General features: G+C 44.8%; 3 protein-coding genes and 1 non-coding gene across 10 annotated transcripts; 3 read left to right on the top strand and 1 right to left on the bottom strand.

Annotated features, from left to right (window-relative positions):
• Window positions 1-169546: 169546 nt before the first annotated feature.
• On the top strand, window positions 169547-169621 carry Trnal-caa (transfer RNA leucine (anticodon CAA)). The gene has a single exon. It is a non-coding gene; the product is annotated as a tRNA-Leu (tRNA).
• Window positions 169622-277168: 107547 nt separating this feature from the next.
• Window positions 277169-344677, top strand: LOC126215336 (myosin light chain 1). Of its 2 annotated transcripts, XR_007542123.1 has the most exons (7): window positions 277169-277298; window positions 308050-308077; window positions 322079-322219; window positions 329933-330100; window positions 332864-332950; window positions 337272-337358; window positions 344224-344677. XR_007542123.1 is itself a non-coding variant. In XM_049942018.1 (6 exons), the coding sequence occupies exons 1-6, from the start codon at window positions 277296-277298 to the stop codon at window positions 344280-344282; spliced, it is 486 nt and encodes a 161-aa protein (XP_049797975.1). In that variant the 5' UTR covers window positions 277169-277295; the 3' UTR covers window positions 344283-344677. The 2 variants fall into 2 exon arrangements, 1 of the variants encoding a protein (XP_049797975.1); XM_049942018.1 differs by lacking the exon at window positions 337272-337358.
• A 64966-nt stretch (window positions 344678-409643) lies between these two features.
• On the top strand, window positions 409644-470039 carry LOC126215124 (uncharacterized). 6 transcript variants are annotated; one of them, XM_049941784.1, is made up of 6 exons: window positions 409644-409663; window positions 433803-433867; window positions 447486-447635; window positions 450235-450354; window positions 461795-461953; window positions 469451-470039. In XM_049941784.1, the coding sequence occupies exons 3-6, from the start codon at window positions 447495-447497 to the stop codon at window positions 469601-469603; spliced, it is 573 nt and encodes a 190-aa protein (XP_049797741.1). In that variant the 5' UTR covers window positions 409644-409663; window positions 433803-433867; window positions 447486-447494; the 3' UTR covers window positions 469604-470039. The 6 variants fall into 6 exon arrangements, with proteins under 6 accessions (XP_049797741.1, XP_049797742.1, XP_049797739.1 ...); XM_049941782.1 differs by lacking the exon at window positions 409644-409663 and adding an exon at window positions 412134-412261; XM_049941781.1 differs by lacking the exon at window positions 409644-409663 and adding an exon at window positions 412141-412264.
• A 19706-nt stretch (window positions 470040-489745) lies between these two features.
• LOC126215300 (acetylcholine receptor subunit alpha-like) lies at window positions 489746-1076220 on the bottom strand. Its single transcript, XM_049941983.1, has 14 exons — window positions 1076141-1076220; window positions 1046376-1046446; window positions 942269-942408; window positions 712105-712149; window positions 647655-647764; window positions 631870-632050; window positions 604400-604515; window positions 603305-603473; window positions 595686-595822; window positions 586607-586753; window positions 581287-581472; window positions 532675-532984; window positions 523822-524023; window positions 489746-490008 (listed from the first exon to the last, which is right to left on the bottom strand). Exons 1-13 carry the CDS (start codon window positions 1076218-1076220, stop codon window positions 523826-523828), a joined length of 1890 nt encoding a protein of 629 aa, XP_049797940.1. The 3' UTR covers window positions 489746-490008; window positions 523822-523825.
• Between the last annotated feature and the right edge of the window lie 77213 nt (window positions 1076221-1153433).

Genomic DNA, 1153433 nt, shown 5'->3' with positions numbered 1-1153433 from the left:
ACGAGTACCATACCAGAATTTTGCCAAACGACCTTTCACAGAACTCAAGAAAACTCTGGTCATATGTGAAGGCATGACAGTTAGTGTCCGGTGCTTAGCAAAAGAGACAGGAACTGAAATTGAGGGTAGCAAAACTGAAATGCTTAACTCTATTTTCAAATATTCGTTTAAAAAGGAAAACCCAGGAAGAATTGAGTCAATTTAATACTCTTTTTTTTTGGTCATCAGTCTACTGACTGGTTTGATGCGGCCCGCCACGAATTCCTTTCCTGTGCTAACCTCTTCATCTCAGAGTAGCACTTTCAACCTGCTTCCTCAATTATTTGCTTGACGTATTCCAATCTCTGTCTTCCTCTACAGTTTTTGCCCTCTACAGCTCCCTCTAGTACCATGGAAGTCATTCCCTCGTGTCTTAGCAGATGTCCTATCATCCTGTCCCTTCTCCTTATTAGTGTTTTCCACATAGTCCTTTCCTCTCCGATTCTGTGTAGAACCTCCTCATTCCTTACCTTATCAGTCCACCTAATTTTCAACATTCGTCTATAGCACCACATCTCAAATGCTTCGATTCTCTTCTGTTCCGGTTTTCCCACAGTCCATGTTTCACTACCATACAATGCTGTACTCCAGACGTACATCCTCAGAAATTTCTTCCTCAAATTAAGGCCGGTATTTGATATCAGTAGACTTCTCTTGGCCAGAAATGCCTTTTTTGCCATAGCGAGTCTGCTTTTGATGTCCTCCTGGCTCCGTCCATCTTTGGTTATTTTACTGCCTAGGTAGCAGAATTCCTTAACTTCATTGACTTCGTGACCATCAATCCTGATGTTAAGTTTCTCGTTGTTCTCATTTCTACTACTTCTCATTACCTTCGTCTTTCTCCGATTTACTCTCAAACCATACTGTGTACTCATTAGACTGTTCATTCCGTTCAGCAGATCATTTAATTCTTCTTCACTTCCACTCAGGATAGCATCAGCGGATCATAACATTGATATCCTTTCACCTTGAATTTTAATTCCACTCCTGAACCTTTCTTTTATTTCCATCATTGCTTCCTCGATGTACAGATTGAAGAGTAGGGGCGAAAGGCTACAGCCTTGTCTTACACCCTTCTTAATACGAGCACTTCGTTCTTGATCGTCCACTCTTATTATTCCCTCTTGGTTGTTGTACATATTGTATATGACCCGTCTCTCCCTATAGCTTACCCCTACTTTTTTCAGAATCTCGAACAGCTTGCACCATTTTATATTGTCGAACGCTTTTTCCAGGTCGACAAATCCTATGAAAGTGTCTTGATTTTTCTTTAACCTAGCTTCCATTATTAGCCGTAACGTCAGAATTGCCTCTCTCGTCCCTTTACTTTTCCTAAAGCCAAACTGATCGTCACCTAGCGCATTCTCAATTTTCTTTTCCATTCTTCTGTATATTATTCTTGTAAGCAGCTTCGATGCATGAGCTGTTAAGCTGATTGTGCGATAATTCTGGCACTTGTCAGCTCTTGTCGTCTTCGGAATTGTGTGGATGATGCTTTTCCGAATGTCAGATGGTATATCGCCAGACTCATATATTCTACACACCAACGTGAATAGTAGTTTTGTTGCCACTTCCCCCAATGATTTTAGAAATTCTGATGGAATGTTATCTATCCCTTCTGCCTTATTTGACCGTAAGTCCTCCAAAGCTCTTTTAAATTCCGATTCTAATACTGGATCCCCTATCTCTTCTAAATCGACTCCTGTTTCTTCTTCTATCACATCAGACAAATCTTCACCCTCATAGAGGCTTTCAAAGTATTCTTTCCACCTATCTGCTCTCTCCTCTGCATTTAACATTGGAATTCCCGTTGCACTCTTAATGTTACCACCGTTGCTTTTAATGTCACCAAAGGTTGTTTTGACTTTCCTGTATGCTGAGTCTGTCCTTCCGACAATCATATCTTTTTCGATGTCTTCACATTTTTCCTGCAGCCATTTCGTCTTAGCTTCCCTGCACTTCCTATTTATTTCATTCCTCAGTGACTTGTATTTCTGTATTCCTGATTTTCCCGGAACATGTTTGTACTTCCTCCTTTCATCAATCAACTGAAGTATTTCTTCTGTTACCCATGGTTTCTTCGCAGCTACCTTCTTTGTACCTATGTTTTCCTTCCCAACTTCTGTGATGGTCCTTTTTAGAGATGTCCATTCCTCTTTCATTCCTCGTCCCAAGCCCATATTCTCCTGTAACCTTTTCTTCTACTCCTTCCCCTACAACTGCATTCCAGTCGCCCATGTCTATTAGATTTTCGTCCCCCTTTACATACTGCATTACCCTTTCAATAGCCTCATACACTTTCTCTATCTGTTCACCTTCAGCTTGCGACGTCGGCATGTATACCTGAACTATCGTTGTCGGTGTTGGTCTGCTGTCGATTCTGATTAGAACCCGGTCACTGAACTGTTCACAGTAACACACCCTCTGCCCTACCTTCCTATTCATAACGAATCCTACATCTGTTATACCATTTTCTGCTGCTGTTGATATTACCCGATACTCATCTGACCAGAAATCCTTGTCTTCCTTCCACTTCACTTCACTGACCCCTACTATATCTAGATTGAGCCTTTGCATTTCCCTTTTCAGATTTTCTAGTTTCCCTACCACGTTCAAGCTTCTGAGATTCCACGCCCCGACTCGTAGAACGTTATCCTTTCGTTGATTATTCAATCTTTTTCTCATGGTAACCTACCCCTTGGCAGTCCCCTCCCAGAGATCCGAATGGGGGACTATTCCGGAATCATCTTTTGCCAATGGAGAGATCATCATGACACTTCTTCAATTACAGGCCACATGTCCTGTGGATACACGTTACGTGTCTTTAATGCAGTGGTTTCCATTGCCTTCTGCATCCTCATGTCGTTGATCATTGCTGATTCTTCCGCCTTTAGGGGCAATTTCCCACCCCTATAACAAGAGAGTGCCCTGAACCTCTATCCGCTCCTCCGCCCTCTTTGACAAGGCCATTGGCAGAATGAGGCTGACTTCTTATGCTGGAAGTCTTCGGCCGCCAATGCTGATTATTTATTATTATCGGGGATCGAACCTGGGACCGAAGACGTTTTGATTATGAATCAAACACGCAACCCCTATACCACGGGTCCCCTATTCAATACCACTGAAAAGATGAATGAAATAAGTGTTAGTGAAATAGTTAAAATTGAACAAAGCTCCAGGGCCTGGTGGAATCCCTGTGAGGTTCTATATTAAATCTGCAGCTGAGATAGCACCTCTCCTAGCTATAATCTATCGTAAATCCATTGAACAAAAAACTGTGCACATTTCTTGGAAAAAAGCACAGGTCACACCTGTCTACAAGAATGGTAGTAGAAGTGATGCACAAAACTACCACCCAGTACCCTTGACGTCAATTTGTTGTAGAATATTAGAACATATTTGAGCTGAAACGTAATGAAGTATTTTGAACAGAATAATCTCCTCAGTGCCAACCAGCATGAATTCTGAGAACATGTATCATTTAAAAACTCGGCTTGTACTTTTCTCTCGTGACAAACTGAAAGCTTTGGATCAAGGTGATCGGCTTGGTGCAGTATTTCCTAATTTCCAAAAGGAATTTGATTCAATACAAGTAAGCTTATTGTGAAAAGTTCGATCATGTGGGGTATCAAGTGAAATTTGTGACTCTGTGGAGGATTTTTTTTTCTGGGCACACATGTTATCTTCGATGGGTACTCATCGTCAGAGGTAGAAATAACTTCAGGTGTACCCCTGGGAAGTGTCTTGGGACCATTGGTGTTCATGTTGTATATTCATGATCTTGCAGACGATATAATAGTAAAATCGGACTTTTTGCAGATGATTCTGTTATCTGTAATGAAGTAGTACCTGAAAGAAGCTGCATAAATTTTGAGTCAAATCTTGACAAGATAGCAAAATGGTGCAAAGATTGCAACTTGATTTAGATGTCCAGATATGTAAAATTGTGCACTTCACAAAATGAAGGAACATGGTATCGTATGACTATAATATTAATAACTCAATGTTGAAATCGGCCAACTCATACAAATACCTGGATATAAGACTGCATGGATATGAGTGGAATGATCACATAGCCTCAGTCGTTGATAAACCACTTTGCTGGATTGATAGAATACTGGGGAAGTGCATCAGTCTACAAAGGAGATTGCTTACAAATCGTACATGTGACCCATCCTAGAATATTGCTAAAGTGTGTGGGACGAACAACAAATAGGTCTGACAGGAGATATTGTCATAGATTTTTTTAATCCATGGTAGAGTGTCACAGACAGGCTGAAAAAACTCAACTGACAGGACAAAACAAAGTTACAACGATTTATTTCCAATACATCGAATAATCTGCTTTAAATTCATCCTTGGTAATGAAATGTTATGTCAAAGGAAAATACATAATATTTTACTTGTGGCAAATATTTGGACTGACCTCCAATTGTTTGGAAGTAGGAGAAAGGGCAGACTAATCCATAATCATTTCCAAGTAAATTTTTGAGAATTTGGTTTTACTCTAAATAAATGATACAATGCAGAAATCTAATGAATAATTTGCATGGGCTACTTTTCAGGAAGACATCTCATGCAGCATCATACACATCAATTCCAAGGCTATTAGACTGTCTCGTACTGAGGTATATTTGAACTATAAATTTCTTTTCGTGGTTGGAATACCAACAGACCATGCTACATAATACAAGTACTCCTCTGTCCTCTGTGCTAGCTGTATGCAGAGCACATGTGCAAATTTATAGCACTACACACACTTACTGATGAGGGAAGGTGGATACTTCATAAGTTAATTCCAATATCTCAGTCTGAAACGTTGTTGCTGGTGGTGGTGGTGTTGATGACAATGATGATTATCATCTGAGATGGAAAATTCCTTGACAGTTGTTTGACAGTAACACTTCATGCATAGATTTGTATGTGATTGAATTTAAATGTACTGTGGTGGCAAAAGAAGTGTTCCTTCGCTGGACAACACGAAATGAGTTGGTATATTGAAGAAAGCACTATTAGGCTCTGGTTCCTTTACAAAGGAAAACGCATGAGAATTGCCCCAATTTAATCCTTGTACCACTGGAAAGATTAATGAAGTAAGTATTAGTCCCATTGTTGTTGAGAAATAGCTGAAATCGTTAAAATTTAACCAAGTTGAATGGTCCAATGGAATCCCTGTCAGATTCTATACTGAATTTGTGGGTAAGTTAGCTCCTCTTCTAATTATAAGCCATAGTACATCCCTTTAACAAAAAACTTTGCCCAGTTCTTGGAAAGAAGCCCAAGTCAAACCTGTCTGCAAGAAGGGTAGTAGAAGTGAGCCACAAAACTACTGTCCAACATCCTTGACATCGATTTGTTGTAGCATAATGGAGAAATGTGTATGGGGTATCTTCAACACAATGACCTCAATTTCAACCAACATGGATTCGAAAAAATCAGTCAAGAAACCCATCTCGCATTTTAGGACACGACATACTGAAAGCTGTGAATCAAAGCAGTAAGGTAGGTGCAATATTACCAATAGTATGACCATATGGAGTATCAAGCAAAATTTGTGAGAATTTTTTGGCATAGAGGACACAAGATGTTATCTCGGATGGAGAGTCATCATCAGATGTAGAAGTAACTGGGTGTGCCCCAGGGAAGTGTGTTGGCATGCTTGCTATTCATGTTGTATATTAATGACCTTGGAGACAATATTAATAGTAACATCAGACTTTTTGCATACGATTCTATTATCTGTGATGAAGTACAGTTTGGAAGAAGCTATGTAAATACCCAGTCAGATCTTGACAAGATTGCAAAATGGTGCAAATATTGGCAATTTGATTTAAATGTGTAGGTATGTAAAATAGTGCACTTCACGAAACGAAGAAACTTAGCATCCTACGACTGTAATATCAATGAGTCACTGTTGGAATCAGCCTTCTCATACAAGTATCTGGGTGTATCACTTTGTAGGGATATGAAACCGAGTGATCACAGAGGCTCAGTCGTGAGTAAAGCAGGTAGTAGGCTTCAACTTACTGGTAGAATACTGGGGAAGTGCAATCAGTCGACAAAGGAGATTGATTACACATCATTCATGCAACTGGTTCTAGAATATTGCTCAAATAGGACTGACAGTGGACATTTAACGTATAAAGAGAAGGGCTGCTCAAATCGTCACAGGTTTGTTTGATCCGTGGGAATGTATCACAGAGATTCTGAAGGAACTCAGCTGGAAGAATCTTAAAGATAGATGTAATCTCTCCCAAGAAAGTCTATTTGCAAAGTTTCAAAACGAGCTTTAAATGGTGACTCAAGGAATATACCACAATACCCTAAGTATTGCTCACACAAGGATCATGAGAATAAGATTGGAATTATTACCGCTCATATGGAGGCAGTCAGACAGTCATTCTTCCCACACTCCATATGCGAATGGAATGGCAAGAAACCCTAATAACTAGTACACATTGACTTACCCTCTCCCATGCACCTCACAGTGGTTTGCAGTATGTAGCTGTAGATGTAGGTGCAAATCCTTTTTATGCATATATAAGGGCTATGCCCACTCAGCTATAGAACATAGATTCTTCATATATCACAACACTGCCAAACATGCTCCACATGACGCCAGCTAGTTTAGGTTATTGTGCGTAAATCATTACTACTTTATTGGCAATCGAAATTTGTTGTTGTTGCCCACTACCAGCGTGAGTTCCAACAGTGCCTATGGGCCTTGTAGAACTGTGGAATCAGGATCACACCACCATTTCTGGCACTTTGCGGACAAAACCAGCCCTTCAAATCAGTAGGCTAGCCAATAGGAGGTGTGAGAAAGATATTAGTGATCACTGGCCACAGTTTGGAGTGCAGAGCAGAGCCTGGTCGCGCTCTTGTGATCTGGTCGTCTAGCAGAGGAGTTGGCTTTATGATGCCTGCTTATGTCTCTATTGTGTGCCAGCCTTCGTACAGAGCAAATGGATGAGACCATCCGTCTCTGGTTCTGACCTTCTCGATCGGCCACCGTTTCATTTGCATGTGGTCCACCTAATCTCAATTCCTGTATCTGTACGCCCTATGTCACACTAGACTGGAGGGCATACTTCTGGTCTGGGCTGGAGGAGCCCTTGTGTATCCCATGTACCTAGTATATATTCGAAGTTTAGTTTATTTCAACAGCTCGTTCTGATCCCCATCTTTGTCCACCCTGCCGTGAGGCCCCATGCAAGACATCAGGATCTGGACTCAGCACAACTCTGATACATGTAGGTAAATCTTCATGCAATGTGATCAGTACTAACGACTATGTTACTAATGGAAGCTTTTGCACTTCTGTTGACTGTTCAACATCAATACCTGGAAAGAAAATTTAATGGTCACAAAATTCACCAGTCCTATAGTAAATTAATCAGCCTCCTATGAGAAATATGAAAGACAACATTCTCTTCATAAGGTCCACATTACAAACGCAAGATCATTGCCTACTGCTAGTAGCAGCAACTGAACTCCATATGTACCATCAATCACTGTATTCAACTGGATAGTCGCAGAGCCTTACCTACGATTCCATCAGATGCCAGTTGCAGAACTTGAATACACACTATTACAGTTTTAAGAAAAATAGTTTTGTCAGTTAATTCATACTTATATTGATCTTTATGGACCCACTTTGTTCAAATGTTTGCTAATAACTCTCAGTAACAAAACACTTCAAGGTTTTGGTCCCTGAAGCAGAAGTATTGCAAGCAATTAAATGGTTCTATTTATATTTTAGAAGTGATAGTGATATACCATATTTTGACCAATCTTGATTCCAGAGCTATTCATAACATCACATTCAATGACTTTATCGGCAAAACGAATTATGACAGTAAAGTGAACATACAAAGTCTGGAAGACTTATGAGAAACACTACAGCACAAAAGAAGAAGTGGAAGAATCTTTTTTCTGCAGACCCTACCTCATGTAGGTCTGCTTTCCAATGAAACTGTGTAGACCAATTACCCAGACAAAAAGATCTGCACCTGTAATGAACCTCATCCAACCACTCTTCGATTTCAAATTGCTGTTACGAAAACTGGTCAATGAGGAAGGGGGTGAGGATCGGCACATTTCAATCTGTTGTGAAGAGCAACAATATTATTTGATTCAACGCGTAGTTTGAAATTCTCCCTTGTTTCGAAAATTTCAGACTTGCAGGGAAGTGTTGCTTATAAGGATAAGAATTTATCTCAACTATGGTTTAACTCCTTCCCACTTACACTATATAGCGAGAAACGATAATCTTCTCTGTGACTATCAGAAGAAATAAGAGGCCTGAACAACTTATTATTTTCCTATAATATTTTCGAAGCATTGAAAAACAGTTGACTCCTTAAACATGTCAAACAGTAGATGCCCCGATATATAAATGGGCCGATTGTACTGCTTCATAAAGACATCCAAATATATAAAGCCCCTCTTGATCTTATATGAGACAGTAATGTGTACGTATAAAATTTAATTTATTACCAGAGTTTACCTTAACGCTTTAATCACCTGAACGGCCATTGCTGGTGCAATATTAAAAAAAATAGCTGTAGCTTATTTGTCCATAGGGATGAGCTTAAGTGAGCCAAAATGAATGCGCAAATTTCATCTCTTACGATATTTCAGTGTATATGTTTTGAAGCCATTTTAATAAAAAATGTATATGAAGATCTCTGGTTGACTAGACAAACAAAAAAGCAATACGTAATATACCGCGGAATTTAAAATCGGTTGAGAACATAATGGTAAAATGAAAGGTAAAGATTATTCATATTGTAACTTATTGTGCCCATTGATGAAAGTTACCGTAATAGATTCATAGCAAGAGCATTTGAAATAATTTACGTGGTAAGTAGTCGTCCCAACGTTTGGATAGTGAACTGACAAATACCGGTACCAACTCTTAAGAATCGTAGGATGAAATTTCCGGTCGCATTTCAGTTCATGAAAATGTTTACTGAAATTTGCACCTTGTTCCAGATGAAGTTCTTTCCGCAACTCTAGCGGGCACCTACAGTTTCCATTACGTTTCTTTCTCTTATACTCGTATTTAGATTTTTCTGGCTGTTCCGGAAGCATTTGATGCCTTTGTTTTCTCTGCGAAAAACTGTTTCAGGAATTCATCTTCTTTTTCCGCAGGCAGTGCCGCATGTAAACGTAGTGTATGCCTAATAATAAACCTTTGGTTTAGTTAAATAGCCAACACATTCCTCCAATGTTGCGAAATTGGAGCTTGAGATTGCTGCTTCGTCAGTATCCTTACTTTGCTCCAGAACATGGAATTGTGCTGTATTCTATTACATTTTATTACGCACTTCAATAAATTCTTTCTCTTTAAATTCCTTAAGGTCTTTTGTATCTATACTCAGTTCTCTAAATTGTACATTTACTTCATTCCTCACTATGTCAAACTGCTTGGTTATTTCAGAAAGCAATTCCCCTTTTAAATTAAATATGGGGACATTTCACGTGAAGTGGATAAGGCGTAACAGTATGAAGTATTTAGGAAAGATTCCACAATGTCTTGGATGGTTATGTACTAAGTTTCAGCATGCTGTCTTCTTTGGTTCCATTTCTATAGCCACTAATAGATATGGGGTCCAAATTTAGTACAAACTATAAGCATGCTGAAGTGTCAACTTTGTGTAATTTTTGTGAAAGGTACGCTTGTAACTTACAAACTCCTGTGTTTGTATATTTAAACAACTTTTTGTGCAGAATAGGAATATACTACTGATTGGATGTGTACTTCTAAAATGTCAGAAAATCCATGTTTACATATGGATGACTCCTCACAAAGTTTTCTGAAATTGATCCCTGAAGAAATTTTATGCAACATAATGTAAGATATTATTGCAAATTTTGTTATATTTCCAAAACAGTTTTACTCTGTTGTTGAAGGAATTTAGATTTTATTTAAATTTTCAATTCCTCTCTATGGTCGATCTTGTCACTAGCTCGCTTGCAGAATGCTGTTGGTTGACACGTGCTAATTCAGCTGCAGTTTGTGAACACGTCAACATTGTGAAATCAGTTTGATATTACATGTTTCTACCAGTATCTATTATGTGTATGTTACATATGTGTAAATTGACTGTTGCCTAACCAAGCATAGTTAATGCATGTATGTTATAAATCATTGCCCACAACTAATGAAATTTTAAGAACTTTATTTTAATGTTTTTTTGATTTTTATGATTTCATATAATTTATTGTATTGTAACTTTAACAGGCCTGGCATGTAAATGAACTTCGTAATTTGAAACTAGCCACCAGCAAAGTTAAACACAACTGTGATTAAATTACAATAAAGAATTTGTGTTGTCCAAGTTGTAGTCCTGTCTAGCCCTCATGTTGGCAAAATATGAGCTAATTTGCGTTTTGCTAATCAAGAAGTGCCTTTTATTTGATTTTTTTTAACAAACATAAAGTTAAGAAGGGTATACAGCCTACTGTCGACTGGTAAAGTTTTCGAGCCCCACCAGAGGCTTTGTCCCACATGTAGAGAAGAATTCTCTGTTAAACAACTACAGTCTCTGTGTGAGCAGGAACCAACGTCTACTGATTATATGGCTGCAGTTGACATGTCCTACACATTGAATACCTCATTGGCACTGCAAATGTTTGCTGTGTCTGCTGGTGAACTTACAGATGTGAAAGTATTAAATCTACAATGAACTGGCAATAGGGATTCAATGAGTTATGGAAGCAGAAAGTTAAGAAAGCATGAGGTTCCATCACTGAGGCTACAGCAACAGCAGCTGCTGCTGGTGTAAGCTCCACTGATGTTGTGCAAACAGAAATGATGATGCAATATGAGAAATATAAAGATATAGACATTTCAGTTAATTAACTACAAATTAAAGTACATTATTCAAATGAACCCAAAAAAGTTTAACTATTTATCCTTGGCAGTATCATCTGTAGCACACAACAAACAGCAAAAGAATTGGTGAAAGTGCATTTATGGTGTCAGAGACTATGCATGATGGGAAATGAACATGATGAATAGTGATTCACATGATTACACAAGATGGTGAAACCGATGATAAAACGGAGCTCGATGAATATTGTCGTGATGGCCAGTGTATGAAATAGTGTGGTAGCCTAGTGGACTATATTGTGCAGGATGTCATATAAAGCAGAATATTCTGTAAAACTGAAATTGTACTCTAAGGATCCTGTTTAAACAGTACTAAATAAATCACGAAATTCCGAAAATATCTCACAAATCTTTTATTTATTTATTATATTTTATTTATTCATCCAGTAAATATCTACAGACTGTTGGATGTCATTTGCAACACACACACACACACACACACACACACACACACACACACACACACACAGAGAGAGAGAGAGAGAGAGAGAGAGAGAGAGAGAGAGAGAGAGGTTACATATAACTTCAACATTTATTTTAATAGTACAATAAATTATCATGCATTAGCAGCAGTCGCAATTTTTGCATATTCTTGCTTCATGTCTGTTGTACTTCACATGGTTTAAGAATTCTACCACTGAATAGAAGCAGTGATCTAATAAGAATGCCCTTAGGGATTTGTGACACAGAGAAAATGAAGAAATAACTCTAATTTTATGTGGCCAACTATTGTATATTTGTATTGCACTATTTGTACTGGAGATTTTATAGGCTGTTGTCCATACTGACTGAACGTGGAGTTTGTCTTTTTGCCTGGTATTATGTTCATGTACATTACAGTTTTTATTTATCTCTTTGATGTTTTTTCTCACATATTTACAATTTTCTAGAATAAAAGGACAGGGAAGAGGGAGGAGGGAAGACTTTTGAAAGAGTGACCTACATGAGTCAGTCTGTTTTGCATGGTGCATTGCTCTTACAGCTCTTTTTTGGGTCAAGGAAGTTTCCGGGCTAGCAGCTGTGCTACCCCAGAATATAATTTCATACTGTAGAATACTGTGGAACTGGGCTAAATATGCAATTCTAACAGTTTGGAAGCTTGCTTTGTGTGCAAGTAAGTGTAGGCTGTAGCATACTTTTTTCAGTGTCGTTTTTGTTTTTTTTGTTATACGTATATATGAAGGTAGTATCTGTTCCCAAAAGAACAGATACCAGTGATGACTGTGCAGCTTCTCTAGAATGAAATGATAATTAAATTGATAGCCTAGCTGCAAAAAGGCATTGACATACATCATTGGGGACATGTTGAAAATGTGTGCCCTGACCGGGACTCGAACTCGGGATTTCTTCCTTACACGGCAGACGCTCCATCCATCTGTACAGAGGATAGTGTGCCTGCAGGGACTTATCCCTTGCACGCTACCCGCGAGACCCACATTCCTGACATATCCACACCACTACAGTAGTAGTGCACCTAATAGATATTTGCCCATCACACTCATTACTCGTGGGAGATGAATCTACCAAGTCCCGTACGAGTTGGGGCATAGCGTGTGCATTCACACAAGAAGGTCGACGACTGGGTAGCCATATTTTAACTATATATAGTGGTTGTAGATTTATTTTTCCGAAAACCGTGTTGGGAATCGCCGAGGATTTTGTTCTTATCCAGAAATTCCATTAATCTGTTATACTTGATTCTTTCATTGAGTTTGTCAAACATTAACAATAATGAGACTGGTCTATAGTTTTCAAGATTTGCCGTTGTCACCCTTTTTATGAATAGAGATCACTTTGGCAATTTTAAGACATTCCAGTAGAGAAAGACAAGTTGGTTACCTTGTGTTGCTATGTTTATAATACATTCCTTTAAGATGAAATCTGGAATACTGTCAATTCCTGAGGATGATTTTCTGAAGGTTTTTGCTGTGTGAATGATTTCACTTGGGGATGTGTCATAGAGACAGATTGAGTGGAGCCAAGAATTTACTTTATTCTTTTGGTTAATTGGGCAATTTTTCTTATTATTAATTATTAGGTTTTTTGTATTGTCTTCATAATACTGCATGAAGAGGTTTGCAATCTGCTGCGGGCCAGTAATTCCCTTGGTGTCACAGTTCAGTGTGATATTTTCCTTTTTACTATTTCCTCCCTGCTTTACTACTTTCCAGATTGCTTTGCTTTTATTTTCTGACTCTGATAAACTTATCATTAGCCATTATTTTTGCCTGACGTATGACTTTTCTATACACCTAAATATATTTTGTGATATAACTGTTGAGGAGAGGGGATATGTTGTGGTTTTTTCTGTAACTGAGCAATTTTCTTTTTGTGTAGCTTGAGACTTTTATGCCTCTTGTTATCCATGACTTTGCTTTTATATTTGTGTTCCTTACCACCCGTGTTTTGAGGGAATATACTGTTTCAAAATAATTGTTGAAGATGTCAGAAAACCTTTCAAACTTTTTGTTCGTGTCATGCAACCGAGAAACTTCTTCCCGCATTTCTCTTGATAACAAGTTATTGAATATTTCTATGCTTTGTGTTCTGAAACTTTTTCCAGTCACAATCCTTTTATGGTTTTGTTTGGGTAGTAAACAGTCTGAGTGGGTTACCACTTGAGCTTCATGATCACTATAATTTGTAATTACACATTTTGCATTATACGGTGTGTTAACAAATATTTGGTCCACAGTAGTGGCAGAAGTTTTTGTAATTCTTGTTGGGGCTGTAATTGTTTGTTTTAAATTGAAAGTATCTGTTAGGTTGAACAACAGTTCTTTTCTCCTGCTTGTTGCAAGAAAGTCAGTGTTGAAATCCCCACACAGTACTATTGATTTCCTACATGTATCTGTTATAACTTCAAGTTGAACAAATATATTTCAAGGACGACGCAATACATGAAAGTCACAGATCAAGTAAACAGAGTGAGACGTGTGTACACTTGAACAGTCAAATCATAACTGAGTCCAAGTCTAGTGGCCGCTGGCTGGCTGGCCACTTAGGTGGCACTGCTGCTGCATGTCTGGCAGACAGCACCGCATGTAGAGGACGTGGGTATCTGCACGGCGGCACTTTGAAAGATCCGCGAGTCACAACACTTTTCCCCCCTTTGAAGTTTTCGCACAGGTCTTGATGGAGGTGGCCTGTAGATTGCTAACGTCCGTAGGTGTTGTTTCACTGGCCGTAAAGTCTCGAGGAGGAGGCTACTCGTACGGATGGAAGTGTCCCCGATTGTAACGGGTCGAGATGACAGGAGATGTGGGGGTCGAATCTGCTGGGGCCCCGTGCACCAATATGCCCGTTGCGGCATGTCCGGTTGTTGTAACAGGAGACGTGGGCGATGTGTCTGCGTCCGTAGGAGATGGAGGCGAGTAGAGTTGCTCCGACAGATGATGGTCGTCTGGTTCCTGCATGGGCACATCTCCTGGTGGTGTCAGTTCTTGTGCTGGCACCGACATGATGGTGAGAGGACTGTGTTGTGAGTAATGAGAGATTCCAGGATCCCGAGTGTCAGGTAGAGCCGAAGGTGGTGTAGCGGCATCCGGAACAGGCGTTGCCGGCACACGAGGCCGAAGCTGGTCCGAATGATGCACTGCAACACCCGTGTCCGTCTGGATTTCATACAGGCGTCGGCCACGGTGTCGTAAGATGCGGCCAGGACTCCATTTTGGCCGCCTGCCATATCCCCGTACCTATACAAGGTCGCCGGTGGTGAACCGGTCAAGCGAAGGCACCCGCGGCCGTGAGGTGCAAGGCCGCAGAAGATGAAGTAGCGTGCGGGGCTGTCGGTCACGTAAGAGCTCAGCCAGGCTGTGGTCGCCCATGGGAGGGGGGGGGGGGGGGGGTGAATCAGTAAGCAGCCAGAAATTGGAGAAGCACATCATCAGCAGAAGAAGTCAGGAGTTTCCTCATCTGAGCCTTAAATGTGCGGACCAGTTGTTCAGCCTCAAAGGTCCCGCAAAGTCAGCATGAATGCGCTCTCAGGGTTTCTCAGGCGAAGGCCACGGTGACAAAGATGACTTCGGGGTGGCGGCCTGTGACGCACAAGGGCTGCAGGCAGCACCCATGTATGTGATTTCAGAGTCGATGCTGGGCCAGTACACATGACGGTACGCCAGAGATTTCGTGCGAGAGACACCCCAGTGCCCTTGGTGAAGGAGGCGCAAGACCGAAGCACGCAAAGACGAAGGTACCACAACACGTGGCAAAGCATTTTCAGTGGAAAGGAGGATAACACCATCCCTAGCCGTGAGGCGGTAACGCAAAGCGTAGTAGTTCTGCAATGGATCAGAAGTAGAGATCGGCAAACTCGTTCATCCTGGGGAATTAGTTCACTGCTGATCGTTCTTTTTTGGGAACCGTTCATTTTTACCCGTTCACCGTTCATTAGTGCTTGGTATATGATTCTTATGAAAAACTGAAAACTAGTAGTGTAGGTGACTGAAGGATGGAGGGCACCAAGAGGGGGACTTGCCTCCCCCTGGAGTATAGAGTTTTTATTCATTACAAAATTCTTACACACTTTTAGAAGTAATTTCTGTGATTATGCAGAACCTCTCATTTAGCCAACTGCAGCCTTGTGTGGTTGATCGCAAGGAAATAATATAGGGTGGCGCATCGAAAACCGGCCGCGAGTACAGACTGCTTGCCAATTACGGACAATGTGTTGTCCGTTACGAGCAGATACAACAAACAGACAAACATGTAATAATTAGGCAGTGAACAAAAAACAAGCTAATGCAAGTAACAATTGCGAAACAATCGATGACGACGTGTAGAGAGATGGAGAAGAGAACATGAAAATCTCACGCGATGCGCATGGGCTATAGCACATGTAGTCTTGTAAACCTGTTGGTGGCTGTTTCCCAACTTAATAGACCACAAGTGTCTTGTATGAAATTCTTCATTTCGACTTCCACTACATAACTATGCTAAGTTGTAAACAATAATCATTTACACCGTATATATACTTCACGTTGTCTCTGAGTTCGTAGGCGAAGTAGAGACTTTATGGAAGCATAAAATAAAATGTGGTTCTCTCATACTTGCATCACACGCTTAGTAAAAATTAGGTTATGTTGCATTATTGAAGTTAATGCAGCAATAATAATAATAATAATTAAGTTCGCATCAATAAAGTTTTTGGTTTGAAAGCTCCTTCTGAACAAATGTTTTTGAGATAATAAGTAAATACGATTTTATGGCAATCTATATCTTTTCAAATGGAGAGGCACGGCTTTTCCTACTGAGCCAGAATGACCCACAACCCACTTTTTTCCAAAGAAACCAAACTAGCAGGTAATGCAAATTGGAAACAACCAAACTTAAAAATAATTAGAGCCTTCCTAAATGTAATGTTTTGTATATGAAAGATACACGAAAATCGTTTTATATGAATTTTCTTACACTAAAAATTAAGCAAATTATTGAAAGTTAGCTGCTAAATCAAGTCGATGAAACCAAAAAATATATGAATTAAAAAAAAAAAAAAAAAAAAAAAAACTTTGCCTTGTTATAAGTATGTCTTCTGCTGTTGATTGATAGAATGAAGTGAGCTGATATGCCCTGTTGTTACCTGAAAAGACGTACCTATTACATACAACGTAATTTTCATGTAATTTACGTAACTATAAAATACTTTTTCATTACCAGTCATGGACGCTAAATAACCAGAACCAAGTGCAAGAACAGTTTGGAACACATGTAAAATAGGCGAGCGCAGTGAACAAAATGAACAACTGGACACTGAACTAATTAGGAGCAGTCGGCAGTGGAACTGAGACAGGTGGTCATGCGAAGAACGACGAGTGCGGCCGAAGGAGACCGAGAGTGAGACGAGCACGCGACCGAGGCTGGAACGAGAACTGCCGAAGTGACCGCCGCGACCGAAGTGAACTGGTGAACTATGAACCGATTGTTCCTCGTTCCCAGGAACTATAAGTAGACAGCCGCGACCGAAGTGAACTATGAACCGATTGTTCCTCGTTCCCGGGAACTAAAAGTAGACCACCGCGACCGAAGTGAACTATGAACCGATCGTTCCTTGGAATTCGTTCCTCGGTCCTTTCGTTCATCTTGGTGAACCATTCCTTTGCACCCGTTCGTTCGCGAACTACCCATCTTTAATCAGAAGTCTTAGCGGATGGATGATCTGGCCAACCCTTCTGAATACAGCGTAAAACCTGGGAGAGGGTAGGGTCAGAACTTGTAGCAGCCGCCAGCCGGTCCCCGATGATGGGGAACCCGTCCACAACCCCCTGCTCGGCAACATCCAGGTGGAAACACAAAAGTTCGTCCCTATCAACGCCAGATCAGGACCCATGGGAAGTGCATCAGCATTCGCATGTTGAGCCGTCGGGCGGAAATGAATCTCATAATTGAAACGCGACAAGTAAAGAGCCCAACGCTGGAGGTGGTGTGCAGCCTTGTCGGGAAGTGACGTTGATGGATGAAACAAGTGGTTTGTGATCCGTAACAAGATGAAATTTGGATCCATAGAGAAAAACACCAAACTTATGAAGAGCATAAATAATGGCCAAAGCTTCTTTTTCAATTTGAGAATACTTTTGTTGGGCATCCGTGAGCGTTTTGGAGGCATAAGCGATGGGTTGTTCAGAATCGTCAGAAAAAATGGTGCGCAAGGACTGCACCGACCCTGTATGGAGAGGCATCCGTGGCAAGAACAAGATGTTCGCCAGGTCGATAAGTAGCCAGGCACGGGGCCTGTTTCAGCATAGTCTTCAATTTCTGGAAAGCCGCATTGCATGACGCGGACCAGTGAAAAGACACGTTTTTATGCAACAGGCGATGCAACGGCTGAGCCACCCAAGCAGCAGACGATAAAAACTTGTTCTAGTATGCTATTTTCCCCAAAAAGGCCTGCAGTTCCTTAACAGATGTAGTGCAAGGAAGGGCATCGATCGCAGCGACAGTTTGCTGAAGCGGACGAATACCGTCCAGAGTGTTGAAACCCCAACTAAGTGATGGATGCCTGAAAAAATTTTGATTTCTGAAGATTACATTTAAGACTGGCAGTCTGTAAGACATGAAAAAGTGTACGGAGATTTTGAAGATGTTCGTCAGTGGTGGAGCCAGTGACAACAATGTCGACCTGGTACCCAGGGACAGTGAGCAATAATTGTTCCAAGAATCGCTGAAAGAGAGCAGGGGCGCTGGCAACCCCGAATGGCAATCATTTGTATTGATAGAGGCCAAAAGGTGTGTTAAGGACCAGAAACTGCCGGGAAGCAGTGTCGAGAGGAAGTTGATGAAAAGCTTCTGACAGGTCAAGTTTAGAAAAACACTGGCCTCCAGCAAGTCTAGTGAACAATTCTTCAGGTTGAGGCATAGGGTAAGTGTCGATAAGGCATTGAGCATTTGCAGTGGCTTTGAAATCGCCACAGAGATGAATATCACCATTTGGCTTAGCAATGACAACGACAGGAAAGGACCACTCACTGGAAGTGACAGGAAGCAAGACCCCTAAAGCAGTGAGACGATCCAGCTCCCGTTTGACCTGATCACGAAGGGCCACAGGATTGGGCTGAGCCCGAAAAAACTTACGCCGAGCAGTGGGTTCGAGCGTGATATGAGCTTCAAAGTCATTTGCGCAGCCTAACACAGGAGAAAAAAGGGATGAAAATGTCATCGACAAGGAATCCAATTGAGCAGAGACGATATTGACAGAATCCTCTATGGAGAACCCAAAAGCGCGAAAGGCATCGAAACCAAAAAGATTCTCTGCGTTACTATGGTCGACCACAAATCTGGAACAGTACGAATGAAAGATTTGTAAGATACCTCAGCATCAAATTGTCCCAAGAGAGAAATCTTCTGTTTATTGTAAGTCCGTAATTGCCTAGTGACAGGTGACAGGATTGGAGAACCAGACTGAAGATAGTCTGAGAATTGATGATAGTGGCAGCAGAGCCAGTATCCACCTGCATGCGAACATCTTGACCAAGTATTTGGACAGTGAGGAATAACTTCCCTGAAAGGGAAGAAGTACAATTGACAGACAACACAGAATCAGAATCAGCACCATGTTCATGAACATCATGTATGCGGTCGAATTTGCAAACGGATGATACATGACCCTTTTTTTTTGCATTTGTGACACACGGCCCAACGTTGTGGACAATCTTCTCGTGAATGTTTCGTAAAACACTGCGGGTATGAAGGAAGTTGCCGTGGGTTTTGCGGCAGTTTCTTAGAGGTTTGTTTACGGTTAGGCCGAGGCTACACTTGGGAGCGTACTGCGGCCACATTGGCCGGCAGGGACACGCCACACGCTTCGTCAACAGCGCATAGAGGGTGTATTTCCCCAGCGTCACCCCACGCCTCTGTTTGCGCTCCAGTGGCGTGAGAAATTTCAAAAGACTGAGCGATGGATAGGACTTCATCTAGAGTTGGATTTGCCAACTGAAGGGAACGTTGCCTAACTTCTTTGTCAGGCGTTGACCGGATAATAGCATCCCGTACCATGGAATCGGTGTAGGATACTTTGTGAACTTCAGTAACAAATTGACACTTTCGACTGAGGCCGTGAAGTTCAGCAGCCCAAGTGCGATAGGATTGATTCGGTTGTTTTTGACAACGATAAAAGGCAACACGAGAGGCTACCACATGCGTATGCTTTTGAAAATAGACGGACAGAAGTGAGCACATTTCAGCAAAGGACAAAGATGCAGGATCTTTCAAAGGAGCCAACTGCGACAACAACCGATACATTTGAGGTGAAATCCGTGAAAGGAACAGAGACTTACACGTTTGGTCATCTGCGACATGAAATGCTAAGAAGTGCCGTCGAAGATGTTTTTCATAATCAGACCAGTCTTCCACCGTCTCGTCGTAAGGAGGAAAAGGAGGTAGAGATGACGACAAGAGACGCCCCACATTTGATGCCGCGACGAAATCACGAATTGCATTTGTGAGAAGCATTTGCTGTTCTATGAGACCTTGCAATAGTTGCTCTAAAGTATCCACGGAAACGTGTGGGTCAACGATGAAAAAGAAAAAATCCCATCCTCGTCGTCAATTGTTATAACTTCAAGTTGAACAAATATATTTCAAGGATGATGCAACACATGAAAGTCACAAATCAAGTAAACAGAGTAAGACGTGTGTACACTTTAACAGTCAAATCATAACTGAGTCCAAGTCTAGCGGCCGCTGGGTGGCTGGCCGCTCAGGTGGCGCTGCTGCTGCACGGCTGGCAGACAGCGCCGCACGTAGAGGGCGCGCGTAACTGCGCGGCGGCACTTTGAAAGATCGGCGAGTCACAACAGTATCCTATTTAGTAATGTTTCAAGTTTATTGTTAAATGCCGCCAAGTTCCCATTTTGAGAGCAATAGATGCACACAACAACTGTCTTTGCACCACTGATTCCTACAACTGTTGCTTCAAAGTTTCTTTCTGTATTGAGGAACTGAAAACAGTTAATAGTTTTGAACTTCAACTCATTTTAATTAAAATAGCAGTAACTCCATTTTTGTATTTTCTTCTACAGAAGTAGCTTGCAAGTGTGTAGCCTTGTATTGTAAATGAAGCAATCTGATCTGCCTTTAACCAGTGTTCTGAGAAACACAGAACACTGACAAAATGCATTTTAGTGTTTAGCAAAATCTCAGTGTCTGAAACCTTGTTTGTGACTGACTGGACATTGTGGTGGTATGTCACTGCAATTTATTTGTCTACTGGATTTTAAATTAACATCCAACTTTCCAGAGGGCATTATTATTGCATTACTTATCTCAGTTTTGTTTGGAGAGATTCTGTCCAAAAAAAATCATTGGTGCAGGTGCTTGAAGTCTTCTTTTGTCTCCTTCACTTCCGAATGCTTTCTGCTCCTGGGATGTTCATCCATGTGGCTGCCTCTTTAGTGGTGCTGTTATCGGTTTCTTGCACCCCACCATTTCCGCAGATTTTCTCAGCTTTCTCGACCTCATTGGCTGCTTCCATTTGATGGTTTTCGGTCTCATGTGGCACAGAGATAAATGGTCCACTTTCAGCCTTGAGAGATGTCACTTCTGTTACCACACTCTTCTTATTTATAGAATTAGACACAACACATTTGTTGTCGAGAGGTATGGCTACTGAGATATCCTGCTTCAGATGTAGTTTTTGACCTACTATTTCTAAAATCTTGCAAATAATGAATTTATTTCCCACCCTGTCAAGATGGAGGCCATGATTTGTGTGGAATCTTCTTCTAAGTTCACTTATATCCACAAATGTTGCAGTTTTAAACTGTCTGCAGACAGTTTGAACATCTTTGTTTGCTTTTCGTACCTCTTTATTTACACAGGACCAGTTTGGTAGATCACGGTGATGTGCAACTGAAAAAATGATCACATTTGTGTTTCTGAGTAATTTTCACTTAAGAGAAATTGTGGGTTCCTTTGTTTTGTTCGTTGCTATGTCGTACGTTCCAGCGAGGAAAACAGAGAAGTCATTTGCGCTCAATTCCAATACTTTTTCATGGCTTACTGCAGTCACAGCTTTGAAATTGGTGCCCAGTTTCACAACAGCATTGATTTTGTAAGTACATCTATTACATATTTCGGTGGCTATTCCTCGTCCTTGACTCTCTGTAAACAAATCAATTTTAGCTGCGCTTGTTAAGGGAAGTTCACATGTTTCAAAAATACTATTGTGGACTGCTATGCTTTCTTTTGAACTAGTGCCCTCGATAATTTCTCCTGTGGGAGATGTCGATGTCCCAATTTGTTTGCTCGAGTCTGGCAGATTTTTACTGCTCACAGTCACTTTTGCTCATTTTCTTTCCACTGTGTAATACTTTGTTGTTTTAGGCCTATCTCTTTTGCACAGTCCCGTTTATCTCCACACGGTTCACTGTTAACTTCATCATTACAGTCCTCATCTGAAAGTACTTCGTATGAATTTTCGTGCACTAAGTTTAAACTGTTCACACGGCTTATCACTTTCTGAAAGCTGTTTTTCTTTGAAACTTTAGTACACTTATGCAAACAATTGTTGGGGTATGCTACAGATCAGTCCATGACCACAGCCAGTTTTCCTCCAGTCATATTTATTGGCTTCACCAACTCACAACCAAACTGTAACATTTTAAACTAACCTAAGCTTTGGGCTACACTTCAGATCAGTCCGTCACCACAACCAATTTTCTTCCCGTCACTTTTATTGGATCACCAACTCGTGACCAAACTAACATTTCAACCTAACACGAGCTTTGGGCTAAGCTGTAGATCAGTCCATCAGTACAGCCTAGGCTTTGGGCTACACAACAGATCAGTCTGCTGCTACACCCAGTGTTGTTTCAGGTACATTCATTGGCTTCACCAACTCACAATCAAACTAACATTTCAACCTGGCCCTGGCTTTGGGTTATGCTACAGACCATTCTGTGACCACAGCCAAACATTCATTGGCTTCCCCTACTCGCTACCAAACTTCAACCTTGGCTTTAGGCTATGCTACAGACTAATTCGTTACCACAACCAGTTCTTCTCCAGTCGGATTCATCTGCTTCACTAACTCACGAGCAAACTGTAACATTTCAGACTGACCTGAGTTTTGTGCTATGCTGCAGATCAGTCCGTTACCACCGACTTTGTGTTCATTGGTTTCGCTAAATCACAACCGAGCTAACATTTCAACTTAACCTAGGCTTTGGGATACACTTCAGGCCACTGCCATCACATTCATTGGCTTCCTTAATTCACAACAAAACTATCACATTTCACACTAACTTAGCTTATGGGATATGCTACAAATCAGTCCATTACCACAGTCACATTTGTTGGCTTAGCCAACTCACAACCAAAACTGTTACATTTCAACCTAACCCAGGCTTTGGGCCATGCAACAGATCAGTTTGTGAGCACGACCATCACATTCATTGGCTTCCCCAATTCATAACTAAACTATCACATTTCAAACTAACCTAGTCTATGGGATATGCTACAGATCAGTCCATTATCACAGCCAACTCACAAGAGTGTAACATTACGACCTACCCTAGGCTCTGGGCTACACTACAGATCAATCCGATACTGCAACCAGTTTTTCTCCAGTCACGTTCATTGGCTTCACCATCTCACAACCAAACTAACATTTCAACCTAAACCGAGCTTTGTGTTATGCTACAGATCGATCTGTGACTATAGCCATCACATTCGTCGGCTTCCCCAACCCACAACCAAACTGCAATATTTCAACCTAACCTAGGCTTTAGGCTATGCTACAGACGAATCCGTTACCACAGCCAGTTTTTGTACAGTCACACTTGTTGGCTTAGACAGCTCACAACTGAAACTGTAACATTTCCACTTAACTGAGCCTTTGGCCAGCCCTAGATCATTCCGGCATCACAGCAAGTTTCCCTCAGTCACATTTGTTGGCTTTACCAACTCTCAACCAAACTTTAACATTTCAACCTAACCTAGGATTTGGGCTACGCTACAGATCAGTTTGTGACCGTAGCCATCACATTCATTGGCTTCCTCTGTTCACAACCAAACTGTAACATTTCAGCCTAGCTTACGGTTTGGACTACACTGCAGATCAGTCCATCACCACAGCAAGTTTTCTTCGTGTCACATTCATTGAGTTCATCAACACTCAACCAAACTAACATTTCGACCTGACCCAGGCTTTGAGCTAAGCTACAGATCAACCCGTGACCACAGCCATCACATTCATTGGCATCCTCTGTTCACAACCATACTGTAAGCATTTCAGCCTAGCTTGTGTTTGGGCTACACTACAGATCACTCCACCACCACAGCCAGTTTTCCTCCAGTCACATTCATTGGCTTCACCAACTCAACCAAACTTGATCATTTCAACCTAACCTAGGGTTTGGACTATGCCACTGATCAGTCCTTTACCATAGCCCGTTTTCCTCCAGTCACACTAAAATAGGGTGCAGGTGGTGATCTCTCTCGTGATTTCTGATGCTCAGACCACAGAATTAGAACTTGTGACCTGCTTTCCCCACTCAGCCAGGGATGAGTCCTTATAGCCTGCAACACCGGCAGACCAGCCCTAAAGCTGACATCTGCAATATTCCACCATTCTGGGGGAGTCAGTGGAGTTGTTGTTGCCCATTTCAGTGGTAGACCCGCTACTGAGGAATCTCGCGCCCTCTCCACCGTCGCGATGGAGGCTGTGGCAGAAACCGGGGCATCTTCATCTACATCAGTACTCTGCAATTCACAGTTAAGTGCCCGAGGAGAGGGTTCGTCGAATCACCTTCTAGCTGTTTTTCTACCGTTCCACTATCAAATGGTGCACAGGGAAATGGGCATTTAAATCTTGTCTATACGAGCTCCGATTTCTCTTATTTTATCGTGACGATCATTTCTACCTACGTAGGTGGGTGCCGACATAATATTTTTGTACTTAGATGAGAAAGTTGGTGAATGAATTTTAAGAAGATCTTACCAGAATGAAAAATGCCTTTGCTTTAATGATTCTGACCCCAGTCCACATGTCATACCCGTGGCACCATCTCCCTTAGTTTGTGATAGTACAAAACGAGGAGGGATTTAGTATCCCCAGCAGCAGACATACATATGGACACAGATGAGATGGCACGGTTCACACAGCAGAGTGGTGCAGAAAGCTACCACAGATGCCGTGTGTAGAGTGTCGTTGACCTGAGTGATAACAGTGATAGAGCAGGCCAGTCAGTTCGTACACCGAGATGGAGTAATACGTACCTGGCTTTCACACCGTGCTGTGCTCGGGGACCCACATGCTACTCATTCGCACCAGTCGCATTTTGTGCTTTTCACAGTGTCCCGATTCTATTCTCTCCAGTAGATTGAAGCATGCATCAAGTTTGCTGGAGTAGTGATAATTGTGCCACCAGGACGGCTTTGCAGCAGTTTCGCACCTGTGCAGATACAAATGTTTGCGAAACTCATTTGTCGGTAAATAATTCGTAGGGATACACGTCATTCTTCCGGAGTGATACGTAACACCACAAGAGGGACTGCCCGTGCATGTCACGTCAGAAGGTGGCCCAGTTTTGAACCATTCTGCACGTCTACCCCTGGTAATTACCTACAGGCAAAGCGATTTAATCTTCCTCCAAACACCTTGTACAAGACAGTGCTGGACGAGAATAACTGCACTAATCCAAATTGTGGTGTGATGATACAACTTTATTGTATCTTTGTTTACCCCTGTTCTCACTATATGTGGGTCCCTCTCACCCTGTCGTCTGACCGATGTGCTCTTCCTTGTCAAACTTTCGCAACCCGTCCGTCTCTTCTCACTGAGGAGGTAACTACTAGTACCAAAAACCACGAAGTGTATTGCCTTTAGTGTTATACATGCCAACCAGCAGATCTACGTATTTCATCTCTTGGGGGTGAGTACGGGCCAGAAACTCGTCGGTTTTATCAAGTAAAGTTTTATTTTCTGACATGCATATGAAAATTCCATTTTTTACATATCGTATCAACTAAACAGCTGATAACCTGAGCAAGACTAGTTTACTGAAATTGTTGAAGTGATTGTATCAGACAGGTGAAACATACTTCTAACTTGTTTAGAGATACTGGTTTTTAAATGTACATATTGTGAAGTGACAGTGTTCTTTCTTTTACAGTGTGGCTGTTGACCCCTAATAGCCATTCTGGCTGGGAAGTGTGTAATGATTGCTTTGGTGCATTTTCTGTACACTGTCGGAGTAAATATAGCTACTTCTCAAAGCAGGTAAAGTGTATATTCCGAGATTTATATGTGTAGAAAATTTCTTCTGGTTTTTTAAAACTTTGGAAGAACAAGTGCTTACCATATTTTGAATTTTGTGTCTTGAAGTTAACTGTGCAGTGCTGCAAATTTTATTAGACGGAACAGCTTATAAATTATACCCTAATTGCACTATGAGTGAATCTTCATATCTTCATGTTATATTTATTTATTTAGTTTTGATCCTGTGACATCTCGTGACTTACCAAATGAAAGCGTTGGCAGATTGATACACACACAAACAAACACAAACATACACACAAAATTCAAGCTTTCGCAACCAACGGTGGCTTCTTCAGGAAAGAGGGAAGGAGAGGGAAAGATGAAAGGATGTGGGTTTTAAGGGAGAGGGTAAGGAGTCATTCCAATCCCGGGAGCAGAAAGACTTACCTTGGGGGAAAAAAGGACAGGTATACACTCGCGCACACACACACACATATCCATCCACACATATACAGACACAAGCAGACATATTTAAAGACAAAGAGTTTGGGCAGAGATGTCAGTCGAGGCAGAAGTGCAGAGGCAAAGATGTTGAATGACAGGTGAGGTATGAGTGGCGGCAACTTGAAATTAGCGGAGATTGAGGCCTGGTGGATAACGGGAAGAGAGGATATATTGAAGAGCAAGTTCCCATCTCCGGATTTCGGATAGGTTGGTGTTAGTGGGAAGTATCCAGATAACCCGGACGGCGTAACACTGTGCCAAGATGTGCTGGCCGTGCACCAAGGCATGTTTAGCCACAGGGTGATCCTCATTACCAACAAACACTGTCTGCCTGTGGCTGAGGAAGTGGCTCTGGTTATTTGCTTCTGTACCAGGTCGGGAGGGTAGTTGCGGGATGTGAAAGCTGTTGTCAGGTTGTTGGTGTAATGCTTCAGGGATTCCAGACTGGAGCAGATTCGTTTGCCACGAAGACCTAGGCTGTAGGGAAGGGACCCCACCTCCTCTTCCTCAAAATCACCCTCTCCAAACCTTCCAGGAATTTCTGACTTCCAGCCTTGCCTCTCAATCCTTCTTAAAAAACCTTAATCCTACTCCCAACATCACCACTGCTGAAGCCCAGGCTATCCGTGATCTGAAGGCTGACCGGTCCATCGTCATTCTTCCGGCGGACAAGGGTTCTACGACCGTGGTACTTGATCGTCGGGAGTATGTGGCTGAGGGACTGCGTCAGATTTCAGACAACACCACATACAAAGTTTGCCAAGGTAATCCCATTCCTGATGTCCAGGCGGAGCTTCAAGGAATCCTCAGAACCTTAGGCCCCCTACAAAACCTTTCACCTGACTCCATCAACCTCCTGAACCCACCGACACCCCGCACCCCTACCTTCTACCTCCTTCCTAAAATTCACAAACCCAATCATCCCGGCCGCCCCATTGTAGCTGGTTACCAAGCCCCCACAGAACGTATCTCTGCATACGTAGATCAACACCTTCAACCCATTACATGCAGTCTCCCATCCTTCATCAAAGACACCAACCACTTTCTCGAACGCCTGGAATCCTTACCCAATCCGTTACCCCCAGAAACCATCCTTGTAACCATTGATGCCACTTCCTTATACACAAATATCCCGCACGTCCAGGCCTCGCCGCGATGGAGCACTTCCTTTCACGCCGATCACCTGCCACCCTACCTAAAACCTCTTTCCTCATTACCTTAGCCAGCTTCATCCTGACCCACAACTTCTTCACTTTTGAAAACCAGACATACCAACAATTAAAGGGAACAGCCATGGGTACCAGGATGGCCCCTTCGTACGCCAACCTATTCATGGGTCGCTTAGAGGAAGCCTTCTTGGTTACCCAGGCCTGCCAACCCAAAGTTTGGTACAGATTTATTGATGACATCTTCATGATCTGGACTCACAGTGAAGAAGAACTCCAGAATTTCCTCTCCAACCTCAACTCCTTTGGTTCCATCAGATTCACCTGGTCCTACTCCAAATCCCATGCCACTTTCCTTGATGTTGACCTCCACCTGTCCAATGGCCAGCTTCACACGTCCGTCCACATCAAACCCACCAACAAGCAACAGTACCTCCATTACGACAGCTGCCACCCATTCCACATCAAACAGTCCCTTCCCTACAGCCTAGGTCTTCGTGGCAAACGAATCTGCTCCAGTCCGGAATCCCTGAAGCATTACACCAACAACCTGACAACAGCTTTCACATCCCGCAACTACCCTCCCGACCTGGTACAGAAGCAAATAACCAGAGCCACTTCCTCATCCTCTCAAACCCAGAACCTCCCACAGAAGAACCACAAAAGTGCCCCACTTGTGACAGGATACTTTCCGGGACTGGATCAGATTCTGAATGTGGCTCTCCAGCAGGGATACGACTTCCTCAAATCCTGCCCTGAAATGAGATCCATCCTTCACGAAATCCTCCCCACTCCACCAAGAGTGTCTTTCCGCCGTCCACCTAACCTTCGTAACCTCTTAGTTCATCCCTATGAAATCTCCAAACCACCTCCCCTACCCTCTGGCTCCTACCCTTGTAACCGCCCCCGGTGTAAAACCTGTCCCGTGCACCCTCCCACCACCACCTACTCCAGTCCTGTAACCCGGAAGGTGTACACGATCAAAGGCAGAGCCACGTGTGAAAGCACCCACGTGATCTACCAACTGGCCTGCCTACACTGTGACACATTCTATGTGGGAATGACCAGGAACAAACTGTCCATTCGCATGAATGGACACAGGCAGACAGTGTTTGTTGGTAATGAGGATCACCCTGTGGCTAAACATGCCTTGGTGCACGGCCAGCACATCTTGGCACAGTGTTACGCCGTCCGGGTTATCTGGATACTTCCCACTAACACCAACCTATCCGAAATCCGGAGATGGGAACTTGCTCTTCAATATATCCTCTCTTCCCGTTATCCACCAGGCCTCAATCTCCGCTAATTTCAAGTTGCCGCCACTCATACCTCACCTGTCATTCAACATCTTTGCCTCTGCACTTCTGCCTCGACTGACATCTCTGCCCAAACTCTTTGTCTTTAAATATGTCTGCTTGTGTCTGTATATGTGTGGATGGATATGTGTGTGTGTGTGCGCGAGTGTATACCTGTCCTTTTTTCCCCCTAAGGTAAGTCTTTCCGCTCCCGGGATTGGAATGACTCCTTACCCTCTCCCTTAAAACCCACATCCTTTCGTCTTTCCCTCTCCTTCCCTCTTTCCTGATGAGGGAACAGTTTGTTGCGAAAGCTTGAATTCTGTGTGTATGTTTGTGTTTGTTTGTGTGTCTGTCGACCTGCCAGCACTTTCATTTGGTAAGTCACATCATCTTTGTTTTTATACAATGTTGTGGAGTTCAAATATCTACGTTAATAATCACAGGTACATCTAGTTCACTTTAATAGTCTAATAATTGCCATAAATTGTTTATTAATTTAACTTTATAAAATTCTGTTTCATTCTGAGAGGTATTCATTTACAGAGTAGAAACTGTGGTCCATCTGAAATGACTTCAGCTTTTTTTTGAACAAGCTGTCTTGCTTTACCAACCTTATGTTGTTAGGAAGGTGGTTATACAATTGTGTGCCTCTATGAAGGACACTCTTCTGGTAGGCTGATGTTCTGGCATATGAGACACGAATGTTATTGCTATTTCTTGTTGTGTAATTGCGCACAGAGCTGTTCAGCTGATAGGCATTAGAGGTTCTTTAATATTCTCTTACAAAGACTATTTTTTCAAATATATATAGGCACGGAAAAAGAGACCGACATGAACCTTGCCTCTTTATGTTGGAGATGATTCTGATAGATTGTTTCTGGCTTTTGAAAACAGATTGACTACAGGGTGCATTCCCCCAAAATATTCCATGTCGGACAGCTGACTGGAAATGTGCACGATATGCCTGTATTACTATTTCTCTATTACAGCTTGTCCTTAGTATCCGTAGATTGATGATAGCTCGGTTGTAAGAGCTTTAATGTGTGTATTCCAATTGAGATCACTCTGCAGATATATTCCTGGGAACTTAACATCATCAACTAATTTTACAGTTTTGTTGTTTATTTTTAATGTGTGTTCATTTTGTTGTTTATAGTGGGATATATGAAAGGTCACGGCCACCGTAATCCCAGTGTTAATTATAAGTTTATTTTTTTCAAACCAGTGTGTTAGCTCCAGCAATGACACATCTGTAGTTAATTGAAGCTCTTTTTGGTCTGACCCTGTAATCAAAATACTGGTATCATCTGCAAATAAAGTTTTCTGTTTGGCATGAACAGTGTCATTCAGGTCATCAATATACAAATGAAAAAGGATAGAACCTAATGTTGATCCTTGTGACACACCATATTTGATGGTAGTTTTTCCTGATGTGTATGTTGTTCTTCTTGAAATGTTTTCAGTTATTGTGTCTCGTTTGAGAACAACTTTTTGTTGCCGGCTAGTAAGATACGATCTAATCCATTCATTTGGAATACCTCCAATTCTCTTTCTTTCCAACTTACGTAGTAGGATACCGTGATCTGAAATGTCAAATGCTTTTGATAGGTCCAAGATTATTCCAGTTGCCATTCCTTTTCATCTACAGCTTTTAGAATGGAGTGCAAATATTCATAGACTACTGTGGTTGTGGATCTAGATTGCCTGAAGCCATGCTGATGATTTGACAGCAATGAGTTTTTGTTAACAAATTCTGGCAACCTATTATAAAAGAGCTTCTCGAAGATCTTTGAACAGCCACTAAGCTGTGCCACAGGTCTGTAATTATTAATATTGTCTGTGGCTCCCTTTTTGTGCAAGGGGGTTACTTTTGCAATCTTTAGAAGATTTGGAAAGGTACCTGTGGAAAAGGAGTGATTAACAATATGCTTCAGAGGTTCTACAATATGATATCTTGTGTGGTTTATAATACAATCTGGAATCTCATCAAAACTACATGAAAGTTTCTTTAATGAGCTCATTGCTAGTATGAGCCCACTCTGTGTGACCTGCTTGAGGAACATAGACCCCATGGCAGGTTTACACTTCCAAATGTAGTGCATATTAGTATTCTGAAAGTTGCTTTGGGCAAGATCATTTGCAGATTTGCCAAAGTACTCATTGAAGATATTAGCTACAGAGGTAGCATCAGATACTTGTTTGTTTTCCAGCTTTAAGTTAATATTTTTTGCCACTGCTTTTGGGTGTGTTTCAGATCTGATGATGTTCCATGCGGCCCGTCTTTTGTTTTTTGATTTGCGGATATATCCAACATTTCCCCTTTTCTTTGGCTCTTTAATAACTTTGTGGTAGCTCTTACTGTATTCTTTGATATAATTTTGCATTTCTAATGATATATTATTTTGTTTTCTATACGAATGTAGAAATCTTTTCCTTGCACTGAGATTTTTATGCCCTCAGTAATCCAACTTTTGTTTCTGGTCGGTTTTAATTTGCGTTGCTTTAGTGGGAAGACTATGTCGAAATAGTACTTATGTGATCCGTGAAAGTTATCAAACATTCTATTTACATCTATTTTATTGAACATTTCATCCCGTGTTTCTCGGTTTAATATGTTGCAAAAGTTTGCTATATTGCCATCACTGAAATCTCTGCACTCAGTTATTTTAATGGGAGATATTTTCTCTGAACACAATTCCAGTGATAACAACACAGCCTCATGATCACTGTATCCCATCTTAACTGCTTCACTACTGTATGGAGAAAAGATTTCTTGAATAAAAATTTGGTCTGGTGCTGTTTTACCATGCCTAGTGATTCTTGTTGGTGTATGTACTGTGGGGGTTAAGTTTAAACTCTTTATCATATATAGTAATTCATCTCTGTAGTTTGAGGGTTTCAAAAAGTCTACGTTGAAGTCTCCACAGATGACTTTCTTTTTCTTTGGTTCTACAACATTTAACATCATTTCAAATTTACACAGGAATTCTTCTATGTCAGCATCAGGGGATCTGTATATAGTTATAATAACTAGGCTAGCTGAATGTCAGTAAGTTCAACAGTCGCCATTTCAAAGACTTCTTCTTTATTCAGTTCAGGATCTGTTTGGATTGCTCTATACCTTAAATTCTGCTTTGCAAAGATAGCTATCCCTCCATATTTATAATAAGACCTGGAAAATGAACTGACTAGGGAAAAACCAGGGATATTTAGTGTTTCTATTTGCGGTTTTTCTAGCCAATGTTCTGTTATGCAGATAACATCAACATTTAGGTTAGAACACAGTATTATTTCTAGTTCTTGCAATTTGTTAGTCAGAGACTGAACATTATGATACATTATATGAAATGGCAGAAGGTTGGATTTAATTTGCTTACTGCAGCTACTGTTTTTACTCATTTCTGATGAACCACTCACCTAAACTGAAGTCCTGACCCTGTTTGTCTTGTGTTCTTCTTCTTCGCTCTGTTTTCTACTAAAAAATCATTCAGGTGGGAAAGCGGTACTCTTTTCCTTCTGCCCTGCTCAATGGACACTGCTGGTGGTGGTGTTTCTTCTGTATTTATAGCAGAAGCTGGGACTTCTGCACCTGCATTCACGGTGCTAGCATAAATTTTTCTTGGGTATCTTCCTTGAGAGGTATCTGGTGTTGACACTGATTGTGTAGGCCTACTGTCAGTGTGGGAGCAATCTTCTGATGCTGTTCTGTGATTTGGGATGCTTCACTGCACTTTGATTGACTATGATTAGCATTCTGTGAAACTGTTAGTCCTGTCTGGGGTAGAGGAAAGGTTGTTGAATCAGGTGTGCAATGAGAACTTCTCAAAATTTCCACAGTTTTTTTACTGAGAAACGATTTTCCGCTCCTATTGAAGTGCATGCCACGTCTGGTAAAGAATTCACGCTCCATGTCCCCTGTAGGGAGAAATAATGCATTGTGAAAGGCTTGGCAGATTTTGTAATACAATCTGTTGGCTTTTTGGATCTCTTTGTTCACACAGGAGAAATCTGGAAGGTCACGCCTGTGTGGAATTCCACAACAATCATTGTTTGCTTGTCCAGTGATTTCTAGGGCTTCTTTGAGTTCATTTTTGTACACATTGTTAGCACCTGCTATTACTACCGTACTCCATTCTTTATTGGCGAAATTCTTAACAACTTCACACATAGGAGCTCCCGGTTTGATGACACTGGTGGCATTTACACTGTGATCATTTCGTAAAATGTTTGTGATTCCTCTGCCACGACTGTCAGAATATATACTGATTTCACGTTTATTCCTCGGCTCTTTACATAGGGTTGCCTTGTCATTCTTTCTGTTCTTTATAAGCTTTGAATTAGTTATACTAGGAGTCGAATTAAATGTGGAGATTTCACATGAAATGTCATAAATTTTGTTCAAACATAAATATGTATATTTCTGCAGTCAGTGTCAATTCCATTAAAATTCTTCTGCACCATTGTATAAAATGCTTGAAATACTAAAATAACTGACACCCTGCGGTGTGTTGCAGCAACCTTCTTTAAAGTATAGATAAATGTAAGTGGAGTGGTACTTCAATATATTGCATTTCTACTGACGTCTCTCATCACGTGACTGTTGTCGGCTGTCTCGCAAGTGATCACGTTTTGTGGAAGTTTTTAGGCTGCCGACAATTGAAACCGTGTCTAGCTGTTACTGATCTGTCATCCTGCCGGATGTCGTGTTCTAGTCTCCAGGGGCGAGCAGGTAACTCGTGTATTCTGTTTAGCCAGCACCGCACTCTCATCGTATATCGTATATGACTGTAGTGTCGAGAGCTGATGCTACATCCTCACTGCGCCCCACCGAGTTCCAAATACTGTGGCCACTCTTGCAAAATAATAAGATCTACAATTTCCGACAGTAAGTGAATCAGAGGAATGAAATAGATGACCAGCTCCCAGTGTCGCACTTATGTTACGTGGGGAAGGCATCGGCAAACACGTAGGGGAGGTGCTACACTGCGGAGGCGTCGTACGGAGGTTCCGGAGTTCCTGCAGCGTACGCAGCTGTTGTCTCCGTTACCCGACATCGTGTCAGCAACGATCGTATAAAATCTCTCGACACTGCACGCACTCACGAGATACGGCGTGAGTCGAGTGGTGCTAATGTGGGGGACCTGGAAGGCCTCTTAGTACGTGGATAGCAGAATGTGAGTACTTTCAGCTGGGGCAGCACAACAGATTAGAACTAGCAGAACACCACCACAATTGCAGGAAGCCTATAAGACTCCAAAACACTCGACTCGTGTGATAGTCGTAGACACACAGAGGCACAGACAAAATTAGAGAAAAACAACTGAAATCTTGAAGCAGCTTAGCAACAGAAGTGGCTCAGCAACATCGGCGAAGAGGACAGTTACGGGCTTCCGACGTCCCAGTCGCTAGCAGTCCCAAATGGCAGGTCAAATGTAATTATTGGACAGTAGTTACACTCAACATTTATGTGAACTGCTATCATTTTTTTCCACAGCTAAGAGCAGGAAAACACAGTACCTCCTCATTAGTCATTTTTGTACAAAGCGCTACCAACAACAGTAAACTGTAGAAGCTCTGGTTTATCCCTGACCACTGGTATTTTGAGGCCGATTAAAACTTAGAAAATTGAAGTCAATGGTCCTGCAAGAGCAATGTAAGCACAATACTTTTAATTACCCAGCCCTAGCTAAATCAGTCTTTGCCCTTAGGAAGGTTGCTGTGGCATAGCTAAAACACCAGTTATCATATATTAAGTATTATACACCTTGATGCAACAATACAACCAGATAGACATTTGTGAAATCTACTTGACCTGTTTTGAATTTGTTAAAGCAAATTTTGCATATGGAGTAAAGTTTTGCTGAGTGAAAGTTTTGCTTGGAAAAAGTCAGGTACACATTATTATGGCAGTTTAAACATCTTTTAATGAATGCTGCACCACATTTCAAAGTGACACGCCATGACTTTATTTTTCGAGTCCGTGTTTGTAAGCAAAGGTCAGCACGTTCTACCCACCATTCAGTTCCTCGACAATAGAAATCCACTCCTCGGTTACAGAGCTATTTGAGAACAGCTGTTTGAATGTCCTCATCACTGGAAAGTCTCTTTCCCACAGATGTTCTTCTGGCTTGCCTAAAATATGACAATTTAGTGTGCAATAACTTCCCATTTAGTGTCACCCACATCGATGTGGCTTCTGTCAAATTGTTGGCACCATTTCACTATAGCTGAACGTGCCATTGCATTTTGCTCTACATATTCAACGCACATTACACAAATATCACAACAAAACTAATTCAAGGAAGATGCGATTTCAACTCCAGAGTGCAACTACCGATGAATGATAAAACCGTGTTTCTATACCCTGTTACTGCATTAGAGGTACAAAATGCCTTAAATCAGTTAAAAAATAAAATGACATGTGGCTGTGACGGGATTCCAGACAAACTAATAAAGAACAGTGCAAGGTACATAGATTCCCCGCTTGCTGACACGATTAACATGTCATTTAGGACAGGAGTCTTCCCAGAAAAACTAAAGAAATCGACTGTCAAGTCTATTTACAAGAAGGGTGACAAGTCTGATGTTATCAATTACTAGCCTATATCATTGTTATCTGGATTTTCAAAAGTAATTGAAAGGCTAATGCATGAAAGACTGTCTCATTTTCTTAACAAAAATCAAATTGTAGTTCTAGGGCAAAACAGTTTTAGGAAAAATAGGTCAAGTGAAACAGCAATTTACAACTTTTTAAAACTGATCATAAATTCTGTAGACAAAAATGAATTAAACTGTGGCCTGTTTTTGGACCTGTCTAAGGCTTTTGATGTCACTGACCATAATTTACTGCTAAGGAAAGTATACTGCTACGGGGTTCGTGGAGTAGCACACGATTGGTTCAAATCCTATCTTTCTACTAGGTATTAGAAGGTAGAGATACAGCATGCGGGTAAAGTCTACTCGTCGGCATACCAAAGAGTAGGGGGATGGTGTGCCGCAAGGCTATGTACTGGGACCATTGCTGTTCTTAATATTATAAATGATTTGCCAAGCCATTTATCAGCAGCAGATGCAGTATTGTTTTCTGATGACACCAGTCTATTTGTCAAAGCTACGAATGAAACTGACTTACTGCAGAGAGTCACAGTAGCCACAGAAGAAGCAAACATGTTGTTTACAAACAACAAATTAATTGTTAATGACAAAAAAACAGTTTGGATGAACTTCAGACATATAAAAACAAGGTAAAATCTGACCTAACTGTAAAACTTGGGCAGTGTAAGATAGAGCAAACCCCCCACACTATGTTTTTAGGATTATGGCTAGATGAATATTTAATGTGGGAGAAGCACACAGAAATGTTAAACAAAAAATTAAGTCAGTATTGTTATGTTCATACTTTGCACTCATACACAGCACACTAAGATATGGTATCATATTTTGGGGGAATACCAGTTTGGCCAAGCACTCGTTTGTGCTTCAAAGGAGGGCAAATAAGGATAATCAGAGGTATGACACACACAGAATCATGTAAAAACGTTTTCAAGGAATTACAAATCAATACTCTACCATGTATCTATATTTATGAAAGTATCTGTTTTATGAAGGCACACCAGGAACATTCTTTGTTAAACAGTCAAGTTCATAACTACAAAATGAGAAATAGAGACAACTTTCATAGAGAAAGTCACACAAAAGCTCTGTATCACAAAAGTGTTCTTTATCAGCCACAAATCTTGTTTAGTGCACTACCAAATGAAATTAAAAGTATACCAAAATTCCAAATATTCAAAAAAGAACTTAAAAAAATGTTAATTGGCAAGAGTTTTTATAGTGTCAAGGAATACTTAAATCACCAGCATTCAATATACAGTAGCTTACTTCCTTCATCGTAATGACCCAAAATGCTCATTGAAAACTAAATTGTATTCATCTGTTATTCTAATTTAGCATATTATGAATGTTGTTATGCATATGGTTTCAAGTTAGATGTAATAGTATTTTATTTATGGACATATAATTAGAAATCTTTTCATGTCCTATTTTCTATGTAACACAATGTACCGTATGACAAATCCTATATCATTTTTATAATGATGAGATACAAGGATGCTAAGTAAATAAAAATAAATAATTACTGCAGCAATTTTACAGTGAATCTGTGTGCATTATATATGTTAGGCTCACAAGAATTGTACTGTCCTGCATACTTCAACTTTGAAGTAAGTTTGCAGTTGCCATGCCATTTCAGTGTTATGTGTACTGCAGCAGAGCTGACTCTGCAGAAAAGCCAGAATGCGCACACTCTTCTCTTTTATGCAATGGTCTTAGTAACATCCCACATAAGTGAGTAACAGGCCAGCAATGAAGATTTAGTGTTAACAATGACTACCAAGGTTGGGGTTGCAAACAAATTTCAGGGCTACACACTACATGTGGAAGGAATAGCTTCTTGTCAAAAAATTTACAATACACTGTATGTCTGCACATACATACGTACTCTGGAAGCCATCATACGGTGCACGGTAGAGGGTACACTCATAAGAATGAACCTGATGTAAACAAACACAAAATGTGGTGATGGGTCAGCAGCCGTAGCTCTTGTACACTGATGTTGTTCCGCTCTTGGAAGTAGGTCCACCTTATGTATTAGGTATCTTATTACTATGTCACTGTAAATGAAACTTGACATTCTGGTGTATCGACAGCCACCAATGTTTTTCTTAATCGTACTTTAGCTACGTAATTTTTATTCAAAAATCGTGCACAGTCACAGTCTCTGTAAATGCTACTTGTGTTCTGATTGTCTCACTGTTAATAGTACTATGAAAATGGATGACACTGCTTCCTGTTTTGTAATGAAACACACATGCAGAATACCATTAATGGCGAGAAACAAATTGCTCTCAATATTTTTCACAAGATTATGGAGAAAAATCAGCTTTGACATTTTTCGAGAAACGTTACGTAATAAATACGAGGATGTATTCCAATTACATGCGTAACATAATTGGTAGCATCAGAGAATGTTAATTGTGTATGCTGTGAGGTGGCGGTTCAAATTTTGTTGTGATCTATAATTTGTTTTGTTTGGTTTGCATACCTATATCATTTAAATATGAAATTCATCATACTTAATATTATTTTTAAAAAATGCACATCTTCTGGTTTCTAATTGCATATTGCAGGCATAATTCTGTTTTTCATTGCAAATATAAATTCTTAATTATTGATATTTTATAAAATATTGTATAAGTTAAGAAAATGTTGCTTACTTATACTGGCCACACAAACCACAGCTGGTCCGTGGCCTCACTTATTCCAGCCTTCCACAGCTTCCTGTCGGTTGTATCTTCATTTCCCAGATGCAGTATCTTCTCCCATGGTATTGTCTGTCCATCTCATTCTTGGCTGTCCTAGTGGTCTCACTCTATCAGCTTCTCCATCCATCCATCACTGCTTTATGTTTTTCTCAGTACTTTATTATTTTCAAAAGTGCAGAGATCCCTCCCCCCCCCCCCTCCCCCCCTATGAGAACAGTTCCCAGTTTCTCCAAGCCTTCTATTCTCTTTCCTATCACGCAATATCATTCCTGAAAGCCAGAACATTTATTTTTTTCCCCTATGGTGACTCCCGCAAATTCTTGTGTTACCCTCCTTAGTGTGTTGTTGAGTGCCAAATTTAACAGGGTTAGTTACAAATTTAATAGGGTTAGTTATATAATATCTCCTTGTTTCACTCCTGCTTTTACCTCAAATGCTTCTGAGAGCAAGCTTTATCAGCTTGGCCAATATCCCATACTCTGCCATTATCCTCCATGTCTCCTCTCTCACTATGCTGTCATTTGCTTTGTTGAAGTATATAAACATACAGAAGATATCCTGATTGTGTTCCCAGTTCTTATCTAGTATTTGTTTTAGTGTGAATATTTGGCCAGTTGTTGACTTACCCTTTCTGAACCCTGCTTATGCTGTGTCTAATACTTCAATATATGGGTTGAGCCTGTTCAGTATAATTCTTGATGTTGTTTTATAGCACATACGTAGTAGAGACATCACTCTGTAGTTCAGTGTCAACATTTTGACTCCCTTCTTGTATAGGGGGCGTACAGTAGCAGTTTTCCATGCCTCCAGTATTACTTGTTTCCTCCACACCTATTTTATCAATTCGACTAACCATTCATATATCTTGTCTCCATCTTCTTTGATGAGCTCTGCTGATGTCATGTCTATACCTGGGGCTTTCCCATTTTTCAGTCTTTTTATTGCCTCCTTCGCCTTTCTCAGAGTTGGTTCTTCGACTAACGGTTTTACATTCTGATTGTTTTCTGTCCTGTTTTTGTTGATGTAGGTGTCTACTGGGAGTTGTTCAGCAGTTCTTTGAAGTATCTTTGCCAGCTCTCTAGATTCCCTTCATTTGTTATGGTCAGTTTTCCATTCTCATCCTTCATTATCATAGGTTTAGCTTTGTACTTCTTTCAATAGCTTCTCATTGTTCTGTAAAACTGTTTACTATTGTTGTGGCTATAGTCCTCCTCTGCCTTCTCTTTCTGTTTATTTAAGAATGATCTTTTCTCTCACCCGATTGTTCTTTCCATTTCTATCATGGCTGTCACGGATGTTATTTGGTTTTCATATTTTGTTGCCTGTCGGTCAGTCTTCCTGGCCTGCACTACTTTTCTAAATGTTTCACTGACCGTGGTTTACACTTGATATTGCTATTATTGTTATCTTCTAATAGTTCCTGTGCTGTCTCCTTTATTACTGTTGTTATCTTGTTCCATTTTGTATTAATGTCTTCATCTTCTTTCCTATTGCTTTATTCTCTAGTTCTGTGGGTCTATTTATAAGCTTAATTTTAAACTATTTATTGACCACCTCTTCTTTTAGCCTACTCACATTTACTCTGTGGGTTCTTTTGCCACTGTTGCTCTTACTTGGTTGTGTTGGTAATGACTGTTTCATCTTTATTAGCACAAGAGAATGATCCGATCCTGTCTCAGCCCCCCCCCTCATCGTCCTAACATCTGTTACTGTCATTTTATGTTTCTTGTCTATCAACACGTGGTCTATTTGGTTCCTAGTTATCCCATCTGGTGAGGTCCCTGTTGCTTTATGTATGTCTCTGTGGGGAAATGATGTACTGACTATTTTCATGTTTCTAGCTGTGGTGTAGTTGATGAGCCTCATACTGTAATCATTTGATTCAGTGTGCAAGCTGAACATGCATATATATACGGTTGCCATTGGTCTTCTTGCCCTGTTTTGACATGTCTTCCAGCACAATTTGATGTCATATTGTGATAATCGGGAGCACATCTGGTCCAAGGTGTCATAGAATTCGTCTTTTATGTCTTCCTCCTTGTCCTCAATTGGGGCATGGACACTTGCTAATGAGATGTTTCTGTATTTACCTTTGATTCTGTTGTAGCATATCCTTTCACTGACATGTTCCAGTCTCATCACATTGACCAATATTTTATTGTTGTTGTTGTTGTTGTGGTCTTCAGTCCTGAGACTGGTTTGATGCAGCTCTCCATGCTACTCTATCCTGTGCAAGCTTCTTCATCTCCCAGTACCTACTGCAGCCTACATCCTTCTGAATCTGCTTAGTTTATTCATCTCTTGGTCTCCCTCTACGATTTTTACCCTCCACGCTGCCCTCCAATGCTAAATTTGTGATCCCTTGATGCCTCCAAACATGTCCTACCAACCGATCCCTTCTTCTAGTCAAGTTGTGCCACAAACTTCTCTTCTCCCCAATCCTATTCAATACCTCCTCATTAGTTACGTGATCTACCCATCTAATCTTCAGCATTCTTCTGTAGCACCACATTTCGAAAGCTTCTATTCTCTTCTTGTCCAAACTGGTTATCGTCCATGTTTCACTTCCATACATGGCTACACTCCATACAAATACTTTCAGAAACGACTTCTTGACACTTAAATCCATACTCGATGTTAACAAATTTCTCTTCTTCAGAAACGATTTCCTTGCCATTGCCAGTCTACATTTTATATCCTCTCTACTTCGACCATAATCAGTTATTTTACTCCCTAAATAGCAAAACTCCTTTACTACTTTAAGTGTCTCATTTCCTAATCTAATCCCCTCAGCATCACCCGATTTAATTTGACTACATTCCATTATCCTCGTTTTGCTTTTGTTGATGTTCATCTTATATCCTCCTTTCAAGACACTGTCCATTCCGTTCAACTGCTCTTCCAAGTCCTTGGCTGTCTCTGACAGAATTACAATGTCATCGGCGAACCTCAAAGTTTTTACTTCTTCTCCATGAATTTTAATACCTACTCCGAATTTTTCTTTTGTTTCCTTTACTGCTTGCTCAATATACAGATTGAATAACATCGGGGAGAGGCTACAACCCTGTCTCACTCCTTTCCCAACCACTGCTTCCCTTTCATGCCCCTCGACTCTTATAACTGCCATCTGGTTTCTGTACAAATTGTAAATAGCCTTTCACTCCCTGTATTTTACCCCTGCCACCTTCAGAATTTGAAAGAGAGTATTCCAGTTAACGTTGTCAAAAGCCTTCTCTAAGTCTACAAACGCTAGAAACGTAGGTTTGCCTTTTCTTAATCTTTCTTCTAAGATAAGTCGTAAGGTTAGTATTGCCTCACGTGTTCCAACATTTCTACGGAATCCAAACTTATCTTCCCCGAGGTCCACTTCTACCAGTTTTTCCATTCGTCTGTAAAGAATTCGCGTTAGTATTTTGCAGCTGTGACTTATTAAACTGACAGTTCGGTAATTTTCACATCTGTCAACACCTGCTTTCTTTGGGATTGGAATTATTATATTCTTCTTGAAGTCTGTGGGTATTTCGCCTGTCTCATACATCTTGCTCACCAGATGGTAGAGTTTTGTCATGACTGGCTCTCCCAAGGCCATCAGTAGTTCTAATGGAATGTTGTCTACTCCCGGGACCTTGTTTCGACTCAGGTCTTTCAGTGCTCTGTCAAACTCTTCACGCAGTATCTTATCTCCCATTTCATCTTCATCTACATCCTCTTCCATTTCCATAATATTGTCCTCAAGTACATCGCCCTTGTATAAACCCTCTATATACTCCTTCCACCTTTCTGCCTTCCCTTCTTTGCTTAGAACTGGGTTGCCATCTGAGCTCTTGATATTCATACAAGTGGTTCTCTTCTCTCCAAAGGCCTCTTTAATTTTCCTGTAGGCAGTATCTATCTTACCCCTAGTGAGACAAGCCTCTACATCCTTACATTTGTCCTCTAGTCATCGCTGCTTAGCCATTTTGCACTTCCTGTCGATCTCATTTTTGAGACGTTTGTATTCCTTTTTGCCTGCTTCATTTACTGCATTTTTATATTTTCTCCTTTCATCAATTAAATTCAGTATTTCTTCTGTTACCCAAGGATTTCTAATAGCCCTCGTCTTTTTACCTACTTGATCCTCTGCTGCCTTCACTACTTCATCCCTCAGAGCTACCCATTCTTCTTCTACTGTATTTCTTTCCCCTATTCCTGTCAATTGTTCCCTTATGCTCTTCCTGAAACTCTCTACGACCTCTGGTTTTTTCAGTTTATCCAGGTCCCATCTCATTAAATTCCCACCTTTTTGCAGTTTCTTCAGTTTCAATCTGCAGTTCATAACCAATAGATTGTGGTCAGAATCCACATCTGCCCCTGGAAATGTCTTACAATTTAAAACCTGGTTCCTAAATCTCTGTCTTACCATTATATAATCTATCTGATACCTTTTAGTATCTCCAGGATTCTTCCAGGTATACAACCTTCTTTTATGATTCTTGAACCAAGTGTTAGCTATGATTAAGTTATGCTCTGTGCAAAATTCTACAAGGCAGCTTCCTGTTTCATTTCTTCCCCCCAATCCATATTCACCTACTATGTTTCCTTCTCTCCCTTTTCCTACTGACGAATTCCAGTCACCCATGACTATTAAATTTTCGTCTCCCTTCACTACCTGAATGATTTCTTTTATCTCTTCATACATTTCATCAATTTCTTCATCATCTGCAGAGCTAGTTGGCATATAAACTTGTACTACTGTAATAGGCGTGGGCTTCGTGTCTATCTTGGCCACAATAATGCGTTAACTATGCTGTTTGTGGTAGCTAACCTGCACTCCTATTTTTTTATTCATTATTAAACCTACTCCTGCATTACCCCTATTTGATTTTGTATTTATAACCCTGTAATCACCTGACCAAAAGTCTTGTTCCTCCTGCCACCGAACTTCACTAATTCCCACTATATCTAACTTTAACCTATCCATTTCCCTTTTTAAATTTTCTAACCTACCTGCCCGATTAAGGGATCTGACATTCCACGCTCCGATCCGTAGAACGCCAGCTTTCTTTCTCCTGATAAGTTTTTATTACGTACAGCAAATCATGTCCCAAATATATGGCGACCATATTTTTCCTCTATGCATGATTTTATAGTTTTTCTCTCTGTGCATGCCTTGTCCAGGCCATCTTATCTCATGCAGGACTATGATATAGGAACCCTCCAGTTTTTTACTGTGTTGAATGTTAGTCCAATGATTAACCCTCCCACTTTATCTGGGTTTTGGTCCAGCTGGAAGGTTATCTTCTTCCCAGGCTTGGTTTAAGAAAACATTACACAATTAAATTTTTTGAAGAAAAATTAAAAGTCAAATACTCTTTACTTGAAAGTGCCCATTGTTTTATAGGACAGATTTCATGATACGTGTCATAGAAACATGGGTAACAATAATTTTCATTGTGTGAAGCACACTGTAAAAATGCTACATTTTTACAGTTGTCACTAGATTAGATTAATACTTGTTCCATAGATCACGAATACGACACTTCGTAATGATGTGGAACGTGTCGGTTAATAAAAGATGTCTGTACAAGATATTACATTACACAAAATATTGCATGACACTAATGTTTAAGTTTTTTTTTTTTTTTTTTTTTTTTTTTTTTTTTTTTTTTTTTTAAATTGATCTGGAGCCAAATCAAGGAATTCGTCATGAGAAACAAAACGACATTTAAACTGCCAAATGCACTATAACTAATGTGCAAAGCTTTGTGAGATGTCACTGTGGAACAGTGGGGAACTGCAGAACAGCCCATCATAAAAGAGGAGGAGGAAATGTGGATTTTTTGGTGGCTTAGGATTCTGTTGTCGATTGCCTCGTTATCAGTGTAGCAATACTATAATGTGCTCCTTGGAGTCCAGTATGGGATCGGAGATTTCCAGACGAGTGACAGTAATACCTTCAGTGACTTCAGTATTTAACTATATGTGAAATCAGCATCCACTTTTACGCCACACGTAGCTCGTGCAGGAAAAGCACCCTTGTTAAAGTCTGGAATTTTCATCACTCTTGTTTTTAATTACAGTACTGGGTTAGTTAAGACCGAGAGCATGTTACGTTTTCTATTCGGTCACCTAAGAACCGTATCTCCTGAGTTTTGCCGTATATTATTTCCTTCTGTCTAAAAACTAAATGACATTCAGTGCTATGTTGTTCTCTGCTCGTCTTTTTTTTATGCCTGTACTGCTACTGTTCACATCACTGCAGTGAAGTTGGATCACTTGCCCGGTCATTGGTGTCCAAGTTAAATGTGCCAGAAAAGCTGTTGTCCCGTATCATTGCCGAGTTGATGTATGCGGAATGCACACGATAAAACGTATCCTCGTTATCGTACTTGACTGTACTCGGGCCAGCTCCACGTGAAACGAAATCTGTTCGGGTTCCGGCAAATATGGAAGAATACGTAGGGTAATGTCTACATGAAGTTTAGGCTTATGATGAACAGAGTATAATCATTTCCCTGAGAGCAGTGGAATCTTTTGCTGTAAGCTGCAAATCTTGGTTCTCTAAGTTTTCTCAATACTGTTTTGTGATAAGAATATCGTCTTCTCTCCAGGGATTCCCATTTGACTCAGCAAAGCATCTCCATAATACTCACGTGTCGACCAATTGCTTCGATGTCTTCTTTTAATTCTATCTGGCGTCGAACCCAAATACTTGATGAGTACTTGTGAATGGATCGTACTAGTGTTCTATACCCAGTCTCCTTTGTAGACGAGCTACACTTCCCTAAAGGTCTCCCAAACTGAAGTCGACCATTTGCCTTCGTCATTAATGTCCTAATGTGCTTGTTCCCTTTTGTATCACTTTTCAATGTTACACCTAGATACACTCACCATTGTTTACTTCATCATGGTCTAAATCTCACCAAGCAAATATATATTTACCAAATTTTTGCCTTTATGTAATAACTTTTTCTATGGCAGAAAGAAATATATAATGCAGACACTGGAAAGAAACATTATAACTGTATGCATTATTTGGCATTGATTTTTTTCATTGTTGTACTAACTTATCTTTGTATTTCATATAACACAACTTCGTTATATGCTCTGTGCTTGTTGCGAGCTTCCTAATGAATTGGCAGCTGTCTTGTAGTGCTGGTATAAAAGAAACAGTGGACAATACCATTCATATACACTCCTGGAAATGGAAAAAAGAACACATTGACACCGGTGTGTCAGACCCACCATACTTGCTCCGGACACTGCGAGAGGGCTGTACAAGCAATGATCACACGCACGGCACAGCGGACACACCAGGAACCGCGGTGTTGGCCATCGAATGGCGCTAGCTGCGCAGCATTTGTGCACCGCCGCCGTCAGTGTCAGCCAGTTTGCCGTGGCATACGGAGCTCCATCGCAGTCTTTAACACTGGTAGCATGCCGCGACAGCGTGGACGTGAACCGTATGTGCAGTTGACGGACTTTGAGCGAGGGCGTATAGTGGGCATGCGGGAGGCCGGGTGGACGTACCGCCGAATTGCTCAACACGTGGGGCGTAAGGTCTCCACAGTACATCGATGTTGTCGCCAGTGGTCGGCGGAAGGTGCACGTGCCCGTCGACCTGGGACCGGACCGCAGCGACGCACAGATGCACGCCAAGACCGTAGGATCCTACGCAGTGCCGTAGGGGACCGCACCGCCACTTCCCAGCAAATTAGGGACACTGTTGCTCCTGGGGTATCGGCGAGGACCATTCGCAACTGTCTCCATGAAGCTGGGCTACGGTCCCGCACACCGTTAGGCCGTCTTCCGCTCACGCCCCAACATCGTGCAGCCCGCCTCCAGTGGTGTCGCGACAGGCGTGAATGGAGGGACGAATGGAGACGTGTTGTCTTCAGCGATGAGAGTCGCTTCTCCCTTGGTGCCAATGATGGTCGTATGCGTGTTTGGCGCCGTGCAGGTGAGCGCCACAATCAGGACTGCATACGACCGAGGCACACAGGGCCAACACCCGGCATCATGGTGTGGGGAGCGATCTCCTACACTGGCCGTACACCACTGGTGATCGTCGAGGGGACACTGAATAGTGCACGGTACATCCAAACCGTCATCGAACCCATCGTTCTACCATTCCTAGACCGGCAAGGGAACTTGCTGTTCCAACAGGACAATGCACGTCCGCATGTATCCCGTGCCACCCAACGTGCTCTAGAAGGTGTAAGTCAACTACCCTGGCCAGCAAGATCTCCGGATCTGTCCCCCATTGAGCATGTTTGGGACTGGATGAAGCGTCGTCTCACGCGGTCTGCACGTCCAGCACGAACGCTGGTCCAACTGAGGCGCCAGGTGGAAATGGCATGGCAAGCCGTTCCACAGGACTACATCCAGCATCTCTACGATCGTCTCCATGGGAGAATAGCAGCCTGCATTGCTGCAAAAGGTGGATATACACTGTACTAGTGCCGACATTGTGCATGCTCTGTTGCCTGTGTCTATGTGCCTGTGGTTCTGTCAGTGTGATCATGTGATGTATCTGACCCCAGGAATGTGTCAATAAAGTTTCCCCTTCCTGGGACAATGAATTCACGGTGTTCTTATTTCAATTTCCAGGAGTGTATGAGTACTCTAGATCTACTTGGCTGTGTCACTAAACTGCATTGAGAAATACAAAAGATTTTCATTTAAGGACAATACAGTCTTGTTTACTTAATTACAGGCAGGAAATGGATGCCAGGGCTAATTGCAGCTCAAAGAGACTAAAATGATGTAGAGCAGTCTTCAGTTATTTGAAAATAATCATTGTCACATTAATGAGTCTGTACTGTTTGTAAATGAGTATTTTTTAAACAGGGCTAAGAAACTGTGGAATAATGGGAGGAGTAAAGGTAGTCTGTCACCATATAACTGAAATGAAATGTTTAACAGTAAACAAGCACATAAACGAGATTGAAAAGTTACTGAACTCTGCAGTTCAGGGCCACTAGAAGTAAAAATAATTTCCTATTAAATGTGCACCCGTCGTCATAATTTAATGGTTCATTTTGATCCATTTTGTAGCTTAATGGTACAATGGGCATAGGACAATACAAACAGAGACAAAGAGAGAAAATACTAGCAGCACAAATGTCAGTTTAGAAATTGCAGTCATAATTTACTTATTATAATGATGTGTAGAAATTTTTGACAGTCTGAATTTCAGTTTACAAATGCTATCTTTTATAACTCAAAAATTATTTTACCAAGTAAAAGCAATATCTCATCAGAAATGATATTTGTTTCTTTATAAAGAATTTTTGTTTTGCTGCTATTTTAAATGCTAAGTTGGCCAGACAATGGTTTTAATTGTTATGTGTAAAACACTTTTCTAATATAACCAAGCAACCCCCTTGATTCTTTAAGGACACAAACTCCTGAGTATAAAACAGTTTCAAATATCTGATTACTTTACAAATGAGTTAATGTGTTAAATATTTGATATTAAGCATGTAAGAGAGGAAAAGGAAAAAATTGTAGAAAGGTTTGAAATTATGCTTAAAATTTGTCAGAAGTCACTAAGTTCTCTCATTATAAAATATTGGATGAGTACAGTCTGGGTAATTTGCACTCTGTTTTAAGTGAAAGCAAGTTTTTCACACATCTCAATGTTTAAATTGTCATATCTCGTGAACTAATGTGGCAATCAGTGATATAATTTTACTTTACAGGTGTATTCAGTGATATATGTAGACACTGTTAACAAAGTGTGTTGCGAACACAGTTAGTAGTAAAGAAGTAATAAATTAAAACGTCATATCTGATGCTGAAGTTTTACTGCACGAAGAGCAAAAATGAAGTACGCGATAAACATTTTTCCTTTCATCATTTTGTGGGATGTCAGTGAAAAAAGGTTTTGAAAGGTTTGAAATTACGTGTAAAGTTTGTCGGAAATTGCTGAGTGCTCTCGTCCTCAAATACTGGATGAGTCAAGTTTGGACATCTGTGTGCCACTCGCTACACTGCCTCGAGACTAGCACACAGTTTTTTATTGTTGTACAAGCCTTACTGAGTTAAACTTTTAACATAAGAATATATCTCTTGATGAGTAGATTGTGACAGTGTTCTAAATTTGTAAATTCAGTCAATAATTATGCAAAAGATTGAAAATAAAACTTTTGTTGTCTCTTTAAGATGTTAGGCAACCTGCAACTGGTACCAGGTTCCAGGTTCTGGATTACTTGCATAGTAATACAGATGCTGTTCTAGTTTGAGTTGTGCAGATATTTAATTTGCTTCTAATGCTGTGTCTATGAGCATGTGTGCCACAATAATGTATTTTGGCCATGACAATGCAGCTATAAATATGTGCATATGCGTGTGTCTTCATTACTTGGCTCTGATGAAAGACATTGTCCAAATTCATTAATTATTTACTTCACACACACACACACACACACACACGCACACACACACACACACACACACACACACACACACACACACACACACAATGTCCTATATTTCTTGCTATGGAAAAGAACATTAAGGGGTGGGAACAAGTCTAGTTACACGTTAACACCCAGGAGTAGCCACAGCAGGCTACTTCTGTAGAGTATACAGACAATAAATTATATTTGTTACAAGGACTGAAAGACACAGTGCAACAGCTATTTAGGCCCAACAGCATGCAGTGATTTAGCTGTAAAACCAATTGCCACTAGGTTATCTGACAATGATGGTAAAATGTGAACAATAAAATTTACTGACCAGACAGACAGATCATAGAAGGAAAGTATTGTATTGCAGAATCGTAAACAGTGACCCCATTACGGCGTTCAGAGAAAAATGACAGGAAGAATACTGTGGAGAAATTTGTATGGCATACAGTGTTGATAGAATATATAACTATTTCATAAATGTATTCATACAGTACTTTGAGTGTTATTTTCCCTGAAAACAAATGAGGGTAAAATTGAACAGAAATGAGGACAAGGGGTTGATAACTGCTGGGATGAAAGTATCTGATTCTAGGAAGAGAAAGTTCTGTATAATTTAGAGAAAGAGCTGAGATTTGAGTCTGTTGCCACCAGTACTGTCAAATCCTTGACTTTGTCATTAAAAAGCAAAACTTGTGTTCTGTACCCACAAACTCCAAGGACAAGCCAAAAACCATTTTGAATATTATTAAAAGAGAAACAAACAAAACTAGTGTTCCTAATGTAGTTTAAATCCCAGAAAATAGCTTTGGTGGGAATGGTTATACTTTCAAGCCATAAGCAACCAAATCAATGATTAATTCATCACAGTCGGTGCAAAGACTGAACTCAGTAATAAACAACTAAATACAGATGCATTAGGTTTACTTGTACGGACACTGTTTGCACCACCAACAGAAATTAGTTTAAAAAATACAGCATCTAAGGAGATTACAAACTTCATCAGGTCACTACAGAGTAGTAATTCTGCTTGCTATGATGGTGTTTCTTGCAGAATATTAATATCTTGTGCTGAATCTTTAGGATTACTCTTGAGCTATCTTTGTAACCAGTTAATGACTTGGGGCATATTTTCCAAGTTACTTAACTACGATGTACTAACACTCATATACATAACTGACTATAAGCAAACTTCATTTAGTTACAGACATATATAACTCCTTCTACTCTTTCCAAAAGTGTTTGGAAATTGGTTTATGATTGAACATTGACTCATTTAACTGAGCCAAACTAAGTAGCTCTCAACTTGGCTTCCATAAAGGATTCACCTAAGAGAAAACAATGCAGGATGTGACAAATGAAGTTCTAGTAAAGTTAAACCAGGAAGGGTATCCTGTTGGTATATTCTGTGACCTTGCCAAAGCCATACATTGTGTGAATCACAAAATTCTACTTACGAGACTATAGGGGTGTGGCATTAATGGAATTCCTCTTGCTCAGATGGAATCTTAACTCCGTTAATGGAAAGCAGAGTGTCTCATTAACAGTCCATCTCTTGGGCATGAAAATAGTCTCAGAATAGGGGATAACGGGTGAATTGAGACAAGGAGTGGTACTGGGACACTCTCATTTTTAATTTACATAAATGATCTTCCGCTGACTTTAAAGGGCACTCCAAAATGTATAATACTTGCCAACAACATGAGTGTATTAATTGAGAGTTCGAATTTGACCTTAACTCAGATTTTAGCAGGTCACACCTACGAGTAGTTCACAGTCTACAGTTTAAGTCTTAATATCACAAAGACTCATATTATGCAGTTTCAGACTAGCAGTAGTGACCTTTTAGCACCAGAAATAGGCATTAATGGTCACACACTGAATGAAGCACAATGTGTAAGGTTCCTTGGGGTCCATCTGGAATAACAAGTTACAATGCAGTCAACACACAGAGAGATTAATTGAGAAGCTCAGTTTGGTGTGTAATGCCCTTACAAGTGTCTCTCATTATGTGGGCCTAAAGGCAAGACTGTTGGCTTGTTTTATATATTTTCACTCCCTGCTGTTTTCTTTTAGGGCAGTACTTCTGAAGTAAATAAAATGTCTGTCAGCAGTAAGAATATGGCGTAAAGTCAGTAACTGTACATGTTAGGGATCCTGGAACTCCTACACTCACTTTCCAATAGATTGAATCCTTTTTTTATTTTTTAAAAAAAAAAAAAAACTGCACTCTGCCCGAACAGGCCACGAAGGCCCAATGGTACCAACCAGCTTCCGTGTTATCCTCAGCCCACAGGCATCACTGGATGTGGGTTTGGAGGGGCATGTGGTCAGCACACCAGTCTCCCGGCCATATGGCAGTTTTAGAGACCGAAGCCACTACGTCTCAATCGAGTAGCTCTTCAGTTTGCCTCACAAGGGCCGAGTGCACCCGTCTCGCCAACAGCACTTCGCAGACCGGTGGTCACCCATCCGAGTGCTAGCCCAGCCCGACAGCACTCGACTTCAGTGATCTGACGGGAGCCAGTGGTAACACTGTGGCAAGGCCGTTGGCACATTGAATCTGTATTGGTTCATTTTTGCTGATAATAAAAATCAGTTTTAACTAAACTGTGATTTGATACAATCAAAATGCAAGACACAAAAATAATTTTTGTGTAATCTCTGCCTCCTCATCTAGTGTTCAGAATGGAGTTATGTACTCTGGTGGTAAGATATTCGCTAAGCCCTCATCTAGCTTTCGTAAAAGGACAATTAAAAAATTGTCATTAATCACTCTTTCTGTGAATTATGTGAATATCTAGATATGGGGGTTGAAAAGTTCTGTTAGGTGCATGACAAATAGTAGCATTAGTTGAAGGCTGTGTAGCAAGTAATCATACACTACAAATAGGTCACAGTATTTATAGATGTACAAATATTGTCTTTTAAAAATGCCATTGTAATGGAGCAGGTGTTAAGCTATACAGTAAAAGTGACAAGGGAACAGCTTTCTTATTTTAAAAAAATTCAAATTTTGATGGCATATCATTAATGCATCTAGTTACAGTTCATTGTCAGTACAGAATACGGATTAAGTTTCTACAGTTTACTAATCTCGCATTAATATTTATCTCGACACGTTCCTCATCGCCCCATTGCCAAAGATTCTCCTCACGGACAGGATGTGTGGAACACGATGACTGAACGAATCGATCAATTATTAGTGTCGATATACTCACTCTAGTATTTATGGGAATTACTTCTAGATTGCTCGATGTATGCGAATTTGAAAAAAGTTAATGTTCCTTCTCCTGTGCAATATAGCTGCTGTTTTTGTCTACTACTTCAAAACAAAGCATTTATGCGACTTTACACATACCACTATCACCTGTCTGTGTACTGGGAAATTCAGAACCTGTTTGATGTAAAAATTAGAGTTATACAGGATTTTATTATGAAAAGATCTGTCACAGAGCTCAAAGAAATTCTGGCTGTAAGAAAAGGCTGTCTGTGACACCGAAGTTAGTGCCCAGACACTAATGGATAACACAGGAACTTATTTTGAGGGTAGAAAATCAAAAATAGAAATACTGAAGTCTATTATTGAATGTTCCTTCACTGAGGAAAACACAGAAGTACTACTCCAGTTTAATTTTTGAAATTAAGTGTATATATGCAACAGATTACAGTGAAACACAATGGAAAGTACAGGCTGGAATATCAGCAGTATTAATAATGTTAATTCTGTGTGGAGTGGCTGGAGATAGCAGTCATACGTGTGTGTGTGTGAGAGAGAGAGACTTTTTACAATTCACAACCAATTCCCTTATGCTTAAATTTACATACCGTTGTATAATTTATCAAAACTAAATTGCAGTTGCTTCTAATTTCTTTCTTTTGAGTGTGCATCATACTGTGATATTTACCTTCCAAAAGTCAGAAAATAAATTTGTGGACTAAAACGAATTTTTCTGCAATATTTCTTTGACTTAGAGCATTAATGTTATTGATATTGTTTGGAAGACAGTTGAATAGATACATCCCTGTGTACACATTTTTCATCACAATTTGTCCTATGTTGAATTATTCTTAGCTGCTGACAAGTTTCTTGGGGTCAACAGAAACATCCGATCTCACGCGTCGGCTTTGACCCGTGACGTAAGGGTGTTGTGGTGTGTGACGTCATTACGGCGCGGAGTTTGGTTTGTGAGTTTGGCGTGTTTGTAGATGTTGCCTCGTTGACGTTACCTTAGTAGGAGTTTTAGGGCCTGTAATATATAGTTTACCTTTTTACTGTACTTTTTGTTTTAACGTCGTCTATGAGGCTTTTATCAGTTTGCCATTAGATTGTTCAATCTTTATGGTCTATATGTTTTGTCGCTACTCGTTATGTCTAATGAATCAATATTGTTTTTTTTCTTTTTTTTATTTGTTTCTTTTTTTTATCTTTTGATTGACCTACACATTGATCTGTAGCGTAGCCCTGAATACGAGGTTAGGTTGGGAGTTTCTTTTTGGCGGGGGGGGGGGGGGGGGTCATGAGGGGGCGCAGCCCCCCCCCCCCCCCCTGCCTGGCCTTGAGTACCACTTGTTTATTATTATCTTTGTTTGCTATCAATGTTAGCAGATTGTTCTTGTGAAACCTTTGTGTGTGTTGTTTTTCTATGTGTTTTCGTCTTTGTGATACGTATGCAACGTTTCTATGTCCGCCATATTGGAATTGTCGTTTCCGCTATATTTGTGACGTCATGGGTCAAAGCCGACGGGTTAGATCGGACGCTTCCGTATTTCCGTTTCTTGTTTCATGCTGATGTGCCTCATCATTTTTCTTAAACTGGCTGATGTTTTATTGGCATGTATCACATATCTGTTGCTGTTAAAATATTTAGTCATTTGATTTCTGCTCTGTATGTCATTCAGCTTTTCTCAGTTGTTATTATACAGGTAGCCCTTTTCCACACAATAAGTATCTTCTTCGTGCTTATTGAGCTTTCCCTTAGTTCTGTCTCATATGACATAATGGATTCAAATATGCAAAGTAAAGCATTTTTTATTTCAGTACTAACAATTATGGCTAACTTTCGTAGTATGTAGTATACTGAATTTAATCTACTACTTATGCTGCCAACATGCCCACCTTAATTTATAATCAAAGGGAAACCTTGAAATTTTACACAGGCTACTTACTTGCATTTGTTCTCATTGATTTTTGGGTCAGTTGTTTTTAAAGCTAATGATGTGTATGCTTCTTTTTTTAAATTTACTGTCAGCTTATTATTTCCAAACCAGTTATCTAGCCTGAGTTCAACTCTTTCAGCTCCATGAGCAGCTTCATCCAAATCTGTCTTCTCAATTGAAGTATTGGTTTCACCAGCTAATAGAATGAATTTCTTTTGAATATCATCAGGAAGGTCATTAATGTATGCTAAGAAAAGCAGTGGCTCTAGAACACTTCCTTCAGGAACACAAGATCTACTCCATGTCTGAGTAACATTTATTACTCTCATAATGTTTCTACTTTTTGATATCTGTTCTTTAAGTATGATTTTATCAGATTGAAGGCACTGCCTTTCACCTTATAGAACATTAGCTTTTCTAGAAGAGTCTGATGAGGAACCAACTCGAAAGATTTTGACAAGAATTCTTAATTGTCAAGTGTTTGTACTACATAGTCAACAAATTCTTGTGTTGCTGAAGTAGCAGATTAGTTTTTTGAAATCCATGTTGAATTCTGGATAGGATATTGGCTGATTTCAAAAAATTTATTAACCTGTTATACAGAATATGTTCAGAGTTTTGTTTTGATCCGATTTGATTTTTAATGATCCCAGAAATCCTGTTGTATGTTGTTACTGATGGTTGTGGGACAAGTCACATTTACTGTTTGTATAAAAGTTATAATTAACACATAATAAGAAAAAATCAGTAAAACAATGGGGCAAGTCACAGTTATGATTTGTATAACTGATACAATAAACTCACACTAAGAAAAAACAACTGTTACATCTGTAGAATGAAACATATTGGTTAAAATCTTATGGTATTTAAGAAAACATTTAACTTGGTTATTTTAGGCTCATAATAAGAAAAAAACATCAGTAATGTCTGTAAAATGAATTAACCAGTTACAAACTTGTGGTACATAACAAAATATTTAACTCGCTTATAACAATATGAGCAGGTTTGTTTGCTACTCACAACATAGAGATTACTTCTACACAGGACGATGAAGAATATTCCCCCTGCTCATTATCCCACATGCTAGATTCAGAGAAGGAAAGAATTGCGCCTCTCAATAACTGAAACTGATTCAACCTGTAGAAGATGGCTTTGAAAGACAGGAAATCACAGGGACAGTATCAGACCTGTCAGCAACCTACAACTCCATTAACTGTCGTCTTCTGCTTAGAAAAAAATTAACAAAACACTATGTTTTCACCCAGACTACCAGGAAACTTTTCAAGAACTTAAGCTTCTTCATTGAGTTCCAAAGACAAAGAAGCAGGTGGTGAGATAGGGAAATGTGCTGCCCTTACCAGAATAAACTCACAGTTTCATTTATGCAGATGATCACGCTGTCACAGATCCGGGAGAAGACTTTGAAGCTTCTAGCAAAATCTGTCAAAAGCCTTAGTCTTACTGTCCACCTGCTACAAGACGAGCCAGCTGATGCAAAATCCTTCTGAGATACAGATGTGTGCACTCTACCTGAAGAATGAAGAGGCCACTAGAAGCCTACAGGCTACCTGGCAAGGAGCTCTGCTCAAAAACTGCACAGCCCTAAGTATTTCAGGGGTCTATTTTGACCGAGTGTAGATCTATAAGAAACTCTGCACAAATACCGAATAGAAAGCGGTTGCGAGGAACGGTGTGGTGCGGAAGATCGGAGGAACAGCTTGGGAGTTGCAGTCAGAGAGAGTAAAAACATCTGCATTAGCCTTGTTATACTCTGTTGTCAGAATATGCCCACCCTGTGTGCACAAAAACGTGCAGTAAGAATTATATGTGGTGTGAACTCAAGAACATCCTGCAGAGGCCTGTTTAGGGAACTAGGAATACTAACTACTGCTTCCCAATATATTTATTCCTTAATGAAATTTTTCATTAAAAATATATCACTTTTTCAAACCAACAGCTCAATTCATGGAATCAATACTAGGAACAAGAATAATCTTCACAAGGATTTAAAGTCGCTTAGTCTAGTACAAAAAGGTGTGCATTATTCAGGAACACACATTTTCAATAACTTGCCAGCAGCCATAAAAAGCTTAACAACCAATGAAGTTCAGTTTTAGAGAAGCCTAAAGGATTTATTGGTGACCAACTCCTTCTACTCCATTGATGAATTTCTTACTAAAACCAATTGATTTGTATATAAGTACAGCATAACTTCTGCACAATTTCAGTGCAGTAATGTGTTCATTGAAAATTTGTGTGTGTGTGTGTGTGTGTGTGTGTGTGTGTAATCTAACTTCTGCACCATTTCGGTGCAGTAATGTGTTCATTGTAAATAAGTATTACAGTAGTTGTATTACATGTTTATTACCTTATAAATAAATAAAAAACTTTTTTATTTTAAATTCAGTGCATTAGTATTTGTAAAATGACTCTTAGTGTTCATTAAAAAATGACGATCATTCCACTTGGGACCTGTGGAATGGTACATTAGCTTATTTGTTTTAGTTGTAAATATTTGTCATGTATTGTTGTTTTTCTGACATGTTCCACATCCTGGAGGACCTCCTCACTACGGATTAATTGGAATGAAAGTAAATCTAATCTAATCTATCAGTTTTGCCAATCTTGAACTGTGGATGTACCTCTTAAAGAAGCCTGCCAGATTGTCATAGGCTGTTTCCACCCCTCAGCTCTGAAGAAGCTGCACTACCTCACTGGAATGGCACTCACAGACACACGAAGGCTCTCAGAAGGCAGAAGAGAGAGAACCAAAGCTGCAACATCTGCAGCCCACCCCGTGTTCAGACACCAGCTGTCACAACCGAGACTTTAAGTCGAGAACAACTTAGGTGCTCACAGAACCACTCGAGTGAGTGAGACTTCAGGAGTTGCCCACCAGGAACTGGCACGACAGAGACTGCCCGGTGCCGGGCAAGAAAATGCAGAAGACTGGGACACTCTGAAGATACTCGACTGACTTCAAAGTAGTACCACGAGGTGCAGATCCGACCTTCGCAGACAGGGCTACACGGTGGAGTTGACACCGTGTGAGTGCACCGTCGAACAGGCGTTCGAGTGCAGTCTGTGCCCAGTTACGTGTACTGCCGAAGATCTCACTGAAGCTTCAGCAAATGCACTCTCTGTGGCCAAATATGGGTCTGGGAAAATTTAATGTCTATGTAGTAGCTACTTCTGTTTATTTATCATTACACATAACTTATTCAATATTCCTCTTTTAATTATTATGCAACATGTAACTGAGTGACTTTTCAGTTCTTTGATGAACAAATGCTTCTGACACAAGAAATAAATAAAACCACATAGAGGGGATGTTGAGTGATAGACAAGCACATTTAAAAAGGACTCCCGAATATTTTATGTGTTGGAATAAGTCTTTTGGCAGATGAAGACAAAAGAAAAGAAACACACATTCATACACGTATAACTCTCTCACACACACTGCGACATACGTGGCCGTATATGAGCTCGTAGTTCCTCGGTGGCAGCAATCGTGATGAAAAATTGGCTGTAAATATTAGCGTGTACAGCACTATCTACATCCGATAAAGTGGTCAATACGTACACATTTGGTTCCACAGGTTTTACTTCCATTAATGTCAGATTCCCCCCTCCGCTCTCCTCTGAAATAGATGTGGCCAGTCTGTGTCTTAATTGAGTAGTTGAGTCTCATTTAGCAGGTATGCACATACTGCGCCACCTATTTATATGACAAAAGATTCACTGTGCAGTATAACCTAATCAATTGACAAGCCACACTCAAAGGAATAATGTGTGTGGCACTTTAAAATAAAAGTTAATCGGCAATCATTGTTAACAGCCCTACTTCTCTGTCCACCTTCTTATTCATGTCAACACACCATTGCACCACGTCACTATTGCCGTGTTTACCGACACGGATTACACACTCGAAATCTCGGAACAGATTGATTTAATAAATGGCTTCAGGCCCAGTGCTTGTATAGTTTTTCGGAAATAGCTACTAAAGTTACACATTGTTAAATATGTAATTTTGGTAATTTACATTTGGAATTTGACACTTCAAATTAATTGAATAGAGCAGAAAAATTGGTTTCGTTCTGAACGTCAAGTTACAGTAAGGGTTTCGACTGAACTTCTTGACGACGAAACTGCAAATAAACAATACCGTACATAAAAGTGTTAGTTATCTGGAAACTGATTAAGTACTTATGTTCCTACCAGTTTTTGGAAATTGACTACATGAACACTTTAAAAATTTCTATTCGTTATCTTCCTGACTTTGTCGGTAACATAGTAATTACATCTGTTTACATGTCAACAATATGACTGGAATAGCAAATAAATACTGTTAGTTAATCAAAATGAGCTTTAGTAAAACTAGTTACGTAAAATAGTTCAAGGTAAGTAGGAAATTATTCTGACTTACGTAATTTAGCAAAGTCGGACGTGGTCTCATACTCGGAATACAGAATGACAGCCGTATCTTATGGCACATCCCTCGCAAACACTAAATATAATGAACAAAACAAAAAAGTCATTTACGAGGCAAATAACAAAACAAATTTCAACAATTGGAAATTCAGGATGGAAACTCTACTCGAGTAACTGGAACTTTTACGATTTATGCAAGCGAATTATCTCACAAAGGTGGAATTTGTGGAAGGAGTGGCAGATGCACAGTGTGTCACAATGGAAATACGGCTGGCTGAATTGGAAATATAAGTCTCATCTTATTCAACGCAGTCACTTGGAGTATGTGAAAGATAAGGTAACCTCTTTCAATTTGATAACGTAACCTCTTTCAATTTGTGGACACCTCTGTGCATACGTTTGAGAGAAAAGGAATTGATAGTCAACTTCTGTTGATAAAACAGTTCTTAACTATGAAATTTATTGCAACAAGTGATATGCTAGTTGATCACTTTCTGAAGTTTGGTAAATTGATTCAAGAATTACGTTCGACTGGAGCTAATGTTGAAGAAACCGGTATTATATGCTATCTACTTTTGATAATGCCTGCAGAATACAACGTAGTGGTCACTGAAATTGAAACACTCTCAGTGAAAGACTTGATGCTGAGCTTCATAAAAACAGGCTACTGGATGAAGAGTTGAAGCGGAAGGGAGTTGTCGGGAAAAACAAAAATGAAGATACACCGCCTCCTACAGCTTTTCAGACTCAACGGTATCAGACAAAAGATTCGTCAGACGCTAGTAAAACGAGAATTCGGCAAGGAACTTCAGAAAACTCATTCGTCTTTACTTGTCATTGTTGTGGAAAGCCTGGTACAAAAGGGCTAACTGCAGAGTTAAGTTACCTACTTGAACTCAGGAACCAGCAATCCAGTGGTCATATCTAATGTCAAAGAGGAAGATGGTTTTTGTTTTGCAGCATCAAGTGAAGATCAGTCAGTGAACAACATAAATAGGTTCTTGGGCTTTGGAGCAATGGGACATTTGATTAACAGTAAAACACGTCTCACTAAATTAAAGAAACTGGAACAACCAGTTAAAGTTGAAGCAGCTAAGTCAGGCATTTTTCTTGAGGCTAAAGTAAAAGGAGAAATTAAAGTCAGTAGTGTTGCAAAAGGAAAGGAAATTCAAATAACAATCAAAGATGTTTTATCAGAGTCTGATCTCAATTATAATTTTATGTCAGTTAGAAAATTGGATGAACGGTTTTAGTACCATATTTGTAAATGCTCAATGTTTAATTAAAAGGGCAAAAGAAATCATTGCCATTGCTGATAGGAATGAATCTCAGCTATATTTTAAATCTTTTGAACACAAAGCATTGTCAGCTGCTTAAACTGAAACTAATGTGAAACTGGCACTACACATTAGGCCATTTGAGTTATGATAGCATTAAACAGTTTCAGTCACAAGTTGATGGTATGGAACTGGACACTTCAGCAATCCCCACAGAACGACACTCAGACTGTCAAAAGAAAAGCAGTCACAGCTGCGATACAATCGTACTAGGAAACATTGCCACTAGGCCTCTCGAGTTGAGCCACAGTGACGAGTCATTCAACAGTAAGAAGTATGTGCTCACGTTTGTTGATAACTTTACAAGTTTCACAGTGACCTACGCATTGGAATCAAAGCCAAAGGTAGCTCGCTATCTGAAGATGTTTCACACTGCGGCTACAACTCATTTCAACTCGTAGATCAGCAGATTGTGCTATGACAATGGCCGCGAATACATATAGAATGAGCTGAAGCAATTTTTTGAAGAACAAGGAATAGAGTTTGAGTTTACAATCAGATATACTCCTGAACAAAATAGTATCTTGGTGCAAATGAACAGAACTCTTATTGAGAAAGCTTGCTGTTTGGTATTTCAGTGTAAGTTAAGTCTAACATTGTGTTCAGAAGCTGTTTGTACTGCTGTGTATCCACTGCACAGAAGTCCTTCTGTCACTTTGGAAGGAAAGATTCCTGCAGCTGAAAGGTTCCTGCAGCTGAAAGGTTCCTGCAGCTTTGTGGTTCAATGAGAAACCTAACTTGAGTAAGCTGAGAGTATCTGGATGTATTGCTTGTCTCCTGGAACCAAAGGAATTAAGAACTGGGAGGACTGACAGCAAATCTTTGAAGTGCTATGTCACTGGCTACTGTCCTAATGGGTACTGACTTTGGTGTCCAGAGAAAGGAAAAACAGTCACAGGAAGAACATTGTTTTCAACAAAGGAAGATTTGACATTGAATGCATCCCAACTGAGTACTGGACCGGAACCTGTACAGGAATCATCAAAGAAGGAATAATGGAGGTGAACTCACTGAAAACGATGTCAATTCAAATGACGGAGGTCATGAAAGAATTCCCATACCGGAACTGACCAGTGATGAAGAGGAAACTAAAAATGAAGCTGTTCAATTTTCTACCAGGAAGTGGAACCCTCCTAAATACCTAGATGACTATGCTGCTCTTGCACTGAATGCCGAATCGTTTGTCGATCATGTACTGAAAAGCTACAAGGAAACTCGTGAAGATAAGGAATACTGGTATAAAGCTATACTGCATGAAACTGACTCTATAAAGGCAAGCTAGAATTGGATCTTTGTTAAATTACCCCCTGGAAGGAAGGCCATTGGCAGTGAGTGGGTATTCAAGATGAAGGACAAGGATGGAAATATCATAAGACAAAAGGATGTACACAGATAAAAGGATTTGACTACGAGGAAACATATGTACCAGTGGCTCGACTTGCATCTGTTAGAATGATGCTTGTTACTGCAATCCAACAGGAACTGGTTCTGGAACAATTTTATGTTGTCAATGCTTTTCTTCACGGATTACGCAAGAAGAAAATATTCCTAAAGGACTGGCTATTCTTGTAGAACTGAAAGCCACAACTGCTTTGGTTTGCACATTACAGAAGTCTTTATAGAGCTTAAAGCAAGCACCACTAGCATGAAATCATTCTATTCATACGTTTCTTATCTCTATAAGATGCACTCAGTCAGAAGCAGATAAGTGTCTTTACTATATGATTTTAAAGGAAGTTGTCATTTACATTTTGCTCTATGTTGACGTTCTGTTGGCAGGAAATAATAGAGATGAAATGGACAGAATGAAATTTAATTTAAAGAAGAAGTTTAAAATAAAGAAACTAGGAGAGTCACAATCATACTTGGGAATCGAGATTTCAAGGAACAAAGAAGAAATATGCCTGAGCCAAACGTCATATTTGAAGAGTTTGCTACAGCGATTCAACAAGCAAGATTGTAATGCTGTCAAGACAGCTATGGAAGTTAAACTGGAAATCAAGGAAGGATAAAGGATTTATAAGCCATACAGAGAGATGATTGTATGCTTGATGTATGCAATGACAGCTACAAGACCTGATCTGTGTGCTGCCGACAACTTCTTAAGCAGATACCGAAACAATCTATCGAAAGAACTCTAGGGATGCTTGAAAAGAATTTTGAGATATGTCAAAGGAACCATCTATATGAAACTACATTATTGGAAAGGGAATCGAGAAGCTCTTCTGGCCTATGTTGATGCAAACTGGAGAAAAAGGCAGACGCAAGCTCTATCTCTGGTTATCTGCTACAGTTGTTTGGAAATACTGTCTGTTGGGCAATGAAGAGACAGACTAGTGTTGCTTTGTCTTCTACAGAGGCAGAATACGTAGCTCTGGCAACAGCTGCTACTCTGGTTGAAATACTTTCTGGACGCCTTCAAACTCCTCTCCGTGTGCCAGTTCGTGTTTTCGAGGATGATCAGCCCTGTATACGATTACTGAAGGAATGGGAACAGCATCTGTCGAGGCACGTCAACATTAAACATAACTAGTCCGCAGCTCGTGCTCTAGGGGGTAGCGTTGCTACCTCTGGATCACGATTCCTGGATTCGATTCCTGGCCAGGTTGGGGATTTTCTCTGCCTGGGGACTGGGTGTTTGTGTTGTCCTCGTCGTTTTCATCATTATCCTCAACATTTGTGACAGTGGCTATTATGGACTGTGAAAAAATTGGGACTTTGTATGGGCACTGATGACCGTGTAGTTGACTGTCCCACAAACCAAACATCATCATCATTAAATATAACTTTGTGTGTTATCTTCACCACTGCAAAGTAATCACTGCCTAATTTTTCTGTGTATAGCTATGTAGAAGACATTAAAAAAATCTCGTTCTCAGAAATGCTACTCATGTTATAGCCAGTCTACAGTTTATGTCCTCTCTACGTTCGTCGTCACCAGTTATTTTGTTGCATAAATAGCAAATCTCGTCTACTACTTTTATTGTCTCATTTTCCAATCTAAATCCGTTTTCTGTGCTTTACTTGAAAAATTGCAAAGTTTTATTCACAAATTGCGAATCTAAATTGACGTTAGCTGTACTATTTATCGGTGACACCTTGAAATTTGAGCCATACAGGGATCCGAACCCGGATTGCCGCTTATCGCGAACGATCGCCCTAGCCGTCTCGCCAATCCGTGCACGCCCCCCCCCCCCCCCCCTTTCCCCCGTAATGACTCGAACCTCCGTATGTCACATGTGTAGACATTTCCTATTGCTCGCACACACATACAGGGAGGTAAGTTTGTTCTGGTCATCATTTTAACCTGACGTGGCACTTAATACTTATTATTTTATTGTACAATCTGTGTATTTGCAATTCACAACATACATTGTTCATCCAGACACTGCTTAACGATTCGAAGCTGTTCTTTAAATATTAATTACAAAATTTTATTTCCAAATAGGAATCTAAATTGACTTCAGCTGGTCTACATATTGGTGACGATGCATCTATGGATCATTAAGCAATTTCTGTTCCTTCAGAAGCGCACGTATTTTTGAAGCACAAAAAAGTAAAAAGTATTACGTGCCTCAAAAACATATGACGATCACAACAGATGTCCCTCCCTGTTGAGGGAATCACATAATGTGAATGTGACGATTAGTAAATGTGTACACGTATGACACAGGTAGCCGAAGGGCTTAAGACGACTGCCCGTGATGAGAGGGGAATCTAGGTTACAGACGAGATCCGGCACACTTTTTTGTGTATCACCAATAAATAGTATAGCTGAAGTAGATTTAGATTTGCACTTTGTGAATAAAATTGCATAATATTTAATGAGCAGCTGTGGATCATCAAGAACAGACGTTGTACAATACAACGATAAGTGTTTTGCTTTTGTCGACGCTCATATTGTAACCTCTTTTCAAGGCGCTGCTTAGAACGATTATTTAGCTGTAATTGCGCAACGAAAAATTATGATTACACGTTTTTTAACGGGTTTATTCAATAAACATGACTTATGACACAGATACGTAACTTACACAAGAAATGCGTGTACACGATTTATAAACGTCACTACTTTGTACGAATCGACCATAATATTAGGTATAATAATCCTACTTGTATATGTTTGTTTGCTAATATTATCTTCTACAGCAAAATAAAAGGAAACTCACTTTATTCGTTCATTGTGTCGGAATCGAACAACGTTCAACTCAAACATAAACATTTTAACTAAGGACAGAAAACGAAGAGCACACATATTAGACAATTGCGGAGAAGAATTTGACGATGTCAGCAGTAGTGACAAGTAGCTTTTGCTAAGTGGTAAGTCCTCTATGCTATTCCAGTCCGGGCAGAGCCGATACTGCAGGAAGGTCTATTAGATCCCATCTCTGGAGAAGGACGGCCGAGTCACCAGAGACACAGCGGAAGCTCGTACGGGACGAGGATGGGGGGGGGGGGGGGGACGAAATTGGTCGTGTTCTCTTCAGGGGTGCCACCCCGTAGATAACGAAAAACCTAAATACGGATACCTTGTCGGCATATCTCTGAAGGTCAGTTCTGCTCCCAGTAGCACCAGGAAGATCGCGAGGTATGCAAGCAGTTTAATCTTCTGTGTGGCCACGAGAGAGTCCTTCCCAGAATTTGGCGCTAACCACGAGTGTAGTCCTGTTTGCTGTGGCGTCGCTGTGCCTGCTCTTGTCTTATGGAAATTAGACGGTATAACAGCTTGGAAACTCGTACACTCAAATCGTGAAATTCGCCCAAGTATGCAATTTCCCACGCTGGTACTAAAGCTCGCCAACATCGCGCTGGCTCGCAAGGAGAGGCCGGCAATTTTCCATCACAGCTTACCACGAAATTTCGCACACATGTTCGGCATTTAAAGAGTACTAAATACTTATTTCGGCTTTTACGTCGAAACTTGGGCGTCGTTAACCAAATGTACACGCAATTTTTCTGTCGCTTGCATATCAACGACTAGAATCAGTTGGCGAATCGCCCAGTAAGAATACAGTGAAGGCGTCGTAATTCAGACTCTGGTTCTAGCTAGCCGCACAATTTAAAGAAAACTTTTTTTTCACTAAGTGAGGAACACTTTCTCACTAAATAATCAGCATTTCGATATTATAAGTACAGCGTGTGTCACGTGCGACGCGTGTGCTGTATCCGCGTCGTGCGGAAGGGCAGGATTCGATCGCTGCATACTCTCCAGCACGTATCTCGGACTTTCGCAGGTGGCGCATCGACTTAGTCGAACTGGACGAGCTGGGAGTGGCCTTGGAAAGAAGTGCACCGTTTAGCAGTCCAGTAGCGCTGAACGACGTGCATTCTTGGTGATCAAATCGATCCTCCTTCATGCGGTGTGACGTTCTGCATTGTCCTGCACGGAGTAACCGTAGTTCATTTCGTTAGCTGTTAGTTCTCTGTTCACGTATCCGTCATAAGGTGTGCTTTGGAGGGAAATGATCAGTCCAGTAATTCGCTTAGCAGGAACTGCAGACCCTGATCTTTTGTTTTTACATCGTGCAGCGGGTCTCGATATAACTGGTGAGGATTTCCACCCAACTCCCACCTCGACTGTAATGCAAAGTCGCGTACTCCTAAAAAAGCAACCGTGCTCCATCAGAAAGGAACAGCATTTCGGGCTCAGCCTCTGCACCCTGCACAACGGCGATATCCAGTTGCAGTCCTGAGCTGGAGCAACAGTGCGTGAGTTCGACACTCGTTGCGAAACCGCTGTGAGGTTTATTTTGTGTTTGCGCTCAGCTGCTCGACTGCAGAACGGCGCAACGACTTTCTCGGAAATCTTTTCGAGGCCACTCCTAACTCGTCCAATTCAGCTAATATCAGTACGCCACCCGGCAAACTCCAATAAACGGGCCGGAGCGCATGCGCCGACCGCTGCCTGCCTTCCCACGCAACGCCAGACAGGGCTTTTCTTCTTTTAATTTCGACTCCATTATCTTCACCGATGCCCACCGAAAGTTGTAATAAAGAAGTTACACTCGGTTATAACGATATCCAGCAACGCGTAGGTGCGACGGAACAGTTTGCACAGTAACTAGTTACCGTTAAAGAAAAAAAAAAAAAAACAAATAACCGACAACTTTGAGATTTCAGAAGCCGACATTTGTGTAGAGCGCAAACTTTTTATTTTCCTCGGTGAAGAGCGTTTGCGAGGCTTGCTAGGCTGCGAGTCGCGCCAGAGGCCCAAACAGTTTCGCCCCCGCGGCTTGCCGTGACGCCAGAGTCGGCCGAGCCGCTGCTTCGCACCTTATTTCGGTCGGCGCGTGCGCATTCCGTGTTGGGGCGCGACATAAATACCGCCCGCCACGTTGCGCTATTCCGCCGACCTTCAACGTCATCGCGCCGAGATGAGGAGTCTACGATCCATCGGAACGTCGCCAAGCTTCGGCCACACCTCCCGACGCAACGTCCGAGACAGTAGCGACGCTTTCGTACGGTCCTCGGTAATTATCACGGCGTTAGTTTTCTATTGTACAACAGCGACAAATGGGGCGGGCGAAGGCACCGATTACACAAGCAAAACCTTTCAGAAAACGTGCGGCAACAGCCGAAGCCTTTGCTGTGGAATTCAGGGTGTATAAGCACCGGAAATTCGGTAAAAACCCGGGAATTTTTTACATTTACGGTGATTTTTCATTGTTTTAGTTTTCAGTTAAGTTCTTGTATTTTTGACTGGTAAGAATGGGTACCTGCTTTAGCCCGCTACTGCAGAATAATATTGCAGTAAACACCAAAATCAACTTTAGCTGCAAAGAAAATGCGCCATTTACAACAACAAAATACAGTACGCACACAAGCGTCTGCCGACAGAAAAATATGTCAATGACTTTAGGAGGAAGATTATGCAATGCTTCGTAACAACAAACTGTTTGTGTTGAGCGTGACGTCACTACTGTTTACATTTCTAACAGGGCGCGGGATAATATTGTGAGTGGTGGTTTCAGAAGCGTTACTTTTAAAGTAACTTTCTTTTTGCGCAAGATGTGTTATGTTACGTGTGAGAATGTGCGATGGATTTATCGAATAACGGAGCGTTTGAGTCTCATTCAAAAATTAACACTTTGAGAACTAGCAACTTGGAAAAATTTCGGATCCAGAACACCAGCCATTGTGCCATTATTTAAAATTTTGACCCCACATTTGTGTTTGATGTGTCTTAGAGGATTACACACGTCAAAAAAGACCAAGCTTCAAGGTTTGTTCTTCATATTTATTTTAACTCTTTCGTAGATTGCAAATTTTACAATAACGATGGAAAAAAGTATAATTATCCTTTACAAAAGTGCGAGGTGAGTTCTTGAGCAGTTTCACACGTAATTGGCTTTTCTGTGGAAAAGAAAGCCTTTACAATTCAAGGGACTGATAAGTTTTACACATCCGTGGGAAAGTATATTGTCACTTAACACGTAAAAAATGTACTGTCACGCGGGATATAGTGATTTTCATAGTGTGTTTTTAACCGGGAAAAATCTGGGAGTTTTTTTTTTTTTTTCTTGTCTGCCATATACCCTGTAATTGGCAACGTGCTGCCACAAGTGACCGGTGACTGCAGAATCAAACATTCCGTACTTGGTAACTTTCGAATCACTTCTCCATCCAGTTGGCATCAAATCTCACCCGTTACCTACCTCAACAAGAAATACGAACCACACTACGTGTCACAGTCTACTGAACACTCGCGGCTGTTAGAGGTGTCCTCGCATTTCGAGGCAGCACTGTAACCGTCTGTGCAGTCACTTACGAATTCTCCCAAGTCTTGACAACTCTGTGCAGTTCGATGGGCCAGTTCTTCAGCCGTGCACTTTTGAAACGTCCCCCGAAGACTGAGGTCATGCTCAGCCCATATCGGTGAGTCTCACACCAGCGGCATCACGCTTCCACAAGGAACGAAAGGGGAGCACTCCTGGAAGACCCGAAGGTACCGGCGCGTACCTCAAGTTTTGTTGGAAGACTGTGTGGTGAAACGATGCCATTACCTAACACCCCTAACTACACATTCACCGAGAAACGTTGCCGATGTGGCGACTCGTGATAACGTATATGTTTACGTCGAAGTTGTGCCATATTTCTCCATCTAGAAGAATATTTCATACCGAATTCAGTGACTGCTCGTAACAGCAGATTTGCAGTTTTCTCGCGAACGGCTCGCTTGCGAATCCATGTTTACTACTACGTTTTCTCTTTCAATATCGTATGACTACATCAGTGTGGCTTTAATTATGATTCATCTTGTGTACTACGACTGAAAACACGTAAGCGGAAAATTTTATTAATTGGAGAGATTTCATGTGGACCATGCTACACTTTTAGTAACTTGGAACATGACGGAATTAAAGATGAAGGTCAACAATGGTTCATTTAACGGGTAGAAACTACAGGGTTTCTCAGAAGAAAGTTTATATTTGAAGAGCTCTTTGCGCACGTGCAACAGAGTAGGCCTTTAGGAATTCAGACGACATGGTGCGCTTGTCGGGAGAGGACTGTATGTTCTGCGCGCGAGAAACAAAATCCGTCATTCGGCGACCGTAGCACAGAGGAAATTTCGCAGTGATCGTGGACTGCGCAGAGTAAACGATACTCCAAGTGTTCCCTCTATCCGGAAATGGCTACACCGAAATCCGGTCGACCGAGCTTATCAAGAACGGGCGAATCCGTGTAAATCAGTCTCTTCTCGATTATCCTAACCTCTCCATTCGTAAGCGTGCAAATTCCTTAAATGTGCGTAGATCATCATTGCACCGAATTTTGCAAAAATACCTTAAACTGCACCCTTATATAATCCAATTTGTGCAACAATTATTGCCTCAGGATACCAGATGTAGGCTGCAGTTCGTTAATGATGTGACTGAGTGCTCCCCATTTAAGAACGGCTTCTTTTCTGATGAGGCTTATCTGCTCCTGAACAGTCACAGCAATAAGCAAAACTGCCGTACTGGAGTGCAACGAATGCTAAACAGAAGCATGAAAACTCCTCAGCTCGCCAAAAGTTACTGTATGGGCTGCGATATCCTCTCGAGGAACAATTGGCCCGTACTTTTTCGAGGACGTGAGCCATCGTGCAGTTATAGTGAATTTGGAACGTTATGTGACGATGTTAAACGACTTTTTGTTCCCTATATTACAAAACTTTCCGCTTTCCTCTTCATAACTACAGAAAGTGGCTTCAGCAAGACGAAGCACAGAACATATGTCCAATGAATCTATACTCGTACAGCGAGTTCGTGAAATTTTTCCTGGCGGATTGATCTCCAGGAAGGGTGACATAAACTGGCCCCCTCGCAGCTCAGATCAGTTTTTCGTATGTGGATATGTCAAATTTAAAGTGTATGTCAATAATCCGACTTCTCTGGAGCACTGACAGAAAATATCCGTAATAAAAATTTTGTTTATTGTTTAAATCAGTACCGTAGACGTGCTGGATTGCATTTAAATGACATTATTTTAATAGGTAAATTCCTAAACTGTATAATTCAATAATAAATAAAGATTTTGTCGATAGAATTCAACCTCAAAATAAGACACATCAAACACAAATTTCCTTTTGCGACACTCTGTATGAAACAGAGGAGTCATCCGACAGCGCAGAGGGTTGTTTCCGACTGTGGTGTAGAGAAGGGGACAGGGGTGAGCGCCAAAGGCTCTCGTTGTAGGTAAGCAACTTAAAAAAAAAAAAGTCGCATATTTCTACAGCCCCCCCCCCCCCCCCCCCCCATTAACCCGGGACCGAGCCGTCGGTGGGGAGGCTTGCGTGCCTCAGCGATACAGATGGCCGTACCGTAGGTGCAACCACAACGGAGGGGTATCTGTTGAGAGGCCAGACAAACGTGTGGTTCCTGAAGAGGGGCAGCAGCCTTTTCAGTAGTTGCAGGGGCAACAGTCTGGATGATTGACTGATCTGGCCTTGTAACACTAACCAAAACGGCTTTGCTGTGCTGGTACTGCAAACGGCTGAAAGCAAGGGGAACCTACAATCGTAATTTTTCAGGAGGGCATGCAGCTTTACTGTGTGGTTAAATGATGATGGCGTCCTCTTGGGTAAAATATTCCGGAAGTAAAATTGTCCCCCATTAGGATCACCGGGCGGGGACTACTCAAGAGGACGTCGTTATCAGGACAGAAAACTAGCGTTCTACGGATCGGAGCGTGGAATGTCAGATCCCTTAATAGGGCAGGTAGGTTAGAGAATTTAAAAAGGGAAATGAATAGGTTAGAGATAGTGGGAAATAGGGGAAATGCAGGAGTAGCTTTAATAATGAATAGGGAAATTGGAGTGCAGGTAAGCTACTACAAACAGCATAGTGAACGCATTATTGTGGCCAAGATGGACACGAAGCCCACGCCTACTACAGTAGTACAAGTTTATATGCCAACTAGCTCTGCAGATGATGAAATTTATGATGAGATAAAAGAAATTATTCAGGTAGTCAAGGGAAACGAAAATTTAATAATCATGGGTGACTGGAATTCGACAGTAGGAAAAGGAAGAGAAGGAAGCGTAGTAGGTGAATATGGATTGGGGCTAAGAAATGAAAAAGGAAGCCGCCTTGTAGAATTTTGCACAGAGCGTAACTTAATCATAGCTAACACTTGGTTCAAGAATCATAAAAGAAGGTTGTATACATGGAAGAAGCCTGGAGATACTGACTGGTTTCAGATAGATTATATAATAGTAAGACACAGATTTAGGAACCAGGTTTTAAATTTTAAGACATTTCCAGGGGCAGATGTGGACTCTGACCACAATCAAAAATGGTTCAAATGGCTCTGAGCACTATGGGACTTAACATCTGAGGTCATCAGTCCCCTAGAACTTAGAACTACTTAAACCTAACTAACCTAAGGACATCACATACACCCATGCCCGAGTCAGGATTCGAACCTGCGACAGTAGCGGTCGTGCGGTTCCAGACTGAAGGGCCTAGAACCGCTCGGCCACATCGGCCGGCTGACCACAATCTATTGGTTATGAACTGTAGATTAAAACTGAAGAAGCTGCAAAAACGTGGGAATTTAATGAGATGGGACCTGGATAAACTGTCTAAACCAGAGGTTGTACAGAGTTTCAGGGAGAGCATAAGGGAAAAATTGACAGGAATGGGGGAAAAAATACAGTAGAAGAAGAATGGGTAGCTTTGAGGGATGAAATAGTGAAGGCAGCAGAGGATCAAGTAGGTAAAAAGACGAGGGCTAGTAGAAATCCCTGGGTAACAGAAGAAATATTGACTTTAATTGCTGCAAGGAGAAAATATAAAAATGCAGTAAATGAAGCAGGCAAAAAGGAATACAAACGTCTCAAAAATGAGATCGACAGGAAGCGCAAAATGGCTAAGCAGGGATGGCTAGAGGACAAATGCAAGGATGTAGAGGCTTATCTCACTAGGGGTAAGATAGATACTGCCTACAGAAAAATTAAAGAGACCTTTGGAGAAAAGAGAACCACTTGCATGAATATCAAGAGCTCAGATGGAAACCCAGTTCTAAGCAAAGAAGGGAAAGCAGAAAGATGGAAGGAGAATATAGAGGGTCTATACAGGGGCGATGTTCTTGAGGACAATATTATGGAAATGGAAGAATATGTAGATGAAGATGAAATGGGAGATATGATACTGCGTGAAGAGTTTGACAGAGCACTGAGAGACCTATGTCGAAAGAAGGCCCTGGGAGTAGACAACATTCAATTAGAATTACTGACGGCCTTGGGAGAACCAGTCCTGACGAAACTCTATCATTTGGTGAGCAAGACGTATGAGACAGGCGAAATTCCCTCAGACTTCAAGAAGAATACAATAATTCCAATCCCAAAGAAAGCAGGTGTTGACAGATGTGAAAATTACCGAACTATCAGTTTAATAAGTCACATCTGCAAAATACTAACACGAATTCTTTACAGACGAGTGGAGAAACTAGTAGAAGCCGACCTCGGGGAAGATCAGTTTGGATTCCATAGAAATGTTGGAACACGTGAGGCAAAACTGACCCTACGACTTATCTTAGAAGAAAGATTAAGGAAAGGCAAACCTATGTTTCTAACATTTGTAGACTTAGAGAAAGCTTTTGACAATGGTGATTGGAATACTCTCTTTCAAATTCTGAAGGTGGCAGGGTTAAAATACAGGGAGCGAAAGGCTATTTACAATTTGTACAGAAACCAGATGGCAGTTATAAGAGTCGAGGGACATGAAACGGAAGCAGTGGTTGGGAAGGGAGTGAGACAGGGTTGTAGCCTCTCCCCGATGCTATTCAATCTGTATATTGAGCAAGCAGGGAAGGAAACAAAAGAAAAGTTCGGAGTAGGTATTAAAATCCATGGAGAAGAAATAAAAGCTTTGAGGTTCGCCGATGACATTGTAATTCTGTCAGAGACAGCAAAGGACTTGGAAGAGCAGTTGAACGGAATGGGCAGTGTCTCGAAAGGAGGGTATAAGATGAACATCAACAAAAGCAAAACGAGGATAATGGAATGTAGTCGAATTAAGTTGGGTGATGCTGAGGGAATTAGATTAGGAAATGAGACACGTAAAGTAGTAAAGGAGTTATGCTATTTGGGAGCAAAATAACTGAAGATGCTCGAAGTAGGGAGGATATAAAATGTAGACTGGCAATGGCAAGGAAAGCGTTTCTGAAGAAGAGAAATTTGTTAACATCGAGTATTGATGTAAGTGTCAGAAAGTCGTTTCTGAAAGTATTTGTATGGAGTGTAGCCGTGTATGGAAGTGAAACATGGACAATAAATAGTTTAGACAAGAAGAGAATAGAAACTTTCGAAATGTGGTGCTACAGAAGAATGCTGAAGATTATATGGGTAGATCACGTAACTAATGAGGAGGTATTGAATAGGATTGGGGAGAAGAGGAGTTTGTGGCACAACTTGACTAGAAGAAGGGATCGGTTGGTAGGACATGTTCTGAGGCATCAAGGGATCACCGATTTAGTACTGGAGGGCAGCGTGGAGGGTAAAAATCGTAGAGGGAGACCAAGAGACGAATACTCTAAGCAGATTCAGAAGGATGTATGCTGCAGTAGGTACTGGGGGATGAAGAAGCTTGCACTGGATAGAGTAGCTGCATCAAACCAGTCTCAGCACTGAAGTCCACAACAACAACAACATCATTTCTACAGGAGCTAGTGCTGGCTAAAAATTCTCTAAACATATGTGCGGAAATAAATACTGGTTGAGAGTTGGGTTAGTCTATCCTCGGCGTGTCGAGGCTATGCGGGGTGCTGGACGTGGCTGCCACACATTCTGAAACAGCCTTCAGCCTACCTTCTCAAAAAGACACACCGACTGCCCTCACAACAAAATTACGCGCATGCCTGGAAGACACGCTCCTGTCACGTGTGTGATTTGTCGATGGGTGACGAAGACACCAATGAACTTTAAATCTCCTCATAGGGAATTTTCTAAAGTGTGCTAATGGACTTCCTTGGCCAGTCCTTCGCTTTCTAAACGTCCGAGTTGGGTTCTGCCTTAAGAAGTGTAGAAAACGGCATGGATGCCCCGCCATACACAAACCAGATGCACTGTTTTTCTTCAGATGTAACTAGTTTCAAGTGCAAGAATTTCTCGGGCAGAAACTAGTGATCTGTTACTTTGTCTGGAGAAGGGTTCGGCGATGTGCCTCTGTCACGCATCACCCACAATTCCTTCCTGCACATGTTTATTGCTAGAACACTACCCCAGAACAAGTTGCAGTGTACGGACAAAAAAATTTGATTTCTAGTATTCCACAGATCTGTTGATCGATATTAAAAAAAATGAAAATGCTGGCACACTATACTCATTAAGAGATACAGTCTTTTATGGTTCCTTTGAAAGGGCACGGCCGATTTCCTTCCCAATCCTTCCCTAACCCGAGCTTGCGCTCCGTCTCTAATGACCTCGTTGTCGACGGGACGTTAAACACTAACCACCACCACCAGATACAATCTTTTGTTAAAAGTTTGTCGTGATAAGAAAACCAGTGCGGTCAGACAGTGTGTGCGTGTCTCGCGGCAGCACAAGTACCTGCTGCACCTCGTCCATACCGTAGCACCTGGCGATTACCGACCAGCTTTTGTTACCAAACTTTTTGTCGCAAAGTTCAGGAGATACGAAGTCGTAAACCATTGAGAAGCGTAAAAACTAGCTTTTGCTCAAAACGGGGCGCAGATTACCCAGTTTATACTCATATTCATCCAGTGCTTCATAACGAGCACGTTTAGTGACTTCCAACAAACTTTAAACAAAATTTCAAACTTTTTCTCGCTTACACACTTAAAGGCAAATATTCACGTCTTTAACTCGTTTGTAAAGTAATCAGACTTTTGAAGCTGTTTCGGATATGGGAGTTCGAGTCTTGAAAGAACCGTAGGTTTACTGGTCGATATTAGAACGAACCTGCGTGATCGCTCGAGGATTTGCACCTGCCCGCAGGTGATTATTATGGCAATGTATTGTCCCACTCTGTGTGAACGCCGCCTCATCCGCAAATACAGTGCAAGCTGTGAAAAGCAGATCTTTGGTGTTCCGGCTTACAATCCTTGACGTAACTGTTTTCCGGCGTGGTGGTTTTGTGGGCTGAGAGCTTTGCGCAGGCTGCAAGTGACACTGGTAAAGCAACTGGTGGTGGAGAATGGACCACGCAAGAGCGTAGCCGGTGCCCTCAGCACTCGCTGGGTCACCTGTGTGGCGATCTCCACCTTCCGTCGGCCGCAGCGCTCGCTCTCCGTATCCGGCGTAGAAATATCTGGAGTGAGAATTGCATTCTGCGCATTTTGTGACATTAAACTGCAAGTGACACGTGATCTCGGGACGGTGCTCACCTATCGGCACATCCGCCCGAAGGGTCGCAATTACTGGACGCTTTGTTTGGGGCATTAGCACGACTTTCGGTCTGCGAGCAGTACAAGCTGGCCCTGTGTATGGTGCTCTTTCTGAACAGGTGAGGCGGCCTGCACGACTGCCCGGCACTTGGTGTGAAGGAGTGATCGGAAGACTTGTTTCCCCTGATGTGGGTTGTGGTCGTCGAGGAGGGTGCTTGTGTAAGCAGGTGTCACTGCATACCAGACCTTGGATACATGCTGAGTGCTTTTCCTGTAAATTCCAATATTCCACACAGTCAACCAATTTGATAACATACTTTCCATAAAATATGCAATCAATCAATCAGAAGTTGTTCAATATTTCTGGGGAACTGATGGACTGAAGGATTGATGCACTAAGCATTTTGACCTGCTGCACCGGTATTCACCAGTAGGTGTGATCTGATGAGGGTGCAGACACCACAACTGAGTTATTTTCCACCAGGGAGGAGCCTCGTCTCCCGCAAATGGATTAAATAAAGGACGTGCAGCAATATATGTTATTGACATTGGTTTCAATTTCTTGGGAGATTCTTGCTCTCCGTCAGATTGCGTCTTTCTCCTGCCAATTTCCAGGCGGTGGTGTGGAAGGGGGAAGTGGAGAAGGGGAGGGCTGGGGAATTTCCCAGGAGGGGAAAAAGTGGTTCAGTGGGGTGTGGGAGGTGGAGCTGGTGAGGTGGGGGAGGAGGAGGGGGAGGGGTGGGTGAGGAGAAGGTGGAGAGGTGGGGGCTTCCCAGAAGGACAGATTATCTCCAGGGGGTCATAAATAACTCTTCAGGCGGTCAAAAACACTTAGCAGATCAATAGGTTAAGGTCATAAATCAATCAATTTAATTAATTTGCATATCAATTTGATATCAAAATTGCCCCAGAACCCCCTTTATCCTACTACTACTGTCTGTGTGCTCGACACACAGGACCTACACCTGGAGCTATTACGGTCTGAGGCGCAATTTCGTATAACAGCAGGAGCACTTTTGGGGTTATCTCACGCACCCTGACTGTAAATCTGTATGTCTGGTGATTTGATGTGTTGTGCTGCCATTCGTAAATGGCATTGAAGGGGTGTTTTTCAACAGGATAACGCGCGCCCACATGTTGCTGTGGCAGCCCAACATGTTCTACAGAGTGTTGACATGTTGCCTCGGTCTGCTCGATCACCAGCTCTGTGTACAGTCGACTGAATATGGGTCACCACTGGACGACAACCCTAGTGTCATCCACAAATAGCATTACCTGCCCTTGTACTGCCCGCCAAGTGCAACAGGCATGGAACTGCATCCCATAAACTGGCACACTGTATCGCGTTTGCATGCTCGCATTCAACGTTCTTGCGGTTACAAAGGTTATTAATGTACCAGCATTTCACTTTTGCAATGGCTTATATCAGGCTTACATTAATATGTGATCTTGCAATGTTAATCATTTAAATGTGTTACCTATACACATGTATTCCCGAAATTTGATTACTCTATGTTCATTATTTTTTGCTGTTGAGATTTTTTTTTTCGTCAGAGCTCTGAGCAGCGTGGTCATCAGCGCCCCTACAAGTTCCAGTCTTCCCATTTCCAGTTTCGCTACTACGCGAATGATGATGAGGAAAGCACACACACCCAGTCCCTGGGTGGAGACAATCCCCGACCTGGCCGGGAATCGAATCCGGGACTCTGTGATCCAGCGGCTGCAATGCTAGCCTAGACCACGAGCTGTGGACTTTTCCGTCAGTGTATTTCGTCTGAAATCGCACACGATCGTACTTGTCGTAGTACCAGCTACACTACTTATTAAATAGTTTTTATTTCATTAATCTCTCAGAACGACCCCATTTCTGCGTATTGCCAATATCAGGTGCTTTGTAAATACGTAAGTAAGCGATGGTCTTAATAAAATAGTCTGTAACTATAATCAGAAAAGTTATAATACATTCGTTTGGTGTTTTTACCTTACATGTAACATCGTTGCTGCCTTGCCCCCCCCCCCCTCTTTTCTTTTTTTAGAATTATTAGCATCTCCTTCGATGTGCGTTGGAGTATACCGTTGAATGACTGTGGATCAGCGATATTACATGTTTACATAGTTACCATTATAAGTATGTGATGTGTGGCAATTCGGATATTTTGTTATTTTTATAGATTTCATTGTAAGTATGTTTTCGCCTGAGATTACGTTTTAGTTTTAATTGAGATTTTTATGTTATATTGTTTTAAAGAATTTTGTTATTGTCTATGCTTTGTGTTGTTTTCTTGGTTATGTCTTTGTTGTATACTCTTCATGTTGTTATCGCTGCTACTATGGACATGTACTATTTAGTGTCTTCGATTTAAACCTCTACCAGTTTTACTGCATTACAATGTGATAGAAGTTTTCTACGTACTTTTTGCGCTTCAGGTCGGTTTGTTCATTCACTGAATGTGTGAGGCTGCTGTACGCATGTGAATGCACATGTTTTCTCAAGTGATGTTCACGAGTACTCCCTTTTCCGTTACATGGAGGATTTCGATTACTCCGTTTATGGGTTTTACGTCGTGTCTTGATGTTTGTTGAAGTTGGAAAAATGTGGATGGGTTGTTTTCTCTATCTCTGGTGTGTTCTTTATAGCAAACGTTGAAGTTTCTACCGGTTTGTCCTATGCAGAATTTGTGGCATGAAAATTTGGTAAACGGTGGGGTGATTGTGCATGGGAGTTTTCGAGCTGCCTTTGTGGATTTTGTGTTTGAGATTGTGTGTGTATTCATATGCAAAGGCGATGTCGGTTTTGTTGAAAAATTTGTTAATTTTATTTAAGATGTTTCCAAGATAAGTTGTGGTTATGTACGTTATTTTCTTCTTTTTCGTTGTGTGTCGTTGTTGGTTGTGTTTTACTGTAGTATAATTCTTTTATAATTTTGGGGTCATAATCTTTCTGCTGGGCTATGTATTCTAAGATTTTTATTTCCTTCTGAAATGCTTTGTCCTCTACTGACAAATTAATTCATTAGTTTGTTAAGCATTGTTTGGAGGAGCGCGAGTTTAGGGGCTTTGGCATGACATGAGTGTGCACTGATAATATAGTCTGTTGTTGTAGGCTTTCTGTAGATTTAGAAGCAATGCTTGTTGTTAGTATTCTTAAAAGCTAAGCCGAGAAAGTCATTGTTTTGTTAGTTTCATGTTCTACGGTAAATTTCATTTTGGGGTGCAACTGTTTCCATGCTTGATGTCTTTCGTCTATGTCAGTAAGGTTATCTACTGTAAGCGTTGAAGTGTCGTCTACGTGTCTGCAGTAGTACAGGCCTGTGATCCTTTGACCAGCAGCGTTTTCTGTTTTGAAGCATTTTTCTTCCAAGCTGTTGATAAATATGTCATCTACGGTTCCAAGCAATGCTATATTCCATAGCGAGTCCATCTTTTTGTGTATATATTTTATTATGAAACTCAAAGTAATTTTAGTGTAAGACAAGATTTATTAGTTGTGAAATTTCTGTAGTGCCCTGTTTTGAGATTTTTCTGTACTTGAGTAGGTTTTGTGCTACGACATTTATTGTTTCCTGGATTGGAATGTTCTACAAATTTGTGTGTAGGGTTTCTGTTGGATTGTGTGACACCATTACTACCAAAGAAATCGTTTTTCTTTGTGATAACTAGACTGCTGCCTTTATCTGATCTAGAAGCTAGTGCCTTACTATTCGTTAACATTCCATTAATTTGGCATAGGTATTGTAGGTTTTACTGATTTTGAGCTCTCTTTCTGTCGTGTTTGCTATTTTGATAGTAATTTCATTCTGTTATTTTATGGGTAAGTTTGCTATGTGTAGTGGTACTTTTGCAGATGGTATTAGTTCTTTTTGTTCAGTATTGTGGAATATAGGTTCGGTAGTATACTTTAATCCTTTATCCAATAATTTTTGCTCCTGACCATTGAAAGTAATTTCAGTCAAGTTGATGGTTTTTTCTGTGAAAACTGCATTTACCTGACTGCCTCAGTCCACGGTTTTCAAGATGTCGTGTGAAATAACTGGGAGATAAATATCACACGATCTGTGTTTTCTAAATTTTCATGCTGGTTGGCGTGGAGGAGGTCGTTCTGTTCGAGATACTTTGTACTCGCAGCTCACACCACTGGATCACTGAGAGTCGGCTGTTTTTACGTCTATTTCATCATCATTAGTGTCTCTCGATAATTTAGTAATGCTTGAAACGGAAAAAATGTAATAGCTGTTTCGTTAATTAACTAGAAAAATAATTAAAAACGAGGTTTAATGTTACGGTTGGCTTTGTCGCCGGTAAGGGCGCTAGTATGGTTCTAACAGTGAGACGGTAACAACTTTCAGAGCAGTGAGTGCGCCGACTGCACGGTGGGCGTTAGACCGTAAGCTCGCTCGGACGCCGGAACACGGACTGGCTGGTCAAGGAGGCAGCGCAGTCCGTGGGCAGGCAGCCGCGCCTGTGTGCAACCTAAAATGAAAGACTGCCAGACTTTGGCTCAGTACCTGTTTGTTCCCTTAAATTCGTGACGCGCAACCGACTCAGAACTGACGTGATCGATAGATAATTGAAAATTGAGCACTTTACATCACCATATATGGGGTCCACAATCTATTGGTTATGAACTGTAGATTGAAACTGAAGAAACTACAAAAAGGTGGGAATTTAAGGAGATGGGACCTGGATAAACTGAAAGAACCAGAGGTTGTAGAGAGTTTCAGGGAGAGCATAAGGGAACAATTGACACGAATGGGGGAAAGAAATATAGTAGAAGAAGAATGGGTAGCTCTGAGGGATGAAGTAGTGAAGGCAGCAGACGATCAAGTAGGGCTAATAGAAATTCTTGGGTAACAGAAGAAATATTGAATTTAATTGATGAAAGGAGAAAATATAAAAATGCAGTAAATGAAGCAGGCAAATAGAAATACAAACGTCTCAAAAATGAGATCGACAGGAAGTGCAAAATGGCTTAGCAGGGATGGCTAGAGGACAAATGTAAGGATGTAGAGGCTTGTCTCACTAGGGGTAAGATAGATACTGCCTACAGGAAAATTAAGGAGACCTTTGGAGATAAGAGAACCACTTGTACGAATATCAAGAGCTCAGGTGGCAACCCAGTTCTAAGCAAAGAAGGGAAGGCAGAAAGGTGGAAGGAGTATATAGAGGGTTTATACAAGGGCGATGTACTTGAGGACAATATTATGGAAATGGAAGAGGATGCAGAAGAAGATAAAATGGGAGATAAGATACTCCGTGAAGAGTTTGACAGAGCACTGAAAGACCTGAGTCGAAACAAGGCCCCGGAAGTAGACAACATTCCATTAGAACTACTGATGGCCTTGGGAGAGCCAGTCATGACAAAACTCTACCATCTGGTGAGCAAGATGTATGAGACAGGCGAAATACCCACAGACTTCAAGAAGAATATAATAATTCCAATACCAAAGAAAGCAGGTGTTGACAGATGTGAAAATTACCGAACAATCAGTTTCATAAGCCACAGCTGCAAAATACTAACACAAATTGTTTACAGATGAATGGAAAAACTAGTAGAAGCCGACCTCGGGGAAGATCAGTTTGGATTCCGTAGAAATGTTGGAACACGTGAGGCAATACTAACCTTACGACGTATCTTAGAAGAAAGATTAAGAAAAGGCAAACCTACATTTCTAGCATTTGTAGACTTAGAGAAAGCTTTTGACAATGTTAAATGGAATACTCTCTTTCAAATTCTGAAGGTGGCAGAGGTAAAATACAGGGAGCGAAAGGCTATTTACAATTTGTACAGCAACCAGATGGCAGTTATAAGAGTCGAGGGGCATGAAAGGGAAGAAGTGGTTGGGAAAGGAGTGAGACAGGGTTGTAGCCTCTCCCCGTCGTTATTCAATCTGTATATTGAGCAAGGAGTAAAGGAAACAAAAGAAAAATTCGGAGTAGGTATTAAAATTCATGGAGAAGAAGTAAAAACTTTGAGGTTCGCCGATGACATTGTAATTCTGTCAGAGACAGCAAAGGACTTGGAAGAGCAGTTGAACGGAATGGACAGTGTCTTGAAAGGAGGATATAAGATGAACATCAACAAAAGCAAAATGAGGATAATGGAATGTAGTCGAATTAAGTCGGGTGATACTGTGGGAATTAGATTAATAAATGAGACACTTAAAGTAGTAAAGGAGTTTTGCTATTTGGGAGCAAAATAACTGATGATGGTCCAAGTAGAGAGGATATAAAATGTAGACTGGCAATGGCAAGGAAAGCGTTTCTGAAGAAGAGAAATTTGTTAACATCGAGTATAGATTTAAGTGTCAGGAAGTCGTTTCTGAAAGTATTTGTATGGAGTGTAGCCATGTATGGAAGTGAAACATGGACGATAACTAGTTTGGAGAAGAAGAGAATAGAAGCTTTCGAAATGTGGTGCTACAGAAGAATGCTGAAGATAAGGTGGGTAGATCACGTAACTAATGAGGAGGTATTGAATAGGATTGGGGAGAAGAGAAGTTTGTGGCACAACTTGACTAGAAGAAGGGATCGGTTGGGAGGACATGTTTTGAGGCATCAAGGGATCACAAATTTAGCATTGGAGGGCAGCGTGGAGGGTAAAAATCGTAGAGGGAGACCAAGAGATGAATACACTAAGCAGATTCAGAAGTATGTAGGTTGCAGTATGTACTGGGAGATGAATAGGCTTGCACAGGATAGAGTAGCGTGGAGAGCTGCATCAAACCAGTCTCAGGACTGAAGACCACAACAACAACATATAGGGTCCAAAAACGCTCATTTTGCTAGAAATCGAGGAGAGAGACTCTTGTGGCTACCGCTTAAATATGTCAGCGAAGCACCACTGGCGTAACAGCGAACCGTCTGCCTGCGGACAAGATAACGTCTGTGCCGTTCCCACATACGTCCTACAGTTAGTTTTTTCATTTGTGTTTCTTTCCACATCGAAACTGGTAGGAATAGGAGGGTTAATAACGCAGTCAATAAGGAATGATAACGAAGTAGGCAAATAAATTTCTCAAACGAATCGTATTAGTAAAGAATTAATATTTTAATCCTGATCACTGTAAAATGCTTCTTTAACTCTACTACGTGTACTCACTTGCCTTCAAATAACCGGGTAGGGATGGGAAATAGTGATCGCTTGCCGGTAATTTAGTTCCGAATAACTGGTATTTTTCGGTCATAAGGACGTTTTTTGTTTTCTTTTTGTAATAATCGAGTAAAAAAGCGAAATATCAACTAGCCATAACAACAGTGCTAAATTTTTCTAAAAGAGCAGTTACTTTTGTTCGTGAAACTTGCGTTATTTTAAAGTATTGTTTTATTACAGAAAATGGGAAAAGCAATCACTGGTATTTCAATAACAATGCCGACAGAGACGAGCAACAGACAGACGGAATGAAACCCGGTGCAGCGTTGCTGAGACACAAATGTCCCGGTTGTGCCGTGTGCCGTGTAGGTAGGGAGTGCGAGACTTGGTCCCCCACCCGGCCTGTGCGGTAGCTTCCCCCTGCCGTCGCCGGACGCTGGTTGTACTGCAGAATAGAGATGGGCAAACTGAAACACGTAGCTGTTTCGAAACAAATGAAACAGTACAATGTAATGTTTCGATACACTGTTTCGAAACAGTGAAACAGTTTGTGTTTTGTAATCTAATATCCCTACACATTTTATCATCTTGAATGTCTACTGTATAAGTATGTCCATATAAACACAAATGAGGTGCGAGAGCGCTAATCATATCGCAGAAAGTATGAATCTATCACTTGGGAGTCTTGGCAGTTTCGTATTTCCTGCAGCAAATGCGCTGCTTTCGTGTCGTGTGACTTTCATACTTTTCAATTGGTTGAGGACAGCCATAGCTGAAGACAGAAGAACCACCACGAACGGAACTGGAGGTGGGAGCAAGCTGCAGAAACAACGGATATGCTACTGGGATTCCCACATTCCGTTAATGTGGGTAATACACCCATCCTGCTAATTTCCATGCACACAAAGGGAATCATTGTGGATAATAGGCACAGTGACTATAGACTCACAAATAACGCCAAATAATTCGAATAAATAACAAAATATAACAGAAAAAATTTTTGTCTTTCAAGGCGTTTCGAACCGTTACTATAAATTCATCATGCTTCCCAGCCCTTCCCGTTCACCATTACACTATCAGTGATACGTCAAACAGATTGCTTGCAATTATACCTACATCAACTTTATGTATATGTCTAATAACTGTCACTCTACGCCTTTTTTTATTCCAAATGTTATAGGCTTACTTGCGTTTCTTAATATGATTACTGCACATGAACAGAGAAGCGTATGTTATTAAAAAAGTTTAATTTAACTAAATGATTTTCACATATTTATTATTTAGAATGTGAATAGTATGCGTTGTTTTATTGTTTGGTTAGTGTTTACTAAGCAGATGTTATGCCATTTCGGAATAGGACAGTCAGCTAGAAACGAAGCTTTATTTTCGGATATCTTAAGCTTCACGCTATTGCTTGTCAAAAGATTTCGACACTTGAAAGTGTTTCATGAAGTGGTATGTTGTGTTTCAGTACCTGTGCCGAGCCCGAATCTCGTCCGACACAGAGCGGAATGAAACATCGCTGTTTCGATACAATTAGTCCGTTCCAAGCACAGGTGGACTGAAACAGCTTTATTTTGAAACAACGATACAGTTTCTGTGTCTGGCTCGAGATCGAATCTGGTCCGGTTATCCGAGACAGGGGCGGAATGAAACACCACTGTTTCGAAACAGTGAACCACAGCCGTTCCGAAACACTGAAACAGTTCTACGTATCGATACACTGTATCGAAACATAGAAACAGTGGGCAAGTCTACTGCAGAACGACACCGACCCCAGTCTGGAAATGACGTATCAATGAAGTACAATGCTTCATTTCCTTTAAAATATTAAAGATTTTCTGCCATGTCTATCAAATAATAAAAGTGGGAGGACATTATAGTAACAGTAATAAATCAAAAACTTAATTACAGTTAATTCTTAGTATACAAAAAAAAAACAAAAAGTAACTTTCTGCTGCCTGTGTCTACAAAGTATGCCTTCATCTGCTTGTAGCCCTTGAAAACGGTCAAATTAACACGAAAAACAGACGCATTCACCCTCAGTTTTCACCATTTAGCAATGGCTATTTGTAATGCCCAAATATTATATGATCGCTGATTACAACACGATTTTCGAGTAAAGTTTCAAAAAATTGCAAGCAATGCGTGAATGCTGATGAATTTTTTCTAGTATTCAACCACCTAACACTTTTCTTTGTTCGATTTTTACGTTTGTAACAGGAAATAGTAGGAACAAAGAAACAAAAATCGATTATTTCACAAACTGGTTTTGTGAGCGATGTTAACAATCACATTAAACTGAGGCGGAAAAAGCGGATAAAATCGAAACCTGGTTGTTTCGGCGATATCCCGCAATCTCTCTAACTCGGTCGATGGTACTTATCATATTATTTTTGACTTACTTACTTTCATAACCCTCCTGTTTACTCCAGTTTCATTACGGAAAAAATACAAATGGAAAAAAAAATGCGGAATGCAATTGGGAACGGAACATATCTGGGCGTGACGGTACAAAGCGATATGAGATGGAACGAGCATTTGAGGATTATAGTAGGAAAGGCGAATGGTTGACTTCGGTTTATTGGGAGAATGCTGGGAAAGTGTGGTTCATCTGTAAAGGAGACAGTGCGAGCTATATTTGAGCGCTGGTCGAGTGTTTGGGATCCGTACTAGGTCAGAGGCGGGCTGGTAGATTTGTTACGGGTAGGTTGGAACAAGACGCATGTGTTGCGGAGATGGGAATCCCTCCCTAGACCTGGGGCGGGCAAACGTGGCACGCGGCTCGTGAGCGCACAGCGCTGCACGTGTGCTGCTCGCGTGCAGCCGTCGTGGCAGTGCGGTACCAGGCTAAGCTGCGGACGTTGAAGCCAAGGGACCGCTACGTAGCGAACGTTGTGTTCCAAGAACCGGAAAATGCAGAGTGAATCAAGGAAACGCACAAGTGGAGATTTGCTATCTTTTAAAAAGGAATGCGAGAATCATTTTATTCTTTGTGAAAAAACGTGAAAATTCGAAATGTTTAAAATGTGACAGTATTCTCGCTGGTCAGCGGAAGTTTAGTATTGAACGCCATTATAATAAATTTCAGTATGTTCCCGTACTTAGTGCAATAAAAGACGAATTTCTCAAGTGATTTGGGGATATATCATAGTTATCCCAAGGTTTTGAATAGTTCTCGAGACAATTTGCTGTTTCAGTAGATGATATTCATCCCAGTTTGTTAATGGAATTAATAGATCTACACTGTAGATTCTACAGCGTAATTCTCGTATGAGACACAAGTTCCTTTTGCAAGACGTGTAATAGATTTTTATCACGACTTTCCACAGCAAGAGTTTCCTCATCTCCATCGTGAAGCCGCAAAGATAATATGTTAGGCTCGACGTACGTTTGCGAGAGATTTTTTTCTGTTATGAAAGTCTCGGTTAAGAGCAAACATCAGTAATGAAAATTTACGTAACTGTTTGCGTTTTTCTGTATGTAGAAATTTTGTTCCAGACATTAAACGTATTGTAAACTCCACCTGTGATAATTAAATACAACGTATCGTAGGTAATAGGTACTCTTTCAAACCATGATTTCTTTCAAGCACTCGTAGTAACCTTATTCCTTCATTCAATAAAGCAGGCCAGGAAACAAAACTTACTACAGAGGAAGAAGCGGAGAGACGTTATGGTGGGGAGGGGAGAGAAGCGGGTGGCCAGCTTGCCCCTGTGTGCACGCAGAATACCTGTTTACTGCACACGTCCAAGTGCACCGCACACGTGCAGGATTTCTGCCCGCCCCTGCCCTAGACGGAAGGCGACGTTCTTTTCGAGGAACACAACTGAGAAAATTTAGAGAACCTACATTTGAAGCTGACTACAGAACGATTCTGTTGCTTCCAACATATATATCGCACAAGGAGCACGAATAGAAGATAGAAGAAACCAGGGTTCATACGAAGGTATACAGGTATACGGTTTTCAGTGTCTGAGGCAGTGGAGATTACTGCTGTAGTATAAACAGCGATATTTAATTCCGGAACGAAATCCTTTAATCTATATTTAATCAATTTTTTCTCTCGTTCTATTTGCGACTGGGAAAGGAAATGACCAGTAGAGGTACGAGGTATCCTCCGCCAGGCGCCGTAAGGTGGATTGCGAAGTAAGTTCTCTGCTCCCCAGCTAGTTTCTTGGCGCTTCTATGAACGGCCTTATGGATTATTTAACCAGCAATATAAAAGTTTCTTTCCCCGATTTCTAGGAAAATGTGCGTTGTGGGTCACATATGTTACGATGATGAAAAATCCCCGATTTTCAACTATCTACCGATATCGACGATTTTGAGTCAGCTGTCCGTCATGAACATGAGGAGCGTTTTTCTGAAAAACAGAGGGTCGTTGAGCAAAAATACCTTGGTCAGTGGTGTGGCACTTTAAACACATCAGGTAATTAACAAAAATTCAATTTGTTGAAGACACAAGTGTTATTGGTTCAAATGGCTCTGAGCACTATGGGACTCAACTGCTGTGGTTATCAGTCCCCTAGAACTTAGAACTACTTAAACCTAACTAACCTAAGGACATCACACACATCCATGCCCGAGGCAGGATTCGAACCTGCGACCGTAGCAGTCGCACGGTTCCGGACTGCGCGCCTAGAACCGCGAGACCACCGCGGCCGGCACAAGTGTTATTGTGAAAGATATAGAATGTAATGTAAATAGCGCACTCGATGATTTTAGCGATTGCCTTACAAAGAGCTGAAAGACGCTTAACTGCAATAAAACACAACGCGCATGCAGTCTGTGACACAGAATGCTTTTTTAGTGATGTGGTGAACAGATAATCAGCGAAATCGAGATTTAAAATTCGTAGGACTGAATATAGATTAAAGGGTTTCGTGCAGAAATTAAATATCGCTATTTATACTACAGCAGTAACCTCCACTGCCTCAGACACTGAAAACCGTATATTTTCGGGCAGTTATTTGCGTTCACAAATAATATTCTCAGCGCATAAAAGGGAATTCAGGAAGATATTCGGTCTGAGTTCGCGGCTTTGGTGCAAGTCTCTGGAATGCAGGTAGCTCTGCTATCCTTGTACGTGGCATTTATGGTTAATAACGGGCATCGCTCAAAAGGACATTACAGCGTAACTAAAAAACAACGATCTTCACTTGTTTAAGCATATTGTACAGAAAACTGTACACTATTATGCAGGTTTCATTTCTAACAGACTTCCGCAAGGACTGAAAAATTTGAGTGATAAATCCCAAATTTCCAATTTTAATAGTTGATAGGCTTCCTTGCGGTTCGCTCCTTTTATTCTGTATAGTTCTTCCTCACAATACTTTAGAGCGCCGTCTGTCCATATTTTACGGGTTTCTCTACATCCCCCCTGCACATTGCTGCAGTCCATAGCTTCCTCGACATATGCCACATATCTTGTAGGCTGTCAAACTCGTCTCCTTGTTTCCTCTCGGATTTATCCCTGGTCATCTGTTATCGTCCATTCGCTCTAAATGGGCGTTTTGTAGTAGTTTCTGCGTTCCCATTAGTTTCCACGATATTCCATTACACTTCCATAATTTTTGAGTTTCCTTCGTCTCTAATGTGGCCTTATCTCCAGTAAGTCCATTTCCTAGGATAGCAGCTGATCTCTTCCTCTCTACCTTCCTAACCGAGGCTTCTGTTTCCTACACAATCTTTTTATTTATTTGTGAGTCTTATTACTCCAAAGGATTGGGTATAATTGTGGAATGACAATTTTCCCTTCTTCAATCTTATTTTTGATATCTTCTACATTCTTTCCATTCGCAGGTAAAATGACACGTAGATATTTAAAAGAAGAACAACATTTCTTACGGAAATCCCCATCATGTAAATCACGCTGCTATTCACTACCCATTTTCATAGGCTCTGTTTTAAGTTTATGTTAATTGTCACGTTCTTCAGGCAGCTTCCAGAGCCGCTAGTTTCAGCAATTATCACCTGGCTACCTGTGAAGAGGGCAGACTTATCATCTGCCCCTGACGTTCCCATACGGTTTCATTTACTTCGCCATACACGCCATGCACGAATGCAATATATTCTGATAGACTGCGCCTACTCATACGTTTACTAACAGAAGTCTCGTCGAGCTGCTGCCGCTGATTTCTCAGCCTCTCGTGTTCTACGCAGCCTTGTTCAATACTACGCAGTCTATTCGAAATAAAAACGTCGACGCCCACACGGTATTCTGTATAGTCCTGGGGTTCTATTTTATATTTCACAGGCCTCACTACTCGTCGAAATTTTGCTGGTGGCCTTAAGACTGAGTTGATTTTATGCTCCTCTCGTAGACGGCTATATTTACCTGTTATTGGCCACAGAACGGCAAAAACACAAACTAATTCGTGTCTTGCTCGAGGGCCTTCTGCTTACGAGTCTTCGGTGAAGTGAGTTGCGAAACTTGTCGCTTGTTGTGGCCGTTTCTTTTGAACAGTTTACGCAAATGGCAGGATTCTTTCGACAGGTTTTCAGCGTCTGAAACGGTTTTCCGCCCGATGCAGCTAATCCTCAGATCAGAACGTTTCTGTGCTTGGCTGCTACACGCTATTTTAAGTCTTATAGTCGTTTTCACTTTTCCAGTTTTCCTTACCAGCAGTCTGCGTGTAGCGCCTCGTAACAGCTTCACCTCACAATGTTGGACGGGAGTCGACGGATTATAACTAAACAGAGTGCTACTGTTGTGACAGTTGAAGAAATAGGCGTAGTCTAATAATGAGGAGCGATGAAACATTTTTATCAAATAATGAGGCGAATGAAACTGATAACGACTATACATCAACATTCAGTATCGCTTACAACTGACTTTTTTTTTTTAAAAAAAAAAAGAAAGAAAAAAGGAATTCAGCGCGGTCCAACGCCCTACTGAGATTCCGATTTAGAATAAGTGAATCACACAACTAATCGTACCGTGGGAGGACTGCCGCATTAACGTCAGTGAATCTGTTGAGATTTTCTGTTACTTATTTAGTGATTTTAGGTTGTTTATTATTTAACCTGCGAACGTACGCGTTCCAGTGAAATTATTATCATCATTGTTATTATTTCGTGTGAACATTTAAAGAGTACGTAGAACCTCCAGTGAGCATTAGTCTTCTTATCGTCGCAGAACTTGGTTATCCTGTCACTGTCGGCATAGTGAGGACGCGATTTTTAGTTGTGAGCTTTGTGAGTGTCGGTTCTGGACTGGCGCGTGGCGCGGGGACCGAGCGAGGTGGCGCAGTGGTTAGCACACTGGACTCGCATTCGGGAGGACGACGGTTCAATCCCGTCTCCAGCCATCCTGATTTAGGTTTTCCGTGATTTCCCTAAATCGCTTCAGGCAAATGCCGGGATGGTTCCTTTGAAAGGGCACGGCCGCTTTCCTTCCCCATCCTTCCCTCACCCGAGCTTGCGCTCCGTCTCTAATGACCTCGTTGTCGACGGGACGTTAAACACTAATCTCCTCCTCCTCCCTCCTGGCGCGTGCGCCGCGGCCTCCGGCTAGACGCCACCCGGGCCTGCCCACCACGCCGACCTGAGACGCCGCCTCTCGTCCCTCCCTCCCTCCCTGGGAACCCAGCACAGACCTCCCTCCGTCCGCCTGCTATCCACTGGACACGCTGCGTGAGCCGGACAATTCTGTAACAGTCGCCATTACACCTGGTGCTGTAAACACCCGTACACCCCCGTCTATGCCCTGATCCGTTCATCTGTTCCCGGTGACTCCTGACAGGCCTGTATTGCTCGTCCCCTATCTTCTCGCTCGAAAGTGGCTGATAGACACGCACCCGCCACATGTAAAGTGACAGAGGACACGAGGCAAGACGACACCCTAAAAGGAAAATGTTGGCTAGTATCCAATCGGACGAAATTGACACGAATGCTCGACTTCGATGCATCTTAACGGCAGGTACTGGGGGCGCGGGTCGTGTCCACGGGAGACCGGAGGACCGGCGTAGGACTCCGGTAGCCAAAACACGAGTAAGCAACCGAGAAATTAACTACGTGACAGTGGAAGAAGATAGAACCGAAATCCGGAATCTACGGCACGGAAAACCGTATAATTGACAATTATTTTGAAATGCCTTGGCACACTTACAGCATCATATACTATTGTGTTCAAGTGCCAACTAGTACACCACAAAGTGCAAGGAAGTAAAAAGTGAAATACGAGAGCGAACTGATTACAAAATATCTGTGAAAATCTACCGCTTCAAAAAGGCGCTTACTTGTGCGAGATAGAACCGCGTCTTAAAAACCGACAAGGAGTTTATAAAATATAGACTGAAAGACGCCGATTTAAAAAAAAAAAACAGTTAGTAGTACATAAATCCTGTCAGTTTCTGGCAGTTGTTGCGGTTTTATTAGTTGGAATGGATTACTTCAAATGTGGTTGCCCTAGATACCGAGCGATGTGTAACTTCCTGCCTAGCACGGCTAAAGGGGCTTCCTACCGAGTGATGCGTAATCTTTTTTTATTTATTTCGTGCTCCATCCAGTAGTTGTCTTCTACTATCCTAGATTAAAAAAATGCTCGTCAGCCAGTCGTATATCGATCTTTAACTTGTGCCCAGTATTCTCTCTGGCCCTGACAGTGTGCACTGTCTGAGTGGATTGCTACCGTCTGTGGATCTAGCTCCCCTTTCTGTGCACTCTCCCGAAGCGCCCTAACTCGTTAAAGCGCATTTCGAGCTCGTCGCACCGACGCACGTGGACGCAGAATTTGTAGGGCAGTCCCTCCCTGTAAGTCTCGCTCTCGCCTCAGAATACCCGCGTCTGCAGCCTTGCAGGTTCCGACACACTCGAGTCGCCATCGATACCGGTTCTCCTACAAACGTGGGTCCGGAACGCCAGCTGTGCCCTGCGGTCGCAGGACTCCGCCGCCGTCGGCCAGCATGGCCGTAGCCCGTGGGCTGTGGTGGTCGAATTAGCAGTTCACACGGCGGCGCACAGTCGGAGAAAAAGATCGAATAACCGACGGAGCCGAGCCGTGGAGTGACGTAGGGAAATGCTAGGGCCGGTATTACACTGTCATATTGCTGATCAAATATTCGTCATATTGATCTTTGACGTGGCGCTTCAAAAGGGTATTACACTGTCGTCATATTTTTCGTCAAATTTAAAGATGGCGGACAACCTGTTATTACGCGCTGTAGTTGATAGTACCACAATTGCATTGTGTGTGTATTTGGAAGAAAAGCGGCTTCTCAGATGGAGCTACATGGTTTTCATGGCCTACGATCGCTGAGAATCGCACAATGGATTTTTATCCAGACCTTCGTGGCCAAACGGAAAGTGCAAGAAGAACAAGAAATGACACATCACACTGACCAGCGTAAGGTATACTTTTGCAGAAAAAGGTTTAATTACTTAAAAGTAATCAGGGTAATAAAGAAAACTTAATTAGTAGTTTGACTGAGAAGTTTTGTCCGAATATTCATAGCCAAATGAAGAGTGGGAAATGAACAAATGGGGTGCTATCAAATTGATCACCGTGAAGTCTTCTTTTGCCAAAACAGTTTAATTACACGGAAGTAATTGGGGAAATAAAAAATTTAATTAGTGATTTGGGGGAAAACTGAAATATTTCACGAAAAGCTCCTTTCTCGACAAAACTTGAAAATAAAAAATTTTGAAAAAGAAAAACGGTCAAATATTGTATGAAATGATTTATCTAAAAGTAAGGAATAAAATAGGTTATTATTATTACGTAGTATTCTGCCTAGTGGCAGGTCCATGTCTTCGTACGGAGAATTTCTGATTCCACTGTTGCCTGTCTTCAGCTTCTTCCTTCAGTCTGTTGTATCTCCTTCCATCTTTCATGTCGTCCAGATGTTGAATTCTTCTTCTTCCTCGTCATGCGTTTTCCCCGAGTTTCCCTTCGATGACATCATGTATCAGTTCCTCGTGTCTATGTCCAATCCAGTTGTCCTTTCTCTGAAGAATTGTACGCAGAATACTTCTCTTCTCTCCTACTCTTCGCAGTACATAGTCATTTTTTATGCGAGCTGTCCACTTCATGTTTTCCATTCTCCTCCAGCACCACATTTCAAAGCTCTCTAAGTATTTTTCCACCTTCTTTCTCATGGTCCATGTCCCTGCTCCATACAGTGCAATGCTCCAAATGTAGCACTTTATCAATTTTTCCCTCAATGCCAACCTCAACTTGCTGGTCAGCAGAGTCCTCTTCTTGTTGAAAGCAGCTTTGGCCATGGCGATTCTTGCTCGGATTTCGTCGGGGCAGTGGGCATCCTCTGTGATAAAACTTTCCACGTACTTGAACTGATTCACATTTTCCAGTTCCCGATTGTCAACAGTTATTTTCAAGTGTTTCTCACGTTTTTTTTATGCTCATCACTTTTGATTTTTCAATTTTGATTTCCATGCCGTATTTTCTTCCAGTTTCCACCAAATTTTTCATCATGTGTTGCAGCTGTCTCTGATTTTTGGCGAGCACTACCAGGTCGTCTGCATACTTGATGGTGTCGATGAGACGTTCTCCTACTTTGAAGTTTCCGCATCCTTACAGCGCTTCTCTCGCCAGCATTTCTCCAGACAGGTTGAAGAGACTTGGCGACAGACAACATCCTTGTCTCACTCCCCTTCCTATTTCCACACTGTTCATTTCTCCATAGTTCAGTCGTTAGAGAAACTTTTGAGCATCTTCTAATGATGCTCGAAATCATGCACAATAAATGAGGTCCGACTGAGAATTTACAGTTCGGAGTTTAACTTAGAATCTTGGAATTTAAAGGCTGCTAGAGGATATTTGTCTGCTAGAATTTCACTCAGTTGTCCCCTGACGTCACTACCACAGACCATCTCAGATGCTATGGTTAACGATTTGCAGAGCAGTACATCTACATGGATACTCTGCACATCACATTTAAGTGTCTGGCAGAGGGTTCATCGAACCACCTTCACAATTCTCTTTTATTCCAATCTCGTATAACGCGCGGAAAGAACGAATACCTATATCTTTCCGTACGAGCTGTGATTTCCCTTATTTTACCATGGTGATCGTTTCACCCTATGTAGGTCGGCGTCAACAAAATTGGAGGAGAAAGTTGGTGACAGGAATTTTGTGAGAAGATTGCGCTCCGCAACTAAAAACGCCTTTGTTTCAGTGATGTCCAGCCCAAATCCTGTATCATTTCCGTGACCCTCTCTCCCCTATTTCGCGATAATACAAAACTGGCTGCCCTTCTTTTACCTTTTTCGTTGTACTCCGTCAATCCTATCTGGTAAAGATCCCACACCACGCAGCAGTATTGTAAAACAGGACGGACAAGCGTAATGTAGGCAGTCTCCTTAGTAGGTCTGTTACATTTTCTGAGTGTCCTACCAATGAAACGCACTCTCTGGTTAGCCTTCCCCACAACATTTTCTGTGTGTTCCTTCCAGTTTAAGTTGTTTGTTATTGTAATTCTAGGTATTTAGTTGAATTTAGACTTGACTGATTTATCGTGTAACCGACGTTTAACAGATTCCTTTTAGTACTTATGTGGATGACCTCACCCTTTTCGTTATTTAAGGTCAATTGCCAATTTTTGCATCGTACAGGCACCTTTTCTAATAGTAGAATCTTTTCTACTAGTAATTCTATTGGTGAGATCTCAACCACTGTGCTTTATTTAGCGAGTAAAACACTTTGCCGCTTGATTTCAGTAGTGGAGCAATGACAGTGTCACAGCACGTCTCATACATTCGGGGCCAAAAATTACTTTCAGGGGCAAACTTGATTGTTTGTTGACCTTAACCTGTTGTTCGACTAAGTGGTTTATGACCCCATGAGGGTTGATTTATGACCACCTGGGGACTGTGTGTAATCTTTCCTTCTGAGAAATCCCTCCCCCTCCACCTCCCCCACTCCTCTGAGAAACTCCCTCAGCGATGCAAGCACACTTTTGATATCAAATTAATTGAATAATTAATTAAATCGATAAATTAACTACCCCCTCCCCCTCCTTGGAAATCCTCCCAGACCTCCCATCCCGACCCCCTCCCATTCCCCCTCCCCTCCCCCATCTGGAAATTGGCGGGAAAAGGACCCAGTATGCGCTGGTCATGACAGGAAGTTCAACTACACAGCAAAGGATGTACTGTTTGTTTATAAATTTCAATTTTCAAGGGTTGGCTCTCTTTATGCGGTGGGAAAAGTTCACATCCAGAAACTGCATGTCCTAATTATGTAATTACACTGCTGTACATTGGAGGTGTTGTCTTGTCTTGATGGGAAATTTTCGTGTGTGTGCTCAGTGCCATCACCAGAAGACTTCCCACTCCCCCCCCCCCCCCCATGCCTCCCCCCTCTCCCAAAAATGCTGGCAGGAAAAAGACTGACTCTGCGCTGGAGAGGAAGGATACCACGACACTCCCCCACTTGGGTAGAGCTCATGTCTGCACCCCCACCCCCGATTCCCGTGATGAAATAACTGCATGTGCAGAGGAATGGAATGAAGTGCATTACAGCAGCCACCGTTTGGGGTCTCTCGCATGTGTGTCTATCGTCTGTGCGCCACCACGAAGTTTTAAAACTGCCCTACATCCTAATTACAGGTCACAATACTAAATGTCTCCAACCACGGACTGGACATCGGCCTCCTCCTATCTCACAACTCCCAAACGAACAAAGGACCAAGTGGCGACATTTTATTGAAAGGGAAATTCCAGGCTTCTTTCCTGCTTGTGTCTCTCTCAAGAGGCCACTTCCTGTTTGTCTGTGTGAACCAACATTTCCAAACACACGGACATAGGTTTTCATCTTTCCTCAGAATACTGTGTCACCATTGGCTAATACTGGGGGCAAAGGAAGAGCTGACGCATTTTCGATATCAAAAACAGAGGGAAAGAGTCTGCTTGCACTACCCTATCAAATTAATTGTTTAACAATTTACAGGGGTAAAACAGATCGCTTAAAGTACTCACCACTACCTTAAGATGATCCTTCTTCGTAATAAAAAACATTTTGAACATTTGAGTATCATATGCAAACGTTGTGCAAATCGAATAATTAAATTTCCGCCAAAAATAGATCGTAGTGCTAAATATATCTGAGGTCTTGCACTACCCTATCAAATTAACTGTTTAACAATTTACAGGGGTCAAACAGATCGCTTAAAATACTCACCACCACCTTAAGATGATCCTTCTTCGTAATAAAAACATTTTGAACATTTGAATATCATATGCAAACGATGTGCAAATCGAATAATTAAATTTCCGCCAAAATAGATCGTAGTGCTAAATATATCTGAGGTCTTATATGCGTCAAAGTTTTAGAACACAAGTACCCTCCTCCACCGCAGCGTTTCTACTAAGCAAATGAGGTGAAGAATTCCAACTCATCGCACACACGATTGGAAAAACTGCACCGTCCACCAACTGCCGGAAGCCACGGTCGTGCAGGACATCGCACCACATCGTGGGTGCCTACTACGAGAGACCCACACGCAGTTATGCTGGCAGCTGCACGCCCGCTGTACCGAATGCTCTGACGTCAGAGAGACTGTCACCGAGCAGTCAACCGATCAATTCACATGAGTGGAATAATCATTCAGTGCAAACACCCAGCATCTTGAATCTCCGCGTGCAACACACACATCCACCTCTGTCGGCGCTCACCTGGTACTCTGTTCACTTCGCCAGCCCCCGCTACTGCAGACGAGAACAGACAGGTCTCTTCGTTCTTTGTGCCTAACCGTCTGTCGGGGAATGAAGACTCCTACGCCATCTGTTGATGTTCTGTTAAGTCTGTACATTGTGCTGCCCTCTGCAGCGGATATATTTCAACTGTAACTGTAAAATGGACGTGTGAGAATAAAGGTGTGTGTGAGCAGAAGTTTACTGTGTCCTTGATTTCACAAGTGTGTAGCAACACCGTCCATCACAGCCGAGTTAATCCGCGACTTCCGGCTACTGACTTCTCGTGCCAGCCGCAGCACACTGTGAGTCAAACAGCAGCGGCTTCGATGTTTACTGTAGTTCTAAACAATTCTACCCCAGCACAAACCCGCCATACTGATGGAAGTCGAAGAAATGAATTAAAATTTGTGCACAGCTGGGATTTGAAACCAGGTGTCCTTCAGGAATGCTAGCTATTACGCCACGACAGCACTATGACTCACATTGCTGCACGATCTACCCAAGTCCAAAGCCCTCCCCCAACACAAACTTCAATTCATATCTTCAGCTTATTTTCCCCTTCTTAAATCGTCAGTGTTGCTGAAGCTCCCCGGCATTGGAATAGCACCCCAGCATTGGACGTAACGGGAAAATCCTGTACCTCAGGTGTCGGTAATCTATAGATCTTATAATTCAATTTCCATTGAGGAGAAGTAAATTATAAGATTTATAGCCCGCGGCCCTCCCCCAATTTTAAAAATCCACTTTACTCAATCTGAGACAGCGATGTTCTAGACCATACACCTAGAATTTCTCAGGCAAAATATAGATTTCCCCCTTTTATACCAGTTATTTTCGAAGACATGAAATCGGAGCATACACGCATTTTCACATCGCTTAATTATCGTTTCTTGTTGTGAAAAAACTGTAACAGTAAGACATAGACCATATTTCCACTCTCGTCAGGTAAAAACACATGTTCTGATAAGCTTAATATCTGTTATGTCCTACATCACAGGACTAAAATATTAAACTCATATTTGGCTCATGACACAGCGCTGAGATCTACCTCTGCCACAGGACGCCTCCTCACTTTCGAACTCCTTTGTTGTTGTTGTTGTGGTCTTCAGTCCTGAGACTGGTTTGATGAAGCTCTCCACGCTAATCTATCCTGTGCAAGCTTCTTCATCTCCCAGTACCTACTGCAACCTACATACTTCTGAATCTGCTTAGTGTATTCATCTCTTGGTCTCCCTCTACGATTTTTACCCTCCACGCTGCCCTCCAATGCTAAATTTGTGATCCCTTGATGCCTCAGGACATGTCCTACCAACCGATCCCTTCTTCTAGTCAAGTTGTGCCACAAACTTCTCTTCTCCCCAATCCTATTCAATACCTCCTCATTAGTTACGTGATCTACCCACCTAATCTTCAACATTCTGCTGTAGCACCACATTTCGAAAGCTTCTATTCTCTTCTTGTCCAAACTATTTATCGTCCATGTTTCACTTCCATACACGGCTACACTCCATACAAATACTTTCAGAAACGACTTCCTGACACTTACATCAATACTCGATGTTAACAAATTTCTCTTCTTCAGAAACGATTTCCTTGCCATTGCCAGTCTACATTTTATATCCTCTCTACTTCGACCATCATCAGTTATTTTGCTCCCTAAATAGCAAAACTCCTTTATTACTTTAAGTGTATCATTTCCTAATCTCATTCCCTCAGCATCACCCGACTTAATTTGACTACATTCCATTATCCTCGTTTTGCTTTTGTTGATGTTCATCTTATATCCTCCTTTCAAAACACTGTCCGTTCCGTTCCACTGCTCTTCCAAGTCCTTTGCTGTCTGACAAAATCACAATGTCATCGGCGAACCTCAAAGTTTTTATTTCTTCTACGTGGATTTTAATACCTACTCCGAATTTTTCTTTTGTTTCCTTCACTGCTTGCTCAATATACAGATTGAATAACATCGGGGAGAGGCTACAACCCTGTCTCACTCCCTTCCCAACCACTGCTTCCCTTTCATGTCCCTCGACTCTCATAACTGCCATCTGGTTTCTGTTCAAATTGTAAATAGCCTTTCGCTCTCTGTATTTTACCCCTGCCACCTTTAGAATTTGAAAGATAGTATTCCAGTCAACATTGTCAAAAGCTTTCTCCAAGTCTACAAATGCTAGAAACGTAGGTTTGCCTTTCCTTAATCTTTCTTCTAAGATAAGTCGTAAGATCAGTATTGCCTCACGTGTTCCAACATTTCTACGGAATCCAAACTGATCTTCCCCGAGGTCGGCTTCTACCAGTTTTTCCATTCGTCTGTAAAAAATTCGCGTTAATATTTTGCAGATGTGACTTATTAAACTGATAGTTCGGTAATTTTCGCATCTGTCAACACCTGCTTTCTTTGGGATTGGAATTAATATATTCTTCTTGAAGTCTGAGGGAATTTCGCCTGTCTCGTACATCTTGCTCACCAGATGGTAGAGTTTTGTCATGACTGGCTCTCCCAAGGCCGTCAGTAGTTCTAATGGAATGTTGTCTACCCCCGGGGCCTTGTTTCGTCTCAGGTCTTTTAGTGCTCTGTCAAACTCTTCACGCAGTATCGTATCTCCCATTTCATCTTCATCTACATCCTCTTTCATTTTCATAATATTGTCCCCAAGTACATCGCCCTTGTATAGACCCTCTATATACTCCTTCCACCTTTCTGCTTTCCCCTCTTTCCTTAGAACTGGGTTTCCATCTGAGCTCTTGATATTCATACAAGTGGCTCTCTTTTCTCCAAAGGTCTCTTTAATTTTCCTGTAGGCTGTATCTATCTTACCCCTTGTGAGATAAGCCTCTACATCCTTACATTTGTCCTCTAGCCATCCCTGCTTAGCCATTTTGCACTTCCTGTCGATATCACTTTTGAGACGTTTGTATTCCTTTTCGCCTGCTTCATTTACTGCAGTTTTATATTTTCTCCTTTCATCAATTAAATTCAATATTTCTTCTGTTACCCAAGGATTTCTACTAGCCCTCGTCTTTTTACCTACTTGATCCTGTGCTGCCTTCACTACTTCATCCCTCAGACCTACCCATTCGTCTTCTACTGTATTTCTTTCCCCCATTCCTGTCAATTGTTCTCTTATGCTGTCCCTGAAACTCTGTAGAACCTCTGGTTTAGTCAGTTTATCCAGGTCCCATCTACTTAAATTCCCACCTTTTTGCAATTTCTTCAGTTTTAATCTACGGTTCATAGCCAATAGATTGTGGTCAGAGTAAACATCTGCCCCTGGAAATGTCATACAATTTAAAACCTGGTTCCTAAATCTCTGTCTTACCATTATATAATCTATCTGATACCTTTTAGTATCTCCAGGATTCTTCCAGGTATACAACCTTCTTTTATGATTCTTGAACCAAGTGTTAGCTATGATTAAGTTATGCTCAGTGCAAAATTATACCAGACGGCTTCCTCTTTCATTTCTTAGCCCCAATTCATATTCGCCTACTATGTTTCCTTCTCTCCCTTTTCCTACTGTCGAATTCCAGTCACCCATGACTATTAAATTTTCGTCTCCCTTCACTACCTGAATAATTTCTTTTATCCCATCATACATTTCATCATCTGCAGAGCTAGTTGGCATATAAACTTGTACTACTGTAATAGGCGTGGGCTTTGTGTCTATCTTGGCCACAATAATGCGTTCACTATGCTGTTTGTAGTAGCTTACCCGCACTCCGATTTTTTATTCGTTATTAAACCTACTTCTGCATTACCCCTATTTGATTTTGTATTTATAACCATCTATTCAACTGACCAGAAGTTTTGTTCCTCCTGCCACCGAACTTCACTAATTCCCACTATATCTAACTTTAACCTGTCCATTTCCCTTTTTAAATTTTCTAACCTACCTGCCCGATTAAGGGATCTGACATTCCACGCTCCGATCCGTAGAATGCCAGTTTTCTTTCTCCTGATAACGACGTCCTCTTGAGTAGTCCCCGCCCGGAGATCCTAATGGGGGACTATTTTACATCCGGAATATTTTACCCAAGAGGACGCCATCATCATTTAACCACACAGTAAAGCTGCATGCCCTCCTGAAAAATTACGATTGTAGGTTCCCCTTGCTTTCAGCCGTTCGCAGTACCAGCACAGCAAAGCCGTTTTGGTTAGTGTTACAAGGCCAGATCAGTCAATCATCCAGACTGTTGCCCCTGCAACTACTGAAAAGGCTGCTGCCCCTCTTCAGGAACCACACGTTTGTCTGACCTCTCAACAGATACCCCTCCGTTGTGGTTGCACCTACGGTACGGCCATCTGTATCGCTGAGGCACACAAGCCTCCCCACCAACGGCAAGGTCCATGGTTCATGGGGGGAGGTCGAACTCCTTTAAAGTAACCAAATGCTTCGGCACATACGAAGTCCCTTAAGGTAACAGCGCGGAGAAGTTCTGAATATCAGATTTATTCTATGTATCACTTTATACATTCAGTAATACATCTGATTTGATTACGATGATCATATCTTCGTGTGTATATGGGAGACTGAAATTTCCATAAAAAGATCTCGCTGCAACAAAAAAACTGCCTTGGTTACCGCTCCAACCCAAGAATCATATCCGTCGTATCGTAGCCATCGATTCCACCCACCAGCTGGCACATCATTAACATCAAATTGGTAAGCTAAGAATATAAACTGATCATGAGAGTTACTTTCTAAGGCGAGTAATTTTTTTTCAGCTGTCGGATTACACTCTCCAGGGAGCTCAACTGGGATCATTGGAGGGAAGACGAGTTTCTGTTTGAGGAACACTATTGAGAACCGACATTTGAAGCTGTCTGCATAAAGATTCTACACCAGAAACATACATTTTGCGCAAGGACCACGCTATTACAAACACAATCACAACGACTATGTTACTTTCAGGCTGCATAAAAAGCCGTCTTGACTGTGTAAGCACACACAATACTCGCTGACGACATGGATCTTAAAAACTATACGTGCTTTTTAAATCAAGATATGGTATTGCTTTAGAATGAAGAAGTCTTCCACACGAATAGTGCGACATTGATATAGACAGTGATAACTGGGGTATTTACAGACCGAAAGTGCAGGCGCATGTCACCACCTGTTTAAGCTCGTAATAAAATCACCCTTATTACTGAATTTAGGAAGTGATTCGGCTAAGGAACGTGGTATTAAGCCGATATTTGCAACTCCCTCATTCTGCTGCTAGATATTTTTCATGCTAAAAAACTATATTTATAGTGCATTCTCTCCTGATGCCACGTAGACAGTGTAACAGAGGTACTGAAATACATCCACAGGGTTGTAGGCGAGGGAGAAGGTGGTTGATTGGGAATGGTCACATGAAGTAGATGGAGTACTATGCGAGGAATCGCTTAAAAATGCAATGCTGGATTGAAGTTGTAAGAAATGTACAAAATCCTAAATTCTGGCTCTTCAGATCTATAGTGTTCTGCTCTCTGGTAGAAATTCAGTCAGCGATTTGTAATAAAGTCTCTCTATTCAAGCACACGCTTGTTTGGATCCTATGGAGATGTCTTTTAATGATTACAGCCACTAGTGAATTATATTCGTTGCACGCTCACATCTCGAAACGAGTCACCTTTATCGATTCTATCTGCTAAGGAACCCATACACCATAACTCCAGCACCGTTTTAGACAGTCTCTCTGCATCTTATAACAGTTCCTCAGTCTCTGCCCCACCCTCCCTGCAGCTTTCTCCATGTGATCGTTCCAGTTAGGTCGGAACTGAGCGGAAGTCAGAGAGTGCTGTATCTATCACCGTCTGCGTCCTGCAGAGAAACAGGCTGAGCTGAGTTGATGCGACAGGACCGTCTTTCGACAACCCAGTGGAAAAGGGAATACGTTGTTGTAGCTCCACCAACCATGTGCAGTGTGTGAGGCCAGCGTCAAGCAAAGCTCTCCCCTACAACATGAGGTAGCAGAAAAGACAGTATGAGCAGCTATGGCGGTGTTTCTTATCGAGAAAATTAGGAATACTTCACATCATATGGGAACTGGAAGATGGCACAGGATTTTGCTACTGCATTGCTGTGCGTTTCCCAACTATGTACAGGTACTGCACTCCAAAGGAGATTTATGTCTCTCAGTGAGCATTCATGTTTGTCACCCAATTATTCCCTCCCTCCTTGTTATTCTGTACCATCCAACACAGAAGAACTACGAATTATAGAAACTTTGCTAATGGCACCCAGTAGAGAACTCGATAAGGTATTATGCACCCCTCTCTTCTGATGTATCGAAGACGAATACTGCCTGCATGCCGATGTCGAGCATATGTGGCGACCCTACTGGAGCAGGTGGCCAGCCATGGACGCCACCTGTACTGGAGGAGAACCACATCCCACAGACCACCGATCGCAACAGAGGTTTCCTGTCTTGTTCTTTCATAAACAGTTTGATACATTGTTTTTTCTGCTGTAACACACCCAAGCAGTGTATGACTAAAACTCTGTACGCTGCCATCCATTTTGTTTTTCCACTAGGACTTCGTCGTCTGTGACAGGTGCCGAACCGAAATTAACACATTTCTCACACAAAGCTGGGCATTGCATGATTTTAACTACGGACATCGCACAGTGTAAACTATGCTGCTCTCACAACACACAGAATGGCTGAAATAAAAGATAGAGGCGGTGTTTCTTATTGAAAAAATGTGAAGGACAGTATGACAACGGAAACTGGAAGAGTTTGTGGCACTGTGGAGCATTTCAAAACAGTTATCCGAAGGTGCTTGATGAAACTCATGTTCCACATTGATCTGATAGCAGGTGCCTCAGTGTTTCGTTTTTGAAGTGACCTTGAGAATTAATTCTTCATGTTGCGGCCATATATGCAATCACATGTATGCTGGCCATCCCTGGAAGGTGTTGCTCCCTCCAAGACTCTCTCCATCTCAAACAACTGGTGTTGGTCAATCATGATGTGGTAATCAGCAGTGCACCTGTGGATGAACGACACCTTCATTATGGTACCATCTGCTGTAATATGCACCACAATTTTAGCAATTTTACCAGTTTTTCCATAATTTCAACGCCAACCAGTGACACAGCAGCACGCTTCCCAATTTCTCTTTCTTCGTTAAACCATATACTAGATTGCAAATGTTGATAGATGACTATGCGGTATGTCAATTCATGGTTAATTCTTGGACATGTACACCGTAGTATACCAGACAGCGTCCTGTACTGATGGAGTTACGTTACCTACCTATCTCTAACGCTTCGATCATGGTTGGCTATCTGTCGCTATGTGGATGGGAGTCACAGAGCATTCTCACATTCTTAGCTTAAAGTTGGAGATTGAAAGTTCAGCGAGTCTTTTTGACCACCCCTCCTTGCGACAGTGTAGCCGATATAATTTGGAACTGACCCTATGTATGAGGGTGCTATACCTGCTACATTCCACATCTCGTGAACGAACAGAGCGAGTTGAGTCTGAAACTGCTGTTCAGCTAGCACTGCTCTGCACCAGACTTATTCACAGCGGCCATCTAACTGCGCGAGATCTCTCCAGATGCAGCAAACCTTATCAGTGTATAGTAGGTATGAGAATGTTATTATGTAGCAGATGGTTAAAAAGAAAGGTGAGATTTACGCATGATGAAACTCCAGATGGACAGAATTTGAAGCTAATAATTCTGAACTGTTGTACCAGTGTCTTGTGTCCATATCAGGAAGGTATCAAAAAGAAAGAAATCATTGTAGAATATAAACATATTCCAAGGTCTACATGGTTCTGCACTTAAACATGCTATAATGATAGAGCTGTGAGATTTCTAACCTATTAGTCGTGTGGAATCCAATGCTGTTAATATTCCAACAAAGGAATATATTTCCAGCGCATGTCATGATTTTCCCTGCAAGTTTCTCTCCAATAAACTATGGTGACAAACTGTAAGGTGATAAACACCCACCTTGCACACCACAGAAGTACTAGATAGGTTTCTGGAGGTGTGTGGCGCCTGCTGTTTACGAAGTTCAAGCCCAATTATGGTTCAGAAATTCTGATATGTTCACGACAGTCCTGTAAAAGGATCGTCGGCACCAGAAAACGGATACAAAGAAACAGCAACATCTTACAAGGAAATAAACACCACAACCAGTAGCCAGAGCAGATGTAACAGTCTTATTGCAGTTTACCACAGCCTCTGGTCATCTTCCTCTTACACACAGAGGTCATGGTCTGATGTTCGGTTGTATTGCTCATGTGCGGGATAATGTGGCCATTTTGCCTTGACACAACCTCTCTAGAATGCCTTCTATTTTCACTATTAAGATGTGTACATGTTGCATCAGTCCAGAACACACAATTTTATTGATTTTGGTCAGTATTCATTTCATGGTATTTTGTCTCTAATTTTATGTATTCTCAGTCAACTTCAGTAATTTTGCTAGGTTTTCGCGATTTTATATATTTCATCCTATTTCCCTGAATTTTGTGTACTTCACATAAATTTTTAGTGATTATAGCAGGTTTTCCTAGAATTTTACCTATTTGATGCCGTTTTTCATTTCATTCGATAGTTTTCAATATGTACAGTATATGGTCATATTGTTGACATACCCATGTGTTGTTTGATGATTGTGACACTACATTCTGAGGAAAGATGAAAACCTCTGTTTCTGTGTTTGGAGACGTTGGTTCACAAAGACGAACAGGAAGCGGCCTCTTGAGGGAGACAGAAAGTCTGGAACTTTCCTGGCAGATTAAAACTGTGTGCCCGACCGAGACTCGAACTCGGAACCTTTGCCTTTCGCGGGCAAGTGCTCTACCAACTGAGCTACCGAAGCACGACTCACGCCCGGTACTCACAGCTTTACTTCTGTCAGTACCTCGTCTCCTACCTTCCAAACTTTACAGAAGCTCTCCTGCGAAACTTGCAGAACTAGCACTCCTGAAAGAAAGGATATTGCGGAGCCATGGCTTAGCCACAGCCTGGGGGATGTTTCCAGAATGAGATTTTCACTCTGCAGCGGAGTGTGCGCTGATATGAATCTTTCCTGGCAGATTAAAACTGTGTGCCCGACCGAGACTCGAACTCGGGACCTTTGCCTTTCGCGGGCAAGTGCTCTACCAACTGAGCTACCGAAGCACGACTCACGCCCGGTACTCACAGCTTTACTTCTGCCAGTACCTCGTCTCCTACCTTCCAAACTTTACAGAAGCTCTCCTGCGAAACTTGCAGAACTAGCACTCCTGAAACAAAGGATATTGCGGAGACATGGCTTAGCCACAGCCTGGGGAATGTTTCCAGAATGAGATTTTCACTCTGCAGCGGAGTGTGCGCTGATATGAAACTTTCCTGGCAGATTAAAACTGTGTGCCCGACCGAGACTCGAACTCGGGACCTTTGCCTTTCGCGGGGAAGAGCCTCGGTCCGGCACACAGTTTTAATCTGCCAGGAAAGTTTCATATCAGCGCACACTCCGCTGCAGAGTGATAATCTCATTCAGAAAGTCTGGAGTTTCCCAATTAACATAATGGCGCCACTTGATGCTCTGCTTAGGGGCCGTGAGATCGAAGGAGGGTGATATCAGCTCCATGATCGGTTGTATTCAGTGTCGTTGTCTGTAATTAGGGAATTGGCAGTTTTTGTTGTTTGTGGCAGCGCCAGGACGATACACACACATGCAGGAGACCCCCAATGGTGGCTACTACACCGCACTTCACTTAATTCGCAGTGCTTACTGTGTCATGGGAAGTGGGGATGGGGCTGCGGATGTGAGCTTTACCCCACTTGGAGAGCACTATCTTCCACAGACTTATTAAGGGAAAGAATATGCATAAATGCGCTACTGACATTAACATGAATTTCGTGGCATTAGATCCTCCCTCTCCAGCACAGAGTGAGTCTTTTTCCAGACAAATTATCTGGGAGGTGCAGTGAGGGGGCGATGGGTGGGGGGAGAGATGTCCTCTGATGGTGGCACTGTGAACTAGCTCAGTCAATCCCTTCATTTCAAGGTGACAGCACACATAAAATTTCCCAACCTCCAGTCTACAGCAGTGTAAGGATGTAACTGGGACATGTAGTTGCTGTACGTGAGCTTTTACCACCAAATAAAGAGATTCAAATCTTGAAAACTTAGCTGTATAAATATATGCTGTGTAATTCAATTTCTCTTGTGAGATCGTACGTTTCCAGCACAGAGTGGGTCTTTTCCCCAGCAATTACCATATGGGGATGGGGCAGCGGGATAGGTGGGCTGGGGGGATTTCTCAGGAGAGTGAGGGGGTAATTAATTGATCGATTTCATTAATTACTCAAGTAATTTGATATCAAAAGTGCTTGTATTGGGAGGGTAGTTCTGAGAGGGTTGGGGGAGGTGGAGGGGCGGGGTGTTTCTCGGAAGGGGGGATTATTCCTAGAGGGTCATAAATCAATCTTCAGGGGGTCATAAACCTCTTAGCTGAACAATAGGTGAAGGTCACAAATTAGTCAAGTTTAACCCTGTTTGTATGCAACCTGTAATGTGGCGTGACACTGCCATTGCCCCGCTACTGACCTCACATGGTGTTAGTATCTCACGGGCAGACAGCACTGTCTACATAATCCATCATACAAGTATCCTCTAGCACTCTTTGAGATGACAAGTTAAATATCCAACTTTATATTCTCAGTTGGCACCTTATTTGTCGTGCACGATTTCGCTAATCTATTTTATTTCTTACTTTTGGACTTATCATTTCACAATACGGTTGGACGTTTTTCAGGTTTTTTTCCGTCGAGTAATTGGTTCTTCAATATGCTGTGTAACAACTGCTAATGTTACTACGAAGAATAATGCTACGTTTCAGGTTTTTGTTCCCCTGATAACAACAAATGACTTGGCAAACGGATTGTTGTATACCATTCAGAGTTAACCGTTCATCGCTCCTCTAAAGCAATGGTCGTGTCATGTCCCGCATAGCCAGAGAAACAAGTGATTCATTTTTGTCGGTTTTGGTTCATCTATGACAACCCAACCATTTGTGATGCCCCAGTTTTTTCTCGATGTGATTGGTTAATGGTGTGCCTTCAGGTGTTGAGCTGAGCTGTTGTTTCCACTTTTGTGCACGGTGTTTCTGCAGCTGACCGAGTCATCCTCAGGTTGTGCGAGCTGCCTGGACTCCGGCCAGACTGTTCACGGGTTGCCTCCACTCTGGGCTTTTGATACTCATTTGTTTTCCAGAGCCCGCAGTGTGACTGTGATGGATGAGGCAGTCTGCGACATCTTGATAGGCCTCACTTTAATTGGAGCCTTAGTCCTCGTTTGTTAGGTTTTTGCGCCATCCTTCCTTCGATAGACTTCTTAACACGCTGTCCCACACACAAACGTTTCACTCTTTTTGACATTATAATGAGGGTTTAATGCATCCTATTTAAATTAACGGCTGTTTAAAGGTACTTTCCCCCACACAAAGTGCACCAGTGTCACACGAGGGCTACAAAGAAATTGTTAACAACGTATGTGCCACTTTAAACACACATCCACGCACACAGGTGCCACATGTAACACTACCACACCCAAGTGTAACACTCTCGCAGCAGGCAGAGGAATGAATGTTCAAAACATCGTCTGTCACATTATGTACGTGGGGAGACTACGTGTGATTTACATATGAATGTCCAGTACGTCCGCCTCCAGTTCTAGGTTTTGATTTGTAGACAACTTGCTTACCTCGCATCTCATAGACGTCGCTGCAACTGGTTCCTTCTTCTGCATCGGTCGCCAGCTCTAACGTTTCTGCAGTAAAAAGTGCATAATAATGCGGCAAGAACGTAGGTTCAAATGCTGAGCACAATGAGAATCGTAAGATGTCAGGTTGTCAAATAATTTAGTTTTATTTTTCAATTGCAAAATCAGGTAAAAGGCGATTTCCAGGGCCATTCTAGTAGTAGTGAGATGGCGCTGTCCTTGCAATTTTGATATCAAATTGATATGCAACTTAATTAAATTGATCAATTAATCACCCCTGCCCCAGCCCCACTCCCAGATGACGTCACGTGCTCTTATCAGCCTGCATGTGGGATCCAGCCCACTCCTCCACCTTCCTCCTCCCCCAACTTACTCTATTGGTGAACATTTCGAATTTTGGCGGGGATTTCCAATTTTCGTTGGAATTTCTTTGTCCCAGGGCTGTGCTGACGTCCCACCCCACTCAAGAATTGGCGGGAAATTAAAATTGGCGGTTTCCTTTCTGGGACTCGAACCATGGTCCTCCAGGACTAAATGCCCAAATGCACCGCCCCCCCCCGCCCTCCCCCCAACACAATTATACCACCAGAGACGCTTGGAACTGACGGAAAATTAAAAATGGAGGTGCCCTTTCCGGGACTCGAACCCAGATTCTACTGGATGGAAAGCCCCCCAACACATGGAAACTGCCCAGATGCAGATGCAGGAGAGGAAGGTTAGGTTAGTGTACTTTATTTATTTTGGTCGGGAAACTGACGCAAAGATAGATCCTAATTACGTAATTAATCAAAAATATCGGGCCTAATTACACAACTATATGCATAGAACTACACGAGGACCGCCTAAAATCGCAATACATCTCAAAAATTGACGATGCCATACAAGTGGTATTATCCTCCTGGGAAAAAATTTCGCAATACCACTCGAAACTAGCGACAGACACACTCAAACTCTGCCCTGCACCTACAAGTTGGTGGGAAAAGGCAGGGTTATAAGGTGCTAAGATGCCGGTGTTGGACAGAGAGGAGTTTAAAAAGTGTATTACCTGAAAGCTTACAGTATCTATCGCTGTTTGACGTGAGACGCCTGCTCCAAAACCATCCTGCAGCCCAGGTAATCCAAGCCAGTACATGCTGTAACAACTGATGGAGAAAAATGCGTAGCAGTTCTAATTTCACTTCGAAATTGTCGTGAAAAAATCAGTGCTCGTAATGAACGGCTCATAATGCAGCACATGTATTGGGGAAAATCGTCCTCCTAAAAGTGGGCTGTAATTGAACTGTGTTCTCCTTGACAGGCCCTCTTCCTCCCTCCCTCCCTCACCCCTCTCTCCCTCCATCCACCTACAGGGGGCGCAGGCATTTTCAAATGGCCAGCTACTCCACCTCGTGGCACACTGTCCACTTTGAGGTGATGGTCCTTCGCTGGTACAAAAACCGGTATAGTGAACTAAGCAATAGGATATAAAAGGATGGCTGTCCCGAGTGCAACCTGTTCGTCTGTGGTTAGGGGGAGGGGACGCACCTGCGGCGGCTACCTGACAGACGAGGCAGGTCCCCCCCAACGCCTCCAGTAGGCCTCTCGTTTCGCGATGGAAAATACTTTTATTTAAGGTCAACAACTCTTTCCTGCAATCAGTTAAAAGTATTTCTCTAATTCCGGAGAACAGTCCAGTTGGTCCGAAGCACTCGGCTTGCCACCATCTGGACGCCACCTTAAGGCGATGCTCCTACGCCAACACAGTAGCGCGTATAGTCAACTAAACAATAGGAGATAAAAGCACGCTCACCTCAAGCGCAACTTGTTCGACACAGCCCCCACGCACCGCCCCCTAGGCAGAGAGCGGCTGTGTCCGGCGACCACCCGCAGCAGACACGCCCCCGCTGCCACCTGCTTTGTGGCCGCTGGCCGCACTCGGCCGTACACGGTATGCCTTGGGGCATGCCTAGACAACACAAAAGGGAAATTTAGTACCGTAACCCAGCCCATCCGGAGAACGCTCCAGATGGCTGTTTCAAAAGTCGACTGCACGCGAAACAGAAAGCCCCTTCTGCCTAAAGCGAGCGTAGCCTCACACCGCATCCCTCAGAACCGTGATGAATGACTGCAATCCTGACCGAGGGACAGCCTCAGTTGTTAGGGAACTCGCCCTCTGCCTTGTGCTGGACTATTTATCATCAACTCGACTCCTATAATAAAGCAACTACACTGCTGGCCACCGTAAATGCAACACCAAGAAAGACAAGAGGTAGCACAACAAAATTTATTTTGTAGATAACATGTTGACCAAGTATCAAACGATTACGTTTACAGACGTCTGTGACATGTGGTTCCTGCCAGAATCAGTAGCCAGAGTAGCCGCCATTGTTGGAGATCACCGCTGCCACACGTCTCGGCATTGAGTCAGAGAGACGTTGGATGTGTTCCTGGGGTACAGCAGCCCAAGCAGCTTCCACACGTTGCCAAAGATCATCTGGTGTGGCAGCTGGGGATGTAATCTGGGTCACTCGTTGAGCAACCGTGGACCACATGTTTTCTATCGGCGAAAGATCCGGAGAGCGAGCCGGCCAGGGAAGCAATTCAATCTGGTTATTGACGAAGAACCTTTGGACAATGCGTGCCACGTGTGGTCGCGCATTGTCCTGTTGAAATATGGCTGTGGCCGAGCCCTGAAGCTAAGGAAGGACAACTGGCTCCAGCACCTCGGATATGTAGCGCCGGCTATTTAAAGTACTGGCAATGCGTACTAGAGGCGTGCGAGAGTAATATCCAATACCGCCCCATACCATAATACCCGGTGCAAGACCAGTGTGGCGGTGCATAATGCAGCTGTCCAGCATCCTCTCTCCACAGTGTCTCCACACTCGAATCCGACCATCGTGGTGCTGCAGACAGAAGCGTGCCTCGTCAATAAAGACAACGTCATTCCATTCTGCCGTCCACATCCGTCTGTCATCACACCATTGGCGACGGAGACGTCTGTGGTTCTGCGTCAATGGTAGACGAAGCAATGGACGTCTTGCGGACAGACCACTCTGCTGTAAACGGCGTCGAATGGTACGCGCAGACACTGGATGATGCGTTACAGACGCAATGTGCTGTGCTATGGTTCGGGATGTCACTGAGCGATCCGTCACTGCCATGCGCACAATTTGCCTATCAGCACGTGCAGTGGTGCACCGAGGTGAATGCGATCGACCACGTCGGTCCGTCGCACCCTCCTGCATCCAACGGTCACATATCCGCATTACAGTTGTTTGGTTTCGTCCAACACGACTAGCGATTTCTCTGTATGATAATCCACAATCTCGGTAAGCCACTATCCTTCCTCTGTCGAACTCGGATACTTGATCAAAATATGTTCGCTGTTGTCTACGAGGCATAACTGATCGTCTTGTGACACAACCACAAGGTAAACACACGTGCCGAACGTACACTCGTCGAAATCGCCAAGCCTTAAATGGCGCTATGAGGTGGCGCCACAGGCGCGCGTGGTGTGCGTCTGCGCTGAAATTCTAATAAGTTGCATATCTCATCGCTGCAAACTCATGGTGTAAATTTCACTTGATTCGGATGCTTCCTTCAGGGTGTTGCATTTACGGTGGCCAGCAGTGTATTAAAAAAAAAAACACAAAACCCCGCCAATAATAAATTAGGAAAAAAAAGCTTCGACTATTTTGCAGCGAAAATTACCGATCACCGCAGTATGCCCTCGTTAGCTCGAACACTCACCACGGCAAAGAAAAGCGAGAATTTAAACTGCAAAGAAGAAAAGTTCTACACACATCAAAAAAAGTTTTGCGTCATCTCGGTTCCGAGAATTTCGGAACCTGTACAGAAAATTGGAATAGAGATCAACATAGACGTCATTTCCGCTCTCTTAATTGCTCATGAAAACCACACATTGCAAGTTGTACCACCATACAACGAGACCTTCAGAGGTGGTGGTCCAGACTGCTGTACACACCGGCATCTCTAATACCCAGCAGCACATCCTGATGCATTGATGCATGCCTGTATTCGTCATCGCATACTGTCCACAAGTTCATCAAGGCACTGTTGGTCCAGATTGTCCCACTCCTCAACGGTGATTCGGCATAGATCCGCCAGAGCGCTTGCTGGGTCGCATTGTCCACAAGCAGTCCTTTTCAATCGATCTCAGGCATGTTCGACAGGGCTCATGTTTGGAGAACATGTCGGCCACACTAGTCGAGCCATGTAGTTATCCCGAAGGAAGTCATTCACAAGATGTGCACGATGGAAGCGCGAACTGTCGTCCATGAAGACGAAGACTTCGCCAATGTGCTGCCGATATGGTTGCACTATCGGTCGGAGGACGGCATTCACATATTGTACAGCCGTTATGGCGCCTTCCGTGATCACCAGCGGCGTATGTCGGCCTCACATTAATGCCACCCCAAAACATCAGGGAACCTCCATCTTTCTGCAGTCGCTAGACAGTGTGTTTAATGCGTTCAGCCTGACGGGTTGCCTCCAAACACGTCTCCGACGATTGATTGATTGAAGGGATAAGCGACACTCTTCAGTGAAGAGAACGTGATGTCTATCCTGAGCGGTCCATTTGGCATGTTGTTGGGCCCATCTGTACCGCGCTGCATGGTGTCGAAGTTGCAAAGGTGGACCTCGCCGTGGACGGCGGGAGTGAAGCTGCGCAATGATGCGACAACATGCGTCCCAATTTCTGTATCATCGTTAAACAGCCCCTCACTAATTTGCGAATACCATCACGAATGTAAGTAGAAGACTGCGCAGTTAATTGATTCATTGTTAATTCTCGAACATATATACCAATGTATACCAGACAGCGACCTACATATCTCTAGTACTACAATCACAATGCGTAATTTACGACCTGTCTCTATGTGGATGGAAGTCACGGGGCATCCTAGCATTCTTAGGATAAAGTTACAGACCGAAAGATCTCCTCGCATTGTCTCTGACCGACGCTCCCTGCAGCACTGCACCGATTTAACCTGCAGCTGACCATAAGTGGACCGCTACATTCCACGTTTCGTGTAGTAACAGTGTGAACAGACTGTAACTGCTGTCCCACACCCACACAAGAGGACAAGATTACTCCAGACGCGGGAATGTCGAGGAGATTAGCACCCGTTATAGTGTATAGTAGGTATGAACCTGTTGTGACGATGTAACAGACGGTTAAGAACAAGAAACGGGTGGTATTCATCCACGGTGGAGCTCCAGATGGATGGAGTTTGCTGCATTTTACGTAATCAACTGCGCTATCAATTCTAAAGTATTGTTCTAGTGTCTGGACTCATTACCAAGAAGGTATTGGTAAGAGAGAACATAAATACATGCAGTCCTTAGGTTACAAGGTTCTGCGCTTAAAACACACTATAATGTTAGATCGTTGCGGTTTCCGACCTATTAGTCGTATGGAATACAACGCTGTTACTATCCCAACGTAAGAAATATATTTTCACTGCATGACATACATTTTCTTTGCAAGTTTCTCTACGATAAACTATGGTCATAAACTAAAATGAAAAACTACTTCCTTAAAACATCGATTCTTTGTTATACATATACAATATAGCTTTCCAAGAGGTGTATAGCCCCAACTATTCACATCCGACCACGGTTCAGAAATTATACAATGCTTGCATCAGTCCTATATAAAATGATCTTTAGTAACGGAGAATGCCTCTTACAAAGAAAGAGACAAATGCATAGCAGCGGTGTTTGACATGTCAAATTACAAGTCATACCGTCACTAAGTCCGTAAGGACATCTGTCAAGCAGATGTATACACAGGGATTATAGTACCTCACAAACACCTGTCGCTAACTTAGATTCACCGCAGTTATGAAACTGAAGACTCGATTTTATACCCAAGATGCTTCAGGGAGATGGAGTGCGTCGCATCAACTTTCGTTCGTCTAGAGGAATGTGTCGAAACAGGAGGGACGTCCTCTGATGGCCGAGAGGTTTGCTGTTAACGATCGCAAGTAGACAGTGGTCTAGGCCACACACAGAACACTCAGCTGTCGAGTCGAACGCAGGTTAGGTCACACAACTGATGCATCCTGACAGAACAACGGAAGAAATGGTCAGGTGACCTACAGCGACATGTCTCTCTTTCTCTCTCTCTAAAATGCATCATCAGTCCACTATTAAATCCTATCTCGTTACAACTCCATCTCAGCTGATCACTCCATCCACTCTCGGTCATCCTTTAACACATATGGCCGGCCGGTATGGCCGAGCGGTTCTAGGCGCTTCAGTCTGGAACCGCGCGACCGCTACGGTCGCAGGTTCGAATCCTGCCTCGGGCATAGATGTGTGTGATGTCCTTAGATTAGTTAGGTTTGAGTAGTTCTAAGTTCTAGGGGACTGATGACCTCAGATGTTAAGTCCCATAGTGCTCAGAGCCATTTGAACCATTTTTTAACACATATGCAAGTAAGTTTAGGGGCAGACTGTTCTCTTTTTTGCAGGAAAGCATCAAAGAAAGCAGTCAACTCGCGCATGTCACTATTACGTCAATAGACATACGGTAGAATGTTGTCTCCCAGGTTCACGGTGCTTCCATCTCGCCATTTTCCCGTATTCCTCTTGGTGTCGAATACTCATTCCCATGTACAACAACTGTTCTGCACCAATCAGAAGACATCTACATCTATATCTACGCGATTACTCTGATATTCACAATAAAGTGCCTGGCAGAAGGTTCAGTGAACCACCTTCAAGCTGTCTCTCTACCGGTCCACTCTCGAATGGCGCGCGGGAAGAACGAGCACTTACATTTTTCTGTGCGAGCCCTGATTTCTCTTACTTTATCGTGATGATCATTTCAGAATAGGGCGGACAAGTGTGGTGTAAACAGTCTCTTTAGTAGATCTGTTCTGCCAATGAATCGCAATCTTTGATTTGCTCTACCCACAACATTGTCTATGTGATCTTTCCAAATTAGGTTATTTGTAATTGTAATCCCTAATCATACAATGAAGGCTTTCACGACCGGATGTTTCATTTGCTGAGAATTCTTCCAGGTTGTATGACCGTGGTCCATTCAACTCTTCTATCCCTGAAATTTCGTCCAAGGCTACGTTGGACATATTCGGAGGTGCTCCTGGTTGCGCTGAGTTTTGCCGACTGACGAGTTGGTCGTCGAAGAACGGCCTAAATACTGTGGAAAGTGGGCGTGGTCTGGATTTCACGTGATAGCAGCGATAAACCTTGTCAAAGATTAAATATCACTATCGATCACAGTACGTCAAAGATAAAAACTTCTCATCGATTCTGTAGCGCCACTGTCCATGTATCGCTGAGTTTCATGGCTTCTGCTTTTGTGTTAAAATTATCACCATGTTTATATATTTGGATGGCTTCTCTATATAGCCGTGGATAAGTATTTTGTCATAGTACATAAAACTTCAGTTTCCGAAAATTTCACTACGTGATCACCTGACTGGAGAGCGTGTTTCGCCACGTCTGACTTGTCTGTTTTCGCTAGTCGGCAAAGACTTTTATGTTCCTTCAACCGTGTATTCACGCTTCTCTTTCTAGTTCCAATGTAGACCTTACCTCACGTACACGGAATTTTGTATACACCACTTGCAGACTGAGGGGGACGTTTATCCTTAACGGAACGAAGTGCATGGCCTACTTTCTTAGTTGGTCTGAAAATCGGTCGAACGTTATGTTTCCTTAAAATCTTGCCGATTTCATCCGTTACTTTTTTGATGAAGGGTAGAGAAACCGTGTTTTTACATCGCTGTGTCCTAACGTTGTCCTTAGGCCTCCTGTTATTCGGTCGCAAAACTCTATTTATTTCCTTACTAGAGTACCCATTCTTCTCAAAAGCCTGCTTTAGATGTTTTAGCTTGGCGTCGAGGTATTTCGGCGTACAAATCCGTTTAGCTCTGTCCACTAGACTTTTGGCTCTGGCTCTGAGCACTATGGGACTCAACTGCTGAGGTCATTAGTCCCCTAGAACTTAGAACTAGTTAAACCTAACTAACCTAAGGACATCACAAACATCCATGCCCGAGGCAGGATTCGAACCTGCGACCGTAGCGGTCTTGCGGTTCCAGACTGCTGCGCCTTTAACCGCGCGGCCACTTCGGCCGGCTCACTAGACCTTTAATTACACCTCTTTTCTGTTGTGGATGATGACTGGAACCCTTATCGATATGTGTAATCTTCCGAAAGACTTTATGTTTCAAGCTGCCATCAGTCTGTCTAATAAGGAAGACGTCCAAGAAGGATATTGCATTGTCTTTCTCCATTTCCATGATGAACTGGATTTTAGGATTTATACTATTTAAATAACAAAAGAATTCCTTTAAAGCTTTCTTTGCCATGTGACCAAACCACAAATGTATCATCCACGTATCGATACCATCGACATGGTTTCTTATTCGCTTTTTCCAGAGCTAATTGTTCGAATTTTGCCATGTAAAAATTAGCGATCGTAGGAATGAATGGGTTACCCACGGCCACACCATCGGCCTGTTCATAAAACTCATCTTCCCACTGGAACTGACAGTGTCTGAAAAGAACAGTCAGGGATAGAAGAGTTCCATGGACCACGGCCATACAACCTGGAAAAATTCTCAGCAGCTGTAATCCTTAAGTTTTTAGTGAATTTACAGCATTCAGATTTGTGTGACTTATCGCGTAATCGAAATTTAGCTGATTTCTTTTAGTACTCATGTGAATAACTTCACACTTTTCTTTATTCAGGGTCAATTCCCACCTTTTGCACCACACAGATATCTTATCTAAATCATTTTGCAATTCGTTTTGGTCATCTGATGACATAACAAGACGGTAAATGACAGCATCATGTGCAAATAATCTAAGAGGGCTACTCAGATTGTCTCCTATGTCGCTAATATAGATCAGGAACAATAGAGGGCCTATAACACTTCCTTGGGGAACGCCTGATATTACTTCTGTTTTACCCGATGACTTTCCGTCTATTACTACGAACTGTGACCTTTCTGATCGGAAATCACGAATCCAGTCGCACAACTGAGGCGATATTCCATAGGCACGCAGTTTGGTTAGAAGACGCTTGTGAGGAATGGTGTCGAAAGCCTTCTGGAAATCTAAAAATATGGAATGAATTTGACATCCCCTGTCGATAACACTCATTACTTCATGAGTACAAAGAGTTAGCTGTGTTTAACAAGAAAGATGTTTCCTGAAGCCGTGCTGACTATGTGTCAATAAATTGTTTTCTTCGAGGTAATTCATAATGTTCGAACACAGTAGACGTTCGAAAACCCTACTGCAATTCGACGTTAGTGATATAGGCCTGTAATTCAGCGGATTGCTCCTATTTCCCTTTTTGGCGTGACTTGAGCAATTTTCCAGTCTTCAGGTGCGGAACTTTCTGTGAGCGAGCGGTTGTATATTCCAACGCGCTGCACTTCTTCTACTGGTTATTGATGGCGGAGATTTGCCACGAGTACGTACAAGTGATAATTTGCGCAATGGATATTTTAACGCTACTGAAGTCGCTGTGACGCTTATACGTCCCCCAGTAGGAGTACGTTATTCTCATTAATTATGTAAATTGTCATGTGATAACCTACCCGTTTCCTAATCTTATCCTGTGCATACGATAGAATGTCAGATAAGCCGACAAAATCCAGTCCCGCTTTTAGTGAATAAGTTATAAAATGTACACAAGAGACAAGATTAAGTGGTACGGGAAAATACTACTAAAGGATAAATGCCGTGATTTTAATACATTTATTCATCATAAAAACAATTTAAAGAAACCAAGTAAGGACTACAAATCTCAGGCTCCCCCTGTATTAATACTGGCCCTTAAACTGTCTGGCTGTGCCCTCTGATGTACTCGCGATCTGTGATTAGGCGCGGAGTAAAGGACATCCGCCGTGTACTGAGTAGCAGGAAGGAACCACTGTCTCAACGAGCAGTGTGAAACCTCAGTGCAGAACACGTGATTCACCAATGTAAATTCACTTTCCCACACGCCGGTGGATAAGCAACATCACCGTAAAGATCAGAGGCTATAACCGTAGGGTTTCTCGCTTCAGCGAGATAATACCAGAATTGTACTTCACCAAAATTACAGCCGAAGACGTCCGTCGACTGCCGTGGACCTCCAAGGTGACTCTTCTGCTCCACAACCCGGCAACGACTCCGCTTGTTTTTCCTCTCCTCTTTTCCCGCTCAAAATCTTTTCTCCACCTTAAATTTGGGTGGCGAATCATCTTTTCGGAAGGCGCTCGTTTCTGAAGGCCGACCAATCGCAGTTTAGAATCAAAACCGAAGTTTCTGGAAGTTCTTTCTACGTCCGTAGGAAAGTACGCGTATACCCGCTGCCGCGTGTTCTTGGCCGACCACGTCGCCTTCTCACGCTGGCCCGCCGGACACGCGTCCCCGTTTTGCAGGTGGCCTAGCTCACAGGCCGGTCCCAGGACTAGCGACGGAAGAGGCTGTGCCGTCCTGTTGTCCGAAGGAATGTGTCAGCTTCCTGTGTCCTTCCGTTTCACAGCGCCGCTTATTCCCCAGTTACCCAGCATGCAGACATTATACAAGAAATTACGTGTATCACACGATGTCAGTCACATACATGTTTTTATGAACGAGCACAAACCTGTCTTTTCTACACTCCTGGAAATTGAAATAAGAACACCGTGAATTCATTGTCCCAGGAAGGGGAAACTTTATTGACACATTCCTGGGGTCAGATACATCACATGATCACACTGACAGAACCACAGGCACATAGACACAGGCAACAGAGCATGCACAATGTCGGCACTAGTACAGTGTAGATCCACCTTTCGCAGCAATGCAGGCTGCTATTCTCCCATGGAGACGATCGTAGAGATGCTGGATGTAGTCCTGTGGAACGGCTTGCCATGCCATTTCCACCTGGCGCCTCAGTTGGACCAGCGTTCGTGCTGGACGTGCAGACCGCGTGAGACGACGCTTCATCCAGTCCCAAACATGCTCAATGGGGGACAGATCCGGAGATCTTGCTGGCCAGGGTAGTTGACTTACACCGTCTAGAGCACGTTGGGTGGCACGGGATACATGCGGACGTGCATTGTCCTGTTGGAACAGCAAGTTCCCTTGCCGGTCTAGGAATGGTAGAACGATGGGTTCGATGACGGTTTGGATGTACCGTGCACTATTCAGTGTCCCCTCGACGATCACCAGTGGTGTACGGCCAGTGTAGGAGATCGCTCCCCACACCATGATGCCGGGTGTCGGCCCTGTGTGCCTCGGTCGTATGCAGTCCTGATTGTGGCGCTCACCTGCACGGCGCCAAACACGCATACGACCATCATTGGCACCAAGGCAGAAGCGACTCTCATCGCTGAAGACGACACGTCTCCATTCGTCCCTCCATTCACGCCTGTCGCGACACCACTGGAGGCGGGCTGCACGATGTTGGGGCGTGAGCGGAAGACGGCCTAACGGTGTGCGGGACCGTAGCCCAGCTTCATGGAGACGGTTGCGAATGGTCCTCGCCGATACCCCAGGAGCAACAGTGTCCCTAATTTGCTGGGAAGTGGCGGTGCGGTCCCCTACGGCACTGCGTAGGATCCTACGGTCTTGGCGTGCATCCGTGCGTCGCTGCGGTCCGGTCCCAGGTCGACGGGCACGTGCACCTTCCGCCGACCACTGGCGACAACATCGATGTACTGTGGAGACCTCACGCCCCACGTGTTGAGCAATTCGGCGGTACGTCCACCCGGCCTCCCGCATGCCCACTATACGCCCTCGCTCAAAGTCCGTCAACTGCACATACGGTTCACGTCCACGCTGTCGCGGCATGCTTCCAGTGTTAAAGACTGCGATGGAGCTCCGTATGCCACGGCAAACTGGCTGACACTGACGGCGGCGGTGCACAAATGCTGCGCAGCTAGCGCCATTCGACGGCCAACACCGCGGTTCCTGGTGTGTCCGCTGTACCGTGCGTGTGATCATTGCTTGTACAGCCCTCTCGCAGTGTCCGGAGCAAGTATGGTGGGTCTGACACACCGGTGTCAATGTGTTCTTTTTTCCATTTCCAGGAGTGTATCAATGAAGGGGCTTACTTATGTCGTATTGGATGTAGACGCGGTTTGTAAGTTGTAAAATAACGCCACCTTGCAGCATACTCTGAAAGGAACCTGACTGGTATACGATCTGAACCGGAGGCCTTGCCTTTATTAAGTGATTTAAGCTGCTTTACTACACCGAGGATATCTACTTCTTTCAATTTCCCCGTATTTCAGCGTATTTAGTCTCAATTTATATATTTCCCTCAATTTATTTATTTTCCGTCGTTTTATCGATTTTATGTCACTTCTATCCCTGTGATCACGACATCACGTATCGTTCCGTGTTCCAAAATTGCTTGTAAATGTAGTACAGCAAATGCACTATTTATCTGGTCGGGCGGCAGAGTATAGCAGTGTACTCGAATGCAACCAGTCGACTCCAACCGCATATTCTACAGTTGCAGCACGTTTGCTCTGTTTCATGTATGTCTGTGTCTGTGCATGTGTCGCAGAAGTCTCCCATGACGTGCTCTTCCCGCTGGTGGATCCTGCTTCGAACACAGAACACATCTCCGTATGTGACGCGTCATTGGTCCACCTGTGTGACGTGTTGTGGATCCTCATCCCGACATCGCTTCGGATACAACTCGCGGCGGATTCACCTTCAAATCCTATTCCAGATGTGGTATATTGTGGATCCGGATCCAAATATCGCTCCCGATATAACGCGCGGAGGACCCGTCTTCAAATCATATTCCAGACGTGGTAATTGTGGATCCGCTATGCATTTGTCTCTTTCTTTGTAAGAAGCATTCTCCGTTACTAAAGATCATTTTATATAGGACTGATGCAAGCATTGTATAATTTCTGAACCGTGGTCGGATGTGAATAGTTGGGGCTATACACCTCTTGGAAAGCTATATTGTATATGTATAACAAAGAATCGATGTTTTAAGGAAGTAGTTTTTCATTTTAGTTTATGACCATAGTTTATCGTAGAGAAACTTGCAAAGAAAATGTATGTCATGCACTGAAAATATATTTCTTACGTTGGGATAGTAACAGCGTTGTATTCCATACGACTAATAGGTCGGAAACCGCAACGATCTAACATTATAGTGTGTTTTAAGCGCAGAACCTTGTAACCTAAGGACTGCAAGTATTTATGTTCTCTCTTACCAATACCTTCTTGGTAATGAGTCCAGACACTAGAACAATACTTTAGAATTGATAGCGCAGTTGATTTACGTAAAATGCAGCAAACTCCATCCATCTGGAGCTCCACCATGGATGAAAACCACCCGTTTCTTGTTCTTAACCGTCTGTTACATCGTCACAACAGGTTCATACCTACTATACACTATAACGGGTGCTAATCTCCTCGACATTCCCGCGTCTGGAGTAATCTTGTCCTCTTGTGTGGGTGTGGGACAGCAGTTACAGTCTGTTCACACTGTTACTACACGAAACGTGGAATGTAGCGGTCCACTTATGGTCAGCTGCAGGTTAAATCGGTGCAGTGCTGCAGGGAGCGTCGGTCAGAGACAATGCGAGGAGATCTTTCGGTCTGTAACTTTATCCTAAGAATGCTAGGATGCCCCGTGACTTCCATCCACATAGAGACAGATCGTAAATTACGCATTGTGATTGTAGTACTAGAGATATGTAGGTCGCTGTCTGGTATACATTGGTATATATGTTCGAGAATTAACAATGAATCAATTAACTGCGCAGTCATCTATTTGCATTCGCGATAGTACTCACAAGGTAGTGGAGGCGCTGTTTAGCGATGCTACAGAAATTGGTACACATGCTGCCGCGTCACTGGTCGGTGTTGAAATTACGATAAAATTGCTCAAACTGATCGCACTATCAACTACGAGTCTTATTATTACAGTACATCGATGGTGAGTTTTCTCCCAACAGTCCACTGGTACGCTGTTGATTGCCACATAATGACTGACTGACATCGTTTGTTTGAGATGGGGAAAGAGTGTTGGTGCAGGAGGCCACACCTTCTCTGGATGGTTAACACCGAAACAGTGATTGCAAGCATGGCTGCAATGTGAGGAATCAATCAAACGGAACACAACGGCATCAGATATCCCCCCCCCCCCCCCAACTGTGAATGATGAGTTCAAATGTACAGGTCGTCAGTCACCTTTGAACAGCAGTTTGGAAGCGCTCTGCAATACCGCAAACTCTTCCAGTTTCCATATGTTGCGCTGTCTCCCACATCTTTGTCTGTGTGAAACACCGCCTCTGTGTTTTGTTGCTACCAGCCTGTGTTGTGGTAGCTGCAAGGTTTGTGCCAAGCGATGTTTAGCTTTCTGTGAGAGCCAGAGGATCGAAATGTGTTAATGTCGGTTTAGCAGCAGCTGACATTAATCTCTAAGTCACGGTAGAAAAACAAAGTGTATGGTGGTGTTCACCGAAAAAGTAATGTATTAAACTGCTTATGGAGGAACAATGCAGGAAACCTCTCGTGTGATTGATAGTCTGTTAGATATGGTCAGGTGATGAAACTTTACACCGGTCTGCGGAAGCGACTGCGATCACGACCTAGATGCGGAGGGACTGTCTAAAAAATAGCACTCGACTTTTTGCTGTATAGGATCTTTAGCAGAGGTTCAAAAAAAGGTGACTCGTTTCGAGATATGAGAGCGGCACGAATATGATTCACCAGTGGCTGTAATCATTAAAAGACGTCTCTAGAGGATCCAACCCAAGTACGTGGTAGAATGGATAGACTTGATTTCAAATCGCAGACAGCGTTTCTACCCAAAAGCGCAACACTATCAGCTACTCGTGTGTGTGCCTGGTAGACTCAAGACCGCTTTTTTATGCAGAGTGACGGTAACATAGTCGCTACAACTGTGTTTTTAATAGTGCAGTTCTTACGCGAAATGTACCGTGTGGGCTGTAGAATCCCTCTGCAGTCAGCTTCGAGTGTCGGTTCTCAATAGTGTTCTTCGAAAAGAACATTGTCTTCCCTCCATAGATTCCCATTTGACCTACGTGGTTAGTGTAATCCGACTAGTGGAAAAAAATTACTCGCCTTGCAAACTGACTCTCATGATCAATTTAATTACTTATCCTATGAAATTGATATCAGTGACATGCCATCTGCTGGGTGGAGGAGATGATTAGCGCACCAGAGAATGATTCTTGACAGGCGTTTCTTTTCTTTTAGTTGTGGCGATATCTTTTAACGAAATTTCAATCTCCCACCCTTACAGGACAAGACAGGCTCTCACGATTTTTTTTTGTAAACGCTAGTATGATATAGCATCCCATTGGTAAAACAGGGCCTGCCACAGTGTACAAAACAGCTATGTTCTCTTGAACAATAGCTTATTGTTGTCAAACGTAAATTGAATGTGTTTTGTGTGACATGTGAGCCAATGGTACGGAAGATTGAAATGTGTGTAATACACACATGGATGATGGTTTATTTACAGACACTGAATGCGAGAGACGCTCTCAGGTCGTGTAGTTTGTTCAACATGCTGAAAGAATTTGAATAATATAGAAGTTTTTTTTCTTTGGAGTTTAAATTATGGCTGTTTCGAGATAAAGAGGGCATTCTGCTGTGATCGGTAATTTTCGCTGCAAAATAGTCGAAGTCTTTTTCCTAATTTATTATCGGTGCGATTGTGTGTTTTTTTCAATAGTTGCTTTATTATAGGAGTCGAGTTGATGTTAAATAGTGCAGCACAGAACGGCGGGCGAGTTCCCTAACAGACTGAGACTCTCGCTCGGTCGGGATGGCGGCGTGTCGCGCTAGGGACTCTGTTTCCCATGCGGCCAACTTTTGAAACAGCCATCTGGAGCGTTCTTCGAATGGGCTGGGTTACGGAACTAAATTTCCCTTTTGTGTTTCCTTGGACCATCGCCTCCAGGCATGCCGCGTGGGGGCGGCAGCGGGGGCGTGTCTGCTGTGGGCGGGCGCCGGACACAGCCGCTCTCTGCCTAGGGGGCGGTGCGTGGGGGCTGTGTCGCTGTATTTTAGTTGCGCTTGAGGTGAGCGTGCTTTGATTTCCTATTGTTTAGTTGACAATACGCGCTATTGTGTTGGCGTAGGAGCATCGCCTTAAGGTGGCGTCCAGATGGTGGCAAGCCGAGTGCTTCGGGCCAATTGGGCTGTTCTCTGGAATTAGAGAAATACTTTTAACAGATTGCAGGAAAGAGTTGTTGACATTAAATAAACATATTTTCCATCGCGAAACGAGAGGCCTAGTCTGTATCAGGTTGCCTCCGCAGGTGCGTCCATAGCTCTGTCACTATAGACGAACAAGTTGCACTCGGGACAGCCATCCTTTTATATCCTATTGCTTAGTTAACTACACCTGCTTTTCTATCGGCGAAGGACCATCACCTCAAGGTGAACAGTGGGCAGCACGTGCCACGAGGTGGAGTAGCTGGCCATTTGAAGATGCCTGGCCCACCCTGTAGGTGGATGGAGGGAGGGAGGGGAGAGGGAGGGAGGGAGGGAGGCAGGGCCTCGATTTTCGGCAGTTTGTGGACAACTTTGAAGCAGAATGCACGTTCAACTACCTCCCCCTTTGCAGTCTTTTAGGAGGACGATTTTCCCCAATACATGTGCTGCATTGTGACCTATTCATTACGAGTGCTGGCTTTTTCATGACAATTTCGAAGTGTAACTAGAACTGCCACGCATTTTTCTCCATCAGTTGTTATAGCATGTACTGGCTTCGATTACCTGGGCTGCAGGATGGTCTCTGATGTCAAACAGCAATAGATACTGTATGACGTTGCACAAATATGCTTTCCGAAGCAACTTTAATAATTAATTTCGTCTTAAGCCGGAGGTACGCTTCACAGAGCAGTTTGCGTGTTGCGGCCGCGAAAACCGATCACTGACTGCCTTGCGTTAACACTACATCGCACAAGTACGTCATTCGAAGCAATTGTTTCAATAAACTGTTCCTTCTTTACATGAGATCTGATTTTGTACGCAGATGCGTGCATTACTTCTTCGGAAATCGATCGTAGACTAGCAGTGAGCCGTGTAACCAGTTTGGCCCTTTCCTCTCAGGGCATACTTGTGGTTGGTCCATCAAAAAGCACTTAAATGCATAATTAGCACTTCCTGGTGAATTGAGTCATTTTGAAATTATTATTAATAAGTTCTGAGTGCAAGTAACGTTGGGGCAGTGTTGGAGCTATACATTAATATTGAAACAGTAAATATAAGTAATGAAATATTTGCTTGTTGGCACCCAGTGTGGTAGGTGACTCCCCGATACGATTTGGTTCTTACTCGCCGAGCCGTTCTCCGTGCCATGTGACCATTCGACGCGCCGTTCGATGACTTTGCCTTGTGATACTACCTGCTCGCTAGTCTCCCATACCGAAATCTTCCTGCACTGCGCGTTACAACATAGCGACAAAAAAACGTAATAAACGTTCGCGGGGATGTGGCATTAAGGTCACATTTTTACCTTCGAGTTTAATGAGTCGCGTTTGGGGTTTGCAGATGGCGTGAACTGCGGGACTCGTGCTGCGCTGTAGCAGCGTTCTTCGTTCTCGTTAGGACTCGGTACGACGTGTGGCACCACGAGTCCGTATTACTTAAGTCGCTGACACGGGGTACGGTCGCAGTTCCGAGTCGCTTATCCGACAGCGTCCAGGGGGCACCGACAATTCATTTTCAGTATTTGACACAGCAATTGACCGAATACAAAAATGTGAAATGCTGTCGTAATTTGCTCACGAAGAGTGAGGATCTTTTGTTAAAGGTTTAACACGATAACTCATCCATTACAGTTACAATGTCACGTACGTGGCTCCTGGAACGGCCTGCGTCACTCTACATAGTGTGCAGTATTTGGGAGTGAGGACGACTTTCCGCCAAGTTTACACATAATTTCAAACTTTTTCTCGCCTACAACTTCCCAGAAAGAGAGCAAAGGAAAGAAGTTTACCGCTTACAATATTTTGGCTGTTTGTGCCGTGTAAAACTGTAGTTTCAGGCACGACGTTTTGATACGTTATTTCCTTACTGCTAACTGTGTACGCAACAAATTTTGCGGACAGTGTCCACATATACCACCGAATGGACCTACAAAATTGTGTGATCGTACGACACATAGTTTTATACGTGCGAGTCACACGCTTTAAAGAATCAGGGCTGGGATGTTTACAATTTGCTGCACAAAAGCGAGTTCAGGGTTTAACGTCCCGTCGACGACTAGGTCGTTAGAGACTCGGCAAGACCAGATTAGGAAGCGACGGGGGAGGCATCTCCGTGCCCTTTGAAAGCAATCGTCCCACCAGTCAGCTTAAGAAGTGTAATGAAATAATGGAAAAGTGAAGCCTCGATGGCCGGACCGAGATTCGGACTGGCTTCCTGCAGAATACGATGTCCCCTCAGTCGGTAAAGTTGCTGTCGGACTTGTCCCAGTATCCAGCTCGCGTGGAAGTGCCGCGACTTTTGTACAGTGGGTGAGGTGTCTGTTGCGAGGTAGGAGCGAGGGCGCCGGCTGCCAGCACGTGGTCGCGCTTCTAGCAGCGGAGGCTGACGGCCGGTGTGTGCCAGACACGGACTAGGCCGGCCGTGCCGGCGCAGCGCAGCGCGGGAGCCCAGGCTGGCGGCGGGGGCACGCGCTACACCCACCGGCACCGGCTACTCCGCACCAGCATCCACGTGTGCGTAAACGCCCCGCAGGCCGCTGTAGACTGCTCGCGCTCTGACTGGGAGCCCTGCTGATATCGTGTCGGACCGCCTTCTGCCCGGCACAGGGCGGCGACTCTACGAGTCGCTGGAAGTCCGCTGCACGAATACTCAGCCGTACTGCGAAGTGTTGCCAGTGCAGAATCTTGTGCACGAACTGGATGGGTTTCGTGTCGGACGATGTGGGTGGCAAAAACATTAGCTAGGATTTTCTAGAAAGCTGTTCAAATCAATCGTGAACAACTGTGTGACACTGTCACCCATAAAAATGCAGTCCACGAATAGCTGCAAAGAGTCTCCAAGAAGCCGAACGTAACCATTTGCAGCCAGTGATAGGTTCATCTGGACCAGAGGACGCTGCCCACTCCGTGTGAACGCAGCCATTACCACGACAGGGCCACCGCCAGCTCGCAAACAAATGCCACCATCAGCTCTTACCGATAGAAATCGAGATCCCTTCGAGCAGGCCACAGTCTTGCAGTAGTCTAGGGTCCGAGCGGTACCGCCACGAGACCAGAGACGCTGCGGGCGGTGTCGCGGTGTCAGCAGGGGCGCTCGCGCCGCTCATCTCCTGCCATCACGCATTAACGGCAAATTTCGCCGCACGGTCCTAACGGATACGCACCTCCAAAGTCCTACATTGATTTCTGCGCGCACTTGACGCAGTGTCGCTTCTCTGTTAGCAGTGACACCTCTACACAAGTGCAGCTGCTCTCGGTGGCTACGTCCAGGCCTTCGGCCACTGCGTTCTCTCAGGCGAGACGTAATGCCTGAAATTTGATGTTCTCGGCACAATCTTGACACTGGAAACGTGGCAATATTGTATTTCCCTAACGATTTCCAGTGCCTCTAGCTCCAACTTCAATTCCGCGTTCGAAGTCTGTCGACTCCCGCCGTCTGGCCACAACGACGTCTGAAACTTTTACACGTGAATCTCTCAGGTACAAATGACAACTGCGCCAATCCACTTCCGTTTTGTACGCGATACTACCGCCGGTGTTGGAACGAGGGGGTTATCAGCACACTCTCCATTGTTGCCAGACGTATCCGAGATGGCGGCATGTAGACTTGGCAACAGCGCATGACGTCATCCGAGATGGCAGCCACGGTGTCATTCGAGATGGCGTATTTTGGCGGGAAGTTTGAATTTCGGTGGGTAAGTGCCACGCCCCCTTCCCCCAGAAAAGGTGGGAAGTTCAAATTCCAACAGGATAATACACCACACCACATTTATGTATACTAACCTAAGAAAATCGCGGGGAGATAGGACAATTGGGCTACCTGCACTAACCCAAGTCAGCCGAACGCCACCTCTTCCTAGGAACTGTCGCCAAGTTTCAATTTTGGCAGTACGAGTAAATAAAGGTCACTTGTGGTTTCGCTTCCGACCTAAGAAAATTGCTGGAAAGAAAGGACACTTGGACTAACCTCACCCACCCGACCGCCACCTCTTCCTAGGGATTCGTCGGAATTGGAATCAGCCTGCACTGGGCTGCTGGAGAGAGGAATGAGTGTACTTTATTTATTTAGGAACAATTTATTTAGGGATGGAGTATATTCATCTCAGTGATACAGAACACACGCTCTGACATGCCACACAGCATACAGACTGGAAACTACTCCTAAATAACTGTTCTATAATGCTCTACACACATGCCTGCTAATTGTAAAAGTGTCAAAATAACGCATTGCACAGCCTACAGACATATAAACCACTCGTAAATAATGCAATACATTTACATCCACAGAGCCAAACAACTCCTACATTGTCAAAACAATAATCCATCTTAAAGACTCGGCAAACATGGTTGCTAATCGTCAACTACCCAAATCGTGCACCCATCTTTATTCAAACAGAGACAGCACCACCATCCAATGTGTTCGCCAGGAGCACTGGACTCCAAATGACTTATTGCACATTACCACCAGCAAAGGGCGCTGTCCTCCGTGACATCATATGATGACGCGACTACCGTTATTCAAGATGGCGGCATACATTGTGTTCACCACGAGGCCTAGTACATATTGACACCACCAGAGACCGCTACTGAGGGCTTGGAATGAATTTTCGCGAATGCCACACCCACCTGGACTTGGAAGCAAATAGTTAAAGTCTCCACCACATCCCCTTACCAGCCCATGTTGTGGGGCTAAGGTACACTAATGTGTACTAACGTGCACTAAGATGTACTTACATGTACTAATGTACACAGCACATGACGTCATTCAAGAGGGTGCAGGGAAATGGTGGGAAAACGGCTGTGCCTATGATGGACATAAGCTTTTATTTTGCAAGCAACGTCTCCACCACATAACTGCAACCAGAGGGCGCTGTCATCCCTCCTAATCCCCCCCAGTCACGAGTCGGCGACATCCCATTCATACTTGACACCAGAGAAATTCCTATCCAAACACGTGTTCACTGAGGCGCCGATGCTGGCGCGACAGTCCAGGGACGCGTGCTCTGTCACAGTCTCGAGCCACCGCCGGGCACATGTGAAAGTTGCATCACCTATTTTCAGGTATACAGCCACTGTTATACTGACATCACTCAACTCCGAGGCGCAGCCCCCATATGCGATACACCTCCAGACAGTACTTGTGTTTACCATAGATGACAGAGTAGCTACAAACCTTCACAAACGCATCTAACAATGTTCTCAATCTTATACTCGTGTCACACGACTATGTAAAAACCAAGAACTGAGTCGACCTCGCGGAAAGTGTTTACTGTCCCAGAAATAGTTAACGCTCACTTTCTTGACGTCTCATCTTGTATGCACGAAAATTCCTCCCCTAACAGAACCCGCTTACCAAAATAGCGCAGAATAACGTCGAATGCAGTCTTCCCTGCTCTCAACATACGCAAATGTTCTCACCGCTATGTACAGGCTCCTATGTCCCAGCGCAAAGGATGTGAATGAAACGAGCATTACGATTGGCTCTTATCGAATTCTCCCGCCGAATTACTGTTGTCGTCGGTATCGAAGCACCATTCATCTTTTCTGTCTGAGTACGAGACTCACAATGATATTGGAAGCCAGGAACATATTTACCAGTGTAACTACAATTAAATATTACGATTGCTGTTACAGTCTGACACCAATCGATGTACAGGTAACGTCTTCTCTTGACGGCTGTGCTTGTGGAACGAATCTCAGCACCTATAGCGCACATACTTTCCACATAAAAATTCTCTCGCTGTTGTCAACGTGCTGAATCTATACGCACCTCAGGTTAGGACACACGGTCATCCTCTCTACTCATGCCACAGCATAAGCCACAGTAACTTTACAATTCAATATGTACACATTTTACACAAACAGTGCAATTACCTTTTATACCTGTAAACCACCCAAAAAAATTATGGTATACCTACACTCACACCGGCTATAGGTCACGATGCTCCTCAGGCCTAGGGAAGCACCATCTGCCTTTTCTTTCTTTCTACAGACGAGACTTTCAACGCCAATAAACTATATTACACTGACCACCATACTGCAGCGACAGCTAAACCTCTCCAAGGTGCTATACATATCGTCAAATACACTGGTCTCCCAGGGATGACAGGAGCTTGAATACAAGAACACAAGTATTTTTGCATGGTTTACCATAATATTATATCATTTTCGCGGTACTTCTCGATATCAAGCACACAATAGTAGCTCACGCAACATAATTCCGAATATATAACATGGAAATTATTTCTCTACAAACCCGAAACATTAGCTGGGCGGACCGTGCTCTAGACCACTGAGTAAATAGAAATAAACAGATGAAAAATGATATTCTCATCCTCGAATACCGACCTCGCTCATATAACAGATTCCAAATCATCCCTATAATTTACAACTAACGTCTTTCTCGTGTCTAGAGAACCAGGATACGTCTCTTTCACCTGCTAGATGCACACCCCACAATCGATCTTCTCTCAACTAAATAAATGCGCGAAATCTGCAGAAGCGGTCAACCGAACAATTTACATGGGAGTGAATAACAGTCCAGTGCAGATGCACCTCCATATTCTTTCTCAAATTTCCACTTGATCACGAAAGCTATCCAACACATACTAAGTATTAGTCCGCTATTCGGTCGTCTAGAGGATGGCAAAGTTAACTCGGATACATTCCTACACTCCAACAGGCCTCTGCATTCAGACGGATGTTACCGTTAATGGCAAACGTGAATTGTGGTGTCACCGCCAGACACCACACTTGCTAGATGGTAGCTTTAAATCGGCCGCGGTCCATTAGTACATGTCGGACCCGCGTGTCGCCACTGTCAGTGATCGCAGACCGAGCGCCACCACACGGCAGGTCTCGAGAGACTTACTAGCACTCGCCCCAGTTGTACGGACGACGTAGCTAGCGATGCACACTGTCGAAGCCTCGCTCATTTGCAGAGCAGATAGTTAGAATAGCCTTCAGCTAAGTCAATGGCTACGACCTAGCAAGGCGCCATTAGCATTACATAGCTTGTATCTAAAGAGTCTCACTTGTATCGTCAAGAGCGATGTACCACAAGGATGGATTAAAGTTAAGTATTCCAGGAGCTACGTACTTTTCTTTATAGCATTCATTACGTATCCTGTTTCAGACCTATCTACTAGACTGCATGAGTTAACGCGTGCCTTTCGGCTACTTCCTAGTGGCGTGGCTGTCTTGCTACGCCACAACATGAATCATTCCCATCAGAGGCCATGCATACACGGAATCATTCTAGAAAACCCGTTACATATATGTTTTGTCACTATACTTACAAAAAAATGTTACAATCGCGGTCTCAATTGAATGTCATTCGACAATGAGCGAAGTATTGGAAATACACCCTTCTGAAGGCTGTGGCTCTGGAAATGGAAATATATGTACCTTCCTTACAACTGGAGATAGTCATTTCCTTTACACAAACACATGCTTTATACACCTGATGCTCAAATGCGAACATATCACACATCTCCTACTCCTAAGTATAATACTTCAATAGCTGATTGCCTACAATACGAAATAATACTGACTGAAAATCAACGATGCGTGTAAATGTCTCTTAGATTTCTTCCTGCAAGTGCTACTACTGTCTTAGAAAGAGAGACATAATCGGCCAGATGTTAAAAAACCCGATGGCAACAACTACTACATGTTACTGTCACAAGCGTTCTTGGCTCTACAAGTATCAATGTTAAAAGCTATCCCCGCTTTACAAATCGAGGTATGACATTACCTCTGAATGATGTGGTTTTTTTTTTCTGGGGAAATACCGTGATGGTGATTGTAGGAATGTGTTATATCAGTCCACAATGCAACCTCGTGACTAAATTACCGCATTTTGAAATTGATTCTGCTAAGGAACTTGATATGTAAGTGGTATTTGCGACTCCCTCATACCATCCAAGCTAGATAATTGTACAGTATTTGTAGCGCATTCGGCCTCGAGACCATATCAGAGGTTCTGCGATATATCCACTGAGATATTGGCGATGACTGATTGAGAAGGAACACAAACGTTAGTAGTGGATGATGTGGTGCCGGTTGAGGTCGTAAGGAACTGCACTCCAGCTTCCCAGATCTCTAGTGTTACGCTACCCGCTAGAAATGATGTCCATGGTTTGGAATCGGGTCTTTCCATTCAAGCACATACCTGCGTTGGATCCTATTGACAATTCCTTTAATGATAACAACCACTACTCAGTCACATTTCTGGCACTATCATATCTCGAAACGACTCACCTTTCCTGAACCTAGCTGCTACAGTAAAATTCCAACATGATTTTGGTCATACCCCTACGCATATTGCAACTGCTCCCAGTTCTACAGCTTTTCGCATGTGATCGTTTTAAGTCGGAACTGAGCTTAAGTCCGAGAAAGACATATCCACCACCTTCTACAACCAATGTAAAAACAGAACGACCTGAGTTACTGCAGCAGGACCGTGTTTTGACCATTCGGTGCAAATTCGCGCAATGTGGTATGTCTCCAAAGTAGATACAGATACTACAGCCCAAAGCAGATCCGCGTCCATTCAAATCAGCCCAACATGCTATCATCGTTATTCTCTACCCCCCAACAGAGAAAAATTACGAACTATAAAGGCGCAACCAACTTCATCACCTACACTCTAGGCAAATGATCGCATCCCACAAACTATACTAAGTCGCAAAAGACGCTGCCTCTGGTCCTGTTTAGTTGTTAGAAACACTGTTTTCTAACACGCTTTTGTACAATGCCAAACACTCAGTTTTTCTGCCACGACTTCAAGGCCTGTGCCAGGTTCTAAACTGTCATTAAGAAGTTCTGATACATGGCATTTCGCAGGAAACTAGACGTTGCACAGTGTAAATCGTGTTCTTACAGCGGGTACCATCATACGCAACACATCGACGGATTTTAATTAAACGACACTTACAACATAAGGAAACCGGAAGAGTTTGCTCGTGTTGTGTAGAGTCTCCAAACTACAGTCAGAATGTGATTCACGAGCTCTACATTTAGACTCGTCTCCCACATTGAGGGAACAGCTGATAACTCTACGTTCCGTTTCGACTGATTCCTCATATTGCAGCCATGTACGCGATCACTGTTCTGGTGGAATCCACCCCAGAAGGTATAAGCCTAGCCACCACAACTCTCTGTCCAACTCAAACAAGCAATGTCAGTCAATCCGTAGTGTGCCAGTGCACGGATGGGATGGTAAGACATCAATGTAGTCGCATAATAAGCATACCAGTTGATAGTGCTAACAATTTTAGCAATTTTACAGTAACTTCAACACCTGCCAATGATGTGACAGCATGTTTCCCCCAAGTTCACTATCACAGCTAAACCACCCCCTGTCCACTTTGCGAGTATCATTGCGAACATGAATAGATGACTGTGCAGTACGTCCATTCAGTGTTAATTCTCGAACACATAAATGATCAAAGTATACCACACAGCGCTCCACATATTTCTGTCACATCGAGCACGTTTTTTATTTTACGATCTGTCTCTCTGTGTATTGGAGTCACAGAGTATTCTCGCTGTCTTAGGGTTTAATTAGAGAGTGAAAGAGCCTCCCCACGCTGCCATTGACCAACCCGCCCTGCAGCACCGTTAGCGAATTAATCTGCAGCTGGTCAGAAGTATACCGCTACACTCCATGTCTCGTGAATGGATAGAGCTTTCCGAGCCCTCACCCAACCAAGTGCACGAGATTTCTCGAGATGCGCCCATGTCTAGGAGCTTAGCACTCCTTATCGATGTATAGTAACAGATTTCAAAGTGTCGTCATGTAATAGCATACTGTTAACAAGAACAAGAAACGAATGAGTTTTACACGCGATCGATCTCCAGACGGATGGAATGCGACGCATTTTTCCTAAATCAACCGAGCTATCAACTCTGAAATATTGTGCTAGAGTTTAGGATCGGTACCTGGAAGGTATTGGTAAGAGAGAACATAAACACACACACACTCCTACGGCTACAACGTTGTGCACTTAAAACGTGCTATAATGTTAGATCGCATGCGTTTCCAACCTATCACCCGTATGGAATATAGCTTTGTTAATATTCCGATGTAAGAAATATATTTCAAGCGCAGGACAAACATCCATCTTCCCCATTTCTCTACGATAAACTATCTTATCGAACCGTAAAACGAAAAACAAAAAACTGCTTCCTTCAAACATTGACTCTGTGTGACACGAGTACAACACAGCTTTCCGGAGGTGTGTGGCGCCCACCGTTCGCACCCGATCACCGTTCGGAAATTATACTCTACGTGGTTCAGCCGTATATAAAACGATCGTTAATAATGGCGAATACCTCTTACAAGGAAACAGTCGTCTTCTGATACATGTCCCCTACATTTAGCCAGCAGAGTTTCGCGAGAACTATGTCGTCTTCCCATTGTACCCCGAGCATGTCCGTCCCCCTCCCATATGCGCCACACTGAGCTGTTAGGGTCCCAGCAGCGCGTCTATGAATTCGTTCCGTGCCTACCTGGCGACTGCTCCAACTGCCCCTACTGCCGTCTTGTACGCCACTCCCTTTACAGGTCCAGCCCATTTCCCCAGGACCCTCCCAAAACTTGTAACCAAAGATTCCCCTTTCGTAACACATATTTGACAAGATCGTCCCGTTTGCCATAGCTTCTTAGTATTACCCCTAACTACCTACACGATGTGACGAGCTCAGTGTGGCGCCACAAATCTTGGGGTCAGATACTGTACGGATTGTCCTTTTGCTGTAGCCTTTATCTTTCATTTATCCGCATTTAAAGATATTTCCAGTCATTACCGCAAATGAAAATCTTGTCCGAGTCTTTGTGCAAAGGTTACGGAGGCTTTACTCCTTTAACAAAGCAACTGCTACAAACATCTTCATGTAAACCTGTATCTATTATTCCGTAAACTACGTAGCTGTGTCTCACTGAAGCTACTTTGTGTTCCACCGTCAGCTCCCCCATTGGTCGGTCCAGCCGAAAATCGTTGACTGGAAGAACGAGAGCCGGTAAGCCTTCGTGTGGACTGGAATCTCTCTAACTTTATATTTACGGCCTTTTCGCGAGATATACGTAGGCTACTCAGCTCGGCCGTGTGCCCTGAGCTAGTTGGCCGCAGAGAGCGCCGGACGGTGGCCCTGGCCGGCACGTTCACCAGACGCCAGACGCCAGACGCCCTCGTCCCCTGGAAACCGTGTGTCTCGGCTTACACGCCACTGCCACTGGCGAACTCTGGCTCTGAGCTGAAGCAGCGTGCAGCGACCGACGTGGCCGTGTCTGTCAGCGCAGCTATCCAGCCAGAGCTGGCTGCTTCTTTTCACTACACCGTTTATACGCCCCCCCCCCCCCTCCTCCGCTCACCCAAATCACGCACTAATTCTGTTCTTCCTACTGTACTGTACATACCCGTTTCGTAACATTCTGTTATTCGCTATCCTAGCTGGTGGTGACTTGGAGGGTGTAGCGTACGTGGGGTGCTTTAGTACTGATGTGCCAGGATTAATGGGTAGAGAAAAAGATTGGGTTGTCTGAGCAGCATTTTTGTAACATATAGGACGTACGGAGATCTTCAGTGTTGAAGAAGGTGGAGGTCTGTTGAAAACGTTGGGCAGGGGAAGCTAAGAGGCTTCAGTGAGGAAGGCGGACTGCACGGCGCTCAAGGATTTGTTGCTGATACGCAGGAGAGAGAGTGGAGCAGGTGCGGTCGAGAGGCACGGCTAGTTTTGTGCTGCTGAGGGGCGAGGGGCGAGGGGCGCCGGACCGGAGAGGCCGCGGCTGTCGCCGTGAAAGGCGGCTCGCACACTACCGGGACTACTTTATTTGACCCCAGAAATCGCAATAAGTAGCGTAACAATGACACGGAGACAGCTCAGAGGTGGCACTAGGGTCTTCACACTCGTCGGTTCGCAGCGCCGCCCTCGCGACACAGAGGACAGCCTCGAGCGGCGGGAATGGCCGCCTGGCGAAGGGCATGGAGCACACGCCCTGACACAGTCGCTCCGGTAGTCACAGTTGGTTTCAATACAGTACCCATTGTATTAATCGTTCTAATAGCTAAGATGATTAAATATATCATCCTGTTTAATAACATGTTGTATTCCACCCAAAAAGATTCATTCCGTTGTAGCTTAAAGATCCATATAGTATATGTAACTTTGTTCCCAATGTTCTCGTTCCGGGATGCATCACAGGGGTGACGTTACGAATAACTTACTGCGAGTATTTGACACGTCGCAGCAGCGCTTGCCGCAATTACACAGCGCAAGGTCGATTTCCTAGCGAGAGAATGGGGGAAATCGAGGACGCTGGAGGCTGCAACACGCATCCTGCTGGACGGAGTAAGAGCGCGTGGGACCTCAGACCAGCCGTGCCATTCGACTGGCGACTTTCAACCAAACTCGACACTCCGTACAACTGTCACCGGAGAGAAGTAACATTAACATTGGCGTACCAGAAGGGAGTCTTACAGGACCATTACCTCAAAAAAAAAAAATGGCTCTGAGCACTATGGGACTTAACATCTATGGTCAGCAGTCCCCTAGAACTTACAACTACTTAAACCTAACTAACCTAAGGACATCACACAACACCCAGTCATCACGAGGCAGAGAGCGGCGCGTTTTGCTACGGATTCATTTAGGAAGCACGAAACTGACGGCCAGTCAACTCCACGTTACTCTTTACTGTTAAAGTCCGCACAAATTTCTCCAACACGGAGCCGTTTTTCGTACACCCGATTCGCTGAGGTCATGCTGTGCCCCAAAAACTAAATTCGTCGAGACGTACACGTAACGTATTGCACCACTTTTTTGAGTTAATTATCGGAAATCCTATCGTTTGATTAAATCCATCACATACGAAAAGTTACTAAACAAAGCTTGACAATATTCACAAAGATCTTATTATTAATTCGCTAATAACTTGCAACACAGGCGCCCTCCAGGGTTCGGTTTAGACCCCATACGCATTTCATACGCATTCTCTGCCTCGTGATGACTGGGTGTTGTGTGATGTCCTTAGGTTAGTTAGCTTTAAGTAGTTGTAAGTTCTAGGGCACTGCTGACCATAGATGTTAAGTCCCATAGTGCTCAGAGCCATTTTTTTTTGAGGTAATGGTCCTGTAAGACTCCCAATAATGTGTCAACAGTTTTGCGCTACTGTGCTGATCACCTCCAGTTGTACCTGAGTGCAAAACCAATAAACTTGAGGAACGCTATCGAAAAACCTCAATACCAACCTGTCTACACTATCAAAATCGGCACAGAAAGGGGGGGTTAAAGCTCAACCCGTACCAAACCCAAGCAGTACTGGTTGATTGTTCTAGGCTGATTACGCCGAAATATTGGAAACCTCTACTATCTTTAATCCTAAATGGGAAAAATATCAACCTCTCTCTTCAACGAAGAGTCTAGGACTAATATTAGATGAAAATCTGAATTGGACTCAGCACGTAACTGCAATGTGCGAGAAAGCGTCGTGATCTCACGAAGGCCTACAAAAATATAAAATGCTCTTCCATCTTTACCCGTAAAAGATGCTTGTACAAACGCTTATAGTTCCAGTGATTGATAACAGCGGTTTTACCCTCCAAGGCCTTTGCCAGGAAAGCTGACGGCGATTCGAACTGTTTATCGTTGCCTGTGTTGTATCTGTGACGCTCGACTCTTTGATCATGTTTCATCATCATTTGCACAACTATCCAGGCTGCGTGCAGAGATTTCCATGTCCTCTGTGTTCTCTACTTCTTATTAAAGTGCACTGTCCCCCGTCTCTCTCCTCGACCTTAACGCTCTTCTCTGAATAACTACTGACTGTTTTAACTCCAAGTTTGACGTAGGATAACAAATGACGGAACAAATACGTTTTCGTGTGATGTAATTACAGATTAACAATTTTCGAATTTTTCTTTGCATGTGCTGTGAAACCTCGCTTTATGCCAAATTTCATGATCCTACGTGAAGGGAAAGTACACTATGGGTTTGGACGAGTAAGTTTGCGAGCATCAAAATATGTGACACAAATGGCCTTATCTTTCGATAGTGTTAACTTGGAAGCTTTTATTTATTACGCCACCAAGGGACTGTAAATCGTAGTATGTGATATAAATTTCAACTCGATACGTCCACCCGTTCCTAAGAAAAAGATTTCTTGTCAGGTGGACGAAGAGACATCAGATAAGAAGGGACAAAAAATTCTTTTTTCGTGTGATACAACTACAAATTTACATTTTTCAGATTTTTCAAGTCGGTTTGACGAATGTCACACGGTTCTAGTCCAATCGGAAGTACCCTACAGGTTTCGAGGAGTGAGTTTGCGAGTGTCTAAATATGTGACGTAAGTGGCCGTATCTTTTGACTGCATTGAGTTAGAAGCTTTCAGTTTGTACACCACCGAGGGAGCGTAGCTCTCAGTATGTGACATAAATTTCGACTCGATACGTCTAAACCGGTCTTGAGGAAAAGGCTTTCTAACAGTGGGACGGACAACAAAACGACCGTGTGGGGGTTGCGCGCCGGCCGAAGTGGCCGTGCGGTTAAAGGCGCTGCAGTCTGGAACCGCAAGACCGCTACGGTCGCAGGTTCGAATCCTGCCTCGGGCATGGATGTTTGTGATGTCCTTAGGTTAGTTAGGTTTAACTAGTTCTAAGTTCTAGGGGACTAATGACCTCAGCAGTTGAGTCCCATAGTGCTCAGAGCCATTTGAACCAATTTGGGGGTTGCGCGGTGCGCCATGTGGGTCAGCGGCGGCGCGCCGCCTGCCAGGCCTTGAACCGGCGCAGCCCGGGCCGGCCTGGCGCTATTCTCGTCGCCACACTCACACTCAGCCGCACCTCCCCCCCTCCCCCTCCCCCAGCCGGCCCCGCGAGCCTGCCCAACTTGGGCTGGCGCGTCCGGGTCGCCGTCCAAGTCGCCAAACCGCGACTCGCCCTCACACCGTCCCTGCCACCACCTCCCCCACATTACGGACAAAGTTCTAAATCCGTGGAATCAGCTCTACGGCACAATTCCTTTGTACAGTGTTATTCAAACTGATAACCGGAACTATCCAGAAAGAGCTGAAAATGCTTAGCCGTGTCGTCAAACTCTTTGTGTCTCACTTCCTTTACCTGTATTCCTCTGTATCGGTCGTCTTCGAGATTTGGCAAATTAGTACTTTACAGACGTGCACCCTGTCATCTGTTAACCTCAGGAAGGGCGCCACCGATTTCCGAATCGTGTAAACTTTTTCCCTGTCTGTAATTGTATTTTGCCCTTTTGTGTGCCACATTTTCTGTGGCGGAGATTAGGAATTGGCCCAGTATTTGCGAATAAGGGCGTAAAAACCGTGTAAAAACCGGAGTTAGATTAACCAGTGCTCCAGACTGACAGTTGTCACTCAGCTGTGTGGACCGAGTTCAGATCTGGCTAACATCACTGCCTCGCAATGCAGTGAGCTCCGCGTTAAGCTGTGCGAGCGGAGCTCCGTGCGAAACTCGACCTCGTGTGACGTGCTCGAAGTGCCCCGCATCAGCGTCGGCACCTGCGTCGACCCACTGTAGCACTGACGTATTGCGTACAGCTCCACAACCTGTGACAATACGGGTAGTGGGGCAGAGAGGACACGAGGTCAATTTGTTAGTGTGGGTTGCCTGCATCAGGGGCTAGTGTGCACTGAGAGGCAAATCTATTGTTCTCTTTTGATTGACAAGCTGTCGACCCCTGGGGATAATCCTTCCTTTTGATTGACGGGTCCTTCACCTAAAGTTCTCCCATCCCTCCCACTCCTCCACCCAACCCCTCAGCAAACCTCCAATCCTTCCTTCTCCCTGACACTGATACAGGTACATTTTCAGACCTGAGTTATTCGAATAGCCCCCTATCACTCTATCATTTTGATTGACTACTTAATTAAATTGATCATTTAATTAACTCCTCCCCTCTCCCCTATCCTGTAATTGGCAGCTCTGTGGTGGAGAGGAAATTCAGTTACAAAGCAGAGGGGCCTACACCCACAAAACAGCTTGCATCTTGTACGAGGATTCGATCATGAGAGCTTGCAGTTCGCCCCACAAGTGGAGGTACTGTGGGTTTCTGCCAGGCACAAAGAGAGGGACACGGGCCACTGGCGAAATCGCACGCGATTGGTACATCGGCCGTGACGCCATATTTTTACACAGGTCTTTCTCGATTCGTATGTTCCCAGTGATGAAATGAAATGATCGTACGCCATTTATTTATTGGCCGGGAGGTCTCCTTCGGGGTTCGGCCACCGTATTGCTCTCTGGAGTTGGATTATTGTTTTGAAGACTATTGGAGAAATGTTTCAGTCTATAGCATATCAAATCTACAGATATATTATTATGCGAAGAAAAAATCCGACTTGGAAAATTTCTGGGTACTGACATCTTCAAAATATTTAGCCTGTCTCTCGAAATGTCGCGCGCAGCTCAGTAACTAGCATTCAACATGTTGGATCATACTGTCAGCAGTTCGATTCTCGCTGTCACCATTTTTTTGCTTTATTTAAATTGCGTTTGTTGAATTGAAATGTCAGTTAAACTGTGGCTCATAATCTTCTTATGTTTAATTAGTAATCGCATGAAAATGCGAGTCTCTGTAATAACGGAAGTTTCGTTTTAGAAAACCTGCTACCGATACTGTAAAACTGCCTTACCATGCTTTCATTGTTTAGCGGTTCTATTATAACAAAAGTATGTCTTCTGGATATTTCCAGTATAAGACATAATTTCTAGATCCGCAATGCTCTCATCTTAAATATGTTACTTGGGAAGGGAAAAAAAAACTATATCAAGCTTAGAGACTACTAACTTCAACAATGAATATTCAAGCAGGAAACATTAAAATCGTTTCAGAGGGACTAAAATACTCTGTTGGTGCATAAGTTCGTAGCGTTTTTGCTTCGGATTTTCGTATTCCGATTTATGCGCTTACACTTTTTATTTGTAGTTCACTGTTGTTATTTCAGTTTATATATTGTCATTTGGAGATAGTGAGTGGAACTATGCCAAGTGGAGAAATCAGAAAATGTCCGACATATTCTTCTGTCGAGTTCGGTAGAGGGATGGTCGCAGCGGAGGCAGCCAGACACGGGGTGAGGCTTTGGAAGCAAAACGGCCAGAAGATTGTCTTCTCGTGTTAAGGAGGATCGTTTTAGTGACTCTCCACGTACAGGAAGACAGGTTTGACGAAGATTCCAGAATGAGATTTTCACTCTGCAGCGGAGTGTGCGCTGATATGAAACTTCCTGGCAGATTAAAACTGTGTGCCCGACCGAGACTCGAACTCGGGACCTTTGCCTTTCGCGGGCAAGTGCTCTACCATCTGAGCTACCGAAGCACGACTCACGCCCGGTACTCACAGAGTGAAAATCTCATTCTGGAAACATCCCCCAGGCTGTGGCTAAGCCATGTCTCCGCAGTATCCTTTCTTTCAGGAGTGCTAGTTCTGCAAGGTTCGCAGGAGAGCTTCTGTAAAGTTTGGAAGGTAGGAGACGAGATACTGGCAGAAGTAAAGCTGCCTCCGCTGCGACCATCCCTCTACCGAACTCGACAGAAGAATATGTCGGACATTTTCTGATTTCTCCACTTGGCATAGTTCCACTCACTACCTCCAAATGACAATATATAAACTCAAATAACAACAGTGAACTAGAAATAAAAAGTGTAAACGTCGTTGTACTCGAGAATTGGCAAATGTGATGAACTGTGATCATTCCACCACCTTGCAACATCTGCATGCAATGGGGAAGGTTCTAAATCAAAACCACAAAAATCAGCGGGTGGCCGTATGTGCATCTCTGCTTGTTCGTCATCAACTGGTTCGTGAACACACCGAGCACTCCCCCAGTATCCTAACTGCTGACGAGAAATTGTGTCTTTACGATAACATAAGGAACAGTAACGCCCCGCGCATCCACTGAAGCTAACGTTGTGCCTCTGGTGGAACAGCAACAGTCTCGTTTTCTACGAATTGCTGCCGAGGCGTAGCCATCACTGGTCACATTTACCGTCAACGACTGAGAAGTCTTGCAGACGTAGTCCGAGAACAGTGACCAGGAAAACTGCGTGAAGTGGTGCTACTCCACGATAGCTCCCGCCCGCTTTCTGCTAGGCTGACAAAAAATTCTATACCGGAGTTGCGCTGGGAAATCATTCCACTCCCACCTTATTCACCTCATCTCGCGCCCTCAGATTTTCACCTTTTCCGTTCTCTATCGAAGCACCTTCAGAGAACTTTGTTTTTGAATGAAAATCCGCTCCGAAGAGGGCTCGGCGAGTTCTTTGCCTCGAAACCACGTGATTTATATAGTCGCGGAGTCGGGAGTTAACCCAGCGTTGGCAGACTGTTGTAGATAGTGAAGAATAATTATTTTTTAGTAAACTCTCTGTTACGTGTATCTGTTGTGTTTATTAAACATATGGAAATAGTTACGAACTTAAGCACAAACCCAATAATACAAATGAAGCTTTTTTTCCTCGGCTGATTAACATTTTTTCTGGAAAGTTATAATAAATGGCTAATACGCTGCATCACGCCTCACTTCAATTTCCTGCAAATGAAATGTATATTAGTCACACACTAAACAAGAAGCTAGAATTTCTGCCATAATGTGAGCGTCAGATTGACGTCATTCTCTCTGTGTGTGGAGCCTCGGAAGCCGACTAAGCTTAGGGCTGCTGGCTCCTGCGTCTGCCGCCACTTCCATCGTCTAGGTGTGAGATGCAGGTCCTCAAAGTCACACCTTTCGGTTGCAACCCGCAGCCTAGCGTGTGGCAAAGTGTCCTCTTCTGCCCGTGGGTACTCCACTGGCTGTCCACAGACCTTCCCTGATCCTTCGCGTCACGACACGTCGCGAAATGCTTGGGGGAGGCGACGAATAGTATGCAGCTCGACTCTTCTCGGAACACAGGTTACGATGAGCATACTAAGAGGATCTGCCAAGGGCGGAGGGAAGAAGGGAGTGAGGGGTGGAGAGGGGGCGAGAAGGGAAGAACGGAAGGAGGAGATATAAAAAAATCACACCCAGCGACAGTATGATTACTGTTCGCAACACTTCGAAAAAGACGCACAACACTTAACACTCACTTAAAACACTGCACTAAAAAGTCAGCACGAAGATGACACACCACAGCCAAGGGCAGATAGGGGGGACCTAGGCAGATGAGAGGAAAAAAGGGAGGGGGGAAGGAGTGGAAAAACGAAAAGGGGGGAAACCGATAGAGGAAGAGGATTTATAAGAGGAGCAGGGCAGATGCGAGAGGGAGTGGGGAAAGGCAGAGGAGGGGAATGCAGAAGTACTTGGGGGAGAGAAGGGAGGCAGAGAGAGGGTAGACAGGGAAAAAAACAGGATGGAAGGGGGGAGAGGGAGCCCAGGAAGGGAGGGGGAGGTGACGATCAGAGTTGATAGGAGGGATAAATGGAGGGAGAGAGGGCATCATCTGTGAGGGGGAGTTGACGGAAGCCACCTAGGGAAAGGAGATGAAGGGTTTAGAGGTGGAGGGTAGGGGGGACACGATGGTGAAGGTGTAGCACGTGGCGGGGGTTGGAGAGGAGAGGAGCAATCAGGGGATGAGAGGGATCAAGGCAGTGGGAGGTGTAGAGGACACGGATATGTTTGAGGAAAAGGAGCCGATGGGGCAAAGGAATCAGGTCATAGAGGATCTGCATGGGGGATGGGAGACGTAAACAGAAGGCAAGGTGGAGTGTATGGTGCTCAGGATCTGGAGGGACTGATATAATTTGGGGGGTGGGGGGGGGTGCGAATATCCAGGCGGGTCTGGCATAGCAGAGGATGGGATGGATTAAGGATTTGTAGGTGTGGAGGAGTCAGAGGCGTTTGTGGGCTTTGTATTGGATAGAGCGGAGATGAGGGATCCGGGTGAGGTGACGGTCAATGGTGAGGCCAAGGTAGGTGAGAGTGGGGGAAAGGCAGACAAGACGGGTGCCCATGGTAAGGGAGAAATCAAGGACCTGGAACGAGCGAGTGGTATGACCTATGATGATTGCCTGGGTCTTGGAAGGATTGATTTTCAGGAGCCACTGGTTACACCATGTGGCAAAAAGGCGTTGGGACCGTTGAAGGGTGGGAGCGAGGGCAAGGAAGGTGGTGTCATCGGCATACTGCAAGAGGTGTACTGGAAGGGGGGGGGGGCATATCTGCTGTGTACAGGAGATAGAGGAGAGGGGAGACGACAGAGCCCTGGGGTACACTTGCAGAGGGGTAGAAGGTGCCGGAATCGGCATTATGGATGGTAACATAGGAGGAGTGGCGGGAGAGGAAGGAGGCAATCAAGCAGATGTAGTTGACAGGAAGGGCGTAGGTCTGGAGTTTAAACAGGAGACTGGGGTGCCAGAGACGGTTGTAGGCCTTCTCGAGTTCGAGGGAAACAAAAATGGAGGAGCGACGGGAGTTAAGTGGAGAGAGAGAAGATTAGGGTGTAGGAGTTGGTCATCGGCAGAGAAGGAAGGTCGAAAGCCACATTGGGTGTTGGGGAGGAGGTGGTGTCGGTGGATGCGCCGGGTAACGACGGATTCCAAGAGCTTGCTGAACACCGAGGTGAGACTTATAGGGCGATAGGAAGAGGAGTCAGTTGGGTTTGGAGAACATCAGGATACGGGAGGCTTTCCACAGGTCAGGGTAGGAGCCGGTGGCTAGGATTACGTTGTAGAGGGTGGCAAGCACTGCAAGGAAGGAGGGAGGGCAGTGTTTGAGGTGGCGGTAGGTAACGCGGTCGTGGCCGGGAGAAGTGTCGCGTTTAGTGCAGAGAGTGAGGCTGATGTCCTCTGTAGTGATGGAAGTGTCAAGTTGAGATGGTGGTGTGTGGTCCCAGTACTGGGAGCTAGGAGCAAGGGGAGGAGCAGACGATGACGCCAGCGTAGAGGGAATAATCAAATGGGGGATCATCTGGGATGGGCGGCAAAGTGGTTGGCCTTACTGAGGTTGTCAGAAAAGGAATGGTCATCGAGGAGGAGAGGGTACTGTGAGGTACGGCGGTTCCCAGTAAGGCGGTGGAAAGCAGACCAATACTTGGAAGAGCTTATTGGGTGGGAGTGCGGTGTTGAGCTGTGTACATGTCTGCCGCCAAGCACGGCGTTTCTTCGCAGTAAGCATGTTGGGGACGTGTCGTGGTATTTGCCGGTGGCGGGTAAGTGCGTCCCGCTCACGAGTGCGGAAAAAAGCGCGGTAGAGGCGTCGGAATTCACGAGGGAAGGGTGGATATAAATCCCTGCTCCTATACACAGGACTCGTGTAGCAACATCATTTAGGAATGAAACACACTTATACCCGTTTACAAGTCGCAAGTAACCAACAGAAAGACGAGAAATATATCGTACGATATTTTTTACGAATGTAGTGCTCGTTATCTTACTTGAACATGGCGTCGCAAGACGAAAACAAAACGTGACCAGTGAGCTCCAGTCGAGTCCAGCAGCATGTAGCGGGTGTACGGTGTGGGGAGCTGCCGCTCACGACGCACCTGCGGTCGGCCGAGCCCCTCGCGACCACTCCTGCTGGTGGCCGAGGCACAGTGCGGCGCCACTTGCACTAGCTGCAGTTCCACCCCTGAGTTTAAAAAAATCTACTTTACCGAATCCAAAATGTGGATGTTGTTGTGGCAATACGTCTCGAATTTCCCGCGTGAAATGCAGGTTCATCCCATTCGTACAGTTATTTTCGAAGACAGAAGAAATCGGACCATACAGGCGTTTTCACATCGCTAAAGTATCGTTACTTGTTGTGTAAATCCTGGCGTAGGCTACGCGCTCTCTCATCAGGTACAGAAATATGTTCTTATCGCCTTACTATCTGCCACGTCGTGTGTCACAGAACTGGAATATTAAAGTCATTTATGGCCCATGCCGGAGTGCTAAGAACATGCTCTACCTCTGTCACAGGATGCTCCTCACTTTCGATCTCTCTTAAAGTAACCAAATGCCTCGTCACCTACGACGTCGCTAAAGGTATCACCACAGAGGACTTGTATATATCAGGTTTATACTATGTATCATTTTATAAAGTCTGTACTGTAGCTTATTTTATTACGATGATGATTTCTACCTGTGTAGGCGGGAGACTTAAATTCCGTTACCAAATCACGTCGCAACGAAAAAAAAGTCTGATTACCGCTCCAACTCTCGAATCGTATCGGTGATATTGTCACCCTCGCTCCCACCCTCCCGGCGGCATTATCATTGGTATCAATTTTATTGACTAATTACACTCATGTTCAGAAAAAAACAGAACACACTGACTCACTAGAGATACGATGCTCATATTTACAGGATGTGTACATTAGTACGTTCTGCAGAAATTATTAGTATTTGAACCGTGTCGGCCTGAGGGTTCGAGGTCAACAGCGATATCGCGGTGCAACACCAAGTACCGGTAAAGTGTGCCTGCGGCTCTCGTAGTCGCTATAAACTGAAGATAATAGATCAGTGTGACTTGGGAAGACGTGCAGGGTGTGTCGCCATCAAATCTGTGAGTTTGAAAGGGGGCTTATTGGGATTTGAGAAAGTGATGCATCCATCTGGGAAAATGTGCGATGAAGTGTTTCAGCAGTGCAATGGGTGTGTGTAGAATGGTTCATGGAAGGCCGTAGTAGATGACGACATGGGTCAGGTTGCACCACCCAGACCAACCCCAGAGGAGATCGACACCTCATGTGAATGACATTGGAGGATTGTCTTCTCGGCTCCACCGCAACAGTGGAACAGTGTAACACATCGTCGGTGTCAATATGCAAACGATATTTGTTTCCGACATCTCGGAAGAGAGACACCCTGTATAATCTTATTGAGTTCTGCGCCAGGTGACGTTAGCGAAGTTTTTATAGTTCGTAGATTTACTCCGTTGGATGTTAGAAAAATAACGAAGAGAGAGAGAGAGAGAGAGAGAGAGAGAGAGAGAGAGAGAAGAGACAGTGTGGTCAACGAAGACTCGTAGACAATAAATAACACTGACGTATTTCTAGCGTGGTAATCTTAGGAATATCATAAAGGAGATAAGGTTATGAACAGGAAGATATTTTTAGACATTCATTTGATATCGGTGAATTGTAGGTGTTATTCTTCTGAATTTCTTTGTGTAGTCCATGTCTACTCTGCATAGTTGTGAATTTCCACCTGTGTGTTAGTGTGCTATTTTTCTCCTTGTGATAGCTGTCTACCTTGTCAGTGGTGGGTGGAGGACTAGGCTAATGGAACAGTGCTGTCGTAACGTGATGGGATTTCGAGATAATTAGGGGAGGGACATATCTTACTTTCCGAAATCAGGTGGGTTCAGATGCTATACATAGAAGACTGCAGAATTAGTCAAAATATGGCAGGTAAGCGATTCTCTGATGAAAGGGACTTTAGAAGAGAGCTCTATAGTATTTCTGCTAAGTTTTATCGGCAAACATATTAAAATCTCTCACAAACGTCTCGTAAAAAGACTGCAATGAGAAAAATAGGGGTTAATACAAACGTTTCTACAGCAGAAGATGATACCTGGCGAGCCATCGTACGGTGGGTGGTGGAGAGTAGCCAGTACCACCACCAGTGACTTCCAGTCGTAAGCAGAAGAAGAGCGGCTATCTGCCTCCCTATGAGCGCTAGTTTCTATCTTCGTGGTCCGTAGCGAAATATATGTTGGTGGGTCGGTTCTCAATAGTCTTCCTTGAAAAGAACATCGCATTCCCTCCAGGTATACCAATGTGAGTCCTCAGAGCATCCGCCCAGTAATTTGGTGGTGGCCACTAGCAACGCTTCTACGGGAGTACATTCTGAGGGAAACCTAGGTCTGCAGACTCGTACACATTTTGAATGTGTCAGTCAGCCTTACCGGGATATTTTGAAAGCACATCTCAGAACGTTTTGAGTTGCAGGATGTATGAGGGGAAGCATACCGTTCAACATTCTGGTATTTACCCTAGCGACATTTGAGCACCCCGTCCTTCTGCGAAGCATAGGACAACTTTTCGAATATGGAATCATTAATAGGTGTGTGACAAGGCGAGCAGTGGGTTGTCGGCCAGGAGCGGTAGCGGAGGAGTTCTGCGAGCCAGTGGAGGTGGCGGCAGCTGTTCACATGTGACCTGGTGGCGGGGGTGGCCGTGGAAGTAGAGGCATCGTGCGGGTGGAGAGGAGAGTGAAACGTCCTACTGTCCCCGTAGACGACAGATCTCAGCACGATTCGTCCGGGAGCAATTTACCAGAATTCTGAGTGACTTACTTCCACCACCATGACAAGACAACCGAGAGACAGGATTAAATTAGCGTTGGTTGTCTTCGCCTATTTGACGACGGTTACCACCCATTTTGGTATCGGAGGAAGTGATTACCTAGCCGGGGGGGGGGGGGGGCTCCAGAGGCGCCATGGAAGCGTCTCTAATGGTTATCTCACGTGTGTAATCCAACTGCAGCAAAAAATTATTTCACCGTGCAAAGTGTTCCTAGGATCGAATTACACTCTTGCCCCAGGAAAAACAGAACATGTTGAACGAGTAGAGATATGATGTCCATATTCACGGGGCAGTTACAATACTATGTTCTGCAGCAATGATTAGCATTTTAGTCACCTCTGTTCAGCATGTGTCCTGATGCCTAGTAGGCACAGGGTCTGATATGGGCCCTGGTAACTCGTCCCTGCATGGTGGCATCGGCGCGAATAAGGTGCAAATGGCGACCTGTGGTACAGCCGCCCGTGCCGCATCTGCCTGGTTCCAAAGTTCACCTGTGACAGTTTGCACTGGGTCGCAGTGCGGCACCTGTTGTTTCGCCATATCCACACGTTTTCCATTGGAGACAAATCTGGTGATCTGGAGGGCCAGGTCAAAAGGCTGACATGCTGTGACACCAAGAAGGCATGTGTTCATGTTTCAACATGCGGTTGTGCATTGTCTTGTTGAAAAATGGCTTCGGGGGGTCGCGCGGAAAGATAGCTCCGGGTAGGTGACGCTGGTCACGCACCAGCTGTGACTTGTGGCTGTACCCAGCAGCACACCACACCATAAACACTTGTGCTGAATGTCTGTGATGACGCTCCTCATCTGCAGCGAACCGAGATGCGGCCATCATTTTCAGACAAACAGAACCTATGTTCGTCCAAAAAGACTATGTGGTGGCATTCCTGTCCACACTCGTTCCATACACCACTGCCATCTAGCATGTTTATGCACATTCCTGAAAGCTAGAAGGAGAATTGGACGACGCACACATGACCTGTGCCATCACAAAAGGCGAGATGGCGTTTAAACGAATCTCGGCCGCTTCCTTTATAACGGAGTCCCAATATGTAGACGCATGAGCCAACACTTTTGTATTTTCCAACTGTATTTTATGTCCGTTTTCTAGGCAATGCTCCCCTATGGCCGACTTGTCAAGCTCCCTTTGTTTTCTATGGCGCTCGTGCTCAGTACAACGCCCTGCAACCGTGCGAATTGTTTGTCCTATATACACGCTGCCACATTCACAGGGTACATCGTACACACCGGACACTCGAAGAGCAATGTCGACTTTAACAGGGCGCGACATATCTCGTGTCTTGGGGGCGGGCCGGAACACTGGTCTTAGCCCATGTTTCTGCAACAGACGTCCTAACTTACTGCTGGTTGCTCCACAGTATGGCAGGAATACAGCCTGTTTGGCCTCTTCTACTGATTCAACAGGTGTCTTTCGTCGGCGGCCCTTCAAAGCGTTTGCGATGTCTCTTTTGCTGTATCCATTTTCCCCGAAAACACGTTTTAAGTTCTGCAATTCAGACTGTAGGTGGTCGTCGTCACAGATAACCTTGGCTCTATGAACCAACGTGTTCAGGACAGCTTTCCTGTGTACAGGGTTGTGGAAACTATTGGCGTTCAAGTACCGAAAAGTGTGTGTTGGTTTCCGGTACACTGAATGACCAAGCTGGCGTCCTGCCTTCCGCTCAACCAAAACACCCAAGAATGGTAGCTTGCCGTGCTTCTCCATCTCGACAGTTTATTCGAATTGACGCGGCTGGAAAACCGAGAACGTTTTGTTCAGGGCTTAAAACAATTTGGCAGTCTTCCACAGGGACAAACAAGCGATTCATTCAATAGTTGTATATTGCAGCCCCAAACCTGGTAATACAACACTCTTTACCTAACAAGGATGTATAAGTTTCTCGTAGTCACTTCTCCAGACACTTTATAAGAAACTGTAAGGTGAGCGGTTACAGATAACTTTGTGGTCCCACTTGGTTTTATAATCTGTAGCCCCCTCCCCCCCCCCCCCATGAACCATGGACCTTGCCGTTGGTGGGGAGGCTTGCGTGCCTCAGCGATACAGATAGCCGTACCGTAGGTGCAACCACAACGGAGCGGTATCTGTTGAGAGGCCAGACAAACATGTGGTTCCTGAAGAGCGGCAGCAGCCTTTTCAGTAGTTGCAGGGGCAACAGTCTGGATGATTGACTGATTTGGCATTGTAACACTAACCAAAACGGCCTTGCTGTACTGGTACTGCGAACGGCTGAAAGCAAGGGGAAACTACAGCCGTAATTTTTCCCGAGGGCATGCAGCTTTACTGTATGGTTAAATGATGATGGCGTCCTCTTGGGTAAAATATTCCGGAGGTAATATAGTCCCCCATTCGGATCTTCGGGCGGGGACTAATCAGGAGGACGTCGTTATCAGGAGAAAGAAAACTGGCGTTCTACGGATAGGAGCGTGGAATGTCAGATCACTTAATCGGGCAGGTAGGTTAGAAAATTTAAAAAGAGAAATGGATAGGTTAAAGTTAGATATAGTGGGAATTAGTGAAGTTCGGTGGCAGGAGGAACAAGACTTTTGGTCAGGTGATTACAGGGTTATAAATACAAAATAAAATAGGGGTAATGCAGGAGTAGGTTTAATAATGAATAAAAAAATAGGAGTTCGGGTTAGCTACTACAAACAGCATAGTGAACGCATTACTGTGGCCAAGATAGACACGAAGCCCATGCCTACTACAGTAGTACAAGTTTATATGCCAACTAGCTCTGCAGATGATGAAGAAATTGATGAAATGTATGACGAGATAAAAGAAATTATTCAGGTAGTGAAGGGAGACGAAAATTTAATAGTCATGGGCGACTGGAATTCGTCAGTAGGAAAAGGGAGAGAAGGAAACATAGTAGGTGAATATGGATTGGGGGGAAGAAATGAAAGAGGAAGCCGCCTTGTAGAATTTTGCACAGAGCATAACTTAATCATAGCTAACACTTGGTTCAAGAATCATAAAAGAAGGTTGTATACCTGGAAGAATCCTGGAGATACTAAAAGGTATCAGATAGATTATATAATGGTAAGACAGAGATTTAGGAACCAGGTTTTAAATTGTAAGACATTTCCAGGGGCAGATGTGGATTCTGACCACAATCTATTGGTTATGATCTGCAGATTGAAACTGAAGAAACTACAAAAAGACGGGAATTTAAGGATATAGGACCTGGATAAACTGAAAGAACCAGAGGTTGTAGAGAGTTTCAGGGACAGCATAAGGGAACAATTGACAGGAATGGGGAAAAGAAATACAGTAGAAGAAGAATGGGTAGCTCTGAGGGATGAAGTAGTGACGGCAGCAGACGATCAAGTAGGTAAAAAGACGAGGGCTAATAGAAATCCTTGGGTAACAGAAGAAATATTGAATTTAATTGATGAAAGGAGAAAATATAAAAATGCAGTAAATGAAGCAGGCAAAAAGGAATAGAAACGTCTCAAAAATGAAATCGACAGGAAGTGCAAAATGGCTAAGCAGGGATGGCTAGAGGACAAATGTAAGGATGTAGAGGCTTGTCTCACTAGGGGTAAGATAGATACTGCCTACATAAAAATTAAAGAGACCTTTGGAGAAAAGAGAACCACTTGCATGAATATCAAGAGCTCAGATGGAAACTCAGTTCTAAGCGAAGAAGGGAAACCGGGAAGGTGGAAGGAGTAATAGAGGTTCTACACAAGGGCGAGGTACTTGAGGGCAATATTATGGAAATGGAAGAGGATGTAGATGAAGATGAAATGGGAGATATGACACTGCTTGAAGAGTTTGACAGAGCACTGAGAGACCTAAGTCGAAACGAGGCCCTGGGAGTAGACAACATTCTATTAGAACTACTGATAGCCTTGGGAGAGCCAGCCCTGACAAAACTCTACCATCTGGTGAGCAAGATGTATGAGACAGGCGAAATACCCTCAGACTTCAAGAAGAATATAATAATTCCAATCCCAAAGAAAGCAGGTGTTGACAGATGTGAAAATTACCGAACTATCAGTTTAATAAGTCACGGCTGCAAAATACTAACACGAATTCTTTACAGACGAATGGAAAAACTGGTAGAAGCGGACCTCGGGGAAGATCAGTTTGGATTCCGTAGAAATGTTGGAGCACGTGAGGCAATACTGACCCTACGAATTATCTTAGAAGAAAGATTAAGGAAAGGCAAACCTACGTTTCAAGCATTTGTAGACTTAGAGAAAGATTTTGACAATGTTGAATGGAATGCTCTCTTTCAAATTCTGAAGGTGGTAGGGGTAAAATATTGGAAGCGAAAGGCTATTTACAATTTGTACAGTAACCAGATGGCAGTTACATGAGTCGAGGGACAGGAAAGGGAAGCAGTGGTTGGGAAGGGAGTGAGACAGGGTTGTAGCCTCTCCCCGATGCTATTCAATCTGTTTATTGAGCAAACAGTAAAGGAAACAAAAGAAAAATTCAGAGAAGGTATTAAAATACATGGAGAAGAAATAAAAAATTTAAGGTTCGCCGATGACATTTTAATTCTGTCAGAGACAGCAAAGGACCTGGAAGAGCAGCTGAACGGAATGGACAATGTCTTGAAAGGAGGACATAAAATGAACATCAACAAAAGCAAAACGAGGAAAATGGAATGTAGTCGAATTAAATCTGGCGATACTGAGGGAATTAGATTAGGAAACGAGGCGCTTAAAGGAGTAAATGAGTTTTGCTATTTGGGGAGCAAAATAACTGATGATAGTCGAAGTAGAGAGGATATAAAATGTAGACTGGCAATGGCAAGGAAAGCGTTTCTGAAAAAGAGAAATTTGTTAACATCTAGTATAGATTTAAGTGTAGGAAGTCGGAAGTATTTGTATGGAGTGTAGCCATGTATGGAAGTGAAACGTGGACGATAAATAGTTTAGTCAAGAAGAGAATAGATGCTTTCGAAATGTGGTGCTACAGAAGCACGCTTAAGATTAGATGGGTAGGTCACATAACTAATGAGGAGGTACTGAATAAAATTAGGGAGAAGAGAAATCTGTGGTACAACTTGACTAGAAGAAGGGATCTCTTGGTAAGACATATTCTGAGGCATCAAGGGATCACCAATTTAGTATTGGCGGGCAGCGTGGAGGGTAAAAATCGTAGAAGGAGACCAAGAGATGAATACAATAAACATATTCAGAAGGATGTAGGTTACAGTAAGTACTTGGAGATGAAGAAGCTTGCACACGATAGAGTAGCATGGAGAGCTGCATCAAACCAATCTTCGGACTGAAGACCACAACAACAACATCTGTTGGACATGCACGTTAAACAGTCTATCGTCTTATCATTACCCATGATCACTTTACAGTTTCGTTGGGTCTCCGTGCTTCCATTTCGATTTTTCTCTATCGTGTAATTTTCCCGCATTCTGTTGTATCTCTCCGCAATTTATATGTATTTTCCGTCAATTTTCGTAATTCTTTTTACAGACTTTTAGGTCATTTTTTCATATTTTTCCGATATGCATAAGCTGTTAATGCTAACATAACAAGTTTTGGTTTGATTTTGCGTGTATTAGCCATCAATCTACTAAAAAATTCCTTCAAATTTGTCTCTTTCCAATGATCTACATGCATGCATTTCAGATTGGATGAGAATGAAAGTAGTCGAACTAGATAGTTGAAAGTATAGTAACACTCGCTTCGTAGCTGTATGAGACTCCGAGTGCAGCATGCGAGGGAAACTCAAAGTTTAGAAACAATTCAATGTCTCACACCGATGTATGAGACAGTGTGTCTGCAAAGTCGTGTAGTGGTGCAATTGATGGAAACACAAAGCCAGGAAACAGTTCTGCATGTTGACTTGATTCCCACCCCAAGTTATAGGGAACTTCGACAGGGAAATGAGCTATGTACGAGGCTGATTTCTCCTGCTGCTGTCTCCATTTTCCATAAGTATGTGCTCCTATTACCTATCATCTGTGGTCTGCTACTTCTGCTTATACCATCCACCTGTGATATGAGGGTCATTCAATAATTAAAGAGGCGAATTGTTCTGGGAAAAAAAACTTAGTGGTGTAAGTTTGGTACTTTTATGGCTTTAAGTTGGCATCACTGAGATGAGCCTTGATCAGCTGATGTATCAACATTGTTTTCTTTATAACCTCAAAAATACATTTCAAGATGGTGAGCCCGCTTGAAGTGTCCACATTAGCTGAACAACGTTCTATTGTTCCTTTTATTTGCTGATCGTGAGAAACCAGTGAATATATACTGTAGAATGTATAAAGTTATGGTGAAGGTTGTATGAATCGTGCAAGTTTTTGCATGTGGGTAGAGCAGTTCAAAACTGGTCGCGACTCAGTGACTGACGAACACCGTTCAGGCCGACCAGTTGCAGTTTCAACTCCCTTACTTGAAAGTCGAATTGATGACATTATTCGTGCCGACCGCCAGGTGACAGTGAAAATGATAGCTGATAAGGTTCAAGTTAGCACTGGTTCAGTTCATAACATTATATGTGACAAGCTGAAGTACCGCAAAACATGTGCGCGATGGGTCCCAAAGGAGTTGACGCGGCTACACCAGGAAACAAGTTCGAGAGTGTGCACATACCTGAAGGAACGTTATGAAAGAGAAGGTGAGCACAACCTCAACAAAATATCAACTTGTGGTGAAACTTGGTTTCACTATTATGGGCCAGAATCAAAAAGACAAAGCATGGAGTCGAAGCACACCAACTCACCTATCAAGAAAAAATTCAAAACCCAAGCATCAGCGGGAAAAGTCATGTTGATGGTGTTTTGGGACGGTGAAGGTCAATTTTTTGTTATTATCTCGAAGAGCAGCGTACAATGAACAGCCAACACTTCTCGTATTTGCTTTTAAACAAGGTGAAGCCAGCCATGAGAAGCGTGATTCTCCAACAATACAACGCACGTCCTCATATTGCTCAACTAGCCCAAGAAACCATCGACAAAAATGGGCTGGGAAGTACTGCCTAATCCCCCTTACAGTCCTGATTCAGCACCTAGTGATTTCCAGTTGTTTGGTGCACTGGAGAAGGAATTACGCCGGAAGAGGTTCCACGACAACGAGGGCGTGAAAAAGTTTGTGCGAAATTGGTTCAAACATCAACGTAAAGACTTCTTCGCTGCCGGAATAAAAAGCTTATAGCCCGTTGGAACAAGAACATAACTGTTCAAGGGGATTATGTTGAAAAGTGGAAAAAGTATTGTTTTGTAAAAATAAACGCTTTTTTCTCCAAACCAATTTGTCTCTTTAATTACTGAATGACCGTGGTACATGCCCCATAACCTAGCCAAGGTATCTACAATGTGTCAATAAAAAACACCTAGATGTATCGATGTTTGGAGTTAAAAATACCGACGTTATTCTGTTGCAAACACTCAGAACGTAATTAAGTTGTTTCTTGTACAGGATTCCCAGGCTGGAAATCTACGCTCTGTCCACTCCAGTCCGTCGACACCGAATCCGCTGTGGCGGTAGCGCTGAACCTAAAGTAGGAGGATCTAACTTACACACTATATAGTGGGTTGGATCCATACTAAACATTATCTGGGAATCATTATGCAGACGGAGCCATCCCATCCGATACCTGGCCATTTACGTTAGTGGAACTGTCACAAATAATATTAATTATTGTTGGACCCAGTGCAAACAGGATTCCCAGGAGGTACAACATGCTGGATTCATACCGAAAAATATCCTCCACCTTTTGGACGTTGCCTAGGGTCATATGTGGGGTAGATCCGTTCTGAACATTATCTGGGCCTTATTAGATTGGTAGATCCACCCCTTCCACGTCTCTCTGCGATCCATTGAATTGTTTCCAGACTTCGAGTTTCCATTATATCCCTCACATGCTGCACTCATATACGAAACGATGACTACTAAGCTTTCGATCTAGTTCGATTACTTTCATGCTCATCCCATCTGAAATGGATGCTTATAGATCATCGGAAAGAGGGAAATTTGCAGGAATTTTATAGTAGGTTGATAGATATTACATGTATAAAACCAAACCACACGTGGTTATATTAGCAGCATATACATATACGTATCAAAAAATATGGAAAATATGGCCTAAAAATCGGTAAAAATTTTTGAAAATTGACAGAAAATACATTTAAGTTGAGGGGAGATACAACAAAACGCGAGAAAATTGAGGGAGAATGAGAGAGTACATATATCGCTGCCTAGCGCAGGAAAATTTTTGTACGTGGCAACGAGTGTGGGACAGCAAGAGAAATACAGAAAAAAATCTAAATGGAAGCACTGAGACTCAGGGAAACAGTAATGTGATCATTGGCAACAGTAAGTCAGCTGCCTGATACGTCGTAGTTCGCTACACAGCCACACTGGCTTGTTCAGTAGTCCCCTGTTCGACATTGGAAGGAACACAACGTCGCGAATGAGTATTCCAGTTAAAAGTTATCAAATACTGGTCTCTCCTACCCTCGCAGCAAGGACGTGCCATTGGATATTCGAGGGCCATTGATTAGCTTGTCGTAGATTACGATTGTGTAGCCACTTCTTTTCCTCCGATTACAGCACTATCTGAGGCGAAACGAAGAAAATGCTTCAGACAAAAGCATGTACATTTAACCACAGAATCGCTGTCTGTAATTAAGAAAACGGTCTTACCACTAAAGAATTCGAAGTTGGCCCCGCCAACCACGCGCGGGGTTGTGTGGGTGGGGGGGGGGGGTCGAGTGTGATATCACTGGATATCCCACTTCGAGAAAAAAAATTGTAATCATAGCTTTTTTTGATCCGATGTGTAGTTTTCAAGATATTTGAATGTCTTCAGTTAGTATGAACACCCTGTATGTCATGGATTAGCTTATTAAGAGTGTTGCATCCCACATTACTAATATCTCGGAAACCACATGGCTTCAACATTATATCGTGTTTAAGTGCAGAGGAGTGCATGTTGTCTCTTGCAAATACCTCCTTGGTACCGACTCCAGGCACTAGAACAATACTCGAGTATTGATTGCGCAGTTGATTTACGTAAACCCCTCATCTGTCTGGAGTCCATTATGCATAAATAACACATTTCTTCTTAACCATCTGTTACATCATCACAACAGTCGTACACCTACTATACACCAGTAAGGGGTGCTAAATTCCTCGAGATGTGATCATCTGCAGTCTGACTGCTATTATCTACACGTATTTCCATTTGAACCACCACAGGGCTTTGCCCATCTGACTTCTAGCATGGCTAGTGAGTGTATGAAGATAGCTTTCATTTGTTCATCTAAATGATTGTCTGCATGCATGACTGTATGTTTGTATCTGTTATTTCCTTAATAGTCTGGTTATTATGGAAGTGGCCACGAAAAGCCTTAACAATTTTGTATTATGGATATTGTTCTATTATTTGAAGCGTTGGGGTATTGTGTGCCTAGCTGATGAATTAGTTTGTGGGGCGAATTTGAAGTCTTTTCGTATAAAGTTACCGACTTTCTTTTAATGTATGAGACTATGGATGGTTCGGCTAATAATTCTTTGATATGTGTGTTGGGCGTATATCCGTCGGCATCTGCCATGGTACGGAGGATACGGTATTGCAGTTAATGCAGATGGGTGTCTGCTGCCTTTGACCAAAGTTCTGATCCATGTATGCACTTGGATGTGTGTCGTGAGTAAGACTGGAGTGGAACAGCCTTCGGTGAACAGCAGTCACGAAGACGTCTCACTATATTCCTTCATGAGACGTGGAATGTTGCGGGGGCGGTACCCCCCTACTTCTGGTCAGTTTCAAATTACATCGGAGACAATGTTAAAGGAAGGGTTGGTCAAAGGCAATTCAGGGAGATCTCTCAGTCGCCAACTTTATCCTACAAATGCGATAATACTTTGCGACTTCCGTGCACATGGGGGGAGATGGCAAATCGTAATAAAATATTACCGAATTTACGAACTCTATCGGCTAAGGAAGGCAGTTTTTGTACCTCCTCTCTGCTGATGGCTATTTCCTACACTAATGAACAGTATTTGTCTAATGTGATATAGGCAGTGTAAAAGGGTTCGCAATATGTACACCTGTACATTACCCTCGCAAAGTAATGCAGAGGGTGGTTTGGCAGTGATACAGAAATTGAGAAACATGCTGCGAATTCATTGGCTGACAGCAGCACGAGATCGGTGCTATGAGATGTTTTGTTGACGTGACAACCCCTCGAGAGTGATGGTTTGGACCTTGAGTAATTGGATACATGCGACGAAATTACAGAAAACCTGGTAAAATTGCGAAATTGGCGGAGAATATGTAAAATTGACAAAATGTAGAGGGAACAGGGGACTTACGTGGTTGCTTGGATGTATGAAAGTAGTTCCATTCCTCCCACGGTGGAATTGACAAATGATGGTGTATATTATCTGTCCTCTGTGGGTTTAACTTCTGCAGAATACCCCCTAGTTCCACATGTCGTTATGCGTTGTTAAGTCATAAAAATGAAAGACGCAGTGTCCAAAGATTTGGAGGTCAGGATGACTACCACCTAGGACAGCAAAACACCGGTCATCTACCACGGTACAATATTTATTTATTTGTTTATTTACACATCAAGTTCTGTAGGACCAAACTGAGGCGCAAATCTCCAAGCTCATGGAACGTGTCAGTACATGAAATTACAAAATAAAAGTAGTAGCAGTTAAAAATAAAATGTTTATGAACCCAAAAAGTCAAGCCATAAGCTTAAGTACACGCAATCAACAATATAAAAAAAGAATCAGCTTAATTTTTCAAGGAACTCCTCAACAGAATAGAAGGAGTGGCCCATGAGGAATCTCTGCAGTTTCGATTTGTAAAAACGTGGATTACTACTAAGATTTTTTTAATTCTTGTAGTAGTTAATTGAAAATGTATGCAGTAGTATACTGCACAAGAGCTAAGGAAGTCCGATCCAAATTCAGGCTGGATTTCTGCCGAATATTAACTGAGTGAAAGCTGCTTATTCTTGCGAATAAGCTGATATTGTTAACAAAAAACGACAGTAAAGAATATATATATATATAGAGGCCAATGTCAAAATACCGAGGCTTGTGAACAGGGGTCGATAAGAGGTTCGCGAACTTACACCACTTATTGCCCGAACCGCCCATTTTTGAGCCAAAAATATTCTTTTAGAATGGGAAGAGTTACCCCAAAATATAATGCCATACGACATAAGCGAATGAAAATAAGCGGACTAATTTTCGTGTCGAACAATTACTTACTTCAGACATTTTTCGAATAGTAAAAATGTCAGTATTAAGTCTTTGAACAAGATCCTTAACGTGGGCGTTCCACGACAGTTTTCTATCTATCTGAACACCTAGAAATTCGAAATGCTTAATATCACCGATCATATGCCCATTCTCTGAAATTAAAACGGCGGGTTTTCTTCAATTCTGTGTTAGAAGCTGTAAAAACTGAGTCTTACTATGATTTAGCGTTCGTTTATTTTCTACAATCCAAGCACTTAGGTCATGGACTGCACTATTTGAAACCGAGCCACTGTTACAAACAACATCCTTTACTTCCCAGCTAGTGCAATATGCACCACCAATATGAGGAATCAAAGCTCTGGGTCTCTTCGAAAACAAGACATCTGCTACCCTATCTTTGTGGAAGAAGAGATTAAATGTCGAGGTAACCACCTTCGGACAGCCGTTTGGAAACGATCCACAATGCCGCAAACTCTTCGTTTCCATATGTTGCGATGTCAATAAGGAATAGTGCCTCTGTCTTTTTTATTTCAACCATCGTGTGTGTTATAGGAGCTGTATAGTTTATGTGGTGTCACCGCCAGACACCACACTTGCTAGGTGGTAGCCTTTAAATCGGCCGCGGTCCTTTAGTATACGTCGGACCCGTGTGTCGCCACTGTCAGTGATTGCATACCGAGCGCCGCCACACGGCAGGTCTAGAGAGACTTCCTGGCAATCGCCCCAGTTGTACAGCCGACTTTGCTAGCAATGGTTCACTGACAAATTACGCTCTCATTTGCCGAGACGATAGTTAGCATAGCCTTCAGCTACGTCATTTGCTACGACCTAGCAAGGCGCCATTATCATTTGTTATGTATCTTGGGATGCATGTACAGTCAGACCGATGTTGACCAATTATGGATTAAAGTTAAGTATTTCACCATCTGCGTCCGTTTTTCTAATTTCCTTGTCAATTTCCAGACCTCGCGCCAGCCTGCGTGAGCTTAAACGCGTGCCTTTCGGCTTCCTCCAAACCCCGTGAATTGGCTCCTGCCAATTCACAACAGTTTACACTATGTTATTTCCAACATTCCGTGAGAACCAGTGGATCAAAAGGTGTTAATTTTCGTTTAGGACCTGACACACGCCTGGAAGTCATGGCAGGAAAACAAAATGTATGGCTGTTTACACAACTGTGGTCACAGGTGTGTTACAGCAAAAAACCAATTATCAAACTGCCTATGAAACAACAACACAAGAACCCCCTCTTTATGACTGACAGTCTGTGAGATATGGTCTTCCTCCAGAACAGGGGACAAAACTGTACTCACGTCCTCGAAAGCGACTTCGATCATTGGCTACGTGCTCCAGTGGCCCGTGGCCCATACATGTATATTTAATGGGATCACTACATATGGTCGATGTCAATACGCAAACGGTATTTGTTTCCGACATATCGGAAGAGAGCCACACTGTAATTTTTTTTTTTTTTTTTTTTTTTTTTTTTTTTTGAGACGGAGCCCCTCCACGCCGTTGTGATGGCCAACTCAAAAGGTCTACTGTCATCTGTGCATAAGGGTTAGTGTTCACTAAATTGAGGTGTCGCAGGATGTGGGTACTGCGATGTTTGCGTACGTCTGGTTGAGGTTAACCATTTATAGGCTGGAGATAGATTGGGTCGAAAGTCGAACGAAGGGTAGCGATTTGGAGGGCAGAGGGGGAAAAAAGTGCCAAGGCAAGCACCAAGGGAAGAAACCTCTGCGGTACTTAGGTCGGGTAGTAAGAGCAGTAGCGCATGTCTTGCTGACTGCGATAGGTCGTGCAAGGATTGGTTAAGTTAGAAGCGGGTATCGTGCAATCGGATACCATGTCACGCCAAGTGTTGGTGACGGTGCTGTAGCACGGTGTGCTGCAGTTTGGGAGCCCCTGCCGCGCTGTCAGTGGTGACCTGATCGTCCACGAGTGTCTGGTGGGCGGGCGTCGAAGCCAGGCGCTCGGAGATGCGCGGTCGCGTAGCGCCACCATTGCTCGCTCGTTGTCTGCGCTGACAGGCTCAGCGAGGGCCGCGGCTGAGTCTTCCCCGTGTAGCGGACGGCGTGGCCCGAGCCCTCGAGAGTCCTGGTAGACCACTCGTCGGAGCAGAGCTGCTCGGAGCCGGCGGATTTCGGCGTCGTTGCGGCACATTCCGTCTTCCTCTTCGGCGTGTCCGCCGAGGTGTATCCTTCCGCCGGCTACTCCGTCAGGCTAGCGGCGGCTGGCGTCCTCTCTTCGCTTGCGGCGTCCGCACAGATGTCGTGCGCCATCTGCGAGCGCGATTGCCGCAGCTGGTGGCGTGCCGCCTCCGCCTGTGCAGTGAGGCTGCTCTGTCGGCGTCCGTGGCGGCTCTGAAGGCCGCGACCGCCTCCTCCGCCGCGGCCGCCACGCGCCACTCTCACCGGTGCGATGTTCCGGCCGCTCGTGGGCAGTGGGAGCAGGCTTCTCTCCTTCCGGTTTCGTCTTCGTTCGGCGTCGCCTCTCGGTTTGCGCCTCGCCTCCGGCGCAGCAGCCGTCACTGGCGAAAGCCAGGCAGCCACGCCAGTTTGCCACGAGCACAAGTCGGCGCCTCTTCTCTTCTTCTGTCACAGGCGCGAGTGTGCACACTTTACGCACCGCGGCGAGTTGCGGCAGTATTTAGCCACATGCACTTCTGCTCGACACCTGAAGCACTGTGGCTTAGTGTCCACGCCTAGTTTCGGCAGTCACAGGAAAGCCTAAAAGCTTCCTTAACCCGAAGATGTCGCTGCCATCCTCCGCAGTTTGCACTACGACGACGTTCAGCGGCGGCCTCCTCTTATTCGCCCGGCACGTGACAGCCCTCCTCGGACCGTCTTCTCGTCACGTATCCAAAGCAGTCCCCAGATGGGGCCCTCGGACTGCCTGTCGCGCTGTTTCGGCGCGGTCGTCTCGTCCACAGTGGGTGGGCGGCCACAGCGCGTCGGTCGGCCACACTCGCTGCCTGCAGTTGGACGACGGCGCCTGAGTCGAGGGACTCTACGCCTACATCTTCCCTGCACCAGCTGGCTGTGATATCACACACCCCTGCCCACTGAATGTACAGAGGGGGGACAGGTACACGATGCTCTTCGCGCTTCCGATCCGCATTCCTGCTGGGTTGCGCTTGCGGTGTCGAAGGCTTCTTCTCTAGGTCTGTCTTCTTCGTTTCTGCCCATCCTGTGACGCGAGGACACGACAATTTTGCTGTGTCGTAAAAACGACGCACTACAATTTGCGTCAGCGTCACGCCCAGTCACAGCACACCTTCACAGCTCTTCTTCTGGCCAAGCACAGGCAGCGCGCTTCACCAGCGATACGCGCGCCTCCGCTGCTCAGGCGCAACTACCCTCTACCAGGTAACGATAGCGAGGTTTTTATAGTTCGTAGTTTCACTTCGTTGCATGTTACAAAAATAATGAGGAAAGGGAGGGAGAGAAAGAGAAACTGTGGTCAATCGAGACTCGGACACCATAACATCGACGTGTTTCTAGCGTGGTAACCTTAGGAATATCATAAAGGAGATTAGGTCATGAACAGAGGGATATTTTTAGACAGTCTGATCTCGATGAATTGCAGGTGTTATTCTTCTGACCTGGCCTTCTGAAGAAGAGAAATTTGTTAACATCGAGTATAGATTTAAATGTCAGGAAGTCGTTTCTTAAAGTATTTGTATGGAGTGTAGCCAAAACGGCCTTGCTGTGCTGGTACTGCGAACGGTTGAAAGCAAGGGGAAACTACAGCCGTAATTTTTCCCGAGGACACGCAGCTTTACTGTGTGGTTAAATGATGATGGCGTCCTCTTGGGTAAAATATTCCGGAGGTAAAATAGTCCCCCATTCGGATCTCCGGGCGGGGACTACTCAGGAGGACGTCGTTATCAGAAAACTGGCGTTCTACGGATCGAAGCGTGGAATGTCAGATCCCTTAATCGGGCAGGTAGGTTAGAAAATTTAAAAAGAGAAATGGATAGGTTAAAGTTAGATATAGTGGGAATTAGTGAAGTTCGGTGGCAGGAGGAACAAGACTTTTGGTCAGGTGATTACAGGGTTATAAATACAAAATAAAATAGGGGTAATGCAGGAGTAGGTTTAATAATGAATAAAAAAATAGGTGTTCGGGTTAGCTACTACAAACAGCATAGTGAACGCATTATTGTGGCCAAGATAGACACAAAGCCCATGCCTACTACAGTAGTACAAGTTTATATGCCAACTAGCTCTGCAGATGATGAAGAAATTGATGAAATGTATGACGAGATAAAAGAAATTATTCAGGTAGTGAAGGGAGACGAAAATTTAATAGTCATGGGCGACTGGAATTCGTCAGTAGGAAAAGGGAGAGAAGGAAACATAGTAGGTGAATATGGATTGGGGGGAAGGAATGAAAGAGGAAGCCGCCTTGTAGAATTTTGCACAGAGCATAACTTAATCATAGCTAACACTTGGTTCAATAATCATAAAAGAAGGTTGTATACCTGGAAGAATCCTGGAGATACTAAAAGGTATCAGATAGATTATATAATGGTAAGACAGAGATTTAGGAACCAGGTTTTAAATTGTAAGACATTTCCAGGGGCAGATGTGGATTCTGACCACAATCTATTGGTTATGATCTGCAGATTGAAACTGAAGAAACTACAAAAAGGTGGCAATTTAAGGATATAGGACCTGGATAAACTGAAAGAACCAGAGGTTGTAGAGAGTTTCAGGGACAGCATAAGGGAACAATTGACAGGAATGGGGAAAAGAAATACAGTAGAAGAAGAATGGGTAGCTCTGAGGGATGAAGTAGTGACGGCAGCAGAGGATCAAGTAGGTAAAAAGACGAGGGCTAATAGAAATCCTTGGGTAACAGAAGAAATATTGAATTTAATTGATGAAAGGAGAAAATATAAAAATGCAGTAAATGAAGCAGGCAAAAAGGAATAGAAACGTCTCAAAAATGAAATCGACAGGAAGTGCAAAATGGCTAAGCAGGGATGGCTAGAGGACAAATGTAAGGATGTAGAGGCTTGTGTCACTAGGGGTAAGATAGATACTGCCTACAGGAAAATTAAGGAGACCTTTGGAGATAAGAGAACCACTTGTATGAATATCAAGAGCTCAGATGGCAACCCAGGTCTGGGCAAAGAGGGGAAGGCAGAAGGGTGGAAGGAGTATATAGAGGGTTTATACAAGGGCGAGGTACTTGAGGACAATATTATGGAAATGGAAGAGGATGTAGATGAAGACGAAATGGGAGATAAGGTACTGCGTGAAGAGTCTGACAGAGCACTGAAAGAACTGAGTCGAAACAAGGCCCCAGGGGTAGACAACATTCCATTAGAACTACTGATGGCCTTGGGAGAGCCAGTCATGACAAAACTCTACCATCTGGTGAGCAAGATGTATGAGACAGGCGAAATACCCACAGACTTCAAGAAGAATATAATAATTCCAATCCCAAAGAAAGCAGGTGTTGACAGATGTGAAAATTACCGAACTATCAGTTTAATAAGTCACAGCTGCAAAATACTAACGCGAATTCTTTACAGACGAATGGAAAAACTGGTAGAAGCGGACCTCGGGGAAGATCAGTTTGGATTCCGTAGAAATGTTGGAACACGTGAGGCAATACTAACCTTACGACTTATCTTAGAAGAAAGATTAAGAAAAGGCAAACCTACGTTTCTAGCATTTTTAGACTTAGAGAAAGCTTTTGACAATGTTAACTGGAATACTCTCTTTCAAATTCTGAAGGTGGCAGGGGTAAAATACAGGGAGCGAAAGGCTATTTACAATTTGTACAGATACCAGATGGCAGTTTTAAGAGTCGAGAGGCATGAAAGGGAAGCAGTGGTTGGGAAAGGAGTGAGACAGGGTTGTAGCATCTCCCCGATGTTATTCAATCTGTATATTGAGCAAGCAGTAAAGGAAACAAAAGAAAAATTGGGAGTAGGCATTAAAATTCATGGAGAAGAAGTAAAAACTTTGAGGTTCGCCGATGACATTGTAATTCTGTCAGAGACAGCAAAAGACTTGGAAGAGCAGTTGAACGGAATGGACAGTGTCTTGAAAGGAGGATATAAGATGAACATCAAAAAAAGCAAAACGAGGATAATGGAATGTAGTCAAATTAAATCGGGTGATGCTGAGGGGATTAGATTAGGAAATGAGACACTTAAAGTAGTAAAGGAGCTTTGCTATTTAGGGAGTAAAATAACTGATGATGGTCGAAGTAGAGAGGATATAAAATGTAGACTGGCAATGGCAAGGAAATCGTTTCTGAAGAAGAGAAATTTGTTAACATCGAGTATAGATTTAAATGTCGGGAAGTCGTTTCTTAAAGTATTTGTATGGAGTGTAGCCATGTATGGAAGTGAAACATGGACGATAACTAGTGTGGACAAGAAGAGAATAGAAGCTTTCGAAATGTGGTGCTACAGAAGAATGCTGAAGATAAGGTGGGTAGATCACGTAACTAATGAGGAGGTATTGAATAGGATTGGGGAGAAGAGAAGTTTGTGGCACAACTTGACTAGAAGAAGGGATCGGTTGGTAGGACATGTTTTGAGGCATCAAGGGATCACAAATTTAGCATTGGAGGGCAGCGTGGAGGGTAAAAATCGTAGAGGGAGACCAAGAGATAAATACACTAAGCAGATTCAGAAGGATGTAGGTTGCAGTAGGTACTGGGAGATGAAGAAGCTTGCACAGGATAGAGTAGCATGGAGAGCTGCATCAAACCAGTCTCAGGACTGAAGACCACAACAACAACAACATTCTTCTGAATTTCTTTGTGCAGTCCATGTATATTTTGCATAGTCGTGAATTTCCTCCTGTGTGTTAGTGTGCTATTTTTCTCGTTGTGATAGCTGTCTACCTTGTCAGTGGTGGGTGGAGGACTAGACTAATGGAACAGTGCTGTCGGAACGTGATGGGATTTCGAGATAGTTAGCACGGGTCAGTAACTACGCGGGGACACGTCTTACTCGTCGAAATCAGGTGGCTCCAAATGCCATATATCTAAGACTGGAGCATCCGTGAGAATACGGCAGGTAAGCGACACTAACGAAAGGGCAGTTGAGAGGTGAGCTCTATTCCGTTCCTTCTGAGTATTGTGGGAAAACAATTACACTCTCTTATATACATCTCGTGAAGTGACAGTAATAAGAAAATAAGGGGCTAATACGAAGGTTTCTACTGTTCGACAATCAGCAGCAGAAGTTCCGTCTCTTTTTTCTCGATACATAAGATTTTTGTGTGGCTATAAATGAATGAACTAACATCTTAATAGGTGGACTAAATTTGTATCTACAGGTATATGAATACCTCGCTAGCCGTCCTACGGTGCGAGGCGAAGGGTACCTTTACTGTTCCACCAGAAAATGGAACGAGGGAGAAAAGGAGTGCCTATATGTCTCCGTATGAGCGTTAATTTCTCGTATGTTATCTTCGTGGTCCATACGCGAAATGTATGTTGGTGGCATTAGAATCCTTCCGCAGTGAAATGTCAGTTCTCAATAGTGTTACTTGAAATGGATATCGTATTCCCTCCACGGATTTCCATTTGAGTTGTCGAAGCATCCGCCTAATTTAGTGGAATCAATAGCAACGCTCCTATAGGGGTGCATCCTGAGGCAAATGTAGGTCTGATAACTCGTACATATTTGGGATGTGGCGGTCAGTAGACTGTTATTTTCCTATTGCTCACTGGGTCAGCCTCTCCGGGATATTTTGAAAACATATCTCAGAACGTTTTGGGTTGCAGGAGGAATGAGGATTGTTCAACATGCTGGTCTTTATCCCAGCGACAGTTAAACACCCAACCCTTCTGAAAAGCTGTCTGACACGACGAGCGGGTTTGATTGGGTTTCCGCGATAGAACGCTCAACTGCCCGAGGCTGCTGACGCAGAGTCGCAGCCCTTGTAATATCTTCGGGTGACGAACTGGTACGCCGTGCTTTCGTAGCCACTTGCCGTTGACAGTCAGAAAAGGAGCCGTGCTGTATCTTCTAAAATGTTTCATTCTAAGTAACTCAGTATTACAGCAAGGGAGGCGATCCAGTAAGTCTGTATTCTCTCGCTCAAGTTCTTCTGTTTCTTCTGGTATATTTCTGACTGTTGACACAAACACAGTTGTATGTGTCCGTAGCTAATGTTCACTCCATTTGGTGTTTATTCGTTAGCTGGTAATACATTTAGCAGTAAACTCTTTCGCTTCTTTGTGGTAACTCGGTTTTTGTCTCGCTTAGCCTCATTACTTTCCAGCAAATCAGCTCTGCTGCAGAGTTGGAACAGTATCAGGCCTTTGGGGGGAAGAATCATCTGTTCACTTTTCAAATCCCTCTCATAATCCGAATCAGCAAAACGAGTCGAACACACGCGTTAGCAGCTGAAAACGAATCGTCACGAAAGGCTTTTTTTCCGTCGCATTGTTCTTTAGAAATGTGTGAAAAGTACTTCCCGTTTTTTTCAGTTGTCTGCAGCGGTGAGGAAAAACTCGCAGTCGCACACCAGGCTATGATTTTTCGATGAAAAGTATTCGAAACTGCTACAGGGACGTCCCAGTACACTGGGAACTGTGGCTCAACTCGGCGCTCGACCGCCGGTAACCGGCGAAAAGTCACACTCAGGCAAAGAACCTGCTGTTCACCGAGATACGTTACGAGGACGCTACCTGCCGTGGGCACACACAACGCTGCCCGCTGTCTACACTGCTGGCAGCCAAAACTGCAAACGAAGAATATCTGCGACGAATGAAGCGAACGTGGCGGCTGCAGTCGGTGTCCAGTGGTTCAAATGGCTCTGGTCACTATGCGACTTAAATTCTGGGGTCATGTCCCCTAGAACTTAGAACTAGTTAAACCTAACTAACCTAAGGACATCACACACATCCGTGCCCGAGGCAGGATTCGACCCTGCGACCGGTTCCAGACTGTAGCGCCTAGCACCGCTCGGCCACCCCGGCCGACGTGTGCAGTGGAATATGCGCTCCGTCCCTCCTCTGCAGATGACACGTAGTTGTCCTCGTTTGTACTGGAAGCGCAGGACACGGGAGCGGCCTGTTTGCACTCTGCCGCCGTACTGAGGTGTTCTGTAAACGTGCAGCCACTCTGGCCAGAAGCAGCACGTGGCTGGTGAATCCGTTGCTCTCAAGGTGAGTACGCTAAAGCTCTGAAAGAGACGAAATAATCAGTGGGATGCCAGAAACCTTACTGATTACCACACGAATTACGCAACAGACAAAAAAATACTTCACAAACGTACGCGTACAAAGTGAGACGTACCACGCTGCGTATACACACTCGGCACGACCGACGTCGTGCGTTCTCCGGTCTGACGTGGCCCGCGCTGTACGCCTCGGCCGCAGACACCGCGCCTGTCTCGGTGCATCGAGTCATTTCTCCTCTCAGTAGCGTCATTCTAACGTTACACAAACTTTGCTAACTGAAGAAAACTTCACAAACCGACGTAAAAAGGCATTTTCCTGGATGACCCGTTTCCACAGAGCTATGCTATCATCGGATCTCGTAGTTTAAAAGAATTTATGGGGACACAGTTGCGAAGGAACGTCCATAAGGAATCGATGTTAAAATGAGCGTATTTCAGGTACACTTCATGAGGAAATCGGTAGAGACAGAGACTCCAAACTTTCACAGAATACCGATGAAACAATATTCTCACATCACATAAAAACTGGTTTCTGTATTTTGTATATGTCATCAGGAACGCCTTTTTCGTTCTAAAAGAAAAAAATTTGATTTTTTAAACGCCTTGAACCTTGTAAATTTGTCCACGGTGTCGTTACGTGTCCCATATTTTTATGTGATTGATCATCGTTTTGTTAATAAGAGATACTGAAAGCCTGCTGTCTTCGTCAGCGTTATTTTTTGAGAAAAGCGTATCAGAATATCGATAGATGTAGTTTTGAGGAAACTGTATTAAAATTTACATACAAGAAAATAATGTACATTACTACACGCACACACACACACACTTTTTAATATTCCAGGACTATTCTGTGACTCAGTTTCAACCTCTTTATCTTCTCCTTTCCTTTGGTGTACTGTCTATCCTGGCTCCTCTGTAGGATTACCTGCAGAAATTTCGCCACAGCAGATACGATCCAGTCCCCTTTCAGTACTGACATCACCCTTTGTTTTTTGACACAGCAACACTAAAGCACATCACTACCTTTTAAACAGCTCTTCTTGGCTACGATCTCTGAAAACTGGTTTGGCAGCAAGTAAAATAGTCTCCGGAACTGAATGTTTCTGCTGTAGCTGAGTTGCACCACCTGTCGGGTCCCTGTCACAAAGATGATGCTGAAACAATATAGCCCAGTTCTCCATTTTTACAGTTATCCCTAATTGCCGTACCATAATAATTTTGCATCCTGTCAATGTCAACCTTTCTCACGTCATGTTTTCCACCTAACTTTCTTTCCTTACATATCTTCACAGTTCGTCATCCCTTTCTTTTCTTTACATGCTCTATACATTCCAGTTTATTGATTTCGACTATAGTCCCTTATTTTTTCTGTTCTACCACTTTCTGATAAGCCTTACTGTTCTCATTCCCAAGATAGTGTGTACACAGGACACCTCTCGACTCCTTAGACCTCCTGAAAATGTTGACAACACCAGCCAGTCCCATGGCTCTACTAGAATCATTATAGTCCTTTCTGCGCACATTTTGCTTAGTGCGATTTTTGCCACAGATGTCACAGAACTTACTATTTCGGTATCCAGAACCTTCCCAGTATCAAAAGAATTGGCTCACACGCCACCATTTGGGGGTTTTCGTCCACGTTTCTGTCAGCTGCCATAAAAACCTCGACTTAGATTTTGGATCATTCAACTGCACTTCTTCTTTTGCTAAGCCGGAATACAAATAATTACTGTATGTAGTCAATCCTCAGAAAGATAGAGAAAAAGTCGGCGTGGCACTTAGTTGTCACGCACGAGGAAATAATTAACTACTCCCGACCTAATCATCAAATTTCAATCAAACAGATGGTATTTTGTAACCAAATGATTGGAGCATTATACGAAATTAAAATGAATTTTTGGAATCTTTTTAAGTCTGTTCGTGACTGTGCCCTCTTAAAGCGTAAGATCTGATGATGACAGCATAGCTCTGTCGAAACCGGTCATCCAGTAAAATGACAGTTTTGCGACCACGGTTCGTGAATTTTTCGTCACTTACCGTACGTTGCAGATCGTCCGCGTACAGACAGTGTCAGGAATACTTTACAGAAAGTCGAAACTCGCTGGCAGATTAGAACTGTGTGTCGGACCGAGAATCTAACTCGGGACCTTCGCCTTTCTCGCGGGAAAGTGCTCTGCGGACGAGGGGACGGGTGGTGAGTCGCGGTCGGGTAGCTCAGTCGGTAGAGCACTTGCCCGCAAAAGGCAGAGGTCCCGAGTTCGAGTCTCGGTCCGGCACACAGTTCTAACCTACCAGGAAGATTCCTATGGGCGCAGAGTGCAAATTTCATTTTGCATATACCAGAAAGTTCTTATAGAAGTGACATCTGAAGTAAACGGGTGATGCCTTAGTACTGACAGGGTAGTTAGCACGGTAGATGGTTTAATTCGAATTATACTTTTACCCAGTTTCTCACTGTGCTCGCGTCACTCCACTTCCGACGTTCAGTCTCACACAATCCACGAAGAGACGCTGGAGGCAGTGATGGGATGGCGAGGCGCGGCGACTCGAGCCTCTAGTTCTCAAGAAATTCTCGAGAAGCTCACGAGAAACGGCTCGGCTGCGTGTGCCGCTGCGCGCCAGTTGGCTGCGACAACACACGCTGCGCCGCTGTTGTTTTATGAATTGAATGCCGCCGCTAGACAAACACGCTCGCTGCTCGCTGTGCTCGTAACTAGTATGTCCCGGGTTTCATTCGAGTAAAGTTGTTATTCAAATCAATATGGACACTCGAAAACGAACGTCACGGTGCTGGCAATGCTTTACGGACGGTGGAGATAACGTTACTTGCAACATTTGTCGTAAAAATTTCCGTAATACATCAAAAAATACAACGGGCACGATTAGACATCTTAAACTGCACAATTTGTAGAGCAATAGAACAGCGACGTCCGTGGATGCAGAGGCTCATTCTTCCAATAGTGCGAGGCAGACGAAATATACAGGTACATATGGTACAAAAGGTGAATTCCGTGCAAAAGTTCGGGTAGTGTCCGAAGCGGTCCGCCACGCTTAAAAACCATTGATTTTTTAATCGTACTCCGATATCATACAACATACCCCAAAATCAAACCTATAATATCCTAGCTTTTGTACTTTTTTTTTTTTTTTTTTTTTTTTTTTTTTTGTCATCAGTCTACTGACTGGTTTGATGCGGCCCGCCACGAATTCCTTTCCTGTGCTAACCTCTTCATCTCAGAGTAGCACTTGCAACCTACGTCCTCAATTATTTGCTTGACGTATTCCAATCTCTGTCTTCCTCTACAGTTTTTGCCCTCTGCAGCTCCCTCTAGTACCATGGAAGTCATTCCCTCATGTCTTAGCAGATGTCCTATCGCCCTGTCCCTTCTCCTTATCAGTGTTTTCCACATATTCCTTTACTCTCCGATTCTGCGTAGGACCTCCTCATTCCTTACCTTATCAGTCCACCTAATTTTCAACATTCGTCTATAGCACCACATCTCAAATTCTTCGATTCTCTTCTCTTCCGGTTTTCCCACAGTCCATGTTTCACTACCATACAATGCTGTACTCCAGACGTACATCCTCAGAAATTTCTTCCTCAAATTAAGGCCGGTATTTGATATTAGTAGACTTCTCTTGGTCAGAAATGCCTTTTTTGCCATACCGAGTCTGCTTTTGATGTCCTCCTTGCTCCGTCCGTCATTGGTTATTTTACTGCCTAGGTAGCAGAATTCCTTAACTTCATTGACTTCATGACCATCAATCCTGATGCTACGTTTCTCGCTGTTCTCATTTCTACTACTTCTCATTACCTTCGTCTTTCTTCGATTTACTCTCAAACCACACTGTGTACCCATTAGACTGTTCATTCCGTTCAGCAGATCATTTAATTCTTCTTCACTTTCACTCAGGATAGCAATGTCATCAGCGAATCGTATCATTGATATCCTTTCACCTTGTATTTTAATTCCACTCCTGAACCTTTCTTTTATTTCCATCATTGCTTCCTCGATGTACAGATTGAAGAGTAGGGGCGAAAGGCTACAGCCTTGTCTTACTCCCTTCTTAATACGAGCACTTCGTTCCTGATCGTCCACTCTTATTATTCCCTCTTGGTTGTTGTACATATTGTATATGACCCGTCTCTCGCTATAGCTTACCCCTACTTTTTTCAGAATCTCGAACAGCTTGCACCATTTTATATTGTCGAACGCTTTTTCGAGATCGACAAATCCTATGAAAGTGTCTTGATTTTTCTTTAGCCTTGCTTACATTATTAGCCGTAACGTCAGAATTGCCTCTCTCGTCCCTTTACTTTTCCTAAAGCCAAACTGATCGTCACCTAGCGCATTCTCAATTTTCTTTTCCATTCTTCTATATATTATTCTTGTAAGCAGCTTCGATGCATGAGCTGTTAAGCTGATTGTGCGATAATTCTCGCACTTGTCATCTCTTGCCGTCTTCGGAATTGTGTGGATGATGCTTTTCCGAAACCAGATGGTATGTCGCCAGACTCATATATTCTACACACCAACGTGAATAGTCGTTTTGTTGCCACTTCCCCCCAATGATTTTAGAAATTCTGATGGAATGTTATCTATTCCTTCTGCCTTATTTGACCGTAAGTCCTCCAAAGCTCTTTTAAATTCCGATTCTAATACTGGATCTATCTCTTCTAAATCGACTCCTATTTCTTCTTCTATCACATCAGACAAATCTTCACCCTCATAGAGGCTTTCAATGTATTCTTTCCACCTATCTGCTCTCTCCTCTGCCTTTAACAGTGGAATTCCCGTTGCACTCTTAATGTTACCACCGTTGCTTTTAATGTCACCAAAGGTTGTTTTGACTTTCCTGTATGCTGAGTCTGTCCTTCCGACAATCATATCTTTTTCGATGTCTTCATATTTTTCCTGCAGCCATTTCGTCTTAGCTTCCCTGCACTTCGTATTTATTTCATTCCTCAGCGACTTGTACTTCTGTATTCCTGATTTTCCCGGAACATGTTTGTACTTCCTCCTTTCATCAATCAACTGAAGTATTTCTTCTGTTACCCATGGTTTCTTCGCAGCTACCTTCTTTGTACCTATGTTTTCCTTCCCAACTTCTGTGATGGCCCCATTTTAGAGATGTCCATTCCTCTTCAACTGTACTGCCTACTGCGCTATTCCTTGTTGCTGTATCTATAGCGTTAGAGAACTTCAAACGTATCTCGTCATTCCTTAGTGCTTCCGTATCCCACTTCTTTGCGTATTGAATCTTCCTGACTAATGTATTGAACTTCAGCCTACTATATTGTGATCTGAGTCTATATCTGCTCCTGGGTACGCCTTACAATCCAGTATCTGATTTCGGAATCTCTGTCTGATCATGATGTAATCTAATTGAAATCTTCCCGTATTTCCCGGCCTTTTCCAAGTATACCTCCTCCTCTTGTTATTCTTGAACAGGGTATTCGCTATTACTAGCTGAAACTTGTTACAGAACTCAATTAGTCTTTCTCCTCTTTCATTCCTCGTCCCAAGCCCATATTCTCCCGTAACCTTTTCTTCTACTCCTTCCCCTACAACTGCATTCCAGTCGCCCATGACTATTAGATTTTCGTCCCCCTGTACATACTGCATTACCCTTTCAATAGCCTCATACACTTTCTCTATCTGTTCATCTTCAGCTTGCGACGTCGTCATGTATACCTGAACTATCGTTGCCGGTGTTGGTCTGCTGTCGATTCTGATTAGAACCCGGTCACTGAACTGTTCACAGTAACACACCCTCTGCCCTACCTTCCTATTCATAACGAATCCTACATCTGTTATACCATTTTCTGCTGCTGTTGATATTACCCGATACTCATCTGACCAGAAATCCTTGTCTTCCTTCCACTTCACTTCACTGACCCCTACTATATCTAGATTGAGCCTTTGCATTTCCCTTTACAGATTTTCTAGTTTCCCTACCACGTTCAAGCTTCTGAGATTCCACGCCCCGACTCGTAGAACGTTATCCTTTCGTTGATTATTCAATCTTTTTCTCATGGTAACCTCCCTCTTGGCAGTCCCCTCCCGGAGATCCGAATGGGGGACTATTCCGGAATCTTTTGCCAATGGAGAGATCATCATGACACTTCTTCAATCACAGGCCACATGTCCTGTGGATACACGTTACGTGTCTTTAATGCAGTGGTTTCCATTGCCTTCTGCATCCTCATGTCGTTGATCATTGGTGATTCTTCCGCCTTTAGGGGCAATTTCCCACCCCTAGGACAAGAGAGTGCCCTGAACCTCTATCCGCTCCTCCGCCCTCTTTGACAAGGCCGTTGGCAGAATGAGGCTGACTTCTTATGCCGGAAGTCTTCGGCCGCCAATGCTGATTATTTATCAAAATTTAGGCAGTGGCGGGGATTTTTTTTTAAGTGTGTGTCGCTACTCTCCTTACGCTTCATCATCCAGGTACGTCTTCACGTATATCATGTTATTCCACCGAGAATCGAACTTAGTCTTGTCAGCTCACTCAATGGGTGTCTTCTGCTACCTGTTGATGATCCAGCTGCGTGGAGGGTCGCGTAGGGCACTCCCTAAGTAATTAGAAAAATACTGTCTGTATTTTGGGTTCCGTACGATCTTGCAATGACGTTCTTGTAGGTAGTTCCAAAAGTCGAATACATCTTTAGGTCCTTCGTGAAATAAGTAGTGTACCGCATGCGCACGGATCCACGTGACAGCGTTGGTCTTGGCGCGCGGGAAATACTGTTGATCCGGAAATAGTAGAAACCGAGGTGTAATGTGTTCCGGAGTCACTCGTAGAAAATACGACAAAATTTGTCGCACCAAGCGCCATACGTCTTCCGCCGCTCCACATGTGAGACGGTGTTCGTCCGTGTCTGGTATCCCGCAGTCAACGCAGACAGGCGATCCCGCCATGTTTATCTTGTGGAGGCGTGATCGGGTGATCTGTTTCCCGTTGACTGTGATGTACCATGTGGATCGGACGGCTGTGTCCAGTGTAACCGCGTGAATCGTCTTCCACACCACCTTCCAATTAACCTGAGGGCTTTTGGTCTCCACAATGTTTGGTGGGCGCCTCTGCTGTAGGACGTGATATATATCCCGCGCCGACGCCTGTTTCGTCGGTGGTACTGCGATACGGACATAGCTGTGTTCAATGTAAAAGTTCCCGAAGTAGTAGAGGGGTGGGGGTATGTCTTGCGTCGTCAGTGGGGGCATAAGGGAGGGTGGAGCTAAGGACTCCAACAGCAAACCTGTCAAACTGTCCGGGTGGTGGCGCCACAGCTTGATGTGTGAGCTGACAGCTCTGTCGAGGACATGGACTAGACCAAGACCTCCCATTTCTGGGGGAAGGGTCAGTGACTCATAACTGACTTTGAAGAGCATGCCTGTACTGACGTAGGCTCCGAATGCCGCTAATAGACGTCGAGCCATCAGTAACGGTATTGGAAGAACACGTGCTATGTGTGGAAGGCGCGATGCGAGGTAAACATTGACGAAGTGTGTTCTTTGAAGAATGTCGAGGGTCCGCAGACGAAGGTTGAAGATCTGGACCCGAATTTGTTGTAAAAAGCGGCGGTAGTTAAGAGCCGCGGTGCGCCGTATGTCGTCGTGAAACTCTATTCCGAGACATTTGATAGTGCCACGAAGCTGTAGGGGTTCGACACACGCTGGGGTCAACCCGTCTCCTATGGCCATGGCGACCGATTTGGCGACGTTGAGACAGCTGCCGGAAGCCACGCCGTACGTGGTAATCCATTCTAGTGCTCTGTTGAAATCGTCGCGATTGCCGAACACGAGAACCAGGTCGTCTGCATATGCTGTACAGCGAAATGTGACGTCACGTAGGGTAAGACCGGTGAGGCGTTGACGGAGGCCACAGAGGAGCGGTTCCAGTGCCAGAGCATATAGTAACGTCGACAAGGGGCAGCCTTGACGCACGGAGCGGAAGATCGGGAGGGACTGCGAGAGACGCCTCGGAGGAGGCGCATCACGACGTCTGTGAGTTGCTGTGGGTACTGCATGTGCTGGAGAACGGACGTCAGGTACGCGTGATCCACTCGATCAAAAGCTTGGCTAAAATCTAGTGATGCCAGCGTTCGCGGGATGCGGCGTGCCCTGGCTAGGGCTATTAAGTCACGGTATCGACACAGTGCTGTGTGGATGTTATTGATACCCCCTAGGGAAGTCTGATCTGGCGAGATGACGTAAGGTAGGGTCGGTCGTAGACGGTTTGCTAATAGTCTGGTGAATATCTTCATGTCGCAGTTGACGAGTGTTAGCGGGCGGTAATCTTGTATTCGAGCCCCACCTTTAGGCTTGTGAATCGGTCTAATTATTCCTTCTACGAAGGTCGCAGGGAGCGGCACCGCGGGGGACATAAGCTCCCGACAGATGTCTGTTAACTTGGGAGCCAGTAAATACTCGAAAGTTCTATAAAACTCCACAGGGAGCCCGTCGGGGCCAGGAGACTTATTCGCCGCTTCTTTACCGATGGCGTCGATAACTTCGTCTTCCGTAATGTCGTTCAATAATTCAGTCTGTAAATCCTGTGGGACAATGCCGTAAACCAGTTGTGAGACTGCTGTCACCGTCGTCGGGTCGGAACATTGAGCAGAATAAAGTCGTGCGTAATGGTCGAAGAAGGCTGCAGCAATATCGCGTTGTGTGGTGTGATGACGGCCGTCCTCAGTGGTGACGGCATGTATCAGCGCCCGTCTTCGCAGTGTACGTTCTCGGATGACGTGGTACATGGTGGGTCGTTCCGTTGCGAGTCTGTGTTCGCGCTCGGACGATCGTCCCTTCGAGGTGTCGGCGCATATGGGCTACGATCTGTGCTTTCGCACGCTGAACTGTCAACTGTCGTTCCGGTGTGGGTGGCAAGGAGGCGCATTCGCGAAGGACGGTGAAATAAAAATCAAGCGTCTGCCGCCTCCAAGCAGCAGTCTCACGACCATACGTAATAAAGGTTCGCCGTAGGGCCGGCTTGGCGCAGGTTAACCACCAACTAATCGACGTAGGATACGTTGGGAGGCGGCGGACGCACAAACTCCACGTGTCTTCGATGGCGCGTCGACAATCCGGAGAAGCGAGATGAGCAAGGTTTAATTTCCAGGGATGTCGGCTGCGCCACACCCGTTGGCGACGAAGGGTGACGGCACATATAGAGGCCTCGTGATCAGAAAAGGCTACTGGCCACACCTCCGCATCACTCACCGTTGCCGCGAGAGAACGGCAGACGTAAATCCTATCGATGCGACTAGACTCGTGAAATGGGTGTATCCCGATCTATTTCCTCGGACATGTTCCCATGTATCTTCCAGCTCGAGATCGCCGACGAGTGTCCCAAGTTCTGGGCACGGTGAATGGCGTGGCAGCTGATCTTTAGGTGCCTGGGTGCAATTGAAATCGCCCCCTAATATCAAGTCATCGTGCCTGCCCTGAAAAAGCGGTGCTATTCCTTCTGCGAAGAAGAGCGATCGGTCACGACGGCGATTCGTTCCGGAAGGGGCGTACACATTGATAAACCGGACGCCTTGCACCGTTACGGCCATTCCTCTAGCGTCGGGGAGATAACGGACCTCGTCCGCCTCGAGGCCCCCTCTGAGGAGAATTGCGACTCCACTGTTAGTTGGCGAGGCGTGGGACACATGAGCCGTATAACCATACATACCCGGGAAATCGGCGACGAAGACTTCTTGGAGAAAGACAATGTCAACGTCTGCTGCATTGAGCATGTCTTGGAGCAGCGACAACTTCGTACGTGTCCGAATGGTGTTAATATTGATAAGCGATAGGTCTGTAAATCATCTCCTGCGGTGGGGGCCGCCGTCAGTGTCGCCGTAAAAGGTGGGGCCCGTGACCTGCCGGCCGCGTCCGCGCCGGCATCTGTTGCTACTCGGGAGGGGCCGAGGTGTGGGAGGAGAGACCCCTCTCCTCATCCACCACAGCGGCAGTAGAATCGTCTTCAATGTCATCCGCCCAAGGTCCGTAAGTTAACGGTGGCTGCGGTAGAACACTTGTGGGCTGAGTGACTGAGGGTGAATCCGCAGTTGTTTCCGGTTGTGTACCAACGGCGGGCGCTGTGCTGGTCATCCGTTTGTCCGAGAGAGCGGAATCGGGTTTGTCAAAATCAGACAAAGTGACAGGTGAGGGCGATCTCGTGTCATGCATTTTCCTCGTCGTTTCGTCCGCCGTCCGGTCGTCAACTGGAGAAGACGTCCGCTGGAGGCAATCGTCTGAGGGTGTGCGACGTCGCTTTTTATGTTTTCTTGGTGACCTTTGTTCGCGGACGTGGGTTTCTGTGTCCGAAAGAGTTTGTGGTTCCCGTATAGCATCCCCCTCAGGTAGAAAGGCAGAGGTCGGTACAACCCTAGCGTCGAGTTCCATTCTCTCGTCCGAATCTTCATGTGGAGTCGGTGGGCGGCGGTCTTCAACCTCTGCAGACACCGTAATGGCGTTGGTCAATCCAGGACCGGCGACAGGTGCGCATTCTAACGCTTCCTGTCTTCCGGGGGGGGGGGGGGGGTTGTCGTCTGTCATGACGGTCGATCGTGTCACCTCTGCGTAATTGAGGGGGAGGGTCGTGAGCCTAGGAGGCGGTGTCGTGTCATGCAATGGAAATTGTGTAACACGACGCTGAATACACGTCGAGCGCACATGACCCTCCTGGCCGCAACCAGAACAAGTACGAGGTTGTCCGTCGTACATTACTATTGCTCGACAGCCACCTATGACTAAGTAGATGGTTCAATGGCTCTGAGCACTATGGGACTTAACATCGATGGTCATCAGTCCCCTAGAACTTAGAACTACTTAAACCTAACTAACCTAAGGACATCACACAACACCCAGCCATCACGAGGCAGAGAAAATCCCTGACCCCGCCGGGAATCGAACCCGGGAACCCGGGCGTGGGAAGCGAGAACGCTACCGCACGACCACGAGATGCGGGCTGACTAAGTAGAACGGTACATGTTTCTTTAACTCAATTTTCACTTGTCGGACGCCGTTGAGGACCTGGTACGTCTCGAAGGTGTTCCATTTTTCGGCCACGTGGCTAGTTACCGTCCCATAAGGGCGGAAAGCTGAGGTAACGACGTCCGGTGGTACTTCGAAAGGGAGTTCGAAGACTTAGTGTGCGTAATCCTAGTCCAGCATGGTCAACAGTAACCTCTCCGATGTGACCATCGGAGCGTTTGAACTTGAGAGTGTTCGCGCATCTGTTCACAACTGCGTGACATAACTCGTCATCGACCATCTTGACGTAAACGACGCAACTTGTGATGAATAGGTGCGTACCGATGATGTGCTGTGTTGGTATTTGAACTTCGTCACGGATGAATCGTTCGACTTCAAAGGCTCGTGGTCGTGCGTAGTCGGGCTGTAAGCTGATCTTGATGGTAGATTTTCTGTACGAATGAGCCATGGCGACTCAGTGTTAACGGACGCGAGTACTAGCTGCGGCGAGGAAGTAAACAAACTACGCGCGCTCGCGACTCTGCGGACGGGACGTAAACAAGACGTCCTCGCCGCTCACCGGCCGAAAGCAGACTGCCTGGGATCGAACCCGGGACCGAAGACGTTTTGATTATGAATCAAAGACGCTACTCCTAGACCACGGGTACCTCCCTGGTAGCTGTACGATACGATATGTAATTTTATTGGACTAGTTTCGAGCATAACGTATCCCCTCGCATGAGCACTGATCTAAATCTTACGTTTCTATTCGTAGATGGAAGTAATCGGCAACAACAGCTAGATGAAGCACTAGTGGCCATGATAACAGACGATTTTCGACCGCTTTCAATCGTCGAGGACACTGGTTTTCGACGTTTTGTTTCACTCGATACCAAATCGAAAAAAGTTGCGGCTCATGATAGAGGACGATTACCATAAACAGAAAGAGGTTACAAACTTGGCTGTGGAACACTCTACTTGTGTTTCTTTAACGAACGATATTTGGACCTCACTCAATAGTGAGGCATATATTGCTGTAACTGGTCATTTCATTAACACTAATTGATGCCTGAAAGCTTCGTACAGCTTATTCACAGCGGCAACATAGATATGCAGCATGTGCCTTGTTCAGCACACACCATCAATTTAGTTGTGAAAAGTTCTTTGAACAGCAACAGCGAGCTCTGCATAATGCGGGAAAAGGCCAGAAAAATTGTTAGCTATTTTAAAATAAGTTGCAATGCCTGTGAAAAACTCCATGAGATCCAGGATCTGATGAAAAAACCTGTTCATAAATTGATTCAGGAAACCGAAACCCGATGGAACAGTACGTTTTATATGCTACAACGTCTAGTGGAACAATAGGAATGCATTGCAGCCTGTTTATCAACTTTGTATTCAGGTGTAGAGAACCTCACAGCTGATGAGTGGCGAATTTTGAGCGAATGTTCGTGTGTACTGGAGCCATTTGAAGTGGTAACAAGTGAAATCTCAACTGAAAACTATACCTCTCTTTCGAAAGCTGTTCCAATAATCAGACAGCTAATCATAACCGTATGCAATGGGAAGTGGGCTACCACGACAGCGCAAGAGCTACAGCAACATCTGCACAACTCACTAATAGCCCGGCTAGGCTTAATAGAAACAAACGAAGTACATGCCGTTGGCACAGTTGTCGACCCGAGATCCAAAACGTTACCATTTACGAATCCGTTTCATTCAAAAGCTGCCGTTGCAAGCCTAATTGCAGAGTGCACAAACGTGGTAGAGACCGTACGATCTACTCATTCGGCTGGTAACGACACCAGCCAAGAGTACCATTTCGTACAAAATGCCAGTAGTTCCTCATGGGCTTCTTTCGATGAAGAGGTTTCCAACAAAAATCTAATGAAAAGCGGTTGCGATAGCATAGACCTGGAGGTACAACGATATTTGGAAGAACCGTACCTACAACGCACGGATGATCCTTTACACTACTGGAAAAAAATGAAAACAGTTACCCAGGTCTAGCTGTCGTGGCAAAAAAAATCTTGCAATACATGCAACTTCTGTTCCCAGTGAAAGAATATTTTCGAAAACAGGACTACTTATAAACAAACAGAGAAGCAGACTAAAAGGCCAATTCGTTAATAAAATCATATTTCTAAACAAAAATCGACGGCAGTGTAGCAATGGTATGTAAAGATGTCTTCTGCTGAACAACTTTTGTTTCCTTTCTTTCTTCAGTAAGTAAACGCATGTACGCAGTTTCTGTATATAAAAGCTATAGCACTTCTCTTTTACGTTGAAGCATACATGCATACATGCAGAATGTACAAGGTAATTTATTTTGTACGAATAAAGCTTCTGTTTTATGCGAATTCTGTGCTTTGTTTTAAACAACAATTCTATGATTTTTGTCTTATGAGACATATACTAATACTTCAGTAGACATTAATTACGGTAGTACAGTTGATATCAATCATAGAATTTCAAAGTTTTCCGAGCACGTACGTACGACGCGTACGACCGCTGCGGGTCAGTGCTTCGTGTACTGAAGGTTTGCGCAATTTCTCAGAGAGCGCAGCACTGTCAACTTCTCGAGCGTACCCGAGAAAGTCTCGAGAAATTGCCTTCGTGTCGCGCGTTTCTCGAGCGCGATCATAGCCCACCCCTAGCTGGGGTAGTATATTACGGCTGCAAAAGCGAGAAATGTTACGAAGGTGCACAGTATTAGCTCAGATAGCGTGAATACGCTGACATACTTGCAAAAGAGCCGCATCGAATAAGGAAACAAAGGGTGCATTGATAGAGAAAGCAAGGCATATGGTACAGGGCGGAAACAGGTAGGAGAACTTATCAGCTCCTTGCTGACGTGAATGAAAGATGGCGAGTGTCATAGTCCCTTCCGACCGTGGCAGCTGTACACGGCCCGTGTCACAGCTACTTACTGAAACACGACGACACACCACAGCAGTGTGATGGATCGGCACACCGGACCACATCGTCTGGGTGTGTGTCATTAGACGAAATGTGACACACCAGGGCAGGGACGTATTTGGGCCGGCCGCTGTGGCCGAGCGGTTCTAGGCGCTTCAGTCTGGAACCGCGTGACCGCTACGGTCGCATGTTCGAATCCTGCCTCGGGCATGGATGTGTGTGATGTCCTTAGGTTAGTTATGTTTGAGTAGTTCTAAGTCTTAGGGGACTGATGACCTCAGATGTTAAGTCCCATAGTGCTCAGAGCCATCTGAACCATTTTTGAACGTATTTGGAAATGGAACAGACTATAATATAAGGGACTGTGGCGCAAACTGACAGCCCACACGGCTGAGAGACAACAGAGGAGAGGCCATACATAGACGTGCCACGGCAGAGTATCCAGCTGCGCAACTTTGCCGGAAGCAGTGAGGAGGCGAGCCTCGTGGAGGCAGTCTCTCCATCTCCACACCACGGCTGAGGCAGGGTCCTCAGCGCCTCAATGCGTGACTATCCGGACAAATGAGAAATCTAGCTCGGCTGTGTTACCAATTACGGTGGTGCAGTGCGCTGTCTAGAGTAATGTTGTGTAGTAGTGTAGTGCAGGATTAAAAATTACAAAACCTGTAACCGGGGGATGCAGCATAGCATAGCAGAGCGGTAGCATTTTTCTTCTGGACACCGAATGAACATGTGCCAGATGGCCAAAGAATAGTATGTAGAACATCTTTTTCTCTCTTTAAAAATTATCACGTTTTTCCTAATGTAGATATTGTATATAGATTCCTTGTCCCCTTCCCCAGCCCTTTAACACCATGATGCTTTGTTATTTTATGTATTCTCCCGTCAATAATAGTGCACAGTTATGACTATAGTACTTTTGTCCAGATCATGGCGGCTTCTGTTCCTCGATAAAGTTCATCTTGTGACCGAGATGCTGGACACAGTCGCCATGTGACAAACAGTCTGGTCTTCTCCACAGTCGCACTGTGTATCGTCTCTATCATTGTAGACCCGTCTCGACAAATCGACCTTTGCCAACTCCAGATTTCTTCCTAGTCGTCCATTGCTCTTCATAGCTAGGAGGTAAAGTTTCAGAAACGCTTTTTCAGGTTGGGGGAAGGCACGCCGTAGTCCCCCATAATTGCACCCTAACTTTTTCAGCTGTGTTTTCTAAAGTAGTGGTCGCCAATACTAACATCGCGGGGCGTTCAAATGGCTCTGAGCACTATGGGACTTAGCATCTGAGGTCATCCGTCCCGTAGAACTTACAACTACTTAAACCTAACTAAGGACATCCCACACATCCATGCCCGAGGCAGGATTCGAACCTGCGACCGTAGCGGTCGCGCCGTTCCAGACTGAAGCGCCTAGAACAGCTCGGCCACAGCGGCCGGCCATCGCGGGGTGGCACCTCGGCCCGCATACGACGGACCTCGTTATCAAATGTTAATCTACATGAAGCAATATGTTAGGAGCCCCAATAGGCTAGCTATAGTGAGGGTGCGGTAAGTCGGTCGCCAGCTCCCAAATACTGATCGTGAAAAGTCGACACCAGTCAGAAAACTTCGTGTGGACTGCTCTGCGTTTCAGATCGCTGTTACCCTCGACGAGCTCGTAGTTGTGATACCGTGATTACGTGACGAAGTGTTGTCGTGTCGTGGGCGCGAAAGGACGATTAATCGATTAATGACGGTAATTGCACCTATATCTAAATGAACTGTGCAATGCGAGGCACGATCATAAAGGTTTACTAGCTTTTTCGAATCTCATTTTTCGTAGGTACTGCGTTGTACTACAACAGCGCTAATTTACTTTCATGTTTCTAGCCGCAAATGTGTACCGCATTTGAAGATGAGCGCATCTATAATACGGATTCACGAATTCTTGTTACTTCCCTTCGGAGTTTATGCCGTAGCAGCCGATCGGTAGGGGTCAGACAGACGATACAACAGCGCCGCCTCCGACATCCAGTAGCCCGGCAGTGACCGCTCTACTTACCCTCCTGCCCCTGAGGTAAGCGACCAACTTTACTTACATCGCAGCCGACGTCAATTAAAATGAAGCACGTCTTAAAAAGTTATTTTGTCCGTAAGGATTTTTGTTCGTCAGTGAGCAGGAGAAATGCATTCTTAAGGAGCTCTCGACGTTTATTGAGATTTTTGTGTTCTGCCGTCAGCCTCTAGATGCCTACCGTTACAAGACGCGGCTGAGAACCGACTGGGGCCGCGAGCCGCAGTTTGACTGCCTCTGTCGACACTGAGGGAACTCCTCCGTGACGCCTGCAGAAGACGCTCACACTGACAGATTCGAAGTTACGTTAAAATGTTATGCGCTATTATTGTGTCAATTCACGTGCAAAATTTGGCCTGTTCTGGTATCTAGGTAACACCAAAACAAAATACCGAGTAAGTAAGTAAAAAAGAATAAGCAAACAGGGTGTACGTGGATACTCGTCTCCGTGCAAAGACATCTCTGTCCGCGCGGCCGCCCAAGCGACGCCGTGGCGGTGCCGGCGGGCGCGGCGCGACGGGAAGGTCCGGGGAGGCGCGCGACGACCAGCCGACGTGCCGGCCAGCCACCACGTCTGCTTATAAGCGGCGGTCAGAAAGTTCCCGCCTGACGGCGTTCCTGCAGCGTATATGCGACGCAGCGCGACTCCGATGCGGGTAGAAAAGTATTTAAACCGACAAACTCTGGGGGGTTGTAGGGGACATTAAAACAAATATTTTTCCCTAATGTCATTTTTTCCTAGGAGAGGTATTTAAACCGGTAGAGGAAGATTTCTCTGGCGACAAATTAATTAAACCAACAAAAATATCTCGGGATCGAGCAGGCCACGGTACAGGACCACCTCTGCCAATCCACGTTTCTGGGAACCGTCGGTCCAGGAATCGACGCACACGGCGACTGAAATGTGCCGGCGCCCCGTCATGTTGGAACCACATGCGTTGTCTTGTAGGGAGCGGGACGTTTCCCAGGAATTCTGGCAATGCTCTGGCGAAAAAATTGTAATAGTGCCTTCCATTTAATGGCCTAGGTAGCAGATACGGCCCAGTTAAACATTCCCCAACAACACCGACCCACACATTAACGAAGAACCGCACTCGAGGAGCGGTAGTAACTGTGCCATGTGGGTTATCCTCGCTCATAACATGCGAATTGTGCATGTTGAAGACTCCATCACGCCCGAACGTTGCTTCGTCGGTAAACAACACAAAGGATGTAAATGTAGGATGCATTTCACACTGTTCCAGGTACTGTGCTCTGGGTGGATAATCAACTGGTTCCAGATTGTGGCACGAGTGCTGATTCGAGGATCCCGCTCCACATGCTGAAAGACAGCTTCCTCAAGTTGCGCCGCTCTTACCGTGCGACGTTGTCCCTGCCCATGTAATCTGCTAAACGAGCCGGCCTCACGCAGACGTCGGTACACAGCAGCAAAGGTCTTATGAAGCGGGATACGGCGATTAGGATATTGTAGTTGATAAATCGGCTGTGCAGCTCGTCCGTTGTGGTGGGCTACGTTGTACGCACCAACCATATCAGTGTACTCACTCCAGGTGTATCGCTCCGTTAGTAAACAGAGACAATGCACTGCTACACTGGTGGACAGCAGTTGCCTACAACTGAAAGAGCGTAACACGCCCTCTAACAACTGAAGAGCGTAATACGGCTTCCGCCGGTTTAAATAATCCTCGTAGTATTTCCCATTGGGGAAAAGTATTTGTTTTGATGTCCCCTACAACCTCCCAGAGTTTGTCGGTTTAAATACTTTTCACCCTGTATAAGCACCGACACGGAGGCAGTGGATTAGTTTGGCATTCGTGTGTTTCTGACGTGCGTGCGGTGAACGCCGAAACGCGAACCACGGCCACGTAATTACCAAATGCGCCCGAGCAGGACCGACGTGCTGTTATTGGCTCAGGGCAAACACCGACAGACCGCTGCTCGCCCTATCCGTCAGACCGTTTACGTATATACAGAGTAACAGCGGTCCTGTCGCGTTTCCTCGGGGCGCTGCTGACGGCGCCCTCGTCTCTGACGATAACTCGCCGTCCAGGACGACGCGCCGGCTTCTGTTACTTAAAAATTGCCCTACGTACTCACGTATCGGGAAACGGGGCCCGTACGCCCGTACCTTCGTTAGCAGTCTGGAGTGGCGCACCGAGTCGAACGCTTTCCATAAGTCTAGGAATACGGACTCTGCCCCTCCCACCTGCTCCGCAGGGCACCGTGTGAGAAAAGGACAAGTTGACCGCGGCGCGGGCGATGCTTCCGAAATTGGTACTGACTGATCTGTGGACCGCCTCAGTCAGAGGACTCTGAGTCGTGACACGGTCTCACGCGGCGTCACGCTGGACGCAGGCGCAGGCGGCACGCGACGTCTGGACCCACGAGGACCGACCAGTGGCGCTGTCTCGGCCGAACCCGGGATAGCGGGAGGCGGCTCACAAAGTGTCCGCGCCGTTTGTTTACAGTGACAGTTTAAGGAAGAAGGGCACAAAGGACACGTTCCTACAGCTTCCATCAACTCTGGCCAATCAGAAGAGACTGTCCGCAACTGGTGTACAAAATCCATTCCCAATTAATACCGTCCAGTTTGAGAAAAGCTCAAAAACAGCATTGTTCGAATGTTTAGAGAAAAATCCAAAAAGAAATACGAAAAAAGTAGACCGAGGAAATAAGAACCTGACCTGCAATCGACTGTTCGGATTTTCAAAGATGAACCGAGAGTACGAAAAAAATCACTCTGTCCTTTACGAACACTGGCCACGTTGCAAGCACTGTTATAGAAGACCGAAGAAGTGTCAATGCTGAATGGTACACAACAATCTGTTTGTCGCAAGTTACCGATCAAATCAGGAAAACAGCCTGAAATGTTCAAAATGGTTCAAATGGCTCTGGGCACTATCCGACTTAACTTCTGAGCTCACCAGTCGCCTAGAACCCAGAACTAATCAAACCCAACTAACCTAAGGACATCACACACATCCATGCCCGAGGCAGGACTCGAACCTGCGACCGGAGCGGTCGCTCGGCTCCAGGCTGTAGCGCCTAGAACCGCACGGCCACTCCGGCCGGCAGCCCGAAATGCCGCATCGTTTTCTGTCGTGACGGTGCCGGTTGTCACACGGCCCGGCGCACAGTTCAGTGCCTGCATTCACTCGATTTATTGCCTTACGATTTCTTTTTGTTGCCTTTCGTCACACAAAAGTAGGCTGGACAGCGGTTTTCAAGTCCGTAAGTTGTCGAGTCCTTTGAGAAACGTGTTTTCGAGATACGAATATCGCAGCGGACTTTTTCTTTGTTGCTTAAACTGCTTCGAAAGCATACATAACTACATAGGCTACATAAATTTTAAAGCCGAATCTTTTGAGAAGCAGTGAAACTACACTGGTGTTCAAAATTGTAGCAGTAAAGGACCATTTCCCCGTCGTGCGTCTAGTTGACGATATAATCGGACAAACTGTCGACAGATGTCCGTACGATCGTGTTCTGCAAGGAAAATGGCGTTCTGGTCTGCGGACAACCGTGCCGACGATGACGCCAGGGCACCTATCAAACGGGACAGTGTTTGCCGGGTAGTCCCGTATGGCTGTGTACACAGCCACAGGCGGTGCAGTGCGGCTCAGAGAAGACGCCTACCAGCCTCTCGCTGGTGGAGGGCTGTGGGGAGAACGGAAGCAGGGCAGTCGCTAACTGATACGGCCCGCTGGCCTAATGTGGATCGTTCTGTTGCAATTCATAGAGAGTGAGAGTATACCGAAGACCAGGGCGGAGCCGACGACTTGTAACATCAGCAAGGGAGGAGCGCTATTTGGCTGAAAGGGCACGACGCTGCCGCCTCAGTGCTGCACGGCAACTGGCGCCTGACCTCGCAGCATCCAGTCGACGCGTTGTAGCGAGGCAGACGGTGTACAGAAGGCTTCGGCAGAGAGGCCTTCAGTGTCGGAGAGCTGCTGTATATCTGCGACAGAAGGGAACGTCTAACGTCTAGAGTGGACGGTCCAAGAGTGGGCCAATGCTGTTTTCACAGATGAGTCCCGATTTAGTCTGGAGAGTGATACTCGATGGATTCGCATCTGGAGGGAACGTGAAACACGATTTCGGCACCCAAACATTGTGGAAACAGACCGGTATGGAGGAGGATAATGTGTACCAAATCTGCATGGGGCTGTGCGGTTGGAGCGGCGAGGTTTGACTGCGGTCAACTATCGTGAGCTCGTGTGTGGCTGTTGCGAGGCGCTGTGGGCCCAGACTTCATACTGCTCGAGGGTAATGGTCGACCCCATAGAGCACGGGTGGTCGGCGTTTTCCTGGAAATGGAAGATTTTGCGCGCATGGCGTCGCCTGTTCGCTCTCCCGATTCGAATGCCGTAGAGCACGCCTGGGATGCACTACGCACACTGGTGGCATCAAGTCAGCATCCACCAAACATTCTCGAGCGCCGCAGGAACATTAGATTTGTGACATCATTCACAGCACGCCCCATCGATTGTCAGGCCTTTATTACTGCCACACGCGGTCGCGCCCCTTACTGAGCGCGTTAACCAGATGTCTCAGTGTGTGTGTAAATCCATTAAGTTGGAAAAATCGAGGGACGTTACGGATGTTGCATTTGTTATGTTCTGTTTTCTTTACATTGTTTCTACTTTACTATAGTTCAATTCTTTTATCTTGGCGGCTCGCGCATGCCCGCCTAGACGCGGGAGATTGCTGCGTTGCCAGTTGCACACGACGCACGCGCCAAGAGAAGCAGCGCCATAATATAGCATAGTTCGTAAGCTTACGTTTAGGGGGGAGCGCGCAGTTCATGAAGTAAAGCCACCACGGCCGCATTAACCCTTTCGCTGCTACAAAGACGTGCTCCCTGCATTCCGCGCTGTGGGCGATTTTGTCACTGCACTGCTCGCCTGTGCAGACACATTGTGTTCCGACTGCTTTGACACTCTTTTATCATTCGATTCCACAAAAACTATTTGGCTCAAAAATTAGATTTTTACCTATCTTCTTGACTGATACCTTCCCCCCATAAATGACTTAATTTTGTTTCGATGTTCAACGCAGTTATTATGCAGCATTAAATATAGTAAACCATTGCACGAAATTTTGAAGAGTTTGCAGAGGTAAAGTCCATACTTTCCGGATGGTCCATTTTAGTTCCCACAATGTTGAGAATGAAATGTGGACAAGATACCTATATATTTCATTTAATTTAAGTACCACATAAGTGTCGTATGTAATATTGAGAAATATTCCACCTTTCGCGACTGTACAGAAGTTTTACTTACACTGGGCACGTTTGGCTTTATTTCAAAGCACTTCAATCAATCAAAAAGAAGTAGACAAAATACATTAAACAAAACTGTGGACTTACAGAAACATTAGGACTTGAATATACCGTCCGTCAGTGAAGTGCTCAGAGATATGTCAAATATAATTTTGTGTGTGGCACACACAAACAGCATTTATTTGCTAAAACACTGATGAGCCAACACAAACGTTGAATATTGTGGTACCGCAGCACAAAACTACGAAAGGTGACTTGGCAATGGAGGACACAAAATACAGTCCTCTTATGATGCTTCAAAAGAGAGAAACGCGTCTGGTGTAAATAAGTCGCTTATTACAGTTGCAGAAGAGGGATATATTTCAATACCATTGGTAAAACTGCGACTGTGGAACAAAAACAAGAAATAGAACATGAATACCATTGTGTATGTGCCATACCTTTCATCGATGGAAGTGCTTTAAAATAAAGCCAAACGCACCCTGTGTAAATAAAACTTTTGTTACAGTCGCGAAAGACGGAATATTTCTCAATATTACATACGACACCTATGTGGTACTTAAATTAAATGAGATATTGTTATACAGTAAATATTATATGAAATTTAGGTATCTTGTCCACATTTCATTCTCAACATTGTGGCAACTAAAATCGACCATACGGAAAGTATACGCTATGGACTTTTTTACCTCTGCAAACTCTTCAAAATTTCGTCCAATGGTTTACTACATTTAATGCTGCACATCAAAACAAAATTAAGTCATTTATGGGGGGAAGGTATCAGTCAAGAAGACGTGTAAAAATCACATTTTTTGGCCAACAGTTTTTGTGAAATCGAATGATAAGTGTGTCAAAGCAGTGGGAACACCATGTGTCTGCACAGGCGAGAAGTGCAGTGATGACAAAATCGCGCACAGCGCGGAATGCGGGGAGGACGTGTCTGCAGCAGCGAAAAAGTTAATGAAGAGGCAAAGCACTAGAAATTTCATTCAAACGAATAAAATTCGTGAAGTAAGGCATTCCAATATTGTTTTTAAATAAAGAAAATATTAAGCACCACACAAAGTTTGAACTCATAACCTTTCACCTGGCAGCCCAACACCTTAACCATTCCGCTACCTCAGCTCATCGAACAGTGTAACTCCATAAGGACTCTAACACCTCACGCAACTACTTATAAACACTGTTGGTACGACTATGAATTACTTACGTTTCGTCGAAGTACAATAGGAAATAAACAATTACCGCTGTTCTTTATTGCGAGAAAGCAGTTCGTGAGATTGAAACAAACACCTTTCCTTGCTATCGCCTAAATTAGGAGTCTTATTGCTCGTTTGGTTTAATTAATTAATAGAATATGAAGCAATTGGTATAAAGAAAGCTTTTTCCAAACTTTCTATAAAAGAAAGTCTGCTATCAAGACATTGCTTTTGTTCTATTACTTTAGTTATGACTGAACGTTTCTAAAACTGAAGACACTCGTCCCTGCTCTGCTCTGCAGACGAGATCTGGCAACGTCGTTCTCTGTTCATTGGCTAACTGTGTTTTGTGGCGTCAGATGCGCAGAACGAACCTAAACTCGGCCGCCAAGATATATGACGCGCACTTTAACATCAGATTATAATATTTTGAGGCAAAATCAACGCAACATTGCAAAATTTCGGTTTGTTGCCTTAATTTTGCACAACAGTGTATTCGTATCGCGGGAATTTACTTTTCATTGCTTTTGTAAAACGGCCCCGGCACGCTGTGAGCGAGTCGTGAAGGCGCCCCAGCCGGTGTCGGCGCAACGCGTGTGCTTTCGATGGCTGTCAGGGGGTGACGCGGAAAGCGAGCAGCGCCCTCTTCCCGGAGGAACGCCGCAGCTGCCGCACGGGCACCCCGGAAAGTCTCTTTCCCGAGTAGCGACGTAGTGCAACGTACGACGTGCCCGTGTGCGTCTTCGCGCTAGTGATAGTAGCTGCTAATTTCTGTACTCCAGACAGAGGAAAGGCATTCCCCACCGCCTGTGAGCACACCATTGCTACTAGTTTCTCGTCGTGACGTATGTGTGTAGAGAGAGCGGCCACTGTTCTGGCGACCGTGCGCACGCGTGCGCTATTTTTAGATCGCCGACGTTGGCAGCGGCGGGACACAAAACACGCTCCGCCCCGAGTCGACTTTTGCGACCACAATTGCGGAATCCTCGCTCGCGAATGATTCCTCCGCAGCAGAACCCTCGACGTTGTAGGTACGGGACACGGGCCGTGCGCGCGCCCACACGTCCCTGCCTGCCTGACTGCGTGCCTTCCAGTCACATCGGTAACACCACCGACACACGTACACTCGAAAATTTTCGTGGTTTTTACTTCGCCGCTCGCTTTCTTCACCGATGCACGATTAGTAATTGTGGTGTCAGAAAATCCCGATTATTGCCTCAGGTATCGAGTCGGATATTGCGTACTGGACGTACGGTGATTCGACACACTAACAGTGACATACTAAGAGCTGCACACTTGTATGTTTATATTTTGGTACACCAGATTTCTCTCGGTGTACTCAGAATTATACCGTGAGGTACAGTTCAACGCTTTTCACAGGTGGCTGTGTCTTGCACATACAGTGAGACGGCGAAAGTCGTGGAGCACCTCCTGATATCGTGTCGGGCCTTGTTCTCCAGCAGCTCGACAAGTCGTCGGAAGTCCCCCGCAGAAATACTGAGCCGCGCTGCCTCTATAGGCGTCCACAACTGCGAAAGTGTTGCCGATGCAGGATTTTGTGCACGCATTGACCTCTCCCTTATACCCCATAAATGTTCCATTGAATTCGTGTCGGGCGATCTGGGTGCTCAAATCACTGTGCAGAATGCTCTTCAGACCAATTGCGAACAACTGTGGCCTGCTGGCACGGCTTCTTGTCACCCACAAAATTTGCATCGTTGTTTGCGAACATCAAGTCCACGAATGTCTGCAAATGGTATTCAGATAGGCAGACATAACCGTTTGGAGTGAGATGAACTAGAGGAAGCAGCCGCCGACACCAGCTCGCACAGTGCGTTGTTGGCAACTCTGGTCCACGGTTTCGTGTGGTGTGCGCCACTCTCGAACCTTACCCTCAGCTATCACCGACTGAAATCGGGACTCGTGTGATCACGCCACGGGTTCCCAGTCGTCTGGGGACCAACCGATACGTTCACGAACTCAGGAACCGTGCCGCAGGCGACGCCGTGCACTCGCCTCGGCCGCCTGCTGCCACAACCCATCGACGCCAAGTTTCGCCGCTCTCTCCTCACGGATACGTTAGTTGTACGTCCCACACTGATTTCTGCGGTTATTTCGTGCAGTGTTTCTCGTCTGTTAGCACTGACAACTCTACGCAAACGCTGCTGTCCTAGCTCGTTAGGTGGAAGCCATCGGCCACTCTGTTGTCCATAATGACTGAAATGTGACATTCTCGGTGCACTGTTGACGTTGTGGATCTGGTAATGTTGAGTTCGCTTATGATTTCAAAATGCAATGTCCCTCGGGTCTAGCTCCAACTGCCCTTCTGCACTCTGAGTTCGTTTTCGTCGTGCAGCCACACCAATCACCTGAGTACAGGCGACATCTCCGCCGATGCGCAGCTCCTTTACCCCTCGTGCGTGTGACACCGCCTCCGTCTGCACGTGTCGGACATCGCTATCCCACGAATTGCGTCTCGTCAGGCGTGATGGCCATTCCCAGTGTTGCCTCCTATCGACGTTCGTCACATAGTGCTGTCGTATCCAGGCGTAAGCGGAAACAACGGCCCAGCGGTAAACGATATACCATCAGAAATACAGCCAGCCGTGACAAAACTATTACATCTGATGTAAAACATGTTAATAGCACAAGCGAAATATCCCCAGACTTCGAGAAGAATGTGATAATTCCACTTCCAAAGAAAGCAGGTGCTGAAGGTGTGAAAATTACCCAACTATCAGTATAATTAGCCATTGTTGCAAGATATTAACACGAATTCTTTACAGAGGAATGGGAAAAGTGGTAGAAGTCGATCTCGGGGAGGATCAGTTTCCATTCCGGAGAAATGTAGGAACACGCAAGGCAATATTGACTTTACCACTTTTCCTATAAGACATGTTAAGGAAAGGCAACCTACGTTTGCAGAATTTGTAGACTTAGAGAAAATCTCCGACATTGTTGACTGGAATACTCTCTTTGAAATTCTGAAGTTAGAAAGACTAAAACACAGGCATCGACAGGCTATTTACAACTTGTACAGAAACCAGAGAGCATTTATATGAGGCGAGGCGTACGAAAGGGAAGCAGTGGTTGAGAAGGGAATGAGACAGGTTTGTAGACTACTCCCCATGTTGTTTAATCTGTATATTGAGCAATCAGTAAAGGAAACTAAAGAAAAAATTGGCGTAGGGATTTAAGTCCAGGGACAAGAAATAAAAATTTTGAGGTTTGTCGATGACATTGAAATTTTGACAGCACCAGCAAAGGACTTGGAAGAGCGATTGAACGAAATGGACAGTATCTTGAAAGCAGGACATAAGATGAACATCAACAAAAGCAAAACGAGGACAATGGAATGTCGAATTAAATCAGATTAGGAAATGAGACACTCAAAGTAGTAGATGAGTTTTGCTATTTCGGAAGCGAAATAACTGATGATGCTTGAAGTAGGGAGGATATGAAATTGGAATGGCAAGAAAAGCGTTTCTGGGAAGAGAAATTTTTAAATATGGAATATAGATGTAAGTTGTAGAAAGTCTTTCGTGGACATTTATGGAGGTGAACATGTACGATAAACAAAGAAGAAAATAGAATATTTTGAAATATGGTGCTACACAAGAATGTTGAGGGCTAGATGGGTAGATCGCGTAACTAATGAGGAGGTACTGAACAGAATAGGCGAGAAAAGAAATTTGTGACACAGCCTGGCTGGAAGAGGGGACAGATTGACAGTACACATTCTGAGACATCAAGGGGTCACCAGTTTAGTACTGGCGAGAAGTGCGCGTGTTTGTGTGTGTGTGGAGGGGGGGGGGGGGATAAAAATCGTAGAGGGAGGCCAGTAAATGAATACAGTAAGCAGATTCAGAAGAATGTGGATTGCAGCAGTTATTCGAAGACGAAGACAGTAGCACAAGATAAGGAGGCATGGACAGCAGCATGGAACCAGTCTTTGGACTGAAGGCCACCACAACACAGCTCAATGATATCATATAGTTCGGTTTAAACTTGCGAATGATGACTACGTTTTTGCGTATATCATTTCATGGCACTTCTCTTTCGCTATAGAATGACGCTTTGTTTTTTGTAACCACACGCATCTTTCAAAACTAACGTTGTTTTTTATGGCATAGGTTAATTAACATACATTCACAAAACTTGGATCCTTGAATCAAAATAACCTTGTCAAGAATATTTAGAAAGTGGCGCCCTTCGTTACTTTGTAACGGTAGTGGTTAAAGTTACTCCACCGTTCAACCGTGTGGTCACCGGCTTCGGGACGTCATATCTGTCCAGCAGCCATCACCACTCACACGTCACACGGTGCCTCCCTTTGCCCAACTTCTTCCACGTGCTTGCACGAATTACTCATTAATACAGGGGGCAACTGGAACAAAAACCTCACAAAATCCAAAGGAAATCTAGTTCTGACACAATCACGAAAAAGTTTCCAGCGATCCAAGAAAATATTTGCTTTACTGTAATTCGAGTCCCGGCTCACAATGTTCATTTCCAGTCATTGGTAAACTTGGTTTCATTCTATGCTGGGCGCCCGGGACACCAACCGGTTATGAATTTCTCGAAATAGGACAGTCTCGGTCGCAAATTGTTTTATCTGTTTATCGGCAATGACGCGTTCCGTCCTTGTGCGGCATCTTCAGATTAACCTAGGGCTGTAAAATAACATTGTGAGGTGTAGGTACATTAAAAACAGGGGGCTGGGGGTAGTGTGACGCACAGTTCCAGGCAGTATAGCCGACTCTGCAACTAACAATAACTGTGAACTTACGTAAGATGTAATGTGGTGAGCCAACATCCGTCCTTTAATGCCAGCATGTGAGATTAACATAAATTGACATCTGGCATAAGAAATAGATAACACAATTTTCTGTCTTATTTCAAGATACTGGCAAACTTGGTGCCAAGTCAGGGAGACGACAAAGTTAAAATACTTTGCAAACGGAAACAGAAAATTAGCACAGACGTCTGAAGATGGTCATTATCGACCGAAATTAATAATCGGATCAGAAATAAAAATCGTGATCCACGACTGGAATTACAATAAGCGAAACGAAATCATTTTATGGTAGTGAGTTCTGGAATTTATTTACAGTCAACTGCGATGGCACAAGGAACCTACGATTCTTTTCACTCGTACGTCGAGTTAGTAAAAGTGTCGCGACAGTGGTGAGCAGGTCGCAGACTACTGGCCAAACTCCGAATTTGAGTCTGTTAGTATTGGAATATAGTTTCCTTCCAAATTCACCCAGCGAGGTGGGTTGGACACAAAATGAGAACGTGAGTGATAAAAAAAGTCCTACAAAGACAGAAGGGACGCAGCAGATATAGACGGGCTCTAAAAGTATCCCACTGCTAGTATTTACATTGTGTACGATGTTGTCCAGTATTCTAGAACTGTGAGGAAAGTGTGGCAACAGAAAGGGCGTGCGACAAATCCAGTAATTAAGACGGCGACCCCGTGAAGGCCGGGAGAGTGCGCCTCAGGTCATGTAGGAATGGAACAGAACAGCGCCCCAAGGGAAACCGTGGCTGTCCCTGCTGCTTACGAAATGAATTGAATGCACTGAAGTCAAGTGAAATGAAACGGGTGAATCACATGGGGATGAAATCACTGGAGATGAAAATATGCTGTGAAATACCAGCGCGGTTGCACGCAAAGCGCTTGTGGCAAGAGTGGCAGTGGCAGTGGCAAGTGGCAGGCGTGCTGGGGCTCCTGCTGCTGGCGGGATGGACGCGGCGCTTCATTCGACGTGACGTGATGAGAGAGCCAGGACCACACGTACAGTACCTTCTATTACATCGTAGTTACCTAAGAAACAACGGTAGTAACACGACAAATAGTATTAGAATGATTCAAGTGTCTATATTGACAATGTGAATAAGTAATACCGTCTACTAACTAATGAAGTTAATACTGACAGTACATCTACTACTGCTGCTGCCAGTAATGATGATGATGGTGATGAAAATAGTAATAATAATAACAACAGTAATGATAATGTCAGAAATAAAAATAACTTATACGCGTACAAAATAGATATTTTCTGATATAGCGACTTCTGCGGAAAGGAAATTTAAATATTTTTTTAATTTGTGGTAAATTCCTATGGGACCAAACTGCTGAGGTCACCGGTCCCTAGGTTTACATACTACTTAATCTAACTTAAACTAACGCAAAGGACAGCACACACACCCGTGCGCGATGGAGGACTCGAACCTCCCACACGGGGAGCCGCGCGAACTGTGGCAAGGCGCCCTAGACTGCTCGGCTACCCCGCGCGCAAAGGCAATTTAAGGAGACTGCATCAGCTAAGAATACTGGGAAATGAGAAAGATCTGGTTGCAGAGAAGTGTGTACAGGGGTAACGTGTGGGTACAGCGACAATGGTAATTATTAGTATTGTTTAGTAGAAAAGACATTAACTCCCTTCTGAAACTGGACATGTTATTCAGTTCTCGAATACAGTGCGGGAGTTTATTCCAGAGTCGCGTTCCAGCTACTCAGGGCGACTTCGAGAAAGTGGCTGAACGATGGAGTGGAACAGACAGGATTTTGTTCTCATGGGAACTTCTGCTGTTTATCAGACAAGAGCGTTAAGGTCGAGAAGTGATATGGGGAAGAGTGTACTTTAATAAGACAGCAGAGAAGGCAGAGGACATGGAAATCTCTGCGCTTGTCTGCACGCAGCTAGGATAGTTGTGCAAATAATGGTGAAATATGATCAAAGAGTCGAACATCTGAGATGTAACGAACGCAGGTATTCATAACCAGTTCCAGGCGCCGTGGGCTTTCCCGAGAACGGTCCTGCAGGATAACATCGCTCTTAGCAATAATTGGAAGAAGTGTTGTACAAGCTTCTTTTTCGTGTCAATATGGAAGAGTTTATTATTTTTTTAGGGCATAGAGAGCTGCTGAGCCTTCTTGCACATTGCAGTTACGTGCTGAGTCCAATTTTGATTTTTATCTAATATTAGTCCTACACTTTTGCCGAGGCAGAGAAGTTGATATTTGCCCCATTTAGGGTTAAAGATGTCAGGAGATAAAGAATCTAGCTAGAATGACCAACCAGTTCCGCTACTGTTATGGTTGGGCTGCGCTTTAGCGCTACGTCCTGCGCCCATTTCGACAGGGCACACACGTCGGCACTGAGATTCTCGATAGCTGTCTTCAGGTTCATTGGTTTTGCACTTAGATACAAGTAGAAGTCATCAGAGTACATGTAGTACCTGCAATAGGAAAAAACTGGTAATACCTCACCGATATACAAAGCCGTGAGATAACCCTGACGCTGCCTGTCAACATTGTGACTTCATGGCGCCGGTCAGACATCAAGTGTGAACAAATTCACTGCTACTGCACTTTGCTAAGTTTCGCAAATAAAATGTCCAAGTCGAGGGTGTCAGAGGTTTTACTGAAGTGTATGAAATTCGTGTCTCATTTATTCGTGACAAGCTTCAGGTGATCTCTTACGGATGTTGTCCTGCGATGTTAACAGAAACCTGATTGGTATTCGCCTAATCCAGCTGTCACGGGATTCTAGTCGACCGTAGCTGATTTCAAACGGATCGTCCGTGAGTTAGGGAGAGCGCTCTAAAACTCTGCGTGTCCGGACAGCAAGCGCCAGCTTAAACTATGGCGGATGGAAACCGGCCAAGATGAATGCGGGTCAAGCGATGACGGACGGAGAGCCCACACATTTTTTCCACACACATCGGAACGGTTAAGAATGAAACACGCTGATCCTGCCCACGATACTGAACATTTCTCGATAGGATGCCGACGTAATCGCACGTCCTTACACCCCAAGAGTCAAAGTCAGACGGCACTTTACTCGTGCAGGGAGATGGGATCTCCCGGACGCATTATCCTACGAGGTGCATTCAAGTTCTAAGGCCTCCGATTTTTTTTCTCCGGACTGGAAAGAGATAGAAACATGCGCATTGTTTTAAAATGAGGCAGCGTTCATTTTCAATACGTCCCAGAGATGGCAGCACCGTACGGCAGATGGAATTTTACCGCCAGCGGCGAGAATGAGAACTGTTTTAAATACTTAAAATGGCGACGTTTTCCTTACTTGAACAGCGTGCAATCATACGTTTTCTGAAACCAATTGAAATTCATCGACAGTTGAAGGAGACATGTGGTGATGGAGTTATGGATGTGTAGAAAGTGTGTTCGTGGGTGCGACAGTTTAATGAAGGCAGAACATTGTGTGACAACAAACCGAAACAACCTCGGGCTCGCACAAGCCGGTCTGACGACATGATCGAGAAAGTGGAGAGAATTGTTTTGGGGGATCGCCGAATGACTGTTGAACAGATCGCCTTCAGAGTTGGCATTTCTGTGGGTTCTGTGCACACAATCCTGCATGACGACCTGAAAATGCGAAAAGTGTCATCCAGGTGGGTGCCACGAATGCTGACGGACGACCACACGGCTGCCCGTGTGGCATGTTGCCAAGCAATGTTGACGCGCAATGACAGCACAAATGGGACTTTCTTTTCGTCGGTTGTAACAATGGATGAGACGTGGATGCCATTTTTCAATCCAGAAACAAAGCGCCAGTCAGCTCAATGGAAGCACACAGATTCACTGCCACCAAAAAAATTTCGGGTAACCGCCAGTGCTGAAAAAATGACGGTGTCCATGTTCTGGGACAGCGAGGGCGTAATCTTTACCCATTGCGTTCCAAAGGGCACTACGGTAACAGGTGCATCCTACGAAAATGTTTTGAAGAACAAATTCCTTCCTGCACTGCAACAAAAACGTCCGGGAAGGACTGCGCCTGTGCTGTTTCACCGAGACAACGCACCCGCACATCGAGCTAACGTTACGCAACAGTTTCTTCGTGATAACAACTTTGAAGTGATTCCTCATGCTCCCTACTCACCTGACCTGGCTCCTAGTAACTTTTGGCTTTTTCCAACAATGAAAGACACTCTCCGTGGCCGCACATTCACCAGCCGTGCTGCTATTGCCTCAGCGATTTTCCAGTGGTCAAAACAGACTCCTAAAGAAGCCTTCGCCGCTGCCATGGAATCGTGGCGTCAGCGTTGTGAAAAATGTGTACGTCTGCAGGGCGATTACGTCGAGAAGTAACGCCAGTTTCATCGATTTCGGGTGAGTAGTTAATTAGAAAAAAAGTCGGAGAGCTTAGAACTTGAATGCACCTCGTACTATGCGGTAACTGCAGACACATCATAGATGCGCGACACTCACACGCACGCAGAACGAACAACAAATATGCGATGCCATCAGAAATGAGGAACATTAGACACACCAGAGTAGGGTGGAAGACGATCGACAAGACGTCTACATGATACTGCGCGGAGGCCACATCTGGTATCGCAAGCTGATCCCTCCAACCCTGTTCCACTCGCGTACGGCGCGTGGGAAGAGTGACTGTCGGTAAGCCTCTGTGTCAGTCATAATACATCCAGTTTTGTCGTTCTGGTTTTTTCGCGAGATGTAGTTGGGAGGAAATAGTATCCTGACCGATTCTTCCTCGCAACTGCTCTCGAGATTTGAGTAATAACCCTCTCCGTGGAAGTACAGCGCCTGTCTTGTGACCACCGCCAACTGTAGTTTGTTGAGCATCTCTCTGTAACGCTCTTCATTGCTTCCCCTTTATCTCTTTTATCGATCCTACCTGGTAATGGTTCCACACTGATCAACAGTTCTCCCGAATCTGCCCAACAACTTCTTTCGTGGGTGAGTTACGTTCTCTTAAGATTCTTCCTCCATTTCTTACTATTTGCATTATGTCGTCATTCCATTAAAGGTCGCTCTCGATAGTTATTCCTAGATATTTTACGGTCGATAGTTTCCAGCAATTTGTCATCGATAGTGTAGTTGTGCAGTACAGCATTTCTTTTCTCATGCACGAGCAATACGTTATATTCATTTACGTTTAGGGTCAGCTGCCAGAGATTGCAGCATTCGTCAATCCTCTACAGGTCATTCTGCAAAATGATACTGTCTTCTGGAGTTGCTAATTTCTTATAGACTACTGTATGTCATCTGCGAACAGTCTTCGAATTTACTAGAGCTTTTATACACATTGTAAGCAGTACCGGTCCTATCACACTTCCCTCGGGCATTCCGGAAATTACCTTCACTTCTGTCGATTTTAATCCGCTACGAGCGACGTGTTCAGTTCTATCTATAACGAGGTCTTGATTCCAGTCGCAAATCTGGTCCGATACTCGGTGAGCTCGAATTTTTTCTCCACTAAACGACAGGGTAAATGCGTTCCCGAAGTCGAGGAAGCCGGCATCAACGTGAGCGCCCTTGTCTACGGCGCTGTGGGTCTCACGGAGGAACAGAGAGAGCTGGTTTTCGCAGGATCTCTGTTTGCCCAATCCATGTTGATTTTTACAGACGACGTTTTCGTTCTCCAAACACGTCATAATTCTTGAGCGTGAAAGATCTTCCATAATTCTACAGCAGATTGACATCAATTATATAGACCTATAATTATGTGCTTCTGTGTTACAGACTTACTTCAAAACGGGAACGACATGCGCTTTTTTCCAGTCGCTAGGTATCTTTTGTTACTCCAGCGATCTACGATAAACTGCTGCAAGAAGGCGTGCAAGACAGTTCGTAAATAGTCAATTGTTCGCAACCTGAGACATAGTTAGTCCAAGTGCCGGCGTATTGTCGCAAACTGCCAAGGCAACGGGCACAATAAACCTGTATATAATTAATTAGGTATAATATTTAAATGAACCATGGACCTTGCCGATGGTAGGGAGACTTGCGTGCCTCAGCGATACAGATAGCCGTACCGTAGGTGCAACCACAACGGAGGGGTATCTGTTGAGAGGCCAGACAAACGTGTGGTTCCTGAAGAGGTGCAGCAGCCTTTTCAATACTTACAGCCGCAACAGTGTGGATAATTAACTGATCTGGCCTTGTAAATCAAAACGGCCTCTTGTGCTGGTACTACGAACGGCTGAAAGCAAAGGGAAACTACAGCCTTAATTTTTCCCGAGGTCATGTAGCTGTACTGTATGGTTAAATGATGATGGCATCCTCTCGGGTAAAATATTCCGGAGGTAAAATAGTCAACCACTCGGATCTCCGGGCGTCCACTACTCAGGAGCACGTAATCAGGAAAAAAGAACTGGCATTCTATGGACTAGAGCGTGGAATGTCAGATCCCTTAGTCGAGGAAATGGATAGGTCAATGTCAGATATAGGTTGGTGGCAGGAGGCATAGGACTTCTGGTCAGGTGAATACAGGGTTATAAATAGAAAATAAGATAGGGGTAATGCAGGAGTAGGTTTAATAATGAGTGAAAAAATTAATGGGAAAGCGAATAAGCTACTAAGAACAGGATAGTGAACGTATTATTGTAGCCAAGATTGACACGAAGACCCTCACCCTCCCCCCACAGTAGTACAAGTTTAAACGCCAATTAGCTCCGCACATGAGGAGGAGATTGAGGAAATGTGTGATGAGATAAAAGAAATTATTCAGATTGTCAAGGGAGCCGAAAGTTTAATAGTCATTGGAGACTGGAATTCGATAGTAGGAAAAATAAGACAAGGAAAAGTAGTAGGTGAATATGACCTTGGGGAAAGGAATGAAAGAGAATATGCCTGGTAGAATTTTGCACAGAGCATAATTTAATCATAGCTAAAATTGGTTTAAGAATTATGAGAAAAGGTTGTATACGTGAAAGAGACGTGGGGACACCGGAAGGGTTCTGGTTGGTTATACGAGTATAATGGGTAGACAGAGATTTGGGAACCAGATTTCAAATTGTAAGACATATCCAGGGGCAGATGTGGCCTCTGATCACAATTTATTGGTTATGAACTGCAAATTAAAACTGAAGAAACTGCAAAAACGCAGGAATTTAAGCAGATGGGAGTAAAAAGACGAGGGCTAGTAGAAATCCTTGTATTTAATCGATGAAAGGATAAAATATAAAAATGCAATAAATGAAGCAGTTGAAAGGGAATACCAACTTCTAAAATCTGATACTGACAGGAAGTGCAAAATTGCTAAGCAGGAATGGCTACAGGATGTAGAAGCATGTATCAGTAGCGGTAAGATAGAAACTGTCTAAAAGAAAATTAAAGCTACCTTTGGAGGAAAGAGAACCACGGCTATGTATAACAAGAGCTCAGATAGAAAACCAGTCCTAATAAAAGAAGGGAAAGCAGAAAGGTGGAGGGAGTATAAAGAGGGTCTATACAAGAGCGATGTACTTGAGGTAATATTATGGAAATGGAAGATGACGTAGAAGAATTCTGCGTGCAGAATTTGACAAAGCACTAAAAGACCTAAGTCGAAAAAAGGCACCGGGAGTAGGCAATATTCAGTTAGAGCTACTGATAGCTTTGGGAGAGCCAACCATGACAAAACTCTTCCGTCTGGAGAGCAAGACGTACGAGACAGCTCCAAAGAAAGGAGGTCCTGACAGGTGTGAAAATTACCGAACTATCAGTTTATTAAGTCCCGGCTGCAAAATACCAACACGAACCATTTACAGAAGAATGGAAAAACTCGAAGAAGCCGACCTCGGAGAAGGTCGCTTTGGATTCCAGAGAAATGTCGTAACACGCGAGGCAACTCTGAGCCTACGTTTTCTCGGAGACGATAGGTTAAGGAAAGGCAAACCTCCATTTATAGCATTTGTAGACTAAGAGAAAGCTTTTGACAATGTTGACTGGAATACTCTCTTTCCAATTCTAAAGGTGGCAGGGGTAAAATATAGGGAGCGTAAGGCTATTTACAATTTGTACAGAAACCAGAGCGCAGTTATATGAGGCGAGGGGCACGAAAGGGAAGAAGTGGTTGACAAGGGATTGAGACAGGGTTGTAGCCTACCCCCTGTGTTATTCAGTCTGTATATTGAGCAATCAGTAAAGGAAACTAAAGAAAAACTTGGAATAGGAATTGAAGTCCAGGGAGAAGAAATAAAAACTTTGAGGTTCACCGCTGACATTGCAATTTTGGCAGCAACAGCAAAGGACTTGGAAGAGCAGTTGAACGGAATGGACAGTGTCTTGAAAGGAGGATATAAGATGAACATCAACAAAAGCAAAACGAGGACAATGGAATGTAGTCGAATTAAAACAGGTGATGCTGTGGGGATTAGATTAGGAAATGAGACACTCTAAGCTGTAGATGAGTTTTGCTATTTGGGAAGCAAAATGATTGATGATGGTTGAAGTAGGGAGGACATAAAATGCAGACTGGCAATGGGAAGAAAAGTGTTTCTGAAGAAGAGAAATTTGTTAACATCGAGTAGAGATTTAAGTTATAGGAAGTCGTTCCTGAAAGTATTTGTATGGAGTGTAGCCATGTATGGAAGTGAAACACGGACGATAAGCAGTTTAGATAAGAAGAGAATAAAAGCTTTTGAAAACTGGTGCTACAGAAGAATGCTGAAGATTAGATGGGTGGATCATGTAAATAAAGAGGAGTTATTTAATAGAATTGGGGAGAAGTGAAATTTGTTGTACAACCTCATCGAAAGAAGGGATCGTTTGGTAGGAGACATCCTGATACATCTAGAGATCACCAATTTAGTACTGGAGGGAAGCGAGTGGGGTAAAAATCGTAGAGGGAGACCAAGAGATGAGAACAGTAAGCAGATTCAGAGGCATGTAAGTTGCAGTAGTTATTCGGAGGTGAGGAGGCTTGCGGAGAGAAGATTGGCATGGAGGGAGCTGCATCAAACCAGTCTTCGGACTGAATACCATGACAACAACACTATGTAAATTACGATATTGGTGGCGTAATTAATTAAACATAAGAGCAATAAGTCGAGAGCGATGTGTGAAGATCAACAGTTCGACGAAACTGCGGAGGTATTCACCTTTAGACATCTTGGTGGTCGTACTAACATCTCTATTTCTTTTCTATCTTCCTTTTCGTTTTTTCTGAAAGTTTTTGCGATATTTTATACACTCCTGGAAATTGAAATAAGAACACCGTGAATTCATTGTCCCAGGAAGGGGAAACTTTATTGACACATTCCTGGGGTCAGATACATCACATGGTCACACTGACAGAACCACAGGCACATAGACACAGGCAACAGAGCATGCACAATGTCGGCACTAGTACAGTGTATATCCACCTTTCGCAGCAATGCAGGCTGCTATTCTCCCATGGAGACGATCGTAGAGATGCTGGATGTAGTCCTGTGGAACGGCTTGCCATGCCATTTCCACCTGGCGCCTCAGTTGAACCAGCGTTCGTGCTGGACGTGCAGACCGCGTGAGACGACGCTTCATCCAGTCCCAAACATGCTCAATGGGGGACAGATCCGGAGATGTTGCTGGCCGGGGTAGTTGACTTACACCTTCTAGAGCACGTTGGGTGGCACGGGATACATGCGGACGTGCATTGTCCTGTTGGAACAGCAAGTTCCCTTGCCGGTCTAGGAATGGTAGAACGATGGGTTCGATGACGGTTTGGATGTACCGTGCACTATTCAGTGTCCCCTCGACGATCACCAGTGGTGTACGGCCAGTGTAGGAGATCGCTCCCCACACCATGATGCCGGGTGTTGGCCCTGTGTGCCTCGGTCGTATGCAGTCCTGATTGTGGCGCTCACCTGCACGGCGCCAAACACGCATACGACCATCATTGGCACCAAGGCAGAAGCGACTCTCATCGCTGAAGACGACACGTGTCCATTCGTCCCTCCATTCACGCCTGTCGCGACACCACTGGAGGCGGGCTGCACGATGTTGGGGCGTGAGCGGAAGACGGCCTAACGGTGTGCGGGACCGTAGCCCAGCTTCATGGAGACGGTTGCGAATGGTCCTCGCCGATACCCCAGGAGCAACAGTGTCCCTAATTTGCTGGGAAGTGGCGGTGCGGTCCCCTACGGCACTGCGTAGGATCCTACGGTCTTGGCGCGCATCCGTGCGTCGCTGCGGTCCGGTCCCAGGTCGACGGGCACGTGCACCTTCCGCCGACCACTGGCGACAACATCGATGTACTGTGGAGACCTCACGCCCCACGTGTTGAGCAATTCGGCGGTACGTCCACCCGGCCTCCCGCATGCCCACTATACGCCCTCGCTCAAAGTGCGTCAACTGCACATACGGTTCACGTCCACGTTGTCGCGGCATGCTACCAGTGTTAAAGACTGCGATGGAGCTCCGTATGCCACGGCAAACCGGCTGACACTGACGGCGGCGGTGCACAAATGCTGCGCAGCTAGCGCCATTCGACGGCCAACACCGCGGTTCCTGGTGTGTCCGCTGTGCCGTGCGTGTGATCATTGCTTGTACAGCCCTCTCGCAGTGTCCGGAGCAAGTATGGTGGGTCTGACACACCGGTGTCAATGTGTTCTTTTTTCCATTTCCATGAGTGTATTTACATTTCATACAACTGTTATAGAATTTGGAAGATTAAAAAACTACCAAATAAGAAAATAATGGCAAAAACAGCCAAGAAACCCCGCCTGCACGTGGCCACTCTCAGGCTGTGGCCCGTCAGAGACCCAGCGCGCGAAATCAGCTGGAGCGGCGAGCGGGGCAAAAGGAAAGTTTGCGGACGACGGTGTGCACACGCTCCGCTGCCAACCCGCCCGTTAGCTGGCCAGGCTGCTCTGCTCCCGTCCGAGCCGAGCAGGCTATAACAGGCTTGCTCGCCTGCCCACCTTCCCGCTATATCCTGCACGCGTTCACTATAGAATTATGAATAAGGTTCTTAACTTTATAAAAAGGTCATTTTTCACTCGAGTTTCACAACACGGGACTCAATGGAGGCCAGTAAATGATGGATTTGTTCGTGACTGTTCTCCTTTTCGGTGTATTTCGGGCTTACTTATTTATTTCGATATGAACGATTTTCTCTGCAACTTCACCCTCTTTCGACAAGTACTGGTTATTCTCAAGTCGAACCATCATCAGGTCGTCTCTAACACATGTTGCCTGTAGTAACCCGAAAGTGTAGATTCCTGAAGATGCCTGTTATACTGCAGCGCAAATTTAGTAAGGTTTTGGAAGTCTATTTTCTGTAACCTTAGTGTGTTTCAGCCAAGTATGACCCCAGTTATATCAATTTTAATTAACGTTTCCAGGATGTGTATTCTGGGTTTGCTGAATTCCTTCTACGACGTCAAATAGTTGATTCTAAATTCCCCATATGATTTTACCTAATACGAACTTAACTTTTCGTACTATGTTATTCTAAAAAGTAAACGTATAAAGACGAAGTTTTCTTTCTTACTAAGCGTTCTCACGTTACGTTGCATACTACCAGAATATAGTTTATAATGTCCACTGAGCCATATTTTTTCCTATTTCAACAAATGTTTTCCCTAAATTTAGGCTTCTACGGTGCTGAAGTGCCTCAAGTCCTTCGCACACATTTCCACACATTTGGGAGCCACTAGAAAGGAGAGGTTCGCAGTGGTGGGCCCGCCTTTTTGAAACCATCTGCATGGTGTGTAGGTTAAGACCCCAGGTAGTCATTCACTCTGGTGACGCCTCGTCTGCAAGTAACCAACGGAAAAAAATCAGAGTTTTATGTCACGCTCAATACCGTGAAGCCAGAAGAGTTAGATAACTGTTGCCTAGTGTAATGGCTAGGGTAAAACCTTCACATGCGCAAGTTCAGCGAATCACGTCATGTGCTTCAATTTTTTTCACATTTCGATCATCGTACGAATCAATTTTTAAAATTTTTAATCTTTATCAAAATGAGTTTGATCATTATTGTTAACAATTAACTGTTCCTAATGTAATTTTTTATTTCTACTCCTTTGTCTCATTTTAATCAACATATGAATTTTTAATTTGTTCTCATTTTTTCTTTATGTCATTCTTCTTCCACTTGGAATTCTTTTCAATGTGAACTTCATTATATTTATATACTATAATATTTAAATATTTGAAAATGCCGATCTGTCAGTTAAAAAACAGAAAAAGAAATAATCTATTTGTATTGACTGTGCAATAGCGTCAAAAATGTATTTTTCGTTCCAAGACGTACTTCTTTTTGGATGGTAATCGTCATACAAACATTGAAAACACAGCCTAAATTCCTATTGCACTGTGAACAAAATGACGGAGATGAAGACTGAAACGAAAGAAGGGAATATAAGTAAAACGAAAGTCAAGAAAAATGAGGGACAGGAATAATGACTGCAGTAACATGGATGAAAAAATAGGAAGATAAAACGAAAGAAATTAAATAGAAATTAATACATAAAATTAATTGAAGTCACGTGAACGAACATTTCAAGTCGAAAAAGAATGGCAGAAAGAAGCGAGAGAAAATTCAGAAATTCAAGTGATGATTAAAATGATGTGACAAAGGATTAAAATAAAAAATTACATTTAAACCAATTAATTGAATGAAAATGATGATCAAAGTGATTTCGATAAAAATTAAAAAACGTAAGTACGTGAAAAGATTCCAGCCCACAAGCTTCTTATGTGTAGGCCTTATCCTATCCTTTACACCACGGAACCAGTCAGTATGATGCTACTATTTTAATACTATTGAGCGTCACGCAAAATTCCGAATTTTTTTCATCAGTAACTCGCACGAATGGTTGTTTAGTAATGTTTTACACAATTTGCATTGCGGGACACCTGCTGGTTTATTTGAAGCTGTCTCATGAACGCTGGGAATCTTTTCCCCTTCTGGATTTGGATTCTGGTATATATTCCCCGATTGCTGATTTCTCCTCAATCACCTTTAAGTTTGATTTGTTCATTTCGTTGCTCGCACAGTTATGCCGAATGAACTGTAGCGAAGCTACCTAGGCAAACGCATACCTGACCATTCCGCAGCCACGTTTAGAGAGGGGTGGGCCGTGCGTGGCTCGTGTTCCGGCCGTCACGTGTCTTACACCCTGTTTCTAACGTACTTCCACCTCACTACGTTAACTTAAATTACTACTATCACTGAGCTGCGGCGTTAGCAGCGCGTATCGATATATCCCCTTTCGCAGTATCTTTGCTCGACTGCTATTACTTCCCGGTCGTTGTCTGTCGTAAGCGAGTTCGGGCTGCCAGTCAGTCCGGACCTGCCAGTCGGGGAGTTGCAATGCGACACTGGTGCAGTCGGGTCGGAGCAGTGAGGTCTGCGTCGACATGGCTCCCCCTACCATTGCCGCCACGCATCACTTGAGCCTGGCCACGGACTTGGTGGATCATCGGTCGGTCGTGTGTGTGTGTGTGTGTGTGTGTGTGTGTGTGTGTGTGTGTGTGTGCGTGCGTGCGTGCATCGACTCCCGATTTGCCTTCGTGCGTGCTTAGTTACTGTTGCGTATCGTTCAAGTCTTCGTGCACGTGTTTGTCAGGTTGTGTGTGTAGTTGGCGTTATTTCCACTGACCACTATTTTAGACGTTGTCGGCATTCTGCGGCTAGTCGGTCGGTTGCTGCGGACCAGGGAATTTATCTCCGCGCGGTGCAGTCGGCTGGGTTCGCTGGCGGTGCCTGCACAGTGTCGGACGTCAAAGCTGAGTAGTGGTTTCGAGTACCCAAGCCACGACCATTCATGTTGTGTGGTTCGTTTTGGTGGTTTGCTGTTGGGGAGGTTTTCCTGTGAGCACAATTCAAGTGCACCAGCGGAATTTTCTGCCTCGTGGCCGTTAGTGTTCCGATTACCTGCCCTGGCCACTAACGTAATTTCAGGCAGCGTCCTTTCCTCACCTGTTGTGGCTGTCCAGCACGGTGTGTAGTTTTGACAGCTTAATACATATACATATTTGATTGCGCATAATCACGCCCGTAACATTTTGTGTTTGAATTCTCATGTACCGATTGTTGGCAAGCAAGTAGTTTGTCGGTCGGTCTGTGGCTGTCCCTTGGTTAGGTTCCGACGGATCGAGTGTAGTTCGGCTCACCACCTGTCTCACCTAAGTGAACAAGGGGCGGACCGACCCCCTGGAGGCTTTACGAGGTGCCGGGGCTAGCAGTGTATTTAACACTAAATTCTTCTAGAATCTACATATGTAAATGATGCTCTAAGTCCCCCCTATTCTAACTCCGACTTTTGCTGCTGCACATGGATTAAAAAGATACGCGAACTGACTGTAATCGACCCTGCAAGTGGAGTAGAAAAGAGTTTGGCACCTCCAACAATTTAATTTGATAAATAAGTTAAAAAAAGAAAGGTTTCATTAACGTAGTGAGAAATGATAGGGTTGCTCTACCGATTAACAGAATGAAAGTTCTGTCCAAAATAACAATATGATTTATTAAGACTAAACACAAAATAATAAACAAAAACACATGAAACATTTACAATACATCAAATTGGCTCAAATTGGATACTCAAACAAACGCTGTGAAGGTGAAGTTGTCCCTAAACTAGATTGTGACTTTTATGACGAAGTGGTATGTGAGCCAATTCCTTGCCACTCAAATCCTAAGAGAGACACACCGCTAACCCAACATTAATTGCTGCTACATTAGTGAGAACTCAGACAATGAACACCCAAGATAGAACAAAGAAAAGACGAACAGGCGCGCTCTGTTGAGCTCTGATTATCTCCTAGCAAAAATACCTGCTTTGCCGGTGCTGCGGACGTACATTACCAAGCTGTCTTCTTAGCTGCAAGGACACGATCTGGCGTACTGGAAGCGATGGCTGGTTGCTTCGACGTCCCGTCGTGGTGGTGATAATGTCGCGAGTATAGCCCGAAACAAATTATCCTGGCCTGGTTGTTCCAGACTAAAGACTTCCTAGCAATACAAATGCGCCTCTGAGGGAGACGAAGAAGGCTCGCCACACAATCACTGACGGTACAGTGATTGATTTTAACAAGCGAAGTCACCCCAGTAACTCCGATACAGTCAACATTAGCCAAAACTGTTCAAGACAGACAACATAGGCCTCTTGTACACAGAACGCTCAATTGCCAACTGTACTCGGAAAGTTACGTTGAAGTCGAAACTTCAGCAACTTCGTCAAACAGTTACAATTAAATATAAGTATATTAGACAGCCAACGGAAGGCAGGCTGACCCGCGCAGCGAGAGCTCAGTCTTGTAACCTACTTCGACCGAAAGGCGAGAGCCGACTGCCCTAGAGCACCCGTACAGGCCGAACAGAACATTCCCGCCCCTACGACAGTGGCCGTGGTTAAACGTTCCAATCAGCAACTCGAAAACCGGCGGAAAATTCCACTCTATTGCCGGAGCACTACCATTCCACCAATGGAGATTCTTGGCGCCAATTTCTGCGCCGATTTTTTCTACGTCACGGAGCTATGCCCTGAGCAAGCCAATCACAGTTAGTATACGGCAGAAAACGCGGGAATTTGCGCGCCAAGGCTGCTTGGGAACACAAGTCATTCCCACGCCTCGCTGGTAGTCCGCCAGAAAGTGTTTTCGCTAAGTTTCTTCGAAGTAACGGAACCTCTAGCCCAGCCGCTACTTCAGGCCCCTTCGAGCGTGTCTTTTGACAATGTCGGCGTCTGGAAAGCATTCACTCGACCCTCACACCCGTCGGCTTACCCTTTCAAGATCGGCAGAGCCCGCCTGTCACCGGACCACCTGGGTGACGAGAGACGCTGCGTGGGAAGTCCGCGTGTGAAGGAACAGCAACTTTTCACCGCGTGCAATTAGAGACGAAAATCGTAAGATAGAAATATGAGAGGGGGCTCATGCCACCTCTCAGCTTCTGAGTGCTTTTGCCTTTACTTTCTCACAGGTGTTTAATTGTCTTTTTATAAGCTATCATAGCCAATGATTAAAAAAAATTCTTGGTTTTACTGTGTTTTCTGTAAGTAAGTTTGAATTCAGGCAAGTGGATATTTGCTGAAAGATTATTGCTGTTGTGTTGTCTTCTCTTTTAGTCCGGTTTCAGCTACTTAAAACTTGAGGCTTATGGTTATATTTTTTTTAAAACTGGAAAATTAATTTTGGGCCTTCAGCCTTGGAACCTTACTCTTAATGTTACCTTTCAAGCTTAAATATTGCTGCTTGGGACCTTATTCTTAAAATTACCCTTCAAGCTTAAATATTGCGGCCTTCTGCCTTTGAAAGGTTATGGTAATTTATTTTAAAATCTTGAAAATTTTACTGTGGGCCTTCGGGCGTTTGTATTGCATCTTATGTTTGTCTATTCACCCTTGTCTTGAGGCTTTCAGCCTAGCTGTGTTATATATATATTTTAATTATTTTATTTGTAATTGTAACTTGAAATTTATCTTGTTAATTTTTAAGATATCTTGTTTGGAGGCCTTCAGCCGTGAAAGGTTTGGAGTTTTAAACTCGTAAAAGTTCGGGTATCTGCCGCTTTCGTTGTAAATTACAATAAATTGCAATTTTAAGGTGAAACTGACCCCAACCTTATTTGGTCCTATCCACAGTCCTAATCACCTGTTCTGCCCAGTGGGTGTAGCGGGCGTATCAATGGGCAAACTGGTTCATCCTTGGGAACCAGTTCACTGATTAACGGTTCCCAAAAACGAGCGATCATTTTTACTCGTTCACAGTTCATTTGTGCTTAGTGTATGGTTCTTATGAAAAATTGAAAATTAGTAGCGTAGGTGGCTGAAGAGTCGCTCCTTCCGTTCATTTTGGTGAACTGTTCCCTTGGACCTGTTAGTTCGCGAACGACCCATCTCTAGTCACGTTGAATGGTGCAGCAGGCTGAACGAGTCTTTATGCTCCAAATGTTCTCAACTGCGGAGCGATCCGGCGGCCATGCTGGCGAAGGTAGTCTTTGGCAATCACAAGGACAAACAGTAGAGACTCTCGCAGTGTGTGTGTGTGTGTGTGTGTGTGTGTGTGTGTGTGGGCATTATTTTGCTGAAATGTAAGTCCAGGAGGGCTTGCCACGAATAGAAACAAAACAGGGCGTAGAATACCGTCAAGTACCGCTAAGCTGCAAAGAATGTCAACCAAAAGGGTCCTGCTGTGCCAAGAATGCTGAGATTCTACTGTCTCTCCCAGTAATTCCTCACACGCATCTCTCCATTGCTCAATGGGTCATGGAGAGAGAAGCGTACGGTTACGAGTGCCTCGGCAAATGTGCTGTTCTCTGTACACACAGATCATCTGGCGAGCACTGTGCGGCTGTTTTTTTATTTATTATTATTATTATTATTATTATTATTAAGCTGTAGTGTGCGGGGGCTGCACGACGACTTGGACACAATTTCTATTTCGTGTAATGATTGGCGGCTTGCCCAAAATGTAGCAATGCAAAATGTAGTTAATGCAGACAAAAAGGAAAAATCCTGTCATCCTGTTACGTTCGAATTCAGTACTAGTGGCGCGCTGCTTTAGACAGTCACGTCGATTAAATACCTGAGCGTAACGTTTCAGACTGATATGAAGGATGGTAGTAGGGAAGGCGAATGGCCGACTTCGGTTTATCGGGAGAATTTTAGGAATGTGTAGCTGATCTATAAAGGAGACGTGTGTACAACACTAGTGTCACCCATTCTTCACTTCTCCTCGAATGTTTGGGGGTCCCCACTAGGTCAGGTTAAAGGAAGACACCGAAGCAATCCAGAGGCGCGCTGCTAGATTTGTTACCAGCAGGTTGGGAGTATCACGGACATGCTTCGTGAATTAAATGGGAATCCCTGGAGGGAAGACGGCCGCTGTTTTAGCGAAACAGGAAGGAGAAAATTTAGGGACGCAGCATCTGCGACTGACTGCAGAATGATTCTACAGTCGGCAATGTACATTTCGAGTAAGGACCGCGAGGGCAAGCTAAGAGTAGTAGCCGCGTTACTTTTTTTTTTTTTGCTCTATTTATGTTTTATATTGGTCGCTCTTCGATGTTTCTTGTACAGTAATTCTGAAGATGAAACCTTGACCCTTCGAAACGCACCAGTTGTAATTTTTTTTACACTGTAAATAAGTGGTCGAGCCGATATTTTGACATTGATTTTCTACAGCCACGACCACATATCCATTACGGATAAGATAAAATTGTGATAATAAAATTTACGGCTAGTACGGAGGCATATAGATAGTCGTTTTTTCCTCGCTTTATCTGCGAGTGGAACCGGAAAGGGAATGGCTAGTAGTGGTACAGGGTACCCTCCGGCATGAACCGTGTGGTCGCTTGCGAAGTACGTAAGTGCAGAATGGTTTCCACATTTAAAGTCCGTGTCGTACCACCGCAGGTCCGGCGACGGTGCACAGTGGTAGAACAGAGACGTCCGAACCCAACCCGCCTTGCCAACGGTAATGCTAATCTTGCGTCATTCTCTGCCCTGAATACAAAGACATGCGTTCTGGTTTTTTAGACTTCATCGGTAATTTGCGGTACTTTTTCTGTTTTGTATTTTTTACAAATTTGTAGCCTTATTATGACATTTTGACGCTTACTTCCAAACTCTTGTAAGGCCTTTCGTTTATTGGAGGGTAACTCAGGTATTTACCACTGATAACATTTCCTCTAGGAAAACTAGGAATGGCTCCACTGTGATGAGGTGTAGTGGAAGCTGCACCAATGCAACGTGTATGCTTAAGTGCTGCCTTGCGGGATTAGCCGAGCGCTCTAAGGTCCTTAGGATTATCCTTAGGATAATTTGGTTAAGCAGTGTGTAAGCTTAGGGACTGATGACCTTAGCAGTTAAGTCCCATAAGATTTCACACACATTTGAACATTTTTTTGCTCAAGTGTTAATAGTGCAGACTCAGTTGGTGCCCAAGTTCTCAAGACCTGTTAGCATATATTACACGTAGAAAGAGAAATACCGACGTCAGCCGCACGAGGGCATTGAAATGATGGCAACAAGTGAAGATTTGTGCCAGACCGGGAGTGGAACGCGGACTTCCCGCTTCACGCGAGCCGCCGCCAGCTCGCTACATGTACCTCCGCAGCGGCCCTGTCCCTGTCCACATCGCTGTCGCTCGCAGCATCTCGCGTGAGGTCCGACCTAGCGCGCATCCACTTTGAAGATACCGTCAGCTGCCATCGAGGCTTAGATATTGTTACGATGTGTGTGGTGTCCGAAAGAAGATGTCACACATATAACTGAGGCGACAAAACTCACGGAACAGCGGTATGCACACGCGCAGACGGCGGCAGTATGGCGTACACGAGGTAGGAAAGAGCAGTGCAGTGGCGGAGCTGTCGTACGTACTCCGGTGAGGTGCCGACGTGATTGTGCTGCACGACGGGAACAGACAAAGGATGCACAATGGTAGTTGCAGACAGACACGAGGGACATTCCATTTTGGAAATTATTGGCGAATTCAACATTTCCAGATCCACAATATCGAGAGTGTACCGAGAATATCAAATTTCAGTCATTACCTCTCGCCGTGCACAACACGGTGCCAACGGACAAGCAACACTGCGAGAAATAACCGCAGAAATCAATGTGGGACGAACCACGAACGTATCCGTTACACGTCACTAGCTGTGTGAGGCTGTTTTTAGGACGAAGAGCACAGGCCAAAGCTCGCTGTAAACACTCGCGGATGACTCTCGGCGTAAGAAACTAATGATGTGCCCGAAGTCTCCATTTTTACTACATCATTGCGTGGCAATGACTGGAATCAGTCCCAAACGCCAAACACATCAATGTACGAGTACAAAATAAATGCCCAGTCGTTGGAAGCGGTAACATCTGTCGAGTATCTGGGAGTGACTATTTGAAATGATCTCAAGCGGAACGATCAGATTACACAAGTAAAGGGTAAGCCGAACTGTAGATTTTGGTTTATTGGTAGAATCCTGAAGCGATGCAGTCCTTCAACAAAGGAAATTGCTTACAACACTTTAGTTCGTCCAGTCTTATTGTTCGTCTGTATGGGACCCTCATCAGTTGGGTCTGATTCAAGAGATTGAGAAGGTCCAAAGAAGAGCGGCAAGATTCGTGACTGGTACATTTAGCTATTGCGAGAGCGTTACAAATCTCATGGAAAGTTTGAATTTGGACACACTTGCAGATGGACGACGCGCTAAACGGAGGGGGCTGCTCACTAAATTCCAATAGCCGATCTTCACCGAGGATGTAGAGCATATATTATTACCTCCAACTTTCAAATCGCACAATCATCACCATTCAATGATAAGGGAAATCACAGCTCGTACTGAGGCTTTCAGACAGTCATTTTTCCCTCGCGCGATCCGCGAGTCGAACAGGGGATGGCGGCATATGACTTTGGCGCGAATAGTGCCGTCCGCCACACATCGCTTGGTGGCTAGCGGAGTATATATATATATATATATATATATATATATATATATATATATATATATATATGCAGATGTAGATACATCGTACAGGAGTTTCAGTAATCGAATAACTCTGTAACTCTGCGGAAAGCAGGTGGCGGCTCGAGCCTCGCTGGAGTAACGCGTGTGTGGCATATTTTGGCGTATGCAGCCGATCGCTCGCAGAGGTCTAGTGCGGCCGACTCTTCAGCTCTGTCGATGTGGAAGGGAACGCTTTGTAAAACGTCGCTCATCGTGTGAAAGCGGACACCTAAAATTCTGAGGGCGTTGTTTGCACGCTGCAGGCGGCAGTTGTGCATTCGTGAAGCAGGACAAAGCCAGCAGTGTCCATTTCGGGGGCACGCAGGTTCCACGCTCCCTGCTGGCGTTATGTGCCTCGTGCGATCAGCGAGAGCTATATTTTAAGATTTTACGAAACAATGAAACAAAGACTTCTTTTGCACGAATCATTTAATTGTTGCTCAAAAGATTCTCCTTTAACGTTTACGTATTTAGGCATGTGTTCAGACAAATTCTGAATCTTTTTCTTTCACTTTGATGTTTGCCCGCCACATATTCGGCTGTTTGACGCGCGCTGAGACAGCTTTCATCGTCAGCATGAAGAATGGCGCGACGTTTTCGCTCGTTCTTCCTCATTACGTCCGTGACTAGCGGAACCTGCGTAAGCAAAGAAACGAGCGATGATTTTCTCGGCGCGGCTTCGCGGACGAACCTGTTTTGTTCTTTTCGGTTCATCTCGGAACACTCACACAGCTGATTGCTGCTTATTTTTCAGCTTGTGTGAATATGTCACAATTTCATCTCCTGTTATGGTGTTGTATGCGGGTGTTACATTTTCCCGGTCGAATTTTTTGAGCATCTCCTTACCCCAGCTGAAACGAGTCTGTTTTTGAACTTCGGGTAAAAATCTGTGGAATCAGCCGGGAGGAGATACGTGTTCTTGGCAGCTTAGCGTTCGTTAAGATATCCCGTGTACCGCAGTCCTCCATGACACCTGTGTGACTCTCGGTAAGGCCACAGGGCGACCCTCTTTGGCCACGCTGCGCACAGCGTCCAAGTTTTTTGGAACAAGAGCCGGTTTTGATTAACGTCGCTGCAACCCATCGCTGACCAAAGCAAGAGGGCGACGAAATTCTTCAAAAAATTGGTAAGCAGACCTTTCGGAAGGTGATTTACTACCAGAAGTCGATCGAAGTGATTTATGTCATTCTTGTCGACGTAAGTCTTAACGAAAATCGTAGAAAGTCATCCGAGGAATATCTTTACTTCCCTTTTTCTCTCAACATTTATGTTTTAAACGCTCGTTTTAAATAAACTCCTGGGTCAGTTTATGATGTGCCATTGTTCTGTCAGCACAAAGTGACGAATTTAAAATCAATAGTAATGCCAACAGCGCAGTCCGTTTATTTTATTATTTACTGTAATTTACCAGCTGCCTTGTGATCATGACAGCCAAAGCTACGTGGCCATGCAACGAATCAGAACCTACTTTACGGAATCCTGATTAGAAGATTTATAAACTAAGAGTTAAATAATTAATAAACAACGAAAAAACACTATACGAATAAATAACGCATTACAGAAAAAGTTATCAACTGCGGTGAGGAAATCACGTATGGAGTAGAGGGTATCTGTTAGAAGGAGAACTATCAACTTGGATTCGAATACTTGAGGTTTATCACTCAGTATTTTCAATTCTGCTGGAAGGCTTATGAAAATGAAACCTGCTGAGTTGTACACACATTTTTCCACAAGGCGTAAGCAACCGTTAACTGAGTGTGTAACGCTTTTGCGCCTACTGTTCACCGAAGCAGTGTTGCTCTTTCTTCTGAATGACTCAGTAGTGTCAACAAAAGAATCCCACGGCGCAATATACACGGCAACTTAAAAAGTTCTTTACAACTTTGGAATGATATAGAAATTTATTGAGATAACGTATAGAATCGGCAGATGTGTCATTTTGTATCAAACAACCTCAAGTTTCACATAAAAGTATCAAGCACCATTTTGGTTCATGTAAATGCCATTTGTGATGCGGCAAACATTCCACCTGTAATCAATTTCTTCTCACACTCGTTGCAGCAAATCTGGCGTAACAAGTGCAATGCCAACATAGATTAAATTTTTCAGATCGGCTAAATTGTTTGGTAGCGGGTAACATACACACAGTCTTTAATGAAAATCCCGTGGTGTCACGCCTGGGGAGCGAGGTGGCCATGCGATTGGCCGTTCACAGCCAACCACCGGACTGGAAAGCGGTTATCGAGGAGACCTCGAACTTCTGTGAGGAAATGAGGTGGTGCACCGTCTTGCTGGTAGTAAACCATCCCATGTCGGTCATCTTCATCTATCTGTGGAGTTAATAAGACTTGAAGCATATCTAGATACACAATACCAGTGACAGTTTTCTCCACGAAGAAGAAAGCGGTCTACAATTTAAACACATAAACTTTGGAGCTGTCGCAAACGTGGTTCAAATGGCTCTGAGCACTATGGGACTTAACATCGATGGTCATCAGTCCCCTAGAACTTAGAACTACTTAAATCTAACTAACCTAAGGACATCACACAACACCCAGTCATCACGAGGCAGAGAAAATTCCTGACCTCGCAAACGTGTGCGGGAGTTGCATGTGGATTTTCGCTGCCCCATATTCTGCAGCTGCGAGTGTTCATCGTGCCACTAGACGTTAACTCATCGCTGAAAATTATTGTGTTCAGGAACGTCTCGTGGTCCTCTGTCCGATACAACATTTCCACCAGAATACCCCACGGGCAACCTCATCTGCACCACTAATGTGCCGTGCCATCGTGAAGCAGTACTCGCCAAACAGTCTTTTGTGGAATGCCAGTCTCGCGAGACGCACGTCGCGTTGATTTTTGTGGACTGCGGACAAAGCTCTCCTTGACCTGTTCGACATAATCGTCAACACGCGGATGACCTGTCGATTTATCAAGTCGTAGTTAACAACCTGTCTCAACAAAGTTCTCGAGCCTAGAGTAAATTGTACGGCTGCTTAGAAATTGTGTGGCGTATTCGGCGCCAAATGTATTCCCAATCGTCGTTACAGAGTTCGTTTCGTGCAGCACAACAGGCAGCGAGCACGCTGCGCACCAGTGAAAGCAGGCGCTCCTGGTGGCGGAATGGGGTACTGATGCACGACGTGACACAAGCTCGAGCCCGAGTGCGACAAAATGACACATCTACCGACTCTGTAAGCTATCTCAATACATTTCTATATCACTCCAAAGCTGTAACGTCCTATTTACAGGGACGGCAGCGTTAGAATTGTGGGGCAGCTGAACAGCGACCTAGACCAAGTTGGCGAACTGGCACCGCGCCCTATAGCTCCCTGTCCGGTCGTTTCTGGGCTTTAGGATATTACTGCTGACTGCACGGGGCTCCCCAGAATATAACGCCGTACGAGACGATAGGGTGATAGTAGGCGCCCGCGTTTCAGTGTCGGACACGCTGCACGCCACTCTCGTAGTGAAGACGGCGGCGCTCAGTCCTCGTGCTGGATGTTAAACGTGGCACTCCCAAGATAGCATTCCGTGTACTCTCAGTACTAAGAATTTTTTGATCAACGTCACTGTTTTCCCACTTTGGCACGATAAAAAACCGTTTTTAAAAGAGTTCAGCGCCAGTTGTTGCAGTTAAGAATGAGTCTGGAAGCCGCGAGCTGACGTTACTGTTACTGTGTACCCTATTAGCCACATCATTTATACTACATTCCACACATTAATACTCGTCTCAGAGAAAACAAGTTTTGTGACACCTGTCATGTTTATTGGCAGATAATTTATACAAGGTGAAGAAAAATTTGCGCACTCGGACTTAGCAACACGAGTCTTCGTATACTAGCAATACAAAAATGTCTCTCACAAAATTTCGTTCTGTGCACATTTCGGGCATGAAATGGGCGTTAAACGTTGGCAATCTGACAACACTGAAGTAACGTGCACAGTAACTACCCCTGTCATAAGATGGCAGTAGTGCTGTGCTGTCGGTATAGAGGCTAGCGATTTAGCACTATCCCGCGAAAGGCAAAGGTCCCGAGCTCTAGTCTCCGTCCGGCACACCGTTTTATTCCGCCAGGAAGTTTCACATCAGTGGGTCTTCTACAAAATATTTGCAGTTACGTACTGCGAACACAGAAATTCAAGTACAATCGTTTTCATTGCTCAGCTCTTAAAGAACCCTTTTGCACGCCATGGACGCGAATTGTTTCACAGCACTAGGTCTACTAGATTCTACCCTGCCTCAGCTGTCACATCGATTAATACCAACTACTACTGTTGCCACGTTCAGGTCCATTACATTTCGCTAGGCTAGCAAGGGGTTGTGCAGGTGATTTACATTGGACCACTGGAAGAGGATGCACAGACAACCGGTTTGGAATCTAGTAGACACAGTGACGCGGTGCAATTCGCGTCCACGACGTGCAAAAGGCTTCAGCAAGTCGACCTCGACCCAGAATCGAACTCCCGACCTCCTGACTGCTAACTTAAAACGCTATCCACTGCACCGACAGCACAGCACGGATAGTATTTTCTGACAGACGTAGTTATCGTACACGTGATTACACTGTAGCCAGATTGCCAGCCTTTAACGTCCATTTAATGCCAGAGATATATGCAGGACGAAATTTTGTGAGACATTTTTGTATTGCTAGTATGTGAGGAATCTGCGAAGTCCGAGTGCGCGAACTTTTCTTCACCCGGTATATCAACGGAAGCAACGGACCCACAACAGAACGCCGTGTCACGCCCACTTTACATGACGGCAGTGACATTCAAAATTGTTCCCTGTATGTTGACACTGGAAGTGAACCTTCCGCTTCCTACTGTGCGCATATGAACCATTGTTGAGCTTTTCCCCTACACCCATAATGTTCCAACTTACATAAAAGCGTTGTGCGATCCACAGAATCAAATGCTCTCGTTAAATCGAGAAAATACCTACCGTTGTCAGCCTATTGCTGAGGCCTGCTGGTGCCTCACACAGAAAAGAGTGGACAGCATTTCCTCTGGACACTCCTTTCCCGGAGCCAAACAGAGAGCGCGAGTGGCGCCACTGCTCTGCTGTATTTTTGGAAACTGTGTGCGCGTTATCCACGTGGCCGGTCGTACACGAGTGAGGCAGAGGCCCGCTGCCAGAGCCGAGCTGTTTGCTTTCGCCGGCCTCTGCGTCACCGTGGCGATATTTCTCGCTGCCCGCCCTCTGCCAGGAAGGCCCCCCGCCAGCGCTCGACGCCGCCCTCGCTGCCGCAGCCACACTGGTGTAGTCCTCCCACAGTTTCGTCTGCGTTTGCTCGCGGATTTCAAATATCCCCCAATGCACGTACGCGAGTACGCACAGGCTGTAACGAACAGTACCGCCAACCGCGAGGACAAATTGTGCCGCGACCGTCTGTGCTGAGCACGCTGTCGTGTCCTGGCGCAGGTTGGAGGAAGCGTGTGACAATTAGAGGGCAGTTCGGGTCAGTCTGCAGTTTGCGAGTGGAAGTGCAGAAAGACATACTTGCAGTGACCGCAGGCGACTGCTCCTGTCGTCACCGACCACTACCACTGTCATAGTGCTCCTACAACAGGTGAGGATTTCGGGATTCGAAAAGTATACTTGTAGGAGACCACAATGACTGACAACGCTTGTTTAGTGCTTTCAGACTAACTACTACACTGCAGGTCATTTCTAAGCATTCGCACAACAAAAACCAGTGTCTCAGTCCGTGGGGCTAACAGCACCGTAAAGAACAAACAGTGAGAGATTCGAATCGGAGCTTATTCGAGGCTGGCGGGAAGCTACGTCCAAACGTTGTGAGAGGGAACTCACCTGGCCAGGAAGTCCGGCGTTGGCGGCAACAGCCTTCGGGTGAAAGCCAAACGTGCCTGCCCTTCCTAGTACGGCGTGACTTTGCCCCGCGTTAAGAGTGGACACCTCTTCTGGCGAGGGCAGACTGCTCGCTGCCTCTGCTAAGACGTGCACGTCTCCGACCACCGTCCACTACGGCACCTCACGAGAGCGTCTACGAAGTTAGCAGTTAACCTCTGAACTGAAACTCGTACCCTGGAGGAGCTGTCCCGCCTGTTTGCAGTTCACGTCCGTCTTTCGTGACTACACTATAGCTGCATAGGCTTCCGCGGACACAGTCAGTTGACATAAGAGTTTCATGAGTATCGTAGAGCAAATTTAACGAAACTCGCGTACTGGCTCAGCAGCCAGCTTTGACGAAATGCGAGGTCAGAGAAGCCGCAGAAACAACAACACACCCCAACGACACGAACAGAGAACGTGGATGCAGACTTGCCCACGGCCCTCGGAGTCCAACGGGCCGCACAGGCAACACGTGAAGCGAGTAACGGCCTGCCTCCAGCAGGAGGCGTACTGGAGCCTAAATCTCGTTCGCCGACGAGCACCAATCGTAACAAACAATGCGAGAAGCAATAGACAACGGCAGATACTCTCTCTCTCTCTCTCCACAGTAGCAACCTATTATAATAAAGTTCCCTCTCCTTCCTCCGCAAGTGACCAACCAGAAGTACGACCTTTTTAAAATTTGTAATATCATTTCAGTGAGAGGCAATAACAAAATAGAGGGTGGGGCAAATAAAAATGGCCCAGAGAACAGAGATCCAGGGTACAAAGAAACACAGCAGAGGAAAGCAAATACAGTACTAACGTGACTGTAGCAGATGTTGAAAGTGATGACCATTCATCTCTTGGCACTTTTGGGACCTCGATAGCAAGTTGCTGAAGATGGATCGAAGCTGGACTGCTGTAAATGCTGCAGTCTCATCGGAAATGTCCTGTCGCATTTCTTGAAGACTACGAGCGTTAATGCGATACACCTTAAACTTAACGCTCGCCACACAAAGTAATTGAACACTGACAGACCAGATAGGGACGCGGCCTGACCGACCTCCGCTAAAGTTTGTGTGAGTGTGCTCCAAGATTCGGCCGGCTAGACGGGCACTCGCTCCATCCTGTTCGAAGTAACTGCAGGTCTTTTCCTCCTCCAGGCCACTTTTATTTGCCCAGCCTATATGAACTACTCTCCACAGCTGAAGCACATCAGTAGACGCACAAGGGGGCCGCTGTAACCGCGGCCGAAACGTTGGTTTCTTCAGTATAGCTTCTTCCTAGATTATGTCTACTTTCGCTACTGTTTACCTCGCATAACCTAAGTGCCACCGTCTACAGCGGCCAATTGCATTTTTCTTGCAGTTTCCCTTTTCGGAATGCTCTAGATGGCTTACAACTGCCTCAGCTTAACAACGGGTAACTCAATAAGTCGACAATACATGACAGCACCAACGAATGGAATTTTTAGAATGAGATTTTCACTCTGCAGCGGAGTGTGCGCTGATATGAAACTTCCTGGCAGATTAAAACTGTGTGCCCGACCGAGACTCGAACTCGGGACCTTTGCCTTTCGCGGGCAAGTGCTCTACCAACTGAGCTACCGAAGCACGACTCACGCCCGGTCCTCACAGCTTTACTTCTGCCAGTATCTCGTCTCCTACCTTCCAAACTTTACAGAAGCTCTCCTGCGAACCTTGCAGAACTAGCACTCCTGAAAGAAAGGATATTGCGGAGACATGGCTTAGCCACAGCCTGGGGGATGTTTCCAGAATGAGATTTTCACTCTGCAGCGGAGTGTGCGCTGATATGAAACTTCCTGGCAGATTAAAACTGTGTGCCCGACCGAGACTCGAACTCGGGACCTTTGCCTTTCGCGGGCAAGTGCTCTACCAACTGAGCTACCGAAGCACGACTCACGCCCGGTCCTCACAGCTTTACTTCTGCCAGTATCTCGTCTCCTACCTTCCAAACTTTACAGAAGCTCTCCTGCGAACCTTGCAGAACTAGCACTCCTGAAAGAAAGGATATTGCGGAGACATGGCTTAGCCACAGCCTGGGGGATGTTTCCAGAATGAGATTTTCACTCTGCAGCGGAGTGTGCGCTGATATGAAACTTCCTGGCAGATTAAAACTGTGTGCCCGACCGAGACTCGAACTCGGGACCTTTGCCTTTCGCGGGCAAGTTTCATATCAGCGCACACTCCGCTGCAGAGTGAAAATCTCATTCTGGAAACATCCCCCAGGCTGTGGCTAAGCCATGTCTCCGCAATATCCTTTCTTTCAGGAGTGCTAGTTCTGCAAGGTTCGCAGGAGAGCTTCTGTAAAGTTTGGAAGGTAGGAGACGAGATACTGGCAGAAGTAAAGCTGTGAGGACCGGGCGTGAGTCGTGCTTCGGTAGCTCAGTTGGTAGAGCACTTGCCCGCGAAAGGCAAAGGTCCCGAGTTCGAGTCTCGGTCGGGCACACAGTTTTAATCTGCCAGGAAGTTTCATATCAGCGCACACTCCGCTGCAGAGTGAAAATCTCATTCTGGAAACATCCCCCAGGCTGTGGCTAAGCCATGTCTCCGCAATATCCTTTCTTTCAGGAGTGCTAGTTCTGCAAGGTTCGCAGGAGAGCTTCTGTAAAGTTTGGAAGGTAGGAGACGAGATACTGGCAGAAGTAAAGCTGTGAGGACCGGGCGTGAGTCGTGCTTCGGTAGCTCAGTTGGTAGAGCACTTGCCCGCGAAAGGCAAAGGTCCCGAGTTCGAGTCTCGGTCGGGCACACAGTTTTAATCTGCCAGGAAGTTTCATATCAGCGCACACTCCGCTGCAGAGTGAAAATCTCATTCTGGAAACATCCCCCAGGCTGTGGCTAAGCCATGTCTCCGCAATATCCTTTCTTTCAGGAGTGCTAGTTCTGCAAGGTTCGCAGGAGAGCTTCTGTAAAGTTTGGAAGGTAGGAGACGAGATACTGGCAGAAGTAAAGCTGTGAGGACCGGGCGTGAGTCGTGCTTCGGTAGCTCAGTTGGTAGAGCACTTGCCCGCGAAAGGCAAAGGTCCCGAGTTCGAGTCTCGGTCGGGCACACAGTTTTAATCTGCCAGGAAGTTTCATATCAGCGCACACTCCGCTGCAGAGTGAAAATCTCATTCTGGAAACATCCCCCAGGCTGTGGCTAAGCCATGTCTCCGCAATATCCTTTCTTTCAGGAGTGCTAGTTCTGCAAGGTTCGCAGGAGAGCTTCTGTAAAGTTTGGAAGGTAGGAGACGAGATACTGGCAGAAGTAAAGCTGTGAGGACCGGGCGTGAGTCGTGCTTCGGTAGCTCAGTTGGTAGAGCACTTGCCCGCGAAAGGCAAAGGTCCCGAGTTCGAGTCTCGGTCGGGCACACAGTTTTAATCTGCCAGGAAGTTTCATATCAGCGCACACTCCGCTGCAGAGTGAAAATCTCATTCTGGAAACATCCCCCAGGCTGTGGCTAAGCCATGTCTCCGCAATATCCTTTCTTTCAGGAGTGCTAGTTCTGCAAGGTTCGCAGGAGAGCTTCTGTAAAGTTTGGAAGGTAGGAGACGAGATACTGGCAGAAGTAAAGCTGTGAGGACCGGGCGTGAGTCGTGCTTCGGTAGCTCAGTTGGTAGAGCACTTGCCCGCGAAAGGCAAAGGTCCCGAGTTCGAGTCTCGGTCGGGCACACAGTTTTAATCTGCCAGGAAGTTTCATATCAGCGCACACTCCGCTGCAGAGTGAAAATCTCATTCTGGAAACATCCCCCAGGCTGTGGCTAAGCCATGTCTCCGCAATATCCTTTCTTTCAGGAGTGCTAGTTCTGCAAGGTTCGCAGGAGAGCTTCTGTAAAGTTTGGAAGGTAGGAGACGAGATACTGGCAGAAGTAAAGCTGTGAGGACCGGGCGTGAGTCGTGCTTCGGTAGTTCAGTTGGTAGAGCACTTGCCCGCGAAAGGCAAAGGTCCCGAGTTCGAGTCTCGGTCGGGCACACAGTTTTAATCTGCCAGGAAGTTTCATATCAGCGCACACTCCGCTGCAGAGTGAAAATCTCATTCTGGAAACATCCCCCAGGCTGTGGCTAAGCCATGTCTCCGCAATATCCTTTCTTTCAGGAGTGCTAGTTCTGCAAGGTTCGCAGGAGAGCTTCTGTAAAGTTTGGAAGGTAGGAGACGAGATACTGGCAGAAGTAAAGCTGTGAGGACCGGGCGTGAGTCGTGCTTCGGTAGCTCAGTGGTAGAGCACTTGCCCGCGAAAGGCAAAGGTCCCGAGTTCGAGTCTCGGTCGGGCACACAGTTTTAATCTGCCAGGAAGTTTCAATGGAATTTTTGTTAATTCTCTTAACGGGATACAGCACCGGGCAGATTGATCTGGCGTCAGGAGAAGCAGCTATATGGAGCATTCCCAGACATCCGTGGTCGGGAACGATTGCCAGCTGAGGATTTTAAGGCGAAAGGCGCACCTGTCACAGCGGCGGAGCCAGACCTCAGAGTGGCTACAAAACGCGCCAGATATGCTCTAACAACGTCTGTTAGTGACTTGAAATGTAAACAGCTTTGTTACTCCTAAAAACTTGTCGTAGTATTAATCATTTACCTTAATGTACCAGTATACGTTTATAGAAGTAATTGAACAAAACGGAAGTCTGAGTAGAATCATTACTAGCGGTTACGAAGAAACGCGAACCAGCTCGGTTTGTGAGACTGTGAGAGACGGCAAATCCTTTCGTTTTGTCCTCTGTAATTTATTTTTTGGCGGCGAGCCTATGAGTTGGAGTAGTGTCTTTCGCGGTGTTTTTGGAGGGGTCGTGTGCCGCTATTCGTACACCTGTGATTAGCGCTAGCACCCGCGACCGACCACTGCTGGCAGCCCCGCGTCTCGGCGGGGTCGGTGCATTCTAACTTTTTCGGGCTTTGTGTAGAGAACTGACCACCCGTAGACTCTGTGCCGGACCGCCGGAGAGAGAAGACGTGGAGCAGCTACCGGAGATCTGTAGGCCGGTAGGCTCATGGGGACCGCCGGCCAGCACGGCTAAGGTTCGACATCGCGTCTTATCGGAACGTCGCCCTCGACAGTTCCAGTTGCATCGTGCACTGCAACCCGTCGCTGCACACGGGTCGAGCGCCGCGTTTGGTCAACTGTTTGGCAGCTCCGGCAAACTAGGTACACTGTCACTCAATCTGACGCCCCCACAGTGACCACGGCGGATCTAATTTGCATCTTCGACTTCATAGTTGAGTCGTGTTACTCGATCACTGTAGCACAAGTTAGCGAATTAGCAAATGTGGCTGGATAACCATTCCTCTCACAGTAGAGGACAGGCAACTACACGAGTGTGACAGGCGACCGCTTCAATTTTTCTAATTATTTATGGAAACTTGTTTTCAGAATGAAATTTCACTCTGCAGCGCAGTGCGCGCTGATACGAAACTTCCAAGCGAGTGCTCCATCGAAAGATGTACCCGAGGACGACTCGCGACCCGTCCTTCCACGAGTGATAGCCTCGCAAGGTTCGCAGGAGAGCGTCTGTGGAGTTTGGGAGGTAGGAGACGAGGTAGTGGCGGAAGTGAAGCTGAGAGAGCGGGTCGTGGGTCGTGCTCGGGTAGCTCAGTCGGCGGTGCACTTGCCCGCGAAACGCAAAAGTCCCGAATTCGACTCTCCGTCCGGCACACAGTTTTAATCTGCCAGGAAGTTTCGAAACTTGTTTTACGTGCCATGTATTGCGTTAGTATTGCATCGTCATAATATCTGAAATTTGGATTCATTCATGCCTCAAATCAATAAATCTCATTGTCGTACTAAATCTCGCTATCATTTCTGTAATTTATAGAACCACTTTAAAATATCCCGTACTTAACCTAATTTTTGGGAGAGATTATTGAATGTAATTATGTACGGGGGGGGGGGGGGGGTCACCCATGAATCGTCATCAAGAGTGAGATACCGGTTTCAGTAAAATCAGGGGACTAGTTTCACCCCACCGCCAGGCAACCTTTCAACTGCTTGCGCAATACTAACGTAAGGTCGGCTCCGACTGGCCATCGGAGGATTTGTTCGTATCCCTGCGTACGTAATATAATACACGTAATCGGAATGCTCCATTATTCAGGTAGAGCGCTCCGATTATATTTACAACTAGGCAAAGTCCATCTGATTGTCATTGTTACAGCATATTGTGAAGATTTGTCGGTTTTTGGTTCTTCTTGGCCAAAGAGATACCCCGCATCCCAAAGAATCAAAATTTGTTGGCGGTAGTGCTGAATCACCGCCACGTGCCGGTATTCATTTCACGCGGCCTTCCAGGATACAGCGGCAAGCGCTTTCTGCGCTTAGCGGCCAGCCGTGACGTGTGGTTGGCCGCCCGTACCTAGCTTATTCAACAGACACGAGAAATTTCGTTTTCACTTTTGTAGCAACGAACACGTACGTCGTTTCTTCAGTTTCCTGAGGGCGCAGCACAACAATACACTTCAGAGTTGAACGTCGCACTCGGACAGGTTTGCGCGCCATTGCGATGACGACAGACTCCTTGCGCTACGACTCACCGTGCTTTTGTTCACTGTCACGTCTCCGCAAAAGTTCTGCAAGCGCCTGAGAATATCTGTGCTGCTCCTGTTTTCCGTAATAAGAAAGTGAGAGACGCACCTCCGTTACAGACGCCATTTTGAAGGCTGCCTATCGAAACTTGATGAATATTCTATGATGTCTCACAACAAATTCCGGCTTTTTTAAAACCGAAACTGGCCGAGAAAAAAAAAGTTCTGCATTACTTACTGAATGCATCTGCATACATACGCCGCAACCCACCGTACGGTGTACGGAGAAAGGGTATCTTATACCACTACTAGTGATTCCCTTTCCTATTCCACTAGTAGACGGAGCGACGGAAAAACGTCTGCCTCTGCAGGACTTAAAATTTCTTTCGTCTTGTCTTCGCCGTTCATTACCCGAAATGTGCGTTGGTGACAGCACAGTTTTTCTGCAGTTAGCCTCAGATACCGGTTCTCTAAACTTTCTCAGCAGTGTTTCGCGAAAAGAACGCCACCTTCCCTCCACGTATTCTCATTTGAGTCTACGAAACACTTCGTATTACTTGGGTACTGACTGGTGATAGGACGTACCGGTTACGCATCTAGCAGCCCGCCTCTCAATTTCTCCGGTAGCTTTCTTTTATCCGACCTGGTGGGGATTCCAAACAATCGGACAGTACTCAAGAATGGGTCGCACTAGTATTGTGCGCGCAGTCTGCTTTGTAGATGACCTGTACTTTCCAAAAATTCTCCCCATATACCGAAGTCGACCATTCTTTTTTAGTGATAGCGAAATTACATGTTCGTACGGTTCATATCGCTTTGCAACGTCACGGCTAGATATTTGATCCACGTGCCTGTGTCACATTGCGCACCACCAGTACTGTACTGGAGCATCACATGATCGTTTTCCCTACTCATCTGCATTAACTTACATTTTTTTTACGTTTAGACTAATCTGCCATTGATCACATCAAATAGGAATTCCGTCTAAATAAGTCCTGGATCCTCCTACGGTCACTCAAAGACGACACCTTCCCGTATAGAACAGCATCATCAGCAGATTGCTGGTCACGCTGTCCGTCAGATGATTTATGTGTACAGAAGCAGAACAAGAATGGTCCTATCACACTTTTCCTGGGCGCTAAAGACCACCTCTTGTCTCCGATAAGAACATTCGCCGCCGAGGGCAACGTACTGGTCTCTATTGCTTCGGAAGTTTCCGAGCCACTCAATAATCTGGGAATCTCATACGTACGCTCGAATCTTCGTTAAGAGCCTGCAATGGGCACAGTGTGAAACACATTGCAGATATCTTGTGATATGGTATCTGCCTGTTGCCTTTCATCCACGGTTCGCAGGATATCATGCGACAGAAAGGGCAAAGCGATTTTCTCAGGAGCGAAGCTTTGTAAATCCGTGCTCATTTGTAAATGAAAACTTTTCTGTCTCGAGCAATGTTATATTCAAATTTATAGAGCATGTTCACGAATGCTGCCGCAAGCGACTGTTGAAACATTCGAGACGGCGCCCGAGGCTCGAAAGGGTTAACATTATGACGAAACGAATCACTGACAAAAGCGGAATCATCTTCACCGTTATTGTGGGATTCACTTGGAAGCACAAGCACCTCACGCTTCTCTACACGTCTAATGACGTCCTCAGAACCATAAAAACAATCATTCCCTCACTCATACGGATGTTCATTCTCACTAGGAACATATGAAAATCATTGTCAAAAATCCCCGAAAGTATTTTAGATTCGTTCATTTCTTTCTGTTTTCCGAATAGGGCTTTGTCTTAACGCAGGAGAAACTTCAAGACGAAAACAGGAACTATGTGAACTATGAAAATCAAATCAAAATGTCAAGTACACAGTGAGTACGTGAAAGCAACCAAGTTCGACACATTGACTACCGGTGTAAACTCCTGAGCCGACCGCGGTGGTCTAGCGGTTCAGGCGCTCAGTCCGGAACCGCGAGACTGCTACGGTCGCAGGTTCGAATCCTGCCTCGGGCATGGATGTGTGTGATGTCCTTAGGTTAGTTAGGTTTAAGTAGTTCTAAGTTCTAGGGGACTGATGACCACAGATGTTAAGTCCCATAGTGCTCAGAGCCATTTGAACCATTTTTGAAACTCCTGAGCAGACGAAGTAGTTACAATCAGTGGCGGATACATATCCCTTGCGGGGCCAACCGCATTGCAACCAGCAACCAGCAACCAGCGCGTCAGCCCGCACGCTATTTGTTCGCTTCTTTCGTCAGTCGACTCGACTCGTCGAGTTATCGACTAGTTGTACTTACCTACGTAGCACGCGCGTCCGCGTCCGCGTCATCGTATTTCATACGTTTCTGTCTGGTACATTTATAGCTAACACATACCTACGAGAAAAGTTGCGGCCATTCTGGTGATCTCGATACGTTATTCTGTCTGGCATTTGTTCGAGGAAAGATTTGTAATTAGAAAAGAGACTAATGGGAGAGGTTCTTCAATACAAGCAAACGAGCATAAACGCCCTTAATGATCGTATTCTGTTATGCAAGCGTTGTCTGTTTGTCCTACTGTAGATCTGACTATCCTACTTTGCACACGCTGTACAAAATATTTGCTTGTCTACCTGCATCTGTCGATACATTAGAAATAAGTTTTTCAACATTGCAGCGTTACAAACACATGGCTGAGGTCGAACACGCACCCCTTCATTGATTGTCCTATTGACGATGTAATTAACCAATTTGCCAGGACGAATAGGCACATAAAATTCATCATTTAAGGAAGAGAACCACAACTGCAACTTTTTTATATCAAGATCGCACTGTCTTGTATATGTGTATAAAAAACTTTCTTGAACTTTGCATGTGACTTGATTATTTTTTATTACGGTACAAGTAAAGATAGCTCAAGATATCTTTAGCGCCCCCTCCTTGAGGTTATTCTATGTCCGCCACTGGTTACAATAAATCACAGCAGGTGGCATCTACAGACGGCGTGTAGAAAACACGAGTTATCTCGAGATCCATACGCAATTTGTGAGGTATTTCGGTCTGCAATCTCTGATGTGTTTCGTATGGTTTCGCAACTTTCCACAGTGCGGGCTCAAAGACTCTCTGCCTCTTGTAAAAAATGAAATGATCGTCTGACATTGGTGGCCGGAAGGCCCCAGCCGCCGGGTGCGAATCTTTTTTCAGGTGATGCTACGTTGGGTGACTTGCGCGTCGCTGATGATGAGGACAATACAACACCCAATCCACGAGCTAGAAAATCTCCAACCCGACCGGGAACCGAACCTGGATCCACTTCTTGGGAGACAAACACGTTACCACTTCAGCTAAGCAGGCGGACTCTACGTCTTGTACCGGAGACCTTCCAAATGCCTCCACAACTAAAACCCCAGAGAACGTGGACGCCATGGAATTGGTCCGCCTGTAGTTCTGTCTACCCGCCATGGAACCACTCTGGTGATGAAGCTCAGGACTATACCTTTACTAGGTTTTACTGAGAAGGCATTTCGGACATTTCATGTAAGAAAGCATTTCATGTGGTTTGGTGGTACGGTCCATTCTTTTGTTGTGTGTGTGTTTCATACGAATAATATACTGTGAAGAACTGTACAGCATCAATTGTAATATGTAAAAGAAGCATTTCCAGAGTCCATGTGTAAACAGCATAGCTTCTGCTCCTTTAAATGAAGATTCTCCTGAAGGTTCAGCGAAACCTTCTCTTGCGTCCTGTGAACAGAGTGCCTCTCGACGACACTGAATAACATTGTCTAGAAACGAAATAAAAAATGTGCCAAGCAAATGTTTTTTAGCTACGGGATTGGGCGGGGGGCCTTAAGCAGCACGATAGCTTTTCTCTTGTAACATTGAGCTTTGTGAGGATATGAACAGCACTACGCCTGTTTGCACCCTACTCTTTTATTCCGTAATCCACTTTTTCTGCTCAAGACCTATCCGTGGAAATAGAAAAAAATTATAAGTGAAACGAGTTGTATGCAATATTGTAATTATTAAAGTAATGTATACGTCGGTGGAAGGTAAGAAGTGAAAGTGTTGTGAAAGTGAACACGTTAATTAAATGAGAGTGAAAAGTGATGTAAATGAGCTATGACTGAAATGCGTTGGATGATTTTCTTACGTATTTATTCTTCACGATTAAAGCCTATTGTCTAAGACGCTGGAATAAGTCGTAGAATTCACGTTTTCGTGGAAAATAATAAATATACATTTTACTTATTTATTCCTGGTAGTTAATACAAAAAAGGTAATACTACAAAAATAGTAATACTGGAAGTAATTCTACCACAACAAACTACAAAATACTCGTAACCAATTAGGCAACTACTAATAGTGCCGTTAGTACGACAGAATCTTCTGTTTTCGTTCATCTATTTTGATGCGTTGAAACTGTTTCCCACTACCCCGGTCAGCAGCCCCGGTCCGCTGGAGTCCTTGGGCGCAGGGCAGCACGTCAGCAGATGTTCGTTGTTACGTTTCGGAGTGTACGCCTCTCTGCTCACTCGCAGCGACCAGTTGAGTGAGCGGCGTGCTGGCGTGTGGCCGCCTCGGTCGCTCGCCCTCCTGGCTGCTCTGGAACCCAGCAGCGTCCCGCGCTGCCGCAGCCGCGGCTGTCGTTCGATTCTTTAGAGAACCGTACTGCGAGGGCAACATATCACTCCACTCGACAGGTTAAGGAACCACTTTTCTAGTTTCTCCCTCATTTTAGAGAGAAATTCGTACATTCTCCCGCCTGTATCTGAAACATCCTGTTCGTTTTGCCACAGTTGTAATATGCGATCTTCTTGTTAACTTTGCTAGAATTACGAGGGGCTCTTAATCTTAGCAGCACTCCTATTGAATTCTTCCCCCTAATGAGGTTGAATTCTCGTGGCTCCAGGCACACACACACACACACACACACACACACACACACACCGTATCCTACTGCTGATGCTGATACAGATTGGTGATACAGTCTGATTGTTTTCGAAGGAAGCCTAAATTGCCTGTCTGCAATAGTTATAATATTGTTCATCACCTTTGTACCTTTCCTGCCTGCCTCATCTGTACGATGAACAGCTTAATATATGTCGTCACTGCGCTTCTTCCAATCGTGACATCAATTAGTTTCGTTTTAGGGTTTCCTTTTAGGTTCTGATTCAGCAGCAGGTAGGTACTTTTGTGACGAGCTAGTGTCAGTTTGACACTTAGAGACCATTCTTCAATTTCATGCAGCCGCACCCGTGGTGCTAGTGGGAAACCTTACTCCCACAGTATTTTTATGTCAATAAGAATGTGGTTGGAATTGCTGCACGCCTTCCTGAGTTGGGCTTCTTTGTCCCCACCGCCACGGGATGTGAGTTCTCAGCTGCAGACTGCACCTTTGCAGACAGTAAGCAAACGGTAGACCCAGACTTCTTCAAGAATCCAACTCTCCTCTCTAAAACAGTTTCAGAGTTCTAATTACTTTACAGATGGGTTATTGAGTTAAATATTTGACGTTAAGCATGTAAGCGGAAAACAGTTTAGGAATTGATTAAATTGTGTCTGACGTTCGCCGCAAGTAGTTAGTGTTCTTATGAGCACAGTCTGGGTAGTTAGCGCTCCTAGTTCTTCACTCATCTCTGTGTCAGTCACGTCTTACCTCCTCAACTGTGCGTCTTACAACTGTACACCACATCTAGTGGTTCATGTGGATACTCTCTGCAACGTGTGTTGCGGACGGAGTTAGTAGTAAGGAAGTAACAAATTAAAATGTCATACCTGATATCGAAGCTTGACTGCACGAACTGCGAAAATGCAGTAAGCGATAAACTTTTTTTTCTTTCATCATTCGTTGGAGGTTTCAGCGAAAAAAAAGTTTCGTGAAAGTTTGAAATTATGCGCAAAGTTTGTTGTAAGTGACCGGGTGCTCTCACTCTCAGATACAGCCACGGCGGCAGCCTTTTCACCCTTTCACCACCCTCACCCCTCTGATAGGTGGATGACTCTCAGTACAGGAGTGCCTCTTCACAGGCAGGAAGCGACGTGTGTAACAAGTCTGGTTGAAATAGATCCAGTAGTTAAGGAGCAGACGTCGAACGTAGATGCATACATTTTTATAAGAAATATATTCGTCTAACCTCCACACCAGGGTAACCTATGGTCGCTTCTTCTTGTAGATGGAGCTGGAAGCCCCTGCACAGTGGACACGAAATGCCCCTGCTCGAGACGGTGAACATCGACAGCGACAGCGACCGCGAGGTCCGTCAAGTGCGCCACCGAGCCGGTGCTGCCAGACCTCAACGATCACTATAAACTGGATTACCAGTATAGCCCACTCAATGAAGAAAAATTAGTGAAAAGGAGAGCATTTAAAGGCCACTTTAATTTTGGTTTTGTCAAATAACTCGGAAACGTATCCTGATACAAAATTAAACCACATTATATTTCCTACCAAAAAAGGGCCGTGTCTATTTTAGGGGATGGAAATATTACAGATTACTTGTTTGGCCGGTGTAAAATCGGTATAAGTTAATGTTTATCCTTAAACAAAGTATGTCACGCTGTGTCCAGCTTTGTACACGACGGTAAGGAGAGGAGGACTACAGAATGGTGAGGTGGACAGGAGCAGCAGTGATTAGCGAACGAGTCAACGCGACATTTACTAGCTCGTATTTCTGTGAGCATACAGAGACTTGTTACAAATGAGCAGCTAGCAAGAGAGTGCAGCTATGACAGCAGTGTGGACGAGGGCGAGGCTACGGGGTTCCGAGCAGCCGCCGCCGCCAGGGACAGGGGGAGGGGGGCGCGCACCCCCCCGCGTCTCACCGAGCGTTGCCGGCATCGCGACACCTCTGCGCTTCAAAACGGGTGTACCGCGTCTAAGTGCAGCAGAGCCGCGTTAAGCAATAAATTGTAACGGGGTGGAGGGGGGGAGGGGGGAGGAGGAGGACGTGCGGGGAGAGGTGGGTCACCAGACCGTGTTCGCAAACTTCCCTTCTCCGAGCAGGTGATTCCCCAGTCTGTCTGCCCCTACGTCGCAAGAGGGTGTTTCACCGAGTTGTATCCACCCCCTCTAGCACGCGTTACGAAGAACTTTCGAAGCAGTGTGCAGACGTGCGCGCGAGTATTTATCTCCCACTGTATGCGACTGACAAATCCCGGCACACTGTTCTATTCTGCTAGAGGCGAAAGTGATTGTTAGTCTTCCCGAATGGCAGTTGTAGCATTCTTCTGGGAAAGGCACCCTCCTCCACCCCGAGCGCTGCTCGCTTTACAGTTTACAGATAGACTCTACGCCACCCAGCATTCTTCCTGTCCAGTATTGTCAGATGAGAAGACAAAATAAGTTCACAGTTCCTTAAGTGAGTACTTATTTGCTGTTTTTTAGCGAACTATTCTTTAAAATACGTTCCTGTTAGTTTAATTTGTGTTTTTTGCCAATGACCTTTGTAGATATGGTGAGATAGCGGTTCGATTGGTAAAAGTCGCACCTTTCTGGTATCAGTCATTGCATATTGTAAAGCTGTGTAACTGTGCAGTAGACACTTGGTGGTGAATTAATGATGAAAGGTACTGCACTTCTTTTACCATTAATTGTGTAACTGGTGGACTGCTTCAATCCCTTCCACTGGGGAAGTGGAGAGGGATAAACTATGCGGAGGCACTTACCACACGTGCGCAGTATACTGGTATCATCCGAGATGGGATGGGACTGCAGTAAGCAGCATCATGACAGATAAAAGAGATTAGTGATTTCAAGCTTGTTGCAGGTAGACTAAATACAGTAAAATTAAAACCCACCAAAAACAAACGCAAAATACATCTATTTAAAAAAAGCTGATAAAAATTCGGTTGAAGCTTTCCTATGAGTCAGTCTCGACTCCTTCCAACCTGACTATATAAGCGTATGGGGTTTGAATTCAGAGAAATAGTAGTGGCGGCAGTTGAGAGATGTATACCAAACAAACTAACAAACTAAACACACATGGTACACAAAACAGTTCAGAACATTGTTGCAGAAACAACGAAGGAAGCATAAAAAATTTCAAAGAACGCAAAAGCCCCAAGATTGGCAATGATTTACCAAAGCTCGAAACTTAGCGCGAACTCCAGTGCACGATGCTTTTAATACCTAGTTTCCACAACGAAACGCTGTCTCGAAATATGGCACAAAATCCAAAGATTTTCTGGTCGTATGTAAAGTACACCAGCGGAAAGACACAGCCAATATCTTCACTGCGCAATAACAATGGTGATGTCACAGTTAACAGTGCCACAAAAGCGGAGTTACTGAATACTGTTTCCCGAAATTCCTTCACCGAAGAAGACGAAGTAAATATCCCAGAATTCGAATCTAGAAAAACTGCCAACACGAGTATCTTAAAAGTAGGTATCGTCGGTGTAGGGAAGCAGCTTAAATCACTTGACAACGGTAAGGCCTCCAGTCCATATTGAATACCACTCAAGATCCTTTCAGAAGATGCTGATACAATAGCTCCATACTTAGTAATCGTATACAATCGCTCGTAGAAAGATCACTACCTACAGACTGGAAAGCTGCACATGTCACACCAATACCCAAGAACGGAAATAGGAGTAATCAGCTGAATTACAGACCCATATCGCTAACGTCGATTGGTAGAAGGATCTTGGAAAATAAACTCTGTTCGAACATTATGAGTTACCTCGAAGGCAAACAGAGATTCAGAAAATGTCAATCTTGTGAAACACAACCAGCTCTTCATTCTCACGAAGTAATGAGTGCTATCAGAAGGGATGTCAACGTGATGCACATTTTTAGATTTCCGAAAGGCTTTTGACACCGTTTTCACGAGCGACATCTTATCAAATGGCGTGCATGTGGAGTATCGTCTCAGTTGTGTGACTGGATTAGTCATTTCCTGTCAGAAACGTCACAATACGTAGTAATCGACGGAAAATCATCGAGTAAAACAGAAGTGATATGCAGCGGTTGCCAAGGAAGTGTTGTAGGTCCTCTGCTCTTCCTGATCTACATAAACGATTTAAGAGACGAGCTGAGTAGCCGCCTTAGATTGTTTACAGATGACGCTGTCATTTATCGTCTTGTAAAGTCATCATGATCAAAAAATTGCAAAACGATGTAGGTAAGATGTTTGTTGCGAGAAGTGTCAATTGACTCTAAATAATGAAAAGTGTGAAGTCTTCTACATAATTACTAAAAGAAATCCGCTAAATTTCGGTTACATCGTAAAACACACAAATCTAAAGGCTGTAAATTCAACTAATTAGACAATGTTGTCGGGACAGCAAACCAAAGACTGCGATTTATTGGTAAGCACTTAGAAAATGCAACAGGTGTGCTAAAGAGTGTGCTTACACAACGCTTGACCGTCCTCTTCTAGAGTAGTGCCGTGCGGTGTGGGAGCCACGGAGGACATCGGAAAGGTTCAAAGAAGGGCAGCTCGTTTTGTATTACAGCGAAACAGAGGAGGGAGTGCCACGGATTTAATACGCGAAATGGGGTGGCTGTCAACAAAACAAATGCGTTTTTCGTTGCGGTAGGATCTTCTCGTGAAATTTCAATCACCAATATTTCGTTGGCGCCCATCTACATAGGACGATTGATTATAGCAATAAAATAAGAGAAATGAGAGCTCACACGGAAAGACTGAAGTGTTCGTTTATCCCGCGCGCTGTTCGAGAGTGGAACGGTAAAGAAATAGCTCGGTGGTTCTACGAGCCGTCTGCAGGCACTCGTGTGTGAATTTCAGAGTAATCATGTAGAGGAACATGTAGATGCTCAAGTCTAGGGCAGTAACCTGCTGTAATGCATTGCTGGACTTGTGTTCAAATATCTGAAGTTTCTATAACGCCTAGGTGACCTATTCCCGTTGCGCAGGGAGACAATTTAACCCTCTGGGTCTGTTCAGCATTTGGGCTGATTGATGCATTGGATAACCCCCACGCTATGAAAAGTATTCCTGTCAGTGATACAGGAAACAATGAAATGGACGTTGTCGAATACATATTGACAGCACTTTAGACTTGGCACGGCCTCTCCAGTGTGGTTGACAGCTGACAGCTCGAGCTGCAGAGCTATTTTACACTGAAATTCACTGCAAATAAGCAGTCGGTAATCTGAAAATAATTCCAGTATGTAAACACGAGATCGGTGAACTTATTTTGTATTCTGGCATAAGAAAACAGGACAGGAAAAGCAGGGGAGATACGGTTTGTCTGTAAACTGAAAAGCGAGCAGCTGTCGTGGCGGGGGAAGGCGCCTTTCCCGCCAGAGCACGGCGGCCGCTACACGGGCTGACGGACAATCGGTTTGCCCTCTAGCAGTGCAGAACAGTGCCGAGAGCTTCACGTAGATTCTCTCCGTGCGCGTTTCTTGCGTTGATGTTACTGTTGAGTCGTACCTGCATTCCACGTAGTGCCTATGCACTCCGACCCCACAGTGGCCGATACAGCGCGGTGTGGAGGGGGCCTGTGCGACAGCCAGTAGTCGGGAGTGGGCCGGCCGCCCTTCAGTCTGCAGAGCACGACCGCAGTCCGGCCACACGCCCCCGCCCCTCCGCTCTGCCAAGACCCCGGAACACGGTTCCGCTGCCCTGTGGTGCACACATTTGTTTTTAACGCAGTTTATTTCAAGATAAATACAGTTATAACAATACTTTTAGTAATCCGCGTTTTTTCCATCCCCTGCAAAACGGAAAAAATAATCCCAGAAAAAAATAAGAGCTTTTTTTTTAGGAAATTTAATGTGGTTCAATTTTGTACTGGGAAACATTTTCACTAGAAGTCGCGGTTATCAATTTATTCGAGGAAAACATAAAAAATTTACCTTTAAAGCCCCGGCCCCCCCTCTCCAAGCACAACGTTCGAACAAATCGGTTAGGATTTTTACTATTTTGTTAACGGCATTCCTTCCTAGTACTGTGCAAAAACCTGCGACTACACGAATCCCCTCCCCCCCCCCCCTTGCGACAAATAATCCTGGAATCCTGGACAAATGTGGAGTATCGTGACGAATACAGATTAGCGACCACAAGGCAGTTGCTGCTAGGCTGAATACCGTCAACACCCACAACCGAGAAAAGATGTGGAATAATTTCAAAGAGACAGTATCGACTGAAATTGAGAGATGTATACCACATAAATTAATAACTGATGGTACTGATCCCCCATGGTACAAAAAACGGGTCAGATCGCTGTTGCAGAAGCAACGATACAAGCATGCCAAATTTAAAAGAACGCAAAATCCCGAAGATTGGCACAGTTTTGCAGAAGTTCGAAACAAAGCGCGTGCTTCAATGCGAGATGCTTTTAGTAATTTCCACAACGAAACTCTGTCTCGGAATCTGGCACAAAACCCAAAAGAGATTCCGGTCATATATAAAGCACACCGGTAGCAAGACGCAATCAAAACCTACACTCCGCGATAACAACGGTGAAGTCACTGATGACAGTGCCACCAAAGCAGAGTTATTAAACACAGTTTTCCGAAACTCCTTGACCAAAGAAGACGAAGTAAATATTCCCGAATTCCATTCAACAACAAAATGTTCAAATGTGTGTGAAATCTTACGGGACATAACTGCTAAGGTCATCAGTCCCTAAGCTTACACACTACTTAACCTAAATTATCCTAAGGACAAACACACACACCCATGACCGAGGGAGGACTCGAACCTCCGCCGGGACCAGCCGCACAGTCCATGACTGCAGCGCCTTAGGCCGCTTGGCTAATCCCGCGCGTCATTCAAGAACAACTGCGACGATGAGAAACATAGAAGACTATATCCTCGGTGTATCAAAGCAGCTTCAATCACTTAATAAAGTCGCGCGGGATTAGCCGAGCGGTCTTAGGCGCTGCAGTCATGGACTGTGCGGCTGGTCCCGGCGGAAGTTCGAGTCCTCCCTCGGGCATGGGTGTGTGTGTTTGTCCTTAGGATAATTTAGGTTAAATAGTGTGTAAGCTTAGGGACTTAACTGCTAAGTCCCATAAGATTTCACACACATTTTTGAACTTAATAAAGGCAAGGCTTCCGGTCCAGATTGTATACCAGTCAGGTTCCTCTCAGAGTATGCAGATGCAGTAGCTGTCGCTGACAGAAAGGTCCATATGTAAAGACTGGAAAACTGCTCAAGTCACACCAATACCCAAAAAGGGAAATAGGAGTAATCCGCTGAATTACAGGCCCATATCCCTAACGTCGATTTGCAGTAGGGTTTTGGAACATATACTGTATTCCATCATTATGAAGTACCTCGAAAAAAAAATGATTTACTGACACATAGTCAGCACGGATTCAGAAAATATCATTCTTGTGGAACACAACTAGCTCTTTATACTCATCAAGTGATGAGTGCTATCGTCAGGGTATGTCAAATTGACTCCATATTTTTAGATTTTCAGAAGGCTTTCGACACCGTTTCTCACAAGCGTCTTCTAACCAAACTGTGTGCCTATGGAATATCGCCTCAGTTATGCGACTGGATTCGTCATTTCCTGTCAGAAAGGTCACAGTTCGTAGTAATAGACGGACAGTAATCGAGTACAACAGAAGTAATAATCGGCGTTCCTCAGGGAAGTGTTATAGGCCATCTATTGTCCCTGATCTATATTAACGACATAGGAGACAATCTGAGTAGCCCTCTTACATTGTTTGAAGATGGTGCTGTCATTTACCGTCGTGTAAAGTCATCAGATCAACGAAACGAATTGCAAAATGAGTTAGATAAGATGTCTCTGTGGTGCGAAAAGTGGCAACTGACCCTGAATAAAGAAAAATGTGAAGTTATTCACATGAGTACAAAAAGAAATCCGCTAAATTTCGATTACGCGATAAGTCACACAAATTTGAAGGTTATAAATTCAACTACATGCTTAGGGATTATAATCAGAAATACCCTAAATTGGAACGATCACATAGATAATGTTGTGGGTAGAGCCAACTAAAGACTGCTATTCATTGGCAGAACACTTAGAAGGCGAAATAAGTGTACTAAAGAGACTGCTTATACCACGCTTGTCCGCCCTATTCTGCTGTGCGTTGTGGGATCCACATCAGGTGGGTCTGACGGATGACATCGAAAAAGTTCAAAGAAGGGTGGCTCGTTTTGATTATCGCGAAACAGGTGAGGTAGTGCCACAAATATGATACGTAAATTGGGGTGGCAATCGTTAATACAAGGGCGTTTTTCGTTCCGACGGGATCTTCTCATGGAGAAATGATCATCACGATAAAATAAGAGAAATCAGAGCTCGCACAGAAAAATTTAAGTCTCGTTTTTCCCGCGCGCCGTTCGAGAGTGGAACGGTATAGAGACACAGAGCTTGAAGGTGGTACATTGAATCCTCTACCTGGCACTTAATTGTGAATAGCAGAGTAATCACGTAGATGTAGATGAGATGTTTTTTGGTCTTTGTTGACTGGGCTAGTAATTGATTTTGTTCTGCTGTGATTATCAATGTATTACTTCGCATATATCGTATTAGCAGGTAATTTCTACGATGGCTGCAATCTCTTTATTAGTCATGCAGAATTACATCTTTGCCATTACTGTTAAACGAGGACATAACAGCTCGCAAGCCAGGTAGCAAATGCAAACGAGTGTCAAAACAGTGTGAGTTTTCCCCGGAATCACGTTTAGCCGGGTGCGAGCAGGAATTGTCAATTTTAACTTTTATATTTTTCCCTGTCCGTTTTAGTTTGAGATGGTGACAGTGTACGGTGGTGACCGAGCTGGGGCCACCGCTCGGGCCGTGACGAGGCAGAGCAGCTGAGGCGGTGGCGCTGGAGGCCGAGGGAACGGCGCCGTCCCGTCTCCGGCACGCCGATTCACACACTCACTCGGCGACAGCGACGTCACGCAGGTAGTGGCTCACCAGCAGCACAGGAGCCCGGGAACCAAATCGGCGAAACTGCTTACAGCCGTGGAAGTGCGGCCGGCAGCCAGAGGGCAGCACTCGGGAGAGTCCCAGCGCGACAGGTTGCAGGAGCGCGGTCGAGCCGGCCCGGGCCCGCGCTCGGAGGAGAGCAGGCGGCTGGCTGCGGGCCACCACATTGCGAGTTGTCCCGCCAGCAGCGAGGCCTGTCACGGCGTCGGTTTCAGAGATGCAGATGGGACGAGCAGACGATATGACTGAGGCTTCCGAAACGGTGCCTGTTACCCGAAGGAGTCGGCAGACTTGTCAGCAACCCTCCCCGCCTTCGTACCGTCTTCGGCGCCGGGGCGCTGTGGAGAGGCCGAGTCCGGACGGCACACGTCACGGTTCCGCATCGCGCGCTGCAGTCCCAGATTTCGGCGCGGCGCGGCGCGGCTCGGCTCGGTGTGGAAATGTAATAGAAGCGGCGCCCCGCCTTATCTGCCCCATTCACCGACTGCGACTAACGGGACGAGCCAGATCCGTTCCTCTCCCGTCTGCAGCTAGCGATCATTTTAAAAATTTGCACACGCACCCGGCAACTGGATCTGCAGTGCAACAATTCGCTGCCCACTGATCTGCAAATGACCGTTTGGGACGATTGAAACCGGTGATGTCAAAAAGTAAAAGCGAGTACGTCGGGAAATAAAACTTATTTTTACAAATGTGGCAGGCCTGATTAACTCCCTACGATAATAATGTCGCACTTCGTATTACTTTCTGTTACTTCTTTAGGAAAGACCAAAAGTGCGGCTTTTTAAAATATTTGTATTAAGCGCCATTAATTCAAACAAAATTGTTGAATATCTTCGAAAACAGTCGCTGTATTTCAATAAAATTTTACAGCACGTGGCTCGGGAGTGTCCTCTGCTCGGTGCTGGTTAGTTTTTCCGAAATTCAATTAACTGGAAAGCTGGCAGCACTGCCTGTCTCGGGGACAGGCCTACAGGAAGCGCAGGACGGCAGACACCGCCAGCAGTGGGACACAGCAGCAGCAGCAGGCCGCGTCCACACCGGCAGCGAAGTGACCGTGCGGTGCTAGGCGCTGCAGTCCGGAACCGCGAGACCGCTACGGTCGCAGGTTCGAATCCTGCCTCGGGCCTGGATGTGTGTAATGTCCTTAGGTTAGTTAGGTTTAAGTAGTTCAAAGTTCTAGGGGACTGATGACCTCAGAAGTTAAGTCCCATAGTGCTCAGAGCCATTTGAACCATTTGAACACCGGCAGCAAGCACGATGTGGGCAGTGTCAGGCGACGGGCGAGGCGTGCCACCCACTTTCTGTGCGGACCAACGTAGTCCAATACGCCTTCAAGTCAGTTACTAAAGCACGACCAACACTGTACAAGTGAGACAATATGTTTCATATTTTCACCGAGAATCTCGGAAAAGTTTTTCACCCATTTTTACACAATAGTCTAATAAACGTTCAGAGCGACATTGCCTACAATCTCTGAATACATCGAGTGGAAACGTTCTGAGCTAAAATCTTGAAACGTTCTTGACGCATTTACTTCAAACTTTTTGCATGCTAATCTGATGGACATTTGGACGTACGTAAGCTATATATCCTTAAATAGAAATAATATACAGGGATTCAAAAAAAGTGTTGAATACTTTGAAAGGTGGTAGTACTCGTCGTAACTAGAAAAATAAGTCCATTAAACGTGGATCCGAAAACGCATACCTTCCGAGATAAACACGTGTTTATAGGAAAGGCTGCGCGACGCACGGTTGCGGATATTAGCACAGTCGTTGCGTTGGAGTTCAGTCAAGTGAGTCAGCAGGGTATTAACATATCTTACTAACATGAGTCTACGTTGTCTGCAGTCAGTTGCGCGGTACTAGTCGCGTTGTAGTCTACGTTAGTTTTTGTCGCGTTTGTGTGTCGTATTTTACAGTACTGTCAACCCTGGGTACGTATCAGGGTGTTTTACCTTCCTCCAATTACGGATTCACATGCGTGTTTGCTCTGTTTGTACTTACAGATGGTGTAGTACATTTACATTTTCTCTCTTCCAGGACTTTCTTAGCAATGGAAACCCACTGCTCGACAAGTGGCGCCGGTTCTGTCCCTAGCTCTAACAGAAGTATGGCACAAATCCACAGTTCATATTCAAGATTTTATTTACCGATGACGCAGGGTTCACGAGAGATAGTGTTGTGAACTTCGACAACCAGCTTGTATGGGCAGATGTAAATTCCCAAGCAATTCAGGGAGGAAGACATGGACAACGATTCTCAATCAACCTGTGGACAGGCGTACTTGGTGATAGATTGACAGGGCTACATGTGCTACCACAAAGGTTGACTGGGGAGCATTTTGTGGACTTCCTCATTAAGGTATTGCCTACTGTGCTGGAGGCTGTGCCATTGCACCGACGAATATAAATGTGGTTCACGCATGATGGCGCACCAGCACACTTTCGTCATAGTGTGTGCGAAAATCTGACGTAGGCATTTCAGGACCGCCGGATTAGTCGGGGGCACATCTTGGGCTGTTCGTTTTACAGACCTAAATCCCACAGAATTTTCGTTATTGGGGCACTTGAAGGGATTGGTCTGTACCACGCGGATCAACGATGTACGGACACTACACGGTCGCGTCTTCAAATGCGTGCCACCAGGTTCAAATGGATCTGAGCACTATAGGACTTAACATCTGAGGTCATCAGTTCCCTAGACTTAGAACAACTTAAACCTAACTAACCTAAGGACAGTACAGACATCCATGCCTGAGGCAGGATTCGAACCTACGACCGTAACAGCAGTGCGGTTTCGGACTGAAGCGCCTAGAACCGCTCGGCCACAACGGCCGGCTATCAGCAGGTATACAACAACAACAACTGGCTATTCTTCAAAGCGTGCGTCATTCCTTACGCCGGATGGTAGAGGGGTGCATTGTCATGAATGGACGCCACGTTAAACACCTTCTGTAAACACGTGTTTATTGCAGAAAGTATGCATTTTCGGATCCAGGTTTATTGGACTTATCTCAGAAAGTATTCATTTCCGGACACATGTTTACTGCCGGCCGGTGTGGCCGTGCGGTTCTAGGCGTGTCAGTCTCGCACCGCGCGACTGCTACGGTCGCAGGTTCGAATCCTGCCTCGGGCATGGATGTGTGTGATGTCCTTAGGTTAGTTAGGTTTAAGTAGTTCTGAGTTCTAGGGGAGTGATGACCACAGATGTTGAGTCCCATAGTGCTCAGAGCCATTTGAACACATGTTTACTCGACCTATTTTTCTTGTTTCGATTAATACTACCACCCCCAAAGTATTCGACACTTTTTTTGAACACACTGAATAAATAAATATACAAGGTGTCCCAACAAAACACCGACAAAGTCTAGTATGTTGTTCGGGAAGGGACGCTGATCGACTTTCAAGAAGGAACTCATAACCAGGAACGCACGGCTTGTCCGCTGGAGAGCGTCGACGTCTGAGGTGTGCGTGTGTTCCACATTACTTCAATAAACCCAACATGAGTAGCACATCGCGCTGTCTACATTACAAACGGGCTTCGAACTGTGTACCTCCTACGTCAGGGCAGAGCCTAGATGGGCGGTACTGAGACTCACGTACAAATGATCCAATACGGCAGTTGTGTTTGAAGTATTTCAAACGCTCCGTGGACCCGGGCAATAAGGTCTCCACTGAGAGTTGCGGGTGTTCCATTCACAAAACTCTCCATTCCGTCCCACAGAAAACACGTCATGCTGGCCACGGAACTGGTCTACCTGTACCTGTCCGTCGATTGGGATTTGTGACGTCGAGGTGATTCCGCACATCGACATCAGAGTGTACTGGAGCTCTGTCGTGTTGCAGCTACGTGCCCTTCCGAACACTTAGTGGAGGCAAATCCAATAGGGTAGGCAAAAAACATCTCCAATAAATGTGAGGTAGATCGTTCCTGTTAGTCTGTTTGACAGCAGATATGGCCCAATGGTACGGTCACCAATTATCCCGGACAGATGCTAATAGCGATCCTGTGCTGGTGATTCTGAATCACCTACGCTCGCAGATTTTCGTCCGCTCTAACGTGTAAGCTTAACATGCCGTCTGTAGTAAAAAAGTGCATTCATCCGTGAATAGCATCAAGCTCGGGAATTGTAGGTGGAGTGTGCATTGTTGTAAATGCCACCGTGCAAACTGTACCCGCAATGGCCGGACTTTCTGCAGATGTTCCTCGACAACACGCCACACGACACCTTTACCCGCGTGCACCGCCTGTGCCACATACCGGGTGCTGGTTGCTGTGTCCTCCAGCGGTAGCGTGGACGGCCCGCATCGCGTTTCCGCACCTACCAGAGGACAAACACCAGACTGGGGACAGTATTCGCAAGTACCGAGCACAATGCGCTACTACTTTACTGTGCAATGGACGCGTCTCAGGCAGAGAATACGCACGTGTAGCTTTCCAGCTTCTCTGAGGCGTCCCTCGATGGCCGCAAACGCGATGTGTCCGTGTGGAAAACGTCCCGCATGCAGTTTTGCGCAACCGTTTCTTCTCAGATTCTGACGCTCTCCAGCGCCCGAGCCGTGCGTCTCCGGATATGAGTTCCTACTTGAAAACCGAGCAGTTTGCCTTCCCGCACAACATACAAATCTTTGTCTTTTTCTCTTCTTGTTTTTAACTTTCTGTATAATACGCTATATATCTTTTTAACCAACGATGAAAAAATTTCCTGTTAAAGCGGACTGCGAGAAAGAAAAATATTGTACTGTAATGTGAAAATGAACGGTTTCATTTTCTTTCTCACACTCAGTTTTAACTAAGATAGCAGGGCATTTAAACAATTGGACGAATTGTTCCTCCCTTATATACTGTTTCCCTTTATGTATAATTTTAAACAAAAATTGCATACACAACAATGTGCTGTTTTGTTTTCTTCCTGTCAATTTACACAAAATAGGAAAGTTGTATTTATGGGTTTCAATTAGAACACTGCTACGGAAACTGAATCAACTGAAACTGTGTAATCCTACCCGTTCGCAGATTAAAACCGTGCGAAATACTGTCAGTGAAGCCACCATCCTCGCAGATGGAGAGGCTTCTCTCATACTCCGTGTACCAAAGAGCCTAAGCGATTTACCCATCCGCTTTAAGCGACTTCAGTTCCCAGTCAAGGTTTCGTTCGCGAATGGGGAAGGACGAGATGCACCGAGAGGGAGGGAAGGAGTTTAGGACATGTACCCAACTGCAAAGCTTTGCCGGGTTCGCTAGTTAACAACGAAGCCGTGAAAAGTTATGTATCTTTAGATAGTCAAGGTCGCAAAAATTGTTGATTGTCGTGCTAAATGGTTTCACCTAAAACAGCTAGATATGTACATTTACAGGAAGGTTGGTCTATGACTGCTATTAAGCACAGGAATGTAAGTTATTGATGACAGTGTGTCTCCTGCCAGCCTGGTGATTAGACAGAGCAAAGTTTATCATGTTTGATCTGAAGATGGCTAGCTGTGTTAGCGGAAACTGTTTGTCACGATTATACACGGTTCAGCAACATTAATGTGATCACCGGTTACGTTCAACGTCAACGTGCAATTTAAAAAGAAATTCTTTATTTACAACTTTACAATAATTATACAATCTCAACCCACTTCCTTAAGTGATTAGTGGGTCTTAATTTTATACCACATTAATTGCAGCTGATTACAAATTTAATGAGTGAGCTACAGCCATAACTAGATTAACAGTGGGCAACTATATTATTATTATTATTATTAATATTTACTTTATAAGACCTAAGCATAACTAATCTCTACTGCCTGCAGCGTCATAGGTGTGTCAGTAGTTTATAAACCTTCTTGTAGAGCTTTGCTCATCGAGCTAATCCCGATCAGAATGCCCATGACACTGGGCAGGCCAAGGTTCCTAACTAATTTCCTAAGTCCTACTAGCTACTTCTAATCTAAGTCATATCCGGTGCTTGTCCTACATCGGTGGTGTTGTAGTCCTCTACACGGCGGATTGCAGACTGTGAGGAAAGTCGGCCTGTCCACGCACAGGCGGTAAGGGAATAGCGCACTGGATTCAGCTGGTATTAGGTATGTCTCAGGTTGTTAGTTAATCAATGTCCCTCAGGTATTCCTTTAACACTTTTCGTGATAACTCGTTAGCCAATTTGTTAAGAGTTTGAAAAGCGTCTTCTCGTCTGAGTAAGTGGTAGGTGTCATGGTCGGGTAACTGGTCACGTAATGTGGATGCTACATAATTGAAAAGGGGGCACTCGTAGACCACATGATCGGAAGTACCCTCTGATACCCCACATTCACACGCGGGCGAGGCCCTCTTCTCAAACCGACATAAATATGGCCAGTGAGAAAATGGATGTGTCCTCGGGTAGGTTCGAAGTATTTCATGCCCAGTCGTTCCCTGACATTACATCTTCATCTACATCGACATGGATACTCTGCAAATCACATTTAAGTGCCCGGCAGAGGGTTCATCGAACCACCTTCACAATTCTCTATTATTTCAATCTTGCATAGCGCGCGGAAAGAATGAACACCTATATCTTTCCCTTCGAGCTCTGATTTCCCTTATTTCATCGTGGTGATCGTTCCTTCCTACGTAGGTCGATGTCGACAACATATTTTCGCATTCAGAGGAGAAAGCTGGTGATTGGAATTTTGTGAGAAGATTCCGTGGCAAAGAAAAACGCCTTTATTTTAATGATGTCCATCCCAAATCCTGTATCATTTCTGTGGCACTCTCCCCCATATTTCGCGATAATACAAAACGTGCTGCCTTTCTCTGAACTTTTTCGACGTAGTCAGTCCTGTCTGGTAAGGATCCCACACTGCACAACAGTATTCTAAAAGAGGACGGACAAGCGTAGTGTAGGCAGTCTCCTTAGTAGATCTGTTACATTTTCTAAGTGTCCTGCCAATAAAACGCAGCCTTTGGTTAGCCTTCCCCAAACATTTTCTGTGTGTTCTTTCCAATGTAAGTTGTTCGTAACTATAACAACTAGGCATTTAGTTGTAACGGCTTTTAGATTAGACTGATTTATCGTCTAACCGAAGTTTAACGACATCCTTTTAGCACTCATGTGGATGACCTCACAGTTTTCGATATTTAGGGTCAACTGCCACTTTTCGCACTATTCAGATATTTTTTCTAAATCGTTTTTCAGTTTGTTTTGATCTTCTGATGACTTTATTAGTCGATAAACGACAGCGGCATCTGCAAACAAACGAAGACGGCTGCTCAGATTGTCTCCCAAATCTTTTATATACATAAGGAACAGCAAAGGGCCTATAACACTACCTTGGGGAACGCCTGAAATCACTTCTGTTTTACTCGATGACTTTCCGTCAATTACTACGAACTGTGACCTCTCTGACACGAAATCGCAAATCCAGTCACACAACTCAGACGATATTCCATAAGCACGCAATTTCAATACGAGCCGCTTGTGAGGTACAGTGTCAAAAGCCTTCCGGAAGTCCAGGAATACGGAATCGATCTTAAATCACTTGTCAATAGCACTCACCACCTCATGTGAATAAAGAGCTAGTTGTGTTTCACATGAACGATGTTTTCTAAACCCATTTTGACTGTGTGTTAATAGACCGTTTCCTTCTAGGTAATTCATAATGTTCGAACAGAATTTATGTTCTGAAATCCTGCTGCATATCGACGTTAACGGTATGGGCCTGTAATTTAGTGGATTACTCCTACTACCTTTCATGAATATTGGTGTGACCTGTGTAACTTTTCAGTCTTTGGGTACGGATCTTTCGTCGAGCGAACGGTTGTATATGATTCTTAAGTATGGAGCTAATGCATCAGCATACACGGAAAGGAACCTAATTGGTATACAGTCTGGACCAGAAGACTTGCTTTTATTGATTTGAGTCGCTTCACTACTCCGAGGATATTTACTTCTACGTTACTCACGTTGGCACCTGTTCTTGATTTGAATTCTGGAATATTTACTTCGTCTTCTTTTGTGAAGGCATTTCGGAAGGCTGTGTTTAGTAACTCTGCTTTGGCAAGCACTGTCTTCGATAGTATCTCCATTGTTATCGCGCAGAGAAGGCACTGATTGTTTCGTGCCGCTAACATACTTCATATACGACCAGAATCTCTTTGGATTTTCTGCCAGGTTTCGAGACAAAGTTTCGTTGTGGAAACTGTTCTAGGCGTTTCGCATTGAACTCCGCGCTGAATTTCGAGCTTCTGTAAAAGATCGCCAATCTTGGGGATTTTGCGTCTGTTTAAATTTGGCATGTTTGTTTCGTTGTTTCTGCAACAGTGTTCTAACCCGTTTTGTGTTCCAAGGAGGATCAGCTCCGTCGTTTGTTAGTTTATTTGGCATAAATCTCTCAATTGCTGCCGATACTATTTTGTAAGATGGCAAGAACTATGCCCCTTACAAATGCATCTTATAGAGGGACATATTGGAATAATTAATGTCGGGTGATGGTTTTAAAGTAATTCACACGACATGAAAAACTTTGTGAAAACGCGTCGATTTACTGGAGGCTAGTTTATCCCAGGGAAGCATACAGAGTTGACCGTGGCCGGCCGGGGAGTGGCGAAGGGAAGCGACAATAGGCAGCTTAGGGCGGCTCGAGCTCTGAGAAAGCGGTAACGGGGCGCGGCCTCCGGCTGCCTTAAGATGAGTGACGGTGAATGGGTGGTTGACCCCATGCTGGTGTACCGGGAAGCAGATGGAGAACTTGTACGCCTGTCTTCAGTGAAACATGCGAGTAAGCCGCGCAAAGCTACGGTGGAGTGGTCAACAGAGGACAAAATATGCGTGTTCGTGGCTATAGCAACTTCACGCTGAATTCACGGCCCGCGGAGTCTGAAGTAAATCAGGTGAAGAGCGACAGAATGAAATACGCCGGCCTCCGATGGGAACGTAGCACCGAGGAATTTGACGTACTCTCCTGGGAGTCAGAATTCCGGAAAAATTGGTGTTTTGTGCAGACGCTAACCTTGATGGGTGGCCTGGGAGGAGCTAAATAGCAGAAGTTGAGAGGAAGGGAAATTTTGTTGGAATTTGTTCGCTTCCCAGAGCAGGCATTGGTCGGCGCTGGGAAGCGACGCATAATTAACGCGACTTGCGCTGCAATTGGCGTAAGTGATTTTGCTGGAGGGGAAACCGAGGCGAAGAGCGGACTGGCAGAAGTCTCCGTAGAAGTCTTCCGTTCCCTGCTTGCCTAGAGTGCGGACGTGGCATTCTTTTCTCAGCTTGCCTGAGAGAGAGTGAGCATCTCTGCAGTTTAGGACTTAGCAAACGGAACGATTGAGCTTGGAGATAGAAAGTTTTCGTTCAGCTATGTACTGAGCAAGATAGCTAGAAGTTAATAGACGAGCGCAGCCTTGCAGCACCACGAGGTCGGCCGACGTCCGCATAACGAGGTCGCCCCGACACGCTGAATTCGGTGATATTGCGCCCGCTCCGGCCACTGATTAATTTGTTGGATCACGTCGGCAAAGTTTCCACGAGGGTTTCATGGGCCGTGTATTGTAGAATTATTTTCGCACTTCGCATTACGGCTGGGTCAGTCGATAGGAATTACTTTTGATTTATCGCGCTTTGCTCCACACAAACGCAATTTATTATCACTGCCTGTTAGGAGAGTCATGTAATGTGATGATTGAAGGCCGTGAGTTAAAATAAATCTGTGCTAATCGACTGCATCTGTTTTCAATCAAGTAGTTGAAGCCGGCCGCGGTGGTCTCGCGGTTCTAGCCGCGCAGTCCGGAACCGTGCGACTGCTACGGTCGCAGGTTCGAATCCTGCCTCGGGCATGGGTGTGTGTGATGTCCTTAGGTTAGTTAGGTTTAAGTAGTTCTAAGTTCTAGGGGACTGATGACCACAGCAGTTGAGTCCCATAGTGCTCAGAGCCATTTGAACCATTTTGAAGTAGTTGAAATCCCAAGTCACTTTCTTAATTAATTTTATGTTCAACATTTGCATCTGGTGTTCAATAGCTGAATATAACATCAATGTGCACCCCTTTTTAATTAAAAGTGATCAATTCTGAATCAATTAATGTCAACACTGCCACCGCAGTTCAATCAGGAGTCACAGGGCCTTATTACTTTCTTTGCGTTATCCGACATTGCGGCAGTTTTGCACTCTCTGTTGATCTGTTAGTCAATTACCTGGGCTGAACACACACCAAAACCAGATAAGTGACGGGTGGAGTATTACAATTTCTTACAATTTAAACCACATCTGGTCTACACCTATATGATTAATTAGGACGAAGTTCGTATGTTCTGCGACCTGTTTCTTCCGCTCACCACAATTCCTGCCATAACTGCTCACCTTTTCGCCTTATCTCACCCTTATCCTCGACACCAATGCCTAATATGAGTTCTATCTTCGCGGTATTCCCTTTTTTTGGCCCAGAACCATGCAGCCTGTTCTCGAATTTTGATGTCCAGGGGGCAGAGCCCCATTATGACTGATAGGACTCCCCCTGGGATGTCCTGTAGGCCCCCACAGATCTCAATATCACGTTTCTCTGAACTCTTTTGTCATGGCGGGCACTACCCTCGTGAGCCTGTTGCCCGGACTCCTGAGCTGTAACCCACTATTGATGTTAGGATGCCGTTGTGATATAGTTTTATGAGGTGAGTGGGAAGATGAAATCTTTTATGTCCAATGGAGATGAGATTGTTTAGTGCTTGGAGGGCTTTCTGGGTTACGGTGTCAATGTGTTTCCCGAAGTTCTACCTTTCATCAGTGATGAATCCTAGGTTTGGTGTCTCACGTCGCCGAAGAACCGGTGAGCCTTCGATTCTCACAGTTGCATTTCTGATCAGCTGTCCTTTTAGTAGAAGGTATGTTGATTTACTTTGCGATATTTTCATAATTGTGTTTTGGCACCACAGTTGCAATTTATCATGGATAAATTTTGTATTTTGGGCTCTATGTCCTCGCGACTACGGCCGCCAACCGACAGGAGGAGGTCATCCGCTTAGGCTAACACTTCTTCAGTTTGTTGCAAGGTGTCCAGTAGCGGCTCCTCGTGGATGTCCCAGAACAGGGGACCTAAGACGGAACCCTGGGGGCATCCCTTTGTTATCGATTTTCCCACTCTCCCGCTAGGGGACGATAGCCAGACCTTCCGATCCTCGCAGCAGCTCCTCAGACAACCATACAGCGCCCGTGGACGCTCTTTCTCCCGCAAGCAGGAGAAGAGCGTAGGCCATCACAGGTTGTCAAAGGCACCACTGATATCTACCATGATACCAACAACGTACTTGTGCGGGGTAGAGCCACAGACCTCAGCCGATCGCCCAGGCCTGAAGCCGAAGTACATGCGGCTCATCCCACACAGCACTCGGTGTGCAGCGAGTAGTTTCTTCCCAAGTAGGTCCAACAAACATACGGGTCGATATGATTTTGTTTCTCTCTGGTCTTTATCAAGTCTTTTTTGATAATCACAACATTTGCAATCTTCCAGATCTTCGGGTACATCCTTCGCCTAAGGCACTCGTTATATAGCTGAGTGAATGGTGCAGTTAGCTGGGGGGCTAAGAATTGCACCACCTCCGCCACAACGCCGTCTTGCTCGGGAACTTTACCTCTCTTTAGTGGTCTTATGTGGGCAGCCACCTCCTCTTCAGAGAAGGGGTAGACTGCCATTTTTATAATCACCAAGGTCATCATATCATAGCTGCCGCTGTCCCTCAGTTTTCCCATCCGCGCCATCATCAGGCAACAGGGACTGGAGGAGGACCTCTGCAGTCTCCTGCCAGGATTCCGTCATCCCGTCCCCATGCCTGACTGTTGACAACTCCATAGGAAAGCGGATCTTTTCACTAACTAATTTATAAGGTGTGCCCCATGGGTCTAAGGCTAATTGGACATAGCTCTCCCAGGTTCGTGCTCTTACGGCTCTTAGTCCCTTTTGGAACCTTAGCTTGGCCTCCAGATGCTGCAGCAGCCATCTTTGCCCTTCCAGTGCCTCCTCAGCCTTCTGATAGACCGGCGCATGTCCTCGAGTTCGGCCGGCCATGGTGACGGGGAGGCAGCCGTGGCCTTCCTCCTAGTTGGTACGGCTGCTTTCACCGCTCTAGTTATTGCATTCACCAGTTCCTCAGCTCTCTCGTTCACGTCTATGTCCTGGTATATGTCACCCTCTGGCAAAGCAGTAATGTCGCACTCCCTCGCTAGGTGTTCCCAGTCAGCTCCCACACCATGGCCCAGTGGCACTCTCTATCACCTAGGGTGACAGTTATGAGATTATGGTCGCTAGTGGTGGCATTCCACTGTCGGATGATACTGACTGCGTTTGGTGTTACTAAGGTCGCATCAATATTTGTGCCTAGTCCTCCTCCCGCAGCGCAGGTAGGAGGGTTGCCGGGCTTGTTGGCCATGATGAATTCTTCTACCTTTTCTCCGTTTGCGTCCCTTGTACCGCTGTACCACAGGGGGGATTTTCCATTGATGTCAGCAGTTATTATCATTTTCCGTCCCTGCAACGCCGTGGTTACTGTAGTCAGGTGGTCAAGATGTCTCTCGATGTTGTCGCCGTATTGGAAGTACATGTCAACTAGTGTGATTACTCCCGTGGGAGATTGCAACTCCACGATATTGCAGTGACTAGTTGTGTACTGTGAGAGTATAGTAGTCCCCAGGACTTTGTTATTATTATCGCCGCTTTCGGGTCTTCCCCTCTGCTGACAACCTGCCAGCTCGCGGCTGCAAATGCTGTTTTCCAGCTTAGTAGTACGGCTCCTGCAGGCAGAGCACATCCAGTCTTTTCTCCTCTTCCTCCTTACGCAGCTCCTGCATCACTAATCTGCTGTTGTGAGTATTAAGTTGGCCAATGGTAATTTTGGTCATTATGGAAAGTACGTATGAATGTGATTGTTAGGCCAAGTCTTACTCCAGTCGAACGTAATTCGTCCATTTGCCAAAATGGGTTGTTCGTAAATGTCACTGAGGTCGAATTTCTCGCCTCGTCTTTCAAAGACTTTCTTTAGTAAGTCGCACAGGGCTCCGAAGTCGGTGGGGAGATTCACTGACTTTAGCTGTATTCTGTCTACAGCCTCCATTGCCGAGAAGGTGACCTTTCTGCCGTTCTCGTGTCCCACACGAACAACACGTCGTAAGGTCAGGGTAGCCGGCTGCTCCAACCTCGCCAATAGCATGGTATACCCTATGTTGGGATATACTCTGATCGGGTCGACAGGCTGTAGCCTTACTACAGGGGTGTCTTGTGTGGTTACATTTGCACTTGAGCTGGTTACTGTGCTTTCTTGGATTGGTCTCTCTTCTTTGCTGATCTCTTTTTTAATGGTTTCATCTTTAGGGATTGCCACTACCACAGGATGCCCTTGCCGCTGCTCTTTGATCGGCCTCGTTCCCCGGCTGTGAGAGGAGGGAGCTCAGTTTGAATGCCTTTGTCCGTCGTTGGGAGCTCTGTTCGAACACCTTTGTCGACTGACTCAGTTTTAGTGACGCTCGAAAGCGACCTCAAGAATTCTTCAAATTTATTTGCCCTTAATGGCATTCCTCCTCCTTTTGCTCGGGGATTTCCGCTTTGGCATCCTGTTCCTTTTAACATACTCAACCATAATCAGTCCTAGAAATCAGGCTTTGTTCTAACATCCGATAAGTAGTGCAGTTCCGTCCTGTGGCTCCACGTCTCTTGCACGGGATACACACTCCCGCCGCTCTGCAATCTTTTCGGCTGTGACCGTCTTCACTACACTTGGAGCACGCCGATCCCCTGGTGCAGTGCCTCAGAATGTGGTCCAAGTCTCCGCAGTTGTGGCAACGAGGTACCACGAGATAATCCCTAGCGTTGACCGCACGAAAACCTACGTATAATCTGCCCATTGTCATCACTTTTCTCCACATGGGTGTAGTAATCTCAGCAACATGATGTACAACATCACGATCCCGAGGCCCCGTTTTGAACTTCAACTTAAAGAGTTTTTAAACTCCTCATCATTCATATGTTCAAAGTTATGTTCCTTACTTATTTCGTTAAGTTCCTCAATCGTCATTTTCGTGGGAGCATCATATAGTATGATTTGGGGGTTTCTTTTTCTCGGTGGTTCACACTTGACCACCGAATTCAGCTTAGGATTGTTTAAGAGTTTTTCCTTATCCTCCTCGGTGGCAACTTCTACTACCACCGAGTTCCTACTTGGTTTAACCATGTTTATTTTAATCTTGTCTTTTACAGGATCAGTGGTGGTTGTCAGTAATTCTTGTATATTTTTCACGCTTGTGTCTCGGCCAGGCAGGGCCCTAAGAAAGATCGCCGTGTCTGGCCGTTTAGTAACCTTTGCGATTGTGTCTTTTGTGGTTTGCGGTTTGAGTGGCGCTTGCGCAAACACTCCCGCCCAGGTCTTAGTCGGTTGCCTCCTCAGTCTGTCATTCTCCTTTTCTAATTCCTCTACGCGGCCTTCCAGTTTGGCACTGGCAATAGCCCATACAGCCGACTCATTTTTAATGATAGACAGTGCCGCTTGACTTATTTTTCCGTTTTTAATGTTTTGCTCCAAGAGCATCGTAATTCGCGCATGCCGCTGTGTAACAGTTTCGTCATCTGCCTGTCCCAGCTCGTCCTGTGGAGAGGGATCAGGCATCGTGGATGCCCGCGTAGACGCACTCCTATCACTCGTGTCTCAGTTCCAGCCATCTTGAAATTACCAGTGATGAAAACGTGGGATGGGAGCGCTCCCACCTCTAGCCCCGGACCGGCCGGCTCCTCTGGAGACACAAAGAAGTCAGCTCGCCCACCGACCTCGCCCCAAGGCAAAGGGCATTCTCGAGCTGCTGGGTTCAACGCGCCGTCGCCAGCGCACTGATCCCCCTCCGTGGCCCCGTCGTCGACGATTTCACGCGACGCTCCTCGGCAAGTGCATCCCGCACTCCGGAGAGGCGGATGCACCTCTCTCCCTCCGCCGCTTACTAGCCCGAGCTTTCACCTCTCGGCCGAGGACCAACTCCTACTCAGGTGGTGGGCCGGCCACCCAGTCGGTCGGCGGTCTGGGCCCACCAAACCTGGCCCAGGCGATGTCGCCACCTCCTGGGTTTGGCCACGGGCGCGGCGAAGCGCCCTTGCCGACTCGCGCCGCGATCCCACGCCTAAGAACGAGGTCGCCGGCCTGCAGAGCACCTGCTGGTCTGTGCCCTGCGAAAAGAGGGAGGGACAGATCTTCGGTCCCTCAGACAAAGCTCCCCCTGTGCCACACATCGTTCGCTTTCGCATCGGGTAGGGTCGCAGCTCTCCCTTTTGACGCAAGGCAACGTTCGGGCGGGCCCGAGCAATGCCGAGCTTGAGGTCTGGCACCACGGGAAGGCGGAAAGAGCCACTTGGGAAGGAGATGCTATGTGAGGCGCATCACTTACCCTCGACTGCATGACTTCCTCCCTGACATAAGGGAGCGGTTGAGAATGAGACATACCGATCGCAGCCGCGGTGTGATACATTTCTTAACCGGGCACGGACTTTATCCCACGCACTTAAACCGCGTGAGTATGAGGCAGACACCTACATGCACATGCGGGGAAGAAGGTTCCCCAGAACACACTGTCTTTTTCTGCGGGCAATACGCGAACAATAGACATACACTACACTTAGATTACACAGATACAGACATAGATATATACATAGCAATAAGAGACGAAGAACAATGGGCACAATTAAACGCACTGAAAAACAGTATTTCAAAAACAACACATGAAGAGTATATGCGGACACGACATCACAGACATGCCTATGTGCAGCGTAACAGAAATCTCCAGTGGATGGACAGCGGTACCCACAGCGACAGCGAAAATAGTGACAATGAGGAGGAACAGGAGGAGGAAGCTGAGATGTGACAGTAAATAAGCAAATTGCTGGCAATATAGGCAAGAAAACACCAAGTGCTGTACATGGATGCGCACCTAATGTAGTTAATACATAGGATTAGTAACAAATAGGATAAGAAACATTATTTCTCTACTAATGACAATTTGTGTGTGTGTGTGTGACTGGCGGTCAACGGCTCGATGAAACCATTCCGAGGTATTCACCGTCAGTCGCACTCGGTGATGGTACTAACAAATCTCTCATCTATCCTATCTTCTTTTTATATTCTTCTTAAAAACAACAAAATTTTATTTATATTTCAACCTCAAATTATTGTTATTTTGAATCATTCTTTGTAAATGTTGTAGATAAAACAAAACGAAAGAAAACTGTAAAAAGATGAAAAACGAAAATTGTAAGATGTACGACCTGTTTTAAACATCAGATAACAGGTCTATAATTTGGAAATAAATAAATAAATAAATAAATAAAATCACTTACCCTTGTGAGGCCTGTCACGACACGCCCGACTAGAAGCTATACGTCCTAGTGCGAGCCTACGTGCCTTACGGCGCACGGGCAACGAGGAAGGCCGCGCCAAGCCCACCGTCAAGCAACCGACCTCACGCCAGAGGTGGAACAGTTTCCGAAAAGCTACTACAAACAGCATAGTGAACGCATTATTGTGGCCAAGACAGACACGAAGCCCCCGCCTACTACAGTTGTACAAGTTTATATGCCAACTAGCTCTGCAGATGACGAAGAAATTCACGAAATGTATGATGAGATAAAAGAAATTATTCAGATAGTGAAGGGAGTCGAAAATTTAATAGTCATGGGTGACTGGAATTCGTCAGTAGGAAAAGGGAGAGAAGGAAACATAGTAGGGGAATATGGATTGGGGGGAAGAAATGAAAGAGGAAGCCGCCTTGTAGAATTTTGCACAGAGCATAACCTACTCATAGCTAACACTTGGTTCAAGAATCATAAAAGAAGGTTGTATACCTGGAAGAATCCTGGAGATACTAAAAGGTATCAGATAGATTATATAATAGTAAGACAGAGATTTAGGAACCAGGTTTTAAATTGTAAGACATTTCCAGGGGCAGATGTGGATTCTGACAACAATCTATTGGTTATGAACTGCAGATTGAAACTGAAGAAACTGCAAAAAGGTGGAATTTAAGGAGATGGGACCTGGATACACTGAAAGAACCAGAGGTTGTACATAGTTGCAGAGAGAGCATAAGGGAACAATTGACAGGAATGGGGGAAAGAAATACAGTAGAAGAAGAATGGGTAGCTCTGAGGGATGAAGTAGTGAAGGCAGCAGAGGATCAAGTAGGTAAAAAGACGAGGGCTAGTAGAAATCCTTGGGTAACAGAAGAAATATTGAATTTAATTGATGAAAGGAGAAAATATAAAAAAGCAGTAAATGAAGCAGGCCAAAGGGAATACAAACGTCTCAAAAATGAGATCGACAGAAAGTGCAAAATGGCTAAGCAGGGATGGCTAGAGGACAAATGTAAGGATGTAGAGGCTTGTCTCACTAGGGGTAAGATAGATACTGCCTACAGGAAAATTAAAGACACCTTTGGAGAGAAGAGAACCACTTGTATGAATATCAAGAGCTCAGATGGCAACCCAGTTCTAAGCAAAGAAGGGAAGGCAGAAGGGTGGAAGGAGTATATAGAGGGTTTATACAAGGGCGATGTTCTTGAGGGCAATATTATGGAAATGGAAGAGGATGTAGATGAAGATGAAATGGGAGATAAGATACTGCGTGAAGAGTTTGACAGAGCACTGAACTGAGTCGAAACAAGGCCCCGGGAGTAGACAACATTCCATTAGAACTACTGACAGGCTTGGGAGAGCCAGTCATGACAAAACTCTACCATCTGGTGAGCAAGATGTATGAGACAGGCGAAATACCCTCGGAGTTCAAGAAGAATATAATAATTCAGATTCCAAAGAAAGCAGGTGTTGACAGATGTGAAAATTATCGAACTATCAGTTTAATAAGTCACAGCTGCAAAATACTAACACGAATTATTTACAGATGAATGGAAAAACTAGTAGAAGCCGACCTCGGGGAAAATCAGTTTGGATTCCGTAGAAATATTGGAACAGGCGAGGCAATACTGACCCTACGACTTATCTTAGAAAATAAATTAAGGGAAGGGAAACCTACGTTTCTAGCATTTGTAGACTTAGAGAAAGCTTTTGACAATGTTGACTGGAATACTCTCTTTCAAATTATGAAGCTAACAGGGGTAAAATACAGAGAGCGAAAGACTATTTACAATTTGAACAGAAACCAGATGGCAGTTATGGGAGTCGAGGGACATGAAAGGCAAGCAGTGGTTGGGAAGGGAGTGAGACAGGGTTGTAGCCGCTCCCCGATGTTATTCAATCTGTATATTGAGCAAGCAGTGAAGGAAACAAAAGAAAAATTAGGAGTAGGTATTAAAATCCACGTAGAAGAAATAAAAACTTAGAGGTTCGCCGATGACATTGTGATTTTGTCAGACAGCAAAGGACTTGGAAGAGCAGTGGAACGGAATGGACAGTGTTTTGAAAGGTGGATATAAGATGAACATCAACAAAAGCAAAACGAGGATAATGGAATGTAGTCAAATTAAGTCCGCTGATGCTAAGGGAATTAGATCAGGAAATGAGATAGTTAAAGTAGTAAAGGAGTTTTGCTATTTGGGCAGAAAAATAACTGATGATGGCCGAAGCAGAGAGGATATAAAATGTAGATTGGCAATGGCAAGGAAAGCGTTTGTGAAGAAGATTTAAGTGTCAGGAAGTCGATTCTGAAAGTATTTGTATGGAGTGTAGCCATGTTTGGAAGTGAAACATGGACGATAAATACACTCCTGGAAATTGAAATAAGAACACCTTGAATTCGTTGTCCCAGGAAGGGGAAACTTTATTGACACATTCCTGGGGTCAGATACATCACATGATCACACTGACAGAACCACAGGCACATAGACACAGGCAACAGAGCATGCACAATGTCGGCACTAGTACAGTGTATATCCACCTTTCGCAGCAATGCAGGCTGCTATTCTCCCATGGAGACGATCGTAGAGATGCTGGATGTAGTCCTGTGGAACGGCTTGCCATGCCATTTCCACCTGGCGCCTCAGTTGAACCAGCGTTCGTGCTGGACGTGCAGACCGCGTGAGACGACGCTTCATCCAGTCCCAAACATGCTCAATGGGGGACAGATCCGGAGATCTTGCTGGCCAGGGTAGTTGACTTACACCTTCTAGAGCACGTTGGGTGGCACGGGATACATGCGGACGTGCATTGTTCTGTTGGAACAGCAAGTTCCCTTGCCGGTCTAGGAATGGTAGAACGATGGGTTCGATGACGGTTTGGATGTACCGTGCACTATTCAGTGTCCCCTCGACGATCACCAGTGGTGTACGGCCAGTGTAGGAGATCGCTCCCCACACCATGATGCTGGGTGTTGGCACTGTGTGCCTCGGTCGTATGCAGTCCTGATTGTGGCGCTCACCTGCACGGCGCCAAACACGCATACGACCATCATTGGCACCAAGGCAGAAGCGACTCTCATCGCTTAAGACGACACGTCTCCATTCGTCCCTCCATTCACGCCTGTCGCGACACCACTGGAGGAGGGCTGCACGATGTTGGGGCGTGAGCGGAAGACGGCCTAACGGTGTGCGGGACCGTAGCCCAGCTTCATGGAGACGGTTGCGAATGGTCCTCGCCGATACCCCAGGAGCAACAGTGTCCCTAATTTGCTGGGAAGTGGCGGTGCGGTCCCCTACGGCACTGCGTAGGATCCTACGGTCTTGGCGTGCATCCGTGCGTCGCTGCGGTCCGGTCCCAGGTCGACGGGCACGTGCACCTTCCGCCGACCACTGGCGACAACATCGATGTACTGTGGAGACCTCACGCCCCACGTGTTGAGCAATTCGGCGGTACGTCCACCCGGCCTCCCGCATGCCCACTATACGCCCTCGCTCAAAGTCCGTCAACTGCACATACGGTTCACGTCCACGCTGTCGCGGCATGCTACCGGTGTTAAAGACTGCGATGGAGCTCCGTATGCCACGGCAAACTGGCTGACACTGACGGCGGCGGTGCACAAATGCTGCGCAGCTAGCGCCATTCGACGGCCAACACCGCGGTTCCTGGTGTGTCCGCTGTGCCGTGCGTGTGCTCATTGCTTGTACAGCCCTCTCGCAGTGTCCGGAGCAAGTATGGTGGGTCTGACACACCGGTGTCAATGTGTTCTTTTTTCCATTTCCAGGAGTGTAGTTTGGACAAGAAGAGAATAGAAGCTTTCGAAATGTGTTACAGAAGAATGTTGAATATTAGATGGGTAGATCACATAACTATTGAGGAGGTATTGAATAGAATTGGGGAGAAGAGAAGTTGGTGGCACAACTTGGTTAAAAGAAGAGATCGGTTTTTAGGATATGTTTTGAGGCATGAAGGGATCACCAATTTAGTATTGGAGGGCAGCGTGGAGGGTAAAAATCGTAGAGGGAGACCAAGAGATGAATACTCTAAACAGATTCAGAAGGATGTAGGTTGCAGTAGGTACTGGGAGATGAAGAAGCTTGCACAGGATAGAGTAGCATCAAAGTAGTCTCAGGACTGAAGACCACAACAACAACAATCACGAGCAATAAATGACAGACATGGTGGACGACGGCTGCGGAGACGTGCGCGCGCGAATGGGCGTGCAACCGACCACCCAGATGAACCGAGGCAGCGGGAGCCTGGTTCGTGCAGCCGTGCCGACTGCTGTTCTTCGGCGACGAAGGCTGGACGTCCACGGGCACCCAGACCTCCAGACGTCAGCGACTCAGATCGGTACCAAACGGTGTATGTAGATAGAGTACAAACCAAAACTGCGATGTAGTTGGTGCTATGTGCTGTCATGCAGTAGAACATACGTAAACGGTAATTAAAAGTAATGCCAGAACTACGGAGCGCAGGAAAGGTGTAACTGAGAGTGACAGGTTTTTTAGCTCTCGTGTGGTGAGTTGGTAGAGCGTGAGATCATCGTGCCAAAGATCCCGCCTCCAAAGCCCACTGATGACAATTAGTTTTAACCGTTTACGCGTGTAACTATTATATGGGGAGAACATTTTTCCTGACGTGTACAAGGACTATTCCGAGTTTGTAGTAATGTTATTTCGGCAGTCTGCTTTCGCTTAGTTAGTTGAAAGCAGCAAACCGATAGAGTACATGTGCGACAGAAAAGACACCGCTCATGCTGAAGCAGCTAGTGCATTTGTAGTTTCACAGAACAAACAGTCCGCCTTCTTAGCTGAGTGGTAACGTGTGTCCTGTTACCGTGCAGCGCGCCCGGGTCTCGTTCCCGGCCGGGTTGGACATTTTCTCCGCTCGTGGACTAGGTGTTATGTTGTCTTCATCATCCTCTCATCATCACCCACGCGCAAGTCGCCCAAGGTGGCGTCGCCTGAAAAAAGACTTGCAACTCGGCGGCTGAACTTCCCCGAATGGAGCCTCCCGGACCCAGATCAAACATAAGCAATCGGAAAAAAACAGTTGCATCACACGTGCGAAAGTATTAATAGTCCTATATAAGGCATTCGCGCGTAATACAGTAAAAAAATTGTCACAGTTGGGGTACGATCCCAGGACGATGTAACGCTCAACCAACTTACTCGAGGAAGCTATACATGTTATGTACAGTTGCGCTTTTCCTGTGTTCCATAGTTCTGGTCTTACTTTTAATTAACGTTTACGCCCGTTCTGCTGGACGGCAGCACGTAGTACGAACTAAATCGGAATTTCGGTTGATACTCTGTCGACATACAACGTTTGGTACCGATGTTGAGTGTCTGATGGATGTGAGCGGCGACAGGTAGCCTTTCAAGATGAACCACGTTCCATGCTGCATCGGCCCTGCGACAATTGTCGGAGGAGGGGGAGTTACGGTCTGGGCAAGGTTTTCGTGTCTGTCCCTGAGTGATCTGAAAGGCACAACGAATCAACGCAAGTGTGCCTGAATCCTCGGGGTCCATTCCACCCCTACCATCGCAGTATGTTTCCTCGGCACGATGGCATCTACTAGCGGGAAAATCCGACGTGTCACACAGGTCGCAGTGCTCGTGCGTGATTCGAAGAGCACCGGGCCGGGTTTACCGTGCTCCTCTGGCCATCGGTCTGAGATCGTGAATCTGTCAGACCATCTCGACGGAAGAGACCTCGCGCAGCCGGCCACGGTGTGGCTCCACATCGCTGTCTCCACCTTCCAGAACCTCAGTGACTCTCGCCCTGCACGTCTCACTGGCCTGCGCTGCAAAATGTGGCTATTCAGGCCCGTAAAATGTGGTGACAGTAAAATGACTTAAAATGTGGTGACATTAAAATGACTGGACGGTGTAAATAATTTTTGTGATCTCGAATAATAAACGAATGTTTGTAAGGATAAATGAGTTTTAAAAGTTGTAGGTCGCTTATGTCCAACTTGAATGTAAGGAAACAACACAAATACTCACCATATGGTGTGTGTAAAATTGAAGGGTCTTCGTTAGTAGCAGTGAAGTTGCACTTGAAATTGCCCTGATTAAAGGTGCACCCTATACAAGTGAAGAAAGTTCAAAGGAAATTATGTTATTAAGCGATCTGACTATTCTCAATAACAATTCATCACTGAATAATCTACTGTAGATTCGGTAACCTAGTAACGTAACATAATAACGATTTGAGGAAACAGATGTCGTCCTTAATCTTTCGAGGCAAACTTACCTTCCGCGATCTGAAAATAATTGCCTGATGCTAAGAAATGCACGATATTCGAATAAACTGCTCGGAGCAGAAGTCATTCCAATTCAACTGTCATAGAAGTAAAAATGGCTCTGAGCACTATGGGACTCAACATGTTAGGTCATCAGTCCCCTAGAACTTGGAACTACTTAAACCTAACTAACCTAAGGACATCACACGCACCCATGCCCGAGGCAGGATTCGAACCCGCGACCGTAGCAGTCCCGCGGTTCCGGACTGCAGCGCCAGAGCCGCACGGCCACCGCGGCCGGCGTCACAGGAGTAAGACACGTGTTGACACGGTTCTGTCGCTGCCTCTGCATAAAGCACCAGTGCAAGCCTCGCGACTGCTCACTGCTGCCGTCTTGCCGAAGTAAACCAATAATTTTTAGTTAAATTGACGAAAGGACCGAAATAGCAGTTAAGATACGAAATTTTCTTTTTAACTTCAGGGTTATTATTTGATCCCAAAAAGCAGAAGCATTCCACACAGAACAATCAGATCAGGTTTCACGATTTACGTTGTGCTCTCAGCACAAAGACCTGCTCCGTGAAGTGGGATTAGATTAGATTAGATTAGATTAATACTAGTTCCATGGATCATGAATACGATATTTCGTAATGATGTGGAACGAGTCGAATTTTCCAATACATGACATAATTAGGTTAATTTAACAACATACTTAAGTTAATATAACAACTTTATTTTTTGTGTTTTTTGTTTTTCTTTATTTTTTATTTTTATTTTTTTAATATTTTTTTGTTTTTTTTCTTAATTTATATCTAAAAATTCCTCTATGGAGTAGAAGGAGTTGTCATTCAGAAATTCTTTTAATTTCTTCTTAAATACTTGTTGGTTATCTGTCACACTTTTGATACTATTTGGTAAGTGACCAAAGACTTTAGTGCCAGTATAATTCACCCCTTTCTGTGCCAAAGTTAGATTTAATCTTGAATAGTGAAGATCATCCTTTCTCCTAGTATTGTAGTTATGCACACTGCTATTACTTTTGAATTGGGTTTGGTTGTTAATAACAAATTTCATAAGAGAGTATATATACTGAGAAGCTACTGTGAATATCCCTAGATCCTTAAATAAATGTCTGCAGGATGATCTTGGGTGGACTCCAGCTATTATTCTGATTACACGCTTTTGTGCAATAAATACTTTATTCCTCAGTGATGAATTACCCCAAAATATGATGCCATATGAAAGCAATGAGTGAAAATAGGCGTAGTAAGCTAATTTACTAAGATGTTTATCACCAAAATTTGCAATGACCCTTATTGCATAAGTAGCTGAACTCAAACGTTTCAGCAGATCATCAATGTGTTTCTTCCAATTTAATCTCTCATCAATGGACACACCTAAAAATTTGGAATATTCTACCTTAGCTATATGCTTCTGATTAAGGTCTATATTTATTAATGGCGTCATACCATTCACTGTACGGAACTGTATGTACTGTGTCTTATCAAAATTCAGTGAGAGTCCGTTTACAAGGAACCACTTAGTAATTTTCTGAAAGACAGTATTGACAATTTCATCAGTTAATTCTTGTTTGTCAGGTGTGATTACTATACTTGTATCATCAGCAAAGAGAACTAACTTTGCCTCTTCATGAATATAGAATGGCAAGTCATTAATATATAATAAGAACAACAAAGGACCCAAGACTGACCCTTGTGGAACCCCATTCTTGATAGTTCCCCAGTTTGAGGAATGTGCTGATCTTTGCATGTTACGAGAACTACTTATTTCAACTTTCTGCACTCTTCCAGTTAGGTACGAATTAAACCATTTGTGCACTGTCCCACTCATGCCACAATACTTGAGCTTGTCTAGCAGAATTTCATGATTTACACAATCAAAAGCCTTTGAGAGATCACAAAAAATCCCAATAGGTGGTGTTCGGTTATTCAGATCATTCAAAATTTTACTGGTGAAAGCATATATGGCATTTTCTGTTGAAAAACCTTTCTGAAAACCAAACTGACATTTTGTTAGTACTTCATTTTTACAGATATGTGAAGCTACTCTTGAATACATTACTTTCTCAAAAATTTTGGATAAAGCTGTTAGAAGGGAGATTGGACAGTAATTGTTGACATCAGATCTATCCCCCTTTTTATGCAAAGGTATAACAATAGCATATTTCAGTCTATCAGGGAAAATGCCCTGTTCCAGAGAGCTATTACACAGGTGGCTGAGAATCTTACTTATCTGTTGAGAACAAGCTATTAGTATTTTGCTGGAAATGCCATCAATTCCATGTGAGTTTTTGCTTTTAAGCAAGTTTATTATTTTCCTAATTTCAAAGGGAGAAGTGGGTGAGATTTCAATTGTATCAAATTGCATAGGTATGGCCTCTTCCATTAACAACCTAGCATCTTCTAATGAACACCTGGATCCTACTATATCCACAACATTTAGAAAATGATTATTAAAAATATTTTCAACTTCTGACTTTTTGTTCATAAAGTTTTCATTCAATTTGATGGTAATACTGTCTTCCTCTGCTCTTGGTTGACCTGTTTCTCTTTTAATAATATTCCAAATTGTTTTAATTTTATTATCAGAGTTGCTGATTTCAGACATGATACACATACTCCTGGATTTTTTAATAACTTTTCTTAATATAACACAGTAGTTTTTATAATTTTTGATAGTTTCTGGGTCACTACTCTTTCTTGCTGTCAGATACATTTCCCTTTTGCGGTTACAAAATATTTTTATACCCTTAGTAAGCCATGGTTTCTTACAAGGTTTCTTACGAGTATATTTAACTATTTTCTTGGGGAAGCAGTTTTCAAATGCATTTACAAAAATGTCATGAAATAAATTATATTTTAAATTGGCATCAGGTTCACGGTACACCTCATCCCAGTCTAACTGCTGTAGGCTTTCCCTGAAATTTGCAATTGTTAAATCGTTGACTGAACGTACCACTTTGGAGGACTGTTTAGTATTGCTGAATGGAGCTATGTCATATATTGTAACTAGCTGTGCACCATGATCAGAAAGACCATTCTCAACAGGCTGAGCATTTATCTGGTTAAACTTATCTTGGTCTATAAAGAAGTTATCTATCAGTGAGCTGCTATCCTTTACCACCCGAGTAGGAAAATCAATAACGGGTGTCAAATTGAAAGAACCGAGTAATACTTCAAGGTCATTTTTCCTATTACCCTCTTTCAGAGAATCTACATTGAAGTCCCCACAAATAATAATTTGCTTCCCCCTGTCTGACAGATAGCACAACAAGGAGTCCAAATTTTTCAGAAATAGATGAAAATTTCCTGATGGGGACCTATATACAGTTACAATTATAAATGTGCCTTTATTTAATTTAAGCTCACAGGCACATGCTTCTATATGTTTCTCTACACAAAACTTTTTTGTTTCTATACTTTTTGCACAATGATAACTTTTGACATATATGGCAACTCCTCCTTTCTCCATATTTTCTCTCATTACGTGTGCAGAGAGCTTATATCCACTTACATTTACCTTATCCATATCAGTAACAATGTGATGCTCAGACAGGCATAGTATATCTATTTCATTCTCAGCTTCTAAATCTTCTAAACAAACCAGAAGCTCATCTACTTTATTCTTTAAACTCCCAATATTTTGATGAAATATACTTACATTATTTTTAATTATACCTTTATGAGAACCTTTCCTTATTCTAACATTTGCAGTACTCTCCTGTCTGAGTTTCTCATTGTGCTTAGGCCTAGTTCCTATACCAGTGGTCACACGGTGTTCAGAGAGGCAGATTATGTCAACTGGGTTGGGTGACTTTAATTCATCAATGCAATTACCTAGGACTGAGCTACAACTTGGTGGAAATAAAATTTCTGGTGATTGGTGAAAATTTATAATTGATAGCTGTGATTGGTGATCCAATGTGCTAGAATTGTGCTGTTTAATTTCTTTCCTAAACTGAAGATTTGTTTCAATCCTGACCTCTCGTAGAACTTGACATCTTTCTGTCTTACCTATCCTAAAAAAGGTGCTGCTCCAACACCTGTAACCACTGGTATTTTACCATTCATGGCAGTGCCTGCCCCCCTTAAATTTCCTGCTATTACCCCAGCCAGTTTCCCCTTCCCTTTCCTGTTGAGATGTAGGCCGTGCCTGGTATAGTCCCACCTACTGAGATAATCAACAGGAACCACACCAATATGAGCCCCCGCACCCGACCCAAGCAGCTGTTCCAACTCCAAATTAACTCTCCCAACAGAAGAGTCCAAATGAGGCCGGTCATGACGTCTCAGGACAGATACAAATTCAACATTGGTGTGTCTCGATGCCGACGCAATCTTTACCAGGTCACACTCTATACTGTACCCAGGATCTCTGTCAAAGCTGTTCCCTGGCCCTCCCACAATAACCACGGTGTCTTCCCTGGTAAATCCTTTACAGAGTGAACCTAAATCCTCTGTCACCTGATCCAGACTAGCACTTGGTTTGAAAAAATTTGTGACCTGGTATTCTGGTCCTAATTCCTCCTGCAGAAGTTGGCCTACACCTCTGGCATGAGAACTGCCTAACAACAAAACTTTCTTCCTTTTCGATAACTTTCCTACATTCTTTTTCAATTTCCTATTGAAAGTTTGTTGTGTCCTGTCTACACCTACCTCTGCTTGAGGCTCATCAGTTTCTAACTGAAGCAACAGGTCAAACTTATTTTTGACATTCACCACAAAACTGTCAGACTTAGTTCTAGGCCGCTGTTGCCACTTCCCACCTCTCTTTGCCCTTCTCCCTCCTTAACCTGTCCAGATCTTCCCTAGCCTGATCTAGCTCAGCCTGAAGGGCAGCAATTTTCCCCTCCTGTTCCACTATCTTCCTATCTCTGCTGCAAATCCTACATAACCACTGATGAGCCTGATCCACTTTCCCAACACCCACGCCACTGCAGTCCCCCCAGTGAAAAAAACTACTACATCCATCACACCAAACCCCGGAACTAACAATTCTACGGCAAGTCAGGCACTTCTCACTCATGGCAAAAATAATACTTTAGCTAGAATAAATCAATTAAATTACCGAAAATCAAAAAAGACGTTACAAGAATTAAGCCTATTCACAAATGTATATAAGCAAGTTTCTGATTTAAAATTCCGCTGTTTTTCTGAGATCTGTATTAAAACAATGAAGGTATACGCTATTTATTATATATTTCACTCGATGGAATGAAAAAAAGGACAATTAAACGAGATACTTTAACTTTGATTCTCCAAAAACGTTACGAGAATTAGGCCTATAAACAAATGTATATAGGCAAGTTTCTGATATAAAGTTACGCTGTTTTTCTGAAATCTGTATTAAAACAATGAAGTTATACGCTATTTGCGGTAGTTTACTTATTTGTTACCGAGAAACTAGTTAAATTACCGTGAAACAAGAAACAAACACGTTTACAAAATTTAAGCCTAAGCGCGACTTCGCGAAGTTACGATCTTTTTGTGTTTTCTGAAAAAATACGCAAAGAAAAGTGAAACCTTTAATGGCAAGACTAAACGATACACTAATGCACGTATTTAATTTGTTGTCGGCGTTAAACTAAATTATATTACTGTCTAAATCACTTATCTTTCTGGAAATGGTTTCTGGCGTCACTTACACGGCGGCCATCTTGGAACCACTTGAAAAAGAACATACAAAGTGCAAAACATCTTTGTAAATGAGGTATGGCCTCGCTAGACCCAGAAACAACACGCAATCTGTCCCACATCGATCCTGACGGCGAATGCCTCTCTCTCTCTGTCTTTCTCTCACTTATTCGGTAACACTGCCGTAGCGGCACTGTTCCGGTGCAACTCGTCAGACAGCCGAATGTGGAGAATATTAGTTCTGTTGCAGAACAGACAGTTGGATCTGCTCGTTACCATCACTTCCCCACGCCCGGGTTCGATTCCCGGCGGGGTCAGGGATTTTCTCTGCCTCGTGATGGCTGGGTGTTGTGTGCTGTCCTTAGGTTAGTTAGGTTTAAGTAGTTATAAGTTCTAGGGGACTGATGACCATAGATGTTAAGTCCCATAGTGCTCAGAGCCATTTGAACCATCACTTCCTCAATACAAGCCCACTGCTGCTCTCATGCCTGATGCTCAGTGTATGTTAATGCAGCCACGTCCGTTATCTCACCATATCACACACGAGCAGAACACACCTTCACTCCAGAGCACCACAAAGGTGATGCAGAAAGCTCTGTTATCCTTCCAGGGCGCAAGCGGCGTGCGGCGACCGCGCCTTCCCAAGACATCCGCCGAAGGCACTCTCTCCTCAGAGACCACAGGCGTGTAGCCAGCGTAGCCGTGAACGTGCGGAAGTCGATCAGATATAACAGCAAAGAACACGCGGAAGATGGCCGACCGTAACGGACGCCTTTCATCAGATAATCGGTTTCTGAGTATCTCTCTTATTTTGAGCACCTGAGGACAGCGAAGACAAGACTTAAAATGCCCTGCCAAGCACGCGGCAAACTAAACAGGTATTCAAAACTAACTTTCCGATGATTCTGATAAGGAAGATTTGCAATTAGTTTTTGACTTCCGAAAGTAAGAAGTGGACTTCCGATGCGACAAATGTACAACGAGCAGTGGAGACAGGCCTTTTGGCAGTGTCTGGGAGAGAGGGCAACAAACGGACCAGGGAGCAGCGTGTGTGCAGCACCGGACGTAATACGATGAAGGTTGGCGGTCAATATAGCCTGTCCACTGGATGACAGCTGGATCGGTGAAGTTCTATGCTGTGTTTCCAGAGATGAGGAAACCCTGAGACGACGATGTAACAGAAGTTGGGATGAGACGACATTAGAAAACTGCAATGCTTGGAAAAGTCTTGAAGGAATATATCGAGCGGTCGATGTCGAGTAGCAGCTGCTGCCACTTGCCCCCTCCTCTACCCGTTCCTAAGCCACGTCAATCCCCCTCCCCTGTCCTAAGCCGTGACAATTTCTTGGAAACAGCCCAGTCAGTTGTGTTACACATATTTTGCTATCCGAGTAACACTCAATAGTCTACTGCCATAAAAATGCAACAGGCAGTCACACTGACCAACTTCCCTCTCCCCCATCCGTAAGTCACACCTCTCCCCCTCCCCTCCTCTTCCCAAGTCACACGACTTTCTTAGGAAAAGGCGTATTGTCGTCTCCGGCGCTAGTCGTGTCGATTTGGTACAAAGAGTACGTCACTCTCCTATTGTAAAGACAATTTTCTGATCCCTTCAAATTTTCATATTAGCTGTACGTTATGTTCTTAAGTCTGGTAAAAATTGTGCGGAATCCATTGGGAACATATCCTGGTCACAGATAAATGTTCATGCAAAATAGAATATAGTGGTTGATCTTCACGAAATTCATACTATAGCTACTACTCTTTTCCACTGTTAACGTTCTCTCAAAGTGTTGCATTCCAAATGCAGTGTAAGACCTCATACAAAATGTGTCTCGTTACGAACATAATGTAAACTGTGTGGGACGTCTTGTTGGATGTAAGAGAGAGCCTGATCACGAGGCCCTAACCTTGCCATGATAAGTAAGTAAATGTACATATTTCGTTTCCTTATTGTTCGACTCAGAAACAAGAGAGGGGGAAACGCTGATCAAGAGGTAACAGGCAGTCTTCACGCTTCAAACCATGCTGCCATTTACGTACCGTAGTGCCACGCGGTCTAAGGCGTCTTGCACGGTCCGGTCCCCCTGTCGGAGTTTCGAGTCCTTACCCGAGCATGTGTGTAAAGATGACCTCAGCAGTTTGGTCCCATAAGAGCTTACCATAAATTTCCAAATGCTTACCGTAGTTTGAGGAAACGTTGTTGTTGTTGTTGTTGTTGTTGTTGTTGTTGTTGTTGTTGTGGGGTCCTAAGACTGGACTGATGCAGCTCTCCATGCTAGTCTGCCCTGTGCAATTAAAAGGTTTTTTTTGTAATGACATCAGCCGCATTTGGTCATCTACATGATTCGACAGTAACAGGTGCAAGTTTGTGCCGGACCAGTACTCGAACTCGGATCTCCCGCTCGACGCGAGCAGCTGCCTTAACCGCCCCGGCCACGCGAGCACCCCCCCCCCCCCCCCACACACACACGTTAACGCCGTGCCGTCAGTCACGAACCCATTTCCGCAACAGGTCGGGCTCGGCGTGCAACGGCACTGAAAGAGTGGACCTTTGGTCGTCGCACCTTATTGATATACACTCCTGGAAATTGAAATAAGAACACCTTGAATTCGTTGTCCCAGGAAGGGGAAACTTTATTGACACATTCCTGGGGTCAGATACATCACATGATCACACTGACAGAACCACAGGCACATAGACACAGGCAACAGAGCATGCACAATGTCGGCACTAGTACAGTGTATATCCACCTTTCGCAGCAATGCAGGCTGCTATTCTCCCATGGAGACGATCGTAGAGATGCTGGATGTAGTCCTGTGGAACGGCTTGCCATGCCATTTCCACCTGGCGCCTCAGTTGGACCAGCGTTCGTGCTGGACGTGCAGACCGCGTGAGACGACGCTTCATCCAGTCCCAAACATGCTCAACGGGGGACAGATCCGGAGATCTTGCTGGCCAGGGTAGTTGACTTACACCTTCTAGAGCACGTTGGGTGGCACGGGATACATGCGGACGTGCATTGTCCTGTTGGAACAGCAAGTTCCCTTGCCGGTCTAGGAATGGTAGAACGATGGGTTCGATGACGGTTTGGATGTACCGTGCACTATTCAGTGTCCCCTCGACGATCACCAGTGGTGTACGGCCAGTGTAGGAGATCGCTCCCCACACCATGATGCTGGGTGTTGGCCCTATGTGCCTCGGTCGTATGCAGTCCTGATTGTGGCGCTCACCTGCACGGCGCCAAACACGCATACGACCATCATTGGCACCAAGGCAGAAGCGACTCTTATCGCTGAAGACGACACGTCTCCATTCGTCCCTCCATTCACGCCTGTCGGGACACCACTGGCGGCGGGCTGCACGATGTTGGGGCGTGAGCGGAAGACGGCCTAACGGTGTGCGGGACCGTAGCCCAGCTTCATGGAGACGGTTGCGAATGGTCCTCGCCGATACCCCAGGAGCAACAGTGTCCCTAATTTGCTGGGAAGTGGCGGTGCGGTCCCCTACGGCACTGTGTAGGATCCTACAGTCTTGGCGTGCATCCGTGCGTCGCTGCGGTCCGGTCCCAGGTCGACGGGCACGTGCACCTTCCGCCGACCACTGGCGACAACATCGATGTACTGTGGAGACCTCACGCCCCACGTGTTGAGCAATTCGGCGGTACGTCCACCCGGCCTCCCGCATGCCCACTATACGCCCTCGCGCAAAGTCCGTCAACTGCACATACGGTTCACGTCCACGCTGTCGCGGCATGCTACCAGTGTTAAAGACTGCGATGGAGCTCTGTACGCCACGGCAAACTGGCTGACACTGACGGCGGCGGTGCACAAATGCTGCGCAGCTAGCGCCATTCGACGGCCAACACCGTGGTTCCTGGTGTGTCCGCTGTGCTGTGCGTGTGATCATTGCTTGTACAGCCCTCTCGCAGTGTACGGAGCAAGTATGGTGGGTCTGACACACCGGTGTCAATGTGTTCTTTTTTCCATTTCCAGGAGTGTATATATACAGGATGAGTCACCTAAAACTTGCACCGCAAATGTTGCGGAAATGAAAAGTACTATTGTTGTTCGGTTTTCACAGATTGCATTGGTAGTCAGGGTCTCGTATTGTTAGCCAATAAACAGATTGTAATAATACTTAGAAAGTGTGTTTTTTGCACAAATGTAGACTTTTTAAATGGAACAATGCCTATTGACATTAACAAATTAAAAGTAGGGTAAATTAGAATGTCACTGGTGTTTACTGCAGGATTCTATTGCGAATCGTTTACGAGATATCGTATTTTGAAAAGTTTCCACACCGACACTTGTTTGTGACGTTCAACCTTCGTAGTTGCTACATACGATGTGGTTATGTTTGCTTACAGTGTGCCTGTCTGCTCCTTGGGACAAAGCCGATATGCTCATTGTGTATGGAGAGAGTAGGAAGAATGCAGTTCGGGGCCCGCAGCTCGTGGTCGTGCTGTAGCGTTCTCGCTTCCCGCGCCCGGGTTCCCGGGTTCGATTCCCGGCGGGGTCAGGGATTTTCTCTGCCTCGTGATGACTGGGTGCTGTATGATGTCCTTAGGTTAGTTAGGTTTAAGTAGTTCTAAGTTCTAAGGGACTGATGACCATAGCTGTTAAGTCCCATAGTGCTCAGAGCCAAGAATGCAGTTCGTTCTCGTACTGTGTACGTGGGAAGATATACCAATAAACGTCAAACTTTTCGGTAATTATTTATCAAACTCTTCAACCAGTTAAGTGAAAGTGGTAATGTAACACCTAGACAACGTAACAGAAGGAAACGAGTGACGACAGAAGAGGGAGAAATCAATGTTCTTAGTGCTACTGAAGTTGATTCGCACGTTAGCTCCCGCGTAGTCACATTTGGAAGTGGCAAGTATCCTACGCATTCTCCATCGATATACGTTCCATCGCTGTCGCATCTCTCTCCATCAACAGCTGCATAGAAGCGATTATTAGGATCGTGCTAATTTCTGTACATGTGCACTAAGGCAGGGTACTCCTTAGGTATCTATTTTGTTTAGTGATGAAGCCAATTTTACAGCCGAAACACGCACTATAGGTCTGTTGACTATCCCCGTTGGCTTCATCTCGTGGAACGTCAGCGTCCCGAGTATATAAACGTGTGGTGTGGGATAGTGAACCATCAGTTCATTGGCCCTCTTTCCATAGAGGAAACACTGAACGCGCACCAGTATCGCAGCCCCCTAACAGGCCATCTTCCACGGATGCTAGAAGACGTTCCTCTGCAGACTAAGAGGAGCCTGTGGTATTAACATGATGGCTATCCAGCGAATAGTGCACGTCTTCACGGATTGTCTCCAAATTGTTGGATTGGACGCAGAGGACCCGCTCCACTGATATGACGCCTGTAGACTTTTTTCAGTGGGGAAAGCTGAAAAACGCTATCTCTAAGGACACATCAACTACACCCGATGATATGGAACGGGGTATTACTGCAGCCTACTGGGACAGTACGTGTGCAGCCGTCGTTCCATACTAAACTGGAGGCGAGTGTTGCCACTGCCGGTGATCATTCTGAACACAGCCTGTGATGATCAGTAGTCTCGTCACTGATCACTATCCACGTAACTAGTGAATGCACTTGTTTTCTTCCTTAGTGCTTATAGGGCACTTTTCACTCCATAGAAAAGTATAGCCCAGACAAATTACCTTCAGAAAAGGCTTTCTCACACTTAAACTGATGTCAGATGTTAATAAATTCCTCTTTTTCACAAACGATATTCTTCCTATTGCCAATCTGCATTTTATATGTTCTCTATTTTGACCATCATCAGTTCTTTTACACTCAAATAGTAAAACTCATCTACTCTTTTAATGACTCACTTCCTAATCTAATTCCCTCGCCGTTGCTTTCTTTAATTCGACTGCATTCCATTACCCTCGGTTTAGTTTTCTTGATGCTCACATCACAGCTTGTGTTCAAGACCCTACCCATTCTGCTCGAATCGCTCTTCCGAGTCTTTTTGCCGCGACATCTCTCACAGAATTACAATGTCACCGCAAACCTTACAGTTATTATTTCCTCTCCTCGAACTATGTCCTTTCGAAATTCCTCCTTGACAACGTTCAGGTCGAATGATACTGGAAATAGCCAACAAACCTGTCTCACTCCCTTCTCATCTATGGCTTCCGTTTCGTGTCCTTCGGAAAACTTAAATCGGGAGACCTGGCTGGAAAGCGAAGTCCCCCCCTCCCAAAACGTGCCCAGTTTCCAAACCACCGCACCAGCTGACTGGGCGGCTGATAATGGCGGCGGTGATGTGGTTTTAGGGCTCTAAACTGCGCCCGTCAGTGCGCATCTGGTGAGACAAATTTGTTAGCATTTACAGTGATGTTACAGACTTTCAGAGACGATGCAGAAGGGTAAAGAGACGCTGGTCCGGAAACGACCGAGTCGAAAGTTATAGGCGAAAATCGTTCTCCGACAGTGATACCGGCACTGTTGTTGCTAGCATTGTAGGGCAGACAACTTTCAGAGGTGGTAGTACGGATCTCAACGAGAAAAAAGAGGTCCAGTTAACACGGGCTCTAAACCGCATGCATGAAGAGCTGTGAGCACCTGTTCATCTTCGATACTGTGAAACACGTCACTTCCTCTGAACAAGTACGAATTCGGAGGTCGTGTTCACTCGACTTGTTTTTGTTGTTTTGGTCCGCACTACTGCCTCTGAATGTTGCCTACCCTACAATTTAGCATCAACAGTAACGCTACATATATTCAGAGGTATAGAAGGAATTTTCGCTTATAACTTTCGACTAAGGCGATTCCGGACAAGCCTCTCTCACATCAAACTGATACTTTAGGCTTTTCCATCGTCACTATAAGTTTGTAGCATCGTCGCCAAATCACACAATAGATGTGTTACGGCACTCGTGTGAATACGTTTGTTTGGTTCGCCAGATAGCAGTAGACCGGCAAAGATCCAATGGTGATTCGGTGATGAATGACAGAACAGTTTGACGTTTCACTACAAGTGGATCTGGGCACACTTGGGTGTAGTCAATGTCCACCACACGGTCTGGCGTTTTCCTGAGTGACAACCGTGATTGTCCTGCGGAGCGGGACGCGGGATCCCTTCGCAAAGGATTTCTTCGTCCGCCTCGACAGCTGTGAGGTGAGCGCGGCGGATTACTAACCGAAGGGGTCCGGATTAGATACCCGACCGCTTCGGAGATTTTCTACGCTCGGGGGTTGGTTGTCGTGTTGTCTTTACGTTGTTATCGTCATAATTGACACTCCGCTATTGAGATCGCTATATGGGTAAGTACCGAAACCCAATAATTTAAGAAAAGAAAGCATTTCTTCCTAGGGGGCGGGAAGCCGTCGGCATGCCGTCATCGGAGATGCCCATACGTGGGGAGTTGCCAGACACTTAAGAAGATTGCTCTTACCTGCTGAAATTTTTACGTACGTTCAAAAATTTTGTTCAAATCGCTGCCACCTGAGTCACGAAGATGAAACAGAGCAAATGACACGCTGCAGAATTTTTCTGGAGAGGTAGCTGGTGTGAACGGGAAGAATTACTGTCGCTGCGCGCGTCCACTAGCGCGCAAGTTGCGGTGATTAGATCAGGGGGACGTCTAATTCGGTTGCAAAACCGGCGGCGGCTTATCGCCGCCACGCCGATACGTCCGCCACTCGGCCTGGAATACGGGGCTGCGGCCGCCTTCCGTCGCCACGGCTGCCAGAGGCGCGCTCGTTATAACTCGGACACCTGAAACCCGGCCGCGACTCGCGCGCCATCTGCGAGCGCGCCGATAAAAACTGCCGGCGGGCCCGCGCGCCACCGCACTTCTAGTCCGGACCCGAGGCTTCCCGCAGTGCAGTCCGATCCAAACTTCTCTTCTCGCTGACAACATGGTGAGTACAAGTACAGTACATCTGCGTCGACAATCGGCTAATTGCGCACTGCTGCCACTACCACCGCCGAGACTGTTTTGTACGAGTCTTTTTCAAACGGGGTTGCTACCGTGTGTGACGGAGGGTCTAGGTTCGAACCCGACGCGGCTAAGTTTATTTTATTTATTTACTTTTTTTTATTTTTTTTTTTTTTTGAGGGGGGAGGGGCATCAGGTTAACAGAGGAATTACTTGGAAGAGAATTTTGCGGCTCCGCTTTCGTAAGGCACTAACGGTGGGGATAGGAGTTTGCTGGACGCGTGTGTTGCAGTGTGATAGAGCAGTGAATGGAAAGAGTTACGTAGTCGCGTGCCCACAGTGCTGGCGATAGATTTTTTAGTTTTTTTAATATAATGAAACAAATGCAGTTGTTTTAACTAGACACAGTCTTGGGAAGAGGTGCGCAATTCAGTTTGCGACATTTGCTCTCTGGCTCAGTGGGTGACTGGCTGACTATAAACTGGAAGGTTGGCAGTTCAGTCCCAGACCTGTGTTCTTGTTCTTGCACCAAACATCGGAGTTTAGGTTCGTTTGCTGTTTGAAGTCAGGATTTATTGGATCCATCAATTCGGTTTGCCAACATTTCTGCTCGTCCTAGGTAGTATTGGACTATTCATTTTGGTATTCTTTCGTTGGACACCCACAGTAGGTGGTTTCACAATTCATCTCTGTAGCCTACGCTCTTTTAAAAGATGTTTATTGCGCGACTTTTAAAATGCCAGTTTCTTCTGAGATTTTCCTTCAGCGCCCTGCTGCGCAGACATACGCTTTGTACAGCTCCTGGCAGAGTTCCAGCACACTTTTTTAATCTCCGACAGCTTCCCTCGCCTGCACTAATCTCATTCTAAACGCTTCCCTTGCTCCCCCACCTTCATTTATCTTGCTCTGTAGGTGGGAGGTAACGCCCACTTCTTCCGCTGTTCCAGCCTCAGTTCATTTATTGCAAATCATTATACTCCTTTAAAATGTTCATACTCACTTTCTCATCTTTATGTTCTTCATCACTAATCGATATTCTCCCTTATATTGCTGTGTTTCTTTTTCGCTTTTAGTCCCACACTGAAACGTTTTCTCGCTTTCCTTCTTAATTCTTGAATGCGGAAGTTAAAAATAGTGTTGCCACTAAGCGACATGTTGCCTTAGACACCCCTTAGTATTTGATTTTATATTCCACTCATTGCACTCATCCTGTTTTTTCTTTACAGGTGTTGTATATTAGTCTGCATTCTCTCTATTTTGTTTGCAGTCTTCTCGGAACGTTCAACATATTACTCGACTTGATAAACTGTTCTTTTTTTTCCCTCGGTATCCACGATTGAAATATTTCTTTCATTCTTTCTCACTTCACTATGTTTGCGTTAATTAGCATATTTGGGAAAATTACAATCACAGTCAGGAGCTGTCGTGCAGCACGTGTAACGGATGTCCACTATGTACAGTACGGAGCAAATTAAAAAAAAAATACCTTACCGTCTATTTTAATGGGGACTGAAATATGAATTTTGTTCATTAAGTGCGAAACTTGGAGTTAAGGGAACAGTAACGAACGAGGACAGCGAAAGGTGATGAAATAAATACCATACCAAATAATGTACGGTAATATGAAGGTATACTTTAATAAAGAGAACAATATATAGCGAAGGATGCACTGCGACTGTAAACCTATGAAACCAAATTCCGTGCTTACTCGAGAAGACATTATAGCTATACCACCAACGTCGGAGACAGGTTTCTTTTAAAAAATCTATGACTGTAAAACAAAAAATGGGGCGACAATGACGCCATTGCTCTGAAATATTCTGCAGACGCAAAAATTCTTCTACATTTAGTTTTTGACTTGCAGCCATTAGTTACTACTTGAATCGACGGGACTAGATACGGCCCGAGGCTCGTGTCGGCAGCAAGTGGCAGACTACAAACCCCAGAGTATGGGGTTCGATCGTTACGATATTTTCAGTCACAGCCGCTTCTTCTACCTCTGGCAGTGCCGTCTGCCGAGCTGCACCGTGGTACGGAGTCGACCCCGAGCAAACAACTCTTACAAAAATTCACGGTGCTGTATATGAGGGTCACGTATCTAAAAGAACCGTAACACTGAGTGAATTGAGAGCTTCGGCATTGTCGAAATAGGATAGTATCTGGCTCGGCTGGTACGAATTGTACACGAATGGTTCCAAACTGTACGTCTCTGCGGGAACCGCAGTTTTTGACGGTCAAACAGGGCGTGGATAATCTTTCCTAGTGTCGATGCTATCCGCATAGCTTTACACCATTCGTCGAGCAACGGTTCGCATAGTCGACTGAGGAAGTCGACAAGGTCTTGGTGCGCACTGTCTCGAGGACTACCCTACAAGTGTGTTACGAGAGCAGCCAGAGGAGAAAATGTTGATCCCTGGGCACGCGATGTACTGCCAAGTCTCTGTCGTGCAAAAGGCCGGCCTCAACGGATGCATCTTTTATGAATATCGAGACGTGGTGGAACTGGTACAATATATTAAAAGTTTGGGAATGTTTACATTTTAGCCGGCCGGGGTGGCCGAGCGGTGCTAGGCGCTACAGTCTAGAACCGCGCGACCGCTACGGTCGCAGGTTCGAATCCTGCCTCGGGCATGGATGTGTGTGATGTCCTTAGGTTAGTTAGGTTCAAAATGGCTCTGAGCACTGTGGGACTCAAGTGCTGTGGTCAACAGTCCCCTACAACTTAGAACTACTTAAACCTAACTAACCTAAGGACATCACACACACCCATGCCCGAGGCAGGATTCGAACCTGCGACCGTAGCAGCAGCGCGGCTCCGGACTGGAGCGCCTAGAACCGCACGGCCACCGCGGCCGGCGTTAGTTAGGTTTCAGTAGTTCTAAGTTCAGGGAACTGATGACCGCATTTAAGTCCCATAGTGCTCTAAGCCATTTGAACCATTTTGTAATGAAATCAGACCAATGTCCAGTTTGTATCATTATGTGCAATAATTGCATCTGGTGAAATGATCTCTCCTGAAACCCAATAAAATAATTTAAAAAAACTGTACGTACGTCTCTCTTTAACTGACTGGCTAAGGCTGCAAAGCGAGGGCGCGCCGTCGGTCCCGCATCCAGCTGCAGGAGAGCGGCCCACTGCGCTGTTGCTGGGCTGCCGTGCTCGGATCCTGCGTGTAGCACGCGGTACTCTGCCGCTCTACTAGGGACGTGGGCTCAAAGTCAGCCAGCTCGTACCTTTTTACTATTTATGGAGTGTAAATAAGTTATACACAACTGCAACCAGTCACTTTTTGAATAATAATGCTTTATTCCATAAACCGGTTTTCAAACCTTTTCAGGTTCATCTTCAGATGGTTTCGGGAGTGTTTGTCGTCAGCTAAGCGGGAACGGGCCTAGTATTATGAAAAGACAACCTGAAACAGCTTTCGTGCGCGCTGAACTCCCCGGGGCCGATTACGCGACCAGTGGCGAGCTACTTCACTAACTATCTCGAAATCGTGACCGCCGTCAAGCGTAGAGAGGCGGCGTACGTTTGGCGCCAGTCGTCGGGGGAAGCGAGCGCCCGGTCGCAGGAGATTTTCGCTGTCCACAGCCCGGATATTGGAAAGAACACACAGAAAATGTTGTGGGGAAGGCTAGCCAAAGGCTGCGTTTTATTGGCAGGACACTTAGAAAATGTAACAGACCTACTAAGGAGATTGCCTACACCACGCTTGTCCGCCCTCTTTTAGAATACTGCTGCGCGGTGTGGGATCCTTACCAGGTAGGACTGACGGAGTACATCGAAAAAGTTCAAAGAAAGGCAGCACGTTTTGCATTATCGCGAAATATGGGAGAGATTGTCACAGAAATGATACACGATTTGGGCTGGAAATCATTAAAAGAAAGGCGTTTTTCGTTGCCACGGAATGTTCTCACGAAATTCCAATCACCAACTTTCTCCTCCGAATGCGAAAATATTTTGTCGACACCGACCTACATAGGGAGGAACGATCACCACGATAAAATAAGGGAAATCAGAGCTCGTACGGAAAGATATAGGTGTTCATTCTTTCCGCGCGCTATACGAGATTGGAATAATAGAGAATTGTGAAGGTGGTTCGATGAACCCTCTGCCAGGTACTTAAATGTGATTTGCAGAGTATCCATGTCGATGTAGATGTTGGTCGCAATGCGCGTTCAACAGTTCCACAGTAGGTGGCGGCGAGTAGCAGTCGATCAGTTGACTGTGCGAAGTGTCGTAACTGCGGGAACGATGCAGGGCGTGCTGTGCTGGCAGTCCCTGCTCGCTGGGGTGTGGACCACAGGCGCCAGCTAGCGCTACGCTGCGACCGTGGCGGAGGGTGCTCCGCGCAAGTCTCTGCCCTACTGAGCCGAGTCGTGCAGCGGTGAGCGTCAAATCGGCCTTAGCAGTCACCGCCTCTCGCCTCGGTGGTGGCCGCGAGTTTCTTCTCTTATCCTGTACGGAAGAGATCGAGACACTCTTTCGCGATTAGATCCCACACAGCCGGCGAACTGCGGGGATCTTAATTTCTACCTTCCTCCCCTTGTCCGAAATAGTCCCACACATTTGTTAAGGGGTTTGGATCGACTAATGTGGCGGGCCAGTCGATGTGCCGTAGACTGGTTAGTGTTTTTCTTCAACGCAATTTGTTAATAATAACTTTACCACTTAAATTGCATAGTGAATTGCGACAAAAAGTAATACTCAGATGTATAACACAAATTTTGCCTGTATCTATGGTTTCTTCCTTTATGAGAGTGAACTGTGCACAGTCTGCAACACTCCAGTCTTAATCTGCCATTGTTGCAGCCTGCTTTTTAAAGTTCCGTATATTAATTCCGTGCCTCAGTCGGTAAAAATGGAACCCTTATGACATCCTTTGTTGTCCGTCTGTCTGTCTGTTCACTCTTACGAACCCTTTTTCTCAGGAATGGCCAAATTGAAATTTATGTCACATACTTGGATTCATAGTCCCTTAGCGGTGCAGTAAATGCAAGCTTCTAAATTAATGCAGTCAAAAGATACGGTCATTTGCTTCACATAGTTCCATAGTCACAAAGTCACACATTAGGGTGCTTTCTCATTCACGATACGTATGTCAGAGGTGGTGTATTTGCTGAGCTGTCGCTGAACTTTGACAACAATCTACAAGCAGCACAGCGACTTCTCTGTCGAGAGTTTCTGTGGCTCACTTCGATTCACTAAACGCGCCACAAAACCGCACAGATCTCTCTTCATTCAGCTCTATAGATTTGGTTAGTCAAACTTAGAAAATAAGTAATTCACGAACTTGCCGGACGGTACTTCTGTAGGAGATAGATCACGCTTTCTTACGATCTTTGCAACGAATGTCAATCTGGCGCATGACAGCTGTGTTTATTCCGTTATTCTATCCAAGATCGTTGGCGTCTGCAGAACTTTTTTCAAGAGGGGGCAAGGTTCTAAAATTGCGAGTTTTTGTATAATTGATTCGTCGAGTTTGAGAAATTAACTAAATTTAATAACAATTCCACAAAACTTACTTTATGTGAGATGATTTACACTTTTCCGCTTAGTGTTTTTATGGTAGACTGATACCTAGACAGTAGGCGAATATCGTTGGTATATGCAAAGTAAATCTCATGATATTAATATGAAGTTAGATGCCGCATTACCGGCCGGGGTGGCCGAGCGGTTCTAGGCGCTACAGTCTGGAACCGCGCGACCACTACGGTCGCAGGTTCGAATCCTGCCTCGGGCATGGATGTGTGTGATGTCCTTAGGTTAGTTAGGTTTAAGTAGTTCTAAGTTATAGGGGACTGATGACTTCAGAAGTTAAGTCCCATAGTGCTCAGAGCCATTTGAACCATTTTTGATGCCGCATTTTTTATTCGACAGTCTGAAATTACTTCCTCGTATGATTAAATCCAGGGTGTCTAGCAAATTACGGAAACCACGTTCGAAAATCTTGACAAAAAATAATTAATATTCCGATAATGTTAGGTTAAAATTGAAAACTGCGTATCTAGAAAAGAAAAGAAAAATCAGAACGATTGAGAAAATCCTGTTGTATATTAAGAAAAATGATCAAGGAATATCGCCGCCACTTTAATACCCCTCGACGTGGAGGAACGAGGATAAATCGACAACACTTTGTTGGCTTAAACTCTAAACAGATTTCTTTTATTTCTTTAGTAATTTCTATTTTCTAATATTGACTGCGAAATCTAAAGTTGTAGAAAATGTGTTTCGAGATCTACTTTTTTGGGGCTGGTTAAGTCAAGTGTAGGCCAGGGCCAGACGAGCGTGGGGAATCTATCGAAAGCACAAAGCACCTTCGGGCTGTCTGTCAGATGCGACTTGTGACGTCCTAGGACCGAGACGAGGGGCAGGCGTCCGCCATGCTCTGCAGCCGTGACGGCACGAGCTGCCGCGCTGGGCCTCACCGCTCCATTCCTGCGGAGGACGTCTTTTCGACCTCGAAGGCTGACGCTTTTCCCCCACTCTTCTAGCGCAGAAATTGGCATTTTCCTTTTTCATCTGGTGTGTTTGGAACCACGAATTAAGTAAAGAAGTACCCAGCTGCAGTGCAGCGTGGCCGTGTTGTTCAAAGGCTACTGCGGTTGTCTTGCCGCGTAATGTGGAAGTATAATCAGCAGTCCGCGAGGAGTCTCGATCCACAGCAAAGGATGTAACCGTACAGCATCGCTGGATTAGCTGTGAATCGTAGCTGTCAAAACCACAACAAAAACGCTACCGGCGATAAAAGTCCTAGCTTACATCTGCGAACAACAGCAATTGGTAGAGATTGAGATACACATTTAAAAACTTGGCTGCAATTGAAAATGACCTATGCAACAGTAAGATTACAAGACAGCGACAGTAAGTACTGGAAAACAGTAAAACAAAATCGTTATTAGTTATAATGTTACAACTTTTAACGAAACGTATTTGTTTGCAGATAGCCTGAAGAAGGCGATAATGCCGGAATAGGCCTGCTGCTAAACGTGTAGCAATCAACAGTTATAACAGCACTCTGGCGCATTACCGTCTTTTATTTTATTTATTTTTATTTGTCAACTGGCGTGTGCAGCGTGGTCAAAAACAGTATGGAAAGCTTGTAAGGGTGCTGCAGGGTAGGCTGTGCCGAGAAATAATTATCGACAAAAAAATTCGATACGTTGCACCGTTTCCGACGTAATTAGCATTGACGTGAGCCAATCAGGTCATTACCAGCGCAAATTCAAGCATGTGCATGCGGTAATGTACAGACAGCTGTAGGTCATTACCAATTCAAATGTGCATTTTCCGGAAGTGATAGATTTAAACTAGGTGAGCAACCTAGGAAACCGGCACGCTGCTTGAATTTGCGAGCACAGCTACCTGATTGGGTAAGGTCAGTGCTAATTAAATCGGAAACGACGCGACGTATCGATTTTTTTCCTTGACAATTCTTTCTCAGCACAACCCGCCCTGCAACGCGCTTACAAACTTCTCACACTCTTTCTGACCACCCTCTGCACATTTTCTGATGTACGAGATTAGTTGTCCATTCAACGATGTTTCGGAATTTTCACGCTTTCATTACTTGGCATTAGATAATACCTTTAGTGTATTCGATACGGTACGTTTTGTATTGGGCCCTGTAAGTTTTTGTGACTTAAAATGGCAAACCCACCACAACAGGCAGAATGAAGGTACTACGGCACTATTTACGATTCAAAACGCTTAGTAAACATTACGGGAGACACTGTTGGTACATTGTGGACACTGTGCTTTCCTGCTAAAACAAAACGTTCTAGAAAGTAGATTGTAAAAATTTTGCGGTACCATGTATACGTTATACTCGGTCCCGTTAGGCACTAGAGGTAACATGTTGATGTTGAGATTCTGTAGGAGGATACTAAGATAAAAATTCTGATTGGTGTGATTAATGGCAGCTAGCTCTAAACGTATAAAAATGTAAGTTAATGTGTGCGAGTAGAAAAAACAAACCCGTAATGTCCTGTTACAGCATGAATAGTAGTGACTACTTGACACAGGCACGTCGCTTAAATATATAGGCGTAACGTTGCAAAGCGATGTGGAATGGAACGAGAATGTGAGTATTGTGGCAGGAAAGGCGAATGGTCGACTTCGGTTTATTCGGAGAATTGTAGGTAAGTGTGTCTCATCTGTAAAGGAGGCCGCATATAGGACGCTAGTGCGAGCTATCCTTGAGTAATAATCGAGGGCTTGGGATCCGTACCAGGTCGGATCGAAGGTAGACACGGCAGTAATTCAGAGGCGGGCTGCTAGATTTGTTACTGGTAGGCTCCAACAATACGCAAGTGTTACGGAGATCGCGAACTCAAACGGGAATCCCTGGAGGGATGGCGGCGTTCTTTTCGGGGAACTCTATAGATTAAGTTTAGAGAAGCGGCAGAACGATTCGCGTATGGATAACGAAGACGAGATACGAGAAATTAGGGCTCATAAGGAGGCATACAGACGGTCGTTTTTGCCTCGATGTATTTGCGAGTGGAAGAGGAAAGGAAATGACAAGTACTACCCTCCGCTACTCGCCATAAGATCGATTGCGGAGTATCGATGTAGATGTAGAATCGACGGCTGTCTGTGGCTCCAGGCCTTTCCTCGGCAGCAGACGAGTGCGGGGCGGTCGCTGCAGGTCCGGGGTGCGGCTCCAGTCCCTCCCCTGGCCCCCGGTGCCGGTCTCCGTCAGCTGCAGACGCCGGCCGCCGGCCGCCGGCTGAGGGAAGCGAGGCAGGGAAGGCACGCCGCGCTCCTCACAGGATCGTGGGCGGGCGGCTGCTGCGGCGTTACTGTTTTGTCCGCTCTGGCGGAACAACTCCGCAGGACTGTATACGACCGTGGTGATGTGGATAACCTTGCAACCAGTCTCAACCGCGTGCAGAGAACGAGTTATTCGACTGTAAGCAGGACATCTGCCGACGGCGGCACTCGTTTCACCTGTAAACTGTAGTCCTGTTTATAAGTTAGCCGGCACCAGACAGCCAGCGGCAGCTACAGTACCGAGGCCACTGCCGTTTGCGCCCCGCCGGCCGGAGTGGCCGAGCGGTTAAAGGCGCTACAGTCTGGAACCGCACGACCACTACGGTCGCAGGTTCGAATCCTGCCTCGGGCATGGATGTGTGTGATGTCCTTAGGTTAGTTAGGTTTAAGTAGTTCTAAGTTCTAGCGGACTTATGACCACAGCAGTTGAGTCCCATAGTGCTCAGAGCCATTTGAACCATTTTTTTTTTGTTTGCGCCCCCACTGCGTGTAGTTTTAAACCAGGAGACTTTGACAGACGCGAAAAGAAAAAGCTGACCGACAGAATACAAACCCCTATTCCGAGACGAATGTATTACGATAACTACACGAATCATGTCTGGTTGCTGTTTTCTGTCACCAAAACAAGGGAAAGTCTCATATACACTGAATTAGTTCATATCGGTATCACTTCTGCAATATCGTCGTAACGCTTCACATCTGGTTGCAGTTCCGAATAAGATTCTAATGAAAATGTCATGACCCGCAGACACGCACAGTAAATGTTTAAAACATGCTCTTCCTGCTTCTTTTCGAAGACAGAATTTCAGATGCCACATACTGTGTCGACAGCTTTCGCAGGCGGAACGGCAACAAAGACATACCGCAGCTCGTGGTCGTGCGGTAGCGTTCTCGCTTCCCACGCCCGGGTTCCCGGGTTCGATTCCCGGCGGGGTCAGGGATTTTCTCTGCCTCGTGATGACTGGGTGTTGTGTGCTGTCCTTAGGTTAGTTAGGTTTAAGTAGTTCTAAGTTCTAGGGGACTGATAACCATAGATGTTAAGTCCCATAGTGCTCAGATCGATTTGAACCATTTTTGAACAAAGACATACCGGATCAGGCGAATCGCCCACTCCTTGAAGGAAGAAGAAGAAGAACTCGTAAGCTGCGATTGAAACTGTGGGCACCTCGTCGGATCGCCACATAACGTAGCTGCCGCTGTGTGTATAAAGATGGATCAGTTTTAGCTGCCGTTTTGTTGACTTCATAAGAAAAATACTCCACGAAGGGCACTGAAAAGCTCGTTGCAAAGGACTTGTGGCACCTCCTTTCTACTCGAGAAATAACGTGGCCGCATCGCTAAAAGCAGGAGACAACGAACACTGGCCTCACAACAGCGAGCTGGCCAAGGTGAAGGTTCACCGAACAAGGCCGGAAATTATTTCGTCTGCGGTAAAAGTTGTAGCGCCTATTTTCTTGTTACTCACGCGTTAACAACACGATTTCTTTCCTGAAGGAATTATGGAGGTCGAAATGTACTGTATCCACTGGAGATTATTTACAATCGTGAAGATATATTTTCCAAATAAAACTTGCTTACTGCATTTATTTACCAAAGTTACGAATTCTACGATTCACAAATCAATAAAGCGTTGACTCCTCGGCAAGTCCCGAGAGGACTTACGGCGTTCTTCCACATTATTCTGTCGTTTTACATTTTTTATCACATTCCGTTAGTCACAGTCCATAGATCGCACTGATAAAGCCGTATGACCACAAAAGAAACTACAAACGTGCATTTTATTGAAACTTTGTGAATCCGTAAATATGGGAATGAAAACTGAGCGATGAACAGTAGAGAGGAAGGGAACAGAAGAAAAAAGGCAGTCTGACAACATAGAGGTACTGCATCTAACAGCGGACGAAATAGCTTTGTAGCATAACTTGAGCACGACTCATCCTGAGGCGTGGATGAATAATTAGTTTGGTAGTAAAAGGCAATGTGAATGTGTGTTGCTGGGGTAAACGTTGCAGGGGGGGGGGGGGGGTGGGGGGGGGCCGAGGCTGGAACACAGTACTAAGAGGATGTGAAGAGGCGCGGAGACCACGACAGGACAACAAATCGGAATGAGCTAAATTTGTGGAATATTATAATATTATATTATTGGTAAGAAAGGCACTAAGCTAACAATAAATACTGTGGTGCGACAGTGTGATTAATTTTACATTCGTCGTTGAGAATCCCTCTGATAATACGCTCGACTGGAGTAGGAGGAGGTGGCCAGTAGAAGGATATGTAATATCAGCCTAAACAACTTGTTTCTCACCAAACATGTAATAAGCCTAGGTAAGTTTCTCGAAACACGTGCACCCGGATTTGATTCTATTACACATTAATGTTAAAGATTTTCAGTCACTGAATAAACTAACTTCAGGCATGTTGTTGCACTTTTTGAGAAACTGGAAAGCACATTAATGAGGATATGCACTGTGATTTTTCTAAATATCGAGATCTTTAAAGATATGTGTTGAGAACATTCTAGATTTAACACCAGAAACGACTGTTTTAAGATGTTTCTGCACTGTGCAGATGTTAGCTCTTTAAGTCGATTTTCACCAACAGTGAGTCCTTAACTCACTGTTGAAAAGAGTTTTATATGCAGCATAAAGTATATTCTTCACGTCGATTTGTGCGTTGTTCTCGTCGGAGAAGAGTTAAAATTTCGGTACCTTTGCGTAAAGCTTATCTAACTCGTCGCTAGTGATGCCTTGTTAAGACGCACGTAACTGGTATCTGCTAAACTTGCTACAACCCTCTGAGTAGGCTAATGAGTTACTCGTTGCCTTCCTTGGGAAATTATTTGTGTCGGTTACTCACAGCTGAAACCAAACATACACTCCTGGAAATGGAAAAAAGAACACATTGACACCGGTGTGTCAGACCCACCATACTTGCTCCGGACACTGCGAGAGGGCTGTACAAGCAATGATCACACGCACGGCACAGCGGACACACCAGGAACCGCGGTGTTGGCCGTCGAATGGCGCTAGCTGCGCAGCATTTGTGCACCGCCGCCGTCAGTGTCAGCCAGTTTGCCGTGGCATACGGAGCTCCATCGCAGTCTTTAACACTGGTAGCATGCCGCGACAGCGTGGACGTGAACCGTATGTGCAGTTGACGGACTTTGAGCGAGGGCGTATAGTGGGCATGCGGGAGGCCGGGTGGACGTACCGCCGAATTGCTCAACACGTGGGGCGTGAGGTCTCCACAGTACATCGATGTTGTCGCCAGTGGTCGGCGGAAGGTGCACGTGCCCGTCGACCTGGGACCGGACCGCAGCGACGCACGGATGCACGCCAAGACCGTAGGATCCTACGCAGTGCCGTAGGGGACCGCACCGCCACTTCCCAGCAAATTAGGGACACTGTTGCTCCTGGGGTATCGGCGAGGACCATTCGCAACCGTCTCCATGAAGCTGGGCTACGGTCCCGCACACCGTTAGGCCGTCTTCCGCTCACGCCCCAACATCGTGCAGCCCTCCTCCAGTGGTGTCGCGACAGGCGTGAATGGAGGGACGAATGGAGACGTGTCGTCTTAAGCGATGAGAGTCGCTTCTGCCTTGGTGCCAATGATGGTCGTATGCGTGTTTGGCGCCGTGCAGGTGAGCGCCACAATCAGGACTGCATACGACCGAGGCACACAGGGCCAACACCCGGCATCATGGTGTGGGGAGCGATCTCCTACACTGGCCGTACACCACTGGTGATCGTCGAGGGGACACTGAATAGTGCACGGTACATCCAAACCGTCATCGAACCCATCGTTCTACCATTCCTAGACCGGCAAGGGAACTTGCTGTTCCAACAGGACAATGCACGTCCGCATGTATCCCGTGCCACCCAACGTGCTCTAGAAGGTGTAAGCCAGCAAGATCTCCGGATCTGTCCCCCATTGTGCATGTTTGGGACTGGATGAAGCGTCGTCTCACGCGGTCTGCACGTCCAGCACGAACGCTGGTCCAACTGAGGCGCCAGGTGGAAATGGCATGGCAAGCGGTTCCACAGGACTACATCCAGCATCTCTACGATCGTCTCCATGGGAGAATAGCAGCCTGCATTGCTGCGAAAGGTGGATATACACTGTACTAGTTCCGACATTGTGCATGATCTGTTGCCAGTGTCTATGTGCCTGTGGTTCTGTCAGTGTGATCATGTGATGTATCTGACCCCAGGAATGTGTCAATAAAGTTTCCCCTTCCTGGGACAATGAATTCACGGTGTTCTTATTTCAATTTCCAGGAGTGTATACAGCCTAACTTGAAGCCTTTCGCTCGGCAGTTCTCACGTAGCGCACTATCCCGGAGGCGGAATTTCGCCTTCTTCAAAAAAATGGTTCAAATGGCTCTGAGCACTATGGGACTCAACTGCTGAGGTCATTAGTCCCCTAGAACTTAGAACTAGTTAAACCTAACTAACCTAAGGACATCACAAACATCCATGCCCGAGGCAGGATTCGAACCTGCGACCGTAGCGGTCTTGCGGTTCCAGACTGCAGCGCCTTCTTCGAGAGAAGAAAATATGACATTCGGTCTAATTAAGCTCGAGGACATATTTTTGTCATGCTTAGATACATTATAGAGATCTACCCCATTTGTGAATACCAGAATTTTTTTAATTTTTGTGCGAGATAGTGACTTTAAAATTGATAGTTGTTATCAGTTGAAGTCCGTTTCCGAAGCTAATACGTTTCAAACACTATGCGACAACGGAAAAAAAGCACGCTGCCTTTCCAGTGAGCTCACTATACTTTTCGTGATGTGACGCGAACGGTTTGAAATCGTTTCTCTGGTGGGAAAAAATCATCCGTTTTAATTACAATTTTTGCGAGTTGCTTGGCGACACTGTGGGAGAGAGAGCCACATAGAGATGAGCGCTACTGACAGTTGACTGCTTGGCGGAACGTTGGACCTTAAACGTCAGGCTGTAGACGTCCTCTGTCTTCTACAAGCAACACATTTCCATTATGTCTTTCTTAATGCTAGGATTGTTTCGTGCCTTATGTTTCTCAGATATGCGTTAACAAACAGCATTCTTACTAGTCACAATTCTGTTACTTACCGTTCATTCTTGTGGCACTGAGGATACCTAACGCAAGTCGCAACACATTTCGTATCTACAAGGAATGCTGTTTAGCTGCAAGTAATTTCTTAAGGGGAGAAGCATACACTAGGTGGTCGAGAAGCGTACAGAGGAACTTTGAGGAGAGGTCGATTACATCTACACACAGCTACAAAACGCCGGCCGAACACTCGCTCGCAGCCCAGCCGTCTCCCAGCTGCAGGGTCAGCCTCTGAGCCCCCTTCTGCCCTCCAGTGACGTGTCTGTCGTCGTCGTCGTCCTCCTCCTCGTGTCATGACCAGAGATCAGCCCACGAGACACCAGCACGGAATTTATTCTCAGGGTTGAAGCGATCTGTAAGTCGTTATCGTGGAATGGTAGAATGTCTGAGTCGAAACTGACAACTCTCTCTGCGATCTGTCGTGACCATGGCTGTCATCATTTTGAGCAGCTCTTTCGAATACACATTTACTGAACAGCGCTGTAACAAAACAGCGTACGTATTTTCCTTCAGCGTTGCTCGGCAGTTTTATTCTATGAGTTTTTCAACATCAGTCGCTCTGTGTTGTGTGTGTGTGTGTGTGTGTGTGTGTGTGAGTGAGTGTGTGTGTGTGTGTGTGAGAGAGAGAGAGAGAGAGAGAGAGAGAGAGAGAGAGAGAGAGGGGGGGGGAGGGAGAGAGAGAGAGAGATTCGGGGTCTCACATTCCTGAGACATTACATGTCCAAAACATTAACAGCAATGGGACACTCGACACCATCATCATCATTATTCTGCACAGTGGCTCCCGTTGTCGTTTCTGCTTGCTCCTGTTAGCATGCCCGTGTGGATTCTGGAAAGGCGGCTCTAGCTGCTGGATTCCCTCTTCCGCAGTCGATAATTTGCCACCAGGTAACCGCCCAATAGTTTCCGATGCGTACTTGGGTTGTCAGATAGCTACTTGTTCGTTGGAAAGTCGGTTAGTAAGGCCGGAGTGAGCTTCTGTGAAGGAGGAGAAGTAGTAGTATTGGGCTAGCCAGAATGTTACGCATGTACTTGGATGGAAACAGTTACAGTGTTGACCAGATCAAAAGCAGGAACAGAAGAATCAGGAGATGAATCGTGTACAACAACCGACGGGCGGAAAACCGGCTAGTAAGACGCATTCATAAATTAAGCGGTAAACACTACGGGCGAAGTACAGTTTCCGAGATTAGGTTTTCGTCTTCCAAAAGCTGTGCAACAAATAAACGTAGCACACGAAGCCTTTCGACGACACTGCAACGTCGATCTCGGGAAGTTTATAAATAGGCTTTTCACTCACTTGATCAGTAACGTTAATACACTCAAATATTAAGAGGATACAACTGTGTCCGCATAACATTTAAATCTGTTTGATGCAACTAGGTATGTTAAGAAAGATGGAATCTAGTTAATCGTACGCCATTCCAGTCTGGGCTACTGCGAATGTAACATTGAGAAATGTGGATTGTTATGTGACGTAAAAAATTACGAGTGTTGGTGAAAGTAAACAAAAAAAAATGAAACAAAGTGCAATGGAGGTCGTGACCAAACGAATGTCGCAAGAAACCATATGGGCAGATTTTCCGTCTGGTCGCTTAACAGCGGCTGAAAAAAATAGTACGAGAAAGCTGTGGTACGTGGCTAGCATTCTAAGTTGTCTTCATTGTCCTCTTTTATTCGAACATTTCTGAAAGTGTTTTCAGTGGTCTATATGTACGTGTCGTAACGTCACAACTTAGAGGGTAATTTGTGGCGGCCGTTTAGTGGTATAACAACCGTAACAGAAGTCACAGATCTGCTGGTGGTCGTGTCTAGTTCCCTGACAGGTACGGATAGCAACGGGTGTAGAGTTTATGGCGAACAGAGCAGTGGGAGGGGACGACAACTGGACTCTGTTCAAAAATGGTTCAAATGGCTCTGAGCACTATGGGACTTAACATCTGAGGTCATCAGTCCCCTGGACTTAGAACTACTTAAACCTAACTAACCTAACGACATCACCCACATCCGTGCCCGAGGCAAGATTCGAACTTGCGACCGTAGCAGCAGCGCGGTTCCGGCCTGAAGCGCCTAGAACCGATCGGCCACAACGGCCGGCCTGGACTCTGTACTCGATACAGTATGTCGTTAAAGACCGCTGCCACGAGTGAGACTGTTGAGCCGTGTAACACAGCCAGTGAAAATAGTTCCACGCCAATTGTATAACAGAGTACATCCGTGAATGCCTGTTCCTATTGTATAAACAGGAAAAGAGAAAGAATACGAGAGTGACAACGAAGCCGTTAGAGACGGAGCTGGGTAACAAATCGAGTGTGTCATTGTGAAAAGAACCACTCCGGCATTCGCGTCGAGCGATTCGAGAGAAACCTGTTCCGGGCGCGGATTCGAGCCGCCGTCCTCAGGAATACCACCTCAGCCCAGCCCAGTGTCTCACATCGCCGGGCGTGAAGTACGTAAACTGAGGGGTTGGGTTCTTTGGGGAAGGAGACCAGACAGCGAGGTCATCGGTCTCATCGGATTAGGGAAGGACGGCGAAGGAAGTCGGCCGTGCCCTTTCAAAGGAACCATCCCGGCATTTGCCTGCAGTGATTTAGGGAAATCACGGAAAACCTAAATCAGGATGGCCGGACGCGGGATTGAGCCGTCGTCCTCCCGAATGCGAGTCCAGTGTCTAACCACTGCGCCACCTCGCTCGGTCTACGTAAACTGAATACGCTGGATGGAAACGAGAGGACAGGTGCGGCGAGACGACTGAAGACGCCCAGGCATAGCTGCGGTGTCAGTGCGAGCTCTTTAAGAAAGCTGAGTCTGCAATTTAGAGAAGACGCCGCGTTCAGAGGCCACAGCTGCGGACGAGGGCACGTCGGCGAGGGGGAGCGAGGGCCGGGGGCTCTGCCAGTCAGCGAGCTAAACACGGCGCCACGCGGCTGTAGCACGCGCGTGTTTCTTAATCAAAACACAGCTTTTGTGTCAATTGTTGAAATATGCTGCATAATTACTATAATTTACGCTTAAAACTAATTCAAATAATACGACAAGCTACCACAGAGAAAATGCTGTGGAACAAGGAATCGAAATAAAAACTATGCTACATAAAATAAGTTTATTTTCTTTGTGGATATAAAATGAATGCTGGCATTGTCCGTTTTTACATTATTTACTTCTGAAAATATTTGACTCGTTACAATAACGAGGCTTATTACCGAAAGTACGAAGCTGCTGAGCATCAAAAATTTGTGACTCGTTTGAAGATTTCTCGCCAGGCAGGACGCAGCTTGCCACCGACACGCGCAGGACCGACTTCCGGCGCACCGCAGGGAAGCGCGCCGCTACCCGTCTTATTCGTGCTGTACGAAATACTGGCCTCAGATTTTTAGCGTCTAGAGTGAAATATTTCCTGAAGAAATGTGCGGAAACATCTGCTCAAATCTTACTGAGACCTCAAAGTGGTCAACAAATTAGTAACTTCGGAAATGTAAACTCGCACACGTCACAAACTGCAGAAATGTACTCGTAGTATCCTGTGACTGCACTATCGACGAGTCACAAATGCAGTCGGTCAACTCGGGAGCAAAAATTTGTAAGGATACGAAATGGAAAGATCACACGGTCTCAGTCGTAGGTTAGGAAGCCGACAGAACGCTGTTCATTCGCACGATACTGGAAAAATACAACTACTCTAGAAACAAGACTGCTTTCAAAACACTTATGCAACCCATCTCAGAATACTGCTGAAGTGTGCGGGACCCATACTTTCAGGCGACTGTTCGCGATAATTAGGAAACACCGAGTTCGAGTCCAGGTTTGGCACAAATTTCCATCACTCGTCACGTTCTCGTTCGTAGTGGAGCTGTTACTGCTAAACCTCTTGCCAAAGCGTAGTGACGCACGGAGCACAAAACGTGGACTAACCGGCCGACGGAAGCCTGTAATCCAGCTACTGTTAGTTCTATCCTCATGCGTACACGAGCCCAAAAACGCTTCATTCCACACTGATTCTTCACACTACGAAACGTGGCAGCACACCACAGGAAACGTGTAAGATGTTAAAAATGCTGATACTTGGGCCAAACCGCGATCGCACTGGATCCCGGATGCGCTGACCGTCCACAGACAGTACACGGTGCGGGTGCCAAGACGCTGTGCGTGTCGTACGGGAGTCTGCAAACGCCCCCACAACCACAAGTCTGGCATGTTTAGCTGTGCAGGACACTTTGCGTCCACATGTTACGAGATCACGCTGGTGGCGAATGTAGGAGTTACTAGTTAACAGATGTAAACACGAGGGCATTTTCTGCACGTCTTGAAATAAACACTTTCGTGTGACGTAGTGGTACGGTCTGTTGATGTGTTTCCTGTGAGTAATGTACGCTGAAGAACTGTACGAAGTGAATTCTATAAGACATAGTGACACAGCCTTTCCGGACCAATGTCCCCAGTGAGTTAGTAGCTGTACAGTCTGTGGAGCATAACAACTGAGACCTCTCGACACGATACGGAGTGAGTTACTTCTGCAAATACACAGTAGTACATCACATCAGCGGAAAATATGCCGATACAATTCTTCCCAGTCCGTGGCGTGCCTGGCACAGCAACCATAGATAATATTTCGAAAGAAAAACAGTCTCGGTTGTAGGGGAAACAATATTTTCATTGACGTGTTTCGCTCTTCTGGGGCATCAGAAAATTTTAATATATTTCAAAATCTGCATTCGTCACGTCTGTGCAAACCGTTGTGTGTACCTTAAACACACCGGAGTCAGTTGAAAAACCAGTCCTGCCGTAGGACCACACTTACAGCTTTCGAGAACACGTGGTATAATCTGTACACTAAGCAATAGCTCGTTCCAAACAGACGTTACGGGAGCACACGCAAAAAAATGGTTCAAATGGCTCTGAGCACTATGGGACTCAACTGCTGAGGTCATTAGTCCCCTAGAACTTAGAACTAGTTAAACCTAACTAACCTAAGGACATCACACACATCCATGCCCGAGGCAGGATTCGAACCTGCGACCGTAGCGGTCTCGCGGTTCCAGACCGCAGCGCCAGAACCGCGCGGCCACTTCGGCCGGCGGAGCACACGCAGAGACACCAATCTGTAAAGTAGGAGGAGTTGTCGAGCATATCAAATTTCAGTTTGGGTTTGAAGTTAATCTTATATTTAAATTGTTTGTATAACTTTTTCTTGTTCTACATATGACGAATGTATCGTTAAGCCGCCCGCGGTGGCCGAGCGGTTCAAGGTGCTTCAGTCCGGAACCGCGTGACTGCTACGGTCACAGGTTCGAATCCTGCCTCGGGCATGGATGTGTGTGATATCCTTAGGTTAGTTAGGTTTAAGTAGTTCTAAGTTGTAGGGGACTGATGACCTCAGATGTTAAGGTCCCATAGTGCTCAGAGCCGTTTGAACCATTTGTATCGTTAAAATGTGATCGGTCTTTCTGTGTCGCCCCGTGTGGAGTGACAAGATTCAGGCGGCCTCCGTGCCGAATATGTATACACTCGAAATCGGGATCGTGCGTGTCATTTTACCGCGGCCTGCCCGATGTACGTACGCGTCTAAACTGGGGAGTGGTGCTGTTGTCAGCGGTGGCGGTGGTGATTACGATGAGGCAGCAGACGTAACTTTAGCAGCCAGAGCGGTCAGCAGGTAGGGGCTACAACAGCCGCCCGCCGCCTATTATAGCAGAGGAGAGCCTACACTGTGCAAGCCGCGGCGCCAGGAATAGCGGAGCCGGCTCACGCGCTGCGCCGCCCGCCGCCCGCCGCCCGCCGCCCACCGCCCCCGTTCCCGAGGTGAGGAGGTTGCCACACGTGACGCTCCTCCTCCAAATGCCAGGCCCATTCCTCCGCTGCACGACTGTCCGCAGGAGCTCCCGAGAAAGGGGAGTGGCCCACGTGGAACACGGCCCACCTGGTCGCGGAGTTTCGATGGCAGTCCTCGGCAAAAAAGGCGACTTAGATCTCGCGACAGTCTCTTGGGTATAGTCACACATCCTGCACATACACATCTACATACATACATACATACTACGAAAATCCCCGTACGGTGCGTGGTGGAGGTCATCCTGTACCAGTACTAGTCGTTTCCTTTCCAGTTGCATTCGCAGGCAGAGCGAGAGAGAAAAACGGCTGTCTGTATGCCTCCGTAGGAGCGTTAACTTATCGTACCTTATATTCGCGGTCCTTGCGCGCAGTGTATGTTGGACGTAACACAATCGTTCTGCAGTCAGCTTCAAATGCCAGGTTTCTAAACTTTCTCAATAGTGTTCCTCGAAAAGAACGTCGTCTGCCTTCCAGTGATTCCCATTTGAGTTCCCAAAGCATTTCCGTGACACTTGCGCGTTGTTCGAACCTACCGCTAACCGATCTTGCAGCCCGCCTCTGAACTGCTTCGATGTCTTCTTTAATCTGACCTGTTGCGGATCTCAAACGTTCGAGAACAGATCGCACAAGCGTCCTATATGCGGTCTCTTTTACAGATGAACCACACCTCCCTAAAGTTCACCCAGTAAATCGTCTTCCCTACTACAATCCTGAGGTTCGTTCCATTTCGTATCGCTTAGTAGCGTTACGCCCAGATATTTAAACGATGTGACTGTGTCAAGCAGGACACCACTAATACTGTACTCGAACGTTACAGGTTTGTTTTTTCTACTCACTTGCATTAACTTACATTTTTCTACGTTTAGAGCTAGCTACCATTTTGTCTAAATCATCTTGTGTCATCTTACAGTCACCTTACCGCGAACCGTAACGTTTTCAGCAAATAACCGCACACTGCTCCACACCCTGTCCGCCGGACACCTTCGTCTCTGATGAACGCTCGCCGTCGAACAACATACACAGTACTGTTACCAAAGAAATCTTCGAGTCACTCATGTGTCTGGGGACCTATTTCGTATGCTCGTACCTTCGTTAACAATCTGGAATTTTCGGAAATCTATAAATATGGAATCTGTACTCCAACAAAACTGGGCGGCCGTTCTACGTACACCTTCACGTACTTCGCACAAGGATTGTAACAATAAGACGAGAGAGATTAGAGATCCACGCAGAGTAGAGTGGCTCCCTCCCTCATCAGAATGCGAATGCCAGGCCAGTGTACAGACAATCGTCCGCCGCCCACTGTACGGTGAGAGACGCGCCTCTCTCGAGCTCACATCTCAGTGAGGACCTTTCAGCAGTCACCTGCACTCCTAAAAATGAAGGCGTGTTTCCAGACGTACATTGGCTTATGAAATAAGCTATTGTCAAGGTAGTAGGCGAATTTTTGTTTGATTTCCTGTATTGTCTAATATTGCTTCCAACGAACTACATTCTCATAGAACAGCACAATGAACTTGATAAATTCGCGGCGCGGGTTTAGCCGAGCGGTCTGGGGCGCTGCAGTCATTGACTGTGCGGCTGGTCCCGGCGGAGGTTCCAGTCCTCCCTGGGGCATGGGTGTGTCTGTGTTTGTCCTTAGGATAATTTAGGTTAAGTAGTGTGTAAGCTTAGGGACTGACGACCTTAGCAGTTGGGTCCAATAAGATTTCACACACACACACAACTTGATAAATTCCTTCACCGAAATGAAAAACAGCCACCAAACGTTGTCCGACGGAGGGTACTTGTGTTACAACAAACTGATCCAGCCCTTCATTGGCAACCTCGCGAGTGGCGTGTGGGAAGAGTGTCAGTAAGCCTCTGAATCAGCTCTAATTTCTCGAATTTTCTGCACCTGGTCATTTCGCGAGACGTGTATGAGAGGAAGTAAAAGCTATGCAACTCTCCCCGAAAGCACTCACTCGAAATTTCTATAGCAAATTTCTCCGTGATGCACAACGCCTCTCTTGCAGCGTCTGCCCCTGGAGTTCGTGGAGTATCTCTGCAACGCTCTCGCGCCGGCTAAACGATCCCGCGCCGTAACGCGCCGCTATTCGTTGGATCGTCTCTATCTCTTCTATCAGTCCTATCTGCAGAGGGTCGCAGAACAATACTCAAGAATCGGTCGAACAAGTACATTGTAAGCCACTTCCTTCGTGGATGACTTACACTTCCTTCAGATTATTGCTCTTAACCTCAGTCTGCCATCTGATTTTCCTACTGTTTGTTTTATGTGGTCATTTCTCTTAAGGTCGCTTTTGGTATAGTTACTCGTAGATATTTTACGATGAGATTTCCAGCAATTTGTTATCAATAGTGTAGTCGTGCAGTAGTGGATTTCTTTTCCTATGTAAGAGCAATATATCACAATCCTCTGCAAGGTCATTCTGCAAATCCTTCGTATCTCCTGGCGTTCTTATTTTCTTGTTAACAACTGCATCGCCTGCAAACAGTCTTAAAAAGCTTCCGACTCTTTCTACTAGATCATTTTACATACACTGTAAACAGTAAGGACCCTCGCACACTTCCTTGAGGTACTCCCGAGGATACCTTTACATCTGTCGATTTTCATCCGTTAAAAGTGACGTGTTGAGTTCTGTCTGCAAGGAAGTCTTGGATCCAGTCGCAAATCTGCTCCGATACTCGATAAGAACGTATTTTCTCGCTAAACGGCAGTGCGGGACAGTGTCAGATGCCTTCTTAAACGGCGTCAGCCTGAGCGCCGTTCTCTACGGCGCTGTGGATCTCATGGACGAACATCTCTGTTTGCGGAATCCATGTTGATTTTTATATAACAGATTTTCGTTTTCCAAATACCTGATAACAAATGAGCACAAAACATATTCCATAATTCTACACCAGACTGAAAGATATAGGCCTATAATCATCTGTCCTACAATCCTTCTTGAAAACGGGAATGCCGTGCGCTTTTTTCCAGTTGCTAGGTACCTTTCGTTGCTCCAGCGATCTAAGATTAACTGCTGCTAAAAGGGGAAAAAGTACTTTCGCATAATCTTGTAGAATCTTATGCGTCAATCATTCTGGTCCGGATGCCTTTCCACTACCGTGTTACGATCTTCCGCGGCGAAACTATTGCGGATACCGAATTCAGCACTGTGGCCTTTTCTCTGTTATATCTCGTTTCGGTGACAGTATGGTCACTGAGAATAGATTATTTCGAACAGAACCGGAGGAAGTGGCTTACAAGGCGCTTGTTCGACCCATTCTTAAGTATTGCTCGTCTGTCTGGGATCCTTAGTAGTTAGGACTGATAGAAAAGGTAAAGAAGATCCAACGAAGAGCGGCGCGTTTCGTCGCGGGGTTGTTTATTCGCGTGAGAACGTTACACAGATACTCAACAAACTCCAGTGGCACGCGGTACGATAGAGTCGTCGTGCATCATGGAGAGGTTTAGTACGGAAATTTCGAGAAAACACTTACCGGGAAGAGTCGGACAACATATTAGTTGCTCCGAAATACAGCTCACGAAATGACCACGATGGCAAGATTCGAGAAATTATAGGTAATACAGAGGGTTACCGACAATCATTCTTCCCACGTGTCATTCGCGAATGGAACAGGAATCAGTCAGTGGTTACAGAAATACCCTCCGCCACACACTGTTAGCTGGTTGCGGAATATGACGTAAACGTAGAATTGAGAGAAAATCGTCCAGCGCCTGTAGATATGCCTCTCTTTCGAGCTCACATCTCAATGAGGGCCTTTTAATAACCAACTGCAGTCCTAACAATGAAGGTGCTTTTCCAGGCGTACATTGGCTTGCGAGATAAGCTCGTGTCAGATAAATCTTGAAAGCCATTCCGTGCCAGCTCCTCGCCCACTGGCCACAGACCCGCAATTTGCGGGAATCGCGTGGCCTTTGTGTAGACGTCGTCTGGTGGTGGCACGGGCCTCGGAAAGCTACCGAGGACCTGTCGCGTCCACGCCACGCACACTCGCTGCTGTACCGCGTTCCAGACGTGGACCAGGACGCCGTTACGCAGCTGTGCTCGTCGTGTCCTGCCTTATCAGTGTACAGGGCGTCCCAGGAGCCGTTACTCGGAGCAAAAATTGTTTATTGAGCGTGGGCTCTAAAGGCCGAACCGTAAGAGCTATGAGCAGTTCTTCATCTTTAGAAGTGTGAAACAGATCTCTTCTGCTGTAACGTCTTTGGTTTCCATATTTTGGGAACAGATAGTACGGACCAAAACAAGGAAAAAAAAGTGTAGTAAACGTGGGCACTACAACTCATAGCTTAAGAGCTACAGCCGCTGTATCACAGGGTCCCAGTTTCGATTCCCGGCGGGACGGGGATTTTATCTGCCCGGGGACTGGGTGGCTAGACTGGACCATGTATAAAATTGGAGAATGAAAAAAAAATTGGGACTTCGTACGGGCGCTGATGACCGCGCAGATGAGCGCCCCACGAACCAAACATAATCGAGAACTACGAACACCTATTCGGTAGAAGAGATTTGTTTTACAGTATCGGTGATGAAGAAGTGCTCACAGTACTTACGGTATGCGCTTTAGAGCCCACGTTTATTGGAATTTTTGCTCCGAACGTTCGTTGCTGTCGTATCGCTGAATTCCGCTCACTCCTCCTCGGATACGCCGTACACGTCGCAGACTGCTGTGCGCTCTTTTCGACGGTTCTCAACGATATCCTATCGAACTAAAAGCCAACGACCTCTCGCCTCTCGATTGAATTAGGCCAGAAACGTAGCAAGGGACGGGTTTTTTAGGCACGAAAAAACGAGTACCTCAACTTGACAAACTGGCGTAGAAATGCACATTTCGAACGGAAAAATCAAAAAACTGTCCCCTCCCTTTCATTAGATTTTCATACTGACACATAAAGAACATTTGTTACGGATCGCTGGATGAACATCTGCCGATATGTCTTATATTTCATTAACTGTTCACATTATCGAAACACCCGTTGTAAAGGAGGAAAGTAATTTAAGAGTAATTTAAACCGTTATATCTCGAAAAGTACAAGATGTACTAAAATAAGTTTTACGTCTATCTGGAGACGATGAATTATATTTCAATCGTGGCGAAGAAGATGTGCTTAGTTGACAGAGTTGGCGTAAAACGACCTCCAGATCTGACTAGTTTTTTCCGACGCACTTCGAGAAGCGACCGATCTTGTCGCCTAACAATTTATTTCTGAGCGTAGATTATACTGGCTAAGGTAACGCACGATGCCTCAGTTTGGGCTGTCGGTATCGGAGCGACCCTTCTGGCGCCTGAGTTCCTGCCAGAGCATTCGGGCTCGTGTGGTGAGGTGAGGTGAGGTGAGGTGCGTGGTGGGCGCATTCTGCCGCACGCGGGACGGGAATAGCGCGGCCAGACGCAGCCGCCAGCCGCTGCCTGCTTTTGGCCGGCCAGCTCATTGACGGCTGTGCCTGCCACCCCGTGCCAGCGGCTGCTCGCCAAAGCTCGGCCGGCCTCGTCGTAACGACCTCTCCGTTTCACTCGGCACCGACGTCTCCCAAGGACGGCCTTTTAACTCTTTCTTACAAGCTGTCAGTATACCACGCAACTGGGATGGCACACTGCCGTCGCTTTAAATTTTGTCATCTCTAGCATTCTGTACCTCAGACAGTAAAAAAGGAGCCCATATAGGATCACTTCCTTGTCTGTCTGACGTCTGTCCGACTATTGAGATCTATTTTTGTCAGGAACGACTAGAGGTGTCGAACTGAAATTTATGTCACGTACTAAAGTCTACAGCTCCTCGGCAGCGTAAAAATTTAAGCCTCTGAGCCAATACAATCGAAAGATATCGAAATTTCTTGGTGCTCGCAAACTCATTCGTTGAAACTTGATAGGCTGCTTCCTACTGACCTATAATCGCGAAATTTGGCAAGAAGCGAGGTTGCACAATACAAGTAAAGGAAAACGCCAAAACTGTTAATTTGTAATTATATCGCATAATTCATTTGTCATATTTCTTCGCCATTACGAAGCTACATTACATTCGTAAGGTGTGAAAAGTCTCGGCAACTAATCTGTGGTTTCTGATCTGGTTGACAGTAATAGGTGGAGTGATCCGTAAGAGAGGCCTGCATACGTAATTTACATATATTTCGTGCTAACTGGCTGAGATACTTTGAAACGTCTGCCGCTGTGGAAATGGTGCTCCTGACACCTAGCGGTGATAAGCGAAAGGCAGGCCGCCACACTGCCGCGCTGACGATCTGTGCCTACGACTCACACGGCATCTGTAATGTTTCAGAGCAAAGTAGTATCGGTAACTCGAGCAAGACCCATTGTTCGGGATGAGATCCGATGTCCCGTAAAACATCTGCTGGAGCATTCCACAGAACAATTCGACATTTGCGCAACAACAGCTTAATCGCCGGCTGTGCCGTTTTCTTCTCTGGAGACTTCCGTCAAATCTTACGAGAAATAATAGCAGAAATGAGAGCAGATGAAGTCAACATATGTAACTGCCAGTTAGCATACCGTGTTAATAAAACTCTAAAATTAATAAAATAAACGAAAGCTCCAACAGCAAATCCCATATTACACAATAAATTTAGACTTAAAACATTTTCGGAATTCTTGGAAATTTCGGGACCGATATCTTCGCGGTATCGATATCGAATACAGGCAAAAATCGTCTAATTCTCGATTCCTAGGATGGATGAACTACAAGGGCAGTTCAATAAGTAATGCAACACATTTTTTTTCTCGGCCAATTTTGGTTGAAAAAACCGGAAATTTCTTGTGGAATATTTTCAAACATTCCCACTTCGTCTCGTATAGTTTCATTGACTTCCGACAGGTGGCAGCGCTGTACGGAGCTGTTAAAATGGCGTCTGTAACGGATGTGCGTTGCAAACAACGGGCAGTGATCGAGTTTCTTTTGGCGGAAAACCAGGGCATCTCAGATATTCATAGGCGCTTGCAGAATGTCTACGGTGATCTGGCAGTGGACAAAAGCACGGTGAGTCGTTGGGCAAAGCGTGTGTCATCATCGCCGCAAGGTCAAGCAAGACTGTCTGATCTCCCGCGTGCGGGCCGGCCGTGCACAGCTGTGACTCCTGCAATGGCGGAGCGTGCGAACACACTCGTTCGAGATGATCGACGGATCACCATCAAACAACTCAGTGCTCAACTTGACATCTCTGTTGGTAGTGCTATCACAATTGTTCACCAGTTGGGATATTCAAAGGTTTGTTCCCGCTGGGTCCCTCGTTGTCTAACCAAACACCATAAAGAGCAAAGGAGAACCATCTGTGCGGAATTGCTTGCTCGTCATGTAGCTGAGGGTGACAATTTCTTGTCAAAGATTGTTACAGGCGATGAAACATGGGTTCATCACTTCGAACCTGAAACAAAACGGCAATCAATGGAGTGGCGCCACACCCACTCCCCTACCAAGAAAAAGTTTAAAGCCATACCCTCAGCCGGTAAAGTCATGGTTACAGTCTTCTGAGACGCTGAAGGGGTTATTCTGTTCGATGTCCTTCCCCATGGTCAAACGATCAACTCTGAAGTGTATTGTGCTACTCTTCAGAAATTGAAGAAACGACTTCAGCGTGTTCGTAGGCACAAAAATCTGAACGAACTTCTCCTTCTTCATGACAACGCAAGACCTCACACAAGTCTTCGCACCCGAGAGGAGCTCACAAAACTTCAGTGGACTGTTCTTCCTCATGCACCCTACAGCCCCGATCTCGCACTGTCGGATTTTCATATGTTTGGCCCAATGAAGGACGCAATCCGTGGGAGGCACTACGCGGATGATGAAGAAGTTATTGATGCAGTACGACGTTGGCTCCGACATCGACCAGTAGAATGGTACCGTGCAGGCATACAGGCCCTCATTTCAAGGTGGCGTAAGGCCGTAGCATTGAATGAAGATTACGTTGAAAAATAGTGTTGTGTAGCTAAAAGATTGGAGAATAACCTGGTGTATTTCAATGCTGAATAAAACAACCCCTGTTTCAGAAAAAAAATGTGTTGCATTACTTATTGAACTGCCCTCGTATAATAAGTTAAATTTTACGGAACCCCAGGCACGTGAATCTTACGGGCACTTAATCCGAAATTTTTATGCTCGAAGTTACTGCAGTTCAGGAACTGGCGTGGAATTTTGTCTAGTGAGGGTTGAAAGATGCTGTGATGTGAAGAAAGGGAATTCATATCAGTGTTTTAGTTGATTGATTTTTTTACTATTTTTGTTAAGGCCTAAATGAAAGGCAATACCTAGAATCGAGTCGTTTAATTTACTGTTAGCCGAGCTGTCTAAGGTGCTGCAGTCATGGACTGTGCAGCTGATCCCGGCGGAGGTTCGAGTCCTCCCTCGGCTATGGGTGGGTGTGTTTGTCCTTAGGATAATTTAGGTTAAATAGTGTGTAAGCTTAGGGACTGATGAGCTTAGCAGTTAAGTCCCATAAGATTTCACAAACATTTAAAATTTACTGTTAATCCAACTTATTCGCAAAAGACTCCACATCGCTTGCAGAATTTCTTCGTGCGCGACCGGCAAACTGCATGAAGTTCGACCACAGTCAGCTGTTGTGTCCGCAAGACACGGAGGCCGTTCCGGACATGGTCGAAGACGGGGGCGCGGCACGTCTTTCGGCGGGGGCTGCAGCCGAGCAGACGCCAAAACTGTGCACGGCAGGCGAAACTAGGGTTTATTCGTGCGGGTCGAACCTTCATGGCATTCAGCTGTTTTGGTGTTCCGAGTTGATCCGAAAGCCACAAAAGTGCCTCGCTAATCAAGTATTTCGAAGGAAATGGTGACTCGTCTGTTTGGTTGCGCTGAACATCTCACGGCCGTTGCTTTAGAGGCTCGAAGAACTGTTAACTCTGAATAGTAAACAACAATCCGTTTGTGACAAATCGTCGATGAATCCAGAAGAAAACAGCCCAAAATATCGCATCGTTCTTCACCGTGCCAATGACACCTTTCGCATAGCACGTGGAAACATCGATTATTTGACGAAGAAGAAACGGAATGAATGTCTTATTGCCGGAACTCACATTATTTATCACCTAGAGAGTATTTTTATCGTCTTATGTCGAGCAACAGTTTCACGGACAGCGATGTTACTCAAATCAGGAAACTCTCGAATATATCCGAAACAATACTTTTTGAGCGTCCTATGTCAGACTGGAAAAAAATGTTTCCACAATTGGATCAAACACACGTGCAGAAAGTGTTTCAAATTTTAAAGCCGAGTATTTTGAGAAACAGTGAAATGAAATGACCGTGTGGCACTATATTCTGCGGCAGGCGACACCTCAGGATGCTGGGCCGCCCGATGCAACTCTTTCTTTCTGCTTGAAGCCATTTCGTCGACCTGGGCGTCTTTAGGATGAAGACGAGACAATTAAGGCAACACAAGCAGCCAGTACTCGAGCCAAGAAAATCCCCGACCCGTCCGTTATCGAGCCCAGGAACCCGCATTGTAGAGGCAGCGACGCGAGCCACCAGCCCGCGGGCTGCGGACCGCGAAGCAGGGAAACGATTTGAAGCAACAGAAAGGCATTTCGTACGACAGTTTGCCAGCAGTTTGTGCCTGCCTGCGTCCTCGCAGAGCTGCGGCCGCTATACCGGGCCGTGGCAACAACCGACCGGTTAAAACCGATACCGGTATTTTAGTTCTGAATAGCCTGTATTTCTCGGTATTTGTTTGGTCTCGGTTGTAACAGGTGTTTTTCTTTTTTACCACTACCCGGGTAAATAACCGAAGTATCCATTAGCCATAGCAACAGTGCTAAAATTGTTCGTTTCTTAGTAATCCCTTATTTAAAGAAAGAGTAGTTCTTATTCGTAAAATTTGCATTGCTTTAAAACATTGTATTATCATAGAAAATGAGAAAAGGTATCAGTGCTATATTTCAAACACATAACATAAGAGTTAGTAGAGCATTGCTGAGACAATAATGAGACAATAATGTACCTGCTACCATGTGGCGTGGCCTCTTACATGCTGTGTGTGTACGTGCAGTTTGCAGGACTTGCTCCATATGGTTTACGAGGTAGTTTCTCACTGTCGCCGTCGGACATCATTCGTATTACAGAATGGTACTATCACTAGTCTGGAAGTATTTCACGAAATGTGATATCAGTGAAGTACATCTGCTTTAAAAGATTAAAAACGAGAGGAGCCACTACAAACTTGTTTCATAATACAGGAAAAAAAAAGAGTTCCTTCATAGTTTACAATAAAAATAGAAAGCAACGGACCTGCTGCCTCTGGCTTTATAACATGCCTTTACCTCCTTGTAGCCTTTGAAAACGGACAAATTAACACGAAAAATAGAGTTCTTCAGTCTCAGTTTTCACTCTTCAGCACTGACTATTGGTAACGCCTAAATAGTGGTATGATCCCCCATTACAACATGATTTTTGAGCAGAGTTTCAAAAAATTACAATCAGCAGAAGAGTACCGGTGATTTTTTGTAGCAGTAATCCACTTACCACTAGACGGACTAAGTTTTCTTTTATTTGCCTGTTTAATTAAATATCTCGATTCTGTGTAACTTGAAACTGAGGGAATCAAAATTTTTCGATCTTTGTTCGATTTCTCCGTTTACTGCAGAAAATAAGAGGAATAAGAAACTGAAAATCGGTAATTTCAGAAAACGGTTGTTTTCGGCAGTTTTAACAGTTCGGTTAAACCGTCGTTGTAAAAAAAACCGGAGACACACACACACACACCGAGAACTGAGTTTCGTCTCACAGACAGTAGACGCCGACATTCCAACCGGTCTCACTAGGTCCAGGGACGGGCTCGAGTGGCTGGTTTTCGTTGCACACGTTGTCCAGCTAGATTCTACCGCACCCGCTACTACAGTATACCTCGCCGACCACGAAACCTATCAACTGCCCTGCTCTTTACCAATGCACTGTGCAGATCCTCAGCAAGTACGATTGTGTGTTTGGGTGCTAGAGTACACGCGCGACCGGCCGAAACTTCGTTACTGGTTACTAACTGTAATTTCTCTTTTTCTGTTCACAGACGGACCTGAGCGCCAGGGATATTGAACGTAAGTACCGCACGGTGTCCATCAGGGCAGGAGCAGCATTCGCAGCACGCGCCTTCCAGCTGTCCAGAGCTTTTGCAGTAGACCACGAAACAACAAAGCGCCGACAGTCGAGGAGGCGATGCGAGGCTCCGGCGGCAGCAGCAGCTGGCAGCTGTGCCGAGTGCGCCCCCACCTCCCCCGTCAACGTGCACAACTGAGTTCGCTTTCCAGGATCGTAGCTGTCGTATTACTTCCCTAACAAGTTTCACAGTTAGCCTCGCACACTCCGTAAAACAAACATACCTTACTGAGGAACAAAGCATACAACAGCACGTCTCAACAGCCGGCTAACCTGTGCCACCGTCCACCCTCCATCTCCATCTCGACTGGCAGGGGCAACAAAAATTCCATTACCAGTGTTTGGGATAATTATTGACCGAAATTTGAAAATTAAAATGCTCTCCTAACCTACCCATTAAGAGGTATATCCTTATAGTAAATAAACAAACGCCGTCTGGATGACTTCTTTTCACAAACTGCACTTTGCGGCCCCAGACCTGAAGGTGATGTGCCGCGCAGACTGAAACCGGTAGTCAGTAATAAAAGAAGTGATCCGAACGATGCTTGTTTATTTATTATACCAAAAGAAATCACGGTTTCCTACGACACGGCGTTAAGGGTGTCCGTTTCAAAGAGTTGCTGCAGCGTATACGTAAAGTAGCGCGATTCCTGTGCGGGTATGTGAGCAGCACCGACGTGTAACCGACGAATCAGTGTGGCATTCGTGTCTCTCCGACGTTCGTTCCGTAAATGCAGAAACGTGAACTACGGCGACGCTATTACCAAGTTACTCAGAAGTTACTCCAGCTCGAGCAGCCGCCTTATAGTGCTGAACTCTCCCAGTGCGATAATCACGCCTTCGGTCCCTTAAAAATGCCTCGAAGGGTCGACGATTCGTGTCGGACGAGGCTGTGCAGCAGGCAGTTGCGAACCTCTTCACGCAGCAGGACTCGGTTTTCTACCAAACGGGGATTTTCAACCTGGTGCATCGGTGCGATGGTTGGCTCAATAATAACGTCAGTTTCCCCTGGTCGGCACACCGATTCTCATTATGCGGCGTTCCAACGGAAACTTTTTTTATCGCAACTTACACATTCGGTGAAAGTTCAGCATCAGGCACGATTTTTAATTTCTTACTACTAACTCACAACTTTGAAGACCATATCCGCATATACAGCTGCAGGTACTACCAAGATTATATCGTTCTAAACACGTGGCTCACGAGATATCATATCGTCATAAACATTTAGATGCGTGGAAAGTTTTTTGCTTAAAATGAAGCGGAAATTTCTCAGATTACAGTCTTCGAGAGATTGATAATGAGAACACTCTGCAACTTCCAACAAAGGTTAAACCAAATTTCGAAACTTTTCTAAACTTTTTCTCATTTATATCCTTAGTGATCAGTCTTTTGAAGCTGTTTTATAAGTGGGAGTTGAATTCTTTGAAGAGTCAGGGGTGCCGGGTTTACTGGCTGTGTCGGCAGCTGACTGATAACAGAGAGCCGAGGTAACAGACCGATGCACACGACACAAGGCGTCATCAAACTCGAGCCCTTCAGCTGTGCCAGCTCTCCCGTAAACAACTAGTGGTCTTTTGAGAAGCGTCAGAGTTCACCACGAAGAGCGCAGAACAAACGTCTATTACGAGCAGTTACAGACACTCGTCAGGTATCAAGAGAGAATACATGAACTGCATTTCACATTTCATGAATTATCAAAAAGTTCAAATAGCTCTAAGCACTACGGGACTTAACATCTAAGGTCATCAGTCCCCTAAACTTAGAACTACTTAAACCTAACTAACCTAAGGACATCACCACACATCCGAGACAGGATTGGAACCTGCGTAGCAGCCGCGTAGTTCCTAACTGAAGCGCCTAGAACAGCTCGGACACCGCGGCCAGCCATGAATTATCATCAGGTATCCTATATACCAAAGAAGATAATACATGAAATGCATTTGATATTTCATGTTCATCTCCCTCGATATACAGGATACCTGATGATAGTCTGAAGACCGAAACTGCTCGTAACAGAGAAGTATTTATCATCAGCTCTTGACGGTGAACTACATATTTTAAAAACATTTACGAGCTGTGGTGCATCACCTTGAGAAACCCAGCTGCCACTCACTTTGCTACTCAGATCCAGGTGTAGAGCAACGCTGTGACTCGCAGTGCCCGCGCCACGCCGCACCCAAACGCTGTCCCCCCACCGCTTACTGGCGCACCTGCCAACCCGCCTGTGCTCTCCGCACCGTGTTTGCGAAAATAGTCATTGAAATGACGTTATAGTCGCCATAAGGTGACGAGTAGTATCGCAAATTTCTCTTTATCCAAATTATGCAACCAGAAAGCATTGTATTCCGTTTCCAGGAAGCGAGCGAAATACTCGTTGACCATCAGCCCAAATAAAAAATTGCAGTAGTTGTTGTTAAAACTCGTTCTATGATATAAAGAATTTTCCTGACACAAGGACCGCATAAGGGAATCGGTGTTTAGTTAAGACCCATAGGAAGACGTTTTTGATTCGTGCGAAGAATTCTTTGAAGTGTTAAACATTTCTCGTTCGACTCTTGAGCATTAGTCCTACGGTGACGATTCGTGTTCAACAGGCGGGCCGACTGGAAAGGAGAGTCTTTCGCTTCTCACAGGTTTGTTTCGTTCAAAGATTTGTTTCGTTAGCGTAGGAGCACCGTGGAAACTCTCAGCGAGTTGTTGTTACAGACGTCAAACAAGGACTCTGCGTCCTATGGCATGGGCTACTCCTAAACGGTAACCCTCAGACCGAGAGGCGTAGGGTAGCGAAGTACCGCCTGCATCGGCGCCCCGAGTTAAAGCGCGGGGCAGTGGGTGCTTCTTGCCATAACCTGTATTAAACTGTTCCACGCAAAGACGATGTTTGCGAAGAATAGGTGTTTCTAAGAACATGCACCGGCTGCTATTATTCACTTTCCCTATGAAAGAAATACACTGAGGCAGAATTGATGAAAAAAAATACAGCTCTGATTTTTTCTTTTAAGTTGACTTTTCCGAACTACACAAATATTACATTTAAAACCCCTGCCAATAATGGAAGTATATATCTACAACTATATTCCACAAGCTGTGATACGGTCTGTGGTGGAGGATATTATAATTTTCCTCCTTTTGCTCCCGCCATCGTCATTTCGTCAGACGGATTTGGGAAGGAAGTAACATGTTGGTTGACTCATGCTGAAACACAAGTTCCGCCCTAAAATGTCAACGCACTACAAAGGGAAACATTGTCACAATGCTGTCAAAAGAACAATTTCCTATTTGCGAAACTGTTCTAGGCTGTAAGCCCACCTCTGCGTGGCAGCAAACGCTTATGTGCGATGTTCTGCTAAGCTTTTCTCGCAACTGAACTTGCTCCAGATGGAGGTTTATGTTAGAAATTGGCTGATTCTGCACGCATCGGTGATAAATCTTTTTGACATTGTCGACTTGAACGCGCTGTTTGGAATTCTCAGAATAGCAGGATAAAGTACAGGGAGCGGAAGGGTGCTTACAACTTGCACAGGAGTCAGGCCGAGTCCAAGGGCATGAGCGGGACCCAGCAGTTGACCAGCGGGTGCGATGTGGTTAAATAATATCCCTTATGTTATTCAGTCTGTACAGTAAACAAAACGAGCAGGAAACTAAAAATGTGACTGAAGGTCACGGAGAAGAAATGAAAACTTGCCGAAGACATCGTAATTCGGTTAGAGGTGGCAAAGGAGTCGGAAGATCAGTTCAGTACAATGGATAGTGTCTCGAAATAAAGTTATAAGATGAACACAAAAGTAACTGAAGATGGCCGAAGTAGAGGGTATGTAAAATGCACACTGGCAAAAGCGAGAAAAATCACTTCTGAGAAAGAGAAATTTATTGACATGGAGTAAAAATTTAGGTGTTAGGGTGTCTTTTCTGAAGTGATATGAAGGAAAAAGCTATCTCGGTTGCCGTGTTAAATTTTTTTATTGCCTCCCAATAGTCTTTCCTTAAGGTATTTGTCTGGTGTGTCGCCACTTATGGAAGCGAGACACTGACGACAGGCAGTTCAGAGAAGAAAAAAAAAATATAAGCTTTCGGATTGTGATGATTTTGTTGACAACTGAAAGCAAGGGGAAACTACAGCCGCAATTTTTCCTGAGGACATGCAGCTTTACCGTATGGTTAAATGATGATGGCGTCCTCTTGGGTAAAATATTCCGGAGGTAAAACAGGTCCCATTGAACTCCGGGCGGGAACTACTCAGGGGGACGTCGTTATCAGGAGAAAGAAAACGGGCGTTTTACGAATCGGAGCGTGGAATGTCAGATCCCTTAATCGGGCAGGTAGGTTACAAAATTTAAAAAGGGAAATGGATAGGTTTAAGTTGGATATAGTGGGAATTAGTGAAGTTCGGTGGCAGGAGGAACAAGACTTCTGGTCAGGTGAATACACGGTTATAAATACAAAATCAAATATGGGTAATACAGGAGCAGTTTTAATAATGAATAAAAAAATGGAAGTGCGGGTATGTTACTACAAACAGCATAGTGAACGCATTATTGTGGCCAAGACAGACACGAAGCCCATGCCTACCATAGTAGTATCAGTTTATATACCAATTAGCTCCGCAGATAACGAAGAGATTGATTAAATGTATGATGAGATAAAAGAAATTATTCAGATAATGAATGGAGACGGAAATTTAATAGTCATGGGAGACTGGAATTCGATAGTAGGAAAAGGAAGAGACGGAAACGCAGTGGCTGAATATGGAATGGGGTTAAGAAATGAAAGAGGAAGCCGCCTGGTAGAATTTTGCACAGAGCATAACTTAATCATAGCTAACACTTGGTTCAAGAATCATGAAAGAAGGTTGTATACATGGAAGAGGCCTGGAGATACTGGACGGTTTCAGATAGATTATATAATGGTAAGACAGAGTTTTAGGAACCAGGTTTTAAATTTTAAGGCATTTCCAGGCGCATATGTGGACTCTGGCCACAATCTATTGGTTACCAACTATGGACTAAAACCGAAGAAATTGCAAAAAGGTGGGAATTTAAGGAGATGGGACTTGGATAAACTCACTAAACCAGAAATTGTTCATAGTTTCAGGTAGAGCATAAGGGAACAATTGACAGGAATGGCGGAAAGAAATACAGCAGAACAAGAATGGGTAGCTTTGAGAGATGAAATAGTGAAGAGGATCAAGTAGGTAAACGGACGAGGGCTAGTAGAAATCCTTGTGTAACGGACGATATATTGAATTTAATTGATGAAAGGAGAAAATATAAAAAAGCAGTAAATGAAGCAGGCAAAAAGGAATACAAACGTCTCAAAAATGAGATCGACAGAAAGTGCAAAATGGCTAAGCAGGGATGGCTAGAGGACAAATGTAAGGATGTAGAGGCTTACCTCACTAGGGGTAAGATAGATACTGCCTACAGGAAAATTAAAGAGACCTTTGGAGAGAAGAGAACCACTTGTATGAATATCTAGAGCTCAGATGGAAACCCAGTTCTAAGCAAAAAAGGGAAAACAGAAAGGTACAAGGAGTATACAGAGGGTCTATACAAGGGCGAGGTACTTGGGGGCAATATTATGGAAGTGGAAGAGGATGTAGATGAAGATGAAATGGGAGATATGATACTGCGTGAAGAGTTTGACAGAGCACTGAAAGACCTAAGTCGAAACAAGGCCCCGGGAGTAGACAACATTCCATTAGAACTACTGACAGCCTTGGGAGAGTCAGCCCTGACAAAATTCTACCATCTGGTGAGCAAGATGTATGAGACAGGCGAAATACCTTCAGATTTCAAGAAGTTATATAATAATTCCAATCCCAAAGAAAGCAGGTTTTGACAGATGTGAAAATTACAGAATTATCAGTTTTTTAAGTCACAGCTACAAAATACTAACGCGAATTCTTTACAGACGGATGGAAAAACTGGTAGACATCGACCTCGGGGAAGATCAGTTTGGATTCCGTAGAAATATTGGAACACGTGAGGCAATACTGACCCTACGACTTATCTTAGAAGAAAGATTAAGAAAAGGCATTTGTAGACTTAGAGAAAGCTTTTGACAATGTTGACTGGAATACTCTCCTTCAAATTCTGAAGGTGGCAGGGGTCAAATACAGGGAGCAAAAGGCTATTTACAATTTGTACAGAAACCAGACGGTAGTTATGAGAGTCGAGGGGCATGAAAGGAAACCAGTGGTTTGGAAGGGAGTGAGACAGGGTTGTAGCCTCTCCCCGATGTTACTCAATCTGTATATTGAGTAAGCAGTGAAGGAAACAAAAGAAAAATTCGGATTGGGAATTAAAATCCATGGAGAAGAAATAAAAACTTCGAGTTTCGCCAATGACATTGTAATTTTGTCAGCGACAGCAAAGGACCTGGAAGAGCAGTTGAACGGAATGGACAGTGTCTTGAAGGGAGGATATAAGATGAACATCAACAAAAGCAAAACGAGGATAATGGAATGTCGTCGAATTAAGTCGGGTGATGCTGAGGTAATCAGATTAGGAAATGAGACACTTAAAGTAGTAGATGAGTTTTGCTATTTGGGGAGCAAAATAACTGATGATGGTCAAAGTAGAGAGGATATAAAATGTAGACTGGCTATGGCAAGGAAAGCGTTTCTGAAGAACAGAAATTTGTTTACATCGAGTATAGTAGATGTGTCAGGAAGTCGTTCCTGAAAGTATTTGTGTTGGGTGTAGCCATGTACGGAAGTGAATGGCTGGCTCTGAGCACTATGGGACTCAACTGCTGTGGTCATAAGTCCCCTAGAACTCAGAACTACTTAAACCTAACTAACCTAAGGACAGCACACAACACCCAGCCATCACGAGGCAGAGAAAATCCCTGACCCCGCCGGGAATCGAACCCGGGAACCCGGGCGTGGGAAGCGAGAACGCTACCGCACGACCACGAGATGTGGGCACGGAAGTGAAACATGGACGATAAATAGTTTGCACAAGAAGAGAATAGAAGCTTTCGAAATGTGGTGCTACAGAAGAATGCTGAAGATTAGATGGGTAGATCACATAATTAATGAGGAGGTATCGAATAGGATTGGGGAGAAGAGGAGTTTGTGGCACAACTTGACTAGAAGAAGGGATCGGTTGGTAGGACATGTTCTGAGGCATCAAGGGATCACCAATTTAGTGCTAGAGGGCAGCGTGGAGGGTAAAAATCGTAGAGGGAGACCAAGAGATAAATACACTAAGCAGATTCAGAAGGATGTAGGATGCAGTAGGTACTGGGAGATGAAGCAGCTTGCACAGGATAGAGTAGCATGGAGAGCTGCATCAAACTAGTCTTCGGACTGAATACCACAACAACAACAACGGTTGACAACTGAAGATTAGATAGATGGATCGGACAATCGGCAACACTTACCGTCTTGTATCCGTTACTAGAAAAGACACTTGTGACACAACTTGTCTAAAAGAAGTTATCGGTTGATAGGGACAAATCCTACGACAACGAGGAATTGTTAATGGAAAGAAGCGTGGGAAATGGAAATTGGATGACGGGGCCGAGGAAGCAGGTCGAGATGGATGCAGGCTGCATTAGCTGTGCACAGGCGGTGAGACTCGCACAGTGCTGCGTCGTACGGCCAATCTGCGGACTGAACACCGCCACACCAACAACACTAAAAGCCATCTCACGTTCTGTTTGACCGTATCAGCGCTTTGTAAGTCGTTGTAGATACGGACTGGTACCTCTGCGAAGTTTGCTCGTGCAGGTGGAGCACTGCGTCCTTTACTCGAAAACACACTGAAATACCGCGCGAGTCCTAGTAGTTTGAGTGTGAGGCCCACTGCAGGGGTGACGCAAGCCCAAGAAGCCCAAGATTCCTCGAGCGATGAGTTGGAAACGGGATGTTCAATAGTGCGGAGAATTATCCTGTTCCCGCACGGAGAACTCATTGTCTGTCCACAGCTGCAGCGTTACACAGTTTTCCAGCTTCTCGTGTTACTGTATGTTCTGCCAAGTGCATAAAGGGGCCGATAAGTGTAACAGAGAGATCGTAAAGGTATCGATAAGTGTAACAGAGAGACGCCACGAAACGCACCAACTTTCAATGAGTAAAGGAAGGGCTGTGCGATAAAGCAGAGACTGTCGGCGTCTCGATATCGATCTTAAGCGAGGCTGCACTCAGATTGGAGAGAATACGGTTCGAATCCCATCCAGGTACACATATTTAGATTTTCCATTATCTTGACAAATCGTTTAAGTCCTACGTCGTACAAATGTCGATATCATTCTTATAACACGCTTCGTATTATAAAAATGCTATCCCTGCTGTTTCAGTTCCCCAAGAAACTGACTCCGTAACGCGTTACCGATTGGAAATGTGCAAAGCAGTTCGTTGCTTTTTAAATCACCTACAGCAGTAATCTCGCGTAATGCAAACGTAGCTGAACCGAGCCACTTCATTAATTTTTGGCAGTAGGTTTTCCAGTTGAGGTTGTCACTTTCCACTTGTCTTTCATAGTTGAAGAAACTTATTTTTATAGCTTGTGGTATTCCGTGAGAAACGTGCAGATGATTCACAGCGAGTCTCGTTTCTCGCGGAAGAGAGTGTGGGAGGTGACGACCCGTGCCTAAGGATCGCGTCGAGTGGGTGGGGCGGCGGAATTCCGCGCGGCCTCGCGGCACCCCGCCGCGCCGCAGAGCAGAGCAGCTCTCGCGGCCAGGAATAGCGGCCGCCTTATAAGCCTCGCCGCTATTCCCGGCGCGACGCCGTGACGCAGGCGGCGCTGCCGACACCGACGTCGACGCGCCACGGCCAGGCCCGTCCCGGCGCGCCGCTTCTACTGTTACAGCAGCGCCGGCGCCAGCGAGGCCGCCTCGCCTCGCCCCCAATTTCAGCACGCGCTTTCCTTAAGCGGAGGCAGCTGACGTTGACGATAGTGATGGAAAAAACCGACCGGTTAAAATCGCCGCCGCTATTTTAGTTCCGAATAACCGGCATTTTTCGGTATTTTTTGGTCTCGGTTATAACAAGTGTGTTTTTTTTTTTATCTTTCCTTGATAACCGGGTAAAACACCGAAATACCAATTAGGCATAGCAAGAGCGCTAAAATTTTTCGTTTTTTTCATTTTTTAAAAAGGGTAATTTTTATTCGTAAAACACATTTGTTTGAAAAATTGCGGTATTATAGTAAATGCGAAAAGCGACCAGTGCTATTTTAATAACAATTCCGACAGAAACGAGGGACAGACACATGGTATCACTGGTAAGCCATTACTGAGACAGAATTGTCCCTGTTGCTGTGTCCTGACTTAAGGTACGCGTGGACGTCCAGTGTGCGAGACTTGTCCCCACCGGGTCTGTACTGCAGTTTCTCGTTGTCGTCGCCGGACACGTTGTATTGCAGAATGACAGCGACTCTAAACTGGAAACACTTTTACGAAGTGACGTTGCGATGAAAGATTTGTCTGCCATTTCTATCGAGTAATAAAAGAGCAAGTAAATTATAGCGAGAGCAATAAATTGAAAACCTAGCAATTCATTAACTGATGTGCTGCCTGTGTCTACATAATGTGCATCTATCTTTTTGTAGTCCTCGAAAACGGGCAAGTTAACACGAAAAACAGTTCTTCGATCTTAGTTTTCACCCTTTATCACTGACTATTCGTAATGTCCAAATAGACGTATTATCCCCGATTACAACATGATTTTTGAGCAAAAGTTCACACATTAGAATCGGTAGTATTCAACCACTTACCACTTTTAGAGAAAAGCAGCGAAACTTGAACGGACTACGTTTCATTAGCTTATGTAATTTAATATTTAGTTTCTTTATATCTTGAAACTAAAATTTGTCAATCATTTTTCAAATTTCTACGTGTATTACATGAACTAACAGGAATAAAAACCCGAAAATCGGTTATTTCAAAAACCGGTTGTTTCGAGCTGTTAAATTCGGCTAAACTGGCGTTGAAAAAGACCGGTATAGCGGGAAACCGGTTGTTTCAGCGATAACCGCCATTCCTAGTTGACGTGGACGAGGAATCCAGCCACATGAGGCACCGCCCGCGTCACACGGAACGTGCTGGTTAACGTGATTTGCGACTGAGCGCTTTGCAGCGGCACGCGAACCACACAGGTTGTTTATGAAAATGGACGCGCATAAAGTCCTACGTTAGCTCCTTTAAAACGCAATTTCCTCCCTTCTCCAATTACAAGGGGCGCTCGATAAACAATGCAACAATTCTTTCTGAAGGCAGGTTCCAGTACACCACATTATTCCCCACTCTTTTGGCTAAAAAGCCCTATTTTGCAACATCACTTAATGCGACAACCATACGCCACCCTAATGGGAGGATCCGTGTGCTCTCTACTGCTCGAGTCGGAGCCAACGTCTTGGTGCTTCCCATCATCCACGTACTCCTTCCGGCAGGGCGCATCCTTCATTGGGTCAAATAGATGGAAGTCGGAAGATGCGAGATCCGGGATGTAGCGTGAACGAGGAAGAACAATCCAATGATATTCTGTAAGCTCCTCTCGGATGCGCAGACTTGTATGAGGCCTTAGGTTGTCATGGAAGAGGAGAAGTTGAGCAGTGAGGTATTTGTAATCCGTGGATCACCTCGAATGAGAATGTCCGCACGTTCCAACATTGTATGTGCGGCCGGCTGGTACGCGGGCGATCGGAGAGGTTTGCAGGACCTTGTTGCGATGACGACAGATACCTCGCTCAACGACTCATCGTGCTGTTGTCCACCACCAGGTCTCCGTAGACATTCTGCAAGCGTCTATGAATATCTGCGACGCTATGATTTTCCGCCAAAATAAAATCAAGAACACACCTCCGTTACAGATGCCATTTTGAAGGCTATTTATAGCGCTGCCACACATCGGAGCTTTATGAAACTATAGGGCTTGAAGCGGGAATATTCCACGATGTCGCACAACAAATTCCGCATTTTTTCAACGAGAATTGGGCGAGAACAAAGAAGTGTTGCATTACTTACTTAACACCTCTCCTAGTAGTCATGTTTTTCTGTCTGTAGTATACATAAACAAAATCGAGTGAGGTGGCGCAGTGGTTAGCACACTGGAATCGCATTCGGGAGGATGACGGTTCAAACCCGGCTATCCAGACTTAGGTTTTCCGTGATTTCCCTAAGTCGCTCTAGACAAATTCCGGGATGGTCCCTTTGAAAGGGCACGGCCGATTTCCTTCCCCATCCTTGACATCATCCGAGCTTGTGCTAATGACCGCGATATGGACGGGACGTTAAACCCAATCTTCCTTCCTTTATAAATAAAAAAAAATTTGGTACCCATGAGCATATCATAAGGCAAAAATGTTCCATTTACAGCCAGTAAAGACATCAGTTTATAAAAGTGCACAAAACCGAACAAATTCTCTCCTGAGAAAGGATGTACTTATATTTACACAACATCGAATATTAAAGAAAGTATTTATATTAAGTTAATAAGGAAGTCCTACAATCTTTTAGAAAACACGAAGGTGACTAAAAACTTTTTGGATACAGCAAAACATGAATCACCGTGGTAGCTTGTCAGCTCTACCCACTACGCTATACGGAACTTGTTTTGTATGGCCCCTCTATTTATATTACGAACTCGTGCAGACTTTAGTCGCCAGTATCTTATTAACTGACATTTAATTATGAAACAAATCCTACTTTGAACAACGCGTTTTTTTTATGAATCTTCAGTGCACTGTTGCTTCAAAATGACACACTTCTGTAACACGCAATTTATAGTAGGAAAATTCTTTAACTACCAATACGACATTTCCCGTGATTTCATTACAGCAAATCGTAGCCATAACGACGCATTTTCGGGTGATCCTCAATGTGCTCGTACTTTGGAATGGCATAGGCCTATATTCATAAGTAGGGGCTTCAAATTGAAAAGACTGAATCCACTATGGCGTCTCCCAAGTTCTGCCTATGAGGCAGAGAGCATTCTTTGATCTAACGTTCCCAAAATACAGCAGGATTGCACGTGTGGCAATGGCTGCTCAATGCGAAATATCAGGAAGTAACGTCACGAAAATATTACAGCTTGACGTCAACGTCAGCCAACTCGTCCTGCGTGAAGAAGGCCTACCGGTAAGGCAGCTGTGACAGTGGGTTCCACCAGCTACCGACATCGACCGAAGACGACCGATCTTTTCAAATCAATGCGCCAGTACGCACGCATTCTCAGTGCACCATATCTTCTCATCCCCAACACACAGACTTCAGGCCGTGGTTGACGGAATTTTAGTCTGTTTTCTTTAGTCGAATCGTGCCACGTTCCCACGCGCAAAACTTGGATTGTGAGGAATTTTTAAGTTTAGTACACGAAAGGAGAAGTTTGTGACATCCTGAGGATGAGAAGTACAGTAAGTGGAATATGACTCGGAATCTGTGGTCTGAAATCTCTACTTTATTGGGAACCAGAAGTTTCGAACAACTTAAAAATTTAATAATAATCAATTGTACGTTGTCTTACATTACCTTAGGTATGTTCTAATGGTGTCTAGACGTTTCAGCTTCATGTCTGCACTTACGGCATCATGTTATCTGCAATACAGGTAAAATCTGTATCGGAAATTTTAGACCTAGATTATAAGCTCAAAAAATTGTGTGTTCGAATCAGTTTTGATGCTTAAGTCTTCAGAGTATTTTATTCTTAGATTTATGTTTGTCTTTCACACGTATGCTGAATGACAGTCTTAGATTTATGTTTGTCTTTCACACGTATGCTGAATGACAGTCATTGAAGGTTAATTGACATATTCTGTTTTGCTGAATTTATTTGAAGCTGTCCAGAATGCAGTCACTCTTTTCAACGCCACCAAGAATCGTCTCGAACATGTAACAGAACGTTTCTCTCTTCATCTCATATAAGCGTAACGCTTCTCTGGTCATTCCAGTAACTGAGGAAAGAGTGTACGGTACACGGCAGTTCTTTTCGAGGCGGAAGTAGCCCATTTCCATTCATTCGGCGTTGTTTTAATAGCAAAAGCCACAATACAGCACTCGTCTCCGAGCACAGAGGTGTCGTGGTATCCACTCCGCCCAAGGAAGTTAGAACAGATTCTAACCTCCTTGACAGAGTAGACTGACGAACAAGATGGGAAGCACTGTGACCTATCGGCCGACGCGTCTGGCGACCATTGTCAGTGCTGGAGTGACATCCTTTGTACCAATTAGAAAACAATGGTCGTCCAACTCTCGCTTTTCTTAAATGACATGCTGAAAGTCGCGTATCTCGACGCAGTATCTGTTTTTTTTTTTTTTTTTTTTCGAAAAGTATTTTACACGGTACCACACCAATTACCGAAACTACTGTCGTATTGGGTATTAAATTTCTTTCCATTAGAATTCGCAACATCAGAAATAGCCTTTGTGCGTTTAGTATCTGCCTGTATCACTATTATTATTATTATTATTATTATTATTATTATAGGGGTAGCAGTAGAAGTACTAGTACTGCTAGTATTAACTGTATTAGTTCTTAGGCAGTGCTATTTATTCACATTCTTTCCACATACGCTAAAATATTTTAATTATATTAGCGCTATTTTATTACTATCTACTGTATTAAAGTTATCTTATTTCTTAGGTAACTACGATCTAAAAGAGGATAGTATGTGTGAAACCATGTTCCAGTGTAAGAGATGGACTGAACACCCTAATCTGATAAGCTTAAATGAATAAATAAGTAAATATTTTCCTATCTTCTTAATAAATAAATTGTTAATTTTAAGTTTTTCAGTTCCCTAATTAATTTTAAGGTTACAAGTATTTAAAGTTGCAAGTTAAACAAGAAGCAGCCAAATACGCTTCATTATCTACATATGGACAAAATTGTGAAAATACGACCTGTCTTAATAGCTAGGTTGCAGGTTATTTGTAATAAGGCCAGGCGCGACATTCGGGGTAGTGAGCGCGCATCGCGCTGTTCCGTGTTGCAGGGGCGAACTTCGCCTTCTCCGTCTACGACTTCGACGGAAGCGGCACCATCGACGCCATCTACCTGGGCGACCTCCTGCGCGCCCTCAACCTCAACCCCACCCTGGCCATCGTCGAGAAGATGGGCGGCACCAAGAAGAAGAGTAAGTAACCAAAAGTCTTCAAACTAAAGCACATCTCAAACGCCTGTCATCGCGGGCGCTGATGACCTCGCCACTAATTATCAAGATCACCACCACCACCTATTTTGCTGATTGGCCTGGCTGTGGGCGTGACAGAAACGGTAAGGCAGTGCAGATGTATGAGGGGCAGTCGCGAGCAGATTCAGGTTGCGCTGCACTGCCGTGACGAATCGTCCCATTAAACCTTCCATTTCCTGGTATAGAGACACTTATTTCTTGTTTTTCACTCCTACAAAAAGTGTTCGAGAATTTACAATGGTGCAAGATGTTCGAAATTCTTAGGAAAATAGCCATAAGCTATGACCGGGTGATTATAATTGAAGTGCATATACTCACGTAACTCCAGTGTGGGCTGTAATTATCGTAGATGTGCAGATGCATTAATGTGAAACTGATTTACACTAGAGAAAATTCAGTACCAGGTGCACATCTGGCGCCGTGCGGTATCTCGTCCACATCTCCGGTGCTCACATTGAACAAATTGTGTATGCAGTGGTTAAGAATACAATCAACATTATGCTTTTTTCACTTGTTTGACCTTTTCTACCCACGCCCCGATCCTAATCCATTACATAAGGAAACATTTCTTTTTTGCACACTCAGCGCCAGATTTCTACATGGTGGTCAAAACTGGAAGTAATTTTTTTCCAGCGTAAATCGGTTCCGCATTAATGCATTAGAATATCTACTAAGTTTCGCTGCCATACGATAATTACCCCCCCACACTGGAGCTCTGTGAGTAGTTGCGCTTTAATTATAAACACCGGTACAATGTATACAAGAACCAAGAGAGAAGAATAAGAATGGAGGGCCAAGAAATAAGTACTCTGGTTAGAAATGGTACAGGTCAGGGACGCAGTCTTTCACTCCAACTGTTCAAAGCATACATTATAACAATAGCTCCGCTAACAGTTAATTAGTTCAAAATTATCACGTCGCGCACTCACAGTATATCTCGTATTTGTAATCCAACGACGATCTCGCTCTGGCTTTGGCTCGTAATTAAAAATGTTTTCTAGGTGACATGTCTGTCGCTGTTGGTGCGAAAGGCACTCGGATGTTAATGACGCCGACTTGAAGAACTTACGAAGACAATCTTTCAGGATTAATTTAATGATTTATGTTTTTCACTGCAATGTGCTTCATACTTTTTTAAACAATGGCCACTTGAAAATAATTCTTGACACTCACTTTTCACAAAAATTCACATTTATTAAACTTTTTATACTTTCGCAAGTTCAAAACATTACTTCATCATACAATTTCGCAGCCGTTACTGCTCTTAATAAAACTCACAATTTTTATTGCCCACAACTCAGACTCATCTGTTCATTTCCAACACAAAGTCAAGACTTCATATTCAACAGAAAAACTTGACTACCCTGTACGCTTCCGCGCCAAAAAAGTCCCAAACCAGCATCAAAGCTAACATTAAGTACAAAGATATTCACACTAGATATTATATCGATTTCAATATCTCAAAATATCGACGTACACACATATAAAAATGAAACCAAATTTGAATAGAGTAAAAAATATGAGACATTACGCGCAGAAAAATATTCATTAATCTACGGTATCGAAAAATAGGGTTAGCGGGTGGTAATGGTTACGCAAATAAAGAACTAATTACAACATCGAAGAAACAATTATGGAAATAAAAGAAAGACTGAGAAGTGGTATTAAAATTCGAGGTGCAAGGATACCAATGGTACGATTCGACTATGTCATTGCTATCCTCAGTGAAAGTGAAGAAGAATGGCAGGATCTGTTAAGTGGAATGAAGTCTAACGACCAGACACTTGATTTAGAGCAAACCAAACAGAGGCGAAAGTAATGAGGAATAGCATAAAATGAGATAACCGATAAACACAAACAACTTGGGGATCGCGAACTAGATGAATTCAAAAAATTATGCTACGTTGGAAGCAAAAAAAGACGTGACGGAAGAAGCAAGGAGGGTATAAGAAGCAGGGTATAACAGGCAAAGACACCGTTTCTTGCCAAATAAAGTTTCATTGTAGCCTATCGAACATTCGAGGAACGAATTTCTGAGAATGTACGTTTAGATCACATAGTTGTATGAAAGTGAGTCTTGGACTCTGGGAAACACGAAAAAAGACGAGTCGAAGCGTTTGAGATTTGGTTGACAATGTGGGCTGATACGATAAGAAGTGAGGAGCTCGTCCGCAGAATCGGCGAAGAAATGCGTATGTGGACAACATAGACAAGGAGAAGAGGTCAGAATGAAGGAAAGGTGTTATACCATAACGGAATAAGTTCCACGTAACTAGAGGGAGCTGTGGGGGGTGAAAACAGCGGCTGGAAATGAACCTGCTAGTCTGAGATGGGATGAGATTCTTGGCATAGGAGGGGAAGCTGTGGCGGGCTGCATCAGACCAGTCAGAGACGCCGTCCTTAGGAGCATCTCTCGTTATGCCAAGTCAGCCAATACAGAGAAACTGTGACGAGTGGTTTGGTACGGCTTTGCGCTGGTCGGCAATGGAAAGCTAATCGCGATGTTGTTGGAAGCCATGAGATTTTAAGGTGTGTGTTGTTCTGTGCTGTGGGCTAAGAAGGAACTGAAAACTCGAAATGGAAAAATACTGAAAGTTCCAAAAATGGATGTTTTAGTTTTTTCCCCTGTAGAACGACACACCTTTCACTGATCTATAAATTGAGTTTTAGGAAAGAAAGAGACCTACTGGCCATGCCTGATTTTCTTGAAGCGAAATACAGGGATTTTTATTTCTCATTGTGTCATTATTCAGTACTGCATTCTGTGTTACTGTTCAAAAATAAGCGAGGTGATGCTGTAACCTCGCTTGGAAATGAAGCATGGCACGTACATCTTTACCTAAATTTTCATTTATATACTTTCGTTATTATAAACTGTTCGCCTACATAGATGAGTGGTCAGCAGGCGAGAGGCCCGGATTGCGGAAGAATACCAGGCGAGAGGCCCGGATTCGTCTCCTGGCCGGGTCGGAGTTCTTCTCCGCTCGAGGACAGGGTGTTGTGTTGTCATGATCGTTTCATCCTCATCGACACCCAAGTCAGCGAGGACTTGCACCAGGTGACCGTTCTACCTAACGGGAGGTCCTTGCCCCCCCCCCCCCCCCCCCCACACACACACATTTCAATCCTGAACTTGTTAAACTTTTACAGCACTTGTTCTGTCAGACGTTACAAATGATAGTTTCATATCATAATTTGCGTTCCTTCGAATAAATTGGTTTGTAATGTGACTCTATAACGGCTCTTCCCTGTTTTCTTACATTTTGACATTTCGCACATTCAAAGTTTTCCAACTCCGGTCTAGTTACTGAAATGCCTAGCTTCTGCCTCAGCATAAAGTCGCGATCCCAATATACGAGTAAACGGGCTAAGCGTCGAGACGGATTGTAAAATAAGTGTCAAAGTGTGAAGAACTAAGTTTCTCCTTCGAATGCGAAAATATTTTGTCGAAACCGACGTACGCAGGGGAGAAACGGTCGTCACCATCATCATAAAATAAGGGAAAATCAGAATTCGCACGGAAAGATATAGGTGTTCGTTTCTTCTGCGCGCTGTTCGAGATGGAATAATAGAGAATTATTGTGAAGGTGGTTCGATGAACCCTCTGCCAGGCACTGAAGGTGATTTGCAGAGTATCCGTGTAGGTGTAGATGTTTTCCCTGGGTGTCAGTTACCCCTAGTTAGGTCATTGCATCGAGACTCGAGCATTAGCACGTGATGCAAAGCAGTGGGAGTCATACACACTCTGTGAGACGAATTGATGTACAAAGCCGGAGGCTTCCAGCAACGGCAATCCCAGCTCTAGCGTCTCTCGTATCGTTCATTGTTTCGCTAGTTAGTTATTCATTCGCCAGTCGAGCTGGAACATAATCGGGGCTTGCAAGGACACTTTAACAGATGTTGCAAATTTACCGACGCTTAACTGAAGCAAAGAACAAGAGCTAACAATCATGCTCGAAGCAAGAAAAAAAAAATTCCTCGTTCACATATTATAATCAAGTTTATAATTATTTTCCTGATATGGATTTTTGGGAGAGATTGATGGGAAGATCCCACTATTGTCTTTAGAAGTCTCCAGATAAGTGATTCCATTCGCGACAATTTATAGGTATGAAAGTGAAGAAAGTGTGTTAGAAGTAATCAGTAACGGCCGTCTCATTGGCTCAATATTTCTCGACTTAATGAAATAGAAAGGGAGAGGTGTGAGTTTATTTGTTTTAATACTGACTAAATAGAATGTGCGTCTGAAAAGTTTGGTTACTGGCCTCAGATACAGGAAACAAGGGTTACAAACAAAATACCTTTACTGGCTTTCTGCGTCATCACCCTTTAGCTACATCACACTTCTGACATCGGTTATATAGCTGATAGAATTTGTCAGCAAACGCTTCTTGTGGAATCGCTCGAAGCACCGTGTTGTTGGATATGCGCGTCGTTACAGCAACAGATCTCGTGCTACCAGTACGATCTGGAGGAAAAGGGACATTCGGTGTCGTGGTGTCCGCCGTCTCTCTCGAGTGGTAATTCGTGATGGCTCGAGCCCTTGCTGTCAAAAAGACGCCCGTCATCGACTTATTCTTGGGTTTTGTCAGCCGGCAGACGACGAACACCGCTGTGGCAAGGTCTCCGGATCGTATCGGTAGCGCCAGCTTTCGTCTCCCGTAATTATCCGAGCTTGCAATGACGTGGGGCCGAGGTGCATCGGGCGATGCCACAAAGGAGCGTTCGCTGACAGTTCAGATTCCAGCAACTTTACAGACGATGTCTTAAGTGTTTTGTAGCAACACTCATCACTTTGAACACCAGTACAGGTACTTTCTTTGTAACTTCTGAGACCATTCCGCACACTTTTCAGACACATCTTGTATTACTTATCTTCTTGTAATTTTAAAAACATGAGTGTCAATTTTTTCCACTCTAAAGTGTAGCTATGTGTTGAACTTCGTTAGGCGTTTCTCGTTCTGGGGTACTGGTTATCAGAAAGGTTGGGAACCACTGCACCGCTATCTCCATAACCATAAACTGAAACCATTCTTTTTTTCTGAACACTCCTCCGGAAGAGTGTAAGGAGCATAACGTGTTTGGCCTACAAAGTACCCAGTACATAAATGTCGAAACAGAAGCACAACGTGCTTGTCATGCTCTCTGTGCGGTGATCGGCAAGCTCTATTGGAAGTTGATTCCGATCCTGGGAACAGATATTCGACTATCTGAAGGAGTTCTTGAGGTCAACTGACAGCGCACTTGGTCTTCCCAGTGCACGAAATCAGAATAAAAACACTCGCCGCGTCAAACAAGAATAAGAATTCTACGACATAGGTTGTCTTGGTCACGAAGGTGGACGCACAGCTTGAGGCGGACTCGCAGCTTGTTGGCACTTCTCACATCAACATATCATTCCTAGAGGTGAAACAGGAATTAAATGGTAAAAACGCCAGCATCGACTAACATTAGTCACTTTCTCGCCAAACTACACTGTTTAGTATTCTGCACTTACAGAAACCTATAGAAACTCTATTCTGTGTGGCCATTGATAATGTTGTAATAATCGAGTGTTTCCTTCACGAAGTAGTCTCTTACTCTGTGCATCATGCAACACAGAAGTCTCGCTCTCTCATACGTTTATCACTCAAGTGGATATCGCTTTCAGCTTTTATAGGCGCTACCTAGAAAGCGCAAACGGGATGTCCTACTGCTCTCTATAGAAACAATGTGTGAATAATAATTATGCTTACTCCATCTATGCACCAATAGTGCTTTCTTGTAAAGTGTTTAAATATTATGTTACAGTACATAACATAGCTTCATACAGTATCGCAAAACAGTCCTTCAAAGTAGTGTGTTCAGTTAACGATTTAACAATTGTAAATTGTAAAGGACGAGGTGTACAGGGAACCTGATCCTAATTTAAAATTTAACCTATTTTATGATACTTTTGTGAGTATATTTGGAAACAGTTTCCCTAAGAAAACAGTTAAACGTAATTGTAAGAAACTGTAGTTTACTAAAGGGATAGTTCAATCTTGGGTCCCCTATTCTTCTTAATACATATTAATGACTTGCCACTCCATATTCATGAAGATGCAATGCTAATTCTTTTTGCTGATGATACAAGTATAGTAATCATACCCAACAAATAAGAATTAGCTGAGGAAATTGTAAATAATTCTCTACAAATGGAGTCTCACAAAATTTTGAGAAGACACAGTATATACAGTTCTATACAGTAAATGGTATAACACCATTGATAACTACATACTTTGAACAGAAATCTGTTGCTAAGACAGAGTATTCAAAATTTCTGGGTGTGTGCATTGATGAGAAATTGAAGTGTAAGAAACTCATTGATATTCTGCTGAAACATTTCAGTTCAGTTACTTATGCTGTTACAGTTATTGCAAATTTTGGTAATAAACATGTCAGTAAATTAGCCTACTATACCTATTTTCATTCACTGCTTTCATATGGCATCATATTTAGGGTTAATTCATTTGCAAAAGCGCGAAATCAGAATAATAGCTGGAGCCCACCAAAGATTACCTTACAGACATTTATTTAAGCAATTAGGGATATTCACAATACCTTCACAATACATATATTCATGTATGAAATTTGTTGTTAATAGCCCATCCCAGTTCAAAAATAATAGCAAAGTGCATAGCTGCAACACTAGAAGAAAGGATGATCTTTACTATTCTGGGCTAAATTTGACTTTGGCACAGAAAGCGGTGAATTATGCTACCACAAAACTCTTTGATCAATTACCAAATAGCATTAAAAGTCTGACAGATAGCCAATCAGCATTTAAGAACAAATTAAAAGGGTTTCTGGATGACAACACCTTCTACTGAAAGATGAATTTTGAGATATAAAGTATTTCTTTCTAGAAAAATTAATAAGAATGTGTATAGAAACCTAATGGTAAATTGACACGTTCCACATCATTACGAAACGTCTTATTCATGATCTATGGAACAAGTATTATTATACAGGGTGTACATCAAGTCCGGGAACACTTTCAATTATTTATTGCACAAGAACCAAACATTGTACAGATATCATACATATGTCATTTTGAGGAGAAACCCTCAAACTTTTTTTTCCATGTATACCGCCACTGCCTAGTTTGGTAATTTGTCGTTAGCCTGCGCTAGACGTAAACGTGGCGTGCGGCAGAAGGGAAAGGCTGTTTCATGAAATGGCGTCCCCGATCACTAGATCTCACTGTGTGTGACTTTTTTCTGTGGGGACACATTAAAGATCAGAGCTCCGGGAGAGAATACGGGAAGCGACTGCCACAGTCGACGATGCCACGCTGGGACGGGTATGGCAAGAATTCGATTACCGTATTGACGTCTGCTGGGTCACTCATGGTTCGCATATCGTATGTTTGGAAAAAAAAAACTTTCAGAGTTTCTCCTCAAAATGCAATGTGTATGACATCTGTACAATATTTAGTTCTTATGCAATAAGTGTTCACTGACTTAATGTACACACTGTATAATGTAATGAAGTATTACATGTAACCATGTTTGTTCGCCACTGTTATTACGTTATTGGTGACAACTTCGATTCCTTGCAAATTCTTAAAGATGTGTGAATAAGTTAGTGCAACAAACAGCGGTGAGAGAAAGTTGTTTTCGTTGTGTTGTGCAGACGAGAAGAAGCTGAAGATCGAAGACTTCTTGCCCATCTACTCGCAGGTGAAGAAGGAGAAGGAGGTGGGATCGTACGAGGACTTCCTGGAGTGTCTCAAGCTGTATGACAAGGCGGAGGACGGCAAGATGCTGTCGGCCGAGCTGTCCCACACACTGCTGTCGCTCGGTAAGCTTGCCACGGCTGAACCGTGTGTTAGTGACGGGAGGTCATAATGGCGGGACAGCTGACTTGTACAGCCAAGGATCTAAGGCTTTTTCGTTTCAGTCACAGAAGAACTACTGAGTATTCAGCACAACACCTATCTTAACGTAATAGGTTCTAGCGTTCGATCAAACTCAATTTTCGAAGAAAATCACCTCGTTTGCTGGAACCAACACACACACACACACACACACACACACACACACACGCGCGCGCGCGCGCGCGCGCGCGCGCGCGTGCGTGTGTTTATTAGTGTATCGTGTAAAAATTTGAAGTAAATCTGTCAAAGTATTTGAGAACTTTGATTACAATGTTAAACTTCATGCGTGTGTGTTTTAGGCCTCCAGCAAAAGAAGTGATTTTCTCCGAAAATTCAGTTTGATCCCAACCTAGAACTTACTATGGTAAGATTGTTGTGGTTGGTTGTTTTGAGGAAGGAGACCAGACAGCGAGGTCATCCTTCTCATCGGATTAGGGAAGGACGGGGAAGGAAGTCGGCCGTGCCCTTTGAAAGGAAACATCCCGGCAAGATTGTTGTGTTGAATACAAAGTATTTCTCCAGGGACTGAAACGAAAAATAGCTAGCTATAATGGGCGAAAGCTTTAATTGTGAGAGTCTTTTTGTTGTGCCTAACTGCGACTCTACATCTCCGCTATATGGTGACTGGTGAGTAGTAACTTTCCTTTTCATAATATTGTTACATTCCATCCTGGTTTTTCCATTGTTTGATTATATCGTAACAACCGATCACCACAACGTAAATTCGACCTTTAGAAAAACTTACTAATAATATTTCAACACAAATAATGCAACAATGCTTTATATGCCAATAAAAGAAACAGCTGTGAGCGATAAAAGCAGCAATTTAAGAAAAGCCGGCCACACAAGCTCGAGTAATTCGTAACTAGACACGACATCCAAGAATAGAATTTAAGACCATGTCTTTAATAACATTTCTACTTAAAAGATGTGCCAATATGCAACAAAAGCAGAATGTGAAGGAAAGACTGTGCACGTACAACGATTTATTCGTACGACAGCGGTATAAAAACTTATATAGTTAACAAGTTTCAAATGGTTCAAATGGCTCTGAGCACTATGGGACGCAACTGCTGTGGTCATAAGTCCCCTAGAACTTAGAACTACTTAAACCTAACTAACCTAAGGACAGCACACAACACCCAGCCATCACGAGGCAGAGAAAATCCCTGACCCCGCCGGGAATCGAACCCGGGAACCCGGGCGTGAACAAGTTTCAGTATGTCCATCTTTTCAGAGATTACAGGACTGGGCTGATCGGTACAGGATGTCAAATCAAACACATTTCAGCCGTCTAATTTCCAAATTGTTATTTTATTTTCTTGCGATAACAGTTTAGAAATAGACGGCTGAAAGGTGTTCGATTTAACATCCTGTCTAGTTTACAGTCATCATTAGCTGTTATAAATATAATGGCTGCAACCAGCTTGACACGGAGACACGTTGACAACATCTGATGTATAGCGTAAAAGCTCCTACCCCAGAAATACCTACCGACATTATTCGATAATACATGCACGTAGAAGTTCTTACAAGCTACTTTAACCTATAATACTGCAGCAAAAAGTCAATGGTAATAACGTTAATGGAGTTACTTTGGTGTTTCTTGAGGATTGTTGGAAGTGCACGCTCTGAGATGTGACGGGAAGTTATTGTATAAATGGGGCTCTCAGCAGTAATCAACAAAGCTACAGCAAGCAGGTGGCGCATTTTGTTGAGATGAACTAAAGCTAAAATTTAATATCATGATTTATTTAGAACCTTTCGGTGTCCATGACAATGGATATAACTGCAGTTAGGGACGTGCTGCAACTATCGCAGAACTGTGCAGCTCGTGAATTCCACGATGCCACTGAAGTTCTAACCACACCTTTGCGATGTGAAAATTATTCAAGAATACGGTAGTGAACAACTTGTGACAAGTAATCCATACTTGATAAATTGTACAGCAATGACGGATCACTATAGTGACTATCCGTAAGATATACAGGCTACGATCAACACTTTTTTGAATCAGTAATGGAATGCTCGCTAACTGCCCCCCAAGTGTCTTCTGATTTATTCGTTGGCTTCACCGACTCGAAACCAAACTATCACTTCGAGTGAAAGACAGGCTGCAGCTTACTGTAGAAGTTACACCGAACAAAATTCCCAACGAGGCAGGTTTCAATTTCACTGACCATCCAATGAGCCCGTTGGTCCAGACGACATTTCTCACACTCGGAAAGTTCTGCCCAGTACTACCATGTATATGGTTAAAGTAAAACGACTTTTTTGCACATATGTACGTGGATAATATAGGTAGTAGATTTATCTTGTAGTTGAAATGAGTACCTGTAACAATCCAAACTTAATATATAAAAAAAAAATCAGTAAAATTTCAAGTTTACTTTTCACTAACACACACACCTCAATGAAAAGTAAACTTGAAATTTTTTCTTATTGCTCATCCACTGCAACAGAAATTTAAATCAGATGCCTTTGTGTAGTAAATTAAACTACTGTTAAAATTTTCATTTTGCCCATGTTTTCATTAATTAGTTAACATGTATGTAAAAGTCCACTGCAAAATAATAATATAAGTGCTCAAATTATAATTAAACCTGTAGTTGCTGTTGTAAATGTATACTGACATAATCAGTGTTGCCCTAAACAATGATCAAATAGTAGATAAATAAATGTTACAGGTGAGAGACTGACAGATGACGAGTGTGAGTCCATCCTGAAGGAGTGCCTGGACCCTGAGGATGAGGACGGTTTTGTTCCCTATGCTCGTATGTATACATCTCAAAGTTATTTGTGTAAAGCAGTCTTCATTCCAGTTTTTCATTTTTTTTAAGTTTTTAGAGAGCATAGTTTTAGCTATTCTGTGGATACATAACTGGGCACATATATGAACCAATTTCTCCTAGCTTCATGCAGATTCCTAACTCCATATAGTCCTGAAAATTTGTGCTTGTGAATTTTTAATAGCTGTGAAAATACTTGTAGAATTTAAAACTAAAAATGTGGGGCACATGCAGTTGGTAATAGGAGGGAGTTGAGCTATTCATGCATCTGTTACATACTGCATGCTCCCCACATTTTCGTTTAAAATTCTACAAGTAGGCCTATTTTCATATGTATGAAAAATTCACAAGCACATATTTTCAAGATCGTCGGTATAGGGTCAGGAGAAATTATGTTGCACTGACTAATCAATTGCAAAATTTGAACCAAGCATAGATGGTAAAGTGACTTAATAAATAATAGTTTAACATACTGAATTGAGAGACACACTCCATTACATGAAAAGTTCAGATCTATGCTCTTTCTTACCCTCTATAAATTTTACTGTGGGTATTTTTTGGTTCCTCATAGGACTTGTGGATACCATAAATACTCTTAGTGCTTTTTTATTCTTTGAACCATTTTTCTTCATTAATAACATGAATGCGAAGTTTTCTCCTTATTCTTTTCTTAGTAAGTAAGCAAGCTGAGATGATTATGAATGCATTTAATTTTGCATTTAATTTTTCCCCTAGTTTCTAAATGTGTGTGGTTTTTTTGTTATGAAGTAAGAGACAGAAAAATGGAAATCATAGACTTTCAGAAAAGAACAGCAGCCAATAATAAATAAGCTATATTGTGTGTTTCATAATTGAATCAGACTTTTGAAGTAAGTAATTAGACCACTTACTTTTGTTTGTAATAATTTGATCTCAAAATGTTAGTTGCACAACAGACTTGCTCAAGGCCAGAGTCAGGTACATTAAACAAGGCTTAAGATTGTCACGAATCTCATAAAAATTTTGTTTGCTGACACAAAAGGGAATTGTTTCGAGTAGAGTAATGAAAGGTCATGAAATATTAGCTATAAATGATAGAGCTGAACTCTCTAGAATAAAATAAATTATTGTGATACAATTTAAACATATTTCATGATAATGGCATCGGTTCAGAGTTTACTCGTGCATTTTGCACTCTACACAATTATACCCAAATATTGATATAGAAATATCTTTAAGATCGTTTTGACTGACAGGATACACTTCCATATTAAAAAATTAATGCTGTTGTAACATTTTGTTTACACTAGGTGGCTGTTTTTATTTTCAGTACCGACACAAGCAACCTGTTCAAACAGCACGCAAATTTTGGCACTGATGGCACAGTAGTAGGCAGGAAAATATAATGCATTACTTAGATAGAAAACAGCATGTAACCTAACATTAGCTCCGCTCATGTGAAATACACAATACCTTACAAATTTTGATATCAGTTGAACAGGAATCCCCCCCCCCCTCCCGCCCCCGGAGGCATTCGACACCATCACACTATTTACTAACGCCACTGACACAATGATTGTCATATACTCTAGGGATAATTACTGATGGGTAGAACCACGTCAACTGTCCTGCAAGATGACATCTTTCTTGTTAGAGTCATTTCAAGTAACAGATGGTATATAAGGCTGGTGTAACAAATGACATATTGTCTGAATTGGTGATAAATGCAAGACGAGTAGAAAAGATTTGAGCACAGTGCTCATGATCTGCCATTGGGTCAGTTTCGATTGGATATATAAAACCAACCATATGTGGGGAATTTGGGAAGGGTTAGCACATCTGCAAAGGGGGTGGAGTAGTATAAAACTTGTGGGAATTGTTCGTGGGTAACATTCACCTATTGATGAGACTGGAGGGGGAGATGGTGGTAGGAATTCAGATATTTGCTTGTAACTAGCAAATTTCATGTGGGGAAAAACAGGATGAAAGGGATTAAAATACACATGGGACAGTATAGAAATGATTTATACAGTAACCCATTTGAATAGAACTGGGGCAGGGGGAAGACAGATGTATGAGGCGTGTTCCATCACGCTTAATACAATAGCTTGTTGAGTATCATTATTTATGTGCAGATGAAATACTGACTTTCATAATGTACATAATCAGTAAAACACACATGAGCGTGCGTGCTCGCAAGCCCCCCCCCCCACCTCCCCACCCCCACCCCCTCCCACACACATACATTCACAGAGAAAGAGAAGGGTGGATGTTTTGTAGTATACATTTGTGTGTGAGATTTTGAATTTAGACTACCATTGCAGGAAACTTATCACATTTATGCTGTGTAAGATTCTGCGAAGAAAGTACTCTGACTATCAACAGAATTATTTTTGATCACTACGACAGATTTTTCTTATGTTTAAAAAGCGATGTAGTTCCATATTAGATATGCAAATCTAGCAAAATTGATATAGTTCCACAATTAATATGCAAACAAACGTGTGTCCCTCTAAGGCTTTTAGCACAGAGCTGTGGTAAATTCTGGTGTAATTCAGGTAGTGAACTTAATTCATTCAGAAAAGCACAAAATTTCAAAAAAAGAAGAAGAAAATTTTGGCACTTTGAGAGTGACAACATACTCTGTTGGTTGCTGTTCATTTCTGCCCTTTTCCAACACTTGTGCTCACCTTTACAGAACAGGTGATGCTGCTAATGTATTTCTTGCATGCAAATAATTATAATGTTACATCTGCTCACTGGAGAGCAAGCTGCTTTGTGTCCAGAATCTCATACTGCAACCAAATATTGTCAGACTCCCATGACACTTTGATATGCACATTTCTTTTTGACAGAAATATCTACCATAGTTCAAGGAGGTGGTGGAAGTGAATGATATGACAAGTAAATGGGGCAAAATTTTGGGAATATACTTGCTGCACATGAAAGAAGAAAATGTGGTTGTGCCAGTATGTTTCTGGAATGGTCCAGGAATTAATTACTAAATAGAACATCCTCGCCAACACCACTATTCTCATTTATGGTCAGAATAAGCATTCAGCTCACTCAGCTCCTAAAAAAGGAGAACTAATTTTTTTACTGTATTAAAATCATAAACAGTTAATTATTTTACGGTGTAAAGTCACATGTGCACTGAACAGTGTGGCACTGATAAAGTATCGTCGATCATTGGAGTGAGACGTATGTACTTGTAGGCATAAGGGGGAGGGTACAGATTTATGATACATCGTTATTTGTACCTCCAGGGTTTTAGAAGGCGACTGCATGAAAACTATGAGATGTAAAGAAAATTGACGTGTCAGTGGATAGAGCATTATAAGTGCTCGATATTGGCGTGTGTGTGTGTGTGTGTGTGTGTGTGTGTGTGTGTGTGTGTGTGTGTGTGTGTGTGTGTGTGTGTGTGTGGTTTTTTTTAAGATGTACTCTGTCCACTGATACATGTCTGCTTTCTGTGTGCCTTGTAGTTTCTTTACAGTTGTCTTGTGATACCTCAGATGTGGGTCTACTGATGACTGAACCTGTATTTCAAAAATATTTAGTAATTGAAAGTGTTTAGTGTAGGTATGTTATTTATTCTGCATTAGGGATATGCTGCGGTGTCCTCCATTTAACATTTGAGAAATGGAAAATTTTGAAAATGTGTCAAGCTCAATCTCTAGGTCAGTGATGCATCATTGGCTGCATTGGTGGCCGTATTGTCGGCACTCTTTATTCCAGGCTGTAATCTCAGCTTCAGCTGCTACATCTCCTCTTGAGTACGTACCTCATATTAAACTTCATGTTGTAGGGCACCAATAGTTTTGTTTGACATTTCGTGATTGAACTGTGTGAGGTTGACAGAAAATGTGCAATGGGCTAGGAATTTGGGAACAAGTTCTAGTCTTAGTGAGCCAACAAGCCCTGTCCTGTGAATGAGGTCAATGTGGATGCTTTGACAATCCACGTAAGGGTGAGGATGCAGAACGTAAAGCAGCGTATCAGGTTTACAAGCTATAATATACACCCCCCTTGTAGACCTGTAAAACAATGTGTGTCTCATGTTGATGTAACATTTTATCTCCTCTGCATTTGAGGAACTTATCCCTGAGATTTTTGCCCCCTTTTGTCTATGCAACTCACACATTATACCCTGTAGTGTATACCTGCTGCTGGATGGTGTGGGCTTCCACACACATGTACAATGCATCGTAACCTGTGCAGTGTGACAAGTCTGGACACAAATGTCAGCAGGGCACCTAAAGTTTCCGAAAGCCCCAGTTGTGGTGTTTTGTTTAATAACGTTTGTGTGATTGTCCCCTATTTTCAGCATTCATCAAACGGCTGATGTCATAGATGGTCACCTTAGAAGTCCAAAGACTCATTGCATTAAGTGTAACAAAATTTAATGTCCATCGTAAGTACTGTGCTCGTATGTGATTATTATGTTTCAGTTTTACTGTCTTTCATGTTTCTGTGTTGGCTGTGTTATGTGGAGCCTAAGTGTGTTTTTATTTTTTTTTTATCTCTTGCTGTCATACTGCTTTAAGATTTTTTCAGTGTGCCGGAGAAATGGGATAACACATCTTGCATGCATTATTTTTTTACATAATTTTCTCACAACTTCCTTGACATTAAAAAATTATCTGCTCTTCCTTTTTTTTTTTTTTTAAAAAAAAAAGATTGTATGTTGAACTGACAATGCCACAACTTGTCTATAGTTAACAACATTTCACAAAATTTTTTGAGATTTAATTGTTGTTTTTATGAGTGTATATGTCATAAATAAGGAACTAAAACTATCTGAAATTTGATTGTCAAAAAATTTCTATAAATGTTTTCCTTTTTAAGAAATAGCACATTACAAATTAACATACAAGACACAGACATGTATAGCGAAGTGTACACAGATACGAACTAATGCAGTCTAAAGATAGTGCTTTCTATATGTCAGCTTATGATCTTTAATGCTAGCAAGCTTGTGTCAAATAATATATTTTATTTATATCTACCTAAATATCTGTAAATATTAAAGTCAATAGAGATCTCAAAACACTAAGTTTACTCATCTAAATCTTAAATGGCATACACAGTAAAATGAATGGAACACTCTCTGATTTATAAGATAAATTATTGTTAAATGTGCAGGAGAATTCTTTTGGGGAAGGTCTCAACCAATTGTAAAACCCGTGTTTGGAAATGGAGATATCAGAACAGAATACAGTCTCTTTGTAGACCATGTTGAAAGTGTTTATTTGTCTCCACTAGACACAATGAATGTGACAACTCATACTGCAGAAAGTGCAAGACAACATTTGATTGGGTATTGTAGTAATTTACTGTATTACAGAGAAAAGTGGCTATTGAAAACTAGGTCTGTACGGATATTAATTTCCACCTCTGTATTCTGCGAAAGCCATTTGACTGTGGAGTCTTCGAGCAATATGCCCATCCTTTGAGCACAGCCCACAGGCAGACATCTTGCAGGAACATATTTTGGAAGAGAAGTGTTCATAATCCAACAGAAGTGACCTCACTTCACTTCCAAAACCAATTAGACATTGTACCCATCTTCAGATAGTGGAATGTTATTTAATGTATCTTATTGTTATCAAATGTTATCTTAAAATAAGAAAAAGTTGAAGTTGTTTGTGATGTGCATAAATATATCTATTTATCAAGCTATCATGCTACTCATTTGTAGAGAAATCAGAGTTTATTTAAAGTAATATCAGGCTCAATGGTCTACCATTAAAATGTACACATGGAAACTGAGAAGGTATGAGATCAAATCTAAGCAAGACCATGAAAATTCTGACTGACTTCACCTCTCAATGATGTGAGGAGTCACCAGAAATGACATGTGGTCTGGATTCCATATTAAACTGAGGTCCCCTTATCCCAGTCAAATAACTGGGGAGAAGATTAGGGACATACGTCACCAAAGTGCCATCCAATTGAATGACTTCACCTGATGACTGATTATTATCTTTAAAATAACTATGTATGGGAGCAGCATCTAAAATCATTGTCAGTCTCTGTTATTCTAAATAAAATAGCCCCATACACAATTAATGCTTCAAATTTTTTTCTAATGATTTGAAATATTAACTGAATCATTTTTGCAAGATATGCAATGGATATAAAAAAGTAAATTGACACTGAAAGTTAATGTATTTTAAAATAAAAATACACTGAAATGTATACTAGGTGTCTGCTGCTGGTTAGCCTTTCAGTAGATTATAAAATGTTTAATTTCATTCTGATATCTCCATTCTCATTCCTCGTGTTCTTGGAAGTTTGGAATATCCCAAAATAGAAATTGAACGGAACACAAGATATTAAATAAGACAACAAATAAAACTTAAGTTTATTGTACACTACAGCACAGTACTCCATATGCAAAGAGCCCAAGTCGGTGAATAAAAACTGACGAATGAAAGGCAGCTGAAGGCATGTCACAGTTTTATGCATGTTAAGTTATCAGTGTATTCCTTCATGGTAATAGTGGAGACATATCAGTTCCTATGCCAAATGAATCATAAATCTTGTCACACTCAGCACACTTGAGGTAAATATGAACACATCGCAAGTGTATTATATTTTTAGTTGTGAACTGAAGTGTGATCACAGTATTGGCTGTGTCATGTGGTACATAACAGAATTACAGCCAGACAATTCATACACTAAAAGTTTAAATTAAAATGTTGAAAATAAAAACCCATTATCATGTCCTTCATACAATTAACTGTGATTTATAGGATCTGACACCAGTACATTTTCAAGAGGCAGCAATGTTTCTTATATGAGCTTTTCAGTGTTTAGCTGTAAACGATAAACAGTTGAGATCCCGATACTTAACTGTCCAGTCATTAATAAAACTGCAGCTTACAAGCACCGCAGCATTTCATTTCAGTGCCAGTTACATGTGTTAAGCTGGGCTCTGGAGAGTCCATTCTCAACCAGACTTAAACCTTTGTTTTCCTTTCTCCCGTACTTGTGCCATCACAGAAGCTGATGTGTCAGCAGGGACACTGTCCTGGGGCAAAAACACTTTTTTTTTTCTTTTCTAATCATGATCACTTCTGCTGTGGTGCTATTAAATTATGTAGTAAGAGCCAGTCACTATCCTGCAGTTTTAAAAATAATAAAACACCACAGAAGGAAGTGAACGGCCTTACACATTGCAATGTAACACACCCCAAATTTGAGTCGCATTCTCGATTGAGGCGATGTGTATTAATACTGTGAGATTGAATGTAGGACTGTTGAAGTAATATATGTAGACAAATTGAAGTGGGAAGTTGGCCAGAATGCGCATAAAACATTTATCTTGTTGTTTCTATATAAGCTTAATCGCATAAAATCAGTCACTTGACATCTCAAAGCTAAGTCATTTCACACAGTTATCTACAAAACAGAAAGAGGTAGATCATATGCCAACTGCACTTAAAGTGTGTGACAGAGGAACTACAGAGTAGGGACTGTCACGTACACTGCACGTAACGTGGGGACGGGGCCAGTGAGGACGGCAAAACCAGCTGATCAGTTTTGGCCTAGAAGGAATACACAGAATGAAGTAGGTGGTGTGATTGGCAGATTTTTGACTGTGCTGTTTGTTTCAGTAGTTGAAACTGTCACATTATTCTACAGATGACTGAAAGATTGGGCTGTCCTGAGTATATCACAACTTGAGGTAGAAAATGCTATGCTGCAGCAACACTAGTCTCTTATTGGTTTGTTTTGGAATGAATATTCAAAAGGAAGTGTCTCATACAGATATCTATAACAGCATTAAGTTTATGAGATGTTTACTCACACAGATTTGTAAGTTACAGTGAAGTAACGGGAAGCCTGTGCCAAGTGGGCAGACATAACAGTGCTGTGCCACAAGGTGGTCACTGTACATGCCGGGCAGTAGGACTTTGCAAAAAGTAGTGTCACTGAGCAGACTGCCTTGTTCAACTGATGTTTTAAATTAGATAGAAATGGCTCATCAGTTGACTTGATGCACACTGGGAATAGAGATATTGAGCAACTTATCTCTCTTGTTTATCATCGTACTGAAAATGTATTCTATGAGACCAGTTTTTGCAGCTATTTGACTATAGTTAAATGCTTGATATGTAAAATGTTAAAGAGTAATTAAGCTTAGCTGACTTACAAAATCCATGAATTTGAATCATATTCAGAATGTGTGTAATTACCTGCAAATGTGTTCCAAATATGAGAGAAGAAATCTGACAGACCTACAAGAATGGTGAAGTGTCTATATCTCCTACATCACTTGTGCCGATGGTATCACAGTAATTTGGGCCTGCTGGAGGTGACTGATTTTATGTCCACTGAGACACTATCTCTCCAAATACAATTAGAATTCCAGCCAAGTAATGAAGCAAGGTGTTATTGACTTTCAGTCAGTTATTTGAACAACACACTAGGCATACCTTTACTCACATACAGAGTTACAGTGGAACTGTAGTTCAAAGTGGGATAAGAACCACCGTACACCTAGTATTTTACACACACACACACACACACACACACACACAATTTTAATCATTAAATTGATACTCCAATAAACCCACCAGTACATCTGACAGTAATAACATTCTTTAGATGATAAGAGAAAATCAGTGGAAATTGAACAGTGACATGAGTAAAGGCAACCACTCACCATGCTTAGGTATTGGACTGTAGATAGTCACATAAAGAAGATAAAGGACACTGTAGGTCACCTGTCGAATCTACAGTCTTCCTCGTAACAGAGCTACAGTCTCTCAGTTGTGTGGCCCAACTGAGGTCATTGACTACCTCAGTTGTAATGGGCAGAACTTGAGTGATGCCTGTGGCTTCTCCAAGACTCCTGCCATCTTTATCCAGCCACCAGCCACTTAGAACTGTGCGGATGGGTATCATCCTCTATCATATCCTTGCCCTTTGTCTATGCCTACGCTTAATCCCATTCCGTTTCTAGTCCTCACCCTTACTTCCCCTCCTAGTCACATTTCTGTCTGACCTCGTTTCTAGGCCTGTGTATCCCTCTCCACACTACCCTCTTTATTCTCACACCTGTGCACAAGCAGTTACCCCGGCAGGCAACTGCACACACTGTATTTACTTTCCTTATCAACATTTACCCTTCCACACTACTGAAGATGACTCGCTTTATTCGTACCGCCGCACTAAGCGACGTATCTCCTGTACACTTTCGTTATGTGTATGTATTTGGAGGGGGAATTATGACAGTGCAGGAGTTGGAGACCCACTGAAAAGCTGAGCTACGATTTTTAGGCTTTCGTTTACATGTGAGCCACTACTTGACACCTCTTCTGAATGGTTGTCTACTCATCCCACTGTTAACACTCGTACGATACAGTGGTGTACTGTAAATTTATTTGTCTTGAACACAACATAAAAAGTAACTGGTTTCACTTGTCAAACTACCATTCTCAAGTCCACAAAAGTATAAGGAAATGGCTAAAGGTCAGGATTGGTGAAAGCGTGATACATAAAAAATGATAATTAAATTAATAAATCTATTTAAACATTAAGACAGGATAGATATCTCCTGACGCAGCTGATGTCAAAAAGTGCATTGTTAGGAGTAACAAATAATGATTGTCGGAGGTACTGAAAATGTGCCCAATGCACTAATATGGTGATAGCACAATGGTTAGTCTCAGGGTGGCTGTGTTATTATGCCGCTAGTGCAAATGGACAAATTGCTGTTTGCAGTGTACCCTTATTCACAAAAATCTACTTTATGACACCAGTTGAATCAGGAGCTATACTGTATCACTGTGACTTAGTTTTTAAATGGAATTTTTAAATCTGTTTTGTTATGGATTGATCGTTCACTAGTATGATTTCCCTAACTGATAACCTTTTCCCTTTACTTTTTGTAGATCTGAAGATCGTTGTCCAGGAACTGGAACTGTCTAACTGCTTCTTTATATTGTGCTGGAGATGAGTAAATTTATAGTGGGCTATTATTGACTGCATATCTCCATAACTGGCAGTGCCCAGTCTTGCAAAGAGAGCGTATTTTGTGTCGCTGTGTTTATACAGGGCTATTATGAATGATTGAAGCGATTTCATAAATTCACTGAAGCTCCATTCATTAACATATGGTCACGACACACTACAGATACGTAGAAAAACTCAAAGTTTTGTTCGGCTGAAGCCGCACTTCAGGTTTCTGCCGCCAGAGCGCTCGAGAGCGCAGTGAGACAAAATGGCGACAGGAGCCAAGAAAGCGTATGTTGTGCTTGAAATGCACTCACATCGGTCAGTCATAACAGTGCAACGACACTTCAGTACGAAGTTCAACAAAGATCCACCAACTGCCTACTCCATTCGGCGATGGTATGCACAGTTTAAAGCTTCTGGATGCCTCTGTAAAGGGAAATCAACGGATTGCAACAGCTCATGGAAGAGGATGCGTTCAGTGTGAAATTTGTTTTCAGTGATGAAGCAACATTTTTTCTTAATGGTGAAGTGAACAGACACAATGTGCGAAACTGGGCGGTAGAGAATCCTCACGCATTCGTGCAGCAAATTCGCAATTCACCAAAAGTTAACATGTTTCGTGCAATCTCACAGTTTAAAGCTTACGGCCCCTTTTTCTTCTGCGAAAAAAACGTTACAGGACACGTGTATCTGGACATGCTGGAAAATTGGCTCATGCCACAACTGGAGACCGACAACGCCGACTTCATCTTTCAACAGGATGGTGCTCCACCGCACTTCCATCATGATGTTCGGAATTTCTTAAACAGGAGATTGGAAAACCGATGGATCGGTCGTGGTGGAGATCATGATCAGCAATTCATGTCATGGCCTCCACGCTCTCCCGACTTAACCCCATGTGATTTCTTTCTGTGGGTTATGTGAAAGATTCAGTGTTTAAACCTCCTCTACCAAGAAACGCGACAGAACTGCGAGTTCGCATCAACGATGCTTTCGAACTCATTGATGGGGACATGGTGCGCCGAGTGTGGGAGGAACTTGATTATCGGCTTGATGTCTGCCGAATCACTAAAGGGGCACATATCGAACATTTGTGAATGCCTAAAAAAACTTTTTGAGTTTCTGTATGTGTGTGCAAAGCATTGTGAAAATATCTCAAATAATAAAGTTATTGTAGAGCTGTGAAATCGCTTCAATCATTTGTAATAACCCTGTATGGTGTAACTGAGGCACTGACCTGATTCAGACAAGTGTCCAGATGGTTTTCACTAGCAGACTCTAATATCTCTCCCCAATGTGTGCTCCTGCAGCTTTCCTGAAGCGCCTCATCGCAGGACCACCAGAGGAGAAGCCGGCCGAGGCCAAGTAGATCGCAGGCGGCGCACACGTAGCGGGCCCGGCGAGCTCCACGCGACACCCTCCAGCACCCACTGCACCAGCGATGGCTACAGAAACGGCGGTGCTCGCCCGACTCGGCCGGGTGTCCTCTGCGCCGGGAGTGCCGACCGGCCCGGGCGGAGGCGACGGGACAGCAAATCCGGAGGAAACTGCCAAAGAAGTGTGGACTAGAAGTCGACAAAAGTGACCGTCGTACAACAGAAAAACTGTCGAGTCAAATAAACTGGTGTGGTCCTGCTCTTTTTTTTTTTTTTTGTACATCACTGCCTTCAAAATTATTGCTCTTTTGCCGGAAAACAAACTGTAATCTGGAACACAGGATAAGGAAAATTGCAATAAAGTATGAAATAACAGCTGTCTCTTGTATGTGCATGTGTTTGTCTTTCTGTGTATTTTTTCTGTATCGAAACGTACAAATTCCCGTAAATTTAAATTTCTAAAAGACATTAAAGAATAAAAATCTTATGGAAGCATTTTGACTGGACATTTTTAAACACCTAAATGTAAACAGAAATAAGCAATCAGACACTGGGATTCTACCATCATAATGGCATGTCCCAAATGTAAAATTGCAAAGTGGGAGATTCTGATTGATTTGTAGATAATTCGTGCACCACTTTTATCTTTCTGTGGTGTGTTGTCAATGGAGATTGTGATTGAGCAATTGCCTTCTCTTAGATTACCATTTCACTGTGCAGTAAGTGGTTTTGTCTAGCCTGTGGCACTGTCAAATGCTTTCTTGATTGTGATGTAAGACAATAAAAGAAGTCAATCATTTTCTTTTACCTGACAGAAATATTATCTCAGAGCAAAAAACAAGTGCCATCTTCACAGTGTAGAAATGTGTTTGTTATATCTGCATGACAACTTCAAATTTAGCGATACACGACAAGTGTTTGCAGTTGTGAATATAAACAACCATCAGCTGTATAAGATAATGACAACGAAAATGTGTGCCAGACTGGGACTTGAACCCAGATTTCCCACTTCGCACAAGTGGTCACCTTAACTGCTTTGGCTATCTGTGCACGATTCACAGCCAGATCCCAACTTCCATATGTCATCATTCCTGCATCCCAACCTGTACTCATACACACATCGCGTGATTCCTGTACAGGGAGGACATTTAAATTGAAAGTTGCTGTCTAGTACTGGCAGATAAATACGATATTGCAGCGCCCGTGTTGTTAAGGACAATTCAATGTTCCTTTGGAGATGCACACATGTCCAAAAGAACATTGGATCGTCCTTAACACAGGCACTGCAATATCGTATCAAATTTAGCTTGTCAATACATTTATTCATTATTTGAAGATAAGTGTTCTGCATTAATATTAGTACCAGTACTCTGAATACGATGCATCATAAATGTTTTTTGTTGTAACACAAGAGCATTCCCACAGTCATCATTTCTAACCTAATAATGCCCTGGTGTATTATATTTTTCAAATCTGTTTTCTCACAGACTCCTTACTGTAATAACTTTTTGTGCTCTTATGTACAGTTCTGTATTTTTAATCCTCAAAAATGTTGTGTGTTCTGTAAGTGACAGTAGGCTGTAGACGCTATCAAAAAATTAACTAGAAGAATAATTTTTATTATACTGATTGTAATGTATTTCACATTTATAGCATCAACATGCAAAACAAACATTTTTTTTAATTACCAGTTTTTGCTGGGAAGTGTAGCAATCAGTTTGAAAGTTATGGCAAATAGGTGATTTAATCAATACAGGGGAAAGCCATAAATACTTGATTTTACACCAAACATCATGTGGTGTAAAAACAAACTGAGGAAAAGTTACGGAAGTTGCAAACGAACATATTTCATATTACAGTGGAAAACACCTAACTTACTTTACTAAAGTATACAGTTTCTGTAACTTACAATATAAAGTCTACAATATTTTTATCTTAAAGTGCAAGATTACGTTGATTTTTCTCACCAAACATGTGGTCCCTAATGGCTGTGAGATGTTGACTTTTAATGTAAAAAAATCAAGAAATGAGAGCTGCACGGTGAGGAAATGTGGGGAGTTACTGATAACGACAGGAAAACAAAGAAACAGATCAGGTAAGAGACTGACAATGACAATTATGTGCAGTTGGAGGGATGTGCAGGAAGGAGAACGGTTGGGAGATGGCCTGAGGAAGTTCTTTGCTGAATTCAACAGATACTGTGACTGTGCCGGCAATTTAACAAAACTGGGTAGAGGACGCTGCAGTATTGTGTAGACACGTTAATGTAGCAATTTTAGGTCGGAGATGTTTTGAACTACAGTCATGTAAGAAACCACTAGAGGTCAGGCTCAAACTACCACTTTACAAAATTGCCAGAGAAAGCTATTGTTCAGCAGCCATTACCGAATGCTCTGTTTCGTCCGCTTTGCTTTCGGTGGTGGTGCAATGCTTGTTGTTTTCTTATTTTGAAGTGAGTGATGAGTGTTCATGTGATCAGAGTACGACTCTCACAACATCAGAAGGGGCCAGTGATCCTTATGACAATGCTTTTACTGACGTACTAAACGTGAGCGTAGGCGAGGGGGAGGCGTGGCTCATTCCTCCACACCACTGCTCTCCCAGGCACTCCGAGTTCTCATCTGGTTACACTCACGACCAACTGACACATTAGTGTCCACACTATAAGTACAGCTGCAACACTGTGTCTAGAGCAGGTCTGTTCAAGCAATGAATTATGATTGGTACATATCTTGCATTGACCCATGATAGCACTTCTCATTTTATTATGTACAGCATGCAGTTAGGACAGCATGTCTGTCAGATCAACCCCATCCACAGAGTTATTGCAACTGAGGTAACAGCTGGTGTTTGAACATGGACAGATTCCTTTTTTTATTTTTGCCATAACTGCACTGTTTTTACACTAAAATCATTTGAGTACAACAATTTGATGGTATATCACAAACTACCAGTTTCTGTCTTCAACTGACTGTTTTATCGCAGCATTATAACATGTTAAACATTTATTTGTTTGTTTACATATTTATTCACACTTTGATTGCTGTTCAGAAAGACACCAGATATGTCAGCATATTTTTTACAGCTACAAAGTAATTTACAATTTGATCACTCTTAATATTTATAAGATTCTGCAATCTTAAACACAATGCACAATAACTTTACATGTAATATACAACTTTTAATCAATAATAAGTAATAGAATTGGATGTGAAATCAAAATTAAGTAATTAGTCAAATTGTAGAAACACGTATAAAAATAAACAATACATGGAACATACACAAACAGTACTTTATTATTAATTTAAACTTTGGAGGCACTCGATTTCACTTTCTGCTGAAATGCTTAAGCACTGATCAAATAAGAAAATGATGTATGCAGTGCTCATTGACACAGTACAAAGCGCATTTTTCAGGATCTTGCTATTTTCAAGTTTCTTTGGACTAGCCTCAAAATGTTCCTGTACACTACAAACATACTGTGTGCAAGTACCCTCTTAATTTTGTTTTGAAAGATTGTTAGTGCTTTTACATTTTTAAACTGTGTATTAGGCTGTTCAACAACAAGCACACAGCTGTAGGGTGATCTTTATCAGCCAATTTAAGTCAGGAACTGTTTATGTGGTAACTATCTTTGACTCTGTGCTGTAACTGTACAGTTCTTTGCATAGCATCCGGGCACTGTTTGCTTTGAGATACGCAATTTATTCATATACATAAAAGAGCAGATTCTCCAAATTTTGAATTATTTGAATTTAATTTTACAGGACTGCGTTGGTGATAACCTTCCATTTCTGCAGCCTGCTTGTATGCACATTTGCCGTCCTACTGCGCATTATTGTACAGAACAGTAATTGTGGATGAATTAGTCAGTAATACGTCTTTAATACTGTGTCTACATCAACTGTGGTGGACATTTTCTTTGTTAAAAATACATTATTTCTTATTTTTGAACAGATCTTTTCTACATGATTTCCCAACCCATGAATCTGTTTATTGCCAATCCAAGGAACAATTACTCTCAGCTTCTGTTGTCAATGTGTCCCTAAGTCTTACATTTACTTTCCCCTCATGTGTTGTTCTCATTGTAAGTATCCGTATGTAGGCTATTTTCTTTTCTTAATAAATAGTTTGTTTTCACTTAAATATTCTTTTGCCTTTTCTACTCTATTGCTGTATCATCTGCATATATGATTAAGTTTTGTTTTACTCTGTGGGATGTCTTCTGCATACATGATTACATTTACTGATGTTGCCACACCATTCGCATACAGCACAAGCCGTAAATGGACCGAGTATTGAATCTTGTACTACTGCATAGTTGAAAATCAGAAAATCAGAGTAAAAATTTTACACCATATCATTTATCTTGTGTCTTAATCTACTCTTTGTTCCCTGTTTTCTATACACAGTTTTATTAGTCTGGCTGCATTCCCCTGATACCATATGTACACAGTTTATCTAAGAGTGCAGTGTGTCATACACAAACACTTTTGAGAGAGATAGGAATACACTGCAGGTTTTCTCCTATTCTTCTAATGCTCTGGATGTGTGTGTCAAAGATTTCTACTGTTATTTTTCTAGATTTTCCTTTTCTAAATGCATGCTGTGATTAAACCTGGATGTTTTTCTATAAATTTTATGAAAAAGTCATTTACAACAACTTCTACAATTTTTTTATAGTGTGTATGTATGTGTGGGGTGGGGGGGGGGGGGGGGAGGTGTAATCATTAGTGGTCCATAGTTCCCAGGATCCCCAATCACCTTTATAAGCGGGTACCACTTAATCCTTTTCAGACATTTGGGAACAGACCCTTCTCCATTTACGAGGAATGTCAGGGGCTTTTCTAGATACTGTAGGCAGTGTTTCATTTCTCTACCAGAGATGCCATTTGTGCCTCTGCATGTTTGTTTTTCCAGTGATATGTTACATTTGTAACTTCTGGTGAAGTTTTACTTTTTTTAGCCAGTGATTCATTGTATTTCATTAGTTTCTTAACTTCGTTTGTATAACAGTGATTAAAAGTGAAAAATACTACACATGGCTCAGGTCTCTTCCTTGTGCACTAAGTACTACATTCCGACTTCCTTATTCTTATTTGCATTTGTGTGTGACCAAAGTGTCCTAGAAATATTTGAGGAGGATGCAAATTGATGTTGATAATATCTGAATTCTGCTTCCCTTTTTATATGACTATTATTTCTTGTAGTGTCTGTACAGCCCATAACCTGCTTGCCTTGTACACTTCTGCAAACTTTTATGGAAATCTTTAAAATCTTCTCTAACATTTATGATCTCCATTTTTTGCTATGTGTGATGTTTATGCTCCTGCACACATCTGAACAAGCTACATTTGTACGGTGATCTAAGATTGAAATGAAATTTTTCCTCCTTTCTTCCACATCATTGTTACATACAGCCTTCCAGTCTTCTGATCTAAGTAACATTTCCAGTATGTTGGTATTTCCAGCATTGTCAGCCTTCACTGTACAACTACATTTTAAATTTCTTGTTGTGTAGCTCAATTAAGTGGCTATATTGATATGAAATGACTGTGTTAATTATGCATATTTTCAGTTTATTTAAAAACATGTTTGTAAAAACATGACCTACAATTGTGTATTATGATACAGTACTCTATTGTACTATTTACATGCAGCTTCATGTAAGAATTTACAACACCACGAAAATATTGTGTACAACTGCTCTCTTTGAGTGTATTTATATTTAGGCCATCAGCTACTATTAAGTACAAGGATTCTTTAATAATTTGTCAAGTAATGCGATAAGTTCTTGCTATCTGGGGAGGGCGATTCCATCAGTCTGCTGATTTTATTATCTGACTATCATTCCTTTGACAGATGTTTTATTTATATTCGATTGAGAATGTTGGGTTGTCCACTTAACCCCGATCTGGATTTTGCATGAACTGATTTTGTATACCTGAGGATGCAACTATAAGCTGTGAAACAGGCCATTTCAATAAAGGATCATTTAACAGCTGTTGTGGTTCCTCATTTATCAACAGTAAGTTCCATTTGGAAATCTTTAACCCTAGAGCTCACAAAGCAATATATCCCTAACACAACACAAAATTTGTTGGGATAGCTGCTGGTTGAAAACACATTTCTCTACAGTTTGCAATTGTCCTGTTATCCACATATAATGCTTTCCCACCACTTACGTTCAGTTCTACAAAAATATGACACTGTAAACTGTGCATTTCATACGCAGTTAGTCATTATGAAAATATTTGTTACCCCAGCAGCAAATACAACTTCTGTCTTCTATGCCATTTGTGAAGCACACTGAACATTTTGATAAAATATTCAAATTTAGTTTCATTTTTCTTTCTTTGCTGTTTGACGTAAACATTCCTGGTCTTTCAGCTGTGCCATTTTCCTGTTCCTCAGAATCCTTCCATCTACCATTCTCACTGCTACAGCTTATTGTGGTGGCTTATGTTTCTTCTTACCTGCAGTTAATATGTCCTTCAGATGCGGAGAATGCAGCTGTCTGTTGCTGACACTGTGGGTCTGCCGCTAGGGCTTCCACATCTGTCTGTAATGCCAAGGTGGTGGAAGTGGACATACTGCTGCTAGTGAAGCCAGTGTTTTTGTTGCTGTTACTGTCACTGACCAAGTTGTTATTTTTGTTACTGGTAGTGCTAGAGTTTCTGCTGCTGCTACTCCCACAAATTGAATCACAGTGTTTTGTTTCTCTGTACTTACAGTCATTTTCTCTATCTTTTGGCATATAAAATTTGTCATCATAATTCAGGTGCATTACCTGTGGGGTGTGTGGGTTTCTACTCTGTCTTTGAAAAATCTTTCCAAGCATTTTTCCTTGACTATCTGTTAAAAACAGAATATTGTATTCATTTATTTTTGTTGTGTGGTTTTGTTAGCATAATTTTTCACATTTGATCCATTATAACATGTACCAATTGGTTTGCATTAGTTTTTACTAATTTTTTTTGTATCTCTTTCCGTTACACACCTTGTTTCATTTTTGTATCGATATGATCAGTTTAAAGATTTGTTTTATCTCTGAACCATTAGCTTCACTCATGTAAGAAACCTGAAAGTTTTTGGTCACAAATTGACTGTTATTCACATACTATGACACTCTTCGTATGTTGAATCTACACTCCTGGAAATGGAAAAAAGAACACATTGACACCGGTGTGTCAGACCCACCATACTTGCTCCGGACACTGCGAGAGGGCTGTACAAGCAATGATCACACGCACGGCACAGCGGACACACCAGGAACCGCGGTGTTGGCCATCGAATGGCGCTAGCTGCGCAGCATTTGTGCACCGCCGCCGTCAGTGTCAGCCAGTTTGCCGTGGCATACGGAGCTCCATCGCAGTCTTTAACACTGGTAGCATGCCGCGACAGCGTGGACGTGAACCGTATGTGCAGTTGACGGACTTTGAGGGAGGGCGTATAGTGGACATGCGGGAGGCCGGGTGGACGTACCGCCGAAGTGCTCAACACGTGGGGCGTGAGGTCTCCACAGTACATCGATGTTGTCGCCAGTGGTCGGCGGAAGGTGCACGTGCCCGTCGACCTGGGACCGGACCGCAGCGACTCACGGATGCACGCCAAGACCGTAGGATCCTACGCAGTGCCGTAGGGGACCGCACCGCCACTTCCCAGCAAATTAGGGACACTGTTGCTCCTGGGGTATCGGCGAGGACCATTCGCAACCGTCTCCATGAAGCTGGGCTACGGTCCCGCACACCGTTAGGCCGTCTTCCGCTCACGCCCCAACATCGTGCAGCCCGCCTCCAGTGGTGTCGCGACAGGCGTGAATGGAGGGACGAATGGAGACGTGTCGTCTTCAGCGATGAGGGTCGCTTCTGCCTTGGTGCCAATGATGGTCGTATGCGTGTTTGGTGCCGTGCAGGTGAGCGCCACAATCAGGACTGCATACGACCGAGGCACACAGGGCCAACACCCGGCATCACGGTGTGGGGAGCGATCTCCTACACTGGCCGTACACCACTGGTGATCGTCGAGGGGAGACTGAATAGTGCACGGTACATCCAAACCGTCATCGTTCTACCATTCCTAGACCGGCAAGGGAACTTGCTGTTCCAACAGGACAATGCACGTCCGCATGTATCCCGTGCCACCCAACGTGCTCTAGAACGTGTAAGTCAACTACCCCGGCCAGCAACATCTCCGGATCTGTCCCCCATTGAGCAAGTTTGGGACTGGATGAAGCGTCGTCTCACGCGGTCTGCACGTCCAGCACGAACGCTGGTCCAACTGAGGCGCCAGGTGGAAATGGCATGGCAAGCCGTTCCACAGGACTACATCCAGCATCTCTACGATCGTCTCCATGGGAGAATAGCAGCCTGCATTGCTGCGAAAGGTGGATATACACTGTACTAGTGCCGACATTGTGCATGCTCTGTTGCCTGTGTCTATGTGCCTGTGGTTCTGTCAGTGTGACCATGTGATGTATCTGACCCCAGGAATGTGTCAATAAAGTTTCCCCTTCCTGGGACAATGAATTCACGGTGTTCTTATTTCAATTTCCAGGAGTGTATTTTTATGTTATTTTATATATTGTGCCCATTATTCATGGGAAATGGTTTATTTTACAAATAATTAGACTCTTGTTTGCCCGTTTCTTTTCTAAGTTCTGCCATATTACTAGACAGGTTTTTAATCGTGACGAGACAGGTCTATTCTGGAAAAAAATGCCAAAACGTATTTTTATAAGAGCAGAGGAGAATGGAATGCCCAGTCACAAACCAATGAAAGACTCTGCTATTTTGCACCAATGCAAGCAGTGATTTAAAATTCAAACCAATGCTTGTTTACCATTCAGGAACTCCACGAGGCTTCAAGAACTGTAAAATCCAGAAGAGCAGGTTAAATGAGATGTGGAGGTCTAACAACAAGGCTTTGGTGACATGAGATTTTTTTTTTAATGATTGGATTAATGAAGTGTTTGGTGAAAAAATATTTGCTTGAGATGAATCTGCCATTCCATGTCTTGATTGTTACGGGCAATGATCCTGCCCAGTCTCCACACCCACAAGACCACCTCCTTGAAGAATTGCAATTCATCAAGATCCAATTTCTGCCACACCTTTACTCCAGCATATGGACCAGCTGATCATTTCTAACTTTAAGAAGCTCTACACTAAAGCACTTTGCGAGAATTGCTTTGAGTTGACTGAAGAAGCTACCAATATCACTCTCAGAGAGGTTTGAAAATGTCACTTCATCAATGTTGCCTCGTCAAGATGATCAAAAGGGCAAAGGAAGGGGTTACCAAGAGAACTCTCACTTCTACTTTCAAGAAGTTTTGGCCGGAGTGCGTTACTGAATGTGAGGCATTTGAGTCAGTACCTCTGGAGCCTGTAGTCAACGAGATTGTGCCTTTGGCCAAGAGTGTGGGACTGGAAGTGGATAACAATGATATCAATGAGCTTGTAGAAAACAACAGTCAAGAAATAACAACCAAAGAACTCATGAAGTTGCAGTATGTTTCACAGTGGGAAGTTGTGGAGAAGAGTTTTGCAGAGGAGTAGGAGGAGGAGGAGGAGGAGGCGGTAACAGCAAAGCAGCAATCTTCTTCTGCAATAAGAGAAATGCTGAAAGCATGGGAATGTTGCATCATACATTGAAAATCATCACCAGTAAAACAGTGGCTACACACGCTACAAATTTATTTGACGATAGTGCTGTGTCATATTTTCACAAAGTACTGACGCGTTGGTAGAAACAAGTGACTGCAGATAGCTTCCTAGTAAAAGAGAATTAGATATATAGTGACTAATAAAGTACGTGAAACTGTATGTATAATTTTCTTTGAATAAATGGTGTGAATAAAATAAAACTCCCAGTACTTTTTCTGCAGGGAACGCATTATCATATTTTACATTGATTTATATGGGATAAACTGTAGAAACAATACGACTCGGGAATCATTGATTAGCATAGAATACTTCCAAACCAAGCTTCAAACCTTCCTGAACCAAATGGTGAGTGTGGTACCCCACTGTAATTAGAGGTCAGTTACTTATTTCCCATTTTTTGTAAATGTATGTCAAGACTGTGTACTTTCACTAACTGCATCTTGACTCATCAAGTTGTTTACAAAGGTAAACAAATGAGGCCACTACAAAGTTACTGCAAGAGGTTTAGTACTTTGGTTGAAATACTATCACAATGAGATTAGTTACTACTTTTTAGTGACTTCTGATTTAGTGATCTGTCCAACAGATGATTTGAACAAACCGATATCTGATGAAATAATATGCAATACCTGTGTAAGCAAATCTTACAGATCTGCTTTTGAATGATATATCATATTTTGTCACTGTGTCTTCTCCTAGGAAGAATTCACTGAATTTCACAACCAATTATTTGCATTTAATATCATCTATCTTGCTACTACTGTCATCAAGGAGTTAAATATTGTATACATATCATCTACATCCACACTTTAAAAACTACAGTGGTAGAAGGTGTAAGTATTATTCATTACACCACACTATAAGATTTCTTTCCATTTCATTACCATACAGTGTTGACTGCTTAAATACCTCACAGTTCTTAAGGGTTCATTAGATATGGGGATGTAGTATGTTCTTAGATTCCTCACTGGATGCTTGCTCCTGATATTTTGTAAGCAGCCTTTTGGAGGATAGTAGACATCTATCTTAGCGTCTGCCAGCTCAGATTTTTCACAAACTTATGGCAGTTCATGCTGCCCTTCTTTGTACACATTCAGTATCACCTGCTAATCATATTTAGTATAGATTCCCAATGTTGAAATTTCCACATATAAGCACATTCTGATTATTTCTATTGTCTTATTAGGACAAAATTTAAAACATTTCCTGTTGGGTGTCTATAGACTGTCACAGACTGTTATCTTGTACATTTGGAAGTCTGTTACTGAAGTACAGCACTCAAATAGCTGTTCAGTGTAGTATTTACTCAGGTCTATAGCCTGGAACTACAATTCACTTTTTGTGTACATAGCCACTCCCCTTTTCCCCACAGTATGCCTGTGTTAATGTGATAAGTTGTATCCACGTAAGTGCATGTGTTCAATTTCTGACTTCCAAATTATGTTCTTTCACACATAACTCATCTGTAAAAGTATATTCAGAATTATCACGTTTATGTACTGCTGTGAGCAGCTCATCTTTCTCATTTAATGAGCTTCTTATGTTTTGATGGAAAAACCCAAATGTATTGTGATTGTTACCTTCTGCACAGGCCGAGGTGCAGCTTTCTCTTTCTCCATTTATTGTTGCAACTGTACATGCAGTTACACAGCAACTCCATCTTTTAGATTTACCATTAAGACGACCCAGTGAAAATATTGGAAATCACAGGGATCAGACAGGCAGTGCTCTTGTTATACCTAACACTCCTTAAAATTAGTTGTGGGCATAATCTCTTACTGGAAACATTCTGACGTAGGCAGTGTCATGTGTAGTGCAAGGGAGAACATGTCACTCACACCTCTATGTGGTTGTCCCATTCTGTTGAGAACTACTGGAGCTCTATGCTTAGACATTTGACAGGAGCCCATTATATCACTCATGGGGGAATAAGGAGGGTGCTGCGACAGGGAGAGATACCAGGGTAGGGGTGGGGGTGGGGGTGGGGGCAGTACAGTACTGCCTGTGGAGGCATACAGGGATGAGGTGGAGAGAGGGTGGGGCAGGTAGGTGCATTTGGGAGGTTAGATGGAGGGCAAAGGGGGAGGGGGGATTAGAGGAAAAAAAGAGAAGCAAAAAGACTGTGGGTGCGTTGGTGAAATAGAGGGCTATATACTTCTGGGATCAGAATCGGGAAAGGGGCTAGATGTGTAAGAACAATGACTAACGAAGTCGGAGGCCAGGAAGGCTACGGCAAAGCAGAATATATTGCAGGTAGATTTCCCACCTGCACAGTTCAGAAATGCTGGTGTTGGTGGGAAGGATCCAGTGGCACAGGTTGTGCAGTCATTAAAATGAGGAATGTTGTGTTGGGTGGTGTGCTCGGCAATGGGGTGATCCAGCTGTTTCTTGGTTACAGTTTGTCAGTGGCCATTCATGCAGACAGTCAGTTTGTTGGTTGCCACATCCATGCAGAATGTGGCACAGAGGTTGCAGTTTAGCTTGTAGATCACATGACTTGTTTCACGGGTAGCCCTGCCTTTGATGGGATAGGTGATCCTTGTGACTGGACTGGAGTAGTTGGTAGTGGAAGAATGTATTAGACAGTTCCTCTTGTCACCAACTACTCCTATCTGGTCACAAGCATCATCTATCCCATCAAAGGGAGAGCTACCTGTGAAGCCACTCAACTGATCAAAAAGCTAAGCTGCACCCACCGTGCTGCATTCTATGTGGGTATGACAACCAACAAGCTGTCTGTCCACTTGAAGGGCCACTGACAAACTGTTGCCAAGAAACAACTGGAGCACACCATTGCTGAGCACACCACCCAATACAATGTTCTTCATTTCAATGACTGCTTCACAGCCTGTGTGCCATCTGGATCCTTCCCACTGACACCAGCTCTTCTGAACTGTGTAGGTGGGAACTTTCCCTGCAATATAGCCTACATTCTGTAATCCTACTAGCCTCAACCTTTGTTAGTCATTGCCCTTACCCATCTAGCACCTTCCCAGTTCCAATTACAGGAGTAAATACCAGTCTATTCCACCAACGCATCCACAGTCTTTTTACTTCTCTCCTTTTCCACTACTATCCCACCCTCCATACAACCTCACAACTGCACCTAGCTGCTCTACCCTCTCTCCACCTTGTCCCTGTATGCCCCCACAAGCAACACTTTACTGCCTCCCCCCCACTACTACCCTGTTATAACTCCCCCTCACTCCCTCCCCTTACCCCCACCACCCAGTTGCTTCTCCCATGATGTGCTGCTGCTCACAGTCTAGCCTCAGCAGCCAGAGACTGTGATCATGTGTGTGCGAGTTGTGTATGCAAGTGTTTATGAAGATATGTTGCCTATTTTTGATGGAAGCCTTGTTGGACGAAAGCTCACTTTCTGACAGTCTTTGCATTGTGCCTATCTGCAATTCAGCATCTCCACTATATTGTGAGTAGCAATTATCCTCTTCATAATATTGTAGAATAAAATCAGACTTTTTGAATGGGCCTTGTTTAAAGATGGTAGTGGCAGAATGATAACCTTTTGTGAAGAACAGATTAAAACATTAGTACACCTTGAAAAACCATTAGACAAAATTATTTAGATTGATGCAGTTGAAAGGTAATTACCACTCAAAGTTCAATAGGAACTGGTCTATGAACCAGAAGATTCAATAAAACATTTTTTAAGATGTGTAGATAAATTGGATATAGCTAGGGAGAAAAATTACAGATACAAGGAGAGAAAGAGGGAAAACAAATTTCATAGGTTGCCGTGGTCGATCTGTAAAACTTCTTCTCCCTAACGTTTCGTTCTCAACTACGGAGAACATCTTCGGAGGTGAGTCAACGACTGGCTGCTGGGAGCAGGGGCCGCCGCTTATATGGATATCGTAGAGGGCGCCACCGCACGTCACGTGGCGTCGATGTGCAGCTATCTCTGGCTATCGTCTGTTCTCTCGATTGCAAGCAATCGATTGTCACGTGATTGATGCAACGTCGACCGCCATATCTTATCCAATTTTAATCCTCCTTCTTTACGATTAAAATTGTATTGATGTTTGTGGATTTCAATTGCCTCTCTATACATACGTGTATAATAATGCGACGTCCTCGCTAGCACGCTGGTTTCACCAAATTTTATTTCGTGATCTCCATCCTTAAAAACATGTTCCGCTACTGCCGATTTGTCGATATGTCCCAAGCGACAGTTTCTTTTGTGCTCCGTCAACCGTGTATTGATGCTTCTTTTTGTAGTTCCTATGTAAACCCTGCCACAACTGCACGGAATTTTATATACCCCTGGGGTGGCTAGGGGGTGACGAGCATCTTTTGTTGATCTTAGGCATTCACTAATTTTCTTAGTAGGTCTGAAAATGGTCTCTACGTGAAACTTGGCTAGTACTTTCCCAATGCGATCCGTGATATTATGGATGAACGGAAGAAATACTTTTCCAGCTGATGGTTGTTGCTCTCTCCTATTTTTAGGCATTTTTCTATTTGGGTGAAGTGCTCGGTTAATCTCGTTTTTCGTATAACCATTTTTTGCAAAGGCTATTCGTAAATGATTTAGTTCTTCTTGTAAGTAGCCTGGTTCACAAATATTATTGGCCCTATCCACTAATGTTTTTATGACCCACCTCTTTTGCCTAGGGTGGTGGTTTGAGTTCTTATGGAGGTAGCGATCAGTATGTGTACCTTTCCTGTAGACCTTATGGCCTAAGGTCCCATCCGCCCGTTTGATAACTGATACATCCAAGAAGTTAAGTTGTCCGTTCTTCTCCTTCTCCATAGTAAATTTAATCTTTGGGTTGATGCTATTTAAGTGTACCAGGAAATCATTCAAGTCTTCTTCCTCATGATTCCATATTACAAAGGTATCATCCACATACCGATACCACTTCGAGGGGCGTTTTTTGGCCGACTGCAGTGCTTGATGTTCAAAATATTCCATGAATAAATTCGCAATTGCGGGACTTAGGGGGCTTCCCATGGCTACCCCATCGATCTGTTCATAAAATTCGCCATTGTACTGAAAATAGGTCGAGGATAGACAGTGTTGGAACAAGGCTACTACATCAGTAGGGAACATATCGGCTATATGGGAGAGAGCTTCATCAACTGGAACCATCGTGAACAAAGACACTATATCAAAACTGACAAGGATGTCATTAGGACCGACAGTCATTTCCCTCAATTTCTCAATGAAATGTAGAGAGTTTTTAATATGACTTTCAGTTTTGCCTATGTAAGGTTGTAACAAAGAGGCAAGGTGTCTGGCTAGTTCTTGGGTAGGAGCTCCAATTGCGCTGACTATTGGTCTCAAAGGAACATCAGGCTTATGTATCTTTGGTAATCCATATAATCTCGGAGGATAAGCCTCCGTTTTACAAAGATACTTTTTAACTTCTGTAGGAATGGAAGACTGTTTTATCAGACGATTGGTGGCATTCAGCACATTCGTTGTTGGGTCCTTTTTCAACTTCTTGTATGTGCTGGGTTCCAGGAGATCACTGGTCTTCTTGTGATAATCCTCAGTATTCATTAAAACAGTAACATTTCCCTTGTCAGCGGCAACTATAATAACATTCTTGTCTGCATTGATCTCTCGCAATGCCTTCCTTTCCCCTTGAGACAGATTGCTACTGGGTGGCTTAGCTTTGCGTAATATCCTGGAGGTTTCCATTCTAATTTAGTCAGCAGAATATGATGTGGTGTTGTTGTGGTCTTCAGTCCTGAGACTGGTTTGATGCAGCTCTCCATGCTACTCTATCCTGTGCAAGCTTCTTCATCTCCCAGTACCTACTGCAACATACATCCTTCTGAATCTGCTTAGTGTATTGATCTCTTGGTCTCCCTCTACGATTTTTACCCTCCACGCTGCCCTCCAATGCTAAATTTGTAATCCCTTGATCCCTCAAAACATGTCCTACCAACCGATCCCTTCTTCTAGTCAAGTTATGCCACAAACTTCTCTTCTCCCCAATCCTATTCAATACCTCCTCATTAGTTACGTGATCTACCCACCTTATCTTGAGCATTCTTCTGTAACACCACATTTCGAAAGCTTCTATTCTCTTCTTGTCCAAACTGGTTATCGTCCATGTTTCACTTCCATACATGGCTACACTCCATACAAATACTTTCAGAAACGACTTCCTGACACTTAAATCTATACTCGATGTTAACAAATTTCTCTTCTTCAGAAACGATTTCCTTGCCATTGCCAGTCTACATTTTATATCCTCTCTACTTCGACCATCATCAGTTATTTTACTCCCCAAATAGCAAAACTCCTTTACTACTTTAAGCGTCTCATTTCCTAATCTAATTCCCTCAGCATGACCCGACTTAATTTGACTACATTCCATTATCCTCGTTTTGCTTTTGTTGATGTTCATCTTATATCCTCCTTTCAAGACACTGTCCATTCCGTTCAACTGCTCTTCCAAGTCCTTTGCTGTCTCTGACAGAATTACAATGTCATTGGCGAACCTCAAAGTTTTTACTTCTTCTCCATGAATTTTAATACCTACTCCGAATTTTTCTTTTGTTTCCTTTACTGCTTGCTCAATATACAGATTGAATAACATCGGGGAGAGGCTACAACCCTGTCTCACTCCTTTCCCAACCACTGCTTCCCTTTCATGACCCTCGACTCTTATAACTGCCATCTGGTTTCTGTACAAATTGTAAATAGCCTTTTGCTCCCTGTATTTTACCCCTGCTACCTTCAGAATTTGAAAGAGAGTATTCCAGTTAACGTTGTCAAAAGCTTTCTCTAAGTCTACAAACGCTAGAAACGTAGGTTTGCCTTTTCTTAATCTTTCTTCTAAGATAAGTCGTAAGGTTAGTATTGCCTCACGTGTTCCAACATTTCTACGGAATCCAAACTGATCTTCCCCCAGGTCCGCTTCTACCAGTTTTTCCGTTCGTCTCTAAAGAATTCGCATTAGTATTTTGCAGCTGTGACTTATTAAACTGATAGTTCGGTAATTTTCACATCTGTCAACACCTGCTTTCTTTGGGATTGGAATTATTATATTCTTCTTGAAGTCTGAGGGTATTTCACCAGTCTCATACATCTTGCTCACCAGATGGTAGAGTTTTGTCATGACTGGCTCTCCCAAGGCCATCAGTAGTTCTAATGGAATGTTGTCTACTCCTGGGGCCTTGTTTCGACTCAGGTCTTTCAGTGCTCTGTCAAACTCTTCACGCAGTATCTTATCTCCCATTTCATCTTCATCTACATCCTCTTCCACTTCCATAATACTGTCCTCAAGTACATCGCCCTTGTATAAACCCTCTATATACTCCTTCCACCTTTCTGCCTTCCCTTCTTTGCTTACAACTGGGTTGCCATCTGAGCTCTTGATATTCATACAAGTGGTTCTCTTCTCTCCAAAGGTGTCTTTAATTTTCCTGTAGGCAGTATCTATCTTACCCCTAGTGAGACAAGCCTCTACATCCTTACATTTGTCCTCTAGCCATCCCTGCTTAGCCATTTTGCACTTTCTGTCGATCTCATTTTTGAGACGTTTGTATTCCCTTTGGCCTGCTTCATTTACTGCATTTTTATATTTTCTCCTTTCATCAATTAAATTCAATATTTCTTCTGTTACCCAAGGATTTCTATTAGCCCTCGTCTTTTTACCTACTTGATCCTCTGCAGCCTTCACTACTTCATCCCTCAGAGCTACCCATTCTTCTTCTACTGTATTTCTTTCCCCCATTCCTGTCAATTGTTCCCTTATGCTCTCCCTGAAACTCTCTACAACCTCTGGTTCTTTCAGTTTATCCAGGTCCCATCTCCTTAAATTCCCAACTTTTTGCAGTTTCTTCAGTTTCAATCTGCAGTTCATAACCAAGAGATTGTGGTCAGAATCCACATCTGCCCCTGGAAATGTCTTACAATTTAAAACCTGGTTCCTAAATCTCTGTCTTACCATTATATAATCTATCTGATACCTACACTCCTGGAAATGGAAAAAAGAACACATTGACACCGGTGTGTCAGACCCACCATACTTGCTCCGGACACTGCGAGAGGGCTGTACAAGCAATGATCACACGCACGGCACAGCGGACACACCAGGAACCGCGGTGTTGGCCGTCGAATGGCGCTAGCTGCGCAGCATTTGTGCACCGCCGCCGTCAGTGTCAGCCAGTTTGCCGTGGCATACGGAGTTCCATCGCAGTCTTTAACACTGGTAGCATGCCGCGACAGCGTGGACGTGAACCGTATGTGCAGTTGACGGACTTTGAGCGAGGGCGTATAGTGGGCATGCGGGAGGCCGGGTGGACGTACCGCCGAATTGCTCAACACGTGGGGCGTGAGGTCTCCACAGTACATCGATGTTGTCGCCAGTGGTCGGCGGAAGGTGCACGTGCCCGTCGACCTGGGACCGGACCGCAGCGACGCACGGATGCACGCCAAGACCGTAGGATCCTACGCAGTGCCGTAGGGGACCGCACCGCCACTTCCCAGCAAATTAGGGACACTGTTGCTCCTGGGGTATCGGCGAGGACCATTCGCAACCGTCTCCATGAAGCTGGGCTACGGTCCCGCACACCGTTAGGCCGTCTTCCGCTCACGCCCCAACATCGTGCAGCCCTCCTCCAGTGGTGTCGCGACAGGCGTGAATGGAGGGACGAATGGAGACGTGCCGTCTTAAGCGATGAGAGTCGCTTCTGCCTTGGTGCCAATGATGGTCGTATGCGTGTTTGGCGCCGTGCAGGTGAGCGCCACAATCAGGACTGCATACGACCGAGGCACACAGGGCCAACACCCGGCATCATGGTGTGGGGAGCGATCTCCTACACTGGCCGTACACCACTGGTGATCGTCGAGGGGACACTGAATAGTGCACGGTACATCCAAACCGTCATCGAACCCATCGTTCTACCATTCCTAGACCGGCAAGGGAACTTGCTGTTCCAACAGGACAATGCCCGTCCGCATGTATCCCGTGCCACCCAACGTGCTCTAGAAGGTGTAAGTCAACTACCCTGGCCAGCAAGATCTCCGGATCTGTCCCCCATTGAGCATGTTTGGGACTGGATGAAGCGTCGTCTCACGCGGTCTGCACGTCCAGCACGAACGCTGGTCCAACTGAGGCGCCAGGTGGAAATGGCATGGCAAGCCGTTCCACAGGACTACATCCAGCATCTCTACGATCGTCTCCATGGGAGAATAGCAGCCTGCATTGCTGCGAAAGGTGGATATACACTGTACTAGTGCCGACATTGTGCATGCTCTGTTGCCTGTGTCTATGTGCCTGTGGTTCTGTCAGTGTGATCATGTGATGTATCTGACCCCAGGAATGTGTCAATAAAGTTTCCCCTTCCTGGGACAATGAATTCACGGTGTTCTTATTTCAATTTCCAGGAGTGTATTAGTATCTCCAGGATTCTTCCAGGTATACAACCTTCTTTTATGATTCTTGAACCAAGTGTTAGCTATGATTAAGTTATGCTCTGTGCAAAATTCTACAAGGCGGCTTCCTCTTTTATTTCTTCCCCCCAATCCATATTCCCCTACTATGTTTCCTTCTCTCCCTTTTCCTACTGACGAATTCCAGTCACCCATGACTATTAAATTTTCGTCTCCCTTCACTACCTGAATAATTTCTTTTATCTCGTCATACATTTCATCAATTTCTTCATCATCTGCAGAGCTAGTTGGCATATAAACTTGTACTACTGTAGTAGGCATGGGCTTTGTGTCTATCTTGGCCACAATAATGCGTTCACTATGCTGTTTGTAGTAGCTAACCCGCACTCCTATTTTTTTATTCATTATTAAACCTACTCCTGCATTACCCCTATTTGATTTTGTATTTATAACCCTGTAATCACCTGACCAAAAGTCTTGTTCCTTCTGCCACCGAACTTCACTAATTCCCACTATATCTAACTTTAACCTCTCCATTTCCCTTTTTAAATTTTCTAACCTACCTGCCCGATTAAGGGATCTGACATTCCACGCTCCGATCCGTAGAATGCCAGTTTTCTTTCTCCTGATAACGACGTCCTCTTGAGTAGTCCCCGCCCGGAGATCCGAATGGGGGACTATTTTACCTCCGGAATATTTTACCCAAGAGGAAGCCATCATCATTTAATCATACAGTAAAGCTGCATGTCCTCGGGAAAAATTACGGCTGTAGTTTCCCTTTGCTTTCAGCCGTTCGCAGTACCAGCACAGCAAGGCCGTTTTGGTTAATGTTACAAGGCCAGATCAGTCAATCATCCAGACTGTTGCCCTTGCAACTACTGAAAAGGCTGCTGCCCCTCTTCAGGAACCACACGTTTGTCTGGCCTCTCAACAGATACCCCTCCGTTGTGGTTCCACCTGCGGTACGGCCATCTGTATCGCTGAGGCACGCAAGCCTCCCCACCAACGGCAAGGTCCATGGTTCATGGGGGAAGCAGAATATGATGGTAACTGACGAATTCCTGCCTCTATATTAGCAATAATGTCCTCCATAGGAATCTTGGATGGAGTTATTGCAAAATTCCCTCCTTTAGACAGAACAGAAAGTTCTTCCTTAGACAACTCTTTTTCTAATAAATTAATAACCGTTTGGGAATTGTTTGGAATCGGTGTTTCCTGTCGACCCTCTTGTAGACGATCAAACTTCTTCTTCTGCCTATTGGAATCTGTCTCAAGGGGAAAGGAAGGCATTGCGAGAGATCAATGCAGACAAGAATGTTATTATAGTTGCCACTGACAAGGGAAATGTTAATGTTTTAATGAATACTGAGGATTATCACAAGAAGATCAGTGATCTCCTGGAACCCAGCACATACAAGAAGTTGAAAAAGGACCCCACAACGAATGTGCTGAATGCCACCAATCGTCTGATAAAACAGTCTTCCATTCCTACAGAAGTTAAAAAGTATCTTTGTAAAACGGAGGCTTATCCTCCGAGATTATATGGATTACCAAAGATACATAAGCCTGATGTTCCTTTGAGACCAATAGTCAGCGCAATTGGAGCTCCTACCCAAGAACTAGCCAGACACCTTGCCTCTTTGTTACAACCTTACATAGGCAAAACTGAAAGTCATATTAAAAACTCTCTACATTTCATTGAGAAATTGAGGGAAATGACTGTCGGTCCTAATGACATCCTTGTCAGTTTTGATATAGTGTCTTTGTTCACGATGGTTCCAGTTGATGAAGCTCTCTCCCATATAGCCGATATGTTCCCTACTGATGTAGTAGCCTTGTTCCAACACTGTCTATCCTCGACCTATTTTCAGTACAATGGCGAATTTTATGAACAGATCGATGGGGTAGCCATGGGAAGCCCCCTAAGTCCCGCAATTGCGAATTTATTCATGGAATATTTTGAACATCAAGCACTGCAGTCGGCCAAAAAACGCCCCTCGAAGTGGTATCGGTATGTGGATGATACCTTTGTAATATGGAATCATGAGGAAGAAGACTTGAATGATTTCCTGGTACACTTAAATAGCATCAACCCAAAGATTAAATTTACTATGGAGAAGGAGAAGAACGGACAACTTAACTTCTTGGATGTATCAGTTATCAAACGGGCGGATGGGACCTTAGGCCATAAGGTCTACAGGAAAGGTACACATACTGATCGCTACCTCCATAAGAACTCAAACCACCACCCTAGGCAAAAGAGGTGGGTCATAAAAACATTAGTGGATAGGGTCAATAATATTTGTGAACCAGGCTACTTACAAGAAGAACTAAATCATTTACGAATAGCCTTTGCAAAAAATGGTTATACGAAAAACGAGATTAACCGAGCACTTCACCCAAATAGAAAAATGCCTAAAAATAGGAGAGAGCAACAACCATCAGCTGGAAAAGTATTTCTTCCGTTCATCCATAATATCACGGATCGCATTGGGAAAGTACTAGCCAAGTTTCACGTAGAGACCATTTTCAGACCTACTAAGAAAATTAGTGAATGCCTAAGATCAACAAAAGATGCTCGTCACCCCCTAGCCACCCCAGGGGTATATAAAATTCCGTGCAGTTGTGGCAGGGTTTACATAGGAACTACAAAAAGAAGCATCAATACACGGTTGATGGAGCACAAAAGAAACTGTCGCTTGGGACATATCGACAAATCGGCAGTAGCGGAACATGTTTTTAAGGATGGAGATCATGAAATAAAATTTGGTGAAACCAGCGTGCTAGTGAGGACGTCGCATTATTATACACGTATGTGTAGAGAGGCAATTGAAATCCACAAACATCAATACAATTTTAATCGTAAAGAAGAAGGATTAAAATTGGATAAGATATGGCGGTCGACGTTGCATCAATCACGTGACAATCGATTGCTTGCAATCGAGAGAACAGATGATAGCCAGAGAGAGCTGCACATCAACGCCACATGACGTGCGGTGGCGCCCTCTACGATATCCATATAAGCGGCGGCCCCTGCTCCCAGCAGCCAGTCGTTGACTCACCTCCGAAGATGTTCTCCGTAGTTGAGAATGAAACGTTAGGGAGAAGAAGTTTTACAGATCGACCACGGCAACTTAGCCCGGAAGTGTTTATTGATGAAGATGCCGGCCGTGAAAGCCTAGATGGAATGAAAATTTCATAGGAATGGAGGTCCTTACAATGATCATCATGGAGATAGAGATAAGAGGAGAAACAACAGAAACAATTATCAGAATAACAGTAATAGTATCAAGAGGGATAGTCACTGGAAGGATAGGTATAGGGATGAAGAGAGAGGTCATAAGCAAAGAAATAGATATTTAGGAAATGATTATAGAAACCATGGTAATAGGAACTTTCAAACTGGAAAGCTCAGGAAAACAGACTTGCCTCATGGGTGGCCTATTAGTTTGAGGAAATGAGTGACAGATACAAAAACAGGTAACAGTAATTTCAGGAGAAGGAGAGGTAATTATAACGGAACATGTCAAGGTGGTGATACCAGTAGACCACTTGCAATGAATACAATAGAATAGAATTTAGCAGAGAAATTTGGGAGGATATTCCAGCTAGATGAGATGAGAGAAGAATAAAACATCAAGAAAAATTTTGAATTAGATTTTAGCAGTAATATTTTGACAAGTTTGTTTAATGATCAAGCAACAGTAATGAAGGTGTGCTTACTGTTGTTGATAATGTGAATTATGGTGAATATGGTATTGTGAGATTAATGAAGAAGTCTGATGCAGAGGTGTTCAGTAAACCTGTTGGTACTAAGGCTGAATGTGTAGAGGCAAAGAGCCATGTACTTGGGAGAAAAGAAGAGAATGTAGGGAGATGCTTAAATGATGATGCTATGAATAATGATTTAGGAACTGACGATAATGACGCTATTAATGATGATTCTGTTAGGATTACTGAAGTTGCCAACGATGATCAGAATTTGACTGATGACGTTCATGTAGAGAATAGTGATGTATTTGCCAATTATTTTTGTGATGGAGTTGATTATGATTTTTCTGATGGTAATGATGGTGCTTTGCTATGTGAAGAGTTAGATGGAATGATTTATGTGGAGATTAAAGATGATAGTTCAGTGCAGAATGAAGTTAGTGATTTTATTAAAGGTTTAGATGACGATTCTGTATTAGATAGGAAAGTACATGATAATTTTCGAGTCTTGGTCCAGCACACAGTTTTAATCTGCCAGGAAGTTTCTTATGATAATGTTTGCAATGGTAGTAAAATACACTGAAATTTTAAAGGAAATTTGTCAAAATATGCATTCAGAAAATGAAATAAAATTTAATTCTAATGAGAAGCTCTCCAATTATAACATACTTTTGGAAAGTCTGCAGTCCACAGAGAGTAATGAAGTTTCAGAGGAAGTGAAATTAATGAATTTTATAGAAACTGAGGAAGATTTACTATATGAAAATGATGAGAAATATGATGAACTGAATAGCCATTATATTTCTGTTCAAATTGATAATTGGAGAGGTAACTGTCTTCTGGACACTGATAGTTCCATTACTGGAATGTTGAAAAGTTAAGAGATAGGATAAAGAATAGTGAAAAGTTTACCAAATCTCCTGCAACAGATGTTATAATCAAAGGAACCACTGGAAAGAGTAGCAAGTTAATCACTAAGGAAGTTTTGGTAGAATTAAAAATCAATTATGTCAGTGTTACTCAAGGATGTTTGGTAACTGAGGAATTAAATGAAAGTCTGGGACTCACTATAAATTGGACAGTTAAAGCAAATAACTGTTTGCAACATATATCTCCCTCGAGATGGTGCAGTATCCCTGAATGTATTAACTGCACTGATTGATCAACTCCCTAAACCTTTCCTACTTCTGGGAAATGTTAATGCCCATAACCCCATATCCTTGCCACATTATACAAGTGGGGTCTCAGAGGCCCGCTCCTGATTTTTATCCAAAATTTCCTGTTGCTTCGTACTTTCCGTGTCCAAGTTGGTGCCTCCCGTAGTTCCCCCATATCTAGGAGAATGGGGTCATCTGCACACAGAGAAGGTGAGACCGACGGCCCTACAGCTGCTGATAGACCATTAATGCCACTAAAAAACCGCCGCAATTCCACTGGAGGATGACATCATCTTGAAACTGGGAAGGCATGGAACATTCAATGAGGCAGTTTATGCCTCAGGGTCATCTGCTGCCACCGACTTTATATACATTGTCTCTGAGGGTCTGGCGAGATCTAGGTCCTCAGTGGACGCCAGAATCTCCGCCTCATCCTCATACGCAGAGCTTGTAGGTAGTGGTGGTGTGGATGCCACTGCAATTCCCTTGGTCTTGGGGGACTTTTTGGATTTCTCTCGCTGCTTCTTGGGTTTCTCTGGCTGGGAGAACTTCACTGATTCAGTCTCCAGAACTGAAGAAGAGCGTGAAGTCCTATGACCAGCTGCTTTTGGGCTCTTCAGCCACTGGCAGGTGTCATCTTTCCCACTAGCAGAAACTTGGGAAGGGAGTGACCCAGGACACCCCTTCCTAGCGAGAGGAGCTGAAGAAGACTTACACTTCTCCAGCTCAGAGGTGGGGACTGATATTCTCAATGGTTGGCGGGGGGGGGGGGGGATGTTGCCCCCCCACCCACCATCAAGTGGCCAGGTGTAGTCTTCTGGTTCTGAGAGGCGAAAGGAATGCAAGGAACTGATGGGGCGACAACTGCTCTCATAGCGGTGGCAGAAGAGCAGATTGTAGCCACAGGATGAATGCGCTCAAATTTCCTCATAGCCTCAATGTAGGTCCATCGGTCCAGGGTCTTATATTCCATGATTTTCCTCTCTTTCTGCAAAATCCTGCAGTCTGGCGAGTAAGGTGAATGATGCTCTCCACAGTTGACACATATGGGAGGCGGCACACATGGAGTATCGGGATGTGATGGACGTCCACAATCTCGACATGTGACATGTGAACCGCATTGGGGGAGAGATATATAGCTCAACGTCACAGTGGTAAGCCATCACCTTGACCTTCTCAGGCAATGTCTCACTCTCTAAGGTCAAGATGAAGGCACTGGTGGCAACCTGATTATCCCTCGGACCCCGATGGAAGTGCCAGGTGAAATGAACATCTCGCTGCTCTAAGTTGGCATGCAGCTCATCGTCAGACTGCAAAAGGAGGTCCTGTGGAATATGATACCATGGACCGTATTTAAGCTCTTACAGAGCATGATGGTAACAGAAACATCCCCCAACTTGTCACAAGCGAGTGATGCCCGGGACTGGGCAGAGGATGCTGTTTTTATCAAGACTGACCCAGAGTGCATTTTGGACAAGCCCTCAACCTCCCCAAACTTGTCCTCCAAATGTTCCACAAAACATTGAGGCTTCATGGACACGAAAGATTCCCCATAAACTCTCGTACATACGAGGTACTATGGCGAATAAGCTTCACTGCCATCCTTAGCCTGGCATTCCTCCCATGGTGTGGCCAAGGAGGGGAACAATTTAGGGTCATATTTGTTAGCATTGAAGTTAGACTTTGCCCACTTAGAGACTGCTGGCAGCAGATCACCAGCAAGAGATGACATCTACATCTACATCTACATCTATACTCCGCGAGCCACCTTACGGTGTGTGGCGGAGGGTACTTATTGTACCACTATCTGATCCCCCCTTCCCTGTTCCATTCACGAATTGTGCGTGGGAAGAACGACTGCTTGTAAGTCTCCGTATTTGCTCTAATTTCTCGGATCTTTTCGTTGTGATCATTACGCGAGATATATGTGGGCGGTAGTAATATGTTGCCCATCTCTTCCCGGAATGTGCTCTCTCGTAATTTCGATAATAAACCTCTCCGTATTGCGTAACGCCTTTCTTGAAGTGTCCGCCACTGGAGCTTGTTCAGCATCTCCGTAACGCTCTCGCGCTGACTAAATGTCCCCATGACGAATCGCGCTGCTTTTCGCTGGATCATGTCTATCTCTTCTATTAATCCAACCTGGTAAGGGTCCCATACTGATGAGCAATACTCAAGAATCGGACGAACAAGCGTTTTGTAAGCTACTTCTTTCGTCGATGAGTCACATTTTCTTAGAATTCTTCCTATGAATCTCAACCTGGCGCCTGCTTTTCCCACTATTTGTTTTATGTGATCATTCCACTTCAGATCGCTCCGGATAGTAACTCCTAAGTATTTTACGGTCGTTACCGCTTCCAATGATTTACCACCTATGGCATAATCGTACTGGAATGGATTTCTGCCCCTATGTATGCGCATTATATTACATTTATCTACGTTTAGGGAAAGCTGCCAGCTGTCGCACCATGCATTAATCCTCTGCAGGTCCTCCTGGAGTACGTATGAGTCTTCTGATGTTGCTACTTTCTTGTAGACAACCGTGTCATCTGCAAATAGCCTCACGGAGCTACCGATGTTGTCAACTAAGTCATTTATGTAAATTGTAAACAATAAAGGTCCTATCACGCTTCCCTGCGGTACTCCCGAAATTACCTCTACATCTGCAGATTTTGAACCGTTAAGAATGACATGTTGTGTTCTTTCTTCTAGGAAATCCTGAATCCAATCACAAACCTGGTCCGATATTCCGTAAGCTCGTATTTTTTTCACTAAACGTAAGTGCGGAACCATATCAAATGCCTTCCTGAAGTCCAGGAATACGGCATCAATCTGCTCGCCAGTGTCTACGGCACTGTGAATTTCTTGGGCAAATAGGGCGAGCTGAGTTTCACATGATCTCTGTTTGCGGAAACCATGTTGGTTATGATGAAGGAGATTTGTATTATCTAAGAACGTCATAATACGAGAACACAAAACATGTTCCATTATTCTACAACAGATTGACGTAAGCGAAATAGGCCTATAATTATTCGCATCTGATTTATGACCCTTCTTGAAAATGGGAACGACCTGCGCTTTCTTCCAGTCGCTAGGTACTTTACGTTCTTCCAGAGATCTACGATAAATTGCTGATAGAAAGGGGGCAAGTTCTTTAGCATAATCACTGTAGAATCTTAAGGGTATCTCGTCTGGTCCGGATGCTTTTCCGCTACTAAGTGATAGCAGTTGTTTTTCAATTCCGATATCGTTTATTTCAATATTTTCCATTTTGGCGTCCGTGCGACGGCTGAAGTCAGGGACCGTGTTACGATTTTCCGCAGTGAAACAGTTTCGGAACACTGAATTCAGTATTTCTGCCTTTCTTCGGTCGTCCTCTGTTTCGGTGCCATCGTGGTCAACGAGTGACTGAATAGGGGATTTAGATCCGCTTACCGATTTTACATATGACCAAAACTTTTTAGGGTTCTTGTTTAGATTGTTTGCCAATGTTTTATGTTCGAATTCGTTGAATGCTTCTCTCATTGCTCTCTTTACGCTCTTTTTCGCTTCGTTCAGCTTTTCCTTATCAGCTATGATTCGACTACTCTTAAACCTATGATGAAGCTTTCTTTGTTTCCGTAGTACCTTTCGTACATGATTGTTATACCACGGTGGATCTTTCCCCTCGCTTTGGACCTTAGTCGGTACGAACTTATCTAAGGCGTACTGGACGATGTTTCTGAATTTTTTCCATTTTTGTTCCACATCCTCTTCCTCAGAAATGAACGTTTGATGGTGGTCACTCAGATATTCTGCGATTTGTGCCCTATCACTCTTGTTAAGCAAATATATTTTCCTTCCTTTCTTGGCATTTCTTATTACACTTGTAGTCATTGATGCAACCACTGACTTATGATCACTGATACCCTCTTCTACATTCACGGAGTCGAAAAGTTCCGGTCTATTTGTTGCTATGAGGTCTAAAACGTTAGCTTCACGAGTTGGTTCTCTAACTATCTGCTCGAAGTAATTCTCGGACAAAGCAGTCAGGATAATGTCACAAGAGTCTCTGTCCCTGGCTCCAGTTCTGATTGTGTGACTATACCATTCTATACCTGGTAGATTGAAGTCTCCCCCTATTACAATAGTATGATCACGAAACTTCTTCACGACGTTCTGCAGGTTCTCTCTGAGGCGCTCAACTACTACGGTTGCGCATACTGCGCTTCATGGTGTATCATCCGCCCTGATGCCACCCACTCCGACGAGGGGCCCCTCCCCATTGGGCACCACCCAGCCTCAGCAAGGGTCACCTGGTAGGATGGCCATTGTTGGGAGTCTCGATGCCCCAGGGTGATGGGCATCTACTTCTTGGCATACATGGGGACGTAACTGCGCAGGCATCAACAGAGCAGTCCCTGTGCGGTCAGAGGGCTCAACCAACAGGGTACATGGTGGCTCCACCACAATAGACTGGCTATCGTGCTGGATATGAGGTGCTAAGAAATCCACAGTCATCGTCAGTGCAGAAAGCGACACTGCATAGTGCATGATGGAAAAACACCTAGGAAGGTGTCCTCGCCCAAGAGGTAGAGAATGAGTGGGACTGCAATGCCACGATGAGAAAGTGGGCTAAGGATCTCAATGCATGATGGACACAATGCACCATGTAAGGTGCCCTTCCCCAGTTGCCTTGTTCTTTGAAAAACTTTAGAAAGATGGAGGTCAAACCCGACAGGGGACCATCACATAAAAGTCGAAACGTGTGTCGCCTCTTACGACAGGCAGGAGTACCCCGGGCCTATTCTAACCCCTGGACCCACAGAGGGATCAGGAGGTTGAAGAGTTTGGAGATTAAGAACTTCATAATGATGGGAAAAAAGTAACTTCTATAATGAATTAGTAGCTAAAAAATTACCTGAAGCAGAAGCTTTAGTACAGAAAACAAAACTAGAATATTTTCTATGGGAATAAAATGATATTTTTATGTTAAGCCAAGAAGATTAAAAGGTTAGCAAGTGTAGACATAAATTAAAAGCTCATGATCTATTTTTTTTGTTAAGGCGTAGGCCATACTAACTGTCAGAAAGGTTTTGCATAATTACATTTGCGCGTGTTTGCAGTTCTTGTTCTGTTTATGCTCACAGTCTGACCACTAGTGCTTAGAGTTCTTTGTATTGTTTTCGTAAGCCGGTTATTTTCATACACAGCTTTATTAATATCTTTTCCAAAAAAAAAAAAAAAAAGGAGAGAGAGAGAGAGAGAGAGAGAGAGAGAGAGAGAGAGAGAGAGAGAGAGAAGAAGAAGAAGAAGAAGAAGAAGAAGGAAGTAGAAAGAGACTTGCAAAAAAAAACTGGAAAAATGGAGAATACAAGAGAGAAGTAGCAGTCAGTAGAACAATGCTTGAGTGGTGGTATCTAAATGTGATTGAGGAATATGACTTGTATTAGGCTCCAGACGCTTAAATAAGTACCTTGTAAGAGAAACAGACCATCCAGAAAATATTGATGAATTGCTAAATTAATTTGAAAATGTAAAGTTTATTACTATTCTTGACCTGACTTCCAGCTTGATCAAATTGAACTACATAATGATTCCAGAAAATATACAGAATTTTTATATAATGGAAAAAGCTTTCAATATTGTGTTGTACCATTATGTTTAAACATTTCAGAAGCAGAGTTTATCAGCGGGTTAGATTTTGTTTTGTTCTCAAGCAGAACTTATGAAGTACAATGAGAGAAACTGGGAACAGATCAGGGGGAATGAAATGTAGATTTGCTGTGAGATGAAGTTTCTTGGCTATAGCATCACTGAAGAGGGAATTTTGCACGATCAAGGAAGAATTGAAATCATGGCAAAATTTCCAAAACCTGGAATAATAATGAACTCAATTTGATTTTTGGATCAGTAGGATTCTATAAAAAGCATATTAGAACACAGGCATTTAAATGCAGCTTGCTTGAATAATCTTTTAAAAAAAAGTGCAATGCGAGTGTAGAACAAAAAATGTCAGTTAGCTTTTGATGAAATTAAGGAACTTACGTGACATTAAGATTCTACATAGCCCAGATTTATCTTTAGCTTTTTATTTAACAACAGACAGTGATACAGATAGAGAGGCTCTGAATGAAACACGTCTGGCTGTCAAGAGAGCAATGACTACCATAGCAGGAAATTGTATAATGATCTTTCACAAAATCCACAGAACTTCTGGTCATATTTGTTGTAGAATCTTAGAACATATTCTGAACTCCAACATAATGAAGTGTCTCCAACAGAATGACCTCCTCCATGTCAACCAACATGGACATTGGAAACATCAATCAAGTGGAACCCAACTTGTTCTTTCCTCATATGACATACTGAAAACTTTGGATCAAGGCAGTCAGGTAGATGCAGTATTTATTGATTTCTGAAAAGCATTTGACTCAGTACCACACCTATGCTTTTTGTCAAAAGTTTGAACATATGGGGTAACAAGTAAAATTTGTTATTGGACTGAGGAGACAGCTTGTTATCTTGGGTGGAGAGTCATTGTCAGCTGTAGAAGTAACTTCAGGTGTGCACTAGAGAAGTGTATCATGACCTTTTCTGTCATGCTGTATATTAACGACCTTGTAGGCAATATTAATAGTAACCTCAGACTTTTTGCAGATGATGCAGTTATCTACAGTGAAGTAATTTGAAACAAGCTGCATAAATATTCAGTCAGATCTTGATAAGATTTCAGAGTGCTGCAAAGACTGGCGCCTTGCTTTAAATGTTCAAAAATCTAAAATTGTGCACTTCACAAAACGAGAAAACATAGTGTCCTATGACTATAATATGAATGGCTGAATGGGTCACTATTGTGATCAACCAACTCATACAAATATCTCGGTTTAACACTCTGTAGGAATATGAAAAGGAATCATCACATAGGTTCACCTGCTAGACTTCACTTTATTGGGAGAATAGTGGTGAAATGCAGTCTACAAAGGAGATTGCTTACCAATCACTCATGTGACCAGTTCTTGAATATTGTTTAAGTAAATGTGTGCGACCCATACCAAATAGGACTAACAGAGGACATTGAGCATATACTGAGAAAGGCAGCATGAATAGTCACAGGTTTGTTTGATCCATGGGAGAGTGTCACACAGATGCTGAAGAAACTGAACTGGCAGACTCTTGAAGATAAACCTAAACTGTCCTGAGGAAGTCTATTGAAGTTTCAAGAACCAGCTTTAAATGGTGGCTCTAGGGATACACTACAACCCCTCCCCCCATGTATTGCTCACATAGGGATCATGAGGACAAGATTAGAAAAATTACTGCTTGCTCAGAGGTATTCACTGCAAACATTCATTCTTGCTGCACTCCATGTGTGAGTGAAAAAGGAAAAAACCCTAATAATTGGTTCAATAGGATGTACCCTCTGCCATGCACTTCATGGTGGTTTGCAGGGTATAGATGTAGATGTAGACAGTAGTGATATAGGATTAGGTGTGCATCTACTTGAAGAAAAAGAGGTTAATGAAGTAACAGAACATCATTCTATTGCATTCGCTAGTAGAACTTACAAAAGCACGAAAAGGATTATATGATCACAGGGAAAGGACATTTAGTAACAGTTAAGAGATTTAGGAAATTTAGAAATTATCTGCTTGGTCACAAAATTAAAGTTTACTCAGTTCACATAGCCCTATCATATATTCAAGAGTGTAAGCTGTGTCATTGGAGAATTACCAAGTGGGTAGTTTACTTACAACAGTCTGACTATACAGTTCAGTATATTAAAAGAAAATGTAATGGCAGATGAATTATCTAGGTTACCAACAGAGGGTGAAGAGATGGATACGAGAATGAAAGTCTACGGTAAAATTTCAGAATTTTGTCCCTAAAAGGAGTTAAGGATGAAATGGAAATTAGGAAAATTTGCAGTTCAGAAGGAATAAAAACCACAATGATCATTGAAAACATGTAAAAAGCTATTTGGGAAAGTTCATCTTTACTGTCAGATTTATAAAGGTATTCCGTTTTACAGACATGATCCTGACTGTGACACATGGAAAGTTTGTTGGACAGACCAATATACTGACACACTTTTAAGATATAATCATGGAAGTTTTGGACATTGTGGTTCATTGAATTGTATTCAGAAAACTGAGAAAAACATATTTTCACAAAATTGTCAGAGGAGACAAAAAATTTCTTGCTAGTTGTGATAGATGTCAAAGGGTGAAGTTAGCAACAAAACAGGTAGAGGGTATTGGCAAAGGGTTATGCCCAATGAACAAAGGATTTAGTAGGCACTGGCGTGCTTGGCAAATTGCCATGAGCTAAAGGTGGTTTTCAATACACTGGGTGATTTTTCCCATCGTACACAAACTTTAGGGACTGATCAATGAGAGGATACGGAACAAAAAAGGTCTAATGAACTTATGTCTGGAAATGCGTGGTTTACATGTTACAGACCATTTATTCAATCGTACATTGTTACAGTGACTGTGGTCTAACATGCCCTGCACCAGGCAGCCACAGTTACAGTATGTGTTGGAAACTCTTTCCATGTTCCTCAACACATAGGTGTTCTGTCTCACATATTCACATCATCCAGGCTGCATCTGAACAGTGTCAGAGGCACCATGAATACACTGCTCTAGTGTCTCCACATCTGGAATGGACACTGCCTACATAATGCTTTTGAGATGTCCCCGTAACCAGAAACCGCAAAGGTTGGGGTCCCCGGTGAGTGGGCAGACAACTGGACCCCCTTGCCCGATCCATCGACCAGAGAACACGTGACTGAGACACGTCTGGACATTAATGGAGAAGTGGCTGGGCCACTATCATGCAGCAATCCCATAACCCTTCAAATCATCAATGGCACTTCTTCCAGCTGGGGAGACAGTCACCCACAAGAAATGTTGATAGTTCTGGACTACTAGGCAACGTGGAAGGAAGACTGGTCCCAAAATACGGTCGCATATTATCCCAACCACATATTCTGGCCACACCGATGCTGATGATTCGTTGCCACCATATTGCATACTATCCACAGATGACTTATGAAAGCTGGACATACCACTCTGCGTAAAGATGGGTTCATCTGTGGATAGGATGGATGACACTAATTCCAGAACTCTCATTGCCTAGTGAAGAAACCAGTGACAAAATTGCTTCCGATGTGGAAAGCCCGTCACTAGTAAACCCTACACATGCTGTAAGTGATTAGGGTAGTAACAATTGTCTTAGAGAATGTTCCACAAGGTCGTCTGACTTACCCTGAACTGGTAGGCCAACTGCCTGGTACTGACGCAGCGGTTGCCTGTCACAGTGTTAATAATATTTTCCTCCAAATCTAGTGTCTGAACATTTCGGGTATGTCCATCATTTCCTGCCTCCTAAAATGACCCTCTCTCAAGCAAATGCTGAAACACTGTTGCAAACATTGCTGTGGTTGTTGTTGGCAGGGATAGGTCTCCTTATACAACCTTGCTGCTCACTGCTCATTGCCATTTGCCTTTCTGTACGTGAACACCATTTCAGCAAGCTCTCAATTCGAATGTGGAACCATAGTGTACAATTCTGTAACACATTCGCTATGAAATGAGTCAGCAAGAGAAGTAAATCGGACACAACATTACCAATTACTATGGCAGGAGAAGGTGCTTGGGCATGACGTATGAGGAATAGTCTATCCTCTAGAGGGGGAAAACATGCATACTGTAACTGTGATTACATGCTACAGAATGTTCTAGACCACAGTCCCGCAACAAAGTATGACTAAATAAATGGTCTCTAGCATGGAAATGATGCATATTTGGACGTAAGTTCATTAAACCTTTTTCGTTCTGTATTCTCACATAGTCAATTCCTAGAGTTTGCACAAGGTGGAAAAAAACCCTGTGCATTTGTCATGATGGATTTCTTCTCAAAATATGTAAACTCTACCCTTTAAAGAAAGCAACCAGCAAGAAAATCATTACCACACACATCAAAAAAAGTTTCGCATCACCCCGGTTCCGAGAATTCTGAAACTTGTATGGAAAATTGGAATAGAGATCAACAAAAAAAATCACTCCCACCATTTTTATTGCACATGAAAACCACACATTGTATCTTGTACCACCATAGAGCGAGACCTTCAGATGTGGTGGTCCAGATTGCTCTACACACTGGTACCTCTAATACCCAGCAGCACATCCTGTTGCATTGATGCACGTGTGTATTCATCATGGCATACTATCCACAAGTTCATGAAGGTCCAGATTGTCCCACTTCTCAATGGCGATTCAGCGTAGATACCTCAGAGTGGTTGGTGGGTCATGTCCATAAACAGCCCTTTTCAATCTATCCCAGGCATGTTCAATAGGGCTCATGTCTGAAGAACATGCTGGCCACTCTAGACAAGCGATGTCGTTATCCCGAAGGAAGTCGTTCACAAGATGTGCACGACGAGGACACAAATTGTCGACAATGAAGACGAATGCCTCATCAATATGCTGCCGATATGGTTGCACCATCGGTCAGAGGATGGCATTCACGTGTTGTACAGCCATTATAGTGCTTTCCATGACCACCAGCAGCGTACGTGGCCCCAAATAATGCCACCCCAAAACAGCAGGGAACCTCCATATTGCTGCACACTCTGGACAGTGTGTCTAAGGCGTTCAGCCTGACCGGGTTACCTCCAAACAATTCTCCGACGATTGTCTGATTGACAGCATATGTGAGACTCATCGGTGAAGAGAACATGATGCCAATCCTGAGTGGTCTATTCAGCATGTTGTTGGTCCCATCTGTGCCAAGCCGCATGGCACCACGGTTGCAAAGATGGACCTCACCATGGCCGTGGAAGTGAAGTTGCGCATCATGCAGCCTATTGCGCACAGTTTGGGTCGTGATCTGTAGGTAGTGGTCACCCACTGCAGTAGTATCCCTTGGGCAGCCTGAGTGAGGCATGTCAGGACAGTTACTGTCTTTCTGTATCTCCTCCATGTCCAAACAACATAGCTTTCATTCACTCCGAGATGCCTGGTCACTTCCCTTGTTGAGAGCCATTCCTGGCACAAAGTAACAATGCAGATGTGATCAAACTACAGTAGGCATGGTTGAACTACAGACAACATGAGCCATGTACCTCCTTCCTGATGGAATGACTGGAACTAATCAGCTGTCGGACCCCCTCCGTCTAATAGGCGCTGCTCGTGCACGGTTGTTGAGATCTTTTGGCGGGTTTAGTGACATCACTGAACAGTCAAAGGGACTGCGTCTGTGATACAATATCCACAGTCAAAGTCTATCTTCAGGAGTCCTGGGAATTGTGGCGATGCAAAACTTTTTTTGATGCATGTAAAATGACAAAGGACTATTTTCACACAGCAGGCATGCCAAAAGGAATTTTAACTGATAATGAAAGTCATTTCACATCAAAAGTATGGAAAAAATTTATGGAAGACAACAACATAAAACATATATGAATCTGCATCTATACTCTGCAAACCACTGTGAGGTGCATGGCAGAGGGTACATCCCACTGTACCAGTTATTAGGGTTTTTTCCAGTTCCATGTATGTATGGAGTGCGGGAAACATGATTGTTTGAATTCCTCTGTGTGTGTGCAAAAATTATTATAATCTTATCCTCACTATCACTATGTGAGTGGAATGTAGTTGGTTGTAGTACATTCTCAGAGCAATCATTTAAAGCCAGTTCTTGAAATTTTATCAACAGACTTTCTCGGGATAGTTTATGTCTCTCATCAAGTCTTCAAAAGTTCAGTTTCTTCAGTATTTCTTTGACAATCTCCCAGGAGTTAAAAAAAACCTGTGCTCATTCATGCTGCCCTTCTCTGTATACATTCAATATCCCCTGTTAGTCCTATCTGGTACAGGTCACACGAGTGATTTGTAAGCAACCTCCTTTGTAGATTGATTGCTCTTCGCCAGTATTCTACCAATAAATCAAAGTCTACCACCTGCTCTACCCATGACTGAACCTATGTGATCATTCCATTCCATATCCCTACAAAGTGTTATACCCTTGTATTTGTGGCTGATTCCAACAGTGACACATTGATATTATAGTCATAGGATACTATGTTTTTTTGCTTTGTTTTGTGAAGTGCACAATTTTACATTTCTAAACACATAAAGGAAGTTGCCTATCTTTGCATCACTTTGAAATCTTATCAAGATCTGACCTTATATTTATGCAACAACGAAAATAATCAATTTTTCACAATATAATGTAATTGAAGAGCTAAAAAATTTACTCAACAGGCAGTGGCAGAACACACACTCATAAAAAAATGTTTTACTTATGCAAGCTTTTTGAGCCAGTGGCTCCTTCTTCTGGCAGAAGAGCTGAAGTGGAATGAAGAAGGGTGAAGGGAAAGGAACTGGAGAGGTTCAGGAAAAGGGGTAGAGATTGGGAAAGTCACCCGGAACCCCAGGTCAGATGCTTGCTGGACGGGATGAGAAGGAAAGACTGATTGTTGGGGACTGCACTAGAGATGGGGGATCCGCTCTTGAACTAATTCATAGAGTTCAATCTTTCAAAGGAGTGAACAATCGGTGATTCAGAAAAAAAGAACGGTAGCTCCAAACGTTTCCCAGGCAGAGAGAGAGAGAGAGAGACGGAGCATATCAGCAGCGCCTCTGCTGGTCAGAGCACAGTGCACGCCACACAACACAGCCAGCGCCGGCCTCTGCCCTGCTTCTACCTTGGCTGCCTGCATTGTGCAGTGCCCCATTGGATTTTGTGTTTCACATATGCCGGGCCGTCTCTGTGCGTCGTCTGCCGTGTGCACTGTGCAGTGTCTGGCGCAGCTTAACTTCGCATCGCACTCTGTCGGCGATCGTTTCAGTCGCACGTCCTGCCCTCTGGGCAGTTGATGCCAGCAACAGGACAGAGAGCCACCTAGCGGATAACATAGGAACTACTTGCAAAAACCTGCTCGCAAGGGAGCGGACGATTTGTCTCGGAGCGGGTGAGCTCCCCCCACCCTCGGAACTCGCCCGCTCAACGCTCACCCCACCGTCTCGACTCTAGCCAGAGCGTCGAGCAAAGCGACTCTGGTGTCACTCTGGTCTCTGCGGTCTCAGCTCACGCAGTAATACAGCTCGCGGCTCGACCTGCTCGACTCAGCGCCTCTGCATCGGAGTTTGTCCCCACTGGATATTGTTCTTCGTAGTAATACCGCTATGTATATTACATTATTATGTTATGTATACATCAATTGTTTTTATTTTATTTTTATTTGTTTAAACTGATTAGATTAGGTTCCTGATGACTACTCTTACTATAGGATTTTTATTATGGACACTCGAATTTACGCTTTAATTACGAGCGAACCGATAAACGTATCGCAAAATGTGATACACCAATATTTTCCTTGTTTTATTCTGCGTAAGGCTATATGCAGCACTTTCGTTTTACAGTCAAATTTATATTTTTTTTTCTTATTCTGGTACGGATTTTGCGATTTTAGGCGTCTTCGAAAGGAAAAATATATGGCTTGCGATGTATTTGTATGAGGTTAATGAAATTTTAATACATTATAGCCAAATATATTGTTAATGTAAATCTCAAGCTACAACATTTTCCGATCACCCAAAAAACCACGCTAGTGCAAAATAAATCAATAATCAAAAACTTTGTCATATCGTGGAAATTTCAATAAACAATACAAAATTCTTACTCATTATCTATGTTACTTCAAAATAGGATCAAATAAGATCAAAATACAGGTATAGTACTGGAATAAACCAAGTTTAAAGGGCAATGTGCCTTTCATTTATTTTCTTTTGTAAATGAGTGGTGAGTCATGAAAAACAGCTAATTCATTTCAGGGAGTGAACAGTTCTGATCCAATCTCTGAAAAGAACAGTTTTGCCCATCTCTAGACTGCACTGGACGAGACTTGAAAACCTGAGAGATTAAAGGTGGAAAACAGGATAACACGCAAGACAGATATTACTGCTAAAACATCGTGCACGAGTTAATAAGAGTAAACAGCTAAGTGCCATGTATGTAACGGAGGTGAGAGGGGGACAGCAAAAAATAGACAGGACAAAAAAAATGAAAGACAAAGAAAACTATAAGGGAGCGAAGAAAGGAGGAGTTATTGTGAAGAAAGAAGAAATGCTGGAATGGAAGAAATTAACATAAATTAAGGCCAGGTGGGTGATGAGAACTGAGGATACATTGTAGCACTACCTCCCACCTACGGAGTTCTGAGAAACTGGTGTCTGGGGGCAGAATCCAGATGACACATGTGGCGATTTTTATTGAGATAAACGAATGCTGCAGTGTTGTTTTTCAGCATGCCAGTGTAGAAGTGTACACAGAATTGGCTAAGTGAAAACTCTGTGCAAAATGCAAGTTTATTCATTCATTCATTCATTCATTCATTACGGCCAACTTAAGAATTTCCCTTGTGTGAGACCATATGTACAACATCATGTGACAATCTGAAGTCCCAGATTCACCTATTTTACTGTTTGTAACTCTTTTGCATAATCTTTCATTGACTGTATCTATACCCATTTGTACTGTGATATAATGTGAAATTTCGAACACTCACGAGTGTTGTGATAAACTAGTACTGTTATTGTCAATTGTAGGCCAAAACTAAACTGTGCTCTATTAAAAAAATTCAGAACAGTAGACCTATTGTCATTCAAAACAATCTTTCTCTTATTTCATTGTACAATTCCATGAGAAATGTGGTAGCTCGAGAATTTTCAGACGCTTAAAAAGCTATATTTTTGTAAGGTATTGATACGAGTGTTTTGGATACGTAATTTATTCCATAGTGAATCAGAATACATCACCTCCAAATTTCATTATATATCAACGCAAATAAATGTGCATTTTTGAGAGTTTTTGGAAGCTACCATTGCATAACCTACTAGCAATTTGTAGCAAATCAGCATCTGTGATGTTACTATAGCACATTTTCTAACTAACATATTGTGTTACATCTAATTTCCCTGTGATGAGGAGTAGCTCTATACATTATCTGCATTTATCGTAAATTAACTGTTTTCAAATTTGCTAAGAACTATAAATAACATCAAAACATTTTAGGAAACTAATAGTTTTTACCACAGGTTTTTGTGTTGCCTTAATATAAATCTTGTTTTTGTGTATCTGCTTCAATCCTTATAGCAAATTAGCAACATTTTAGCTCAACTGGTTAAAGGACTTATTCACTGCCTTGAAATATATTACACCAGCCAAAATGAAGCCCCACTTTGAAAGCTGTTCTCAAACACAGGATGAATTGGTTGACGTTCGTAAGCAGCTGGAAATCGGCCTGACTACTGTTAAATGGTTATCAGCTGCTGCTAACCAGTGTGTTGGAAGAGCTCTTGAAGCTTGTGTAGCTGTGATACCTAAACTAGAGGTACCTCAAGTACTATCCTCTCTTGTAGATCCTTTCTCCTCTGCAAAAAGTATAGGATATGTCATTACCTGTACACCTCACTGCGAGTGACATGTCAATAGTAGACCTAGGAGTCCTGCACAGGGTGGACTGGGATCAGAGAGGACCCAGGGTGTTATACCAATCCCCCCCCCCCATCCAACAAGTTCAAGGTGCTGTCTTTCACTGAAACTGAAACTGAGCCAGCAGCACTCACCTCACCTGTTTTGAGGAAACCTGTTTTCTCCGGTGTCAGGAGGAGGCAAACACAAAAGAGTAGGAGTCTATTAATCTTCAGCAGTTCAAATGTACAGTGAATGACGGTACACCTTAGGAAAATGGCAGCAAGGGACAGGAAAGGTCATCTCAAGTGCACTCAGTATGTATGCCTGCAGGCCTCATTCGACATGTTTAAGACGCTTTTCAGGTATCCATCAATGGAACAGATTACAACCAACTGCAGATTGTGGCACACATTGGAATGAATTATACCTGTCGTGTCATTCCAGCGACTGGTAGAGAAGGTTGAGAAGACCAGCCTTGTGCATGGAGTTTCTACGAAGCTCACAGTTTGTAGCATTGCCCCCAGAACTGATCACAGCCCTTTGGTTCTGTGTTGAGTGGAAGGACTGAATCAGAGACATTGAAGGTTCTCTAAAAAGCTAGGCTGTGACTTCCTGGACTTGTGCCATAGTGTTGGGAACTGTAGGGTTTCCCTGAGTAGGTTAGGTGTGCACTACACATCGGAGGTTGCTACTCAGGTAGGTGACTGTATCTGGAGTGCAGACAATGGTGTATTAGATCAGGCAACTCTCCATCGAATCCAGATTATGATAGCTGTAGGAAACCCAGAAGTATCAGTGTAAGATCAAACAAAATGCCTCCCACAGGTGAGAATACCAAAATCTTTACTGTAAACTGTGGATGCACTAGCAAAAAAATGCCATAGTTTGTAGCACTCATGAAAAGCAGTGTAACTCACATGATACTAGAAAGATGGTTGAAACCTGAAATGGAGAGCAGTGAGATTTTTGGGGAATATTTAAATGTATATCGAAAGGATAGGCAAATTGGAAATGGAGGCAACGTATTTGTTGCAGTAGACAAGAAACTCAAATCCACAAAGGTAGACATTGAAGCGGCACGTGAGATTGGGCAAGGCAAAGTATCAGAGGTGTGCATAAAATGATTATTGGCTCCTTCTATCACCCACCAGACTCATCTCCTGATGTAACAGAAAACTTCAGAGAAAACCTCAGTTCACTTGTACATAAGTTCCCCAATCATACTGTAACCATCAGTGGAGACTTTAATCATCCAACAATTAATTGGGAAATTTACAGTTTTGTTAGTGGTGGGTGTGATAAGACATACTGTGAAACAGTATTAAATGCCTTCTCTGAAAACTACCAAGAACAGATAATTAGGAACCCCACTCATGATGGAAATATATTGAATCTAATGGCGATAAATAGATCTGATCTCTTTGAGGATGTCCACATCGAAACTGGTACCAGTTATCATGATGTGGTTGTGGCAACAATGATTACCAAACTACAAAGGACAACTAAAACAAGCAGAAAGAAACATATGTTCAGCAAACTTGATAAAAATCAGTAGAGTCATATCTCAAAGAGGAACTTGTAACTTTCAGTGCCGGGCAGGAGCAATTAGAGGAACTCTGGCTTAAGTTTAAAAGACTAGTTGACCAAGCACTGCATAGATATATATGCAGTAGTACAGTTCATAATGGTAGGGAACCTCCATGATATATAGTCACTGTAATGAGATTTTTAAAGAAACAGACATTACTGCATAATAGGTGTGAAACAAAGCATAGGGCTATAGATAGAGAGAAATGCATTTGTCTGTCAAGAGAGCGATGCGTGATGCCTTCAATGACTACTGTAGCAAAATATTGTCACGTGACCTTTCACACAACAAAAGAAATTCCGGTTGTATGTAAAGGCTGTTAGTGGTACCAAAGCCATTGTCCGGTTCATACTAATTGAGGGTAGCTAAGCAAAAGCTGACATACTTAACTTCATTTTCAAGTATTCCTTTACAATGGAAAACTCAGGATAATTAACCTCAATTTAATCCTCGTGCCACTGAAAAGATGAATGAAATAAGTAGTAATGTCAGTAGTGTTGAGAAACAGCTCAAATTATTAAAATTGAACAAAGCTCCAGGCCCTGATGGAATCTATCAGATTCTATACTGAATTTGCAGTTGAGTCAGCCCCTCTAACTATGGTCTATCATAGATCCGTGAAACAAAAAACTGTGCCCAGTTTTTAGAATAAGGCACAGGTCACACTAGTGTACAAGAATGGTATTAGAAATGATCTACGAGATTACCATCCGATATCCTTGACATCAATTTGTTGTAGAATCTTAGAACATATTCTGAGCTCAAACACAGTGAGGCATCTTGAACAGAATGACCTTCTCAATGCCAATCAACACGGATTTCGAAAACATCGGTCATGTGATACCCAACTCGCACTTTTCCCACATGACACACTGGAAACTTTGGATCAAGGCAACCAGGTAGATGAAGTATTTCTTCATTTTCAAAAAGCATTTGACTCAGTACTGCACTTACGCTTATTATTGAAAGTACTATCATGTGGGGTATCAAGTGAAATTTACAACTGGATTGAGGACTTTTTGAGAGGGAAGACACAACATGTTATCTAGGGTGGAGAATCATCATCAAATGTAGAAGTAACTTCCAGTTTACCCCAGGGAAGTGTGTTGGGACACTTGCTGTTCATGCTGGGTATTAATTACCTTGCAGACAATGTTAATAGTAAAATCAGGATTTTTGTAGATGATGAAGTACTATCTGAAATAAGCTGCAAGAATATTCAGTTATATCTTGATAAGATTTTAACACTATGCAGAGATTGGCAACTTACTCTAAATGTTCAGAAATGTAAAATTTTGTACTTCACAGAACAAAAAAATGTAGTATCCTATGACTGTAATGTCAAAGTGTCACAGTTGGAATAGCCAACTCGTACAAATACCTGGGTAGAGATATAGAATGATCACATAGGCTCAGTTGTGGGTAAAGCAGGTGGTAGACTTTGGTTTATTGGGAGGCCACTGGGCAAGTGCAATCAGTTTAGAAAGGATATCGCATACAAATCACTTGTGCAACTGGTTCTAGAACATTGCTCAAGTATGTGGTACCCATACCAAATGGGACTAATAGGGAATATTAAACGTATAAAGAGAAGGGCAGCATGAATGGTCACAGGTTTCTATAATTTGCGGGAGAGTGTCAGAGATTCTGGAGGAACTGAACTGGAAGACTCTTTAAGATAGTTTCAAGACTATCACAAGAAAGGCTATTAAAAAGAACCAGCTTTAAATGATTTCTCTTGGTAGATACTACAACCTCATATATGTCACTCACATAGGGGTCATGAGGATAAGATTTAAAAAATTACTGCAAGCACAGAGGCATTCAAACAATCATTCTTCCCACACTCAGTACATGAATGAAATAGGAAGAAATCCTAATAACTGATACATTGCCACGCACCTCACAGTGGTTTACAGAGTACAGATGTAGATGTAGATGCAGATGGTGAAACAGGCACTTAGGTCACAGCTGTCATGTTGTAAGGCTTCCTCCGCTACAGGATTTTGTGTGTTGCCTGTATACATTCTCTGCCTATGATCATTCACCCTAATTGAGAACTTGGTGGTAGTCACGCTGATGTAAAAGGCCAAACAGTGTTTACATAACAGCTGGTATATGACATGTTGTTTCTGCTCTCCCTTCGTTAGTATGTGTTTTGCCAATTACAGGGCTGGTGTAGGTGGTGATAGAAGGGGGCATATGGCAAGTCTTGCAGTGAGTATGGTCACAGGGGTGGGAGCCATAGGGTAGGCAGATGAGTGCCCAAGGAGCATAGGGTCTGACAAGAATATTGCTGTGATTGAGAGGGCGATAAAAAACTATTATAGATGTGGTGGGTAAAATCTCAGACAGAATGGACCTCATTTCAGGACACGATTTTTGGAAGTTTTTTTTTTTTTTTTTTTTTTTTTTTTTTTTGTGGGGTTTAAGGGCGCTTAACTACTGAGGTCATTAGCGCCCAGTCACAATTGTTAGAGCACATAGAATCTAGTAAAACTCAAGGGGAGGGGGGGGACACCAGAAAGTCCTTACAAAGATGCAGATAAAATAAGTAAAAGAGTTAGATGTCTTTGGACAAGCCAGTCAAAGTTATAAAATGAAGAATACGAGCAGCTGCTCGAGCGTCATCAGCTAAAATATCCGGTGAAGTAGGTGGCAGGGACAGGACAACACGAGATTGACTAAAGCGGGGACACGACAATAAAACATGGCGCACTGTTAATGCTTGACCACAAGGGCACTGCGGGGCTGGGTCACCGGAGAGCAGGTAGCGGTGGCTAAACCGGCAATGCCCAATCCGCAACCTGGTCAGAAGGACCTCTTCTCGCCGAGATGGGCGGGAGGAGGTTGTCCAAGCAGTTGGGAACGGTTTTACTGCCCGGAGCTTGTTTCCTTGAAGGGATGACCAAGTATCCCACCACAACGACACAAGCCTCTTACAAACAACCCCACTAATGTCAGATGACGGGACACAATGGGAGGCTGGCCGAGGCAGGAGGACTGCAGCCTTGGCTGCAGCATCAGCAGCCTCATTCCCAGGCACTCCTACATGTCCGGGAACCCACAGAAAGCTGACAGGAGAGCCATCATCAGCGAAAGAATGGAGGGACTGCTGGATCCGTTGCACCAAGGGATGGACAGGATAGGGAGCTCCAAGGCTCTGAAGAGCACTGAGTGAATCAGAGCAGAGTACATACGATGAATGGCGGTGGTGGCGGGCATACTGAACGGCCTGATGGAGAGCAAAAAGCTCGGCCGTAAAGCTGGAACATTGGTTGAGGAGCCGGTATTTAAAGGTGACGGCCCCGACGACAAAGGCACAGCCGATACCATCGTCAGTTTTGGAGCCATCGGTGTAAAGAAAGGTGTGACTGGCAAGTCGCGCACGAAGTTCGACAAACCGTGAGCAATACACTGCAGCCGGAGTACCCTCCTTCGGGAGTGAGCTGAGGTCGAGATAAATATGAACCGGAGCCTGGAGCCAAGGTGGTGTCGGGCTCTCACCCTCTCTGAAGGTGGTAGGGAGGGCAAAATCCAATTGTCGAAGCAGGCGATGGAAGCGGACTCCAGGGGGCAGCAGGGCAGACACATACAACCCGTACTGACGGTTGAGAGAATCGGCGAAGAAGGACTGATAAGAGGGGTGGTGCATTGACAACAGCCGGCAGGCATACCGACACAGCAGTACGTCGCACCGGTAGGTCAATGGTAATTCGGCAGCTTCAGCATAAAGACTCTCGACGGGACTAGTGTAGAAGGCTCCGGTCGCAAGACGTAACCCCCGATGGGGGATGGAGTTAAGACAGTGTAAGAGGGATGGACGAGCAGACGAGTAGACAAAGCTCCCATAATCCAGCTTCGATCGGACTATGGACCGATACAAGCGAAGCAGGACAGTGCGATCCGCTCCCCAAGATGAACCACTAAGAACTCTGAGGACATTAAGGGAACGTGTACAACGGGCCGCCAAATACGAGACGTGCAGAGACCAACAAAGTTTCCTGTCCAACGTGAGCCCTAGAAACTTAGTTGTTTCCACGAATGGGAGAACAACGGGACTGAGATGTAAGGATGGCGGAAGGAACGCTTTATATCGCCAAAAGTTGATACAAACCGTCTTCTCTTCAGAGAACCGGAAGCCATTTGCCACGCTCCACGAGTATAGGCTGTCTAGACAACGCTGAAGGCAGCGCTCCAGGAGGCATGTTCTCTGGGCACTGCAGTAGATCGCGAAGTCATCGACAAAGAGAGAGCCTGAGACATTAGGGGGAATGCAATCCATAATTGTATTGATCGCGATGGCAAAAAGGGCTACGCTCAAGACGGAGCCCTGAGGCACTCCGTTCTCCTGGAGGAAGACGTCGGACGATACGGAACCCACACGTACCCTAAACTTTCGATCTGTTAAAAAGGAATCAATAAAAAGGGGCAGGCGACCGCGTAGACCCCACCTGTGCATAGTGTGGAGGATACCTCCTCTCCAACAGGTATCATAAGCCTTCTCCAAATCGAAGAACACGGCTACCGTTTGGCGCTTCCGCAAAAAGTTGTTCATGATGAATGTCGACAAGGTCACAAGGTGGTCAACAGCGGAGCGGCGGCGACAAAAGCCGCATTGAACATTGGTAAGTAGCCGTCGAGATTCAAGAATCCAGGCTAAGCGAGCGTTAACCATGCGCTCCATCACCTTACAGACACAGCTTGTAAGAGAAATGGGGCGGTAACTAGAAGGAAGGTGTCTATCCTTCCCAGGTTTGGGTATAGGAACAACGACGGCGTCACGCCAACGCATGGGGACCTGACCTTCGGTCCAGACGCCATTGTAGGTACGAAGAAGAAAGTTTTTGCCCGCTGGAGAAAGGTGTGCCAGCATCTGAACGTGAATGGCATCTGGCCCCGGAGCAGAGGACCGGGACAGTGCAAGCGCACGTTCGAGTTCCCGCATAGTAAAGGGGGCATTATAAGTTTCCAGATTCAGCGAGTGGAAGGAAGGTCGCCGAGCCTCTTCTGCCTCTTTCCTGGGAAGGAAGGCAGGGTGGTAATGGGCGGAGCTTGAAACCTCCGCGAGAAAGCGGCCGAAGGCGTTTGAGACAGCCACAGGATCAACAAGGACCTCATTACCTGAGGTCAGGCCAGGTACCGAGGAGTGGGCCTTAATGCCCGACAGCCGGTGCAGGCCACCCCAAATGGCAGAAGAGGGAGTAAAACTGTTAAAGGAGCTGGTGAAAGAGGCCCAACAAGCTTTTTTGCTGTCTTTGATGACTCTACGGCATTGCGCTCGGAGTCGTTTGTATCCAATACAATTCGCCAACGTAGGATGGCGGCGAAAGATGCGTAAGGCACGTTGTCGAGCACGGATAGCGTCTCTACAAGCCTCATTCCACCAGGGGACAGAAACGCGACGTGAAGAAGAGGTAGTATGAGGAATGGAACGTTCGGCAGCATTGATGATAACAGCCGTGAGGTTTTCGACCTGACTGTCACAACTGAGAAAATCGTGGTCCGGAAAGGTCGCCAGGGAGGAGTAAAGTCCGCAGTCAGCTTTCGGTATGTTCCAGCTCGAAGGACGTGTGGATGGAGTGTGGTGCAGGAGACGAACGACACAGGGGAAGTGGTCGCTCGAATAGGTGTCAGAAAGGACATACCACTCGAACTGACGGGCAAGAGTGGTAGAACAGATCGAAAGGTCCAAATGGGAGTAGGTATGAGTAGAGTCCGAGAGGAAAGTCAGGGTGCCAGTATTGAGGCAGACAAGATTGAGATGGTTGAAGACATCCGCCAAGAGGGAGCCTCTTTGACAGGATGCAGGAGAGCCCCAAAGGGGATGATGGGCATTGAAGTCGCCAAACAATAAAAATGGCGGAGGAAGCTGAACAATCAGGTGCATCATGTCAGCCCGACTAACTGCGGATGACGATGGAGTGTAGACGGTACAAACGGAAAAAGTAAAGGCAGAAAGAGTAATATGGACAGCTATTGCTTGGAGTGGGTTGGTCAATGGGATGGGATGGTAATAGACATCGTCCCGAACGAGCAACATCACCCCACCATGAGCTGGAATACCGTCCACAGAGGTGAGGTCATACCGCTCCGAGGTATAGTGGGTAAAGGCAATACGGTCAGTTGGGTGCAACTTGGTTTCCTGGAGACCAAGGACGAGCGGACAGTGCAGGCAGAGGAGCAGTTGTAATTCCTCCCGATTAGATCGAATACCTCTTATGTTCCAATGTAACAAGGCCATCGCTAGTCACAAAAAAGGGGGGAACGAGACGGGGGGAAGAGCTGGTCACCTCGACGGCCGCGGAGGGCCAGGTTTTGAGGGAACAACACTACAACCAGCGGGAGGTGGATCCTGTTCCATCGAGTCGTCGCCAGCTGTGGCCACTGTCCCGGGTTGCGTAGGAGGGGCAGCATCATTTGCTGACGAGAGGCCAGCTGAGCGCCTGGCAGCAGAGCGTCCCGGCGAAACTGAGGACGGCCGGGAGCAGCGACTCACGGATGGAGCGTCAGACGAAACGCGCCGGGGTGGAGAGGGGGATAGAGACTTCTTCTTGGAGGCCTTCTTGGAAGTCCGAGGAGGCACAGGGATGGTGGGCTGGACCCGAAGCAGGTCCTCGCGTGCGGGGTCAGTTTTGGAACGCCGGACCTCAGAAACTGGGGTCTGGAACGTTTCCCCGATGGACGCCTGAGAAGAGGATCGTTTCTCAGGCGGTGGGGGGGAGGGGAGGGGAGGGGGCGGAGGAGGAGGAAGGGTGGCCCCTGGGGCAGAGGGGGCGGGGGCCGTGGGGGAGGAGGATTTGGAAGGGAGGGATTTGGGAGGCAGAGGCATAGACCCCGGATGGGGGGAGGAGGTGGAGAGGGGACAGGATAGGGGTGAGGATACTGTGGAAGGAGTGGACACGACTGAGGCAAACGAAGTTATCAACGTCACGGGATGGAGACGGTCATACTTCTTACTGGCCTCAGAATAAGAGAGACGATCAAAAGTTTTGAGTTCTTGAATCTTCTTCTCCTTCTGATACGCAGGGCAGTCTAAAGATCTAGGCGAGTGGATGCCAGGACAATTAATGCACCGAGGTGGTGGGGTGCATGTATGTTCGTCATGAAGAGGACGTCCACAATCGCCACAAAGGGGCTCAGCCTCACACCGTGACGACATGTGCCCAAAGCGCAAACACCGAAAGCAGCACATAGGAGGCGGGACGTAAGGTCGCACGTCGCACCGGTAGCACATCACCTTTACCTTCTCTGGGAGAACGTCCCCCTCGAAGGCGAGGATGAAGGCCCCCATGTCGATGCAATGGTCTTTGGGGCCGCACTGGACTCGCCGGACGAAATGCACGCCTCAGTGCTCCAGGTTGGCCCTGAGCTCCTCATCAGATTGCAGCAGGAGGTCCCGATGAAAAATAACCTCCTGCGTCCTATTCAGTGCCAGATGCGGGACAATGGACACTGGGATGTGCCCTAGTCGGTCGCACGCCTGGAGCGCCGCCGAATGTGTGGCGGAGGTGGTCTTTATAAGAACGGACCCCGAACGCATTTTACTGAGAGCCTCGATTTCCCCGAAGATGTCCTCGATGTGCTGAACAAAGAACATGGGCTTGGAGGTGGCGAACGTCCCCCCATCGGTCCGAGAACAGACCAAATAGTGGGGGAAGTGCTTCGCCCCAAGCCTGCGGGCCTGTCCTTCCTCCCAGGGAGTGGCCAAGGGGGAAAGGTCAGGAGAACCAGAACCAGAGACAGTACCTTTCTTTTTAAAAGACTCTGCCGCAGAGTGACCTGATACATGTTGACGTTTCATCTGCGAAACGTCCGCCCCGATACCACCCACTCCGACCAGGGGCTCTCCCCACGGGCGCCACCCAGCCTCAGCAAGGGCCACCTGGCAGGATGACAGTTGCCGGGAGTCCTGATGCCCCAAGGTGGCGGGCATCTACTCCTTGGCCGATGTCGGGAGGGTGCAGCTCAGGTATCGGCAGTACGATCCCTGTGTTGTCAGGGGGCAACAACCTAGAGGGTACATGATGACCCCACCACAACGGGCTGGCTACCGTGCTGGATTTCGGGTGCCATGGAAAGTCCATCATGATCGTAGGTGCAGATGGGGACGCACTATGGGCGTAACTTGTACAACCCATCAGGCGTTTAGGCCCAATTTGAGGAATAGTGGGTATGGTTACAACGCCGTTACAATGCTGAGTGCCAAGGTCTTAGGGCACGGAGGACCAGTGATACACCACGTAAGGCGTCCTTCCCCAAAAGGCTCGTACTTCTGTAGAATTTTGAAAAATGGAGGTCAAACCCCAAGGGGGACCATCACATGGAAGGCCGAAACGGTTGAAACTCCTTTTAGTCACCTCTTACGATAGGCAGGAATACCTCGGGCCTATTCTTACCCCGGACCCGCAGGGGGGGGGGGGGGGGGGGGGGGGAGTTTTGGAAGTCATGGCTTTGTCAAATTAGCTGATTAATACATTGAAGACCAGGATAATACTGAGTGACAAGTGGTGTGCCCCGATGCCCCAAACTTGTTTTTTTGCGGGGCAGGGGATCAACAATACCAGGATTAGATCTGCTGTCCTAGGAAATCTGCTTTTGAACTAGGCTGGTGTGATAATAATAACAACCAGTGAAGGCTGAGGTGAGAATAGTGGTGTATTGCTGTAAAGAGACTGCATCTGAACAAGTATGTTTGACTCGAATGTCAAGGCTGTATGGGAGGGTATGTTTGACATGTATAGGATGGCAACCATCAAAATGTAAGTACTGTTATTTGTTAGTAGGTTTAATGTGACAAAAGAGTTCGGCTGGCCTTTGGTGTGGATGAGATCAACATCAAGGAAAGTGGCTTGGGATTGAGCATACGACAATGTGAAATTTAATTTGGAAAAGGTATAGATATTCCATAAATTTTGTCTAGTCAGCCTCAAAATGAGTCCACATGGCAAAGATGATGCCATCAATATACACTATGTGATCAAAAGTATCTGGACACCTGGCTGAAAATGACTTAAGTTTGCGATGTCCTCCATTGGTAATGCTGGAATTCAATATGGTGTTGGCCCAGCTTCAGCTTTGATGACAGCTTCCACTCTTGCAGGCATACATTCAATCAGGTGCTGAAAGATTTCTTGGGAAATGGCATCCCATTCTTCACAGAGTGTTGCACTGAGAAGGGGTATTGATGTTGGCAAGAAGTCAGCGTTCCAAAACATCCCAAAAGTTTTCTTTACGGTTCAGGTCAGGACTCTGTGCAGGCCAGTCCATTACAGGGATGTTATTGTCATGTAACCACTCCACCACAGGCCATGCACTATGAACAGGTGCTCAATCGTGTTGAAAGATGCAATCACCATCCCCAAATTGCTCTTCAACAGTGGGAAGCAAGGTGCTTCAGCCATCAATGTAGGCCTGTGCTGTGATAGTGCCATGCAAAACAGCAAGGAGTGCACACCCCCTCCATGAAACATGACCACACCATAACACCACTGCCTCTGAATTTTGCTATTGGCACAACACACGCTGGCAGATGACGTTCACCAGGCATTTGCCATACCCATACCCTGCCATCTGATCACCATATTGTGTACCGAGATTCGTCACTCCACACAACGTTTTTCCACTGTTCAATCATCCAATGTTTACGCTCCTTACACCGAGTAAGGTGTCTTTCGGCATTTACCGGCGTGGTGTGTGACTTATGAGCAGCTGCTCAACCATGAAATCCAAGTTTTCTCACCTCCTGCGTAACTGTCGTAGTACTTGTAGTGGGTCCTGATGCAGTTTGGAATTCCTGTGTGACGGTCTGGGTAGAGGTCTGCCTATTACATATTACGACCCCCTTCAACTGTCTGCAGTCCCTGTCAGGCAACATACGAGGTCAGCCTGTACACTTTTATGCTGTATGTGTCCCTTCACATTTCCACTTCACTATCACAGCGGGAACAGTGGATGTAGGGATGTTTAGGAGTGTGGAAATCTCGCATACAGACATACAACACGAGTGACACCCGATCACCTGACCATATTTGAGGCCTGCAAGTTCCGCAGAGCATCTCATTCTGCTTTCTCACGATGTCTAATGACTACTGAGGTCGCTGATGTGGAGTACCTGGCAGTAGGTGGCAGCACAATGCACCTAATATGAGAAACGTATGTTTTGGGGGTGTCCGGGTACTTTCGATCACATAGTGCATCTAAACAAAACCTGAGTCTGAAGGCTTATGGATTCCAGGAAAGCCCTCTCCAAGTGACCTATGAAAAGGTTGGTGTAGGAAGGAGCCATCCTTTTTCCCATGGCCATATCCCTGATCTGTTTGTCTGTCTGCCCCTGAAAGGTAAGTACGAAGTTAAGGTGAGCAGGAAGGATGTCGTAGGTTTGGAATCAGGTGGGTGCTGACTGAGGAAATGTCCGACAGCAGCAGACCACGTATGTGAGGGATGATGGTATAGAGGGGGGTGGCGTCAATGGTGACAAGCAAGGTGTGTGGTGGGAGTGGGACAGGATTTCAGATGATCTAGGAAATGGTTGGTGTCTTTAATATAGGAGAGATATCTTTGTACTATGGGTTGCAGGTGCTGATCAACTAAGGCAGCGTCTACAGGACGGCCAAGATGATTGGGTTTATGGATCCTACGAAGAAGATAAAATGTGGGGGTGTGTGGTTTGGGTGCAGTAAGAAGTTCTATGGACTGAGTTGTTAGTCCTTGTGAGGGTCTGAAGTTTTAAGGAGGGACTGCAGGCCAGTTTGAATCACAAGGATGGGATCTTGATGGCAGATGCTGTATGTAGGAGTGTGAGACAGCTGGCATAGACCTTCGCTAACATATTCCTGTCAATCAAGTCCCACTATGGTAGATTCTTTGTCTGTTGGGATGATAATGATGGAATCATTAGCTTTTAGGGAATGCAGAGCCCGGATTTTGCAGAAGACAGGTTAGGGGTTTGTTATACGGTCCTGAGGAAGGGTGGTGAAGCAGTGTAGATGTGAGGAATTCTTGGAAGACTTGTAAGGGATGATTTTGAGATAGAGGTGGTGAATCAAGTTGGGATTGTGGTCAGAACTGTTCAAGGCAGGCTTCAGTGTCACATGTGCTGTTGGTAGGTTTTGGGACTGGGCTGCAAACTGATATTTCCAGTTGACATTACGTGTCAATGAAAATAGGTCCTCCACCAAAGCAGCATGAATTACGTAATTTAGGTTTAGGGTTGAAAGTGATACCCTTGTCAAAGTTTCCGTCAATCAAAATTTTTCGCAAACGTGTTCAGTGCTTGAGAAACATGCGAAACAGCACCGTACAAGATCAAACATTTGTCAAGTATAGTTAAGCTTGACAGAACGTTTGGTTGTTTACGAGGGCCTTTACATCAGGAATATTCCCTTGTGAGAAAATACCTGAGCTGGTTTCAGATTACATTTTTCAGCCTAGCTTTACCATAGGAAGGGTTGTGCCAGAGACAGTCACAAGTCAGATTCCAAGCAATTTTTGTCGGTGGTTATGTTTTCAACCAACAGATGCCTATCTACATATCTTCTGGGGACATCTGGTGGCTGAATAAGTAATTATAAGTCAGTATTATTGTCTGCCATATCATAATTCACAAAAAATCTAGAGAGATAATTACAAGCCACAGTAAAATGGCTGGAGATAAGGAGCTTTTGTTTGCATCCAAAGAAAATGAGGATTTAAGCATTACTTACGCTTCCACTAAGAGTGATACTGGTTTTTATGGAATCATGAAACCACTGGATCAGATTCAGAATGTGAACAGGTACAGTATATTTTACTTACTTATTTGAACATAACCTTAAGTGGCTTATAACATTGTCTTCAAAAATTTATTTAACCTATATTCAGAGGCAGTAAAATAATACTGAACAGAAGTGACACACTTAAATTGCAAAGGGTACATCCAATTGTACCAGTTATTTTGTTTTTTCCCTGTTTCATTCATACGTGGAGAGTGGGAAGAATGATTGTTTGAATGCCTCTGTGCATGCAGTAACACTAATCTCATCCTCATGATCCCTGTGTGAGTGATATGGAGGGGGTTGTAGTATATCCCTAGAGTAATAATTTAAAGCCTAATCTTGAAACGTGGTTAATAGACTTTTTCAAGGTACTTTCCATCTCAAGAGTCTGCCAGCTCAATTCCCTCAGTATATTTGTGACAATATCTTATAAATTAAACAAACCTGTGACCATTCCTGCTGCCCTTCTCTGTATACATTCAATATGCCCTGTTGGTCCTATCTGGTACAGGTCACATGAGTGATTTGTAAGCTACGTACTTTGTAGATTGATAACACTTCACCAGTATTCTACCAATAAATTGAAGTCTGCAACCTGCTCTACCCATGACTTAACCTATGTGATCATTCCATTTTATATCCCTACAAAGTGTTACACCCTGGTATTTCTATGAGTTGGCCAATTCCAACAGTGACTCATTCATATTATAGTCATAACATTTTTTTTTTTTTTTCTATTTTATGAAATGCAAAATTTTATATTTCTGAACATTTAGAGCAAGTTGACAATCTCTGTAGCATGTATAAACCTTGTCAAGATCTGACTGAATATTTATGCAGTTTATCTCAGATAGTACTTCATTACATATAATTGCATCATCTGAAAAAAGGCCTGATTTTACTGTTAATATTGCCTGCAAGGTCATTAATACATAACGTGAACATCAAGGGTTTCCCTGAGGGGCACCCGAAGTTACTTCTACATCCAACGATGACTCTCCATCCAAGGTGAGTTGCTGCCTCCTCCCTAGCAAGAAGTCCTCAGTTAAATCACAAATTTCACTTGATACACAAAATGATACTTTTCACAATTAGCGTAGGTGCGGTACCAAGTAAAACGGTTCTCGGAAATCAAGACAGTATGTTTCTGCAGATTCTTTATTTTAAAGTGTCTTGTGATTATCTCTCTGTTAAATGTGCCAATGTTAATTTTCTTCTGCAGGTTACTCCAAAAACCACAAAATGAAGTGACTCCATTTAAATGTCCGAAAAGCAGGAGAAGAAATGGAAAAGCCAAACCTGGGTCTCTGACCAAATTCAAAAAACATCAACAACATATCCATGGAAAAATCATCCTCTTGTTTAAAGAAACGCTTAAAAAAACTGGAGATAAGACTCCATTTTTAATGCCTTTCGGGATTTGGATTATAATGGTCAAATGAAAATGACGGAAGTAAAGAGAAGGTAAGAAAGCTGAACTCAGAGTATTTTAATATCTCTGATCATAATGGTATGCTTTAAACAAACAAGTTTTCATGTGAATAATTAATGCTTTTAATTTATTTCAGGTACCCAAAAAAGAAAAAGCATGAAGTTTATAGCAGGAGAGTTGCATTCCAGTACTGAATTCATAGCAGATGCTTACTAATAGATGTTTGCTAACAGGCATTTTTAAACATTCATGGTGTACAGAGCCATATAGGAAGAATTTGGAATCCACAGAAACAACTCAAAAGTAGCTGTTCTACTCCAAAACTAGATCAGAGATGTGATGTAAATATTTATAACACTACATACCCTGAATAACATTTTGTGTCATTAGTTACTATCCCATAAATATTGTTCATTTAGAAAGTATTACTTTATATTTTGTTACAGGTAATCACGCATACCTCCTCAGGCATATAAAGAAGACAACAAAAAAGGCGTTCGAGGTTTTATGAACAATATTCCATAATATTTCACCCATTATAGTAGGTCAGAAAATCCTGGTAAGTGGTATTTTGACTGTGACAAGAATGTTTCTGTTCTGTATAATTCTACCTTGATTATAGCAAGCAGCAAGACGCCAGTGTTGTTTCAGAAGGGAAGTTCAGAAAGATGTGTAATACTTATGAATGTTTTCTTTTCCTCATTAGTAATAAGAAATTTGTACATTGCCGCAGAAGACAGCAAAGATAGGCTTTTAAAATTATCTTTGTAACAAAGGAGCAATGACAGGAGAATATTCAATTTTTTTAACAGCTTTTGTTTCACTCTCACTTGAGAGTACTTACGTTTTGGACCCCACACTAGGATGTGTAATTTTTACTCGTGTGTCAACAATGTAGTAGTAAATTATGTGTGATTAAAAAATGCAAGAAAATACATATATTAAGAGTTATCATAGACACATAAATATTTTCATTTATTATGCCAATGTTCAATCATAAGCATGACTCACCTGACATCATAAGAGAAGGCAGTAATTTCTTCCATCCTGTGAGACATCTAAAATATAGATTTTCTAATCATCAAGATTTAGTGGATTGACTGATCGCTGTTTGTTAAGTACCAAGTTTGCTGCAAAAATACTGTGTGTGACTTCACTGTTGGTATGTTGCATTGTATTTTTCTCATGCTGTGACGAAGACTATTCATAGCACCAATTTAGTTACAACAAGAACTAGTGCTTCAATTCCAGTACTGCAAGTAGTAATCATTTCTCATTACATAACCTACCAATTGGTGACCAATTTTGCAGGACAAAAATCATAACTAAACATCAACAGATTTTTCTAGCGAATGTTAAATGAACATAGAAAAAATTTTGTAGTCCGCAGCTCATGGTTGAGTGGCTAGTGTTGCTGCCTCTGGATCGCGGGGTCCCGGGTTCGATTCCCGACCAGGTTAGCGATCGTCTCTGCCTGGGGACTGGATGTTTGTCTTATCCATCATCATCATCATCATCATCATCATCATCATCATCATCATTCGTGACAGTGTCTAAATTGGACAGAGTCAAGAAATTGGACTGCGTGAAGAACTGGGGTTTTGTATAGGCGGTGATGACCGCGCATTTGAGCGCCCAACAAAACCCACCACCACCACCACCACCACCACCACCACCACCACCACCACCACCCTTTTTGTAGTTAGCTTTCTTTCCTTTTCCCGAACTGTTTCTCTAGTAGAAAATTTATTAATCAAAAGGACTCAAAAATCATACCAAACTTTGATTCAACAGTGTTCTACCATGAACAATGCTGATTCAGAGTCTTCTTGTAACACAACATACGCATTATTGTCCTTTCCTTAGTAATCTGATGAGTCTGTAATCAAATAGATTCCTTCCTTCATTCCTAGAGGCAGTGCTAAGCATAGTAAGACAAGCAGTGCATAGTGTAGTTCATCTACATTTATACTCCGCAAGCCACCAAATGGTGTGTGGCGGAGGGCACTTTACGTGCCTCTGTCATTACCTCCCTTTCCTGTTCCAGTCGCATATGGTTCATGGGAAAACGACTACCGGAAAGCCTCCGTGCGCACTCGAATATCTCTTATTTTACATTCGTGATCTCTTCGGGATGTATAAGTAGGGGGAAGCAATATATTCAATACCTCATCCAGAAACGCACCCTCTCGAAACCTGGCGAGCAAGCTACACCGCGATGCAGAGCGCCTCTCTTGCAGATTCTGCCACTTGAGATTGCTAAACATCTCCGTAACGCTATCACACTTAGGTCAAACGAGTGTTTTGTAAGCCACCTCCTTTGTTGATGGACTGCATTTTCTAAGGGCTCTCCCAATGAATCTCAACCTGACACCCACCTTACCAACAATTAATTTTATATGATCATTCCACTTCAAATCGTTCCGCACGCATACTCCCAGATTTTTACAGAAGTAACTGCTACCAGTGTTTGTTCCGCTACCATATAATCATACAATAAAGGATCCTTCTTTCTATGTATTTGCAATACATTACATTTGTCTATGTTAAGGGTCAGTTGCCACTCCCTGCACCAAGTGCCTATCCACTGCAGATCTTCCTGCATTTTGCTGCAATTTTCTAATGCTGCAAATTCTCTGTATACTACAGCATCATCCGCAAAAAGCCACACGGAACTTCCGATACTATCTACTAGGTCATGTATGTATATTGTGAAAAGCAATGGTTCCATGACACTCCCCTGTGGCACGCCAGAGGTTAATTTAACGTCTGTAGATGTCTCTCCATTGAGAACAACATGCTGTGTTCTGTTTGCTGAAATCTCTTCAATCCAGCAACACAGCTGGTCTGATATTCCGTAGGCTCTTACTTTATCAGGCGACAGTGCATAACTGTATCCAATGCTTTCCAGAAGTCAAGGAATATGGCATCTACCTGGGAGCCTGTATCTAATATTTTCTGGGTCTCATGAACAAATAAAGCAAGCTGGGTCTCACACGATCGCTGTTTCCGGAATCCATGTTGATACCTACAGAGTAGATTCCAGAAATGACATGATATGTGAGCAAAAATCATGTTCTAAAATTCTACAACAGATCGATGTCAGAGATATAGGCCTATAGTCTAGCGCATCTGCTCGACGACCCTTCTTGAAAACTGGAACTACCTGTGCTCTTTTCCAATCATTTGGAACCTTCCGTTCCTCTAGAGACTTGTGGTACACGGCTATTAGAAGGGGGGACTAGTTATTTCGCGTACTCTGTGTAGAATCGAATTGGTATCCCATCAGGTCCAGAGGACTTTCCTCTGTTGAGTGATTTCAGTTGCTTTTCTATTCCCTGGACACTTATTTTGATGTCAGCCATTTTTTCGTTTGTGCGAGGATTTAGAGAAGGAACTGCAGTGCGGTCTTCCTCTGTGAAACAGCTTTGGAAAAAGGTGTTCAGTATTTCAGCTTTACGTGTGTCATCCTCTGTTTCAATGCCATTTTCATCCCAGAGTATCTGGATATGCTGTTTCGATCCACTTACTGATTTAAAGTAAGACCAGAACTTCCTAGGATTTTCTGTCAAGTCGGTACAATTCACTGAACACTTCACGCATAGCCCCCCCCCCCCCCCCCCGCCCCCCCTTACGCTAACTTTGACATCATTTAGCATCTGTTTGTGTGAGAGGTTTTGGCTGCGTTTAAACTTGCAGTGAAGCTCTCTTTGCTTTCGCAGTAGTTTCCTAACTTTGTTGTTGAACGACGGTGCGTTTTTCCAGTCCCTCACAGTTTTACTCGGCACGTAACTTTCTAAAACGCATTTTACGATTGCCTCGAACTTTTTGCATAAACACTCAACATTGTCAGTGTCGGAACAGAAATTTTCGTTTTGATCTGTTAGGTAGACTGAAATCTGCCTCCTATTACTCTTGCTAAACAGATAAACCTTTCTCCCTTTTTTTATATTCATATTTAGTTCCATAATCAGGGATGCTGCAATAGCCTTATGATCACAGGGATGTTCTGCGCTTACGAAGTCGAAAAGTTTGGGTCTGTTTGTTATCAGTAAGTCCAAGATGTTATCTCCACGAGTCGCTTCTCTGCTTAATTGCTCGAGGTAATTTTTGGATAGTGCACTCAGTATAATGTCACTCGATGCTCTGTCCCTACCACCCGTCCTAAACATCTGAGTGTCCCAGTCTAGATCTGGTAAATTGAAATCTCCACCTAAGACTCTAACATGCTGAGGAAACTTATGTGAAATGTATTCCAGATTTTCTCTCAGTTGTTCTGCCACTAATGCTGCTGAGTCTGAAGGTCGGTAAAAGGAGCCAATTATTAACCTAGCTTGGTTGTTGAGTATAACCTCCATCCATAATAATTCACAGGAACCATCCACTTCTATTTCACTACAGGATAAACTACTACTAACAGCGACAAACACGCCACCACCGGTTGAGTGCAATCTATCCTTTCTAAACACCATCTGTACCTTTGTACAAAATTTTGGCAGAATTTATTTCTGGCTTCAGCCAGCTTTCTGTACCTATAACGATTTCAGCTTAGGTGCTTTCTATCAGTGCTTGAAGTTCCAGTACTTTACCAACGCAGCTTTGACAGTTTAAAATTAAAATACCAATTGCTGCTTGGTCCCCGCATGTGCAGATGCTGATGCTTTCCCATCTGCTCCATAAATAAATAACAAGCTCCCATGACTAATGTGAAAGGAAGTATGTGAGGGTCTAAAATAGTCTGAACATATTTTGCACCTCCACAAAAAACTCAGCTCAACAACATTCGCTGTTCGTATTATTTCCACTGTATGTGACCGAGACACCACAAAAACTGCTTATTTTAGTTATTTCCATGCATTATTGCTGTATGGCATAGTTTTCTGGGGTAATCAGCCACTATCCAAAAAAATATTCATTGCCAAAAAGACACTTATTAGAATAATGAGCGGAGTCCAGCCTAGACATTCTTGTAGGAACCTTTTCAGAAAATTAGGGATACTGACAACTGCATGCCAATATATCTACTCCCTGTTATGTTTCATTGGTAAAAATGGACAATCATACAAAACCAATGATTCATACCATACCCACAATACCAGGAGGAAGATGGACCTCCATTATGAATCAAAAAACCTTACTATTATACAAAAAGGAGTCCATAACATGAGCTGCAAGGTGTTCAATGCTCTCCCACCATCACTGAAATTACTTATCCACGAGCTTCCCAAATTTAAACAACAGCTCAAACAGTATTTATTAGATAATTCCTTCTATTCGGTAGAAGAATATTTCAGTAGAGTTAACTGTAATTGATTTTTTCATTTACTAATTTGATGTGCTATTGTGCATTATGATACTCACAATCACTGTTAACATTACTTTGTCTTTCATTTAGCTATTAAGATCTACCATATTTTTTAATGTAATTTTTTCTATACCTATTAATGTGTATGTTGTCTTATACCAGATATCCTCTTGCAAGAGGTACTTTTATGTATTCCTTTTGTATTATTTGTAATAATTCTGACACGTCCTACATCCATGCGAATGCCTCACAATATTGGATTTATGGGATATAAATGAATAAATAAATAAATAAATATATATAAGAATGATCGATGTAACTGAGGTTATACATGTTTATTCTATGATACGAAGTAAGTGTGAGTGGAATGTCAGCAATAATATGTAATACATGGTGATTCAAGGAGATATGCAAATATTAAAATATTTTATTCTACAAGCAAAGAAAAAAGTTCATATCAATATAGGCCCACAAATGTTTAATCACGGAGTCGCATCTAATAAAAGACTTTGCCTGAAATTTAGCAACTTCGCTAATATGAAGTCATCACAAAACTGCATGAGGTCAAAGTAAAGCCCGATTTCCATTTATTTTGTTGTTATTGATCTGGTGAATATAATAATACATGCCCCAGATGTGTTCTGCAGTATTTTCCAGAACATCCAGAGAAGACAAGATTATTATACAAGTGAATTTGATTACTTTCCATTAAGAATGTAGAAGCATTTATATCATTGTTGGCAACTGTTAGTGAGTTGTTTCAGCCATTTTCTGACTTTGAAATGAGTTAGTTTTCTGCATTGTTCAGTGGAAGAACATAGCAGTGTATTTAAGTGAAACCACATAGTAACTGTTGTAGATTATTTATGAAATAGGGATGCCTTTCAAATTTCTGACAGGAATATGCCAATATGCTGTTTATTTATGGCAAATGTGATGATAATGCTACAGCTGCAGTTAATGAATGTCGCTTACATTATCTATCTCTGAGGATTCTGAATGCACGAACCATTAGTGGAGTATTTCAAATGTTATTGAAGACAGGTTCTATACCTAGCATTCATAATCAGTGCAAACACTCGATACATCAAGATGATGATGATATTATGAATGCTGTTCAACATAGCCTGGGTACCAGTACAGGATGCATCTCTCAACCGTTAGCCATTTCACAATCTAAGGTATGGCATACACTGAAGTAGAATAATATGTATCATTACCATAAACAAAAAGTGCGTCATTTACATCCAGGAGATCCTGCCCTCCACTTGGAGTTGTGCAACTGGTTAAATACTAATCAGCACTTACACAAATAAATTTTATTTACTGATAAGGCACAGTTTATTCAAGATGGTATAAACAATTTACATAACAAGCACATACAGTCTGAAGCAAACCCACATGCAACAGTGCAACACAAATTCCAGCAGCAGTTTAGCATAAATGTGTGGTGTGGTATAATCAACAAACACTTTATTGAACCATTCATTTACCCAGGACGTCTAACTGGCGAGACGTACTTCCAATTCCTTCAAGAAGAAGGAATGCCGCACTTGCTCGAAGATGTTCCCCTTGCTATGCGATTGAAAATGTATTTTCAACATGATGGCGCACCTTCACATTTCTGTAACTATACATTTAAATGAACATTTACCCCAGAACAGGATTGGCTGCGGTGCTACACGTCTGTGGCCACCCAGATCGCCCTATTTAACACCAATGGATTTTTGTGTATGGGGACGGATGAAACACATAGTTTGTGAAGACAAAGCCAATAAACATGAGGCATTACTTGCTCGCGCTATGAATAGAATGGACGTAATTAAGAACAATTCTGTGAAACTGAAATGAGCAACAAAGTCCATCCATACACTTGCAGCTAAATGAATTGAACTCTGGAGACATATTTGAACATTTAGTATGAAATTTTACATACACTGTACAACTTCCTTAACACTGAGCTTCCATGTGGTATGGTGTTAATAGAAGCAGATTATCTGACACATTCATACGGTTTCAGTTAACATTATTACCATCATTTTTCCAAAGTTAAATTCTCTACAACTTCTGCAATTGGCTTGAATTAAAAAAAATAATAATAATAATTGGGCCAAGTAATTAATAAACTAAAAAATTTACGAAATTGCTTCTTTGCTTCTCTGGATGTTCTGGGAAACTACTGCAGATACACGTCTGGGACATGTTTTATTAGATTCGCCAGACCAATAACAACAAAATACGTGGAAATCTTGCTTTACTTAAACCTCATACAGTTCTGTAGTGGCTTCATATTAGCGAAGTTGCTAAATTTCAGGCAAAAACTTTATTATCTGTAACACTGTAACTAAACATTTGCGGTCCTATGTTTATATGAACTATTTTCTTTAGTTTTACCTGTAGAATAACATATTTAGGTCTAAATATTTGAATATCTTGGTGAATCACTCTGTATATGAACGTATTAAAACTGTAACTATGTGCATAACAGTTTGTTTAAAAAGTAACAGTATATGAAAGCAGACACTTTATGCAAATAAGTGATTGATAGAGTCTGACAGTATAAGCTGATTTTTTTTTTATTATTTATTTTTATTATACGTCTATTATCTCAATTGGTTTCAGGTTAAGCACCAAGTTTGCACCAAAATATGGTTGGAACTTTCTCTTACGCTGTGACGAAGACTGTTCATGGCACCAATTTAGTTACAACAAAAACTCATGCTTTAATTCCAGTACAGCAAGTATCAGTTATCTCTCATTTCGTAAATTTCATGCCGATTCATACTCGGTGTTAGCTGTTAGGCTGCTCACAGCACAGATATTCCAAAAATTGACCAACAGACCCAACACAAAGTTGGACACTGAATTCAATATTGGCTTTAAATTACCAAGGTCAGAGACATGTGATAAGTGTGATTTCTTTGCAAAACAGTTACATGATGTAAAATCCATGTTTTATTCTGAAGAAGAAATCAAGGAAATTAAGGTAAATAGAGATGCCTACCACAAAAAAGCAGAATTGAGGCAACAAAACATAAAAGAACTCCGTGAACTGGCAAAGAAAGACAGACGTTCATATTATTGTCACCAACCTGTAGCAGACTTACCTACACCTAAACTACCGATAGAAGCCACTTTCTACTGTAGGAAGATCCGGGTCTACATCTTCGGGATCCATGACTGCTGTACTGCCGTTGGTTATATGTTTCTTTGGAGTAAAAATCAAGCCATGCAAGGGACTGATGAGGATGAAATCTCCTTTTGAAATGAAACTTCCTGGCAGATGATATGTTTGGAAGTTGGTAATCCACCATCTCGGAATCACACATCATTAGTGACAACTGCACAATCTGATTAATAAGAAATGGACTGTAGTGGCATTTGAGAGATCCCTCGTAGAATGTGAAAGTTTCAAAACCATTACACATTGGTTTCCCAAGTAGGACACACAAGGCTATCATGTGACAGATTTTGGTAGGAATATTTATGATCCTGATAACTAGGCTAATTTTATTGCCGAATCATCAACCAAACTGCCATTTGTGGTAATAAACACGAAGGAGGAGGACTTCAAGGATGTGGAATGCCAGAAGTGCAGTATTGTAAGGAATTCTGGTGTCTCTGTTTCACAAACAGTCAGTTTCAAATTCAAGGACCAGAATCCATTCTTAATAAAAGTCACCTGCAATTATGATGACACTGACAAAAAGAAGTGTCTATGAGGTGCAAGGTTGAAAGGTTGCTTTAAGTCTATTGAGTCTTCCATGAGAGCACAGTACGAAATTTAAGATCAAGAAAAATAAACTGAAAGATATAAAATCACTTTTCAACTACACCCCAACATTGTTTCTAGTCCCTTGATGCAACCAACATCATTGGTCAAGTGTTGAAGACTTGGAATGAAAAAGTGATTTAGGAATATGTAAAATTCCTGTTAGAAGTGCAATACAATATAAATTTGAATTTTCCAAATGCATTTACTATTTAACCCACACATTATGACCATAATATAAAATAATGTATCAAAATAGTTACATGTCATTAAATATATTTATTAGATAACAACGCAAGGCATACTTGGCATAAATATTTAAGATTAAATGCTCATGTCTTGATATACGGATTTCATCAAACATTGGAAAAGGTCTCCTGAAAAAACATAATTTTGAGGATTGTGACAATTTCTGGAAGAACCATTCAAATCTGTCAAATATTTCTCAACATACTCTTGCACAAAAATTATAATCACACGAGTAGTTACACAGTCACTATGCGCGAGGTGGAATGAACAATTAATTTAACTGAGAACCTCCGCAAAAATATTCCAGCTTGCTTGGCCACACAAGACGGTTAAAGGCCTTGCTTTCACATATTTAATATATCTGTAAGTCGTTGGTGTGGATTCTAATGAAAAATACCGTGAAAGTTTATTACGCACCACAAGTCATCACTTACAAATGCACGCGTGAAAACACGTGCGCATGCACTTACCTTTTATACATATCACTTTCGATACTTTTGTTACTTTTACTTTCCAAGAATTCCGTTAAACTCTTCTACGCGTTATTTGTATTATATTTTCGTTCTCTTCATGGATAAATTTCCTTTTTCTCGATACATTTCATAGATTCCATGCAAGAGAAAATGCGTCATAATTAGTACGTGTAATACATACATAAGTACAAATTACTATTTATGTAATATGTATTTTCCCTGTATTATTGGGGGACAGTTATAGTGTCCCTCTTCTGTTACATAGTTATCTCTTTCCACTTTTTAAAATAAATATTTGTATGTGACATATATGCACACACGTAGAGAGTAACGTATAAGTTACTGTTAAAAGGGTAGAAATTAATTATGCCTTCTGTTACTTAAGATCATAATCTCTGAATTTAATTTTTTTTTTGCAATCTTATTTTTATTGCTTTAGAATCTCAAGTAAGGTAAATAACTAAAATTATTAATTAAAATATTTTTAACGTTACGGAGGCACAGACCACAGCCTATTGCTAAAATATTAAGACACTGAATACTGACTTTAAATTATGTTACTCTCATTCATTAATGTGCTGAAACTCATAATATATAATGTACTTAACGTGGAACTCACTATTTACACAAATTTGAATCTGCCGCGTAATGTCGAGATATTGTTGCACCTCAGCGATGATATTTCTCGAAGTTGCAAACTTAAGTAAAAATGCTTAAATATTTAACATGGACGGTGTCATTATTACATTAATAACAACAAAAGTAATGTTTAATACATATATTATTCCTATTTCTCACAGCACAGACCTGTATACAACAGCTTAATTAGCGAGCTCCTACTTTCAACTACACCCAGAGTCGAAGTACCTTAATGTTCGATCTTATTCAAATTAAAGGAAGAAGACCTCAGAGTTTATTACTCAATGTACTATTCACAGACATTACGACACACTGATTATTCTTTGCATTGATAACTAAAATTCTTTCACAATTATTCTCACATAAACAGCGTTTATCAAACTTTTATTGTAACGTGTATTAAAAATGATAATGAGAAGACAGACGAAATGTTCATCACTGTGATGTATTTAATATTTTACATTATTATTATGTCCATCCATATGGGCGCGTTGTAAAATTCCCCATTAAAATATACATCTGTTTCCGAAACCAACAGCTCAAGTCATGGAATCAGTATTAGAAATAAAGATTTAAGGTCACTTACTTTGGTCCAAAAAGGTGTCCCTTATTCAGGACCACATATTTTGAGTAACTTGCCAGTAGCCGTATAATGCGTAACTACAAATACAGTTCATTTTAAGAGGAGCCTTGACATTTCATTGGTGGCCAACTCTTTCTAGTCTAGTGTCGAACTTCTTAGTATAATAAACTGATGTGTATGAACTAGTAATAATATTAAATAACGTGAGTTTTGGTACAATCTGACTTGTGCACAAATTCAATGCAGTAACGTGAACTTTGTAAACAAGTGTTGTAAAATGATCTTAGCATTTATCACCTTTTGAATGAAAATACGTTAGAAATTTTTCGACTCCTTCCATATCCATGACGATAATTTCTCTAAAGCCCGGTCCACACGCAACGATCTGTCTGCACAGACATTGGCGCAGATGTCTGTACATACAAAAGATCGCTGCAAATGTGGTGTGTTCACACGACACAAACCCCAATCTACTACTCGCCCGCCACCTGTCGGTGTAGAAAAGAAATATCCGTGGCAAGCGACTACGCTCCCCGTAAACGTCAAAAATTTAATTCAGTTATTTTGAAATATAGAAATGGAGGAAGTTCTGTTGTGGTCTGTGTTCGCTACTTGTGTTGCAAAAAACATTCAGACCAACCGCAGGAAACAGAGAAGGCGGTCAAAATGGTGTAGAGAGTGGTTGCTAAGGCGAAAGCAGTTTTCTCACGTACATTTACTGCGAGAGTTGCAGGGCGAACCTGTTTTGTTTTACATTACCTCGTGTTCCATTTCCTGGCACATTGACACTCCAATTTCATCTTCAGTTGTACTCCTGCTTCGTCTTGGCGTTTCTTGATCACTAAGAAATCCAAGCAGATCAAAATACCATAATGTTGGCTGGTATACTTGATCTACTCTTACCCCAGATCTTCTAGATTTCTGAACTTTGGGTAACTCTTTTCGGTAAACAGTTCGCTGACAGACTTAATTTACTTGACTTGCCTTCATGAACTCATCCTTCAGGACAGCGTAAGTAGCTTCACATGTGTTGGGTATTATTTTACTCAACGCTTGTTTCGATATTGCAATTGAAAATTCCAAATCCTTGTAGCTCCTTCCTGTTGCTAGGAATCTTAATGTTACCGCCAGCCGTTCATGAGGAGAAATTGCCCTTCTCATACGAGTATTTTTTTCTCGTAATACGAAGGGTTACAAGCTTTTAGAGATAATTATAAGTTTCGACATCCATCCGCAAATAATTTCGCCAGTTTGCAACGAATTTGTTTTTTTATTACTGTTTCTCTGTTTGCCGAGGCGTCAACTGCCCGCAATTTTTCAATTAGAGCTTTGTATGCTGCTGTCTTTTTGTCTCGGTCACTATATTCTTTACTTTTAATCTTCCACAAACATGGGTGGTTTCTATATATTTCAATGAATTCACTTACAAACTCTCGAGAACACTGACGAGTATCAGCCATTTTAATGCCCTATGCACACAAATACAAACACTAGACTGAGCAAACAGCTGTTTCGCGCCAGATTTGCGGCAATCTCCTGTCCACACGCTCCAACTTGTCTGCGCAGATGTGGTTTGAACCCACAGATTTGAGAGGTTTCGCTCAAACCTCCAACTCCAACTTCCAGGTTTGCACACACCTCAGGTTGGTGCAAATCTTCTGTCCACACGCAACGATCTGTCTGCGCAGATGTGATGTGCGCAGACATTTGCGCAGACAGATCGTTGCGTGTGGACGGGCCTTAACGTTGTAGGCGCGGAACATTAGCATATTTGTTTTTCATTCTAAATGTTTATTGTGTATTCTTGTTTGTCTTAAATTTTCTACATTCTGGAGGATCTCCTCACCATGCGCCGGTTGAAGCGAAAAGTACATTTAACCTATTCTTGTCAAATCTTAACGCGAATGGTGATGGGATAATGCATGTGGAAATAATTGGCGCGTATGGAAACCAGGCCGTACAGACGTGTAGATTAATTCTTACAAATAAGAAAACAGCAACCAGCCACTATCAATATTGCTATTTATTTAAGTCAATAGGGCCGTTACCGGTTTCGAACTGGTAAGTTGATCATCAGACGGCTGTTCACACGATTTTCAAGATACACTTTACATTATCGTCCGTTTTCGATTTTTATTATTCCACTGTGGCGAAGTATTTTTGGTATGTTGTTGCCCTACGGTAGAAAAACAGTGTTAGAAGTGCCCTGTGTGAAAATAACTAACCTCCAAACGATGAAATACAGCGTAAATAAATATTAAAATATGTGAAGTTTAGTGGTTATGGTACTTACATCTTACTTACTTAACCTCACATATTTATTCACGCTGTATTTCATCGTTTGGAGGTTAGTTATTTTCACACAGGGCGCTTCTAACACTGTTTTTCTACCGTAGGGCAACAACACACCACAGTGGAATAATAAAAATCGAAAACGGACGATAATGTAAAGTGTATCTTGAAAATATTGTGAACAGCCGTCTGTTGATGAACTTGCCTGTTCGAAAACGGTAACGGCGCTATTTATCTAAATAAATCGCAGTATTAATAGTGGCTGGTTGCTGTTTTCTTCTTTGTAAGAATTAACCTACATCAATTGTACACAGCCACGGTCTCACCATGTCAGTTTTAGACAAAATAACATCTCTTTGTGGTTCACTTCAAGATCTTTGACTAGATTACACGTCCGCGGGAAGTGTAAGTTGTACCGTTTATTAGATGAGAAATTGGTTGTCTAATAGAAGATAAACAGGCGAAGGAGATGGAAAGCCTCGAGGATGATGATAAACAATTGAACAAAGGTGGTTAGTGTAGGCATATGTGGACGTATCTGGTTCTAAATGCGTGATTAGAAACACACATTGTCAGTTTTGCGTTAACTTTGGCGTCTGTTGATATTTGTGTGGATGGGTGCTACCTAGGTTAATGCTGTTCGTTATGATACTTTTCATTTATTTATTTTATTCATCCAAGGATCATCCTAAAATGATTTAGGATTTCAGAAAGTAACACAATGATAATCATTAAGCCTAACAGATATGCGGTATACAAACTTGCTTTAAGGGGATAGGTAGTTGTATGTTCCATGAATTATTTTGCACGATCAGGCGTAAAGATGTGGAACGAGTCATTTTACCTTCACATTCTGAACATGTGTAAGCGTGGTCTTTTTCTTTACAAAAAGATACATAGATGTTGAGTTAGTAATTCCTACCCACCATCTTTTACACAATACAGTGATAGAAATTCTTCTGGGAAAATATCTCAGTTTGCCTAAAATTTACACTTTGCTGCCTGTCAGACATTTTATATCACTGGTAAGTGATCAAAAATTTATATTGCAGTATTGTGGCAGCCCTTTTTGTGCCAAAGACAACAAACATGTGGAGTAATGAGTGTCATTTTTTCTAATGGTATAGTGATTATGTACATCATTGTTCCTTTTGAGCTGTAGGGGATTATTTATAACAAACTTCGTGATGTAATAAATATACCGTAAAGCAGTAGTCAGAATGCCCAATTCCTTAAATGGGAGTCTAAAAGATGATCATGGGTAAGATAACGTACTATTCTTGTAGCATGTTTTTGCACAATAAAGACTTTCTTCGTTAAAGATTAGTTAGTTCAGAATATTATTCCATATGACATTATTGAATGAAAGTATGCAAAATATGTCATCTTACTGATTTGTCTCCCTCTAATATTTGCAATCTTTCTAAGTGCAAATGTGGCTGACCTAAGTTGTTTTTTGAGTTCCAAAATGTGCTCTTTCCAATTCAAATTCTAATCAGTGCATGTGGACACCTATGAATATGGAGGTTTCTACCCAATTTATTATTTCCTCACCACGTGTTACACTAATTTTACTTGTAGTAACCCTAGATTTACAGAACTGACAGGAGTTGGGCCATATCTTAGATTATTGAAGTATCCTGAAATTTGCCTTAATGATCCAGGAGAACTGCTGAAGACTCCTGGACTGCTTCTGATCACTTGAAATAGAAAACAGTTCCACTAAGACACCAACTGATGACTTTTGGACTGAGAAAATTCTGCTGTGCTCCTTGAATCAGTTCCAGACTCTGCACTCAGCTGTCCACCTGAAAAAACAGCAAATCGATATTACTGCATTATATTTTGACGTATGAACCTTGGGAAAGCGAAATCATATCCGTGTATTGAAATGTGACAAGATACTTTAGTACCCCATTTCATTACCATCCACTAAGTAACCTTTAATTGTGTAATATGCATTGCTTGTGATGAAAGTTTTAGCTGTCTTTTTTAAACAAATGTAGTTTAGTAATCTTTCTCACTTCCTTTGGCAGTCTATTGTACAATTTTATCTGCTGATACAAAATAGTGTTTTGAGTTTTTATTTGTATTTCCCGGATCTACATCTTTATAGATACTCCACAAGCCACCATACAGTGCTTGCAGAAGGTACCCTGTACTAGTCATTACTAGTCATTTTATTTCCCGTTCCACTCACAAACAAGGCGACAGAAAAATGATTGTCCACATGTCTCGATACGAATCCCAATTTATCGTATCTTATCTTTGTGGTCCTTACACGCAGTGTATGTTGGCAGCAGTAGAATCATTTGGTAGCCAGTTTCAAATGCCGGTTCTCTAAATTTTCTCAGTAGTGTTTCTCGAAAAGAATGTCACTTTCCCTCCAGGGATTCCCATTTTGAGTTCCCAAATCATCTCTGTAAGTGTCGTTTGAACCTACCAGTAACAAATGTAGCAGCCCGCTCTGAACTGCTTTGACGTCTTCTTTCGTTCCGACCTGGTGCGGATCCCAAACACTTGAACATTAACCAAGAATAGGACTCACCAGTGTCCTATATATGGTCTTCTTTACAGCTGAACAACTTTTTTCCTAAAATTCTCCCAATAAACCGAAGTCAAACATTCGTCTTCCCTACCACATTCTCATTCCACCTCATATTGCTTTGCAGCATTATGCCCGGATATTTAAACGATTTGACTGTGTCGAGCAGGACACTAGCAATACTGTATCTGAATATTACATGTTTGATCTTCTTACTCAACCGCATTAACTTACAGTCTCCCACATTTTGGGCCAGCTGCTTCTCATCACACCACCTGGAAATGTTGTCTAACTTTTCTCGTATCTTCCTATAGTCACTCAACTGAGACACCTTACCGTACACCGCATCGTCACCAGCAAAAAAACTTCAGATTGCTGCCCCTCCTGTCAGTTAAATCCTTGCTGTATATAGAGAACAACAGTGGCCCTACCTCACCTCCCTGAGGCATTTCCTGACGATATCCGTGTCACTGATAACACTTGCCACCGAGGACAACATACTGGGATCTATTATTTGAGAAGTCTGTGAGCCACTCACATATTTGTGAATTAATTCCGTGTTCTCGTGCCTTTGTTAAAAGCCTGCAATGGGGCACCGTGTCAAATGTTTTTTTTGGAAATCTAGAAATATGGAATCTGCCTATTGCCTTTTATCCTTAGTTCTCAAGGATTCGGCAGCAAACAAGTTAGAGATATTGGTCTGTAATTTTTCAGGTCTGTTCTTTTATCTTTGTTATATACTACTCACCTGTGCTTTTTTCCAGTTGCTTGGGACTTCTGTGCTGGGCGCGAGATTCACGATAAATGCCAGCTAGGCGAGGGGCCGATGCCGTAGAGTACTCTTTGTAAAATTGAACTGGGATTCCGTCAGGACCTGGTGACTTATTTGCTTTCAAATCTTTCAGTTGCTTCTCTACACTAGGTTGCAGACTGCTTTGCCATTTCTGCCTGATGATCTGTGTTTACCCACTGACTGAACTCAATTTCATAAGCAGCACCTTTGTAAGCTAATTCTGATAGTTTGTCATCAGTGGGACAATTATCACAGTGATTAACCATGTACTTGTAGTATTCAGTGTCACATACAAGAAATTTTATAAGTTCTTTGTATGTTTCTTCAGTGTGTGTTGCATTCAAAAGCAGTTTTATATGTTAATGTTTGGACTCTCCCATTTAAAATAAGAGTACAGTTCTCTTAAGTTGCAAAGGATGTCTTTTTTGCATATACACATCATTCTGAGTGCTAACTTTGTATTTTGCTCCTGGTAACATTCGAGTATATTCCTCATTTAGATAGAAATCAGTGACAATCTTTACCAATTCGTCAACAATAACTTCCCCCTTTTTGGTTTAGGAATTGATGAAATACATATTTCTGTTTTCAGTTTCCAAGCCTGTGAAACCGCATAATCACAAACACTGAATTCTGACATAATGTTTTCTTTTGTCCAAGAGGGTGGAGCCAAAGTTAAAATTTGAATTTTTTCAGGTATTCTTACACTAGCCACTTTTCTTTCATTAACAATATCATGTCATCAAAATCTTTCACTTTCTTGACAATTTCATCAGCAAATTTTTCTTCTCTACAGTCAGGATCTTCAATACTGCAACCTAATGCCCAGCACACTTTTCTTTCCAAAACTTGCTTCACATTCTCTAGCTGCTTTTCGCCATATGAAACCTTGCTTTGATTTGGAATGGAGTGAAGTTTTAAGGGAGAGCACCCCAAATCATGTAGTTCTATTTGCAGCCTCAATACTTTGACTTTTTAGTACTGATTTGTGAAATGTCACCTCTGGGTCAGCAGCACCACTTTCATTTCTATCATTGATGTCAGTTTTCTGTTCACAAACCTTATGACACATTGTGTACAGTTTTTGGCCTGGTTTTACATAGATTCTATAAGCACTTAATTTTTTTAGTCAGAGACATATTGACTTCAAAGATTTTTTTAACTGTTTGTGTTTTTTGGAAGGATCACAAGAAGTTCTTTGACGACGAAAACTTTTAAGTAATAGTATCTGTGATGTCCACTTACAATAGGACTTTCTTGATCTTGTGGGAAGTTTATATTGAATCGCAGAAATACCAAATCTCATTGGTCTTCACTCGGCTCTTGTATTTTTGTAGAGTTTTTATACTAAGGTACAGGTTGTAAAATGACATGATGTTTTTAGTAATTTTTCCAACATTACACGAATCACATTTTCCATTGAAATTAACTGAGCACTAATTCACTTAAAACATAATTTATACAGGCACCACGACAAACAGATATGACCCGTCTCGGAGAAAGACAGAGTAACTGAGGCCAAATAGTCTTAAGTGTTGCATGCCACTTATTTTCAACAATGAATTTCAGCAATTATTTCATTGTTTTCATGTTGGCTGAACACATAAATCATATATATTATAATCTTTAAAAAATTACTTAATTAGTCAAATGAAAGGAAATAAATTTTCACACTTAAAGTTAACTTGCTTCTCCAGATTGAGTTATACTTAAATAGGCTACTTTGATACTGTTGCATCTGAGGCAGTGAATGGCTGAACTTACTTAAAATGATCCTTTTCCGTCACAGCAAAAAGTATTTTGATTTCAGGCGTGTGTCAATTAGCAGAAGACATGCTAAAATTTTTTATTTTATTTGAAAGCTTACAATCTGAGGGATTATTTAAGACCAAAATCAGGTTGTCAGCGGGTTGGAGAAATAAGATATAAGCATTTTTCCATGTCCTTGCACTTTTTCTGAAATCAAAAAGTGACAGACATAAATATTTTTAAAAAATTTTCTTTGTAACTTTACTGCTTCAATAACTGGATATTTGTTAACTATATGCCTTACTTAGCTTCTGAAAAAAAAAATTAAAATTTTGTACTGAAATTCTTGCAGAGCCCAGTTATCAGAATCACTACCTTTAAAATTTGATATAAAATAAATTTATAGTCTGAGACCAAAAATATTTTGCAGAAGTTTCTATGTTGTAAGTACAAACAAATGTGCAAAGTTTTGTGAAAATTTGAGATAGAGGGTTACAGATCCTTGAATTATTGCATGTTTTGATGTGCAATGACCCTAATATTTTCCCTGATGTGCACCACAGATTGTTATATGTACTCACGGGGTGCAGTAAGGATGCCCAATTTTTTAAATCACTCTTTACAATGAACTCGACTACTGCAGCCACTTCTTATTCTTATGGACTTTTCTGCTATTTAAAAACTGTGTCCGTGTTTTGTGCCTTCAGTCTTCCGAAGAAAATCCCATAGCTAAGAACTGAGTGTGTGTAGGCATAGTATGTCACTACAAGACATTAGCTGTGACAAACTGATGCTAACACCGTAAGAACGTAGCATACTGATGAGTCTTTTTGCCACCGTCTTATTAGCTGACAATTTATTTTCATTCCTGTGCTATACAATCTATGGATTTATCACTTATGCTTAAAATGACAGAGTTGCTTCCTCTATTTATTCTGAAATGTGTACTGTTAGTTTTTTTTATTTCAACATTAATTTGTCATGTACTACTCTGTTCTAAATATCCTCGAGTGTGTCATATGTTTTCTCTAATTGGAGTTCGGATGTTTAATCGGTGATTATAATGTTGCTGTCATCGACAAAGAGAACTTTTTCTCCATTTCTTACACTGTCTGGAAAGTAATTGATTTATATTAAAAACAGAATTTTACCGAATACTCTACCCTGAGGGACACTGATGTTTATATATTTTGTGTCTGACAATTGCTTTACTAAAAATTTATCAGCAGCCGTGTGAAAAATTTTCACCTTTTGCTCCCTTTTTTCCGAGTAAGGCTGAAACCACCCGTATTCATTGCCTCTAATACCTTGTGCTTTTAGCTTGTCCGTAGTAGTTAATAGTCAAAAGCCTTGGACAAGTCTAAGAAAATGCCTGTAACACAGTCATCCCCGTAAAGAACTTAAATTACCACTTTCGTGAACTCCACAATGGCTTTTTGCACTTCTGAATCCAGACTGTGCTTCATTAAAGATGTTGTATTTACTCATGTAACTTAGCCTCTCTTTCATGATTTTCAGTTATTTTTGAGAATGAAGGCAGCAGTGAAACTGGTCTGTAGTTTTCATTGTTTGCAGCATTACTGTTCTCTTTGTACATATTTAGATATTCTGGAAAAACACCTGAACTGAAAGATTCATTCATGATGACGGTTGTTAATGTGGCTTGCATGCTATCTGTGCACACCTTCAGAACAGAGACAGTAACTTCATCTATGCCTGAAAACTTCTCGTTTACTTGTCGTACAGTCTTGCAAACTTAAAGCTCTCTTTTGCAGATCGTCATCGTCGTTCTTGCTTTGTAAGTTATTGTGGGTGCTACACGTATTTACAAAATTTGATAATTCCCAAGAACTTTCCATTGTTCTACCCCCATCTTTTACTTGTATGTTGTTATGCCTGCGTCTGCCTTTTCGAGTCTCTTATTTTATAACCTCCTACATCACTTTGCTTTTGTTTTCTGCGGTATATATTGTCACCTAGAAGAAGATGTAATTAGATGAATGACGAACACTAACTTCACTTAACGAAGGTTTGTTCAGTACTTGCACGTAAAAGAGCGCAGAGCGAACTGCCTCCAGCCAGAATACATACAGTATATACACATTAAAACTGTGTGCCGGACGGAGACTCGAACTCGGGACCTTTGCCTCTAGCAGGCAAGTGCTCTGCCATATGAACTACACAAGCACGACTCACGCCTTGTCCTCACAGCTTTACTTCTGCCAGTACCTCGTCTCCTACCTTCCAAACTTTACAGAAGCTCTCCTGCGCAGGAGATCCTGGAGTGGAGCGAGACAGTCACTATCACCATCAAAGTCTTGATGGTCTTGCACAGGGTTTCTTGAGAGACAGTTGGCATCTTTGTGTTTTCTTCCACATTTGTACACCATGGTAATGTCATACTCTTGAAGACGTAGTGCCTACCTGGCTAATCGTCCTATTGGATCCTTAAGACCTGTCAGCCAACAAAGTGAGTGATGGATGGTCTGTAACAACTGTGCATGGCCTTCCATAGGGATACTGTCGAAATTTGCACATGACCCAAATCACAGCAAGACATTATCTTTCAGTAGTTGAGTAGTTTCTCTTGATATTTGTAGGTGTCCTAAAAGCATAGGCTGTAACCTTCTCTTCTCCGTCCGAAATTTGCACCAGAACAGCGCCGATCCCATACCCACTGGCGTCTGTGTGTAGCTCTGTAGGTGCTCTCTCATCATACAGTCATCAGAGCTTTTCGCAGCACATCGAAGGAGTGTTGTTGAGCACCACCTCATATAAATTTAGCATTGGCATTTAATAACCCTTGGAGTGGCCTGGTTTTGATACAAAAGTCTTTGATAAAACGACAGTAATGAGAATATAATTCGAGGAAGCTTCTCACATCTGTAATACTTTTAGGAATAGGAAATACCGTTATAGATCTGACTTTCCTGGGTCAGGCCGCACACCTTTGTTTGACACAAGGTGTTCAAGTTTTTGATTTCTTTTGCTCCATTGAGAGACTTTCTTGGATTAAGTTTCAGTCCGCCTTGTTGGAGACACTTAAGAACGGCCCTCAGTCTTTTTATATGTTCATCAGATGTCTCTGAGAACACTATAATGTCATCTAAGTAATAAAGACACATCGCCCACTTCGGGTGACGTAGAAGATTATCCATCATCTGTTCAAAAGTTGCTGGTGCATTACACAAACTAAACAGCATTACCGTAAACTGATACAGGCCCTCAGGGGTGGTGAATGCAGTTTTCTCACGATCAGCCGATTTGCCAGTATCCCAAGTACATGTCCATGGTTGAGAAAAACTTAGCCCCCTTCAGACAATCTACTGTATTGTGAATTCGTGGAAAAGGGTAGATGTCCTTTTTAGTTATCTTATTAAGCTTCCTGTAATCAGCACAAAAGTGCCAACTACCACCCTTCTTCCTGACGAGGACCACTGGTGACGACCGTGGGCTCTGCAAAAGCTGAATGATGTAATTTTTGATCATTTTCTCTACCTCGTCGCGAATTCCCCCCAGGGGGCTCACATTCTGCCGCGAGTACGTGCGTGGCGAGAACGGGGCCCCGAGCTATTGCAGCCTTCCTTCTTTCCAGGGCTGCATTTCCTTGCACTTTCCCTCCTTTCCTCTCCTTCCCCTTCGCCCTCTCCTCTCCCTCTCTTGGTGTCCTTGCTTATGTTGGCCCCACTATCCTCCTGGTTATGTTGGTTTTGCAATTTAGTTTTGTTGCATAATCACCTCATCCTTTTGGCATTCTCTGATTCCCCTCTGGGGTTTGACCTCCATTACTAAATTTCTATTCCATAGTGTGAGCCATTTGGGGAAGAGCACCTTACCTAGTGTCTCTGACGTGTCCCTCCTCGTTCATTCCATCTTTTCTTTCACGTCGTCGTTTGATGATAGGGAGCATAGCCAGCACGGTAACCGGCCCGTGTGGTGGGGTCGCTATGTACCCTTTTGGTCGAGGCCCCTGAACACACAGGGATCACACTTCTAATACCTGAGCTATGACCACCTCGTGTAAGCCTAGGAGTGGTTGCTCGTCATCCTGGAACATCGGAACTCCCGGCAATGGCCGCCGTGCCAGACGGCCCTTGCTGTGGCTGGGTGGCGCCCGTGAGGAGAGCCCCTTATCGGAGTGGGTGGTGTCAGGGCGGACGCTATTCAAATGAAATGCATACGGGTCCAGAATTCTGGCCGTTCTTCTGCGGCCGTCTCTCTGCGTGGAGCTGATTCTTCTAGTGCTGCTTCTCCTGCCCCTTCGGCCTTCCCTTCCGTGGCTACCCCCTGGGAGGAGGGTCAGGCCCGTAGGCTAGGGGTGAAACCTTTCCCCCACTATCTGGTTTGCACCAGGACTGATGGGGATACTTTCACCGATACCAAACCTTTATTGTTTGTGGAAAACATTGAAGACAAGTTTGGCGAAGTGGACTCCCTGGGCAAGATACGGTCGGGTTTGTAGTTGATCAAAACTGCTTCAGCTACCCAGTCTGCGGCCCTTCGTGCCTATACCCATCTTGCACAATTCCTGTGTCCATTATCCCCCCCCCCCCCACACACACACAAGTCTCTGAATATGGTTCAATGTGTGATTTTTCTCAGGGACCTCATCCTTCAAACTGATGAGGAACTTTGGGACAATCTCGGGCGGTGGGGTGTTCACTTTGTTCGGCATGTTTAGAAGGGTCCGAAGGACAACCGCAATGATACTGGTGCCTTTATCCTGGCCTTTGAAGGGAATACCCTCCCTGAGAAAGTAAAGATTATGGTTTATCGATGTGACGTGAATCCGTACATAACGCCTCCTATGAGATGTTTTAAGTGTTTGCATTTTGGACACGTCTTCCCACTGTTCCCAGGCCCCTTTCTGTGGTGACTGTGGATGTCCACTCCATAAGGGGAGTTCCTGTGTTCCCCCTCCTCTGTGTGTTAATTGTCATGACAATTATTCTCCACGTTCACTAGATTGCCCAGTATATAAAAAGTAAAAGAAGATACAGGAGTATAAGTCCCTTGATCGTTTAACCTACACCGAGGTTCGTAAGAAGTATGCATGTCTTCACCCTGTGCCCATGACATCTAGTTATGCTTTGGTTGCATCTTCACCCCTTCCTCCCCCTTTCTTACCCCAGTCCCTGACCCCTCTCCTCCCCCCCTCCCCTGCGACTCCCACACCTTCTCCTCTGGGCGCTGCTCCCCCTCCCCAGCCGGAGAAGTATCCCACTTCTTCGGCGTCTGCCGGTCAAGGGCGTCCCTCCCTGGATACCCCTTTCCGGCACCTTGCAGGCCAAAGATCTGCTGCCACACGACGACTGCGAGAACCGCGGTCTGTCGGCCCCCAGGTCGCTCGATCTGTTTCTGTTCCCGATCTTGCTGCAGCTGGCTCCTTTTTGCAGCTCAGCCCTCCTTGATCTCAAACAGAGAAGAAGAAGAAACATAAGTCCTGGGACAAGGAGCCTCTGGTGTCGCCAGAGGTCCCACCCCCACCTTTGCAACCAGACTCTGACCTGCTGTTCGTGGATGTCACCCACTCCTTGTCAGCGACAGATGGTGACACGGCTTTAGCCTGTTCTCCTCCCCCCCCCCCTCCTCCAACTGAATCATTGTTCTGTGGTTATCCAATGGAATTGTACTGTCACCTTCCAGAGTTGAAATCCCTTATTTCGTTTTACTCTGCAGCTACTGTGGTTCTACAGCAATCTCATTTTACTGATGATCATTCACCAACCCTCCGTGGGTTCCGTGCTTTCTGTCGAAATCGGGTCGGCCCCCTGCAGATCTCTGGTGGCGTTTGTACATTGGTCCGTACAGAGTTGCTAGCACTGGATTCCTCTTCAAACTACTTTGGAAGTAGTTGCTGTTGGGGTCCACCTGGACTCTGGGGTCACAATTTGCAATCTTTATCTCCCTCCTGACAGGACTCTTACACCTGCTGCCTTAACTGCCCTTCTTCAGCAACTTCCTCCTCCCTTCCTCCTTCTCGGGGATTTTAATGCTCATCATCCCTTGTGGGGCAGTACCTTTCCATCTAGACGAGGTCTTCTTATAGACCAGTTTATTGCAGACCGTGACTTGTGCCTTCTTAATGATGGCCCCCCTACTCGTTTCAGTGCCGGTCATGGTACCTTTTCTTACATTGATCTTTCTCTTTCTTCTCCCTCTTTCCTCCCTTCATTACACTGGTCGCCACATGACGACCTTTGTGATAGTGACAATTTCCCGTCGATTCTCTCGCTCCCTTCCCGCTCCCTGACGGACGGGTTACCTCGTCGGTCTTTCCGACGCGCTGTTTGGCCTCTATACACTGCACAGGTCATGTTTTCTCCCTCTTTGTCAGGTTGTATTGATGACGTCCTACGTGACGTGTCTGACTCGATTGTTCGCGCTGCTAGCCTTGCTGTACCGCACTCATCTGGACCATTTCACCGCCGGCAGGTCCCGTGGTGGAGTACGGCCATTGCCATTGCCATCTGTGGTCGCCGTCCTGTCCTTAAGCCTGGTAAGAACCCCCTATTTGTTCAAAGCTATCAGCCAATTAGTCTGACAAATGTTGTTTGCAAGTTCCTCGAACGGACGTTAGCCTGTCGGCTCGATTGGGTCCTCGAATCTCGGGATCTATTCTCCCCTTACCAGTGTGGGTTCCGTGAGGGACGGTCTCCTATCACTCATTTACTTCACTTGGAATCCGCAGCGCGGCAGGCTTTCTCCCAGCGCCGCCATTTGGTTGCAGTATTTTTCGACCTTTGCAAGGCCTATGACACGGCTTGGCGCCATCACATCTTTCTGACATTTCATCACTGGGGTCTTCGGGGCCCACTCCCGATTTTTATCTGCCAGTTTCTGTTCCATCGGTCATTCAGGTTTCGGGTTGGTACTGTTTTTAGTTTTCCATTGACCCAGGAGACTGGCATCCCACAGGGTTCTGTATTGAGTGTACTTCTTTTCCTCATTGCTATCGATGGACTTGTGGCCTCTGTCGGTCCTTTGGTCGCCCCTGCTCTGTATGTTAAATGATTTCTGCATTTGGGTTAGTTCCTCTTCGATAGCCTCTGCAGAGCGGCAGCTCCAGGGAGTTATACGACGTGCCTCTGCATGGACTACTAGCCCTGTTGATAGTCTCCTGGTTGAAGCTGGTATTCCCCCCCCCCCCCCCCTCCCTTTCTGTTCGGTGGTCCCAGCTTCTTGTGTCTTATGCAATCGCTATCCGTTCCTCTCACACTCATCCTTCCTATTCTATCCTGTTCCCAGACCGTGGACGTCGCCCACCCGATTCCCGCCCTCGGGCGGGTTTACCGGTTGGGCTCTGCCTTGCATCTCTTTGCCGTGATTTTCAGCTTCCTTCTTTGTCCTGTCTTCCGCGCTCCCTCCCCACCACCCCCCTTGGTTAGTTCCTCGGCCCCGAATTCGGATGGCTCTCCGCCGAGGTCCGAAAGATTCCATGCCCCCAATGGTGTTCCGTTACTTTTTCCGCTGACTTTTATGGGAGTTTCGGGATGCTGTTGTTTTTTACACCGATGGCTCTAAATCAGGTGATTGTGTGGGATATGCCTTTACGTCCTCTGTTGGCACGGAAAATGATCTGCTGCCACCTACATGTGGGGTGTTTACTGCGGAATTGATGGCAATTTCCCAGGCCCTTACCTTTATTAACCAGTCCCAACACAACCGCGTTTTGTTATGTATGGACTCAATGAGTGGCTTTCTGTCTATTGACTGGTGTTTTTCGCGCCATCCCTTGGTCTCGGCCATCCCTGGCAATCTCGCTGATCTTCACCGTGCTGCTTTTTCCGTCGACTTCCTTTGGGTCCCTGGACACGTGTGTCCCCCCTGCAAGTCCGGGCTAAGAATAGGCCCGAGGTATTCCTGCCTGTCGTAAGAGGCGACTAAAAGGAGTTTCAACCATTTCGGCCTTCAATGTGATGGTCCCCATTGGGGTTTGACCTCCATTTTTCAAAATACTACAGAAGTATGAGCCTTTTGGGGAAGGACACCTTACGTGGTGTATCACCGGTCCTCAGTGCACTAAGACCTCGGCACTCGTCATCGTAACGGCTTCATAACTGCAGCCACTGTTCATCAATTTGGGCCTAAACACGTGATGGGTTGCACAAGTTACACCCATAGTGCGTCCCCATCTGCACTTACGATCGTGGCACCCGAAATCCAGCACGGTAGCCAGCCCGCTGTGGTGGGGTCGTCATGTACCCTCTAGGTTGTAGCCCCTGACAACACAGGGATCGTACTGCCGATACCTGAGCTGCACCCTCCCCACGTCAGCCACATTACATTAATTGTGGTCAGATTTTCTCAAGCTTTAAAGCTAATATAGATACATGATCCCCACCCTTTAAGGCAGACCTACATTAGCAACTTGCACAGTCATAGTACCATGTGCTGCAGTTCATAATCCTTACACCAGTACTCTGTGATGCACTGATGATTAGGTATAACAGAAATTTAAAGCTCTGTGTTCTTGTTACATCACAATCGCAAGGTGTGAAATGTAAGCTATTGGATAACACTGAGAAGTGTAAGATAACTGAATTGCTACATAATAATTTGTGCAGTTTTGCTTTTCTCTGTGTACTCCAATATCAAAGGCTAATATTTTTAATCTCCTTTCGCCTGGTGGTTTTGTACAGCACAAACATTCTTCACTCTTTGAGAAATGGTTATAAAGCTGCAGGAAAGTAAAAGGACAGTGAAGAGGACCATACCACTGGATGTTCATCCTACAAATATTTTTCAACAGCACCAGAAAAGTGTGTGCTGGAATTGGAATAGTGCTGTTCCTCATTGCCATTAGATAACAGTGCACGTGTTGTCTGCCAATTTTGTTAACTTCGTGTCTCGGAGAGAAGACAGTTCGAATCCCATCCGGTATTAGCTATTCCGTGGTTTTCCTGTGTCAATAAAAAGAGCTAGATTATTTCTTTAATAAGGATTCAATTTTTTACCTTATCTGCCCCCAAATGAAATGTAATGCATCTCATCACATTTAACGATTTTTCCTGTGTGGAAATATATACTTGCCAACAACAGAGTGAAATGTCCAAATTTCCTGTCAATTTTTCTTATACTTTGTCATTTGTTGTATGTAACCCATCCAGGGATCTTATCTTGTCCTAGGCATTCTGTTTGTAGTATGCTCTCAATTTGCTGAAAAACTTTTTTTGTTAGAAGTTTTAGCTGTTGGTGGTACGTTAAGCATCTAGTGAAAGCACCACATTTTAAAAGAAAAATTTCTGTTCCCACCCTATTATGCACTTTTTCAATGCATAAAACTTAACATTTTAGGTTAAGTCTGAAGTTTTATTTAACTCCTTTCCACAACTGGGTGTTGAGAACAAAATGGGTGTGAATGTAGTTACATAGATGTTCCTTGTTTACATTCCATATAGTGCAGCTAAAGGGAGGTTTATCGTTATATGACTTGTCTCACAAAATCATTCATATACACGAAACTGCATGCATTCCTTCACTGATAAGTCACTTCACCTCATTTAAATATCTCATTATCACCATTTGGAGTTAAAGAAATTGAATGTCTTGTAAATCTCTTAATCATAAAGGCCAATGGTAGATTATGGTTTATTTTGATTATTATCCTCTATAAAATCCCTGCTATAATTATTATTCTCCTAGCAGTATTTCCATAATAAAGTCCAATCATTCCAAATTAATGAACTGTAACTGCTTCACGTAAAATACTGTAATAACTTCAAGTTGAACAGATATATTTCAAGGAAGACGCAATACATGAAAGTCACAGATCAAGTAAACAGAGTAAGATGTGTGTACACTTTAACAGTCAAATCATAACTGAGTCCAAGTCTAGTGGCCGCTGGCTGGCTGGCCACTTAGGTGGCACTGCTGCTGCATGTCTGGCAGACAGCACCGCATGTAGAGGACGTGGGTATCTGCACGGCGGCACTTTGAAAGATCCGCGAGTCACAACACTTTTCCCCCCTTTGAATTTTTTGTACAGGTCTCGATGGAGGTGGCCTGTAGATTACTAACGTCCATAGGTGTTGTTTGACTGGCCACAAAGTCTCGAGGAGGAAGCTTCCCGTACGGACGAAAGTGTCCCCGATGATAACGGGTCGAGATGACATGAGACGTGGGGGTCGAATCTGCTGGGACCCTGTGCACCAATCTGCCCATTGTGGCAAGTCCGGTTGTTATAACAGGAGACATGGGCGATGTGTCCGCGTCAGTAGGAGTAGGAGGCGAGTAGAGTTGCTTCGACAGATGATGGTCATCTGGTTCCTGCATGGGCACGTCTCCTGGTGGCGTCAGTTCTTGTGCTGGCACCGACATGATGGTGAGAGGACTGTGTTGTGAGTAATGAGAGATTCCGAGCGTCAGGTAAAGCCGAAGGTGGTGTAGCGGCATCCGGAACAGGCGTTGCCAGTACACGAGGCCGAAGCTGATCCGAATGACGCACTGCAACACCCGTGTCCGTCTGGATTTCATACAGGCGTCGGCCACGGTGTCGTAAGATGCGGCCAGGACTCCATTTTGGCCGCCTGCCATATTCCCGTACCCATACAAGGTTGTCGGCGGTGAACCGGCCGAGCGAAGGCACCCGCGGCCGTGAGGTGGAAGGCCGCAGAAGACGAAGTAGCGTGCGGGGCTGTCGGCCATGTAAGAGCTCAGCCGGGCTGTGGTCGCCCATAGGGGTGAAACGGTAAGAAGCCAGAAATTGGAGAAGCGCATCATCAGCAGCAGAAGAAGTCAGGAGTTTCCTCATCTGAGCCTTAAATGTGCAGACCAGTCGTTCAGCCTCACCGTTTGACTGTGGATGGAACGGAGGGGCCGTGACATGCACAAAAATCCACAAAATCGGAAGAGGCAAATTGCAGACCATTATCAGTAACAAGAGTAGAGGGAAGGCCTTCCAAAGAGAAAATGTGAGCTAGAGCATTGGTGGTTGCCGCGGTGGTAGGCGACGTGCAACAGACAATGAAAGGAAAGTTAGAGTAGGTGTCAATAACGAGAAACCAATAAGTACCTAAAAAAGGTCCCGCGAAGTCAGCACGAATACGCTCCCAGGGCTTCTCAGGCGAAGGCCACGCTGACAAAGATGACTTGGGGGCGGCGGCCTGTGATGCACAAGGACCGCAGGCAGCGACCGTGTGTGTGATTTCAGAGTCGATGCTGGCCAGTACACATGACGGCGCGCCAGAGATTTAGTGCGAGACACACCCCAGTGCCCTTGGTGAAGGAGGCGAAGATCGAAGCACGCAAAGACGCAGTTACCACAACACGTGGCGAAGCATTTTCGGTGGAAAGAAGGATAACACCATTCCTAGCCGTGAGGCGGTAACGCAAAGCGTAGTAGTTCCGCAACGGATCAGAAGTCTTAGCGGACAGACGATCTGGCCAACCCTTCTGAATACAGCGTCGTAAAACCTGGGAGAGGGTAGGGTCAGAACTTGTAGCAGGCGCCAGCCGGTCCCCGGATGGGGAACCCGTCCACAAACCGCTGCTCGGCAACATCCAGGCGGAAACACAAAAGTTCGTCCCTATCGAATGCCAGATCAGGACCCATGGGAAGGCGAGACAGTGCATCAGCATTTGCATGTTGAGCCGTTGGCCGGAAATGAATCTGATAATTGAAACGAGACAAGTAAAGAGCCTAACGCTGGAGGCTCTGTGCAGCCTTGTCGGGAAGTGACGTTGATGGATGAAACGAGGAAACAAGTGGTTTGTGATCTGTAACAAGATGAAATTTGGCTCCATAGAGAAAAACACCAAACTTATGAAGAGCAAGCATAAATAATGGCCAAAGCTTCTTTTTCAATTTGAGAATACTTTTGTTGGTCATCCGTGAGCGTTTTGAAGGCATAAGCAATGGGTTGTTCAGAACCGTCAGAAAAACGGTGCGTAGGGACTGCACCGACCCTGTATTGAGAGGCGTCCGTGGCAAGAACAAGATGTTGGCCAGGTCGATAAGTAGCCAAGCACTGGGCCTGTTTCAGCATAGTCTTCAGTTTCTGGAAAGCCGCATCGCATAACGCGGACCAGTGAAAAGGCACGTTTTTATGCAACAGGCGATGCAACGGCTGAGCCACCGAAGCAGCAGACGGTAAAACTTGTGATAGTATGCTATTTTCCCCAAGAAGGCCTGCAGTTCCTTAACAGATGTAGGGCGAGGAAGGGCATCGATTGCAGCAACAGGTTGCTGAAGTGGACGAATACCGTCCCGAGAGAGTTCAAACCCCAAGTACGTGATAGATGCCTGAAAAAATTTTGCTTTCTGAAGATTACACTTTAGACCGGCAGTCTGTAAGACATAAAAAGTGTGCGGAGATTTTGAAGATGTTCGTCAATGGTGGAGCCAATGACAACAATGTCGTCCTGTAATTTATACACCCAGGGACAGTGAGCAATAATTGTTCCAAGATTCGCTGAAAGAGAGCAGGGGCGCTGGCAACCCCGAATGGCAATCGATGGTATTGATAGAGGCCGAAAGGCGTGCTAAGGACAAGAAACTGCCGGGAAGCAGTGTCGAGAGGAAGTTGATGAAAAGCTTCTGACAGGTCAAGTTTAGAAAAACACTGGCCTCCAGCAAGTCTAGTGAACAATTCTTCAGGTCGAGGCATAGGGTAAGTGTCAATAAGGCATTGAGCATTTGCAGTGGCTTTGAAATCGCCACAGAGATGAATGTCATCATTTGACTTGGCAACGACAACAACAGGAGAGGACCACTCGCTGGAAGTGACAGGAAGCAAGACCATTTGACCTGATCACGAAGGGCCACAGGAATGGGCCGAGCCCGAAAAAACTTAGGCCGAGCTGTGGGTTTGAGCGTGATATGAGCTTCAAAGTCGTTTGCACGGCCTAACCCAGGAGAAAAAAAGGGACGAAAATGTCGTCGACGGTATTGACAGAGTCATCTATGGAGAACCCAAAAGCATGAAAGGCATCGAAACCAAAAAGATTCTCCACGTTACTATGGTTGACCACAAATATGGGAACGGTGCGAACGACAGATTTGTAAGATACCTCAGCATCAAATTGTCCCAAGAGAGAAATCTTCTGTTTATTGTAAGTCCGTAATTGCCTAGTGACAGGTGACAGGATTGGAGAACCAAACTGAAGATACGTCTGAGAATTGATGATAGTGGCAGCAGAGCCAGTATCCACCTGCATGCGAACATCTTGACCAAGTATTTGGACAGTGAGGAATAACATCCCTGAAAGGGAAGAAGTACAATTGACAGACAACACAGAATCAGAATCAGCGTCATGTTCAGGAACATCATGTATGCGGTCGGATTTGCAAACGGATGACACATGACCCCCTTTTTTTTGCATTTGTGACACACGGCCCAACGTTGTGGACAATCTTCTCGTGAATGTTTCGTAAAACACCGCGGGTATGAAGGAAGTTGCCGTGGGTTTTGCGGCAGTTTCTTAGAGGTTTGTTTACGGTTAGGCCGAGGCTGCGCTTGGGAGCGTACTGAGGCCATGTCGGCCAGCGGGGACACGCCACACGCTTCGTCAACATCGCACAGAGGTTGTATTTCCCCGACGTCACCCCATGCCTCCATTTGCCCCCCAGCGGTGTGAGAAATTTCAAAAGACTGAGCGATGGACAGGACTTCATCTACAGTCGGATTTGCCAACTGAAGGGCACGTTGTCTAACTTCTTTGTCGGGCGCTGACCGGATAATAGCATCCCGTACTATGGAATCAGCGTAGGATACTTTGTGAACTTCAGTAACAAATTGAGACTATTTACTGAGGCCGTGAAGTTCAGCGGCCCAAGCGCGATAGGATTTATTCGGTTGTTTTTGACAACGATAAGAGGCAACACGAGAGGCTACCACATGCGTTTGATTTGAAAATAGACGGACAGAAGTGAGCACATTTCAGGAAAGGACAAAGACGCAGGATCTTTCAAAGGAGCCAATTGTGACAACAACCGATACATTTGAGGTGAAATCCGTGAAAGGAACAGAGGCTTACACGTTTGTTCGTCCGCGACATGAAATGCCAAGAAGTGCTGTCGAAGACGTTTTTTGTAATCAGACCAGTCTTCTGCCGTCTCGTCGTAAGGAGGAAAAGTAGGTAGAGACGACGACGAGAGACGCCCCGCATTTGATGCCGCGACGAAATCACGAATCGCATTTGTGAGAAGCGTTTGCTGTTCTATGAGACCTTGCAATAGTTGTTCTAAAGTAGCCATGGAAACATGTGGGTCAACGATGGAAAAGAAAAATCACTACCTCGTCGCCAATTGTAATAACTTCAAGTTGAACAAATATATTTCAAGAAAGCCGCAGTACATGAAAGTCACAGATGAAGTAAACTTTGACAGTCAAATTCTAACTGAGTCCAAGTCTAGCGGCCACTGGCTGGCCGGCCACTTAGGTGGCGCTGCTGCTGCACGGCTGGCAGACAGCGCCGCATGTAGAGGACGCGCATAACTGCGCGGCGGCACTTTGAAAGATCGGCAAGTCATAACAGATACAGAGCTTACTTGCAATTTTTTTAAGAGCAAGAGATTTCATTTCATAAGCAAACATATTTAATTTTGTATGTTTTGTAATGGAGTAATACAGATTATCTGCTCATTACTAAAAAGGAAAGGCCCAAGTTTTTTGTATTTTGAATATGACAGCACTCAATTTAATTTACATAAATGGAAAATTGTTAAATAAAAGTTGGACAGCACCTTAAATTTCACTTTCACAAACTTTTACATTGAATTGTCTGGTACTGAACTGAACTGATTTGGCAGGCACAGCTGCCGAAATGTGAATATGTTCTTAACAGTGTAAACAAGTATGTGCATTATTGATGGTATTTTAGTTTAGTTACCATTGAAAATCATCTAAACATTCTTACAGTTTCTGCAGTGACCGTAATCATTGTACGGGTCCAGTTTTCCGGCTATTGTTGATGAGCTTCTTCCACATCCTGTCTGCATGTAGCCTGTCAGGGGGAACATCATCTATTGTCCACCCTCTGGCAGTGAGGGCATCCTTGATTATGTCCATATGAAAGATTGTGTGTCTTCTTATAGGCTACGTTCTTACACCCCTTTTTCCGAATTTATTTGGGCTTTTGTTGTTCGCTCCAGCCTCATTGCAAGAGTGTATCACCATAGTCTGGATGTGCTGTTTTAGTCCGGAAGGGATGTCCCGAGTCGTGCCTGCTGTCTCACCTCCTCATTCCTTAACTTCTTCTGGATGTTGGACGAAGAAGTGTAATTTCTGATGCCTGCAGTCTCTGGGACACTCTTTGTGAGCACGCTTTAGTACCCTAGATCAATATTGGTATGAAATAGGTGTTTAACACAATTAATGTCACTTTTTCAGGAATCTGGATCCTGTGAAAGGGTTTTCACTTATGTGCAGAATTCAGCAACTACACAGTGTCGGTAATCTACTGAGATGAGATGCAGAAAACTGTACGTACACTCTCACTGGTGATACAGATTCACACTCGCCAGATGTCCACGTCTGTCGACTGCCATCATCACCGTCTCGGTCTCGTCGGTGTGGAAGCTGTATTCCTGGAACTGGGATTTCCTTATTTTGAGCCCGGTCTGAACTTTCTCATCTGTTTCACCCCCAGATCGTATCAGCAAAGGGAACTCCATTAAATTCACAAAAACTTTTCTCGATGTTCCGTATTGTGTCATCCAGAACAGTGCTGAACAGTTGCAGGGACAATGTACGGCCTTGTCGAGCTCCACCCTTCGTCTGAAATTGTGAAGACCGCCCCTCGGCAACTCGTACACAGCTAACACAGTCTCGCACGACGTCACCAGTCTGTGAAGTACATCTCTTTTTTTCCTTAGGCACTTCCAGATCTGTTCCCTTGTAGCACTACGATGTGCCTCCTTTACATCTAGGAACACTGTTAACAGGTTCTCGCCTTTCTCCTGGTATGTTTCCATCAGCATGCAGATACTAAAAATTAGATCCACTATTGATCTGTTATTTCTGAAGGCATATTGTCAGTCTTGCAGCTGCAATTCTATGGTTGTTCTCTATCTTTCCTCTGTGATTTTTTTCCATAGTTTACACCTTGTGTGACAGCTGGAGTACTCCCCTATTAGTGAGTTTCAGTAGTGAAGGTGAAAAAATTTGCATTATTTTAAATTGAAATTCATACTGTAATAATTGTTTTAACAATAAATTTTACACGATGTTAAATTCATTCATAGTTAAGTTATAACTTCCACTTCCCTCCAGTTCTAATGGTTTCTTATGACAATTCATGTTTTATGTAAATTACTTCTGTTTCAGTTTATACTGAAGATATGACTGTGAAATTTTCTTACATTACAAACAATAATTGTACAATTTATGACCAATTAAAATAATTTTTGTATATGACTAAATATAATTAAGAATAATTATGCATGTTGAAATGTAAACATATAAACCTTAAACATGAATGTGTGTAGTGAAACTGACTGGATGGGGTGATACGCTTTGGAGTACTGCTCATCGGATTGTCATCAGGCTGCATCTATTTTAAAATGCAGCTGTGTCATTCACAATGGCAACATCTGGTCTGACAGTAGTAGATATGCATATTAAATTTAGACATATTGTAGCTTGCAGTGCAAGCTGTTACCTTTGATTGGAGACTACATAAAAAAGTATGGCGAAGTGATGTCTTATAATCACTCGCTTTTATTAATGTGTTGGAACCAAGAGGGAATATGGGGATTTTACGCAATTGTGCTTGATATTGACGCCTTCAAACAAATTAATAGCATAAACGTAGTAGAATATGTGGCACATGGATTTCTCTTAATTTTTTTTAGATTCTTGCTTCCTGTATATCACACATAGATCGTAATGGTAAAAGAAACTGATGCATGTAAACAAACATTGTGGGCAGGTGTTTGGTGATGACATTAATAAACAGAGTGGAGCAAGCAACATATTTTCTTCCCTTTTTGTAGTTATTTTATAAATATTTTAAATTTCAGGTGTTGCGGAGTTGGCTCTTGCACACGGGTTTTTTGGACCAGCTGCAGGAGGTGTGCAAACTGAGGTAAGGCTTTTGGAAGCTCTGTTTGTATCTCGATGCAATATTCTGCTCATATGTGGTACAAAAACCCGAAGGAGCTCTAGTAGCACATAGTCACTGTGTTGAACAAAATCATCCAGCTAATTTCTCTCTGATGACTGGCACTGGAAAAGATTACAATGTGAAGTTCATAATATTGAGTTGCCTGCTTGGAATGTATCACTTACAAAGTTCGTACCGTAAGTTTGCAGTTGTGTGTCTAACTGATGTAACTGGAAAGTACAAAACCTGGAGTAACTCATTAGAAGAAAATCTGTCATGTGTTTAAAGTACTTGTTAGGTTTTACAGTTCTGTACAGTTGTGAAAAATAGCCTCTCATTTTTTGTTATAGTGGATGTGTCACAACCGTCAATTTAGGGAATCGAAGAACAGTTAATGCAGAATGGTATACTATACGACACACTATTTGTCCATACTTGCTGACAAAATTGGGAGAATTTTGTGTTAGGCAGTGAACGGAGACATATTTTCTGTGCTAAGTGCCCCCCCACACCACCCCACCCACCCCACCTCCCTCCCCCAGGGTTCTCAAGATTCTTTTCTGAGTTTGTGTGTGGCGCACACGGGGCCCCGAGCTCATGCAGCCCATTATTTGTACCTGGTGTAATGATACTCGAATTACGCATTACGGCAGCTCACCTGAACCTCTCAATACCAGCAATATTCTACTGTGTTTAAAGTAGTTAACATATTTCTGAGACAACATTCAGATTTGATTTCATTAATGCAGAGGTACTTTGATACATCGATATGTGTGTATTGCAATGATATTAGTCTTATGTGTATTCTTACTTTTGTCACTATGATCTTTGACGTATTTGTAACTCTTAATTTTGGGCCCGTAAGCAGTTGGTCAGAGAGTCTGACCTTGAGAAAGTAAAGTCTTGGACGTCATGTTGGAAAGACGTATATTGTAGTCAGCTTATAAAATGAGAAATTTAACAGTGAGGAAGATGTTTTCAAGTATGTTTTGTATTGTGAAGTGATGTTTTGTGTGTTACGTGATATTGCAATAAAAAGGAAGTGTAACTTAAATTTGGAGTGCTGATTATTTTTTTACATCAACATTGTGCTAACTTTGAAAGGTTTAATCTTTAAGAATGGTTTGTGAAGTGCATCTACAAAACTTTTGAATATAGCAGAATAAAACTTCTTTGCATCCAAGCTCGGAATCATCACCACCTAGATTTTCAACAATTGAGCCACGATTTTACGACGAGACCAGTGTGAGAAACACGAAAAGATGAGTGCCTAATTTATTCATTATTACATGAAATGACTTTATTAACTGTGCTCTAATGACACCTGCCACATAATAACTGTGTTGTTGCCCGAAAATGCAGTATTTAGCAGTGTGAGCAACACCACAATCATTATTAAATTTTGACCATTGTTGTGGTAGGGTTGTTAGACCGGGCTGCATTTCCTTCATCCTGGCCCTCCCCCACTATCCTCAGTCCTTCCCCACTGCCCCCTCCTTCCCCTCTTTCGGTGTTCTAATTTATGTAGACATTGTTATCCACCTGGTTCTCTGTATTGCTTATTCCTCCTGCCTGTTCTGTCCCGAGTTCGAGTCTCGGTCGGCGCACACAGTTTTAATCTGCCAGGAAGTTTCATATCTTTTCTGGTGTTTAGGTCCCCACTCGATGTTTCACCTCCACATCTAAATTCCCGTTTTCAGTGTGAGCCATCTGCGGTGTGGATTGCTTTCCCCTTTCCTTCCCCATCGTAGCCCCTCTCCACTGCGCTAGGTCACCGGCACGTGTAGACAGTCCTGTTGTGGGCGTGTTACGTACCCGTCTAGCCGAGCCCCCTGACGACACGGGGATCGCGCTACCGATACGCGAGCTGTCCCCTCCGCACGTTTGCTCGTCTTCCCGGAGTGTCAGTACTGCTGGCAACAGTTGCCTCTGCCAGGTAGCCCTGGCTGTGGTCGGGTGGTGCCCACGGGGAGACCCCGATCGGAGTGGGCGCTACCGGGGCAGATACTTGCTGCAGGAAGCGTATCCGGCTGTAAAAATCTGGCCGTTCTCAGCCGTCTGTTCGAATGGTGAAGGATCACTGAATGTCGCTTTGTGTGACCCGGCAGCCTTTCCTTCCCTGGCTACATTGTGGGAAGAGGGCCGTGCTCACCGTCTCGGGACGAAACACTTTCCCCGCTACCTCATTTGTACTACTACGGATGGGGTCATATTCGCCACCACAAAGAGAACATTGAGGACAAGTTTGGTGAAGTGGAATCTCTCGGCAAGATGCAGTCGGGCTTCCTGTTGACGAAAGCTTCGTCTGCCACCCAATCTGCAGCTCTTCACGATTGTGATCATTTTGGCAATGTCCTAATGTCAGTTTCCGCTCACCAATCTGAATGCGGTCCACGGAGTCATTTTTCGTAGGGATCTCACCCTGCAACCTGATGACGAACTCTGGCGAATCTGGAGTGATGCGGCATTCATTTTGTTCGACGTGTGAAGAAATTGTGGCTTTACAGGGTAATACCTCCCAGAGAAGGTAAAGGTTACGTGCTACAGGTGTGATGTGAAGCCGTACGTCCCACCACCCCCGAGGTGCTTTCGGTGCTCGATTTTTTGGCATACGTTTTCCCACCGTACGGTGGACCCTCGGGGTGGTGACTGTGGACACTCAGTCTGCGAGGGAAGCCCCCGTATTCTGCCACCCGTGTACGTTAATTGTCACGACCGCCACTACCCTCGCTCACTAGATTGCCCAGCTTACAGGAGAGAAATGATGATCTAGGAGTGAAAGTCGCCGGATTGCCCGTCTTATACTGAGGCTCGCTAAAAGTACGAGAGACCCCGTCCGGTGTCACTTTCTTCACCTTTTTCCTCTGTTAACACCCTTCCCCGCTCCTGCCTCTTCCGTATCCCGGCCCCGTCCCGTTCCCCTCTCCCTCCCTCGCCGTTCCCGTGACTCCCCTCCGGGAGCCGCTCTCCCTCCCCGGCCGGAGTGCCCTCCTTTGGCACCTGCCGGTGGTGGGGCTCCCCCATCTCTCAGACTGGGAGCCTTCTATCACAACTCGGCCACGAGACACCCCACCTGTGCGCCCCCGAGTCGCCTGCTCTCTCTTATTTCTGGATATTGCAGAAGCCTGTGCTCCCTCTGTGCCCTGCTCTCCTCCACCTCTGAAAGAGAAGAAGAAACATAAGCCCCAGGACAAGACTCCCCCACCCCCTCCATTGCCCCCAGAGTAGAGGTCTGCGCGGATAAGAAAAGTGCAATCCGCACCACATCCGCAAGGTCCCAATCCGCATCCGCAGCAATTAATCCGCATCCGCAAGTTCCTTATCCGCATCCACATATATTTAAGATTTGAATGAGTAATTAATAGTAATAGACAGTAGTACTTAGAATTATGGTATGTAATGACATAGTTATTGTTAGGGTCCCATTTCTGCGACAACTTAACTACTTTTGACTCGTTAAATCACAGGAAATACTCTATACCTACTCTGAAGCAGACCATTCCAAACAGGAAAGCATTGGCTCTCCAGAGCACACACATTAGCAGCTCGGATCTCGTGAGATCGGAAACGCTATTTAAAAAAATAAAATTCAATGTAATAGTATTAAATGATGAGAATACGTGTATAGAAACAATTATATTTTACTGCTCTTGTGCCAAGGCAGCTGAAAATGACGATGGTTTTAAACTGTTACTAGCACATTGCATCATTTACCGACAGTTTTTTTGTACTCACTGATTGGACGTGTCAAATTTTGAAGCCATTCATGTCAGCTGATGATTATATTATAGCTTACGCGTTCAGTCCTCGTCATTTCCAGGTGAAAATATTTACAGTACTAGGCCTACACTGCAAAATGCTGGCGCACCTGTGAAAAAGTTAAACTGCCAGCAATAATTGACGTTGTCTGGAAAAAATAACTCGTCTTCCGAAGAGTGACAACAAAATCAGTGGTTATAGAAATTAGGAGTGGTTGGATGAGGTAGCAGTTCCTTAGCACTCACTGCACCGTACTTGGCCCCCACATCAATAAGAAACTGTGCCGTCTCGAGAAACCCAGATCCACACGCAACTTCGAATGGTAAAATGTCTTTGCTGACAAGATTGATAAGTTTTTCTGTCACGGCTGTCTTCAAATTTGGCGGAACTTCAGGAACTTTCACGTCTCTCTCGGTATTTAAATAAGTAATCGTGCTACTTTGTCGAGCCTCACACGAATGTTTTAGCAAATTTGAAGTTCCACTTTCGTGTCCAGTATGGGAATATACTTTTCTACATGCAAAACAAGCCACTATATCTTTTATCTTTTCCTTGCCATCAAATAAGTATCCGAATTTTTTCCAAATTGGTGATTTCAATTTGCTTTCCTTCACTAATGTAAAATCACCTTTTTTCACCTTACACAAAATTGTATCCATCGATACGGTGTTCATTTGAAGAAAGCACTCTCACTGATATTTGCTACGATGCACGTTGTCACTCGGTCACTACAAAGCGCTAACTGAAGGCAGTGGAAAATTGCAACGGGCCGTAGACAGTGGGCAGGTTTGCCACTCAGAGAGCACTTCACAGGCCACACAAAAGACACAGTCGCGGAAACGGATTAGGTGCAGGTCTCTCGGGTACAGCTGCGCCGGTCGTAGCCAGGGGCTGAGGACAACGGGCATCCGCTCTACCCGGGCCCTGCAAGATTCTAAGAATGTCAACAGACCTGAAGTTTTGAACTAACATTGCAAAATACGTACTGGGCAGATGCCTTGCTCATTATCCGCAGATGACCTGCGGATATCCGCGCCGGTCGCGATTTTATCCGCCAAGTAACAAATACTGCGGATATCCGCATCCGCGCAGACCTCTACCCCAGAGATACCGTCTCGCCTCGCAACCAGAGCCTACGGATGTCATCCGATCCTTGTCGGTGTAGCGGTCGCACGGTTCCAGACTGAAGCGCCTAGAACCCCCCCAGCCGTGTCTCATCTCGATGATGGTTCCCCTACCCATGATCTGCAGACGATCAAGTAGGTAAAAAGACGAGGGCTAATAGAAATTCTTGGGTAACAGAAGAAATATTGAATTTAATTGATGAAAGGAGAAAATATAAAAATGCAGTAAATGAAGCAGGCAAAAAGGAATACAAACGTCTCAAAAATGAGATCGACAGGAAGTGCAAAATGGCTAAGCAGGGATGGCTAGAGGACAAATGTAAGGATGTAGAGGCTTGTCTCACTAGGGGTAAGATAGATACTGCCTACAGGAAAATTAAAGAGACCTTTGGAGAGAAGAGAACCACTTGTATGAATATCAAGAGATCAGATGGCAACCCAGTTCTAAGCAAAGAAGGGAAGGCAGAAAGGTGGAAGGAGTATATAGAGGGTTTATACAAGGGCGATGTACTTGAGACCAATATTATGGAAATGGAAGAGGATGTAGAAGAAGACGAAATGGGAGATAAGATACTGCGTGAAGAGTTTGACAGAGCACTGAAAGACCTGAGTCGAAACAAGACCCCGGGAGTAGACAACATTCCATTAGAACTACTGATGGCCTTGGGAGAGCCAGTCATGACAAAACTCTACCATCTGGTGAGCAAGATGTATGAGACAGGCGAAATTCCCTCAGACTTCAAGAAGAATATAATAATTCCAATCCCAAAGAAAGCAGGTGTTGACAGATGTGAAAATTACCGAACTATCGGTTTAATAAGTCACAGCTGCAAAATACTAAAGCGAATTCTTTACAGACGAATGGAAAAACTGGTAGAAGCGGACTTCGGGGAAGATCAGTTTGGATTCCGTAGAAATGTTGGAACACGTGAGGCAATACTAACGTTACGACGTATCTTAGAAGAAAGATTAAGAAAAGGCAAACCTACGTTTCTAGCATTTGCAGACTTAGAGAAAGCTTTTGACAATGTTAACTGGAATACTCTCTTTCAAATTCTGAAGGTGGCAGAGGTAAAATACAGGGAGCGAAAGGCTATTTACAATTTGTACAGCAACCAGATGGCAGTTATAAGAGTCAAGGGGCATGAAAGGGAAGCAGTGGTTGGGATGGGAGTGAGACAGGGTTGTAGACTATTCCCGATGTTGTTCAATGTGTATATTGAGCAAGCAGTAAAGGAAACAAAAGAAAAGTTCGGAGTAGGTATTAAAATCCATGGAGAAGAAATAATTACTTTGAGGTTCACTGATGACATTGTAATTCTGTCAGAGACAACAAAGGACTTGGAAGAGCAGTTGAACAGTATGGACAGTGTCTTGAAAGGAGGGTGTAAGATGAACATCAACAAAAGCAAAACGAGGATAATGGAATGTAGTCGGGTGATGCTGAGGGAATTAGATTAGGAAATGAGACACTTAAAGTAGTAAATGAGTTTTGCTATGTGGAGAGCAAAATAACTGATGATGGTCGAAGTAGAGACGATATAAAATGTAGACTGGCAATGGCAAGGAAAACGTTTCTGAAGAAGAGAAATTTGTTAACATCGAGTGTAGATTTAAGTGTCAGGAAGTCGTTTCTGAAAGTATTTGTATGGAGTGTAGCCATGTATGGCAGTGAAATGTGGACGATAACTAGTTAGGACAAGAAGAGAATAGAAGCTTTTGAAATGTGGTGCTACAGAAGAATGTTGAAGATTAGATGGGTAGAGCACATAACTAATGAGGAGGTATTGAATAGGATTGGGGAGAAGAGGAGTTTGTGGCACAACTTGAGTAGAAGAAGGGTTCGGTTGGTAGGACATGTTCTGAGGCATCAAGGGATCACCAATGTAGTATTGGAGGGCAGCGTGGAAGGTAAAAATCGTAGAGGGAGACCAAGAGATGAATACACTAAGCAGATTCAGAAGGATGTAGGCTGCAGCAGGTACTGGGAGATGAAGAAGCTTGCACAGGATAGAGTAGCATGAAGAGCTGCATCAAACCAGTCTCAGGACTGAAGACCACAACAACAACAACAACAACAAGGCTCGTTACCTTATTAAGCAGAGTAAAATTAATGCTGGGAGTGCTATGTTTTCTCCTTGGGGACTTATGCCTCATCCTCGTACGTCTGGTCCACGTTCAGTAGCTTTCTGGGCTACCAGCGACAGTCAGCTGTCCAGGGTCTTACTGTCCAAGGTGCTCTGCGCATTGATCCATTGGTCCTTGCGGAATACATTGTGACACACTTTGCAACGGCATCAGCATCCTCTTCCAATCCTGGTACCCTTCTCCAGCAGAAACGCAGAGTTGAACAGACCCCACCCTCCCCCCTCTGTTTTAACCCCCACCTTCACTCAGTAAGAATTCTTGCAGGCTGTTACCTCTTCACATGATGTGTCCTGCCACCTGGATTCCGTCCAAAACTACACGATCCGACACTCGGAGTTTACCGAGGGGGCAACATCTACTCACAAGGGAACCTCCCCATCGCACCCCCCTCAGATTTAGTTATAAGTTGACACAGGGATAGGCCTTGAAAAACTGAACACAGATCAATCGAGAAAACAGGAAGAAGTTGTGTGGAACCATGGAAAAAAATAAGCAAAATATACAAACTGAGTAGTCCGTGCGCAAGGTAGGCAACATCAAGGACAGTATCAGCTTACAAGCGCCCCGTGGTCCCGTGGTTAGCGTGAGCAGCTGCGGAACGAGAGGTCCTTGGTTCAAATCTTCTCTCGAGTGAAAAGTTTAATTTTTTGTTTTCAGATAATTATCAAAGTTCAGTCACTCACACATAATCAACTTCGCTCTCCAAAATTCCAGGACATGTTCAGATTTGCTTGGACATATACAGGATTTGACGGTCTACGCACGGAAACATTTGAAAACGTAAAAAACATTTGTTTTGACAGAGCACAGAGAAAACTGTGCGACTGTGAAACTGTTGCATTCATTTGTTGCGGTTTATGTGACAAACTCTTATGTTTTCAACACTTTTTTGGGAGTGATTATCACATCCACAAGAAAACCTAAATCGGGCAAGGTAGAAGAATCTTTTTACCCATTCGCCAAGTGTGCAAGTTAGTTGGGTCGACAACATATTCCTGTCATGTGACGCACATGCCGTCACCAGTGTCGTAAAGAATATATCAGACGTGTTTTCCTGTGGAGGAATCGGTTGATCTATGACCTTGCGATCAAATGTTTTCGGTTCCTATTGGAGAGGCACGTCCTTTCGCCTACTAATTGCACGGTTTTGCGGTGCGGTCGCAAAACACAGACACTAAACTTATTACAGTGAATAGAGACGTCAATGAATGAACGGACAGATCGTAACTTTGCGAAAGTAAAGAAAGTAAAATTTTCACTCGAGGGAGTGGTTCATTCTTCTACTCTTGTTACTGCTGGGGTTTATTTATTAATTCGTTTCAGACCAATTTTGGATACTTAAAATTGTGGTTCCGCAGGTGCTCACCCTAACCACGGGACCACGGCACTCATCAGCTCAAATTGTCCTTGATGTTGTGTATCTTGCACATGGACTACTCAGTTTGTATAATTTGCTTATTTTTTCGTAGTTCCACACAACTTCTTCCTGTTTTCTCGATTGATCTGTGTTCAGTTTTTCAAGGCCTATCCATTGTGTCAATTTATAACTAAATTTGAGGGGGGTGCGATGGGGAGGTTTCCTTGTCAGTCTTCGACTGCATTTGGCTCGTAGGTGTTTTCCTGTCGCAATGGCGAGAGAGTGTAGTTATCCCCATTCTTAAGCGCAGGAAGAAACTGACATCTCTTGACAGCTACCGCCCGATTAGATTGACGAACGTACTTTGTAGACTGCTCGAGAGAATGGTTAGCTTCACTTCGTGTCGGGTACTTGAATCTCGGGGCCTCGAGTCCCCGTATCGGTGTGGTTTCCAGGGAGTATAATCTCCAACTGACCATTTACTCAGATTTTAAACAGCAATCTGACAGGGTTTTACTAACTGCCGGTACCTTCTCACCGACTTCTTTGACCTACATAAGGCATACGACACGACTTGGCACTGTCACATTTTAGTTACCCTTCGTGACTGGGGCTTTGATGACCAGCTTCAGGTTTTTATGCGCGAGTTTTTATCCCACCGCCCTTTCTAGCTTCGAGTTGACACTTCACTTAGCACCCTTCGGATTCAGGAGAATAGTATCCCAAAGGGTTCTGTGTCGAGTCATTTTCTCCCTAGACGGGCTTTTAACCTCCGTCGGGACTGTCACTAGCCTGGAGTTTTTTGTCGACGACCAAGTGAGGTGGAACAGTGGTTAACACACAGGACTCACATTCGGCAGGACGACGGTCCGAACCCACGTCCAGCCGTCTTGATTTAGATTTACTGTTATTTCTCTAGATCGCTTCAGGCAAATGCCAGGACGGTTCCTTTAAAAGGGCACGCCCGACTTCCTTCCCCATCCTTCCCTAATCTGATACGACCTATGTCGGCAATTTTTGCATCTGGTGCAGTTCCTACTTCGCTATCCGACGGGTCTCTGCGTGGGCCGTCTCCCGTGGCTTCCCATTTTCTCCCTCCAAAATGCAGGTTACACATTCTGGTCGTTGGCCGACAGTACGCCCCGATCCAGAACTTCATGTAGGTGACCAGCTCCTCAGTGTCGTAGCACAGTCCTGTTTCTCGGGTCTTATTCCCGATAAGAATCTCACACGGCTGCACATATTCGCCACCTGAAGACGACATGTGTGCAGAAGCTTAATGCTCTCTGCTTCGTGGCCCGCATTTATGGAGGTGCAAACAGAGCTACTCTTCTCCATCTTGTGGTCTGCATCTGGCTGTTGGTGCCTTTCGCACTGGTTCTCTTGGCAGTCTCCTGACAGAAGTGGAGATTACCCCTGTACAAATATGATGGCGCCAACTCCTGGTTCTTAGGCATTTGCCATTCGTATATTCCCTGACCGTCCCTTGTACCCTGTCTTCTTTGCAAACGGGGGATGTCTCACTCCCGATAACCACCCACGGGTGGGACTGATTATTGGAATGTATCTCACTTCCCCCCGTCGGGATCTCCGTCTCCACTCGCCGGAATGCACTCCGCGGATTTCCTCCCACACTTTCCCTCGGATGGTGCCTAGGCAACAGATTAGGACCGACCTATTCCAGGGTCCTAATGTCTCTTTCGCCGCTATCGTTTTCCGGTGTCTTGTACGTTCTATCCTTGCAGGTGGGATACACTTTTATGTCTCCTAGCTTAGAGCACCATTTTTATTGCTGGAATCGTGTAGTGTGTTCACGGCAGAGCTAGTAGTCATCAACAGGGCCCTCAGCTTTGTTTCTCAGGCCTCATTCCACAGTGTTTTAATATGTACCAAATCAATGAGCTGCTGCAGGTTATCGACCGATGCTACTCTCTTCGTCATTCGGTCTCTCCATCCGTGACCACCTCTCCGCCCTTGAGTGTGCCACCTATTCAGTTGTCTTTCTACGGGTCCCGAGTCGTGGGGGCATCCCAGGGAATGAACTGGCTGACCATTTCGCTAGGGAAGCAGATACTTAGCTCTCTCCTGCACAAAAGTTGAATGACGTTTAACACGCTACTGCTCTCAGTAATAAACTCCGCACAATCGAGGAGTCTACTGCAATTTCACATGCTCCTTTCTGCTCCTCTCGGAAGGAGTCCATTGTCCTGTGTCGTCTACACATTGGTCATACCAAGCTCGCTCATTGTTTCCTCTTGCGTAACAAACCACGCCCACAGTGTGATTGTGGAGCCCGACTAACAGTATTACATATATTGGTGGAATGTCCCCTTTTTTTGACCCTTCGTACTAAGTAGAGTCTTGCAGATTCCTTAAATTTAATATTAACAGACGATTCATGGTCGGTTGAACTTACCCCCAGTTTCTTCGCTGAAAGTGGTTTTTATTTTTAGATTTAAAGTTATGCTTTACTCCTGGAGTAGGGGCAGGGCGGTTGTGGTTGGGGCCTCTCTTCCTGTTTTCTTGGTCTGGGACCCATGACTCCCCCTTCGAAAGACTGCTTCTTTAGCCCTCTGTTTTCCCAGTTTTAGCTTTGGGCTACCCTTTTTAACCTTTTACTGTGTGTGTTTTAGCTTCCTCATTCTATAGTTTGATTCCTCTGACTGGATCCATCCACTCTGAGCAGACTCTATCTCTTTTGTGTGTAACTTTGGAATTGCGGGACTGATGTCCTCACCGTTTGGTCCCGTACCCCACGGAAAATGGAAGTCAGACGGTGCTAAATCTGGACTGTATGGAGAATGCCGTACAGTGGTGAGATTCAGTCTCTGAAATTCTGTTGTGGTTGCACATGAAGTGTGTGGTTTGGCATTGTCATGCTGCAGGAAAACAGAACTTCCAATAGCCAAGCAAAGCAATAAATTGACCCACACGTTCTTGTGAAATGACGATTGTGCTCGCAATTTCTCTCGGAGTGATACGATGATCGTCCTGTACGAATCTGTCGACATTTTGCTTGTGAAATTCGGTGGTTGCTGTCACGGGACGTCCAACTCTGCCGTGCAGGTCAGATGGTCCCACCTCGACATCTTTAAACTTACTCACCCAGTGATTCACAGTACTAATGTCAACACAGTCACCATAAACTGCTTTCATTTTCTGATGAATCTCCTTTGGGGTGACATCTTCTGTTGTCAAGAATTGAATGACTGCACGTTGCTTTAATTGCATTGACCGACCGTCTGTGCAGGGATGTAACAACACAACCTTCAATGCTAAGGCTTCCCACCGAGTGGAACCGTAGAGAAGAGGCTGTGGAACGAGCCGGTACCTGCCGCATACCGATGCTACCGACTGTCGAAGAGTTACGAAAGTGGAGGCATTACTTTTCAGTCGACCCTAGTGCATACTAAGAAATGCAGAAAATACATAACAAGCACCTATTTAAAGAGACATGTCCTTAGACAGTATCGTCAAGTTACTAGAGTATGTTACAGACTAAGATTAAGATTGTAAAATTCGTACACAGTTGTCTGTGTACTCTCACGTGACTTACACGAATGCCTCTAATTGTCTGCTTATGACAGATCAGGTTCTAAGTTTCCCTGTTAACTGTAAAACAATGAATTATTATATTTATTAAAACATCCTGTAGTTCTGTGACATTCTTTAATGGTGTGTGATTCCCAGCTAGAGATGGCACCGAGTAAGTTTGCCAAAATATTGCACCATTTGGACGGCACCGTACGGCTGATTGAGAACATTTCAAAATTCCCTCAGTGGCTTTTATACCCTTATATTTGACATTGACATGTGCTGTGCTGTACTGTACTGTACTGTTTTGTTGTGTGGGCAACCGACCTCTCCCAGTTTTTTTAATCTTTTCATGGTCTTAGTTCTTGTCTAATTTACTGTAAAACATGATAGGTAGTGCATGCCGGCATACAAGGGGTTTCTTAAACAGTAATTTACACATTTTTTCTGTCTCCTTCAACAGTATTGCTCTGTTTGCTCACCTTTTAACGGTTAAGAAACTTCACCAGCTGAACTTTGCCCCCCCCCCCCCCTCACAAAAAAAGGTCCCATAATTGAGTATTGAATGAGAACAAGCATAGCACATAGATATGCACTAATTTCTTATTGAACAAATTGTAGAACATACTTTACTCATGTGGTTATATCAGTGTGAGATTTCCACGAGTGTAGGTGATGAAAATCCCTTGGAATTTGGTTTTGTTGAAAAACTCCGCATGGTTATAGCTTAATAATGCAGTGGGAACCAGTGGAGTTTTTAGTATTGCAAAACGTTAGATCAACTATATACTTTACATTAAGGAGTAGTCTGTTTAAGCCACCATTGGGTTGTGCTTCTATTCAACACAGTCTAGCCAGGTTCTTTTGTCAGATATGGGATTTGTGATGCCTTCGGCAAAGAGAAATGTTCTTTTAGTAAGTAAGCTTAACGGAAGGTCACGTATGTCAAGTGCGAACAATAATGGGTCGAGGACTGAGCTTTGTCTCATTGTGTTGTTTAGTGGACCATAAAATTTGCTACATGACTGCTGCCAGCAGCTTTTCTTCTTTGTTAGGGCCAGCAGCACTATGTATGTTAGATAATGATTTAGGTATTAGAAAGATGCACCAGAATGGCCACTTGTAATAATTAATCTTTATTAATGACAGTCTGTTTTGGCATTTATTGCCATTGTTAAGTACATCTAAAATGATGTAGTGTCAAACTACTGTGAAACCATAATTAACGTATTATTTTCAATACATTTGCGTTATTCACCATCCAATCAGAGCGTTGACAGCTATAAGGCAGTTCACTGATGATGTAAGATGAACATCACATCATTCTAGAGTACTTGACAAAGCAGCTATTCTGGTTCAGCTTTCTAATGAGCTTCCAGCAGTATTGGGCAACTTTTATTGTAGATTGTGTTGCTAGTCATTTCTCTGACTATATTGTAGTTATGTGGTAATCAAAATCATCATGGTGAGGCAAAGGAATAGAGGGGAATTTGTGTGTATAGTGGGGGGGGGGGGGGGGGGGTATACTGAGATAATAGTTAAATAAGCTGCATGAACATTTTATTTGATGCCTGTCTTTCAGAATTTGTTTTGGAATTTGACATTTGACAAGTACAGTGGTGATGGTGGCTGTGTTGTTGATTTGCAGTGTGGTTGTAAGGCATGTAAATTGTTTCAGGCAGAAAAGATGGAGAAAACAGAGTATTGGATGGCAGTAGATTCTTATCTCAACTCTGTGAAATCCCACAGAAATGAACCAGTCGACATTGGAGACGAGTCAATTTTGCGGAGACTTCGTAAAACTGCCATCTACATAAAGGAATACAAGGTGACATTGCTGACAACTGCCATCACATATGGAATTTGAAGATGAGAGTATCTTGCTACCGTACAGCACACAGTTGAAAACACAGTGGCCTGTGTGTGTAAAAAAAAAAAAAAAAAAAAAAAAAAAAAAAAAAAAAAAAAAAAAACCTTAATTTTTATATATATGTTTAATACACAGTCCAGTCACATTGATGTGACCACCTGTCAAAAGCCCAAATAACCACCTTTGTTAAAGTGACGTGTCGCGCAGGGTATTAGGACCGACAAACGACGTTCGTCACGTACAGAAGAACCTCACACTTGACAAGCGTGTTCCATTCTTTGAGCGATATTAAATATGTGTGCTTCAGTAGTTGACGATTGTCGTTTGACACTCCTAAATACCCTGTGCGACACATCAGTTTAACAAATTGGTACGTTACACCATAAGCTTTCTGCTCTTAACTGCTGATTATTATTATTATTATTATTTTTATTTTCTTTCCTGTTTCACACGTTATGTCTGGTTAAAAATGGAAAGTGACGCAGACGTTGATCAAGCGTGACTTCCTTTTAACTGTACGGTATATGTTACATTGCATTTAGGAACTTTCGAATAATTGAACATGTATCATTAATTACAGATTTCTGTAGTTGTATATATATGTTTGGATGTAGCTGTATTGCGTTGATGTACTAGTGGATATTGTGTGGTATGACTCCTGTAGTTGATAGTATAATTGGTACGATGTCAACTTTATTGTGATGCCACATGTCCTTGACTTCCTCAGCCAGTTGGATGTATTTTTCACTTTTTTCTCCTGTTTTCTTCCGTATATTTGTTGTATTGGGTATGGATATTTCGATTAGTTGTGTTAATTTCTTCTTTTTATTAGTGAGTATGATGTCAGGTTTGTTATGTGGCGTTGTTTTATCTGTTATAATGGTTCTGTTCCAGTGTAATTTGTATTCATCATTCTCCAGTACATTTTGTGGTGCATACTTGTATGTGGGAACATCTTGTTTTATTAGTTTATGTTGTATGGCAAGTTGTTGCTGTATTATTTTTGCTACATTGTCATGTCTTCTGGGGTATTCTGTATTTGCTAGTATTGTACATCCGCTTGTGATGTGATCTGCTGTTTCTATTTGTTGTTTGCAAAGTCTGGATTTATCTGTTGTGGTATTGGGATCTTTAATACTATGCTTGCTGTAATATCTGGTGTTTATTGTTTGATCCTGTATTGGAATCATGAATCCTTCCGTCTTATTAATAATAATAATAATAATAATAATAATAAGTTTTCCCCCTCCAGTAATCTCTGTTTTGCATATCACTTTACGTTCAGTTTGTAAGCTCTCTGGTTTTCAAATCTCATCTGATACAGTCATCAATAATCGTCACATTTGGTAAGTCTCCCGACCTGTGTCCTCGGCAATTTTTCTGTAACTCTACCCGTTTTGTAAACCTCCCCAGATCTTTTCCTTCATTACTTTTCCTCTCCCTTCAACCTGTCTTCCAGGAGAAGGAGCCACTGGCGCAAAAGCTTGCACATTTCCACAACTTTTATATGTGTATCCAATTATATTAATATGTACTTTGTATCAAAAGAAAATTTACTTGAGAAAATTGTAAAATTAAGAGACAGATTTGCCAGTCAGTACTTAGCTTTACGAGGTAATTTTTAGTATAGTGAATAGATGTACGTAAAAAGGACGTGACACGCTTCCTAGATTTGGGAACTTACAGTTTCTTTTTCAGAGAGGAGATAGGGTCGGGCGGAGTAAGGTTAAAAAGGAGCGGCAGCTAACTCGGACCCTCACCCTCTTTATAGCTGGTGTCTAAGTGAGCTACTCTTCCTTATTAATCTGGCTCAGCATGTCACTTTCTCCTCTTCGAGGAAGAAACTTGTTAGTTCCAAAACCTAGGAGTAATGTCTTCACTTTCACATTTTTTTATTGCTTGTACCTGTGCGTTGCAGATGACTTTGTGGTATTAGCAAATGATTTTGAAGAACAACAGACTTCGGTTATAGATCTCGACCGAGAATGCCGGGCAGCAGAAATGAATGGAACTGTTGACAAAATTTGTCCATTAAACGAAGATCTGTAGGAAAAGTACAGCTCAAAAAGAAACAGTCGGACACTGTCAGAGAATACGTCCATCTCGGCTAGCACGTGAATGCGACTTGAGACCTAAGATCTTAAATCTTTAGACATATTGAGCTAGGCGGGCAATCATTTGGAAGACATTCAACAAAATTCAGATCAAATATGGCAATAAAACTGGGAAAAAAGTTTTCCGATCAGTGTGCCCTCCCAGTTTTGACTGGAGGCTGTGGGATCTGTGCACTTCACAAATAGACGAGGCAGAAGCCTAGATTTGTGGAAGATGAAGTTGCAGACATACCTGAATTTGGTACTCGGAGAGGCCACATCATTTAACGATAGAAATGGCAGTGGTGGTGGTGGCTGCTGCTGCTGCTGCTGCTGCTGCTGCTGATTGGCAATAAGACCTGTAATTCGTTTGTAGCTTTTTAATATAAGCTTTTATTGTACATCCTTTGCAAAGCTTCTTACGGAACACGGCAAACAATCAGACGGAATTTATTTTTATGCAGGAGACTATAGCTGACGCCACTAACAGTGCCGAAGGAGACGTGGACGAAATAGAAGAGGAGGAGGAGCTGATGCTGGGAGAGATCGGCGGTGCTGTGGCTGCACTACCCGTGCCGACTGTGGTGAGCTCAGTGTGTGCGCTGAACTGCAGCTGTTGGCTGTGTGTGGCTCTGTGAGGGCTTGTGGGCTAGCCTTTACTGCTTCTTTTCAGAACAAAACTTTTTAAATTTGTACCGCTCTACAGTTCTGCAAGAAATACAAAAATTCATTCCAAACGATGTCCCGATGTTTCTTTCTTGCCGTGACTTAGGTAAATTATGACTGCATAAAATGTTATACAACAGATTGACCAGTTAGAATAGTAAAGTATTATTGTGTGAACTATAGGCAGAGAATGTTGTAACATTCTGTAAAAATATCATCCGAAAACAATTGCGAGCTGTCCGAGACATTCGGACCGTAACACTGATATGTTAACTAAAGCGAATTTTTGTAGTTCTTCCAAACATTTAATGAAACATCCCTAAATGGAGCACCGATGGCTGACCACCGAGTCTCTACACGACCGTCAACTGTTAATAATGATCGTTCCGAATAGTATCTGATGGGACAGTCTAGAATAAATTGAACTGTAATTGTTTACTTTGTTAGCTACATCCCAATTTTTATGTGTAGTATTCTGAAATAACGGTATTCAGAGGAAAGTGTCTGGAACGACCTAAACTTGTCAGAAATAATCTAGTTGACGATCTCTCTTGAGAATTTTTTTCGATGTGATATAAAATCCAAAAGTGAGTTCAGTTCACATGTTTGATGTTATGTGGGGTGTGGGGGAGGGCGGGTTAGGACATTGTGCATGTGTATCCAGACAGACATCGAAATGGCAAAACTACCTACGAGTACATTATAAGATTCTATAAGACTGTCAAACTATTATCCCTTTAATCCCACTGAGAGATGGTTTCCCATTACGTTTACAATGAGAAAGTTTGTAAGGGAGTGCAATTTGTGAAGATTATGGTCAGAGTGGAGAATGTTGGTGCACTTTACCAGAGATGATTATTTAAAGCACACTGTAAAGCATTAAAATGGTAGAAACCTTCATTACAGTTCATCGAGCAGACAAAAATATTCTCAGCAAAGTCTTCGAAACTACTCTACCGATTTTCTGAAATCCCTTCCTTTGTGATGTAGCGACTGTCGGCCATCTTTAGACTGACACCTGTCTAATTATTATAGCCCTCAGTGTGAAGAGCTGAAAAATTTGTAGACGATGGCTCCGAAAAGACGGTCCGGCGAGTCGGCGACTGCAACGGCAGACGCGCGTGGTGTCCCTCGGCCTCTGTGGCAGTTCGGCGGGCCCGCTGTCGCCTGCTGCAGCCGTGTGACGCTTGCACCCTCGCCGGTCACCTTTAGCCTCCTGGAGACAGACCCACTGTAGTGGCCTTTCCACCCCTCGCACCCCTGACCAAGAGTGTTCTGTTCTGTCAGTACCGAAACTTTGTGTCGGTCATATTATTACCAAAATTTGTAGGTAATCGCTCGACTTAAAAATCGTTACAAATTTATTAGTTTATTATTATAAATATTTTAAATGCTTAACGTAATATAAAAAGGCTTCCCAGTTTCAATCTGCCTCTCGGCAATACTACCAGACAGATTTCTTGTCAAACTTTTGCCCTCCTATCTGTTCGTGTACTGCATAAAGGATCACGAGTGTCGACAGTATTGTGCAACGTTTAGCAATTACTGCCTCTCAAAAAATATGTGCAGGAACATTCTCTGCCTCCAAAGATGAGGGGAAAGTAGTATCGGGTGGCAGGAACAAAATGCCCCACTCGGTGAGCAGCAGCAGGTACTTGGCTCCCCCTACAGCTGCCGATCGCTAGCCGTCCGCGAGGCGAACGACTCTGTGTCCATTTAGAGCTGGTGGTTCTCGTTCTTGTGTAAAAGACGACACAGTGCATTACACACACATTAGACAGTAAGCAACATCCTCGTTTCACGTGTTGCTTTATTTTTGATATTTTAGGGTTTAGCACCGCTGGGTTCGAGTAGGTGGTGGTAGCTTTTGAATTTTTTGGGAGTAGGAGCTGTATTAGCAAAATAGTGAACTGAGACACAGTTTTAGCTAAACTATTTTGCACAACCAAAACCTTTGATATGGCAGTCGGTGCTCTAGAATACACGAGTTAGTAAAGAAATTAAAAAGTACTGTCAGAATATTTACTTGCAATAACTGTAATGTCGTGTGGGGTTAGAGTGGCTGGACTTCACACCCTGTCGAGTGGTCAACTTCCAAATGTATATTGTCGATAAACGTGTAAAAGTGCAAAAAAATGGCAGGAAGCGCGTGCGAGTCACACGAAGCAGAATAGCCGGCCACTACGGTCGAGTCGGCGTAAATCGATCCCCGACAGTCGCCGGTTGTCGCGAGCCTATCTCGACCGATAAAGTAATGCAATTTTGTAAACGTCTCTTCGGTGACACCTCCGTGTCGTCACAGCTCGTAGCCGACTACTGTTTTTGCCGGCAACCGTCAGCATTTCGGAGTCGAAAGTCGGGAACGGCACTGCGAACTGTCGGGGTTCTCAGTATGCCGTCTCCACTCTAGCTACTGTCTGCAGGTGAAATATTCTGTATCGCTAACACGCACAAATTTTTTCCTCGTGAAGGAGGGTCAGCTGAATCGATCACTGGGGTGAGAGGGACTCGCCTACGGTGAGGACTACGGGAGGTGAAGTCGAATTGGGGACGGGGGCACGTCGGAGAGAGTAGGTCAAAAATATGGCGTTGTTTTTTGTGTAGGAGCAGCCATCTCAAAACTATCTGACAACGCGGTTGGACGCATAAGATCTGCCTGCTTGTGGACAACCAGTAGCTGGTACTCTACAGGGAGCAGAGAGCCTGCTGCTGCTGCGAGACATTTGCACCCTCGTACCCTCGTACCTGGTACTTCTTTACCTGAACTCCCTGGCTCTCCATCCCATCCCGGCATTCTATTGGACCTAAACTGTGTTAAGAATCCCTCCTGTTCTGATCAGTGTAACTAAATGGCCTATCCACTTCACGTTTCATAATCCTAGTTGCAGGTTGTTATTGTAGTGGCTTCCGGGAGCAATAATAATTTGATTTTCAATATTTCGTACAATTATTGACCAAATTTAAAGCACCGACACAGTCCACTCGCCGCTAAGTGTGATACGTTGAAGGTTTAACGTAATAAAGCAAATATTAAGATTATAAACTGCGTTTTATGTCTGAACCACAGTAAAGTGGGAATCTGGGACTGATTCTGTTCACTCTAGCACGGGGAATGAAAGAGTTGCCAAAAAAATGGAGATTTATTCTCCTCCTCGTATTCTACAGTGGACATTCGGTCTGTCACCTGCTGTGACCGTGGACGGAGCCGCGCATAATGGTGGAGAGCCTTGTGCCCTCGGCTGGTGGAGCAGGCGCAGGGTAGCAGGGTCTGTGGACGAGAGAGCGATTCGCTGCTGTGGCCACTCACGTGACCGACCTCTGCCGTCCCATTTGTTGACTGAACCTTCTGAAAGCATTACTTGCTCAGTGTGCGTAGCTCAGCAGAGCTGAGAGTGGGATCCATTTCCACTGCTGCTGAGCTTCTTATGTAACCGTCGTCCCACCGAAGCGCAGTGGTAGTCACAAAAAAAACATTGAAAAAGAAAATAATGCTCCTTTTTACCCTTAACACCATTTTGGGCTGCAAAATCCAATATTGGATGATGAAAGCACTGTGTAACTTCCAACAAGCTTTATACATAATTTCAAACCTCTTTTTAGCTTTTTCTCACTTAAATATTTGATGTCAAATGTTTAACACATTAATTCGTTTTTTGCCAGGGAGTAACTGTTGAAATCATAACCAAATTCCTTCTAACAAATGGGAATTTTATTCACTTTAATAGTGCCTAAAAGCATTTTTTAAAAGAAATAGATTTAGAATTATAATCAGAAGGCACCCTCTAAATATCAAAGTTTCAATTTATTCAGAGGCAGAAAGAAACAAGTTTTGACTGTACGAGCTTTCGGGCAGAGAACCTTGCCGCTCCCTTTTGACACGGCCGTAGTTATGACCACTCGCGACAGCCTCTGATAGACTACACTGGTGCAAATCTGCGACACACCAGATAACTTTAAACTAAGAGTTTTAACAATTTACACAAGCACACAAACTATGCAACCCCCGTAGGAGGGATGGAAATGGTACAAAACACTAACAATTAAAATATTAACCTTGCACTGAAGGTGCAACTTGATTTTAACTTCTAAGAAAGGTCTTACAGTGAAAGGGTGGCGACTTTATATACTAAAATGATCATTTAAATAAAAGCCCATGAAATGCAATCTTATGTAAAATTCTACAAGGTTGGCCAAACAATAGTTAAGATGCTCTACAGTACACAGATACCACCTCTCAAGATCATAGGCAATAATATCAAAGTTTCCAAAGACCAAAACATGTTTCAGGTATTAGCCCATTACACTCCAAACAATAAATTCGTTAACACACCAAATCCGACAAACGTGACAGAGGCAGCAACTGACGCACGGTAGATCGATAGGGAGATTACCGAACAACCCGAACCGCAGGTTGCTGTAACCCTCCCCTACTCCAAAACGGAAAAACGGACCACCCAATTTATAAACAACCACCTTCCCGCGGTTGGGCAAACGGAGAAGAATTAGTGGGACGACTCCAAACCAAAACGGCTGGTGACCTCACCAAGAAAACAAGTAGAATTTAACAAGAGTAAATCAGACAACATATCACCAATCACTTAACTTCTAATAAATTGCGATTTCTCGAGAAGACCTGGCGCAGCACCCCCAAATCGCTCTCCCGAACCGTCCGCTGCCGCCCGCTTCTACGGACACGGGAAGGCACGCCGATCTCCCGTCTCGCGGCGTCGCAGCTCGCACCGGCCAGACCGATGTCGCGGGTCGACTCCCGTCGCTCTCGTGTCGACCGCGAAGTCACTACCCCGCGCTGTACGCCGCGGCCCACCGGACTCGCGTGGCGACCTCACGTGCACCGACGCTCGAGACGGACGAGTCGTCTCGTGTCTCGGTGTACGACCGACCGACCGATCGATCCGACCGCCGGTGAGCACTGCCCGAGCAAACTCGAGCAGACTGGTGGCCTAACGCGCAGACTCGGATGCGGGAACTGAGCCCCGACCGGGCGACCACTTCGAGTTCTCTTACTGGCGGAGTGGAAAGACTCTCATTTTGCCGCCTTTAAAGGTCGATCCGAATGACACTAACTGCCTAACAAATGCGGACAGGAGAGAGACTAGCGAGCCGGGGACGAGAGACTGACCCAGACTGGCCGACTGGCGAGGTCGTAGCGCCCCTCAAATGCACGTGAACAGGAAACCTTTCCCCTTTCCCACCGGAGGGAGACACCGAAGCTGCGATTGCCACGGCGGCGCCACCGCCAGAAACGGAGGGCGACTGCTTCACACTACGCACTGCGGCGCGCTCTTCCAAACAGCAATTTTTACCACGGCTCAGCCAGCTCACTCGTCACTGTACTGGCTCTGACTTCCTCCTGTCTGTCAACTGCCTCTCTCCCTGGCCCCACCCGTCTTGTCGACGAGCGATCCTTCCTCCCTCCCTCCCTCCCTGAGGAAGGTATTAAGTTTTGAAAGCTTTTTCACTTTAATGTATGCGTATTGGCTGTACTAGAAATTGCACGTCGTCGGCGGCCGACTAGTCTGTCGCTTAGTAACTCTACGGAGTACTGTCGGACACGGCGGGCACGTACAGTTCGTGTTCACTTCCACACTGTAGTGGGTAATAAGGGAAAAAACTAAACACTCCGTGTGAGCCGAGTACTGCAACTGCCAGTTTTTCGACTCCCGTGCTCTGCCCGAAACTAATCTCGAGGAGACTGTAGACTTAGGCCGGATTCTTCTAATGCTTATAGCTCACTTTCCTATGCTTCACTGCAGTAGGTTTATAAAACTTTGTTGGTGTACCTATCTGTATTTCTGCTTCCTTACTATTTTCATATTTGACTGAAACTTTCCATTTCACACTTAACCTGCACAAAAAACCTCAAAACACACCATACTGTATTTATATTAGTTGTAAAGAAATAGCTTAAAAAGTAAAGCTGTCGTCAGTCCGAAGATCGGTTTGGACATCGGAGCACTTTACTGAGCACTGTCCTGTCGTTTGAGGTATGCAGTCACCCTCCTCGGAACTTTGAAATGGCTTACCCGGACATTTATAGGGGGTCCTACAGTTTGAACTGTGGTGCGACTCGGCAGCTGTTGCCGGGGTTGAAAAACGAGAAATGTGACAGGTATAAACACTAGAGTAACGAGACCTCTGGACCTGTAATCTGGCACTTCACCACTGAGCCAATGAGCTGCACAAGAAGTGTCTGTTTTGCAAATGAGAAAACTTTGAAAGTCATCGCTTTTTCTCGTACAGAAGTTTTCGCACTGTTCCCGATTGTGACGAGTTCTTTCATCTGCGAAGGTGAAAATTAATGTACGTGTATCGTATGCAACTGTCCAAACTTGCAGGTATTTGTCAAAATATTTAAACCAATTTTTCTATATTAGAAATAACTAGCTTTAGTTCATAGTTATATTAGAGTGTTTGAGATATAAATAGAAGACAGTAGTTGTTAAAGTAAATCTTTGTTGTAACCTGGTGTTCATTTTTTGTACTGCTACAATATTTTGTACCTTCTGATTCCCTCACCATTTCCTTCAATAATTCAATCCAGTAAAAAATAAATGCAGCTTGCACATTAGGGAGTAGGTTGTATGAAGTATCAGAAATTTTGTGTTCAGATTGTGTGTTGTTGCTTAGTAAATCATTAAGGTAATTTAAAAGAAAAAAATTCTGTCTACTAATCTGACTGAAAATGATAAGAAGTTTCGGCCTTACATTAAATCGGCCAATGGATCAACTAGAGACAGGCATAGAAATGACTGCTGACAGAGATAAGAGCAAAATATTAAATTTCTCTTTCTAGAACAATTTCACTGAGGTTCCTTGTTTAAATTGTCACACAAATGTCAAAATCATAGAGACGTTGCAATACTAGAAACTAGTAGCAAAATGCAGGAAGATCTGCAAACAGTGTTTATTACGGGGATTGGCAGTTGACCCTCAACGTAAACATATGTAACACATTATACATAAATAAACAGAAAGATCCATTATTTTAAGATTACACAATCACAGAACAATCTGTGGAAGTGGTTGTATCCATTAGGTACCTGGAAGTATGCATACATTCCAATTTAAAGTTGAATGACTACATAAAAGTAGTGCCAGGCAAGGCAGATGGCAGAGTGAGGTTCTGTGGAAAAATCCTCAGTAAGTGTAGTCCGCCCACAAAGGAAATAGTGTACAGAACTCTCATTCGAACAATACTTGTACACTGGTCATCAGTTTGGAACCAGTACGAGATACAGTTGACAGAGGAAATAGAGTAGACCCAAATGAGAGAAGTGCATTTCATTTCAGCTTCATTGTGTGTGTGTGTGTGTGTGTGTGTGAGAGAGAGAGAGAGAGAGAGAGAGCTGCATCTTAATTGGTTTACTGTTAAAAATGTGAGTGTGTGTATTTCAGCAATGTTCAAACAATATACCTCGACAAAAGTCGTGGCGTACCTCTTAATATCATGTTGGACTTCCTTTTGCCCAGTGTAGTGCAGTTACTTGACACGGCATGAACCCAACTCGTGGAAGTTCCCTGCAGAAATACTGAGCAATGTTGTCTGTCATCCACAATTGCAAAAGTGTTGCCGGTACAGAATTTGTGCACGAACTGACCTCTCAGACGTCCCACAAGTGTTCGACGGAATTAGTGTTTGGCGATCTGGTGGTCAAATCGTTTGCTCGAAACGTACAGAATACTCTGTTTTGATCGCGAACAATTGTGGCCCGGTGACAGGTCGTTTTGTCATCCTTAAAATTTCTATTGTTGTTTGGGAATGCGAAGTCCACAAATGGCTGCATACCGTCTCAAAGTAGCCGAACATAAAGTGTTTTCCAGTGAACGATCATTTCAAATAAAATAGAGGACCCAGTCCCCTCGGTGTAAACACTGCCCGCAGCATTACGGAACCGTCGCCAGCTCGCACGGTGCCTCGTTTACGACGTGGGTCCTCGGCTTCGTGGGGTCCGTGTCGGACTCGAACCCTACCGTCAGCTCTTACCGACTGAAATAGGGACTCGTTTGACCGGGCCACAGTTTTCCGACCGTCTAGGGCTCGACCGATACGGTCGAGAGTCCGGGAGAGGTGCCGCAGGCGACGCCGTGCCGTCAGCGGAGGCACTCCGTCGGTCGTCTGCTGCCACGACCCGTTAGTGCCAAATTTTGCCACACTGTGCTAGCAGATAGTTCGTCGTACGTCCCGTGCCGATTTCTGCAGTTATTTTGTGCAGTGCCGCTCGTGTCTTAACACTGACGACTCTGCAGACCGCTGCTCTGTCGTTAAGTGAATTGTGTGTGGAGAGAGGTAATGCCTGAAATTTGGTATTCTTGGCACGGTCTTGACACGGTGCACCTCAGAATTTTGGATTTCAGTTTCCAGAATGTAGTTTCCCATGCATCTGGCTCCAATTACCATTCGACAATGTACGAAAAGATAGATTGCTACTAACCGTAAAGAAGACACCGTAAAGAAGTTGTGAGCAGGCGTAATTAAAAGACAGTTACGTAAAGTTTTCAGCCACAGCCTTCATCAGCAAAAGGACACACCATTCGTACACACAAGCGAGCACACATCATTCACACGTGCCCACCAACTCCAGCATATTGGGCCAGACTATAATTATTAAGTGCGATGCAAGCAGCAATGTAGATGGGTCAGGAAGGGGAAGGAATGGTAGTGTACGGGTGGGGGGGGGGGGGGGGGAGACTAATGTTCTCCGGTGTCGTGTGCAGGGTCTAGAATGCCGACAAGTGCAGCGTCAGGAGGTTGTGGGGGAGGCAGGTAGGGAAAACAGGAGCGAAAAGGGAGAGGAGCGGGCAAAGCTGGGTGGAAGCGTTAGCAGGGAGAGGACAAATAAACGGTGTTGGAGACGGGGATAGGGAGGAGACGGTAGGACAGAGGGGGTGGAGTGTGTGGGGAGAGTACGTTACCGTAGGTTGAGGCCGGGAGAATTATTGGAGCAGAGAAAAAAATTTGTCGGAAGGATAACTCGTATCTGCACGTTTCAGAAAAGCTGGTGGTGCAGGGGAGGATCCAGATAGGTCGGGTAGTAAAGCAGCCAAAGAAATAAAGTATTTTATGTTCAGCTGCAGGATGTGCTACAGGGTAACCCGTTTTGCTCTCGGCCACAGTTGGGCGGTGGCCATTTATCCTGGTGGACTGCCGGTGTTGTGCTGGTGCTGTGCAGTGTTTGCCACTGAGCTGGTAGATGACGTGGCTGCTTTCGCAGGTGGCGTGCCCCCTGGTGGGGGAGAATAAACCTGTGACAGGAGTGTAGTAGGAAGTGCCGAGTGGGTGGATTGGGCTGCTCTTGCACCTGGGTCTTCCACAGGGACACGGTTCCTGTGGAAAGGGTTTGGGCTCGGGAGTGGCACGGGGACGGACTAGGATGTCGTGAAGGTTGGGTGGGCGTCGAAAAATCGCTTTAGCGGGAATGGGAAGTATCTCGGGTAGGATGTCCTTTATTTTACGGCACGGTGATAGATAATCGGAGCCCTTGTGAAAGGTGTGGTTCAGTTGTTCCAGTCCGGGGTGGTATTGGGTGACGAAGGGAACACTCTGTTGTGGCTGGTTGCTGGAGCTGGTGGGAGGATTGGGGATGTGAGGGGAAATGGCACGGGAGATCTGTTTGTGGACTAGATCTGGGGACTAGTGCCTTTCCGTGAAGGCCCGGACGAGACCCTTAGCGTACTGAGCGACGGAGTTCGTCATTGCAGATATGTCGTCCCAGGTAGCCGGGCTATGTGGAAGGCATTTTTTTGGTGTGAAAGAGATGCCGACTGTCGAAGTGCAGATACTCGTGGTACTTTGCGAGTTTAATGTGGACAGAGGTGTGGGTGGAACCGTCGGAGAGTAATAGTTCAACATATAGGAAAGTGGCACACTTGGTTGAGGAGGACCACACGAAGTGGTTGGGAAAGGTGTCGATGTTGTGAAGGAACAAAGATAGGGTGTCCAGATCGTTTACAAATAAATTTGCAGCACAACCGTGGCCACTCATATACGGCACCCTCCTATGTCGACCCAAAACGCCGAACCTCTAGTCTGGTTCAGGTCGATAGATAATATCTTCACGATCTGTAGTCTGGGCCGAGACTTGCTGTCTTCATTCCTTCACGACCTCAACACCTTCCCTCCCATCTACTTCAAGTGGTCCTCCTCAACCCAGCGTGCCACATTTCTAGATGTTGACCTCGCCCTGTCGGATGGCTCCATCTGCTCCTCTGTCCACATTACTCACTAACCGACAACAGTATCTGCATTTCGACAGCTGTCATACCTTTTACACCAAAAAATGGCTTCTATAGAGCCCGGTCACCCAGGGACAGCATTTCTGCAGGGAGAAGAACTCCCTTGCTCAATACGCTGAGGGTCTCACCGAGGCCTTCGCAGGTGGGCACTGACCCCCAGACCTAATCCGCAAACAGATCTCCTGTGCCAGTTCTCCCCACACCCCCAGTCCTCCCACCACCCCCAAGAGCCGGCCACAAAGTAGTGTTCCCTTCATCACCCAGTACCACCTCGGACTGGAAAAACTGAAACGCATACTTCACCGGGTCTTCGACGACCTGTCACCGTGCCCTGAAGTACGCACATCCTACGGGAGACGCTTCCTACCCCTCCTAAAGTGGTGTCGCGTCACCTACCCGACCTCCACAGCATCCCAGTCTATCCCTGTGCGACTCCCAATCCTAACCTCTCGACACGAGGATCGTATCCTTGTGAGAGATCCGGGTGCAAATCCTGCCCTATCCGTCTACCCGGCACTTCCTATTCCGGCCCTGTCGCAGGCTTATCCTATCCCGTCTAGGGATAGACCCCCAGTGAAAGCAGCCGTCTCATTTAACAGCTCTGCTGCAATCGTTGCACAGCTTTTTATGTTGCTATGACTGCCAACCAGCTGTCCACCAGGATGAACGGCCACCACCAAATTGGCCGAGAGCAAAGCAGATCACCCTGTGCCACATCGTGCAGCCGAACATAACGTGCGTGATTTCAAATGCCTGCTTCACTACCCGAACCGCGTGGTTCCCTCACTCCGTCACCAGCTTTTCTGAACTGTGCAGTTGGGACATATCCTTACAACACATTCTGGCCCCGAGGTATGAGAACATACTGTCCCCACACCCTCCGGCCAGCAGTTTTCACCTCCTCTGTTCTATCGTCTCCTCCTCATTCTCGTTTCCCACCCTGTTTGTTTGCCCTCCTTCTACCAGTGCACCTGCCCGTTTTTCCCCCGCTCCTCTTTTTTCGCTCCTTTTCCCCCCCTCTCTTTTCACCACAACCTCCTGACACTGTGCTTGTTGGACCCTTTACGTCGAGATGCACCGACTGACGAGGTGAATTCTCTGCAGGATGGCGAAACTGAGGAACTACTGCGGAGCTCGAGAGCCTTGCACCGACACGTGGCGGGGCTGCGGTCCTTCCTGGAAAGCGTCCTGTCCGACGAGGCGGGAGCAGGACGTGTGGATCTGCCCGACTGTCCCGAAATGGAGGAGCCTTCGGTTAGGCAGGTGAGTATAAGATGAATAAATTTTGGTGGCAATAAGTCGGTAGGGAGAGGTGGGGGGGGGGGGGATATTGCGGGTAAGTGTGACACTTTGGCAGTTGGCAGGTTTAGACCCTAGTTTACTTGGTTGTATTATGAGCTTCTTTATTTGTGAGACTGGTTCAAAATATGAGATAATGAGTCCTTTGTCAGAAAAGGTTTATTTGAGTAATTGAGAAGTTGCACACGGCTAATGAGACACAGTTAAGCCTTAGGTTTCCACAATTGTTGAAGCATTTGTTCCCTCAGTGAACCGATCTGCCGTAACTGGCACGAAGGAAAGTGGTATCCGGGTCTGGGAGCCACCTGACGACAGCTTCACGAGTGTCGGCATCCGTCCCAGAGTGGTGAGCCAGTAGATGCTTCTCTTAACAGTCGGAGATGGAAATTGCTAGGATGGAGGTCTGGGATGGACAGTGTGTGTTCCAATGCAAATTGTCAGAAGTGCCGAACCGAATCACCCGTATCGGAGGTCGTACGCAGTTAAGTATTGTTACGGGACCACGTGACACCGGTAAAAGTAATCTCGGTCATTCCTTTAGTAGCTTACTGCAGCTTTTTCAGTGTCTGTAGCATTTGTGGATTCTACACGCGTGAGCAAATCTACCAGTAGTATGATCCAGATGTTACAATATCTTGCCATTTTGAGCATCTTACGGAGGAAGGTGGAGAGTCTCTGTAACACTGATATTTTCTCTGTCTCACGTGTCATGCACCTCAGTTTTCTTCCCTGTGATAATGTGCTGTAGGAACAGAACTCCCTCCACTTGGAACCGCATTTCTCTTCAGAGAGTTACTGTAGTACCCAGTCGGGACACATCTACTGTAGTCCAGTGTGTTGTGTGTAAATCCCACTACACAGCCAGTGGAGACATGAGGTTTTGTGTGAACTGCCTGCCACAAATGCTACAGTACACTCAGATTGACTCCTCAACATCGCACACGATATTGCCTGAGATGAAACATCTCACCCACCCTGACCTTTGCTCTTCTTACATATTTGTTCTTTATTAAAATCCTGGCCCACATCCATTTTTATGACATTTCACTCACACTGTAAACTTCAATTAGTTTTCAAGGAATTGCAGTCTCTCGTATCTGTACTTAAGTGCACTGGTAAAGCTACCTCTTTGGTGTTCAAAAACTTTGGTCATCTGTTCTATCTAGCCTGGAAATTAATTTGTTGGAGCTTTCATTACTTTACTTATTGAACCACCTTGTATTTGTTTATCCCTGAGAAATCATAAACATTACATTAATTGTTACTGGCTATTTAACGGAAACTTAAGAAGTTGATAAATGGAAGTGCTTTAACCCGAAACGGAGTAGTAGTTTGCTAATGTTTTTATATACACAGGCACAGCTAGTCTAACAGACATTTGAGATTTAATTATGACGACAGGTATTCGGTCTGACGTGAGGTACTGGAATACGAGGGCACTGATGTAAATGTGGCACGTGACAGTAATGTAACTCGTCTGGCTGCATCCGTCTTAGCTGATCCCAGTTCAGTCAAATAGTGGGATATCGGAGATGTAACAAACGCGAGCATTCGGTCAGTTCTAACCGTTTGCAGATCTGTGCTCGTGCCGTGTCAGACATCGCAACAGTAGAGGTATGAATAATTGCACAAGTCTAAATATCAAATGCTGTGGAATGGTGTTTCAAAGCCTCTGGAGGGCATAAAGGCAAGTGGACGTCTTTGTGCGTGTGGTGACAGTATTTTCTGCCCAGTTGAGAAGCCGTCCAAAACTACACTAGTTGGTGACGATTTTCTGATACGGTATTGGAATATGTTTGAGAAGAATAAGGGGTAATTTTTTTTATGGAATTTAGGGCTTGATGTCATTTACCACCAGTGATTCATCACAAATGATATTTATACGACAGCTAAGTTTTTATGGTAGATTAAGGAAGTGACATGCCAGGATAACCTTTGAGGGCACAGCCTGTTGTGTATGTAAACAAATCATAGTCTGAGAGAGTGATGATGGGATACGTTGCTGCATTCACTCTTTACAACAGTCCTTGTAATTATTCTCGTTTACTTACCTGTATTAAGTAACTAAGATGTTCGGAATCAGATCTTAGAATAAGATTTAAAGAAATTGATGGAAGTCAGTTAATGTACTAGGATGAGTTATTGTTCTTACTATCTCAGATACTATCATTGTTGGAGAGCTGCAAATACTTGGCACAACGAATGAAGATTTCTGCTGGCAGTTGCATTTCTATCTCTAGGTCACAATATTTTCTAGCGTGAAGTATGTAGTTGAAATGTGTTTCTAGATTCGAGCGACCTTTGTAACTTATCCGATGGGAACATTTTAATAAGTGAAGTGCAGAGATAATCCTTAGAATGTGCTTTTTTAATGACTGATTTTATTTTTAGTCATAATTATCATAGAATTGGATACAGTTCTGCCAATAATGGAAGTTTCTTGAAACCGTCGCAGAAGTCTGTGCTGTTCTGGCAACTGGCCTCGCACTGTTCTCGGGACCTCACTAGCTGCGAAGTTTTGCCCCGCAGGTCGTCTTCCCTTACCGGCATAACACGGAAGTCGGGTGCCACCGAGTGAGAACTGTGCAAAGGAACAGTGCTCGGTGATGACCTTCGGTCTCTGAAGTTATGCTGTGGTGCCATTTGAAGTGCACGGTCTGTCATTGATGTGCTGCCAAAAAATATTTCCCTTTCCCTTTCGCACTCTGGTCAGTTGTCACACTGTAGTTCACAGCTTTGTGACGTGCCTCTCCACGGTCGAGGAAATTGGCAGGGGTAAGACCGTTCGTGTCCTGAGACACTGATACCCAGACTTTCCCAGCCGGATATTACCTAGAGTTTCTTTTCGTGGCACGAGCCTACGTCTCGACATTCCACGGACTGACGTTTTATCTTCAGTTTGTATAGGTGTACTAGTGTTCCGTCTCTAGTCGTAACTGAAGGCAGAAAGGCATCACCTCCATTCGTTTTATGTGAGAAGACATCCCACTAACTTCAGAGAGTGTGCACTTTTATTTCGGGTATCATTCGCAGATCTTCTTAAGATAGAGCAAAGCGGCAGTGTGACCTCCGTATCGTTGTGAAATGCCAGTTGTACTCACAGTTTTTCACAGGGAGCTACGAATGTAGTTCCAAATGGGTCTGTTGACATTTTGCTCGCACAATTCAGTGGTTGCACCATCGAACGTCAAACTCCCGTCCGTCACACGAGACGGAACATTCCTACCTAGCCGTATTCGAACTTACTGCACGGACGACAGTGTCTTCACGTCGATGCAGTTTCCACAGACGGCCTCAAACAAATTTTGTCGGGCTCAACACTTACGCTGTCGAGAATTTGGTGACAGCACGCCACTCGAATCGCACCGACTGACCGACCGTCCGTGTAGGGTTCGATTCTTTACTCTGTAAAGACAGCAACTGCTCATTGCTGTGGCTTCCTGACAACTGCTACTGTGAAGGAGTTCTAGTGAAGAGCCTCTCCTGTTCCTGCTGTCATCCGCTGAAGACTCGCCTCCCATTTTTCTGCAGTTATTGTGATTACGAAATAGCACCTTTCCAGAACCACTGCCTATACAACTGAAAACTGTTAAGAGATTCGGCAGTGACTCTACAGACCGATGAAAACCTAGTGAAAAACTAGAAAAATAATGTCCTTGTGAGCAGAGCTTTAACGGATTTACTTCTACATCTACACGACCACTTACGTTGTCGGTGGAGCATTCGTCGCACCACTTTGACTCCTCCTCCAACTTTCTGCTCCTGAACAGCTACACGGGAAAAATGGACAGTTGAATCTACCTGTGGTAGCTCTGATCTCTCACATTTTATTAAAGTGATAATTTCTCCCCGTGCAGGTGGAAGACGACAAAATAATTTTGCACCTAGAGGAGAAAGTTTGTGATTGAAGTTTTGTGAAAAGATCTCGTCGCAACAGAAAAGCCTACATTTTAATGACTGCCCTGCCAACTAACGTATCATATCCGTGACACTCTCTCTCTCCTATTATGCGAAAATACAAAATGAGGTACCCTTCTGTGAACTTTCTCGCGAGTCCTATTTTGTAAAGATCCCACACTGCACAAGAAAGAATCCTGTAGAGGACACATTTGTAATGTAGGCAGTATTATAGAAATGTTCTAAGTGTTTTATCAGCAAAACAGTTTTCAGTTTGCCTTCTCCACAATATCTTCTATGCGAAGGGTGCAATTTGTGTTTACAGTAATTGTAATCCCTAAGTATTTAATAGAATCAGCAACTTTTAATTTTGTATTATTTATTGTGTAACCGAAATTTAAGATTCTTTTTAGTACAATTTCGGGTGATGTCTTATACTTACCACCGACTTTAAACGTGTATTTTGTCCAACATATCGAGGGTAGATTGACATCGTCACCGACTGTAGCCGTACGAGTCGTCTACTCGTTCTAAATGACTCAAATTTTCCTCGAACCTGTTGACGACATTGTTATCTGAATCGGGGTTCATTAAAGGAATCAATTATTAATTTATTGTGGTTTGTCAAGTACTAACTCTCACCAACTACTACTTCAAATTCACTGAAAGAGAAAACTACCTGCAGTGACAAATGTGCCACCACTGACAAAATTTAATCTATCCGTTCTGAACACTATTAGCTCCTTGTTAAAATCTTCAGCTGAACTTATCTCCAGCTGTTGGCAGCTATTTCAGCTCCAGTGTTTTCTATTATCACATGTAGCTCTGGTTCTTTCCCGAGACAGCTACAACAATACAAGTATAATCCTGTTGTTTCCTAGACCTACCGTCATCCTGTGTTTGACTTACACCCTTTGAGACTGAAGCCACATTTGTTCTTTGCCGAGACCCCTACGTAAAAAATGACCAGTCGACACCGCACATCCGCCACTACCCGGGTAGCTGCCTCCCGTGTATAAAGGACGCACAGTCTGTTAAGCAGATCCCGACACCTCTTCACTCTGTGCTGCATTTAGAGGAATTTGCAGCGTCGGTACTTGCAGCACTGTCTACCCCTCGACTCGGCTCCGTACGTGGTCTGCAGTCAGCCCTGTCAACAGTGCTACAGATGGCAAGCTTCACCTTCATCCTGCAAGCAATACTACTTGTGTATATCACAGAAGTACAATATTTTTGTTAACATTGATGGGACTGTTTGCTTCCTTACTTCACGATACCTAAACTGTTGCATAACATTGTACAAAAATTGTCATACAGTGATTTTTTCATTCCTGTTCCTGATGAAGTTGACATACTTCTGGGAGTGTTTAGTCTTATTGGCCCTATGTTCTTACAATTGCATTAATCCAACACAGGGTGTATCTACTCCGGGAAAAACCCGGGAATTTTTTTATCCCAGAGAAGACGTGGAAAAGCTTGGGAATTTTGTAGAATTCCGGGAATTTTTCATTGTTTTAGTTTTTAGTTACTTTTTGTCATTTTTACTGGTAAGAACTGATAAACAGCAAAATATGAAAAACTTTAGGACAAAGACTATGAAATACTTCATAACAGGAAATTGCTTCACACTAGCACGATGTCACAATTGTTTACATTAAGTTTGTTTTGAGCAGTTGCCAGCAGGCTCGTGCGCATGCACAGTTGAGTTGCATACGAGCATTACCTTCTCCCACTTACGGCTACTCGAAGTGGGGCTGCAGCAGTAGCAAGAAGCAGTCACGCTACACAGAAAAATTTTTCTGGCGCACCCGAGCTGCCAGTTTCGTGCGTGCACAGAGCAGTCTGGATTTAGTGGGGAGGGGGATAGTTATCCGTGTTTATATTTAGTGATTTTGCTGTTTCCTGATGTCCTATTTCCTCTTCGTTTACAGTTCACATGTCAAGTGAAAACAAAATGGATTTCTGTAGCCTGGAGCTATCAAGTGGGTTAAAATACATACACATAATAATTGAAAGCTAAAATATGTTATTAGTTTGTTTTCTGATTTTCTTTTATTTCCACATTTTTGGCAGTCGAGCATTAATCACCTTGTACAACAATGAAGTTACTTGTCGGTTTGCTAAATAAATGTGGCATTTATTAATCTTTTCCACAGGTGCAGTTAATTTATGAGAAACAAAGTATTTCATTCCACACTGTTGGCCAGTTTCAACTGTTCACTGAATTAAAAGTGCACATTTTCATCTTCTGGCACGTATGGCATTATGCCATAATTAAGAATCGAATGTGAGGCAATACAGTACTGGTACTCAAAGAAAATTTGCATTCCGAAAAGTGCACTGAAAAGCTTAATATCAGGTTGGGGCCTACTTCATTGTGAATCTGGATATATGAATGTATCCTTTAAGCCAAATTATGCATTTTAGTATGGTTTATCAAATTCCTATGCTCTTTTTTTTATGTCATGTAAGATCTCTTAATGCTCAATGTGTACAAACATATGGGCTTTCTAAGTCATCGTAGCTACCTACGCGCAGTAATGCCTGTTCTCTGGCAGTCCCTGGCAGCTGCTGAAACGAACCCATGTCTAGGAGGTCGTGGGAAAATATTGTGAATGGTTCTTCGAAAAGCATTATTTTCAAAGAAATTTTCTTTTACGCGAGATGAACTATGTTATATGTAAGAATGTGCAATGGATTTCTTAAATCTCAGAGTATTTGACTCTCATTTAAAACTTAAAACATTCAGGACCAGCTACTCAGAATAATTTTGAGCCCAGAAGACCAGACATTAATGTCTTGTTTAAAATTTTACTGGCACATTTTTGTGATGTATCTTAAAGTGTAAGACACACAAAAAAGACCAATATAATATGTGAAAGTTTAGCTTTTCTTGTAGCTACACTAAGTACATTAATTTAAACCATTAACTTTTCCTATTTGTGCGTCCACACTACATAAGTGATGTTGCTATTGGCTGACTACATCACATGTGCTGTACTCTATCTGCTGTGATTGGCTTAAAATAGCTCGTGGCAATTCTGTTTCAGTGCTTCGGAAACAAACTTGCTGTGTTTGGTGGAATCCGAATTTATACTTTCGTGATGGGAAAATATGCAGCGTACATGTTGCTGCACATCAAAGATCTTTCCAAAACACACATTCCTCCTCCCCCCCCCCCCCTCCCCTTGTTTTCTAAAGTGCCGGGAAGTTCTCGCTGGTGTATAAAACCTTTACTAGTCAAAGGATTGATGTTTTTACACCTCCGAGGGAAAGTACACTGTTTCTTATCATGGAAAAAGTGTATTTTTGCCTTGGAAGAAGTGTATTTTCATGTGGGGGCTGGAGTGCTTTTTTATCCAGGAAAAATCCGGGGATTTATTTATTTTTTGTCAGAGAGTATACACCCTGTAACATTTCGCGATAACTATAGTATTTGTGCCATTGTCAACGTATGTCTAGTGTTTTACCACATTGCTGAAAGTTGTTTTGTTTGATATTTTATTTTCTGTATTTACAATTATAATGTAGTGTGATATGTGATAAGTCATTTAATGCTTTCAGATGTTGGCTCCAAGCAGACATATTGCAGAGAAAAGAGAAGAACTGAAAGTTCATGAGGAATACCCCGATGCCTTCTTACCAGATCACATCCTGGCATCACTGGATAAGTGTGTGCGAATGCTGTCCAATAAGACAAATGATCAGCAATGCTAGATCTTTTGTAGAGCTGCGTAGATCTTTTGTAACGTGAGTGGGTAGATATGTGTGTGTGCTACATATGGAAAGTTGTTACACGAGATAGATATCGTGCAGTGAAAGATCTATGCAGATCGACAAAACATTCGTCTTGCATTTCTCCACGTATTTTAAAATAAGAGCAAAAAACCTCCATTATGGTTATTTTATCATGTGTATATTGCTTTATGATCTTCAAAGAGAATGTTAGCTTTTAAAAGTGAATTTATGGAGTTTCTCTATTGCTGCCAGTTAACAGCATAAAATCTAAACAAAAAAAAAGCCTTATCCAAGAAACGGAGATAAAACGTGGCAGTGCTCTGTTTTTTGTTTAGCCATATGTTTTGTGGGTGTGCGCGTGTGGGCGTGTGTGCGTGTGTGCGGGTGCGGGTGTGGGTGTGCGTGTGTGGGTGTGCGTGTGCGTGCGCATCTCTTTGCTACTTTATTGATTTGGTGTTTATTGATTAGTAAAGATGATTTTTGCATAAGGAGGTTTGCTTTGTCTTTCCTTTTTGTCTGGCATGTCTCCCTCCTCCTGAAAACAAAGCCCTGACCTTCCACATAAGTTGACAGAACATCACAAAAAAAGTTATTGTGGCCTTCACGCAAACTAAAAAGGTGTGTAAATATGGAGGATCATTTTCAAAGCAGGTTTGTAGTGTAGCAAAGTATGTCTTTCCTTAATATTTTTAACAATGGAGGAAATTACGAAGAGGGTTTTGTCTCATTGAGAACTGTGATAGGTTCTTCTTTTAAGGGGACACAGTTGCGAGGGAACTCCCATAAGGAATCAATGCTAAACCGAGCAAATGTCAGGTACACTTTCTGAAGTAACTAATGGAGATAAAGACCTGATACTTTTACAGTGTACAGCTGAAACATCATTCTCAAATCACATAAAAAATGGTTAATGTATTTTATATATTTCATGAGTAATCATTTTTTGTTCTATAAGACAAAAAATTAAAACTTTTCTAAACACCTTGGAGCTTGTAAATCTGTTCTTTTTATCACTACTGGTCTATTTTTTTATCTAATTAATCATCGTTGTATTAACAAGAGATACTGCAAGTCTGATGTCTGTAGCAGTCATAGTTTTTGAGAAAAGTGTACCAAAAGGTCAAAAAATGTAGTTTTGAGAAAAGTGGTATTAAAGTTTTACATGCAAGAAAGTAATGTACAATGTCATACAGACACACTTTTAAAACATTCCAGGGCTATACTGTGGCTCAGCTTCTTGATCTTTATCTTCTTTTCTTTGATCTTCTGGCTATCCTGGCCTCCTTGGTTGCATTTCCTGCAGAAATATCAGCATAACGGATACGGTCCATGTCAATCTTTTTCAGTCCCCTTTCAGTATTGATACCATCCTTTGTTCCCAAGAGTCTTAATACATCAGTCTTCTTTGACACACCAGCATTGAAGCACATCACTGCATCATGAACACCAAATTTTAGTGTTTCTTTTCTAACGAAAACAGTTTTTGGTAGCCTTGTCCAAATGACAGAATTCAAACTTTCATTTGGGTTTTGAGTTTTTCCATGGAAACACTTTTTCAAGAGCTCTTGTTGGCTAAGGTCTCTGAAAATGGGTTTCACAGCTAGCAGGATGTTTTCTGGAATTGAATGTTCGTGCTTGTAGCTGGAAGATGTAGCTGGGTTGTTGAATTTGCACCAGCTGTCAGGTCCCCGTGGGCAAAGGTTATGTTGTGGTTCCTCATCTGTTGAAATTTTATGAAAGACTATAGCCCAGATGGCTCTCCTCATTGCCTCTACATTGTTGCAGTTATTTCTAATGACCATACCATAATAAGTCTGGATCCGGTCTATTTCAGCCTTTGTCAGGCCCCCTTTACCACCTAACTTTTTTCCTTACATATCTTTAGAAGTCGTGATCCTATTCTTTTCTGTACATGTCCTATACATTCCAGTTTATTAATTTTGACTCTAGGCCCATAAGGTTTATCTTCTACCACTTTCTGATAAGCCTTACTGTCCCCGTCCCCAAGATAGTCTGTATAGAGGATACCTCTTGACTGCACAGACCTTTTGAAAATGTTAGCAACACCAGCCACTTCCATGCCTCCACTAGAACCATCATAGTCTTTTTTGCACACATGTTGTATAGTGGGAATTTTGCTACAGATGTCACAGAACTTAGTAATAATTATAGTAATAATTTCAGTATCCAGAACCTTCCCAGTATCAAAAGAAGTTGCTGACACAATGCCATTTAGGGATGTATGCCCACGTTTCTGCCAACTGCCATCAAAACCAGCAGAAATTTGTCTCGGGTCAGATTTCGTATCATTCAACTGAACTGCTTCTTTGGCTGCTTTCAACATTGTAGATTCACTTACCTCAGCTACAACTGCACCAATAGTCTTGTTGTAAACATCAAACTTTCTTGGAGGTGGAGGAATGTTCATCAATGCACAAAGAACAGCACCTGCACTTCGCCCTTTTCCAATAGATCTAAGTGCCTACACTAATCTTATATTGTTTTCATACAATCTGCTTCTTGTTATGTGGTATGACATTGTACTGGCAGTACAGCTACATTCCAAACATGTCAAAACTAAATTACAAACAATTCCCTTGGCTTTCACCACATCTTCTTGCAAAGTAACGTTTCCACCACAGTTTTTACAATTTGCGTGTTTTTCGATAAGTTCACGTAATAACCTCATGGAGATCAGAATGTTTGTGTCAGTAACAACAGAAACACTGTTCCCACCACATATTGCATTGCCACGCATTTGAGAGGCACTTGAAAAACCGGCAGCACCTAGAAGCTTCTTGCTTGAAGCACTGACACTCGCACTGACTTCACTTCCAATATTATTTTCTGCCCTCTGTTCAAAACTAGCAGTTTCGCGGTTTATTTTTACACATTTATTTCCACGAAACTTAGGCTTATATCCAAACTTCCCTATTCTACCCATTGTGTTATAACGTTTCACAAAATCATTACATTTGTATCACCAAAACGTAAACAACTAGGATGAAGAAACTGACAAACGATAGTCGACAATGCAGACAGGCTGGCAAACATCAGAATAACAATTCTGTCTTGCAACCCAAATAAAGAGTATTTATATCCAACGAACATAAATGATTGTTGTACTGTAGTCAATGCTGACTACTGTGCAAGACAGCAAAAATGGACGTGGCGCTAGTTACCATGCTTCACGAACAAATTAATAACTCCGGATCTAATGATCAGATTTGTATGAACCAAACGGCATTTTGTAGCCAAATAATTGGAGCATAGATTAAAACTAAAAAAAAAAATAGATTTTTTTGAGCCTGTTCGCGACTGTGTCCCCTTAATACAAGAGTAAATGGATACATGAGTGACAGAGGGATTTGAGTATGTTACAGACTGTCACAACTGTTTAAGAAATAATAGTGACTGTCATTTTGAAAGTGAACTCTGATATGGGAAATGGAGAAGCGTAGTCAGATATTAAAGAGCTCTGAGGAGGGTTCCACCAGAAGTTACTCAACAGGTTTGGAGGCCGACCTGGTAACCGTCACGAAATTGAGTGTGTACCAGGTTTGAACCCTTGACAAGCGGCCAGTGTAACAGTGTTAAATGCACAGCCACAGAGTTAAGTGCTCGAGGAAGGTACTTTGCCTGTAGACTCGAAGAAACACATCTCAAACGCTTGCGAAGAATGTTAGTCTGAGCATGCTGCAGGTGAGAAGAATTGTAAATGATAAATGGGACATTCTGAACTGAAACAAAAATTAGTTACACTAGTATTTTGAGGACTGCTCAATGCATCTAATTTCCAGTAACCACAATGAGTATCTTTTGTAAAAAGTTCTTATTAGCAGGAGAACCAGATTAAATAGCTGTTAAACAAATATGAGATTGTGTACATCTGTAAAGTTGTGGTTTCTTAAATGTATGTTGATTGAGTGTGGTGCAGCATGTTAGGATCTTTATTAGTAAATGCAGTGCCGATGTGAAGTGTCATTGTGAGGTGGGTGGATTATCTGCATTCTAAGACATGGTGAGCCATTTATTAAAGATTAAATTAGCTTCTTGCTGATGTAGTCACTAGCACAGGGCTTAACAACTGGCCAGTTTTGAGCGCGAGTACTCGCAACTGCTCAGGCACGTGCTCACGAGCAGGTGCAAGGTCGGGGAGTAGGGAGGGAGGGGAAATGCGCGCGCACGTTTGAATAGGGCCGCAGCTTGCCTATTGAAATTGCGATGACTGTGTAATGTTTAAAGTATTACGATCAGCTCTAACAGTCACTTTGCTGGTTAAGAATCGTGTCAAGTCGCCGTTGTGTAACCCCAACCATGCCTCCGCAGTTGGGAGGAATTGTATCTGTTTACAGAAAAAGATGGTGTTGCAAAATGTTTAGTATGTCACAAAACGCTGAATTCCTTTCGGAAATTTAATTTGCAGCGACATTATATGTCGTACCACGCGAAAGACTACGGAAGTGGAAAATGTGATGGACCAGATCGTGCACAGGAAGTTATTAAACTTAAAAGAAAGCTATCCGAAGAAGATCTGGACGAAGAAAAATAAACTGAGGCAGCTCTCAGACTGAGTTACAAAATTGCTTACAAAATCCCTGCGCCCCTTCACTGATGGCGATTTAATAAAAGAATGTTTGGTAGTTGCAGCGGAACATTTGTGTCCATCTCAAGTTGAACAGTTTCGGATTTGCCATTATCTAACATGACTATTATGCGTCGCATACAGGACATGGCAGGCGACGTCCACAGCCAGCTTGCAAATATCTGTAAAGATTTTATGGCTTATTCAATAGCTCTGGACGAAAGTGTTGATATCACTGGAACAGCGCAACTTGCCATATTTATTAGAGGTGTTAAAAGAGATCTTCAGGTGAGGGAGGAGCTCCTCGATGTAGTAGCCATGAAGAAAACTACAACCGGAGATGATATTTTAAGTAGTATTGAAGAAAGTGTTGAAAATATAGGATTGTCGTGGAATTCTTTAGTTTCAGTGTCTACAGACGGTGCACCAGCGATGACAGGGAAAAAATCACGTTTCGTTGCGCTGTTGAAGCAGAAAATGCAAAAACTGACCATGCCGAATGAAATATGGGGCGTTTACTGTGTGATCCACCGGGAAAACTTATGTGCAAAGAGTATCACTCTAAAAAATGTAACGAGTGTTGTTGTTCGTACAACCAATTATATAAGGAAGCATGGGCTACAACACAGGCAATTTAAAAGCTTTCTTGAGGATGTAGAAAGCCAGTGTGGCAGCCTGCCTTATTACAGCGAGGTCCGCTGGCTTAGTCGTGGCGAATTATTAAATCGATTTTTTTGCCTATTAGATGAGATAAATATGTTCATGGAAATAAATAACGTGTGTTCCTGAATTGAAAGAGCCTTCATGGAAATGTGATCTCGCATTCTTAGCAGATTTAACTAGCCATCTGAATGCTTTGAACATTTCACTACAAGGTAAAGATCTGCTAATTACTCATTTCATAGATCGAATACGAGCTTTTAAAATGAAATTGACACATTTGGGTGAGTCAGCTCGAAACTGGAAATCTAGCTCATTTTCCTTAATTATCATCTATGCAAAATGTTCACAAAGACTGTGAACATTATTCCCATAGTTTAGTTGCCCTTAAGGAAGAATTTGATCAACGCTTTCAAGATCTGACAGCACTAGACAGTGATTTTGATCTGTTCTCCTCTCCATATTCAGCGAATATTGAAGAGATTCGTCCTGAGCTGCAACTAGAAATTATTGACCTGCAGTGTGACAGGGAATGGTTCAAATGGCTCTGAGCACTATGGGACTTAACATCTTAGGTCATCAGTCCCCTAGAACTTAGAACTACTTAAACCTAACTAACCTAAGGACAGCACACACGTCCATGCCCGAGGCAGGATTCGAACCTGCGACCGTAGCAGTCGCGCGGTTCCGGACTGAGCGCCTAGAACCGCGAGACCACCGCGGCCGGCAGTGACAGAGAATACAGAGACAAATGTCAGAACAAGAAAACAATTTTGGAATTCTACAGACACTTTCCTCAGGATAGATTTCCTCGTTTGCACAAACTGGCGGCTACAATAATATCAATGTTCGGTTCCACGTATGTTTGTGAACAACTGTTCTCTGCAATGAAATGTAACAAGACGCGCCTGAGAAATGCATTGTCTGATCAAAATTTAAACTGCACGCTGCGCCTACGATGCACAAGAACAATTACTCCGAACATAGACGCAATTGTAAAGGGCAAAAAGTACAAGATAACCGAGAATCTCACACTTCAGTGACACCTTTTATTGCGTAATAGTTCACAAATTAATACGAATGTAGAGGCATACACTAAGCTAATAAAATTATGTGGCACGTGTACATTCTCCTATATTTGTTTCAATTGTCGCAGTAACAATTCGTGAGTGATATCCCTGCAGGTGGCCGCGGATTTACATCGACTGGCGGGCAGCTGTTGTGTGCCCCACGTGACTCCCCCCACTCTCCGCTCTGGTCCGGTAGTGGGGGTAGCGTGCTCGCGCTGCTCCGTGCTCGCACCTTGCTGCTCACAGCTTGCTCCGCGAGCAAGTATGTTGTGAAGCCCTGCACTAGCAGTTAGTTTAGCGTTTGTCTTTACAGAGAAATGGAGTTGGTTTCAACATTTTCAAAATATTTAAAAGATTTATACTTTCACTACTGCCGGTGAATACGCGATCCGAGACAGTTCTGTCATAACTAATCCTGTGAGCCACTTGAGTGTTGGAGGTTAATTCTGTGCTACCAACTCCCATAGAGTTCTGAATACTGAGATGATCCTCTCCCCTTCCCTGCCTCCCTCCACTTAATCTCAGTTAAGTTGAGGATTTTGTGCCTCTTATTTCTCCTTTCATGGTTGATGGGTCACACACTATACCAACAGATATCAGGAAGGTACTCTCATTTTTCTTTATATGTCCTTCCCTTACTGATTAAAGCATCATATCAAATTGTTTCTCTGGTACGTTCATCTTTCCTGGAATGAAACTTACCTTTATTCAGCATCTCTTCCATTTCTCTGTGTGTTATGTTATTCTAGTTAGCAATTTATAAATTTGACATGTCAGAGTGATCATTCAGTGCTGTTGTGTAAATACATTTGCGTGACCTTTGGTAGTGTAATGATACTGTTTTAATGGAAATGTATGATTTTCATCTTATCTTATAGCATGCGTGATGAAATGGGAATACAAATACATAATTGTATTATGAATTTTTTGACCCACCACATTTGAAAAAGAAACAAAATGTGTTGGGGTGAAATATAGAGTACAGTCAAGAAAGAGTAATTAAACTTTTAAGACTATTCACAGGTTAGTGCCCAACTGTGATAAGTCCAGCTCAGAGATGACAGTGGTTATTCCAGCCCCCTCGATACACTCCACCACAATAGGATTGACAGTTTGCTGGTACATGCTACAGTAATGTGAAGGTGCCTAAATAGTCTCATTTATGACGAGAATCCTCAAAGCTTCTGTGACACTTTGACTGATTGGAGTCTGCTCAGTCCTCACACAGTAGTTTAGACGCTGGTGGGTATATTTCTCCTCATATGACGTTCTGCAAACATATTCAACTAGATGCACTATTGCTATAATGAGTTGCAGTTGTTCTGGCAGTGTGTTTCTGCTTCCCGATAGATGTTCGCCTAGAAGTGGTAATTAGGTTTCAAATCGAAGTGTGCGACATGAAGTAGCTTGGGTGTTTTGGGAATTATATTGTATTGACTGATTTTTGAAGGACATCTGGTGTTGGATTGCTGATCTGTTATGAACGTGGAAACGGGAGACTTCAGATTTGATGGCACTAAGCAATAAATGCCATTCTTATTTGAAGCTGCAAAATCATTGGTTAAAGGTGTGATAATGTTTGATAACATATTTATCTGACATGCCTATATCAGCAGCATAGCAATTTTTTATTTATGTTCATATATATAATCATTGTTGGCATAACAGATCCATGTATAATCCAATTTTAGTTTACATAGTATTTTTGGCCTTATAGTTGCTATAGTCATGTTACTCATTCCAACAGATTTAAGCTCAATAAAATCTCAGTGCTCTATCAGAATCTGCCTTTATCCTTTGATCACTTTTTTTCTACATTGTCATCATTTCTATTGTATTGCAAGTCAGGAGGGCTCACTTTCATTATACAGTCATTCAGTACACTCCTGCAAATTCTACAGTTAACAGTGTTTCTTTACCTGCACACCATACATTAACACATTTAGTATCCTCAGTTATGTCCTATCCCTTGTTTGCACTTTACTATAACCATTTGTTATAAATATCCTTGTATCTCTCTTTAAAACATTCTGAAGTTATTTGGTAACTGAAAATTCCAAACAAGCTTTACCTCTGACTTCCCAAGTCATTCTTTGTACACTTGCACCTTTTTCTTTCATCAGCTTGCTGGAATATTTCATGAATTATTCATGAAATTTCACCTCTACCTTTATGATAGTGTTTCAGTGCTCGCACGCATAGCCTCCACTATCTTCTCGTCAATTATATTCTGCTGCTACTTCATCCATAAAATAGATACCATACATCCTCTCATTTTTTCTTAAATTTTCAGCACGTAACCTTTATGTGCCCTTTCTTTTATCCTTTTAATTGTTACTTACATCTATGTAAAATGAAATATCAGTAACAGACATGTGCTTACCTCAAATGTCGAAATGCTAACGACACACCTATATTTCGATCAACAGTGCTTGGTTTCAAAAAAGTATGATCAGCTTCATTTTAGAAATCATTAGTTATGGGTGGATGTTTACAAAACACAGAATGTTTAAATAAAAATAGTATATATAATTTATTAAACATTTTATTTACAAAACATTGTTTAACCAGTTTCCTTAGTTACAGGATAGATGAGTATAAAGTCTTTTTTTAGTTTTTAAACTCTGGTAATGTCATAATCAAACATAAAAATATATATATTTTATCCATGGTTCTTACACATTGTCTTTTTTAAAGGAAGCTGACTGAATGGGACAATTTAGTTTGTATGAAAGGATGTTGTTCCCTAACAGATATAAGTTTCTTCCAACTGTATTTCTGCCACAAAGGTTTCCAGCTGCCCTGAGCTGAAACACTAACTAGAGTAACCTGAGCAGATACACAATATTTACATGTACCATACATAATATTAACTATAACTACACACACACACACACACACACACACACACACACACACACAATTCTAATCTCTGACCCTGAAGATGTCAAAACATTGAAGTCAGAAACATTTGTGCCAGTTGCATACCAGTTCCAAGGGGTACCACTGAATGTTTCAACACAACCTACAAATGGATGCATAATTCATAGAAAATATTATTGACTAAGAGATTCATTTACTCACTTCAGCTGTACAGAAGGGGAGTACCAGTCCATTCAGGAATGTCTACAATCAAAATAACGATAATAATAGTGTGTGCAGAGAGAATCCATTTCACAAGACCCATACAGTAATGTAGTTAGTAAGTCACATACTATCTGCTTTTCGTAGATTTTTGGTAATTAACATCTTCTGTCTTTGTCATCAGTGCCAGAAATAGTGCTACACAACTGCTGAGTCCAGCATATACCAATTGCTTCATTTCTGGTGCTGTCCATAAATGGGAAAAAGATGGTCTGAAATGATGTAATAAATTCAAACAACATTTTAGAAATCCAGATGGTGCAAGTTAACAACCAGAAAGACTGCTAGCCCCTAAAACGTACTGCCATAGAGATTGTAACATACAAGTAATTGCATTGGAATAGTTGTGAAATCAGCTTTGTGTACCATTTTTTCAGTCTGCTTTCATTGTAGTAGAAACAAGTCCAACCAGTCTGGGAAAGGATATTGCATCGTTTTCATTTTTTGTAGACATTTGCAAAAAGAAAAAACTATTGATTTAAATTTTTGAAAAAGTCATTACTTTTAAGGTACAGCCATTATTCTATTGTGATACTTCACTTTGTCTTTCTATAACAGCATGCATAGTTGACATTTCAAACATCCTGCTGCATGTTTATTATGTTTTAAAGACGTGTCTGTTGATGACTATTGGGATGATAGTTTTGGCACATTAGGTCATTCCACAGTTGCTGATTTGTGTGCAAATGTTCAGATTTCAAAGCGGCAAAGCTTGAAAGTTTATTTATCTGGCATAATTTTATTTTCCTGTTTTAAGATAATTTTAAAGAATCCATGGTTTTGTCACACACAACTTAACTAAACTGAAGAAAATCTTTAAAGTTAGTAATACAGAAAGTGCACAAGGAAGAAAGTTTGTAAAATACAAGTAAATAAAAAATTAATACTGTCAGACCATTGTATTGTGTATTTAAACCATCCAGACAGTGCCAACATTTTAATTTACTTGCTAAGATATTACAAGACTACCTGCACCATAACTCTCATATTGATAGGAGTTGAAACTGCAAAAACTACACCCTGGAATTTCTATTTGCTGAAAAACATTGATTTCTACTCACATGTCATGTACAAGCAGTAATTCTGCAGTTACAAGCGACATTATTTAGATGGTTATAAATTACCACAGATTTTTGTAGTAACAAAAAAGTAGTGGCTTTCTTTGTTAAGAGACATTGCAGAGTCGAGTTGTTATCATCTTAACAGAGTGACCACGAAGACTTTGAAAATGTTCCAGATTAATTTATATTGGCTACTGTGAAATGGAATTTCAAGCAAAAATTGCACTTTACTAACACATGTTCTCTCATTAAGTTTCTTTCTGCATTGTTTTTATAGTGGCGGAGGGGGCCGAACTTTTTGTACATATTACACCAAACAAATTGCAGACTGACAGTTTGGAGTTGAAACAGAATTTATTATGGCTTTACATGGGATGGGTGAGGAAATGTCCACTGAATCATAAACTTCCCGTTTAATTCTTTGATGAAATATTTTTTAGTTTCTGGTAGTGTGAGTAACATTTGGTGTGCATTGTTGTGATTCAGAGTCTGCCAGTTCTCTGTAGTGCAAAGATTTTATAGATGGTGCAGTTTGCCAAGTTTATAAACAGTGCTACAAATAACCATATAGATCAGGCGATCACGGATAAAAAAGCTTGTACGTAGTGTGAAGGACAGTCAAACAATTTAAAATCAGAGATGGTGAAATAGTATATTTTGAACTGAGTGAAAATCCTAATCCACAGCAGCTGTTTATTGTGTTTTCACTGTATGACAGCCAGTTTTATATCCTGGAGGTATGTCTTCAGGTCTTATAAAACTAATACTTTGTGTGTCAGGAGTTCTAAGGTGCAAGTGTGGATAAAAATGTGTCACACCCCAGTAAAACCTCAGATGAAATAGCAGATGGGCATCCAAACCACGCATGATCAGTAAGACATCCCCAAAACACTGTCAAAAGAAGAGCGTGAACAGCACATGACAGTCCATGTATACTAGAACGACATCATCGTCAAAATCTGCGAGAGACACAGAATTAAGACACACAATCCTTGGGAGTCGTCAACATACTGTAATATATTGACAAGCATCAAATAGAACTACATGTTACAGCACTAGCCACACATTGGCTACTGCTGTAACATGTAGTTTGGTTTGACACCTGCCAATACATTTTAGTATGTTGACGACTTTTGGAGATGCCTTACTGATCACGCATGGTTTGGATCGGATGACCATCTGCTGTTTCATCCAAGGTTTTACCAAGGAGTTACATGTTTTTATGTGCACATGCATCTTGTGATTGGTGGAACATGACATACTCGTTTTATATGACCTGAAGATATAACAGGGTATGAAACTGGTTGTCATGCAGTGAAAACACAATAAACAGGTATTGTGGCTTTGGACTTTCACTCAGTTTAATATAGACTTTTTTACCATCTCTGATTTTAAATTGTTTGATTGTCCTTCACATTAACAGTTGTCTCATAATGTTACACTGTCAAAAAATGCACAGAGTATCAGAAATTGTAAATTTTGCTTGGATATCAATCCCATGAAAGTTACGAGCGACACAGTTCACAGAGCTTGTATTTGGTAAGCAACTAGTTTATTTTATGGCCTTCAGACAATAAAAATTTTTTATTACTCCCCCCCCCCCCCCCCCCATAATGGCTTCACGTTACGTAAGTAAAAGATAAACAGAGTGAAAAGTGTTAAATTCTGAGTACCCAACAATGTGGGCTGTTCTCACACAAAGTGAAATTTTTGTGATCTGCAGTGCCATTTCTATAAGCATCGAGGAGCTGAGCTATTGACATGGCAATTTTGGAAACAACTTCATTAAATACAGACTGTCTTTACAAGTTTTTATGTGACTGCAAGAATGAAAATTAAGCAGTGGAACCATTCACTCTGAAGTTTAGTAATGGTATGGGAAGAACGAGAAAACAGAGTGGAAAAACCACAAATTTTGAAGAGGAAATTAAATACTGAAAACAGAATGAAAATTGTCCAGAAATTCCTAAGGCAAAAATGATAGTTCAAAATATGTACAAGCCAAAACTAACGTTAAGATTTGATGACTGACATAGCCATTTTTCGTGGGACAGAATAAGATAAATTAGGGTTTGATGTAACATTGACAATGTCATTAGAGATGGCTTGTTCATGTGATAGTCAGAGGCCAGTCAGTAAGAACACAGATATGACGAAAGCCCACACCACCCGATGAACACAGCTACATTTGCCAACAAAATGTTGTGCAAAGAATCTGAATGACCAAACCTCATGGACACCCCAAAAATGATAGCAGAAAGGATCCAATAAATTAAACCACAAACAGAATTTCACAACTACTACAGTATTACAGCCATATTAAAAGAATGAAAGTTGAGAGCAGGAAATGCATTGTAGGAATAAAAAAATTATTGAAATTTGGCAGGGTAATACAAACAATGTACTCTGACAACATTTTCCAGTATAAGGGATTCATGAGTAAGTTGTTCTGCCTTAGTGCACAGTAGTACAACCAGTGCAACCATTAGGCTATTAATAAGGGAGAGAGAGAGTGAAAAATTGATGAGGGTTTGGAAAGACAGAATAAAGTGTATTTCAAAACCAAAGAAAAATGGGGACTGGGATTAGTGCTGCGCAGACAAATAGGTGGAGAAGCTGTGTGACCAGCACATAGGCCTGCTCTATGTGACATCCTCTGTCTGTAGCGGAAGTTGATTGATGGCCACAGATGCTGTATGATTTGTTTTTTCTTAGTAAAAAATGGGTAGGGATATTGTAATTAGATGATGGTACTTTGGTGATAAGTTACATTAGTGCAGTGTTCTTAAGGTTGATAGTGTAATGCATCAAAGCAAGCACAGGTAAGTGTTCAATATCTACAAAATTTTACACATCTAAATAACACATGTAAAAGTCATATGTAGTGAGAATAATGTTGCTTCAGTACACAGCATTTTACTAAAAATGATAACTAAAATTTCCTATTGTGGAGGCCAAAAAAGATGTTTTAATGTTTGTGCAAAGTTACAAAGCTAATATATTAAACTTTTTTTGTTTTTTGTTTTTTTGTTTTGTGTTTAATAATAATAATAATAATGAGATTTCCTGCTGCACTTGACATGAAAGACTGTTTCTTCTTTTCAACATAATGCATTTTCTCAAGAAATAATTATAACAACAAAAATAGACATTTCTGTGATGGTATTAGGATTCTCACAATTTGACAGTTTTTCTGTCACAAACAATATTTTGGCTCGCTGATAATGTACAAAAGTATGTCATTTTCAGAAGAATGGATTTGCATACAAAAAGTAGATGATGAAGTTTTAGGATCATTTTGATCAGTTTTCAAAACTGCACAGCAAATGCTAAAACATCGTATTAAAATACAGCACCTGAACTTGACTAACGACTGACTATGTTGGTCTGTCATTTGCTGTAATGTGATAATTTTCATTTTGTGTAACTAGTCAAATAATAAAACTGCAGTGCATGTAATGAAAGTGAATCAGGGTGATATGTTTGGTTGTAGATCCCAGCACAAAGAAAAACTCACGATTTGCTTTATACTGTACAGACTTTGTTAAAGGAGAAATTTTTTTTCTCTCCTGTCGACTGGTAGACAGCGTGATGCTGACCAGCATCCAAATGATGTTTGATGCCTGTCATCTTCAGGTAAACAAAACAAAAATTGCACAATTTCAGATACATGAAGAAACTGACTGGAAAAGCCACTGTTAATAATTTATAGATCTATATAGTTTTAGAGCAGTAATCTAGTACCAAAAATTATCAGATAATGAACAAAACTTTTACGCTTGAAGCATTTGTGTAATGTTTCACTCAGTTGGTGGAAGTCGTGTAAATGAGAAGGTCATTTGTTTGCTTCGACAGTGTACAATGGAAAAATTTCTAAGTAATATACAATGCCCCCAAAAAAAATCATCACTGTCGAACTCGTCAGTTGCAGTTTGTCGCATTTTATAACACAATTATTTGTGGTGTGTGGAATTATGGCATTAATTGTAACCTGTGATTGTAATCTCAAATCAAGCTTTCTGCTGTCAAAATAGCTTCACAGGTGATACCAGAATTCAACATTCTGAACATATTTAGCAGTAGCAAAATGGAAGAATCGTACTGAATGCTAGATAATTGAAGTGCCGGTATCAAAGTGAATAGGAGGAAAATTTGTTGTTTTCGAGTGGACAAAATCACTTAGTGGTTCTACTTAGAGGATCGATAACAGACCGATAGTGATGATGGAAGCAGGAAACGAGAACTCAGTCCGTGAAGTTACATCCTCTCTGTGTTCCTTCTTTAATCTCGAGACTCAAAGTTAACTGTGGACGTATTCATATAAGATCTTATGTAACGTGAAATTATGCCAGTCTTTGTACCCGAGCTATAATAATGAAGCCTGATCATCCATTGCTGATCTCCTTAGTAACGCAAGGTGTGTCTTCGTTAGAACGTTGCTGAAGAGCTGATGCCTGATACTGACACTGTGCAGCTCACCTATGAAAAAGAACTGTAACTGTAATGATTTGTAAGTAATTAAATGCTTACATTAACTATGGAGATGAGTGTAAGACATAAGGTGAGGGACAGTTGAAGATGAATATGGTGGTAGGTTTCCACTGGTTCAAAACTTGAACATTCAGATAGTGTTGATAGTACCTAACTTAAAAAGATTGACCTGACACAAGAAATTGAGTGTAGACAATCCCCCCCCTAATTTTCATCCCCCAAAAACTTAGTAGTGAGCAATTATAGTCCACTTGGGAGGAGACAGTTAACTAGGATAACTATCATTTATAGTGTCTCATAGCAAAGTTCCCATGCTTCAAATTCTGTGGGAAGACATCCATAAGACTTTAGAGTAAGAAGGCCACATATGAGTACTGTAACACTGATGTTTTGTAAAATTACTAGGGAGCATGCATGAATACTTTCTGGATATAATCAGTATTGTGCCAGCACCTGAGAACATTTTCATGTAACTACAATATAGTCTCTTATTTTATATCACACACTGAACGTCTTAAATATTTGAGTGTTAATGGCCGAGCCATGCCAGCCCAAAATTTTTGATGACAGAAATACATCTAAACAAAGTTACATTATGATAAACTTGTACTATCCAAAACTGATATTGTTAAAATGGCTGTGAAAGTTCAATTTTATTGAAGTGATAATGTCACGTCACACTTTCAAACACTGCTTGACCTGTTTATACTTGTAATGACATGTAAACATGCCAGCCTAGTCAACACAAACATTGGTCAGCCTTCCGTGGACTCTGTATCAGTAACATAATACACTCGTGAGTCAGTTGCGTATTAAAATTTACTTCAGTGACTAACAACAGTTGTAATTTGTTATTCTCTGGCATATAGTTTCACAGAAATGAATACGTTTTTGGTGAACCTCTTAAGTACAAAATGTAAGTGCTGCTCCTTTAGGGCATTTGGTGAGAAGGTAGGGCAGGAGGGAAATATATGTGTGACGTGCTACTATAATAATTATTGCAAAGTACTTGGCATAAATTAGGCATTAAATTTGCTATATTTGCAAATTTTTCTGCTTCTCAACTGATTACTCTAAAGAAAAATGTAACTCATCAAAATTCTAGAGAGTGAATCAAATACTAGTTGCCTGACTTGAAAGTGACTATTTACAACAGGTGTCCAGAAAATAAATTCAGATTAATATTATAATAAAGCAGGTAAATTGTTAGGAAACAGTGTCTGAAGTAGCTCAAATTGAAACTGAGAAACTTTTAGGTACTGTAAAGGGAACCTAGGAGAACAAACTGAAGGTGGAAAGTCATGCCTGGAAACATTGTTCAACAATGTTACAGAGCACTGATAAAAATGAGAATGAACTTCCTGGCAGATTAAAACTGTGTGCCAGACCGAGACTCGAAGTCGGGACCTTCGCCTTTCGCAGGCAACTTCTCTACCATCTGAGCTACCCGAGCACGACTCACGCCCCGTCCTCACAGCTTTACTTCTGCCAGTACCTCGTCTCCTACTTTCCACACTTAACAAAAGCTGTCCTGCGAACCTTGCAGAGTGAAAATCACATTTGGGATAGATCACATTGGTTATCGGATTACCAACCTAACACCAATCTATCAATTTTTAGTTAATGGATTGTTTTTATTCACTGACTCTTCAATCTGGCAATTGGGAATGGGAGTATGGAGACTCAGAGCTACCGATGATAAAAGCTGTGTGTATTGTGGTATCCACAATAAGAAGAATACAAGACTTTTCAGACAACTATACAAAAGACTAACAAGTGTAAGTACATTATTACTATTGTGTAAGAAAATGGAAACTCCCATTAAGGAAGACAAAATACAGCCAGAAAACAGGCTAAATGATGAATTACATAAGGACTGTCAGTACTTATTGAAGACAGGTGCTGTTTCAGATGCAAGTTGGTGCTGTTAGATGACCCTGAAACAAAAATGTTACCAAATTGTAGGGTAGTACGGATGTAGCAGTTGTGCTTTGCAGTTCCTGCCAATACAGAAAAGTGCAATATTGTTTAGTGATTTACCTCCTCATTTCATTTTGGTTGTGAAAACATGGTGAGAGAAAACTGAAGTTGGATGCTCTCAATGGTGATCCTTCACCAACAATGACACGTTAGATTTTTAGTACACCAAATTTAAAGGAGGTCATCCACTTTTGATGAAGGTTCCGCAGAACACTGAGCAGATGTTGCTACAGAAGAAACCACTGACAGAGACAACACGATTCTCATTGACACTGTAATGAAAGAGCAAAAAGTTAGTGTGTTAACATGATAGGCAGTTAATATTATGTATAATAACAGGGGACAAAAGATGTGTCGGTCCAACAGACGTCACGATTGTAGGCCGTAGACGACAGGTGGGTACGACTTTCAGCTCGAAGCTGTTCGGAACAATTTAAGTGAGATCTGAAAGACTTTATGCAGCTTCTTGCCACAACAATACCTTATGCCTTCTAGTCAATCTGCTCCAGACATCGACAATGCTACACTGAGGTACTGAAACACCTCAACCAGAAATTTAAGGAAATTTGGTGAAGAACAAAGTGCTGTTTCACTGTGACAATGCGCCAGCTCAGCACATTTATCCAGAGCTGTCACAGTGTAACTTCATGATGCTCTATTTCATTTCATTTCTCAATGTGAAGAAATGGCTTGCAGATAAAAAGTTCTACTGAAATGAAGAGACCTGTGTTGAGATGGAAGTGTATTTTAGAGATCTTGGTGGTCCTTCCCTTTTCTGTGGATTAAAAAAGGAGGAGAAGCAGAGACCCCCTATGAGGACTGCGCTGAGAATAAAGAAGTTGTTAATTGACAGTCAAGTAATACAACCACAGGTTAAACACAATTTGCTTTTCGTAGTCAGATTGGAGTGTAGTAACTTATACTCTTTATATTGGTGACAAGAAGTTAGTTTTGTCCAGTTCATCAGCAGTCACCAGCTATTTTTAATGCCTAACGTATTGCCACCAGGGCAAATTACTACACTCTGAGCTGATTAACTATATCTGATGATGTTCTGCAATACTGTAAATTTTCACCTAATTTGTCACACTCACTGCTTCCAAGTGAAACCACTTATAATGTCAAATTGTATGTGATCTGTGGCTGTTTTACCTGAAGTTTGGTTACAGTGGTCACTGCATTCCTGGCAGGCCGTGCCTTCCTTTTAAAAAAATGATGTGCCATCTCCATCCTAAACATGGGTACTTAGTGAAGTTCCTTTCCATAGAGACAGGCTACATTAAATGAAGAAATGTTACATCAATTAAAAATAATGATAGACATTTTGCTTGTATTTGCACTGATGACTTCAGACACGAATCACGCTGTTCAAAGCCAGTGTGAGGGTTTTGAAACCTGGGCACTCTCCTCTTACATTCCCAACCACAGGTAGGCCTGTTGCCCAGCTTCTCCACGTAATATAAACAGGAGGAAATGGGAAACAGCAAGCACAACAGTCGCTGACAAAACAATGGGACTAATCAGAGTACGTGGCATGTGTTTGCTATTACAGTAATTCTCTTTTATGGGTGAACACTGGAACATAAGTACATTAAAAATGCTATATAAAAATAATACAATTTCCTTTCATTATTTAAAGTAAACAGCTTCCTGCTGACACCCAATCTGTGAAGAACCGACAACTGTTTACAGAAACAAATTATGACAAGTGTCTTATATATATATAAAGACATGTATACATACATACATACGTTTATATTTGTGCCCTAAGCTCATTTATCTTACACGTAAATATATTCAGAGACAGAAAAGAATATTGCAACACGATCAATATTTTCCTACCACTAGCAAAGGCGTCGCGTGTCTATAAAAAACCCATCTTAAATTATTTCTATATTACGATGTACTCTAGGCCTGAAGTGGAGGGGTTTTATCCTTGCAGTTAAGGAGGAAACTGTTGTCCTTACTTTAAGGAAGAAAGGTAACCTCGGTGTGAGCAATGCAGAGATGAGTCTGTGCAACAGAGCACAGGCTCATTTGTAATGGTGATACTTCATTTGTAAAACATAACTTTCAATTCCAAATTATAGTTATGGACCTTCTCTGGAGTTACATTTGCAATACAAACTATAGCACAAGGGAGATCACACAGCTCTTTATACTCTGGAGGCAGTGAGGAGCTACTTCTTTAATCTGTCGTCTACATGATAATACGAAACTTCACCAGTTACTTTTGAAGTGTTCCCCGTTCTTTTACGATAGCTCATACGGTGCCTACATATGTAAAACACACAACTCGTTAACCTGTACTTACAGAAATATGGCAGCAGTTTTCTTCTTGTTTTATGCCAAGAAAATGACTCTCTCATTTTGTTACGAGATTTGCAACTAATCTGAAGAATCATTACCAGTGGCAGTGATGAGAAATAATTATGCAAAGGGTGGTAATTATAGTGTGTATAAACTGCAGTATGGCATAGCAGAATTTACCTAAAGGATTACTGTCCTCCAAAGAATTTAACATTCTGCACAGTAACCGATAAGAAGAGTTATTTGTGGCCAACATGTAACTAAGACCATTGTTGTTAGTGCCTTGAAAGAATATATGATATGTCCACTGATATTCCAGACAGTGTCAACGTCCGAAATGAACTGAACGTAGGTGCGTACCTGGCTCATACTGTACCTAACTGAAGGAACTTCAGCTCACCAACTGCTCAGTGGTAAAGACTCGCCATACGTAATGTACAGAAAAAACAGTCTTTGACATTTGTTTCGAACAGCTGCTTTGCCACAACATTAACTATTACTGTTTTTTTCCCATTTAACAAGTTCCGTAATAAGTATTGATAATGTTTTACATGCCGAAAATACATTGCAAACAACAAAAACTGCCCTAAACAATTTGTACTAGATTAATCTGAATATTTTATTGTATAACAAGCCATCTGCAAAAAATTGCTTTCAAATTTTCTGGCAAATGTTAATGGAAATTTATCCTCCATGCTGATAACTCTCCTATTGACCATTAGCTCCCATTACTTTATATAAGAAGTGAACTGATAACGAAATATAGTTGTAAACTGTACAAAGAATAATCAGTTCTGTAACAAAAGCCAGAAATGCACAGTGAGTTTACAGAATTGTTTTTAATGAAGAATTTTTTGGTGCAGGATCACGGTGTACTTAGTATAGGTAAATTTTGTGTGCAGGATCAACTAATTATGCACGTGAGCTCGGTCAGGTGGTAAGTCACAAGTCTGCAACCCCGACTGCGTGCCCGCCTGCTCGGTCCCCGGAGAACACGCCCCGCATGTCCCACTCTCTGCCGGTGCCCACTGCCTTGCTGGCACCGAATTGTCTGAGCTGGCTGCCACGTTTCCTCCAGCGGTCCTGCAAGACAGGACAGGATCACATTAAGAAATACAACTTGACAGAGATTGCAGGTTTCATTAGGTCTCTAAAGAGTAGTAATTCTGTTATGACGGTGCTGAAACTTGTGCTGACTAGATAGGATTACCTTCGAGCTATCTTCGTAATCGGTCAATGGCTCAGGGCACATTTTGTGACAGTCTTAGATATGCTATAGTAACACCCATCAACAAAACTGGAGATATGCAAACTACCCCTAATTACAGAGCTATGTCACTCATCACTGTCTTTTTCAAAAGTGTGTGAAAAAGTGTCTTTTAATGGAATACTAACTCACTTAACTTGGCAGGATTTAGTAACCACCTCTCAGTTTGTCTTTTGCAAAGGGTTCTCCACACGGAAAGCAATAAAATATCTCATAAATAAAGTGCTAGCAGAGATAAACAAGAAAAAATATTCTGGGACTTCAGAATAGCTTTTGCTTCCATGTACCACAAAATTGTACTCGCCAAACTGAAGTGTTATGTTGTTAATGGCATCACTCTTGCACGGATGGAATCTGGCTTTCCAAACAGGGAGCAGAAAGTCTCATTAACGGATTGTATCCATCTGATATATCAATTCAATTGGGGTACTCCCAGGTGAACAGCTAAGTTGTCGATCCCAGGGATGGAAACCACAACTCCTCTGTACCTGCAGTACTCGGGAAAACAGCCTCAGAAGCGAGTGAACATCACTAAGATTGGTAGTGGGTTCCCTCCTGTTTCTAACCTACATAAATGATCTTACAGTAGAAGGTAGTTCAGAAAACAGGCATACTTTTGTAATTTTCAAGTGTGCAATGTACATTGAGATGAGGATGAAGATAGTTTTTACCTGTTGTTATCATTGTGATGTTGTCAGCATACAGCACATTCTCACATGGTATGTGACTTGATAAATTATTTATATACACAAGGAAGGGAAAGGGTCCATAAAAATAAAATGTGGAATACCACAGGGGTCAGTTCTTGGACCCTTCCTCTTGATGGTGTATGTAAATAATTTCTCACTACACATACCATGTGAAAATGTGCTTATGGCGATATCAAGCTGATGAGAACAGGTGAAAACTTACAAGGTGTCCAAAATTACCATAGAGAAATAATCGAGTTGACTTGGTGTCTGACCAACCAGCTGTCTATTAACAAAACAAAAACAGGAGGACTTTTTTCCCTGTCTCAGACCACTGAAATGTGAAATTATTTGGACTTGTGAGTGATAAGACTTTCATTGGATGGACACACACATTATTTAAGCAGCAAACTAGGAAGAGTATTATTTTTGTTACATAAATTATGACAAATTGTCAGTAAGAATCTCCTACTTTACTCTTATTATCTGTTCTTCCACTTACACCTGCAATATGGAATACTGCTGTGGTTAATTGCACCAGTCAGCTTACATCTTTTACTGGCAGAAGAAAGCCGTTAGATGTAGTCTAGGTCTGGCTCCAATGAGGACTTGCAGAATTGTACTCGTCAAACATATGCTAACGAATACTTATAGGAACTTGGACTAAGAAAGAATGTTCATTAAATGAATTCTCAATTGCAAATAAGGGGAACCATTAGCTGTAGAATGGGCTAATGACAATGAAAATTTGTGCCGGAGTGGGACTCGAACCCGGATTTCCAGCATATCGCAAGCGGTCACCTTAACGTTTGGCTATCCGTGCGTGACTCACGGCCAGACCCAAACCTTCACATGCCGTCAATCGTGCAGTTGCAGTCTGTACTCCTACATCGATCGTGTATATTCCTGTACAGGTCAGACGTTGTACTTGGAAGTTACTTGCCCGGTATTGGCACATAAATATGATGTTGCTGTGCCTATATTTTTCTGATTACGATGCCAAGTTAATTCGGACATGCAGGCTCTACGTCGATTACAGCTGGTATGAAATACATTCAATGAATTCGAAATTGCGAATAAGAACAATGATCGGCTGTGCAGTGGAATGAAGACAATGATAAGTGGGAAATCCAGGTCCGGCACAAATTTTGATTGTTACTAGTCCATTCTACAGCTATTGGTTGTCCTTATTCACAACTGCAAAGTCATTTAATGTATTTGACACCGGCTGTAGTCGCCGCAGTGAACGTTCCTTTGGACACAGGCACTGCAATATCGTATAATGTTCACCTCTAGGGGAGAGTAGGGTCAGACGGGATAGTTAATATATTTGGGGCCATAAAATCAACAATCATGGTCAGAAGATTTTGAAAAAATTATGGTGTAATTGTACATTATTATAGCTGAGAATGAAGTACAAACAAATTTGTTTTGACTTTTCAATTACAATATAAAACTGTCTTTGTAATACAATGACAAGTTTCCATCTTGCCCCATCTACTGGGGCAAGATGGGGTTACTAGTGGGGCATGATGGGGTCAGTCTTTCCACAGTGCACAAAACATGAACTGCTTCATCTTCTTCTCCTGCACAGGAACAATGAGCCCATCTTCTGCATATAAAACACTGAATCCACACTTCAGTAGACTGTGAGTACAAGTATCCACAGTAAAGACACTCAGAGTCAGAAGATTCTGATGAAGAGGAACTTATCTGCTTACATTTTAAGTTGGTTTTGTTAATTTCTTTGCCTTTCTTTTGTATTTTCTTCTTATTACTCGACTTCTTTAGCAATACTTGGTTAGTGATGGTTGTATTTTTCTTAGTTTGAGGAAATCTCTTTGTTAAGTTTTTCCTAGTTTGTCCCATTTGCTTCATTTCTTTTTCTCTTTTTAAATTTATTTCTGCTTGTAAATCATTTTTGTAGGGTGATTCAGTCAAAACTGCTGGTTTACCATGCTTTCGGCTCTTCTTTTTTGAATTGAGGCCACTGCAAGAGGGAACCAGTGTTGGACATTTTGGAATCGTTACAGCCTTTCCAGCAGTTGTAGTAACATTAATTTGACTTTAAACAGGCTGAATATTTTCAATTGGAGCAGCAACTTCATGTATTTCATATGCAGCATCAGCCTGGAGAATGTCGGAGGGAACAGCTGGAGTTGACATACCCGTTTTAGCAGCAGACTGATGTGGGCTGGAGACACCAGAAGGTTGAGGTAGACCTAAATAGGCGGAAGCAGCAGGCTGAGGTGAGTTGAAAGCAGCAGAAAGCTGGTTGGTGTTTGTAGCCCCGTGGGTTGAGAGTTCATTATCTGTGACATCTGACCTAGGCCTATCTGTAGTCTCAGATGGGGCATAATCATGACCACTAAAAAACCCCTGGTTGGAAGGCCAAATTCCAGTTTTTTGAAATCCATTAATTCCTGTGGACGTAGTTGCTGCCTTTACAAAAGCCCTTCCATATAGTTTAGATATTTGGAACAAAGAGACAACACATCCTGGATTTGACCTGAGCCAGCACGAAACTTCCTGGTCATAAAAAACACTCAAAGGCTTCACGAAGCTTACATCGGGAGGCTGTAAGCGATGAGCACAATGTGGTGGGAAGCACGACAACGCTACGCCATTTTCCCTTGCAAAGTCAATAACAGCCATGTTTTTGGTGTGAGTAAAATGTCCATCGAGAATCAGGAGAACTGGCCTCTCCTTAGTAGCTCGGCTCCAGTCAAGAAATTTCTTAAACCATTGAAAAAAAATATCGGATTGCATCCAACCACTTGGGTGATATGCTGCCCAGGCTCCAGGAGGGCAGTCTTCATTAACTGATCGTTAGCTCGAACCCTTGAAAAAATAAAGAAGCATATATGAACCAGCTGCATTGCAACATACTTCTATTGTTACAGTGTTGCCTCTTTCAGCAGAAGATAACACACCAACTTAGTTTCTAGCTTTTAGAGACAGAATTTTTGACCTATGCATTGGTACTACAGTTACTCCAGTCTCATCACAATTATAGATTCTGTCAGGGGTAAATTGATGTGTATCAATAAATCGAATTAACAAACCAAAAAATTTAGTTACATTCGGTTTGTTGGATACTGCAGCTCGTGCTGCACTTGTGTGCTCTGGTTTTCTGAGGATTATCTGAGGATGCCTGCGTTTGAGACCAATGAACCAATCTTTGCCCCTGAATAGGTCACGCAGGAAGCGGCTACAAGGGTAGCGGAGTACGTGTGGAGTGCACATGTGGGTTTTTTAGGTTAAAGAATTCCCTCCCTAGGCCCGACGAGACGCCTCCCGAGACGCGGCAAGGTAGGAGTAGGCAAAATGCAACAGGGAATAACAGTATTAATGTGCTAATAGTAAACTGCAGGAGCGTCTATAGAAAGGTCCCAGAACTGCTCTCATTAATAAACGGTCACAATGCCCATATAGTACTAGGGACAGAAAGTTGGCTGAAACCAGACGTAAACAGAAATGAAATCCTAAACTCAGATTGGAATGTATACTGCAGAGACAGGCTGGACAGTGAAGGGGGAGGCGTGTTTATAGCAATAAGAAGTGCAATAGTATCGAAGAAAATTGACGGAGATCCTAAATGTGAAATAATTTGGGTGAAGGTCACGGTTAAAGCAGGCTCAGACATGGTAATTGGATGTCTCTATAGTCCCCCTGGCTCAGCAGCTGTTGTGGCTGAGCACCTGAAGGATAATTTGGAAAATATTTCGAGTAGATTTCCCCACCATGTGGGTGGAGATTTTAATTTGCCGTATATAGACTGGGAGACTCAAACGTTCATAACGGGTGGCAGGGACAAAGAATCCAGTGAAAATTTTTTAAGTGCTTTATCTGAAAACTACCTTGAGCAGTTAAACATAGAACCGACTCGTGGCGATAACATATTAGACCTTCTGGTGACAAACAGACCTGAACTATTTGAAACAGTTAACGCAGAACAGGGAATCAGCGATCGTAAAGCGGTTACTGCATCGATGATTTCAGGAGTAAATAGAAATATTAAAAAAGGTAGGAAGATTTTTCCGTTTAGCAAAAGTGACAAAAAGCAAATTACAGAGTACCTGACGGCTCAACACAAAATTTTGTCTCAAGTACAGATAGTGTCGAGAATCAGTGGACAAAGTTCAAAACCATCGTACAATACGCGTTAGATGAGTATGTGCCAAGCAAGATCGTAAGAGATGGAAAAGAGCCACCGTGGTACAACAACCGAGTTAGAAAACTGCTGCGGAAGCAAAGGGAACTTCACAGCAAACACAAACATAGCCAAAGCCTTGCAGACAAACAAAAATTACGCGAAGCGAAATGTAGTGTGAGGAGGGCTATGCGAGAGGCGTTCAATGAATTCGAAAGTAAAGTTCTATGTACTGACTTGGCAGAAAATCCTAAGAAATTTTTGTCTTATGTCAAAGCGATAGGTGGATCAAATCAAAATGTCCAGACACTCTGTGACCAAAATGGTACTGAAACAGAGTATGACAGACTAAAGGCCGAAACACTAAATGTGTTTTTCCAAAGCTGTTTCACAGAGGAAGACTGCACTGTAGTTCCTTCTCTAGATTGTCGCACAGATGACAAAATGGTAGATATAGAAATAGACGACAGAGGGATAGAGAAACAATTAAAATCGCGCAAAAGAGGAAAGGCCGCTGGACCTGATGGGATACCAGTTCGATTTTACACAGAGTACGCGAAGGAACTTGCCCCTCTTCTTGCAGCGGTGTACCGTAGGTCTCTAGAAGAGCGTAGCGTTCCAAAGAATTGGAGAAGGGCACAGGTCATCCCCGCTTTCAAGAAGGGACGTCGAACAGATGTGCAGAACTATAGACCTATATCTGTAACGTCGATCAGTTGTAGAATTTTGAAACACGTATTATGTTATCGAGTATAATGACTTTTCTGGAGACTAGAAATCTACTCTGTAGGAATCAGCATGGGTTTCGAAAAAGACGGTCGTGTGAAACCCAGCTCGCGCTATTCGTCCACGAGACTCAGAGCCGTAGACACGGGTTCACAGGTAGATGCCGTGTTTCTTGACTTCCGCAAGGTGTTCGATACAGTTCCCCACAGTCGTTTAATGAGCAAAGTAAGAGCATATGGACTATCAGACCAATTGCGTGATTGGATTGAAGAGTTCCTAGATAACAGAACGCAGCATGTCATTGTCAATGGAGAGAAGTCTTCCGAAGTAAGAGTGATTTCGAGTGTGCCGCAGGGGAGTGTCGTAGGACCGTTGCTATTCACAATTTACATAAATGATCTTGTGGGTGACATCGAAAGTTCACTGAGGCTTTTTGCAGACGATGCTGTGGTGTATCGAGAGGTTGTAACAATGGAAAATTGTACTGAAATGCAGGAGGATCTGCAGTGAATAGACGCATGGTGCAGGGAATGGCAATTGAATCTCAATGTAGACAAGTGTAATGTGCTGCGAATACATAGAAAGATAGTTCCCTTATCATTTAGCTTCAAAATAGGTCAGCAACTGGAAGCAGTTAATTCCATAAATTATCTGGGAGTACGCATTAGGAGTGATTTAAAATGGAATGATCATATAAAGTTGATCGTCGGTAAAGCAGATGCCAGACTGAGATTCATTGGAAGAATCCTAAGGAAATGCAATCCGAAAACAAAGGAAGTAGGTTACATTACGCTTGTTCGCCCACTGCTTGAATACTGCTCGGCAGTGTGGGATCTGTACCAGATGGGGTTGATAGAGGAGACAGAGAAGATCCAACGGAGAGCAGCGCGCTTCGTTACAGGATCATTTAGTAATCGCGAAAGCGTTACGGAGATGATAGATAAACTCCAGTGGAAGACTCTGCGGGAGAGACGCTCAGTAGCTCGGTACGGGCTTTTGTTGAAGTTTCGAGAACATACCTTCACCGAAGAGTCAAGCAGTATATTGCTCCCTCCTACGTATATCTCGCGAAGAGACCGTGAGGATAAAATCAGAGACATTAGAGCCCACACAGAAGCATACCGACAATCCTTCTTTTCACGAACAATACGAGACTGGAATAGAAGGGAGAACCGATAGAGGTACTCAAGTTACACTCCGCCACACACCGTCAGGCGGCTTGCGGAGTGTGGATGTAGATGTAGATGTACTTGTTTTTCTTGAGAAAATGTGTGCTTTTCACACAACTCCTCTGCCCATTGAAAGGCAAGTTTTCTGAGGTCGTATGCTGTCAGACCAATTAACCTTTCCTCCATTTTTAGTACGTATTCCATCCACCATGAATGCGGAATGGTAGTTGGAGCAAGACGCGTGTGACATTCCATTTCGGATATCATTACGGAATTCAGAATAACAAAATGGTTCAAATGGCTCGGAGCACTATGGGACTCAACTGCTGTGGTCATCAGTCCCCTAGAACTTAGAACTACTTAAACCTAACTAACATCCATGCCCGAGGCAGGATTCGAACCTGCGACCGTAGCAGTCGCACGGTTCCGGACTGCGCGCCTAGAACCGAAATTCAATATAACGAAATACACAGCGTCAAGAGTGTGTCGAGAATATCAAATTTCAGGAACTACTTCTCAACACAGTGACCAACCGAGAGCAGCAGTATTTGTGTAGAATTTTCAGTGCTAACACACAAGCAAAAATGTGTGGAATAACCACAGAAACCGACACGGGACTGTACGACGAACGTATGCGTTAGGACATGCTGGCAAACTTTGCCGTTACGGGATACGGCAGCAGACAACCGACGCGACTGCCTTTGGTAACAGCACGGCATGGCCTGCAGTGCTCTCCTGGGCTCAGTCGGACCCTAGGCGAGTGGAAAACCGTTGTCTGGCCTGATGACTTAAAGTTGGCGGCAGGGTTCAAGTGACACATAGACCCCCGCGGAAACGCCACTGTCGTGGCGTGGGCTGCATTTGCATCAAATGCACTGCGTACTCTGGTCCAACTGCTTATGTTTGGCTACTCGGAGACCATTTTCAGACGTTCACAAACAACGATGTGTCAGCCATCCACAATTGGTTTGAAGATCATTCTGGGTAATTCGAGCAAATGATTTGGCCAGCGAGATCACCCGACACGAATCATATCGAACATTTTTCGGATGTAATCGAGAGCTCAGTTTACCGAGCGAGGTGGCGCGCAGTGGTTAGCGGTCAGCACACTGGACTCGCAGTCGGGAGGACGACGGTTCAATCCCGTCTCCAGCCATCCGTGATTTCCCTAAATCGCTTCAGGCAAATGCCGGGATGGTTCCTTTGAAAGGGCACGGCCGATTTCCTTCCCAATCCTTCCCTAACCCGAGCATGAGCTCCGTCTCTAATGACCTCGTTGTCGACGGGACGTTAAACACTAACGACCACCACCACCGAGAGGTCAGTTTGTGCAACAAAATCCTACAGCAGCAACACTTGGATGGCTATAGAGGTAATGTGGCTCTCAGTATTTGTGCAGTGTCCACGGCACGTCAAGTTGATGCACTAGCGAGCTCCGACACGATGTCCGAGTCAGCGTATGTTCGCGTGCCAACTTTTTTGGTTAGGAAGGGGAAATGAGGATGGGGGCAGCTAATTCCTTACTTTTGTGTCAGAGTCTTAGGAACAGATTTGCCTGTTTTGCGCTCCGACAGGGGCATTGTTGCACTGGTCCCCCTCTGTTGCCTGATACTTCCAAGTGTGCAGCTCGTATAAAACGAATTTTATAGATCAGAAAAGTTTTGAAAGTTTATTTATATACTTCGGAATATTTTTATAGTTTGACAAATATAAATAATGAATAAGTATGCATACTATACGGTTAACACAACCATTTTTGTTTTACACTTTTTGTGGATGCTTTAGTCGTGGACTGCAATTCAGCGAAAACGCGTAGCTTATGATTTGTATCTTAAAACTGAAAAAGTGTTATTAGAAATGTTTTCTGAATTTTTTTCCAGTGTCACATAATTTTGGCACTAATTCTAACTTCATTTCAGACGTGTTCAGACACTTTGCAGCCGATTTTTTGTGACTGCAGTACCTCTTTGGGCGTATCTGCGCAGCTGTGCCACTCATACAGAGACAGCGCCTCATATTTATTGGTGAAAAAATGCAGTCTAAAATCTTACTTTGGTGGCATCAGAAGGCTTGCGACGATCTAGAATGCTTGCCGTGTGTTTAGTGCGCGAGTTCAGACTACATTTACGCCTTAGACCGGACATTACGTGCGTAAGTATGGTCAGGGCCAGATCTTTGGAGTGGGAGGGTGTGGAGAGATATTGAGGAGGGAGGGCAAACCGGGGTATCTGCCCCGAGCTTCAATTTCAGGCGGCGCCACATTAGTATTCTTGAAGAAAAAAACCTTGTTTCACAAAGCGCCTAGCATCCAGCGCACGTTGGTCTATCGATTATTCACATGATTCTGGAACTCATCCCTGTTGGGTTTTGAACATTTGCGAACACATTATAAACTGACTTCTGAACGAATCGTAAGTCGATTTTTGAATGCGTGCATAGTGTACGTGATATTTCTGCGAGGCCAGTCCCCGTCCTGTCTAGAAACGTGGTTGATTGGGTGTGCGAATGATCAGCGTTGCTGTAGCTACTAGCGAAATCCATAGATTCAGATTACCAGAGTGGAAATAAAGGACTAGCAGGAATAACAGGTAAAAGAGATTACATACAACGTTGTCGGTGTATCCAAGAAAATGAAATTTTGACAGAAAACTTTTGCTAGATCGCTACACTAGTAAGGGCCAGTAGTACAGTCCCCGATTAGCAGCCGCTTAAGTTCTGTTCCCGGCATAGCGCAGAAGACGCGTTCGTTGTACGACCACGTAATAACGGCTAACCGGAGGATAAACGCGGGTAGCCAAACCAGTGATTCTGACAGGGTCAGCGAAGTTAACTGGAGAAGAAGTTTCGTCAATGGCAGGAATAGTTTCAGAATTAGTGATAACAAGATTGTTTGTCAGAACAAGGAAGGAGAAGAAATGGGGACATCACAGAAACTATATGGAAGAATATGACGATTCAGAATTTATGTAAAAATTTCTTACTACTTTCGATCTCATGCTTCAGAAACTGCGGCGTAGCAATGAAATGTGAAACTATTAACTAACATAAAATTTTTTGCTTTTAGTAGATCTAATAGGCATTTAGTATTGGTACCTGGAGAATTCTATTCTGTCACGTTGTTTGTGCCAAAACAGTCTCGTTTATTTGGCGTGTGTTACAACTGCTGCAATATTACAAAGGCCTATTTCATTTTATCTAGCTAATAGTGGCAAAATAAACGTAATCAAATCAAGAAACCACACCAGTCTTGGGTACTACTCCTATTAACAGGTTTTTCAGTATTAGGCGACGACATTTAGATTTTTTTATGTTCCAAAACGTTTGACGAATTTTGATGAGCTAATAGATTCTTTCGCAGAAAGGAAGGCACGTCATGTAAAGCTGTAGCAAGAGTAGAGAGAAGATAGTGCTGGGACCTACAGATTGAAGAAATGTGTACTGTCCTGATTGTCCCTTGTCTTTACTGGTCTTATGTTTCCTATATTTAACTTTATGTCACACAAAAGAGAAAGTTATTAACTAATAGGCAATAAAGGGTGCAAATTTTCTGCTAAAGACTTCTTATTCTCTCGGTCACAAATAATCCCACTGTGAGGCTTTTTTTTTTGTTTTGTTTCTTTAAAAAAAGGGGTGTGGGATGTCAAAACCGGCCGACTGGGGACAGCAGCAGCACCATACAACATTTTAATTTCCACTGTCCAAAATATAGGTTTGATGGGTTCCATTGCAAAATATACAAGTTTGAATTCCACAGAGCGAAATACAGTGATGCGCGAAAGAGGAATGCTGTGTGAAGAGGCGTGGCATTACAATTTGGCACCCTTAAGACCAAATAACATGTCTTACATTTCCTCGAACGTATGTGTTTTATATATGAAACTCTTCAGAAAGATGTTCGCTACAAAATAAACATGTTTCTGAAAAATTGTTCTTTTTTTAAATATATTTTTGACGTCCTGTCTCAAACGCTCTGGCAGGTTGGAGCGCGGGGGGGGGGGGGGGGGGGGGGCGCCACTATTAAGTTTTTTGCTCATGTTCGGAAATATCGTAGATCCGGGTAACGGACAATGATACGAAAAAAGGTTTCGAATTTCTGCGAGAATATTAGCCTAGGAACGTACGGTAAAAATTTTGACGACGTCACACGAACAGAAATCATAGAAGTGGCCTTCCACACAATTGGTACTTTTGGTACCCATGCGCACAATTGGTACTTTTGGTACCCAAAATCATGTTTTTTTTTTTTTTTTTGGGGGGGGGGGGGTTCTCGGGAATTGGCAGTGCAGGACGAGTGCTTTTATAAGCCACGTAAGGTCCACTCTGGACCACGTCTAATGCAAAGAGCCGACCTATTTTCTCAGTTCGCTTCGCCTATGATCGACAGAACCCGAGATATGACCGCCTGAAGAGGCGCAGTTCCGAGGTAGCTCGCTCCCCGGCTGTGGCGGCGGAGAGGCGCGGAGGGGCCACACCTGCGGGCTGCGGGCGGCTGCCCATCGCCTCGCCTCGTTTATCGGCCGCGGCGCAATCAGCACTGAATATGGACGCGGGGGGCCATTTGTACGTGAGAGCTCTGCCTGTGGCTGTTGCCCCGGCCCTGTTGCCACTGCCTTGTGGGGCCGAGACGTTACACATTTTCTGTCAATTTCTGTGTCTCGCCAAAAGTGGACATTTCTTACAAGCATGTCTCTCCACCTGTACTCGTCCTAACTTTCCTGCAGATCAACTGTCACACCCACTGCATCAGGCTCCCGTATCAAAAACCCGACAACTGCTGACCTTCCCTTCCCCCTCTCTCTGTCTTCCTATTACCACAGAGTGAAGAAGCCTGCTACTGTATATGCGAAATTCTTCCCATACTCTACTGCTATGCAGCTGCAATCGACGGCATCCTTTCTGAGTAACCATCCTTCCTAGTAATCAATGAACGACATCTACTGCCACATTTTCCACCCCACTACAGGAATGCACCTGGAATCCATCCATCACCTCTTCTCGATACCCTGTGCAGAGCTGACATTCCCCGTCCAGTATAGCGCCTGCAATACACAGGCGCCGCTGCTTTCGAGTCGGTCCTCAATAATCCCACCTCCTACTGTAGCTGTCGCTAAGCCAGACTTTCCATTTCCGGGACCTCTACCTTACAATCCACAGTCACCCAATTCATTTTACTGAAACGTAAACACCCACACACGATCGACAGCTAAATTTCAATCTCCACCTAACAATCCAAAAGAAAGCCTACAACAGATTAAAACTACTAATTGGCCGAGCGTGCGAATAAATACACAGCTCCATGCAAATGATGTATAGATCTCTGACCACCTCAAATGTTACGACTCCTCCCAAATCCTCAACATCGCTAATACCACCTCACTTTTCGTGTCTCTGTACCCTTTACATCCCAAATCACGTACCTGCCCCTGAGGCTGTATCCCCGATGCTCTAGAACATTCACCTACTGAAGATCATCCTCCATTGGCCACCGTACGGTGCGTACCACTACTAGTGTTCCACGCGCAAACAGAGTGAGGGACAAAGGGCTGTTTATATCCCTTCGTATAAACCCTAAGCTCTCGTATCGTATCTTTATGGTCCTTGCGTGAAATTTACGTTGGCGGCAGTAGAATCGTTCCGCAGTCAGCTTCAAATACCGGTTCTCTAAATTTTCTCAATAGTGTTCCGCGAAAAGAACGTCGTCTTCCCTCCAGGATTACCGTATCGCTTCCTGAAGCACCTGTGTGTCGTTCAAAGAGACTTTGGGCTTGCAGCCCGTCGTAGTGAACTTCACTGCACGATATTTGGGCTGGACAACTGCCAGCTATCTTCAAGTGAGCCGAACGAGGACTGACGAAGACTTTTTTTTTTTTTCCTTTATTGTCATTTCATGCCTCAGCTGAGGCGGGCCGGCACCGGCCTACATACGCTACTCTTCGGCCAAAAGGCACAACATAATTACACGGAAGGCACAGAAACATAAAAAACATGGTAAACACAAGATGAACACTACACCAGAAATCAGAAGTCGTTCGACGCAAGACACTGTAATGAAAGGTGGCACCATTTGAAAACAGATAAAGACGTCCAGGTGGAGACACGAACGTAGTAGAAAACACTGAAGAAGACACTGTACACAAATTGAGAGACACTGACGCACGGAAAACACCGGCGACGATCATCGGCAAAGCACTCACACTGGCGAAGGAGGGGGGGGGGCTGCCTACAGGACAAAGGGAGAGGTAGGAGGGCGGGAAGGGGGAGGGTGGAGCCAGTGGGAGAAAGAAGGGAGAGTGGGGGGGAGGTCAGAGACAGGGGGTGGGTTGGAAGCCCGGGGAGAGGGGTGGAAGTGGGAGATGTGGGAGAGAGGAGGGGGGAAAAGGAAGGTGAGAAGGCAGAGGTGGAGCCCTGGTGGGAGAATGGAGGGGAGGGGAGAGTCAGTGCTGGTAGGAGGGGTAGACGGACAGGACAAGGACATCATCAGGGAGGGGGAGACGGTAGAAGCCACCTTGGGTTAGAGTATGGAGGGTGTGAAGATGGAGAGCAGGTGGGATGCACGAATACAGACGAATTAGTGGGCGGGGATGAGAAAAGGGGGGAGTGTCAGTGCTGGAAGGAGGGGTAGATGGAAAGGACAAGGACATCATCAGGGAGGGGGAGTTGGTTGAAGCCACCTCGGGTTAGGGTATGGAGGGTGTGAAGATGGAGAGAAGGTGGGATGCACAAATATAGGCGCAGTAGTGGGCGGGAATGAGAAAAGAGGGGAGGGGAGAGTCAGTGCAGGTAGGAGGGGTCGATGGACAGGACAAGGACATCATCAAGGAGGGGGAGTCGGTGGAATCCACCTTGGGTTAGGGTATGGAGGGTGTGAAGATGGAGAGAAGGTGGGACGCACGAATACAGGCGCAGTAGTGGGTGGGGATGAGAAAAGGGGGGAGGGGAGAGTCAGTGCTGGTAGAAGGGGTAGATGGACGGGACATGGACATCATAAGGGAGGGGGAGATGGTGGAAGCCGCCTTGGGTTAGGGTATGGAGGGTGTGAAGATGGACAGCAGGTGGGATTTACGAATACAGGCGCAGAAGTGGGCGGGGATGAGAAAAGGGTGGAGGGGATGTCAGTGCTGGAAGGAGGGGTAGATGGACGGGACAAGGACATCATGAGGGAGGGAACGTTGGTTGAAGCCACCTTGGAGTAGGGTATGGAGGGTGTGGAGAGCAGGTGGGATGCATGAATACAGGCGCAGTAGTGGGCGGGGATGAGAAAAGGGGGGAGGGGAGAGTCAGTGCTGGTAGGAGTGATAGATGAACAGGACAAAGACATCATCAAAGTGGGGGAGTCGGAGGAAGCCACCTTAGGTTAGGGTATGGAGGGTGTGAAGATGGAGAGCAGGTGGGACGCACGAATACAGCCGCAGTAGTGGGTGGGGATGAGAAAAGGGGGGAGGGGACTGTCAGTGCTGGTAGGAGGGGTAGATGGACAGGACAAGGACATCATCAGGGAGGGGGAGTCGGTGGAAGCCACCTTGTGTTAGGGTATGGAGGGTATGAAGATGGAGAGCAGGTGGGATGCACGAATATAGGCACCTTAGTAGGTGGGGATAAGAAAAGGGGGGAGGGGAGAGTCAGTGCTGGTAGGAGGGGTAGATGGACGGGACAAGGACATCATCAGGGAGGGGGAGTTGGTTGAAGCCACCTCGGGTTAGGGTATGGAGGGTGTGAAGATGGAGAGAAGGTGGGACGCACGAATACAGGCGTAGTAGTGGGTGGGGATGAGAAAAGGGGGGAGGGGAGAGTCAGTGCTGGTAGAAGGGGTAGATGGACGGGACATGGACATCATCAGGGAGGGGGAGATGGTGGAAGCCGCCTTGGGTTAGGGTATGGAGGGTGTGAAGATGGACAGCAGGTGGGATTTACGAATACAGGCGCAGAAGTGGGCGGGGATGAGAAAAGGGGGGAGGGGATGTCAGTGCTGGAAGGAGGGGTAGATGGACGGGACAAGGATATCATGAGGGAGGGGGAGCTGGTTGAAGCCACCTTGGAGTAGGGTATGGAGGGTGTGAAGATGGAGAGCAGGTGGGATGCATGAATACAGGCGCAGTAGTGGGCGGGGATGAGAAAAGGGGGGAGGGGAGAGTCAGTGCTGGTAGGAGTGATAGATGAACAGGACAAGGACATCATCAAAGTGGGGGAGTCGGTGGAAGCCACCTTGGGTTAGGGTATGGAGGGTGTGAAGATGGAGAGCAGGTAGGACGAACGAATACAGGCGCATTAGTGGTTGGGGATGAGAAAAGGGGGCAGAGTCAGTGCTGGTAGGAGGGGTAGATGGACGGGACAAGGACATCATCAGGGAGGGGGAGTCGGTGGAAGCCACCTTGTGTTAGGGTATGGAGTGTGTGAAGATGGAGAGCAGGTGGGATACGTGAATACAGGCGCAGTAGTGGGCGTGGATGAGAAAAGGGGGAGAGAAGAGTCAGTGCTGGTTGGAGGGTAGTTGGACGGGATATGATAAGGGAGGGGGAGAGGGTGGAAGATACCTTGGGTTAGGGTATGGAGGGTGTGAAGATGGACAGCAGGTGGGATGCACAAGAACATGCGCAGTAGTGGGCAGGGATGAGAGAAGGGGTATGGGGAGAGTCAGTGCTGGTAGGAGGGGTATATGGACCGGACATCATAAGGGAGGGGGTGATGGTGGAAGCCACCTTGAGTTAGGGTATGGAGGGTGTGAAGGTAGAGAGCAGGTGGGATGCACGAATACAGGTGCAGTAGTGGGCGGGGGTGAGAAAAGTGGGAAGGGAGAGTCAGTGCTGGTGGGAGGGGTAGATGGACGGGATAAGGATATCATCAGGGAAGAGGGAGTTGGTGGAAGCCACCTTCGGTTAGGGTACGGAGGGTGTGAAGATGGAGAGCAGGTGGGATGCACGAATACAGGTGCAGTAGTGGGCGGGGTGAGAAAAGGGGGAGGGGAGAGGCAGTGCTGGTAGGTGTGGTCGAAGGACGTGACAGTGACATCATTAGGGCGAGGGAGTTGGTGGATACCCCCTTGGGTTAGGGTATGGAGAGTGTGAAGTTGGAGAGCAGGTGAGATGCACGAATACAGCCGCAGTAGTGGGTGGTGAAGAGAAAAGGGGGGAGGGGAGAGTCAGTGCTGGTAGAAGGGGCTGATGTACGGGACATGGACATCATCAGGGAGGGGGAGTTGGTGGAAGCCGCCTTGGGTTAGGGTATGGAGGGTGTGAAGATGGACAGCAGGTAGGATTTACGAATACAGGCGCAGTAGTGGGTGGGGATGAGAAAAGCGGTGAGAGGAGAGTCAGTGCTGGTAGGAGGGGTAGATGGACCGGACAAGGACATCATGAGGGAGGTGAAGTCGGTGGAAACCAACTTGGGTTAGGGTATGGAGGGTGTGAAAATGGAGAGCAGGTGGGACGCACGAATACAGAAGCATTAGTAGGCAGGGATGAGAAAAGGGGGGAGGGGACTGTCAATGCTGGTAGGAGGGGTAGATGGACAGATCAAAGACATCATCAGGGAGGGGGAGTCGGTGGAGCCACCTTGGGTTAGTGTATGGAGGGTGTGAAGATGGAGAGCAGGTGCGACGCACGAATACAGGCGCAGTAGTGGGTGGGGATGAGAAAAGGGGGGAGGGGAGAGTCAGTGCTAGTAGGAGTGGTAGATGGACTGGACATCATAAGGGAGGGGGAGATGGTGGAAGCCACGTTGGGTTAGGATATGGAGGGTGTGAAGATGGAGAGCATGTGGGATGCACGAATACAGGTGCAGATGTGGGTGGGGATGAGAAAAGGGGGGAGGGGAAAGTCAGTGCTGGTAAGAGGGGTAGATGGACGGGAAAAGGACATCATCAGGGAGGGGGAGTTGGCGGAAGCCACCTTGGGTTAGGGTATGGTGGGTGTGAAGATGGAGAGCAGGTGGGATGCACGAATACAGGGGCAGTAGTGGGTGGGGATGCGAAAAGTGGGGAGGGGAGAGTCAGTGCTGGGAGGAGGGGTAGATGGACGGGACGAGTACATCATCAGGGAGGGGGAGTTGGTGGAAATCAACTTGGGTTAGGGTATGGAGGATGTGAAGATGGAGAGCAGGTGGGAAGCACGAATACAGGCGCAGCAGTGGGCGACGATGAGAAAAGGGGGGAGCGGAGAGTCAGTGCTGGTAGGAGGGGTAGATGGACGAGACAAGGACATCATCAGGGAGGGAGATTTGGTGGAAGCCACGTTGGGTTAGGGTATGGAGGGTGTGAAGTTGTAGAGCAGGTGTGATGCACGAATGCAAGTGCAGTAATTCGTAGGGATGAGAGAAGGGGGGAGGGGAAAGTCAGTGCTGGTAGAAGGGGTAGATGGACGGGACAAGAACATCATCAGGGAGGGGGAGTCGGTGTAAGCCACCTTGGATAATGGTATGGAGGGTGTGAAGATGGAGAGCAGGTGGGATGCACGAATACAGGCGCAGTTGTGGGCGGGGTGAGAAAAGGGGGAGGGGAGAGGCAGTGCTGGTAGGAGTGGTCGAAGGACGGGACAGTGACATCATCATCATCAGGATCTTTAATTGGAGATGACCAAATTTATAATGTCATTATTACAGCTCACGCATTTGTAATAATTTTTTTTTTAGGGCGGGGTAGTTGGTGGATGCCTTCTTGGGTTGGGGTATGGAGAGTGTGAAGTTGGAGAGCAGGTGAGATGCACGAATACAGGCGCAGTAGTGGGTGGGGATGAGAAAAGGGGGGAGGGGAGAGTCAGTGCTAGTAGAAGGGGTAGATGGACGGGACATGGACATCATCAGGGAGGGGGAGTTGGTGGAAGCCGCCTTGAGTTAGGGTATGGAGGGTGTGAAATGGACAGCAGGTGGGATTTACGAATACAGGCGCAGAAGTGGGCGGGGATGAGAAAAGGGGGGAGGGGATGTCAGTGCTGGAAGGAGGGGTAGATGGACGGGACAAGGACATCATGAGGGAGGGGGAGTTGGTTGAAGCCACCTTGGGGTAGGGTATGGAGGGTGTGAAGGTAGAGAGCAGGTGGGATGCATGAATACAGGTGCAGTACTGGGTGGGGAATAGAAAAGGGGGGAGGGGAGAGTCAGTGCTGGTAGGAGGGGTAGATGGACAGGACAAGGACATAATCAAAGTGGGGGAGTCGGTGGTAGCCACCTTAGGTTAGGGTATGGAGGGAGTGAAGATGGAGAGCAGGTGGGACGCACGAATACAGGCACAGTAGTGGGTGGGGATGAGAAAAGGGGGGAGTGGTGAGTCAGTGCTGGTAGGAGGGGTAGATGGACGGGACATCATCAGGGAGGGGGAGTCGGTGGAAGCCATCTTGGGTTAGGGTATGGAGGGTGTGAAGATGGAGAGCAGGTGGGATGCACAAATACAGGAGCAATAGTAGGCAGGGATGAGAAAAGGGGCGAGGGGACTGTCTGTGCTGGTAGGAGGGGTAGATGGACAGGACAAGGACATCATCATGGAGGGGGAGTCGGTGGAGCCACCTTGGGTTAGGGTATGGAGGGTGTGAAGATGGAGAGCAGGTAGGACACACGAATACAGGCGCATTTGTGGGTGGGGATGAGAAAAGGGGCGAGGGGACTGTCAGTGCTGGTAGGAGGGGTAGATGGACAGGACAAGGACATCATCATGGAGGGGGAGTCGGTGGAAGCCACCTTGGGTTAGGGTATGGAGGGAGTGAAGATGGAGAGCAGGTGGGATGCACGAATACAGGAACAGTAGTGAACAGGGATGAGAAAAGGGGGGATGGGAGAGTCAGTGCTGGTAGGTGGGGTAGATGAACGGGACAATGACATCATCAGGGAGGGGGAGTTGGTTGAAGCCACCTCGGGTTAGGGTGTGGAGGGTGTGAAGATGGAGAGCAGGTAGGACACACGAATACAGACGCATTAGTGGGCGGGGATGAGAAAAGGGGGGAGGAGAGAGTCAGTGGTGGTAGGAGGGGTAGATGGAGAGGACAAGGACATCGTCAGGGAGGGGGAGTCGTTGGAAGCCACTTTGTATTAGGGTATGGAGGGTGTGAAGATGGAGAGCAGTAGGGATGCACGAATACAGGCGCAGTAGTGCGTGTGGATGAGAAAAGGGGGAGGGGAGAGTCAGTGCTGGTTGGAGGGTAGTTGGACGGGATATTATAAGGGAGGGGGAGATGGTGGAAGTCACCTTGGGTTAGGATATGGAGGGTGTGAAGATGGAGAGCAGGTGGGATGCACGAATACAGGCGCAGTTGTGGGTGGGGTTGAGAAAATGTGGGAGGGGAAAGTCAGTGCTGGTAAGAGGGGTAGATGCACCAGACAAGGACATCATCAGGTAGGGGGAGTTGGCAGAAGCCACCTTGGGTTAGGGTATGGAGGGTGTGAAGATGGAGAGCAGGTGGGATGCACGAATACAGGCGCAGTAGTGGGTGGGGATGCGAAAAGTGGGGAGGGGAGAGTCAGTGCTGGTAGGAGGGGTAGATGGACGGGACGAGTACATCATCAGGTAGGGGGAGTTGGCAGAAGCCACCTTGGGTTAGGGTATGGAGGTTGTGAAGATGGAGAGCAGGTGGGAGGCACGAATACAGGCGCAGTAGTGGGCGGCGATGAGAAAATGTGGGAGCGGAGAGTCAGTGCTGGTTGGAGGGAAAGATGGACCGGATATCATAAGGGGGGAGATGGTGGGAGCCACCTTGAGTTAGGGTATGGAGGGTGTGAAGGTAGAGAGCAGGTGGGATGCACGAATACAGGCGCAGTAGTGTGCGGAGGTGAGAAAAGTGGAAAGGGTGAGGCAGTGCTGGTAGGAGCGGTATATGGATGGGACGAGTACATCATCAGGGAGGGTAGTTGGTGGAAGTCACCTTGGGTTAGGGTATGGAGGGTGTGAAGATGGAGAGTAGATGGGATGCATGAATACAGGCGCAGTCGTGGGCAGAGTTGAGGAAAGGGGGGAGGGGAGAGGCAGTACTGGTAGGAGTGGGCGATGGACGGGAAAAGGACATCATCAGGGAGGGGTAGTTGGTGGAAGCCACCTTCGGTTAGGGTATGGAAGGTGTGGAGAAGGAGAGCAGGTGGGATGCACTAATACAGCCACAGTAGTGGATGTGGATGAGAAAAGGTGGGAGAGTCAGTGCTGGTAGGAGGGGTAGATGGACGGAACAAGGACATCATCAGGAAGGGGAAGTCGGTGGAAGTCACCTTCGGTTGGGGTATGGAGTGTGTGAACATAGAGAGCAGGTGGGATGCACGAATACAGGTACAGTATTGGCTGGGATGAGAAGAGAGTGGAGGGGAGAGTCAGTGCTGGTAGGAGGGGTAGATGGACGAGACAAGGACATCATCAGGGAGGGAGATTTGGTGGAAGCCACGTTGGGTTAGGGTATGGAGGGTGTGAAGATGGAGAGCGTGTGGGATGCATGAATACAGGCACAGTAGTGGGCGGGGATGAGAAAAGAGGGGTGGGGAGTGTCAGTACTGGTATGAGGGGTAGATGGGCGGGACAAGGACATCATCAGGGAGGGGAAGTTGGTGGAAGAAACCTTGGGTTAGGGTATGGTGGGTCTGACGATGGAGAGCAGGTGGGATGCACGAATACACACGCAGTAGTGGGCGGGGATGAGAAAAGGGGGAAGAGGGGAGTCAGCGCTGGAAGAAGGTGTAGATGGACGGGAAAAGGACATCATCAGGGAGGGGGAGTTGGTGGAAGCCACCTTGGGTTAGGGTATGGTGGGAGTGAAGATGGAGAGCTGGGGGGATGCACGATTGCAGGCACAATAGTTGGGAGGGGAGAGTCATGCTGGTAGGAGGGGTAGATGGACTGGACGAGGACATAATCAGTGAGGGGGAATTTGTGAAAGTCACGTTGGTTTAGGGTATGCAGGGTGTGAAGATGGAGTGGAGGTGGGATGCATGAATACAGGCGCAGTAGTGGGTGGGGTTGAGAAAAGTGGGAAGGGGAGAGTCAGTGCTGGTAGGAGGCGTAGATGGACGGGACAAGTACATCATCAGGGAGTGGGAGTTGGTGCAAGCCACCTTGGGTTAGGGTATGCAGGGTGTGAAGATGTAGAGCAGGTGGGATGCACGAATACAGGCGCAGTAGTGGGCAGGGATGAGAAAAGGGGGGAGGGGAGAGTCAGTGCTGGTAGGAGGGGTAGATGGAGGGGACAAGGACATCATCAGGGAGGGGATGGTGGAAGAAACCTTGGGTTAGGGTATGTGGGTCTGAAGATGGGGAGCAGGTGGGATGCACAAATACACACGCAGTAGTGGGCGGGGATGAGAAAAGGGGGAAGAGGGGAGTCAGTGCTGGAAGAAGGTGTAGTTGGACGGGAAAAGGACATCATCAGGGAGGGGGATTTGGTGGAAGCCACCTTGGGTTAGGGTATGGAGTGAGTGAAGATGGAGAGCAGGTGGGATGCACGAATGCAGGTGCAGTAGTGGGTAGTGTTGGGAAAAGTGGGGAGGGGAGAGTCAGTGCTGGTAGGAGGGGTAGATGGACTGGACGAGGACATAAACAGTGAGGGGGAATTGGTGGGAGCCACGTTGGGTTAGGTATGGATGGTGTGAGGATGGAGTGGAGGTGGGATGCATGTATACAGGCGCAGTAGTGGGTGGTGTTGAGAAAAGTGGGGAGGGGTGAGTCAGTGCTGGTAGGAGAGGTAGATGGAAGAGACAAGGGCATCATCAGGGAGGTGGAGGCGGTGGAAGCCACCTTGGGTTAGGGTATGGAGGGTGTGAAGATGGAGAGCAGGTGGGATACATGAATACGTTTGCAGTATTGGGGGGATGAGAAAAGGGGGGAGGGGACAGTCAGTGTGGTATGAGGGGTAGATGGACGGGACAAGGACATCATCAGGGAGGGGGAGTCGGTGGAAGCCACCTTGGGTTAGGGTATGGAGGGTGTGAAAATGGAGAGCAGGTTAGATGCACGAATACAGGGACAGTAGTGGGCAGGGATGAGAAAAGGGGGGATGGGAGAGTCAGTGCTGGTAGGTGGGGTAGATGGACGGGACAAGGACATCATCAGGGAGGGGGAGTTGGTGGAAGCCACCTTGGGTTAGGGTATGGAGGGTGTGAAGATGGAGAGCAGGTGGGATGCACGAATACAGGGCGCGGTAGTGGGCGGGGATGTGTGAGGAAGTGAGAGGCAATCGGGTGAGGGGGGATCGAGCTTGCGGGAAGTGTAAAGGATCCGTATCCGTTCGAGGAAGAGGAGAAGGTGCGGGAAGGGAATCTAGTCGTACAGGATCCGCGTGGGTGATGGGAGACGGATGCGATAGGCGAGGCGGAGCGCGTGTCCATCAAGGATTTGGGGGGACTTGTAGTAGGTGTGAGGGGCGGAGCTCCAGGAGGGATGGGCACAGCAGAGGATGGGGCGGATGAGCGATGACGACGAAGACGTTTTCCGATCCAGCGTATATAGTGCGGCGATGCTACTGCCGCGCATGCGCTGCAGTCGCGGAGACAGAAAGGCCACACCGCCCAGCGCCAGCACCCTCGCTGGTGGAGCTGCAGTACTCAGCTGCTGTCGGTTTTGTCGCTGGCCGCAGCTATCCAAGTCTGGCGTCTTCGTCTCGAGCAAATTTCGGAGATGACGGGATTCCTCGCGTTATTCAACTGGTAACCGCCGTCACGGTTCATTAGATTTTCCACGGTGCGTATTTCAACGGATTCTTTGATAATGGAGCCTCCAAAAGTTGTTGCTGTGGCCAAATTCGAAGTTTTGTCGTACTCCATTGAATGTCCGTTGGAAATACAATGTTCCGCAACTGCAGACTAACTGGGTTGCAGTAGGGGAGTGCAACGCTGATGTTCCGTACAACGTTCTTCCACTGTACGCGTCGTCTGTCCTATACAGGCCGTACCACATTGGCACGGTGTTTTGTAAATTCCCGCCTTCCGCAGTAACAAATCATCCTCCACCGATCCCAGCAAATCCGAAATCTTAGAAGGTGTACGAAAAACCACTTTCACATGACAATTATTAAGAATCCTCGTTATTTTGAAGGAGATATTTTCAACGAAGGGAAGAAAAGCTAGGGACTTGGCTGGCGCGCTCTCCACTTCCTGGTTCCTGGCTCTAGTTGAGAAGGCTCTGTTAATTTGCTGGGTCGAGTATCCATTGTCTCTGAACACCGTCCTTATATGTGCAAGTTCCTTAGGAAAATTCTCTGCATCCGACACCGTATGTGCCCTGTGCACAAGGGTTTTAAGGACACTCATGGTTTGGGATGGGTGATGGCAAGAACGCAAGTACAAATCAGTGTGAGTGGGCTTACGATAAAGAGAATGTTCCACCGAGCCGTCACTCTTCCGGTTAACAAAAACATCCAGGAATGGAAGGCAACCATCTTTCTGTTGTTCCGTAGTTAATCCGGATATCCTCGTGCATGGAGTTAAGATGAAAAAACTCCATTAACTTTTCGTCTCCGTGGGGCCACACTATGAAGGTATCATCGACGTATATAAAAAAAATTGTTGGTTTACAAACCACTGATACGAGCACTCTCTCCTAAAAATCCTCCATAGAAGATTAGCCACCAGAGCAGATAGAGGGCTCCCCATGGCGACACCGTCAGACTGTTCAAAATATCCCTGGTTGATCATAAAATAAGTTGAGGAAAGAGCGTGTCGAAACAAAGCTGTGATGTCCGATTCAAACTGTTGACCAATTAGCGTCAAGGAATCCGCAAGAGGTACTTTTGTGAAAAGGGAAACTACATCAAAACTCGCTAGAAGATCCGAACTACTTAAGTGGTAACACATCTAGCAGCTGCGCTCTCAATTGCTTCGATGTCTTCCTTTAATCTGACATGGTGCGAATCCCAAATACTCGAATAGAATACGTCCTATGTGCAATCTCCTTCACGGATGAGCTGTACTTTCTTAAAATTCTCCCAGTAAACCGAAGCTGCAGATTCCATTTTCTATCAATTTGCAACGTTACACTCAGCTATTTAACCAACGTGACTGTGCCAAGCAACGCACTGTGAATGCTCTGCTCGAACATTACGGATTTGTTTTTCCTACTCACCTACGTTAACTTACATTTTTCCACAGTTGCAGCTAGTTGCCATACCTCACACAAACTACTTATTGTGTCCAAACCATCTTGTATCCACCTATAGTCACTCAACGACGACACCACAGCGTCATCAGATTGCTGCTAGTCCTGTTCACGACACCAGTTACGTGCTCCTGCGGTCCTGTCACACGTCCCTGAGGCACTCCCGACATGTGTCTCTGTTCTTAGACCTGCACACCCTGTGCCCTTTCCGCCAGTCATTTCTCCTTCCTTTCCCTCCATACTATGAAATCCTTCCCGAGACTTACCAGTCATATAAACCGTAATCTATTGTACCTCTTTTATTCCAAATAAATGCTACAACTCACTCTTTTTCCTGAGTAAGTGCAAGTCCCCGCTCCTCCTTCCACCAACATCCAGTCTTGCTATCCTTCACAATACTCACCTCACGTACTTTTTTCATTTGATTTTCTCTCTAATTCCGTCGACATCCAAACCCCTTACCCACAGCATCTGCAGTCTGCATAGTGGTTCGGACTGTCGTAGTACAGTTTTCATTTATTTTGTTGCTTGCGGTGGAAGCAAGGCTAGCTGTGCAGATAAAAAAAAAAAAAAGAAACCAATCAGTGGCGCAAGCAGTAAGGATAGGATCGCTCTGTCTCTTCCGAGATGACCCCCACTCGCGTACCCCTGTCATGTCCAAAAGTCGGAATGATGAGCACGAAGATGAAACAACCCGTCTTTCAGCTGCTCCAGTACAACCGAGGCAGAATATCTGTACTGGCAGAAAACATACGAGAGGTCTTAAGGGCAACCACACTGGCTTTGTTTGGTATTTTCAAAGTTATGCACAGTTAGACATAGTCTACTACCTCCATGCGGCATGTTGGATAGCTACTACTGTGGTCTGCTGGAGACACGCCTTTTAGTGTGAACTGTCGTAACTATGACTACACTGGTCCGTGTTGTGACGTTACGCATCACTCCGTAAAAGTAATATCTGACCATACGTGTGCTGCACCCACGAACGAAAAAAATTGATAAAATACATTAGTATACAGGGTGTTACAAAAAGCTAAGGCCAAACTTTCAGGAAACATTCCTCACACACAAAGAAAGAAAATATGTTATGTGGACATCTGTCCGGAAACGCTTACTTTCCATGTTAGAGCTCTTCAAATCACATTAATCATGGAATGGAAACACACAGCAACAGAACGTACCAGCGTGACTTCAAACTGTTACAGGAAATGTTCAAAATGTCCTCCGTTAGCGAGGATACGTGCATCCACCCTCCGTCGCACGGAATCCCTGATGCGCTGATGCAGCCCTGGAGAATGGCGTATTGTATCACAGCCGTCCACAATACGAGCACGAAGAGTCTCTACATTTGGTACCGGGGTTGCGTAGACAAGAGCTTTCAAATGCCCCCATAAATGAAAGTCAAGAGGGTTGAGGTCAGGAGAGCGTGGAGGCCACGGAATTGGTCCGCCTCTACCAATCCATCGCTCACCGAATCTGTTGTTGAGAAACATACGAACACTTCCACTGAAATGTGCAGGAGCTCCACCGTGCACGAACCACATGTTGTGTCGTACTTGTAAAGGCACATGTTCTAGCAGCACAGGTAGAGTATCCCGTACGAAATCGTGATAACGTGATCCATTGAGCGTAGGTGGAAGAACATGGGCCCCAATCGAGACAACCTCAACAATGCCTGCCCAAACGTTCACAGAAAATGTGTGTTGATGACGTGATTGCACAATTGCGTGCGGATTCTCGTCAGCCCACACATGTCGATTGTGAAAATTTACAATTTGATCACGTCGGAATGAAGCCTCATCCGTAAAGAGAACATTTGCACTGAAATGAGGATTGACACATTGTCGGACGAACTATTCGCAGAAGTGTACCCGTGGAGGCCAATCAGCTGCTGATAGTGCCTGCACACGCTGTACACGGTACGGAAACAACTGGTTCTCCCGTAGCACTCTCCATACAGTGACGTGGTCAACGTTACCTTGTACAGCAGCAACTTCTCTGACGCTGACATTAGGGTTATCGTCAACCGCACGAAGAATTGCCTCGTCCATTGCAAATGTCCTCGTCGTTCTAGGTCTTCCCCAGTCGCGAGTCATAGGCTGGAATGTTCCGTGCTCCCTAAGACACCGATCAATTGCTTCGAACGTCTTCCTGTCGGGACACCTTCATTCTAGAAATCTGTCTCGATACAAACGTACCGCGCCACGGCTATTGCCCCGTGCTAATCCGTACATCAAATGGGCTTCTGCCAACTCCGCATTTCTAAATATTGCACTGACTGCAAAACCACGTTCGTGATGAACACTAACCTGTTGATGCTACGTACTGATGTGCTCGATGCTAGTACTGTAGAGCAATGAGTCGCATGTCAACACAAGCACCGAAGTCAACATTACCTTCCTTCAATTGGGCCAACTGGCGGTGAATCGAGGAAGCACAGTACATACTGAAGAAACTAAAATGAGCCGTAACATGGAAAGAAAGCGTTTCCGGACGCATGTCCACATAACATCTTTTCTTTATTTGTGTGTGAGGAATGTTTCCTGAAAGTTTGGCAGTACCTTTTTGTAAGACCCTGTATAGGAGAGCGCAACTACTGCCTAGCTTTGCTGTTTATTCTCGTTTGCGCAGGCAGGACGAGCCGCGCGGTTAAGGCGCCATGTCACGCATTGCGAGGCCCTTCCCGTCGGAGGTTCGAGTGTATTGCTCTTAGCGTAAGTTAGTTGAAGTAGTGTGTAAGTCTAGGGACCGATGACCTCAGCAGTTTGGTCCCTTAGTAATTCTCACAGATTCGAACATCTGAGGCAGGCTGACGAACGACGCGTCTGCTCCAGATGGGACGGCGACCGGAGGAACTGGCGACAGGAACGGCCTGTCATGTGGCGGCCGCTCCGCGAACCGCTGGAGGGAGCGCAACGTCCCGGGAGGAACCGAGGCCGACGTAACGGTGAACGTTCTCTCTGTAAGACCAACGAGCTCACCTGTAGTCCCGCTCTGTCTTTCGAAACTGTCAACTCTCGTTCGGATTTCGGGTCTTGTTAGTAGTGTTCTCGACCATCGTGTGGAGGATGAAGTCTTTGTTATATGAACATTCCTTTATTGGTTCTGAAGAATTATGACACATATTTACGACAAGTGTCGGTATATTTACGCAACAAAAGTAGAGTTAGATCTATGTCATTGTCGTCCATTACAAACCGCACAATCGAATCAACAAGCTGTATGCACGGTCTACTAAGCAACTGATGACTCGCACAATAAAATTTGATATTCTCTTCTTAAGGTAAATATCGTATTTCAAATACAGCAGAACATTAGGAAGACTGCAGTGTGCGTGTGATTGCTGAGTTCTTCGACTCTCACCCAACTGTGACAGTTACTTCTGGGTTGTACTTGTTGGTCCGTGCACGGTGCCGATAGTAGCTCAGATGCTCCCGACGAGATCCCGAAAAACAATGACTTTTAGGTGCCAAAAGTACCAGCTGCGGGAATGGCCACCTCTACAATTTACATTCATGGCAAATCGTCGAAATTTTTAGCATATGTGCTTGAGATGTTGTTCTGCGTGAACCTCGAACCGAGATCCAAGAACTGAAAGTTACCTTACGTGTGCACACAGTATTCGGTCTGAGGGATAATTATAGTTTTGAAACTTCCTGGCAGATTAAAACTGTGCGGCGGAGCGAAACTCGAACTCGGGACCTTTGCCTTTCGCTGGCAAGTGCTCTACCATCTGAGCTACCCAAGCACGACTCACGCCCCGTCCTCACAGCTTTACTTCCGCTCTACACAGTACCCCGTCTCCTACTTTCCAAACTTCACAGAAGCTCTCCTGGAAACCTCCCCCAGGCTGAGGCTAAGCCATGTCTCCGCATTATCCTTTCTTCCAGGAGTGCTAGTTCTGCAAGGTTCGCAGGAGAGCTTCTGTCAAGTATGGAAGGTAGGAGACGGGGTACTGGCGGAAGTAAAGCTGTGAGGACGGGGCGTGAGTCGCGCTTTGGTAGCTCAGTTGATAGAGCAGTTGCTCGCGAAAGGCAAAGGTCCCGAGTTCGAGTCTCGGTCCGGCACACAGTTTTAATCTGCCAGAATGTTTCATATCAGCGCACACTCCTCTGCAGAGAGAAAATCTTATTCTGGAAGTATAGTTTTAACCGACATAGTGAACACATGGCAAGGATTCTACGGTCATCACGATTCCGCAGTCATCGAACTATGTTTTTAATCATACTAATAAAAGTTTACAGTATGCTGTCACTGTATAATGGACAGTCCACGCCTGTACAGCTATGCTCACAGTGACACTGCAGTGATAAAAATGGGCTAAAAGGGTCTCTATATGCCTGAAAAAAACTTAAAATGACTGCCAAAAATTACGTAAAACTGCGAAGACTTTAAATTCAGGACAACATTTCCAATAACATTTTCAAAGTTACAGATCGTAAGCCGCGCGTTTTCGATTAACTGCGAACGACGAGCGAAGCATGCAGAAAAACGCAAAGAAAACGATTTTCTATTAACCTTATACCATGCGTACTTGCTTGTTGCTTATATGTGTCGAAGTACATAAGCGTTTCGAAGCCTATAAATAAAATGTCAAAACTTCCCTGACGTATAGAATTCGTTTTGTATAAGCAGCACATCCTGCAATAGCAGGGAAAAGAAGGAAACCACCGGAGAAATGCGCCTGTCAGGACACAAAAAAGGCGAACACGTTCCTCTTTAAAAGACTCTGATAGTAAAGAGGCAACAAGGTGCCTCATTCTGCTTTCCTCACCACATGCATTTTTGAGCTGTAAGAGTGGAAGACAGAGGAGAGGGTGGGCGGAGAGAGAAAGCGGCAGTGAAAGAGAAGGAGAGATGGATGAAAATAGCAGTGCGAGCCCAAGAGAGAGGGGATATTGATGGTCAGTGAGAGACAGTGGCAGTAAAAGAGAAAGGGAGATGAAGACAGGTAGAAGCAGTGGGAGCAAAAGAGAGTGACAGAGGAAACGAAAAGTGTAGATGAATGAAGACACCATAAGAAGCTTGGGAGGGGGGGGGGGGGGTTCTGCAGCCTCCCAGCCCGACGAACTCTCACTTGTAGGTTTGGGTAGGGGCGCATTTCTGACCGAAATTTTAAACACTTTGGTACAGGGCAAAAGTAAGTTGCATCCCCCAGAAGTCTTGGGCATGGTGGAGACAGTGGGGGATAAAAGGCAGGCGCTTGGTGTGAACGGGGAACTACAAATAGGGACTCGGTGAAAGTACATTAGAATGTTCTGTGTTAAAACAGCCAGAATATATTTTTTATCAGATAACTTGTAACTAAAACAGCCCGAATATATTTTTTATCAAATAACTTGTAACAGGTTACAAGTTATCTGATAAAAAATATATTCGGGCTGTTTTAACACAGAACATTCGAGAATTTCAGTAGTACTGCATACGCAACAATCAGTTTTCGGTGTAGTAAACACATTTTGTGCATAACAATCAGCAACAGTATTTAACATCTTCGCATGCAGATATAAAGTAAGAAGAAAACGCCTCAATTACAGTTACTTGACAGCTGCATAATTATACAGCATCTTGAGCTTACTCGACACACTAATCAAAATACCAGCGTGACACATCTTTTGCAAAGTTAGCAATCCTGCTAGCGGTGCACCCATCACGTCATGTACATTACTTACTTTCTGGAGAAAGGACGTGAATGCGAGGTTTTACTTACACCTATTGACTTCAAAGGGTTTTCGTCGTGCAGCAGTGCCTGTAAAGACTTTTTGTAAAATCTGCTGTACTTCAGCACTGTGAAGAAACCGAAGGCTATGGTATTTCCTCCTCTGTCTCGCCTAAAGCGTGAGCCAGTAATTTGTTTTTCTTTGCCAGCGCACTGTTTTCTATTGCTAAACACTTAATTTTCTCTCAGTAATTTAAGTTCTTCCTCGAGTGTTTCAATTTCATCCTCGATGCGGCATGTTTGCGTCTTCCAGCGCAGGTAGTGTATGAGTTTCCTTGTATCGTTTCCTTACACCTATTGTCTACAGGATGGAATAACGGCAGAAGCGGTTTTGATAAGGTGTAATGTAGGCACAGTAATCTACCTTCAAATCTTCATTTGTCGAAATTTCAACAGCTCGGCCCGAAGATGTTTAAAATTTTGCCTCTGAAAGTAGGATTTTTTAATGTTAGAGCCATCAGCTCTTCCTGAGAACCTACAGATGACGTATCTCTGTATGTTTGGGAAAATGACTATACTTTTCACGTAAATTGACAGCCTAGTTCGGCACTATTAATCTCAAACAACGAAAAACTCGGTACAACAGAAAAACAAAGAGCAACAACACAAAACTTACTCGGTTCAGTACGTAAAAAAAGGGGGCCTTCACACGCTTATTTGCGATAGTATTATGTCAATATATGGTGCGAAAGTGCGGGGCCAAGAACGGCGCAATGTTTACGTCCGGGACCGGCCGCCTTTACAACTACGGCGTCGTGTGTCAGCGGCTGAGTCGCTCGCTTTGCAAAAGCAGAAGGGTCGGAATAAATCTGATGAGCTTCGAGTGATCATTTCAGTGGACCAGGGACCCATAAACCAGAGTAACAACTAATTACAAATTAAACAACTGAACTGCGTGATTTGTCGTCTACGTGTCCTGTTTTCTATGTAACCCTCTACTGGAACAACTGTTCTAAACGAAATAAAACAATTGTTTACCAATTACTGATTGACAACTGTTTGCGGCGTGGCAACTGTTAGGAATCACGCATGTGCTCACCGACAGCTGACCTGATACTATCTGCCATTTGGCCCGCATCTCGTGGTCGTGCGGTAGCGTTCTCGCTTCCCACGCCCGGGTTCCCGGGTTCGATTCCAGGCGGGGTCAGGGATTTTCTCTGCCTCGTGATGGCTGGGTGTTGTGTGCTGTCCTTAGGTTAGTTAGGTTTAAGTAGTTCTAAGTTCTAGGGGACTTATGACCACAGCAGTTGAGTCCCATAGTGCTCAGAGCCATTTGAACTATCTGCCATTTCCGAAAACTGTTACAGCTAAAATGAACGTTTCTGTTTACTGTCGAGAAAGGTGGTGTGCTATTACGGGCAACGAGTGATACGGTGTTTCCTGAGCAGCCAAGAATTTCATTTGTCCAAGTACCGCACGGTTGTTCAGTATAAAATTAGGTAACAAAATGCAACGGGACGGCGATATCCGCACACACAGAAGGCGGTAGTGTCGCGTACACGTGGTGTAAAAGGGCAGTCCATCGGTGGGGCTGTTGTTTGTATTCAGGTGGTTCACGTTGAAAGGGTACAGTACCGCCCGACATTGAAAATAGGTACAACACACTTCATTATTTTTGTCAGAACAACACATTTTTTTCTAATAATAACTCAATTTCAATTAATACAGTGAAGCCGGATACCAGTGTGGGAAAGAATGACAATTTATTTATTTAATTGATCACATGTGCACTCCCACAAAATAAATCCCTACATCCAGTTTGGTGAGATCTGTGAGATGAATGAATGTACGGTCGTCTGCTAACCGCAGATAGTGAATGTGAATATATGATCATCTTTGAGACGATCCTTTGGTGGAACCAAAGAGATGAAACTTACCGGAGCTTTGAGCGCCTGAAATGTGGCTGACCAATACGGTAGCACGGTCTTCCCCCACCTCGACAGAGGTGCGAGATGACCTGAAGAACGGCCATGTTTCAGCACTCTGCCGCTGGATCTTGTGCTGTTAAGACCTGTCTTAGTTGTGCTCCGTAAAGACAAAAGAGTGGAGACATGGTATGCATGTGGAATATTTAAGAGTAGTTTGAAATAATAATTTCTCTATTTCAGGAACTTTTGTGGGAAGAATTAAATGTCAGGCAGGTAATATTAATGGGATCGTAGTAATCTTCGGAAGTGACCAACGGTCACAATGAAACCACGTGTAGCAATAAGATGAAATACTTCCGTATGCTTAAGTTAAGCTGAATTACTAGCGTGTGTACTATACGTTGAAATATTTAAGAAATGACGTGTGCAGGACTTGAAATTAGAGACGAGTACTTCCACGTGGTGAGTACTGTGTGAGTCTCTATCTGTGTATGAGACAAAGGATAAAGAGAAGTACTCGTCCATGGTATCAGTTGAGGAGTCGTGTGTGTAATGAATATGTTGTTAATATTACTTTGCGAGATATGTTTCCGTGTGACGCTTGATTCAAACTATAATACTCTGAGAGAGAAACAAGGTGACTCAGCCGTCTATCCAGCAGCGCGACTAGGCTTGCGTTGCACAGGAAGACGTGCAAATATCTCCAGAGTTCATAGTAGGAAAGTAGAATTACAAAGTGGGGCAGTGTCGTGTGAAACTGGGATAAATACTAATTGAAGTGGGAAAGCTGAAAGTGATAGTGTTGTGACTATTCCGTGTGTTGTATTTCACATTGTAGTGTGGTGTATGTCATGTAATTTAAGTATGTGTGGTTTGCATGGGAGAGTAGCAAGGTAGTTTCAGAGGTAGTGGGTTATGCGTGTTCCTTTTGTACTGCTCGGTCTGGAGGAAAGTTTCGTGATGATGATTGTGAGAGTCGAAGTGTGAGAAATAATAGAAGATCCACCATCCTATCCAGAAAGTGCACTGTAGCGTTAAATAATTACGAGACCATAAGATAGAGACTCACCAATGTAAAGCCATGCCCACTGGGCGGAATTTCTCATGTGTTATTGTTGTAGGTTATAGAATTTGTGTGTTTAGGTTATAGAATTTATCGGAATAAATAAGATAGTGAAAAGAAAAAGATTGGTGGCCTTTTCCATCGAATTGTATGTTGTCACGATATCCAGAATTTATAATGTGTGCGCCACTCATATTCAGTGCGATGGCCACGTGTTGATAGAAGCCGTTAAATAAAAAAGAAAGAAAATGTGGTATTGCCAGTGCGTAGTGAACAGTCAGAGTTCTGTAAATTACTGACGGTCAGATGTGCTTTTCCGTTGCGTATTATTCATACAGGAGGATAATTTGTAACTTAATTGTGAGTACGAGAGTTCATGTAACTCGATAAATAAGAATGAATCCACTCGCTTGGCAGACCACTCATCTTGCAGGCCTGACTGCTTGATGCCACAGTACGAGCAAGGCATGTGGGTGCCTCTCAACGTGATTGTGGCTCGAATTAACTGTTTACTAGCGGAGAACAGTGCCCTGAGAACGAGAAACAAATTACTAGCTCATGCTTTACGCGAGGCAGAGGAAGCAATGGCGTAGCCTTCGGGAATTAACAGACTTGGAACGAGGAATAGAACTCGGTGCTAGACGCACGGGACGTTCCCTTTCGGAAATCGTCAGCGAATTCAGTATTGAGGATACGAGATGTCAGGCATTCCCTCACACCACCGACAGCGCAGTCGCCGACGGCATTCACTGAACCACCGAGAGCAGCGGCGCTTGCGTAGTGTTTTCAGAGCTAAGAGGCAGGCGGCACTGCCCGAAGTAGCCGCAGAAATCACAGGGGCGCGTACGGTGAACACATCCGTCACGGCAGAGCACCCAAATTTGGCGTTAGTCGGCGGCTGTAGCGCCGCTCCTGGGCTCCTGACCAGACGACTGCAAAGCTGAGGCGCGCCCCGACACCAGCTGGTGAGAGCTGGTACCGCGCGACTGCTACGGTCGCAGGTTCGAATCCTGCCTCGGGCATGGATGTGTGTGCTGTCCTTAGGTTAGTTAGGTTTAAGTAGTTCTAAGTTCTAGGGGACTGATGACCACAGCAGTTGGGCCACCACCCACAGGCATACGACGACTCCGGGTGGCCGAGTAGTGACGTCAGGAAGTGTGTGGCGACACGGGGCAGAGCAGAGGGCCCCACTCACCGGGCTAGAGCGCGCTGGCGACGTGCGGCTTGGCGGTGGTGGTGGCGATCTCGGAGAGGCGCACGTCGATGGGCACGCGGTCGTCGTAGAGCGTGGGCGCCTGCAGGATGATCCCCGCCGTGCCCACCAGCACGGCCAGCGTGAAGATCCACAGGAAGAGCCGGTCCAGCACCATCGCCACGTACTTCCAGTCCTCCTTCACCTGCGGCAAGCGCCAGCCGCGTCAGCCTGGAACAGCTCCTGCGTTTACACACACGAGTAGAGGCGCCCTGCGTGAACGCACGTACCGCTCGAATCACACGCACGCGCGTGTCGACGCGTGGCGTGCCTCTGCCGCTGCCCCTCCGCACTCGCAGTACACCGAGGTCGGACTCGACGAGCGTCTGCGCCACTAGCGAGTGTAGCAAATAAATTCTGCACGGCAGGAACACCTTTTTGAAATTAACCCCGCCGCTAAGTGGGCTTCTAATTCGATACGAGTGTCTCACTCAACTGATTATCTTCAAATTCGACTGTAAGTTAGTTACGTGTTCCGTAGATCGTTTCGACGATTCTTTTATCGAAATGGTATGGAACGAGTCAGTTTACAGCATATGTATGCATTATTAGTGTTAACATTGAAGAATACACTATTATTTTATTGCTACTCGTGCAACTACACTTAAAAAGGTTTTTTTTTCTGGCTACCAGTTTTTAAGTAGCATTTCGTCAATGAAATAGAACGAATTGTCCAAAATGATTTTAAATTATTTTTAAAAGTTGCTTCGCTACCTGTTAGACATTTTATGTTACAAGGCCAACGACTGAAAGTTTTCATTGCTGCATATTGAACTCCTCTCTGAACCACTGATAGCTTTAACAGTGCGTAATAAAGGTCATTTTCCCTCTACTATTGTATGCACACCACTGTTCTTTTCAACTTGTGAAGGATTACTTATGAGTAATTTCACTAGCGGAAACATCCACTGTGACTGCGCTTTTTTTTTAAAAAATCTCAGATTGTTCGTTTTCGTTCGTTGTATCTGCTCGAGGCGTCGTCATCGATCTGTTGACTCAGTTTCTTTATTACAGTGGGCAGCTAAGCCGCTGACCGAACGCGCTGAGTTACCGTGCCGGCTATCACTTAAGATGCCTAGCTCCTTCGAGAGGCGCCTACGTCACGTCGCTGGGCGAACACATTTTATTCTCACTGCTCGCTTTTGAGCAGTCAACACTTTCTTTCCAAGTGAGGAGTTACCCCATAAAATTATCCGTACAACATTACTGAGGGGAAACACGCAAAATATGTCAGGAGCTTGCCACGTTTGTGCGAAGAGCGAAAGTGTTTCAACTTAACTGTTCGAGATGCTCTGTAATATGCTTCTTGCAGTTCAAGTCTTCATCAGTATGTAGAAATTCTGACCGACTGCTGCTCACGTGCTACATCAGTTGTTGATATGACTGTCAGTGCGGATATTGTTCCACTGTACACAACCTAGATAAACATCAAACCACCGAACGCTATGACACGACGCTAAATGGCAACGCAGTCATGTAATACAATACGTTTGTGCGAGGCCACCTCGAATATAAATACGAGTATATTGTGCGAAGCTCTTGAAAACAGTGTGTGCTGCAAAAAATGTCAAGGAAACGTTTCTTTGAAGTACGAGTTCAAATGTTTCTAAGCGCTATGGGACTTAACACCTGAGGGCATCAGTCCCCAAACTACGAGTAGAATTCCATGTTGGCCTGGCTGCCCAGTTTAATTTAACATGCAGTGTTTGTAAGTACAGCTGTAAGTTTCCAAGTTCTGTTTCAGTAACTGTAAATAACTGATACAAGAAAACTGAACTTTATAGTGTAAATATTAGGTTGGTTTATGGATTGCGAGCAATTGGTAAGGGCAAAGCAGCTGGTGATACGCTATGTGGTGTTCTAAATCTTCCAAGTGTGCCCTCAGAGTTTGATGCTTAAACTATGTACTAGGATGAACAGCTGAAGATGTAGCACAGAAGTCAAAGCAGGTAGCTGTGGAAGAACCAGTCAAAGAAAATGATGGCAGTCAGGGCCTCGCAGTAGCTTTTGATGGCACGTGGCAGACAAGGGGTCACACGTCCAACAGTGCTGTTGTAGCACCAACTAGTGTTGACGCTGGCAAGCTTATTGATGCTGCAATAATGTCTGAATACTGTAGATGCATAGACAGGCTGAAAAATGAACATTGTCACGACTGCGTTGCTAATGGAGGTTGCTCGGGTGAAAAAAAAAGTTTCATCGCTCTTCAGAGTGGTATCGTGTTCTCTGTGCCAAGTATCTGGGAGATGGAGACTCTAAAGCGTTCACAGAAGTTTTGGAAAGCAAACCATAAGGCGACAGTGTAAATATAAGCAAATTTGAATGTATAGGATATGCGCAGAAGAGAATGGGTGCCAGGCTGAGAACGTTAAAATGAGTTATGAAAGGGAAAAAAACTGTTGTTGTTGTTGTTGTTGTGGTCTTCAGTCCTGAGACTGGTTTGATGCAGCTCTCCATGCTACTCTATCCTGTGCAAGCTTCTTCATCTCCCAGTACCTACTGCAACCTACATCCTTCTGAATCTGCTTAGTGTATTCATCTCTTGGTCTCCCTCTACGATTTTTACCCTCCACGCTGCCCTCCAATGCTAAATTTGTGATCCCTTGATGCCTCAAAACATGTCCTACCAACCGATCCCTTCTTCTAGTCAGGTTGTGCCACAAACTTCTCTTCTCCCCAATCCTATTCAATACCTCCTCATTAGTTACATGATCTACCCACCTTATCTTCAGCATTCTTCTGTAGCACCACATTTCGAAAGCTTCTATTCTCTTCTTGTCCAAACTACTTATCGTCCATGTTTCACTTCCATACATGGCTACACTCCATACAAATACTTTCAGAAACGACTTCCTGACACTTAAATCTATACTTGATGTTAACAAATTTCTCTTCTTCAGAAACGATTTCCTTGCCATTGCCAGTCTACATTTTATATCCTCTCTACTTCGACCATCATCAGTTATTTTACTCCCTAAATAGCAAAACTCCTTTACTACTTTAAGTGTCTCATTTCCTAATCTAATCCCCTCAGCATCACCCGATTTAATTTGACTACATTCCATTATCCTCGTTTTGCTTTTGTTGATGTTCATCTTATATCCTCCTTTCAAGACACTGTCCATTCCGTTCAACTGCTCTTCCAAGTCCTTTGCTGTCTCTGACAGAATTACAATGTCATCGGCGAACCTCAAAGTTTTTACTTCTTCTCCACGAATTTTAATACCTACTCCGAATTTTTCTTTTGTTTCCTTTACTGCTTGCTCAATATACAGATTGAATAACATCGGGGAGAGGCTACAACCCTGTCTCACTCCTTTCCCAACCACTGCTTCCCTTTCATGCCCCTCGACTCTTATAACTGCCATCTGGTTTCTGTACAAATTGTAAATAGCCTTTCGCTCCCTGTATTTTACCCCTGCCACCTTCAGAATTTGAAAGAGAGTATTCCAGTTAACGTTGTCAAAAGCTTTCTCTAAGTCTACAAATGCTAGAAACGTAGGTTTGCCTTTTCTTAATCTTTCTTCTAAGATAAGTCGTAAGGTTAGTATTGCCTCACGTGTTCCAACATTTCTACGGAATCCAAACTGATCTTCCCCGAGGTCCGCTTCTACCAGTTTTTCCATTCGTCTGTAAAGAATTCGCGTTAGTATTTTGCAGCTGTGACTTATTAAACTGATAGTTCGGTAATTTTCACATCTGTCAACACCTGCTTTCTTTGGTATTGGAATTATTATATTATTCTTGAAGTCTGTGGGTATTTCGCCTGTCTCATACATCTTGCTCACCAGATGGTAGAGTTTTGTCATGACTGGCTCTCCCGAGGCCATCAGTAGTTCTAATGGAATGTTGTCTACTCCCGGGGCCTTGTTTCGACTCAGGTCTTTCAGTGCTCTGTCAAACTCTTCACGCAGTATCTTATCTCCCATTTCATCTTCATCTACATCCCCTTCCATTTCCATAATACTGTCCTCAAGTACATCGCCCTTGTATAAACCCTCTATATACTCCTTCCATCTTTCTGCCTTCCCTTCTTTGCTTAGAACTGGGTTGCCATCTGAGCTCTTGATATTCATACAAGTGCCCGCATCTCGTGGTCGTGCGGTAGCGTTCTCACTTCCCACGCCCGGGTTCCCGGGTTCGATTCCCGGCGGGGTCAGGGATTTTCTCTGCCTCGTGATGGCTGGGTGTTGTGTGCTGTCCTTAGGTTAGTTAGGTTTAAGTAGTTCTAAGTTCTAGGGGACTTATGACCACAGCAGTTGAGTCCCATAGTGCTCAGAGCCATTTGAACCATTTTTATTCATACAAGTGGTTCTCTTCTCTCCAAAGGTCTCTTTAATTTTCCTGTAGGCAGTATCTATCTTACCCCTAGTAAGAAAAGCCTCTACATACTTACATTTGTCCTCTAGCCATCCCTGCTTAGCCATTTTGCACTTCCTGTCGATCTCATTTTTGAGACGTTTGTATTCCCTTTTGCCTGCTTCATTTATTGCATTTTTATATTTTCTCCTTTCATCAATTAAATTCAATATTTCTTCTGTTACCCAAGGATTTCTATTAGCCCTCGTCTTTTTACCTACTTGATCCTCTGCTGCCTTCACTACTTCATCCCTCAGAGCTACCCATTCTTCTTCTACTGTATTTCTTTCCCCCATTCCTGTCAATTGTTCCCTTATGCTCTCCCTGAAACTCTCTACAACCTCTGGTTCTTTCAGTTTATCCAGGTCCCATCTCCTTAAATTCCCACCTTTTTGCAGTTTCTTCAGTTTGAATCTGCAGTTCATAACCAATAGATTGTGGTCAGAATCCACATCTGCCCCTGGAAATGTCTTACAATTTAAAACCTGGTTCCTAAATCTCTGTCTTACCATTATATAATCTATCTGATACCTACTAGTATCTCCAGGATTCTTCCAGGTATACAACCTTCTTTTATTATTCTTGAACCAAGTGTTAGCTATGATTAAGTTATGCTCTGTGCAAAATTCTACAAGGCGGCTTCCTCTTTCATTTCTTCCCCCCAATCCATATTCACCTACTATGTTTCCTTCTCTCCCTTTTCCTACTGACGAATTCCAGTCACCCATGACTATTAAATTTTCGTCTCCCTTCACTACCTGAATAATTTCTTTTATCTCGTCATACATTTCATCAATTTCTTCATCATCTGCAGAGCTAGTTGGCATATAAACTTGTACTACTGTAGTAGGCATGGGCTTTGTGTCTATCTTGGCCACAATAATGCGTTCACTATGCTGTTTGTAGTAGCTAACCCGCACTCCTATTTTTTTATTCATTATTAAACCTACTCCTGCATTACCCCTATTTGATTTTGTATTTATAACCCTGTATTCACCTGACCAAAAGTCTTGTTCCTCCTGCCACCGAACTTCACTAATTCCCACTATATCTAACTTTAACCTATGATGATGGAAAACCTTACATGGCAAAGGAAGATTGACTGATTCCATAATAGACCACATTCAGAATTGCTATGGACTTGCAATCAGGCGAAATACAGACAATCTTGAAGAAATGAGGAAAGCTATATGGGCTTTGTATTTCCACACCGCATCCACAGATGAGCATCCAGAACATGGTTTGTGCCCCAAAGGTGAAAAGAGCTGCTGTAAATACAATAGGGGACTAACAACTGGAGAGAAATACACTCACCACCACAGTCTGCCATTAGCCATCATGGAAGAAATAAAGCCCATTTTCAGAGCTCTGGCTGACAGAAGTCTTCTGACGAAATATCTTCATGGGAAAACGCAGAGCCCCAACGAGTGCTTGAATAGTGTAATATGGCATCGTCTCCCGAAAACAGTGTTTGTCGGAATTATATTCTACACTTTGCTGTGTATAATGCTGTAGCAACCTTCAGTCTTGGGAATACAACTAAATGCCAGGTCCTTCAAACACTGGGTTTGCATGTTGGTTCCCGTACAGTACGTGCTATGTTGACTTTAGATCAGCACAGACTAAGGCATGCTGACAATATAAACAAGACATTAGTGAAAAAAGCAAGACGAGTGCAGAGGAGTGCCAAAAGAAGACTTGAAGATGATTATGAAGACTGTGAAGGGGGTATTAACTATGGATCATGAATGTTTTAATCTTCTTTCTCAGTTTCCCGTAAGTTTGCTTTTACTTCTTCTAGGATCATTATCTCAGGTACTGCTGAACCTAAAAGTCTGAAATTTTTATGAATCACTCACACGGGTTTCTTTTACACACTAAAACAACGATTTTTAATTACTTGATTTACAAAAGACGTAGGGGTGATAATATAGTAAAAAGTGATGGAACAAACTTACTTAAAAATAAATGTAAAATATCTCTGTAAGAAAATACTTTGACAATAAACTGTTGTTTCAGTATTGTTGTAAGATATCAATGCACATACAGTAAAAACTTTATCTGTCTCCAGTAGTTTGTGAGAAAATGTTCCCTGTAGTAGGCATTGCGGGGATAGGCGATTCCGTATCCCCTTAAGAGGCTTAAAGAGGCCTCATTCAGTTCGTGGGCTGTTCCTCGGAAAACCACAGAAAAACTGTTTTCTTTTTTTACTGTAATTTTCGCTGTCATCAGGTGACCAAAACCCAGCCGAAGATTTCCAGACGGCTACGCACAGCTAATGGTTGTAATTTTTACGATATTACCAGAGGGATCCCCATCTCGAACAACCTTCAAAATTTTCTTCGTATCGTTATCCGTTTCCGAGGTGCAGAGATTCAAAGTTACTACCCTATTCTACACATAAAATTCGGTAATAGACGAAATCTAAATAATAAATAACCTCAGAAAATTGCTCAAATTTTAGCGGTGTTTTCCCTAGGTATGTATGTAGAAGAGCCATCTCCCCATCTCCCTGTTTTCAAAAATATTTATCCGTTACTGAGAGGCACGCGAAAAACTTGTTTTTTGGGTACCAAAACACAGCCGCAGATTCCGAGACGGTTACGTACAGAAAATAACTATATTTCTTATGATGTATTGCTAAAATGCCGATTTCGAAGAACCCTGAAAATTTGCTTCATAACTTTATCAATTTTGGATATACAGCGATTCAAATTTGCCTTACGTGTACACGTAAAAAACGCGCGTAAAACCCGGTTCGAGGCGAAAACGTAGTTTATAACGTGATTTAACACGGAGAAATATGTCGTAAAGTGTGTCCGTTATCATCTGGGAACCTGAAGTTGTAGTATTCAAGTATTTGTCCTGAGAGAAAAGACAGTAGCAGTAGTAGCAAAGAGACGGTAATGTAATAAATACTGGAAGGTATCAGACAGCTGTGGTGTAGAAAGAGCGAAGGAGAGAATGACGGTGTGAGAGAAAGAGAGGGGCGTAGTGGCAGTGGGACGCAGTTGGCAATAACAGAAGGGTGAAGGAGAGAGTGGCAGTGGCAGAGGAATGAAGAGAATGAGAAAGTGGGTGTGGGTGAGAGCCAGTCATAATGAGAGACAGCGACGAAGAGGAAGAGACAGATAGTGGTAGTGAGAAGAGACAGCAGCAGTAGGGAGGAAGGAATGAGAGAACAGCAGTAAGGGAGAGCGAGAGGGAGAGAGGAGATTGCAGTAGGAGAACAGAGCGAAGGGAGTTGGGACAGTGACAGAGAGACACACAGAGATAACGACAATGAGGGAGTGAGAGAGAAAGGGCAACTGGGAGTGGTTGGCTAGTGGTGTGAGTGAGTTTCAGTTGGGGGGCTTTGGGGAGTTTGGGATGTTACACGTTAAAAAGAACGCGAATATGTTCGCCTGCCCAAATTTTTGGCAAGTGCCGAGAAAGGCAGAATGAGGCAGCTGGCACCCCACAGAGTCTTTCAAACAAAGAGGAACACATTCGCATTTTTTGTGCTCCGGTAGGAAAATTTTTCAATTGGTTAAATATTCCTTTACTTGTACGAACTGGTTTCTGAGCCTTTTTCAGGCTGTTCCTCGGACAAGGCACGCAGGAGTTTACAGATTCGTGCTTTCAGCACTACGAGCTCTGAGTTGTCTCACGCAGCAGTCCGTGGAAGTACAGTACAATAAGGGACGTGGCGCCACGTCGCTTTCAAAGGCATGATAAATGTCCCAAAACATTAGCAGACGGTTGCTTGTCGTTCTTAATTTCTGTCGTGTGAGCGTGAGAGTTCTTTTACGTAGAAAAGGTTAAAGTCCTTTCGTGAATAGCTAGGAGCCAGAAAGGTATTTTCATAACTTTTTCTTGTCGTAAGTACATATTTGATCTAGTAATGCGACTGGATTTCGCTCCGTTATCGTAACATTCTTTTCGCTATACGAAAACGCTGCTTTCGTAATCCAGTATTTCCTTTAATACGAACTGAGGAAACTGATGTCCGGTGTGTACACTCTTCCCGAAAATGCGGAGAACATATTGTGCTATGTTCTGTGGGCACCCAATTATTCTTCGTTACAGCGTTCAATCGGAGAGATTTTCGAGTCGGTCGATACGAAATCTAAAGTAAAATACAGCAAAAGTGAACAGCGCAGTCCAATCGGATATAAAAGAAAATATCGATCGAACGATTCCAGTTGCGAATGAAAAATGGTTGCCCCGCAGTTTAGACAGAATGATCCCGTAAAATGACGCAAGCCGGCATTTTTTTATCGAAACGCTCTCGCCAGACGCTAATGTCGGGGACAGGCGAGACGGCTGACGTCGGCTTCGGCTCGGTGTCGTGGCGACGGCTCCCCTGCCTGTATCCGCTCGCAGCTTCCGACTTCATTGCCTGTCGGCCACAGTATTTCGCTAGTAGTCTAGCCTAGACTGGTGCGGGCCGCTCACCCTGGTGGAGTCCTCCTCGCGCTTGGTGTGGTCGGCGATGAAGCGCACCCCGTCGATGGCCTTGTGCAGCTCGGGGCAGCGGTGCCAGTGCAGGGAGGCGGGCCGCGCCGCCCCCGGGAAGCCGTTGCTGGCGCTGCCGCCGCCCCCGCCGCCCCCGGCGCACCCGTCCGCGCTGGGGGTGGCCGGCTCGTCGGCGCCGTCCCCCGCAGCCGCCCCCGGCGCCGCCTCTTCCGCCAGCAGCGTGGGCGGCGGCGGCGGCACTCCGCCCCCGGGCCCGTGGATCCGGCACGAGCCCCCCAGGTCGCTGTCCCTGCGAAGAGAAGACCGACGCCGCGGTGGGCGGGACGGACGGACGGAGGCAACTGTGCAGACGGTTGCGAGACAGGTTTGCAGCCGACTCCCACGTCGCTCTCGGCGATCACAAAGGAGACCGAAGGAATTGAAGTTCGAGTATAAAAATGTAAGACTTAAAGGTTGCTGATAACGTTATAATTTTGCCACAGACAGCAAAGGACTTTCAAGAGCGGCTGAACAGAATGGGTAATAGGCGAAAGAGAGGTTAGGAGGTGGACAAGAAAAGTAAAACAAAGGTGTAGGTGACGCTGACCGAATTAGGTTACGGAGTGCGTCCAAAAAGTAGTTACGAGGGTCTCACTATTTGGGCGGCGAAACAACTGATTGTGGGTATAGTACGCAGGGTATAGACGAAGAGTGGCAGCAATGAGGAAAGCGTTTCTGAAAAGACAAGTTCGTAGACAATGAATACAAATCGAAGCATTAAAAAGTCTTTACTTAAGGTACGCATTTGTTCGGGGTGCAGGCTCGTACTCCAGTGAAACGTGAACAATAAGCTTCCGAAAGGTGACGCTAATTAGATGGACAGATCGAAAAATTAATGAACAGGTACTCAATCGAATTTTGGGAAAGAGAAGTTTATGGAACAACTTGAGGAGAAGAAGTGTAGTTTGGGAGGAGGTGGCAAAGAATTGTCAGTCTGGTACTGCAGTGAGGCGTGTGGGGAAGAGGAGCGATATTGTAGAGGGAGACACAGCCAACACAATCAAATGGGGGGAGTGGTCTGCACCAGTGTGGTGAGCTGCATAGAAGCAGTCTTGGGGCTGGCTGCGAAAACCGCACCGTAATCGTCCCTCTTGAAAAACCGACATGCGTTCTCTTCGCCTCTGGTGGTCGAAGCTGATCAGTTCCTTGACGATTCTGTAAGTGGTCACAACCGGAGCGGAATAATTAGTGTACTGAGGATTAATGACGGTCGATCGGGCTCTGAAATTAGCGAGGAACACTGATTTGAATTATGCGCAACGGAAGGGCTCCTCTCGAACGAATCTGGCTACAGACGAGGTGGGTTAGATTATCTGAACATAAGACAATGTTACAGCTATATTCTCGCCTTTCAAAACCTGTTGCATTAGTCTTTTCACGAGGAGCGGCTGTCTGAAGGAGAAGAGGAGGAGAGGAGCTAAGCTGACCTAGACTTAATCTTGAAAAACGGATCAGAATTTGTTATTGGGCATAACAACCTGCTTCGTACGACCTAGATAACACTGAACACGTAATAAGATTATAGTTCCTCAAAGACAATAATTACTGGAGGGGAAACTAATTCCAAAGGTGAAAGCAGCTTATGAATCTTACGAGAAGGTATAGAGGCGTGGTGGTTAGGTACACGGGAAACCGGAAGATATTTGAGCCGTGTATCGACTCGTGCTACACCTCGTGTTTAGATTGCATTGGTTTTCCTTTTCTTCCCCTGACATGTTTGTTGGATACGTTGTCTGTCATTAAGTGGCTGCTCGGTTGCCTTTTCCATCTGCTATGGATATCTGCGTTTTGCTTCCGGGAAACTGCCATGGAGGAAGTGAGACGTTTGACCGGTTGTAACCTCGGGTGGTGGCCCGGAAGTAGGGGCGTTGAGAGCAGAGAGTGTGGTGGACACGGGAGGGCAGTGTGGCTCTCCAGCGCGAAGCAGGCGTGGTCGGCTGTACCGAGTCGCCACGTGATGTACGTCGGCTGTGTGTAACGAGCGGGTCGAGTTGACGGAAGAGCTCCCCGCGTGTCGGTTGTATACAGAATCGCCCCACGAGTAGTTGCTGTTCATTTCGCCTCGGTGGGACGTTAACAAGCTTCTTTAAATCCTCCGTTTCAACACTGGAGTTTAAAAGGAGACACCTAACACGAAGGAGCGGTTACTACCTGTCAACGTTGCAGAGGAGATGTGAACTCCGGTGACAGAGCGTGTTGTCGCGTGACCGTGGCCTGTTGGGTACGCTGGCGACGCGTGCGCGGTCGGATGTGTGGATCCTTGCCATCGGAGGTCGTGTACTGCCTGTTTAAGTATAATTGCAAGTTAAGTTCGTGGAAGGTTTAATCATTAAGTAATAATTTTGTGTAACCAGCGTCTCTTCTGCCTTGTGGCCTCCGGCGACCGGGTTTCCTGTCCCTGGCACCGGTGTAATTGAAGACAATGATCTTTCCTCCTCCTCTCGTTACTGTCCGATGGGAGGTGTTGTTTTGGCAGTTTAATTGTTTCGCTATTCTGTCGTGGGTTATGAGTAAACTCGTGCTTCTTGTTGGTTGATCCTGTGGTCGCTCATTCAAGACTGTGTGGTGTAATGTTTCCCTGCACGAGGTTAGCTCTAATTCTGCCGGCAAGTTGAGCCATCTTATAACAAGTTTTCGCTGGCTAAAAGTCGGTGCAGTGACCAGCCTGAGAGTGGCAATTGTGTTTACGGGCGTATTTAAATTGGTCAGTGTTCTGCCTAGACTGACCATCCCTGAGTGGGTGATTTGTGGCCGCCTTACACGGGTCCGTCATATCTGTTGGACACTTTTGTTTAAAATTCTTTTAAATTCCCCCAAGTTTATAAATTGCATTTATTGCCATTAATCGTGTGTTCGCTGAGACCTGTTTAATTTTTTTAATGCCGGTGTTGGTAGCTTCAATACCTCACCATACTTTATTAACAAAGTTCTGTATTTACTTTAGTAGCCTGTTTACTAATGTTCTTTAAATTTTTTAAAATTGTTGTATTGCTATAAATTACTTTGATTGGCGTTAGCGGCGTGTTTAAAAGGCTGTTTATTGCCGTACTGCTACTTTCTGTAAGATACGAATAAAACATTTGTGAAAATCTCAACTCGACCGTAAACTACTAGAAACTTGGCCACGTTTCCCAACTTGTGGTGTGGCTTGTAGTAACCGTAACCACTGTTTGTGTCAATATTCTTGTATTGATATTCTACCCGATTTATACACGACTCAAAACAGGCACTACTCGGCCGGATTGAGGAGTCCACCAGTTCCGAAACACGAATTACACTCTCGTATTCCACAAGCGCAATCGCGTAACAGTGACATCTGAAGTCGACTAATTGCCGAGGGTAATGGACTCAGATGGGAAACTGCACACTGATTACTGTGTTCCACATGTGGTTCACAAGAACGAATCAAAGATTACTCGAAGACATGAAGCCGATCGAGATGTAACTTCTGATACCGGGTGGCCGAGAAAACACAGCACTTAATTAGTCAAATGAGAGACCACTCGTAAATGCACGTGGCGACATCAGTTGGGAACAATGCGAAGTGCTTTTCCACGTGCTTCTCTCGTAAAATAACTAAGTCGATTAACCGAGATGGAATAACACTTCCGAACATTCTAGAAATTGAAAGCAATGAAATCCTGCTACTTGAACAACACTTGACTGTGATAAAAGAAGTACAACATGTTAATTGATTCAGGACCACGATCGCCGGTGGAGGTCTCAGGCGCCGGAGGGCTCCGATTCGTCGACGAAAGCTACCAGTGTCACGAAGTAGGAAAGAACTAACATAATCGATATTACAGCAGAAGTCGACATTAACTAAACGGAAACCGGAGACGAGGGAACGAGGCAGGTGGTCGATACGCGAAGTAAATACCCACTCGTACTCTGCGTATTCCCTTCACGAGGCATAAAGACATAGGAAACATCATGTGTGCTATTTACATACGAATATTTATTAATACGAATCGGCCAGTGATGAAAGTCGGCGTCTACAGCAGTGTTTGGATAGCAAGACGGCCTGAGAGCCAGGCGACTTCCGCTTCTTGTGCGACTGACCTCCGCGGCTGAGCGGAAGCGACGGGTCTTCACCCCGGTACCAGGCGCGCCGTTCACAGTTTGGCGGGTGACACGGTCGTGCCGCGAAACACGCCGAAGCTACCCTCTGACCTCTCAGTTTCGACCGCGTGTCTGCCTAATGGACAAGAGAATCGGACTATAATTTCGAATTTGGTGAAAACCAAACGGGCTTTAATCTTGGGAGTTAACGAAAGTGGTAAAATCATAAATGAATGAAACAAATGAACGGTCGCCAGCCCTATTATGCACATTAATTTGGAAATATATATTTGAGAATATGTCATGTTAGTTATTGAAGTTACTTTTGTTGGATTTCCCTTTGAATAGCAAACAGGATACAAACTGTCACAGTGCACTCTGTACTGTGTGTAGCAGCAGTTACCAACAACACACACAACACTAAATTATGGGGAGCAAACCTGCACCGAGCTCATACTAATGACGGCCACAGTCGTTAGCATTACTTAATCAAATACGGAAATGCCACTGCATTAAGTGCAGAACTAAATTTGGGCATGAGCGGCTTCTATCTTGACTGACATAAAAAAAACACAAATAAAGATGAATAACGCCATAAATAAACAGTTTAAGCTCCTCTCTAAATAGCAGTTTTCCTTAGTAACAGTAATAGGTGGAGAATATGATGGGGACCCATAAATTAGTATAGTTTCACTAGTCAAATCTTTGATTATTACTAGAGTAAAGAGTAACTGTAAAAGCTTATCATTCACTTAAATTACTTTGCAAGACAATAAAATACAACACTGGGCTCCATTAACTTAAAAAAGGGAATCTTTCACGATGGGTACCAAAAATACACCTTCTTTAAAATTGTGCATAATTTTTCTTCTAACAATACTACCGTAAATCTCTTCATTAAAGATTTATATGTACTGTAAGTAGGCTGTTCCTGTTTTCTTATTGGTAACGCCACGTAGCGCTCTGTATGAAAATCACTGGCTGTGCTGTGTGCAGTCTGTGGCTAGGTTGGCATTGTTGTAATACTCGCCATTGTAGTGTTGGGCAGCTGGATGTTAACAGCGCGTAGCGTTGCGCAGTTGGAGGTGAGCCGCCAGCAGTGGTGGATGTGGGGAGAGAAATGGCGGAGTTTTGAAATTTGTAAGACTGGATGTCATGAACTGCTATATATATTATGACTATTAAGGTAAATACATTGTTTGTTCTCTATCAAAATCTTTCATTTGCTAACTATGCCTATTAGTAGCTAGTGCCTTCCGTAGTTTGAATCTTTTATTTAGGTGGCAGTAGTGGCGCTCGCTGTATTGCAGTAGTTCGAGTAACCAAGATATTTGTGAGGTAAGCGATTTGTGAAACGTATAGGTTAATGTTAGTCAGGGCCATTTTTTTGTAGGGATTTTTGAAAGTCAGATTGCGTTGCGCTAAAAATATTGTGTGTCAGTTTAAGCACTGTCTTGTATAATTTTTCTAAGGGGACGTTTCATATGTCGACCCTTAGCTGAGGATACCTCACTGGAATCTTCTGATTTTTTCTTGTAGTTTGTGTAATTAGTGTAGATTTTGTTTATTGCTAGCGCGTAATTGTAGAGAGAATCTCCTTTGTAGTTGTAGTCTTTAATTGTTGTACATTAAAACAGGTGTGGCACGCATGTAAATTTGCATCAAGTATTTCGCAGCTGCGCTTGCAATTAACTAGATATTATTTTCAGTGCTATGTTAATGTGTTTTCTTATTTTACTCTTCCAATTGTGTTTTTCTGTGTTATTGTGACAATAACGGCGTGTGAAAAACGTAATACTAGGCTCCAAAGTAAACTGATAAATGACAGTGAAGACGAAAGCAGTGTGTTAGCGCCACCGAGTAATGAATTAACTAATGTTCAAAGTATTAATTTGGTAATTGTGCATAGGGAAATGAAACGGGCGGCAAATAATGGTGTAGACAGTGAAACAATTAGTGAACAGGGAAGCATTATCGATCGATCGGTCAGCAACAGTTCGCCTCAGGAATCCGAAATGACAGGACACAATCTTGCAAATACTCTAGATTCAGGTTTTGGGTCCTAACCGTTTTCTCAAATAAGTCGAGAATCATTTTCCGCTTGTCAAAATGTGGATGTTGCCGGTGCAACTTCACTGCCGAAAAGCACTGAGGAACATGTTTCAGACACCAGTGCATTGTTATTACAGTTAATGCAACAGATGGGACAATGGCTATAAAAGTTAGACACAACGCTTGAACAATGGGACAAAATCTTCAAAAGTTAGACACAATGGAACAAAATCTTCAAAAGTTAGACACAATGGAACAAAATCTTCAAAAGTTAGACACAATGGAACAAAATCAGAGACAAACACAGCAACAGTTAGGCACAATGGAACAAAATCAGAGACAAACACAGCAAAAGCTTCAAAAGTTAGACACCACACTTGAACAAACACGTGAAGATTTAACTACTAAGTTACATAACATTGAATCGAAGTGTCAAAAAGCCTGTAATGACGTAAAAACACAGATTTGTGAGCATTTTCAACCTATTTTTTCGCGGCATGAAAATGCATTACAGAATCACGAAGCAGCCATAAAAGAACTGCAAACTATTGTTCATCAGAATCATGAGACCCTGCAAGTTAAAATTGACTCAGTTGCATCTACCGATTCGGTTACGCAACTTGCAAAAACTCAGGAAAACTTAAAGGACACAGTAGATACTCTGAAAATTGGTTCAGAAAGACACATGGAGGAAATTAGTTCATTATCAGAGAAAGTAGTTGAACTTTCGGATCAGCTAAATAATTTATCTACGAAGGTAGATGACAATCTGAATGACGCAAAACCGGTAGTCTTTAATGACACAGAAGAGTGCGAACAAATTAGGAAACTGAAACAAAATTTGAATCAACACCAAAGAGAAATCCGGGAAGTACAAGATCAGCTGACACAGGTAATACAAGAATTACGTATTTCAGAGGACACTCGCGCTCCAATACGAGAAGAGGGACATAGAAATACGGAACAGCCACAAAATAATAACACAGGGCACTTCGGAAATTATGAAAGAAATTGGCAAGGTAAACCGAATTTTGAGATGGAAACGCCGAAACGACGTAACAATGACCGACATGCGACTCGCCGAAATGATGATTTTGACTATAAGCTGTTCATTACTACACGTAAATTCAAAACATTTAAGAATTCTGGCAACGACATTCATCCACAAGCATGGCTCCACCAATTCTCTCATTGTTTTCCTCCCAACTGGTCATTAGAACACAGATTAGAATTTATGTGTGGCTACTTAGAGAATGAACCAGCTGTAAGAATGCGATCGGTCATTCACGATTGTCACAGTGAAGGACGACTCTTACAAGAATTAGAAATTGACACTGACAATTGCGGAACGCGAAAACAGGAACACAACAATTACAGGTCACATCCGTCGCAATTCCGCGATGAAAGAAATAATAACTGGACACGACAAGGCTATTCTCACAACACAAATCGTGACCAAAACAGACACCACCCGTATGACAACCGTTGGCAGAGTAGTAATAATTACAGGGAAAGATCACCTCTCCACGGTAATGACTATCGCAGAGACAATCAGAGGAACAGACAATATGGGAACCAAAATAAATATTATCAGGGGAGACAGAATAACTTTAGACGCAACGGTCCAGCGCGCAGTTACGATTCAGGGAGAAATTCTCCACCACGTGACCGACAAGAAAGAAACTATGGAATCTACCAACATGACGACAGACGATATGATCGTAACGACAGACCTGAATTTCATCAGAACTGGCGGGATTCAAACAGAGCAGGGCCCTCTCGACAAGGTGAATTTGTAGAAGTTAGGTCTCCAAATCCCAATAACGACGCGCGCCAAAAAAGAGACAATAGGCAATGACTCACACCGCAGGCAGCCACAAAAAGTAGGTATGAAACTGCCGATGCAGCTGCCGTAGCTAGTAATTACGTAAAAATGGAAGACATTAGGGACATCTTACTCCAGGAACACGACGTAAAACATAACAACATTGCATATCCTGTGATTCACATTACAGTAAATGACGTAAAATTTACTGCAGTACTTGACTCTGGCAGTCCCATTTCAGTAATTAGTGAAACAGCCTTTAGCAAATGCAACAAATCGAACGATTGCCCCACACTTCCGTTACATAAGATTAAATTACAAGGTGCAATCGTTGGAAAAAGTGTAGATGTACGCCAACAAACCAACTTAGAATTCTTTTGTCAAAGCCACAGCTTCTCTATGAACTTTCTCATTGTTCCATTATTGTCGACGGAAATTATATTGGGAGTAGACTTTTTGAATGAATACAAAGCAATCTTAAACTTTCACGATGCTGAAATAAGTTTAGAGAAAGAAGGTAAGTCAATAGCTTTGAAATTTGAAGATTGGCTCTCAAACCATGACGAGGAAATTAATCGGCTTTACCTTCTGTTAGACAACAGTTCGGAATTTTCTACGGAACTAGACACTAACAATCACTCTGCAAGTACTGACAGGGATGATATCGACGGCATATTTGAAACTAATGAGTTAATTCAGAATAAAATTCAAACAATTGAGAATTGAGATTTTAGAAGCGCGTTCCACAGTTTTTACTCACAAAACAGGAACAATCAAGGGATTTCAATACCAATTTCGTGTTCGTGAGCATACTAAATTTTGTGTTAGACCATACATAATTCCAGCACATTATAGGGACCGTGTTAGAACAGAAATACAATCTCTGCTTGACGAGGGCATTATTGAGCCTGCAGTAAGCTCATACAACAACCCATTACATGTTGTTGAGAAGAAAAATGGATCGATCAGGCTTGTCTTAGATTTGAGACAAATCAATACTATCATTATTCCTGAAACAGACAGGCCGCAAACGTTGGAAGAACTTCTTCAAAATTTTAATGGTGTAAAAGTGTTGTCTTCCATTGATCTCAGATCCAGCTTTTATCAGATCCAACTTCATCCAGAATGTAGAAAATACACAGCTATCCTTTGTTTCGCCGTTTGTTATCAGTTTCAGAAACTTCCTTTTGGTTTGAACATTTCTTCGGCAGCATTCATTTGCGGGCTAAATTCCATATTACCTGAGTTCTTAAAACGTCACATCACCTTATATGTGGACGATATTCTGATAGCAGAAGCCTCATGGGAACAACACAATCGCATCCTCAAGAGCGTGTTACATATTTTTGCAGAATCTGGAATTACAGTTTTTAACAAATATGTATTGGCCAGTGCCCAAAACAATTTGTAAAAATTTTTGAGGGGGGGCATGGGGGCTATGTAAGTAGGCTGTTTCTGTTTTCTTATTGGTAACGCCACGTAGCGCTCTGTATGAAAATCACTGGCTGTGCTGTGTGCAGTCTGTGGCTAGGTTGGCATTGTTGTAATACTCGCCATTGTAGTGTTGGGCAGCTGGATGTTAACAGCGCGTAGCGTTGCACAGTTGGAGGTGAGCCGCCAGCAGTGGTGGATGTGGGGAGAGAAATGGCGGAGTTTTGAAATTTGTAAGACTGGATGTCATGAACTGCTATATATATTATGACTATTAAGGTAAATACATTGTTTGTTCTTTATCAAAATCTTTCATTTGCTAACTATTCCTATTAGTAGCTAGTGCCTTCCATAGTTTGAATCTTTTATTTAGGTGGCAGTAGTGGCGCTCGCTGTATTGCAGTAGTTCGAGTAACCAAGATATTTGTGAGGTAAGCGATTTGTGAAACGTATAGGTTAATGTTAGTCAGGGCCATTTTTTTGTAGGGATTTTTGAAAGTCAGATTGCGTTGCGCTAAAAATATTGTGTGTCAGTTTAAGCGCTGTCTTGTATAATTTTTCTAAGGGGACGTTTCATAGTACTTGAACTCTAATTACTTCTGAAGCAGGTATTCTTTGCAATAATATCTACATAATGTTGCACTGTAAACCTACAAAACTTTATTTTATAATAAACTAAGGATACTTTACCAAAAGCCTATCCAAGTTCACTTTCCTATTAATTGATCTTTGAATTTTTGTACTTCAACTTCCTACCTTACGAATTTCATTTGGAGTAATTCATTAACAAAGCATAAATATCACTGTTACTTAAACTTTCACTACTCCTTTTAGTTTAGCCAAAAAATCACTTTTAAAGACACGAATGCAAGAATTGTTCATTTAAATCAGGATACTCGGTTTTAGTAGCCCTTAGGTGAGGACCCTGCGTAGGTTCGTGATCGGGATTGAAAATGTGCTTCCGGACACGAATTTATTTTTTATGTGATTATTATTGAAACAACACACAGATTAACTGGTCCGTGCCAACACATATTACGTAACTGAACGTATGGAGTTTGTGAAGCAGTGGCGAAGATTGGTGGCAGGCGAAATGGCGACTAACTTTACTCACCGCTCTCGATGTGCGAATGCTCCGTAGAGTCTCTTCTTGGCGTCGGATTTTCAACATATTACAGCCATTCCACTATTCCGTGAATACCAAATAACAGCCAGATCGACATCCGAGCCAAATCCCTTCTAATGCAGCTTCCAATTGCCTCTCTTAGCACCACCGAGGTGTACTTGCATGCCGTTGACAAATGGTTCAAATGTCTCTGAACACTATGGGACTTAACATCTGAGGTCATCAGTCCCCTAGAACTTAGGACTACTTAAACCTAACCTAACCTAAGGACATCACACACATCCATGCCCGAGGCAGGATTCGAATGTGCGAGCGTAGTGGTGGCGCGGTTCCAGACTGTAGCGCCTAGAACCGCTCGGCCACATCACCGGCTGCCGTTGACAGTTCGACCGCCAAAGCCACTTTCGTTGCAGAGGGACTTCCCTACAGAGTTTTCATGTTACAAATACAAGTGCCCTAGGCATGGAACAGCTTTTAACGAACATATATTTTTATAAACATATTCATATTATAATAATTTAAAATTTGAACATATTCTTTTGCTTTTTCCATATATACGTCCCGAAACTCTAATTTTCTTGCCATACATCGAGGAGTTTAAACAACACAGAATACACACTTCATAAATTGCAGATACATAGTTACATGAAATAAACCTACTCCTAATCGATAAAGTGTTACAGGCGGTCTCCGCCATTTCGTTCCTGGAGGCTACCAGATTGTAGGCGGGGTTCTGTGCTCTCCTAAGGCTTCCACTGTCGCCGTTAACGTTTGAAATCCCGAGTGCCCGTCTTCCCCGCAGCTCCAGCTCCAGGGCTCCTCGGTGTGCCGCAGTCGCCCACAGGGACTCCGGGTCAGTGTCACCCGTTCCACTGTCGATGGTTTTATGCGTGCAGCCATTTGAAACTCTCCTCATTCGCCATATCATATGTCAACAGAGATGTACGAGTGTTTTAGATGGCCTCGTAACGTCCCCACCAGATGGCTATCTCCGTCTCCTTGCCTACTTTCCTCTTTTAGTAATCTGGAGACTGATTCCGAATAGATTTAGGATGATACAGATTATGAAGGTTGCAATCTAAAATGTTTAATATCTAATTTTATCTCGAAATTTTGTAGTAACTAGTGAACCTGGCAATGCTTTCCAGTAGCCAAATATGTGTGGGAATTGGATATATGGCCTAATCCCCCTTGTTCCCGCCCCCCCTGCCCTCCCAGATCTCTGAGAGTAGCAGCATCGACGACAGCATTTCCCATAGTTCTAATCCGCCAACGAGTAGGATTACAAAGTCTACGACCATTTAGATCATAGGCCGATAATCTATAAAAACAGCTTTCCTGATTTCTGTTAAAACCGAGTAAGAGGAAGATAACAAAACAGCACACTGTTCTCTATACAATTTTGTTTACGATTATGTACCAGGAGACAAAATATATATGGCATAAATAATTTGTCTAATGGTTGAAATGCCCTGCTATCGCAGTTAACACTGGCTGCGAGAAAGGAAACGGAACGGCACATTTTCACAACAGAGCAGTTTCTTTCTTGCAGTCGGTGCGTCTAAATGTTTACTAGAGAATCGTGTAAAAATTTTAAGTGAATTGATCAAGAACTTTCCGAGATTTTTGGAAACAACGTTAAACAACGACACAGTGGCACAGATAATGCGTAGTCGGTTAATCGTGTGCCGTTGTTGTGCAGATTTGAATTAAGTGTCTGCGCAGAGAGAGTGGCAGCTCACGAGAAACAGCTACCCGAAACTAGCGACGTCCCTGACAGCAATGTAAACATCAGAAGTGAACAGGCTGGAAACGTAAATGTGCGGAGCTTAGAATTCGAAATATGAACTCTGACTGTTGTGAGCGAGTCGAAGGAACAGGAGGAAGATAGGCATCACATTTTCAAAATTATGCAGAAAACAGATGGAAAAGGTACCGTTGAGACAGAATGGAGAGCAAAATGCATTCCTACCTGAAAATGCAATTAATGAAAGTAGCAAACAACAGGGTGGCGCACGAAATGTGTTAACAATTGTTTCGCCCGCATCTCGTGGTCGTGCGGTAGCGTTCTCGCTTCCCACGCCCGGGTTCCCGGGTTCGATTCCCGGCGGGGTCAGGGATTTTCTCTGCCTCGTGATGGCTGAGTGTTGTGTGCTGTCCTTAGGTTAGTTAGGTTTAAGTAGTTCTAAGTTCTAGGGGACTCATGACCAAAGATGTTAAGTCCCATAGTGCTCAGAGCCATTTGAACCATTTGAACAATTGTTTCTTGCACAATTTACGACGCACATTAGATATCCTGCTGGGATCTCTACAGCAGTACCAGCAGAGCTTCGAAAAACAAATGAGTTACCAAATGACGTGTAATTCACGATACTGCCACTAGGAGACTAGTAAGCAGCAATGGCTGACAATAGAAGACTGACGACACAGCAACGATCGGCAATTGTGTTACTTTTTCATGAAACCAAAAGCCTTGTTGTGACTCAGAGGCATTTTCGACAACAGTTTAACACACGATGGGTCCCTTGCAAGAAGACCATCCACATGTTGTACGATAAATTTGTACAGGAAGGAACAGTATTGAAAGCGAAGCGACCTCGGCCTAAGCCTGTTTGTTCGCCAGAGAATACTGCAGCGGTACGAGTTTCTGTACAGAGAAGTCCCGGGAAATCGTGTAGAAAGGCAGCAGTGCAACTGGGAATATCCAGACGCTCCTTTCAACGCATTCTTAAAAGTGACCTCCATATGTACCCGTACAAGATGACCTGTGCACAGAAGCTCACTGAAGAACACAAGCAGCAGAGACTACTGTTTGCTCAGTGGGTGGAGGATAGGAAAAAACTCTCAACAACGTTTGGTTTTCAGACGAGGCTCATTTTCATTTAGACGGTGTGGTTAACAAAGAAAATGTACGGTTTTGGGCCACTGAAAACCCACAAGTGCTTCATGAACAACAACATTATGCTCCGAGGATTACAGCGTGGGCAGCAATTTCCAGTCACGGACATATTGGACCCTTTTTCTTTGAAGAAACTGTGAACAGCGAGCGTTATTTGAGCATGCTTCGCAATAGCTTCATTCCACAGCTCCTTGCTACTGCCTTGCCCTTCAACAAGCAGTGGTTCATGCAAGATGGAGCGAGGCCACATACTGCATACACTGTGTTGGAGTTTTTACACGAGCATTTCGACATGTGGGTAATTTCAGTCAGGTTTCCAGGTCGCTTCAATGACGGACAAAATTGGCCCCCAAATAGTCCAGACCTCAATCCATGTGAATTTTTTCTTTGGGGTACCTAAAGGAAAAAAATTTTCCCGAAACGTCCACGTGATTTAATGGAGCTCAGAAGACTTATTCTTCAAGCTTGCAATGAAACTACGGAAGACATGTGCCGTAGGGTAATCACTAACTTTAGTGTTCGTTTGAAGGCAGTTAGGAAACGAAATGGTGGACATATTGAGCATGTGCTGAGTTAGAACAAATCTCCATGGACGGCTCTTCATTGTAGTATATGTTCCTTTCAGATTGTATTGACAATAAAGTTTAAATTCAAAAATAAAATGGTAACACATTTCGTGCGCCACCCTGTAGTTCCCACCCATGACGAAACTGGCGTTCACTAGACCGAGGCAATAACACCGTCAGAGCCGGCCGGAGTGGCCGTGCGGTTCTAGGCGGTTCAGTCTGGAGCCGAGCGACCGCTACGGTCGCAGGTTCGAATCCTGCCTCGGGCATTAATGTGTGTGATGTCCTTAGGTTAGTTAGGTTTAAGCAGTTCTAAGTTCTAGGCGACTGATGACCTCAGAAGTCGCATAGTGCTCAGAGCCATTTGAACCAGCCAACACTGTCAGTAACTGACACAAACAAATTATTAAGCCAACACACACAAACCAATTGCAGAGATAATAGTTCAGTAGCAATTGCCATTGCTGATAATTTGTTTGAACATACTGATTATCTCATAGAGCCATCATCTGTTGTGAAGTGTCGGAATTGTAACTCGAATTGCCCCTCTACTTGCAGCTCAGATCCCGGGTGTGCCCAGTGAGACGCTGCAGCACGAGTCCCCGCACATCGGCTGCAGCCATCAGATGATCCGCCGCCCCCCCTATCGGATGATCCGGCACGCCTGTCACGGCCGCGCCTGCTGACGGCGCCAGAAACAATGCGGCCGCCACATTGTGGCCCGAGACAATGGCGGCGCGCAGCGCCACCGCGCGGCGGCGGCGGGTAATTTTCCAGCTCATAACGCGGGGAAGCCCCGGGCGGTGCGGGCGCGCTTTGTCACGGCGACGCCAGCGCCGCGGGCGGTAAACACCGGAGGCGAGGCGAGGCGAGGCGAGGCGACGGCTCCCTCACAATTAGCGGCGTGTCGCGGCGCGCCGGCAGCATGGTAAATGCAGCAGACACCTGCTGGCAGGGGAGGGCGGGGGTACGAACCCTGGCCACCGAGAGACGCGGTTCCTCGCGAGGCGGTCCACATCTGTAGTACAGAAAGCTCGTGTGTGCGTGTGTGTGTGTGTTTCGTGCATTCAGGGCGACCAAGGGTAGGCTTATTAGCGCCCTGCCTAAAATACACTCCTGGAAATTGAAATAAGAACACCGTGAATTCATTGTCCCAGGAAGGGGAAACTTTATTGACACATTCCTGGGGTCAGATACATCACATGATCACACTGACAGAACCACAGGCACATAGGCACAGGCAACAGAGCATGCACAATGTCGGCACTAGTACAGTGTATATCCACCTTTCGCAGCAATGCAGGCTGCTATTCTCCCATGGAGACGATCGTAGAGATGCTGGATGTAGTCCTGTGGAACGGCTTGCCATGCCATTTCCACCTGGCGCCTCAGTTGGACCAGCGTTCGTGCTGGACGTGCAGACCGCGTGAGACGACGCTTCATCCAGTCCCAAACATGCTCAATGGGGGACAGATCCGGAGATCTTGCTGGCCAGGGTAGTTGACTTACACCTTCTAGAGCACGTTGGGTGGCACGGGATACATGCGGACGTGCATTGTCCTGTTGGAACAGCAAGTTCCCTTGCCGGTCTAGGAATGGTAGAACGATGGGTTCGATGACGGTTTGGATGTACCGTGCACTATTCAGTGTCCCCTCGACGATCACCAGTGGTGTACGGCCAGTGTAGGAGATCGCTCCCCACACCATGATGCCGGGTGTTGGCCCTGTGTGCCTCGGTCGTATGCAGTCCTGATTGTGGCGCTCACCTGCACGGCGCCAAACACGCATACGACCATCATTGGCACCAAGGCAGAAGCGACTCTCATCGCTGAAGACGACACGTCTCCATTCGTCCCTCCATTCACGCCTGTCGCGACACCACTGGAGGCGGGCTGCACGATGTTGGGGCGTGAGCGGAAGACGGCCTAACGGTGTGCGGGACCGTAGCCCAGCTTCATGGAGACGGTTGCGAATGGTCCTCGCCGATACCCCAGGAGCAACAGTGTCCCTAATTTGCTGGGAAGTGGCGGTGCGGTCCCCTACGGCACTGCGTAGGATCCTACGGTCTTGGCGTGCATCCGTGCGTCGCTGCGGTCCGGTCCCAGGTCGACGGGCACGTGCACCTTCCGCCGACCACTGGCGACAACATCGATGTACTGTGGAGACCTCACGCCCCGCGTGTTGAGCAATTCGGCGGTACGTCCACCCGGCCTCCCGCATGCCCACTATACGCCCTCGCTCAAAGTCCGTCAACTGCACATACGGTTCACGTCCACGTTGTCGCGGCATGCTACCAGTGTTAAAGACTGCGATGGAGCTCCGTATGCCACGGCAAACTGGCTGACACTGACGGCGGCGGTGCACAAATGCTGCGCAGCTAGCGCCATTCGACGGCCAACACCGCGGTTCCTGGTGTGTCCGCTGTGCCGTGCGTGTGATCATTGCTTGTACAGCCCTCTCGCAGTGTCCGGAGCAAGTATGGTGGGTCTGACACACCGGTGTCAATGTGTTCTTTTTTCCATTTCCAGGAGTGTATTACGAGACAGTTGTGGTTGAAGCTGCTCACACTAAAATCTTCGAAATATGATTTCGCTTAATACACCACCTCATCCATTCTCACTCACATTCGCAAAATCTTTTGTACCCAATCGTGTATTAGGTAAAATTTGCAACTTAGTCGCTGATCAAATGTACTATTCAAACCGTACGTGAACTATAGCATTAAGTTACAAAAATGTCAAGTGTGGCTGGATGATCGCTTATAAAATATCTGAACGAGGCAGCCAGACTGATGCCACAAAATCTTGAGTCTTACCACACTTGTCGCGCTGTCTGCCAAGACAGGCGACATGCCGGCAGATGTGGCCGAGCGGTTCTAGGCGCTTCAGTCTGGAATCGCGCGACCGCTACGGTCGCAGTTTCGAATCCTGCCTTGGGCATGGATGTGTGTTATGTCCTTAGGTTAGTTAGGTTTAAGTAGTTCTAAGTTCTAGGGGACTGTTGACCTCAGCTGTTAAGTCCCATAGTGCTCAGGGCCATTTGAACTTTTTTTTTTTTTTTTTTTTTTTTCAGGCGACATATCAGCTGGTAACTTAGGCCCTGCTTCCCTGCTTGACAATAATGTTGATCATCTACAGGCTGGAAAAAATACGATCCGACGGTGTCAGAGGACAGTAGGGGAGGGGAAATGGAACGAAATCTACCAATGACTACAAAATCACCATTAAAAGGACACCTAATCAGCAGTGATATCCTTGAATCCATGACCTCCACGAAATAATTTTTGCGGGTGACAATCGTTTCGAACGTTCGCTACTCGATTCGCTGACGATGTCAGCTTTGCAGCAGTATCGGGAGGTGGGGAGTGTGTCTGTTGGGGGGAGGGGGTAGATGGAGGAGCCACACATTTCCTGTAAACATGTGAATTGAGGAAAAAAACAGAGTTCTGTTTTTTTAACGATTCTTTCAGTGATCTGCCGTACTTATTAAAGTCCATTCATTGCCTCTCCATATATGCAAAAATTTGAAAAAGTTTCCATAGCACACATTATTTTAGCCAATTAATTCCATTACAGTACTTACAGCATAGTTCACTGAAAATTGGCTTTTAACGTAACCAGTCATGGATAGGAATTGAAGCCTTTCATAAGTTCTACTGTTCAGCAGAAACCATTTCCTTAGTCTGATTTAATCAATTCCTGCGCTCTTCAGCATCATGGGTATCAGAAATGAAATGAAATGTCGTGTGGCTAGGGCCTCCCGGCGGGTAGACCGTTCGCCTGGTGCAGGTCTTTCGATTTGACGCCACTTCGGCGACTTGCGCGTCGATGGGGATGAAATGATGACGATTAGGACAACACAACACCCAGTCCCTGAGCGGAGAAAATCTCCGACTCAGCCGGGAATCGAACCCGGGCCCTTAGGATTGACAGTCCGTCGCGCTGACCACTCAGCTACCGGGGGCGGCCACGGGTATCAGAAGGAACAAGTATAATCACTTCCCAACTTGGAGGTAATCACCCCGTAAAAGCTAAAACTAAATTTTCTGAGGGCTAAAAAACCAAAAGGGTTTGATTGTCTTTCTGTGACGAAACTAATTTTTTTTAAAAGATCACTATCGTTACAATTTTGAGTGATTCTAATATTGGTTATGTAAGTGATCAGTCACTAACACCGCTGGTCCACTCACCACACACACACTGTGTGCTTTCTACTATACATCTACACTGAAGCATCGAAGGAACTGTATAGGCATCCGTATTCAAACACAGAGATGTGTAAACAGGCAGAATACGGCTCTCCAGTCGGCAACACCTATATAAGACAGGCGTCTGGCGCAGTTGTCAGGTGGATGCGGCAGGTTATCAAGATTTAAATAACGTGGTGTTACAGTCGGCGCACGAGCGATAGGATATAGCACCTCCGAGGCAGCGAAGAAATGAGGATTTTCCCGTACGACGATTTCTCTGACATCGCTGTGGCCGGAAAAAGATCCTGCAAGAACGGGACGAACGACGAATGAAGAGAATCGCTAAACGTGACAGAACTGCAAGCCTTCCGCAGATTTCAATGCTGGGCCATCAACAAGCGTCAGCGTGCGATCCGTTCAACAAAACATAATCGATATGGGCTTTCGGAGCTGAAGGCCCACTCGTGTACCCTCGATGACTGCACGACACAAAGCTTTACGCCTCGCCTGGGCCTCGTCTAACACTGACATGGGACTGTTGACTGGAAATACGTATGTTGCGTGGTCGGACGAGTATCGTTTCAAATTGCATCGTTTGGATAGAAGTGTACAGTTATGAAGAGAACCACATGAATCAGTGGACCCTACATGTGAGCAGGGGACCGTTCGAGGTGATGAAGGCTCTGTAATTGCGTGGGGTGTGTGCAGTTGGAGTGGATCTGAAGTTGGCACAATGCATCACACTCCTTTTATCTCTGTCATACATGAACCAATTAAAAAATGATCACGGAATCATATCTTCTCGAATAAGAAATTATATTCGAGGATAAATTTATTACACAAAGATCAAGAGTGACATCACATATAAAGAGAAATAAACATTAATTCAGCTGAAACACCTATTTAATCAAGTTAAGTACGTACTGATATATGGCTGACCATGATGGTAAGTCGGTGTAATAATTTACCATAGCTCCTACTTTAAATGAGGATGCCGTGATCTGATAGAATCAACGAGGACGATTTGATAAATCCGTTTAAACAACAAGAAAAAAATTTTTATCCGTACACAACTCAACTTCCTTATGAACATAGTCACCTTTGAGGGATATACATTTAGTCCAGCGACCCTTATACTTTCTCACCCTATCGGAAAAATAGATTCTGTCAAACGCTGCAAAATACTCGTTGACTGCAACATTAACTTCCTCATTTGATGAAAATTTTTTCGCAGAAAGTCAAAGTTAGATGGTAGGGAAGAGGATAAAGTCAGCTGGTTCTAAGTCTGGTGTGCCGAGCCGATGAGGAACCGGTTGAAGGCCCAAGTCACGCACTTTGGCCGTTCTTATCGCTGATGTGTGGGATCGTGCGTTATCCTGGTAGAAGAGAACTTTTTTTGCATGCCAGCCTCGGTCTCTCTTCAGCCAACGCGAGCTTCAAACGATCCAGCAATCAAACGTAATGGGGTCCAATTACGGTTTTCCCTTTCTGCAAGTAATCTGTGTGGACTGTTCTCGCGGAATCCCAAAAAACAGTGGCCATCACCTCACCAACTGACGCAATGGGCTCTGCCTTCTTTGGTGCGCTCTCACCAGCCCTTGTCCACTATTTTCACTGCTGTTTTGACTCTGATGTGTACTCGGTGGATCCAGGTTTCATCAACAGTCACAAATCGGGGCAAAAAGTCAACGGGTTGCGATTGAACATCGCCAAACATTGAGTCGAAATGTTGTGCGCTATCGGTCGATGGCGAACAAGCGCTGCAGCCACGACACACACACACACAGCTTCTTCACAACCAGTTCTTCATGGAGCATATTATGCACTCAACCAGTTGAGATGCTTACAGTCTCAACAATCTCACGAACTTTTATTCGGCGGTCTTGCGTTACCGTATCCTGGACGGTTTCCTATTTGTTTACCTCAAGTGGACGGCCGGAGAGCGTCTCGTTTTCGGTCCTTGTCCGATCACTTTTAAATTCATTAACCCAAAAGCAAATTGTCTTCGATAATGGTGTCAAGTCTGTGCGAAATTCATCAGATTCTGTTTTGATTTGTGCAGCACTCCAACCCTTCAAATGCAAATATTAAATAACTGTGCGAGGCTCGGTTTTCTCCATTTCCAATTGCGGTCTACACATTCACCAATTCAGACGGTTGTCGACAATGGACTGTATACTGTACATTGTTGAAATCCTTTATACGATCCTCGGAACAATCGAGCCTACCAACTGTGAAGGCACAACAAAAATGTTTCATTCTTTCGCGGAAATTTACCTGACTTACGAAACAACCCCGGTACTCCGGGTGACAGAGCTGCAAGGCAGCACCGAACAGCGACTGCTGCTGTTTGGAAGACAACGAGCATTCGTTCTGGCGGAGCTGCAGAATGTGTGTGTCTGCAGCGCGCCAACACGCCAACACGGCCTCAGTGTCCCCCTCTCGCCCGAACATACGAGCTCACTCGCCTCGCGTCCAAAGCCTCAAATCCGTTTATCACTTATCATTTCGAAAACTCTCCACACGGATACTTTCGAGAAGCTAAAACTGCCGATCGAAATGCGGCAGCGCTTCTTTACACCAATCGTGAATTCTAGTCTCTCAGTAGAGACAAGACGGACGAATTCGTGTCGTCCAATTCTGGTGCTTTCTTCGACAGAGAATAGGCTACCTCCGGTACTTTTCTGACGTCTTCGTCGGATTCCCAATCGACACACTGTTTTTCTTCCAGAGTGGGAAACGACCTGCCGTGGGTAGGTTCTTATGTGACGTCTCAAAAAGAAGCTACGGTGCGTCGGGCGTCCTGCCATTTCGGCCATCCAGGTGAAACATTTTCACGATCCTGACAGATAAGGACCTCACAGAAAGGTCCACGGAAAAACACTGGGCGGATACCCGCAGAATCTGAAGAATGCGCTCTCCGTGACACGGGTCACTTTTCAGGGCGCCGCTCCGCCGCAAGCCTCTGCGACAGAGCACTGTGACCCTCTGGAGGGGGGAGGTTCATTCTAGCTCACATACACGTAGTCACGCTATCCAAACCAAAACGTGGAAAGGAAATGTGGCGTTCAAGATTTAAAGATGCGAAATTATATTTTTGACTGAGGTAGCACTGAAAATAAAAACAAGGAACTGACTGGATTTGGATCACGATTTATGATTTGTGCTGCCTGTGGACAAACCAAATTTAAAAAAGGTTGTGAGGCATAAGCACTGTCAATTGTTTCATCGAGCCATTAGTTCGTGACTCAATGAAAGACCTACAGAAACTGTATATCATTTACTTGACGAAAGAAATTTTCGACTTTTTCTGCATCGGGGATCGAAATAACTCAGTGGCGACAGATCGAAATTTGTGCCGCACTAGGATTCGAACCCCAGTTTCCCGCTTTACGCGTGCGGTCACCTGAAGCGTTCCGGATATTTGGGCAGGTCTCCTGTGGGAGCCAACTGGCAGCCTCCAGATGCCGCGCACTGCCGACAGCTCTGCCCGGTCCAGCGTGAGGTCGGACAGTGCTGTGCACCTGCACTGAAACATCGATCACATGCATATTCCGTAGATACGGTGCTCACGATACGTTTACAATAAGTTTCATCTGTTGGACGCTAAAGGCGGCGATGATGGGAAAGCAGCAGAGGGACAGAGCAGCTGACATCTGACTGCACGGTGGGGAACGGCTGGCCCAAGTGCACGCACTTCCACCCACTGTCTGCCATTTCGTGGCTTCATCTCCACAACGGAGAAAGTTATGTGGGAAAATGGACGACTGCCGCGCAGCCTCTTTCTCAAGTATAGAGCTGTGTTTCCGCATTCTGTCTGAGAACGCGCGACAGCCCCAGATCACTCCACGCTAGTAACTTGTGATACCACCCCCCACCCACGAGGAACAGAATCCACGAGTTTCTTCAGCTGCAGCCACACCTTACTGATCAGACCCCGTAGCACTGCCACACTCCTGCGATGTCGGTTGCTACGTTTCACCTGCTGTTCTAGGCAGTTTCTGTGTGGTTAAGGTCGCGTGGTTTGACGAGATGGTCTAGGTACGACAACGCGCTCGAGGGTTCTCGACGATGGGAGTACCGACATCATTCTCAATGGCTGTAGCCGCGAAAAATTGCATCACCCTCTGATTACCGACTTAGAATATATAGCCCACAATCAGCTAACGAACTACAAACAACTTATTAGACAAATAAGATTCAGGTTTCTGTAAACATCGCAGCACAACTTATGCCTAAATAAAGCTAGCGGATGACTGGAAGCTTGCACGGATGCACGACTACCGTGTGCTTGGACATCTGTTACTCGCTGTGCCCAGCAGCCCAGATTGCTCGCCAGTTGGTGACAGCTGACGCCTCGCCAGCAGTGCCCCGCGACCGGCAGGCAGTATCGGGCGTCCCTCAGCTCTTTCCACTGTACGTATGTGATGTGTGGTGAGTTCTGTCCTAGTGCAAGTACCACATGTACGCCGTCGACCCTCAGTCGTATCTAAGTGCAAAAACAATAAACTTGAAGGAAGCTACCGAGAATCTCAGTGCCAATTCTTGTCCAGTACCGAAACGGACACAGGGTTAAAGCTGAAACCGAGTGGTACTGGTTGGTCATTGTAGGCCCACTAGCCCGAAATATCGGGAATCGCTACCATCTTTATCACTAAATGGAACAAATATCTTCTCTCCTACAAGAAGGAGTCTAGGAGTAATGATAGATGAGAATCTAAATTGGACTCATCACGTAACTGCAATGTGCAACAAGGCACCATCATCTCTCCGCGCTCTAAAAAAATATAAAAAAGCTCTTCCATCTTGACCTGAAAAAGAAATTTGTAGAAACACTTATACTCCCAGTCACCGATACCCTGCAAGGCCTTCCTCAGGAAAGCTCACGTCGCCTGGAACTCGTCACGAATGCCTGTGTTCCTTATATCTGAGATGTTCGATTCTTTGACCGGTTATATTTCACCGTGTACAACTATCCTGGGTGTCTGCAGACGAGCACAGAAATTCCCATATCCTACTGTCCCTCATCTCTCTCTCTCCTGGATCTGAATGCTCTCGTCTGAACAACATGGCAAACACATCAGTTCCCATCAGAGCAATACCCATCGTTCCGCCACTTTCTCAGTCCTCCTCAGCAGTAGAAACCTTCCTCACTGTATTAGAGAAACAAATGACACTTTCAGCTTCAGAAGACAGTTAATAAAGTATCGACTAAAGCAAGAATAAGGATTGCCATTGTTTCTGCACGCACTCGATACCCTTGTCCATCCTTCTTTTCCCAGTATTCTTACGTGATGCAATTCCTTTCCCGAGAATTCACCGTATCACAAAACCTACACCCATAAATTCTTTCTATATATGAAAGTATCATTATTGTTATTATTGTTACTATTGTCACTGTTATTATTATTATTATTATTAATAACAGTATTAGTGGCAGCAGTACATGTATTAACTTTATTAGTTCGTAGTCTTTTTTATTTAGTCAGATTGCCACTTCAGACACGCAAATCATTCCAGTATTATTTGTCACGTTAAAATTGTTTATTAGGGAACCATGATGTACAAAAGGTACTATATGTGTGAAACCCTGGTCTGGTGTAAGATAGGACCTGATGCCGCAAATCGCATCAGGTAAATAAATAAATAATTATGGAGATAAGAAACAAATCACAACACATTGGTCACAGACGCTACTGAAACGAACAGTGTGATTCGTGTTGGTGGTAACATTCTCGAGTCCTGCTCTCACTCTGGGGCGCTTGCCGAGCAGAATTAACAGGAGAACAGCATATTCTTAGATCTGTCTGTTAACCGTGATAGTGTCATAGAGAAGGCAGGCGCACGCCACTGGCGGAAACTATGCGAGATGCTGAAAGTTGCTTCTCATAATGTCAGCTCTCACAACTATCTCTTCTTCTGCATAATCTGAATCACAAACATATTGAAGGGTATCTTATGATGGAGCCATTTAAAAAAAAAAACTACCGTAGGATGTCAAATTCTGTAACGCAAATGACCTTTTTCGCACCATATGCATTACATTACTGGCCAGTTTCGGCCCGTGATCTTCAAATTTATTTGTGTCGGTGATGTGTGTGGCACAGTTAAAACTTGTTCAGTGCTACACACGCACACACACACACACACACACACACACACACACACACATACACACACGCACGCACGCACGCACGCACAATAAGCCTACTTTTAACAACCAGCCTTCTGGAGCCTGTGCATACGTCCCATTTTGCTTCCTCATACGTGAGGAACCAAAGCTGCTTTCTGGTGGTCATTCTCGTGCAAAACGCTACTAAAGTATGCTCAGATCGGTGCTAGCCGTTTAGCAGGTTGGCGCAATATTTGCCTGGAGTATTTTCGGGCAGGTTCGAATCCTGCCTCGGGCATGGGTGTGAGTGATGTCCTTAGGTTAGTTAGGTTTAAGTAGTTCTAAGTTCTAGGGGACTTATGACCTAAGATGTTGAGTCCCATAGTGCTCAGAGCCATTATTTTCGGGCCTATGTTTGTGTTCAAACTTACCGTCCGTTGTTCTGCGAGGTGGTCAGTTTTCAATGCACGCGGTACAGGATCGGGTTTTCATTAATCCATTCCAACAGTAGCCATGTTGAATACATCATGCTGTCGTTTATGTAAGTAATTCCAGGATTTTCTAGTATCTACAGAATTCTCTTGGTCCAGTTACTCCTAATGTATTGGCCTTATATGCCACGTCGAGCACATATGGACATGTTGAATTATTTTCCGCATCCGCGATTATAACTCGATTTGTAATAATTCTAAATTGAACGAAGATTGCTATGATTTATTTAAATTCCCGCGTTACTGACGAATCCGTGTTTGAAAAATACGACTGTTTACGTGTTTTGGAGATACAGTCAGAGAGTTTACGTGTCAAGAAGAGTCAAAGAACATATCGCATCCTTCCACATAGAGGGCGATTCCTTGATGAAGTTACAAATTATCAGGAATGGTGGAGAACGGTGAAAGTGTGTGGATCTGAAGTAAGGGAACCCTGTCCGTTGAGAGCGTCGCAAGATGTAAACGGAGATCATTCTGACACCTGTGGCAGTGAACCTCTTCTAATGCAGGCTCTTTGCTTACCACTACGGACCAAAACAAGAAAGAATTCTCCAGTAAACCTGATCTCTAAATTGGGTACCTTAGGAGCTGTAAGAATTTGTTCATCTTTGCTATTGTGGAGCACAACTCTTCTACTTAACAATAGCTCATAGCTCTAAAGCTGCGAATTTTAAAGATCATTTAGCAATTTCTTCTTGTTTTGGTGCGCATTATGTCCTTCAAAAATACGGTAAGCTCGCAGTAGAAGGCGTCCACCGTCAGAGGTACGAGAACGATATTCGCTTACATCTTCCGACTCGGTGGTTTCTGGACCAGGGACCGTTGCTCCGAATTGATACATTTGTCCTGCTCCGTCATCCTTGGAACTTTGTAACATCGTCGAGAAATCACTCGCAGTACCTGTCGAGACAGCCATGACTGGACAATCGGGGAAATTCCCGATGGCAGTTGTTTTCTCTGTACTAGGTTTGCTAACGGAATAGTAGTGCCAGCTAAGCACGAGGTTAGTTTTGCATCGCTGCAGCAGCAAGTCAGGCCTCTGCCGCGGGCAGTCAGAGAAAACGTACGTCGTGCTCGAAACGCATTCACATCAGTCTGCTGTAGCGGTGCAACGACACCTCAGAACCAAGTTCACAGAAGATCCACCAACTGGCAGCTCTATTTGGCGACGGTATGCGCCGATTGGTTTTGGGATGCCTCTGCTGGCAGAGAGTGAAGAGACGGATGACCGCGTGCTGGTGTGTTTCGCACGTAGACCACAGAAGTCGACGAACAGAGCGAGCGTAGAGCTAAGCGTGCCAGAATAGACCGTTCGGAAGATCTGAAGCTGACACCTTACCGGTTGCAGTTCTTGCAAGCCCCGACTCCCGATGACAAAGTCAGACGCTTTGAATATTCGGCAAAGTTGCAACAGCTTACAGAAGAGGATGGGTCTCGTGAGAACCTTGTCTTCAGTGGCGAAACAACATTTTTTTTTTTTTTTGTGAAGGACACAGTGTGCGAATCTGGGGGTCAGAGAAACCTCAAAACGTCGAGATTCGTGGAAAGTGGAAGTGTTCTGTGCAGTCTCACGGTTTGAACTTTACGGTCCATTTTACTTCTACGAAAGGACTCTCACAGGTCGTGCGTATCTGGACGTGTTAGAAATTGACCCGTGCTGCAAATGGAGACCGACAGTGTAATCTTCCTTCGGGATGCCCCAGCTCACTCCCATCACGATGTTCGTGAATTCTTAAACGGGAACTTGAGAAACCGGTGGATCGATCGCGGTGGAGTCGATTATCAGCAGTTCGTGTCACGGTGCCCGACCTAACCCCGTGCGACATTTTTGTGTAGGTTGACGTGAAAGATTCAGTGTTTTCGCGTCCTCTACCGACAAACCTACCAGAACTGCGAGGTTGCATCGACAGCGCTTTAAAACAGCCTGATAGGGATACGCTGTGCTGAAAGTGGGAAGAACCTGATTATCGACTTGATATCTGAGAATCAGTGAGGGGGGCGTCTCTTATGTCAAAAAAATATTTTTAGGCTTTTCACAAAGCTCCATGACACTACAACAAATAATGTAGCTGCAGCAATTCTGGAAAACCGCCGCAGTTATTTCTAATAACCTCGTACTGTGGACCGCACACGAGGCGTAGCACCCCGCCGCCGGACTCTTACTGCCTGGTAAGATATTCAGCAGGCGAGTGGCGGCCCGCTGTGTCGGCCTGTCGGTGGCAGCAGGCTGCGAGGGAGCTGGAGCTGCGGCAGGTGAGCAACGCTGGAGCGCTGGAGCGCCGGAGCGCTGGAGCGCCGGAGCGCCGGAGCACCGGAGCACTTGTCCAGATGAGGGCCAGGGCGCGCCGCCTTTGTGGCGCTCGCGGCGCCGACTCCATTTCTTTTGTGGCCGCTCCGGGCCCCGGGCTCATTAATATTACACTGCAGGGCGGCAGGTCCGAGCGGTCCGCGCATCTCCTCACCGGAAAGTCCGCCCAGGTGCTCCCTACGTGGCCTGCTCTGCCGCACAAAGGGTTCGCTAGTGTGCCTCGCAACGTGTCGTGGCTCTGTAGCAGCAATTTAAACTCAGCCAGTGGCTTTACAAACAGAGAGTGTAGCTCGGGGGTTCGCTACACACAATATCGGAGATCCATCTCGAAGCCGTAACAGATATGAGCGCCCCATTTGTCACTATTTGCTCCGCAAATTCGTCCAATTTCCTTACAGTGGGCATAGGATATCATTAGTACTCGTAAAGTAATGAGAAAACACCCTAATCTAGCAAAGAGATTCCCTTCCGTGATATGAGGTTAAGTTTGCCTGCTTGTCAGCGCATAAAGCAATGACTCAGATCGTCCTAACATTTTCCCGACACACAGCTTCTCACCTCCGGCAATGAACTGCTGACGCGGAAGATCGCTGCGATGGAGCGCGGTTTGGGGACCGCTGCTGGTCAGCTACCTCAATACAGGCGTCATAGGACAGATGCACGTAATAAGCCCAAATCGTTTACGTCAATATCCTGCAAAATTATGGAACACGTTTTGTTCCATAATTATGCTTATTATGACGTATTTCGAGAACAAATATCAAAACAGATTCGGAAACAGGGAGCTTCTGAAACTCAGCTCGCAACATTTGAATGCATTTACTACCAAATATCGTCAGGCGACTGAAGATGACAGATAAGAAACCCAGGACGATACTGGCACTCGCTCCCCATCGTGCGGAGAGTTCGACAATAAAATTCGCCAAGAGTGCTTTACTTAAACGTGCAAAACATAGTAAGAACAGATCTATCCACGACACAGGACAAATCACAATATTATAGCGGAAGAAGAATCAGTACGACGGGGTTTGCCCTCCTCTGAAGCAAAAGGTAATCAATCGACTGTGCGGCCGCGGCGCTGGCTGCCTGAACTCGCCAAACTCCAGAAACACTTAGCAACACTCCCACCGTGACTGAATCTGCTCATTTGTACGGTACAGGGAAATGACTCTGCAACCACAACACTAGCTGGCTCAAGCACTCACATTCCTTGTACGTTTTTCATGTCACATTCTGGTGGTTTAAGCGTGATGTTAAAGTTGCTCATTTTGTCTGCAGAGGAGCACATTCTGATTATAGATGCAGCTCACTGGAGGCATTACATTCGTGCAGTTCACGGAGCATAGAACCCATGTGGCTTACATTCAAACAAACAGTATTGGTGGGAGTTGGGAGATTTATCGATGTACGTCCGAGGTCTCCTCCCAAACCCCTGGATCAATTTCAACCAAATTTGGCACAGAAACGTCACGCCTCACAAGAATGAGCTCCAGTAAGAATAGAGATACGGGCGAAAACGTAGACGCTGGCGTGCAGGCTGTCCTGTACTACAGGAATACTGCGCGAGGGCAGTATCGTCCGGCGTAATGAACCGGCTTTGCAGCGTAGCAAACATTCAGGGGCAGCGAGCGATTTCCTGGGCCACAGCATGTAGCCTGCCTGCACGACAGACTTGTTGTGTAGTAGTATCGACATTGCAGAGGCTACATGTGCTGATGAGCATGAGACGGATCAGAGGAGGGGAGGAGGAACTTGGCATAGAGGTGGGAGCCTGGGAGCTGCATGAGGCAGATGGAACTTGTACAGGGGTAATGGGTAGGTGGGAGGGAAAGATGGAAAGAGAGGGAGAAGGAAGATATGGCCAGAGAGAGGCGGGGTGGAGAAGATGAAACGACAGATAGAGGAGGGAGAGCGGGAGAAGAGGATGCAGTGAGTGTACGTGTCGAATGCACATGTGTGGGAAAAAGCTGGTACATTAATGGAAGAGCACTGTTGACTGACGTTCAAAACTGAGCACAGACTTCTGTGTGACGTGCTTTTAATAGTTTCCACAACGAAACTCTGTCTCAAAATCTGGCAGAAAATCCAAAGGGATTGGTCGTATGCAAATTACACCAGTAGCAAGACACAATCAGTACCTCCACTGAACAATACCAACGGAAATGTTAGCGATGACAGCCGTGTTACTAAAGTCTTCCGGGTTTCCTTCGTCAGAGGAGAGGAGTAACTTAGAAGCAGATGTCCTCTGTGTAATGAAGCTGCTTAAATTACTTAATAAGGTCAAGTCTGCTGGTCCAGATTGTATACCAATAACGTTCCTTTCAGAGTATGCAGATACAATAGGTCCACAGTTAGGAATCACATACAACCGTTCCCTCGATAAAACATCCGTTCGAGTCTGCGCAAGTCACACCAATACTTAAGAAAGGAAACAGGAGTACTCCGTTAAATTATAGAGCCTTATCATTGAGGTCGAGCCGTAGTACCATTCTGAAACACACACTACGTTTGAATATTATGAGGTAACTCGAAGAAAACGGTCTATTAACATACAACCAGTACTGATTCAGAAAATATTCTTCGTGTGAAACACAACTGCCGCTTTATTCACACGAAGTAGCGAGTGATATCGACAGGGAATGTTAATTTGATTCCGTATTTCTTGGCTTGCGAAACACCGTTTCTCTCAAGAGACTTCAAAACAAATTGCATGCCTATGGAGTATCGTCTCAGTTGTGTGATTGGATTCGCGGTTTCCTGTCAGGAAGGACACAGTTCGTAACAATCGAAGATAAGCCATCACAGAAATAATACATGGCGCTGCCGAAGGAAGTGTTATAGGCTTCTGCTGTTCTCAATCTATATAAACAACTTAGAACACAATCTACCCGCTACTCTTGGATTCTTTGCAGATGATGCTATCATTTAGCGTCTAGTAAAATCATCAGAGGATTTAGACAGGATATCTGTATGGTGCAAAAAGTGACAATTCACTCTACATAATGAAAAATGTAAGGTCACCTCACGAATACCAAAAGGAATCCGTAAAATGTCAGTTGTACGATAAAGCACACCAATCTAATGGCTGTCAATTCAACTACATACAGTGCCTAGAAATAATGGTTACGAATAACTTAACCGGAACGACCGCACAGATAACGTTGTGAGTAGGCAACCGAAAGACAGCGATTTATTGTCAGAAGACTTAGGAAACGCAACAGGTGTGCCTACACTACGCTTGCCCCGTCCTCTGCTGGAGTATCGGCGTACAGTAAGGAATCCTCAGCACACAGGATTGACAGAGAACAACAAACAAGCCCGAAGGAGGGCGGGTGGTCCTGTATTATCACGAAGTAAGAGAGAGAGTGTCACAGATACGAGGAGCGGCTTGGGATGGCAATTATTAATTTTTCGTTGCGGTGAGATCTTTACACCTAATTTCAATCACTAACTATCTGCTCTGGATGCGAAAACAGTTTATTGTCGCCAGTCTAAATAGGAAGAAATCAAATCGGAGCCCGTACGGAACGATTTATGTGCTCCTTTTTCACACTGTTTGAGAGTGGAACGCTAGAGAAACAGTCTGAAGGTGGTTGATGAACCTCCCTTTGAGGCATCCAAGTAGCGACGTAGGTGTAACATGTTTCCCGTGTGATGCGGGTGCTACAAACAGCACACCTTTTGGGGCACCTGACAACAAGTGTTTCTCGCACAGCATTCTGTCGTGTGGGCTGGAGCACCTGCTTGCCACACTCGCACTCTGGACGCCTCGGCCCACCGCTATTCCCCGTCTAAACTCGCATCAGTATTGCCAAGGTTCTCCAGTACTGGAGTAGCACCTTAACAATGGCCGACACGGGGTTAATCCTGGCCGTCAGGTGTAGGTGATATGTAACTGATGTTTCTGAGAGATATCGAGTCTCACCTTCATCTACGATAATGATGTAGGCTGAAGCAATAAATTAAAATTTATACCAGTGCTGGTATTCTAACCCAGATTCGTGCTCACTAGGCCAATGCGCAAGCTGTCGATTCAGCCTACATCATTATCGTAGATAAAGGTGAGACCCAATGTCTCAAGAATCTCAGTTATATGCGATTAATACTCTGTCAGTGTGATACACTTATACACTGCCAAGTCACATTGATGTGACCATCAGTCAAAAGCCTGCGGACTTGGAGCAAGAGAGAGACACCGAGGTTTTGGAAGTACCGACAGGGATGCAGAACCGTACCGTCAACTGCGCCAGGTTTCTCGGTTGAGTATCTGTGGCGTGAACAGCCTGACTGAGGTCGTGTCACAGATTAAAATCCGGGCAGTTCGGTGGCCACAGGAGTACGCTAAGCTCTGCGATCCGCCGACGTACACTGGCAGGCTGTGTGACGCACTGCACTGTCTGCTGGTGGATGCCACGGTGCTGTAGCCTGCACTCTTCCAGCGATTGTTGCGGGGTGTTCGGTTGCAGACATTTCGCACCGATTGATTCATCTGAGAAGGCTACCTCTCCCCAGTCAGTGGACGTCGGGTTGCGTTACTGACACGCAAATTCCGGCCCTCGCCACCGACGAACGGCAGCCAGAACGGGTGCTCGAACCAGAAGCCCGCCTCGGACGTTCTTACGCAGCGACGCGACTTTCGCCGAACGGTCATCGAGGCGACACGTCTGTTGAGCCGGACACATTTCTGCAGCCGCCGTTCACTGCTGTCGCCTGAGGCCCGCGATCCACCACAGTTGTCTGGCTGCCATTCTGCCACGCACGATATACTTTAACCACAGCGGCGCGGGAACAGTCTACAAATGTAGCCGTTTCGGAAAGGCTGCCACACGTGGCCCAAAAGCCAACGATCGTGTCGCTTCGGACGTCACATAAATGGCTCCGTTTGTGCAATACGGCACTGCTTTTAGCATCCCTCGGACACACTTTACATGCCCTCCACTGCTAGTGCTGCCACCTGCGGTCAGTGAGCTGTTGCTGCACTTTGACGTCCGAGCTAGCTGGTGGTCACGTTAATGTGATTGGACCGCGTATTTACTGCTCCAGTAGGTGTGTAACGTGCCGAGAAATACTTATCCGGGACATTTGCACCTCTGGAGCGCTGGTGCGAGCTACTGGTGGATTCGGCCCAGCAGAGCGGCCGCTGAGGAAGAGGGCGCGGTGTTCCCCGTCGTCCACAGCGGCCGCTGCGTGCGATCGGCGCTAATCGAAGAACACGCTGCGAGCCGCGCCTCAACTCTGTGAGCGGCGTTTTAACCTGCCGCTACGCGTACCGTAATTAATTTACGTCAGCGTCTGCCGGCCCGGCGCCACTGTTTGCGAATGACGCAGCCTCAGACTCTGTGCGGACAGCTCTGTGGCAGGCTTCCCACACACACAGCGCGCAGACTACGGGGCTGTGGCTCTGTGTCCGGCACCTACTGGGCTCACATACCGTGCCAGTGCTAACGAAACAAGGTCAAAAGTTCTCCGTCACATATCACAACTACGGATTTGTGGTTAAAATCGGGAATTAGTTTTCAATACTCTATCATACCCCTGCTGTGATAATAAAATAAGTATAAACACGTAGAGACTAAGTCCGTCTCTTGTGTATTTGCCTGCTGGTTCGCCTAGGTCGGCCGTTGTGGCCGACCGGTTCTAGGCGCTTCAGTCCGGAACCGCGCTGCTGCTACGGCCGCAGGTTCGAATCTTGCCTCGGGCACGGATGTGTGTGATGTCATTTAGATTTAAGTCTAGGGGACTGATGACCTCAGATGTTAAGTCCCATAATGCTCAGAGCCATTTGAACCATTTGGTTCCCATAGAGGGACGCTGATGAGCATCCATAACAATACTGATGTGCCTTTACTTGAGACGGTTCCACTCCAATAGGCGTCATTCCTTCTGCTGTCTGTGTAGCAATCAGTTGGCATTAAAGTATAGTACACTGTGTTTGTATACATACCACATTACCGCCTAATGGCACGGAAGCACGAGATTGGAATTGAAAAAGTGCTGTAACAGTAGCTATGCATCAGCAAGGCTGTTCTAGTAAGACAATAGCAACACAAGTTGGCATAGCTCACTCTGCAGTGTGTATACATTGCAGCGGTTTGAGCAAAGTGGCGCCACCGCGAGAGTTTTACAGGGAAGGTTAGTGCATAGGGGTACAGAGTAGACGTACAGGACTCACAGTGCACCCGAAATTCGAGAGGAAGTAAATAGTAAGTGAGCAGCTCCAGTTTCCGTCTCAACGCTTATGATGTATCGTGCAATACGAGAGGTAGCAGTGTGATTTGACGTGACAGAGAGAGAGACAAACATATTCTTTATTACTCTGTGGCGGTTAGTGCTCAGATAATGTTCGACATTTCTGAAGAACTGAAAGCAAATCTGATTGCCATGCAACAGAGCCCAGACGAATATTTGTCCGCAACTTTGATTAACACTTCCAGCTTCAGTACAGCGTCTGCAGCAGCTGGAGGAGATCGCTACAACAACGGAAGCGTGCACCCGCCGTGTATCAAAGCAACGGCGTAGGTATGCAACACAACACAGCACATGCATAAAGACAAACACAAGGCGCTGCGGGAAACATATAGAGAGAGACACTCACTCAGAGACTGTATACGGCGTCTCCGTGAAGGAGGTTTCGAGGGGGCGCGACGGCCAAAAAGCCGTCACTACGAACATAAATTACGGTGAAACGAGCCCAATAGACACAGCAACAAAAAACTGCAGCGTGCAGCAATGCTCCGAGGTGTTATTCACGGTCTAATCTGAGCTTGAAGTATTTCGAATCCATCGTCGAATGTTCGTTCGACAACTTAGTGGAGAACGTACGAAGACTGAGCGTGTGACACCAACGATGAAGCATGGTGGAGGTTTCTCAGGTCATAAAGTCGGTGATCTAGTGAGAATGAACAGTAAACTTCCATCGCAGAAGAGACTTATTGCTCTCGGGTTTGTTCTGCAGCAGGACAATGACCCAAAACATGCTTCTAAATTTAACATGTACAGAGGGTATGTTAGTACGAAAGATAAATATGGGGAACCTAAGAATATGGTGTGGCAAATTTGTCACCTAACTTAAATCTCATTGAACTCTTATGGGATGAACTTGACGGAAGCCAGAAAACTAAAGCCATCTAAATCTTCAAGACGTATGGAATTATTTACAGACGTGTTGGACAGCAATGTCTGCAAAAACACAACAAAGCCTCATCTTCAGAATGCCAAGAGTTTGTGCAGCTGTCCTGAAGACACTAAAATTTAAATCACATACCATTGTACTTAACGATAGTTAGAGAAAATATTTATTTTGTTGTTCTATTTAGCTTGTACGATGTGTTTGTCCATTGAAATAAAGTATGTGGCTTTTTTCTTAAGTGATAGAAAACTTTTCACTGGTAGTATATATAGAAGATAAAGAAACTTGATATTAGGAAAGAGGAATTGCATTAAGATGAGAAGCGCAACGCGATATAGCGAAAATAATTTGAGAGAGCAAAAGACCTGTGTCAAACAGGGGGCGCACCTGGAGTAGACATTTCCCCAGAATTATTGCTATAACAGAAATAATCGCGGAAAAACTATTTCCGCTGATTAAGCGAGATAAATGATAGTCGAATACGCTGACAGTTCGAGAAGAATGTAATAACGTCAACAGCAAAGAAAGGAGCCGTCGGGAAGTGGGAATATCATGGGGTCATACGTTTACTTGGAAACTAGCTCCGTGTTGGGTATAGTGGGATCCTTAATTGATATGCCAGTTGGGGGCAGAATCGCAATGTCAGGCAAATCGCACCCAAGTAAGTTTATACTCAATCTACACACGGTATGTAACACAATCCTATAACGGTCCTACCTGGAGAAGCTAGCCTCTCATATAATTTCTTCATTAAATTAACTGATCAAAGTTCCCCTCCAAAAGTGGTGATGGAAAAGGATTCTGGTGAGTGTTTATCTCTTACACAGCGTTCTAAAAATTTACAATTACGTTCATTTTCTTTAAAGGAAAACAAAATTGATCAAGAATTTGCACAAGGAACAATCGTGTACGTTAAATAAACCGAACATGTAAGTAGTCCTCACATGAGAGAAGCGTTAGCAAGAACCTAGTACAAACAACGCTACAAAGAGTCCAGTGTGCTTCTCAACTGTGAGAAGGGGGAGCAAAGAGGACAGGTGAAATGTGTAATATCGATAAACAAGTGGGTGATCGGATGCAGTAACGAGGACTTGGCGAGAAAACTGCCCCAGCCACTGAAGAAGCCGGGAGTGTCCGCTGCTCCGGCTTCTGAGACCCGGCCGGACTGTGTCGTGCCAAAGCTGTCGCCAGTTGTCAGAATTAAAATATCACCTCCAGAGTTCACAGGCTAAGTACTGACGATATGCCGTGCTCGCATCGACCTTCTCTTCATAATTATGCTGTACAGATGGAGGTGATATTTTAACTACTGCAGGATGTGATTTTTAGCTTCTGATGAAGGTATATTTAGATATATCGAAACTGGTCAAGGATATCAATAAATCTTTATCCTGCAACTGTTTGGTTGTTATCATTTACCGTGAAGATTTTCAACAGTTGCTGCTTTAGCCACGTTTAAAATTTTGAATGCAAAATGCCCAAGATTGTCTCCCTGTTACAGAAGCTCGAAATTCAGCGCGGATGCTTATAATGGTTTTCACAACGAAACTTTATCTCGAAACCTGACAGAAAATGCAAAGAGATTCTGGTCGTATGCGAAGTATGTTAGCGGCAAAACACAATCAATACCTTCTCTGCGCGATATCGATGGAAATACTATCGAAGACAGGCTTCCAAATTAGAGCTACTAAACACAGTCTTCCGAAATTCCTCCACCAAGGAAATGTTCCAGAATTCTAATCAAGAATAGCTGCCAACATGAGTAACTTACAAGTAAATATCCTCGGAGTAGTGAAGCAATTTAAATCACTCAATAAAAGCATATCTTCCGGTCCAGACTGTATACCAATTACGTTGCTTTCAGACTATGATGATGTAATGGCCCCATGCTTAACAATCATATACAATCGCTCGCTCGACGAAAGATCCGTAACCAAAGACTGGAAAGCTGCAAAGGTCATACCAATATTCAAGAAAGGCAATAGGAGTAATCCACTAAATCGCAGGCCCACATCATTAACGCCGATATGCAGCAGGATCTTAGAACGTTATGAATTAGCTGTAAGAGAACAGACAAGACGGATCTAGAAAACATCGACTGGCTCTTTACTCACACGAAGTGTTGGATGCTACCGACAAGTGATTTCAAACTGATCTCGTATTTCTAGATTTCCTAAACGCTTTTGACACCGTACCTCAAAATCGGCTTGTAATCAAATTGCGTGCTTATGGAATATCGTCTTAGTTATGCGACTGGAGTTTGGTAGTTGACGCTAACTAATGAAATGTGTGAGATCATCCACACGAGTCCCAAAAGTGATCCGTTTAACTTCAGTTACACGATTAAGAAATCAAATCTAAAGTCCGTAAAATCAATTGAGTGCCTAGGAATTACGGTTATGAGGAACTTAAACTGGAAAGAACACATAGAAAATGTTGTGCGGAAGGCGAACCAAAACTGCGATTTATTAGCAGAACACGTAGAAGATGCAACATACTTGCTAAAGAGACTGGCTTCACTACTCTTGTCCGTCCTGGGACAAGTATTGCTGGGCGGTGTGGGATCCTTACCAGGTAGGATTGACAGAGGACATCGAGAAAGTTGAAAGAAGAGCAGCACGTTTTGTTTTATCTGGAAGTAGGGGAGGGAGTGTCACGGACATGATACAGGATTGAGGGTGGACATGATTAAAACAAAGCCGTTTCTCGCTGCGGCGGCATCTTCTCGCGAAATTTCAATCAGCAATTTTCTCCTCCGAATGGGAAACTTTTTTGTTGACGCCAGCCTACAGAGGGGAAACGATCATCATAAAATAAGGGAAATCGGAGCTCACACGGAAAGATAAAGGTATTCGCTTTTTCCGCTCGCTGTTAAGAGATTGGAATAATGGAGAATTACTGTGAAGGCGGCTCGATGAACCGTCTGCCAGGAAGGTAAGTGTGACTTGTACAGTATTCATGTAGGTGTAGGTGTAGGTGTAGGTGTAGGTCGGGTGCTTTCGTAAAACCCCTGCCTCAGCAACAGTGGTGGCGGGAGGTATGAGGGGAAACTTGGAGGATATTTCACACAAATTTCCAGATGAAGTTACATTTTTAGATGGAAATTTCAAGTTACCAGCTGTAGATTGAGATACTCGAGTCATCAGACCGGGTAATAGGGACAGAGAATCATGTCAAATTGCTCTAAGTGCCTTATACGAGAATTACGTTGAGTAGTTAGAGAGGCGGCACGTGAAGGTAACATCTTAACTCCGCTGGTGAGTAACAGACCCCCACTTTTCCACTCAGCATAGAACAGTGATCGTAACTCCATTATAGCATCACTGAATACTTTGGTTGTAAACAAGAAAACAAAGAAGTGTTCGTATATCTTCCCGTTTAGCGAGAGCGACTAGAAACAGTAAACCAATTTCAGACAACCTGACAGGTTAACATGAAAATTTCATCTCCAGCACTGACAATGTTGAGCATCAATGGACGACGTTCGGGAGCACTGTACGACATGTTTTAGTCAGGTATGTGTCGCAAAAAGTCGTGAGGGACGGAAAAGACGCGCCGTGGTTCGACAGCCGAGTTACCAGAGAGCTGCACTGCCAAAGACTCACAGGCAAACAAAAACTAGCCGAAGCCACGATTAGCGGAAGAGGGCCCAAGCTCGAAGCGTTCGACGTATTCGAAAATAAAATTCTGTCTACCGACTTGACAAAAAATCTTAAGAAGTTTCGGTCTCTCGTTAAATCAATAAATGTATCTAACCCATTATTCCCTACATTCTGTGATGACAGTGGCTTTGAAACAGAGGATGACTCAGAAAAGGCTGAATTACTAGACACTTTTTTCAAAACGGTTTCGCAGAGGAAGATCGCAGTGTAGTTCCTCCTTTAAATCGCCGCACAAGCGACGATAAGTTACCGAGAGATAGCAGCTGAAATCGCTTGACAGAGGAAAGGCTAATATACCCGATCTATTCGATTCTACACGGAGTACGGGAGAGAAGTGTACTGGAGGTCTGTAGAAGAGCGAAGCGTTCCTAATGATTGGAAAAATGCGCAGGTCATTTCCGTTTTGACGGAGGGTCGCCGAACAGATGCACAAAACTATGGGCCTTTATATCTGACGTCATCCCTGAGCAACACCAGTTAATAGTTATTTATTGGCGGGTTTTGGAGGCTCCGCATGATGTCATTAAGAAACGTGTCACCTAGGCGTCTGTCCCGACCACAGGAGGTGTCCGGGTTCCCAGGGCGCCGCAGCTGTCGCGATCTGCCACGCCCCTAGGTCTGGCAAGTCCCTAGCATTCAGCTGCCCGGACGTAGACATAACGGTGTTGCTCTAGCATCGAGAGAAAATTCGGTGCTCCTCCGTCCGAATCACGTGATCCAACCGACTGCCTCTTGCTCGCCACCGTGTTTAGCCGTGATGGTGCAGCCCCTCTCCGTCGATCTGCTGTCGGCGACTTCTCTGACGTACGAACGGCTCGACGACTGAATGGAACACGGCAGCTGACACCGACCTCATCCACGTTAGGGTGCGTTTGGCGAGCCAATAACGAGTAATTTCTGTGGGGCTCCCCTGTATTCGCGTAAAGAAACCGCATTTCACGTCAGTCGCCGCGGCAGTGGCTCGGAATCCTGGTCTCCGTGCAGTGTTTTTCAGAAAACTGGAGTCGGTGGAGAATACTGGGCACTTGTGGTGATGCAGCCCGGTCGCTCGCTGTCCAGAGGATGTGGGGGAAGGCGTCTCCGCCCGCTACAGACGGGCACGTTCTGGCGCGCGTTCACTGGAGTCCAGTTGCACTCGTGTTATCCGTTATTTGCGGAGTTTGCTACGCGACTTGTGTTGCCTGATTAATTATATTGTTCCGCGGGTCTCGGACTTGTTTACTCTGTATATGCAGATTCCCAAGCAGTCGTCCACGCAGGTGAGGTACATTCCACAGTACTCGCGGGACATTCGTCATTAAACTGAGCTTCTAGATAGCTTTGTGTTTCATTTTTGAGCTCGTTGTCCCGGTGCAGTTTCTCACGTAAAATTAAGAGATTTTATGTTCATTTAGCTAGAAAGTTATGTTCGGTACGTGTCGAGATTTTCAGTAAATAAATGACTTATAAAATGCAGACTTGATTTGAATCTCAAAACCAAACTACTGTCCTACAATTGATCGTGATTAGGCGACCATCTGAATACAAATGTAACACCTGTATTCCTAATACGTTCGCCTCACTGTGACGGCATTTAATTAAGAAGCAGGTGCCATTTATTTTGTTTAAATGGTAAACGTAAGAGTGATTTGATCTGAGATTACGACATTATTTACGAGTATTGTCCTGCTGAGGTCGCTTAGGCCTGCTACCGGCTGATTAAGAGAGCAGAAAGTAGAGACAGGCAGCACGAGTTCTGTCGATGTCGATTCAGATCGCAGGAACAAAATGGTTATCATTGGCATATTTTATGCTCACATATTATAACCGAGAATCCCCTTTGTAGCAATCAACAAGGTTGCCGAAAACGACGTTCGTGCGAAACCCGCTCGCTCTGTTTGTCCACACTGCAGACACAGGCGCCTAGGTAGGGGCTGTGCGCCTTGACTTCTGAAATGCTTTCGGTTCAGTTCCGCACTGTCGACCCCCCGCCACCCTAAAGAACAAAATACGAGTGTGCGGAATGCCAGATCAACTATGTGAGTGGATTGAAAAGTTCCGAGCAAACACGTCTTCGATAATTGTGAGAAATCTTCAGACGTACAAGTAATTTCAGACGTGACCTAGGGCAGTAATACAACACAATTTTTTTCACTGTATATATGAATCATGTTTAACGTTGCCAGTTGTGCACGTAATTCGTTAATGTTTAAGGTTTCATATTTTTACTGTATAAAGGGCGATCACAAAATTTCCGCCCGAAGCCTGTACAGTTCAGAACTGGTACACCAACCAGACAAGATAGCCGTCTGGTAAAACACCGTGAAGAAGTCCGCAGATGCCCGCTGCTTATCCATCTTCTCTTTTCCCTTCCTATGTCCATCTCCTCCTCCAACTTTCTCTGTATTCCCTCATCCTGCCCCTCTATTTATCCCTCCTTGTGTCTCAACTTTCCCCCAGATGTGTCCATCCACAAATGTAGCCCCTGAACAACAGGCTGATATTACTACTGCAACATGTCTGTCATGCAGGGCAGTCTACATGTCTGGGCTTAAAAATCATGTTTTGCATCAAACATGTTGGCTGCCCATCAAGTCAAGTCAAAAATTCAACACAAATGTCGAGCAGGACAGCCTACACATCAAATGCTGGAGAACTGATTCTTTCGTTTTGTCTAAGGTGCCCTGCAAAGCAGGTTCATAAGACAGCCTGATACTACTCCCATACAACAAACATGTCATGCAGGACAGTCTATACATGAGGAAGAAAGAAAAATTACATATTGCCCTATCTCCTTTGCTGCTGGACTAAGGACGTTGTACATCAAACAGTGCTCATAATCGTGATGTTAATTGTTTGTATGGAGAATTTGGTTGAAAGCAATCGAGGGGTTTGGATAGAAATCCTGGACAAACAATATGACACTATTGCTGAATAATCACTGGAAGCAGTCACATCCATTAAATATCTAGGAGTACGTACACAGAGTGATCTGAAGTGGAATGATAACATAAAGTCACTAGTGGCAGAGGCAGACGCCAAACTGAGGTTCATTGGTAAAATCCTCAAGAAATGTAATCTATAAACAAAGGAAGTAGCTTGCAAAACCCTTATTCGGCCAATACTTGAATATTGTTCATCAGTATGGGATCCATAGCAGACACGACTGATAGAGAAGGTACAGAAGATCGAAAGAAGAGCAGCACTTTTCTTTACAATTTCATTTAATAAGCACAAAAAACACCACAAAGATACTTAGCCAACTACAGTAGCAGGTGCTGCAAGCAAGGCATTGTGCATCATGGTGTGGTTTACTGTTAAAATTTCGGGAGTGCACATTCCTAGAAGAGTCAACCAAAATATTGCTTCCTCCTATGAATATCTTGCCAAAAGATTGTGAAGACATTCGAGACCAAGCAGAGGCTTACCAGCAATTGTTCTCCCTCTAACCCATATTTGACTGGAGGGGGGAGTGACACTGGTACAAAAGGTACCCTCCGTGACACACTATAAGGTGGCTTGTGGAATATACATGTTTGTGTTTTTCACAATGCTTCCTATGAAGACTGTGCATCACCAAGAATCGAACCTGGGTCCCTTCAGCTGGTATTCAACCACGCTGAGCCCACATTTGCCAATTCCGACAATTTCCTGTTAAAGGTAATAATTGTGATTTCCAAACAAAAGCTGCACCATGAAGTTCACTCAGGAGGAGCAGGCAAGGCAGTGAGTAGTAAGGATTTGACTGACCTATGTGAGCACGTCTCTACGAATGTTTATGAGATGACGAGCCCAACAGAGGCATCAGACCAAGATTGGGTATTGGGGAACGAGAGCGGGAGGGAATGCACTCACTTGGCGTTAGCCTGATGTTGGCTGCCCGAGGGTATATTGGAGGGTGTGGTGAGAGGTTTTAATGCCACAGAGGGTACACAGGACGAAACAAGAGGCTGGGAGTTCTGCCTGGAGTGGCAGAAAGTAGAGAGATGCCATCTGCGTAGCTCTGAAAGTAACCCATAATTGGTTTACAGGTGACAGAATGGAACTCTTTTTGGTAAATGACTGGAGACTCTGTACTTTCTATTAATGCGACTAATTTCCACAAGAATGTATGAAGTGTGATACTGAGACTTGGCAAAGTTTCAGCAACTACTTTAGTTAAAGTGAGGAAATGCTTGGGACTACTGTTACAGTGTAACTTGGATTTAAATTTAATAAAAGAGCTTCACTACAAATTTATATTGATATATCCCTATTTGTACCTACTATTCCTTTCCTTGAAGTGTTTTCAGGTATTTTGTGTTGTCACTGTTTTCCAGTGTGCTGTATTGTATTTGTGTGGGAGATGTAAGTGAACAGAAGTGTTGTTAATTTAATTGTATTTATTGCTGTGCATTTGCTGGCGTTGGTATCAATATAGTTCACCGATCATTTGAATCGGTGCTGGGTCTTTCGGAAATGAGCAGTCAAAAGGGCCTTACATGTTACAATGAATTAATCTTTTCTCACAGGATCAGCATTTTATAGTGAGAACGATGGCCCTAATTATTTGCAGTCATCAGTGTTTGGAGGATGAGTATTAAAGGCAGCCAAAAGCAAGCAGTTAATTTTATTTAGGTTGGAAAACAACAGGTGTTCCATTACATTCGGTGGCCCTAACAAAGGATCAGAATCATAGGGAAATCGAAGAGAGGAAATTAATTAAATAGCCGTGTGGGTACACTTTGGATTGAATGAACGGAGGAAAGAAGAAGAAATAGTGAGAAGGAAAAGTTCAGGAAAGAATTAAGCTGTCAGAAATTAATGCAGACAAAAACGGAACAAATAAAATTGTTGGCACAGATGGGTGTGGACACGAAAGAGAGGGAAAAGAGTGAGGAATGGGGTTGGAAAGACAGGAAACAGAGGGTGGAAAGGAAAAGGACAGAGAGAGAGAGGGAGAAACGGAAGATAAAGAGAATGAATCTAACAGATCACAGAAGCAGACTGTCAGAGAAAGACAGTGAAGATGGCTAAGAAAGAATGCAAGAATAACGAACAGGAGGAAGAAAGACAGATATGGCAATCAAATCAAAGTAGGTCCAGAAGCATGCAAGAAAAAACTGAGACAACAACTATGACAAGAAGTAGGAGAGAGGAGGTGAATTAAAGAGACTGAGAGGAGAACTGGGGAAGGACATCCATAAAATGTGGACTAAAGTAGTGGAATATGATAAACGTAGGGAACTACGAAGTACATAAAACTGAAAAAATAAGTCACGTCTGGAAGCTGAAAATACAATGGTTGTGTGTTGAGGCATGGTTAGTAGGCTAAACAACAACGAAAGTTTTTCATGGAAAAGACTACTGCAGCCAGTCAAATTGCTGCAGTAATGTCAGATGCTGTACGAGATGGGGGAATGCTAGACAGAGAAATAACACGCTCCGCTGTAACAAGACTGACAGTAGAAGCTAAACGAAGGCCATCTGCCAGAGTTAAGAAAAAAATTAATTTAAGAAATAATTCGAGGAGCAATTCCAGTCACAGTCCAAATAGCTACTCTGTAGGTGAAACATGCTTATTTGCAAATGCTACAATTCCTGTCTGAGGATGCAAATGCGGTTTTTTCTGCAAATGGTCGAGAGAGGTCGCTGCTTGGATGAAGCACAGGAGGAAAATGATTTTGTTTTCACCATGAGAGATTGCAGGGCACTCTGACTTCTGATTCGGTGTTGTGCCTCGTAATGTTCTTACGGAATATGATCTTTATTGCAATTCGACTTCATACATCCCGATGAAGTGGTGGGCAGTAGTTAATACTCCTGCTTACATGCTCTAGGGAAGGAATAACGACAAGCTTGACCTGCATTCAAAGGAATAGGGTGCCGATTTAAACGACTGCAGTAAAAGCACGGCGACGGTGGGCCGAGGGAAGCGCGTTTTTACTGCGGAACCTGGGTGCAAACATTTCCGGACGGCCGAGTTCCGCGATCTCATTGCGCAGACACGTTCGTTGGCGCCAGTCGGTAGGCAGCCGCGGCCAGGCAGACTGAGTCGCCGCTGCAATGGCCAGCGCATTGTAGACCGGCAATAAAGCAGAGGATGGGCCCAGCAGGAAGCCGACGGGACAACTGTGTGCATTCTGCGAATTTCCGTGGGACAGGTCACTGGCGCCCAGGCGTCCACACTCTGTAACGAGTCTACGGTCGTTCTTTGGAAACTTCGAAATGGACGCCACAGAGGAGACAACAAGCTTTTTATGGTGTGGTTCCATCCTGGTCATGTTGTTAGCAAAAGACACGGCGTAAACGCGTGGGAAAGGGGCCGCGAAGCTGAGTCTTCTTTTCTTTTCTCCAAATTAACTTTAAAGTCTCTGACTGTCAAATCGGTGTATGCAGAACAAGGGGCACTCTCCGAGCTTCGAATGCTGCGCTCCAACTCGTGATTGGCTTGTGCTAAAGTGGGGGAAGTCTAAGATGTAAATGGGCTTTTGGTACCGAGCTAAGGAGGAAAGCGGACAGAGAGAGATCACTCTCGTACAGACGCTTCGCTAGTGAAGAACGACAGGTCTTTATCTAAACGGTGAGACTCGTGTCCTTTGTTAGTGTCTCACTAAGAGCCCGGGCCAGTCCCCTTCTGGGCCATCAGAGGTCCTGCTTCCTGCATTACCCACACAGCGAGTGATACGTGAGTGTTCTTATTTGTCTCGAGTCGGCCGCCTAAACATTTGACATATTCCGTCGCTCACGGAGTCAAACTGGTTTGGCAGACCAGCCAACGGGTCCACCGGGGTAGGGCTCACAGGGCTCATAGGGAAGTACCCGCGTTCCGAATTACCCAAACGCGAGACCGCATACTTGCATTTTTCGGGCGCGCGCCATTAGTGACAGACTGACTTCAGTCGCCGAACGCATCGTGGTGTGACGCCCCGACCAGCAGGAGGGTAAATAATTCGCTGCTACAGCGTTGGGCTCCAATATATGTTTCTCAGCACCCTGTTCTTTCGAACCATATTTTTCTTTTATTGGAATGGTAGAGTACAGATGTTTGTGGGGTAGCTGTTGTGCCGTACCCCACATTCGCGTGTATGAAGTCAGATAGAGCGATTAGTGTTCTGGTTAGTGTCATGTGTCGATCCATAGTTGATAACTTTGTCCACCGTAGACCCCATGTTAGTGAAAGCTTTTGTCAAATTAAGATGTTTGTGTGACGTTTCTTTAGTCATTTTTTGTCTTGTTATGTTAAGATTGAATAAATCTATTGTCATGTATATCACAACTTCTCCTGTTTCTGAGTTACATTACCGTGCCATTTTTATTAAAGTCTAGATTCTAAAGGAGAGTAGCAAGCTTGCAACCACACTGCAAAAATTTTCCATCCAGCCCCAGGTATTGGCATTTACAGTAAAAGATCATTGGAAGGGGCTTTCTCTTTCCTTGAGAATACAGACACATTGAAGAGGCAGGCAGCTGAAAAAAAAAAGGGCGGAAAAGTCAGAAATGGAAAGTGGTCGCCTAATATGAGAGCTAGCTGCATGGAAAGAAAAGAAGGAAGCCAAGATGAGAAAGATAAGGATCAAATTTAAGAAATCGGCTGGGAAAATACGTGTGTACGTTTCCCGAAAATAACATTTGTCTTCACGCCTTATGGCTTGAGAATGGCTGAGGAGATGCCAATAGAGTGAGTGAAGGATATAGCAGGGCCACAGTGGTATAATCCAGGAATCAAGATTAAAGTAGCTGGGGAAAAAATCGAATACCTTATGGCTTGGGATTCAGAAGTGTCTGTGATCTTGGCGAAATGGCCAAATAAAGGCGGGGAAAGGAAAGGGTAGATGTGTTCCGTGTTCCCATAAACCATATTGTTAATGCTTTGACAGCGAAGGTCACTGGACAAGTGTTTTGTCAAGCAGAAGTGGGAGGAGTAAAGTGGGATATGGAGTTTCTGGTTATAGACGCTTTACCTTCCCCAGTTATTTTAGGCACTGACTGGTTGATCAATGCGACAGTGGGCCTTGTCTTCAGGAGAGATGGGTTAAATTTGAAACATAAAGAAGTTCAGTTTTTAGAACTGAAGCAGAAGGTAGTGAAGCTGTTCCACTGGACAGTCTAGAAGTTACGTACAACCATTTTGCACAGTAAAAAAAGGAATATCATGGACAATTAGCTAGAAGAAGTTTTCTGATTAGCATTGGTCCATAGAAAGCTACTCTTGTACCGCCTAGGAAGGTTAAGGAGTGCCACTTACAAAAAAGAATGACAAAATCCAAAATCTGGTATAGTGCAAAGAAGCAGCTAGCAAGGTTACTAAACAGATGGAAGTCTGGGATGTCATAGAAAATAACAGTGGGCCCTATTTGAATCGACGAGTCATAGAAGAGAAAGGGAATGGTGAGATGCGAACATTCCTAGATGCTAGGACACTGAACAGGTATCTATGCACAGAGCACAAGGGACTTGCCACAAGATATGACGGAAACACTACAGAAGTTGAATGGAGCCAAGTTCTGCTCTTCAGTGTGATTAAGCTTAGGTTACTGGCAAGTTAGTCTAAACAAGGAATCAAGATTCCAAACAGTCTACTTTCGAAGGAAGAACCTATTAAATTACTGTCCTCTCGTTTGGACTTAATTTATCTACTGATTTATGTACTGGGTGAACTAAGAAAATCTGTATGTTATTATGCAGACGATATCCTAGTCGCAGCAGCCGTGTGAATGTGCCTGCTAGTGTTCGTCCTCAACCCGAGTCATTGACAAATTCACCCCTTCCTAGGAACTGAAATCAACTCTAGAGTTTTCTATTAATTTCAACTGGAAATTCATAAACGTGTTGGATTTCATCGATCTGGATCCAACTGGGCAGCTGAAGAAGAACTGAATATGGCCATTATGAGATAACTGGAAATCTGTGTTTGAGGGTACAAAGGCTGGACTGATGCACCAACTTCTTCTGTATCACTTAGATTTCTATGCGCCCGTTTGTTTAGGCTACCTGTAAATTGCAGCCTAGAGAGTTAATGAGATCGGCTTTCATGCTGTAGGACTTGAGTGTACCGCCCTGGTTAGGAAACATGGTCGACTGTGCTCTGTCATATCTACCATCGGCTGCCGATGAAAAATTAGCTATGTGCAAATGAGATGATAGGAGAATCTGGATTGCTCTTTTGACCAAATCATCACTACAGCAGCGAATTAAGGGAAACTGTTTTGCTTATCTGAGGAGCGGGATCACAAGTAGAGAATGTTTCGAGAGAAACTTATATAACGAATTGTTGTGGATAACATCACTGAGAGTACCCAGGTCCCACCCAAGTGACAGCGAATGGAAGGGATGCCTGCCTACGCTAGTGTGGAGAACACTTCAGAAATATGGCCATTTCGCTGCTAGAAAAATCGCTAAAATTTTATCCAAACTAGCATATGTAAATGACGCATGTTGAAAATTCTAGTGGGATGTGAAGTTCGCCTGGGAACAAAAGCAACTAACCTAAAGGAATGGGCGAGGGAGAAATGAAAAGTATTTCCACAAAGGAAGTGTTTCAGTTGGTGTGCGTGTGGAACTAAAGGGGCCTCTCCCATGGGGGAAAGGCAGGATAAGTAATTTCCGTAATAGCACACTTCTTCTTGAAATTGGTTTAACTGCACCTCTTGCACTGTGCCACAATTAGCGCAGTCACTAACTGTGTGACAGAAAAATACCGTCAGAAAGTGAGGCGAGTGCAGGCGGTGTTTCCTGATAACCGTCCCAATTCGTAAGCCGAGTGAGGAAGAAAAGAAACCGTTGTACTCAGTCCTCAAAATATCGTCATTAGTGTTATTTTAGGCTGAAGTTGTAGAAGATGTTGGGCCAACAATATCAAACAGCTTCTTCACATTTCTTTTTCCTTTTCTTTCGCTCTTAATATTTCCAGTACTCTTTTTTTCTTTAAGAAATCAGTCCCTACAATTTTACGTCTCATAGTTGCTGTTTTCTCTCTTAAGTTGTTTTTGAAAGAAAAATAGGTAATGGTGTTTTTTGAGTGGGACCACTGCTCTTTCGATACTGCCCTTCTTGGTCTCAATTTGAGGCAGTGACTGAATTGTGCGAATAACTACAATAGATTTACTGCTTTTTAAACTTTTATTTTAATAAAGGCTCAGTTGGTGTTCGGTCTAAGGATTCGTCAGTTTTAGCTCTTTAGTCGGCATCGTCAGATACGGTGTCACTCAGTTGGTCAGCAGACTTCGCTAGAGGTTCCACAGTCGCACACTATCGGCATTCTGCATTACTGTCATGGCGTGAAAGCACTGTTAAGGGAACATTACATAAAATTAACTGAGATCTGCGGCAGAAAATTAATTCAGAAAACTGAAAAAAAAAAAACACAATGGTTTAAGTTCGAATTCTTTGATACAAACGACAGAAAAACATATTTGAATTTGTGATCTTTAAATAAAGTTGAGTAGATGACTGATGGCAATATGGCTTCAACGTGTGATGTGGTACGTGTCTTTGAAACATCACATTAAACACAGTCAGCAGTGTTGCCACCCTGTACAGTCTGAGCTGCCTGTGTACTCTTTCGCTGTCTTACACTATGAGCAGAAGAAGGAAGAGACGTTAGACAATATCTCAGACTTCTTTCAACTGCGAAGAAATAAATGGCGTTTGGTGAGGACACGGGAACGACGAACACATACTGCGAAGGACTGTTGCGGAGAAAGTCGCCAGGTGTTTGGCAGGAGGCTGCGGCGGCCTACCTGGAGGTGAACTCGTGGTCGAGCAGCCTGGGGAAGAAGTCGTGCGGCGAGGGCTCCGCCACCAGCTCCGACGAGGCCGACGAGTCGGCGGCGGCGGCGGCGGCCGACAGCAGCGACGAGTCGCGCAGCTCCAGGCCGTTGCACGTGCGCACCATGACGCGGTGCGCCGACGTCGCCAGCCCGAAGCTGCGGGCAGCAGTTGGGGGCCGGGTGTGTAATTAAGCACTGCCGTCAACTGGGCAGCCGCGTGGGAGCGGAGGTCTGATGGGGGCAGGTGGGTCTGGGGTCTGGTAAATGAGTGTGGGTGTGGTAGGGTGCATTCGACCCAGCTGTCAAATGGGGCAAGTGAATGGAGGAGCCACGTTACTCCTGTCTGTCAAATGGGGCAGGATGCGAAAATTGAAACAAATAAAAACTCTAGTTAGGAAATGTCAGATCGTAGGATGGCTACAGTATTGTTTGGCTCATTAATTGCTACTCATAGTACCGGTCAACTTGACTGTATCGTGTTTCAGGCCACACTTACACCTCTGTTGTCCGTGAGATGTCATGTTGTGTCAGGCTAATTGGGCAAACAAAATAATGCGTTTTTCACGTCATGTAAAATATTTGTTTTTATACTGGAGGCTGCTTTAAGAGGTATGTACTTAAATGAAAGCCACTAAATACTTATTTACTCGTGCAACAGTGATGTCAAAAAAGAAATGAATGAATTTTACAGCTTAATGAAAAGTGAGGAATTTCAATACTTTTCCAATTTTCTGATAAGTATGACTGTGTATATTGAGAAACACCTGTAAAATTCAAGTACTAGTCACTATTCTGGTAATAAGTTACGTTTGAAGTGACGCTCTCACTACGCCACCATTTAAGTAATTTCTGTATGTCGATTAAAAAATATAAGACTTAGCCCAGATTTGTACGTATAGGGCTCTGATCCACGTGTAAAGCATAATTATGAGACTGTGAACATTACCATCGTATTTTCTTGTATGTAAATGGTAAACAAAAGACCAGAAGTCTAAAAGGTATAAATGATACTAATATTACAAGAAATAAATATTGAATATTAACGTTAATTTCCGCTTCATCTGGTGTTCTAGTCGAGGTATCAGCGAGCGAGATTTTCAAGTTTACTGAGTAAACTACAGGGGATTTTAACGGCCAGGAAAAGGATCCAGAGATTCCATTGCAGCGCCAGACAGTGTGAGGCAAATTATTTCAACTTTATTCACCAAGCTCAGAGCTCAGCCACAGGAGGCAACGAATCAAAATAATCACTTTCGTTTTAAGGAGTTCTACTACTGGTTGAACAGTAAGACAGGCCCTCTGTAGTTGGCAAATTACAGACCAGTTGACGTATCATATGCTGCACAAACTAGTCTCCAAGCCTTCGGAAAATTGGTCACTTCAGGTATTGGGAAAGACGCTTTGTCCTCCACACTACCCAAGGCAACAATATATATCAGTATTTTTAGACAAACTTGACAGAATTGAAGATAGTCTTCTTTTTCCACTTGGTTATCAAAGTAAAACTTCACATATTGAGAATCTGGTGTAAGAGAAGCATTTAGTACTTCGTTGGATTTTATACGCCATAGTGGAGGTTCATTTTTAGAATTCTATGTCAAATTCGTAATTCATACGTTCAAGAGTCCACTGTTATCAGTTTTTGACCAAATATTCATATTTCGCTTGAATTTTGTGTGTCATACTGGATCTCATACAGATTTTTATCCATACTGACCGAAGTTTTGGATTTTGTCAACGTTTTCGGAATTTTGATCCACTGTGCGGCAGCCAAATGGAGAAGAGTAGTTAAAAAGTGGGGCAGCCGTCGCAACGTTCCACACACCTCGTGTCATTCATAACAAGCTCGTTGTGGACCTTAGCATTATGCAACGCTCCCAGACACTTGTTGGCACATTATCTGGAGGCATCTGCTTCGAGTTTTTGACCAGTTGGTTTCAAGTTTCGCCATTATTCCCCTTATTCCCCCCCCCCCCCCCCCTCCGCAACTGCTTCTCGTGTCTGCTACGAGCAATGGAGCATAGTTACTTTGCGCAGGCAGCCACCTGCGTTGGTGGGTCGGTAGGTCTGCTGTCGACTGTAGGACCGGAACCTACACCACGCGCGGGTACGTCGCTGTGCTGAGCATTCTGCTGCGTTTGACATGCAACTTCACGTGGGACAGGCGCTGTCAGCTGCAGCTGTCTGGGTACGTTTAACCTGTTGGATCTTACAGTCCTGTGAGTAACCTTGTGATTAGGCTGCTTCACAAAGGTGTAAAATTTTTTTTGGCCCCCACGTCGTGATTACAGCTTAGTAGCATTTAATTGAGTCTGCGGAAATGTCTGCGACGCATTCGGAGATCGGAGGCTCCCGTCATCGGCTTGCCAGTGTTCACTTCAGAAAGACGACAGAAACAAGTACAGAAGCTCTCATGATATGAAATATGCCAGACGAAAGGCTCGATATTTCTTTAGACTTTCCCACTTCTGTCCCTTTTGCCTGCCACATCTCAACATTACTGAATATTTTCTAACAAACTGCGTTGATGTGTGATGTAGGTATTCGGTTGCAAGATATTTTTACACTCTCAATGTTGTTTCGTCTCAGTCCTTCACTCATTCACCTCATTGGTTTTGGTTCGTACTTTGATGTCGAGTTCTTTTGCGTCAGGATAGTTACCACTGAACACCTGGCCACCCCCTATGGGAAATAGACGGTCCTTACATTCACAGTGCTTCTGATATGCGTACCGAGCTTGCTCGAAATCAGTCGAGTGGTTTAGGGAAATGGAAATGATCGTACGGCATGATTGGCCAGCAGCATCCATCTCGTTTTTTGTGTTTCGTGCCGTGTTTTTTAAGCAAAACTTAGCTAGTTGCTACCTCTATTGGGGCGGAAATTTTAATGTCCAGCTGTGTATAAGGGGCAGTCAAATGAAAACGGGACAGGCGACAAGTAAGTAAAGTGATTAGGCTATTATTTCAAAAGTAATCGCCGTGACTGTCAATTCGTTTACCCCAGTGTGAGACAAGACGGTTTAAGACTTCGTCGAGAAATTTCTGCAGTCGCTTACCGAACAACGATTATACCGAGGCGTGCAGCTCTTCATCCAAAGCAAATCGGCGGCTAGGAATCTCTTGTTTCAGGCCTCCAAAAACACGGAGACCACTCGGGCGGAGTCGGGACTGTGTGGAGGATGCGTGAAGGCTTACCAGGAGAACTTCAGCAGCGTAGTCCAAACACCCTCGGAAACATGTGGGGCCCGCGTGAGTCCACAGGCAACCGCAAACATTTTGTCTCGCAGTGGGAGAGATATATTAACAGTTAGGGCGGTTGCTTTTGAAATAATAATCTTGTTACTTTTACTTTCTTTCCCGTCAGTCCCGTTTCCAAACGACACATGTACAAACTCTGACTGAGCGGCACAGTTTCATGCAGATTCACTGGAGGGCGCGGTCAGTAGCAGTGTGGTGTGGTGAGGTGAGGTGAGGTGAGGTGAGGTGAGGTGAGGTGAGGTGCAGAGTGGTGAGGTGAGGTGAGGTGAGGTGCAGTGAGGTGAGGTGAGGTACGGTGAGGTGGGGTGAGGTGAGGTGAGGTGCAGTGAGGTGCAGTGAGGTGAGGTGAGGTGGGGTGAGGTGAGGTACGGTGAGGTGAGGTGAGGTGAGGTGGGGTGAGGTGAGGTGAGGTGAGGTGAGGTGCAGTGAGGTGAGGTGAGGTACAGTGAGCTGAGGTGAGGTGCAGTGAGCTGAGGTGAGGTAAGGTGAGGTGGGGTGAGGTGAGGTGAGGTGCAGTGAGGTGAGGTGAGGTGGGGTGAGGTGGGGTGGGGTGAGGTGGGGTGTGTGGTCAGGTGAGGATGGGTGTAGTGAGGTGAGGTGTGAGGTGAGGTGAGATGAGGTGCAGTGAGGTGAGGTGAGGTATGGTGAGGTGGGGTGAGGTGAGGTGAGGTACAGTGAGGTGAGGTGTGGTGCAGTGAGTGGTGGGGTGGGGTGAGGTGAGGTGCAGTGAGGTGAGGTGAGGTGAGGTGCAGTGAGGTGAGGTGAGGTATGGTGAGGTGGGGTGAGGTGAGGTGGGGTGAGGTGAGGTGGGGTGAGGTGAGGTGGGGTGAGGTGAGGTGAGGTGCAGTGAGGTGAGGTGAGGTGAGGTGAGGTGAGGTGCAGTGAGGTGAGGTGAGGTGGGGTGAGGTGAGGTACGGTGAGGTGAGGTGAGGTGGGGTGAGGTGAGGTGAGGTGAGGTGAGGTGAGGTGCAGTGAGGTGAGGTGAGGTACGGTGAGCTGAGGTGAGGTGCAGTGAGCTGAGGTGAGGTAAGGTGAGGTGGGGTGAGGTGAGGTGAGGTGCAGTGAGGTGAGGTGAGGTGGGGTGAGGTGGGGTGGGGTGAGGTGGGGTGTGTGGTCAGGTGAGGATGGGTGTAGTGAGGTGAGGTGTGAGGTGAGATGAGGTGCAGTGAGGTGAGGTGAGGTATGGTGAGGTGGGGTGAGGTGAGGTGAGGTACAGTGAGGTGAGGTGTGGTGCAGTGAGTGGTGGGGTGAGGTGAGGTGAGGTGCAGTGAGGTGAGGTGAGGTGAGGTGCAGTGAGGTGAGGTGAGGTATGGTGAGGTGGGGTGAGGTGAGGTGGGGTGAGGTGAGGTGGGGTGAGGTGGGGTGAGGTGAGGTGAGGTGCAGTGAGGTGAGGTGAGGTGAGGTGAGGTGAGGTGAGGTGCAGTGAGGTGAGGTGAGGTGCAGTGAGGTGAGGTGAGGTGAGGTGGGGTGAGGTGAGGTGGGTTGAGGTGAGGTGAGGTGCAGTGAGCTGAGGTGAGGTAAGGTGAGGTGGGGTGAGGTGAGGTGAGGTGCAGTGAGGTGAGGTGAGGTGGGGTGAGGTGGGGTGAGGTGGGGTGGGGTGAGGTGGGGTGTGTGGTCAGGTGAGGATGGGTGTAGTGAGGTGAGGTGTGAGGTGAGGTGAGATGAGGTGCAGTGAGGTGAGGTGAGGTATGGTGAGGTGGGGTGAGGTGAGGTGAGGTACAGTGAGGTGAGGTGTGGTGCAGTGAGTGGTGGGGTGAGGTGAGGTGAGGTGCAGTGAGGTGAGGTGAGGTGAGGTGCAGTGAGGTGAGGTGAGGTATGGTGAGGTGGGGTGAGGTGAGGTGGGGTGAGGTGAGGTGGGGTGAGGTGAGGTGAGGTGCAGTGAGGTGAGGTGAGGTGAGGTGAGGTGAGGTGAGGTGCAGTGAGGTGAGGTGAGGTGCAGTGAGGTGAGGTGAGGTGAGGTGAGGTGGGGTGAGGTGAGGTGGGGTGAGGTGAGGTGAGGTGTCAGGTGAGGTGAGGTGAGGTGAGACCCCCACCTGCGCTTGTCGATCTGGTACTGCGGCCGGCGCATGACGAGCAGCCGCGGCAGGATGTGGATGAAGACGCGCCGCACCCACGGCGCCATGACGTGCGTCTGCGGCGACCGGAAGTGCACGTTCAGCACCACCACCGTCACGCAGATGCTGCGGGCACCACAGGTCAGGGGTCAGGCCGGGGCGGCGTTAAGAGGTGAGGCAGCAGGCAGAGCAGGGATAAAGGTGTACAGGCTGTATCACGGGAAAGGAGTAAGGAGTGGGTGCAAATGTAACAAAGATCAAAGTGTGAAGCTTACGTTGGAAGGAAACACCTCGCAGCAACTAGTAATATATTTTTGATACTTAGAAAGATGAGTAACAGAAAACACAAGTTCTGTGCAGGAACAAAGTAGGATATTTATGGGTGGGGGAAATTTATAGAAAGTGAAAGGTTCGTTCGCAGCAAAAAGATTCGTGATAAAACTAAGAAACTGATTTGCTAACACATGTAAATGCACAAAACGGAAGAATCTATAAAATTTCAACTATTTTCCAGCAGCGCCACGATCCCAGAGATTAGTAGCACCTGGGATGTGAATACCGACCGCCTCAAGCTGACGCTTCAGTCGTTCCACGTCTGGCGAATGGAAAACTAAATGTTTTCTAAATGCAGTACAGAGCGAGTGGTGTCAGAACTGAAACAGAAAGCATCCTCTGCTGCAACAGCGGTCGCAGTTTCAACGTACGTAATGAATGAGATAAATTTTATTAACCATTTTGTCTGCAACGTACATACATCAAAAAGAGTTTTGCATCACCCCGGTTCCCAGAGCTGCTGAAGATGGACGTTGACTGTGGATATTGTATCACAGACAGTCCCTTTGACTGTTCAGAGATGTCACTATACGCGCCCAAAGATACAAACAACCGTGCATGAGCAGCGCCCATTAGACGGAGGGGGTCCGGCAGCCGATCAGCTTCAGTCGTTCCCCCAGGAAGGAGGTACACGGCTCGTGTTGTCTGTAGTTCAGCCACGCCTAGACGGTCAATACCGCGGCTCGATCGCGCCCGCATTGTTACTTTGAGCCAGGAAGGGCTCTCAACAAGGGAAGCGCCGAGGCGTCTCGGAGTGAACCAAAGCGATGTTGTTTGCACATGGAGGAGATACAGAGAGACAGGAACTGTCGATGACATGCCTCGCTCGGGCCGTCCAAGGACTACTCCTGCAGTAGGTGACCGCTACCTACGGGTTATGGCTCGAAGGAATCCCGACAGCAACGCCACCGTGTTGAGAAATGCTTTTTGTGCAGCCACAGGACGTCGTGTTACGACTCAAACCGTGCGCCACAGGCTGCACGATGCGCAGCGCCACTCCCGACGTCCACGGCGAGGTCCATCTTTGCAACCACGGGCATTATGTGGGGCCGACGTACGCCGCCGGTAGTCGCGGAAGGAGCCGTGACGGCTGCACGATACGTGAATGCCATCCTCCGACCGATAGTGAAACAATTTTTTTTGTCATTAGTCTTCTGACTGGTTTGATGCGGCCCACCACGAATTCCTCTCCTGTGCTAAACTCTTCATCTAAGAGTAGCACTTGCAACCGACGTCCTCAATTATCTTCTGGATGTATTCCAATCTCTGTCTTCCTCAAGTACCGTGGAAGTGATTCCCTGATGCCTTAACAGATGTCCCATCATCCTGTCCTCCCCCCTCCCCCCTCTTATCAGCGTTTTACACATATTCCTTTCCTCTCTGGTTTTATTTATTTTTATTTATTTATTTATTGTTCCGTGGGACCAAATTAGGGAGAAGTCTCCATGGTCATGGAACAAGTCAATACATGAAATTATAACACGATATTAGAAACAGATAAAATGAAATATAAATAACATATTCTGGTGACAAGTAAGTTTAAATAAAGAAAATCAACAATGTAACACTGGAATTTGCATAATTTTTTAGATGTTCCAGGAGCTCCTCGACAGAATAGAAGGAGTGAGCCATGAGGAAACTCTTCAGTTTAGACTTAAAAGAGTTTGGGCTACTGCTAAGATTTTTGAGTTCTTGTGGTAGCTTATTGAAAATGGATGCAGCAGAATACTGCACTCCTTTCTGCACAAGAGTCAAGGAAGTGCATTCCACATGCAGATTGGATTTCTGCCTAGTATTAACTGAGTGAAAGCTGCTAACTCTTGGGAATAGGCTAATATTGCTAACAACAAACGACATTAAAGAAAATATATACTGTGAGGGCAAAGTCAGAATTCCCAGACTATTGAATAGGGGTCGATAAGACGTTCTCGAACATACACCACATATAGCTGGAACAGCCCGTTTTTGAGCCAAAAATACCCTTTTTGAATCAGAAGAATTACCCCAAAAAATAATACCATACGACATAAGCGTATCAAAATATGCGAAGTACACTACTTTTCGTGTTGAAGTGTCACTTATTTCAGATACTGTTCTAATCGTAAATAAAGCAGCATATAGTTTCCGAACAAGATCCTGGACATGGGCTTTCCACAACAGCTTACTATCTATCCGAATGCCATCTGCGCAGAACCTCCTCATTCCTTACCTTATAAGTCCATCTAATTCTCAACAATCGTCTGTAGCACCACATCTCAAATGCTTCGATTCTCTTCTGTTCCGGTCTTCCCACAGTCCATGTATCACTACCATACGTACATTCACACAAATTTCTTCCTCAAATTCGATATTTGATATTAGTAGATTTCTCTTGAAATGGAAAAACTGGTAGAAGCCGACCTCGGGGAAGATCAGTTTGGGTTCCGTAGAAATATTGAAACACGTGGGGCAATACTGACCCTACGACTTATCTTAGAAGAAAGATTAAGGAAAGGCAAACCTACGTTTCTAGCATTTGTAGACTTAGAGAAAGCTTTTGACAATGTTGACTGGAATATTCTCTTTAAAATTCGGAAGGTGGCAGGAGTAAAATACAGGGAGCGAAAGGCTATTTACAATTTGTACAGAAACCGGATGGCAGTTATAAGAGTCGACGGGGCATGAAACGGAAGCAGTGGTTGGGAAGGGAGTGAGACAGGGTTGTAGCCTATCCCCGATGCTATTCAATCTGTATATTGAGCAAGCAGTGAAGGAAACAAACGAAAAATTCGGAGTAGCTATTAAAATCCATGGAGGAGAAGTAAAAACTTTGAGGTTCGCCGATGACATTGTAATTCTGTCAGAGACAGCAAAGGACTTAGAAGAGCAGTTGAACGGAATGGACAGTGTCTTGAAAGGAGGATATAAGATTAACATCAACAAAAGCAAAACGAGGATAATGGAATGTAGTCAAATTAAATCGGGTGATGCTGAGGGAATTACATTAGGAAATGAGACACTTAAAGTAGTAAAGGAGTTTTGCTATTTAGGGAGTAAAATAACTGATGATGGTCGAAGTAGAGAGGATATAAAATGTAGACTGGCAATGGGAAGGAAATCGTTTCTGAAGAAGAGAAATTTGTTAACATCGAGTATAGATTTAAATGTCAGGAAGTCGTTTCTGAAAGTATTTGTATGGAGTGTAGCCATGTATGGAAGTGAAACATGGACGATAACTAGTTTGGACAAGAAGAGAATAGAAGCTTTCGAAATGTGGTGCTACAGAAGAATGCTGAAGATTAGATGGGTAGAGCACATAACTAATGAGGAGGTATTGAATAGGATTGGGGAGAAGAGAAGTTTGTGGCACAACTTGACCAGAAGAAGGGACCGGCTGGTAGGACATGTTCTGAGGCATCAAGGGATCACCAATTTAGTATTGGAGGGCAGCGTGGAGGGTAAAAATCGTAAAGGGAGACCAAGAGATGAATACACTAAGCAGATTCAGAAGGATGTAGGTTGCAGTAGGTACTGGGAGATTCCCTCTTGGCTGTTGCACATATTGTATATGACCCGTCTCTCCCTATAGCTTACCCCTACTTTTTTCAGAATTTCGAACATCTTGCACCATTTTACATTGTCGAACGCTTTTTCCAGGTCGGCAAATCCTATGAACGTGTCTTGATTTTTCTTTAGTCTTGCTTCCATTATTAACCGCAACGTCAGAATTGCCTCTCCCGTGCCTTTACCTTTCCTAAAAACAAACTAATCGTTTTCTAGCGCATCCTCAGTTTTCTTTTCCATTCTTCTGTATATTATTCTTGTAAGCAGCTTCGATGCATGAGCTGTTAAGCTGATTGAGCGATAAATCTCGCACTTGTCAGCTCTTGCCGTCTTCGGAATTGTGTGGATGCTGCTTTTCCGAAAGTCAGATGGTATGTCGCCAGACTCAGATATTCTACACACCGGCGTGAATAGTCGTTTTGTTGCTACTTCCTCCAATCATTTCTTCTTCTATCACATAAGACAAATCTTCCCTTCATACAAGTTTTCAATGTATTCTTTCCACCTATCCGCTCTCTCCTATGCATTTAACAGTGGAATTCCCGTTGCACTCTTAATGCTATCACCCTTGCTTTTAATGTCACTGAAGGCTGTTTTGACATTCCTGTATGCTGAGCCTATCCTTCCGACAATCATTTCTTTTTCGATGTCTTCACATTCTTCCTGCAGCCATTTCGTCTTAGCTTCCCTGCACTTCCTATTTATTTCATTCCTCAGCGACTTATATTTTTGTATTCCTGAGTTTCCCTGGACATTTTTGTAGTTCCTTCTATCACCGATCAATTGAAGTATTTCTTGTGTTCCTGATGGTTTCTTCAAAGTTACGTTTTCCATCCCAACTTCTGTGATGGCTCTTGTTATAGATGTCCATTCCTCTTCAACTGTACTGCCTACTGAGCTATTCCTTATTGCTGTATCTATTGCCTTAGAGAACTTCGACTGTATATCGTCATTCCTTAGTACTTCCGTATCCTACTTCTTTGCATATTGATTCTTCCTGACTAATGTCTGAAACTTGAGCCTACTCTTCATCACTACTATATTGTGATCTGAGTCTATATCTGCTCCTGGGCACGCCTTTCGATCCGGATTTCGGAATCTATGCTTGACCATGGCGTAATCTAACTGAGATCTTCCCATATCACCCGGCCTTTACCAAGTATAGCTCCTCCTCTTGTGATTCTTCGCTATTACTAGCTGAAACTCGTTACAGAACTCAATTAGTCTTTCTCCTGTCTCATTCCTTGTCCCAAGTCCATATTCTCCTGTAACGTTTTCTTCTACTCCTTCCCCTACAACTGCATTCCGGTCCCCCACGCCTATGGTAGCCCTGGACAAGGCCGCAGGTACGGAGACAGAGCTCTCGTGAGGTTGTAATTAATTGTAGTTGAACACTTTTAACTAATTAAATACGTTCTTTAGTGTACTCTTAAAGCTCACCGTTAAAAGTTTTTCTTTTATTTGCGTGGTGTTCCAGTAAACGCGAAAAGTTCGTTTGTTTACTTACTGCTGCTTAGGCCTAATTTTTCGAGTGTGTATATTTAGCGTTATACCGCAATTGTAAGTGCATTTGCTATAGTTTAACTGATTAAACACGTTCATTAGGGTGCTTTTCAAACTCACCATTAAAGGTTTTCTTTTATTTGCGTATTGTACCAGTAATTGCGAAAAGTCTGTTTTGTTTACCTTTCGCGGCTTTGGGTTTCTTTCCGAGTGTGAATACTTAGCGTTATATAGCACTCTTAAGAGCATTTGCTACAGATTAACTGATTAAATATGTTCATTAGTGTGCTCGTCAAGCTTTCCATTAAAGGTTTTTCTCTTATTTACGTATTCTTCCAGTAATCGCAAAAAGTTCGTTTTGGTTACATTCGGCTGTTTAGGCCTAATTTTTGAACGTGCATATTTAGCGTTATACCACAAATTTAAGTGCATTTGCTAATATTTTACTTACATATTAGTTTCCAAAAAGATATTTAGTGTCCTTTTACACCTGTATTTAATATATTATCGTTATCACTTAGTAAATCTCTTAACTAATTTCCAAACTACCATGCATACTAAGTGTGTGAGCTGCAGAGGAAAGTTAGTTCAGGGGTTTTGTGCAGCTGTTGTGACAGATGGTTTCATTGGGGAAATTGTAGCGGCGTTGGAATTGTGGAAGCAAACGAGACTCTTCCATTATTTTGCAGGGTTTGGTCATGAGATAGGATTATAACTGAACAGGAGGAGAAAATTAGAGCCCTTCAAGCTGATTTGGAGAGAGCGAGGGAGGAACTGAAGAGGTTCAGGGAAGAGAAGGGTAAACAGCGGTGGGAAGTGGTAGCTGGGATCAGGGGCCACAGGAAGAGAACAGTGTCTGACAGTTTCCCGATTGGCACAACCAATAGGAGGAGGCTCCAGTAGAAAGAAGTAGATGCAGTTAAGATGCAACAGTATCTCACTAGGAAACCAACTGTTTAAAAAAAGTAGAAAGTAAGAGGAAAGTAGTGTTGCGAGGTAGTAGCCATGGAAGAGGCGTGGGCCAGATTTTGCTGGAAAACTTAGGTGACAGGTACCAGGTCACAAACTATTTCAAGCCAAGTGCATGTCTTAGCCAGGTGGTAGAGGATATAGGTTCCTTGTGCAAGGGTTTCTCAAAGCAGGATCGTGTGATGATAGTGGGTGGAGTGGGAAACAGTACTGACAGGGTTCAGGGCTACAGTATGGAGTGTGACCTGGTGAAAATAGCCTCTGCAGCCTCACAGGCAGACAAACTTGGGCGTAACGAGAGCCATGCATGAAACGTTTAACGGTTTCCAAAGGAAAATTGTGCCTACCGATCTGACAGAACAGCAAACGGAGCCATCTCTGCAGACACCCAGTGATCCTAACAGCATTGAAGTGATGCTGACAGAGAAGGCCTACATAATGAATAAGTTGGCGCGAAATTGTTTCGCTCAGGAAACAACTGTGGTTCCGCGTTTCAGTGGTCGCGCGGATGTCAAAACAACAGACAGCGAAATTACCGTCTGTCGGATAGAAAATAAACTGAATTCGCTCAGTACAACAGAAACAATGTGTTATAGGTCGCAGATGGACGATGGGTTATAACTGACTGGAAGAATTCACATGTCTTTCCCGGTTTCAAGAACAAAACTATAGGCTGAGACGTCTGATGTCGGTCTGTTGTAGAATTTGCGAATGTGTTTTAGGCTCCCTATGCGACCTAATCTCCGCTGTAGGAACCAAACGCGGATTCAGAAAATAAACGGCCGTGGCGAACCCAGTTCGCTCTGCTCGTCCACGAGACCAGAAAGCAGCCAGGTGGTGTCGTCTTCCCGACTTACGGAAGGCGATCCAAATACGGGCCCGTGGAACGTCACACTAGCTTTCTCACTGGATTGGAGAGCTCTTTGCGTGTCGTCCTTAAATTAATTTCGGGGGCACTTTGAGCGACTGTTACAGGACCATTACTGTTTACAACATACCACCTACCGGGGAACGTCGGAAGTTCCTTCACATTTTTCGCAGCTGATACTGTTGGATAAGAGAAAATACTCCGTGCTCGAAGTGGCAATCGAACCTCAACAAAAACAGGTATAACACATTGCTAACAAATAGGAGGGAAGAGCCACTAGTGTTTGACTGCTGGACGCAGGCAGATGCGCTAAGTATCTGGAAGTGTATGTACGGATCGATTTAATGGAGAACGACCACCTGAAAGTAGTCGCAGGTAAGGCAGATGCCAGTCTGAGATACTCTGGCAGAATCCTGAGGAAATGCAGGTAGTTTACAAAATCCTCGTTCGACGGGTACTGTAATACTGGTTGTCGGTCTGCGACCGACATCAGAAAGGACAGATAGAAGAAACAGGTAAGATTCCAAGAGGAGATGCGCGTTTCGTTACAAGTTCATTCGGTGAAAGCGAAAACGTCGTGAAGATGGTGACGCTACTCGAATGGCAGACGCCGCGAGAGAAGCGTTGTGCATCTCGGGTGAGTTTAGTGACAAAACCGCGGAACTGTGCGTGCTTAGGAGCACACACATCTACATCTACGTGGATACTCTGCAAACAACATTTAAGTGCCTGACAGAGGGTACATCGAACCACCTTCAGAATTCTGTTTTATTCCAATCTCGTATAGCGCGCGGAAAAAACGAACACCTATATCTTTCCGTACGAGTCAACCAATACATTGCTTCCTCGTACTCATATCTCGCATAAAGACTGTATATGTGAAACTGAAGATGTTCGTGCTCTCACGCATAATGTTTTTACGGCTACAAAATATCGTTCTGCCAGGTGTAGGTCTCTTCATTTGTACCCAACGTTGGTTTCGATTAATTGATTTCGTGATTTTCTTATTTGGAACTTTGTTATATCATTGTAGATTCCTTTTTGTAGCAAAGACAACTTCGTGTGTCCGCGAACGCGTATGTGTGAGTGTCCGTCTGTGTGTGTGTGTGTGTGTGTGTGTCGAGCGCAATCAGATTTTTTTATTTTTTAATCACGAAATAAATTTATGAATTATTTCACTTTTACTTATGTACATCCGAACACACTGTTTGCATACAAAAATTAAGTTGTGATCAGTTATTTTAAAAGATTTATTTTTGTAAGCATAGTGTGTAAAATCCGTGGGTTGTAGAATAATCTGTGACGGTTGCTCTACCTATGGCGGCGACTTGTGCTGAGTTTGACTGTCAGTTCCGCTGAAACGTTACTACCTCGAATTTGCCTAAGTAAGTGTTACGTTTTGTACTGTGGTCTAAAGGAAATCTGCTGAAAACATAGAAATTATTGTTTTTGATGGAACAAGAAAAACTTAATTCATAAAATAATCAGAACAATCATTTTCACTTACAATAAGGCCTATACAAAAACAAGAATTTATGAGAGGACGATAATGGAATGCCTACAACAAACTTTCTTGGAGATCAAAAATACATAGTATAAGTTAAAAAACGTTGTGCTTCAATTGTTATCAAATATCTCTTACACATTGCAGGATACCGTTATTTTGGTGTAAGATTTAATCAGATTTGATCACGGAATGTATCCAGTAGCTGAAAGCAATAGAAAAAGGATCAGACACGGAAACCCAGTGGGCGACAGTAACAAGAAAAGGGGGCGAGTGGCGACAGAGGTAGGTGTTTCAGCCTGGGGCGCACACAGAGACGTAGAGGAGGGGAGTCCCACCTGAAGGTATCCAGGATCATGGTGAAGAGCACGAACTTGCCCAGCAGCGGCACCACCAGCGACGTGGGCGGGATGATCTCGGCCAGCAGCAGGAAGAAGACGGTCAGCGACAGCAGGATCGAGATGGACAGCGACACCTGCGGCAGGCACAGGCAGCGTCACCAGCCAGCCACCACATTCAGACTGTTGTTGCCCTTAACCGCTACAGGCGAACGCTGGGCCAGTTGCCACTGTACGGCCGGTGGACTGCCTGATCTGCAGGTATGTGAGTGAATGCGTGTACACAAGTTTTGTGTTTTGGTGCTTGGGCCCACGGTGCCTGGTGGCTCGCAACAGATTAATAATGTAATTGTCAGTTATTCAATTTATTACCGCGTTTACCTTTGTTTCTCTGAGTGTGAAACTGTGCAAAACGTTCTAGTAATAAAGTGGGAGACATACGTCCTACGCTGTGACTGCCGCTGCCGCTGCTGTGGGACAGCTGGACGCAGCTCCTCCGTGCTGCTCCTCTGCGGCACTCAGTGAACACGTGTCGTCAATAGTCGTGTCTGTCCTGCTGAGGATTCACGGCGTGCCTGTAACAACGTCTCGGAAAAAAAACGCGAGCAGCGGTGAATGCGAGCTCGGGGGCGAAGAGTCGCTGCAAAACAAGTACTGTGACCGAGTGGACTCGGTTTGTTTCCGTACACGACACACGACGCACACCGTCGACTTTTGCGCTGTTGTCGGTACGATCCAGACGCTGTGATGAATGGGGCTAAGGGATCAAAACGAAGTACAACTAGTCCGTTGTGAGTCAGTGGTGTCCACGTGTGTGTCATACGAAAATACACAGGAAAAAATCTCTGGAGAGAGTCTGGTATTTTGTCGGCGTAGTTTAGGTACAGCTTGTTTATGATTTCCGTTAATTGTTCTTCAGCTTTAATAGCAGAACGTGTCGGCTACCAGTGGGTGCCACCACCGCTAGCACCGCCGTCATGGCAGTGACACAGCCCCCCCCCCCGCCCCATGTCTCGCTGTCAGCTGGCACGGTAGCTCAGCGTGTTCGGTCAGAAGGTTAGCTGCCCTCTGTAATAATAAAAAAAAAAAAAACTCAGCTAACCGATCAACGACAAACTTGAACGGATGACTTACGACGTCCGCCCCGAGCAGATGCAACGAACGAAAACGAGCAAAATGAGATTAATAAAAAAAAATTAAAAAAGGGGGAGCGCAACACGACTCACAGCAAGGACGCATCTATACAGGCCTTTCACTCCCGGCAAGTTGTAGCACAGAGGCGTGCACACAGTTCTGTGGCGCGCCGAGCCCTATAAACTGCTCTACGAACTCAAGACGTGTAGCACGCATGTCTTTTTATACAACTGAATACTTGTTTACCCGCACTCGAAAGCTCTAACAGAGACGAGTACGGTGACGTAACCCTCGTTCGAGATCGACAGCGGAAAGTTTCGCAGAGGTATCCGATAAATTATTAGTTTCTCCTTTCTCGGACGACGGAGATTCCACGACTCTCGTTCAATTAATGAAAAGCCACTCCAGTTGCCTAATTGCAACTTTATCGAGTACACAGGACCGGTTTCGGCCTCCTATACACGGTCCAGTCGTACTAATAACCACACGTAGACTGCACGTGGCACCAGTGGCAGTGATGGGTATATAAAGCGTTTCTGGGGGACGCGGGAAGCAGTGCAGTCGTCGTAATGCGGAAACGGAGCGACTTTACCTGACGTCCAAAAGGGGAGGATCATTGGCTTTCGGGCCGAGGGTGGAAGCATTTCCGAAAAGGCGAAGTCTGTAAACTGTTCGCGTGCCGCCATAATAAAAGTATACTGTGCGTTGCGAAATGGTCCTAGCCGAGACCGGCTCCGACGCATCTGTGGTGCACCGCAGGGGTGGACGGACGGCTGCCTAAACGTGTGCGGGCCAGCAGACGGAGCGAGGGGCCAGCGGCAGCGTCTCCTCGACGCAGCAGGCGCCTGGGTCGCGCCGCGCACCCGTGCTCACGGCTCCAGCTGGCACGCCACTTTTATGCTCCATCGAACAGACGGTCGTTGGCGTGAACAGCACGAAACGTCTCAAAGCAAAGACCGTCCACGTCTTACGGTCTTACGGTCGCAGGTTCGAATCCTGCCTCGGGCACGGATGTGTGTGATGTCCTTAGGTTAGTTAGGTTTAAGTAGTTCTAAGTTCTAGGGGACTGATGACCACAGCTGTCAAGTCCCATAGTGCTCACAAGGAAACCTCCCCATCGCACCCCCCTCAGATTTAGTTATAAGTTGGCACAGGGACATGCCTTGAAAAACTGAACACAGATCAATCGAGAAAACAGGAAGAAGTTGTGTGGAACTATGAAAAAAATAAGCAAAATATACACAAGGTAGGCAACATCAAGGAAAGTGTGAGCTTGCGAGCGCCGTGGTCCCGTGGTTAGCGTGAGAAGCTGCGGAACGAGAGGTCCTCGGTTCAAGTCTTCTCTCGAGTGAAAAGCTTAATTTTTTATTTTCAGACAATTATCAAAGTTCAGGCACTCACACATAATCAACTTCGCTCTCCAAAATTCCGGGCCATGTTCAGATTTGCTTGGACATATGCAGGATTTGACGGTCTACACACGGAAACATTTGAAAACGTAAAAAACATATGTTTTGATAGCGCACAGGGAAAACTGTGCGACTGTGAAACTGTAGCATTCATTTGTTGCAGTTTATCTGACAAACTCTTATGTTTTCATCACTTTTTTGGGAGTGATTATCACATCCACAAGAAAACCTAAATCGGGCAAGGTAGAAGAATCTTTTTACCCATTCGCCAAGTGTGCAAGTTAGGTGGGTCGACAACATATTCCTGACATGTGACGCACATGCCGTCACCAGTGTCGTATAGAATATATCAGACGCGTTTTCCTGTGGAGGAATCGGTTGACCTATGACCTTGCTATCAAATGTTTTCGGTTCCTATTGGAGAGGCACGTCCTTTCGTCTACTAATCGCACGGTTTTGCGGTGCGGTCGCAAAACACAGAAACTAAACTTATTACAGTGAACAGAGACGTCAATGAACGAACGGAGCCGGCCGCGGTGGTCTCGCGGTTCTAGGCGCGCAGTCCGGAACCGTGGGACTGCTACGGTCGCAGGTTCGAATCCTGCCTCGGGCATGGATGTGTGTGATGTCCTTAGGTTAGTTAGGTTTAAGTAGTTCTAAGTTCTAGGGGACTGATAACCACAGCAGTTGAGTCCCATAGTGCTCAGAGCCATTTGAACCATTTTTGAACGAACGGACAGATCGTAAGTTTGCGAAAATAAAGAAAGTAAAATTTTCACTCGAGTGAAGACTCGAATCAAGGACCTCTCGTACTGCAGCTGCTCACTCTAACCACGGGACCACGGCGCTCCTCAGCTCACATTGTCCTTGATGTTGCCTATCTTGAGCATGGACTACTCAGTTTGTATATTTTGCTTATTTTTTTCATAGTTCCACACAACTTCTTCCTGTTTTCTCGATTGATCTGTGTTCAGTTTTTCAAGGCGTATCCACTGTGTCAATTTATAACTAAATCTGAGGGGGGTGCGATGGGGAGGTTCCCTTGTCAGAACCATTCTTACGGTTTGGGAAATGTTTTCGTGGCATTCCCTGGACCATCTCGTCATTCTGGAAGGCACATTGGACCAATAAAAGTATGCATCTATCGTTTCAGGCCGCATTTACCGCACGCTGGCATCTACCAGCACGACAATGCAACGTGCCACACAGCTCGCAGTGGTCCGAAGAGCACCGGGACGAGTTTAGCGCACTCCCCTGGCCACCGCGCCAGCCGGATTTAGGCCCGATGCAGGACCTGTAACACCACCTCCATCCAACTGTTCGCGCATTGGATGCTCAAACCGGAAACATAGCGGCTGGCAGCAGCACTGCATTCCGCGCGTGTCCGGACCTCCACAACCTCTCTGGCTGCCTTCCTGCGCGTCTCGCAGCGGTCCGCGTTGTGGAAGGCTCCTGTCAGGTCGTCACACTGATGTCTGAAAGTCATACTGTGGAGAAGCAACGCCAAATGATGAAAAAAAAAAAAAAACTTTGCTCTCGACGGCATAACTTTCAGACACAGTTACTAACTACCTACTGTAGAGGCCGAAACCTGTCGTGTGGACTTAATAACGTTCCAAGTAAGCAACTGCAGCGGCTTTTCATTAATTATCCGAAAAATGTTCCAAAAGTGAAAGGAGGGGCGGCGGGAATAGTCTGCTGGCTCCGTCTCTACCGGTAGCAGCGAAGCAGACCTACGGCACTAAAATGACGAGCGTCTTCTCTCGGCGCTACTCGGTGCGACACAGATAAAGGGTCAGCCACGATTGCGGTAAACGGAACTGTGTGCGAACCTGTAGCGCACCGCTAGGGAGCCAGGAGAAGCGTTTTAAACGCGGCTGCGCCCGGCTGTTGCGGAAACGCAGCCAGCTGCCGGGGTGGCTGGGGTCTGCACCGCCTCGTGTCTCTGTTTGAGCTGCTCTTCGGGTACTTCTGCGAACCGTTCCGTTGCCAATATTAACGAGCGATATATCGACGTGCCCGTCTCGTCTAGAGTTTTGCAATGCTATTAAAAGCAGTACACCGTTCCACAAAAAAGAATCGCCCGTACTTGCACAGCTCGCTTTAGGACAGGAATTAGGATGACACAGCAGTGAACTCCGGCTCCCACTTCTGATTATCTGAGTAACTGAACTACCGTCTACACAAGAGCTTCAGACGTCTCATTACTTTACAAAAGCGTTAATGTCTCGAATATTTTAGGTTAAGAATGTAAGCGAGAGTTTTGGAAAGGATACGAATTACGTCGAAAGTGCTTTCGTTATGACATGCGGTTATCACTGTGGGTGTCTGCGGACCCCCGAGTTACGCTGGACCGACACCCGTGCAGGCAGTTTCCACCTCTAGGACTTGTCTTCCTCTTTTAAACGTTTAACTTAAGATTACACCTCACAGTGAGTACATTGTGACATCGTTTCAGATTCTTAAATTCGGTCAATAACTGTATCAAATAGTGAGAATGAAATCTTTTTTGCTCCCCGATAGGGGTTGGGTAAACAACGTACGACTGAACCTTTCAGTTGTGTACTAAGCGACAGTCAACTGAAAACGAGACACTCGGAGTATTTGTTATACCACAAATACTCGCCGCACACATTCAGCGGACTGCAGTCCCTGTTGTAGGCAGGTGTGCGCCTCTCCGTCCGAAGAGTCTCTCTTCAGAGATCCAAACACATGGAAACCGCGTGGGGAGAGACCGGGAATACTGCAGGACGTGGGCGAACCCACAGGCCGCCAGCGCTGGGCCGTCCTTACACATCATCCACACAGTTTCGACGCGATTTCCATGTTTCTGGAGGTGCGTACCTGCGTGCAATCTTGGCCCCGTAGGAAACCGCAGATATTTTTCAAAAAAAAAAAAAAATTGTTCAAATGGCTCTGAGCACTATGGGACTCAACTGCTGTGGTCATCAGTCCCCTAGAACTTAGAACTACTTAAACCTAACTAACCTAAGGACATCACACACATCCATGCCCGAGGCAGGATTCGAACATGCAGATATTTTTCCACGACAGGATTGTCCGTCTTGTCTCACACTAGCATCACAGTTTCAACAGTTGTGGCGATTGATTTTGAAATAATGAACGCTTTATTTAAGTTTTAGAGTTCCGTAACTGAATCGCTAAGAACGGAACCGTTGCAGGATCGCTCTGTTGTCCGTCTCTCTCTGTCTGTTAAGAAGCCTTCTGCTCAGGAACGGCTTCCCGTATCAAGTTGAATTTTATGTCACGTACTGAGGTGTACGGTCCCTTAACTGTGAAGTAAATATAAGCTAAGACGATGCAGTCAAATTTATGTCACGTATTTTCATACTCGCAAACTCACTCATCACCTAGAATCATGAAATTTGGCAAGCAGCAAAGTTTCACAAGACAACTAAAGGAAGAAATTAGAAAATTATTCATTTCTAATTATATAACGCGACAATTTTTTTAATCGTGTTGTCCGACTGTCTGTCTGTTCGTCCATCTGTTAATACTTTTTTTGTTTTCAGGAAGAGGTAAATGTAACAAATCGAAATTTAAGTCTCACATTAAACTCTATAGTCCGCTGCCGGTGTAAAAAAATGTAGCTTCTGGTAAACCTTCGGGATGTAAGGTCGTGGTCCATGAAACTCTTCAGCTCCTAACGTTTCGTCCAGAGCTGCGCTGGACATCTTCAGAGGGGTGTTTCTCCTCCGGTGAGTCTTGCCGTCTGAAGATGTCCAGCGCAGCTCTGAACGAAACGTTAGGAGCTGAAGAGTTTCATGGACCACGACCTTACATCCCGGAAGGTTTACCAGAAGATATGTCATCCGGTCGTGAAAGCCTTCATACTATAAAAAATGTAGGCTTGTCACACATTTTGATACACGATTGCCAATATTGACAATTGTAAGAGGAAAAAATCATCCAAATTCTCGATTCTCGGGATGGATGAATTTATCTTCTGAACATACACTACTGGCCATTACAATTGTTTCACCACGAAGATGACGTGCTACAGACGCGAAAGTTAACCGACAGGAAGACGATACTGTGATATGCAAATGGTTAAGTTTTCAGAGCATTCACACAAGGTTGGCGCCGGTGGCGACACCTACAACGTGCTGACATGAGGAAAGTTTCCAACCGATTTCTCATACACAAACAGCAGTTGACCGGCGTTTACAGCAGCACGATGGTCGCATCCCTGTTTGGCGACATCGCGGTGAACGCACATTGGAAGCGTGTATTCGTCATCGCCATACTGGCGTATCACCCGGCGTGATGGTATGGGGTGCCATTGGTTACACTTCTCGGTCACCTCTTGTTCGCATTGACGGCACTTTGAACAGTGGACGTTACGTTTCACATGTGTTACGGCCCGTGGCTCTACCCTTTCTGGATACAGAAAATGTTCGACTGCTGCCCTGGCGAGCACATTCTCCGGATCTCTCACCAATTGAAAACGCCTGGTGAGTGGTGGCCGAACAACTGGCTCATCACAATACGCAAGTCACTACTCTCGATGAACTGTGGTGTCGTGTTGAAGCTGCATGGGCAGCTGTACCTGTTCGTGACATTCGAGCTCTTTTTGACTCCATGCCCAGGCGTATCAAGGCTGTTGCTACGGCCAGAGGTGGTTGTTCTGGATACTGATTGCTCAGGATCTATGCACCCAAACTGCGTGAAAATGTAATCACGTGTCAGTTGTAGTATAATATATTTGTCCAATGAATACCCATTTGTCATCTGCATTTCTTCTCGGTGTAGCAATTTTAATGGCCAGTAGTGTAACTAAGTTTGTAGGGAACCTTGGACGCACCGGTGGTACTCGCATTTTTATTGCATCATAGTTTGAGGTAAGATTTGTGGAAGCAGCGATGTGACGACGCCCGGAACAGCCGTGCTCACCCGGCCGCGGGGCGTCACTTCCAAATGTCACCACGGTCAGCGGGACGGCCTACGACTAGACGCCGGAACCGATCTTATGTTTAACAAATGACCGTGCGATCCAGACTGCTTTCTTCTCTCGTCTCCACGTGACTGCCGTGTCGCGGCCAGGGCGCTGCCCACCTTCTCTCCGCTGTCGGAGGGCAGGTAGAAGACGAGCACGGTGAGGAAGGAGATGCCCATGCACGGGATGATCAGGTTGACCGTGTAGAACAGCGTCTTGCGGCGCATCGTGATGTTGAACGTGATGTCCAGGTAGGGCTCGTCGCAGCACGTGTAGTACTTCTCGTTCCTGAAACACACACACACACACACACGTACTGCCGACCAGCCAAACGGGACTCTGCGCTCCCTACAACGAGAGTGGCTTTTCTTAAAGCAAGTACACTCGACTCTATGTGCGTCGAACCTCGAGAAATCCGATTTCTCCATAAATCTAACGAGTTCGACGTGCCTTTGAGAGGGAAAAAGACCTCCCATAATTCGAACAAATCGTGCACGCTTCCGTGCACTCGATAACTGGAAACTACACTGCAGTTGCAGCGATCCGCCACAAGCGAGCGATTTCGACACGCACCACGAGCCGAGTAGCTTTGCTACAAAAAATGATCTGCTACGGTTAGCTGCAGTTGCACCTGATCTGCGTATCCCTGTCGAATAATTGCAAAAAGCGAATTTGTAAAAAAAAACTGGGGCTGAAATTTATTAAACTTGTTTTGAAATACATTTCTTGACAACTGTCGGTTACTTCACAGAAAACACTACATTTTTCACAGACCCCAGGTGCCTCGTGTAAATTTTTCCAGTGGGCTAATACAAAGCGTTTTACATTTTATTAGTCCACAATTTCTTTTTCATGTAGTAGCCATCAGGGCAATGGTGAATGTCTCAAGAAGGTCTCTTCTGTGGTGTGACTTGTACAGAAGTGAAGTGAAATGAGTACATCAAATTAATCACACATAAGGTAAATAACGATCCGAGACACTCGTGTATTATTAGGAGAACCCTAGGGACGTGTAGTCAACCTGTGAAGCGTGTAACACTAGTTCGACCGATTCTTTAACGCTGTTGGCCAGTGTGGGATCCGTACCAGATAGTACTGATACAGGGTTACTACGGTGATACTGGCCAGCATCGCAGTATCATCCACTGTCCAAGTTCCGAGAGTGCGCGCATCTAGAAGAACGACAAACATTTTGCAGGGGTGCGCACACCCACCTGACGGCTGGCACCTCGAGGATGTCCCACTCGACGGACGTGTAGAACTCCGACAGGTCCACCCCCAGCTCCACCACGTTCGAGTCCTTCACTTCGTCGATGTGCCTCAGGTCGACCTGCGAAAAATCAAAAAATGCCAGCAGGTGAACTCTTGTGCACGTATATTTGATTCCATTATAAATAACGTCGCAGATGCTCGATAGACTTTATAGGTCATATTAACAGAATCTCCGGCGGTTCTTGGTAGAACAACATTATAATAATAAATGAAAAGCACCAGTCTGCTTTTGTTCTACAATATTGTAGAACAAAAGCAAACTGGGACTTAATAGGTTTTGAAGCACGTCACGGAAGATGCATTATCTCACACAACAGTCTCATATTTAAACCTCGCAGGTGCTGCAGGAATTATATTTGAGGCTTTAGACTTTAATAAATTTAAAACGGTACTCTACAGTAACAACTGGTTTTCGACGTCTGACTATGTAATCCAATTTTCGTTTTCCTTTTATTTTCAAGGGGATGAGAGAAAGAAACTTGAGTATCCAGTCTCAGTTGCTACGTTGTTCTACCTCCCAAGATTTTCTAAATTTGTTCCTAAAGTGTAGTAGTAAAAATATGGTAGTGTAGCTAGTAATCAGTGAGTGTTAGTAATTTCGGATTCGTTTACAAGCTTTTTCCCAGTGAATTCTAGTGCTCATTACATATTACTTGCTAATATAGCTGCAATTATCTAATATGTTAATTACGAAATATTGTTAATTATAAAGGTTCATATAGTGCGACCTAACACATTTAGTGACGGGTAGGAAACATATTTCAGCATATTAACGACTATCATTTGAAAGTGCATGTCTCCAACTTTTCGGTAAGGTATCTAAAACTGTCTGAAACTAATTATCTCCCAAATTAATTAACATTCAAGCTTTAGACTGTTGCTAACTTCAGTTATAAATTATGTCAAAATTACTGTTATATTCTGAATTTTGGCATTATCATTTTGTTGATATATTTTTTGTTCCATTTGACGTGAAGCATTTTTAAATTAACTCACTGATTATAAAGTTCAATATTTTTAGGTTGATGAATTATTTTATTTAAGATGGCTGCCGTCAATAACGTGTGTTCAGAGGCAAAGCTATATAGAAAGTTGACAGGCGGTCTGCGGCTGAGAACAGAGGCGGCCGTGTTCCGGTAACTAACATTTCGAAATATTCGCACACATTGTCTATAGTCTGTTTTTATTACCCATGAGCTCAAATAATGACTTCTGTAACAGTAATTACTAATTAATTCTGAGGGAGAGCTTATTACATTAGTGAGTCCTATGAACAATAACTGCTTCGCAGGACACTGTTGACGGCCTTCATTTTTTTATGTCGTCAGTCTACTGACTGGTTTGATGCGGCCCGCCACGACTTTCTCTCCTGTGCCAACCTCTTCACCTCAAGTAGCACTTGCGACCTACGTCCCCAATTACGTGCTGTATGTGTCCCAGTCTCTGTCTTCCTCAACAGTTTTTGCCTCTACAGCTCCCTCTAGTACCGTGGAAGTCATTCCCTCATGTCTTAACAGCTGTCCTATCAGCCTGTCCCTTGACTTCCCCATATTCCTTTCCTCTCCAATTCTGCGCAGAACCTCCTCATTCTTTACAGCATCAGTCCACCTAATTTTCAACATTCGTCTGTAGCACCACATCTCAAATGCTTCGATTCTCTTCTGTTTCGGTTTTCCCAGAGTCCACGTTTCACAACCATACAATGCTGTGCTCCAAGCGTACATCTCAGAAATTTGCCCTTGAAATTAAGGCCCGTGTTTGATACTAGTAGACCACTTTTCGCCAGGAATGCCCTTTTTGCCAGTGCTAGTCTGATTTTGATGTCCTTCTTGCCCCGGCCTTGTGCCTTGATCTTGCACCAGTCTTCCTTCCATTATTAAGCGCAACGTCAGAATTGTCTCCCCGGTACCCTTACCTCTCCTAAGGCGAAACTGATCTTCATCTAACAGACCCTCAATTTTCTTTTCGGTTCTTCTGTATATCATTCTTATCAGCAACTTGGATGCATGAGATGTTAAGCTGACTGTGCGGTAATTCTCGCACTCGTCAGCTCTTGCTGTCTTCGGAATTGTGTATATTGCCAGACTTATTTATATATTATACACATTAACGTGTATAGTCGTTTTGTTGCCACTTCCCCTAATAGAAATTCTGATGGAATGTTATCGATGACTTCTGGCTTATTTGATCTTAAGTCCTCCATAGATTACTTTTGTACACGATCTTGATTGTTTCGAGTTCTTTAAATGTATATGAGAACAGTTATATGGTAAAGTGATACGTTAAATTTTTGCGACATGTGAATCGTTTGAAGCACGGACTGTGTTGTACTTAACAATCTATGAACTAGTGTAACAGGTAAAATCTGCTGTAATGCCACCCACAACAACAACAACAACAGACTGAGTGGCAGCCGCCAAGCCCTTACGTTGCTCTCGCGGGCACTACCGCACTTTCGCGCGCCGCGTCGCGTGCCCCCTAGCAGCTCGCGCTGTATCCGTGCGCAGCGGCAGTATGTGTCGGCGCACAACCGCGGAAAGGCAGTAAAATGTAACACCTACAGCCGTCTTTATGATGTTCTTTATTTTATGGCTACCAGCTTCGGCGGTTCAGTGCATCACGTTGAGGCCTTAGCCGACGCTAATGGGGTTAACACCACCCGTGTACACGATCCATCAGTGGCCAACATCTGTAACGGGTTTTCGCAGACTATCTTTAACAGCGACATTGTCTCCCCAACCGACTGAGGTGATAGTTGATGTTTGGTGCCTTTAAAGATACTCCGCGAAAACCGGTTATAGATGTTGGCTACTGATGCACGGTGTGTATACGGATGGTGCTAACCTTATTAGCGTCAGCTAAGGCCTGAAGGTGGTGCATCGAAGCGGTGAAACTGGTAGCCATAAAACAAATGACATCATAAGGACGGCTGTAGGTGTTATAGTTTATTACGTAAGTGAACGGGAGAAGTTCCTGAGACCTCCAGTCACGAGCACGCACGTACAAAAACGACAGCAGTGGTCCACCGACGCTCGCTAAGGAACCGTCGTGACGGTCCCGTGCTGTGTTTTGAGTCCTAGTCCCTACAGAGCCGCCGGCCGGAGTGGCCGAGCGGTTCTAGGCGCTACAGTCTGGAACCGCACGTCCGCTACGGTCGCAGGTTCGAATCCTGCCTCGGGCATGGATGTGTGTGTGATGTCCTTAGGTTAGTTAGGTTTAAGTAGTTCTAAGTTCTAGGGGACTGATGACTTTAGAAGTTTAGTCGCATAGTACTCAGAGCCATTCGAAACATTTGAACCTACCGAGCCTAGGGCAGTGGGTTTACTTCTTCAGACTTCATGGCAACTAGGTGCAAGTGGTCTGCCTTTGCCAAGACCACGACTACGTGTGTTCTTGACTCTAGAACATTGCCGGTGATCTGGAGTTAAAGCTTTTCCTTGCTCACTTTGGCCTTCTGCCCCTTTCTCTGTACTTTTACTTCCTTCTACGACTCAAGTAGCCAGCCGAACGTCCATTTGTATGTAACTCAAAACTCCACGAAGGATACTATATTTAATAAATTCGCTCTACATAGTTTACCTGGGCGGTGTTCTCACTGCACCAGTGACTTATTGACAATCACGCAACTGCCCCGTACTTTTTCAGCGACCCTGCCGTCAACAGCGATGTTTAGCTGAGGGGGCTACAAGAGTTCGCTACCGCACAACTGGAACACCTGCTGACCATGTCATATTCCAGCAGAATGGGCCACCACCTCGTCTCTACCCCTCAGATTATGGATGAAAAGTTTCCAGACAGGAGCAAAGGACGAGATTGTCCGATACGGTAGCCGCCACCGTCACCTGACGTCACATAATCACACACACACTACCCTCTGCGGGTTCGAAAAGAAAAAAAAGTCCACAGGACTTCAGAACGCGCGTCAGCAATGCAGCTACACTGTCGCTGTGCGGTCCCTCGGACGAACACAGCCAGAAACCAAATACAGACTGTACGGCGTACGTGAATTTTGTGATTCCCACATGGACGTGTACAAATGAGGAAAAAAATCATTCTGAATTATCTGTCACATGTTGAAAACCAGTTTTTATTTATCGCTAATTTGATTTTTACTACTCATTATTTTTCGTTTTTCTGTGCACTCATCAGTCTCTTCAGTTCAAAAGTTACTGTAGTAATTCACTTCCATCAGTCTAGTCACTGGAGTCCTTTCATCCAGAATTTTAATCTCGCTCTTGAACCTTTCTTTTAATACCGTCATTCCCTCTTGAACAGAAGGGGCGAAAGGCTGCAACGCTGTCTTATACCCTTTCTAATCCAATAACTTCGTTCTTGGTCTTCCATTCTTATTGCTTTCTCTTGGTTCTTTTACATACTGTATATTAGACGTCTTCCCTTACAGAACTTATACCTGTTTCTGAGAATTTTGATGAACCATTTTACATTGTCGAGCACTTTTTCTAGTTCGACTAATCCTATGAACGTGTCACTATTTTAAGAATTCTCGGTTCAGTTATAAACCACAATGTTCGAACTGTCTCTCTGGTGCCTTTACGTTTCCTAAAGCCAAAGTGATCAACATTTAACATATTCACTATTTTTTTCTGTTCTTGTATATATTTATCTTGTCAGCAACATGGATGCATGAGCTTTGAAGATCATTCTTCAACGCTTCTTGCACCTATCTGTCTTTGATATCTTCGGGATTGTGTGGATGACATTCTTCCAAAAGTCTAACTGTACGCATCCAGTCTCACAGATTCTACAAAAGTAACAGGAATACTCGTCTAGGCGTCATTTGGGCGATGATTTTAGACATTCCTAAGAAATGTTAGCTATGCCTTCCACTTTCTTTGATCACAAATCTTCGAAAGCTCTGTTAAACTCTGATTTTCATACCGGGTCCGCCATTTCTTCCAAATCGACTTCTACTTGTTCTTCTGTCACATCATCAGACAATTCCTACCTCTGCTAGAGGCGTTCAGCGAACTCTTTGTGTCCATCCGCTTTCTCCTCCTGTCATAGTATCTCCTTTTCCGTGGTATATTCTTTCCGAAATAGCTCAAATTAGCGTAATTCCTTTTGTAGGGAAATGGTTCCACAGCGCCTGAATTAGGCGAAGGTGATCTTCGAGAAGCCCATTCACATTTTGATTGAGACGCTCCTGCTCATGCGGAAGATGCAGATGTGGTACCTCTCTGGTCTGATACACCACCTCCACCGCCTCTCTGTTCTGATTCACCACCTCCACCACCTCTCTGGGCTGCTTCACCACCTTCTCTGCCTCTCTGGTCTGATTCCCAACCGCCACTGCCTCTCTGGTCGTATTCACCACGTCCACCGCCTCTCTGTTCTGATTCACCACGTCCACTGACTCTCTGGTCGGCTTCATCACCTTCTCTGCCTCTCCGGTCTGATTCCCAACCACCACCGCCTCTCGGGTCTGCTTCACCACCTCCACCGCCTTTCTGATCTGCTTCACCATCTTCTCTGCCTCTCTGGTCTGATTCACCACCTCCAGCCCTTCCTGATCTGATTCACCACCTCCACCTCTCTGTTGTGATTCACCACCTCCACCACCTCTCTGATCTGTGTCACCATCTTCTGTGCCTCTCTGTTCTGATTCACCACCTCCACCGCCTCCCTGGTCTGATTCACCACCTCCAGCACCTCTTTGGTCTGATCCACCACCTCACCCGCCTCTCTTTTCTGCTTCACTACGTTGCCTGTCGCTCTGGGCTGCTTCACCACCTCCACCGCCTCTCTGATCTGATTCGGCACATCCTCTCCGTGGTAGCAACCCTGCCCAGTTGTTGGCCTTCAGCGTCGCCGGTGATGTGTGTGAAGAGTCTGCGGTTGAAAACAGGCTTTCGTGTTCTTTGCCTAGCCGTGCTTCTCTGTGAGGAGGGTACCGGGCGCCTGACGACACAGCAGCAACACAGGGCCACAATAAATGTGCAGGACGAGCGATGTAATTAGGTAAGTGTACTTCAGATGTATTGTGAGCCATATGTTACAGAAATTTTTTTTTCTAGGTATTCCGTTCGTTACTCTTAATAATAGAAATTTTTAAACCTATGTAGACGAGTATTTCTGCATTTCTGCAGTTACACACAGCAAGACACCTGTGTGTGGCGGAGGGTACTTTTGGTACCGCTATCTGATGTCCCCTACCCCATCATTTTCTGGAATTTCGCGTGCGATGAGTTGTCGGTGAAGTTGTGAATGGCAAGTAATTTCCCGAATTTTCTCGCTGTGGTTATTTTGTGAGACATGTGTAGGAGGAAGTAATACGTTAGCCGACTATTTTTGGAATATGTTCTCTACGAATTTGAAAACTAAGCCTGTCTGGGCGTGTCCGTGGGAAACAGCGCCTCCTTGCAGCGTCGAGCGTCTCCTTAACGGTCTAAACGAGCTCGTGACGTAACGCACAACTCTCGGCTCGATCTTCCCTACCTCTTCTCGTGGTCCTATCTGGTGACGCTTCCAGTGTAATAAGCGACGCTCAAGGACCAGTCGAATGAGCGTTTCGTAGGCCACATTTTTCGTGGGTGACGTACTGTACATCTCCCTAACACTCTTGCAGTGGATCTCACCGAGGCCTCCGCTTTTCCTTCTATCTGCTTTGTGCTGTTATTCCACTTTAGGTGTGTCTGCGTGGTTACTCCTAGGCGTTTTACGGCAGTTACTGTTACTGTTCCTGTTTCCAGCGACTCTTCGCTTATAGTGTAATAGAACACAAGTGGACCTCTTCCTATACATACATAACAGTATCGTCTGTGGTAACCTTCAATCAGCGCCGTAAGTTATACACTGATCTCATAATGTGCTCATGGCACTGCCTCGGTTTACTCCCGGAAACAGTGTTCAGCACGACACGTCGAGTTCTGTCTGCTAGCAGGTCCTGAATCCAGTAGTCGATCAGCTTTTGTTAGACGTGTCTGACGGCTGTAATGGAGGAGCTGACCACAGAACAGTCAGCTGAAGTACGTTTCTTTAAATGATTCGTGGTTTATTACTTTGCGGAACAGAAAAGAATTCTTAAAAATTCCACTTAATGGTAAAGATATTTTCCTGTTTCTACCATAACTGTAGCCTATTTGTGGTCTGCTTTAGATAATGAAAAATTATCCTGCCCCAGGAACGATATCCCCAACGTGCCCTTTGAGAAGCCCCTTTTTTTACCACTATATTACATGGAGCTGGTACAGAGGACGGCCACACCTGGCGACTAATCGGAGTGGAAGTGATCGGCCACCTGCTGTAGTTGAGGCGCCCCCCTCTCACACACACACACACAGTACAGCTGGAGAGCTCTCAGTAAACGCGGTCTACCGCTGCGGGGCTTCGCGACAGCCCAAACGACCGCCGCGGCTTCTGCACGCGCACGACTTGAGTCCCTGCAGTGATTTCTTTCACTCAACCAGTCGCTGTGCTAGCACGTCTAATGAAAATATTCTTATCGTCTTTACAAATATTTGAGCTTTTGTTATATCTTTAGGTACAATAAACGCTTAGAGCAATTAAGTCACTAATATCGCTCTAGCACAATATACAATAAGCGGTTCACCTCGGGTATTTCCTGACCCGTTAAAGTATCGTAATTCGGTTTTTACGCAAGTAAATAGTGACAACGCCCTCAGTAAATCAAGTGTATTCTACGATATTGGAGTGCGTGTGTTGTTAAGAAGAACGATGCGATGTTCTTTCGCACTCGCATGTATGCATGCGCTATATCGTTCTTCTTAACAACACACACACACACACACACGCACTCCAGTACCGTATTTATACGCCGATACCAGGCAGTGACAACAATTGAAATGTCTTGCCCTGTACAGGAATCACGTGATGTGGGTACAAGTTGTGATGCGAGAACGACGACTTGTGAAAGTTTGGGTCCTGCCGTGACTCGTGTGACCGCCCGCGTGAAACAGCAGCTCCGAGTTCGAATCGCGCTTCCGGCACAAATTTTCACTGTCGTCAAATAGTTCAAATGGCTCTGAGCACTATGGGACTTAACATCTGAAGTCATCAGTCCCGCAGAACTCAGAACTAATTAAACCTAACTAACCTAAGGACATCACACACATCCATGCCCGAGGCAGGATTCGAACCTGCGACCGTAACGGTCGCGCGGTTCCAGACCACTGTCGTGAAACCATTATAGAGCTGATGACTCTTCGTATTCGCAACTGCGAATACATTTCAAGCATACTACCTTTCTAATCGTATTCACTTTCTCAAACAGAACTATAGTAAATTTCTGCTGCTACTACCGCAGTTCCAAACTCCACCCTTCAAAATCTAATTAGTAGTTCCGGAGAACTAATAATCTTTAGCACTTACGATTTATCTGTTTTGGATATGAAACCGACTGCTTTGTAATTCGGAAGTTCGTGTTGTTCTACGGAACTGTGTCGTAAAGCTGGTGGGTAGTTCCTGCTTGACGCATGCGCATTTGCAGACATCTGGTTGGACCGACATACGAATTGCGAGGCAAAGGATGATTCGTCAGTTAACAACGGTAATACATTTACTCTTGTTTTTGCAAGAGCCTAGAAAGAAAGGTGTTAATCAAGAGTTTCGAGTTATGGGTGAAATGTGTCAGTATCCGAATTAGGTTTCCAGGTGCGTTTCTTAGGTGACAGAAGCCAGTACGGAGTCCTCGACGGCGAGTGTAGCCAGGCAAGTGTGGCAAGCCGCTCTTCTCTCTGTAAGTAGACAATGTGACGGACAGGCTGAGCGGCAATCTGCGACCCTTTAGCCGGTGATGCTGTCGTGTTCGAGAAGGTGTTGTCGTTTAGTCACTGTGGGTGCATAGAGGGTGACGTGCACAGAATTTCAAGTTGGTGTGATGAATGGCAGCTTGTTTTAAGTAGAAAACAAACCCCTTAATGTTGCAATACAGCATTTGTAGCGTAACGACGCACAGCAGTATGAAGTGAAACGAGCATGTAAGCACGATACTTTGGAAGGTGAATGATCGTGTTCCGTTTATTCGATGAATTTTACGAAAGTGTAGCTCATCCTTAAAGAAGATCGCTTGTGGAACACTAGTGCGAGTCATTCGGAAGTACCAGAAAGCTTAGCATCCGCACCAAGTCGTATTAAAGGCGGGCACAGAACCAGTTCTGCTGTGGGCTGCCTGATTTGTTACCGAGAGGTTCGAGCAACCTGCAAGTGTTACGGGATGACTGGGTGGGGGACGGCGTCCTTCTCGCGAAACGCGGACATTTGAAGCTGACTGCAGAGCGATTCTACTGCAGCCAACGTAAATTCGCGTAAGGACGGAGAAGATAAGAGAAATTAGGGGTGATATGAGGCATACAGACAATCGTTTTTCCCTCGCTCCGTCTCCGAGTGCAACAGACGTAGAAATGTCAAGATGCTAAATTATACGAGCAGCAGCAATAGAAAGAAAATCAACAACGAATGTTGGTCGTAAAGTCTTCCATGAAATTGCATTTATCTCACCAAGTATTGGAAATGCCCACTGCCTATTGCAATACAAGTTTGCAGTCGGTGGTGCAAGGACGTCTGGACAGACTGAAGACATTCCTTCGATATCATCGAACATGCTGCGACAACACGACCTTTTAAGCTCTGCTGGGTCGCCAGAACATGTCTGCAGACTTAATCTTCGAGTTTGGTCCGGAGAAAAAATGTGTAGTGGCGTTTGCACTTTCCAGTCCAGCGACCAGGAAATACGTAGCTGTGTGAGCGCTTAGGTAGCCACGAGCGGCAGCCATACACGTCAGGACAGACATTAGCACTGTGTTAAGAAACTGTGCGTGCCTTTTACTTGTCAAGTTTTCTTCAATGAAGTAAAGACGAGCGGCGCAGTCTTCAGAAAAATCTAGCACCACACGTTCACACTCTCACCGACTCTTAAGTTCAATCTGCCTCAGACAGGTCGTATTATTAGCGGCCTTTCTTTATACATCGAAGGCCGTGTCTCGACTGTCTCGACTGTCTCGACTGTCTCGACTGACTGACGCATTCACTGACTCATCGTCCGCCAGCCCAAACCACGAAGCTTAGAAACTTGAAATTTGCAGTTACCTTACACTGTAGGCGGTCGTTTAAGAACGAATTTTTCGATATTCCACCCCTAAAGCTATGAAATAGCGGATAGAGGGCAATTTTAAAATACGTCGCTATTAACGCAATTTTGAAGGTAGGCCTAAGTGAATTGGTATTTATTTTCTTGGTCAGAAATAAAGAATACGTGTTTGAGCATTTTTGGAAAATAAGCCCCTAAGGAAGTGAAATAATGGGTGAAATTTGTTTTTGAAAATAAATCATTATTAAAGAAGTAATAAAATATTTTTAAAGCTACATTTTCGAAAATTGTTATTTGACTTCTCGGTTCCAAATAAAAAAAGAAAGGTAGTTCAGTGTTTTTGGAAATTCAGCCCCTAAGTGTATGAAATAGGGGATGAAAATTTCTAAGAAAAGGATGGTTGGTTGACTGATTTGGGAGAGGGGACGAAACAGCGATATCATCATGATATAAGATGGCAGAAATCAAGGCAGGAACAACATAAACGGCACAGTCCAGTGCAAACAAAGAGGAAAAAGGCAGCAGGAAGACGAAAGAACAAAAGGGGGTGGGCAGAGCAGGGGTGCCGCAGAAACGCTACACGCACCACAAGTAGAGGGGGGAAACAGAGCAGACACAATGTGGGGACAAGGTTGGGAGAACTTGGCTGACGTGGAGATACGGTGAAGGCCTCCACAACCAACGCCTACGCTAGATGAGGACTCAAATTCCAGAGGAAAATTCAAGGACCTACACCTGCAGCACAAAGCACTTTCGTGAAGATAAATGAGGACAGACGTACCTGTGCGAGGGTTGTCCACCAACATCCGAGACGAGGAAGTTGAGAGGGCATATTTATTGCAAAGGGCCAAAAGGAGGGAGCAGTCCAGCAGAACACTGTAATGTTGATGCATTAATTTGTTCTGAAAGCGGTGCTGATATTCAAGACAATAAAAGCGGGTTAAAAGCCGTGAGCTACCTGGGGAACTTAACCTTGCATTACTGAGCAACTGTTTCACCAGGTATCCAGTCTAGCTTACCAAATTTCCAATCAGACTAACATTAACTATAATCTTTTAGTAGTCATCTTACGGTAACCGGTGATATATATATATATATATATATGTATATATATATATATATATATATATAAAGACAATTTAAATAAAAAGAAATAAATCAGTTTATATTTGGACATTTATTTTAACATTGATCATTGCTCCGTTAAAATTTCAGCATATTAAACTTGATTGATAACTAAACTGGTGCCTTATTTAGGATTGTGAACATGTGAGTTTGTAATCTTATGGAACACATCAAATATGGAGCCAAGATTGAGAAACTGCATACAACACTGCAGAACGTTGAAACACATGCAAGAGGACATTAACCACAACCAACCGATTCAATTTTCACCCAAACAAGTTACGTTCGTAGCGCAATCCTGTCCATCATGAAATTACCACACACTGTTGTACTACGTTCATACTAACTCTCTGTGAAATCTTCCCGAAAAGAATAGCTGAGGGCTACTTTGATGATTACACTACATGCTTCACGTGGTCAACTTGGTTTACACAAAGAGTGTAACTCCACAATAATTTTGATAATTAAAATAAATTACATCGAAACACAAATTACAAAAGAAAAAGCTCGAACTGGTTATTATCGTCGTACTATTAACCTGATGGGTCAACCAATTGTATAAGCACGTGGCACTGGTCTCACAAAGTACACCCCACGTGGGTTGAACATAAATAAAAGTTGCTATATTGAAAAATATTGTCAAGACGAGACGTTATAATCTCACGCACATTCGCATTTAAGATTGATGATCTTAGAGTTACTGACCAACACGTGGTTCCACTTTACTCACAAAGTAGTGACAAAGCAACTACTGGAAGATATTCTGAACTTCACACTCGAATTACACTGCGTTGCAATTTAAGATAACATTAGATATTTTAGATCTAAACCTGAAATAAAGGTGATTAAATTTTCAGTTAGGCTGAAATTAAGAAATCCATTGTCCTACGGACTTAGCAGAGACGCGCTTAGCCGGAGATCTTACTACTTCAGACGCTCGCCGCGGGCAGATTGGCCTGGGCCCCTACCGAGGGTGCTTAACAGATACAAAACGGAAGTGACCAGAGAGGCAGCTTCCGATACCAACATGAGAAGGGACGGACAGGACCATACTAAGAATAGAAACCTCTTTGCTTTTAGAAAGCGTAGCTACCTGTTCCGTCGTTGGTCCTACTGTTCTCTAGCAGGCAGGCTTGTCTGCTACCATCAAGCATGCAACTAGAAATACATTTGCTCATTCATCCTTTGACATAGAAGGGAAGGGGGATGACAGTATTTTATCATCTACGGTATATAAAAGAAAGAGGATGTAGGTTCCGTATGAGACTGTGCGACATGAATTACATATAAATTGTGTTTTAAAGTGTAGTAGTGTGACAGATCGTTCTTGATTATGTGTAAAAGTAACACGTTCCACTGCTCAGTCTCCTCCCAGATAGTCAGAAACACCACAGTAAAATTAGAAGTGGAATGTATGCAGTAAATGACAACAGATTTAAGAAATTAACATGAAAGGAATCCAACAGAGACCTTTCAACATTGATCACCATGAGAGGAGCCCTCCAACTAGAAAAGGGGGAGGGGGCTCATTGCGGAGTGAAACCCCGTGGGTCGATCTAGTACGGCCCATACGAAGACGACAGAGGATGATAGATTCCCGCCAGGAGAGGCAGAGGGAAGAACGCCACGTGGTGTGAGTCTCCTTGATTGTGCCACGTTTACTACACAGTGGGACAGCCTCCAAAGTCTCAACCCACTATTGAACAACAAGGGATTTGATGTAAAGCCGCAGATCTGCTCCCAGAGGGGTCACAGAAAAAGGGGGGGGGGGTAGTAGGTGGCCAACCCCCCCCCCCCCAGCCAGATGAGCCAGTTCTTGTGATCTGTGATACCTATATGGCCAGGAAGCCAAAAGAAGTCAACCAGACAAGCAGTATCGCTAAGATCAGCGACAAGGTTACAGATGGCAAAGATCATGGAGTGGCAGGAAAACACCGAGAGATAGCCTGAAGGCACTCATTGAGTCTGTACACAACAAAATTCGGGGAGGAGGGGGGGGGGCGAGGGTGGAGAACCGTTTTATAAAACAGATGGCCATCACTTCTGCAGTAAACACCCCACATGTAGCATGGTGTTCCATGCCAACAGAAGATGTAAATGCATATGTCACATGATTAGCAGATTTAGTGCCATTGGCGTAAAAAATAATAGCGTCCTCAACCTCCCATAAGAGGATTCAGAGAAAACAATGAAATGTCACTGGAGCAGACTCCAGAAGAGATCCATCCGAATCAGTGGCCAAGGAACTAATGAAGGGGGCAGTGTTGAGGAGAGAACATGGGGAAGAGGACAAGGAGGGAAGACGGAAGTCACGATGGAGAGAAGCGAGGCAGAGCCCAAACAGTACAAGAATGGAACAGGGGGGCTGAGCAGGGGAACGGTGGGTAGTGACGGCATAAGAAACGAGGAGCTGGGATCCCAGCATCGACCAGAAGGCTGTCGACAGGACTGGTGTGAAAGGTACTGCTGGCTAAACATATACCACAATGGTGAACCGGGTCCAAGAGGGGAGTGTGGAAGGGGTAGTTGGTCCACAAACTTGACAACTGAGATAGAACTAATGTATGGTAGAGGTTGAGAAGGGTCGAATGGTCTGTGCTGAAAAAGCTGTGGACAAAGAAGCAAAAAACACTGAGTTTACACAAACAGTCAACCTTTCAATGATGAATACGTGGCAACCAAGTAATACCGATGTCAAAAAGAAGACCCAAGAAACGGAACAGGTGTCGGGCATCGAGGTAGAGCTCCAGTTCAGGATGGACGATGGTATGAACCACCCTGGACTGAAGGGGAGAGCGTGTCCACGTGGAAGTGCGCCAGATGCCAGCTGGAACTGTCGTTCCACAGAGTCCACGGAGTGGGCGCTAGCCCAAGTACAGAACCATTCAGGTACAGAGCGGGAGTGGCCAACAATCTGGCAGAGGCCACAGATCCATTAATAGCGATTAGAAATAGAGGACACTTGCTACGGAGCCCTGTGGAATGCGATTGTCACGAGCCTGTGGGGAGCTGATAACAGTGGCAGTCTAGACTCTGAACGACAAGTGGGACAGGAACTGGCGAATAAAACTTGGCAGGGTGCGGCAAAGACCCCATTTGTGGAGCGTAAGGAGGATGTGATGGCGCCGAGCTGTGTCGTAGGCCTTACGAAGATCGAAGAGAACTGTGACAAGCTGGCGGCAGTGAGAGAAGCCCTGCAGAAGCAGGCGATCGATCGGAGACTGTCCCTCCCGAAAGCGGCACTGTTAAGAAGATAAAGGTCCCGAGGTTCGAGGACCCAACTGAGCCGAGGAACCACCGCCTGTGTTAGTAACTTGCAGGGGACGCTGGTCAGGCTGATGGGCCGGTAACCGTCACGGAACGACGGCTCCTTGCCAGACTTAAGGACAGTAACCTTAATATTGTCCCTCGATTGACAGGAGAAAATGCCTTGGAGCCAAGTACTGTAAAATACCTGGAGGAGGTAGTGGCGTTGTGGAGTGCTGAAGCAATTTGTTAATGGATGGAATCAGGGTCAGGAGCTGCATCGTGGGAAGAAGAGAGGGCCAGAAGCAGTTCCTACTCAGTAAAAGGTTCGCTGTAGAATTCCGCCTGAAAAGGGGAAGGTTCAGCTCACTGTTTTTGGAGGAGGAAGCTTGTTAGGAGGCTGTCGCGAAACGAGTCGCGAGGTGTTCCGTGAGAATTGCCGCGTGGAAGGGCAAGGCCCGCAACGGGAGAGTGCCGCCGACAACCTCGGTGGTTGCGGAGTGTTGCCCACAGCCGCGACGGAGGGGCAGAAGAACCCAACACAGCCGTCCGCTCCGTCTGGTGAAGTAACGGGCTCTGGCGAGAAGAGGTGTGGAGGCAGTGGGAGCGACGGTGGAGGTGCAAGGGGCGGCGGCGGCGGCGGCGGCGGCGGCGGCGGCGGCGGCGGCGGTTGGCGAGAGGGAAACTGCCGCGCCCCGCCGCGGAACTCGCCGACGGCTGACAGCCTATCTTACCTGACAGATCACAAACAAGGTGGGAACACGACCTATTTTTAAGAATATATTTCACTGTATTAAAATCGAGCTAAATCTATGAAGACTGTTATCTCAGTTCTCGGTTGGATGAAAAGAAATAATACGTATTAGGGGATGAGAGTTTCTATGGCAACATCACCACATAAACGAAAAAGTCACGATTAACAGAAACTTTGAACTCCAGCTATCACAATCGCTTTACGGTTACAAGTACATTCGGAAAAGACTATGCTTGTACGGCCTTACTTAGCGTGAAAAGTTTAGAATGTGTTCCAATTTGTGGACATAAAAATTCGATTAAAGAAAAATAAAAAATATCTGTGCAGCCCGTACAGTCTGCGTGAGCGAAGCAGCGCGCGCTCCGCTAGTGGCGTACGCTGCTTACGCTCAGATAGCCGTGATTTTCACAGGTTGCATGATCGGTAAAGATGTAAGGAGGAACCTACAGTGCTGAAGTTATATCAAAACCGAAAGACGGAATTTCACGGATCTTGTGCGGCTGCTCCGGTCTACCTGTTGCTGAAGCGACACTCGAGACGGATGGAAGCTGTCTGCGGGCACAAAGTGTACGCCGGCGGCCACCCGCGGCTGACGCGTGGATTACGGGCAGCAGCTGGCGAAACGTCCGTTCAGGCCGCTTCTCTCGTAGCGCACCCGCGTGGCTCTCCACTACACTTCCAGTAACAAGTTTTGGTACATTCGCTGACTCGTCATCCTTGTTGTACATCGTCGAACGGGATACCTCGTACTGCGGGTTGCATTTGCAGTCTCCGTAAAGAAATAGCTCATATACTTTCCATAGCTAACACTTGGTTCAAGAATAATGAAAGAAGGTTGTATACATGGAAGAACCCTAGAGATACTAAAAGGTATCAGATAGATTATATAATGGTAAGACAGAGATTTAGGAACCAGGTTTTGAATTGTAAGACATTTCCAGGGGCAGATGTGGACTCTGAACACAATCTATTGTTTATGAACTGTAGATTAGAACTGAAGAAACTGCAAAAAGGTGGGAATTTAATGAGATGGGACCTGGATAAACTGAAAAAACCAGAGGTCGTAGAGAGTTTCAGGGAGAGCATAGGCGAACAATAGGAATGGGGGAAAGAAATACAGTAGAAGAAGAATGGGTAGCTTTGAGGGATGAAGTAGTGAAGGCAGCAGAGGATCAAGTAGGTAAAAAGACGAGGGCTAGTAGAAATCCTTGGGTAACAGAATAGATACTAAATTTAATTGATGAAAGGAGAAAATACAAAAAGGCAGTAAGTGAAGCAGGCAAAAAGGAATACAAACGTCTCAAAAATGAGATCGACAGGAAGTGCAAAATGGCTAAGCAGGGATGGCTAGAGGACAAATGTAAGGATGTAGACGCTTATCTCACGAGGGGTAAGATAGATATTGCCTACAGGAGAATTAAAGAGACCTATGGAGAAAAGAGAACCACTTGCATGAATATCAACAGCTCAAATGGAAACCCAGTTCTAAGCAAAGAAGGGAAAGCAGAAAGGTGGAAGGAGTATATAGAAGGCCTATACAAGGGCGATGTACTTGAGGACAATATTATGGAAATGGAAGCGGATGTAGATGAAGATGAAATGGGAGATATGATACTGCGTGAAGAGTTTGACAGAGCACTGAAAGACTTGAGTCGAAACAAGGCCCCGGGAGTAGACAACATTCCATTAGAACTACTGACAGCCTCGGGAGAGCCAGTCCTGACAAAACTCTACCATCTGGTGAGCAAGATGTATGAGACAGGCGAAATACCCTCAGACTTCAAGAAGAATATAATAATTCCAATCCCAAAGAAAGCAGGTGTTGACAGATGTGAAAATTACCGAACTATCGGTTTAATAAGTCACAGCTGCAAAATACTAACGCGAATTCTTTACAGACAAATGGAAAAACTGGTAGAAGCGGACCTCGGGGAAGATCAGTTTTGATTCCTTAATAATATTGGAACACGTGAGGCAATACTAACCCTACGACTTATCTTAGAAGCTAGACTAAGGAAAGGCAAACCTACGTTTCTAGCATTTGTAGACTTAGAGAAAGCTTTTGATAAGGTTGTCTGGAATACTCTCTTTCAAATTCTGAAGGTGGCATGGGTAAAATACAGGGAGCGAAAGGCTATTTACAATTTGTACAGAAACCAAATGGCAGTTATAAGAGTCGAGGGGCATGAAAGGGAAGGGAGTGAGACAGGGTTGTAGCCTATTCCCGATGTTGTTCAATCTGTATATTGAGCAAGCAGTGAAGGAAACAAAAGAAAAATTTGGTGTAGGTATTAAAATCCATGGAGAAGAAATAAAAACTTTGAGGTTCGGCGATGACATTGTAATTCTGTCAGAGACAGCAAAGGACTTGGTAGAGCAGTTGAACGGAATGAATAGTGTCTTGAAAGGAGGATATAAGATTAACATCAACAAAAGCAAAACGAGGATAATGGAATGTAATCGAATTAAGTCGGGTGATGCTGAGGGAATTAGATTAGGAAATGAGACACTTAAAGTAGTAAAGGAGTTTTGCTATTTGGGGAGCAAAATAACTGACGATAGACGAAGTAGAGAGGATATAAAATGTAGACTGGCAATGGCAAGGAAAGCGTTTCTGAAGAAGAGAGTATAGATTTAAGTGTCAGGAAGTCGTTTTTGAAAGTATTTGTATGGAGTGTAGCCATGTATGGCAGTCAAATGTGGACGATAACTAGTTTGGACAAGAAGAGAATAGAAGCTTTCGAAATGTGGTGCTACAGAAGAATGCTGAAGATTAGATGGGTAGATCACATAACTAATGAGGAGGTATTGAATAGGATTGGGGAGAAGAGGAGTTTGTGGCACAACTTGAGTAGAAGAAGGGTTCGGTTGGTAGGACATGTCCTGAGGCATCAAGGGATCACCAATTTAGTATTGGAGTGCAGCGTGGATGGTAAGAATCGTAGAGGGAGACCAAGAGATGAATACACCAAGCAAGTTCAGAAGGATGTAGGTTGCAGTAGTTACTGGGAGATGAAGAAGCTTTCACAGGATAGAGTAGCATGGAGAGCTGCATCAAACCAGTCTCAGGACTGAAGACCACAACAACAACAACAACTTTCCCTCGGTTTGTGAAAGACATTTACTTTTTCTTTAAGTATTGTAATAACTCCAAAACTATTAACTGGTTTTTGAAGACTGAAACGACGTTGAATTCGTATCTTTTAGAAGTAAGATACTAATAGCATATATTATAGTGTTACGTTTGTAAAATAAAGAAAACAAGTAGATACGGATAGCTCTGTAATAAATATAGCTAAGAAACGAGAGTATACGTCGCTTTGTGAAGACTATCTCACAGTTCACATGGCTGAATACTACACGAGGATAGCTTACACGGTTGCGATACTGTCTGAGGTAGAAGTTTATCTGAAGCACCCTGTGTGCCAACGCGGTGTTCACAAGTACGTGACCCGCTGAGCACTGAGCAGGCCCTGTAGCACTCAGGATTTGGCAGCACAAGTAGCAGACCAAAAGAGCCTCATATGCAGCGTTGCCTTGCCTTGCCTCGCCTCGCCTCGCCTTGCCTTGTCTTTATTGATTTCGAAAAAGCATTCGATTCGATCAGTCACGCAGCTGTGTTTCATGTAAGAGAACAAGAAAGAGTAGCACATACAGAAGAATCTCCACAGCGTTCGTTAACGTTACCGAAGAAATAAATAATTTCAAATTGAAAATTGTATAAAACAAGGTGACTCTATATCTAGAAAATTGTTTTCAGCAGGCGTAGAAAAAGTAGTATGAAACTTAAAATGGAAAACTAAGGGAATGCAACTTCTTAGAAAGAGATTAAATTACTTGAGGCTTGCTGATCAATTTGTTCAGTTTGTAATAGTATACAATTAAAACTGGTTAAGGAATTTGGATTAGTCTGGTCTGAAGTTGGTCTAAAATATAGCACGATAAAACCAAGATCATAGTGCGTGAATGGACAATGGAGAGAAATGTATCTGTTGGAAATACGCAGCTGCAAAGCGTCACAGAGTGCGTCTATCTGAGTCAAAGGAGATCAGAAATATTTCGATATATAAATTGGGCTGGAAGCTTATGGAAGATACTCTTCTGTTTCGAAGTGTAAAACGTCGGCTGACCTGAAGAAAGTGGTTTTCGACCAATGTACACTGCCAGTGATAACTTACAGCTGTGAGACACGGGCATTAAATTTCACTGTTAGAAAACCAATGTTGAATGTTCAGCTACGGCAAGACAGTGAAAGATACGAGACACACAACAAAGGTCACTGACGTAAAGGAAAGAATGAACGCCTCGAAATGGCTGTGGCCTGGTCACGTCGACATCAGCTGATCAAAGCAAATACTAGACTGGAGCCCAATGAACCAAAAAAGACCGAGGGCGAGATCACCAGACAGGTGAGACAGAGAATTAAGTAAGACAGCAGGAACGAACTGCCAATGGGATGCTCAATATCGGCAGAAACCTGCTGGGATCCTATGTTGCAACGCCCACTCAAAGAGACCACGTCAGCTAGTGGTCCACCTGGCTAATGACGACGACGACAAGCACAGTCGACGATCGACACAGTCTGAACGCTGGCCACGGTGGGGCAGGTGGCGCTGCAGGCACGTAAGGGAAGTACAGAGGCGAACGGGGGGAATCCAGCGGCGACGGGAATTCCGCTCACGTTATCGACCGTGACAAACGGCAGACTGGGAGTCAGCATCTCTGAAATGACGAAGCTGATGGGCTACTGGCCGTGAGCATACGTGGGAAGTAGTTGTAAGCAGTGCAAAAACGAAAAGGCGACGAGGTGTAAACACAGAAAGTGGAGGTGGAGGGCTTGCCCACGACAGGTGGGCCAGGGCTTCCAGCGGAGCTGGAGGGCACTGCGGCAGACCACCCGCCACCCTCCGCGTCGGATGTCTTCTCGGACACTGCGACGGCACGTTCCTGTGGGGTAGCCCTGTGTGTCTCCAGGTCAGAATCGAGCTACAATGGTTTGAGGAGCACGTGTTCATTTCTCGGCGACATCACTCGCCTAATCTGAAGCTGTCAGAACGCACCTGGGACACCATTAGGCACGAGCTCTTCACTCACAAAACGCTGGCCCGCGATTTCCGCAAATTTCGTGATCCGTGCGTAGACCCGCCGAGCCACACCTGCGCCCTCCCTCTGCCACCCGCGCTCCGATGTCGTCATTGTTGTTGTTGTATCAGCTGGACTCTGTTTCTTGCAGCGTTATTTGTATGTTTCGAGAAATACGAGTTAAGTGAATATCCTGTTTACTGTGTTAACTCGCTCATTATCTATGCTCCTGCCAGCTTTCCTTCGACGACAGTTGCCACGACACTCTCTAGCACACCTCTCCTTACTGTTGTGTACAAAGTCGTACACAATAGACCAACATGTTGTTTCCTGAGTACATCGGTACAAGGAGCCCAGGGTCATCACAGAATAACTGCGTGTCCTTTCATTACCCCCCGTTTATGCTTGCAGATGTTTTGTACTTAAAATATCCTCATAACAGTGCAAATGTCAACAGTATGCTCGTTTCGACAGAATCGTGTTCCATTCACCGACGATGACGCCCACTTCACTCTACACCCTCTTGCTCGCACTGAGTACTGCTCGGTCCCGTATCTGGCGGCTTTAACAGTGGTACACAGCGGTACAGACAGGTTCGTTAGTGAAAACCTGGTGTGTGTGTTCACTGGATGCAGTGGGAAGGGGCACGGAAAAACTACACTCGGCCTCAGTTAGCACACTCGGCTCGCATTCGGGAGAACAGTGGTTCGAGCCCATATCCGGCCACGCCGATTTAGGTTTTCTTCGGCAAAAGCCGGCACTGTTCCCTCAAAAGGGTCCGATGACTTCGCTGTTTGGTCCTCTCCCCCAAGTCGACTGACTAATCGGCCTCAGCTCTTCCCACAGCGACGACCGTCAATGCTTCCATAACGAGCTACCCAACACCACACGTCCCTTGTATCACAATGGAAAATATGTACAGTATATGAACAAACTGGAAATAACAGTGGAGCAACGAGGATACGGGACGCAGAACCTATGAGCTGCTACCGGACGTAGAGGAACGGATAAAACTTACATTTTTCACGCCTACGAGAGGAATGCTGCACCTTCTTACTGGACACGGACCATACCCAACATATCTATGTCGGTTTGGGAAGCAGGCTACACCAGCGTGTGACTGGTACCCCAGAACATGTGGTGTATGAGTGCCACCTCTTCGATGATGTAGCCCATGACCTAAGACAACAGCTTTCAATGACACGTACCACTTACTAAGGCACAACACTTTTAACACCTTAAATAAACTCACTGACGAAATATCGAAAAAAGTCCTTAAGAACTTTTTAAGGGACAATCATTAAAGGCAAAAACTTTTCACCGACTTAGACTTCGTGCACCCTTCCTGTACCGCCAGGTACGGACTTGGCCAGCCGCTTCACGGCTGGAATCCGCCTTGCCCTGGACTAGGAGGGAGGGGGGTACAAAAACACCGGACTGGAACACGCACCAATTATGACGTACGTAATTTAGATTAGATGTAGAAGATAGGATAACACCTTAGAATAGACTGCAGCGATACTAAGTTGAGGGACAGCCCAGTGCCAGGGGCACATCCACTGGGATTAGCTCAGGGGCCCGGCCAACACCCAGCAGGTTTATAGTAGTGTTATATCCTAGCCAGTAATGCCAACCGAGCCCGCTGCCAAAAGGTTGGCAGCATCAAAGTCCGGACGCCGTCCGCATAAGCAGCGCCAGCGATACAGGAAATCGCCGCAAGTCTGCGAGCGCCACCGCTGGCTTCTGGCTTCTTAAGCGCTGGAGTCGCGAGCGCTAGGACAGTTCTGGATTCGCCGCTCAGTTGTAGACTCGCCACCGAATTGTGTACCTGCTAGTCAGTTCTGTGTTCATCGCAGCAGAGTTGTTGTTTGTCGTCAGCCGACGCTGACCAAGCCGCTCCGACTCGAACTAGACAGATTTCTGTAGACCATGTTCACCACTGTGTTCTGTATCGTCGTTAATAAAGATAAGTACCGACTTTCATTTAATCCGAGTGTTTGGGTTTTCATCTTTCTGTTCACTGTTCCAGCGGACCGGTCGGCCCGCTATTAAAAGTGTGGCGGTGACTTCGTAGGCCGTTTCTACAGCGAAGTGTTGTCGCTACGAACGCCGCCACAAAAAGTAGCACTGGCACACCTGTAACGCTGCAGGTAGCATGTAGTTTCCTTGTAGATTAAGTAGCTTAGAACCACATAGCGGTAAGATTACAGTAATAATAACAATAAAATCACCTGTAGTGAGAATAGAAAGCCGCATTTCTTTATATCATCATTAGGACCCACTAATGTAGTTAGGTAGTGGGTTAATATGTATAATGCAATGAATTGAATAAAGATATTTTATTTTTTTAAATCAATTAAAAACATACCGGAAAAAACAAAACTGAAGAAAAGGCATGTTTGGAAGCAAGTACTGGAGCCCTGCAAATGCGTGGCCTATCCCCGTGGCCTGCACGTGCCTGTGGTGCGCGAGTGAGATCGCTAGGTTGGCGGAAGTTGCCGAAGATTACCGCTGCTAGCGAAAGCCGCGTGAGCGCATCTGACAGCCGCGTGGGCCACGCGGATTTCACGCGCCTCAACTCACTCGCACACAGGCTGCGAATTTACAGTACGCACATGCGCGATGTGCTTCACTTAGCACCGGACTTGGGCACACATATATTTCGAAACATTATTCACTTACATGAATAAAAACACTTATTCGTCACCTCTGAATAAAAAATATGAAGGATAATAGTTACATCTGAAATACAATTGCATTTATAGCTCAAATTGTTTGTCATTTATTAAACGAATGTACTTTTCGTTTCTTTTAAATTACTTTTCATAATTTTTTTTCTTGAAACGTCTCATCACAAACTTTATTTATTTCACAGAGGTTTACCATTGTGGTACTGTTGTTGTTGTTGTTGTTATCGTCTTTAGTCCTGAGACTGGTTTGATGCAGCTCTCCATGCTACTCTATCCTATGCAAGCTTCTTCATCTCCCAGTACCTACTGCAACCTACATCCTTCTGAATCTGCTTGGTGTATTCATCTCTTGGTCTCCCTCTACGATTGTTACCCTCCACACTGCTCTCCAATACTGAATTGGTGATCCCTTGATGCCTCAAAACATGTCCTAGCAACCGATCCCTTCTTCTACTCAAGTTGTGCCACAAACTCCTCTTCTCCCCAATCCTATTCAATACCTCCTCATTAGTTATGTCCTCTACCCATCTAATCTTCAGCATTCTTCTGTGGCACCACATTTCAAAAGCTTCTATTCTCTTCTTGTCCAAACTATTTATCGTCCATGTTTCACTTCCATACATGGCTACACTCCATACAAATACTTTCAGAAACGACTTCCTAACACTTAAATCAATACTCGATGTTAACAAATTTCTCTTCTTCAGAAACGCTTTCCTTCCCATTGCCAGTCTACATTTTATATCCTCTCTACTTCGTCTATCGTCAGTTATTTTGCTCCCCAAATAGCAAAACTCCTTTACTACTTTAAGTGTCTCATTTCCTAATTTAATACCCTCAACATCACCCGACTTAATTCGACTACATTCCATTATCCTCATTTTGCTTTTGTTGATGTTCACCTTATATCCTCCCTTCAAGACACCATCCATTCCGTTCAACTGCTCTTCCAAGTCCTTTGCTGTCTCTGACAGAATTATAATGTCATCGGCGAACCTCAAAGTTTTTATTTCTTCTCAATGGATTTTAATACCTACTCCGAATTTTTTTTGTTTCCTTCACTGCTTGCTCAATATACAGATTGAATAACATCGGGGAGAGGCTACAACCCTGTCTCACTCCCTTCCCAACCACTGCTTCCCTTTCATGTCCCTCGACTCTTATAACTGCCATTTGGTTTCTGTACAAATTGTAAATAGCCTTTCGCTCCCTGTATTTTACCCCAGCCACCTTCAGAATTTGGAAGAGAGTATTCCAGTCAACATTGTCAAAAGCTACAAATGCTAGAAACGTAGGTTTGCCTTTCCTTAGTCTAGCTTCTAAGATAAGTCGTAGGGTCAGTATTGCCTCACGTGTTCCAATATTTCTACGGAATCCAACCTGATCTTCCCCAACGTCGGCTTCTACTAGTTTTTCCATTCATCTGTAAAGAATTCGCGATATTATTTTGCAGCCGTGACTTATTAAACTGATAGTTCGGTGATTTCCACATCTGTCAACACCTGCTTTCTTTGGGATTGGAATTATTATATTCTTCTTGAAGTCTGAGGGTATTTCGCCTGTCTCATACATCTTGCTCATCAGATGGTAGAGTTTTGTCAGGACTGGCTCTCCCGAGGCTGTCAGTAGTTCTAATGGAATGTTGTCTACTCCCGGGGCCTTGTTTCGACTCAGGTCTTTCAGTGCTCTGTCGAACTCTTCACGCAGTATCATATCTCCCATTTCATCTTCATCTACATCCTCTTCATTTCCACCTTTCTGCTTTCCCCTCTTTGCTTAGAACTGGGTTTCCATCCTTTTCTCGAAAGGTCTCTTTAATTCTCCTGTAGGCAGTATCTATCTTACCCCTCGTGAGATAAGCCTCTACATCCTTACATTTATCCTCTAGCCATCCGTGCTTAGCCATTTTGCACTTCCTGTCGATCTCATTTTTGAGACGTTTGTATTCCTTTTTGCCTGCTTCATTTACTGCCTTTTTGTATTTTGTCCTTTCATCAATTAAATTCAATATTTCTTCTGTTACCCAAGGATTTCTACTAGCCCTCGTCTTTTTACCTACTTGATCCTCTGCTGTCTTCACTACTTCATCCCTCAAAGCTACCCATTGTTCTTCTACTGTATTTCTTTCCCCAATTCCTGCCATTTGTTCCATTACGCTCTCCCTGAAACTCTGTACAACCTCTGGTTTAGTCAGTTTATCCAGGTCCCATCTCCTTAAATTCCCACCTTTTTTCAGTTTCTTCAGTTTTAATCTACAGTTCATAACCAATAGATTGTGTTCAGAGTCCACATCTGCCCCTGGAAATGTCTTACAATTTAAAACATGGTTCCTAAATCTCTGTCTTACCATTATATAATCTATCTGATACCTTTTAGTATCTCCAGGGTTCTTCCATGTATACAGCCTTCTTTTATGATTCTTGAACCAAGTGTTAGCTATGATTAAGTTATGCTCTGCACAGAATTCTACCAGGCGGCTTCCTCTTTCATTTCACACCCCCAATCCATATTCAGTTGCTACGTTTCCTTCTCTCCCTTTTCCTACTACCGAATTCCAGTCACCCATGACTATTAAATTTTCGTCTCGATTCGCTATCTGAATAATTTCTTCATCATCTGCAGAGCTAGTTGGCATATAAACTTGTACTACTGTAGTAGGCGTGGGCTTCGTGTCTATGTTGGCCACAATAATGCGTTCACTATGCTGTTTGTAGTAGCTTACCCGCATTCCTATTTTTTTTTTCATTATTAAACCTACTCCTGCATTACCCCTATTTGACTTTGTATTTATAACCCTGTATTCGCCTGACCAAAGTCTTGTTCCTCCTGCCACCAAACTTCACTAATTCCCACTATATGTAACTTTAACCTATCCATTTCCCTTTTTAAATTTTCTAACCTACCTGCCCGATTAAGGGATCTGACATTCCACGCTCCGATCCGTAGAACGCCAGTTTTCTTTCTCCTGATAACGACGTTCTCCTGAGTAGTCCCCGCCCGGAGATCCGAATGGACTATTTTACCTCCGGAATATTTTACCCAAGAGGACGCCATCATCGTTAACCACAGAGTAAAGCTTCTGATACTAAAGAAAGTAAATTTTACACATGCAATGTACTCCTTAACTCGTCTTAAATCATTTCTTCGATGTATGACTTCCAACTCATAATCTTATTAAAAAAAAACTGAGAAATCATGTTGCTCTGTAGTTTGTGGCAAATAATTTACTTCTCATACCAGATTCCTAATAAAATCATCCTTTTAGGTCAGAACGTCATTCGGAACTCGTGACCCGATTTCTTTGACATTTCTTTGGCTATTATATCTCTGAAGTTTGTTCAAATCGTACCTCGGTTATGGACAGCAATAGAGGTGAACTGCTTGTTTTTAAGACTTTGTAGCAACAACTGAATTTCTTTGTAGTAACTCTCGAAGCTCTACGGATGTCGGATCGAAAAACTTTTCCATATTCTAACGGCAAGCTGACCCTGAGTTAATCCTAAAAACTTACATGTCCGAAAGAACAGACACCATTGATGACCTGCAGCAGTCTAGAACGAAATTAGAATTAATTTAATACCTTCAGCTGCTGACGGGCGTTCGTAAATATCAACGTGTGCCCCGACCGTGACTCGAAACCGGGATCTCCTGTTTACATGGCAAGCGCTCTAGCCATCTTCTTCTTTTTTTTTACTTTTTTCTTTTTGCAGATGTCGCGCTCTTACTTTTCCTCACAACCCTCTTTAATGATCGTACGTGACGATCGCTCGGCACACACTTTCGTCCGAGTTGAGCCTTTGTGGATGACATTTTTCCACTTTCCCCACATGCGATATGAATGAACGGTACGGTGCAGGCACTTCGGCTGCCTCGGTTAGGGAGCATCCATTACACACGCAGCAGCCATTTCCCCACGGTAGAATTAACTGAGCTCCGTCTTAGTGCATTCACTACTACACAGAAAGCAGTTCGGACGACGACTGTCACGCAGAACACAGGCCAAATACAACAGCGCGGCCTGCGGGCTCGGCTGGCGTTTCGGCTTACGTTCCTCACGGTCTTTCCATACTTTTACCCATCCGCTGCACGTGTTACATAGCATAGCCGACAATCGAGGTGCTGCACGCGTGACGATACCACTGGACCTAGGCCTACGTACAGTCGTTTGTACTTCCCTTCTCGTCTTCTGTCCCACCCTGCATGCTGATCTACCCCGAGCGTGCCTCTTCATCTCTACACCCCACACGCACATCCTCCACTGAGCGCTCCACCTGCCTGCACCATTTTTAGCCCACAATCACACTTCCCTCTGTTACCCCACTGACTGATCCTCCGTGCCTCAGGATGTCTCCTGTCACCCGTACAGCATCGTACTTTAGTTAGTAGGCGACCGCGTCGTGCTGAGTGAAATGCTGTTTGGAACTGGAGAAGTACTGCATGCGCACTGACCTGGAAGCCGTCGTAGGTCCAGGAGCCGAACTTCATGACGCAGGTCTGCTCGTCGAACGGGAAGTACTCGACGTCGATCTCGCAGGACGACTTGTAGATGGCGGGCGGCTTCCACTCGACGCGGCCCGTGTAGTTGAGCGTCGCCTTCGTCGCCAGCGTCACCTCGAAGTTGCCGTCGGCGCTGCGGGCACGCGGGCAGCCGTCACACACAACACACCAAATCCCGTGAGGTCCGAGGCAAAACACCAGCTTTCCTAGACTATCACCGCGTTCTTCATCAGCGAGTGACGGTGTGCTGGAAGGGAAGTCTGACTTCCTTTACAGCGGCGTTCGAGTTCGGCATTGGTAGGGAGACGTCACTTGGAATTCTATAATCGCGGTGTGACGTTACCTGCAGGGTGGGATTCACAGATGCAAATGGAGGAAACAGGCAATGTAGAGGTGTCGTGTCAACCCCCCCCCCCCCTCCCTCCCATTCCCCCACCGGCCAACGACTGAGCGTCGAAAGAGGAAAGGACGCCTCCACCAGCATCGTCTGTCCCCTCGTGAGTTACGTCACAAGGGATCACCTGCAGGCGCTACACACATTACAAACTCAGTCTCTGTTAAAAGTGTTGTTGCAAATGCAAATTCCTGCGGCTTCTTCTATTACGGAATCGCAGTAGGTCGTATTGTGGGAGAGGATCTTCGTTTTCTCTCCTTCCGTAAGGTCGTGTTCCGCAATCGCCTATTTCCGTACTTTGGGTGACTGCTACGGTGGGGATTTTCTACCCTACGTAATTCTCACCACAGTTGTGCTCCAGGTCTCTCCGCAGGAATCCCGCGGCTTTCCTTCTTCTTCCGTGCGCTCGGTGGGTTCGCGCCTACGTTTACCAGCGAATGCAGAAGTAATACGATGTGTTCTGTTTTTTTTTTTTTTGTCGAACAAATTTTTAAGAAGTTTCAATGCAGATGCCAGGTGATAATCGCCTGAAATTGTCTGCACTCTGTTTATTAAAGAATTGATGACAGAATGGTGTTCAGCTGAATGCTGGAAACTGTGCTCACTTAAATAAAAACCTCTGTCGGTTCTCGTTTCTGTACAAAGAATTAAATAATCCTCCACCAAAATTTCGTCCGACCGACATGTCCAAAAATGGGAACTTGCCCTTCATTTTCAATTCCGTACTAAACCACATGTTCTGTTGCACGGAAGTCAAAGTGATTGAGAACAGACGCAGTCGAACGTGAAGAAGTGCTGAAAACGTTTGGAAGCACCAGGTGGAAAATGACCAGCTCCGAGTTCCAACGCATGTGCTGTCAGTACTTGTGCACATAAAGAAACCACACCTGGGCTCACCGTAGTGTTACTAACAACTAAGTGTATGCCTTTAATAACGTCAACCGAAGATTCAGAGTTCCGAATGCGATCGCTGCAGCTGTCGACTGTACGGGCCAGCAGCTTCCTCAGATGTTTCACCGGAGCTGAGGACTGGTCTAGGTGGGGTGGATGGTCTGGCGGCGCCGGCACAGGCGCGGTTGCCGCCATCCAGCTCCACGGCATTCTCTCCATTAGGGGGCCCGCACAGTTCCAGACCACGACCACCTGCCGTCCGAAGTGAAATACGTCAGCAGTCTCTGACGGCCTCGCTGCCGATGGCATGTTAAACTGTAATCTTCTTTCGACTTTGAAACAGCTTAAGAACGTGTTCAGGTAAAACGGATTCAAACTGCGTCAGATTAGAGCCGTATTCGCTGGTAAACGTAGGCGCAGACCCAACGTAAGAAGAAAACCCCACGGCATTCCTTCCATTGTGCAGATCGATCTCAATAAAAAATTTGTCCCGTATTACATAAATGTGGTATTAGGCCGGCATTCCGACCTGCACGGAAAATTAAGGGGTACTGCGTCCAGGGAAGGTGAGTGTGGTGGGAACTGCGCAGGCCCGACAGTCAGCGGACGGCAGATCTTCAGAAATGAGCGGCAGCGGAAGGGCACGAGGTCGACGATCGCCTACCGGGATTCAATAACAACAGAAGCCGTAGAAATTCGGATGTGGAGTAAAAGCTTTAACAGAGACGGAGGTGCCTTTAGAGAGGAGCATTTGGGACGGGGCATCTTCCCACCAGAAGCGGTGTCTCTGAGCCGAACAGGGGACGCTCTCCTGCCCCTTTCCGCCACTCAGTCGAGACCCGCTGGGTGGAAGGGAGCGTGCTGCGTCTTTGCCCATTTCCTGCACATGCGCGTATCAACCCTAACCTTCAGGAGACGTCGCCGCGCCATAAAGGTTAGAATTACGAGCGACGTCATCCGATCAGTGACACGGTTGGTCGCCGCTACGTAGCAGCCGAGCTACCTCGCTCGCCGCTGTCAGTCATCTCCTGACGAAGAAAACAGTGTTAATCTTCGAAAGCTCGAGTTGTAACTCCTATTTATCGCGGTCTAAATACTGAGAAGATTTTATACGAGGATGCCGTCTTGAGAAACTACAGGCTATAGCGATGGATTGTGCCGCTACAACACATTATGAAAATCGAAATGAATGCGAGCAGCTAGCAATAGCTGACACTTACAAATAATGATTTTAGAATATGGAGTCATGTCCCTTCCCTCACTCCTTCAGGTCTACATATTTGTAAGTGACTATAAAGGTCACTGTTTCCATTTAAATATTGTTTAATACGTGGTGGCAGACATATTTTAAGTTGCAGTACGCTAGTGGATGCGCACTGTGTAGTACGCGGATGTGACGTCACGCAACGAGTGAGGGAATGCCTGACCAATGGAACGACAGCTGTCCGGTTTCTAGAGGCCACGAAGAAGGGCAGGACAGCATGTCTACACAGTGTGGTGTGGGGCGTTTCAATAAACGCGTTCAGTGCCTAAAGAACTTTGCTGATCCTACGAAGATAAACATTCAACAGTTTAAAAAGATTCTGTGTCGTCGTTCACGCACAATATTTTAGCAACGTGAGTCGCCACCTACGTCAGGTACTACCCATTTCACTCGATGAGGAGTCTCGAGTAGCATCTGATGAAAGTAATGAGTCACGCTGGCGAGATACTGTGCACGAGTAACGACGCAGTTACCCGACAAATCACACGTCCCCTCAGCAAATCGGCAGATCGCCGGGAAAGACTGAAGAATTACAATTGAAAAGCATTTACCTTATTTCTAAAGTATGGTAGATTACAAGTACAACTCATATTTGACGGCTCATAACACGTCTTTCCCGGCCGCACGTACACTATGTCATCAAATGTATCCGGACACCTGGCTGAAAATGACTTACAAGTTCGTGGCGCCCTCCATCGGTAATGCTGGCATTCAATATGGTGTTACTCCACCCTTTAGCCTTGATGACAGCAGGCATACGTTCAGTCAGGTCCTGGAGGGTTCTTTGGGGAATGGCAGCCCATTCTTCACGGAGAGCTGCACTGAGGAGAGGTATCCTTGTCGGTCGGTGAGACCTGGCACGGCGTTCCAAAACAAGCCAAAGATGTTCTACAGGATTCAGGTCAGGACTCTGTGCAGGCCAGTCCATTACAGGGATGTTATTGCCGTGTAACCACTCCGCCACAGGCCGTGCATTATGAACCGGTGCTCGATCGTGTTGAAAGAGGCATTCGGCATCCCCGAATTCCTCTTCAACTGTGGGAAGCAAGACGGTGCTTCAAACATCAATGTAGGCCTGTCCTGTGATAGTGTCACGCAAAACAACAAGGGGTGCGAGCCTCCTCCATGAGAAACACGACCACCACCTCCGAATTTTGGCACTACACACGCTGCCGGATGACGTTCACCGGGCATTCGCCATACGCACACCCTGCCATCGTATCGTCACATTATGTACCGTGATTCTTCACTCCACACAACGTTTTTCCACTGTTCAGTCGTCCAATGTTTACGCTCCTTACACCAAGCGAGGCGTCGTTTGGCCGCTCGACCACGAAATCCGAGTTTTCTCACCTCCCATCTAACTGCCATAGTACATGCAGTTTGGAACTCCTGTGGGATGGTCTGGATAGATGTCTGCGTATTACACATTACGACCCTCTTCAACTGTCGGCGGTCTCTTTCAGTCAACAGACGAGGTCGACCTGTACGCTTTTGTACTGTACGTATCCATTCACGTTTCCACTTCACTATCACATCGGAAATAATGGACCTAGGGACGTTTAGGAGTGTGGAAATCTCACGTACAGCCGTATGATAACCTAACCACGTTCGAAGTCCGTGAGTTATGCCCAGTGCCCCATTCTGCTCTTTCACGATGTCTGATGACTACTGAGGTCGCTGATATTGAGTACCTGCCAGTACGTGGCAGCACAATGCACTTAATATGAAAAACGTATGTTTTTGGGGGGTGTCCGGATACTTCTGATCACACAGTGTATGTGCTGCTCCTGTAGTTACTGTGCACACACGGACTGGCTTCCTCGGGAGGTAGCCTCTTCCAGCTTGGGGGTCAGAGGCCCGTCTTCCCCTAAACCTCCTAAATCGGTTGTGGAAGAGCTCAGAGAGGCCAGCTCAGCAGCGAGTGATTTCTCTCCCCAGGATGGCAGCAGGGAGGATTTTTCCCAGAACCTGCTGTTAGTAAACACACTTCTGGAAACCGTGACAGGGACCAGCATTCTGTAGTGGGGTGTCATTAGGGCGACTGGGAAATGGCCAGTGGAACTATGTGCGTGTGGATGCTGATTCTGACTCGTGGGAACGTCTGAAAATTCGACAAGTTCGTGGAAATTGGAGCTCGTGAAATGGGAATCAGCTGGCAGCCAACGGGGGGTTGAGAAGGCAACTCGCGGGCGCTCTAGACTGGAGTTTGTGTTTCTACATCTACATCTACATCTATACTCCGCGAGCCACCTTACGGTGTGTGGCGGAGGGTACTTATTGTACCACTATCTGATCCCCCCTTCCCTGTTCCATTCACGAATTGTGCGTGGGAAGAACGACTGCTTGTAAGTCTCCGTATTTGCTCTAATTTCTCGGATCTTTTCGTTGTGATCATTACGCGAGATATATGTGGGCGGTAGTAATATGTTGCCCATCTCTTCCCGGAATGTGCTCTCTCGTAATTTCGATAATAAACCTCTCCGTATTGCGTAACGCCTTTCTTGAAGTGTCCGCCACTGGAGCTTGTTCAGCATCTCCGTAACGCTCTCGCGCTGACTAAATGTCCCCATGACGAATCGCGCTGCTTTTCGCTGGATCATGTCTCAAAGTGGTCATCGGATGGGAAGTCTAGAATTGCTGACGCCGCGCAATCAACGACCTGACTTTTCCAGTACAAATCGTTCGAAGCATTATGCAGTTCATTCGTGTTTGCCTGGAACTTTCTGTAGACATTCTGCTGCTTTCCCAGGTGAGGGTTGCGGATTAGCGAGCGCGTGCTTGGTACGTACAAGGAGTGTGTCAAATGAAAAGGAGACACGCGGTGAAAAGTTGCCCAAGTGCGAGCATGACTCGCGTACTCAGCGTTCCGTACAAACTTAATTATGTATGAATATATAGTTCGTCCGTGCTAGGACTCGAGATTCTGGACCATTATTACCTGTTATCGATATCGATACTGGCAAGATATTTGTCCGCGGAATTCTAGCACCATATCAAAATCTCCACAGCAGTTCCTCGGACTAGCGCGATCATACGAAAACAAGCGAGCAAGGGACTTTAGTTTAAGCATGTAGAGAGAGATGATTTTTTAAAAAAATTATTTAGTTAATAAAACATGACTACAACTTACATTTTAAGTCTGCGTGTACTAATGTTCGTCTGTCTTGCATCTGACAGCTCACGAATCCAATATATGTTCCGATGGGAAAAGATATTATCTGATATAATTTAACACGTTTCATATTTTTTGCTTTACTTGTTCTGGCATTTACTGGCAGACCTCGCTCCTTGCCGAATTTCATCATTCGAGGTTAAGGGGGAGTACTCTATCTTGATGAATGAGTCTGCGAGTATCAAAATATGTAACATAAACGACGAAATCTTTTGTACCGCATCGACTTAGAGGCTGAAATGTTTTACACCGCCAAGGGACGATAGACTTAAGTACGTGACACGAATTTGAATCTGACACGCCAAACCGTTCCACAGACAGAGAGAGGCAGACAGACGGACAGGTGGCAGCAAACTGATTCTACAAGGGTCATGTTTTTACAGACTGAGGCACGGAACCTTAAAAAGTAAATAAGCTGATTATTATTTGGAAAGTAGTCACCAGAACTATTAATACGTTTGTCCCACTGTGGGACAAGACAGTCAGTGCCTCCACGGAAAAGTGACTGCGGCTGCCTACGAAGCCACGACTGTACCTAGACTCGCTGCTCTTCGCCCGACGCACATCGACGGCCACGAATTTCTTACCTTAGGACTCCAAAAATATGGAAATCGCGTGGTGATAGAACGGAACTGTGTGGAAAATGTGTAAGAGCTTTCCAGCGAAAGTTCTGTAGCGTTTTCCAAACGACCTCGGCTACATGTGGGCCCTCTCACACATCCTCCGTATAGCCTCGATCTCTGCCATATTTTTGGAGCCCCGAAGAAAGATCTTCTCCGCCGTCCATTTGGTTCGGACGGAGAGGTACAGGACTGGGAACAGTCGCAGCCACACGAAAGCACTGACCACCGTGCTGCACAGAGAGGTAAACGCATCAATAACCGAGCCAACTACTTTGAAATAATAAAGGGTAGATAGAGAGCTAAAGGGACTTTTATTATTGCTTTTGTTGTGAGAGTTTTAATCCCGTCTCTTGGATCACAGCGAGACTGGCGACCCTTACTTATTCAGACATATTGTGTGCTGGTGTTATTGTCTGGGTTAGCCAAGGAAAGCCTTGGACTAAATCTGCACTTCGACTTGCAGTCGGTCTCGCGCACCGCGCGTCGCCACTGGTGCTGCCCGACACACCGCTACGGACAGACGGAGGGGAGGTTCCTGAGGACAAGAGCAGCGTAAGTGAGCGACACAACAGCGCATCGAGATGAGCGACGAACGAGGAATTATTCGACATTACTGTGGAGAGTTGCTTTAAACTTTTAATGTTCGTGCATGCAGCATTTGCACAAAGTTGTGGTACATTCCCCCCTCACTCACCACAGAGGTTGAAATGTCAAGTGTGAGGCCAACGCTCTTCAGACGGATGTGTCAGTGCAGTGAGGCGACATTCCCCATCGCTTCCTCTCCGTACGCGCTGGAGCGGCCGTATCGGCGATTGCTTCAACCGGAATTCTGCCACAAGCTGTACCATTCTGTTGTATCACTGACAATCCTCTTCTGAACTTCGGTGACGAATGAGGCAGTATTTTACGAAAACACAGCGAATTCTGTCTGGTTGCAGCTACGGCGTTATTTGCTTAGTCAGCACTCAGTTCCGGCCGGGCCAAGTGGAGCGCATTCCACCTCAGTGGCGGCCGCGCTTCGCTGTCTTCCACAGCTTCGTTCTCCTTTCAGTACGAGAAGTTTTTCAGCAAGCAGATGTCAACATTTGGTCACTTCCAGTGTTCTGCAGTGGCCACATACATTGAACGACTGGAAGTATGTGGAGACTCCTGCGTAATTGGGTACTGAGTGGTAGGAGTTACGAGAGGCGCACGAGGCAGTACGAAAGGAGGTGCGGAGTGTCGTGATGTCGGCCTGGACAGCTCAGTCACTTCCAACGCGGATTCCTCACTGGATGTCACTCGAGTATCAAATACAAAAGGGTCACTAAAACGCTCGTTAGTCTGCCCGATTCGATTATCGGTGTCACGATCGGAAACTGAAAACGCGAAGAACAAAACCGACTAAATCGAGACGAGGCAAACCTCATGCCGGACTGACGGGGGACCGTCGAACATTGTGAAGGGTGGCTACGAAAAAAATCGGTACAAGGAATCACTCGTGAGTTCCAAAGTGCTGGCAGCAGCCCAGCTAACACAGTGACTCTGCGTAGCCAGCTAAACAGTGGGGTGCAACAAATGAGCAGCCACACGTTTCTGTAGGGAGTGCTGTACGACGCTACACGACAGCGGATGACTGGAAGGCAATGATTTGAAGTGACGAATCACGCCGTATCCCGTGGCCATCTGACGGAAGGGTTTGGGTCCGGCGAACGGCTGAAGAACGCTGACTGCCATTACCTGTAGTACCACCACTGACGTGCAGGGTGTGATCCCCAGGAAAATGCTAAATGCGGAAGGAACGTGTACCACGTGCAGTACAGCAACAGAGTGGTCATTTGTCAGGACGTGACGGCAAGACAACATCTGTGAGGCAACGGTTGAAATGGTCTGGCATGCCCCGAGTCGCAACCTCGACCCAATGGAACGAATCAGAACGTCGATTTTGCTCCACATCCTGGAGCCCAACATCACTATATTCTCTGGTTTCAGTTCACGAGGAGGAACGGACTACGATTCCTCCACAGACGTTCACACAGGTCACTGAAGTTGCTGCCAGCGTAGTTCGAGGCGTCATGAAGCCTAAGGGTGGCCACACACACAGCCGGTGTCAGTGCCCACTGAAACGTGTCCAGATACTGGTGGTGTACGCGTTGCCGCGGTCCCCAGGAGGTTCAGCGCAGCTTCCGCGGCGGTCTGCCCCGTGCCAGCCTGCCCGGCTACTGCAGTCCGAGCCGCTGCTGACTGGAGCGAATCGCTGACAGCCGAGCGCTCCACTCCGTGGGAGTCCGCCAGCTCCGGCCGGGCCGACGCTGGTCGCTGGCACCTAACGCTGTACTGGACAAAGCTGGGGAAGCTCCACTGCTCGTAAACCAGTTAGCCGCAGCCTCTGATCGGCTCTATGTGGATGTACGGAACGCAGACTGTCGTCACCCTCCATCCCTCCAGCACCGGAGGACGGCCGACTGCGCCAGCAGATTCCTGCGACGCGCTGCAGAGGTCGCGAAACACGCGGGACAAACGCCGCGGACGTTAGTATCGCTGTGCAGCAGACATAAACAGCGCTCTGTGGCTTTACTGGCTGCGACAGTTCCAGCGAAAGGCAGGACCAGTTCCAGTTGCAGTCGTCGCTACAGCTGCTGTCACCACAGTTCGTCTCGAGACAAGTCCGTGGGGGACGTCTCATCGTGTTTTACTGGAATTAGTTGACATTTGATCTCTCGTGTCATGCCCCCCCCCCCTCTAGGTGAGCTGCGGCCAGCGGTTTGTCTCTCCGGTCGCCACCTCCAGCGAGCCGACGTCAGGGAGAGCGACGGCAGAGGGCCGGTGCTCTCGCCGCTGACCGGGCCTTCCATCCTCCAGACCGCCGCTGCAGCGGCTTCTGTGTTGCCCCACTGCTCCTACAGTCTGCACACACACAAACTAATTTATTGGTTTTTCATTTAACCACAATACAGCCGCCGGCCGAAGTGGCCGTGCGGTTAAAGGCGCTGCAGTCTGGAACCGCAAGACCGCTACGGTCGCAGGTTCGAATCCTGCCTCGGGCATGGATGTTTGTGATGTCCTTAGGTTAGTTAGGTTTAACTAGTTCTAAGTTCTAGGGGACTAATGACCTCAGCAGTTGAGTCCCATACTGCTCAGAGCCATTTGAACTACAATACAGCCAACTTTGTGGTTGCTTACACCTGAAACACGACGAGTTTATGATTTACGTTTGTTTGCCCAGTATCCGATAGCCAATTTTTTTAACCTGCAGCATCGGTAACTTCCTCGAGAGTGTCTGTGGTTACGGAGAGGGTCTTACAAGTTGTGGAAGTATTCTAATCGAAGCAGACTAATGAATGTGTTCGTAAAATGATTGAAGTGAATAAATCTCTCACATTAAATGATTATTAATTCTGCTTAATCTTTGAAGAATATGTTATGAGAATCCACGACTGGTTATTTAGCAATAAAGTTGTGGTTAGACAACTGGAACCACGGTCTTATTAAGTCTATTGAAGTGATGACAATACAGCAGTTACTGCAGTTTGTGCAAGAGTCCATCACATGCCGATTGCGTTAGCCACAGTGTGCATTCGGGAGGACGCCTGTTCAATCCCGTATCAAAATCGCTTCAGGCAAATGCCGGTATGGTTCCTTTGAAAGGGCACTGCCGATTTCCTGGCCCACCCTTTCCTCATCCGATGATCTCGCTGTTTGGTTCCGTCCCCCAAATTAAGCAACCGACCAAGCCCCTAGACATTAGAACACGTCTGAAGAGAACGACCTGCTCCCAGGCAGCGCCCGCGCTGCAGAGGGGACTCGGCTGTCCACTAGCTGCCGCCCTGAGGCGCCTAAGGCACCATCAGACGCTAGGGATACTGTACAGTGGTCTCTCCGAGCTGAATATTCGTGTGTTGTCGAATAGGCGTCTGATTTGGAAACACAACTGTAGTCGTTTGTAGGTAAGCGGCGCCTGACGTTTGGCCGCCACTGTCTACACTCGCGTCAGCGGAGCCTCGTCGTTTCTCTCGGCGTCACACGATGGCGAAGAAGAGCACCTGCGGCACAAACAAGGTGAATGTTTTGTTAAAAAGGCGCCCACCGGACGTATCGTACGCGTCGCGGGAAATCGATTCCACCCACACGTTCGTGTCACTACCTCTCGTGGCGGTGACGCAGATCTGTTTACGCCACTGCGCTAAGAAAAGAAGTGGGGAGAGGATGAACTGACACGGCGACTGCCGCCGCCTCATAAAGTCTCCGCGGCGGCAGCCACCCCCAGCCCCACAGCCACCCCCAACCCTTCCTCTCCACCCCCAACCCCACAGCCACCCCCCGCCCCCAGCGACTGCACGCAGGACTCACCAGCTTTCCTGCTCGGTTCACTGCCGCGTGAACTGCTACCAAATAATTCACGTGTTTGTCCCGCGTCCCCGTTCCGCACCGGCTAACAGCGACCAGAGAGAAAACTCTGCTACTGCGAGGATCGAAGTCTGCCGAGCTCTCCCGAATCTCTGTCGGGTGGACGGAAGCTGAGTGTCTGTAGAGGCACACGTCGATTCTGCTTAACCGGACGGTCACGGGCGGCCTTAGAAATAAAAGCCTGAGGTCCAGGGGATCGCGAGGTGTCGGCCGGTCGCAGTGTCTTCCTGCACCGTATGACGCCGTTGCGGTGCGGAAGCCTAGAGGAGGGGGGGGGGGGGGGGACGGGGTGTGGCACACCGCTCTCCACGCCGTCGCCAGCCTTCCAGACACTGGAGTCGCCGCTCCACAGCTGTGCAGCCCACCCCAGTCCTCCTACCGGGAACCGAACCCCCGTCCTCTGCGAAGGAAGCCCCTCTGTGGTTACTCGCCTTCGCGAAAAAATATTGAATCGAGCCACTCAAAGCTGTGGACCTCTCAGCCTTTTCTTCAAAGTTTTGAGAATATTCACTGGAACTGTCATCAGTGTCATAGAAAACAGAGAGTTTTATCGGGTAAAGCGATATGTTGACATTCGGAATGGATATAGCGCAATAAAAACAGGTCCTAAATGGTGATGTAACACGGGTAATGCGCCCATTTCAATGTGGCGTAGGATTCGAGGATTGTTCGAGAAAGTTTTGTCCCTAGTCTGAAGACAGTCTGTACTGAAGCCTTTGACAAACAATGCACTGCCTCAACATGTGTTAGTGTGCCAAGGAATATACACACCTGTGCCGCATTTCATTTAATTTCTTGCATGATGTGTTGTCCGATATTTTAAAAACATGACGTGCATTTTAAAAAAAATTCCGTGTGATAACGTAAGTTGTTCCCTATTCCAAGCAAATATTGTTTTAAATAACATAAATTCGAGGTAACAATAATGAGTAACAAAGGGAAATTAAATTAAAGAAAATGGGGGACATTAAATCAGAGTGTTGGCAATTTTTTGAAACTGAAGGGAGTTTAAAGATGGTAGGAAAGACTGGAGGTGTAGATTGCCACCACCGAGGTCCAGCGGGGGAGGGTCGTAATGATACCTCGAAAAGACATCGAGCCCTGCTGCCACGACGGGTTCTCGTTGTCAGTACGCTGTGTGCCAGGTTTTACCGACTGTAGCTGCAGCAACCTGTCCCAGCTCATGTACTCGCTGATTCGCTGAGGAAATTTATCGTCACCGACCGTATTGCTGCTTGGGTCAGTTTCGCCTGCTCCTCTGGGCCTTTCAGAATGCTGTTCTGCTTACTGAATTTCGACCCAGCACTGTACCTTGAGTCCCTCACTCTCGCTACAGGCTTTCGATGAGCTTGGCTACGTTTACCGATTACAGGTCCACATCTGGAGCACACAGAAAAACGAATGGTCGCGGAGCACTCAGCTGAAAACTCGTGGACGTGCAAGCACTGGACGTGGCTGGGAAGGTGTTACTCACTCGCAGTAGCCGAGGCCACGCGTTCACACATTTCACTGCCCGTCCCTCCTCCTCCTCCACACAGCAGCTGTCAGTCAGTGGTCCAGGACACACTCTCACCATCTCCGTTGTCATCATCATCTCCCCGTCATCGTGAGAATGGCCGCCATGTGCATCATGACTGCCGCTACCGACGTGCGTCCCCGTCTCTCATCCACCTGCCTGCTGTTAGCTCCCCGTCAGCCTCACAGAGTTCCCGCGCGTCGCACACACCTCCACGCCCTCTCGGCCACTGCCGCAATGAAACTTTCCTCGCCAGGTTGTTTCCTGGCCCGTTTCTTTCTATTTGTGTATCACAGAAATTCCCAGTACGTCTCACCATTAGTCATCAATCGAGCCTCTGTTTGTACATGACTTCGTCAATTAATAAATCTGTGCTTCGGTTTTATATGTCAAAACTGGCAACACACACTGAACAAACTTACCTTTCCTTGTCCGTAAAACACCATTTAGTTTCTCATCTCTTTTGGTGCCAATTTAGACCTGTCGTCAACTGAACTACACATAAAAATTAATTCCCAGACCTCACTTTAATTTCTGCCTTTTTCCTTCGCATTCATTCATTGTAGATTACTTTAGACTTACATTAATCGATTTTACACACCCGCTTTCAGGCTTGCTCATTGCTCTAACAGCATTCGGTATTCACCTGCACTCGAGGGGAACGGTGCAGTGCTACCAGTGAGGCGTCGATGTCTCGCTGACTCACACGTCCCCCTAACTGTCAGCCACTCTCCTTCCCAGATCTGAAGATTTCCTTCGCTGTTACAGAGAGTAGCTGTATTGACCTGGAAGGTCTACGTCTGAAGCAACAGCATCGGCTGTGTGGCACTCTACCCGGTAGGCTAATCCGTCAGGTGTGAGGCCGCAGCGTATTGCCTGACAAGGTAACTAAGAAAATGGGGAATAAAAGAGACAGGTAGCTGGAAACGGGAATGAGATAGCAAAGAGAAGAGACGGAGAATTTATACCGTATTTCCAGACATTAGGGAAGGACGGGTTAGGAGTGGGGCATATCGACGTGGCCCTCGGCCTACATTTGCACCGCACGCGTCTCTGTTAAAGCGAAGGGTGTCGTGGTGGCGAAGGGAGCGCAAAGGGCGAAGCGCCGCGGGAAGAAGCAGGCGGTGCGCCAGAGCCGACCCCACAGGCCGTGCACCTCCACTACGTACAGAGACAGAGCTGGCGTAGGCCCGGGACGCGGCAGCAGCTCCGGCAGCTGACTGCGCCGGACCCAGGTGCCCTCGCCACGGCTTCCTTTCTCTTTGCTGCGCGCGAGGAAACGGCTGGCGGCAGCCTCGGTGCCGGTCTTCGCCCGGATACCACTACTATAAAGACCGTGTTCTTCTTACAGCTAAAACATTGTAGTAATGATTTGTGGTTGCGGCGATGATACAACCGGCGGCGAGTCACTCCCAGAACTTTGGGTGGCAGGAGAAGAAGGCTGGAGGGGTCGAGGGAAAACACAGATAAACAGGTCATTACTACTGGCAGTCCGGTTGGGGGGGGGGGGGTGGATGACGGTGGGCCTTCTGAACGGAGGTGACAGCCGGAAGCAACGCCCTGGGCTGGCGTCACGAAGGGGGCGCCCGCCTGCTGAAGCCGCCTCACGATGGGATGCGGAGGGAGGGAGGGAGGGAGGGAGGCGCTGTGGCAGTCCAACATGCTGAACCATTACTGTTACCACACTCCAGTTTTGCTGTAGACGTACAGGATTTGTCAAGACATGCGAGGAATTTAAGGAGTGCGGGGAGTTTTCTCAAGTTTGAGAGGATATGCGTAGGAGGGACAGGCGCGATACAGAAGGCGAGGCGGAAGCACACAGTTGTGGGAGTGAGTAAGGACTCTTTGGCTTCTAGGGTTTCACACATCCCAGCAACGCCGGCAGAGGTGACGCACCTCTAGAGCAGGTTTTCCCAAACTGTCTTCCGCGGGACACTGGTATCGGACAGGAAGTAAGTAAGTGCGACACGCGAAGAACTGTTAATAACGCGGCGATTTTCAGACATTTTGACGATACTAATTATTTTTTAATGTAATTACGATTTCTATGTAATTAGTTGAAGTAATCGCTGAATAAAACAAGTCGTTCCCACTTTTTAAAATTTTATTAACCTCCAAAATCAGGGACGTAATCCATCAGACTACCAGGATTCTGAAACTTTTTCGTCTGGGAAACTGTTTGGGAATCGGTGGTGTAGAGGATTGTGGAAGCCTGGAATCCACAGGAATGATCAGTTAATAGTTTTACTCATCTTAGTCTATTGTCGGATGGTCCAGGGTGCGGGGGGGGGGGGGGGTTGGGCGAAGGGGAAGGCAGTTGCCGGCCTCTCCCCGCAGTACCAGCTGTGACGTCACCAGAGGTCAGAGGTCAGTCCACCGCACAGGGCAACGCTGCCGGCCGATCAGCAGACGAGGATCACATCGGCAGGTTGTGGCGATGTAGCTGCCAGAGTCTGCCTCAGTGTGTAGAGAGGTATATTTCTGCTCGTTCACGTCAGGTACGTAATTTGAGGGGGCCGTGTTCTGCGTTTACTGAGATTTTGCGTCTGGTTGTTGTGTTCAGTTTAGTGGTTTCATTTAAGTAGGTTGTGCGGGCGCGGAACTGTATCCGATCAGTTCATTCCGGTTTGCAATGGCAGCTTCCGCAAATACAGCCTATCAATTAAGTGTGAGGCCGTACTAATTTTGAAAGCCCTTCTTTTTGCTACGGGTCAAGTTCGCCAATATTCCACTGTCTAAGCTCTCACCATGTGCATGCTCTTCAAAACCTCTATCGAATAATTTCTTTATTTAAGCGGTGAACATTACAAGCAATTCTTCCAAACGCGGGATTTCGTCACAGTCCTACGCGAATGTGGGCACATTCAGGGGATGCTATGGTATCTGAGTTCATCAGTACCACATTTGTAATCAAATTCAGAGAATAAACGTGTTAAGTGCTAGTTTGACACACGTCTTCGTGCAGCATTATCAGTCTGCAGTCACGTGAAGCAGTATTAAAGCACATTCAGTTGCCGTACAGTAACATTAATGAGTGCTAAGCAAAACAGCACTGCTTCAGTAGTCGTGCCACCCCAGAAGATTGCATGTAGTTATGCTCTCATACCATACAGGTGATCGTGTAGTTATATTTCAATTAGTACTTAATATGTGTTCACAAATATACAGATCGTGGAGTAAATTTGGACCTCTGTAGCCAGAGAGCATTATCTTCTGTGTTTTGTTCGAATATGTATTCGCATTTACTACACAACATTGTTTATGAGGAACAAATTTATTGTACTGTAGGTTCAGTTACCTCCTAGATTATTTATTTGTAGTGAACACTGAGCTTCGGTATTATATTCGAAGTGTGACTCACGCGGGCACAATTGTGGAACCAACAAACGTACAGTTAAGTTTCACCGTGCTCTGCCATCGCAAGGTTCACAGCATACAGTATATTTGCAGGCTCTACTAGTGAGCTCGCTTGTTGGCGGTGTACTCACTTGTTGTAGAGGACGATGTCCGGCCGCCAGATGTGGTCGGAAGGCACGTGCAGCATCTCGACGCCGCCGTACTCGCGCGGGTCCCACTGCAGCTTGTAGTCGTACCAGGACTGCCAACATAACGGAGCGTCAGCTGCGAGGCACCACACAACAAGGCAGGGCGGGCAAGGCGCAAGGCGAGGCGAATGGCGCGCTGAGGACCCAGCCTCGTGTCAGAACCCCCCCAACCCCCCACCCCTGTAGGGCTAGGGGGTCGACAGGGGGTCGACAAAGTCGAGATGAACAAATTGATACGGGGCACTTGCGGTCCATCTGAAAGGGTACAGTACCGCCCGACATTGAAAATAGGTACAACATACTTCATTATTTTTGTCAGAACAACACATTTTTTTTGTAAAATAACTCAATTTCAATTAATACAGCGAAGCCAGATACCGTGTGGGAAAGAATGACAATTTATTTATTTAATTGATCACACGTGCACTCCCACAAAATACGAGGGCGGTTCAGAAAGTAACCTCCGATTGGTCACAGTGGGGGGAGTAGCGACGCCATCTGTGCGTTCACGCACTCAACAGGTCAGTCGGCATCAAGCCGTGGTCGAGTGAACGTCGTACCTGCGCTAGTTTAGTTTTTGTGGCAGTTTGAAATGTGTGCTGCAATAGAAAACCGCGCCAAATGTGAAGTGCGTGCTGTCATAAGGTTTTTTACAGCCATTCTGCAGCAGCTATTCATCGTGAGCTTTGTGCCGTGTACGGACCGAGAGTTATGAGTGAAGGAGTTGTCCGTGAATGGGTACGTTTATTTAAAAGTGGACGAGAAAACGTTCGTGATGAAGAGAGGAGTGGTAGACCATCATTGGTGACTGACGAACTCGTTCAGACAGTTGATGCAAAAGTTCGTGAAAATCGACGTTTCTCAATGTCGGAGTTGTCTACTGGTTTTCCACAGATTTCTAAGACTCTCTTGTACGTGATAGTGACAGCAAGATTGGGTTACCGTAAGTTCTGTGCACGATGGGTGCCCAAAATTCTTACCGACCACCACAAAACTCAAAGAATGGCCTCTGCATTAGACTTTCTGTCACGTTATGAGAACGAAGGAGAACCATTGTTAAACAGAATCGTGACCGGTGACGAAACCTGGATTAAGTACGTGAACCCTGAGACAAAAGAACAATCAAAGATGTGGGCACATTCAAATTCGCCTACCAAACCAAGAAAAGCCTCGCAAGATTTTTCTGCCAGAAAACTGATGGCAACGGTGTTTTGGGATGCCAAAGGGGTGTTGTTGGTTGAATTCATGGAACGTGGTACGACCATTAATCGTGTACTGTGAAACAATAAAAAAGTTACGACGGGCTATACAGAACAAACGCCGTGGTATGCTGACTTCCGGTATCGTTTTTTTGCACGATAACGCCCGTCCTCATTCTGCTCGCAGAACAACGGCCCTTCTTGAGTCCTTCAAGTGGGACGTTATCAACCATCCACCTTACAGCCCAGACCTGGCGCCAAGTGATTATCACCTCTTCATGCATTTGAAGAAATGGCTCGGGTCACAGCGGTTTGATGACGACGAAGAGCTCAAAGATGCGGTCACAGGCTGGCTCCAGGCACAAGCGGGTGATTTTTATGCAGAAGGAATTTCAAAGCTTGTGAAGAGATACGATAAGTGCCTCAATCGCCATGGAGACTATGTAGAAAAATAGTGCAAAGATGTAGTTGTAAGATGTATATATTAAAATATTTTTATTTAACTTGGTGTATTTTTTTAAATCAACCGGAGGTTACTTTCTGAACGGCCCTCGTAAATCCCTACATCCAGTTTGGTGAGATCTGTGAAATGAATGTATGGTCGTCTGCTAACCGCAGATAGTGAATGTGGATATATGATTATCTTTGAGTCGATCCTTTGGCCACCTTTGGTGGGTCCAAAGAGATGAAATTTACCTGAGCTTTGAGCGCCTGAAGTGTGGCTGACCAATAAGATAGCAAGGTGCTTCTCCCACTTCGACAGAGGTGCGAGAGAACCTGAATACGGCCATGTTTCAGCACTCTGCCGCTGGATCTTGTGCTGTTAAGACCTGTTTTAGTTGTGCTCCGTAATGACGAAAGAGTGGAGACATGGTATGCATGTGGAATATTTAAGAGTAGTTTGAAATAATAATTTCTCTATCTCAGGAACTTTTGTGGGGAGAATTAAATGTCAGGCAGGTAATATTAAGGGGATTGTAGTAATCTTCGGAAGTGACCAACGGTCATAATGAAACCACGTGTAGCTATAAGTTGAAATACTTCCGTGTGCTTAAGTTAAGCTGAATTACTAGCGTGTGTACAATAAGTTGAAATATTTAAGAAATGGCGTGTTGAAATATTTAAGAAATGGTGTGTGCAGGACTTGAAATTAGAGACGAGTACTTCCACGTGGTGAGTACTGTGTGAGTCTCAATCTGTGTATGAGACAAAGGATAGAGAGAAGTACTCGTCCATGGTATCAGTTGAGGACTCGCGTGTGTGATGAATACATTCTTAATATTACCTTGCGTGATATAATTCCGTCTGACGCTAGATTTAAACTCTGAGAGAGAATCAAGGTGAGTCGGCCGTCTATCCAGCAACGCCACTTGGCTTGCATTGCACAGGAAGACGTGCATATATCTCCAGAGTTCATAGTAGGAAAGTAGAATTACAAAGTGGGGCAGTGTCGTGTGAAACTGGGATAAATATTAATTGAAGTGGGAAAGCTGAAAGTGATAATGTTGTAACCATTCTCTGTGTAGTATTTCATATTGTTGTGTGGTGTATGTCATGTAATTTGGGTATGTGCGGTTTGCATGGGAGAGTAGCAAGGTAGTTTCAAAAGATTAGTGGGTTATGCTTGTTCCTTCGGTACCGCTCGGTCTGGAGGAAAGTTTCGTGATGATGATTGTGAGAGTCGAAGTGTGAGGTATAATAAAAGATCCACCATCCTATCCAGAAAGTGCACTGTAGCGTTAAATAATTACGAGACCATAATATAGAGATTCACCAATGTAAAGCCATGCCCACTGGGCGGAATTTCTCATGTGATATTGTTGTAGGTTATAGAATTTGCGTGTTTAGGTTAGAGAATTTATCGGAATAAATAAGATAGTGAAAATAAAAGATTGGTGGTCTTTTCCATTGAATTGTATGTTGTCATGATGTCCCGAATTTATAATGTGTGCGCCATTCATATTCAGTGCGGTGGGCACGTGTTGACAAAAGCCGTTAAATAAAAGACAAAAAGAAAATGTGGTACTGTTCAGTGCGTAGTGTACAGTCAGATTTCTGTTAATTACTGATAGTCAGATGCGTGTTTCCGTTGCGTATTATTCACACAGGAGGATAATTTGTAACTAAATAGTAAGGTACGAGAGTTCATGTTACTCGATAAATTAAGAATGAATCCACTCGCTTGGCAGACCACTCGTCTTGCAGGCCTGACTGCTTGATGCCACAGTATGAGCAAGGCATGTTGGTGCCTCTCACATCAAAATGGGAAACAGCTACAAACTGACCTGAAAAAGCCACCTGAACTGCAGCTCACGTGCACCGCGGAAGATTTTGGCCAAGTCGTCAGGGAACAGCCCTCTGTTCTAGCACTTACAAAATATGAAATAACGTTTGAGTAAATTGCACCTCAAGAAACTGTGGATTTTAGCAGCGTATTGTGCCGATGGCATCGTCGCCGGTGAATGCCGCGCGCAGCCCAACCTTGCAGCGGCACTCGGGTGTGGCCCTGTGCCAGCTACGTGAGCACGGTCGCCAGACTGCGTCGCCTGCTGCTACACGACGTGCTCCGGGCAGAAGACGCCTTTGGTCGGTGTCGGCGACACCGAGGATGGTACCGAGCACTTTCAGTGAGCTGTGGTGAAGGGAACGGTCGTCGCCCAGCGGTGTGAATACCCGCTCAGAGAACTCAGCGGCAGGTGGAGTCCGGAAACCTGTCGTGCTATTCATATGTACCGTATTTAGACGGTCATTTTCGTGTCCCGTCCTCAGACAAATGAGCAAGGATAGACGAATGAGGAACTGCAGTAATTTTGACAGGATGAAGGTTGTAAAGTTTTTCTTGGTCAAGATTAGGCATTAAAGTTTCATTGTAAAGTTTTGTTTGACATATTGTTTCAAATCAATTATTTTGTGTTCTTTTCAAAAGTTTGGATGGTCATTACAGAAAAATTATGCTTAGAAGTGGTGTATTACGCCTACCTCCTCACCCCCGGTCCTCGCACTTAACGCTCTGTAACAATACACTCCTGGAAATTGAAATACGAACACCGTGAATTCATTGTCCCAGGAAGGGGAAACTTTATTGACACATTCCTGGGGTCAGATACATCACATGATCACACTGACAGAACCACAGGCACATAGACACAGGCAACGGAGCATGCACAATGTCGGCACTAGTACAGTGTATATCCACCTTTCGCAGCAATGCAGGCTGCTATTCTCCCATGGAGACGATCGTAGAGATGCTGGATGTAGTCCTGTGGAACGGCTTGCCATGCCATTTCCACCTGGCGCCTCAGCTGGACCAGCGTTCGTGCTGGACGTGTAGACCGCGTGAGACGACGCTTCATCCAGTCCCAAACATGCTCAATGGGGGACAGATCGGAGATCTTGCTGGCCAGGGTAGTTGACTTGCACCTTCTAGAGCACGTTGGGTGGCACGGGATACATGCGGACGTGCATTGTCCTGTTGGAACAGCAAGTTCCCTTGCCGGTCTAGGAATGGTAGAACGATGGGTTCGATGACGGTTTGGATGTACCGTGCACTATTCAGTGTCCCCTCGACGATCACCAGTGGTGTACGGCCAGTGTAGGAGATCGCTCCCCACACCATGATGCCGGGTGTTGGCCCTGTGTGCCTCGGTCGTATGCAGTCCTGATTGTGGCGCTCACCTGCACGGCGCCAAACACGCATACGACCATCATTGGCACCAAGGCAGAAGCGACTCTCATCGCTGAAGACGACACGTCTCCATTCGTCCCTCCATTCACGCCTGTCGCGACACCACTGGAGGCGGGCTGCACGATGTTGGGGCGTGAGCGGAAGACGGCCTAACGGTGTGCGGGACCGTAGCCCAGCTTCATGGAGACGGTTGCGAATGGTCCTCGCCGATACCCCAGGAGCAACAGTGTCCCTAATTTGCTGGGAAGTGGCGGTGCGGTCCCCTACGGCACTGCGTAGGATCCTACGGTCTTGGCGTGCATCCGTGCGTCGCTGCGGTCCGGTCCCAGGTCGACGGGCACGTGCACCTTCCGCCGACCACTGGCGACAACATCGATGTACTGTGGAGACCTCACGCCCCACGTGTTTAGCAATTCGGCGGTACGTCCACCCGGCCTCCCGCATGCCCACTATACGCCCTCGCTCAAAGTCCGTCAACTGCACATACGGTTCACGTCCACGCTGTCGCGGCATGCTACCAGTGTTAAAGACTGCGATGGAGCTCCGTATGCCACGGCAAACTGGCTGACACTGACGGCGGCGGTGCACAAATGCTGCGCAGCTAGCGCCATTCGACGGCCAACACCGCGGTTCCTGGTGTGTCCGCTGTGCCGTGCGTGTGATCATTGCTTGTACAGCCCTCTCGCAGTGTCCGGAGCAAGTATGGTGGGTCTGACACACCGGTGTCAATGTGTTCTTTTTTCCATTTCCAGGAGTGTATAATTAACAATTAAATCGTTTTATTGGTCCGACCTTTTTTCTACGAAACTACTGAGCTCATAAGGGTTAAGTTTATGTCGAATTTCCGGCCGCGGTGCCCGAGCGGTTCTAGACGCTGAGTCAGGAGCCGCGCGACTGCTGCGGTCGCAGGTTCGAATCCTGCCTCGGGCATGGCTGTGTGTGATGTTCTTAGGTTAGTTAGGTTTAAGTAGTTCTAAGTTCTAGGGGACTGATGACCTCAGTCCCACAGTGCTCAAGCCATTTGAACCATTTTAGGTCGAATTGTAAACGTAATAATTTACTGCATAACGTTTGCGAAATCCTATTGTTTTTCGTTAGCCGAGCGGGAAAGTTGAAAGTAATCATGTTTACGAAATAGCCGACAAAGCCAGAATGAGAGGATATTGCAAGATCTCGCGCGGCCGGCTCACATGCGCGGCAGATTAGGCGGCTTTTTCTGTGGTCCGAGCTGATGCTGTTCCGCGGGTCAGCAGGTCGCGTGTGTCCTGCAGCACGACTTCCCCTACACCACTGTGGTCCGTTTGGAATAGTGGTCGTTTACACGCTGTATACGCGACATTGTGTTTCCTTGCTAACGAGATTCTATGCTGACACATTTTATTGAATTTTTACGAAATACTGTCACGAAATATCGGCATATTTATTATTTTTCCCATATAAAAATGTTATAAATCTTAAGTCGGCATTTTATCTGTATTGATAACCGATAGTTATTCAATACTGAAATTGCATTTGACTCATTTTTTTCTCAATACTGTGTGCAGTCTTAAAATCAAAGTTCATTTCCTGAGCGATGGACTATGATATAACGTCAAAAATAACACCGAAATTGGCAAAAAAACAATTTGACAAAAAGAATACAAAAATTGGAGAAAGACACCAAAATTGGAGAAAAACACCAAAGTTGGCGAAATAACCACCCAAACTTGGAAAAAAACCAAAATTGTCGAAAAACGTACACTGAATCTGGCTGAAAGCAACGCCGAATACGAAAAAGAAGTAACGTCGAATGCGGAAAAAAAGTACCGCCGAATACGAAGACGAAGTAATGCCGAAACTGACAAAAAAAGTGACATCGAAAGTGGCAAAAATGTGACACCGAAACTGGGAAAAAAATGACACCGAAATTTTCAAAAATAATACAGAAATTGGCACCGAATTTGACCATGAAATAAAACGATTTTTTTCCAGTCCCTAGCTACGACTATTTAATGCATCGCAATCCAATGATAAGAATTCAGTGACTGTAAAATAACACTTAAAATACTTGTAACGATTTTTATAGGATTTCTATACGACTCTCCTCGATCACAGGGGCAACATTATAAGTGTTAACATATTTCGTACCACACATGCGGCCCACACACAGGGTCTTTCATGTAGAAGCAATCTGTGTGCGTCGCGTCCGGGGATGGTCAAGAGCAGGAAGCAGCGCGGTCTGGAACACGGATCTTCCTGGAAGGCTACAAATCTGGGCTCGAACCAGGGGCCTTCCTCTTGCCCAGGCAGCTGCTCCACCGACTGAGCTGGCCAAGTACGACGCAGCACCCGTCCTCGTAGCTCTGCTTCTGCCAGTACCCCGTCTCCTACCTTCTCCTACGAAACCTGGAAGAACGGATACTGCCTGGAGGCGGCTCATCCAGAGCCCCGGGGCGTTCCCACAACCAACTTTGGCTCCCTCTCGTTGGGAGACGTAATGCGTGTCACGGCGGCGGCGTCAGCCATTGCTCGAGCATATCTCTTCAAGCCACTAGCTCAATGAGGAAAAAAAGCGACTGTACAATGTTTGCACTTCCGACTCACTGCACTGACGCAACGATCAAGTTTTTTTTTTTCTATACAATATTTATCGTTGTACCGCTATGCAATTGAAGGTCACAGCCGTTTGTATCCACGATATTGGCTTTTAACCGCCTTGTACACTGGGAAAGGAGTATTTCTAAAGTTATTTTGAAGTTATATCTCAAGTGCATAGGTATTCACATTCTCTGCAAGCTGATCTTTCCCTGAGAGAAGCGTACCATTTTTTTCTTTATGCGATGCTCTGCCACGAGACGGGAAAGGGCTAAAACCTGAATATGGAGGCATTCAGACCATAGTTACATGTTCCATACAGCACTGACAATTCTTTCGTCGACAAGATGTGGAGCGAGTCAGTCTACAAGATAAGTATACACATGATCTGTGTTAACATTAATGAACATGTTTTTTAGTCTTAACTCACGCAACTGCAACAAGTTTGTTTTACAGGCTACGAGTTTTTAAGTAGATATTCGTCCTTGGAATAGAAAGAATTGTCTGGGAGAAATGACTGTAATTTAGATTTAAAATTTCCTTTGCTACGTACCAGACATTTTATGTCATTGGGTGAAGGATGAAATTGAACTCCTTCCTGAGCCACTGACGGCTACCCCTTACGTCGGACCAGGCTTTCGCACATACCTCACACTGATGGGAAATGAAGGTGGTTTTTTTCCTGTGGTGCTACACATACGTACATCACTGTTCTTCTCAAATTATGATGGATTATTACGACGCATTTCACTACAGGAAATATATGTATTGTGACGGTCCAGTTGAAAAGCCTAAGTCCTGGAAGAGCTAACTTCATGACTCCTACCGCTCGCTTTTGAGGAATCAGTTATTTCTTTGTACATGGTGAGTTGCACCAGAAAATTATTCCACAAGACATAACTGCCGATAAGAACACGTCAAGTGGCATAATCGACTTTCGCAAGAACATCGCTCAGTGGAAGAGCGACCAAAAGAAGCGGACACGTGTCTCGGCTTGTCCGTTGATACTCGACTTTCCTGAGAGAAAGTCGGTCGAAGTTTTCAGCGAGTTCACAGCGCCGTGTTCCACATCCAGTTACTGTTCTTAGTTTTATTCTTTTTCTCCTTGATCTACTCATGTCCGCGGAAGGTAAAAACACGAATGTTTTCCATTTAATGTTAAAATAATTTTGTCCTTATTCGTCTATTACTGTGTGTCTGGTGGATGAATTAAAAAAAAGGACAATAAAGGAATGAGAAACTCATATGAAATTGTTTTCCGTGAAATTGCTGTAGTGTATCTTGATCCATAATCAATTACAAGCGCCAATTTTCGGAAAAGTGGTCGGTAATGCGTGGTTTGCCGCGAAATTATTGCCAACCCACAATATCTTCGGCAATGTTGACGTAGTTTCTTTTCCGCGTGAGTTTCATACGGAGAAAAGTCACTGAGGTAAAACTGCCTTTGCGCGATGCTCGTAGTGTTCGGAATTTCTATGTTCCTGTGCCTCTAATGTCTCTAGGATCGCTATTGCGCGAGGGAATGTACCAAAGCTTCCTGAAGAACATACGTAAGAATAAAATATAGGAATTAAGAACTGATATAAAAATGCCGAAAGGCATCCGTCAGTTGAAAATGAACTTTGACAGCCGTCTTCTCAGTATATCTGGATGAGGCGAGACATGTGTTCCCTCATTTTGGCTCGTCTTCCAATGAGCGAAGTTTCTGGGAAATCAGGTTATGGCGCTGGCCGTGTTGTCCTCGTGAATGGAAATATGCCGAATATATCAGCAGTTTGGCTCGTCTGTTCGATCTCAGTCCACGAGAGGGCAGAGCTGACACGGCCGGCTGACTGCAGTATTTCAAGCGTAATTAAGGCAAAATGGCACCTTGCACCTTTCAGTTCTGCAACGGGAGGACAGCGTTATTTTTCTTGTCATTTGCGGAAAATAATTATACGTATCTATGCTCATCTACATCCAGACACTGTAATCCACTGTGAAGTGCATAGCCAGGGGTGTTTTCCACTGTACTAGTAATCAGTGTTTATGCCCTTTCCACTCCCGTACGGAAGGCGGGAAGGAGGGCTCTCGGCTTGGTGGTCTCTGTGTGAGACGAACGCAGGGGGTCGCAGCACATTCCTGGACTCCTCAATAAATGCCGGTTCTTGCAATTGTGCACGTTGGCTTCTGCGGGATGGTTTCAGTCTGTCTCCAAGGATCTGCCAGGTCAGTTTCTTCAGCAGCTCCGTGAGGTTCTCCCACTGCTCAAACAAACCTGTGCTGCCCTTCTCTGCCTGTTTGTCCTATCTGCAACGAGTCCCACACACCCGAGCAGTATTGTAGAGTGGGTCGCACGACTGTTTCGTAACCAGTCTCGTTTGTAGATACATTGCCTTATACCAATAACTTGTCAGCCGACTCAAATGCCTACAAATAGTTGTATGAGTTGAGCAGTTCCAATTTCTACCCTTTGATATTATAGTAAGAGCATATTCCGTTCTTTCATTTTCTGAAGAATGGAATTTTACATTTCTCAACATTTAATGCTAGCTGACAATCTCTGCACCACTCTGAAATCTTATGAAGATTCGACTCAATATTTGTGCAGATTTTTTTCACACAGTACTTCGCTATAGATAGATCTCTGTTAAGTTGCTGTTATTGTTGTCTGCGAGGTCATTAATATATAAAAGAACAGCGAGGATCCAAGCTCTACTGGTCCAAACCTAAACTCACTGCTACGTCTGTCGATCACTCTCCGTCCAAGGTAAGATTTTCTTTCCTCCTTACCAATAAATGCTCAGTCCAATCACAAATTTAGCTTGATACGTCATACGATTCTACTTTCGATATTGTACTTGCTCGACTATTTGTAATTATTTATATCTTAACTGCCTACATAATCATTCCCTTTCTTGTGTTGTGACACGGTATCGTATTTAGCTGAAAATTTATTTGTGAGATGCAACTGCAAAATCTTCGCCACTGTATTCATGTCATTGTCTTGCTTTAGATCACGCAGTTTTTATGTGGCAGCTTAAAAGAAAGTTTCCTCTCATCGTTCGAGTATAGTTAGCATTAAAGTACGGAGCCACAGAAGTGTCTTCTTGAATGCTTTAGTAAAAGAAATGTTTCTGTCTGTTGCTGCTGCTCAAACAATGAAACTCTTTTAATACACAGAAGTTTAACTAAGTCTCCTAATGGGAAAGATAACCAACTGCATCAAGCAGTAAATAAAATGAAACTGGCGATCGATTTTAAATGTATGTGTTTATGTGTGTGCGTGTGTGTGCGTATGCGCACATGCGCGTGTTTTTCCATTTTGGGACATCAGGCCCGCCACGAATTCCTCTCCTGTGCCAACCTCTTCATTTCAGAGTAGCACTTGCAACTAACGTCCTCAATTATTTGCTGGATGTATTCCAATCTCTGTCTTCCTCTATAGTTTTTGCCCCCTACAGATCCCTCTAGTACCGTGGAAGCCATTCCCTGATGCCTAAACAGACATCCTATCATCCTGTTCCTTCTCCTTGTCAGTGTTTTCCACATATTCCTTTCCTCTCCGATTCTGCGCAGAACCTCCTCATTCCTTACCTTCTGAGTTCACCAAATTTTCAACATTCGTCAGTAGTAGCACACCTCGAATGCTTTAGATTTTCTTCTGTTACGGTTTTCCCACAGTCCATGTTTCACAATTATACAATGCCGTGTTCCCAACGTACAGTGTCAGAAATTTCTTCCTCAAATTGAGGCCTTTGTTTGATGCTAGTAGACTTCTCATGGCCAGGAATGTCCTTTTTGCCAGTGCTAATCTGCTTTCGATGTCCCACGTGTTCCGTCCGCCATTGGTTATTTTGCTGCCTAGGAAGCAGAATTTCTTAACTTCGTCTACTTCGTGACCATCAATCCTGATGTTAAGTTTCTCGCTGTTCTCATTTCTGCCACTTCTCACTACTTTCGTCTTTCTTCGATTTCCTCTCAATCCATTTTCCGTACTCATTAGACTGTCCATTCCATTCAGCAGATTACGTAATTGTTCTTAACTTTCGCCCAGGGTAGCAATCAGTGAATCGTATCATTGATATCCTTTCACCCTGAATTTTAAACCCACTCCTGAACCTTTCTTTCATTTCCATCATTGCTTGTTCGATGAACAGATTGAACAGTAGGGGCGAAACAATACATCCCTGTCATACATCCTTTTTGATTCGAGCACTTCGTTCTTGATCGTCCACTCTTATTATTCCCCCTTGGTTCTTGTATATATTGTATAGTATCAATCTCTCTCTGTAGCATACCCCTATTTTTCTCAGAATTGGGAACATCTTGCACCATATTACATTGTCGACCCCTGTTTCCAGGTCTACAAATGCTATGAACGTGTCTTGATTTTTCATCAGTCTTGCCTCCATTATCAATCACAACGACACAGTTGTCTCTGGTGCCTTTACCTTTCCTAAAGCCAAACCATCGTCATCTAATACCTCCTCAATTTTCTTTTCCATTCTTCTGTATATTATTCTTGTAAGCAGCTTCGATGCATGAGCTGTTAAGCTGATTGTGCGTTAATTATCGCACTTGTCAACTCTGTTAGCCTTCGAAATTGTGTGGATGATATTTTTCCGAAGGTCAGCTGGTATGTCGCCAGACTCATTCATTCTACACACCAACCCGAATAGTAATTGTGTTGCCATTTACCCCAGTGAGTTTAGGCATTCTGATGGAATGTTATCCATCCCTTCTGCCTTACTTGATCTCAAGTCCTTCAAAGCTCTTTTAAATTCTGATTCTAAGACTGGATCCTCTATCTTTTCTAAATCGATTCCTGTTTCTTCTTCCATCACATCAGACAAATCTTCCCCTTCATAGAGCCCTTCACTGTACTCTTTCCACCTATCCGCTCTCTCCTCTGCATTTAACAGTGGAATTCCAGTTGCCCTCTTAATATTACCACCCTTGCTTTTAACTTCACCGAACGTTGTTTTCACTTTCCTATATGCTGAGTCAGTCCTTCCGACAACCATTTCTTTTTCGATTTCTTCACATTTTTTATGCGGCCATTTCGTCTTAGATTCCCTGCACTTCCTATTTATTTCATTCCTCTGTGGCTTGTATTTCTGTATTCCTGAATTTCCCTGAACATTTTTGTACTTTCTCCTTTCATCGATCAAATGAAGTATTTTTTGTGTTAGCCATAGTTTCTTCGCAGTTATCTTCTTCGTACCTATGTTTTTCTTTCCAACTTCTGTGATTGCTCTTTTTAGAGATGTCCAGTCCTCTTCAACTGTACTGCCTACTGCGCTATTCCTTACTGCTGTATCTACAGCCTTAGAGAACTTCAAGCGTATCTCGTCATTCCTTAATATTTCCATATCCCACTTCTTTGCGTATTTGTTCTTCCTGGCTAATCTCTTAAACTTCAGCCTTCTCTTCACCACTTCTGCATTGTGATCTGAGTCTATATCTGCTCCAGGGTATGGCTTACAATCCAGTATCTGATTTCGGAATCTCTGTCTGACCATGACGTAATCTAACTGAAATCTTCCCGTATCACCCGGTCTTTTACAAGTATACCTCCTCCTCTTGTGATTCTTGAATAGAGTACTCACTATTACTAGTTAAACTTATAACAGGACTCTATTAGTCTTCCTCCTCTCTTATTCCTTGTCCCAAGCCCACATTCTTCTCTAAGTTTTGACGGTGTTCCGGTAACGCATTTTCACTAGCATCGACGCGTCGTTTTTGCGAGTGCCGGTACGTAGATCGGTGTAACGAGGTAACGGGACGCCCCACTCTGAGGGCGCCCCTCGCTACGTTGGACGCCAGCTCGCGACTGCCGTGGACCACATGAATACTCGGCAAATCACATCTAAGTGCCTGGCAGAGAGTTCATCTGACCACCTTCACAATTCTCTATTATTCCTGCCTCGTATAGCGCGCGGAAAGAACGAACACCTATATCTTTCCGTACGAGCTCTGATTTCCCTTATTTTATCGTGCTGATAGTTTCTCCCTATGAAGGTCGGCGTCAAAAAACTATTTCCACATTCGGAGGAGAAACTTGGTGATTGGAATTCCGTGAGAAGATTCCGCCGCAACGAAAAAGCCTCTCTTTTAACCCTGTGTCATTTCAGTGACACTCTCTGCCCCATTTCGCGATAGTACAAAACGTGCTGTCCTTCTTTGAACTGTTTCGATCTACTCCGCCAATCCTATCTCGTAAGAATCCCACACTGCGCAGCTGAATTCTAAAAGACGACGGACAAGCGTAGTGTAGGCAGTCTTCTTAGTAGATCTGTTACATTTTCTAAGTATCCTGCCAATAAAATGCAGTCTTTGGTTAGCATTCCCCACAACATTTCTCATGTGTTCCTTCCAATTTAAGTAATTCGTAATTCCAATTCCTAGGTATTTAGTTGAGTTTACGGCCTTTAGATTTCACTGATTTATCGTCTAATCGAAGTTTAACGGATTCCATTTAGCAGTCATGTGGATGACCTCACACATTTCGTTATTTTGGGCCAACTGCCAATTTTCGCACCACACATATATCTTTTCCAAATCGTTTTGTAATTTGTTTTGATCTTCTGATGACTTCACCAGTCGATAAACGACAGCGTCATCCACAAACAACCTGAGACTTCTGTTTCATTGGATGACTTTCAGTCAGTTACTATGAACTGTGACCTCTCTGACAGGAAATCACGAATGCAGTCACATAACTGAGACGATATTCCATAAGCACGCAGTTTCACTACGAGCCGCTTGTGTGGCACAGTGTCAAAACCCTCCGGAAATCCAGAAACAAGCAATCCGTTTGAAATCCCTCGTCAGTAGCATTCAACACTTCGTGCAACTAAAGAGCTAGTTGCGTTTCACAAGAACGATGTTTTCTAAATCCTTGTCGGCTGTGTTTCAATGGACCGTTTTCTTCGAGATAATTCATAATGTTGGAACACAATATATGTTAAGAAATCCTGCTGCATGTCGACGTTAATAACATGGGCTTGTCATTTAGTGGATTACTCCTACTACCTTTTTGAATACTGTTGTGCCCTGTGCAACTTTCCAGTCTTTGGGTACGGATCTTTCGACGATCGAACGGTTCTATATGACTATTAAGTATGGAGCTATTGCATCAGCATACTCTGAACGGTTCAAATGGTTCAAATGGCTCTGAGCACTATGGGACAACTTCTGAGAACTTAGAACTACTTAAACCTAACTAACATAAGGACATCACACACATCCATGCCCGAGCCAGGATTCGAACTTGCGACCGTAGCGGTCGCACGGTTCCAGACTGTAGCGCCTAGAACCGCTCGGCCACTCAGGCCGACTACCCTGAAAGGAACGTAATTGGTATACACTCTGTAACGGAAGACTTGCGTCTTCTTCTTTTGTGAAGGCATTTCGGAAGGCTGTGTTTAGTAACTCTGCTTTGGGAGCTCTGTCTTCGATAGTATCTTCTTTGCTATCGCGGAGAGAAGGCATTGATTGTGTCTTGCCACTAGCACACTTATCGTAGGAGTAGAATTTCTTTGCATTTGATGGCAAGTTTCGAGACAAAGTTTCGTTGTGGAAACTATTATTAGCATCTCGTATCGAAGTCCGAACTAAATTTCGAGCTTCTGTAAGAGATTGTCAATCTTGGAGATTTTACGTCGGTTTAAATTTGCCATTTTTTCCGTTGTTTCTGCAACAGTGTACTTACCGTTTTTTGTACCACGGGGGATCAGCTCCGTCTTTTGTTAATTTATTTGGTATAAATCTCTCAATTGCTGCCGATACTTTTTGAATTGAAGCCACATATAGTCAGCACTTATATTGTTAATTTGGAAGGATGGTGTCCAATGAACTTTTATCTGCTTTTCTGAATAGGTATATTTTTCGTTTATTTTTGGAGGATTTGGGAGTTGCGGCATTCAGTCTCGCTACGACAACCCTGTGTTCACTAATCCCTGTGTCCGTTTTGATGCTCCGGGCTTATTTGTTGCTAAGAGGTCAAGTGTGTTTTCACAACCATTTACTATTCGCGTGGGCTCGAAATTATTTCAGAGAATGTATTTATCACGATTTCGGATGATGTTTTATGCGTACCTCTGGAATTCAACATCGAGGATACATTAAAGTCACCAGCAACTATAACTGTGTGAGTCGGGTAAGTGTTTGAAATGAAACTCAAGTTTTCTTTGAACCTTTGAGCAATTGTATCATCTGAATTGGGAGGTCGGTAAAAGAATCGAATAATTATTTTATTCCGCTTGCCCACACTAACTCACAGGAACCATCTACTTCAATTTCGTAACAAGATAAACTACTTGTAACAGCAACGAAGACGCCACCGCCAACTGTGTACATAGCCTATTCTTTCGGAACTCCGTTAGCTTCTTCGCAAAAATGTCGGCTGAACTTCCCTCCGGCTTTAGCCAGCTTTCAGTACGTGTATCAGCGCTTGCTCTGGCAGAAGTGGGCTGTGAGGTTTCGCGGCTGGGCTGAAGACGCGGCCAGGCCAGCTGGCAGGCTGGGTCGGCCGCTGTCGCCCCGGATGCCGGCCGTGTCTGGCCTGCTGGACAGCGGCGCGCTCGCACGACGACCCCGTGTCATTCATTCCCTCCAGCACTGCTGCTAGTCCAGACCAGCAACTGTCCGTGACCGAATTTTCCTCACGTATTTATTTATATATATTTTCTTTCTTTGTCTTTATTAAAAACACTGAAGCGCCAAAGAAACTGGTATAGCTATGCGTATTCGGAGGCAGAGATATGTAAACAGGCAGAATACGCGCTGCGGTCGGCGACGCCTAGCGCAGTTGTTAGATCGGTTACTGTTGTTGCAATGGCGGGTTATCAAGATTTAAGTGACTTTGGACGTGGTGTTACAGTCGGCGCACGAGCGATGTCACACAGCATCTCCGAGGTAGCCGTGAAGTAGGGACTTTCCCGTACGACCACTTCACCAGTGTGCCGTGAATATCAGGAATCCGGTAAAACATCAAATCTTCGGCATCGCTGCGGCCGGAAGAGCGTCCTGCAAGAACGGGACCGACGACGACTGGTGAGAAACGCTCAACGTGGCCGACGTGCAACGCCTGCACGAACTGTTGCAGATTTCAATGCTGGGCCATCAGTAAGTGTCAGCGTGAGAACCATTCGGCGAAACATCATCGATGCGGGCTTTCGGAGCCGGAGGACCACTCTTGTACCCTCGATGACTGTACAGCACAAAGCTTTACGCCTCACCTGGGTCCGTCACCACCGACATTGGTCTGTTAATCAGTGGAAACACGTTGCCCGCTCGGACGAGTCTCGTTTCAAATTGCATCGAGCGGATGGACGCGTACGGGTATTGAGACAACCTCATCAATCCGTGGACTGTTCATGCTGGTGGAGGCTCTGTAAGGGTGTGGGGCGTGTGCAGTTGGAGTGGTATGGGAACCCTGATAGGTCTCGATTCGACTGGTCACACGTACACAAGCATCCTGTTTGTCACCTGTGTCCATTCTGTATTCCCACGGGCTTGGACAATTCCGGCAGGACAATGTGACACCTCACAGGTCTGGAATTTGTGCAGAGTGGCTTCAGGAACGCTCTTCTGAGTTTGAACACTTTCCCTGTCTACCAGACTCCCCAGACACGAACATTATCGAGCATGTCTGTGATGGCTTGCAACGTGCTGTTCAGAAGAGATCTCCAGCCCCTGGTACGGTGTCAGTTCCCTCCAGCACTGCTCCAGACATTAGTCGAGTCCGTGCCACGTCGTGCTGCGGCACTTTTGCGTGCTCGCTGGGCCCCTACACGATATTAGGCAAGTGTATGTTTCCTAAAATAGGTGTGTATGCAACTGTCGTACATCGGTATTACCTGTTGGTCACCCAGACAAATGAATACACAGGGACGGACAGCTGAGGGACATTGAGCGTAGGCAGAGTAGTGGCTTGAGACTGTCTGTACATCGAGTGCGTGAAGCTGTGGATCTGAACTGCTCATCTTCTGCGTGCGATTTATGAACATAGAGAAGCTCCGTTAACGATGGGAACAATGGGCCTTTGTATCGAACTACAGTGAGAGCTGATGGATCGGATTACAAACTTTTGTTTTTTCTGTGCAATAAAGGATCGTCGCGATCGAATACGACAAAATATTAGTTCAACCTTGACGTTCCTTCATATAGTACTCCGAGTGTATAGGTACTCTTCCATTGGAGCCAATTGGTAGGAAAGTTTCTCCGACAGGAGGACTCGGAGTGTAGAGCAGAGCATCAGGTGCCGCAGTCCACCCTCCTCAGCAACCCAATGCGCGACCCAAGCCGCAGCCGGCTCTCAGCCAGCAGTGCGTCGCCGTGGGTCACTCGGGCGCGCCCACCCTCAGTCGACTCACCGTCGTTGTCTCCTCGTGCCTCCCCGACTGCCACTGTCTCACAGCCTCCTTCGTCCTGTCCCACTACGACAGTCTCCTCTCTCTCTCACTCTCTTACTGCTGCTACCTTATTCATTCCTCCACACTGCTGCTGTCCCTTCTGTCACTACCTCTCTCGCCCTCGTTGACACTGTCGCTGTCTCCCCTTTCCTTATCCCTGTCCCACCGCCACTGTCTCCTCCTGTCTCATCTCATCACGAATATAATGAGGCAGCTGGTACCGTAATTTTCATTCAGAGTCTTTTATTAAACAAGACCACATCCACCATTTTAGTGCTCCGAAAGGAGCACTTTTACCCTGGTTTTCTTATTTTCCCTGCCACAGGGCGTTCCACTCGGATGAAAAGAACTTGGCTCAGTAACGTTTTCATAGTTTACTTACGTGAAACCGAAATAACACAAAACTAACACCTCAGACTCTATTCTCGTGCACAAAAATTTACCACCAGAAGCATTGGCAAATGTTCACTCTGAGTGAGATCTCGAAAATGTAATTCATCGAGTGAGTGTCAACAGCGAGAAAGGAACCGAACCGTTGCCGGATAATGATCGTGGCAAACCTCCAGTGTAAGAGGATAACGTAGCAACAGGAACAGAATTTGAGAACAGATAGAAAGGACGTGTTACAAACAACAACGAATACTGCCTGGCTGATTTATTAAGACGAGTAAATTCGGGATGTTATAAAAAAAAAAAAAACAGGGAATTCAGGCGTACAGGCACTTAGAAGAACGAGCACAAAGAATACACCAGCCCTCAGGTCGTGGTCTCCCAGCAGTGAACGTACGGCGAGAATTCCAGTTCGAGACTCGGCTCGGGACGAGAGACGGTGTGCTGAGCCAGTCCTATGCGAGGTAATAAACCGGTTCTTTCTCAACGTTTCGGGAAGGAACGATACGATACGGGACTAGGGCTGCGACGACGTTTTGTTTCAGGCACCAGTTCACTGCTCGCCCCCTTAGAATAAACTCGGAGGGGGAAGTTACAGCACAGGAAACAGCGGCAGATGGAAGCGGCCAGGGATTCTTGAGCTGTAACTGCCAGCACAGGCAGATGTCTTTGTAAAAAGTGAAATGTGTTATGAAACTCGAAGTGCCGCGGTACATGTCCTTGCCGCAATAAATTTATATAATATATGTCTTGAAACTGCAGCTCATAAAACGCATCTTTCGAAACTGATTATGTTTTGTTGTTGTAACCCCGGTTCACATTCCTTCCCTCGCGGCTGTGATGCGCTGCCCGCAGTAAAAGTGCGTTGTTTGGCAAAACTGGATCAGTAATCCACTTTCACCGAATGGGTCAACGGAGACGGTGTACCTGTGTCGCAATATCCGCTTCCACGACAACGTATGCATAGCTGACCTGCAAGCACCGGCAGCGCGATGCGTTTTCCTGCACTTGTTCGTTGTGAAGTCACCGCTGGTTTCCGATAAAGACGCAAGCGTGGCCGAGTGGTGTCTACGGTAGTGGCGGGGGGAGTCGGGTCCCCTCAACTCGCGCTCCTCCGTCCCAAGCTGCTGCTGTGAAACAGCGTGCACAGTTGTCTATCGTTGAGTAAAGAGACGAGGCTCTCAATGAAATTAGCAGTGACACGACCGCCCCATCTTCTTGCTCAGCAACGAAATCTCAGCTGCGTCACAGGCGTTCTCAATATCCGTACAAACCGCCATCAGGATCTCGTTTCTGATGCAAAGCAAGTAATTCGTGGTAATAAGTTGGGCGCATTCTTCGGAAACCCGTCTGTCCAGTCTGTAACAAACCGTTCTCTCCCGACTCACACAATTCTTTTTGACAGCTCCGAGGGACCGACTGCAGTGCCACAGGCCTAGAAGACGAGAGTTGCCTAGGCTCTGAAACTGGAACAACTCGCGCAGTTTTCAGTCTGGACGACGCGCGTTACTCCCCGCCACGTCACGGGAGAAAAGGGGAGTTCAGGAGGCGGTGCGAGCCATTCAGTTCGCTTACCGTTACGGATTCGTCCGAGAAATGTTGTACAGCCGCGCCGGTTTTATTAACAGCGCGGTCCGCAGAGTGTGCTGTAAGACGTTGTACAAACAGTTTCGTCACAGTAACTGGGGAAGTCGTGGGGCTGAGTCTCTCTATCCGAACCCTTCTGGTAATTTTTTTACCTCACAAACAAAATGAGTGTCCCCGCATTTAAATTCCCACGAAACACCTTCGAGCTTCTTATCCCTAAAGAAATTTTCCACTTTCCCTCACTTTGTTAACATTAATGTACTTTTCTATTGGTTAATGGCGTTTGTTTGATTTCAGTGCGTTCTTGCGTTCGTTCACCACGTTTTCCACATTCTTCATCCCTCCAAAATGGCCGTTATATACGGGGTTGTCAGAAACAGTCTGAAAAGCTTGTGTCGCATGGGAGGTTGTGCTGAGAAATAATTGTTAAGAAAAAAATGCAGTTAGCGAATCAGGTCGCGCTTCGAGGGCAAAAGTGCGGCACTCCACAGTCGTCTGCGGGTTCCTCATTCACCACGTGCTGAAACGCTTGTTATCAGTGAAAAACGCACCTCTTTAGGAAGCGATAAATCTATGTTAGGCGAGCTGAAGTTACGTATGTTCGGTTTAAGGAAGCCAAATGAGGACCACGTTCGTCGACGCCCTGACTGGCCAACTTCGGTGCTGAATAACTCGGAGACGGCTCAACGTATCGATCTTTTGGTTAACAACTATTTCTTATCACAGCCTACCCTGCAACAGCGATACGAGCTTTTGAGACTGTTTCTGACTGACTATCAGGTCGTGCCTGGCTGCCACCTCAAAGTTGCAGCCACGGCCGGAGTGGCAGAACACGGGTGGGCAGCGCTGCGCCGGCGCTTTGGACCACTGGTCGTCGTCCGCCCCCCGTCACTGAATGTCGCTCAGCTGCTGTCGTCAATCTCCACCTGGGCCCCATCCCAGCTTTGGGCCCTGGAGTCGCTCAGTATTGAAGGTGTGCTACTACTGGAACTGCGAAAGGTACACAGATGGTACCACTACGTTCCAAAACGACGAGCACAAAAGCCGGATTTTTTCTGGAGATTATACTTCGGGCTCTGCTCGTCTAGCGACCATTCGTATACCCAACAGAAGGATCGTCTTACTGCAACTATCCTACAGTACAGCATCAATTTTTGAATATTATACGCTTCCTCCAGCTTAGGAAAATACAGAAAATCGAATGAGTCTTTTTGAATTTGATGTTGCCCACGTTGAGTCTGAAACAGCTTATAGAGGGACCATTTACTTCATTGGCGTTTCCTGAGAAAGCACGAAAAAAGCGTTTTTCGCCATTTCCTTCACCGTCAGAAGTGGATTTCTAAATAACTAAACGTAGAAAATTTGTCTATTTTCTAGGCATTTACGTAGAAGTGAAATCTTCCCGGTTTGAAAAATCTTTATCCGTTATCGAGAAAAACTCCACAACGTTGTTTTTGGGTAACCAAAACCAGCCGAGGATTCCAAGACGGCTACGCACAGCAAATGGCTGTAATTTTTGCGATGTATTAATTCCATCCCGATGTCAAACAACCTTGAAACTTTTTTCAGGTTACCCTCCATTCAGAGGCTGTTGCACGCAGCGACTGTTATATTGACTTATAAATAATAGATTTCAGCTATCAGTCGTCCTTTTGAAATTTTATTGGCAGATCTAGATTTCAGTTACAAACTAGCCATTCTCAATGCACTATCATTTTTTATCAATGCATGTACTGCTTGTTGGTCGGGCTTCATCCACAGTTCATTGAAACTTTTCTCGGTATCTATAAGCGTTTCAGAGATGCAGAGGTTCAAAGTTGCCCTACTTGTAAAATATGGACGTGAAATCCGGTGAGGCGGAAACGTAGTTTATAAAGTGACGAAGCACGGAAAAATATGCTGTAAAGTGCCTCCGTTATCATCAGAAAGGTTCTGGGAACCCGATGTCGTAGTACTGAAGCACACGCACGTGCACGTAAAACATTAACATTAGTTCTGCGTTATTTCAATTTGACATAAGCAAACTATCTAAATTTTACTGACCAATACATTTCTTTTCATATGAGTCCCATGCCCTGCTGCAGCAAAGAAAAGAAGGGAACCAGCGGAAAAATGCTCCTACCAGAGCACAAAAAGAGGCGAATATATTTCTGTATATTTAAAAGACTCTGCCCGGAAAGTGGGGTACCAGCTGCCACATTCTCCTTCCTCAGCACCTTTATAAATTTTTCCAAACATTTTGGCACGCCAACACATTCGCACGGAGAAGAAGACAGTGGCAGTGGCAAAGAAATGGAAAAGCAATATATACTGGTAGATGGCAGACAGTGGTTGCGGTATAGAAACAGCGTAGGAGACAATGGCAGTGTGAGAGAAAGAGAGGGTCATAGTGGTAGACGGGACAAGAGTAAAGGAAACAGTGCCAGTGAGTGGGAGAGGGATAAAGAGAAGGTGTGGGTGAGAGCCAGTCATAATGAGTGAGTGAATCTATGAGAAAGAGGAAGAGAGAGATAGTGGCAGTGAGAAGAGACAACAGCAGTAGGAAGGAAGGAATGACATATTAGCAGTTAAGAGAAAGTGATAGCAAAGGGAGACAAGGACAGTGAGAAGAGAGTAGAAGGAGGAGGAGGAGGAGGACAGAACGAAGGGGACTGTGGCTGCGACACAGAGACACGAAGAGATAATGGCATTGAGTTGGGCTGAATGAGTGAGGGAGTGAGAAAGGGTAGCTGGGAATGGGCAGGCATGAGTAAGTTAGAGCGATGGACCAGTGGGTGTGAGTGAGCTGGCGGGAGTTTGAGGTGAGTTGCATGTTAACAAGAGCGCGAATATGTTCGCACGCCAAAATTTTTGGGAATTGACTGATCGATTGATTGAGGGGGTAGCTCACTTTTTAGTCAGTCTTTTATTAAAGTGAAACATATTTTCCGACACCGCGCACATTGCGACTGTCAGTCAGTGAAGCTAACCGTGTCTCTGATTGCTGCACGCTGCTCCATAAATGCACGGAAGGTATTTTTTATGCTGTTTATACAGCACATCATATTGTGTGACGAAAGAGCTATTTATTATTTGTCAGCAGCCATTAATACTATAGCTAGGGCGCTATAGATAAGGGTGTCACGTTGTTACTTTACGTGCAATATGCTTGACGTTTTTCCCAGAACAGTCTTGATCGTACGCGATATACTATTCATCAATCAGACTTACAGTGGTGTTACTTGGGCGCGACGTTATGTTGACTGACTGATTGACTGAGTGATTGATTGAGGGGGGGTGGGGGGGCGGGTTACGGGGCTAAACGGTGAAGTCATCGGTCCCGCGATTCCAAAGTTACTTGCATAAGAGAGAAGGTCCGTAAAAGTGGACGGATCCAGTGAGACGGTGAAACACACACAGTAGAAGGCATAAACGGCCACACCAAATCTAAAGATTGGAGAAACAGACAAAAGAGCGGTCTTTGCACGAGGGAGTGGTCATGGGTGTGAGACCTAGAAAACGAGAAGAGAGCAATCACCGTGCCCCTACTCCAGGAGGAAAGCATAATCTTAATTCGAAAATTAACACCACTATCACTTAGGAAACCGAGGATCAGTTCAACCACCCTCGAATCGTGTACTAATGTTAAAGACAAGGAATCTGGAGCTTAGCACAAAGGGCCAAAAGGACATTTCACCAAGATATGGGACATCGTCAGCCATATTGTGGGGGTGGCTCGTTGCGCAAGAGGAAACAAGTAGCCGTTGCGGACCCCTCTGCCCAGCAGGCCGGCCGCCTGCTGCGCGTCAGTTCCACAGTAAACGCAGTATCTCTACTACAGTCACATGGCACCAATAAGAGGCCCTCCACACTGAAAACATGTAGGCCTGCTACTCACGCACAGAAATGCAGTCTTGTCTTCTGCAGCCTCTACTATTAACAAACATACTGGAACAGGCTTTCTTGAAATATTTGCCGCTCTGTAACAGGTTTTGTGTGGCGTTTCACGTACTACAGGTAAAGTGCTCTGAACGACTTCCGAACTTCCTCCCTCCACGCCTAGGATCACATATTACCTCGTCACGGAAGATACCCTTTTGCACTCGCAGTATAGCAGGCTCAGGATGTAGGTGATCCACGTTCTCAGCCCCAGTTTTAGCAGAAACTGGAAGACCACAGAAAACGTTCGGCGCACGCGTTCACCTGGTGCCGTGTGCATCCACACGCAGCATTTCGCCTGAGCCGCCTTCGCTACGGTCCACTCTGTTTACAGTCACTGTACGCGTCAGCTCCATACGTACTTCTTGACACTGAGCATGACAAGCCAACTGTTTCGTGAGCCAAACGATTCCCTGTGTCCAGAATTCGTGTGGCTGTGACAGGGCCCAATACTTCAATGTGTCGTTCAGTTCGTCGTCCGAGTTGAAGAGGGCGGACCCTCCCACTAGACTTGAGACTTGGTGTGGACGCGCGGAGCCCCGGCCGTACAGCGAGGAGTGCCTCCACCGAGGAATTCGATGAGTGACGGACCTCGAACGTCGAGAAAGACTGTGAGCATCGCCTTGCCTGCTGAGAGCTCAGCTTTGAATTTTTTAGGGGGGCGGTGAAGACGCCTGCTTCCATTGGCTAAATTTCTCTCAACGTTATTCCCAAGTGGCATATGCAAACTTCAACCGATCTGTCACGAAGTTTCCTACCTTTGCATTTGAACGCTCTTTGTAATAAGCAAATACACCCCTGGAAATGGAAAAAAGAACACATTGACACCGGTGTGTCAGACCCACCATACTTGCTCCGGACACTGCGAGAGGGCTGTACAAGCAATGATCACACGCACGGCACAGCGGACACACCAGGAACCGCGGTGTTGGCCGTCGAATGGCGCTAGCTGCGCAGCATTTGTGCACCGCCGCCGTCAGTGTCAGCCAGTTTGCCGTGGCATACGGAGCTCCATCGCAGTCTTTAACACTGGTAGCATGCCGCGACAGCGTGGACGTGAACCGTATGTGCAGTTGACGGACTTTGAGCGAGGGCGTATAGTGGGCATGCGGGAGGCCGGGTGGACGTACCGCCGAATTGCTCAACACGTGGGGCGTGAGGTCTCCACAGTACATCGATGTTGTCGCCAGTGGTCGGCGGAAGGTGCACGTGCCCGTCGACCTGGGACCGGACCGCAGCGACGCACGGATGCACGCCAAGACCGTAGGATCCTACTCAGTGCCGTAGGGGACCGCACCGCCACTTCCCAGCAAATTAGGGACACTGTTGCTCCTGGGGTATCGGCGAGGACCATTCGCAACCGTCTCCATGAAGCTGGGCTACGGTCCCGCACACCGTTAGGCCGTCTTCCGCTCACGCCCCAACATCGTGCAGCCCGCCTCCAGTGGTGTCGCGACAGGCGTGAATGGAGGGACGAATGGAGACGTGTCGTCTTCAGCGATGAGAGTCGCTTCTGCCTTGGTGCCAATGATGGTCGTATGCGTGTTTGGCGCCGTGCAGGTGAGCGCCACAATCAGGACTGCATACGACCGAGGCACACAGGGACAACACCCGGCATCATGGTGTGGGGAGCGATCTCCTACACTGGCCGTACACCACTGGTGATCGTCGAGGGGACACTGAATAGTGCACGGTACATCCAAACCATCATCGAACCCATCGTTCTACCATTCCTAGACCGGCAAGGGAACTTGCTGTTCCAACAGGACAATGCACGTCCGCATGTATCCCGTGCCACCCAACGTGCTCTAGAAGGTGTAAGTCAACTACCCTGGCCAGCAAGATCTCCGGATCTGTCCCCCATTGAGCATGTTTGGGACTTGATGAAGCGTCGTCTCACGCGGTCTGCACGTCCAGCACGAACGCTGGTCCAACTGAGGCGCCAGGTGGAAATGGCATGGCAAGCCGTTCCACAGGACTACATCCAGCATCTCTACGATCGTCTCCATGGGAGAATAGCAGCCTGCATTGCTGCGAAAGGTGGATATACACTGTACTAGTGCCGACATTGTGCATGCTCTGTTGCCTGTGTCTATGTGCCTGTGGTTCTGTCAGTGTGATCATGTGATGTATCTGACCCCATGAATGTGTCAATAAAGTTTCCCCTTCCTGGGACAATGAATTCACGGTGTTCTTATTTCAATTTCCAGGAGTGTATATTTCTGCCTTGAGCAAACACCATTTTTCTTGTTCTAGTTCTAAAAGTGGGTTCTTACTGTTGGCAGACGTCGAGTTTTCATGCTTCTACTGGGTGCTTCACTGTTGTGTGATGGTCACTGTGGTGTCACCGCTAGACACCACACTTACTAGGTGGTAACTTAAATCGCCCGCGGTCCTGTAGTACATGTCGGACCCGCGTGTCGCCACTGTGGGATCGCAAACCTAGCGCCACCACAAGGCAGGTCTCGAGAGACTGAGGAGACCTCGCCCCAGTTGTACGGACAACATAGCTAGCGATTGGACGTGCTAAGCCTGGCTCTCATTTGCCGAGAGATAGACAGTAGAATAGCCCTCTGCTAAGTTAACTGGCGACCACCTAGCAAGGCGCCATTTGTATCAGTCCCTATAGCTTACTAATATTCAAGAGAGATGTATTCCAAGGACTAATTAAAAGTTAAGTAACAAGCATCTACGTACTTTTCTTCTTATTCATTTATAAGTTCTCATGTTCCAGACTTCACGCCCGTCTGCGTTAGCCTTGCGTGCCCTATCGGCTACAGCATTGTGTCTAGGCTGTATGGTCTAGACACAACATTATTGGCGACGAGAAAAAGAGTTTGTATTAATTCGTTTGTGTCATGGCTTCGCCACAATCTCCGGATGTACTGTCCGAATTTTTTCGCTTGCAGAATCAGCAGTCGCAGGCGTTATTGGATGCCCTGGGACAGCTCGTCCAGGGTCAACGTGTGCTGCAACACGATGCGGCAGCCGCCGCTTCATCGCTACCGCTGCCACATAACGCTGTTGCACCGCAATTTAGACCATTCGTGGCGGCCGAAGAAACATGGCAAGAATGGTCCCGCCAGTTCCAGTTTCAACTAACAGCCAACAGAATTCAAGGTAACGAGCGGCAGCCATTTTTGCTTTCTTGTGTCGGTGTGTCTACCTACCGTGTGATAGTGAAATTGTTTCCCCGACGCGACATAGCAACTCTGACCTACGAAGAAATTTTGTCTGCTTTAGATGCCTATTTCAAGGAAACAGTTAATGTAGTTGCAAAAAGGTATTCGTTCTTTCGTACAAAACGTACGGCCGGTCAGACTTATAGGGAGTGGGTTGCGACATTGCAAGGACTTACTAGGGAGTGTGCGTTTGAATGTGAATGTGGCCTCCCTTATTCAGATACTATGGTGCGTGATGCAATTGCACAGAACGTTTCTGATGTTCGCATACGGGAACAGATTTTGAAACTAGTAAATCCCTCCCTTCAACAAGTGATAGACATATTGGATAGGCAAGACACACTTGACTCTGCTCAGGACTCATTTGAAACTTCGCCAGCAGTGTGTCACATTAACCGGCCCGCCGGGCCCGCTGCACGGGACGCTACGCGGCCCTCGCGCCCGTCACAGCAGCGGCAGCCTACCTTGCCAACACGTGCGCCGCGTAAGCAAGCAACTGCAGTGAAATCATGCCCGCGGTGTGCAACTAGCCATTCCCGTGAAAATTGCCCGTCACGCCAAGCTATTTGCTTTTACTGTCAAAAGAAAGGACATGTTCAAAGTGTTTGCCAGAAAAAGCTTAGATCAGACAATCACAATAATTCCAGGCCCTTTGCTTCGCGCCGGAATCGAACCCAGGACAATCAGGCTCGTGGACCTTCGCCCATGGACATTCATGTAGTTCATTCCCACCCGTCCAGTGACACTTTAGCTACCGGTGACTGTGTTCGTCCCACAAACAGTGTGCGTCGACGTCGCCGAAAATCCCGTGAAGTCGCAAGTGCTTCTGTACCTGTATCAGTTCCAATTGCACGTGACAGTCGCTCTTGTCGTCAGCAGGACAATAAACTTTTTGTGGACTTAAACTTTGAAGGCAAAGTGATACCGTTCCAGCTCGATACCGGAGCTGCAGTTTCATTGCTCAATCACGACACGTACAAACAACTGGGCAAACCGCCATTGCGTGCCGCAAATGTTAAGTTACATAGTTACTCTGGACAGCATATACCTGTGTTAGGACAGTGCAGCCTTCTTGCCACATACAAGGGACAGACAAAACTTGTATCATTTTACGTTCTTCGTTCTACTTCTGCAGTGAACTTGTTTGGTTTAGATTTATTTCAATTGTTTAATATGTCTATAGTAAATCAGGTCCTATCAGTGAATCAGACTGTGCCTTCCGCCAGTGTTTCTAGTCTTTGTGAAGAATTTGCAGACATTTTTGCACCGGGCCTTGGTTGCGCTAAGAACTATGAAGCGCATTTGGCACTGCAAGAAAACGCGCAACCGAAATTTTTCAGAGCGCGCAATGTTCCCCCCGCATTGCGTGATGAGGTCGCCAGAACATTAGCCGATTTAGAATCTCACGGTGTAATTGAACGTGTGCAGGCTTCTCTCTGGGCCTCACCCTTAGTAATTTTGCCAAAACCTTCCGGTAAACTGAGACTTTGTGTGGACTTCAAGGCAACAGTGAATCCACAACTGGTGACTGCCACTTTTCCTTTGCCCCGCCCGGAAGATCTTTTTGACAAACTGTGCCCGGGAAAATATTTTTCCAAATTGGACCTAGCAGATGCGTACTTGCAAATACCTGTGGACGAAGAATCCCAGCGCGTCTTAGTGGTTAACACGCATCTTGGCTTGTATCGCTTCAAAAGACTACCGTTCGGGTGTGCATCCGCCCCTGCTTTGTTTCAGCAATATTTACAAACTGTGTGTGCGTCGGTCCCTACTGCTGCGAACTATCTGGATGATATTGTGATCTCAGGAAAGACAGAAGCCGAACATTTGCAAAATCTCCGAACATTATTTCAGGTCTTGCGTCAGAATGGTCTTCGCTTGAGGAAGGACAAATGTGTGTTTTTTGCTCGGGACTTACCCTACCTGGGGCATGTCATAAATGCCCAAGGTATACATCCGAGTCCAGAGCACCTCCGTGCCATACAGGAGTTGCCTTCGCCACGGGATGTTAAACAACTACAGAGTGTGCTGGGTAAAATTAATTATTATGCAAAGTTTGTGCGCAATGCTTCTTCCATTTCAGCTCCGCTTCATCGCTTACGCCGTAAAGGTGTTCCGTTCGTCTGGACGACGGAATGCGAACGCGCCTTTCGCCAGTTGAAATCGGCGTTACTTTCAAATACGTGCCTTACGCCATTCGATCCCCAGAAACCCCTTTTGTTGATGGTAGATGCATCGGATTTCGGGATCGGTGCTGTGCTTGCGCACAAGGATGGCTCGCATGATCGCCCTATTGCCTTTGCGTCCAAATTGCTCTCATCTGCGCAAAGAAATTATTCACAGATAGAGAAAGAAGCTTTAGCTCTCGTGTTTGGTGTTACAAAGTTTCACGATTTCTTGTATGGTCGTCACTTTACCATCATCACGGACCACAAACCTTTGACATCGCTTTTTCATCCGACCAAGCCTGTACCTCCACGTACAGCGCAGAAATTCATTCGCTGGTCACTTTTTCTCTCGCAGTACCGCTACGATATCTTGTATCGGTCCACTGCTAAGCACGGAAACGCTGATGCGTTGTCCCGTTTGCCTGTTGCTGAGGATAAAGCATTCGATTCTTCCGAACTTGCTTGCATGTTCATTGATTCGGAAACCGATGACGTGGTCGAATCGTTTCCGATTGATTTTCGTCGTGTAGCTGCAGCCACAGCTGCTGACCCCGTCCTTGCTACTGTTTTGCGTTTTGTTGCTCCGCAATGGCCCTTGTCAAAGTCACGGATCGAGGATCCTTTGGTTCGTCGTTTTTTTGCTCACAAGGAGAGACTTTTTGTCCGAAGTGGTGTTTTGTTGTTGCGTTCCGATAATGATCAGTCCAGAGTCGTGGTCCCACGTTCGTTACAGTCCTCTGTCTTAAAGCTTCTTCACCAAGGACATTGGGGTATAGTGCGTACGAAACAACTTGCTCGTCAGCACTGTACTTGGTTCGGAATCGATGCTGCGATTACGAATATGTGCTCCTCTTGCGTGGCATGTGCCGAACAGCAATCCGCACCGCCGCGGCAATTCTTTGCCTGGCCGAAAGCCACTTCCCCTTGGCAACGCTTGCACATCGATTTTGCTGGTCCATTTTGGAATGCTCGATGGTTGGTTGTGGTCGATGCTTTCAGTAATTTTTTTGTTGTCCGGATGTCTTCCACGACGTCTTCTGCCACAATCCAAGCCTTGTCTGCTATCTTTTGCATTGAAGGTCTTCCGCAGACTATTGTTTCCGACAATGGCCCACAATTCATGTCCGCAGAATTTCAGTCCTTCTGCGAGGCCAATGGTATTCAACATCTGACATCCGCGCCGTTTTCGCCTCAGTCAAACGGTGCTGCTGACCGGTTGGTCCGGACTTTCAAGTCACAGATGTTGAAATTGAAAGAGTCGCATTCTCGGGAGGACGCTTTGTTGCTCTTTTTGTCTTCGTATCGCTCTCAGCCCCGCGATGGTCGCTCGCCGGCTGAATTGCTCCATGGTCGTTCTCATCGCACCTTGATGTCTTTGCTGCATCCGCCACATCAGGTTCCTGTGCAGCGGCAGACTCCTGCTTTTGCTCCTGGCGACGTTGTCTATTATCGCACCTATCGCGGTTCACGGCGTTGGCTCGCAGGGCGCATTCTTCGCTGCCTTGGCCGCGCGATGTATTTGGTTTTGGGGGCCTCTGGTGAGGTGCGTCGGCATCTCAATCAGCTGCGCCTCTGTCGTCGCCTGGGTTCTGCCGCTCCCCGTCTGCTTTCAGCGACGGTGCCGTCAGGTCAGCGCCCTGGGGACCCATCTACTGGCTCGCCTCATCCCCAGGTGTTACCGACGCTGCCTTCCATTTTGCCTCATGGCGACGCGCCGCCGCCGCCGCAGCCGCCGCCGGCGCCGCTCGCAGGGGACGCTTCGCTGCAACCGCCACGCGCCTCCCTGGGTCACGCGCCGCCGCTCGCTTCCCGTGACCAGCCGTCCTCCGCCATGGACCTCTTGCCCGCTCCGGACCAGATGTCGTCATCGCGCGTCGGATTCCCCGACGCAATGGAGGTCGACCCTTCGGCCCCTCCTGTCTCATTACGTGCGCATACACCGCATGTTGACGTGCACCCTGGACTAGGTTTTCAGGCGTTTCCTAGCTCCCCTCGGACCGAATGGCCGGGTGCGGGTGGCACAGCCTCGCCTGTTGTTAGGCTCCCCACCTCATCGCATACGTCAACATGCGGTCCTCCCCACGGCGGGCGGAAGCCTTATCTCACGACCGTTCGCCGATTTGCGGGGGAGGAATGTGGTGTCACCGCTAGACACCACACTTACTAGGTGGTAACTTAAATCGCCCGCGGTCCTGTAGTACATGTCGGACCCGCGTGTCGCCACTGTGGGATCGCAAACCTAGCGCCACCACAAGGCAGGTCTCGAGAGACTGAGGAGACCTCGCCCCAGTTGTACGGACAACATAGCTAGCGATTGGACGTGCTAAGCCTTGCTCTCATTTGCCGAGAGATAGACAGTAGAACAGCCCTCTGCTAAGTTAACTGGCGACCACCTAGCAAGGCGCCATTTGTATCAGTGCCTATAGCTTACTAATATTCAAGAGAGATGTATTCCAAGGACTAATTAAAAGTTAAGTAACAAGCATCTACGTACTTTTCTTCTTATTCATTTATAAGTTCTCATGTTCCAGACTTCACGCCCGTCTGCGTTAGCCTTGCGTGCCCTATCGGCTACAGCATTGTGTCTAGGCTGTATGGTCTAGACACAACAGTCACTTCTTCCGCCATCTTACTCTGTCTCTTCTGGGCGGGAGTATCTCTCTCTCTCTCTCTCTCTGTCTGACTGTCTGTCTGTGTGTGTGTGTGTGTGTGTGTGTGTGTGTGTGTGTGTGTTTGTGTGTGTGTGTTTGTGTGCGTTTTGAACCTCTGACAGTTCTTTTAGAGCCTAGAATTTATGAATATATCCTGTCAAATGCTTTGTTGCTATAGGTGAGTGTGTGCCATTCGTTTGTTGTTGTTGATGTTTCTTTTTTAGATATATTGTGTTTGTGTTTATGTTCTGTTTGCTGCGTTTTCTGGTATGTGCTAGGTGCCCCTTTTACTTTTCCGCTAATTTTTTGGTTTAGTTTGTCTATTATGTTTGTTTTGTATCCGTTTTCAACCGCTATTTATTTTATTTGTCTCAGCACTTTAATGTAAATACTATAACCTAGAAAATTGCTATGTATCATAATGTAGAAATTCTTTGTATATTAGTAGCTGTACCCGGCCACACTTTGCTGTGGAAAAGCCGGCCGGAGTGGCCGTGCGGTTCTAGGCGCTACAGTCTGGAGCCGAGCGACCGCTACGGTCGCAGGTTCGAATCCTGCCTCGGGCACGGATGTGTGTTATGTCCTTAGGTTAGTTAGGTCTAATTAGTTCTAAGTTCTAGGCGACTGATGACCTCAGAAGTTAAGTCGCATAGTGCTCAGAGCCATTTTTTGCTGTGGAAAAGGAAGAACAGAGGATGCACACGTCTGTGACACGTATGGGAATTGACCTCCTCCTCTCGCCTGCCTCTGTCCACCTCCTTCTCCTTGTCTGTCTCTCTGCCAATCACCTGCTCCTCCTCCCTCTCACCTTTAGCCTTGTTTATTGTTACTGAAAATTCAAATTCTGTAGTAGTATTCTAATCATGAGTCAGTAAGCCATAAATACAGCTTTCCCGTTTCCTAATAACATTTCGCTGTTTACATTTTGTAAATAGCGGAATAAAAACAAGCGCGTATGTCAATGGGACGCTGTTACAAAATTTCAAAGCAATTGGTCATAAATTTCGGAGACTAACGATTCTGAACGAACCGACATTAGCAATTTTGTTTATACAGATTTAACAGAGAATATATGAAAACAAGAAAAACTGTATCTGCTCGAGGGAGAACCTAATTTCCTTTTTACACACTAGAGAGCAAACGCGGACAGTAAAAAACCTTCATCCAGAAGAAGACCACTCCTATAGTCAGCACGCGGCCGTCCACTGGTGGTGAAGTGCCCACAGAGAAACTGAGAATGTCTCCGTCTTCACGGCGACGAAGTAAACAGGAGGACTGAGCTGTTTACGCTAGCGCGGCAGCCGACTGCCAACTTTCCGTGTTTGAAATTGTTAAGGCTTTCGTGGCCACTTGTTGACAAACTGCCTATTGGCTTCTGTCTCGGGTTCTTCGGCCGACGTTCATATAATGATTTTTCTGACGTTTCGCCAGCACGAGTGGCTGGCATTGTCAAAGCTTCACCCTCCATTGCCGGTGGTGAACTGGAGCCGAGCTCGCGGCCGCAGACTATATGTACCTGGCGCGCCAACGTCCGAGGGCTTCTCCGCGGTCATTTCCGGTGCGGTTCTCCTCTTGCTACGTGCAGGACGGGAAGCCAGGATCCGTTCACCTTAAGGCTTTCCTCTTTCTTGTTCAAACTGTTCGCGTGTTTTTGTATTTCTACAGCTTCTCTGAACAAGCGCGTGTGATAGTGCTTCTCTACAGCCAGAACTTCCGTGTGGGCGAATTTTATTACGTGATCGGTCTCACTCAGTGCGTACTCTGCCACGGCCGATTTCTCCACCTGCCCCAATCTGCAATGTCGCTTATGCTCTTTGATCCTGGTGTTGATGGATCGTCCAGTCATTCCGACATAAACTTTTCCGCATGTGCATGGTATACGGTATATTCCCGACATTGCAAGTGGGTCTCTTTTCTCCTTCGCCGATCTAAGACACTCTTTGATCTTCTCTGCCGGCGGACATACAGAGAAACCTGCGCAACACAGAAGCCTTACCACCTCGGCTGTATGCATTACCCAAGATCCATAAGAACAACGTTCCACTGAGACCGATCGTTAGCACCCCTGGATCACCGACATATAAATTGGCAAAACACTTGGCCTCTCTGCTCCAGCCACACGTGGGGAAGACCGACACATACATTAAGGACTCAGGACATTTCATTGAGAAGCTGAAGAAACTGAAACTTGCACCAAACGACATCTTGGTCAGCTCTGATGTTGTTTCGTTATTTACGAAAGTGCCACTCAGTAACGCTCTGGAGCACATCGGTTCCATTTTCCCGCAGGATATCAGAAAGCTCTTCCATGCATGTCTCACCACGAGCTATTTCACGTGGAATGGTGATTTCTACGAACAGCTTGAAGGCGTCGCCATGGGTAGTCCTCTCAGTCCAGTGGTGGCCAACTTCTTCATGGAACAATTCGAAGCACAGGCACTGGACTCGGCGACTTGCAAACCTAAGGTGTGGTACAGGTACGTCGATGATACTTTCGGGGTGTGGAGCCATGGTGAAGAACAGCTCGGTGAATTCCTGAGACACTTGAACAGCCTCCATGCCAACATAACATTTACCATGGTGTAAGTAGGCTGTTTAGGTTTTTTTATTGGTAACGTCAGGTAGCGCTCTGTATGAAAGTCACTGGCTGTGCTGTGTGCAGTCTGTGGCTAGTTTGCATTGTTGTTGGTCATTGTAGTGTTGGGCAGCGGCAGCTGGATGTTAACAGCGGGTAGCGTTGCGCAGTTGGAGGTGAGCCGCCAGCAGTGGTGGATGTGGGGAGAGAGATGGCGGAGTTTTGAAATTTGTAATACTGGATATCATGAAGTGCTATATATATTATGACTATTAAGGTAAATACATCATTTGTTCTCTATCAAACTCTTTCATTTGCTAACTATGCCTATCAGTAGTTAGTGCCTTCCGTAGTTTCAATCTTTTATTTAGCTGGCAGTAGTGGCGCTCGCTGTATTGCAGTAGTTCGAGTAACGAAGATTTTTGTGAGGTAAGTGATTTGTGAAAGGTATAGGTTAATGTTATAGTCAGGGCCATTCTTTTGTAGGGATTTTTGAAAGTCAGATTGCGTTGTGCTAAAAATATTGTGTGTCAGTTTAAGCACAGTCTTGTATAATTGTTCAAAGAGGACGTTTCATATGTCGACCCTTAGCCGAGGATACCTCACTGGAATCTTCTAATTTTTTTTTGTAGTTTGTGTAATTAGTGTAGCTTTTGTTTATTGCTAGCGCGTAATTATACAGAGAATTTCCTTTGTAGTTGTAGTTTTTCATTGTTGTACCCAGTTGTGGCATGCATGTAGATTTGCACCAAGTATTTCGAAGCTGCGCTTGCAATTAACTAGATATTATTTTCAATGCTATGTTAATATGTTTTGTTAGTTTGCTCTTCAAATTGTGCTTTTCTGTGTTATCGTGTGAAATATTGTGACAATTATGGCGTGTGAAAAACGTAATACTAGGCTCCAAAGTAAACTGAGAAATGACAGTGAAGACGAAAGCAGTGTGTTAGCGCCACCGTGTAATGAATTAACTAATGTTCAACATAGTAATTTGGTAATTGTGCATAGGGAAATGGAGCGGGCGGCAAACAACGGCGTAGGCAGTGAAACAATTAGTGAACAGGGAAGCATTATCGATCGTTCGCTCGGCAATAGCTCGCCTCAGGAATTCGAAATGACAGGACACAATTTTGCAAATACTGTAGATTCAGGTTTTGCGTCCTCACCGTTTTCTCAAATAAGTCAAGACATATTTTCTGTTTGTCAAAATGTGAATGTTGCCGGTGCAAAAACACTGCCGAAAAGCGTAGAGGAACAGATTCCAGACACTAATGCATTGTCATTACAGCTAATGCAACAAATGGAACAAAATCAGAGACAAACACAGCAAAAGCTTCAAACGTTAGACACAATGGAACAACACCAGAGACAAACACAGCAACAGTTAGACACAATGGAACAAAATCTTCAAAAGTTAGACACAGTGGAACAAAATCTTAAAAAGTTAGACACAGTGGAACAAAATCTTCAAAAGTTAGACACAATGGAACAAAATCTTCAAAAGTTAGACACCACGCTTGAACAAACACGTGAAGATTTAACTACTGAGTTACATAACATTGAATCGAAATGTCAAAAAGTCTGTAATGACGTAAAAACACAAATTTGTGAGCATTTCCAACCTATTTTTTCGCGTCATGAAAATGCAATACAGAATCACGAAGCAGCCATAAAAGAACTGCAAACTATTGTTCATGAAAATCACGACACCTTGCAAGCTAAAATTGACTCAGTTGCATCTACCGATTCGGTTACGCAACTTGCAAAAACTCAAGAAAACTTAAAGGACACAGTAGATACGATTTCAACACAAATTGACACTCTGAAACTTGGTTCAGAAAAACACACTGAGGAAATAAGTACACTATCGGAGAAAGTAGCCGAACTTTCGGATCAGTTCACTAACTTATCTGCAAAGGTAGATGATAATCCGAATGACACAAAACCGGTAGTCTTTAATGACACAGAAGAGTGCGAACAAAGTAGGAAATTCAAACAAAATCAGAATCAAATTAATACGCAACACCAAAGAGAAATACGGGAAGTACAAGATCAGCTGACTCAGGTAATACAAGAATTACGTATTTCAGAGGCCACTCGCGCTCCAATACGGGAAGAGGGACTTAGAAATACGGAACAACCACAAAATAATAACATAGGACACTTCGGAAATTATGAAAGAAATTGCCAAGGTACACCGAATTTTGAGATGGAACCGCCGAAACGACGTAACAATGACCGACATGCGACTCGCCGACTTGATGATTTTGACTATAAGCTGTTCATTACTACACGTAAATTCAAAACATTTAAGAATGCCGGCAACGACATTCATCCACAAGCATGGCTTCATCAATTCTCTCATTGTTTTCCTCCCAACTGGTCATTAGAACACGGATTAGAATTTATGTGTGGCTTCTTAGTGAATGAACCAGCTGTAAGAATGCGGTCGGTCATTCACGATTGTCACAGTGAAGGAGAATTTTACCATGCCTTCCTCTCAGCATATTGGTCTCAAGCTACACAAGACCGAGTAAAACATAGCATCATGATGATGAAACACTTTGAACAATCAGAATTTTCCAGTCTTGTCAAATATTTTGAAGACAAGTTGAATAAGAATCAATATCTTTCAAACCCATACAGCCCTTCAGAACTCATCCGCATTTGCTTAATGAAATTGCCCGAACATTTAAGAAATATTATTTTAGCAGGACGTTGCAAAGACGACACTGAAGCTTTTCAAAGACTCTTACAAGAATTAGAAATTGACACAGACAGTCGCGGGATGCGAAAACAGGAAAGCAAACACTACAGGTCACATCCGTCACAATTCCGTGACGACAGAAAAAATAACTGGACACGACAAGTCTATTCTTACAACGCAAATCGTGACCAAAACAGACGCCACCCATATGACAATCACTGGCAGAGTAATAATAGTTACAGAGAAAGATCGCATTTCCGTAGTAATGAATACGACAGAGATTACCATAGAAACAGACAATATGGGAACAAAAACAATTATTATCAAGGGAGACAGAATAACTTCAGACGCAACAGTTCAGCGCGCAGTTACGATTCTGGGAGAAATTCTCCACCACGTGACCGACAAACAAGAAACTATGTAAACTACCGACAAAACGACAGACCTGAATTCCATCAGAACTGGCGGGATTCAAACAGGCAGGGCCTTCTCGTCAAGGTGAATTTGTAGAAGTTCGGTCTCCTAATCCCAATAACGGCGCGCGCCAACAAAGAGATAGCAGACAATGACTCGCACCGCAGGCAGCCGCGTGCGCCGGCTGGCTCAGACAAAAATAACATAGACGCTAACTTTGAGAAAAATTCCAGCATTCTTTACCGACGTATACAACATTATAATTACTTTGAAGTTGAAACTCTGCGTACGAGAAAGGGTAAAGGATTGCCCCACATTTCACATGTAAAACCATTTATTGAGAGATGATCTGCTTTTTAACTTAGTCTCTGCCATAAAATTTTTCACTTTACATTATTAGTATGCTTTGTTAGCCTTGGAAACTGTTAACATGCAACAGTGTTTGAAGTTAACTATCCAATCTAGAACCTAGGATACATATTTAGACAGTAGTTACGAGTGCATTGTTATAGTGAACAGACGACACAGTGTTACTGTGTGTGTACATTCTTGCTTGTTAGTTGCACGATCACGTAACAACTATAAGGCTCACATACTTAGAACATATACCGGCACTGCTAATGAGATTTTCATGCAACATTTTGGTTTACTTGAAATGACATTCTTTATTTGAAGTAATTTCTGTGGGATTATATATGACTTAGCATTTGGTTTCTTTGACAACTACACAATTATATCACGACGCTACTAATGTGTGACACAATTTACATTGTTGCTTTTGCGGTGTATCTGTTTTATATCTGCACAGTTTTTCTGAATTATTCTGGAAAGTAAAACATGTTTTAGTAGTAACTTTTGTGGTATAGCTACAATGAGACAGCCTTTTCCGTAGCACAACAATACGTTACAGTACAGTACTTTCTTCATCACGGTAAGGTACGTAATAACTACGATATCTATACGCAAAGCATTTCAAAAAATGTTTGAAATGGCTCTGAGCACTATGAGACTTAACATCTATGGTCATCAGTCCCCTAGAACTTAGAACTACTTAAATCTAACTAACCTAAGGACAGCACACAACACCCAGCCATCACGAGGCAGAGAAAATCCCTGACCCTGCCGGGAATCGAACCGCAAAGCATTTCACTTTCGTTAATCATGAGGTAAGTACATTGACTTCAGCAGAACTTTGCTTACAGAGGACGATAACTACGACAGTTCCACAGAATTATCTTACAGCAAGACGCACATTCAGTGCTAAAGGAGACGCATTTGAGTGATTAATTTTGTACTTAAACCATTTATTTTTCAAGATTTTTGAAATACAATGAAAGTTTTCTGTGATACATTTCATTCCATTTTTGTAATCTGTAACACCTGAGGGTATAATTACATTAATCCTCAGGGGGGTACACACCTACTTTGTGTATCATGTGTTTGGCAAGCACAAGGAGCCCTAGCTAATATGGTATTTGCTTATACAACTTTACACATCGGTACCATATTTCTCCAACACAGAATTACACAGCTATCTGATTATTTAACATAGAAACAAAAAAATTTTTATGTCAGTGACACATTTTTACGCAATTACACAGTTGGATAATTTCACACTTATGAAATTGTATTTTGTCTGTACTTTGTGAACTGTTCATATCTTTTTGGAACCATTGTGATACTATGAGAGCTTTGAATGATGTATTTGGTATGGGATCATGATTTAAAGTACGTTTGAGGTAGATGACACTATTGAAATGAGCAGAGAATATTTTTTAGGTTTTGACATTATTGCAGAAAGCTACGACGTTTTTGAGATTTTACTGAGGTGTTATGATGTTATTTTTACGACGACGATGTGTATTATGCTGCTGAGGTATGTTTATGGTCAATATGCTGATGCTATATGAGGAATTTGATTATGCTACGTATCTGTTATGATGAAATATTGAAGAAGTGTCGACGAATATTTATATGTGTAATAAGGTAAGGAGTAATGAATAGTGGTTAGGGACTCTGACTTGTGAAAAAGAATGTTGGAAATCAAGAATCATACTTTAAGAGTTATGAAATGTGTGTAAATGCGTGAATGTATCACAATGCCGGCGAAAATTTTTTGGACACTGTTATATTCATAAGATTTTGTATCTACACATTTGCAAAGCAAATTCTCGACCTGTCAAATTTTTTATATGAGACTGCCACTGTAGCGGAAACTGCTGTCGTAAATATTTCCGTAAGAAACTTAAGTGACCACCTGCACGTAATGCGTCGTGGGCACCCAACTGTGTCAGACGCCTGGAGAAAAAGCCATTAGTGTGTGCCTTTTCAGAGGCACAGGTAGAGAAAAAAAGGAGGCCATTATCCTCGATATTGACATTCCTTTGTAGAAAGCATCGCAAATACGACATGCTCATTACTTGGAAAGATACTTGCAACTGCACACCTGATTATGACAAGCTTCTTTCTACGAGAGTTGAGAGAAGTTCTACTAACTTATGAAATGTCACATGACTATTGAATGATATTTTTATGCTTTGCTTTGCGTAATTGCTTATTTCATTTGATATCTGGTTTCCAGCTATGTTGCAACATTGGTTTTATAAAATAAAATTAAATGCATTTGCTAATGTGAACACTTTCTGTCAACAGATCTATTAAATAGTTATTTTATGACCCACATTCTTCGAAAAAGGAGCTCTTGGAATGGAAAGAACAATAAGAAGGGACTAATAACAGTAACTGCATATATAATTTTCTTTTCAAGTACTTGGTAATTTCTTTTGTAGAAATAGTTGTGGTGCACCACTTTAATTACATAGACATTATGATGTGAATATACATTTCCCTTATCTGCGTTGTTGTCTTTAGTGTACTATTTTTTCTCCTTGAGCTATGTCATGTTTAGATATAAGTTATTTCATTTGCTGCTGCTGTGTGCCAGGCATAGTGTTACTGAATTTGCCGGCCGAAGTGGCCGTGCGGTTAAAGGCGCTGCAGTCTGGAACTGCAAGACCGCTACGGTCGCAGGTTCGAATCCTGCCTCGGGCATGGATGTTTGTGATGTCCTTAGGTTAGTTAGGTTTAACTAGTTCTAAGTTCTAGGGGACTAATGACCTCAGCAGTTGAGTCCCATAGTGCTCAGAGCCATTTTTTGTTACTGAATTTGACCTTGTATTACGCTGTTAAGCCAGTTTTACTACGGATTTATTTTTCTTGTTTGCTGCACAGTGCCTTATATTAGTTGTAATATTGCAATTGCTTTGCCAATTTGAATTTTTTGTCATTGATGTTTGTGTTAATTGTTTTGTGCTGCTGCATTGCCTCGTCCCTTAGTTTAGCATCTGAACTCAGTAGATTTAAGTTAGCTTAAGAGGGGGTAGCCTATAAGAGAATGAGTTGCGATGAATTTGAAGAAATGCACTGAGAGGCTATACGAGAAAAGTACAGAAAGCAGGTATAGATAGGACTTTTTGGAAATAATGAAGAACGAAGGGAGATCTCCGAGAAGTAAAGAAAGTTTTGTTTGAAAAATACTGCAGTAAAACAAACCCTGTCCTTTCCTTGTGTTATCCCACTATGTGTTTGTGTACCCTTGTGTATTTACGTTCTTCCTGTCTTTATATGTTTATCTGATAAGACTTATGTTGTAGAATTTTTCTAATACTCAGCTACATGAACTATGATGAGGAATACTGCTATCCTCAAATATAATTTGCATTAATAATATGTTATGTACTTTGTAAAGATGTTAGACATTATTAATTCTGTTCTGTTTTAATGCTCATGTGTGAAGTTGATGTTTCAATAATTATTCTGATCTTTTATTTATTTACTTATGTCATAATTCCTGTAACACTGATGTATATGTTTATTTCTGTTCTTTTGTAAAGCCCCTATTACCACAAATGTTATCTGTATTGTTATGTTCTTTAATGATGTATTTTGTACCATTGTTATTGTATTCTCGTGTTAAAAAATTGTAATTGACACCAGTTCATCATATTATTAACTTGTAAGTTACATTTCACTGCACACGTTTCTGTTGGTCATAGTATATGGACAATATGTGACAAGTAGGGACTGTTTGTGTTTGCACGTGTGTTAATAATTCAGCAAGGGACTGGATGACAGCATTGCTGGTTCTAAGGACAATTCCAAAAACTTTGTGAGTGCACAAGTGGTGGTTATGGACTTGCTATATTATCCGCAAGACTCTTCAATGGTGATTGTGCACCTGCACAGTCACAACAGATGGCTGCTGGCCATTTCTACAAGGACTACAGTAGGTCTACACCTTTGCTGACTCACCAGTACCATTATTTCTACAAGGACTGCAGTGGGTCTGTGTGGTGTCACCGCCAGACACCACACTTGCTAGGTGGTAGCTTAAATCGGCCGCGGTCCATTAGTACATGTCGGACCTGCGTGTCGCCACTGTCAGGATCGCAGACCGAGTGCCACCACAAGGCAGGTCTCGAGCGACGTACTAGCACTCGCCCAGTTGTACGGACGACATTGCTAGCGACTACACGTACGAAGCCTTTCTCTCATTTGCCGAGAGACAGTTAGAATAGCCTTCAGCTAAGTCCATGGCTACGACCTAGCAAGGCGCCATTAACCATATCTGGAGAGAGTCGCACTTGTATTATCAAGAGATATGTACCACAAAGAAATTAAAGTTAAGTAAACCTAAGCTCCGTTCTTTTCTTTATAGCATTCATAAGTATCCTGTTTCAGACCTCACGCAAGACGGCGTGAGTTGACGCGTGCCCTTTCGGCTACTTCAGTGTGGCATAGCTAGCTTGTTACGCCACAACAGTTTGGCGACGAGTGTAAACGTGTTCTTTCTAATTTGCACTAATTTGCTTGTGTCATGGCTTCGCCACAATCTCCAGATGTACTGTCCGAATTTTATCGCTTGCAGAATCAGCAGACGCAGGCGTTATTGGATGCCCTTGGACAGCTCGTCCAGGGTCAACGTGCGCTGCAAACCGATGCGGCCGCCGCCGCTTCATCGCTACCGCAGCCACAACACGCAGTTGCACCACCGTTTCGTCCGTATAAAGCGGACGACGAAAGCTGGACAGAATGGTCCCGACAATTTGGATTTCATCTCGCCGCCTACAGAATTCAAGGTAATGAGCGGCAGCCGTTTTTGCTTTCGTGTGTAGGTGTGTCCACCTACCGTGTCATGGTGAAATTGTTTCCCCGGCGCGACGTAGCAACTCTGTCATACGAAGAAATTTTGTCTGCTTTAGATGCCTATTTCAAGGAAATGGTAAATGTCGTTGCAAAAAGGTATGCGTTCTTTCGTACAACACGTACGGCCGGTCAGACTAATAGGGAGTGGGTTGCAACTTTGCAAGGACTTACTAGGGATTGTGCATTTGAATGTGACTGTGGACTCCCTTATTCAGATACTATGGTGCGTGATGCAATAGCACAGAACGTTTCTGATGTTCGCATACGGGAACAGATTTTGAAACTAGTTAATCCCTCCCTTCAACAAGTGATAGACATATTGGATAGGCAAGACACACTTGACTTTGCTCAGGAATCATTTGCAACTTCGCCAGCCGTGTGTCACATTAACCGGCCCGCCGGGCCCGCTGCACGGAACGCTAACCTGCCCTCGCGCACGTCCCCACCGCCACGTGTCCCGCGAAAGCAAGCAAATGCAGTGAAATCATGCCCGCGGTGTGCAACTAGACATTCGCGTGTGCATTGCCCGTCACGCCAGGCTATTTGCTTTTTCTGTAATAAGAAAGGACATGTTCAAAGTGTTTGCCAGAAAAAGCTTAGATCGGACACTCACAACCATTCCAGGCCCTTTGCTTCGCGCCGGAATCGAACCAAGGACACTCAGGCTCGTGGACCTTCGCCCATGGACATTCATGTAGTTAATTCCACTCCGCCCAGTGTTCCTCTCGCTATCAGTGACTGTGTTCGTCCCACAAAAAGTGTGCATCGACGTCGACGGAAGTCCCGTCCCGTCGCACGTGATTCTGTACCAGTGTCTGTTCACATTGCACATAACAGTCGCTCTTGTCGTCAGCAGGACAATAAACTTTTTGTCGATTTGGACTTTGCCGGACAAGTGATACCGTTCCAGCTCGATACCGGAGCTGCAGTTTCATTGCTCAATCACGCCACGTACAAACAACTGGGCGCACCTCCGTTGCGTGCTGCAAATGTTCAGCTCACGAGTTATTCAGGACAGATTATCCCTGTGTTAGGACAGTGCAGCCTTCTTGCAACATACAAGGGACAAACAAAACTTGTGTCATTTTACGTACTTCGTTCTTCTACTGCAGTGAACTTGTTTGGTTTAGATTTATATCAGTTGTTTAACTTGTCTATAGTCAATCAAGTCCTATCAGTGAACCAGACTGTGCCTTCAGACGGTGTTTCTCGTCTGTGTGACGGATTTTCAGACATTTTTGCACCGGGCCTTGGTTGCGCTAAGAACTATGAAGCACATTTGGAACTGCAAGTCAACGCGCAACCGAAATTTTTCAGAGCGCGCAATGTTCCCCACGCATTGCGTGATGCGGTCGCATTCTCGGGAGGACGCATTGTTGCTCTTTTTGTCTTCGTATCGCTCTCAGCCCCGCGATGGTCGCTCGCCGGCTGAGTTGCTCCATGGTCGTCCTCATCGAACCTTGATGTCTTTGCTGCATCCGCCGCATCAGGTTCCTGTGCAGTGGCAGACTCCTGCTTTTGCTCCTGGCGACGTTGTCTTCTATCGCAACTATCGAGGTTCACGGCGTTGGCTCGCAGGGCGCATTCTTCGCTGCCTCGGCCGCGCGATGTATTTGGTTTTGGGGGCCTCTGGTGAGGTGCGTCGGCATCTCAATCAGCTGCGCCTCTGTCGTCGCCCGGGTTCTGCCGCTCCCCGTCTGCTTTCAGCGACGGTGCCGTCCGGTCAGCGCCCTGGGGACCCATCTACTGGCTCGCCTCATCCCCAGGTGTTACCGACGATGCCTTCCCTTTTGCCCCATGGCGACGCGCCGCTGCCGCCGCCGCCTGTTCTCCCGCCGGCGCCGCCCGCAGTGGACGCTTCGCTGCAGCCGCCCAGCGCCTCCCTGGGTCGCGCGCCGCCGATCGCTTCCCGTGACCAGATGTCCTCCGCCATGGAACTTTTGCCCGCTCCGGACCAGAGGTCGTCGTCGCGCGTCGGATCCCCCGACGCAATGGAGGTCGACCCTTCGGCCCCTCCTGTCTCATTACGGGCGATAAACCGCATGTTGACGTGCACCCTGGACTAGGTTTTCAGGCGTTTCCTAGCTCCCCTCGGACCGAATGGCAGGGTGCGGGTGGCACAGCCTCGCCTGTTGTTAGGCTCCCCACCCCATCGCATACGTCAACATGGGGTCCTCCCCGCGGCGGGCGGAAGCCTTATCACACGACCGTTCGCCGATTTGCGGGGGAGGAATGTGGTGTCACCGCCAGACACCACACTTGCTTGGTGGTAGCTTAAATCGGCCGCGGTCCATTAATACATGTCGGACCCGCGTGTCGCCACTGTCAGGATCGGAGACCGAGCGCCACCACAAAGCAGGTCTCGAGAGACGTACTAGCACTCGCCCAGTTGTACGGACGACATTGCTAGCGACTACACGTACGAAGCCTTTCTCTCATTTGCCGAGAGACAGTTAGAATAGCCTTCAGCTAAGTCCATGGCTACGACCTAGCAAGGCGCCATTAACCATATCTGGAGAGAGTCGCACTTGTATTATCAAGAGATATGTACCACAAGGAAATTAAAGTTAAGTAAACCTAAGCTCCGTTCTTTTCTTTATAGCATTCATAAGTATCCTGTTTCAGACCTCACGCAAGACGGCGTGAGTTGACGCGTGCCCTTTCGGCTACTTCAGTGTGGCGTAGCTAGCTTGTTACGCCACAACAGTCTGCACCTCTGGTGGCCCACCAATACCGTAATCTCTACCAGGACTACAGTGCGTCTGCTCTGTGATGAGCTAGCTACCAATACTCTTCAAAATTTCGACTGACTCTGCTGTGGGTTTGCTCTGTTGTGGACCAATACCTGTCTGCATGTCAAGAGTCAGCACTGTCTTTCCGTTGGAAGGACAACATTACTTCTTCCAGATTGCATGGAAATCCACTACTTCCGTGTGCATTTTCTTTTACTGCTCAGACTTTGAGAAAAACACTGCAATGTTACTGTGATGAATGATCAGGACTGTCTTTATGGACTGTGAGAAAATTTTAGCTTTTGACCAACATTGTATCTATAAGTGTGTGCCTTTGATTTCTTTGTTATTGTAATTATGAAAAATATTTTCAAATCTGTATTGGCCACTGCCCAAAACAATTTGTAAAATATTTTGTGGGATGCATGGGGGCTATGTAAGTAGGCTGTTTAGGTTTTTTTATTGGTAACGTCAGGTAGCGCTCTGTATGAAAGTCACTGGCTGTGCTGTGTGCAGTCTGTGGCTGGTTTGCATTGTTGTTGGTCATTGTAGTGTTGGGCAGCGGCAGCTGGATGTTAACAGCGCGTAGCGTTGCGCAGTAGGAGGTGAGCTGCCAGCAGTGGTGGATGTGGGGAGAGAGATGGCGGAGTTTTGAAATTTGTAATACTGGATATCATGAAGTGCTATATATATTATGACTATTAAGGTAAATACATCATTTGTTCTCTATCAAACTCTTTCATTTGCTAACTATGCCTATCAGTAGTTAGTGCCTTCCGTAGTTTCAATCTTTTATTTAGCTGGCAGTAGTGGCGCTCGCTGTATTGCAGTAGTTCGAGTAACGAAGATTTTTGTGAGGTAAGTGATTTGTGAAAGGTATAGGTTAATGTTATAGTCAGGGCCATTCTTTTGTAGGGATTTTTGAAAGTCAGATTGCGTTGCGCTAAAAATATTGTGTGTCAGTTTAAGCACAGTGTTGTATAATTGTTCAAAGGGGACGTTTCAATGGAAGTAGAAAAAGACAAGAAACTGCCATTTCTAGATGTGCTGGTCACACGGGACGGCGAAAATCTGGGACACAGCGTGTATCGAAAACCGACACACACGGACCGATACCTGCACAAACTGTCAAACCACCACCCGAGCCAGAAGAGGCATGATTAGTACGCTCGTAACGAGAGCAGGACGAATATGTGAGCCGCAACACCTCAAACGAGAAATGCAACACCTGGAAACTGTCCTGAGGAGCAATGGGTACTCCACAAATTACATTAGAAGTGTAACAGAGCCAAACACTCGGCGAAGTAAGCAACCAGAAAAAGAAATGTCGGGTACGGCCTTTCTGCCATACATTCCCAGAGTGGCGGACAGAATCGGCCGTATATTGCGCAAACATGGCTTTAAGACGATTTTCAAACCGACAAGGAAGATCAAAGAGTGTCTTAGATCTGCGAAGGAGAAAAGCGACCCACTTGCAATGTCGGGAATATACCGTATACCATGCACATGCGGAAAAGTTTATGTCGGAATGACTGGACGATCCATCAACACCAGGATCAAAGAGCATAAGCGACATTGCAGATTGGGGCAGGTGGAGAAATCGGCCATGGCAGAGTACGCACTGAGTGAGACCGATCACGTAATAAAATTCGCCCACACGGAAGTTCTGGCTGTAGAGAAGCACTATCACACGCGCTTGTTCAGAGAAGCTGTAGAAATACAAAAACACGCGGTTTGAACAAGAAAGAGGAAAGCCTTAAGGTGAACGGATCCTGGCTTCCCGTCCTGCACGTAGCAAGAGGAGAACCGCACCGGAAATGACCGCGGAGAAGCCCTCGGACGTTGGCGCGCCAGGTACATATAGTCTGCGGCCGCGAGCTCGGCTCCAGTTCACCACCGGCAATGGAGGGTGAAGCTTTGACAATGCCAGCCACTCGTGCTGGCGAAACGTCAGAAAAATCATTATATGAATGTCGGCCGAAGAACCCGAGACAGAAGCCAATAGGCAGTTTATTCCCGTGTTTGGTTTCTCCCTCAGAAATTACTCTCTAGCGTCATCGACTTGTCCAGAAAGCGAGGGCCAGCTGTTATTTGCAGCTGACGTAACAGGTTTTGTGGGAATAGCTACCATCAACTAATAGCCTGCACTGCTCAGTCTGCACTTTCTATGAAAAGCATTTTGAAGCAACTGAAGTAGCAGTGTCAAACTACAAGATCGAACTACCGCAATACAGCTAATTTAATTCATCCAAAAGAGAATGCTCTAATAAATATTCACTGATTAAAACACTGATCCATTTTATAGCCCACGTTTACTATATTTTTTTCTTGTTGTGATCCGTGCTACCACCTTTGAAAGCCGTGTTCTGGTTCACACTGCATATAGATGATTTACACGCAAACGGAGCCAGCAATTTCTTAGGTTCCCCGATTACTATTTTCGTCCACGAGTCACATTGAAAGTTGGCCCTCCGCAACACTGGAAATACACTCCTGGAAATTGAAATAAGAACACGGTGAATTCATTGTCCCAGGAAGGGGAAACTTTATTGACACATTCATGGGGTCAGATACATCACATGATCACACTGACAGAACCACAGGCACATAGATACAGGCAACAGAGCATGCACAATGTCGGCACTAGTACAGTGTATATCCACCTTTCGCAGCAATGCAGGCTGCTATTCTCCCATGGAGACGATCATAGAGATGCTGGATGTAGTCCTGTGGAACGGCTTGGCATGCCATTTCCACCTGGCGCCTCAGTTGTACCAGCGTTCGTGCTGGACGTGCAGACCGCGTGAGACGACGCTTCATCCAGTCCCAAACATGCTCAATGGGGGACAGATCCGGAGATCTTGCTGGCCAGGGTAGTTGACTTACACCTTCTAGAGCACGTTGGGTGGCACGGGATACATGCGCACGTGCATTGTCCTGTTGGAACAGCAAGTTCCCTTGCCGGTCTAGGAATGGTAGAACGATGGGTTCGATGACGGTTTGGATGTACCGTGCACTATTCAGTGTCCCCTCGACGATCACCAGTGGTGTACGGCCAGTGTAGGAGATCGCTCCCCACACCATGATGCCGGGTGTTGGCCCTGTGTGCCTCGGTCGTATGCAGTCCTGATTGTGGCGCTCACCTGCACGGCGCCAAACACGCATACGACCATCATTGGCACCAAGGCAGAAGCGACTCTCATCGCTGAAGACGACACGTCTCCATTCGTCCCTCCATTCACGCCTGTCGCGACACCACTGGAGGCGGGCTGCACGATGTTGGGGCGTGAGCGGAAGACGGCCTAACGGTGTGCGGGACCGTAGCCCAGCTTCATGGAGACGGTTGCGAATGGTCCTCGCCGATACCCCAGGAGCAACAGTGTCCCTAATTTGCTGGGAAGTGGCGGTGCGGTCCCCTACGGCACTGCGTAGGATCCTACGGTCTTGGCGTGCATCCGTTCGTCGCTGCGGTCCGGTCCCAGGTCGACGGGCACGTGCACCTTCCGCCGACCACTGGCGACAACATCGATGTACTGTGGAGACCTCACGCCCCACGTGTTGAGCAATTCGGCGGTACGTCCACCCGGCCTCCCGCATGCCCACTATACGCCCTCGCTCAAAGTCCGTCAACTGCACATACGGTTCACGTCCACGCTGTCGCGGCATGCTACCAGTGTTAAAGACTGCGATGGAGCTCCGTATGCCACGGCAAACTGGCTGACACTGACGGCGGCGGTGCACAAATGCTGCGCAGCTAGCGCCATTCGACGGCCAACACCGCGGTTCCTGGTGTGTCCGCTGTGCCGTGCGTGTGATCATTGCTTGTACAGCCCTCTCGCAGTGTCCGGAGCAAGTATGGTGGGTCTGACACACCGGTGTCAATGTGTTCTTTTTTCCATTTCCAGGAGTGTAGTAGAAATGGTTCATCCGATTCGTAGCGCACGTGGTAATTCAAAAGTAGGGCTCGTTGACGCCATAGGAACGACGTGGAAAGAGAACGTAATAAAAGAAGGCAGGTCAGCGGCGGCTGGGGAGTTCTCAGTGAGCTGGGCAAGGCTGCCGACAGAAGAGGGGCGGGAGAGAGACTTTCGCGTGGTGCCGTTCCCAACACCGAGGCGAGACCGCACTGCAGCGGAACACTACGCTTTCTTGTTTTGTTTCGTGCTGAATGATGATGAACGTCTCGCAGAGTTGTTGTTTGTCATTCACACATTGCAGTAAAACGATGTCGTGGACGTCGGACAAAGCAGCTACCACGAGAGTTGTGTAGGCGGGGTCCGCCCTTGGCAGACGGGCAGAGGGGTGTCTGCTTTCGTCAGCCAGTCTACGCTCCACTCAGCACCCACACCCCTCCGACAATTTCTCCCCAACGCCCCGCCATACTACGACACTCCCTCTGATACTCCCCATACCTCCGTCCCTACCTACAGTTACCTGGGATTACCTAATTCTCATAATGAAGTGAATGAGCATCACACGCATTACCCTCTCGCTTCAAAATTATGCACTGCAATGACACATCAGAGCAACTTGGCAGCTGCTTTGACGACTCCAGTAGGGAAAATGTCAATAACTGTTCTTTCTTTTAGTTGATTCAACCGTGGGTCCTTGCTGATGCATTGCATATAAACGGAACCCTTCCCCAGCCTGTTTCGCAGACTCCATTATTACTGTGCGACCTAGGCTTTGTGCCGGCCAGTGTGGCCGTGCGGTTCTAGGCGCGTCAGTCTGGAACCGCGTGACCGCTACGGTCGCAGGTTCGAAACCTGCCTGGGGCATGGATGTGTGTGAAGTCCTTAGGTTAGTTAGGTTTAAGTAGTTCTAAGTTCTAGGGGACTGATGACCTCAGATGTTAAGTCCCACAGTGCTCAGAGCCATTTGAACCTAGGCTTCGCGTTATAAAGGCATTTCCTGCACCACCACTCTACTAGAAAATGGGCTTATGACGCGAAACCTAGGTCGTAGAGTACTAACGAATTTTGTGAAACGAGACTGAAAAAGGGTTTTGTTGAGTTAGCACTATACCAATTCCTCTCTGCATTTCGGAAACTTTGGCCGTAATGTGCCATGTATGTTGATAAATATATTGTTACGTGCTTCTTCACGGGTCTGTAAATAGCTTCCACATACATTTCTCCTGTTCCATAGCTTTAGTCATTTCGTTTTTCCAGATCCTTACATCTATTTTATTTATTAATTTTTCACTTCGTTGCGAGCTATTGGAGTACAGCTTCCATTCCTGCAGAAAGTAAACGAACTTGATGACAATATTTTGGAAAGGGAAGAGAACGTAGACGAAAATGAGATGCGAGATGTGATGTAGCACTGAAAGACCTAAATCGAAACAAGGCCCCTGGAGTAGATGAGAATTCTCAGAGTTATAGAGATTCTTGCCAAAACTAAGCGAGAAAAAACTATTAAAGTTAGTATGGAAGATAGATGAAGCAAGCGAAGTATCCTAAGAATTCAAGAATAATGAACAACGCAGTAATTCCAAATCCACAAAAGGCACATGCTGACTGGTACTGGTAGAATAATGGAAAAGCTAGTAGAAGCCAACCTCGTGGGCGACCAGTTTGGGTTTCAGAGGAATGTGGCAACACGCGAGGCGAGTTTGAACCTACGACTTATCTCAATTGAGCGACTGAAGGAAGGGTTACCAACTTATATAACGTCTGTAGCTTTAAAGAGCGCTTGTCACAAATTTGAATGGAGTATTCTCTTTGAAATTCTGAAAGTAGTGGTAAAATACAGGGAGCGAAACGTTATTCGGAATTCATACAACAATCAGGCTGCAGTTATGAGAGTGGAAGGTCGTGAAAGGGGAGAGGTATCTGAGAAGGGAGCGAGTAACGCTCCATGTAGTTCAGTGCGTACACTGAGCAAGCTGCGGCGGAAGAACCGCTAATATGTCTTCATTCAGTTAGCGGCCTTCCTGAAGGCACATCAATATGAAGATGATCATTGTGACTGGAAGCGCTAATTGAATAAACAAATATTCGCTTTTAGAGACTGTTGTGGTTCTCACATAATTTCATAACCGCCACCTTCCTAGTGACCATGTCACTCATTATAGAAACCGAGGAGATCTCTGTACAGGGAAATACAACTCGGGATGAAGAAAAACAAGACTCTGAGGTTTGCTAATGACACCGTAATTCTATCACAGACGGCACAGCACTTGGGACAGAAGATGAACAGAATCGATAGAGCTTCGAAAAAAGTTATGGCTTGAACATCAATAAAAGTAAAAGAAGGATTACGAAATCTAGTCGAATTAAATCAGATTAGGAAATAAGAAACTGGAAGTAGAAAATGAGTTTTGGCATTTGGGCGACCGAAGTAAAGAGCATATAAAATGACGGCATGCAATAACAAGAAGAGCGTTCCTTTAAAAGAGAAATTTGTTAAGATCGACTATAAATTTAAGGGTTAGGAAGTATGCTCTGAAAGTGTTTGGAGTGTAGCTTTGTACACAAGTGAAACGTAGTTGGTAGATAGGTCACAGGAAGAGCACAGAAGTTTCGGAAATATGTAGTACAGAAGAATGCTAAAGGACAGATCAGCAGATCGAGTAGGTAATGAGGAGGAAAAAGTTGTGGCACAACTAGACTAGATGACGGGATCGGTTGATAAGACATATTCCGAGGTGTAAAGCAATAGTGGGAAGTGTGGCAGGTCAAAACTGTAGAGGGAGAGCGAGGCTTAAAGTACAGTAAGCACGTTCAGCTGGTCGCATGCAGAGATGAGGGAGAGCTGCATCAAGCCGATCTTCGGACTGAAGACCTCATCAACCCGTCACTGTTATGGAAGAGACCTACGATTTTATTAATGTCGTTGTTCCTTAAAACGCACTCCATTACACTTGTCGTGCCATTACTACTGCGACCCATCATTCCGTGCGTTACGGACCAGAAGCTGAGACAAAATAAAACGAGGGTGAGTTGTGGGCAGGATGGACCGCGCTACGTCGCAGTGTGCAGTAACTCACCCTACCGTCTCGGAAGAAGGGAAAAAATCTAAAACAAAAGAGGGAACCTCCCAAGCAGTTAGCGTCGTTCGATGTGAAAAAGTTTTGGGGTTGCGAGTTTAGTTTTCAAGTTGGCTTCGGTGCACGAATCGCTTCTATTATTGAAGCTGCCTGGGAACTTGGCATCGCAGATAAATATGAATAATGTACGCCGACGTCGACTTCGCTGCGGACTCGGCCGGCGCTCGGAGACGCAGCAGAACCAGGGGCGACCTCACCCTCCGCCACTCACCACCACTGTGTCTCTGCCGCTGCGTTTTCTGGTCTGGCAGCGGCTCACCGCCCTCGACTTGCGCAAACGTCTCCCGTTTTTCTTTCGTAAAACGGGTAATAATTTGGCGCCCCAGGGTTGGCTCATTATGGAGCGAATGGTCCCTCGAGAGGCCAGGATGATTTACTTTCCGTGGACTGCGTCAAATCCTTCTTTTTCTCCAATTGGTGCAGGTACCTTAAAACATTGACCGTGACCTCTCGGGTGGTGAAATCAGTTGGTCTCGGAAGACGTACAAAATGTTTCATATGTAGTGTCGTATGATTCTCAGTAGATAACTGATACTTTCAATTGCAAATCGGAGATATTCGCTACTTTTTAATTATATTTCGTAATTACCGAAAGTAATTATGTCTGACGAAAATACACATGTATGGCGTACTTCACTGTTCGCGCAATGTGACTCCACGTATTTCAGATTAAGTTTGGGTCTTTTATAAAAACTGAAATTGCTGCGAACGTAGCTACATCTTAAATCATCGTATTCATGTAGGCGAGTATGGAAGCTAAAAATGTGTCCTATAAAACTAAATACGAAATTAATAGTAAAAACGGAAGTATAAATTCGAAATTTGGCGTAACAAGAGTATTTTCAGAAGTTAGACGCCTTTTATCCTTGGACAACCGACGAAAGGAAATGTAATACGATATATTATACGAAAATTACTATAAGTTAATATGACTGACTGTTGAGACTTTTAGAGATTATGAATTGACTATTGAGAAACCGCAAATACGTGACTAGCAGAGGCCGTGTGTCGTCTTTTCTGGTCTTGGGTTGTTCTGTGACTCTGGACTGCCGTGAGGAGACCATACGGTTATCTGACTCGCGTATTAAAGTGTAAATGAAACAGAAAACCGTCCTGTCACGTTTCTAAATAAACCGCGGGCCAACTCATGTCTGCACCTAAGCTAAGCATTTCAATCTCACATATTTCACTGCTACCTGCATCGCTGCACTATGCTGACGTTACGTGCCTTTTGTGCCCAGGAAAACCACCAAGCGGTGTTGGTCATATTCTGTCTTAAAACTGGTATAATTTCCATGGGGTGCAGATGTGAGCACACACAACAGTCCCGCGGTCCATGGTTGGGGGTGCTTTCTACCAGCGCTACTCGCTCCCTTTGCTGTTGCACACCCAAATGGGGCAAGGGAAAATTGTTATTTATCGCGTGTGCCCTCTCTTGCCCACAAATTTTCTTTATTGAGAAACTTACCCTCCTGCCACCCCCTACCTCCAAATGACTCCACAACCACAGAAACAGTAAAGAGACATGAACAATTACGTACGTAAACCACACTAACAGCAGTGTTACGGAAGCAGTCGAAACGAACGGGGATAAATTACGGCCGGCCGCGGTGGTCTAGCGGTTCTAGGCGCGCAGTCCGGAACCGCGCGACTGCTACGGTCGCAGGTTCGAATCCTGCCTCGAGCATGGATGTGTGTGATGTCCTTAGGTTAGTTAGGTTTAAGTAGTTCTAAGTTCTAGGGGACTGATGACCACAGATGTTAAGTCCCATAGTGCTCAGAACCATTTGAACCATTTTTTTGATAAATTACGCAATAAAAAATACACTGATAGAAAAAACTGCAACATCAAGATAGAGTTGTGCGACATACGAAAGTTTGTAGGAATGTTTCTATGTTTGAAAGATGATGTCCATTGAAATTTCAAGCCAGTCACAGAAGGGTGGTGTTACCAGAACCATTATGAGGATGCATATCAGGTTTGCCTCGAGTACACGCTGTAACGATCTTAAGCGCTATTTACCTTTGACAATGGACGTGGTGAGTCGATGTCAGGAATGCATTTAAGACGACAAAGACGCCATTATCGGCACATCACTGAGTTGAACGAGGTCGTATAGTAGTGCTAGGAGAATCTGGATCTTCCTCCTGCGATATTGGCAGCAGAGCAGCCACTGTACATGACTGCTGGCAGCGATGACCCCGGCCGGCCATCGTGTTCGGCGGATGACTCTGGCGCATCCGCAGCAGCAGCTGGCGCCACACTAACTCAACGAACTGTCGTTACACATCGGTTACTTCACGGTCACCTCCGAGCCAGACGTCCTGTGGCGTGCATTCCACTGACCCCAAAACACGTCCCGTCAAGTGAGCGCTCGTTAGAGGCCGGAGTACAGGCCTGCTGTGTTTTCTGGTGCCAGTCGGCTGTGTATTGGTTAAAAGGGGGCTCACTGAAAGGCCCGAGACCGACCCGTCTGGACGCACTGCACCTGCTGCTGCGGTGCGATTTCGTGTGGCAGCGAGAGCACTCCTGTGCTTATCTCACGCACCTTGACTACGTCACTCTGGTGATCCGACCTGTTGCGCTAAATACATCGTTTTAAGAATAAAATAATAAAGCTAGGAAGCCAAAAACTGGTCATAAGGTGCAGATGTATGTCAAAATTACCTGGTACAAGTTTCAACTTGATCGGAACAAAATTTTAGTCAGAATCCACATTTTTTCGAAGAATAAGTGGCACTCAATAATAAAGCTAGAAAGCCAAAACCTTGTGTGACGCTTCAGTTCAACATAAAAGTAGTAACTACGAGACCCCATCAAGCTACCTCTAATAGTTTTCGAGTAATTTACTGAAAACTAAATTTCGAACAAAAATGTCCTTATATGTAGTAGATTAAGTATCTGTTATATTAATGATCGAAAGTACTGATTACAGCACGTGATGAAACCTATTAAATAATAGAGCTATAACAAGTTTCAAGACCTGGAGGTAAATAATAACAAATCAAAGACCTCTTAAAGTTGTAGTTCAGAGGTCATGTTCTACTGTCAGTACCGTTCTAAAAATTTGTATGTAGGCGAGGTAAGCCTTTTTCTGTGATTATATCCAACTTAACTACATTCATACATAAATTACGAAGATTCTAAACTGATTCATGACACTTTGCGTGTCCGAGAAAGTGGCCGCTTAAAGGCTGCTGCTTGGGCATAGAACGGATAGCAGCAGCTGTCCGCTGCGCCTGTATATAAATACGGCCCGACAGGCAAGACTTGAGTTCGCACCCAGCTACCGTACGGTCCACATCAGTCAAACGCCGGAGTACGCGATGCCTCGGATGACGTCACAGCAAGACCGCAATTAAACTCACGTTTTTTCGGTACAAATAGGAAGTGAAATAGCGAGGACTGTACCCCGTCCTGGGTAGATTATATTTCGCGGAAGTAACTGTCACTGTGCCGCGCGCATTTATCTTAACAAATCCGCGTGCCAAGTGGTGACAATTATTTTCCACTTTTGTGACGAGCAACTATTTTGATTATCACAAGTCAGGGCGAAAGATCGTTTATTGGGAACTTACTGTAAAGGTCGCCTCTGAACTGCTCATAGTGCTGTTAAGATTAGAGAGATTTATTATTACTATTAAAATAATGGTGTGCATGTGAAAATTTATCAAATATATCTATCAACTAGAACTCAACATCTTCATTTATAATCATAGTTCCTGAGCCCGCTGAGTAAGTACAGAATAGAAACATTTCTTTCAGTGGGCTGGAAAAGAATGTTGACTTGCTTACTGGAAACTATGGTCAGTACGTTCTCCATCGCTTTCTGGCTGACCACAAAAATAGTTTCCAGGCTCTTGCAAAACACGGCGAACAGTATTCTAATATTTCGTATTACTTATGATTTGTTATTATTATTAACCCGCCGCCTCACACTGTGATGTTGGAATGTTAATAACTTACATACGTTGCCTAGATGAATGTATTCCCGAAATGTCATTACTCTAATTATTTTTTGGTGTTGCGATTTTTTCCGTCAGTGTACCTGCGTTGAGACAGGAAGATTGTGATAGACACATGCAACCACGGCTGCGTGAGTCTGATGTTGACTTGACGCAAAATAGCTCACCTTCCAAAATGCTGTTTAGACCTCCCCCGTTAAGAGAGCACACTACTCAGCTTGTAGAGCTACAGGCTGCTTCCAGGTACGTGCTCCTCTAACTCTCCGCTGCTGATGACGCGTGCAGTGAGAAGGCTAGACCCGGAGCTGTCCTATTCTGGACGTGTCCGTGAACAAAACCCGAAGGAACCTGCCCCATACACAGGTGTACAGACGAGGACAACCCAGCGTGTCTTCAAGGAAGGGTGCAGCACGCGCCGCCCTGTAACGCTGGTCAGGAACAGTGGTTGGGGGGGAGATACAAACGGACAGGGACCAGAGACAAGTGAGACGCCTCGCCAATGACAACTGGTTTCAAACCCCACGGGAACTGCTGCTGACAGTCCGCCTCAAACAGCTTCCGAGAAGAGACGGTGAAGGGAACTGCACACAGTGGAATTCGGAGTCGCCTATCTCACAAAGCACCATTTCTCACAACGCCACGTGAAGCTCCGCGCCTCGAATGAGGGGAACATCCAGAAGCTGTACACAGCTGCCTGGGGACTACAGTGGGGTCCGACGAGTCACGGCTGAACGGCGACGATTGCGCCGACGGCTCAGTGAGGCGTTTAACCCGCAGTGTGCGGATCGGTTGGTTGGTTGGATGATTCGAGAGGCTAAACTACAAGGTCATCAGTCCCTTTTTCCTCGAGCAGACAGCTCTACGTGGCTGTAGATCAGATATAGCCTAACGTGCCAAACCCAGTGAACGAAAACCCCAAGTTCTGTCAGTGGAGTTGAAGTAAGGGACAAAAAGAGAAAAGGGAGACGAGGAAGAAAGGCAAGCAAGGTACCCCATCTAGGGAGCAGCCAGAAGCCCCTTAAAGCAGAGTGCAACGAGGGGCATACATCCCCCAGCGCCTTACAGGAGGAAGTCGACACTGAGATTGCCTCGGAGAGTAACGTCACACACAGCGCAAGGGAAAAGCAGAGAGACAAAACACAAGCAAGTGTAACAGACAATGCGAGACGGGGTGGGGGAGAGAAAAAGACCAGGGAGGGTGAGAACTGGGTTGGTCCACCAAGCCAAACAGCTCTAGCCGATTCTGTGCTGAGGAGGCATCAGAGTATGCTACCGACCCCTCAATGGGCCGTTGAGGTTAAGTGGCCCTCCATTAAAGAGAGTGATAAAACCCCTTTCACCAATAAAATGTAAACTACATCAGCCGCTGGCGCATCATCTCTTACACCAGGGGTTGCGAGTCAGGGTTATGAGTCCCCTGCAGGGCTGCTAGGTTGGGACAGTCCATCAAAATGTGGACCACCAGAAAACAGGAACCACAGTGACACTGGGGCGGAGATGACCACGAGTCAGCCAAGTATGGCCGATACAGACCCTGCAAAGGGCGGTAGAGTCCTTGTGAGAGGTCTGCAAGGAGATCCACAATTTGTAATCTCCTTTACCACCAGTGGTTTGTTTAGTGAAGTCAGACTGAGATATTCCATATTCCAGATTTCAAAACTTGGAGCTATAATACAGATCAGAGGTCTGTTTCCGAAATACCGATCTCAAGAGCTGGTTTACAGGCAGCCAGTTTGGCCAGGCTATCAATGAGTGTTCATTCCCCAAGATCCCAGCATGGCCCAGGCTCCAGATGAAGGTCACTGAGTATCCACATTGCTCTAGGGCACACAGCGAATCTTGAATGGCACTGATCGAAAGTAACACTAGTCGAGAGCTTCGAAACTGCTTGAGTCACTACAGATGAGGAAGGATCCCACTGGTATAGGAACAGATATGCTCAAGAATACGAGAGATAGCAACCAACTCCACGTGAAAACACTACAGTCATCTGGAAAGGAGAGCAATTCAAAGCTCACGTATCCAGCAACCATCGAGCCATCAATGTGGACTACTTCTGAATTCCTGGATGCGCCGCTGTGGTGGAGGGAGAGCACACAATCAGGGTTCAGAAAGGAGGGACCAGACATGGATAGTGATTGTAATCACTGCACTTGGACACCATTGCAGGAGATGGATTTCTGTGTTTGGAAAGAGGTGATGGCAGTTCAGATGCTTAGGAAAGCTGCAGGTGTGGGCAACGTAACTGACAAGCGGTTGTCAGCGCCTGATTGGCAATGTAGGAAACCAAGCCTCCACGAGTAAAATATTCACAGGACTAATCTGATAGGATCCTATTGCAAGCTGAAACCCACAGTGGAGCATTGGATCCAGTGCCTGCAATGCTGGGGGCGCTGCTGAGTCGTGTGCCAGACTCTCACAATCAAAATTGAATTGTGTCGGGCCTTTGTAAAGCTATAAAAGGATAGTGTGGTATGCATCCCAGCTGGTGTTACTCAGGCAGTAAGGTGTACTGAGGTGCAGCCAGTACTTTCGCTTAATCTGGCGAAGATGGGGTCCCCACATCAACTGAGAATCAAAGACCAGTCCTAAAGACCCATAAGTCTCCACCACAGTAAGTAGCTAGCTGTCGATATAACGTGCTGGTTGTGGGCAAATGGTACAACGTTGACAGAAGTGCATGACATGCGTACTGGCGGCCATGGACGAGGGTTCATGCTTGTGCTTTTTGTATGGCGCCTTGCAGTCGACGTTCAGCGATACACGGACTAGAGGAGCAACAGTAGAGGCAAAATTCGTCAGCATAGAAGGAGGACCCCACAGCTGCTGCTAGACATTTGATGGCTACTAGAAAGAGAGAGACACAAGTACAGAGCCCTGTGGCATCTCATCCTCTTGGATATGGGGTACTGTGGAAAGCACAAACTTGTACGTGGAATGTATACTGCTACAGGAAGTTGTGGATTAAAATAGGAAGTAGACCCCGGAGGCCCCACTTGTGTAAGGTAGCAAGGATGTGCTGTTGCCATGTGTTGTCATAAGCCTTCTGCAAGTCGGGGAAGATAGCTGTAAGGTCTTGACTTCGAGCAAGAACTGTTCACATGGCAGACTCCAGGTAAACCAGGTTACCACTAGTGGAATGGTCTTGGCAAAAACCACCATGGGACGAAGCTAGAGGTCCCCAAGCTCAAGAGCCAACACAGCTACCGGGTGCCTGAGTGTTCAAGAAACTTACAGTGAGCTACAGTGAAACTAATTGGGCGATAACTGTCCATCTCTAGCGGGTGCTTACACGGTTTCAGTACTGGAACGACGATGCTTTCTCGCCATTGGGATGGGAGCTCGCCCTCGCTCCAGATGTGGCTGATGCTGGCAAGGATACAACGTTGACAATCCACTGATAGGTGCTTGTTCATTTGGTTCTGGAAGCAGTCTAGCCCTGAGACTGCAGCATGGCAGTTGGCTACACCACTGGCGAATTCCCACATGGAGAATGGAAAATTGTATAGCTCCAGGTGGCATATGGTAAAAGATAATTTTAGGACACAAAAGGCAAGTTGATAATGCTCAGAAACAGAGGCTTGAGCATAGTGCAGAGTAAAATGTTCGCTGACATCATCCGGGTCAGTGTAGACAGTGCCAGTCAAGGTAATACCTGGTACATGCATTTGTCTGGTATCCATAAAGGTGTCTGATCTGAGCCCAGACCTGCGAAGGAGGTATGTGGTCCAAAGTTTGAAATTTACTTTCTTGCTTCAGTCTTTCTATTAGATGGCAGATCAGGGCACAGATCCACTTAAAGGCACTGTGGTCCTCCATCGATGGGTGCCACTTGTGCCACTGGAGAGTCTGCCTATAGTCTCCAATGGCCTCTGCGATATTTGATGACAACCAAGGTACAGTCTTCCGTTGGAGTGGGCCTGAGGAAAGGGGATGCCAAATCAGCTCCTCTAAGAACGACTGTAGTTGTATTCTGAATTACTTCATCGATATGTCCATGCATCAGGGAGCCACAGGCGTCGGCAGAGGTGGTAGCATCCCAGTCTGCTATGCTGAGAGGCATTGGTGGGAGTGCTGCCGAGGGAGGGACAGGAATCTCTGGAAGTGGTAACTTCCACACAGGTGATTGTGGACTCTTCAGTGGATGGAATACAAGGGCTGCAGATGAAAAGGTCAAAGGGAGAAAGTTCTGTGTGCCACACTAAAGTGTGTGTGCCAATATTCAAGAGTCAAAGGTCAAGTTGTTAGTTTTCGAAGTCTTTACTAAGGTCAGTGATCGTGGTCCCACCCCACAAAGGGTTAACAGCGTTGAAATTACTCATGATTAGGAAAGGTTGGGAAGCAGAGAAACCAATGTAAGCAATATGTTCTGAGACACTTCACCATCAGGAAAGAGGTGAACATTGTAGATGGTAATACCCTGAAATGCCCTTACCTGATCAATCACAGTCTCCAAAGGTGTACTTGAGAGGCACAAGTTCACTGTATAGAGCGTAATGGGTGGGACTACCATCGTCAAAGGGGGCGACGTCATTATAGCTGGAGCATATAACATTGTTTCATACGCTGGGTGCAGCTGTTTGTACTACATCTTGGCCTCTTGGTAAGTTAGTCTTCTCTCTCTGGGAAACAGTGCAGCCTGGTGAGCACAGAGAATGGTACTTTCCACAGTTGACACAGATGGGGGGAAGGACATATGGAGCATATGCATGCAATATTCATCCACAATCTCTACAGATAGTGCTGGCTGATAACACAAAGACATGTGACTGAATTTGAAACACTTGAAGCACAGAATGGGGGAGGGAGGGGAGGGGCATACGGTTTGCCATTGCATTGGTGTGCCATCACCTTGACGTTTTCAGGCAATGAATCGCCCTCAAAGGCCAAGATCAAGTCACCGGTGTCCTTTGGTCCCCTATATCCGTGGTAGACAAAGTGTACACACCATCACACTATGTTGGTGCACAACTTGTCATCAGTTGAAGAGCAGGTATCGATAGAAAATGATTCCTTGAACCATGTTTAGATTGTTATGGGAAGTGACAGTCATTGGTATATGGTTCAAATGGCTCTGAGCACTATGGGACTCAACATCTTAGGTCATAAGTCCCCTAGAACTTAGAACTACTTAAACCTAACTAACCTAAGGACATCACACACACCCATGCCCGAGGCAGGATTCGAACCTGCGACCGTAGCAGTCCCGCGGTTCCGGACTGCAGCGCCAGAACCGCTAGACCACCGCGGCCGGCATTGGTATATCATCTAGCTTTTTACAAGAGGGCAGCGCCCTAGATTGACCATGGGATGCTGTTCTGATCAAAATTAACCTTTTCATTTTAGAGATGGCTGCCACTTCCCCAAACTTGTCTTCTAAGATATTCACAAAAATTTGGGCTTTGTAGTCAAGAAGCAATCCCCACCAGTCTTTGTGCAAACTAAGTATTGGGGGGAGTATTGTTCTGCTTATTGCTTAGCCCTATGTTCCTACCATGGGAGAGCAAGGGAAGGGAACATTTTAGGGTTGTATCTCACCATACTGATGGAAGACTGTCCTTTCACAGAGACTGCTGGGGACTTATGGCCACCAAAAGGAGATACCTTCATGTGCTTCATTTGTGACTCATCTACCATGAATGCAAACCTCTCTGAATGGGTGCTCTCGCTATAGGTGTCTGGCCAATAACCTGTGGCCCCATCACAACAGGCATATACTCCTTGGCATACATGGCGTTTTCAGCTAAGGCACCAGCAGTGCAATCCCTGCATGGTCAGGGGCTACCAACGAGCAGGTACTTGACGACCCTGCCCCCCCCCCCTCCTCCCCCAGAGTGAGATGGCTACTGTGCTGTTTTGCGTATATTACTTTATTAAAGGAAAGGGCACAAAGATGGAAGGGCACAAGGGTGGACAACATGCCACGTTGGGCGACCTTCCCTGCACGATCCGCACTCCTGGAGGATTTTGAAAATTGGTGGCAGGTCAAACCCAAAAATGGGGTTCATGTGTTTATTTAATGAAACGTTGTAGAGAACACCGGAAGTGGAAACTCGAGTACCAATCACAAACAAGGTCTAAGCTGGGTCTGCGCCAAGAAAAGCATCTGACAGAGAAGCACAGGGGGAAGGGATAGTGGAAGTTTGGAGCACAGGAAGGAAGCAATGCTGCAAAGGTTGATGCTCGGTTGTAGACGAGCACGTACAAAAGAACTGTGAGCCTCCTGGGGGGCATTCTGTGGAAGGTCTAGTTGAAGCCATAAGCGATGATGTGATGTTTTTGGGCTACTTCTCTACCACAGCTCGCTCACGCACCTTACTATGGACATTATGTCAACATCCTCGGTGCCTTTTCCTCGACATGTTCGTGATGGTTATACTGTGGGCACGCATATCTTCCAAAATGACAACCTGTGTTCACAGTTTCCTGGTTTCAGTAACACTCGGGCACAATATCTAATCTGGAAATGTCGTGATAAATGATCTTACCTTAACCCTGTTGGGAATGTCTCGGATTGTTTGGAACGGCGGGTGAGACGTAGCAGTCGATATGCCCACGGCGTGGCGACCCTGCAGGTTCAGAGTAAAGAACGGGACACTTCAACAGGACAGGACTCAGGTGAAGAAACTAGTGGAGCGTTGTTCTTCTTCGCCACTGAGCCCGTATTATCAAGGGCAGGAGCGGCTGAGTTGTATCCTGTAGGGTCGACTAATTTTTCCCTCTGAGCTGAGATGCTCGAGATGGGGTCGCCAAGACGATTTACTGCCCTAAAAGAAGTGTGTTTCATTCAGAGCGGCGTGGCATGTGTGTAAAGCAGGATGCATCCTATAAGGGCTGTCAAATGAAAACCGAAACCCACCGTAAAATACTGCCTAAGCGACAGGCGGCCCCATACTGCCCCATACTGCTCCGTTCCCATACCGCCGCTGTTGTGGTAGGGCACATCACGGATGCACGCAGTTGTCGGTGGACTGTTAACACGGAGGAAAGCAAAGAAGAGCAGAGAGGGGTGATTCGTTTGCAGCTCCATCAGGGAGCTGGAGTGCACGAAACTGATCGCGGCTCGTCCGCTGCCTACGGTGGGCACTGCTCGTCGCTGACGTGTGCGCACAAGGCAGGGGCGGTTCACGTAAGTGCGCCCTTCACTGCTGGACCAGCCGCGCGCAGTAAGGGGCCGTCGAGCTGCCACCACCCCAACCACTAACTTCGACAAAGCCGAAATTTAACATGCCGCTCACGTAAAGAAACGACGTAAAGGTCAGGAAACAGAAGAAACCTTTTTGGAAGCTGACTCGAGGATGTAAATTCCTAGGGGCTCTGATGTGTAATTATACAGATCTTGACTTTAATGCATGCAGAGTTCTGATAGTTTTCTGTATTACGTAAACACTGTGTTTGAAGAACGAGCAGGGTAAGGTGGAGGGCAGTCGTTCTCTCCAGTATAACTGTTTTCTTTTTCCGAAAATAGACGTACGTGGTAATAAAGGGGTTATTCCCACAATTATCGGTTTGAGTAGACTAGCGCCCGTCGTACTTTGTTGTCACTATACTTTACAGAAGTACCAGTCAGTGGCTGAAACGTAACTCTTTCTCCATCCCTAAAGTCTCTCCTTCCAAATGGCAAAATCCAATTTACTGTGTGTATGTGTGTGTGTGTGTGTGTGTGTGTGTGTGTGTGTGTGTGCGTGTGTGCGTGTGTAGTGTACGAACGAAGGAAATAAATGAAAGGACACACGCTCTGCGCCATCACCGCATTCGGAATAGGACACAAAATCCATAACACTGCTAGAAAATACCCTCCGCCATGGCCTGTAGAGTGGTGTACAGATGTTGGTATACTTTGCAGATGCTGTTCTTCTGGGAAACGTACGTCCTAGTAACGCTCCTTGTGTGCTCTAAGTGTCTACAGAAGACAATAACTAGGGAGCGGAAAGGTAAGCTACGAGCTGTTGGTGTAAAAAATGCACTGGGACGGCGGAAAAGACTTACCTGCTCCACCCACAGGTTCGTCGTCATTATCTGGTTCTTCAGATTCTGAAACAGAGAAAAACAAGCATTAGTTACGCCAGTCGTGTGCGCGTCCGGACGACTACACAACACATGCAATACGCAGGAAACGAGGTACAAGACATCTCTCGACATACGACAACAGAGAATTTTACTGTCACAGAGTTGTTAGGCAGCAACCTGACGCTTTATATATAACTTTACTTACGCCAAGACGCGTTTACGCTCCTCACACTTGTTCAGTTCGCGTAATTCACTTGTTTGTTGACCATCATTAAGTCTATGTCCACGGCAGCTGCTTTTTATTCCGTTTCTTAGAGCTTCTTTCTCATATGGGGAATGCTGCAGTAAAGCATAGAATCTAAAATTGGGTGTGTGTCATGTAGAGAAATAAGGAGTTATAAAATATATTATGGAAGACATAACCCGAAAGAAATGCGATTATTTTTAAAAAATCGGCATCTGAAAATTTTTGATTATGTAATTAAAAATATCAAACAACAAATGAATCGAAGTTCTAAAACGGACTACTTCAAAAGAGTTTCTCCTTTGAGAGATCGATAGTAGGGCTGCAGCACAGAAAGACGTACTGGGGGTGGATGTAAACATTTCTGAACTTTTCCCCCAGCCAGTGCCGAAGCATGCCGAGTGCAATTTTAGGCCCGGAGCTAGAAAGAGGCAGCAGAGCCGATGCTGCAAATACTGTGGCACACAGTACTCGAGCGAGATGTCTGACTCGCCTGTTTGGCGATGACGTCACTCTGACAGCGCTGCACGGTGTCGTGACCTTACACGAGGACGCCTTTCAGCCTTCTGACATTGTGGAAAGCGGCACGCTTTGAGAAACCGGGGTGAATACCGCTTACGAAGCCAGAGGACCGGGCCACATTTGGTCATCCTCGCCGAGGAATAACGTCACTGCCTCCGACGGACGGGTACGAGCACTCCAGGTGCAGTGAGCCGAGCCGACCTGCCACATCCGCCTACTGCCACCGACGCTGCAGCCGGCGTGGACTGCCGGTCTCTGCCACTGTGGGCTGTGGACTGCTCGTCGTTGAACTCGTGTGTCGGTAACAGTGGGACACTCGAGCTCGTCCGTGCTGTCTGAGCGACGCGGTCTCCCTGGTACGATCGTATTCTGTCCTCTGTAGGTGTCATCCAGCAACAGGCTGTACGCGTTTGTTCGTACACTCGACGTGTCAGCAGGAGTGTAGAATTTCATTTTTCTGTTGTAAGGATGACAGTCTCAGTCTCATTTAGAATGCAATCCCCTGCCAGTGCGGGCAAAACGTGCGAAGGCCGGGCTGCCTGTACGGTACCAGAGAGATGCACCGAACATCGACGTCACACAGTCAACCTACACTCGACGAAGCCCGCTCTGGCGCAGTGTTGCATCTCCCACAGTCGTGTCACGAGTTACGACTGCGCCAGTCCGACACCTTCTGGGCTTGCAATGTGAAAGACAACCGACAACACGACGGACTAATACACGGAAACGGCGGCTTTGCACGGAGCGCCGGCCTCGAGCACGACAGCAGTCACCCTGGGAGTTGGATCGCGTCGTGGCAGCTGACGAGACGAGGACTGGGCCAGCTCCGGCCGGCCAGAGGATACGAGAGCGGCGCCCGGCAGCAGACAACCGCACATGGCGACAAGCCGGCCTGCCCAAATACCGCACCCCGCTGAATACCCGAGAAATATTCAAAGTCTTCCATTCGTTAATTTAGCGCTGTTAAACTACAGAAAACTGTAAACTACAATCTACACAGTTTCATTATTTGCGAATGCAGAACTAAGAAAAATGGTTCAAATGGCTCTGAGCACTATGGGACTCAACTGCTGAGGTCATTAGTCCCCTAGAACTTAGAACTAGTGAAACCTAACTAACCTAAGGACATCACAAACATCCATGCCCGAGGCAGGATTCGAACCTGCGACCGTAGCAGGCTTGCGGTTCCAGACTGCAGCGCCTTTAACCGCACGGCCACTTCGGCCGGCGCAGAACTAAGACGCTGCGCAAGTGGATACTGGAAATCTAGCGTTGCAGCTTAAGCTACACGTCGTTTAAGAATCACGAAAGAAGGCTGTATACGTGGAAGAGTCCTGGAGACATTGGAAAGTCTCAGATAGATTATATAATGGTAAGACAGAGATTTAGGAACCAGGTTTTAAATTGCAGGACATTTCCAGTGGCAGATGTGGACTCTCACCACAATTTATTGGTTATCAACTGAGGACTAAAACTGAAGAACCTGAAAAAGGTAGGAATTTAAGGAGATGGGACCTGGATAAAATGAAAGAACCACGGGTTATAGAAAGTTTCAGAGAAAGGACGGTTGTAGAGGGAATAGGTCCACTCATACCAGAAAGCTTTCCGGTTGAAATGGATGGATTGGGACCCCGTCGCAGTTGTGTCGACCAGGTACTCAGCCAAACGTCACACACTGAGGCCGGATCTCAGAAACGGTTGAAAACAAGAGGGCAGTGTATTGACTGCTGCACACGAGACGGTTTGGAGGCAAGGTTTATTTACAAAATTCTCAACGCGGTACCATGCGGTCGAATAAGATCCTTATTAAATAATATATTCTCTGTGACACACCTTTCCAATTAACAACAGGTAACAGTAAAAGTAAAATCAGACATCTAAATAAAGGGCTGCCTTAAGGCTGCCCCGTGTCCCGTTTAACCCACATATTTCGGATACACAAAATACGAGATCTACAAAATTTATATGTGCTGACGACTTTGCTCTTACCTCCCGCAGCAAGTTCGTAGAGGAAGGCAGCAGAATCTCCCCGGAAGACCTTACAGAGCTAGGCAGATACTTTGCCAACTGGAGACTGATTCCAAACAAGAGCAAAACTGATATGTCGTGTTTTCACGTCCACGATAAACAAGTACGTCTAAAGCTGCAAGTATATTTTAACGAGAACATAGTTCGCTACAATTGTTTCACAAAATATTCCGAGATAACAATGGGCCGAACAGTGTCTTTTAAAAGTCATTTAGAAAACTCTACCCTCACAACATCAGCACTGACTTTTAGGCACTAGATTGCCAAATACTACGCTCCAATCTGGTCAAACAGCCTCCAGGTAAAGAAGACTGACAGCAAACTGAATGAGACGAAGAGAATGATTTGTGGCTGAATAAGAAGCTCTCCCCTCCCTGGGCTACTGTTTTGAGTCACATGTCGCGCCTCCCTACGTCCGCAGTTAGGGTGTACAGCAAATCTGTAGCCAATCCGCACCTTCCAATGCGCAGTGTCCTGACTGAAGATGCTCTGCAGAGGCTTAAGTCTAGATCCCCCCCACACACACACACATCACTACCATCAACGGACAGTTTCGAAATTAACGCCATGTGGAGAGAACGTTGGGAGGCATTGAAATCAGGTCACGCTCCACCCACTATCGACTGCACTTCACCGCGACCAAAAACGGAACTGACTCGCGGCGTGTGGAAAACACTCGACAGAGTGTCACGTGGCATCAGCCGTGATTCATCTTACAAACGGGGAATGATCGAATCAGACTCTGTACTGGACTGCATTTATTGTGTGGACGGTTGGAGAAGAGGAGGTTCTCCGAACTGTGGAACACTCAGGGAATACTGGTGCTCCGTGACCAGCTGCACGCCACCATCTGTCGCAGCAGTCTGTGTGGGGAAGGGTACACAAACAGCTGCATGCGAAAGCTCTGCAGGGGCTGAACGCGGGCTCTGATAGAACATTCTGCGATCGGCTGCTGAACCGAGTCGCCCAAGCATCAACAATTCCTCTCTAGAGTACAGGTAATGGACGGCATTTTCAATCTACACAGTTACCACCTTCGGACTAACGAAAATCCACACGCCATCTTGGAGGCCCACTACCAGCGTCAGTTTCCATCAACGTTTCACCTGTGAATAGCTACAGCGGTGTAAACTACCTGCAGTTCTTTAGGCCGTTACAATCACTCCACTTGATGTTCCACGTGGCTGGTTGGTGACGTGGCCCCTTCCACACTGTCAGCCTGTTCTGGCTCGCTGGTTGAGTGACCAGCACTATCTCCTGCTCTTACATCCTGTGCCTTTTGATCTTCGGGCCACATCTGAGAACTTCCGCACTCCTGCTGAGATCTGTGGAACGCCACGGATTTTCCAATGCGTGGGACAGTAGTAGTGGAGGAGGATTTGAAGATCCTGAAATGTGAAATGTAATCTGCCAGTACGAAGGATAGAGTAACTTTCAGGGCTGTGTTCGCTTTTTTCTAAGCGTTCCCGACACTAAGTTGTAATGACTCTTTCAGTTAATGCTCGAGTGTACATCCCACTGGTTCTTAGTCAGCAATTACGGACCACCCCGAGCACTGGCCGCCACAGTAGCCCAGCCCCCTGCTGTGGGTTGATTAAGGCACGGCGCCCGTGCTGCGAGTCTGCCCCTTTCACTGCCCAGCAGGCAGGCAGTCAGTCAGTCACTGAACCAATCAGTCATCAGTCAGTCCCTGGGCACCTCGCGGCACGTGTCGGAATTTCCGCCTACTCGCTGTGACACCGAGGCCGCACACACTGGAACCCCAACAGGTGGGGGGAGGCGGGGGAGAAGAGCCGTGTTATCTTTTTTTCCGTCGGCGTTTTTGCTTTTACTGCCGTAAAGCAACAGGCCGCTCTGTATCGAGGGGCACGCATCACGGACTTGCGTGCGTCTGCTGAACGGGAGTGAGGAAATGAACAGGTCGGGGCCCCGACAATGTCCAGTTACGCTGTCGTCTGTACGGGCCCCTTTCATCTGTTTCACTACACGGTTAACCCGGCCGACGGTGCACGGTACCCGCTGCCAGCTGGCCCGTCTTACGGCTTCCGAGGGCCACGAAACTTGATCTTCAGTATTTCGTGTAAATATTGGCCAAATCTAAAAATTTAAAATTCTGTCTTAATCTACACATTAAATGATATGGTATGCTAAAAGTTTATCACAGCAACGCAAGTATTAGGGTTAGAAACTATGTACAAGTCTTCAGGCGGCATAAGTCACTACATGGAAATACCACAATTGTGCATCTAATATTTGAGAATGAGACCACTTAGATGCTTCTAACAACCTTTACATGTAATTCTGAAGCTTTACTAAATTTTTCCTCTCTCGACGCCTCCCACAAAATGATGAAAGCAAAAACTGATATTGCATACTAGATTTTCGCTGTTGATCCAGAAAAACTTGAACGTTTTAATTCCTTACTTCTTTACTGGTAACTGCATTTGCAACATATTTTGCAGACAGTATCGACATGTTCCACTGAATGGACACGCAAAATAATATCTTTGTACGACACATAATTCACGAAATGTGACGTCATAAACAGGAACATTGAGATGCGTCAAAACATGGCCTTTCCTCGAAAGGGCGCGCGAAATACCTAGCTTATATTGAGCCAGTGTTCGATAATGAGAGCACTTAATCACTTCCAACAAACTTTAAGGATAGTTTCAGGTATTTCCAACAATTTTTCTCGCTTACATGTTCAATGTCAGTCATTTAACACACCAACTAACTGTACAGTAATGAGACGTTTGAAGCTGTTTTACACACGGGGGCCCGGTTCTTAAAACGATCGCAGCTAACTGTGTGGCCCGCACTGGTTCACAACTGCGCGGCGCCGGTGCAAAGCATCAGCTGCCTGGCGGGGTGCCGCTGCTGTGTGTCAGGGGAGAGACGCGGGTGGCGGGCGTGGTGAGGGCGGCGGCCAGGGCTCTCCACATCCCTCTACTTCAGTCAGACACAGCCGCAGTCGAGCGCACGGTCATTACCGGTTACTACACGACGAGCCTGTAAAGATCTTGAATCCGCAACGATTTTTCCGCCAGTCCTACTTTTGACTCGACTGAAGTGAAACTGAAAAATAAGTGGTGTGGAGCTGCTGATGACGGGAGCCGTTTAGTCAACAATGCGTCAGTAGACGGAAAAGTCCAGTTCTGGCCCAGGTGTGGCTGTTAATGGCTATTTCCAACTCTTGTTGTTGTTGTCTTCAGTCCTGAGACTGGTTTGATGCAGCTCTCCATGCTGCTCTATCCTGTGCAAGCTTCTTCATCTCCCAGTACCTACTGCAACCTACATCCTTCTGAATCTGCTTAGTGTATTCATCTCTTGGTCTCCCTCTACGATTTTTACCCTCCACGCTGCCATCCAATGCCAAATTTGTGATCTCTTGATGCCTCAGAACATGTCATACCAACCGGTCCCTTCTTCTAGTCAAGTTGTGCCACAAACTCCTCCCCAATTCTGTTCAATACCTCCTCATTAGTTACGTGATCTACCCATCCAATCTTCAGCATTCTTCTGTAGCACCACATTTCGAAAGCTTCTATTCTCTTCCTGTCCAAACTATTTATCGTCCAGGTTTCACTTCCATACACGGCTACACTCCATACAAGTAGCTTCAGAAACGACTTCCTGACACTTAAATCTATATTCGATGTTAACAAATTTCTCTTCTTCAGAAACGCTTTCCTTGCCGGTCTACAGTTTATATCCTCTCTACTTCGACCATCATCAGTTATTTTGCTCCCCAAATAGCAAAACTCCTTTACTACTTTAGGTGTCTCATTTCCTAATCTAATTCCTTCAGCATCACCTGACTTAATTCGTCTACATTCCATGATCCTCGTTTTGCTTTTGTTGATGTTCATCTTATATCCTCCTTTCAATACACTGTCCATTCCATTCAACTGCTCTTCCAAGTCCTTTGCTGCCTCTGACAGAATTACAATGTCATCGGCGAACTTAAAGTTTTTATTTCTTCTCCATGGATTTAAATACCTACTCCGAATTTTTCTTTTGTTTCCTTTACTGCTTGCTCAGTATAATAATAATTTCCAACTACTTTGTCGATTTCTCCCACCTCCCCTCATTCCCAGTCTAATTTATTCAGTATATGTAACCAAAATCCAATGATTGAAAAGAAACTCGGAACAATTACGATTTTAACTGATTATGAAAATGTCATACATGAAAAATTTAGACCTTAGTGTAAGCTTATTTGTCCGTCGCTGACATAGAAGACTGCAAACCTTCTTTCCTTCCCGTCTGGGCAAGCTGTGCAGCGACTGGAGTACATGTAAAGCTTACTGGGACAGGGTAAATGCTAGCTGTAATGAAGTCGGTAAATCGATCGTAATATTTGCATTTTAATTTGATATTCCCCACAACTGAATAATTTACAAAAAAAAAAATGTGAATGTCTTTGTCAACCCACACACTCCTGAGAATGGCACATTAACAACTCGCAATTACGCGCCCCTATTACCGGCAGCTACGTTGATAAATACTCGGCACCTCGCAAGGATAACTACCAGATCAAGAATATTACGTAAATTGTTGGAAGTGGTTAAGCATTGGTGAAAATATCACTTCTGAGCACACAAAGAGCTCTAACCGCAGAGCTCTGCACGGAACGCGCGTTGGTGCAATGCTGCGATACAGACCGTATACGTCCCTTCGAAGACGATGGCCGAGACGCCGTCTCCAAGTCCGTACAGCTCGACGGCTGAAGGCGAAGTCCACTCTCCACAATTCTCTCGTCTCCGACGCGTACGAAAACGCGGCTGAAGAATACCCAGTTTCGGCCAATGTCGAACGCTCTATCATCGCCGAAATCTCTCCAACGGCATTTCTGAGATCTACCCGATGATCGAGTGGGTCACGACGCCCGCCTTCGCCACGTGCTGCCCAGCACAGGTGGCTCCGGATGCCGGACTACCCCCAGAAGCGCCGCAGTGTCCCGCGTTTTCCCGGTGAACGCTACCTGCCGCCCACGGCGGCCCGGCGACCTACGGCCAGCTGCAGACTGTACGTTCCAGAATTCTCAACTTCCGACACTTTTCACCGACGTTTTAAATTAGTGACTTAATCATGCAGACATGCAGGCAATACTGCTCGAGAGTGCCGCATATTTATCATAATTCAATAGAGTCATGATGTGATGCCCTTGTTAGTCCCTTTATTATTAATATTAATGTAAGTACCCATGTCCTGGCACCTTACATTAGAATAAAGGATGTAATATTTTTATGTTTTAAAAATATAATGAATTTTTTTTCATTATAACTTAAACCAGAAAATGATATATGTGGTACCAATTTTAATTTTGAGGAAAATATTATTAATAAACAGAGAGAATAAGTCAGATGTAATGTTTGCAAAACCAAATTTAAACCACCTCTTAATCATATAACATTTGAGAAGTAAGAAACACAAAGATGGTATTATTTACTGCTACTAACATGGAACACACACAAATACCTAAGGCTACGGTTCCTTCGGAACGGACTGTAATAAAAAAAATGTGTGAAATCTTATAGGACTTAACTGCTAAGGTCATGAATGAGACCTTGAGCTTACACACTACTTAACCTAAATTATCCTGAGGACAAACACACACACACCCATGCCCGAGGGAGGACTCGAACCTCCGCCGGGACCAGCCGCACAGTCCTTGACTACAGCGCCTTTAGACCGCTCGGCTAATCCCGCGCGGCGGACTGTAATAGTTCACCAACAAAGTTTCATATTTACAGAGAAGCTGAAAGCAAAGTTCACCGTTCTCCGGAAATTACTGAATAGTCAAAGCCGAACTGTGAGTTACACCGAAAAGAATGACGGAAGTTAACTGGACACACGATGCTTGAAGTGATCTCATCTGAATCTTAGTAAAACAGTAGAGAAATTACCACTCGCGAGGATCCCACAGCGCTCCTAACGCTGGACGTTAATCTTTACAGAGATTCCTATCCCAAAACTGAGCTAACAAGCGTCCGCGATCTCAGTTCTGAGTACAGTACACAAGCAGCGCGTCATATCGTGCCGGACTTGGAGAACGGCCGCCACGCGGCAACTCCTGCCTGAAATGCCTCGCCTCAGCGTACAGCTGGCGGTGAACGCACTCACCCAGCAGTCCGCCAACAGTAACTGGCGTCGTCTCCTGAAATTTCAGCCGTCATTAGCGCGCTTCTGCTGCTGAGTTAGACAGACAATTTTCACCAGAATTCACACAGTCGCATTCGTTTTTAACTACACCGACGTTCATTCAGTTCAGAGATCATCCGTGTTTAGAACAAGTGATTACAGGAAGATTGTGTGCCGAGAATCAATCGTAGTAAAATTAGTGTAAAACTCCCTCAACTGCGATTCTCAGTGTGGTCTTCCTCTCTGGCACGGCACATGCAAGAATACGCAGGCAGAGGAAAGGCGTTCAGCCTCCTCGATCGAACCCTAAAATTATGAAACCACCAAATTTTATGAAACGTGTACTGATTGACGTGTGTCGTCGTGCTGTCAGAGATTGTACTGTCCAGTTTTTGTGTGTCGCTACCCCGAGCAGTTTTACGTCTGTCTGAACTGATCAATGTTCAATGAGAACGGTAAATTTGATGACAAACTGTAGAAGAATTTTCGAATGGCATTAGTGCAAAGCACTGAGAGTGAAGTAACAGTAGTATAAGTTAATACTTTTTGACTGTTTTGATCAGAAGAACTTCTGATACGAAGACTTTTTATCAGAACTTTTTCACTGGAGTGTTTCCTTTTAGCCACATACTGCCCTTAGCTGACAAGTTTTCAGCTGAGATGCCAGTGTGACATAACGGTTTTTTTTAGAACAGCTCCTTAGCGTAACTAATAACCCACTCAGTTCAATAACTCAATGAAATTGAAGTTAATCCTATGTAATTCACGAGGGTACGCAAATAATTGTAGTGAATGCCAGTGGTTACCGGGGGCTTTCAGATAAGAAATGAAGATACTAGGAATGAACTACATATTTATAATAGTAATGAGAAGACTGAACAAAATAAAACATTACCTAAAAAGAATGAGTGCAGAAATAATAGCACGTCTGACCGTTCTGTACCAGCCGAGAGGAAGAAGGGACGTAGCGAGGGTCACCGTCAGGTGGCGGGAACAGGCAGAAGTGCCTCAGCCTTGCAGTGGAGAAGAAGAAGCCAGTGGTTGCAAAAATAAGTAGGACTTTAGTGGGAAGCGTGGACTTGAGGCACGTTGCTGCCTGCAGGGACAGGAAGAGCGGCGAGGACATCAGCGCTGGAAGCCAGGAGCCCTGCAGCCGCTGACGCTGTCTCGGGTCGGCGTTCCGAGACCGGGGAGCCGAAATACGCATTCACAAAAGGCAAGAGCTGCTAAGGGAAAGGGCGACTCGCCAAGCTCCAAGGAACTCGAGGTCTGACAGAGCATTTAATTAATGCTTACAATTTTGTTAGAGTAGGCACGACCGGTTTACCAAAATAAAGACGCAGTGGGAGAGCGAGACTCACCGAGGCTACAAGTACCCACTAGCAGAGACACGAGACTGCGGAGAGGGTGGGGGTGACGCTTCTGAGCTCCGGCCGTCAGTCGCTTAGCGGTAAATAAACTGCGAATGGAGGGGAGGACGTCGGTTCGCTAGGAAGAGGTGAATTGGTAAGTGCTGTCATTTGGCAGCCTAAAGCCCGCTCATCCGGAAAGGGGAAAAACAGGAGGAAAGCGAGAGTGGCAGCAGAGAGGACACTTCTCGAGTAGGCTCCCGGGCAGCACAGCGCCGTTCTCACAGATGCGAAGCTCGGTAGGCACGCACAGTACCGCTGAACGGTGCACTGAGGTGGCTGCAAACTTCGTCCATTATGCTGCGCTCCCAGCGAGCTCGACTCGACACGCGGGAACTGACGCATTTATCTTCTGTTCTGATTCTTATACTTAATTCGGGAGTCACTGACGGTTTATCTGGACATAGCTATTTTCCGTCCTCACGATCATTTCCATCCCACGTTTTTCCACATTTGTCAGGGTGGTGTTGATGTAGTTCATTTATACCCTCGTGCATCTCATAGTTACTCGTTTTGTCCATTCCGTGTTGAAAAGCAAACTCTAAGCATTTTGGTAAAAACAGGACTTTAGTATGATCTCTTGTTTTTTTCTGTAGCTAGATGAAACGCTAATCATTTTATGTATGTGAGGTACGGTGCTCGTATGTCGTGTACGGTTAGGCCACCCCTGTTTAACTTAAGACGTCTCATATAATTATCTGTTGTTCAGCTTTTCTTAAACAATTGACACGATCTCGAGGAGAGCTATCTGTTCACCACGAAGATCGCCGGGTTTAGTTGTTGATAGCATTAGAAGGTGTACTTAAACTTGGACCGTGAGGATGTGGCTACTTTCTGCGACGTGCGCGCCCGTCCCGTCGCGCCCGGTGCCCGCGCCGCGCCGCGCACCTTCAGCCAGCTTCGCGCCCCACGCAGTCGTCTGCCGCAGAGGTGAGCGGCCGCGGGTTCCGCCGTCTCCGGAGCGCAGCTCTGCCCGACAGTAACGACCTCGCTGCCGCCGTCGGCTGGAAATGGAATTAGCGAGCGGCGATTAGCGCCAGCCTGCAGCCAGACAGCCGCCGTCGCCGTAATGACAGCCGGCCGGGGGGCGGCGGGGGCGGCGGGGGCGGCGGGGGCGGCGGAGCTCCTAGCGAGCGCTGCAGTCGCGTCGCACGCCAGGCTGCGCTGTGCGACTTCAACGAACCCGGCAGTGCTTCGCAGTTCCTGAACACGCGAGGGAACTTGACAAACACCCTTATCCCCCCTGTCCGTCTCCTCGTCACTGCTCTCTGTCCACCACCTCCCGACCCTGCTCCACATTCTCCTGCTGCCCCTTCTGCCTCCGCTACTCTCCCACCTCCTCCCTCTTTCCCACTCCTGTTACTCCCTCTCTCTCACCTCCAACCTTGTTCACTGTTACTGCAAACGAAACTCGATTGGGAACTCAAGTCGCTTAAAACGAGTGGGTAAATCAGTTTGGTTCACTGGAATAAGGCGTGTCAGAGAGATCTCTCCAGCAGTTGGGTGTGTGACCATAATATGAGTACCTTCAATGACGGTGCTTCTAATAGTTTTAATCTGTGGATCGGTAGCATTGCAAAGTTTCGGACGCTCCAGTTTGCGTAGTAGTATTCTGATCATAAGACGGAACTTTCCTGCTTTCTGTTAAAACCGAGCACGAGGAAGAAAACAAAACAGCACATTGTTCCGTACACAATTTTCGTTTAAAGTTATATATGACGAGAAAGAAGGTACACGGTTGAGACGCCCTGTTGTCATAGGTAAAACTGATAGCGAGAAAGAAAACGAAACCGCACCTTTTCACAGCACAGCATTTTCTTTTTCACACCTGCTTACAAGAATAAAGTACTACATTGTTGCCTAAAAAGTATGTAACCCAAGTCCGTCTGAATGTTCATTAGAGTAACGGGTAAAAATCTCAAGTAAATCAGTCAAGAACTTATGGAGATTTTTGAAAACAACGTTAAACAACGTCCTCTCTTTATACATACTAATACAGATTTATTTAGGCTGCCAAGTTCTTGGCAACAGATCCTTTCTTACTAAAGTTACAGTTCTCTCAGATCAGGCCAAAAACACCATTGCCTCTGAACATTAGGCCCATATCGACAACGAGACAGTATGTGGGGGCAATCTACACCCTAAACTGACGAATGTCTGCGTAAACAGCTTCACCGGCTGCACATCGTAGAGACATGTTTCTGCTCTCGTGTAGAAGAAGATAATGAAGATCGGTTTTTCTTTGGTTCCTCCAGATTTCATGGAAATACTGCAATCCTTTTGCAACAACTTGTGAAAATCAGTCATCCCTTGCCGACATGCGTGGCGGCTTTGTTAGCGTATCACAGACAACCGACAGAACAAAACCTTTCGATAAAATTTGAGTTTACAACAATTCTGCTTTATTAGTGTACAAGAAACGTAGTATGTTGTGTATGCAACGTGCACAACTGTATGTGCACCCATGTTCGAGTTCCAACAGTAACGATCCATCGATACTTGTCATGTTGTCTATCAATACGCTAGCTGTGTAGCTTAAATCCAGCATTTGGAAATTACAATTTACATAACTTCATGAGAGTAAAAAACTGAAAAAGAGAAGGAAGATGTAAGCTGCAAGTGCGAGGAGTGTTGGGGGCACATGACGGAAGATGTGTAAGGTGGGGTGAAAGAGAATGCAACCTTCCCCCGTTGCTTTTCTTTTTTTTCAATAATTCTCTTTGCTAGAGAACTACTAGAGAAAAGACGGTGGCGACTACATCCAAATAGATGGTTATAGGTTTCTACTGTATGTCTCAACCGTCCTCGAAACTGCTTCTCGTGGTCGTAGGGGGTCTATATCTAACAATATTTATTAAACAAAAAAGTCTCTCAATCAAAATACAGCTTATTAATTGTTGATATACGTAAATAGCCCCTAGTCTATGTTACACATTCCCGCAGCACTGGTTCCGTCTAGCCACGACAAAAAGTTTAACTCGAGAATTACGTTCGAAATAATTAAACACGCACTGACTCACAAAATAACTTGTTCCAGTATCCGATGATGTCGACTGTCACCTTAATATAATTCACATTTCCTCGTGGCATTAAAGCAGCAAGTCCTGCGATCTCTCCTCCACTTGTAAATGTCGATACTTCTCAAATGTATGACAAAACTTGTTCCATTTTTATAGAAACATTGACTCCGAACTGTCCCAAGTACTTCAAGAAGCTTTGATTTTCTCCATATATACATACGCTGCCTTTTTCGAGTCATCAGCCTTTTGACTGGTTTGATGCGGCCCGCCACGAATTTCTCCCCTGTGCCAACCTCTTCATCTCAGAGTAGCACTTTCAGCCCACGTCCTCAATTACTTGCTTCGTCGCTAATAGGGTGTCTACGGGATGCAACCTTCTCGGAATGTTATACAACAATTTCAGACAAATAACATTAGTAGTTTTATTTCCAGAAAGCAAATTGACAATACTCAACTTTCGTTCATCTACATCTACATCTACATTTATACTCCGCAAGCCACCCAACGGTGTGTGGCGGAGGGCACTTAACGTGTCACTGTCATTACCTCCCTTTCCTGTTCCAGTCGCGTATGGTTCGCGGGAAGAACGACTGTCTGAAAGCCTCCGTGCGCGCTCTAATCTCTCTAATTTTACATTCGCGATCTCCTCGGGAAGTATAAGTAGGGGGAAGCAATATATTCGATACCTCATCCAGAAACGCACCCTCTCGAAACCTGGCGAGCAAGCTATACCGCGATGCAGAGCGCCTCTCTTGCAGAGTCTGCCACTCGAGTTTATTAAACATCTCCGTAACGCTATCACGGTTACCAAATAACCCTGTGACGAAACGCACCGCTCTTCTTTGGATCTTCTCTACCTCCTCCGTCAACCCGACCTGGTACGGATCCCACACTGTTGAGCAATACTCAAGTATAGGTCGAACGAGTGTTTTGTAAGCCACCTCATTTGTTGATGGACTACATTTTCTAAGGACTCTCCCAATGAATCTCAACCTGGTACCCGCCTTACCAACAATTAATTTTTTTTATATGATCATTCCACTTCAAATCGTTCCGCACGCATACTCCCAGATATTTTACAGAAGTAACTGCTACCAGTGTTTCTTCCGCTATCATATAATCATACAATAAAGGATCCTTTCTTCCCCCATGAACCATGGACCTTGCCGTTGGTGGGGAGGCTTGCGTGCCTCAGCGATACAGATGCCGTACCGTAGGTGCAACCACAACGGAGGGGTATCTGTTGAGAGGCCAGACAAACATGTGGTTCCTGAAGAGGGGCAGCAGCCTTTTCAGTAGTTGCAGGGGCAACAGTCTGGATGATTGACTGATCTGGCCTTGTAACATTAACCAAAACGGCCTTGCTGTGCTGGTACTGCGAACGGCTGAAAGCAAGGGGAAACTACAGCCGTAATTTTTCCCGAGGACATGCAGCTTTACTGTATGATTAAATGATGATGGCGTCCTCTTGGGTAAAATATTCCGGAGGTAAAATAGTCCCCCATTCGGATCTCCGGGCGGGGACTACTCAAGAGGACGTCGTTATCAGGAGAAAGAAAACTGGCATTCTACGGATCGGAGCGTGGAATGTCAGATCCCTTAATCGGGCAGGTAGGTTAGAAAATTTAAAAAGGGAAATGGATAGGTTAAAGTTAGATATAGTGGGAATTAGTGAAGTTCGGTGGCAGGAGGAACAAGACTTTTGGTCAGGTGATTACAGGGTTATAAATACAAAATCAAATAGGGGTAATGCAGGAGTAGGTTTAATAATGAATAAAAAAATAGGAGTGCGGGTTAGCTACTACAAACAGCATAGTGAACGCATTATTGTGGCCAAGATAGACACAAAGCCCATGCCTACTACAGTAGTACAAGTTTATATGCCAACTAGCTCTGCAGATGATGAAGAAATTGATGAAATGTATGACGAGATAAAAGAAATTATTCAGGTAGTGAAGGGAGACGAAAATTTAATAGTCATGGGTGACTGGAATTCGGTAGTAGGAAAAGGGAGAGAAGGAAACATAGTAGGTGAATATGGATTGGGGGGAAGAAATGAAAGAGGAAGCCGCCTTGTAGAATTTTGCACAGAGCATAACTTAATCATAGCTAACACTTGGTTCAAGAATCATAAAAGAAGGTTGTATACCTGGAAGAATCCTGGAGATACTAATAGGTATCAGATAGATTATATAATGGTAAGACAGAGATTTAGGAACCAGGTTTTAAATTGTAAGACATTTCCAGGGGCAGATGTGGATTCTGACCACAATCTATTGGTTATGAACTGCAGATTGAAACTGAAGAAACTGCAAAAAGGTGGGAATTTAAGGAGATGGGACCTGGACAAACTGAAAGAACCAGAGGTTGTACAGAGTTTCAGGGAGAGCATAAGGGAACAATTGACAGGAATGGGGGAAAGAAATACAGTAGAAGAAGAATGGGTAGCTCTGAGGGATGAAGTAGTGAAGGCAGCAGAGGATCAAGTAGGTAAAAAGACGAGGGCTAATAGAAATCCTTGGGTGACAGAAGAAATATTGAATTTAATTGATGAAAGGAGAAAATATAAAAATGCAGTACATGAAGCAGGCAAAAGGGAATACAAACGTCTCAAAAATGAGATCGACAGAAAGTGCAAAATGGCTAAGCAGGGATGGCTAGAGGACAAATGTAAGGATGTAGAGGCTTGTCTCACTAGGGGTAAGATAGATACTGCCTACAGGAAAATTAAAGAGACCTTTGGAGAGAAGAGAACCACTTGTATGAATATCAAGAGCTCAGATGGAAACCCAGTTCTAAGCAAAGAAGGGAAGGCAGAAAGGTGGAAGGAGTATATAGAGGGTTTATACAAGGGCGATGTACTTGAGGACAGTATTATGGAAATGGAAGAGGATGTAGATGAAGATGAAATGGGAGATAAGATACTGCGTGAAGAGTTTGACAGAGCACTGAAAGACCTGAGTCGAAACAAGGCCCCGGGAGTAGACAACATTCCATTAGAACTACTGATGGCCTTGGGAGAGCCAGTCATGACAAAACTCTACCATCTGGTGAGCAAGATGTATGAGACAGGCGAAATACCCGCAGACTTCACGAAGAATATAATAATTCCAATCCCAAAGAAAGCAGGTGTTGACAGATGTGAAAATTACCGAACTATCAGTTTAATAAGTCACAGCTGCAAAATACTAACGCGAATTCTTTACAGAGGAATGGAAAAACTGGTAGAAGCGGACCTCGGGGAAGATTAGTTTGGATTCCGTAGAAATGTTGGAACACGTGAGGCAATACTAACCTTACGACTTATCTTAGAAGAAAGATTAAGAAAAGGCAAACCTACGTTTCTAGCATTTGTAGACTTAGAGAAAGCTTTTGACAACGTTAACTGGAATACTCTCTTTCAAATTCTGAAGGTGGCAGGGGTAAAATACAGGGAGCGAAAGGCTATTTACAATTTGTACAGAAACCAGATGGCAGTTATAAGAGTCGAGGGGCATGAAAGGGAAGCAGTGGTTGGGAAAGGAGTGAGACAGGGTTGTAGCCTCTCCCCGATGTTATTCAATCTGTATATTGAGCAAGCAGTAAAGGAAACAAAAGAAAAATTCGGAGTAGGTATTAAAATTCATGGAGAAGAAGTAAAAACTTTGAGGTTCGTCGATGACATTGTAATTCTGTCAGAGACAGCAAAGGACTTGGAAGAGCAGTTGAACGGAGTGGACAGTGTCTTGAAAGGAGGATATAAGATGAACATCAACAAAAGCAAAACGAGGATAATGGAATGTAGTCAAATTAAATCGGGTGATGCTGAGGGGATTAGATTAGGAAATGAGACACCTAAAGTAGTAAAGGAGTTTTGCTATTTAGGGAGTAAAATAACTGATGATGGTCGAAGTAGAGAGGATATAAAATGTAGACTGGCAATCGCAAGGAAATCGTTTCTGAAGAAGAGAAATTTGTTAACATCGAGTATAGATTTAAGTGTCAGGAAGTCGTTTCTGAAAGTATTTGTATGGAGTGTAGCCATGTATGGAAGTGAAACATGGACGGTAAATAGTTTGGACAAGAAGAGAATAGAAGCTTTCGAAATGTGGTGCTACAGAAGAATGCTGAAGATAAGGTGGGTAGATCACGTAACTAATGAGGAGGTATTGAATAGGATTGGGGAGAAGAGAAGTTTGTGGCACAACGTGACTAGAAGAAGGGATCGGTTGGTAGGACATGTTTGAGGCATCAAGGGATCACAAATTTAGCATTGGAGGGCAGCGTGGAGGGTAAAAATCGTAGAGGGAGACCAAGACATCAATACACTAAGCAGATTCAGAAGGATGTAGGTTGCAGTAGGTACTGGGAGATGAAGAAGCTTGCACAGGATAGAGTAGCATGGAGAGCTGCATCAAACCAGTCTCAGGACTGAAGACCACAACAACACAAAAGGATCCTTCTTTCTATGTATTCGCAATACATTACATTTGTCTATGTTAAGGGACAGTTGCCACTCCCTGCACCAAGTGCCTATCCGCTGCAGATCTTCCTGCATTTCGCTACAATTTTCTAATGCTGAAACTTCTCTGTATACTACAGCATCATCCGCGAAAAGCCGCATGGAACTTCCGACACTATCTACTAGGTCATTTATATATATTGTGAAAAGCAATGGTCCCATAGCACTCCCCTGTGGTACGCCAGAGGTTACTTTAACGTCTGTAGACGTCTCTCCATTGAAAACAACATGCTGTGTTCTGTTTGCTAAAAACTCTTCAATCCAGCCACACAGCTGGTCTGATATTCCGTAGGCTCTTACTTTATCAGGCGACAGTGCGGAACTGTATCGAACGCCTTCCGGAAGTCAAGAAAAATAGCATCTACCTGGGAGCCTGTATCTAATATTTTCTGGGTCTCATGAACAAATAAAGCGAGTTGGATCTCACACGATCGCCGTTTCCGGAATCCATGTTGATTCCTACATAGTAGATTCTGGGTTTCCAAAAACGACATGATACTCGAGCAAAAAACATGCTCTAAAATTCTACAACAGATCGACGTCAGAGATATAGGTCTATAGTTTTTCGCATCTGCTCGACGACCCTTCTTGAAGACTGGGACTACCTGTGCTCTTTTCCAATCATTTGGAACCCTCCGTTCCTCTAGAGACTTGCGGTACACGGCTGTTAGAAGGGGGGCAAGTTCTTTCGCGTACTCTGTGTAGAATCGAATTGGTATCCCGTCAGGTCCTGTGGACTTTCCTCTGTTGAGTGATTCCAGTTGCTTTTCTATTCCTTGGACACTTATTTCGATGTCAGCCATTTTTTCGTTTGTGCGAGGATTTAGAGAAGGAACTGCAGTGCGGTCTTCCTCTGTGAAACAGCTTTGGAAAAAGGTGTTTAGTATTTCAGCTTTACGCGTGTCATCCTCTGTTTCAATGCCATCATCATCCCGGAGTGTCTGGATATGCTGTTTCGAGCCACTTACTGATTTAACGTAAGAACTTCCTAGTAATTTCTGTCAAGTCGGTACATAGAATTTTACTTTCGAATTCACCGAACGCTTCACGCATAGCCCTCCTTACGCTAACTTTGACATCGTTTAGCTTCTGTTTGTCTGAGAGGTTTAGGCTGCGTTTAAACTTGGAGTGAAGCTCTCTTTGCTTTCGCAGTAGTTTCCTAACTTTGTTGTTGTACCACGGTGGGTTTTTCCCGTCCCTCACAGTTTTACTCGGCACGTACCTGTCTAAAACGCATTTTACGATTGCCTCGAACTTTTTCCATAAACAGTCAACATTGTCAGTGTCGGAACAGAAACTTTCGTTTTGATCTGTTAGGTAGTCTGAAATCTGCCTTCTATTACTCTTGCTAAACAGATAAACCTTCCTTCCTTTTTTTATATTCCTATTTACTTCCATATTCAGGGATGCTGCAACGGCCTTATGATCACTGATTCCCTGTTCTGCGCTTACAGAGTCGGAAAGTTCGGGTCTGTTTGTTATCAGTAGGCCCAAGATGTTATCTCCACGAGTCGGTTCTCTGTTTAATTGCTCGAGGTAATTTTCGGATAGTGCACTCAGTATAATGTCACTCGATGCTCTGTCCCTACCACCCGTCCTATACATCTGAGTGTCCCAGTCTATATCTGGTAAATTGAAATCTCCACCTAAGACTATAACATGCTGAGGAAATTTATGTGAAAAGTATTCCAAATTTTCTCTCAGTTGTTCTGCCACTAATGCTGCTGAGTCGGGAGGCGGTAAAAGGAGCCAATTATTAACCTAGCTCGGTTGTTGAGTGTAACCTCCACCCATAATAATTCACAGGAACTACCCACTTCTACTTCACTACAGGATAAACTACTACTAACAGCGACAAACACTCCACCACCGGTTGCATGCAATCTATCCTTTCTAAACACCGTCTGTACCTTTGTAAAAATTTCGGCAGAATTTATCTGTGGCTTCAGCCAGCTTTCTGTACCTATAACGATTTCAGCTTCGGTGCTTTCTATCAGCGCTTGAAGTTCCGGTACTTTACCAACGCAGCTTCGACAGTTGACAATTACAATACCGATTGCTGCTTGGTCCCCGCATGTCCTGACTTTGCCCCGCACCCGTTGGGGCTGTTGCCCTTTCTGTACTTGCCCGAGGCCATCTAACCTAAAAAACCGCCCAGCCCACGCCACACAACCCCTGCTACCCGTGTAGCCGCTTGTTGCGTGTAGTGGACTCCTGACCTATCCAGCGGAACCCGAAACCCCACCACCCTATGGCGCATGTCGAATCTGCAGCCCACACGGTCGCAGAACCGTCTCAGCCTCTGATTCAGACCCTCCACTCGGCTCTGTACCAAAGGTCCGCAGTCAGTCCTGTCGACGATGCTGCAGATGGTGAGCTCTGCTTTCATCCCGCTAGCGAGACTGGCAGTCTTCACCAAATCAGATAGCCGCCGGAAGCCAGAGAGGATTTCCTCCGATCCATAGCGACACACATCATTGGTGCCGACATGAGCGACCACCTGCAGATGGGTGCACCGTGTACCCTTCATGGCATCCGGAAGGACCCTTTCCACATCTGGAATGACTCCCCCCGGTATGCACACGGAGTGCACTTTGGTTTTCTTCCCCTCTCTTGCTGCCATTTCCCTAAGGGGCCCCATTACGCGCCTGACGTTGGAGCTCCCAACTACCAGTAAGCCCACCCTCTGCGACCGCCCGGATCTTGCAGACTGAGGGGCAACCTCTGGAACAGGACAAGCAGCCATGTCAGACCGAAGGTCAGTATCAGCCTGAGACAGAGCCTGAAACCGGTTCGTCAGACAAACTGGAGAGGCCTTCCGTTCAGCCCTCCGGAATGTCTTTCGCCCCCTGCTACACCTTGAGACGATCTCCCACTCTACCACAGGTGAGGGATCAGCCTCAATGCGGGCAGTATCCCGGGCAACCACAGTCGTAGTCCGATCGGGGGATGCGTGGGACGAGCTGGCCGTCCCCTACAAACCCCCATCCGGATCCCCACAGTGATGCCCATTGGCAACAGCCTCAAGCTGTGTGACCGAAGCCAACGCTGCCTGAAGCTGGGAGCGAAGGGATGCCAACTCAGCCTGCATCCGAACACAGCAGTTGCAGTCCCTATCCATGCTAAAAACTGTTGTGCAAAGAACGTCTGGACTAATCTACAGAGAGCGCAAACAAATCGACAAAATTTAAACGGTTATTAAAATACAAGATTGCCTAGTAAATGCAGTAATGCTGCTACTTGCGCACTGCTGACACACTGCTCGGCGGCGGAAGGAGACTACGCGATTTTACACTATTCACGTACTAAAACGCGATGCTACAACTCTCAAATACTATAATACGGCCGAAATTTATGAATTAAACAATGCAAGTACCAAAAACACGCAAAGAAATTAAGAATTGAACTATGTAACAAATGAGTGTGCTCGGAGTATACGACTTGCTGCTGCAGCTGCTTATCCAACGGCGGCAGAGAGCACACTGCGTTACAGCAAATGTCGCTACCCTCATGTATTTTCTCTATCTCTTCATCTGCAGCTTACGGTGTAGGCATGTATACCTGAACTATCGTTGTCGGCGTCGGTTTGCTGTCGATTCTGACAAGAAAAACCATCTCACTGAACTGTTCACAGTAACAAACTCTCTGTCCTAAGTTCCAATCACGCACATCAAATTTAAATGGTTCAAATGGCTCTCAGCACTATGGGACTAAATTTCTGAGGTAATCAGTCCCCTAGAACTTAGAACTACTTAAACCTAACTAACCTAAGGACATCAAACACATCGATGCCCCAGGCAGGATTCTAACCTGTGACCGAAGCGGTAGCGAGGTTCCAGACTGCAGCTCCTAGAACCGCTCGGCCACTCCGGCCGGCAACACACATCAAAAAAAGTTTTGCATCACCTTGCTTCTCAAAACTCCTAAAGACATACGTTGACTGTGGATATTGTATCACAGTCACAGTCCCTTTGACTGTTCAGAGATGTCACTAAGCCTACCCAAAGATGTAAACAACCGTGCATGAGCAGCCCCTATTAGACGGAGGGGGTCCGACAACCGATCAGTTCCAGTCATTCCACCAGGAAGTAGGAACACGGCTGGTGTTGTCTGTAGTTCAACCACGCCTAGACGGTCAATACCGCGGCTCGATCGCGTTCGCATTGTTACTTTCAGCCAGGAAGGGCTCTCAACAGGTGTCTCAGAGTGAACCAAAGCGATGTTGTTCGGACATGGAGGAGATACAGAGAGACAGGAACTGTCGATGACATGAATCGCTCAGAGATTACTACCGCAGTGTATGACCGCTACCTACGGATTATGGCTAGGAGGAACCCTGTCTGCAACACCACCCTGTTGAATAATGCCTTTCGTGCAGCCACAGGACGTGGTGTTACAAATCAAAGTGTGCGCCATAGGCTGCAGGAGGCGCAACTTCACTCCCGATGTCCATGGCGAGGTCCATCTTTCCAACCACGACACCATGCAGCGCGCTACAGATGAGTCCAAAAACATGCCAAAGGATTGGCATCACGTTCTCTTCACCGATGAGTGTCGCCTAGGGCTTCAACCAGACAATCGTCAGAGACGTGTTTGGAGGCAACCCGGTCAGGCTGAACGCCTTAGACACACTGTCCAGCGAGTGCAGCAAGGTGGAGGTTCCCTGCTGTTTTGTGGTGGCATTATGTGGGGCCGACGTACGCCGCTGGTGGTCATGGAAGGCGCCGTAACGGCTGTACGATGCGTGAATGCCATCCTCCGACCGATAGTGCAACCATATCGGCAGCGTCTTCTTGGACGACGATTCGCGCCATCGTGCACATCTTGTGAATGACTTCCTTCAGGATAACGACATCGCTCGACTAGAGTAGCCAGCATGTTCTCCAGACATGAAGCCTATCGAACATGCCTGGGATGGATTGAAAATGGCTCTTTATGGAAGACGTGACCCACCAACCACTCTGAGGGATTTACGTCGAATCGCCGTTGAGCAGTGGAACAATCTGGACCAACAGTGCCTTGATAAAGTTGTGGATAGCATGCCACGACGAATACAGGGATGCATCAATGCAAGAGGACGTGCTACCGGGTATTAGAGGTGTGTACAGCAATCTGGACCACCACCTCTGAAGGCCTCGCTGTATGATGGTACAACATGCAATGTGTGGTTTTCGTGAGCAGTTAGAAGAGAGGAAATATTGTTTATGTTGGTCTCTATTCCAGTTTTCTGTACAGTTTCCAGAACTCTTGGAACCGAGGTGATGTGTGCATAACGAATCATATTCCCGTTATACCATTTTCTGCTGCTGTTGATATTACCCAATACTCATCTGACCAGATATCCTTGTCTTCTTTCCATTTCATTTCATGACCCCTACTATATCTACATTGAGCCTTTGCATTTCCCTTTTCAAGTTTTCTAGCTTCCCAACCACGTTCAAACTTCTGACATTCCTCACCCCGATTCGTACAATGTCATCCTTTCGTTGGTTATCCAGTTTTTTTCTCATGGTGATCTCCCCCTTGGCAGTCTCCTCTCGGAGATTCGAATGTGGGACTATTACGGAATCTTTTGCCAATGGAGATATCATCATGACACTTTATGAATTGCAGGCCACATGTCCTATGGACACACGTTATGTGTCTGTCATGCAGTGGTTCCCACCCATTGCCTTTCTGCATCCTCACGTCGTTGATCATCGCTGGTTCTTCCGCCTTCAGGGGCAGTTTCCCACCCCGAGGGCAAGAGTGTGCTGTCAACCTCTGTCCGCTTGTCCGTCCTCTTTGAGCAGCCCGTTGGCAGAATGAGGGTGACTTCTTATGACGGAAGTCTTCGGTCACCAATGCTGATTATTAATCAAAATTTAAGCGGAGGCGGGTTTCGAACGTGAGACCGAGGACGTTTCGATTACTAATCAAAACTGCTACCCCTTTTTTTCCTTTTTTCATTTTGTTCGTTGTATCTGGTCGTAGCGGACGGCACATGACATCCGTTGAAGTTCGTTGTTGATCCCTTCACTCAGTTTTTTTTTTTTTTTTTATTACCGAGACCAGCCAGCTCTCTGACCGAACACACTGAGCTACCGTATCCTATTACCACAGGTGCACTTAAACATTCACTGTATGAAAACAGGCCAGTACAGAAACGTTTCCACATGGCTGTGGAAGCTGGTTTTACGTCGGAAGCCCCGCCGTTCCATACAGATACTGTGATACCTCCTCCGGCACCATGCTGTTGATAACGAAGGTATGAAAAGATGCAGTGTACGCAAATATGAAGACAATCACACCACGTCTCCCAATATTCAGTTTGCAGGTGACGTTATACTGATGACCCAAAACATTATACGTCTTTGGAAGCAACTACGTCACTGATTCTGTGTATCAGGTATCCGACAGCTCGGTGGTAGGTTTGTGGAGGTATGTGACATTACATGTACGCACAGGTCATATAATTCGCGTAAAGAGTCGGCCGCTGATTTGCGTGCGCGGTGATGGCATCCGAAAGCTACCCACATGGGTCCCACAGCTCCTCCATCAGGCGAATTTAGTCCGCTGAGGCATCAACGTGAGTTCACTTAGTGCTCCTGAAACCACTGTCGCGTGGTTCTGGCTCCGAGAAACGGACAATTATCCTGCTGGAAGATGGCATCGCCGTTGGGGAAGGCATCGAGCGTGAAGCGACGCAGGCGGTCCGCAGCTGTCAGCGTGTCTTCGGCTACTGCCACAGGTCCCGCGCAAACGCAGGAGATCGTCTCCCACCAGCCGGTGACCGTGGAGCGCTGCACGTTTCGAGCCGCCGTTCACCTCGATGACGGCGTTTGTGGAGGCGACCAAAGACCTACTGTAGCAAAAATGTGGGCGGCACGTGTCCATCGATGGACGGTCCAATCGCGATGGTCCGGTGCCCACTGCAATCGTAACTGGCGGTGTCGTTGCGCCAGCTTGTGAGGTCTGCTGCGGAGCTCCACATTCAACTATTTACGATGAACAGTGTGCTCCGAAACTCTCGTAGGTGCACCCGAACCCCATGTTCTGTGAAGAGTCGTGGACTTACAATCATTTAGTTTCTCGGTCCTCCTACCTATTTCCGTAGATGCCCACGACAGTATCACGTGGCTTCGTGCAGTAATGATGTCCCCTTTGTGAAAGACTTTCCCACTTGCAGCTCATATCCCCGGCCGTGTCTGCTCCGCCTACGTACTGTTGTGTGTCCGCAACGCCGCCAGGCGACATCCAGCGTTCCAGTGTTCGATGGATGCATCCTACGAGTATAGCGTCAGAGATTTAATAAGATAATGATCAATGTTACTTGTGTTTTAAAATTAGGATTGTGTATTTAAATGGTTTGTTTTGCGTCTGTTCCTCGTAGTGAGAGAGCGCGGTAACGTCTCTGCCCAGCCGCCAAGCATCGACCTGACCGCCATTGTTCACCAGTAATTCAAACCGTTGTGGAGCTCCCCCTGAAAAAGAAGTCCGAAACGGTCAACGATCCTGATAGCAAGTATTCGTCTGGGTGTTAAGCAGGGAAAACAACCAGCAAGGTGGGTGTTGCGTCGCAAGGAGGTGCGGAGTTTCTTCACTTTTGGGACGAGCACGACGGAGTTATGCACTTTAGTTTTGTGAATTAAGTAACACTTTACTGAATATCAAAGCAGATGTGCAATGGTTGCAGATATAAATCATCATATCGTTCTAACCTATAGAGAATGGGCAACTGAAAAACCGAGTTCGAGAGGACAGAAGGGGTTGTTAGGATCATCGCCAGATTCAGAATGTTGTGTTATGCCGTCTGACAGCAGGAGAAGCTAGCGACACATTTGCCTTATCGGGGAGTGACGTCAAAATGACGTATCACTCGATGTAACCAGGGAGGTATAACAGAGCGACAGATTTCGTCGTATTTCGCTTGTTTCGCATTCGTACGATTTCTTATAAATAAACACGAATCAATGACACACAGATGGTAAAAGCCTCCAAGAGATTCTGGAGTATGAAATTGCATATCTCTGGTGAAGTGTAGTGCATAAGGATGTGTTTTATGGAGTCAAAACCTCGTGTCCTTCTGTGTAATTTTTTTTTTTTTCATTTTAGCGTTTTAAGACATTGTGAGACTGTACTACGAATATGTCCTGCAATATTCGATACTCGCGAGACCATGCGTTCTGGAGACGATTTTTTTCAATTTTGTGACTTCTGCCTGAGTAGAAAACAAAGGAAGAGATTGTTGAGGATGAAATCACGAGCAATTACATCTGTAGTCTCGGTTGTGTAACACATTCGGCCGTTTCTCCCGAATACGTCGCGATTTCGGAGTGTGGTGTTAGACAGGAACCGAAGGGGACAGCTTAAATTGCTGCGAGCGAAATCCTCGGCTGCCGTCGCCTCGGCATTTTCGAGGGCTTCCTCACCCACGGGAGCAGCTGGCGTCAGGCTCAGAGCACCAGGACACGCCGTCCAGGAGCCGACTCTTGGCGAAGGTACGTCCCCACATACCTGAGATGCCTGAAGATTTCTCAAGTAACAGAATCTAGTAGGCTGTCCTTTACGGCTAGTGTTATCAGAGACAGTGTGATAGGAGCGCTGTTATTTTCTGTGTAAATAAATGCTGTGTGGGCAGCAGTCTGCTGATGGGGCTACGGTGTACGGGACGGTGTCGGTCGAAGTTGAATGACTGTAGGAAGATACAAGACGACTTAGACAAAATTTGTAGCTGGGGTTGTGAATGGAAGGTTGCTCTAAATGTAGAAAAATGTAGATTAATGCGGATGAGTGTGAAAATAAACCCGTACAATAATAGTAGCGTGCTGTCTGACACAGTTACGTCGACTAATGTGTAGGCGTCACGTTGCAGAGCGATATGATACGAAACGGTCATTTAAAGACCGCACTAAGGACGCTGAATGATCCAGTTCAGTGTATTGCGAGGATTTTACCAAAGTGTAGTTCACCTATGACTGTGCATAAAACACGATAATAATTCTTGTGTGCTGTTCGGGTGGTTGGCTGTCGAACGAGGTCGGATTAAAGAAAGACATCGAACCAATTCACAGGCGGTCTGCTAGATTTGATCAACATGCGAGTATTACGAAGATGGTTCGTCAAGGAAGACAACGTTCCTTTTGCGAAGAGCTGTTGAGAACATTGAGAGAACTGGCATTTGAGGCTCACTGCGGAACCATTCAACTGCCAGCAACGAAGATTTCGCGTACAGGCCACGAATATAAGACAAATTATTGGTCGTACGATGGCATAATAGGCATTAGTTTTTCCCTCGCTCTATTTGCGACTGAAACCGGAAAGGAAAAGATCGGTAGTGGTGCAGGCTGCCCTCCATACGATGGTCTGCGGTGTATGTACGTGGATGTAGATTAGCAGTTGACTAGCGACGTAAACGAACGTAACGTATTTTCGATAAAGAGACGAAATTATCGGTGAGTTTCGTTTACATTATTGGTGGTAAGGTAGTGGAAAGACTAAGTACCGCAAAACACCTTGCAGTTACCCCAAATGGAATGACGACATAAAACTAACTTTAGCAAAAGCGGATACCAGGCTGAATTTTACTGAAAGAATCTGAAGGAAATAGAATTCGTACGCGAGAGCAGTGGTCTACAAAATGCTTGTTCCCCGGAATGTAGAGTATTGCTGATCTGTGTGGGACAGCACGTTGCCTGCCACCACGTAAGTGTATCGGAATGGTGCAGAGGTTTAGAGGGCAGGCGGCAGCGCGTGGCTGGTGCACGGAGGGCCGCCAGCCAGCGCCGACCTGGCGATCGATGGCGACTGAGGCTCTGGTGGCGCACGAGCGGCGCCTCTCAGCCCGTGGGCCACTGCTGTGTGCCACCAGGTCGAACCAGCCGCCGTAACAGTTTGCTTTGCTCGTAGCGGAACAACCTGCCAACCCCAGCCACCTACGAGTAAACTAGTAAAATCTATCTCGGTTCTTCGAGGAATCGAATGATTAAAAGTCACTTACTGTGTTAGATAACTGACTTCGAAGGTGTGAGCGAGAAAATGTTTAAGAAAGGCATGGAATTACGCTTAACGCCAAGCGCTGGATGATGCCCGCACACACACATACACACACACACACACACACACACACACACACACACACTGGAATATATTGGTTATTCCTTGCTACTGTAGTGTTATCCTGAAGCTGTGAGAAAGGAGGGCAGGCGCTCCAAGGCGCGGAAGCAGGGACTATGCTGAGGGCAGACGAAACTAGGAGAGATACTGTTACGCGAAGTAAACAGTAAGGGGAGAGCCTTGCGAAAATGCAGACGCCCCCAGACGCGGTCCCAGGGCGTTAGTTACTCTTCGAGGAATTAACATGTAACTTCATATGTCGTAGTAGGTTGTCACCGCAGAACTTTGTAACCAACAGGCACTTACTACTTGATACCAGCCCTGAGAACAGCAACGTCAGTAGACTCACAAGGGTTAGAAAGCGAGCGCAGACGCCAAAAGCTGTTGACCTAGCAGTCCCTGCTCCGGGGAGCCAGAGGGGCGGGGCTAAATGACGTATAACAATAATGTTGCAAGCCTTATTTGGCAGAGCAGTTACGTTCAGCTTTCAGCTGGACAATGTTGATACCAAATACGGACTTAGTTAGTGCAACTACATTAACATCCCCGCCTTAGCAGCAGTACAGGGGACCCAACTTAACCGTGATTGGCAGGCACCTGCAAGAGACCTACGGAATTGGCTGGGTGGCTTTAAGTGGGGAAAACAGTGCCCCCACACGACTCTTTAAAACCCCTAGATTCCGCATTTTGGCAGAGTTCTCAGTCAGACGATCTGGGCGCCGAATCCGCGTCCGTCGACTCCAGCCTCGGTCCAGCTCCGCGTAAGTCTGCTCTCTCTCACTTGGAGTGCCTCAGTGAGCAGTGTCACATTCAGTATGTTTTGTTTTGCAATTAAGTTGTTGCCTTGAGATGCTGCTAGTGTTCCCTACTGTGGTTAGCATCCAGTCCCGGGACTTCTGCACTGGCTTCTGTTGTAACGGTGTTATTCGTGCTTTTTCTAACCCTAGGACTAGCCTCCAGTGTATTAGTTAGTCCCGTCAAGAATAAACAACTATTTCAAAACCCTGTTTCTCCTAGTCTTTACAACGAGTTGCCTACTGAGTGTCACCACCTGCATTTCTAGTAAATGCCTTCACTGTGAATTGTCCTTCTGTCTTCTGCTCTGCACCGCTACGGAGCGCAGACTGACCAGGAACCCCTTTTTCCATCTCCCACCTATGTCAGGACACGACAACACACACACACACACACACACACACTGGCTAACTGTCACACTCGACTCATACGATTGTACCTCTTAGTGAGTTCATTTTACATTTTTAAATTCGGTCAGTAATCATACGAATGATTGAAAATCGAATTTCCGTTGCCTGTGCAAGCCAGTAAACTAGTAGCGTGTCCTGGATTGCGGCGTACTCGTTTGCTGACATACAGGAAGCGGTGCAGCGAAGCAGCTTCTGGGACTTTAACTAAAGGCAACTCTTCCTGTCTGGACTCCATACCAGTTACATTCGTTTCAGATCGTACCAATGAGATAATTCCAACTTTAGCAATTGTATACAACAGCTCGCACGACGAAACGTGCGTACCTGAAGAGTTGAAAGTTGAATAGCTCACACCAATACACAACAAATGACACAGGAGTAATCTGCTAAATTACATACCCATATTGTTGAATTCTTTCTCATAGGACTTTGCAGCGTATACTGTGCACCAAAATTATCTAATATCTCGAAGAAAATTCTCTGTTGACATACAAGCAGGACGGACTACTCTTGTGAGACACAAGTGGCTCGTAATTCGTACGAAGTAAAGAGTGCTATCGACAGAAGATCCCAAGTTGAATCCGTATTTGTACATTTCCACAAGCTTTGTGGCGCCGTTCCTTGCCTACGGAGTATCGTCTTAGTTGTGCGACGCGATTCGTCAATTCCTGTCAGAAAGGCAGCAGTTCGTAGTTATTGATGGAAAGCCATCTACTGAACACAAGTGATATCTGGGACTCCCATATCGACTGCTATGAAGGCCCCCCCCCTTTCCTGCTGTTTTTATCTATGTAAACGTTCAGGAGACTTGCAACAATCTAAGCAGCTCTATCGGAATGTTTGCATATGATGCTGTCGTTAAGTCATCTAAACATCAAAACCAATTCCAAACCAATTAAGGAAGTCATCTGTGTTGTGCGAAAAATGGTAATTGCCAGCAACGAACAAAAATTCTGATGTCTTCCTCATCAGTACTTGAAGATCCCGTTGAATTTCGGTTACACGATAAATCGAACGACTTTCAAGGTTGTCGATTCAGCTAAATACCTGCGGATAACAATCACAAACAGCTAAAACTGGGACCACCAAACAGAGAATGCTGTGCGGAAGTTATTGGCAGAACACTTTGAAGGGGCAGCAGGTCAGCCTGCCTACACTTCGCCTGTCCGACTCCTCCTAAAGTAACGCTGGGCGGCAGCTGAGCCTCAGCACGCGGGACAGGCGGGGCACGTCAAAAAAGTTCGGAGCACGGCAGTTCGTTTTCTGCTGCCGCGAAACGGGGACAGACTTGTGGTGGCAGGCGTTGAAGCAAAGGCGTTTTTCGTGGCGACGACATGTTTTAACGGAATTACAATTACCAACATTCTCCTCCGAATGCGAAAGTATTTTTTTCACCTACATACCCAAAAACGACACTCGTAATAAAATAAAAGAAAGGTCAACCCTCCGACGGAAAGATTCGGGTGTTCATTTTTCTCATGTGCTACTGGAGAATGGAACGGTCTAGAAACAGCCCGAGTGTTGTTCTGTGGACAAACACTTGAGAGTGGCTCGCAGGGTAGTGGTGTAGCTGTAGATGTCGATGACTACAGACGGCGGCAGCTCGGACTCACTGCAACTGGGAAACCACGACGCAGGCGTGCCAACCACACAGCAGGTAGGGAGGCAGTCCGGGGCAGACGGCGGCAGCCAGAGAAACGCGCTTACCGGAAAAACGCGATAGCGTCTTCCGCCGAGTCACGGGTTCCTTAGGAAGTTCAAGATGCTGCTGCAACAAACCCAATTACAAAGGGTGACGGAAACTGACAGTGAAGCAATTACTTGGGTGTAACACAGTACGGGTGTGAGAAAAATGCAGCACAAGTATATTATGATAAAAAACCACCGTCATTTCACACCACACTTTCATACTATAATGTTTTCTTTTCTTTCCTGTAAAACCTTACAGCAAAGCTACGCAATAAACCAACAGTATAGTACTTAATAGATTATCACACGAAGAAAGAACTTCTTTGCAGCAATATATCAACAGACCGGCACCGTACGCTACGGATGAACAGAATGAGGTTTCCCTGTTGCAGAGAGATTGTCATAGCACGCGGGAGGTTGCAGGTTCCAATCTTCAGCCGACGTAACATATCTTTCCCGGGTGACTGAAATGTCACATGCCTTTTAGGCAAGCGAAGTTTCACACTTCTTGTGCAACACAAGGACAGATGATGGTGACAGAATAGTACTAAGTAGGGCGTAAATCGCGGGACATATACTATGCGCAGGTGTTTCCTTTCGTATGTGCAGACATTAAGCGCGAGGTGTGGAATACGAGAAAACGGCAAGAAAAGGGCTTCACCTGCTGTGGGCGGCGACTTCTACGTTTTGTTGTCGGGGCTTCAATGCTGAGGACCGACCACGCACTCCAAGAATCAAAACGAAAGACAAGATGGTTTTGTGATAAATAAAATATAATGTTATCTTGGCGGTGATGTTGAGCCTTCGACGCGTATGTCGTATGGAAAGTTGTGCTCTACTCTAATTCACTAGTCACTCTAATGATCTGTACACCCATTCGAGGAAATTTAAGTTTGTAAAAGGAAAGCAGTGACGTAATTTCTTTTCTTTTTTTTTTTGTATGAGTACAAGTTTCGTTTGCTGAAATAACAGCTGCAGAACGTGAAGTAGTGAAGCCTTTCCTCGGCTACGCACGAGATTTCAGAGACACTGCTTGAAGAGAATCAACAACGGCGACGGATTTTTTTAAGGAAGAAGAAGGTGAATACGTCGGGTGATCGATCTCACGAAGACTTCTGACTCAGCTTCAACTAAAAGGAGCGAGAAAGCAGGTACATAAAACCGTAAACCGACAAGAAAAACACTTCAGGACTGGTAAAGGGGAGAGAAATATTTAATGTAATAAAAAGCGCGCCGTGCATGAATATGAGTTTGCCTCCCAAAAGACACATCACAAATGCGATGGTACAAAGTGGTTAGTAATTTAACACAGTGCAATATTCAGTCACTGTTGTTTCAGATTTCTATGCCATCGCTGGTTATATAGCCTCTCAGGTGGCCACTGTTTGAAGGTTCGTTGATAGTCAAAATAATATTGTGACTTCCCTGTAAAAAGCGGTAACGAATATTCGATCGGACTTGGTTAAAATCGGTAAGTTCGACTTGTGATCAGTAAAATATTTAAACCACACGAGGTGATGAGCAATCGGCCGCTTTGTCTTCAGGCAATGCGAGCGCAATTTACCGAGACATCCATCAGTAACACGCAAATTCACTCACCGGTACAGTGTTGTGATATCAGAGACTATATGCAATCACTGGAAGTCGCCTGGTATTTAAGAATGAAGGCATTATTATTTCATAAAAGTACAAACAATGGGATTCGGCAGCATTATCTCTTACCACATGGGCGGCGAAAACAGAAGAAAGCTGTTAGAGGAGGAAAGCTAGACGGCCTTAAAAAAATCTTTTGTTTCTTTAAGATAAATGAATGTGATTCTTCCACAGAGTTCAGTTTTACCTTTCATACCTTGTACATAGTCTAAATGGTTCAAATGGCTCTGAGCACTATGCGACTTAACTTCTGAGGTCATCAGTCGCCTAGAACTTAGAACTAATTAAACCTAACTAACCTAAGGACATCACACACATCCATGCCCGAGGCAGGATTCGAAGCTGCGACCGTAGCGGTCGCTCTGCTCCAGACTGTAGCGCCCAGAACCGCACGGCCACTCCGGCCGGCGTACATAGTCTCTGCCTTTCCTTTAACACTTGTTAATTAACCATTGACATGATACATTATTCTTAATATAATAGTTTGTGTTAAGTTGAACTGTTTTCTGACAATTTTTTTTTTATAGTTTACGTTTATTGGACGTGCTGATTTAGTTTTCTTGTGGTTTCCCTGAATTACTTCAGGTTATGCTGGGAGGTTCCACTATAAGGCCACAGCCGAATACCTCTTGCATCTTTGTCAAAATAGACCCGATATACAGAGGGGTCCAAAAAAATGTATCCACTGTTTAAAAGTCCATAACTTGGAAACTAATTGACGGAGTTGTCTCATTTTTGGTGAAAGTGTAGCTTAAAGTCCAACTTAAAGATATCACTGTAGCTGTTCGAAATGGTCACCATTAACATCCACAGACAGACGACGCTGCCGAACTGCAGCATGAACTACTGACTGCAACGTGTTCAGTCGGATATTTGCACATGAATGTACGATGGATTCTCGAAGTTCATTCAATGTGCGTGGCTTTTGTCGATAAACGACGTCGTTTAATGTTGCCCACAGGTAAAAGTCCAGAGGAGTTAGGTCTGGGGAACGTGGTGGATACTCCACAGCACCTCTACGGCCTATCCTTGGTAGATTTTCGTCGAGATACGCCCTAACACGATTTTGGAAGTGCGATGGGGCACCATCTTGGAAGTAAACTCTTCCGTCTCCATACAAGTCTCGGATGGCAGGTAAAATGGATGTCTGAAGCTTCTGAAGGTACACCTCACCGGTAACTGTGCCGCCAAAGAAGAATGGCCCAGTCAAGCCCCGGTAAGACAACCCACACCACACATTTTCTCCTAGCAAACGCACGGCTTTGTCTACATGCACGTTCGGATTTTCGGCGGCCCAGTAGATGCAATTGTAGCGATTTACTGTACCACTGAGTTTGAACTGTGCCTCATCAGACCACACAATCATCCCTGCAAACTCTTCATCGTTGCGCACCATGTTTTAAACCACTCGCAGTACTCCATTCTACGATCTGGATCGTCCTCGTTCATTGCGTGTAGTAATGGTGGGATGTAGCACTTCCACTTTGCTGTCTTCAAAATTCGCCCAACACTTGAGCGACTCACTCCAGTTTCACGGGCGCACTGCCACACAGATGTATGTGGTGAGCGAGTGAATCGTTGTAACACACGACGGGAGTTAGCTGGACGTGTTACTGTTACAGGTCGTCCAGATCGTTCTTTGTGTACATCTTTAACACAGTCTTCGGCTTCAAATTTGTCTCGAATGCGACGAATCGTCAAACGTGTCGGTGGCTCTGTCTGATACTCATTTCGGGATTGCCGTTGAGCCTCATTACTGTTTTCGCACTTAAAATAGCACTTCAAAACTGACTTCCTTTCATCGAATGTAAGCCTTGCGCCAGCCATGTTTATTCGAGTAACTAGGTGGAACTAAGAACAAAACACTGATCATCTGGCGACTGTCATCTGAGAAAACAAAACAACGCAATACAACGCTTGTGTGGCGATTGCCGGAACTACAAACTATTACACTACCAAAGATGAGACAACTCCGTCAAATACATAGTTTGCCATTTATGGACTTTTAAACAGTGGATACATTTTTTGGACCCCTCTGTATATTATGATTGTCTTGTTTGCACGTGTTCTTCCTAACTAAATCCATTTTACTCTCTCTTCCCATTGTTTGACGGTTTTATCAAAGACCACGTTGAATGAAAGCGGTGAGAGACCATCTCCTTGTCTGACCACAGTATGTATCTCGAATGGTTCTCGGATTTCTCCCATATATTTTATTTTATTTAAACAAAATGATTTTTAAATCGCAGTTTAACGTTACCATTCGACAGGGCCACGCCAGATTAGTCTAGTCCTACATTCGTTTCATCGGCGTGAACAGCTGGCGGGCGATTCAGTGGTGGGAGGGGTCAGTGCACGGAACACAGAACAAGGAGGCGTACAGGACTGAGAAAGAAAGGAAAAGCAACGGTCGAACAACGAGAAGTGCCGGAAAGAGAAATGGCAGCGTGGTTAGGTGGTTACTCTGGCGGCCGACCCGTGCTCACACTCACTTGCGCTAATTAATATTTTTTTCGCTGTTCGCTGTATTCAGAATTCTGTCTCTGCGTGGTGTAACGTCCGTTTGCAACAGCGAAGTATAAGGTGGGTTCTGTAAAGACAGATGATTCTGCGCAACTACTCTATTAGCAGCCGAAAGGAAACGGCTTTCGAATGGGAACCGCAAACGTTTGATGACAGATCAACCGAATCCTCCACCGGAAAATACGTGTGGTGTGTCATACACGAAGTTAGTGACACTACGTGTCTCGTATGATAGGAATCTCTTATCGCCGCACCTAATTTGTACGCCTGGTGAGTGAGTGAGATATGCTTCCTTGCCCGATTTAGATGTTCGTATCGATGTCAATACGATCAGTCCAAAGGAAATTATGAAAACATAACAGTTTGTCACATTAGTTGCAACAAGTGATCGCAATCACGCAGTTTCTCTGTGCTTTGTCAAAACACGTTAGTAGCGTTTTCGAAGTTTTCACTCTGGAATTCCTCTGTTGTAACGTAGTTCACACACGTTTATTCGTTGTTTTCATTTCTGTGAGACGCCTATGTAGTATTTCGCCTGCCCTCACTGCTCATAACATTTACTTGCGACGGTAACGTCTCCTTACGACACGACTCACATTCTGTAACCGGCGTATAGTATGACAACTGCGAAGACTACACCAAGAGAAGAAACATTTCATGACCGGACGGGCAGTTCATAATGTTGTGAAAAAAATAAATAAATAAAACTAAGTGAGACGAGGGAGTTTTGACTCCGTCTCGCCCGCTTTGCACCCCAACACCGTGAGGCCGTGTCCATTCCACACTGCTCTATGTTGCACATCGTGTGCTGGGATCGTTAGCTTTATTTTCACAGTTCAGTACACCTTCTTCCTGTTTTCATGCTTCATCTGTGTTCAGTTACTCACGGACTATCCACTACGTCATGATGGGGTGCGATGGGGAATTTCCCTTGTGAGTCCCTGCTGGGTTGCTCTTTATTCTTCGTGTCTCACTGTCACTGTTAACACGAATCGATGAAACGAATATCGGACCAGACTAACTTGGAAGCAGTCTAACGGACGGCCACGTAAAATTCCTATTTTAAAATAATTTTCTTTGTAATGGGAAACAAACCGACGCTGGAGAAATGAAGGGTACCTAGCCTCTGGAAGGAAAGAGCAGGTCATTTCCGTTTCCAAGAAAGGTTGTAGGACGGAGAGGCACAGTTACAGCCCTAAGTAGTAGACATCAATCTATTATAGAATTATGAAACACTTTTTATGCTAAAAGATTACATTTTTGGAGAACGAAAATTTCCTTTATAAAAATCAACATGGATTCCGCAAACAGGGATCCTGCGAAACTCAGCCCTCTCTGTTCCCCCGTAAGATCCACAGCACTGCAGACAACGACGCTCAGGTTGATCAGGTGTTCGTTGACCGTCCCGCACAAAACGAGTATCGGATCAAGTTTGTGACTGGACTTACGACTTCCCTGTACACAGAATTCAACACGTCACTCTTAACGCAACAAAATCGACAGAGGTAAAAGTAATTTCCAGAGTACCCACTGTTTGCAGTGCATATAAATTATCTAGTACAAAGCGTCGGAAGATCCTCAGCACTGTTGGCAACTGATACGGTTGTCTATAAGAAATCAGCAGCGCCAGAAGACAGTACGGATTTGTAGAACGACAAGATGAATGCCTGGAGGCTCTGGCAGTTGACACTGAAGGTAAAGAAATATAACATATTGCGTATACACAGGAAAACAAATCCACTATTGTACAACTGCGCTATCGATGGCAAATTGCTGGAAACAGTATCTACCGCGGAATATATAGGGGCTTCGTAGTGCGTAATGGTCGGATAAAGCAAATAGCAGGAAAAGAGGATGCCAGACAGAGTCAGAGAAGGAATCTTAAAGAAATGGAACTCATCCACGAATGAAGTGGCTAAAGAACGCTTGTTGGGCTGATTCTTGAGAACTGCTAACCAGTCTGGGATCCTTACCGGGTAGGACTGATAGAAGAGCGGCGCGTCTCGTCAGGGATCGTTTAGTCGGCGAGAGGGCGTAACGGAGACGCTCGACAAACGCCGGTTGCAATCTTTACAAGAAAGGCGGTAAGCATCACGGATATGTTTGCTGTTGAAATTTCGAGAGTGTACGTTCCGGAGGAATCGTGCGGATACATGTTGCTACATCGACACACGTCTCGCGAGATGATCACGACGAGAAAATTCGCGAAATCAGAGCTAGTACAGATGTCTAGAGACAGACATTCTTCCCACGTTCCTTTCACGAATAGAAGAGGGATGGGGGATCAGAAATACCCCGCGTCACACACTGTCAGTTGCTGAGGAGTACTGATGTAGCCGTTAGTGAGAGGAACAGCAGCAGACGTGAGATAAAATGGCTCTATCGAGTAATGAAAATTGTGTGGGAAAAGACGAGAACCTATGAAAGCTGGGAGACGGTAATAAGTGTCCCGATCTTCAAAAAGGATGATGGAGATGACTGGAAAACCTATTGCTCTTCACTGTGGTCATAGATGATTGACCAGAGTGGCACAAGTAACTGGTGAAGGAGAGATGAAACCAGTAGGGTTTACAGACGATTTGGTGATACAAGGAGGACGACGTACAGGAGCAGTCGGACGTATCGCAACAAACAGTACAGGGGTCTGACGTGAAGTTTAGCTCGAGCACGTGTGAAACGACGATAATAACAAGGATGAGAAGAGTGTCACAGCTAATTGGGAACAACCGAGGTATGTGGAGAGGTTCAAGTACCTGCGAAACATACTACAGGGGTAATCACAGCGTGTAGGCTTTCACGGCCGGCGTCTTCAGTAATTAAAACTTCCGGGCTAAGACGCCGTGGTCCAATAGTAGAAATACTTCTCCCTGACGTTTCGTTGCCAGCTGCGGGCAACATCATCTGAGGTGAGTCTACGACTGGCTGCTAGGCCGTGGAGGTCCTGTTTATATAGAGCGCGTAGAGGGCGCCACCACTCGTCACGTGTTGTCAACAGTAAAACTATCTCTGGCTGGCGTCATTACTCTCGATCAAAGGTTATCGATTGTCACATCTTTGGTACAGAGTCGATCGCCATATCTTATCTAGCTTCAAGCCTTCTTCTTTCCTGTTAAAATTATTGTAGGGAATGGAAGAAATGACGGAAGTAAATGCGCTGGGTAGACGACGAGAACGACTCCAGAAGAGTATTATAAGCCCAAAACGGAGCAAGGATGTCCCTCAAACCAGCGAAAGTGTTGTACATCGGCCGTACTAAGCTCCAGTCCTGACGCATGTCTTCGAGACCTGGTAATGAAAGGAAGAGAGACAAGCTAAATCAAAGCTGGTAACACGAAATTCTTTAAATGAAATGTGCATACGACACTATTGTCCAGGAGATACCTCCTGGATGTTAGGCCAACTGGAGCAGATCTTTTTTATTTGGCGTCACTTCGTCGACTTGCGAGTCGTCAATGGTAAAAAAGACGCACACACACACACTCACACTCCCGAGCACACAAAATCCCCGACCCAGACAGGGGCTCCTGTGAAGGTGGTCTTGTGGTTAGCACTGCTGACCGTCCAACTGCTGACAAAATTCTGGAGAAATAGCACGGAAGTGACAAAGATGGACAGGCTAAGAAATGAGAGAATCAGGGGATTACTGAAACAGGAACCACTACAGGGTAGGATAGAAGAATCGAGGCGCAGATAGTACGGATATGTTAAGCGAATGGTGAAGAAGACCCCGAAAGATGCACGAAAGGGGAGGGGAAGAGACGAAGAGGAAGAGCGAAAGACTGGAATCGATGAAAGACTGCGTGCGAAAGACGAAAGGAGACTGGATCGAGTGAAGGTTTTACAAGTAGACCCGGCCAGTGGCTGGGAACGAGCTGTTGAGGAGCAGGGAGGGCCACCAGTTGAACGGTGACAGAAGGCTAACCACTCCATTGTGTTCTTTCCGACCTGTTCCAGGTGCACAGACGGTCATCGTCTGCAGGTTGGGTATTTCCGCGCAGACAGATCCGCTGTCGGCCGTTGCCTAGCAACAGTTATGTGCAGCGCGTTACCCCGCGGATTCCGTTACGTCGGCGACCTGTACGGCGGCCGCCGGCAGGAGTGGGGGGTGGAGTGTGGTGGAGGGTGTGTGCCCCGTCAGCGGCTGTCGAGGGCCTCTCCTGCCTCGAGGCCGGTGACGTCACAGGCGGGCGGCCAGCGGAGAGGTCGGCGGCGCCACAGGCCGCACGGTCACCGTGGGTCCATCTGCCTGCCGCCCCCGTGGCGTGTGCCTTTTTGTATGGAAACCACTTTTTCGTACCGTCATCTTCATTTTAGCTGCCACAGCGATAAAGTCATTAAACGTACGTCGCACTTTTCCATCTTCACATTTATTCAATTGTATGAAGAAGCACAGTGCATTACCACTACAAAGCGGGAACACAACGGTATGAACATAAAGTAATGCGACAGCCGATACCCAGAAAAAGGTAAGGTAATTGGAAAGGTATTCACTGTATGTGCCTATATCCGTTTCGATTTCCAAACTGTTGTGTCCTTGACGGTTTGACAGATAGTTTGTATACCGAGCCCCAAAAGTTGACCGAAAATCACATCTCAGGGCGGTCTAAGATTTTCAGAGATCTGCTGTATGCACGTACAGGGTAAAACTGCGTTTGGTACAATAATACTAAACATATGAAAATACAAATTTATTACCGACACAAAAATACATGAAGATCTAAATGATCCTACGAAATATGCTCAGACTGGTTTCCGTGCTGTTCTAAACAAACATGGATCTTTCAAAGACTGATTTACAAATTTTGTGACGAATCTTAGGGACTGTGGATTCATTCTATCAGGTACTCAACATTACGAGTACGAATTTGACGGAATAAACCTGACTGTTTGATTTCCCCCGGCTGAAAAATCCGTGGATGTGATATTTGCGGATCGTGGAGGCCGTTGAATAGTAGTCCGTCTGCCGATCCATTCATCACAGTTTTCGAGTAAGACGTCTTTCATAACAGCTCCATAATGGGGGGAGGGGTGTCCTCCAACTTGTTGCCGTATCAGCTTTTCCTTAACCGGCTGTAGATGTTCAGAAAGTGGACTATTTTCCAGGTCTAACAGCATATCCAGATAGTTTACAGAAAAAGAAATCGAGGCCCCGCTAGCCCATCGTCGTAAACCCCGGCGCACACACTCACGCCAGCAGAGTTTACCTGCGCCTCCACCGCAGCACAGAGTGACAGCAGACACAGCGGAGTCTGTTCGCACTGCCATTAGCCTCAGGCGTCGGCTCGTCGCTCCAGAGAATGCTTCACGGTCTGTGTACAGCTCGCAGACTTCTTTACTTCTTCTGCCCAGATCATCTTCATGTAGCCCTATATGATCTCAACGTCAGCTTTCTCTGAACCCTTAAGATTTATCCGGCGACTGCAAAAACATTCCGGGTCAACATTAACATTCTGTTCTGTAGTAATAGACTATGGCCTACCTGAATTTGGAAGTTCCGCTAGCGACCCAGAGTCTTAAGAATTTCAATTTTCGAAAACTTTCCAAAAAGAAACACAGTGGACACGTTGACACCGTCCTTGCAAAACAAACAACGTCTGTTCTGTATTTGTTAACTTTCTATTAACTCTTTCTCAGATAGCAAGAAACAACGTAACCTGAAAGTGCTGGTGTCAACGGGTACTACACACTGCTCAGCTTCATAACCGTCTACCACAACGTTAGGCCAAACCAAGTCTAAGGACTGCTAGTGATAACTGACTTGTCATCCACCCTGTATATGTGAACATCCAGAGAAAAAAATATAAATAGTGAAAGTAAGAAAGAGTTAAAGAACAGACACGGCGTACCAAAACAGGAAATTTGCCGAGGCACGAACCTTTTATCTTGGCGCAGTTTCGAGGCGGCAGTTGGTGCACCGTAGAGAGAGCAGAGCGGAAACCCGAAGGTCCTGGGCTCGAGGCTTTACGCGGGATCCATTTTTATTCTCCATTTTTACACACACTGCAAATAAATCGTAATGATGCTCGATAAACAGTACTTATTAATGTTATCGTAAAAGACGTGGAAAGGAAGGGCAAAGGCAAAATATAGTAATGTCACCATTACGTCATCTGAGAAACTTACAACACCCTTATACAAAAATCTTTTAACTGATGTCACGAAGCTTAAGATGTGGGAACACAGATTTATTGTGTTAACTGACTGTTGGGGACAAACAAATCCACAGTTACACGACGAGATTTTGCGAGGTAGAAGGGTTGCCACTCCGCTTTGATCAAAAAGTGGGAGACGTGCGCTTGTTTCACACTCCTTTCGTGATTTATTTCATTTTTAATCTCGCGATGGCACGATCTCGTTGCTCTTAATTTGCTACATCACAATAACACTGATACTTGAGGGAGGACAGGAGTAAGGTGTTTTGTTTTAGTTATTCTTACATGCAGCAGTCTCTCTCGTGTAGCGTTAACGGTTTCCTTTTCCCGCCTTGGCCACTTAGTTTGAAAGCTCGGTCGAATGGTTTGAATGCTTAGCAGAAGCCAAAGAATTCGCTTTACTTATTCTCCAAAGTATTATATTTCTCTTTGCAGGTACTTTTGGTGTCTGAAAGAGGTGTTCCTGTACCAGCTTCGCCTTCGTGTCTTTTTCGGGTCGCTCTGGCGGCTTTCCTGGCCACGGAGCGGACGCCACCTCCTCCCTCTCCTAAAACATCTGCCCTCTGCTGTGGACAAGGGACAGAGGCTGTCCTCGTGTTCCAGCCCTTGGTGTTCCTAATGAACACAAAATTGGACTGAGTCGTGGTGTATCTGAATTAGGAAATCAATAAACGAAAGTATCAGCGCTTTCTTGTTCCCTTGTAAATTCTTTTCGTATTTTTCTACTTATTGCGTGTGAAACTCACACAGTTTTGAACCGCTTTGGGTTTTGTGCTCGTGCTTTGTCCGATGTTCAGTTTTGAAACACGTGGCCCCACTGGCTGGCTATGCTAAGTGATGTCTTGATCAGTCTAGTCTCCAGTGATTTTCCTCCCTGTTGTAGAATTCGTGTCCTAAATGAATATTTCTGAGCAGCTTTTCCACAGAGAGGTCTTGTAACTTGGTGCGTCATCCAGAGACCAAGAGTCGTTGTGTTTGAGACAGAAGTAATAATTTTGCTTTCCAATCACCCGAGAATCACGTAAAGAATTTGCGTTAAAGATACGTAAAGATGCGGACGGCAGGTCGCTTTGTCCTTTTAATCGTCCTGCCGACGTCGTCTGCATGCTTATTATTCCCATTTAGTTTCGAGCAGCATCGTTATCTTGTTTTAGGAACGATAAAGCGCTCTGTATTGTACATACTCTTATGTATGTACGCACTCTTTATGGAGAGAGAGAGAGACCACTACCGAGATGAGATCCAGAGCAGATCCGAGCACATTATGAATTACGATGACTACTTTTCTTGTTATTTGTACCCAAAAGTAACAGACTTTCTGTAATAAATTTGATGTTTACCTACAAAATCTCCTTTTTAATTATTATAGCACACCCACCTCTCGCCCCCCCCCCTCCACCCCCCCCCCACACACACAGAGATAGTCCACAGAGATATTTGCTTTGCAAATTATCATAATTTGCAAAGCACTTGTTAAGAATTTCATGATACCTGTAAAGGAAATAGCGAAATCTAAATCAGTATAATGAAAAAGGTAGTTCCCACTCACCATACAGCGGAAATGCTGGATCGCAGAAAAACACAACAAAAAGACTGTCGGAAAGTTAGCTTTCGCTCAAGAAGGCCTTTGTTAAAAAGAGGCAACATACTCACACGCACCGACTCCCGCAAACGCAACTCGTACACGCATGACCACCGTCTCTGGCAGCTGAAGCCAGTCTGGCGTGTGTGTATGTTGCCTCTTTTTAACAAAGGCCTAGCAAGGCCTAGCAAGGCTAACTCTCCGACAGTCTTTTTGTTGTGCCTTTCTGCGACTCAGCATCCCCGCTATACGGTGAGTAGCAACTATCCTTTTCATTACATCGTTACACTCCATCCTGTACTTCCCATTGTTAGAAAACTAAATCACGTCGTCGTACGATCGGTGGCACCTAGCGTCACCATTGCGTATTTCTTCTCCTATTCGGCCTGACCATTGCTCATGCGACAGGCATTTATGGATGCATTATACTCTCTCGACTATGGCGATGCTATTCTTCAAGGACTTTCGTACGAAAACTCTGGCAGGCCTGAACTGGCGATGAATGCTTGCGTCCGATATATTTGTGACGTTCGTTATTACGATCATATCAGTCTGGCTACGTGCTGATAGACGTAGGGACTACCACACTTTATGTTTACTCCATCGTCTTCTCAATCATCAGACTCCCTCTTACTTATCCTCAGCCATTACATTACCATCTGAACAGCACAGCAGAAACACTCGATCTCAACAAAGAAAGATCCCCTCAGTACAACCACACAACACCGTCATGTTTTCTAAATCATTTTCTGTATCCGGAACCCGACTTTGGAACAATCTTCCTCAAAATATCAGAGAAATTAAATCGCTTCCAGGCTTCCAAACGCAGCTAATGGCTCACCTTCTCTCGCAATAGCTTTCTCTCCCACAAACTGGTCAGCAGCCCACACTCTTCAATCCCCCCTCCCACTACAACTTTTCTCTTCTCCTCGCTTACAGAGTTATTTACTTAAATCAAGTCCTCTCCTAACAGCCACTATTACTGCCATTCCAATTTTCTTGATCTTCATCCTTTCTTTTTCTGACAGTACTAAACATGATTTAAGTTGTTCTAAACTAGTCTATATTATTTTTAATGTACTTTGTTTTATTATTATTGTAATTATTTGCCATTTATCCTTACTTTCATTATTGTGAACTATTATTATTATTATTATTATTATTACTATTATTAGCTTATTATGATCTCTAAGATTGTTACCTGTTCACGAATGTTTTGGTAATATATCTGTATGTATTGTTCCTGGTCAGATGTAAGAGAAGGCCTTAAGGCCTTAACCTGGTCAGGCTAAGTAAGCAAATAAATAAATATTACTTGATCAGTTAAATTCATGATAGGGCTTAATTTCTTCTCCAATTCGGCCCAACCATTGCACATGCGACAGACATTTATAGATGAATTACTTCTACATCTTCATAGATACCCTGCAAGCCACCGTACGGTGCGTTGCGGATAGTACCCTGTACAACTTCTTGTCATTTCCCCTCCTATTCCACTCGCAAATAGATCGAGTAAAAAATGACTGTCTTACCCCCCCTCCCCATATGAGCTCTAATGTCTCGTGTGTCTTATCTTCGTGGTCCTTACGCGCGATATATGCTGGCGGCAGTAGAATCGTTTGGCAGTCAGCTTCAAATGCCGTTTCTCTAAATTTTCTCAATTGTGCTGCTCGAAAAGAACGTCGCCTTTCCTCCAAGGATTCTCATTTGAGTTCCTGAAGCATCTTCGTAAACGCTTACGTGTTGTTCAGATCTACTGGTTGCAAATCTAGCAGGCCACCTCTGAATTGCTTCCTTCAATCCTACCTGGTACGGATCCCAAACACTCAAGAATAGGTCGCACCAGTGTCCTACATGCCATCTCCTTTACAGCTGAACCACTCTTTCCTAAAATTCTCCCAGTAAGCCGATGTCAACCATTTTCCTTCCCTGCTACAGTTTCACACGCTCGTTCCACCTCGTATCGCTTTGCAACGGTCAGCCCAGATATTTAAACGGTGTGAGGTGACGGGCGAGCTGTGGCGCCCTGGAAGCATTCCAAGTTCGGCGTCGGCGTGGCCGCGCTGGGGCCTGTCGGCGGGTCGCGGCCCGGCAGCAGCCACGTGGTGCCGAACGTCAGCTCAGCAAGGGGGGCGGCCGCAGCTGCGTGGCTGGGAACTCCGTGGAGACGCTCTGTCGATGGAGGAGGCATGCTGGGGGTGACAAAGGTGGCGTCCTTTGTGAAACATTAATGGCAGACGGCCGCAGCTGCGTGGCTGGGAACTCCGTGGAGACGCTCTGTCGATGGAGGAGGCATGCTGGGAGTGACAAAGGTGGCGGCCTTTGTGAAACGTTAATGGCAGACATTTCACACTTCGTACAGAAATTAATAGTAGCTAGATGAATCATGATACCTCAAAAACAAACTTGTACATTACCATTATTTGCACGACGATTCTGATGGTGCGATCGTATTTTCAATATCTTTATTAGTTTAAAGTTTAGTATCTGACAATAAATTATGCAAGTAACACCCAGCAACGAATTTCCAAAATCTAAACGACTCAACCGATTTTGTCGATGTGTTTTTAGAAAGCTATTAGTGTAGACCTAAATTGGTATAAATTACAGGCATGCACTGTATCGTATGTTAACCGGGGACCCAGAGACGACGGAGAGGCTCCGTCCCTGACACAGCCGCAGTGGTCTACAATCCCAGGACGACTAGCGCAGTCCACTTCAGCCCTCCGCCGCCCCACACCGAACCACTCTTTCAGGGTTACTGTGCGGTTCGGCCCCCAGTGGACCCCGCAGGGAATGTCTCACACCAGACGAGTGTAACCCCTATGTTTGCGTGGTAGAGTAATGGTGGTGTACGCGTACGTGGAGAACTTGTTTGCACAGCAATCGCCGACATAGTGTAACTGAGGCGGAATAAGGGGAACCAGCCTGCATTCGCCGAGACAGATGGAAAACCGCCTAAAAACCATCCACACTGGCCGGTTCACCGGACCTCGACACAAATCCGCCGGGCGGATTCGTGCCGGGGACCAGGCGCTCCCTCCCGCCCGGAAAGTCGTGCGTTAGACCGCACGGCCAACCGGGTGGCCCTACAGCCATGTAACTTGAATAGTACATGAGTTATTGGAGGTCAAAGTGGCTGATTACTACCGATCGCGGCAGACTATAAGTACACCACAGTTACACGAAATAACGGTAGCAGCATGGTTATAAATATATTTATTCATCTATGTCTTTCTTTATATCCGATATATACTATGCATCAAGAAATTGGTTAAGTATTTAGTCTGTTTCAGAAAGCACAGAGACATTAGGCTACTGGCCTCCTTTTGCTTGCTATTCCTTTGACATATGTTTATTTGATTTATGTATTTAATAATGTGTGTTAGAGCGTGTTTATGGCCCAGTCGTAGGAATATTTATTTAATTTCAAGTTATTTAAATGTAAATCCAGTATTTTGAATGTGTTTCATTATGTTTGTGAGTGTACGTTGGCTTAGAGGCAGGGCGGGAGCCCTCTAGCCAATCACAGCGATCGTTTCCAGAGAGACGTATGGAGGGGAGAGTTGTGGACGGTACGGCACAGGACACGGGAGGTGGTGCGACGCGACGCGACGGACGTACCATCGCAGGAGAGACTCGGAGAGTGTGGAGCGGTTTGCGCGTGGTCGCGGGTGAGATTTCGGTGGTTTCCACAGTCAAGACGTTCTACGCGTTTAGAAGTAAATGTTGTTGCTCATAACGGATTACGTGAAGTAGGAATCGATTGTTTCCCTGTTATTCAACTTACATTTTATTTAATTGCTGGACTATCGACACCAATAAGTGTTTTGCAGAAGTATACAGCATTCTCAAAAGTACTTCTACTACCGTACTCATCATTTAAAGTCGTTAAGATAGTACCTCCAGATTTTTTAAAATTGAAATCTTCCATTTATTAACGTCTATATTACGTTCAAAATTCGCAGTTGCCGAGTGACAGGAACCTTCCACCATTCGGCAACTACGCATCCGAGCCGCTAGACAACGAAAACAGCCAAAACTTTTAATATTTCAACTTTGAGTCAGAGGGTGCACAGTTGAGGGCCACCATCACACCATTTCTTCATCAAAAGCGCGCTACAGCTTAACTATGTCAAGCGGGACACTAGTAATACTGTATTCGAACATTACAGGTTTGTTCTTCCTACTCATCCGCATTAACTTTTTCCCCTTTTAGGGCCAGCTGCTATTCATCACACCAACTGGAAAGTTTGTCTAAGTTGTGTCGTATCTTCGTACAGTAACTCAACTTCGACACATCATCAGCAAACAACCGCAGACTTCTGTCCACCCTGTCCACCAAATCATTTATGTATCCAGAGAACAACAGTGGTCCTGTCACACTCCCCACGGGCACTCCTGATGATTCCCTTGTCTCTGATGAACACTCGCCGTCGAGGACAACATACCGGGTTCATTTATTTTGGAAGTCTTCGAGTCACTCACATGTGTGTGAACTTATTCCATATGCTCGTACCTTCATTAACAGCCTTCAATTGGGCACCGTGTAAAACGCTTTCTCAAAATCTAGAAATACAGAATCTGCCTGTTGCCCTTCATCCATAGTTCGCAGTATATAATGTGATAAAACGGGAAAGCTGAGTTTCATGCGAACAATGCTTTCTAAAACCATGCTGATTTTTCGGCATAAGCTACATATCCTTCAGAAATTTTATTATATTCGAACTGAGAATACGTTCAAGGATCCTGCAGGAAACAGAAGGTAGGGATATTGGTCTGTAATTTTGCGGGTCCGTCCTTTTACCTTTCTTATATAATGGCGTCACATGCGCTTTTCTCAGTCGCTTGGGACTTTGTGCCGGCTGAGAGATTCACGATAGATGCAAGCTTTCTTACTCAAAGAAAATTTACGTGTTTAATTATGTGGCACTAAACCAACATCTAGCTGATGTGGTGAAAGATAGTGCTTTATTAGGAGAATTATAATGAGAGATATTAATTGTGGTCACCTTAGGTAGGTATTCTGTCGTACACGTAAATTTCCATATCCACTTTTGGCTAAGCAACATCATCCAGTGAATGTACTCCGTCCTAGAAATCCCACAGTGCTATTTCACATTACCAAGCACCTCTAACAGCTTCAATACTGTTCTAAGAGAAAGAGAGAGAGAGAGAGAGAGAGAGAGAGAGACATCACACCCTCTGAACACTGAATCAGAATACTCTGCATTCTACATCACCAGTTATTCTCGGATCTGGCGAAATGTTGCATTCCGCATGGTTTGCTGCCAGACTGTGCGCTGAGAGAGAATCTTTTATGAGTGTAAGCCACCGTGTAATTGTAGGAATGTGGCGCTGATAAGGGGTGCATTATGAAGTTGTGCGACATAAATGAAAGTTGATGGGCTGTTTCTACATCTGAAAGTTGATGTTTATTCAACACTGGCGCCACTCGCATGGGAATGGCGCTAGTAGCGCGACTGAATCCTCTCAAGAAATGCCAATCACCAACTTTCTCCTCCGAATGCGAAAATAGTTTGTGGACACCGACGTACAAGGGAGAGACGATCACCACGATAAAATAATGGAAATCAGATCTCGTATGGAAGATATAGGTGTTTGTTCTTTCTGCGCGCTATACGAGATCGGAATAATAGAGAATTGTGAAGGTGGTTCGATAAACCCTCTGCCAGGCACTTAAATTTGATTTGCAGAGTATCGATGTAGATGTAGATGTAGATGTAGACTATGACGATGCAAATACACATTGTAAAGGTCGTGGGCAATTCATGGTAGTCAAGAACGCTTTTAAGGCGACGAAGACACCATTATGAACTACTCACTGAGTTTGAACGAGGTCGTGTCATAGGATTACGAGAAGCTGGATGTTGCAGAAAGACTTGGCAGGAGTGTAGCCTCTGTACTTGACTGCTGGAGGTGAGAGTAACAGTCGCAAGAAGACCGGGCTCCGAATGGCCAGGTGGCGCTGGCGCTACCAAGTTGGAAGCAGCAGTTGACATCCCACTGACACAACGAACTGTTGGAGACTGGTTACTTGTAGGGCAGCTCCGAGTCAGACGCTCTGTAGTATACATTCCACTGATTCCAAACCACCGTCACTTGCTACTTCAGTGGTTGGTTGGTTGGTTAAAGGGATTAAAATACTAGGTCATCAGTTCCCTTGTCCTCGAACAGATAGAACTCTATGACTGTAGATCAAAGATAGCCTTCCACGCAAAATCCGGGGGGAAGAAAGCCCTAAGGTATATCGATGACAGTGAAGCTGAGGTAAAGGACAAAAAGAGGGAAGGGAGACAGAGGAAGAAAGGCAAGCAAGATGTCTCATCTAGGGAGCAGCCAGGAGCCCCTGAAATCAGAATGCAATGAGGGGACGTACAACCCCCAGCCCGCATCACTTACCAGAGATTGCGTTGGAGAGACTAGCAACACAGACAGGGCTACAGAAGTGCACAGAGATAAAACACAAACAAGTATAACAAACAACACGAGAGAGTGTGGAGCAGAGAGTAAAAGACCAGGTAGGGAGAGGACTGGGCTGGATCACCAAGCCAGACAGCTCTAGCCCATTCTGGGCACAGGAGGCAACACCGTTCTATCAACCCCTCAATGGGCCAGTAAGGTTAAGTGGCACTCCCTTAAAGAGAATGGTAAAAGTCCACTTCATGAATAAAAGTCAGCCACTGGGGCACCGTGTCATAACACCAGGGGTAGCCAGTCAGGAAGATGAAGAGTCCATCACAGGGTGGCTAGGTTGGGACAGTCCAGCAAAATGTAGATCACTGTAGCGGCACCACCGTTTAGAATAGGGAAGTTAGTTTTGTGCGATATTCTGAGCACAAGTTACGGCCAGGTGCAGGCCGGATTGTAGTGAGTTACGCTGACCAACGGTTGCGAAGTGGAATGGAGGCCACAGGGCCGTCGAACCGCTGAAAAGACTAAACGCAGCGGTTCACATGGCGCAAGCTACAGGCAGAAGGGGCCTACTGGCGCAACCAGGGTGTGGTGCGTACGTGACACGAAGCGATGCGTTAGCGAAACAGAGGGGCACAGCCGAGTATAAGTAGGTGTTTTTTCTAACGAGATTCATTCGAGTGCGGCAACTCTCCTGGACGGCAGGGCGTGTCACTCCGCTGGGCTACATGCAGCAGCACATGGGGCGACAGCGTCCCAGTCCACGGCGGGTCGTCGGTTCGACCCTCTGAGGCCAATGCGGGGTCCGCAGCCAGCCAAGGCGGGCCACTCTTCGGTTCGCTACCACGGGCAGTCGTCTCAGCTTCCGACACACGCCAGAGACTTCCGTGGCGAGGGCCGCAAATTCGGATGCCGGATCGCGGCCGGTCATTGCCGCCGCGTTCTCAGCTACGCTAGCGAGGAAGAAGCAACATGGGGGCCGGCCTACGTCTCCAGGCAGAGCAGCGCAGAGACTGTGAGGACAGTGTCCACTGAGTCGGCTGCTGGCGCAGCCATCCTGACGTAATCGGAACTCTGCAGCTGGCGAACGAGGCCGGCACGACACAGCGTTGCGTTGCACAGGCCACTGGGGTGCTCCCTCAGCAGTATGGGGCCTGTGACGCAGAGCGAGGTGGACGGAGCAATGTAGAGGAAACGAATAAATCGATTGGAAAGTTCTCGCCGAGTTTTAATATGGCACCTCCTGGCACCCCACCCACTATATTTGGTGTCAATACACCACATTTGGCGTCGGATACCACAACAACCACCATCAAATGCGAGCCACAATGAGTGTGGGGCACGTCCGAGCTATGATGGAGAAGACAAAGGACGGTACAGTGCTGACTAGAGGCCTGGCTGGAGTGCATCAACAGATTTGTAGTCTCCTTTATCTCCCTGTAGTTTGTTTGGTGAAGCCAGGGCGAGCCATATCGTATTCGAGGCACCTAAAACGGCGTTACACTGATCTTAGCCCAAACTTGGGACAGAGTGGTATGTGGTCCGATGTTTGAAATGTACCGTTCCCACCATTGGGAGATCCCGCCTACAATCTCGAATGGCCTCTGAGATTTCTGTGGACCGAGAAGTACAGCCTTCTGTTGGGGCAGGCCTGTGCAATAGGGGGTCACTAAATCAGCTGCCAAAATAATGGCTGTAGCTGTATTCTGGACTACCACATCGATATCTCCATGTGGTGGGGAGCAAAAGTCGAGAGCAGAGGCTAAAGCATCCCAGTCTGTGCATGCATCCACTAGAGTGACAATGAGGGAGGGACAGCAAGATTGGGAAGTGGTCACTACCATACAACTCATTGTGGACCCCCAATGGATAGATGAGAGAAGACGAGGGCTGCAAATGGAAAGCTCAGTGGCTGAGAAGGATTCGTGCATCACACTGAAGTGTGTTGAGGTACCAGTAATCAAGAGGCAAAGGTCGAGTTGTGCCAGTAAATTTTCGAGTTCTTTACTGTGTCCAGTAACCGTGGTTTCACCCCACAGATGGTTATGGGCGTTGAAATCACCAAAGATTAGGAAAGGTGGGAAGAGCTGAGAAACCGAAGCAAACAGTATGTTCTGAGCAATCCCGTCGAGAGGGATGTAAACACTGCAGATGGTAATATCCTGAAATGCCCTTACCTGAACAGCCACAGCCCCCAAAGATGTATTAAGAGTGTCCAGAACATATGTGCAAATTACACCCAAGCCCTATCATAGGTAGCACGATTGTTATAATATACCAGGTATCTACAAAGGGCCAGGATCCTCTCCTGAAGGGCAATACAGAAGGCAGGGGTAGTGCTTAAAGATGTTGTAGCTCAGCCAGATGGTGGAAAAAATGCTTCATTTCCGCTGGAGAATAATGTTCTCTACGTACAGTGAAGCCATGAAGGGACCAAGCGGGCAGGTTATGCCTTAGGGGTCACCTGCAGCCACTGGTTAAGGGAATATGGCAGCTACGTACACAGGTTGTGGTTTCCTTTATGTGGTACTAACCGGGGCCTCGGAGACCACCGGAACCGCCACCTCGGGCACAAGCAGTGATCAGGTGCGATGCGGTGGCGTGGGAGCCACTGGAATGTCCTTCTCGGAGGACTTCTTCCTGCCTTGCCTCTCCTTAGAGAGTTTCTATAACTGTGAGGGATTCTCCAAATCAGGTTTAGGTAAAGATGATGATCGTGAACCCTGCGCCGACTGCAGTGGTACGAACTGACCAGAGGCGAGAGAAGCCAGAGGAAGGTGATTCCTCTCCGACTGCGAGGATGGTGCGAAGCCATTGATCCCAAATTAGATGTGAGGAAGGAGCAAGAGGGGACCCACCAACCGTGAGGGGGTGGGGGCAGGCACGGTTGGGCGGGCCTCAGGACCCTGTGTAGGGCGCGACGTCGTCGTAGCTGTAGCATACGACATTGCTTGACATGTACTACTTCTTGGCCTCTCGGTAACTGCGTTTGTCCAGAGTCTTGTGTTCTTGCGTTTTCTTTTTTATCAAAACAATTTCTTATAATCAAAACAATAAAACCACGAGATTTATAAGGTGCGATCAAAAAGTTTGCGTTCGAAGGCCGTACACTACAGAATCGGTATGCGAATGAGGCAAAATTGCCGTGAGCATTGAGACAATCGTCCTACGGATACCCCAGTTGAAGATGTCCCTTTGGTAAAACACCGAGTCCTGCTGCATGTAGAAGTCGACAACTGTCTGCTACGTAGCCCGACGGATAGGAATCGTCGGTCTTTCGAGGCGTTTTTTAACGGACCGGAGGCTTAATAATCGCACTGGGAGAGATGGCGACTGCAGGGCCGCTGCTCGACTGAGTTGGCGTAACTTCCGTGTCACGATACTTGCGATACGGCGACGTGCTTTATCGTGAAGCAAGAAGGCCCATTGGCGCATCATTCTAAAACGGTGGTTTAGGACATATATGCTGCTACATGCACAGTCTTTATGCTCCGATCGATGTCTACTGTTGTTATTCCTTTGGCAGCGGGGAAAAGAATAACAGCACGTCGGTCGTGTTTGGACGCATTTGCTAATAATGGCGTCATAGTTGACGTTTCCACATTTACCGCACGTAAGGCGGGTGGATCACACCCATCCCTTGGCTACATGTCGCTGCTGCTTATGTCCCCGCAACGTTGCACGTACGCTGCTGCAACACCCTCAAACGGAAACTTTGGGTTGCCCCTTATAATACACAGAGAGAGGGAGAGAGAGAGAGAAAGCGCACTTCGACCCACGTACCTGCCCATCGCATCACGTCGCTCACTCATCGTCGCGTTCAGAGGCGCCGGCGCAGCCGCAAATGATAGTCGACGCTACGATATTTACCACACGTGCTCTACACTAGACCTACGCTCCCGACTTATTCCAGTAAGTTAAAAAGAATATTCCCTAGGAGGTGCAGGAATGCCGGCCGAAATGAAGCCCTGACGAGGAACGCTTCTTACTACCACGAAAGACACCGCTAGAAGACGAAGTTCTACTAACAGAATTGAATAATGAGTTTATGTGAAGGAATGTAGCTCATAAACTTATTTGCACAAAGTTTTCTTACAGATTATGTAGAAATGGTAACCACATTTCACTCGATAAATAACTTGTGATTTGCTTGTAGTGTTACAACTCGTAGTATATTGGGAAGATACAGTCAGCCTAAAAATCGGACTGCCTACGAGCCACTTGTGGCAGCCATCTTCGAATACTGATCAGATGTGAATAGTACCACCAGGAGATACAGAGAAGGGCAGCACGAATGGCTCCGGTTTGCTTAACTCGCGGACGGGCGTTGCGAGGGTGTTACACAGTTTAACTGGTTACACTACAGGAGACCGGTGCAATTCATTCCGCAAAAGCTGGCTTGCAAACTTTCAAGTATGTGCCTTCAGTGAAATACCTAGAAATATACTGCACACTGCTACGTACCTCTGCCACAGGGACCGCGAAGACCAAGTCCGACTGACTGGAGACTTCGCAGGTCCGTACGTGAACGGAACGGGAGAAAACCGTAACACGTGTGTACTCCGCAAGCCACCTCACAGTGCGTGGCAGAGAATACTTTGTGTACCGGCCTCACTTCCACCTTTCTCTGTTTCTTTCGCGTACGGTTCGCCACTGCAGTTGGCTGAGCCCCTCTGTAACGCTTTCGCGCTCACTAAATGATCCCATAACGAAACGTGCTGCGCTCCTTAGGATCTGCTCTCTTTTTCTGGTATCATCATCCAAGAAGAAGATGGAAAATGCCTGGTGACATTAACAGATACCAAATTAGTGAAGCAAAGATTTAAAAACCAAGTTAAGGACAGCAGATCATATCCAGGCTGTGATGTGGAAAGTGACCACATACTCGTTATGATGACGACTGAACTAAAATTCAAGAACATTAAAAGAAGAAGTACATGTAAATGGGATTTGACAAACCTGAAAAACGAAAATACACTGAAGCACTATCAACTAGAAACAGACAAGAAAACAAATACACAGGGCTGCAATGACATCCAAAGCAGCTGGGAAAAAATAAAAACTGGTATTTTAGAAGCAGCAGAAGAAGCAATAGGAAAAGAAAGGACAGAGAAAAGGAAGGAATGGATCACTAATGACCTACTAAATATGATGGAAGAATGAAGGAAATTAAAAAATTCTGTGAAGAAGGAAGACCGAGAGAAATACAAGAGTCTGAAAAATAGAATCAACAGAGAGGCAAAACAAGCAAGAGAAAAATACCTTGACGATCTCTGTATTTCAGTTGAGGACAACATGAGCAAGGGAAATATCGACAAGGCCTATAGATGTGTGAGACATTGCTTTGGAGACAAAAGAAACAAGTGTAGGGCTGTGATGGATGAAAATGGCAATATGTTGGATGACGATGATGAAGTTACAAGAAGATGGAAACAATATATAGGAAAACTGTACAGCGGACCAGACCTGTCTGAAAACGTCATGGAAGAAGAAACAGAAGTAGATGCACACAACATAGGTGAACCTAAATTAAGGGTAGAGTTTGAACTAGCTCTGAAAAAATTGAAAAACAACAAATCGCCTGGTATAGACAATATCCCAGCCGAACTTCTGAAATCTGGAGGAGAAAAACTGAATCAGGAGTTGTATAATCTTGTTTTCAACATGTACGAGCAGGGTAAAATTCCTACAGACTTTGAGAAAAACATTATGATCCCCATTCCAAAGAAGGCAAATGCTACAATATGTGAAAATTATAGGACACTCAGCCTAGTTACTCACGCCTCTAAAATATTAACCTCAATTATCCTAAAACGCATAGAACAAAAAGTCGAAGCTACACTCTCCGAAGACCAGTTTGGATTCTGGAAAGATAGAGGAACCAGAGAAGCAATATTTGCTGTAAAACTAATAATAGAGAAACGACTAGATAAGAACCTGAAAACATACATAGCTTTCGCAGATGTAGAGAAAGCCTTTGATAATGTTAAATGGGATAAGATGTTTGAGGTACTCATAAAAGTAGGAATAGACTATACAGACAGAAAAATGATATGGAACCTGTACAAAAACGAGACAGCAGTTATCCGTGGACGGACAAAACAAGAAGAGGTGCAGATACGGAAAGGTGTCCGACAAGGTTGCGCACTATCCCCTGTTATCTTTAACGTATACATTGAAGAGGCGCTGAAAAAAGTAAGGGAAAATTCACAGACAGGTGTAGTATTTCATGGCCAACGAATAGATATGATAAGATATGCCGATGATATAGCTGTCCTGGCTGAAAGTGAAGGAGATCTTGTAGTCCTACTGAATAGAATGGATAAAGTTATGGGTGAAGAATATAATATGAGAATTAATAAAGCAAAAACAAAAGTAATGGCATGCGACAAAGAAGATCAAGTGAAAGTCCAAGTTCATGTAGGCAATGAACTGCTCGAACAAGTTGATAAATTTACTTATCTGGGCAGTAATATTACCAGGGATGGAAGGAGCAAGGCAGAAGTGAGAAGTAGAATAGTTCAAGCGAAGGCTGCTTTTAAAAAGAAGAAAAACATATTAACATCTAAGAGCATCAGCCTTGAAACCAGGAAAACATTTTTGAAATCATATGTGTGGAGTGTGGCATGCTATGGGTGTGAAACATGGACTCTCGGGACAGAGGAACAGCAGAAGCTAAATTCTTTTGAAATGTGGTGCTATAGACGCATGCTCAAAATAAAATGGATCGACAAGGTCACAAACGAAGTGGTTCTGGAAAGAGCAGGTGAGAAGAGAAGCTTCTGGAGTTTCATTGTTAAAAGAAGAGTGCAATTTACAGGCCATCTATTAAGACATAAAGGACTCCTGAACACAATCATAGAGGGATATGTCGAGGGAAAAAGACCAAGAGGAAGACCACGACTGAGGTACATGGATCAAATCGTGAAAGATGTTGGATGTGATACCTATAAAGAAATGAAGAGAAAAGCTGAAAGACGCACAGAATGGAGACAAGGTGCCACTGTAGCTGTTGCAAACCAATCCTTGGATTGACCACTACAGAAGAAGAAGAAATTTGTAGGGGCGGGACGACGACCCGCCACACAGCAGTGCCATGCGGGTTGCCGCCCCGTCAGACTTCCGCCCCGCCGGCCACTCGGGGTGAGGCAGGAGTCCGCGACGCACCGCCGAGGGGTGAGACGGCGCCAGTGCGCCGCCGATTCCGACCTTGCGGCGTTAACCTGGGGCGGCGGACCGGGTGCATTCTCTCGCACCTCGGTGTAGCTGTATTTGTCGAGTGACAATTACTCTTATTAGATCACGACGATCTCTTACAGTCTTTCACACATAACGGGTTTTGTGGTCTACGTTTCTGGCAGTTTTCTTCTGGGAATAAATTTCTATTGCCCACTGCTACCTAGGCACCGTCTTCTTTAATCTGTCGACAATCCCACAACTGCATACTAGACGACCTACATTTCCTGAGGATTTTCGAGTGAATCTGTCTGACATTTCACTTACTCGCGATTTCTTTTATCTGGTCGATCCTCTTCAATTCGACCGTACTCTGAGACATTTTGTGAAATTAAGTGCTTCCAGTCATTCTTCTGTAATTTCAAATCGTAAAGTAAAGTACCTTTCTGTGGTAGGACAGTAAATGCCCTGTACCACGCTCCTTACAGCGCATTTGAGGCTGCGGGTATGGCTGTCGACGTGAATGTGAATGTAGAGTCAGGGATATAGTCAGAGGAATGAGTGCGTGTTCCATTGCCACAGGATCACGGGGAATAGAGGACTCAAACGATCTGCTGGCAACGATCTTTGTCCGCGCCGCATCGCCAAAGCTTCTTCTGAACATATATGTGTGTGTGTGTGTGTGTGTGTGTGTGTGTGTGTGTTTGCCGCATCCTCGGACGTCCGCGCTCGCTAACTTCTGCGTTAGCGCTGCTGATGTTTCCGTAACTCAACATCCTGAAAATGGGCCAGGCGCAAATTAGGAGAGAGAGGGAGGCGCTAGCCAATCCCGTGATGAGGTGCTAATGGGCTGCCGAGCTCTGCACCTGATGGGGGTGGCTGAGGGAGGAGGGAGACGTAAGACTGCAGCACACCTCGGCTGGACGGCTGGGCGCGCAGTTCGCACTCACGAAGTCTGCTGGCAACTCGGTGACGTCCATTACACATCTCATTACTGGAGGAGCCCCCGCCCTGCAGTCTTCTTCCCATCACTGACTGTATTTTTCGTCTGTACTTCGGAGAACACCAAACAGTATTAAAAAGGAAATATTTCCTAGTTTTCCGCAAAATTATTTTTATTTGGCCACAAGCCAGCCTTCTGCTCCTTAAGCCATCGTAAAGTGAGAGATGAACACCCCAAAAACAGATGCTAAATAGACAAAATTGATATGCAGAGTGTTTATAAAGAAAAGTATAACATTTGTAATGTCGCGCGGAAAGTGAATAAGGACGGAAACGAACTTTTGTGTGGAGAGTCTCTGCCCGACAGGAAAGAGTGAGTAGTTGATGCCTCATTCCGTATGTCTGCAAAATTTCAGATAGCCTCGCGAAAAAGTTACCGTTGGAACTACAGACCTGCATTGTAGAATACCAACAGCATACCAAAATTTCTGTTCGACGCTAAAGACAAGCTGCAACCACTGTTACAGGGTAACACCTGCAAGCACTGGGGAAAATTAGAAATTGGTCAGTCAGACATACCTGTGGCAATTGTAGTATTTCAGCATGACAAAGACTGAAAACTGAAAAAGAAAGATTGAATCTTTAACGATCATCTTTTAACAGAAAGCCACTGATGTGATGGAGATTGTGAAATTTTACATTCTGTCAAGGACAGTAGGACTATGACCCTACTGGAAACACTCGAAAGTAAATATATCACCCTTTTTCGCCTCTGTTAAACTAAGTTTTAGTTTCAAACACTACATCAAAATTCTGGAGTCAATTACGTTTATGGCACAAGCCGTTCCAGTCCGGTGGATTACTTTATTAAATCTGTATATTTGTACACCGATGACGAATAAGACAGAAATTCGCAACACAGTGACTTCTGTTTTGGGAAAGATGACTCTGGAAGCAGTGCACGTGACAACGCGCATCGTTTAGAGCACGTGTCTAGCGTTCTGCCGAGTGGTACGTCACGCTTCCCACTGCGCCGGTCCCAGCTGTGTGTGACGCGGCGTAATTTCTTCAGTCACTGGTGCTCCTGCAGGCCTTACATTAGATCACCTTCAACCAATTACTGTAGGCAAAGTCAGGCTTTTTCAGATAGATCACTTCGACGCATGCGAAGGGTACACAATTCTCCATATTCGGAGATCATCTTCATTCGTTTGTAGCCATAGGAAATGCGGTACTCGTTTTCTCACACACCTCATTATGTCGCTCTGGATACGGCTTTCTCGTTGTTTCCATTTCCTCCTCACCACCACCACCACCACCACCAGCACAATGACCTCCACGTTTCCGGAACCTGCGACTCGCCTTCAGCGTTAGTCGGTGAGGAGCAGCTGCGCTCCGGCCTAGCGGTGACGTGACGTGGCGGGATGTGACGTGACGGTAGCTGCCCGGCGTTCCACGACTTGTCTGTCGGCGTCCCGCTTGCTCTGCCACGAGAGTGTGCAGCAGGGGGACGACCTGTCTACTGGATCTGTTATCAGCAGCAACACTGCGGCAGAGTACGACCACAGAAGCTTTACTGATTCCGATTTATGCGGCGGAACTCCAATAGCGTTGTGGTGCACTACTTTTTTTTAGTTCGAGTGAACGCCGCTGTAGGGTGTCTTCGGAATTTCACACGATTGCCTGGAAGTTGTCTGACCAGGGCGTCGAGGCGAAGCTTCTTCCGATGGCCGAACAGCTGAAATGCGATGACAAGCGCAGAACGAAATTGACAAGCGGGTGGAGCGCGCCACGCGCCTCCCCTACGAAGGGGCGGCTTTTGGCCGACAGGGGAGGCTCCTCCCACCGAGTTAAGGAAAAGAAGGTGAGTCCGAGGAAACAGCAGACTGCATCAGACGTGGGAGAGGGAGGGAGGGAAGGAGAGGCCGAGAGACAGACAGAGAGAGAGAGAGCTGTCCCGCCTGTGCTGTGCTGTGCCCTCCCTGTGGCGTCACCTAGCTTCTTTTCTGCTGCGAGCAGCACACATTACTGGCGCCAGTTTATAGAGGCGCCGGCAGGCGGATCCCTCCCGCGGGAGTCGTCCGCGCAGCTGGCGCACTCCCTGGAGGGCCGCCAGTTCTCTGGCACGCCTGCCGGTACTGGCGCCAGCAGCGCACCGCTGGCGTCACGCCGGGCCCAGAGGTGCCCCTGTGGCGCCAGCAGCGCCGCTCCCTCTTCTCCCTGCAGCTGAGGCGGCGAGCAGACGGGGTGCGGAAGGCCGCGGCCGGACCCTCCAGACAAACACTGTGTGGCGCGGTACTTACGTCATCCATCTGGACGATTCTTTAGTCGAGGTGATGTAAAACGAGTCAGTTTACCGGACTAATGAACACATAACTACTCGTCCAACTACAATTTTTCAAAAGTTCTTTTTTTATTTTTACTGGCTACTACATTTTAAACAGAACAAGAGACATGACTTTAAATTGGCGTTACGTCATTGCGAAAATAATTAAAAATTTTTGTCGCTGCGTACTCAAATCCTCTGTGAGCCACTGACAGTTTTAACAATCTGTAAGAAACATCTTTGATGGCTTTGTAGTGCTGTTCTTCTCAAATTGTCACCGATTATTTATGTCGAATTTCACTAGCGAGTGCATGTACTGTGACGGTGCAGTTAAAATGCCTAGCTCTTTGAAGGGGTACCTGCATTACGCCCGTGGGTGAACACCAGATACTGCGTTATTCCTACTGGTCGCTTTTGTGCGATCAATACTCTCTATTTCTTTCTTTTTCTCTCTCTCTCCCTCTCTCTGTCTTTCTCTCTCCCTCCCCCAAGTCTGTGGCGAAATTGTGTGCTAAAAACACGCTGAAAATTAGATTTATCAGATTTTTTAATCACGTGTTGCATTCTACCTAAAATTTTAGGCTTCTTTTAACGATAAAACGCTTTGCTGAGGTAGGAGACACTCGTTCTGTAGTGTCCTCCTGAAAATTCGAATGACAAACAGCGGAATCCAAATCAAACATACTGGACCATGTGGCGAACTTTATTTAATTTATTGCCCGCGTAAAATATTTAGTATTTTAGTGGTGCTGTGGGGCGTGTGCAGTTGGAGTGATGTGGGACCCGTGATATATCTAGATACGAGTATGACAATTGACACGTACGTAAGGATTCTCTGTGATCACCTGCCTCCATTCGTGTCCATCGTGCATTCCGACGGACCTGGGCAATTCCAGCAGGACAATGCGACACCCCACACGTCCAGAATTGGTACAGAGTGGCCCAGGAACACTCTTCTGAGTTTAAACACTACCGCTGCCCGCCAAACTCTCCAGACATGAACATAATTGAGCATATCTGGGATGTCTTGAGCAACGTGCTGTTGAGAAGAGATCTCCACCCCCTGGTACTCGTACGGATGTATGGAGGTCCCAGCGGGATTCACGGTGAATGTCCCTCTAGCACGACTTCAGAGATTTTTGAGTCCATGCCACGTCGTGTTGCGGCACTTCTGCGAGCTCGCTGGGGCAGGCGTACCAGCTTCTTTGGTTCTTCAGTGTATAACCAATGGAGGGTACATCCACGCAGAGCGCATGAACTGTTATTACTGTGTAATCAAAGCATTAGAATATCAGCATCTTCGTAAAATGAATCAGGTACAGCAGAGATCATCTGTACATGGAGATAGAGGCCTGGTGTGCTGTTTGGAGTTACTGTGCTCCCCCCCTTTCCCTTTCCCCCCCCCCCCTCGTCCTGCCCCGCCGTTATGCCTAGCCGTAGCAACCTGGAGACTCCAGGTGACAGACGCGCTTCCGGAAAAAGGAACCGCTCCGTGACGACCGCTGCCGATACAATATATGTGTGGATGACGCTGTAGTGCTGCCTTTCACATTCATCCCCAATGAAGGCCCCCCCCCCCTCACCACGACCACCACATCTGTATTTTGTATTTCTGTTCGAATAAAATAATTCTGCAAATTAGGCTGCGACATAATGAAACAATAAAAACAGCTGTGAAACCAGTGGTCGATTTTTTCAGCAATGATCTCGAGAGTAATTACAGTCTGTTTTACAGTTTTATTTTTACTGGTACGAATACAGTCCCTAATGCTCAAAACGATGCTGAATCGCTCCTACCGTTTTCGACTACGAAATATTTTGAGGTTCAGTTTGTAATTGCGTCTGACACCAAAAGTAACAGGTATGTTGCAATATTTTAAAAGAAATTTGAGAACAGATGTCCCTAAATATTGTTATTTACCTATTCCAACGTTGTTCTTCGCGGAAGTTCATAGCAGGCACTCCATAGTAATACTGGAGATATCTGAGTTTTTGTGCGCTGTAAGGGAAGTTGTCGCGACACACGGTCTAACTCATCTTCACGCGGACTGCAGCTCGTAACTCTTACAGCTGCCGTCACGTATCCGTGTACATGAGCTGACGCTGGCGACACGGGGCCCTTCAAACACGTAACTGACGTGCAGCGATAGTGGAAACACGGAAATGCGTGAGTGCACGTAGCCGCGTACCCTGCCGGAAGTGACTACGAGGTGTCGTCGGCACGAGCCGGCCGCGGTCTCCCTTCCCTCGGCTTCGCTGCCGCTGCGCGAGGCGTGCGTCGGCGCCAGCACAATCTCTCTGCAGTCACTCGCAAATGCCGGTTCTCTAAATTCTCCCAACACAGTTTCGCGAAAAAAAAACGCTGTCTTTCCATTTGAATACACGGAGTCGCACGTATCGACATAAAACATTGATTTTCGTTTTATGTTTCTGTACTCATGCTACAATAATTTGAATTTACAGAAATTAATTTTATGAAATCAAATGTTTCCACAACGAGATGAAAAGAAAGATTAAAATTTATAATCTCGTTGATTTCGGCGTGACAGAAAGAAATGCCCATCATTATTTACACATGTGTTATTTTTAAAAGGAATGTCTAACGATTTAACTTCAGAGGTTCCTTCCCTATGTTGACTTGGATGGTACATATATTGTCTGCAGCAGTGCGGGAGTCGTGAAGGCTGATTAGTATCCGCTAGCTGGAAATTGCTATACACAGTATTCCATAATGGATAACAGGTTTATGTTCGATGTGATAGTTGTACTTTATTTTCTCATTTTGAGAGGTGTTACTTTCCGTCAGTTACTACCAACTGTGACCTTTCTGATAGGAAATCACGAATCCAGTTACATAACTGAGACGCTATTCCATAAGCACGCCACAACTAGCAGCTTGTGTGAACGGTCTATTGACACACAGTCAACACGGATTTAAGAAACATCGTTCTTGTAAAACACGACTATCTCTTTAAACACACCGTATTTCTAGATTTCCAGAAGGTTTTTGACACAGTATACCACACAAGCGGCTAGTTGTGGCGTGCTTATGGAATAGCGTCTCAGTTATGTAACTGGATTCGTGATTTCCCAGCATTAGTCTATCCCTTCTGTCGGAGAAGATGAAAAAAAATTAACCTGCTTGTTTTGTTATGGTAGACCTTCGTGCCATACTTGTGGACAGAAAGTCAGCAACAACTTGATAGGACCTAGAAGTACGCGTTTGCCTGAACGATGAATATAGTGCCCTATCGTCTAACATATTTACGATATATATGAAGAGTATTTTCGCCCTCAGTATGCCGAGGACCTGTGCATCCACACAATTAGTGACGACTTAGGGGAAGGGAAAAGAAACGTGATAGAACATTTTAGCAACTGGCTAAGAGAAAACTGGACGTGTCACTGAGAAAATCGACGCCTCGAGCTGCAGACACAGAGGCAGGCCCCCCTTTGGCAGTTAACCTGCGCAGTGGGGAGCGTGACTAATGTAGCAAGAACAGTGTAATTGCAAATTTGTTAAATATCGCAGAATTTAAACTTGACTTCAAAAAGGAAAGTTTGAGCGGGAGTCGAACCGTCGCCTCGTACACGTTCGTCTTAACGCTAACCGTTTGTCCACCGTGAGCTCTAACGGCCGGCACCTACGCACAGACACATCAGACGCGTTACACTCGCCTGGCGATTTTCTCGGAACTGCCAGGGTAGTGCACATTGTGTTGTTTTGTTGGCCTACTAATGGCGTACCGAGTTTGAAGTGAATCCGTCATCCCAACGTCGTGGCGTCCCCTTGTTAGATTAAGCTCGCCTCTGTTTTCTGTCCATGCCAGTCAGTCTGTCCGAAGAACTAATCAAGCGGCAGTATAAGGCTGCTATAAATATATTGCAGTGGAGCTGTGGCACATACAACTGCCGCACCTCTCGCTGAAGCGATCGAACCAACATCACACTTAAGTAGGAAATATCTTATCAAATGTGCGCCGGTATGTCGGGAAAAACTGGTGCAAGACTTACCTGACCTCACGCTTAGGTGTGGGTTAACCCGGATATTATGAGCGACGTGAGAAACTGTATCCTCAACTATCTTGGCAGTTGAGAATTCATTTGGTGTTCATAATACCACAGATCGCCCCCACACTGACGACGCCAGAAGTCTATTCGTGAATACCACTATCACAATTTGATCTTAGAAGCAGACGTGTCACTGGGCCTAGAAATATTTTGCACGTATAAGACTTTTATATGGTTCTCACAAGGCGACCATTACCAAATGCAGATGGATCCAAGAATGAAGATGGCGCAGGCAATGCGTAATGGGGAAATGCAAAGTGACACGGTAGAAAATTTAAACTACGAAAGGACAACACAGACAGGTCAGTGGAACTAATCGTAATCCTGGGGTTGCTCCTTTTATTCAGTACTAGCGAAAGAAGTAGCATTTTTACAGATTGAAAATCAGCCCTTGCCTTGCCGAAGAATAATAACGCAGGAAAAATGAGTCAGCCCATACCACATGGAATAGTAGACGTACGGACAGAAAGCCGAAACAATAAACGGCAAGTCAGTACATATAGGACCAAAGATCACTGTGCGACACGAGGAAACGAAATTCAAGATAGTCTGGTCAAACAGGCAATGTATATGATGGCGAAGAAAGACATCCTACAGTATCGGCAAAGGCCTTCATACAAAGCTATGGACGACAGACAAGATATGCTTACCGACATAGTAGTACATTGTCAGCAATAGAAAGCAAGCCTGGTACGCGAAGAGCTGTTACGGCTGGAAGTTTCTCTGCACGCGCTCTGCCGACAGCATCTTCACCGAATTCACGCTGAAGAGTCACCGCTTTGGTCCGAGTGTGGAATCCCGGAGGTTGTGAACCACTTGTTTTTCGGTCGCGACAGCCGAAGGCAACAAGCCGCAGCGTCAGAACGTTCCCTGCGTCGAGATACCACAGCCCATACAAGGCGCTAACTCTCCCTATGTAGTCAGATAATTTGAGATAGAAGAAAATTGTAAATTTAAAATTACCTGTTAAATTTCGCCACTTAATACACTTAACTATAGCTGATTCTTCTATACCCTATGCTGGGATTGATGATGATCGTGTTTGGTTTGTGGGGTGCTCAACTGCGCGTTCATCATCGCCCGTACAAAGTCCCAGTTTTTACACAGTTCAGTCTAGCCACAGGCACGAATGATGATGAAGATAACGATGAAATGATGAGGACAACACAAACACCCAGTCCCTATGCTGGAACTGCATGGCAGTATTACTATCAGTAACATAACTATTAACTATCTAGTTATGCAGTGTGTACGTTCCATTACCGTTTTGTCTCTTTCTCTTTGACTCTATGTTTTGTTTTAAGTGACCTAGCGCTGTAGTGTTCAAATCTTATATCTTTCTAATTACTCATATCTCGCCATGTACTTAAACAACAATGTTGTATCCGATCTAATTAAAGCAGTTAAAAACATCTTGAGAAATTGTAATAATTAAGCACAATAGATTAAAAACTGTATATAGGTGGCTGTATGGATCGACACCTGAAGGCCGAGTCAAAATTTTATATAGTTGTGATCCAAAATTTATTCATATTCATTCATGCCGCCGTTTCCTCCTGTTGCGTAATGCAAGCGTAACCCACTCTGGAATATGTCCATGAAACGTTGGTCGTAGTTTACTTATGTGAAATTGAAATAACGCAAAAGTGATATTAAAACTCAGGGTTTTGCGAGCACAAAAATTTTGTAGGTGCTTCAGTAGTACAACATGGGGTTTCCAGAACGCTTCTAATGATGGTGCGTATTTTACGCGTACAAGTATGGTAACTTTGAACCTCTGTACCTCGGGAAAGATCACAGGCATCGAGAAAAATATGAAGGTTGTTCGAGATTAGGATTTTAGAATTATGTGGTAAAAATTTCAGCCAATTACTGTGCGTAGCCGTCTTGGAATCAGCGGCTGGGTTTTGTGCCCGAAAACCGCGTTTTCGTGGGGGTTTTATCGATAACGGATCAAAACTCTCGAAAATGATAAGATGGCGCTTCTAGTTTAGTGTAGAACATACCCTAAAAAGCAGAGTAATTTGATGCGGTTACTTATATAGACATCCGCTGCTGACTGCGAAAAATGTTGGAAAACGCTTTTGTCGAGTTTTTTCAGGAACTGCCCACGAACTAAATGATGCCTCCATAAGCCCTTCAAGGCTCACCGTAGACAATAAACACAAAAAGAACCAAAAGACTGTCTCTACTTTCCTAAGATGGAAGGAGTGCGTAGTATTCAAAAATTGACCGTGCACTACTGGATAGGTACAATAAGACGAGTCTTCTGTTGGCTATACAAATGGTCCGTCGGCTAAGAACTGTCCGCGTGGCTATTGCACACACAAAAAAAAAACGAGTTCAGTGTGCTGCCTCCTCCTTCATAGTACTCCCCGGACATGACCCCTGTGGTCATTCATTTATTTCCAGAGTTGAAAACCCCGCTGAAAGGACGAAGAACTGCAACGATACACGAGATAAAAGAAAATTCGCAGACGGCGCTTCGCACTCTCCAGCAAGAGGCGAACCGAGAGTGCATCCGGAAGTGTAAACGGCGTTGGGACCGGTGTATGAGCTGTGGAGGAAACCGTGCACAACAAGTAAAAGGTAAGCGTAGAAAAATTTTGTGGACAATGTTCAGGAATTTTCTGAACAGACGTCGTATCATTGTAGTGGACGCGGTCTGTGATTAAACAGAAGAATGACGTAAAACAATTTGACGTTTAATGCCAGGCACTGTTTAGTAACAAATCATTGCTAACCGTAATTCAGTGAAAGCCACACACTTACGCCACTTGAGATCACACATCAGCTCCTCTATAGCCGCAAATTACTTGTAGAATCTCAAGCTCAGTCTCTTTCAATTTCACGATCTTTACTCCACACTTAAACACCTTTCTCACTAACTAGTAGCCCTACAATTGTTGAAATCCACATTTTAATACATCCGATGTCCAGATAATATCACTTCCGTCGGCCTTCCTTCAACTTTCTGTGCTTCTAATTTTTTGACAGATATTGATCTCTCTGGGCATAGCACCGGTACAACAGAAAATTTACACGGACAACTATTAGAGATGCGCCAATTTACATATTTTAGCTAAGCAGATAATATTCGAGGAAAAGAATGGAAAAATATTGAGTGATAACGTGTGATGGCAGAAATGCGATGCTCATATCCACAGCTGCTATCGACGAGGCACAAAGACTCGGCTGGTACTTGACTCTGCGGCCGAACCGCGGGGGTCCTCCCTCCCTCCCTCCCGCCACATTGATGGCGACCGCCCGTAATCGCGGCTCGATATCCAATCACGAGCCCAGAAGGTGGGGACAGGGGACGGGCAGCGCGCGCATTATGGGGGCCACTCCATCAGTACTGCAGTGGGGGCTCTGTGTGGTCCGACCAAGGTACCCTCTCGCTCTCTCTCTCTCTCTCCCTCCCTCCCTCCTACAATAGCTGAGGAACATCGACTATCTATTGGTGTATAACCTAAAGTATCTACAGAAAAAATATTAATTTTCGAAAAATCTACATACTACTCTTTGGCCACCTGGTGCGCAGATATGAATTCATCCGGAATGCAGAAGGCACGTGCTAGTGGTCCACTGTACTACGCTGCATTGCATCGTCACGTATTTTGTAATTTATAATTGTGGGCTACATTACTGTACAACGCTACACTACACACCTCTACACTCTTGTACTAGGTATCAGATCCTAAGTAGATTTCTTCGTTTGTATGGACACTAAGCTCCTCGCGTGTTGCTGTAGTCGACTGCCCTACTGACCAAGTTTGGAGAGCTTGGGAGACGGCTGTCAGGCTCTCACTAAATCCTTCCTGGTCTTCCTGAGGCCCATCTCCTTACTGCTTCCTCAAATTTATGGTGGCTAGATATTCTGCCGTGACATGTTCGCTTGCTGTTCATAGGCTGATCCTCTAGCTCTCAGAGAATTCAATTTATTCCACAATTCCTCGCCCCTTATTAGGCTCTACACTGCGGTATTACCGAAGACGTTCCTCTCCTAGTCTGTAACGTTTCGTCTAATCTCACACTCCCTGAAGAAGTGGTCCGGTGCGTCATTCACAAACGGCTATGGTGCGTTGTCGTATTTCCAGTAGGTAACTAGGATATCGACAATGTCGCGACATCGATACTCCGCAATCCAGCTTACGGCGCGCGGTGGAGGGAACCTGTACCACGACTAGTCATTTTCTTTCCTCTTCCACTAGCAAATAAAAAGACTGATTATATGCATCTATACGAGCCTTAATTTCTCGTATCTTACGTAAGAAATCCGAACTTAAATTTTATCAGCATTGTTCCTCGAAGAAACATCGCCTTCTCTCCAGTGATCACCCATTTTAGTTCCCGAAGCATACCCATAACACTTGCCTGTTGTTTGAACCTACCAGTAACAAGTCTAGCTGCCCGTCTCTGAATTGCTTCGATATCTTCCTCTGATACGACCTGGTACGGATCCCAAACTCTCGAGCAGTACTCAAAAGTAGGTCGCACCAGCGTCCTGTATGCGTTCTCCTTTACAGCTGAATCACACTTTCCTAGAATTCTCACAGTAAACCGTAGCCGATCATTCACCTTTCCTACCCCAATCCTCGCGTGCTCGTTCCATTTAATTTTGCTTTGCAACGTTACGCGCAGATATTTAAACGACGGGATTGTGTCAAGCAGGACACTGCTGATGCAGTATCCCAACATTACCGATTTGTTTTTCCTGCTCATCCACATTAACCTACATTATTCTACATTTAGAGCAAGCTGCAATTCGTAGCACCAACTAGAAATTTTGTCTAAATCCTATTGTACCTCCTACAATGACTCAACTTCGACACCTTACCGCGCACCACAACGTCATCACCAAACACTCACAGCCCGCTGCCCACGCTGTCAGCCAAACCATTTACGTATACAGAGCACAACAGCGCTTCTATCACACTGCCCTAGGGCACGCTCGACGATGTCCTTGCCTCTGATGAACATCGTCAACGACATCAACTGGGTTCTATAACTTAAGAAGCTTTCGGGAGACTCACGTATCTGGGAACCAATTCCATATGCTCGTACTTTGGCCCTGCGATTGGGCATCGACTCAAACGCTTTTAAGGAAATCTGCAAATACGGAATCTGGCTGTTGCCCTTCTCAGTATATCACGTGAGAAAATGGAAAGCTGTGTTTCGTACGAGCGATGCATTCTAAAACCATGCTGAGACGTAATTAGAATTAATTTAATATCTTCAGCCGCTGACGGGCTGTTTAGAAACACATAGCAGGAATGTGAAATCCTTTTTGATAAAACATTGACGCACTGCACTTTCACTCGAGAAGCTGAAGGGCTTGCAGTAGGGTGAGCAGTAGTGCCGGAGGCGAGGGTATGTGAGGGCAGAAAGATAGGGGCGCGTTAGGTAGCAGAAACTTTACAAGTTGAAACATCCCCTTAGAAAAAATAATTAATTACTGTGCTGGTAAACCCCTTACATTATTTGATTTTCAAACAGCTGACCAGAACTGAACGTACTCAAACATTCACTAAAGTGACACACAATATTTTTTTTGCGCAACGCAATCTGACTTTCAGTAATCCCTACAAGAGAATGGTCCTGACTAACATTAACCTATACCTTTCACAAATCACGTACCTCACAAAAATCTTCGTTACTCGAACTACTGCAATACAGCGAGCGCCACTACTGCCAGCTAAATAAAAGATTCAAACTACAGAAGGCACTAACTACTGATAGGCGTAGTTAGCAAATGAAAGATTTTAATAGAGAACAAACAATGTATTTACCTTAATAGTGTTGAAAACTCATAATATACACAGCAGTTCGTGACATCCAGTCTTACAAATTTCAAAACTCCGCCATTTCTCTCCCCACATCCATCACTGCTGGCGGCTCGCCTCCAACTGCGCAACGCTATGCGCTATTAACAGCCAACAGCCCAACACTACAATAGCGACTATTACAACAATGCCACACAGCCACAGACTGCACACAACACAGCCAGTGATTTTCATACAGAGCGCTACGTGGCGTTACCAATAAGAAAACCTAAATAGCCTACTTACATCGCCCCCATGTTCCCCACAAAAAATTTTACAAATTGTTTTGGGTACTGGCCAATACATATTTGTTAAAAATTTTTCACAATTACAATAACAAAGAAATCAAATGCACACACTTATTGATTCAATGTTGGTCAAAAGCTAAAATTTTCTCACAGTCCATAAAGACAGTCCTGATCATTCATCACAGTAAAATTGCAGTGTTTTTTTTCTCAAAGTCTGAGCAGTAAAAGAGAATGCACACGGAAGTAGTCGATTTACATGCAGTCTTGAAAAAGAAGTGTTGTCCTTCCAACGGAAAGACAGTGCTGACTCTCGACATGCTGACAGGTAATGGGCCACAACAGTGCTAACCCACAGCAGAGTCAGTCGAAGTTTTGAAGAATATTGGTAGGTAGCTCATCACAGAGCCGACCCACTGTAGTCCTGGTAGAGATTACGGTATTGGTGGGCCACCAGAGGTGCAGACCCACTGCAGTCCTTGTAGAAATAATGGTATTGGTGGGCCATCAAAGATGCAGACCCACTGTAGTCCTTGTAGAGACGGTCAGCAGCCATCTGTTGCGACTGTGCAGGTGCACAATCACCATCGAAGAGTCTTGCGGAGAATATAGCAAGTCCATAAATCACCACTTGTGCATGCACAAAGTTTTTGGAATTGTCCTTAGAAGTCTTGCAGACAATATAGCAAGTCCATAAACCACCACTTGTGCACTCAAAGTTTTTGGAATTGTCCTTAGAACCAGCAATGCTGTTAATCAGTCCCTTGCTGAATTATTAACACACGTGCAAACACTATCAGTCCCTACTTCTCACATATTGTCCATATACTATGACCAACAGAAACGTGTGCAGTGAAATGGAACTTATAAGTTACTTAATTTGATGAACTGGTGTCAATTACAATTTTATAACATAAGAATACAATAACAAAGGTACAAAATACATTAAAAACATAATAATACAGATAACATTTGTAGTAATACAGGCTTTAGAAAAGAATAGAAATATACATATACATCAGTGTTACAGGAATTATGACATGAGTACATACATAAAAGATCAGAATAACTTTCGAAACATCAACTTCACATATGAGCAACAAAACAGAATAAATAATGTCTAAATATCTTTACAAAGTGAATAACATAGTATTAGAAAAATTCTACAACACAACTCTCATCAGCTAAACACATAAAGACAGGAAAACCAAATACCCAAGGGTACACAAACACATAGCGGAGTAATACAAAAGCAAAGACTGGGTTCGTTTTCAGTGTAACATTTGGTACTGCAGTCCAACCCAAAACTTCGTTCTGTAGGTCTTTCCTCTTATTTCAACATTTGTTTCCACCAAAAAAATCCTATCCAAGCATGCTTTCTGTATTCTGTTCACATCCTCTTTCAAAAATACTTTTTCTCCACTGTACACTACTTTTTTGGCCAAGCCATTTTCTTACAGCTTCTCAATGCATTTCTTCCAATTAATCATAGTTAGGTTCTTATATAGTCTACCCCCTCTTAAGCTAACTTAAATCTACTGAGCTCAGATATATATACGAAGGGACGAGGCAATGCAGCAGCACAAAACAATTAATACAAACAGTAATGACAAAAAATACAAATTGGCAAAGCTAGCAGCAGTAAATCTAAATTTGAAGAGCAAATGCAACATTATCACTAATATGAGCCAATGTGCAGCAACAAGAAAAACAAATCAGTAGTAAAACTGGCTTAACAGAGTAATACAAAGTCAAATTCAGTAACACTATGCCTGGCAACCAGCAGCAGAAAATGAAATAACTTATACCTAAACATGACAAAGCTCAAGCAGAAAAAATAGTACACTAAAGACAACAACACAGATAAGGGAAATGTATATTCACATCTTAATATCTATGCCATTAAAGTGGTGCACCACAACTTATTCTACAAAATAAATTACCAAGTACTTGAAAAGAAAATTATGAATGCAGTTCCTGTGAAGGTAAATGTCTTTTTTGTGCTCCCTCATTTTTTTGAAAAAAATTATTATTTACTCGATCTGTAGACAGAAAATATTTATATTAGTACATCTATAAAATTTTATTTTAACCAATGCTGCAGTGCAGCTAGAAACTAGATATTAACGAAATGAGCAAATATATACAAAGCAATGTGTGAAACGTCATTCACTACGCAAATGGCGTTTCCAAAGGCAGTAAAAAAACTCTCAACTTGAAAGACAATAGATGTAAAAATGTTTCTCGTCATTTCATTAGGCAATTTAGTAAATATCATAAATTAAGAGCTCCACAGTGTAATCATATGTTTTCAGTTCGACCGTTTCGTTTCTGCGATGCTTTCTACAAAGGAATGTCAATAGCGAGGATAATGGCCTCTTAATTTTTTTCTCCACTTAATGGCTTTCTTTTGTGAGACGACTATCTCTCAGCTGGGCGCCCAAAACGCATTACGTCAAGGTCACTTACCTTTCTTACTGAAATATTTACGACAGCAGTTTCCGCTACAGTGACAGTCTCATATAAAAAATTTCACAGGTCAAGAATTTGCGTTACAAATCTGTAGAAACGAAATCCTATTGATATAACAGTGTCCAAAAAATTTTCGTCAGCATTGTAATACATTCACGCATTTACATACATTTCATAACTCTTAAAGTACGATTCTTGGTTTCCAACAACCTTTTTCACAAACCAGAGTGCCTAACCACTACTCATTATTCCTTACCTTATTCGCTGACACTTCTTCAATATTTCATCATAACAGATACGTAGCATAATCGAATAACTCATATAGCATCAGCTTATTGATCATAAACATACCGCAACAGCATAATACACATAGTCATCGTAATTATAACATCATAGCACCTCAGTCAAATCTCAAAATCATTGTAGCTTTCTGCAATAATTTCAAAACTTAAAAAAATTCTCTGCTCATGTCAAAAGTGCCATCTACCTCAAACGTACTTTAAAAATCATGATCCCATACCACATACATCATTCAAAGCTCTCATTTTATCACAATGGTTCGAAAAAATATGAACAGTTCACAAAGTACAGACAAAATACAATTTCATAAGTGTGAAGTTATCCAACGGTGTAATTGCGTAAACATGTGTCACTGACGTAGTAAAAATATGTTTGTTTCTCTGTTAAATAATCAGATAGCTGTGTAATTCTGTGTTGGAGAAATATGGTACCGATGTGTAAAGTTGTATAAGCAAATACCATATTAGCTAGGGCTCCTTGTGCTTGCCAAACACATGGTACACAAAGTAAGCGTGTACCCCCCTGAGGATTAATGTAATTATACCCTCAGGTGTTACAGATTACAGCAATGGAATGAAATGTATCACGGAAAACCTTTGTATCATTGTACTTTAAATATTTTTAAAAATAAATGTTTTAAGTACAAAATTAATCACTCAAATGCGTGTCCTGTAGCGCTAAATGTGCGTCTTGCTGTAAGATAATTCTGTGGAACTGTCGTAGTTATCATCCTCCGAAATATAAGTTCTGCAGAAGCCAATGTACTTACCTCACGATAAACAAAAGTGAAATGCTTTGCGTATAGATATCTTAGTTATTACGCTTATTGCCGTGATGAAGAAAGTACTGTGCTGTAACGTATTGTTGTGCTACGGGAAAGGCTGTATGATTGTAGCTATACCACAAAAGTTACTACTAAAACATGTTTTACTTTCCAGAATAATTCAGAAAAACTGTACAGATATAAAACAGAAACACCGCAAAAGCAACATTGTAAATTGTCACTCATTAGTAGCGTCGTGGTAAAATCGTGTAGCTGTCACATAAACTAACCACTGTGTCATCTGGTATCTCGCAGAAAGTACTTTAAATCCAGAATGTATTTTCAAGTAAAGGAAAGTGTTGCATTAAAATCTCATTAGCAGTGCCAGTATATGTTCTAAGTATGTGAGCCTTATAGTCGTTATGTAATCGTGCCACTAACAAGCAAGAATGTACACACACAATAACACTGTGTCGTCTGTTCACTATAACAATGCATTCGTAATTACTGTCTAAATATGTTCCCTAGGTTCTTGATTGGATATTTAACTTCAAACATTGTTGCATATTAACAGATTCTAAGTCTGACAAAGCATACTAGTAATGTAAAGTGAAAAGTTATATGGCAAAGACAAAGTTAAAAAGCAGATTATCTTTCAATAAACGGTTTTACATGTGAAATGTGGTGTAAACCTTTACTCTTGCTACTATGCAGAGCTCCAGCTTCAACGGAATCATCGTGTGGTATATGTCGGTAACAAATACTGGAATTTTTCTGAAGGTTAGCGTCTATGTTATTTCTCTCTGAGCCAGCTGGCGCACGCCGCTGCCTGCTGTGCGAGTCATTGTCTGTCTCTTTGTTGGCGCGCGTCGTTATTAGGATTAGGAGAACTAACTTCTACAAATTCACCTTGTCGAGAGGGCCCTGCTCTGTTTGAATCCCGCCAGTTCTGGTGAAATTCAGTTCTGTCGTCATGTCGGTAGACTCCACAGTTTCTTTCTTGTCGGTCACGAGGTGGAGAATTTCTCCCTGAATCGTAACTGCGCGCTGAACTGTTGCGTCTGAAATTATTCTGTCTCCCTTGGTAATAATAGTTCTGGTTACCATATTGTCTGTTTCTATGATTGTCTCTGTCATATTCATTACTACGGAAATGCGAACTTTCTCTGTAACTATTACTCTGCCAGTGGTTATCATACGGGTGGTGTCTGTTTTGGTCACGATTTGTGTTGTGAGGTAACCTCGTCGTGTCCAGTTATTATTTCTTTCATCGCGAAATTGCGACGGATGTGACCTGTAATTGTTGTGTTCCTGTTTTCGCGTTCCGCGATTGTCAGGGTCAATTTCTAGTTCTTGTATAGTCCCTGAAAAGCTTCAATGTCGTCTTTGCAACGTCCTGCCAAAATAATATGTCGTAAATGTTCAGGTAATTTGATTAAGCAAATGCGGATGAGTTCTGAGGGGCTGTATGGGTTTGACAGGTACTGATTCTTGTGCAACATGTCTTCAAAATATTTCACAAGACTGGAAATTCAGATTGTTCGAAATGTTTCATCATTATGATGCTATGTTTTACTCGGTCTTGTGTAGCTTGAGACCAATATGCTGAGAGGAAGGCATGGTAAAATTCTCCTTCACTGTGACAATCGTGAATGACCGATCGCATTCTTACAGCTGGTTCATTCTCTAAATAGCCACACATAAATTCTAATCTGTGCTCTAATGACCAGTTGGGAGGAAAACAATGAGAGAATTGATGAAGCCACGCTTGTGGATGAATGTCGTTGCCGGAATTCTTAAATGTTTTGAATTTACGTGTAGTAATGAACAGTTTATAGTCAAAATCATCATGTCGGCGAGTCGCACATCGCTCATTGTTACTTCGTTTCGCCGGTTCCATCTCAAAATGCGGTGCACCTTGCCAATTTCTTTCATAACTTCCGAAATGCCCTGTGTTATTATTTTGTGACTTTTCCGTATTTCTAACTTCCTCATCCCATGTTGGAGCGCGAGTGTCCTCTGAAATAGGTAATTCTTGTATTACTTCTGCCAACTGATTTTGTACTTCCCGGATTTCTCTTTTGTACAGTGTATTGATTTGATTTTGATTTTGTTTGAATTTTCTAATTTGTTCATACTCTTCAGTGTCAGTGAAGGCTACAGGTCTTGTGTCATTCAGATCATCATCTACCTTTGTAGGTAAGTTAGTGAACTGATCTGAAAGTTCGGCTACTTTATCCGATAGTGAAATTATTTCCTCTGTGTGTTTTTCTGAACCAAGTTTCAGAGTGTCCATTTGTGTTGAAATCGTATCTACTGTGTCCTTTAAGTTTTCCTGAGTTTTTGCAAGTTGCATAACCGAATCGGTAGATGCAACTGAGTCAATTTTAGCTTGCAAGGTGTCGTGATTTTCATGGACAATAGTTCGCAGTTCTTTTATGGCTGCTTCGTGATTCTGTAATGCATTTTCATGACGCGAAAAAATAGGTTGGAAATGCTCACAAATTTGTGTTTTTACGTCATTACAGACTTTTTGACATGTCAATTCGTTTTTATGTAACTCAGTAGTTAAATCTTCACGTGTTTATTCAAGTGTGGTGTCCTACTTTTGGAGATTTTGTTTCATTGCGTCTAAATGTTGCTGTGTTTGTCTCTGGTGTTGTTCCATTGTGTCTAACTTTTGAAGATTTTGTTCCATTGTGTCTAACTTTTGAAGATTTTGTTCCATTGTGTCTAACTTTTGAAGATTTTTGTCCCATTTGTTTCTGATTTTGTTCAAGTGTTGTGTCTAACTTTTGAAGATTTTGTTCCATTGTGTCTAACTTTTGTAACCTTTGTCCCATTTGTTGCATTAACTGCAATAACAATGCACTGGTGTCTGAAACATGTTCCTCAGTGCTTTTCGGCAGTGAATTTGCACCGGTAACATTCACATTTTGACAAGCTGAAAATGTGTCTTGACTTATTTGAGAAAACGGTGAGGACCCAAAAGCTGAATCTGCAGTATTTGAAAAATTGTGTCCTGTCATTCCCGATTCCTGAGGCGGGCTGTGGCCGACAGATCTATCGATAATGCTTCCCTGTTCACTAATTGTTTCACTGTATACGCCATTATTTGCAGCCCGCTCCATTTCCCTATGCACAATTACCAAATTACTACTTTCAACATTAGTTAATTTATTACACGTGTCATTTCTCAGTTTACTTTGGAGCCTAGTGTTACGTTTTTCACACGTCATTATTGTCACAATATTTCACACGATAACACAGAAAAGCACAATTTGAAGAGCAAAAATAAGAGAACACATTAACATAGCACTGAAAATAATATCTAGTTAATTGCACACGCAGCTGAGAAATACTTGGTGTAAATCTACATACATGCCACAACTGTTTTACTGTACCACAATGAAAAACGTCAACTACAAAGGAAATTCTCTCTACAATTACGCGCTAGCAATAAACAAAAGCTACACTAATTAAACAAACTACAAGAAAAAATCAAAAGATTCCAGTGAGGTATCCTCAGCTAAGGGTCGACATATGAAACATCCTCTTAGAAAAAATAATTAATTACTGTGCTGGTAAACCCCTTACATTATTTGATTTTCAAACAGCTGACCAGAACTGAACGTACTCAAACATTCACTAAAGTGACACACAATATTTTTTTTGCGCAACGCAATCTGACTTTCAGTAATCCCTACAAGAGAATGGTCCTGACTAACATTAACCTATACCTTTCACAAATCACGTACCTCACAAAAATCTTCGTTACTCGAACTACTGCAATACAGCGAGCGCCACTACTGCCAGCTAAATAAAAGATTCAAACTACAGAAGGCACTAACTACTGATAGGCGTAGTTAGCAAATGAAAGATTTTAATAGAGAACAAACAATGTATTTACCTTAATAGTGTTGAAAACTCATAATATACACAGCAGTTCGTGACATCCAGTCTTACAAATTTCAAAACTCCGCCATTTCTCTCCCCACATCCATCACTGCTGGCGGCTCGCCTCCAACTGCGCAACGCTATGCGCTATTAACAGCCAACAGCCCAACACTACAATAGCGACTATTACAACAATGCCACACAGCCACAGACTGCACACAACACAGCCAGTGATTTTCATACAGAGCGCTACGTGGCGTTACCAATAAGAAAACCTAAATAGCCTACTTACAAGGTGAGGGGTAGGAGCTGAGGTGGATAGTAGTGTGACTTGTGGGTAGACCGGGATGCAGATGGATGGAGAGGGAAGGCACAGAGGAGCGTTGATGTGGAGTGGGATAGATGGGGAAGAGTTACAGCTCGTAAGGGGGATAAATAACCGAGCGGATCTCATTGTCTGGGAGAGGTAACAGGCTGAAGTTACGTTGGAGTTTGTGTGGGTATAGGGACGGAGAGATGTAATTGTGTAGGCCGGGCAGCATACCAGGGTTGATGATAAGAGGGGAGAAAGAGGGGTGACTGAAATCTAGTTTGCGGAGATTATAGCTTCCTTAATTCGAAGAAACTTTGATTCGCGTTAGGAAGGAACTGGTACGTTGTGCTGCCTGTTTCTGCCCTGTTACCGTGCACCTCTCTCTCACGGCTGCCCTGCGCCCTCCTCATCCCTCTGGCTCTGCGGCCCACGGCAACCATTAGGACTGCGTTCCTCTCACTGCCAGCCGAGAACACCCTGCAGTCAGAAAACAAGTCAAGGGCGAAGAAACGCCGTCCTGCAAAAGTGCCAACAGCGTCCAGTGAATACTTTTTTTATCCGTAATCGGTTTCCATCTTTGTATCAGCTTACACTCAACTGTAACAGAGTACACGGCAATATTAAAACCGTGGCGGTAAATAACATGCGAACTGGAACTCGAGTATAATACGTGATCCTAGATTAACAGCCGTGCCGTGTTTTCTTACTGGTTGTGTAACGCATTTTTATACTGGCAGCAGTAATAGACGTCGGCTTTTGTTATTCGCCACGTAACCTGTTATAAACAGATTCGAGTGTTGTCGAGACTCACACCAATTCTTAATAAAGAGTTATCCATCAGCAGCTCTTTGCTACTGCGAAATATGTCTGTTTTCAAATACTTAGGCCTGTGGGGCAACACCTTCAAAAATAATAATATCGAACTTAAAAAAATGAAAACATTTTCGGATCTCATTTGAGAAATGATGAATATGCAGCAAATATTAAGACAACCCCCTATAAAGGCAAGTCTTCCGGTCCACATTGTAAACCAATTAGATGGCTTTCATCGTAGTGCAGATATAATACCCCCTTACTTAAGAACCGTACAAGTACAACCACTCGCATGACGAAAGATCCGTAGCTAAATGCTGGAAGCTTGGACAGGTCACAGCAGTATTCAGGAAGGGAAAGAGAGTAATACCCTAAATTACAAATCCACATCACTGATGTCGATTTGCTGTAGAATTTTGTAACATTACGAATTACCTCCCTTACACGATCAATCACTCAAATTTGGAGATTGTCGGTTCAATTACATACCACCTATTACAGTTACGAACAGCTTAAATTGGAACAATCAAATAGATAATGTTGTGGGGAGACGAACCAGAGACTGCGTTTTATTGGCAGCACACTTGGAGACGTAACAGGTCTGGCAGAGACACTGCCTACACTACGCCTTCTAGATTACTGCTGCACTGTATGGGATCCTCACTAGATAATATTGACAGAGGAGATCGAAGAAGTCCATTGAAGGGTAGCTCGTTTTGTGTTATCGGGAAGTAGGGGAGCGTGTCACGGAAATGATACACCGGCTGGGGTGGCAGTAGTAAAGACCAAGTTTTTTTCGCTGCATTGAGATCATTTCACGAAACTTCAATCTCCAAATTATTCCTCCGAATGCAAAAATACTTTATTGATAGCAACCTACATGTGAGAAATTGTCACTGTAATAAAATATGTGAAGTCGGAGGTCGCGCGGAAAGATTTAAGTGTTCATTTTTCCTGCTCACTATTCGATAATGAAACGGTAGGGAAATAGTCTGCTTCGTTGAACCCTCTCTCTGCCAGCCACTACACAGTACAGTAACTAAATGTCGCCAGATTAATCGGACCAATAAATTCATATATTTAGAAGAGAACACAGAAAACGTCGTAACCACATCTGTACGGCCATATTCCAGAAAATTACAAGTACAATGGGAAAGAGAATAGTTGCTTTCTACGATCATATTAAAAGAATAGATATTTACATACTAAGAAGAAAATTATTTAATTATTTTGAATAAATCAAAATGCACCGAAGAAGCGGAAGACGCCACGTGAAAATTTGAAAACGCTCAACATGATATCCGTGCGTTGCTACCACTTAAGAACGAGTCATGAAGTTACACAGTTCTCCAAGAAAAGCCCGAACAGTAGCGCAGCTGACGGCTGACTTCTATTTCGGTACGAAGAATTCGCAGTGCGCACCGCAGCCGCTGAACAACAGCTATGAACAAAGGCGGTGGACCGATGTAAGGTATTAATAATGCCGTGCAACAATGAACTGGTTGTGCGAAAAACGGAAAGAAAGAAAGAATTGAAATTAAAGTAGACAGCGGCTGAACCAAGGTAAAGGAAAAGTCGTATAGCGTTGTCGGGTGCGACGCACCCATCCTAGGTGTGGGGGCGGGGAGCGTTCGGCGCTGGTCCACCCCCGGTCCTGCTTGCCGTGTCGATCGTTTCGCCTCCCTCTGCGTCTTTCACCCACTCTACTTCCGTCCAAAAGCAAATCGACTATTCCTCGATGCATAGGATGTCTCACAACTGTACTATTAGGCAAATTTCGCAATAAAATTCGTTTTCCCTCAGTTAGATTCAGTACAACGTTAGTAGCTTAGGAACTAGCCAACTAATCTACAGAGTTTCCCTGCTGCACCGCATTTCAAAAGCTTCTATTCTCATGTTGGCTAAACTGTCCATCGACCACGCTTCACTTCCCTGCATTGTATATTCGATGCTAACAAATTTCTCTGTTTCCATGTTGGCATTCTGTACTTTGTGTTCACATTCTGCATTTTTGGCCTCTGTACATCGGCGATCGTCAGGTCTTTTTTCTGCCTCAGTAACAAAACTCAATTAATTTTAGCGTCTCCATTTTAATATAATTCCCACATCAGCAACTGATTTTACTGGTGTGCAGTGCGTCAGCCTTGTTCTACTTTGTTGGTGTTAATCGTACAACCTCTTTTCAAGACTCTGTCCATTCAGTTCAACCGATTTTTCAAATCCTTTGCTGCCTATGACAGTATTAAAATGTCATCGGAATTTCTTCTCCTTTCCATGTTTTTCCTCGGTTTCCTCTATTGCTTGCTCAATGTACAGAGTGAACAACACAAGCCTGTCTCAGACGCTGCTTCTGCTCCACGCCGTCGCCTCCTACAGCGGCGGTACGGACTCTGCACAGGTCGTAGATAAGCCGCTGCTCCCTGTAGTTTACCCCCACTACCTTCTAGCCAACACGGTGAAAACCTTTCCTCTGCTCCTACAAATGCTATAAACGTATGCCTGTCTTTCTTCAACCCCTATTCTAAGATAAGCCTTAAGGTCAGTATCGCCTCACGTGTTTCTATTATTTGAACCTGTTACGTTACTCTTGAAAACTGAGGGTGTTTGGCCCGCCTGGTGTATCTTACGTCGGAGGTGGTATAGTTTTTTTCATTACAGCCGGCGCTGTCAAGAATGTCAGTAATTTTCAGGGAATGTAGTCTGCTTCGGATTGGGTAGAAATGATACTCAGCTGAACAGCAACTGAAATAAAAATGTCTTCTGACATACGAGTCCCTGCAGCACAGTTGTGTACTGCTTCGTTAGTATACAGGCTGTTTCAAAAAGAATATACGTATTTCGAATGCATACCTTCGTTAAACTTTAAGACACCGAATGAATATGGAACTTAACACGCATATTTACGAACCTCTCAAGTTCATATTACAGATGTTATATCCTCCATCAGCGACACCAACATATCACATCGGTACTCAAATTCCTCCCATACTCGGGCAAGTATGTCCTTCGTCACTGACGTTATGGCAGTACGGATCCGGTTCTTCAATTCTTCCAGGGTGTGGTGGTACATAAACGTTGTCGTTAACGAAACCCCACAGGAAGAAGTCAAAGGGTGACAAATCCGGTGACCGTGGAGCCCAGCTGAGACATGCTAAGTCGCCAGCTTCTTGACGACCAATCCAGCGGTTCGGTAGAGTTTAATTTTGATATTCAGGCACTTGGAGACTCCAGTGTAGGGGTGTCCCATCTTGTTGAAAAATAAAGTTGTCTTCGTGCAGCCTCGGAAACAACAGTTTTGTAACATAGCGAGATACTGCTGACCGTTAACGCCGTTTCCATCAAAAATTAATGTGCCGTAAACAGATGATCAGGATATGGCACAAACATTGAGTTTGGGCGAATCTCGTACCTTTTCAATGACTGCATGTAGGTTCTGTAGCACCCAAATTGGAACACTGCGTTTGTTTACCTGACATCTAACATGGAAAGTCGCTTCATCACTGAACGCGATGCTTTGTGCGAAAGTATTATCACTCTCAATAGCATCGAGAATCTCATTGCAAAATGCCACACGTTTGCGTTTGTCATCGGATCGCAGTCCGCCCCTGGTAGCTGAGTGGTCAGCGCGACGCAATGTCATACATAACGGTTCGGGTTCGATTCCCGGCTGGGTCGGAGATTTTCTCCGCTCAAGAATTGAGTGTTGTGTTATCCTTATCATCATGCCCATCGACACGCAAGTCGCCGACGTGGCGTCAACTCGAAAGACTTGCACCAGGCGAACGGTCTACCCGACGGGAGGCCCTAGCCACACAGCATTTCCATTTATATCAGGACGCAGAGCTTCTAACAGCTGTAACTTGTACGGCTTCATAATCAACCGACGTCTCAAAACACGCCAAATTGTTGTTGTAGGCAGTTGTAACACCAGACTGGCACGACGAGTTGATTTTGAAGGACTACGTTGGAAAGCAGTTTCTTCAGGAAAGCACTTTCTTCAGGAACGCGAGGGCAGCCTGGGCTTTAAATACACATCCTTTATCTAGAAACTGTCGATACCAACGGTGAATGTTCCACCCATTCGGAGGATCAATTTGGTACCTCAACCTGAAACGTTTTGCACTGTATTTACGGTAGTGTACTTCGTAAACTCGAGAACACAAAAGGATTTCTGCTGCGGAGTAGCCATTTTAAACACTTGACGGTTACAAAGCAAAACAGAAAATAACTAGACTATGTATTCGTTTCTCAAATAGCCGAGTCGATGCGCAGCGATCGATAGTTTGGACAAAATAATATTTAGTAATACGTATACTCTTTTTGAAACACCCTGTACATTGTAATCATACAAAACCTTCAACTGAAGACAGCTGGCTAAATGGCCAGTGCACATTTTCCTTTTATTTCCAACTGTTTACTGTCAGCTCCAGCAAACGCAAGAGTTACGTTACGCCAGGTTTATAGTACAGAATATGGAAGTCAGTACTGTGTTATTTTTTTAACAGCGTCGCGTTTATGTGAATAGTACACTATGATACGTTTTTGAACAGGTCACGAGGAGAGTCGGATTATAGAACAAATGCCCCATGAACCATGGACCTTGCCGTTGGTGGGGAGGCTTGCGTGCCTCAGCGATACAGATGGCCGTACCGTAGGTGCAACCACAACGGAGGGGTATCTGTTGAGAGGCCAGACAAACATGTGGTTCCTGAAGAGGGGCAGCAGCCTTTTCAGTAGTTGCAGGGGCAACAGTCTGGATGATTGACTGATCTGGCCTTGTAACATTAACCAAAACGGCCTTGCTGTGCTGGTACTGCGAACGGCTGAAAGCAAGGGGAAACTACAGCCGTAATTTTTCCCGAGGACATGCAGCTCTACTGTATGATTAAATGATGATGGCGTCCTCTTGGGTAAAATATTCCGGAGGTAAAATAGTCCCCCATTCGGATCTCCGGGCGGGGACTACTCAAGAGGACGTCGTTATCAGGAGAAAGAAAACTGGCATTCTACGGATCGGAGCGTGGAATGTCAGATCCCTTAATCGGGCAGGTAGGTTAGAAAATTTAAAAAGGGAAATGGATAGGTTAAAGTTAGATATAGTGGGAATTAGTGAAGTTCGGTGGCAGGAGGAACAAGACTTTTGGTCAGATGATTACAGGGTTATAAATACAAAATCAAATCGGGGTAATGCAGGAGTAGGTTTAATAATGAATAAAAAAATAGGAGTGCGGGTTAGCTACTACAAACAGCATAGTGAACGCATTATTGTGGCCAAGATAGACACAAAGCCCATGCCTACTACAGTAGTACAAGTTTATATGCCAACTAGCTCTGCAGATGATGAAGAAATTGATGAAATGTATGACGAGATAAAAGAAATTATTCAGGTAGTGAAGGGAGACGAAAATTTAATAGTCATGGGGGACTGGAATTCGTCAGTAGGAAAAGGGAGAGAAGGAAACATAGTAGGTGAATATGGATTGGGGGGAAGAAATGAAAGAGGAAGCCGCCTTGTAGAATTTTGCACAGAGCATAACTTAATCATAGCTAACACTTGGTTCAAGAATCATGAAAGAAGGTTGTATACCTGGAAGAATCCTGGAGATACTAATAGGTATCAGATAGATTATATAATGGTAAGACAGAGATTTAGGAACCAGGTTTTAAATTGTAAGACATATCCAGGGGCAGATGTGGATTCTGACCACAATCTATTGGTTATGAACTGCAGATTGAAACTGAAGAAACTGCAAAAAGGTGGGAATTTAAGGAGATGGGACCTGGATAAACTGAAAGAACCAGAGGTTGTAGAGAGTTTCAGGGAGAGCATAAGGGAACAATTGACAGGAATGGGGGAAAGAAATACAGTAGAAGAAGAATGGGTAGTTCTGAGGGATGAAGTAGTGAAGGCAGCAGAGGATCAAGTAGGTAAAAAGACGAGGGCTAATAGAAATCCTTGGGTAACAGAAGAAATATTGAATTTAATTGATGAAAGGAGAAAATATAAAAATGCAGTAAATGAAGCAGGCAAAAAGGAATACAAACGTCTCAAAAATGAGATCGACAGAAAGTGCAAAATGGCTAAGCAGGGATGGCTAGAGGACAAATGTAAGGATGTAGAGGCTTGTCTCACTAGGGGTAAGATAGATACTGCCTACAGGAAAATTAAAGAGACCTTTGGAGAGAAGAGAACCACTTGTATGAATATCAAGAGCTCAGATGGCAACCCAGTTCTAAGCAAAGAAGGGAAGGCAGAAAGGTGGAAGGAGTATATAGAGGGTTTATACAAGGGCGATATACTTGAGGACAATATTATGGAAATGGAAGAGGATGTAGATGAAGATGAAATGGGAGATAAGATACTGCGTGAAGAGTTTGACAGAGCACTGAAAGACCTGAGTCGAAACAAGGCCCCGGGAATAGACAACATTCCATTAGAACTACTGATGGCCTTGGGAGAGCCAGTCATGACAAAACTCTACCATCTGGTGAGCAAGATGTATGAGACAGGGGAAATACCCACAGACTTCAAGAAGAATATAATAATTCCAATACCAAAGAAAGCAGGTGTTGACAGATGTGAAAATTACCGAACTATCAGTTTAATAAGTCACAGCTGCAAAATACTAACGCGAATTCTTTACAGACGAATTGAAAAACTGGTAGAAGCGGACCTCGGGGAAGATCAGTTTGGATTCCGTAGAAATGTTGGAACACGTGAGGCAATACTAACCTTACGACTTATCTTAGAAGAAAGATTAAGAAAAGGCAAACCTACGTTTCTAGCATTTGTAGACTTAGAGAAAGCTTTTGACAACGTTAACTGGAATACTCTCTTTCAAATTCTGAAGGTGGCAGGGGTAAAATACAGGGAGCGAAAGGCTATTTACAATTTGTATAGAAACCAGATGGCAGTTATAAGAGTCGAGGGGCATGAAAGGGAAGCTGTGGTTGGGAAAGGAGTGAGACAGGGTTGTAGCCTCTCCCCGATGTTATTCAATCTGTATATTGAGCAAGCAGTAAAGGAAACAAAAGAAAAATTCGGAGTAGGTATTAAAATTCATGGAGAAGAAGTAAAAACTTTGAGGTTCGCCGATGACATTGTAATTCTGTCGGAGACAGCAAAGGACTTGGAAGAGCAGTTGAACGGAATGGACAGTGTCTTGAAAGGAGGATATAAGATGAACATCAACAAAAGCAAAACGAGGATAATGGAATGTAGTCTAATTAAATCGGGTGACGCTGAGGGGATTAGATTAGGAAGTGAGACACTTAAAGTAGTAAAGGACTTGTGCTATTTAGGGAGTAAAATAACTGATGATGGTCGAAGTAGAGAGGATATAAAATGTAGACTGGCAATGGCAAGGAAAGCGTTTCTGAAGAAGAGAAATTTGTTAACATCGAGTATAGATTTAAGTGTTAGGAAGTCGTTTCTGAAAGTATTTGTATGGAGTGTAGCCATGTATGGAAGTGAAACATGGACGATAACCAGTTTGGACAAGAAGAGAATAGAAGCTTTCGAAATGTGGTGCTACAGAAGAATGCTGAAGATAAGGTGGGTAGATCACGTAACTAATGAGGAGGTATTGAATAGGATTGGGGAGAAGAGAAGTTTGTGGCACAACTTGACTAGAAGAAGGGATCGGTTGGTAGGACATGTTTTGAGGCATCAAGGGATCACAAATTTAGCATTGGAGGGCAGCGTGGAGGGTAAAAATCGTAGAGGGAGACCAAGAGATCAATACACTAAGCAGATTCAGAAGGATGTAGGTTGCAGTAGGTACTGGGAGATGAAGAACCTTGCACAGGATAGAGTAGCATGGAGAGCTGCATCAAACCAGTCTCAGGACTGAAGACTACAACAACAACAACGATGTGTACTGAGGTGGCAAACCTCACGGGATACGTCCAAATGTCGCGTCGGACCTCCTTGTGTAGCACTCACTGTGATGCGTTTTTGAACAGGTCTCGAGGAGAGTCGGATTATAGAACAAATGATGTATACTGAGGTTGCAAACCTCACGGGATACGTCGAAATGTCGCGTCAGACCTCCTTGTGTAGCACTCACTGTGATGCGTTGTTGAACAGGTCTCGAGGAGAGTCGGATTATAGAACAAATGATGTATACTGAGGTGGCAAACCTCACGGGATACGTCCAAATGTCGCGTCGGACCTCCTTGTGTAGCACTCACTGTGATGCGTTTTTGAACAGCTCTCGAGGAGAGTCGGATTATAGAACAAATGATGTACACTGAGGTGGCAAACCTCACGGGATACGTCCAAATGTCGCGTCGGACCTCCTTGTGTAGCACTCACTGTGATGCGTTTTTGAACAGGTCTCGAGGAGAGTCGGATTATAGAACAAATGATGTACACTGAGGTTGCAAACCTCACGGGATACGTCGAAATGTCGCGTCGGACCTCCTTGTGTAGCACTCACTGTGATGCGTTGTTGAACAGGTCTCGAGGAGAGTCGGATTATAGAACAAATGATGTATACTGAGGTGGCAAACCTCACGGGATACGTCCAAATGTCGCGTCGGACCTCCTTGTGTAGCACTCACTGTGATGCGTTTTTGAACAGGTCTCGAGGAGAGTCGGATTATAGAACAAACGATGTATACTGAGGTGGCAAACCTCACGGGATACGTCCAAATGTCGCGTCGGACCTCCTTGTGTAACACTCACTATGATGCGTTTTTGAAAAGGTCTCGAGGAGAGTCGGATTATAGAACAAATGATGTATACTGAGGTGGCAAACCTCACGGAATAGGTCCAAATGTCGCGTCGGACCTCCTTGTGTAGCACTCACTGTGATGCGTTGTTGAACAGGTCTCGAGGAGGGTCGGATTATAGAACAAATGATGTACACTGAGGTGGCAAACCTCACGGGATACGTCAAAATGTCGCGTCGGACCTCCTTGTGTAGCACTCACTATGATGCGTTTTTGAAAAGGTCTCGAGGAGAGTCGGATTATAGAACAAATGATGTATACTGAGGTTGCAAACCTCACGGGATACGTCCAAATGTCGCGTCGGACCTCCTTGTGTAGCACTCACTGTGATGCGTTGTTGAACAGGTCTCGAGGAGAGTCGGATTATAGAACAAATGATGTATACTGAGGTGGCAAACCTCACGGGATACGTCAAAATGTCGCGTCGGACCTCCTTGTGTAGCACTCACTATGATGCGTTTTTGAAAAGGTCTCGAGGAGAGTCGGATTATTGAACAAATGATGTATACTGAGGTTGCAAACCTCACGGCATACGTCCAAATGTCGCGTCGCACCTCCTTGTGTAGCACTCACTGTGATGCGTTTTTGAACAGGTCTCGAGGAGAGTCGGATTATAGAACAAATGATGTATGCTGAGGTGGCAAACCTCACGGAATAGGTCCAAATGTCGCGTCGGACCTCCATGTGCAGCACTCACTGTGATGCGTTTTTGAACAGGTCTCGAGGAGAGTCGGATTATAGAACAAATGATGTATGCTGAGGTGGCAAACCTCACGGAATAGGTCCAAATGTCGCGTCGGACCTCCTTGTGCAGCACTCACTATGATGCGTTTTTGAAAAGGTCTCGAGGAGAGTCGGATTATTGAACAAATGATGTAGACTGAGGTTGCAAACCTCACGGAATAGGTCCAAATGTCGCGTCGGACCTCCTTGTGTAGCACTCACTGTGATGCGTTGTTGAACAGGTCTCGAGGAGAGTCGGATTATAGAACAAATGATGTATACTGAGGTGGCAAACCTCACGGGATACGTCCAAATGTCGCGTCGCACCTCCTTGTGTAGCACTCAATGTGATGCGTTTTTGAACAGGTCTCGAGGAGAGTCGGATTATAGAACAAATTATGTATGCTGAGGTCGCAAACCTCACGGAATAGGTCCAAATGTCGCGTCCGACCTCCTTGTGTAGCACTCACTGTGATGCGTTGTTGAACAGGTCTCGAGGAGAGTCGGATTATAGAACAAATGATGTATGCTGAGGTGGCAAACCTCACGGGATAGGTCCAAATGTCGCGTCGGACCTCCTTGTGTAGCACTCACTGTGATGCGTTGTTGAACAGGTCTCGCGGAGAGTCGGATTATAGAACAAATGATGTATGCTGAGGTGGCAAACCTCACGGAATAGGTCCAAATGTCGCGTCGGACCTCCTTGTGTAGCACTCACTGTGATGCGTTGTTGAACAGGTCTCGAGGAGAGTCGGATTATAGAACAAATGATGTATGCTGAGGTGGCAAACCTCACGGAATAGGTCCAAATGTCGCGTCGGACCTCCTTGTGTAGCACTCACTGTGATGCGTTGTTGAACAGGTCTCGAGGAGAGTCGGATTATAGAACAAATGATGTATGCTGAGGTGGCAAACCTCACGGGATACGTCCAAATGTCGCGTCGGACTTCCTTGTGTAGCACTCACTGTGATGCGTTGTTGAACAGGTCTCGAGGAGAGTCGGATTATAGAACAAATGATGTATACTGAGGTGGCAAACCTCACGGGATACGTCCAAATGTCGCGTCGGACCTCCTTGTGTAGCACTCACTGTGATGCGTTTTTGAACAGGTCTCGAGGAGAGTCGGATTATAGAACAAATGATGTATGCTGAGGTGGCAAACCTCACGGGATACGTCCAAATGTCGCGTCGCACCTCCTTGTGTAGCACTCACTGTGATGCGTTTTTGAACAGGTCTCGAGGAGAGTCGGATTATAGAACAAATGATGTATGCTGAGGTGGCAAACCTCACGGGATACGTCCAAATGTCGCGTCGGACCTCCTTGTGTAGCACTCACAGTGATGCATTGTTGAACAGGTCTCGAGGAGAGTCGGATTATAGAACAAATGATGTATGCTGAGGTGGCAAACCTCACGGAATAGGTCCAAATGTCGCGTCGGACCTCCTTGTGTAGCACTCACTGTGATGCGTTGTTGAACAGGTCTCGAGGAGAGTCGGATTATAGAACAAATGATGTATACTGAGGTGGCAAACCTCACGGAATAGGTCCAAATGTCGCGTCGGACCTCCTTGTGTAGCACTCACTGTGATGCGTTGTTGAACAGGTCTCGAGGAGAGTCGGATTATAGAACAAATGATGTATGCTGAGGTGGCAAACCTCACGGGATACGTCCAAATGTCGCGTCGGACCTCCTTGTGTAGCACTCACTGTGATGCGTTGTTGAACAGGTCTCGAGGAGAGTCGGATTATAGAACAAATGATGTATGCTGAGGTGGCAAACCTCACGGAATAGGTCCAAATGTCGCGTCGGACCTCCTTGTGTAGCACTCACTGTGATGCGTTGTTGAACAGGTCTCGAGGAGAGTCGGATTATAGAACAAATGATGTATGCTGAGGTGGCAAACCTCACGGAATAGGTCCAAATGTCGCGTCGGACCTCCTTGTGTAGCACTCACTGTGATGCGTTGTTGAACAGGTCTCGAGGAGAGTCGGATTATAGAACAAATGATGTATGCTGAGGTGGCAAACCTCACGGGATACGTCCAAATGTCGCGTCGCACCTCCTTGTGTAGCACTCACTGTGATGCGTTTTTGAACAGGTCTCGAGGAGAGTCGGATTATAGAACAAATGATGTATGCTGAGGTGGCAAACCTCACGGGATACGTCCAAATGTCGCGTCGGACCTCCTTGTGTAGCACTCACTGTGATGCGTTTTTGAACAGGTCTCGAGGAGAGTCGGATTATAGAACAAATGATGTATGCTGAGGTCGCAAACCTCACGGAATAGGTCCAAATGTCGCGTCGCACCTCCTTGTGTAGCACTCACTGTGATGCGTTGTTGAACAGGTCTCGAGGAGAGTCGGATTATAGAACAAATGATGTATACTGAGGTGGCAAACCTCACGGGATACGTCCAAATGTCGCGTCGGACCTCCTTGTGTAGCACTCACTGTGATGCGTTTTTGAACAGGTCTCGAGGAGAGTCGGATTATAGAACAAATGATGTATGCTGAGGTGGCAAACCTCACGGGATACGTCCAAATGTCGCGTCGCACCTCCTTGTGTAGCACTCACTGTGATGCGTTTTTGAACAGGTCTCGAGGAGAGTCGGATTATAGAACAAATGATGTATGCTGAGGTGGCAAACCTCACGGGATACGTCCAAATGTTGCGTCGGACCTCCTTGTGTAGCACTCACTGTGATGCGTTGTTGAACAGGTCTCGAGGAGAGTCGGATTATAGAACAAATGATGTATACTGAGGTGACAAACCTCACGGGATACGTCCAAATGTCGCGTCGGACCTCCTTGTGTAGCACTCACTATGATGCGTTTTTGAAAAGGTCTCGAGGAGAGTCGGATTATTGAACAAATGATGTATACTGAGGTTGCAAACCTCACGGGATACGTCCAAATGTCGCGTCGCACCTCCTTGTGTAGCACTCACTGTGATGCGTTTTTGAACAGGTCTCGAGGAGAGTCGGATTATAGAACAAATGATGTATGCTGAGGTGGCAAACCTCACGGAATAGGTCCAAATGTCGCGTCGGACCTCCATGTGCAGCACTCACTGTGATGCGTTTTTGAACAGGTCTCGAGGAGAGTCGGATTATAGAACAAATGATGTATGCTGAGGTGGCAAACCTCACGGAATAGGTCCAAATGTCGCGTCGGACCTCCTTGTGCAGCACTCACTATGATGCGTTTTTGAAAAGGTCTCGAGGAGAGACGGATTATTGAACAAATGATGTATACTGAGGTTGCAAACCTCACGGAATAGGTCAAAATGTCGCGTCGGACCTCCTTGTGTAGCACTCACTGTGATGCGTTGTTGAACAGGTCTCGAGGAGAGTCGGATTATAGAACAAATGATGTATACTGAGGTGGCAAACCTCACGGGATACGTCCAAATGTCGCGTCGGACCTCCTTGTGTAGCACTCAATGTGATGCGTTTTTGAACAGGTCTCGAGGAGAGTCGGATTATAGAACAAATGATGTATGCTGAGGTCGCAAACCTCACGGAATAGGTCCAAATGTCGCGTCGGACCTCCTTGTGTAGCACTCACTGTGATGCGTTGTTGAACAGGTCTCGAGGAGAGTCGGATTATAGAACAAATGATGTATACTGAGGTGGCAAACCTCACGGGATACGTCCAAATGTCGCGTCGGACCTCCTTGTGTAGCACTCACTATGATGCGTTTTTGAAAAGGTCTCGAGGAGAGTCGGATTATTGAACAAATGATGTATACTGAGGTTGCAAACCTCACGGGATACGTCCAAATGTCGCGTCGCACCTCCTTGTGTAGCACTCACTGTGATGCGTTTTTGAACAGGTCTCGAGGAGAGTCGGATTATAGAACAAATGATGTATGTTGAGGTGGCAAACCTCACGGAATAGGTCCAAATGTCGCGTCGGACCTCCATGTGCAGCACTCACTGTGATGCGTTTTTGAACAGGTCTCGAGGAGAGTCGGATTATAGAACAAATGATGTATGCTGAGGTGGCAAACCTCACGGAATAGGTCCAAATGTCGCGACGGACCTCCTTGTGCAGCACTCACTATGATGCGTTTTTGAAAAGGTCTCGAGGAGAGACGGATTATTGAACAAATGATATATACTGAGGTTGCAAACCTCACGGAATAGGTCCAAATGTCGCGTCGCACCTCCTTGTGTAGCACTCACTGTGATGCGTTTTTGAACAGGTCTCGAGGAGAGTCGGATTATAGAACAAATGATGTATGCTGAGGTGGCAAACCTCACGGGATACGTCCAAATGTCGCGTCGGACCTCCATGTGCAGCACTCACTGTGATGCGTTTTTGAACAGGTCTCGTGGAGAGTCGGATTATAGAACAAATGATGTATGCTGAGGTGGCAAACCTCACGGAATAGGTCCAAATGTCGCGTCGGACCTCCTTGTGCAGCACTCACTATGATGCGTTTTTGAAAAGGTCTCGAGGAGAGACGGATTATTGAACAAATGATGTATACTGAGGTTGCAAACCTCACGGAATAGGTCCAAATGTCGCGTCGGACCTCCTTGTGTAGCACTCACTGTGATGCGTTGTTGAACAGGTCTCGAGGAGAGTCGGATTATAGAACAAATGATGTATGCTGAGGTGGCAAACCTCACGGGATACGTCCAAATGTCGCGTCGGACCTCCTTGTGTAGCACTCAATGTGATGCGTTTTTGAACAGGTCTCGAGGAGAGTCGGATTATAGAACAAATGATGTATGCTGAGGTCGCAAACCTCACGGAATAGGTCCAAATGTCGCGTCGGACCTCCTTGTGTAGCACTCACTGTGATGCGTTGTTGAACAGGTCTCGAGGAGAGTCGGATTATAGAACAAATGATGTATGCTGAGGCGGCAAACCTCCCGGAATAGGTCCAAATGTCGCGTCGGACCTCCTTGTGTAGCACTCACTGTGATGCGTTGTTGAACAGGTCTCGAGGAGAGTCGGATTATAGAACAAATGATGTATGCTGAGGTGGCAAACCTCACGGAATAGGTCCAAATGTCGCGTCGGACCTCTTGTGCAGCACTCACTGTGATGCGTTTTTGAACAGGTCTCGAGGAGAGTCGGATTATAGAACAAATGATGTATGCTGAGGTGGCAAACCTCACGGAATAGGTCCAAATGTCGCGTCGGACCTCCTTGTGTAGCACTCACTGTGATGCGTTGTTGAACAGGTCTCGAGGAGAGTCGGATTATAGAACAAATGATGTATGCTGAGGTGGCAAACCTCACGGAATAGGTCCAAATGTCGCGTCGGACCTCCTTGTGTAGCACTCACTGTGATGCGTTGTTGAACAGGTCTCGAGGAGAGTCGGATTATAGAACAAATGATGTATGCTGAGGTGGCAAACCTCACGGAATAGGTCCAAATGTCGCGTCGCACCTCCTTGTGTAGCACTCACTGTGATGCGTTTTTGAACAGGTCTCGAGGAGAGTCGGATTATAGAACAAATGATGTATGCTGAGGTGGCAAACCTCACGGAATAGGTCCAAATGTCGCGTCGGACCTCCTTGTGTAGCACTCACTGTGATGCGTTGTTGAACAGGTCTCGAGGAGAGTCGGATTATAGAACAAATGATGTATGCTGAGGTGGCAAACCTCACGGAATAGGTCCAAATGTCGCGTCGGACCTCCTTGTGCAGCACTCACTGTGATGCGTTTTTGAACAGGTCTCGAGGAGAGTCGGATTATAGAACAAATGATGTATGCTGAGGTGGCAAACCTCACGGAATAGGTCCAAATGTCGCGTCGGACCTCCTTGTGTAGCACTCACTGTGATGCGTTGTTGAACAGGTCTCGAGGAGAGTCGGATTATAGAACAAATGATGTATACTGAGGTGGCAAACCTCACGGGATACGTCCAAATGTCGCGTCGCACCTCCTTGTGTAGCACTCACTGTGATGCGTTTTTGAACAGGTCTCGAGGAGAGTCGGATTATAGAACAAATGATGTATGCTGAGGTGGCAAACCTCACGGAATAGGTCCAAATGTCGCGTCGGACCTCCTTGTGCAGCACTCACTGTGATGCGTTTTTGAACAGGTCTCGAGGAGAGTCGGATTATAGAACAAATGATGTATGCTGAAGTGGCAAACCTCACGGAATAGGTCCAAATGTCGCGTCGGACCTCCTTGTGCAGTACTCACTGTGATGCGTTTTTGAACAGGTCTCGAGGAGAGTCGGATTATAGAACAGATGATGTATGCTGAGGTGGCAAACCTCACGGGATACGTCCAAATGTCGCGTCGCACCTCCTTGTGTAGCACTCACTATGATCCGTTTTTGAAAAGGTCTCGAGGAGAGTCGGATTATAGAACAAATGATGTATACTGAGGTTGCAAACCTCACGGGATACGTCCAAATGTCGCGTCGGACCTCCTTGTGTAGCACTCACTGTGATGCGTTGTTGAAAAGGTCACGAGGAGAGTCGGATTATAGAACAAATGATGTATACTGAGGTTGCAAACCTCACGGAATAGGTCCAAATGTCGCGTCGGACCTCCTTGTGTAGCACTCACTGTGATGCGTTGTTGAACAGGTCTCGAGGAGAGTCGGATTATAGAACAAATGATGTATACTGAGGTGGCAAACCTCACGGGATACGTCAAAATGTCGCGTCGGACCTCCTTGTGTAGCACTCACTATGATGCGTTTTTGAAAAGGTCTCGAGGAGAGTCGGATTATTGAACAAATGATGTATACTGAGGTTGCAAACCTCACGGCATACGTCCAAATGTCGCGTCGCACCTCCTTGTGTAGCACTCACTGCGATGCTTTTTTGAACAGGTCTCGAGGAGAGTCGGATTATAGAACAAATGATGTATGCTGAGGTGGCAAACCTCACGGAATAGGTCCAAATGTCGCATCGGACCTCCATGTGCAGCACTCACTGTGATGCGTTTTTGAACAGGTCTCGAGGAGAGTCGGATTATAGAACAAATGATGTATGCTGAGGTGGCAAAGCTCACGGAATAGGTCCAAATGTCGCGTCGGACCTCCTTGTGCAGCACTCACTATGATGCGTTTTTGAAAAGGTCTCGAGGAGAGTCGGATTATTGAACAAATGATGTATGCTGAGGTGGCAAACCTCACGGAATAGGTCCAAATGTCGCGTCGGACCTCCTTGTGTAGCACTCACTGTGATGCGTTGTTGAACAGGTCTCGAGGAGAGTCGGATTATAGAACAAATGATGTATACTGAGGTGGCAAACCTCACGGGATACGTCCAAATGTCGCGTCGCACCTCCTTGTGTAGCACTCAATGTGATGCGTTTTTGAACAGGTCTCGAGGAGAGTCGGATTATAGAACAAATGATGTATGCTGAGGTCGCAAACCTCACGGAATAGGTCCAAATGTCGCGTCCGACCTCCTTGTGTAGCACTCACTGTGATGCGTTGTTGAACAGGTCTCGAGGAGAGTCGGATTATAGAACAAATGATGTATGCTGAGGTGGCAAACCTCACGGAATAGGTCCAAATGTCGCGTCGGACCTCCTTGTGTAGCACTCACTGTGATGCGTTGTTGAACAGGTCTCGAGGAGAGTCGGATTATAGAACAAATGATGTATGCTGAGGTGGCAAACCTCACGGAATAGGTCCAAATGTCGCGTCGGACCTCCTTGTGCAGCACTCACTGTGATGCGTTGTTGAACAGGTCTCGAGGAGAGTCGGATTATAGAACAAATGATGTATGCTGAGGTGGCAAACCTCACGGAATAGGTCCAAATGTCGCGTCGGACCTCCTTGTGTAGCACTCACTGTGATGCGTTGTTGAACAGGTCTCGAGGAGAGTCGGATTATAGAACAAATGATGTATGCTGAGGTGGCAAACCTCACGGGATACGTCCAAATGTCGCGTCGGACCTCCTTGTGTAGCACTCACTGTGATGCGTTGTTGAACAGGTCTCGAGGAGAGTCGGATTATAGAACAAATGATGTATACTGAGGTGGCAAACCTCACGGGATACGTCCAAATGTCGCGTCGGACCTACTTGTGTAGCACTCACTATGATGCGTTTTTGAAAAGGTCTCGAGGAGAGTCGGATTATTGAACAAATGATGTATACTGAGGTTGCAAACCTCACGGGATACGTCCAAATGTCGCGTCGCACCTCCTTGTGCAGTACTCACTGTGATGCGTTTTTGAACAGGTCTCGAGGAGAGTCGGATTATAGAACAAATGATGTATGCTGAGGTGGCAAACCTCACGGAATAGGTCCAAATGTCGCGTCGGACCTCCTTGTGCAGCACTCACTGTGATGCGTTTTTGAACAGGTCTCGAGGAGAGTCGGATTATAGAACAAATGATGTATGCTGAGGTGGCAAACCTCACGGGATACGTCCAAATGTCGCGTCGCACCTCCTTGTGTAGCACTCACTGTGATGCGTTTTTGAACAGGTCTCGAGGAGAGTCGGATTATAGAACAAATGATGTATGCTGAGGTGGCAAACCTCACGGGATACGTCCAAATGTCGCGTCGGACCTCCTTGTGTAGCACTCACTGTGATGCGTTGTTGAACAGGTCTCGAGGAGAGTCGGATTATAGAACAAATGATGTATACTGAGGTGGCAAACCTCACGGGATACGTCCAAATGTCGCGTCGGACCTCCTTGTGTAGCACTCACTATGATGCGTTTTTGAAAAGGTCTCGAGGAGAGTCGGATTATTGAACAAATGATGTATACTGAGGTTGCAAACCTCACGGGATACGTCCAAATGTCGCGTCGCACCTCCTTGTGTAGCACTCACTGTGATGCGTTTTTGAACAGGTCTCGAGGAGAGTCGGATTATAGAACAAATGATGTATGCTGAGGTGGCAAACCTCACGGAATAGGTCCAAATGTCGCGTCGGACCTCCATGTGCAGCACTCACTGTGATGCGTTTTTGAACAGGTCTCGAGGAGAGTCGGATTTTAGAACAAATGATGTATGCTGAGGTGGCAAACCTCACGGAATAGGTCCAAATGTCGCGTCGGACCTCCTTGTGCAGCACTCACTATGATGCGTTTTTGAAAAGGTCTCGAGGTGAGTCGGAATATTGAACAAATGATGTATACTGAGGTTGCAAACCTCACGGAATAGGTCCAAATGTCGCGTCGGACCTCCTTGTGTAGCACTCACTGTGATGCGTTGTTGAACAGGTCTCGAGGAGAGTCGGATTATAGAACAAATGATGTATACTGAGGTGGCAAACCTCACGGGATACGTCCAAATGTCGCGTCGGACCTCCTTGTGTAGCACTCAATGTGATGCGTTTTTGAACAGGTCTCGAGGAGAGTCGGATCATAGAACAAATGATGTATGCTGAGGTCGCAAACCTCACGGAATAGGTCCAAATGTGGCGTCGGACCTCCTTGTGTAGCACTCACTGTGATGCGTTGTTGAACAGGTCTCGAGGAGAGTCGGATTATAGAACAAATGATGTATGCTGAGGCGGCAAACCTCACGGAATAGGTCCAAATGTCGCGTCGGACCTCCTTGTGTAGCACTCACTGTGATGCGTTGTTGAACAGGTCTCGAGGAGAGTCGGATTATAGAACAAATGATGTATGCTGAGGTGGCAAACCTCACGGAATAGGTCCAAATGTCGCGTCGGACCTCTTGTGCAGCACTCACTGTGATGCGTTTTTGAACAGGTCTCGAGGAGAGTCGGATTATAGAACAAATGATGTATGCTGAGGTGGCAAACCTCACGGAATAGGTCCAAATGTCGCGTCGGACCTCCTTGTGTAGCACTCACTGTGATGCGTTGTTGAACAGGTCTCGAGGAGAGTCGGATTATAGAACAAATGATGTATGCTGAGGTGGCAAACCTCACGGAATAGGTCCAAATGTCGCGTCGGACCTCCTTGTGTAGCACTCACTGTGATGCGTTGTTGAACAGGTCTCGAGGAGAGTCGGATTATAGAACAAATGATGTATGCTGAGGTGGCAAACCTCGCGGAATAGGTCCAAATGTCGCGTCGCACCTCCTTGTGTAGCACTCACTGTGATGCGTTTTTGAACAGGTCTCGAGGAGAGTCGGATTATAGAACAAATGATGTATGCTGAGGTGGCAAACCTCACGGAATAGGTCCAAATGTCGCGTCGGACCTCCTTGTGTAGCACTCACTGTGATGCGTTGTTGAACAGGTCTCGAGGAGAGTCGGATTATAGAACAAATGATGTATGCTGAGGTGGCAAACCTCACGGAATAGGTCCAAATGTCGCGTCGGACCTCCTTGTGAAGCACTCACTGTGATGCGTTTTTGAACAGGTCTCGAGGAGAGTCGGATTATAGAACAAATGATGTATGCTGAGGTGGCAAACCTCACGGAATAGGTCCAAATGTCGCGTCGGACCTCCTTGTGTAGCACTCACTCTGATGCGTTGTTGAACAGGTCTCGAGGAGAGTCGGATTATAGAACAAATGATGTATACTGAGGTGGCAAATCTCACGGGATACGTCCAAATGTCGCGTCGCACCTCCTTGTGTAGCACTCACTGTGATGCGTTTTTGAACAGGTCTCGAGGAGAGTCGGATTATAGAACAAATGATGTATGCTGAGGTGGCAAACCTCACGGAATAGGTCCAAATGTCGCGTCGGACCTCCTTGTGCAGCACTCACTGTGGTGCGTTTTTGAACAGGTCTCGAGGAGAGTCGGATTATAGAACAAATGATGTATGCTGAAGTGGCAAACCTCACGAAATAGGTCCAAATGTCGCGTCGGACCTCCTTGTGCAGTACTCACTGTGATGCGTTTTTGAACAGGTCTCGAGGAGAGTCGGATTATAGAACAAATGATGTATGCTGAGGTGGCAAACCTCACGGGATACGTCGAAATGTCGCGTCGCACCTCCTTGTGTAGCACTCACTATGATCCGTTTTTGAAAAGGTCTCGAGGAGAGTCGGATTATAGAACAAATGATGTATACTGAGGTTGCAAACCTCACGGGATACGTCCAAATGTCGCGTCGGACCTCCTTGTGTAGCACTCACTGTGATGCGTTGTTGAAAAGGTCTCGAGGAGAGTCGGATTATAGAACAAATGATGTATACTGAGGTTGCAAACCTCACGGAATAGGTCCAAATGTCGCGTCGGACCTCCTTGTGTAGCACTCACTGTGATGCGTTGTTGAACAGGTCTCGAGGAGAGTCGGATTATAGAACAAATGATGTACACTGAGGTGGCAAACCTCACGGGATACGTCCAAATGTCGCGTCGGACCTCCTTGTGTAGCACTCACTATGATGCGTTTTTGAAAAGGTCTCGAGGAGAGTCGGATTATAGAACAAATGATGTATACTGAGGTTGCAAACCTCACGGGATACGTCCAAATGTCGCGTCGCACCTCCTTGTGTAGCACTCACTGTGATGCGTTTTTGAACAGGTCTCGAGGAGAGTCGGATTATAGAACAAATGATGTATGCTGAGGTGGCAAACCTCACGGGATACGTCCAAATGTCGCGTCGGACCTACTTGTGTAGCACTCACTGTGATGCGTTGTTGAACAGGTGTCGAGGAGAGTCGGATTATAGAACAAATGATGTATACTGAGGTGGCAAACCTCACGGAATAGGTCCAAATGTCGCGTCGGACCTCCTTGTGTAGCACTCACTATGATGCGTTTTTGAAAAGGTCTCGAGGAGAGTCGGATTATTGAACAAATGATGTATACTGAGGTTGCAAACCTCACGGGATACGTCCAAATGTCGCGTCGCACCTCCTTGTGTAGCACTCACTGTGATGCGTTTTTGAACAGGTCTCGAGGAGAGTCGGATTATAGAACAAATGATGTATGCTGAGGTGGCAAACCTCACGGGATACGTCCAAATGGCGCGTCGGACCTCCTTGTGCAGCACTCACTGTGATGCGTTTTTGAACAGGTCTCGAGGAGAGTCGGATTATAGAACAAATGATGTATACTGAGGTTGCAAACCTCACGGGATACGTCCAAATGTCGCGTCGCACCTCCTTGTGTAGCACTCACTGTGATGCGTTTTTGAACAGGTCTCGAGGAGAGTCGGATTATAGAACAAATGATGTATGCTGAGGTGGCAAACCTCACGGAATAGGTCCAAATGTCGCGTCGGACCTCCTTGTGTAGCACTCACTGTGATGCGTTTTTGAACAGGTCTCGAGGAGAGTCGGATTATAGAACAAATGATGTATACTTAGGTGGCAAACCTCACGGGATACGTCCAAATGTCGCGTCGGACCTCCTTGTGTAGCACTCACTGTGATGCGTTGTTGAACAGGTCTCGAGGAGAGTCGGATTATAGAACAATTGATGTATACTGAGGTGGCAAACCTCACGGGATACGTCCAAATGTCGCGTCGGACCTCCTTGTGTAGCACTCACTGTGATGCGTTTTTGAGCAGGTCTCGAGGAGAGTCGGATTATAGAACAAATGATGTATACTTAGGTGGCAAACCTCACGGGATACGTCCAAATGTCGCGTCGGACCTCCTTGTGTAGCACTCACTATGATGCGTTTTTGAAAAGGTCTCGAGGAGAGTCGGATTATAGAACAAATGATGTATACTGAGGTGGCAAACCTCACGGGATACGTCCAAATGTCGCGTCGGACCTCCTTTGTATAGCACTCACTGTGATGCGTTTTTGAACAGGTCTCGAGGAGAGTCGGATTATAGAACAAATGATGTATACTGAGGTGGCAAACCTCACGGGATACGTCGAAATGTCGCGTCCGACCTCCTTGTGTAGCACTCACTGTGATGCGTTTTTGAACAGGTCTCGAGGAGAGTCGGATTATAGAACAAATGATGTATACTTAGGTGGCAAACCTCACGGGATACGTCCAAATGTCGCGTCGGACCTCCTTGTGTAGCACTCACTATGATGCGTTTTTGAAAAGGTCTCGAGGAGAGTCGGATTATAGAACAAATAATGTATACTGACGTGGCAAACCTCACGGGATACGTCCAAATGTCGCGTCGGACCTCCTTGTGTAGCACTCACTATGATGCGTTTTTGAACAGGTCTCGAGGAGAGTCGGATTATAGAACAAATGATGTATACTGAGGTGGCAAACCTCACGGGATACGTCCAAATGTCGCGTCGGACCTCCTTGTGTAGCACTCACTGTGATGCGTTGTTGAACAGGTCTCGAGGAGAGTCGGATTATACAACAAATGATGTATACTGAGGTGGCAAACCTCACAGAATACGTCCAAATGTCGCGTCGGACTTCCTTGTGTAGCACTCACTGTGATGCGTTTTTGAACAGGTCTCGAGGAGAGTCGGATTATAGAACAAATGATGTATACTGAGGTGGCAAACCTCACGGGATACGTCCAAATGTCGCGTCGGACCTCCTTGTGTAGCACTCACTGTGATGCGTTGTTGAACAGGTCTCGAGGAGAGTCGGATTATAGAACAAATGATGTACACTGAGGTGGCAAACCTCACGGGATACGTCCAAATGTCGCGTCGGACCTCCTTGTGTAGCACTCACTATGATGCGTTTTTGAAAAGGTCTCGAGGAGAGTCGGATTATAGAACAAACGATGTATACTGAGGTAGCAAACCTCACGGGATACGTCGAAATGTCGCGTCGGACCTCCTTGTGTAGCACTCACTGTGATGCGTTTTTGAACAGGAATCGAGGAGAGTCGGATTATAGAACAAATGATGTATACTGAGGTGGCAAACCTCACGGGATACGTCCAAATGTCGCGTCGGACCTCCTTGTGTAGCACTCACTGTGATGCGTTTTTGAACAGGTCTCGAGGAGAGTCGGATTATAGAACAAATGATGTATACCGAGGTGGCAAACCTCACGGCATACGTCCAAATGTCGCGGCTGACCTCCTTGTGTAGCACTCACTGTGATGCGTTTTTGAACAGGTCTCGAGGAGAGTCGGATTATAGAACAAATGGTGTATACTGAGGTGGCAAACCTCACGGGATACGTCCAAATGTCGCGCCGGACCTCCTTGTGTAGCACTCACTGTGATGTGTTGTTGAACAGGTCTCGAGGAGAGTCGGATTATAGAACAAATGATGTACACTGAGGTGGCAAACATCACGGGATACGTCCAAATGTCGCGTCGGACGTCCTTGTGTAACACTCACTGTGATGCGTTGTTGAACCGGTCTCGAAGAGAGTAGGATTATAGAACAAATGATGTATACTGAGGTGGCAAACCTCACGGGATACGTCCAAATGTCGCGTCGGACCTCCTTGTGTAGCACTCACTATGATGCGTTTTTGAACAGGTCTCGAGGAGAGTCGGATTATAGTACAAATGATGTATACTGAGGTGGCAAACCTCACGGGATACGTCCAAATGTCGCGTCGGACCTCCTTGTGTAGCACTCACTGTGATGCGTTTTTGAACAGGTCTCGAGGAGAGTCGGATTACAGAACAAATGATGTATACTGAGGTGGCAAACCTCACGGGATACGTCCAAATGTCGCGTCGGACCTCCTTGTGTAGCACTGACTGTGATGCGTTTTTGAACAGGTCTCGAGGAGATTCGGATTATAGAACAAATGATGTATACTGAGGTGGCAAACCTCTCAGGATACGTCCAAATGTCGCGTCGGACCTCCTTGTGTAGCACTCACTGTGATGCGTTGTTGAACAGGTCTCGAGGAGAGCCGGATTATAGAACAAATGATGTACACTGAGGTGGCAAACCTCACGGGATACGTCCAAATGTCGCGTCGGACCTCCTTGTGTAGCACTCACTGTGATGCGTTTTTGAACAGGTCTCGAGGAGAGTCGGATTATAGAACAAATGATGTATACTGAGGTGGCAAACCTCACGGGATACGTCCAAATGTCGCGTCGGACGTCCTTGTGTAGCACTCACTGTGATGCGTTTTTGAACAGGTCTCGAGGAGAGTCGGATTATAGAACAATTGATGTATACTGAGGTGGCAAATCGCACGGGATACGTCCAAATGTCGCGTCGGACGTCCTTGTGTAGCACTCACTGTGATGCGTTTTTGAACAGGTCACGAGGAGAGTCGGATTATAGAACAAATGATGTATACTGAGGTGGCAAACCTCACGGGATACGTCCAAATGTCGCGTCGCACCTCCTTGTGTAGCACTCACTGTGATGCGTTTTTGAACAGGTATCGAGGAGAGTCGGATTATAGAACAAATGATGTATACTGAGGTGGCAAACCTCACGGGATACGTCCAAATGTCTCGTCGGACCTCCTTGTGTAGCACTCACTGTGATGCGTTTTTGAACAGGTCTCGAGGAGAGTCGGATTATAGAACAAATGATGTATACTGAGGTGGCAAACCTCACGGGATACGTCGAAATGTCGCGTCGGACCTCCTTGTGTAGCACTCACTGTGATGCGTTGTTGAACAGGTCTCGAGGAGAGTCGGATTATAGAACAAATGATGTATACTGAGGTGGCAAACCTCACGGGATACGTCCAAATGTCGCGTCGGACCTCCTTGTGTAGCACTCACTGTGATGCGTTGTTGAACAGGTCTCGAGGAGAGTCGGATTATAGAACAAATGATATATACTGAGGTGGCAAACCTCACGGGATACGTCCAAATGTCGCGTCGGATGTCCTTGTGTAGCACTCACTGTGATGCGTTGTTGAACAGGTCTCGAGGAGAGTCGGATTATAGAACAAATGATGTACACTGAGGTGGCAAACCTCACGGGATACGTCCAAATGTCCCGTCGGACCTCTTTGTGTAGCACTCACTGTGATGCGTTGTTGAACAGGTCTCGAGGAGAGTCGGATTATAGAACAAATGATGTATACTGAGGTGGCAAACCTCACGGGATAGGTCCAAATGTCGCGTCGGACCTCCTTGTGTAGCACTCACTGTGATGCGTTGTTGAACAGGTCTCGAGGAGAGTCGGATTATAGAACAAATGATGTATACTGAGGTGGCAAACCTCACGGGATACGTCGAAATGTCGCGTCGGACCTCCTTGTGTAGCACTCACTGTGATGCGTTTTTGAACAGGTCTCGAGGAGAGTCGGATTATAGAACAAATGATGTATACTGAGGTGGCAAACCTCACGGGATACGTCCAAATGTCGCGTCGGACCGCCTTGTGTAGCACTCACTGTGATGCGTTTTTGAACAGGTCTCGAGGAGAGTCGGATTATAGAACTAATGATGTATACTGAGGTGGCAAACCTCACGGGATACGTCCAAATATCGCGTCGGACCTCCTTGTGTAGCACTCACTGTGATGCGTTTTTGAACAGGTCTCGAGGAGAGTCGGATTATAGATTAAATGATGTATACTGAGGTGGCAAACCTCACGAGATACGTCGAAATGTCGCGTCGGACGTCCTTGTGTAGCACTCACTGTGATGCGTTTTTGAACAGGTCTCGAGGAGAGTCGGATTATAGAACAAATGATGTATACTGGGGTGGCAAACCTCACGGGATACGTCCAAATGTCGCGTCGGACGTCCTTGTATAGCAATCACTGTGATGAGTTTTTGAACAGGTCTCGAGGAGAGTCGGATTATAGAACAAATGATGTATACTGAGGTGGCAAACCTCACGGGATACGTCCAAATGTCGCATCGGACGTCCTTCTGTAGCACTCACTGTGATGCGTTTTTGAACAGGTCTCGAGGAGAGTCGGATTGTAGAACAAATGATGTATACTGAGGTGGCAAACCTCACGGGATACGTCCAAATGTCGCGTCGGACATCCTTGTGTAGCACTCACTGTGATGCGTTTTTGAACAGGAATCGAGGAGAGTCGGATTATAGAACAAATGATGTATACTGAGGTGGCAAACCTCACGGGATACGTCCAAATGTCGCGTCGGGCCTCCTTGTGTAGCACACACTGTGATGCGTTTTTGAACAGGTCTCGAGGAGTGTTGGATTATAGAACAAATGATGTATACTGAGGTGGCAAACCTTACGGGATACGTCCAAATGTCGCGTCCAAACTCCTTGTGTAGCACTCACTGTGATGCGTTGTTGAACAGGTCTCGAGGAAAGTCGGATTATAGAACAAATGATGTATACTGAGGGGACAAACCTCACGGGATACGTCCAAATGTCGCGTCGGACCTCCTTGTGTAGCACTCACTGTGATGCGTTTTTGAACAGGTCTCGAGTAGATTCGGATTATAGAACAAATGATGTATACTGAGGTGGCAAACCTCTCAGGATACGTCCAAATGTCGCGTCGGACCTCCTTGTGTAGCACTCACTGTGATGCGTTGTTGAACAGGTCTCGAGGAGAGCCGGATTATAGAACAAATGATGTACACTGAGGTGGCAAACCTCACGGGATACGTCCAAATGTAGCGTCGGACCTCCTTGTGTAGCACTCACTGTGATGCGTTGTTGAACAGGTCTCGAGGAGAGTCGGATTATAGAAGAAATGATGTATACTGAGGTGGCAAACCTCACGGGATACGTCCAAATGTCGCGTCGGACCTCCTTGTGTAGCACTCACTGTGATGCGTTTTTGAACAGGTCTCGAGGAGATTCGGATTATAGAACAAATGATGTATACTGAGGTGGCAAACCTCACGGGATACGTCCAAATGTCGCGTCGGACCGCCTTCTGTAACACTCACTGTGATGCGTTGTTGAACAGGTCTCGAGGAGAGTCGGATTATAGAACAAATGATGTATACTGAGGTGGCAAACCTCACGGGATACGTCCAAATGTCGCGTCGGACCTCCTTGTGTAGCACTCACTGTGATGCGTTTTTGAACAGGTCTTGAGGAGATTCGGATTATTGAACAAATGATGTATACTGAGGTGGCAAACCTCACGGGATACGTCCAAATGTCGCGTCGGACCGCGTTGTGTAGCACTCACTGTGATCCGTTGTTGAACAGGTCTCGAGAAGAGTCGGATTATAGAACAAATGATGTATACTGAGGTGGCAAACCTCACGGGATACGTCCAAATGTCGCGTCGGACGTCCTTGTGTAGCACTCACTGTGATGCGTTTTTGAACAGGTCTCGAGGAGATTCGGATTATAGAACAAATGATGTATACTGAGGTGGCAAACCTCACGGGATACGTCCAAATGTAGCGTCGCACCGCCTTGTGTAGCAATCACTGTGATGCGTTTTTGAACAGGTCTCGAGGAGAGTCGGATTATAGAACAAATGATGTATACTGAGGTGGCAAACCTCACGGGATACGTCCAAATGTCGCGTCGGACGTCCTTGTGTATCACTCACTGTGATGCGTTTTTGAACAGGTCTCGAGGAGAGTCGGATTATAGAACAAATGATGTATACTGAGGTGGCAAACCTCACGGGATACGTCGAAATGTCGCGTCGGACCTCCTTGTGTAGCACTCACTGTGATGCGTTTTTGAACAGGTCTCGAGGACAGTCGGATTATAGAACAAATGATGTATACTGAGGTGGCAAACCTCACGGGATACGTCCAAATGTCGCGTCGGACCTCCTTGTGTAGCACTCACTGTGATGCGTTTTTGAACAGGTCTCGAGGAGTGTCGGATTATAGAACAAATGATGTATACTGAGCTGGCAAACCTCACGGGATACGTCGAAATGTCGCGTCGGACCTTCTTGTGTAGCACTCACTGTGATGCGTTTTTGAACAGGTCTCGAGGACAGTCGGATTATAGAACAAATGTAGCACTCACTGTGATGCGTTGTTGAACAGGTCCCGAGGAGAGTCGGATTATAGAACAAATGATGTATACTGAGGTGGCAAACCTCACGGGATACGTCGAAATGTCGCGTCGGACCTCCTTGTGTAGCACTCACTGTGATGCGTTTTTGAACAGGTCTCGAGGAGAGTCGGATTATAGAACAAATGATGTATACTGAGGTGGCAAACCTCACGGGATACGTCCAAATGTCGCGTCGGACCTCCTTGTGTAGCACTCACTGTGATGCGTTTTTGAACAGGTCTCGAGGAGAGTCGGATTATAGAACAAATGATGTATACTGAGGTGGCAAACCTCACGGGATACGTCCAAATGTCGCGTCGGACCTCCTTGTGTAGCACTCACTGTGATGCGTTTTTGAACAGGTCTCGAGGAGAGTCGGATTATAGATTAAATGATGTATACTGAGGTGGCAAACCTCACGAGATACGTCGAAATGTCGCGTCGGACGTCCTTGTGTAGCACTCACTGTGATGCGTTTTTGACAGGGCTCGAGGAGAGTCGGATTATAGAACAAATGATGTATACTGAGGTGGCAAACCTCACGGGATACGTCCAAATGTCGCGTCGGACGTCCTTGTATAGCAATCACTGTGATGCGTTTTTGAACAGGTCTCGAAGAGAGTCGGATTATAGAACAAATGATGTATACTGAGGTGGCAAACCTCACGGGATACGTCCAAATGTCGCGTCGGACGTCCTTCTGTAGCACTCACTGTGATGCGTTTTTGAACAGGTCTCGAGGAGAGTCGGATTGTAGAACAAATGATGTATACTGAGGTCGGACCTCCTTGTGTAGCACACACTGTGATGCGTTTTTGAACAGGTCTCGAGGAGTGTTGGATTATAGAACAAATGATGTATACTGAGGTGGCAAACCTTACGGGATACGTCCAAATGTCGCGTCCAAACTCCTTGTGTAGCACTCACTGTGATGCGTTGTTGAACAGGTCTCGAGGAAAGTCGGATTATAGAACAAATGATGTATACTGAGGTGGCAAACCTCACGGGATACGTCCAAATGTCGCGTCGGACCTCCTTGTGTAGCACTCACTGTGATGCGTTTTTGAACAGGTCTCGAGTAGATTCGGATTATAGAACAAATGATGTATACTGAGGTGGCGAACCTCTCAGGATACGTCCAAATGTCGCGCCGGACCTCCTTGTGTAGCACTCACTGTGATGCGTTGTTGAACAGGTCTCGAGGAGAGTCGGATTATAGATTAAATGATGTACACTGAGGTGGCAAACCTCACGGGATACGTCCAAATGTCGCGTCGGACCTCCTTGTGTGGCACTCACTGTGATGCGTTGTTGAACAGGTCTCGAGGAGAGTCGGATTATAGAACAAATGATGTACACTGAGGTGGCAAACCTCACGGGATACGTCCAAATGTCCCGTCGGACCTCTTTGTGTAGCACTCACTGTGATGCGTTGTTGAACAGGTCTCGAAGAGAGTAGGATTATAAAACAAATGATGTATACTGAGGTGGCAAACCTCACGGGATACGCCCAAATGTCGCGTCGGACCTCCTTGTGTAGCACTCACTGTGATGCGTTGTTGAACAGGTCTCGAGGAGAGTCGGATTATAGATTAAATGATGTACACTGAGGTGGCAAACATCACGGGATACGTCCAAATGTCGCGTCGGACGTCCTTGTGTAACACTCACTGTGATGCGTTGTTGAACCGGTCTCGAAGAGAGTAGGATTATAGAACAAATGATGTATACTGAGGTGGCAAACCTCACGGGATACGCCCAAATGTCGCGTCGGACCTCCTTGTATAGCACTCACTATGATGCGTATTTGAACAGGTCTCGAGGAGAGTCGGATTATAGAACAAATGATGTATACTGAGGTGGCAAACCTCACGGGATACGTCCAAATGTCGCGTCGGACCTCCTTGTGTAGCACTCACTGTGATGCGTTTTTTAACAGGTCTCGAGGAGAGTCGGATTATAGAACAAATGATGTATACTGAGGTGGCAAACCTCACGGGATACGTCCAAATGTCGCGTCGGACCTCCTTGTGTAGCACTCACTGTAATGCGTTTTTGAACAGGTATCGAGGAGAGTCGGATTATAAAACAAATGATGTATACTGAGGTGGCAAACCTCACGGGATACGTCCAAATGTCGCGTCGGACCTCCTTGTGAAGCACTCACTGTGATTCGTTTTTGAACAGGTCTCGAGGAGAGTTGGATTATAGAACAAATGATGTATACTGAGGTGGCAAACCTCACGGGATACGTCCAAATGTCGCGTCAGACCTCCTTGTGTAGCACTCACTGTGATGCATTGTTGAACAGGTCTCGAGGAAAGTCGGATTATAGAACAAATGATGTATACTGAGGTGGCAAACCTCACGGGATACGTCCAAATGTCGCGTCGCACCTCCTTGTGTAGCACTCACTGTGATGCGTTGTTGAACAGGTCTCGAGGAGAGCCGGATTATAGAACAAATGATATACACTGAGGTGGCAAACCTCACGGGATACGTCCAAATGTCGCGTCGGACCTCCTTGTGTAGCACTCACTGTGATGCGTTGTTGAACAGGTCTCGAGGAGAGTCGGATTATAGAACAAATGATGAATACTGAGGTGGCAAACCTCACGGGATACGTCCAAATGTCGCGTCGGACCTCCTTGTGTAGCACTCACTGTGATGCGTTTTTGAACAGGTCTCGAGGAGAGTCGGATTATAGAACAAATGATGTATACTGAGGTGGCAAACCTCACGGGATACGTCCAAATGTCGCGTCGGACCTCCTTGTGTAGCACTCACTGTGATGCGTTGTTGAACAGGTCTCGAGGAGAGTCGGATTATAGAACAAATGATGAATACTGAGGTGGCAAACCTCACGGGATACGTCCAAATGTCGCGTCGGACCTCCTTGTGTATCACTCACTGTGATGCGTTGTTGAACAGGTCTCGAGGAAGGCGGATTATAGAACAAATGATGTATACTGAGGTGGCAAACCTCAAGGGATACGTCCAAATGTCGCGTCGGACCTCCTTGTGTAGCTCTCACTGTGATGCGTTTTTGAACAGGTCTCGAGGAGATTCGGATTATAGAACAAATGATGTATACTGAGGTGGCAAACCTCACGGGATACGTCGAAATGTCGCGTCCGACCTCCTTGTGTAGCACTCACTGTGATGCGTTGTTGAACAGGTCTCGAGGATAGTCGGATTATAGAACAAATGGTGTATACTGAGGTGGCAAACCTCACGGGATACGTCCAAATGTCGCGTCGGACCTCCTTGTGTAGCACTCACTGTGATGTGTTGTTGAACACGTCTCGAGGAGAGTCGGATTATAGAACAAATGATGTACACTGAGGTGGCAAACATCACGGGATACGTCCAAATGTCGCGTCGGACGTCCTTGTGTAACACTCACTGTGATGCGTTGTTGAACCGGTATCGAAGAGAGTAGGATTATAGAACAAATGATGTATACTGAGGTGGCAAACCTCACGGGATACGTCCAAATGTCGCGTCGGACCTCCTTGTGTAGCACTCACTATGATGCGTTTTTGAACAGGTCTCGAGGAGAGTCGGATTATAGAACAAATGATGTATACTGAGGTGGCAAACCTCACGGGATACGTCCAAATGTCGCGTCGGACCTCCTTGTGTAGCACTCACTGTGATGCGTTTTTGAACAGGTCTCGAGGAGAGTCGGATTACAGAACAAATGATGTATACTGAGGTGGCAAACCTCACGGGATACGTCCAAATGTCGCGTCGGACCTCCTTGTGTAGCACTCACTGTAATGCGTTTTTGAACAGGTCTCGAGGAGAGTCGGATTATAAAACAAATGATGTATACTGAGGTGGCAAACCTCACGGGATACGTCCAAATGTCGCGTCGGACCTCCTTGTGAAGCACTCACTGTGATTCGTTTTTGAACAGGTCTCGAGGAGAGTTGGATTATAGAACAAATGATGTATACTGAGGTGGCAAACCTCACGGGATACGTCCAAATGTCGCGTCAGACCTCCTTGTGTAGCACTCACTGTGATGCATTGTTGAACAGGTCTCGAGGAAAGTCGGATTATAGAACAAATGATGTATACTGAGGTGGCAAACCTCACGGGATACGTCCAAATGTCGCGTCGCACCTCCGTGTGTAGCACTCACTGTGATGCGTTTTTGAACAGGTCTCGAGGAGATTCGGATTATAGAACAAATTATGTATACTGAGGTGGCAAACCTCTCAGGATACGTCGAAATGTCGCGTCGGACCTCCTTGTGTAGCACTCACTGTGATGCGTTGTTGAACAGGTCTCGAGGAGAGCCGGATTATAGAACAATTGATATACACTGAGGTGGCAAACCTCACGGGATACGTCCAAATGTCGCGTCGCACCTCCTTGTGTAGCACTCACTGTGATGCGTTGTTGAACAGGTCTCGAGGAGAGTCGGATTATAGAACAAATGATGAATACTGAGGTGGCAAACCTCACGGGATACGTCCAAATGTCGCGTCGGACCTCCTTGTGTAGCACTCACTGTGATGCGTTTTTGAACAGGTCTCGAGGAGAGTCGGATTATAGAACAAATGATGTATACTGAGGTGGCAAACCTCACGGGATACGTCCAAATGTCGCGTCGGACCTCCTTGTGTAGCACTCACTGTGATGCGTTGTTGAACAGGTCTCGAGGAGAGTCGGATTATAGAACAAATGATGTATACTGAGGTGGCAAACCTCACGGGATACGTCCAAATGTCGCGTCAGACCTCCTTGTGTATCACTCACTGTGATGCGTTGTTGAACAGGTCTCGAGGAAGGCGGATTATAGAACAAATGATGTATACTGAGGTGGCAAACCTCAAGGGATACGTCCAAATGTCGCGTCGGACCTCCTTGTGTAGCACTCACTGTGATGCGTTTTTGAACAGGTCTCGAGGAGATTCGGATTATAGAACAAATGATGTATACTGAGGTGGCAAACCTCTCAGGATACGTCCAAATGTCGCGTCGGACCTCCTTGTGTAGCACTCACTGTGATGCGTTGTTGAACAGGTCTCGAGGAGAGCCGGATTATAGAACAAATGATGTACACTGAGGTGGCAAACCTCACGGGATACGTCCAAATGTCGCGTCGGACCTCCTTGTGTAGCACTCACTGTGATGCGTTTTTGAACAGGTCTCGAGGAGAGTCGGATTATAGAACAAATGATGTATACTGAGGTGGCAAACCTCACGGGATACGTCCAAATGTCGCGTCGGACGTCCTTGTGTAGCACTCACTGTGATGCGTTTTTGAACAGGTCTCGAGGAGAGTCGGATTATAGAACAATTGATGTATACTGAGGTGGCAAATCGCACGGGATACGTCCAAATGTCGCGTCGGACGTCCTTGTGTAGCACTCACTGTGATGCGTTTTTGAACAGGTCTCGAGGAGAGTCGGATTATAGAACAAATGATGTATCCTGAGGTGGCAAACCTCACGGGATACGTCCAAATGTCGCGTCGCACCTCCTTGTGTAGCACTCACTGTGATGCGTTTTTGAACAGGTATCGAGGAGAGTCGGATTATAGAACAAATGATGTATACTGAGGTGGCAAACCTCACGGGATACGTCCAAATGTCTCGTCGGACCTCCTTGTGTAGCACTCACTGTGATGCGTTTTTGAAAAGGTCTCGAGGAGAGTCGGATTATAGAACAAATGATGTATACTGAGGTGGCAAACCTCACGGGATACGTCGAAATGTCGCGTCGGACCTCCTTGTGTAGCACTCACTGTGATGCGTTGTTGAACAGGTCTCGAGGAGAGTCGGATTATAGAACAAATGATGTATACTGAGGTGGCAAACCTCACGGGATACGTCCAAATGTCGCGTCGGACCTCCTTGTGTAGCACTCACTGTGATGCGTTGTTGAACAGGTCTCGAGGAGAGTCGGATTATAGAACAAATGATGTATACTGAGGTGGCAAACCTCACGGGATACGTCCAAATGTCGCGTCGGATGTCCTTGTGTAGCACTCACTGTGATGCGTTGTTGAACAGGTCTCGAGGAGAGTCGGATTATAGAACAAATGATGTACACTGAGGTGGCAAACCTCACGGGATACGTCCAAATGTCCCGTCGGACCTCTTTGTGAAGCACTCACTGTGATGCGTTGTTGAACAGGTCTCGAGGAGAGTCGGATTATAGAACAAATGATGTATACTGAGGTGGCAAACCTCACGGGATAGGTCCAAATGTCGCGTCGGACCTCCTTGTGTAGCACTCACTGTGATGCGTTGTTGAACAGGTCTCGAGGAGAGTCGGATTATAGAACAAATGATGTATACTGAGGTGGCAAACCGCACGGGATACGTCGAAATGTCGCGTCGGACCTCCTTGTGTAGCACTCACTGTGATGCGTTTTTGAACAGGTCTCGAGGAGAGTCGGATTATAGAACAAATGATGTATACTGAGGTGGCAAACCTCACGGGATACGTCCAAATGTCGCGTCGGACCGCCTTGTGTAGCACTCACTGTGATGCGTTTTTGAACAGGTCTCGGGAGAGTCGGATTATAGAACAAATGATGTATACTGAGGTGGCAAACCTCACGGGATACGTCCAAATATCGCGTCGGACCTCCTTGTGTAGCACTCACTGTGATGCGTTTTTGAACAGGTCTCGAGGAGAGTCGGATTATAGATTAAATGATGTATACTGAGGTGGCAAACCTCACGAGATACGTCGAAATGTCGCGTCGGACGTCCTTGTGTAGCACTCACTGTGATGCGTTTTTGAACAGGTCTCGAGGAGAGTCGGATTATAGAACAAATGATGTATACTGGGGTGGCAAACCTCACGGGATACGTCCAAATGTCGCGTCGGACGTCCTTGTATAGCAAACACTGTGATGCGTTTTTGAACAGGTCTCGAGGAGAGTCGGATTATAGAACAAATGATTATACTGAGGTGGCAAACCTCACGGGATACGTCCAAATGTCGCATCGGACGTCCTTCTGTAGCACTCACTGTGATGCGTTTTTGAACAGGTCTCGAGGAGAGTCGGATTGTAGAACAAATGATGTATACTGAGGTGGCAAACCTCACGGGATACGTCCAAATGTCGCGTCGGACATCCTTGTGTAGCACTCACTGTGATGCGTTTTTGAACAGGAATCGAGGAGAGTCGGATTATAGAACAAATGATGTATACTGAGGTGGCAAACCTCACGGGATACGTCCAAATGTCGCGTCGGGCCTCCTTGTGTAGCACACACTGTGATGCGTTTTTGAACAGGTCTCGAGGAGTGTTGGATTATAGAACAAATGATGTATACTGAGGTGGTAAACCTTACGGGATACGTCCAAATGTCGCGTCCAAACTCCTTGTGTAGCACTCACTGTGATGCGTTGTTGAACAGGTCTCGAGGAAAGTCGGATTATAGAACAAATGATGTATACTGAGGTGACAAACCTCACGGGATACGTCCAAATGTCGCGTCGGACCTCCTTGTGTAGCACTCACTGTGATGCGTTTTTGAACAGGTCTCGAGTAGATTCGGATTATAGAACAAATGATGTATACTGAGGTGGCAAACCTCTCAGGATACGTCCAAATGTCGCGTCGGACCTCCTTGTGTAGCACTCACTGTGATGCGTTGTTGAACAGGTCTCGAGGAGAGCCGGATTATAGAACAAATGATGTACACTGAGGTGGCAAACCTCACGGGATACGTCCAAATGTAGCGTCGGACCTCCTTGTGTAGCACTCACTGTGATGCGTTGTCGAACAGGTCTCGAGGAGAGTCGGATTATAGAAGAAATGATGTATACTGAGGTGGCAAACCTCACGGGATACGTCCAAATGTCGCGTCGGACCTCCTTGTGTAGCACTCACTGTGATGCGTTTTTGAACAGGTCTCGAGGAGATTCGGATTATAGAACAAATGATGTATACTGAGGTGGCAAACCTCACGGGATACGTCCAAATGTCGCGTCGGACCGCCTTCTGTAACACTCACTGTGATGCGTTGTTGAACAGGTCTCGAGGAGAGTCGGATTATAGAACAAATGATGTATACTGAGATGGCAAACCTCACGGGATACGTCCAAATGTCGCGTCGGACCTCCTTGTGTAGCACTCACTGTGATGCGTTTTTGAACAGGTCTTGAGGAGATTCGGATTATTGAACAAATGATGTATACTGAGGTGGCAAACCTCACGGGATACGTCCAAATGTCGCGTCGGACCGCGTTGTGTAGCACTCACTGTGATCCGTTGTTGAACAGGTCTCGAGAAGAGTCGGATTATAGAACAAATGATGTATACTGAGGTGGCAAACCTCACGGGATACGTCCAAATGTCGCGTCGGACCTCCTTGTGTAGCACTCACTGTGATGCGTTTTTGAACAGGTCTCGAGGAGATTCGGATTATAGAACAAATGATGTATACTGAGGTGGCAAACCTCACGGGATACGTCCAAATGTCGCGTCGCACCGCCTTGTGTAGCAATCACTGTGATGCGTTTTTGAACAGGTCTCGAGGAGAGTCGGATTATAGAACAAATGATGTATACTGAGGTGGCAAACCTCACGGGATACGTCCAAATGTCGCGTCGGACGTCCTTGTGTATCACTCACTGTGATGCGTTTTTGAACAGGTCTCGAGGAGAGTCGGATTATAGAACAAATGATGTATACTGAGGTGGCAAACCTCACGGGATACGTCGAAATGTCGCGTCGGACCTCCTTGTGTAGCACTCACTGTGATGCGTTTTTGAACAGGTCTCGAGGACAGTCGGATTATAGAACAAATGATGTATACTGAGGTGGCAAACCTCACGGGATACGTCCAAATGTCGCGTCGGACCTCCTTGTGTAGCACTCACTGTGATGCGTTTTTGAACAGGTCTCGAGGAGTGTCGGATTATAGAACAAATGATGTATACTGAGCTGGCAAACCTCACGGGATACGTCGAAATGTCGCGTCGGACCTCCTTGTGTAGCACTCACTGTGATGCGTTTTTGAACAGGTCTCGAGGACAGTCGGATTATAGAACAAATGTAGCACTCACTGTGATGCGTTGTTGAACAGGTCTCGAGGAGAGTCGGATTATAGAACAAATGATGTATACTGAGGTGGCAAACCTCACGGGATACGTCGAAATGTCGCGTCGGACCTCCTTGTGTAGCACTCACTGTGATGCGTTTTTGAACAGGTCTCGAGGAGAGTCGGATTATAGAACAAATGATGTATACTGAGGTGGCAAACCTCACGGGATACGTCCAAATGTCGCGTCGGACCTCCTTGTGTAGCACTCACTGTGATGCGTTTTTGAACAGGTCTCGAGGAGAGTCGGATTATAGAACAAATGATGTATACTGAGGTGGCAAACCTCACGGGATACGTCCAAATGTCGCGTCGGACCTCCTTGTGTAGCACTCACTGTGATGCGTTTTTGAACAGGTCTCGAGGAGAGTCGGATTATAGATTAAATGATGTATACTGAGGTGGCAAACCTCACGAGATACGTCGAAATGTCGCGTCGGACGTCCTTGTGTAGCACTCACTGTGATGCGTTTTTGACAGGGCTCGAGGAGAGTCGGATTATAGAACAAATGATGTATACTGAGGTGGCAAACCTCACGGGATACGTCCAAATGTCGCGTCGGACGTCCTTGTATAGCAATCACTGTGATGCGTTTTTGAACAGGTCTCGAAGAGAGTCGGATTATAGAACAAATGATGTATACTGAGGTGGCAAACCTCACGGGTTACGTCCAAATGTCGCGTCGGACGTCCTTCTGTAGCACTCACTGTGATGCGTTTTTGAACAGGTCTCGAGGAGAGTCGGATTGTAGAACAAATGATGTATACTGAGGTCGGACCTCCTTGTGTAGCACACACTGTGATGCGTTTTTGAACAGGTCTCGAGGAGTGTTGGATTATAGAACAAATGATGTATACTGAGGTGGCAAACCTTACGGGATACGTCCAAATGTCGCGTCCAAACTCCTTGTGTAGCACTCACTGTGATGCGTTGTTGAACAGGTCTCGAGGAGAGTCGGATTATAGAACAAATGATGTATACTGAGGTGGCAAACCTCACGGGATACGTCCAAATGTCGCGTCGGACCTCCTTGTGTAGCACTCACTGTGATGCGTTTTTGAACAGGTCTCGAGTAGATTCGGATTATAGAACAAATGATGTATACTGAGGTGGCAAACCTCTCAGGATACGTCCAAATGTCGCGCCGGACCTCCTTGTGTAGCACTCACTGTGATGCGTTGTTGAACAGGTCTCGAGGAGAGTCGGATTATAGATTAAATGATGTACACTGAGGTGGCAAACCTCACGGGATACGTCCAAATGTCGCGTCGGACCTCCTTGTGTAGCACTCACTGTGATGTGTTGTTGAACAGGTCTCGAGGAGAGTCGGATTATAGAACAAATGATGTACACTGAGGTGGCAAACATCACGGGATACGTCCAAATGTCGCGTCGGACGTCCTTGTGTAACACTCACTGTGATGCGTTGTTGAACCGGTCTCGAAGAGAGTAGGATTATAGAACAAATGATGTATACTGAGGTGGCAAACCTCACGGGATACGCCCAAACGTCGCGTCGGACCTCCTTGTATAGCACTCACTATGATGCGTATTTGAACAGGTCTCGAGGAGAGTCGGATTATAGAACAAATGATGTATACTGAGGTGGCAAACCTCACGGGATACGTCCAAATGTCGCGTCGGACCTCCTTGTGTAGCACTCACTGTGATGCGTTTTTGAACAGGTCTCGAGGAGAGTCGGATTATAGAACAAATGATGTATACTGAGGTGGCAAACCTCACGGGATACGTCCAAATGTCGCGTCGGACCTCCTTGTGTAGCACTCACTGTAATGCGTTTTTGAACAGGTCTCGAGGAGAGTCGGATTATAAAACAAATGATGTATACTGAGGTGGCAAACCTCACGGGATACGTCCAAATGTCGCGTCGGACCTCCTTGTGAAGCACTCACTGTGATTCGTTTTTGAACAGGTCTCGAGGAGAGTTGGATTATAGAACAAATGATGTATACTGAGGTGGCAAACCTCACGGGATACGTCCAAATGTCGCGTCAGACCTCCTTGTGTAGCACTCACTGTGATGCATTGTTGAACAGGTCTCGAGGAAAGTCGGATTATAGAACAAATGATGTATACTGAGGTGGCAAACCTCACGGGATACGTCCAAATGTCGCGTCGCACCTCCTTGTGTAGCACTCACTGTGATGCGTTGTTGAACAGGTCTCGAGGAGAGCCGGATTATAGAACAAATGATATACACTGAGGTGGCAAACCTCACGGGATACGTCCAAATGTCGCGTCGGACCTCCTTGTGTAGCACTCACTGTGATGCGTTGTTGAACAGGTCTCGAGGAGAGTCGGATTATAGAACAAATGATGAATACTGAGGTGGCAAACCTCACGGGATACGTCCAAATGTCGCGTCGGACCTCCTTGTGTAGCACTCACTGTGATGCGTTTTTGAACAGGTCTCGAGGAGAGTCGGATTATAGAACAAATGATGTATACTGAGGTGGCAAACCTCACGGGATACGTCCAAATGTCGCGTCGGACCTCCTTGTGTAGCACTCACTGTGATGCGTTGTTGAACAGGTCTCGAGGAGAGTCGGATTATAGAACAAATGATGTATACTGAGGTGGCAAACCTCACGGGATACGTCGAAATGTCGCGTCGGACCTCCTTGTGTAGCACTCACTGTGATGCGTTTTTGAACAGGTCTCGAGGAGAGTCGGATTATAGAACAAATGATGTATACTGAGGTGGCAAACCTCACGGGATACGTCCAAATGTCGCGTCGGACCTCCTTGTGTAGCACTCACTGTGATGCGTTTTTGAACAGGTCTCGAGGAGAGTCGGATTATAGAACAAATGATGTATACTGAGGTGGCAAACCTCACGGGATACGTCCAAATGTCGCGTCGGACCTCCTTGTGTAGCACTCACTGTGATGCGTTTTTGAACAGGTCTCGAGGAGAGTCGGATTATAGATTAAATGATGTATACTGAGGTGGCAAACCTCACGAGATACGTCGAAATGTCGCGTCGGACGTCCTTGTGTAGCACTCACTGTGATGCGTTTTTGACAGGGCTCGAGGAGAGTCGGATTATAGAACAAATGATGTATACTGAGGTGGCAAACCTCACGGGATACGTCCAAATGTCGCGTCGGACGTCCTTGTATAGCAATCACTGTGATGCGTTTTTGAACAGGTCTCGAAGAGAGTCGGATTATAGAACAAATGATGTATACTGAGGTGGCAAACCTCACGGGTTACGTCCAAATGTCGCGTCGGACGTCCTTCTGTAGCACTCACTGTGATGCGTTTTTGAACAGGTCTCGAGGAGAGTCGGATTGTAGAACAAATGATGTATACTGAGGTCGGACCTCCTTGTGTAGCACACACTGTGATGCGTTTTTGAACAGGTCTCGAGGAGTGTTGGATTATAGAACAAATGATGTATACTGAGGTGGCAAACCTTACGGGATACGTCCAAATGTCGCGTCCAAACTCCTTGTGTAGCACTCACTGTGATGCGTTGTTGAACAGGTCTCGAGGAGAGTCGGATTATAGAACAAATGATGTATACTGAGGTGGCAAACCTCACGGGATACGTCCAAATGTCGCGTCGGACCTCCTTGTGTAGCACTCACTGTGATGCGTTTTTGAACAGGTCTCGAGTAGATTCGGATTATAGAACAAATGATGTATACTGAGGTGGCAAACCTCCCAGGATACGTCCAAATGTCGCGCCGGACCTCCTTGTGTAGCACTCACTGTGATGCGTTGTTGAACAGGTCTCGAGGAGAGTCGGATTATAGATTAAATGATGTACACTGAGGTGGCAAACCTCACGGGATACGTCCAAATGTCGCGTCGGACCTCCTTGTGTAGCACTCACTGTGATGTGTTGTTGAACAGGTCTCGAGGAGAGTCGGATTATAGAACAAATGATGTACACTGAGGTGGCAAACATCACGGGATACGTCCAAATGTCGCGTCGGACGTCCTTGTGTAACACTCACTGTGATGCGTTGTTGAACCGGTCTCGAAGAGAGTAGGATTATAGAACAAATGATGTATACTGAGGTGGCAAACCTCACGGGATACGCCCAAATGTCGCGTCGGACCTCCTTGTATAGCACTCACTATGATGCGTATTTGAACAGGTCTCGAGGAGAGTCGGATTATAGAACAAATGATGTATACTGAGGTGGCAAACCTCACGGGATACGTCCAAATGTCGCGTCGGACCTCCTTGTGTAGCACTCACTGTGATGCGTTTTTGAACAGGTCTCGAGGAGAGTCGGATTATAGAACAAATGATGTATACTGAGGTGGCAAACCTCACGGGATACGTCCAAATGTCGCGTCGGACCTCCTTGTGTAGCACTCACTGTAATGCGTTTTTGAACAGGTCTCGAGGAGAGTCGGATTATAAAACAAATGATGTATACTGAGGTGGCAAACCTCACGGGATACGTCCAAATGTCGCGTCGGACCTCCTTGTGAAGCACTCACTGTGATTCGTTTTTGAACAGGTCTCGAGGAGAGTTGGATTATAGAACAAATGATGTATACTGAGGTGGCAAACCTCACGGGATACGTCCAAATGTCGCGTCAGACCTCCTTGTGTAGCACTCACTGTGATGCATTGTTGAACAGGTCTCGAGGAAAGTCGGATTATAGAACAAATGATGTATACTGAGGTGGCAAACCTCACGGGATACGTCCAAATGTCGCGTCGCACCTCCTTGTGTAGCACTCACTGTGATGCGTTGTTGAACAGGTCTCGAGGAGAGCCGGATTATAGAACAAATGATATACACTGAGGTGGCAAACCTCACGGGATACGTCCAAATGTCGCGTCGGACCTCCTTGTGTAGCACTCACTGTGATGCGTTGTTGAACAGGTCTCGAGGAGAGTCGGATTATAGAACAAATGATGAATACTGAGGTGGCAAACCTCACGGGATACGTCCAAATGTCGCGTCGGACCTCCTTGTGTAGCACTCACTGTGATGCGTTTTTGAACAGGTCTCGAGGAGAGTCGGATTATAGAACAAATGATGTATACTGAGGTGGCAAACCTCACGGGATACGTCCAAATGTCGCGTCGGACCTCCTTGTGTAGCACTCACTGTGATGCGTTGTTGAACAGGTCTCGAGGAGAGTCGGATTATAGAACAAATGATGAATACTGAGGTGGCAAACCTCACGGGATACGTCCAAATGTCGCGTCGGACCTCCTTGTGTATCACTCACTGTGATGCGTTGTTGAACAGGTCTCGAGGAAGGCGGATTATAGAACAAATGATGTATACTGAGGTGGCAAACCTCAAGGGATACGTCCAAATGTCGCGTCGGACCTCCTTGTGTAGCTCTCACTGTGATGCGTTTTTGAACAGGTCTCGAGGAGATTCGGATTATAGAACAAATGATGTATACTGAGGTGGCAAACCTCTCAGGATACGTCCAAATGTCGCGTCGGACCTCCTTGTGTAGCACTCACTGTGATGCGTTGTTGAACAGGTCTCGAGGAGAGCCGGATTATAGAACAAATGATGTACACTGAGGTGGCAAACCTCACGGGATACGTCCAAATGTCGCGTCGGACCTCCTTGTGTAGCACTCACTGTGATGCGTTTTTGAACAGGTCTCGAGGAGGGTCGGATTATAGAACAAATGATGTATACTGAGGTGGCAAACCACACGGGATACGTCCAAATGTCGCGTCGCACCTCCTTGTGTAGCACTCACTGTGATGCGTTTTTGAACAGGTCTCGAGGAGAGTCGGATTATAGAACAAATGATGTATACTGAGGTGGCAAACCTCACGGGATAGGTCCAAATGTCGCGTCGGACCTCCTTGTGTAGCACTCACTGTGATGCGTTGTTGAACAGGTCTCGAGGAGAGTCGGATTATAGAACAAATGATGTATACTGAGGTGGCAAACCTCACGGGATACGTCGAAATGTCGCGTCGGACCTCCTTGTGTAGCACTCACTGTGATGCGTTTTTGAACAGGTCTCGAGGAGAGTCGGATTATAGAACAAATGATGTATACTGAGGTGGCAAACCTCACGGGATACGTCCAAATGTCGCGTCGGACCTCCTTGTGTAGCACTCACTGTGATGCGTTTTTGAACAGGTCTCGAGGAGAGTCGGATTATAGATTAAATGATGTATACTGAGGTGGCAAACCTCACGAGATACGTCGAAATGTCGCGTGGGACGTCCTTGTGTAGCACTCACTGTGATGCGTTTTTGACAGGGCTCGAGGAGAGTCGGATTATAGAACAAATGATGTATACTGAGGTGGCAAACCTCACGGGATACGTCCAAATGTCGCGTCGGACGTCCTTGTATAGCAATCACTGTGATGCGTTTTTGAACAGGTCTCGAAGAGAGTCGGATTATAGAACAAATGATGTATACTGAGGTGGCAAACCTCACGGGATACGTCCAAATGTCGCGTCGGACGTCCTTCTGTAGCACTCACTGTGATGCGTTGTTGAACAGGTCTCGAGGAGAGTCGGATTATAGAACAAATGATGTATACTGAGGTGGCAAACCTCACGGGATACGTCCAAATGTCGCGTCGGACCGCCTTGTGTAGCACTCACTGTGATGCGTTTTTGAACAGGTCTCGAGGAGAGTCGGATTATAGAACAAATGATGTATACTGAGGTGGCAAACCTCACGGGATACGTCCAAATGTCGCGTCGGACCTCCTTGTGTAGCACTCACTGTGATGCGTTTTTGAACAGGTCTCGAGGAGAGTCGGATTATAGATTAAATGATGTATACTGAGGTGGCAAACCTCACGAGATACGTCGAAATGTCGCGTGGGACGTCCTTGTGTAGCACTCACTGTGATGCGTTTTTGACAGGGCTCGAGGAGAGTCGGATTATAGAACAAATGATGTATACTGAGGTGGCAAACCTCACGGGATACGTCCAAATGTCGCGTCGGACGTCCTTGTATAGCAATCACTGTGATGCGTTTTTGAACAGGTCTCGAAGAGAGTCGGATTATAGAACAAATGATGTATACTGAGGTGGCAAACCTCACGGGATACGTCCAAATGTCGCGTCGGACGTCCTTCTGTAGCACTCACTGTGATGCGTTTTTGAACAGGTCTCAAGGAGAGTCGGATTGTAGAACAAATGATGTATACTGAGGTGGCAAACCTCTCGGGATACGTCCAAATGTCGCGTCGGACATCCTTGTGTAGCACTCACTGTGATGCGTTTTTGAACAGGAATCGAGGAGAGTCGGATTATAGAACAAATGATGTATACTGAGGTGGCAAACCTCACGGGATACGTCCAAATGTCGCGTCGGGCCTCCTTGTGTAGCACACACTGTGATGCGTTTTTGAACAGGTCTCGAGGAGTGTTGGATTATAGAACAAATGATGTATACTGAGGTGGCAAACCTTACGGGATACGTCCAAATGTCGCGTCCAAACTCCTTCTGTAGCACTCACTGTGATGCGTTGTTGAACAGGTCTCGAGGAAAGTCGGATTATAGAACAAATGATGTATACTGAGGTGGCAAACCTCACGGGATACGTCCAAATGTCGCGTCGGACCTCCTTGTGTAGCACTCACTGTGATGCGTTGTTGAACAGGTCTCGAGGAGAGCCGGATTATAGAACAAATGATGTACACTGAGGTGGCAAACCTCACGGGATACGTCCAAATGTAGCGTCGGACCTCCTTGTGTAGCACTCACTGTGATGCGTTGTTGAACAGGTCTCGAGGAGAGTCGGATTATAGAACAAATGATGTATACTGAGGTGGCAAACCTCACGGGATACGTCCAAATGTCGCGTCGGACCTCCTTGTGTAGCACTCACTGTGATGCGTTTTTGAACAGGTCTCGAGGAGATTCGGATTATAGAACAAATGATGTATACTGAGGTGGCAAACCTCACGGGATACGTCCAAATGTCGCGTCGGACCGCCTTCTGTAACACTCACTGTGATGCGTTGTTGAACAGGTCTCGAGGAGAGTCGGATTATAGAACAAATGATGTATACTGAGGTGGCAAACCTCACGGGATACGTCCAAATGTCGCGTCGGACCTCCTTGTGTAGCACTCACTGTGATGCGTTTTTGAACAGGTCTTGAGGAGATTCGGATTATAGAACAAATGATGTATACTGAGGTGGCAAACCTCACGGGATACGTCCAAATGTCGCGTCGGACCGCGTTGTGTAGCACTCACTGTGATCCGTTGTTGAACAGGTCTCGAGGAGAGTCGGATTATAGAACAAATGATGTATACTGAGGTGGCAAACCTCACGGGATACGTCCAAATGTCGCGTCGGACCTCCTTGTGTAGCACTCACTGTGATGCGTTTTTGAACAGGTCTCGAGGAGAGTCGGATTATAGAACAAATGATGTATACTGAGGTGGCAAACCTCACGGGATACGTCCAAATGTCGCGTCGGACCTCCTTGTGTAGCACTCACTGTGATGCGTTTTTGAACAGGTCTCGAGGAGTGTCGGATTATCGAACAAATGATGTATACTGAGCTAGCAAACCTCACGGGATACGTCCAAATGTCGCGTCGGTCCTCCTTGTGTAGCACTCACTGTGATGCGTTTTTGAACAGGTCTCGAGGAGAGTCGGATTACAGAACAAATGATGTATACTGAGGTGGCAAACCTCACGGGATACGTCCAAATGTCGCGTCGGACCTCCTTGTGTAGCACTCACTGTGATGCGTTTTTGAACAGGTCTCGAGGAGTGTCGGATTATCGAACAAATGATGTATACTGAGCTGGCAAACCTCACAGGATACGTCCAAATGTCGCGTCGGACCTCCTTGTGTAGCACTCACTGTGATGCGTTTTTGAACAGGTCTCGAAGAGAGTCGGATTATAGAACAAATGATGTATACTGAGGTGGCAAACCTCACGGGATACGTCCAAATGTCCTGTCGGACCTCTTTGTGTAGCACTCACTGTGATGCGTTGTTGAACAGGTCTCGAGGAGAGTCGGATTATAGAACAAATTATGTATACTGAGGTGGCAAACCTCACGGGATACGTCCAAATGTCGCGTCGGACCTCCTTGTGTAGCAATCACTGTCATGCGTTGTTGAACAGGTCTCCAGGAGAGTCGGATTATAGAACAAATGATGTATACTGAGGTGGCAAACCTCACGGGATTCGTCGAAATGTCGCGTCGGACGTCCTTGTGTAGCACATACTGTGATGCGTTATTGAACAGGTCTCGACGAGAGTCGGATTATAGAACAAATGATGTATACTGAGGTGGAAAACCTCACGGGATACGTCCAAATGTCGCGTCGGACCTCCTTGTGTAGCACTCACTGTAATGCGTTTTTGAAAAGGTCTCGAGCAGAGTTGGATTATAGAACAAATGATGTATACTGAGGTGGCAAACCTCACGGGATACGTCCAAATGTCGCGTCGGACGTCTTTGTGTAGCAATCACTGTGATGCGTTGTTGAACAGGTCTCGAGGAGAGTCGGATTATAGAACAAATGATATATACTGAGGTGGCAAACCTCACGGGATACGTCCAAATGTCGCGTCGGACCTCCTTGTGTAGCACTCACTGTGATGCGTTGTTGAACAGGTCTCGAGGAGAGTCGGATTATAGAACAAATGATGTATACTGAGGTGGCAAACCTCACGGGATACGTCCAAATGTCGCATCCGACCTCCTTGTGTAGCGCTCACTGTGATGCGTTGTTGAACAGGTCTCGAGGAGAGTCGGATTATAGAACAAATGATGTACACTGAGGTGGCAAACCTCACGGGATACGTCCAAATGTCCCGTCGGACCTCTTTGTGTAGCACTCACTGCGATGCGTTGTTGAACAGGTCTCGAGGAGAGTCGGATTATAGAACAAATGATGTATACTGAGGTGGCAAACCTCACGGGATACGTCCAAATGTCGCGTCGGACCTCCTTGTGTAGCACTCACTGTGATGCGTTGTTGAACAGGTCTCGAGGAGAGTCGGATTATAGAACAAATGATGTATACTGAGGTGGCAAACCTCACGGGATACGTCGAAATGTCGCGTCGGACGTCCTTGTGTAACACTCACTGTGATGCGTTTTTGAACAGGAATCGAGGAGAGTCGGATTATAGAACAAATGATGTATACTGAGGTGGCAAACCTCACGGGATACGTCCAAATGTCGCGTCGGACCTCCTTGTGTAGCACACACTGTGATGCGTTGTTGAACAGGTCTCGAGCAGAGTCGGATTATAGAACAAATGATGTATACTGAGGTGGCAAACCTCACGGGATACGTCCAAATGTCGCGTCGGACCTCTTTGTGTAGCACTCACTGCGATGCGTTGTTGAACAGGTCTCGAGGAGAGTCGGATTATAGAACAAATGATGTATACTGAGGTGGCAAACCTCACGGGATACGTCGAAATGTCGCGTCGGACGTCCTTGTGTAACACTCACTGTGATGCGTTTTTGAACAGGAATCGAGGAGATTCGGATTATAGAGCAAATGATGTATACTGAGGTGGCAAACCTCACGGGATACGTCCAAATGTCGCGTCGGACGTCCTTGTGTAACACTCACTGTGATGCGTTTTTGAACAGGAATCGAGGAGAGTCGGATTATAGAACAAATGATGTATACTGAGGTGGCAAACCTCACGGGATACGTCCAAATGTCGCGTCGGACCTCCTTGTGTAGCACACACTGTGATGCGTTGTTGAACAGGTCTCGAGGAGAGTCGTATTATAGAACAAATGATGTATACTGAGGTTTCAAACCTCACGGGATACGTCGAAATGTCGCGTCGGACGTCCTTGTGTAACACTCACTGTGATGCGTTTTTGAACAGGAATCGAGGAGAGTCGGATTATAGAACAAATGATGTATACTGAGGTGGCAAACCTCACGGGATACGTCCAAATGTCGCGTCGGACCGCCTTGTGTAGCACTCACTGTGATGCGTTTTTGAACAGGTCTCGAGGAGAGTCGGATTATAGAACAAATGCTGTATACTGAGGTGGCAAACCTCACGGGATACGTCCAAATGTCGCGTCGGACCTCCTTGTGTAGCACTCACTGTGATGCGTTTTTGAACAGGTCTCGAGGAGATTCGGATTATAGAACAAATGATGTATACTGAGGGGGCAAACCTCACGGGATACGTCCAAATGTCGCGTCGCACCGCCTTGTGTAGCAATCACTGTGATGCGTTTTTGAACAGGTCTCGAGGAGAGTCGGATTATAGAACAAATGATGTATACTGAGGTGGCAAACCTCACGGGATACGTCCAAATGTCGCGTCGGACGTCCTTGTGTATCACTCACTGTGATGCGTTTTTGAACAGGTCTCGAGGAGAGTCGGATTATAGAACAAATGATGTATACTGAGGTGGCAAACCTCACGGGATACGTCGAAATGTCGCGTCGGACCTCCTTGTGTAGCACTCACTGTGATGCGTTTTTGAACAGGTCTCGAGGACAGTCGGATTATAGAACAAATGATGTATACTGAGATGGCAAACCTCACGGGATACGTCCAAATGTCGCGTCGGACCTCCTTGTGTAGCACTCACTGTGATGCGTTTTTGAACAGGTCTCGAGGAGTGTCGGATTATAGAACAAATGATGTATACTGAGCTGGCAAACCTCACGGGATACGTCCAAATGTCGCGTCGGACCTCCTTGTGTAGCACTCACTGTGATGCGTTTTTGAACAGGTCTCGACGAGAGTCGGATTATAGAACAAATGATGTATACTGAGGTGGCAAACCTCACGGGATACGTCCAAATGTCCCGTCGGACCTCTTTGTGTAGCACTCACTGTGATGCGTTGTTGAACAGGTCTCGAGGAGAGTGGGATTATAGAACAAATGATGTATACTGAGGTGGCAAACCTCACGGGATACGTCCAAATGTCGCGTCGGACCTCCTTGTGTAGCACTCACTGTGATGCGTTTTTGAACAGGTCTCGAGGAGATTCGGATTATAGAACAAATGATGTATACTGAGGTGGCAAACCTCACGGGATACGTCCAAATGTCGCGTCGCACCGCCTTGTGTAGCAATCACTGTGATGCGTTTTTGAACAGGTCTCGAGGAGAGTCGGATTATAGAACAAATGATGTATACTGAGGTGGCAAACCTCACGGGATACGTCCAAATGTCGCGTCGGACGTCCTTGTGTATCACTCACTGTGATGCGTTTTTGAACAGGTCTCGAGGAGAGTCGGATTATAGAACAAATGATGTATACTGAGGTGGCAAACCTCACGGGATACGTCCAAATGTCGCGTCGGACCTCCTTGTGTAGCACTCACTGTGATGCGTTTTTGAACAGGTCTCGAGGAGTGTCGGATTATCGAACAAATGATGTATACTGAGGTGGCAAACCTCACGGGATACGTCGAAATGTCGCGTCGGACCTCCTTGTGTAGCACTCACTGTGATGCGTTTTTGAACAGGTCTCGAGGAGAGTCGGATTATAGAACAAATGATGTATACTGAGGTGGCAAACCTCACGGGATACGTCCAAATGTCGCGTCGGACCTCCTTGTGTAGCACTCACTGTGATGCGTTTTTGAACAGGTCTCGAGGAGTGTCGGATTATCGAACAAATGATGTATACTGAGCTGGCAAACCTCACGGGATACGTCCAAATGTCGCGTCGGACCTCCTTGTGTAGCACTCACTGTGATGCGTTGTTGAACAGGTCTCGAGGAGAGTCGGATTATAGAACAAATGATGTATACTGAGGTGGCAAACCTCACGGGATACGTCCAAATGTCCCGTCGGACCTCCTTGTGCAGCACTAACTGTGATGCGTTGTTGAACAGGTCTCGAGGAGAGTCGGATTATAGAACAAATGATGTATACTGAGGTGGCAAACCTCACGGGATACGTCCAAATGTCGCGTCGGACCTCCTCGTGTAGCAATCACTGTGATGCGTTGTTGAACAGGTCTCGAGGAGTGTCGGATTATAGAACAAATGATGTATACTGAGGTGGCAAACCTCACGGGATTCGTCGAAATGTCGCGTCGGACGTCCTTGTGTAGCACTTACTGTGATGCGTTTTTGAACAGGTCTCGACGAGAGTCGGATTATAGAACAAATGATGTATACTGAGGTGGAAAACCTCTCGGGATACGTCCAAATGTCGCGTCGGACCTCCTTGTGTAGCACTCACTGTAATGCGTTTTTGAACAGGTCTCGAGCAGAGTTGGATTATAGAACAAATGATGTATACTGAGGTGGCAAACCTCACGGGATACGTCCAAATGTCGCGTCGGACGTCTTTGTGTAGCAATCACTGTGATGCGTTGTTGAACAGGTCTCGAGGAGAGTCGGATTATAGAACAAATGATGTATACTGAGGTGGCAAACCTCACGGGATACGTCCAAATGTCGCGTCGGACCTCCTCGTGTAGCACTCACTGTGATGCGTTTTTGAACAGGTCTCGAGGAGTGTCGGATTATCGAACAAATGATGTATACTGAGGTGGCAAACCTCACGGGATACGTCCAAATGTCGCGTCGGACCTCCTTGTGTAACACTCACTGTGATGCGTTTTTGAACAGGTCTCGAAGAGAGTCGGATTATAGAACAAATGATGTATACTGAGGTGGCAAACCTCACGGGATACGTCCAAATGTCCTGTCGGACCTCTTTGTGTAGCACTCACTGTGATGCGTTGTTGAACAGGTCTCGAGGAGAGTCGGATTATAGAACAAATGATGTATACTGAGGTGGCAAACCTCACGGGATACGTCCAAATGTCGCGTCGGACCTCCTTGTGTAGCAATCACTGTGATGCGTTGTTGAACAGGTCTCCAGGAGAGTCGGATTATAGAACAAATGATGTATACTGAGGTGGCAAACCTCACGGGATTCGTCGAAATGTCGCGTCGGACTTCCTTGTGTAGCACTTACTGTGATGCGTTTTTGAACAGGTCTCGACGAGAGTCGGATTATAGAACAAATGATGTATACTGAGGTGGAAAACCTCACGGGATACGTCCAAATGTCGCGTCGGACCTCCTTGTGTAGCACTCACTGTAATGCGTTTTTGAAAAGGTCTCGAGCAGAATTGGATTATAGAACAAATGATGTATACTGAGGTGGCAAACCTCACGGGATACGTCCAAATGTCGCGTCGGACGTCTTTGTGTAGCAATCACTGTGATGCGTTGTTGAACAGGTCTCGAGGAGAGTCGGATTATAGAACAAATGATATATACTGAGGTGGCAAACCTCACGGGATACGTCCAAATGTCGCGTCGGACCTCCTTGTGTAGCACTCACTGTGATGCATTGTTGAACAGGTCTCGAGGAGAGTCGGATTATAGAACAAATGATGTATACTGAGGTGGCAAACCTCACGGGATACGTCCAAATGTCGCGTCGGACGTCCTTGTGTAGCACTCACTGTGATGCGTTGTTGAACAGGTCTCGAGGAGAGTCGGATTATAGAACAAATGATGTACACTGAGGTGGCAAACCTCACGGGATACGTCCAAATGTCCCGTCGGACCTCTTTGTGTAGCACTCACTGTGATGCGTTGTTGAACAGGTCTCGAGGAGAGTCGGATTATAGAACAAATGATGTATACTGAGGTGGCAAACCTCACGGGATAGGTCCAAATGTCGCGTCGGAGCTCCTTGTGTAGCACTCACTGTGATGCGTTGTTGAACAGGTCTCGAAGAGAGTCGGATTATAGAACAAATGATGTATACTGAGGTGGCAAACCTCACGGGATACGTCGAAATGTCGCGTCGGACCTCCTTGTGTAGCACTCACTGTGATGCGTTTTTGAACAGGTCTCGAGGACAGTCGGATTATAGAACAAATGATGTATACTGAGGTGGCAAACCTCACGGGATACGTCCAAATGTCGCGTCGGACCGCCTTGTGTAGCACTCACTGTGATGCGTTTTTGAACAGGTCTCGAGGAGAGTCGGATTATAGAACAAATGATGTATACTGAGGTGGCAAACCTCACGGGATACGTCCAAATGTCGCGTCGGACCTCCTTGTGTAGCACTCACTGTGATGCGTTTTTGAACAGGTCTCGAGGAGAGTCGGATTATAGAATAAATGATGTATAATGAGGTGGCAAACCTCACGAGATACGTCGAAATGTCGCGTCGGACGTCCTTGTGTAGCACTCACTGTGATGCGTTTTTGAACAGGTCTCGAGGAGAGTCGGATTATAGAACAAATGATGTATACTGAGGTGGCAAACCTCACGGGATACGTCCAAATGTCGCGTCGGACGTCCTTGTATAGCAATCACTGTGATGCGTTTTTGAACAGGTCTCGAGGAGAGTCGGATTATAGTACAAATGATGTATACTGAGGTGGCAAACCTCACGGGATAAGTCCAAATGTCGCGTCGGACGTCCTTCTGTAGCACTCACTGTGATGCGTTTCTGAACAGGTCTCGAGGAGAGTCGGATTATAGAACAAATGATGTATACTGAGGTGGCAAACCTCACGGGATACGTCCAAATGTCGCGTCGGACGTCCTTGTGCAACACTCACTGTGATGCGTTTTTGAACAGGAATCGAGGAGAGTCGGATTATAGAACAAATGATGTATACTGAGGTGGCAAACCTCACGGGATACGTCCAAATGTCGCGTCGGACCTCCTTGTGTAGCACACACTGTGATGCGTTTTTGAACAGGTCTCGAGGAGTGTTGGATTATAGAACAAATGATGTATACTGAGGTGGCAAACCTTACGGGATACGTCCAAATGTCGCGTCCAAACTCCTTGTGTAGCACTCACTGTGATGCTTTGTTGAACAGGTCTCGAGGAAAGTCGGATTATAGAACAAATGATGTATACTGAGGTGGCAAACCTCACGGGATACGTCCAAATGTCGCGTCGGACCTCCTTGTGTAGCACTCACTGTGATGCGTTTTTGAACAGGTCTCGAGTAGATTCGGATTATAGAGCAAATGATGTATACTGAGGTGGCAAACCTCTCAGGATACGTCCAAATGTCGCGCCCGACCTCCTTGTGTAGCACTCACTGTGATGCGTTGTTGAACAGGTCTCGAGGAGAGCCGGATTATAGAACAAATGATGTACACTGAGGTGGCAAACCTCACGGGATACGTCCAAATGTAGCGTCGGACCTCCTTGTGTAGCACTCACTGTGATGCGTTGTTGAACAGGTCTCGAGGAGAGTCGGATTATAGAACAAATGATGTATACTGAGGTGGCAAACCTCACGGGATACGTCCAAATGTCGCGTCGCACCGCCTTGTGTAGCAATCACTGTGATGCGTTTTTGAACAGGTCTCGAGGAGAGTCGGATTATAGAACAAATAATGTATACTGAGGTGGCAAACCTCACGGGATACGTCCAAATGTCGCGTCGGACCGCCTTCTGTAACACTCACTGTGATGCGTTGTTGAACAGGTCTCGAGGAGAGTCGGATTATAGAACAAATGATGTATACTGAGGTGGAAAACCTCACGGGATACGTCCAAATGTCGCGTCGGACCTCCTTCTGTAACACTCACTGTGATGCGTTGTTGAACAGGTCTCGAGGAGAGCCGGATTATAGAACAAATGATGTACACTGAGGTGGCAAACCTGACGGGATACGTCCAAATGTAGCGTCGGACCTCCTTGTGTAGCACTCACTGTGATGCGTTGTTGAACAGGTCTCGAGGAGAGTCGGATTATAGAACAAATGATGTATACTGAGGTGGCAAACCTCACGGGATACGTCCAAATGTCGCGTCTGACCTCCTTGTGTAGCACTCACTGTGATGCGTTTTTGAACAGGTCTCGAGGAGAGTCGGATTATAGAACAAATGATGTATACTGAGGTGGCAAACCTCACGGGACACATCCAAATGTCGCGTTGGACCGCCTTCTGTAACACTCACTGTGATGCGTTGTTGAACAGGTCTCGAGGAGAGTCGGATTATAGAACAAATGATGTATACTGAGGTGGCAAACCTCACGGGATACGTCCAAATGTCGCGTCGGACCTCCTTGTGTAGCACTCACTGTGATGCGTTTTTGAACAGGTCTCGAGGAGATTCGGATTATAGAACAAATGATGTATACTGAGGTGGCAAACCTCACGGGATACGTCCAAATGTCGCGTCGGACCGCCTTCTGTAACACTCACTGTGATGCGTTGTTGAACAGGTCTCGAGGAGAGTCGGATTATAGAACAAATGATGTATACTGAGGTGGCAAACCTCACGGGATACGTCCAAATGTCGCGTCGGACCTCCTTGTGTAGCACTCACTGTGATGCGTTTTTGAACAGGTCTCGAGGAGATTCGGATTATAGAACAAATGATGTATACTGAGGTGGCAAACCTCACGGGATACGTCCAAATGTCGCGTCGGACCGCCTTCTGTAACACTCACTGTGATGCGTTGTTGAACAGGTCTCGAGGAGAGTCGGATTATAGAACAAATGATGTATACTGAGGTGGCAAACCTCACGGGATACGTCCAAATGTCGCGTCGGACCTCCTTGTGTAGCACTCACTGTGATGCGTTTTTGAACAGGTCTCGAGGAGATTCGGATTATAGAACAAATGATGTATACTGAGGTGGCAAACCGCACGGGATACGTCCAAATGTCGCGTCGGACCGCCTTGTGTAGCACTCACTGTGATGCGTTGTTGAACAGGTCTCGAGAAGAGTCGGATTATAGAACAAATGATGTATACTGAGGTGGCAAACCTCACGGGATACGTCCAAATGTCGCGTCGGACCTCCTTGTGTAGCACTCACTGTGATGCGTTTTTGAACAGGTCTCGAGGAGATTCGGATTATAGAACAAATGATGTATACTGAGGTGGCAAACCTCACGGGATACGTCCAAATGTCGCGTCGCACCGCCTTGTGTAGCAATCACTGTGATGCGTTTTTGAACAGGTCTCGAGGAGAGTCGGATTATAGAACAAATGATGTATACTGAGGTGGCAAACCTCACGGGATACGTCCAAATGTCGCGTCGGACGTCCTTGTGTATCACTCACTGTGATGCGTTTTTGAACAGGTCTCGAGGAGAGTCGGATTATAGAACAAATGATGTATACTGAGGTGGCAAACCTCACGGGATACGTCGAAATGTCGCGTCGGACCTCCTTGTGTAGCACTCACTGTGATGCGTTTTTGAACAGGTCTCGAGGACAGTCGGATTATAGAACAAATGATGTATACTGAGGTGGCAAACCTCACGGGATACGTCCAAATGTCGCGTCGGACCTCCTTGTGTAGCACTCACTGTGATGCGTTTTTGAACAGGTCTCGAGGAGTGTCGGATTATAGAACAAATGATGTATACTGAGCTGGCAAACCTCACGGGATACGTCCAAATGTCGCGTCGGACCTCCTTGTGTAGCACTCACTGTGATGCGTTTTTGAACAGGTCTCGACGAGAGTCGGATTATAGAACAAATGATGTATACTGAGGTGGCAAACCTCACGGGATACGTCCAAATGTCCCGTCGGACCTCTTTGTGTAGCACTCACTGTGATGCGTTGTTGAACAGGTCTCGAGGAGAGTCGGATTATAGAACAAATGATGTATACTGAGGTGGCAAACCTCACGGGATACGTCCAAATGTCGCGTCGGACCTCCTTGTGTAGCACTCACTGTGATGCGTTTTTGAACAGGTCTCGAGGAGATTCGGATTATAGAACAAATGATGTATACTGAGGTGGCAAACCTCACGGGATACGTCCAAATGTCGCGTCGCACCGCCTTGTGTAGCAATCACTGTGATGCGTTTTTGAACAGGTCTCGAGGAGAGTCGGATTATAGAACAAATGATGTGTACTGAGGTGGCAAACCTCACGGGATACGTCCAAATGTCGCGTCGGACCTCCTTGTGTAGCACTCACTGTGATGCGTTTTTGAACAGGTCTCGAGGAGTGTCGGATTATCGAACAAATGATGTATACTGAGCTGGCAAACCTCACGGGATACGTCCAAATGTCGCGTCGGACCTCCTTGTGTAGCACTCACTGTGATGCGTTTTTGAACAGGTCTCGAGGAGAGTCGGATTATAGAACAAATGATGTATACTGAGGTGGCAAACCTCACGGGATACGTCCAAATGTCGCGTCGGACCTCCTTGTGTAGCACTCACTGTGATGCGTTTTTTAACAGGTCTCGAGGAGTGTCGGATTATCGAACAAATGATGTATACTGAGCTGGCAAACCTCACGGGATACGTCCAAATGTCGCGTCGGACCTCCTTGTGTAGCACTCACTGTGATGCGTTTTTGAACAGGTCTCGAAGAGAGTCGGATTATAGAACAAATGATGTATACTGAGGTGGCAAACCTCACGGGATACGTCCAAATGTCCCGTCGGACCTCTTTGTGTAGCACTCACTGTGATGCGTTGTTGAACAGGTCTCGAGGAGAGTCGGATTATAGAACAAATGATGTATACTGAGGTGGCAAACCTCACGGGATACGTCCAAATGTCGCGTCGGACCTCCTCGTGTAGCAATCACTGTGATGCGTTGTTGAACAGGTCTCCAGGAGAGTCGGATTATAGAACAAATGATGTATACTGAGGTGGCAAACCTCACGGGATTCGTCGAAATGTCGCGTCGGACGTCCTTGAGTAGCACTTACAGTGATGCGTTTTTGAACAGGTCTCGACGAGAGTCGGATTATAGAACAAATGATGTATACTGAGGTGGAAAACCTCTCGGGATACGTCCAAATGTCGCGTCGGACCTCCTTGTGCAGCACTCACTGTAATGCGTTTTTGAACAGGTCTCGAGCAGAGTTGGATTATAGAACAAATGATGTATACTGAGGTGGCAAACCTCACGGGATACGTCCAAATGTCGCGTCGGACGTCTTTGTGTAGCAATCACTGTGATGCGTTGTTGAACAGGTCTCGAGGAGAGTCGGATTATAGAACAAATGATATATACTGAGGTGGCAATCCTAACGGGATACGTCCAAATGTCGCGTCGGACGTACTTGTGTAGCACTCACTGTGATGCGTTTTTGAACAGGTCTCGAGGAGAGTCGGTTGATAGAACAAATGATGTATACTGAGGTGGCAAACCTCACGGGATACGTCCAAATGTCGCGTCGGACGTCCTTGTGTATCACTCACTGTGATGCGTTTTTGAACAGGTCTCGAGGAGAGTCGCATTATAGAACAAATGATGTATACTGAGGTGGCAAACCTCACGGGATACGTCCAAATGTCACGTCGGACGTCTTTGTGTAGCACTCACTGTGATGCGTTTTTGAACAGGTCTCGAGGAGTGTCGGATTATCGAACAAATGATGTATACTGAGGTGGCAAACCTCACGAGATACGTCCAAATGTCGCGTCGGACCTCCTTGTGTAGCACTCACTGTGATGCGTTTTTGAACAGGTCTCGAGGAGAGTCGGATTATAGAACAAATGATGTATACTGAGGTGGCAAACCTCACGGGATACGTCCAAATGTCGCGTCGGACCTCCTTGTGTAGCAATCACTGTGATGCGTTGTTGAACAGGTCTCGAGGAGAGTCGGATTATAGAACAAATGATGTATACTGAGGTGGCAAACCTCACGGGATACGTCCAAATGTCGCGTCGGACCTCCTTGTGTAGCACTCACTGTGATGCGTTTTTGAACAGGTCTCGACGAGAGTCGGATTATAGAACAAATGATGTATACTGAGGTGGAAAACCTCACGGGATACGTCCAAATGTCGCGTCGGACCTCCTTGTGTAGCACTCACTGTGATGCGTTTTTGAACAGGTCTCGAGGAGAGTCGGATTATAGAACAAATGATGTATACTGAGGTGGCAAACCTCACGGAATACGTCCAAATGTCGCGTCGGACGTGTTTGTGTAGCAATCACTGTGATGCGTTGTTGAACAGGTCTCGAGGAGAGTCGGATTATAGAACAAATTATATGTACTGAGGTGGCAATCCTCACGGGATACGTCGAAATGTCGAGTCGGACGTCCTTGTGTAGCAATCACTGTGATGCGTTGTTTAACAGGCCTCGAGGAGAGTCGGTTTATAGAACAAATGATGTATACTGAGGTGGCAAACCTCACGGGATACGTCCAAATGTCGCGTCGGACCTCCTTGTGTAGCACTCACTGTGATGCGTTTTTGAACAGGTCTGGAGGAGAGTCGGATTATAGAACAAATGATGTATACTGAGGTGACAAACCTCACGGGATGCGTCCAAATGTCGCGTCGGACGTCCTTGTGTAGCACTCACTGTGATGCGTTGTTGAACAGGTCTCGAGGAGAGTCGGATTATAGAACAAATGATGTATACTGAGGTGGCAATCCTCACGGGATACGTCGAAATGTCGCGTCGGACCTCCTTGTGTAGCAATCACTGTGATGCGTTGTTGAGCAGGTCTTGAGGAGAGTCGGATTATAGAACACATGATGTATACTGAGGTGGCAAACCTCACGGGATACGTCCAAATGTCGCGTCGGACGTCCTTGTGTAGCACTCACTGTGATGCGTTTTTGAACAGGTCTCGAGGAGAGTCGGATTATAGAACAAATGATGTATACTGAGGTGGCAAACCTCACGGGATACGTCCAAATGTCGCGTCGCACCTCCTTGTGTAGCACTCACTGTGATGCGTTTTTGAACAGGTCTCGAGGAGAGTCGGATTATAGAACAATTGATGTATACTGAGGTGGCAAACCTCACGGGATACGTCCAAATGTCGCGTCGGACGTCCTTGTGTATCACTCACTGTGATGCGTTTTTGAACAGGTCTCGAGGAGAGTCGGATTATAGAACAAATGATGTATACTGAGGTGGCAAACCTCACGGGATACGTCCAAATGTCGCGTCGGACCTCCTTGTGTAGCACTCACTGTGATGCGTTTTTGAACAGGTCTCGAGGAGTGTCGGATTATCGAACAAATGATGTATACTGAGGTGGCAAACCTCACGGGATACGTCCAAATGTCGCGTCGGACCTCCTTGTGTAGCACTCACTGTGATGTGTTTTTGAACAGGTCTCGACGAGAGTCGGATTATAGAACAAATGATGTATACTGAGGAGGAAAACCTCACGGGATACGTCCAAATGTCGCGTCGGACCTCCTTGTGTAGCACTCACTGTGATGCGTTTTTGAACAGGTCTCGAGGAGAGTCGGATTATAGAACAAATGATGTATACTGAGGTGGCAAACCTCACGGAATACGTCCAAATGTCGCGTCGGACGTCTTTGGTAGCAATCACTGTGATGCGTTGTTGAACAGGAGGAGAGTCGGATTATAGAACAAATTATATGTACTGAGGTGGCAATCCTCACGGGATACGTCGAAATGTCGCGTCGGACGTCCTTGTGTAGCAATCACTGTGATGCGTTGTTTAACAGGTCTCGAGGAGAGTCGGTTTATAGAACAAATGATGTATACTGAGGTGGCAAACCTCACGGGATACGTCCAAATGTCGCGTCGGACCTCCTTGTGTATCACTCACTGTGATGCGTTTTTGAACAGGTCTCGAGGAGAGTCGGATTATAGAACAAATGATGTGTACTGAGGTGGCAAACCTCACGGGATACGTCCAAATGTCGCGTCGGACCTCCTTGTGTAGCACTCACTGTGATGCGTTTTTGAACAGGTCTGGAGGAGAGTCGGGTTATAGAACAAATGATGTATACTGAGGTGACAAACCTCACGGGATGCGTCCAAATGTCGCGTCTGACGTCCTTGTGTAGCACTCACTGTGATGCGTTGTTGAACAGGTCTCGAGGAGAGTCGGATTATAGAACAAATGATGTATACTGAGGTGGCAATCCTCACGGGATACGTCGAAATGTCGCGTCGGACCTCCTTGTGTAGCAATCACTGTGATGCGTTGTTGAACAGGTCTCGAGGAGAGTCGGATTATAGAACAAATGATGTATACTGAGGTGGCAAACCTCACGGGATACGTCGAAATGTCGCGTCGGACGTACTTGTGTAGCACTCACTGTGATGCGTTTTTGAACAGGTCTCGAGGAGAGTCGGATTATAGAACAAATGATGTATACTGAGGTGGCAAACCTCACGGGATACGTCCAAATGTCGCGTCGGGCGTCCTTGTGTATCACTCACTGTGATGCGTTTTTGAACAGGTCTCGAGGAGAGTCGGATTATAGAACAAATGATGTATACTGAGGTGGCAAACCTCACGGGATACGTCCAAATGTCGCGTCGGACCTCCTTGTGTAGCACTCACTGTGATGCGTTTTTGAACAGGTCTCGAGGAGAGTCGGATTATAGAACAAATGATGTATACTGAGGTGGCAAACCTCACGGGATACGTCCAAATGTCGCGTCGGACCTCCTTGTGTAGCACTCACTGTGATGCGTTTTTGAACAGGTCTCGAGGAGTGTCGGATTATCGAACAAATGATGTATACTGAGCTGGCAAACCTCACGGGATACGTCCAAATGTCGCGTCGGACCTCCTTGTGTAGCACTCACTGTGATGCGTTTTTGAACAGGTCTCGAGGAGAGTCGGATTATAGAACAAATGATGTATACTGAGGTGGCAAACCTCACGGGATACGTCCAAATGTCGCGTCGGACCTCCTTGTGTAGCCCTCACCGTGATGCGTTTTTGAACAGGTCTCGAGGAAAGTCGGATTATCGAACAAATGATGTATACTGAGCTGGCAAACCTCACGGGATACGTCCAAATGTCGCGTCGGACGTCCTTGTGTAGCACTCACTGTGATGCGTTTTTGAACAGGTCTCGAAGAGAGTCGGATTATAGAACAAATGATGTATACTGAGGTGGCAAACCTCACGGGATACGTCCAAATGTCCCGTCGGACCTCCTTGTGTAGCACTCACTGTGATGCGTTGTTGAACAGGTCTCGAGGAGAGTCGGATTATAGAACAAATGATGTATACTGAGGTGGCAAACCTCACGGGATACGTCCAAATTTCGCGTCGGACCTCCTTGTGTATCACTCACTGTGATGCGTTTTTGAACAGGTCTCGACGAGAGTCGGATTGTAGAACAAATGATGTATACTGAGGTGGAAAACCTCAGGGGATACGTCCAAATGTCGCGTCGGACCTCCTTGTGTAGCACTCACTGTAATGCGTTTTTGAACAGGTCTCGAGGAGAGTTGGATTATAGAACAAATGATGTATACTGAGGTGGCAAACCTCACGGGATACGTCCAAATGTCGCGTCGGACGTCTTTGTGTAGCAATCACTGTGATGCGTTGTTGAACAGGTCTCGAGGAGAGTCGGTTTATAGAACAAATGATGTATACTGAGGTGGCAAACCTCACGGGATACGTCCAAATGTCGCGTCGGACGTCCTTGTGTATCACTCACTGTGATGCGTTTTTGAACAGGTCTCGAGGAGAGTCGCATTATAGAACAAATGATGTATACTGAGGTGGCAAACCTCAGGGGATACGTCCAAATGTCGCGTCGGACCTCCTTGTGTAGCACTCACTGTGATGCGTTGTTGAACAGGTATCGAGGAGAGTCGGATTATAGAACAAATGATGTATACTGAGGTGGCAAATCTCACGGGATACGTCCAAATGTCGCGTCCGACGTCCTTGTGTAGCACTCACTGTGATGCGTTTTTGAACAGGTCTCGAGGAGTGTCGGATTATCGAACAAATGATGTATACTGAGCTGGCAAACCTCACGGGATACGTCCAAATGTCGCGTCGGACCTCCTTGTGTAGCACTCACTGTGATGCGTTTTTGAACAGGTCTCGAAGAGAGTCGGATTATAGAACAAATGATGTATACTGAGGTGGCAAACCTCACGGGATACGTCCAAATGTCCCGTCGGACCTCTTTGTGTAGCACTCACTGTGATGCGTTGTTGAACAGGTCTCGAGGAGAGTCGGATTATAGAACAAATGATGTATACTGAGGTGGCAAACCTCACGGGATACGTCCAAATGTCGCGTCGGACCTCCTCGTGTAGCAATCACTGTGATGCGTTGTTGAACAGGTCTCCAGGAGAGTCGGATTATAGAACAAATGATGTATACTGAGGTGGCAAACCTCACGGGATTCGTCGAAATGTCGCGTCGGACGTCCTTGTGTAGCACTTACTGTGATGCGTTTTTGAACAGGTCTCGACGAGAGTCGGATTATCGAACAAATGATGTATACTGAGCTGGCAAACCTCACGGGATACGTCCAAATGTCGCGTCGGACGTCCTTGTGTAGCACTCACTGTGATGCGTTTTTGAACAGGTCTCGAAGAGAGTCGGATTATAGAACAAATGATGTATACTGAGGTGGCAAACCTCACGGGATACGTCCAAATGTCCCGTCGGACCTCCTTGTGTAGCACTCACTGTGATGCGTTGTTGAACAGGTCTCGAGGAGAGTCGGATTATAGAACAAATGATGTATACTGAGGTGGCAAACCTCACGGGATACGTCCAAATTTCGCGTCGGACCTCCTTGTGTATCACTCACTGTGATGCGTTTTTGAACAGGTCTCGACGAGAGTCGGATTGTAGAACAAATGATGTATACTGAGGTGGAAAACCTCAGGGGATACGTCCAAATGTCGCGTCGGACCTCCTTGTGTAGCACTCACTGTAATGCGTTTTTGAACAGGTCTCGAGGAGAGTTGGATTATAGAACAAATGATGTATACTGAGGTGGCAAACCTCACGGGATACGTCCAAATGTCGCGTCGGACGTCTTTGTGTAGCAATCACTGTGATGCGTTGTTGAACAGGTCTCGAGGAGAGTCGGTTTATAGAACAAATGATGTATACTGAGGTGGCAAACCTCACGGGATACGTCCAAATGTCGCGTCGGACGTCCTTGTGTATCACTCACTGTGATGCGTTTTTGAACAGGTCTCGAGGAGAGTCGCATTATAGAACAAATGATGTATACTGAGGTGGCAAACCTCAGGGGATACGTCCAAATGTCGCGTCGGACCTCCTTGTGTAGCACTCACTGTGATGCGTTGTTGAACAGGTATCGAGGAGAGTCGGATTATAGAACAAATGATGTATACTGAGGTGGCAAATCTCACGGGATACGTCCAAATGTCGCGTCCGACGTCCTTGTGTAGCACTCACTGTGATGCGTTTTTGAACAGGTCTCGAGGAGTGTCGGATTATCGAACAAATGATGTATACTGAGCTGGCAAACCTCACGGGATACGTCCAAATGTCGCGTCGGACCTCCTTGTGTAGCACTCACTGTGATGCGTTTTTGAACAGGTCTCGAAGAGAGTCGGATTATAGAACAAATGATGTATACTGAGGTGGCAAACCTCACGGGATACGTCCAAATGTCCCGTCGGACCTCTTTGTGTAGCACTCACTGTGATGCGTTGTTGAACAGGTCTCGAGGAGAGTCGGATTATAGAACAAATGATGTATACTGAGGTGGCAAACCTCACGGGATACGTCCAAATGTCGCGTCGGACCTCCTCGTGTAGCAATCACTGTGATGCGTTGTTGAACAGGTCTCCAGGAGAGTCGGATTATAGAACAAATGATGTATACTGAGGTGGCAAACCTCACGGGATTCGTCGAAATGTCGCGTCGGACGTCCTTGTGTAGCACTTACTGTGATGCGTTTTTGAACAGGTCTCGACGAGAGTCGGATTATAGAACAAATGATGTATACTGAGGTGGAAAACCTCTCGGGATACGTCCAAATGTCGCGTCGGACCTCCTTGTGTAGCACTCACTGTAATGCGTTTTTGAACAGGTCTCGAGCAGAGTTGGATTATAGAACAAATGATGTATACTGAGGTGGCAAACCTCACGGGATACGTCCAAATGTCGCGTCGGACGTCTTTGTGTAGCAATCACTGTGATGCGTTGTTGAACAGGTCTCGAGGAGAGTCGGATTATAGAACAAATGATATATACTGAGGTGGCAATCCTAACGGGATACGTCCAAATGTCGCGTCGGACGTACTTGTGTAGCACTCACTGTGATGCGTTTTTGAACAGGTCTCGAGGAGAGTCGGTTGATAGAACAAATGATGTATACTGAGGTGGCAAACCTCACGGGAAACGTCCAAATGTCGCGTCGGACGTCCTTGTGTATCACTCACTGTGATGCGTTTTTGAACAGGTCTCGAGGAGAGTCGGATTATAGAACAAATGATGTATACTGAGGTGGCAAACCTCACGAGATACGTCCAAATGTCGCGTCGGACCTCCTTGTGTAGCACTCACTGTGATGCGTTTTTGAACAGGTCTCGAGGAGAGTCGGATTATAGAACAAATGATGTATACTGAGGTGGCAAAGCTCACGGGATACGTCCAAATGTCGCGTCGGACCTCCTTGTGTAGCAATCACTGTGATGCGTTGTTGAACAGGTCTCGAGGAGAGTCGGATTATAGAACAAATGATGTATACTGAGGTGGCAAACCTCACGGGATACGTCCAAATGTCGCGTCGGACCTCCTTGTGTAGCACTCACTGTGATGCGTTTTTGAACAGGTCCCGACGAGAGTCGGGTTATAGAACAAATGATGTATACTGAGGTGGAAAACCTCACGGGATACGTCCAAATGTCGCGTCGGACCTCCTTGTGTAGCACTCACTGTGATGCGTTTTTGAACAGGTCTCGAGGAGAGTCGGATTATAGAACAAATGATGTATACTGAGGTGGCAAACCTCACGGAATACGTCCAAATGTCGCGTCGGACGTGTTTGTGTAGCAATCACTGTGATGCGTTGTTGAACAGGTCTCGAGGAGAGTCGGTTTATAGAACAAATGATGTATACTGAGGTGGCAAACCTCACGGGATACGTCCAAATGTCGCGTCGCACCTCCTTGTGTAGCACTCACTGTGATGCGTTTTTGAACAGGTCTCGAGGAGAGTCGGATTATAGAACAAATGATGTATACTGAGGTGGCAAACCTCACGGGATACGTCCAAATGTCGCGTCGGACCTCCTTGTGTAGCACTCACTGTGATGCGTTTTTGAACAGGTCTGGAGGAGAGTCGGATTATAGAACAAATGATGTACACTGAGGTGACAAACCTCACGGGATGCGTCCAAATGTCGCGTCGGACGTCCTTGTGTAGCACTCACTGTGATGCGTTGTTGAACAGGTCTCGAGGAGAGTCGGATTATAGAACAAATGATGTATACTGAGGTGGCAATCCTCACGGGATACGTCGAAATGTGGCGTCGGACCTCCTTGTGTAGCAATCACTGTGATGCGTTGTTGAGCAGGTCTCGAGGAGAGTCGGATTATAGAACACATGATGTATACTGAGGTGGCAAACCTCACGGGATACGTCCAAATGTCGCGTCGGACGTCCTTGTGTAGCACTCACTGTGATGCGTTTTTGAACAGGTCTCGAGAAGAGTCGGATTATAGAACAAATGATGTATACTGAGGTGGCAAACCTCACGGGATACGTCCAAATGTCGCGTCGCACCTCCTTGTGTAGCACTCACTGTGATGCGTTTTTGAACAGGTCTCGAGGAGAGTCGGATTATAGAACAAATGATGTATACTGAGGTGGCAAACCTCACGGGATACGTCCAAATGTCGCGTCGGACGTCCTTGTGTATCACTCACTGTGATGCGTTTTTGAACAGGTCTCGAGGAGAGTCGGATTATAGAACAAATGATGTATACTGAGGTGGCAAACCTCACGGGATACGTCCAAATGTCGCGTCGGACCTCCTTGTGTAGCACTCACTGTGATGCGTTTTTGAACAGGTCTCGAGGAGTGTCGGATTATCGAACAAATGATGTATACTGAGGTGGCAAACCTCACGGGATACGTCCAAATGTCGCGTCGGACCTCCTTGTGTAGCACTCACTGTGATGCGTTTTTGAACAGGTCTCGACGAGAGTCGGATTATAGAACAAATGATGTATACTGAGGTGGAAAACCTCACGGGATACGTCCAAATGTCGCGTCGGACCTCCTTGTGTAGCACTCACTGTGATGCGTTTTTGAACAGGTCTCGAGGAGAGTCGGATTATAGAACAAATGATGTATACTGAGGTGGCAAACCTCACGGAATACGTCCAAATGTCGCGTCGGACGTCTTTGGTAGCAATCACTGTGATGCGTTGTTGAACAGGAGGAGAGTCGGATTATAGAACAAATTATATGTACTGAGGTGGCAATCCTCACGGGATACGTCGAAATGTCGCGTCGGACGTCCTTGTGTAGCAATCACTGTGATGCGTTGTTTAACAGGTCTCGAGGAGAGTCGGTTTATAGAACAAATGATGTATACTGAGGTGGCAAACCTCACGGGATACGTCCAAATGTCGCGTCGGACCTCCTTGTGTATCACTCACTGTGATGCGTTTTTGAACAGGTCTCGAGGAGAGTCGGATTATAGAACAAATGATGTGTACTGAGGTGGCAAACCTCACGGGATACGTCCAAATGTCGCGTCGGACCTCCTTGTGTAGCACTCACTGTGATGCGTTTTTGAACAGGTCTGGAGGAGAGTCGGGTTATAGAACAAATGATGTATACTGAGGTGACAAACCTCACGGGATGCGTCCAAATGTCGCGTCTGACGTCCTTGTGTAGCACTCACTGTGATGCGTTGTTGAACAGGTCTCGAGGAGAGTCGGATTATAGAACAAATGATGTATACTGAGGTGGCAATCCTCACGGGATACGTCGAAATGTCGCGTCGGACCTCCTTGTGTAGCAATCACTGTGATGCGTTGTTGAACAGGTCTCGAGGAGAGTCGGATTATAGAACAAATGATGTATACTGAGGTGGCAAACCTCACGGGATACGTCGAAATGTCGCGTCGGACGTCCTTGTGTAGCACTCACTGTGATGCGTTTTTGAACAGGTCTCGAGGAGAGTCGGATTATAGAACAAATGATGTATACTGAGGTGGCAAACCTCACGGGATACGTCCAAATGTCGCGTCGGGCGTCCTTGTGTATCACTCACTGTGATGCGTTTTTGAACAGGTCTCGAGGAGAGTCGGATTATAGAACAAATGATGTATACTGAGGTGGCAAACCTCACGGGATACGTCCAAATGTCGCGTCGGACCTCCTTGTGTAGAACTCACTGTGATGCGTTTTTGAACAGGTCTCGAGGAGAGTCGGATTATAGAACAAATGATGTATACTGAGGTGGCAAACCTCACGGGATACGTCCAAATGTCGCGTCGGACCTCCTTGTGTAGCACTCACTGTGATGCCTTTTTGAACAGGTCTCGAGGAGTGTCGGATTATCGAACAAATGATGTATACTGAGCTGGCAAACCTCACGGGATACGTCCAAATGTCGCGTCGGACCTCCTTGTGTAGCACTCACTGTGATGCGTTTTTGAACAGGTCTCGAGGAGAGTCGGATTATAGAACAAATGATGTATACTGAGGTGGCAATCCTCACGGGATACGTCGAAATGTGGCGTCGGACCTCCTTGTGTAGCAATCACTGTGATGCGTTGTTGAGCAGGTCTCGAGGAGAGTCGGATTATAGAACACATGATGTATACTGAGGTGGCAAACCTCACGGGATACGTCCAAATGTCGCGTCGGACGTCCTTGTGTAGCACTCACTGTGATGCGTTTTTGAACAGGTCTCGAGAAGAGTCGGATTATAGAACAAATGATGTATACTGAGGTGGCAAACCTCACGGGATACGTCCAAATGTCGCGTCGCACCTCCTTGTGTAGCACTCACTGTGATGCGTTTTTGAACAGGTCTCGAGGAGAGTCGGATTATAGAACAAATGATGTATACTGAGGTGGCAAACCTCACGGGATACGTCCAAATGTCGCGTCGGACGTCCTTGTGTATCACTCACTGTGATGCGTTTTTGAACAGGTCTCGAGGAGAGTCGGATTATAGAACAAATGATGTATACTGAGGTGGCAAACCTCACGGGATACGTCCAAATGTCGCGTCGGACCTCCTTGTGTAGCACTCACTGTGATGCGTTTTTGAACAGGTCTCGAGGAGTGTCGGATTATCGAACAAATGATGTATACTGAGGTGGCAAACCTCACGGGATACGTCCAAATGTCGCGTCGGACCTCCTTGTGTAGCACTCACTGTGATGCGTTTTTGAACAGGTCTCGACGAGAGTCGGATTATAGAACAAATGATGTATACTGAGGTGGAAAACCTCACGGGATACGTCCAAATGTCGCGTCGGACCTCCTTGTGTAGCACTCACTGTGATGCGTTTTTGAACAGGTCTCGAGGAGAGTCGGATTATAGAACAAATGATGTATACTGAGGTGGCAAACCTCACGGAATACGTCCAAATGTCGCGTCGGACGTCTTTGGTAGCAATCACTGTGATGCGTTGTTGAACAGGAGGAGAGTCGGATTATAGAACAAATTATATGTACTGAGGTGGCAATCCTCACGGGATACGTCGAAATGTCGCGTCGGACGTCCTTGTGTAGCAATCACTGTGATGCGTTGTTTAACAGGTCTCGAGGAGAGTCGGTTTATAGAACAAATGATGTATACTGAGGTGGCAAACCTCACGGGATACGTCCAAATGTCGCGTCGGACCTCCTTGTGTATCACTCACTGTGATGCGTTTTTGAACAGGTCTCGAGGAGAGTCGGATTATAGAACAAATGATGTGTACTGAGGTGGCAAACCTCACGGGATACGTCCAAATGTCGCGTCGGACCTCCTTGTGTAGCACTCACTGTGATGCGTTTTTGAACAGGTCTGGAGGAGAGTCGGGTTATAGAACAAATGATGTATACTGAGGTGACAAACCTCACGGGATGCGTCCAAATGTCGCGTCTGACGTCCTTGTGTAGCACTCACTGTGATGCGTTGTTGAACAGGTCTCGAGGAGAGTCGGATTATAGAACAAATGATGTATACTGAGGTGGCAATCCTCACGGGATACGTCGAAATGTCGCGTCGGACCTCCTTGTGTAGCAATCACTGTGATGCGTTGTTGAACAGGTCTCGAGGAGAGTCGGATTATAGAACAAATGATGTATACTGAGGTGGCAAACCTCACGGGATACGTCGAAATGTCGCGTCGGACGTCCTTGTGTAGCACTCACTGTGATGCGTTTTTGAACAGGTCTCGAGGAGAGTCGGATTATAGAACAAATGATGTATACTGAGGTGGCAAACCTCACGGGATACGTCCAAATGTCGCGTCGGGCGTCCTTGTGTATCACTCACTGTGATGCGTTTTTGAACAGGTCTCGAGGAGAGTCGGATTATAGAACAAATGATGTATACTGAGGTGGCAAACCTCACGGGATACGTCCAAATGTCGCGTCGGACCTCCTTGTGTAGAACTCACTGTGATGCGTTTTTGAACAGGTCTCGAGGAGAGTCGGATTATAGAACAAATGATGTATACTGAGGTGGCAAACCTCACGGGATACGTCCAAATGTCGCGTCGGACCTCCTTGTGTAGCACTCACTGTGATGCCTTTTTGAACAGGTCTCGAGGAGTGTCGGATTATCGAACAAATGATGTATACTGAGCTGGCAAACCTCACGGGATACGTCCAAATGTCGCGTCGGACCTCCTTGTGTAGCACTCACTGTGATGCGTTTTTGAACAGGTCTCGAGGAGAGTCGGATTATAGAACAAATGATGTATACTGAGGTGGCAAACCTCACGGGATACGTCCAAATGTCGCGTCGGACCTCCTTGTGTAGCCCTCACTGTGATGCGTTTTTGAACAGGTCTCGAGGAGTGTCGGATTATCGAACAAATGATGTATACTGAGCTGGCAAACCTCACGGGATACGTCCAAATGTCGCGTCGGACGTCCTTGTGTAGCACTCACTGTGATGCGTTTTTGAACAGGTCTCGAAGAGAGTCGGATTATAGAACAAATGATGTATACTGAGGTGGCAAACCTCACGGGATACGTCCAAATGTCCCGTCGGACCTCCTTGTGTAGCACTCACTGTGATGCGTTGTTGAACAGGTCTCGAGGAGAGTCGGATTATAGAACAAATGATGTATACTGAGGTGGCAAACCTCACGGGATACGTCCAAATTTCGCGTCGGACCTCCTTGTGTATCACTCACTGTGATGCGTTTTTGAACAGGTCTCGACGAGAGTCGGATTGTAGAACAAATGATGTATACTGAGGTGGAAAACCTCAGGGGATACGTCCAAATGTCGCGTCGGACCTCCTTGTGTAGCACTCACTGTAATGCGTTTTTGAACAGGTCTCGAGGAGAGTTGGATTATAGAACAAATGATGTATACTGAGGTGGCAAACCTCACGGGATACGTCCAAATGTCGCGTCGGACGTCTTTGTGTAGCAATCACTGTGATGCGTTGTTGAACAGGTCTCGAGGAGAGTCGGTTTATAGAACAAATGATGTATACTGAGGTGGCAAACCTCACGGGATACGTCCAAATGTCGCGTCGGACGTCCTTGTGTATCACTCACTGTGATGCGTTTTTGAACAGGTCTCGAGGAGAGTCGCATTATAGAACAAATGATGTATACTGAGGTGGCAAACCTCAGGGGATACGTCCAAATGTCGCGTCGGACCTCCTTGTGTAGCACTCACTGTGATGCGTTGTTGAACAGGTATCGAGGAGAGTCGGATTATAGAACAAATGATGTATACTGAGGTGGCAAATCTCACGGGATACGTCCAAATGTCGCGTCCGACGTCCTTGTGTAGCACTCACTGTGATGCGTTTTTGAACAGGTCTCGAGGAGAGTCGGATTATAGAACAAATGATGTATACTGAGGTGGCAAACCTCACGGGATACGTCCAAATGTCGCGTCGGACCTCCTTGTGTAGCACTCACTGTGATGCGTTTTTGAACAGGTCTCGAGGAGAGTCGGATTATAGATCAAATGATGTATACTGAGGTGGCAATCCTCACGGGATACGTCCAAATGTCGCGTCGGACCTCCTTGTGTAGCACTCACTGTGATGCGTTTTTGAACAGGTCTCGAGGAGAGTCGGATTATAGAACAAATGATGTATACTGAGGTGGCAAACCTCACGGGATACGTCCAAATGTCGCGTCGGACCTGCTTGTGTAGCACTCACTGTGATGCGTTTTTGAACAGGTCTCGAGGAGAGTCGGATTATAGAACAAATGATGTATACTGAGGTGACAAACCTCACGGGATGCGTCCAAATGTCGCGTCGGACGTCCTTGTGTAGCACTCACTGTGATGCGTTGTTGAACAGGTCTCGAGGAGAGTCGGATTATAGAACAAATGATGTATACTGAGGTGGCAATCCTCACGGGATACGTCCAAATGTCGCGTCGGACCTCCTTGTGTAGTAATCACTGTGATGCGTTGTTGAACAGGTCTCGAGGAGAGTCGGATTATAGAACAAATGATGTATACTGAGGTGGCAAACCTCACGGGATACGTCGAAATGTCGCGTCGGACGTCCTTGTGTAGCACTCACTGTGATGCGTTTTTGAACAGGTCTCGAGGAGAGTCGGATTATAGACCAAATGATGTATACTGAGGTGGCAAACTTCACGGGATATGTCCAAATGTCGCGTCGGACCTCCTTGTGTAGCACTCACTGTGATGCGTTTTTGAACAGGTCTCGAGGAGAGTCGGATTATAGAACAAATGATATATACTGAGGTGGCAAACCTCACGGGATACGTCCAAATGTCGCGTCGGACCTCCTTGTGTAGCACTCACTGTGATGCGTTGTTGAACAGGTCTCGAGGAGAGTCGGATTATAGAACAAATGATGTATACTGAGGTGGCAAACCTCACGGGATACGTCCAAATGTCGCGTCGGACCTCCTTGTGTAGCACTCACTGGGATGCGTTTTTGAACAGGTCTCGAGGAGAGTCGGATTATAGAACAAATGATGTATACTGAGGTGGCAAACCTCACGGGATACGTCCAAATGTCGCGTCGGACCTCCTTGTGTAACACTCACTGTGATGCGTATTTGAACAGGTCTCGAGGAGAGTCGGATTATAGAACAAATGATGTATACTGAGGTGGCAAACCTCACGGGATACGTCCAAATGTCGCGTCGGACCTCCTTGTGTAGCACTCACTGTGATGCGTTTTTGAACAGGTCTCGAGGAGAGTCGGATTATAGAACTAATGATGTATACTGAGGTGGCAAACCTCACGGGATACGTCCAAATGTCGTATCGGACCTCCTTGTGTACACTCACTGTGATGCGTTGTTGAACAGGTCTCGAGGAGAGTTGGATTATAGAACAAATGATGTATACTGACGTGGCAAACCTCACGGGATACGTCCAAATGTCGCGTCGGACCTCCTTGTGTAGCAACCACTGTGATGCGTTGTTGAACAGGTCTCGAGGAGAGTCGGATTATAGAACAAATGATGTATACTGAGGTGGCAAACCTCACGGGATACGTCCAAATGTCGCGTAGGACCTCCTTGTGTAGCAATCACTGTGATGCGTTGTTGAACAGGTCTCGAGGAGAGTCGGATTATAGAACAAATGATGTATACTGAGGTGGCAATCCTCACGGGATACGTCCAAATGTCGCGTCGGACCTCCTTGTGTAGCAATCACTGTGATGCGTTGTTGAACAGGTCTCGCGGAGAGTCGGATTATAGAACAAATGATGTATACTGAGGTGGCAAACCTCACGGGATACGTCGAAATGTCGCGTCGGACGTCCTTGTGTAGCACTCACTGTGATGCGTTTTTGAACAGGTCTCGAGGAGAGTCGGATTATAGAACAAATGATGTATACTGAGGTGGCAAACCTCACGGGATACGTCCAAATGTCGCGTCGGACCTCCTTGTGTAGCACTCACTGTGATGCGTTTTTGAACAGGTCTCGAGGAGAGTCGGATTATAGAACAAATGATATATACTGAGGTGGCAAACCTCACGGGATACGTCCAAATGTCGCGTCGGACCTCCTTGTGTAGCACTCACTGTGATGCGTTTTTGAACAGGTCTCGAGGAGAGTCGGATTATAGAACAAATGATATATACTGAGGTGGCAAACCTCACGGGATACGTCCAAATGTCGCGTCGGACCTGCTTGTGTAGCACTCACTGTGATGCGTTTTTGAACAGGTCTCGAGGAGAGTCGGATTATAGAACAAATGATGTATACTGAGGTGACAAACCTCACGGGATGCGTCCAAATGTCGCGTCGGACGTCCTTGTGTAGCACTCACTGTGATGCGTTGTTGAACAGGTCTCGAGGAGAGTCGGATTATAGAACAAATGATGTATACTGAGGTGGCAATCCTCACGGGATACGTCCAAATGTCGCGTCGGACCTCCTTGTGTAGCAATCACTGTGATGCGTTGTTGAACAGGTCTCGAGGAGAGTCGGATTATAGAACAAATGATGTATACTGAGGTGGCAAACCTCACGGGATACGTCGAAATGTCGCGTCGGACGTCCTTGTGTAGCACTCACTGTGATGCGTTTTTGAACAGGTCTCGAGGAGAGTCGGATTATAGACCAAATGATGTATACTGTGGTGGCAAACTTCACGGGATATGTCCAAATGTCGCGTCGGACCTCCTTGTGTAGCACTCACTGTGATGCGTTTTTGAACAGGTCTCGAGGAGAGTCGGATTATAGAACAAATGATATATACTGAGGTGGCAAACCTCACGGGATACGTCCAAATGTCGCGTCGGACCTCCTTGTGTAGCACTCACTGTGATGCGTTGTTGAACAGGTCTCGAGGAGAGTCGGATTATAGAACAAATGATGTATACTGAGGTGGCAAACCTCACGGGATACGTCCAAATGTCGCGTCGGACCTCCTTGTGTAGCACTCACTGTGATGCGTTTTTGAACAGGTCTCGAGGAGAGTCGGATTATAGAATAAATGATGTATACTGAGGTGGCAAACCTCACGGGATACGTCCAAATGTCGCGTCGGACCTCCTTGTGTAACACTCACTGTGATGCGTATTTGAACAGGTCTCGAGGAGAGTCGGATTATAGAACAAATGATGTATACTGAGGTGGCAAACCTCACGGGATACGTCCAAATGTCGCGTCGGACCTCCTTGTGTAGCACTCACTGTGATGCGTTTTTGAACAGGTCTCGAGGAGAGTCGGATTATAGAACTAATGATGTATACTGAGGTGGCAAACCTCACGGGATACGTCCAAATGTCGCATCGGACCTCCTTGTGTACACTCACTGTGATGCGTTGTTGAACAGGTCTCGAGGAGAGTCGGATTATAGAACAAATGATGTATACTGACGTGGCAAACCTCACGGGATACGTCCAAATGTCGCATCGGACCTCCTTGTGTAGCACTCACTGTGATGCGTTGTTGAACAGGTCTCGAGGAGAGTCGGATTATAGAACAAATGATGTATACTGAGGTGGCAAACCTCACGGTATACGTCAAAATGTCGCATTGGACCTCCTTGTGTAGCACTCACTGTGATGCGTTTTTGAACAGGTCTCGAGGAGAGTCGGATTATAGAACAAATGATGTATACTGAGGTGGCAAACCTCACGGGATACGTCCAAATGTCGCATCGGACCTCCTTGTGTAGCACTCACTGTGATGCGTTTTTGAACAGGTCTCGAGGAGCGTCGGATTATAGAACAAATGATGTATACTGAGGTGGCAAACCTCACGGGATACGTCCAAATGTCGCATCGGACCTCCTTGTGTAGCACTTACTGTGATGCGTTGTTGAACAGGTCTCGAGGAGAGTCGGATTATAGAACAAATGATGTATACTGAGGTGGCAAACCTCAAGGGATACGTCCAAATGTCGCATCGGACCTCCTTGTGTAGCACTCACTGTGATGCGTTGTTGAACAGGTCTCGAGGAGAGTCGGATTATAGAACAAATGATGTATACTGAGGTGGCAAACCTCACGGGATACGTCCAAATGTCGCGTCGGACCTCCTTGTGTAGCAATCACTGTGATGCGTTGTTGAACAGGTCTCGAGGAGAGTCGGATTATAGAACAAATGATGTATACTGAGGTGACAAACCTCACGGGATACGTCCAAATGTCGCGTCGGACCTCCTTGTCTAGCACTCACTGTGATGCGTTGTTGAACAGGTCTCGAAGAGAGTCGGATTATAGAACAAATGATGTATACTGAGGTGCCAAACCTCACGGGATACGTCCAAATGTCGCGTCGGACCTCCTTGTGTAGCACTCACTGTGATGCGTTTTTGAACAGGTCTCGAGGAGAGTCTGATTATAGAACAAATGATGTATACTGAGGTGGCAAACCTCACGGGATACGTCCAAATGTCGCGTCGGTCCTCCTTGCGTAGCACTCACTGTATTGCGTTGTTGAACAGGACTCGAGGAGAGTCGGATTATAGAACAAATGATGTATACTGAGGTGGCAAACCTCACGGGATACGTCCAAATGTCGCATCGGACCTCCTTGTGTAGCACTCACTGTGATGCGTTGTTGAACAGGTCTCGAGGAGAGTAGGATTATAGAAAAATGATGTATACTGAGGTGGCAAACCTCACGGGATACGTCCAAATGTCGCGTCGGACCTCCTTGTGTAGCACTCACTATGATGCGTTTTTGAACAGGTCTCGAGGAGAGTCGGATTATAGAACAAATGATGTATACTGAGGTGGCAAACCTCACGGGATACGTCCAAATGTCGCGTCGGACCTCCTTGTGTAGCACTCACTGTGATACGTTTTTGAACAGGTCTCGAGGAGAGGCGGATTATAGAACAAATGATGTACACTTACGTGGCAAACCTCACGGGATACGTCCAAATGTCGCGTCGGACCTCCTTGTGTAGCACTCACTGTAATGCGTTTTTGAACAGGTCTCGAGGAGAGTCGGATTATAGAACAAATGATGTATACCTACGTGGCAAACCTCTCAGGATACGTCCAAATGTCGCATCCGACATCCTTGTGTAGCGCTCACTGTGATGCGTTTTTGAACAGGTCTCGAGGAGAGTCGGATTATAGAACAAATGATGTATACTGAGGTGGCAAACCTCACGGGATACGTCCAAATGACGCGTCGGACCTCCTTGTGTAGCACTCACTGTAATGCGTTTTTGAACAGGTCTCGAGGAGAGTCGGATTATAGAATAAATGATGTATACTGAGGTGGCAAACCTCACGGGATACGTCGAAATGTCGCGTCGGACCTCCTTGTGTAGCACTCAATTTGATGCGTTGTTGAAAAGGTCTCGAGGAGAGCCGGATTATAGAACAAATGATGTATACTGAGGTGGCAAACCTCACGGGATACGTCCAAATGTGGCGTCGGACCTCCTTGTGTAGCACTCACTGTGATGCGTTTTTGAACAGGTCTCGAGGAGAGTCGGATTATAGAACAAATGATGTATACTGAGGTGGCAAACCTCACGGGATACGTCCAAATGTCGCGTCGGGCCTCCTTGTGTAGCACTCACTGTGATGCGTTTTTGAACAGGTCTCGAGGAGAGTCGGATTATAGAACAAATGATGTATACTGAGGTGGCAAACCTCACGGGATACGTCGAAATGTCGCGTCCGACCTCCTTGTGTAGCACTCACTGTGATGCGTTGTTGAACAGGTCTCGAGGAGAGTCGGATTATAGAACAAATGATGTATACTGAGGTGGCAAACCTCACGGGATACGTCCAAATGTCGCGTCGGACCTCCTTGTGTAGCACTCACTGTGATGCGTTTTTGAACAGGTCTCGAGGAGAGTCGGATTATAGAACAAATGATATATACTGAGGTGGCAAACCTCACGGGATACGTCCAAATGTCGCGTCGGACCTCCTTGTGTAGCACTCACTGTGATGCGTTTTTGAACAGGTCTCGAGGAGAGTCGGATTATAGAACAAATGATATATACTGAGGTGGCAAACCTCACGGGATACGTCCAAATGTCGCGTCGGACCTGCTTGTGTAGCACTCACTGTGATGCGTTTTTGAACAGGTCTCGAGGAGAGTCGGATTATAGAACAAATGATGTATACTGAGGTGACAAACCTCACGGGATGCGTCCAAATGTCGCGTCGGACGTCCTTGTGTAGCACTCACTGTGATGCGTTGTTGAACAGGTCTCGAGGAGAGTCGGATTATAGAACAAATGATGTATACTGAGGTGGCAATCCTCACGGGATACGTCCAAATGTCGCGTCGGACCTCCTTGTGTAGCAATCACTGTGATGCGTTGTTGAACAGGTCTCGAGGAGAGTCGGATTATAGAACAAATGATGTATACTGAGGTGGCAAACCTCACGGGATACGTCGAAATGTCGCGTCGGACGTCCTTGTGTAGCACTCACTGTGATGCGTTTTTGAACAGGTCTCGAGGAGAGTCGGATTATAGACCAAATGATGTATACTGAGGTGGCAAACTTCACGGGATATGTCCAAATGTCGCGTCGGACCTCCTTGTGTAGCACTCACTGTGATGCGTTTTTGAACAGGTCTCGAGGAGAGTCGGATTATAGAACAAATGATATATACTGAGGTGGCAAACCTCACGGGATACGTCCAAATGTCGCGTCGGACCTCCTTGTGTAGCACTCACTGTGATGCGTTGTTGAACAGGTCTCGAGGAGAGTCGGATTATAGAACAAATGATGTATACTGAGGTGGCAAACGTCACGGGATACGTCCAAATGTCGCGTCGGACCTCCTTGTGTAGCACTCACTGTGATGCGTTTTTGAACAGGTCTCGAGGAGAGTCGGATTATAGAATAAATGATGTATACTGAGGTGGCAAACCTCACGGGATACGTCCAAATGTCGCGTCGGACCTCCTTGTGTAACACTCACTGTGATGCGTATTTGAACAGGTCTCGAGGAGAGTCGGATTATAGAACAAATGATGTATACTGAGGTGGCAAACCTCACGGGATACGTCCAAATGTCGCGTCGGACCTCCTTGTGTAGCACTCACTGTGATGCGTTTTTGAACAGGTCTCGAGGAGAGTCGGATTATAGAACTAATGATGTATACTGAGGTGGCAAACCTCACGGGATACGTCCAAATGTCGCATCGGACCTCCTTGTGTACACTCACTGTGATGCGTTGTTGAACAGGTCTCGAGGAGAGTCGGATTATAGAACAAATGATGTATACTGACGTGGCAAACCTCACGGGATACGTCCAAATGTCGCATCGGACCTCCTTGTGTAGCACTCACTGTGATGCGTTGTTGAACAGGTCTCGAGGAGAGTCGGATTATAGAACAAATGATGTATACTGAGGTGGCAAACCTCACGGTATACGTCAAAATGTCGCATTGGACCTCCTTGTGTAGCACTCACTGTGATGCGTTTTTGAACAGGTCTCGAGGAGAGTCGGATTATAGAACAAATGATGTATACTGAGGTGGCAAACCTCACGGGATACGTCCAAATGTCACATCGGACCTCCTTGTGTAGCACTCACTGTGATGCGTTTTTGAACAGGTCTCGAGGAGCGTCGGATTATAGAACAAATGATGTATACTGAGGTGGCAAACCTCACGGGATACGTCCAAATGTCGCATCGGACCTCCTTGTGTAGCACTTACTGTGATGCGTTGTTGAACAGGTCTCGAGGAGAGTCGGATTATAGAACAAATGATGTATACTGAGGTGGCAAACCTCAAGGGATACGTCCAAATGTCGCATCGGACCTCCTTGTGTAGCACTCACTGTGATGCGTTGTTGAACAGGTCTCGAGGAGAGTCGGATTATAGAACAAATGATGTATACTGAGGTGGCAAACCTCACGGGATACGTCCAAATGTCGCGTCGGACCTCCTTGTGTAGCAATCACTGTGATGCGTTGTTGAACAGGTCTCGAGGAGAGTCGGATTATAGAACAAATGATGTATACTGAGGTGACAAACCTCACGGGATACGTCCAAATGTCGCGTCGGACCTCCTTGTCTAGCACTCACTGTGATGCGTTGTTGAACAGGTCTCGAAGAGAGTCGGATTATAGAACAAATGATGTATACTGAGGTGCCAAACCTCACGGGATACGTCCAAATGTCGCGTCGGACCTCCTTGTGTAGCACTCACTGTGATGCGTTTTTGAACAGGTCTCGAGGAGAGTCTGATTATAGAACAAATGATGTATACTGAGGTTTCAAACCTCACGGGATACGTCCAAATGTCGCGTCGGTCCTCCTTGCGTAGCACTCACTGTATTGCGTTGTTGAACAGGACTCGAGGAGAGTCGGATTATAGAACAAATGATGTATACTGAGGTGGCAAACCTCACGGGATACGTCCAAATGTCGCATCGGACCTCCTTGTGTAGCACTCACTGTGATGCGTTGTTGAACAGGTCTCGAGGAGAGTAGGATTATAGAAAAATGATGTATACTGAGGTGGCAAACCTCACGGGATACGTCCAAATGTCGCGTCGGACCTCCTTGTGTAGCACTCACTATGATGCGTTTTTGAACAGGTCTCGAGGAGAGTCGGATTATAGAACAAATGATGTATACTGAGGTGGCAAACCTCACGGGATACGTCCAAATGTCGCGTCGGACCTCCTTGTGTAGCACTCACTGTGATACGTTTTTGAACAGGTCTCGAGGAGAGGCGGATTATAGAACAAATGATGTACACTTACGTGGCAAACCTCACGGGATACGTCCAAATGTCGCGTCGGACCTCCTTGTGTAGCACTCACTGTAATGCGTTTTTGAACAGGTCTCGAGGAGAGTCGGATTATAGAACAAATGATGTATACCTACGTGGCAAACCTCTCAGGATACGTCCAAATGTCGCATCCGACATCCTTGTGTAGCGCTCACTGTGATGCGTTTTTGAACAGGTCTCGAGGAGAGTCGGATTATAGAACAAATGATGTATACTGAGGTGGCAAACCTCACGGGATACGTCCAAATGACGCGTCGGACCTCCTTGTGTAGCACTCACTGTAATGCGTTTTTGAACAGGTCTCGAGGAGAGTCGGATTATAGAATAAATGATGTATACTGAGGTGGCAAACCTCACGGGATACGTCGAAATGTCGCGTCGGACCTCCTTGTGTAGCACTCAATTTGATGCGTTGTTGAAAAGGTCTCGAGGAGAGCCGGATTATAGAACAAATGATGTATACTGAGGTGGCAAACCTCACGGGATACGTCCAAATGTGGCGTCGGACCTCCTTGTGTAGCACTCACTGTGATGCGTTTTTGAACAGGTCTCGAGGAGAGTCGGATTATAGAACAAATGATGTATACTGAGGTGGCAAACCTCACGGGATACGTCCAAATGTCGCGTCGGGCCTCCTTGTGTAGCACTCACTGTGATGCGTTTTTGAACAGGTCTCGAGGAGAGTCGGATTATAGAACAAATGATGTATACTGAGGTGGCAAACCTCACGGGATACGTCGAAATGTCGCGTCCGACCTCCTTGTGTAGCACTCACTGTGATGCGTTGTTGAACAGGTCTCGAGGAGAGTCGGATTATAGAACAAATGATGTATACTGAGGTGGCAAACCTCACGGTATACGTCCAAATGTCGCATTGGACCTCCTTGTGTAGCACTCACTGTGATGCGTTTTTGAACAGGTCTCGAGGAGAGTCGGATTATAGAACAAATGATGTATACTGAGGTGGCAAACCTCACGGGATACGTCCAAATGTCGCATCGGACCTCCTTGTGTAGCACTCACTGTGATGCGTTTTTGAACAGGTCTCGAGGAGCGTCGGATTATAGAACAAATGATGTATACTGAGGTGGCAAACCTCACGGGATACGTCCAAATGTCGCATCGGACCTCCTTGTGTAGCACTCACTGTGATGCGTTGTTGAACAGGTCTCGAGGAGAGTCGGATTATAGAACAAATGATGTATACTGAGGTGGCAAACCTCAAGGGATACGTCCAAATGTCGCATCGGACCTCCTTGTGTAGCACTCACTGTGATGCGTTGTTGAACAGGTCTCGAGGAGAGTCGGATTATAGAACAAATGATGTATACTGAGGTGGCAAACCTCACGGGATACGTCCAAATGTCGCGTCGGACCTCCTTGTGTAGCAATCACTGTGATGCGTTGTTGAACAGGTCTCGAGGAGAGTCGGATTATAGAACAAATGATGTATACTGAGGTGGCAAACCTCACGGGATACGTCCAAATGTCGCATCGGACCTCCTTGTGTAGCACTCACTGTGATGCGTTGTTGAACAGGAGAGTCGGATTATAGAACAAATGATGTATACTGAGGTGGCAAACCTCACGGGATACGTCCAAATGTCGCGTCGGACCTCCTTGTGTAGCACTCACTATGATGCGTTTTTGAACAGGTCTCGAGGAGAGTCGGATTATAGAACAAATGATGTATACTGAGGTGGCAAACCTCACGGGATACGTCCAAATGTCGCGTCGGACCTCCTTGTGTAGCACTCACTGTGATGCGTTTTTGAACAGGTCTCGAGGAGAGTCGGATTATAGAACAAATGATGTATACTGAGGTGGCAAACCTCACGGGATACGTCCAAATGTCGCGTCGGACCTCCTTGTGTAGCACTCACTGTAATGCGTTTTTGAACAGGACTCGAGGAGAGTCGGATTATAAAACAAATGATGTATACTGAGGTGGCAAACCTCACGGGATACGTCCAAATGTCGCATCGGACCTCCTTGTGTAGCACTCACTGTGATGCGTTTTTGAACAGGTCTCGAGGAGCGTCGGATTATAGAACAAATGATGTATACTGAGGTGGCAAACCTCACGGGATACGTCCAAATGTCGCATCGGACCTCCTTGTGTAGCACTCACTGTGATGCGTTGTTGAACAGGTCTCGAGGAGAGTCGGATTATAGAACAAATGATGTATACTGAGGTGGCAAACCTCAAGGGATACGTCCAAATGTCGCATCGGACCTCCTTGTGTAGCACTCACTGTGATGCGTTGTTGAACAGGTCTCGAGGAGAGTCGGATTATAGAACAAATGATGTATACTGAGGTGGCAAACCTCACGGGATACGTCCAAATGTCGCGTCGGACCTCCTTGTGTAGCAATCACTGTGATGCGTTGTTGAACAGGTCTCGAGGAGAGTCGGATTATAGAACAAATGATGTATACTGAGGGGACAAACCTCACGGGATACGTCCAAATGTCGCGTCGGACCTCCTTGTCTAGCACTCACTGTGATGCGTTGTTGAACAGGTCTCGAAGAGAGTCGGATTATAGAACAAATGATGTATACTGAGGTGCCAAACCTCACGGGATACGTCCAAATGTCGCGTCGGACCTCCTTGTGTAGCACTCACTGTAATGCGTTTTTGAACAGGTCTCGAGGAGAGTCGGATTATAGAACAAATGATGTATACTGAGGTGGCAAACCTCTCGGGATACGTCCAAATGTCGCGTCGGTCCTCCTTGCGTAGCACTCACTGTATTGCGTTGTTGAACAGGACTCGAGGAGAGTCGGATTATAGAACAAATGATGTATACTGAGGTGGCAAACCTCACGGGATACGTCCAAATGTCGCATCGGACCTCCTTGTGTAGCACTCACTGTGATGCGTTGTTGAACAGGTCTCGAGGAGAGTAGGATTATAGAAAAATGATGTATACTGAGGTGGCAAACCTCACGGGATACGTCCAAATGTCGCGTCGGACCTCCTTGTGTAGCACTCACTATGATGCGTTTTTGAACAGGTCTCGAGGAGAGTCGGATTATAGAACAAATGATGTATACTGAGGTGGCAAACCTCACGGGATACGTCCAAATGTCGCGTCGGACCTCCTTGTGTAGCACTCACTGTGATACGTTTTTGAACAGGTCTCGAGGAGAGGCGGATTATAGAACAAATGATGTACACTTACGTGGCAAACCTCACGGGATACGTCCAAATGTCGCGTCGGACCTCCTTGTGTAGCACTCACTGTAATGCGTTTTTGAACAGGTCTCGAGGAGAGTCAGATTATAGAACAAATGATGTATACCTACGTGGCAAACCTCTCAGGATACGTCCAAATGTCGCATCCGACATCCTTGTGTAGCGCTCACTGTGATGCGTTTTTGAACAGGTCTCGAGGAGAGTCGGATTATAGAACAAATGATGTATACTGAGGTGGCAAACCTCACGGGATACGTCCAAATGACGCGTCGGACCTCCTTGTGTAGCACTCACTGTAATGCGTTTTTGAACAGGTCTCGAGGAGAGTCGGATTATAGAATAAATGATGTATACTGAGGTGGCAAACCTCACGGGATACGTCGAAATGTCGCGTCGGACCTCCTTGTGTAGCACTCAATTTGATGCGTTGTTGAAAAGGTCTCGAGGAGAGCCGGATTATAGAACAAATGATGTATACTGAGGTGGCAAACCTCACGGGATACGTCCAAATGTGGCGTCGGACCTCCTTGTGTAGCACTCACTGTGATGCGTTTTTGAACAGGTCTCGAGGAGAGTCGGATTATAGAACAAATGATGTATACTGAGGTGGCAAACCTCACGGGATACGTCCAAATGTCGCGTCGGGCCTCCTTGTGTAGCACTCACTGTGATGCGTTTTTGAACAGGTCTCGAGGAGAGTCGGATTATAGAACAAATGATGTATACCTACGTGGCAAACCTCACGGGATACGTCCAAATGTCGCATCGGACCTCCTTGTGTAGCACTCACTGTGATGCGTTGTTGAACAGGTCTCGAGGAGAGTCGGATTATAGAACAAATGATGTATACTGAGGTGGCAAACCTCACGGTATACGTCCAAATGTCGCATTGGACCTCCTTGTGTAGCACTCACTGTGATGCGTTTTTGAACAGGTCTCGAGGAGAGTCGGATTATAGAACAAATGATGTATACTGAGGTGGCAAACCTCACGGGATACGTCCAAATGTCGCATCGGACCTCCTTGTGTAGCACTCACTGTGATGCGTTTTTGAACAGGTCTCGAGGAGAGTAGGATTATAGAAAAATGATGTATACTGAGGTGGCAAACCTCACGGGATACGTCCAAATGTCGCGTCGGACCTCCTTGTGTAGCACTCACTATGATGCGTTTTTGAACAGGTCTCGAGGAGAGTCGGATTATAGAACAAATGATGTATACCTACGTGGCAAACCTCTCAGGATACGTCCAAATGTCGCATCCGACATCCTTGTGTAGCGCTCACTGTGATGCGTTTTTGAACAGGTCTCGAGGAGAGTCGGATTATAGAACAAATGATGTATACTGAGGTGGCAAACCTCACGGGATACGTCCAAATGTCGCGTCGGACCTCCTTGTGTAGCACTCACTATGATGCGTTCTTGAACAGGTCTCGAGGAGAGTCGGATTATAGAACAAATGATGTATACTGAGGTGGCAAACCTCACGGGATACGTCCAAATGTCCCGTCGGACCTCCTTGTGTAGCACTCACTGTGATGCGTTTTTGAACAGGTCTCGAGGAGAGTCGGATTATAGAACAAATGATGTATACTGAGGTGGCAAACCTCACGGGATACGTCCAAATGTCGCGTCGGACCTCCTTGTGTAGCACTCACTGTAATGCGTTTTTGAACAGGACTCGAGGAGAGTCGGATTATAAAACAAATGATGTATACTGAGGTGGCAAACCTCACGGGATACGTCCAAATGTCGCGTCGGACCTCCTTGTGTAGCACTCACTGTGATGCGTTTTTGAACAGGTCTCGAGGAGAGTCGGATTATAGAACAAATGATGTATACTGAGGTGGTAAACCTCACGGGATACGTCGAAATGTCGCGTCGGACCTCCTTGTGTAGCACTCAATTTGATGCGTTGTTGAACAGGTCTCGAGGAGAGCCGGATTATAGAACAAATGATGTGCACTGAGGTGGCAAACCTCACGGGATACGTCCAAATGTCGCGTCGGACCTCCTTGTGTAGCACTCACTGTGATGCGTTTTTGAACAGGTCTCGAGGAGAGTCGGATAATAGAACAAATGATGTATACTGAGGTGGCAAACCTCACGGGATACGTCCAAATGTCGCGACGGACCTCCTTGTGTAGCACTCACTGTGATGCGTTTTTGAACAGGTCTCGAAGAGAGTCGGATTATAGAACAAATGTTGTATACCTACGTGGCAAACCTCACGGGATACGTCCAAATGTCGCATCCGACCTCCTTGTGTAGCGCTCACTGTGATGCGTTTTTGAACAGGTCTCGAGGAGAGTCGGATTATAGAACAAATGATGTATACTGAGGTGGCAAACCTCACGGGATACGTCCAAATGTCGCGTCGGACCTCCTTGTGTAGCACTCACTGTGATGCGTTGTTGAACAAGTCTCGAGGAGAGTCGGATTATAGAACAAATGATGTATACTGAGGTGAGAAACCTCACGGGATACGTCCAAATGTCGCGTCGGACCTCCTTGTCTAGCACTCACTGTGATGCGTTTTTGAACAGGTCTCGAGGAGAGTCGGATTATAGAACAAATGATTTATACTGAGGTGGCAAACCTCACGGGATACGTCCAAATGTCGCGTCGGACCTCCTTGTGTAGCACTCACTATGATGCGTTTTTGAACAGGTCTCGAGGAGAGTCGGATTATAGAACAAATGATGTATACTGAGGTGGCAAACCTCACGGGATACGTCCAAATGTCGCGTCGGACCTCCTTGTGTAGCACTCACTGTGATGCGTTTTTGAACAGGTCTCGAGGAGAGTCGGATTATAGAACAAATGATGTATACTGAGGTGGCAAACCTCACGGGATACGTCCAAATGTCGCGTCGGACCTCCTTGTGTAGCACTCACTGTAATGCGTTTTTGAACAGGTCTCGAGGAGAGTCGGATTATAGAATAAATGATGTATACTGAGGTGGCAAACCTCACGGGATACGTCGAAATGTCGCGTCAGACCTCCTTGTGTAGCACTCAATTTGATGCGTTGTTGAAAATGTCTCGAGGAGAGCCGGATTATAGAACAAATAATGTATACTGAGGTGGCAAACCTCACGGGATACGTCCAAATGTGGCGTCTGACCTCCTTGTGTAGCACTCACTGTGATGCGTTTTTGAACAGGTCTCGAGGAGAGTCGGATTATAGAACAAATGATGTATACTGAGGTGGCAAACCTCACGGGATACGTCCAAATGTCGCGTCGGGCCTCCTTGTGTAGCACTCACTGTGATGCGTTTTTGAACAGGTCTCGAGGAGAGTCGGATTATAGAACAAATGATGTATACCTACGTTGCAAACCTCACGGGATACGTCCAAATGTCGCATCCAACCTCCTTGTGTAGCGCTCACTGTGATGCGTTGTTGAACAGGTCTCGAGGAGAGTCGGATTATAGAACAAATGATGTATACTGAGGTGGCAAACCTCACGGGATACGTCCAAATGTCGCGTCGGACCTCCATGTGTAGCACTCACTGTGATGCGTTGTTGAACAAGTCTCGAGGAGAGTCGGATTATAGAACAAATGATGTATACTGAGGTGACAAACCTCACGGGATACGTCCAAATGTCGCGTCGGACCTCTTTGTCTAGCACTCACTGTGATGCGTTGTTGAACAGGTCTCGAAGAGAGTCGGATTATAGAACAAATGATGTATACTGAGGTGCCAAACCTCACGGGATACGTCCAAATGTCGCGTCGGACCTCCTTGTGTAGCACTCACTGTGATGCGTTTTTGAACAGGTCTCGAGGAGAGTCGGATTATAGAACAAATGATGTATACTGAGGTGGCAAACCTCTCGGGATACGTCCAAATGTCGCGTCGGTCCTCCTTGCGTAGCACTCACTGTATTGCGTTGTTGAACAGGACTCGAGGAGAGTCGGATTATAGAACAAATGATGTATACTGAGGTGGCAAACCTCACGGGATACGTCCAAATGTCGCATCGGACCTCCTTGTGTAGCACTCACTGTGATGCGTTGTTGAACAGGTCTCGAGGAGAGTCGGATTATAGAAAAATGATGTATACTGAGGTGGCAAACCTCACGGGATACGTCCAAATGTCGCGTCGGACCTCCTTGTGTAGCACTCACTATGATGCGTTTTTGAACAGGTCTCGAGGAGAGTCGGATTATAGAACAAATGATGTATACTGAGGTGGCAAACCTCACGGGATACGTCCAAATGTCGCGTCGGACCTCCTTGTGTAGCACTCACTGTGATACGTTTTTGAACAGGTCTCGAGGAGAGTCGGATTATAGAATAAATGATGTATACTGAGGTGGCAAACCTCACGGGATACGTCCAAATGTCGCGTCGGACCTCCTTGTGTAGCACTCAATTTGATGCGTTGTTGAAAAGGTCTCGAGGAGAGCCGGATTATAGAACAAATGATGTATACTGAGGTGGCAAACCTCACGGGATACGTCCAAATGTGGCGTCGGACCTCCTTGTGTAGCACTCACTGTGATGCGTTTTTGAACAGGTCTCGAGGAGAGTCGGATTATAGAACAAATGATGTATACTGAGGTGGCAAACCTCACGGGATACGTCCAAATGTCGCGTCGGGCCTCCTTGTGTAGCACTCACTGTGATGCGTTTTTGAACAGGTCTCGAGGAGAGTCGGATTATAGAACAAATGATGTATACCTACGTGGCAAACCTCACTGGATACGTCCAAATGTCGCATCCGACCTCCTTGTGTAGCGCTCACTGTGATGCGTTGTTGAACAGGTCTCGAGGAGAGTCGGATTATAGAACAAATGATGTATACTGAGGTGGCAAACCTCACGGGATACGTCCAAATGTCGCGTCGGACCTCCTTGTGTAGCACTCACTGTGATGCGTTGTTGAACAAGTCTCGAGGAGAGTCGGATTATAGAACAAATGATGTATACTGAGGTGACAAACCTCACGGGATACGTCCAAATGTCGCGTCGGACCTCCTTGTCTAGCACTCACTGTGATGCGTTGTTGAACAGGTCTCGAGGAGAGTCGGATTATAGAACAAATGATGTATACTGAGGTGGCAAACCTCACGGGATACGTCGAAATGTCGCGTCGGACCTCCTTGTGTAGCACTCACTGTGATGCGTTTTTGAACAGGTCTCGAGGAGAGTCGGATTATAGAACAAATGATGTATACTGAGGTGGCAAACCTCTCGGGATACGTCCAAATGTCGCGTCGGTCCTCCTTGCGTAGCACTCACTGTATTGCGTTGTTGAACAGGACTCGAGGAGAGTCGGATTATAGAACAAATGATGTATACTGAGGTGGCAAACCTCACGGGATACGTCCAAATGTCGCATCGGACCTCCTTGTGTAGCACTCACTGTGATGCGTTGTTGAACAGGTCTCGAGGAGAGTAGGATTATAGAAAAATGATGTATACTGAGGTGGCAAACCTCACGGGATACGTCCAAATGTCGCGTCGGACCTCCTTGTGTAGCACTCACTGTGATACGTTTTTGAACAGGTCTCTAGGAGAGGCGGATTATAGAACAAATGATGTATACTTAAGTGGCAAACCTCACGGGATACGTCCAAATGTCGCGTCGGACCTCCTTGTGTAGCACTCACTGTAATGCGTTTTTGAACAGGTCTCGAGGAGAGTCGGATTATAGAACAAATGATGTATACCTACGTGGCAAACCTCTCAGGATACGTCCAAATGTCGCATCCGACATCCTTGTGTAGCGCTCACTGTGATGCGTTTTTGAACAGGTCTCGAGGAGAGTCGGATTATAGAACAAATGATGTATACTGAGGTGGCAAACCTCACGGGATACGTCCAAATGTCGCGTCGGACGTCCTTGTGTAGCACTCACTGTGATACGTTTTTGAACAGGTCTCGAGGAGAGGCGGATTATAGAACAAATGATGTATACTGAGGTGGCAAACCTCACGGGATACGTCGAAATGTCGCGTCGGACCTCCTTGTGTAGCACTCAATTTGATGCGTTGTTGAACAGGTCTCGAGGAGAGTCGGATTATAGAACAAATGATGTATACTGAGGTGGCAAACCTCACGGGATACGTCGAAATGTCGCGTCGGACGTCCTTGTGTAGCACTCACTGTGATGCGTTTTTGAACAGGTCTCGAGGAGAGTCGGATTATAGACCAAATGATGTATACTGAGGTGGCAAACTTCACGGGATATGTCCAAATGTCGCGTCGGACCTCCTTGTGTAGCACTCACTGTGATGCGTTTTTGAACAGGTCTCGAGGAGAGTCGGATTATAGAACAAATGATATATACTGAGGTGGCAAACCTCACGGGATACGTCCAAATGTCGCGTCGGACCTCCTTGTGTAGCACTCACTGTGATGCGTTGTTGAACAGGTCTCGAGGAGAGTCGGATTATAGAACAAATGATGTATACTGAGGTGGCAAACCTCACGGGATACGTCCAAATGTCGCGTCGGACCTCCTTGTGTAGCACTCACTGTGATGCGTTTTTGAACAGGTCTCGAGGAGAGTCGGATTATAGAACAAATGATGTATACTGAGGTGGCAAACCTCACGGGATACGTCCAAATGTCGCGTCGGACCTCCTTGTGTAACACTCACTGTGATGCGTATTTGAACAGGTCTCGAGGAGAGTCGGATTATAGAACAAATGATGTATACTGAGGTGGCAAACCTCACGGGATACGTCCAAATGTCGCGTCGGACCTCCTTGTGTAGCACTCACTGTGATGCGTTTTTGAACAGGTCTCGAGGAGAGTCGGATTATAGAACTAATGATGTATACTGAGGTGGCAACCTCACGGGATACGTCCAAATGTCGCATCGGACCTCCTTGTGTACACTCACTGTGATGCGTTGTTGAACAGGTCTCGAGGAGAGTCGGATTATAGAACAAATGATGTATACTGACGTGGCAAACCTCACGGGATACGTCCAAATGTCGCATCGGACCTCCTTGTGTAGCACTCACTGTGATGCGTTGTTGAACAGGTCTCGAGGAGAGTCGGATTATAGAACAAATGATGTATACTGAGGTGGCAAACCTCACGGTATACGTCCAAATGTCGCATTGGACCTCCTTGTGTAGCACTCACTGTGATGCGTTGTTGAACAGGTCTCGAGGAGAGTCGGATTAAAGAACAAATGATGTATACTGAGGTGGCAAACCTCACGGGATACGTCCAAATGTCGCATCGGACCTCCTTGTGTAGCACTCACTGTGATGCGTTTTTGAACAGGTCTCGAGGAGCGTCGGATTATAGAACAAATGATGTATACTGAGGTGGCAAACCTCACGGGATACGTCCAAATGTCGCATCGGACCTCCTTGTGTAGCACTCACTGTGATGGGTTGTTGAACAGGTCTCGAGGAGAGTCGGATTATAGAACAAATGATGTATACTGAGGTGGCAAACCTCAAGGGATACGTCCAAATGTCGCATCGGACCTCCTTGTGTAGCACTCACTGTGATGCGTTGTTGAACAGGTCTCGAGGAGAGTCGGATTATAGAACAAATGATGTATACTGAGGTGGCAAACCTCACGGGATACGTCCAAATGTCGCGTCGGACCTCCTTGTGTAGCTATCACTGTGATGCGTTGTTGAACAGGTCTCGAGGAGAGTCGGATTATAGAACAAATGATGTATACTGAGGTGACAAACCTCACGGGATACGTCCAAATGTCGCGTCGGACCTCCTTGTCTAGCACTCACTGTGATGCGTTGTTGAACAGGTCTCGAAGAGAGTCGGATTATAGAACAAATGATGTATACTGAGGTGCCAAACCTCACGGGATACGTCCAAATGTCGCGTCGGACCTCCTTGTGTAGCACTCACTGTGATGCGTTTTTGAACAGGTCTCGAGGAGAGTCGGATTATAGAACAAATGATGTATACTGAGGTGGCAAACCTCTCGGGATACGTCCAAATGTCGCGTCGGTCCTCCTTGCGTAGCACTCACTGTATTGCGTTGTTGAACAGGACTCGAGGAGAGTCGGATTATAGAACAAATGATGTATACTGAGGTGGCAAACCTCACGGGATACGTCCAAATGTCGCATCGGACCTCCTTGTGTAGCACTCACTGTGATGCGTTGTTGAACAGGTCTCGAGGAGAGTAGGATTATAGAACAAATGATGTATACTGAGGTGGCAAACCTCACGGGATACGTCCAAATGTCGCGTCGGACCTCCTTGTGTAGCACTCACTATGATGCGTTTTTGAACAGGTCTCGAGGAGAGTCGGATTATAGAACAAATGATGTATACTGAGGTGGCAAACCTCACGGGATACGTCCAAATGTCGCGTCGGACCTCCTTGTGTAGCACTCACTGTGATACGTTTTTGAACAGGTCTCGAGGAGAGGCGGATTATAGAACAAATGATGTACACTTACGTGGCAAACCTCACGGGATACGTCCAAATGTCGCGTCGGACCTCCTTGTGTAGCACTCACTGTAATGCGTTTTTGAACAGGTCTCGAAGAGAGTCGGATTATAGAACAAATGATGTATACCTACGTGGCAAACCTCTCAGGATACGTCGAAATGTCGCATCCGACATCCTTGTGTAGCGCTCACTGTGATGCGTTTTTGAACAGGTCTCGAGGAGAGTCGGATTATAGAACAAATGATGTATACTGAGGTGGCAAACCTCACGGGATACGTCCAAATGACGCGTCGGACCTCCTTGTGTAGCACTCACTGTAATGCGTTTTTGAACAGGTCTCGAGGAGAGTCGGATTATAGAACAAATGATGTATACTGAGGTGCCAAACCTCACGGGATACGTCCAAATGTCGCGTCGGACCTCCTTGTGTAGCACTCACTGTGATGCGTTTTTGAACAGGTCTCGAGGAGAGTCGGATTATAGAACAAATGATGTATACTGAGGTGGCAAACCTCTCGGGATACGTCCAAATGTCGCGTCGGTCCTCCTTGCGTAGCACTCACTGTATTGCGTTGTTGAACAGGACTCGAGGAGAGTCGGATTATAGAACAAATGATGTATACTGAGGTGGCAAACCTCACGGGATACGTCCAAATGTCGCATCGGACCTCCTTGTGTAGCACTCACTGTGATGCGTTGTTGAACAGGTCTCGAGGAGAGTAGGATTATAGAAAAATGATGTATACTGAGGAGGCAAACCTCACGGGATACGTCCAAATGTCGCGTCGGACCTCCTTGTGTAGCACTCACTATGATGCGTTTTTGAACAGGTCTCGAGGAGAGTCGGATTATAGAACAAATGATGTATACTGAGGTGGCAAACCTCACGGGATACGTCCAAATGTCGCGTCGGACCTCCTTGTGTAGCACTCACTGTGATACGTTTTTGAACAGGTCTCGAGGAGAGTCGGATTATAGAATAAATGATGTATACTGAGGTGGCAAACCTCACGGGATACGTCCAAATGTCGCGTCGGACCTCCTTGTGTAGCACTCAATTTGATGCGTTGTTGAAAAGGTCTCGAGGAGAGCCGGATTATAGAACAAATGATGTATACTGAGGTGGCAAACCTCACGGGATACGTCCAAATGTGGCGTCGGACCTCCTTGTGTAGCACTCACTGTGATGCGTTTTTGAACAGGTCTCGAGGAGAGTCGGATTATAGAACAAATGATGTATACTGAGGTGGCAAACCTCACGGGATACGTCCAAATGTCGCGTCGGGCCTCCTTGTGTAGCACTCACTGTGATGCGTTTTTGAACAGGTCTCGAGGAGAGTCGGATTATAGAACAAATGATGTATACCTACGTGGCAAACCTCACTGGATACGTCCAAATGTCGCATCCGACCTCCTTGTGTAGCGCTCACTGTGATGCGTTGTTGAACAGGTCTCGAGGAGAGTCGGATTATAGAACAAATGATGTATACTGAGGTGGCAAACCTCACGGGATACGTCCAAATGTCGCGTCGGACCTCCTTGTGTAGCACTCACTGTGATGCGTTTTGAACAGGTCTCGAGGAGAGTCGGATTATAGAACAAATGATGTATACTGAGGTGGCAAACCTCTCGGGATACGTCCAAATGTCGCGTCGGTCCTCCTTGCGTAGCACTCACTGTATTGCGTTGTTGAACAGGACTCGAGGAGAGTCGGATTATAGAACAAATGATGTATACTGAGGTGGCAAACCTCACGGGATACGTCCAAATGTCGCATCGGACCTCCTTGTGTAGCACTCACTGTGATGCGTTGTTGAACAGGTCTCGAGGAGAGTAGGATTATAGAAAAATGATGTATACTGAGGTGGCAAACCTCACGGGATACGTCCAAATGTCGCGTCGGACCTCCTTGTGTAGCACTCACTATGATGCGTTTTTGAACAGGTCTCGAGGAGAGTCGGATTATAGAACAAATGATGTATACTGAGGTGGCAAACCTCACGGGATACGTCCAAATGTCGCGTCGGACCTCCTTGTGTAGCACTCACTGTGATACGTTTTTGAACAGGTCTCGAGGAGAGTCGGATTATAGAATAAATGATGTATACTGAGGTGGCAAACCTCACGGGATACGTCCAAATGTCGCGTCGGACCTCCTTGTGTAGCACTCAATTTGATGCGTTGTTGAAAAGGTCTCGAGGAGAGCCGGATTATAGAACAAATGATGTATACTGAGGTGGCAAACCTCACGGGATACGTCCAAATGTGGCGTCGGACCTCCTTGTGTAGCACTCACTGTGATGCGTTTTTGAACAGGTCTCGAGGAGAGTCGGATTATAGAACAAATGATGTATACTGAGGTGGCAAACCTCACGGGATACGTCCAAATGTCGCGTCGGGCCTCCTTGTGTAGCACTCACTGTGATGCGTTTTTGAACAGGTCTCGAGGAGAGTCGGATTATAGAACAAATGATGTATACCTACGTGGCAAACCTCACTGGATACGTCCAAATGTCGCATCCGACCTCCTTGTGTAGCGCTCACTGTGATGCGTTGTTGAACAGGTCTCGAGGAGAGTCGGATTATAGAACAAATGATGTATACTGAGGTGGCAAACCTCACGGGATACGTCCAAATGTCGCGTCGGACCTCCTTGTGTAGCACTCACTGTGATGCGTTGTTGAACAAGTCTCGAGGAGAGTCGGATTATAGAACAAATGATGTATACTGAGGTGACAAACCTCACGGGATACGTCCAAATGTCGCGTCGGACCTCCTTGTCTAGCACTCACTGTGATGCGTTGTTGAACAGGTCTCGAGGAGAGTCGGATTATAGAACAAATGATGTATACTGAGGTGGCAAACCTCACGGGATACGTCGAAATGTCGCGTCGGACCTCCTTGTGTAGCACTCACTGTGATGCGTTTTTGAACAGGTCTCGAGGAGAGTCGGATTATAGAACAAATGATGTATACTGAGGTGGCAAACCTCTCGGGATACGTCCAAATGTCGCGTCGGTCCTCCTTGCGTAGCACTCACTGTATTGCGTTGTTGAACAGGACTCGAGGAGAGTCGGATTATAGAACAAATGATGTATACTGAGGTGGCAAACCTCACGGGATACGTCCAAATGTCGCATCGGACCTCCTTGTGTAGCACTCACTGTGATGCGTTGTTGAACAGGTCTCGAGGAGAGTAGGATTATAGAAAAATGATGTATACTGAGGTGGCAAACCTCACGGGATACGTCCAAATGTCGCGTCGGACCTCCTTGTGTAGCACTCACTGTGATACGTTTTTGAACAGGTCTCTAGGAGAGGCGGATTATAGAACAAATGATGTATACTTAAGTGGCAAACCTCACGGGATACGTCCAAATGTCGCGTCGGACCTCCTTGTGTAGCACTCACTGTAATGCGTTTTTGAACAGGTCTCGAGGAGAGTCGGATTATAGAACAAATGATGTATACCTACGTGGCAAACCTCTCAGGATACGTCCAAATGTCGCATCCGACATCCTTGTGTAGCGCTCACTGTGATGCGTTTTTGAACAGGTCTCGAGGAGAGTCGGATTATAGAACAAATGATGTATACTGAGGTGGCAAACCTCACGGGATACGTCCAAATGTCGCGTCGGACGTCCTTGTGTAGCACTCACTGTGATACGTTTTTGAACAGGTCTCGAGGAGAGGCGGATTATAGAACAAATGATGTATACTGAGGTGGCCAACCTCACGGGATACGTCCAAATGACGCGTCGGACCTCCTTGTGTAGCACTCACTGTAATGCGTTTTTGAACAGGTCTCGAGGAGAGTCGGATTATAGAATAAATGATGTATACTGAGGTGGCAAACCTCACGGGATACGTCGAAATGTCGCGTCGGACCTCCTTGTGTAGCACTCAATTTGATGCGTTGTTGAAAAGGTCTCGAGGAGAGCCGGATTATAGAACAAATGATGTATACTGAGGTGGCAAACCTCACGGGATACGTCCAAATGTGGCGTCGGACCTCCTTGTGTAGCACTCACTGTGATGCGTTGTTGAACAGGTCTCGAGGAGAGTCGGATTATAGAACAAATGATGTATACTGAGGTGGCAATCCTCACGGGATACGTCCAAATGTCGCGTCGGACCTCCTTGTGTAGCAATCACTGTGATGCGTTGTTGAACAGGTCTCGAGGAGAGTCGGATTATAGAACAAATGATGTATACTGAGGTGGCAAACCTCACGGGATACGTCGAAATGTCGCGTCGGACGTCCTTGTGTAGCACTCACTGTGATGCGTTTTTGAACAGGTCTCGAGGAGAGTCGGATTATAGACCAAATGATGTATACTGAGGTGGCAAACTTCACGGGATATGTCCAAATGTCGCGTCGGACCTCCTTGTGTAGCACTCACTGTGATGCGTTTTTGAACAGGTCTCGAGGAGAGTCGGATTATAGAACAAATGATATATACTGAGGTGGCAAACCTCACGGGATACGTCCAAATGTCGCGTCGGACCTCCTTGTGTAGCACTCACTGTGATGCGTTGTTGAACAGGTCTCGAGGAGAGTCGGATTATAGAACAAATGATGTATACTGAGGTGGCAAACCTCACGGGATACGTCCAAATGTCGCGTCGGACCTCCTTGTGTAGCACTCACTGTGATGCGTTTTTGAACAGGTCTCGAGGAGAGTCGGATTATAGAACAAATGATGTATACTGAGGTGGCAAACCTCACGGGATACGTCCAAATGTCGCGTCGGACCTCCTTGTGTAACACTCACTGTGATGCGTATTTGAACAGGTCTCGAGGAGAGTCGGATTATAGAACAAATGATGTATACTGAGGTGGCAAACCTCACGGGATACGTCCAAATGTCGCGTCGGACCTCCTTGTGTAGCACTCACTGTGATGCGTTTTTGAACAGGTCTCGAGGAGAGTCGGATTATAGAACTAATGATGTATACTGAGGTGGCAACCTCACGGGATACGTCCAAATGTCGCATCGGACCTCCTTGTGTACACTCACTGTGATGCGTTGTTGAACAGGTCTCGAGGAGAGTCGGATTATAGAACAAATGATGTATACTGACGTGGCAAACCTCACGGGATACGTCCAAATGTCGCATCGGACCTCCTTGTGTAGCACTCACTGTGATGCGTTGTTGAACAGGTCTCGAGGAGAGTCGGATTATAGAACAAATGATGTATACTGAGGTGGCAAACCTCACGGTATACGTCCAAATGTCGCATTGGACCTCCTTGTGTAGCACTCACTGTGATGCGTTGTTGAACAGGTCTCGAGGAGAGTCGGATTATAGAACAAATGATGTATACTGAGGTGGCAAACCTCACGGGATACGTCCAAATGTCGCATCGGACCTCCTTGTGTAGCACTCACTGTGATGCGTTTTTGAACAGGTCTCGAGGAGCGTCGGATTATAGAACAAATGATGTATACTGAGGTGGCAAACCTCACGGGATACGTCCAAATGTCGCATCGGACCTCCTTGTGTAGCACTCACTGTGATGGGTTGTTGAACAGGTCTCGAGGAGAGTCGGATTATAGAACAAATGATGTATACTGAGGTGGCAAACCTCAAGGGATACGTCCAAATGTCGCATCGGACCTCCTTGTGTAGCACTCACTGTGATGCGTTGTTGAACAGGTCTCGAGGAGAGTCGGATTATAGAACAAATGATGTATACTGAGGTGGCAAACCTCACGGGATACGTCCAAATGTCGCGTCGGACCTCCTTGTGTAGCTATCACTGTGATGCGTTGTTGAACAGGTCTCGAGGAGAGTCGGATTATAGAACAAATGATGTATACTGAGGTGACAAACCTCACGGGATACGTCCAAATGTCGCGTCGGACCTCCTTGTCTAGCACTCACTGTGATGCGTTGTTGAACAGGTCTCGAAGAGAGTCGGATTATAGAACAAATGATGTATACTGAGGTGCCAAACCTCACGGGATACGTCCAAATGTCGCGTCGGACCTCCTTGTGTAGCACTCACTGTGATGCGTTTTTGAACAGGTCTCGAGGAGAGTCGGATTATAGAACAAATGATGTATACTGAGGTGGCAAACCTCTCGGGATACGTCCAAATGTCGCGTCGGTCCTCCTTGCGTAGCACTCACTGTATTGCGTTGTTGAACAGGACTCGAGGAGAGTCGGATTATAGAACAAATGATGTATACTGAGGTGGCAAACCTCACGGGATACGTCCAAATGTCGCATCGGACCTCCTTGTGTAGCACTCACTGTGATGCGTTGTTGAACAGGTCTCGAGGAGAGTAGGATTATAGAACAAATGATGTATACTGAGGTGGCAAACCTCACGGGATACGTCCAAATGTCGCGTCGGACCTCCTTGTGTAGCACTCACTATGATGCGTTTTTGAACAGGTCTCGAGGAGAGTCGGATTATAGAACAAATGATGTATACTGAGGTGGCAAACCTCACGGGATACGTCCAAATGTCGCGTCGGACCTCCTTGTGTAGCACTCACTGTGATACGTTTTTGAACAGGTCTCGAGGAGAGGCGGATTATAGAACAAATGATGTACACTTACGTGGCAAACCTCACGGGATACGTCCAAATGTCGCGTCGGACCTCCTTGTGTAGCACTCACTGTAATGCGTTTTTGAACAGGTCTCGAAGAGAGTCGGATTATAGAACAAATGATGTATACCTACGTGGCAAACCTCTCAGGATACGTCGAAATGTCGCATCCGACATCCTTGTGTAGCGCTCACTGTGATGCGTTTTTGAACAGGTCTCGAGGAGAGTCGGATTATAGAACAAATGATGTATACTGAGGTGGCAAACCTCACGGGATACGTCCAAATGACGCGTCGGACCTCCTTGTGTAGCACTCACTGTAATGCGTTTTTGAACAGGTCTCGAGGAGAGTCGGATTATAGAACAAATGATGTATACTGAGGTGCCAAACCTCACGGGATACGTCCAAATGTCGCGTCGGACCTCCTTGTGTAGCACTCACTGTGATGCGTTTTTGAACAGGTCTCGAGGAGAGTCGGATTATAGAACAAATGATGTATACTGAGGTGGCAAACCTCACGGTATACGTCCAAATGTCGCGTCGGTCCTCCTTGCGTAGCACTCACTGTATTGCGTTGTTGAACAGGACTCGAGGAGAGTCGGATTATAGAACAAATGATGTATACTGAGGTGGCAAACCTCACGGGATACGTCCAAATGTCGCATCGGACCTCCTTGTGTAGCACTCACTGTGATGCGTTGTTGAACAGGTCTCGAGGAGAGTAGGATTATAGAAAAATGATGTATACTGAGGTGGCAAACCTCACGGGATACGTCCAAATGTCGCGTCGGACCTCCTTGTGTAGCACTCACTATGATGCGTTTTTGAACAGGTCTCGAGGAGAGTCGGATTATAGAACAAATGATGTATACTGAGGTGGCAAACCTCACGGTATACGTCCAAATGTCGCATTGGACCTCCTTGTGTAGCACTCACTGTGATGCGTTTTTGAACAGGTCTCGAGGAGAGTCGGATTATAGAACAATTGATGTATACTGAGGTGGCAAACCTCACGGGATACGTCCAAATGTCGCATCGGACCTTCTTGTGTAGCACTCACTGTGATGCGTTTTTGAACAGGTCTCGAGGAGCGTCGGATTATAGAACAAATGGTGTATACTGAGGTGGCAAACCTCACGGGATACGTCCAAATGTCGCATCGGACCTCCTTGTGTAGCACTCACTGTGATGCGTTGTTGAACAGGTCTCGTGGAGAGTCGGATTATAGAACAAATGATGTATACTGAGGTGGCAAACCTCAAGGGATACGTCCAAATGTCGCATCGGACCTCCTTGTGTAGCACTCACTGTGATGCGTTGTTGAACAGGTCTCGAGGAGAGTCGGATTATAGAACAAATGATGTATACTGAGGTGGCAAACCTCACGGGATACGTCCAAATGTCGCGTCGGACCTTCTTGTGTAGCAATCACTGTGATGCGTTGTTGAACAGGTCTCGAGGAGAGTCGGATTATAGAACAAATGATGTATACTGAGGTGGCAAACCTCACGGGATACGTCCAAATGTCGCATCGGACCTCCTTGTGTAGCACTCACTGTGATGCGTTGTTGAACAGGAGAGTCGGATTATAGAACAAATGATGTATACTGAGGTGGCAAACCTCACGGGATACGTCCAAATGTCGCGTCGGACCTCCTTGTGTAGCACTCACTATGATGCGTTTTTGAACAGGTCTCGAGGAGAGTCGGATTATAGAACAAATGATGTATACTGAGGTGGCAAACCTCACGGGATACGTCCAAATGTCGCGTCGGACCTCCTTGTGTAGCACTCACTGTGATGCGTTTTTGAACAGGTCTCGAGGAGAGTCGGATTATAGAACAAATGATGTATACTGAGGTGGCAAACCTCACGGGATACGTCCAAATGTCGCGTCGGACATCCTTGTGTAGCACTCACTGTAATGTGTTTTTGAACAGGACTCGAGGAGAGTCGGATTATAAAACAAATGATGTATACTGAGGTGGCAAACCTCACGGGATACGTCCAAATGTCGCGTCGGACCTCCTTGTGTAGCACTCACTGTGATGCGTTTTTGAACAGGTCTCGAGGAGAGTCGGATTATAGAACAAATGATGTATACTGAGGTGGTAAACCTCACGGGATACGTCGAAATGTCGCGTCGGACCTCCTTGTGTAGCACTCAATTTGATGCGTTGTTGAACAGGTCTCGAGGAGAGCCGGATTATAGAACAAATGATGTGCACTGAGGTGGCAAACCTCACGGGATACGTCCAAATGTCGCGTCGGACCTCCTTGTGTAGCACTCACTGTGATGCGTTTTTGAGCAGGTCTCGAGGAGAGTCGGATAATAGAACAATTGATGTATACTGAGGTGGCAAACCTCACGGGATACGTCCAAATGTCGCGACGGACCTCCTTGTGTAGCACTCACTGTGATGCGTTTTTGAACAGGTCTCGAAGAGAGTCGGATTATAGAACAAATGTTGTATACCTACGTGGCAAACCTCACGGGATACGTCCAAATGTCGCATCCGACCTCCTTGTGTAGCGCTCACTGTGATGCGTTTTTGAACAGGTCTCGAGGAGAGTCGGATTATAGAACAAATGATGTATACTGAGGTGGCAAACCTCACGGGATACGTCCAAATGTCGCGTCGGACCTCCTTGTGTAGCACTCACTGTGATGCGTTGTTGAACAAGTCTCGAGGAGAGTCGGATTATAGAACAAATGATGTATACTGAGGTGAGAAACCTCACGGGATACGTCCAAATGTCGCGTCGGACCTCCTTGTGTAGCACTCACTGTGATGCGTTTTTGAACAGGTCTCGAGGAGAGTCGGATTATAGAACAAATGATTTATACTGAGGTGGCAAACCTCACGGGATACGTCCAAATGTCGCGTCGGACCTCCTTGTGTAGCACTCACTATGATGCGTTTTTGAACAGGTCTCGAGGAGAGTCGGATTATAGAACAAATGATGTATACTGAGGTGGCAAACCTCACGGGATACGTCCAAATGTCGCGTCGGACCTCCTTGTGTAGCACTCACTGTGATGCGTTTTTGAACAGGTCTCGAGGAGAGTCGGATTATAGAACAAATCATGTATACTGAGGTGGCAAACCTCACGGGATACGTCCAAATGTGGCGTCTGACCTCCTTGTGTAGCACTCACTGTGATGCGTTTTTGAACAGGTCTCGAGGAGAGTCGGATTATAGAACAAATGATGTATACTGAGGTGGCAAACCTCACGGGATACGTCCAAATGTCGCGTCGGGCCTCCTTGTGTAGCACTCACTGTGATACGTTTTTGAACAGGTCTCGAGGAGAGTCGGATTATAGAACAAATGATGTATACCTACGTTGCAAACCTCACGGGATACGTCCAAATGTCGCATCCAACCTCCTTGTGTAGCGCTCACTGTGATGCGTTGTTGAACAGGTCTCGAGGAGAGTCGGATTATAGAACAAATGATGTATACTGAGGTGGCAAACCTCACGGGATACGTCCAAATGTCGCGTCGGACCTCCTTGTGTAGCACTCACTGTGATGCGTTGTTGAACAAGTCTCGAGGAGAGTCGGATTATAGAACAAATGATGTATACTGAGGTGACAAACCTCACGGGATACGTCCAAATGTCGCGTCGGACGTCTTTGTCTAGCACTCACTGTGATGCGTTGTTGAACAGGTCTCGAAGAGAGTCGGATTATAGAACAAATGATGTATACTGAGGTGCCAAACCTCACGGGATACGTCCAAATGTCGCGTCGGACCTCCTTGTGTAGCACTCACTGTGATGCGTTTTTGAACAGGTCTCGAGGAGAGTCGGATTATAGAACAAATGATGTATACTGAGGTGGCAAACCTCTCGGGATACGTCCAAATGTCGCGTCGGTCCTCCTTGCGTAGCACTCACTGTATTTCGTTGTTGAACAGGACTCGAGGAGAGTCGGATTATAGAACAAATGATGTATACTGAGGTGGCAAACCTCACGGGATACGTCCAAATGTCGCATCGGACCTCCTTGTGTAGCACTCACTGTGATGCGTTGTTGAACAGGTCTCGAGGAGAGTCGGATTATAGAAAAATGATGTATACTGAGGTGGCAAACCTCACGGGATACGTCCAAATGTCGCGTCGGACCTCCTTGTGTAGCACTCACTATGATGCGTTTTTGAACAGGTCTCGAGGAGAGTCGGATTATAGAACAAATGATGTATACTGAGGTGGCAAACCTCACGGGATACGTCCAAATGTCGCGTCGGACCTCCTTGTGTAGCACTCACTGTGATACGTTTTTGAACAGGTCTCGAGGAGAGGCGGATTATAGAACAAATGATGTATACTTACGTGGCAAACCTCACGGGATACGTCCAAATGTCGCGTCGGAACTCCTTGTGTAGCACTCACTGTAATGCGTTTTTGAACAGGTCTCGAGGAGAGTCGGATTATAGAACAAATGATGTATACCTACGTGGCAAACCTCTCAGGATACGTCCAAATGTCGCATCCGACATCCTTGTGTAGCGCTCACTGTGATGCGTTTTTGAACAGGTCTCGAGGAGAGTCGGATTATAGAACAAATGATGTATACTGAGGTGGCAAACCTCACGGGATACGTCCAAATGACGCGTCGGACCTCCTTGTGTAGCACTCACTGTAATGCGTTTTTGAACAGGTCTCGAGGAGAGTCGGATTATAGAATAAATGACGTATACTGAGGTGGCAAACCTCACGGGATACGTCCAAATGTCGCGTCGGACCTCCTTGTGTAGCACTCAATTTGATGCGTTGTTGAAAAGGTCTCGAGGAGAGCCGGAGTATAGAACAAATGATGTATACTGAGGTGGCAAACCTCACGGGATACGTCCAAATGTGGCGTCGGACCTCCTTGTGTAGCACTCACTGTGATGCGTTTTTGAACAGGTCTCGAGGAGAGTCGGATTATAGAACAAATGATGTATACTGAGGTGGCAAACCTCACGGGATACGTCCAAATGTCGCGTCGGGCCTCCTTGTGTAGCACTCACTGTGATGCGTTTTTGAACAGGTCTCGAGGAGAGTCGGATTATAGAACAAATGATGTATACCTACGTTGCAAACCTCACGGGATACGTCCAAATGTCGCATCCAACCTCCTTGTGTAGCGCTCACTGTGATGCGTTGTTGAACAGGTCTCGAGGAGAGTCGGATTATAGAACAAATGATGTATACTGAGGTGGCAAACCTCACGGGATACGTCCAAATGTCGCGTCGGACCTCCTTGTGTAGCACTCACTGTGATGCGTTGTTGAACAAGTCTCGAGGAGAGTCGGATTATAGAACAAATGATGTATACTGAGGTGACAAACCTCACGGGATACGTCCAAATGTCGCGTCGGACCTCTTTGTCTAGCACTCACTGTGATGCGTTGTTGAACAGGTCTCGAAGAGAGTCGGATTATAGAACAAATGATGTATACTGAGGTGCCAAACCTCACGGGATACGTCCAAATGTCGCGTCGGACCTCCTTGTGTAGCACTCACTGTGATGCGTTTTTGAACAGGTCTCGAGGAGAGTCGGGTTATAGAACAAATGATGTATACTGAGGTGGCAAACCTCTCGGGATATGTCCAAATGTCGCGTCGGTCCTCCTTGCGTAGCACTCACTGTATTGCGTTGTTGAACAGGACTCGAGGAGAGTCGGATTATAGAACAAATGATGTATACTGAGGTGGCAAACCTCACGGGATACGTCCAAATGTCGCATCGGACCTCCTTGTGTAGCACTCACTGTGATGCGTTGTTGAACAGGTCTCGAGGAGAGTCGGATTATAGAAAAATGATGTATACTGAGGTGGCAAACCTCACGGGATACGTCCAAATGTCGCGTCGGACCTCCTTGTGTAGCACTCACTATGATGCGTTTTTGAACAGGTCTCGAGGAGAGTCGGATTATAGAACAAATGATGTATACTGAGGTGGCAAACCTCACGGGATACGTCCAAATGTCGCGTCGGACCTCCTTGTGTAGCACTCACTGTGATACGTTATTGAACAGGTCTCGAGGAGCGGCGGATTATAGAACAAATGATGTATACTTACGTGGCAAACCTCACGGGATACGTCCAAATGTCGCGTCGGACCTCCTTGTGTAGCACTCACTGTAATGCGTTTTTGAACAGGTCTCGAGGAGAGTCGGATTATAGAACAAATGATGTATACCTACGTGGCAAACCTCTCAGGATACGTCCAAATGTCGCATCCGACATCCTTGTGTAGCGCTCACTGTGATGCGTTTTTGAACAGGTCTCGAGGAGAGTCGGATTATAGAACAAATGATGTATACTGAGGTGGCAAACCTCACGGGATACGTCCAAATGACGCGTCGGACCTCCTTGTGTAGCACTCACTGTAATGCGTTTTTGAACAGGTCTCGAGGAGAGTCGGATTATAGAATAAATGATGTATACTGAGGTGGCAAACCTCACGGGATACGTCCAAATGTCGCGTCGGACCTCCTTGTGTAGCACTCAATTTGATGCGTTGTTGAAAAGGTCTCGAGGAGAGCCGGATTATAGAACAAATGATGTATACTGAGGTGGCAAACCTCACGGGATACGTCCAAATGTGGCGTCGGACCTCCTTGTGTAGCACTCACTGTGATGCGTTTTTGAACAGGTCTCGAGGAGAGTCGGATTATAGAACAAATGATGTATACTGAGGTGGCAAACCTCACGGGATACATCCAAATGTCGCGTCGGGCCTCCTTGTGTAGCACTCACTGTGATGCGTTTTTGAACAGGTCTCGAGGAGAGTCGGATTATAGAACAAATGATGTATACCTACGTGGCAAACCTCACGGGATACGTCCAAATGTCGCATCCGACCTCCTTGTGTAGCGCTCACTGTGATGCGTTGTTGAACAGGTCTCGAGGAGAGTCGGATTATAGAACAAATGATGTATACTGAGGTGGCAAACCTAACGGGATACGTCCAAATGTCGCGTCGGACCTCCTTGTCTAGCACTCACTGTGATGCGTTGTTGAACAAGTCTCGAGGAGAGTCGGATTATAGAACAAATGATGTATACTGAGGTGACAAACCTCACGGGATACGTCCAAATGTCGCGTCGGACCTCCTTGTCTAGCACTCACTGTGATGCGTTGTTGAACAGGTCTCGAGGAGAGTCGGATTATAGAACAAATGATGTATACTGAGGTGGCAAACCTCACGGGATACGTCCAAATGTCGCGTCGGACCTCCTTGTGTAGCACTCACTGTGATGCGTTTTTGAACAGGTCTCGAGGAGAGTCGGATTATAGAACAAATGATGTATACTGAGGTGGCAAACCTCTCGGGATACGTCCAAATGTCGCGTCGGTCCTCCTTGCGTAGCACTCACTGTATTGCGTTGTTGAACAGGTCTCGAGGAGCGGCGGATTATAGAACAAATGATGTATACTTACGTGGCAAACCTCACGGGATACGTCCAAATGTCGCGTCGGACCTCCTTGTGTAGCACTCACTGTGATGCGTTGTTGAATAGGTCTCGAGGAGAGTCGGATTATAGAACAAATGATGTATACTGAGGTGGCAAACCTCACGGGATACGTCCAAATGTCGCGTCGGACCTCCTTGTGTAGCACTCACTGTGATGCGTTGTTGAACAGGTCTCGAGGAGAGTCGGATTATAGAACAAATGATGTATACTGAGGTGGCAAACCTCACGGGATTCGTCGAAATGTCGCGTCGGACCTCCTTGTGTAGCACTCACTGTGATGCGTTGTTGAACAGGTCTCGAGGAGAGTCGGATTATAGAACAAATGATGTATACTGAGGTGGCAAACCTCACGGGATTCGTCGAAATGTCGCGTCGGACCTCCTTGTGTAGCACTCACTGTGATGCGTTTTTGAACAGGTCTCGAGGAGAGTCGGATTATAGAACAAATGATGTATACTGAGGTGGCAAACCTCACGGGATACGTCCAAATGTCGCGTCGGACCTCCTTGTGTAGCACTCACTGTGATGCGTTTTTGAACAGGTCTCGAGGAGAGTCGGATTATAGAACAAATGATGTATACTGAGGTGGCAAACCTCACGGGATACGTCCAAATGTCGCGTCGGACGTCTTTGTGTAGCAATCACTGTGATGCGTTGTTGAACAGGTCTCGAGGAGAGTCAGATTATAGAACAAATGATATATACTGAGGTGGCAATCCTCACGGGATACGTCGAAATGTCGCGTCGGACGTCCTTGTGTAGCAATCACTGTGATGCGTTGTTTAACAGGTCTCGAGGAGAGTCGGTTTATAGAACAAATGATGTATACTGAGGTGGCAAACCTCACGGGATACGTCCAAATGTCGCATCCGACCTCCTAGTGTAGCGCTCACTGTGATGCGTTTTTGAACAGGTCTCGAGGAGAGTCGGATTATAGAACAAATGATGTATACTGAGGTGGCAAACCTCACGGGATACGTCGAAATGTCGCGTCGGACCTCCTTGTGTAGCACTCACTGTGATGCGTTGTTGAACAGGTCTCGAGGAGAGTCGGATTATAGAACAAATGATGTATACTGAGGTGGCAAACCTCACGGGATTCGTCCAAAGGTCGCGTCGGACCTCCTTGTGTAGCACTCACTGTGATGCGTTTTTGAACAGGTCTCGAGGAGAGTCGGATTATAGAACAAATGATGTATACTGAGGTGGCAAACCTCTCGGGATACGTCCAAATGTCGCGTCGGTCCTCCTTCCGTAGCACTCACTGTATTGCGTTGTTGAACAGGACTCGAGGAGAGTCGGATTATAGAACAAATGATGTATACTGAGGTGGCAAACCTCACGGGATACGTCCAAATGTCGCATCTGACCTCCTTGTGTAGCACTCACTGTGATGCGTTGTTGAACAGGTCTCGAGGAGAGTAGGATTATAGAAAAATGATGTATACTGAGGTGGCAAACCTCACGGGATACGTCGAAATGTCGCGTCGGACCTCCTTGTGTAGCACTCACTATGATGCGTTTTTGAACAGGTCTCGAGGAGAGTCGGATTATAGAACAAATGATGTATACTGAGGTGGCAAACCTCACGGGATACGTCCAAATGTCGCGTCGGACCTCCTTGTGTAGCACTCACTGTGATACGTTTTTGAACAGGTCTCTAGGAGAGGCGGATTATAGAACAAATGATGTATACTTAAGTGGCAAACCTCACGGGATACGTCCAAATGTCGCGTCGGACCTCCTTGTGTAGCACTCACTGTAATGCGTTTTTGAACAGGTCTCGAGGAGAGTCGGATTATAGAACAAATGATGTATACCTACGTGGCAAACCTCTCAGGATACGTCCAAATGTCGCATCCGACATCCTTGTGTAGCGCTCACTGTGATGCGTTTTTGAACAGGTCTCGAGGAGAGTCGGATTATAGAACAAATGATGTATACTGAGGTGGCAAACCTCACGGGATACGTCCAAATGTCGCGTCGGACCTCCTTGTGTAGCACTCAATTTGATGCGTTGTTGAAAAGGTCTCGAGGAGAGCCGGATTATAGAACAAATGATGTATACTGAGGTGGCAAACCTCACGGGATACGTCCAAATGTGGCGTCGGACCTCCTTGTGTAGCACTCACTGTGATGCGTTTTTGAACAGGTCTCGAGGAGAGTCGGATTATAGAACAAATGATGTATACTGAGGTGGCAAACCTCACGGGATACGTCCAAATGTCGCGTCGGGCCTCCTTGTGTAGCACTCACTGTGATGCGTTTTTGAAAAGGTCTCGAGGAGAGTCGGATTATAGAACAAATGATGTATACTGAGGTGGCAAACCTCACGGGATACGTCCAAATGTCGCGTCGGACCTCCTTGTGTAGCAATCACTGTGATGCGTTGTTGAACAGGTCTCGAGGAGAGTCGGATTATAGAACAAATGATGTATACTGAGGTGGCAAACCTCACGGGATACGTCCAAATGTCGCGTCGGACCTCCTTGTGTAGCACTCACTGTGATGCGTTGTTGAACAAGTCTCGAGGAGAGTCGGATTATAGAACAAATGATGTATACTGAGGTGACAAACCTCACGGGATACGTGCAAATGTCGCGTCGGACCTCCTTGTCTAGCACTCACTGTGATGCGTTGTTGAACAGGTCTCGAGGAGAGTCGGATTATAGAACAAATGATGTATACTGAGGTGGCAAACCTCACGGGATACGTCCAAATGTCGCGTCGGACCTCCTTGTGTAGCACTCACTGTGATGCGTTTTTGAACAGGTCTCGAGGAGAGTCGGATTGTAGAACAAATGATGTATACTGAGGTGGCAAACCTCTCAGGATACGTCCAAATGTTGCGTCGGTCCTCCTTGCGTAGCACTCACTGTGATGCGTTGTTGAACAGGACTCGAGGAGCGTCGGATTATAGAACAAATGATGTATACTGAGGTGCCAAACCTCACGGGATACGTCCAAATGTCGCATCGGACCTCCTTGTGTAGCACTCACTGTGATGCGTTGTTGAACAGGTCTCGAGGAGAGTAGGATTATAGAACAAATGATGTATACTGAGGTGGCAAACCTCAAGGGATACGTCCAAACGTCGCGTCGGACCTCCTTGTGTAACATTCACTATGATGCTTTTTTGAACAGGTCTCGAGGAGAGTCGGATTATAGAACAAATGATGTATACTGAGGTGGCAAACCTCACGGGATACGTCCAAATGTCGCGTCGGACCTCCTTGTGTAGCTCTCACTGTGATACGTTTTTGAACAGGTCTCGAGGAGAGGCGGATTATAGAACAAATGATGTATACTTACGTGGCATACCTCACGGGATACGTCCAAATGTCGCGTCGGACCTCCTTGTGTAGCACTCACTGTAATGCGTTTTTGAACAGGTCTCGAGGAGAGTCGGATTATAGAACAAATGATGTATACCTACGTGGCAAACCTCTCAGGATACGTCCAAATGTCGCATCCGACATCCTTGTGTAGCGCTCACTGTGATGCGTTTTTGAACAGGTCTCGAGGAGAGTCGGATTATAGAACAAATGATGTACACTGAGGTGGCAAACCTCACGGGATACGTCCAAATGTCGCGTCGGACCTCCTTGTGTAGCACTCACTGTGATGCGTTTTTGATCAGGTCTCGAGGAGAGTCGGATTATAGAACAAATGATGTATACTGAGGTGGCAAACCTCACGGGATACGTCCAAATGTCGCGTCGGACCTCCTTGTGTAGCACTCACTGTGATGCGTTTTTGAACAGGTCTCGAGCAGAGTCGGATTATAGAACAAATGATGTATACTGAGGTGGCAAACCTCACGGGATACGTCCAAATGTCGCGTCGGACGTCTTTGTGTAGCAATCACTGTGATGCGTTGTTGAACAGGTCTCGAGGAGAGTCGGATTATAGAACAAATGATGTATACTGAGGTGGCAAACCTCACGGGATACGTCCAAATGTCGCGTCGGACCTCCTTGTGTAGCACTCACTGTAATGCGTTTTTGAACAGGTCTCGAGGAGAGTCGGATTATAGAATAAATGATGTATACTGAGGTGGCAAACCTCACGGGATACGTCCAAATGTCGCGTCGGACCTCCTTGTGTAGCACTCACTGTAATGCGTTTTTGAACAGGTCTCGAGGAGAGTCGGATTATAGAATAAATGATGTATACTGAGGTGGCAAACCTCACGGGATACGTCCAAATGTCGCGTCGGACCTCCTTGTGTAGCACTCACTGTGATGCGTTTTTGAACAGGTCTCGAGGAGAGTCGGATTATAGAACAAATGATGTATACTGAGGTGGCAAACCTCACGGGATACGTCCAAATGTCGCATCGGACCTCCTTGTGTAGCACTCACTGTGATGCGTTGTTGAACAGGAGAGTCGGATTATAGAACAAATGATGTATACTGAGGTGGCAAACCTCACGGGATACGTCCAAATGTCGCGTCGGACCTCCTTGTGTAGCACTCACTATGATGCGTTTTTGAACAGGTCTCGAGGAGAGTCGGATTATAGAACAAATGATGTATACTGAGGTGGCAAACCTCACGGGATACGTCCAAATGTCGCGTCGGACCTCCTTGTGTAGCACTCACTGTGATGCGTTTTTGAACAGGTCTCGAGGAGAGTCGGATTATAGAACAAATGATGTATACTGAGGTGGCAATCCTCACGGGATACGTCGAAATGTCGCGTCGGACGTCCTTGTGTAGCAATCACTGTGATGCGTTGTTTAACAGGTCTCGAGGAGAGTCGGTTTATAGAACAAATGATGTATACTCAGGTGGCAAACCTCACGGGATACGTCCAAACGTCGCATCCGACCTCCTTGTGTAGCGCTCACTGTGATGCGTTTTTGAACAGGTCTCGAGGAGAGTCGGATTATAGAACAAATGATGTATACTGAGGTGGCAAACCTCACGGGATACGTCCAAATGTCGTGTCGGACGTCCTTGTGTAGCAATCACTGTGATGCGTTGTTGAACAGGTCTCGAGGAGAGTCGGATTATAGAACAAATGATATATACTGAGGTGGCAATCCTCACGGGATACGTCGAAATGTCGCGTCGGACGTCCTTGTGTAGCACTCACTGTGATGCGTTGTTTAACAGGTCTCGAGGAGAGTCGGTTTATAGAACAAATGATGTATAGTCAGGTGGCAAACCTCACGGGATACGTCCAAATGTCGCATCCGACCTCCTTGTGTAGCGCTCACTGTGATGCGTTTTTGAACAGGTCTCGAGGAGAGTCGGATTATAGAACAAATGATGTATACTGAGGTGGCAAACCTCACGGGATACGTCCAAATGTGGCGTCGGACCTCCTTGTGTAGCATTCACTGTGATGCGTTGTTGAACAAGTCTCGAGGAGAGTCGGATTATAGAACAAATGATGTATACTGAGGTGGCAAACCTCACGGGATATGTCCAAATGTCGCGTCGGACCTCCTTGTCTAGCACTCACTGTGATGCTTTGTTGAACAGGTCTCGAGGAGAGTCGGATTATAGAACAAATGATGTATACTGAGGTGGCAAACCTCACGGGATATGTCCAAATGTCGCGTCGGACCTCCTTGTCTAGCACTCACTGTGATGCTTTGTTGAACAGGTCTCGAGGAGAGTCGGATTATAGAACAAATGATGTATACTGAGGTGGCAAACCTCACGGGATACGTCCAAATGTCGCATCCGACCTCCTTGTGTAGCGCTCACTGTGATGCGTTTTTGAACAGGTCTCGAGGAGAGTCGGATTATAGAACAAATGATGTATACTGAGGTGGCAAACCTCACGGGATACGTCCAAATGTGGCGTCGGACCTCCTTGTGTAGCATTCACTGTGATGCGTTGTTGAACAAGTCTCGAGGAGAGTCGGATTACAGAACAAATGATGTATACTGAGGTGACATACCTCACGGGATACGTCCAAATGTCGCGTCGGACCTCCTTGTGTAGCATTCACTGTGATGCGTTGTTGAACAGGTTTCGAGGAGAGTCGGATTATAGAACAAATGATGTATACTGAGGTGGCAAACCTCACGGGATACGTCCAAATGTCGCGTCGGACCTCCTTGTCTAGCACTCACTGTGATGCGTTGTTGAACAGGTCTCGAGGAGAGTCGGATTATAGAACAAATGATATATACTGAGGTGGCAATCCTCACGGGATACGTCGAAATGTCGCGTCGGACCTCCTTGTCTAGCACTCACTGTGATGCTTTGTTGAACAGGTCTCGAGGAGAGTCGGATTATATAACAAATGATGTATACTGAGGTGGCAAACCTCACGGGATACGTCCAAATGTCGCGTCGGACGTCCTTGTGTAGCAATCACTGTGATGCGTTGTTTAACAGGTCTCGAGGAGAGTCGGTTTATAGAACAAATGATGTATACTCAGGTGGCAAACCTCACGGGATACGTCCAAATGTCGCATCCGACCTCCTTGTGTAGCGCTCACTGTGATGCGTTTTTGAACAGGTCTCGAGGAGAGTCGGATTATAGAACAAATGATATATACTGAGGTGGCAATCCTCACGGGATACGTCGAAATGTCGCGTCGGACGTCCTTGTGTAGCAATCACTGTGATGCGTTGTTGAACAGGTCTCGAGGAGAGTCGGTTTATAGAACAAATGATGTATACTGAGGTGGCAAACCTCACGGGATATGTCCAAATGTCGCGTCGGACGTCTTTGTGTAGCAATCACTGTGATGCGTTTTTGAACAGGTCTCGAGGAGAGTCGGATTATAGAACAAATGATGTATACTGAGGTGGCAATCCTCACGGGATACGTCGAAATGTCGCGTCGGACGTCCTTGTGTAGCAATCACTGTGATGCGTTGTTTAACAGGTCTCGAGGAGAGTCGGTTTATAGAACAAATGATGTATACTCAGGTGGCAAACCTCACGGGATACGTCCAAATGTCGCATCCGACCTCCTTGTGTAGCGCTCACTGTGATGCGTTTTTGAACAGGTCTCGAGGAGAGTCGGATTATAGAACAAATGATGTATACTGAGGTGGCAAACCTCACGGGATACGTCCAAATGTCGCGTCGGACGTCTTTGTGTAGCACTCACTGTGATGCGTTGTTGAACAGGTCTCGAGGAGAGTCGGATTATAGAACAAATGATATATACTGAGGTGGCAATCCTCACGGGATACGTCGAAATGTCGCGTCGGACGTCCTTGTGTAGCAATCACTGTGATGCGTTGTTGAACAGGTCTCGAGGAGAGTCGGTTTATAGAACAAATGATGTATACTGAGGTGGCAAACCTCACGGGATACGTCCAAATGTCGCATCCGACCTCCTAGTGTAGCGCTCACTGTGATGCGTTTTTGAACAGGTCTCGAGGAGAGTCGGATTATAGAACAAATGATGTATACTGAGGTGGCAAACCTCACGGGATACGTCGAAATGTCGCGTCGGACCTCCTTGTGTAGCACTCACTGTGATGCGTTGTTGAACAGGTCTCGAGGAGAGTCGGATTATAGAACAAATGATGTATACTGAGGTGGCAAACCTCACGGGATACGTCCAAATGTCGCGTCGGACGTCTTTGTGTAGCAATCACTGTGATGCGTTGTTGAACAGGTCTCGAGGAGAGTCGGATTATAGAACAAATGATATATACTGAGGTGGCAAACCTCACGGGATACGTCCAAATGTCGCGTCGGACGTCCTTGTGTAGCAATCACTGTGATGCGTTGTTTAACAGGTCTCGAGGAGAGTCGGTTTATAGAACAAATGATGTATACTCAGGTGGCAAACCTCACGGGATACGTCCAAATGTCGCATCCGACCTCCTTGTGTAGCGCTCACTGTGATGCGTTTTTGAACAGGTCTCGACGAGAGTCGGATTATAGAACAAATGATGTATACTGAGGTGGCAAACCTCACGGGATACGTCCAAATGTCGCGTCGGACGTCTTTGTGTAGCAATCACTGTGCTGCGTTGTTGAACAGGTCTCGAGGAGAGTCGGTTTATAGAACAAATGATGTATACTCAGGTGGCAAACCTCACGGGATACGTCCAAATGTGGCGTCGGACCTCCTTGTGTAGCATTCACTGTGATGCGTTGTTGAACAAGTCTCGAGGAGAGTCGGATTACAGAACAAATGATGTATACTCAGGTGGCAAACCTCACGGGATACGTCCAAATGTCGCATCCGACCTCCTTGTGTAGCGCTCACTGTGATGCGTTTTTGAACAGGTCTCGAGGAGAGTCGGATTATAGAACAAATGATGTATACTGAGGTGGCAAACCTCACGGGATACGTCGAAATGTCGCGTCGGACCTCCTTGTGTAGCACTCACTGTGATGCGTTGTTGAACAGGTCTCGAGGAGAGTCGGATTATAGAACAAATGATGTATACTGAGGTGGCAAACCTCACGGGATACGTCCAAATGTCGCGTCGGACCTCCTTGTGTAGCACTCACTGTGATGCGTTGTTGAATAGGTCTCGAGGAGAGTCGGATTATAGAACAAATGATGTATACTGAGGTGGCAAACCTCACGGGATACGTCCAAATGTCGCGTCGGACCTCCTTGTGTAGCACTCACTGTGATGCGTTGTTGAACAGGTCTCGAGGAGAGTCGGATTATAGAACAAATGATGTATACTGAGGTGGCAAACCTCACGGGATTCGTCGAAATGTCGCGTCGGACCTCCTTGTGTAGCACTCACTGTGATGCGTTGTTGAACAGGTCTCGAGGAGAGTCGGATTATAGAACAAATGATGTATACTGAGGTTGCAAACCTCACGGGATTCGTCGAAATGTCGCGTCGGACCTCCTTGTGTAGCACTCACTGTGATGCGTTTTTGAACAGGTCTCGAGGAGAGTCGGATTATAGAACAAATGATGTATACTGAGGTGGCAAACCTCACGGGATACGTCCAAATGTCGCGTCGGACCTCCTTGTGTAGCACTCACTGTGATGCGTTTTTGAACAGGTCTCGAGGAGAGTCGGATTATAGAACAAATGATGTATACTGAGGTGGCAAACCTCACGGGATATGTCCAAATGTCGCGTCGGACCTCCTTGTCTAGCACTCACTGTGATGCTTTGTTGAACAGGTCTCGAGGAGAGTCGGATTATAGAACAAATGATGTATACTGAGGTGGCAAACCTCACGGGATACGTCCAAATGTCGCATCCGACCTCCTTGTGTAGCGCTCACTGTGATGCGTTTTTGAACAGGTCTCGAGGAGAGTCGGATTATAGAACAAATGATGTATACTGAGGTGGCAAACCTCACGGGATACGTCCAAATGTGGCGTCGGACCTCCTTGTGTAGCATTCACTGTGATGCGTTGTTGAACAAGTCTCGAGGAGAGTCGGATTACAGAACAAATGATGTATACTGAGGTGACATACCTCACGGGATACGTCCAAATGTCGCGTCGGACCTCCTTGTGTAGCATTCACTGTGATGCGTTGTTGAACAGGTTTCGAGGAGAGTCGGATTATAGAACAAATGATGTATACTGAGGTGGCAAACCTCACGGGATACGTCCAAATGTCGCGTCGGACCTCCTTGTCTAGCACTCACTGTGATGCGTTGTTGAACAGGTCTCGAGGAGAGTCGGATTATAGAACAAATGATATATACTGAGGTGGCAATCCTCACGGGATACGTCGAAATGTCGCGTCGGACGTCCTTGTGTAGCAATCACTGTGATGCGTTGTTTAACAGGTCTCGAGGAGAGTCGGTTTATAGAACAAATGATGTATACTCAGGTGGCAAACCTCACGGGATACGTCCAAATGTCGCATCCGACCTCCTTGTGTAGCGCTCACTGTGATGCGTTTTTGAACAGGTCTCGAGGAGAGTCGGATTATAGAACAAATGATGTATACTGAGGTGGCAAACCTCACGGGATACGTCCAAATGTGGCGTCGGACCTCCTTGTGTAGCATTCACTGTGATGCGTTGTTGAACAAGTCTCGAGGAGAGTCGGATTACAGAACAAATGATGTATACTGAGGTGACATACCTCACGGGATATGTCCAAATGTCGCGTCGGACCTCCTTGTCTAGCACTCACTGTGATGCTTTGTTGAACAGGTCTCGAGGAGAGTCGGATTATATAACAAATGATGTATACTGAGGTGGCAAACCTCACGGGATACGTCCAAATGTCGCGTCGGACGTCCTTGTGTAGCAATCACTGTGATGCGTTGTTTAACAGGTCTCGAGGAGAGTCGGTTTATAGAACAAATGATGTATACTCAGGTGGCAAACCTCACGGGATACGTCCAAATGTCGCATCCGACCTCCTTGTGTAGCGCTCACTGTGATGCGTTTTTGAACAGGTCTCGAGGAGAGTCGGATTATAGAACAAATGATATATACTGAGGTGGCAATCCTCACGGGATACGTCGAAATGTCGCGTCGGACGTCCTTGTGTAGCAATCACTGTGATGCGTTGTTGAACAGGTCTCGAGGAGAGTCGGTTTATAGAACAAATGATGTATACTGAGGTGGCAAACCTCACGGGATATGTCCAAATGTCGCGTCGGACGTCTTTGTGTAGCAATCACTGTGATGCGTTTTTGAACAGGTCTCGAGGAGAGTCGGATTATAGAACAAATGATGTATACTGAGGTGGCAATCCTCACGGGATACGTCGAAATGTCGCGTCGGACGTCCTTGTGTAGCAATCACTGTGATGCGTTGTTTAACAGGTCTCGAGGAGAGTCGGTTTATAGAACAAATGATGTATACTCAGGTGGCAAACCTCACGGGATACGTCCAAATGTCGCATCCGACCTCCTTGTGTAGCGCTCACTGTGATGCGTTTTTGAACAGGTCTCGAGGAGAGTCGGATTATAGAACAAATGATGTATACTGAGGTGGCAAACCTCACGGGATACGTCCAAATGTCGCGTCGGACGTCTTTGTGTAGCACTCACTGTGATGCGTTGTTGAACAGGTCTCGAGGAGAGTCGGATTATAGAACAAATGATATATACTGAGGTGGCAATCCTCACGGGATACGTCGAAATGTCGCGTCGGACGTCCTTGTGTAGCAATCACTGTGATGCGTTGTTGAACAGGTCTCGAGGAGAGTCGGTTTATAGAACAAATGATGTATACTGAGGTGGCAAACCTCACGGGATACGTCCAAATGTCGCATCCGACCTCCTAGTGTAGCGCTCACTGTGATGCGTTTTTGAACAGGTCTCGAGGAGAGTCGGATTATAGAACAAATGATGTATACTGAGGTGGCAAACCTCACGGGATACGTCGAAATGTCGCGTCGGACCTCCTTGTGTAGCACTCACTGTGATGCGTTGTTGAACAGGTCTCGAGGAGAGTCGGATTATAGAACAAATGATGTATACTGAGGTGGCAAACCTCACGGGATACGTCCAAATGTCGCGTCGGACGTCTTTGTGTAGCAATCACTGTGATGCGTTGTTGAACAGGTCTCGAGGAGAGTCGGATTATAGAACAAATGATATATACTGAGGTGGCAAACCTCACGGGATACGTCCAAATGTCGCGTCGGACGTCCTTGTGTAGCAATCACTGTGATGCGTTGTTTAACAGGTCTCGAGGAGAGTCGGTTTATAGAACAAATGATGTATACTCAGGTGGCAAACCTCACGGGATACGTCCAAATGTCGCATCCGACCTCCTTGTGTAGCGCTCACTGTGATGCGTTTTTGAACAGGTCTCGACGAGAGTCGGATTATAGAACAAATGATGTATACTGAGGTGGCAAACCTCACGGGATACGTCCAAATGTCGCGTCGGACGTCTTTGTGTAGCAATCACTGTGCTGCGTTGTTGAACAGGTCTCGAGGAGAGTCGGTTTATAGAACAAATGATGTATACTGAGGTGGCAAACCTCACGGGATACGTCCAAATGTGGCGTCGGACCTCCTTGTGTAGCATTCACTGTGATGCGTTGTTGAACAAGTCTCGAGGAGAGTCGGATTACAGAACAAATGATGTATACTCAGGTGGCAAACCTCACGGGATACGTCCAAATGTCGCATCCGACCTCCTTGTGTAGCGCTCACTGTGATGCGTTTTTGAACAGGTCTCGAGGAGAGTCGGATTATAGAACAAATGATGTATACTGAGGTGGCAAACCTCACGGGATACGTCGAAATGTCGCGTCGGACCTCCTTGTGTAGCACTCACTGTGATGCGTTGTTGAACAGGTCTCGAGGAGAGTCGGATTATAGAACAAATGATGTATAGTGAGGTGGCAAACCTCACGGGATACGTCCAAATGTCGCGTCGGACCTCCTTGTGTAGCACTCACTGTGATGCGTTGTTGAATAGGTCTCGAGGAGAGTCGGATTATAGAACAAATGATGTATACTGAGGTGGCAAACCTCACGGGATACGTCCAAATGTCGCGTCGGACCTCCTTGTGTAGCACTCACTGTGATGCGTTGTTGAACAGGTCTCGAGGAGAGTCGGATTATAGAACAAATGATGTATACTGAGGTGGCAAACCTCACGGGATTCGTCGAAATGTCGCGTCGGACCTCCTTGTGTAGCACTCACTGTGATGCGTTGTTGAACAGGTCTCGAGGAGAGTCGGATTATAGAACAAATGATGTATACTGAGGTTGCAAACCTCACGGGATTCGTCGAAATGTCGCGTCGGACCTCCTTGTGTAGCACTCACTGTGATGCGTTTTTGAACAGGTCTCGAGGAGAGTCGGATTATAGAACAAATGATGTATACTGAGGTGGCAAACCTCACGGGATACGTCCAAATGTCGCGTCGGACCTCCTTGTGTAGCACTCACTGTGATGCGTTTTTGAACAGGTCTCGAGGAGAGTCGGATTATAGAACAAATGATGTATACTGAGGTGGCAAACCTCACGGGATACGTCCAAATGTCGCGTCGGACGTCTTTGTGTAGCAATCACTGTGATGCGATGTTGAACAGGTCTCGAGGAGAGTCGGATTATAGAACAAATGATATATACTGAGGTGGCAATCCTCACGGGATACGTCGAAATGTCGCGTCGGACGTCCTTGTGTAGCAATCACTGTGATGCGTTGTTTAACAGGTCTCGAGGAGAGTCGGTTTATAGAACAAATGATGTATACTCAGGTGGCAAACCTCACGGGATACGTCCAGATGTGGCGTCGGACCTCCTTGTGTAGCATTCACTGTGATGCGTTGTTGAACAAGTCTCCAGGAGAGTCGGATTACAGAACAAATGATGTATACTGAGGTGACATACCTCACGGGATACGTCCAAATGTCGCGTCGGACCTCCTTGTCTAGCACTCACTGTGATGCTTTGTTGAACAGGTCTCGAGGAGAGTCGGATTATAGAACAAATGATGTATACTGAGGTGGCAAACCTCACGGGATACGTCCAAATGTCGCGTCGGACGTCTTTGTGTAGCAATCACTGTGATGCGTTGTTGAACAGGTCTCGAGGAGAGTCGGATTATAGAACAAATGATATATACTGAGGTGGCAATCCTCACGGGATACGTCGAAATGTCGCGTCGGACGTCCTTGTGTAGCAATCTCTGTGATGCGTTGTTTAACAGGTCTCGAGGAGAGTCGGTTTATAGAACAAATGATGTATACTGAGGTGGCAAACCTCACGGGATACGTCTAAATGTCGCATCCGACCTCCTAGTGTAGCGCTCACTGTGATGCGTTTTTGAACAGGTCTCGAGGAGAGTCGGATTATAGAACAAATGATGTATACTGAGGTGGCAAACCTCACGGGATACGTCGAAATGTCGCGTCGGACCTCCTTGTGTAGCACTCACTGTGATGCGTTGTTGAACAGGTCTCGAGGAGAGTCGGATTATAGAACAAATGATGTATACTGAGGTGGCAAACCTCACGGGATACGTCCAAATGTCGCGTCGGACCTCCTTGTGTAGCACTCACTGTGATGCGTTGTTGAATAGGTCTCGAGGAGAGTCGGATTATAGAACAAATGATGTATACTGAGGTGGCAAACCTCACGGGATACGTCCAAATGTCGCGTCGGACCTCCTTGTGTAGCACTCACTGTGATGCGTTGTTGAACAGGTCTCGAGGAGAGTCGGATTATAGAACAAATGATGTATACTGAGGTGGCAAACCTCACGGGATTCGTCGAAATGTCGCGTCGGACCTCCTTGTGTAGCACTCACTGTGATGCGTTGTTGAACAGGTCTCGAGGAGAGTCGGATTATAGAACAAATGATGTATACTGAGGTGGCAAACCTCACGGGATTCGTCGAAATGTCGCGTCGGACCTCCTTGTGTAGCACTCACTGTGATGCGTTTTTGAACAGGTCTCGAGGAGAGTCGGATTATAGAACAAATGATGTATACTGAGGTGGCAAACCTCACGGGATACGTCCAAATGTCGCGTCGGACCTCCTTGTGTAGCACTCACTGTGATGCGTTTTTGAACAGGTCTCGAGGAGAGTCGGATTATAGAACAAATGATGTATACTGAGGTGGCAAACCTCACGGGATACGTCCAAATGTCGCGTCGGACGTCTTTGTGTAGCAATCACTGTGATGCGTTGTTGAACAGGTCTCGAGGAGAGTCGGATTATAGAACAAATGATATATACTGAGGTGGCAATCCTCACGGGATACGTCGAAATGTCGCGTCGGACGTCCTTGTGTAGCAATCACTGTGATGCGTTGTTTAACAGGTCTCGAGGAGAGTCGGTTTATAGAACAAATGATGTATACTGAGGTGGCAAACCTCACGGGATACGTCCAAATGTCGCATCCGACCTCCTAGTGTAGCGCTCACTGTGATGCGTTTTGAACAGGTCTCGAGGAGAGTCGGATTATAGAACAAATGATGTATACTGAGGTGGCAAACCTCACGGGATACGTCGAAATGTCGCGTCGGACCTCCTTGTGTAGCACTCACTGTGATGCGTTGTTGAACAGGTCTCGAGGAGAGTCGGATTATAGAACAAATGATGTATACTGAGGTGGCAAACCTCACGGGATACGTCCAAATGTCGCGTCGGACGTCTTTGTGTAGCAATCACTGTGATGCGTTGTTGAACAGGTCTCGAGGAGAGTCGGATTATAGAACAAATGATATATACTGAGGTGACATACCTCACGGGATATGTCCAAATGTCGCGTCGGACCTCCTTGTCTAGCACTCACTGTGATGCTTTGTTGAACAGGTCTCGAGGAGAGTCGGATTATAGAACAAATGATGTATACTCAGGTGGCAAACCTCACGGGATACGTCCAAATGTCGCATCCGACCACCTTGTGTAGCGCTCACTGTGATGCGTTTTTGAACAGGTCTCGAGGAGAGTCGGATTATAGAACAAATGATATATACTGAGGTGGCAATCCTCACGGGATACGTCGAAATGTCGCGTCGGACGTCCTTGTGTAGCAATCACTGTGATGCGTTGTTTAACAGGTCTCGAGGAGAGTCGGTTTATAGAACAAATGATGTATACTCAGGTGGCAAACCTCACGGGATACGTCCAAATGTCGCATCCGACCTCCTTGTGTAGCATTCACTGTGATGCGTTGTTGAACAAGTCTCGAGGAGAGTAGGATTACAGAACAAATGATGTATACTGAGGTGACATACCTCACGGGAATGTCCAAATGTCGCGTCGGACCTCCTTGTCTAGCACTCACTGTGATGCTTTGTTGAACAGGTCTCGAGGAGAGTCGGATTATAGAACAAATGATGTATACTGAGGTGGCAAACCTCACGGGATACGTCCAAATGTCGCGTCGGACGTCTTTGTGTAGCAATCACTGTGATGCCTTGTTGAACAGGTCTCGAGGAGAGTCGGATTATAGAACAAATGATATATACTGAGGTGGCAATCCTCACGGGATACGTCGAAATGTCGCGTCGGACGTCCTTGTGTAGCAATCACTGTGATGCGTTGTTTAACAGGTCTCGAGGAGAGTCGGTTTATAGAACAAATGATGTATACTGAGGTGGCAAACCTCACGGGATACGTCCAAATGTCGCATCCGACCTCCTAGTGTAGCGCTCACTGTGATGCGTTTTTGAACAGGTCTCGAGGAGAGTCGGATTATAGAACAAATGATGTATACTGAGGTGGCAAACCTCACGGGATACGTCGAAATGTCGCGTCGGACCTCCTTGTGTAGCACTCACTGTGATGCGTTGTTGAACAGGTCTCGAGGAGAGTCGGATTATAGAACAAATGATGTATACTGAGGTGGCAAACCTCACGGGATACGTCCAAATGTCGCGTCGGACCTCCTTGTGTAGCACTCACTGTGATGCGTTGTTGAATAGGTCTCGAGGAGAGTCGGATTATAGAACAAATGATGTATACTGAGGTGGCAAACCTCACGGGATACGTCGAAATGTCGCGTCGGACCTCCTTGTGTAGCACTCACTGTGATGCGTTGTTGAACAGGTCTCGAGGAGAGTCGGATTATAGAACAAATGATGTATACTGAAGTGGCAAACCTCACGGGATTCGTCGAAATGTCGCGTCGGACCTCCTTGTGTAGCACTCACTGTGATGCGTTGTTGAACAGGTCTCGAGGAGAGTCGGATTATAGAACAAATGATGTATACTGAGGTGGCAAACCTCACGGGATTCGTCGAAATGTCGCGTCGGACCTCCTTGTGTAGCACTCACTGTGATGCGTTTTTGAACAGGTCTCGAGGAGAGTCGGATTATAGAACAAATGATGTATACTGAGGTGGCAAACCTCACGGGATACGTCCAAATGTCGCGTCGGACCTCCTTGTGTAGCACTCACTGTGATGCGTTTTTGAACAGGTCTCGAGGAGAGTCGGATTATAGAACAAATGATGTATACTGAGGTGGCAAACCTCACGGGATACGTCCAAATGTGGCGTCGGACGTCTTTGTGTAGCAATCACTGTGATGCGTTGTTGAACAGGTCTCGAGGAGAGTCGGATTATAGAACAAATGATATATACTGAGGTGGCAATCCTCACGGGATACGTCGAAATGTCGCGTCGGACGTCCTTTTTTAGCAATCACTGTGATGCGTTGTTTAACAGGTCTCGAGGAGAGTCGGTTTATAGAACAAATGATGTATACTGAGGTGGCAAACCTCACGGGATACGTCCAAATGTCGCATCCGACCTCCTAGTGTAGCGCTCACTGTGATGCGTTTTTGAACAGGTCTCGAGGAGAGTCGGATTATAGAACAAATGATGTATACTCAGGTGGCAAACCTCACGGGATACGTCGAAATGTCGCGTCGGACCTCCTTGTGTAGCACTCACTGTGATGCGTTGTTGAACAGGTCTCGAGGAGAGTCGGATTATAGAACAAATGATGTATACTGAGGTGGCAAACCTCACGGGATACGTCCAAATGTCGCGTCGGACGTCTTTGTGTAGCAATCACTGTGATGCGTTGTTGAACAGGTCTCGAGGAGAGTCGGATTATAGAACAAATGATATATACTGAGGTGGCAAACCTCACGGGATACGTCCAAATGTCGCGTCGGACGTCCTTGTGTAGCAATCACTGTGATGCGTTGTTTAACAGGTCTCGAGGAGAGTCGGTTTATAGAACAAATGATGTATACTCAGGTGGCAAACCTCACGGGATACGTCCAAATGTCGCATCCGACCTCCTTGTGTAGCGCTCACTGTGATGCGTTTTTGAACAGGTCTCGAGGAGAGTCGGATTATAGAACAAATGATGTATACTGAGGTGGCAAACCTCACGGGATACGTCCAAATGTCGCGTCGGACGTCTTTGTGTAGCAATCACTGTGATGCGTTGTTGAACAGGTCTCGAGGAGAGTCGGTTTATAGAACAAATGATGTATACTCAGGTGGCAAACCTCACGGGATACGTCCAAATGTGGCGTCGGACCTCCTTGTGTAGCATTCACTGTGATGCGTTGTTGAACAAGTCTCGAGGAGAGTCGGATTACAGAACAAATGATGTATACTGAGGTGACATACCTCACGGGATATGTCCAAATGTCGCGTCGGACCTCCTTGTCTAGCACTCACTGTGATGCTTTGTTGAACAGGTCTCGAGGAGAGTCGGATTATAGAACAAATGATGTATACTGAGGTGGCAAACCTCACGGGATACGTCCAAATGTCGCGTCGGACGTCTTTGTGTAGCAATCACTGTGATGCGTTGTTGAACAGGTCTCGAGGAGAGTCGGATTATAGAACAAATGATATATACTGAGGTGGCAATCCTCACGGGATACGTCGAAATGTCGCGTCGGACGTCCTTGTGTAGCAATCACTGTGATGCGTTGTTTAACAGGTCTCGAGGAGAGTCGGTTTATAGAACAAATGATGTATACTGAGGTGGCAAACCTCACGGGATACGTCCAAATGTCGCATCCGACCTCCTAGTGTAGCGCTCACTGTGATGCGTTTTTGAACAGGTCTCGAGGAGAGTCGGATTATAGAACAAATGATGTATACTGAGGTGGCAAACCTCACGGGATACGTCCAAATGTCGCGTCGGACGTCTTTGTGTAGCAATCACTGTGATGCGTTGTTGAACAGGTCTCGAGGAGAGTCGGATTATAGAACAAATGATATATACTGAGGTGGCAAACCTCACGGGATACGTCCAAATGTCGCGTCGGACGTCCTTGTGTAGCAATCACTGTGATGCGTTGTTTAACAGGTCTCGAGGAGAGTCGGTTTATAGAACAAATGATGTATACTCAGGTGGCAAACCTCACGGGATACGTCCAAATGTGGCGTCGGACCTCCTTGTGTAGCATTCACTGTGATGCGTTTTTGAACAGGTCTCGAGGAGAGTCGGATTATAGAACAAATGATGTATACTGAGGTGGCAAACCTCACGGGATACGTCCAAATGTCGCGTCGGACGTCTTTGTGTAGCAATCACTGTGATGCGTTGTTGAACAGGTCTCGAGGAGAGTCGGTTTATAGAACAAATGATGTATACTCAGGTGGCAAACCTCACGGGATACGTCCAAATGTGGCGTCGGACCTCCTTGTGTAGCATTCACTGTGATGCGTTGTTGAACAAGTCTCGAGGAGAGTCGGATTACAGAACAAATGATGTATACTGAGGTGACATACCTCACGGGATATGTCCAAATGTCGCGTCGGACCTCCTTGTCTAGCACTCACTGTGATGCTTTGTTGAACAGGTCTCGAGGAGAGTCGGATTATAGAACAAATGATGTATACTCAGGTGGCAAACCTCACGGGATACGTCCAAATGTCGCATCCGACCTCCTTGTGTAGCGCTCACTGTGATGCGTTTTTGAACAGGTCTCGAGGAGAGTCGGATTATAGAACAAATGATATATACTGAGGTGGCAATCCTCACGGGATACGTCGAAATGTCGCGTCGGACGTCCTTGTGTAGCAATCACTGTGATGCGTTGTTTAACAGGTCTCGAGGAGAGTCGGTTTATAGAACAAATGATGTATACTCAGGTGGCAAACCTCACGGGATACGTCCAAATGTGGCGTCGGACCTCCTTGTGTAGCATTCACTGTGATGCGTTGTTGAACAAGTCTCGAGGAGAGTCGGATTATAGAACAAATGATGTATACTGAGGTGACATACCTCACGGGATATGTCCAAATGTCGCGTCGGACCTCCTTGTCTAGCACTCACTGTGATGCTTTGTTGAACAGGTCTCGAGGAGAGTCGGATTATAGAACAAATGATGTATACTCAGGTGGCAAACCTCACGGGATACGTCCAAATGTCGCATCCGACCTCCTTGTGTAGCGCTCACTGTGATGCGTTTTTGAACAGGTCTCGAGGAGAGTCGGATTATAGAACAAATGATATATACTGAGGTGGCAATCCTCACGGGATACGTCGAAATGTCGCGTCGGACGTCCTTGTGTAGCAATCACTGTGATGCGTTGTTTAACAGGTCTCGAGGAGAGTCGGTTTATAGAACAAATGATGTATACTCAGGTGGCAAACCTCACGGGATACGTCCAAATGTGGCGTCGGACCTCCTTGTGTAGCATTCACTGTGATGCGTTGTTGAACAAGTCTCGAGGAGAGTCGGATTATAGAACAAATGATGTATACTGAGGTGACATACCTCACGGGATATGTCCAAATGTCGCGTCGGACCTCCTTGTCTAGCACTCACTGTGATGCTTTGTTGAACAGGTCTCGAGGAGAGTCGGATTATAGAACAAATGATTTATACTGAGGTGGCAAACCTCACGGGATACGTCCAAATGTCGCGTCGGACGTCTTTGTGTAGCAATCACTGTGATGCGTTGTTGAACAGGTCTCGAAGAGAGTCGGTTTATAGAACAAATGATGTATACTCAGGTGGCAAACCTCACGGGATACGTCCAAATGTGGCGTCGGACCTCCTTGTGTAGCATTCACTGTGATGCGTTGTTGAACAAGTCTCGAGGAGAGTCGGATTACAGAACAAATGATGTATACTGAGGTGACATACCTCACGGGATATGTCCAAATGTCGCGTCGGACCTCCTTGTCTAGCACTCACTGTGATGCTTTGTTGAACAGGTCTCGAGGAGAGTCGGATTATAGAACAAATGATGTATACTCAGGTGGCAAACCTCACGGGATACGTCCAAATGTCGCATCCGACCTCCTTGTGTAGCGCTCACTGTGATGCGTTTTTGAACAGGTCTCGAGGAGAGTCGGATTATAGAACAAATGATATATACTGAGGTGGCAATCCTCACGGGATACGTCGAAATGTCGCGTCGGACGTCCTTGTGTAGCAATCACTGTGATGCGTTGTTTAACAGGTCTCGAGGAGAGTCGGTTTATAGAACAAATGATGTATACTCAGGTGGCAAACCTCACGGGATACGTCCAAATGTGGCGTCGGACCTCCTTGTGTAGCATTCACTGTGATGCGTTGTTGAACAAGTCTCGAGGAGAGTCGGATTATAGAACAAATGATGTATACTGAGGTGACATACCTCACGGGATATGTCCAAATGTCGCGTCGGACCTCCTTGTCTAGCACTCACTGTGATGCTTTGTTGAACAGGTCTCGAGGAGAGTCGGATTATAGAACAAATGATGTATACTCAGGTGGCAAACCTCACGGGATACGTCCAAATGTCGCATCCGACCTCCTTGTGTAGCGCTCACTGTGATGCGTTTTTGAACAGGTCTCGAGGAGAGTCGGATTATAGAACAAATGATATATACTGAGGTGGCAATCCTCACGGGATACGTCGAAATGTCGCGTCGGACGTCCTTGTGTAGCAATCACTGTGATGCGTTGTTTAACAGGTCTCGAGGAGAGTCGGTTTATAGAACAAATGATGTATACTCAGGTGGCAAACCTCACGGGATACGTCCAAATGTGGCGTCGGACCTCCTTGTGTAGCATTCACTGTGATGCGTTGTTGAACAAGTCTCGAGGAGAGTCGGATTACAGAACAAATGATGTATACTGAGGTGACATACCTCACGGGATATGTCCAAATGTCGCGTCGGACCTCCTTGTCTAGCACTCACTGTGATGCTTTGTTGAACAGGTCTCGAGGAGAGTCGGATTATAGAACAAATGATGTATACTGAGGTGGCAAACCTCACGGGATACGTCCAAATGTCGCGTCGGACGTCTTTGTGTAGCGATCACTGTGATGCCTTGTTGAACAGGTCTCGAGGAGAGTCGGATTATAGAACAAATGATATATACTGAGGTGGCAATCCTCACGGGATACGTCGAAATGTCGCGTCGGACGTCCTTGTGTAGCAATCACTGTGATGCGTTGTTTAACAGGTCTCGAGGAGAGTCGGTTTATAGAACAAATGATGTATACTGAGGTGGCAAACCTCACGGGATACGTCCAAATGTCGCATCCGACCTCCTAGTGTAGCGCTCACTGTGATGCGTTTTTGAACAGGTCTCGAGGAGAGTCGGATTATAGAACAAATGATGTATACTGAGGTGGCAAACCTCACGGGATACGTCGAAATGTCGCGTCGGACCTCCTTGTGTAGCACTCACTGTGATGCGTTGTTGAACAGGTCTCGAGGAGAGTCGGATTATAGAACAAATGATGTATACTGAGGTGGCAAACCTCACGGGATACGTCCAAATGTCGCGTCGGACCTCCTTGTGTAGCACTCACTGTGATGAGTTGTTGAATAGGTCTCGAGGAGAGTCGGATTATAGAACAAATGATGTATACTGAGGTGGCAAACCTCACGGGATACGTCCAAATGTCGCGTCGGACCTCCTTGTGTAGCACTCACTGTGATGCGTTGTTGAACAGGTCTCGAGGAGAGTCGGATTATAGAACAAATGATGTATACTGAGGTGGCAAACCTCACGGGATACGTCCAAATGTCGCGTCGGACCTCCTTGTGTAGCACTCACTGTGATGCGTTGTTGAACAGGTCTCGAGGAGAGTCGGATTATAGAACAAATGATGTATACTGAGGTGGCAAACCTCACGGGATACGTCCAAATGTCGCGTCGGACCTCCTTGTGTAGCACTCACTGTGATGCGTTGTTGAACAGGTCTCGAGGAGAGTCGGATTATAGAACAAATGATGTATACTGAGGTGGCAAACCTCACGGGATTCGTCGAAATGTCGCGTCGGACCTCCTTGTGTAGCACTCACTGTGATGCGTTTTTGAACAGGTCTCGAGGAGAGTCGGATTATAGAACAAATGATGTATACTGAGGTGGCAAACCTCACGGGATACGTCCAAATGTCGCGTCGGACCTCCTTGTGTAGCACTCACTGTGATGCGTTTTTGAACAGGTCTCGAGGAGAGTCGGATTATAGAACAAATGATGTATACTGAGGTGGCAAACCTCACGGGATTCGTCGAAATGTCGCGTCGGACCTCCTTGTGTAGCACTCACTGTGATGCGTTGTTGAACAGGTCTCGAGGAGAGTCGGATTATAGAACAAATGATGTATACTGAGGTGGCAAACCTCACGGGATACGTCCAAATGTCGCGTCGGACCTCCTTGTGTAGCACTCACTGTGATGCGTTGTTGAACAGGTCTCGAGGAGAGTCGGATTATAGAACAAATGATGTATACTGAGGTGGCAAACCTCACGGGATTCGTCGAAATGTCGCGTCGGACCTCCTTGTGTAGCACTCACTGTGATGCGTTTTTGAACAGGTCTCGAGGAGAGTCGGATTATAGAACAAATGATGTATACTGAGGTGGCAAACCTCACGGGATACGTCCAAATGTCGCGTCGGACCTCCTTGTGTAGCACTCACTGTGATGCGTTTTTGAACAGGTCTCAAGGAGAGTCGGATTATAGAACAAATGATGTATACTGAGGTGGCAAACCTCACGGGATACGTCCAAATGTCGCATCGGACCTCCTTGTGTAGCACTCGACGGGACAGGGACTAACAAGTCGTCGGAAGTTCCCTGTGTTGCCTCTACAGCCCTAAATATTGTAAAGTGTTGCCGGCGCAGTGTCAGATTTTGTGCGCGAACTGGCCTCTCGATGGGTTTCACGTCTGGCGACCTGGATACGCTCGAATTGTTTTTCTCGGAACATGAAGTCCATCAGTGGCTGCAGATGGCCTCCAGATTGTCAACCATCACCAGTCCTTAATCCATGTTGACAGGAGTATACTGGGGCACATTTGTATAAGACCGCAGATCCAGAGTCACTGCTTCTGGTCTGAGATTATTATAGTGCTCGAGTAAGAGACCACTTGGCGCTGACTTGCAGGTGGTAGCTGTCGGTGAGCGAAAGACGATGGAAAAGGCAGTTTTTGTGGTGTGCTGTGTGAAGCCACCAAGTGTTAGGTTAATTTAGGTATGTTGGAACAGAAGTCTTCATGCAAGCATGGTAAAGATGTTAAGTAATTATGATCTCTGCTTTTGTCAGCGCTTCATTATAGATGAGTTGGCTGATAATTTGTAATTGTTGGGTAACCCCAGAAGGTACGTAAACCGATTTGTTAAAAAGGCTACTTAGATATTTCACTTTATAATGTTTCTAAGATTTGTTAACAGCGCTATATTTAATTTGATGATTTGCATTTATGTTGGATTAATGAAGTTAGATAATAGGTGCTATCTAAATCTCATTGTTTATGAATCGATTGTGAGTAACGTAATTTCAATTGTCAAATATTTCTGAAAAGACAAACTTTACTTGCGATATAATTATGCAAAAAAAAACTCAGTGTTAGTAATTCAGCATAATCAGTACCGACTCCCTGTCCAGGTCATATATTTTTTAAAGAAGTTGGATTTTCTTAAATGTTCACGTTTATCAGCCAAAAGAATTTCATGTGCATTTCAAGTATTATGGCCAGCATTGCACACTGCTGAGCATGCAGTCAGCATATATATATATATATTTTGAACAGGGCCACATGATTCAGTGCTTAAGGCGCTGAATATATTTTGGCAGTGACTGTATTTCTTTATTCGTATTGGGAGTTGCATCGCGCAATCAATTCGTGTTTAATTTTTCTAACAATAACACAGAGTAAGCACACCACTTGTGGTTGCAACACGCTACACGATAATTCGAGTTCAGTTCCCATTCCACAGTTCAGATATTCATTCAACGTAATCTTAAAAAGTTCATTTTTATAAAAGAACGTTACAGCCCACATCATTATGGAGACGCCACTGGTTTACACACTGCCTCGTCGACAACTTGCGTCCGTGGATTTGTGTGGTGTGCGGCGCACTCGAACCCTACCAACTGAAAGCAGGCAGTCAGCTGACCAGGCCGCGGTTCTCCAGTGGTCCAGCGTCCAGCTGATACGGTCACGAGCCCAGGAGAGACTCGCATCGGTCGTCTGCTGCACTAGACCGTTAATGGAAAATTACGGAGACTAACGTCTTACGCTCCACATGCATTGCTGCTGTTATTTAACGCAGAGTTGCTCGTCTCTTAGCACTTACAACTACACGCAGATGCCACCGCTGTAGGTTGTTAAGTGAACGGCGTCGGCCATTGCGTTGTCCGTGGCAAGAGGTGGTGCGCTCTCGGCAGACTCTTGACGCTGTGGATCTCGGGATGGCCGATGCGTCTGGCTCCAACTGTCATTCCGCGTCGAAAGTCTGTTAATATCCGTCGTGCGGGCATAATCTCGACGGAAACGTTTTCATATCGCTATCCCGTGACTTTTGTTAGTGTAGTGTATTGTTTAAAATACTGCTGCTCATATCTTTGCAATGATCGAAGTTATACGAATGGCTGCTGGTTCGAGTCCCCCTGGTAGCTGGACAACATTTGTTCGAAACATTCTTTTTATTTTGCCTCCGGACAAAAATTTATTTGGGATGGTCGAGATAAACAGGACGCCACTTTTCAACCTTCTCTCGGTTGCTTAGTATTCGCGTGCCACAGAACTCTTATAATTTATATGGAAATGTTTCTCTTTTCTGTAATTCTGTAATTTAACTTTCCCACATTCACACGTACTTTCTGCGGCCCCCCCAGTTTACGATCAGTCTGGACGCGTACTGTCTGAACACACAGAGACTCGCCCAGTGTAAGTCCGTTCGTTTCTGCTTCCGGTAGCTGTGCGACATCCCTTCTCGTTTTGAACTGCTCGATGTGAGCATCGGTAAGATTAAGAGACTGTCTAGTTGAGCAGTTTCATCCGTAGATAACCCTCACCCGAAACTGCAGCACGGTAGGCCAAATAACTCACACATAGCGTTTGACGCTGGTTCCCCACTCCGCGCGATCCATCATCGCCGTGAAAAAGAGAGAAAGAGAGAGAGGGGGGGAGAGAGAGAGAAACAGAGAGGGCGAGAGCGCCAGCTTCCTGTAAAACAGGCAGCCAGCAGCAGCAGCGGCAGGAATGCGGGTTAATAATGAGGGGAATCCAGGCCTGGCATTCGACGCCGGTTGGCAGCCCTGCTCAGCGAGGAACCGCAGCCAGCCACCGACGTACAACCCGTCCCGCCCGCTAATCGTGTCGCAGCTGCCATAAATACTGCATACCAGAGGCTGGTAACTCACCAAAACCCGGAAATACATGTTTTTTTTAATATAAGAGGCGATCTAAAAGTTTCTGTTCCAGAATCCGATGCGAGTCGGCAGAACCACCCTTACGCGTTCTTCATTCTCCGACGGACGTTTAGCAGCGCCTGTCGTTGGACAGAAAGATAGGAATAACGGCGCTCCGGTTCTGTTTGGACGCATTTGGTGAGAAGGTAGGCACAGTTTACCGCACGCGCGTCGGAGAGTCGCCATTCCTACACCAACCCGTTGCGTCCACGACGGTGCTCGTGTAGGGGAACGCGTCTCAGAACGAGACTGTGTGGTTTCCTAGACCGGAGAGTGCTCCAACATACTGCAGTGAGGCGTAGCCGGGTGTGCCGGTGTGGCGGTTTGGGGTGCAGCTTGTAACTGAACGGTGGTTTTACACTTCTGCAGCTTTGCTTATATAACTCTTGATGATTTTTAAAGCGGGATAAGTGGTTAATTGCTTATTGCACGGCCTCAAATGACAAGTAAGATTAAATACGTTTAAATTCGCCACGGTAGCTGCTGACATGAAACGTGCTCACGGGGCGGAGTGGGATAATGTCCCGCCGTGCGCAGCCGTTTTCTGGTGCAACTAGATTTGAAACTACGTACTTCTTTTTTTCTCTAGCTTTTCCAGATGTTGTGAACTTACATAAAAAAGACTAATAGCAATGGGCTCTTAAATCAACGAAATGTCAGTTTCAACTGCTTTATCTTCTGAAATGGGAGTTTTAAAACCATATAAGGATTTTCACGTACCAAAATCGACATCAGAAAGATGCTTTCGTAAAGCTAAGAATAATCCAAATATGGAGTTGACAAACCAGATGGATAATTTAGAAATATGTTCACAGTGAAAATAGAGGATGAGCTGGTAGCATACCTGAAGTCAATGGAGCGCAGACTGTTTAGCACGATGATGGAACATCTCACTGTCGGATCGTTAGTCTGCCACCTAGCGGAAATAAATGGCCTACCTCTCAGCTCTGACAGAGGAACTTGTTCAGCTGGGCAGGACTCGATTATTGAGTTTATTATCAGATATCTTATGCTGTCTATTCGCAAGCCAGAAAATACATCTCGTGCACGACCGATGAGGTTCAATAAATTCGCACAAACAGTAAGTCGGTACTTATTAATCATCATGAATAAGTCCGCCCGGAGTTCCCTATCCGCATCGGAGTCCCGCTACGTTGCATAGACGCTGCAGAAACGCCCTTAAACGGGAATCTTTCGGTCGCAACTTACAGTTGATGCCAGGTGGTAGTTCTCGGCACTCACTTTTGTTTTCTGCCAAATCGCATTTCGTTGCAACCTGAGGGTGATATAAACAACAAACCTAGCGAAACACGTCATATAGTTGTAATGAAAAGCGTACGATTTCTGAATGTGAACAAATGTATTATGGAAGTGCACTATGTGACCAAAAGTGTCCGGACATCTGGCTGAAAATGACTTATGGCACCTTTCGTCGGTAATGCTGGAATTCAGTATGGTGTTGGCTCACCCTTAGCCTTGATGACAGCTTCCACTCTCGCAGGCATACGTTCGATCAGGTGCTGGAAGGTTCCTTGGGGAATGGCAGACCATCCTTCACGGAGTGCTGCACTGAGGAGACGTATCGGTGAGGCCTGGCACGAAGGCGGCATTCCAAAACGTCTCAGAGCTGTTCTACAGGATTCAGGTCAGGACTCTGTGCAGCCCATGTTATTGTTGTGTAACACCTCATCCACGGGTCGTGTTATGAACAGGTGTTCGATCATGTTGAAAGATGCAGTGGCCATCCTCGAATTGCTCTTCAACAGTGGGAAGCAAGAAGGTGCTTAAAACATCAATGTAGGCTTGTGTTGTGATAGTTCCACGCTAAACAACAAGGGGTGGAAGCCCCGTCCATGAAAAACACGACCACACCATAGCACCATCGCCTCCGCATTTTACTGTTGGCACTACACACGCTGGCAGATGACGATCACCGGACATTCGCCATATCCACATCTTGCCATCGGATCGCCACATTTTGTACCGTGATTCGTCACCCCACACAACGTTTTTCCACTGTTCAATCGTCCAATGTTTACGCTCCTTACACCAAGCGAAGCGACGTTTGGCATTTACCAGCGTGATGTGTGGCTTATGAGCAGCCGCTCGACCACGAAATCTAAGTTTCCTCACCTCCCACCGAAGTGTCATAGTGCTCATTACACGTGAGGACCCTCTTCAAATGTCGGCGGCCTCTGTCAGTCTACAGACTAGGTCGGCCTGTACGCTTTTGGGCTGTACGTGTTGTAAGTAGGCTGTTTGTTTTCTTATTGGCAACGTTACGTAGCGCTCTGTATGAAAATCACTGGCTGTGCTGTGTGCAGTCTGTGGCTAGTTTGCATTGTTGTCTGCCATCGTAGTGTTGGGCAGCGGCAGCTGGATGAGAAAAGCGCGTAGCGTTGCGCAGTTGGAGGTGAGCCACCAGCAGTGGTGGATGTGGGGAGAGAGATGGCGGAGTTTTGAAATTTGTAATACTGGATGTCATGAACTGCTATATATATTATGACTATTAAGGTAAATACATTGTTTGTTCTCTATTAAAATCTTTCATTTGCTAACTATGCCTATCAGTAGTTAGTGCCTTCCGTAGTTTGAATCTTTTATTTAGCTGGCAGTAGTGGCGCTCGCTGTATTGCAGTAGTTCGAGTAACGAAGATTTTTGTGAGGTAAGTGATTTGTGAAAGGTATAGGTTAATGTTAGTCAGGGCCATTCTTTTGTAGGGATTATTGAAAGTCAGATTGCGTTGCGCCAAAAAATATTGTGTGTCAGTAATTGTTCAAAGGGGACGTTTCATATGTCGACCCTTAGCCGAGGATACCTCACTGGAATCTTCTGATTTTTTCTTGTAGTTTGTGTAATTAGTGTAGCTGTAGTTTATTGCTAGCGCGTAATTGTAGAAAGAATCTCCTTTGTAGTTGCAGTCTTTCATTGTTGTACAGTAAAACAGTTGTGGCATGCATGTAAATTTGCACCAAGTATGTCGCAGCTCCGCTTGCAATTAACGAGATATCATTTTCAATGCTATGTTATTGTGTTTTCTTATTGTGCTCTTCAAATTGTGCTTTTCTGTGTTGTCGTGTGAAATATTGTGACAATAATGGCGTGTGAAAAACGTAATACTAGGCTCCAAAGTAATCTGAGAAATGACAGTGAAGACGAAAGCAGTGTGTTAGCGCCACCGTGTAATGAATTAACTAATGTTCAAAGTAGTAATTTGGTAATTGTGCATAGGGAAATGGAGCGGGCGGCAAACAATGGTGTAGACAGTGAAACAATTAGTGAACAGGGAAGCATTATCGATCGATCGGTCGGCAACACCTCACCTCAGGAATCGGGAATGACAGGACACAATTTTGCAACTACTGCAGATTCAGGTTTTGGGTCCTCACCGTTTTCTCAAATAAGTCAAGACACATTTTCGGCTTGTCAAAATGTGAATGTTGCCGGTGCAACTTCACTGCCGAAAAGCACTCAGGAACATGTTTCAGACAGACCAGTTAATGCAACAAATGGGACAAAGGCTACAAAAGTTAGACACAATGGAACAAAATCTTCAAAAGTTAGACACAATGGAACAAAATCTTCAAAAGTTAGACACAATGGAACAAAATCTTCAAAAGTTAGACACCACACTTGAACAAACACGTGAAGATTTAACTACTAAGTTACATAAAATCGAATCGAAATGTCAAAAACTCTGTAATGACGTAAAAACACAAATTTGTGAGCATTTCCAACCTATTTTTTCGCGTCATGAAAATGCATTACAGAATCACGAAGCAGCCATAAAGGAGCTGCAAACTATAGTTCATGAAAATCACGACACCTTGCAAGCTAAAATTGACCCAGTTGCATCTACCGATTCGGTTACGCAACTTGCAAAAACTCAGGAAAACTTAAAGGACACAGCAGATACTCTGAAAATTGGTTCAGAAAGACACATGGAGGAAATTAGTTCATTATCAGAGAAAGTAGTTGAACTTTCGGATCAGCTAAATAATTTATCTACGAAGGTAGATGATAATCTGAATGACACAAAACCGGTAGTCTTTAATGACACAGACGAGTGTGAACAAATTACGAAATTCAAACAAAATCAGAATCAAATTAATACGCAACACCAAAGAGAAATCCGGGAAGTACAAGATCAGTTGACACAGGTAATACAAGAATTACGTATTTCAGAGGACACTCGCGCTCCAATACGAGAAGAGGGACATAGAAATACGGAACAGCCACAAAATAATAACACAGGGCACTTCGGAAATTATGAAAGAAATTGGCAAGGTACACCGAATTTTGAGATGGAAACGCCGAAACGACGTAACAATGACCGACATGCGACTCGCCGACATGATGATTTTGACTATAAACTGTTCATTACTACACGTAAATTCAAATCATTTAAGAATTCTGGCAACGACATTCATCCACAAGCGTGGCTCCATCAATTCTCTCATTGTTTTCCTCCCAACTGGTCATTAGAGCACAGATTAGAATTTATGTGTGGCTACTTGGAGAATGAACCAGCTGTAACAATCATTTGTCATCGGTCATTCACGATATTCACAGTGAAGGAGAATTTTATCATGCCTTCCTCTCGGCGTATTGGTCTCAAGCTACACAAGACCGTGTAAAACATAGCATCATAATGATGAAACATTTCGAACAATCTGAATTCTCCAGTCTTGTGAAATATTTTGAAGACATGTTGCACAAGAATCCGTACCTGTCAGATCCATACAGCCCCTCAGAACTCATCCGCATTTGCTTAAGCAAATTACCTGAACATTTAAGAAATATTATTTTAGCAGGACGTTGCAAAGACGACATTGAAGCTTTTCAGGGACTGTTACAAGAACTAGAAATTGACACTGATAATCGCGGAACGCGAAAACAGGAACACAACAATTACCGATCAAATCCGTCACAATTCCGCCATGAAAGAAATAATAACTGGACACAACAAGGCTATTCTTACAACGTAAATCGTGAACAAAACAGACACCACCCATATGACAACCACTGGCAGAGTTATAGTTACAGAGAAAGATCGCACTTCCGTAGTAATGAATATGAATGAGACAATCATAGAAACAGACAATATGGTAACCAGAACTATTATTATCAGGGGAGACAGAATAACTTCAAACGCAACAGTTCGGCGCACAGTTACGATTCAGGGAGAAATTCTCCACCACTTAAACAACAAGAAAGAAACTACAGAAACTACCGACATGACGATAGCCGATATAATCGTAACGACAGACTTGAATTGCATCAGAACTGGCGAGATTCAAAGAGAGCAGGGCACTCTCGTCAAGGTGAATTTGTAGAAGTTAGGTCTCCTAATCCCAATAACGACGCGCGCCAACAAAGAGACAGACAATGACTCGTACCGCAGGCAGCCACGTGCGCCCGCTGGCTCCGAGAAAAATAACATAAGACGCTAGCCTTGAGAAAAATTTTAGCATTCTTTACCGATGTATACAACATGATAATTGCTTTGAAGTTGAAACTCTGTGCACTAGGAAGAGTAAAGGTTTACACCACATTTCACATGTAAAACCGTTTATCGAAAGATAATCTGCTTTTGAACTTTGTCTTTGCCATATAACTTTTCACTTTATATTACTAGTATGCTTTGTCAGACTTAGAATCTGTTAATATGCAACAATGTTTGAAGTTAAATATCCAATCAAGAACCTATGGAACATATTTAGACAGTAATTACGAATGCATTGTTATAATGAACAGACGACACAGTGTTGTTGTGTGTGTACATTCTTGCTTGTTAGTGGCACGATTACGTAACGACTATATGGCTCACATACTTAGAACATTTACCGGTGCTGCTAATGAGATTTTAATGCAACATTTTGGTATATTTGAAAATACATTCTGGATTCAAAGTACTTTCTGAGAGATATCAGATGACACAGTAGTTAGTTTATTTGACAGCTACACGATTATATCACGACGCTACTAATGAGTGACACAATTTATATTATTGCATTTGCGGTGTATCTGTTTTGTATCTGCACAGTTTTTCTCTATTATTCTGGAAAGTAAAACATGTTTTTGTAGTAACTTTTGTGGTATAGCTACAATGAGACAGCCTTTTTCGTAGCACAACAATACGTTACATTATAGTACTTTCTTCATCACGGTAAGGTATGTAATAACTATGATATCTATACGCAAAGCATTTCACTTTTGTTTATCATGAGGTAAGTACATTGACTTCAGCAGAACTTTGCTTACAGAGGACGATAACTACGACAGTTCCACAGAATTATCTTACAGCAAGACGCACATTCAGCGCTACATGAGACGCATTTGAGTGATTAATTTTGTACTTAAACCATTTATTTTTCAAGATTTTTGAATTACAATGAAAGTTTTCCGTGATACATTTCATTCCATTTCTGTAATCTGTAACACCTGAGGGTATAATTACATTAATCCTCAGGGGGGTACACACTTACTTTGTGTACCATGTGTGTGGCAAGCACAAGGAGCCCTAGCTAATATGGTATTTGCTTATACAACTTTACACATCGTTACCATATTTCTCTAACACAGAATTACACAGCTATCTGATTATTTAACAGAGAAACAAAATTTTTTTTACTACATCAGTGACACATGTTTACGCAATTACACAGTTGGGTAACTTCACATTTATGAAATTGTATTTTGTATGTACTTTGTGAACTCTTCATATTTTTTCAGAATCATTTTGATACTACGAGAGCTTTGAATGATGTTTTTGGTATGGGTCATGATATTTAAAGTACGTTTGAGGTGGATGACACTGTTTAAATGAGCAGAGAATTTTTTTAGGTTTTGACATTATTGCAGAAAGCTACGACGTTTTTGAGATTTGACTGAGGTGTTATGATGTTATTTTTACGACGACGATGTGTATTATGCTGCTGAGGTATGTTTATGGTCAATAAGCTGATGCTATATGAGGAATTTGATTATGCTGCGTATCTGTTATGATGAAATATTGAAGAAGTGTCGACGAATATTTATATGTGTAATAAGGTAAGGAGTAATGAATAATGGTTAGGGACTCTGACTTGTGAAAAAGGATGTTGGAAACCAAGAATCGTACTTTAAGAGTTATGAAATGTGTGTAAATGCGTGAATGGATCACAATGCTGGCGAAAATTTTTTTTTACACTGTTATATTCATAAGATTTTATATCTACACATTTGCAACGCAAATTCTCGACCCGTGAAATTTTGTATATGAGACTGCCACTGTAGTGCCAACTGGTGTTGTAAATACTTCGCTAAGAAAGTTAAGTGACCACCTGCAAGTAATGTGTCGTGGTCACCCAGCTGGGCGACAGTCGCCTGGAAAAAAGCCATTACTGTGTGCCTTTCAGAGGCACAGGTGGAGAAAAAAAAGGGAGGTCATTATCCTCGCTATTGACATTCCTTTGTAGAAAGCATCGCAAATACGACTCGCTCAAACTTGAAAACATATGATTATAGTGGAGCTCTTAATTTATGATATTTACTAAAATGCCTAATGAAACGATGAGAAACATTTCACGGCTATTGTCTTTCTAGTTGAGAGAAATGCCATATGGCTTGCTTTATGTATTTATTAACTAATTTTGTTTAATATCTAGTTTCTAGCTGCACTTCAACGTTGGTTAAAATAAAATTTTATAGATGTACTAATATAAATATTTTCTGTCTACAGATCGAGTAAATAATATTTTTTTTTTCAAAAAATGAGGGAGCACAAAAAGACATTTCCCTTCACAGGAACTGCATTCATAATTTTCTTTTCAAGTACTTGGTAATTTATTTTGTAGAATAAGTTGTGGTGCACCACTTTAATGACATAGATATTGAGATGTGATTATACATTTCCCTTATCTGCGTTGTTGTCTTTAGTGTACTATTTTTTCTGCTTGAGCTTTGTCATGTTTAGATATAAGTTATTGCATTTGCTGCTGCTGTTTGCCAGGCATAGTGCTACTAAATTTCACTTTGTATTACTCTGTTAAGCCAGTTTTACTACGAATTTATTTTTCTTGTTTGCTGCGCATTGCCTTATATTAGTTGTAATATTGCATTTGCTTTGCTAATTTATGCTGCTTGCTTTACCATTTGTATTTTTTATCATTGCTGTTTGTGTTAATTGTTTTGTGCTGCTGCATTGCCTCGTTCCTTAGTTCAGTATCTGAGCTCAGTAGATTTAAGTTAACTTCAGATAAGGTAGGCTATATAAGAGAACGAGTTATACTGAATTGGAAGAAATGCATTGAGAAGCTATAAGAAAATGGTTTGGCCAAAAAAGTAGTGTACAGTGGAGAAAAACTCTTTTTGAAAGCGGATGTGAACAGAATACAGAAAGCCTGCTTGGATAGGATTTTTTTGGTGGAAACAAATGTTGAAATAAGAGGAAAGCTCTACGGAAGGAAGTTTTGGGTCGGACTGCAGTACCAAATGTCACACTGAAAACAAACCCTGTCCTGTACTTCTGTGTCATTATGCTATGTGTATTTGTCTTTTTCCTGTCTTTATGTGTTTAGCTAATAAGAGTTATGTTGTAGAATTTTTCTAATAATATGTTATTTACTTTGTAAAGATGTTTAGACATTATTTATTCTGTTTTGTTGTAATGCTCATGTGTGAAGTTGATGTTTCAAAAGTTATTCTGATATTTTTTCATAATTCCTGTAACACTGATGTATATGTTTATTTATATTCTTTTGTAAAGTTTGTGTTACTACAAATGTTATCTGTATTGTTATGTTCTTTAATGATGTATTTTGTACCTTTGTAATTGTATTCTTATGTTATAAAATTGTAATTGACACCAGTTCATCAAATTAAGTAACTTGTAAGTTCCATTTCACTGCACACGTTTCTGTTGGTCATAGTATTTGGACAATATGTGAGAAGTAGGGATTGTTAGTGTTTGCACGTGTGTTAATAATACAGCAAGGGACTGGATAACAGCATTGCTGGTTCTGAGGACAATTCCAAAAACTTTGTGAGTGCACAAGTGGTGGTTATGGACTTGCTACATTATCTGCAAGACTCTTCAATGGTGATTGTGCACCTGCATAGTCACAACAGATGGCTGCTGGCCATCTCTACAAGGACTACAGTGGGTCTGCATCTTTGATGACCCACCAGTACCATTATTTCTACAAGGACTACAGTGGGTCTGCTCTGTGATGACCTACCTACCAATATTCTTCAAAACGTCGAATGACTCTGCTGTGGGTTTGCTCTGTTGTGGCCCATTACCTGTCAGCATGTCAAGAGTCAGCACTGTCTTTCCGTTGGAAGGACAACACTTCTTTTTCAAGACTGCATGTAAATCGACTACTTCCGTGTGCATTCTCTTTTACTGCTCAGACTTTGAGAAAAAAAACACTGCAATTTTACTGTGATGAATGATCAGGACTGTCTTTATGGACTGTGAGAAAATTTTAGCTTTTGACCAACATTGTATTAATAAGTGTGTGCATTTGATATCTTTGTTATTGTAATTATGAAAAATTTTTTTCAAATCATTATTGGCCACTGCCCAAAACAATTTGTAAAATTTTTTGTGGGGAGCATGGGGGCTATGTATGTAGGCTGTTTGTTTTCTTATTGGCAACGTTACGTAGCGCTCTGTATGAAAATCACTGGCTGTGCTGTGTGCAGTCTGTGGCTAGTTTGCATTGTTGTCTGCCATCGTAGTGTTGGGCAGCGGCAGCTGGATGTGAACAGCGCGTAGCGTTGCGCAGTTGGAGGTGAGCCGCCAGCAGTGGTGGATGTGGGGAGAGAGATGGCGGAGTTTTGAAATTTGTAAGACTGGATGTCATGAACTGCTATATATATTATGACTATTAAGGTAAATACATTGTTTGTTCTCTATTAAAATCTTTCATTTGCTAACTGTGCCTATCAGTAGTTAGTGCCTTCCGTAGTTTGAATCTTTTATTTAGCTGGCAGTAGTGGCGCTCGCTGTATTGCAGTAGTTCGAGTAACGAAGATTTTTGTGAGGTAAGTGATTTGTGTAGGGTATAGGTTAATGTTAGTCAGGGCCATTCTTTTGTAGGGATTATTGAAAGTCAGATTGCGTTGCGCTAAAAAATATTGTGTGTCAGTAATTTTTCAAAGGGGACGTTTCAGTGTCCTTTCACGTTTCGCTAGTACAGTGAACGTAGGGATGTTCAGGAGTGTGGAAATCTTGCGTACAGACGTATAAGTGACATCCAGTCACCTGACGACGTTCGAAGTCCGTGAGTACAGCCTTGTTCCACATTCTGCTCTCTCACGATGTCTGATGACTACTGAGGTCGCTGATATGGATTACCTGGCAGTAGGTGGCAGTACAATGCACCTAATATGAAAAATGTATGTTTTCCGAGGTGTTCGGATGTTTTTGTTCACATAGCGCTTCTGTGTAGGAAAGATCATCCGGTTGATGGAAATTTCGATTTTATTGATTTTATACACTTAAGCACCAAAGAAACTGCTATAGGCGTATTCAAATACAGAGATATGTAAACAGGCAGAGTACGGCGCTGCGGTATACAACGGCTGTATAAGACAACAAGTGTCTGGCGCAGTTGTTAGATCGGTTTCTGCTGTTACAAGGGCAGGTTATCAAGATCTATGTGAGTCTGAACGTGGTATTATAACAAGCGCACAAGCGATGGGACACAGCAACTCCAGGTAGCGATGAAGTCGGGGTTTTCCCGTACGACCATTTCACGAGTGTACAGTGAATATCAGGAAACCGGTAAAACATCAAATCTCCGACTTCACAGCGGCAGCAACAAAATCCTGAAAAAACAGGACCAACGACGACTGAAGAGAATCACTCGACGTGTGACAAGCGCAAGCCTTCCGCAAATTGCTTCAGATTTCATTGCCGGGCCAACAACAAGTGTCAGCGTGTGAAGCATTCAATGAAACATCATCGATGTGAACTTACGGAGCCGAAGGCCCACTCGTGTACCCTTGACTGCACGACACAAAGCTATAAGCCTCGCCTGGGCCCGTCAACACCGATATTGGACTGATGATGAGTGGAAACATTTTGCCTGGTCGGACGAGTCTCGTTTCAAATTGTATCGATCGGATGGTCGAGTACGGGTGTGAAGACAACCTCACGAATTCATGGACAAGTGGAGTCTCTGTAATGGTGAGGGGCGTGTGCAGTCGGAGTGATATGGGCTCCATGATACGTCTAGATACGACTCTGTGAAGTGTCACGTACGTAAGCATCCTGTGTCCATTGTGCATTCGACGGACCTGGGCAATTCCAGCAGGACAATGCGACAACCCACACGTCAAGAATTGCTACAGAGTGGTTCCAGGGACACTCTTCTGAGTTTAAACACTTCCGCTGGCCAACAACTGCCCATACATGGACATTATTGAGCATATCTGGGATGTCTTGAGCAACGTGCTGTCGAGAAGACATCTCCACCCTCTCGTAGTCTTACGGATTTATGGAGGTCGCTGCAGGATTCACGGAGTCAGTTCCCTCCAGCACTACTTCAGACATTAGTCGAGTCCATGACACGTCCTTCTGCGTGCTCGTGGGGGCCCTACACGATATTAGGCAGGTGTACCAGTTTCTTTGAGTTTTCAGTTTATATTTAGTCTGTTTTTCTCTTTTTGCCTATGTCGTATGCAACGCTTTTGACACGAATGAATAAATAAATATAAATGGAAGTAGAAACTTGGGAAAGTCGTCTGCTCTAGGTGTCCCTCCTAGAAGCTCCTCTCTGTGGCGAGAGCAGCAGCAGCAGCAGGCGGAGCTGGTCCAGCAGTCCTCCCTGCCAGTGAAAGCGCGCCCACGTTTCTGAAGGAGGAACTCACACAGCCCAGCTTGTTGAAATCTGCCAGTACCCAGCATTCAACAGAAATACGGCGTGGCTCCTCGTTGCCTCGCAACTTAGTCTCCTTCCGCCACACTCGAGTCTGTGTCTCAGAGTAACATTTTACTCTCGACTGAAATCGAAAATCATTTACTCAGCGTGCCACAAAACACGCCTACCTTTCGATTCCGTTCAATCTTCAAACGCTCCACGACGCTAGCTTTCAGGTGGATAAACCTGGAGTAGTGGTGTACCCCGTACCGCTCCATAACAGTCTTGAAATGTTCATTGTAAAACTCACCACCGTGATCGGTTTGAAGATTGTCCGGGCATCGATTCGTTTCTGTCTGCAGCAAACGCTCAAAAACTACAGCAACATCTCTACCCGTTTTAGTTTTCACAGGTAATGCCCATGCGAATTTAGAGTATATATCAATAACCATTAAATGTATTTGAATGCATTATTCTCATGTGAATATTGATTCATATCTACCAGATCGGCTTGCCACAAGTCATCGTAACATGCCTGCGAGGGTACGTTTTGCGTGCTGGCATGTGTAGTTCTCGAACTACCGTCTCCATAGTCATTCGATGATACCTCTCTCTCGAAGCTCAGAGATTATCGAAACACACTCTTTCGAATGAGCTGTATTGCCCGCAGCAGCTGAAGCCATCAACAGTCGAAATCTATTAGTTCATCCGGCTCATCGTAATATATATACTGCGGGAGCTGATTGCTCACTCCTTTATGCTGGAAGTCTACACCCTCACCAATGCTTTTAGGTTGCTCATTCAGTACAGTTTGTATAATGATTGTGTATTTACAGTTTTTCGGGTTTCTCAGTGTTCCGTTAGGATTTTTACACAGCTCAGTCAATTGTAGTATTTCACCATACACTTTGCGATCATTGGTAGAGTATTTTAAGTTTTTTGAGGGCCTTAGGAAGATTAAATTCATTACGCCAGGTGTTCTTTTAAACTCTGTATCCCCGATGCGTATTGTGCTATCGGATAAACATATAGTTTGAGAGCCTAGCACGTACTGTCTCTCCCTGCTGACACCAAATGTTCTATCTATCCTACCCCCACCCCCCCACCCCCCTTCCTAGTTGGTGAATTCTGCTATTGGATCATTATCACGCGAAGCCATGTTACTCATAGATTCGGTAACAGGTTTAAAAGTTTCTCTTAGTGTTTGCTCGCGATCCATATGTCCCAACCTCAGCAAATGTAATTTCTCTCCAACTGCTTTGCGCGCCTGAATGACTTTGTGCTTTGTCGACATCTTGGAGCATACTAATCAGAGCTCTGCATATCACGTGGTTTTATATATTCTTTGTTGTTGTTCTTCTTGTTTCCTACACCTCCTTCTTCAATAACAACAACCTCAGCTTCTATCTTCCCCTCAATTGCACCAATTCTATTCTCTAGCCTATTTTGGCTAAGCGCAAGAAGTTTCTGAGTGTCCTTTAATTCCCTGACAACCTTACCGAGTCTTCCCTCAAGATTCTTAAATTTCATACCAGTGTACATGCGAGCATTCTGCCCATGCACACCTAACCTCTGAGACTGAGCGTCCGCCATGCGTGCAAATTTGTCCATGGTGTAGTGTCTACTGACGCATTCAGCTATTTTGTACGTTTACATATGGAGAAACTCTTGGAAGTTCCGGCTGTACGTACCGTCATTCAAATTGCGATTTTTATCAATAACGAGAAATCCGTATTGTGAGTGGTTCCAACAGATTAGATTAGATTAGTACTTGTTCCATAGATCATGAATACGACACTTCGTAATGATGTGGAACGTGTCAGGTTAATAAAAGATGTGTATACAAGATATTACATTACACAAAATATTACATAACAATCAATATTTTAATTTTTATTTATTTATTTATTTATTTTTGTGTGGGGGTAGGGAAATTACCCACTTACTACATCCAAAAATTCATGTAATGAGTAGAAGGAGTTGCCATTAATAAATTCTTTTCATTTCCTTTTAAATGCTATATGGCTATGTGTCAGACTTTTGATGCTATTAGGTAAGTTACCAAAGACTTTTGTGGCAGCATAATTTACCCCCTTCTGAGTTTAAGTTAGATTTAACCTTGAGCAGTGAAGATCATCCTTTCTCCTAGTGTTGTAGCCATGTACACTGCTATTACTTTTGAATTCGTTCGCATTGTTAACAACAAATTTCATAAGTGACTATATATATTGTGAAGCTACAGTGAAGATTTCTAGCTCTTTAAATAAGTGTCTGCAGGATGATCTTGGATGACCTCCAGCAATTATTCTGATTACACGCTTTTGTGCAATGAACACTCTTTTACTCAACCCCAGAATATGATGCCATACAAAAGCAGAGAATGAAAATAGGCGTGGTAAGCTAATTTACTCAGATGTATATCGCCAAAATTTGCACTGACCCTAATAGCATAAGTAGCTGAACTCAAACGTTTCAGCAGATCCTCAGTGTGTTTTTTTTTTCAGTTCAACCCCTCATCAATGGATAAACCTAGATATTTTGAATATTCTACCTTAGGTACCTATTTCTGATCGAAGTCTATATGTATTAATGGTGTCATTCTATTTACTGTGTGGAACTGTATATACTGTGTTTTGTCAAAGTTTAATGAGAGCCCATTTGCGGAGAACCACATAATGATTTTCTGAAAAACATCATTTACAATTTCACCAGTTAATTCTTGACTGTTGGGTGTGATAGCTATACTTGTAACATCGGAAAAAAGTACCAGCTTTGCATATTCGTGAATAGAGAATGGCAAGTCATTAATATATATTAAGAACAGCAGAGGACCCAAGACCGAACCTTGCGGCACCCCATTCTTGATTGTTCCCCAGTTTGAGAAATTACCAGTTTTTTGCATATGATGTGAACTGTTTATTTCAACTTTCTGCACCCTTCAAGTTAGGTATGATTTAAACATTTGAGCACTGTCCCATTCATGCCACAGTACTTGAGCTTATCTAGAAGTATTCCGTGATTTACACAATCAAAAGCCTTTGATAGATCACAAAAAATCCCAACGGGTGACTCCCGGTTACTCAGAGCATTTAATATTTCATTAGTGAAAGTATATATAGCAATTTCCATTGAAAAACCCTTCTGGAAACCAAACTGACATTTTGTTAAAACTTTATTTTTACAAAGGTGTGAAGCTACTCTACAATACATTACTTTTTCAAGAATTTTGGATAAGGCAATCAGAAGAGAGATTGGGCGGTAGGTGTTGACATCAGACGTATCCCCTTTTTTATGCAGTGGCTTAACAATGGCAAACTTCAGTCTACCTGGGAAAATACCCTGCTTCAGAGAGCTATTACATATGTGGCTAAGAATCCCACTTATTTCTTGGGAACAAGCTTTTATTATCCTGCTGGAAATGCCATCAATTCCATGTGAGCTTTTATTTTTGAGAGAGTTTATTATCTTCCTAATTTCAGAAGGAGAGTTGGGTGGAATTTCAATTGTGTCAAATTGCGTGGGTGAGGCCTCTTCCATTAACTGCCTTGCTTCTTCTAATGAACATTTAGATCCTATTTTCTCTACAACATTTAAAAAATGATTATTCAAAATGTTTTCGACTTCCGGCTTGTCATTTATCAAGTTTCCATTCGCTTTGATGGTGATGCCATCATCCTGCACTCTTGGTTGACCTGTCTCCCATGTAATAATATTCCAAATTGTTTTGATTTTGTTATCAGAGGTATTAATCTCAGACATGATGCACATAATTCTGGATTTTTTAATAACCTTTCTTGATGTAGCACAGCAGTTTTTATAATATTTGGCTGTTTCTGGGTCATTACTCTTTCTTGTTGTTAGATACAGTTCCCCTTTGTGGTTACAAGAAATTTTTATTCCTTTAGTAAGCCAAGGTTTTTTGCATGGTTTCTTATAATTAGATTTAATTACTTTCTTGGGGAAACAGTTTTCAAATTCTCTTACAAGTGTATCATGAAATAAGTTATATTTTAAATTAGCATCGGGTTCCTTGTACACCTCATCCCAGTCTAACTGCTGAAGATTTCCTCTGAAATTGAATTGAATTGAACGCACAACTTTGGAGGGTAGTTTTGAATTACTGAATGGAGCTATGTCATATACTGTAACTAGCTGATCATCATGATCAGAAAGCCCATTCTCAACAGGACAAGAATTTATGTTTTTAAACCTATCATGGTCTATAAAAGTGTTATCTATGAATGTGTTGCTCTCCTTTATCTTTACAAATTCATCGTATGACATGTCAGTCCCTACATGAGCCTGGTAAATGTATTTTAAATTGAGATTGTCTTGTTTGAAGGTTATAATGAGGTTGGTGTTATCCCACACCAACTGTTTTGGGATCCTGGTATATGTCTGACTCAGATAAAATACGTAACCACCCATATGACGACCAAAGCAGAAATATCTACGGATTTGATCCTGCTTTTCAACAACCACATCGTCAAATACGAAGACAGTGTTAGGCTTTACCTCCGACATTGTATTGGAGCACTACAGAACTGTTTCTTTCTTCCCACTCAAATGCAATAACTTACATTTTCTTACACTTAGAGCAATCTGCCATTGCAAATTTTGTCCAAGTCGTCCTGCATCGTCCTACAGTCACTCAATGACGACAGCTTTCCGTACACCACAGCATCGTCAGCAAAGAACCACAGAATGCTGCCCCCCTAGAGTTCTATGACACTCTTGTCTCTGGTGAGGACAACGTACTGGGTTCTGTTACTCAAGACGTATACGAGCCACTCTCATATCTGGGAACCTATTCTGTATAGTCGTATCTTCGTTAACAGTCTGCAGTGGAGCATCGTGTCAAAAGCTTTCCGGAAATCTAGGAATATGGAACCTTGCTGTTGCCCTTCACCGATGGGTGGCAGAATATGGCGTGAGAAAAGGGCAAGCTGAGTTTCGCACGAGCGATGCTTTCTCAACCCGCCTCAATATAACTGGAAGTGGCTCTCGTGAAGCACCTCGCTGGAATCTGGAGCACACTCCCGAAAACACTCTCCAGGCAGTGTCTCGGTAAAGCGCCAGAGTGCAGTCATACTCCAGTGCGCACTGATACTATGTTCTCCACTATTTACTCCACGTAATGTGTGACGTGAAACGGAGTTCTGTTGTGGCAAGAACTGCACGGCGGACCCGCTTCGCCCGTCTCTCACCGCTGCTAGCAAACGCCCGCTCGCTGCGAGCCTTAGGCGTGCAGCTGTTCGTTTGGACCGCAGAGTGTGTTATCTGCGGTGCTGAGAAGCGTAGGCTGTACTCTCCGCATCGTCTGATGACAGTCGTAGTGATTTCTTCGCCACAGAAACTGTGGTTACTGACGAGGAGAAGGAAGAGGAGGAAGCGCGTGCACAACGCCTACACTACGGATGCTGTCACCACTTCTACGAGGCACTCAAAACATTTGCGGAGCACTCTTTCAGGCAGTTACGAATGTCACCACAAACCTTCCAAAACAAACTTCCAATATATTTTTAATATTGCCCGTCACGAAATAGCGAAACAGATGAAGATTCGGTCCAACGTTCTTGGTGCAGTTTCTTTGGAGGTGGGAGTGGTATCCTCTCTGCGATAATATCTCATCAGTTTTTATTTATATCTACTTTATGTGGTAAATGTACCACGTCTAGATTTTTGCCCCGACAGTAGAAAGGCTACATTAGGTGAAAAAGTGGTACTAACTTGAAAAGAATATTGTACTTAATTGTTATTGACATACCCCGCTTAATTTCTGCTTTAGATGTCAGTGAATTACAGGTCTTTAAGAATTATCACAGTAACAATAATGTAAGGTTACAAGTGACGCCTTATGAGTGTATGGTGTTCCGAGGTAGCAGCACATTGAGGATCTCTCGGTATCTATACAACTGATTTTAGACAAACGACCTGTACTGTTATACTGGCGGTTAAAAGGTTTTCTTATTTCATTGTTTTCGTATTATATCTTGCGTGTTATGGATATATATGCGGTTTCAAAGCAACTACAGATTGAAGGTCTCTCAAAAATCCGTTATTTTTGGTACGATTTGTTATAATTAAATGTCTATCAATAACATATTAACGATTGAAGGCTTCATGAGGTGGTACCATCAAAGACATTCTGGTTCGTCACACAAGGGTAGCGCAGTGGAGTGGACATAGACACCCAGTTACGAGGTTAGTTGCACCTGGTATTACAACACAGCACACGCACACGCACTCACATTATGTAAAAAAATGTAACAGTTACATGGCATTACCTACTTGCAGTAGGATAGCTTGGACTCCCTTGTTTCTTGTGTAAGGTCTTGCATTTCACGCAAGATTCTACTACTGAATACAAACAACAGTCAAATAAGAATGTCCTTAAAGTTGTAGAAAAAGTGAGAATGGCAAAATTTATTTAATATTTTGCAAATTTGTATCGCACTGTTTGTAATCAAACTTTTATAAGCCGATGTCCTTACTGACTGCACGGTGTACTTTCCTTTCGGGAACAACACGACTAGAGTATCGTGAAGGTTGTAACTGTGTGCTTCCATAGAGCTAACGTGCGAATTGTACCCCTGCGAATCCTCTTAAGCGAGCCGTGTGATTTGCGAGCGGCGCACAGCCGGGAACGGCCGCTGGAGGGGCCCGGGGTCGCAGCCCGCACCCCCGCAGCTGCCTGCACGCCAGACGACGCGGCACTCGGCTGTAAGCGCGGCACAGCGGTTCCAGGAGCGACACACTCCAGTCGGACGTCGAGATGGGCGAGATCGGCGTGACGCGAGCACGTCTGGGGCGCCACTGAGCTCCAGCTCTCGACCGCGAACCACAGGCTCGTAATTTACGCGACCTGTCCGTAGACGGCTGCTGACCGGTGGACACGTGGAGGACAACGTGCGAGTGTGGAAGCTGGGGTCTCGCCGCGAAGCTGCGGGCATTCGCCAGATCGTGGCGCTTCCTTCGCACTGCCACAGACTGCGGCGTGGGTCACCACTCCAGATCACTAGTTTCACTTGTCACTAACAGACCCGCGGCGCCGGAAATGTCGCTTAGCACTGACTGCACGAATGTGTGGCTTATGAGGAGCTGCCCCATCCTTCCTAACTCCCTACGCAGAGTCACTGCGTCAGCTGCACTGCTGTCAGCACTTTGGAACTTAGGTGTAACTCCTCCCGCTCATTTCGCATCAGTTTTTACGGCCACTCTCGGGTCCCTGTTAGTCAGTACGCGAGGTCTCCGTGGTCCTTCTTCAGCTGTGACCGCGAGGTGTTTCCACTTCACAGTGGCACGTGTAGATGGTGGTGGTGGTTAGTGTTTAACGTCCCGTCGACAACGAGGTCATTAGAGACGGAGCGCAAGCTCGGGTTAGGGAAGGATTGGGAAGGAAATCGGCCGTGCCCTTTCAAAGGAACCATCCCGGCATTTGCCTGAAACGATTTAGGGAAATGACGGAAAACCGAAATCGTGGCACGTGTAGAGCGGTTGAAATGTCCGTGATGGAGTTGTTACGACGTGACATCGAATGATCGGCTAATGATGCGAGTCATTGAACTCTCCTAAGCGACCCACTGCTTCTCTGCTGACAACATAATACTGGAACGAGATTTTCACTCTGCAGCGGAGTGTACACTCATATGAAACTTCCTGGCAGAGTAAAACTGTGTGCCGGACCGAGACTCGAACTCGGGACCTTGCCTTTCGCGGGCAAGTCTCCGTCCGGCACACAGTTCTAATCTGCCAGGAAGTTTCATATCAGCGCACACTCCGCAGCAGAGTGAAAATCTCATTCTGGAAACATGCCTGAGGCTGTGGCTAAGCCACGTGTCCGCAATATCCTTTCTTTCAGGAGTGCTAGTTCTGCAAGGTTCGCAGGAGAGCTTATGAAAAGTCTGGAAGGTAGGAGACGAGGTACTCGCAGAAGTAAAGCTGTGACGACGGGACGTGAGTCGTGCTCGGGTAACTCAGTTGGTAGAGCACTTGCCCACGAAAGGCAAAAGTCCCGAGTTCGAGTCTCGGTCCGGCACACAGTTTTAACCAACGTAATACTGCCCGCCTCCTCTCACACTGAAGGATCTGCGTCTGCTGACGCCAGTTCGGCTTCACATAGTGGCGTCCGGATTCTTTTGATGGGGCAACGTATATGCGACGTTGCAACGTATCAGGAAAGTATCGGGAGATATTATCAGAAATGTAAGTCGTTATTTCTAAGCAACGAGCTTTTGTCGAAACAAGTGAACAGGTACGAGGGGCAGGCCGTGTCGGCAGTGTTTACGATCCCGGCCGTCCGACTTTCAACTTAAGCTAATTTTTCGGATATTTTGCGAAAAGTTTTGACGCCAGTATTAAAGAGCGTTATATGAGAACTGTACAGTGCCGTTATAATATATCGTTCGATTAAAAAAATGCGTGACTGGAATATCTCGTTTGGGCGGACACAGAATACAATTATCTGCTGTTTCGTCTGCTACCGTATGCCGGAAACATCGGTATCTCGAACTGAGGGAACAGAGAGAGTGCGTGTGTGACGGGAGCCCCGCGAGGCTGCCGTCCCTCTAACACATCGACACACAGAAACATTACGTTGGACACCCGGGCTGCGGTACTCACCACGTCTATCAGCTGCGACAGCTTCAGCTTGATCTTGACGGTGAGCGCGTCGCTCACGTTGACGACGGGCCGCACCAGCTTGTTGTAGTTGCTCAGCAGGTCGTCGTACAGGCGCTTCGCGTCGGGGTTGCCGGCCGCGCCTGCAACACGCGGGGGCGACGCCCCGTCTCACAGCGGAACGAGGCTCAGACGGTGGGACTGCACAGCTCTGTCAGGGCTGTTCTCAAACAGCCAGCCAGATGTTTGGACGCACAAGTGGCTGGACCACTCGGCTGCTGTCCTCACACACACAAAGAGCTCATCACCTGGCGGCGCCGCAGGTCCACTCCCCCGCTGGCAGCGACGTACGTTTAACGACTCCCGCCTTCGTCCACCTCGCAGTCTCAGGTTTTTTCTCAGAGTACCTAAACACTACCTGTCATATAAAATTGTTATTTCTTAGAGACTAACTACCGTGTATTGTGCATGTCGAATCCTGTTCCGATGTAAGAGAAAGCCTTATTGTCCTAACCATTATATATTAAATAAATATAAAGGGTTTGAAATGACTCAGAGATTTTCGTTAGTAGACTGGGCATACGATTCTGAGGCAGTGATACAGGCTTGTAGCCTATTCCCAACGTTATTCCACGGATAAACTGAGAAAACAATAAAAGAAATTAAAGAGATATTTGGAAAGCGAATTAAACATCGAGAAGGGATATTAAAAAATTTTCCGTCGGTGGCTGACATTCTGATTCTGTCACAGCTATTAAACCACTTGTAAGGTCAGTCGATCGGAATAGATAGTGTCTCGGAAAACAGTCGTAAGACGAATACGAACATAAGATACCAAAGTAACTGGCGGCGGCCGCAGTAGAGAAGATACATTTGCAGCAGGCAACAACGGGACATTCATTTCCGAAAAAGAGAAATTTCGTAACATCAGATATAAACTTATGTGCTAGGAAGTCTACTGCGACTGCAATTGTTTGGACTACAAGCTTTGTACTGTGGCGCTACAGGAGAACATTGAAGACTGGACGGATAGAATGAGAAGGTACTGAAGCGAATTGGGAAAAATCTACTTGTGGCTCAACTTGACTAAAAGAAGGATCGGTTCGTAGCATACATCCTGAGACGTCAAAGAGTCTGGACGAAAGTCTGGTGGTTACAACTTGTAGAGGGAGAACACGGCAAGCGAGTTCAAATGCGTGTGAGTCGCAGACATGAACAGCCGCTCACGTGCTAGTCGCAGCAAACCGAGTCAACAAAAACTATTAAGTTATTCTTAAGCGTAGTGTTAGAAGATATTACCTGTTTTCGGGTAGTGTCTTGTAAAGAGGAACTGAAATTCAGTGCAGTAGTCAGCACACAACACTTGGTGAAAATAAATGACTTACCGTACTACACGGGGTGACTCTTATTAACGTTTAAGAACCCCGAAGCGGCGTAGATGACGCTAAGGCTAGTTATTTGGTAGAAGAGACACACGGGACAGCAAGTGGGGAATACCCCAAACGTGGATGACGGATGTCGAACAGCTGACGTCACCAGACGACGTGCGTCGCCGCGTCGCACTCGTCCATCCCAGTCCGAGTCGAGTGTCGACGTCGGAGTCGCGGCTTTGGCGGGTGGGGTGCGGGGTTCGAGTCTCGCGTCTGGCAGGCTGTGTTTCCCTGCACTGCGTTAGACACTTACGTGTTTATATTGAGATAAGATTTATTATTTTATTTACCAGTCTCCCGGTTTCTGCTCGCTAATTACAAAGTACTGCATTGCGTCACAAGTAAACAAGTATAACCTTCAGAATTGCATCGCTACCAGTAAATGACACATGTGTCGTTTACTAAATAAAGCTTCTAAATAAAAAACGAATGGATGAAAGGAGAGAAACAAATAAATAACAACAGCCCTTGCTCGGTTATAGCGAGGACAATAATTTTTAACTTCCACGTTTGCAACAGATCATATGTGCAAAACTTATTCGAAAACAGACTAGCCTAGTGTAGTGGATGGAGGTCATCATTTGTCGTCCACTTTTGCGGTATTTACCGACATTTACAGCCCAGTATGTCTCATTCTAAATCACTTGTCTCAGCGTCATGTACGTAGTTCGAGGGTTTTTAAACTCTAATAAGAATCACCCTGTATTTATACACTCGTACTCGTAGCTGGTAAAAATAATCACTTCATTTATTACTACCATGTAAATGCCGTACTGAATCGCAGTTACCTTCTAAGTAGTGGTCGAGTTGCTTTGACGCACCTCTTCAGGCTATCCTATTCCGTGTAAGCCCCTTTGTCTCAGACCCTTCACCACCTCATCTTTCCTCCATTATCAAACTGCTTCAAAATGCTGGAACGTAACTAAAAACATATCTCTAAAAGAATGGTCATAACTTAAAATGTATCAGTCAGTGCGTGCCTAAACCAACTCGTCGTGTGGTTTAGCTGACACCCACCACCACACGGTCCGTGTAGCAAGCAAATGTTTTGTGAAATATATATCGATGTAACTGCAGTTTCTACCAAACAGTAATTCGTCGTCTGGAATAAACCTAAGACAGCGACTAATACTATCCGCTAAAACATTAATATTGACTGTTAAATTTGTAGCCATTTAGCTTACCGTAACCAAATGGCCTTCCTGTGTACATATCTGGCACTGCGTAAAATATTTCTAGAAATACAGCACATCCCACGTTCTCGCATCCCATTTCTATCTTAGATGACGTAGTTCATTCACAGGCTGTTACAGCCATACATGTATAATCCTTGTTCCATAGATCATGAAGACGACATTTCGTAATGATGTGGAACGCAGCTCGTGGTCGTGCGGTAGCGTTCTCGCTTCCCACGCCCTGGTTCGATTCCCGGCGGGGACAGGGATTTTCTCTGCCTCGTGATGACTGGGTGTTGTGTGCTGTCCTTAGGTTAGTTAGGTTTAAGTAGTTCTAAGTTCTAGGGGACTGATGACCGTAGATGTTAAGTCCCATAGTGCAAAAAGCCATTTGAACCATTTGAATTTTGATGTGGAACTTGTCACTTTAACATAACTTCATGTATATCATCTGTAACGTCCACATTGGTCAGGTGTTCGTCTTACGTCACACTTAGTAGGCGTACACCGAGTATCTCTGTTATTGTTACCACCTGCAGGGGTCCGACGACAATGCTTGAACGTATGCTTGAACACAAATGCAGTTCCTGGCCCAGACTGCACGCTGCGCTGCTGTGTCTGACCTCGCGCGGCGCCTGTCGTCGTGTTCTGTGTAGTTGTGCGTACATTACGTCGAAGCTACGCGGATTCGAAAGCGGGGGAATTCTTGATGCCCTTACGGCGAGTGCTTTCGTAACCGAGGAAGCCGAAGTCTTTAACGTTTCAGGAGACACAATCTCGAAGGTTTATACCGCGTACCGGGAAAGCGGAAAACCGTAATCCGCTAAGTCACCGTGATAGTGAAGGGGAGTACTGTGACAAAAGATATGAGGAAGAGCTGAGTGTCGACTCCTTAGCCCTGTCAGCACCAAAACAACACGAAGGGTTCTGCGTAAGCAGGGAATTGCAGGTCGAGCTGCAATTCCAAACCCAACCGTCGGTGATGAAAATGCCCGTAACAGGAAAACGCGGTGCCGAAGCCATAAAACGCGGACTGCCGAGCAACGGAAGAGAGTCATTTGGTCGGATGAGACTAGCTGCACTCTGTTTCCAACTTGTGGTCGAGCAGAACCGGTGGTGGTTTTGGCAGCCATGTCGCGGTATGACACGGGCTACGATTATCTGAGCATTGTGGCGTATTGTGACCGACACACGGAACACAGTTTGTTCCGTAACGGCGACGCTGTGTTCCAGGGCAGCAGGTCCCGTCTTCACACAGCTGGAGTTGCCCCTGGCCGCCATAGCCACCAGCTCAGCCTTAGTGGTGCAGTCTGGAGAGAAGGGCGCGCGATTGCTATACACCTCCACCACCGTTACTTCAAATCGCCACTATTTTGCACGGAGAATGGAATAAGCTTCCCCTGAAAATCGTACAGGACCTATATTTATACTGTCCGAGACCGTTGGAATCTGTTTTGAATGCCAATGGTTTTCCTACACCGTTTTAGGCACGCTAACGTAGTGTCTCCATATTTTTGTCCGATATCTGTATGTACCAGCCGCTGCCTAAAATATTTCTGATAGTATATCCCAGAGTCCTACATGACCTTGTGACCTTACTGTAACCATCTCACTGTTTCTTCCACGTGAGTCATTTCTCCATCCTCGGCAGGTGGACTCTGAACTTCTGCGTTGTTGTCATTACCTGTCTACGAATTTTCGTGAATGACTCCCACAGTTGCATCACCTCTCGGCTTCTCCAAAAATCGGTTAAACGTTTGTGGAAGCAGAATATTTGGTTCGTCGTGGTCTTTTATCTTTTCTCAGTGTGACTGATTACCGGGAGTTCGGCCGAGTTCTTGTTCCAATTTTCTGCACAGTGTTTCGTCCATCCACCCAGCCGCCCTCTTTCGGCGCTGCAAATTTTGCTATTATGTGTACTCGCTGCGTGAGCTCGAACCAGGCTGTGGGCTACCGTTGGTGTCGCAACGCTTTTCATAGCTGATCGTAAGTCTGATTCTCGACACCCACTACGCCCTTTGGTGCTCTTTTGTTTCTCTGAGCCAGGACAGATTGCCACGAAGGGCAGGTAAAAACCGAGATGTAGAATATCGTCGACGTATCGCAAGGGGGAAGTTTTCTCTGATATGATAGATGAAGAAAGAGGAGTCAATTTATAAGAGATAGGGCATCCAGTATCAGGATCAATATTTAAGAAAACCTTGAAGGGCAAAAGGTCAAATAAGGCAGAAGGGATAGATAACACTCCACCAGAATTTCTAAAGTCATTGAGGGAAGTCGCAACGAAACGATTATTCACGTTGGTGTATAGAATGTATGAGTCTGGCAACATACCATGTGACTTTGCAAAAATAACATCCACACAATTTCGAAGACTGTAAGAGCTGACAAGTACGAGAATTATCGCACGATCATCTCAACAGCTCAGACAAGAATAACGTACAGGAGAATGGAAAAGAAAATTGAGAAGGTATTAGATGACGACCAGTTTGCCTTTAGGAAACGTAAAGGCAACAGAGAGGCAATCCTGACGTTACAGTTGATAATGGAAGCAAGACTAAAGAAAAATCGAGACACGTTCATACGATACGTCGACCTGGAAAAAGGGTTCGACAGAGTAAAATGGTGCAAGATGTTCGAAATTCTGAGAAAAATAGGAGTAAGTTATAGGGAGAGACAGGTAATACACAACATGTACAAGAGCCAAGAGGGAATAATAAGAGTGGACGACCACGAAGTGCTCGGATTAAAATGGATGTAAGACAGGGACGTAGTCTTTCGCCCCTACTGTTCAATGTACTCATCGAAGAAAGAATGATGGAGGTTCGGCAGCGTAAATAAATTTCAAAGTGAAAGGATATCAAAGATACGATTTGCTTATCACATTGTCATCCTGAGTGAAAGTGAAAAAGAATTACACGAACTGCTGAATGGAATGAACAGTCTAATGAGTACAGAATATGGATTGAGACTAAATCGAAGAAACACGAAACTAATGAGAAGTAGCAGGAATGACAACAACGAGAAACTTAACAGCAGGATTGATGGTTACGAAGTAGATCAAGTTAAGGGATTGTGCTACCTAAGCAGCAAAATAATGAATGACGGACGGAGCAAGGACATCGAAAGCAGACTAGCACTCGCAAAGAGGGAATTCCTAGTGAAGAGAAGTCTACTAGTATCAAACAAAGGCCTCAACTTGAGAAAGAACTTCCTGAGAATGCACGTGTCGAGCAGAGTACTGTGTGGTAGTGAAACGTTGACTGTGGGAAAACCGGAACTGAAGAGAATCGAAGCACTTGAGGTGTGATGCTACAGACGAATGTTGAAAATTAGGTGCCGTGATAAGGTAAGTAATCAAGAGATTCTGCGCAGAACCGGAGAGCAATGAGAATATGTGGAAAACACTGACAAGGAAGAGGAGCATGATGATAGGACATCAGGGAATGACTTCCGTGGTAGTGGAGGAAGCTGTAGAGGGCGAAGACTGTAGAAGAAGGCAGAGATTGGAATATATCCAGCAAGTAATTGAGGAGGTTAGTCGCAACTGGTAGTCTGAGATGAATAGGTTGGCACAGGAGAGGAATTCGTGACAGGCCACTTCAAACCAGTGAGATGACCCAAAAAAGAAAAAAACCCGCAAGATTGGCGCGGATGCTACCCAAAAGGCTCCTGCTACGAAGTGAAGTGGCGCCCCAAACCATCACTGCCGGCTGGCAGGCTGTACGGCGAGTGACAGTCAGCCCGGTGGCCCGCTGCTGTCCGGGCCGCCTACAGACACGTGCTCTCTGGTCATCGCGGCTCAGTTCGACGTGGGACTCGTCAGTGAAGACACTTCTACTTCAGTCAGTGAGACTGCAGGGAAGACGTGTCTAGAGACGCCCCAGGTATGACACCGATGTGCCTGTCGATGGTCTGTGGTACCTTTTCATTTCATAGTGGGACCCCTCTGGTTGTCGTCCGCGGCAGACTTTCGGTACGTCGACGATATTCTGCTCTCCATCTTGTTGCCCTTCAAGGCAAGCCATTCTGGGCTCACATTCCAGCAAGTTAATGACTGCCCACATACGGTGAGAGATTCTTAGGGCTCGTCTTCGTATTTGCCAAATTCCATTTTGACCAGCAGGTCGTCGGATCTCTCTCCAATGGAGAACGTTTGGAGCATTACCGGCAGGGCCCACCGACCAGCTCGTGCCAATTGGAATTTGGCACGATATCTGGGCCGGTACAGCTCGCCATTTACATTATTTTTTGTTTTTGAAATCACACGCCTTCTCAGTACTCGCCGCGATGTCAATATCGGGATCGGTCGCCGCATACCTTTGGCTAGTTAGCTTCGCGCGCGCCGCGAGGCGACAGACGAGGAAGAAGGGGGTCGCTGGGAGTTAGCTCTGGACTGTGCGCGAGGAGCGACGTCGGTGTCGGAGGCCGAAGCCCCTCGGTCGGTGCTCCCCGCGGAAGCAGTCGGTCGGGGACGGAGCGCCGTGGGCTCGAACATCCTAGTGTGGAGGGCCGGTGTTGTCCCGATGGCGGTCATCGTGTGGTCATTCGAGGGCTCAGAAGTGATTTCTCGGTTCTGCCCTCGGATTCCGAAGAAGAATTAACGGCACGTTTGTTGTATGAGGTGAACATAAGAATTATGAAAAGTTGCACGTCTGTGAAGCGTACATCAGACTTGTGAGTGGAGTAAGCTTTGTTCCAGTACTGCAGCCTCCAGTTAGAGCACTGCTCGGAAGGAGAGTGTTGATATCGGCATTGTCATCTATTCAGCTGCTTTAAAGTAAATGACTGTTTTGGACCGAAGGTGGATCCGAGTGGGGGACCGAATCATTGCTCGTCTTATTAACAAATCTAAGTCGGCCCCCGGCGTGTTAAACTCTCTTACCTACAGGTATAACGAGTAATTTGACACTCTGATAGTGTCCACGAGTGAACTTTGGAGGTACTGCTAAGTGTTTGTAGTAAGGGAAAAACTGTCTGTGGAACTTTTCAGTCCGACGCTTATGAATCGTGTTAATTGCAGTTCACTTCTTATGGTATTTTACGTTTCTCCTTGTCGTGGCGAAGTCGCCGATAGTATTTTCATAATTTAGCTTGGGACGTCAGTCTGTGGTTTGGTGTGGCCCTCCAAAATATTTTCTTACTGCCTTTGCTGAGGTTGCCTTGCGCAGTTCTTGATTTGTCTCTCGTCCACCTCACTGTACTGCTGTTTGGTGTGGTGCAGTATAGCTGAAGTGTTCAGTAGTTCCGTAACCACTGCCTCGCGCGTTTTAAGATTCGCGAGCCGCCCCCATATCGACGTATAATCCCAGTATGCAATTTGTGTAAGTTGGTTGCGCCCTGTTAAAGTTTTGTACATCGTGGAAAATGTTTCCCGTGCCGCATGTGGTCCTGAAGGAGAGCACGGTGCACGACAGGGCATGACCACGACGAAATCAAAGGATATGTATTGTATATTATTTTTAACAGATGTAACCACTGAGCTTAAGAGGTGATTTTTGTGTTTTTTATTTATTTTGAAAGGAAAAGATTTACATACCTGGTTAATTGTAACGCCTATGCTTACTTGTTGTCATCATATAATCTCAAAAAAAACAAAAGTTGGTCTAAAATTATGATCTCCAGTGCATTGAACAACATGCAATAGCAGTCTACTTATTCTTTCATTTCTTCCTTTTAAAATTTCCATAGATCTTTCAAATTATCCATCTAATTTTTATACAGTTAACTTTTATCTTTTAAATGATTGTTTATACTTTCATAGTGTTGTTTCACATTATCCTTTATTTTATATTCTGCAGTTTTTCTAGTTGATGGTAAAACTTCACTAGTACCACTTTTTTAAATTAATTTATCTTCCTTTGTTTGTGACTAACAAAAAACTACAAAACTGATTAATTGATAAACATACATTGAGATTTTATATAATAATGGATCTGTTGTATAGAAGCTTTAACATTTTTATAATTTTTTATCTTATTTATTAACATAAATGATAATAGATTGATAGTGTTTTACCTAATTAGAATAAATGCACATAAGTTACATAAATTAGTGTTTTCATATTTTTATATTTCAGCTACATCCTTAGCTCCAAACCAGCGATTTTTATAAGTAATTAATAAAACATTGTTTGATAAATATACAGAAATATGAATTACTATTTACATATTTTATATTGAGAATTATGATAAAAATTTGCTTCAAATTTTATTGAAGTTAAGAATTTTGTAGATGATTATGATGCTTGTGTGAATATATTTTTGCTATAAAATAACATAAATTTATTTTTCATAATTGTACTATATGTGAATTATATTAAATCTGATTTATTAAATAGAAAACCTGAAGATATTATCTGTGAATTTTATAATATCCATATGGTAGTGTATCAGTTGTATATTCTGAAGTAAATCTTTTATCGTTATGTGGACTCAATGTTTGTATAATTGTCCTTAATTGTGTAAATTTCGTGTTTAAAACTTCGATTCACATTCATAGTTCTGTATTGTTATTTGTTGTTAAATAAACAAAATTTAATATCTTGGAAACATTTTATTTTTGCTGCTTTCGATCTTTTCTCTTCCATATCATCAACTGTATACACATACGTTTTTGCTCTTAAACCACAACATTCGTCCATTATTTTTCCTTTATTATTCATCATCCATTTCTCCTAAAACTTTTTAACTGACTTGAGGTACATTGTAAATATTATTTTCTGGATAATCACCAGTATAATATAAATAATTATTTTTATATCTTTGTAAAAATCTTCAGTTTTAATGTTATAGATATAACTGTCAGTACCTTATAAAAAGTATAATATTTTCTCCTGATTTCTGATGTTATAGTGAAAACTAAAAGTTACTTCTTTTGGTAAATCAAGTATTGCCATTCCAATACAAATAAATTTATTACATAAAATTTTATTTTTATTCATATAAATAGTATCTTGATGTGTATTAAATATTGTTCTATTTTTAAAATATGGCTTCCAATTAATTTATCAAATTTTTCACAATCTGAGATTGATTTTATAACTACTCTGTGTCTTATATTTTCCACTTCTTTTCCACCCATTGAATTATTCATCAATTCATAAAAATCTTTTTCACAATCATTGTTTTCCTTTAATCCTCATTTCTGTATTTAAATCTATATATGTTTTAACTATTCAGATTCTTTAAATTCTAAAATTTTGAGGTTCCGTTATTTTCATTCTTAAATATAGACATAGATCACGATCTCTACAATTAAAAAATAATTATGTTTGTTATCTATATTAGTTAATAATTTTTTCGATCGTTCATGACACTGTATTATTTTCAGGTGCTAAAGGTAAATCTTAACATAAATCACACAAGTTTTTGGATATTCTAAATCTACTTGAAACCACAATCAATTTTAAATTTGTCTGGAATTTCACTTATTTTTTTATGTCAAATAAAGTTGGTTCATCACATTTAAAAACTCCATATAGTAAATATTTACTCATAGCATATCCATAAAAATTATTTGCACCTTCACATATTGAAAACTTCGATATAACATTTTTATCACGATTTTTCATTTTTTAATTATTTAGTATGATATATCTTGTACAACATTGTTATATACCTCTTCTTATTAGTTTATTATTTACTCTGATACATCTTGTAAAACATTGTGATATATGTCCTTAAAAAAGTTTATGAAACATTAAAGCCATATCATAAAAATCAAATAATTCAAGCTGATGTTCACTAATTTTTAACATCAAATCGAAAGATAAACCTGGTGCTGTAAAATAGCAAGCAGTATCTAATTCATAAGCTTTTGTAGAACTTTTTCTCAAATTTTGGAAAATATTAGTTTTGAAATGTAAACAATGGCATTCACCTTCAGTCCTTATTTCAGTTTTTTCCCAAATTAGGTCAGCATGATGATAATCTTCTTCACTAACCCATATTCATTTAATTTATTATAAAAATTTTATTTGAGTGGAAGTTTTGTTTCTCTAAATATTTTCCAACTAGCTTTATGATCATAAGGATGAATTTCTCTTTTACTTACTGAATTTTTCAGATTTTCTGTAAAAATTTGTTAATATTTTTTATTTGGTTCTTTTTGAATTTGAAGAAAATTTATCAATTCTTGAAGTCATACATTTAAATCTACCAATAAATCTCATTTTACAATTTTCTGTTTGTTTACAAAAACTAATATATTTATCTTCATTATTTAGAGCCAGATCTGTTTCTCTTTCATCATAACCTAGTTCTTGAATTAAAAAAAAAGAGAATTATAGCCAGATACATTGCATAAATAAATTATTACAATATATGGTGTTTTATTTGTAAATTAAAATTATTACATGATGGTTTATAAACTTTATATTAATATCCTGTTCCAGTTGTTAACGCGTTTAATAAAAAATCAGTTAATTTCTCTTCTTAATTTATAATATCCTCTTAATTATTTCATTTATAGTAGTTACAAGGTTGAACTACAGTGAACTTATTTAATCGTTCTTTCATGAACTTGTTGAATAGTTCTTCGATTAATTAGAAACAATTTATTGTATTTTTTAAAAAATGAAAAATAAAAAATGAATATTTCAAAAATGGGTTGAATACTAGATTTGAAGCAGCTAATTTTAAGGAAGAATTTATAAAATATATTTGAAAGCGGAAAACTGAATTTAATACTAAATTTTTGTTATAATTTATGAGAAAAATATTCATTGGATTTAAAAAAAATTAATAACAGGAATTTATTGGTTTTTAAAAATTAAGAATAGTTGAATAAGTGATATTTTCTTATACCTTATAAGGGAAAATTTTTATAATTTTTTAAAAGTGAAAAATAAAAGTTATTCGATTTTTAAAATTAAAATTAAAAAATTATTTGGTTACTTAAAAATAACATTTATTAGTTTCTAAAAAACTTTTATCATAACATTTCAATTGTCAGACAACTGTACATTCGCTCTCCGTTCCACTGGTACCCCACCCAAGCCAGTTAACTGCTGGCTTTGTGACCTTCGCCACACCAGCTCCACCACACACTGTGGGGAACGACCACTCTTGGCCTTGTGACATTAAACAGAAACAAGTATGTTCAGCTTCTAACAAGTTATCTGGTGCAGTTATTGGAAGACATCGCACAGGAGACACTGTAATTGACGCAGTACCAGTATGACCAACGTCCGGCCCATTCTTCACAGATATTACTGAATTTTTTAACAGATGATATCGACATCATTGGATTTGTAGTTTCGAGAACACAAAATGCCCGACACGTTCCCCAGATGTAACTTACCTTGTCTTTTAATCGTGGGAAAATGAAGTCAAGAGATGTACAAGGACTGGAACGCCATACAACATGTGCATGTTCTGCAATAAGGCCAGACGAAACTCAACGTGGAATGTTACCTGTCCCAAATCACTTTACACCAAGTGATGTACCGGTGCTCACAGCGAACATTTTGTGGACTTCATACGATAGTGATAATAATAAACAACACAGAAACCGTGCCTGGGTTACGTGTTTACTCTTTCATTTCTGAGACCTCTTCTCATGTCAGTGGGACATGTGGTTTGTGACTATTCGATCAAGTTACACACGTGTTACTTCGTCCAAGTCCTCTCTCAATGCTATTTATAAGTCCACTGGAAACGTTTTGTGTTTCTCTTTAAAATAATAAAGTCAGTGACCTAATTCGGCAGCTGTCAACATCAAAAACTACCTCTGTATGGCACAAAATTCGCGCATCGTGTGCTGTAATTCGGGGGAGACCAGCCTCGACAGGTTTTCTGCTTCTACACACAGCTTACGTGGCCTGTCGCACCTCTCTCACCTGTTAATGCCACCTCGCTCACGCATCTCGCGAACAGATCGCGAAGGTAAAAATTAGACATATTTGAGCTCTTGTGGAGATTCAAAAACAATCGGTCTTGCCGCTCACCGTTCACGATTCGAAAAGGAGATGGGGCGTGGGTGTTGGCGGGTGACATTCCTAGCTATAGCTGCAGGGTGATTGGTAGTAGGATGTGACGTCACGCGCCGGAGCGCATGGAGGGGAGGGAGAGGGGAAGGTCCCGCCATCCCATTGTGTGCCGTGTTCGAAACAGCCAATTGTTCGGAGCGCTTCGGAAATTTCTGTTGCTCATTAGCTGCTTTTGTATCGGCGCTGCCGCGAATGAACGTCGATGGGACAAAGCGTGTTTATTCGCGGAGTGGCACCGCTGAGGGAGAGAGAGAAAAGTGAGAAGGAGAGAGGCAGAGAGAGAGGAGAATAAAGAAAGTCCGTATTTCCCCGCGACAGCGCGTCTTACGACTTAAAAAAAAAACCGACATAGCAAAGAACGGGCTGGTTATTCTGCTTACAACTCGGCCAGCAAATAAACTCGCTTTCCGCAGACTGCGCTCGCTAGTGAGCAAGTAATTTGTAGCATTCGAGACATCCGGGAAGCTCTGTGCTACCTGCCGTTATAGGATAAGACTAGATGTACCTTATGTTGCACACATCTTCAAGGTTATTAAATATGTCGTAAAACAAGAAAACATAAAACATATTTACAAAAAAAGATTGTATTCTAATGTCCCTTCCACACATCCTCAGTGGAATGTGCTTTATGGAAGTGGAGTAAGTCAAAACGTTTTAAATAAATTTTCGTTTCCGAGTATTAACAATCTTGTTACAAAACAAGGAAATCCGCAATATACTGAGGTGCATGACCATTTTTGGGTTACTGTAGCCACATAAGATCAAAACGACAGTGACACATTATTCCGCTAAAGATGTGGAAAAGTCAGCTTTTTACGTTAAACTCGTTATATGACATTATCAATAATATACAGGGTGTTACAAAAAGGTGCGGCCAAACTTTCAGGAAACATTCCTCACACACAAATAAAGAAAAGATGTTACGTGGACATGTGTCCGGAAACGCTTAATTTCCATGTTACAGCTCATTTTAGTTTCTTCAGTATGTACTGTACTTCCTCGATTCACCGCCAGTTGGCCCAACTGAAGGAAGGTAATGTTGACTTCGGTGCTTGTGTTGACATGCGACTCATTGCTCTACAGTACTAGCATCGAGCACATCACTACGTAGCATCAACAGGTTAGTGTTCGTCACGAACGTGGTTTTGCAGTCAGTGCAATGTTTACAAATGCGGAGTTGGCAGATGCCCATTTGATGTACGGATTAGCACGGGGAAATAGCCGTGGCGCGGTACGTTTGTATCGAGACAGATTTCCAGAACGAAGGTGTCCCGACAGGAAGACGTTCGAAGCAATTGATTGGCGTCTTAGGGAGCACGGAACATTCCAGCCTATGCCTCGCGACTGGGGAAGACCTAGAACGACGAGGACACCTGCAATGGACGAGGCAATTCTTCGTGCAGTTGACGATAACCCTAATGTCAGCGTCAGAGAAGTTGCTGCTGTACAAGGTAACGTTGACCACGTCACTGTATGGAGAGTGCTACGGGAGAACCAGTTGTTTCCGTGCCGTGTACAGCGTGTGCAGGCACTATCAGCAGCTGATTGGCCTCCACGGGTACACTTCTGGGAATGGTTCGTCCGGCAATGTGTCAATCCTCATTTCAGTGCAAATGTTCTCTTTACGGATGAGGCTTCATTCCGACGTGATCAAATTGTAAATTTTCACAGTCAACATGTCTGGGCTGACGAGAATACGCACGCAATTGTGCAATCACGTCATCAACACAGATTTTCTGTGAACGTTTGGGCAGGCATTGTTGGTGATGTCTCGATTGGGCCCCGTGTTCTTCCACCTACGCTCAATGGAGCACGTTATCACGATTTCATACGGGATACTCTACCTGTGCTGCTAGAACATGTGCCTTTACAAGTACGACACAACATGTGGTTCGTGCACGATGGAGCCCCTGCACATTTCAGCCGAAGTGTTCGTACGCTTCTCAACAACTGATTCGGTGACCGATGGATTGGTAGAGGCGGACCAATTCCGTGGCCTCCACGTTCTCCTGACCAGAACCCTCTTGACTTTCATTTATGGGGGCATTTGAAAGCTCTTGTCTACGCAGCCATGTTACCAAATGTAGAGACTCTTCGTGCTCGTATTGTGGACGGCTGTGATACAATACGCTATTCTGCAGGTCTGCATCAGCGCATCAGGGATTCCATGCGACGGAGGGTGGATGCACGTATCCTCGCTAACGGAGGATATTTTGAACATTTCCTGTAAGAAAATGTGTTTGAAGTCACGCTGGTACGTTCTGTTGCTGTGTGTTTCCATTCCATGGTTAATGTGATTTGAGGAGAAGTAATAAAATGAGCTCTAACATGGAGGGTAAGCGTTTTCGGACACGTGTCCACATATATTTTCTTTCTTTGTGTGTGAGGAATGTTTCCTGAAAGTTTGGTCTTTTGTAACACCCTGTAGAGATGATTTGCATGAGAATAGAACGGACAGTCTGTTAGCCTACCCAATTTTATTTTAAATCACTGAATCACGTGAAAATTAGCCTTCAGTGTCATTGTGAACTGCACAAATGACAGTTTGGTTCATAAAATACTTCCTTACGCTGAGTTATGGCGTCACGGGCCACCTTAATGAAAGAAGGGAATGGCCAGTTGTGGGTATCCGTGCGAGTTACCAGCAGGACGGAGGAGCACCAGGTCCACACGTTTCGGTTATGATCAATAGTACGGTGCCAACACTGTCGCAGACATTTTCATGTGGAGAATTTATTTTATTTCGGTCAGATTAATAACAATCAACAATCATCACACAAAGTTTTTCTTTAGTTTTCGCGAAGTTTAGGATCATATCAGGCACCCTAATCATTGACCCGTAATTTAGACAAACTAACGATCCAAAATTGTTGTCAAACTGCCTACTGGCTTCTGTCTCGGGTTCTTCGGCCGACTCTCGTCTGATGATTTTCCTGACGTTTCGCCAGCGCGAGTGGACGGCATTGTCGAAGCTCCAACCTCCACTGCTGGAGGTGGAAGCCAGGATCCGTTTGCCTTAAGGCTTTCCTCTTTCTTGTTGAAGCTATTCAGAACACTTTTCAGGTCTCGCATTACACGTTTGACGTGCTGCGGCTCACATATTCGTCCTACTCGTATTATTGTGCAAACACGGCGTAAAGACGATTTTCAAACCGACAAGGAAGATCAAAGAGTGTCTTCGATCAGCAAAGGAAAAAAGGGACCCACTTGCAATGTCGGGAATATACCGCATACCGTGCACATGCGGAGAAGTTTATGTCGGAATGACTGGACGATCCATCAACACCAGGATCAAAGAGCATAAGCGACGTTGCAGGTTGGGGCAGGTGAAGAAATCGGCCGTGGCAGAGCACGCACTGAGTGAGACCGACCACGTAATAAAATTCGCCCACACGGAAGTTCTGGCTGTAGAGAAGCACTATCACACCCGCTTGTTCAGAGAAGCTGTAGAAATACAAAAACACGCGAACAGCTTTAACAAGAAAGAGGAAAGCCTTAAGGTGAACGGATCCTGGCTTCCCGTCCTGCACGTAGCAAGAGGAGAACCGCACCGGAAATGACCGCGGAGAAGCCCTCGGACGTTGGCGCGCCAGGTACATATAGTCTGCGGCCGCGAGCTCGGCTCCAGTAACTATCACGAAATAATTATATTCACGGCAGTTATGGATTTGAGAATCTGTTGACAAGGTCTCGTCTTTTATAACTGTAGTAGTCGCCCATTCGTGACCTCGAAACTCCTCCTGTTCTGTCAGGTTACGGGATCTGCGGACAAGTAAAACAAGCCAAAAACAAACTTACAAAAAAAGTGGTAAGTTATAAGAAGTGTTCAAACGGAAACGTACGTACGACACGTCGTAACAATCAAACAGGTTGAAAGTTGTATATGTCTTTTTGAGATAACGTAGTGAGATATCTAGGAACACCAATGTAGTGTGTCAGCTCTCCCTAAGAAATTCAGATCTGTGCTCTCAGCAGTAAGGGGTTGCTAACCGTCTTTCTCGATGTCCGATGTCCGATGCTCGTCGAATTCCTCGAGCACGGATAAACCATTAACAGTGACGTGTACTGCGAGACACCCGGATGGCTACGCAAATCCATCGAGAGGAAACGGCCCGGGCTGCTCACGGGGTGAGTGATTCTGCACCAGGACAGCGTGCGTCACACGAAGCTGAAAAAGTTAAAAGCTACCGCGACAGCAACTGGTACAGGAGCAGCTGATGCAGCGAGGCGAAAGAAGCGAGAATCGAAAGTGGTTGCGCCACAAGAAGGGGTCAACGAGAGTTATAAACGCGAAGCTGCCGTAATAGAAATAGGACCATAAAAGAAGATAATTGTCAAAAGAAAGTAGTAGTTAGCTGGGTAACTGAAGCGATCGTAGCCAGACGATAAGTATAGCCAGGACTGCATGCACCCGAAGCATTAGTGCGGCAAAAACGGAAAGTGTATCATCATCGGCAAAAATGCAGTCAATATTTATCGAGTAATGTTCAAAGCAGAATGGGTACCACTGACGGAAAAAAGAGGTCGCGAAAATCCGATAAGTCAGAAGTGATAGGTAAGTCTAGGCTAGGCAGGCTAAGAAAATATTAAACTGCCTCAGCAGTGAGGAAAGGTCAGAATTATAGAAGGTGGTGAATGCTTATAATGATATCTTTCATAGATGGAGATCAATTAACGCATACAGATGTAGTAAAGCACCAAGTAACACTGTTGCCTGAGAGTGAGCGCACTATAATGCCCTCCGCCTCGCACCGTATGCTCGATTGCGGAGTATGGATGTAGGTGTAGATGTAGATATAATCAATAAGCAACTGTACCATTTTTCGCACAAGCAAACACAGTGCTTACGGAAAGAGGTAAAATGTTGAGGGAAGATATATTAGTGTCTACCGAAAGTGCCTCGATCTTCCCACTCATTATGATTCCAAAAACGATGTGAGCAGAAGTCGCAAATGGTGAATCGTAGCTACTTCTGAAGCTTAAATGATAATTTGTTAAATGTAAAATACCCATCACCAGGAATCGACGAAATTTTAGATGGGTTGGACTAGACAAAATATTTTTTATCCTTGATCTTGCTGAAGGATACTAGCAAGTGCTACTAGGTCAAGGGAATTTGGATAAAACGGCATTCAGCACGGCATGTGGGGCTTAACCTTACTCTTGCATGATGATGATGTTGAAAACAGCACCTATCACTTTTCAGAACTGGATGACTTCCATTTAACAGGCCTCAGGGAGAAAAAGTATTCATTTATGTAGATGATAGTGTAGTGTTTGGATTATCTAGGGAAGAGCACAACAGCAAGGTATAAGTAATATTTAAACGATTGAGAAAATACGAATTAAACTTGCAGATCGACAAATGCGAGGTTCTGTGGAAAGACGTAACGTTTCTGCATCACGTACTAACCAATGCCGGGTTGAGCCCTGAGGCCAGTAAAGTCACAGCAGTCGGGACGTATCTGCAGCTCAAGACCATAAAGCAGTTAAAATCACATCTCAGATTAGTCAGATATTACAGGTGTATATATATATATATATATATATATATATATATATATATATATATATATATATATATATATACAGATGTACCTTGTTATGTGGCCAGGTGTATGCCACGTCTTTCTTCAACACTTCATACAGTGGTTTGCCATTTTACTAAAATTATTAATGAGACACCTGTAATATCTGACTAATCTGAGATGTGATTTTAACTGCTTTATGGTCTTGAGCTGCAGATACGTCTCTACTGCTGTGACTTTACTGGCCTCAGGGCTCAACCCGGCATTGGTTAGTACGTGATGCAGAAACGTTACGTCTTTCCACAGAACCTCGCATTTGTTGATCTGCAAGTTTAATTCGTATTTTCTCAGTCGGTGTCCCAGGTATCTTGTCCACCCAAAATATCTCTGGAACAATAACAGCTATTGGAAAACGACTTTCACCGGTATCAATGTAGGGCTGGGGCCCATGAATGTACATATTTGGAAACATTCTAAAACGAAAGCATGTGTCTTTTAACACAAACTTATGTTTTTTTAAATGGACCTCCTATATTTTTTCTTCAGCAATCCATAGCGTGACAAAGCACATACACAATGGCGTTGATTGCGTCGCAATATTCCCATTACATCCCGAGATATTAAGACGCGAAGTTGACGCTTGAAACACCCGACATGTGCTGCTAGCTCACGTCCTGAGGCTCAGGCGTGAACCCCATGCTGCCCGTAATCGCGATGTGATTGACAAGTGTAATCACACCTCCACACTTATCAAGAGGTCCGAAACGAATAATACGGTCTGCTGTGATTACGGGCAGCATGCGGTTCACGCCTGAGCCTCAGGACGTGCGCTAGCAGCGCATGTCGGGTGTTTCAAGCGTCAACTTCGCGTCTTAATATCTCGGGATGTAATGGGAATATTGCGACGCAATCAACGCCATTGTGTATGTGCTTTGTCATGCTATGGATTGCTGAAGAAAAAAATATAGGAGGTCCAATTAAAAAAACATAAGTTTGTGTTAAAAAACACATATGCTTTCGTTTTATAATGTTTCCAAATATGTATATTCATGGGCCCCAGCCCTACATTGATACCGGTGAAAGTCGTTTTCCAATGCTGTTATTATTCCAGAGATATTTTGGGTGGACAAGATAGCTGGGACACCCTGTATGCTGGTCAGTGAAGTATTTTCGACCCTGTGTATCATTAAGACATTGACGTTATTGAGTCCGATGCATCGATAAGGTTAATGAAATTTCGGCTGAAATTAGATAAATAGGACTATAAAATTTTGTATGAAGAGGAAAAAATAAACCAAGTAGCAGATGGTTTATCCCCAATACGTGAGGTTCAGCAATCAATGAAGCGGAAGAGTTGGGAATGTACGTAGATGAAAGATGCGCTTACGAGATCAAACGTAAGTATTATACTTGGGGACGTATGGAAGCCGATATTGAAGTTTATGTTGCGAGAGGTATCAGAAAAATAAAATAATGCAAGTGAAGACACGAATGCCTTTAGCAATGACACTGGCATCCGAATACGTTATTAAACGCTGTGACATCAGCACTGTCGGATCCCTAAATACCACGAATGACAGAAACAGTTATTTATTAACATTCCAGGACGTATTGACGAAATTCATAGTAGCGGAACTGAAAGAGCAACAGGACACTGAAACTTTGGCGCATATACTTGTAGTGAAAATAATGCTACAGTCTGGCAGCCCCTCAGCACTGCTTAGTGATACTGGTGGCAGTTTCATTGGAGAGACAGAGAATCGTGTTTGGAAGTTGCTACGAACAGAGAAAATACAGAGTACAGCGTATCACCTACAACCTAACGGAGTGTTGGAGCGACCCGAGACCTTGTGGCATTACATGAATAGGACACAAACTGACTGGGACACCTGGATTCCATACACCATATTTGTATACAATAGCATCCACACGTACAGCGTTCGAACTATTTCGAACGAACACGTGGTATACCAGTAACAGTGCAAAAATGATCCAGTAGATTTAATGTGCAACTACGACGATTACGTCTTAGAACTGAAACAGCGAATGCAGTACATACACCAAAGTGCGAGGGAGAAACAAGTGAAATCTAAGAAGAAATATGAAGAGCAATATGATAGAAACTAACAAGAGATGGAAGTCAGTTTTGCCTAGTTTCTTATACTAAATTAACAACAGTAAATAATGCAAACAAAATAAATATACCATTTTCATCATTATTACAAAGCCCAGTAGATTTCAGTCCTGGAGATCGAGTATTGTCGTGCGATGAAAGTGATCACAATAATTCGATAGCCATTGGAGATGTCCGTACTCAGTAATAGAGATAAATAGTCCTAATGTAGTGATTCATAGAAAAGCAAGGCACAGCACGGAGGTACATGACTGCAGGAAAGTATCGTGAAGGCGATGTGCGTCGTCATGCTGATGGTGATGGTATGGCCACGGAAGGTAAGAGCACCGGAGAGACGCCACGAGTTACAGTCATCACCTGGACTTTATTATACCGATACGGAAATTAGTGATGTTAATGTTAAGGAGTTAGGAGATAAGTTTGAACAAACCGAGAGGATAGCCGCGCCATCAACACGAGTAAAGCGGAACGTTGCTGAGTTTAGCACACTAGAGTCGCATTCGGGAGGACGACGGTTCAAACCAGCGTCCAGTCATGCTCATTTAGGTTTTCCGTGATTTCCCTAAATCGCTTCAGGTGAATGTCGGGATGGTTACTTTGAAAGGTCACGGCCGATTCCATTCCCCATCCTTCCCTAATCCGAGCTTGTGCACCGTCTTTAATGACCTCGTTCTCGACCGGACGTTAAACATTAATCCACACGCATACGTAGCGGAGTGAGACAGGCTCTGCAACGGCACACAACGTGAACAGAGCGACAACTGGTCAACCAGCCAGACATGAGGGGAGAATCAAGCGAAGCATATTGAATTCTGTAGGTTACCTCATTTTTAAAATCCAAAATAGACGTGTTGGAAGAACAACAGCGCGCATTGTTAAAATTAAGTAAGGAAAAAGTGAAAACGACCCTTACCAGTATAAACTAGACAGAGAAAACGATAAACAGGGATGAGAACGTGATCACGCAGAGGACGATGAAATTAAGGCAGTATGTAGCAGAATTCGAAAATAGTACAGAAACGAGAATTACAAGGGCCGTCATACTAATCACATTTAATGACAACTGATCCAGCTTACCGGAATCTTTAAAGAATTAGAAAGCTCGCTTTGCTAATCACACGTATACTAAGTAGGGAGTCCTTGAACCTCACATAATCAATACGGTCCAAATTACGAGAGCTAATTAACAATGGACAAGAAGAGAATAGGAGCTTTCGAAATGTGGTGCTACAGAAGAATGCTGAAGATTAGATGGGTAGATCACATAACTAATGAGGAGGTACTGAATAGGATTGAGGAGAAGAGGAGTTTGTGGCACAACTTGACCAGAAGAAGGGATCGTTTGGTAGGACATGTTCTGAGGCATCAAGGGATCACCAATTTAGTATTGGAGGGCATCGTGGAGGGTAAAAATCGTAGGGGGAGACCAAGAGATGAATACACTAAGCAGATTCAGAAGGATGTAGGTTGCAGTAGGTACTGGGAGATGAAGAAGCTTGCACAGGATAGAGTAGCATGGAGAGCTGCATCAAACCAGTCTCAGGACTGAAGACCACAACAACAACAACAACAACAATTAACAATGATATAAAAGACAAAAGAAGACAGCTGACAGATGACGGCGGGTATCAGTTGTCGAAATTAATTAATTTAGCTGTGTTCAAAGTTGTTGCTGCGGTATGAAGACTGGTTTTATGCAGTCCTCCATGATGCTCTATCCTGTACGAGCCACTGCAACCTACATCGCCGTGAATCTGCTTTCTGTATTCATCTGTTTGTCTTCCTCTTCGATTTTTACCCACTCCCCCCCTCCAACCCTTACCTCAAATACCAGATGGGTGATCCCTTCATGTAGCAGAATGTTTCCTATCAACCGATCCATTCTTTTCGTCAAGCTGTGCCACAAATCTCTTGTCTCCACAGTTCTAATCAGTACTTCCTCATTAGATATGTGATTTAATCTTCAGAATTCTTCCATAGCACCATATTTCGAAAGCTTCTATTGTCTTTTTGTCTAAACTGTTTATTATCCGTGTTTCACTTCAATTCACGGCTACAACTCAAATACTTCTAGAAAAGACTTTCTAACTCTTAAATCTATTTTCGATGTTATCAGATTTCTCCTCTTCACAAACGCTTTCCTTGCCAATACCAGTCTACATTTTATACCCTCTCTATTTCGGTCATCATGTTATTTTGCTGCCCAAACACCAATTTAAGTGCCTCGTTTCCTAATCTAATTCCCCTAGCATCACCTGATTTAATTCGACTACATTCCATTATCCTTGTTTTCCTTTTGTTCACGTTCATCTTTCAGATCCCTGTCCATTCTGTTCAACTGCCCCTCCAAGTCCGTTGCTGTCTCTGACAGAATTACGATGTCATCGGCGAGCCTCAAAGTTATGAACTGTAATCCTACTCCAAATTTTTCTTTAGTTTCCTTCTCTGTTGATCAATGTCTAGATAGAATTACATCGGGGATAGGCTACAACCCTGCCTCACTCTCTTCTCAACCACTGCTTCCCTTTCATAAGCCTTGACTCTTATTATTGCTGTCTACTTTCTGTACAAGTTGTAAATAGTCTTTCGTTCCGTATATTTTACCCCTGTTACCTTCGTAATTTCAAAGAGAATAAACCAGTCAACATTGTCAAAAGATTTCTCTAATGTAAGTTGCCTTTTCTTGATCTATCTTCTAAGAGACATCGCAGGATAAGTATTGCCCTGAGTGGCCCTACATTTCTCCGGAATCCTAGCTCACATTTCCCGAGGTCCGCTTCTACCAGTATTTCTTTTGTAAAGAATTCGTGTTATTATACTGCAACCATGACTTATTAAACTGATAGTTCGGTAATTTTCTCACCTGTCAGCAACTGCTTTCTTTGGAATTGAAATGACTACATTCTCCTTGAAATCTGAGGGTATTTTGCCTGTCTCATACATCTTGCTCTCCAGAGGAAGAGTTTTTTCACTGCTGGATATCCAAAACCTACAAGTAGTATATCGCCGACCCCTGGGGCCTTTTTCTTTCAGAACTTTGTCAGATTCTTCTTGCACTATCACATCTCTCATCTCATCTTCATCTACGTCCACTTACCTTTCTATAATACTGCCTTAAAGTTCATTTCTCGTGTATAGACCTTACAGCAAGCACGGACATAAGAAGACGCTCTATAACATCACAAAACGCTCTGTATCCCCTTTCGCCTGCTTCATTTGCTGCATTTTTAAATATTGCCCTTTTCATCAATTAAACGCAATATCTCGTGTGTTATCCAAGTATTTCTACCAGGCCTTCTCTTTTACCTATTTGATCCTCTCCTGACTTCACTACTTCATCTCTCAAAGCTACCCGTTCGTCTTCTACTGTACTCCTTTCCCCTGTTCTAACCAATCGCTGCCTAATGCTCCCTCTGAAACTCTCAACAATCTCTGGTTCTTTCAACTTACACAGGTCCCATCTCCTTATTTCCTACCTTTTTCCTACACTCCTGGAAATGGAAAAAAGAACACATTGACACCGGTGTGTCAGACCCACCATACTTGCTCCGGACACTGCGAGAGGGCTGTACAAGCAATGATCACACGCACGGCACAGCGGACACACCAGGAACCGCGGTGTTGGCCGTCGAATGGCGCTAGCTGCGCAGCATTTGTGCACCGCCGCCGTCAGTGTCAGCCAGTTTGCCGTGGCATACGGAGCTCCATCGCAGTCTTTAACACTGGTAGCATGCCGCGACAGCGTGGACGTGAACCGTATGTGCAGTTGACGGACTTTGAGCGAGGGCGTATAGTGGGCATGCGGGAGGCCGGGTGGACGTACCGCCGAATTGCTCAACACGTGAGGCGTGAGGTCTCCACAGTACATCGATGTTGTCGCCAGTGGTCGGCGGAAGGTGCACGTGCCCGTCGACCTGGGACCGGACCGCAGCGACGCACGGATGCACGCCAAGACCGTAGGATCCTACGCAGTGCCGTAGGGGACTGCACCGCCACTTCCCAGCAAATTAGGGACACTGTTGCTCCTGGGGTATCGGCGAGGACCATTCGCAACCGTCTCCATGAAGCTGGGCTACGGTCCCGCACACCGTTAGGCCGTCTTCCGCTCACGCCCCAACATCGTGCAGCCCGCCTCCAGTGGTGTCGCGACAGGCGTGAATGGAGGGACGAATGGAGACGTGTCGTCTTCAGCGATGAGAGTCGCTTCTGCCTTGGTGCCAATGATGGTCGTATGCGTGTTTGGCGCCGTGCAGGTGAGCGCCACAATCAGGACTGCATACGACCGAGGCACACAGGGCCAACACCCGGCATCATGGTGTGGGGAGCGATCTCCTACACTGGCCGTACACCACTGGTGATCGTCGAGGGGACACTGAATAGTGCACGGTACATCCAAACCGTCATCGAATCCATCGTTCTACCATTCCTAGACCGGCAAGGGAACTTGCTGTTCCAACAGGACAATGCACGTCCGCATGTATCCCGTGCCACCCAACGTGCTCTAGAAGGTGTAAGTCAACTACCCTGGCCAGCAAGATCTCCGGATCTGTCCCCCATTGAGCATGTTTGGGACTGGATGAAGCGTCGTCTCACGCGGTCTGCACGTCCAGCACGAACGCTGGTCCAACTGAGGCGCCAGGTAGAAATGGCATGGCAAGCCGTTCCACAGGACTACATCCAGCATCTCTACGATCGTCTCCATGGGAGAATAGCAGCCTGCATTGCTGCGAAAGGTGGATATACACTGTACTAGTGCCGACATTGTGCATGCTCTGTTGCCTGTGTCTATGTGCCTGTGGTTCTGTCAGTGTGATCATGTGATGTATCTGACCCCAGGAATGTGTCAGTAAAGTTTCCACTTCCTGGGACAATGAATTCACGGTGTTCTTATTTCAATTTCCAGGAGTGTATTTCTTCAGTTTTAATCTACAGTTCATGATCAATAAATTGTGATCACATCCACATCTGCCCCTGGAAACGTCTTACAATAAAAAATCTGGTTCCTAAATCTCTGTATAATCATTACGTAATCAGTCTGAAACTTACTGGCGTCTCCAAGTCTCTTCCACACATACAGCCTTCTTTTATGATTCTTAAACCAAGTTTTAGCGATGATTAAATTATGCTCTGTGCAAAATTCTACCAGGTGGCTTCCTCTTCATTTCTTTCCCACAATCCGTGTTCACCTTCTGTTTTACATTCTCTTTCTTTTCCCACTGTAGAATTACAGTCCCCCATCAGAATTGAATTTTCGTCTCCTTTAACTATCCAAATAATTTCAGTCATCTCCTCAGACATTTCTTCAATCTCTTCAGCATCTGCGCAGCTAGTTGGCATATAAAGTTATATTATTGTGCTTCGTGTCTATCTTGGCTACGATAATGCGTTCACTATGTTGTCCATATTAGTTTACCCACATTCCTATTTTTTTATCAACATATTTTATAAAAGTAAGTGTACAATGTGCAAACCGCTAAAACTCAAAAACGAGCACGGGAGATATATGGTGAGGTAGCCTTCTATCCACCATCCATGAAGATGGTTCCCGTTTTTACCTGAAAGGGGTGCTTTTGAAGATATAAGGGCCGGGAAATTTCACCCTCTAGAAATTTCTAGAACATTCCAGAACATTCTACAATATTAGAGAGCATTCCACAACATTCCAGAATGCTCCACAATGATCCGGGGTGTTCTGGAATGTTTGGAAATGGTCTGGAACATTTAGGAAGATTCCACAATGTTCGGGAACACCCAGATCATTGTGGCATTATGGAACATTTCAAAATACTCTAAAGCTGTGGAATGTTCTGGAACATTGTGGATCATTCGAAGCCTTTTTGGTATATTCTGGAATTCGCCACTGGTGGGACTACCCATTGGTAGGTTTATCAGTGGCAAAGGGAGGAACCGAAAGAGTAGTGCAGTGAGAGAATGAAAAGGAACAGTGAAGTGTGCGTAGTCAAAGTGATACAGTGACTCAATATAAATCGAAAATAAAGTGTGCAAAGCGTTAAAGTGTACTTAGTGCATTTTTTAATAAAATGTTGATTTGAATTTTACTTTAGACAATGCGCAAACACAAAAGAGGGGAAGATTGACAATTACGAAGCAAAACGGCGAAAACAAAAAGAAGAGCGAAAAAATGAAACAGACGAAGAGCGCGAAGTTCCCAACGTAGGGCAATGAGCACCGTGAGAAGCAGAGAAACCGAAGAACGACTAAATGAACGGATTGAAGAATCAAGAATTGCGACACAATCTTATAATAAAAGACTGAACTCAATCCAGCCATGAAAATATTACCCTGTGAGAAGCGCGGACGAGGACAAGTAAACGCCGGCCGCGGTGGTCTAGCGGTTCTGGCGCTGCAGTCCGGAACCGCGGGACTGCTACGGTCGCAGGTTCGAATCCTGCCTCGGGCATGGGTGTGTGTGATGTCCTTAGGTTAGTTAGGTTTAAGTAGTTCTAAGCTCTAGGGGACTTATGACCTAAGATGTTGAGTCCCATGGTGCTCAGAGCCATTTGAACCATTTGACAAGTAAACACTACGAGCTAACATTTATGCATTCCACTACGAACCGACTAAAATATATAACAAACGCAAACGCGTCGTAATCGGAAAATGTATGAATGGAAAAATTCGGTTACCATCACTGGAAGCACCTCCGCAGGAATACTTATATTACATGACCGAGAAACTCCAGAATCAAAACACTTCCTTCAAAATACAGCATGGTATCATTACTACCAATACCCTATGAAGACCACTAATTTCTGCGAGTATATTTCATCGTAAATGAAGAAACAGAAATTGATCAACGATGCACAAATATCAGTTGATTGAGACGAGAAATAGTCCAGCAAACACAGAGGATCCAACACAAATACAATCAGCTGATTCACATATTCGTAACAACACTGGACGGAATGATTTCTGATGACTGTAAGTTGTAATTTGAGCCGACAAAAGACCAGCTAGAGAACACGAACGTCGATTTAATGAACGTCGCCATCATAACTGTGGACAATGAAAACACAAGCCGTGACATAGTTGTACGCCGAAGAAGAGAAGGACTACAACGCATAGCAGAGACACGCCGTGCGTATGATGCTCTCCAGTATTCATTAATATTTCTGTACGGAGAGGCCGGATATCATTTTAATGTGAAACTAATCCAGCCTGAAACAGGCACAGAAACAAAGACGTTACTTCCAAGGAGTTCTATGCTTACCGCTTAATGATCAGAGACAGTGAAACATACAGTCACATTCTCAACACTCTCTGTTTATTCCAGCAATTTCTAGTAGACATGTATGCAATAACAGAAGCGGAACGGATAAGATTGAATCAGAAGAAACTACGCACGGAAACACTGACGACATTGGAACAACGGTAATCTTACCCTCATCCTACATAGGACGCCCGAGACACATGCGCGAATACACACAAGAAGCCATGACCTGCATAAGAAAATACGGCCCTCTTCAAAACATCCACATGCAACTCGTCGTGGCCAGAAATAGAAAAACAACTAAGATACAGACAAGCCTCCATGCACGACGTAATAGCCCGAGTTTTCCGACAAAAACAAATGAGATTTATTGAAGTCATCACAAAATACCACATTTTGGAACTGTCAGATGCTGGATGTAGACAACCGAATGGCAAAAACGAGGACAACCTCACTCATTCTCATACTTCTACGCGACAACATTCAGCCCACGGACATCGACAAAATCATCCAATCACGAAGATAAGGAACTGCACGAGATAGCAGTGAAAAACATGATTCACGAGCCGTGCGACCCACTGAACCACAATTCGCCATGTATGAGTTTTCAGCTCGTCCTGAACCGACCATCGACTTCAACGGCGACATCTCCAACGGCACACTCATTCTCCTAGCAGCAAACAACCAGACCTCAGTATAACTGGAAATGCAAGCACCATGAGAAGATGCTGTCAGTGTGCTAAACGTCGAAATTACAAAGGGAAAAAGCTAAAACATGAAAGAACTAGTTCAATACATTGCTCACAACAAACCACTCCTCGCTGACAATTAAAAGTAAATTTACAACGTTATCACGGATCGGATCGACAATTATTTAATTCGACGTATCTACGTTTTAAACAACACACAGCAGTCGCACTGAAGTCATCCAACTTTGAAGCCACACTTGTGGAAAGAGGACGAACCGCCCATTCCGCCCTACAACTGCCGTTGAATACAGCCGGAGAACAATTCCCGGTACGAACCTCTGAAGCAAGCTAAAATTATCTTCTGGGACGAACGCACAATGACACGCACAAAAAATCACTCGAAGCCACGGACAGAACATTGCAAGACTTGCGAGCGGACTCCGAAGCGCTGCGAGGAGCTGTAGTCGTACTCTCGGGAGGTTCTCGGCAAATCAACATCAGTAAGCGAGATCAAAGCATGCTTTAGAAAATCCCATCTCTGGCCCAAACACACAAGTACTGTGACTAACAAAAAATATGAGAGCTGAGCTATCGAAAGATGAAGCAACACATTTTGCTCAACAACTTTTACAAACAGGTGAAGGCACCAGACATCCAGCCTCATTAAAATCAACAGGGATTTCTGCAACGCAGCCGCTGCTGGAAACGAACTCATCGACCAAATTTATCCAAACACTGTTCGCCACTATACCAATCCGGACTGGCTGTTTGAAACGGCATTTTGGCAACTAAAAATAATATGTCGACGATATCAACTTTAATATTCAAAAGAAAATTCCCGGCAAAGAGAAAATATACAAATCGATAGACACGATAGTAAAGGTTGAAGAAAGTGTGAACTTCGCTACAAAATTTCTAAAGTCTTTGCAAAGTAATAGGAATGCCATTACACTGCCTTCCACTTAAAATTGGATCTCCGACCATTTAACTTAGAAATCCGAACTCAACAAAACTAAGTAATGGAATAAGGATGATCGTCAAACTGCTGTCGAATAAAGTCAGCGAAGCAGGACTTATGACTGGAAAGTACAAAGGGTACACACTATTTATCCCCAGAATACCACTGACCTGCCAGTCCAATTTAAAGGACTGCAGTTTCCAATCAAATTAGCTCCTCTCCTCTCTCCTCTCCTCTCCTCTCCTCCGTTATTGTAGCTACGGTACGGCTATCTGTATCGCCACAGGACTGACGGCGAGGTCCTTGGTTTATGACGCAAAAGGATAACTCTAAAACAAAGGATACAGACGCAAACATTCGTATTATTGTCAACCTGCGAACACGACATGTACGAGGCGAGAATCTTACAGCCTAAAACAGTAATTCCACACAGTTTTATGCAAAAAGCAATATGAGAGCCTGTGGACATAAATACGAAGTAATGAGTAGATTTTTGTCACCCCAAAGACGAGTGCTTAACGTTAACATGTAACGAGGAAAAACAATATGACATAATAGTTAGAGCTGCAGGTGAATTAAAGTTTTTAGACAAATGTAGAGGGTATGGAGCCCAGAAACGTATCGAATGAGAACGTAGTGTTAGATCCGGCATACAACACGATGACATTGTACGTAATTTAAGTTCGGATTTAAGATGTCGTATTCTAGGCGAGGAAAAGGAAAATATGTCACAGCTTCATTTTAATTTAGTTAACGAATATTTAGCGAGGCAGGAGGACCGTTTCAGAGTGGCTAGGCCATGAACTGGACGAACTCGAAGATGTGACTGATTACGGACTACGTTTATAGGCCTAACACTCAGCTATTACTCCTTGTTGAGATACGTGCGCTCAGGCAGTAATATATCGTGCATGCAGATATTGTAAATGTTATGAAGACTGTTTTAGACTAGTGCAAAGAACTTTTAAGGATGGCGGCCGTGGCAGGGCGAGTGTTCGGATTACGGAGATTAATAGATACAATGAAAGATTAGCCAAACGTTATGAGAAGACGATAGCGAAGAGACTGCCATTTACGAAGAGCAACTTGTGCCCGTGAATTATACTCCTAAAGAACAGACAAGATTATCGAACCGTAGCCAAACATTTATTTCACACAGGAGAGAAAATTAAGAACCAGATAATTTAAGTCCTTCGCTCTGAACGGGTAAGCGATGATAAGGGTGTAAATAAAGCCTTAAGGCCGCGAAGAACCATAGATGTAAGATTTATGTAGTATAAGTGGGTTCTGATATGTAATGGAATTAAAAGTAAGATGTGTCTTACGAGCACAACACAGTTTGTACAAAGCAAATAATGGAAGAATTTTCAGACAAGTGAATCGTGTTATTTTTGTATAATGTCAAATATGTGATTCGGAGAACTTCTAACACTGTCCAATAAAAACGATAAATTATTTTCACGTATATAAAAACGCAATAAATGACTAAGCGGGCACTCTGCTAGTTAAGTAAACGTAGAAGGAGAAGATATGTTTGGGAATATTTCGACGGCGACGATTGCAAAAATCTATCCGTCGCGAGGAGGTGTGGCGTATAGGTAAAAACGCCTCAGTGCATTTTGTGAGAAAATGCTCGCGCCAGGACGGAGTCGCGTAGCGGCAACAGAGGCGGTGGAGGCGGCGGTGCAGGCGGGGGGGCGGTGGGCGGTGGTGCACTGCCAGCTGGCGTGGCGGGGGAGGCGGCGCAGAGCGCGTGACCTGCCCAGTTTCTTAAAACCTGTACACGAGTCAGCTGCAAGTTCACCATGTGGGACATTTGCCAGGACTCGAAGCGGTCACGTGTGCAGCAGACACGACTGGCTGCGTTTCAGTGATTGCATTTCACTGCGAGTACGCAAAGAGATTTCGAGACTTCGCGCGCCTGGACACAGATTGCCTTTTATTTGTCAGACCGTTCTCGCTTTTGGCCGCTAACGTACCTCATTAGTTCCAACTTGAGGTGATAGGCGTACAGTCTAGCACCCAAATCAAATACCTGATCGTACAATCCAGGAACGTGGAAGTCTCCTGTAAAACGTTACCCCGAGAGCGTTGTTCCAGTGTTTGTCTCAAAATATGTATGCGAAGGTTTTCTTATTCTGTTATGAAACTGATAATGTGCAGTCAATGTCTAAGAGATGTTGATCTGCTGTTTGACTGCGTCGCGAAAAGTAGTTCCAAATTTATTACTTATTCTAAAATCAAAATATGTATAATTTTATTAGCAACACAACTTAATGTTAAATGTCTGTATGCAAATCTTTTTGTCGTTCTGCTCAGCGTATTACGACTACCCAATGTACGTATTAATTAAGAAATAAAGTTATTGCTTTAGAAGACAAAAAAGTTGAAAATAAACGTGTGATAAAATCCTGCTTATGCAAGTATGTTGCAACGTTCGTGTGTTGGAAGTACCCGCACTGTGGTGCTAGCGCGTCTGTCTACATACAACGGAAAAACACTCGCAGCTACAAATTTCACATTTTTTTGCTCAGTGACTAGTTTCGGGTCGGGACCCATTTTCAAATCATTCAGAGGGTCCAAATGGTATTCCACATAATATAAGAACCATTCAAAGATAAACATGTACGTATAACAAAGCGCAAATCTACAGTCACACAGCATACAGATAACATACTCTCTAAGTTTTCGGCGTGTGCAGCATTCGACATACAGCCGTCTCACATACCCACTCTGAATAGCGCGATGGTGGGGGTAGGGACGCAAACGTCGTTATGACGTACAACGACGTATAGAAATACCGAAGTTGGGAGGCGGATATCGATGTTAGGAATCGTCTGATAGTAGGTACCGATATAGCGGAACATCGATATTTTACTATATCTTTAATCGGAGCAAAAAATACTGGTTTTTATGGTTTTAGTGTAGTATCAAGTGCGCGTCGGGAAGAAATTAACTGTCGGCTAACGCAAATTTTGATAAAATGATACTGGATTACAATTTTACATTTCTATTATAAATTTTTAACTAACACAAATAGAGTACATAACAATGTAATCGCTGTCATCAGTAATCAGAATTTTTCTTTTTTTTAGCAGTCAAAGTAATATTTTATTGTTCTGTGACTGAATTTAAGGACGATCACTTGGGTAGCTGTTTCATCGTGAAACGATTACGTTGTTGAGTTATTGTCGCACAATTTTTGGAAAAAGTGTTTCGCTTGGACCAACGTTCCTACAACTGGAAAATATTTCACAGTGTACTTATACACTGCTGGCAACGTGGAATTCATGTCCTCCCACATTTCAGCAGGATCAGAGCAACAGATGAACCAGGATACATCTGAACTTCCTTTTTTGACTCGTCAGAATAACCGAATTGGTTACTGATTTTATTGGCTTGTCTGTGAGTTCCTTTGTCAGCTCTCTTGGCCAAACGTTCTTTAAAATATAATAACTTCCGTAAACCTTCGGTCAAACGCAGCAGCCAGTACCATGATTGAGTTATATTCGATTCTTAAATGGGCTTGTTATTTGTTTGCACAATTCACTTTTTAATTCCAGTATAATCGAGCGTTTTGATAGACTTATTAACGGCTTCGTTCGGGCTACTTACTGGCGGTATTTAGCAGACCATGACGTAGATCAACTAGTTATAGGCATTCTAAAATAATCCCAGCGAAACCCTTCCAGAGATAAAAAGTATCCTACGAATTAATCCGACACGTTACTTTGTGTGGCAAATTGCCATCGAAATATATAATCCAAATAGTAGTTTTTTATGGACAAATCGAATATATAAACTCAGATATCACAATAAAATATTTCGCGAAGTGAGAGAGGGACACACTAGGACTTGACCAGTAACGGACTAGTTTTACTGACGTTAAAGAGTAATTGTATTCCAAACAGCCGGCTGGTGTGGCCGAGCGGTTCTAGGCGCTTCAGTCTGGAACCGCGTGACCGCTACTGTCGCAGGTTCGAATCCTGCCTGGATGTGTGTGATGTCCTTAGGTTAGTTAGATTTAAGTAGTTCTAAATTCTAGGGGACTGATGACCACAGATGTTAAGTCCCATAGTGCTCAGAGCCATTTGAACCATTTGAACTATTCCAAACACCAACAACAACTAAACTGTTACGAACAACAGACAAGGTATGTACACACAACTCCAGAGTTAAGATTAAACCAGCAATTCACAGTTATCACAGATTTAACACATAAAGTTACTGTTGACAAATCAATTTATCGTAGTCGGTCCCCTTCCTTAGATCACCAATGTCCCAAACACGTATAAAGATAGCTAGGAAGAAAGTAAACTATTGATTTGAATGGCGGTCGAAAAACAATGGCACCGTTTCAAATCTCAAACAAAACATCGATATAAAACGTCATTCGAAATAACATCGATACATGGACGATTTGTGGATGGAAACGGAGACGGAAAATGCAGAGAATCGCGGACGCGGTGAGAAATGTGAGCTGGACGTTCCGCCTGCAGACGGCACGCCCGCCGAGCAGAGCAGCGCCCTGCCTCCCACGCACCGGCGAAGCCCCTGGCCGCTCAGAAGCCCCGCAGCTCCGCCACGCACACGCACACGCACACGCGCACGCACGAGCGCGTGCCAGCACGCCTTGTCCGGGTCCTGCACGGCTGCTCCACTGCCCTGCTACACTGCTACCCTGCTACCCTGCTAGACTAGCGCCCTGCTACACTAGTGCCCTGCCATACGAGTACACTGCTACACCGAGCGGGCCACCGAAGTGCGTGGTGTGTGTGTGTGTGTGGTCCTGAACGCTCGCTTCACTACTCTTGCATCGGCTGGCCCCGTTTCTGTTTGCGTCTGCGGGGAAGAAATCACTGTCGGTGGGTCTCCGTGGGATCAGGCTGCATCGGGTTTACTTCTGTTTCATATATTCGTAGTACAACATGCGAAAAAAACATACTTACCAGAAGAAAAAGCTCGGTAAGTTTTACAAGTTAACGTCTCGATCACTTATTATTTGCTTTGCAGACGACACTGCAGTGGGCATCTTTGAAAGCTGTGTATGTGCACCGTGTCGTATTGTTGTGATGCACACAAAATAAATCGACAAAATTCGCAGGTTGTAAGTTTAGGAGCTTCTTCTTTGGTGTTCAGTGGAAGTGGTATGAGCTGTCTTTTTACATGACGCTCTATACTCCATATCCGTACACTGGAATTTTTTCAAACAGAAGTCTTCAATAATCTACAGAGGTTCAGAGTAGAAACAGAGTGATCTTTGGTTGCAGTAATGTTGTCGTTGCCAAAGTAGCATTCTGTCGGAAGTAAGTGACAGATTTACGGTCTCACCATACCCTTAGCAGTTCAGTTATGTATTATATGACAGGAATTTTCTTTAAACAGGAAATGAATTTTGTAAAGATTGTTGTAGCTACTAAGCAATGACTTTCATAGTCCACAATACAACTTACGAATGTTAGTCTCTTCAGCACCATTCAGTAGCCGGCCAGGGTGGCCGAGCGATTCTAGGCGCTACAGTCTGGAACCGCGCGACTGCTACGGTCGCAGGTTCGAATCCGGCCTCGGGCGTGGATGTGTGTGATGTCCTTAGGTTAGTTAGGCTTAAGTAGTTCTAAGTTCTAGGGGACTGATGACCTCAGCAGTTAAGTCCCATACTGCTTAGAGCCTTTCGAACCATTCAGTAAATTCAGTTTCCAACACCGTCTGCTCAGGAAGGTTGCACTTGGCGGAACACAGCTGCTCAAAACGTGAGGCACCGTCTGCTTAGCACAGCTGCTTTTGCTCGCACGGCGCTCGGGTGGGGCGAGGGTTTTTCTTTCCTTTAGCTGGTTTGCAGCTGCGCTACATTTTAAGTTCCACCACAGCGCCGAGTTTGCGGTGCCACAAGATAAGTCATCATCGTATCTGTCAAAGAGTTGGGACGCACTGAAACCATTCACAGTTAACCACTGCCTTTCCAAATTATCTTCATGGGCGGTTTGGGTAAAGTTGAGCTCAGATTTCATTTGTTAAGCAGACATTCTTACTGTCACAGTGCATGTTACATTTGGGTGTGTATATTCTAATATTTTGAATTTTATTTAGTTAGCTTGCGTACGTAAATTTACAGGGCATTTTAATACAAGTATTTGCACATTTATTCTTTCAAAACTCGATTATTTACGAGTGTTGGAACTGGAAGACGAGCACCGTACGTCGCGCATCGTAGCGCTGCCCACTAGACTGCACAGAACAGAATGCTTTATAAAGTTCATCATTTTAATTACTCTTAGTGAAAGTAAATTGTTGTGCAGCTACACAATGTTAGATGCATTTTGTGACACTTTATCAGATAGCGTTTATGTAGTTAAACCACTTGCCTCGTTCAGATTCACATTCAGCACAGACACACAGGAAAGTTAAGCATAGGAAACCGGTTCACGCACAAAAATAAACAAAACAGTCACAAACCGCGCGTTTGTGGCATATTGGCATCGAAATGGAGGTATTCGCATAACAACACGCTGTCCTGATTATGAAGCGAAGGCTGCAGAATTTAAAGAATCAGACTTACACTCCTGGAAATTGAAATAAGAACACCGTGAATTCATTGTCCCAGGAAGGGGAAACTTTATTGACACATTCCTGGGGTCAGATACATCACATGATCACACTGACAGAACCACAGGCACATAGACACAGGCAACAGAGCATGCACAATGTCGGCACTAGTACAGTGTATATCCACCTTTCGCAGCAATGCAGGCTGCTATTCTCCCATGGAGACGATCGTAGAGATGCTGGATGTAGTCCTGTGGAACGGCTTGCCATGCCATTTCCACCTGGCGCCTCAGTTGGACCAGCGTTCGTGCTGGACGTGCAGACCGCGTGAGACGACGCTTCATCCAGTCCCAAACATGCTCAATGGGGGACAGATCCGGAGATCTTGCTGGCCAGGGTAGTTGACTTACACCTTCTAGAGCACGTTGGGTGGCACGGGATACATGCGGACGTGCATTGTCCTGTTGGAACAGCAAGTTCCCTTGCCGGTATAGGAATGGTAGAACGATGGGTTCGATGACGGTTTGGATGTACCGTGCACTATTCAGTGTCCCCTCGACGATCACCAGTGGTGTACGGCCAGTGTAGGAGATCGCTCCCCACACCATGATGCCGGGTGTTGGCCCTGTGTGCCTCGGTCGTATGCAGTCCTGATTGTGGCGCTCACCTGCACGGCGCCAAACACGCATACGACCATCATTGGCACCAAGGCAGAAGCGACTCTCATCGCTGAAGACGACACGTCTCCATTCGTCCCTCCATTCACGCCTGTCGCGACACCACTGGAGGCGGGCTGCACGATGTTGGGGCGTGAGCGGAAGACGGCCTAACGGTGTGCGGGACCGTAGCCCAGCTTCATGGAGACGGTTGCGAATGGTCCTCGCCGATACCCCAGGAGCAACAGTGTCCCTAATTTGCTGGGAAGTGGCGGTGCGGTCCCCTACGGCACTGCGTAGGATCCTACAGTCTTGGCGTGCATCCGTGCGTCGCTGCGGTCCGGTCCCAGGTCGACGGGCACGTGCACCTTCCGCCGACCACTGGCGACAACATCGATGTACTGTGGAGACCTCACGCCCCACGTGTTGAGCAATTCGGCGGTACGTCCACCCGGCCTCCCGCATGCCCACTATACGCCCTCGCTCAAAGTCCGTCAACTGCACATACGGTTCACGTCCACGCTGTCGCGGCATGCTACCAGTGTTAAAGACTGCGATGGAGCTCCGTATGCCACGGCAAACTGGCTGACACTGACGGCGGCGGTGCACAAATGCTGCGCAGCTAGCGCCATTCGACGGCCAACACCGCGGTTCCTGGTGTGTCCGCTGTGCCGTGCGTGTGATCATTGCTTGTACAGCCCTCTCGCAGTGTCCGGAGCAAGTATGGTGGGTCTGACACACCGGTGTCAATGTGTTCTTTTTTCCATTTCCAGGAGTGTATTTATCCTATCGCCGTAATTGCCTTAAATCTATCTGGCTGTTCGAAGTTGTCATATTCTTTGGTGATTGTAAACTGACTCTTGCAGCGAAGTGTCACATCCCGATTATTCTTTTATTTATTAATTTTTTTTTATTTACGTCCTGAATCTTTGTGGTACATATACCATACCTTAGATGTTGGACAAAATGACATTACATTAATATACTGTTACATTGATTGTATACATTACATTTATAAATTGTTACATTTTTATATTGCTATATTGTTACATTACATTTTTATACTGTTACAACCAAAATTAACTTATTTTTCAAGATACTGTGTTACTGAGTAAAAACAGTTTTCCAAGAGATATGATGTTACAGATTTTTTAAAGCTATGGATTTTGTTTATGGCCTTCAGGTTACTGGGCAGCTTATTAAACAAATGTGAACCTGAGTGATATACACCTTTCTTGCACAGTGTGGTATAACAATGATGTCTGTGTATGTCACTATTTGCCCTTGTATGGTGTTCATGTACAGATTTATTTTGAATAAATACATTTCCATTTTTAGCATGCTTTTTTTAGGAACATTACAACTTCTAGTATATAGATACATGGTAGCGGTAGAATCCCCAGTTCTTTAAAGAATGGTTTGCATGATTTTCGGCTGTTGGCATTTTTCATTACCCTCACAATCTGTTTCTGTTTCCGGAATGTAGTTATGCTATGAGGAGAATTTCCCCAGAATAAGATCCCATATCTCAATACGGAGTGTATGCAAGCGTAATACTGTTTCAGGACTTGTGTTGTTCCATATAATCCTCATCGCATAAGTCATTTTGGATAGTTTAGAATTTAATGAAGTGATGTGGGAATTCCATTTAAGATTGTCTTGTAAGTAGATGCCAAGAAATTTTATTTCAGTGACACTGTTAATTCTTTGGTTTTCCATGGACATGTTTGGTTTTAATGGGTTTTTATTTTGTTGTGTATGGAAGTGTAAGACGACTGTTTTTTGAGGGTTTATCAGTAATTTATTCCTCATAAACTACTTCTTATTAGTAAGTTTTTGACGCTACGTTAGAAACTACATTCCACATTCCCTACCACCTTAGTTTGACGGTTTTCCTGAGTTTCGCCAGCGCGAGTGGCCGGTACTGTCAGACGACTGGAGTCCAGGTGACGTGTGGTTGGAACCAGAGGACTGGAGCACAATGGCGCCCGGATATCGCTCTGCTGACTGCAGCAAGGGCGTCCAGGAGCCGTCCACGTCGAGACCTCCCTACTTCTTGTTCAAACTACTGTCCCGTTTGCAGACTTCTGTGGCGTTCCTGAAGAGACGAGAGCGGCAGCGAGCACGAGTTTTGTTCCGTGGACGGTGTCACGGGGGGCCGGCTTACCCGCCTGTCCCAGTTTCGTGTTCCGTGATTTCCGTACTCGCGGACTGTTCGGTCGTCCCCACAGACTTTGCCACTTGCACGCGGTATGCCGTTTACTCTCGACATCGCGGTCTCACAAGGGGAGGCCGCCAATTGTGAAATTCAGATTCGATTCATACTGCGCATAATAACAGCTCATGGCGAGAGGTGTAATGTGGCAAAGCACCAAGATGCACTTCTCAGCCGTTGTCGAGAAAATCGACAGTTAAAAGAAACCGTTGCGGTGAAATACTCGTACCGCCTCCATTTTTCCGTTTTTTTAACAGGGTGTACCAAAGCTCTCCCGTCCGTACTGATTTTCGACGATGTTATAAGTTGCGCTAGGGACCGCATCTACCTTCTTTCGAAGTTAGCAGGCAACTACGCTGTTATGCGGCGGCTCGTTTCGGCCCATTCAACATCTGTCCTTCAAGTGTAACGAGCGAGTAACGAAGTTTATATTTCATACCTGCCGCAGCAAATTTGTGTTCGTGGGGTCTCTATTCTAATTCAAACGTTTGACTTACGCTATACGTATTCGTTTCTTAATACCGTTTCTTCGTCTTCCGTTAACTATACGTGGTTAACATTATGAAGACAATAACATTTGTGAAATCCAACATAATGATGCTCGAAGTCGCCAGTTTTTCCACGACAAACGACTTTCAACAACTTATTATATGCATAATTGTTGCAACTGATTGCCGGGAAATATATATATATATATATATATATATATATATATATATATATATATATATATATATATATATTTTTTTTTTTTTTTTTTTTTTTTCCTCGACAACGGCTGAGAAGTGCATCTTGGTGCTTTGCCACATTACACCTTTGGCCATGAGCTTTTATTATGCGCAGTATGAATCGAATCTGGATTTCACAATTGGCGGCCTCCCCTTGTCAGGCGCTCTACGGTCAACTCGGTCTCTTACCCCGTGTTTGCGCAACGTACCGCCCGTTCTGTCCGTCGCCGCGGTGACGAATCGGTAGACGCCGGAGCCAACATTTCTTGCTGAAACTGCCGGGCTTCTGCGGCAGAGGCAGCGTCCCTCCTACAGTCTCTGCAGGTGCGCGGCGCAGGGTACTTACGACGCTGCTGTGCCACTGCGCTCGCGAATATGTCGGGCGAAGAATGTCTGCTTGAGGGGGTGACTTCATCTTATAATTTCAATTTTAATAAAAGTAACGGCTCTTTCACATCATTGGAGTACTCATAGAAGCCAAAATAGTTGGCTCTATTCGAATTATAAGTACCAAGTGACGTGCCAGGATCTCACAGAGAGAAATCGACACCCTACTAATACGGATGCTGACATGAAGACAGTACCTTCAGAGAGCTGTATCTGATGTAATACAGGCAAGACATAAAATGCGGGTGAAACTTTGTGCAGCGTCATTTGATCCGAGGTGCCCAAAGAAATTTTTGTATCTAAAAAGGAGATGCTTTTGGTTCTAGTAGAAGCAGTTTCTCAGTTCAGTATGGGATTTTTGAAGACTCGACGGAGCAGGAGTCTCATCACTCCATTATCATCCTGCCAGAAGAAGATCGACGAAGCAGTCGACAGGTGATGCCCAGAGGAGGAAAATTTCAATCTACGACAAGGAGAGCTTACACAGGACCAGGACGGGAAAATGTATGTCCCGCGTGAATTTTCAACGGATATTAAGCTTATCCATTACGGACACTTTAGAACCCGTGACTGCTAATTGAATGTAAATAAGTTTCATAAAACAGAAACCAGTCACTTTTTTCAACAATTATGTTTCATTGCAAGAACCGGTTTTCGAACCTTTTCAGGTTCATCTTCAGATGGTTTCTGGCTCTGTGACAAGAAGATGGAACTATGTGCTTCTAGATGGACACTAACGGAAAAAAGCCGCCCATACTGTCACAGTAACAAAGAAACTAAATTAGCATCCATATCGACAGATAAATGACAGTCAAGGCGATACATTAAAGCGTGTTCTATGTTCTTGTCACAGAGCATTATGCTAAAAATAATGATGTAACCTCCAGAAACCATCTGAAGATCAACATGAAAAGGTTCGAAAACCGGTTCACGGAATAAAACATGATTATTCAAAAAAGTGACTTGTTGCTGTTTTATATAACTTATTTACATTTAATGGGTATGTATCTTGTATTAGCACTCATCGTTTTATAAAATTTTGAAATCGATATTCCGGCAAGTTCATTTTTCTAATGCCAAGTTTATTATCCTACGCATTAACCAATCTCAACGAAAATTTTACAGGAAGTACACTTGAGTTATTTGAATTAATATTCTCGAAAATGTAGTTTCTATATTTTACTGTGCCGGTGAATAAAACAAATTTAGTTTGAAATTTGAAAATTCGGAAAAAAATTAATAATATTTCTCATAAGATGAAAAGATAGAACTAACGATCTGTGACTTCTGAATGTACGTAAAACATGGCGACTGCGAAAACTGAAATCTGACGACCAATAGCTGGTTTTCAAGGTTACCATTAAAAATTACATTATAATTCAAAACTCAAAAAGCAATGAAGTTCTGGAGTTCCGGACTTGAGTGTTGCTACATCTTTACAGGATACACATGATTTTAAAATATTCTTGAAATCGGCAAAGCAGGAAGAAGTTAACCTTTTGGGCGGAGTCTCCCCTTAAGAGGCCTCCACGAACACGGAGATTAATGTTGTTATCTGGGACCCCTGCAGGAGTGTTATGTAGGTCGCTGTAGCATACTCGTAGATTCTTCGTTCGGTACGGGCTCTTGAAACCACGCAAAAATATTTTCTCGGGACAGCTGACGTTTATCTTCAACCATCTTCTAATGTAGCTGTTTTCCGTGACAGTGTAACCCAAGTGGGACATAAAATATCGTGTATTAGTTCGGTTCAGGACATATTGTAAGTAGGCTGTTTATGTTTTCTTATTGGCAACGTTACGTAGCGCTCTGTATGAAAATCACTGGCTGTGCTGTGTGCAGTCTGTGGCTAGTTTGCATTGTTGTCTGCCATTGTAGTGTTGGGCAGCTGGATGTTAACAGCGCGTAGCGTTGCGCAGTTGGAGGTGAGCCGCCAGCAGTGATGTGATCCTCAGGGGGGAACACGCTTACTTTGTGTAGCATGTGTTTGGCAAGCACAAGGAGCCCTAGCTAATATGGTATTTGCTTATACAACTTTACACTTCGGTACCATATTTCTCTAACACATAAATTACACAGTTATCTGATCATTTAACTGAGAGACAAACATTTTTTTTACTACATCAGTGACACACGTTTACGCAATTACACAGTTGGATAATTTCATACTTATGACATTGTATTTTGTCTGGACTTTGTGAACTGTTCATATTTTTTCGGAATCATTGTGACACTATGAGAGCTTTGAATTATGTATTTGGTATGGGATCAGGATTTTTAAAGTACGTTTGAGGTAGATGACACTATTTAAATGAGCAGAGCATTTTCTTTAGGTTTTGAAATTATTGCAGAAACCTACGACGTTTTCAAGATTTGAGTGAGGTGTTATGATGTTATTATTACGACGACGATGTGTATTATGCTGTTGAGGTATGTTTATGATCAATGAGATGATGCTATATGAGAAATTTGATTATGCTTTGTATTTATTATGAGGAAATATTGAAGAAGTACTACGGTATATTGATAATTTTCACTTATGGACCGTCTGACAGCAACTGAATAAAACACAATTTTAGTGCCATACGCGTTTCGCCTTTATTTTCTGCAAGGCATCATCAGTGGCCTGGAATATGTACATATGTTAGCTATTTTATTTACATTTTTGTCACTGTGCCTATAGGTTATAAACAGTTCTGGTGGTTGGTATTTCCTATTAAGTAGTAATGTTTTGAACTGTACTTACAGGTTGCGTAGACAGTTTCTTACATATTACGCTCCTGTTGCATTTTTGGTGTTGTTCTTCTTCCTATGAACGCCAATTTGCTGTTTTTTCCGCATTCCACAGCACTATGCACTGAGCGCTTGTTTTAATGCAATGTTTTGGTTTCTGTTGCCGACTGTCAAATGTTTTTGCCAAAGATCGAATATTACTGCCAAACTTATGAGTGTAACTATTAAAGTATCTGTGGTCTGTTCGTGTATGCATTTGTGTGTGTGTGTGTGTGTGTGTGTGTGTGTGTGTGTGTGAGTGTTTTTTGGTGTCGTATTAATTTAATTTAATTTTATTTTATTGTATTTATTTATTTATTTTTGTTTTTGTCCTGTGTATGTGTGTGTGTGTGTTTTGGTGTAATATATATTTTTTTGTGCTGTGTGTGTGTGTCTGTCTGTATTTTGGTGTTTTGTATTTTTTTTTTGAGGGGGGGCAGTGTGTGTGTGTGTGTGTGTGTGTGTGTGTGATGTGTGTGTCTGTATTTTGGTGTTATATATATATATATATATATATATATATATATATATATATATATATATATATATATAATGTTATCATTTCCTTTATTAAGTGTAGTAGGGAGCCTGTGTTGATGTGTGTTTGTTCATTTATCACATGTTTGTTTTCTGCTATGGCTTTCTGGATGTGGAAGTTTTCTTGCATTTGTATAAGATGTTTGTCATGGTTGCTTATTCTCATTATTTTCATTTCTTGTTCCATGTTTCTAGGATGATTGTTGTAGTGTTTTAAATGCGCTGCAAATGTGGAATGGTTTGTTTCATACTTCCAACATCTGATATGTTCTTTGTATCTTGTTTCAAAATTCCTGCATGTCATGCCTATGTATACTGCATCACAACTTTGACATTCAAGTTTATATATTCCTGATTGTTGGAATTTGTCCCTCTTGGTAGTTGGCTGGCTTAGGTGTGATTGAAGGGTTTGCCCAGGCTTATATGCTATTTTGAAGCCCTGTCTCTTCAGGATGTTTGCAACTCTGTGTGTTAGTTTATGTGTGTAGGTCATGGTGTACCATCTGGTTCTTTTCTGTGTGGTGTTGTCATTGTGTGTGTTTGTTGAGTGTGTTTGTAAGTTTTCAGCTTGTGAATTCTTTTGTATTGTGGAAATGTTGTGTTTGTTTTTTATTTGTGTTTTTATTTTTTGATTGAGCCTGTGTACCACATGTGTGTCATATCCGTTGTTCCTAGCTATTTGTATGATCGTGTTCATTTCTTGTTCATAGTTTCTCTTGCTGAGTGGGATTCTGTTTAATCTATGTAACATGTGTCTTAGTGCTGCAAGTTTCTGGCTTTGGGGGTGGTTGGATGTGGAATGTATTATTGTGTCTGTGGCTGTTGGTTTTCTAAAGATGTTAAATGTATGTTTTCCATTTTCTTTTTTAATTGTAATGTCAAGAAAATTTATTTGATTTTCTTTTTCTTTTTCAAGTGTGAATTTTATGTTCTTATGATGTTTATTTCTGAATGGAGTTCATCTATTTTTTCACTTGGCTCGTCTACCAGACAAATAATGTCATCCACGTATCTGTACCAATATATGATTTTGAAACTTTCATTTGTGGTTATCTTATCAAATATCTGATTTTCAAGGTGACTGATGAAAATGTTTGCTAGTGTTCCTGATATTGGGGATCCCATGGGCTGTCCATCAGTTTGTAGATAATATTCTTCCTCAAACTGAAAGTAGTTTTGTTCAGTTGTCAGTCTGAGCATATCTGTTATTTCTTTTATTGCGTCTGTGGTGAGGTTGCTGTGGGATGGAGATTTTGTTCTATGATTTTTATTTTTTCTGTGATAGGGATGGAGGTATACATATTTTCTATATCGAATGAAATCAGTGATGCTGTGTGTGGTACCTGTATGTTCTGTATGTTTTCTATTAGGTTTCCTGTGTTTATCACTGTTCTGTTGTTTTCTACTTTATAGTGTTTTGTAACTAACTTTTGGAGGTGTTTGGCTATGCGGTATGTTGGGGCTTTCTTGAAGTTGATAACAGGTCTCATTGGCATTCCGTCTTTATGTACTTTCGGTTGACTGCGGAGTGTCAGTGCTTGTGGGTTTTTCTGTGTTAAGTAGTATTTCTGTTTGTCTGTGAGTGTGTGTTCAATGTTTTTCAGTGTTCGTTTCACATTTGCCTGGAATCGTGTAGTTGGATCTGACTTCAGCTTTTGTATTGCGTTGGTGTTTATGTATTCCTTGGTTTTTGTGATGTATTGCTCTTTATCCATGAGTACTGTTACATTTCCCTTGTCTGCTCTTGTTATTAATACGTTGTTGTTTGTTAACTTTTGTTTTAACCTTTTCATAGTAGCTGCTTCTGTTTGGTTGTTCTTATTGTGTGTCTGCTGTGTTTGTTTTATTATGCCTTTTATTTCTTCTTACTAGTTCTCTTGTCAGTCCTATGTTTATTTCACAATTATTTTGTTGTTCTTCACGTGTAAGGATGTGTTCAGTTTCTACTATGAGATTTTCTATGTATTGATTGTTCACTTTGCTATTGGTGCAGTGTTTCAAACCTTTTTCCAAGAGCATTTTTTCGTTTTCGTGTAGGTCTGTCTCTGTTAGGTTAACTAAGCGTGGATGGAATGTGTGTTGGTGTTCATGTGATTTCACATTTAAAATGTAAATGTATATTTGCGTCTTTTTCACTGTTAGTTTCATTATCTTGTGTTTATGTTTGTTTTGTAAATGGTCTGGTAGACGAGCCAAGTGAAAAAATAGATGAACATTCAGAAATAAACATCATAAGAACATAAAATTCACACTTGAAAAAGAAAAAGAAAATCAAATAAATTTTCTTGACATTACAATTAAAAAAGAAAATGGAAAACATACATTTAACATCTTTAGAAAACCAACAGCCACAGACACAATAATACATTCCACATCCAACCACCCCCAAAGCCAGAAACTTGCAGCACTAAGACACATGTTACATAGATTAAACAGAATCCCACTCAGCAAGAGAAACTATGAACAAGAAATGAACACGATCATACAAATAGCTAGGAACAACGGATATGACACACATGTGGTACACAGGCTCAATCAAAAAATAAAAACACAAATAAAAAACAAACACAACATTTCCACAATACAAAAGAATTCACAAGCTGAAAACTTACAAACACACTCAACAAACACACACAATGACAACACCACACAGAAAAGAACTAGATGGTACACCATGACCTACACACATAAACTAACACACAGAGTTGCAAACATCCTGAAGAGACAGGGCTTCAAAATAGCATATAAGCCTGGGCAAACCCTTCAATCACACCTAAGCCAGCCAACTACCAAGAGGGACAAATTCCAACAATCAGGAATATATAAACTTGAATGTCAAAGTTGTGATGCAGTATACATAGGCATGACATGCAGGAATTTTGAAACAAGATACAAAGAACATATCAGATGTTGGAAGTATGAAACAAACCATTCCACATTTGCAGAGCATTTAAAACACTACAACCATCATCCTACAAACATGGAACAAGAAATGAAAATAATGAGAATAAGCAACCATGACAAACATCTTATACAAATGCAAGAAAACTTCCACATCCAGAAAGCCATAGCAGAAAACAAACATGTGATAAATGAACAAACACACATCAACACAGGCTCCCTACTACACTTAATAAAGGAAATGATAACATTATATATATATATATATATATATATATATATATATATATATATATATATAACACCAAAATACAGACACACACATCACACACACACACACACACACACACATACACTGCCCCCTCCAAAAAAAAAAATTACATAACACCAAAATACAGACAGACACACACACACAGCACAAAAAAATATATATTACACCAAAACACACACACACACATACACAGGACAAAAACAAAAATAAATAAATAAATAAATACAATAAAATAAAATTAAATTAAATTATTACGACACCAAAAAACACTCTCACACACACACACACACACACACACACACACACACACACAAATGCATACACGAACAGACCACAGATACTTTAATAGTTACACTCATAAGTTTGGCAGTAATATTCGATCTTTGGCAAAAACATTTGACAGTCGGCAACAGAAACCAAAACATTGCATTAAAACAAGCGCTCAGTGCATAGTGCTGTGGAATGTGGAAAAAACAGCAAATTGGCGCTCATAGGAAGAAGAACAACACCAAAAATGCAACAGGAGCGTAATATGTAAGAAACTGTCTACGCAACCTGTAAGTACAGTTCAAAACATTACTACTTAATAGGAAATACCAACAACCAGAACTGTTTATAACCTATAGGCACAGTGACAAAAATGTAAATAAAATAGCTAACATATGTACATATTCCAGGCCACTGATGATGCCTTGCAGAAAATAAAGGCGAAACGCATATGGCACTAAAATTGTGTTTTATTCAGTTGCTGTCAGACGGTCCATAAGTGAAAATTATCAATATACCGTAGTATTACGCGCAACTGAGGAGGACAGGACCACAAAAGTTGAAGATGTAAATATTGAAGAAGTGTTGACGAATATGTATATGTGTAATAAGGTAAGGAATAATGAGTAGTGGTTAGGGACTCTGACTTGTGAAAAAGGATGTTGGAAACCAAGAATCGTACTTTAAGAATTATGAAATGTGTGTACATTCGTGAATGTATTACAATGCTGTCGAAAATTTTTTGGACACTGTTATATTTACAGTATTTTGTTTCTACACATTTGTAACGCAAATTTTTGACCTGTAAATTTTTATATGAGACTGTCACTGTAGCGGAAACTGCTGTCGTAAATATTTCGTAAGAAAGGTAAGTGACCGTGACGTAATGCGTTGTGAGCGGCCAGGTGTGCCAGCCGCCTTGAGGAAAAGCCATTAGGTGGAGAAGAAAGAGGCCATTATCCTCGCTATTGACATTTCTTTGTAGAAATCATCGCAAATATGACACGCTCAAACTTGAAAACACAATTACACTGTAGAGTTCTTAATTTATGATATTTACTGAAATGAAATGACGAGAAACATTACATGTCTATTGTCTTGATAGTTGAAAGATTGTTTACTGCATTATGAAATGCCATATGGCTAGTGAATGACGTTTCACGCCTTGCTTTGCGTATTTTGTTTAATATATAGTTTCTAGCTGCACTGCAGCATTGATTAAAATAAAATTTTATAGATGTACTAATATAAATATTTTCTGTCTACAGACCCAGTAAAGAATACGTTTCTCATATACTTTCTTAGAAAAGAGAGCACAAATAGACATTTCCCTTCACAGGAATTGCATAAATAATTTTTTTACTGACTTGGTAACTTTCTTACAGAGTAAGTTTTTGTGATGCATCACTCTAGTGTTAAGATGTGACATAGGTATTAAACATGGCCATTTTTACTGTAATATTTTTTCTGCTTGAGCTATGTCATATTTAGGTATAAGTTATTGCATTTGCTGCTGCTGTTTGCCAGGCATAGTCCTACTGAATTTTACATTGTATTAAGCTAGTTTTACTACTGATTTATTTCTCTTGTTTGCTGCGCATTGCCTTATATTATTTGTAATATTGCAATTGCTTTGCTAATTTCTATAATGCTGCTTCCTTTGCAAATCTGCATTTTTTGTCATTGCTGTTTGTGTTAATTGTTTTGTGCTGCTGCATTGCCTCGTCCCTTAGTTTAGCATCTGAGCTCAGTAGATTTAAGTTAGCTTAAGAGGCGGTAGACTATATAAGAGAATGAGTTGTGATGAATTGGAAGAAATGCATTGAGAAGTTATATGAAAAAAGTACAGAAAGCAGGTATAGATAGGACTTTTTGAGAATAATGACGAACGAAGGGACATCTCCAAGAAAAACAGGTTTTGTTTGCAAAATACTGCAGTACCAAATGTCACACTGAAAACAAACCCTGTCCTGTATTTTTGTGTTTTTCCTGTCTTAATGTGTTTAGCTAATAAGAGTTATGTTGTAGAATTTTTCTGATAATATGTTATTTTCTTTGTAAAGATGTTTAGATATTATTTATTCTGTTTTGTTTTAATGCTCATGTGTGAAGTTGATGTTTCAAAAGTTATTCTGATCTTTTATGTATGAACTTATGTCATAATTCCTGTAACACTGATGTATATGTTACTTCGATTCTTTTGTAAAGCCCCTATTACTACAAATGTTATCTGTATTGTTATGTTCTTTAATGATGTATTTTGTACCTTTGTAATTGTATTCTTATGTTTTAAAATTGATACCAGTTCATCAAATTAAGTAACTTGTAAGTTCCATTTCACTGCACACGTTTCTGTTGGTCATAGTATATGGACAATATGTGAGAAGTAGGGACTGTTAGTGTTTGCATGTGTGTTAAAAATTCAGCAAGGGACTGGATAACAGCATTGCTGGTTCTAAGGACAATTCCAAAAACTTTGTGAGTGCACAAGTGGTGGTTATGGACTTGCTATATTGTCTGCAAGACTCTTCGATGGTGATTGTGCACCTGCACAGTCGCAGCAGATGGCTGCTGGCCATCTCTACAAGGACTACAGTGGGTCTACACCTTTGATGATCCATCAATACCATTATTTCTACAAGGACTGCAGTGGGTCTGCACCTCTGGTGGCCCACCAATACCGTAATCTCTACCAGGACTACAGTGGGTCTGCTCTGTGATGAGCTACCTACCAATATTCTTCAAAACTTCGACTGACTCTGCTGTGGGTTTGCTCTGTTGTGGCCCATTACCTCTCTGCATGTCAAGAGTCAGCACTGTCTTTTCGTTGGAAGGACAATACTACTTCTTCAAGACTGCATGGAAATCCACTAATTCCGTCTGCATTTTCTTTTACTGCTCAGACTTTGAGAAAAACACTGCTATTTTACTCTGATGAACGATCAGGACTGTCTTTATGGACTGTGAGAAAATTTTAGCTTTTGACCAACATTGAATCAATAAGTGTGTGCATTTGATTTGTTCGTTATTGTAATTATGAAAAATTTTATCAAATCATTATTGGCCACTGCCCAAAACAATTTGTAAACTTTTTTGTGGGGAGCATGGGGGCTATGTAAGTAGGCTGTTTAGGTTTTTTTATTGGTAACGTCAGGTAGCGCTCTGTATGAAAATCACTGGCTGTGCTGTGTGCAGTCTGTGGCTAGTCTGCATTGTTGTCTGCCATTGTAGTGTTGGGCAGCTGGATGTTAACAGCGCGTAGCGTTGCACAGTTGGAGGTGAGCTGCCAGCAGTGGTGGATGTGGGGAGAGAGATGGCGGAGTTTTGAAATTTGTAAGACTGGATGTCATGAACTGCTATATATATTATGACTATTAAGGTAAATACATTGTTTGTTCTCTATCAAAATCTTTCGTTTGCTAACTATGCCTATCAGTAGTTAGTGCCTTCAGTAGTTTGAATCTTTTATTTAGCTGGCAGTAGTGGCGCTCGCTGTATTGCAGTAGTTCGAGTAACTAAGATTTTTGTGAGGTAAGTGATTTGTGAAAGGTATAGGTTAATGTTAGTCAGGGCCATTCTTTTGTAGGGATTTTTGAAAGTCAGATTGCGTTGCGCTAAAAATATTGTGTATCAGTTTAAGCACAGTCAAGTATAATTGTTGAAAGGGGACGTTTCATAATATACAACCGGAACATTATTGCAATAGGAACCAGACAACATCTGTCTCAGTGGAAACACTGACCACCTACGGTGTTGGCTTTCACGCTTCTGTTAATGTGAGCACCTTTCAAAAGCTCGAGTAAGCACCTCTTGCAGCACAGACCACTGCGAGACGAGCAGCAGGAGAGCGAACGAGGTTCTGGAAGGTACGGAGCCACGCGGGACCACGCACGTACACTGCCAGCTGTGCGCCACGGTGCACTGGACTGTTGTTACGTGCCAAACTGCACACTTCCCCTGACAAAAAATGTACACGTGTGTTGATCCACTGTGCCTTACAGAATGCCACGAAAATATTCCCCAGACCGTACCACTCCATTCGCTTTCAGACGTTTCACACCGTACGGGCCAACGGCCATCTGTCCGATGGAGGAGAAAACGCGATTCGTGTGGAAATGCCACCGAGTTGACGTCCAGTCGCGGTTCTGTCGAGCAGATTCCAGCTTTCGTCGCGGATGAACGGCAGTCAGCATCGGTGCATTACGCACAACTCTGCTGGGGAGGCCCGTACACAGCGGCGTTCGTTAAACGGTCGCTGTTGGTAGCCCTTTGGCTCCTCCCTGCCCAACAGTTGCACGTCTATTCGATTCGCCCACACCACACATATTGCAGGCGTCGTACCCCCCCCCCCCCCCCCGCCCCCCTCAATCTGTGGCCCGTGGTACACAACAGTTGCATGGGCGTCGGTTTTGGAGAGCGCCATTGTGTCACGAACGGTATACTCTAATGACGGCGGCACGTGACCTGTTTAGAAACTTGTTCGTCTCGGAAATGGTTCCATTCTTGGCACAAAAGCCACCGATTGTGCCCCTTCGGAGGTCAGATAATCGCACCATTTCCGCATTACGAGAAAGGCTGCACTGTTTTCACGCTTTGTACATTCTCCACTGCTAGTGCTGGCACCTCTCGTCTGTCAGTGGTCGTTACAAGTAGGCTGTGTGGCTGGACCGTGTGTATAGCACTGGATAGAGACAAATTCCCAGGTGAGAATCGAGATACGTAGACAAGTTGACCAAGGTACACCGGTGTTTGCAGATGTCCAGGCACTTTCTGCAGAACCCGAGGACGATTTGCAGATCAGCGAAAATGCACGACACGGAGATCTCCCTCAATAAAGCTAAAATTACGGCCTTCGATCGGATACAGCATAAGGGAACCGAGCCTTCAGTAAACAACACAACCGTAGAGCAAGTCTCAACATTCCAATGCCGAGAGTACAACCTCGGCTACGTTCAAGAAGACGATTTGAAACGCAGAATCACAAACTTCTCGCCATGTTCACTGGTTATGGACAGAAAAAGGAAGTACCGGTTCACTTATAAGGATTTTATTATAAGACTAACTGCCATCCAAAAAGATTCTTCAGACACAAAATGTAACCGTTCTACTGTCCACTTCGAAGTCCCACAATAAGGAATTTAAATGAGAAAATTGTTCGAGTTAAACACAAATTAATATCACTGCGCGAGTCGGAAGCTCGACCGTGCCACGAAAGGTAATCAGGAAAAGAGTTACTGTAGAAAGCCTGGATGAACACCGTCGCGACTGTCTGGGATACTTGCGGCGTCGGCGTGTCGGCTGTCGCCTGTGGAGTGGACGGCGCCTCGGCTGCGGCTCGCCTCCCGTCACGTGGTGTGCGGAAGAAAGCACAGCCTCTGGCGGCGCAGGGGGACCGGCAAGCCAACTCCCTACTCCCTGCTTTACTGCTTCGTTCCGCGGGTGGGCGATGTTGCAGGCGCTCGGCACGGCTACATTAATTCCCAAAACTCGGAGCGGTGCTGAGTAGCACCTGTCTCGTCCAGCACCGCAGCTGCCGTCCTACGGGCCAGTCCGCAGACGAGACGTCCGGAGTGCAGCGGTCGCCGAGATGCGCTTCCCGAGAACAGCTGGCTGGCTGCACACTGCGCGACGCGAAAAACATGTGAAGACCTGGAAACGTCTCTTTGAAGTCGTTTCATAAGACGCTTGTCGAATTCCGTACAACTTATTCACATTACTACCTGATTTCAGCTCAATTCCTGAGCTCTGCCAGAAAGACTGAGCACTCAAATAAGGCCTATTGAATATTATATGTGTGTTTTAATGTGGGGTTTCGGTTTTGTTTCGTGGGAAACGCTGAGTTGGTCATCCTCTGCTGGCAGCAGACGATGTTCCACAGGATGACCAACTTAGGTTTACAATACCTGAACAGAGAGGTTTACCCATCTTAGTCGAAGGCTGCTTTTGTGTGTGAGGTAGGTGACGGAGGGCTATCCCTCTAAAGAGGAAGCGGCGCTCTTCGGTGAACGCCTGGTGAGTATGGATCGTAGCTCTTAAGGGAGGTTCCAGGTGATATGAAGCAGGTTGTGTTAGGACTTCGTTATGTTTAAGTGTTTAAATGCTTAAGAACTTCAGCTTAACTGAAGCGTCTGAAGCGAGTTACTTTCCCGAATGTGCCACAATTATACTGCTTTAAATAGGCGATTTTTGGGTGTTTGAGTTAGAAGTGTGCAAGTTACTTTGTTCATTTTGAACGACGATGAAGCAGAATTTCATAGGTAAATCTGATTAGGATCACTTCAACCGTACGTGAGTGTAATAGTGTCACGAAGCGAGTATGATCTTTAATGATTTTAATCTTATATTTTGTGGAAGTTGCTTTTGTCTTTGTGTGTCGATTTTGTGCCACGTGTTTGGTAATGAATGACCCTTCTGGTCCGCCACGGCACCGCAGTAGGCTTTATTTTAACAGTTTGCACGTTTAATGAGCTATAATTACTGCAAGAATATCTGTTCTTTCGTGCGCTTTCTACAAAGCAGCACAACAGTTTGATTCGGAATGCACCACGTGCTCTAGTTCGGCCGTTTGAAAGCAGCAGACGAGTTAGTATGTTGAATAATTATCGCCAACCTCGTGCATTGGTTAAACCTCTGTCCATAACAGTGCATGCGTAGAATCGTAACGCCACTCTCATTGAGATATTTTTATGGTACGAATGCAGAGGAGATGATAGTATCATTGTCTCCCTGCCCCGTTTTCTGTGTTACTTCTTGCTGTAATTAAATTGTGCTCTGTTACATTCTCATGTAATTCTTACTGAAATATTTCTGGTTAGGCACCAGTTATGTGTAGTTAGGATGTGCAACCAAATACTTAGATACAATAAATAATCTACGTGAAAGATAAATTATGTGGTGTTGATCTTCCCCACTTACTCCGATTTCCAATCCTGAATTAATCAAGTTGCTTGGTGCACGACATGGAGACCTATTTATCTGACTACTTAAAGAAATTTTCATACTTGTAATTAAATTATTAAAGTAATTAAACTAACAATTTTCCAGCTCCATTTTTTCCTAAATTGTTAGGAAGGGCTTGGGCTGGTGGTGACCCTGAATTTCTGAATTTTTATCATTATTTGTGTGAGAGAAGCAGCTATAAATGCGAGATAACGTATATGGCTCGATGAGAAACGCCGTAAACATAGTAATACGTTACGACGTCCAAGTACAAAGTAATTCTCAACACAGCAGCCGAGTACTGAGCAGTTTCGAGCCTGTATGGTCCTCCCATTTCGTATCCCCACAAATTATTACACGTAGTTATTTGTATGAGCTGCGAGGTGCCGATCGTCACGGATTGATCTTGTGGTCACAGGATACTACGAGTTTTCGTTTTGTAGAGTCTATAATTTTAGATTTCAAACATTTAAAGCAAACTGCCAATCTTTGCAAAGGCTTGAGAACTTATGAAAGTCTGACTGAGTTATTTGTTATTCTTTCCGCACATTACATTAGCTCACTGCACTATACGCGAAAAGTCTGGGATCACTATTAATATTTTGTATCAGGTGATTAATGTATAACACGGTAAGCAAGGATGTCGACACACTTCTCTCGGACACGCCCCAGTTCACTCCTGGTTTTGTCGATGACTCTTCATCCGAAATAACACGCTGCGTCCACTCCACCAAAAAATTCACAATGAAACAACGTACTTCATTTGGTACGGCATTCTAACGTGGTTTCGTTAACAAGCATTGGTGTGTCACTGTGTCACACGCATTTCGGAAGTTTGGAACAACTGCATCCACCTCGCTGCCTCGATCCGTGGCTTTCAGTACGTCGTACGAGAAAAACTCGAGTTGCGTTTCGTACATCCTTCCTGTGTTTCCGGAGCCTATGCTGGGTAACTTATGTGCTCAGTATGTGTTATCTGAGGTTTCAGCCCAATGCAAGAGTCGTGAGGTGGAGGTTCTGCGCGATAAATGTTTTATTGACGAATTATACATTACTCTGCATTACGAATGTATCGAAATATTTATTTCCATAACAAGTTTGAAAAAGTAAAGGCAAAGGAAAATTTGGGACTACAAGTAAATAACGAAGAAAGGATTTTACTTCCAGCGTTCACGAGAAATCTGTAAGCAACTTTCCAAGAAAGGATTGTAATTAAAGCGTACAAGACTTCGTATTAAGCTAGTTGCATAATGACCTTCCAGCACCGTTGGGGGTGGTTTGCTGCAGATTGTCCGCTGAAAGAGAAGCTTTTATGAATGTAAACCGAGTTCGTTTTTTCTCGGATAGATTAACACAAACAATTGATTAAAATACAGCGTTTATAGCGTGTGCAAGAAGCCGAGAAAATTACTGCTGCCCCTATTTTTACAACGAATATAGCTCCAGGACGCTTAAATCGTCGATTGTAAAATGTTAAAAGGATCTAAGTTGATATTAGTTGTTCCGGTATAGACCTTACATTCATTTCCTGGAAATTTATTTGCGAAGTCGACAAGGACCCAAGTTTTCCTTTGCCTTTCGTTTTTCGAGCCTTTTATGAAGACATTAATAAATACCATGTGTCGAGCATTATTTCGGTTTACTTGCAGTGTAACTAATGCAAAAAATGGAGACTAAAAAAGGTTCCGCCGTAGGGGCTCGACTCCACGACCCTCGGATTACCGTCCCGTGCTCTTTCCGCCGCGCCCCACGCTACTCCTGCCAAACACTCAATCTTTTGCCCCCCGCGGCGCAGGTGCGCACAACACCTGCCCGGCAGCCTCTCAGCCGCTGCCCACACCTGCCGCGCCCGCCGTCTTCGCAGTTCTCGGTCGGCCACCTGTTCCGAGAGCAGCCGCAGACTTCCGCATCGGCAGAGAAAATGCAAGACCTCTGCCAGTCTTTAAATAGCAAGCTCACTCCTGTACACGAAGATTTCTTTCCGATATGAAGCAGCTGCGCCTGCTAGACACATTCTTTGCGTAACACGTACGTGATATCTCTGCTTATTACACAAACTTTACAATGTAAAGAAAAACCCTCAACATAAAACACACTTTTGAAGCTGCAACTGACACGAAAAATTTTGCGAAATGCTGGTGTGCCGCAGTCGATCGTGAAATGTGTGTTATTTACACCCTAACATTTCGAGCACCCTCCCACGAACGCGCAAGGACCGAAATGAGACAAACACGCACTTCACTAAAACAAATATAAATGTGTATAACTCACTCTGTGCGCTAGCAAATGCAAAACCTTGGCATACTGTTCCGTACCGCACGCCGCAGCACAGCGGACGAGCTGGCGGGGAATCGGGCGCTCTGACAGAGCCGGTACGGCCACCTGAGGCGGACGCGACAGCGGTTGGCAAACCTCCGACCCCGGCTGTGCTTCAGCCGTCCTGCGTGATCGTCACACTTTGTGACTTTTGGTTTTTACGGTTGCAGGAGTTACTACTTTATTCGATCTTACTGTCATTTCTTGTGCGGTGCTGGGCATTCATCGCCTTCCGCGCTGCACCGCCAACCTCCATCTGGAGGAGGCGCCTCGAGAAGAAGAAAGTACCGAACAATGTCAGAAGGAACTTTGTCGGAAGTTATGAGTCCAAAAATTCCTGTCCTTCCCTCGGGCAGGTGGTAGTCGCGCGAGATTGGTCGGTGGAGAAAAACGGTTTGCGTGACAAGCGCCTACTCTGAGACTGGTAAACTCAATACTGACCACTGCTCTCCACTGACACGGTAATCGAGATTAACAAAAACACTATTCCCACGAGTGGTAAGAAAATATTCGGGAAAGGAAAGGAAGAGGGAAAAATCGTAGATTGAATCTCTGGGGATAAATACGGACTGACAATACACTTTGCTCTATGAGGATGCGAATCGCCGTCTTGTTTATTGCTGCTGCAGAAAATAACATTCAACGCTCAGCAACTTATTTAAGGAATCGGGAGTTTCTCAAGACAATCGCACATCGTTATTCACATTTTTCCACAACTACTTCTGTGGCCTTATGTTGCTGATGGGGAGGGCTGATATACGAACTGCATGCCGATGGCGATTTTTAAGGCATATCCGTCGCGTGGATATCGACGCAGTGGCGAGGCTGGATGAAGAGTCGCTCAAGCTGGACCAAACAGACGACACAACTGGAGAAGAGAAGCGTTTATTAATACTCGTAAAATCTGCCCCAGTTGCAGTGCGTGTGTTTATCGACTAGTTTCCAAACAACTGATTCATTCTCACACCTCACCTACTGACGCTGCATTGAAAGTGCCTCATGTTAATGGTTCAAATTCAAATGGCTCTGAGCACTATGGGACTTAACATCTGAGGTCATCAGTCCCGTTGAACTTGTTGTTGTTGTTGTTGTGGTCTTCAGTCCTGAGACTGGTTTGATGCAGCTCTCCATGCTACTCTATCCTGTGCAAGCTTCTTCATCTCCCAGTACCTACTGCAACCTACATCCTTCTGAATCTGCTTAGTATATTGATCTCTTGGTCTCCCTCTATGATTTTTACCCTCCACGCGGCCCTCCAATGCTAAATTTATGATCCCTTAATGCCTCAAAAGCTGTCCTACCAACCGATCCCTTCTTCTAGTCAAGTTGTGCCACAAACTTCTCTTCTCCCCAATCCTATTCAATACCTCCTCATTAGTTACGTGATCTACCCACCTTATCTTCAGCATTCTTCTGTAGCACCACATTTCGAAAGCTTCTATTCTCTTCTTGTCCAAACTGGTTATCGTCCATGTTTCACTTCCATACATGGCTACACTCCATACAAATACTTTCAGAAACGACTTCCTGACACTTAAATCTATACTCGATGTTAACAAATTTCTCTTCTTCAGAAACGATTTCCTTGCCATTGCCAGTCTACATTTTATATCCTCTCTACTTCGACCATCATCAGTTATTTTACTCCCTAAATAGCAAAACTCCTTTACTACTTTAAGTGTCTCATTTCCTAATCTAATCCCCCCAGCATCACCCGATTTAATTTGACTACATTCCATATCCTCGTTTTGCTTTTGTTGATGTTCATCTTATATCCTCCTTTCAAGACACTGTCCATTCCGTTCAACTGCTCTTCCAAGTCCTTTGCTGTCTCTGACAGAATTACAATGTCATCGGCGAACCTCAAAGTTTTTACTTCTTCTCCATGAATTTTAATACCTACTTCGAATTTTTCTTTTGTTTCCTTTACTGCTTGCTCAGTATACAGATTGAATAACATCGGGGAGAGGCTACAACCCTGTCTCACTCCTTTCCCAACCACTGCTTCCCTTTCATGCCCCTCGACTCTTATAACTGCCATCTGGTTTCTGTACAAATTGTAAATAGCCTTTCGCTCCCTGTATTTTACCCCTGCCACCTTCAGAATTTAAAAGAGAGTATTCCAGTTAACGTTGTCAAAAGCTTTCTCTAAGTCTACAAATGCTAGAAACGTAGGTTTGCCTTTTCTTAATCTTCCTTCTAAGATAAGTCGTAAGGTTAGTATTGCCTCACGTGTTCCAACATTTCTACGGAATCCAAACTGATCTTCCCCGAGGTCCGCTTCTACCAGTTTTTCCATTCGTCTGTAAAGAATTCGCGTTAGTATTTTGCAGCTGTGACTTATTAAACTGATAGTTCGGTAATTTTCACATCTGTCAACACCTGCTTTCTTTGGTATTGGAATTATTATATTCTTCTTGACGTCTGTGGGTATTTCGCCTGTCTCATACATCTTGCTCACCAGATGGTAGAGTTTTGTCATGACTGGCTCTCCCAAGCCCATCAGTAGTTCTAATGGAATGTTGTCTACTCCAGGGGCCTTGTTTCGACTCAGGTCTTTCAGTGCTCTGTCAAACTCTTCACGCAGTATCTTATCTCCCATTTCATCTTCATCTACATCCTCTTCCATTTCCATAATACTGTCCTTAAGTACATCGCCCTTGTATAAACCCTCTATATACTCCTTCCACCTTTCTGCCTTCCCTTCTTTGCTTAGAACTGGGTTGCCATCTGAGCTCTTGATATTCATACAAGTGGTTCTCTTCTCTCCAAAGGTCTCTTTAATTCTCCTGTAGGCAGTATCTATCTTACCCCTAGTGAGACAAGCCTCTACATCCTTACATTTGTCCTCTAGCCATCCCTGCTTAGCCATTTTGCACTTTCTGTCGATCTCATTTTTGAGACTTGTATTCCCTTTTGCCTGCTTCATGTACTGCATTTTTATATTTTCTCCTTTCATCAATTAAATTCAATATTTCTTCTGTTACCCAAGGATTTCCATTAGCCCTCGTCTTTTTACCTACTTAATCCTCTGCTGCCTTCACTACTTCATCCCTCAGAGCTACCCATTCTTCTTCTACTGTATTTCTTTCCCCCATTCCCGTCAATTGTTCCCTTATGCTCTCCCTGAAACTCTGTACAACCTCTGGTTCTTTCAGTTTATCCAGGTCCCATCTCCTTAAATTCCCACCTTTTTACAGTTTCTTCAGTTTCAATCTGCAGTTCATAACCAATAGATTGTGGTCAGAATCCACATCTGCCCCTGTAAATGTCTTACAATTTAAAACCTGGTTCCTAAATCTCTGTCTTACCATTATATAATCTATCTGATACCTATTAGTACGAGGTGCGGCTAGAAAAAAACCGGACTGATGCTGGAAAAAACATTTATTTACAATTATTTACAATTTCATGTTATCTCCTTCAATGTACTCTCCTCCTCGGTCTCTTCACCGCTCCATACGAATTTTCCACTGTTCATAGCAATGCTGCAGATCATTTTCGGTAAGTCCATACATTACTTCCGTCGCTTTTTCTTTTACTGCTTCAACAGTCTCAAATCTAGTTCCTTTCAAAGCTGACTTGACTTTAGGGAAAAGAAAAAAGTCACAGGGGGCCAAATCAGGTGAGTAGGGTGGATGATCTAAGATGGGAATGTTGTGTTTTGCCAAAAACGTCTTCACTGACAACGCACTGTGAGCTGGGGCATTGTCTTGGTGAAGGATCCATGACTTTTTTCTCCACAAATCGTTCCGTTTTCTCCGTACTCGCTCACGTAGGGTAGCCAGGACGCTAATGTAGTAATGCTGATTCACTGTTTGTCCCTCTGGTACCCAATCAATGTGCACAATCCCTTTGATGTCAAAAAAAAAATCATCATTGCCTTGAATTTCGATTTTGACATTCGTGCTTTTTTTTGTCGTGGAGAACCAGGAGTTTTCCAATGCATCGATTGGCGTTTAGTTTCGGGATCGTAAGTAAAAAACCACGATTCATCGCAAGTAATAACATTTTGTAAGAAGGTGGGATCACTTTCAATGTTTTCCAGGATGTCAGGACAAATCATTCTTCGGCGTTCCTTCTGTTCAATTGTGAGACACTTTGGAACCATTTTTGAACACACTTTGTTCATGTTGAAACTTTCATGAAGAATCTGCCTAACACTTTCCTTGTCAACTCCTATTAGACACTGCTCTGATTGTTAAACGGCGATCTTGTCGAACAAGTTTACCGATTTTTTCAATGTTTGCATCAGTTTTTGCTGACAATGGTCTGCCAGTGCGAGTGTCATCACTGGTGTCTTCGCGGCTATCTTTAAATCGTTTAAACCACTCAAACACTTGTGTTCGCGATAAACAATCATCGCCGTACACTTGTTGTAACATTACAAACGTTTCACTTGCAGATTTTCCTAGTTTGAAACAAAATTTGATGTTAACACGCTGTTCTTTCTGTACACTCAACATTTTCCGACGCACGGACAAAACGTCAACTACTTAAAACAGACGCCACGGGCAGACTGAGTGCAGGAGGCAGATGAAACTCGAGCAGTAGGCGGAGCGAGAGTCACGTGACAGGCCACGCGACTTTCAGCTTTATTGCATTCGTTTTATTGTTTCACCAGTACTAGTCCGGTTTTTTTCTAGCCACACCTCGTATCTCCAGGATTCTTCCAGGTATACAACCTTCTTTTATGATTATTGAACCAAGTGTTAGCTATGATTAAGTTATGCTCTGTGCAAAATTCTACAAGGCGGCTTCCTCTTTCATTTCTTCCCCCCAATCCATATTCACCTACTATGTTTCCTTCTCTCCCTTTTCCTACTGACGAATTCCAGTCACCCATGACTATTAAATTTTCGTCTCCCTTCACTACCTGAATAATTTCTTTTATCTCGTCATACATTTCATCAATTTCTTCATCATCTGCAGAGCTAGTTGGCATATAAACTTGTACTACTGTAGTAGGCATAGGCTTTGTGTCTATCTTGGCCACAATAATGCGTTCACTATGCTGTTTGTTGTAGCTAACCCGGACTCCTATTTTTTTATTCATTATTAAACCTACTCCTGCATTACCCCTATTTGATTTTGTATTTATAACCCTGTAATCACCTGACCAAAAGTCTTGTTCCTCCTGCCACCGAACTTCACTAATTCCCACTATATCTAACTTTAACCTATCCATTTCCCTTTTTAAATTTTCTAACCTACCTGCCCGATTAAGGGATCTGACATTCCACGCTCCGATCCGTAGAATGCCAGTTTTCTTTCTCCTGAAAACGACGTCCTCTTGAGTAGTCCCCGCCCGGAGATCCGAATGGGGGACTATTTTACCTCCGGAATATTTTACCCAAGAGGACGCCATCATCATTTAATCATACAGTAAAGCTGCATGTCCTCGGGAAAAATTACGGCTGTAGTTTCCCCCTGCTTTCAGCCGTTCGCAGTAACAGCACAGCAAGGCCGTTTTGGTTAATGTTACAAGGCCAGATCAGTCAATCATCCAGACTGTTGCCCCTGCAACTACTGAAAAGGCTGCTGCCCCTCTTCAGGAACCACATGTTTGTCTGGCCTCTCAACAGATACCCCTCCGTTGTGGTTGCACCTACGGTACGGCCATCTGTATCGCTGAGGCACGCAAGCCTCCCCACCAACGGCAAGGTCCATGGTTCATGGGGGAAGCCGTTGAACTTAGAACTACTTAAACCTAACTAATCTAAAGACATCACACACACACCCATGCCCGAGGCAGGATTCGAACCTGCGGCCGTAGCGGTTCCAGACTGAAGCGCCTAGAACCGCTCGGCCACAGCGGCAGGATCTTAATGACAAACATCAAAGCGAAAAATGCTTCACAAAGTAATCGCAGATGACTGTCACAATGAACTTGTGACTCCTTAGCAAGACAGAATCAAACTCTCAACTCAGGTTTCATTCCGACTTGCTAAATAGGCTCATGTTGATTGTGCCGGTCATCTGCGATTGCTTTGCGAAGCATATATTGCCAGTTTGATATTTGTTATTAATATCAGGCACTTTCAGTGCAGCCTCAGTAGATGAGGCGTGAGAATGAACCAGCTGGTTCGAAACTAGTCGACAAACACATGTACGGCAACTGGGACAGAGTTTGTTAATAAACACTTCACGAACTTTTAGAAAACGATGCTCGTCCCGTATCAACGAAATGCTGAACATGAAAAAAAATCAAGGAATAATGGCAAGGAGGACAGACAGACATATTCTTCCTCAAGCAGGTTTTCTGTCAAACGGTTTGCTATTTTTGCAATCAAAGAACACAGCAGATTATCATGAAGAAATGAATCGACTTACGTTTACTAAGTGTTTTGTAGAATGACCACTTCCAAAACTGGGAAAATCGAAAACATTTGTTCTCGTTAACGCTGCATACCATTCAGTTGTTGCTGAGAAGGCACCCACCAGGGCAAAGGGAAAAGGACGAACTGACTCAACGGCTTCAGCGTCGTGGCGTCGACGTAAGAGATGAGCATAGACAGACGAAACTCATGGAACTGGCATCTGTCCACAAAGTCAGTTCCCACGTACGACGTCGACGGGCTGGCAAAAGGTGCGGGCATACAGTACCCGCCATCATTGCCACTTCAACTCAATAGATTGACGTGGGCTCAAATTAAAGCTTACTCTGCCAGGGATAATAATAAATTTACCCTCTCTGCAATGTAAGCACTCACAAGAGAAGAACATCCGGTCTGCAGGCTGGGGAGTGAAACTCCAGTCGGGGGTCAGAAGCCGTCAGTATCGTGAGTGGAGGTTTTTCATTATCACCATAGCTGTGCAGCTACCGGAGCAGAAAAAATGCGAATATGCTCGTTTAAAACACTCTGCCTAAAAAGTGGCGTACCAGCTGCCTCACTCTACCTTCCTCAGTACCTTTAAAAGTCTCCTCAAAAATTTCGGAACTTTCTAAGAAACGGCGCACGAACTAACAAAGAATTTTGAAAAAGGAAGGCGGCATTTCTACATCAATATCTAGAGAATATATCGTTAAAATTTGAGTAATTTTCTACGATTTTGTATTATTTAGATTTTGTCTCATACTGGATATTACGTGTGTTTTCACGTGTAGAAGTTGGTTAACTTTGAACCTCTATATGCTGGACGGATAAATATATCCAGAAAATTTTCAAGGCTGTTCAACAACAGGATATTAGGAATATATCGAATAATTTCAGCCCATTGATGTGCATAGCCGTCTTGGAATCCGCGACTCGGTTTTGGTACGAAAAACTACTAAAAACCCCTATTGTCGATGTTTTCCGAGGAACCGCCACGAACTTACGGTGCGTCCATAAACACTTTAAGGCGCACCATAGACCACATCAAATGCAAAAAACAATCAGTCGATTCGCTCCATTTGCCTAAAGAGGAGGAAGTGTGTAATGTTCATAATTTTACCCCGTACTGAGACGATACTCCTGTTTAGTAGTCTTCCCTAGACCAAGAACTATCCAAAACACTTGACCCTACCTTTCTGTCACCAGCAAACCTCGAGACACAAGTCCCGGAAGAATCCCGTTGTTATACGTGGCGTTTTAGAACATGTTACGTTGCGATTCAGCTGCACGTTTCATGTGCGCAGGTTACAGATGTTAAGTAGCTACATAACATAATTATGTCTTCGTGGGTTTTGACATTTCAATAAGAAAACGTTATCAATTGCTAACGCCAATGGTGTTGATCTCGGGAATTGTGTCCGTCTCACACAAATTAAATATCTATGTTTACAGTCTAACTGCTGCAATACTGAAGTAGTTTCTTGCATCGCTTTTGTTCTTCCCCCCCATACCGGTTGCCCTATTTTAGATACGTTTGCTCATCCTGATAAACACGCTTAAGTCTCAGTTTTTGTTCTGTTAGAAATAAGTAGGCAGATGTGAAAAATTAGTAATATGTTAATTTCTCATAACGAAACGGTACGCGTGACCGCTCAGCACTCTACGCAATACCGGACCTTTGTGCGTCACATTTACTTGAAATTATCTCGTGTTAGAACACTCTGACAGATTTGCAGCTCGGAGGAGATAGGTAATGCATTCCTAACATTTCGTTCGCATAACGTGTCCAGCTAACTTCTGTAACAAGAAGGTTTCCCGCATGTCGAAACTTCTGTAACGTCGTCAGAAAACGCGTTTTCGTAAACTGTCCGTATTCCTTCTTAATAGTCTGTTGCTGCAGATAAAGAGTCAGAATGTAGTGCAGGTCTATTAGAACGCGTTGAGGCCAGTTAGATATTTGTAGATTGAATAGTTTGCCTGTTGAGCAAGCTGAATGAGAGAGATGTAAAGACCCCTGCTGGAGATGGCGGCCGTTCCTACCGACTGTCGGTCCAGAAGTCGTTCTTCATAGGCCTGCCAGTTCCCAGCTGGAGGATGCCCTAGCAGCTCCACCGGCCGGTACTTTGTGCCCACCTTCTGTAAATGTTGTAACCTAGTCGTATACCTTAAGTACAAAATTTTGAAAAAGACAGATTGTTTTCAATGAATCCTCCTACCAGACTATGTAATAGTTTTATAGTTTCCCAATTAAGTTTTTGACTAACTAAAAATTTAAGTCTAATTGACGTAGTCATAAAGTCTCCCCTTAGCAGTAGAAGCGACTTTTCACAAAGAATGTAACATTCAGCAATTTCAGGTTGTGGATCTCACGCACCACAATCTTTGTAAGAAGTTTGTTGTTAATAAAAGCCAACAACTAGATAATTTTTTTTCATTCATTTTTTTAGTGATCGTCATAGAGTAACTATCATGGAGATACGACTGGAACCATTTGCGACCTTTCCCGCTACACCCTGATATTCAGATTTGCTTATAAGGATATCGCAATTTAGACTGTTAAATGTGTTTGACATATCACAGAATATGCTACAACTCTAGAATTTCTCGTCTAACGAATTACGCACGTTCTCGGTGTCTAGACAGCCTTTTCGATACCGAAAGCGTTTAGAAATTCAGACTGTCTCTTTGGCAATGCATTTGCATACAGACGGTTAAAAAGCCGCTCGTATACATATTGCCGTTTCTAAGACATTCGAGAATGCTGGTCGGTGTTTTTCTCTCCTTTCTGACGCCGAGGCTTCTGCCGGCACTGCTTGTCACCCCACTCCAGGCCGTCTCCAGTTCCAGACAGACGCCGTCACGCGCCTCACCCCGGCAGCGTCCCCAGGGAGTCGGTGGGGCAGACCCCGTCTCCCACAATATCCGTCTGCTACCCGACACACGAGGCGCCCCATCCAGCGCCGACCTAGGCCTGTCTGAGGCATGATACTGCTTTCGCATCACATACACTAGCCACACGTATACCCGTACTCTGCAAACCACACGAGTGCACGGAAGAGGGATTTCCCACTTGTGCTACGTGCTGTATTACAGTTTCTCCGCTTTGTGTTTACAGCCGCTATCTGATCAGAAGTATCGGGGCAGCCGTCAGTGGAGGTTGACGTGCGGCGTGTTCGCCCTCGGACTTTATGACGGAGGCAGTCTGCTCGGGATGCATTAACGAAGCATTTGAATGCCTTTGCAGGAGTAACCGCACACGTCAGAGTCACTGTCTGATAGAGATGCGATTTGGGCATAAACGTGAGAGAGCTGTACAGACGGTTACAGAACCCTCCAACACGTGTGACCGAAGCTCAGTTCGCTGCATTACCCCCACTACGACGCTCCCTGGTTTACCCCGCGGCCGTTATACGCAGGCGGCAAACATCTGACTATCGAACACGGCTGCGTAACTGCGCATGCGCACGGGTGCCACCCGTGTCAACCACAGCAGCTGCAGGAGCATCCGCGCGGTCAAATACGGCAGTTAGCAACATAAATGATATATTATGTAACATCAGCACGCGATCAGTCCCTGAAACCCATAATCATCAGCAGTAGCACGCGACTCTCAGAGAACACATTCACTCTCAGCTGCCACAAACACAATGAGTATGTACAGTTCATGACACGGAACTCTTGTAGGAACAAAATTTTAAAGTCCTCAATATGCTGAAACACTCAAGTGTTCTTAGCACTGAGGGTCGATGGAATGCCTTCTTGGAAGTATCTCGTTCGAGTTCTTGTGCAGAAACAGAATGCTGCTGTCTTTGCTACAAGGATGGCCTGCACTGTCTCTGATGCTGAAACGCAAAGGCTTTGCTTTGTATAACTATTGTCTCGCATAGTATTTGTTATATTCTGTGCAATCTGTGCCTTCACTGAGAATATTCTTAGCCCACAAAGGGGCGATCATGCAGATCTGTGTGGTGAGTTCGCAAACTTCGTGTAGGCCGTTATTGAGGTATCTCAGAACCGTAACCCCAGCGCTCCTGAAAACATACTCCGTAATGCGATCAGTTTTTTACACCTACGTTTCTAGCATTGTAGACTTAGAGAAAGCTTTTGACAATGTTGATTGGAATACTCTCTTTCAAATTCTGAAGGTGGCAGGGGTAAAATACAGGAAGCGAAAGGCTATTTACAATTTGTACAGAAACCAGATGGCAGTTATAAGAGTCGAGGGGTATGAAAGGGAAGCAGTGATTGGGAAGGGAGTGAGACAGGGTTGTAGCCTCTCCCCGAGGTTATTCAGTCTGTATATTGAGCAAGCAGTGAAGGAAACAAAAGAAAAGTTGGGAGTAGGTATTAAAATCCATGGAGATGAAATAAAAACTTTGAGGTTCGCCGATGACATTGTAATTCTGTCAGAGACAGCAAAGGACTTGGAAGAACAGTTGAACGGAATGGACAGTGTCTTGAAAGGAGTGTATAAGATGAACACCAACAAAAGCAAAACGTGGATAATGGAATGTAGTCGAATTAAGTCGGGTGATGCTGACGGAATTAGGTTAGGAAATGAGACACTTAAAGTAGTAAAGGAGTTTTGCTATTTGGGGAGCCAAATAACTGATGATAGTCGAAGTAGAGAGGATATAAAACGTAGACTGGCATTGGCAAGGAAAGCGTTTCTGAAGAAGAAAAATTTGTTAACATCGAGTATAGATTTAAATGTCAGGAAGTCGTTTCTGAAAGTATTTGTATGGAGTGTAGCCATGTATGGAAGTGAAACGTGGACGATAAATAGTTTAGACAAGAAGAGAATAGAAGCTTTCGAAATGTGGTGTTACAGAAGAATGCTGAGGGTTAGATGGGTAGATCACATAACTAATGAGGAGGTATTGATTAGAATTTGGGAGAAGAGGAGCTTGTGGCACAACTTGACTAGAAGAAGGGATCGGTTGGTAGGACATGTTCTGAGACATCGAGGGATCACCAATTTAGTATTGGAGGGCAGTGTGGAGGGTAAAAATCATAGAGGGAAACCAAGAGATGAATACAGTAAGCAGATTCAGAAGGATATAGGCTGCAGTAGGTACTGGGAGATGAAGAAGATTGCACAGCATAGAGTAGCATGGAGAGCTGCATCAAACCAGTCTCAGAACTGAAGACCACAACAACAACAACTACTGGCTCACTGAGAAGAAACTGCAACATTGATTCAGTGAGCACTAGACGCGAAAACGATATACACCTAGATAACATTATGCTTTCCATAATGGTGTTTGTTTGTTGACGATATTGGTTCCTTCAGATTAAAGAGCGACATGCACTTGGATAACACATTCTCAAGTGTTGCACATTTCAACATGTTTCATTTTCAGTAGACCTCCAGCAGAACTGAAACAACGCAGTGCTCAAATCCAAATAGGAAGATTTTATTTGTGGCACACAGCTGTTCTGTATAGGAATTCCTCTCTACAGTTGGGAACTTTTCTCTGTCATGCTTAATTTATTCATATAGGTCTATTATATTACAATTTTTCATGTTTTTTATTAATTATTTATCTGAGTAAATCATAAACGTTTTTCATCAATGTTCTGCAAATCATGTACTGACCCGTTCCATGGCCAATTAGCTACGGGTTGCACAGTCCCACAGAACCTTACATATAAACACATAACAATAAAATCAATGAATTCCTGTGTACCCCAGTGAACTGGGTTGCGAACCCTGTTGTACATGTTGTGTATTAATGACATTCCAGGAAATATTAACGGTAATCTCTGTAGTGGAGAACCACCTGAAAAAGGCATCACAGACACCCAGCTGAATAGCAACAAGATTTCAAAGTGATGCAAAGATTCGCAGCTTGGCTGAAGTGTTCAGAAAAGTAAAACTGTAGCATCACGAAAAGCAGAAAAGTCTAGATCCAGTGTCTTCAATTACCAATGACTCACAGTTTCAAATCAGTCATTCGAACACTGGGCAAAATACATTGCAAGGACATGAACTGGAACAATCCCACAGGCATAGGCAAGGTAGGTCATTAGCAGAATACTGGGAGAATGCAGTCGGCCTACAAAGGAAATAATTTAGAAAACACTTATGTGTATGACCTGTCTGTTACATATAGAAAGCAGTGTGTATGTCTAGGATTTCCAACAAAACCCCTAAGTCGATTTAAACCAAATTTGCCACAGAAAGAGCACGTGCCACGACTATCAATGCAGTGCTTTATAGCCTCCTAGCTCCAATAGGAACGGAGATGTGGGCGAAAAGGTAGTTTTTCGGCCCCCTGTTATAAAGGCTGCGCTGCACAACAGGTGGATTGCGTGGGAGTAGTATCAGCTTGCCTTACCACGGTAATTTGCAGGGCAGCCTACACCTGGGGGCAAGAAACGGTTTGCTAGCCGCTGTGTAGGCTGCCCTGCACGACAGGAGTCTGATGTGTATACATTAAAATGGGGAGACGTAGGAGGCAGATGGGATAGATGCATAGCGGGCAGGTAGAAGACGGAAAGAGGAGGATGAGATGGGCAGAGAGATGGGAGGAGAGAGGAGAACGAGGTGGGGGAGATGTCTGCAGTATATGTACGTGAACAAAGCTGCAGCGAAAATCCACACCACGATGATCACGGGCTTGTTTGGCTCGCGAGAGACTGACAACCCTGAACTACTAGACGCTCGAATATAAATGTGAACAATGAAACACAGGAAAAAAAATTATTACATATGAAAAATAGTATGAGTACATGTTGGTTACTGGGTATCTCTGACATTTCTAACACTCTTCAGGTGGAGATAGCATGTTCACAAGACGTGTACACGCAGTTTGCGGCCATCTTCGGAACTCTGAGAAACGTTCGAGTGTTGGCAGGAACGACAGTTGGCAGTGGTGTGCTGACTACAGCGCAGCGCAAGAGGCGACGATGTGGACTTGGAACATCACTGTGGCGAGGACAGTAAGCGCAGGTCCATGACAAGAAGGTGGTGGGATTTTTGGACTACGAGACACAAATGCTCAACGCTTTTAACCCCTGCCAATGAGGGTGTACCTGAACTCGTACAACAGGAGTAATAGAGTAAGGGAACTAAGAGTACACTTGCCTTATTTACCACTTTTCGTTTCTTAACCTATTTTTCTCATTTTTTTAACCTCTTCTGCTCTGTGTCAGCCCTTAACCTACTGCTCCCCTATATCACTTCTGATACCAAATTAAAAATGCAAATTAATTAATTGCTCAATTCAATCACACCACGCTGGTGTCTAAGCACAGACAGGAAAATCAGCACAAGTAAATATCTAAAAGTTCATCACACTTTTCTAAACCCTCAACAGATCGAGGAAAAGAGACACAATAGCAGATCGGATCTCTAAAACATTCTCCTAGAATCTGAAACACTGTCCTACAGAGGAAAGAAGTGGCTGGAATTCATACACTGCACCATACAAAATCGTCACTTCTGCAAATACACTATGTGATCAAAAGTATCCAGACACCCCTCCAAAAACATACGGTTTTCATATTAGGTGCACTGTGCTACCACCTGCTGCAAGGCACCCCATATCAGCGACCACAGTAGTCATTAAACCTAGTGAGAGAATGGAAGAGGCGCTCCACGGAACTCACGGACTTTGAGCGTGGTCAGGTAAATGTGTGTCACTTGTGTCATACGTCTGTACGCGAGATTTCCACACTCCTAAACATCCCTAAGTCCACTGTACTAGTGAAGTGCAAACGTGAAGGGACACGTGCAGCACCAAAGCGTACAGGCCGACCTCGTCTGTTGACTGACAAAGACCACTGCAGTTGAAAAGGGTCGTAATGTGTAATAGCCAGACATCTATCCACAACATTACACAGGAACTCCAAACTGTATCACGATCCACTGCAAGTATTATGACAGTTAGGCGGCAGGTGAGAAAACTTGGATTTCGTGGTCGAGCGGCTGCTCATAAGCCACACATCACGCCAGTAAATCCCAGACGACGCCTCGCTTGATGTAAGGAGCGTAAACGTTGGACGATTGAATAGTGGAGAAACGTCGTGTGGCGGTCGTGTGGCGATCCAATGGCAGGGTGTGGGTATGGCGAATACCCGGTGAACGTCATCTGCCAGCGTGTGTGGTGCCAACTGTAAAATTCGGAGGCGGTGGTGTTATGGTGTGGTCGTGTTTCTTCGTGGATGGGGCTTGCACCGGTTGTTGTTTTGCGTCGCACTATCACAGCCCAGATGATGTTTTAAGCACCTTCTTGCTTTCCGCTCTTGAAGAGCAATTCGGAGCCAGCTAAATAAAAAGATTCTAACTGCTACAGACTCTAACGACTAGGAGGCATATGGTTAGCGAAAGAAAGATTTTGTTGAAGAGAAAACAATGTATTTAGAAACGTTTAACTTATCCATGTGACATCCAGTCCTAAAAATTATGTAGTTGTGAATAATTCCACTGCCCAAATATTATCAACCAAACATCCATCTTCAAACATTTCCTTGCATATTTTCTTACAAACACATTTCATCTCAGTTTACAATTCAGGGTCTCCACTAAGAATATCAAGTCCATACAATTCCCTCTCCCTGCTAGTCCGTCCCACCACAGAATTTCTTGCCGATGGCGCAGAGCGTTGTGAGCGATACTAACACAGTCTACGGCGCTTCCAACATTCAAACAGGCTACTTACAAGTTGTCTGGAATGTTGCAGTAGCTAGCAGTTCTTACAATTCTTTTCTCTATAGCTTATGCTTATCTTATACTTTCCAACGTCTAGCCACCGTTTCAACATAAATCTACCTGCCTGGCAGTGACTGTGTCGTGGGCTGTTTCTGCTTCCGTAGGAAAGTGACAGGAAGATCACTCTGTTAGAAGCAATCTGGTTTTTAAGCTCCGATTTAATACTATGGGAATGAACTGAACGAGTTTCGTCCTGTCTAAATGTTAGCAACACGTAAGTACATTTCAAAAATCAGTGTGGGGTGTATATGGTGCAGAAGACTGTAGCATTAAAGGAACATTTATTAATTATGCAATGGAGTACATTATAGAGCGTCACTATACTGACAGTCGTTTGGGACATACGTTACATGCAACTGATTCCAATGCACCGTAGGATTACTTGGTAATTTTTTCTTCAAAGGCAAATTACATTTCGAAATTAGAATTGAGTCTACATGCATGTATATGACATGGAAGACAATAATTTTAATGGAGTATCTGTTAATGGCGCGATGGAGTGCAACACATAGAATCGCTGTACTTAAGTAGCTTTGACAGACATCTGAAGATTAAGTTACACGCATCTCATTCCATTGCACCACTTGGTTAGTGCGCTTTTTTTTTCTGCGTAAGCAAATCATGTTTTGTATACACGTTTATGGCATGGAAGACTGTAGCTTTAATGGCACATTTGTTAATGGTATGAGACAGTACGACACACAGCATCATTTTACTTAAATGGTCCTGACAGACGTTTGGTAACTATGTTACAGACATCTGACCCATTGCTTCGCTGGATGGGCTGTGTTTCTATCGTAAGCAGATTGCATTTCGAAATCAGAGTGGAATCCATGTGAACGTATATGCCACAGAAGACTCTAGTTTTAACGAAACGTTTGTTAATGGCTGGAGGAAATACTACGCTTAGTGCCATTGTACTTAAATAGCACTGATCACCGTTTGGAAACTATCCGACAGTATTTCGCTAATAACTTTTTTCGTATACTTCGAATTTCACATTTATTGCATGCAATGCCTGTTGGAGTAGGTACACCATCTTGCAATGAACTGCCGTTGATCTCAGAATGATTTAGTGACTGAAATCACAAACAGTACATCTCCAGCTCAGTGCTCCTGTGTGTGTGTGTGTATTGAAGACAATTTGTTGGTTTAGAAATACATCCGGTGATGCATCTCGAGCTGCCAATTTCAATGTAGCAACGCCAAGAGCAGCTACACCAACACTGCTTGCTGTGTCGCACTCAGCCGTCACCTGATCCTCGATATATAAATGTCAGTTTGCCGCATTGCTTCCCCATTCCATTTGAACGAGCACCACCTACGTATCTCACCATACATTCTCAGTTTTCACTATAAGCTGCTATACAGACATTAATACACATAGGCCCATTTCTGATTAAATGATATGTACTGTTGAACAGTAACATCGATACGACAGCTCGATACTGCATAGTCGCTGTCTACCAATCCTGCGAACACACATCTGTTTGCAACTGATATGTAAAGTGAAAGCATCATAGGCCTTCTGCTAGGATCATATAGGTTGGCATATTCCATTCAAATATGTGACAGAAAAAAAAAACCTGTGGGAAACGCCTCCCAGATACATCAGGGTGGATTAGGATATGTATGGATGTATAAAGACAATTTTTACTCAATCAGCACGTGTGACTTTCATAGATAATACTGATGTGATGTACCCTCCGCCATGCACTGTACACAGGTGATTGAGTGTTCTGCAGTTATGCGGGAAGACCTTTGAGGAATTGGTTATTGATCTGAACGTATCTAAATCTATTGCGCATTAATAGGACGAGAAAAGATAAAAGCTGAATAAACGAATTAAAATTTGTGCCACCAAAATGGCTCGAACCCATGCACCCTTGCTTGCTAGGCAGGTGTGCTAGCCATTACACCTATGTAGCAGTATGAGTAACACACGGACTAACCTAGCCCAATGCCCTCCCTAACACAGCATGCAGTTCACGTCTTCAACTTATTTCCCCTTCTTGAATCGTCACGATGCTGCACAGTGGTGTAACAGCTAGAACGCCTACCTAGTTTGTAAGGAGACCTGGTTTCAAGTGCTGAACAAGACAAATTTTAACTCATTTCTTCAGCTTCTGTCATCACCATAAAGTTGAGACTGCAGTGTATCAAAGAAAGACCTATAGGACTACAAATCCCACACACTGCCATCTGGAGCGTTAACTGCTGTAAAATGCGTAGCAGTAACCGTCTGGAGCGAGCTCAAGTAGAATGCATATGTCGGGTTTGGAATCATAAGGAAAACAACCCAAGTACTAGGAACTGACAAGTTGGTGAGCTGAACTACAACACTATGTCACGCTCAAATTAATTTGCACGGATTTTTAAAGGGGGTGTGACGACATTGTTTTCTTTCGCAGTTTTCCCATCTGTAGGACTGTAGCGCAAATTCCATTCTCTTTTTAAACACGTGCCCTGACAGTACAGACTCGTGGTCACTTTCAACCACTAGTTCAGTTGTGAACATCTTCGCCGTGCGCGCTGCTACAAACAGCACACTCGAAACGCCTGCCCTCCTGCATGCTCACTCAGTATGAAGAAAGCCTTGGGCTACACAGTAATGTTAAGTGAATCATGCAGCGTGATGTGGTTCTGTTCAAATGGTTCAAATGGCTTTAAGCATTATGGGACTTAACATCTGAGGTCATCAGAGAACTACTTAAACCTAACTAACCTAAGGACATCACACACATCCATGCCCGAGGCAGGATGCGGTCGCGTGGTTCCAGACTGAAGCGCCTAGAACCGCTCGGCCACCGCGGCCGGCAACGCGGCCAGCTCTGCTCTAACGGCGACAACAGTACACCACATACTCCACGTGCACTGCAGGACTGCGTAACGACTTGTCCAGTATAATGACACGAAACGCTTCCACTGGATTCAGAAGTCGAATTTCGAAATGTGAAAGGAAAGTGATATCGTTTCTGCAGAAGTCAGAAAAGATATGTGATTTGCTGTCAGTTCCTGAAAAATGGGAACTGTTGTTAGCATATCAGATACATTGCAGCGTCAGTTCTGTAATACACAAGAAGACAATGTTGCTGAAAGCGTTGATAGATCTCGAATTTGTCATGTAAAACGTACAAGCTATCCGTGTTTTACCGCGTATACATCCCTCTCGCGGTCAAGTCAATGAATAACGTCTTGTCCGCAGCTCGTGGTCGTGCGGTAGCGTTCTCGCTTCCCGCGCCCGGAGTCCCGGGTTCGATTCCCGGCGGGGTCAGGGATTTTCTCTGCCTCGTGATGACTGGGTGTTGAGTGATGTCTTTAGGTTAGTTAGGTTTAAGTAGTTATAAGTTCTAGGGGACTGATGACCATAGCTGTTAAGTCCCATAGTGCTCAGAGCCATTTGAACCATTTGAATTACGTCAAATTTTCGCATAATGAAGTTGTAGTTCTACACATTTCTGTTCACGTCGGAACTATATCTAACACTCTGAAATCAGCGAATCATTAATTTGCCACGTAAATCGGACAGTTTGCGCGACAGATCCGGGGTGGACTTGTCGACCTGTCTAGTGATTGTGAACTTTGCGATCGCGGAACAAGGAGCTCACCCCTGGCAAGGTATTTTTTTTGAAAAAACATGCGACCGTTCCTGAAACACAGCTTTCACTGCGGTCTTGGCGACGGAGGACGGTAGCGGCCAAGGATAGGATTCGTGTGTTGCAGTGGGAACCAGGCGCTTTTCTTAGGGGACAAACGTTTTTTCAACCAGGTGTAACAATGCTGCTGTACAGGATTTTCACGATACTTTAACATGTGTTTCCTCAGTCGCTATGAGTGCCGGGCAGGATATACATTTAGGAAGGGGTGGTCAGCAAACAGATACGTTGCTACTGTTCACAATGCAGAAAGTATTTCCCATCAGGGTTCAAGAACAGCTTTGAAGCCTTGACGTTTAACGGTTTGTGAGATATTCTAGACAGGAATTTATTTTACGAACAACTGCTTGGTTTTGACAAGTATTTCTTTCTTTCTCTCTCTTTCCCTGTGTCTGTCTCTCTCCCTCTCTCTGTCTCTCTGTCTGCTGATAAAGCTTTTAGCATTAACGGCAGAATGCCCTGGAAGGATACTGTTGATAGTTTTGACAACAGGGAGATTAGAGAGCGGTAACTCACTTTTTCAGTGAAAATGATGGGCACAGCCCTCTATTTACGAACGGAGGCGACCACTGGCTGCATATCCCTCACACAACAGGTGTTCCGAAAGTACGCTGTTGTTCTAGACCAGCGCCAGTTTCTGTTGGCCCTTAAACACGTGAAGCTGAGTGCATATTTGTGTTTGTACACCGCAGAATGGAGCACGTTACTCTCGCATATTCCACGTGCCATCTCCCCAGGCAATGGAGGCCTCGCTCGCCAAGCACCGGCGCTGTGCGACATTTACGCGTTCGGAAAGTATTTTGAACGAACTCCGTCGTCAGTGTGACACGGACTAGGATATACAGCAATGTAGCGTTCCTGGCAAGTGTTTCAAGAGCAATAATGTGAACATCTCTCGCGTGATACTAAATACAATGAACGACAGACCATAAAACATTCCGGCGGGTACAGGTATCGAGGTATCTGCAGCGAGAAATGTCAAACAGTAACTTTGAGCAGTCTAAGATGCTAGCTCTTCTGGAAAATCTTAACACGAAATAACACTCGTTTAACGCTTCATGCTACACATAACGAACGGGAATGCGCACAGGAGACGTATTTCAAAGTTAAAAGTTTCCGGGAGGTGTAGGTATGGAGGCATCAGCAGTGAGAAGCCTCGACCGGCCTAAGGCTACTGCTACACGAGCTCGATTTCACTTGGCCGAGGACCACATTCGGACAGTGCCGGCACACCGCTGTTGAGCGTTCAGTTAATCATCCGTGCCGAGTAGTCAGGCATCTCGCTATTGCTCCAGGGGCAATACGTTTAACTGATTGCAGAAAGCATCCTGTTCTTGAGTCTTCTGTCCATATGTGACCAATTTATGGAGACCGGAAGCAGAAGCCGTTTTTCGAATGTGAAGTCATGTGACCAACAAAGACCTTGTCAGGGCTGTAGCGAGACAAGTTGTTACAACTCTCTCTCTCTCTCTCTCTCTCTCTCTCTCTCTCTCTCTCTCTCGTCCTGCATGTCTGTGACTTCCAGAAGCCTCTTGCTCGACTGTAAGGTCTACTGGGATTCTACACATTTTCCATCTTTATTTGATTGAGAGAACATTGATAGTGATGTGTTGTTTGCATCGAGATGGTGAAATACCGACGGAAGAGACATTCTCTGGATCTCTAGACATGAGAAACACACATGGTATTAAAACCTTAGTTGACTTTGTAAAGTACAAGCATGAACTGGAATCTGTTATACCAGACATATAGGTATTCGTTAGAAAAAGTCTAGTGGAACTACATGTTTCCTCTTTTTCGAGTTTTCACGTAAAAATCTTAGCAGATAAGTTCCTAGTTACTCAATAGTTTGCTGTATGTCCCACGCTAAAGTTTCGGCTCTCTAAAGATACAATTTCAACTCTTTATCTTCAGAATTATTCTGTGCATATAATTTCCACTCCTTATCTTCAGAATTATTCTGTGCAAGCCATCAGTAGCGCACTGCTATTCTGTTGATATCGAAAGCAGTCCCGTAAATGGTTTGATAGTCCGGCAAAGCTTGTGAAAATACACGATATTACGTACATTTTCATATGCTACTCGATGAGTTCAGCATAAAAGTGTCGCAAATATAATCGTTCTTGCTGCATAAAATCGGATATTGCAGCTGATATCGGTTTCGAGATCGGCAAATGAATTCGTGACTGACGACGCATTTCTCACTGACAGAGCTCAAAAAGTAAATATTCTCGTAATCCCAGAGTCTGTAGATGGCCCGAACTCGTTGCAGAAACCGTGGCAGCGAGCAGGCGTCGCCAGAAACAGTACTGAGCAGGAGGAACACGACGATCCTATCGTAGAGTGCCCGCTGTCCAGCACCGCGACTACGTACGGCGCCTGCGCTTGTGTGTGCCTTCGCGGTATATGACGGAGTGCCTGGCGGTCGATAGCCATATGCAGCGCATGAATTGTGTTTACTAAAGTGGCGCGGATTGCGAACAGCTCACTATAGTTAGCTTGTTATGTCGCATTATATTGAATGCTATAGATGTTTGAGATACTCTCATCATTTTCCTAAATTTAAGAAATGTTACAACTCGAGTGAGGAAATGGACTACCTGTTTATTTAATTCATAATTACATAAATGCAGTTCCTTTCCTTAATCCCTCTACGTTGCCTTGGGTTAATTAACTTTGAGTTTGTATTAAGAGTTCGTCTGCTGGTAGTTGCAAGGCAGAGATGAGGTCATTCTGTAGGTTGGTTAGTGCCAACATAAATTAGGGGTAAAGGCAGCGATGATGCACCTGTTTGCCAGGGGTAGCTCGGGGTTGGTAACAGGTTCCCCTCCCCAGGGTCACTCTGGGGGAAGCTGTTGAACTGGGCGGACGCAACTGAGCACGATCTCCGTCTTTGATGCATAATAATGTATTATCTTTTTCAGGATGGAAGTAGTTAGCATGTCGTTACGACCATTTTTTTTTTGAGGAATTTTGCCTGTAAAATTAAAATTTTCAGTTAGGATTTCTTTTCCAGAGGTCAGCGTAGGGGCTGACGTTATCCATTTGCAGTAATGCAGTCAGTTAGTGCCTTCAACACACGAGAGCAGTAAAAGTATGAAAAATCATATAGTTCACTTTTACCAGTAGCGTTTTGCAATTTTATTTACTGGTCTTGCTAAAGTAACATAGGTCCTCACCCCGCCTATTTATACTTCCCGACAGCGTTGATGGCCTCTCAACCGACGATGCGCAGTAGACATCTGCGCAGCTGGCCAACGAGCGCTCATTGGGTTTCCGCGCCTCGAGCTGTCTGAAGCTCCGTCATATTTCAGAGTTCTACCGTGTTTTACGTGCGGAAAAGTGCGGTTGGCCGATTTCTGTTGTATACTGGATCTTCTCTGAGTTTTGTCGTAATGGCCGAAACACCTAAACGTCGTCAAGTGTTTCACAAACAGGCAAGAGGCCTTATTTTTAGACTGTACTCTTTCTTCAATCGTGAGGCAGTTTCAGGCGAGCCGATCTGCGGGGTTGCCAAGGTGCAGGAACGCACTGGAGCGGCCTGTGGCGATACTGGTGTACGAACTGTCAGGCGAGTTATACAGGAGGCGAAGCTGTCACAGCAGGCAGTTTGCAGTGTGGTGTTTCGGTCTCCAGGGAAGAAACGTAGCGTTCCAAAGAGGGTAACAGGAATCGAAGACTTGGATCAAAATGTGTTACGTCGCAAGGTTTTCGAATTTTATGAAAGAGGCGAGTTCTCCACAGCAGCGAAATTGTGCACTGTTATGCACGAAGCTATTGGATTTGATGGAAGTGCAAGATCAATGCAAAGAATGTTGAAGAACATCGGATTTAAATATGTCAAGTCCAATGATGGGCGCAAATTTTTAATGGAGCATAATGATATTGCTGCTGCTAGGATTACGTTTCTAAGAGAAATGCACGACGTCAGATGAAAAGGAACGTCAACTATCTATTACTTGGATGAGACTTGGGTGAATCAAAACCAAACTAGAAAATTTATTTGGCAAACGACAGATGGACGAGGCGGTTTGAAAGTTCCAGTGGGAAAAGAAGGGCGTCTTATAATATGCCACGCTGGTTCTGCTGCTACCGGGTTTGTGCCTGAAAGTAAAGTTATTTTCAAATCAAAATCAAAAGCTACATCTGACTACCATACCGAAATGAATGGAGAAACATTTTGAGAATGGTTTCAGATCAGCTGTTGCCTTATTTGCATCCAGACTCTGTCATTGTTGTGGACAACGCAAGCTATCACTCTGGTGTTCTCCCACTACGAGCACAAGGAAAAGTGATATTGTTTCTCGGTTGCGAAATAATAACGTAACGCACAGCGAAACACAAACAAGAGCAGAGCTTTTGGAACTGGTGAAGATGTCAAAGACCAGCGTTAAAAACTACGAAATTGACTGTATAGCTAAGCAACATGGACACAGCCCCACTGAACTGCTGTGGGCACAGGTGAAGAAATACGTGGCAGACAAAAATACTACATTTAAAATAGCCGACACTGAACGACTCACCCGTGAAGCAATGCAGAAAATCACCGTTGCTGATTGGGAAGCTTGCGTGCGTCACACTGACAAACTGCAAGAAAATGATTACCAGAAAGAAGCTGTCAGAGACGAAATAATGGATTCGTTAATCGTCAGTCTAGCTCTCACATCCAGCGACTCCAGTTCCGAAGGCAGCGACAATGAAAGGTCGGAGTAGAAAGGTAAGTGAATGGAATGTAAACTTACTCTGTAATTATCGTGAACATTTACTTTCTTCTCAAGCTGTCTGTGCCGTAGAAAGTAGTTCAGTGGAATATCTATTCTGTAATGACAATTTTATTTTACTTCGTTTTTTCTTTAAATTAAACGCTTTTTCATGCTGCAATCTGTTTTATTAATCCAGACGCGTTTAGAATTTTATTTTAAGGCATCATCTTTGGATATCATCTGATGTAGTACACTGTAGCTATTATATGCCGTCATGTAGATTTGAAAACAGTTTACGCCCTTATCTTTGCATAAATAAATTATTACTTACGATTATATGCAAAAATAAAGGCGTGCACTGTTCTTAAATCTACAATGACGGCATATAGCCACAGTGTACTATTTCAGATGATATCCACCGATAATGCCTTAAAATAAAATGTGGAACGCGTCTGGATTAATAAAACAGATTGCAGCTAGAAAAGGCGTTTACTTGAAATACGATTATTTATATACTTGTTGCGGATAATGGCCATTGAAACAAATTTGTTTATTTTACTTCTGTCTCTATTCTGTCTACGATATAACGTAGATTAACTGGGGTGGGTATTTTAGTTTTGATTCTTTCGTCTTTTTATTTATAAAGCAAGAGGAACGGAAGGCGTAATCTTTCTGTACTGTGCAATTTATTGTAGAATCCATTCTGCAGTGAGAGAGTATGTATCACTATTTCGTAATGTAGTTATGACTGGGAAAGATTGAATAGACAGACATTCCATTCTGTTATGTGTATGTCGCAGTTATTAGGTACATTTAATAAATTTATCACGGAACGGGGAGTAGAGCACCATGAACCTGACAGGAGAAACATCGGCTGAAGCAGCTGTCCGTAGCACAACTGCCGTCAATTCGACGCTGTCGCGGACTGTAGCTTAACACGTGGTCGTAACTACTGATGACAAATGTAGACCACGATTCCGTGCGAAACCTGCTAGGATATGCGTGTGTTTTGTGTGAGTACTTAAGGTTCTAAGCGCGTGGCGTAATTCATAAATTTTATGCACGGATCTTTTGATTCATCAGTACTCCCATTTGCAAGGATCAACCTAGACGCGGCTCCACGTCCTAACTAATTGGTAAATAATCGGTTGTGAGTGTGAATCATTGTACACATTGAAAACAAGAATCAATAGTGGGGTGAGTAAAAAAAAATTTGCCTTTCGCTCCTTGTATTTTACCCGTGTTACCTTCAGAATTTCAAAGAGAGTATTCCAGTCAACATTATCAAATGCTTTCCCCAAGTCTACAAATGCTAGAAATGTAGGTTTGCTTTCCCTTAACCTATCTTCTGAGAGAGGTCGTAGGATAAGTACTGCGCAGCATGTTCCTACATTTCCCCGGAATCCAAACTGATCTTCACCGAGGTCGGCTTGTACCAGTTTTTTCATTCTTCTGCAAAGAAGTCGTGTTAGTATTTTGGAAACGTGACTTATTAAACTGATAGTTACGTAATATTCACATCTGTCACCACCTGTTTCCTTTGGAATTGGAGTTATTACATTCTTCCTGAAGTCTGGCTTCAAGCTAGCTGTTACAAGTGACTGTAACTGCCTGTGAATGTGGATTGTGCAAGGTCAGAATAGTTCGGGCTTGGCCGCGCTATTGCACCAAAGAAATTAAAATATACTTAAGCTTCCGATCACAAACTGTCTGTCAGTTAATAACTGACTTATCCTGAAGGTAGAAAAACTCTTTATGCAATGTTTAGTTACAGGTAGTGCGGCTGGTTCTATTCTAACTCGTCCAGTCAAGAAACATTAACTGTTTCCTAAAATGTTAGGCGTGACTGAGGTCCAGAAGAAGAAGTCACAGCAGGATAACTGGTCATGGGTAACCGCACCGTCACACAGACTGTGGACGAGACCAATTAGATGGAGTTGTGATAGAAACGTTTACAGTTCAAACGCATTTGTCCTAACTAAGAGAATACAACGAAGGCTCGCGAGACTTCGGTGTGGCATGGCCGTGCTCCGACAGAAGGCACCAACCGGAAAGTTTCTCGGACCGAGAGAGTACTCTCCGGGTGACTCAGCAGCAAGTAACTAGGACAGTACGCCAAACTGGGGTCAGTGGCGGTTTGTAGCCACGGATCTGCAGTTGTCTCGCAACCGCGCTTTACTCCTATCGTCACCTCCTTCCACCGTGACAGTCGCCCCACTCCACACCCGGCAGGTATTAACAAGCGTGGGCTGTAGACCCGTGATGACTACCATTCCTGATACAGGGTTTTTAATAGCTCGCCTTTCCGAACTGCTCCGTAAAATGTGGCGGCTGACCGCATCGAAAGCTTTCAAGTGGTCCGAGATTGTAGAAAATGCTGTGAAGAAACGGACAGTCGATGGCGTCGTAACAGAGCAGATGCGATGGTGGAGTAAAGCACTCCTGTCGGACGGCAGCTGCCACGGGAAACGAACAGAAGAAATAAAACGCAGCAGGGCAGCGCGCGGTAGGTGGAAGGGGAGAGGTGTAGCCACGTGTTGAGTCTGTGCAGCGGTATCAGGGCGATCACATCACGTCACATCCCCCGAGAACTTCTGCACGGGCGGGCTGGCCACAATGAAATCCTATCGACCAGAGCAACAGGTACGTTAATGTGGCTCTGCTCTGGGCAGCGCGCTCGTAAAAATAAAACCCGGGCGCGGTTCGACGGCGACTGACCCCGCGCTCTGCCCGATACATCGACTCGTTCTCCGGAATCACACACACGCACGTGGCAGTGTCCACACTGTGGCCAACACAGATACCCTCTCTGATTGACTACCGTGTCACGAAACTCCTGTTAACTTACACTTTTTATTTTATTTTGTTTATTTATTTATTTAACCTCATCCAATAGGCGCCATCAGGTCCTTTCTTACACCTGGCCAGGATTTCACACATACTGTACCTTTTTTTACATCACAGTTTCCCAAGGAACAACATTTTTAATATGAAAAATACTATTAAAATGATGTGAGTGCCAGACGTGGCAGTGTGAGTAAATTATACTGACTATGAACTAACAAAGTTAACACTGACATTACTTGTTCTACTGCAGCTGCTGCCACTAATAGTGATAATAATAATAATAATAATGACAATAATAACAATCAGGATAGTGTCAGGTATAAAAAGAATTTATAGGCTTACAAAGTGCACGTTTTCTGATGTGATGAAAGGAAATTCAAGGAGACTGTACCAGCTAAGAATACTGGGAAATTAGAAAGATCTGGTTGGAGAGAAGGATGTTCGAGGGTAACGAGTGCATACGGGGACAGTGGTAATCCTTATTATTGCTTTAGTACAGATGTAATTAACTGTCTTATGGAGCTGAGACGTTATTCAGTTCTCTAATATAATGCAGGAGGTTACTCCAGAGCCGGTTGCCTACTACGGGGAAAGACTTCGAGGAAGCGGCTGAACGACGGAGTGGGACAGAAAGGATTTTTATCTGATAGAAACGAGTGTTTCTGCCAGATTGTTCAGATGAGAGCGTTAAGGTGGCGGAGACATGAGGGGCAGCGTGCGTTCGCAAGACAGTAGAGAAGGCAGGGGGTATGGAAATCTCTGCACTTGTCCGCGGGCAGCCAGCATAGCTGTCCGTATGGTGATGAAATATGATCTCGAATATCACAGATATGACGAACGTAGCCACTGTGAGCTTTCCTAATAAAAGGCCTTACAGGCTAACATCTCTGTTCTCTTTTTTAGTTCAAGAGGAGAGAGTAGCTTTCTGTATTGTTGTATGGCACTGAGAGATGCTGATTCCTTCTTGCACATGCAGTTACGAGCTCAGTCCAACGTAGATTTTCATCTATTATTACTCCTAGACTCTTTGCTGAAGGAGGAATTCGCTATTTGTGCCATTCAGGTTTAAAGAAGGTAGGGGTTTCCGATATTTCGGCATAATGAGCCTAGAATGACGGACCAGTACAGCACGGGTTTTGGATGGTCTGACTTTTAACCTTATATCCTGGGCCCATTTTGATATTGCACACAGGTCGATATTCAGATTGTCGCTAACTGTCTTCAGGTTCACTGGTTCTGCATCCAGATGTCTGAGAGGTTGCTGTGAATCCTGGTGAACAGAACACTCAGCTGCAAAACTGGAAAAGGTACAAAAACCATTTTTTAAATAAAAGTACGGCGATGCAGCTCTCTCTGGTAGTTTTTCCTGTACAAGACTCTCCACCTCTGCGCCACTACAGCAACCTACGTGTCCACTCGAACGTGACCACTGAACTCAAAACCGTCATCCCCTTCAACAGTTTTCACGCCTCCAAACTCTGATTATCCATTTATGCCGCAAGATGTGCCCTAGCAGCTAATCCCTTTATTGAGTCACACTGTGCCACAAACTTGTTTCCCCCCTAATTCAATTCCGTAGCTCTTCATTAGTTATTCAATCTACACATTTAATCTTCAACATTCTTCTCATGTTTCAAACTTTCTTTTCCCTGCTTCTGAGTACTAACTATTTGCTATTCATGCTCCACTGTCGTGCAAAGCAGCACTCCGTACAAAAAGCTTCTGGAAAGATTTTCTGAGACTCAGATTTATATTCAATGTTGACAAATTCCTCGTTTTGATGAACGTTTTTCTTGCTGCGTTCTGTAGCGTGCCTACAGTTCGCGCAGCCCCCTCCACTGACCGCTGCCAGCCGAGGGTATCTGTCCTGGAGGCTGCGCTGTTGCCACACTTCATGTCGACGCAGTTTCAATGACAGAACGACCCAATTATTCATTCAGCGGTAAATATATGAGCGTGATTCCCAAATAAATACGAGAGGTGAGGCCAATAAACACTAAGTGCTTCACAAGCAGGCAACGGGGATTATTTAGCGCCTTTACAGCTTTTTCAAACGCGAATCTAAAACAGGGGCTCCTATTGTTGATATTCTTAAGAAACAAGAATGCACCGCAAAATAACTCTACGGGGAATTGTAAACGAAAGTATCAGGAAGTGTTGGTTTCGTGTCGTACGTAAAACATTGAAGTCGCAAGAAATCTCCAACACTGACGAATAGCCGACTTAACTAGAACATGTTACAATCCTGCATGAGAAAATTTAGCTGCAGAAGTAGCGCTTCATCAATTCAAAACATAAAAGATATTGGTTTCAGATATGTTCAAAGTAATGATAGGGGATAGTTTTCAATGAAAAGAAGTGACATAGCTGCAGCTCCAGCTACATTCCTTATAAAGACGCAAGAAGAAAGAGAAGGAGACATTTCAACAGTGTATTAGTTTTTAGGCTACCGTTTTCCAACGGAGAAACGGACACGGCGGTTTTACAGTTTTATTACTAGCATTGATGTTGGGTTATCAACTTCATACAATATTATTCTGGCACGTCCATCTGTACTGAAAATCATTCTGTGGCACGTGCCACGTTATACAACAAGACATCGCGTATCGTGTTACTCTACTCGACACGACGCAATGTAATATGTGACACAGGTACTAATACCGACAAGTAAAAAGGAGCGAATATGTCAGCGATGTTTAGATTAAACGTCTTTCAAATGAAGTGGAGAAGCCAGTTCGCTTCTTTTACATCGCTGATTCTGTCCACGACGTATTCGCCTTTCTTTGTGCTACTATAGGAGCATTTTTCATTTTGGTAAATAAGTAGAGACGTCCTGTAGCGAATGAGGTGGGCCGGCGGTCCAGTACAAAGGTGGAGGAGAGCAGAAGGGAGAGAAGGCAGAGGCGGGCAGATGGCCCCGCCCTGCAAGGGCCGGCCGCTGAATTACTAAAGGGCCGCCCCGCCTCACAATGGCAGCTGCCGTCTGCACACCGATACGTCTCGTGGGGCCGGGCCGAGAGGGAAACGCGGCGCGGCTGGGACACGCCACGCTTCGTCCCCACTTGCATTCCACATCTTCGCGTGCGTTGCAGATTCGAGAAAGGCCCGATTCGCACCGAGGCTCCACGTGCTACTGCACAGAGTGCGTTCGCAAACCGAACACACCACCGCCGCCCTTTAGTTGGCGCCGAATGATCCACACGCCAGAGCCTGCTCTACAACATTCTCCCTGAGAAGCGACTTTGAGCCCCTCCCTCCCCCTCCTCCTTGCCGAAAACTTCCGCTCGTGTCATTTTTCGCTACAAATTTTGATACGCACTTATTTATGTAAAATGCGGGATGGGGAGAGAAAGGACGGGTGGGGAATTCGTGACTTCGAACCGCACAGGGCACTGCGGCAACGCAATGGCGATAGCTGGAAATTTGTGCCGGACCGGGGCTCCGCTTCTCTAGAACGGTTCCGCCGACTGCCTCGGCCATCCGGACACGCTTTCCGTCCCAGCCAGATCCTCACCTTACCGCGGCGTCCCTCGTGCGTGAACCCTCCGCGCGCCAGTTACTGATTCCCGTAGGAGTCCGGACGACAGCAGAGCGTCCACACTCAAACGTCAGGGAGCCGTCGCGGAGTTGCAGAAACGTGGACGTCTGAGTGGCATCTGTTCCGTCGGTCATATCCGACTCAGATGTGTACCCAGGAAGTCACTCACGCTCAGACGCTGCGTTTCTGTACCATCTTCTAAGTTCCGCTATTCGCCAATTCCCTCCGAATGGCGATTTTCGATCTGTCGTACACGTCAAAGCATCTTTTGAAAGACGGACTTAGTCACAGCATAATTCAAAGATTAAAAATCGGAAGGTGGAGGCAACGTTGTACAATACCACTCGATACAATGTCTAAAACCTACTCACACTGCATACGGTCGGACATAACCGCTTATTCGATCTTAATGTGGGGTCGAGACAACCCACGCAGTCATCGTCTGTTCGTCAGTCTCTATACAACTAACACGGTACACGTTAGTAGTACCGATTCAAACAGGAACTCAGTATGCAGTGGCTAACCGTCGACTTTGGTGTATTTGGAGAATTTCAGGACTAGTGCAACGTGTTCTTCAGTATAGGTCGAGTGTTTGCGATCCGACCCAGGTGGGATTAAAGGAAGAAATCGAGGCAGTTCTGGGGCGGGCTGCTAGATTTGTTTCCGGTACGCTCAAATAACACGCAAGCGTTACGGAGATGCTTCGAGGAACTCATATGCGAATCCTTTAAGGGAAAACGACGTTTTTTGAGAAAAACTGTTGAGGAATTTTAGAGAAGCGGCTTTCGAAAATGGCTGCAGTACGATTCTTCTGCTACTATCAAACATTGCGCGTAAGGACCGCGAATATGAGACACGAGAAATCTGGCGTCATACGGAGACATATAACAGCCGTTTCTCCCTCTGTCTATTTGCGAGTGAAACAGGAAAGGAAGTGACTAATAGTGGTACGGAATACTCTCCGCCTCGCACCCTACGGCAGCTTGCGGAGTGAGTATGTAGACGTAGCTGAAGTTATCTATGATAGCGTGACACGTGGGCTACGGGAGCAACGTGTGTTTCAACGGATGCTGTACGGGTCGACGAGGCTGAGGGCACACGCGCAGACTACTTGCGTTGTGCGCAACGTCGCCGCTGAGGAAGGCAACTCGACAATTTCACGGAGTGACGGATAACACACTTCAGGACTCGCATAATTTCAAAGTTCACTTTCTGTGTTACTTTTTAGCATTTACAGGGAGTAACGTTCTCAGGTTTGTCTGATTCCACATTACAGTCCACAAGTTTCCAAGCTATAAGTTCACTGCGTTTTGATAACAGGTGAAACTACAAGATAACTGTTGTCAGTCGCAGTTTATTTCATTTCTACCAGGCGTTTCAGAGGTTTAAACTTCCATCATCCGGTGGATTTACGTGTAGTTGCGACGCGGCGATAATAAAAGCGGCAGAGAGGGAATGCAACTTTCTGTTCGCACCGTCCACTCCTCGCATTCTGTAGTGAGCCTCCCTCTGTTTATTAATTCCACCCGTTGCTGTCTCAGGTGGGGTCGGGGGTGATATATCGCCGCCAGCTGTGCCCGTCCTGCCCCCCCCCCCCCCCACTTCTCCTCCCGCAGTTGTTTTGCAGCTGTAGTTGAATGGGGCTCACTACATATGAAACACCCTTCTGAGCCACCATCGAAGCGGTCCGAAGGATTTACTTCCTCTTCGTCCGACGTGACATGGTTTCCTATTTGATTGTGATATCGTGAACTTGGTAAAAAGAAAGCAGTCCTAGCTAGACAACTACTCCACAGAGCCTGTTCTATAACTCATTAGCATCATTTACAACATAACTATGTATTTACGAGTAGGGTGACCATATTTTCTTCGGACAAAAGTGGGACTCTCATACATTTTCTTGGCCAAAAAGTGGGACAAGTTTTATTTCTCGTTGAATACCACTTTTAATGCTAACATTTCTTCTTCCTCTGCACATATAGCCTTCACTGATATTTGTGTGTGTGTGTGTGTGTGTGTGTGTGTGTGTGTGTGTGTGTGTGAACAAAACCAAACAAAGAATGGAAAGACTGGAAAGAAGTACATTTCAAGGTTTCAGAAATTTACTTATTAAGAAATGTAACATTTGTAACACAGAATGTAGAAAGACATACAGTAACAATCACTACAAAAAAAGTACTTAGTGAACACAAGGAATTTATGGTTTTGTGGATTCCAAACTGCAATCGTATTTCTTCGAAGATGAAATTTCATTCAGCAACTCAGGTTTGCCTAATAGGTATGAATAGAAGTCAGTGCAACTGTTCTTACTGAAGTTTAAACAGGTCAGTAAAATACACTTGACGCTCCTCACCGTAAATCTATTCCTCTCATCTGTCCACTGTGACGATAGTACGCTGAAAACTCAACATTTGCATTGTGGGCAGGGAGCGAAAACAACTACTGCGCTACATTAAGCGATTCTCTGAACTGTTCATTACACTGGCAAGATCTGAAAAGCCTACACCATTTTTCATGTGCCATCAACTGATTCCATTGTTCACTGTCTGTTTCCACTTGTTGTTTTACAAATGAGTGTATATGAACTATTTCATCAAATAATGGGCTGTCATTTACTAGAATGCCCTTTTCATTTAGCCACATTAAAGTATTTTCAACTTATGACCATTCTGGTGGTTCTGTGAGCATCATCCATGAGAATACAGAAAACTCAGCTATTCCCTGTAACCATGAGGATAAATAATCTACTGAAGCATCATAAAACGTTGATACTGCTATGTCAAATTTCTTAACAGACTGGTCATCACAACCATTCAGCAGTTGTTTTACACTTAGTGGTACAAAATGTTCATGTTTCCTTGAATTTAGACTTGTCAAAGCTTTATTTAAGACTGATAATACTTCACATATGGAATTATTCTGTTTCTCAGTGCTCAGAATGGATTCTTGGAAAACACTCATTTGTGAGTGTACAAAAAGTAAATAACATTCATTTATAGGATCACTGAAAAAACTCTTTAAGATTGCAGGGCCCTTTGAGTTAGACTGTGACAAAAAGTAAGATTTCAAAGGTTCATACATTTTCAAGATCCTTTCTACAGCTGACAACAATGAAAGCCACCTTGTTTTGGAAAAGGAAAGGAAATTTTTGTAAGTAACACCAACAAATTCACAGAATTCGGTGAGTTATGCAACACGAATAGAAAAAAATATGAAAATGGTTGTACAACTTAATAACAATGCAGTCAATGTCAACAGGTAAAACATCACAAGCACTTTGAAGTGTGTTATGAACAACATGTGCTGGACAACCTGTGGCAACAATGATAGAGTTTTTTAATTTTTCCTTCAGATGTGTGATAACACATTCTTCATTAACCCCCCAAAATTGCAATTAGTATTGTCTGCACCAAATGCAACACACTTTGAGATGATGCTGAATGACTGTATAACATGAGAAAGATAATTGGAAATTATTTCGGACTTTTCGTTCTGCAATTCATCAAGATCAAGCAATTTTGTCTGCAGTCCACCCTCACTTACAGAAAAGTAGTGAACTATCACAGGAAAAAGTTTCTGACGCCCGTGGTTGCTAGCATCAGTAGATATTGAAAAGTATTTTGCACTGTTTACAGCAGCTATTACCTGTTTCTGGGAATGCGGAGCTATAACATTGTTGATAATTGCTTCACACTTTGTTCTTCCACACGAAACATTTTCTGCAATCTTATAATCAGGAAAATTTTTTTTGTTTAGTTGAACACTGCAGTCATTAGAACGATAGATAGCTTTGGTGGTGTTTAACAACATGGAGTGACAGGGTTCCTTCTGCTGCAGCCACGTTTTTCTGTTCCTGTGTATTTGAAGTTACAAAATATCTCGTCATTTTTTGCGAGGAACCTGTCGATCGAAGATTCTTCCTGTGTTTCTCTGATTCCGTATGATGCTTGAGATATGCAGCGCCACCATGAGACACGGATACAGCACAGTTACATGCGTTACATTTTGCTGAACAGTCATTGTCTGTAGCAGTGAAGCAAAGAAATTTCCTCTGAAGCTCTTCCGAAAACTTTGATTATCGTTTCGGCATCGCCTCGAAACTGAGACTGAGTTCTGACAACAATGGCGAGCAAAAGCAAAGAAAATAAGAGTACGCAGCAATTATAGTGCTTAAGCTGTACAGTATCAGGGGGTACCAACGCACGGAATGTCAGTTTCAATTGATAGTATATAAAATCGACACTCAGAAAATATTTTAACCACTTTGTAAATGTCTGAAAATAATCCTTAAAAATCGGGACAAATTGTTTGTTTTTAAAAAAAAAGTCGGGACAAATTTTTGAGCCTAAAAAAAACGGGACAATCCCGATGAATCGGGACGTATGGTCATCCTATTTACGAGCAGTCCGTGTTTGAAGGTTAAGAAAGCTACAGACAAAACAAGCGCGACACGCACAGCAATACTGATACCATATCGATTATCACCGACAGCGGTATCATTTGGCAGTAAGCTATATTTCCCTTCAAAACACGTGTCAGCACTTATAGGGTGTGTAGCGAAGGAGTCACTGATTTAAGAATTAAATCTCGAAAACTAAGGTCGACGTTCATTTTCTGCTGAAGTTATAAAGAAGTTTCGAAATAGCTCGAGAAGTTGCTAACAGGTGGCACTCAGAGAGGTCAGTTTCACCGCTGAGACGTGAATGAAGGTTAGCGTACAGGAGGGAAAGGTTGAAATCATGTGCTGCACCGAACAACGTGTTTTTCTGCTACTTAGAACACAGTCTTACGGCGACAAGACGCAGTTCTCTAACACGATTTGATGTCTGAAAAGGACCCGGTGCCAGAACCGTTCGCGAGTTCTTCACCACACTGCCAGCAGACGGGCAGCGGGGAATGGTGGCTGGCGCCAGGCAACAGCGCTTACGCCTGAAACTATTGCCACGATTTCTGGAATTACTCAGCAAAATCCCAGGAAATCCGTCACGGTAATGGCACCAGAGCCCGTTTTGAAGCGTTCCAGCACGCAGAGCCTCTTCATGTTTCCACTCAAAATCCAAAGGTGTGAGACACAGGGCCGCACTGGGGGACCAGGTTCTCACAGCAACTGATAGCCAAAGATCTGATGTTGGCCGCTTCTCGTCGACAGACGAAGCACCCTTCCACGTGATGGAGTCACGAATAAACAAAATTGGCGTATGTGTGAAGCTGAACCACTGCAGCCTCCGAAAATTAGTGTTCGGGCTGCAGTACGCAGCAGAGGCATTACTGGCCCTTTTTACGATCACCAGTGGAAGGCGCGATGGTGGAACGGTTTGTCGACAGACAGCCGGCGTTGGAGTATCGACGAAGCACAAGTGGTTCGTACGAGACAGGCGCCACACCACACAGCACCGAAGGCGTCTTTCGCTTTCTCGACGAATACCTCGTGAACAGAGTTATAGCGCTGGATTACTGCAAATTTTCTGGGGCACTGATGGAGTGGCCCATATGACTCGTAGTGAGTTGTGGGGCACACTGTGCTGGACGACCGGCGACGTGTTCGCTGAGACAGTACAGGGTGTGACGGCGAGCTTCGTTCTTCTTTGCGCCACCTCCGTACTGCGAGTAGCGGACATTTCGCAGAGACCGCCTGCACAGGGCGAGTCTCATTATGCACGCTGCTGACTGTACGAATTGCATAGCGTACAGCGCCATTTGTTAGCAGCTTTTAGAACTATAGCGAAATTTCTGTAAATTTTGTACAAAATGCTTACTGCATTCACCACGAACATATCTTTTGTTGCACTTGTCTGTGAATCTAGGTTTTCGACATATTTAATTTTGAAATCACGGAATGCTTGGCTGGACGCCCTGTATATAGCCATATTTAACGAAACACAAGCTACTGCGGTGTGGTACGGTTCTCCACCAAGAATCGTCCAAGTGCACGTGTGCACCGATTCAAAGACATCGGGACAAGAACGCTACTGACACTCGACGAGGCCGACACGTGGATTGCTATCCCATTTTGGATAGCCACAGTGGAAAATGGTTGAAAGCCAGAAGCCAGAGAGACCACGTTGTAAAATACTCGCCAATTCCGGTGTGTTTTTGTCACTTCATTGAAATCCCACATTTGCACTTGGACTACGGCAACTTGTGTTGTACAGAAAGTGACTCCGCGGAGTGTTACGCGGTCTGGAGAGCGTGCGGTCCGGGACCTCTGCGAGGACGCAGTACTCGCACTAACACCATATACACCAAGCACAGATATAATAAATTACTTTCATTCCTTAGGAAAGTCTCAGCTCAGAATGTCAAATCGACATAACTTTGAGCCGTCTAAATTTTCAAAGTGTTATTTTCTTGTGCAACCACTTTCGCCGATATATTACGCCACCTTCAGGCCCCCTGACCGACGTGTAGGAAGGTCCATTCCCTTTTCGGCGCAGGCTGACGTCCTATCTTCGGTGTTTCGATGTTAGACAGAACAGGATGCCATTCTGTGGATGTGGATTTTATTGTGCTAGATATACTTCTCACGACATTATTCGACTGTGTATCGACCACGTCCGTAGGAGCACTACTCGCTCGTACTGGGTAGCAACTTTCTCAACAGGAAACACAAGTGCGAGAGTAGTTGTTTTTCAGAGCTGACGCCTTAGCTCCCCAACTTGTTCCAGAGAATTGGCGTAATACGTCGCTTTTGGTTCTCGTTTTTGAGGCTGTTTCAGTTAAATGTTTTCAATATATTAGGGAGTTGTCCAGGACCACGCCGAGGTATTTGGGAATGGGTTATACGACAGCAGGTGAATGCAGTTTGCGCTTTACAGCCAGCGTGCCTGTTATTGGGATGAAAGGTGATCGATTCACTTTTGTTTTCATTTACTTTGAGTCTAGAGTTCTCAAATCCCGTGTGAGAATCGTTTCTGAATTTGTAAAATCGTTATACCGCGTCACCTACGCTACGTCACACACCCAGATAAATGTTCTCGCATTCCTTTTTAGTAGGGCGGCAACAAATAATTGTAAAAGTAGTGGCGCCAGTACGGATCGTTGCGCGGCGCCCGGGAACACGGGTCTCGGGAACGGTGGGGCCGGAGGGTGGTCGTGGCGCTGCTGTCGCCAGCGTCTGTGGAGAGCGAAGCCGTGGTGCGAGGCGGAGAGCTCGGGGGCTTCCCCTGGAAAAAGTGTGACGCGGCCGTGTGCGTAGCTGAGTGGCCGAGGGAACGCCTTCTGGCCCTGCGGCTGCTGGACCTCGCGACGTAGCAGCAGTCCTGGCATCGCACCCCGCTCAGATACAGAGCTATGAGGCTCCAGCGGACAGACCGTCAAAACCTGAACACAAATCGAGCACGAAAGCAGGAAACAGGTGTACCGAAATGGAAAAAAAGCAAAATAGTGAACGGTCGAAGGACAAGAAGAGAGCACCACGTAACAGCAACACCGTCGTGCCTGAGTGGTTGTTCGGTCAGAGCGTCGTCCGCCCTCTGCATTAAAAAAAGTGAGTGAAAGAATCAACCACGAATCGGAGCGCGTGTCATGGGACGTCTGCCCCGAACAAATGTAAGGAATTAAAAAAAAATAGTGTTTTCGGTGTTAGGCTGCCACGAGGGCGAGACGTGTTCGAACCCACCTCGTTCTAATTTTTTCGTTTTTTTGTTTTGTTCGCCGTATTCAAATTTGCATGTGCGTCGTGGTGTAACTTCCGTTTGCAACAGCGAGGTGTAAGGAAGGGACCAAAAATGAAAGACGATTCTGCAAAACTACTCTGTTACCAGCCGAAAGGAAGTAGTTTTCGAATGGGAACCGCAAACATTTGATGACGAGGCGACAAGTCAACCGAATCCTCCACCGAAAACTCGTCTGCTATGTCATACACGGCATTAGTTATAGGAATCTTTTACTGACACACCTAATTTGCACGCCTGGTGAGTGAGTCAGATATGCCTCCTTGTCCGATTTAGACGCTCGTACGAATGTAAATGATCGTTCCCATATGAAAAGATAATAGTTTGTAAGCTGCAACAAATGAACTCAAAAGTTTCACAATCATACAGTTTCTCTCTGCTCTGTCAAACTGTATATTTTTAACGCTTTTGAAGCTGCGTTACGTTTTGGAACTTTTGACTCTTGAATTCCCTAGTTGTAACAGAGTTCACACCCGTCTATTTGTTGTTTTCATTTCTGTGAGACATCTGTGTGGTATCTGGCCTGCCCTCAGTATTCATCACACTCACCTGCAACGGTAACGTTTCTTACCACCTGACTCACACTCTATAACCAGTGTACAGAATGACAACTGCCAACACTACAGAACGAGAACAAACATTACAATGGCCGGACGGACACTTCACAATGTTGCGAAGAAATAACAAATAAAGAGACACGAGGGACTTTTGAACACGGGGCACCCGCGTAGCAGTCCAACGCCATGACAATCACGTCGCCGTTCCTGATGTATGCTGCTCTATTTATACTTCAACCGTTCGCTGTTTCCATTTTGCTTTTTTTTTTTTCACAGTTCAGTACATCTTGTTCCTGTTACCATGCTTGATCTGTGTTCAGTTTTTGAAGCGCTGTCGCCTGAGCCATCTTACCACTAAATCTGAGAGTGGGGCGATGGGGAGTTTCCCCTGTGAGAACAGGTCGGCCAGCCCGACGCTCTGAACCCGACGGTGGCGAAAACGCTACCGTCTGAATGGACTGGGTAGGCCGCACTGACTCAGTAGAGTAAATATAGGGGAAATTGTAAATAAAAACTAAACCACACCAGTGATGAAGAAGCCAGTCACGTAGCTGTAAAAACAGAGGGCGTGAGGGAAGACGCGCCCTCCCTAAGAGACTCAGTTTTCAAGTTATTCAGTGTTTCGATATAAAATGTAATGCGTTAAGCGATTCGTACAAACAGAGAGCGAACGAATTTGTGTGTGACTGAGTACTGTCGAATTGTCATAATAGATTTCTTGTAAATACTAAGTATTTTAAATTATAGGTCAGAATGTATATTTCACACATAAAAAAGTGAATTCTCTCATTAATAAAACCTGCGGGCAACAAACTGACATGAACTTATCGAGTTAGTTAACGTAGAGGAAGGTATCAGTGATCGTAAGGGTGTGACAGCATCTGCCCGCATCTCGTGGTCGTGCGGTAGCGTTCTCGCTTCCCGCGCCCGGGTTCCCGGGTTCAATTCCCGGTGGGGTCAGGGATTTTCTCTGCCTCGTGATGGTTGGGTCTTGTGTGCTGTCCTTAGGTTAGTTGGGTTTAAGTAGTTCTAAGTTCTCGGGGACTGATGACCATAGATGTTAAGTCCCATAGTGCTCAGAGCCATTTGAACCATTTGTGACAGCATCTATGTCCACCGGTCCTACAAGGAACGTTAAGAAAAGTAGGAAGATATATTTGCTCAGCAAGGATGACAGGGTACAAATTTCAGAATATCTCAGCAGTCAGCATCAAATATTCGGTGATGAGGACGAAGGTGTGGAGAACAAATGGAAACAATTCAAAGGCATTGCTCAATATGCCCTAGACAAGTATGTTCAGAGTAAGGTTTTAAGGGACGGGAAAGATCCACCATGGTTTAATAGCCGTGTCAGAAAAGCGCTACGTAATCTAAGAGCACTTTATCACAGATTCGAAAGAAGTAAAAACCTAGCTGACAAACAAAAGCTGAACGAAGCGAAAATGAGCGTAAGGAGAGCAATGAGAGGAGCGTTCAATGGTTTTGAAAGTAAGACGTTGTCAGCCGACCTGAGTAGAAACCCTAAGAGATTTTAGTCGTATGTAAAATCAGTAAGTGGGTCAAAATCAACAATTCATTCTCTCAGTGACCACACCGACACCGAAACGGAAGATAACAGAGAGAAGGCCGGAATATTAAATTCGATCTCCAGAAGCTGTTTCACCGCGGAAGATCGTAGCACTGTCCCTCCTTTCAATCGTCGTACGAACATCGAAATGGCTGATATTGAGATAACCGACCGCGGAACTGAAAAGCAGCTACAATCGCTTAGTAGTGGAAAGACTTCAGGACCAGATGAGATACCTACAACATTCTCTAAAGATTATGCGAAAGAACTTGCTCCCCTTCCAGCTGTAATTTATAGTAGATCGCTTGAGGAACGAAAGGTACCTAACGACTGGAAAAAGCGCAGGTCATTCCCGTTTTTAAGAAAGGCCGCAGGACGGATCCACACTATTATAGACCTATATCGTTGACGTCAATCTGTTGTAAAACTATGGAACATGTTTTATGCTCACTAATTATGACGTTTTTGAAAAATGACCATTTCCTCTGTAAAAATCAACACGGATTCCTCAAACAGCGATTCGGCGAAACTCAGCTCGCTCTGTTCCTCCATGAGATCCAGAGCGCAGCTCAGGTTGATGCCGTGTTCCTCGATTTCATAAGGCATCTGACACCGTCCCGCACTGCCGTTCAATGAAAAAAAAAAAAAAAAAAAAAAAAAAAAAAACGAGCTTACGGAGTATAGGAGCAGATCTGCAATAGGATTCAAGACATTCTTGTGGATAGAACTCAAGACGTCGCTCTTAATGGAACTAAATCGGCAGATGTAAAGGTAATATCCGGAGTAGCACAGGGTATTGTGATAGGACCGTTGCTGTTCACAATATACATAAATGATCGGATGCTCTTTGAGACTATTCGTAGGTGATGCAGTTGTCTATACCAAAGCAGCAGCGCCAGAAGATGGTAAGAATCTGCAGAACGGCCTGCAGAGAACTGATGAATGGTGCAGACTCTGGCATTTGACCTTGCACGTAAATACGAGGATTGGCACTTCAATAGTGGCAACTATTTATTTACAGCTCGTACAAAATAGACACGTGTTTCAAAGTTTTACTGACTTTCAAAGTAGTCACCAGCATTGTGTACAACCCGTAGCCAGCGTTGTGGAAGTCGTAGGATACTCTCAGCAGTGCCAGCTGTGTTGACAGTTCGAGCGGCGCGATCTATTGCCCGACGAATTTGTAGCAGTTCTGAAGCGAATGCCGTGAAATGTTTCCTTCAGTTTAGAAATAGAGTTGAACTCACGAGAACTTAAGTCAGGGGAGTGCAGTAGGGGGTAACAGCTTGCACTGTACGCGCTCGAGCATTGTCCTGCGAGTGACGGTCAGGTCCGGCAGAAAGTGCCACCGCTTCTGTCTCTATGACGTTCATTTTTGGAACACAACTTACGATGACCTTCAGTATCTCTGGGATCTCTATCAGGTAGGACTTATAGAGATCCGACGAAAAGTGGCGCGTTTCGTCACGCGATCGTTTAATTCGCGAGAGAGCGTTGCGAAACAAACTCCACTGGCAGACGTTACAAGAGAGGCGTTGTGCATCACGGAGAGATTTACTGTTGAAATCTCGGGACAGCACTTTTTGGGAGAGGTCGGACAACATATTGTCGCTGAAATCGCAGTGTAGTGGTTATGATACTAGACTGCTGCATGGAGGGTCGTGAGTTCAAATCCCAATGAACTGTAAAATTTTAATTTCTATATTCGGTTCGAGTACATTCTAGAAGTATCCACAAATGTCAAGAATCATTGTACTGGATTGTTCTGTAACTGTATATATACCGTATGTGCGTTGGCCGGAGGCAGTTCGCTCCGCGCTCTTGTACGTGCAAGTGCTGAATAAACCTTCGTTAAGTGAAGTCAGTGTGCGTCATTCGCCTAGTTACACCTTCTTCTACGTGACATTATTCTGGTGGAGGCGCTGGGTACAGGAACATGTGATAGCGCACATTATCGACGACACAGTGGCTCCCACCAGGCCACGACAGAGCCGCCGTTTATGTGGCGAGAACCCCGAGTACGAGCCACATTCAGCTGATTGCAGTCTACCGGAGACAGAAGAAGAAGAGGACGTTACGATGACAGCAACACATCCTTCCGGGTTCTCTGGTGACGATGGCCAAGATCCGAACAAGTGGCTGAAGGTATATGAGCGTATAGCCAAACTTAACAAATGGGATGACACCGTGTGTTTGGCTAACGTATTTTTCTACTTGGAGGGCACTGCCAAGCAATGGTATGAGAAGAACGAGGAGATGTTCACAAGCTGGGAAGTATTCCAGGCGGAACTGCGCAAGTATTTCGGCGACACACAACGACAGAAGTGCAAGGTTGAAGACAAATTAAAGTGCAGGGCACAGCCTCTGGGAGAAACTACAGCTCCCTACATTCGAGATGTCTTGGAGCTGTGTAAAATAGTGGATCCTAGAATGAAGGAGGAAGATAAGGTTGCACATCTCATGGAGGGTGTTGCTGAGGACATGTATCGAGCCCTACTCCTGAAGGAGGTTTCGACAGCAGATGACTTCATGAAATGGTGCCAGTGTATCGAGACAATGCATCAAAAAAGAATTACACGAAAGAAATTTGAACGGCTTCCTAACGACGTATCGGTGTCTGTGATGGAGGAAGAAACTTATTTCACAAATCTTGTTCGTCAGATAGTGAGACAGGAAGTTCAGAAGGCACTTGGATTGCACGGCGAGCAAAAAACCGAGACGCTTCAAGAGGTCATAAGGGAGGACATTGAACCCAATCCCTCGTCCTTCATTTCCCTTTAAAACGGTGAAAAAGTCGAGACCCAGGTGGAGTTACGTTCCTACAGTGTCGCATGGGGAACCTGTTTGGGCACCAAGGAAGAGTGACGTCTGGAGGAACCAGGATGACCAACCAGTATGTTTCCACTGCGGACGACCGGGACATGTGGTGTGCTATTGTCGAGAAAGGCGGCGAATGTTTGATGACGCCCGCGCCAGAAGACAACAGACCGATCTTAGCCGACGTCAACTCCGGGACGACGAAGATGAACAAGAAAACGTGGGTGCAGGACGACGCACGACGCCACCATCGCCGCAAGCTAGCCGCTGGACAGGACGCTCCCCAACAAGCTGATCAAGGTCTCCATCGCCGTTTAGAAGCTCCAGCCCATCACCTAGCCTCCGCAACCTGGAAACCTAAAGGGTGCGACCTTCCTTGGAGGTGAGGCCGCCGAAGAGAAAAAACCTCCGTCGTCGATCACTACAAATATGATAGGTAACTCTGTCGGTATCCTCACGGATGGCCGACCAGCCCAAGCTCTTGTGGACTCTGGAGCACCATATTCAGCCACTTCAGAGAAGTACCGTCGCCAGATGCAGAAAACTGTATTCGTTGGCAACAAAACATCTCTGCTGAAGGTGGCTAATGGGAAATATGCAAACCCCACAGGAAGATGTACCATTCGTGTGGGTATAAGAGGCCCTAAGATTTCATCGTCTTACAAGAGCGTAGGCATGACGTCATTCTCGGATGGGAGTTTTTGAAAGCTTCTCAGGCAATTATAGACTGTGGTCGCTCAAAGACGAGATGACATACTGTGGACCGGAAGATGCGCATCCGAGTGTGTGGAGACTGTGTGTGCTGGATGAAGTGATCATTCCTGCAATGAGCGCCAGAAAGGTAGCTGTCACGTGTCATGCCATGCATCAACCCACGGATCTTGTAGTGGAATGTCAGAGAAGCATACCACTGAAGAACAACTTGGTCATCCCAGCCTCTGTCGTCTCGTTTAAGAACGGATCCGGTCAATTGTGGATAGTTGTCGCCGAGAACCGCAGATCTTTCCAAGAAGCATGTGCGTAGCAAACGCTGAACTGTTAATTGCAGAACAGCTGGGCGTCATAGAAACCTCCCATGCCGAGTCTGTGGGCGAAATTAGCGCTACCACTACGAGACAAGATCTTCTAGCTCTACTATTACCAGATTCACTAAGGAACAATAGAAGAAGCTGCTTGCCACTCTTCAAGAATTTTCTGAATGCTTCAATTCACAGGTGAAGAGCAAATTACACAAATCGACGGTGAAACACCGGATTAGCACTGGAGACCTTCAACCAATAATCCAGAGAGCATACCATGTGTCAGCAACGGAACGTCGAATAATTCGCGACGAGTTAGAGAAAATGATGAAGAATGACACCATTTAGCCTTCACAGAGCCCATGGTTGTCACCCGTGTTTCTCGGCAGGAAGAAGGATGGCAGTTGGAGATTTTTTGTTGATTACACGAAGCTTAATGAGATAATTAAAAGGACGTTTACCCTCTTCCAAGAATTGACGATACACTAGATTGTCTGAAGGGGGGTAAGTTTTTCTCAACCATGGACATATACAGAAAACTTCATTGATCACCCCTGAGGGCCTTTATGAGTTTGTGTAATGCACCAGCAACTTTTGAACGGACCTCCTAAGTCACCTGAAGTGGACCATGTGCGTTTGTTATTTTCATAACAGTGTAGTGTTGTCAGAGACATTTGATGAACACATAAAAAGACTGAGGGCCACTCTCAAGTGTCTCCAAGAAGGCGGACTGAAACTTAATCCAAGAAAGTGTCTGTTTGTAGCAAAAGAGATCAAAATACTTGGACACCTTGTGTCAAACGGAGGTGTGCGGCGAGACCCAGGAAAAGTGAGATCTATAACGGAATTTCCTATTCCTAAAAGTATTAGAGATATGAGAAGCTTCCTCGGGTTATGTTGTTATTACCGTCGTTTTATCAAAGACTTTTGTATCAAAGCCAGGCCACTCTAAGAGTTGTTAAAAACCGATGCTAAATTTATCTGGGGTGGTGCTCAACAAGATTCTTTCGATGTACTGCGATAGGCTCTAATGACTGAACCTGTACTTGGTCTGTTTGATGAGAGAGCACCTACAGAACTACACACAGATGCCAGTAGGTATGGGATCGGTGCTGTTCTGGTGCAAATTTCGGATGAAAAAGAGAAGGTTATAGCCTATGCTTCTAGGACACTTACAAAAGCCGAGAGAAACTACTGAAGTACAGAAAGAGAATGTCTTGCTGTGATCTGGGCCATGTGCAGATTTCGACAGTACCTCCATGGAAGGCCATTCACAGTTGTTACAGACCATCATTCACTTTTTTAGTTGATGGGTCTTAAGGGTCCAACAGGACGACTCGCTAGGTAGGCACTACGTCTTCAAGAGTATGACATTACCATAGTGTACAAAAGTGGAAGAAAACACCAAGATGCCGACTGTCTCTCAAGAAACCCTGGGCAACACCATCAAGACTTTGATGAAGATAGTGACTGCCTCGCTGCACTCCAGGGTCTCTCTGCTGAGCAGAAGAAGGACGCCAAGATATCTCAAATTATGCGTCTCTTAAATCTGCCAGAGGATGTGATAGGACAATTTAAGGAAGTTGATGGAATACTTTGCAAGAAAAGCTTTGATCCGTTTGGAAATAGGTGGCTACCAGTGATTCCCAAACACATGCGCTTAGATGTTCTACAGAAATTCCGTGACACACCTGAGGCCGGACATTTAGGATTTATTGAGACATCCGACAGGATTCGCAAGAGATTTTTCTGGCCAGCTTTATTTAGGAGTGTCCGTCACTATGTGTCGCACTGTCGAGAGTGCCAGAGGAGAAAGGCAGTTCCTCAGAAACCACCTGACCGACTCATACCAATCCCACCAGCCGAAATGCCTTTCCAGAGCTGAGGAAGCGCGGCAGTTAGCTCGACTCCGCACGCTGCAGGCTCAAGAAAGCGATCGCCGAAGGTACGACGCGAGCCACCGCCCTGTTTCCTACCAGCCTGGTGACCTCGTCTGGATCTTCACTCCTGTTCGGAAGATCGGTCTCTCTGAGAAGCTCCTCAGGCGCTACTTTGGACCTTATAAGGTTGTAAGACAGTTGTCTGATGTTACTTATGAAGCTGAAGATTTCGACCCCGACACAAGACGACGAAAGATCAGAGATACGGTCCAAGTCTTTCGAATGAAGCCAAGGATCCTGCAACCCAGGGTAAATTCGAAGCTCCAGCGACAGGCAACAAGCGGAAATGTGACGAAGAGCGTAGCGGCAAAGGAAGTTCTAAGAACATCACCACCAGGGCGAACATGAGTCATCGAGAGTCGGAGTATGCAGGACCGATGACTCGTTCCCGGACTAGGAGGACGTAACACCGAGACGCTGTGCTCTTAGGGCGGAAGCAATGGTGCAGAAACCGTAGTGTAGTGGTTGTGATACTAGACTGAGGGTCGTGAGTTCAAATCTCACACGAATTGTAAAATTTTAATTTCTATATTCGGTTCGTTCATTCTAGAAGTATCCACAAATGTCAAGAATCATTGTACTGGAATGTTCTGTACCTATATATATACCGTATATGCGCTGGTCGGAGGCAGTTCGCTCCGCACCCTTGTACGTGCAAGTGCTGAATAAACCTTCGTTAAGTGAAGTCAGTGTGCGTCGTTCATCTAATTACACCTTCTTCTCCCTACCCCCACACGCATCTCGCATATTGACCACGAGGAGAAAATTCGAGAAATTAGGACCAATACAGAGGCTTAGCGACAATCATTGTTCCCACGCGCTATTCGCGTAAACTACGAGCAACATTGAAAGGCTGATGAACTTCGCGTCCAGATTCGCGTGTAATATCTCCATATAACTTCAAATTTACCCTTTATTGATGCTTTCGTAAGTCAGAAGTGGACGACGTTGACTCGCATCAGTGCACGCTTTAAGTACTGGCGGTATTTTCGCGCAGGAGACGCGGTGTTCGACAGTCAGTTGGAGCAGAGTTAGCGAACAGGTAGGACGTGTGTGCGGCTGGACGTCACCTCGTCTGTCTAACAGGAACACCTTCTAAGTGTTTGGTCGCGGACCTGTAAGAATTTCACGTGTGACGATCGTGAAAACTCTGAATAGTTTTAAATCATGAATAATTACAAAAATTACCGTCATTCGAACTGTTTGGTTGGAAAAGTATTTTGCATGTGACAGTCACAATGACTTTACAACTTTTTCAGCGTAAGAAAAAAATGGTTCAAATGGCTCTGAGCACTATGGGACTCAACTGCTGTGGTTATCAGTCCCCTAGAACTTAGAACTACTTAAACCTAACTAACCTAAGGACATCACACACATCCATGCCCGAGGCAGGATTCGAACCTGCGACGGTAGCAGTCGCACGGTTCCAGCGTAAGAACTCTGAATAATTTCTGGTTAGGTGATTTACGAGGAGAACGCGACAAGTTCCATAAGCTTATATCTTGGAAAGTTTGCTCAGCCGGAGTCGGAATAAGCGAGCGCACATCTCGGGTCATCCGTAGATATGGTTCAAATGGCTCTGACCACTAAGGGATTTAACATCTGACGTCATCAGTCCCCTAGAACTTAGAACTACTTAAACCTAACTAACCTAAGGACATCACACACATCCATGCCCGAGGCAGGATTCGAACCTGCGACCGTAGCGGTCGTGCGGTTCCAGACTAAAGCGCCTAGAACCGCTCGGCCACACCGGCCGGCTTCTCACAAATATTTGGCCCCTTATTTCTGGATACGTGGCGACTTCCAAGTGTGTGGTTAGCCAGGAACAGCTTAAATTGCTGCGAGATGGGAGAAACGATTAGAGTTGTAAAATGTAGATGTTTACAGTTCTAATTTGTACAGGATGTTTATTGTTATGTGCATCATTGCACATGTGCGGTATAAATCTAGAATGCAATATTTTGCGAAAGAAAGTGGATTTTTAATTATTTTTTCTATGAATCGTGACTTCACCTACGAAAAATCCTTATTAAAGAATAAATATGTACAATAAAGGACAGCATGCACTGAATCTGTTAAGAATACTAACGAAACTTTAAAACGCGACACAGGTCCATGTTTAAGCTTGTCAGTGTAGTTAAACATGCCTAACTACCACGATGTTTCATTTAATTTTTTTGTATTTACCCACTTTAGAGATAGATACACATGCTACAGGTTACTTACCAGTCGTATTTGCGCTGAATGAATGAAATGAGAACTGACTTTCGAACACCGCGTCTCCTGCGCGAAAATACCGCCAGTACTTACAGGGTGCACTGATGCGAGTCAAGGTCATGCACTTTTAACTTACGAAAGCATGTATAAATTGTAATTTTAAAGTTATATGTAGATATTAGACACGTTAGTCTCGGTCACCAATACAATTTTCATTAAGATCTCATCATTACCCGTTTCGGGCCATCCCCACCATTAGACCTGTGAAAAGCCGTCTACCGTCCCGTGTTCTCTCCTGTTACGTTCTGGCGGACCGCCAGAGCCCACACGTTGGCTTCACTTAATGAAAATGAATTGGTGACCAGGAGTAGTGTATTTTCATTGAGTACTACAGATGGTCGCTGATCTACTGAGCGACTTGTCGTCGAAAGTGAAGAAATATGAACTCGGAACAATGAAGGGTGTGGTGCACGACCCAAGAGTCGCCTGCCTCCCTCGCTACAAAGGAAAGCGCGGACCCGACAAGTGGTGTGGCGCGAGGGACAGCCACTGCAGTGGGGAGACGGTCTGACAGCGGTCGTGGCCCCTCCGCCGTCCAGGGAACAGCGGCACACTCTGAAACGCACAGTCCCTCTGGTACAGTGGCTGCAGGACAGTGTTCTGAACGCGACGTAGTCGACCATTTTGTAAGTGAAGAAGCGTTAAGTTTTGATTCGTTATAGTGCTCGCTATACCGGGATATTTGACGTCCCACGCAAGAGGGACATGTGTAGAAAGTGGTATTAAGGAACGGCACACCCCGCCACAGTCGGGACATATGTAGACGTGTAGAGACTAAGGTAAGGAAGGGCACGGGACACCCCGACACCGACCTTGCAGAGAGGCGCAGACTACGAGCAGCGCAGCGGCGGTGGCGGCGGCGGCGGCGGCGGCGGAGGCGGCGGGGGCGGCCGGCCGGGCGTCGCGCATCATGTCGGCGGCGGCGGCGGCGGCGGCGACGCGGGGGCGGCGGCCCGCATGTCGTCAGCGGCGGCGGGCGCGCCTCCACATGCGGCCGGCTGCAACACCACACACGCCCTCACTCACCCGTGCGGCACTGTCTCGAACCACAAGAAAATAAAACACGTCAAATGTTTTGCGACGCACACATAAGTAGTAAGAGTTCCACGCGCTTTGCGTTCTGAGCAAAAGGAAAGTAAAAAACGAGCGACTCATAAAACGTTGGAACCGTTACACGACGTCTAACTGATTACCTGCACCATTTTGTAACTGAATTTGCGTCATCGTGGTATCTCGCTCCCTCCGGTATCGGTGTGACGCAGTCTGTCTACTGTCGCGTCATCACTGATGCTGTGCTAGTTTGTCGCTCGCAATCGACCAGCTTGTTCGACTAGGTTGTGGCCTCACTCCACAGACAGTTTATCCACACGGTGCGCATACGTTTCGTGCAAGCGACTTCCGCCGATTCTTGCTGTGAACGTAGGGGGAAGCGTGTTGTCGGAGCATTAGTTGTTGTGCGACGCTATTTCGGTGTTAAGGAATCATACGTCGCAAAACAGTTTAACCCGAAGCTCTTCTACAAAGTTACTTTTGAATGCATTACAAAGTGTTTCTTACTTGTGTCGCCTTTTTCTTTTAAAATTTGTTAGCGTAAGTAATCTATACAGTTAAGTGCCCAGCAGACACAGCCCCCTTGGAGCAGAAAAATTGGACATGCCAAGGTTACGAAAGAAGAGTTTTGGACCGTACGAAGTGAATACGGGGATGAATTCGAACGGGGGATCTGGAAACGTAAGGCCATCCCTTCACAAAACACGCGGAAATAATGTAAATGTGGGGCGAAAGTCACTATCTGATTAGAAAAGAAAGTCTTGTGCCAAATAAGTAATGAAGAATCTTATCGACTAGGTGAAAACCGAAAGATAATAAATCGTGTATGCCAGAAACGTTTTCTGGATAGAAAAATCGGGGAGAAGAGTCCCAGATATACAAAATAAATCACCTTTCATTAAGGCACTGAAGAAAAAGATCAATGTTTAAACTCTGTCTACAGTGAGCTTGTGAGCCATGCCGTACAGGCATCTCCATGTCAAGTAGGATGGATTCCAAAAACATCGATTAAGTGAAACCTAATTATCTCTTCTTTCCAACCAAATCGTAAAAGTCGTGGACGGAGGGCATTAGGTGAGTGAGCTACTTCTGGAACTCCGACTCATTAGCACCGCTACCTCACCGTCGATAGTACGACCATACGGGGTGTCTAGCAGTATTTCTGATTGCTTCTCGGTAGGGAGGACGAAGTACGTTTTCGTGGATGGAGATGTATGTTGACAGTTGTAAAAATTCAGGTCGTACGTTAACAGCCTTTTCGCAGATGCTGCAGTAGTCCTTAATAAACTACTGTCTGAAAAAATTGGCACAAATATTCAACCGGATTTTGACAAAATTTCATAGTAGTGCAAAGAATAGCTGCGTCCTTCAAATTTCAGAAATGAAAAACTGTGCACTTCACAGAACTAAGAACATGGTATGCTATGAGAACAATATCAGTGAGTCACAAAAGGAATGGGTCATCTCAAAACATTGCTGGGTGTAACAGTTTGCAGTTTTTTAAAGAAACACACAGCCGTTTGACTGTTTTGTTGTTAATGTAAGTACAACCCAGCTTCCGGCCTTTTATGCCATTTTAAAGTATATGATTTTATGTCTTTAATGTCTATTGCAGGACATTTGCTGTCAGGCACAAAGTTGGCCATAAATTAAGAGAAATATTGGCTTCCCAACAAGTGGCACATGTAAAATCACCATCTTGTAACAGATCAGTAAATAATCGTGGGAGTCGTCACATATAGTACAAAGAGGCTTACGTTTTTAATAAATATGAATATATTAATTACTAAATATGACGTGCTCCCACGATTATTTACTGATCTGTTACAAGATGGTGACTTTACATCAGGCACGTCGTGGGAAGCCAGTATTCTTCTTAATTTATGGCCCATTTTAAGACTGACAACATTTTAAGTGTCCTGCAATATATGTTAAAGATATAAAATCAAGTACTTAAAATGGCGTAAAAGGCCGAATCCTGGGTTGTACTTAAATAAACAATGAAACGGTCAAATGGTGGTGTGTTCCTTCAAAAAATACTATATGATTGTTGCTGAGCAGCATCAGAAACAGATTGCAATTTCATCACAATGTATCAGACATAGGTAAGGAGAGAAAAAGACTTTTGTTCATTGCTAGGTTAGAAGACAGACTGGTGACGAACCACACGTACAAACCGTGTGTAGGGCCCGCACCGTAAAGGGCTCACAGAGGATTTTTAACGGATACTGAGAAGAGTGGTACAAATCGTCACAGGTTTGTTTGACTCATAGTTCAGAGTTACGGACGAACACGACTAGACGGACTCTTGGACGTTGACGTGAATCAGCCGACTTACAAAATTTTAAGAAGCAGCAGGCTCGATGTCTTTGCAGCTCCCTGCCGAGTTAAGATGCGGGCGCCCCAGTACGCCGCAGTCGCCCACAGTTTGTTTACGCGCAGAGAGAGCCGATGACATAGCTCTCGCTGCCGCGGCAACGGTAACTGAAGTGTCGCAAACTATACTGCGTTCATCGTAAGAATAAACCTGATGCAAACAAACACAAACCCGACGGTTGGTCAGCGGCCCTAGCTCTCGTACAGCAGTGTTGTTCCGCTCTTGGAAGTAGGTCGAACTTATGTATTAGATATCTTATTACTAAACCTCGGACTTCTATGTTCTAAAAATCTTAAATTAGGTACCTAAAATAGGTTCTCTCACTTACAAAAATAGGTTATAAAAATCAGAAAATAGTTGACAAAAATCGGACATTTTATTGCCTAGAAAGATAAATAGATCGACAAAAAGCCACATTATGTTATTGTCCACGTCCATAATTACAGTCACAGTAAATAACTAACACTTTCTCCAGATTTTCAGTACAGAAAGTGCATCTCTTGTCTGTTAATAGCATCTTATATGGCGAGAATGAGCGTTCCACGTCAACAGATGTCACCGGAGCATATTTAAATGACCGAATTTGGTGCACGTTCTGTTGATTTACCTGATAAGATAGCCACTGTGCAGAGGGTGCTCAGTCCTGGGTTTTTTGTGGCACTGTCTTTACTTTCTCACTAAGTTTCGTACCAACAGAACCTGGAACCAAGTTGGTTTTTCTTCCACCTCTTCTATCAATCGCAGTTGCGTGTAGACTGGATTCCCTGAAAACTCTTTTATAACAGGGACCAAAAATGCACAATGAGATTTTATGTACGGTATGCAATGTCGTTGGAAATTGTTGGGTCCTTTAGAAGAGCTTTAGCTGAAGTAATGCTCACTGCCTCCTTCCGCAATTTAAGAACAATGTTCTTAATGTCTTTCAAATGCTCGCTGTAATATTTATTACACGGTCTCTAGCCACGTTCCCCAGCCAGTAGGTATGGGTCATGGTGGAAGCGGAACGTTGGGAAGTTCTACTCGAAATAACTGGACTCTTGCAGCTGCTTCACAACTCATGCCATGAGCAAGACGTGATATGGAGCAAGGCTGGGTAAAATATTTTCAATAATTTAACAGCAGCAATCGTGTATGTGGCTGCATCAGTGTAGATTACAAGTACTTTATTTTCATCTAGACTGTTGCAGAAAAGTAATTTGAGAACTTTATTACCAAAGTGAGCAATTGTTTCCTGGTTAGTCTTTTTTAGCTCCCTGCTGTTGGAGAAAAGTAATTTGAGGGCTTTATTAACAAAGTGAGCAATTGTTTCCTGGTTAGTCTTTTTTAGCACCTTGCTGCAGATCAGATGAGATACAGAGCGAATGTCAGGATCTAACTTTCCAGCAATCAAATTAGACAAATATCGACCTTGTCTGTCAGCTGTCTCATCGACAGATTCAAATGTATGGATCGCCTATATCTTCCCTTATCCTGCTCAATGTATTTTCATTTAAAGTATCTAAACAGTTTCTTCTCAGTGAGGATTCTGATGGAATGCTGCGGTGACAGTATTTCTCTAGAAAATTTTTGAACTTGCTATTTTCAACTGCATTGAATGCTATGATTGCTGCAATGGCTCGACACAGTCAGTTGAAATTCGTTTTTGTTTGCTGCGTTTGGTTTAGTTACAAACGTTTGTTTCAAGTTTGATTTATTTTTTAAATTTGCCTGGTGTTTAATCCCTGCAACATGCTGACTTAAATGCGACCTCTGTTCAGAACGTATCTAAAAACGAAAAGAAATGAGAAACACTTTGTGGAAGAATTGACATACGAGATCTACTTAGCAAAATTAACCTACGTTACGGGTTTAGAAACAATATTTTTGCATTCTCATGTGTCTGGTCCAAGTTAACTCGGGAAAAACAGTGGCATTATGTTCTCTGAGTGGCGCGACTGCTACGGTCGCAAGTTCGAATCCTGCCTCGGGCATGGATGTGTGTGATGTCCTTAGGTTAGTTAGGTTTAAGTAGTTCTACGTTCTAGGGGACTGATGACCACAGATGTTAAGTCCCATAGTGCTCAGAGCCATTTGAACCATTTTTTTTTTCTCTGAGTGGGCGTAGGAGATAAAAGGTTAACATTTTACTTACGCCTTTGTTGCACAAATTGCAGTGAATAACTCTTCCGTCTGCAGAGAAATCAGGAAATTCTCGTAAACGACTGACGAATCAGAGATGATATGGAGCTGGCCACTTTCGGCATGCTTCACTATCCACAAACACACTGTCGCTGTGAAATACTTCACTACATCCGAGCAGCACGTTGACCGTCTGAATGAAGACAGTGCAGGTGGTTAAAACAGGCCGTTCATATAGAGCAGGAAGGCACCCGAGGAAGACCACGAGGCTTCTACAGTACGTGCCCTGCCGGCCCATTTGACGGTTCACAGCGAGCGACAAAGCTCTGCGAAGCAGAGCGGGCTGCAACAGCCTGGCGTTCTCATCTGACGCACGATTGGCGTTCACGCATGCAAACAAACCAGATGTCTTTTAGTTACTGTTTTCTATGTAGCCGGGAAGACCGGAAGTGTAGTATTACTCATACAAATTTACTTTTACTGCATTTTTAAAATTAGATACAGTCAGGTTCTAACATGAAATTATACCCGGGGCGCTAAAACATGTCACTTCAAGGCCACTCCCCAAGCGCCGTAGAGTTGGTAGGATAGCCAACAAACAAGTGAGGAACGGGAGCCGACGCGTCTACTGAACCAATAACAGCACCGAACAAAAGCCGGCTCCGGCGTCGACGCTACCACGTTGCCGGCTTCCGTGTAAACATGGTATGTTAGTGCGCGAACGCCTGCTGTTGTGCTGTGTTACCGGCTCGACTACAGTTTTTGTTTGTTAAACAATGTCTCCAAGACGATGTCGTTCACCAAGCGAGAATCCGTTGCGCCGTGGAGTGCCATTGAATAGCCAGGCTTTGGAATTACTACGGAGGACGCGTGAGTTTTATGAGCAAGAAAAAGAATTTGTTTCTGTTCGTGGGCATGCGTCGATTCCTGCCGATAAAGTTTTAGAGCGTACCTCGAAAACTCTAGGATTCAGTGAAAGAACAGTTATAAGGAATGGGGTGCTACTTCAAGACTTACAAGACAGTGAAATAAACAGTGTGGAAGAAAGCCTCTGTGGAAGAAACAGTGTGTTTTTAAGTACTCCGGGCAAGAAAAAGAAGCAGCCTCGTCCTATTACATATATTGATTCTTTCCAATCCGATGCAGTTCGCCGGCACATATACGGATACTATAAAAGGAAAGAATACCCCACAATAGCCAAGTTGCTAATTTCTTTAAAAGGAAGTCAACTTTTCTCAGGGGGGAAAACGTCACTTAAGATGATATTAAAAAGTATGGGCTTCCGTTTAAAAAAGTTAGATGGACGAAAACTGTTACTAGAAAAAGCTCATGTCGTTGCAGCTCGTATCATTTTCTTACACAAAATTGTAGGAAAGGACATACACTCAGTCATATGGTTAGACGAAACCTGGATCAACGCTGGAGAATCAGTTGAGAACTGCTGGACAGATTATATTCCGAATAGCAGCGGTCATCAGCCAACAGGAAGAGGATCACAGTTAATTGTGGCCCATGCAGGATCTTCAAATGGCTTTGTTCCTGAAGGACTTCTAGTTTTTCGATCGATAAAAACCGGTGACTATCGTGAGGATATGGACCACCCACGGTTTCTACGGTGGTTTGAAAACGTGTTGCTCCAGTTTAGTGTTCCGACCGTTTTTGTGATGGACAATGCACCGTACCATTCCGTGATTCTAGATAAAGCTCCCACCACTAGCGACCGTAAAGAAACTACGGTGCAGTGGTTGCAGGCGAGAGACATTGCTGCCGACATGGGTACGACAAAACTGCTGTTATACTCGCTCGTGAAACAAAATAAGCCTGTGACGCCTAAATACGTTGTAGATGAAATTGCAAGCGAACAGGGTCACTTGGTAATTAGGCTACCGCCTTAGCACCGTCATTTTAATCCAACTCAATTGGTTTGGAGTGAAGTAACAACATGACTTTTACTATAACAGAAGTGGAAAGACTGCTACGTAAGGTCTTGCTACAGTAGACGCTACCTCACGGAGGAAAAAAGTAGACCAAGTTGCTAAACTGATAAGAGAAGCACAGACTATAGATGGCATTATAAGTGAATTGATGGTGATGATGATGAAGACAACGGTTTTGGCGCCGATTCCGATGACAGTGAAGGAGAACTGGAAGGAATTGCGCCATTGACATCGTAGATTGGTGAGTGTAAATGTATACAGAATTAATTCTTTTTTCTTTGCAATCGGGTAGGCTATGTATGTTTTGCTTTATTTCTTTCTATGAGTGTGGATAGCGTGTTATTTGGTATGCTTAGATTTGCATTATTATACGTTTTACATGCGGCTGTTACTGCAACAATTTGGACGACTTTTCATAGATATTGTCATTAACTTCAGGTGTTTTTATTTCCCGGTTTAATATACTATTTAACGCTTGGTCTCCGTCGTCGTTCTCCCATTGTTAGAAAAACGTACTTTGTTGCACTTAACGTATAAACGTTGATTGTAGCTTACATTTACAAAACGTACTTCGGAGTTGCGGGCGTGTGCGGTGGCAGCTATTGCAACCTAGCAATAGCAGTGCAGCCAACCGCACGCGAGCTGTCAAGTGACATGTTTCACCGGCTCGGGTGTAGGTATTTTTTGGATTTTTAAGAATGAGGTACAATCAAGTTCCAACATGAAATTTGGCATTTTAGGTACTATAAAATTACAATTTTTGATTAAATATTTGCGTAATTCTTACCTGGGAAGACCACGAGAGAACGTTAACGATAAAAATTTTTATTTAACTGCATTTTTAAAATTTAGGCATAATCAAGTACTAACCTGAAATTAGGTATTTTTAGGTGCTATAAAACTAGTGATTTCGATCATAAATTGGCGTAATTCGTGCATGTACAACTTCTGTTGCCTTTATTTGATGAGGAACAAAATACGTTTTTACCTAAAATCCGAGGTCTACTTGTTACAACGTCACTGACGGCCATCAAAGTCTTTCTTAATCATACTTTAGCTAAGTAATTTTTCTTTGAAACATCGTGTACAGCCACAGTCTCTTTAAGTGCTGCTCGAGCTCTGATTGTACCGCGAAAATGGATGACACTGCTTCCTGATTTGTAGTGACACACGAGCGCGTAACACCGTTAATGGCTAGAAACAAACTGTTCTTAATGTTTTTCACAACATTACAGAGAAAAGTCAGCTTTGACCCTCTTTTCAGAAACACTGTATAGAGATGCATATTGATTTACAATCGATTGGGCTGGTGGGCAGCGAATCGAAACCCATTCTGGTCTATAATTTTCTTGTTCGGTTTGAATACCTAAATCATTTAAGTATGAAACTTATCAAATATACGTTAATTAACTCACACTTAACCATCATCTTTCAAGAAAAATGCACGTCTTCTAGTTTCTAATCACGTGTCACACGCAAAATTCTGGTTTTGTTTGCAAATAAACGTTCTTAATCATCGGTATTTTATAAAAGATTGTTAAAGATTTGGAAGTTAACATTACACAATTAAATTCTTGCATAAAAATGAAAAATCTAATACTCTTTGTTTGAATATGCCCATTCTTTTATAGGACAGATGTGGTCTCACACGAGCCAGATTGATAAGCGGCGTTGAAACATAGAAAACAACCATTTTCACGGCGTCCAGCACACTCTACAAATGCTGCATTTTTACATTTTTCACAGTACCACTGTTCTCTGAATGCAACAGAACTGATCTGGAGCCAATTTAAGGGATTTGCCGCGAGAAACAACAACACATTTAAGCTGCCAAACGTACTGGAACTAATGCACGAAGCTTCGTGGCACGTCACTCACGAACGATGGCGAAATACAAACACCACGTCATAAAAGAGAAGGACACGTGGACTTGAGATTCTGTTGCTGATCGCCTAGTCATCAACGTAGCAGTACTGAAATGTACCAGACGACTGACTGTGGCACCTTCAGTGGCTTCAATATTTATCTTCATGGCGAAATTCCAGCAGTGCGCTTTTACGCCGCACATAGCTCGTGCAGAAAAATTTCCCTTGTTAAAGTGAGGAATTTTCATCATTCTCTTTTTTAATTACAGTACTATGTTAGCTTAGATCGAGAGCATGCTATGTTTTCCATTAGGTCACCTAAGAAGCGTACCGCCTGAGTTTTATCATTTTTTCCTTCTGTCTCAAAACTGAATGACATCCAAGGTTATATTGTTCTATGCTCGTCTCTTGTTACTACAATTGTTCAAATCACTGCAGGTTGTTGGACCAGGTTGCTGGCCTATGGTGTCCACGTTAAATGCGCCGATAAGGCTATTGTCCCGTACTATCACCGAATCGATGCACGCGTAACGCCCAGCGTAAAACGTATCCTCATTATGGTACTTTGAGAGGTGGCATGAGCCCCCTCTCATATTTCTATCTTACGATTCTCCTCTCTAGTTGCATGCGGTGGAGGTTCCGTTGTTCCTTCACACGCGGACTTCCCATGTAGCGTCTCTCGCCACCCGGGTGGTCCAGTGACAGGCGGGCTCTTCTCACTATGAAAGGGTAGGCTGACAGGTGTGGGGGCCGAGTGAATACTCTCCGGACGCCGACATTGTCAGGAGACGCGGCCGCGAAAGCCGGAAGTGGCGGCTGGGCTGGTGGTTCCGTTGCTTCGCAGAAGCTTAGCGAAAACACTTTCTGGCGGGCTACCAGCGAGGCGTGGGAATGACTTATGTACCCAGGCAGCTGGGGCGGGAAAATTACCGCGCTTTCTGCAAAATAGGAACTGTGATTGGCTTGCTAAGGGCATAGCTCCGTGACGGGGCAAAATCAGCACAGAAATTGGCGCCAAGAATCTCCATTGGTGGAATGGTAGTGCTCCGGCAATGGAGTGGAATTTCCGCCGGTTTTGGTGTGGCTGATTGGAACGTAACCACGACCACTGTCGTGGGGGCGGGAAGGTGGTGTGTTCGGCCTGTACAGGTGCTCTGGGGTAGTCGGCAGTCGCCTTTCGGTCGTGGACGTCGAAGCAGCCAGCCCTCGCCTGCGGTACGCCAGATCGTGTTCTGGGAGATAAGAAGACTGTTGGTAATGTACGTGCGCAGCACCGGCAGATAGGGATTTTCCTAGGTGATAATCAGAGCTCAGCAGAGCGCGCCTGTTCATCCTTTTCTAACTTTGTTCAGTTTCGAGTAGCAGCAATTACTATTGGGTTAGCTGTGTGTCTCTCTTGAGATTTGAGTGGAAAGGAATTGGCTCCACATACCACTTCGTCTTAAACCTCACGATCTAAGTTAGGGACAACTTCACCTTTACTGTGTTTGTATGAATCTCCAATTTTAGCCAATTTGATGTTTTATATTTCCTGTGTCTCTTTTACTATTCTGCGTTTAATCTTAATAAATCATATTGTTATTTTGGACAGAACTTTCTTTCTGTTAATCAATAGAGCAACCCTATCATTCCTCACTATGCTAATGAAACCTTTGTTTATTTAACTTATTTATCAAATTAAATTATTGCAGGTGCCAAACTCTCTTCTACTCCACTAGCAGGGTTGATTAGAGTCAGTTCGCGTATTTGTTTTATCCTTGTGCAACAGCAAAAGTCGGAGTTAGAATAGGGGGGGCTTAGAGCATGATTTACACATGTGGATTCTAGTAGAATTTAGTGATAAATACACTACTAGCCCCGGCACCTCGCATAATATGGCGACCCTTAGCCTCGGATCTTTCCTGAGAATCACTGATTAACAAACAGTATTCTTAGTACGAACATTCAAATTTTTTTTTCTCTAATTTTTTTATTGATTAATACCCAAGTTTTTCTGGTAGTTCCGCGTTTAGTTTTAAGTAGCGGCGCATGATTACAGTTTTTGTTTTCAGTGTATATATTTTTTTTTTGTTCATTGTTTTTTTGTGTTTCGTTGATGTGGTGTCCGTACCACATCGCACTTTGTCGGATTTGTGTGCGGTTTCTGGACCACATCAAATTGTGCTTGTAATTACAGCGTTGCAACAGCGTTGTTAAAATTTTGTGTCTATGTCGAAAAATATTGGGAGTAGATGATTTTATTGTGAATTTTAGATAAATTTGTTTTTTTTATGAATGATCACGAGAAGTAAGGCACGACTATCAGCGAGCGAAACTAAAACAAAAGAGAATAGCATAATGGATAAGTGGCAGTTTACTGACGGGAATAGGTTCGGAGATGAGATGGGCACATTTTTAGCAGGACAGGACGCCAGGGTCATTGATGAGGAAGGTGATTTGGACGCGATCTTAGAGCAGCGTTGCGGCCGTGATTATGATAGTGAGGTAGAGGATGAAACAAAGACAGTCACACAGGTCGAGACGGTAGCAGAAGTTTATAATCAAACGAACGAGAGCAGACAGGGGCCAGCTCGGCCACGTCAGAGCTCTAGCGCCCAGGTGTCCAGAGTTACATCACCCATGTGTGACGAGGATCAAATTGATGACATTAACCCAATACTGAGCTTCCTACGATCAATGAAAGAAGAAGCTGACGAACAACGTAAGAAGGAGAAGGAAGAAGCTGACGAACAGCGTAAGAAGGACACTCAGGCAATAATTTCGCATATAGAGGAAATTCGTGGGGAATTAATAACAATAAAGAAAGAATGTAGAGAAGCAAAACAAATGTCAATGGCTGCACAAAAAGTAGCAGGCCTGGCCAAAACAACAGCAATAGGGGCAATGAAAGTCGCGGAAGCAACTTCTAAACTCGCAGGGCGCTTGCGACGTACAACACAATCCCACTCAAAATCCCTAGCATTCTTAAAAACTCAAGGTAATATTGCGGTTACGAACATCACGAAACGAATGAAAGAAGTAGTGAGTCGGATAGCGAAACTAGAGCGAAACGGGCACACGAGCACTGCGCGTTCGGATACCAATGATGGAGTACACAGGAGTGTGTCTCCGAGGAAAAGCCCGCCGTGCTCTAGCCCAGTGACAGAGTGCGGAACTAATAATGCACACGCAGAAACAGCGAGTAATAGCTCCAATAATTATAGCCCACCTAGGAGAGTGAATTCTGAGAGCCACTTCCACTGTGATACAGAGGTAGCACATCACAGTTATCAGCAAGATAGAACAGGACACTCAGCAGACGTGCAAGTATCGGAAACGAGTGACAACACCAGTGCGAGGATCAGACAGGATTTTGATCACAATCACTTCCTGTCGATACTAAAATTCCAGAAGTTCAGAGATAATGGAGGGTCGATGCATCCGAAGAGCTGGGTGACGCAGTTCACTAATTCATTACCGTCATCATGGCCAACCCACGCAAAATTAGAATTCATGTGTGGACACATCGAAGGCCAAGCCGCGGAAAAGATGCGGGGTGTGGCAGCGACGTGTCGGACCTATCAGGAATTTGTTGGTGCATTCCTGCGTACCTACTGGTCAAAGGAAACGCAAGACAGGATTAAAGAGGAAATAATATTTTGTCCTGAACTGGAAGTGTCCGGGCATAGGAACGCAACCAAATTTTTTGATGATTTACTCAAGAAGAATCAGTTTTTAGATAGTCCATATAGCAACGGAGAAATCATTAAATTTTGCTTTTCCAAATTGCCTATTAGGTATCAACAGACACTTGTCGGGAAGTGTGGATCTGACATAGAAGCATTCAAGAGTCTATTGCGCGAACTCGAAGTAGTCTTCGATAAACAAGACGCAAAGGACAGGAAGAAGGCGCAAAATAACAAATACCACGGGCCAGCAAGGGCAGACGACAACAGATCGCATAATCTCGCTCGTCGGTTAGGAAACCGGGGTTACGGAAATCAAGGTTACGCAAGTCAAGGTTATGGAAACCAGAGACACGGAAACGAGAACGTTAGGGAACAAGGTCAATCTAGACAAGGAATCTGGGACAGGAGGAATGACGAACGGCAAAGCGACCGTAATTGGAGAGAGCGAAATCAAGGACAACAGGAGAACCGGGAGATAGAAATTAGACCTCCAAATCCTAATACACGTCAGAGGAGGGGGAGTCTAAGAAGGGATTGACGCTAGTCCATAGGACTCCACCACTTCTCTCACACAAAGAAGTTCGTGGAATAGTAGTAGTGTAAGAAATGTACATAGTAGAATAGGCAAAGATATGAACCTTTTTTCGGGGAACAATAACCGTTGCATTAATAGATTAAGATTGCTAAAGTGTTAACACGCTGCGTTGTCTTGCATAAGAATTTACTGCTGCTATCCTCTTTTTGTTTATGTTTGCGATCTCCAATGTCGATGGAGTAGGAGACACTACCTTTCCATGAGCAATGTTTTAGTCCTTTCCTATCTGGTGTCCATGTTAAGGGATAAGGATGAGTGACGAGACGTCGCACAAACGGGCGCATACAAGAACGTGCTCTTAGAAGCGTTCTGAGAGGTCGTGATACGCTCCATAGCGGCCACAACCAGTTCGTGAGACGTTCATACCAATGCTTGCAGGCACGCGTCAGTGCACTGCACGATTGTGGTATATTGCGCGATTTCGAGGGTGAATATGGGCAGTATAGTTTTTGCAGAGCTGCGCCGGTATCGTTGTCTTGCAAGTCGGGGTGAACCTGTGAGCATTTGACTCTAATGGTGCCCTAGACGAGAGAAATGAGGGCATAAAAGCCTACCATGCTAATGTGCTGGTTGGGGATTTAGCGTGCTGCTCGTTTTTGTCACAGATGAATCACCAAGGAATTGTACTTGGATATTCGTGACATACTGTGTAGCTGGCGTGTGTTGGGTGTCTGAATCCTCAACAGGAACCAGTCCTGGCTTGGTCATATTACATTGCTTCTGGAAAGGTGTACTTTGATCACGAAAACCGCTTCACATAGAGAAGGAAGTTGCAACTATAAATTTATTGTCGTGTATAGCCATGGCTAACCCAGTCTCTGGAGTTTCAGTGAGGCGTAATGAAAACTCGGAGGTCATGTCGTACGGCGCGCACATCACTGTCGTCAATAGCGGCGAGCAGCAAGACATCTCAGCGTAACAGGAACTATGTAAGGGTATTGTATAAGGTAAATAAAAAAAATAAATAAATAAATAAATAAATAAAATAAAATAAATAAATAAATAAATAAAAGGGAAAGTACGATACTAGGATAAGTTAAACTGTAGGATTTAACAATAACTAGATTAATATTGTGGGGGTTTTCTACCACAAGTGTGGCGCGCGCCTGTTGAGTTGCTATTTTTCAGGTCACCAAACCACAGACCCGAGATGGAGGGACGACGGGCGAGCGAAAGTAGCGTAGTTGCATGTTCTTTATAGCACAGTAAAACTTAGACCTGCATAACAACATAATTTAATTAAAAGACGTAGAATGTAGATCGTTGGGATATGGTAGTTAATTCTTGAAGCATGTCTACTGTCGATCTATATAATTAATAGTAATATTAGTGCGGGCCCGCACATTTAGTTGTTCATCCATTATAAAGCATCAGTTATCACACACCATGTACATACTGAGATCAGTCTCTACACATATATCAAAATAAATTATTTCCATGTCTAGATTAGATGTTATAATGATTGCCATAGATTAATAACTATAAAAGTGAAATAAGAGTGTCTGAAATGACAGACCATCAATGTATCACTATGTAAATTTATTATAACATAGAAGGTCATGGGAAAAAGTTAGGCTTAAGATTTTTGTCAGAACTGTGCAGATGACGGGTATCGTGGCAATGCAGAGGCCAGCCAGCGCAAAAACAAGAGGTCTTGGGCTACCTGCTAGAGGGCGAGCGTCCCGTCCTACACGCTGACAGTCACCCGGCTGCCTACCTGAGGGATTACACGGGACCCTCGCCCCGCCACAAGCGAAAGTGGGGCTGGCCGTTGACCCTGACACGCGACAGCCTGCTAGCTCTCCGGACGCGGCAGCCGCTTGGAGGGATTCCCTGCGGCAGACCACGTTGTCGTGAGTACACGAAGAAGATCACATATCGTGTCAGAACCTGCGCCTCATGTGCCTCAGGACAGAAAGGGACGCTCTATACTCACCTGTTTGGGTTTTTACAACTCACTAGCATTGGCCGATCTGCATACACAAAGCAGCATCGTGCCACACTAACAAATGTATGGTCTCATGTCTTACTTCTCCTCTCTATTAGAGAGCAGTTTTTAACAATAGTCGCTCCTAGTTCGATCCTGTATGGATGACCTCACACACTTGTGGAGTCACTCCACGTGCCATCATCCCTCGTCGAACTGCAATATTGGGAAACGTAAAGTTCTGTCCAGCGAGAGAAGAGACCTAGACTAGTGATGTATCCCAACAAGGAGATCTCAGAGACAATTAATCGACGTGAGGAGAACCTATCACTGTGTCTTCCTACCGTACTGCCGTGATCATATGCGTGGGTCTGACTACAATCTCAACAGCGTACTGCAGACACTCCAGAACTCCCTATTGCTATTGCCACAACGTAGCAACTACACCCGACGTTTAGCCTTATGTGATGTCAGTACGGTGGAATTTGTGAAGTGCCACGGATATTTCTAACAATGTGATTTAGTGCCTCATTCTCAGCACAGTCGTGAACTTTGTGCAATGTGCACGCACAATTTGATGCCCCATGAACCTTGTTTTTTTTGTTTTTCTTAAATTTCTTTCTCTTATGTTGTTTCTGTAATGTATGTTATACCTTGTATGCGTTTGTGTTTTACACTGTAATTCTTATTACAGATTACTGTATTGTTCTCCACATCATGTTTTTTTTGTATTTTGTGTTTATTGTTGTGTGTATGCTAACAGTGTGCCTGAAGTCCCCATAAACTGAAGCAGATACCACCACTGTCATTGTGAATGGACCATCAGTTCAGGGAACATTTTGTAAAGGTTATTCTTGCTGCAGGGAGACAGAATGAATCGGAGGTTGTAACTAGATTCGGAAAACTCACAAAGAGATTGTTAACTTAAATATTACCATGTGTGAGTGAGGTCAGGTTAGTTTAATGATTAAAATTGTTGTAACATCTTGGGCATTTAATTGCGGAGCACTCCAACTCTGATTGTAAAGAATAAACTGCTCCATATTTGGCTCAGATGCCCGGGCCATGTTTAGAGCGTGAATGTCTGCGTGAATCGGTGTTTGGAAGGGGCTCCCTGGGTATGGATGTGTGATGTGAGTGTTAGTGTTCCATATTAAGAAGGTGAAGTTGGCTACATCATAAATAATCCTCCCTCTATGAGCTGCATTTTTCAGTTGCAGTGATTTTCTTTATAGAGTGCGGCATGTGGAGTCACTTTGTAAGATTGTTCTTGGGCGATTGACTCACTACCTTGCTCCTAAGTGAGCCAACCGCTCACCAATTACAATCTAAAATGGCGTAGGGGCAATGAGAGGTGGCATGAGCCCCCTCTCATATTTCTATCTTACGATTCTCCTCTCTAGTTGCATGCGGTGGAGGTTCCGTTGTTCCTTCACACGCGGACTTCCCATGTAGCGTCTCTCGCCACCCGGGTGGTCCAGTGACAGGCGGGCTCTTCTCACTATGAAAGGGTAGGCTGACAGGTGTGGGGGCCGAGTGAATACTCTCCGGACGCCGACATTGTCAGGAGACGCGGCCGCGAAAGCCGGAAGTGGCGGCTGGGCTGGTGGTTCCGTTGCTTCGCAGAAGCTTAGCGAAAACACTTTCTGGCGGGCTACCAGCGAGGCGTGGGAATGACTTATGTACCCAGGCAGCTGGGGCGGGAAAATTACCGCGCTTTCTGCAAAATAGGAACTGTGATTGGCTTGCTAAGGGCATAGCTCCGTGACGGGGCAAAATCAGCACAGAAATTGGCGCCAAGAATCTCCATTGGTGGAATGGTAGTGCTCCGGCAATGGAGTGGAATTTCCGCCGGTTTTGGTGTGGCTGATTGGAACGTAACCACGACCACTGTCGTGGGGGCGGGAAGGTGGTGTGTTCGGCCTGTACAGGTGCTCTGGGGTAGTCGGCAGTCGCCTTTCGGTCGTGGACGTCGAAGCAGCCAGCCCTCGCCTGCGGTACGCCAGATCGTGTTCTGGGAGATAAGAAGACTGTTGGTAATGTACGTGCGCAGCACCGGCAGATAGGGATTTTCCTAGGTGATAATCAGAGCTCAGCAGAGCGCGCCTGTTCATCCTTTTCTAACTTTGTTCAGTTTCGAGTAGCAGCAATTACTATTGGGTTAGCTGTGTGTCTCTCTTGAGATTTGAGTGGAAAGGAATTGGCTCCACATACCACTTCGTCTTAAACCTCACGATCTAAGTTAGGGACAACTTCACCTTTACTGTGTTTGTATGAATCTCCAATTTTAGCCAATTTGATGTTTTATATTTCCTGTGTCTCTTTTACTATTCTGCGTTTAATCTTAATAAATCATATTGTTATTTTGGACAGAACTTTCTTTCTGTTAATCAATAGAGCAACCCTATCATTCCTCACTATGCTAATGAAACCTTTGTTTATTTAACTTATTTATCAAATTAAATTATTGCAGGTGCCAAACTCTCTTCTACTCCACTAGCAGGGTTGATTAGAGTCAGTTCGCGTATTTGTTTTATCCTTGTGCAACAGCAAAAGTCGGAGTTAGAATAGGGGGGGCTTAGAGCATGATTTACACATGTGGATTCTAGTAGAATTTAGTGATAAATACACTACTAGCCCCGGCACCTCGCAACTTGACTGTACTCGAGACAGCTTGGCTTCTGCTCCACGTGAAACGAAATCCAATGAGGTTCCTGCAAACGCAGAAGAACACATAGTGTAATGTGTACATGAGGTTTATTCTTATGATGAATGGAGCGCTGATGTGGAAATGTCCGACGTTCATGCAAACGTTGCTGAAATCTGGTTTCGCAGCATAGAGAGGATGAGGTTACAGTTGTGGAAAGGGGCCAAAACTCAGTTACTGTCAGTTGCACAAAACACATAAACTTTATTTTCCTAAAAACACTTAATCACATATGCCCTTAAAAGGACTCAAAACAAAACGGCTGAAAGCCCGAAAACAATTTATTAAAATTGCTTTAAGGAATACACGCGGCTGAAGGCCTTACTTAAAAATATTTCACGTAAAAGCTAGGCTAAAGGCCACATACTGAACATTGAACAACTCAAGGCTTAACGCCTGGATAACAAAGATATCAAATGGAACCAAATCTCTTTTTTAAAATAGTTTTAAGCAAATCAATCTGGAAAGCTCGGTTTAAGTCAGCCGAAGGCCTTATTTTAAAATTAAAACAAATTAAACTAATACACAGCTGAAGGCCTCGCACAGTACTTCAGACTAAAAGAAAATCACAATCTAAACCCAACAGAACAGTGGCGCTCAGGAGTGTTTCAAGGGTCGGCCTGGGGAGGAAACTCTAACATAAGTTTAGGTGAGACCGAGCGGTTCTAGGCGCTACAGTCTGGAACCGCGAGACCGCTACGGTCACAGGTTCGAATCCTGCCTCATGCATGGGTGTGTGTGATGTCGTTAGGTTTAAGTAGTTCTAAGTTCTAGGGGACTTATGACCTCAGAAGTTGTTCCTGAACTCAGTTCGCCCTCACGCAGCACCGTAGACGATTCAGCTTTGAAATAATCTGTTGCAGGGCAGGAAGACACATCTTGTGCACCGTCGGATCCTCTTTTACTCCTATACGATGCGAGCCGTAATTTTCTAAGACGGGATGCGAGTGTGGTTTGTAACCAGTCTTATTTCTAGCCTAATTACATCGTAGTAATGAACACAAGTCTGCCTCCCTCCCTACTACTGTCACATCCGACGTTCCTGCAATCGACTCTTTGAATAAACGTAACAGTACCAATGACAACGACACCACAGCTTACAGACAACGTCACAGACCACACTGAAGCTCGTGACGGACATTCCGGTGGGACTGGACAAGCAGTTCCTACATCAAAAAAAATCTAAAAGGGCCGTCCGTATATGACTTCCAAAAAGATTTCGAAGGCCTATCCTCGACCGACAAAAAGAAACTTCGCATTGCTCGCGGAGGAGCTACTGAGGCAGGACGACGATAAAAGCCGGTAGGGTAGCCCACCAAGTGGCTGCGAAACTCGATAACAACCAGCCTGAAACAACGCCAACATCCGCGCAACTGCCACCTTACAACCCACGGATTCTGGCGACAATCGAAACCTACCTCCGGGTGATCATTGGTGAATGGACGTTGAAACGGACAGATACGAGGGCCAACCGTAGTTTTATCTCGAAATGTGTGTGTGAATTTGTATGTGTGGACAAAGCGGCATTTAGTGGTCCGCGTGTATCTCCTTCTCAGTGAGCGATACTTTCACGTACAACACGACAACGATTAGTATTAACAGAATTCAGAGTGATGTTACAATCAGAGAGCTCACAGACTTCCCATACATCACTAATGTAGACGCCGCGCTCTTAAAACAAGTCTGCGTAGAACCCAACAGTGGGATTTGTAGCCGTATTCAAAGGGGACCACACAGGAACTGCAATCCCACTCTACGAGGTGGCATCCGTCACTCCAACTTCATGTTGCTGACAAATGGATGTGGCATGTCCTGTCGTATCAGTGCTACTCAGATTGTCAACTTATACGCACCATCCGGCAGTAACCGCCGAAAGGAACGTTGTTACTTTTATAAAAATGATGTGTCTTTTCTAATTAATGAAGATGCCGCTAATTGTATCGTAGGCGGAGGTTTCAACCGTGTTATTTCAGAAAAGAGATGGAGAACGTAAATAAACGCACAGAACTCGACCACCTAGTCTCTGGGCTGAAACTATTTAAAACCTGGGAAAATATACACCTGAACCGCGTCGCATTCACACACGTAGCCTGCAATTCCGCCAGCCGGATGGACCGCATATACGTCTATACCACTGTCGATCATAACGTCGTGAACAGTGATATTGCTCCAGTCGGCTTTTCTGGCCACAGTGCCCCTCAACGCTACATAAACCTCCAACACCTAGAAGTGTTTCGTGGGAGAGGCTACTGGAGAATGACAAGACAAACAGCTGGATGCAGACATCCAACGGGCATTGGAAGCAAGTAAAGCGCTCCGAAACCCAATACAGATCGACTATTCAATGGTGGCTGCATAGAGCCAAACCAGAACTCAGATCAACAGTAAAAAGTTACGCTTACGATAGGTGCTATTGGGTCAAACAAGCAATAGAATTTTATTTGTTGGCGAACTGTACCACGCCACCGACATCACACCTGGTGACGCTTTTCGCCGTATAAAGAAGTACAAAGCAAAAATTACGAACGTGTACCGCAAACGAATGGAAGGCACGATAACGCGACCCCAACCAAAGGACATCGGACCAGAAGAAACAGCCTCACTGTACCACACTTTACGAACATCGCGCCGGCCGGGGTGGCCGAACGGTTCTAGGTGCTACGGTCTGGAACCGCGCGACCGCTACGGTCACAGGTTCGAATCCTGCTTCGGGCATGGGTGTGTGTCATGTCGTTAGGTTAGTTAGGTTTAAGTAGTTCTAAGTTCTAGGGGACTGAAGACCTCAGATGCTAAGTCCCATAGTGCTCAGAGCCATTTGAACCATTTTGAACGAACATCGCGGCGGCGGAAAGCGAAGCTAACCGAAGTAGTTATTGATGGTACAAGTGTATAACTACTGTAGAGGACTTTACGACAGGCAGGAGATCCGTGGCGCGCTCTACACCCAAGTACTCAGTGAAATAGTTTCCGGATTGTCTCGTGACGACAATGATACGCTTGAGGCTCCATTCGGTGAAGATGATGTATAACAGGCCGTGTTAGAGCCACGAAACGGAAATCTCCTGGACTCGACGTTCTCGGAGGGGAATTTTATCGACACTACTGCGATATCTTGGCCCCAACATCAACTCAACTTGCTAATGAAATGTGGCAGCTTGAACCTGTAACAGAGGAACTCGAAAAAGGCTTCATTGTGCCAGTTTTCGCACCATACGATATCATATGTAAATCATTTTTCGTCTTGGTCATCTCATGACTTTAAAAGACGGTAAATGACAGAATAATCTGCAAACAAACTAAGATTGTCTCCTGTGACTTTAATATAATCAAGAGCAATAGAGGGCCTATAACAGTTCCTTGGGGAACGCAGAATATTACTTCTGTTTCACTTGACGATTTTACGTCTATTACTACGAACTGTGACCTTTCTGACAGTAAATCACGAATCCAGTCGCACAACTGAGGCGATATTCCATTAGCTCATAAGTATAAAGCGCTAGTTGCGTTTCACAAGAGCAATATTTTCTGAATCCGTGCTATGTGTCAATAAATCGTTTTCTTCGAGGTAATTCATAATGTTCGAACACAGTATATGTTCCTAAACCCTACCTAAAATCGACATTAGTGATATGGGCTTGTAATTCAGCGAATTACTCCTATTTCCCGTTTTGGGCATTGGTGTGACTGGAGCAATTTTCCAGTCTTTAATTACTGATCTTTCCGTGAGCGAGCGGTTGTATATAAGTGCTAAGTATGGAGCTATTGTATCAGCGTAGTCTGAAAGGAACCTGACTGGTATACAATCTGGACCGGAGGCCTTGCCTTTATTAGTGATTTAAGCTACTTTGCTGCTCCGAGGATATCTACTTCTCTGTTTCTCATCTTGGCAGTTGTTCTTGATTGGAATTCAGGAATATTTACTTCTTCTTCTTTGGTGAAGGAGTTTCGGAAAACCGTGTTTAATATCTCTGCTTTAGTGGCACTGTCATCAGTGACTTCACCGTTGTTATCGCGCAGTGAAGGTACTCATTGCGTCTTGCCACTTGTGTGCTTTATGTATGACCCGAATCTCTTAGGGTTTACTGTCAGATTCCGAGACAGAGTTTCGTTGTGGAAGTTATTAAAAGCATGTCGCATTGAAGTACGCTCTATATTTCCAACTTCTGCAAAACTTTTCCAATCTTGGGATTTTGCGTTCTTTTAAATTTTGCATGCTTTTTTCGTTGCTTCTGCAACAACGATCTGACCCGTTTTGTGTACCATGGGGGATCAGTACCAACACTTATTAATTTATGTGGTAAATATTTCTCAAATTCTACATTTTTTCTACGCTTGCGTGATCAGATCGGTCGGAGTGGAGACTGTCTCTTAAAAAGGCGTTAGGAGCTTTTTTATCAACTTTTTTAAACAGATGTACTTTGCGTTTCATTTTGATGGTTGTAGGTGTTACGGTATTCAGCCTAGCAGCAACTGCCCTGTGGTCGCTAATCCCTGTATTGGTAATGATATTCCCTATGTGTCCAGGATTATTTGTTGCTAACAGGCCAAGTGTGCTTTTCCAAACATTTACGCTTCGAGTGAGCGCATAAACTACTAGTTCAAATTAATCTTCTGCGAAAGCATTCAGTACAATTTCGGATGTCGTTTTACGCCTGCCGCCGGCTTTAAACGTATAATTCTTCCAGCATATCGAGGGTAGATTGAAGTCACCACCCACTATAACTGTATGTGTGGGGTATCTATTTTCTTTGAACTGTTCAGCAGTTATCTCAACTATATCATCTGAGTCGGGGGGCTAGCAAACCGATCTAGTTAGTACTTTAGTGCGATTGTCAAGTATAACCTCTACCAATACTATTTCGCAGGAACCATTTACTTCAATTTCGCTACATGGCAAAGTACCTCTGACAGCAATAAATACTCTACCACCAATTGTATTTAATCTATCCTTTCTGAACACTGTTAGACCGTTTGAAAAAATTTCGGCTGAACTTATTTCCGGCTTTAGCCAGCTCTGTGTACCGACAACTATTTGAGCTTCAGTTCTTTCTATTGGGGCTTGGGGCTCTGGTTCTTTCCCAACACAGCTACGGCAGTTTACAACTACAATAGCAATCGTTTCTACAAGTACCCTACTGTTTTTTACCTGCCCAGTTTCAGACGGGCGTCCCTTCTGTGGTTCCCTGAGACCCTCTAACCTAAAAATCCGCCCACTCCCTTCCACACAGACCCCGCTACCCGTGTAGCCGCCTCCTGTGTGTAGTGGACTCCTGACCTATTAAGCGCAATCCGGAAACCCACCACCCGATGGTGCAAGTCAAAGAGTCTGCAGCCTACACGGTCACAGAACCGCCTGAGCCTCTGATTCAGGCCCTCCACTCGTCTCTGCACCAAAGGACCACAGTCGGTTCTATCGACGATGCTGCAGATGGTGAGCTCCGCTTGGTGTGCAACTAGGCCACAACACAACTCTCAGTACCAGACCTGAGCCACTACATGCATTTATTCTGACAGGGAGTTAGATCTCCTGCAAAGTGAACACACAGTCAGAATACCTACAGCGAGCAGAATGTACTATCTAGGCCAAATCCTACCAGTCTCAAATCACCTAGCAGACAGCTTACAGAAGGCGTTCTGCTGGTATGTCCACAGAGGCCACATTTTCAAAATAAGCTTTCAAACGTTGACCTGGCCATCCTCACGAGGAGTGATTGGTCTCACCAGTGCCAGACAGCAGTGTTGGACGTTACTAATCAACCGTATGCATAAAATTATCAACAATGACACACTGGGCTTAACTATGAACTTAATGCTAAATTGCAAGCCATAGAGTATAATGCCGCCCATTAACGAAGCTATGATACCAAAAACGTTTCGCCATATTAGACTGTACAATTGCGAGTTTAGTTACATACGACGAGCTGACAACGTCCATCCACCTTATACCGACGAGAAAATCTGTATTCTTCTCGCAACAGATGGTAGAGGAAACAGACTCATTCAAAAATACCCGCAAGTAACGTGGAATATCATGTGGCGAAATATTCACAGCTCTATATTGCCATCACGCGTCCGGTCTACGTGGTATCTAATGATCGACAAGAAAGTTCCAACAGATAATAAACTACACAACATCCACATGCAGCCACGTTGAAACCTCAATTCTGTGGTGCAGCTGGGCTGATCGTGGCTCACATGCGAAGCAGACTGGCGATAACTGACCGCACGGTTCCGCACAACGTCGACATCATGGAATTAACCAACCAGAAAAAATACGATATCCACGTAGGAAGCAAAATGCCGCCTTTTGGGTTTTAATCTTCGTATATCCATAATTGAAACGGACGACTTGGGGCGTCAGCTAGTATAATATATGTTAAAAATGACGAAATTCCTGCAGCTGTATTAAGGTGTTGGTTTTATTGGCGACTAGTTTCGATGTTGTTACATCATCTTCAGGCCCATACTTGTTGACAGTAACCGTATGTGTCTGACACTAGTAGTCAGTGGTGAGCCTATCTCACCACCTATATTTGTATGCAACGTGTTTGTATACTATAACTTTCAACAAGAATATTTCAAGATAGGAAAAGTCAGTGGTGAGCCTATCTCACCACTGACTACTAGTGTTGCTGTCAACATGTATGGACCTGAAGATGATGTAACAACATCGAAACTAGTTGTCAATATAACCAACACCATAATATAGCTGGAAGAATTTCGTCATTTTTTAACATATTTTGGATTTCAGGTCACGCCACTGCTTATATTATCAACCATCGTCATACAATGCTTGAAGAATACTGTGTGTATGCGGAATACGAACATGAGGGCAAAGAGATTACGTTGACACGTATGGAAACATGTTGAAAATTATGGTGGAGATGTGTATCAATTTATTTAAGTCACTATTTAATACAAAACAACGTTTCACAAGAACATGGAAAACCTGCAAAACTTAGAGAACTATCCTATGTTAATATAATTATTATTTCTTATTTTTTTCCTATATTTGGCATGGAGGTAATTTTCGTTTGTACAAGAAGACACTTTAATCCGAAGATTACTAGTCATCTACCTGAAGACAGACATCACTTGTCATACAAACGCGGCACTATTGTTTTAGTTACGGAAAAGGGTAAGAAAAATACAAGAAGACAGAAACGAAAATTTCTCTTTCACAACTATCCAGGAGAAGACTATTTTGTGAACATACATCAGGGTATTGCTTGAAATTTAGTAGCTCTTATATTTATATCCTATATTTGTATGCAAGATATTTTTATACTATAACTTTCAACAAGAATACTTCAAGATTTGAAAACTAACCGGCCCATTGTGATTCAGTGCACTGGTGTGAGGAATATTAAAGGTTCGAAAAGGCTATTTCATAACATCCATGGTTGCCATCTGTTTGCAAGTGATTAACTTATCATATGATTCAATGATGGTAATGGAATAGTTTACAACAATGAAAGGAATTCTTCACTTAAAGTACTGTTTAACATAAAACTATTGGAAAATAATTTTGATGAAGGTACTTCATTCTTATAAACTGTGAACTGTTTTGTATTTAGCGTATAATTATATGTTCACATATAAAGAAAACTTTCTTATGAAGTATATTTAGGGTACAGTTTGTACATTTAACTATTGGACACAGTGAATCTAGCACTTATTCCTTAAAAATGTTACTTGTGTGCTTATTCATGTATGTGTGTTTGTATTAAAGTGTTTATATCTAGTTAAAACAATGTAGACACGTTCCCTCACAGCTTTCAGCACGGCACGAGACACACACTGCTGGGGACGGGGGGAAGGCCACTACCCTCTGCCGCGCACTTTGCAGCTCTTGAAGCGCATTTCTGAGTAAAATTTACAATACTCGCGCGAAATATGTGTGATTCCTCAAATTACACACATTTGCCGTGAGACTGTCGAATTTTAAACCAAACAAAAATGTTTGTTTATCTCAGAGCAGCGAGCAATCAGCGAGCACGAGGACGGACCCCGGCCGGCTAGCCTTCACTGGGCGTCTGGCGGCGGACGTTTAAAAGTGCACAACCGGTAACGGTTAAATGCGAATCAGCTCTTACGTCGCGCTTGTGGCTTGTTGGTACAGTCAAGTTATAGTTCTTGTAATTCTGCTACAGCTGAATTTCTCATAATATCTCTTTCCGAAGAGACAATGTTGAAATACTCGTTTGCACTCTATCCTTAATAACCAAGATAAAAGTGAACTACTTTTGCTTTTTTAACCATAAGTACAGAGTTTCTAATAAAATCGACAGCGAGGAAGAAAATATTACGATGTGCTATGCTTGGAAAATAAGAGGTTTTAACTATGTCAGGTTAGACTGAATGGGCAAATCGATTGGTGACATCTTCAGCTGCTCGATATGCCAGTGCAGTAACTTCGATGACATTATTTCGCATACTTTCAATCTGCGGATGGGTAGCGTTACAAAGCTTCAGACGACTCAAATTATGTAGTAGTATTCTAATTGTAAGCCGATAAGCCATAAATACAACCTTCTTAATATACAAGTTTTCTGTTACAACCGAAAGTAAGGAAGGAAGTAAAATAGCACATTCATCCGTGTACAGCTTTGTTTAAAATAATATGCACGGAGAAAAAACACGTAATTCATAGGAAAAGCAATTTGTTTAATGTGCGAACAAAAGCAAAAAATGAAGAGAAAATAGACAGGCCAATTCGTAAGTAGCACATTAACAGGCACTTATATGTAACAGAATTTAATCAAATTAATTCCAACTGAATTCAATTGTCATACAATATTTAGAAACATAGACAAATTTGTGCGCCCACGACACTGTATGTGTAAGTTGAGCACTACACAGTGTATGTGAATTTAACACTGAAATTATTTCAATATTATTCGCAACTGCCCACGAGTTGGCATGTTAGGTGCTACAAACAAAAGCCGCCATCCGCAAATACCAGTTAAGAGTTACTATCTCTGCGCGTTTCACTTGCAGCAGTCTGAGCGCCTCGGCCACCGAGAACGGACGGATGGCCTGGACTGCTGGGTAGGACAACCCAAACCTGAAAATCTGTCTTCCTGAGTATGTGCGACGCGAGAAAATGTACTGTCGAATTCTCTGTACTGTTGCGGATCTGAAATTCTCGATCGGAACTTGCTACACTTCAGAGGATATCGTTCCACATGCCTACCTTCTCTGGACTGCATCTGATCTGAGTCTCTAAACTCTGACGACTCATCCAGGTCTCTGAATCTGGAGCCACAGGACAGTTATCTGACCGATGCAATCGCGGAGTGGTGCCTCGTCCGAAGCTGCGTACCTCATCTCTTGAGGTAACGGGCGACCTGAAACTGTAAACCTCACCGCGAGCCTACCTGTCTTCCTGGGATCGGTCTGAGGTGAGCTGGGCTCCGGACACTCGCAACGGTCACCGTCAGGGCGTTCTGGTGTCGGCAGTCTAGACCCGTGACTCTGCAGCAGTGAGGCAGACTGTGTAGACACTCGCTTTTGTGGCGAGGGTCGATCTGAAGCCACCAACTGCGTTTAGCAAAAGTGAGGAGAATCAGCAACGGCAAACTCCAGGTCGCGATGCAGCTGCCAAACTCGATTCTCAGATCTGGAATAGCGAGGACGAGGACTCGGGTTCGAGGGTGCAGGTCTCCGAAACTGAGGCCCAGCCCGAGAACCCGGTCTGGGTACCAGAGAACGCGGAAACTGTGCTCGGGCCTCAGAGGCGGGCGGCCGCGGCAGGTTGTGGACCGCGAGCTGTGGGTCACGCCTCACTGCACTGCCGCTCCTTCCATTGCGACATCGGCACGAATATATCTTCACCTAAACCGAGGAGTAATCTGAAGCTGTGCCTCCATATCCTCAGAACATTTTTGATCAATCCGAGCAGCCAGCCTCGCCTTTCTGTCAGTCTCCTTGTAAGGTGGCGTGCTCTCCTGACCTTCATTTCTTACATATTCCTTCCCCACAATCGTATTCTGCACATCGAGACGCTTCATTCGAACCCAAACCCGACAAGGTAAAGTCAATTTTGTACGAATTCGTGTAAGCGATATGCAAATCTAATAAGCAAATCGCAAGTGCGCACTGAGGTTGAAATAGTCGAGGCTGGCGTACACAAGAAGACGGCCACAGGAATTTTCGTTCTAAAGAGGCAACCAGTCTGGTGGGAGGCCCGTCCCTTCAGAGGGGTGAGTCGACACACCTACTCCAGCCGGAGCGACCGCCAAGAGAGAGGACAGCTTTTGCCAGAGCGAAGGGATAACGACCCCGTGTTCGACTTAAAAGCAAATTCTGCTACATTGTGTGGGAGCGCCCAGAAGACGCATTTTTTGACGGACTGACTGCGTAGTTACGGAGTTCTTACGGGGGGACAGTATATGCCTAACTGAGATGCTTCATATTTCTGCATTGGTCGACTTAAACGAAACGTCATTCTCCCCTTTAAAAGAGCAACGCTGATTGGTGGAATATTTCTGACACAAAGAGCCAGAGGAGTGAGGGAAGACAGCGAATGATATACCCCTGCAACTTTTCCAGAAAAGGGAGCCATTACGTTGTCGCCCTTGGAGTGGGAACATGTAACGAGAGCGAGTGCGCTCGTACTTGCGCGCAAAGAGCGAGGAACAAAGTCTCTCCTCAGTTTTCACTGGGAGAGCACCTCTGTCGTTAGCAAATCGGAGTGACACTCTATATTGAGTCGCTCGCAATTAATCGTTGTTCACTGTGTTGGCCGCCACACTTATTGTGCGGTGTGAACACGGACAGAGTTATAGTTAAATGCCTGCAACCGAATATTGAGTGGCATCGCAAATAGTTAGACTAGGGTCGGATAAGAGTCCTTGACATCATCAAGGCGTAGGGAGAGTTGGTTGGCGAAGGTCAATCCAGATAGAGAGAGGTAGTTGTGTTACTTGTCAGCAGTCATCGCACCTCACGGTATTGTGCGCTACAGTGTATGCGAGCCCCATCTGTCCTCCATAACAGCACACTCCATTACATTTCTCATGCGACATCCTTGACTGTACCTAGAAGAGTTGAATATTCGAGTTGTGTAGGCGCGGCTCTCAGCCATTCTGCTTAGTAAATAACATTCTTAAAGAAAAGAGAGAAAAGAACCTTTCCATACTTTGTAAAATAATAGCATTCCTATCCATAAGAGGCAATCTACTGTTCCGAAAAGAACCTGGAAATTTATTATTTTATAAGAAAGTGTTTCATTTGATTTCTCATAATTGTTTTTCAATAAATAATATTTGTCGTTCGTTTAATATTTCTCTAACACTAACTAGCAATACTCCAGTACCCAAGTATTCCAGTAGTTACGTAAGAATAGTAGTAGTGTGAGGTGGAAATTGTTTCTTGCAGGAGCCAATGGGTACTTGTTGGATCAATCCATTGCGCAACCTGACACTCACATCCTCAGTAATTAGACGTCTTTATTTTGCTTCTGAAACAAGTCCAACATGTGTCAGCTACTTTTCACCTTCAGTTTCTTCGTCGTCGTCTCCCCCCACCCCCCCACCCCCCCTTGGCTCAGGCAATATTTCAAAGATTAGTCGAGAAAGGAGGACGTTGCCTTCAAACTTTTTTTCTGGTCATACTGATAAAATGATGGACAGTCTTTAAATTACAAACATTACAAGTCAAATTATAAAACATGGTTTAAATGAGTGTAACTGCCCATTCATAAAACTGGCTGTTCACATGGCGGCAATTACTCCATATCGAGCTGACGTGAATTTCACCTCAAGTATTCATTGAATCTGCTTTAGCATAACATTTATACAACAGTCGCATAAACTTTAATATCACGCACATTACACCTTAACATGCTGTTATAGATGTTGTACTTTTTCTTAGAATTGCGGATGTCCGACAGACGTAAACTGTGTCCTGTGAACTAAAACTTTGCGAGACAATGTACCGATATGTATAGACTTGCAAAACAAATTACAAAATAATAAAGCAGTCGGATTATGAAATTGAAATGCCTAAGCGAGCTCCATCTCGCGGAAGAACGCACGACTCGCTCCCCGTGCCACACAGTCCTGTTTCTACGAATTCTAAGTCCTGGTGCAGAACTTTTTTTATAAAATATTAACCTGTTACTGTTTCAGTTTTTGTAGCCTGATAACGTATAAGAATCGCCTCTCGTTCTTGTGTGCATCAATATTAATTAGAGATCTGATGATGGCAGCAGTTGTAAACGAGGTGACAAATGACGGCACATATTAATATTACGCGCGGGAACAGAGACTCGCCTTCATCGTTATTAACGGAATCCCGTGAAAACAAAGCCGCTTTACACTTCCTTACAGGACTGATGATGTCATCGTCCGTGGAATTGTTCTCGCAACAATAAAAACTTTGATCCACACTCTCATCAGGATCTTCATTCTCAATAGGAATATTTGAATAATCATCGTCACAAACTTGCCAAAGTGTTTCAAATTCGTTCATTTGCTGAGTAGGGCCGTCTCTGAAAACAGGAGGAACCTCAACAGGAAAATTGTAGCTATCTGAAATATAAAAACACACTGAACAAGCTAAATAAACTAAACGTACACGGAGAGCATCAGTCAGATACATTGACTTGAACAGACGACGTAGTTAAAATGTGTCACAGCGGATGGCCTACGCAGACGAGAAAAACACGATTTGCCTGCAACTCTCCGTCCGTAACGGATGGCGCGCGATCTGTACGCAATGCGTTAGGAGGTTTAGACGGTTTTACTCACAAAATATGCACAATGAGCGCGGACTCGTTCAGGAATTAATTTTCTTTACCAGTAAAAGTGTTTCTGCTTACACCAGCCGAACGAGACTCGGTAAATTTGAAGCGAAGCCGCTACTTTGAAAAACAAAACGCGCTGCCTCGTTATTAATTTTACATAGGTGCTCTTCATGTTCCATTTGTTGCTGAATATTTAGTCAATGGCTACAGTATTTCTTGACATTAAGGTGCCGGTTTGTTACTCGCCACAGGAGGGCGCCTCTCCTCCCCCGCAGGCACGCGTTGGCCGCCTGCTGCCGCCCCCTCCCCCTGCTGTGTGTGTAAATCCCACCACTCCTGCTGCGCTACGTTACTGTTGACGGATCAGCTTCCGTTGGTAACAGTACGTCGAGCCTGCGGGAAGTGGAGAGAGACGAACTGGGCTGTCTGCGGAGAGAGGCTACGCCAGGCCACTGCCGCATACTGCGCTGCCACGTACTAACACGGAGGCCCTAACTCTCAGATCCTAAATAGACGATTCAGAATATTCGCAAGTTTCTTATCGTCACGTAGTCAACCAAAACCTTCAATTTCGACGGGCAGAGCCGAGATGTATGCAGCCTGCCGCCGACTGTCCAGGTTTCTCCAGTAGACGAGATTCTGCGTACAGTTCTCTATACAAGTTAGCTTCATTTGCAGTTTAGTTACCCACTATCTGGCTGTCCCCTTTTTCTTTATTTTTAAACAGATCGTCTTACGGCGGTTCCGTAATAACTCGTTACTTGTCTGACTTAAGCCTTAAACACAGGATAAGATTGTAGTTCGAGTTCAAGTTTCAAAGCGTTGTAAAGAATCGACCACTGCTCAGAACACTGTCAAATTTGAACAGAATATTGTCGACGAAGCGGCAAACGCTATGGGAACAAAAAAAGTTAACGAAAATTTTCCCACTAGATGGCACATTAACGTCAAAATGTAAATGGATTTGGCTACAAATGACACGAACCGCAATACGACGGTTATGGTTGAGCTGCACATTAAATCAACCGTACTTTGCATTGTGATCACCGCAGAGTTGTGGCACTGTTAAGTAAGCTCACACACCGAGGCAAGGACGTATCCATATCGGATGGGAAAAATCGGTTTTTAATTGTCCTGACGGCAAAAACCGCATCTAGTGCTAAAATTTTTGTTAATTGTTTAGTTGCCATAACGTTTTCGCCTTCTTCGCTAATAATCTGTTCATATTTGAGATCATTCTGAGCAGTGGTTCGTTTTTTACAGCGATTTGGAACTGGAATTATAATTGTAATCACCCCGTATATAACAAATAATGCTTAACGAAATTCTTCCCAGACTTAAGCCGAACCACGACTAAATTATGCACAGGACTTGGCTTGTAAACAGTCTTTTTCTGACGGTGACAAGTTTGGACGAAGTGATCAGACACGTCTTCGTCGAGATGAACCTTTACCGAAATTGCACAAAAGTGCCGACCGAAAACTTTGACGGGAAATTTCAATTTTTTAACAACGCTGTCACTCTCACCGCTCAATCTACACAAACTGCCCTCGTCTCAATATAAGGAAATAAAAATTTTTTACATCTGCATCCATACGCTGCAAACCAGTGTGAAGTGCACGGCAGCCGGTGTATTGCACTGAATCATTCATTAGGGGCTCCTCCACGCATGGAGCGGGGCGAGAGTGACTGTTTGAACGCCTCGGTGCTGCAGTTAGTGCAGTCTCGTCCTCGCGAAAGTTCGACTGCAACTGCCCCTCAAATGAAACAAATTCGTGTCGGTCTTCCCTGTGTACATTCAGTATCCCCTTTCGTACGGCCGCCACACATCTCATCGCTACTTTAGAATGGGTCACACCAATGTTTTGCACGAAATCTCGTTTTTGGACTGATTGATTTTCCTCAGTACTCTACGGATAAGCCGAAGTCTACCATCTGCTTTACCCACGGCTCAACCTTTCTAATCATTCCATTCCATATACCTACAAATTGTTACAGCCGTGTACGTGTATGAGCTGGCCGATTCCAGCTGTGCGTCATTGATTCTAAAGTCATAGGATACTACGTTTTTCGTTTTGTGACCTAATTTTACATTTATAAGCATTTAATGCGAGTTGCCAATCTTTGCACAATTTTGAAATTGTATCAAAATCCCGATGAATATTTATGCAGCTTTTTTTCAGACAGTATCACACCTAAGATGTTCAGAAAGTGTCAGGGACTACTGTCTGCAACGTCATTAGCATACAACGTGAACACCAAGAGTTCTCACACAGTTCTGTGAACATTTGTCGATGACTGTCCATCCGAGGAAAGATGTGCCCGCTCTACCAACAAATCTTCGTTCCAATAAACATTTCGCTTAATACCCCAGCATACAGTTGACAGTTTTTTTAGGTGCGCTTTTCGGAAATTTGGAGAAACTGCAACTACACGTGGCTTTCAGTACGTCACGAGAGGAAAGTGGGAGTTGGCTTTCACACGATCGATGTTTTTCGAATCCGTGCTGGTCGGCATTAAGGAGGTCATTATGTTCGAGGTATCTTATTATGTTTGAGTTCACAATATGTTCTAAGATTCTGCAACAGGGTTAATGGGGCAGTAGTTTCTGGATCATTTCTGTCACCTGCTCATAGGCGGGTGTGATTCGTGCTTTCTGTCAACCACTGGGCACGGTTTTTTGTTTAAGGGATCTCTGCTACATTACAGCTAAAAGAGGGGTTCATTCGGCCACAAATTCGGTATGGAATACGAGAGGGATCGCATAGGGCACTGGAGATTTATTCAATTTTAGCTGATTAAGCTATTTCACGGACGCTAATATCCGTACCGCTAATCTTTGAAATGCTACGAGAATTAAATTGGAACAATACTACATAATTTTCATTCGTAAAGAAAAGTCTCAAAACTGAGTTCACGGTTTCTCCTTTTGCTTCGTTTCCTCAATTTTAGTTCCAGTGTCTGGACACTGAACTCGATACCGATAACAGCTTTTACATACGACAGTAGTCGAGTTTTGAGAGATACTGCTGTGCGACTGTAGTCGTTGAAGACGTGGCGCATTGCCCTCTCGACTGCCGAGCGCGTTCCATTCGCTTTGTGTTACACGTACTGCACAGTAGTTCCTGTGTTGCGGTGAAGCCAGGACGGCAGCCAGCGAGGCTCGTCCGCTGTGTTGCCACACCGCTGATCGTCGGCTCAGGGCGACACACGGCGGGCGCGTGCAGGCAAGGCGTCCCAGGACAACCGTCTGGCGGGTTTTGCGTTGTTCAAACAGTAGAACAGCCTCACGCCAACTGGTTCTTTCGTCACTGTGCTGTTGCCTCCAATTTACCATACCTCGTGCTGTTTACTGGTGAGTGGACTTTCAGAACGGAAGGTATTTTTAAATCCCCCGCCACTGGGCTATGGAAAATCCACGCGGTACCCGTACGAAAAGTTACCAGGTGAGATTCTCAGTAAACATTTTGGCTGGAGATAGCGTTATTGGTCTACACATCTTACCACATTATCTGAATGGTGCATAGTACTTTAACTTTCTGGACAACCCCTTATCTGAACTTCTGGAGGGCGTTCGCTTCAGCCACGCGGAGTGGCCGCGCGGTCTATGACACCATGTCACGAATCGCGCGGCCTCTCAAACCGGAGGTTCGAGTCCTTCGTCGGACATGAGTGTGTGTCTGTCGTTCTTCGCATGAGTTAGTTTAAGTAGTGTGTAAGCCCAGCGACCGATGACCTCAGCAGTTTGGTCCCTTAGGAACTCACACACGTCTGAAGATTTTGAACGTTCGCTCGCTTCGATCGTCGGAGCAGGGCAGACCTCACAGACAAACGCGGAGAGTAACTGCAAGGCTGTCCCTTGGCCCGTGAGTTCCTCTTCTGCGGTTCTCCCCAGTCCACTGAGTACTCAGCTCGAGCAGAATCAGTACCTGAGCGCCTTTGCAGCGTTTCATACCATCAGAGGGGAGCGCGGAATCTTACAATCAGACAAAAGATGCCTCGTCGTCTCACATTATGCAAAGAAGCTGGTGGTAGTCACACTCTACAGCAGTCAAGTCGCAGATTTGGTTCACACTATTTGATTGTACTCTACTGTTCAATCAATAAAGGTTTTTCTAACTAGAGTGTTCTGCTGTTCCTCCCGGCGTACCGGCTGTGTAGAAAATGGGTAGTGCCGCAGAAACTTTATTCGGTATTTCCTTACCGTAAAATGTTCCGAATTTTATCCTCTACAGTATCTCAAATTTTTAAACGTAATTGTCAAACCGTCTGTATATACACTGAAGGAAAACAACTACATAATATGCAACTAAATACTCCATGGAAATTTTTCTATTGCGGGAACTCGGGATAATTAATGTTTTGCAGTTCTCTTAAGATAAAGAAGCACAAGAAAATACTTCTGAAAGGTATTATAAATAACCTTGCAGCATAACCTAACGTACCTAATGTGAAAGTCGGTTAAAATTGCGTATTATGTTCTTTTTTTTACTTTTTTCACATAAATGCTTACGTATTTCAAGTTCTGCCTCACCCACGGGACATTTTTTCTTAATTATTGCATAAACGTTGAAATTATTATGAATATCGTGAAAGGTCTGATCAGGGTAGCTCCAGAAAATAGTATGTAGTCGCCAACCGCAAGGTGGAACGAGTATAATTTCTTTAAGTAGGAGGATCTTTTAAGAGAGCTGGGCGCGCGCAGTAAAAAACCGTGGAGTCGCAGGTAGGTGCCCGGAGAAAGCAGACGCGTGGTGACAGCGTTAAGGTAGGTCGCTGTCCATGACCAAACTTTAGCACGTAAATGAGAGCAGATATATAATCATTTCAAATTCGTTTTTGTTAGATAATGTTCAGAGTTAGGATTTGTATGTCCAACGTTTGACACAGTAAGCGTTTGGTAAAATTTTTTGTACGAGTGATTTGTGCTACAAAAATGTTGGAAATGGTAGGTTTTGTGTATAACTTAAAATTTTAGCAATATATATATTGAGATCAACATGTGTTTAAAACTAACAATCTGAGTCATAATCCACATCCTTTGCTTGCATTGAATATGAAAATGAGTAGTAAAGTAAAGTTACCCACCAATGAATGGACGTAAAGAAAATGAGGCCTCTATGCAATATATATGTGCAGTTCATAGTTTGAATTCGATTTTGGTATAACTAACATTATCAGAGCAAAGTTATTTCAAATAACTAATTTTATGCCATTGCGCAACTAGCATTATTCGAGTCAAGATATAATTTCATTAAGTAAACATCAGGGCCAAAAGTTAATTTTCCAATACCATCTTAGTGCCATTGCACAAACTTAAACTTGATTGCTGAGTCAAATATATGCTACACTTTTGGCAAAATGGAGGAGTACAAGAAACAAGTTCACAGACGCAGTCAGATGCAGGTTTGTAGAATAATTAATTTGAAACAATCTTATCAATGATACATTCACAAAAAAGAAGGATACAATTCTGGTTAGATACTTTCACTTGGCAACATCCTCTGTGGTGACGTTCTTGGTTATATTTTCTGTAACTGTGGACTTTGTTTTCGAGCATTCTTTTCAACACCACTGTTTCAGCTGTTCGCTGCAAAGCTAGTTGCGTAATAGTGTGTTTGCTGCTACGCTTGTGAATATTTATTTTTTGCTCTGCTTCTGCTTATACTGATTTTATGTGTCTATTCTAAATATTTTACCTTTTGTGTACTGAATGTTGTCTACGGAATTACGACCATTTTGAAATTTTGTCCGCCATATTGTCTCCCTCAAGATGTCGAAAAGAAATCGACAGGGTGATAAAGTTCAATTCCTCAAAATCGCGTAAGCAACAACAACCGGACAATGACCTAGTTTTTTCAGCTAACCCTCCTACATCACAAACTGATCAGGAATTCGACAACAATGCTGCGGCAAGTAATTACACCACAGAGTCACAAAATTCCGAATCGGTTCCTCTTCTGCCTTTGGGTTCTCGGAACACAGTAAGCCAATTAAAAACAGTTTGCCATGACTCGTTCATGTTAATTCAACCTTCACAAAGCCATGTGGTTGATTCCGACAGTCAATTTCTCTTGCAATATTCTTCCACATACAGAGAAATTGTTTCACCTGAGAAATCTCAAACAGTTTTTAGGAACCCTCCCCAGCAATATGAGTTACAACACTCAAATGCCGAGGTGACATCCCCAGCTCTAGTTGAAGATAAATCAGATCGTTTCCTTCGAATGTGACGCAAAGCGTGATGAACAATTTGCGCAATACCGTGCAGAGAATGCTAAGCGTGATGAACAGAACGCAAAACGTGACGAATACCTTACTGGTAACATTCAGAAATTAACCCAAACTATGGACACATTTCAAGAAGTAACTGACAATAAATTAACAGGATATCATTGAAAGGCATAAGCGCGACGTTACTGAGCTTAGGGACAAACTCAATGCTGTACTTCCACCTGAGTCTGTTGAAAAGTTGCAACAAACTTCCGCTGCTCATCATGTACCGAATCCCTGACATCTGACGTCACTCAACTTAAAACGAAGGTCAGTGAACAGGGTGAGCAATTCCACTCACAATTGGAAAACATAACGGAAACAGTAGCTGCTTTGGAAACTCATGCAGAAAATGAATTAGATCAGACAACCTGTTCCCTACTCAGAGACAACTGAATACCAAGCCCTGGCTAAATTTAGGAGTAAACAAGTTACTATTAATGAACAACAGAAACGAGAACTCAGCTCAGTTCATAGTAAACTTTCCGATATTCAGCAACAATTACAGGAGGACAGTGCACCTCGTAATTTTGTCCCAGAACAGCAGGAACATCCATTTGCATACCAGCAGCAACAGCCCCCATTCTTATCTTCACAGGCTCCATTTGCACGAGATTACCCTGCACAAAGTAGAAGTAACATCCCAGGCAACTTTCCTTTGCCCCGTGATGCTCCCTCTTTTCCACGCCAAGACAATGTAGATTACAAACACTACCTGTCAATCAAGAAACTTAAGACGTTCCTGAATAACCCGAATGATTTACATCCTCTTGATTGGGTTCAGCAATTTACATTCGCTTTTCCTCCAAAGTGGCCAGTGGCACATCAATTAGAACTTGTCTGCAGTTTCTTGAAGGGTGAACCTGCAACGTGAATGCGATATATTGCACGGCAATGTTTGCCTTTCCAGTCATTCTAACAAGAATTTCTTGATGCTTACTGGAATCCCCCTTCACGGCGTTCTGTGAAAGATGAGTTGCTAAATATGCCATCCTTTTATAGTTCACAATTTGGCTCTTTGACACAATACTTTAACCACATGGTTCAACAGAATCAACATTTAACTGAACCTTACAGCCCTTCCTGTCTGATTCACTTTGTATTTCAAAATTACCTAGATCATTGAGAGTTCCGTTGCTGACAGGGAATCGCACAGAAAACTTGACCACTTTTCGTGATGTTTTACAGCTTCTTGAACTGGATTAAACACACAATCCACGATCTAGTGAACACTCTTTCCCGGAATCACAAAAGAATAGAGACAACAGTTTCCGGATAATAGACCTCAATATGACAATGCAAGACGATTTCTTCCACAACCCCAGTATCAGCAGAATGTTGTGAATGCCTTCCCATCCATCAATGTCGTTCTGTAATGGTCAATATGGCAGTACCCCACAAAATAATCGGCGATACAGTAACAACCAGAGAAACTGGAGGAATCAGCGGAATAATTCCAACACTTCTTTCGTGCAAAGAAACCAGATGCACCAGAACCGCCATCAACCATACGGAACCAATGATTACTACCAACGACGACAAACCCGCTCATCAGTAGAGTCAACAGAATTTTTCAAATCGTGATGATAATTATCCAAGTTGTAACCAGCCAGCAGAATTACAGCAATGACAGACAAGTACCATTTCATCAGCCTGATTCCCGTTTCCACCCCAGACATGATTTCAATTATTCGTCAGGTAGAACAGTACAGTTATTAGAAGTTCGGCCACCAAATCCACAAAACAATGGAGATCATCAGCGAGAGGCAGAACACCAACAACAGCAACTAACTGCTCTGCAGCGCGAGCAGTGCCATGATTCTTCTGAAAATTTTACATCACACATTATCCGTTGTGACGATTTACGAGAGGACCTTCTGTTGGAGAAAATGGAGCTACAAGAAATTGTTCATCATCCCCTCATTAATATTTCAATAGGCACACACAATTTCTCTTCACTCCTTGATACGGGTTCTTCCGTTTCTGTTATTAACTTCTAGCGGATATTTAACTATTTTATGGATTTTACCTCACATTGTTTGCTCTGTTTTGTAAATTTTGATGGTATTTGATGCGCTTCTCTTAATAATCTAAATGTCTGATGTCTTTGCCATACATTTATGTGTTTCTGTTTTGTACATTTTGATGTTCTTTGATTCACTACAATTTGACAATCTAATGATATTATTCATTTTACTTCACATTCTATGTTTCTATTGGTGAATTTTATTGCTGTGTAATATTCTTTTAATTGGAATACTGCGTATGTTTTGTATTGTATCCTACATTGTATTTTCTTTATGAATTTGGTGGGGAGCAGATGCGCGGTGGAAGCAGACGTGTGCAGACAGATTTAAGGGAGTTGCAGCTAGGTGACCGGAGGAAGCAGACGTGTGGTGACAGCTGTAAGGTAGGTAGCGCTCGTTGCCCCTGACCAAACTTTAGCACGTAAATGAGAGAAGAGATATAATCATTTCAAATTGGTTTTGTTAGATAATGTTCAGAGTTAGGATTTATACGTCCAAGGTTTGACGCAGTAAACGTTTTGTAAAATTTTTTGTAAGAGTGATTCGTGCTACAAAAATGTTGGAAATGGTAGGTTTTGTGTATAACTTAAAATTTTAGCAATATATATATTGAGATCAACATTTGCTGAAATCTAACAGCCTGAATCATAATCCACATCCTTTGCCTGCAGGCCTATTGAATATGAAAATGAGTAGTAAAGTAAAGTTACCCACCAATGAATGGACGTAAAGAAAATGAGGCCTCTATGCAATATATATGTGCAGTTCATGGTTTGAAATCGATTTTGCTATAACTAACGTTATCTGAGCAAAGTTATTTCAAATAACTAATTTTATGCCATTGCGCAACTAGCATTATTCGAGTCAAGATATAATTTCATTAAGTAAACATCAGGGCCAAAAGTTAATTTTCCAATACCATCTTAGTGCCATTACACAAACGGCTTTATTCTCTTAAACTTGATTGCTGAGTCAAATACATGCTGCACTTTTGGCAAAATGGAGGAGTGCAAGAAACAAATTCACAGACGCAGTCAGATGCAGGTTTATGGAATAATTAATTTAGAACTATCATATGAATGATACTTTCACAAAAAAGGATACAATTTTGGTTAGATACTTTCAGGCTAGTGATCAGACAATGAGGTGTTTCAGTGTTAGACCGAAAAGTCTGCTCTCCATTCACTTCAGGTATGCTACCAACTCGCCATTTTGTTCTGGAGTGAACACTTTTTCAATTTCCCATCTGATTTGTCAACTCTGGACTGGGATTATTCTTTGCTTTCCAACGTTGCTTTTGGAACGTAAACTCCGTAGGTGCTTTTGAAACATCAATTGCAGAAGATAAAGCGGATGAAACTGCTGTTTCCAGTTATTTTAATATCCAATTGCTTTCTGGGGTAACTGTAAGGGATGCTACTCCATTCTGCCCCGTTCCGTTCCGTCCTAAGAGCATCTTCTACAAACCATAATAACTAACGGATGTACACGTATTATGGAACTGACGTACACTAAGACCACCTGTCATTTAAGGTCGGACAATTAAAAAAGTAACGGCTTATCTTGCGTTTAAATTCACCAAAAGTTATAAAAATATAACTGCAAATGTGAGGGACGACCGTTCACTTCCAAAGCGCACTCTACGCCAAGTCTAAATGGCTGTCGGCCTCTCCTTCCACTGCAGCAGTCTGCACAACAGCACAATCCCGTTCTGCCCAAGTTCCCCCATGTCGTACGAGTTTTATGAAGTCACGTCGTAGGTTCAGTCATTTATAGTTTTACTTCTGAAGCTAAAGTATACATCTCGCTACGCTACAAATGGGTCTTAAAATAGAAGGCGGCCATTGCTACATTCGGCCAAATTAAATTTATTTACACCGGTTTGGCAAGAATGTAGAAACACCGCGAGACGTACACGGTTGAATGTGTATGCAGACACCCTAGGCTGCGCTGCTGTGTCTGTCCTCTCTATGGTGCGTGCTCCCGTAAGGCACCGTGTCGAAGATTTATATCACATCCAGGGAAATGGGAAAGCATCATCCGCTAGCTCACGTAGCGGACGAAAGAGTATCTACATCTACAGGGATACTCTGAAATCACATTTAATTGCCTGGCAGAGTGTTCATCGAACCATCTTCACAATAATTCTCTCTTCTTCCAGTCTCGTAAAGCGCGCGGAGAAAGCCAACACCTATATCTTTCCGTGCGAGCTCTAATTTCCATTATTTTATCATGGCGATCGTTTCTTCCTATGCAGGTCAGTGTCGATAAAATATTTCTGCATTCGGAGGAGAAAACTGGTGATCGAAATTTCGTGAGAAGATTCCGCTGCAGTGAGAAAGGCCACTCCAAATCCTGTATTATGTCAATGACACTCCCTCCGCCGGCCGGGATGGCCGAGCGGTTCTAGGCGCTACAGTCTGGAACCGCGTGACCGTTACGGTCGCAGGTTCGAATCCTGCCTCGGGCATGGATGTGTGTGATGTCCTTAAGTTAGTTAGGTTTAAGTAGATCTAAGTCTAGGGGACTGATGACCTCATGTGTTAAGTCCCATAATGATTAGAGCCATTTGAACCATCTCGTTTTACTCGATGACTTTCCGTCAATTAATACCAACTGTGGGGTCTCTGACAGGAATTGACAAATTCCAGTCACATAACTGAGACGATATTCCATAAGCACGCAATTTCACTACAAGCCGCTTGCGTGGCACAGTGTCAAAAGCCTTCCGGAAACCCAGAAATACGGAATCAATGTGAAACCGCTTCTCAATAACACTCAACACTTCGTGTGAGTATAGAGCTAGCTGTGTTTCACAAGAACGCTCTTTTATAAACCCGTGTTTACTGTGCGTCAATAGACCGTTTTCTTCGAGGTAATTCACAATGTTCGGACGCAATATATGTTCCACAATCCTGCTGCATATCGACGTTAATGATATGGGCCTGTAATTTAGTGGATTTCTTCTGCTATCTTTCTTGAATATTGTTGTGACCTGTGCAACTTTCCAGTCTTTTGGTACGGATCTTTCGTCGAACGAACGGTTGTATAAGATTGTTAAGTACGGAGCTATTCCATCAGCATACTCTGAAAGAAACCCAACTGATACAGTCTGGACGGAAGACTTCCTCTTGTTAAATGATGTAAGTTGCTTCAGTACTCTCGATTCGAATTCTGGAATGTTTATTTCGTCTTCTTTGGTGCTTTGGCAGCACTGTCGTCGATAGAATTTCGATTGCTATCGCGGAGAGAAGGCATCGATTGTGTCTTGCCGCTACCATATTTCACGTACGAGCAGAATCTATTTGAATTTAATTTTCTGCCAGGCTGCGAGACAAAGTTTCGCTGTGGAAACTGTTATAAGCATCTCGCATCGAAGTCCGCGATAAATTTCGAAAGATCACCACTCTTGGAGGTTTTGCGTGTGTTATTCCAGTAAAAGTGACGCAGCCGGTCAGCTGGCGCGAGCGCGACCGCGAAGGACGCTTAAGTGGGAGCCTGGAGAGCGGCGCCGGTGGAAAAGTCGAGGGAACGAGTGGCCAGGGAGCTGCAGCCGGGTATGAATCGTATGTTCCTGGCTTCCAATATTCTTGTGAGGCTTGTGTGTATTTGATGATCTGTAGACAACTTTTGTTGGTTTAACAGTGCACCGCTGAGAGTCACGTCTGCAGAAAACAGTGGCAAATGGTGCTCCCACCGGACCCGCGCCACAGCCGTGCGTCATCGCGCCGGCAGTGGTAAACACATGTGCGCGTGGTCCAGAGTATGACTCGGTGCTTATTTAGACAGACATGTGACATCAATATAACACTCGAAGAACTTTCACATGGCGTCAGCAGCGGAGTGAGAGTGATGGTTCACAGTGGCTTGCTTCTGGCGTCGACACGCTCTGCAAATAGGTCTTCACTCCCGTCCAGTCGCGTCAGCAATGGTGCCTAGGTGAACACATATTTCGAGAGGAATTTCTCAGGTACCGAGTACGATAGGGATGTCGCCAGGTCATGCTCGAAGGACCCAAACAGGCACCTGTGCGTGGCTCGGCAGCTGACGGCTGCCTCACTTACTGGGGCTGTCGGTGCACCCCGACTTCTGGGAGCATGTGCGGTAGTCTGCTGTGCAGTAAAGTGGAGAGGGGGGCAGTGGGGGGATGCATGGGCTCATTGTTTGTGTGTCTGTTGCATTATTTTGTGAGCACATCTGTAGGCTGTGCTATGCATTATTTGGACAGTTTACGCGTTGATTTCATGTCTGTACGTCAGTGTACTGCATTATTTAGGAGAAGTTTGCATCTCTGTACTGAAATTATTTCGTAATTCAGGAGTTGTTTGCGTGTCTGCAGAGCATTATTTAGGAGTAGTTTATAGGTCTGGGCTGTGTGGTGTGACTCCAAGCATGTCAGAGAGTGTGTTTTGTATCAGTATGATAAATATACCATCTTTCAAAATCCATCCCTAAATAAATTGTTCCAAAATAAATAAAGTACACTCCTTCCTCTCTCCAGCAGCCCAGGGCTTCAAAAAATGGCTCTGAGCACTATGGGACTTAACATATGTGGTCATCAGTCCCCTAGAACTTAGAACTACTTAAACCTAACTAACCTAACGACATCACACACATCCGTGCCCGAGGCCGGATTCGAACTTGCGACCGTAGCAGTCGCGGACTGAGCGCCTAGAACCGCGAGACCACCACGGCCGGCCAGCCCAGGGCAGGCTGAGTCATTTTCCTCTCCAGACAGCCATCTTGGGTTATGTCACACAATGGACGACAGCTCCCTCTGCTGACAGTACTGTGTACTAGGTCCAGACCTCACGGTGAACACACTGTTCCTCGCCACAATCCGCCATCTTCTATAATAGTATTTGCACCATCAGTTGGTGTCATGACGCCATCTCGGATTACATTGTGGATGACAGTGCCCTCTGGTGGCAGTACTGTGTACTAGGCCAGTTGGAGTCTGGACCTTGTGGTAAACACACTGGATGGGTGGACTGCATCAAATTGTTTAAGTTAAGACTGGTGCATGATAGACTTATGTCCAGCACAGGTTGAGTTTTCTCCCAGACATTTGCTAGGATGAGGTGGCGTTTGGGTGACTTCGGGTAGTGGAGGTAGCCCAACTGTCCTTTCTTTCCCGCCATTTTCTCGGGTTAGTAGACGTGTGTTGCATTGTCCTGATGGAATCTGAACTTCCCGCCATTTTCTGGGGGAGGCAGTTAGGTTAGTGGAAGTAGCCCAATTGACCCATCTGCCCGCCAATATTCAAACTTCCTGCCAAAATCCATCATCTCGGATGACGTCACGGCTATCATCTTGGGTGACACTGCGAGCTGTTGCCAAGTCTACACGCCGCCATCTTGGATGAAGTCATCCCCGCCATATTGGATATATCTGGTAAAAATGGAGAATGGGGCAGAAAAGCTTCGTCCCAATACTCGGGTGGAGGGGCATTTTCGAAACGAATAACTTTGTAAACTGTTTGTGTGTCACTGTGGTTAAAGTATATTGTGAGTGGAAAAATGGGGCTATTCAGAATGGGCACCAGAGGTAACCGTGGTGCACCACACGCCACAGAGGACAGAGACGAACGCCAGCTGCGGAGACGCGTACGGGCGAATAGACCTGCAACTGTCTAGCAACTGACTGCCGAGATGGATCACAGAGCCACCGACAGTGTCTCCTCGGAGACCGTTTATTAACGTCGCTGCGTACAGGCGTCCTATTCGAGGGCCCTCGTCGACTGCTGTCCGTGGCGAGGACGACTGGAATTTGACTGCCTGTACCGTAGCTGGAAGTCTAGTGAGTGACGGTAGCTGGGCTTTTCAGATTATTGGCATTTTGTGGTCGGTCAAACGGCAGTCGGGTTTACGGCCCAGCGACACTAGCAGGAAGAGGAGGCCAGAGGAGGGATGTTTCTGTCGCACTCCCTCGAGATCTCGTCGTTCTGGAAGGCACAGCCGGCAAAGCGCGTCGCGTGCAGGGAGCACGCAGCGCTGCCGGGCGGGGCCGGGCCGCGTGCCGACACGGTCTCTGTTTAGGCCTTCTTCTGGGTCTTCTTTGGCAGCAGGACGGCCTGGATGTTGGGCAGGACACCACCCTGTGCGATGGTGACGCCCGACAAGAGCTTGTTGAGCTCCTCGTCGTTGCGGATGGCGAGCTGCAGGTGGCGCGGGATGATGCGCGTCTTCTTGTTGTCGCGGGCCGCGTTTCCGGCCAGCTCGACCACCTCAGCCGCGAGGCACTCCGTGACGGCGGCGAGGTAGACGGGCGCCCCGGCGCCGACGCGCTCGGCGTAGTTTCCCTTGCGCAGGAGGCGGTGGATTCTGCCGGCCGCGAACTCGAGCGCAGCCCTGCTTGAGCGGGACTTTGACTTGCCCTTGACTTTGCCTCCCTTTCCGCGTCCGGACATGGCGTTGGGCTAGAGGCGTTGGCGACGGTAACGTAACGATGCGATGCGAGCCGCAGCGAGTCGAGCAGCGACCCTTATATCTCTAATAATACATCTTTTTTCCATTGTCATGTATGACTTTCAACGCGTTTGGAGGCGTATAAACGATGACGTTGCATCCAAAAACACCTATTGATGTTGGGCGTGGGGCCCACTATTTGTCGATTTTTATTTCGCTATCGCCTCCGTGTAGCTACTAACATCGGTCGTCGATCGTTCCTCAAGACTCGAACCTGAATCATCGCCCCTGTGGGACGTTATGAACTACGTTTTCGCCGATCTTCTCCCGCAGAGCTGACATACAGAGAGAGAGAGAGAGAGAGAGAGGGAGAGAGGCCCGGCCGGCTGCGGCGCTGCGGCGGACGCCCGCTGCGGCACGGCTCCCGAAATAAGCGCCGCCCCCGCGGCCCCCGCGCGCTGCGGCAGTGATTAGGGCGCAGGGCGAAGGGTGAAGGAACGCCGCGCCACGTGGCTTCGCGTGCTGCGCCGCTGCCGACAATTACGCGGCGCGGCGCGTCTGCCCGGCTGGCTTTGTTGCCGCTGCCACCCCCTGCCTCCCCCACCCCCGCCTGCCTCTCCCCGGCCGACACGTGCAGCGGCGGGCGTGTCGCTCGCTAATCGACCTCACGCTGACCCAGAATGCGAACTCTCGCATTTACGAGGGGGTCGTTCCAACCCGGTCTCAGGTCCCTGCGGTGCAGGTGCTCTGCGGGCTCCAACCCTTACGGCGAAATGCCGCGAGTAACGAGGGCATCAGTAGTGCGTGGGTCTGGCGGGAGGCGTGCTGGGCTAGTCCGTGCAGCTGCGATGACCACTGTGTGCGGACGGGCATCTGCCTAGTAAGCAGGAGACCCGGGTTCGAACCCTGATCAGACGCACATTTTCAACTGTCCCCATCGCTGTCGATCAGTGTCTGGTCGCAGCGAATGTCTGCAATTACTACGAGCGAAACTTTTAATAACTTGTGTAGAGTTACTTCGCCCTCGCAATCAAATGAAGAGACAAGTATGCAATAATTTATTCTCTTCTACTCGGTCCGATTTTTCTTTATTTCATTGCTCTTCTGCTTTTGTGTTGTGTGTAGAATACTGATTTTCTTGTCATCCTCTTCCTGCATAGAATACGGTTGGGAAATAAATTCCCATTTTGGTAATTGTCAGCGCTATTTTGTTTCTATTCTCGACCGTCGTTTCCTTATTTGTGGAAAATTACAGCACAGAGAGATAAACTGTTACAAAAATGTGTTTCATTAAATATACGAAGCGAAACAAGAAACATATCAGAGCCGATCTGTACTTGACAAACGCATGAAACGCAATCTATGATCTACAGATAAGAGAAAAACGAACTACCCCTGAAAAACTCGTCAAACATCACAATACGAGGCGAAATCTTCGAGAAACGTAAATCTGACAAATTGTTTGATCGTTTCCGAGGCCAGTGGCAGAGCGCCGCCCACCCCCTGGCTGCAGTAATGTATTAGCACCGCAGCCGCCCACTTTTCCGAGCCTGCGACTTGGCGACCGCTGCATGATTAAATTCCTGCCCAAGTGGGCCGCGGCTCTCCACACAGCCGCCGGCATAGTTGGGCTCTCAAGTGTGCCGCCGCAGCTCCTGGGGCCCCGCCCGGCCTCTAGCCACACCGCCTCGGGCTGCGCCGCCAGCCTGCAGGCTGTGCACACCGCTCCCGGGGTCGCGAGGCGTCAAAAATTCACCACCTACTTCGTTCGATTAACTTGAAAAGGTTTTCCGTCACTACTCTATACTCCACACTCGTCTCCATTTTTTAGCGTTCCGTACGTTAAACGGTGAAAACGGAACCCTTATATACTCTGTTCACAGGGCGGCCAACACAGCCGCGCCTCCTGTTCCCTTCACCGTTCTCAAATCCCTCTGCTGCTGCAGACGTCGGTCACGGCCGGTAGCGTGAGAGTTTGAACGTTAAACAGAAAAACACAGAATGTCAGTGTGTTTTGTTTCTCCGTGCGGCGAGTTTACTTTGCGTTACAGAATGACTGATGCTCGTAATGAAAGTGTGCAAAAAACGTGCGTACTAACATCGAGTTCAATTATCTGCTTATATTTTGCGTCGTCAGACAGGTGAATTTGTGTGCTCGGCGCGAGAATATTTCGAGAAAGAGAGAGACAATGGTGCAACTGCAGACGCCTCGGAGATACACAAAACCTTTGTCGTCAGATTTTGCAAGGAGAAATACTGTGCGGACACCCGGAAAGAAGAGAAGCACAGAACGGGGTGGGAGCACTTCCACGGGGTGACACGTGCACTGAGCCCGTGGTACGGTACAGCCACAGCGTGAGGTCCAGCAGTTCAGCACAGCAACCGTACGTCGCTTCAGGGTGTCTCATTCACGCGTTTCGTGGCAAATTTATTTTTATGACTCTTGCATCAATGAAATTCGACGTAATGAGAAATGGCAACGAAATTCAACAGTGCAGCTTTATGAGGCTGCCGTTTCAGGGCTAAATTTAAATCGACAAATTTATATTTCATTGCCATTTTATTTGAACGTTAAACAGAAAAACACAGAATGTCAGTGTCTGTTACTTACTGTACTTTTCACCAAAGGATCAACATCCTGTACCATTTTTTTAAGTAATACTAATTCGAAGCCAAGCTCTTAAGCCTGTCAGTGAGCTTCTGTGGACGGATTTCGTTCTATTCATTGCATAAAAAAAACCGGCGCGTACATGTAAGTCTAAACATTGACATAATCGTAGCTGCAGAATTCCAGCACATTGAAGAACAAAAGTCGATGACACTAATTTTCCTATGAAATTATAATCATCCAAACGTCACACTGTACCTTCTACCTGTAGCTCAGTTTCCACACTGTCTGCATAAGCCGATAATCAGTGAAACTGCGCGACTCTTTGAAACGCAGTTTATTGTAACTTGATCTAACTGTAGATTCATTCGTTGAACGTTCCTGCACAAAAACAAAAATGTATATTCGTAGTGAAAATGTTGGAACGTTACTAACATGTTTATTTCTCTGCTGCCTTATGATGAATACTTTCTTTAGTTATATCGCTTAAAAGCGTTTTTTTTTTCCTTTTTTTTCACATCAGCTTCTCGCTGTTCGCCTTCCAAGTGTCCATAATCTTTTGCATGGAAGCTTTTTCGTTCTGTTCAATCTTTTGAAGCACATTAATAGAACACTGAGCGTATGAAGATACCACCACGTACAACAAATATGTAGACTAGGCATCTTGCACTGATAGATTGATGTTGATGTGTCTCACTGCTTTGAAGTTTCTACCTCATTAAAAAACAGCTAATCTCTCTTTTAAGAGGAGACTCCATCCTAAAACTTCAATTTTTGCAAAAGAGGTTTAATGACTATTTCACATCTTCGGGGTGTTAGCTCTTAGATCCCAAAATGATTTGTCTGTATTCGAATTACGTCAAGACATATTTGAAATATCGACTGCATAAGGGGGTGTGGCACACCAAAAGGAGCCAAAGATAATCTTTCATTTCTATCGTCATCAAACAGAAGCAGCATTACACCGAACCTGGCATAAACTCAAACTGGGTAAAACAAGTTGCAAGATTACCAGCAAAACTGAAGCGAAACAATTGGCAGTCTGTCGGTGGAAATCAATTCCTTTACCTGTTGATTGTGTAAATATAAATTTAGGGAGTACGATGAAGTATAATCAACAAGCTCCAAGGAAACAGGCATTGGCTTAGGATCAGATGTCCCTACCACTGTACGTTCTCAAAAAGACTGTGGGTAGATTTTTATTCAGAAAAATTCGAGAAAAGGCTATCTTGATCTTGAAATTACAAGAAGAAGCCTCATATAAGCAAGAAGGGCAAATGTTATGGCGCTGGTGAATTTTAATGGGATATATCTTCAGTAACATTCATTTTTTGATAAACTTTTAAAATCCGTTTCACGATAAGTTTGTTGTTCTAAGCTTAGTGCCAACGTTTCCATCATAATTATTAACCAATCTGAACGAAACTTTTGCAGGGAGTGGCTTAATGTGTATGCGTATTTTTATGCATTAACATTATCGAAAATGTAATTTGTTTACTTTATCATTTTACGTAGCCGGCCGGAGCGGTTCTAGGCACTTCAGTCCGGAACCGCGTGACCGCTACGGTCGCAGGTTCGAATCCTGCCTCGGGCATGGATGTGTGTGATGTCCTTAGGTTAGTTACGTTTAAGTAGTTCTAAGTTCTAGGTGACTGATGAACTCAGATGTTAAGTCCCATAGTGCTGAGAGCCATTTGAACCATTTTATGTACCGATAATTAGAGAAAATGTAAGGCTGAAATTATAAATAAACGCTGAAAACAAAATTTTTAATATTTCTCACAAAATGAATGCACAGAAGCGTTGTACAATGTATTGAGAATGAACTTACAGAATCTGTCATGTGAAAATTGTGCTGTGAATACCAAAAGCTGGTTCTCAACAATACCATTTTAATCATATTAAAAATTGGAAACTCAGGTGGTGCCCCATGTCGGTAACAATGGCGTGCGTCGCTCTGGGTCGGAGAAGATTCTTTCTGGTATGGGGCGGCTAGCGGAAATGGTAAAGACTGCCAGTCTTGTTTGCGAGATGAAGGCGGAGCTCAGCATCTGCAGCATCGTCGACAGAACCGACTGTGGTCCTTCGGTGCAGAGCCGAGTGGAGGGTCTGAATCAGGGGCTCAGGCGGTTCTGTGGCCGTGTAGGCTGCGGATTCCTTGACTTGCGCCATCGGATGCTGATTTTCCTGGTTCTGCTTAATAGGTCAGAACCACACACAGGAAGCGGCTAAACGGGTAGCGGGGGCTGTGTGGAAGGGATTGTGTGGTTTTTTTACGTTAGAGGGTCTCAGGAAACCACAAAAGGGCGTCCGTCTAAGAGTGAGCAGGTAAAACACAGTAAAGTAGTTGTAAATTGTTGTAGCTGTGTTGGGAAAGAACAAGAGCCCAAGCCCTAACAGAAAGAACTGAAGCTCAAATAATATGTACGGAAAACTGGCTAAAGCCGGAAATAAGTTCAGCAGAAATTTTTCACACGCCCAAGCAGTGTTCAGAAAGCATAGATTAAATACAGTTGGTGGTGGAGTATTTATTGCTGCCACAATTACTTCCCCTTGTAGCGAAGTTGAAGTAGATAGTTCCTGCGAAATAGTATTGGTAGAGGTTAAGACTAAACTATTAGTTGGATCGTTTACCGACCTCCCGACTCAGAAGATTAGTTACTGAACAGTTCAAAGAAAACCTCTCATTTCAAATAGGTGCCCCACTCATACAATTATAGTCGGTGGTGACTTCACTCTACCCTCGATATGCTGGAAGAATTATACGTTTAAAGCCGGCGGCAGGCATAAAACGTCATCCGAAATTGTACTGAATGCTTTCTCAGAAAATTATTTTGAATATTTCGTTCATAATCCGACTGGAAATGTAAATGGTCGCGAAAGCATACTTGACCCTTTAGTAATAAATAATTCTGGACTAACAGGGAGTATCATGACCAATACAGGGATTAGCGACCGCAATACAATTGCTGCTAGGCTGAATACCGTAACACCCACCAGAAAGAAACGCAAAGTACATCTGTTTAAAGAAGCTGATAAAAATGCCCTTAATGCCTTTTTAAGAGACAGTCTCCACCCCTTCTGATCACGTAATCGTAGAAAGATGTGGAATGATTTCAAAGAGATAGCCGGCCGGTGTGGCCTTGCGCTTCTAGGCGCTTCAGTCTGGAACCGCACGAACGCTACGGTCGCAGGTTCGAATCCTGCCTCGGGCATGGAAGTGTGTGATGTCCTTAGGTTAGTTCTAAGTTCTAGGGGACTGATGACCTCAGATGCTAAGTCCCATAGTGCTCAGAGTTATTTGAACCATTTTTTCAAAGAGATAGTATCGACCGCAACTGAGAAATATATACCACATAAGCTATAAGTGATGATACTGATCGCCCATGGTACACAAAACAGGTCATATCGTTGTGGCAGAAGCAACGAAAAAAGCATGACAAATTTAAAAGAACGCAAAATCCCAAGATTGGCAAAGTTTTGCAGAAGTTGGAAATATAGCGAGTACTGGAACAAGGGCGGCACGAGGAAAAAGTACCGTTATCCAAGATGGCGGTGATGACGTCATCCAAGATGGCGACGATGACGTCAATCACGATGGCGGAGTTGGGCAGGAAGTTTAAATTTAGGCGGGATAGTAGGACGCCCCCCCCCTCCCCCCATAAAAAAAATGGCATGAAGTTCAAATTCCAGCAGGATAATGCACCACATCCCAGCTATCTGTACTAAGCAAAGAAAATGACGGGAAAAAAGTACTTGTCTTTACTATTTAACCAATTTCAAGCAGGTGTGGGGTCTGCACTCCAACTGGCTTAGTTCATACCGTCGCCACCAGAGGACGCCAACGTGACGTAGTGATGCAAGTAGCGTTATTCAAGATGGCGGTAGCCACTGAGTTTGCCACGGGCTCCAGAGCCCAACTGGCTTAGTTCGTTACGGTACCACCACAGGGCGCTCTCCTGACGTCAGATCATGACGCAGGTACCGGTATTCAAGATGGCGGTACCCACCGTGTTCACCGCGAACTCCAGAGCCCAACTGACATAGTTCATATCGTGGCCACCAGAGGGCGCTACTGACCACGCAAGACCGCCTGCTCTCTCTCTCTCTCTCTCTCTCTCTCTCTCTCTCTCTCTCTCTCGCGCGCGCGCGCGCGTTATAACCGGACACGCGCCGCGTCAGCGAGCGTGCGACTTCTTACATCACAGCCTCAAGTCCGCACCTTTTTACTCGCGTCGGGCATAGTGTTCTGTAAATATGCTAACGAATTTAACTGAACACAACTGACACCAACATCTCTCATCTAACCTATCAATGACCTAAGTACTTAATCCCATTTCAATTTTAATAATATTCAATAAGTTAATTTACAATTTCAATATTCAATGATCAATTGAAAATTCCCACATTTACCCACTATCGGCGCAGTGTTCATTCACGTCCTAGCACCGCCCACGCTAGAATGCTGCACACCTATTGGCTACTGCATTAGTCACGTGATTCGACTTCGTAGAACCTAGGACTCGGAATCAATTTTCACTAACGCCACACCCACCTGGACTTGGAATCAAATAGTTAAAGTCTGCACCACGATCCTCAACCCAGCACCACGTCCCCTTACCGACCCATGGTGGCGGGCTAACGTGTACTAACGTGCACTAACCTGTACTAACGTGCACAGCGCATGACGTCATCCAAGATGGTGCGGCGAAAAGGCGGGAAAACAGAGCTGAACACAAGTCTTTACTTTGCAGGCGGTGTCCCCACCACGAGATTTACTGTCCAAGTGAAGTAGTACACATGACTGCCATGAGATCGTACTGTGTCATCCCTCCTATGACCTAATCCCAGATGGTAGACTGCAGGGGCGAGAATTGTGCTAAAATTACTCAGGCTGCGCTAGGCTGCTGGGGAGAGTAAGGAAGGAGTCCACTCTATTTACTTTCGAACATTTTATTCAGAGATCGAATATATTTATGACACTGAGGCTTGCGCTCACAATACATAATCTGCAGACACGCAAACAACTCCAAATTTGCGCAAATAATTTAATTACAGACATTCAGACTCCTCCTAAATAATTCAGCACAATTCTGTCTAGACACTCTCGGTACTCGTAAGCTGTCCCAATAAATCACAGTACAGCCTACACACCTGGTCGCAGAATAGTTCAATCAATGCCCGCAGCCAAGCCCCATACAGTAGAGCGCACAGGCAGCCCCAAAGACATGGCGCGGCCGTCAGCTGTCAGACCACGCACAGGCCCCCGCCCAGGACCCGCAAACATGAGGTGGCCACATCTCATTCGTACTTCATTTCTGAGAAATTCCTATCCAGATACGTGTTCACCCAGACCCACGTCCTGACATGAACGGGCGGGAACGCAGTTGCGAGCTGCCCCCGAACACAGGCGAAAGTTGCGTCTACACAGTTTCCCTTATACCCACGTCACAGAACTCCCATACTCGAGACACCTCAGGGCAGCATTCTCTTTACCGCGGATAGCAGAATAGCGCAGCCTGCTTCCACGCAACAGAACGTACGTGACGCGTTCAGCTGTGCGTACTGCCCCAGTATGACTCTCGAGACGTCTGCGTGGCGGCTCGCCATGTCAGAACATTCCCAATGTTATTCTTTAAAAGAAATAATAGCCAACTCGACCTCTCCGGAGTTGTATATTCTCCCAGAAAAAAATAACGATAGCTTTCTATATGTCCCAGCTTGTATGCAGAGATACTCCTGCTCTAACAGAACCTCCTTACGAAAATAACATCACCCCAGCGCTCCTAACGTCTTGCCCCTCCAGGTTTCAACATACGCAAACGTTCCCTCCGCTATGTACAGACCCCTATATCCCAGCACAAACGATGTCAATCAATCGAGCATTCTGATTTGCTCTTATCGAATTTACACGCCGGATTACTTATGCCGCCGGTATCGAAGCACCTTCCACCTATTGTTTCTCGTGCTTTCAGCCGTTATATTAGACAGATCGCTAAATTGCATTCACAGTTAAATCCGCAAAATTTTCTCCACATTATCAAATACATACCAGACTCACAAGAACATTGCAAGCCAGGAACATATTTACCACTGTAACTACAATTAAATATTACTATTGCTGCTACAGTCTGACACCAATGTACAGGTAATCTCTCCTCTTGAAGACTGTACTTCAGTATTTATAGCGAATATAATTTTCCACTTACAAATTCTCACTTATACCGTCGTCGTTATCAATCTGCTGAGTCTGTTCTTGCCTCACAGTCCCTCTCTAGTCATGCCATAACATAAACCATACTAACTTTACAATGCAACACTCTCAATATATACACATTTTACACAATGTAAGCCACACTAACTCTACAATGCAATATATACACATTTTAGACAAACAGTGCAGATATCTTTTATATCTGTACAGGACCCTAAAAAATTATCGTACGCCTACACTCACACCGGCTATATGTTACGATGATCCCCAGTCTTAGCGAAGCACCATTAGCCCTTTCTTTCTTTCTGCAGACGCGACATTCAGCGGTAATAAACTACTTTACACTGATCACCACTTCGCACCGACAACTAAACCTCGCAAAGTGCCATACATATCACCAAATACGTAAACACATCTACTCATTTACACTCTCCTCCCAGTGGGGCCAGGAGCTTGAATATTAGTGTGTTAAACCGATCTGAGCAATATATCAACGCGTACCGTACCGATCTAGTAAACACGCAATTCATATCCTAAGCCATACAAAATCACCCATTTTACATGAGAAAGCCCTCAGTAAATCGAAGTCACTCTCAGAACTGATGTACAAAGACACACTCGTTTCCCTCTCCGTACAAACGCGCTACTCTTTCTGGTCCGGACCTGCCTACTTGCTTGTGTTTCTTCACACATCTCCAGACTCTGGGATTACATGAACACACCTATTTTCACCATAATATTAGATCATTTTCACCGTACTTCTCGATATCAAACATACGAGCTACGTGGAGCGTGCTCTAGACCACTCAGTAACTAGAAACAAACACATGAAACATCACATTTCCACCCACGAATACCGATCTCGCTTATCTAACACAGTCCAAATCATTCCTAAAATTTACAAGCCAACTAAGGTCTTTCCCATGTCTAGAGAACAGGCAACCGTGTCTTCCACATGCCACTTGCACACACCACAATCGATCTTCTCTCAACTAAATAAAGGCGCCAAATGTGCAGAACGAGTGAACGGAACAATTTACATGGGAGAGAATAACGCTCCAACAGACCTCCGCATTCAGAAGACTGCTGCCGTTAACGGCGAACGTTAATAAATACCACCACAGACTTAGCATACACCGAAACATTCTAGAAAACCGGCCACATATATCTTCTATCATTACACTTACAATTAAATGTTACGATCGCGGTCTCAACTGAATGGCATTCGGCAATGAGCGAAGTATCGGAAACACACCCCGCTGTGTGCTGTTGCTCTGGAAATGGAAATGTCTGTATCTTCCTTACTACTGGACATAGTCTTCCCTTTGCCATCACAGTACCCCAAGTCAAATTCATACATAGTCATTTCCTTTACACAAAAACAAACTTTATAAACCTCATGCTGAAATGCGAACGTATCCCGCACCCAGCACTAATACTATGTATAATACTTAATCAATAACTGTTTGTCTACGATACGAAATAATACTGACCGAAAATCGATGATCCGTGTGCATGTCTCTAACGTTCTTCCTGCGAGTGCTACCACTCTGTCATAGACGTAATCGACCAGATGTTAAAGAAAAAACACCATCCCAACAACTACTGCATGTTACTGTCACAAGCGGTGTTTGTTCTACAGGTGTGCACAAGTATTCATGTTAAATGCTATAGCCTCTTTGCAAATCGAGGTACGACATTACCTCTGAATGAGGTGTTTTCCGGACAAATACCGTGACGGTGATCTTACGAATACCTACTATCAGCCAACGATGCAACCTCGTCATAAAATCAATGAACTTTGAAAGTGATTCTGCTAAGGAACGTGGTATGTAAGAGGAATTTGCGACTCCCTCACACTGCCCAAACTAGAAAATTCTTTAATATTTGCAACGCATTCTGTCTCCAGACCGTATCAGAGGTTCCGCGATATATGCGCTGAGTTATAGGCGATGACTGATTGAGAAGGAGCGCAAACAGTAGTAGTAGTAGTAGACGATGTGGTCCTAAGGAGAAAAAAATATACACTTGCTTCCCAGGTCACTAGTGTTACGCTGTATGTTAGAAATTATGCCCATCATTTGGAATCAGGTCTTTCCATTCGAGCACATACATGCATAGACTCACACCCACAAGTGAACCATATATCTTGCACTCTCATATCTCTAAACGAGGCGCCTTCCTCGAACCTGTCTGCTACACTAAAATTACAACCTGGTTTTAGTCACACGCTACACATCTCGCAGTCGCACGCATTTCTACAGCTTTCCAGAAGTGTTCGTTCCAATTTAAGTCGGAACTGAGCAGAAGTCGGAGAAAGACATATTCACCACCGTCTGCAACCCGTGTAGAAACAGAACGACCTGAGTTACTGCAACAGGAGCGTGTTTTGAGCATTCGGTGGAAATGCGCGCAATGTGGTATGTCCCCAAACTAGATACAAGTACTACAGATCCCTGTCCATTCAAATCAATCAGCCCAACATGCTATCATCGTTATTCTGTACTCTCCCAACATAGAAAAAGTACGCACTACAAAAGCTCATACGATTTACAAGTCATCTAGGCATCGATGCGGATGCAATGACGCATAACTGCGGCGGACCTCCAGCGCGGAGAAACAGATTTCACAAAACTTCCCCAGAATAGCATCCCAATCCCTCTCCTCAAACTGCTACTGCTACTGCAGATGCCTATGTGGACACGATCCTGTTAAATATATACAGGCAACGAAGGGGGCACTTTAAAGTCTGATCACCCATAGGCCAGGGCTTCCCAACGTGGGGTCCGCCGGCTCTTTCTAGGGGGTCCGCGGCCACCTTTCACCAAATCGTGTACAATAATGAGTAAAAATCACTATTTTTTTCGTGTGAAAAACATGTTTATTTTACTTCAGGTCATATTCCCAAGGAGCCTTTGCGGTTCCTATGTGAGAACGTATACACAGTTTAGTGCCGGAGAATGCGGCTTTTCTGATCGACTGATTAGCAACAATACGGGGGTCGTTGGTGCGCCGACTAACGCATGCGCGGACCGAGCTTTGTCGACCAGTCACACCGCTCGCTGGCACGCATGCGGCCCCAGGCATCATTAAACGTTAAACTTGCTATGTCAGTGCACTACCTATTTCATAAGTCGATTTTTGGCCAGTTTATTACTTCTAACATGGATCGGTGGCTGAAGGCGGGATCATTGAAGAAGGGTGCAGTTTCTCCATCGCTTTCACAACAAGGGAAGTTTCCAGTTGAAATGAATGAGGAGGGAGGACAACCAAAGGAAGAACAATCACAAGACGCGCCACAGCCGGATTTATTATGTGGAAACGCTGCAAGTACTCCACTGGTTGCAATATCCTGTGGAAGCGGAATAACCGAGAAGCGTAAGTACAACGAAAACTATTTATAAATGGCTTTTTTTTTTAAGACAAAGGAGGGTAAAGCTAAGTGTGTAATTTGTGCGCGAGTCCATCCGAACAGTTCAATGGTTCCAGTTAAATTGCGCCGTCATTTGGAAGGTACTCACCGCGTTTCCAGGCTAAAGGCGTCGATTTTTTCAAAAGGAAGAGTGCTGAACTAGCTGCTTCTCAGTATTGCATGAAAACTCATGCTAAAACAATTAATGAAAATTCATTAATACCTTCTTTCTTGGTTAGTTATCGAGTGGCAAAAACAGGCAAAGCTCATACCATTGCAGAAAATCTCATAAAGCCGTGCGTTAATGATATTGTTTCTTGCATGCTAGACGAAAAGGCAGTCAAGCTTGTATTTTCGGTGCAATTATCAAACAATACTGTCAACGGAAGCATTGTTGACACTCTTGTTTCTCGCATCCAACACAATTCATTTTCTCTGCAGATAGATGAATCCACTGATGTTGCAGGACTAGCGATTTTATTGGCTTTTGTCCGTTATGAATACTCAGGATGTTTTGAGGAGGACCTCTTATTGTGCACACCACTACCTGTCAACACAACAAGTGCTGAAATATTCCGTCTATTGGATCATTTTTTAAGGACTAACGAAGTTTCATGGTCTATTTCATAGATGTGTGCACACGTGGTGCAAAAGCTATGACGGGTCCTACAGTCGGAGCAATAACGAAAATAAAAGAAATCGCCAAGAATTGCAGCAGTAGTCATTGGGCTCTCCACAGATACGCTTTAGCTACGAAACAAATGCCTGATTCGTTCAAGAAAGGTTTAGACGAATCTATTCAAATCATTAACTACATCAAATCAAGGCCGTTGAAGTCAAGACTTTTCACAATACTGTGTGAAGATATGGGAAGCCTTCATCGTTCCCTGTTTCTCCACACAGAAGTGAGGTGGCTCTCACGTGGGAATGAACTCTCTCGGTTGTACGAATTAAGATTGGAAATCTTAGCTCCCTTTTGGAGCATAAAACCAAATTAGCAGACCTTATTAATGACGATAATTGGCAATGTATACTTGCCTATTTGTCAGATATTTTCTCCAAAATGAACGAAATGAATATTTCACCCCAAGGGCAAAGTGAAACAAAGGTCAGTGCTATCGACAAAGTTCGAGCATTCAAGAGGAAAATCAATTTTTGGGCAGAGAGTATCGAGGAGGGGGAGGTAGTGTGTTTACCTGTTATCAAGGAGTTTTTGAAAAACAAAACATGGGCGCTTGGGAAGAATTTGTTTCATCAAATCTTCGAACAGTTCCGAAGATGTCATTGTTGGAGATTATTTCCCGACAGCTGAAATGAGAAGCTGCAGAAATACGAATGGGTGGTCAACCCATTCACTGTATCCAAAAAGCCGAACATTCTATCATCAAATGAATATGAGTTGTTGATAGAAATTGCCACAGACCCTACCTTGAAATCAAGTTTTGACATTGACGGTTACTCACACTTTTGGATCCGTTTGGATAACAAGAAATGCTACCCCCTTGTTGAAAAGGCAAAACGTGTACTTCTTCCGTTTGCCACAACATACATGAGTGAATCTGGATTCTCGATCTATGCCTTCCACAAAACTAAGTACCGAAGTTGTCTAGATGCGGGACCAGACATCCGTCTCCAGTTGTCAAGAATTGAACACAACTTTTTAAAATTGTGTCAGCAGAAGCACACTCAGCCATCGCATTAGGATTCCATTATTATTCCTACAGACTCATCTACACTAAAGAAGAAAACATTTTTCTTCGTAGATGCTCAGCGAACGTACCTGAACTATAACTCTGCAGAAATTTTGTTTCTGTCTTCTATCATTTACAAAATAATTATTAATTGAATTCTGTTGGCATTGATATTTTTGTTACGAAAATTAAAATGATCTCTAAAGCTAATTTCTTTTCTTTATAATATATTCCGTCCTCTCAGTTACAAAATTGGCCTGCCTATACTTCAGTTACAATTACTTGCTATTACTCTGACACTATTTGTGGCAACTGGCTGCGAGCGTAAACAAATGAGGACCTTTCACGTGCCACCTTGTAAAAGGTAAACCTCCTCTGCCAGAATTGTTTCCTTTGAGAAAAAAAGAGTCTTACGTTCTGCGAAATGATTTGACTTCTTATATAGAAATAAGAGAGTCTGTTTGTTTGTTTTCCTAATTTGTTTACAGTCGAGGCCGACTGGCACGATATAGTGTCCAAGTAGTAGTTGAAGTTGTCAGCTGTGTCTAGACTGTTGGCACGCCGCCTGCCAGTTGCCAGCTACCAACTGACAGTACACTGTTGCAACGCCACCTGCTAGCTGCCGGCTATGGACTGACAGCTGCCGTTCAGTAGATACGCAAAGACTTAAAAATAACTAGACTTTCCCAACTGTGTACATGGGCACGAAAATCGATTGTGGAACTGGAAAACGGTTTATAAAAGCAGATTTCCAGAATCGATTTTGAAGTGTTTACCTGAACGTAAGCGGAATTGGGAGATCGGCTTACGAAATCCAGTTTTGGAAACGCATGTAAACTGGGTGGATGTATTCCCACACATTGCACAACAGATGTCACAATAGTCCTTTAAAGGCAATGCCTTGGCCTCTTTTCTTTCGTGATGTGTTTCAAAATGGTTCAAATGGCTCTGAGCACTATGCGACTTAACTTCTGAGGTCATCAGTCGCCTAGAACTTAGAACTAATTAAACCTAACTAACCTAATGACATCACACACATCCATGCCCGAGGCAGGATGCGAACCTGCGACCGTAGCCGTCACGCGGTTCCAGACTGAAGCGCCTTTAACCGCACGGCCACACCGGCCGGCGTGATGTGTTTGTATCCCGAATCATGGGTCTGGCTGTTTTCGTCACAGCCCCGCGGAATGGCCGCGCAGTCTCAGGCGTGTGTGTGAGTGTGTGTTGTCCTTAGCGGAAATTAAAATTAGGTTAATAGTGTGTAAGACTAGGGACTGATGATGTCAGCAAAAAAATGGTTCAAATGGCTCTGAGCACTATGGGACGTTTTCACCCAAGAAATTATGCGAGTGTCTCATTTCTAGGAAGCATTCGAATTAGCTAATCCAACTGCTTCACACATGCTTATAATTTTGGTCACACCACTAACAGCATTTTTTAACCAAATGGGAGGAGAATGATGATCTCGATTATTCAAATTAACTCATATAAAGTTACATTAGATTCAGAACTTTTTAACAGCGCTGTAAAATATGATTTATAGCAAATATAAGCAAGTTCACCTACCGTGCCTGCCGTTCAGCAAAGCTGGAATGTAGTGTGGGTGGGAGGCAATAAGTGAAACCTTGGCACCGCCAGTCCTGGAATCCCGCTATGCAGTTGTCAAATAAACACAGTCTGAGGATCTTCGGTTCCGTCACTAATCCAGGTTCCTAAATAACTTAATTTTCGCAAATATTGTTCATTTCTACGCTGAAGCGATGTCAACTGCCACTACCTTGCTTTGCAATGACGGGCTGCTTCTGCCTTCTTCGCCTTGTCTTTTGACGACAGCCAGCGTAGTCGAACAAATGTTCTCGTTCCGGCAAAGTAATCAACTTGCAGATGTCCGCTTCTGAACCGTGTAATACACTTCTGATTAGGTTCGGTGAATATATTTTGCCCCGTATTCAATGAATTTTCACAAGATACAAGTGCATTTATATTTCTTTCTTCATAGTTCAGACATCGTTTCGTTGAGGACAGCTGACTTGGAAGATCTTCATTACGTGTTCACAGTTCAATGCACTAGTTTCTCAGATGAGCATTTCTCGTCTTCAACACCTTAACGGAATCCAGTAAACTGACTTTTTCCGGATCACTACAAATAACTGGATCTGTAACTGTTCATTCTTCCGTTGTGAAAGCTTTTTAAAGTCCCTATGCTTCTTCTACGAATTTCGCTTTTGTCGAAACGTTCCTTCCTTTCTTCTGTTGCACGCGATGTCCTGTCACTGGCTCTATTAGTAGGATGCAAAGTAAACGACGAAAACGTAGCGCTCTCCAACACTCGTTTCCGCGGTAAATTTAGCAGTTCGAACGAAAGTCTCTGTCGTAATCAGAGTTTTTGAAATGCAGAGAATATACTCTAGCGTCTGCGACATTCACAGCGTCTTTTTTGCAGCATTTCGACAGCCAGATCTTTTGCACAATTGCATCGCGAGGATAAGCACGAAGTTGTGCTTTTGCGTAGCAGTTGTGAGAATTACAGTCGACAACAGCATAACATGGCATTGCTTGCACACACTAAAAACCCTGCCAGTTGCAAATCACTCACTACACAGAAGTAACAACACGAAAGCGACAACGCTCGCGAAAAATCGCAGCCCCCGAGATCCGGGTACGGCGCACAGCTGCAGCGGCTACGCGTTTGCCAGCGGCGTCGCGTGCCAGACGTTACGTCACGGCAGTGCTGGCGGCTGCCCCATCAGACCGCGCGCCCCCCAGATCTGTCGTGTTCTTTCTTTTCTCTTTCTTTTTGTGCGGCTGCTGCTGTGAGCGGCCTGACGCGGTAGCCCCCCTCATTTCATTCATCCCCCCTCCCTCAGCACAGTAGCAGCGAATTGCTTAATCGAGTTTTAACTTATATCGTTTGAAAACAAGGGGAATACGGTGGCTTCGCTTATTTTCTATAGATTATGTAAGAGCTTGTGTTATTTTGCGTCACTCTGTGATCGAGAGGGACGGCTATGAAACTGAAGACACTTTTTCCATAACTGGGCTTGATAGGTGCAGGCAGTTGGACAGGTACGTCGGCAAATTTCAACAAATAATGTGAATAACGTAATAATTGGTTACTTTTCACATCAGCTAGGTTTATAAACAGCCAGTTCTCTAAAATGTGACTTTCTGTCGCATTACGTAGGAGAAAAAATTTTAATAAACCGAATTGTAAGACAAGGAAGTACTTTACCGGCTACTCCTTTCAATAGTTGCGTAGACGACGCCATCCGAAAACGGAAGGAGGGAGCTCCAGAACCTATCCATATAAACAAAAAATTAACACATTACCGTACTATAATATGCCAGTGACATTGTACTAATGACTAATTCTGAACACTAACTTCAAAAGCCAATCGATCTTTTGAACTTTATTGCAAACGATTAATATTTTAAAACAACACTACATAAAACTAAGGCAATGGCATTCCATGAGAAATACCCAGTACGAAATAAAATTTACTCAAGATGTTATTTTGGAACAAGTTGAACGCTTCAATTTCGAAGGAAGCTATATCACTCATTTCTAATGAAGAATGTGAATGGCGAATTACAGAGATATGAAAGTCAATGTGGCGATTTAAGCAGAACATTAAGAAAAACACCAAGAATCACAAAAATGTAAGTTGATGGCCACACATGTTCTACCGTACGGCAGTGAAACCCGGATTATGACACAAAGGATTCCAGCCACCTTCAGCCGGCACTAAATTGGACAGGACTAAAAAAAAAAAGTAAATATTTTTTCAGTAAATGATAATATAGATGAACAGAAACAAAACTGGAAGGAGCATCTGGAAGGAATGAAAGAAACAGGGATTCGAAAAATGATCTTACAATACACACCCAAAAGAAAGAAGGACATAGAATGACCAGTAAATGAGGGAACTGAAGGCGCAACAGTTCGATGTGCCTCAACTGCGTTTTGCAGAAGAGGAGGAGAAGGTAATTTCAATATAAAAACGTTTTTAACTGTGAATGGGCCTTAAGCTAAGTCATATGACAGTGGCGATAATGGCCTCGTGCACATTAAATGCATTTAGAATTTGACTTCGTGTTATATGTGGAGTTACCGTCTTGTATAGGGAGCAAGTGTCTGCTGTATCCCTGAGATTCACCAAGTAGTACCACAACGAATGCGTATGGTTACGTATAACGAAAAGGGAAGTGATAAACCGAATACTGAAATTACTGAAGGGCATTGATTTAGCTGTGGAACTGTAAAAGGCAAAGGTCCCGAGTTCCAGTCTCGCTCCAGCACGCAGTTTTAATCTGCCAGGAAGTTTCATATCAGCGCACACTCCGCTATAGAGTGAAAGTATCATTTTCGCGCCATGTTCGGGAGTTTCGGTTAACGATGTTCCTGCAAAGCCGAAATATTGCAGAAAATAAATCATGCTCTTAAAAATATATTTTCTGGTTCTCGAAAAGTTGAAAAATTTGCCAGATCTTGCCCATCTCCTGGACTGTCCCTGAGGTAGACTTCAATTTCATCCTCTCCGTCGCTGTCACCCCATTCGTCATAGCAGTCATCACGTCATCGCTATACCTGGCTCGGTCACATTATTGTAGAACAGAATCGTAGACCAAAGTTTTCTGATTTCAGCGTTGACCTGGTACAGAATTAAGTCACTTTTTACTTCGTCTTCCTTTGGTTCATACAAAACACACTTGCATACCTTGTTCTTACCCTCTTGTGTCAGCATTTTAAGATGTCGGAATTGTGGCCGTAAAAACACAGTTACTTTTTGCAGTATGTGTGGTACAAACTTTTCACGCAGCACAGGTCGCGATTTGCGTTTGAGATTTCTTTTTGCCCCATTGAGCTGCACTTGAGTTCGCAGTATTTTACGAGCCAAGCGAATGACAGCAGCCGTCGGTGCCGTTGCAGCTTCGATTTTCTCTGATTCTTCCACGAAAACAGTCAAAAAACTGATTAGTTCAAAGACAGTTTGTTGTTCTGACGTCGACAGAATGTTGAATGGTGTTTGTAATGAATCCTCAAAATACGATTCATCTGAAAAAAAAAGAGTAAAGTAGCACCGGTTAGAATTAGTGCTGAATCATCGATGTGATATGTGTTAATAAAGGTACCTGTTGAAAGTTGCGCGAAAATGAAATCAACATAAGCAACTTCGAATTCCATCGCGTTTCTATGTCTTGTTTTAAGGTAATTTCAAGTTGGTCCCCCACTCCAAGACGTGTGAAAAGTTTAAAGATCTGTTTTGACTTATGAATAAGCTGTAAACAATCTACATATACACTACATACATACTCCGCACCCTGGACCACCACTCATCGTTCGTCTCTTGTTCCACTCGCAAATAGACCGGAGAAAAACGACTGTCTGTATGCCTCCTTATGAGCCCTAATTCCTCGTACCTTATATCTGTGGACCTTATGCGCAATGTATGTTGAAGACAAGAGAATCGTTCGGCTGTCAGTTTCAGATGCCCGTTCTCTAAATTTTCTCAATCGTGTTCCACGAAAAGAATGTCGCGTTCCTTCCAAGGATTCCCATTTGAGTTCCTGGAGCAAGTTCGTAGCACTTGCGTGGTGTCCGAACTTAGTAACAAATCTAGCAGCCCGCCTCTGAATTGCTACGATGTCTTCCTTACACCCGACATTGTACGAATCTCAAACATTTGAGCAGTGCACAAGAACAGCTCGCACTGGCCTCCTATACGTGGTCTCCTTTAGAGATGATCTACACTTTCCTAGAATTCCCTCAATAAACAAAAGTCGACCCTACAACAATGCTCACACGCTCGTTACATTTCATATCGTTTTGCAAAGTTACGCCCAGATATTTGAACGACGTGCTGTATCCGAAAATTACGGGTTTGTTTTTCCTACTCATCCACAGTAACTCTCGTTTTTCTACATTTACAGCTAGCTGCCATTCGTTACAACAATGCGAAATTCTAAGTCACCGTGTATCCTTCTACACTCATTCAACGACGAACCTTCCCGCAGACAACAACATCAGCAGCAAGCAACCACCCTGTCCATGAAATCACTTATGTATATGGACAATAATGACATGTGCCTTTATTACCGTAGAAAAGGAGGATTCTTGAATTTTATCGTCAATGTGCATTACACAGTGCTTCCTCACACTCGTGCTGCACTCTCGATTAGTGGCATGAAGTTTATTAATTCTTATAGTTCATTGACTTGCTGCTGCAGCTCTTCTGAAAATTTCTTCTGTTCACCCCGTCTTAAGACTTGACACTCCTACGAAATAAACAGTACACTTCCATAACATCATCGAAAAAATACGTGGATATAATGTATTACGAAACCGTGACCTGTTTGTTCAAAATTACTACTCGGGCTTTCCAGTGCAGGTACTGAAGACCTGGATTGTCTTGTCGTTGGTGATGGAACTTCAGTCAAAGAGTGTTTTTAAGCACTTGTCGAAATACCTTCCAAAAACAATTAACCAGAGCCAATTCTAAAATCTTCTGCCCAGCTTCGGCATAGAGATTTAGACTGCCAGTTTCAGAGTAAATGTAGCCTTCAGAACAAGATTAAGGCACCAGCGGAGCACTGCATCCCCTGTACTTTCGCGTGTAACAATGCCTTTACGAATCTGACAGCAGCATCTGTGAACGTTCAGACGAACATCGGCTACATTTCTTTAATATGTATGGTGGATAAAGGAAAAACATTGTTAGCAAAAATCATGAAAACATCTTACCCAATTTATTTGAAATTTTGTCACGGTTCTCTAATGAAAATTTGGAGAGACATACGTTCTATATTTTTTAAAGTATATGTGATACATAAAGAGGGAACGTTGGTTAGAAAAAATGTCGAAAACTTCTTGACAGATTTAACTTAGATATTTATGTGATACTCCAATATACCTTCAGATCCATATAGGTTATACATTTCTTTAATAGAAATGTATGTATGGAGAAATGAAGAGAGAAAAGCTCAAAAAATTCTTGACATTTACTTCAGATATTCGTACAATACTCTAACAAACGTTCGGGCAAACATAGGATACATATTTTTTGATACATATTGTACATAAATGAGCGAGAACATTATGACCTCCGGCCTAGCATCGATATAAACCGTCCAGGAGTGACTGCTAATCAGATGCAGGCACAGCGAGCGTGCTGTCGCTGTGTACAAGAGGAAGGCGCGCCATCTGTCACAGTTTGACCGAGGGCAGGAGGCTCGGCAGGAGCATTTCGGGAACTGTACTACTTGTCGGCCGATCGAGGAGTGCTGTGGTTGTAAGCACGTCCATACGTCGTGGGGTTGGGCGCCCACCCCTCTGACGTGGAAGGTTGGGCAGGCTGGTAGAACAGGACAGACGGCGGACTGTCGCGGAACTAACACCAGGCATTAATGCTGCGTCGTAACGATGGGCCTCCGCAGCCGACGACGACGTACGCTGCGACGTCGGCAGCTGCGACTCAAGTGGACGGTCTGACGAATGCCGATACATTCTTCATCGTGTCGATGGACGGAGACGGAGACAGGGTGGTGGCGGCTCCATTATGCTCTGGGGAACATTCACGTGGGCAGCTCTGGGTCCAGTGCAGATGGTCAAGGCTCCGTGACGGCCAAGAAGTGTCGTGCTCTGTTTGCAGACCACGTATACCCCTCCATTATGCTCTGGGGAACATTCACGTGGGCAGCTCTGGGTGCAGTGCAGATGGTCAAGGCTCCGTGACGGCCAAGAAGTGTCGTGCTCTGTTTGCAGACCACGTATACCCCTCCATTATGCTCTGGGGAACATTCACGTGGGCAGCTCTGGGTGCAGTGCAGATGGTCAAGGCTCCGTGACGGCCAAGAAGTGTCGTGCTCTGTTTGCAGACCACGTATACCCCTCCATTATGCTCTGGGGAACATTCACGTGGGCAGCTCTGGGTCCAGTGCAGATGGTCAAGGCTCCGTGACGGCCAAGAAGTGTCGTGCTCTGTTTGCAGACCACGTATACCCCTCCATTATGCTCTGGGGAACATTCACGTGGGCAGCTCTGGGTCCAGTGCAGATGGTCAAGGCTCCGTGACGGCCAAGAAGTGTCGTGCTCTGTTTGCAGACCACGTATACCCTTTCATGACGATCACGTTTACCGACGGCAGTGGCATTTTTGAACAACGTAATGCGCCGTGTCACAAAACCAGGAGTGCGATGGAGTGGCTCGAGGAACACAGTGGCGGGCTACAGTTGAACAGTTGATGTTCTGTCCCGCCCACCCGCCAACACCTCAGACCTGACCCCTATCGAATGTACCTGGGACGTGACTGAACGTGGCGTCGGAGCTCGTCGCCCCTGCCCCACAACTTGTGTGTGCAACTGTGGTTCCAGCGACCCACCGAGGCCTCACTGCCTCCACGTCGTGACGCGTCGCCGCTGTTGTCCGTGCCAAAGGTGCCTGACCAGTCTATGTACGTAACAATTAAAGGGGAAACGCTGTTAACAAACATCGAGGGTCGTAATCTGTAATAGGCAGACATCTGTCCAGATCATCACACAGGAAATCCAAACTGCATCAGGATCCACTGCAAGTACTATTTCAGTTAGGCGGGAGGTGAGGAAACTCGGGACTTTGTGGTCGAGCAGCTGCTCATACACCACACATCACGCCGGTAACTTCCAAACAGTGCCCCGATCGGTGTAAGGAGCGTAAACATTGGACCACTGAACAGTGCAAAAACGTTGTGTGGAGTGACGAATCACGGTACACGATGTGGCGATCCGATGGCAAGGTGTGGGTATGGCGAATGCCTGGTGAACGTCATCTGCCAGCGCGTGTAGTCCACGGGTAGTCTCTGGTTAATAGCCCGTCGACACAGGACGCTGAGTCCAACTCAGCTGCAACAGGACGGTCAGTATCAACACAAACGGTCCGATATCGCCTTCGGGAATGTGGCCTTTGCGCACAGAGGCCTGTGGTGTGTGTCCCGTTAAAACCACGACACCGTTTAGCCTGCAGAAACTGGGCGGAGGAACATCAGGATGGGAGTCGTAACGCATGGCGCCGCGTGCTGAGTCAAGATTTTGTGCTCAGCCGGTCAATCGTCGATCCGTCTCGAGAGAACGTGGAATTCGGAACGATCCTGCTTACCTGCAGGAAACATCACCAGATCGTGGTGGTGGACGAACGGTGTGGGCAAGAGTCGGTATTGGCGGACGTACGGGCCGCTATGCCGTTCAGAATGGCGCTTTCACTACTCAGAGGTATAGAGCCGAGATCTTTCGGCCTTTTGTTGTGCCCTACACTGGTGCCATAGGAGATGGGTTCCTTCCGGTGGACGACAACGCTCGTCCCCATAGAGCTGCAACATGCTTGACGCTGAGGGAATTGAACGAATGGAGTGACCAGCTTGTGACCAATTGAGCGTGTCTGGGATGCACTTGGCAGACGCGTTGCAGCTACGCCAGCGCCTCCCACAACGGCTGCAGAGCTGGATATTGCACTCGTGGAAGAATGGCCAAATATCCCTCAAGAGCTCATTGATAACCTCATCCTGTCCGTGCCACGCAGGTCTGCAACTGTACTGGACGTCCGAGGTGATCACGCACCACATTAAAAGGCAACGAGAATAACTGTTTCACTATTTGGTAGCCCCATGGTGCCTCGCTCTACGTAAACGTCGTGTAAATCTCAAGTAAAGAGATGAGACAGCGACATATCGTACTGTATCAGACACAAATTACAATTGTAACCGATATCTGAATAATATACGTTACCATATGTCTGTTTTGTATGATATCTCACCTGACCCCTAATTCTTTTGAGCAGTGTAGTTGCCAGAATTTTCGCTAGAAGAAGGGATCGGTTGGTAGGACATGTTCTGAGATATCGAGGGATCACCAATTTGTATTGGAGGGCAGCGTGGAGGGTAAAAATCGTAGAGGGAGACCAAGAGATGAATACACTAAGCAGATTCAGAAGGATGTAGGCTGCAGTAGGTACTGGGAGATAAAGCTTGCACAGGAGAGAGTAGCATGGAGAGCTGCATCAAACCAGTCTCAGGACTGAAGACCACAACAACAACAACAACAGTTTACTTTTATTTTTCAGACAAGTTTCTCTTAGTATCTATTAACCTCTGTTTGCGAGCTAACATCCCAGAGATGTTCGGTCTCACATGCGGTTCCTCTTCGTCGAAATGTCTTGGCTCAAACTCGTCTAGGGGGTGAAAGGTACGTGTCGCATTACACGCCCTAAATTAGACACTTGTGCCCCTTTAGTTAAATTGTTTGGCTGATGACAAGTTTGCGAAATACAAATATAACATATAGTAACAGTAATAATGATATCAGGAAATAAATTAACGGGCCATAAATGGCGTAGGCCACACAGTTGCGATTTGGTTAGAATAATGTTTATTCAGAAAGCACACTTATAGAGAAAGTGGTCGTACTGTTGCACTCGAGCGCATATCCATTTGATACAGTTCGATCATTCACCACCTCATCGCGAAATACAAGTCCAGTGCTCCGCGAGTTCACACCAGGTGCGCGGCTGCTCACCGCTCAGACTAAGTCCCGCTATACCACAAAACGCGACATTTTCAAAGTCGTTTCACTTGCCAGCTACCTCAAGACCGACCGTCTCCACCAGCACTGTCCGCTTTCGCGTCTCCATCCGAACTGCCCGTCCCCTGCCGCTCCCAGTATCCTCGCTCAACTGACCAGCACAGTTCCCTTTCCTGAAGCCGTCCATCTGATTGGCTACAACTTATTCTACATTATTTTACATTTTAACATATTCAAGTAATCAAAGCTCGACCACTTTCACGTTCTAACTAAAGTAACAATAACATCCAACGTTAAATTCTTTTACGTAAAACCAATACGATTTCCTTCTTAACTTTGAATGTCGAGACCAGTAGCCTTGCAGCAATGTGCTTTCTGATAAATAAATAAAGAACAAAAGTAAGTATTATGCACTAAACTTTACAACAAATATTCTATTACTTAATGATTCAATAAGGTGCCATGCTGTCATCGTTCAATGTGTTTTGTGTGGAGGAAATGATGATCTGATGCTTAACTGAAAATACTCATAATTTCAATTTACTATATCCTTTAAACAAATACAGTTACAGAGCTCATATTTACTACGTTTGTCATTTTAATGATGAGGTTCTATATGAAATGTCGGTCGTTAATATCGAGCAAAGCGTTCAGATGTTAGCATTCAGGTCTTCGTTACAAAACTTGTTGATTTCACTGTAACAGTAAATCCTAAACTGTTATAGATATGATCAATATTCAAGTTTTATTGGGATCACCGTGAAAATTTATGGAGAATGGAAAATTACTGTGGCTTGATTCCCTGCATTACTACAGAATTAAATAGTTTTCATAAATGTTTCCCTTTATGGCCGATCTTAACGCTGCTACGTCTGCTCGGCCACTAAAGCCTTCTAGTGGGTTTCCCTATGACGCAGGTTCTCGTCTGTCTCACTCGCACACTACAGCGCTTAGGCCTCAATGGACAACAGACGCCTGTGAGTTTCCCCATCTCGTGGTGAATCTGCGCCATTTGTGGCATGTGGTCCTGGACGACAGGGTTCGTTTCATAATTCCTGTGGGCTGACTCTTCCGGCCATATATTTAAATGTGAGCGCAATGCTCGTTAACTCACATGTCGAAGACACTATCCGTACCATTCGCCCGTTCTCGCAAGTCTTTGCCCACTCGGACAGAATTTCATTTGTAAATCTTAAATTTCTAATTTCTTCTTCGCGATCTTTAACTCACTTCACAAATTTCTCTTTGCTTCCCTTCATTGGTTGTTCAGTAAGCAGATTGAATAATACGAGGGATAAGTCACAACCCCATCCCCCCCCCCTCCCCATGCCCCCAGTCCACATTCTCACCTACTGACCCCTTTTCGCGTCCTCCGACTCTGTACTAGCTGTAGGTGATCTACTTCTCCCTGTCAATCTACAAATAATATAGGCATAAGACTGCCTTACTTCAGGTTGTCTCGTAGCAGAATTTACCGTGTTCCTGCATTTCTACGGAATCGAAATTTATTTTCACCGAGTTCGGCTTTTATTAGTTATTCGAGTCTTGTCTCAATAGGTGGTGTCATTATTTTCCAGCACTGACTTCATAAACTGATGGATCGATGACCCCTGTCACAGTGGAGATAACCGAAAATATACCGCGTAAGGGCACGTGCTGTGCCACCATCGTCTGCGAATTGTTCCTCCGCTGTAGGCAGTACACAATGCTGTAAATGTGACCATATATCGCAATAAGAGGACCAGCTCCTAATGCGAAAACACTAACGGCCATCTGTCTGACGGATCATAAAATGGCCAGCTGGATGTTCGGTTGCGGTATTGGGGTGCAAATGCCAGCCTTTGTCGCTGAATAACCGGGCGCCTGCCAGTGTCAGCTGAACGGACGTCGACGGCACACTGCTCGTAGCCCTTCGGCTCTTCTGCTACTCGTTTGTACACACCTCCACTCTTGTCGTCTACGGCTCATGGTGCACCACAGTTGCTTCGGCGCCAGTTTCGAATAGCGCTGTTTTGCCATGGACGGTACACTTTAACCGTGGCGGCACATCAACTGGTTATAAACCCTTGGCTCGAAAGCCAACGATCGTGCCATTCGAACTTCAGATAAATCGCTCTGTTTCTGCATTATCGCAATGACTACACTGTTTTCTGCATGCCCCCTAAACGATTTAAATACCCTCCACCGCAAGTCCTGTGACTCTGACGTCGAACACAGGCCGTGTTGACATTAGTGCGACTCAGCTGCCGTTACCCTCGAGTTTTATAGAACCCGGAACACCTTCAAATACCACATACGAGATTTCAAATTCCTTTGCTCACGACGGAGAAACTATTAGCCCTGAAAAAATGAACAGGAGCATTTTGTAGGAATTTAATGTAGTTGCATTTGGTACTAGGATACGTTTTCACTAGAGGCTATTGTTTTCAAATTATTCGAGGAAAATGTACAAATGTGAGTTTCAGGCTCGTTTTTCCTAAATAAGTCGTAAACCGTGGCCGCCAGCGGAAACGTATCCCAGTACAAAATTTCACTATAATAAACTTCCTACAAAAAGGACCTGTTAATTTTTTCTGTAGGACTAATACTTTGCAAGTAGTGAGCGACAGAATACAAAAATTTTGTGCGTGGTTTTTGAAGGTGTTGCTGGTTGCATAAAATGTATGGGCAGGAACGCCTGAATCACCTTTTGTGTATATGCCCACATACTGCGAAGCGCGTTCTGTTATTCATTTTGTGTGTGTGTGCTGCAGTAATGAGTGAGAGGTTGGACAACGGCACTGAGATTACAGCAAGCGGCCGTGCCGATGTGCGAGACTAAGGTGCGAGTGCCGAGACTTGCGGCATCCTGCAGCATGCGGGAGAAAAGAAGAGAAAGGCTGCGACCTGGCAGGCGCTAAAAAAGCCTGGCTGATGACTTCCCAGGAGCTGGCACAAAATTTCTGGGACAATTTTGATAAGGTTCAAAATGGTTCAAATGGCTCTGAGCACTATGGGACTCAACATCTTAGGTCATAAGTCCCCTAGAACTTAGAGAACTACTTAAACCTAACTAACCTAAGGACATAACACACACCCATGCCCGAGGCAGGATTCGAACCTGCGACCGTAGCAGTCCCGCGAATTGTGATAAGGAATTTATCTCAAATTAACTATGCAATTCCATTACTTCCACGACCTGGCGATATCATGGATTCTACCCAGCTAGAACATTGGTCCCCCTCAGGAAACTTCTACTCTCCTCCCCTCCCCTCCTCCAAAACGGCTGCCTGGGGAAAAATGGCGGGAAGTTGAAATTTATTGGTGTGTGTCCACCTTGAAGTACAGAGACCAACTGACCTAGCTCACAACACCAATACCAGAGGGCGCTGTTAGACCTACCACACTCCACTCACCCCGCTCACATTGACAGAAAAAGGACTGAGTCTGTTTATGTAAATAATTTGCCATTTGTCGAGCACTAGACAGTAGCTTCATCCAGTTTCGTCAATAACTGTTAGATGTGTAGAGGATATTTTCGCCATTAGTCTAGCACTGGAGAGTTGCTCCAGCCAGCTCAGCCAATAGCCCTATGTGGGAAATAACGATAGTACAGCCAGCTATTAAGTACAGTGGAATGGCCTCCTACCGATGTGTAAGTGAACAGCTGCTGTTGAGAAAAACATATGGATGGGTAATAATAATTGTAGAACAGCGACTTACTGTCCCTCTGCGCCTGTAACTGCCTGCCCTACATACAGAACACCACTTGAGGACAAAACACAATTAAACATGATATCTCAGCACGAAAAAGAAAACCGAGCACGCACCTCCAGTCAAATACAGTCTACACCAATAAACATGGTGTCAGGAGCATAAATCCTGGACGGCCGATCAGTGGAAACACGTCATATGGTCCGACGAATCAACATTTTCGTTATTTCCAGCGTCGGGCCGGGTTTTCTGCTGGAGAACGCCAAAAGAAACCTACAGTCCTGACTGCTTGATTCCAATGGTGGGTGGATGCTAGGTAGGTGGATGCGTGTGTGAGAGTACCGCGGACATGATTTGAGAGTTGGAGCTTTAATCACGCGTTTCTTCGTTGTGGTAAGACCTTTTAACGGAACCTACACAGGCGGAATGATCTTCGTAATAAAATCAGATGTATTATCGAGTTTATAAAGTGATAAGTTGTATAAACCTGATATTCGCAACTTTTCTGTGCTGCTACCTTAACAGACTTCTTATGTGGCGAAGCATTTGGTTACTTTAAGAGAGAGTTCGAAAGTGAGGACGCATCCTGTGGCAGAAGTAGAGCATGCTCTTAGCAGTCCGCCATGAGCCAAAAACGATTCTAATATTCTAGTGCAGTGGCGTAACAGATAAGAAAAGATATTTTCCTACCTGATGAGAGAATACTCAGAGGTGCGTTGTACGATACTGTAAGCGACACGAAAACGCATGAACAGTCCTATTTCTTTTGTCTTCGAAAATAACTCGTATGAACGGAAGGAGTCTACAAGGGATAGGCAAAAATAACACGAACAGTGGCAGTAAAGGGATGGTTGTGCTTGACGGTCAATAACGTAGGTAAGGCACGTGTCGTGCTGGACTCTGCTTGTTCAGTATGGACCAGGCATCAGTGCAGAATGTTTACGAGTAGTGCGCACTTTGTATTTGCAATCATAGGCCGAAATCGACGTGCAATGAAAGACCTAACAGAGTTCCAAAGAGGGCAGATTGTGGGGGCCCGATTACCTGGAGCATCAGTAACCGAGACAGCCAACTATTTCAATATTTCAGGGGCAACTGTTTCAATAGTCGTGACGGCCTACACGGAATCTGGGAAGACATCATCGTGTAAACGTAATAGTGGGCGCAAATCAAAACTAAATGACAGAGATCGTCGTACGCTAACACGAATTGTGCCGAAACAACACAAAACTACGGCGGCTAAAGTCAGTGCGGAGCTCAATAGTCGTCTTCGACACCCTGTTTTCATCGATACTGTCCGCCGAGAACTCCATAAAGCTGCTATACCGAAAGCATTACTGACGACAACCGACGCAAAGGAACGTAAAACATGGTGTCAGGAGCATAAATCCTGGACGGCTGATCAGTGGAAACAGTCAGCGATTTCGTTATCTCCAACATCTGACCGGGTTTACGGCTGGAGAACGCCAAAAGAAAGGTACAGTCCCGATTGCTCGATTCCAATGGTTAAGCACGGAGGTGGAAGTGTGATGGTGTGAGCAGCCATATCGTGGTATTCTGCTGCTCCCAGCCAACGATTATGTGAACATTTTAGTTGATGTGAAACCCCACGATTCAAACAGTGATGCCAAATTTCAGGACGATAATGCACCAGTTCCCACAGCCGTTGTGATGGCTGGGTGTTGTGTGATGTCCTTAGGTTAGTTAGGTTTAAGTAGTTCTAAGTTCTAGGGGACTGATGACCGTAGCTGTTAAGTCCCATAGTGCTCAGAGCCATTTGAACCCACAGCCGTTGTGTGCGGGGCCGTGCAACTGAACTGCAGCCTCTTCCCTGGCCAGCGCAGTCGCCGTACTTGCAACAGTACCGAACCTTTGTGGGCGGTATCGGAGAGCAGGCTCCGGAGCACATTTCCACCTCCTTCCTCACACAGGGGTTACAGGAGGTTTTGATCGAACATTGGCATAACATTCCACTGGAGACCATACAATCATTATATGCTAGTATTCCGAGAAGAATCGCAGCTACATTGGGAGTCCGACCCCTTATTTCTAGGTGTATTGACAACACCCAATCCCAGATTTTCAAACTGAGGAGCCTATGTGAGGAATGCGGCTGCAGTTGGCCCGAGGTGGGCGGCTGGCAGCGGCAGTAGTCCAGGCAGTGGGCGTCCGGCAGGTGGAGGGGTCGAAGAAGGCGGCGCAGCGTCACCAAAAGTGCCGATAGGTCAACAACAGCTACGTAGAAAAGTAAGGCGGGTTTGCAGGATATTTAAACCGCCAGTAGAGCGTTTCTAAGGAATATTTTTTTGTTCAAATCGAACTGCCCTTACCTTTTGAATATGGTTCGTATGTGCTTTTTCAACGGTGATCATTAAATTTTGTTTTAGAAAGAGTGTGATTGCTTATTTATTTAGCCTCACCGGAGGGGATTTGATAACAACAGCGAGTTCATATTTTGACGAGTATTCGCTTTTCATTAGGTCAAGTACCACGATCTGTAGGTAACGTAAACAGTTTTTATTTGAATATTTTTCAGTTTGAAAGCTCGACGGTGAAGTTTCGGTAACAGATCATCAGTCCACTTTTTATAAAATTTGTGGAACTCGTTCAGTTGTCAGTTACGAAGTAAGGAAAAGCAGTAACAGCTTCTCAAGTGGCTCCTGCAGACATAGCGAGCTACTGCACCAGCGATCAGCTGCTATGTTGCGTGTGGTGGAATGGACCAACGGCAGAGCCATCTAGTACGACCGCGGTTAACGTCTCCGCACGATGGGGGACAAAGTGCATTCGATAGAACTGGTGTGTCGATCGGCTGAAACGTGACGCGGACGTAAACCTGGGACTGTTCTCGGCTTAACCGAGACCTCGCGCCAGCAAGACAGAGCGGTCGGAACTCGGAGCGCCGGGTGCAGCTGGAGTGTGACTGCTGCGCAGCGCAGCGCAGGCAGGCGAGAGGCGGGGGCGGCGCGCATGCGCGCTCGCAGCGCCCGCGGCGGATTGCAGCGCCACAAAGGCGGCGCCCACAAAGGCCCGCCGAGGCCCGCCGGCGCCGGGCATCCCCGCCGCTCCACCGGTTCAAACGGAAAGAAATTTCGCTTCCCGGTTCCTCCCCTCTCGTCTCGAGTCTTCGGGCTCCACAGGTCAAACGGAAGGGAGGCAGGGAGACGGCTCCCGCAAAAAGAATTACCGGCCTCCCGGTGCTGCGAGCAGCGGCTCAGCGAAGCGCCAACACGCGTCAGGCACACCGAGGAGCGTGGAAAGCTGCACGGTGTGTCAACCCTCCCAGTTCAATTCGATAATGGTGGGGAGGCTAGAACTGAAGTGATTCCTGACCAGGGTAGGCTCAAAACTAGTGCACACATCCTTGTAGAACACGAACAAAAGGAATTAGGAAGACCGGACAAAAGTACATTAAGACACAATTCTTAAGCTTCAAAATCATACATTTATTTTTCAACTTAAGTCACCGTTAAGACTAACACATTTCTCTCAATGTGTAACAAGTCTTTTTGATTCTGTCACTGAAAACTTCTTCGGACTTTTCTCCAATTCAGGCCTTAACAGCTGTCTTTGCCTGAACGTCCAAGGCGTAAAGATTACCCTTTGAGGTCTCTCTCGAGTGGAGGAAAAAATAAATAAAATTCGTAAAGAGCTAGATCTAGGACTAAGAACGGCGAGCTGTGTGTTCAGACTTCAGGTTTCGCAAAGCATCTTTGGTGGCGCGATTGTGTGGACGACGGGTATCGTGCTGCCTCTTAACGCGACAAACTCGACAGCGGACATGTTTTGGAGTCTGTGTACTGAGAAGAATTTACCGTTGCCCCTCGTACCAGAAAATCAGTCGCTTAAATTCTCGGAGAGCATCCCGAAACACAGCCAAAAGATTTTTCTTGCTGATGGTTGTGTTTTGAACTTCTTCGCCTGAGCAGAATACGGATGTCGATATTCAGTGCTGTTCTGGGTTACGATGGATCCGTAACTCGTCCCCGATCGCGTAATCTAAAGAAAGTATTCTCCTTCGTCACGGTAGTGCTGCGAAAGTTGCTCACAGCCTTCCAATCGGTGCTGTTTGTTCTCGTCCGTGAGACGGCGTGGTACCCATCGTGGATGGGTTTTGCGGCATCCTAATTGTTCGATAATGAAACCGACATCTTCGTCGGATATTCCAATATGGCTTGAGGTACCCTTCCGAGTGACTCATCGCTCATTCTGAATAAAATTGCCGACGAATTTGCGATGCTTAGCGTCTGTGGCGGTCATTGGGCGTCTGCTGCATGTTTCATCAACAATTATTCCTTTTCCAGGCTCGCAACCGTGAGATTTTAGTACTCGTCAATTTACATTATACCTGCCAAAAGGATCATCACCATAAATAGATTACTTTTGAATGCATTACGGGAACAGCAGTGATCAATGTCTTATAAATAATTACTATTAAAAACAGTATTGATCACGATTTATTTAACAAGGTGACCGGTTTCGACCACTACTGTGGTCATCTTCAGACCTACAAGTTGTATACAAAGCTCTAATTAGAGGGCTACATACATCAAAGAAAATACATAAAGTTATAAAGCTATAAAGCTATAAAACGTTGAATTACCATTGAGTAGGAACCTCTTTCTGTTGGAGAATCACTACTGGAGAAACCAGTGCACGTCTTACTATATATAATGGAGTCTCCACCAACTTCTGACTGCATGATGTCGTTACTAACTAATGAGTTATAAGTCGAATTACAATTTAAAATTTCTTAGTTAAAAGAACATTGTCAAGAATTAGAAATAAATACACACTAAGCTTATTGAACAGCTATTGTCAATTAAGAAGCGTTAAAAATATTTAAATATGTAGGAAAATGAACTTCGGTTTGGCAGTACATGGGTTGCCCTCTCAAGGCCTGTCAGTGAACCATTTGGAACCACTGGTTGCTATGGTGAAGTTGGACGCCGTTGCAAAGATGAAGCAGCAGGCTTTTTTCACTGAAGTTGTTGTAAAGTCGATAGTCGAACTAGTGGTTGCCATGGTGGGGACAAACGCCAGTGCAAAGATGTGGCAGCAGGCTTCTTTCCAACGAAGTTGTTGCGAAGTGGAATGGCAGAGACTGTCGCGTCAGACAATGTATTATTGAGCAGCAACATGTCTTTATTGAAACGATTTTTAAAGAGTAAGCTACAATAATCTGTAGCTGACATGTATACTACATGCTGCACAAATACGATACGAAGTAGTTGTCCGTATATATGAAATATTATCTATGAAGTTTATGTGTAGATTACATGTGCCAATTTTTTTTTTAAGCATTGCTATTCCTCAAGGTATATGCCAGTCACAAATAAAATTATATACTACAAAAGATATGTTGACGACACACTGCTATTATATAACGGCTCTAAGGAAGAAATTGATGCTTTCGCTAACAACTTAAATAATTAACATCCAAAACTTGTATTTACAGTAGAACACAAAAGTAACAATAGTATTAATTTCCTGGACCTCACAATTACAAATCAGAATGGAAAACATAATATTTCTATTTATAGAAAACCCACATCAACCGATGTAATAATAAATGCTACGTCATGCCATCCATCAAGATACAAAATGGCATTTTTTAAAACTATGATACATAGGATACTGAAATTACCTCTCCAACATGATGCAATCCAAAAGGAAATTGATACATTAAAACAGATAGCAGTTGCTAACAATTATAATTCCCATCAGGTTGATCTGTTATATCAAAAATTACAAGAAACAAATGATGCCGTTATAAATTCCAAGAAGAGATTTACACAAATGACATACATGGGACCTATCTCAGATGAAATAAATAAATTATTTAAGAACACAAGCGTGACAATAGCATTTAAAACTAATAACCCCCTACAGATGAAACTGAAACGCACAATTGGAGACTCAAATAGATACCAAAAGTCAGGCGTTTATAAAATAATATGTAATGTCTGTGAGAAACAGTATATTGGCCAAACTGGCCGTAACTTTTTAACGCGTTTCAAAGAACATACTACTGGTACTGCACGTACCAAATCCATATTTGGTCAACATCTTAATGGTTCCAGCATTCTGAGGGTTCCATTTCTAGCAATTTGAAAATATTACATACAGTGCCAAAAGGACCACTGCTAAATACCTTAGAAGAAATTGAAATTTTTTCACTTCACAAAAGTAATCCATTATCTGTTTTAAACGAACTTCAGTTCAAACATTTCTTTGAGCTTTTCGATGATCTGCTTTAGAATGTTTACTCTTCTGTCCTTTGTTTTAAAAGGTTTTTTTTTAAATTAAAAAAAAATTTAAATTTTTTTTTTTAATTTTTTAAAATTATTAAGACTTTTAGAAAATATTTTATTGTAATTGTATTTTACCAAACATTATTTTATGATTGACTATCTGTTTTAGAATTTTTGCTTATATGCTTTTAGACTACATATTGCTAATTCACATCGTTTTATTTTTGACACAGGCTCATAATTTTATAATTTTAAATTCTTTCATTTTTATTTGCTTATATGTCTGGCATATACCTTGAGGAATAGCAATGCTTTAAAAAAAATTGGCACATGTAATCTACACATAAACTTCATAGATAATATTTCATATATACGGACAACTACTTCGTATCGTATTTGTGCAGCATGTAGTATACATGTCAGCTACAGATTATTGTAGCTTACTCTTTAAAAATCGTTTCAATAAAGACATGTTGCTGCTCAATAATACATTGTCTGACGCGACAGTCTCTGCCATTCCACTTCGCAACAACTTCGTTGGAAAGAAGCCTGCTGCCACATCTTTGCACTGGCGTTTGTCCCCACCATGGCAACCACTAGTTCGACTATCGACTTTACAACAACTTCAGTGAAAAAAGCCTGCTGCTTCATCTTTGCAACGGCGTCCAACTTCACCATAGCAACCAGTGGTTCCAAATGGTTCACTGACAGGCCTTGAGAGGGCAACCCATGTACTGCCAAACCGAAGTTCATTTTCCTACATATTTAAATATTTTTAACGCTTCTTAATTGACAATAGCTGTTCAATAAGCTTAGTGTGTATTTATTTCTAATTCTTGACAATGTTCTTTTAACTAAGAAATTTTAAATTGTAATTCGACTTATAACTCATTGGTTAGTAATGACATCATGCAGTCAGAAGTGGGTGGAGACTCCATTATATATAGTAAGACGTGCACTGGTTTCTCCAGTAGTGATTCTCCAACAGAAAGAGGTTCCTACTCAATGGTAATTCAACGTTTTATAGCTTTATAGCTTTATAACTTTATGTATTTTCTTTGATGTATGTAGCCCTCTAATTAGAGCTTTGTATACAACTTGTAGGTCTGAAGATGACCACAGTAGTGGTCGAAACCGGTCACCTTGTTAAATAAATCGTGATCAATACTGTTTTTAATAGTAATTAACCATAAAAAGGCTTTAAACGATGAGGAATCTGACTAGGAATCCCTTTTTCAGCAGTTCAAGATTGGATAACTCACGTCGGCACAACACGAGAACAGTCTCCGCTACTCCAGTTACACTGGATGAATGCGACACGTTCTAAACCCGCTTGCATGTACAGGGGAAGGTCATTTAGATATGATTTTACAAGCCTGTTCGCATTAGCTTCCAGCCTACCCTCATATGTTTACCAATCAATGAGTGCAGTTTTGCGCAATGACTGCCTCTTGGCACACGAAGTGAGAGCGTGAGTTTCAGGTGAAGCCGACGTCACTCACATGGAGGTCACCAGGAGACTCATTAGAGGCGAACTGCACTGACGCTTCCGTTGCACGGACAAGGTGTGGGCAGCCTCCCTTGGAGGCGAATTCAAAAATGGTTCAAATGGCTCTGAGCACTATGGGACTTAACATCTGTGGTCATCAGTCCCCTAGAACTTAGAACTACTTAAACCTAACTAACCTAAGGACATGACACACATCCATGCCCGAGGCAGGATTCGAACCTGCGACCGTAACGGACTGGAGCGCCTAGAAGCGCTCGGCCACTGCGGCCGGCCCTTGGAGGCGATCGCTGGAGATTGGCCTATATATGGCGGGAGCACAACTGGCTGTGGCGGACAGGTACGGGAACGGAGCAGTGGGTACGGTAGTTGTCAGAACAGCTGCCCTACATTAGAACGCGCCTATATAGGCTGCCCTACACAGGGCCACACTGTTCCCATTGGCTACGACAGCTACCCTGCACTGGGCTGCCCTCTGCCTGTCGCCACTGCTTTCTGCCTGAAACTCTACAACGGCCACCTTACACTGAGCTGTTGTCTACCTGTCAACCCACAGCTGAGCTGCTCTCTGCCTGTCACCCTACCGTTGCCGCCCTACACTGGGCTGCCCTCTGCCTGTTCAACTACAACAAGCACCGTACAGGGGGCTGCTCCCTGCCAGCCGCCCTACACCAGCCCCCTCCGCTGGCCGCTCTCTATTTGTCGTCCAGAATGACCGCCCTGTACAGCCAGTCGAGGAATATTTTAGGGAATTGGTTTAAAATTTTTATTTCAAAGGCGCCAGTCAAATATCTGCAAGTTTTCTCCCAGAATAACTCCCGCTCTGCCTACGTGACAAGTTAGAACTGAGGCACATCTGTCCAGGTAAAGCTGCTCACAAAAGACGCCCCCACTCCTCTGCTGAAATTGGTAGCGAATGCGCGCCATCGATTGTAACCATTAGTGTGTGTGTGTGTGGAGTACAGGTCGCCTGTGTGGACTCTGCAGTGCAGAACACACTTGCCTCTCTCTTGTGATCCAGGCGTCGAGCAGAACAGACGTCTTTTTTAGGATGCAGAACCTTTGGCTGTGAGTCCCGTGACCCGCCGCAGACATATCTTAACGTGAACCGTCTCCTCTCCCACTGACAACTTCTTCAGCTGCTCGTCCTCCTACACTGGGTTAAACCCGCTAACTTTCTCCCAAGGTGCGCGCCTCGTATTCCGTATGTTGGAATATATTCCCCTTATTTTACCTAATTTTCTGTTCTGTCATTTAACGGCAGTCCTGGATGCCCACTCACAAGTCCTAATCTGCAGTACATTGTCGTCGTAAGCAACAACCTTCTTTCCTCTCGCTGCCCGTGCACGTCGCTATTCGTCCCCACCGATCGGTCCATAGGGCGGCAGTTTATTTATTTATGCATTTATTTTACCCGGCAGGATCAAGGGCCTCTCTTACACCTAACCAGGCATAACTCAGATTGAACGAATTTCAGTTTGTATAGAACGTTATGGACATGTTCTTGCAGCTTGTGAGTTATTCACATCGAGCAGAGACATAAGGCGATAGAATGGGGTGAAAGACATATAGAAGATGTAGCTAGGTTAGATGAAGAGAAATAGAATGGTAAAATTCGAAGCTATGATGGGGAGGAGAAAGAAAGAGATGAGAGGGGCACAACAGTGGTGGCTTCTTACTTTCGCTTCATGCCTGATGAGTGATCGGTTAGTATTCGCCGCTGTTGTTCGGCTGCGAGCACAGCCGGACTGCTGCAGCGCGCAGCAGCTCCGCACAGCGCACGTGCGTGCTTCGTGCGCGGCTGCCCCGTTTGACGGTGGCAGCAGCCGGCCCGGCAGAGTGCCGCCAGCCGACCCTGAGCAGGGTGCGGTGCTACGACCTGAATAGAGAGGGACGTGCGGCTGCCCCCTGCCTGGGTCCGCGCGCCGCCCCCGCAGAGCTGCAGCCACCCCCACCGCCTGCGCCGCCCGCTGCCGCCACACTGCCTCGCCGCCGCCCACCGGCCGGGATGCCCGACGCCGACTGTGCTCCGTTCATCGCGAGAATAAACCCCGTGTAAACGTTACGCTACGTGTTCTTTCAGTCGCCTCGTAATCTCTCAACTACTTCGATATCGTATTCTGCCGGATACATTTCAGTACTGCTACGGTGAGAACGGGGCGATCACAGCAACAGAATCCGCAGCCACCAAAAAGTCCACATTTCACCCTCCTCTTTTATGACGTCCTGTTGTAACATTACGAGTCAAGACAGCTGTAACGGAACTTGAATAGCGTAAAGTTATCGTTAAAAACGCACGCCGCGCGATTTGTTACGATTTGGTCGGTCATAATAGTAGTAACATGCTTTTGAATACAATTAAAATATAACGGCGATACCTGTTTAGCGTTATTGGAAATAATATGTAATAAATTAATGAGTAAGGTGGCCGATCCTATAAGAAGAGGTAAAATTGGGCATATTAAGGTGTTTTGCTTTATATCGACTAAGCCGATGATACGGCGTCTTTTTTTTCCGTTTACTCGTTTGGCAGTGACGTGCCACGAAGCTTCGTGCATTAGTTCCAGTACGTTTGGCAGCTTAAATGTCTGGTTATTTCTCGCGACAAATCCCTTAACTTGGCTCTAGATCAGTTCTATTGTATACAGAAAACAGTGGTACTGTGACAACTTTAAAAATGCAGCGTTTGTACAGTGCGCTGGGCGCCGTGAAAATTATTGTTCTCCATGTTTCTACGACGCTTACCACTCTGGCTCGTATGAGAAAACACCTGTTCTACAAAACAATGGGCATCTTCAAATAAAGAGTATTTTATTTTTCATTTTTCTCAAAAAAATGTGACTGTGTAATGTTCTTTTAACTTCCGCCATCTTTCACAATCTTTTACAAAATACGGACACTTAAGAATTTATAATTGCAATGAAAATCCTGCGATATGTAATTCGAAAATAGAAAATACGCATTTTTCTTCAAAGATTATGGTTAAATATGGGTAACTTAAAATATCTTTGATAAATTCCATATTTAAATGGTCAGGGATAAAAAAAATAAAAAAATAAAAATAAAAAAAGGAAATTGTAGACCCACCACGATTCCAACCGCCGCCTCAATGCACACTAACTATCATTCTACAACGCTACCGACTGTGCGCACGCATAGCTTGAATATCATCTTCTGTTTATTATATAGAGTTCCTCGGAGTAAGTTGATTTTTCTCTGCAATCTTGTGAAAAAATATGGAGAACAATTCTTTTCTCACCATTAACAATCCCCCTCTACAACTCATGACGGAATTGCCGTCCGCCATTACGGACTGTCGACGTCATACTGTCGCACCTTCTCCCGCTGGTTGGCAGTTTGTTTACAAACTGCACTGCGCGTCTGCCACGCTCCAGCCTCGAACCTTTTCGTATTTTGAGACCTGCATAAAAACTGACTGCATTCTGTTTCTTCCTATACAAAGTTTTATGAATAGAAGGAGGATATTGTTTGCTGTTTTGTCACTGTGGTCACACATTTTAATTATCTTTTCTAGAGTTTTGCCTTGGGTTTCTTAATGCCTCTAACGTTGTTCTACAAACTTATGTAATGCCAATGAAGGTCCTCTGATAATCTGAAAAATGTAAACTCTAAGAACAGTTGACAAGACAGATATTTACGATATTGCAGAGGCTATGTTATTCTAATTTCTTGGGACATTCGTGCGTGTCCAAAGGAACAGACACTGCCACAAACACAGCCGTTACGAAACACATCAAATGAGTTCGCAAGTGTGAATAAAGACTACCGTCAGCCGTAGAACGAAATGACAGTGAAAATTTGTGCCGGGCCGGGACTGGTTGGTTGGTTGGTTTGTGGGATTAAAGGGACCAGACTGGCCGGGACTGGAAGCCGAACCTGCCGCTTATTGCGAGCGGTTGGCTCACCACTGTGCTGTCCGTGGACGACTCACAGCCAGATAAGTTTGTGCAACTACCATCCGCCACAACAGTGAGATGATGTAGCAAGATCTTAATTAGCTTATTACTCTTTTTTCAGACGTTCTGCATACCTGGTGTCAATGTTCTGCAGTAACATGATTTATTATGTTTTTTTTTTTTTTACCCAAATACTTCGATTATCATAGAATAAAGTATTCCGTACGCTGTTGATGCATTTTATATTTTGGTATTAGTTTCATTTTGCAGCAACGAGAGTACAAACAACTACACATTTCTAGTGGCGCCTGTAAACCATTAAAAGATAAGTAGTGATTCGGTTCCGCAAGCATTTACTTTCTATGACACAGAGTAAATAGTTCATTCCTCTTTTGTGAAGCGCTGTGACACTATTTTAACTTCGTTTATTTTAAGATTTGATTATATGAACAGTGACGATTTCAATTATTACAGACGCTTTTGTATTTCAGCACAAAATTTGAAGAGTTAGTATGTTACTGTTTTTCTTTTTTTTATCCCAGAAATTTGATTAACTTACTACGTGTAAATCCCCTCACTTACACTAAAAGAAATACTGTAACAGATCCCTCCCACGGCATTAACGCCCCTACTAGGGCAAACAGTCTTTCTGGGGAATGGCTGAATTGATAGCAAATCCTCGCGATCAGTTTTAGCCAGTAGCGTGTGTGGAATACGAGTGACGTGTGTGGACGCCGGAGAGCACAGTTGCCTCTCTCTCTTGTGATCCACGCATCCTTTTTGGGAGGCACAGTCTTTGGCTCCTCCCTTCCGTTGGCCACTCCCTTAGCTGCTCGTTCTCCTAGACTGGACTAAACCTGAGAACTTGCTCCCTAGGCGCGCCTCTAGTGCACTGTACATGGAAATAGATTCTCTTTATTTTAGCTAATGTTCTGCCTTTACCGGCAGGCCTGGATGGCCACTCGCAAGTCCTGACTCCTGCTCACTGTCGTCGTAAGCTCTCCCTGCCCACGTGCAGCCCTACACTGCACACTATGCTGCCCTCTGCTGACGGCCCTCGCCCTACGCTCGATTGGTGTCAGTCCGCCGCAGTACGAGAGCTGCCCAACACTGAGCCAAACCCACACTGGGATACTCTTTGGAGACATAGCACATTACTCACTGGGAGTCGTTACGAATATGCACCTTTTACACCGGCATTCCTGCACTTGTAAATACTTATCCCCTCCTCATCTTGCAGCTGTCGAAGCTGTCCAGCTCTGCAACAAGGTTCGAGGCGAGACGGCCTTTAACTCAGGCCATTACTGTTTCGGTTAATGTGGGCGGTTACTTTTTCAGTGTAGTTACTGAGTGAGAGCAGCGTGGCGGCGGTATTTTACTCCCGTCGTTTATTTCACCAGTCGGCGCCGATGGAAATTAATTAACCTCAGGAGGAGACCGGGCAGCGGGAAACCTCCGCGAGGCCTTCTGCTCCGCCTCGTCCGCGTCTAGAGAGAGACACGTCGGCCGACTCTTCTCGGAACACACGTTCTTCCAGATTCGACGGAAACCTGCCCGTCGGCACAACGCGTCGCGCTGTCCGCCACTGAAGTACGCTCGGCGTTCAAACACGGGCCCGAGTCGGAGAACCGCATGTCAGTGTTTGCTTTTATACATATTTCAGTTGGCGATACTTCTAACTGTTGACATCGCCGGAGACTTTAATCATCCAACAATCAGTTGGCATTATTTAGTGGGCGCGACAAGATATCCTGCGAAACATTACTAAATGACTTCTGTTAAAACTGTTTACAACAGATAGTCTACCAGCCGACTCGTGGTGAAGAAGTTTCGGATTTAATGGAAACTAATACGCCCGCTTTGAAAGTGGCATCAGAGACCGCGATGCAGCTGTAACAACAACGATTACCAAAGTCCAAAGAGCATCTGAAACAGATGGAAGGATTTACACGTTCAGCATACTACGTACAGAGCCAGGGCCGCAGTATTTCAATGACTAGCACGAAACTATTAGTTATGGAGAGAAAAATGTAGAACGACCGTGACTCTTGTTTAGAGCACTAGTTGAACGTGTACTCGATTTTTATGAACCGACTAGAACATTTCATAAACACGCGGACCCTCTACGGTATATAGTAATTGGAAAGAACTTCCAAAGAAACAGAGACAATCGTGCAGCACGTGTTAATCGGAAGCTTAGGGCTAGAGGTTGAGAAATAGGCAGGAGGCAGCAATTTATCTTGGAGGAAGAGGCGTCGACAGTTATACAAGTAACCTGAACTGTGTTAGGACCCCCGCTGCTCATGCTATATTTTAATATAAAGAGTAACGTCAGGCACATCGCACACCTCCTGCTACACGCTCCCTCTGTCCACCTCCCTCGTCTCTCTCCACCTCTCTCTCTCTCCTCCTCCTCTCTCTGTCTGCCCCCCCTCCCCCCCCTCTCTGACGATGACCCTTGTCTGTTGCTACTCCTAACGAATCCTAGGTTCAGTACTGATGTCACTTAAAATGCGATCGCAGGCATACTGTACAGCTGCTGACTCTGGGAGAACAGGCAGTGTTTCGCATAGTTTTAATCTCCAAACGGGTAGGATTACCAGGTTTCAGATTACATAGTAGTGTCGTAAGCCTAAGCTAATAGAGAGAAATAAAATTTCCGTTTCTGTTAAATCCGACTATAAAAAAGAAAACAAAATAGCTCATTGCTATGAATACGATTTCTCTTTGATGTTGTATGTAAGGCTCCAAAATATATACGGGAGCAGCAATTTGTCTAATGGTTTAGATGAAAACTTCCTGGCAGATTAAAATTGTGTGCCGGACCGAGACTCGAACTCGGGAACTTTGCCTTTCGCGGGCAAGTGCTCTAACGACTTTTTTTTTATATAATGGGAACTGCGAAAATAAACTTTTCATTTTTTAATCTAAAATGTCGTCATCCAGCCGGGAATCGAACCCGGGCCCTTAGGATGGACATTCTGCCGCGCTGACCACTTTTTTTATTTTTATTTTTTATTTTTTTCATTTATTTTTTTATTTGATATGAAGGAAGGTAGGAGAAACAGAAACCTTTATTATTCACAAAATAAACATAGTACGTCCTGACACATGATAAATGTCCTGGAAGGAACCTCGCTGCCGTCCTACCATGCAGCATGAAATAACAACAAAATCAAAGTGGGGCCACCTCCGGCACCCTAAAGAAAAGTATTTATCGATATGAAAACAAAATTTGAAGTACATCCATTTGCTAACTGTTCAAGCGTGAATTTTTCGTAGGTCGCATACTCGCATATTCTTAGTCGATCACATTACTTGGTCGGTTTCACAACGAAAGCACCGCCGCTCATCTTTACGCACCCGGCACACCCCAAGTATATGGTGGGTCCGCAAAAACCGTTACTAGGAAATTGGCGTACCAATCCCTGTACTTTTGTAGCCGTAATAGTTTTGTGTGTCCATCTTGCAAGTATTGCCAGTAATGCAGGACGTTCAGTAAGTTCGTACGTGTGTCTCTGTAGATGTAATGGACCGTCATACCTGTGATCCACGCCACTGCGTTCATCTTATGACGCGGAAAATACGTTTCCTCTGGAAAAAATACTATGTCAGAACAGACTGCTGTATAGATAGTGCGCCGCATGAACGCTATTATCTTTCTTGCGAGAGTCCAGACAGCCAATGCCTCGCCGCAGACCAGCCGATGGTCGTCCGTATCCAGCTCGCCGCATTGCTGGCACAATGGCGAATCCGCCAAATGTATTGCGTGCTTTTTATCATTTGTAGGGTATTTTCGGTTGACGACTATGTACTATGTTGATCTGACTGATGTAGGTAGGTGGGGGTGGTGGACCGTGCGCCACACCACGTGCCAATTAACAGCTGGATGTTTGCGTTCCACCCTATTCCGGGCGATCTGTCGAAGAAGCAGATGGTACACGTCCTTCGATGTCGACTGTCGGGTCGTCGGTAAACGCTCTCGAACGTAACTGTGTTCCACGATGAACGTGCGCACATACGTTAAAGGGGGCGATATATGGCCGACACTGACTGGAGGAAGATGCGATGTCGGTACGAGTTCTTCGATGATCGTCCCCGTAAGCGAGTGATTCCTGTTGCGCCACCGTTTGAGCATAGTATTAATATACATGGCACGCGCCTTCTCGTGCACGTTCACTAAACCAACGCCCCTCTCTCGCGCTGGGAGGACAAGCGTGTTGTACTGTACCTTAAGGAGTTGTCCCAGGCACACATAGTACCCAAAAGCCGCCTGAATCTAGCCATCGTGCGCGTCAAGGGGAGAAGGTGTGTCAGGTGGCACATCGTGGGCGCGAGATAAAGGTTGACGAGTAACACTCGCTGCAGCATATCCATCGACCGTAGGGCGTTTAGTCGTACTGCCGTGCGGACTCTGAGTAACAGTCTTCGGTAGTTGTCCGCAGCCGTTCTCGCTGTCTCTTTATGAAAGGTTATACCCAAACAGCGGAGGGTTTCCACCGCAGGTAAGGGTCCTTCCGTTCCTGGTCCTAGTCCACGCCCCACATGCATGAATTGTGATTTTCGGTAGTTGACCACACTTCCAGCTGCCATCCCATACGTCTGTAGCCAATCCAGTGCTGTCTGAGTCTCCCTCTCATTCCGTACGAGGAACACAATATCATCCGCGTATGCTCTGCATTTGAATGATACTAAATGCCGTACGGAGATCCCGGTAAGACGGCGGCGAAGGCCTGCGAGGCACGGTTCTAAGGCGATCGCATAAAGGAGGATCGACGAGGGGCAACCCTGTCTCACTGATCTTAAGATCTTAAAATACTCAGTTCTCCCTCCGTTGACCACCATCGCTGATCTGGCGCCGTGCAACAGCCGCATCACAGCATTGGTCAATAATGGCGAGACACCCATCCTGTCCATCACCGCCGCGAGGTACACATGATCCACGCGATCAAAAGCATGATCGAAATCTACTGCAACCATCGCCCCCCGGAGGCGGCATGCAGCCGCGAGGGCGACGACGTCACGATAGTCTCCCAAGGGTGTGTGGATATTACTGATGCCGCCAAGACAAGTCTGATCGGCATATATTCGATTCTCCAGCGACTTTTTGATATGCGCATGAAGATCTTGTAGTCACTATTAAGGAGGGTCAAGGGGCGATAATCACAAGGCCGTTTGCCACCACGGGGCTTCGGTATCGGTATCATGAGCCCTTCCGTGAATTGAATGTGAACCGGTACTTCTTGCCGCAGAAGCTCATTAAACATACATAGCCACATCGGTGTCATAATGGTCACAGAGGCACGGTAAAATTCCAACGGGAATCCGTCTGGACCTGGGGACTTGTTGCAAGCACCTCGTGTAATCGCTTCCTCCAGCTCTTCACACGTAATTTCAGATAACCCGTCCGCTTCCCCGTTCACACTCGTCGCGTCTGGGATCTCTTCCAGGACGTTCCCCAGCTCCCTCTGACCCTCCCCGTTGCTCGCATAGAATCTGCTAAAGTGATCCGTGAACGCCTGTGCGATGCCCCTTTGTGTTGTAAAACGACGGCCATCGCCGAGATCGATCTCATGTATTAAATTCCTGCGTCTTCTTCGTCTTTCCTTTATCACTTAATGCATCGAGGGAACCTCGTTGGGCAGGAAATCCTGCGACCTCGCGCGTATCGTCGTACCTGCCATCCTCTGCGTCGCAAGTTGGACCAGCTTCGCCTTAACTCGGTGGACGGCCGTCTGGCGTTCTGGTATAGGTGGTTGAGCTAACAGTTCCCGGAGAGCCGTAAAGTAAAACTCAGTGGTCGTGCGCTGCCATTGAGAAACCTCCTTCCCGTAACCTATTAACGTCCTCCGTAAAGCTGGCTTCGCGCACTCGATCCACCACTGCAGGACAGAACCGAAAGAATTTCGTCGACGGAGGCAGCCATGCCACGCGTCCTCCACCGTGCGTCGGCATTCTGCATCTCGCAGGTGGGAGACGTTCATCTTCCAATTACCCCTCCGCCTCCATACCTGCTGTCTATCAAGGTTAACCGTACAAATATATGACTCGTGGTCCGTAAACGCTGTCGGTCATATTTCTGCGTCCACCGTCGACATTGCTAACGCCCTTGAAACGTAGATCCGGTCCAAACGGCCCCGCGGAGTGGCTAGTAAAAAATGTAAATGCTGGTTGGTTGCGATACTTCAGGTCCCACGTATCGACTAATTCCATCCCGTTGACCAGCTCCCTAAGTTCTTGGCTAGTAGTATAGTTAGGTGGTTGGTCCTTTCTGTCGAGCACACAATTAAAATCTCTGCCGAGTATGCAGCCATCGTATCGTCCCTGGAACAACGGTGTAATCTCATGGGCGTAAAAATCTGTCCATTCTCTTATCCGAGCCTGACGGTGCGTATATGTTGATCAAACGTATTCCACCTATGGTCACGGCCGTACCACGGGCAGAAGGCAAATACTCTACTTCGTCTGCACGTATCCCTTCCTTTAATAGTATAGCTGTGCCAACGCCTCTCTCGTCACACGGGGAACACAAAATGTAACTGTAAAGTCCGAGGGGGGAAGTACCCGGACTTCTTGTAATAGTGCGATGTCTAAATCCGCAGCCTTTATCATGTCACTGAGCGTCTTGGTTTTTACCGGCGTCCCAATGCTATGGATGTTAACAGACCCTATCCGATAAGCTCGTTGCATGGCGGTCAACGTAGATAGGGCACCGTACGGTCGCTAATTTTGCCGTACATAGGCTGCTGTCGGACTAACGTCCCCCGCCGTCCCCTCATATGGTCTGCCGTTATTCCGTGCACTCTGCCGGTCTTACACCGGGAGAGTGCGTGGGAGCAGTTCCTCCGGCATCGTCTGTTCCCCACGGGGGTGGCTCTTCTGACCAGTCCCCTAGTGTCCCATCGCTGTCGTGCGGTGCAGGCGCCGTAGCCTCCTCAGTAGCCTGTTGCCGTCTATCGAGCTCCTTCGCTGTGTCTGGAGCATCGTCAGCGGTAGGTCGTGCCGCCGTCCCGCTGGCCACCGTTGCATCCACGCTAGGCAGTTCTTCTGTATCCACGGTCGTCTTTTCTGTACCCGTAAACTTCTCAGAATTGTCTGCTAGATCAGAGTGGTCGTTCTCCACCGTGAGGCGGCGCTTCTTCCGGCGTTTTGGTGATCGCTGTTTTCGTTGCCGGGCCTCGCTATCAGAGTTCAGCATGGTCTCCAGTTGTTCGTGGGGGACGTCGGAATCGTGCGCCGTCGCATTATCGACGTCTCCAAGTGCCTTATCTGAAGGGGGCGCAAGCGGAACCGAAGAGAGGGCGTCCTGTGACTGCTGCAGGCGGTCCAGCGCAACGTCGTCTTTCTGTGGCTCGCCACGATCCGCCGCTGTCTGTGTGTTCTGGTACGCGTCTGTCTCGCGACCACGTCATCGCGTAATGCGGCGACGTAAGTCATGGGGAGCACAGTCGGATGCGGCGTGAGGGGTGGATCATCCCGTGGCAGCTGTAATAACCTTCGTTGAGCACACTCAGAACGTATGTGTCCCTCCTTCCCACATCCGAGCACGTCCTTGGTTGTCCGCCGTAAATGACAATCGCCCTACAACCGGCGATGTACAAGTATGACTGGACGTGTTTTCGGAGTTCGATCCGTATTTGTCAGACGCCATTGAGGACAGGATACGTCTTGAAACTCGCCCATTTTTCAGCCACGTGGGATAGGACCGTTCCGTAAGGACGCAGGGCGTCTGTCGCCAGTTCTTCTGGCACTTCGAATGGAAGCTCAAAGACGCGGATCGTTCGGAGGCCCATGCCGGCGTGTTCAACTGTTACCGCTCCAACATTGCCGTCCGAATGACAGAAACGAAGTCCTTGTCGGTATCGAAGTAGTAGTTCGTCACATGCCGCTTCATTTATGAGCTTGACATAGACCACGCTGCTGACTATAGATAAGTGTATTCCAACTAGAACGTCAGGTTCGATTTTCACCTCGTCCCGTAAATTACGTTCGATCTCGTAAGCCTTCGGTCGAGCCTATTCGTTGAGAAAACTAAATTTCAGTGTCGATTTACGGAACGACAAGGCCATGATTCGTTCTATGTATACCGCGACACACTTAGCGTAAACACCTCTCGCGCAGACGCGGCAGGGACGTAAACACCGTCCGAAGCGCTGCGCCGCCGAAGGCTGACTGGGCAAGTGCTCTACCGACTGAGCTACCCAAGCACGACTCACGCCCCGTCCTCACAGCTTTCACAGCTTTAATGCTGATGCCCTGCTATTGTAGTAAATCCTGACTGCGAGAAACAAAATGAAACCGCAGTTTTGCAGCACAGCATTTTGTTACTCGCAAAAACGGAAAAGCTGTAAACTGTAATTTAAAACTATATTTCATAGCCTATATCAGTCTGAATATTCATTCTATTACTGTGTAAAAATTTGAAAGTAAGTCAGTCTACAATACATATTAAAAATGTGTAGACCATGTCCATCCAAACGTTTATTCAAATGGTTCAAATGGCTCTGAGCACTATGGGACTTAACATCTATCGTCATCAGTCCCCTAGAACTTAGAACTACTTAAACCTAACTAACCTAAGGACATCACACACATCCATGCCCGAGGCAGGATTCGAACCTGCGACGGTAGCAGTCGCGCGGCTCCGGACTGAGCGCCTAGAACCGCTAGACCACCGCGGCCGGCCAAACGTTTATTAAAGTATAACGCTTGCACTAGCGTTTTGTGTAAATATCCTGTAGAACCCGGTCCTCCAAATCTGGCGTACGCACAGGCCGCCGCCTCCCTGCGCGCCCGTCTGCCCAGAAGGACGCCAAAAAACGGCTTCAGATGTTCTGTGATGGGGTTGGTGTCTGTGAGGGAACTTGTTTCGGTATAGACATGCTGCCGTTTACACCTGGCTGGCCGTACACAAACACCATGACGTTCCCAGCCATTCTGCTGCTTACAGTACACCCGAGGAACACACGGCACGTGGTCAGACGAACCGTCATTCATCAGCGCCGTCTACCGTAGCGACGATGCGTTTTCGTGCCCCTTTTTACCTCCATTTTCAGTAGGGTGCGGTTTGTCGCTTTTAGTAATAAGCACCCTCTGCCATGAACTTGACATCGTTTTACAGGGTATGCTGATGGAGGCGTACGTCGTGCATTTGTGCTGAACGACCGTCCGGGTACGTACCACACTGAAGTCCACTCTGATGCTTGCTGACTGCCTCCAGGTGTTGTTGCAATTTTAACGGGTAACGGGCCAAACCTTGCTACGGTTCTGTAATTCAGATTGCCAGTATCTGACAGCGCATCCCATGACCTGCTGTGAGTCGGCAGCTGCAGCGCCGGTGTGTCCCGTCTGACAGACGCCGCTGGGCGCCCGCTGTCTGTCTTGTCGCCAACCTGGCTTCCTGAGGCTGAGGAGGGACAGGACGGCCGAAACGACGGAGCAAGGAACGCAGCGGCAGTGTAACGAACAAGAGGAAGAACACACGCTACATATCTACAGAATCGCTTCCTAATTGGACACAAGTCAAGAAACTGAATACAGCTCAGAAAAGGAACAATGTGGGTCTTAGAAGTCATCGAACGCGATATACCGTTCGGAAGTAATTGACCAAATTCTCGTAGTGGAGCAGTGACTACAAACTACCATAATGCCCTCGATTTGTAGGTGTTCACACAAAATGTTAGGACGAATGATGTTGGACCGCCTATGTGATGGGGTAGATACATCGCTCATACCAGAACAAGCAGGCTTCGGCCAAGAAAAAGTAAGTCCCAACTGCTGAGACTCACGCAGTGTCCACAGCGACGCAGGAGGAATGGTCAATATTCAGGGATGTGACAGGAACTATCTCTCGAACCAAGCTCTTAAGGTATTCATTGTAGACTACATGTTTACCGGACATTTTTGGTTCCTGAATGCTGACCACTCCTCCTTTACAGAAGACGGCTGTGGAAACAAGAAAATCGGCGCAGTAACTTTTATTGGCGTGACATTAGCTTACGACACAAGCTTAGGAAAGTGACACCTATACTAATTATCGGTCCTGGCCGCAATGAAAAAAGAGCTTTACAAATGCAGATGAATCTTGGCGTAGCACACAGTATGATGTAGGACGACGTCGAAATTTTGCCAACTACATAATCTTTTTGGGACTCGATAGTGAAGCGGGCAATTGAAATTAGCTTGACGACGAATTTAATTGAGATAGTGGTTTCAACCCCGATAAATCATGGAATCCGTCACTTGCTGTAATAAACTCACAAAGACGTCGTCACAGTGCAGCTCACAATGATACATCGACATGCCAACACAGATCGACTGCGGAGTCAGAGATGTAACTCTCTGCCGCCGACCGACGTCTCTGGCGCATTTGCATCTGTGGCCGCATGCGCAGTCGCGCGGAACAACAGTATAAAGGGACGAAGCGAGCACTGGAGCGGCAGTCTTGCGGCTCACTCTGAACATTATACAGCCGAAATATTAGAAGGAGAAGGAGAATTCTTGCGGCTGCACACCCGAAACTTAATGGAACAGTCTTTGCACGGCCAAAATCTGAAGATTCACAAGTAGAACACTACTTCACTGGCACATATCTAGGAGTAACTGTCGACCGAGCACTCGTCAAGAGAGTAGACTGCTTTAACACCGAAGGAAGATATCGGCGGAAATTATCTGGGCCACCTTGGGGGAAGCACTGTCGCATCTTAAGGACTTGAGCCAGAGCTCTCCGTTATTTAGCAGTAGAATTCGCCTGCCGTGTCGGTACAGGTCACCAATACGTGAAAGGGTATAGTTTTTGCCAGATCTTCAGCCTACAGATTTCAGCCGTGAGTGCGCTTCCAGGCTGAACAAATAAAAGCCACTGAATTTGAGGACTCGTGGTACGTACGGCTATCAGCCGGCAACCCGGAGGCTGGAGCCAGGAGGGAGCGCGATTTGAAAACCTCCCTGCAGGTCAAGAGGCTGCGGCGTGGAGGCGGCAGAACAAAAAGCGACCTGTAACACCGGGCATCTGCCTGCGACTCGGTCCACGACGACGAGCTCTCCCAAGAACGAGGAAGCTGCTTACTGGCCACACCGTTCCTGTCGGCCGATGCCAGAAACTGCGAGCACAAATGACAACGCTTTTAGTTTGGAGTAGTTTTTTAATGTTTGTCGCATGCTACGAGTAACACTGTACGATTCTGACACGATTGAGTAAATAAATAAATAAATAAGTGTTGAGAAGATTGTTGCTCTCTATGAACACAGTCTCCCCTGAGACCTATTAATAAGGCAGGCATTAATATTATATCGAAGAACAAAATGTCGGTCCCCGCTACTCCACATAAAAGCCCTCTCTGGAGCGCTGTACGTGTCGCAGGAGTGATAGCGTGGGAGCCACGGCGGTGGGGTTGCGCACACGAGCCTGTGGGTCGGGGGAACTGGCCTCGAGACTGCACTGCAAAGCCGTTTACCGTCCTCCATACACGCAGACACGTTTCCTTCGCGAAGTATACCACCGCGGTGGAATGGGTCCCTGTGGAGATGGGATACAATGGCGGAAACGTCGACTCAGCCCACCTAAAACCCACAGGGAATGTCGGGGGCTGTCTGAACGTCGCAGTCGTCGTCCTCGGTGTCTGGTGGCTGTTCGAGTGGCCTCGATCGGAATGGCATGTAGAGAGACTGGCAGGTGGCTCATTTTGTGCCCACTGTGCTTCTTCAAATTTTAAATACATTGCGGCAGAGTAGTGGGAAATTCTGCGTCACGTGAGCAGAATATGTGTCAGCAAACCTGTGCTCATCTGCCCAAGAGGCAGTTTCTAAATCCTTAAATTGCCAAATAGTAACGGAATTACGTACCACTACAACACCTCCTCAAACTTCTACGTTTTTCTGGTGACATTATGATCTTTTTCTCTACTGCAAATAAAATTCGATAACGAATGATATTAGTATCAAGGGCAAATAAAAAGAACTATAATCACTAACATTGAGTATCCAGCGCCAGATGGAATCGCTGTCAGAGTGTGCACAGAATCTGCGGTTGCGTTAGCTCGCTTCATGAATACGTTAACCGTAATGAATAGTGCCACGTCAGTTACATGGACGAAACTAACGTATCCAATCCCTCCCACTCAGATTTCTTCTAAATATGGTGTAGTCAATGACCCAGACAAGACATGGAAAACTACCACTTTGCAGAAGTATAATTATTGTGAAGCAAGTTACAGGTTAGCTAAGTTTGGGAATTTTGTGTTTAGACGCGTCTGTCTCAACGCGGCACATAAAAATCGAGTGATGGCCGAATGTTGGAGCCTATGGAGGAGTACAACAACGTTGAACGGGAAGATTTGGAGGTCAGTATGGCAATGCGACATTATGTCTACCCATGCCGTAACTCGTGGATCAGCGCAAGATCTTGTTCGACAGTGTTGCTGATAGAATGACATGTTCCCACCCATGTCTGATACGGGTCAAAAACTAAAATTCCGTATGGAGGTTTTACGCCTACTTGAGCTTATCCGAAACGCAAAATGGTAACAGTTTCGAGGTTGTTGAGAAACGTGTCACCAAGCTGTACGACACTTACGAATGCCTGCAATGAGCCCAGGACATTTTCAAACGTTACGGTCATCGGGAAATATTTATAACGAAGGTGCAGCTCTTCAATTAGGGCAGATGCAATCTCAGAACGAGGTCCAAGTGTCGGCCTAAAAGGTCTGACGTCTCCGGAACAAAGCACTTTTATTTCTCCTGCGTTTGTTGAGCCTGAGTTAAGCATTTTTACAGAAAAGTAAACTAAAAGGAGTTACTCTCCTTCTCATTTGGTACACACTTTATTTTAAAGTTAATTGATGTCTCATATCTTGAGAAAAGACCGATTTATATGTGACTTTTCATTTGTCAGTAAAGAAAAGAAAATTCATCTTGTTCAGTTATTGGCCTAATGATTAACTTTTTTCAAAAAATTTGTCGTGAAAGCTCTTTTCTAAATAATAGAAGACCTTACTGATTTACTATAATTTTCGACTGAGACACAATACTAGTGCACTAGAACTCCCTTACCTTAAAGTTATTTCGACTCGAGATATAGCTAATCTCGTCTCTTGCTTCTGCAAAGCGTTTCTAGGCGTAAGATGTAATTAATCGAGGCCTACGAAGTACATTCTGAGGTAGATGAAAAATTTCAATTCATCCACCGTAACTATGAAACAAAACGTAAAACGCTCATTGTAACAACGGACTACTCACTACTGGATGTACCCACTGCTTTCCGTGTATTGTTCTGTTCTTCAAAGTTTTTAACACTACGTACACCACCATCGCTTAGTGTCGAGGATCTGTCGTGACCACCAGCTTATAAAATGGAAAGAAGGGGTAAGGCAGTCTACTTGCTTGGCCTCCTCGCAGCTACGAAGAGAACTACTTCATTGTAACGATATTTCTCCTTTTTCTAGAACGAAAAGTGTATTTTCCCTTTCGTGCTTTGAATTTCTGTTGTTATATAACCGCAAAGTAAATTGTTATCAAATCGACTTTCTTAATTTTTTAAAGTTAGTTTACAATAATAGTTACTGAATGTTTGGTGAATAAAACTGTCAGTGCACACAAGCAAAGAAGACACATCCAGTGGATAGGTAACTGTCCACAAGATCTGCGAAAGTCTGAAACTTCTCGGCAGATTAAAACTGTGTGCCCGACCGAGACTCGAACTCGGGTCTTTTGCTGGCAAGCGCTCTACCAGCTGAGCTGCCCGAGCACGACTCACGACCCCTTCTCACAGCTTTAATTCCGGCAGTACTTCGTGTCCTACTGGCGGGATTAAAGCTGTGCTTGGATAGCCCAGTTGGTGGAGCACTTGCCCGCAAATGGCAAAGGTCACGTGTCACGTGTTCGAGTCTCCGTCCGGCACACAGTTTTAATGTGCCAGGAAGTTTCATATCAGCGCACTCTCCACTGCAGAGTGAACATTTCGTTCTGCGAATGTCTATCTCTACTTTTAAATTTAAAAGCTCTTAACATAGTGTTAACATAAAGTGTGACCGTAACTGACTTCATAAACGACGAACTGCCGCGCGTTATCAGCGCAACGCCAACCCGAGTCTGGCTCGTCTGCCTGCCTTCCTGCTATGCTTTGCTTCGCAGCAGTTTCATTGTGGAGGTGTCAGTAAGTTGATCAAGATACCAGAGTATTACAAGACGATGCCCAACGAAATATACATTCATTTTGCGTCTTTGTAGGCCAGAAAGTGGTCGATTTCATTTGTCCTTTTTTCCCTGTTAGGGGTATTTTGTTTATTTAGACTTGACTCTCTTTCGAGTAGTACTGGCTGTTCTCAATCCAAACCATCCTCAGGTTACCTCTAATACATGTATTCTGAAGTAATAAGAACTGAAAGGTATGTGCTAAGGTCTGATCAGGATAGATCCAGAAAATAAAGTCGGTAGTTGCCAACCACAAGGTGGAATGAGTATAATATCTTTCAGTAGGAGGATCTTTGATGGTGGCGCGCGCAGTAAGAAAAACTCGGGAGTCGCAGTTAGGTGCCCGGAGGAAGGGGTCGTGTGTGGACAGCTTCAAGGTAGGAGTCACGCTCGCTGCGCAGTTACCCTAAGGAAACTCTAGCACGTACATAAGAGAAGATATATAACGATTTCAGAGTTAGGATTTGTATGTCCAAGGTTTGACACAGTAAGCGTTCAGTAAAATTTTTTGTAATAGTGATTCGGGCTACAAAAATGTTGGAAATGGTAGGTTCTGTGTATGACTTAAAATTTTAACAATGTATATATTGAGATCAACATTGTGTATAAATCTAACAGCCTGAATCATAATCCACATCCTTTGCTGTAGGCCTATTGATGAAAATGAGTAGTAAAGTTACCCACCAATGAAAGAACGTAAAGAAAGTGAGGCCTCTATGCAATATATATGTGCAGCTCATGGTTTGAAATCGATTTTGGTATAACTAACGTTATCAGAGCAAAGTTATTTCGAATAACTAATTTTATGCCATTGCGCAACTAGCATTTTTCGAGTCAAGATATAATTTCATTAAGTAAACATCAGGGCCAAAAGTTAATTTTCCAATGCCATCTTAGTGCCATTGCACAAACGGCTTTATTCTCTTAAACTTGATTGCTGAGTCAAATATATGCTACACTTTTGGCAAAATGGAGGAGTACAAGAAACAAGTTCACAGACGCAGTCAGATGCAGGTTTGTAGAATAATTAATTTGAAACAATCTTATCAATGATACATTCACAAAAAAGAAGGATACAATTCTGGTTAGATACTTTCACTTGGCAACATCCTCTGTGGTGACGTTCTTGGTTATATTTTCTGTAACTGTGGACTTTGTTTTCGAGCATTCTTTTCAACACCACTGTTTCAGCTGTTCGCTGCAAAGCTAGTTGCGTAATAGTGTGTTTGCTGCTACGCTTGTGAATATTTATTTTTAGCTCTGCTTCTGCTTATACTGGTTTTACGTGTCTATTCTAAATATTTTACCTATTCACCTATTTACCTACCTACCATTTCAAAATGGTCGTAATCCACAAGACGATATTTAATCGTCTTGTGAATTACGACCGTTTTGAAATTTTGTCCGCCATATTGTCTCCCTCAAGATGTCCAAAACAAATCGACAGGGTGGTAAAGTACAATTACGCAGTTCCTCAAAATCGCGCAAGCAACAACAACCGAACAATGCCCTAGTTTTGTCAGCTAACCCTCCTACATCACAAACTGATCAGGAATTCGACAACAATGCTGCGGCAAGTAATTACACCACAGAGTCACAAAATTCCGAATCGGTTCCTCTTCTGCCTTTGGGTTCTCGGAACACAGTAAGCCAATTAGAAACAGTTTGCCATGACTCGTTCATGTTAATTCAACCTTCACAAAGCCATGTGGTTGATTCCGACAGTCAATTTCTCTTGCAATATTCTTCCACATACAGAGAAATTGTTTCACCTGAGAAATCTCAAACAGTTTTTAGGAACCCTCCCCAGCAATATGAGTTACAACACTCAAATGCCGAGGTGACATCCCCAGCTCTAGTTGAAGATAAATCAGATCGTTTCCTTCGAATGTGACGCAAAGCGTGATGAACAATTTGCGCAATACCGTGCAGAGAATGCTAAGCGTGATGAACAGAACGCAAAACGTGACGAATACCTTACTGGTAACATTCAGAAATTAACCCAAACTATGGACACATTTCAAGAAGTAACTGACAATAAATTAACAGGATATAATTGAAAGGCATAAGCGCGACGTTACTGAGCTTAGGGACAAAATCAATGCTGTACTTCCACCTGAGTCTGTTGAAAAGTTGCAACAAACTTCCGCTGCTCATCATGTACCGAATCCCTGACATCTGACGTCACTCAACTTAAAACGAAGGTCAGTGAACAGGGTGAGCAATTCCACTCACAATTGGAAAACATAACGGAAACAGTAGCTGCTTTGGAAACTCATGCAGAAAATGAATTAGATCAGACAACCTGTTCCCTACTCAGAGACAACTGAATACCAAGCCCTGGCTAAATTTAGGAGTAAACAAGTTACTATTTCGTCGTACACTTCTTATATCGAGTGACAGAAGAACGATAGTCCACCACAAAAAAGACTGAGAAACATGCTGAACAGTGTGTGGATGGCGAGAACACGAAGAGGTGAATGTAGAACAGTAATAAAAGTGGTAGTGCGACCTCCTGACCAGATGTGAGGAAACGCATACCAGCAAATCGTAAGTGATTACATTTTTTACAAAAAAATCGCGAAGTGAACTCTTTGATAATCTATAACTAACAAAACTGTATCATTATAGATCCCACCGATTATGTCTTAAAACAGTAGAAGGCGAAACGCGTATGGATTAAATAAAATAAATAGCAACAGGAAAAGGCAGTTTGATTTGCAAAACAAGTATACACCAATCTGTCGCAAAGGATGTAGTCAGGTGTAGCAGGCTGAACGGGTTCCCAGGCTGGCCTGTTTCAGCCACTGTGCTTCATTACAGATGTGCTCTCTCAGACTGAGCTGCTCTAACGGTTGCTGCGGAGATAGGGGCAGGAAGGCTGGAAGGATTACTCGTAGTCCTCTGCCAGTAGCCCGAAGCGGGACTGGGAAGACGTCTGGTACCCTTCCAGCGTTAAAAACAATTTCGATACCCGAGCCACATCTGTTACGAAGCATTATAGCTTCTAAAATGCACCAAACCTAAACTGGCCGGCCACGACATGTTTCACTTGCAAACGTTTCAAAATAACTGGCGTGTTTCACTTTAGCTACTTCGAAGTATCACGACACGCAAGGGCAATAACGAAAAGAAAGCTACTTGATTGTCAGTCTGTGACGCCAGACTATACGACGCGTAAAAATCGACTCTTTTTATAGAATAGTGTCGTCACAGTCTAGTGCGGAAGATTGCACCGCGCAGAACACACGCAAACCGAGAAACAGTGGTATTTAATTTTTTTACGCACTCTGCAAAAGTCTTAACGAACAACTAACTACGTAGACAGATGTAACTTTGCTTCTTTTACATAAAACGATTTGTTTACAGACGCAGCAGATGACTCGATATTTGGCACTCCGCATTTCGTTGCACAGCTAGCCGCACGGCTGAAGGACTCTGCAGTCCTCGGTCGGCTCGTGCGTCCCTGGTTACGGTGTCGCGCTCGCACTCCGCGACTCCTTCGCCGGATACGTTGGGAATATCCTTACAGCAGTCGACGCGAGCCTATTCCTGGACCTTCTGTCATGGCATTTGCAATGCGAGCAAATCCTTCCCAGAGCCAACTGTTTGTGCAAAACTCAGTCTTAGGGTGGCAGAGGGAGAACATCAGCTCTCCTGGAGTCGCTCTGCGCGCAGCGCCGCCGTCACTCGGCGACTCTGATCGGCCTTCACGAAATTCCTGACTGACAGCGACTCAATTCAGAAATCCTCAGTTTAAGACGATTACCAGTAGTTTCAAAGAAGCGAATCGAGGCGTAGAGTTAGGTTTTTGAGAATATGTTAAAAATCATCCAGTGCAAACCTCACGGGTGGACTTAACCTACTCACGTGCAGTCCTAAGGAAAATGACGAGGCTCTATCGCGCTGTCCGGTGTGGGGACGCGGGGCGTGTCGGTATTTCGCGTCCACGTCCGTTTCTGGCTGCGACCGTTTGTGGTTGCGTCGGTGACCGTTCCTACTGATGCCAACGACCGAACGAAAACTACAGACTGAGACCAGTCTACGGTTGGCAATGAATGAATAGATTCCATCGCTCTGGCATTGCTAAATCATTATTGTCGAGTGCACTGTCTTATCGCCTCTCGTCAGTGCTTTTGCCTTTCTGATATTTTTTTTTTCATGGAGTGCCAATAAGTTAGTTCAGTTTTGCCCGCCCGGTTGGCCGTGCGGTCTAACGCACGACTTTCCGGACTGGGAAGGAGCGCCTGGTGCCCGGCACGAATCCGCCCGGCGGATTTGTGTCGAGGTCCGGTGAAGCGGCCAGTGTGGATGGTTTTTAGGCGGCTTTCCATGTGCCTCGGTGAATGCGGGCTGGTTCCCCTTATTCCGCCTCAGTTACACTACGTCGGCGATTGCTGCGCAAACGAAGTTATACACGTACGCGTACACCACCATTACTCTACGACGCAAACATAGGGGTTACATTCGTCTGGTGTGAGACGTTTCCTGGGGGGTCCACCGGGGGCCGAACCGCACAGTAACCCTGAAAGAGTGGTTCGGTGTGGGGCGGCGGAGGGCTGAAGTGGACTGCGCTAGTCGTGCTGGGATTGTGGACCAGTGCGGCTGCGGCGGGGACGGAGCCTCTCCGTCGTTTCTAGGTCCCCGGTTAACGTACGATACAGTACAATAGTTCAGTTTTTCGTCCAAGTTTATGAGTAGGCGGTTACTTAATAGTGAACTTTGCATCTGGATGAAGGCCGAACCAGTGGTTAGCTTGGGAACGAAAGATATAAAATAGTAATTCGAAGTTAATTCAGTGCAATATACACTATAAGAATGATTCGTATTGTGAAACTATAGGAACGAAAGAAATTCCAAGAAAATTGACGAATGATGACAATTATTTCTCGCAAAAAAAAGAAAAAAGTGCCAACAAACGATTAAGTCACTAAACTATTAAACAATAGTATCTTATATGCTTTCTGTTCACTTTACCACAGAATTTACCGAAAGAGAATTATTTATAATGGAACCTAACCAGTTGGAAGAGAGAGACAGAGGTTCGACACATGTAAATAAAAAAGTAGCTGTTAATTTATTTAAACACAAATTGAGAGTGTAGCACCAATTATTAACGTTTTAAAACCGACGAAAAGTCCACATTTAATCCTTTACGTAAATAAATAAATTATGAAAACACTTCCCTTTTGGAAATATACACGGGTCGGATAAAAAGTAACGGCAACAGTTATAATTCGTAGCGCACTTTACTGGCAGTCGTTCACCCTCGGTGTAGTTGCCCCGCGCCTCTGTCGTTTTTCCCGTAGACAGGCGGAGGGCGCCCTACGCCGTCAGCACGAGGTCTCGCGAGGACCGCCACGACGTGTTCTCTCGTGCTGTAGCGCGTGCCACGGACCGCTTCGTTCCTTTTGGCGGACGAGTCCTAATGGCGGGTGAATACGGCGGACGTGGCAGGGTGCGTAGTGTGGCCCCGCGCCCTTTGGGAGGACCGGCCGCCCTCAAAGGGCGCGCCTGCCCGGCCCCCACAGAACACCGCCGTCTGCCGCCCACGACGATCGATGAGCCTCGAGTTTCTCAGCTGGCAAACTGCTCGTCGCGCACATTCGGCAATCTTCCGCGCCTGAAATTTGACCGACAAGTACAACTCCACCCGGCCCCTTCGCCCACGCACCTCCCTACCTGTTCCTTTCAGTCTGTCCCTTCTTTTGCTCACGTTGTGGCAGTGGGCTGCCTTCCTCCCCTCCACATTACTTACCCGATCCACCCATCCGATCTTCAGCGTTCTCTCGCGGGACCACACTTCAAAAGTTTCTTTCGTCTCGCTATCTGTGCTGATCGTTATCCTCCACTGTTCTCCTTTATACGAGCCTACACTCCAGACAAATACTTTTGGGAAAGATCACCGAAGAAATTTACGTTCTATATTGACCTATTCTTCTTTTACACAAAAGCTAGTCTTTTTGTTGCCACTCTGACGTGGAATGGCGATAAAAGAAAACATGTTAACATTTACGGGAAAACTACTCTACTGATCAGTTGTGCACCTGCTCGGCTATTTAAGATCGATAACTGCCCGTGTATGGTGATAAGTGCTACCTGTCTGAAGCAGTATTTTATTTCATATTCAGTAAATTTCGTGGGAAATATTCCGAACTGACGATAACCAGAATATAAATACTGTCCTGAGCAACTAGTGCTGTGCAATTTGCATGTACAAGGTGAAAAAAAAATATCGCATTTGGCGGCTGGCATGCGATTCCTCGTCCCAGTTTGAGACAAAAGAGTTTCTAGAAAAACCTAGTCCCGCCAATAGGCTCGATAGAAAAGCGATGGAACCAGCTATGCTCTGGCAACGTTGTAACTGCGTCCAGCGTGGCCGAAAACAGGTCGCACGAGATGTCCGTGACACGAGGCACGGATATTCAGACTCGCAGATGTTCGAGTCGCGTTCTGCATGGTTCGCGGGAGAGCTTCTGTGAAGTTTGGAAAGTAGGAGACGGGGTACTGGCAGAAGTAAAGTTGTGAGGAGGGGGCGTAAGTCGTGCTTGGGTAGCTCAGTTGGTAGAGCACTTGCCCGCGAAAGGCAAAGGTCCCGAGTTCGAGCCTCGGTCCGGCACACAGTTTTAATGTGCCAGGAAGTTTCATATCAGCGCACACTCCGCTGCAGAGTGAAAATCTCATTCTAAAAAGAGAGTAAGTCATCTACCATAAAAAAAGGATTCGTATAGCTCTTCAATCTGTATACCAGTGACATGCCGAAAGCGACTAATAAAAAGTTTTGCTACGTCGATCACCTTGCCATAGCCACACAAACCAGCACACTCCAGAAAGGAGGAAATATATTGTTTACAGACGTAGCAAATCAGAACACGTATACCAAGCACGGAGACTCGAACCGAGTGCAGCCGAGACGGAAGTCTGAGCATTCCACTTAAGCAACCGAACTGCAAACCGACAGCTCAATGTGACTTTCCCTCAACAGAGGACTAGACACGATTTCCAGTCTCCACACCTTGGTGTGGCACTAAAACTAAAGACTGTAAAAGCTAAAGACTCGAAATAACACTGTTCGACATGGGTTTTATTTCTGATATTAAAATTTGTGCTTCTAGACCATTTTACCATGGGAAATTCAAATATGTAAACAAAATATCGTTGTCAGGGATACTTTTTATGTAATATGTATATATATGTATATTCACAATTTAAGGCATACACAGAGACGTTGTAGAGAAATACGGGTATGTTGCCGTATCCAATAGTGATAGAACGTGATAATTTCTTGTGCAACAGCAGGTGGGAAGAATCAGACATCATTAGGTTATCCCCCGCCACACCTATGTCATTAAGACCACCTGAAACATCTCATTAACTCGAACGGCGACAGCCGGTCGCTGCCTCGGCAGTAAAGCTTCACGCCTCCTAGGGGCAGGTGCATCGAGTTTACAACAGTGGTGTTAGCCGAAATTTGTGTCAGTCTTAACGAGTGGGTGTTTTGGCTGACAAGTAACTGTGTGTCATATTTCCAAGCACTGTTGAATCTTTTAGTTCCTGTGTGTAAACTGATTGAGCCTGGTGCTGAAGGTAAAACGACTGCTTGTTTTTACACATCAGCGTTCCTCTAGTTCCCTACTATTAATTTAATACAGGTGTATTACCAGAGTGGTATTTTTAAATTTGCACAAATGCCCCGTCGTCGTGGATGTTGATATAAGCCGGACTACTTCTGCTACATCTGTGGGAAGTTCACTTTTGCCAGAAATAGGAAGAAAATTTCTTCAATCACAAAGAAAGCATACAAACATTACTTTGGAGTAGAGGTAGGAGACCAAGATAAAGAATGGGCACCACATTTCTGTTGTGCTACATGTTACTGCAAACTAATTCAGTGGTGGAAAGGTAAAGAGAATGTGGCGTTGTTTGCTGTTCCCAAGGTGTGGAGGGAGCCTAAGGACCATGTTACTGATTGTTATTTCTGTCTAACAAAAATTCAGGGTTTTACAAACAAAAAGTCGAAGAGGCACATTGTTTACCCAGATCTGCCTTCAGCGAGAATGCCAGTGCAGCATTCCGACAACCTTCCAGTACCTTCAAGAGCCCGAGGTCAAATTCCGAGTGACAGTGAAATAAG

This window comes from Schistocerca nitens, chromosome 12 (assembly GCF_023898315.1).
Source record: "Schistocerca nitens isolate TAMUIC-IGC-003100 chromosome 12, iqSchNite1.1, whole genome shotgun sequence".
NCBI classification, from domain to species: domain Eukaryota; kingdom Metazoa; phylum Arthropoda; class Insecta; order Orthoptera; family Acrididae; genus Schistocerca; species Schistocerca nitens.
The sequence above is the reverse complement of the archived record's forward strand: the minus strand, read 5'-3'. Positions and strand labels throughout refer to the sequence as shown.

Coding starts and splice junctions, on each gene's coding strand:
- LOC126215336 (XM_049942018.1), top strand. Junction 330,101..332,863: donor CCACACACTGCTGTCGCTCG/GTAAGCTTGCCA, acceptor TAAATGTTACAG/GTGAGAGACTGACAGATGAC. Junction 332,951..344,223: donor CGGTTTTGTTCCCTATGCTC/GTATGTATACAT, acceptor GTGCTCCTGCAG/CTTTCCTGAAGCGCCTCATC.
- LOC126215124 (XM_049941781.1), top strand. CDS start 412,222: ATGGAAAGCCTCGAGGATGATGATAAACAATTGAACAAAGGTG. Junction 412,265..433,802: donor TAAACAATTGAACAAAGGTG/GTTAGTGTAGGC, acceptor TTTAAATTTCAG/GTGTTGCGGAGTTGGCTCTT. Junction 461,954..469,450: donor AGGAGCCTTCGGTTAGGCAG/GTGAGTATAAGA, acceptor TAATGCTTTCAG/ATGTTGGCTCCAAGCAGACA.
- LOC126215300 (XM_049941983.1), bottom strand. CDS start 1,076,220: ATGAAGATCCTGATGAGAGTGTGGATCAAAGTTTTTATTGTTGCGAGA. Junction 942,409..1,046,375: donor AGTCTGCGCCTCTCTGCAAG/GTCGGTGTCGGG, acceptor CGCGTGTTGCAG/GCGCGGCCGGCAACCCCGAC. Junction 595,823..603,304: donor CCTCCGACAGCGGAGAGAAG/GTGGGCAGCGCC, acceptor TGCCTGCCGCAG/GTGTCGCTGTCCATCTCGAT.